Source organism: Lissotriton helveticus, chromosome 4_1 (assembly GCF_964261635.1).
Source record: "Lissotriton helveticus chromosome 4_1, aLisHel1.1, whole genome shotgun sequence".
Taxonomy (NCBI): domain Eukaryota; kingdom Metazoa; phylum Chordata; class Amphibia; order Caudata; family Salamandridae; genus Lissotriton; species Lissotriton helveticus.
This window is the reverse complement of record NC_136063.1, coordinates 1,465,972,349-1,467,125,781: the sequence shown is the minus strand read 5'-3', so window position 1 is coordinate 1,467,125,781 and position 1,153,433 is coordinate 1,465,972,349. Positions and strand designations below refer to the sequence as shown.

General features: G+C 44.9%; 2 protein-coding genes and 1 long non-coding RNA gene across 3 annotated transcripts; 1 reads left to right on the top strand and 2 right to left on the bottom strand.

Moving 5' to 3' along the window:
* Positions 1-80,345: 80,345 nt before the first annotated feature.
* Positions 80,346-83,431, bottom strand: PPP1R3G (protein phosphatase 1 regulatory subunit 3G). The gene has a single exon (XM_078688049.1). It carries the CDS (start codon positions 83,032-83,034, stop codon positions 82,177-82,179), a length of 858 nt encoding a protein of 285 aa, XP_078544175.1. The 5' UTR covers positions 83,035-83,431; the 3' UTR covers positions 80,346-82,176.
* Positions 83,432-258,723: 175,292 nt separating this feature from the next.
* Positions 258,724-313,702, bottom strand: LOC144827559 (uncharacterized). Its single transcript, XR_013610246.1, has 3 exons — positions 313,625-313,702; positions 292,854-293,394; positions 258,724-258,980 (listed from the first exon to the last, which is right to left on the bottom strand). It is a non-coding gene; the product is annotated as an uncharacterized LOC144827559 (long non-coding RNA).
* Positions 313,703-431,682: 117,980 nt separating this feature from the next.
* Positions 431,683-1,131,352, top strand: RPP40 (ribonuclease P/MRP subunit p40). The gene is made up of 8 exons (XM_078688048.1): positions 431,683-431,894; positions 625,627-625,771; positions 704,266-704,334; positions 852,868-852,963; positions 916,528-916,662; positions 1,038,674-1,038,872; positions 1,055,539-1,055,673; positions 1,129,166-1,131,352. The coding sequence occupies exons 1-8, from the start codon at positions 431,769-431,771 to the stop codon at positions 1,129,362-1,129,364; spliced, it is 1,104 nt and encodes a 367-aa protein (XP_078544174.1). The 5' UTR covers positions 431,683-431,768; the 3' UTR covers positions 1,129,365-1,131,352.
* The last annotated feature ends 22,081 nt before the right edge of the window (positions 1,131,353-1,153,433 follow it).

Genomic DNA, 1,153,433 nt, shown 5'->3' with positions numbered 1-1,153,433 from the left:
ATAGTACAACAATTTATTTCACTGGATTTGCAAATTACCAAACCAATATACCTAACAAATAAACATTATTTTACTTTCAATTACTCTAAGGCATTTATAACATCTATCCCCATGGCAAGACTTCTACAATGGCTACAGCTGGCGACTTTTAGAACTTGAAAACAACCTGGAGTTTGGGAATCATGTGAATGTGGGATAAATGAGTTTGCAGCATTGTCCCCTTTCGAAATGCACTTTGTGTACGCAGCATCCATCAGCAAGGGATTGTTCTTCTTGCTTCCCCCACCGTATTTGCTTCCTCATCATTGGTGTTTGCACTCCTCTCACTCTGACCCCTCCATGGCCCCCGCTCCACCTCCTTCCAAGACGGAACTCAACCCTTTTGACAGAGTTGGTTTCAGCAGCGGAGGACTGCCAAGGAAGGCTGATTTACATATTTATGGTGCAGCGCCCCTTCGAACCAAATCACACCTCTTTCAAACTGTTTACTGTTTACCCAGTTCACCCGAGCTGTTGTTTCACGGTGCTAAAAAACATGAGATACCGCTGCAAAACTCCACAAACTGTCTGTAGTTGTTTTAAAGAAACACAGTTTACAGCCTGCAGCAAGCAGTTTGATTATAACACATATTCTGTGGTTTGTCGTGTGAGGCAGGGGTAATTGTTATACATTTATTATTAATTAAATTCTCATGCTTGCAGTTTAGTAAAATGTACTTTGTGCTTTACAAAGTTATGTTTTCTAAAATCCCCAAATAGTTGTATCGTTGATTTAAATGCCCAAACCGGCTGAAGGTGTAACACATAACATAGGGAACACTTGAAAGCACAGAATAGAGTACGTTTCACAGATGACCAAAGTCATGGCACCCTTTTCATCCCCTATCCTATGTAGCCTGTCACCTCTTAAATTTTTCCCAATTGTGTGCTCTGTGAACCTCTGCATCAGTGTTATTCTCTGTTTCTGGCTGTATCATTTGATTTCACAGCTCTTGAGCTGTGCTTGTGAGATATGTTGTATTTAATATAAATCTTAAAAGGGGCTTACATCCTGCCCTTTCTTTTAATTAGTTTGTGTGCTTGCCACTTACTTTCTCTCCGTTTCGATTGGTTGCAGCATAACATTTCCTGTTGTTCTCTGTGTCTTTTTTTTCTGGATTTTTATATAGCGAGATCTTGACCCGAAGGAATCAGGTATCAGAGATCTTTTACATGAGCACCAGTTGTGTTCTCCTTTCCATCCACTTGAACTTCTTTGTTATTTTAATTGTGAGTGAGCAGGCTGCTCTTTTCGACAGGATGTTGAGCCGATGTTGTGACTCGAACCTGGCTCCCCAACTCTAAATTCAGCAGCTCCGGCCACAATGCCACATCTACTCCCCTCTCTCTGAGCCTTGCTTTCTTCAGCTGTCTGAATGGAGAGATACATTACAGATTCATTTTTGGAATCACAGGGAGATTAAATGATTTGCCCAGAATCACAGGATGTTGAGCCAACACCAAGACTTAAACCGCGGTCCCCAGGTTTGAAATAGGCAGCTCTGACTACTACACCACATCCTCTTCTCATTTCTTTAGTGTGTTTTCTGGGACAGAGCGAAGAACATAGAATTCCCTGCAGAAGCTCACCTAGCACTTAGCTTGTGGTGCTTGTTTGCATTTCCTAACAAGAACTCCTTCTTCTGCAGGCCATCTCTCTCCTCCCCGTGTCTTGCAGCCTCCTCCCAGGTCACACCTTGTTGCTTCCCCTCTTGTTTTATTGTTCATGTTTCCACAGATACAGCTCCAATCATTTTGAGATCATTCGTCCCATCCAATAAACTGATGAATGTTTTTTTTTTTTTATTGTTTCCCTTCAGACTACAAGGATGAATATCAAGTCCTCTGCACAGAGGCACACAAGGGACCCCAGTGGCATGACTCAGCATTTATTGCTGCAAGATGTCTTTCCAGTCAGAGCAAGGTGCAGCCATCAACACGCGGTGCAGTCTTACGTAATATTGGTCCCTGGGCTCACCTGCATTCACACTGTACTTATTGGGGTACCTGTTTTATTTTCTTTATCCTCCCCCATTTACCTAATATCCCCGCTTTATAATACCACCAGTAACAGCACAACATATTTCTTTTCTCAATATACAAGTCATAACACTTTAACAGAGTTTCAGTAAATTATATTGCCAACTACTCACCAATCTACAACTTACAACAAAATACAGAGTATTATTAATCACATAGGTGAAACATATTGCTTTTGCCAATGCTTTTTTTATCTGGCTATACTCCAAGCCTCATTTTAAGTCTATCTGAGGATCTGCGGGTATCCATGTCTGGCAGTGTCCGTCTATGAAGAGTCTTTCACCTTGGAAGTCTGCAGTCCGACGGTCTTTACTCAGTGCTCAAAGCCAACTGTCATTCATGGAAGAAAGCCTAGATTATATGAGTAACTTCCTAAGGGAGCAAGGGGGTAGAGAATATTGCGGTGCCCCTCTACACCCAAGATAAATCTTCGATAAGTGCAAAATGGAACAGTGAAGCCAGGGCAGGCGTTTAAAAATAGATTTTAAACTCATCACAAATGACTCTACTGGTGCATGGCAGACTAGGCCCCCTTGTCCCATGGTCTATGGTGCAATGCACTGGCTGCACCACTGAGCTGTGCCCTGCCCCATTCTTTTGTTTCTATGAGCATTAAGAATCTGAATATTCTTTCGCTGGACGTTGCCTATCATAAATCTTAATAGTTGTATAGTAGACCCGGATTCTGATTACTTGTCTTTTTGCAGCTGTGACATCAATTGACGTTGGTTGGTGTATGCTTATCCTAAAACTAGAATTACTGTGGGTACTCTTTTACACCAAATACTCTTGACTCAATCAAGAATCAGCTCGCTCTTTAACCCCTTTGATGCGGGGCACATTCCCCTGCTGTGCTGGGGGAGGGGGGCGCACATCACCCCGGTGCCACGGTTCTTGTGTGCTCATGACGCGCTCAGCTCGTCACGACCACGCCCGTTTAATGGAACGCTCAGCACAGCAGGGGAATTAGCCCCGCGTGTGAGCGTTCCAACGGTCATGACGAGCTGAGCTCGTCATGAGCATGGGAGGGGTTAAAGACCAGGTTTAAGTATAAGGGTAAAAGCTTCAGGTGAGAGATTGGCCATATCCTCATTGGGAGTTGTGACTGAATATTTCTTGTTTTAACCTTGGGTTGTTGTATCATCTGGATTCCTCCATTTTGTGTTGCACCTCATCCCCATAAAGAATTTCTTCTTGGCCATATCCACCTTGGATGGGTGGAAGAATCTTTGTTCCGAAACCTCGAGGGAGTCTCAAGATTTTCCAGGTACGGCTCCTTCTCAGAAACTCAAAAACATTCAAATTCCCAAAGCAGCACTTGCAATATTTATATTTCGTGACAAAAAGTACTGGTGAAAAGATCATGGCAGAGGTGAGCTAAAATGTGATATCATCGATTGGGCAATTCACAATATCGACTGTGATGTTATCAATATGATTTGAGATGAAATCCACAACATTATCAGCAAAGCCTTGTGGGAAATTAGGTTGTGTTATTCAGCAACTGAGTGGCATTTCTCTTCTTTCGAGAGATACTCATACTTTACATTAACTATATATCGGCTTTTAATGACATTTGTAGTCAGTTTCAGAGCTTTGTGCTGAAGTTCTCTTTCATCCACTGTTAACACAATACAGTGAGGCAGTGACTGCGGCTGTGCTTGGTAAATAGCTAATTACACAAGCGTGCCAAGAGACTTTAATCTGATTCTGAATTTGTTTTAGAATGATTAATAGTTCATTTATGCAGGCTAGAACATATTTTAAAAATTCCTGGAAGTAAACAGTGTTTTGCTACATAGCGTTATGATAGTGGGCTGGGCAGCTAACAAAGGCCCGTTTTCAAAACTAGGCCTGTCTGAGATTCGAATTAAAGGTTTTATGATGCAATGTGTCAATGAACTGAATTTAGACACAAAGAAAACTGTCTACATTGTGTAATGCAAGAGGGGGGAAGTACACATTTTGAAAGAGAGGAAGCTGGAGCGAGTCATACACAGATACGGGTATAATTGCAGAGAAAAGATCACGTGACCTTGGGTTTCATTTATTTTCTACAATCCAAACTCATCTACCCCAACATAGCCTAGGGCAAAATGAATGGGCTGCAAAGACCTAAATCGGAGCTCTTTAGATTTATAAAGGAAGCGAGTCTTTCCAGGGAGCGGTGGGGTCTCCCTCATCAAAAAACAAGTTGAAGAAGATCGGTAATAATACATGTACCATTAAAGTAATGGGTTTTAGAGACAGTTCTGAATATTGTATTTAATTATTAAATACTTTAAGGTCTGCTCCGTACACAGGATCAAAATTCCTCTGCAACACGAAGTAAGTTTATATGCAAAACAAAACTGTGTGCCGGCGAAAACACTCAGGGGTAGATCTACAAGGAAGTGCTGCAGCACAGCAACGCATGCCCTTTGGCTGCCCCACTCTGCAGCACTTCCGAAGCACAGGAATGCGACATATTTACAATAAAATGGCGCATTCCTGTGCCCTCCCCTGCGCTGGTGCACAAACTGCAGCCATGAGTCGGCGCAGGCCCCCTATCACCATAGTGCAAGGATTCCTGCGTCATGGGGAGATTGTTTTTGTGCAGGAAGGGGAACCTTCCTGCGCAAAAAACAATCACTATAGGCATTTTCCTCTTTTAATGCGTGCTGTACAATGCAGCACGCTTTGAAAGAGGAAAAAACTAGGAGAAATGAAAACATTTCTTCTCGTTGAGCCTCGCTTAGCATTGACATGCATTTTACGAGGAATCGTGAATCTGGAAATGTGTCTCGTACCATGGGTTGCGTAGGAACACCCACAGCAACACCCAAGGAACACCCCTTCCACGCAAAGTGCTGCGTGTGAAGGGGCCATATTTACGAGGAGAGGTAAAGTCACGCAAGGTGGCTTTTCCTCTCTAAATATGGAGAAGTGAAGTGCGCCGCCAGTACGTCACAAAAAGTGACGTAGTGGTGGTGCAGGGGGGTTGTAAATCTGCCCCTCAGTGCTTTGCAGTATATTTTTGGTGCCCCAGAGGACATAGCTCCTGTTGCATACTGACACATCTGCTCCTTGTTATCCACTCAATAGATAGGGAGCTGTCTGCAACTTTGTTCCTCCTCCTGTGCCTGGAGACTAAGGACACAACTCATTTAACAGATGGGAGGCTCGAAGTTACTTCACAATGACACCTCTGGTGCTATCTTTTTAAACCCGTCACACTTACTGCAACTGACTTTTTTTGAGAGGTAGACTGGGCGTATTATACAGAAAAAAACGAACTGCCTGCACGATTCTGCAAAGCACGTGATAGACATACTGACTACCCAGTTAGTCTCTCATGACGAGTAGGCCTGAGTATTATCCCTAGATTTTCAGTGCCTCAGTGATCCTGTAAACCACACAATTTTGCATTAACTCCACCTTTAATACTTTTTCGGGCTTCAACTACATACTTCTTAACCAACATGGCTATTACTCATCCATCTAATCGAATTACATTCACAGCCATCACATTACCGTGACAGTCAGATCGCATATATCACTTCATCATAGACATCTGTCAGATCATCTTTTAATCTACAGAGAACCACCGCTCGAATACAATGATCACGTGATTCAGTACATACTTTTTCACAGTTAGGAAATATGAAATGGCCACGAATAGCCGCTATTCACCTATTTTATTTCAGTTTAATACATTAGTTTATCCACAGAAACCTATAGTTTGATCATCACGATCACGTGACCCAAACTGAGCCTATCACAGATTATATACCATACTCGTTTTTCTTCACAAGTAATATTAAGGCCACCATTGGCCAAGTGAAGTCACGTATATAGAAGACTCCCGAAACTCATCGTAGAGTCTTTCATGCGATCGTAGCACCATGCATTGAAGTTCTGTTACCCCATTGAAACACATCCGCCACATTGTTGTGAATTTAACCTTTTATGTTAATATTAACCTTAGAGACCCACATCTCGATCACTGCGATCATGTGATCATAGCTTAGCCTATCACAGACCGTCTACCCCATTAGCGTCTTTCACACATGCAATATAACGGCCACCATTGGCCGAATGAAGTCATGTGAACATCACAGAGAAGAATCCCAGAACTCTCTGCAGCGTCTTTCATGCGATTCTAGCGTCTTTCCGTTCAATGTAAGTTTTGTTACTGCTGTTAATCCAACTTTATACTTTGCCGCACATACCGTTTATATAGACTCTCGTACTTAAATCCCTAGTTTTGCCTTGATCTTCTGTTCACCAAACGAAGCGTTATCTTAGACATCGATTTTCAAACACACAGTTAACACGACATCTTGTCCACAAGCAACATGAGTGAAATAATGTATATTAAATAATACCTGCATAACGTTTCAATGTATGACTGCACAGATACAATTGTTTATAGTAGTGAAGGTTCTTCAACAAGTAGACCAATGTTAGATAATGATGTAATTATTTAGCTAAGACTAGCTCATAAAGTTTCAGTTTCTCTCCCCACAGACCCCTGATGAAGGGTCAACTTTTAGACCCGAAATGCATTGGGTAGAATGAAAGACAATTGAGAAAATATCAAATAATGATGCAATCCTGAAAATGATAACAACTGAACATGATGTATTAATAAATCATTTTGAAACATGAAAAAAAGTCTCAAGGAATGATAAGATAAGAAAGAATGAAACTTTATTGTTCTGGAAAAAAGTTCACACATCCTATGTGACAGAATTGTCTTCCCCATCTAACTCACATTATGCTTCTTGCAACATGTCCTGTTCAGCAAACTGTTTTGACATTTTTTTTTGTATGACTTACACAAAGAAATGTATTGAAATAACGTTCACTGTTGACTTAACTATCCTTTCAATCTATATTCTTAGTGTATATATGTCCATACTGCTTTAGGCATCATGCACTTAGAACCGATTCTCCCTACTATAACAAATGTCCAGTCTCTTCCAAAAATATGTAACTAATACGCCTCTATAAAAGAATCTCACTATAATTACAAAATTATTGATTGTTACTTTTTATCCCTTCCCCCCACTAATAATCTGTCCATGCATGTTCCAATATGGCCGCCCCTTCCTGCTGAAACAATTTCTGCTTCAACAGACACAACATCATCATGCTCATTTTCCATACCGTCACCACGTCATTCTCATCACACCCATTCCCTTTACACTCTTTCACACCAGCACTCATGTTGCTTTCACGCAACATACTGCATCTACTGCCTGTCGCGGACTGGACATTCCCTTGGTGCGGTTCTAATATTCACGATAAGAATTACCGCATGCATGTGGTACTATGACTACCCTGTAGTCTATGCCCCACCTTTAGCGCAGCTTTTTTCTCATAGCTGTATCCCCAGCGCCTGCCCCAAACGGACCTTGAAGCCTGTCTCATAGCTGTTACATCAGCACCCATCTATACCAGAACTTTCGTCCTCTATTTTGTGCTCGACACCCCACCACACCACATGGTATATATTTTCTTGCCGCCCCGGCATTCGTAATGAATCAAGCATTATAGGAAAGCCCCACTATCCTAACGTACTCAATTATTTCCCCCCAAAGCAAATCCGCCCATATCTAGGGCATTAACTCCAGCTGATTGTTAATGACTGTTACAATTGCCAGGGCCGAATATATCCTCCATCTCTGCCATAAGACTGGCACAGTGTTCAATTCCAGGTATCTCTTCATCCTTCACTCTATGACGACACAGTTTATAAATCAAAACACCCCGCCTCCCTCAGTGACCACCAGCTACAAATCACATCCTCAAGTCCTCATGGCCACAGTTCACTATAATTGAAGCATGCTCTACCTCTCATGGCTAATTTATAATTATTACCTAAGCAAGCACGATAGCATGCTGCACCTCCCACCTACAATAATCACTACCTAGCAAGCAATGCACAAATAAGTTCTTAACCTCCCCCATCTTTATGTTTCCTTCTTTTTTCGTGTCTCTTTTTCTCCCCCTCACAGAACCTTGTTCAATAGGCAACCGTCTCAGGCAATTATGGTCTTGCTCTGAAGATGATACCGCCCTTAACTTAGAGGGATCGAAACATCGTCAACTTCGTGCAATCTGAAATAATCATATACTTTGTATTAATATGTGCTAGTGCTGGAATGTATTTTTTGTTGGCCTAATTGTTGCAATTTGTCCAGCCACAGCTTTTGTTTTGCCTGAGCTCCTTTTTGCTCTAATGATATATATATATGTCCCCACTTGTATGTCTTTGTTCACTTTTTACATTAAATGATTATGTCTAGTTGGACACCCAAAAATAGATGTCATTGCATTTTTATATACATGTTCTTTCGCAAAGGCTTCTCAGTTAGGGACCATTGTTCCTTAAAACACTTACAGCCAGATTCATGAAGGTGAAATCGGCTCGCAAAGGGTCAGATTCTGCGAATCTGGCCTTTTGCGAGCGCTTTTTTTGCATTTGGGATTCATCATCCCAAATGCAAAAATCGCAAATTGCGAAATCGATAAATTGCGAGGAATTGCATTTAAGGAATCTCTATTTGAGATTCCTTAAATGCAATTCATGAACCATTTTTGAATTGCGAAATCGCTATTTTTGGCCGCTATTTACCGCGAAATCTGACTTCGTGGTAAATAGCGAAAACTTAGAAAAATGCACTTTAGTGCATTTTTCTAAGTTGTATGTTACACACACACATGTCCTTTGGACATGTGTGTGCGCAACATCAGTCTACATTTACATTTCAGGGGTGCTACAGGGTGTCCTTTGGACACCCCTGGAACCCTTAAAATCGCATCCTTATTTGCGATTAGCAAATTGCTAATCGCAAATAAGGAATTTGCTAATCGCAAATAAGAAAGCTGTAGAAATCGCAAATAAAATTGCGATTTCTACATGAATCCCGTTTTGCGAGTCTTTAATAGCGATTCCTTAATAATCGCTATTAAGGACTCGCAAAACGGGACAATGATGAATCTGGGGGTTAGCTCATGGAAGTCATCTAGGTTGAGGTTTATCTAAAAGCAAAACTAGGCTCCACTATTGGTGGCCTAGCATGGATTCTATGATTGAGAAGAATATAAGAGAGTGTGTAAGATGTGCCTACAATGACAAAACCGAACACGTTATTAAAGGCCCCACTTTGGCAGTAAAATTATCCTCTGTACCATATAATAAAGTAGCTTTGGACATTATTGGACCCCGAAATGACAGAGGGTTAGGAGGGAAGTTCATTTTGACGTGTCAATCGTCTTATAAAAGAAGGTAAACAACTTAATATTGCAAAAGGATCTGACTTGAAAAACAAGAAAATAAGGCGGCAGAAGAGGTGGCCCCTGGGAGGTGTTCTTATTGAACCCATCATTTATGATTAATATCTAGGCATCATTATTGATAATGAAGGGTCCTTTACGCACCAGAAAAAATAAATCAGAAGGAGCGGCCTGGTCGTAGCAATAACAATGAAAAACCTGTCTTCAAAACTGATGGGCCCCTCACTATGCACCCTCCTGAAGGTAGCACAGGCCAAGCTACTCCCCATGCTAACCTACGGCAGTGAAGCAATGCGGGGGAGAAATGCTAAGCAACTGGATGGCTACCTGATAATGGCATACAGAACCATGTTCAGCCTCCCAAAATACACTTCACCAGCTCAGATAAGGCTGGAGTTCAGCTTAGTGAAACAATCGCTGGCCAGGCATGGCGCCTACATCATCTGCTGGAATAAGATAAGACTCTCTGCCTCAAACACTCTAAATCTGCTGCTATAGCAAGAATTCCAGCATAGGGATACCTCTCCGGGTAGACGCTACCTACAAGAATCACTTGAAATCAGAAGGCTCACTAATCTCTGAAACACTCAGCTACATCACACATCCTTCAAAAAATTGGTCTGGAAGTCAGTAAAACAACTCTCACTGCTAGAAGACAAGGCGCTTTTCTCAGCCAGATCTCATGACTGGATGACCCTGAACTCTTACAAAACATCTGCACCCCAAAAATACTTCAAGCAGGATTACCCATAAACTCTCAAAATAAAGTGTTTAAAGCACCACCTGGGCATTCTACTGTGAGCCGAACACCTTGGTAGAAGGCGTGCTCACCAAGCACTTGCAGTCTGTGCGACACAGGCCCAGGAGACATTGTGCACTTAATCTGCACATGCACGACCCTGGAGCAAGAGAGGATACAGCTGCTGAAGATCCCGCTCAAGCAGTCAGGGATGCGCACCAGGCGGCAAGCGGTGCTGTCATGTTTCGATTCAGGAGCCATACAACTGAACTGCAGAGTGCTCAAATTCCTCACACTGGTGGAACAAAAAATCGATTCAACATCATAGGAGTGTACAAACCACTCGAGCATTGAGGGGACAACGAAGAACACGATACGCCAACCGGAAGCTGCTCGCCAAAATCACATTACCGACCACCTGAAAGACCTCCACTGGCTCCCCGTCAACAAGAGAATAACATTTCGTCTCCTCACCCACGCACACAAGGCAATCTACTAGCTAGAGCCCGAATGCCTCAACACTCGACTATCCTTCTACACACCCACCCGCCAATTAAGATCCTCCGATCAAGGCCTCGCCGCAATTCCACGCATCCAAAAATCCACCATGGGAGGCAGATCCTTCTCCTACTTGGCTGCCAAGACCTGGAACTCACTCCCCACCCACCTCCGCCTTACACAGAACCACATCTCCTTCAGAAAAGAACTTAAAACCTGGCTATTCGATAAATAATGAACCCCGTCCCCAAGCGCCTTGAGACCTTCTGGGTGAGTAGTGCGCTATATAAATTCTTGAACTTGAACTTGAACTATAAACTCAATTTTAGCAACTCATAAAAACAGCCCGCCAAGATGGGAAACTCCGTCCTGCCGCTTAGCCATCAGGAGCCTCCTCCTGATATGTATGCACTTTTTGCATTTTGCGCTGTGGCCGCCTGGCACTATTGTCTTATACAATAGATGCACATGGCAGACCACACTAACCATTATCATCACATTCATGCAGTACTGTAGTGCATACTTTTTAGGGCTCTTGTTTTTACCGTCACATTTTAATGGCACTCATCGAATGGTTTTATCAGCCTTTTTGTATATTTGTTTGTAAGCACTGCACAGAACTTTCATCATCGGTACCAGTGTTTTTACTGCAGAACCACAATGATTTTCTTTTTATATCTTGACAGCACACAACTGTGCGATGGTTTTTAGTAACCATGCATAATAAAAATAAACTTGAAACTTGAAAATAACTTGAAAAAATCATTTGAGGATATGATCTGGTCCTACCATCTCACCCCACATTCAGTCACAGGGGTTTCACCCTTTAAAGCCTTGAAAGGAAGAGAAACTGGTACAAAGCTCAGTCCGCAATCGTTAGTTGGAGGTAGTACTGAGGGAGTGGACAGATAGGTAGTCATGCAGAAAATCAATGATCCTCAAAAGAAATATGTTAGCAAGTACAACAATAATGTGCAGGGGAAGTTGATAAACTGGAATGTTGGTGATGCTGTGAGAGTGAAGCTGCCCAGATTTGTGTGTTCCGGATCATCTAGGTTTTCCGCACCCAAAATGATCTGCAATATATTTAAAAATGTTGAGTTTTAGATGATGGCCAAACATGGAGCATTGACAGGATTGTAAAGGACAACAATGATGGCAAAGTAGTGAATGAGGGTGATTATGATAGCAAACACAGGAATGAATTCTTACGCAGTTCACACAAGAAACTGTTTTGGCACACTGATTGTATTATGTATTGATTATTCTTATATTTCTCTATGTTACATAAACATATTGTTCTGAGCATCCTTTATGCTGTTCCTACAATAAGCTGTTTTGGCTCTTTTATTCCTTGTGCACTACTATTTCTTTTAACTACTCTTTGTTATTGTTCAGCAACTTCCAGGCATGTCCATTTCCAGTTATTCTGTCATTCTGCTGCAAAATTGTATGCTTTACAAACTTACAATCTTCCTACTTTATTTAGTTATAGGGAGGAGATGTATTGTGTTTTAACAACCTTAGTTTGTATCTGTTTATCTGTCTATCCTTTGTTCTGTAATGCTTTCCTCTGTCCTCCCCTCCCTTCCATTCCATTAAGAATGCTCATGAAGGTCTTGACGGTTGGGCCGGATGGTTGAACTGGATTGTTAGTGGGCTATGGGTCTTGAGATGAATAAAGACGTCAACTCAAGAAGTGTACTTCGTTATTTCAAAATCCCCATAGCATATGAGAGGGAAAAGAATGCAGAAGGCAGTAGTCTTGAGACTATCCCACACCTCCATGTTCCACTGCCTGTCCACACTGGTAGCTAGGTAGTTATTTACACCTTTCCTCTACCATTGGGTTGATTTTCACTCCAGGGCGGTATGGATCTAACTCCTGTAACCAGAGTGGATCCATAGATTCAGGCCCCTCTTCACGCCAGGTGGTCTTGGTGCCACTCTGATCTCAGAATTACCTCCAATGAATGCCCCTAACTCATCCTCATGGGCCAGCAAAACTTTTCAATATTTCACCGCACACTCGTGGACGTGTTTGAGGAGCTGCTGCTCTGGCGGTGGCATGTGCCACACTGGTTGAGAGTTTTGGTTTCCAGAGGTTTGTCCAAATTGGTGAACTTAGGTGAGTATGAAGTTGTGTTTTCCAGATCAGTTCAAAAGCAGGCTTTGTAATTGAATGCATATAGGATCCCATGAGAGCCCTGACTGACCTATTATTTAAATTTGCTACGGTCCCAAAAGACTATTCCCTATACTAATGACTAAATCTTATAATTACCAGAAAGTGGCCTAGAGATACCTGCCAAGATAATTAATTCTAGCATGAATATCTCCCCATACAGATTCTAGGCAATCTGCAATTACACACTTAATAGCCTTAATGCCTGGATTATTTTTGGTAATCTCCATTAAGACCATTTTTGTCTTCCTCACAAATATTTAATAAAATATTGAAGAGTCCGCCTTTTACCAAACTCCTAAAAAGCCTTCCTTAACCCCCCTCCTCAGGAACAGAACCCATGAATCAGGCGGAAATATTACATAATTTCTGAATATACCGAAGACCGCCACCTCCTTCAGTTCCATGCCAAGAGGGAGGAGGCCAAATTAATGGATATATGGAAAACGACAAAATAGGGAGTAAGGGAAACTACCATAAGTAATTCAGACATTACTGCATTATCTTGCTTCCTCCATGATTTACCCAAGCCTAAATAACCTAAGGAGAAACCTTAAATAAAGTAGAAAAATAAACAACAAACTCATGTTGTATTATGCACAAACTTTAATTCATATAAGATGCAGCACAAAAAAGCAAAGCAGTTGCCTCATAGCTCCGCTCACTACAGAATGCCCCACTTGGCCAGGAGAGCCCCGCAGAACCAGAAGCCAGTGATGAGTTACAAAAATAGTAGTGGAAACCAAAGTGCTTGCCGTACATTTGTGCAAATGAGGAGCTCTTTTTGCTGAAGCTAAAAAAGCAGCCACACCCCATGTATAAACAGAGGAAGAGATATATCAGTCTGGGTATAAGGTCCTGGGTATAAGCTCAGACTACTGCTGACCTAACTCGGGCATTAAATGTAAAAACAGAATGTTTGAAGCCTTTATGTCCTGAACCAAAGGATAGTCAAGCTATCTAAAAGAGAACATCCAATGCGGATAAATTATGACAGTTTCATGAACATCTAATCTAAGCATATCGACATTATCTTCTGATACTCCAGGTACAATAACTTCCTCATTTAAACAAAATAAAGATAATGCTTTTGGTAAAAAGGAGCCAGGAAGTAAAATCAAATGGTGCAGCATAACTCTAAGATAAGAAGTAGAACACACTAAAGGCCACAAGTCCCCCCTCTTCCTCAGAGACGTTATGGCAGCTACAAAAATCACTAATCAAAGGAACTTTTTAATATTGTTCAAAAGGGGGTAACTTTAAGGCATTTAAAACCATACAGAGTTCCCAAGGTGGAACGAATACCTTCCTAGAGGGGTTAGGGAAAAGAAAACTCTTAGAATGATGAAAAATAGAGAGTCCATACTCTCCAATTCATCACCAGAAGAGCAAAATGCCTTAATATCCCATTGCACCTTTAAGGTACCCAAAGCCAACTGCAGCCTTAAACTATTAAAAAATATATAATATTGTTGCAGAACGAAAGTTTAAATTTGGAAAACCCTTAGAGCAACACCATGGTTGAAAGGAGACCCAATGGTGTTCATAAGCCCTCCTAGTGGAATGTCTCCTAGAGTGCTGTCGTACATTAGTAGCCGACTTGGAAAGACTAATGCTTGTCCTTTCAGCTACTTAGCACCAAATCTGAGCTGAATGAACTGATTTGGTGATAGAGAGGTAAACTGAAAAGAATAAAGAGCCAGAGAAATAAACTAAGGAGGACCCACCAGCAGGTCAAAGGACAAAAAGACTTTTAAAAGGAATTGAGATTCAGTAATATTACTTTCATACAATCTTGCTGAATTTTTAATAGAACCTTCATCAGAAGAGGAAATGGGGGAAATAATACAAAAGACCCTGAGACCAGGGGTTTAGTAAACCATCTACCCACAAGCTAATGCATCTTGAAATTAGGAGAAGGGCATGGGGACCCTCCTGTTCCTGGAGGCAAACAGATCCAACCAAAAAGTGCCAAATCTCAGACATATTTCCTGAAAAAAACTCTCGGGATATGCAGTAATCATGTGAAGTGGAAAATTCTGCTTCACTGATCTGTTCTAAGATTCATTTCCCTCTAGAGATTAACCTCAAAGCTTGGCCCATCTGAATATCCTTGACACCACCAAGGACAATGCTGGAGGTCATGTCCCTCCTTGCTAATTTATAAAAACCTTTGACAATGTATTGTCTGTCCTTATCATACTTCCTCTGTGTGAGAGATGGGGAGAGAAAGCCTGGAGATCTGTTCTGAGCAGGAGTTTTTGGAGGAACCTGATATCTTGCTAACCTTGGGTCATATGATTTCAGACAATGTGATAACAGAGATCTCAGGTGAAAGCGAGCCAATTTGATAAGAAAAACAGTGGAACTCTCTCTTTAGACATAAACTCTAGATTGGAAACCTTTTTATTCAACAAAAGCTCTTAGTTGTTCACAAGACTGAGGAAGTTTCAGAGAGTGCTGCTTTGCTTCACCTTTGTTGTTTTTCTATCTACTTCGGTAATTATAAGCAATTTGAAGACAGAGCAAAAAGTAACTTACCTGGGTCTTAGTTCTCTAAATTTTCTTTCTTCTCCTTAAATAACAAACTGGAAGGCAACTGCTTTCCACATCAGTTATTGCCTGGCCTACCTGTCTCCTTGCGCCTGACCTTGGAAAGTAGAGGGAGTAGAAGAAGAAGAATTTTTTATTTGGTTCTATACGAAACCATCAACATACATTATAAAACCGATTAAAAATATTGAATGGGCATATCACCCAAATTGTTTAAACAAATAATTAAAAGCATTTAAGATATGCATCATGCATCATTCATTGGTTAAAAGGTGTTCCTGAGTACTCAGTGCCCTCTAGCTAGGGAGGCGTGTGCCGTTGTAGTCCTTTTCCCCTCCCTTCCCTCTGTTTGACCATGCTCGGGGATAGTTGGAATATTAAATTTTTAACCTTTCACGGTGAGCCGTATTGTGTAAAGGCTTGGTTGCTTACTTTCCCCTAGACTCCCATCCGAGTGGGTATATCCATACTTCCTAGGGCCACACAGATATGGGGGCTTGGTCGCTCTCCTTGTTTTTAGTGATTCATGTTTTGGGGCCAGGCAGCGAGAGATATGTGCACGTTATATGTCTAACTCTATGGCTCTGACTGTGATAGTCACGGGTATCGTGTATATTTCTCTCCTTTAGAATAGAGTTAAGCTGGAGAGATCCTCTGCAATATTGTTCGGATTTATTACTCTATTTAATCACGGTTCCTGGCATAATCTACTGCCTATTTTTTTAATGCTCTAGCAAAGGTACGTTATTTCTATTTTGTATTGTCTAAATTAGGTCTAATTAGATGTGGGAACAGCCCCTTAAATATAGGGTTACTTAGCGTTCCTTCTTTGTTTTTATTTCCAGTTAGTTTATTTGGGTCTTTCATATATTGAAGTCATCTGCCTCACTTAGCGTCTACTCAGGAGACACATCACTGGAGGGTAAGCCTTCTTACATTTATGTCAGAGCTACAGGTATCCCTCTATATATCTTTAAATATTTTCCCATGTTCTTATGGCAAATATCTCTCCTTATGAGTTTGGGACATTTCTTGATTTCGTTGTATTTATGTCCGATGCGGACACATTTTTTAGGTGCTCTTGTTGTGCGCCCCCCATCTTTTGGACATACAGCCTTTGTGATACAGCTCAGGGTGTGTTGCCCACGAATATCCGGTGGGCCCCACTCAGATCATTTATATGTACTTACCTTTCTTTTATTAGGCCATCTATGAACCCGAGTAAGTGGCCCTTATTTCCGCCAAGACCGGTGAGAGTGCTGTGGACCGTTTTTTCTCTTTTGTTTTCTTTTTGGATAATCTGGTAAGCCAGATTCTTATCTTGTGACTTGGGGTGTTTATTTAATTTTGTGCACACTTGTTCATCTTGATGCACTTAGCTGGGTACTTAATTTTCTTTTTAGATAACTTATTGGCTTTTTGATATGTATATAAACTCTCTAGTAGTTTGTATGCATTTTGTATCAGGCACTGGTTATTTTTCCGTTCTGTTCTTTCACTCATTTCGGGTACTGACTTTATATCTTGGTTGTGGTTCTCCAGCAGCTGAATCTTTTGATCATTTGTATAGATTTATATGTGCTTATTCCTGTTTCATTGTCCCCACAGAGATTGTATATAGTGTACATACTGATCTCAAGACTGAACCCCCTTGGTTGGTTACTAATCTTTGAATTATCTAAAGTGAAGAAATCCGCACCCCAGAAGAAATCGTACTCAAGATATATTTGCGCCCTGACGAAGGAACTGTGGATCATTGTCCTTTCCGAAACGCATGTCGGCGCTTTTTCTGTTTGGTTGTTTGTAATTTATTGATTTTCACCGTATTGTAGTTCTTTTTCTTGTTTTTTCTTGTTGTTTAGTTTTGAACACTTTGTGTATTGTGTATGATTGTTGGGTTGAGTGTGAGGATGTGTGGTGACCTTAGGATGATTGGGGGTGATGATGTGACTGTATATTTAATTCTGTGATCTATTATGATTATCATTATGAACATTTTCTTTGATAAAGTTGATAAAAAATAAATCAGAATTATATTTTTCTAATAAGTGTTGGGACAATGTTGACATTTATTTATTCTTGGATGTATCACCTTTAGAATTATTGTGGTTCTAGGAGGAGTTTCTGTTTTTTGCTTGTACTTTTCCCTGCCTCCTCCTCCTAGTATTGTTATTATCAGGGACCCTCGCTTGTTCTTGAACTAAAATGTGTTCCTATACACAAATACAATATATACAGTACATACGATACATGAAAATTACTTGATCAAACTTCATGGCTTTTAAGAGAGCGCTGGATACACGAACTAGTGGGGAACTCGACGATGATGACTGGAAGGAAGCCATGGTCTCCCCCAGAGAGGTGACCGTACGCTCAGGTGTCCACCGAATACAATTAAAAACCTTCCCCTGCTCCTATTAGTCCCCAGTCATGTTGTTCAAGATGACTAGGGCACCTGGCTTCAACTGCAGATGGGGCTGTGGCCAAGTGGGCACTTTTTATCACACAATTTGGCAATGATCAAAACTGTAGTGTTCATGGGTGGTGGTAGTTGACTGTTTGAACAAAGTGTGTGGATCTTCTGTCGCTCGGACCGTGAAGTGGTGTCTCCTACATTTTTGGGATTAAACAGACGTGCTTCATATGGAACGTATGTGGTTAATGTTGGGGTTGGCTAGGACAGAAAGAAATATCGCAAAAATATGGGAAGCAGAGAAAGTGCCCAGGTTAGACAATTGGAAGCGCAATATAGACTAGTGCATGCTGGCCAAAAAGGTTGTCTATGAAGGTGGGGGCTGCTCCAGAAATTGGTTATTTGGGGCAGTGGAATGACTATAGAGGTAATATATGTGGCGTTCCAGACACCATCGCTTGCCGGGGCCATCTGTGCTTTCGGTGAACAGATGGCCCCGGCAGAACCATCAAGCAATGTTGAGAACAGCTTTGAGGAGGTGACGGGGGGATAGCAGGTTTTGAAGTGTCCATGTATGTGATACCCAGGTATTTATCAGTGCTCTATTTTGTAGTGATACTTTTTGCTGAAAATGTCAATAAAAAGATTTGGAAAAAAAAAGGTAATGACTTAATCAAGAAGGCATTGTGATAATGAATTAAGACCTATAAAATTCAATCACTAAAACATCAAAACGGGTCTGCTTTGTTCACTGATTATAGTTATTACTCATACTTGATTGCTCTCTAACTATAGTCTCAGTGCTCTGTTGGAATTAAGCCATCATCTAAAAATATGAAGTTAAGTATATGCTGATAAGATTTGATCATCATTTCTTTACAAACCCTGCACTATCATGGGTTTTACTATCCACATGATTAAAACCAGCCATAACTTTGGATTAGTTATTAACGTCATCATTTCTTGTTTTTTTAAAGGGTCAGACTCCTGCAGTTGCACTTTAACCCAACTGCAAAGAGATACCAGCTTAACCTAAAGACAACTGCACAGAGGTGTCACTTTTTAATATTCTTTTTTTTTTTAAATATCATATTTATTAAGTATAACTTTCAATCCTCACAAAACAGCAGTATGCATACAGTTCGATCTAATGACATCTGGTGCATATTATGGAGCAGCAAACATGTACTCAGTCAAGCATGTCAGGTGAACAAACATTATTCCTAGACAGTTCCATTTCCACAGTCGGGGATATACATTAGTCCCCTCGATATGCATTCCACCCACTCCATTTTTTATCCCATTTCTTGCGGCATCCGCGAAATGTATACACTTCTTTGTCTGCGACCATGCACTTATCCAATTCGGTCACCCAAGCCCCCATCGATGGCCTCTCTGCCGCCCCCCATTTCATTGCTATTGCTCTCTTCACTAGTGTGTACTCCAAAGTGGCCAGTTGACTGTTTACCTAGCGTGTCCTGCATATATGTTGTAGCCCCCTCTCCTATGGGCCGTAGGAACAGACAGTGCCAAATAGTGTGGTAGAACGTTGCTTCTTGGTGACAACCCCTCAGACAGAGAGCATCCTGCCTCGTACCCATTTTCACTAATCTTATCCTGGTGAGATGTGTTCTATATAAGATTTTTAATTGAACCAGATGGAAACGAAGTGCAATAGCTGCCTCCCTTGGTGACATCAGTGCTGTTTGCTAGTCCTCATCATCGATGTCCCCTATGTCCGCCTGCCACCTGAGTAGAAGAGCTTGAAAGGGGTCAGGTAGGTTATTGCATAATTTGCGGTACGTCAGTGATATGGCTTTATCTTGGAGTGGTTCAGCGAGCAGCAGGTCCTCTAACGGGGACGATTCTGGAAGGTTGCCTATATCTGGGAGTGCAGTTGTTAGGGCATGGCGGATCTTCAGATAATGAAATGTCTCCCCTTGAGCTAGCTCATACTTCTCCTGTAACTCCTGGAACAAGAGGATTTTGCCTTTCTTGATGAGATGACCAATATTAGAGAGTCCGATCGTATCCCAACTACCAAACCCTGGTTGATAGCACAGGAGTGCCAACTTCTGGGTAGACCACAACAGCGTGGCCTGAGTAAATACACCAGTTCAGGCTAGTTGTTTAGTCGCCTGGTGCCAGATTTCCACCATACAAGCTGTGGGGCCTAACTATCTCCCTCTCCAGACCCTTGTGTATAGAGCTCCAAGGCACCACTCTCTACCCATCTGGTATCTGTCAAGCATACAGGCAGGGTCTATCGGAGAGCGGTACATCCAGTGATTAACAACCACCAGTTGTGAAGCCCAATAGTAAAGTCGTATGTCTGGGAGTGCGATCCCTCCGTCGTACCATCCTTTAGTTAATTTATTCAGGGCTATGTGAGGGGCCTTTCCATTCCACAATAGCTTTCTAATTTCACTGTCGATACTTTAAAAATATACGTCGGGAATTTTGTATGGGCAATTTTGAAGGACATATAAGAACCTCAGGAGAGCCAGCATCTTAAACAAGACCACTCGGCCTCGCAAAGAAAGCGGCAGGGCTCTCCAGTGGGCGACGTCATGTCTAAGTCTATCTAGTGGGATGGCTAGGTTTTTGTCATGGAAGAGTTGGGGGTCAGGAGTGATAAAAATCCCCAGTTAACGAAAACCGTCAAGGGCCACTTCGACTTTGCATCCCTGAGTGAGTCGAGGAACTGGGTCTTTAAGAACAAACATCACCGATTTAGACCAGTTAATGGCATAACCGGAGTACTTGCCAAAGTTGGAGAAAATATTTAAGAGCCTGTTTAGATACGTACGGGGGGACGCTAGATATACCAGTATGTCATCCGCATACAACGATATTCTGTCCTCGTGTCCCTCCACCCATTTCAGCCCCCGAAGTACCACATCCCCTCGCACCCAGGGTGCCAATGTATCCAGAATCAAGGAGAAAATCAAGGAGGCAGCCTTATCTTGTGCCTCTGCCCAATGTAAATGTCCGGGATGTATGATTATTAACCCGGTCTTGACCCTCCAACCCTGTGTAAAGCAAGTGAATCCAGCCCAAATTTTATTGGCAGAAACCCAGGCGTTCCAGAACCAGGAAAAGATACAGCCACTCTATAGAGTTAAATGCCATGGAGATATCTAGCGAGAGCATCACGGCTTCTTCCTCCACATATTGTTGTCTTCCCAAAACACTGTGAAGACAGCGGATATTTAAAACCGTATTCCTTCCTTCCTGGCATAAAGCTGGATGGTTGGCATGGACCAATAACAGGAGCAGAGGGAGGAGACGGTTAGCTAGGAGCTTGGCTAGGACTTTGTCTTCAACATTGATTAAAGAGATCGGTCGATAGGAGCTGCAACTGTCAGCCGGCTTCTTAGGCTTTCGAATGACAACAATAGGAGCCAGGCGCTGATCACCTGAAGAATTCTTTTTCCAAAGCTCTCATTATGCATATTTTTAAGGTGGGGGGAAACTCGCGTGGCCATCGCCTTAAGGTCCCATTGCCTTTCCCGATTGTATACTATTTATTGCCCTGTGGATTTCATCATCCGTAAGATCCTCTTCCAGTGCGTTCCCGTCAGCAGCTGACAGGGTAGGCAGGTGCATAAATGCCAAGACTTGATGGGAATCTTCTGCCGTGTAAGTGGTGGAGGTGTATATCAGAGTTGACAATGTGGATTCAGTGCAGTCCCACATCTACCTGGCAGACTTTAACCTTCATTAGTCAAACCTTAATGACCAAGCCGTAGCATGCCTCAATTCCTTCTTGAAGGATCACGATTTGGTTCAACATTGTGAACAGCCTACCCACAGTAAAGGGGAAACTCTTGACCTCATCATCTCCAAAGGATATACTATCACTTTGGACTCCATCATACCCTGCGATTGGTCGGACCATCACATCATTTCCTTCCATATCAACTCGGAGGTATCTCAGGGTAAGTCTCAAACAACTAAACCAAAGATCTGGAGAAGAGACCTCAGAGACATCAATACAGTTGACCTAGCAACCCGCTGTAAGCATGCCCTCTCTCCTCAAATAGACTTAGTCGAAGTACATGCACTCACAGACTTCTATAACTCTTCTTTTTCTAGCATCTTGGACGATATTGCTCCACGCCAACAAAAAAATGCACCCTCAAAAATATCTAAACCTTGGTTCAATAGAAACCTAAACTCGGAACGTCGGAATCTAAGGGCCATTGAGCGTTCCTGGAGATCCACTCCCTCAGCGGACCATCTAAAAAACCTTAGATCAGCTAGAAGCTCTTATAACAAACAAATCAAGACAGCCAAGGTCGAATATTTCAGATCCCAACTTAACCAAACGGATAATCAACCCAAAGAAACTGTTTGAACTGGTTAAACAACAATCTGTCATAGCCCCCAACTGATCAGCTTCGGATGTCAGTCCTCCCTCATGTGATGACCCGGCGTACTTTTTTACTGAGAAAACTAGACTTATTAACACTGATCTAGAAACCAGGAGGGCTCTATTATCATCCAACAGCCCGGCACCCCCCTGGCCTCACCAGACAAGGCTGCTCCATTTACATGGGGCATCAAGCACAACGCTTCCTGGGACACTTTTACCATCCTAAACGAAAATGATATCAATAAGGTTCTTCGGAGAATCAATTCATCTAATCACTTCAGTGACCCTTTACCACCCACCATCTTCAAAGCAATTAAGGATTCAATCTCCCCCATCTGGACAAAGATCGTCAATTCTTCTCTGTCACAGGGCACGATCCCAGTTTGCCTGAAAGGGGCCCAGGTAACACCTATATTAAAAGAACCTACAGCAGACAGCACAGATCTTAACAACTTTAGCCCCATTTCCAGCATCCCCACACTAGCCAAACTTCTGGAAAAATACGCCGTCTCAACTATGTGCGCACATCGAAAATTTCCATCTCCTGAACCAACACCAAACTGACTTTCGTAGTGGGCACAGCACTGAATCGGCTCTCACTCACGTCATGGATGACATCCTAATAATGCTGGATAGAAATGAGTCTTGCCTCCTTATCCTACTCGACCTTTACTCTGCTTTTTCACGACAACCTCCTAGATATTCTGGAGAAAAGGATGGGCTTCTCTGGTCAGGTGCTGCAATTGTTCTCGTTCTTCCTCCAGCACATATCCCAAAGAGTTAAGGCAAACCACTCTCTCTCCCAGCCATTCCCAGTCACCATGGGGGTTCCCCAAGGATCCCCCTTATCTCTCATTCTCTTCAATTTGTTTCTGGAACCATTAGTTAATGTACTAAACTCCATGGACATTCGTTTCCATATGTATGCAGACGACACCCAACTCTACCTGAAAATCTCCTCCCCGGACAACATCACTTCACTCAACTCCACCGACTGACTACTCAAAATTGGCTAACTGAGAACCACCTCCTGTTAAACATCTCCAAAACAGAATTCCTCCTCATTTCTCCCCCGAAACAAACTCATAATATTGACCTGTGGATGAACCAACTCACAGCCTTCAACTGCTCCCCCCGCATTATTGACTCAGCTAAATCTCTAGGAATCACACTGGACAAACATCTGAATATGAAGACCCATATCAGCAACGTAAGCAAGGGAGCTAACCACCTTCTGAGAACACTCAGGAACCTCAAACCTTTCTTATCTCAAGCCGATTTCAAGCAGGTGGTCCAAGCGCTTGTTCTACCGAGGCTTGACTATGGCAATGCCACGCTATGCAGCCTCCCCAAATACACTTTGGCTCCTCTAAAGGCATCATTGAACGCTGCGGCCAGATTGAATACGGGCACCAAGCGAGAAAGCCCACATCTCCCCGGTTCTAAAATCTCTAAACTGGCTGCCCTACGAAGCTAGAATTCAACTGAAGATTGCTTGCTTATCGCACAAAGCCCTCCACTTCAAAACCCCCAATTACCTGGCGCAAAAGTTAAATCTATCCGGAAGGGGTAGACTGTCGAGGAGTGCTAATTCCTTCCTCCTGAAACCCCAGATCTTCCGCAAAAAGAGAACATGTCAACGAGCCTTCTCGGGCTCTGCTCCAAAAATTTGAAACTCTCTTCCACCGGAAATCCGGAGAATCTCCTCCAGGGTTGCTTTCAAACTGGAAGCAAAAAGATTCCTCATGAACAAGTTCTTACCTTAATAAGAGGAGTGAATGTCAGCTCTAAGTGCATCGGACACTACAGGAAAGGCTGTCATTCGGGTATTTTACTATTGTATTTGCTCCCCTTTGTCATTATGTTTCAATGCCTAGCCCATTATACGCCTAGCCAAGGCTTATATTTGGCCTTTCTTATGTGCACGATTTGATTCAATGCCTATGTATATTCCCTATTTGTACGGATCTGTTACCTCATTCCCCTCAAACTGTAAAGCGCTCTGATATCCTTCGGGATTAAGTTTGCGCTATATAAAACTTTCTAAATAAATAAATAAATAAGTGGTCCGCAAATGCCTCGGCAATGTCCTGTGGGTCGGAAATCTGCTCCACATCTGAAGGAGTCAGTCTGGGTACCCATTGTTCCCCTTGCTCCAGTCTCTCCAGCCATGCAAGCATTTTCCCCGCCCTGTCGCCCATCTCATATATCTGATGTTGTGTTCGCAACAGTCAGCCCGAGTCCTCTCCCTAGCCAATGTTCTATAGTCTAGCTGCTTGAGGGTTAGTTGATGTGTGGTGGCCTCAATATGTGAGAGAGTATTTTCGGCTCGAAATTTTTTAATATTCTTACAAGGTTAGATATTGTTTGGTGACTAAATGGATTATAAACAAACAAAATAGTTCAGTGGGTCTCTTTTTCCTAATCAATCAATATAACTCTCTCTATTGACACACAAAACATTTTACTCAATTTATTTCTCCAAAATAGGTATAGTTCATCACATACAAATAAACTTAGTGCACACGGTACAGTGGTTAAAAACGCAGTGGTGTGAAACTTTAAAATTATACAAATGAACAAGAGGGATGTCTCATAATTCATAGACATACAACAGTCCGAAATGTATACTCTGATTTCTGTCAGCAATTTGAGTAACAGAGAATCCCATTATGTTTTTCGACACTTCCACCCGACATGTAATTTACAAGGGTCTCTTCTGAAAAAACGAAAAAGGTACCCCCTGGAAATTCATTATAGGTCTGGGAAAGAGTGGGAAATAACAAGACAAATATATAAGAAAATCCCACTTGACCTGTATTCCTTTTCAAGTGGCTCTAAGTGCCAACGTCTCGACCAGCAACTGATGTCATGTACAGTAAGGTTTTTGTGGAATTAATATATTTTATTATAATTTATAACCCTTTTTCCATATTTTCCAAACTCATTTGTTTTGCCCATACAAAAATCAATACAAAAATATATAAAAAATGTTATCAGGAAATAATATACATAACTATATATATATATATATATATATATATATATATATATATATATATATATATATATATATATATATATATATATATATATATTACCTTACCTACTGGCGGTCACCAGTAGGTAGTTATAGTTAGGACCTAGTTTCCATAGGAAATCCACAACATTCTATTTGGAATAACTTTGGTGCCGGTGGACGAATCTTCGTGAATCTCGCCATGAAAATGGCCTGCTCTGTTCCGCTCCTTCCCTGAAAGTTTGGGGGTGATTCGTCAAGTGGGTACTGAGAAAAAAGGGGGGGTCCCAAAACATGTTTTCCTCATGCAATTTTCCATAGGGACCTTTAGCCAGGGCTACAGCCAGAACGGCTGAACGGAATTACACGAAATTTGGCAGAGAGGTAGACTTCTGTTCGCAGATTGTGCTTTATGTTAAATGGTGTAAATCCGTTCAGTAGTTTCTAAGAAAATTGCATGTAAAATCATAGCGATATCTAGAGTCGGAGTTCAGTATGCGTACTGAAATCTGTTCAATTACGAGCACAAGCTGCATGCTGATTGGCTGTGAACTGTCTTTCAACACTCGAAACCAGGAAGTGTTGGCGGCCATCTTGTGCCTCGCTAGAACCAAGTCACAAGAAAACAGTAAAACAAAGTTGAGAAATAAGGGAAGGGGGTAGGGTAGAGATATTCTGACCCTCTAGGCTTGGTTAGGGGGTCGTATATGGATGTTTAGGCTCTATTTTTTATTTTATTTTTTTAAAGAAAAATTGCGGCGTACGCGTATGTAAATACCTACAATTACGAGCAGGAGCTGCATGCTGATTGGCTGTCAATACTCCAAACCAGGAAGTATTGGCAGCCATGTTGTTTGTCGGAAGAGCAGAGTCACAAGAAAACAGTAAAACAAAGTTGAGAAATAAGGAAAGGGGGCAGGGTAGAAACATTCTGAGCCTATAGTCTTGGTCAGGGGGTGGTACATGGATCTTTAGGCTCAATTTTTATTTAAAAAAAAATAAAAAATGGCAGGGTACTCGTGCAGTGGAAAAGGTGGGAAAAAAAAGTACAAGTCCGTTTTATTCATTAGGTCCTGGGGGGGCAAATTACGGGGTCAATTTTTCTGCATAGTGGGAGCTTGTAAGGTGCCCTGAGCACTGGGGAATGGCACTCCTCTGGTTTTATTTTGAAGTATGCGGGGGGGGGTTACGGTCCTACTCTCCACAGTCTCGGGGAGCGGTGTTTTAAAAAAATATATATGTTTTGAGCTCTCTCTCTCTGTCCCCGTACACGTCGCGGGGAACGCAAACCTTTCTGGGGAAGTGATATGTAAAATGACCTTCCAGCTCCGGGTATGTGCATTGTCTGGAGTTTTTCATTAATGTTGGGAGGGTGGGCTTGATAATACGTCCTTGTAAATTCCCATAGAAGCCTATGTTCTGGTGTTAACATGGGCTTCTATGGGAAATGACAAGGCCGTATTATGAAGCTCATTATCGCCGTTTTATCAGCAGTTTCTTGCCAATAAAACTGCGATAATTTTAACACCGGTCCTTGATAATATGCATCTAAGTTTACTGGTGAAAAAAAAGAGCAATGGTCCATGTTGTCAACAAAAGGCGATACATTATCGTCGCATTTATTGGCAGGAAACTGCTGTTAAAGCGGAGATAATTGGCTTGATAATATGTACTTGTGCCTAACCATAGCAGCCTAGGTTAGGATCAGAACCTGGGCAGCTATGGGAAGTTACTAGGGCCTATTATCAAGCACATTATCGCTGCTATATCGGCAGTTTCCTGTCGATAAAAGCGGCGATAATGTATCGCCTTTTGTATGTAGAGCTTTCCTTTTTTGGTGTAGCACTTGTACTCTCTTCGCATGCTCAGCGTCGTTTCGAAGTTCACGTTTTTTTCTTCAAGTTTAACAAGCAAACCTTTGTTTATATCAGTTAGTAAATCTGTCACTTTCTTTTCCCGGTTCGTGTGATTCATCCGGTGCTGTACTTTTGTACAGTATTAATAGTCATATTTTTTATATATTTATTTGAAAGGTAGTGCCGAGGCGCCAAACGTTGATTACGTACTCTGTCCACCGCCATTTTAGTAGTTTCTCACCGTTGTTTTTATTATATCAGTTAGTTAGAACTCAGTAGTTTTCAATCCTAGTCTTGAATATCTTACTATAGTATTCCAACATTATTTTTATTGTGGACCGTCATACCCCTCCCCCACAAAATAAAAGAAGTATGTAGTGGTTTTTTTATTAACTTTTATTAAACAATAAATATAAACGAAACTCAATTAACTTTTATTAAACAATAAATATAAACGAAACTCAATTATAACTATATTAGAACTGGCAAAATAAGTTAAACAATGTTATAAAGAAATTGTGAAATGGATTCCAAAAGGTGTCCGATTGGTAATCTGCAAAAGAAAAAAGAAAATTAGAGTTTAGAATTATGTAGATGTGAGTAAATGAGCTGAAGCATTGCAAGTTGTGGTAACTCTACAGTTTTACGTGTGCAGTATGACTCGTATATTCCTGTTCTGTTATAGTGCCGCGTTCAAGTGGTGTCTATATGGAAGTGCCTACTGCGTTACTGACGCCCGTTATGGCGACTTATTTCTAATGCATTCCTATGAAGGATTTGTAGATCTTGGCCTCTGTGCTTACCGTTGTATAAAGCTTGCGGCCAAACACTGCAGCCACTGGGATGGACAACTTCAGGTGGGCTGATCTTCTACACGTCCAAGTAGACAGCAGTGTCTAAGTTTAAGAGAGATAGAGAAATGATGTCACAGAGAGTGAGAGACAGAGAAAACAACATTAAAACTGTGTCGCAGAGTCTGGAGTTGAGATTTTTTGTTGAACCAGACGTAGATTTACTAGCTCCTTGCATCACTTTACCCATGTTAAAAGTGACTCAAAAGGGGCGTAATAAGGTTGATGATCTATTTGTCAGACTGTTGTAACCTATCTGTTGTCACTGCTCGGAGGTAATTATACATTTTACAGAGAAACTGCTGTACACTACGCACTCTGGGCCATAATATCAAGTCTTTGGCGACAAAAATTATTGCCACTTTATCGGCAGGAAAGTGTCGCTGAAGTGGCGATAATGGGTTTGATAATATGCTCTATGGAATTCCAATCGAAGCTCATGTCAGATGTCCTTCACATCTAACATGAGCTTCGATTGGAATTCCATAGAGCATATTATCAATCCTATTATGGCCACTTTAGCGGCAGTTTGCTGCCGATAGAGTGGCGATAATTTTGTCGCCAAGGGTTGATAATATGGCCCTCTCTCCTTTCATAAATAAAAGTTACACTACGGTTTTACGAGTGCAGTGTACCTGGTACATTTTACTTGTTATAGTGCCGCGTTCAAGTGGTGTCTATATGGAAGTGCCTACTGCGTTACTGACGCCCGTTATGGTGACTTATTTCTAATGCAATGCTACGAATGCTTTGTAGATGTGGCTGCTGTGCTTACCTTGTATAAAGAGTGCGGCCACCGGAGTTCACGATTCGACTTGAACTCTGCTTCTATACGTCAAAGTATATTCAATAAGTTGCAGAGAATTCCATTGCTGTTGCTCGATAGGCCGTGGTTGCTCTGAAGGAAAGCCATATGAAGGATAAAAAAATAGTAATATGCATATAAAATTTACAGTGGAGGCTGATGTTGTGACGTCTTCTCTTACCTTTGTTTCTGTCGTCATTTGTCGTGTCTTGAAAGGTTGCGGTTTTGCTGAGTATGGGATGTTTTCGACAGTCTGCCTGTCATCGCAGCAGAGGCAGGCAAAAGAGAGCGTGCTCACATCAGTGCCCGTATTATCTGGGAACCGTGGGGGCTGATCACACCAAGGCCAGGGCCATCATTGGTAGCGTTTTCGCGGTCTGCAAGAATGATGGCCCTGGGGGACATGCCATTGGGTAATGTATTGGTTTCCAGGCTAAATGATAGCAAGCATGCTTGGTGGTGGGATGTGGGTAGTGTGGGCGGGCATGCATCGCGCATGTGCAAGTATGAGTGTGTGCACCAACAATTAACAACAGAGAGAGATGGGGGTGGTGTTATAATGTACGCAGAGGCAGGCCCAGAATCGGATCTGCAATGAGTCAGCACTTCTAATCATTGTCCTTAGCATACCAAGAGCTCTGATTTGTCACTGAGAGGGTGATCGCACCATAGTTTGTACTGCTTATCATACTCCGTGTGTACCCGCGCATACGGTACGAATATGCTTTGACGTTACGCGTCGCATTAAAGCTTCGGTGTGACGTCATGTACGGCGTTCTGTACGTAAAAGGGGGCAATGTTTCTACTTGGTTTAAAACATGTATGTATTTAATGTAGATACTAAGGGCAGACATTTGGGATAACTATAATTTTTTTAAAATACTTTTAATAATTCTATATTACTTTTAAAAAGAATTACACAAATCGCGGTAGAAGATCATGCCTACTCATATTGAAAGAGCTACGCAAGCGCATCATAAGCATACGCAAAGCCATGTGACTTTAAAAGTAGAGATTTGATTGGTTCATAACTTTTCCTATTGCGAGTGTTGAAAGTTCCGTCCCATTATAATTATTCGACTTTGACTTTCTAAGAAGAAGCATTTGTTGTGAGAATCTTCTCAAATAGAAGGAAGATCACCATAGTAAGAGCAATGGAGTCATCTCCCAGCAGTTCTTCAGAGGGAGATTTAATTCCTGAAGAAGCTCCAAAGAAGAGGAAAGAAGCTCTAATTTGGAAGTTTTTCACTTTTCCAGACGGTCAAAAAAAGGTTAATGCTGCAAAAGTAACCTGTAAAATTTGCCAAACAACTCTTTCAAGGGGTGATCCATGTAAAAAATACTCCTTTGACACAGCAAATATGGTGCGACACGTGAAGAACTTGCACCCCAAGAACTTTGCTCGAGCTGAAAGACGGAGGTTGCACGAGTACCCACCTGCTGCTACACCAAGCACATCATCTGCGGCAGTATTTTCAGCAAGCAGTCCACCCACATATTGATTCTGACTTTGCTAAAGTTAAATTTCTTTGCATTTATTGCGATAAACTTTTGTGTTATGGGGAACAGTCTATCGACCTGATAAAACGCAGGATACAGGATCATTGCTGTCCTTGACATTAGTTGTTATTTTTTTCATTCTTTTTTTCCGGTTGGAATTTGTTGAGAAAACACAAAAAAAATACAAAACAAAAAAAACTGTTCTTTTTAGAACTACCTTCACTGGTCAAAGAAAGAACTATATTTCTATGTTAGTGTGTAAAAGTTTGTCAGAATGAATGTGTAGTTCACAAGTGAATGAATGAATATATTACTAGTGTATGGAGAATGTGAAAGTGCAGAGCTATAAGGAAGTGCTACAGCATAAATCTATAAGGTGTTTACCTATAGTATACTGTAGTATGTGCGAAGCACTTGAATGTAACATATGTATATTAATATGTTAGTAGTCTATGCTTCAATTTGCGCTGCTGGTGAAACTGCCTGGGTGAATTTGTATGTGTTAGGGGCGGATTTACAATCCCCTGGTGCCTCTTTTACACAGCCTTTGCGTCATTTTTGTGACACAGCGGTGGTGCAAAAGATGTGCCATGGTGTGTGCTATTAACAATGTGACGCATTTGGAGGGTGCATTACATTGTAAAGCCCTGCGCCAGACGAGGCTTTCCTGTGCAGAAGGGGGTGCAGCAACGCCTCCTAAAAGTGACTGAGTAAAATGTATAACATTTCATTCAGTCACTTTTGAGCTTATGCTGCGTCAAAACATTGCACATGTTTGAAGCAGGTGTAAGGATTGATACAGCTTTGTGAGCATAGGGCCCCAGAGCATTGCTGGAGTTGTGTTATACTTACAACCGAAGTCAAGCAATAATTAATCAAAAAATTACTTTGCAATTTAGTTTTGTTATTATTTTATAAGAAGAATATGAAATATAATCTAAAAAATTAAATACATATAAATATTTATATAAAAAATATAAGAAATTTGTGTAAAAAGAAAGACATAATAATTAATTCATTTATAACTTATCATTTACAAAACCTTGAAATTTACTGAAAAAACCATAGGTTTCACACACGTTATAGTTAGGAATTAGCATTTAAAAAACTATGCAAATTCATTGAAAAAACCATAGGTTTCACACACGTTATAGTTAGGAATTAGCATTAAAAAAAACATGCACATTCATTGAAAAAACCCTAGTTTTCACACGTTATAGTTAGCTGAACATTTCTCTCATACAAAACCTTTGAAATTCCTCCGTTATAGTTAGCTCAGCTAACTATAACTTGCGCGCCCGCAATGCACTGCTGATGACGTCACATATAACATCACTCATGAAATGGTCAGTGACATCACTCATGACATCACTGATGACATCTCAAATGACATCACTGATGATATCATCCTTGTGAAAGAATGGCAGACCTCTTTTTGGCGTAATATAACCTTTGATACACACCTTCAGAAATAGAAAGTAAACATTTAAAAAAAAATGGGGATACCAATACCACTTACCAACAACCTATTCAGTAATTCCGCCATCTACATACTCATGCACTTATTCACCAACAGTTCTATATAGTCACTTATACATGTACTCACTCATCATATGTACTCATATACTTATAAATACTGTTACACAACATACTCACATATGCAAATAAACTGTCAAACATCCATTTGTTTGCATATACAGCTATACACAGACCACTACACATACTTTTACAGAAACGTACACATACTTACTCTCTTAAACAATCAGTGATAGAAACACATACTTATTTATACAGGAACTTTTTGAATTTGTCACTGTCATATATCCTTACTTATATACATCGATACTCACACATGTTTAAAACATATGTACTTAGTCATAAAGACACTATTGAGGCAGTCATTCACTCACTAGCACACCCATACACACATTCGCCCACCCGTGCAGTCCTGCACACATGCTGTCTTCAAAACACATACAAACAGTGAGTCAGTCATTCATGCATCCGTGCCCTAAGTAATACCCGCCACCAAACCATACAGACACTCATTATGATACTCAAAAAAACAACTAATAACCCATATAGACACTCGTGTAACTACTCACCAACCCATGCAGCCACTTATACACAAAGTGAGACACTGATACAGATATTTACATATTTAAACATTACTCGCTAATACATGTATTCACTAAGATATACTTAATAAGTCAGTTATAGAATGAAATTTACAAAGAAAACATCCATTTAGACACTTATTTACTCATTTATTCTTCCATCGACCTTTAGATATACATATATAAAAATATTTATTTTTCTGAAAGACACACATTCAGTGGATGATGTCATCAGTGATGTCATTTGAGATGTCATCAGTGATGTCATGAGTGATGTCACTGACCATGTCATGAGTGATGTTATATGTGACGTCATCAGTAGTGCATTGCGGGCGCGCAAGTTATAGTTAGCTGCGCTAACGATAACGGAGGAATTTCAAAGGTTTTGTATGCGAGAAATGTTCAGCTAACTATAACGTGTGAAAACCAGGGTTTTTTCAATGAATTTGCATGGTTTTTTAAATGCTAATTCCTAACTATAACGTGTGTGAAACCTATGGTTTTTTCAATGAATATGTATATATATATATATATATTCACTGAAAAAAAAATAGGTTTCAGGCCTTATATAGTTAGGAATTAGCTTTTAAAAAACCTTTGAAATTCACTCAAAAAACTATAAGTTTTAGGGGTGTTATAGTTAGCTGGACATTTCACTCATACAAAACCATTGAAATTGCTCCTATATAGTTAGTTGTACTAACTATATTTCGCACACCCGCAATCCACTGCTGATGATGTCACATATTAGATCATTCATGACATGGTCAGTGACATCACTGATGACATCTCAAATGACATCACTGATGACATCACTGATGACATCATCTAGTGAATGTGGTTTGCTTCGTTATTTAAATATGCATTATATATATAGCAATTTGCATTGAAGAATGAGTGGATATATATAAATAAATATTTGGATGCCTCAGTCTACCTAGGTACAAGATGGCTGCCAACAATTTCTGTTTTGGAGTGTTGACAGACATTGGCAGCCAATCAGAATGCAGCTCATACTCGGGAAGGTACAGAGTACAGTAAGCTTACAGTAAGCTTATATAGATATATACATTTTTTCAAATTGAATTTTCTCAACAACTACTGGAGGGGTTTACACCATTTAAACAAAAGGCCGTACTGCATACCAGTCCCTACCATTTTGCCAAGTTTGGTGTAATTCCGTTCAGCGGTTCTGGCTGTAGCCGTGTCTAATCGTCCTATGGAAAATAAAATGGGGAAAACATGTTTTGGGACCCCCCTTTTTTCTCAGCCCCCACTTGTCGAATCCCCCCAAAACTTTCAGGGAAAGAGCGGAGCGGAGCGGGCCATCTTCTTTGAGAAATTCGCGGAGATTCATCAACCGGCGCCAAAGTTATTCCCAATAGAATGTTGCGGATTTCCTATGGAAACTAGGTCCTAACTATATATACCTACTGGCGACCGCCAGTAGATTATATATATATATATATATATATATATATATATATATATATATATATATATATATATATATATATATATATATATATGTATATATATGTCAAAAGCACAATATATCTTACAGAGGAAAAAATGTCACCAATTTGTTTTCATATAATGTACCATATATACATTCACTCTACTTCATACCTCACATACACACATTCTCACTACGATCGCACAGTCGTCCCCCAGCCTAGTCTCATAAAAGGGCTAAGCTCAGGACACGTGGCATAGTTCCTGGACCGAACCCCGCCCATCTCCCGCTGCCCCTTCTTGCCCCGGCCCCTCCACTACCTAAATGCCACCCATAATGATCACCTTTATGGGTCCATACTGGAACACGGCGACCCAGGAGTACATGGCTTCTCTGCACTCTTGCTCTTCAGATTTTTCGCTGACACTCGGCCTTGTTTGTATAGAGTTCACACACGACTCCTGGGTACTACACGACTTTACACTATTTGTAGAATCGCGCTATTTCCACGATTCTTCCACGCGTTTCCTACGCTGAATACCGTGACTCTCCATAGGGCTCACCCACTCCTGGACTCAGGGAGTGAGGTCTTCATTTCCCTGAAACATATAACCCAGGTCACGGGCCCTGCTGGGTCGGAAATTTCACCAGCAGAGCGACTTTCCGGTTTGACACAGCCACGTATAGCCTTGAGGATTCGCATAGGCGATGAAACACGTGTCAGCTGGCTGTCTAACATAATAAAGGATTTCATCGGACTACTCTCCCATAGGAGATCCCCACAACATTCTGTTAATTTGTTTCTTTGTTCATTGTATATTGATTGTTACATAACTTTTAATTGTTTTCTTGTGTGTGCATAAGGTACTTACGTCATAATGATCACCTTGTCTTGCTTCTTGTGCCCTCCAAGACCCTCCAGGCCCAAACACGCATATGTGTAAATGCTGTACACCTCCACAGATCCACAATCGATCTCAAAGTCATCACTCAAAGGTGATGTTTACTGGCCAAGTTCCCAGTGCTAGAAGCTAAGCTGTGTAATTATTTCCTCTTGAGGCGGAAGCCGAGAGGTTGTGTAATATTGTGCTTTAAGAAACTCGTAGTTGTTTTTAAAGATTGTGTTTAAATTGTACTGTACATTTGCTTGACCACTAAGCATTTTAGTATTTTATTGTGTTCCCTCCCTATCCACCGAAACCAAAAGCGGTGCTTACCTTTTCACCTCAGCTGCTGCCTGCTTGATTAGCAAAGCGCGGCGAGCCTACCGATCCTCACCCTCACCCACACCCCCCTATGACCCGGACTCACCTCAGCCGATTCAGGGCTGAGTCAGCGGTGTCCCGACGGGCTAATTTTTACTGCGGCCATTTTTCTTTGGGAAGCCTACTCTCGCACTCTAGCGGAGAGTATAAAAAGGGACGGGCATGTCTCCGCGCAGCGGATGCGTACAGCGGATGCACCGGATCTGCGCCGGAGTCCTGCCCGTCTGCACCCGTCCGCGACCAGGACGTGGCCGAGACCAGAGACCATGCTGCACCCCCAGTTATAGGTATGATAGAAATTCATTGCTCAACCTACGTTCTCCTTATTGCGCTTTCTCTCATTCCTTCCATACTGACCTGACAAATTTAAATTTTCCATGTATGCCTTGTAATGCCGGTCGAGTTGATGGTATCTCTGCATTTCAATGCCCCCTCCGCGTGAACCTTAAGCGGTCCTCACCTACCATTAAAAATATCAGGATTAAAGCAGGCCTCATTAATTGCCGCTCGCTAACAAAACACTCGCTTGATATAGCACTATCCCTATCAGACAACAACTGGGACATTCTTTTCTTAACGGAAACATGGCTAGGGGAGGAATCCAACCCTGTCTTATCCCTAGCCATTCCCGTAGGATATAATATTCACTGTGCGAACCGACTCAGCAGCTCCCATGGCGGTGGGATCGCTATAATCTTTAGATCAGCATGGACTATTTCCTCTTTTCCTTACACTCAAATAGACTCCATTGAGGCACTCCCTTTTTGTATTCACTTTTCGGCTAACATTACCCATTCAGGCTTATTAGTTTATCGACCTCCTAAATCTAAGACTTCCTCTCTGCCGGACTTTCTAGATTATGCCCTCCAGGCTAACTCGCGCTATGCTAATTTCACTCTCCTTGGAGATTTTAATCTCCATGTGGAGGACACCTTGGATCCGACAAGCTCCAATTTCCTCTCTACTCTCTCTGACGGTGGTCTAAAACAATGGATCCACAGCCCCACTGATAAGGCTGGACATACTCTTGATCTGATATGTTCCAATCTGTCAGACTTAACTACTAGTGATCCTTACCCGGTGATCTGGTCCGACCATTTCTTTATTCCTTTTTCTTTCAGTCTATCTTTTCAAGAAAGACCTTGTGTCCAGGCCAAAACTCTCAGCCATAACTGGAGTAATATCTCTCCAGACAGCCTTGAAGCTCACTTGGGTACTACAGCTCCGAGGGAGGCCACTGATTTAGACCTTAGGCTGAACAATTTTAATAGCTGGATTTCTTCTGCGATTGACTCAATTGCTCCCCTCAGGCCAATCAAAACATTCCATTCTGCCCCCTCTGCACCGTGGTTCTCAGAAGACCTACGTAAATGTAATTCTGCCTGTAAACTCTTGGAAAGGCGCTGGAGACTCTCATATTCCTTAGATAGCAAATTGGAATATAAATCAGCACTCAAAGGGTACAGAAAAAAGATCATAGACCATAAAAGATCCTACCTAGAGGAAAAAATTAATAAAGCTCATGGTTCTGCCAGGGAGATTTTTCAGACCGTGAGATCTTTCACTGATCCCTTGGCCCTCAAACGCCAGTCCCCGGTTTCACAATCCCTCTGTAATCGTCTATCAGATTACTTTGAGGATAAAATTGCCACCATTTATGATTCCTTCCCCAGAAATAATTGCTCTGGTCTTACCCATAGTTCTACATTGAACACAATCCCTGATTCGGTCCCCTCCCAGATCTTATCCAACTTTGAAGAAATCTCCCTTGATCTCTCTCTAGCAGAACTATCCAAATGTAGATCCGGCTCGCCGACCGACCCATGGCCGGCCAAACAATATAAAGCCTTGGCCCCTTTCCTTAATCCTATCCTGAACAGCATCCTGAATGACTCTCTTCGGACTGGTACCTTTCTAGAATCGTGGAAGCATGCACGACTAGTTCCAATCCTTAAAAAGGCTAATGCTGACCCTAATGAGCCGGCTAACTATAGACCCATCTCTCTGTTACCGGCCCCGGCCAAGGTATTGGAAAAGCAGGTGCAAAAACAACTTGCTAGTTTTCTGGAATCTAACGGGTCATTCCATGATTCGCAACACGGTTTTAGACAAGGCCACAGCACGGAATCAGCTCTGATAGAGATGTCCGATGCTGTGCGTTGGAAACTTGATGGAGGCTCAAAGGCGGTGCTGGTGCTGCTGGACTTGTCGGCGGCATTCAACACCGTCTCTCACTCTGTCCTTCTTGATCGTCTCCACGCCAAGGGCATTCAAGGTTTGGCCTTGAAATGGCTGTCCTCCTTTCTGTCCAACAGGACTCAGGCGGTCTTCACCCCCCCGTATACATCCAACAGTCGGCCACTAAAGTGGGGAGCCCCTCAGGGCTCCTCCTTAAGCCCCCTTCTTTTTAATGTTTATTTCTCCCCACTTGCTGCGATGATTGCTCAGTCCGGAATCAAAGCCACCTCATACGCGGACGATATCCAACTTTTGTTCGCCTATGATAAACTCTCCCAATCCACCTTTGACCCTTTAAAAGATTGCTTGCGTCAAATTGCATCCTGGATGGACCATAACTGTCTCCGACTTAACGCCGGGTAAACCGAGGTCCTCTTCTTCCATCAGCCATCCCCTTTGGACCCCAACCTTTGGTGGCCACTCGATCTGAGCCCTCCCCCTTCACCAAAAGACTCCGTAAAGAATCTGGGAGTCAGATGGGACTCTAACCTTTCCTTTCACACCCAAGTACAGACGGTATCAGTGGCCTGCTTCTCCAAAATTAGGATGGTAAAAGAATTCATCAACTACCTTCCAAATAACACCAGGAGAGCCATAGTCCAAGCGTTGATCACCTCTCACTTGGACTATGCCAATGGTCTGTACATTGGTTTGGCCACAGGGCTCAGCCATCGTCTACAGACAGTTCAAAACGCAGCGGTTCGATTGGTATGTGGCACATCCCTTAGAGAACACATTTCTCCTCACCGGCGTTCGCTTCACTGGCTGCCAATACATAAGAGAGCTGAATTCAAAGCTCTTACATTGGCTCACGGGGCAATTAAAGGACAAGGCTCCGCCTACTTGTCCTCCTGTTTGCGCCCCTATAAGAATGTGAGATCTCTTCGCTCCAGCACCAAAAATCTGCTTACCACCCCCAGATTTAACAAAACTCGCTCTGGAGGGAAAACTTTCTACCATTGGAACAAACTCCCTCTTTTCATCCGATTGATCCCAGACGAGTTTTCCTTTCGTAAGGCATTAAAAACGTTCCTGTTGCTGATTTCCTCCGGAGTTAGATTTACTTACACTCTTAGGAGCGCCGGGACACCCCGTTGGGGTAGCTGTGCGCGATATAAAATACACTAAATAAATAAATAAATAAATAGAATAGGACAATTGGAGAATGTGGCCGGAGCAAAAGGCGGCGTTAGACAAGCATTGACACAGATGGAAACAACTGACCCTATCTCTTGCTCAGGCACAAATAACTTGGCCACAATAAAACAGCCTAAATAATACTGAAAGTCAAACTCCCCCTCTTAGGGCTCTGAGCCTAACAATCCACCAAATGTTTAGTTACAGAAAAATAAGAGTAAAAACTGTCTCAATTCAACACAGAAATGATAAAGTATGGGTCTGAGCTGAAGGCCGGCCATGACTCGCCCAGGAGTATACAAGAAACAAAGAATGACACATCAATTCTTCCGGTACAGGCATGGGACTAGCCTAGTCACAGTATGACACTTTGCAAAATGAGTGCAGTACTGCCAGATGGCCAGTTTCGCAGGGACGCCTTTTTGTATGCAAGCTAAATTAGAGTTCAAAGCTTAGGTCTGTGTTTTGTATTCATTTTTACAATTAAGAGCAGCTAATTAGGGTGCACACACTTTTAAAATAGTGTGTCTGATTAACAGGAAAGGATCAAAATATAGTTTTGCTGTTTGTTGATATACAAGAATGAAAGCCAAGCCAGGCATTTGAAAAATAAAACTACTTTTGTGAACTGGATAGGTGAATTTGTCCAAACCTCGCCTGTTAATGGCATGAATTCAAATAAATACAAATACATTATGTTTGTCAAAGCAGCTATGTCAATTGAATTTATTTTAGTTGGCTTCACTTCTTGGTTGCTGGGAAACAGTATGGTCAGACTGTTCTTTTGAATCTAAAGTATACTGTGCTTTCAGTGATTGATAACAGCCAAGGTTCACAGTAAAAGCTGAATATCCAGCCCATCCACGCTCTGTAAACAAATGCAGACTTCTAAGCCCTGCAACATTAGCATCTTGCTGCAGGTGCGATATTTCCACACTTTAATTATACTCTGAAATAAAATAAAAGTAATGAGTATGACTCTTTTATCTAATATGGGTGATACATTTGTTCTCTTTGTTGAGGGTGTACACAAGTCTTGTTTAGAAGTCATGTACTTTGAAATTCATTTGGCACCCATTTCTATTAGGTTAGGGGTTTCCCTCATATCACCAGCCAACGCAGAAATCTTGCCAAATGTAATAGACAAGTAAACAAAGGTTGGCTTAGGGCTACCAATGAACTTGTACCCTCCCTGATGCTGTAATTGAAACTGTACAACGCATCCTGTGTGTTCCCTGGTGCAGTTGTAGTCTACTCACAGGAACCAGCAGCATATATAGTGATGACTGTGTCCATCTACCATACCTAGAGCACATCTGGAGGGGAAAGCACCCTTCTGGCCTCAGGAGCATCCCCCCATCATCTCCTTGTGGTTTCTGTCATCGAATGACAGCAGTAGCAGGGCTTGTTGTGAATGGCTTCAGCTGCAATGGTCTGTTGATTACAGACGGTGTGTGAGTAGGAGGACTGGCAGGAGTACATTTGAGCCTTTGCTGCATATGCCAGGCTGCCACGAATGCAGCAGTTATTATCAGTTTCACAACAGTTATCATTTATGAATGGTAGGGAGATAGTGGTTGTAGGAAATCCACCCTTCTTAATAGTCACCGTGGATTCTTCACCTTTTTGCTGAACCCTATTTTTTAACTAGCAGTAGAACACTGTGCACTTTACCCCTGCTAACCAGTATTAAAGTGCCTGCGCTCTCCCTTATAACATGATTGAATTGGCATAACCCTAACTAGCATATTTAACTTTATATTTAAGTCCATAGCATATGGTGCCAAGTGTAGCAAGGGCCAGTAAGTTAGATGTCAATAGTGGACTGCAGCACTTATTGTGCCATCAACTAATGTCGCCGTGTAAACCTGGCGTTAGGCCTTCTATTATAGCCTAACTGGAGCAGTTAAAACATTGCATTTCGGCCTGTCAAAATAAATACTTTTGACAGGTCCAAACCTTCCCTTTAAATATTGACACCCCCATGTTTTCCTTATGGCCCATAAGGCAGGGTGCAAGGTATATAAAAGTAGGACAAGTAGTAAGGTAATATTACAAGTATTTGCAGTGGCTAGCGCCCAAAACTATTATCACTGTAGCAGGACTAGCTGTTCAATACAGAAACACAGGGATGCACTATTACATTTAATAATGCTGTCTTTGGCTAGGAAACAACAAGACATATAATTCTAGGACTTGTAATTTTTATTAAACCCCAAATTTGCTAGTGAAGTCAGATTTTTAATATATGTGAAGGAAACGTTACTTTTAGAAAGTTACCTTTTCCCTGCCTAAAGCTTTTAAAGGCTAATTTGTATTAGCCTCCAGCTGTAGCGTTTTGAATGCTCAAGCATTGAAAGAGGTGTGAAAACTGCTCACAGTGCAGATATCAAGACCTGGGTGTGGGAAGGTGTTTCTGTTCTTCTGACAGGATGACCATTTGGGATGTTTCCCAGAGCTTAATTAACTTCAAAGGGACCTCCCCTGTTACAAATAGACGTCAGATGACACCAGGACAGGTCCCTTCTTTGGTTTCCCCAGTCAGGCAGGCACAAATCCCAGAGGGTAGGGAACTGTCCCCGGAACTGCTTTGAAGTGTAAACTCAGAGCATGGGCTGCTCATTTCCCTAACAACACCTCTAGGTTGGGCCCACAGGCTCTGCTCTGGTGATTGGTTCACCATCTTGAATTTAGGCAGAGCTGGGAAAAGTGTTAATGTTTGGAGTAGGGCACACAGGGAATACTACAAAATGTGGTAGGGTGAACTCTAGGACCTTTTACCCCATTATTTAGGTAGAAGTCACCACCACCAACAAGCTGGTGCTAGGCATACATTTGGCACCCCTAGTACCTTCCTGAGAACGCTACTGGACCCGAGGAAGATCAGAAGAAGAATGAACCTGCTATCTGCAACTTTAGAACACCCTGAAGGACTGGACCTACTATCTCTTGTACCCAGGACAAAGAAGTGGACTCCCAGTGCCATATGGCTGACCTCCTGTTCAAGCTACAAGGGTACAAGGAGCAACAAGAGACCTTTCCTGCAACTGCCTAAATGACCATTTCCAACTGGACCTGCCCTGGTCCCTGCTTTTGGCCTCTGCTGGAGTTAGTCCTGTCCTCAAGGGCAGTTCCTGAGGTCCAGGAACCCTTGGTTGTGTCTGGTTGGACTTCCCCAACTGCTCTAGGAAACCTGGGACATATTACAGGGGTTAAATATGATGAACACTAAACAGCTCCCTTTACAGTAAATCATGTGTATTTTTGCACAACATAACAGTCACTACTTAACCTAAAGTGAAAACCAAATGTACACCAGGCCAACCCAGATGCTTAACAGGAGACCACAATACCGTATGAACTCTCAAAGTTATAACTTGACAATCAGTGGTAGGTTGACATCCCTAAAACGACGTTACAGCGAACCCAAGCAATGCCAATATACTGATATGAAAAGAGTTAATTGATTCCATACTGATTCTTCAGTTTATATAGCAATCCCCTCTAGACCAGTCTTTCCCAAACTATGGGTTGTGACCCACAGTTGGGTTGTGAGCCGATTTTTGTTGGGTTGGGTAAGTTGGAACAAAAAATAATGATGCCTTCATATTCAGTTTTTACCTTGTCACATTGGTCAGTTCTTCAAAGACAGAGATCTGCTTATTCTTTTAACATGGGGATTGGTGTTTACTTCCCTTTCTCTGACTGCAAAGTGAGAGTAGTTTTTAAAGTGAATTATGTGACAACCTTGCTAGAGTACAGGCAATGTGAAAGAAAAAAGATTGTAGGATTTTTTTATCATTACCTAGCAAAATGTAAATACGGTAAAATCAACTCTATTCATTCATCAGTTAGGAAAGCAAAAATTAAATATGTTTTTTGTAATTCTGAAGTGTGCCACAAACAGATCCCTTAGTAGGATCATAACAAATTAAGACATTTTTCTTTGGTGATGCACAATTGGTAAATATTTACAGTTAACCTAGTTTCCCAACATTATTATTTGAATGCTGTATAATTTTATCAGTAAAACTGTATGTCTGCAAATTTAGTGGCCATTTCAATGGAACATGTGCTGTCTGTAAAGGACAACACGCTACCACAATATGCTTTAGATGCATTCAAAATGGCACAGCCTCATTTCCATTATAGGTAGGTAGGTTGCGGAGGTTTGCCATTCTACAAATTGAGTCGTAGTTCTAAAATTTTTCAAAAACAGTGCTCTAGACAAATGTTTGTCAAACAGTACTCAACATATTCATGATGATCTTTAAAGAAGCAGGTCATTGTTTTGTCAAAGACCTCTGAAGGATGATGGTGTGACTGACTATGTGTCGCATTTCACATATCTCGAAAACTGAAGAACCAATATGGAATAAATAAACTCTTTTGATATTCAACCAGACAAATTCCACCCAAGTGTTTTCGGTGCAGGTGGAGCTTAGCCTTGGTCCAGAGGCGGATATGGTGTCCCTTAGCCCCCTACTGTGCTGGATCAAGGTATGGACTCAGGAAGAATTAAAACTAAATCGGTTGATCCTTGCAGACTGTCTGAACACTGCATAAAATACAGTGGATAGCCTATGTGAAGGCAGCTTTTGCATTTTAAGGGAGGTCTGATATATTTGATGACCTTACTTGTGTAGGGTCTGTGTCAAAAGACTGTTTATGGATTGAGCCCTCCTGGATAGACAGCACCATGAGCTGTAGAAGCCATCAGTGCGGGCTCACATGCTACTGAAAACTGTGCAGGAATGAAGGCGTATCTAGCTCAGGTCCGCCATCAGCAAAATAGGTTTCTCCTGGCCAGGTTCTGGTTTAATTCACTTCTTCACCTTTTGGCATCCCCATGTGGTTGGGTCTTGCCTGATGCTAGGTCACCCTGCGGCTGTTACAGTAAGTCTCCTCAGGACACCCTGCATTTCATGATGTTATGCTCCTTTTTTGGCTGGCCCAGGGATCAGTTTTTGATCCCCTCAGTTAAAGTTTTTGAACTTTTCCCAAGGAAGGCCGACCTTGGTTTACCTCCAGATGCTCCCCAACAAATGTTTTAACTTTACTGTTTTATCCTTTTTGTGAGCTGTATTGGTGTCTAGGAGATCAAGGCTTGATTAGTCGATGTATTATTCAGGCTGTGTTGGATATCCCTGTTTTATTGACTGTTATTATATGTGAACTATTTAAGGATGGTTTTATAATAATGTTGGTTGTATTCTTTTATGGCTGTTTTATCAAGGAACTAAAGATTCTATGATGATGATGACCCAGTATGGTCAAAATGAGTCCACTGAATGTCCTCCATGCTTTTCTATACTTAAGCACCTGGTAGGCAGTTCTGCTGGCAATGGGGTACACCCATAAGCCAGAGCATGGGGGAGCTGTGGTTTCAGTGTGGGCATTTTGTTGTTTTCCCTGTACCACTTGGGAAGGAGTTTAACCATTTCTTATGCAAAATAGCTTACATGGGTCCTTCACTTCCCCCTATAAGTATGTAGTGAATGGTCACACTTTATATGTGTTTATTATACCTAATTAGGTGTGCGCAGGCTGTGTGGAGGGCACCCTCCACAAGGACGTGGGGATATCAGTTCAATGGTGACCTTTATCCTCCATGTTGCCTTGTGAACATGTCCTCCCTCATGTAACTTCCAAGTGAAGACCTTTGAAGCCCACAAGAGAGGGTTTATGATATTCATATTTGGCCTGAGCTCTACTGGAAACTATGACTGAAAAATGAGGTTTTGTTCTTGTGGTGGTCCTACCTATTGATCTGTCCCATCTTGGAATGTCTGACTTGCCACTTCTCCCAAGCACATCCATGTGGACATCTGTGGCCTCTTGCTTTGTCTTGCACAGGGCACCATCTGAAAAGCATAGAGACCAGTTGTGTTCGATGTTTTATACTGTAGTAAGAGAGCTAATCTGTGATCTCATTCCAACACTTCTAATCCTTAAATTATTTAGTCTTAGTGTTGTTGTAGTTGTTAGCACTCATAGTGTATGGCAGCCGCTCCTGATGTGTGGTGCAATAAATCTACAAGTCATTTACCTGAACGTTGTGGATTTTTTAGAACCTCTCTGAGGAAGTCTATGTTGTCTATCTGGCTATGCATATTCCCTTGGTGTTGCTGCCTCCCATAACCCTCAATTCCAGGAATATGTGACTAGTTCTTGTAGTGTCTTATAAGTTAGCACTGATGGAACCCTTTTGGCTTCTGATGAACTCTGTGAAGCTGTGACGTAATGGCTAAAGTGTATTGCAGTGAAGGTTGATTTAGAATGTTGAGTGCCCAGTTACACGTAGATGAATAAAGATATGTTATACCAAGCTGTGTGTGTGGCGTAACCATTGGAGGGTACCCCGCTGGAAAGACACTATAAATGGCAACGAGGAAGGGGGATAAGTAACCCGAAGATTGACAGTGCTCTCCCAGAGAGTCTGCTGTGGTCGTGCATGCAATATGTGCCATTAAAGAAGTACAGAATCAATGCTTAATTCATGTGGAGTCAAAGCGCAGTTCCAGCCCCTGTGAAGGAATTGAAAACGAAAGCATTTGCAGAGAATCTACATATCATTGGTCGAGAACCTGTCGGTCAGACCATAAATAAAGGTACCATGCTACCACGAAACATCAAGCCATATATAGTACGGAGTGATAACGCTGTGACTATAAGCACTGTCAAACAGAGATCAACCAGGTGTAAGCAAGAACACAGAGACACCAACAGCAAAGTGGCCTAGATGCAAGAAACAGTAGTTTGCTTAATTAAAGAGAATCTTCATACCACAGCACTAGGCAAGGCAGCCCAAGGAGAAGTGCCGAGGGTTGTGCTTATTGAGCCGTCCATACATGAAGCGGTGTGCCACCAAACACTGCTAAGTGAAGTTAGGGCTGTGAGAAGGAGAACCATTTCCTGACGGTTTGCAAAGTAAAGAGAAAAACAAAAGCGTCACGGCGCAAAGACAAAATGGCTCCCGGAATATTTCAGAAGTAACTTTGGACACGCACTCATGAGGTCTAGCGGAGACAGCACATACAACAAATCTCAACAAAGTCAATTGTTATCTAAACCATTATCAAACACTTCTTCTATATTAGTATCAAGTGAAAGTGTATAAGATGTGAAGAAAAATGTCAGTCAACAAAAAGTCGGCATGCTAAAGCACAAAATGGTTGTTTGATACCTTTTATCATCAACAGAGTTGTGTCGATAAACATTATGCCCCAGAAGAAATATAATTAATTGTATCCCTTACTACAACTTGTGCTATTGAAAACCAAAGTGTATACTTGGGCTGCATTGATACCCTTGTAAGTACCCATTCATGTGCGTCAAGGGACAGCGTCAAGTGTCTGTCTACTCAACCACAGCTGATGATATGGGACTGATTTCTGTGAAATAAAACATCAATGCTCACCATGAAATAGTTCTCATCATTGTTTCATGTTTTGGGAAGTCTTTTTTTTAAATGTATTTATTTTTATTAATGAAAAAACAAGAAAAAACCATTGGCAAATGACTTACATCACGTATTGAGCAACAGTTATACAAACAAATGGTGAGTAGTATACGGAAAATCCACAAGGTGAAAGCTGAATATCAAGATAAATCGGCATGCGAACGTTAATACACAATAAATATCAGTCCAATCATTTTGACATTGTTCACAAGCCCACCACCCTTAGAAACAGGATTTAAAAAAGGACGGAAAGTTCGTGAGGCAGGCGTGCGGAACATGATAGAACCGTGAGCAAAACAACGATCGCTACCCGTTTGCAGCATTTAAAAGCAAGACATTATAAAAGATCTATAAACACAACCACCCCAGGACCCGTCCACCCACCACTCAATATAACCCCTCAGGAAGGCACCCAAAATCAGGATATGCATTGGATTCTGAAACATAGAAACAAAACAAAGACAATACAAAAACACTCCTCCCCCCACCCTGTACCCCTGCATATGGGTGTCACCTAACCCCAACTAGCAGTGTGCCTATTGCCCCATCTAACTAACTACCAAAAATAGTAAAGTAGGAGGAGGAAATCTTCATACAGGCTCCCGGTCTCCCCTCCCCCCCGCCAGAAGCAAACGACCCCCGCCAAATATAATCAAAAAACTATTAGGAGTTATTGGCAAAAACAAACAGAGGAAGTTGTAAATACCGCCCAGCCTCCCGCATCAATAATGGTAGCAAATCCCATGTCCATTGAAGTCATAATATCGGATCCAGACTGTCAAGCTCATCCCTGGCCCTTCCGATCTTTCCTGCGAACTCCTACCGGTAGAACCACCACATTAACAGGAGAGTCAACGTGTCCGAGGAGTTCAAAAAAGTTGCAACTGGAACAAGTCAAAAATGTTAGATCAGTGAGAACTCGCAGAAATGTTCCAACAGTAAGTCTCGATAGGGCTCCCTCCAATAACGTATTGAAACTGCCTGGGAGGAAAAAGATCTTAATTCAATCCAAAAGTCAATAATGGAGGTTTCCAGGAGTGGAGGATCGAGTGGTTCCACCTCAATCGGTAGCACTGTTGGGTGTAGTGATCTGTCCAAAATCTCGAGTTCGCTAGTATTCACTCGAACGCTGACCGAGGGCGACAAGTCTTCTTTCTGCACGGGGCCCTTTTCCACCGTTAAGATGTGCGTCATGGGGGACTCAATTCGTTTCAGGTCTTGCAAAGGATCAGAGTCCGGTCTCAAACTCCCAGTCTCAATTACGACGATCATTTTGTATACAATGGTTTCCACTTGCGAGTGAAGTGTCGCGATGGCGGCCAATACAGTCCTCAGCGATGGTACACACTCGTCCGATCCATCTCCTCTTGTTCGATTTCAAGCTAAATCTTTTACCCCAGAGGGTATGAGTGCTCCGGGGGGGCAGGCAAGAGCGGAGCGGACGGTACGGAGGGCGACTTGTCAATTCAGCGATCTGTACTCCGCTGCCGCGAGCAAGGACCCCAACCCGTCGAACCCGGGAGGCGCAGACCGGGTCTCCGGGACGGGGACCCCCGCTCACAGCCACAGACGTTTCTTGTCACCACTCCTTCATTGTCAACCAGACCACATGACCGCCATCCAAATCCGGCAAGGATAACCTCCGCAACGAGAGACCGGACCCTGCCTGAGTCCCACGGCAATGTTATTCAACTGAAACCCGGCTGGGCCAGTACTTGAGGCCCCGGCTTACAAGCTGAGCTAGGCCGAGAGATGAAACACAATATAACTCCGTCATTCGAGCCAGTAAAAATCCCGGAATTGCACCATCAGGTTCTGCGGTGCTTCAACCACACAGAGGATGGGCGTGAAATCAGGATATATGACAGGATTATCCAGCTAAAGACGGAGGTCGACGGAGCCGGGAGCTTAATCGGCCATCTTGGTTGCTAGCGTGGCTCCTCCTCCGTTTTGGGAAGTCTTAAGACTATGAAAGACCATGAAAGTAAAGTTGCGCATTAAAGAAGACGCCCGTCCTGTTGCTCAAAGACATAGATGAATTGTGTTTACATTTACTAGATGCTGTTGAAAAAGAACTTGAATCCTTACTTAAGCACAATATCATTGAGGGTTCTACTGGTTCAATGCCATGGGTTGCTCCCATTGTGGTAGTACCCAAAAAGGACAGTGAAGGAGCGGTACGCATATGCGTTGACATGCATCTGGCAAACAAGGCAATTTGACGAGAATGACATCCAGGTCCACACATTGTTGATATGGTAACACAATTATATGGTGCAAAGGTTTTCTTTTGCCTTGATTTGAATAAAGGTTATCATCAGTTGGAACTTGTAGAAACCTGCATATACAATACAACCTTTTATATACAAGTTGGTCTGTTTCGACACAGAAGATTACGTTTTGGTGTGTCATAATTTTTCAAGATGTCCTCCAATATATCATACAGCCTGTCATGAAAGCGTTAAATTATAGTGATAATATATCGATTTTCGGAGCTACGCAAAAGGAACTTGTGTAAGGCTCTCACACAAGTATGTTGTTTATTGGCTGATGCAGGTTTGACTTTGAATGCAGATAAATGTGAGTTCCATAAGTCAAAGCTAAAATTCTTTGGCCATATCTTTTCTGATGGGGGTATGACACCTGATCCTGCTAAAGTACAAGTGCTATCAAATGCTGATCCCACAAGTTGTTTCAGTGGTGCATTCATTTCTGGCATGGTCAGCAACTGTTCTAGATATATATGAGACTCTGTAAGTTCTCCACTGAGAGTTGTAGAAAAATAATTTTCCATTTTATTGGTCACTTGAATGTGAAAATAGTTTTAAGAAAACCAAACAAACCATTGAGGATGCTATTGAAATGGCTTATTTCAATCCGAAACGTCACACAGAGGTTGTCTGAAGTGTTGGGTACAGTGCTATCCTAGCAAAGCAGAACAGACCAGAATGTGATTAATCACAACCTGAAAAAGAAAGTTTAACTGAGGTGTGGCATATGAAAACTTCAATGTATTCCTGTACGTAAAGCCTTTTACCCTGGTAAATGATCATCAAGCTTTACTAATAATATTTGGCAATCCAAATGCCTTCTTGCATTGAAAATTGGGCACTACGAGTACAAGAGTACAATTATAGCATTGTGCTTCGTCTAGGAAAGGATCAGAACCCTGCTGACTACTTTTCCAGAGTTCCCATTTAAGGTCATGGTACGCCATCCAAGTCATCTGAAGCTTGTATCAACTTCATCGTAAAATCAAACACGCCAGCTGCTATTTCATTAGCCCAGATTATCACTGCCATGAGCTATGATAGGGACATGCTGAAGTTGAAAGACAAACTTATAAATCACTCGTGGAAACCAGTGCACTCGACCACTAACCAGTTAAGGTGAATATCAAAAATACAGAATTGTCAAAAATGAACTGTCCATAACTCAAGGAAGTTATATTGTGAAGGTCGTGAATCTTGATTCGGGAGAGTCTGTAGCAGAAAATTATTGAAGTGGCCCACGAAGGACATAGGGGAATCGTTGCAACAGTCTGATTTCCATATCTCGATGAGCGGGTTGAGAAGACATTAAAGGTCTATCATCTATGCAACTGTCTGTCTACAAAAGTTACTCAAGACGCCCAAAACATGTCAGAACTCCCAAAGCATGCTGCGACAGCAAAAAAAATCAGCATTAAGGATCCAGACATCAGTTCATTTGGGGCACTCAGGGCAAGGGGACACATCCATTACCATGCTGGGGACTTTTCCCTACCAACAGTCTGAAATCAGACACAACCTTTTGATTTTATTAAAAGTATATGCATAATATTTTTACTCAGCCAGACCTGTTCATCTGTTGGTCTGGTGCTGTGTCACTCCCATTTTTCTTCTGCAAACTGCAGCATAGAGCATGGGGCAATTGGAAAGCTCACTTCAGCCTTTAGCTAACTTCACTATGAGTGATGACATTCTGTTTTTTCACATTGACCACATCCTCACTAATTAATACCAGAGGCTACTTTGACAATGTGTGATTTTTGAGAAAAAAATATTTTTGCCTTTCGGCAATTTATTCCTATAATGATGATGGCCCAGCAGCTACCCCAACAACAGAGTGCTATAAAAGACATGACAAAACACAAGTACTTGCAAAGCCAAAAGACTGTCAGCCAATGCCAGATCTATTGGCTTTGCCAATTCTTGCTTTATGTTGTGGCATATGCTTGGAATAAGTTACAAGCTGGCAGACGATTTGGCTGAATTTAGAGCAAGGCTTCTTCATTTACAGGCTCACTGGAAAGAATCACATGGGCCGACTTAGCTCCGAGGCCCCTCCACAATGGGAGGCGAATCAAACTGAGAAGTGGCTATTTAAATACCTTAAACATTCCCAATACATTAATATTGTTCACCTACCCCACATGCACCTTGCTTTAATGGGATAGAACATATACTTACATTGTTTGGCAAAAGATTAGATAAATCTTTTGGAACACTGACTACACATCACATAAAATAAGTATTAATAACATAAGTAAGTTACTGTTTTGGCACCAGATCGCAAGAGTTTCAGTGACTACACTTCCGGGGAAACAGCCTCTGACCATATCTTGAGGGACGTATACACTAATTTTAAGAACCAAGCACAATAAACCAAGCACAACAGGCATTTGGGGGGGTAGCCAGCAAGGGAGAGCCTGGTGTTACGGCTTGTTGGGGCAGTGACAAACTTGGGCAGTGGGTAGTGGGGAGGCATTTTGGGCTAACTGCCACCATTTTGTGTTGAGGTAACTCGGTGACCCATAATGAGTAGGGACAGTTTTCTGGTGTGTAGGGCGACTTAGATTAGGGAATGGATCACAAGGTTCAGGGGGCCCTCCAACTTCTTTGTGAGGCGGGAGAGGAAGACCTAATGACAGGAGCAGCAGTGAAAGAAGATGGAGGTAGTGCATGGGTGTGGGTGCGCACTGCACATCGGCTGAGGTACCATGGCAGTCTTGACTAGTTTGTTGCATGCCCCTAGCTTGCAAATACGGGTGTGTTGTGATGCAGTGAAGGCACCAAGGGGGAGGGAGTTGAGGGAGCGGGTGGGGAAATTGAGCTGCTAGGAACAAGATTTTTTAGAGGCTTGTAGATAAAGGCCTCAGGGGCAAGGCCAGGGCTGCAGTGCGGGACAGGGTTGCAGAGAAGGGTACTAGTACTAGTACCCATGTTGAACATGCCACGAGGTCTGCAGACCGTCACGTGGGAATCAGTTCAAGGGTACTGCTGAGAGGTGCCGGGAGTCTCCAAAGACAGCGGGTGCATACAAGACAGAAATTAAGTGGCAGGAAATGAAGGCCTTGTGGGCAGGTCTGGAACATACAGAAAGCACAATGAGGGAGGGAGGACAATGGGGGAGATACAACAGTGAGGCCTGGCTCTGAAGGAAGTGGGAATGGTCCCCTTTAGCAGGGGGATGGTCAGGCCAGTGTGCAGGCAAGGCTTGAATGGAGCAATGGGGATGAGGCGGACTAAGGAATAGAGGGGGATGTTAGTGACCTGGAAGACTCTTTTAGTTTCAGGGAGAGGGTGTTGCAGCCTATTAGAGTGTATGAGAGGAATCTGGTAGACAGAGGGGCCCCTAAGGCCAGTAAAGGGGTGCTGAGCAGGGGTGCAGGGGCAGAGGGGTGGATTGGGGGGAGGAAAATACACTGGGAGAAAACTTCAGGAGTTGGTTGAAACTTTGGAGGCATGGGAAGAGCCAAGCCTTGGGGAGGAGAGGTTCATTGCAGGGCACTGGTTGTGGGTTGCCAGCTGCCAGCAACAGTCAGGTCAAGGAGCGGGGTAGGGATACAACTAATACACTTGGTCTAAACGTTGATTAATCAGTTACAGGACAGGGAGTTGCAGCAGACCTAAGAGAGGCTAGTGTGCCTCACATACCTTAGGGTGAAAAGACAATAAGGTCCTGGACGGCACACCCGAGGACGGTGAACTATGGAGCGAAGAAGGTTTGATGGGGCCTCTCCTTCAGCACAGGGAAGGTCTGGTGGGGCCTAATCAACAGCAACTTGGGGTAGGTCTGGCGTGACCTCCCAAATGAGCACAGTGTAATATGGTATTGTAGTTTATGTGATGGTATTAAAATGTATAAAAAGAGTTTGTAATGAAGTGTATTCAATGTGATGGAGCGAGGTTCAGAATAATATTTTGTTCTGACTCGCAAAGTTAATTTCCATAATAAATAATCGTACTAATGAGTTTGAAATGAAATGCACTAATCAACTTAGTTTAAAATGCATACATGACACAAGGGATTAACATATGTGCTTTATGTTGCAACTGCAAGTACGTGAAAAATAATAAATTAACCTTGTCTATTGTCTTTGTCAGTATTAATAGCGGCTGTCTAATTAATGGCATGTGCTTATTTGTGTGTGCTTATGTTATGTCTTTTTGTCTTTATGTGGCATAAGCTCGAGGAGGATCCTGTGGCCTAAAAAAAGAAAGTAAATATAAATGCAGCTTTATGTGCTTCAGCTAGGTAACATTAATTAACGGGTTAATATTTAGCAAAGGGGGTGGGTAACAGAATAAATCTCAATTCTTTAATTAATTAATGTTTTGTGTTTGTTTAAATACTAGTTTCCAGGGGAAAGGCTTATGGCCTAGCGTTATAAAGATGGTGTTGTCGAATCCTGTCCAGAGAGAGCAAGAGCCCTGCTTGAAAATATTTGCAAGCTCAATTGAAAATTGTATTATACGTGCTCTTGGAAGGACTAAATCAAGGACGGGAACCGGCAAAGATTGCCAAGCTAAGGAAGTCACAGCCTGTGATTTACAAAATGTTTCATTTTGAGGAAGCTGCATGACTTGATAATAAGAGACAATGGACTCTAAGAAAAGTTTGATTTAGGCTTTGAGAAAGGTGATGACATCATATGAGCTGACATCAGTCAGCCAATAAGAACACTGGATGGCAGAGAAAAATATACTTTAAGTGAGATTAGCTAGGCAGAAAGGTATAAAAATTGCCCCCATGGGCAGGAGGGCGCTTCTCGCTTTCCGATTCCTGAAGGGCGTGACGTGCTAAAGGACTTGTTGGCGCACGTAAGGATAACAGACTTAATGACTATTTCCTTTTAGGTGAAGTGAGTTTTAGACAGGGAAAATAGAACTTAGGGAATGGAAACTGTTTATTTTACTTAAATCATGCTAACTGATTTTTTGCTTTGAATTGCCAGTCTAATATGCTATTCCTCAATAAAAGCTGCTAATAAAATGCTAATAAATAAAGAATTAATTAAAATGCACTTTCTTTGAATAAATAGTTAAGAAATAAGATTTTGAAACGACAAGCTGGTCTTGTTGTTACCATCAGTTGATCCATTTGCCTTTGTGACTTAATTAAAAAGATAAATGTTTAAAAACCATGGTAAGAAATTATAAACTGCAGTTGTATATAAATGTGTAAATAGTATTCTGAATAGTTCTGATTAATTAGGTCACATGATTCAGTCGCTCAAAAATTGTCTCGTTGGTTTATGGGCCTTGGTAAGTGATTCTTGAATAATGGTAAGTATTGTGGTGATAGGTAGCGTTGGTGAGACAGTTAGTTTTTTTATTAGGAGCGCTGCATCAATTTCTTGGTAGCAGAGTTACGGTTACTATGGTAACAGACATGCTACATGGTAGTTACATAGGATTTATGACTAAAACATGTTAAGTTTGTCAAGTCGTTATATGTAGTCGAAAGGTTTTTTCCAGCAGTGTGAACATTCCTAGTTGTGCCGGCATATGAGTAGTGTGACAAGTGAAGTTACACAGTGCATTTGTTCTGTTTCAAAATAGTGGTATTGTCATATATCACTAGTGTTGTGGTTGTACAGCACAAGTTTAGGGATTTTAGGTGTGCTAGGTAAAATGTATAGTGAGGATTGTCTATGAAATCGTAGCTTTCGAGTATAGGGACTTGGTGCCTGTTTTAAAACTCACTGTGAAAAGAGTAGTAGAATTTATCCAAGCTTGAATGAAGGGTAAGGAAGCGTCATCTATTCTTACTGGTGAATGAGGGTCTCTGTGGGTTACAGTCCTACCAAGATTCATGTATACTTGTTTAGGGTTTTCTCTGTTTGAATGTGCGTAAATGATTTTGTAATATTCGATTGAGTTAAACTTTGAATTGTCACCTTATGTGCATTCGGAGGGAAACGAGTTTGTTATTACCAGTTAGAAGGGTAGAGTAGAATTTACTTTATCAACAGATGAATATTCTGTGAGAATAGCGTTGTCTATTTTTACGCAAAAGAATACTTGAATGTCTGTAAAAGCTATCACTTTATTTTAGTGAAGCAGACAAATGGTTTGTTTTTCTGTGGTTATTAACTGAATTTCATTGAAAAGAATTGTAAAAAAAAAAATGGCGCTGTGAAAATATTTTGTAAAGTAGGGGTGAGCTCTAGGAGCGAGAGACGAGAAACTGCAGCGGCAGTATACGTCACAGAGTCCGCGCTGTGATTGGCTAACATACGTCACAGCAAGCGCGTTGATTGGTTCATGTGACTAAGACAAGCTGACAGCTGATTGGCTTATCCAGAAAGCAGTGTTTCTATTGGTTGAGCAAGGTGGTGACGTAGCTTAACCTGATTGGTTTGTTGGTGAGTTTCGCGCACGGATTGGCTGGTGTAGCGGAATACCAATTTCCTTGTTACGATCTTTATTGAAGCAAAGGAAACAGATTTAAATCATGGATTATTATTATGTTAAACAGAAAAAGAAACTTTCGTGGTATCAAAAATTGGAAAAAAAATCCGATAAGAAAATTGAAACGCGAGGTGGAAAGTTACTTCATAAGTACAAGACACATGCAGCTTATATGCAAGGTGAATATGGTTATCATACTTGCCTTTGGTTTGAGAATTGGATGAATTATACCAAGAATGATGGTGTTTTAGCATGACCGGAAGATGGGTCATTTAACATCAAAGTTTTAAAAAATTTAAGAGACAAAGTGATGACACTTGAACCGAAGCCTAGACCTACACAATTTGAAGCTTTAGCTCAATGGGAGGATGAGATGTTTGAATTAGAGCGAGAAAACAGAGGTATGACAAGAGGTACCACATTAGACATTAATCGAGGAACTCATGAAGATAGAATGCGTCGATGGAGACATAGTGCATGTGATGGTCTGTATCCAGCCAGATTTGGTGAGGCAACTAGTCAAAATAATGCTCAAAAGAAAAATAATAATGGAGAAGAAAATGATTCAGAAGATGCGGTTTTAGAAGAGATTTATATTACGAAACAGTCTCCTTATCAATCAGTTTGTTCATTTTCTTCCCAGAGAGTTCCTCCAGGAACTTCTCCAAGTGCTCCTCCTAGAGAAATTATTGATGATACACCATTCAGATTAGATCAGAATAATGCAAAAACTCCCGAAAGAGTAGACACAAGAACTAATTCTAGTATATCAGGTGAAAATAGAAATTATCCTGAAACCCCAGTTTTGAGAAATGAGACTTCAAGAAATGTAATGAGAACAGAAAGATGTGAGGAAACGCCAAATACCTCAGAATATTTTCGATCAAAAGATGAATTAATACAACAGTTAACTAAAAGCATGGAAGCAGTAACAGTACCAGTAACGATTGGACCTGTTCAACCAGTTTTTGATCAAAGGGAAATTAGACATTCAGCTTTAACTGTTCCTTTAAACGCAGAAATCCAGAAAGTGGCTGAAAAATTTTACTCAGATTTATCTGAAATTCACCGAGAGAAAATAATGATGACCGATTTAACTTTTAATCAAAGTCTGACATGTAGAACTCCAGCTGGTGCAGAATCTGATGCTGGTTCTCCAGAAAAGAGCATTGATAAAATAGATTTAACGCAATCCCCGAAAAACCCAGAATTTAAATTACTTGATGTCGCAAAATTGTAAGCAGATTTGGAGGAATTAATTATTGGCACAATGGGACCTGACAATTTAAAGCATTATCCGGATGAAGAATTATTGTTTATTTGTAAAAGCATACAATGGAAAACCAAAACCAAGTATGAACAATTAGAAGAATTAGCTACTGAATTAGAAGTTGATTTGAGCAGGCAGAAGAATTTGGGAAAACATTACAGAGTAGATTTCACTGAAAAAGACATTGAAAATATGAACACTTCAGGAAGAATAATACATATAAAAGAATTAATTGTTGATGAACTGCGTCGGGGATGGGGAGTTGGGGTGGGAGGTGGGACACTTTAGTTTGTTGTGATAATTTGGGGATGACCTCAGGTTGTGTAAGGTTCTTTCCTCCGGCGCATTGACAGTGAGGTCCCATTATGGAGGCTTATCGTTTCACGTAATCACTTATTGATGAGGATTTCCTTTACTAGGCTTTTGCGGTTGTGATAACTATCTTTGTGCGAAGAATTAGGAAATGCTTGTACAAAATCAATAAACTACGTTTTGAAGAGAAAAAAAAGAATTAATTGTATTCTTAAAAAGATTAGGTGAATTAAGTAAATGGAGAGTAAAATGGACAAAGAAAAGAGAGGAAGAAAGGGGAGAAAGAGGTGAAGTAGCTAATCAGTTTCCGATGAGAGAGATAGCAGGAGGTGGGTATGTGCATGTTCCTTGGACAAGACAGGACATCTTGTTGTTCACAAATGATTTTCCTCGGCTGAGAGAAAAGCCTGTAGAATGGTATCGACAGGTGGATAGATTTATTAAGGTCTCAAAAGTTCTGTGGATTGATCTTGATGGATTCTTTGACATTGTTGTTCCATCGGATCTTTGGACAGAATGTAAAATTTCTGTAAGTTGGCCAAAAGAAGAACCTACTCAAAATAGAGTAACAGGTGCTCCATCAGCAGATGTTATGGATCTGTATGATAAAGTAATTGTGTGGTTGAAAAACAAAATTGCCCCAAAAGAAGTAGATTGGGTTAAAATAGGCAGAACAAATCAAGAGCCAAAAGAATCAGTACATTCATTTTATGAAAGATTACTGCTGGTATTTAAACAATACAGTGGCTATGAAAAATTAAGTGAAAAGGACATGAGTCACTTCATATATAGGTTTGTTTATGGCTTAAGACCTGAAATTGGTGAAATGATTAGAAACGGAATTGTTGGTTGGCAATCACTATCAGTTGATGACATTTTTAGAAAAGCAAAATACTGTAGTGATGAAATAGATGCCAAACAGAAAAAGCTCAAAGAAAAAGCTATGTGGGCACAGGTAAAAGTAGCTGAACAGCAGATAGCAACATTGGAAAATAAAAATGTTCATCAGAATCAAGGGAAGTTTAAAGGTAATTTTAATAAAGCTAGATTGATGGGAAATATTGAAGAGTTAAAGCAGAAACTCCCATGTTTTAATTGCGGCGAAATTGGACACTGGAAGCGTGAATGTAAAAATCCGCCCAGAAATTTTAAAAATGCATCATTAAATCCACAGATGCAGAATGAGATAAATCTGCAGCAACAGCTACAGCGACAGGTAGTGAATCAGCAGAGTCAGATTCCACAACCGCCACTTCCAAACTGTGTGAATGTGCAGAGATACAGTACAGAAACGGGATTCTGCGGAGGTGAACAGGTAAACAGACAACAAAGAGTGAATGTGCAAAATGTTTCTCAACAATATTTGATGAAAGAAAATGGAGGAAGTGATTCTGAGGATTACTTATGACGGTGCCTGAGAGAGGAGGAAGAGTGTGTGCTTGGAGCCACTCTTGAGGTAGATCAGTCTGGTCCATTTGTTAATGGTAAAGTGAATGATGTAGAAATCACTTTTCTAGTGGACACAGGTGCTACCCGTTCTACTGTTAGATCAGTGGAAATAGAAAACCTGCCTCTCTCTGAGGATTCCATCCAAGTAGTTGGTGTAGCTAATCAACAAATGAAAACAGATTTAACAGAACCAGTGAAAGTTGAAATTGGAAAATTTAAAGACAAACATAGATTTGTAGTATGTAACAGTAGTCCTGTAAATTTGTTAGGAAGGGACATCCTTTGCAAGATGAATTGCAAGATATATTGCTCACCGGATGGTATAGAGCTTCAAACACAAGAAGAAGATGGGCTGTACAGATTAACAATGTTAATGGTTGAAGCAGAGGAAAGTAAATTATTTCCTGCATTTGATAAAGACAATCTTCCAGAGGAATTAAAAGAAACAGTCAATGCAAAAATTTGGGATTTGACAGGAAATTATATGGGTTTGATGAAAAATATTGACCCAGTTAAAATCACAGTGAAACAAGGAGTAGATTTTCCAAACATTCCTCAGTATAAAATGAAAGCAGAAACTATTGAAGGTGTCATACCTGTAATTGAAAAATTCATAAAACAAGGTGTTCTAAAAGAAATCGAAAGCAGTCCATGTAATTCACCGATTATGGGAATTAAAAAGCCAAACAGAACTTTCAGGATTGTTCAAGACCTGAGAAAGGTTAACAGATAGTTGTTCCATGTTGCCCAGTTGTTCCAAACCCAGCGGTAATTCTTTATCAGATTCCGCATGATGCAGAATGGTATACAGATATAGACCTTTGTAATGCATTCTTTACTGTTCCATTGCATCCAGAAAGCCAGCAAATTTTTGCGTTTAGGTTCCAGGACCACATCCTAGCATGGTGTCGTATCCCTCAAGGGTATACAGAGAGTCCATCTATATTTAATCAGTTGCTAAAGAAATCCTTGGAGAATTTAGATTTACCTGGAAAGTCAACATTGTTGCAATACATAGATGACCTCCTTGTTGCTGCAAAAACAGGAGATAACTGTGTGACAGATACTATAACTCTTTTGAATCATCTGGCAGATGAGGGACATAAAGTGTCTCCTGCAAAATTAAAGTTTTGATACCAAGAAGTAAAATATCTTGGTCACAGAATTGCAAAAGGAATCAGGCAAGTAACAATGGAGAGAATTAAGATGATTCAGGGAATGCAACCTCCAAAAACACAGAAACAGGTCAGAATGTTTCTAGGAATGGTTGGTTATTGTCGCCAATGGATTAGTGGATTTTCAGTAATTGCGAAACCACTACAGAGACTGACAAAAGCAGACATAAAAGACCCGATTACCTTAACGGAAACTGAGTTAGAAGCCTTTGAAAAGCTAAAAAGAAGTTTGTGTGAAGCACCTGCATTAGGTATGCCAGACTATGAGAAGGATTTTGAGCTGTATTGCAGTGAGAGGGAAGGATGTGCATTTCTGTTCTAATTCAAAGACATGGAAAACTGAGAAAGCCAATAGCCTATTTCTCAGCAGGTCTTAATCCTGTTGCAAAAGCATTACCAGGCTGCTTAAAAGCAGTAGCTGCAACAAGTGTAAGTCTTGAACAGAGTGAAGGAATTATAATGGGATTTCCTGTAAAGGTTTATGTACCCCATTCTGTTGAAATTCTTCTTACAAGAAGCAAAACACAGCATTTGACAAGTAACAGGTTAACCAAATATGAAAAAGTTATTCTGGGATCAGATAACGTCTCAATAGCAAGGTGTGAGCATTTAAATCCTTCCACATTATTGCCAGATGGTACTGTAACTGAAATAAGAAATGAGAATGACATTGATCATGAGTGTTTGGATGTTTTAGAATATTGCACCAAACAAAGACAGGACATTAAAGATGTCCCATTACCTCAATCAGATGTTGTTTACTTTATTGATGGATCATGTTTGAGAACAGATGAAGGTTTTCTGAGAGCAGCATATTCTGTTTGTGCAGTTGCAAATGTAGTTGAAGTTTCCTGTCTCGAAGGAATTCGTTCAGCTCAAGTGGCAGAATTGATAGCTTTGATTCGTGATTGTGAAAGGGCAAAGGAGTTAAAAATTACCATAGTGACTGATAGTCAGTATGGATATGGCGCAGTCCATGACTATGGTCAGCTCTGGTCTCAAAGAGGTTATTTAACTTTTGCGGGAACACCAATAAGGAATGCAAAACTGATCAAAAGATTGATCGATGGCATTCAGCTACCAGAGAAAATTTCTGTCGTGAAATGCGCAGCACACAAAAAGAGTGATGATTATATTAGAAAAGTTATTGCCTATGCAGACGAAATAGCCAAGTATTGTGCGAAGAATAATTTTTCAATCAATCGGGAAAAAGACAATGAACATGTTTTGAACTCACTTATGCAAACATCTGTAGTTGAGACATGGCAAGGAGTGAAAGATTTACAAGATGAGGAAGATGATGAGGAAAAAGACACATGGTTAAGAGCAGGTTGCAGACAGCGAGAAGAAGATGAGATTTGGGTTTACAAAGATGACAGACCAGTTATGCCAAATAGCATGATTGCTGACATGGCTAGAATGTATCATGGTCCAGAACATATTGGAAGAGATTCAATGATTAGATTGTTCAGACAAACATGGTTCAACCCAAAGTTCAGAATAATTGCAGAATCTTTTTGTCAGAGATGCTTAATCTGTCAACAGATGAACGCAAACAGGAAAACAGTTATGAGCATGGGAACCATAGGACGGAGGGTGGTCCTTTTACCAGGTTGCAAATGGATTTCATTGACATGCCACCTCGTAACAAGTTGAGATATGTATTAGTGATAATCTGTTTGTTTTCAAGATGGGTGGAAGCGTTCCCAACACGTCACAATGATTCAGTTACTGTTGCAAAATTGCTTTTAAGGGAGATCATACCTAGGTACGGTTTTCCAGTGACTGTTGAAACTGATCGTGGAACACATTTTGAAAACAGACTATTACAAATGATTTGTGAAGCATTAAATATAAAACAAAAGCTGCACTGTGCCTACAGACCAGAAGCATCAGGTGTTGTTGAGCAAGTAAATGGTACAATCAAGAATAGGATAGCTAAAATGTGTCTAGCTACAGGAGTAAAGTGGACAGATGCACTTCCACTTGTTTTGATGTCTCTGAGAAGTACTCCTGATAAAAAGACAGGTTTAAGCCCTCATTATATGGTCATGGGCAGTCATGAGACAAGCATTTGTACCAGTAGGTAAATTAATGAGTATAAAGGATAGCGTCATTTTGGAATACTGCAGGAACCTTTCTGACGTCGTGACTTCTGTGTTCCATCAGGTGGGAACTGAAGTGATAACAAGAGAAAAGGAGCAAGCTCCTGATCTGTTACCAGGAGACTGGGTAAGGACAAAAGTTCACCGAAGAAGAAACTGCCTAGTACCCAGGTGGCAAAAGGCAAGACAGGTGATTCTTGTCACAACTAATGCAGTTAAGTGCAGAGGTTTGAAAAGGTGGATTCATGCTAGTCACACCATTCGTGTACCACCACATGAAAATCCGGACGAAGGTGACACTACAACTGATTCAGACTCTGAAGAAGAACCTGAAAGAGATCCAGATCCTGAAGATCGACAAGGAAGTCGACATCTGGAAAATTCAAATGCGAATGAAAATACTGAAGAAATCGTGATACTAGACTCTGAAAATGATGAAGATCTGCTAGAAAAAGAAGCGGAAAAAGAGTCTGATCAAGTAGCGATTCAAAATCAGGAGAGTATTGAAAAGCAGATTAGAAGCTCTGAAAGCAGGAACGGAAGTTCTGAAACTGGGAAGTTAGAAGTAATTCAAGTAGAAGACGAGTTACCGAGTACCAGCTATAAGGATGATGTTCCTAACAGAGTGAAACTGCAGAGTAAAGAAGAACCTAAATTTAGAATAGAAATCTCAGAAACAGAATCAGATGAAAGTGATGAAGATTCTGAAATAAGAAATTTTAGAAAAAGAGCTTGGAGAGCAGAGTGTAACCTATCTGAACCAAAGAAGAAATTACCAAGAAAAGGTGATAACTGGCCTAATGAAAATGAGAGCCTAAAATGTAAATTTGTGAACAGATCAAAAGAGCAAGTGAATGAAGTCTCTAGTCAGAAAAGTGACTCAGATTAGAAAATTCAAGCAGGGAAGAAAATAGAAGTGATTAGCAGTAGAACAAAAAGAGTTGTAAAGCCTAACCAAAAGTACAAGTCCCCTGAGTGGACTAATATTATCATCCCACCTGTGGTGGAGGTGAATAGCAGTAGTCAGGAAGATAAAGATGACACAAGTGATAATGACTGATTTTGTTTAAATATAAAGTTGTGATTTGCATTTGGCATAAGGCTGATGAAATTGTGTTAGGTGACACAAGGTCGAAGAAATTGTGTTAGCTGGAAAAACACATTGATGTAAGACGTAAGGTCGAAGAAAAGCTGTTAGAAAGTAGGGTTTTCTTTTAAAAAATAAAAATTAAAAAATAGGGGGGTATAGTAATTTTTGAATTTTTGTTTTTTTTGTAAGGCTCTTGTTCTGAGTAAAAGATGCCTTCAGTTAATAACAACTCAAGATGTTCTATTCTAAGGAGATGTTGCAAAATGTCTTCTATTTGTGTGGTTTTATTAATTTTAGTCTAGTTAATTTTAGCTGTCATTTTCCCCTTTGGAATTGACAAGGAAATGTACAAAGCTAACATGAGAAGTAAAGCTATGGCTAAACAAGCTAACCATGGTGCAGCAGGCAAAACTAACAGAGTTATTGATCATAAACCAGAGATCTACCAAGATAGATCTGTTGGTGATTTTTCTAGTAATACTTTTTCAAGACTTTTGGCTGAATATGTTAAGATTATGGAAGTCAAAGATTGCTATATTTGTGTGAAACTGCCCGCTTCTGTTTCGGAGGGGGTGACCTACAATATGCTTCCCCTTACTTATGGCATTACTTGCAGTGTGATAGCTAGTTTATTTTATCAAACTGGTCGTTTAGAGTACTATTATTCTAAATACGACAAAATCTTTGCAAACTTGAAAGTTGATAAAAGCTTGAATAAACACAAACATGCTAAGCAGATGAGGGAATTTTTCATTGTAACTAATGAACTTACCTAGGAGTACGCTTTTAGAAACAATTTAACTTGTAAAATGAGAACTGAAGAGAAATCTTTCTTGTATCTAGTTGAAGAGAGAAAAGCAATTTATAAAAGAAATGAAATGCTGAAACAAACCAAATCTAAGTTTTGGCAAATTGAGGATGAAAAGCTTAATGGTAGATAATCAGAAAATGTTGCTATTCACATAGATAAACCTGTTAGTGGAAAGTTTTGCATTAGGAGAGACAATACGCTTTTTGACAATTACTTTGTGGGTGCCAGTCAATGTGAGGATACTTACCAAATCCTAGGTGGTTGTGGATTCAAAGGTGGAAAAGATCCAATTTTTCCTGGAATTTATTTTGTGTGTGGGGATAAAGCCTATTACGATCTCCCAGACCACTGGTATGGGACTTGTTTTGTTGGATTAGTTTTTCCCCAAAATTTTCATGTTGACAGAAATGCAAAGGGTTCATTAGAAATCAACAATCATCTGAGAAAGCTGAGAAAGAGAAAGCTTTTCAGAAATTTTGGGAGATATTTTTGGTGCAGTAATACCTTTGGTGGGTATAACCCTGAATGCAGTTAAAATCAGAAAATTGTCTACAATTGTTGACAGATTGTCTACTGATACAGCTAGTGGTTTCCAGCTAGTGGATACAGAACGTATTGCCATAAGATCTATGGTAATGCAGGACCGTCTTGCTTTAGACATTCTGCTAACTAAAGAGGGAGGAGTTTGTGGAATATTACATGTCCAGCATTGCTGCACATACATTCCTGACAAGAGCCAGAACATTGAGATGTACATTAGAAATATTACAGAATTACATTCAGAAATTGTACCTTTAGAAGATGAAGATTTTTCAGAACGTTTGAGCAAAAGATTTGCAGCAATCAAAACCTGGTTTCAAGAGATTGGTAGTTCAATTTTAGGCAAAATACTGACTCCTTTATCAGTTATAATCTTTGTGTTACTTTTGTTGAAAATGAGTTGCATGTTACACAAGAGAAAGAAATATCTAAGGTAAAAGAAGAGGATTTATAAGCTCAGAAAGGAACAAGAAAAAGAAATAGAACTAGAAGAGTTTCGTAGAACACATTATGAGAGTTACAAGCAGACAGCAGAATCAAGTCTTTAGAAACACTAATACAGTGAAAGTCAAAACATGTTCAAGGGTTAAAATTTTGATAACATTTTGGGTGTAGTTTGGTGATTTTGAAATCACCAGATGAGGGAGTTGATGGAGCGAGGTTCAGAATAATATTTTGTTCTGACATAATAAATAATCGTTCTAATGAGTTTGAAATGAAATGCACTAATCAACTTAGTTTAAAATGCATACATGACACAAGGGATTAACATATGTGCTTTATGTTGCAACTGCAAGTACGTGAACAATAATAAATTACCCTTGTCTATTGTCTTTGTCAGTATTAAAAGTGGCTGTCTAATGGCATGTGCTTATTTGTGTGTGCTTATGTTATGTCTTTTTGTCTTTATGTGGCATAAGCTCGAGGAGGATCCTGTGGCATTAAAGAAGAAAGTAAATATAAATGCAGCTTTATGTGCTTCAGGTAGGTAAAATTAATTAACGGGTTAATATTTAGCAAAGGGGGTGGGTAACAGAATAAATCTCAATTCTTTAATTAATTAATGTTTTGTGTTTGTTTAAATACTAGTTTTCAAGGGAAAGGCTTAAGGCCTAGCGTTATAAAGATGGTGTTGTCGAATCCTGCCCAGAGAGAGCAAGAGCCCTGCATGGAAACTTTTATCACGTTGAAAATATTTGCAAGCTCAATTGAAAATTGTATTATACGTGCTCTTGGAAGGATTAAATCAAGAACGGGAACCAGCAAAGATTGCCAAGCTAAGGAAGTCACAGCCTGTGATTTACAAAATGTTTCATTTTGAGGAAGCTGCATGACTTTAGAATAAGAGACAATGGACTCTAAGAAAAGTTTGATTTAGGCTTCGAGAAAGGTGATGACATCATATGAGCTGACATCAGTCAGCCAATAAGAACACTGGATGGCAGAGACAAATATACTTTAAGTGAGATTAGCTAGGCAGAAAGGTATAAAAATTGCCCCCATGGGCAGGAGGGCGCTTCTCGCTTTCCGATTCCTGAAGGGCGTGACGTGCTGAAGGACTTGTTGGCGCACGTAAGGATAACAGACTTAATGACTATTTCCTTTTAGGTGAAGTGATTTTTAGACAGGGAAAATAGAACTTAGGGAATGGAAACTGTTTATTTTACTTAAATCATGCTAACTGATTGTTTGCTTTGAATTGCCAGTCTAATATGCTATTCCACAATAAAAGCTGCTAATAAAATGCTAATAAATAAAGAATTAATTAAAATGCACTTTCTTTGAATAAATAGTTAATAAATAAGATTTTGAAACGACAAGCTGGTCTTGTTTATTCATGGTCTTGTTACCATCAGTTGATCCATTTGCCTTAGTGACTTAATTAAAAAGATAAATGTTTAAAAACCATGGTAAGAAATGATAAACTGCAGTTGTATATAAATGTGTAAAAACCATGGTAAGAAATGATAAACTGCAGTTGTATATAAATGTGTAAATAGTATTCTGAATAGTTCTGATTAATTAGGTCACATGATTCAGTCACTCAAAAATTGTCTCGTTGGTTTATGGGCCTTGGTAATTGATTCTTGAATAATGGTAAGTATTGTGGAGATAGGTAGCGTTGGTGAGACAGTTTTTGTATTAGGAGCGCTGCATCAAATGAAATGGAAATGTGTCATAATGTAGTGTTCTTGAATTCAAGGACACACTGGGATTCTTGTAAAGGGGCAGCTGGTGATCGGTCGTCGGTTTCCTTGCTGTAATGAACTCCTGTCATTGTTGATTTATTAGAATTTCAGTGCTTTTACTGAACCAAATTTGGTGACATGTGACATTGGAGCTTTCTGGGACCCACCAACCTGATTTCTACTTCACTGCCTGTATTCGTGTAACTGTCGGATTTCTCCAGAGGCCAGAAAAGTAGGAGAAACACAGAAAATATACGGCAATATGCAGACTCCTGGTAGCTAAGGATTTTGCGGTGTATTGGACTAAAGATACGTGAGCCCATTTTCATTTGTGCTGTGGATTGTGGTGACTGTTTGGATTTCAATAGGTAATGTGCTGCATTTGATTAATGTGCTTACAGGTCTGGAGAAAGGTGAGTTTTTATTTGAATGAGGGCGCAAGCAGAGATGCTGGTGCAGTCCGTCTTCTCTTGTCAGGAGTATTGCTGACATGTACATGCGCTGTACGTTCCTGCAACAAGCCCCCCTCGCCTGTAAAGATCCATGTTGTTGGTACACTGCAGAGGCCATTTTAACGCTTTAAGGAGCTGTCTGTGGTGACCAGGGGAAGGTCCAGTCCTTGTAATATCTTTACGTATATTTATTCCAAGTTAAGATCTTGAGTAGAGCCCCACCAGGAGCAGCCTTCCTGCTGCTCAGCCCATTCTACCAACGGACAAACTCCTCTCATCCAACATTCCACAGCATCATCCACCTCAATATTCCACACCACACTCACACTGGCTGAGCAGCAGGAACAACACTCCTCATATTAAACAAAACACAATGCAATGGTCCAAGTGAAAGGCACATCAAAGAGAAAATAACGTGCACATAAATCTGAAAAGATACCATTGCAAAGACATGAGAATGGTTGAGGGCAAACCCGTAGAATGAAAAGCAGGAAAAACACGGGTACAATGGGCTTACAAGTTAACACCCAAAAATGCAGGAAAGCACAGGAGAAAATAGCAATTTGCATGAATGTCAACATAAGGCAAAGCAACAGTAAACCGACAATGCCCACCCACGTACCTACAAAGAAGAAAATAACAAACTTGCCAGGTAAATCAATCTATAGGCAGAAAGACAGATGAAGGTCTAGTCCATGTAATATCTTTAGGTATATTTATTTGAAGTTAAGATCTTGAGTAGAGCCCCACCAGGATCAGCCTTTCTGCTGCTCAGCCCATTCTCCCAACTGACAAACTCCACTCATCCAACATTCCACAACACGTCCACCTCAACATTCCACACCACACTCACACTGGCTGAGCAGCAGGTACAACACTGTTCATTGATTTCCATAACAGTCCCTGCATTTTTGCTACAGTGTTCAGTAACGGGCACACCAGCGCTGATTTCAAGCACTCGTTGACACTAAGGAAGTCTCTTCCCAACAACACCCGTCAAACGGTAATGGACACACCTTAATTCCAGGATTTAGTGAATTTGGAGGTATTTGTTAAAGGGGTTATAGGCATACCTTGTGCCTGTGCACCTTAATGGTATAGTTATCTACTACAAATGTCACGGTGATAGGCACACCTTGCCTATAAGTATTTATCATGTTTTGGGCGGTCTGCAGTATTCCATTGTGAACTTTTTTTCTTTTTTGTCTTACTCCTTATTCTTATTTCCTTCTCACTTTTGAAATCTGTGTCTTTGCTAGTGCTCATGCCTACATCTAATAATGTGGTGCAGCCTCTGCCTTTTTTTTTACAGAATCCTGGTAGACCATTTATGGCATGGAAACGTCGTTGCAGGATTTTGAGAACTACTTGGGGGCAATAGATGCTTCAAAATTTGATGACACATCGCACTGCATGTTTATTTAATCACTTAGGGGCGATGCGTCAGTCAGTGTTTGATAATCTTCCACCTGTGGTAGCAGCTTCAGTTGACAAATTTTGGGATGTATATTCGAAAGCCATAGCTCACATGGCTAAACAATTTTCCGACATAACATCAGTGATGTTGGAAGGACAATTTTTTAATGAGAAAGCATTTTACGCAAGAGATAGTAGAGGATTATCTAGCAGTGTTGAGAGTTCTAGCTGCAAAGTGCGAATATGGTACAAATGTAGATGTATAGTTGCATGACCAATTGGTTTTTAATTGTTACAACAAAAAGATTCAAGAGCATATTTTGACATGTAAAAATCCCTCATTGACTGAGGTTATGGACATTGTGAGAAGCATTGAACACTCTCTGATCTCTTCCCAAATTCTGTCTGAGGATCTTACAAGTAATGTACAAGTTGATGCGGTGTCTTAAGTGGATGTAACAGAAGACTCTGCTATTGCAAATAAGAACAAATCTAAGAAAATTTTAGAAAAGTTTGCTGGAGCATGCTATAGGTGCGGCTCAAAGTTTCACATGGGCAATACTTTATCCTGTCCAGCTCAGGGAAAGAGGGGCAAAAATTGAAGAAAGATTGGCCATTTTCAAGAAGTCGTTCAGCTAAAACTAAATCTAAAGTATGTGTGACACTTTGAACAATGTTTTGCTGACTGTGGATGTTGATTTGGTAAATACATCTCGTAAGAAATGTAAAGGAGCTACATGCAAAGTTATAATTAGTTCAATCAATTTTGGGATTATGGCTGATTTGGGCTCTCTCATTACTATTCTTTCTGATCTAACATTCAAAAAGCTATGGTCAGGTAAACTTTTGAAACAAACTGATGTGTATCCAAAAGCATTTGGAGATTATGATATCTTGAATGGTTATCTTACAGATGTTCTGAAGATTAAAGGAAGAGAAGTATTCACCAAGATTAATGTGGCAGGAAACGGCAGAGATCTAATCAATCATTGATAAATGCAAGTGTAAACATTCACTTGCCCTATCCTGCACTGCAAGTGGTGCAAAACTGTTTGCTTGTTTTAACAATGTACCTGATATCATTAAATGTGATGTTCAAAATAAAGTATTCACTCAATTTCTCAATGAACTGAATTATTTTTCATTACGGGTACTGTTCCGTAATTTGTCTATTATTTAAATGTGCAAAATCATACACAATACTATTTTTTTGTTCAATGCATGAAAATAACAGGTCAAAAATTCTCGATAGATGGTTTCCCAATGCATTTCGGCATTGAAGAATCCCTTCGTCAGGGGGAAGTGCTCAAATGAAATGTGACGAATATGATACCCAATATTCAAAAAATTATCACCAAAACGGGGAATAAGCAGAAGTAAGCAGTATGTCAAATCTGCTATGGTGTGTAGAAGAATAGTCAACGTCCTTCGGGTGCACGAGACTCAAAACGTCACCAAGCGTAATAATCCACCATAGTCCATTTGTTTTAAATCCTCTAGGTATTAAAAATGAGGCTAACGTTCATGGACGTGACCAGTATCCAACTAGTTCCATCAGCTGTGGAAATAATAATCTGAATGGACGAATGTAAACTCCAGCTATTAACCGTATGTTGCTGCCATTGGACGCCACCATTTCTAGTAGAGATCTAATCGATGGCAAGATCAAACTTATTTGGAAATTATTTTAAAACCTGGTCATGATGAACCGGTCGTACTAAGGGACGTTCCCGTTTTGTCCGTGCAGGAGTCTCAGTCCTCAAGCAGATGTTTTGTATTCAAAGAATTGGTTAACAAATATGACAAAGTGTTCAAGGACAAGGTAGGATTAGTTAAAGGTTGTGAGCACAGCATGAAATTGAAATTGAATGCCATCCCAGTTATGCAGAAGGTTAGACCTGTGCCACTTTCTGTGAAGCAAGATTTGAAAGATTTGTTGGACAAGATATGCATCCAAGGTATCATCACACCTGAAGAATCTTCTGAGTGAGTTTCTTCAGCAGTTTTTGCTCGCAACAGATCAGAGAACATACGTCTCTGTGATGATCTGAGAGTTTTAACCCACAACATTTTGGTTGATTGTCATCCTTTGCCAATAATTCTTTAATAAAACGCAAACAAACTAATAAAATACAATTATCAAATAGGACTTCTATAAATGGCACATATCAGCAACACATTCCATGTTTAAATATCACTGTGGGAAAAATAAATACATAAAATGTCATTTTCACACAATGTTTCGTAGCCGAACTGCGGAAGAAATATATTTATAAACCATAAGGCAAATAAATCCATTGTTTAAAAGCTGAAGATAATGCAAGGGGGCCCAACACTTTCTTATGTTTAGGAATTTTAAAAGTGGTATTAAAAAAGCACGTCTTTCATTAATATACAATTTACAAAAAGTGCGATGTGCTCTGAACAGATTCTGAATCACAGGGGCATAAATCCAATTTAGCATCAGAATATACGTTTCGAGGTTATGAAACCAAGGGATGAGAGATTCCAAACCTGAACCTAATAAGATAATACAATTTGGCATGGCTTAGGTAAAAGGATAGATAAAGCTCCTTGCCTGGAGAACAGACTAAAAGTGAGTGGTCAACAAACCTCTTTTTCGTTATTTCCTGTATACCTCTCATCGAAGTCCCTTTTCAGCTTTGCCCTTGATGTTTTGGCAATATTTCCAGGGTTGTCGAAACAATTCAACAAACCCAGGGTCTCCAATTGAGCCTTAAAGTAAGAGATCCAAGGGATTTTACTCACCCAGTTTTAAACAGTCTGTAACAACAGCACGGTTCAAAGCTGCTTCTTCCTTCACCCAGATATTATGCCACAATAACAAAGGGGATAAATGTATGAGAAAGAACAGGGGAATCACACCAAGTTCGCTGTGACAAATGGTAGCAGTAGTGCTTTTTAAAATGCTCAGCAAATGTTTCAGAAACTTATTCTCAACTCTCAGCAGGCATTCGACATTACAGGAACCCCAAACTCCAGCACCATACAGGGTGACGTGTTGAGTTTTAACAGGGTAAACCCATGAAAACCTACCCGACCCGGGTCAGTAATACAGTATATTCTAGAAATTATTGTGGTAGTACTTATTTTAAAAAACATATACAACAGACAAAACATTCACCGCTCAGAGCCTCAATGTGCTTCGAGGAACCGGAATTTAATTCCATGAGTTTAAACAGGCATTAAATGCGATATCAAGTCAAAGCATTAATGGTTAACAACACAATTGCTCCAATCAGGTAGCAGTGCATTCATTATTTACAGTGCCCTCGTTGTGAAGAAAAGGAAGGGTAGGGTCAATGGTAGTGAGTCAGTGGGTGAGGGACAGGGTAAAGGTATTGTGACATATATACATTAGTTACATAGAGATGGACCTTTCCAGCCTAACATTGGTCAATTGTTCCCAAATAAACGCATAGTTTAAAGGTACCTAATGTTTCAATTATTCAGTTATTTGAGCTTGCGAACAGGTGGTAGATAGTCTACGTTTCGACCCCCTGGATATAGAGGGTCATTTGTTCCCCATGTTAGGGTTTTGTCAGGGAAGGGGAGAGCACCTAGGAGTAATGCTACCCCACCTAACCCGGTTGACTCATTGCAAGCATGTTTTTCTTCTAATGGAGCCCCCTGTCTCTCCCTCCTTACCAGATCCTGACATTTGATTGAGTCATTACTGAGGGAGAATTAATACCCCGCCAGAACCATTGCTACTGAGTGAGTTATCCACTCCTGTTGTCCAAATACATAGAGTGGGATCCCTCCACTCTTCCACATTGACACTGTTTACTTCTTTAGTGTTCAGGAGCAACTTGAGAGCCCACATGGGAACGCAAAGTATCCGGCCTTCCCTCTACAAGTAGGTGGCAGTCACTTCACCTCAATTAGCATTCACCGCGCATGCATACACCATCCCTAGACTGACCCCACCTATTTCAATTACTCCTAGGTGCTCTGCCCTGCCCTGACGAAGACCCCAACCTGAGGAACAAACCAACCTCTATATCCACGGGGTCGAATCGTAGACTATCTACCACCTGTTGGCAAGCTCAAAGAACTGAATAATAGAAATATGATGTACCTTTGAACTATGCGTTTATATGGGAACAATTGACTAATGTTAGGCTGGAAAGGTCCATCGATATGTAATTAATGTATATATGTCACAATAACTTTACTCTGTCCCTCACCCACTGACTCACTACCATTGACCCTACCCTTCCTTTTCTTCACAACGAGAGCACTGTAAATAATGAATGCACTGCTACCTGATTGGAGCAATTGTGTTGTTAACCAATAATGCTTTGACTTGATATCGCATTTAATGCCGGTTTGAACTCATGGAATTAAATTCTGGTTCCTTGAATCACATTGAGGCTCCGAGCGGTGAATGTTTTGTCGTCTGTATATGTTTTTTAAAATAAGTACTACCACGTCCATTTCTAGAATATACTGCCACACAGGGTGACAGCACATGTGCGTGCTTTATAAATTTCAGTTATTACCTTGATGGGTCGAGCGCCTAGTTTTTTTGTGAACCTGAAGATTGTCTCCAGGCTTTGGTTGAAACCCCTGATCCTTGCCTCTGATAAGGGAGACCAAGTCTTTTTTTATTCCAAAAGCATTCCTGAATAAAAGAGAGTGGGCATATAAAGCAATTTCTCATTGTTTATAAAACATGTCTTTAAAATTGCGGGGGATTTACCCACCACCATAATATGAGATTTAGCTACATTTGTAGTCAGGCCAAGTTCATCCATAAAATTGTTAAAACTAGTTAAAAGCCTTTGCAACCCCACCCCTGTTCTGGACATTAAAACACAATTGTCTTCATATAATAGCACTGCTAACAACCTATGGCCTATTTGGGGAGCATCCACATTCTCATTTTTAATGTGGCTCTCTAGGTCACTTATATACAGACAAAATAAAAATGGAGCAAGGACATAACCCTGAAGTACCCTGCATTTCAATTCAATTGAGGCAGTGAGTTCCCCACCTGCTCCATAATGTACCCTCCCCTGTGATGTCCCGATGCATAGCTGCTAAAAAAATACACAATGGCCGGTTCAATGCCCATTTGCAGCATCTTCTCCCACAGACTCCCTCTCTGCATCCCAGTCAAAGGCAGATGACAAGTCCATGAACCCTAAAAAAAAGGGATCCAGGCTTGGCCTGGGTATATTTACCTTTGACTAGGTGCAGATTGACGCACTGTTCAACGGTACCGAGGCCTCTCCTGAAACCATATTGAATATCTGAAAACTTGCCGGTTACCCAATCCTCCAGCCTTTCTAGGATAACTCTGCCCATAATTTTGCAGGTACAGTCAATTAAGGATATTGGTCGGTAACATTTGGGATCGACCGTATCACCTTTTTTAAAGATGGGAACTATTATCATGGATCTCCAAGAGTCAGGGGGTCCCTAAGCCGCATAGCAACTCAAAATATTTGTAAGCAGCGGGAGCCACAAGGGAGTATTCGCTAAAAACAGATCTGCTGGGATGCCATCAGGGCCTGAGGACTTAATCCTCACAGTCTGTGTTAAGGCCCTACAATGCGAAAGTATCAACCCAGGCCAAATTACAAGACAAACACTGGCTATTTAAAGACAAAAATTATGCCAACATTTTTTTATCAACTATAACACAAAAAAATATACTGTTGTCAAAAGTTTTTTTTTATTATATTGATAAAAATAGATTAAACACATACATCATGTATACAAGATAAATTGATACAATAAAAAAGTTTTTTTGTGAATGATAAAAATGAAACATTTGTTTTAAAAAAGGCTCGAGAGAGTTCTATATATTGTATTAGCGTGGCTGTAGTCTGTCAACGCGTTTCGACACCTCGTAGTGTCTTCCTCAGGACAATATTTTTTGCAGCCAAATTTTCTAAAAAGAACGAAACCTCTTTAGCTTTTCTCAACATATCGTACATTGTGTTATAGTGCATTATTCTCTTATATTTTATATAAAAAATGAACTTTTTCTTTAATTTCAGGTATTCTTTTTTTAGCCAGGTACAAAAGTCAGATCAATGATTTTTCCACTGAAGATAGCCAAAAGAGCGTTCCTGACAGGAGTCTAAGAACCCAATCCCTATAGTTAAGCTTGGCATCAGAAAGCGATTATACATATATCTAAAAAAAATTTTCAATACATCTGATAAAGGCAGTTAAGCACATGTTTAGTTGGTAAATAACGTGTAGATGCAGATAGTAACATTTTAAGGCTTTCCATCATAATCAGGCTTTCTATCATGTTCAAATGCAAATAGTCATATCTTTGGATTTTTACATCATACTTAAAAAAGAGAGAGAGAAAAAAGTAATAGAAAGAAGTAAAGTTGTTAGAGGTATAAAACCATGTTTCTATTTCTTGTAACTGGTGTATCTCCTAAGGATGGTCTGCTTACGAGTTTACATATTCCCTAATATCTATTGAAAAAACATTCTACATTTATTAATTTGTAAAATATTATTAATAGAAACGACCTATTTTGTATCTGCTTCCGGTAGATACTTTTTCCGTTCAGTATAAATTTTAAAAGTAACTCACCATTGAGTTACTTTAAAAAGTAACTCACCATTATATATAGAATGAACTCAAAATTACTTAGATAGCTGTAATTTCTGCGATATCAGGTTAAAAAACAGTCGATATTCATCAAGCCTGAAAGGTCATAGTGAAAAAACAATTGGATATTATTTGTTTACTCATGATTGTTCTTTTTTTCCAATCGCTTGTTAATACATATTAGTATCATGATCCTAACTTTCATTGACTACTTTGTTTCCATATTCTTTTTTTATTACAACCAGTTATCCTTTGTTCTATTACTTTTTATTTTATCACCTAATGAGATTGGAAGCATTTTTTACCTGGAGTGGCTTCTTATATGCCATTCAGTCTTCACAATAACCACGAAGAATGAGGCACCTCAAAAGACTCTTTGTTTCGGTATGTGAAATCTACAAAACCAAAATTGTATCTGTAGCTATTCCATCATGTCGCTATATACTACTCCAAAGTGGAATTCCCAATTTGCATAAACGCGATGTAATATTTGCATATTCACGCGTTAGCTTTTTTTGAAGATTTCACTGCTCACTTCTCATTCTTCGTTCCAGAGATATATAACCACTTTTTTCTTTTAAAACCAAAGTTCTATAATAGAAGAAATATTGGAACATGGAGTCAGGGTTTAGAAAAAACGTTATCAAATAGAGTTTTGAAGATTAAATTCCTGGTTTCTTAGCGACACGAATGATGTTTTAGCTTTGAGGTCGTGTAAAATGCTGATACTGGAGGAAACGCTCAGGACGTCATGATAAGTCTGGTTGTTACCCCTTACACCTAGACCATAAAAACCGATGTTTACAGTGTTTTAGTTTAAAGATATTTATTTAAATAGTTAGGCGTGGAAAAAAGCAGGGGGTCTTCTTACCTTTTGGAATTACGCTATAGATATACAAATGATGATTTTCTATTGTTGATTTTATAGTGTGAGACTACAGCAGATTAGCTGAGTCTATCTTTTGGCGTATGGCTGGTAGGGGGACACTCTTTATAAGCTTCAAGATGTGAAGACTTTAAGATGCGAAGGCGTTCCCAAAGCGAGGGTTTTGAGAAATCTAAGAGAGTAAGACAACAACAAATTAACATTGTCTTTAACGCTATAAAAATAACAAACAGAAAGAGAGAATATTTCTTTTTCTCTTTCCTTAAAACTTTAGAATACTAAGACAATGTTAATTTAACATGATTAACATGACAACTACTGTTGGTCGCCCCAGCCACCAGATGGCATGCAGCCTGTTTGGACAAAGGACAGAGCTTACAATTAAAATCACCTCCCCAAAGGATTACAAAATCCGTATTCAACTCTTGAACATGGGTTGACAAAACATTATCCAACTCTTGAGCAATACTAATATTTGTAACATTAAAGTTGTTGTGATAAAAATTTACAAGAACCAATGAAAGATTTTTCCTGAGAGAGATATTAATAATCTGAAAGTGTGGTGAATCAGTCTTAGTCTTTCCTAACCTGCCATTCAGTGTTGTTGAGACCAAAGTCAGTAATCCTCCTTTTGCATGGCCACCTAGAGAAACGTTTGCTGGTGTATAAATGGAAAAGAAACCATTTATATGTACAGTATCTAACATCCATGTTTACTGTAGGTATATTATACTATATTTTTGGATAAAGATGACCCACTCATTAATTTCTAACTTGCGCAATAAGCCTGCAATATGCCAGAATAGGCTTCCATAGGTGGTCATATTATTGTGACAAGTAGAACCCTCCGATATGGATAGCAAAGATGGAACATGGTCGTCCAAAGGCGCACTGTCAATAGATGCCACAGGTAATTCCAATTCACCCTGCAGCATAACATTAAGTGACGGTGAATTGCTCTCTGGTGGTACATAGGAAGTAATCCTGACTGGGTTAGACATAGCAGGGGAGACCGGATTATGCTGACCACATGCATAAACATGTGACAACTCTCCTAAGTTATCACCCAAACATATTAAAGAATTCTCTGCAACCTCAGGAAAATTAGCAATATCTGTCTTGATCATAAAAGAGGATGGTGAGTTGTCCACCCCAATGTCCTGTATGCTAGACAATGGATAGGATGAACCATTTTTAACTCTATACAGATTCAGGCCCAAGAAATAAAGTCAATCCACATGTTCTAGAGGAAAAAAGCGATTGAAAGTTGGGATGGCAAAGGCAGATGACATATTAACGACTGTGGGTTCAGTCCAGGGACCGCTATTTATTAATAGCCTATAAAAGTAACCCAATGGTACTGCATCAATGGAGCCCATTACATTGTTACTCCTAAAGAGCCTATCCATGAGCCAGTATACCAGGGGCTTGTCCCTAATATTAACAATAATACAATCGCCACTTTCCTTCTTTGGCTGTGAGCCCACCCATGAAACACGTTCAATGTTATTTATCTTACAATACAAGTCGTCGCTACATATCCAATCCGCAGCCTTGGCCAACCAGTATACAATTTTATTCTTAAGCGGATTCTGATCTTCCTTGTTAATTGGCAGCTGTGGCACATTTTTAAGGAAAATGACATAAGGGGTAGCGTCGGGCGGGAGGTGAAGTGATCTTCTATAGTCCTTTCAATCATCACCCAGGCTTGCATTGTACTGACTGACTACAACATTAGGACATCCAGGAACCCTACACCTAGCTGTTATGTTTGTCAGACCATCACCCAGTGTATGGGGCTCTTCTATTTGTGGTTTTGCTTGTTGTAATGCATTCGAAGTATTTGTAATACAATTTTTGGTTGCTGATGCCAAATGAGATGGCATTGCTTTAGGTATGTCCTGATTTAATTTGATGGTAGGATCAGGAACAGAGCCTAAGCCAGGTGTTAACTTCAAAACACTAGCACCAATCAATATTTTTAAAGACGTTTCAATGCTATTTATCACTCCCATAAGTGGTTCAAGTAATGATTTAATGGTAACCTCCAAAATGTTAGCAAGATGTGTGGTTCACAAAAAGTCCCCTACATGCTCAATGTTTCTAATGCCCGGGGCAGTGTTTGAGACTAAGGCCTTTGCTGCTTTCCTTGTAGGGGACGCCATGGTTTTCTTACGTGTTTCCGAGGGAGATACATTTTTTTTGTCCTTACCACATGCCTTTGTTTTTTTGGACGTAGGAGGGCATAGCATATTGACAAAACCTCCTTGTTGTGTAGTGCTAGTGTTAACTACAGTCCTGGAGAAATTAGGCGCTAGGGTCCCACAACTTGATTAGAGCTCCCTGGTCCATCACCCCCAACATTGCGCTCCAGTGCATCATTCTGCTCCAACTCTGACAGTCGCTGTACCACTATGCAAAGCTCTTAGTGTGGCCTCCAGTCTCTCCTCCAAGGATTCTATTTTGCTAGTTATTGCCCCCATTGCATTTGTCAAAAAATGTGTAATTGATGATGTCTAAGAATGATCCTTGGCGGAGGGCATGACTGTCTTGCACTTCCCCATCTCCTTACCTTTTAGGTAGAGTGGGACCACAGCAGGGACTCTGTGCCTTTTTCCTGTGGGGCCAAGGGACCTGGCCCAGCCCAGCCTTGTCCTGACGCGGAAGGGTGCAGACGGGCCCGCCCTTGGCCCGTGCTTTGCCTGGGCGAGACCCAGGCAAGACGGCACACGTACGCGCTGCGGGAGCCCGCAAGGTCTTTTAAGGGCGCCTCCAGGAACGAAAAAGCAACGTCAGCGGCAGGGTCCACAAAGGCTCCTGGGACAGATAGTCCTTTTCCCCTCTTCCTCTGGCAGCAAAAAAACGACAGTAATGGGCTTCCTGTGCTGTGGGAGCCCACGAGGTCTTTTAAAGGGCACCTCCAGGTGCGAAAAAGCAACATCAGCGGCAAGGTCCGCAAAGGCTCCTGGGACAGATAGTCCTTGTCCCCTCTCCCACTGGCAGCAAAAATGGCAGTAACGTGCATACATGTATTTGCTGTTGGAGTTTGGACTGGCATCTGCTGCAAGTGTTTTTCTGGGGTTTATGGATGAAATGTTTGGTGGGGAGTGTGATATCCAAGCCTTCCAGAATGATATACTAATTCATACTGAGAGCCTGGAACAGTATTATGAGAAATTACACAAGCTGTTAAGTACATTTGGGGTTATAGCCCAAAGTGTGTTGCCCCTGTACTAAAAGACAAAGATTCTCAGGGCATTCCTTGGGCTTAGTGAATACTATGCCAGGTTTGTGCAGGGGTACGCCTTAATTGTTCAGCTGTTAAGTTTTGTGTTGAAGAAGAATGCTAAGTTTGTATGGTCTGAAGTGGAACAGCAAGCCTCTGACAAAATGTAAGCTTTTATTGTGAGTGGTCCAGCTATTAAACCATTTATGCGTGGCGAAAAAAGTGTAGAAAAAGTTGATGCGAGTTCACTGGGAGCCATATTGAGTCTGTTTGTTGGAGGTCAAGAACACACCATTGCATTTGCATCTAGATTGTCAAACACTGCGGAAAAAAATAGTAACACCATTGAGAGGGAAGCGCTTGCATGTTCATAGGCGGTAGAGAAATTAAAAATGCACATTTGGGGGACAAGATTTTATTTATGCGGGTCACGAGCTGCTGATTTATATATTAGTTGATAGTTGCTCAAATAAGGCCTCCTCTAGATTGATTATGCTCTGTCAAGGTCGCAAGAATTTAACTTTGATGTGAAATATGTGCAGGGCGTCAAAACCATCAGGGTGGACTGTCTCTCACAATTGCACCTGGAAGAGAGCAATGATGGTACTGGGCATTGTGAGGAGTACGAGTATGTAATTACCATTTCTGATGCCACTGAGCCATTTAAATTTACTGAGAATGAGTGGAAGGAACATTGTTTGAGTGATGAGTGTCTGTGAAAAGTCAAGAAGTACCTTTTTCCTGGCATTCCTAATGACAGAGGTATGAGCTATGAACTGCGTTCGTTTGCACAGGTTACTTCAGAATTGTTGTTAGTTAATGGCATTGTTTTGAGAAAGAATGCTTTTATTCCACCTGTTGATTTGTGGGCTAAGATTATTTCTATTGCACATGAAGGCCATTTAGGAATCACAGTGACCACCAAAATGGTGAACCCACACTACTGGTGGTCTGGTATTGATGGTCAAGTTGAAACCTACAATGACAAATGTACAGAGTGTTTGTGTTTGGATAAGCATTGGAAGCTGAGCACAAGTATTTTATGTTCAGTGGAATGGCCTAATTGATCGTGGGTGAAGATAGGACTTGATTTTCCGGGTCTGTTCAGTATCTTGAGGAATGAGAAGCACGAAAAATGCAGCAAACAAGTCCTGCACACATGGAAATGGAACAAAAGGTGCAGTGAACAAGACTGGCGCACACACACACACCAAACATGAACACAGACAAACAGAAAATGTTCCAACATAAACACTAACACCCAAGCAGATGTTTTCCAATAGTTAATCCCCACTCCATGGGCATAACCAAGCGTAAAAAAGGAGGGGCAAACAAATAACCCACTATCAAAGAAGCTATTATTGAAAACAGTACAACAAACTAATAAAAGCTAAGGGGCTGACTGTAAAGCCACAAACTGATTACAGCATGCCTCAGAAAAACATTGCATGCGCTACCTAGGCTCGACCTAAAAAAGGACTGTTTGTTAAAAAAAAATGGGGACCACTGATTAGAATGGGTAGTTAAGTCTTTTTTGTCTCTTTTCTCTACACCACTGCTTAAAGTGTGTACATAAATGCATACTATTTGCTGTGTTGTACACTTCTGCATATAATTGTGTTGCCCATTATACATACACGTACATTCTTCTGCATATATATATATAACAAAAAGTAATGTGCTGCATTCATGGTTATTATAAATATTATTACACATATAGATCTACTGAGCTAGTGAAAGTAAATTGCTCGCTTCGTTTACCTCTCCGTCACTTTTAAAGCTTATCACAGAGGAAGTCTGTTGTTTTTTTTTGGATGGGTTGCAGAGTTTGTAGGTGATGTGGGAGTGTCCAGCTGTGTGCCCTTTAAAATCAGAAACTTTATCCCGGCCAGGACACAGACAAAATAAATTACTATTCTTAAAAGTATTTGGAGCTATGCAAAGTGGATAAAAATGCTTTCCAAATCTCATCATTCAGGCTGCTGCTTGGCACACACACTCAGAACGTGTGGAGGCCTTTCCAAGAGCCCCAGGGTCAGCACACCGCATTGGGACACAGGATAATTAATCAGGGTCGAAGAGAACCCAGCTTAGACATAACAGCTGCTGGAACCAGAATCCAACCGAAACCCACTCAATGCCTGCAGGCAATTATATTAGGAGGCTTAATGCAACTTAACGGACAGTAGTTCTTGCAATGTCTGAATTGCTGTTTTCATTACTTAAGTGACGCACTTAAGTAGTTGTACCTCGAAGTGAAACAATTGAGGGGGAATAGTAACACTCCAGTCTGAAACAAACTTCTGCAATTCAAAATATTTAATTTTACTGTACAAAAAGTGCTTTTTTTTATAGCCCATACATGCAATTAAAAAACCAGATTTCCCTTTCTGTATACATGATTCCACATTACCTTGAATATCTTCAACTGAAATGATGGGGACAGTACTAAAGAATACTTGCACATTTAAGTTGATAAGGCTTAAGATATCCCTTGAAAAGGTCTAAGCATTTCAACAGGGCCACACAATTTTTGCATAGCATTGGTTTGGCTTCTCATCAGCAGTCAAAATGAAAAAGTGACACTGCTACGAAGGAAGCCATAGAGTAATTTGTCCTTGAGCTGGATATAGAATTGCTGGGTATTCTAAGCAGCCGGAGACCCTCGTACCTCCTACTCTTTCAAAGCAAACATTGCACATAATCCTCAACAAACCATTATTTGCGAGGTGCAGCCCTCGTGTTGCCATAAATGAATGTAAAAATGCACCACCAGGTGTTTGTTTTGCAAGGCTACATAAATAGTTTTCAACTGTAGCACTTTCCGCATAAGTTGACATGCTCAGGGTGGATCACAATGTCCACTTAAGTTGAGAGGTGCCTGCTGTGTCCATCCAACGAGAAGTGCTCCCCAATGTCAAATGGAAAATATCCCCACACAAAGGTTGTTTTGGTAGTAGGAAACCCCTACCAGAAGAGATTTGAAAGTGCTCTGTGACATTTATAGTCTAGAAGATGACAACTTGTTTTGATGATGTACAAACAGAAACGATGATAATTGCATCAAATATAACTTGTTATCATCAAATATAACTCTTCGTGCTACTTTATAAACACGTCTGAAATAAAAGCGCAAGCATGTTTATAAATGGTAGATGTTCTACTTCTCATCCAACAACCCTAGCCAATTTACATGGTTTTAGTTTGGATTAACACCAGTTTGTGATACTCTGAAATATTCTTCTGTTGTATTCATTTACTTCTATGGACAGGGCCCCAATTTCCAATTATGAAAACCTTAATGTTAAGCCGAGTGCTGCAGAGAATGCATCCTGAAAAAGCACAGTGGCATACGCAGGTATGAAAAAAGGTCTCTAAATAGGTGTTATGGTGACTAGTGCGTCCTATGGAACGAGGCTGTGAGGTTCAATGACTGTTGCAGGGGGCCCGTGTAGCATTTGTAGTTAGCAAGATCATCTCTTCAAAGCCAGCAGCCCCTATTCCCAAAGTTCATAGCAACTGTAACATGTTCATACCCTCCAGATGACCTTTCGCAAGGAAGCAACCCTCATATTACCACGATTTCGGTTTTAAAATGTTCCTTCAACGAACTTCCAAAATCTTTCTACTGCAGTCAGTTTCATTCTGCATCCTAAAGCTCAGCGGGGCCCACAATTTCCAAGTGCAAAAAGGCCTTGGTGGCAACTGGACTCTGCTCGTGCTCTGCTGTTCCAGAATTTAGAGTACCCCCAATATGACATGGTAAGAATACTTACATAAATGTTTTGTCCATTACAGGGCTTATCCGTGCAAGTTTGCCATATTAAACAGGAAAAAGGAACAGGTTTATGAATTGCAATATATTGAGCTTTTCCAGTGATACACATCAAGCTATGGTACAACAGTTCAGTGTTAACTCCCTCCAGTAGCAAACGATTTTAGAAAAGCATTAAACGAGGAAAGAATGTAAATTAACAAACGGGTGGGTGTTACACTGTCAGATTTAGTACTGTGGTAGGCGTGGCTGGCTCTGCCCACTCCATTCTATGAAGGATGCCATCTACGACTGTTGTGCTTCTTCCAGGCGGGGGCGTTCTGACGGGGGGTTATTGTACTCCAGTGTATTGTCGATGGGTCAGTCTGGATCCCCTGCTGGCCCACCGACTGCCAGGTAGCGCAGAATGTAGTTGAGACCCTGGTTGTTGTCCCAGCACTCTTCGCCTTCTTCCTCCCGGTAGCAGAGGGCGAAATGGAGGCAGGCGCCGGGCTGCAGACAGGGTGGTGAGCTGAGGGTGAAGCTCAGGCGCAGGCCGCCCCCGTCCTGCGGATCACCGGGACCCTCGGGCTCCGCGTCCACAAATGAAAGCCACTCGTTGAAGGTGTAGCGCACAACGGCCACGCCAGGGCCTCGCACCAGAGCCCACACCCGCGCCTCAAACTGCCCTGTGCCGCTCGCCCGCTCCAGGCACACCCCCTCCCGCTGCAGCCGTTCGGCAAGAGCCCGGCCGCCCGGGGGTTGGGGGAATTCGGGTACCAGATGGAAGGCGGCGCTGGCCAAGGGAGGGGGCGGCTCCCCCGCGTCCTCCTGCAGGCGGGTGAGGACGCCGGGCGGCACCTGTGGCTCCTCGGCTGAGCTGTAGTGCTTGACGCTGGCCAGGCTCAGCCCCAGCGTGTCGGCGAATTGCACCCTTTTCTTGCACTTGTGGCAGCACGTACTGTCGGGAAGGGAGAGGGCCCGGCGGGCGCGCGGGGGGCTCGTCGGCGGTTCATCCTCCTCATCCTCTTCACGCAATTCCGGGGCCAGAGCTGCCCAGGCCCGCAACGCCCCCTCCAGTGGCCACTGATGCGCACCCGCCCGCGGACCTAGCAACGCTTCGCCATCGCACCACGTCCGCCTTCGGTCCAGGTTCACGGGGGAGGGTGGCGTGTCCAAGTCCGAACATTTGCAAGGTGAAACCCCTGCCCCAGGGAGCCCTCTCTCCCCCTCCATCATCCTCCTCTCGCGGGAATCTCTTAGCCTCTTCGGCCGAAGACCCTGCGCATGGGACCATGGAGTGTCAGGGCCCCGCGGCAGACATGGGGGCTGCAGGCGAGTAGTCCGGGCCACCCTCTGCGCTGCGGGAGCTACTGACAGGCACCACCGCCGCCGAAGCAACGCTGCGGGAGCTACTGACAGGCGCCGCCGAAGCAACTTCACACAAGTTAAAGGGAAGTTATTTCCGGGCTGTTCAAGGGGACCTTCGCAGGCCTCGGTTTCCCCGCCCTCCGACGGGCACGGGGCCAAAGAAGTGCATAAAACGCAGTCGTGACTGAAAGGAGCAGCTCACTCTGGCAGCTTATCAGAAACCTGGCTGGGACGACGATGTAACGTAGTGCACGTCTGGCGAAGGTCGAGGGGCTGGATAAAGTTAGAGAGGAGGCCTCAGGCTCCACCCGACCTCTTGGCTAACTGCAATTGTGCAAAAAGTCTTTCTTCCTGAATTCTGAATTAAAAAGAATGTCGCGCCTTTTTAATAATTCTACAGTAGAAACCACATCTGACGGATCGTTTTAATCGTGAATGCTGGCCGTTGTCTATTATGTGATATTATTGAACAGAATTGTCTTAAAACACGAGTAGCCTAAAACTATCTGCAGGTTTCCCCCACGTTTATTTCAACAAGGTAAATCTTTAAAAATCAACATGCATTTCCTACACAAACACAAAAATCAAACTTTATTTCGATTGAATTTACAATCATAAAAGTTCATTGTAGTAAAATTTTCCAACAATTAAAAGAGAAAAGAGAAAAAAGAAACACTTATTAGTTGCTATATACAAAGGTATAAAATTAGTAATTCCTAACATCGTCTATACATTTGGAACCTATGTGATCCCTGTGAGAGTTTATACACACAGTCAACAAAGATATTTTACGATGCAGAGACAGCAGATAGAGAGCGAATTTTCAAACAAGCCTTTAAGAAGCAGGCTATAGATTTGGCAACATATGGAGTGTCTAAAAACTGTAATGCCAAAAGGGCAGGTCTACATCTTCTCAGCCCAAACTGACGTAGTAGTGGAACCAGCCAGCGTTTACGCGGGGTCTCATACAAGCTGCAAAATAATGTTAAGTGCAAAGTGGACTGGACGGAACAAGCATTTCCTATCTAAATACATTTTCTGCTTTGGGCATACTAATTGACAACATTTTGGTTAGATTACAATGTAATTTTCTAACAAGGGTCGAGCTAGTGACTGCAAAACAAAAAAAAACGTATTTTAAATTGCTGCAATGCTGAGGCTATCGATGGAATAGGATGTGATGGTTGCCCTTCTTGTAACCACGTCACTTTCCCTTGAGATCAGTGGGACGATTTTTTAGTGACGACACCTAACCAAAAGTTTATGAAAAGTGTCTATTATATTACAATGCAGATAACTGTTAAAAACAACCTGAATAATGAGTGGCTTGAGACAGCTCTGTTGATCAGGGTTTAGATAGACGTCTGTTGTTTCCTCGCCTATGTCTTGCTTGAAACAGACAGGAGACATTTACAAAGAACTAACGACCACTTACTTTTGATGTGCATTCAGTGGTCGAAGTGGGGAAAAAAAGTAGGGGAACTGTGGGTGGAGAATCGGGGGCGGAAATAACTGAAGATTGGATCAGTGGGCGGAGTCAGGGGCGTGGCTAGAAATAGCAAAACATACCAGTTTTTAGTATGTGTAGCATTTCACTGACCAGTTACAGCTTATAACGTTATTTAATTCAAACAATGGATAAACATGTTTATTTGAGGTTTAATTCAGAAAAAAGCAAACACTCATAGGGAATACAGGTATATGTAAAGCGTGCAAAATATAAGCAGGAACAACATGTAACCTTAATGCTTTTACTCTCATTGTTCAGAAATCCATGAGTATTTTGTGTCTCAAACATTGAGGGCATGAATACAGGGCTCCTCCTGTCCACATGTGTTAAGCAGGGCTTAGAAGAGAAAGGGACACTTCTGGAGAATCTAGACTCACGGAAACCCACAAAGACTCCTTCATATTCATGTCAGCCAACTAGCTGATCAATCATAATATAGCAAAAAGAATAACTGGTGGACAGAATGCAGAAATATGTCATACATTCACCCCAGTACAGAGATCTGGGCCTAAATAAATCGTTTTTTTGCTCACCATGTCATTCCAGTTTGTACCCAGCCATATACAAATCAGTCTTGATCCTGCGCCCAATGGGAACATTCCAGCCCGAACTGCCAAGCCAGGTCTTCCCTGGACTGGAAACAAGCATCCTAGGACCGGTTATGGGGTTTCACCCTTCATCAGCCAGGATAGCTTGATTTCAGTGGCATGGAGAGCACAGGACCCAAGTCTGGGCATACTCGTCCCACTCGGGGTGACAAAAGCAAAAAGAAAAACTGACGGACAGAATGCAAAACAATGTCATACATTCACCCCAGTACAGAGATCTGGCCCTAAATCCATCGTTTTTTTGTTCACCGCTCCTGTCCGTTCACCTCTCCTGTCCGTTCACCGCATCTGTCGGTCCACCGCTCCTGCCCGGTCACTGCTCCTGCCTAATCACTGCTTCTGCCCCGTCACCTCTCCTGCCCTGTCACTACTCCTGCCCTGTCACTTCTCCTGCCCGTCACTTCTCCTGCCCCGTCACTTCTCCTGCCCCGTCACTTCTCCTGCCCCGTCACCTCTCCTGCCCAGTCACCTCTCCTTTCCTGTTGCCTCTCCTGCCTCGTCACTGCTCCTGCCCCTGCCCCATCACTTTTCCTGCCCCATCACCGCTCCTGCCCATTCACAGCTCCTGCCCATTCACTGATCCTGTCTGGTCAGCGCTCCTGCACGATCACCCCTCCTGCCCCATTACTCCTCCTGTCCCATCAGTTCTCCTGCCCCGTTCACTGCTCTTATCCCTTCACTGCCCTTATCCGTTCACTGCACCTGCCCGGTTACCGCTCCTGCTCATGCCTAATCCCTGCTCCTGCCCAGTCACTTCGCCTGCCCCGTCACCTCAACTTTCCTGTCGCCTCTCCTGTCCCGTCACTTCTCCTGCCCGTTACTTCTCCTGCCTCGTCACCTCTCCTGCCCCATCACCTCTCCTTTCCTGTTGCCTCTCCTGTTCCGTCACTGCTCCTGCCCCTGCCCTGTCACCTCTCCTGCCCCGTCATCTCTCCGACCCTCTCACTTTCCCTGCCCCATCACATCTCCTGCCTGTTACTTCTCTTGCCCGGTCACCCCTCCAGCCCCATCACCTCTCCTTTCCTGTCGACTCTTCTGCCCCGTCACTGCTCCTGTCCCGTCATTGCTTCTGCCCATCATTTCTCCTGCCCCGTCACTTCTCCTGCCCCATCACTTCCCCTGCCTCCTCACTTCTCCTTTCCTGTCGCCTCTTCTGTCCCGTCACTGCTCCTGACTGTCACCTCTCCTGCCCTATCACTTCTCCTGCCCCGCCACTTCTCCTGCCTGGTCACCTTTCCTGCCCCATAACCTCTCCTTTCCTGTTGCCTCTTTTGTCCCGTCACTGCTCCTGCCCTCTTCACTCTGTGTACAACATTGACAAATTACACAAGGGTGCAAGGGCCCCACAGTAATCTGGTTAGGGCATGGGTACTCACAAACTTTCTCTTGGGGGGGCAAATTTACAGTGTGGTTTGTGTCAGAGGGCCGCACCGGTGGGGGCGGTGTCAGTGGAGGAGGGGGCAGGGCTAGAGCACCAAAAAAAACTGTGACCATGAGGTTGATCACAGGTCCCTGCAGCGGATGCCTTCGTCCACTGAGCCACCAGACGCACATCTCTCTCTCTCTCTTTCTCTATCTCTATCTCTCTCTCGGTCTCCATCCTTCTCTCTAGCTCTCTCTCTTCCCCTCCAACCCTGTCTCACTCACTCTGACTGTCTCACTCCCTCTCTCTCCCTTTGTCTCACTCACACTGACTGTCTCACTCCCTCTCCGTCTCCCTCTCTCTGTCTCCCTCACTCTATCACTGTCCCTCTCCCTCTCCCTCTGTCTCCCCCTCCCTTCCTTTGTCGCCCCCTGACTCCCTCTGTCTCCCTTCCTCTGTCTCCCTCTCTCCCTCTCTTTGTCTCCCTCCTCCCTCTGTCTGTCTCCCTCCTCCCTCTGTCCGTCTCCCTCCCTTCCTCCGTCTCCCTCCCTCCATCTGTCTGTCTCCCTCTGTCTCCATCTGTCTGTCTCCCTCTGTCTGTCTCCCTCTGTCTGTCACCCTCTGTCTGTCACCCTCTGCCCACTCGTCTATCATTACGTGTTTTTATTATTTACACTTTTCCATTCGAGAAATGTGAGGGCCACGAGAGGGACCATGCACCTGTCAACTCACCCGCTTTTTAATTATGTTCGGAGGAGGAGCTTAGCGCGCACCCAAGATGGTCGCGTGAGCTCAGAGCTCCCGGACCTTCGCCACCTCCATCGACTATCCTGCAACTAATCCTGATCTGGACGACGGGCTTTTGTGGTCGAGAACCTGCTGATCACTTATCCGTTGGCGAATTTCGATTTGGTCTCCGGGAACCGAAGTTATGGCTTTTTGTATATTGGCGGCCTGCTCCATGGCACTGCCCCGGGCTTGCCTACTCTGCCAGCCGGGTGGTAATTGAATAACAACGGCCTGCGCTATCCTCCCTTGCCCGGTCTTCTACTTTCGGTTTCGATTCTGACGATCCTACGTCAGTGACCTTGCCTTGGTCGCCCTGGTTGCTTGCTTCACTCAACTATTCGCAACATCGATCGGAGATCCGGACTTTCTTGCTCTTTGCCTAGTGACCGGTCCTCACTTTATTCTCTGAGTTTCTGCGGGCACATCGAGTGTAGCCATTTTCACTAGGTCTCAGACTACCCTCCGGGGCCCACGACCTAAGATGGCCACCAAGCCTGAAGCGGAGAGGCGCAAGACCAGACCGGCAACTCGAGGAGGTTCTGTCCAATCCAACGTCATGGACCGATATACCCTCACTAAGAGCCCTCCGAGCGGAATGGCTAAACCCCCGGCTGGCCTTGTGGACGAATCCCTGCTAGGTGATGACCCGTCGTTGAAAGACGTCATGTGCGCCATTGCTGGGATGAAGGCCGCGATGGGACAACAGTATGAGGCCTTAACCCACAAGCTGGACACTGTTGCCATAGATGTCAATCTGATCAGGGCGGATCTTGCAAAAACCAACGAAAAGGTCAAGTCTCTCGACCTGAAGACTACTAGTCTTATCACCAACGTCTCTGACCTCCAGACTGAGGTCGGTAATCTGAGATCCGCCCGTGACTATCTCTCCCGTCGCTTGGACGATTTTGAGGGCCGAGCACGACGGAACAACGTCCGACTGGTCGGTGTCCCGGAGAAGACGGAATCGTCAGCTGTGGACCTACTGGTGGAGGACCTTGTCCTAAATCATTTAGCGCCCAAGGGCCTGAGCAAGTTTTTTGCAGTAGAACGGGCCCACCGTGTCCCGGGTGGCCCGCCCAAGCTGGGTGCCTCTCCGCGCCCCATCATTGCGCGGATTTTCAACTTTCGTGACAGAGATGTGATACTGCAGGCTTCCCGCACATCAGGCCCCACGGAATATGAGAACGCTGCGGTCAGCTTTTACCCGGACTTCACCCAACAAGTCCAGAAACAGCGGCTGGGATTTCAAGGAGTGAAGAAGGGACTGAGAGACAGGGACATGAAATATGCCATGCTTTTTCCGGCTCGATTGCGCGTCGTCCATGACGATAGGACATTTTTCTTTGACCATCCTGCAGCGGCTAATGACTGGTTGGACTCGCTGCCTACGGGACGAGGGCGATTTGAACAATCGGAACCTTCCGGTGGAGCGGAGGGCGGCCCGACGGAGCAGGAATAGGGAGCGACATCGGCCCCCGGACCAATGTTTTGACTTTCGGCAGAGGTTCGCTGCTACACTGATAATGATTGCTACTCCGTTGTCTCAATGGGGTGTGGGCGGGGGGCGGGTGCGACTTCCTCCTCTGGGGTTCTTTTCGTAGATTAGTTGTATGTTAGGGCGACAGGCACGCTGCGAGTTGGGGTGGCTTTTGAGTCTAACGCAGGGGTGCGGGGAGGGGGGTATGATGTTGTTCTGGGGGGTTGGGACGTTCAGGGATGTGTTTCTTTGTTTTTTTCAAGGCATAATGCTGATGATCTTCTGTGTTGTGGTGTCGCGGCTGGTGTGGGGGGGGACTTGGGGTGGACTCTGGGATGGGGGGTAGGGGACTACGGATACTGTGTTGGAATGTAAATGGTCTGGGAGACAGAATTAAACGGGGAGTGGTCTTGCAGTTACTGAGACGCTTGTCCCCTGATGTGGTTTTGCTTCAGGAGACGCACTTGCTGGGTAATACGTGCCACGCCATGCATAGGCGTGGCTATCGTCTCATTGCACACTCAGGTTTCACTTCTGGCTCCAGAGGGGTGGGCATTCTAATCCGGACCTCCCTCCCCCTCGCTGTTGATGACATTATACTTGACGATAGAGGGCGGTACGCCGCCATTGTGGGGCGTTGGGAGGGTAGGGTGGTTACATTATTTTCTGTTTACATACCCCCAGGTCTTCAATCTACGACCTATGCAGATCTGGGAAGAGTGATTCTGGGAGTCCCCAAGGGTTTGCTTGTGGTCGGGGGAGACTTTAATTCAGTAGTATCTGGGATGTGTGATCGTTACCCTCCCCGAGTTCTCGCTAAGTTCCAATCCTGGCTTGGGGACTTCATGGAGGCACTGGGGCTGACCGATTGTTGGCGCTTACATCATCCTGGGCAACAACAGTATACCTTTCACTCTGGGGCCCACGGCAGCCTTTCGAGATTGGATTATGTTTTGATGCCCTCCTCCCAGACTTCCCGTATTGGGGAGGTGAAACATCTTGCCAGGGGTATCTCGGATCATTCCCCACTGTGGTTGGTTGTGAACGCACAAGGGGGATCGGAGGGTCGAGTGGCCCCGATCAACCCATGGTACCTCCGTGATCCTAAGGTTAAAGCGGAGCTACTTAAGACAATTAATCAATATTTTGCCGAAAATGTGGGATCAATATCCTCTTCTGTCTCCTTGTGGGAGGCGTACAAAACTGTAATTCGGGGGCAGGCCCTCTCGTCGATTGGCAATGTTAAGAGATGTAGACGAGAGGAGGTGGTTCGTCTTGAGACTGAAATTACCGTTCTTGAGGGAGAGTTTGCTGCTGGGGTCTCCCCTGAGAGGCTTCATCTGTTGGACCTAAAACAACATGAGTACAGGGCTCTGGTGACTGATGCAGCGAAGGAGATGAGTCGTGAACAGCAGGGACGTCTGTATGATGTGGGAGATAAGGCTGGGAAGTTGCTTGCTTGGTTGGATAGGAGAGAATGCGCGAGTCGAGTGGTTCCTGTTATAGTTGACGCGAATCATACAGGCCTATTTCCCTAATAAATGCTGAACCCAAGATCCTGGCCAAAGTTCTTGCTAATCGTCTGGTGGCTGTTATAGGCGATCTGGTTCATTCGGACCAGTCCGGTTTTATACCACATCGCAATACGGCACTTAATCTTCGGCGCTTGCATGGAGTCCTCGCGCGAGCGGGGACATTGAGAGAGTCGGCCATCTTGGCGTCTTTGGACGCCACCATGGCGTTTGACACAATTGAATGGCCCTATCTTTGGGCAGTCCTTTCCAAATTCGGGTTTGGGCCCACCTTTATTCGTTGGGTTCGATTGCTTTATGCTGCTCCCTTAGCCCAGGTAGTGGTGAATGGACGTGTCTCGGCCTCCTTTGCTCTCGGTAGAGGTACGCGCCAGGGCTGTCTGCTGTCCCCACTCTTGTTTGCCCTTGCTTTGGAGCCACTGGCGGCTTGGCTGCGATGGGAACCATCCATCAAGGGCATTCGATGGTCTCCGGAATTTGAAGACCGTGTATCTCTGTATGCAGATGATATCCTTTTGTATCTCACATCGCCCCGGAAGTCGTTAATCGTCCTTTTCGACATTTTGACTTCTTTCCGTAAAAATTCCGGCTTAGTTATAAATTGGTCTAAATCTTGCGTTTATGTTCTCTCCGGTGATACTCCTCTCCTGCCCCGTGATTGTCCTATTCCGGTGATAATGGATGGTTTCAAATATTTGGGAATCTTTGTCACCTTGGACCCCACACTTCGATATGAGCGCAATCTGCTGCCCCCTCTCAGACGCCTTCGGGCGGATGTCGGGACTTGGAGCAGACTCCCCCTTTCTCCCTTGGGACGAGCTGCGTTGTTTAAGATGATGTCGCTCCCCCGATTCCTTTATGCGCTTCAAAACACGCTTGATGTAGTGCCGGCTGATTATTTTCGTGAGATTGAGAGTCTACAGCGGCAATTGTTATGGGGGGGCCGTCCTCGCATCGCCCTCTCGAAGCTTACACTCCCTTGGTACGATGGCGGCATCGCCCTCCCGGACATTCGTCGCTATTACTGGGCCTCTCAACTGGGGGCCATCAACCATGGCACCTACTCTCCCCCACTAAACCCGGCTTTTGCGATGGACAGATGGTTGCTACCTGGCGGGGACTACAATAGGGCTCTATATGCGAAATCAGCTGGCGAACCTCTTACGGGCCCCACCAAAACAGCAGTGCAGGTGTGGCGTAGAGCTACGGCGGCCACGGGATGGGCCGATAGGCCGACCCGGGCTACCCCACTATATGCTTCGGATAAACTGGGCTCCCTTTGGCAATCGAAGGGATTTGATCGGTGGGACATGATCGGGATCAGTAGGGTAGATGACGTATGGATCAAGGGCAGGGTCAAGACGTTTGAGGAATTGAAAGTTGAGTATGGGCTGAATGATAAGGAATTCTTCAGATATGCGCAAGTCCGGCATGCGGTCTTGTCTGTTTTTCCACTAGGCTCGGACGTGCCGGAGGCATCCCCGCTCGAGGATCGGATTCTGGATGGTCACGTTCCTGATAGCACGATCTCGCTAATTTATAAAAAGTTGATCAATACCAGGACTGATCTACTAGATAGTCTTCGAGGGTTGTGGACCAGAGATGGTCTAGAACCGATGATGAGGACTGGCAGTCCGCTATTTCTTCCCCGAAGGAAGTGGCTATCCCGGCACGTCTTCGGTTCGTTCAACTGAAAATTTTGCATAGGGTGTATGTGACTGGCCCACGTCTGGTTTGAATGGGATTTTCGATGGATGGATTGTGCAGGCGCGGATGCGGTATGGTGGCTACGTTCCTTCATATTATCTGGGAATGCCCTGCTGTGATACGTTATTGGAACCACGTGCATGAAGTAATGAGTGAGGTCACGGGAGTGCGATTAATGCCTGAAGCGCGAAGATGCTTGTTGAATGTCTGGGAGCCGAATGACTACAATCAAGCGCAGCTCCGTTGGGCGACCTTGGGCAACATGGTAGCCAAGCGTGATATCGCCCAATTGTGGGGCGCTCAGAAGCCTCCGACACTTCTGGGGTGGACACAAAACATGGATTGGTGCATGTTTCGAGAAAAAACTGTGTATGTTTCCCGTGGCAGACCAGGCAAGTGGGGGAAAGTGTGGACCCAATGGAACGCATACCGTGGAGATATATGTACTCCCCCACTGTCGGAATTTGATGATGATTTGTCTTCCTCCCAACCTGACGTTTCCTCCGCAGGACTATAGTTGTTTTGTATATATTTTGGTCTCCTTTCCCCCCCCCTCTCCTCCACCCCCCAATTATTGATTGCACTGCCGCTTGATTTCTCTACGTACCCCCCCCCACAGACCACGTGATGACCTGTTTTACTGTACTGCCTTGTTTTGTATTGTTCTTTTGTTTTTTTGTTTTAAAAACAATAAAAAGTAAAAAAAAACAAAGAAAAAAAAATTATGTTCATCCACTTGGCAAGCAAAGGGGCCTCTGTAAACATTAATGTAATCCCCAGCTTTTCAAACCCATACCACCCTCCAAAAAAGTGTGGAATTCCCCGTGAAACTTAATCGGATCACCTCTTAAACCTCATTTTGAGCCAAGCTGCTGGCAGGTACAGAGATATTTTTTAAGTAATATAGTGAACAAGAGTTATTTGTGCTGTGTGAAGTAGTATTGTTAATGCAGGAAGAGGCAGCAATTCAACTTGTTGAAAAGGCTTATAAAGTTGTTCATCTGCCCACGCTGCAGACGGTCGAGCCAGGAGACTTGGACTCGAAGCCCTTGTCCCCAAATTCAGATCCTGGAAACTCACTCCTTTTCACCTGCCGCTGCTCCTTTATTTAAACCGAGGGCACACAGAGGCGTTTGTTTTCCCAATGTTTTATTGGGGGGAAAAAAATGTAATTTAGTTTTTTACTAAAACTGGATTTGTTGCAGAGTGTAGCAATATACTACATACAAAGTTACAAGCAAGGCTGGCTCCTCAGCTACCAGTAGTAAAAGTTTGCAAGATCCTCACCTCCTCCCAAAAAATCGAATATAGGGAAAGCTTCTCTGAAATCACTAACTCCGATCTAACTGGCACATGATATGCTAAAGGCAGGCGGCAGGTGCATTGTCATTCGAAAGGGGGTAATCAGCCTCAATCGGAATGACAATGGGCCTGCCCACAGGCTGTGAGAGCTCAGGGAGGGGCAGCTGCAGCCTCTGGAGTTCAACAGAGAAGTGCGAGCCACCCCTGGAAGCTGAATGAAAAAGTTATTGTTTTAAAGTAGAACTATTCTTGCCGTCCTGGGATGCTTTTTTGAAAGACAGAAGGAGGGGAACAGACTAGAATATTTTTTTTAAGTAGGGGCACGCCGTGCCCTTCCGATCCCCCCCACTTCTACCACTGTGTGCAGTCTACAGTGCAGTCTCTAGTTCACACCTCAATAACTGCAGCAGTGCAATAAAAAAAATGACAGCATCTGTAGTTCCAATGTTGCGTCTTTTGACAACTTTGTCACACATTAACTGCTTGTAGACAAGAGAAGCCTTTATCTCAGTAGAGCCAGGGGGCAGATGAAATGATATCTGTTTCTTAAGGGGGTCAAAACTTATGTAACAAATAGAGAACACATGGCTGAGTGTTATACCTTTCCCACCCCTCTCCACCACTCCCCCACTACGTTGTGTACTAACCTTGGTTTATTCTACTCAGACAATTGTGCTTAGAAGGTTCAGAACTGTAAGTTAAAAGGCATTGTGAGGGAGGTTCATTGTGGGATGCGTCTGTCTGTGATTTATGCCACTTTTGTTTATTAAATAAGTGTTTAAACTATTTACCATCTCCAAATTTACTACAATCTCCGTTGGCGACGAGGATGGGATCACATTCAAGACTAAATATCACAGTTTCTACACCATCTGGATATTGTGTGCAGCCATCCCGTTGGGAGAAAGAGATGAGAACGCACATGAACAGTCATCCTGATTTCGTTCCATCCAGTTAGCACCTCCTTGAAAATGGGTTGAGGCTCCATGACAAAGCCACCAGCGAGTGAGACCTAAAGCCAGCCGCATCTATGCTGCTTCCCTCCCCACTCTTTCTTGGTCTCCAGGAATGCTGATTGGTTCTGCCTGAAGAGCAGCCTTCTCTCAGGTGGTGTCTCCTCCATAGGCAGGATTCTCTTTATAGGGCATGTAGCATACACCCCTGGGCAGGCCTATTCTGGGTGCGATCGCTGACGTGTCGTGAAACTGTCTCTCTCAGCTCTCCAAGCCTTGCTTAAATGCAGTGGCCACGTGGAGCATCAAGGTTATTTCTATGGACACATGCGTTTCGTGCCTTACAACCTGTGTGGCACCTCTGCCTGACTGGATACTACAATCTTTTCTTCTTCTCAATTCACATTGTCTTTTATCTAACCTTTTTAGAAGTACTGCATTCAAGATAATCTTTCTCTTTACTAGAGGTCTCTTCTGATTAATACACACAATTTATTACCCTCACGAAAAATAAGTAGATTTTATGTGCCCTACATCATCCCAACATCCCCAGCCATTCTTGTTTTGCACAACTGCCATTCAAGAAACATTCCATTCTAAGTTCCTACATTGTCTGGGGGGGGAGGGGGGTGTATATATATATATATATATATATATATATATATATATATATATATATATTATTATTATTTTTTTTTGCGGAAATAAATTGAAGTTAAGAATACCCCTGGTGTGCGCCTAATTGGATCCGAATAAGGGAATACACATATATATATATATATATATATTTTATTTTTATTTTTTTCACTGAATAAACCAAAGGTTACAGGGACATTCTAGTGGGGCAATAGAATAAAAAAACCTTAGCAATTCACTGAAAAAAACAAAAGTTACAGGGACGTTATAGTTAGGGTCAGATTTCACTCGTACAAAACCAGAGAAATTCAGCAGTTCTAGTTACCTGAGCTAATTTTAACTTACACCCCTGCAATGCACAGCTTGGGACCTCAAATATTACATCATTCATGACAGGGTCAGTGACATCACTGATAACATCACTGATGACATCTCAAATGACATCACTGGTGACACAGCCAGTGAGTGTAAGTATTTTGTACGAGTTTATGATTGTTAAGCATATATACTAAGGTACTACATAAGTTAAAGTAATATACTAGGTGTGCTACAAATGAGTGATACCACTTTTAATATATATTGTGTGAGTGGTTGTGTGACTGTATGTATCCTTTTGCATATGGGTGTGTGGGTGAGTGTAATGCTGTGTGAGTGGCTGTATTGGTGAGTGAGTGGGTGTGTCAGTGGCTGTGTGGATGGGTGAGTGATGGAGTAAGGGGCTCTATCAGTGGGTGGGGAATGACTATATGTGAGTGAGTGGGTGTCTCAATGGCTGTATGAGTGATAAACTGGGTGTGTAAGTGGCTGCATGGGTGACTGAGTGGCTATTTGAGTAGGTGTTTCGTTAAATGACTTTGTGTGTGAGTGACTGTATTGAACATTGAGTGCCCCTGTGAATGGCGGTATGGGTGAGTAAAGGGATGTGTCAGTGCTTGTATGGATGTATGAATGGGTATGTAAGTGGTTATGAGAGTGAGTGAGTGTATGAGGGCTTGTATGGGTGAGTAAGTGGCTGTGTTGAGAGGCTGATTGGGTGACCGAGTGGGTGTGTGACTTTGTAGGTAAATAAGTGGGTGTGTGAGTAGCTGAATGGATGAGTGTGTGGTTATGTGACTAACTATATAGGGGAGTAACCAGCTGTATGAGTGGATGTATGGGTGAATGAGTGGATATGTGAGTGAGTGGGTGTGTTAGTGGCTCTAAGGAGGAGTGAGTGGGTGTGTGAGTACTGGTATAGGTCTGTAAACGGGTATATCAGTCGTTGTACAGGTGTGTTCATGGGCATACAAGAGGTTGTATGGTGGTGTGAGTGGTTCTGTGGATGATGTCATCAGTGACGTCACCGACCATGATATTAGTGATGTAATATGTGAGGTCATAAGCAGTGCATTGTGGGGATGTAAGTTATAGTTAGCTCAGGTAACTATAACTGCCGAATTTCTCTGGTTTTGTATGTGTGAAATCTCATGCTAACCATAACGTCCCTGTAACCTTTGTTTTTTTCAGTGAACATCTAAGGTTTTTTAAATGCGAATTCCTAACTATAACCTCCCTGTAATCTTAGTTACTCTCAGTGAATTTCTATGTTTCTTTAACTAGCAGTCACATTTGCAGAGTGGTGGAGAAAGGGGGCTAGGCCTCCGACCAGCAGTCAGGAATCCCGCTGTGTAGGACTTTTAGGAGGTACCAGGAGGGCTTCTTGGCCTCAAAAGTCCCTCAGGAATAAAGTGGACTTCATGCCCCAACCAGTAGTGCACCACCAGCCGCGTGTGCGGACTGGTGGAGAAAGGGGGCATAGCCTTCGAAGACCTCTTAGCAATCCTGCTGTGTGGGACTTACTAGAGATAACAGAAGGGGTAGCTGGCCCCCAAGGATGACCTTAGGGGCCAACTACCCCTCCTGTTACCTCCAGTAAGTCCCACATAGCGGGACTGCTGAGACCTATCAGGAGGCCACGCCCCCTTTCTCCACCACTTTTCAAATGCGCCTTCTGGCACACTCCTAGTAGAGTGATAAAGTCCCCTTAGCTATTGAGGGTCCTTGGGGGCCAACTACCCCTCCTGTTACCTCCAGCAAGTCCCACACAGTTGATTTGCTGGGAGGCTTTCAGTGACCATGCCCCCTTTTTTCACCACTCTACAAATGTGCCTCCTGGCACACAACAAGTTGGATGTTAAAGTCCCTTTGACTCTTGAGGGTCCCTGGGGGCCAAGTAGCCATCCTGTTACCTCCAGTAAGACCTACACAGATGGATGTCTGAGATGTTGTCAGAGGCCACGCCCCCTTTCTCCACCACTCTGCAAACACACCTCCAGGTGCACTCCTGATTGGGGGAAGACGTCCACTTTAGTCCTGAAGCCCTCAGGAGGCGAAGGGACATCATCCCCTTTCCAGGAGTGTGAGAGGTGCGTTTGCAGAGTGGTGGAGAAAGAGGATGTGGTATCCGACCACCTCTAAGCAATCCCACAGTGCGGTGCTTACTGGAGGTAACAGGAGCCATTGTTGGCCTCTAAGGACCCTCGCAGTGAAGGGGACTTCATCCCCTAACCAGCAACGCTCCAGAAGGCGTTTGCAGATTGGTGGAGAAAGGGGGGCAGGACCTCAAGCAAGTTGCAGGCTTTTTAAAATAATATTTTCCTATTTTTTAAGAAGAAGGGCATTGTGGGCCCAACTTCCCTGGGCTGTTTTGGGCCCCAGAGACACCATCCCCCGGGGCCTGGCCTTTCTCCTATTTTTTTTGCTATTTTAAATTTAAAAAAGAAGGAAGTGGGGTCACAATAGATTTTCAGCTCCGGGGAACCCCATCCCCCGGGGCCTGGCCTTTCTTTTCTAAAAAATATTTATTTAAAGGGAGGGGAGCCAAGTGGCCCGCCTCCCAGGCAATATTCGGCCCCAGGGACCACATCCCCCAAGGCCTGCCCCATTTCTTTTTTTTAAAACATGTGAGAGGGCCTTGTGGCCACCCTCCACAGCCGATTTCAGGCCTGGGGACCCCATCCACTTGGCCTCGCCTGTAGTGTATGTGCCCTAGTCCCACTCGGGGCACCCATATTTTTCACCGTTGGGGGCCTGCAGGGGGAGCCTCAAGGCCTCGTGGTCCCTGCCGGATCCCCACCTCCTGAAGGGATCAGTATTGCTTTGGGACCCAGGGAGCTGCTCCCTAGGTCCCCAAGCAAAGTGTCTGTTTCACTGCTCGTTTAACAGCAGCAGGGAAACAGACACTTACTCTGCTTTCAACAAGCGAGAACATTTTGTGCTCTCGCTTGCTGAAAGCAGAGTATTTGTTTGCTATGGCTTGGCAGTGCCATAGCAAACTGCAGTGTCCTGAGGGTGGGCACCCCGGGACATCGCTAGAGCCGGCCATGGTGGGTGGCTGTCCCCAGGGTCATGTAGGGCTCCTGGAGAGGAGGCCGCGAAGCTTCCTACTTTGTGAATGAAATCAGAGGAGATGGCAGTCCTTGGGGCAGCGGGAGAGGCCTGGCCTCCAAATGCATTATTCTGTAACTTAGCCCAAGGAATTCGGCGGTGCTGGGGCTGCATGGGGCCCACATGGGCCCCCACATCATTATTTCCACATGCCCCTGGGACCTGGCCCACCAGGAGGGATGTATTAAACAAAGTGTGGGAGTCCAAGCTTTGTTTTTGAAAAACATTTGGCGAACGTCGCAGATCCAAATTGACTCCCGCTAAAAATTAAAAAAAAGAATGCTTTTTTGGCCCTGCTGAGGGGTCTAGGGGGTCAGGGTGTTTCTACCCTGCCCCTTTTTCTTTTTTTTTAAACTGGCTTTTTTTGAGGGTCGGTTCTACCTAGTCACAAGATGGCTGCCAACACTTCCTGGTTTGAAGTGTTTGCAGCCAATCAGATCTCAGCACGAGATCGGGAGGGGTCACAGATCCACTGCGTCCCTATATGTACAACCGGGAATTTCTGTTAATTTCTCAGCAACTAATGAATGGATTGACACCAAATCATAAAAAGGTACTTCCTTAAACCAACATTTACTTTCCTGCCAAATTTGGTGTAATTCCATTCAGCAGTTCTGGCTGTAGCCATGTCTGAAAGTCCTATTGGCATTAACATGGGGAAATCACTCTTTTAAGCACCCCCTGGTTCTTGGCCCTGGTGTGACGGATCACCCTGTCTTGAAAATTTTGTGAAGATTCGTCAGGCGGCACCAAAGTTACTGGCAAAACAAAAAATGCTTTACCTATGGAAACTAGGTCCTACCTAATTTCGTGGCAGTTTCATGTGTGAATTCTACGGTGAATGTTGCAATGTCCCTAATGCCTTATTTTTTTATTCCAGGACCACTGGTTGTTTGGCTTCCTAAAACTTCTGCAGCCTATTGGATCATTCTTCTCCGAAGACTTGCAACAACAAAAGAGTAAAGATTTACCTACCGCAGACCATTCTTCTTTGTTGGTAAGGTGCATGTTTACATTTATTAATTGGATACTTTAAACTTACTGTCCTGTGAGGCAATTTGTTGTTCCTGGTGACTGCTGATCATAAAACGCTGCAAGAGACCAGAGAGAAAGAAAGACTTATGTTTTTGTTTATTTTGGGTACTATTTTATCTTGGTGAACCTTGACACCTTTACTCCTCTGATGATGAACCTTGACACCTTTACTCCTCTGATGAATATATATATGTATGATTTGTTTTGAGCATGCAGTAGAGAAGGATGTAATTTCTCTGCATTTTTTCTGGATCTGGTTAGAAATCTTCTGCATTATTTTAGGAGGTAAATTACTGGAATATTGTTTATTTAGAAAGTGCTTGACTGGTCCATTCCTTTACCTACATTTTTCGTATTCTTGTTTCCCTTAGAATTACATTGTAAATGCAAGGTACTAGCTGATACTTACTAGTGGAAAAGTGGGAGGTACTAGGTAAGGACATATTTCTACCGTACACCCTTAGCATATCTATAAAAATTCAATGAGCTTTTAGTAACATATGTGTTTTTAATTAGATACATCACAAAAACTGAAGGTATCTGCAACCCGGAGTACTCCTACTGTCTTTTTGAATGATCCCAAGGACGTTATTTCTCACCCTCAAAACATGTGAATACACAAATAATATGCTTACCTCCTGTCTGCTGCTCACGCCTTTCCAGCTGAGCATTAAGGGTTGGCCAGGCTGCTCTTAAGACCCTCCTGTACAATGGTGTCATGCAAGGGTGCTGAGAATGTGGGACAAACAACAAACCCAGAATGTTCTGGGCCTTAATGAGGGCCCAGCAACACAGGTCCTCCCAGCCCTTGTGGCATTGCTTCCTCCACCAGGTTGAGGACACTCATTTCATTGCAGCATGTGGTAATGTCTCTCCAGATTTGGCCCTGCACTGTATTGCTCAACTGGGTCTCAGAACCACCATAAAGCTGAGGGTACCTTTGAAGGAATCTCTCCCAAATAATCTCCAGTTCTTCATCTTGTCACTCAGCAATGTTGGAAATTTTAATAGGAAGCAGTAGTTAGTAGTAGTATGCTTTTGTGGTAAAAGCATGGCTCAAAATGACAACAGAATGGCTGATGTTCGTTTCCTGTATGTAATTTCCTGTTTGTTGCAGTAGGCGGAGATGTCAGCATGTGGGGCTGAGACTCCACAAGTGGGAGGGAATCCTCTCCATGTGGAGAAGATACATTTGCATGCAGGAGGGAGAATCCTGCATGTAAAGAAATCCAAATAAATTTAGAGGATGCCAAAACATTTTTTGAGATTGTTATTAAATGACATTTGTGAGAGTTGTCTCCAGATGGCATCATTGCCAAAAGACTGTCCATCCACATCAATACAGCAACCAAACTAGTAGTTAGGAAAAATTAGTTAACTAGTCGATCCCACACTAGTATATCCTGACTTTTATTCTGTACCCCACCCAGGTACTTGGATGTGGACCAAGATCTATATCTAAGCCATATTACAGTGCAATGATGTGCAATAGGCTATACTAGTTGTGTACAGAACTTCTGGGGATTACACTAACACCCACATACTGTTAAGATATTTAAATCCCTAAACCATGTACAATAATGGCTTGTGTATGTATGTGTGCCCTGTTGTTGCTCTGTTGGGGTACAGTGATTGGACGTCTGTAGTCTGTCAGGCGATGGTGAGAGAGAGCATACCCAGCTCACCTGTAAAAAAGAAATTACAGTTCTTAAAAGGGGGTCCTGTTCTAAATAAATACATCATGCCTGCATATAGGCTCTGTGTGTCAGGTTAATGGTTGTGTATGGTGTTGTAGTAATTAATGGGTATGTTTGAAATGGCACTCTAGAGTCGCATGTAGCCCCAGAGTGAGATGTTTTTACTAATGAGCCACATAGCACTGAAATCCAAGTGACATGCAAGAGGTGACTAACTAAAGATTTAGCTGTCGTATGTGCTCCCAGGAAAGGTAGCGTGCATATCAGTCAAGGAGCCCCAGGCATCTTAGAGAGTTGTCACACTGAGGGAGTGGCAGCGGTGTCTGTTACGGGAAAGGTGTGCTGTGTGGTGCGGTGGCTGAGGGGCCACATGAGTGCATTCGATGGCACGTACTACATGAGGAAAGTGGGCAAAAACATACAATTCCGTTTGCTGGCATGGCGATAAACTGGTTCACTCTTCTGTTGAGGCATCTCCGTTCCTGATTCAAGCATCAAGACTGGCCTGCATGAGAGATGTCTACATTGTCAGAGCTGACCCTCTGGACATATTCAGTGGCCATTAATTGGATTGCTGTCAGTATTTTGACGTGAGCAGGGATAGCCTGGAAACAGACTGTAGGTGAATCAAGCTCCTGCTTCAAGTCTGCAACCATGTCAAGGATCACTTCAGGTGGAAAGTGGTATCTGGCAAGGATTGCTTTCCTGGACATTCCTAAGGTGTTGATCATTTGCCTGTAAACCCTTTCTCTCATCCTCAAATAATAATTCCTCAAAATGAGGGGTAAAGCAACAACAATTGTCACTGACATAGTGAAGGCAGAAAAAAGTTGTTTGGTGTGAGAGTTAATTTCTAATGTGGTTAATCTGAATGTAGTTGGCACTGAAATGTATTTCCCTAGATGTGCCTTACACTACCAGGTGTGTTGTAGGCTTTGTTATAAAAGTATGTAATGTATATTTTAAACAAAACCTTGTAATAATAATACACAAGAGTTTCTTATAAGTGTATGAAATGTTTGGGTCTTAAAAAAAATAGAATAAAGATCCCTTTATTTTCTAATATATTTCTGTAGTTGAATCCATCAGTTTCAATTGAAGTGTGTTTCAATATCAGTGATTGGCCGTCAGTGATACTGGACCTTTTCCAAGGCTGAACTGGAGTACATTTACTTCTGTTTTGGGTCATTGTTGGCTGTAGTAACCTTACAAGTGGGGTTTTGTGAAGAACAATGGGTTTACTCTTTTGCAAGTGGGTGTTTGGCCCTCTCTAAACTCCTCCTTACCTACTGATAGCCCCTACCACTTTGTAGTAAATTGTCCTCATTTTTCAGCCACGCACCCTGTCCGGCTCACATTTACTACTAAAATATGTGTGTGCATGTGCGGAGATCTCTTTAATCAGGGTGGAGATTTCTGCATAGAAATGATAGGTGCAGCAGAGACCACTGCACTTAGATTATTATTATTATTATTTTTAAACTGCTTTTATTTATAAACAAGGACATTGGTTCAGTTACAGTACAGTCATGATAATATATATCCATTGCATGGTCGAAAAACATGTTAATGCACACCTGTCCAATTACATCGAGGCAGCGGGCGGCCTAGACCACTCGCAATCTGGTTTTAGGCCCAACCATAGCACCGAATCAGCCCTCCTGTCAGTAACAGATAACATCAGAATGTCACTTGACAGGGGGAGCTCAGTGATTCTGGTGCTATTGGATTTGTCCGCTGCCTTCGACACGGTGTCGCACAACATTCTTCTCGACCGCCTGAAGGGAGTGGGAGTAAGGGGGACCGCTCTTGCGTGGCTTGAAAGCTTTCTTGAAGGCAGACAACAAGGTGTCAAATTAGGCTCCCATAAATCTGTCTGCAGGAAGCTTACCAAAGGTGTGCCACAGGGCTCATGTCTGAGCCCTACGTTATTTAACGTATATGTGGCCCCTTTGGCAGAGATTATTAGATCTTACGGGTTCTCACCAATTTCCTACGCTGACGATACTCAGCTGTTGTTTCCCTTTCAAACTATCACACCTGCAGTCATGCAATCTTTCCAAAACGGCATGAGAGCGGTGGCTGGTTGGATGGCCCAGAACTTCCTCCAATGCAATGTGACCAAAACGGAGGTCATGTTGTTTGGAGGGGCCACCCTGCTCTGGTCACCGGATTGGTGGCCACTTGAGCTAGGTCCTGTCCCAGCGCCCAAACAGACCGTCAAAAATCTGGGGGTACGCCTAGACCAAACTTTGATTATGAAAGATCACGTCAGCCAGGTCACGGGAACGTGTTTCCGCACAATTGGTCTTCTACGGCGTATCTTCCCTTTCCTACCAAACATCCATAGGAAAACGCTGGTACAGGCACTAATCCTTGGACGGGTAGACTATTGCAATAGTCTACTCAGTTCCGCCAACCATGAACAACTACGTAGACTGCAGGTGGTGCAGAACACCGCGGCAAGACTCATCCTGAATGCCCCTCCCCGTACCCCCTCCCGCCCTCTCCTTTCCCACCTCCACTGGCTTCCAGTGCAACAGAGGGTACATTTTAAACTCTGCTGCATTATGCATAAGTGCATTTATGGGTCTGGTCCCAAATATCTAAAAGATATTTTTTTCCTCTACTCTCCCGGACGTGCTCTGCGATCCAGCAACACTATGTTGCTACACATACCTAAAGTTACCAGAGCTAGACAGGGAGGCCGAGCACCCTCCCTTAAAGGCCCTTTGTTGTGGAATTCCCTTCCACCGCAGCTGAGACAAATCTCCAATCTTTTTTCCTTTAGGAAGAAACTAAAAATGTTCCTGTTCACATCAGGTTAACCGGACCTTTCTCTCTGTCACTTTCTTAATATAATTTGTCCATCTCATACAGTAGCCACGCGCGGAGATACCCCTTCGGGGCTGATTCAGGCGCGCTATAAGAATATAAATAAATAAATAAATATTGCAGAAGACAGTAATTTGGCATCAAATCAATACATACAGTATACAATATATTTTCACCTTTTCCCTCCCTCGGGTGGTCTTCGGTTGTACCAGCGACTCTCAGTTGAGTAGGTGTCCCATACTGCACTTAGATTATTGATTAGCATTTTGTAGTATATGATTAGTAGTTTTATTGTACTACTAAACATATTACAAAGTGCAGTTTTTGAATAGGACCCTTTCTTTGTTTGGGGTCCAGAGTAATAAGAATCCGTTGGGACAATAAAGAACTACATATTCACAAACCTCACTTTGAATTAATTTCCCTGAGGAAAAATAATATGCATAATCCATGTTGATGCAAGTGCTTCTGGGTTGGTGACGGTTCTGTTACAAGTACTCTAAAAAACATGGAAATACTGTGCCATCTTCGAAAGAGAACTGCCAGTTTGTGTTTGGGCCACCAACCGTTTTAGGCACTTGGCACAGGGTGACAAATTCGAACTTGTCAACCGATCATAAACCATTGGGTCATAGTTTAAACCCTGTTGAGGGTTTAAACTTCACAGCAAGGTTATGTTCAAAACGTGCAAGAGAATTGTTTTGAGGTTGCATATGTTCCGGCAAGAACAACCACATAGCTGTTTCCTTGTCACGTTTCCTTTCCCCTGTAGTGACGTTGAAAAACAATGATGATTAGATTAATATGGTGGTGAGTGTGCAGAACATATGGACTAAGCCGATATGTATGGTTAATGAAGAGTTGTGGCAGCAGGAAAGCAATGGGAGCTTGTTTTGTGCCCAATGTGGCTAATCTGTAGGTGGGGGTGTTTGAAAAAGAAGGTAGCACATCACACTACCAATCCCTTTCTCACTAACATCAGGCACTGGAAACGTTACATTGATTATATTTTCTTTGTTTGGCATAGCTCTGAAGAAGACATTAAAGCCTCTGTACAATGGTTAAACATCAAAAGCTAGGATTTGTACTTTACTGCCAACGATAACATAAAGGTAAAAAACGTTCTGGATCTATTAATTAGACACCGCAATGACACTGTACACAACACTATACAAGAAATGGCCACCACCACCTGTGCATTGAGTGATAACTTGCCTTATTGGCAATTTCTGCAACTTCTCAGAAGATGTCTATGTAAGGAGGATTATTTCAGGGAAGCAGAATCCCTTAAACTTAAACTCTTGGCTAAAAAATATGCTAAGAAAATCATTTCAAGAGTGCATGGTTTTGCCCCAGGGAGAGTTTTCTTACTCCAAGACAGAGGGAGGAGCATAATGACAGAGTTGTAATGGTCAATTTATTTTTACCTATAAACAATGGTATAAAGAGGATCATTAGGAAAAAAATGCCCCTTGTTGCAAGACACCTGTGAGGAACTCTCCTAATTTCTTTTAAAAGAATTAAAAACATAAGAGATTTTGTCATAAGGGCACATAAGGCGACTACGAATAGACATTAGATTAGAACTTTATGGGGCCCTCCCAGATGTTCCGTGCCAATATCAGTGTGGGGATGTATTATTTGTAAATCCACCTCTGACACAGAAATTGTTGTGGCCTACACAAATCATTTGTCTTACATGCATTTTCAAATTGTAAAATGAGAAATGTATTTGTCATCAAATGTCTGTGTATGAAAATGTATGTGGGACAGACCACTCAAATGGTCAAATAGAGAATTCCACAACATAGATGTTGTATGAGGTGCAAAACTGGAACGGCCCCATTAGTATGACATTTCATTGAGCTCGAGTTCACGGAAGGTGACCTCTACTAGCAGATAGTTGAGATTGTTGGTCTCCCTGAAGAGTGAAGGAGGGGATATCTCGATCCTGATGGATCTAGAACAATGCACATGAATGGATCTTCGGAATAGCACGGGCACCAGCTTGGAATAACATCAATGATATGTGAAGGCTCGCAACTGCACTGCACTGAAGATTTATATGGGAGGACTGGCATATACACCAAGGGCACGAAGGATGTTGATCATATTTATATTGGCTATGAGTTATGTTTGAAGTACAGTAGACTAATGTGGGACTTAAATAGCCCATGCCCATAGTTTGGCCTGTGAGTTAAGGGATTTTGTGGCATAACACCACCGTAATACAGGGTGGTTTCTTTGTGATGGTTTTCCCTTGGCATTCTCATGAGACAGACAATTGGTGTACCGATGAATATTCATACAACTTTTGTTTTAATTCACTATGGTGATGGTGTCAGGATAATTAACATGATGTCTTCTAAGTGTGGCTGTAAAAATAGTGTCCCACCCAACATACAGGGTCATTGATACTCTAGTATTTACTATGACTTAATATGGTGATAATGGGTCATGGGCCAGGATCTATCATGGTGAACAGGGGGCTTATGAAGTCGTAGCATGAAGTGTTCGATGATGACAATATAAGTGATGTCCAATGCTAAATATGGGAGGATGGGCAGTTGAGGTGATTATCACAATGTGATTGTCCATTGTTGACAGGATGATTTTTGTTGCAGTAATAGATAAGAATTATCATCATTAGTTTGCCGACTGGTGAGCACTATTATTCTCACTGTAATTTTATAAGTTACCTTCATGTAGCTTAAAGGGCAATACATGTGGTGTACACTTTTAACCCCCCCAATAATCCCCCTCCCATGATGGCAAACCCTCAGTTAGAGGTATAGTGTACCACGTGAATGAAAGGTCGAGAACTTGGGAGCTTCTGCCACCTCTTTCTTTGGAGCGCACAGCACATATGACATGGTGCAGCGAATAGCAGAGGGATTTCCTGTGATTGGTGAGTGGAATTAGTTGCTCATGATGTCTTGTTTACCGCTTGTATTCTATAGCTTGAGTCATGTTTTGGAGTTTGTTTACTTCTTGTATTTTGTCCAGTATTCGATGTGAGGAAACATTGTGAGGCAGAATAACACTGTTGGTGTTGGCATTCTTGGCACCAGTTATGTAACTCAAAACACTTGATGGACTTATAGAGCCATAAGCGTGGTTCCCAGTTGTACTACACATTTTGTTGTCACTGTTGATAAAAGTTGGTGGTTTTGATGGTGATGGCATTACGTGTCAATTGCTTGCAGTATTTCACCACACTATGTTTTTGCATATTCACGCTTGGTGGTAGACTTCACCACAGGAGCTAGCATATAGGGAGTGGTTGTACAGACCCTATGTCATATATCTTTGGTTTGTGGAAACCTGTGTTAAAGCATGGTGTGAAGTTTGGTCACTATACACACTACAAACAGGTGGTGGCAGTGCATGTGATTGTTTTGGATTAATAAGGATGATTTGATTTGGTCATAGGTCAATTGAAGTTGTATAGATGATGTACATACCAGATATTTTGACATATCACATTGAGGTGGTAACTGGACAGTTGAGGTAAATTATCTCTGAAAGCAAGATGGTACATTTCTGTGACAGAGGACCTCTCTGATTTCTGTCTCTCACATGTGCAGGTGTGTTAGTTAGATGATGACACCCTGAGGAAACCCTGCAAATAATGTGGGGTTGAAACATTGACAAACCCTCCCATTTGTTGGCATTGACGAATAACGGAAAGGGACTGTTGATTTGCTTGAACTATCCTGACATTTTTGTTCTGTGGTGTACAACAATTAGGAATTGTATAGTGTCTTTTTGTATTATATGTTGTAAATATGATCACTATGTGAGGGAAAACAGCCTTAACAGCGCGGTTGGAACACTCATGCCTTTACCAGGCTAACTTTTACAACAAATGTGCCTTTACCACGAAAATGTATTTCACAGATAAGTGTAATATTTATATATATGAACTGAAAAAAAATCAACGGTTAACGGGACATTATAGTTAGGCTCAGATTTCCCTTGTACAAACAAGTGAAATTCAGCAGTTATAATTACCCGAGCTAACTATAACTTATGCCCCCACAATGCACTGCTTATGACCTCACATAATACATCACTCATGTCATTGTCAGTGACATCACTGATGTCATCATTGATGACATCTTTAAGACATCACTCATGACATCATCTAATGATTCTGAGTGTTTTCTAAAAGTGCATGAGTGTTAAACATATATATTAAAGTACCACAGAAGTTAAATTGGTATAGTTTGTATACTACTAATGACTGATTCAATTTCTAAACCTTGATTATGTGAGTGTCTGTGTAACTGTGTGCATCCATATGTGTGTGTGTGTGTGTGTGTGGCTGTATGTATGAGGGAGTGTATGACTGGCTGTTTGGCTGAATAAGTGGGTCTGTGAGTAGCTGTATTGGTGAGTCAATGGTTATGTGAGAGACTATAGGTGTGTGAGTAGCTCTATGGGTGGTGGAGTGGATGTGTCAGCAGCTGTATGAGTACATGAGTGGCTGTATGGGTGAGTGAGTGACTGTGTCAGTGAATGACTGTGTGGATGAGTGAGTGGGTGTGGTAAGTGCTTGGTGTATGAGTGAGTGGGTATGTGAGAGACATTATAAGTGAGTATGTGTGTGAGTGGCTATATGGGTGTGTGAGTGCATGAGTGGTATAAGGGTGAGTGTGTGGGTTAGTGTGTGAGGGGATATATGGGTGAGTATGTGCTTTTCTCAGTGACTGTTTAGGTGAGTGGGTACGTGTTAATATATATATGTGCAAGTGAGTGGGTATGTGAGTATCTGGCTGTATGGGTGAGTGAATGGGTGTGTGTGTAGCTGCATAGGTGACTCAGTGTCTGAGTGGTTGTTTGGGTGTAAGAGTAGGTGTGTGTCTGTATGACTGGGTGTGTGAGTGACTGTTTTAGTGAGTGGGTGTATGGGTGAGTGGCTCTGTCAGTGGCTGTATAGGAGAATGCATGAAGGTATGATTAGCTGTATGGGTGAGTGTGTGGTTATTTGAGTGGCTTTATGAGTGAATGAATGGGTGTGTGAGTGGCTCTATTAATGAGTGAGTGGGTGTGTGAGTAGTTATATCAGTCAGTGAATGGGTATGTGAGTGGGTGTGTAGGTGAGGGGGTGTATGAGTGGTTCTGTTGATGATATCATCAATGAGGTCTTTGAGATGTCAACAGAGATGTCACTGACCATGTCATGAGTGATGTAATATGTGAGGTCAGAACCAGTGCATCGCAGAGGCGTAAATTATAGTTAGCTCAGGTAACTATAAACGCTGAATTTCTGGTTTTGTACGAGTAAAATCTGAGCCTAACTATAATGTCCCTGTAACCTTTGGTGTTTCAGTGAATTTCTAAAGTTTCTTAGTTCTATTTCCTAATTAAAATGTCTCTGTAACCTTTTTTTCAGTTAATTTAAAAAAAAAACTTGTTATTGTTATTTTCAAAGTATAACAAAACCTGTAACCTTTGGAATTCTTTACTGGATTTATAAGTTTTCAATTTTTTTTATTTTCTAACTCTAACCTGTAATCTTTGAGAGTAGGTGTGTGAGTGACTGTATAGGCTGGTAAGTGGGGTTGGGAGTGGCTGTATGGTTCTGTGAGTGGCTGTCTGGGTGGTTGAGTGAGTTTGTGAGTGGTTTGGTGGATGTGAGAGTGACTATGGGTCTGTGAGTGAGTGTGTGAGTGATAGGGTCAGTGAGTAGATGTGAGAGTGGCAGAATGGGTGTATGAGTTGGTGTCTGAGTGTCTGTATGGTTGTATCAATAGCTGTGTGAGTGACTGCATCAGAGCGGAACCTCACCTTTAACCAACAAGAGTCCACAGCTTTGCGCAAAAAGTCTACCCAACTGGAGTACTTTTTACTGATTAATTAGTAAGTGCTACCTTGTAGGTAAATATCTACTGCCTATTCTACACTACAGCTGTGTAATGGACCACAAGGAGACTTCTCTAGTGACCCTGTGTGCATTTAGGCATTGTGATTCTTTCTCATGCGTCTACATCCAGAAATATGTGATAACATGAATCCTTCTATAGAGAAGACAGCGAGACTACAAAGAGGTAAATCTCCACCAAACAATGGTACTTCCTCTTAACTACATGAAGCAAGTGCTTGTTTGTTTGGTGGAGATTTCCTGATTTTCGTCAACTATGCAGCATAATTTTCTTTGGCATTAAGATACAAATGTGCCCATGGGGCTTTTCCTTTTATTTTTATTATTATTCGCTAATTACTCGCAAAAAGGTTCAATGCATATATTCTGCTACCATGAATATTCGCCAAATCGGCGTGATTTTTTGAAAGTCTAAAAAACATATATACAGATATTGTAATTAACGTTTATGATCAGTAGTTTACTAATATAACATATGCAGTGAGATTTTCCTAATTAATATTATGGTTGAACATTGTTTTATTCTGTTTCCTGTAATTGCGAATACGTCGGCATTCGCGAATACGTCCGCATTCACAAATATCATATGGCTATGGAACTAAGGGATTTCACTGGACAACACACTTTTCATTATTCTAGAAGGTAAGTCCCCACACAGTTTTCTCTTTTTACACTTTCAGTGGAGAGACTGGAAGCATCTTTGGTACTCTCTTCTATTTTCCAATACTGGAAGTGTATTTTGAGGTATTTTTGTTTTGATTTTAAAAATAAAATGGCATCTGATGGCAGTGAGCAGTAAGAGCCAGACCCTTAAGAGGACAATTCTTCTAATGAGGAACCCTCAGCAAAGCGGCAACCAATCACCTGGGATTTCTTTACTATCCCCTCTGGGGAGAAAAAAACAGTGGCCAAGCACATGAAATGCTCATTGTGTGAAAAGGTTCTTTTCAGGGGAATATCTAAAAAGTACTCCTGTGAGACTACAAGTGTGTTGACCCACCTGAATACACACCACTGCATGGATCTGAAAAGAGCGTGGAGGGATCGCAGTGCAGGAGATCCATCTACTTCTACTGCAATTCCAATTGCATTGCGAAAGTCCGTTCCCGCCGAAGTGGAGCAGCGTCAACCAGAGAAGTCCCCAGAACTAAGAAGAATAGGGACAGTTTGGAGGGCAAAAAAGTCCTCACAGCGGGGGAAGAATCAGTTGCTGCAGTTCTGGAAGCAGCAAAGAACCACACCTGTATTTTTTTGCTTTACTATTATTGGGATCATAACACTTATTACCCTTTTTTTGAGTATCTTCAGATAATATGTTTCCAGTTGCCATTTGATTTCTGAAACAACCCCCAAACTAACAAAAATAAAAAAACAAAAAAAATATATGTTCTGTCAAAAAACCAAACAACAAAAAGGTTCTTGTTAGAACCACCTTTCATGGTTTAAAGAAAGATACATTGTATGCATGTATATGAATAAGAAAGAGTGTGTGAGTGCCCATATGGGTGACTGAGTGGGTGTGTTAGTGGCTGTATGAGTGAGTGACTGGGTGACTGCGTGGCTCTATGGGTGAGTGGGTGGATGAGTGAGGAGCTGTATCAGTGATTAAGTGGCTGTGTCAGCGGCTGTATGAGAGAGTGGGTATATGGTTTAGCGACTGGGGCATGAAGAACTGTAGGAGTGTGATACTGGGTATTTGAGTGGCTGTATGGGTGACTGACTGCTGTATTAGTGGCTGTATGGATGAGTGACTGGGTGAGTGAGTAGCTGTATGAGTGAGACACGATGTGAGTGGTTCTATGAATGATTGAGTGTGTGTGTGGTTGTATAAGTGATTGAGTGGCTCTGAGTGACTGTATGAATGAGTGAGTGACTGTGAGTGGTTGTATGTGTGAATGTCTATATTTATAATTCAGTGGGTGTGTAAGTGCCTCTATAAATGAGTGGATGTGTATTTAATTAGCTGTATCAGTCAATGAATGATTCAGTCAGTGACTCTGGGTGAGGAAGTAACAGTGTGAGTGACTAAATGGGTAAGTGAGCGTGTGTGTAAGAAGCTGCATGGGTGAGTGAATCTGTTAGTGTATGCATCAGTGTGTCTCTGGGTGTCTCAGTGTCTGCATCAGTGTGTGTCTGGGTGTTATAGTGTATAGAATAGTGTGTACCTGTACATAATATTGCTATTACGTCAATGTTATTATTTTCCCTTTTCATATAATTTTTCAAAATGTTATTACTTACCTGCTCTATACCACTATTAATAGCATAATATATTGCCTTTTTGTGCATACACAATTTATAACACTTTAACAGACTTTCTGTAACTTATATTGTACAACTACTCATCAAGCTACAACTTACAACAGAAAACTGCATATTATTAATAAGACTCCCTTTTTCCGTTTTTACTGATTTTTACAGATACATACAGACAGAAAACATTCATTTTCTTGTCTGTATTCATTTTTAAATGTTGAAAAAATGGAAATTGTGTTGCTTTTTGAGTAATTCTGAATACTGTCCGCCATGACTGCCATTGCATTGTAACAACGCGGTCTTTGTAACAACCGTGTTGTGAAGTGCTGCGTAGAAAAAGCATGCGTTGTAACGTGCTATATTCCTTTGAAATCATGAATCTGATTGAAGAATAAACTGGATCCATGAGCAGTACAAGATTAGCGGTTTCTAGGTTAATCTCTGAGTGCCAAGTGGAACGCCCAAGACCCTCTTTTCCATCCCCGAAGGACTCCATTCTCTTAAAAGTTATATGTTTGTTGGTTTTCTCAAACTTTTCCACTGCCTGTTTCCACACTAGGCATAGTCAAATATTTACTACCAGCAGGGACAAGAGAAAATCCAAGTCCAGGGTGTGAATGTGAAGGGAACACACCCAAAATTGCTGGAGAGAAAAAGGTTTTGAAGTGCAACTGCACTACAGCATTACATGTACACATGCATAAATGTACATTGCATGCAAAAGTGGACACTATGTACATTTGCACAAGCAAAAATGCTTTTGTATGGGCATAAACAGAATACTGAATTCAAGAAGTGTTCATGGGAGCGTGGGGCTTTCATATCTTCCAAGGCTTTTTTAAGCAGGTTCTGCTCCAGGATATATACCAGTTGGATATAATGTAATAAAATCTTAAATCTGTAACTTTTCATAGGAAACTTCAATCAAAATCTAATTTGCAGCATGTAGGGAACGTGTGAGAAAAAGGTGATTAAATTAATTTTCTATTTCCTATTGACAGACTTCTGATACTGTCGATCCTTGCCTTCTGGACCACATTTTCCTAGGCAGTGGCGCTCAGAAGACTAACTAGGATTCCCAAACATAAATTCTATGTGCCTTGCTGCGGAGGACGTTAACAGTAACACACCTACCCTTTACAGGAGATATTACTATTGTAGCTATACATTTATGTATGTATAGTTTCTAAACACATTGTACATGAGAAGCACAGTCACAAATGAAATGCAAATAAAATAACGATAGATACAGTAGATACTCCTGAACATCACAGTGCATCGTAAGTATACATAAACAATATTTCAGTTGATCAAAAAAGGCCCCAAATCAATGACAATTGAACTTAGAAATAAAATTGCTTGCCCAAAAGCAAAAACTGAATATTGTTTCAAAAGCGGACGCAAATCTAAATTACGAGAGTGTAAACAATGGGCAGTGTTTACTGAATAAATAACATTCTTAAACCATGGATATTCGCCAATTTTTTGTAAGAATCAATGTTACTATCTCCCTTCATACCGATTGAAGCTCTTCAGCAGATCTACAGAGCTAAATGTATCTCAAAGGTCATTTATGGAAGCAAGATATGGGGTTATACTCGGCAGGATTCATTGTAAATTGTTGAAAATACCTTCTTGAGACAGGAACTCTCTTTACCGCAGAGCATCCCTTCGTGTGTAGTGCATGAAGAATTGGGAATGGCTTTTCTCTCAGACAAGCTGGCTTTCCACCCCCTAGCTTTGTGGATGAAGATTTGGCTCAAGAAAGGAAATACCCTTAGCAAGGACATTCTAAGAGAATGTATTTCCCTTGATTATGTTAACCGTATTTGTTAGATAAAGTATGTTAGAGAATGTCTATGCAGTTTGGGAAGGGTAGACCTATTTGACAATTCGCACGCAATCTGTAGGAGGATCTAGCTTAGCTGAAAGAGCGTTTTTTTAAAAGGCGTATTTGGGATAGAGAGGAAGTAGAGGTGAGAAAGCCCAGCATGTTCAGGTACATTGTATTGAAAACTGTGCCAACTACAGCACCATATCTTTGATGGATTAAAAGTAATCATAATCTCTTTTTACTGACTAGATTCCGGCTTGATCTTTTTCATGACCTTTTGGCCCAACCACACGGCTCTCGCAGAGGACAGTATCCACAGGATATGATGCACTTTTTACTGTTTTGTAGTTTTTATGAGGTCCCCAGAAAGTCTTTTATTACTCCTGTTCTTAAAAAAGCATGTTTTAGGAGGGTCAGACATGTTTTTATTTTCCTACAACTTCTTTCAAGTGATTCAGTACTGTACATGCTTAGTTTTCTAAGGGCCGCTATCAGGCTTAGGTCCAGTTGTGATTAAGCTTGATAGTGGGGCCTACCTTTTTTACTCTAACTATGGGCCCATAACTGTCTTAGCATACTGTCTTTTGTATATTTGTTGGAGTTTTTATTGACGTTTGTATGACTTTAATGGTTTTAACTGGAAACCCCGAATAAAGTATTATGACGATGATTATCCCCCTTCATATGCAAATATTTTTAAGATAAGTAGAAGACACAAGGTAATCTTTTGTAAGGGACATACTGCAACATGCATCAACATTAGGATTTGCGATTCCTAAATAGCGATTCACAAATTGTGAATCCCTATTAGGTAATGTTACTCCATTAGTTCCTATGGGTCTATAGGCCCATAGGAATGAAAGCCAATGCATTCGTGAATTGCAATTACCAGATTGGTAATCGCAAATTGTGAATGCAATTCCAAGGGTGCCCGGGGGCCTAAGGCCTCTCTGATGCACCCCCCCAAAAAAGTGAGTGTGCACATGTGGCACACACACATGGCTTAGGGCATGTGTGTGCACCACATGTCACCTTGAAAAATTAATTTTTGTGCATTTTTCAATGTATGCGCAAGTTACCATCAACTTGAAGTTGATGGTAATTAGCATTTCCTAAATGCATAATTTGCATTTGGGAAAGGCTACATGCATCGGCATTAGTTAATCGCAAATCGCGATTCCCTAAATGCATTTGCAATTTATGTAATTACAAAACATTGCAATTACCTAATTTGCAAACGCAAAGCCTATGATACCTCAGAAAAGGCCGATTTGCCCGGCTAAATGGGCCGATTCTGCAAATCGGCCCGTTTGCAAAGGCAAAAATAGTTGATGTATGTGGCCCAAAGACCTCTTGTGTGCAACATGCTGTACATCTGGCTCCTAGCAAATCAGAGCCATTTGCTTTATTGGAATTTCCTTTCTTTGTTATGTCCCTAGTCTTGCTGGTAATGCAGCAAGATTTATTTAGGACAAAATCGTCAAGTGCAGTGACTTTGGCGATTTGTTTGATGGCCATACAATGACCTAACGCACATACCAGACAATTAAGTACTGCCAGATTTCCCTGCAGCCTTCATAACGTTTTCTTTACTTCAGTCTTCTAGTCGCTAAATGTGAGCAGAAGAAACACGTGTATTTGTAAAGTGCATGTTTACCCCGTCGGGGTCTCTTGGTGCTGAATAACAGATGTTTATTGTTACCCGGCTGTACTCATTTTATCGACCTAAGATGGATGAAAGGCAGAGTGGACCCACCGGGATTTGAACCTGTACCCATGAGGTCGAACACAGGCCCCTGCAGAGGATACATTAGTCCACTGCGCCACCAGACCCAGCTACAAAGTGTCTTAGATAACTCGATAATTTATGGTGTTTTTCTCTGATGGCACCACAGGTGGAAGAAGAAGGGTAGTCAATAACCCCACATGGATTTTTAGGTCAAGCTTGACAGTGCAACTGTCACCTGACCTTTCAGCCTACACCAATATTATTCTACAGTTCTTTGCTTCCACACAAATATATATCTATTCCCATGCTATCTACTTGAAATGCTTCACATTACCATACAACGTTCCTTTAAAGCCAGACCAATTGGCATTGCCAAATGCTTGTCTTTTCCCTGTAGCCCCTAGTAAAGGGAAGCCTTCATTCAAAGCAGAAGCAGACAGGTATCAGTTTGTATTTCGTTGGCCACCACTGGTTTCTTTCATTCACTGGACTGAATGCTTGCCGGGCAACACTGTCCTTGAGCCTCTTGCTTTCGGCTATGGAGATATACAAGTATCAACCAGATGGGTGTCAACACAGAGGGTGTGTGAAAGGTGCACCCATCTGTGCACCACACACCAAGCATCAGGACCACTGGGCTATTAATTCCATGAGGATCTCCTTAATTAAAATCTAATGGCATCCAAACTAGGTATTATCATTATTATTATTAAGTTCCCGTATAACGCATAGCTACTCAAAGTGTTTCCCAGCGCTTAGGAACAAGTTCAGCAACCTCGAAATATGACCTAATATAACCAGTTTTTTTACCTCATTGTGAAAGGTAAACAAGGAGGTGCGGCCCCTGAGAGATTCAGGGAGAACATTCCACAGTTTGGGGCCCAGAAAAGAGAAAGAGCGGCCACCCAACATGGGCGCATCTAACTCTAAGTACTGTGAAAAAGGATCAGTTGCTGGAGCGCAGAGAACGTTGGGGGATGACAAGTTTTTGCAGGTCGCAATGTCCTTAGTTTAGGTTTATTTTGTGCATAAAGCAAAATGCCTTAAAGGTAATGTGCTTGTCCACTGTGAGCCAGTGGAGATCATGGAGAAGACCAGATACAGAATAGTGTTTGGGAAGCAGTAATAGGAGCCAGGCAGCATAATTTTGGACTACCTGAAGACATCTGATCATGGTTTTATCAGCACCAGGTATAGGATATTAGCATAGTCCAACCTAGCTAATATCATGGCCTGGGTGACGGTTCTCTGGGTACAGGAGGGAAGTATTCTCAAGATCTTTTTGAGCCATTTCATAATGGCAAAACAAGAGGATGCAATCTTAGCTGACTGAGGCTTCATTGACAAGGTGGAGTCCAGCCAGAAGCCCAGATTCTTTACTTTGTTGACAGGTACAGGGAGTGCTCCCAGTGTAGCAGGCCAGTGTTGGGGACCCCAAAGCTTGGGGTTCCTGTCTAGCACCATGACCTCGGTCTTGTCACAATTTAATTTCAGAGAGTTGGAGTTCATCCAGTTGGAGACTAGACTGTGGGAGGAATTGAGATTTTACACTCTGGCTTCCTGCTCTGACAAGAGAAAAAAAATAATTTGTGTATGATCAGCGTATGCAAATGGAGTCAGGCCATAGCTTTAAATTAGGTCTGCCAGAGGGTGGGCATAAATATTAAAAGGCATGGGGCTGAGGGCAAAACTCTGGGGAACTCCTAAGGTGAGTGAATGAGAACTTAACATTATGTTCCTGAAGAAAACCTGGAAAGTGTGATCCGCCAGAAAGGAATTTAACCAGACAAGAGCCATGCCTTGGAGTCCTAGTTGGGCCAATCTGACAGTAAGAATGTCATGAGACACAGTAACATAGGCCGCACTGAGATCCAGCAGAATGAGTACGGCAGTGCCACCCCTATCCAGGATTCACCTTAGGTGTTCTGTGTCTCCTAGAAGGGCAGCTTCCGCACTGTGCTCAGTTCTGAATCTTGGCTGGGAACGATGGAGGACATTCAGGGCTTCCACTTATGCAGTGATTTGGGAGGAAACATGCTTCAATATTTTGGAAAAAAATAGGCAGCAAAGAAATGAGTCTTTAGTTGGCCCAATTAGATGGATCCAGGTGGGGTTTATTTAGAAAAGGAAGTGCCATGGCATGCTTAAAGGCTTTGGGTAAGTGCCCCTCACACAGGGAGGAGTTCAGGAGATCAACTAAAAAAGTCAAAAGGTGAGTACTCAGGGAGCTGAGCTTGGTTGGAGGATTGAGTGGGAAACCTGATTTAATAGACTGCAATAGATCCAGAAGACAAGAAGAGTCATGTGGGGACAAGAATTGTGGTCAGTCCAAAGACTCAGTCATGTTCAAAGGACTTAGTTCCTTGATGGGAACGTTGGGGTATAAGCTGGTATTACCAGACTAGTTTGTGTAAGTTCCTAATGTATCAAAGGTAAAGCAAATGTTTGTCACTTTCTCGACAAGAATATCCTCCAGCTCTTCACATTGGACCTGTGAGAGTGACGGAAGGGGAGCGGGGTTGCAGAGGTTTGACAGATTTAGACCACTTCTAATAGGGTTTTTGGACAATTTTGGGCTTCCGATATTTTTTCACAGCAGAAGGAAATTTTGGAATTTCTACAGTGCATGGGATAAATAGTCAAGACTGTTTTATATTTTATATTACTGTCATAACTGTCTACCGCCAACTTTTCTCCCTTAACTCTTCGTCTTCCCCACACTTCTCATCCTCCTATCACCATAACTCCTACCACTTCTCTAAAGTGGCTTCTCCTCAATGCCCACTCTGTGCCCGAGCACAATACTGAAATTAATCTTTCCATTAGTTCCCTTCAACTAGATATACACTTTACAAAAGAGTCCTGGATTAAAGATGCAGCTATTCTTTACCCAGCCATTGCCATCCGGATACCCAAACCATCATTCATTTTGATTGTCATTCTTGATAAGGTGGCAGTATTGCCATTATTTTCTATGCTTCCCTTTTTCTGATCCCCACCTTCCTATCTGCAAAACTTTTTTATGCACCACTTCTTGCTCCCACTAATTTTCTATAATGACTGCCCTTATTTATTGTCTCTACACACCATTTGGTTCATTCTTCAATGACCTCACAGTCCTGATTGCCCCTTTTATTCTCCGTCAATATAACTTTGAGGTCTTAGAAGATCTTAACATATGGCTGAATCATCCAGAGTGTACTGAAGCTCATCGACTCTCTGCAAACGCTTGGTCTCCAGCTTCTGGTTCACCATCCTACTCATATTTTTTTCACCATGTCAGCCCATGTTATTCAATCTTCCCAACCTCTCAGTCAATCTGTTGTTACCTCTCACTTGGACAGATAACTTTGCTGTCTAATTCAGTCTTTTTAGGAGACATTCAACTCATACACCTGTTAATCTCTCAACTATTTTTGACTGACTGACTGAAATATTTGTAAAGTGCACTATTGCTGAGGCGTCTTGGTGCTGAGGAATGTGAAAAGCGGAACATCAGGAAAAATTAGAGTTGCGTAAAGAGCCAAGTTTTTATATTTTTCCTAAAAAGCATCCAGCAGGAATGAAGTCTTACTTGGATGGGGAGGGAGTTCCATAACTTAGTTGCTTGGAATGAAAATCGTTTTCCTCCCCATCTTACTCTTTTTATTACCGGAAGATGTACCAGTCCAGTGTCAGTAGATCTTCGGCAGCGCGGTGGAGCATACCGAGGGAATAGACATTGTAAGTCATTTGCCCCTCCTCCATAAAGGGCTTTATGAACTAGGCAAAGGGCTTTAAACTCCACCCGCCATCTCACTGGAAGCCAGTGAAGTTGCCTTATACTGGCAGAAGTGGGGTGGTGTTTGGGTAAACTGAGCAGTACTCGTGCCGCTGCGTTTTAAAGTGATTGGAGTTTAGATAGCTGCCTTGCGCCAGCACCTAGGTAGTGAGCGTTACAATAGTCTATTCTCAATAGAACTAAGGCTCCTACCACCATTTACCTCAGAGAGAAAGGAATGAAAGGAAGGATCTTCCGAAGAACCCTCAGCGTGATGAAATAGGCTGAGGCCACTTGGTTTATCTGAGAGGCAGGTGTTAGATCTTTGTCAGTCAGGAAGCCAAGGTTACGAGCCTTGGGCACCAGAACCGGGCATGTTCCGGCTTCGATGGGCCACCATGATTGGCTCCAAATCGATGGTTTCGGACCAAAGTCTATGATCTCCGTTTTTTCAGTGTTGAGTTTTAAGAAGTTGGTATTCATCCAGGACATCAGCGATGTAAGACAGTTACGAAACTGTTTGGCTGTCATGTCCACCTTTTGCGTAACAGACACCACTAGCTGCGTGTCATCACCGTAGGACACGAGCAACGGACCATGACTTTTTATTAGTCTGGTTAGAGGGGTCACGTATATGTTAAACATAGTCGGGGACAGGGCCGAGCCCTGGGCGAATCTAGGAGAGTACACAGTTCTGACCGAAGTCCCTCCCAATGAATTAATTGATCCCTGGATGACAAGAATGATGTTAGAAGGGCCAGGGCTTTACCACTAATACCGACGGCCTGCAGCTTTTGTATTAATACCGCATGATTTACGGTATCAAAGGCTGCCGTAAGGTCAAGCAGTATCAGGGCAGCCCTATCACCTCCAGCCATCACCTTACGGATCTACTCTGTCGCCATGATCAGGGCTAACTCTGTGGAGTCCCGAGATCTAAAGCCATGCTGAGTGAAATAAAGTATGTTATGTAGATGCAAATAGGCTGTCAACTTAGAATTCATGGCTTTCTCCAAGATTTTGAAGGGTAGAGGTAGACAGTTTAGCCTCTAGGGGATCGAGCGTGTTTTTTTAAAAAAAAAGGCTAAATACAGGCCTTTTTCCAACACAAAGGGAAGATCCCTGATCTTGTGACTTGGTTTAATAGTGGGGTCAAGGATGTACAAACCTTGCCTGGCACCAGATGCAAGATGTGTGGGGGACAAGGATCAAGTGGGAACCCTGATTTAATTTGCAGCAATAAATCTATCACTTTCTCTTCACTTAAAGCAGAGAACTGAGTTAGGCTACAATGGACTGTCTCCTCTTCCTGACCCTCTAGATGGTTCCTCCCCCTCGCTTCAGAAGTGTTCAGGAGTTCATTATTGACGGTCTGGACTTTGTTCTGGAAGAAGACCGCCAATTAGTCCACAACATTTTGGTCCGGAACAAAAACAGTATCTCGCGGGCAGCTCGACAAAGCTGTTACTGTTTTGAATAGTTCCTTTGAGGAATTTGTGGCCTCCTGAATTTTGGAAGTAAAATAAGCTGTCTTTGCTTGTTTTATTGCCAACTTGTATTGCTCTAAGGCTAAGCAATATTTTTCCTTCCTCCTTGAAAACCTAGCCTGGATCTAAATTCTAAAATATCACTTTTTAATGACTAAAAAGTTTTGCCTCTTATCACTCTACTTCCACCGTGGCTTATTATAGTTAGTATCTAGCCAATGATAAATCTCTTGTGAAAAGCTTGAAGGTAATTGAAGGAAACAATGTCTCCCCTTAGACATATAGATTTATGCCAATGTATATTATATTCCTATAAGCTACTCATCGTAGAAACACGCTCAGAACACAATGCTGAGTGCACTGACCCAGCTAAATACACTTCTAAAAAATACACTTCTAAAAAACTCTTAAAGATTGTGAAGGATTTTATCGCTCATAGGTCTTGCAGTAAATGGTTACTTTCTTTGCTGCTTTGTGTAATAATCATTCTACTGTTTTTTACTAATAAGATTGAGACACTATGTACCTCTCTAGTTGAACTTCTATCTGTGTCTCCTTCTTCTGTTGCTGTATCTTCTCCTGCAACTAAATTTCCAATATTTCTTCCCTTGTCTATTAATCCACTTTAAATACGAACAAATCTACTTGATCTGGTTTTCCTCTGCATCCTTGTACTGGCCTTTTTTCCCATTGCCCTAAGTACTATTTGTCCTACCTAACTAATATCTGGTTTCCTGTACCTTCCCAGTTTACTGGAAGAAAGGTATGGTGGTCCTGGTGCTGAAAAAAATAGTTGCCGACCCCTCCAGTTTCTGCAATTTCAGACCTATTTGCCCACTTCTTTTTCCTGTGAAAATTCTTGAGATTGAAGTAAATTAACAATTTCCAGGTTTTTTTTTAAGACAACCACATTCTGGATGTTGCTCAATCTGGATTTCACTCTTTAAATGGGATCCCAGCCATAACTGACAACAGTCATCTCTGCTTGGATGCTGGGGACAAGGCTGTTATTCTTCTTGACTTATGTGCAGAATTTCCCATAACATTCTCTGCGGCCACCTTCAGGTCTTGCTCATGGTTCCCAGACAATTCCTTTTCCTCCTTTCCACTACTTTGCCATCCTTTACACTGTTAAAAGGGCTCTCCTTTGAGCCCCACTCCTGCCCCACCTTTATGTGTTTCACTTGGCTATCATGATTCATTCAATCTGCTTTTCTCTTCTGGTATACACCAACGACATCCAGATCGCAGTCATTCGATCAGAATTTCAATTGTATGCAAGCTGTAGGTGTTTGGAAGAAGAGCAACTGCTTAAAACTTAATAATAATAATAAGAGTGAACTTTCATCTTCAGTATGTTATATTATGCTATGTTATGTTATGTTATGTGAATGTTTAGTGCGCGGCTAATCACCCGTGAGGGTATCCAGGCGCTAAGTAGGGCAAGCCTAAAGTGGGAGGGGGACATCATGCCTGTTTCATCTGGAACAGCCATGTCTTGAGGTTCTTTGGGACGTCCATGAGGAATTGAGAGATTCTGATGTGTTGTGGAAGGTTGTTCCAGGTCTTGGCTGCAAAGTATGAGAAGGAATAGCCCCTGCTTCTGGTCTTCTTGATGCGAGGGAGGCGTTCTAATGACTGGGACGCAGATCGGAGGTGTCTGGTGGGTTGGTAGAAGCTGAAGCAGTGGTTGAGGTAAACTGGACTCTTGTTCTCTTGTTATGGAGAGCTTTTTGGGAGGGGGTAAATAGCTTGAATTCACACCTTTCCTGGACTGAAAGCCAGTGGAGCTTGTTGAGGTGTGTAGAGATGAGCTTATTTAGTGGGATGTTCAGGGTAAGTCTAGTGGCAGCGAGTCTGTGTATGACATGGGCTGGGATTCCAATGTAGAGGGCATTTCCGTAGTCAAGCCTACGTGTGATGAGAGCCTGGATGACTGTTCGTCTAGCTTTAAGTGGGATCAACTTGAAAATCTTTTGTAGTATTCACAGGATGTGGAAGCACAATAAGGTGACAGCGTTGATCTGTATGCTCTTGGAGAGGTTGGTGTTCAGGATGATCCCAAGGTTTTTGGCACGGTCCACAGGGGTGGATTGGGGGCCAAGTTCAGAGGGAGATCAAGAGGCGTCCCAGCAGGAGTGTTTTTTGCCGAAGATTAGGACTTTGGATTTGTCTGTGTTGAGCTGGAGGCAGTTGTTTTTCATCCAAGCAGCAACATTGTTCATGTAGCTGGCCAAGTTTGTTTTGGCGGTGCTGGTTGAGTCAGTAAGGGAGAGGATGAGCTGTGTGTCATCGGTCGTGATACTATGCTGATGCCATGGGCTCCGACGCTGTCTGCGAGGGGGTCATATAGACATTGAAGAATGTTGGGCTGAGCGAACATCCTTGTTGGACTTCACAGATGAGTTTCTTGGGTTCTGAGGTATGTGGAGGAAGTCTGACCCTGTCTGTGAAGAAGGAGGATATCCACTTGAGGGCCAGTCTGCAGATACCCAAATGCTGAAGCTTTCTGATGAGTGAGTTGTGGGAGACCATATCAAAAGCTGTAGAGAGGTGGAGGGGGAGGAGTGCAGCTGTTTCTTCTTGGCCAAGGATGCTTCTGATGTAATTGGTGGCTGCAATAAGGGCTGTTTTTGTGCTGTGATGGCTCAAAAGCCAGATTGAGAGCTGTATAGGAGTTGATGGATTTCTAGGTGGTCTGTGAGTTGGGTATGGATGGCTGTCTCCATGACTTTAGCTGGAAAAGGCAGGAGGGATATGTGTCTGTAGCTGCTGAGGGTGTTGAGGTCTGCTGTTGGTTTCTTCAATAGGGGGTTGACTTCTGCATTTTTCCAGCAAGACCAGAAGGTGGAGGTGGTTATCGAGGTGTTGATGATAGCGGTGAGTGAGGGGAAGATGATGGTTCTTCCAAGGTTATATATGAAGTGGGGCATAGGTCACTACCCCTACCCACAAGGCAGGACACACCCTCTACCCCATCTTCGCAGGAGGAAACAATATCCACTGCAGCCACACCACGCAACCCCCCTGGATGGACCACCACTGCGTTTACTTCTCCTTGGATAAAGCCACCACCCACAAACCTCCACCACGCCCTCCGTAAAGAAACTGGAGCAAGGTCACTGAGGAGAACCTCAACTCCACCCTCAACCACGATCTCCCTACCAACACGACCGACGTCCACTCTGCAGCCAACAAACTACACAGATGGATCACCAATTGCGCCGACAAGCTCGCTCCCCCATCCGCAACTCTGACAGACAGAGCCCCATGAAAGCCACCTGGTTCACCACTGACCTCCGAGAATCCAGACGCACCTGCAGACATCTCGAGAAATTATGGAGAAACAGCAAAACCCCGGAAGATTAGACCACCTATAAGAAAGCCATGACAGAATACCACCAACGCATCAGATCCATCAAAAGAACCTTCATCCAGAACGAAATCCTCACCAACTCCAGCGACTCGAGGGAACTCTTCAGCATCAAACAGGAATTCACCAAACCCCCCACCGGAGCCTCGGACTTCACACCTTCCCAGGACCTCTACAACAAACTCGGTTCCTACTTCCATGTCAAAATCGAGTCCCTCTACGACAACTTCAAACAAGCGACACTAGACACCGAAATCACACCTACCTCCAGCAACGCCAGCCAGCCTACCATCTCCGCGTGGACCCCGGTCACCACCGAAGACACCGCCACGACCTTGAAGAGCATTCACTCAATAGCTCCCAGGGACCCCTGCCGCTGCACATTTCCACAGAGCCACCGCCGCCATAGCTCCTGAGCTACGACACACCATCAATGCCACCTTCAAATCCGGCACATTCCCCGACGACTGGAAATGCGCAGAAGTCAAGCCCCTCTGCAGACCTGCCAGACCTCAAAAACTACAGACCCATCTCTCTTCTCCCCTTCGTGGCTAAAGTCACCGAGAAGATCGTCAACATCCAGCTAACGAACTTCATTGAAGATAACTCCATCCTTGACTCTTCCCAATCCAGATTCTGCAGCAACCACAGCACTGAGACCATCCTCCTCGCCGCCACAGACATCCGCACTCTCTTCGACCAGGGCCATACCGCGGCCCTCATCCTACTAGACCTCTCTGCAGCCTTGGACACCGTCTCCCACCGCACTCTCACCGTTAGACGCCAAGCCGGCATAAAGTGAACCGCCCTCGACTGGATCTGCCCTTTCCTCACCGGCCGAAACCAAAGAATCAGACTCCCGTCTTTCCTCTCCGAACCCACAGAGATCAACTGCGGAGTACCCAAAGGATCATCGTTCAGCCCCACCCTCCTCAACATCTACATGGCGCCCTTCGCCTCTATCGTCAGACAGCATGGACTCAGCATAGAATCCTACGTCGATGACATCCAGCTCATCCTCTCCCTCACAAAGGAACCCGACACCACCAGACTCCGCTTCCAGGAAGAAATTAAAGACATTGCATCCTGGATGAGCAGCAGCTATCTCAAGCTCAACTTTGAGAAGACAGAAGACCTCGTCCTCAGACCCTCCCCCTCAGCATGGGACAACAACTGGTGGACTACTGCCCTCGGCAACCCCCCACTCCCACAGACCATACCCAGAATCTCAGTATTGTACTCGACTCCTCCCTCACCATGACCCGACAGATCAACGCTGCCTCCTCCACGTGCTTCAACACCCTCCGCATCCTCCGCAAGACCTTCAAGTGGATCCCGCCGAATCCAGCAAGACCATCACCCACGCACTCATAATAAGCAGACTGGACTATGGAAATGCCCTCTATGCCAGAATCAACAAATCCCTGCTCCAAAAACTCCAGACCATCCAGAACACCGCTGTCATACTCATCCTCAGCATCCCACGACATGAACACATCACCCAGCACCTTCGAGACCTCCACTGGCTCCCCGTCGAGAAGAGAGTAACCTTCAAGCTACTCACTCATGGCTACAAATCCCTCCACAACACCGGCTACAAAGCCTCAACGAAAGAGTCTTCATCCACATACCCAAGAGAGACCATTGCTCCTCTGATCTCGCCCTCGACACAACCGTGTGCAGCCGCAGAGCCAGTGTGGGTGGAAGAGCCTACTCCTACATTGTGGCAAAGACCTGGAACGAGCTCCCGCTCAACATCAGATGTTCCCCCACTCTGCACGCTTTCAGGAAGAGCATCAAGACCTGGCTCTTTGGCTAATTCGGAGCTGCGCCACCCCCCAGCACCTTGAGACCCTCACGGGTGACTAACACGCTTCAGAAACCCCTGATTGATTGATTGAAGAGGGGGCTCCTCAGTAGATGGTATTCATCAGGACAGTGGTGTCTTCACTCGAGAGGGGCTTCCAGTGGCTTAGTTGCTGTTTGGCGATTAGGGAGGTGTCCTGCTGGAAGCTGGTAACAGTATGCTGTAGGTCGAATGTCCTGTAGATCTTGGCAAACTCCTGTTTGAAAAAGTTTGAGAGGTCATTGTAGAGTGCTTTGGGATGGGATGATGTAGTCATTAGCTGCAGGATTGGAGAACTCCTTGGTGTAATAACCTCAACAACTCCAATGGGTGACCAACAGAACTTGCCTCTGCCTCTATCTAACCTAGTGACATCAGTCTGCAGCCTAGGCTTCATCTTCGACTCAGCTCTGCATTTTTAAATATCAAACATACAAAGTCACCAGCACCTGCTTCTGTATTTTATGGATAACTATAGACAACCTCTGGTTCAGACCCTCACTTTCATTTAGATTTTTGTAACACCTTCTATCTGGGCCTGTTTGCTGCAGCATCTTAAACTTGTATGAAAATCTGTCACCTGTCTCATTCTTGGCCTTCCTGCTCATTTCCTGATCTCTTCTTATCCCTTCTTATCATAAAGAGCTTCACTGGCTTCAAAGGGTAAACAAACTTTGTTTAAAGTACTCTGCATTTGTCACCGATCTTTATTCTGAACCGGCCCAACTTATCATTAGGCTTGGCCCAGGCCTAACATCCTGGTCAGACCGATATGCTCTAGCAATTCTCTTCTTTTTCAACCCTCCTATTTCCTACACAGCCACAGTCAGGAATATCTTTTTCTTTCCTTGCACCCAATCGCTGGAACTCCATCCTTTAAAGATGTGTTCTACCACTAATCATTTCCTCTTCCATCGTCCTCTCAAAATCGTTCTGTCCTAAAGCTTGAGAACGGTTCAACAGCTGCAGTTTCTTACCTTAGTCCCATAGCTCCAGAACACGTTGGGTACATATTTCCATTATATTCATTGTTAAGGTGGTTCGTAACCTATATTTAAATAGGACCAAAAACACAGGGATAGCTGCCTGATAGGTTACTGCGAATTAAAATGATTCATATGTTGTGCTAAAGTGACACGTTACGACTTTTCATGGCTGCCAGAAATCAACGGGTACTAACTCAAATTTGTAACTCAGTATCCATTAACCCGGACTTTATAGTGGAGACACAGAAGAGACGGTGCATGTTTGAAAAGGCTCAGAGAAAAGAAGATCTCTAATACACTACCACAACAAACTGGCAAGACAACACACCAGTGTGAAAGGAAAGAAACTCTTATTTGATAGGCTGGAATTTAAGGGCCATACCTAGAAAGACTAGACCTGTGAGGAATGGCATTGATGGCAAAATGTAATGTGAAGATACAGGAGTAGCAGAATGGTGGTATTCAGATAACAAAATTTAATAATGTCATGTGGCAGATACTAAATATATAGCTAAATATATAGCTATGGGATAATACCCTCTTCCTGGAAAGGAGCGATTGTCCATCCAATTTATAAGCGATGCCCTAAAGATGATCCGTCCAGCTACAGACTAATAGCATTGCTGGACTTTGAAGGGAAACTGTTTGCAAAACACCTTCAAAATAGATTAAGGTCCTGGGCGGAGGAAAAATCATTAATACCAAAATCAAACTGGATTTCGCTCAAGGTGTTCAACACTTGATAATATCGCTTCATTGTCCTTATTAGGAAAAAAGGCAAGCAAGCATGTTTTGTGGATTATTCCCCATCATTTGATAAGGTTAACCGGCAAAGGCTGTGGAGTAAATTAACAGAATGGGAGATTGATCTGAATCTTCTGAATTTTATTATTGGCTTGCATTCGGAAGCATGGCTTAGGGTGAAAGTGACTCATGATAATACATTATCACCAAAAATGGATACTACAAATGGTCTTAAGCAAGGCTGTGTCCTGACACTGCTGTTATTTTCTTTGTATATTGCAGATATAGATTTGATGCTAAGTTCAGATATGGGCGTGGCACCCAAATTAGGAGGCAAAAAGATACCATATCTAGCATATGCCGATGATATAGTAATCTTGTCCCTAACTCCAAAAGGACTCCAGTATCAACTGAATCATTTACATACGTATAATATAGTGAATGGTTTGATTGCCAACTTGTCTAAAACAAAAATTGTGATGTTTGGACAGTCCATAAAATCTAAAAAGTGGACTTTAGGAGAAAATGTAATTGCGGTAGTGGAACAATATAATTATCTCGGCGTAACCTTTGACAAAAAGTTATCATGGTTAAACCATAAGACTAATAAGAATGCAAAATCATTAGCTATTACTAAATTAATCTTGAGATTCATGAAACTGTTCGGTGGAAATGCAATTATTCCATCACTTAAAGTACTACAAATGAAAATGATTCCGTATTTACTATATACATCTCCAGTTATGAACAAGAAAGCCATCCTTGAACTTGAGAAATGTTTTATGAAATATGTACGCACCTTACTTCACTTAAGACGGGCAACTCCGCATTGTACGATAAGAATGGAATTTGGTAGTATAATGATGAAAATAGAATCTTATGATCTGCCTGATATATAGGAGATGGGACGAATGTCCAGGGATGTGCGGAAAAACCTAATACGTAATACACTAATGATAAAGAAGTGGAATTTAGATCTTCTACAAGCTTGGAAATATAAACATATGGATTTAGTAATTGATACTTATACCTTACAGGCTCAAGATTACTTGGGATTGAATTTGTCCAGTTACATAAAATGTAAATATTTAGGGTTTAGACAATTTTATATTCCGATTGGGGAGTTTGAAGGGACTTGGAATCAGGCACTTAAAGGTATACAAGTATGCCGGCTTTGTGGAATCGGTAAAGAAACTCTTGAACATTTAATATGCATCTGCCCGAAGCTGTTGCCGACATGGAGGATATACTTACGTCCCTTGTTTGATAATGCAAAAATGAGAGCAACTGTAGAGGCTTTGCGTTATTGTTTCAGGCTCAAAGAGGACAGTGCAGTTATAAGGACGGTTCAGTTTGTATAACATGCCAATCAAGCATTAACTGCTTAGTTTTAAAATATGTGTATATATATATATATATATATATATATATATATATATATATATATATATATATTACCTACTGGCGGTCGCCAGTAGGTATATATAGTTAGGATTTTTTCTCTATGGGATTTTTGAAAATTCTATGTCTAATAACTTTGGCGTTTGTGGACGGAATTGGCTGAAATTTTCAGGAAAATGGAACATTTTGTTTCTGAGCAGCCCCTGAAAATTTGGGGGGGTTTCGTCAAGGGGGGGCTGAGAAAAAAGGGGGGTCCCAAAACGTGTTTTTAACATTGAGTTTTCCATAGGGCGGTTGGCCTCACTTTTAGCCCGAACGGCTGAATGGATTTGCACGAAACTTGGCAAAATTGTAGGGACTGGTAGCCCGATGTGCCTTTGCTAGGTCTCAATATATGTGCTCCAGTGGATTTTGAGAAATTAACGTTCAAAAAAAGATATATATCTGTAACAGCGGACCGGGCAGCGCTCCAGTTCGCGTACTTTTCGCGTTATGGAGCTTTGTGAAGCGAAGCTGATTGGTTCTCCGGCGTCTGTAAACATTCCAAACAGTCCGTAGCGGCCGCCATCTTGTCTCTCGGTAGGATCGAGAGACAAGAGGAGGCCAAAGCGAAGGGGAAAATGACCATAAGGGGGCATAGTAGATCCTCCCTGACCCCCTAGGTTTGATGTGGAGGTTTTAAAAGGGCCCCGCGGGGCCAAAAAAAATAAAATAATAATAATCGAACGGCTGAATGGATTTGCACGAAACTTGGCAACATTGTAGGGACTGGTAGCCCGATGTGCCTTTGCTAGGTCTCAATATATGTGCTCCAGTGGATTTTGAGAAATTAACGTTCAAAAAAAGATATATATCTGTAACAGCGCTCCAGGCAGCGCTCCACTTCGCGTACTTTTCGCGTTACGGAGCTTTGTGAAGCGAAGCTGATTGGTTCTCCGGCGTCTGTAAACATTCCAAACAGTCCGTAGCGGCCGCCATCTTGTCTCTCAGTAGGATCGAGAGACAAGAGGAGGCCAAAGCGAAGGGGCAAATGACCATAAGGGGGCATAGTAGATCCTCCCTGACCCCATAGGTTTGATGTGGAGGCTTTAAAAGGGCTCCGCGGGGCAAAAAAAAAAAAAATCGTTTTTTTGGTGGGGTGCGCCCGGTTAGCGTAACGGGAAGCGGACTGGGGAGCGTACTACAAGGAATGAAGAATGATTGACTTTTAACTTATTGTATGTTTATAGACTTTTTTTAACTTTTTTTTCTGCTGAGTGACGTCTCGGCCTATCTTCACGGGATGCAGTCCCTACCATCTCGGCGTTTAAGCCCAGGGGGACCGGTAGTGTGGGAGAGATAACGGGGCATATTATCAAGGGGGTTTATCTCCGCTTTTTTGGCTTTAAAAGCCAAGGAAGCGGAGATAAAATTATCTCCGTATTACCTAGCTGTCGCTAACACCAGTTAGCGACCGCTAGTAGGAGATAGCGACCATCTTGGGCCCCACTTTGCATGTCAGTGATACTTATCACTAATGACATGCAAAGTGGGCATGCCAAGATGTTAGCGACTGGAAACAGTCGCTAACATCGCTATCTCCTATTACCAACTTTTGGAGATATTCGCGCTAAGCGCGAATATCTCCAAAAAGTAACACCTGCCCTGAGCAGTTCTTAGCCATGTTATCCAATGGGAGGTGGATAACATGGCTAAGAGCATTAGCTCGGTAATGCATGAATATCGCTGACTTTTCAGCGATATTTAATGCATTGCGGACGTTTTTTATCGCATTTGCGATAAACCTTGATAATAGCAAGGTTTATCTGCGATAATTTCTGACGATGCTTAGCGGTAAAAAATTTGTTGCTAAGCATCGTTAGGGATAAATATCGCGTAACTTTGGTAATATGCCCCAACGTCTGTTAACGTTCGATTCGAAGGAAATCAGGAAGTGTTGAAAAACATTGTCTGCGCCATCTTGCCTTTTTTCAAATGCCACACTTTTGTCGTGCACGGCAGCCATTTTAGATGACTTGACCAGACCCACTCTCTGCACGCTGTCGATCCTTAGCATGGCTCCCCACCCTCGCAAGCATCTCCCCCAGGCACTGGTCACCCCCGCTCTCTGTCTTATGCATGGGCAATAAACCTCCCCCCATCTGCGCTGCTCTTCCCTGAGAATCACACCCTGTGCCCGCCCGACACCTCCCTTTCGCCCTATTCACTACCGCACCCTCTGACACTCCTCTTCCTCTGTGTCCGATTGTCCAGGCCGGTCCCAGGCTATCAGCTAGCCTTGCAGATGTAGTTTATGGCCCCAGCTGTAAAGAATCACCCCTCTTCAAAGGAGTTATAGTAGATCAAGGCCCACACCCGATGAGATCCGTCACACCACACGCGTTCCTACTATCTGAAAACCATCCTGTATTGTGATTGGGGAGGGGACCGAGCCTGAAGCGGAAGATTCCAGGGATGACTCTTTGTACATCAAAGTTTTTACAATTATGTGTCACATTAAAAATATATAGCACTCCAACAAAGTAGTAGGATTATAAAACTTTAATAACTTATAAATATATACAACAAAACAAAAACAGTAAAAACATTTAAACATTTTTAGGGAAAAAGAAGGAACAATGGTCAGTAGCGGTCGGTTGTGCGAATAGTCCCAAGGCAGCACAACGTCCAGATTTCTGGACGGCACCCAGGTGATGTTGCCTGGGTGCCGCACTGATTTGGGTATCCGGCGTGGGGCGTCCCGGGGGGTGGGTCGTCAGTAGCGGTCTGTTGTGCGAATAGTTCCAAGGCAGCAGAACGCGCTGAAATGTGGATGGCACCAAGGTGATGTCCAGTAAGTTGCCGCCCTCCGAATAACGGCGTGGGGCGCCCCAGGGGGGGGGGGAGGCGGCGTGAACGGGCCTCCCCAGGTGGAGCCTCGTCTGCTGTAGTGGGGCGCCCCTTTACCGTTTCAGTTGCCATTCCGTCCGCTTTTGGTCCACTGTGTCAAAATCCGCAATTCAGCTGAGTTGCGCCCACTCTTGCGGTGCAGCGATAGGCGGCTGTCACAGGACTCTCAAAATGGCGGCAGGCTCTTTCCTTTTTGGGCCTGGTCCACTGAAATGGCCCTGGGACACCTTGGAAATCGGACGCTTGTCTGCTAGGTCTTGGACCCCATTCTCGAAAGCGTCCCCTCCGCCTTGAGGATTCTACAAAAGTCTTGGGGGCCCCCGACTCCTGCAGGCTTCCGGTGGGGAGCGGCTGCCATGATTACTCGCGGAATGACCACGACGGAGCCACGAGATGGTGGTGCTTTCATGCTGACGCCAGCTTCAGTCTGAAACATCCAGAAACAAGGTGGGGCTTTCATCGTTTGGGAAAAAAAAATAGTTTTCATCCAATGAAAAGTGTTATTTTTAGGTCATATGATCAAGCCTTCCATCATTAGGAAACCAAAAGTAAAATGAACCAATGAAAAGTTTTATAAACAAGTCACATGACCTGTTATGCGGCATAGGGTATAAAAAGCGTAGAAAATCCGTTGGCACGTGAGGCGGCGTCAGTAGCGGACCGATGTGCGAATAGGCCGAAGGCAGCACAACACGCCAAGATCCGGATGGCACCGAGGTGGTGTCCAGCAAGTTGTCGCACTGGTGTGGCCATCCTACAATGCTGAAAGTCGGCGTGGGGCGCCCCGTTGGCCTGTGAGATGGCGGCAGTAGCGGACCGATGTGCGAATGGGGCCAAAGGCAGCGCAACAATATTTTCTGAATAGAAGACACCACAAGGCGCTGAGATGCCAAGATCCGGATGGCACCGAGGTGGTGTCTAGCAAGTTGTCGCACTGGTGTGGCCATCCTACAATGCTGAAAGTTGGCGTGGGGCGCCCCGTTGGCCTGTGAGATGGCGGCAGTAGCGGACCGATGTGCGAATGGGGCCAAAGGCAGCGCAACAATATTTTCTGAATAGAAGACACCACAAGGCGCTGAGATGCCAAGATCCGGATGGCACCGAGGTGGTGTCTAGCAAGTTGTCGCACTGGTGTGGCCATCCTACAATGCTGAAAGTCGGCGTGGGGCGCCCCGTTGGCCTGTGAGATGGCGGCAGTAGCGGACCGATGTGCGAATGGGGCCAAAGGCAGCGCAACAATATTTTCTGAATAGAAGACACCACAAGGCGCTGAGATGCCAAGATCCGGATGGCACCGAGGTGGTGTCTAGCAAGTTGCCGCACTGGTGTGGCCATCCTACAATGCTGAAAGTCGGCGTGGGGCGCCCCGTTGGCCTGTGAGATGGCGTCAGTAGCGGACCGATGTGCGAATGGGGCCAAAGGCAGCGCAACAATATTTTCGGAATAGAAGACACCACAAGGCGCTGAGATTCGGTTAGCACCGAGGTGGTGTCTAGCAAGCTATGCAGCTGAGTTGCGTGCGCACTTGCGGCGAATAGGTCAAAGGCAGCACAACAATGTTTTCTGAATAGAAGACACCACAAGGCGCTGAGATTTGGTAGGCAGCGAGGTGGTGTCTAGCAAGTTGCCGTACTGGTGTGGCCATCCTACAATCCTGCTCCGAATAACGGCGTGGGGTGCCCGAAGGGGGGGGGGGGAGGCGGCGTGAACGGGCCTTCCTAGGTGGAGGCTCGTCTGCTGTAGTGGGGCGCCCCTTTACCGTTTCAGTTGCCATTCAGCTGAGTTTCGGCCGCTCTTGATGCTACAGCGACAGGCGGCTGCAACAGGACTCTCAAAATGGCGGCCTGTTCTTTGGATTTGGGCCTGGTCCACTAAAATGGCCCTGGGACACCTTAGAACTCGGACGCTCGAATTTTTTTTCCTTTCCTCTACATGCAAAAAAAGGTAAATGCCCGGTACGTTACACGCTTCATCTGCCACGATGTACTCTCCAGAGGAACCGAAAAAAAATATAGTTATGGTAACTATACCATGCATCGTCATATGGAGAGGTGGCACCGATTAATTATAGTGCTGCATAAAAGAGAGATTTGGAGGAGAACCCCCGACCTGCCAGTACATTCATCAAAGAAGTGGCACTGACAGCATCAGAGGCAAGGGAAACGGTCCCAAATATTTAGAAGAACTTTGGAAAGATTAAAATGACATGTTTAGATTGTGGCAAATTAATTTCATGTGGACAGATGAGTGTTACTCTAATAAATACAGCATATGAACATCATCATAGTCGATGGTTGGTAGAGACATTTTGACTATATCCTGGACCTGCCCGTCCTCGCCCAAAATGGCGCCGGAATAAATGGGACTCGTAACTCCTTGTTGTGTACTGGTTGCACAACCTTGATATCACGAGATACGTATGCAGTTTTGAAGCACATGGCGGGCGGGGACGAGAACAGATTGAATATTTCGATATCCCTATTGATATTAAGTTCTGATGTGTTATTGATTACTGTACTATTGAAAGTTCGAATTAACGTCACCCATGGTACTTGCCCGCAAATGTATATCTAGATAATTTTATTGTAACTGGCCCTGTCGTATTTTAATTATAAAATGTACGTCCACCGATTCCGCAACTGTTAGACACTTTAGTTCTTGCAACCTAATGGCCCGTCCGTTACGTTCCTCTACAGTGTAAATGTCTACTCATCATATACGATTACAGTTTGCTCCGTGGCCGGCCCACGTGGTTATAGGCCCGTATTTGTATAATGACATTTTCACAATAAAGGTTTTTAAAAGAAAACATGGTAGTAGTATATACATTGGTAAAGTTTTTAATAATAGTCACTGTTTTAGAATCAGTAAAAGGCAAGTGAAATAAAGCAGACCAATTACATGAAGGGTAAAAGGTATAATACGCAGGAACGCAGTAAAGATAAATGGTCAAGGGCTGTTGTGTTTTCTACTCCTGCAACATAAAGTGATCGATAAGAATCTCATATTCAGGCGTATCGGCGACTAAGACAGCAGGCCGACCCTCTTTTGCTCAACGGCTCCGTCATGGGACGAAGAAACGCCCTTTTTCTCGAAAAAGGAATATATTTTACTTGCAGGACAGTTGTAAATTTTCCGGGAAAGTACATTAGCCTGGAACATTATAACATATATTTAAGAAAAAATAATGTTCGAAAGTAATAAAAAGCGTAATTTTTAGGTCATATGACCAAGCCTTTCATCATTAGAATAAGAAAAGTAAAATGAACCAATGAAAAGTTTTATTAACAAGTCACATGACCTGTTATGCTTACGTTACGCGCTGCGCGTCGCACCCCGGATCACTTCCGGATGCGCTAACGCGGCGCGTCATATGACGCATTACGCGACAACACAGGTCCAGAATATAGTCAAAATGTCTCCACCAACCAGCGGTCGGAACACAACCCCTTTCAGCAGGCTAAATAGTTCTGTTAAATGACAACAGAAGGGACAGGCAACAAGAACCATCAGTCAAAGAGGGGAGGGCTAGTTCTTCTCTACCGGGTCACGTTGGGGCGCTACCGGAACTGATCGAATTGGTAGTCTACAGTGTTTCTGGATGTTTCAGACTGAAGCTGGCGTTAGCATGAGAGCACCACCATTTCGTAGCTCCGTCGTGGCCATTCGACGAGCAATAATGCTAGCCGCTCCCCACCAGAAGCCTGCGGGAGTTGGGGGCCCCCAAGACTTTTGTAGAATCTTCAAGGCTGAGGGGACGCTTTCGAGAATGGAGCCCAATCTCTAGCAGACAAGCGTCCGAGTTCCAAGGTGTCGCAGGGCAATTTTAGTGGACCACGCCCAAATCTGAAGAGCCGGCCGCCATTTTGAGAGTACTGTGGCAGCCGGCTATCGCTGCACCGCAAGAGCGGGAGCAACTCAACTACATGGTGATCGAGACGCTGTAGTCGAAAGAGCGGGCGGTAAACAGCTGAATAGCGGAAGAGGCACAGTGTAGCAAAAGCGGGCGGAATGGCAACTGAAATGGTAAAGGGGCGCCCCACTACAGCGTGTCTTTAGGTGAAACGGATTGTGGGACAAGGTCAAGAATGGAAGAGTTACCAAAAGGCAAAACGTTCCGCTTGATCCCGGGAGCCGGCCACCTATGTCGGGGGCGATCTCAGGCTACACCAGGAGAACACGACTTGGGGAGGGAGCCGGAGCCAAGCGCCCCCTCCGAGTCCGCGCCATCACACCGTCCCTCGGGGGCCTCCGTCAAGCGGTTCAGGGTGGCACCGCATTACATTGTTCACAAATGCAGTCACGTCCTCAAACAGCCCCCACTTTACTTTGAGAATAGTTAAGCTGAAGCAAGTGCAAATAGGCTTCAGACAGTGTTACAAGCACTCCTCAAAACTTTGAACCATCAGAGTGCATGAGTTTCATGCTCGATCGATTGAGCTAGCCGGATCGGGCAACAAAAAGTATAAAATAGTTATGTAAATAGTTGTTTAATAAAATGTTTTACCCTGTTACTTTGCTGGTGTGTTGTATATATTTGTAATATTTGCATAGAGTTTATCGTTATTTTGGGCGGGGTGGGTGGCGGAGCCGAGCTGTATTGCAGCCATCATGGTGTGGAGTTCAGTTCATCTCAATAGTTTCGTGTTTGTCATGAGGGGTTGTTCCTAATGTTTCTATTTTAGCGAGGTCAAAAAGAGATCCCATTAGTGGCCTACTGATTTTGCTCGATTCCTTTTGTTTTTTTACACGATTTTTCGCTATCTGCAAAGACTAAACAGAGTATTGCGACTCTGTGCTTGTTTGTAAATAGAGAATGAACCAAAGAGAACCAATTCTAAAACAGTAAATGCTTGGATAACAATCAATCAAATGGAGAGAGAAGCAGGCACGACGGATTACAATGGGGGCAAAGGCCTGCGTTAACTACCCTTCACTATCTGCAAAGAGAGAGTACTCCTAATAGAAATGAGGGGGAGGGGGGGCAGCATTCAAAGCAGATCAGTGTGCATAAACACGAAAATGTTTTTACTTACCACGTACTTGACATTCGACAGCTTATGATATTTGCTATTAAAAAACCATTGAAATTCACTGAAAAAACCATAGGTTAGAGACCATATATAGTTAGGAATTAGCATTTAAAAAACCTTGAAAATTCACTGAAAAAACCATAGGTTATAGACCATATATAGTTAGGGATTAGCATTTAAAAAACCTTATTTTACTCACACAAAACCATTGAAATCCCATATATAGTTAGTTGCACTAACTATATATCGCGCACCCGCAATCCACTGCTGATGATGTCACATATTACATCATTCATGACATGGTCAGTGACATCACTGATGACATCTCAAATGACATCACTGATGACATCACTGATGACATCTCAAATGACATCACTGATTACATCTCAAATGACATCACTGATGACATCTCAAATGACATCACTGATGACATGACTGATAACATCTCATTTGACATCAATGACCACATCACTGATGATATCATTCATGTGACAATACAATGCATCTCCTCACACTTTAATATAACCTCTGTTACACCCAGTGTTAAATACAGAGTATAATTTTTGAAACCATTGACACACCAATACTAGTTACTACATACGCACTCAGTGATTCCTATGTTTACACACACATTCACTCATTTACCCATACAATCATTCATACATACAATCACTCATCTTTACAACACTATCATATGCACTCATACACCTATACAGACTCTCACACTCTGTCACTCATCCATGGAGTTACTCACACACCTAGTCAGTCCTGTAAATAATCAATCACACTTCCATTTTCTAATCTATACAGTTAAACATAGAGCACCTTACATTTTGAAACATATACTAACACATACTTACTCTCTTATACAATCATTGATACAAGTACACAATGATCTGCACAGAGTCACACACCTCCCAGCCAGCCACACACACACTCAGTCTCCCATACAAATACTTGGGCAATCAATCAATAACCCATATAGTTACTCATATAGCTACTGACCAACACATGCAGCAGTTTACAGAACAACAGACATAATGATGCACAAATTAAGACAGTTTAGTCACTAACCCATGCACTCAGTGAGACACATTTAATCACTCACTCATACAGTCAGTCACGCACCTACTAAATCCTTCATCCAGACACTTCTACATCTACTCATTCTTCAATATGTAAAACATATTTAAACTTTACAGAAACACACAGTCACTGGATGATGTCATCAGTGATGTCATTTGAGATGTCATCAGTGATGTCATCAGTGATGTCACTGACCATGTCATGAATGATGTAATATGTGACATCATCAGCAGTGGATTGCGGGTGCGCGATATATAGTTAGTGCAACTAACTATATATGGAATTTCAATGGTTTTGTGTGAGTAAAATAAGGTTTTTTAAATGCTAATCCCTAACTATATATGGTCTATAACCTATGGTTTTTTCAGTGAATTTTCAAGGTTTTTTAAATGCTAATTCCTAACTATATATGGTCTCTAACCTATGGTTTTTTCAGTGAATATATATATATATATATATATATATATATATATATATGGTATTATGTATGTTCCTTTATATGATGTTAAATCATGGAAATTATTTTAACTCAACGTTTGCGTTTTCTCTTTTACTGTAATCAAATGATTAATACAATAAAGCATCTGATCTATCTATCTATCTAGCTATCTATCTAGCTAGCTATCTAGCTATTTAATTATATAGATAATCTCTTGACATGTATTCCTCTTTCATTGATATGAGACAGTTTCTGGTTGTGGATAAGGCTTGAAAGGTACAGGAGAAGGCCAATCGTCTCTGCACTTCAATCTGCCTGTAGTTGTGATACATTACCAGCTGACCTAGGGAAATTCTTATGTAACATAACAAAAGTTTTTTTTTTTAATTTAATGCTATTTGATAATAACTTTCCATTTATTACCTGTCGTGTACTGCTCTGTCCCTTAAAGTGACCATGGGATATTGTAGGGCTTTGTCCACAAAACACTTAAGTTGGTTAGGGGTATATTACCTTGTCCAGCCTGCAACCACCTGGCAGATCCTGGACCTACTTCCTCCCACCCATGTAAGGGTTGAAGTGCAGCCTTAAAGTCACTCACTCACAAGAGGGTTAGACTGTTCACTTTCCTACATGCATAGGCTGTTTTTTTACTGCATTGGTATATGGTTGTTTGGGTTGGATTGAATACTGTTCATGGGTGCTAAGTTTGGGGTGGTTTGTACTGTATGAGGGGTGGAAATAGAGGTTAGGAGCACAGCATTTGTGGTTATTGAGTCTGCACACAGAATTAAAAGAAGGATTGAAACATGATGGTGTCAGAGTAATTGGCAATATTGTTTATGGCTGACTGTTTGTTATAATGGAACGAGAAGGGTATTTGTGGTGTGGAAAAGAAGCAAGGTATCTGATCTTATTTATGTAGGAACAATGCATGTTTGATGTTACCGAAAACCTTTTTTAGTAAAGCCAAACATGAGAAGCTAAATAAGAGATGAAGTGTACAAATGTAGTACAACTCCTTTACCACAGCCACAGGAGTGTTATGGTTAGGACACACTGTGTCCTTGCAGGCACACCATACTGTTGTGGATGCAGTGGGGGTATTTTGAAGTAGCCGGAATGCTATTTAGAAAAATTATATTGTTACCTAACACATATGTACCAAACATAGATAATGAAGAGTTCTTTGGAGCCAGTGAAGATATTTTACACAAATATTTACAATACAAAGTGCTCTGTGTGGGTTACTTCAATTGTATATTATGCACAGGACCAGATAGTTCAAAGGGATATACTAGATCCTTGGGCAAAGCATCACATAAATGATCCACAGTTATGAAACGAATGGGTCTTATGGAAGTATTGAGAATGCAAAACCAGTATGCAAAGAATTATTAATTCTACTCCTGTTCATATGAATCATATTTTTGTATAGATTCTGCCACTGACAGTGAAGCACACTAGTGTAGATTTGTAAATGGCACATATTTGGACACAGCACTTTCTGATTACACTACACTTGAAATCCAATGGAAAGAGGAAGGTAGTGTAGTTCTAATACGAACTTGGTGCCTTCAGATTGGAGTTTCGTTGATTCCTCCAGTCAGAGATAAAATAGGCAGATCAATCCAGAAATTTTTCAAAACTAACACAGGCACAATGGGATCGCAAGCAACACAGTGGAGATTCAGGGAGAAATGCATGGACTGAAAAGATCTGAACAATAGGATATCAAAATTCAGTTCTGGACTCTTGCAATTGAAAACAAATGGAATAAATGATAGGGTACTGAACTAATTTGAGAGAAGGAAATATTGTTAAGCATGGACAGATTAGATAAAAATGACTACAGACAAAATAGAGAACAAAATCACAATGTACGGGAAAAGGATTGGCAGCTGCTGGCCTGGCTGGTTAACAGACAGAGGGTCTAGTGCAATTAAGCCAATTAGAAGGCAAGATAGACACATAGTAACAGGGCAACATGAACTGAGACAGAAGATATTTAATCAATCAGTCAGAGCATTTGTAGAGCGCACTACTCACCCGTGAGGATCTCAAGGCGCTGAGGGGGAGGGGGGAGGTGCTGCTACTGCTTTAACAGCCAGGTCTTGAGAAGTCTCCTGAAGGTCAGCAGGTCCTGGGTCAGTCCCATGTTTTGGCGGAAAGGTGGAAGAATAATCTGCTGCCGGTGGTCGTTCGGTGGATGCATATAACGGTGGCGAGGTCAGCGGAGAGAAGCTGGTGGTTCGGGGTGTAGAAGGTGAGTCGTTTGTTGAGGTATGCTGGTCCAGCGTTGTGGAGTGCTTTGTGAGCGTGGGTGAGGAGCTTGAAGGTGATCCTATTGTTGACTGGGAGCCAGTGCAGGTCTCACAGGTGGGCAGTGATGTGACTGTGGCGGGGGATGTCGAGGATGAGGCGTGCGGAGGCGTTCTGTATGCGTTGAAGTCTTTTCTGGAGTTTGGCCCTGGTTCCCCCATAGAGGGCGTTGCCGTAGTCCAGCCTGCTGCTGACGAGGGCCTGGGTGACCATAATCTGGTTCCGGTAGGGATCCATCTGTAGATCTTGCGAAGCATGCGGAGGCTGTTGAAGCAGGAGGAGGAGATGGCATTGACTTGCAGGGTAATTTATAGTGAAGAGTCCAGGATGAACCCCAGGTTGCGTGCGTGCTCGGTGGGTGTTGGTGCACCTCCCAGCGCGCTGGCCACCAGGAGTCGTCCCAGGCAGAGTGGGTGGAGCCAAGGATGAGGACCTCCGTCTTGTCTGAGTTCAGTTTCAGGCAACTGTTCTTCATCCATTCGGCGACGGCCTTCATTCCTTTGTGGAGGTTGGTTTTGGCAGTGGCGGGGTCCTTGGTGAGGGAGAGGATCAGCTGGGTGTGGTCGGCGTATGAGACGATGTTGAGGTCGTGCGATTGGACGATGTTGGTGAGCAGTGCCATGTAGATGTTAAAAAGGGTTGGGCTGAGGGATGATCCTTGGGGTATGCCACAGGTGATCTTGGTGGCTTCGGATCAGAATGGAGGGAGGCGGACTCTCTGGGTTCTGCTGGTGAGGAAGGAGGTGATCCAGTCCAGGGCTTTGTCGTGGATCCTTGCGTTGTGGAGGTGTGTGCAAAGGGTGTGGTGGCAGACGGTGTTGAAGGCAGCCGAGAGGTCCAGGAGGATGAGAGCCGTGGTTTCGCCGCTGTCCAGCAGGGTCCTGATGTCGTCGGTGGCGGCGATGAGGGCGGTTTCAGTGCTGTGGTTGCTGCGGAATCCGATTGGGACTAGTCCAGGGTGTTGTTCTCCTTGAGGTATCGGGTCAGTTGCCTCTTGACACTCTTCTCGATGACTCACCTGGAACGGTAGCAGGGAGTTTACATATGAGAACAATTTGGAGTGATTTCCCTTTTGGGTCCAGAGTGGTACTGCACCTATTTGCTGTTTTAGGCTGCATTTGCTTTGCATAGCCACACATATTACATTTGCTTTGTGACATTATATTATTTTAGAAATGCGCTGTACATATTATTTGTTATTCAGTGAGTCGGGATTCGGACTGAAAAGATTGAACAACCCGGTGTTCTGTTTTCTTATGCCTGTCAGCCACATCTCCTAATAGTTTTAGAGTTTTCCAACACAGTAGTTCTCATTATAAAAACCGACTTCTTGTCCCCTGGGGGTGGGGGGGCGGAACATTCCAGCAGAGAGACCGGTCCTGGAACGGAGACAGCAGCCTTGCGTAAACTGAGTTTACACCTATGATGCGGACCACCTAACTATGCACACCAAGTATGCATTGGTTGCTAATCCCAGAGATCACATAGTGAGGGTAGCCCTAGATAGATATATTAGTTGAATTAGTTGGGTTGTTCATTGTATACAGTCTGTTAGTAATGTATTATGTTGCTCAGTTGTATTCGTTCACTGATCATAGCACACTTGCTTCAAAATAGACTACAATAGTTTCAATAAATATATTGTTAACTTCCCTTCATGTCTTTCTTGTGTTTACTATGGACATGCAGCAGTGAGAAACAAAAGGTAATGATCTGTTTCCACAGTTCCCTTGGGGACTAGAGGTTCATGTTCCAGGTTTGCCAAAATCACCTGTTACTCTGGAAAGAGTTTTTTTTTTTAGTTTTATATAAGGCAAACTAGACCCGAATATATCGGGTATCAGAGCGCTTTACATAGCACCAGTTTCATTATAGGAGGACACATTCATTTTTTGTTAGGTACGGAGAGATTAAGTGATTTGCCCAGAATCACAGGATGTTGAGCGTCCTTGCCGAGACTCGATCCCGGTTCTCCAGCTTTGACGTTGACCGCTCTCGCCGTAAGGCTACATCCCCTCCCAAAGAGTAGGCGTTCAGGTGAGGCACTGTGAGCTTGTCAGATTTGGGCCTACAGGTACTGATGTGGTAGAGAGACACAGTCGCTATATTCTGACGTCCTGGTCTCCCAAGGAACAGATCTGCTTCCAAGCAAAATCCCTGCAACATGGCACCACCAACGATGATCTGGTACTTAGTAAGCGGGTCTACCGGGTAGTACTTGTGAGTTCCCATAGTACCCTTACACCTACCACTGGAGAAGTCCATGGTGTTGGGGATATATGCCCCACAGTATTATAGGAAGCACCTATTTTTTATGTTGGTTGTTCAAGCTTAAACCTTTAAAATGATTACCCATATTTGTGTTTGCACTTTGTTTCCATTACTGTTTTTATAATGGCGCGGTCACAGCCTATACCAATTGCTTATAATTACAGACCTGCTGTCTTTGCACATATAACTTTGCATGGCTTTGGCGTTGCAGATGGTTGAAACCGACTGCTGTTGTAGCTTAGAAGTCTTCTATACCTAGGGTAATTTTCCAGCTGTGGATGCTAATACACAAACATTCCATGAATACATTAATTTTAACCCACCGCGACAATACAGAGCATATTTGCTCTTAGATATTCTGCATTTACATTTGGTACATCAAAATTGACTATGAAGCACCCTATACACGTACTTGCTCCAGTATGCATGGGTCCCCTTAGTAATGAGGGGGAACTTGGCCAGCATTAGCTGATTATACACCATTCTCTAATTTACAGAATCTCAATGTTATTGAGCTACAAAAAATATACAGTGGTCTAGTTAGACTATACAGATGCTTAACTCAGTATGTTTCAGGTACCTTGTTGTCTGTTCCGGCAAGGGCTGGCCTGTCAGGGCAAGCTAAGTTGCCTGCACTGCCAACCATATGTCCTGTGATTGTTCATTCAATTATGGGCACAATTCCCACAAATCATGAGGAAACTGCTTTTTGGATTGCCCAAAAAAATTGATCAATTTGAAGCTGTGTTTCCCCTCACGGGATTACAAGACAAGCACAGAATATTGACTATGTGCTTACCCCATGGGATGGTGGTTCCTGTAAAGGTGACTGCGCCACATGGGGCACAGTCTTTGCTGCAGTCTATAACATCGCACATGGAGCTCAGTGTATGTCAGTTTTGCCAGAGGTGTTAAAACAAATACAGAACAAACACAAAGCAGCTGCTACCCTGGATTTGGGGATACAATTAATGAGAACATTTGCTGTGGTCTCCTCAATGATTCTGTCTAACATTAAAGAAGAAGAAGCTTCTATGGATATATGCCAGCGGTTCAAGCAAGTTGCACCAGTCATCCAGGAACATGAGCTGCCTAAAATTATGGCTGAAGAGTTTACTTCTGTAGGACACAATACTTTGGGAACTAGACCCAGTAAACTACAACTTGGCAAGACAGTTCTGACAGGGATCCTACCAAGCTGAACTTGGAGTTTGTTAAAAAGCGATGGAACAAACACAAACCTAAAGAAAAACTCTAAATCACGTGGCGGTTCTGCACCACCGGAGTCTTCTGACAGACAATATAATTTGTGTGATCGCACACAGTTAAAAGCACCTGATAGATATCATCTCTCTGATACTTGTCCTTCGCATTCCTTTCAAGGCTCATCGGACAAATAATCCGAGAGAGGAGGGCGTTCTGACCTCAAACAGGAAAAGTACGGGAAACTGAGAAGGGATTCACAATGCTGGTCAGACATGAAGATAAAAAATGAGGAAAAACCTCAATTCAAGTTCCAATTTCAAAAAAGAAAAGTTGCAGCTATAACCACAAAATATGCTTCATACACAGAGAACTCTCCTCCTGAACAGGAGGTGAGCGGCAACTCTCGTCGACAGCGTGTCAGAGGTCAATATAGTGCACCAGAATCTCCGGGAGTTCCTGGCAACGAGAGCAACTGATAATTGTGTTATAGGTGAGACTCCAGCCAGGGCGTAGCCCCTCCAGAAAGATTATATAATTTGGATATACATGCATTGAGCGCAACATTAAAGTAATATTCTGGGAAAATGTAACTTTGTCATACGGAATTCTCTTAGCAGAGGTTGATTGGCCCCTGCAGATTGTCCAAACACACACAGGGTGAGAATGTAATACTGCCATCTTTTTCTGCGCTAGTCCCTGATAAAGTCAAACAGGCCTATGCACCAGAATGTAGATTTTCCACAGCCTACTGACAAGAAAATCTGGATTTTATTAAAGACACAGAGGCTAAGATTGTGCAATCTCCTTTTATTGCCAGCTCACACAGTAGCAACAATTAGAAAGAATTTAGAACATTGAGAACATTCTGAACATCTATTTAATCCAGCACCAGGTAGCCATCTTCCTTCTTTTATTGGCGCTGCGAACGAAATAAACTTTAATGCAAAGAAATTCCTGTTAAATACATCCAGGAGAGGAAAGAATCAATCCATGGTCAAAATTGTCACTCTGAAAGAAAGAAGAGGTAAGAGATTAGTTTACCCGGGCGGGTATAAGTGGTGGGATAATCTTAGCCTCTGTGTCTTTAATAAAATCCAGATTTTCTTTTCAGTAGGCTGTGGAAAATTGCGATTCTCCTATTAACATGCCTAGAGAAGGAGGGAGACTCAGCCTTTTTTCAAAAAAATGGGGAGAAATAACTCAAGACCCTTGGGTCCTTTCCACAGTAACAGGCTTCATGATAGACTTCACTCAAACTCCTATTCAAACCTCTCTACCAAGAGATATTCCTATTTCATTAGAAAAAGAGAAAATAGTCGAGGAAGAGATCCACTCTATGCTGGAGAAAGGGGCTATAATAGAAGTCCCCTTAGATTCTCTAACCTTCGTAAGCTCCCTGTTCCTTGTGGAGAAAAAAGGAAAAGGTTGGAGACCGGTTATAAACTTGAAGGGTCTCAACAAATTTCTGGTCTACAGGCACTTCAAAATGGAAGGAATACATCTCCTAAGAGACCTCCTCCAAAAAGAAGACTGGCTAGTAAAACTAGACCTGAAGGATGCCTACTTCACTATCCCGATGGCGGAGATACATCAACCTTACTTACAGTTTCTCTGGAAGAATCATCTATATCAGTTCAAGGCCCTCCCCTTCGGACTTTCCTCCGCCCCTTGGTGCTTTACCAAGGTAATGAGAGCAGTAGCCTCCTTCCTAAGAGAACGAGGAATTCGACTTATCATCTACCTCGACGACATTCTGATTTTGTCTCAAGATCTATCCCAAATTCTTATAGACCTGGAAACGACTATGAACCTGTTAGAAAGTCTAGGCTTCATCGTCAACAAAGAGAAGTCTATTCTAACCCCCCTAAAATCTCTGGAGTTTTTGGGTTTCACCCTAGATACTTCCAAGTGTCTACTCCTTTTACCCCCTTCAAAAATCTCGAAGATCAAGAAGGAAATTCGTCATGTCCTAAGGCAGGAGGACATCCCTTTAAGGGAACTGGCGAGACTTCTAGGTCTCTTATCGTCCTCCATCCAAGCGATTTTCCCAGGTCCCCTGAACTATCGGGCCCTGCAAAGGATAAAAGGAAGGGCGTTGAGATCCGGTCTCTGGTACGAAGACCGAATCTCCTTAGATTTAGAGGCCAAAGTAGAACTGAACTGGTGGTTAGAGAACCTAGAAGCTTGGAATGGGAAAGCAATTTTCGGTTCAGAACCGGATTTTGTCCTGGAATCAGACGCTTCCCTCCATGGCTGGGGTGCTTGCTTCCTAGACCAGAATACGGGTGGTATCTGGTCTCAGGAGGAGTCATCTCGCCACATCAATTTCCTAGAACTTACTGCCGGTCTATACGCCCTTATGAGCTTCAAGCACTCAATTCAAGGGAGTTCGGTTGTCCTGAAAATGGACAATATTTCAGCAGTGGCCTACATCAATCGCTTGGGAGGTACCAAGTCTGCCGACCTCTCGAACCTAGCAAGGAAACTCTGGATGTTCTGTTTAGAACACAAAATCGCTCTCAGAGCGGAATACTACCCAGGGAAGTCGAACGTTTCTGCCGACTGGAATTCCAGATTCCTTTCAGACTACAGCGATTGGAAACTGAACGTCGCTGTCTTCGACTCACTAAATTCCTACTGGGGTCCATTCGAGATAGACCTATTCGCGAGCCGTCTCACCTTTCAAATAGAGCGTTACTTCAGTTGGATGCCGGATCCCGGCGCACAAGCAGTGAACGCTTTTCTCCAACCCTGGTCAGGGATCAATGCTTATGCCTTTCCCCCATTCGCAATGATCCAGAGAGTCCTACAGAAGGTGAGACAGGACAGAGGTTCCCTAGTCCTAGTAACTCCTTTCTGGCCATCACAGGCGTGGTTCCCCACTGTTCTGGAACTGACCTTCGAAATCCCATTTCTCATTCCTTCCCTGAAAGACCTCCTTACGGACGTCAACGGAGATCCTCACCTAATGACCCTGTCAGGGAGTTTGAACCTTCTTGCCTGGAGAGTGTCAGGAGATCTAACGAAGTCTCAGGACTTTCGTCATCAGCTTCTTCTCTCCTCAGAGAGTCATGGGCACCAGGGACTCACTACAGATACAACAATATCTGGAAATGCTGGTTTCGTTGGTGCTTGGAGAGGGACCTGGATCCCACTCAAGCACCTATTGTTGATATAGTGAATTTCCTCGCTGAACTCTTTGACAAAGGATTGAGTTATAGATCAATAAACTGTTATAGATCGGCGATCTCTGCTGGTCATGCCCTTATTAACGGCAAGTCTATCGGCAAAAATGTTATTGTTTGTAGGGTGATGAAGAGCATTCGCATTAAAAGACCCCCAAGACCAAAATATGACTCTCTCTGGGATGTAAATTTAATTCTAGACCTTTTCACTTCCTGGCCGGAAAATTCTCTTTTGAACAGAAAACTGCTTTCTTTTAAACTCGCAACTCTTCTTTGCCTCATCTCCTGCCGTAGAGTTTCAGATGTTAAGGCTCTAGAGATCTCTAATAGATCTTATAACTTATTTGGAGTTAAATTCGAAATCTTTAGAAGAACTAAGACCATGTCTGATTCAATTTTCTATCCCAGTTTTGACCCTTCCCCAAAACTTTGTGTTGTTGAATGTATGAAGGCTTATGATAGAACAATGTCTAACCTTCGTCCCCTTAATGAGAGTCAGCTCCTCATCTCCTTTATTAAACCTCATAAGGCTGTCTCTTCCACCTCGATTGCCAGATGGGTTAAATCTACTATGTCCCTAGCTGGTATTGATATATCTAAATTTCAGGCCCATTCCGTTAGAGGCGCCATGGCAAGTAAGTCCCTTTGGTCCGGAGGTAAGCTGGATGATATCCTTAAAGCTGCCGACTGGTCTAATGCTAATACCTTTGCAAGACACTATTGTAAACCTATTGATCACATGTCTAATGTAGTTTTACATGGCTACCAACATGCATAATGTAGCCTCCGTTCTTGTAATGAAATTGCGATTCTCCTATTAACATGCCTAGAGAATCTAGATTTCATTAAAGACACGGAGGCTCACATTATCCCACCCATCCCTTCCCTGTTTGGGTGTGGATATATAATTCTATTCTAAGTATGACTTAATATGATACGATGTATTTATGCTTATACTTAAATGTTGTTTATGACTATTCAATTCTCTTTCAGGATTTGTTTATTTAAGATTATCCCTTTAGGATACAATTTTCATTGTCTCCTTTCTTTCAGGTAATCCTTCCACCTAATTTACGTTGGATGTTTCATCACCAGGAGTCCGTCCGGTTGATTTCTTCGTTTATCTTCTACTCCGATGTTTCTGGATACTACTACATCTCCTTTCTTCGCCTGATTTAAAAGAGGCTGATGGTTGCTATGCTCTGCCTATTACTTCTTCTCAGTGTTCTTATTGGAACCTTTATATTGTGATGCGACTGGCTTGGATCTGCAATTAAAAGTCATTGCATAATGTAGCCTCCGTTCTTGTAATGAAATCTACATTTTATGGCATGACACAGAGGCCAATATTATGCAGGTTTAAAGTGCATTCAATACATTGTCAATCACATTAGACATAGGTTTAAAATAGCAACTCTTGAACATGCTCTCGTTAGACCAGTCGGCTGCCCTTAAGATGTCTTGTAAGCTCCTTCCCAAAGTGAAAGCTTTGGAGGCCGAGGCAACTCTAAGTGAATGAGCTCCAAAAACAGAGGTATCCACACCTCCTTCAGTCATAACATCTTTCACCCATCTAGCTAAAGTAGGGGGAGAAACGGATTTGTGAGGACTTCTATGAGATATAATAAGTTGCACCACGTCGTTCCTCAAATTAAGGGTCCTTCTCTCATATTCTTTCAAACATTGGACCACACGTAATCTAGGATTACCATGAAAGTAGGGGTAAAAAATGGTGGAGGAAAGAGTCTTAGTCCTTCTTTTAATATAGAAACAAACTCCTTTGGGCTGATAGGCCCTACTGTTGATGTCCAGAGCTCTAATATCCGACGTACGTCTAAAGGAAACAAGGCATAGAAGGGCTGTGAGTTTATAAGAGAGTCTTTTGAGCGACAAATGACAATTATCACCCCAGTTGTCTAAACCTGAAGAATCAGTTTAACATCCCAAAGGGAGGTGTACTTGGGGATCGAGGTTTAAGGACCCTAATGCTTCTCATAATTTTCCTTGTTATGGTGCTCTGACCTACAGGAAGTCCGTCTATTAAGGAGTGACCAGCAGAAATAGCTGACCTATAGATGTTAACTGTCCTATAGGATAATCCAGAATCAAAAAATTCCATAAGGTAATTTACTACATGGACTACATCAGTTGAAACGGGATTAATATCCCGTTGAAAACACCAGCAAATCCATTTACTCCATGCCAGTCTATAAGCTTTTCTTGTGCCATAAGCCCATGACTCGGATATGAGTCTGAAAGCGTTTGGCGAAAGACCAGGGATTTCCCACTGTCTCCGGAAATCTTCCAAGCCATCAGTGTGAGGGAGCCTTCTTCTATTAGAGGATGTATTTCTCCTTGAGGGCCCAAGACCAGGGTCTTGAATTGGGGGATTGTTAGGGGGAAGTCTATTGACATTTCTAAAATTACAGGGAACCATGCCTGAGATCTCCAAAGCAGGGTGACCACTACTACTGTTTCTCTGAATCTCAGAGTATGTAAGAGGAATCTGGGCAGCATGACAAATGCCGGGAAGGCATATGGCCCCAGACCTCTCCAATTCTGCAAGAAGGCATCCACGCCAGCAGCTTGAGGTTCCGGCTTCCAGCTGAAAAAGTGAGTCAGTTGGGTATTCAGCCTGTCTGCAAATAGATCCATGTCGAAGGGACCCCAAAGGCGATTGATGTAGAGTAATATTTCCCTGTCCAATTTCCAATTGCTGGAATCCCTGAAATTTCTGGAGAACCAGTCGACTACTCCATTGCTCAGACCAGGAATGTGTGGTGCTACAACTGTAATCCCTCTGTTTAAACAGTAACCCCAGAATTCCTTCGCTAAGTCCGCTAAGTCTTTCGAGTGTGGAGCCCCCATCTTGGTCACATATTGGACTGCTGAGATGTTGTCCATGCGAAGCATCACACAACATTTCATCCTCTCTTGAGTGAAACTCCGGACCGCGAAGGGGCACGCTAGGAGTTCTAGGCAGTTGATGTGCATGTTCTTCTCCTCTTCCGACCAACGTCCCCCTGTTGAAGCCTGTCTGCACCTTGCTCCCCAACCCTCTAAGCTGGCGTCTGAGTCTATCACTAGTTCGGGCTCCTCCCCTAAGATCGCTCTCCCGTTCCAAGCCTGTGCGTTCTTAAGCCACCTTCTAATTCTTCCCTTGACTCCTGATCTAAGGACAAGATTTGTATGTAGGCATCCCCTTTTTAGTCTCTGAAGGGCTCTGTAGTAGAGGGGACCGGGGAATATGGCTTGGATGGTGGAAGATAAGAGATCTAGGATTTTCGCTAGGTCTTTCAGAGAAATAGTCTTTGCCAGTAGGATTTTCTTTCGTAACTTTTTTAACTTGTCTCTGGGAAGGCGGAGTTCCGTGTGGAGGGTGTCCACCACGAATCCTAAGAATTGAGTGTCTTGTGCTGGGGTCAGGCATGACTTTTTCTGATTTATCACAAATCCCAATTTTTCCACATCTTGTCTTGCCATGTAAAACGGAGGTATTTTTGATGAGGAGGCCAAATGGGGATAGTAAGATAGGTGTCTTTGAGGTCTAATCTTGTTAGCCAATCCCCTTTTCTTAGGATGTCGCTTAGGAGATAAATGCCCTCCATTTTGAAGCGGCGGTAAACTACCCATTCGTTCAAATCTTTTACATTTATGATAGGCCTTATCTCTTTGTTCTTTTTCTCTACCAGAAATATGTTGCTGACAAATCCAGCCTCGAGGTGAGTTGTTTCCCTGATGGCACCCTTGGCCAATAAGTCTTGTACATCTTTTTTTACTGGTTCTGAGTGTTCCCGGGAGAATGTGATTTCCCTTGGGATTTTCTTTTGAAAGGGAGTGTCTATGAATTCTATCCGATACCCTTTGACCGTTTGTAGGACCCAGGGGTCTTGTGTCACAAGGTCCCAGTTTCCAGAGAATTGGGCCAGCCTGCCTCCCACCTTTATAGGGAAAGGGAAAGGGTCTTTGAAATGACGTACCTGATGAGAATCCTCTCTGTCTTCAATCATCTCGGCTGTTTCTGAAGCGACCTCCTCTCTGTCTTTGAGGATAGAAATTGGAATAGCCATAGGGATGGAAGGATCTATTCCCTCGAGGGAGGGAGGGTCTGGAGGAAGGTATACCACAGCCGGGGAACCAACCCCTTGTCCGCCCGGCCATCATTAAAAACATTTCTGATATCTTTTTGAGATTTTTGTATGGAACTAAAGATTCCAACAAATTTTGCCATTTCTTTTATAAAATTGTTGCCAAAAAGTTGGCCTTGGGAGGAAGCTCCTCCTTCCTTGTTAGCAAGTTCTATGAGCTTTGGATCAAGTTTCAAAAGGATACTTTTTCTCCTTTTGTTTGACAGGGCCGTATTCGCGTTTCTGTGAAGGCAAACGGCTCTCTGCGTCCATTCTCTTAGCTCTTTTGGATCAACCTTGTCATCTTTCAGGTAGGCAGATTCAGCCATTTCAAAAATCTTAGTAAGTGGGCCAATGATGTCAAGAAGCCTGCCCTGACAGGACTTCAGGCCTCTGTCCAGGCCTCTTCTAGGGTCTTTACCACTCTTGTACCACTTTTGTGTCGAGTTCCGGGGTTTTGGTAATCATATCAGGGAGAGATGGGCAAGGACATTCAGACCGTAGGCGCGATCTGACTTCCTTAGGAATCTCTCTCCTCAACCAAAAGGTAATATATTTTGCGACGTGTTGGGAGGGGGTCCACTTGGATGAGAGGGGGTGCTTTATCATCAGTGGGTCGAACATATCATCCCTGAATGGGTCAACAATCTTGGATCCAGAGGCCGAGGACACCTCTTCAGATGTCCCTTTTTGATTCATTTGATTATCTTCGTAACCTGAATCGAATTCTGAAGAGCAAGATAGATCAATTTCAGGAATATAGGAGTGATCTTCATCGGAGTCACTGTTTATAGGGACAGTGGGGCCGTCATGCCCATCCGCAGCGTCAAGTACGCTGAGTCTATCACCGGCATTGTCCGGTATCTTTTCGATGACCCCTTTTGACTTTTTGTATTTTTTGGGAAGGTTGATCAGAAAATGGTCTTTTCTTATGGGATTTATCTTGCCAAGAGGAGCAACCAGATTCGTCAGTAGGTTGGTTGGAAAGGCTTTCTATCTTCCTATTGATGGTGTCATCCAACGACCCCATCAGTTTACCTAGAGCCCTATTTACGAGATTCTCTAATTTATTTTGGACTAATGAATCTAATTCCTGTTCTTGTTCTGACATCTCACCTCTTTTTTTATATTAAATAAATTAGTAACAGCTAATTTGGTAATAAATAAATAATCAGGTGGGGTCAGAGTATATTTTAAAATCTATCAGGATCAATATTAAACTGGTAATATTTGGTAATACAAGGATCTATTTAATGTTGGGAGTAAAATCCTCCAGGGTTTTATATAAAACAGAAAAGCAGTGGGGGGCAGCTAATGGGACATGTACCCTTGTTGGAGCGAGTGTCGTTAGATGAAGAAGGCCTTGAAAGCATTTCCAAAACGCTTGTACGGGTCTTTCCTCTAACGTACCCAAAACGAGGCTTGGACGATCGACAGCCGGAGAAGAAGCGAGAGAAATCCCCAGTGCGGTCGCTTTGGGAAGAGCGGCCGCACCGGGTATGTGCCGAGTATCCGGATCAGAAGGTAAGGGGTCCAGTGACCGCAGGGGGCATAAGCCTAGGCCTTGTAAATAAGATTCGCGCTGGAATCGCGCCGGGAGTGCCGGTCGCGTGAAAGCACCATTACGTTTGGACGCACGTCGTTGGGGGTAAGGTCGTGCGCGGAGTCGCGAGGGAAGCCACGAGGTCCCGGGCAACTAAGGGTGCATTATTAAAACACCGGAGTCGCGAGGGAAGCCTCGAGGTCCCGGGTAGCTAAGGGTGCATTATTCAAACACCGGGGTCGCGAGGGAAGCCTCGGGCCCCGGGAAGCTAAGGGCGGCAGGGACATTGCTTGACATTAAACGGCAAGATACAGGAATCGGTCGAGGTGTAGGGGCGAGGGGGGGGGTACCCAAATGCGGAGATTAACAACAAGGTGCCAACAGGTAGGCACAGATCTTGAAAGGGAACAAAATCAATAATAACAAGTCATCCACTTGTAAATAAGCCTCTCACGATATAAGGGGGTGGAGGAACAAGTGGATAACCAGTCTAAATACATATTATAAGCCCCAATAAGTGTTACTAACAAAACATTCAAGAGAAAGAAAAGGAGCACTTATCTGGTGAGCAGCTGCAATAAAAGAAGGAAGATGGCTACCTGGTGCTGGATTACATAGATGTTCAGAATGTTCTCAATGTTCTAAATTCTTTCTAATTGTTGCTGCTGTGTGAGCTGACAATAAAAGGAGATTGCATAATATTGGCCTCTGTGTCATGCCATAAAATGGGCTCTTGCCCTAGTCCCAGCTTTATATCTCAATCATGTCAGCTGGGATAAGAACATCCCTTATCATATAAACCCCTTACAGCCCAGCCCACAACTGCAACCACAATATCCTATTAAAGGGGATGCAAAAGCACCACAAATTCTCTCTGTTGGAGTACCCGAGGATAATTGAACTCTGCATCCCTCAAATGAATAATCAACTTTTTTCTGTTTTGAAGCTGGATCATACATTTAGCATGGTCTTAGACTATAGACATTTAAACAGTTATACATGTTCATTTGTACTACAAAATACACACAGTACGGCACTTAGAAATAATATAGCCTGTAAAAAATACAAAAACAACCTTGGAAATTTCCAAATTTTGTTTTCTACCAAAATATAGCACCTGAAAATAGGAATTGGACTGCACTGTTGGCGCTAGGCTATAGGATATAAAGCAGACCTGGACTGTTTGCTGCTCGCATAGTGTCAATTCTACAAGAAATTGACCACAACGCATTGTTCTATGTAGGTGATCTCTACCTGACGGATGATGAGTTCAATACACATTTGGCCAGAGTGGATCGCATAATATTGAAATTCACTGCATTTGGCTACAAATCCCACTTCAAGAAATCTAATATAGTATTTCGAAGTGTCCTATTTTTAGGTTATGAACTTGCACATGAAGGAAAAAGTCTTGCACCACACTTCCTAGAGAAGTGTGCTGTGCTGCAGCCTTCAAACACTCTATGGAAACTGCAATCTTTGTTAAGATTTCAAAAGTTTGGCAGAACCTACATACCTGATTATGAACAACACATTAAATCATTGTATGAATTGATTCATCCTGATTTTTCATGTTCTCATTGGGCATCAGAACACACTCAGATCACACTCAGCATACTCAGATCACTGCAATCCGACTTGCTTGCAACACATCACTTACATACATTTGTCAATACAACAGACCTGGTTATTCGTATAATTGCAGGTGCCATTGGCTTTACCTTATGTCACCTTTGATGAAGGTGCGACCGTACCTATTGGATATAAATAACATTTATATTCCAGTGCGGAAATGTGTTTTGTCTCCCCTGGACAAATACTGACTGCAGTGCCGATGGCTATACTTAAAGAGCAGCCGCTTGCACAAGGGAAATGCATTATTGTTGTTACTCCTGTTATAGCCTTAGAGGCTGATACCAAAGCCAGCATTCCAAATGCTAAAGCCCTCCAACCCAGATGGATACAATGGGCAACATCCTTAACAGCTGTTGATGTAGACTTTGTCTTTGACTCGTCTTTACAGACACAAGAATTCCTTCAATTTATTGGGCATGTTCATCCCATGCCAGCAATATTCTGCCTCTTGAACAGTATAAATATATGGGACCCGATTCACAAAGGTAAACTGAGAAGAAAGTCTAACTTTATGACTTTTGGTATTCACAAAAGTCATTTACGAGTCGTAAAGTTAGACCTTTGTCTCATTTCTGGTCTCAGTTAAACTTAAGACCAAAACTTAAGTTTAACTGACACAAAAGTCTAACTTTACTGCTTGTAAATGCCCTTTGTTAATACCGAAAGCCATATGGTTTGAGTTTTGTCACAGTTTACCTTTGTGAATTGGTCCCAGTGTTCAGCCCAACCTGGTATAGGTATTAAGCAACGATACTCAGCGGCCTGCGCCACTGTTCTTGGTGTGATGTTGGACAGAAGATTCCAACCACAAAAAACTACCACACGGTCCTTAGGGGACTGTACTGAGCAGTTAGCTGAACTTAAAGCCTTGTTACTTGCAGTGGAACATACAGATCTTGAATTCCCACACTTATAATGTGTGACTTGTATTATTGTGTTTGGTCTTTTAACGACAATTTGCATTATTGTCACCAAAATGGATTCAAAGATTCTAAAGGCAACGCAATAAAACATAAATCGCTTTGGGAGAATATGGCAGACCTTAAAGAGTTGCCACAGTCTAATGTAATTCATACATTGAGTCATCAACATGTGAGACCACATGATGTAGGGAATTTGTTGGCAGATGAAGTGACCAAATCTGTAGTTGAGACTGCTACAGTTGCTGTGATTACTTGTTCTCATACGAGGGCGGACAAAGATATACTAGCTTCCGTTAATGCTACACGCAACGGCACCTCTTTGTCTAGGCGCTTTCAAGCTAAATACACATATCATTTAAGTGAAAAAAACACTCCCTTTGTAACAATTCCAGGAGTTGGTGATCATTTGATTTCCAACCAAGACTGCAGGCTTGCATTAGTGATAGCTGTGCATTAAGTTGTTGCTTCTGCAATTTCATTGCCACAGCAACGTTATTGGTGGCATGGCTTATATAAGCAGGCCAAACAATTTGTCCTTTGTTGTGACATTGTGACATTTGTCAACAAATTAAAACTTGCAATGTGGCTCACCCACTGCAAACACACCTGTTGATTTCCAACACAACTTTTGGCTGCACTTATTTGGACCGTTGCGGTCCTTTTAATTCAGATGGAGTTTTTAAATTTGTCCTACTTGCAGTTGATTCATGCTCAAGGTTCCTCTGGGTGTGGCCACAGCATTCGACTGGAGCTTGCACTGTTTTTAAAGATTTGCAAGTTTTTATCAGCACATATACGTGCACTACATTCCATTCAGACCAGGGCACTGCTTTTGCCTATAAGGCTTACAGGGATTTTATTGGTTCCCTGGGTATAGAGCAGGGGTCTTCAACTGGGTGATGGGCCCCCCTAGGGTGACCTCTTGTGATCCCAGGGGGGGCACCAGGCTTGTGCCGAAAAACACAATATGCTGATAACAGTGCAGGGGCCGTGGCCACGGGGCAGATGAGGGAAGACGTGCAAGCTTGGAGCTCTGTGCCGACCCCGATAGTTATCCTGAATTGGGACATTGAAATGAGCCTCTTAACGCTTGGAGAGGCGTCAACAGGGGGCTGGGGGCTTCCACAGAATCAACGGGGAGATCTAATACCCCGCTGTCTGAGGAACTGACAAGGCGGCTCGATCGCTTGAGGAGTGCTCAAGATGGCGGCAATGGCTAAGTTGCGGACTTGGTGGAGGCGCTGAGAGGCGGCCTCGAGAAGCGACGCGGGAGCAGCGGAAGTTGGCAGGACCCGGTCATCGGCGCAACCACTGGCACCGCCGCCACAATAACATTGGGGAGGTTCTGAAGGACCGGGGCCATTAACTGCAGCCGTGGCACGGAGGAGCTTGCGACCGATGCGGATCGCTGCTGCTGGAAGGACGAGAGTGGCACAGAAAGCAACCGCTGCATGAGGAGGCGCCCACGTAGAGACGCGAGCATTGATTTAAAGCACCGGACGGAGTGTTGGGGAGCCTATTGGAAATATCGATCTCTGTACGACCGGCTGACTGGAAGGGTGGACCGCCATCTTGGGCACCTGGTGAGACGAGGAGCTCATCAGACGGCAGGCAGCGTTGAACATTGCCGCATACACCCACATTGAAGGGCTTGCAGATTGAATAACGGTAGCAGAGGCACATTGCGGAGAGGACTCCAGAGGGCTCATTCGGACAACAGTGAACGGGGACTGGGGGTGTGCACGGGGTCTAGTGGATGACAGGAGATGAGGTGGCGCTGGTGAATATTCCTGACTGGCGGAAGGTATTGAAGCAGCGCCACAAGAAGGTACAAGGCTTAGAGTGAATGAGTGGAGCCCTGACCCACTGATTGTGTCATTGAAGCGCTGCTAAGGGAAGTGGGCAGCGGACGGACTGCCGTGTGGAGATGCGGACCGCCATCTTGGGCCCCTGGGTAAATGGGAACGCCGGCACTGCGAGACAGGCTGAGTAGTGCAGCCGGGCACGGCCAAGCGAGAAGAGATTAGCCTCTGGTGGGCTCCTGCACGGTGGCGGATTGCGGGGCAGGCTCCAGAGTCTGAAGGTAATGACGACAATTGGGGAGCGCTGTACGGGAGCAGAAGTCGTGAAGAGGGGAGCCCACTCATTGTTTGTGGAAGCATGGGAAAGCTGTGGGACGCTAGAAGGTGCGGCGGAGAGGTCCTGGAGTGCTAAGAAGCAGATGGTGCGGTAACTGCACTACTGGGGAGACTTGTGCCACCACCCCTAGTACATAGAAGAGTGCCTCATGCTGATGTGTGGCGTGCCGTAAATCGGAGACCGAACACATAAGGAAGCAAGAGGTGGTTTGATGACCGGGACTCTGCACATGGAAGTGAGCGGCGGGCAGCTGCACTACAGAGAAAGGGACGCGGCAGCGGTGTGTGCATAATAGGGGAGACCCTGGAAAGGACTATAACAGCTGTACGGGAGCCTTGGAGCATCCCCAGGCCCTGAGGGCGAATACACTTTGAGCAGGAGAGGTCTGGGTTCCCAGCGGAGCCCTGCTTTACATATGACCTGCGGTGGTGGGCGAAAACTGCGTGGAGAGTTGGTGCATTGAGCACACTGCAGCTGGAGGTGCTGGGGGGGTGAACCAGCAGGGTGGAAGCCTACAAGGTGAGAGGGGAGTACTGAGTCAGTGAGGACAGCCCCTACTGTTAGAAGCACGAGTTCACCACTGGCGTTGGGCACTCATACCATTGGATATCAAAGTGGGGTCTGCCTGGGTGCTGGAACTTACGCTACAACTACTAATGGTGGAAGCCCAGAGGGAAGCAGGCGGGTGCGACCCCTGAGATGGAAGACGATACGTGCGTGCCAGACAAGCAGGAAGGACTCGCACAATCACAATATCCAGAGGGGATGCTACAACAACAAGTGGATCAAATACTTAAAGCCATTACCGACACCAGGGAAGCTCTCCAGTTGGACATTGCACATGTAGCACAAGGACTAGGATTGCTCTGAGATGATAATGCTAAACTTGTTGACAGTGTGAAGCACACGGAAGTCACCCGCGAGACCCTGGAACTGGCCCAAAAGGCGATGGAAGCTCAGATGTCGGATGTCCAGAAACGTTTGCAAACCCTGGAGTGGAGGGCAGAAGACGCCGAAGAAGGAATCAAAGGAATAACGTTCGAGTGGTAGGGCTGCCGGAAGGAGTGGAGGGGACCAGCATGATGGATTACTTGGAAGCCTGGTTGAGAACCGAGGGTGCACCTGAAGGCCTGTCGTCATTCTATACCCTGGAAAGAGCACATAGAGTTCCAGCTCGGCCGCTCGCTCCCGGGAGGCCACCCAGACCAGTGGTGGCTAGACTGCTTCACTACAAAGACAGGGACCTCCTGTTGCACAGGGCCCGAACCACGGGCCCGTACAAGGTGGGCAATAGTAAAGTGACGCTGTTCCCGGACTACACACTTGAAGTGCAGCACTGCCGAGCTTCGTTCTTAGAAGTCAAGAGGGCGATCCAGGACGAGGGCCTCCAGTATTCCCTGATGTTTCCAGCACGCCTCAAGATAGCAATGGATAGTAAGACGTACTTCCAGGACAGCCCTGAGGAAGCCTGGAATTGGCTGGAGTCATACAGAGCGGGCATCGGGGAAGTGGGGCGTGACACACACCGGTCGTGGCGAATCCGAAGACATCACCCTGCAGCTCAAAAACCTACCGCGACACAGATGGAGAAAGAACGCTCTGCTGCTTTGCAGGCTGTTACGGCCATTTTGCATTCAGCATCGCTGGTGGCGTCAGAATTGGAGAAGGGCTCACTGGGATCGGACACTGAAGAGTCGGAAACAGGAAGTGTTCACCTGCCACATGTGACGGCTGGCACAGCAGATGAGATCGTAGATGTATAACACCATGGATTGTCTTGTAAAGATGAAAGATGTGGAAGGGGATTGGTTCCGGCCTTGGGCATCTCCCCTTGACCCAGCTAGTGGTTGCACACTGGTGGTTGGGGGGATTAGTACGGTCAGATGAGTATGTGCTATAATGATGCCGCTATATCGTTGCCTCGGATGGGGCCGACTAATTCTCTTGGGGGGTACGGAGCAAACTGATGGAGGAATAGGAGGTTGACCCTCTGAGCCCAATCCCCTAATTTTGTGTGGGTGTGGTTCTTTGGTTTTTACTAAAGAAGCAGTTAGAGTAGTTGTTTGGATGTGTACTAGCGTTGTAGCTCCTGTACTGGGATGGGGGAGTTGGGGACGGTTCTGGGGTTTGGTTGGGGTAGTTAGATCCACAGGTGTGTTCCAATGTGGGGGGCAGATGTTTAGGACAAATTGGTATCAGCATGGGAACGTTACTTGATTTCAAATGTATTACCTGGAATGTACGGGGGCTCCACACAATGCTGCAATGCCATAGGGTGCATGCCTATTTGGTGCGGCGAGGGACTCACATAGCCTTTCTTCAGGAAACACACATTAATTGGTCTCAGGGGCAGGCACTGAAACGTAGATGGAGAGGGCAATTCTTTTATGCGACCTACTTGGCTTTTGCTAGGGGTGCATTGATATGGGTCAGAGCAGGAGTCCCATTCCAACCGACGCAACAATTGGTGGATCCAGAGGGGAGGTTTGTGGTGCTGGCAGGTCGCTTGAATGGCGTAGATTTGACGCTCTGCAGCATATACGCCCCTAATGTGGATCAGGTTTCTTTCTTTGGTTACTTGTCAGGGAGATTAGCGCCATACTTGACTAGCTCGATATTGATGGGAGGGACTTTAACTCAATTGCAGATGTAGAGATGGATAGGTCCCACCCCCCGCTTTCCGACGCCCCAATACATAGACTCTCCAAGACTAGATGCTCATGGCAGAATAATTGGGGGCTGGTAGGTACATGGCATGAGCATCATCTAGAGGAGCAGGATTACTCTTATTACTCCGGCCTCCATGAGCTGCATGTGCGGCTTAATACTATACTATGTACCCCTGATATCCATGCCAAAGTAATCCATAGTGAATACCTCACTAGGAAAGTGTCGGATCATAACCCGCTACTAGTACAGATACGATGGGTCTGGGAGAGAGCTGTGATACCAACTTGGCGGCTGCGACCGGAGGCGCTGGAAGATTCAGCCTTCTGCGAAGACCTTGGAACGGGTATAAGTCAGTATTTTGCTGAAAATGAGGGCACAGCGACAACAGTGGCTGTTGAGTGGAATGCTTTTAAGGTGGTAGTGCGGGGCTTATGCATCACCAAAATGGTGGGGGGAGGAAAACGCTTTTAAATTAGAAGCAGCAGAGCACCGGTTGCGTAGGGCTGAGAGAGCCCACCCTGAGGACTTTGAGGCACAGGGGGAGGCCATGGAGGCTAGAGAGGCAGTGGCGGTTCATGTGGAGAGGCTACGCTCCTTTGACCATAGGTCTTATCGGGCGAGGGTGCATGCAGAAGGGGATAAGATGGGCGTGCTGTTGGCATGGTTAGCTAACCCGAATCCCTGGGGGACACCCATACTGGGACTGACGGCTCGACAGGAGAATTGGTGTACACACAGCAGGGGATAAATGGCTTATTTCTGGATTATTATACTGAACTCTACCGGAGCATATTATAACAGGATGAGGATGCTATAGGGGAGTTAATCTCTGGATTGACCCTGCCTGGATTGGAGAAGGAGCAAGCAGACCTATTAGGGCAAGAGATCACGATCGGAGAAATTCGGGGCACAATTAAGCATATGGCGCATAACAAATCGCCTGGGGTGAATGGTCTACCAATAGAATTCTACTCCACGTACATTGATTGCTTAGCTCCATGACTACTGGTGGTGTAGCAGGAGGCCCGGAAGGTGGGGAAGTTACCGGGAGGCTATTATTATTCCGTTGCTGAAGCCTGGGAGAGAACCATCTGATATGACTGCATATCGCCCACTTTCAATGTTGACCACTGACTCCAAAATTTTGAGTAGGATCCTTGCCACCCGGCTCCTCCCATATATGACACAGCTGGTCCATCAGGACCAGGCGGGCTTCATCCCCACATGGAACACATCTGTTAACGTGCGGCGATTACTTTGTATCTTGGAGGGGGACCACAGTTCGGCACCTACTGCAACTGTCCTTTCGGTTGATATTGAAAAGGCTTTTGATAGTCTGGAATGGCCGTTCCTATTTCAGGTTATGCGAGTGGGCCTGGGGAGGCTTTCATGGGGTAGACACAGATCCTTTACAGCTCAGCGACGGCCCGAGTGCGGATGGGGGCAACAGTTTCCTTAGCCTGTTCGGTTGGGCGGGGAATGCAACATGGGTGCTCACTGTCACCACTACTGTTTGCTCTTGCAATTGAGCCGCTGGCTGCCCATGCCAGGTCAGGGAAGCACTATGCTGGTCTAGAGTTACGTGGAGACATGCAGTATATTTCGCTTTACGCAGATGATTTACTCATGTTCCTGGCCACTACAGGAGAGGCTTTGACGGAGGCGGCAACGTTACTGCATACGTTTGGTGCGGTTTCAGGGCTCCGGGTGAACTGGGCAAAGACTTGCCTGTTTCCTGTGAGTCAGACGGCGGTGCGCCCTGACCAGGTGGGAAACATACGATGGGAGTCACACTGTTTACCCTACCTTGGGACTAACATCTATCATACGCAAGAGGACCTGTTGGAGAGTAATGTGGTTAGAGTGATAAGAGGTATTAAAGGGAACATGGCATTCTGGAGCACATTGCCTCTATAGGTGGCGGGTCAGGTGGCACTCTTGAAGATGGTGGCACTACCTCGGCTGCTGTCTTATTTCAGGACGCTGCCGATTTGTATACCAAGCTCATTATTCAAAACGCTCCGCTCTTTGATGGGGGGGTTTATATGGGGGAGCGGCAGACGGCGGGTGGCTTCGATCACGATGATGCGACCCCGAGTTGAGGGAGGATGGGCAGTCCCAGACTTCGAACTATATTATCTGGCTGCTCAGCTGCAGTAAATCAATCAATCAATCAATCATGGACATTTGTATAGCGCGCTACTCACCCGGTAGGGTCTCAAGGCGCCTGGGGGGAGGGGTCCGCTACTGCTCGAAGAGCCAGGTCTTGAGGAGATTCCTGAAGGAAAGGTGATCCTGGGTCAGTCGAAGGTGGATGGGGAGGGAGTTCCATGTCTTGGCTGCCAGGTAGGAGAAGGATCTTCCCCCTGTGGTGACTTTGCGGATGCGTGGTACGGCGGCGAGGGCGAGGCTGGTCGATCGTAGCTGGCGGGTGGGCGCTTAGAAGGTCAGGCGGTTGTTGAGGTACTTGGGGCCTAGGTCGTGGAGGGCCTTGTGTGCGTGGGTGAGGAGCCTGAACGTGATCCTCTTGCTGACGGGGAGCCAGTGCAGGTCTCTCAGGTGGCCGGAGATGTGGCTGTGTCGGGGGATGTCCAGGACGAGGACCTGTATCTACATTCTGCTAATTATGGTGAAATGTTCTGTTACCATCATTATGGACATCATTATTTACATCAAGCTAGTGTTCAACGCACACGTTTTAATTTATGTATTTGTTTTTATTTTAAAGGTTTTATATAGCGCTGGTTAGACCCGGAGGTATCAGAGAGCTTTACATGAGTATCAGACCATAGTTGCAGGTTACATCGTTATAAAGGTTACATAGTTGTTAGAGCATGGCAACATAGTTACATATGCAAGGTCGAGATAGACAATAAGGACATATAATAAGGGAAAAAGCAGGCAAGGGGAGAAATTCAGGAGAGGGGGGTAGGAGCAGGGGAAGTAGGAGAGAGGAAAGAGGAGGGGGAGGGTGATGGGGACACAAACCGGTAGACGAGTCAAAGCTGCATCCAAAGTCCAGTAAGCTGTGATCCCAGGGGAAGTGGTATCATTTCCCATCTCTGTTGCGAGAGGTTCCCTTTACGCAGTAGACTCTCTCAGAGGGGTCTCTGAGACTCCAAGGCCTACATACTGGATCCTTCCCCAAAAAGGGGAGAGGGAGTGCTTTGGCAAGGGGTGCCATACCATACCTCAACTGTTAGTGGCTCCCTTGGCGCTATGGACTCTCTCAGCGGGCTCGCTGAGACTCCAGAGTATAAATATTGGATCTTTCCCCAACAAGGGGAGAAGGAGTGCTTAGGCAAAGGTCACAAAGGACAGGGGGCTAGGCGGTGTAGCAGGCTAGAGGAGAGATTCAGGGGAGAGGGGAGAGGAGCAAAGGAAGTAGACAAGGAAAAGAGTACTAAATGGGAACAAACAGCATCAGTATTGGGGAACAGACTGTTTTCTCTCTATGGCCATGAGTTTGCACCATCTCAAAGGTAAAAGCCTAGCGCAGGCCATTCCAGAAGCTTTGCCATCCAGGACATGAAGCACACAGTTTGTAATTCGAATACATTTTCTCAATTCACAGAAGTTTATAGTACGCTGCACATCAGCAATCCAGATGTTTTCATATTAAGTTCTTGGGTGCAGATGATGATGCTCAGAACTAATAGTGTTTAATCCAGTCATCATCAGTCGTCAATTTCTCCATATCCTGGCACTTGCCCGCCGTAGAATAAGATTCATCCTCCACAGCTTATATGCATTGCTCTGTTGCTGAGAGCCTCTCCCCCTGCTTATCCAATGCGGCTGCCATTTTGTCCATCGAGGGATAGGTTGTCTATTTTTCCATCAATGGCTTGTAGGCTCTGTTGCATAGCCTCTAACGTGACCTCCAGCATGGAGGATTGTGGCTAAGCCTGCTCTAACTCTGTGTCAGAATGGGTGCCCGCAGGTCGACTCGAGCAACAAGATTCAAACGATAACTAAGGATGTGGCTTATCAGTCTTGCCCATGATGTTGTGTATGGAGGTAAGTGTAGCACAGGAAATGGCCCAGACAATCAGCACAGCAGTCGTGTACTTGTCCTCTTAATTCACTGGTCTAGGGTCGTCCCCCCAGTAGAGAGAGTGCAGGGCCCGCCCTGCTGCACGGCTGAACGCACTCCTTCACCCTACCTCTTCTTTTATAAGGACTACTGTCTGCTTTTCTTTTTTGGCTCCTCAGCAGGCCCAATTGAGTGCCACTGATATTGATATGTGCCTGCCTTCAGAAAGTATCCAGCATTTTCAGACAGTATTAATGAGCAGTGCACCTGCAGACCACCGTGCAGCCGTAACAAGTGTACCATATATTTGCACAAGGAGCAGGTCTTCAATCGCCCCCCGGGGCTCACCTTGTAGTCCACTCTCATGTTACCGCTCTGCCTGCCACTCCGCAGTGATCCCTGAGGGCTTCTCTCACAGCTGCGCTGCTCCCCGCTGTATCGATCTCCCAGCACACTTGGGGCACAAGTATGCTGGGAGATCGATATGGAACATTGCCCTACTCCCCCACAAGAGAGCTCCAAAACATATAGGGATAAATTCACACATTTTGCTGGACACAATACATTAGATCCGAAATCTTTTTTTTGTTTAAACTTGTCTCTACACAAGCAAAGAAATATATGCATCCACAAATCAAGCTAATATATACAGACTTGTTTGTCACACGATTAGCCATGAAAGGCTATAACTATTGGAGGGATACCATTGACATGAAATCAATTTGGGGTACCAAACCACGGCAAGTTCAGGGTAGAGACACCCTATTTCGAACCAGCTTAATTCCAATACAAATGATTTTTCTGAATGACACAGTTCAGCAGACTACATGTTTAGGACTGGCTAAAATTAAAGATATGAATTCACCAAACATTCCTTCCATTGCCCAGTTTGATAATCGGCAACAAATTACACTGAGCAGCAGCTCAATAGTATGTAACAGAATGCCACATTAAAGTCCACACTTTCAGGTCCAAAAGGGTGGTTATTGTGGCCAGTGGACACAAATTGTTGTTATGCTCATTTTTTAAATTCCAGACTTGGGTTTAAGGCAAACCTGACCCTCGGTATTCCCATTCTCAACACTCAGAAATAGTCACCACGTATTCCCTAGCGAAATTGTGCCAACCATGGTTGGAACATTCTACACTGTCTGCAGTAAAATAACGTCTTTCCCTCCATTCGGAACACATGGGCCTATCTGATTTTTTATTGGGTCCTAATGCTCTGCGTTCAAAAAGATTTATGTATGCCATATGTAACAAAACTTGGTAACTATCACAAATGGAAGCTGCTGCACGTTTGAGGCAGCTTGATCAAGATTATTTGGATAAAGTTCATGCTATTGTTGATAATAATATTAATACGTGGTATTTTTGCATTTACAACCTGAATAACATTGTGTCATCTGTTATCGATATTATGCACAGTGATATGTCTTCATTGTACCACAGCAAAGTCATCTTTGATCTATCGTGCAGTTTAGTTGGACACTTAAGGTCCTCAAAAGTGGCCACGTACAATGGCAGTACCTAAATTCTACACAGATATTCTTGCCTTCTAATCTGACACGAAAACAACGGCTATTGGATAATAAGGACGCCACTTATCCACTGTTACATCAAGAGAAGTTAGAACAGCTCCCATTCACAATAGCAGAGACAACCTCCGATGTGTGGTTAGCACATGGCATAATATCTTTACCAATTTCAACATTTCAGTTCACAACTTGCATGAAACATTTCCAAGTGGGTAACAATAAAGCCCTAGGAGAGAGAGTTATGGTCTTTACCATTCTTTTACCGATGTGTGCGGGCTGAGAAAGAAGTATTTCTTACTGCTAAGGAATGCAACTCTTCTGTTGGTCATTCACTTGTTTGTAAAGCATTACCATTCATGGCACATGCAATGCTTCGATAGTGAATTTGCCCTGTTTTTCTAAAAGAAATGCTAGCCACTTTAATTCTCCACCTCATTACTGTCCTTTCAACTTGAAGCTATTTAAGGTTAAGAGACAAAGGCCCAGATGTAGGTAATCTGATTTTACTGATTCTTAAATACCGAATTTTACCGATTCGGTATTCAAGAATCGGTAAATGAGATGTAGGTAAAAATCGGTATTTTTTACCGAATCAGTAAAATTCGGTATCGGACTTTCGGAATTTACCGAATCGGTATTTACCGAATCGGTATTTACCGATTCGGTATTTCTCATTCATCCCTATGGGCCAAAAGGCCCATAGGAATGCATTGGAAATACCGAATCGGTAAATACCAAATCGGTAAATACCGAATCGGCAAGCAAGCAAAAGTGAAACTAATGAAAACAGCCAATCAGGTGCAACCACCCTCCCCCTCCCTACCAGGAAGTGGCTACCCAGGCAGCTGCAACTCATTAGAAGGTTCTGGAGAGGCAGTCAGAGCTGAGCAGAGACACAGAGCAGCAGGGAGTGATTTTTGGGAGTTTACCACAGTGAAAATGGCTAGCAGCAGTGAGAGTCAGAAGGCAGAGAGGAAAAGGAAAGTTACGTTCAGCAGCATGGAGCTGCAGGTACTTGTGGAGGAGGTGGTCAGAGTCCACAAGCAACTGTTTGGCAGGCACTCCCTCACTGTAGCTGAGTCAGCAAAACGCAAGCTGTGGCTTGCTATTGGCGAAAGGGTCAATGCAGTGGGAGTTACAAGCAGGAGCATTGATGACCTTAAGAAACGCTTCTATGACATCAGGAGCCTCACAAAAAAGAAGATGTCTGACCTTCATAAGCAGGCTGGTGTCACCGGTGGAGGCAGGAACCCAGCACCCCCCCTGACTGACCTGGAGGAGTTGGTGGCCTCAACCATCGAGCCAGACAGTATTGTGGGAGTAGGAGATGTAGACAGCTCAGCCAGAGCCAAAGGAAAAGGTAAGACGCATGCGCAGCATGACACCCCATACTAACCTGCTACCCTTAACCCTTTGTGCACAGGGCAACCCAAGTCCAGTACTGTAGCACTATACAGGAGCAATGCATTATGGGAAATGTAGTCAGCTAATGTAAGAACATGTGTAACTGCACAGACATCAGCAAGGCAGTGAAAGTAATGCTGAATAATGACAGTAAAATGTGTAAAGCATTTATTTTAGTGACTGTGACACAGTAGCACTCAGTTGACATACGCTTATTTATACCTAGGGGCAACATCAGCCAGTCCAGCCACAGCAACAGCAACAGCAGGGACTGCACCAGTGAGGGAGGAGAGTGACGAGGCAGGGCCAAGCCATGTCCATGCCTCGCAGGAGGAAGAACACACAACTGCCATCTCCCAGGAAGAGGAGACAGTCCAGACCCCCGAGTTTCCCCACTCCCCACACCTCTCACAATCCCCTCCATTGCTTTTCTCTCCTGAGACCTCCCCATCACTGTTACTGCCTGCACCTGCAACCTCACCAGCCAGGAGGCGAGTCGTGGCCCCACTGCCAGTGATGGAGGCAGCAGAGGGCGAGGCTCAAGGCACAGCACCTGTGAGTCCTGCTGCACTGCAGCCCACCACAGAGTCTTTCACCTCGCACAGACGGCAACGCAGGCCCAGCAGTGCAGGTGGACCTGGACATAGCGCTCTGTTCCATGGGCTGGAGGGGAGCATGGTGCGCATCCAACGCATGCAGGGGAAATCCATACAGGCCTGCGACCGCCAATTTCGTGTCCTAAACGAACAAATTGGAGAAATGGGGAAGGGCATCAGAGACATGGTAGAAAGCAACAGGGAGATATCAAAAACCAATGCTGACCTAGCTGCAGGAATGCAGCAAATGAGCACTTCAATCACCCAGCTGTGCTCAAAACTGGACAGCCTGGAGCACACAAGGCGCAGGGACGCCCGTGTCAACAATAGGGCCATGAATCGGCTGGCCACTGCCACATCACAGCTATGCCGTAAAGGCATTGACATGCAGGAGAGCCTCACTCAGAACACGGCCGAGGTCACCAGGGGCATGGCCAGGATCACCAGTGCCCTCGAGGCAATGATAATATTACACACTGCACTGAATCCTGCCCTGGATGTGGCTGAGGGAGACGACAGCAGTAGCCGCAGCAGCTTGGCAAGCGCTGTAGTTCAGCCACGTAGGAGCAGCAGGCGCCCAGCTGAGGCTGCAGGCCATGAGGAAAGCAGTGACCAACATCTCAGTGGCTCTGGGAAGCGCGGGCGCAAATGACTTTGCCGGTGTGGGTGATGTAACCCAGGACATGTAGTCCCCACCTTTCTTTTGTTTAATTTGTTGCACTTCAGTGCATGAACGTTGTGGCAACATTAAATTACGTTCTTCTCATTCAAAACCTGTCTGTGTCTCATTACTTACTCAGAAATAGTTGCGTGTAATCTCCTCACGTCTGTATCTGCCATCACTTGGTGTTGTCACTCCAGCAGGTTGTGTTTCAGGCACAGCAATGTCGTCGTCATGATCCTCGTAGTCAGACAACTCCACCTCAGTACCCTTCTTAACAGCAAGATGTGCAACATGGCACAGGCAGCAATTATCTTACAGCAGGTGAATCTGCTTTTCCAGATACCAAAGGTCCTTTCAACAACATTACGTGTGCTTTTGTGGGCCCGGTTATATCTCCTTTGGCTGGGTGTTGAGGGGTTGAGGTAGGGGGTGAGTATAAAAGAGCGGAGGGCATATGCACTGTCTCCTAAAAGGAAAAGGTGATACATTACTCACATGCATACATTTACATCTTACTGCAATAGGTATTATGGGGGTCAGACACTGTGTCTTACCTAGGAGGTATCCTTCACCAAATTCCCCTGCAGTCAGCCGTGCTTAGATGCCGCTGTTTTGAAAAATATAGGAGTCATGGGTATTCCTAGGGAATTTTGCCACAATGTCAGTGATGGTGCACTTTGCATTGCAAATCACCTGCACATTGATGGTGTGGGTTGACTTCCTATTCCTGTAGATATATTCTGTGTCAGCAGGGGGACAAATGGGAATGTGTGTGCCATCTATGCAGCCAATAATATTTGGAAATCGAGCCATCTGGTAAAAGTCAGATTTTGTTTGCACCAGTTCAGCATGGGTAGCAGGAAAAGAAATGTAATGCTCCATCCTGTGTAACATGGCGTTAAGGAATTTGTGGAAAAACCTTAACGGGCTGCTCTGTGTCACCCCACCTACCGCAGCAACCTTGCTCTGGTAGCTCCCAGACGCAAGCAGGTGGAGGCTGCACAGCACCTGCACATGGGGTGGAATTGCATGTGCCCTTGGGGTAGTGTGCTGCAACAGTGGTTGGAGGTCCCTGATGAGCTCCAAGATGGTGTCTGGGGCCAACCTGTACCTCTGCAGTATCTCTGCCTCTGTGAGCATGAACAAGGTGACTCTCTGCCTGTAGACCTGCTCCTCTCTCTGCCATTCCCTCTCTCCTTCCTCCTGGAGCCGTAGCCGTCTTGCAATGACATAAAATGCCGCCATTGTGCAAACAGAATTGCATTTTGGGTCCATTTTTATAGGTTGCACCTGGTTACCACCTGATTCCAATCCATGGTAAATACCAACTCTTAAATACCGAATTTGAAGCAAATTCGGTATTTAAGAGCTTCCCTACATCTCAATATCCATTTTTACCACTTCTTATTTACCGAATCGGTATTTTACCGATTCGGTAACTTTTCCGAATCGGTAAACTTACCGGTTTGGGCTATTTTCGGTCTCCTACATCCCGAATGCTCAATACCGGTCGGTAACGGCCGAAAATACCGATTTTCGTCCGTTACCGACCGGTAAAGGGCTTCCTACATCTGGCCCAAAGACTGTTGCAGCATGACAGACGGGATTTCATATATTTTATCGCTCCCTCAGATAGTGACCTGCTGCAATAATGTGCTTTTTCCACCTACCCATGCAGTTTCTGATAGTTCGTTGTGGCCTTCAATTCCAACTTGAAGGCAGACTTCAACAACCTAAGCCCACTCAAAGCCTTAATATTTCAAAAAGATGTGGCATTAACATCTACCCGAGAAACTTTTGAACTGCAGGTTGCAAGGACATCCAGTGAAACACAATCCTTGTTGAACACAAATATTCCATTACACTTCGGTGAGCTTGTGTACCGAATCGTTAATGCCTCCAATCCTGCAGGTATAGCACACTTTTTTTAAATAATCTGGACTGGCTTAGTCAGTAACTTCCTGCAAATCTTTGAAGTAATACTTGCATTTATTCATTCATTATTTTCCAGTGTTTTCGGGGCATACCCTTGCTATTATTCCTCATTTGCAGCATGTTGGTTCTATTTTTGTTACCAAATAAACAACAAAAGAGTGCAGTCAGCAAAAGAAGAGCCAGCAAGAGAAGTCACTCTTGTTTTTTTAAAGAACCCTCACTAACCAACCTGGTTGGTGACATGCTTTATCATTGGGTTCCCACAATGAGTGCCTCCCTGGTGTGCTACGACCCCTGACTACAGTGGAGCTGGTTTATTTGTGATGTGAGTGTACAAAAGACGAGTGAAAAGTGGTTTAAAAATACCTTGGTTTTATCCAAAAAGTTTTATTGGTGGAAAACTAGGCACAAGTAAAAACAAGTGAGGTGGATGTTCAACATCCCCACAGCGGTATGCGCACACTAAGGCGCACCCTAACCTCTGGTGTTAAAAGATGAATTAACTCACGGGTATAACTGTGCCTTCAGAATTTCTGAAAGCTGTATGAATTTTAAGTATATAGTAACCTTATAACATGGGTCCTGGTGGGGGGCGGTGGCTTGTAGTCACACGTCCTTCAAAGCCATGGTACCTGCATACTCCCTTCCAGAGGACCCCGAGGATCCCTGGTGTGCTACGACGCAAGGGAGTATGCAGGTACCATGGGGACTAGAGGTTCATGTTGTAGGTTTCCCGAAATCACCTGCTACTCTAGAAAGGTTTGGAGCTCAGGTGAGACACTGTGAGTTAGTTGGATCTGGGCCTATAGGTACTGATGTGGTAGAGAGACTTGGTTCCTACTGTTCTCCCAAGACACAGTTCTGCTTCCATGCAGAATCCCAGCAACAAATTAATACTGGTAAGACAGTTGGTGTTTGACATGGCCTTCTATGCAGGGTCACCCCAAACATTTTGACTTCACCTCTCCTGTTTTGTTGAATTTGTTTTTGCTGGCTTTTCGGACTCTGTGCACTTTACCACTACTAACCAGTGCTAAAGTGCTTGTGTTTTCTCCTTTAAACATGGTAAAACTGGCTTACATCCCATTTGCACATTTAATTTACTTACAAGTCCCTAGTAAAGTGGCGCTACAGGTACCCAGGGCCTGTACATTAAGTGCTACTAGTGAGTCTGCAGCAATTATTGTGCAACCCACTTAAGTAGCTATTTTAAAAATGTCTCAGGCCTGCCATTGCAGCCTGGGTGTATAGTTTTAAACAGCTATTTCGACCTGGAAAAAATAAATTTCTTGCCAGGCCTAATCATCCCTTTTTAATACATATAGTGGTATTTCATAAACAGCCCACAGCACAGGGTGCAGTGTATTTAACCCGTTCAGCGCGGCGTGAATTTTCGCGCTGTGCTGAACGTTCTAAGAAACGGGTGTGGTCGTGACGGTACGGTTCCGTCATGAGCACAGCTCAACCGACGCTCATGACGGAACCGCTCCGTCATGAGCACCGAAGGGGTTAAAAAGTTGGACATGTACTTTTAAGTTTTACATGTCTGGTAGTGAAAAACTCACACATTTGTTTTTTGCTTTTATGAGGCTTACCTAAGGAAAACACTGGGTTAACGTATTACATTTTATAAGCAATAACATTTTTGTGGAGCAGGTAGGACTACCATGTTTGTTGTCTGAGGAATTGTAATTTAGAATCTTCTTTAATGGAAAAGTCAAATTGTAAGTCACAATTCTAAAAATGCAACTTTTAGAAAGTTGACATTTTTTTGCCCTAATCATTTAGTGCCTGCAGCCTGTTCCTGGGTCACATGTCTAGGCGTAGGCGGCAGTTGGTCTTTGTGTATTCCTGCCTGACAGCCACACAATAGAGGGTCTCTGTATTGGCAGGTGGGCTATCTTGACTTGATGAGAGGGGCGGAACTGTCACTTATCACACTTGCATTTCAAAGACACTGCCTCAGCTCACACACAAAGAACTTCACACTACCCTATTGTGACTTCAAATAGACTGGTGCCAGGTCAGGGAGGCAGGAAATTGCAAGCACCTTTGTGGGGAGAAAACTCCAGGATCTCCCCCCATTTCAAAGCTAGCCCAGGTATAAAATAGGGCCTTCAGACCAACTCTTCAGTTCACCTCTGGACCAGCTAAAGTACTCTCAGAGGACTGCCCAGCTGTCTCTGGCCTGCTGTGTACTTCAGAGGGCTTCCCTTATGCACCAAGAGGATCTGTTCTAGCTAAGGCCTGTCTTGTGCTTTCAGAGGACTGCCCTACTGCTTGAGACCTGCTATTCTGCCTGCACCCAGGATTACAAGAGTGACTCCAAGGGTTAGTTGGATGCCAGTTCAGAGCCTCAGGGACAGAAAAGACTAAAACCATCTTGAACCTGAACATGGACCCAGCCTGGGTGAGCCCAACCATCCAAGTGGTGTCCCTCCAGTCTTCGACCTTTGGAAGTTGGGTTAAAGGTGCTGTACCAACCTAACTGAAGGTCCTACCAAATCCGGCACAAAGCAACACCACTCAGACAGTGCATCAAGGGCATAAGGTAAAACCCTCAGGGGCAAATATGGTCTGTGCCTGTGCTCTATCACGGTTGGCTCAAACGTGTACCTGTGTCCTGGTCCCGCACAACAAGATACCCTCAGTTGGTACGTTATGCCTGTTGGCGCTACTTCTATCTACATCTTACAATTTGTATATCTCCTTTTCTACGGATTGGATTTTTGTTGTTTTGATGTCATTTTATTTATTGGAGTTTACTCTAATTTTTGTAAATTGCTGCAGGATTTTCCTTACACTGTGTTTTCACTTTATTCCTGTTTGTATGCAGCATAAATACTTTACGCACTACCTCTAGGTTAATACTTACTGCTTTTGTGCCAAGCTACCAGAGGTTAAGCACAGGTCAATTTAGTGACTTTTGTGGTTCACCCTGACAAGTCTAGTGGCTGTTGCTTGAGAAGGGCTCCCAACCCCCTAACCAACAATCCAATTTCTCAAACCCATGGAGATAGGCTGAGTAGATTTTATATGTGTATAATGAAGCCCTGCTTATCAGAAGGTTTTCAAAACTGTTGAGGGAAACCTTGGTATTGTATTTCATGAAGTAGCAAAAGACCCAGTCGACTGAGACTTATATCACCCCTTATTTAGAAGCAATATAGATAACAAAATATTAGGCAAGATACTGGTGGGTAGCCTGGCTAGAGTAATAGGTGGATTCATTATTGAGTCTCATTAATGTTTTATACCACAATACTACACCACTGCTAATATCAGGAGTCTTCTATTATGAGAGGAAATATAACAGGACTCTGAGGGTCATTTATAAACTGTTGGGTGGCCAGCCAGGTCAACGGAGGCCATGGCCTCTACTACTCTGGCAGATGACCACCTACCCAATGTAGGCAGTCACCATATTGTTTATACCACGCTGGGCAGTTCTATTTTATACAAACTCCCAAAGTAAATGTGTGGGAGGGACAGGCAGAAAAATTATCGAAAAGGCTTGCTGTGCTTCTCAATCTTGGCGTTCTTTGTGTGGGGAGGCAGATTATAGATTGTCAAAATAATTTTCTTGGTCTTTATCCTCTAGGCTACTTCATCTCTTAATTTTTTCCTTTAGTGTGGTCTTCTTCCACGAGGGCGTCCCCAGGAGTCTCAGGAAAAAGAAGATGGGGTGGTGAGTATGTTGGTAATATGACAGGTTTAGGATAATATCCTTCACCACACCTGGGAGTGATGGACAGGGAAGAGACCTGAGCTTGGTCACTGGGTTATACCAGTGAGGTCTCAATAGTCGGGTTGGTAATTTTACTACCTTGGTTCGTTATGCTCCCCCCAACCCCTTTCCTTCTCCCATGAAAGTGAATAGGACACGAGTAAAGGCAAAAAGAACAAATAAAGATTGAACATGAAGGATGAGGAGCAAAAAACAAGGGTGACCAAGCTTTCCTTTTCTCTTGCCCACTATTCGCTGAGACAAATATGACTTTTCTTTTACCCTCCTTCTCTGTACAATGGGAATAGGTGTTAACTTTGCAATAAAAGAGGGCCCGGAAATAAAATGAGCAACAAACACACATACACAAAAAAACACTTTTAAAGTTATTGTAGCACTTTCCTTCTGGTCTGCACCACTTCTTTGACCCCACCTCACTCTGAGCCTCCCTTGTCCGAAGCACGTGTAGCAAATGCTCCTACTCTCTGGAGTTGCAGCGGCATGTAGGTATTCCCCCTGTGCGTCCACCACTCTTCACTCCAGTCCTCTGGTGCTTCAGGTTCGTTGTCCTCCATTTCCCTCAACCAGGTTTCTCCCGACAGCGTCTCCTTTCTGCTCAATCGCGTTTCCGGCGGTCCGCTGTCCTTGGCGGCTTCCCGGCTTCTCCAGCTCCACCCTCTGTTCTCCAGGGTCCCTTGTGGGATGATAATGTCCTTTTCTCCCCCGTTCAGATTCCCTGGTTGGTACCTGGGTCGGGTGGGCCCGCCTTCTTCCTGTGTAGGATAGTCTGTTTTCGTTGTTTTAACCCCTTATCCTTTTTCTTTCCACAGAAGGTGTCATCAGTGCTCTAAATCGTGGCAGGCAGGAGTGCTGGGACGAAAAAGGTAAGTCAGGGGGCTTTGTTAGCAGTGTAACCGGTTCTTTCTCACAAACTGTTTAGGGCCAGGGACTGCCGGATAACCCCCCCTTACGTTAACAGACATTATTAAAAGGACATGAGAGGAATTTCTTTAGAGGCGGGGGTCGTACAACCCTCGGCCGTATTTATTAAAACATAAAAATAAATCAAAATTGAAATAAACAATATTTACACAATTACGCAGAAAATGTTCCATGACATTTGATTACAATTGATATATACAGTTATCAGTTTCTGCGTATCCTATTTGGGCCTACGGCAAGGTCACTAACTGGTGTCAGATCCTTATCACTTAACCAAGCCCTCCAGTCGGAGTGCGCATGCGCAGAGGGCCCATTTTCCGTGAGGGTATTTCCCCCCGGTTACCCCCATACGCTCAATTTAACCACGCCCTTCCATCGGAGTGCGAATGCGCAGTGGGCCCGTTTACCTTGAGGGTATTTTCCCCTCGCGGTTACCCCCGTACGCTCTAGTAACTCCATTAAAGGGGGCCCTTGCATCTCTGCGCCGTTTACTGGTGTCATTGTGCACGTGTGGGGTGGCCAACCAGCCTAGAGAAAGCGTGACTCCCCCTCCCCCGCACCCATCTAGCCAACAGGCTGTAACTGCCCCTGGAGTTCTAGATCAGACCTCTTGTCCCTCCCCTTGGGCGACCCCATTCTTGAATGGCCCCGCCCCTTAAGGACCTTAAATTTACTGCTCACCAATCATGACCTTACTGCCTGACCAAGGAATAGCAATAAAAAACGAGGATTGAAGACCTGTAGACGGGATAAAGTCCTAAGGAACAAAACATATTAGTATGACACACCTGTCATCTATATACATTTGGAGCAAACTGTGAAAAAATCTTCATAAAACACAATACCAATCATCTTCCTCAGGGGATGGTGGGTGGGGAAAAAGAATTACTGCCTCCTAGAGGCTGGTGGGGCAGGCTGTGGAGTGCGGAGTCAAAGAGGCAGACTCCCGCGCTCGCTGGCCTTTTAACCCCTCCATGCCAGGCCTGTTCTAACCGGCCTGGCCTTTGCTCCACAGTGACCCAGAAGTGATTAAATCACTTCTGGGTCAATAGGAGACCCGGGGTCAAATCAATGTTGAGGCGCGTTCGCCGCGCCATGGTGACGCGACGAGGTGCGCCCCACCACAGAGAGCGGGTGGGGGCCGCTGCGCCCGCCATACATGCGGTGGAGCCGATGCCGGCCCCGCCTTTCTCTATAACGAGGGACTGCCGGATAACCCCCCCTTCCGTTCACAAACATTATTAAAAAGGACATGAGAGAGGATTTCTTTGGAGGCGGGGGTCGAACAACTCCCGGCCGTATTTATTAAAACATGAAAATAAATCGAAATTGATATAAACAATATTTACACAATTACACAGAAAACGTTCCATGACATTTGATTACAATTGATATATACAGATATCAGTTTCTGCGTATCCTATTTGGGCCTATGGCAAGGTCACTAACTCGTGTCAGATCCTTATCACTTAACCAAGCCCTCCAGTCGGAGTGCGCATGCACATCCGTGAGGGTTTCCCCCCCCCCCCGCCCCCCCCCGCCACCCCCGTACGCTCCTACACTGAAAGGTCATGCCGTACTTAAAATTTTCTAGCCAAACCATTATATTTTTTGTAGTCAGACTATCAGGCCCCCCCAAAAAAACTCACTGAAAGGTCATGCCCTGTCTCTATACACCACTAACTAGGCAATAAGATTCTCTGCGACGATCTCTTCCCCTGATGTGGACAATTGAACGCCGTCTTTTGAGAAGCAAGACTCCCCCTGGACTATAGTCTGTACGTGTCCAGCCCTAGCTAGCCACACCAGTTTGTTACTAGTTATGTTTTCCCAGTGGCTTCATGCCCTTACAGCCTCGCTTCCCCCAAATTGGAATCTTTGGATTCTCTGCGCCAGGGTGTACCCTGTGCACAGACATGCCTACCCACCCTTCTACCCAGGCGTATCCAGTCATTCCCAACCCCCCTCCAAGTGCGGGATAGAGATGCTAGTGCTGTCTGCCTCAGGGAAAGTGGACATACCGCCATGGGGCCACTAACTGAGCTCAATTGATGGCATTACGCTGTGCCCGATAAGACACGTCACCCCAGACACTGCCACTCATTGTTGGTGCAATTGGAAGGCTACCCAGGGAACCACAGGCCCCAAGATCTCCCATAAGCATATCATGAAGTCCGTGAACCACCTACACCTGATTACTATGCTCTACTACGAAATATCATAACCACACAGTGTGCACTACGATGGCACCCGCGAGCACAGGTGCCGTAAAGGCAGAATACTGTTTCCCGACAAGGGGTGTTGAGGTGCCTGTGAAGCAGCGTACTGCTACATTACTGTGGCTGGCACAAACTATGGTTAACACACCTATAAACAACCAATACAGTGTTGGCACCTCTTGAGCCCTTGATGGATTGCCCATCACACTTGATGCCGTTGCTTGCCTCTCACGTTCCGGATCTACCGGTCCCCTTCGCTGTCCACCTCTTGCAGTTGTTGCGGTGTGGAGTACTTCCCAGGTATCTGCCATGGATCCAGTCATGCATAAATGAACACAAACACAAATGATTAGTGTTTTTTGGCTTTCAGACGAAAGATACAGTACACCTGCCAGTCCTACTTCATGAGACTGACCCCCTCTTTTCACTCACACCCCCAGCCTAGGATGCATAGGTACTGTTCTGACACAACCCAGACATCTAATATGCCGGCCGACGGCTGCATCGATACTGCGTGATACTACACCTGCACCCTTTGCCCAAATTGTACGTGCCTGGGATGAACTGCATTTGACACCCCTCGTGTTGATAATGTACTCACGTGACCTCACCTTGTAATACGTTGGTGTAACATGCTAAGGATAACTCCCTTAGTGAGTCATGCCACCCAATGTGGAATGAGGATTCTGGCGAGCCCATTCGGTGGTCATAGTTCTTTTAGCAAGTGAAGCGGTGTTCGCTTCAGCGAGGGTTAGTTCATGGGGCAACCATAAGAGTAACTGGTAATATGCTGAATTTATACCTTGTGTTTCTTGTGAACCGGCCAAAACTCAATGTAACTGTTAAAGGTCCTTGCCCTGAACTACTATTGTGAGAGCTTATGACAGCATCAGTTGTATTACATAAAGATCATTGAAAACCGACATTCAATGAGTGTCTTAGATTAGCACCAGTTGCATTCCCATCAGACTTTCAACTGCGAGCGTTTAGCATAGCATCAGTTGTGTTACACGAGGAGCATTGAAATTAAGCTTACAGTGAGGGTGCATAGCATAGCACCAATTGCATACATGGGGACCTCTGCGTATATTTCCGCAAGAGATTAAATGATTTTTTCAGCAACACCTGTGTCAATGCCATTGATATGACCCAATTATTGAAGTCTTTGAAGGAGAAGGGCAAGTGCCATCCCCCATCTTGGACCCTTATGAGAAGTGTTGCCCACCAAGTGAGATGCCCATGGCTAACCCACTGTGTCTGACAAGATGGGAATGCAATCAATTACTTTGTTACAGAACAGGCTCAGCATACCGTGTACCCGGCCCCTTATGGTGTACTCCCTGTGTGCGCACCCCCCTTATTAAAGAATAGACCTGGAATATACAGTGAATGTAATAGCGCCTTCATGATTACTTAAAGACAGTTCGGAGTATAAAGTGGAGTGAAATAGCGCATTCATGGTTACTAAAGGTATGCTGAAGCCACGGCAAGACATGCACATTTCTTGCCAAGCCGATGCTATTGGTATTGCCGAATTCTGTCTAAACGTAAATGCGTCCAGACACACTCAGCATTTCCTAACGCTTGCTCCAATTAAGGCAGCATCCACACCTGACGGGTTACCTTGTGCGTGCCCTTTCAGTGCCCTCATTAAATTTCCAATCCATTTTTGTGTGCATAGGGAGGGAGCCCTCCCCGCGTAACTACTTTATTGCCTTCAGATCCTTACATGCGATGAAAGCGTCATACTTTCTGCACGCACAGTCTATAAATATGACACCAAGAGTATGATATACCCATTGCTCTTACAGACAAAACATGGGGGTATGTATGTATGCATCATGTGCCTAGTGTATACCCAGAGTACAAAATGGTACTGTGTGTTCCCCCTGTGCTAGTGTTACACATACAGAATATGTAATTTGGTATTGTATGCTCCTGTATCCTCATTGCACCCTACAGACTATACAAATGTTAGTATGTGCATCATGTCCTGAGTTAACCTGTCCCAATAAAATTACCGTACTATGTAGTTCCTTGCACGTACTGTTTGCCCACATTCAGACTGTAACATGCCACTGCATATATCGTGGACTTAGTGCACACACACGCCAACTGTAAACATGGCAGTGATCGCCTTGAGTGTTTAGTACACATGCCAACATATGTTTAATGTACGCACAAACGTACCAGAAACATAACGTATCTAGTGCCTACAACTAGATACTGCAGAGTGTTTGCCGTGTACTCAACACGTACACACTGTAAACTTGACTGTTTACCCTGTGCTTAGTGCACACACACATAAAATCACAATAACCACGATTTCGGCTAATCCTGTGGTTAGAAGGTAAATGGACAATTGTCACCTTACACCTGATTGTCAGGTGTTTTGTGCACAGACACAGACACTAAACTGTGTTTTATTGTTTTATCCTGTGCTTAAAACACACAATTCACTGTTAACCCTTACACGTGTTTCACCTGTGCTTAGTGCATGGACACACCCACAGATGTATTAAGTATAAATGTGTTGAGTGTATCCAGTGTCAAACATATACAAGGACACTCTGTAAATTACAGTTTGTGCTTGTCCTGTGTTTAGTGGGCGCATACCTATGAACCCACCAAAACAATGTTAAGTTTATCTTGCGCTTAAAATTGCAAGGTCACTGTAAGCTTGATGGAAAGACCATACAGAATGTGCTTTTAGGTTTAAAATTGGTATCACAAATTCTTACTCCAAATATGACTATCCGCACATCAAGTCAAATTAAAGATCTATTACATGATATTTTCAATTCCTGCGAACATGATTCAACAGGGAAACAGTGTGTGACTGTCTGAAACCCCATCTCGAGTCAGGGAGCCAGACACCGATTATGGCCAAAATAATGTATTAAAAACCCTGTTAAATATCTAATTGCCCTTTTTAGTACCCTCTTCCCAAATTCTCCTAAACATTTTAACCTATTTTATGAGTTAATCCGACATTTGTGTGTTAATTGAATGAGTGATTAAAACATAATAAGGTATTATTAATAACTTGACTATGTGGTCCTTGTGAGAAGTTGGCCTGATATGCAGTGCTCACTATTCTAGTGATCACTATGTAGCAGTCCAAACGACCCTTATTGATGATTGGTTGTAAGTCAACCTGATAGACCAGCTATCCTAGTAGCATGGACAAGAGCAGTCTTTAGGCTAAACTCTAGAGGGCGTGTTAAGCCAGCTGTTTTACCATCACATTTACCCCTTGAACACCAAGTGAAAGGACACCACACAAGTTGTTATGAAAATAAAGTATATTTATTTATAACAATACTACCCTGAACTCTTTATGAGTCAGGGAGCTAAGCACAATACAAAACTCTTAAAGAAATACGGAAAGTCGCACAATTTACACAAATGCCCGAGGGGCACGAAAAACCATATACTACAAAAGTGGAATGCGAATTACTAGCAGGTAAGTAACTATTCTCAGAGGCTTTGGGATCGCTAGGACTACACTACTGAACCCTAAGGTTAGGAGCAGGAGGCCTAGGGAGATCGGGTGCAGAGTGTGCACTCTCACGCGGGATGCGGAACAAAGTCTATGGAGGCTAGTAAATGCAAAGTTAGTGTTATCGGACGAATCCGACTAGGTAGAGCTGAAACGAAAAAGGATCTGGACACTTAGATAGTTAAGCTATGCTGGAGCACCGAAATGCTCAGGTTACCTAGCCCAGGGGCTGCGGCTGCATAGGTCTGAAAAGACGTCGGGAATCCTCGTTGCAGTCTATGGAGCCTGAAAGAAGAAGTTGCTGGCAGGCGGCCAGTGATGAAGTTCGATGTGATCCAAGCCTGGATCGATGAAGATGGATACCTGTAAGCAGAGGGGACCAAGTCCTGAATCACTAGCCAGTGATTAGGTGGGCACCAGGATGGCACCGGGCGAAGTCACCTCGACCAGGTGAGTGGGCGACGCTGGGCTCTGCAGTCTCTCGGACCAGGAGGCATTGTCGGCGACCAGGATGGAGGGGGTATCTGCTGTCGACGTCGCTGGACCCAGGATTGGGGTAACAACTCTTGGCAAATGCAAGCCCACGCGGTGGACTCAAAATGGCGTCTGGAGTGGACCAGGAGGGTCCGGGGTGCTCCTCTGTTGGAGGGGAGCAAGGGCCAGTCTGGAACAACCAGACCAGCGGTGTTGTCGTCGTGGTTCGTCGTCAGAAGGGTCACTAGCCAACGGGCAAGTGACCTGGACAATGCGGTGAGCAGCAAAGAGCAGAAGGGCCCCACGCAGATCTCGTGGATGCTGGAGGGCTGGACTTCGGTGCTGGAGCTGCTCAGGGTCGGGGCTTCTCAAACCCCAAAGCACTCACTCAAGGATCCCTCGGTGGTCGTGCTGGGCAAGCGTCGTGCAGTCTTGAAGATGGCCGGTCCCTCGAGGTCTCGTCACACCCACGAATCTCAGCTGGGCTGATGATGCAGGTAGAGGTCAGAGGTGCCAGGGAAGCCGGTTCTCGTCGAGCTGGGCAGTCTTGATCCGGAGGAGAGACTTACAGCAAACCGCGATGCTTGGATGGTGCCTGCGGGTGCAGGGTGACTACTCCTTAGTCACAAGGGAGAAATCTTAGGAAGAAGTCTTGAGTTCCTTTCGTAGAAGTAGTTTCAGGATTCAAAGATGATCTAATTTGGAAGGGGGCCTGCTCCTACCTTTATCCTGAGAAAAGGGGCTGGCACACGACTAAGTCCTGCCCTATGGGTGGGACTAGGAGGGGGGTGGTTACACCCCTCTCCTTTGTCCGGTCTCTCCCGAGCTGAGGGGCTGGTGTGCCCCAGGAACTGGTTTGAGCCGGCATATGCACAGTGAGCACCGGGGTGCCACTTGCAGTCACCTTCCTCTATAGCCCTGCCTACCTGGGATACACAAAACCCTGTCTGGGATGGTGCTGGCACCACCCCTGACAGGAAACCCTTTGTCCAAGCACTCCTCGCTGGGAGGACTCCCAGCAGCAGGAGGTCAGACTTGTGTCTCAGTGGCAGCATCCATTTTGTGGAGCTGAGGCTATGTCCAACTTTAACCGGGGTTACAAGCTACCAACATGTCTTCTCCCTCTAGAGGGGTGGAATGCTACCCCCGTCGCCAGAACTGGTGAGGGGGTAGTATTCCAAAGCGTATGACACCTTACACGACATGTTTAGATATTGTCAGACCAAAGTTACCATAACCGCGAGGATTATAAGGCACTTAAGAGTATATGGTCTGACGCTATCATGGAAACGGCTAAGGGATAGATCCCGAAAGCCGCAGACAGGCTCAGCTCGTGCCAGAGCACCATCTCACACGATTCCAAGCACTCTGCCTTCAGGATTGTTAAGGCCTGCCATAGGAGTGACTGATAGGAGATCTGTGTGCCCATTTTAGGTTTAAATATAGGTATACTATATCTAAAGCAAAGGGTGATTACACCACCTTGCTCCCAGCTGTCAAGCAGCCAGTTGTGTCTGTTTAGTCAGTCAGCCCAGAGGTGGCATAATACATGCTGCAGCCCCTGGGAGACTTCTGGGTGCACCTCTGCCCTGGGTACAGGGACTTGGAGAGGGCCCAGTGCCAATTCAGTACCTGGGTACAATTTGGAATAGAGAGAACAGCTAGGCTGTGGGTCTGATTAGCAAGCCCACAGCCAGGGAAAGTCGTGAACCAGTGAAGCAAAAAGCAAAAATCTGGGTGATCATAGGATTGCAGACCCTACTCTCCTACATGACCCCCCCCCAAACTTTGGGACAATAAGCTAACCTTGACCAGGTGAGTCTTCTTGCTCTAAGTGGAAATACCTGGAGAGCCCATCAGCATTGCCATGATCAGTACCAGGTCTATGCTCCACTGTAAAATCCATCCCCTGTAGGGAAATGGACCACCTAAGTAGTTTTGGGTTTTCACCCTTCATCTGATTTAGCCATAAGAGGGGCTTATGGTCGGTCTGAATCTTGAAGTGAGTGCCAAACAAGTATGACCTCAACTTCTTCAGGGCCCACACCACAGCAAAGGCCTCCCTCTCAATAGCTGACCAATTTTTCTCTCTGGGGGTCAGCCTTCTGCTAATAAAAGCAATGGGCTGGTCGTTACCATCAAAATTCAGCTGAGATAGAACAGCTCCCACACCCAACTCAGAAGCATCTGTTTGGACAATGCAGGTTTTGGAGTAGTCTGGACTCTTTAGGATAGGTGCTGTGCACATGGCCTGCTTTAGGTCATCAAATGCTTTCTGACAGCTTGCTGTCCACTGAACTTTCTTTGGCATCTTTTTACTTGTCAGGTCATTAAGTGGAGTCACAATGGACCCATAATTCTTGACAAATTTTCTATAGTAACCAGTCAGGCCCAAGAAAGCTCGAACCTGAGTCTGGGTGGTTGGAGGAGCCCAGTCCTTGATGGCCTGTATCTTGCTCTCCAATGGCTGAACCTGGCCTCCCCCTACAAGGTGGCCCAGGTATACAACCTGTGTCTGCCCTATCTGGCACTTAGTGGCCTTGATAGTGAGACCTGCCTTTTGCAGTGCCTCTAACACTTTCCTCAGGTGGACCAGGTGATCCTCCCAGGTGGAGCTAAAGACAGCTATATCATCAAGATATGCTGCATAGAAGTCATCCAAACCAGTGAGAACTTGATTCACCAGCCTTTGGAACGTGGCAGGTGCATTTTTCAAACCAAAGGGCATTACCACAAACTGATAATGCCCACCAGGGGTAGAAAATGCTTTTTTGGGTTTGGCTTCCTCGGCTAACCTGATTTGCCAATACCCAGCTGTCAGGTCAAATGTACTTAAGTAGTTGGCAGAAGCCAATCTATCTATAAGTTCATCTGCTCTTGGTATGGGGTGGGCATCAGTCTTAGTGACTGCATTGAGGCCTCTGTAGTCTACGCAAAACCTCATCTCTTTCTTACCACCCTGGGTGTGAGGCTTTGGCACTAGAACTACTGGACTAGCCCAAGGGCTATCTGAGGGCTCAATGACTCCCAGCTCCAACATGTTCTGCACTTCTGTCTTGATGCAGTCTCTGACATGATCAGGCTGTCTGTAGATTTTACTCTTGACAGGCAGACTGTCTCCAGTGTCAACCTCATGGATACACCAATTAGTTTGACTGGGTGTCAGAGAGAACATATGTCTAAAGGATTGCAGAACCTGTCTACAATCCTGTTGCTGATGTTCAGAGAGGCTGCCACAAAAGACAACACCATCTACTTATCCATCATCAGGATTCTGAGTGAGCAGGTCTGGGAGAGGGTCACTCTCTTCCTCCTGTCCCCCATCTGTGGCCATGAGCAAGCCCATGTCCTTCCTGTCGACATATGCCTTGAGCCTGTTTACATGGAGCACCCTGAGGGGGCTCCTGGGAGTTCCAAGGTCCACCAGGTAGGTGACCTCTCCCTTTTGCTCAATGATTGTGTGGGGCCCAGACCATTTGTCTTTGAATGCTGCTGGGGCCACTGGCTCCAGCACCCACACCTTCTGTCCAGGCTTGTACAGAGTCAGGACAGCCTTTTGGTCATGCCAAGCTTTTTGGAGTTCTTGGCTTGCCTCAAGGTTTTTAGATGCCTTTTCCATGTACTCAGCCATCCTGGAGCGGAGACCAAGTACATAGTCCACAATGTTTGTTCCAGGCTTTTTGAGAGGTCTCTCCCATCCTTCCTTTACCAAACAAAGGGGTCCTCTTACAGGATGCCCAAACAGAAGTTCAAAAGGGCTGTAGCCAACCCCCTTCTGTGGGACCTCTCTGTAAGCAAACAAGAGGCAGGGTATCAGGACATCCCATCTCCTCCTGAGAGGTTCAGGTAGTCCATGAATCATCCCTTTGAGGGTCCTGTTGAATCTCTCAACAAGCCCATTGCACTGTGGGTGATAGGGTGTGGTGAACTTGTAGTTGACACCACATTCCTTCCACATTGCAGTCAGATATCCTGACATAAAGTTTGCACCTCTGTCAGAGACAACCTCCTTAGGGAAGCCCACTCTGGAGAACACTCCAATTAGGGCTCTTGCCACAACAGGTGCTGTAGTGGTCCTAAGGGGAATAACTTCAGGATACCTGGTGGCATGATCCACTACCACCGGTATAAACTTGTGCCCTGATGCTGTCTGGGGTTCCATTGGACCAACAATGTCAATCCCCACTCTCTCAAAGGGTACCCCCACCACAGGTAGTGGTATGAGGGGGGCCTTTGTTGTGCCACCTGACTTACCACTGGCTTGGCAAGTGACACAGGAGCGACAAAACTCCTTGGTATCTTCATTCATGTGGGGCCAGTGAAAGTGTGTGACAAGCCTGTCCCACGTCTTGTTCTGGCCTAAGTGACCTGCAAGGGGAATTTCATGGTCCAAGGTAAGAAGGAAACCTCTCTGAGACAAGGGGATGACCAGCCTCCTGGTTGCACCAGGCTTGGGGTCTCTTGACTTAGAGTACAGGAGTCCATCATCCCAGTATACCTTGTGGGTACCTGTGGCATTCCCTGCAGCCTCAGCAGCAGCCTGCTGTCTGAGGGGTTCAAGTGAGGGGCAGTCCAACTGTGCCTTTCCCAGGTCTTCCTTGGAGGGTCCCCCTGAGCCCAGAAACTCAACCTGATCAGGTTCAAGCTCTTTAGGCTCAGTTTCCCTCAGTTCTTTGAGATCAGCCTCCTCAGAGACTTGATCTACAACCTGGGGCAAGGGGGAAGGCAATGCCTTAACCCTACTGCTCCTCTTCTTGGGAGGTGTCTGGTCCATTGTTCCAGGATCCAGCACCTGTTCAGTGGGGCATCTTTTGGCCTGTGACCTGGTCACAGCAAGGACATGTGCTGGCAAGCCTAACATTTCCATGTGAGTCCTCTGCTCCACTTCTGACCATAGGGATGTTTCCAAATGATTGCCCAACAGACATTCTACTGGGAGGTCTGAACTAACCACAACCTTCTTTGGGCCACTTACCCCTCCCCAGGAGAAATCAACAACTGCCATACTATGATTGGTAGTGACGTTGCTGGCATTGGTCACCAGGTAGTCTGCACCTGGCATGATCTGTCCAGGGAACACAAAGTTAGGTGTCACCATTGTGACACTGGCACAAGTGTCCCTGTAGGCCTGAGCCATTTTTCCATTAATTAAAGGTGTCTGCCTGTATTTGCCTAAAGTATTGGGACTGGCATCAGGGGATATATCCGCATCCCCTGTACAGACAAGGACAGCCTGAGTGAGTGTGCCAACTAAGTTGTCAGACCCCTCAGTTCCCAAGGTTAACCCAACTATTCCCTTGGGAGGTGCACTACCACTACTGGCTGTACTAGGGGGTGCAGTTGACTTAGGGGCTGTAGTGGTAGGTGTTTGCCCTCCTCTCTTGGTGCACTCACTAAACCAGTGAGTCTTACTTTTACAATATTGGCACCACCTTTTTGACTGGCCTTCTTAAGTCTTCTTTTTCTGCTGTGAAGCCTGACCCCCACCCTCTTTGGTTTGTTGGGGACCTGTTGAAGACTTCTGGTCATTTTGCTCACTCTTGTTACTACCCTTTTGGTCTGCTTTCTTCTGACCACCCTGGTTCTGAGTCTGGTTCTGCTTGACCCTTGTTCTGACCCATCTGTCTGCCTTCTTTCCCAATTCTTGGGGAGAGGTCGGATCTGAATCAACAAGGTGCTGATGCAACAACTGGTTCTGACAATTATTTAAAATCTGTTCTCTCATGATCAGATTATACAACCCTGTGTAATCAGTAACCTTGCTACCCAGCAACCAGCCTTCCAAAGCCTTAGTGGCACAATCAACAAAGTCATTCCAATCCTGAGACTGAGTTTTCTGGGTGTCTCTGAACAGCAACCTGTACTGTTCAGTGGTTAAGCCAAACCCATCAACCAGTGTGTTCTTCAGGACTTGGTAGTTGTTAGCATCCTCAACTCTAGTAGTGAGGAGCTTATCTCTACCTTTGCCTTCAAAGGAGAGCCACAACATAGCTGCCCACTGACTCTGGGGGATGCACTGGACAGTGCAGGCCCTCTCCAAAGCAGCCATCCACTTGTGGATGTCATCCCCTTGTTTAAAGGGGGGCACTATCTTACTCAGGTGTTTAGTATCTAAACTCCTTTCTTTATCTCTAGGGATATTGCTGCCACCAGTGGGGACTACCCCACTCATCTGCTGCTCTCTAGCAAAGGCAAGCTTCTCTTTGGCCAGGGCAAGTTCTTCCCTTTCAATCCTTAGATTAGCCTGTTTCATCCTTGCTTCATGTTCTCTTCTCTGAGGGGAAGTCAGTCTCCTCTGGGGAGAAATCCTTCTCCTCTGAGAAGAGGCATTAGAGTGCAGAGATCTATTGGAGTCCCTAGAAGGTGATCTATCTCTTCTAACTCCAATGTTAGGCCTCATTAGGGTCAGTACTGGGGGTCCCCCAGATCCTTCCCTAAGTAGGTCTAAGTTGGCCCTAGTAAGTCTGCTGACTAGCTCAGGCCTGTTGTCTGCCTCATCCCCAGAGAGTTCCTCTTCTTCCTCCTCCTCAACTGCATTTTCAGTGTCAAGGAGGTCTGGATCACCAAGGGTACCCTCTAAGGCTGGCATGCTCCCATCTGTATGAGAAGCTTTCCTAGCATCATATGTCTCTAAGAGACCTAACAGAAAGGGAGTGGTGGGGTTAGACCCCTGTTTCAATTTCCTGGAGGTACACAATTGTCTCATCTCCTGGAAACTGAGAGCTGCATATCTTGAGCTGACCTGTGGAGGGTCACTAGCCACTAGGGGAGTCTCTGCAGACTCTCCATGGGTAGACATGCTTCTAGTGTGGTGTAAGTGATGCACCTACCTACACTATGGGTTTACCTACTGATCCCTTGCTAGAGTTGTAGTTTAGGGTGTGCTAAGCCCTATGACACTACAACAGCTGGTTCAGTAGAACTCAGAGTATTCTAAGTTATATGTACCTATGTACCTATGTGATCTTTCAAATGATATTCTTAGGATACGTGTGTGGTAAAACAACAGCAAGCTCAAATCCCAACCGCTGCTCACCAATGTGAGAAGTTGGCCTGATATGCAGTGCTCACTATTCTAGTGATCACTATGTATCAGTCCAAACGACCCTTATTGATGATTGGTTGTAAGTCAACCTGATAGACCAGATATCCTAGTAGCATGGACAAGAGCAGTCTTTAGGCTAAACTCTAGAGGGCGTGTTAAGCCATCTGTTTTACCATCACATTTACCCCTTGAACACCAAGTGAAAGGACACCACACAAGTTGTTATGAAAATAAAGTATATTTATTTATAACAATACTACCCTGAACTCTTTATGAGTCAGGGAGCTAAGCACAATACAAAACTCTTAAAGAAATACTGAAAGTCGCACAATTTACACAAATGCCCGAGGGGCACGAAAAACCATATACTACAAAAGTGGAATGCGAATTACTAGCAGGTAAGTAACTATTCTCAGAGGCTTTGGGATCGCTAGGACTACACTACTGAACCCTAAGGTTAGGAGCAGGAGGCCTAGGGAGATCGGGTGCAGAGTGTGCACTCTCACGCGGGATGCGGAACAAAGTCTATGGAGGCTAGTAAATGCAAAGTTAGTGTTATCGGACGAATCCGACTAGGTAGAGCTGAAACGAAAAAGGATCTGGACACTTAGATAGTTAAGCTATGCTGGAGCAGCGAAATGCTCAGGTTACCTAGCCCAGGGGCTGCGGCTGCATAGGTCTGAAAAGACGTCGGGAATCCTCGTTGCAGTCTATGGAGCCTGAAAGAAGAAGTTGCTGGCAGGCGACCAGTGATGAAGTTCGATGTGATCCAAGCCTGGATCGATGAAGATGGATACCTGTAAGCAGAGGGGACCAAGTCCTGAATCACTAGCCAGTGATTAGGTGGGCACCATGATGGCACCGGGCGAAGTCACCTCGACCAGGTGAGTGGGCGACGCTGGGCTCTGCAGTCTCTCGGACCAGGAGGCGTTGTCGGCGACCAGGATGGAGGGGCGAGCTGTCCCACGAAGGTATCTGCTGTCGACGTCGCTGGACCCAGGATTGGGGCAACAAATCTTGGCAAATGCAAGCCCACGCGGTGGACTCAAAATGGCGTCTGGAGTGGACCAGGAGGGTCCGGGGTGCTCCTCTGTTGGAGGGGAGCAAGGGCCAGTCTGGAGCAACCAGACCAGCGGTGTTGTCGTCGTGGTTCGTCGTCAGAAGGGCCACTAGCCAACGGGCAAGTGACCTGGACAACGCGGTGAGCAGCAAAGAGCAGAAGGGCCCCACGCAGATCTCGTGGATGCTGGAGGGCTGGACTTCGGTGCTGGAGCTGCTCAGGGTCGGGGCTTCTCAAACCCCAAAGCACTCACTCAAGGATCCCTCGGTGGTCGTGCTGGGCAAGCGTCGTGCAGTCTTGAAGATGGCCGGTCCCTCGAGGTCTCGTCACACCCACGAATCTCAGCTGGGCTGAGGATGCAGGTAGAGGTCAGAGGTGCCAGGGAAGCCGGTTCTCGTCGAGCTGGGCAGTCTTGATCCGGAGGAGAGACTTACAGCAAACCGCGATGCTTGGATGGTGCCTGCGGGTGCAGGGTGACTACTCCTTAGTCACAAGGAAAAGGGGCTGGCACGCGACTAAGTCCTGCCCTATGGGTGGGACTAGGAGGGGGGTGGTTACACCCCTCTCCTTTGTCCGGTCTCTCCCCAGCTCAGGGGCTGGTGTGCCCCAGGAACTGGTTTGAGCCGGCATATGCACAGTGAGCACCGGGGTGCCACTTGCAGTCACCTTCCTCTATAGCCCTGCCTACCTGGGATACACAAAACCCTGTCTGGGATGGTGCTGGCACCGCCCCTGACAGGAAACCCTTTGTCCAAGCACTCCTCGCTGGGAGGACTCCCAGCAGCAGGAGGTCAGACTTGTGTCTCGGTGGCAGCATCCATTTTGTGGAGCTGAGGCTATGTCCAACTTTAACCGGGGTTACAGGCTACCAACATGTCTTCTCCCTCTAGAGGGGTGGAATGCTACCCCCGTCGCCAGAACTGGCGAGGGGGTAGTATTCCAAAGCGTATGACACCTTACACGACATGTTTAGATATTGTCAGACCAAAGTTCCCATAACCGCGAGGATTATAAGGCACTTAAGAGTATATGGTCTGACGCTATCATGGAAACGGCTAAGGGATAGATCCCGAAAGCCGCAGACAGGCTCAGCTCGTGCCAGAGCACCATCTCACACGATTCCAAGCACTCTGCCTTCAGGATTGTTAAGGCCTGCCATAGGAGTGACTGATAGGAGATCTGTGTGCCCATTTTAGGTTTAGATATAGGTATACTATATCTAAAGCAAAGGGTGATTACACCACCTTGCTCCCAGCTGTCAAGCAGCCAGTTGTGTCTGTTTAGTCAGTCAGCCCAGGGGTGGCATAATACATGCTGCAGCCCCTGGGAGACTTCTGGGTGCACCTCTGCCCTGGGTACAGGGACTTGGAGAGGGCCCAGTGCCAATTCAGTACCTGGGTACAATTTGGAATAGAGAGAACAGCTAGGCTGTGGGTCTGATTAGCAGGCCCACAGCCAGGGAAAGTCGTGAACCAGTGAAGCAAAAAGCAAAAATCTGGGTGATCATAGGATTGCAGACCCTACTCTCCTACAGTCCTCCCTACCACCTCTTTGCCGATTCATGCTGCTGTAAATTATTGGCCATGAAAGTCACAGAAAATGCATCATATATCACATTAAAATACATACAGTCCCAGCCTCAGTGCTTTAAAACCTGATCTCAAGAGCGCACTGCTCGCGCTATTCCAATTGTAACAAACACACTTGATCACATCACGCAGCGCTTAGGTACAGCCAAAACAGTGAAATCATAAAGGCGGTGCTAAACAATGGGTAATCAAATTTTTCCCCATCTACACTTCACAGGGATCCGCAGTGCTGTAAATCCTAAACTCAAGAGCGCGCTGCTCGCACTATCACAATATAAACCAAACCCTTGATCAGCAATGGCTCACAGCAGAGACCTCACAACTGCAGATATTAATCAGGGGACAAAGCTAATGCTGCCTGTACCAACACCAAGTACATGGAGCGCACAGCAGTACTACTATGAAAGCTTTCCAACCTTCCCAACATTTTTTGTCAGTCCCCTGAAAACTCTTGTGTCACTATGTGCATAAACGTGTGCATACTCTCAGATTAATCGTAACGCTGTCTGTAAAAAACGAGAAACAAGGTCAGCAATCCGCCCGTTAACCTCTACCACAAATTAAAGGAGACAAAAACGCAACATGCCCATGTACTAAAAATGCCTGTCTGCCGCCCCTATGCCCCATGCCAATACAATGCCCATTTAAAACAGCACCTTGTAGACAGGCGGCTCGAAACCTTAGCTTAAGACAGAGTTCAAGGTGCCTCAAACCCCCTTCGTCAGTATAACAGCGACGCAAATACGTGCAGCAGTATCCCAAACCTGGGTGGTAATACTTACACTCCGATCGGTATTGGGTGCAGCCGGTGAAAGAAGTTTCCCGCAGAGATACGAGCTGCCGGGAGGCTGTTGATGTAATCGCCGAAAACACACATAGCAGGCGCAGCCTCCATTCTGAGACTGCTTGCTGTGAGGGGACTTGCTTCACGAATACCAATACCGCTCCATTGCGCATCACTAGAGCCTCTCCTGCCGTAGATCTCAGCGCAAGGCCGCCGCTTCCCAAGACCTCAGTAGCGGGCACTGGTCTGCCTCTGGCTACATGCCGATTCCTGCAAGATAAAACGAAAAGAATTACAGCCTCCTAGAGGCTGGAGGAGCAGGCCGTGGAGCGCGGAGTCAAAGAGGCAGACTCCCGCGCTCGCTTGCCTTTTAACCCCTCCCTTGCCAGGCCAGTTATAACCGGCCTGGCCTTTGCTCCACAGTGACCCGGAAGTGATCAAATTACTTTCGGGTAACTAGGAGACCCGAGGTCAAATCAATGTTGAGGCGCGCCCGGCGCGTCATGGTGACGCAACGAGGTGCGCCCCACCACAGAGAGCGGATGGGGGCCGATGCGCCCGCCATACTTGCGGTAGGGCCGATGCCAGCCCCACCTTTTTCTGTCTGCCTGAAACAAACATTCAATGGCATGACTCGGTTTCTCCCTGCACGTAGGGGTTATTAATGGATTTCTCCACCCAGTGCCACCACTGTTTTCACAGCGGTCCCAGTCAAGGATTTCTTATGACAGTAACACTGTCCGAAGTAGGCCAGGGCAATTCGCACTATAGCCTGCCATTCCCAATAATGGACAGTCCATTAGGTCAAGGTTTAACATTGGGGGAGCCAGCTCAGGCTCTGGCAGAAGAACCATTGAATTTCATCCATTTCTAAATGAGGCAGGTAAATTGCAAATTGATTGGGACAGGAGCCCTGTAGTTTATGGCAGGGCTCCTGCCATGTCAAACTCTGAATGACTCTCCTTCTCCTAGTTGTCCGTAGGTCATTTGACACTATAGATTGCCTGTATATACACGAGACTTTGATACAGTTTGGCTAAGGAAAGATATACATCAATGTGGTGTTCCTATTGTACACATATGTACTGGAAAGAGTGAAAACAAATAATTTGTAATCGTCGATGTGGTATGGCCGCTGCTGCCCCCAATTTTCCTGATGGTCCTGAAGTCATTGGCATAAGTACTGAGACCTAGATTTGCAAATGAAGTGATTGTAGAGGGTGAACACACAGATAGGGACAAATGTATGAACACCCATTAGCAAACCATGATGTGCAATTTGCTCATTGGCAGGTCGGTAAAAGGGTGTGCAATTTGCAATGCGACCAATGTATTGCATTGTATTGCATTGCAAATTGGCTCTCTGCAGGGGGTGCAAAATAAGTGGCTTAGTGAGTATTAACTGAGTAAGTCACAATTTGCGACCCTCTGCAATTGGTTGTGATTGCTGGAATGGAAGGACAGCAAACCATGGTCATTTCATTTCCATTCCCAAATTGGGAATATTCTTGTGAAAGCAGTCAGTACCTATTAAAGGACAGGTATTGCTTTAAAGAAAATGTTCCCCATTTGGGAAGACATTGGGGGGAGGAGATTGCTGCTCTGGACCATTCTTGCTACCCTCTCCGAAGCAGCCCGATACAATTATCAAAGCAGAAGCTCTGCTATGGTGACAGCTTCCCCTTTGTGAATCAGTTATCACCCCAACTCAGGGGTTGGTAGCTGAGCAGTAGATTGAATCACAGCAGCTCTCACAAACCATTAGTCTTTACATTTCTGACTCGTAGGAAGGCTTTTGTATATTGTAAATACCCTTTTTTGGAGTTACTAACCCTACGGTTTTCTGAATCATCGGGTTTGTGAGCAGGAAAGGGCTTTGTACATTTAACTCGTATTTCTTTGTATGCATATAGTGTTCTACTGTAGATGAGGGAATCTATGAAACTTCGCCACAAATTTTAGAGAATACTGCAGACTATGGAAGCGTTTCTGACATTCAAGTCACTAGTCATGACGCAGACAAAGTGCACAATGAAAATGTGCTACATGCAAACTGGAGAAGTAAATACGATTTTGGTTGGCCTTGCATATGTCCTGAATGGGCAGAATAGTCCTGCAAAAGATGATCATGGTGCCTAGATTATTGTTTGTATGGCAGGGTATGCCCATGGAGATCCATCAGAAAAACTAAAAACTACTTGATTCATGATTAGTGAAATTATCCTATAAGAGGTGCAGTATGTGTTGTTCTGGCAGTGCTCAGACTCTCATGAGAGAATGGGGTATTACAGTATTGGGTTTAAAAAAATACTAGAGCCATTTACAGTTCTGACGTAGTTACAGAAGTGGTTAAAGAACTGATCACACCCATATATCTCTTGTTGCTTCCATTGATACCTAAAACTGGTTAAAGAACGCTTTCCACTCATGTGAGGATCAGGCATGCAGAGGCGTTCTGAATGCATTGTAGTCGTTTAAGGAGTTTGGCCGAGGTTCCTGCGTAGAGGGCGTTTCCGTAGTCCAGCCTGCTGCTGACGAGTGCCTGGGTGATCGTTCTTCTTGTTTCAGTGGGGATCCACCTGTAGATCTTGCGGAGCACGTGGAGGGTGTTGAAGCATGAGGACAAGACGGTGTTGACCTGCTTTGTCATGGAGAGAGTAGAGTCGAGGATGAACCCCAGGTTGTGTGCGCGGTCGGTGGTTGTTGGTGCTGTTACCAGTGCGGTCGGCCACCAGGAGTCGTCCCAGGCCGTGGGGGTTGCGGTGCAGTGTCATGCTGAAAAGGTATACCTTGAGATGTACACCATGAGGGGGCTTGAAGGGGCATTGGCGGAGCAAGCACTGACAATTCTACATCAGTCTTGTAATTGAACTTGTTAGTGTCTAGCATTACCATAATAGCAATTGTATGCACAGAAAGATACCATCCAAAATCCATTGAGTGCAGAGACATCTGGAAAAAACAGAACGCAGCTGCATCACCTACAGGGCCCCAGTACTATTAGCTGAGATATCTGTAACACTGCAAGCACAATCTCCAACTGTCTTCATCGGGACAACTACAAATCCCTACGCATTGAAGTCACATCTGTGCCACCAAAGCGAACTGTCAATAACAGCCTTTGCCAACGTCAAACAGACAGGCATCTTAGGTACAATGTAAGGTGTGCATTCACCCATCTAGACCGTGTCATATGGTATACAACGTTTACAACGCAATTTTTACAACGCAATACCATTACAACGAAACTTTTACAATGCAAAATCCATTACAACGCATGCATTTACAACGCAGTCATTACAACGCATGACACTACAACGCACACCACTACAACGCATACCATTACAACGCAGTCATTACAACGCATACCATTACAACGCATAACTTACCATCCAACACTTACCCTACTGTTGCACCCCCTGGAGTTAGAATAGTAATTTTAACCCCTACACTATCCAACACTTACCCTACTGTTGCACCCCCTGGAGTTAGAATAGTAATTTTAACCCCTACACTATCCAACACTTACCTTATATGCAATGTAGTGTAATGCGTTGTAATGGTATGTGTTGTAAATGTACTATGCGTTGTAGTGGAATGCGTTGTAAAGGTAGTTTTAAAGTATTTGTTGTAATGGTATGCGTTGTAATGGTGTGCGTTGTAATGGATGTTGTGGTGTAAAAAATGCGTTGTAAAGGTAGGCGTTGTAAAAGTATGCGTTGTAACGTCATACATCCGTGTCATATGCCAGAAGTATGGACATATCATTTGCGTAGCAATACATGAAAAGCACATTGATGTGGCTCATTTGGCTGAAAAAGGTGGCCACATAGACATAATACACATCCCTATGAGTCCCCACCCCAATTTCCTTGCTATACGAAGCTACTCAAACTCATGTTGTGACAATCAAAATAAATCAGTCACTAGACCGATCCACTCTACCACAATCCAGAAGTCCTAACGATTGTGGCTTGCCACTGTTTGCATGTGACACATCATAGCTGGACATATACACACACTCAACATCACTTGACACACAAACATTCCTTGACAACCCACACTTAACAACAACTGAAAGCACATACACCCCCTATCATGCAGGTAACCATGGTCAAGTATTGATGCATTATATCTCTGGGTAGAAGATTAAATGTAGGGGGCATGTGTGCACCAAGACAGAATATAATGGCACATCATGTCAGCATGATGTGGCCTATTTTCAGTTTACTGATAATGTATTCGTACAGACTCACATACTCTACCTGTGCATTGACCAGAAGCTGATTTACATTTGTCCGCAATGTAGAGTAAAACACAACCATCACACCATATATATATATTTATTTTTTTAAACATATTTTTATTGAGTTTCATTTCAGCAATCAAGAAGTCATTGGTACATGAATATACATACTCTTCCCCCTCCCTGATAGCATGCAGTTCGAATTCTCCAATGTCGTCCTGCTAATTAGGATTCCAGTCCAGAAGTCCCTGGGATTGCATTAATGACCACCTGGGCATAACCAACCCAACAATATCATGGTAGCAACTAACTCTGTTCACATACTATATTAACAACTAAGCAAATGATTACCTTCTCCCCATCCTCCCCTCCCCCCACCCCGTCACCGGTGTGCACTCCAATTATGACATTTCTAGATATGAGGTCTGTGATAACAGTAGATCAGGATATTCCATCTTGGGACTGCAACTACCCCTGTGCCCCCTGTCTCCTTGTTCCCCCTCCTGCCCGGATGTGTGGGCAATCAACGACTGAACCAACTCTTCGCAAGCTCTCGCCACTTCCATCGCCTTTTCATTCTTCTGTCGGATCTCCATCTGATAACGAACCGCTCCCTCACTACTAGCCCACTTGAGCAGCTCCCCCCTCCATCTCCTACCACTGGGCCCCTCTTTTGATTTCCAGTGCATGGTAATTTCCCTTTTTGCTAATACTAGGCCCATATCAACAAACTTACTAGTCACCTTCATCTTGGGTGTATGAGGAAACCAATGTAGAATGCATGTGGCCATATCAAAAGCCAGCTGGCGTTCTGTAATTAGGTTTAAGAGACCACCCACTTCAGTCCAATAAGTCCCCAGGGCCGGGCATCCCCACACCATATGCTCCAAGTCTGCCCCCACTACAGCACATTGAGGACACGTCACACTGTACTATCACACCATATCATAACTAGCTGTCAACTCCTGTGACACCCATTCATGTACCATAATCTAAGTCCACATGCAACTAACACATACATTAGTAGTGAATTAGTAAGTACAGAAACACAGTTTAACTCACTAACCATTGTCATGGACCCACATACACCATCCACATGAAATCGTCATCTAATGTGAATGGTATTTTAACCATCCAAATTTCACTATACAGGAGGACACAGTGCATAGACACCTTGCATAAAATAGTTCTCTAATTTAAGGGGAGTCCTGGAAGACAACAAGGCCAGGACACAGTCTGATTTGTACCTACGTCAAACTCTCCATGTGGACAGGACATTGAGAATCAGTCTCAACTGTGACTAATGGGTATTGGCACAAAGTGGCATCCACATGTGGCAAATTTGTCATTGAAAGTACTTATCAAGATCCACTGAGGAACAGCAATTGGCCCATATCTATTAAGTCACATTTTGCAGTTTACACCTTGCTTTGTGTACATGTGTGGCTAAAGTAACTCGTATGTAGAGTCAAAATGCCTCCAAGTGTATTGACAAGAAGACTTACTTGTCAACATCAAATACATATGCAACATACATCTCATTGAATTTTGTCAGTTGACACACATGCACAATGGGCTTGGCATACAATATCCAATGCAAGGTTTGGCCCTTTACAACACATTCCTACACAAACCTCCTGCGGACACTGACACTCAGCCAATGTAGGTACACAAATCCACACAACATCCCAATAGACTTACCTACTCTATGAACCATATGCTATAATTGTTATACTAACAGAACTGTACTCACACATCACAAAATACACATGAATGACAGTTAACAGCAAGAGCTATGTTTGGACACAGGAATACCAAAACCAAAATAAATCTATATTCAGCCTCCATTGTGACATGAAGAATTCAAAGGCCAATGGACAGTCCAAATGTCTATGTTGTGGGCCAACAAAGTGTTGCTCATCCAATCTTGCCTTCATTTGTATTTATTTGTATTTATTACTTATAAAGCGCTAACAATCATCCAAAGTAGGATATCACGGCGCTGTAGCGGCTATGATGCGTGGTGGGTTAACATAGGTAGTGCTAGTTTAGTCAGGTTTAGGAAAAAGGAAGGTTTTCGGATGTTTCCCAAATGCCAGGTGGCAGTCTGTGAGTCTGAGAGCCGCAGGCAGTTCGTTCCATTTGATTGCGGCTAAGTGGGAGAAAGCTCGCTCTCCCATCCTGGCTCTCTTCACCCGAGTAGTTCTTGCTCTTGCCGTGAATTGAGAGCGAAGATTTCTGGTTGGAGCATAGAACTGAATCCTGTTTCTAAGAATAAGTGGGCCTGTATTGTGCAGTGCTTTATGTGTTATACACATCATTTTGACAGTTGCTCTCTGCTTCATTGGCAACCAGTGGAGTTCACGTAGGCAGCTCTTGGCTGAGTCAAACTTTCTTTTCTTGTAAACGGCCTTAGCCGCTGCATTCTGCACTATTTGAAGTTTGGTGAAGAGAAATTCTGCCATGCCTACGAACAAGGAGCTTCCGTAGTCCAGCCTGCTCATTAGTAGTGACTGAACCAGGATCCTTCTGCACTCTATAGGAATCCAGGGGAAGACTCTTTTAAGCATCTTTAACACAGCAAATCCTTTGCCGCATATAGAGGATACGTGAGTTTTCATAGACAGGGTAGTGTCAATCATTATTCCTAGATTTCCTGCTGTTGGTGTCGGAGTTGGTGGAGTGCCCAGGGATTCTGGCCACCAGATGTCGTTCCACAATTGAGTGTGTCCACCGAACAGCAATATCTCTGATTTGTCTGCATTCAGTTTCAGACAGTGGTTGTGCATCCAGTCAGACAGTTCTGAAAGACAGTTTAGTAACCTATCCTTGGGGTCATTCCTCTCATCCAGGATTACAGTTAGTTGGGTGTCGTCTGTGTAAGAGCAGATTTCGACACCCCCCACTTTCTGCCTATTGCTGCCAGGGAAGACACAAATACGTTGAACAACGTTGGGCTTAGTGAAGCCCCCTGTGGGACCCCATATTTGATGTTCCGGGGCGGGGATGAGAAATTGCCCATGCGCACAGATTGCGTTCTGTCCGATAGGAAGGATTGCAACCACCCCAGTGCTTTGTCCCGGATGCCTTTTTCTGCCAAAGTTCTTAGTAGCAGATTGTGTGGTACAGTATCAAAAGCCGCCGAGAGGTCCAATAGTATCAAGGCAACTGTTTTCCCCTGATCCACATGCATTCTGATATTATCCAGCACGGACAAGAGTGTGGTTTCCGTGCTGTTGTTTGCCCTAAAACCCGTTTGTGAGATATCTAGTAAGTTGTTGGTTTCGAGAAAACTGGCCAGTTGCCTTTTAACCAGTTTTTCTAGTACTTTAGATAAATAGGGTAGCTGAGATATGGGTCTGTATTTGGCTGGGTTATTGGTGTCTAAACCTGCTGTTTTTAGAAGAGGGGTAACTGTGGCGTTCTTCCAGCTGATTGGGAATTCCGCGGCTTCTAGGATTGGTTCAGCAATTGAGTCACTGCTGAGCAAATTATTGGGGTGAGTTGCAAGAAAATATGGTGGGGACAAGGGTCCAGAGGGGAGACTGATTTAATTTCTAGCATGACTTTGCCCACTTCTTCTTCCGAGAATGGGCCAAAGCTGGAACAGCAGACCTGAGGGAGAGGTGGTTCAAGGTCCTCTGAGCCATCCGATTTGAGGTTGGAAAATGAAGAGTAGATCGTGTCGATTTTCTCACAGAAAAAGTCGTTCATTTTATTGCAGCCTACTTGTGAGGGAGTCAGATTTGATAAGAGGCTGGTAGGACTGCATAGTTCTTTGACTATTTTGAAAAGTTCTTTAGACGAGTCTTTATTTTCTGTAATTCTGCGAGAGAAGTATTCCTTCTTTGCTTTCCTAATGGCTTTAGTGTATTGTATGAGTTCTTTCTTATATGCCCTTCTGGTGTCTTGAGTTCTTGTTAGTCTCCATTTGTGTTCAAGCAGTGTACATTTTCTTTTTAATGCCTTTAGTTCTGGCCCGTACCATTTTTCTGACGTGGTACGCCTGGGTTTGGTATTAGCGCGAAGCACTGAGCAATGTTCCAGTGCCTTCGTGATATGGTTCTGAAGCATATCTGTTTCTTCGTTAATGCTAGTTTTTCCTGCGTTGGAGTAGGTGAAGTGTTGCTGAAAAGTTTCTACATTAAAGATTGTCCAGCTCCTCCTTTGGGTCGCTGCTGGAATTGAAAGTCTGGTGTTTTTGACAGGTAGGTGGATATTGAACTCAATCAGTGAGAGATCCGTCCATGCCATTGGCTTAATCCCTTTGATGTAGATTGGAATTATATTGGAAATCACCAGATCAAGGATATGTCCGGCCTTTTGTGTTGGTCAGTTATACTGCAAAGGGATACCTCCCCCGGAATGGGCATCAAGGGGTAGGCTTTGTACCAAAATAAACAGGCATTGGCATAGCCAATAGGTCTCCCTTTTGGGACCTTATAAGTATTTAGTTATGCAGCACAATATCCTTGCATGACTAAAAGCCTATAAGGTCCCAAAGCCAAGACCTATTGGCTATGGCATGCCAATGCTTGCTTTTCTAGAGGCTACTTGCACTATGTTTTATTTATATTTAGACCGTTGATGTCAGTGTTGTAAGGGAACCTCATGTATCAAAAGTTTGTAGTTTTTATTTTAAATGTAAGTTTTATTTTCTAACTCGAATTTTGAAGGAGGCCTTTTCAATTCATTCATTACACTCTGCATGTATGTTTAATAGCAAACTTTGGATCGTGCATGTAACAAAAACAGAGGGACAGAAAGATGGCATTGACGAAGGTAGAGTTCACGCTTTCTTTCTTGTCTGGCTAACAACAAAACTTAACAAGTTAAGCAGTATTCTTTTTTTAATGTATAAGGCAAGGTTCAAAGCCATCGCTCTCTCATGTAACTTAAAAAAGGGCAAGACACTGAGGTGTCTTTCAAGTTCACAGTTTAACACAGGCATTGGCTTTTGCAAGTTTGAAAATGTTCACTGTGCTAAATTTATGGTGTATGTTTGATGGACTACATTCACAGATCTTAGACCGAGGGTTTGACCATGAAGCTCCGTCTAATATGGCAAAAACGCTTTTACAAAAAAAATCCACAATGGATGCCAGAATGCTATGCAACTTACAGGGCTTGCAGGTTTTAGGGTCTTACAAGTCTGAAACACGATTTTCTAATTTCGCGTTGGTCAATTTTTACCAGATGAAATTTGTGTGCAAAACCTATATAGAAAAAACAAATTAGCCTTTCATTGTGTATTGTCCATTAGAGGACCATCAAGGTGAGTTGACACAGGACATACAAAATCCGAGCCAGATGCAGCTCTGGCCCTTTGAGCACACTAGAACCTGCTGGTTTCACATGCCCTCTGCCTATAAATGCTAAAGGTGATAGCTATCATTTAATTGTGCACTATAGTACATAAGTGGCAGACTTTGTTGGCAGTGGGACAAACTCAGTGTACTGACGCAAAGAGACTTGTATAGTGCTGTGTCATAAATTATCCTTCGCTAAATCCTTCCTGTTTCTGTAAAGTAGCTTCAAAGGCCTTTGCTCCATAAGCTTCAATATGTACCTATTCATAATAAATGTATTTATGCTCCATGAGTGTTTTAATAATTGTACCCCGGTAAAAAGAAATATTGTTTAGTTACTGTTTATATTGTACAGCAGAACACAAATATTAAGGTAATTCGTTCCATTAACATAGCAAATGTAAAAGGTATGTACAGTCACCCCCCCTCCCCTCGACCAACCAGAAGTGGGAAGAATACATACCTGTTGGGAGCACATGGTTGGGGCTTCAGATGACTCAAGTTGAACATAGAGGGCTGCAGCTTCTTGTAACGAAGGGCCGTGTGAACCTGGATGCTTCGGCAGTCATAAGTAAAGGATGGTTTTGTGTAGTAGCCTGCAGTTACTGGATCATGTAGACCTATGGCACTCCTGCAGGTGTCTGCCCAGCAAAGTTCAAGAGGGGAGGGGTACTTCTACAAGCAGAGGATCAAGGGAGCGCGGATGTTGCGGTACAGCGAGTCAGCGAGAGATGTGTAAAAGGCATATGGCCAGGGTTTTCAGTGGGATAACAAAATTGGGTGTCCCTCAAAGGGGCGTGGCTGATGTAATTAGGGTGTGGCTTAAAAAGTAAGCTGAAAATCTGTGTTTAGCATACTGTGTAACCCTACTGCGGTACAAAAGGGCAATTTGCTGCTTCTGTCATTGCATCCCGGTATAGAATACAACAAGTAAAATGACACCTACAACAAGCCAGGACTATTGGCTTTGCCAATGGTTTTTAGTTGCATAAGATAAATAAGCAACAACTATGGCTTTGTTGTATAGGATATTGAAAATGCTTCAGTTCTAAAATTATGAGGACTATGAAATAACAATAACGAGTCTCTGATGTTAAATCAAAGGCAGTGAACGGTGGTACTGTTGCAGAGTTAAAAATTGTTCACTCTGAGGATGAGGGCAAAAACAGAGGGCCCGATAGGGACACGTCTCTGCACCTGCTTTTTAGAACTGTTGGTGCTGAGCACCGGCAGGACCCGGCCCACTTAAAGTCCTACATATGGTATTAAATGAGTGAATACTTGCTCAGACAGAGGGCACAAGAGCTGGATGTTGCTGCAGGTCCATGTAGTGGGCGGAGCTCTGCTGAGGTGGATGCTATGCGAGCGTCTGCACGCATCAGCTGCGAGGTTGAATGCTTCTGCTGCTTCCCGCTAAGATGGGCTCACCGATGCTGGCTCCGTCGTGTTCTCTGGTCTTGGGGGCTCAAGAAGACATGTTCTAACCTGAAATCTGCACAAGGGCTGGATGTTGCTGCAGGTCCAGGTAGTGGCTTCCAACAGATGGAGTAAAATGGCTTGATGTAGCCTGTGGCTCTTGCAGATTAATTTAGGACTGGACAATACTACTGCACGGACGGCTTAAGGTGGACGGATGCTGCTGCAGGTCCTTACACGCAGGAGCTTGGTCAAGGAAACTGGTCGAATTCTGTTCAAGGAATTGTAGTGTGCAGTCTAGCCTCCCCGCGGTCACGTGACCGGCGAAGAGTTATCGCGGGGACGTGACGCGGGGGCGCGCAGATTCTGACCGCGGCACCAGACGAAGAAGGACGACTCTCGCCTTCAGATACTTGTACTTGGCAATAAAGTAAATATTTCTTGGTGCTCGTCCAGGGCGGTGTTGGGCGGGGGGCTTAATAATGCAGTTTCATGACCCTGGAGAGATGGGACGAATGCTGCTGTTCCATGAAGTATTGCTTGAAAGGCACTAGATAGCACTGCAGGGAGTCTCGGGAGGCCCTTAAGTGCTTCTGCCTCGGGTAGTAGGCCCCTGCAGAGATTCTGCTCCTCTTCCTAGGTTGATAGCAGGACCCTATCGCTACGGTTCTATTGCTCCCCAAGCCTATACGGTACTGTAGTAGCAGGGAAGCCAGGGCGCTGAAAGCTGGCAGTGCACGCGTGCCTGAACGCAAGCGCTAGGTCGTGTGGCAGAACTTTTAAAAGCCCTAACTAAATGTCTGGCAGAGCAGCGCATGCGCTGGCTCAGGCAAAACCTAAAAAACTAGGGTGGGCTGGTTTGGTCTTTGGAAGGGCTGGGCTCCGGATTTGGGTGGTAGGCTAGGTCAGTGGGAGGGCAGGATGGAGGGGGAGAGGGGCTGGGTTTCAACATGTTTGTAATCTTATATCCCTGAAGGGTGGTGAAGGGAATGGGGGGTGTTTTTACTTTAGTGTTCTTCCCTGTGGATGTATTGGGGTAAAATGAGGAAGACGATCTTCTGAGTTTAGGAGTGGGTGGGACGGTGGCAGGAGAGAGAGCTTTCCTCTTACTGGTTTCTTTCTGTTTATGTTGGGTCTCTGTAGGGGACTGGGTGGGTGTTTTGGGGGATTATGTGTAAGGGAATGGCAGGGGTGGCAGTGTCTTCATTTTAGGTTTGAGAGCGGGATGGCCAGTTTTTGACGGGAAGAGGTCAAGGGCAATGAGGGGGGAGTTTTTAGGCCGAGTGGGTACAAAAAGGCAAGGGTAGGGGGTGTGGAGGCATAGGGTAGTGACGTCTGTGGCATATCTGTGTGTGCTGGTGTGGTATCTGTTGTGGCTGTGTATGATGGTGTGCTTTCTGCCTGTTTGTATGTATGTGAGCCATGTGGTGCAGTGGGAGTTGTGTCTACCTGCATGTCAGTAGATATGGAAGTGAGGGTGTCTTGTGTCTGCTGAGTGTGTGTGTGTCTTTCTTTGGCCTTATTTCTGTGTTTGTGTGCTGTATGTGGATTATGATATGGATGCATAGTCAGGTTTGTGTGTGCCTTGGTCAGGCATGGGAATAGGGACTGTGGATGGTGAAGAGGTAGGGGGTGGAACGCTGGATTTGAGTCAATGCTGCAGTGAGTGTGGAGGCTAGATCCTGAATGGATGTATGTTGGGAAGACATGTCAGACTGAAGGCCCTCCAGGAATGATTCCATCTGGGTCTGCTGATTGGCATACACCTGGAGGACATTCAGCACTGTTATCTGATCCACACAGTTCTGCCCCAGGCCGACAATGGCCTCCACACTCAGGGCAGCAAGAGAGACTGAGGCAGCGGGTGAGGTGCCCTAGTCTGATGCGGAAAAAAGATTTTAAAATAAATATTTGGGATGTATCTTCAGGCACTAGTTCAACCTTACATCCCTCAAAGAAACTTACGATCTTGCTCAGCTGCAATGTATTGTGTCCCCAGATTCAAGCTCTCCAGAATGGGAGGCAGATCCTTCGCCCACCAAGGTCCATCTTTATGGAACACATTACCACCCCACCTACGCAAAGAGGAGTGCTACTCCAAGTTCAGAAAAGAAATAAAAACCTGGTTGTTCGATCAATAACCGTTCTTCGACTGAATTGATCGCCCCACCTTCTATGCTGTGTTGTCTTGTGCGCCGGGAAACCCTTTTTGGGTAGCTGTTGCGCCTTACAAGTTGATAAAATAAATAAATAAATAAATAAATTGATATGTACTTGGTACACAGGTGTAATAACAACTCTACACAGATTGGCCAACAATCATAATTTGCACTTGGATGACAACATTCGTTTATATATAATCAATAGCACATAAGTGAAAGCAGCAAGACCTGTGGGCACTCACATTATGGTATCAGGAACATAGTCTGATGCAACATCATGTTACTTCTTCTCAATATCTTAACCACATCGATGTACCAGCTGATGTTTTGTCTCTCACTTCTGATGCCCTTGGAGTATACCATACTTACCTCATGTGATCCAAGGGAAAATAGACCTTCTATTAAGAAACACTGCAGCCTTAACATACAGAATATAGTGAGCTATCCCTAATCCAGAGCTTGTGGAACAGCAGGCCCCTTGCTTCTGTTAACATATTTTGATAAGTCACCATTAAGATGTAGGAGTCATGGAATAGGCTATTTCACATGGATCATATTACAGTTGCACATCTGTCCATAAGCAGATAAAGCAGTTCTAAGCATCACATGTGTAACTCATTAGAAGTCACACATAGGGTTTAGACAGAGCAATGTAAAAATGTATGTCAACAAGTATTGTGTCATGTAAGCACAGTGCAATTATCTAATGTACTGTGTGCAGATTGCAACACTTTTAACAGTTTGGCATGTAAACACAGCACATCACACTGCCAGTGACGGGGGCGTGGCTACGCACGGAATGGCGACAGACGTGCTGGGGTAGAGCTCCGCTCTGACCTCCCCTCTCGCAGGCCATAGCTCCGGTACAATTCTCCGGATTCAGCCGATTCCAGTGGCAGAGGTGGTCGGCAGCCGCCCCACCAAGTCTGGGCCAGCTGCGACGTTGCTGTCAGCACCGGGGGGATCGCGGGGTAGACTGCCGCCCACACTACTCCCCGCTTGGCAGGGACACGCACGTGATGCCGTGGTCTGGCCCCGCCCATAAGACCCCGAGGTTGCGACCTACCGAACATCGCTGAAATTGGCCGCAAGCGGCAGAGGCGCTACGGAGAGCAGTTGGCCAATGCCCCAATGAGACCGGGACAGCTGCGGCCGGAGGTGTTGCGCAGAGCGCTGCCGCCCGAGCTGCTCACTATCCGGCGGCCGCGCCTACGAGAGGCTGTGGATCGACCATACCTGTGAGGCCTTAACGCTGAGACTCGTTGGCCGGAGTGCGGTATAAACCACAAGATTGCAGGGCCGAGAGGGGATACCTGCTGCGGCGATGCCTGGGGGTGCTGCCTGGGACACCCTCCTCCCTCTTCAGCTTGTCGAGACCACCGGTGGTGAGTGGTTCCCCCAGACTGCGCAGCTAGGTGCCTGGTGTTGGAGTGAGGGCAGAGACGGGGCATACTACGAGTTGCAGCGGCGATCTGGGCGGTGTGGTGGCCGCGCGGAACTGTGCACAGTGGCGGCGCAGGAATGCTAACCTTTAAGTGACATTGTCTATGCCCCCTTGCCTGGCGACTACATTACAACGCTGAGCTACGTCTATTGCTTTGGGACTGTGGAGCCCCTGTTGGGAATTAAAGCCGACCTGGAATGCAACAATGACTGCCCCCCCCCTTCCACCGAGAAGTGCTCCGCATACTCCAATTGGCGGAAACGCAGATTCGGGGGTGCATGTTTTATGCCCGCGGCCCCCCCTACTGAAACAGGCACCGACTCCCACCTCATAGACCACTGACTACTGGAGCACAGGGCAAGAAACTGCTGCCTACTGCGCTGCTCATGTCTGGGGTACTAGGATGAGGACTGGAACTGGTAGTACGCAAACTAAGGTGAAAATGGACAAGAAAACGCAGCCAGCGGACTCGGACCAGACAACGTCCAAACTAGACATGATGCTGGCCGCCATGGAACGGCTGGAGGAATCGATCCAACTGACCCGCACTTCCCTGGAGACCAAGATAGACGGGATGGCAATTGACTTAACGCATCTGAGGGCCGATCACAAAAAGCTGGCGGAGCGAACCACCACCTTGGAGGGTACGGTGACGGATCTTGGGCCCAGGGTCGCCCAGACTGACAAACAAGTGCAGGACCTCCTCAACAGAGTGGAGTTCCTGGAGGATCGCACTGAGGATGCGGAGGGAAGGGCGCGGAGAAACAACGTGCGCCTAGTGGGTTTGCCAGAGTGCTGGGAGGGGAGAGATCCTGCGACACATCTGGAAGACTGGCTGCGAAATCTGCTACCGGCTGTCGCGCTGTTGCCGCACTTCATCATAGAGCGAGCACACCGAGTACCAACCCGGCCACTCCCAGCGGGGGCTAATCCAAGGCCTATGCTCCTCAGAGTACTGAACTATCAGACCGTGACTCTATCCTGCGGGAAACTAGGAAAATGCAGGAGATTCGAATTGACAACGCTCGAATAATGTTTTTCCCTGATTATACGATCCAAGTCCAGCGTCAAAGTCACTCATTTCTGGCGGTCAAACAACAGCTCCGGCAATTGGATCTAAAGTATTCCCTACTATTCCCAGCACGCTTGAGAATAGTGGCACAAGACAAGACACACTTCTTTGCCACTCCGGAGGAGGTGGAGGCCTGGCTGGACGCTGGTATGGCCACGGAGACCCGGGAGACATCGGCGCCGACACACAGGCCATGCACCAGAGGACCCCGACGCAGGTGCAGAAATAGATCCCCCCCAGAGAGGAGACCACAAGAGGTGACGGAGGTGGGCCCGCCCGCGGCGCTAATTTACAGTGAGCAACAAGATGCCCTCCGTATAGTGGCGGAGCTTAGTGGTTCCCCAAGTACACGTGTGGCCCCGGATGCCAGCCCACGGGAAGCACCTAGTGAAGACGAATACATATATGGACTGCTGGACTCTCAAATGTCAACTGAACAGCCAGTTGTCACACCACAAACAGCTGATTTGCTTCAATGACTACACTAGCCCACTGCTAGGAATTATTTCACTGCCATCAGAAGCTCTTGCTCTATCTGTAGACCTGGAGCTGACCAGTTCGGAGGGCGAAGTGGTGATGACAACTGAGACACGTTCTGAGCTCCCTGTCCGAAATCAGCAGCGTAGTGAGTTCTTTTGCTGAAAGGCATGGTCACTGAAGAGGTGTTGGCTAGGCAGAGCTATCTGGCGCCTGATTGGACCTATTGGTGCTGGGCACCCTCTTGGTGTGGATAGATAGGTGGTGCATATGTTGCCTCCGGAGGGTGACCGAGCACTGCACATAGAGGACCACCGCCACGAGCTGCCTGGCCTGACTGTTCTGCACTTATTCTGACTGACTTAGGCGGCCTGCGAGAGGGGCGCTCCTTCTGCCTAAACCGCAGATGTAGTGAAAAAGCCGTTCTTAGTGCCTAAGCGACCCCCCCTTGAAGTTGTATATTTGTTGCCTTATTGGGAAGTTTGGACGGCGGCATGTTCTGCAATCAATCTTTTGGTATTGACCGTTGGTTCTGTTATTATTTATTTGTCACAGTTGAAATGTATTATTGTTTAGTGCGTGAATTGCAATTGTCTGCTAATATGAGTTCAACGGTTGGAGATGTGTGGGTTTTGGGGGAGGGGGACGGCCTGCAAGTCGCAACCGAGGGGCGAGAGGAGATAGGGGAGGACGCTAAGGATAGCCATGTCAGTGATTAAGATATGTACGTGGAATGTACATGGAATGCATACACCATCGCGCAGGTACCAAATCTACTCTTACCTTAAAAGGCACCACGTTCATATAGCTCTCTTGCAGGAGACACATCTACATGGCACGGAAATACAGAAACTGTACCGGCGGTGGCGGGGGCAGCTGTATGCAACAGGGTATTCAGCTTATGCCCGTGGGGCGCTGCTTTGGGTAAGGCCTAGGACCCCTTTCACTATCTCATACTCTCAAGTGGACCCTGAGGGACGATACGTGGTAGTGCAAGGTAAACTAGATGGGCAACAAATCATGCTGGCCTCACTATATGCCCCCAACACAGATCAGGGTGGTTTCTTTACACATTTGTCCACAGTACTGGCGCCTTGGCATGGCATCCCTTGGCTGTTAGGGGGAGATTACAATTGTATTTTAGAAGTGGCCCTAGACCGCTCCTTTCCGCCCCTCTCTGGCGCACCCACACATGGGGCAGTGAAAGCACTGGTGGCCTGGGCCTTGCAGTGGGACCTACATGGTGCTTGGCGGAGCCGCAATCCGCAAACTCAGGTATATTCGTATTATTCAGGGGCACACACATTACACGTTCGCCTGGACAGATACATGCTGTCGAGGGACTTACTCCCACAATTTATTGACACATACTACATGGGTCGCACCCACTCGGACCACAATCCACATGTTATGGACCTGGCATGGGAATGCCCACGACCACCGATACCCACCTGGAAACTCCAACCTGATTTACTACTCAACGCACCATTCCGTAATTCCATGTCAGCACACATTATGCAATATTTTGAAGAGAACAGTCATACTGCATCCACCCCCCCAAATCGAATGGGACACGTTTAAAGTCATCACCAGAGGCCACTGCTTGGGCACGCAAGCTAATATGCGGAAGCACCTAGATAGGGAGCTGACGCACATTGAAGCCGATCTGCTTGAAAAGGAACAAGCTGCGGTGGAGGGTGATGGAGAATCGCTGACGGAGGCTCCGGTAGAACACGCGAGACTGCTAGATAGGCTACGAAATTTAAATTATGCAGCCCACTCGGCACGTACCCACCACCTTGGGGACAAACTGGGCAAACTATTGGCCTGGTTGATCAAGCAAGATGCAAAGACAACACCGGTGACGGAGGTACGAGTCGATCACGATACTGTAGCATACACACAGAGTGCCATACATACGGCCTTTGTAGACCGCTACACAGAACTATACCGCTCCAGACTGCAAGTGAGTGCAGTTTCTATAACCAACTACCTTTCAGACTTAATACTGCCTACCTTAGACGACATGCAGCGCGGCGAATTAGAAGCCCCTTTTACACCCGACGAACTGGCAAATCCCCGGGCCCTGATGGGATCCCTGCTGAGTTCTATAAAGCCTACTCTGACATTTTGATCCCGGAGCTTCTGAGAATGGTTGCGGTGGCCATTTCTGACTCCTCCCTTCCGCCTTCATTGAACGAGGCTAACTTAATCTCACTCCCAAAACCGGGAAGGGACAGCACACTCCTGGGCTCTTATCGCCCATTAGCCCTCCTAAACACCGACTATAAAATCCTAGCCTCTGCATTGGCTCAACGCCTAGCCCCACTAGTGCCTACACTTGTGCATAGTGATCAAAATGAATTTGTGCCCAACCGTAGCATCTCACTTAACATCCGGCGCCTGTTCCGTGTGCAAAGCTATGCCATGGCACAATGGCCTCGATCAGGGTGCCTGGTGCTGGATCTCGAGAAGGCATTTGACTCGGTGGAGTGGTCTTTCCTTGTGGCGGTGCTGAGGAAATACGACCTGGGAGATGACTATATCCAGATGGTAGGCCTCCTATACCAAACACCCACGGTACGGGTTCGCACCGGTGGGCTACTGTCTGAGGCCATTCGCATTAGAAGGGGCACCAGGCAGGGATGCCCCCTGTCTCCGCTGCTCTTTTCATTAGTGATGGAGCCATCGGCGGAGTGATTGAGAACGCGAGGTGTGGACTGGGGTATCCCCCTGGTGGATGGAATGCACGTAGTGTCCCTATACGCCGACGGCTTGCTTTTATACGTCAGAGATCTGGCCTGCTTGCCGCCGGCCCTATCCGACATTTTCTGCAATTTTGAGGCTATGTCGGGACTTAAGGTCAATTGAGCCAAATCCGGGGTGTATCCTTTCAGTGTGGACACGAAGCAGTGCGGGGTTACTATTAACAGGGGACGACTCACCTGGTACCCCACTACGTTTCGCTATCTTGGGATACATATATAGAATCCCAATTGACGTGTTGGAGGGAAATTTGGTGCGAGCCATCTCCTCCTTACGAGTATAAAAAGACCTTTTGGAAGACCCTCCCCCTCAACGTGCCCAGCCGTTTCACGCTGACAAAGATGATAGTATTGCCCAGGCTGTTGTACTACTATACCAATCTCCCTGTGTATGTCCCAACGCGCATATTCCGTGAGCTAGAAGTCTCCAGAACGTCTTATATGGAATACGGGACGTCCCCGAGTAGCGCTGAAAAAACTCTATGCGCCTCCTGACGCTGGAGGCTTGGCGGTCCCTAACCAAGAACTCTATTATTTGGCAGCGCAACTGCAATGGGTGGCTGGCTGGCTGAGCGGGAAGAACTTGGGTGATACTGCAACGGACTCCACGGTCTGGACACGTACGCAAGTTCATACGCTGTTCCATCCATTGACCAGGACTCCCTGCCCGCCACCGATACATTTAGCCGTCGCTCGAAAGTGTTATGTACAAAGCTTGAAACTCGCAGGTGCAACAGTACCATATGCCCCAGTGCTCCCACTATTGGGAATGCCCAGGGACGGAAACGTCATTACGGAGTCGGTGTTGGAACGCTGGATACAAACAGGGATAGACACTGTGGGAGATCTGTACACAGCGGGAGAGCTGGTTCCTTTTGAGACTCTGGCCATGGACACGGGGCTCCCAGCGGGGCAGTTCCTTCTGCATGCATCAATAATACGCACGTTAACACGGTCCTGGGGCGACGTTTCTAGTGAACTGCCAACACACTTGCTGATGCAATACCTGCACGTAATGGGAAATGGTTCCCATGCGGTCCACTGGCTGGCACAGGCGTTACTCATCCACACACTTGGCCCCACCCAGAGCCTGCGAGACAAGTGGGCGGCGGACAGGGGGGGAGAATGGACGGATAAAGAGTGGGAGAGGGTGCTTGCTGGTGCCACAACTATTCCACGTAACTCCTGCTTCAAACTTATGCAACTCTACATTATTCATTGAGCATACCTGTCGCCTGATAAATTCAATCGCTATTTCCGGACTTCGACATCTGCATGCCCAAGGTGCGCACTAGTAAACGCAGATCTCTTACACATGTTATGGTCATGCCCCTCACTACAGACATATTGGCAATTTGTGACGACTTCCCTTGCAGAAGGGGTAGGCAAGGAAATGCAGCATGCATGGGAGACATGTATATTAGGTATATATAAGCGGACAAAACACACTAAAGTCCTCTCCAGGTTTTGTGATTTAGGGCTCATTACGGCAAAAAGGCTCATCACTAAACGCTGGAAGAGCAGCGAACCCCCACAGGTGGCACACTGGCGCGAATCATTTGACAACTGGGCTAGAGCGGAATGCACATCCCTACATAGAGAGGAAACGGCGGGGCTGCGCAAATACCCGATCGCGCAATCCTGGGACGCCACCCTGAAGACCTTTCTTCAAGCATGTCTTCATGTGGGGACCCCATAGTTGCACTCTACTGGGTCTTACACGGGGAGTGTCTGCGCCAAGGCTTGGGGCCAATGCTGTCTTCTGCCTTCTTCTATTCCCCCTCACGTACCACGCCTGATACACTGCACTGCAGTATAGCTAACCTGGACACCGACGCTTATATTCTTGAGGTGCCCGTGGCCTGGTGCAAATGCTACATGCGCTCCTGAACTTTGCGCTCATGATCCTCCCCACTCTCGACGAACCCAATACGTAGCAGAGGCATGCTTCCTGACCCCCACACATGCTTTCCCTAACGAACACACTCAGATACCAGCAGACACTCCACTTATGATTTTCTTGTCTGTCTAGTTTATTCCCTTTTCCATTGGATATTGTTTTTGCTTTTTTCTTTTTTTTGGGATTTCCGATTTGCATTTCAGTCTGATTTTAGTTCTTAGCAGTTGTTATAATGTTGAGAATATCGATTTATATGCTAACTGTTTCATGCTTAATTCCACAAAGCAAATAGCGATGATTAGGACCTTTTGGTATGAGACTGTTTAAGGTTGCAGAACATCGGAGACACGAGAACTGGACTAAATCCCTGATGACACATTACTAAAGTTCGTAACGCATGGTTATTATGGTTCAGAGACTATCTGCTCATTACATTTTACTTGAACCACGTACTCTTTCATTTCCACTGTGCCTTGGTCACGGTGCATTGATCACCGCCACGCTTTCCTGCTCTATATGACTTAGCCATTGCATAGCAGTCAATTTCTCCTGTAACACGCTCTCGAGCATGTCTATAACTTGGGTAATATGGACCATGCGTGATATTATGGCAACCTGTTATTTCTATTGAATGTTGATGATTGACTCTGAGATGTAATGCTGCAAATTTTTCTTTGAGATTGTTTCTCAGAAATGCAATGTGCCAGTGAAAATAATGATAAAAGCAATAAAAGATATTCAAACAAAAAAAATCACATTGCCAGTGACAATGACTACATATTATTTTGGGTACATGTGGCTTACTATATCACCAGGCCAGGTAGAACCATTGTGTGGCTACAATAATAGTGAAGACCATTTAACTTGGTAACTTTTGACAACACTACTTACAATTGTGTAAATTCTGCTGATGTCCACATCTCACAAGGACAATTCAGCCTATCTCTCCCTGATAAATATCATCATTCACATATTGGCCAGCTTAAATGCCGTTGTGTTCTACACCTGAATATATCTGCCCTTCTCAGATGTCGGTTAAGCCACATTTCCAGATATTCGATTTATAGTGCAAAAAAAATCAGTTCATGTTCCTGAAAATATTAATGGCCTTGTAACAACCATCAATGCCATAGGAAATGTGTAACTTTCACATCCATGTATTTACCCCCCTGATTCCAGCTAACACCTACTTTGTTAGCCACTCAAAGACATCTGTTGTCACCTACATATAGTCCAAAACATGGAATCTGGTTACAATAGGATCAGATGTATTCTGTCACTCACTCATGGTAAGGTCTAGTCTGGCATGTGACATCAGTGCACATTAAGTCTAAATTTGCCAACTGCTAAATTGTACAACTGATAGCACCAGTGCTGTTTGCAAACTTTTTCACACAGATAAATCACTTCTTACAAAGCCCTGCAATTATACATTGCCTACTACCTGGATGTATTGCAGGGCATGTAACAGTCAAGTTCAAAAGCATCAAATAACACAAAAGTTTTGTTGTCTCAATACAAAGGCCAGGGAAAACAATGGTATTTGGGATTAACTATGTTGAGCATTACCGAAATACGTAAAGGGTATTTTCTTGCACTTTGTGTCGTTATGTGCCCATTATACAATGGAATGGCACTACTAGCAACACCCAGCTTTTTTTTAGCATTACATGTCCCAGATTCAAGGGACCTAACCTTGCACATACTTCTATTGTTGCATATGCTACATTTTACACATTACATAGATTTCAATTATTTCAAAATATAACAAGCATTTACAATGCAAAGGTCTCGGCATTATTAAAGGTAGAGCTATTGGCATTGCTCATGACATTTTTTATTTTTTTTAAACATAAATAAATGGTATTGTCATTTACAATGGCAATAGGTGAGCATTAGAGAGTAGTAGAGAGTATTTGCGGACACAGACCAAACACACACACAGACAGAGCCGCGCACACACACACAGACAGAGCGGCTGTGTTACAGTGAGGTGAGTGGCGGCTGTGTGTCAGATTGGTGAGTGGTGGCTGTGTGACAGTGAGGTGAGTGGCTGCTGTGTGACAGTGAGGTAAGTGGCAGCTGTGTGACAGTGAGGTGAGTGGCGGCTGTGTGTCAGGTTGCTGAGTGGCGGCTGTGTGTCAGGTGAGTGGTGGATGTGTGACAGTGAGGTGAGTGGTGGCTGTGTGACAGTGTGGTGAGTGGCGGCTGTGTGACAGTGAGGTGAGTGGCTGCTGTGTGACAGTGAGGGGATTTGTGGCTGTGTGTCAGATAGGTGAATGGCGGCTGTGTGACAGTGAGGTGAGTGGTGGCTGTGTGTCAGATAGGTGAGTGGCGGCTGTGTGACAGTGAGGTGAATGGCTGCTGTGTGACAGTGAGGTGTGTGGCGGCTGTGTGACAGTGAGGTGAGTGGCGGCTGTGTGACAATGAGGTGAGTGGTGGCTGTGTGTCAGATAGGTATTCCGCATCCAGGGTACAGCTTGCTCTGCGAACGCTGCGTGCCAGGGTCGGAGGCATAGCCTGAGGCCGTGTAGTGGGAGGCCATGTGGGGGGGGGTCAAGGAAGAGCCGCCGGCTGTGGGGGGTGAAGGGGCCGTCTGAGGGCAGAGCTGGGGTGTGGGGGGAGAGCAGCTGCTCCGGAAAGCATGGAGGGGGGACCCCGGGGCAGAGGAGCTGAAAGAGTCTGAACGGGGCAGAGATACGGGGCTGAGCGAGAGGGGGTGTCTGAGGGCAGGACTGAAGGAGGGAGGAGCCGCCAGGGACAGACAGAAGGGGCCCGGGGCAAAAAGGAGGGTGCACTGACCAAATCGGTTAGAGCAGTATCTGGAAATGTGACACATTATCACCAGAATGTTGCACGGCAAATAGTTCAGTATTGAAAACAAGGTAATGAATGACAGCTTTATTTGGGGGGGTTCTGTGTGGATATCTCTATGGGCGTTGACTCACAGGGCATCAGTGCTTACACAATCAGCCAGCAAAGTTTCAATCTCACTTGCTCTAATGACCGAACATCTCCACAAACTGAAAACCACTCATGTGTGTACCGGCAGCTCCTCCTTTGGCTAACTTCACTGTGAGTGGCTTTCACTTGTTTCCAAAAGTACACATCCACACAAAGTAGTTCCCTTTATGAGAATGAACGAGTAGTTTTGTAGCGTATTTAGGATTTGGGGGGAGAGTAATCTTTTTCAAAAGCGTAATCCAGGAGAGGGGTGATGTTAGCTTGAGCTATCTCTTCTACATGAGTAAGGTGGCACCCTAATTACTTATACACAATGTGCTGAGTCGGAACACATTTTCACCCTCCAGGATCTGTATCCCTCCGCAGCGCACCGAAGGTAAAGTCTCATCATGGACCAAATAACCTACAGCCCAATCAGATGTTCCAGGCTAGGCGGTTCAATCGTAATTGTGAATATTAGTGGGAAGAGAGGTTCGATCGTAATTGTGAATATTAGTGGGAAGAGAGGGCATGTCTGTCTCACTCACCCTCGCCAGGGTAAAAGGGGACGATAATATCCCTCCAGTCCCAACACAACCTGGGCGAGCGTCCGGTGGAAAGTGTGCAGACTCATGCTACGAAAGCCCTTGTATTCCAGCAGAACGAAAGAGTATTCCCATGATGTAATGATCTGCTGACTTTTGGACAAGTGGTCATGCAGGATACTGGCCGTTTTAAGGATCATTAACTAGTACAGACGGATCCACAGTTTGAATGTGCATCTTTAATCTGATTAACCGTAAGTGTTTCTTCAGTACGACACTCAAATGACCGTTGCTGAGCCTTGCAACATGCAATAAAGTAGTTTTTTCTTCAACAAGTCTCCAGGTGGCGCTTAAAATGAGTGTCTGTGGGACAGATGTTTTTATAACGATAAAAAACCAAAAAATGCAGAGAATGCGGAGGTCGATTACAACGCTGTAAACACGATCGTTTGTTAGTGAATCCATCTCATCAGTTGGCGGACCAAAAGAATGTGCTGTAGAATGAATAAAGTACGGGCTTTAAATGGTAACTGCGGATGGCCGGGCACTAGTGTTTTCCCGTTTGATTCCTTTTGGCATGTATTGACTTTGTTACACAGCGCACGAGGCAAACCTGCAAACGTTAGTCAGGGCGACTTTGAAAGCAACACAAGCCGCGACATTGTACGACCCAATTCTCTCCTTATCGTGCAGCGGAGGAAAAAAGGAATACAAGTTAGGGAGGAGGGCACAATAGCAGGGAGGAGATGGGCGAGCTAAAAAGACGAGCGCAGCTAGGGAAAAAGGCAGAAAGACGAGCGCAGCTAGGGAAAAAGGCAGAAAGACGAGCGCAGCTAGGGAAAAAGGCAGAAAGACGAGCACAGCTAGGGAAGAAAACTTACCGACTCAGGGGACACCATGCACACCACCATCTTTCTCCGAGGCGAGGCAGAAATGCCTCGGAGAAACGCGCCGCCATTTTCGCGATTCGGGGGCGTGTTTTTTGCTGAGTGACGGATAACGTCACTGATTAAAAAATGCTAAAAAACACGCCCCCGAATCTGCTCAAGCCGGGGCTAGAACCGAGTGACGCCCCTCTCCTCCAATGGCTGGCCAGCATTTACGAGGCCAGCCAATGGAGAAGAGGGGCGGGTTCAAGCCCCACTGTAGGGAAAACATAAAATCTCGGGCTCCGCCCACACTGCTTAAGCAGTGTGACGCTAGGCCCGAGACCTAAAAATTAGAACAGTGACTGCAATACATGAACATGCATGGTATTTGACGAAGTTCATAGAGGCACATACTCACCCCCTCCTTGCTACTGTCTGTCTCTCAATGGCCCGTCGAAGTTGGTATAGGCCACTGCCAAGATGCAACACATTAGGGGGGTCAGGATGTGGCGTGTGCCAGGAGCTGCCAGGCCAAGCTGGACTTCAGCAATCTTCTTGACCCAGCCTCTCAGGTCCTGTCACCCGTTTTCGGCAGTGCCTACTGCGCCGATGTGTGAGCCCCAGGGAACAGCTATCTTTACCTTTATACAAGTTAGCGGACTACATTTCTCAACACTGCATCTGTTGTCAAACATGCAGAATTTACAGATTTAACAACACATCTCCATTTCCTGTTGACACCACCCTCTAACTTGACCTTGCCCTCAAGTGGCTATGCAACACCTCTCACTACACTTGGGATGGGAGAACAACACAGGTGGTATGAAATCTCATAACTGCTAACCTCAGCACACCTATGTCTTCTGCGGAAAAGAACAGTCGCATTTTGGGCCTGGACCTACACCTAACAAGTATGGTTATTTACCAATGATTACACTGTGTCAAGAAAATATTGTTCAACATGATCTACACATGGCCTGAATGAACATTCATTTTAATCCATACACCTGATAGCCTTCCTACATCTGACATGACCATTGTTGAGAACTGTGATCTGCTATGTGTGGGCTTGTGACATGGCTGACGTAATGCTGATATTACATCATGTGTGTGGAGTTGTATACATTAACAACTTAACCACATATGCAAATTACAATGCACATTCACCAATTGAGTTTGATTAGCAATGACTGCACACGCATTTTTTTTAAATATGACAGAAAACAAGTCATCATAAATTATGTAAAACTGATGTGTACATGCCTAACTAATAATCCATACGATGTTTGTGGTCAGTAGTGAGATATGCACATCACAACAGAGATTGAAAGTCCAGAAGAGTACTGACACACATACAGCAGTGAACTTGTCTTTCACATTTACAAACACACTTTTAAACAATGGGCTACAGATTCAGATGTGTGTCTCATTGGAAAAATCTACCAATGTGCATGGTTAGCTGACATTCAAAATATTTATTGTGACAGATTTGTTCTTACCTGCTCCTCTGGTGTGCCATACAGCTGCTTGTACAGGGAGAGGACCGTGTCTACCAGCATCTTCAGCTCCTCTAGTATGAAGGCAGGGGTCCAGACCCTGTTCAGCAAGCCATTGTAACTCCCAGAGGATGTGAACAGCAGCAGAGAGATGGGGAGGTCTGTAGAATGCAGTTTCTGAAGGCAAGGATCTATATTATAAAACGCAAGACTTATATCTAGACCGCATAGGGGGTCAGCAGGCAGTCGAAGGGATGGGTCTGCGTCGGTCGCATTTTCCAAAGTCGGCCAATGGGTCTAATTGCGGTCTGACACTCCGCCTACCGTGCAGTTCATTAGTAATGGAAATGTACCACGTCAGTCTTCACTGTGGGCAGACACAATCAGCAAGCTGCAACTGTCATCATAACAAGTTACAGCCTATCTCTGTGTCCCCCTAGGTTCTGACCCGCCTACTGCGACTTTTGAATGATGGTGCAAAAAATCTTGACAATGTTGCTGTTTTGAAGTACACCCTGCCTGGATGCACTATATTGTGTTAAAGGAGCATCCAAATCAAACACCCACACTCCCCTAATGAAGTCACCTTGAGAGGACCCTGAAACACTTGTTGGCAGGCTAACCCAACATGAAAGTACACCACAGTATATACATTTCCACTTTCTCTCATGCAGTATGAGGCCCATGTCCATTAACAGGTGTAAATACACCAAATAACAGGATTGAAATCCACTGTCACCCAGTGTGTTATCAATGTGATGTCCAGGTGGAAAGGGGGTGTGTGGCTGATGATGTACAGAATCATTCATTCCCCAAGGCCAATACACTAAAAATGCAAGCAGCCTACTGACGCATTGCAAATGGAAGGAATATTGTAAGTGGTCTTTGTGTACATTTGCATATTAAGAAAGATGTACATTGTCAATTGGTTGTGTATGTCATTGTATGTGCAATGCAGACATGACAACTTGACAGTGTACACCATGTAACATTTACCTGGATGAAGTGCTGAGTGAAACTCAAGATGTACGTTGTGTTCATGATGCTATACATAACATGATCCTACTGTGTTTACGACAAAACTTATTCAGTAATTAAAAATACCTAAAGCATGTGTTCTTAGCTCATGAGATTTGGACTATGTCCTGCTTGATTTTGCTTAAAAAACAAATCTGTCACTAGTGATATGAGTCTAGTGTACTTTCATTCCTTGTAACATTTGAGACATATTCAGAAATGGCATGTATACTGTTATATTTTTATAATCTTTTTGTTCAGTGAAATTTGGTTTGTACTGACATGGACTATCGTGTGTGGTTACTTGGTCTTCGGTGTTTGTCTAAGTACATGTTGCTGGGGACATTGTGACCTAACACTTACTGTGTACACACTCCACATGTAGGTATCGGGAAGGAGCCGGAACACAGCCACCCATCTACAGGCCCTTTCCTGACCTACAAACCATGGAAGAGAGACGTGATTTGCAAATACTGTCTAAGGAGACAATTAATGATTTGTGACAGCAGTTGGCACCTTCATTGCGTCCTCATCGCAACTATCCCACATCACTTACACCTAAAGTTAAGGTGATTGCAGGATTGCATTTCTTGGCCATGGTTGATCAGACACATGTGCAGCTACATCAAGTTTCCCAAACTGGGGAATTGATCAATATCAAAAGCTGATTTTTATGGGTTTGGGCAAATCCCACATGTCATTGGAGCAATTGATGGAACACATATTGCTTTGATTCCACCACTGGCCAAAGAGCAAGTATACAGAAAGCACTTACACTTAATCAATGTACAGGTGGTGTGTTCGGCGGATATGTGTATTTCCCAAGTCTGTGCCAGATTTCCAGAATCAGACCACGACTCATACATTCTACTGAACAGCATTATACCCCGTTTGATGACTCAACTACTTCCAGAATGGGCTTGAACATTGTACTCCTGTGAATCTTCCATTTAGGAGACGCAGGATACCCCAACCAACCATGATTACTAACACCATTGCGGCTTCCAGTCACCCCAGGAAAAGTCCACTTCAATGAGGCCCATGAGAGTACAAGGAGGATAGTGGAGTGGGCTTTTGGCCTCCTGAAGGCAAGATTCTGCTGTCTTGATAAAACTGGAGGAGCCCTACAATATGTATCACCCCTTAGCAGACAGGCTAGCTTGACTCCAGTGTCATCGAGAGCATGGGACTTACGTCTGGTCATACCCGTCCCACTCAGGGTGACAAATGCAAAAAGAATGATTGATGGACAGAATGCTGATGAATGTCAGCATTTCAGTACAATTTATTCATGGTGTGAGTGATGTGATCATTCTTTTCTACTCAAGAGTCTGGGGTACATCAGCCATATGTGTTTGTGCATAGCATTGTGTATGCACAACTCAGTGATTGTTACCTTACACTCCATAGTTAGATGTGAGGTAAATGGTTTTGAAGGTATATTAGAGGTGACTGTTTCTCTGAGCTTGTGTTAGAAGGCCTGCTGGGATTTGTGAGTCTTCCTCCCACCCAGCACAGCCAGCCTACATGGGCCTATTGCTTCCTGCCAGTGAGGGAGGGTGAAGTGGAGAGATGGCTGATCCAGGTGCCTGTAGTTCGGAGTACAAGGCCTGCTGGGAATTGTGGTCAGTACAGTTAGTCTTCCTCCCACCCATTCCACCTGGGCCTATTGCTTCCTGCAATTGAGGGAGACTGAAGTGGGGAGATGGCTGACCCAGGTGCTCGTAGTTTGCAGTACAAGGCCTGCTGGGATTTGTGGTTGGTACAGTGAGTCTTCCTCCCACCCAGCACAGTCAGCCCACCTGGGCCTATTCCTTCCTGCCTGTGAGGGAGAGTGCAGTGGAGAGATGGCTGACCCGGGTGCCTGTAGTTTTGAGTGCAAGGCCTTCTGGGATTTGTGGTCAGTGCAGTTAGTCCTCTTCCCACCCAGCACACCCAGCCCACCAGGACCTATTGCTTCTTGCCAGTGAGGGGAAATTGCAAGGACAGATGGCTGACAAAGGTGGTTGTTCTTCTCAAGGGGAGTGAGTGGCTGATGGTTGGTGTAGTCATTTCCTTTCGGGAGATCTAATTACTTGATGAAGTGGTTAGCATTACATACCTGGTAACTATTTACTCTAGTTAAAGGCCATTTTTGGGGATATTGACAGATGTTGATGTTGGTGCCGTGATGAGTTAATGGGTATACCCTACAGCCTACATGTAGAAATTTGGAAAAGTGATTGTTTGGGTAGTTTTTGATGTTCAGTGCAGGTAGTGCCAGAATTAGTTACACATCTACAATACTTTGGTCACTGCTTCATTTAAAAAATCATAATTACAAAACTTGGACCATTGCAGTTATGTGTGTTAAGATGTCAAGGATGACTTTTGTCTGAGCTTGGTGGTCACTTACAAGACACCATTCCTTCAGGTATTTCAAACAAACTCTCTGGTGGCAGGATGGCATGCACCTTCTCCTCCCAGGCAGAAAAGGGCACAAGTGGCACGCGAGGGCCACTGCCAGTGTTGTGCGTTTCTACGTTCCCCTTGTTGACTATCCTATCCCACATCAGGCTTTTCTGGGTGATGGAAGTTTGTTGGTCTTGGGTCCCAAATAACTGTGACTCAACTCTGAGAAATTCATCCACAAGCACTGTCAACTCCTCATCAGAAATGTGTGGCTGCCTCTTTTTGGTCACTGAGAATTAGTGAGTGTGAGTGTGAAATTGCAGTGGTGTACAAGAAAAGAAAGAACCAAAAAATATTAAGTGTGCAGTGAGTGATGCTATTGCGATGCATGAGTGTGTGAAAGGGTGGCTGCACTGTAACTGGTAACTGTAATGTGTTTTGTCAGACTCTGCAGGATTGTCATAGCCGAGGATCATGGTCTGGTAAGGTATTTTTTATAGGTGGATTGGTAGGTGTGTCTACTCTTTAAATTGACATCAGCTGTGCAATTTTGTGAACACATACTACGGTTGGCTTTTGTATTAGTTGGCGTCAGTTTCTCTGATTTACACTTGCCATGTGGCAGACTAGCTGTTGTGGAACCGCAACCGCGTCGGATGCATTATAATCGGCTCAGCAGTACAACCAATGCATTCACGGTTTCAGAATCCCTATAGAACAGCCTTTCCGACTGACGCAGCCTTGTAGGACTCGTTTTCGACCGATGCGGTCATGTCGGAGTCATCTCCCACTGACGCTGTCGGAAAACTTCCTGGTACACATCATAATACGGCAGTCGGAGAGTTTGCGGTTTAGTCTGACGGAATCTAGCCACGTCGGTCAGATGGTCATTCCGACCAACATCATAATCAGCCCCTTAGAGACTTCGTGAAACTTTTTGAGTGGGCAAGTTTGCATATACGAGACATTGCCTAAAAGAGACATGTTGTCTCTGCGAGAATCATTGACTGTGTAAGACAGCTTGCTTCAGAACGTGCCTGCTTGAGACTTTATGCCTGTATGAGGCTCTTCATGTTGTGACTGGAGAGACATAGCCTTGTAATACTTTATATGTGAAACTGCATTTTAGATTGTTTGCTTTTCAGATTATCTGCCTGGGTAACACCCTATGCCTTAGTCCAATTATCTTTGTGAGTTTATCTGCCTTTTTGTGACTGTGAGGTCTTTCATGTGATTCTGCAGTACATTCTGTGTGCAACTGCAACTAGTGTATGACTAAAACTGCATAACTGTGTGTGCGTCAGTGTGTAACTCTGCAAGCATGAAGCTCCCTGTGTACAACAATTTTTGAATGAGAGATGGGGTGTATGACTGTGCAAGGGACTTACTGCCCATAGTGAGACTTAGCATGTGTGTGACACTGCATCTCTGAAACTCTAAACCTTCATGAGAGGCATTGCCTGAGTGGGACTGCCTGTGAGAGATTTTCAACATGAGGGGCTTTCTGCTTGACAACGATTCTGTTCACACAAAAAGGAGTTAATCCCCACCCACAGAGTTATTACTATTACTGCATGAGTACAGTTTTAGAACAATTCACTATCCCCAAAACTTTCCAGATATAGGTCTGGCAGCAGTGTCAGTGGCAAATTTCAGGATATACTCAGAAAAAAACTATGACATATTTTTTGCATGGGATGTCCCCAATGTGGACTTGTGCATATAGTACAATTCTGCATTGTAGAAAAATACAAGGAAACAATTCCCCCCGTTCCAGTTTCTCCTTCCCACTCTGGAAAGATTTACTCCTGCCCTTCACTCATCAACCAACCATTTCCATAGTGAGAAAGCATTGGGAAGTATTTTATGGATGGACACCAACTCACATTTTTGTGTACATTTACAAACTTTAAAGGCTAACCGCACCTGTCCATTCTCCATCCCTTATATGGCATTTAGTCCAATAAAATATGAAATAATCATGGGGTAATATTCCACAGGAGTAAAATGATAAATGACTGCAAGGGCACCTTTTGTAAACTACTTCCAGTTGCACATCTAGCTATTTGCGTTTTGTAAATTGTCCTTGGTCTTATCCAGATCTGAGAGATCCTTTATGGAAGGAGATGATCTGAAAAAGTGACAGTGGATTCCACATAAATCTCTTTAGGTCTATTTAGCTAAATCTAATGCTTTGGAGTTATTACTCGCATGTAGAGTGACCACCTGCCCCAGTCACTTACTCTGGTTTGTACAGTGGACACTGATCTGATAATGGTAGCCATCAGTCTTTAAAAACAGATGCAGAGGGGGCGTGGCCAAGTGCCGGAGGAAATGGCCGCTTGCTAGCACGGCGCCGGCGACTCTTGTCCCCTGATGAGGGCATTAGCCCGAAACCGGTCCCAGGATCCTTGTTTCCAGTCCAGGGAAGACATGGCTTGGCAGTTCGGTCTGAACTGTTCCCGTGAGGCACAGGGTCAAGACATATAGCTGTGTCTGAACTGGGATGGTGAAGTTAGCTAAAGAACAATGATCGATTCAGCCCAGATCTGTGACGGGGATGAGTGTCTGAAAAGTTTGAAACGCTCTGTCCATCATCTCCTTGTGTTTCCCTAATTAATCCTGCCACCTATCCGGCTACAGGAGATGAAATAATGTGCACGAGTCCCCAGAGGTGGTGGGGAACGATACCCGCTGTCCCGAACACAAATGGCAAGCGGAAAGAGCAGTCGCCGGCTGGTCGGGCGGAGCAGCCACAGACTCACGCAAGGGAGTGCTCAGACGTGTGGAGGTGGGCCCGGGCACATAATATATGCTTGTCCCGCGCTGGTGACGGAGTGCGCGGGCTTCTGCTGGTGGGGGCCCCGCCCGACTGGCCATATGAGTGGGCACATCTGGAAATCGGTGGAGCGCACTGGCTGTCGGTGCGGACGGCGTGCTGGTTTCTCCTCTCCCCTACAGGTCACGGGCTCGACGCTGACACCATAGGGCTTGGTCAGCCCTCAAACATTTTTTGTTTTACTTCGCATGAAAGGAGACATTAATCGCTGCAACCAGGGCCACTAATGTGAAGGTACAAGAGAGGTTGAGGTACTACTCAATAACTGTTTACTCTCCCAGCGGTCTTGATCCTGAGTGCTTACCCGACCTGGGGCCTTGTTCTTGGGACTATCTTTTGATCCCAATGTGATAAGTGACTTGCAACTGATTTACTTGGACAAACATGAAAGGCGCGTGGGGATGGCGGAGTATCGGCACCCTTGGATGGCCTGACCCAAGGAGATGTGCACTGAGGTACCGGATAGTGGCGGAACGCCAGCCAGACAACTGTAGGGCCCATACAAGGCTCCACCCCCACAAGGTTGGAGTGGGATTTGAGGGGAGCGATGGGGTCCAAGTAAGAGTGGTGCTTCCTACCTGGCCTCCCAATAACTATTGCCTTCGCAATGGAGCAACCTGTGGCATAGCCCCTTTGACTGGCAGATAAGAACGGGCACCTGAGCACTTCGGCCTGGTACCTAGAACCAAAGGCCTTCTAACGGGGGGCTGTGGCTCAGCGGGTGGAGCCAACAGCCCACGTGGTTCTTAATATGGTAGGCGGCGGTGAGTACCCCTTACTGTGAAAGCCCACAGACACCATTCTGAAATGGCAACGATCAAGGGAAGTCGCGGTGCGCACCAGCAAAAGATTGATACATTTGCATGGCAGAAGACTCAAGATGGGGTGGGGGGGTGGGGGGCAGCCAAATCTTAGTTTGGAACAGGACACCCAATAGAAGGCAAGTGAGCAAGAACCACCCACACTCCAAGACGTCCTGGGAGCCATCAATGGCGTACGCACATCACTGGAGACTCGTATTGACTCTGTTGCCACAGACATATCCCTGCTCGGAGCAGACCTACGTAAAATGGACTCCCCGGTGAAGGAGGTGGAGGATGTCACACAAGAACTTGTCGCCGACGGACCTAGCTCCTTGTGACCCAACTCGACGACCATGAAGGAAGATCACAGCACAATAAAGTCCACATCCTAGTGGGCCGAAGGACCAGCAGTGGACCTTTTTGTTGAAGACCTTGTGACTAAGCACCTGCAGCCTAAGTACCTTTACAACTACTTCTCTATTGAGAGAGCCCACTGTATCCTGGGGGGTAGGCCCAAGCCAGGGACGCCCCTCGACCTATCCTGGTGAGAGTGTTTAACTTTCAAGACTGGGGCCATATTCTACAGATGGCCTGTGTGCTCCCCCTCTCAAATTTGAAAATAGCACGATCACGTTTTCCCTGATTTCACTGCTAAAGACCAGAAACAAAGACGTTCTTTTCTGGAGGTTAAAAAGGCTCTCAGGGATACAGAAATCAAATACGCTATGCTGTTTCCTGCAAAACTGCGTGTAGAGGCTGAAGGCAAAAGCTGGTTCTTCACTGACCCAGTGGAAGCAATGGACTGGCTTGATGGCTGGCGAAATTAGAGAGAAGGGGCGATGGGAGTGGCAAGAACGACAAGGGATGAAGACGCAGAATAGGCAAGAATCTACCCATGACTTGGTAGACCAATACACAATGGGTGGTTCCTGAAATCACCCTGGGAGCTTGAACTAAGACTCAACTGGTGGACAACCACTCTTATGTTCAAATTGTCGCCTCAACTTTGGGGGAGCAGGGCGGGCTGTGAGATCAGCATGGACTTGTCAATATACTAGAGGCCAGTATGGCCTGGAGACTGGTGGAGATGGAGTGGGACTGCACCAAAGACCGAGGAATTATTGTCCTGGACTGCGATGAGTATACTTGACTGTATTTAATGATTCCTGTAGCTTAATCTATGATTATCCGAGGAGGGGATGAGAGGGGTGGGTAGAGCCTATTTTTCCTCAATTTTAGCATTGGGAGGGCGGCGGGCACTTTGCACTGTTGGGGAACGGGTCACTGGATTCCATTATGCAGGGAGGCACAGAGGGGGGTGGAGGGAGTTCCGGGTTGGGGGGTGGAGAGGTGTGGTGCAGCAGCCTGTGGAGCTGACTGCGGAGCACAGGGCTCACGGTTCGATCCCCGGTTCCAGCGGCAGATCAGCTCAGCACCATGTGACTCTGGGCAATAGCTCACCTAATTTCCACGACGGCCCCCAGCTCCTTGAGACCCGTAAGGGTGAGTAGTTTGCGCTTTACAAAAACAGATTTACGATTTGTTGATAGCATATGCGGGGTATACCTTTGGCTCCCATGGGGCAGGTGTGCTTCTGCGGAGGAACTTCCCCTATATGATTAAGAAAACATGGACGGACGAACAGAGTAGGTTTGTGGTGGTATCTGGTTTCTGGGAAGGGAAAACACTGTGCTCTCGGTCTATGTACCCCCTGCACTGCAACAGTCCACCCTGCAGGACCTTAGCAAATTTATCCTTGACCTTCCCAATGGCACGTTAGTGATAGGGGGAGACTTTAACCACACAGTAGGTGGCTCACTTGACCAACTGCACTCGCGTAGAGATCCTGGTTCCAGGTCTAAACTGGCTGAATTCCTCTTGGCTCTCGGCCCAATAGATATTTGGCAATACCTTAAAACCACGACCAAACAACTCACCTTCCACTAGGGGGTACATAATAGCCAATCGCGAATAGACTACATGCTCACACACGCTGAGGACCTATCATAATTCAGTGAGGCCCGCTGCCTAGCTCGTGGAATCTCGGATCACTCCCCTTTTTTGACTAAAATGATGGTGGGTCCCCAATCCAGGTGCATGAGCCTGACTATAAACCCATGGGCGCTTAAAATACCTCATATCAAGACGGCACTAATCAAAGATACCAAATTATATTTGAAAGAAAACGCTGGCTCAGTAACCTCAGCTCAAGTCCTATGTGGTGCATTTGGGGCTGTCATAAAGGGAAGCGCTCTGCCTTGATGACACAAGAAGGAATTAACGAAACGTATGGATCAACGTGAAGTAGAAATCCTGAAGGGGTAAAAAGCCTTGGCGCGGTCCACCTGACAATGCTGCCCAGCAGTTATTGGCGGTCAGGGCATTAGATTACAGATAACTCTCACAGAGGCGGCTAAGGCAAAACAAAAGTCAATCTACCATAAGATCTATGAACATGGGAAGAGAACAGACAAGCTATTAGCCTGGCTGGAAAAAAGAGAGCAGACATTGAGATGGGTACACCAATTCCAAGGGCCCACAGGGGAAGAGATCACTGACCCCCGAATTATCGCAGAAGCATGTGCCACCTACTTTGACTCGGTATATACCTCAGCTGTGAAGGTCTTGCCGCTTGCAGTGCGGGAGCTTCTCTCCACTATCAATGTTCACTGCTTATCACTAGAAGAAAGAGATTCCCTTGAGGGGGAACCCACAGAAGAAAATATCCAACATGCCATATTTGACATAAGTTCGGGCAAAGCTATGGGGCCCAATGGGGCCCCAATTGAGCTTCCAAATTAACCCCCTATCTTTGCCAGATGTATTTAGAAAGCTATGAGAAAGGGCTGTTACCACTAGAGATGCGGTTAGCCACAATTGTGGTAATACACAAACAGGGCAAACCAACCAATGATTGTAAGGCACATAGACCTATGTCTCTTCTTACAGCAGAAGCTAAGATACTAGCAAAATTATTGGCCAACACACTTATTCCTGATTACCGGGCTGATACACCCGGACCAGTCCGGCTTTATGCCTGGCCGGAACACCGCCTTGAATTTACGACGCCTGCATGGGGTGATGGGTAGGCGTCACACAATTTTTTAAAGAGGTGGCCCTGTTGTCCCTTGACGCCAAAATGGCCTTCATCACTATTGAATGGAACTATATGTTTGCGGTCCTGGAAAGAATGGGCGTTGGGCCCAATTTCATAAAATTAATCAAGTTATTGTACACAAGCCCGACTGCTCAAGAAGTGGTGAACCGGCACACATCTAGACAGTTTCAGCTGGGTTGGGGAAAGCGGCAAGGGTGCCCCTTGTCACCCCTAATATTCACCCTAGTGCTAGAACACTTGGAGATTTGGTTGAGGGGAGACCCTCTTATTCGGTGACTCAGTTGACCAACAATCATGAAAATAGAATTTCACTCTATGTGGATGATATATTGTTATATATGGCCTCCCCAACATCTACTCTTTATTGTATCCTTCACATTTTCCATATATTTGGCAATCACGCAGGATATATAATAAATTGGTAAGTCGCAACTATACCCACTGCAGGGCCCACAGCCACGCATACCAAGGGAGTATGAAATCCATGTAGCTCCAGCGGGCTTCCGCTGCTTAGGGATCTATATAACTTCAGATCCCACCCGCTTTTATAAAGCAAACTTGCAAGGGGCCTTGAAGCGCTTTCGAACTGACGTAAAACATTGGTGTTCCCTTCCTTTGACTCTCCTGGGACGCGCAGCCCTTTTTATAATGTTGGCGCTGCCTCGCTTTCTTTATGCGGAAATTATCGGCGGGATGGTATGGTGGGCAAATTGCGTTACATGACCTTAGGGCATACTACTGGGAATCTCAACTCGTGGTGATCAATCGTTGGGCTCATGGGGATCCGTGTGACCAGAGTTTCTGCACAGACTGGTGGCCTATGGAACAAGGTGGGTACACAAAGCACCATACACAAACTCCAGGAAATTGGGCCTTACCGGAACGACGGCACACACAATTGAAATCTGGCATGTGGGCAATAAAAAATTGGGCTGGCAGAACAAAATTACATGCGCAACTCCACTCTGGGAACCCGAGCAGTTTGGCCGTCTAAGTGCTTGCCCCAGGGTCGATAAGTGGGACTTGATTGGTATCAAGTCAGGGGATGTGAAATTCTAATGGGCTGGCCACATTTGCAGGTCTGCAGAAAGATGACCTTGCACACACCGAAACATTCAGATGTCTGTAGATCAGCCATGCGCTCAAAACAGCAATACGGGGAGGTGGTCCACTTCCTGAGGCTTCCCCTCTAGAAGACCGGCTGATACTCGACTCCATGGTCAAAAAGCACATCTCCCTAACATATAAAAAATTGATTAACAACCACCGGATCTTTTAACGCACTTGCGGCAGCACTGGGAGGCTGATCTAGGTGCGCTAGAGGAAGATAATTGGCGAGACTCTCTGGCCTCCCCAAGGGAAGTAGCCATTTCTATGAGACTGTGGCTTGTCCAACTCAAAATTCTACACCGCGTCTATATAGCCGCAGGAGTTTTGGTCAAGATGGGCAGGAGGGCCAATTCTTATTGCTTCAGACATTGTCACCAGTAGGGAACTTTCTTTCACACTATCTGGGAGTGCCCTGTCACCCAAACAAACCAAACCAGAAAGTAGCCGCAGATCAAATGGAGAGCGCTGGAGGGAAAAAATTGATGGTTACCCTGAAACTATGCCTACAAAACGTATGTGAGGCCACAGACCTCACCCAGACCGAGAAATCATGGGTTTCATTGGGATGGGCCTGTGCAAAACGAAATATCGCCCAAAAATGGGGAGTGGGTGAAATGCAAACTATCAGAGACTGGGTTGCTTACATGGATAGAGCCATGATTGCTGAGAAGAATGTTTTTAAACATAGAAGATGCCCCAAAAAATGGGATCGTAAGTGGGCTGGATGGAATATATACAGGAGTGAAATCAGCCTGCCTTTAACTGTTCAAAAGGAGCAATTGATGGACAGAATGCAGAACAATGTCATACATTCACCCCAGTACAGAGATCTGGGCCTAAATCCATCGTTTTTTGCTCACCATGTCATTCCAGTTTGGACCCAGCCATATGCAAATCAGTCTTGATCCCACGGCCAATGGGAACAGTCCAGCCCTAACTGCCAGGCCAGGTCCTACCTTGCCTGGAAACAAGCATCCTAGGCCCGATTTCGGGCTTTCAGCCCTCATCAGCCAGGATAGCTTGACTCCAGTGGCATGGAGAGCACGGGACCCATGTCTGGGCATACCCGGCCCACCAGGGGTGACGAATGCAAAAGGAACAATTGATGGACAGAATGCAGAACAATGTCATACATTCACCTCAGTACAGAGATCCGGGCCTAAATCCATCTTTTTGTTGCTCACCATGCCATTCCAGTTTGGACCCAGCCATATGCAAATCAGTCTTGACCCCACGCCCAATGAGACCAGTACAGCCCGAACTGCCAGGCCAGGTCCTCCCTGGACTGGAAACAAACAACCCCGAAACCGGTCCTAGGATGTTTGTTTCTGGTCCAGGGAGGGCCTGGCTTTGCAGTTCGGGCTGGACTGTTCCCATGAGGCAATGGGTCAAGACTGATTTGCATATGGCCAGGTCTAAACTGGGGTGGCATGGTGAGCAAAAGAATGATGGATTTAACCCAGATCTCTTGACTGGGGGTGAATGTTTTGATTTGTTCTGCATTCCGTCCATTAATTGTGTGTCTTGTGCTGTCTCTAACTGTGGCGCTACGTCGCAGTGAAGTAAGGTTAAGGTTGCACGGCCCATTAAATATCGAGTGTGCGATATTGGGATGAAGAATCTTTTTTGTAACAGTATACTGAGAATAACCTACACATATATTACAGCTGATTGTTTGTCATTGATGATCTGAATTGCTGTGCTCCTTGTTATGTTGCCTAATAAAAAGAGTTAAAAAAAAACAAAGCAGAAAAATTCTAAGAATGACACAGACCCCTGCAATTGTTCCAAATTTTCAAAGATCCCTAAATTATTTTTGGGGGAAGTCTCCCTCTACATGATGCATTTTTGACAAACGTCGATAGGTGATAGAAGTTTATTGAAAATCTCTGTATTTATTGTATGAAAAATAATCAGCTCCTAGGATTTTCAATAACAACAAACATTTTAAAAGTATACCAAAGACTATTTATTAACCCAAGGAAACTAAACTAGAAGTTGTGAATGATTAAGAATAATAGCTTCGAACAAGAGTAGCTAATTAAGGTTTGACTTAAGGTTTGACTGTTAAAGTTATAGAAAGTTAATTTGGCAAGCAAAAACTAAAGCCATAGAACTGCAAAAGTAACATGCCTTGACAATTCTCACACTATTCGAATAACTGTAACAATAAGGTTCGGAAGAATAGCTGGATAGCCACTGATAATTGCAATGATCTCATTAGAATTCTAGTTAAAAATAGAGAGGTACCCCTTAAACTGGTCAAGGGAAATAGGGTTAAGCAACCAAGTGAAAGTGACGTTCCCTTGAACTGAACTCTAAATAAAATAACATAAACAATCCATGCCTAGATTAGAAATATTTTTGACAAATCCACAAGCTAATCAGGAAAAAGATCACGATTTATTATGTATACATACAATAAAATACAATAAAATACAATGGGTACTAGACAAAACAATGCTGAGATCTAAATAAAAACATTTCATAACAACTCATAACATTCAATTATGACCCGCATAATTGGAACACAAGGACAGAAACAGTAAGACATAGAAATTGTACAATACTAATGGTATATTCGGACTCCTGGTTTCTAGCATCGATGTTGTGTACTCTAATACTCAATGTATCAACAACGATGACTGAGTCTTGAATTGAAATGTATCAACAACGATGACTGAGTCTTGAATTGAAATTCAAGACTCAGTCATCGTTGTTGATACATTGAGTATTAGAGTACACAACATCGATGCTAGAAACCAGGAGTCCGAATATACCATTAGTATTGTACAATTTCTATGTCTTACTGTTTCTGTCCTTGTGTTCCAATTATGCGGGTCATAATTGAATGTTATGAGTTGTTATGAAATGTTTTTATTTAGATCTCAGCATTGTTTTGTCTAGTACCCATTGTATTTTATTGTATTTTATTGTATGTATACATAATAAATCGTGATCTTTTTCCTGATTAGCTTGTGGATTTGTCAAAAATATTTCTAATCTAGGCATGGATTGTTTATGTTATTTTATTTAGAGTTCAGTTCAAGGGAACGTCACTTTCACTTGGCTCATTAGAATTCTGCCATGCAAGCCATTTTGATTGGACAATGGTAGCTCAACCTTCTGCGGTCTACCAAGATCTAAGATTGCTCCACCGAAGGCTTCTCTTAAGTCCGCGGCCATGCTTGTCACTGGATCAAAAAGAAATAACCAAATAACTCCTGATCTGGAATCCTGAAACTGGCTCTCATATGAAGCACAGATACAGTGCAAAATTGCATGTATGACTCATAGGCCCTACACTTCAACACCTGATTTAACTCGCTCAAAAACTAGAGCTTTCTGATGGCTGCACATCCTGTAGAAGTTCCAGCACCTTACTGTTGAAACCAAAGAAATTCTACAAAAAGAAAACTAGCAACCCAGTCTTCTCGGGTATCACTTCCAGAATTTGGAACTCCCTGTCCCCTTAAATCAGACATAACCCCTCAGCGGCATCATTCAAGAACAAGCATTGAAAATGCAATAGGTCTTGCCTTTGATTACGTTAAAGCCATTTGCTTTACTAATCGTATTGCATAGCAAAGCAAATGGCTTTAACTTGATGAAAGGCGAGACCTATTGCATTTTTAATGCTTGCTACTTCTTGCAGCAATCTAGCACAGAAGGATGGCGTGTCACTGCTGATATCACTAGGCAGAGAGAGCTTTAGAGCTCATATCTCCTACAGAAAGGTGTGAGGAGGATTCTTGCCCCATTCCACTCATGACTCAGTCAGAAAAGTCAAATACTTCATGTTGGACTTGGACCTTTTTGCAGGGTCATCCCTGAACTTTTTGCCTTCCTCCTATATTTTTTCTGACATGTTCTTGGCTATTTTATGACTCTGGGCACTTTACCACTGCTGATCAGTGCTAAAGTGCATATGCTCTCCCTGTAGTAAATTGATGTATTAATTAGTGATTCCATGATTGACTATTTGGTTTACTTGTCAGACCCTAATACAGTGCACTGAGTGTCCCCAGGGCGTATAAATCCAAAAGCTGCTAGTGGGCTTGCAGCACTGGTTGTGCCACCCACAGAAGTGGCCTTGTAAAAATGTGTCTAAAGTCTGCCATTGCAGAGCTTGCGTGCAGTCTGGCACTGTCGTGCTGACTGGGCAAGTACACCTACTTGCCAGGCCCTAAACCTTCCCTTTTCTTCATATTAGTCACCCCTATGGTAGGCCCAAGGGCAGGGTGCATTGTAAGTATAAGGAAGAACAAGCCCTGATGTGTGTGGCATAGCCTAATAGTGAATTACAGCCATTTTCATTTTTCACTATTGCAAGGCTACCTGTTCTCCATAGGCCAGAATGGGCTGTTAGAATTATTACATTTTATAATCCTAACTGACTCAGAGAACATGGTAGAAATTCGAGTTCAGTATGCCTGGACTCAGAATGATAAAATAAATCTTTTAGTAAAGTGGGTTTTAACATTCTGTGATTGCAAATACCACTTTTAGAAAGTAGGTATTTGCTTGCCTAACCTTTCAAGCCTGTCTCTGCGAGGTTGTGTATTCCTTTGTCTGGAGTTTAAGTGACAGGGCTGGGGGATTCCAGGACACAGAATGAGTAAGCCCAGTGGTGAATAGAGAGATCTGCATCTAGATGGGAGGGAGGAGTTGCACCTGGGACCTGAATAGGACTGTGCCCGCCCCCACAGTGCTGGCTCCACCCCCTGTGTTGCGTCTGATGTCTCGGCCCTGCACACTGAAAGAAGAGAAGGAAGACTGTCAACAAAGTGCTCCAGGACTGTACTTGCCTTCCACAATGCTGGCTCCACCTCCTGTGGGGCGTCTGATGTGCCTGTCCTGCGCTGTGAAAGGAAAGGAGAAGGCTGGTAAACAGTGTGCTTCAGAACTGGTTTTGACTGGGCACAGGCTCTTCTCCCCTCAGAGAACAAAGGATTTTGGGGTATAAGTATTCGGACCCTGATCCTAAGAAATTAGATCACTTCTGGACTTACAAGACGAAACCTCTGCTGAGGAGAAGGAACCTGAAGAAACTGAGGAGAGACTATTCCCAAGCTGAAGTGCTGCTTGGGGAATTGGCCTGCAGTGTTGCCTGACTGCCAAAGAGAGGAGAAAGAACTTTGTGGACTTTTCTTTCAACTTGTGCAAAAGATCTCCAAGGGCATGGAAGAGAGCTTGCCCCCTGACCAAAGTCCCAGGACCAGTGGACTTCACGAGCCTTTGTAAATTGCTGCTGGAAACGCTGTTCTAGTGGCTACAGAGGCAGGGAGCTGTGAGCTGTGACCGACTCTCATGACCGGCCCGGTGTCCTGTAGGCACCGTATCAGCAACGTCCGCCTCGAACAACGCAAGCTCTGCGCTCAACGACTCCGTCCTGGCGCAGGCACCGCGACTGGTGGACACCGCGACGTATAATGCCTCGCTACACCGACTCGTACTGGTCTGACAAAAGAGGTCCCTGCTACTGACTCTGAGTCCTGTGACCGCACCGGAGTTGGACACCGCCTCGCAAGCTTCGCGATGCACCGCCCGACTCACACCGATGTCTGGACTGATCGACGCCAGCTCCCGAACTCCGGCTCTGTCGCCGTACTGCAAGCTGCAAGCACCGCATCGAAGCACCGTCTCACCCTGCAACGCAAGCCTTGGATCCACAGACTCTGTCAACAGGCCGCTGCCTGCACCGCATCGAGGGACAACGCGTCCTGCAACGCTTTTTTTCTTCACCGCGACGAACACCAGAGCGGGCTGGCACATCCGTGCGGCCGCCTCAAGTAAAAGGTACTGTGACTGAGTCTGTCGACATTTGAGTGGGCCCGTACCCACCGGTCCGCTGGATTTGCTAGGCTCTGTGTTATTTTCAGCAATGTTGTAGCCGGACCAGGCTACCGACTCGCACAGAACCTTGATTTAAGCCTTTTTACAAGAACTCTTGAAATCTAATTGTACTGTGGATTCTTTTTGTCGTTTACTGGTCTTGTGGTAACTCTTTATAAAATATACTTATTTTTTATATAAAACCTTGTGTGGTGTCCATTTGTAGTGTTGTCACTGGGTTACTGTATATGGTCACAAATGCTTAACTTACAACGCCTCTGATATAAAGCCTTGCTGCTCGTGCCAAGCTACCAAGGGGGTGAGCAGGGTTTATTTTAGGAGTGTAATCCCCTTTTCCTGACTAGAGGAGAGGGTCCCTATTTGTCACAAGTACCTACCTGTGCCAACTAGAGACCCCAAATTCTAACATTGGTAGTCAGCGGAAGGGATTCCAAATTTGCATTTGTGACTCATGTACAGTGATTGGTGAACACTACTTAGTGAGTGCAGACCATAACGCAGCCACATACTTCTGATACTTGTTTTTGCCAGAGATCTCCATTTAATTTTTTTAAATCATGCCTGATTCAACCAGAATGAAAAAGGCAGCATCCATGGCATCTATTGACTGTGATTGGGAGGAAGACAAACCAGAAAGCTACACCAACAAACAGCTCAGGAGCTTCAGCAAAAATGTTAAAATTTCTGTGATCGGACTCTCCAGAAGGGAGCAGTTCCAAAAGGCGCTGAGGGCCTGGGTCGAGGCAAGGAATGCCACTGGAAATGAGATTGAATTTGAGGATGCAGAGCAGCAGCTGGAGGGACCACTGGGTCCAGAAGGGAGGGGTGCAACCTCCCCGTTGGGTAACAGTGTTTCTGCTCGAGGCCTGTCCCCAGAAGAGTTGGCAGACAGGAAAGAAAACAGGATGCATCAAATGAAGCTGGCCAAGCTCGAGTTGAGTGAACAACTGGAGCTAGAAAGCAAGAAGATGGCTCTAGAGGTGGAGCTAGAAAGTAAGATATTGGCTCTAGAGGAAAAGAAAATGCAGTTTGAGCATGACTTGATAATGAGGAAGCTTGATTTGGAGCACGAGAGGCTTGAGGCCATGAGTGTGTCAGCCCAGCAACAAGAAATGTGTGTAGCTCAGAGATTGAGCTTTGCTGAGTTGGAGGTGGAATACAGCTCAGATGGTGGCAGCAAAATTCAATTTTCTAGTGCTGAGGGAGTAGTACACACACCCAGAAATGAGGCACCTGACTTGGAGAGGGGTTAACATACACCAGGAGGTTCAAGGACATGAGGTAGCTCCAGTACTGCGCAGTGTCCCTGAAGGGAATAGGGTAACTGGCGTAGGGGTTCATGGACCTAGTGGTGGGAGGGACACTCTAATGACTTTAGATGAGAGGTGTAGGGAGAGGGGTTCCCCCAAAGTTGATGTCCTGGTATGTGAGTGTAGAGACCGCCCAGAAGAGTGTAGGGTGTGTGACAGAGACAGTCAGATACTATCTTGCCAATCTCAGGAAAATGGTGTGGAGTATGTGTGTGAGGCACTGGATGGTGAGGTGAAGGATAGTTTGGTTAACCCCTGTAGGGGGCTGTGTGATCTAATTGTGGGAGAGCATATTGTAAGTCCCTGTTTTCCAGAGATAGGCCAACACCTGGTGGAGAGTGAGTTCTCTGACTCTGGGAAGCTCACATTGGAGGCTGACCCTTTGGCGGATTCCAGAGGGTCTGAAGAAGCATTGGAGAGGATTCCAACAAGAGTGGCTCAGGTAACTTCCAGTCCTGTGTGATGGAAGAGGTTCAGTGTAGCCCAGCTAGGTCCCAGTATAGTGGGAGGGGTGTCGGGGCTCACGTCCTGTCTCAGAGGAGGAGGACTGAGTGTGGGTTCTATCCCAAGGTACCCGAAACACAGTCTCAGGGCCTAAATGGTTTCTTAACGGAACATCAGGTCGGGGGCCTAGGCTGTACTTGTAGGCCATTTGAGGAGGATCTCCCAGTGTCTAGAGAACATGGAGGCCCGGCAAGCAGATCTCCAGTAATTCTGGTGTCTGGCAGTGCCGCTCCAGTTGGGAGGGTGCAGAAGTCCAGATGGAGGGGCGAGAGGGGGCAAGAGTCCCCAGTGGAAGAACCAGTGGGTCAGGGGCCAGCCAGAAGGGCTGCGTCACCAGTGAATGACCATGGTGACACCACTTCTTTCCTGGGGGATCTTCGCGCACTGTCAGATGGACAGGAGATGGGAGATCTGCGCCAGGCAGACTACCACACAACACAGGAGTTATGTGTTACCATCCGGGGGGCATGCATGCTCCCAAGGAAGTCCTGGTGCGCCAGGCAAGTGTTCAACTGCAGGGTTTGGTCCCTGAGTTGGGAAGCCGGGTACAGGGGTTTCCTGACCTGGAGGGAGGGACATCTGTAATCAGTGTCCCTACCAGTCTGTCTTCTTGGTGTACCACTCTAGGTGGGAGGGTACAGCCATCTGGAAGGGGGTGCAGAGGGAGGGAGTCCTCGCCTCTGACCCCGGTGCAGCCTGAGGGTTTAGACCCTAGGTTGAAGAGCCAGGTTCAGGTGTTGTCTAACCTGGAAGACGGGGCAATTGTAATCAATGTCCTGACTGAGGTAGCTTCTAGGGGTACCACTCCTGGTGGGTGGGTACAGCACTCTGGAAGGGGGTGCAGAGGGAGAGAGTCCTCGCCTCTGCCCCCGGTTCAACTAGAGGGGTCAGACCCTAGGTTGGAGGACCATGTTCAGGGTGTCCCCCCTGACCTGGTTGCCCAGCTGCAGGATAGAACCCCTGAACTGTTGGGCGAATTGTGCAGGACACCTGCCACAGGTGCCCTGATAATTCTGGAAGGGGGTACCGCTCCAGGTGGGAGGATACAAAGCCCCATCTGTGAGCAAGTTAATGTTAGTTGCTGCACAGGTGGTGTCCACAGGTGAAGCAAAGGGTTCGCCAGGGATTAGCTTGGTGGGCCCTGAGAGTATGGACAGAGGAATTGAAATGGGTTCAGATTGGTGTAGAACTGGAATATGCCCCTGCTGTTGGGGGCAGGTCCATGTTCTATTGCCCTAAGCAAGGAAGCCCATCAAAGTAGTGATTGGCCTACCCTGTGTTTTGGCTGGAAGGGGGTTGTGTTGGACTTGGCCCTTTCTAAAGGGTCATCCCTGAACTTTTTGCCTTCCTCCTGTATTTTTTCTGACCTGTTGTTGGCTATTTATTACTCTGGGCACTTTACCCCTGCTGATCAGTGCTAACGTGCATATGCTCTCCCTATTGTACATTGATGATTAATTAGTGATTTGATGATTGACTATTTGGTTTACTTGTCAGACCCTAGTACAGTGCACTGGGTGTGCCCAGAGCTTGTAAATCCAAATGCTGCTAGCGGGCTTGCAGCACTGGTTGTACCACCCACAGAGGCCTTGTAAAAATGTGTCTAAGGTCTGCCATTGCTGCGCCTGCGTGCAGTCTGGTACTGTCATGCTGACTGGGCAAGTACACCCACGTGCCAGTTCCTAAACCTTCCCTTTTCTTCATATTAGTGACCTCTATGGTAGGCCCAAGGGCAGGGTGCATTGTAAGTATAAGGTAGGACAAGCTCTGATGTGTGTGGCATGTCCTAATAGTGAACTACAGCCATTTTCGTGTTTCACTATTGAAAGGCTATCTGTTTTCTATAGGCCAGAATGGGCTGTTAGAATTATTACATTTTATAATCCTAACTGACTCAGAGAACATGGCAGAAATTCGAGTTTAGTATGCCTGGACTCGGAATGATAAAATACATCTTTTAGTAAAGTGGGTTTTAACATTCTGTGTTTGCAAATACCACTTTTAGAAAGTAGGTATTTGCTTGCCTAACCGTTCAAGCCTGCCTCTGCGAGGTTGTGTATTCCTTTGTCTGGAGTTTCAGTGACAGGGCTGGGGGATTCCAGTAGAAAGAATGAGTCAGCCCAGTGGTGAATAGAGAGATTTGCATCTAGATGGGAGGGAGGAGTTGCACCTGGGACCTTAATAGGACGGTGCCCCCCCCCCCCACAGTGCTGGCTCCACCACCTGTGGTGCGTCTGATGTATCTGCCCTGCACACTGAAAGAAGAGAAAGAAGACTGTCAACAAAGTGCTCCAATACTGTACTTGCCTTCCACAATGCTGGCTCCACCTCCTGTGGGGTGTCTGATGTGCCTGCCCTGCGCTGTGATAGGAAAGGAGAAGTCTGGTAAACAGAGTGCTTCAGAACTGGTTTTGACTGGGCACAGGCCCATCTCCCTTCAGAGAACAAAGGATTTTGGAGTATAAGTATTGGGACCCTGATCCCAAGAAATTAGATCACTTCTGGACTTACAAGATGAAACCTCTGCTGAGGAGAAGGAACCTGAAGAAACTGAGGAGAGACTATTCCCATGCTGAAGTGCTGCTTGGGGGATTGGCCTGTAGTGGTTGCCTGACTGCCAAAGAGAGGAGAAATAACTTTGTGGACTTTTCCTTCAACTTGTGCAAAAGATCTCCAAGGGCTTGGAAGAGAGCTTGCCCCCTGACCGGAGTCCCAGGACCAGTGGACTTCACCAGCCTTTGTGAATTGCTGCTGGAAACACTGCTTCAGTGGCTACAGAGGCAGGGAGCTGTGACCGACTCTCACGACTGGCCCGGTGTCCTGTAGGCATCGTATCAAGCAATTTCCGCCTCGAACAACGCAAGCTCTGCGCTCACCGACTCCGTCCTGATGCCGTCACCAACCCGTAGCCGGCACCGCGACTGGTGGACACCACGACGTGCAACGCCTCGCTACACCGACTCGTACTGGTCTGACCAAAGAGGTCCCTGCTGCTGACTCGAAGTCCAGTGACCGCACCGGAGTTGGGCACCACCTCGCATGCTTCACGATGCAACACTCGACTCGCACCGCTGTCCGGACTGATTGACGCCAGCTCCCGAACTCCGGCTCTGTCGCCGCACTGCAAGCTGCAAGCACCACATCGCAGCAACGTCTCGCCCTGCAACGCAAGCCTTGGATCCACCGAGTCTGTCAATGGGCCGCTGCCTGCACCGCATCGAGGGACAACGCGCCCTGCAACGCTTTTTTTCTGCACCCCGACGAACACCGTCCGCCTCAAGTAAAAAGTACAGTGACTGAGTCTGTCGACATTTGAGTGAGCCCGTACCGACGAGGGCCGCTGGATTTGCTAGACTCTGTGTTATTTTCAACAACGCTGTAGCTGGACCATGCTACCGACTCGCACAGAACCTTGATTTAAGCCTTTTTACAAGAACTCTTGAAATCTAATAGTACTGTGGATTCTTTTTGTTGTTTATTGGTCTTGTGGTAACAATATAAAATATACTTATTTTTTATATAAAACCTTGTGTGGTGTCCTCACTGGGTTACTCTATATGGTCACAAATGCTTAACTTACAACGCCTCTGAAATTGCGATTCTCATATTACCATGACTAGAGAATCTGGATTTCATTAAAATTATGCATAATTCCTTTAATGCAGTCCAAGCAGCTGCTTACATCACAATATTAAAAGGTTCCAGAAGAGGACAATAGCAACACATGAAAGGCATGAGCCATCAACAATCTGCCTCTTTTAAATGTGGAGGAAAATAAGTTCATGAAACTTGAAACATCAAAACGATCTTCTGATAAGCAGGATGAAGGAGAAGGAAGAACGAAGGTAAAACCAAAGGCCAGACGACACACAGTCACCTCAAAAGAGAAAGAAGTAACTATCTCAAAGTAAAAAATAGTGTCAAGCTTATCAAGCTAAAAGGGACAAGAGATGAAACAAGTACTGTTAATAAAAAGTACAGTAGTAAACTGTAACAAAAACAGCATTAAATCATTGTAAAACCACCAAGGGGTGGGGTGGGAGAGATAATGTCAGCCTCCGTGTCTTAATGAAATCCAGATTCTCTAGTCATGGTAATATGAGAATCGCAATTTCATTACAAGAACGGAGGCTACATTATGCATGTTGGTAGCTTTGTAAAACAACATCAGACATATGTTCAAGAGGCATGCAATAATGACGTGCAAAGGTGTTAGCATTTGACCAGTCAGCAGCTTTGAGAATGTCGTCCAACTTACCTCCAGACCAGAGAGATTTACTGGCCATAGCACCCCTCTAAGGGAGTGAGCTTGAAAAATGTATTTACGTCAATACCTGATAAACTCATAACAGTCTTAACCCATCTAGCAATAGAGGTTGAGGTTATGCCTTTGTGGGGTTTTACAAAGGATATAAGTAATTGGTTAACCTCTTGAGGGCGAAGAGCAAACATTCTGCGATCATACTCTCTCATGCAGTCCACAACGCAAAGTTTTGGACATAAATCAAAACGTGGGAAAAAGCTTGAATCCGACATAGTCTTTGTTCTTCTATAAATCTCAAATTTGACTCCGAACATGTTATGAGATCTATTCGTAATCTCCAGGGCTTTGACATCAGAGTCCCTTCTGCATCATGAGATTAGGCATAGTAGAGTAGCCAGCTTAATGGAAAGGTTTTTTTTGTGTTTTTTTTTATTGAGGAGAGTATTAACAGGCTAGTTATTGAAAAGATCAAAAATTGGTTTGACATCCCAAAGACTTTCATATTTAGGTTTATGAGGTCTTCTTAAACGAATGCTTTTCCCCACCCTACAAACAATGACATTTTTACTTACCGTTTTACCATTGACAAGGACATGACCAGCAGAAATAGCCGATCTATAGCAATTGATAGTTCTATAGTGAGGCCTTTATCAAATTGTTTAACGAGGAAGTTAACTATGTCAACAATAGGTGCTTCCAAGGAATCCAGGTTCCTTTCCGGGCACCAACGTACCCAGATTCTCCATATGCTGTTATATCTGTAAGGGATGTATGACATTACAACGCATGCTTTTACCACGCATGCCTTTACAACGCTGTTTTTACAACGCATAGTGCTTTGGGGCGCTGGATAGTGAATAGTTTAATTTACTATTCCAACTCCAGTCCCCGTGGATAGTAGGGAAGGTGTTGGATAGTAAATTAAACCTATTCCCTATCCTAGAGCGCCCCCCAGTGCAATGCGTTGTAATGGTTTGCGTTGTAAAAGTTGCATCGTAAAGGCACTGCGAGGTAAAAGTTGCGTTGTACAGGATGTTTCCCATCTGTAAGTGCATGGGGCCCAAGATTCTCTGAGGAGAGTTGCAGCCGCCGTCGAAAGTCCTGAGATTTCATTGGATCTCTTGACACTCTCCAGGAAAGAAGGGTTAAACTCCTGTTCTGAATTAGGGGGAGAACTCCTCTGTCTATGCCTGCAAGAAGATTCTCTAGGGTAGGAATTAAGAAGGGGGGTTGCAAGCTAGTTCTAGAGTGGGGGGGAACCATGCTTGGGATGGCCAAAAGGGAGTTATTAGGACAAGGAAGCACTGATCCGGTCTCACTATCTGAAGAACTCTCAGAATCATGGCGGCAAAGGGAGGGAATGCGTACACCTTGGTTACTTTCCAAGATTGTAGTAAGGCTTTGACTGCTAGAGCACCTGGGTCAGGCATCCAGCTGAAGTTGTTTTCCAGTTGAAAGGTTAGTCTGCTCGCAAACAAGTCTATCTCTAGAGTGCCCCAGATCTTGTTTAGGGTACTGAACACGGAAACATTCAGTTTCCAAATGCTGTGATCTAACAGGAATCTTGAGTTCCAGTCTGCAGAGATGTTCGATTTCCCTGGAAGGTATTCCGCTTTGAGAGCGATCTTGTGTTCCAGACAGAACACAGCGGTACAAAAGGGGGTGGTGATGGACAGAGCATCTGAACCAATCAAACACTCACACCCAGTCAACAGATCTGGGTTTAATCCATCACCGTTCTTTAGCCCACTTTGCCACCCCAGTTCAGACATGGCCATATGCAAATCAGTCTGACCCTGTGCCTCATGGGAACAGTCTAGCCCGAACTGCCAAGCCATGCCTTCCCTGGACCGGAAACAAGCTTCCCAGGACCGGTTTCTGGCATTCCAGCCGTCTTCAGCCGGGCTTGCTTGAATCCAGTGGCAAAGTGAGCAAGGGACTCACGTCTGAGCATACCCTGCCAACTTATGGCGACAAAGCGGTACATCCAAAGTTTCTTTGCTAGATTTGAGAGGTCCGCAGATTTGGTGCCTCCCAGACAATTTATATAGGCTACCGCTGACATGTTGTCCATCTTTAAAATGACTGACCTCCGCTGGAGAGAGTGTTTAAAGCTCATGAGGGTGTAAACCCCAGCTGTTAGTTCTAAATAATTTATGTGGTGAGATGAATCCTCTTGTGGCCAGATACCACCAGTGTTCGGATTGAGAAGGCAAGCTCCACAGCCATGAAGGCTCGCATCTGATTCTAAAACAAACTCTGGTTTTGAACCAAAGATTGCTTTTCCGTTCCACGCGTCTAGGTTCTTGAGCCACCAGGCTAGCACCGATTTGGCTTCTTTATCCAGACAGATCCGATCTCCGTACGAGAGGACAAATCTTAGGGCTCTCGCCTTTACCCTTTGGAGGGCCCCATATTTGAGGGGACCGGGAAAGATGGCTTGGAGGGAGTAGGAGAGGAGACCCAGAAATCTGGCTAGCTCTCTCAGAGATAAGTCTTGTTGTTTCAGGATGTGTCTTATTTCCTTCCTGATTTTGGTAATCTTTTTGGAAGGTAGTAAAAGGAGACATTTCAATGTGTCTACTGGGAAACCTATGAACTCCAGAGATCTGGAAGGGGACAGAATTGATTTTCCTTTGTTTATGATGAATCCTAAACTTTCTAGGAGATCCATCACAGTCTTCAGCTCTTTGGCTAGTAGTGAAGGATCTTGAGACATAATAAGAATGTCATCTAAGTAAATTATTAAACAAATGCCCCTTATTCTTAGAGATGAGGCAACAGCTCTCATGACCTCGGTGATGCACCAAGGGGCAGAGGAGAGTCCGAAGGGGAGAGCCTGAAATTGGTAAAGAAAGGGTTACTGGGATTGGGCCATAGGAATGGTGAAGTAAGCATCCCTTAGGTCCAGTTTGACTAGCCAGTCTCCCTCTAAGAGCACTTCGATATTTTGTGCCGCTAGGGACACCCAGATAGTTTGTGCCGCTGAGGACACCATTAAGAGTTGTGCCGCCAAGGACACCCAGTGTATTTGAGGTGTGGTGACCTCCCATAAAAGGTGAGGTGCTGGGACCTCCCATAGTGCTCTTGGGGGTTGTTTGATCAATATTCTTCTTTTTTCCAAGTCTTTTCCCCTTTAATTCAATGAGATCGTCATTGGGTAGGGTATGTTGGTTTTCAATGACATCATCCTCCTCAGAGGGAAGTGATCTTTTAGATACAATAACTTTAGATAACGTCTCCAACATACAGGATCATATTTCTTTATGGATCAAACTTTTGACAGCCTCGCTATCATATTAGGGATGGGGCGTTAGCCTCATCAGAAATCTTGAGTGATCAATCGCCAATTGTGAAGGAAGTATTTGAGTCTGCCACCCACTTTTTGGGGAAAAGAAAGAGAAGGGAAAGGGGAGAGAGTTCTCACTTGCAGGGTTGTTTGAGATGAAGGTTCCACGGGATCTAAATCCTCTGATGCGTTGGCCTCTAATTCTCTGGGGGTAGAATTGAGGCACGCTGTACTGCTGATACCCGCTTCCAAAACCAACAGGATCTTGGAAAAGGCCTTTGATTGAAGCGGCCTGATGAGAGGCCCCGTGTTCTCGCTCGTCCAAAAAGGTTACTTGTCCAGGGTGGTGAAAGACGTTTTTCCCCAAGGATTTAATGAGGTCTTCTCCAAAGAGTAAACCTTTTGGGTTTTGCAAGGGTTCCTTATCCGCCATGTCAGTTTTGGATTTATTTTAGTCAAAACAACTCTTTGTCTTTCTGCATTAATGCTAGCGTTGGCATTACCCAGTAGAATTAATGCTCTCTGGCTCCATCCCTTGATGAGATTGGTGTTGAGAGGGGTGCCATTGATGTGCCTGTCTTCTGCGGAATCTAGGATTCTGGCTAATGGTCCCAGTACATCAAGACGACGGTCTTTGCACCCTTTCAGGGATTTTTCCATCCCTTTTCTTGGATAACGTACAAGTTTGAATAGGAATTTAATGAGTTCAGGGTCTAACTTGGGGGTATAGCAGCTTTTATCTTCAGTAGAAGGTCTAGAGCATTCAGCTCTAAGGATGTTACGAGTGTCCCTTTCAAAGAAGTTTCTTTCCATTTTTTAATGAATTTTGCGACGTGGTCCTGAGGGAACCACTCAGAACTTCTTGAGTGTTTCAGATTTAATGGGGAAAACATTTCCTCCCCTAAGGGGTCAAGAATAATGTCCTTAGAGGATGATGGGAGTTCCTCTTATTGATTGTAAAATTCTTGATCATCTTCATCAAGATCAAGGACATACTCATCAGGAGTATCTGAGGATTCTATATCATTAGATTTGTTATCTCCAATATTGTAAAGGGCATTATGATATTTTGTACAGCTAGGGACACACAGATGTTTCGTGCCGCTAAGGACAACCAGATAAGTGATGCCGCTAGGGACACCTTGGGAGTTCGAGGTGTGAGGACCTCCATTAGAAGTTAAGGTGCTAAGAGTCCCTGAATTGATGAGGTGCTTGGACCTCCTATATTGCTCTTATAAATGGTTTTACTTTTCTTGAGTCATTTACCCCTTAATTCAGTGATCTTGTCAGAGTAGGGGTTTGGAATTTCTGAGATTCTGTCCTCATCAGGGAGTGACCTTTAAGAGGACATGATCTGACTTAAGGTCTCAAACATGCAGGACCTCAATTCCTTATGAAGGATTTTTTGTAGGGCTTTGTTGTCTATGAGAGGAGTAGGGGCAGAAATGGTATAGCCCTTTAATGAAAGATAATTAGGGAGGATTTCCCTTAATAATAGTGACAAGGTTTATAGATGAAGGAATGTCAAGAGAATAATTCCTCTCTTATAATTAATTTTGTTATAGAAGAATAATAGTGTACACAAAAAACAAAATATTAAGGTTTGATTAAACATGTAAACATCTTCAAATCTAAAAATGTTTAAATATATTCAAACATTAGAAATAGTACATAAGCTGAAAGAAAAGGCAGGTTAATCAGGACAGTCATGCAAGGATGGGACTAGGCAAGGGGGTGTAGGGAGATCTCCATAAATTGGAGATCGGTATAGAGGCAGTAGGAAGGGGGGTAGGGTTAAGCCACACACAAAGGAACTTCAAAATAGAGATACAAATGAATAATGGTAATGAAGGAAAATGAACTTATCTGCTTGGAGCCGCATTTAAAAGAGGCAGATTGTTGATGGCTCATGCCTTTCATGTGTTGCTATTGTCCTATTCTGGAACCTTTTAATACTGTGATGTAAGCGGCTGCTTGGACTGCATCAAAGGAATTATGCATAATGTAGCCTCCGTTCTTGTAATGAAGTAAAGCCTTACTGCTCGTGCCAAGCTACCAAGGGGGTGAGCAGGGGTTATTTTAGGAGTGTAATCCCCTTATCCTGACTAGAGGAGAGGGTACCTATTTGTCACAAGTACCTACCGGTGCCAACTAGAATCTCCAAATTCTAACACTTCACTTAAGCAATTTTGCTACTCATATGTCACAAATCCATCATTTTCCTCATATCTAACCAATAGCCTTTGAGCATTGATGAACCTCCCTCCGTTCGTGGCTCAAGAGACTAAACATGGTGTTGTCAGCGGTTTTGTAACAACCTCAGTAAGTAGTTTTAAGATCAGGATGTGTGCTGGGATGTGCCACACCTAGTAAAGTTACCTTACACCCAACGTAAGGTTTGCAAGCTCCAGCTGGACTTGTTCTCTTGTGACTCCGTGCAGTGACTTTGAACACAGGAAGAGGCACCAACACAATACAACGTGGTGACTAGACGAAGCATCGGGATTAACAAAGACACTATTCTCCACAGAAAGTGTGATAAATGCCAGCAACTGACTCGCATCACCACTGCGCCTGTCAAAAGCAGAAACAGAACTGAAAACAAGTATTGGCAAACTCAACATACCTAGCCTTGCCTGGTACAATAGATATATACTTTTGCTTTTAATTGAAAATCTATGAATCAAAAATATGAAGAAAGAAAAACACGCTACCACCTTAAATGTTGCTGACATATGCTGGCAATGTTTAGATACAAAAAATAATTGAATTTACAGTGCAGTACATTTGTTTCCTGGCTGGCAGGTGTATTTAAAACTGGTATATTCTAATTGGCCATAAAAAGTAATATTGGCTTTGAATTACTCTAACCTGAAGACAGAGACTGAACTATGTGTACATGAGAAGGCCCAATACTGAGTTGCATATAGTTAGTTCTCGTATAAAGTGACACGGAAGTGCAAAAAAAAATGGTTTGGAAAGCACCTGGTGTATTTTATTACCAGTGGCTCACACTAATTCATGGAGAGACGATTGGAAACTGAGTTGCACATTTTGAGACACTGAAATCTGTGTGATAGGTTGACCAGAACCAGTTGAAAGCCGTCACAGAAGTAAACACACTATAGCCCTTACCCCTCAGGCCACAGCAGTCATTAAGGCCCTCTTTGTCGTTATTAGACCCTGTCTGAAGCTTAACAGGTAGAGGGTCTTTAACAGGCGTTACAGCCCTTGGCGGCGGGCTACAATACAGCCATCATTATTTTGAAACAAAACAAAGTTTTTAAACCAGTCTCACTTGCACAAGTGTGATGAGTGAGTCCAAATCTCACCACACATGTTCGGGGGGAGGTGGCAGAGGACGAAAGTCTGTAGTTTGCAGTAACAAAGCAGCGGCAAATCAAGAAACGAAAAAAGCATCCCACTCGCAAGATATAATCAAAAGCTTACCTTTGAAGCCGAACCTTTTGAAGCTAAGTCCTCATGCATAATAACGTACATTTTATGCCGAGTCCGCCGTCAGGAGCCACGCAGCCGAGCCAAAAACAAAAGTCCCCAGAGTGTCACGCCGCCAGTAAAGCATCCAGTTCTACGCATGCACATCTTCTGTCCCACCGCGTGCACGCTTGCTATCCGTATTGATTCGAAAAGGCCCTTGCATGGCGAGAGCAGCCCATGCGTGCTGCTAACGCCAGGCGAGACCTAAAAACTGTCATCAGATCACCTGTGTTAGGCAATGATGCAGCAAAATAGTGCATTGCAAAATGGCTAATCATCTATGGGTATAACGGCTATCAGTGCACCAAAACTGCTCCACGTGGATTTGTCACCATCCTAAGAACCAACTAGCGCACTCCATTGTCAAAGAAAGGATATGTGATGGGTCCAGCTACTTCATGCTGTGTAATCCATTTCTTCTTGCAATATTGTGCTTGATGGGTATGGCGTTCTGCAACGCTGAGTTTTTAAACAGCAGTATTGTAATAGTGGATATGGAGATACCATTCTGATTGTGGACGTGCAGGTAGCACATGATTGCTGGGTTAAAGGGCCTTGTGGTGCATTTGTGTGACTTTAGGGAGGATTGTAGAATCTTAGGCATTGACCATAGCAGCTCAAATTCTTAATTTCAAGAATAGGTTGTATTTTGTTTTGCCGTAGGGCTGTGGATGCAGAAACTTTCTTCTGGGGTTATTGTTTGACTTAAAACGTCACTAGCAACCTTGTCAAGTCTCTTTAGTGCATTGTTCTTTTATAACTAGTGAGAGTTGGGGAAAACACTTTGAAGGTTTTAGGGTTGTTGTAGCATCCACGCATAATTCTTGCTGTGGCTTTGCATGATGCGTGTCCCTGGTGATCACACCGCCTTTTCTGGAGAAAGTGAATCTGGAGGCAGCAACATGCATGATGGGCTAAGACACAGCGCTATGAGTGTGGGGTTGCAAGCAACGCTATGAATGGAAGGTTTTGCTCCTTTTGATTGGTAGTTTACTTTATGGGTTCTTTCTCGTCAGCTGCACCCTCAAAAGACCAGAAACTGCCAATTTACCATTCTAAATCAGCAATGCAGCATTCTAATCCAGTGCAAGAACATTTTTGGGAAAGTTTTACTTTCCCAAGAAATTGTATTGTAGTGTTTATATGTTGTAAATTAGTATCTCGACGCATTTCCGGCGGCTATCGCCATGACGAAGCAGCTGAAGACAAAAACACCTAGGAATGCTGCAGTAATGCGATTGTGGGCAGGGCCCACCTTTAGTATCTGTGAGCTGGGCACACGCCCGGGGCACATGTCAACAGAGGGATGCCAGAGCATCCTGCAACAGGCTTCTTCCGGCATGCCTCCAACCATAAGGGCATTTAAACGCTGTTTCTGGAGGCTGCTGTTGCCCGTTTCTTATTTTGACTGCTATTCTTTTCGTGTTGTCTTTCCCATCCACCCCTGCTCTGGTTTTGCTCAGGGCGCTCTCTAAGCAGAGGCCTCCTCTGATAGTGGGGGTGGGAGTAGCACGATGGTGAGTTAGGAGGCAGGTGTGTGAGTGGGGAGTTTGGAGGCAGCACTGTAATTGGCGGGTTCGGAGGTAGAGTTGAGACTGGGAGGCCCAATGGCAGCATTGCAATTGATGGGGTAAGAGGTACCGTGAATAGTGGGTTAGAATATATATAAGGAATTTGAAGACAGCACTGGGTTGAGGGAATCACTGTGATTGTAGCAAGCGCTGTTAGTAGCACTTAGTATTCTGTGGAGAAACGTGAGTAGTGAGGATAGCAGCACTGTGGTTATGACTCGAGTTTTAAATCTGAGGATAAGAATGTCGGTTTTTTCAGGCAGCTCTAAATACGGTGGGTTTAGGGTTAAAGGTAGAATTGCAGTAATTGTGTTTTTATATGAGCTTTGTAGGTGCTGAGGCTTTGATCACAACATCTCAGATTTCAATCTTCCATGCAAGACTTATTTTTATTACAGGACATTCCCCGGAGTGGATACGAATACAGTCATTCACCCTGGGGCTCGAAGCTGGCCTGGGAACGTGACGTATGCGGGCCCCTGGTGTCCATGACTACATTGCCTTGTCGCCTCGGGATGTTCTCCTTGGTGACATGAAGAGAGCCGGGCCCTTTACTTTCCAGCAGGGGCAGTGAGTGCCATAAAACACCTCTTGCAGTGAAAGAAACAACCCAGGCGGTAACAGAGGATTGCCCACACAATGGTGGTAGGACAGGAACTAAGACTGAACAGCTTCCAGTAAACAACTTATTTTTATTAAACAATTTATTTTATAATTCATAAAACATAGACATTGAAATGTACATCATGTAGAAGACAGACAAGAGATTTAAAAAAAAAACACTTTATGAAGTTAAAAAGAAAAACCCATTTCTAAATGGCTTAAAAATTACGACATAACCATAGGTTAAATAATACAACACTTATGAATTCTTTAGTAGTGAGCTTTGTGTCGACGCGCGTTTCGGCGGCCAGCGCCTTTCTCAATACAGAACTCAGTATTCTATAGCCAGGTCACTACCATCGTGACAGGCGTTGCCACAGGGGTTTGAATATTCACCAGGCACTTGAAGATGAGGATTGACGTATTAAGTCGTTGGGATTCTGAAGGACAGCGTATTTTCTTATTCTAAATGAAGATAGATGATTATCTTGAAAGATGTAAAAACAGTAATGTTGTCGAATAACCTGATTAAAAAACGTGTGATACCGCCGCCTCCACGCGATATTTTTAGCTGTGTCTATTGAATTCGTGATAAAATCACCCTTGAGGGAAAGAATGAATGTTTGTCAACCTGGAGCCTTTAATGACGATTTGATGAAATCACTTTACTGGTCAGGCGCTATAAATGTAGCCGTAAATAAGGCTTCAATGTAAACTTTCTGATCTCTGTGTGGTTACTGTCTTTTCAAAGCGATTCTTATAACGAAGCCATGATGGGGCTTCAACGAAGACTCGCCAGATTCTATAAAGTGTTGAGGATTTTAAACATCAAGTCAAAACCTTTAATGTTGTCGGCTCTAGTTCGTGGAGGCGAACGGATGTCTTTAAGGAGTTCTCGTTATATAAAACACCTCTTGCCCAGCCTGCCAACAGGGGCCGCTCTTCATACTGTGGCAGGCGTCTCTGCTCTGCCGCGTGCCGGCGTGTTCCGGCTTCTGACAGGAATGTGATTGACGTATTGCGTGGCTGCACGACAAACAACACCTTTACTTGGTGACTGGCGTTATACCGCGTGAAGCATGAGTACAACCATGGTGCTGAAAGTTGTCAATGATCTCTGGAAGTAACGTATTTAGGAACAAAACTTTCAAATGAACTCGGCGCACGATGCAAACACAGGGGTGCGGCACAATTAAATACAAAGAAATCCCAAGTGTTCAACGTGCTAATATGTTTCACATACACACCTCAGTGCAGTGATCGTCCTGCTCTCAGTAGGAAAGTTGCACATCCCAAAGAGGATAGATAGGTGACTGAGTCTGTCTGTATCATTCTCCTCATAGATTCAGGTACAAGTTTGCACGCCATTTTACTGCGCAAGCTCCTGCAGCTTCAGGTAGGCAACGTCCTACAACAGACATTGGCTACCACCAAGCTCCACCCTAGGAATGCTGCCCCAGCACCCTATTGAGGGCCGGAGCAACACGGTACTTTACAAAGCAGTGCTTTCAATGAGCCGTTACTGAGTATCAGCACTTTTCAGTGTTATCCCCTTGAGTACCGGAACTTTTCCGTGTCAGGAGAGTACGGGTACTTCAAGAAGCAATCTGAGGTTTGGGTATATGCAGGGTTTTAAGTGGAATAAAAAAACTGGAGGTCTCTCCAAGGGGCATGACTGATGTAATTAAGGGCGATTCTTAAAAACACTTAAGCTAAAAATCGTTGCTTAGCATAGTGTTCTGCCTGATTGTTATTTTGCTGCTTCTGTCTTTGCATCCAGTAACATTCCACCTACAACAAGGCAGAACTAGTGCCTTTGTCAATGGTTGTTATTTGCCTAAAATAAAAAAAGGCAACAACAATGGCTACGTTGTATTTAACAATGCTTCAGTTTTGAAATGATGAGACTGAAAGAACTATAGAAAGTCTCTTTGAAGTTACCTCAAAGGCAGTGCAGGGTGGCACTACTGCAGACTTAATTTTTTTTTTCACCCTGAGGGTGAGGGCAAAAATGGAGAGCCGATAGGAACCTGTCTCAGCACCTGCTTTTCAGAACCGAGCAACAGCAAGACCCAGCCCACTTAAAGCCCTGGGTATATGGGTACATGCAGAGCAGGTGCTGCTGAATAGGACGCTTTCAGAGGGAGCCTAGACAACAGTGTGTATTCCAGCGCTAGGCTGCTGCTGCTGCCTTCACTCTCACGGACAGCGTGACAGCAATAAGGAAATCTGGCCTGGTGGCTAGAGCTCCCGACAATGGAACTGTTGCACTGTCAGTGTAAGGCTGCAGTGCTGGAATGCACTCGAACTGACTGGGAGCTCAGAGCCCTAATGCTTTTCGGCCATGTTAGGTTCTTGTCTACAGTGCAGAATTGGTACTTTTTTGCAGTTATACATAGCGCACACTTGGCAAGAGGTAATTAAAGCGCTTTAAATGCTAAGTTCTACATGAAAGCATACTTTAATGTATACTTTCATGTAAAAGGTCTGCTTCTCAGGTAAAAAGCTTTAATGCCCTCTGGCCAAGTTAGCACTACATAAAACTGCAAAAACACCAATTACGCCCTGCACATATGAGCTGATTTGGTAAATACCTGACTCAAAGCCACACCCTTACAAGACCATCAAGACCCATCCCGATCAATTTGGTGAGAACCGGCACTTCTCTTTTTCCATTTAAAGCACTGGACAGAGGTACCCCTAAGCTTCCACGATTTAAAAAACGTAGGATGTCAAAACTGTGACCAAGGGCCGAAGCCGGGGGCACCCCCGAGACCAGTATTGGCCCGCCTCTTTAACTTCAGGGATAGAGATGCAATTCTACAAGCGGCAAGGATCTCCCCCCGTATCCGGATATTGAATTCGGCCATTTCCTTCTTCCCGGATTACACGGCAGCCGTTTCGAGGAGACGTTGCAGCTTCTTCGAAGTTAAAAAACTACTCCGGGCACAGGAGTTGCCGTATTCCATGCTCTTCCCTGCAAAACTAAGGGTGGTAGCTAAAGGGTGGACCTGGTTCTTTGACTCACCAGAGGCGACACATGACTGGCTGGAGGGATGGCGTCCGGTGAACAGAGTGGACAGAAGACCGAGACCACACCGCCGCCGAGAGGGAGAAGACATCCCAGATGACCTGGGCTCTGGCAGCCAGGAGCCCCACCGCGAATTACCCCTTGAAGAGGAATAAGATCAGCCATGCTGCGGACAATCCTCTGTACCTGATGCGGCAATATAGACATCAACGTTCGAGCTGCCTTGCAGTCTAGGACTGGGGTGGGCCTGAGGGACTCCAAAAGGCTGATGCCTCGTAGGACTCTTCCCCCTGACACGCAAGTATTGCAGCTATGGGAGGGAAGAAGCACTCTGCTAAGTTGGGGTGGCGGGCAGTTGTAGGTTCGCTAAGCAGGGAGGCAGGGAGGGTGGGTGGGACGGTAACTGATACGCTCGATTCTGTTGATTCTGTTACATGTATGGTTTTCTTTTTTGGTTTTGTTGAAGGCAATCTTGATGGGACAGCGATGTGGTATGCTATTTTAGCTTTGCGGGACAAATGCACTTCTAGATGTTTGACACACTTCATGTTCGCTTATGGCTGAGGCTGCTTCGGAGGAGCTACAGGCTCCCCTGACAACCCTCACTCTACTTACCTGGAATGTCCGTGGGTTAGGGGACAAAGTGAAGAGGGGTCTGGTATTGCAATATTTGAAACGCTGTGGCCCCGCAGTGGTCTTCTTGCAAGAGACGCACCTGGTGGGATCAGCGGTTAGGGCTATGGATAGATGGGGATACAAGATGATAGCCCATGCAGAATTCTCCTCAGGCTCCAGAGGCACAGGGATTCTTATTAGGAAAAACTTCCCACTGGTGGTGCAGCAAACACGTGTCGACGATCAAGGCCGCTTTGCGGCACCGCCTGTCAATGGGAAGGGCGGTTATTCAATCTTGTCTCTGTTTATATTCCGCCTGCACTTCAAACACAAGCCCATTCAGCTCTCACGGCATTTTTGTTGACACTACCGGTAGCGACACTTCTGATGGGGGGGCGACTTCAATGATATACTTAATGGCACACAGGACAGATTCCCCGTTAGGTTGGAGACGCAGGGTGGGCGACGTCTTCTTGGTCTGGTAGACGCCCTGGGACTTACAGATAGCTGGAGATTCAAGCACCCGAATGAGGCACGCTTCACTTTCTATTCCACAGTACATAACTGTCTCACACGCCTAGATTATTTCCTGATATCCGCAGACACCCTGCAGGGTATAGAGGAGGTCACTATTCGCCCCAGGGGCATATCAGACCATTCCCCAATAATGCTGAAATATACCCATCACCAGACTTGTAGGAGACGCATGTTCCTGGTGCACGCTGGCTTCCTCTAGGTGGCACCCATAATGTCGACACTCACACGTACTACTAAACAATTTTTCCAAGAAAATCAGGGCTCGGTGGACTCACCCAGTGTGCTCTGGGAGGAATATAAAGTGGTCCTCCGGGGACAAGCAATGGCTTCAATCACAGGTCACAAACGGGGACAGCGGGCGGAACTGGACGGCCTTGAAGCTGAATTGACCGTGGCCATCACAGAACAGGAGGCCCTCCCTTCTCCAGGAACCGCCTGTGCGGTTCGTCTTAAACAAACCGAAGTTCTGGCCCACCAAAAAGAAATGGCGCAAATTAAGATCCAAGCCACCCGTCATAGGGTATACGAGTTGGGAGATAAGGCAGGGAAGATGCTAGCCTGGCTAGATAGAAAAGAAAGAGCGAATAAAGTCATTGCGCAGCTGGTGTCGCCCGCAGGTCCCATGGTCTCTGACCCTGATGGTATAGTCAATCTCTTGGCTGACCATTATGAACAAATTTATGCTCCCTGGGCATCCTATATGGTCGCGGAAGCATATGAATATATTAAGGATCTCACGATACCTAAGCTCTCCCTGGAAGCAGCGCTTCTGTTGGAGGTGGACATTACCACTGACAAGGTACAGGCAGCTACTTACGCATTGGCGTCCCGCAAGGCGCTGGGGCCAAACGGACTCCCAGTTGAACTGCATAAGAGAACGGTGCAAACGACGGCCCCCTTTTTCCTGAGTATGTTATCCGACAGCCTTGAGATAGGGGAGCTGCCGAGGGATCAGCGGCTAGCCACGATTGTCGCAATTCACAAGCCTGGTAGACCAAAGACAGACTGTGCCTCATACCGTCCGATCTCTCTCATAAACGCGGAGCCTAAGATACTGGCCAAATTGCTGGCGTTACGACTGACTCCACACCTCGCGTCGCTAGTCAACCCGGACCAGTCTGGGTTCATGCCGCATCGGAGCACGGCCCTTAACCTCCGACAGCTCCATGCAGTCCTGGCGCGCGCAGCATATATCAAGGAACCTGCAGTCATCCTCTCGCTTGACGCTACTATGGCGTTCGATACAGTGGAATGGCCTTATTTATTCGCAGTGCTCCAACACATGGGATTTGGTCCCAAATTTTGCGCCTAGGTTCGCCTGTTATATACTAAACCCCTGGCGCATGTCCCCACCAATGGACACATCTCACGAGACTTTCCTCTTGGCCGAGGCACGAGGCAGGGATGCCCACTGTCTCCGTTGCTTTTTGCACTGATCTTGGAACCACTTGCGATCTGGATCAGATGGGAACCCTCTATCAAACGTCTCCGCTGGACCGATGTATGGGAGGATCGTATATCCTTATACGAGGATGATATACTATTATACCTCACCTCCCCCAAAAAATCTATTCTCGAATTACTAAACGTCTGTGAGAAGTTTGGTAGAGTGTCAGGTTATAAGATCAACTGGACTAAGTCCATCCTTTATGTCCTAGCTGGCCCCCCACCTGTCTTGCCCCTGAGCTGCCCCCTGAGGACCGCAACGACGGAGTTCAAATACCTGGGTATCTTTATTACGCCAGACCCCGACGAATTTTACAATCTAAACCTCCGCCCCCTTCTGGAGAGGTTTAAACGCTACGTTAAAGTGTGGCAGACTCTCCCTCTCACACTTTTGGGCAAGGCGGCGCTATACAAAATGATGGCGCTCCCGCGCTTTGTATGTGCTTGAAAACGCCCCGTCAATGGTCCCTGAAACATATTTCAAAGCTATAGCTGCAACAGTATCCCACCTACTGTGGGGCGGGAGACCACCCCGAATCGTGCAAGATAAGTTAACTAGAAGCTGGTATGATGGGGGATAGCGCTTCCAAATGTTGAACTATATTATTGGGCGGCGCATCTTAAGCAGATTAACTTCTGGTTGCACGCCCCACAAACCGAGCCGGCATACCTTGCTAACAGACACTCTTTGGAAGGTAAGGGACTACTTGGTAATCTTTACAGCCGCCGCCCGCCTTCAGATCTGATAGGTCTGACGCAGCACTCCGTGCAGTTGTGGTACAAGGCCAACAGGCGTCTCAAATGCTCGGGGACTATCACCCAAATGACACCACTGTGGGACTCCTGCAAGTTGGGCTTCCTCCGTAACAGTAAGGGGTTCCAGGCTTAGGACACCATTGGTATATCGGTGGTGGGTGATCTCTGGAAGGAGGGTAAAGTGGTAGAATTCGCCCACCTGCAAACACAGTATGAGATGTCGCAGACGGAGAGGTTCAGATACTTACAAATTAAGCATGCGCTGCAGTCGGTTATACCGACAGGCACCATCCTGCAGGAATCTTCTCCTCTTGAAGACAGACTTCTGACAGAACACATGCAGGACAAGGCCATTTCCTTCACTTACAGGAAACTCATTAATAACCTCCCAGACGCGACGTGAACATTAAAACAGAACTGGTCTGGGGAGGTGGGCTCGTTTGAAGACTCCGAATGGCAGGAGGCCCTCTCCTCACCTCGGGAAACTGCTATCCCATTTAGGTTAAAGCTGGTCCAACTTAAAATACTGCATTGTGCGTACTACACTAGAACGACCCTACACAAGATAGGAAAAGCTACGCATAAATTCTGCTTACGTAACTGTGGGGAGGAGGGAACGTTCTTCCACACCATCTGGGACTGCAGACACATGACAACATACTGGTCAGCAGTAATGCGCACGATTTTCCAAGCAATAGACGTCTCCCTCCTAGCGGAGCCTCGTCGCTGTTTACTGAATGTGTGGGAACCCAATGACCTGACCCACCGGCAACAAGACTGAGTAATGTTGGGCATGTTAATAGCGAAGCGCAACATCGCCATGCTGTGGGGTTCGGCAGTATCGTCGACACTTAGAAAATGGTGTAGAGACATGGATGAGGCAATGGTGGCAGAGAAGTCTGTCTACATCCACCGTGGCTGCCCAGGGAAGTGGGATAAAATCTAGGGGGCTTGGAACAAATTTTGGGGTATTATTTGTGAACCACCACGTACCGATGTGGAGGATGAGGACTCAGACTGGTAGAATATGGTAATGGTGCAAGGATGAGGTAATGATGTGTGGAAATGTCATATTTATTATTTGTAGCCCAAAACTGACTGGAGTTGCGATGTGTCCGCTAAAGCAATATTATGTGATGTAACAAATGTGTGCAAAGCTGTCCCGTTTGCTCTGTTAATATAAAATAAAATAAAAAAAAAAATTTTAAACTGTGACCAACAACAGATATATCGATTGATGAAGTAACCACCGAGATCAAGGCCAATGGCTGCAATGTGCTGGTGTTACTGCTGTCAATAAATCCACATTTAATGCTCTGCGCCATTCCTCCTGAGGGACGCTGTGATGCGTAATAGCGGTGGGGGGACTCGTACCGAACATCCGTGCATCGGCAACGTTATCACAAGCTATGGGAGATTGATGAAGCTTCACCTGCTGCGAGGAAGCACCCATGCTGTACTGTAAAAAATTATAAACAATGGTTAATTCGTTTTTTAAATTATACATTTCTATTGCAAGCATCTCGTCACGGTTTTAAGATGACAGAATGTTTTTTTCTTCTTACATGTTAGTATGAGTTTGTAATAATAATTAAAACATGCTAACCATAGCTTCAGTCTGCCGTGTTCAGACGTTTTAGCTTGTCCAATGCTTGTTATGTCATGCTTTTAAGTATGCCCCACCAAAGGCAGACTAATATATTAAAAAGTTCTGGGCTACGAATCAGTTACATGAAAGTTATATCGAATAAACCCTGATTGTACTGATAAATGAATGAAATGGGCACTAACCCTGTCCTCTCCCATTTAAACTTGACTTTTCATATATATGGTCGCAGTGTCTGCCATCCAATCCGAAGGCTCCGCTCCAACCAGCTGCTGCAAGTTTGTTGAACTAATATCTATCAATATCAGGGGAGAAAGGCAGTGACTTCTGGTTACGTGGGCATCGCTGGGTCTCTCTACAGTGTGGGCTAAACTTTTCATTTCAACATCTGTTTCTTTTGGGGTTTTTTGCATCGTCTGTCTTCCGAGTTCGCGGGAAGAAACCCCCACTTGTTACAGGTGAGTTTTTTCTAGTGTTTTTTGCAGCATAATTTTAATTGCAGAAAGAGCAATTCATTTCTGTGGTGTTTTTTAGATGGTGTTTGAAATCTGTATGTCCTTACTCATACGCCAGGAAAATAGATCAGCGTGTTAAGTGCTCGCTGCTGACATCTGTAGGTCCCCGGTTTGGTGTCTCTCGCAGCCTGTGACCTTCCATCCAATAGTTTCAATCAAGCGTGTACAATTCCTTTGGGAACACACGAGCGGTTATTTTTTGTAACATGTAACATGCTTTTGTAAATCTAGCATCAAATGAATTCTTAAAAGTTTACACATCACATCTAAATACTAGTTCTGGCCCTGCCGGGATCTGAAACATGCGCTCGCCAGGCACCCACGGTTTATTTTTGCATCTCGCTTTCACTTTAAAGTGAAATCGAGATGCAAAAATAAACATGCGGCGGAGCTTGTCTTTATGGGGCCATGTGTTTGAAACACATGGCCCTGTAAAGATAAGAAACCTTTTGCGACGCATGGAAAACAGGCGAGCCCGTCCAAGTGGACCAGCCGAAAAAGCCTAAAGTACACGTCATAAAGAGCTCTTTTCCAATGGCTGGCCACCGTCTAGCATAAACGGTGATTCCAGCCAATGGAAAAGAGGGGTGGGGCTTAAAGCCCTTTACTGAAACTCCTAAGAAACATTAAATCTCGCCGAGCGAGCTGCGCATGTGCGCAGCCACGCTAGCCGAGACCTTTAGAGATGAGTCGTTCGTGGGTCGGACCGTGGTACACTCCCTGATCAACATCTCGTTGGAGTCGGGCACGGTCCCCCGCAGCTGGAAGCGGGCGATGGTTTCCCCCATTCTAAAGAAACCCTCACTGGACCCAGACAAGCCTGAAAACTATCGGCCTATCTCTTTGCTTCCCTGGCCTACCAAAGTAATGGAGGCCCATGTCAACAAAGTTCTCTCGGCCCACCTCATCCAGTTTAACATCTTGGATCCCACCCAAAATGGCTTCCGTGCTGGTCACAGCACGGAGTCTGCCCTTCTCTCCATGGCTGAACACCTACGCACAGTGATGGATGCGGGGCAGACAGCGGCGCTCGTTTTATTAGATCTGAGCGCCGCGTTCGACACCGTGTCCCATCCTATCCTGTTGCATCGCCTGGAGGAGGTCGGGCTGGGTGGCTCTGCCCTCCAGTGGTTTCGCTCCTTCCTGAACGATCGTTTCTTTAGCGTTGCGCTGCCACCGTACCAGTCCCAATTCCTTCCTCTGAGACAGGGGGTCCCGCAAGGCTCCTCGCTGAGTCCCACGCTTTTCAATCTGTATGTGAGACCGCTGGCTGAGATCGTCAAGCAATGGGACATGACTATGGTCTCGTATGCTGACGATACTCAGCTAGCGGTGACTATCAGCGGGGATGCGGACCGGGATGCCCCCAGGTTTCAGAGTGGACTTAGGGCGGTGGCAAGCTGGATGAAGAACAACTGTCTCCAGCTCAACGCGAAGAAAACCGAGATCATGATCATTGGCAGGAGGGCGGAACTGTGGGGGGACAAGTGGTGGCCCATTGAACTGGGGCCGGCCCCTCTCCCGGTCACTGAACTTAGGAACCTGGGAGTGTGGATGGATCCCGCTCTCAGCTACGAGGGCCACTCGAAGAAAATCGCGGCTGGCTGTTTTGGCATCTTGCGGTCGCTGAGGCCCATTCTTAAGTTCTTTGACCGTGGTACCAGGCAGTTGATAGTCCAGGCCACGGTATTATCTCGCCTGGACTATGCCAGCTCGCTTTTGGTAGGGACCAACGTGGCGGAGACTACCCGCCTCCAACGAGTGCAGAATGCCGCGGCTAGAGCCATTGTTGGCTTACCCCGAAGGAGCTCTGTTTCAGGAGTCTTGAGATCCTTGCATTGGCTCCCCATTAAATCACGCATCCAGTTCAAGGTGTTGTGCTTGGCGTTTAAGATCTTGAGGGGAGTAGGTCCGCCAATTCTTGCTGACCTCCTGTCGTGGTACGCTCCTTCCTGCGCTTTGAGATCGGGAAGCCAAGCGCTCGCGGTGGTCCCCCGATACAGGTTGTGTCGGGCTGGTGGTCGCTCTTTCCGGGTGAGGGCGGCCGAACTCTGGAATTCCCTCCCAGTGGACTTGCGGCTACTGACTGACCTCTTGGCCTTTCGCAAAGCTTTGAAAACGTTTCTTTTTAAATAAATCTTTTATCTGTGTTGTGTTTCTGCTATCTGTTGCACATTGCCTGCCATGCGCCAGGACGCCCCTTAGCTGGGGCAGCTGTGCGCAATACAAAAGTGCATAACATAACATAACATAACATAATGAAGTGAAATAGCTCTTGATGAACAAATCTCTGCCCTAGAACTTATATTTTACAGTTTCAATTATGACTTGTCATCCTCACCCCGGTCTATTACTCTACTGCTATGACTGTGTTTTGATCTGTTGGAATTCTCACTTTCCTGTACCTTTTTGTGTTGCTGTTTGCTCTACATGCCTCTTCATTCCTTATTCAATTAAATAGCGCTCTGATCCCCCCCCCCCCCAGTGGTCATGTTCGCACTATACAAAAAGTTTAAAATAAATAAATACGAGTCAAATGGCAGAACTGGACAAACAATATTGGTTCTGTAGGGAGGAAAAATGCAATTCAACAAGGTATTTCAACCTGTGGTTTCAATCGTGTGTCCCTGGTGGGGTACAGACGTAGTAGCGCAAATCATTAAACACTGACTCAAATGGCTGTGAAAGTAAATCTTTAGTATTCCACTTTCTCAATACTTTTGACTACATCAAGCATTGGTTGTGCTGTCCACAAAACAGAAAGACATATACAGTGTAATACAGCGTAATTTGTGATGGACTAATACAAGTTTACAAAACACAGATACATAAAGGATGCAAATATTCAAAATTGTCAACTGTCAACACAATAGTCATTTAGGTAAAATGGTTTCTTTTGTTCCTATCCGACTTTGTACAGTTAGATCTATAGCATGGTACGTCGACGTTTCGACCCTAGTGGTGATGCGCTGAACACGTGCATCTGGGGCGGGTCTTCTTCAGGACTGGGAAGGGGTTGGACAGCCTTGATACTATTTCTTCAGTTATGTTTCTTCCGGTGTCTGTCAGCCGACTAGGCACACTGGATATGGTTGGGACACTTTTACTTAAATGTATGTAATGGATTCTTCAACACCAGCCGGTGGGAGAATTACTCGTCGTGGATGCCTTGGCTGCTGTTCGACCGTGTGAAAGGAGCGACCGTCTCCTAGGATTCTTCGCCGTAAATGACAGACACCGGAAGAAACATAACTGAAGAAATAGTATCAAGGCTTTGGGCAACAGGAAAATCGGCAGGCAGGTGGCCCCTGTATAACTTATTTTTGGAGTGGGTGTCTGTCTATTTAGGGGGTTGGCTACAGAAGGGAGACTGTTTTAGCACTTAACCTTACTGATGATACAGGTCTCAGCATCAAACATGGCTTTTACAAAATTGATTGAAATATTTTCTGTACTGTTATTACATCTGGTTCTTCGAGTATTGTGGTAAAGGTAATGCCAACTAGGTCAATCGATGTTTTAGATAAACTGAATTGATGTTACCCAATAGCGATGGTATAGGACATTATTTGGCCTCTCCAATTCCATAGCAAGGCCCAAGGACACTTTAAATTAGGGTTATTGAAACAAGATTTATTCAAAGATTTTAGCTTCCCGGATTTCAGGTATTATTTCATCTATTGTTTCTCATTTTCAGCATCGGGATACTACTGATCATATTCGATGTCTAATTGCTCTAATGGACTGGGCTCAGGCGACCAAGACGGCAATGGGAATTACCCTGTTGGATGCCGAAAAGGCATTCGACAGGGTAGCCTGGCCGTATTTATGGGATCTGCTTTATCAGAAGGGTTTTGGTCCAAAAATGATTTCTGCGTTAAAGGCTCTGTATGCTTCCCCAATAGCTTCTGTCAAACTAGCTGGCCAGGAATCTGCTCCTTTGTCTATTTTTCGCGGAACACGGCAGGGATGCCCGTGTTCCCCGTTATTGTTTGCCCCTTATATTGATATATTTTTAAACAAAATAAATCAAGCTGAGGATATTAAACCAGTTCAAGTCTCTCGTATGAATTATAGGGCTTTCGCGTATGCGGATGACATAGTAGTAGTAACTACAGACATTCAGAGGGCAATTCCAACAATAGAGGATCTAGCAACCCAGTTTGGATCCTTCTCAGGATATAAGTTGAATATCTCCAAAACGCAAATATTGTGTGTTGGGCACGACCCTCCGGCTCAAATAAGAACTGTGACAGAAGTTACATATTTAGGCATTAAAATTGCATTACCACTATCTATTATTCCGGAATTAAATGTAAACACTGCAGTAAATAAAGTTAACTCTTCGCTGGAGAGAATAGATCATTTTCATTTATCTTTATTTGGAAGGGCCAATGTCTTAAAAATGTTGGTAGTCCCTACGTTTTTATATATGTTTCGTGCTATACCTCTTGAATTCCCTTCTAGCTGTTTGAAACAGCTAGAAAGGATGTCAGCAAGATTCTTATGGGGTTGTAGGCATCAGAGAAGGTCATATAAAAAGATGATATTGCCTAAGGATAGGATAGGAGGTGTTGGGGTATACCGCATTTCTTGTTTTATTACCCGGCGGCTGTTTTGCAGTTTATCAATCCGTTGGTGATTGGTGAAAGGGCACGGATCCCACTGAGTCATTCCCCGTCCATTTATGAATTTGCATTAGGGGAGGATTGTCGGGGATGTCTGACCAAAGTAATAGAACCTAGTTACTTCAAAAAAACTCAATTTAAGATCTTGAAATCAGCCTATATGGTGTGGAGAATAATTAAGCAACAACTAGGTATTTCAAAAATTACTGCTTATACACCTTTTGCAGCACCAGGTACCCTTCCCACAATCTTGTATGATTCTGTAATGAATAGATGGCGTATGAATGGAATTCAGTATATGGGTGATGTATTGAATAATGGTCATCTTGTCTCTTTCGCTGAATTGCAAGATAAGTTTAATTTACCAGGAAATGATTTCTTCAAATATTTACAGATTCGTAGTTACTTTAATTCCTTAGGCGTGCAGGTGGAACCTCAATTGAGGAGAATTCCCCTTATTGATAGCATGTTTAGCAAAAAATCGATAGGACATTATTATAAATTGATTCTTTTATCATGCCCAGATGATATAGAGATATATCAAAATAAATGATCAACAAAGCTAGGCAGGGATGTAATTAACATAGAAGAATCAATTAGCTTAGCAAATAAAATTTTAATTACAGGAAGATCATGCTCACAGCATTATATGGCCTTATATGATCTTTATTATATGCCTTCTAAGATATCGAAATGGGGGACGACGGTGGGCACTTCGTGTAGCAGATGTGGGGAATTTGCAGCTGATGCATTACATATGTTTTTTTTGTGTCCACAGTTGACTACTCTATTTTCTTCTACTGAACAATTTTTGGTTGTATTGTTGGGGTCAACAGTTACTTTAACGGGGGAACTGGTACTGATAGGTGTAACGTCAGATATATTTTCCGAAGATAGGAAAAGCTTCTTGTTTATTTGCATGGCATTAACACGGGCTTGTATTACGCACAATTGGATTAGCCCTGCTCCCCTGTCTTTTGAGACATGGCGTGCTCGCCTGTTAGCTATGTATAATATGGAAATTGCTATATATAGGACGAAGGGCCGGAAAAAAAGGGCTATGGGTATGAAGATCTGGGCACCAGTTATGGAGTGGATTCAAGGGGAAACTGCTTAATCATTCCTTTTTTTCCCTTTTATTGTATTATTGTATGTATCATATTTGAGCTCTCATGATTTGGTATTTTATTATGTTATTTTTGTATGCTACATTTATTGCCTTCTGCTCTGCTCTTCTTGCATAAAGTGGGAGAAAAATTCAATAAAAAATATTTTTTTTTTAAAAAGAAACGAGGGAGTTTTTTAATCAGAATTAAGTATCTATTATTTTAAGATTAGGTCAGTCCTTCAAAGTTAATTTGGAGAAATAAATATGGATTAAATATATGTTAAGCCATGAAAAATATATTTCGCAAATTCCCTAGCAAACCCCAAAATGGAATTTTGCATTGTCACAACTATGACATTTCTACGACAGTTAAAATCAAAAACTAAAAGACTATCTTATGATAATCATTTTGGAACTGTTAAAGCTAAAAAAAAACACAAATGATGAATCAGAAAACAAACAAATGAGATCATACCCAAGATAACATTGGTTTGCTATTTTCTTTCTAACTGAAATATAAGTGTATACATAATTCCTATTTGTAAAGCACAAACATATCACCCCCCCCACCTCACCCCTTGAGGGTTTCAAGGCACTGGCAGCCGTCTGGAAGATTAAGTGAGCTATTGCCCAGAGTCATGTGATGCTGAGCTGAGCTGCCACTGGCACTAGGGTTCAAACTGTGACCCCCACGATCCAGAGTCAGTCGCTCTGGCTGCTACGCCTCACCTCTCCCTTCGTATTAGGTTCCATTTGCTTCCAATAAAAGAATTTAAGGTGGGATGGGAGAGCTTCAGTGGCTTATTAAGCTGTATGTTATGCTTTTCCGAGATGGAAACATAGAAACACTTAGGGCCTCATTAATGAGTTTTTGATGAGGGGCATTGCAGCAAGTCACTTTGCTGCACTGCACTGAGTCAAAAGGAAATGGCAGGAATACACTGTATTTATGATATACAACACATTCATGTCCTTTCCCACTGCACTGTCGCCGTTTTGGCTGCCTTGTGCCAACACAGGCACTCTTGCACCAAGGTGCAAGGGTGTCTGCGTTGTTGTTTGGGGGGATTGTGTTTTCATGAAGGAAGAGACACCTTCCTGCACAAAAACAATCCACAGAATGCAGCACACATTGAAAGAGGAAAAAACTAGGCAAAATAAAATAATATCTTATCATTATGCATGCCATGGGGAGGCGTACAGTTTTGACACATTCCCAGATTTACAGATCCTTGTAAATCTGTGAATGTGTCAAAAATATGACTGCTGCGTGAGATCACCCACTGCAACACCCATGGAACCCCTCCCTGATGCAGTGTAAAGAAACACAGCGACTTGTACTGTCGTTGCCTTACAACATATTTACTAAGCCATGAAAAACCACACAAAGTGGACTTACGTGGCCTTGTACATATTGGTCTGCTCTCTGCGCCGCCGGAGCGTCATAAAAGGTGACGCACCTGCTGAGCAAGGGGCCTGTAAATTTGCCCATAAGTGTCCCTTTGTTCAGAATTAGATACTGAAACGTCTGATTCGTAGACGTCTGACTAAGCTTGCACGTACTCATCAACATAGAAGAAAATAAAGGAAATTGTTTATGTTTCTTTAAAGGTATTAACACTCAATTTATGATTTGCCTCATTAAATCTTTAGATCCAACACAGACCACTTTAATGGATACCGTTCTTTACGGCGAGTAGTTATGCCACTGAAATAGCAAATTATGTTTAGCACCCTTATTTCAGTAAATGTCATACTGAGTTTGTGATTCATTTATTTTCACGATTCCTTTTTTGTAGGGCTCAGCAAACCTCTGATATACTGTATTATATTTTACATTGTATGCAATGGCACTGTACTTACGAACTAATACATTTCATCAAACTGAAAAAACAGCGAACAGAAACGGCTGTAAAAAGCATGCATTGAAATACTCACAATCTAAAAGGGAGACTCGCGTTTTAGTCAAATATTGTACTGTTAGTTTTCTCCCACTTAAAACGTTTTCCATACCAACTGAAAATAGTGGAATAAGATCGTTTCTAAATCAGCGATTAAAGGTGTTGGCTAACGTCGTTTAAAATGATAGTGTGACAATTTAAAATAACCTCAATCGTTATAACGTTTTGTCTATAAACTTACTAGTGTTAGGAATACGTATGTAGGAACATGTTTATTTCTATGTTCTGTGTTTTATTTGATCAACGTAGTTAGTAGTCCTGTATAAAATCTTTGGATAACAGCATTTCCCCGGTATTTATGTAAAATTCCCATATCAAATCAAACATCTGCAGCCGTCAAAACCTGATTCTTTACTCGGCTGGGCACACTTGTCGGTCATTTCCAATTTGATGTCCGTATTGAGTCGATCTTTTTAAACTTGTGGTGCGTCAATATAGCAGGTCAAGTCTCATCCTGTGCGACAACTCCTCGTCTTCACGGGGGGAGGAACAGTTAGAGGTAGCCAAGAAGTGTGTGTCGAGGAGCTGGGCTGTGGTGGGGTCCACCTGCGTTTTCCAGCGGTGGGAGCAAATGGGCACAGCAGGCTCGTTCTGCTCCAGATTGTCGCGGTCCTGCTTCTGTAGTTCCTCCACCTGCAGCTCGGACAGCAGCTGGTCACACACCAGGGCCTCTACGTGCCCCTCTCCATTTTGCAGCAAAGTATCATTCAGCTCTATGTGAGAACTCACTTTCACAGGAAGCGAGGCGTGGGACGGTTCCTCGCAACTAAAGTGCTTGATGCACGTCAGTTCCTGCCCCATAGAGTCAGCAAACTGCACACGTTTCTTGAGCTTGTTGTTGCTGCTCTGCTGCTGGAGGTCGCGGCTACACCAGGCTATTGACCAGTGGTTTGTCGGGCTTCCTGAGCGGCTGTCGTCCGGGCTCATCTCCGGACTGAAACTCGGGATGCCCATCTTGGTTTTGCAGAATTGGATGATGCATTGCTGCTCCCTGGAAAAATCCATGTTCATGGAAGAACGCGCTAGGGAGAGACTCTCCGACGCTGCTCCGACCAGTATGACAGGGGGGCTGGGCGGCGAGGGGGCGCTGTCCGGTGCTGAATCTGTAGTGGTGTCAGAGGCCAGTGATTCCGTGATCGGTGCTGGGTGAACAACATGCTCAGTTGCGTCAGGGGCTGAGGTCTCCACAGCTTCCGGCACACCTGCTTGCGCATTTGATGTCAACGGCGTAGTAGTGCATGTGGTGCTATCCGTTTTTTTAGGAGCCCTGTTAGGGCTATCATCCTGGGGAGGACGACGCCTCCAGCGGCCGGATGAGGGCAAAGGCTGCACACAGATTGGGTTCTCAGCTGCGGAAGGAGGTAATGCATTATTACCGTTTAACACCGGAAGGGCCTCGGGGGGCTCTTCCGGTTTATTCTGGTAATTTTCCGTAAGGGTAGGTTGAACTAGGGTGGTGCTGACGGGCGTCGCTTCATTTGGGGTCGTCGTGGCCTCATCTTGTGAGGGGCTGGAGGCAGGCTTCACCTCAGTTGGCGAGGGCGCAGGCGCCGGCGGAGTTAGGGCTGCGTCACGACCCGTGGGATTCACTTGAGAAGGATCGTTGGAAGAGGAGCGCGCGAGGGTGCGGCTGTCCGTGCACGCGGAGCCCTGCGCCTGCTGCCTCATGGCCCGCTCGGCCTTCTGCATGTCCAGCTGTGCCGCCCATTTCCGCAGAGAGTCGACCGCTTCGTGCTCTCGGCTCCGATCCCTAATCTTCGAACTGAGGGTGTTGAGGGAGCGGGAGCGGTGGGGCTGACCCGACTCGCCTTCCCCGCCCGAGTCGGGCAGCCTGGCGGTGTTCATGGGGCTTCCATAGTTCGCACTCTGCCCATTTTCTCCCCTTGGGTGGTCTGTGAACACAGCAGGAAAACTGTTCCCGCCTGATCTCCTCGGGCTAGCCGGTTTGGGCGATACGTCTCTTGATGCCCGGAGGTCGCGACGCCTTCCCTCCCGCCTCAGGGCGATGACCCGACTGGGACCCTGCGCGTGAGATCACAAAGCGGTGTCAGAGGTGACCGGATGCGGCGCGCGGCATAAAGCCTTGAGCTAAGATGCTGACATCATCCTATGAAAATCTACAACTTAAATGTGTGCTTGCTAGTGCCAATTCGTATTTCGTTGCCACGGGCCTTCTCCGCATTTTTTTTTATTACTTTAGAGGCAACAATAGCTATATTTAATATCGATATATTCTTCCTCTCCTCAAAGGGAAATCACCTACATTTTCAATATTTACATTCCGTGTAAAAGGAGCAGGTAGGTAATCCTTGGTAATGAGTAAAATATTATTTTTGAAAGCAAGTTTTAAGGGTTGACACCGGATTCGTTTTTAGCTTTTCCCTTTTTTTTGTATGCAGTGTAACATTTTATGACATGTTATTCTTTTAGTTGACTGTATAGTAAAATGATTCATTTATATATTGGAGGCATTAACAAAAGACGCCATCCATTAAGGGAGGAGTGAGAAATGTTAAAGGTTTGTTAGCAGGCCCAGTTCTAGAGGGTGGGCCAGACCCACCCAAGGAATACCATGGCCTACCAAGGAATACCCTGACCCCCACCCTAGGGCATTCAGAACTAAAAAGCAAGCGTTTTCCATCTTATGGTTTTGCAGGGGTTTGTAGTCCTGTGGATTCTCCCTTATCGTTGTTTTTAATGAATAATACTAATGTTATAGGGTACATTCATGCCCAGGGAAAGGTGTGAAGTTACCGGAGTTTAGTAGCTTCTATGTTGCACAAATGACCAGCACTGATATCCTGAAAACTGAATTATGATTCTCGGCATATTGCCTCGTATTTTTAAATTGCAATTCTTTGCAAAGTAAAAAGCTGCCAGAGTTTTTTCAAAACATGAAAAGATGCAAAGTGGCCCTGTATGTCGGCCGATTTTTTTTGGTTATTGCACTTTACCGGGAGCATGCTGCAGTCTTAAAGTTCTGCATCTTAAAGTTCGGACAAGCAGTGTTCCTCCCTTCCTGCAGCCAGAAGCACACCAGAGAAAGCGAAGTATGCAGCACTTTGGGTGCTGATTATTCTGTTAAAAATTGTCAAAAGCAGACAGATGTCAATACTTAAAACATCAGATCGATTGAAAACGTTTTTTTTTGGCTAGTACCCTTTCATTTTCATGACCCACCCAAGCTTCTTTACGGCCTTCCCAGAGAACAAATCCTAGAGCAGGCCTGCTTGTTAGAATGAGAAACTTTATGGGTAAGGATTCATAAGAACATTTTTGCCTAGGAAACTACAGTATTGGCACTGGGTTTGAATTACCGGTGAGAAAAATGAAAATGTAAACTAGAAAAAAATACAGCTTGCAAATGTTTTTTTTTTCTTTCAGAAAAACTTCTGGGAAATAATTTATTCACTGATGGAAGATTTATTTCCGAAAAAGGCTGCATATAGATCATTTTTTGAGGTTAAAAACTTGCAACATTTTGAAGAAAAACCTGTGCGTAGCGAAAGTATAATTCCACATCTGGTATAGCGAATCCACCCGCACCAAATGGGCGCGTGAGTATGTCCCACCGCAGCCTGGCTTGCTTCCCCCCGTGTGAGTCGTATAAGCTGAGTCCTAACAGCCGAGAAGAAGTGGTGGCTGGGGGCATAGGGAATATTTACAAATAGATATAAAAGCTTGGGTAGGATGACCATTTTAATAATAGTCGCTCTGCCAGCCATTGAAAGGGGCATCACAATCCATCAACGTGATTTTATCAGTTATTGAATCCAGGGCCCGCCCATAGTTGGCTCTCATCAGTTCCTCGCGATTGCGAGAGACGATTATTCCAAGATATGTGAGCGTGTCGTCGCACCATTTGAGGGGAAAGTCCGGTTTGAATTTTATGGTGGGATTCAGTGAGGGGATATATCTGTGATTTACTCCAGTTAATGTTGTCTCCTGATAGCTGCCCGAAGAGAATGAATAATCGTAGGATGGGATTCAGACTCACTTCCGGGTGATGCAGGTAAAGGGTGAGGTCTTCAGCGTATAAAGAGATGAGTATTTGTCTTTCTGGATAAATGATGGCATGGTCTTGGTAGTGTTGTCGAATCTTAGCGGCAAGGGGCTCGATAGCCAGGGCAAAGAAGAGAGGGGACAGTAGGCACCCCTGCCTGGTGCCTCTGGCCAGCAGAAAAGAGGAAGAACGCATGCCATTAACCATTACTGTGGCTCAAAGCCCTGTATATAATAAGTTAATCCAGTCCAGGAATGGGGGAGGGAACCCCATGCGCACCAATACGAAGGATAGGTAGTCCCATTTCAGGGAATCGAATGCCTTAGTGGCATCAAGGAAAATGGCAGCCGCATCCTCCTCTGGGTCGATATCATGGATCAATGCAAACAGAGTGCGTAGATTATGTGCTGTGCTTCTAGTCGGGACAAATCCTGATTGATCCGGGAGGACCAATACCGGCATAAGGGGACCAATGCGATTTGCGATGAGTTTGGCGAGGATCTTAGCGTCTACGTTTATAAGGAATAGGGGCCTATACGAGTCCATTTGCGTGGTCTGGTTACCTGGTTTGGGCAAGGAAATGATAAGCTCGTGCATTGTTTGGGGCAAAATGCCGGTTTCTTGGGCCTCTTCGAAGACATGCCGCAATATCGGGATAATTAGATGACGGTATGTTTAATAAAACTCAGCCGGGAGGCCGTCTGGCCCCGGAGCCTTGCCAGATTGTAGTTGTATAATAGCGGAGATAATCTCCTCATCTACGTGATGCGCTAGAAGGAACTCTCTCTGGCCATTACCCAGCCAGGCGATGGCAGTGTCTTCGAAGAATGAAGTGAAGTCTACCGGGGCCTGTCGGTGGGTTGTATACTATGCCTTATAGAAACTTTTAAATGCGGCAAGTATATCCGAGGAGTTTCTGTGTATTAGGCCATCTTCATCCTCAATCTCTAGGACCGTGTTGGTGAAACGAGGAGGTCGGATAGAGGAAGCTAGCGCCCGTCCCGGTCTCTCCCCTTCTCCATAACAGCGAGCCTTGTGATATTTCCCCCTAAATTTGCATTCCCGTTCAGCTGTTTCTTGGTACTTTGTGAGTAGGGTGCGTAAGTGCGTTTGTAATGTTGGAGAAGGTGTGGTTTGTATAGCCAACTCCGTTTGTTTAATGTCTAATTCCAGCTTCCGGAGTGTAATGCGGATATTTTTTAATACTCCACTTTTAGCTATACAGACTCCTTGTATGGTGACTTTAAAGGCCTCCCAAACCGTAGAGTATTGGGGGACTGAGCCATTATTACGGAGGAAAAAGTCTGATACCTCCTGTTCTATTTCGTCTTTAAAGACAAGATCTAGCAGCGACTGTGGATTGAGGCGCCATGAAAGGTATGGGGGTTCTTGTGGTGGCGTGAGAGTTAATAGTACGGGAGAGTGGTCCGAGTATGTGCAGGGAAGGAGAGACATGTGCGATGTCCAGGTTGCCAGTCCCCTGTCGACCGGCCAATAATCTGTTTGCGACCAGGAGGAATGGGCAGAAGAATAGCAAGAGCCCTGACGAGTCCATTGGTGGTGAGTTCTCCAAGGGTCTATGAGGTCGTGAACTTCAACTATGCTTTTAAGGGCTAATTGCGCATTGGTGTAGTGGTGTGGTTGCGGATGTGACCTGCCGTAATTCGGGTAGATGGTAGCGTTAAAATCTCCCCCCCCCCCCATATTAAGTGCGTGGAACCCACATTCTGTATCTTTCCCCACAATACCCAAAAAAATTCTGGGTCATCGGTGTCCGGCCCATAGCAGGATACCAGTGTTACGGATTGTGCGGAGAGCCTTCCCCACAGAATGTTGTATCGGCCTTGCGGGTCTGTATTGGAGCCGATGGGGGTGTATGGGAGTGTGTGTTTCACCAAAATTAAGGTGCCTCGGACGTACGAGGAGTAGCATGAGAAGCATCTATGACTTGCCCATCGGGTAGCGAAAGTGGGGGGTGAGCTGGGAGTCAAGTGTGTCTCTGAAGCATGGCGCAGTGGATGTTGTGGCGATCCAGATAAGCGAGTATATGTCGCCTCTTACGGGGGTTCCCCAGGCCTCGCACGTTCCATGTCATATATTGGAGTGTTCTGGGTCGGGACTCCATAGTGTGTCTGAGAAAGGAAGCTGTTGTAAAATGCAGTTTATGTGATTATATAGGACTACATCACCAAGTGTGATCACAACAGTGCAGTGCAGAAAAAGTACGTAAAGAACAATCCCGAATCCCCACCTCCTCCCACAACAGCAACTCCAACCTGCCGAGCCGTATACCTCTCCCCTCCCTGGTGCTGTAGCGCTGCATCATTGTCTGCTGTCTGTCCAGAGCGGAGCAGCGGGACTGCAGCAGTTTTATTGTTGGGGGGGGGCCCAGCCGGAGCCTGTGCCCGTGTCCACGTCCGAGCCCCCCTTCACCCACAGGACCGGGAGCTGTCGGCGGTGAGCGGTGTGCGGCACGGGTTGCGTGGCGGCATGGGGGTGAGTCTTCAGGTGAGCTTTGAAGCGGAGCTTGGAGCCGCGGAGCCTAGAGGCGGCTCGGCTCTCCGTCGAGGCGGTCCGTAGTTACTGCCTTGCTGCTCGGCTGCTTTCAGTGAAATCTGCAGCCTGTAGCCTAGAGGAGCCGCTCGGGTGAGGCATTTCCACCCGACCTCACCTGCAAAACATTCTCAGCTCCCGCCCCCACTGAAAACACCGCGAGGAGCAGAATTGAGTGCATGAATTGAGTGAGTGGTGAGGTGAAAAGTGGCAGCAAGAGGGACCACGGCTGAGCCAACGTGAGCAGCGGGCTGCTAATACTGCTACTGCAGAAAGCAGAGAACAGTGTGAGATAAACCTGCTTATCCGCGGTTGCTGGCGTGTGGGTGACAGTTTGTGACTGGAACTCTTAGCGGGGGGTGCCACTGTTGTCGAAGCCGGTTGACGAGGGTGCCCCACTTTGCTTTGCTTTTCTGGAGTACTGATGTACCTGTAGTGGGTACCGGCTGCAAGGGCTCAAAATTGGGCATCTGTACATCGTATTCGGCTGCATACAAGAGGGGCGCATAGGAGGGGAGAGCTTACGTCAAATTGCTGGTGGCATTAGGCTCCGCCCACGGGGTGCCAGCTGCCGGTTCTACGAAGGCAGCCAAATCAGAGAAATGAGATTGGGAAGAGTCAGACAGACCCCAACTCAGAAAGCCAAGAGCGAAAAGCAGAATAAAAAGAAAAAACAAGGGGCAAAACCAGAAGGTTGTGACACTAAGCAAAAAAGCCCTCTAATATCACCTATAATAACAATGTTCAGAAACTTAGAGGAAGGCTCCAAAAGAAAGCCAGCCCCGAGCGACAGACTGCTATTGCTTAAAGATCCCGGAGCAGCCATTTATTCCACATCAGCGGAGATCCCAGGCCTTATGACTCCTCTAGCACCCCAGGCACTTTCTCCGCCATGGAACGGAAAAAACAATGTACAAAACAAACTGGTGCAAAACTTAAACTACAATCAAACAATGGCTCTCGCAAAAACCAAGCCAGAATGAGGAAAAGTCCGGCCCGAACCTGGCAGATACGGTGGAGTCGACCAATTGTACCAGCACAGGCATGACACACAAAGAGGACACACGTCTGAGCAACGATCTCCTCCAAGTGGACAGGACAAAAAATGAGGGCATCATATTCAACATCAATGAAGAAAATTTAGACCAAATGAATCAAATGAACTAAACAGAAGGTTCGCAAAACTTCGACCAAAGCTACAGGGAAAAATCCTATTCCCCAAAAACAATCTTTAAAACATCACAATGGGACCATACATCTTCTACCCCGAAGCCAGCAATGAACAACTAGGTTTCAGTTAGCCGCTCAGGTCCACCAGGCGGACCAAGAAGATCAAGAAGGCACGGTCAACGTTTGGCCGACTGAAAGAATGTCAGCAACAACTAAAGACATCATGCAAACTTCGGTTTCTGAAACGATTGCCCAAATGGGCAGTAAGCACAATGTTAACCCTCAAAATAACACAGTTTTGCAAGGACTCAAAACCACTCAAAGAAACATTAACAACAATCCCTTTAAGGAGACCAACGACAGTAGCTATCAGGTTAATCAAGATCAAGACCAAAAACTAAACCAAGAATTAAAATCGCAGCACCAACAAGGAGAGACAGCTACTAATCAAAGCGTTTTCTCGGAGATATCTAAATCCTTACTGAATACATTACAGACAACAATAATGGCGTTTAGTAGGCAAAGTGACAAAATGGATATTCAAATAGATCTTATGAACATTATAGCAACACAAATTGCAGGGATCAACACCAGACTGGATAATATGAACAATCTGATTTCAAGAGTCCAGGCAAAATATTCAGCCCAGAGTGCATGCAGCCCAATAATTGATAAATTAAGCCTTTTGCCCACACTTCTTGAACAGATAATACTAATTAATAAATCCACCTTGGGAGGGAAAGAAAAAAAAGAAGAACCAATAAAAGTTATAGTAAAAAATAACCAAGTTCACTCAAGCCCAGAACCTCGCAAAGATGATGAAACAAACAATCAGGAGCAAATAAGTAATAAAGATCATAAGTTGTCACGTAAACAAAAAAAACGCGACAGGAAAGCACGTAACAAAACGCCCCTACCTACAGAGCAGTTAAGAACAAAGATTTATCCAATGTTCTGTTTTCCAAAAACGGGCAATACAACACCAGTGTCGGACCTCTCGACTAGTATCATGAACCCAGAAACGGCAGACAAGGATAAAACAGCAGAAAGAAAAGGAGACAACAAACATGGGCCAAAGGAAAAGTTCAACGGAGCAGGGAATATAATCGGAAACCAACAAACAACGAAGACAAAGGATCTCAAAGATCCACAGAACACAAGCGGGCAACGCGCTGACACCATCAAAGAAGACCTGATAAGCCACGAGCAACCAGGTCCTACGACCAGCAATTTAACAGCGCACAGCTGCTTTGTAGTAAAAGCATTGGGAAATAAAGTTGCAAATAATCAAAGACAACTAAAAAAAAAACGGACCATAGTACTTGGGAAAACAGTGTGAACGGACGGCGAGAGCCAACAAAGGTTCACGACAAAGAAGAAATCTTAAACCTGGGGATCCAAAAGTGCAGAAACAACACGACGGAAGGCCTGAAAATGGATATCCCAAAGGTCCAAGTGTTCGGTCTTGGTGAAACCTATCCAATGGTGGAAAATCAAAGGAATCTTCAACTGAAACAGGAAGGTAATTCCACCCGAAGGAATATGGACCAGGAAGTAGATACTACCTATAGTTCAGGACGCTGGGCGGACGATATCCAGGTCCTACACTCTGCGGTAGGAGACAAGACCCATCACTTAAACATAAAAGTTGAAATAAAAGGCGATAAAAAGCAAATCAAAGTTGAAAATAAGGAAGAAGACCCAAAGCTACAGTTAGGTCATTGTAACGCACCATCGAAACGGCAATTTTGGCTAATTTCAGAATATGACTCAAAAGGGCATCATGATATACTGAACAGGGGGAATATATTGAAACTAACAGCAAACATCCCAGCTTTAAAATATTTGACCTCAGCAGATCTACTGGCAGTAGAATTCATAGGAATGGAATGCCATAAAAATAAGGAGCAAACATTGACAACCTGGCTGACTGAAGTAGACGCTCAGCATATTATGAATTCTAAGGCCCAATTTGAAGCTTGGGGAATTAAACTGCTACAGCCAGCGATACCACGCTATCCAGGCCCTCTAAATAGCAATCTTAACCCCCGCAATAGTAACGGACAAAGGCAAAAAGAAATCCCGCCGAACGTCCAATCACTCCTCAAAGGTGCAATAGGTGGCAGCCTTCCAATAGCACAGAAAAGAGAGCCACAGAATGAGCAGGTATAAGGAATGGATGGGGCTAAGGACAACTGGGGCTGGCTGCCAGGAGTGCTAAATTCGAACTCATGCCATTGACCAATGGAAATGAAACTAGCAGCTCAAGATTTGAGCAACATACAAATTCTCTCATGGAACATCGCCGGAACAAAAAAATGGCTGGAGAACGGGTCCCATCCAAAGAAATGGGAAAATGACGACATAATAGCATTGCAGGAAACTTGAGCACTAGATGATCTCCCCTTGACAAACTACATACACTACACAGTTCCAGCCACCAAAATCAACTTTTGGTCGGCCAAAAGGGGGCCTGGCAGTTAACATATCTACAGAGTTCAAAATTGATACCGAACAGATGGCCTCAGCAGGACCTAACATACAATTGATCAAATTAACATCTGGGTCTATGAGTAGAACAAAAACCGTCCTGCTGATAAACACATACGCACATCCCTTGGCCAGGAAAAAATTGGCCCACAACAAACAACTAATTGCAATCATTACAAATATCAGGAGTTCCTTTCCCTTATGGGATTTGATACTCACAGGGGTCTTTAATTCCAACTTAATCCATACCCCGGATGAGGACGAATCTCTAGTATCGGACAACATATTTTGAAGGGTCCCACAACAATACCAGCCAACGAGGCCAAAAATGGATCACGTAGGCCAAGGTTTAGTAAACGCCCTAGAGTTTCTTGGGTTGAGAATATTAAATGGCAGAACTCCAGACGATTTCCCACCTAAACACACATTTCATGGGGGAAAGACAAGATCAAGACTGGACTATACAGCCATCTCTGCATCATTGATGCCATTCCTCTCCCACTTCTCGATAGAGTTCACAACCAGGAGTGATCACTCATATCAGCTGATACATTTCAGGTTAAAAATCATTAAACATCAGGCAAACGTAACAGTTGAAGAAAACATACATACGGTTGACCCAAATCGCCTAAAATGGTCAAATGACACAATTGAAATACTTCAGTCAAAAATAAAAAAGAAGGTAACCACAAGCAAAGCTGGGGCCCAGACTAAAATTCAAGCTTGGGAAAACTTCACGGCGGACTTAACTACATTGATGTCGTCTGGACAAAAGCAGAAAAACAATTAAGTCCAAATAAAAGACTTGGGTAAAACAACAACGGCAGGGCTGCGAGCCTTGAAATGCAAACTCAAAAAATCTATAAGGAGGCTAAAAAGAACAGCACCTGACACAGCAGCTTGGGATTGGGTAAGGCAGCTAAGGAAACGCTTTAAAAAAGAGCGCTGGGAAGATAAAATAAAGAGCAATGCCAAATTCTGGGCCAAACTTCTTTGTAGCACTAAGAAATCCAATTCAAAACAGTTTTGGGTAATCATAAATAAATTGCACAGACCAGCAAACGTACTATCGTCAAACATACAAGAATCTGAATGGGTGGAATTTTTAACCACGAGGTTTATAGAAACATCTACTCAAGAAACATCCGTAGGAAACACCCAAGCCCCAGCTGAGGGAAAAGGCAAGCCCAAAGGGATCACTGAAACAACCAGCCCAGAAGACGCCATAACTCCTCATAAGAAAGACCAATCGAACGTTGGGATAAATCTAACGGAGGAAAATGCTTCCCCGATATCGACGACAAGCTATTCGTCCCTCTCAAGTGAAGGTGTTAGACGCATAATCAAGAAAGGCAGAAATGACGGTGCACCTGGCCCCAACGGAATCCCTCAAGCAATTTTTAAACACAACACTTCAATTTTGGGGTAATCACCTTTTTAACCTATATCAAGAAATAAAGCGCCTAAATAATATACCAGTAAATTGGCAAGGTTCGATTCTGACCCCTATATTTAAAGGAGGAGAAAGATCAAATCCAGCACACTACAGGCTGATAGCCCTGCTGGACGTAGAGGCCAAATACTCTGCCACTCTGGTGCTAGAAGAGCTTAAGGCATGGTCTGATGATCTCAACCTTATCCCGGCCAACCAGACAGGCTTCAGGCAAGGTTTAGGGACGACAACGAATATTTTAGGTCTATCACTAATTGCAAACAAGTGTAAGCAGAGGAAACTACATCTTTACCTCTGCTTTATAGACCTAAAAGCAGCTTTTGCTCGTGTTGATCGTCACCTCCTGTGGAAAAGCTTTGAGCATGGGACATTCCTGAAAGGCTATTAAAAGGCATATTGCTATTTTATTCGAACACGTGGATAAGAATCAAGATAGGCGATGGGTCCAGACTATCAAGGAAGCGGACAACTACCAGAGGCCTCAAACAAGGGTTTGTTCTGGCCCCTCACCTTTTTAATTTGTTTTTGTCTGACCTCTCTCAAAGGCTGGACTGTACTAACTCCCATCCACCGAAACTTGGTAAACGGAGAATTTCTCATCTTTCATACGCCGATGATGTTAATGAGCCAAACAAAGATCGGTTTCCAAAGAAGTCTGAACAAAATGTCAGCTTATATCCAGAAAACAAACTTGAAATAAACATATCCAAGACTAAAACAATGGTGATTGGGAGCCAACAGAGAAGTAAACAGAAAATCTGGCTTAATGGTAACCAACTAGAGGAGGTAAAAAAATACAAGTACCTAGGACTCTATATTGATAACTCAAGAAATCTCACGGAGCAAAAAAGGTATATGACTCAGAGAACAAGTGCCCTCATATTTGCCTTCAGCTTACTGGCTAAAAAGTTGAAGGGCCCTTCATATAACCCCTGCTCGCCGTAATGAAGGCAAAAATCTTGCCAACACTAACATATGCCAGTGCTGCCTTCCATGGCGAAGATGGAGAGGTTTTAAATCAATTAATAGTTTCCATCTACAAAAAAATATTTCAGACACAAAAGTCGGCCTCCCCAGCCCAGGTTCGCCTTGAATTCGGCCTAATAAATGAAGACATAGGCAGACTGTACGTGACAGTGAAAACTTGGTATCGCTTGAAACAAAATGTAGCTACATCAGAAATCAACAAAGCCCTTTGGTCCGAAGTAAACGAGGACAAAAACTTTCTTTTTAATCAATACCTATGCAAATCCCTTTCATCTACATGTACAACAGAATTATGGAATAAAAACCTGCCGTATCAATCTTTTAAACAAGCTATAAATAAAGTTTCAAAAATTCATTCATCTCAATTGGACAAAAATATTTTTAGATCAAGGTCGCACGCTTGGATGGTGATAAACAACTATAAGTCCCTTGCACCGGCGTCATATTTGAGAGAAACATTCTCAATTAACGTAAAAAAGCAACTTATGGCATTACGGTTTGGGACACTACCATCCTTGGCTGACGTACCTGCTTGGGTGCATACAGGCCCTAAATCATGTTGGCTGTGCAACTTCCACAAAGAAGATTTTATCCACGTAATTTGCATGTGCAAGAAACTATATATATCCTCCTAAAATCAAGCTTTAACGAAAGAGGCATCAGGTCCTATAGAGCTGCAATAACGGCGTGCCTAAATCCTTCACACCCACCATTGAATGGTAGACTTATTAAATTCCTCAAAGCATTTACAAAGCTCTGTTAAAAGGGTCCGAATCTTGGGAAATGAGGAAAAAGGACAAACCCACTGCACTGAACTTTTATCAATAATGAATTTTAGAAGCTTTATGAAGAGAAGAAATGAATGTATTGTTTAATTCTTTCTTTTAACCTGTTTTTTTAATAATATTGGTCTTTCTTTTGCTACACTCTTGTTTTAAATTGTTATGGTTTTAATTAACTAAACAATAAACATTTACTTTACTTACTCTCCCCTCCCTAACAATCCCATATGCGCTAGTCCCAACTGGGGACAGTAAGGTAAGCTTTCAAACATTTTACTGAGTTCAAGGTTTAAGGTTCACCTGGTGGGAAGCAGCCAAAGGGTGACCAGATTCTCCTCGAGATGGCGAGGGTGTTTGGGTATATTGATGTGGGTCCATCTTGGCATGGTGTCTGGTGCAGCACACAAAACATTTTGAGTCTTTCCGTTGGTGGGAAGTAAAGCGTGTGTAGTGGTGCGGGCCCGTGGGGCCAATCTCGGGGCAGCGGATGTTGGATCTGAAATAAGGATTCCCTACCCAAATGGTACGCACCGCACCACGCCCTTAGGAGTCCTGTGGTTGGCTTAATAGGAAGGTGGGCGTATCACATCTTCGGGAGTGTGTCATCGTCTGCCTCAGGTAGGGCCACGATGTGTGACCACAGGAGCCCTTCCATGGAGAGTGAGGACCAGTCCCGCTCCTTGTTAAGTCCTCAATATGTGAGTGGGGGCCATGGAGCTTCAACTCCTGGCCACTGTAAACGCGAGGGTGCCTCAGGGCCAGCATGAAGGTGTGGTATCATTGTCAGTAATTCCAGTGTCTACATTGGTTGGTGCTACTCAATGTCTGGTGCGCCCCTATTTTCTTCCTCCCGGCGTTCACGGGACATCCGGCCTCCAGGCTGTTTAGGTAGGGTCTTGATGACGTCCTGGGCATGCTGCGGGTTAGTGAAAAAATGCTGTTTTCCTTGGGATGTCACTTTGAGGCAGACAGGGAACAGCATAGCTTATGGGATGGTGAGCTATTGAAGTTTTTTCTTGACTTGGAGGAACTTGCGTCCCTGCTCTTGGACGGCCATGGTAAAATCTGTGTAGATTGAGATATCCATTCCTTCATATTTGAGGTGTCCTTTCTCTCTGGATAGTCGGAGGGCCGTGTCTCTGTCGCGATAATTCAACAGTTCGAGCGATGTGCCCTTTCCACCACAAGGACTGATGAAAATTCCTCTCTGCCAAATAACGCTATGAGCAGGCTTTCCACGTAATCCTCCATTTTCCCAGTGGCCGTCGACTCCGGCACACCTAGGATGCGGAGGTTGTTCCTTCTTGAGCGTGATTCCAACTCTTCGTTTTTAGCGGCTATCACGTTCATACTTTGTCCATCTCGAGTTTGCGGCTATTGGTAGCATTTGACGTGTCCTCCAAGTCAGATAGCCTTCTCTCTGCCTCAGTTAATCGGTCGTTAGGCCATCCATTCTGGCAGACATGAAGTCCATTTTGGATTCTATTGACGTTAGGCTTGATTGCATTACAAGTAATAATTCCTTCAGGTCTGCAGTGGATGTGGAGCCTCAGCTTGATCTTCGTCCGGCTCCTTCTGGGAGCGGGGAGTTTTCGTGTATCAAAGGTAAGTTTCAGTTGTTTACCGTCTGGCTTCCTTTCGTTTGGGTTGTTTTGTTTCTTCTTGGTGTGGCGGAATGCAGGGGGTGGAGTCACGTACCTCCGCATCACCGTCATGAACACATGACAAGTACTTGGTCTTCAGCAGATCAGAGGATTACAAATACCAAGGCGGAGGGTAGTAGTGAATCAACTACGCCCTGCCGTATTTGGGTTTTTTCATTTTGACTAGTGAAACATTGTGTCGCAAATAATTATTTGCATTATTACCAAGGAATTGAACGTTAGCCTTCTGTGCAAAGGCCCTTTTTTTAGTTTTCTCACGGAATCCCTTTATAGAGCCCCAGTAGCAGTGAGAAGGGGTAGGTTATAGTGAGAACACTGTTAATTCAAAATGGAGGGTTCGATTCCATGTGTTAACCTGTTGTCATTGTGTTTGTACAGAATACATGGGAAGTCAGAAGACTCAGTAGGAAGGGCTGGCGCAAGTCATTCTTACAGGTGAATCATGCGTAGTGTTGATTAGTGAAAATGTAATGAGAGTAGGGTTTATAATTTGCATTAACCTTTGTGTGCTTTTTATTTCAGCTTCTGTTCCCCTGCTGCCCCTTCCTTTCTTTTCTTTTCTTTTGGGTTTTTCCCCTTTTGGGGTTTTTTCCCTCACAGTATCGTCTGAACACCCTGTGAATTACATTCGGAGTGTTCGGAGGGTCCGGAGGTGGAGCATTGTTGCTACATGAGAATCCTGCGGAGTGCAAGCTTGACAGAATAATGAGCCCAAGAATTTCACTCTGCCCGGTTTTTGTGTGGTAACAATGGCGTCCATGGAGGATGTGTTGCATGCGCTGGTGTTAGTACAGCAGGAGTTGGCCTCTTCCAAGGCCGAAACCGCTGCATTAAGGGAGAAGGTAGAACGTTTGAGTGGCAATCCTTTTAACGCCTCTGCATCGTCATCTACTGTACAGGTAACCGTGCTCCTCCTATTCCTCTGGCTAATCCCGAAAGGTTCACAGGCGATCCCCGCAAGGTGCATGTATTCATGACCCAGGTACTTATGCATTTCTCGTGTAAGCCTTCCTCTTTTCCCACTAATCACTCAAGAGTGGCTTTTGTTATTTCGTATCTGGTTGGGGATGCGGCAGATTGGGCAGTGCCTTTGGTGAAACGCGATGATCCCATCCTATCGGATTGGACCGCTTTTAAAGCTGAATGTGAAAGAGTGTTTGACAGAAGGGCTACATCCTTTAGTGCTGACCGAGAGCTTCTGGAGTTGAGGCAAGGGAGAGGAGAATTAGTCACCTATCTTTCTGCTTTTAACAGGCTGGTGGCCGAAGCAGAATGGCCTGAGGAGAAAAGAATGTCCCTCTTTTATCAAGGATTGAAAGAGGATCTAAAAGATGTAGTAGCACAGGTTGATCCCCAGCCTATTTCTTTTGTTGACATGGTGAATCTAGTGTTACGTCTGGATAGCCGTCTGTCCGAGAGAGGGAACAACAGACGACGATGGGACAGAGGAAGTTTCAGTAGCGATAAGGGCCCTCGTAGGGTAGCGGGGGGATCAGAAGCAGCCCCCGAACCTATGGAAATAGGAGCTCTCAGGGCTCCCTTGTCTAGGGAAGAGAGAGAAGCAAGAAGAGTACAGGGCCTATGCATGTACTGTGGAAAGAAGGGTCACTATGTTCGAGAATGTCCAACAAAGCCCAGATCCTCGGGTACTTTCAATAGATTCAAAAAGGTGGCTGTGTCTACCACTGTGCAGGAAGTAGAAGCAAAGGGCGACAACGCAATTAGGAGTGGGGGAGTACAGGAGTGGAAACTTACGTCTCTATCCTCTTATGGTAACGATGAAACAGAGTCGCATTTAGTGGTGTCAGTCAGTCAGTCAAAAATTCTTTATTCGATAAAATTAATATCATAAAAGACACGGTACAATCATTTTTAAATAGCAAAAAGGAGGAAACATTTACAAAAAATTAAAACATTTAATTGTGGTTATTAAAAATACAGTACAATTAATTCATTATCATTGTAAGTAATACAACATTTTTAAAAAGAATTTATAGCACTTAAAAATTTGTACCTTTAAAATCTGTAAAAACTGCAAACCTTACTGTGCAAGTATATTACATATTTTTACAAAAATGTTACTCAAAGCAACTTTGGATCTGCGGTAGGCTGATGTTGTTTTTCCTTACACGAATAGCTGCCGTCAAGAAACTGGCCACAGAAAACATAATGTATGGGCTACCCAGTTGCATTAAATATACTAGAGCTGGTCTAACCTGAACGAAGCCCGCCTTCTTCAGGAGTGGTAGTAAGTATTTCCGTCTACAGTGTTCATAATGAGTACAAAACATTACAAAATGAAGCGTGTCTTGCAATGAAAAACAATCACAAGAACAAGGATCTGCCTTGTCCGGTGTACACCAAGTGCGGAAGGAACCCAAAGAGTAATGAATCAAATTAAGGCGGAATCTCGTCAGGAGAAATCGGTGGTACCGATTATTTACCACTGATAAATATGGTTCGGGTCCTGGGCAACTTACCAGCCCATAATTAGCTCTTACAAGAGGTTTTCTCATCTCCATCTCCTCCCGGTCTAATGTCAGAAGATCCATAAGAGCGTTTTTTGTTAGGGCAATGTCTTTTTTAGTTATTGTGTCGGGGGAGCAAAACATGGCTGGGCGGCCTATCTTCTGGAAACCCTTTTTAATGTAATTCAACCATACAATATTATCAGCCCTCTCTAAATGTAAGCAGTCATTGATAATCGAGTGGTTTAGGGTAATTTCTTCGTTAAGCCAGATTTTTAGCCAATACAAAAAGGGTGCTATTTTAATTTGGTCTGAGATGTAACCGATTCCCACTTCAGTGTGTGTAGTAAAAGTGGGGGTAGACTGGGGAACTGAGAGGAGCCCTCTTAGGAATTTATTTTCCACCAGTTGAATTTTATTTGTTGGGGTATGGCCCCATATTTGACATCCATAAGAGGCCACCGCCAAACACTTCGCTTTATAGACCTTTATAATAGCTTCAACTGGTCTACCTCCCAGTTTTTGGGCAAACCCCATGAGGCCCGAAACACTTCTGCTAGAAGCCACACTCCGGCTTGTGTTTTGTGGGCGCCATGTGCCCTTTTCATCGAATACTACCCCAAGATATGGAAACGAGGGGACCCTGCATACCACTTCATTATTACAATAAAAACTTTTTAGCTTCCCCTTATTTTTGCCCCTCCCTGCTATTAAGACCAGGGATTTTTTTGCGTTAACTTTGAGATCAAGGTTACTCATGAATGCACCAAAGGCGTTCAACAGTTTTTGGAGGCCCACCCCGGTACGAGCCATGAGCACAGCGTCATCCGCGTATAGGAGAACAGGTATAACCTGTTCCCCTACACGCGGAATGTCCTGACAGACCTCCCCAAGCTCAATCACATTTAGTGGTGGTTATGACACTTGACTGTGATTCAGAGCAAGTCATGGTAATGTTGGATTCTGGAGCCACAGGCAATTTCATAGATGATGGTCTGGTAACAAGATTGGCTTTGCCTCGGGTTCCGAGAGAGAATCCTGAAGAAGTTTTAGCGGTGGATGGCAAACCCTTAACTTCAGGTCACATAATCGAAAGAACCAGCGAGTTGGGATTATCAATAATAAAGCAGGGATATGTTCATTCGGAGACATTGTCTTTGAACATAATAGCAGCACCGCAGTATGAGGTCATTTTGGGCATGCCATGGTTAAGAAAGCACAATCCGGTGGTTGATTGGCAGACAAAGACCTTCCTGTTTTTGGTGGAGAATTGTCAGGATCACCTAGTACCGTGTGCGTCCGCTCATGTGGCAGTACTGGCAACTCCGTTTGTAGCAGCCACCGCTGTGGAAACGGATGTACAACTACCCGCGGAATACTTGTCATATGCGGATGTTTTCAGCGAGAAGAAAGCTGAAAACCTACCCCCTCACCGGGAATATGATTGCCGCATCGATCTGGTAGAAGGGGCCATGATACCGTCATGCAGAGTGTACGCTTTGTCAGTACCTGAAACCACGCATTTAAAAGAATACCTTGACCATTATGTACGTTTGGGGTTCATTCGGCCATCTCGATCTCCAGCTGCCTCCCCTCTGTTTTTCATAGCAAAGGCCAATGGTGATTTGAGGGCATGTGTGGACTATCGCGTCTTGAATAAAAACACCGTAAGGAATCGTTATCCTCTCCCCCTCATTTCAGTCTTGATCGACCAGGGGAGAGAGGCAAAGATTTACACCCGATTAGATCTACGTGGGGCTTATCATCTGGTCCGGGTGAGAGAGGGGGACGAGTGGAAGACTGCTTTCAAGACGCGATATGGTCTATACGAATATCTGGTCATGCCTTTTGGGCGGTGTAACGCTCCTGCAGCGTTCCAATTCTTCATAAACGATGTGTTAAAGGAGTACGTGGACCAGTTTGTGGTGATGTATATCGATGACATTTTGATATACTCTCAGGACGTCTCATGTCATACAACCCAGGTGTGCAAGGTGTTGGACAAACTGAGGGAGCATTGCTTATATGTAAAGCTGAGCAAATACGAGTTTGGTGTACAGGAGGTGGAGTTTTTGGGCGTGAATCTCAGTTCAAGCGGATTGCAAATGTCTGGAAGGAAGGTACAGGCAGTACAGGATTGGCCAGCCCCTAAGAACGTGAGAGAGGTGCAGAGTTTCTTGGGGTTCGCTAATTATTACCGTCGGTTCATTCTGCATTTCTCCCAGACAGCTGTTCCAATTACTAAGTTGTTACGAAAGGGAACACCCTTTGTGTGGACAGGGGAGGCGGAGCACGCTTTCCAGATGTTGAAGAGGGCTTTTACATCTGCACCGGTGTTGGCGCACCCTGTGTTAGAGCATCCCTTTATAGTCGAGGCTGATGCATCTGATGAAGCCATTGGGGCGATTCTTTCACAGAGAAATCCACAAAGCGGTCAGCTCCATCCCGTTGCTTACCTGTCAAAGAAGTTGACTTCGGCTGAAGTCAACTACACAATAGACGAGAAAGAACTTTTAGCTATAAAAAGAGCTTTTCAGGAGTGGAGGCCGTACTTGTGGGGGGCTTGTCAGGCAGTGACTGTATATACCGATCACCGCAATCTCCAATACATGGCATCTGCAAGACATCTGACGCAAAGGCAAATGTGTTGGATGCTATTCTTTTCGAAATATAACTTTGTGGTGACTTTTAGACCAGGAATTGAGAACCGGAAGGCAGATGCTCTGTCGAGACAGGAAATACCCACGGAACAGGTAAAAGAGGAACAGCACTCTATCCTACCTTCGGCAAAGGTGGTGTGTGTGATAAGAGCTGAGAAATTTTTGGATGAGGTGAAAGGTTCCCGGTCAATGGGGTCGTGGAACCGGTGGGCTGCGGCAAATCCTGGCAGGAAGGTGAGACAGGGACTACCTTTTCAAGGGGAGTGTTTATATCTACCTACAGAGGAGATACGCAAAAAGGCTTTTTGTTGGTGCCATGATGCGCCTTCGGCCGGTCACCCAAGGATAACTAAGACCGTGAACCTACTATGAAGATATTTCTGGTGGGAGTCCTTGGTTAGCGAATCTACCCGATGGGTGGGAAAGTGTGAGACTTGTGCAAGAGGAAAAGGAAACACCACTCGGAAAAAAGGGTTGTTGATGCCTATGCCTACTCCAGATCGACCCTGGCAAAACATCTGTCTAGACTTTATCACAGGCTTGCCCTTGGATCAGGGTAAAACTGCGGTATTGGTGGTAGTAGACAATGTGACGAAAATGGGGCATTTTATACCCTGTATAAATTTGCCCACAGCAGGTCAGACAGCCCAGTTACTTGCCTCCCAGGTTATCAGGTTGCATGGCATACCAAGGGTCATTGTTTCAGACAGGGGGCCCCAGTTCATGGCCCGTTTTTGGAAAATGTGGTGCAAGGCATTGGGTATCGAGTCCACGCTCTCCACTAGTTTCCATCCGCGAACAGATGGGCAAACTGAATGCTTGAATCAGACCTTGAAGAAGTATCTGCGCTGCTACTCAAAGGAAGCTCACGAATCCTGGGTGGATTTGTTATGGATGGCTGAGTTAGCGTACAACAATTCATGGCACAGTTCAACGGGTATGTCGCCATTCAAGGCTAATTACGGCTATGATGCTAATACCTTGCCGATCACCATCGCCTCTGACTTGCACACACAGCCTTCTGTGAAAGAATGAGTTCAGGCCTTACGAAGGTTGCATAAAGGAGTGCAATCACATCTGTGCAGAGCAAAAGAGGCCTACAAACGTTGGGAAGATAAACACCGCGATCCTGGTCCTCAGTTCCAGATAGGGGACAAGGTATGGCTTTCTACAAGAAACATAAGGTTCAAGCTGAGAAGCATTTTCCATCCACGTTTCATTGGTCCATATACCATAACGAAACGTATCAATCCTGTTGCATACAAACTTAAGTTGCCTAGCTCCTTGAGAATACATCCAGTGTTTCACGTGCACTTACTGAAGAGAGCCCTCACATCCCGCAGAACGGCGCCACCTCCTGTTGTCTGCGATAGACAAATGGAGTACGAAGTGAAGTCTATACGCGATTCCAAGATGCGCAGGGGGGTGCTTTGGTATCTGGTCGCATGGAAGGGATACAGCGCCGAGGACGATTCTTGGGAGCCGTGGAGTAACGTGCATGCACCAATGGCTCTCCGCTCCTTCCATTTGAGACACCCTTCAAAGCCCGGTCCTAGGAGGCGCCTGGGAGGAGGGCGTACTGTCAGGATCTGAGCGAGCGCGCCTGCCTAAAGTCTTCAATTCCCATGAAGCTTAGGCTTAGGACTACACTACCCAGGTGCCCCGGCGGTAGTGGTGATATGCAGGGCGGGTCCCGGTGTTCGGGGCTCGTTATTCTGTGGTGGTTTCTCTGGACGGCTGTCTGGAGTTTTCAGGCGTTTCTCCCGCTGTTCCTGGCCAGGTCGGAGGATCGTTGGCGTTCATGAGCGCAGAGAAAGTCGCCTACGGGTAACAGGAACGAGCGCTGGATAGCGCGTGTGTTTTTTCTGTTTTCCATTCTGTGTTCGATATGACTCTTGCGGTGTCCTGAGAGTACTGTTGCCTCGCGGCTGCGAGGATTGTGCAAACACTCGTATCCTAACTTCGTTTCTGGCGCTTAGCGTCAGAGTACTTGTTGTTCTTCCTTTCGTTTGGGTTGTTTTGTTTCTTCTTGGTGTGGCGGAATGCAGGGGGTGGAGTCACGTACCTCCGCATCACCGTCATGAACACATGACAAGTACTTGGTCTTCAGCAGATCAGAGGATTACAAATACCAAGGCGGAGGGTAGTAGTGAATCAACTACGCCCTGCCGTATTTGGGTTTTTTCATTTTGACTAGTGAAACATTGTGTCTCAAAGAATTATTTGCATTAGTACCAAGGAATTGAACTATAGCCTTCTGTGCAAAGGCCCTTTTTTTAGTTTTCTCACGGAATCCCTTTATAGAGCCTCAGTAGCAATGAGAAGGGGTAGGTTATAGTGAGAACACTGTTAATTCAAAAGGGAGGGTTCGATTCCATGTGTTAACCTGTTGTCATTGTGTTTGTACAGAATACATGGGAAGTCAGAAGACTCAGTAGGAAGGGCTGGCGCAAGTCATTCTTACAGGTGAATCATGCGTAGTGTTGATTAGTGAGAATATAATGAGAGTAGGGTTTATAATTTGCATTAACCTTTGTGTGCTTTTTATTTCAGCTTCTGTTCCCCTGCTGCCCCTTCCTTTCTTTTTTTTTCTTTTGGGTTTTTCCCCATTTGGGGTTTTTTCCCTCACCGTATCGTCTGAACACCCTGTGAATTACATTCGGGGTGTTCGGAGGGTCCGGAGGTGGAGCATTGTTGCTACATGAGAATCCTGCGGAGTGCAAGCTTGACACACGCACGGAACCTGGGCTTCATCCTGGACTCCTCCCTCTCCATGACCATACAAGTCAACGCCGTCTCCTCGTCATGCTTCAACATCCTCCGCATGCTACGTAAGATCTTCCGGTGGATCCCCACCGAAACCAGGAAGACGGTCACCCAGGCCCTCGTCACCAGCCGTCTGGACTACGGCAACTCGCTCTACGCTGGAACCACAGCCAAACTTCAGAAGAGACTCCAACGCATCCAGAACGCCTCGGCACGCCTCATCCTGGACATCCCCCGACACAGCCACATCTCCGAACACCTGAGAAACCTGCACTGGCTCCCCGTCAGCAAGAGAATCACGTTCCGTCTCCTCACCCACGCACACAAAGCTCTCCACAACCAAGGCCCAAGATACCTCAACGACCGCCTGACCTTCTACACTCCAACCCGCCAGCTACGATCGACCAGCCACGCCTCGCCACCGTCCCCCGCATCAGAAGAGTCACAACGGGAGGAAGATCCTTCTCCTACCTGGCTGCCAAGACGTGGAACTCCCTCCCCATCCACCTCCGCCTGACCCAAGACCACCTCTCCTTCAGGAAGCAACTCAAGACCTGGATGTTCAAGCGGTAGCGGACCCCCCTCCCCCAGCGCCTTGAGACCCTACGGGTGAGTAGCGCGCTATACAAATGCTTTGATTGATTGATTAATACAGGAAGTTTGGAGTAAGAGTGGGTACTATACCATTCATCCCCGAAAAAGATATACACACATTATCCCATGAAGAACTAAATAACCAAATACTATACTTTGAAATTTAAAAGCGTCAATATAAGTGATATAATTGATGTATTTTTTCTGTATTCTTAACATTTAAAATGAAAAATGAATAAGATATTAAGACATATATCCAAATAACATGCATTGCATTTAGAAAGGTGCAGAACTGAAAAATACTTGAAATGTGTCCCACTTGTAAATAGAACAATGTCTAACAAAGGTGAACTCCTGTATAGAATGAAGAACTACATGTCCCAGAAATCTATGGGAGGAGTAGAACTAGAAAAGAGTATAAACAGTTGCAGGATAGTAGTTACACCTACCATGAGCAAGGCCGCTAGGCTGAAACGCGTTGGTGTTAGACTGGGCACTGAATAAATCTATGAGAATTGGAGTTGCTGAGTGCAGCGTCTTTTGTACAAAAAAATTGATTTTGGCCATTGGTCTGGCCCAACGCCGGCACCCGCTGTGGAGCGATCCTGTGAGCTGACCACATTGCACCAATATATATATATATATATATGTAAATAAATATATATATATATATATATATATATATATGTGTGTATATTCACTTAAAAAACCATAGGTTTCAGGCATTATATAGTTAGGAATTAGCATTTAAAAAACCATTGAAATTGCTCCTGTATAGTTAGTTGTACTAACTATACTTCGCGCACCCGCAATCCACTGCTGATGATGTCACATATTACATCATTCATGACATGGTCAGTGACATCACAGTGAATTTCAAAGGTTTTTTAAATGCTAATTCTATTAGCGGATAAAGTTTAAGCAAAATTCAGCAAAATTATTTATTGTGCAGACCCCCCCTGCACTGACAGACGTGTTTTGCCTTGTGCCCGCAAGGCGAAAAGCATCTGCCTGTGCAGGAGGTGGGTCTGCACAATAAAGCATTTTGCTGAAACTACACCCGTGAGTGCTTTCCGTTTGGAGCGTAACAATGCATGCTTCTGTTGCTGAATATATATATATATATATATATATATATATATATATATATATATATATATATATATATATATATATATATATATATATATATATATATGCACAAAATAGACAGACTGCAACTCCAGTTCCCAAGAATGGAACAGACGACCAAACGAATCCAATATAAGGCAAAGAAGGTTTTATTGAGGCAAACTTAGCAGCAAAGCGAACTGACGCGTTTCGGGCAGATGCCCTTGATCACAGTCCAAGTATATCCAAGTTGAATGGCCCCGGTGAGGGCTCCCAAGCGCTCTCTTGGCGGTGCGTATCTGGTGCAGCAGAGCCTTTCTGCGTGTAAATGAATCCGTTTTTTTTGCGCGCACTCAAAAGTTCCAGCGCACTCCCAGCTCCTTCCACCAAAGACGACCAATACTCCAAACGTGCTCTCTGTTATTTTATTTTCATAACAGCATATCCAGCAGTGTTGCTGGATATGCTGTACCTATGCATGCTGGAACCTTTGCATGCGCGCAAAAAAACGGATTCATATATATATATATATATATATATATATATATATATATATATATATATATATATATATATATATATATTAAACAGTTTTAACTATTTCAATTTAACACTATTTCCTAATAAGTTTTATTTTAAGTCCCTAATTCCATGATTTTCAATGGAAGGGTTCTGCAGTAGTAGTGGTGGGCTATGTGTAGTGCTGGATTTACTACTGCCTTTTTTTCAGTCAAAACTTACATTCAGAGTTTGTGAATATCAAAAAGTAGTAAACCTATTTATAAGTGTTAACTTACTAAAAAGTGTAACTTACGTTTGGGAATCATGCTTGATGCGTTTAATGGAACACCAGTCAAAACATCTTGCTCGTCAGAAAACGTAACTTCCTGCTTTACTTCTCCCTCCAACAGAAAAGGTGTGGCAGACTGTAGTTGGTGGTGAGTTTCATGTGAAGATCTGGTCTGCTGCTAAGACAATTCGATTTTGAGTTCACTGCACTCAGTCATGAGTGCACTCACTGCAGCATTGAGAGGCATCTGCTTCAGTTTTTGTGGTGGTGCCAATGTTGATCCAGGGGTTATTCTTCTCCCAGCGACTTCCTACTCAAAAGAGGTTGCAGTAGGTAGGCTCTGTTGCTTAAAAAAGGATGAGGGCTTAATGCCAGAGGTGGAAACACCCTTCTCTGCACTGGTCACCTTGTTGGCAACATCCCTCCTTCTTTGGGGTCATCTTCTTTATGTATTCTACTGTTGGTCAACAGCACAAGCAGAAACACTTAGCAGAGAGGTCTTCGGAATTGAAGTGTCAGCTAATTCACAGACTTCTTTTGTTTTAGTCTGTCTCCTCTTATGTAGCTGCGGGCAATAACAAGCACGAAATAAGAGAGTGAGACTTGCCAACTTTTATCATTGCACTACATATTGTAGTCACCATCATCATGACAATATTATAAAAATCAATTACATTCATAATAATAATAGTTTATGTCCCTCAACGCCTCATAGGGATCTTATAGAAGAGCAGGGAGAGGCAGGCCACAATCTTTTAAATTAAGTAATAAATAACTGGTGTTCCTCAAGGCACATCAAGCGCAATGGAAAACAGGCAAAAATCAAATAATTTAAAACAACCATGTACTACAGGTTATTACAGTCAGCGATAAGGACAAATAAATATATCTGGAAAAATGCATTATAAAATAAACAAAAATAAAATCTGCCTCTTCTAATGTCAATGCTCCTGGAAAATGGCTTTTAAAAGTAGAATAAAATTAATATTAATCAGAAACGCACAGGGCAAGCAAAGAAGGAGGCCTGGAGAACGAATACAAAATGGCCACCTATGACACGCATACACACAAAGAGAATGTCTTGACAAAATGGTGATCTCCTCATGGCTGGCAAAGGAGGCAGCATGGGAAAAAAAGCAAAAATGTGTATCTATGAGACTCACACACCAGTTCCATAAAATATTGGTTGCCACATGACCAGCAAAGAATCATGGAAGATAAAGAGAACATGCTTGACTATTCATGCTGGTGCTGGCTGCTCCTTCTCTACCAACTAAACTTTGCAGTGATACAGGGAAATGATTGCACAAATAAACACCCAAAATGTGACTGGGCCCATCTGTGGCCCTTATTACAGCACCTGTAAAGCAGCAACAATAATGTAAATGAATATTTAACCAAGATACAAGCATACAAAATAATCTGGCAAATGTTTGTGCACACCACATCAATATCCTCTCCCTACACAGACGACACACAACTCATACTCTCACTCTTGGACAATACCCCCAACACAAGAAACAAGTTCACTACATGAATGACCAAAGTTGCTAACGGGATGAAAGCCAACTGCCTCCAGGTCACAACTGACAAGACATAGTACTCTTCGGCAAGAATTCCTCACCATGGGACTCCACCTGATTGCCGGCTAACCCAGACCCAGCCACGACACTAAGAACTACAGAATCATCATCTACAGCAAACTGGACATGACAGCAGAAGATAACACCATCACTGCATCCTGCTTCCACACCCTGAGGATGCTGAGGAAGATCTTGAAATGGCTCCCATGCAACACTAGAAAAACTGTCATTTGACTATGGGAACACCTTCTATAAAGGGATCACCAAGCAATACACCAGAAGACTGCAAACCATCCAGAACTCGGCAGCCAGACTCATCCTCAACCTCCCTGTAGGAAAAAGGGTTTTTGGTTGAGGGAGGTGTGAACCTTTCTCAAGCAACAACCACAGTCCCTGTCTCAGTGAACCACAAAAATTCAATAAATTAACCTGTGCTTAGCCTTCTGGTACCTTGGCACAACAACAATCAGGCTTAACTTAGCAGCAATGTGTTAGGAAATTATGGCATAAAAAAACGAAGGGGTCTATTAGGATGGCGGTCGGAAAATCACTCCGACCGCCATGGTAGGTGGAAAACACCGCCCGCTAGGACAACAGGAGAACCGCTGGTCCAATTAGTATGCCCCCGCAGTCGACATCCGACCGCGGCAGTCGCATCACGGCATTTAACATTGCGGGGGTTGATGCTGCCAGCAGCACCGCTGTGATGTCCATAAAAGCATGTCCTGCATGTCCATGCACTGCGTGGCAGGCACTGCACAGTGCCTGCCACCTGGTACAGGGACATGGTACCCCCCAGTGCACCCACACACCCCCCAACCCCAGAGACATTCTCTGCTTGCCTTTCCATGGCAGTCACACCGCCGCGGAAAGGCTAGCTACCGCCGGCAAGCCTGGCCCTGCACAGGCACCATTGTGGGATCCTGTTTTGCCAGCTAGGCTGGCGTGCAGACAGCTACTGGCAGAAAAGTGGCAGTCAGAAAATCTCAGCGCTGTGGTTGTCACCGGCTAATGGACCCGGCGGTTTTCCGGGTTGCGAGCTTGGGCGGATGTCCGCCAAACCGCCTGCCCGGTGGCGGCCATCCGTCCGCCGTCCTAATAGACCCCTTAGTGATGGATGGAATGTTTGAATTAATTTCAGACGCTAGCAATTGCTCATTGCCCCATACCTATCCATCGTTTTCACCCACCATGCCGCCTGAGTTTGGACCCAGCCATATGCAAATGAGCCATGCCCCTGCTCCATTTGGAAAACTTCAGCCCAAACTACCAGGCCAGGTTCTCCCTGAACTGGAAAACAAGCCACCCAGGAACAGTGTTGCCATTATTATGGGCTCATCAGCCAGGCATAACTTGATTCCAATGGCACAGTGAGCATAGGACTGGGCACACGTGTCACACTTAGGGCATAAAAAATCAAAGTGATGGATGGAATGCTTGAATTAGTCCTAGCCCCTGGCGATCCATTGGACAGCATCCCAATACATTGTTTTTCACCCACCACGTCACTTCAGTTTGTACCCAACCATATGCAAGTCAGCCTGGACTCTGCTCCAATGGGAACAGTCCAGCCCGAACTGCCAGGCCAGGTTCTCGCTGAACCGGAACACAAGCAACCCAGGACCGGTTTTGTGCTTATTTTGGGCTCATCAGCCAGGTAAAGCTTGATTCCAGTGGCACAGTGAGCACAAAACCCACATCTGGGCATACCTCCCACATGTAGGGCATCAGAAACAAAGTGATGGAAGGAATGCTTGAATTAATCTCTGCCTCTGGCAATTGCTGAGGCCGCCTCCCAATTCATCCAGGTTTTTATGCAGCACACAAACAGTAATAAAGTGAAACAACAGCACAAGAAAAACCATACACCAATTTAGAAATATAGAGACAATTGTAATAAATAATTTGACAACAAAAGGAATGGCATCCAATCAATCGAACCAGAGTTATACAATTTTAAAGTACTAAGTGAAAAATATAGCCTAAAAGATCGAAGCTCCAACCACTGACATCTAGTGGCGCGATGATGGGGCAAAGTGAAAAGTTAATGATTACCGCAATGGAGTGCGTTTTGGATACATAGGGTGGAATGGGCCCGGTCTCAGCTTACCTTCGGACTTAGAAGAAATTTTGAAGGAAAATATCTAAGAAGATAAAGTTAACAGGGCAAAGAAGCTGGCAGTGTCCAAGTAGGAAATGCCTAAGTCGCGCAGCCACAGGAGAGAGTCGCTGTGAAGATTTCTACGTTTGACATTTGTCACTTTTTTTTAAAGTCAAAAATCTTCAGCAGTACAAAGCTGCAGGCTGTAGCCAATGAGGGTACCATGAGGTTAGATACAATTCAGAAGAGGAACCGTTGAACAGGGTTTGCTGCTGCAGAGAAGAATGCAGTTGGAGCTACCGCAAACTCAGGTCAACCGACAAAGTACCTTCGGCTTCATCCCTCAACCAAGAGCACACCAGGAGGCACGTTTGCAGAGTGGTAGATAAAGGGGGCATGGCCTGTGTCCACCTCTCAGCAATCCCACTGTGTGGGGCTTACTGGAGGTAAGAGGTAGGCTAGTTGGCCCCTAAGGACCCGCAGCAGTGAAGGGCACTTCAATCCCCATTGAAGAGTGCGCCAGGGAGTGCGTTTGCGGAGTGGTGGGCAAAGGGGGCATGGCCTGTTATGAGAACTTAGCAATCCTGCTGTGTGGTACTTACTGGAGGTAAAAGGAGGGTTAGTTGGCCCCCAAGGACATCTTCGGAGGCCATGCACTCTTTCTCCACCACTCTGCAAACGCACCTCCTGGCAGACTACAGGATGGGAGATGAAGTCCACTTTACTCCGGAGGGACTATGGGGCCAAGAAGCCCTCTTTTTACCTCCTGTAAGTCCTATGTAGCCGAGTTCTTGAGCGGTAGTCGGAGGCCCAGCACCCTTTCTCTACCACTCTGCAAACGCAACTACTAGTTAAAGTAGCATGTTTCTGCACCTCTGACTTAGAGGTAGTTTTAATCCCCCCGCCCTATTATATATTAGGGCCTTACAGGGAAGGTCATGCCAATCACAGAGGTACCCCAACCCATAGGGTAACCTAGTGTATGTAGGTGTTTTTACTGTATTCTAAGTGTCATTTAGCATAGCACTGACTCTAGGCCTGGTTAGTCAGAGTTAGTTACCACCAGTACCCGTTAGCAAAACGTTGGGGGCACCGAAAGACTTTGCAACAAGGTCTCTTTCTGCACCTCTGTTGGTTCTTTCTGCATATCTGTTGCTTCTTTCTGCACCTGTCTTTGTCTTTCTGGACTTCTGTTGCCTCTTTCTGCATATCTCTTGCTTCTTTCTGCGCCTTTCTTTCTCTTTCTGCAAATTGTCCTACCTCTGTAGGCATACTTAGAAATTAGCATGTAAAAACTTTAGAAATTCACTGAAAAAACCATAGGTTTCAGGGACGTTATAGTTAGAAATTAGCATTTAAACAACCTTTGAAATTTACTTTCATATTTCACTTTACTAATTCAACACTAATACTTTATGGGTCCTGGAGTATCGTGCTACTCGCCTAAAAAGCGCTTTGATGCCTTTCTCAGGGGTAGTAAGCGCTATATACATTTACATATAGATTCATCAAAGTGCCATTCTGCGAATTTCTAATTGCAAAAAATAGCGAATAGCAATTTGAAAATCGCAGAATAGCATTCATGAAGAAATGCGACTGAAAAATGCGAATCACAATCAGCCACAATTTCCGATTGCGATTGTGCCACAATCGCTTAAATTTCGCAGAATCGCCCGTTTTCCATGTTGAAATTGCGATTTCGCAATTAGCGAAATCGCAATTTGCGATCTCGCTAACTGCGAGATCGCAAAAACGGGAAGTCGCATTTCGAGTCCATTGATGACATCACAACCAGGAAGTAGGCTTTTCCCTCCCACAAACAGATCACTGAGCCAGACAGTGGAAGCAGCATTGTGAAGAGCTCAACAACAGTGATTTTGCAGCACCCCAGCAGGACACATACCACCAACATGCCCCAGGAAGCAGCAGGGAGCAGTGGCCAAGGAAGGAAGAGAAAAATAAAGTTCTCTGAACAAGAACTTGAGTACCTCATAGAGGGGGTCTGTAAGGACCATGGACGCCTCTTCGGCAAGGACTCCCGGAGGGTGCCAGAGGCAGACAAGCGCCGGATCTGGCTGCGCATCCGCGTAAAAGTAAATGCAGTCGGGGTGACCCAGCGGTCAATCGACGACTTGAAGAAGCGCTGGTACGACCTGAGACGTCGTGCAAAGGAGCGCATTGCGGAGAAGCTTGGGGAGCAAGTTGCCACCGGTGGAGGGGATCCAATTGCCACACCCAACACTCCATTGGAGGACCTTGTCGAGGACACCCTCACACCAGAAGCCTGCGTGGGTGTTACTCAGCTGGACTCGTCCCGACCCAGCCAACAATCACAAGGTAAGTGCCATGCGACTGCGACCCCGTCCCCTAACAATGCCCATGACTCCTGAGCTAGCAATATGACATCCCCAGTAATGCAGGCCATGCACACCTGAAATGCCCCAATGCATTGTGGTAGTTGTAGTGTAATCATAATTCCCCAGATAGCCCAACACAGCCAGACCTGTCAAATCAAAGTAATTCCAAAAGCCAGTCAGGGAAAGCAAGCCTGTATGCAAGTAGCAACATCTCATGTGCAAGATACATATCATTAATCATGCACCCTTTTACATCACAGGTGCTGCCGACCAACCCAGCACTGACAGCGAAGCCTTACATATCGAGGAGTTACCGGAGGACACCGAGGGTGAGGGCCAAACTGACCAACAACCAGGTCCATCCCAGCCACCTGCAGTGATTCCACCACCACCACCCCGTGTGGACAGGGCCACCCCTGCAGCCACAGGTGTCCAGCTACCGCCCCAACAGACACCCACGGCAGTTGTACAGGCCACACCACCAGCGGCTAGGAGGCAGACGAGGCGCACAGCCGGAGCAAGATCCCAGTCCAGCGGACTGAGGCGCCAGCAGCGTCAAGCCTCAACAGGCACGGGCAGGGCACTCCATCTACCTGATCCTGGCCTGGCCATTGAACGCCGCATGCTGGCGGTACACCAAACACAGGCGCGTCACCTGGCAGCGATACATCTTCAGCTGCAGAAGACTTCCCACAATGTCGGACAGATGACCGCAGCTGTCCGTGAAAATAGTCAGCTGCTGGTAGCCCAGCAGGACATGACCCGCCGCCACCACCGCCAACTACTGGCCCGCCTGTCGGCCTACACCAGGTCAAACCACATAGTAGGCAATGCTACATCGCAACTTTCACGCAGACCACTTGCCATGCAGGGGCAAATGGTACAGTGTTGCCTGGATGTGGCCAGGTCACTTGAACAGCTGACAGCAGCAGTGCTCAGCATGTAGCCCACTGCCCATGGTGAACCAGGGAGGGGTGACGATGTCAGCGAGGACGCGTCGACCAACAGCAGCATGTCCTTGCCGCCGGTGCCTGAATGCCGCCGCAGCAGCAGGTCCACAGCAGGATCACAGGCCAACACCGTCCCTCAGGACCCTGAGAAACGACTCGGTGCGTCTGGACATAGGCGCCAGTGACACCTTGAACACTGTCTGTAGGGCCATGCTGGACACCTAAGCAAGCCCTCTACCCCTGCATGGGGAGGTATGAAGCAATACTGTCCTCATGTGACACCAAGGAAAACAAAGGCCACATTATTGTGAATTAACAATAAAAATGTATGGTCTCACTTAACTCCAACTCATGACATTATTACATTTGTCATGCATGAGTGCAGTGTTGTGTGAGGGGAATGGGTGCACTAGAAACAGTTAATAGTGATGTGGTTGTGGCGCCTGTGTACTTCTGCAGGATTTTCCCCGCGTGCATGATGCACATGTGGAGGTGGGCAGTTGTCCCCTTCCGACTCACTGCCAGATATCTCCACTGGTATCCTGCGCTTGGTAGCAATGTTGTGGAGTATTGCACACACGGCCACGATGCGGCAGCAGACCTCAGGCGTGTATTTGATGGCCCCACCAGTCTTGTGAAGTATGCGGAAACGGCTCTTCAAAAGCCCAAATGTCCTCTCAATGCAATTTCTTGTGCGTATGTGTGCAGCATTGTAACGCCGTTGCTGTGGTGTGGCAGGGTTGAGGTATGGGGTGAGGAGGTACTCACGGAGACCGTAGGCGCTGTCACCTGAAGGAAAGAAGCACAGGGTGAGGGCCTGTTCTGCGCAGATACATGATCACAGTGTACTATTTGGGGGCATGTGTACTTACCTAGTAGGTGTCCTTCGCCAAAGTCTCCCCTGGCCAGTCGTGTGTGCATGCCGCTGTGCCGGAATATGAAGGAGTCATGTGTGCTCCCCGGATATTGTGCCACTATGTCCGTGATGATTGTCTTGGCGTTGCACACCATCTGGATATTGAGGGAGTAGTAGGACTTGCGGTTGCGGTACATGTATTCCGTTTGTGCTGGTGGGCAGATGTGGATGTGGGTACAGTCAATGCATTCTGTTACATGTGGGAATTGCGCGATGTTGTAGAACTGAAGCTTGGTGTCATTCAAGTCCTGTTGGGTGGTCGGGAATGAGATGTAGTGGTGTAGCCGGGTCAGCATTGCCTCCAGGAAACTCCTTAGGCAGCGGGACATGGTGGGCTGGGATATCCCCCCTGCAACAGCGACTATCCCCTGGAAGCTTCCGGAGGCCAGTAGGTGCAGGCTGCACAAGACCTGGACATGGGTGGGCACGGCATTGGTCCTCCTTGTTGGGTGCTGCTTCATGGGGTCTAAGTCCCGGATCAGCTTGATGATCATTGCCCCATTCAGGCGGTACTTAGAGTAAATTTGCTCATCAGTTTGGCCCAGAAGGGTGACCCGCTGGCGGAATATTCGCTCCTGGATCCTGCGTCTGTTCCCTGCTGCTCGCTGTAGCCTTCGCCGCCTGACCACCATGTAGAGTCCTGGCATTGTGAGAGTCCTCATGCTCCAGCTGCGTATCCTTAAGTGTGTTTGGTCAGGCCTGCACCTGTTGGTAGTTTGTTAAAGTTTTTTTTCTTTTTTTCCTTACTGGTTTCCACCTGGTTTGGGTTCTCCTTAAATTGCGCGTCGCTAATAGCGAATTTCGGGGTTTTCGCATTTTGCGATTTAACTTGAATAGCGATAGCGATTATTTAGCGATTTTGCAAATTAATTCGCAGAATCCATGGTTTCTCGCAATTTCCGATTCGCTAATGGCCTTCTTCCTGGATTCTGCGAATTACTTTGCGAAATCGCAATTTTTCTTTAGCGAATTCGCAATTTTAGAGTTTTCACTATCAAGAATTGCTTTTCTTCAAATTGCGATCGCAATTGCTAATTCGCAGCTATTGCGATCGCAATTTGGCTTCATGAATCTGGCTGTTAATTACAATACAATACAATAAGTTTCAGGGACATTATAGTTAGAAATTAGCATTTAAAAAGCCTTTGACATTAACTGAAGAAAACATGGGTTTTAGGGACATTATAGTTAGAAATTAGCATTTAAAAAACCTTTGAAATTCACTGAAAAAAAGGTAAGTTTCAGGGACGTTATAGTTAGTAATTTGCATTTAAAAAACCTTAGAAATTCACTGAAAAAATCATAGGTTTCAGCCACAGTATAGTTCGAAATTAGCTTTTTAAAACCTTTGAAATTCACTGAAAAAAAACATAGGTTTCAGTGACATTATAGTTAGTTGGACATTTCACTTGTACAAAAACAGAGAAATTCAGCCGTTATAGTTAGTTCAGCTAACTATAACTCGCAGCCCCGCAATGCACTTCTGATGACGTCACATATTACATCATTCATGACATGGTCAGTGATATCACTAATGACATCTCAAATGACATCACTGATTACATTATCCATCACCTACTCTAAAATACAGACTACAATTTTCCAAACTATATACACACCAATACCAGTTATTACATACCCACTCACTGATTCCTAGGTCTACACACACATCCACTTAATCACCTATACAGTCACTCATACATGCAGTCCCTCATCAATACAGCGCACTCATATGCACTTATACACCTATAGACATACTCACACACCACCACTCACCCATAGTTACTCACACACCTAGTCAGTCATGCAAAGAATAAATCACACTCCCATTTACTCACCTATACAGTTATACAAACACCACCTCACCTATTCATACATATACTAACACATACTATTATACTATCACTGATACAAGCACACATTCATCCATACAGACACTCTAACAATCACTCACTCTCACATAGTCATTTATATACTCCAACACTCATGTATACTGCCTTTCACATATTTAGATACTCACACATGTACCACTGAGACATCCATCCACTCACCAACACAGCCATACACACATTCACCCACCCATCCACCCCCTCACAGATGCACTCTTGAACCCATACACCTAGTGAATCACCCTCTCATACAACCATTCAGGCAGTCATACACCCCCACCCACCCACACAGACACTCAGGGACCCATACAGATACTCAGACAACCAATCAATATCCCATATAGACACTCATGTAGCTACTCACCAACCCATGTAGCCGCTTACACACCAACTGACAGACTGATACAGACATTTACACAGTTTAGTCACTAACCCAGAGCTTTCCAAACTCCGTGTTGTGACACGGTACTGTGTCGCCTGCAAATGGTTGGAGTGTCATGGGATGACGTCGGTACTGCGACGTTCGTACGCCAGACGTATGTGGAGAAAAGAAGAGACCGTTAGGCGAGCGTGTGCATGTCGTGTGCGCGCTGCACATGAGAAGTTTTGGGGATGAGGAGGAAACGGCGCGCCCGGAGAACAATCCGGTGGCCGCAGCGTAAGAAGGCCTTGACATTCTTGACCTTCTCACAAGTACGGGTGTTCAAGTTTCTGAGGGAGGGCATAGTGCGCGCCTTTCTGCCTGATGTGTTGGGAACGAATGATGGTCTGGCTCTGTGTTTCAGATAACACAGCTGGCCGCAGCCTCAGCTGAACCGACCAAGGCAGATAGTTGCCGCTGGGGTCACTGGCGGCCAGCTGCTTGACTTAGCAGAGCTGCTGGCCCGACTCGTGAAAAGTCGCCGACACACCAGACCACGCTGATGCAGCTGGCTAGCACTTATGATGATTGAATCAGAAGAACTGGAACGCTAGTTCACCAAATGCCTGCCACATGACTTCAAGTACTTGTCATAACTTCTACTATTTTGGTTATATATAACACAAAATAAATGCTAATAATATCAATAAAATAAAAATATTTAATGCTGTGTCAGAACACGCGCGATCTCGTTAAGGCTGTTTGGGGCACTTTAATCCGTCAGCCCACACAGACCCCATGAAGGGAATGCCCGACATGAAGTAGACTACAGAGTTGGGGTGGGTGACACACACAGCGAGTTGTTAGTCACTCGGGGCATCACTGTGCGCTGCAAAGATCCTTACGTTTTCACATCATTTTGCCGATCACTTTTTGGTTGCCTTCGGTGCGGTCTAGCAGGGCTGGTTGTCCGTTTTATCCTTCTCTGCAGCTAATATTGCTGTTAATGCCATTGAGTTGGACAAGGAAGCACTGCAATACTGTGCCTATAATTAACTTTTCAGCTCACCTAGAAACAATTATTACTAATTTTCACAATGGCAATAAGTAGAATGTAGCCGTTAAAGACATATGGCTATCTTTACTTGTTTTATTTGCTGGAGTTCATTAAGAAGTGACGTACGTATCATACATTAAACTGCTTAAAATAAGTTTCTTGTTGTGTAAATGGTTGTAATGTGGGATATTTATATGTTTCCCTTCTCTTCATTCCTTCATTTTGCTTGTTACTTATACTCGATCAAATGTCACTCATAATCGCACTGAAATTATGAAAATGTCACACGTGGCAATCTGAAACCGTGGCAGCTATAGTTTCCCAGCTGTGCTGTGTTTTTCCCAGCTGTCATTTGAGGTGTTCCTGAGAAAGTTTGGTGACAGGAGAAATTATGACTCATCTCAATAACAAAAATGAGCATCTTAATTTGGAACAGTACTTGTCATTAACTCGAAGGAATTTTGCATTCAGTGTATCTTCTTTAGAAAGTGCAATGGATAAATAAAAACAAGCACACAACAAACACACACCTGCATGATACAGTACGACGTGGTTTTAAAATAGATCGCAAAATCTTCTAGGTAAAAACTATTAGCTGTCCGGGTCCAATCAGCGAAGAGCTAAAAATGATTGCGTCAATTTTTAGAAAGGTGCAAAGTTTTATATATAAGAAGCAGTAAAAAAAGAAAAAGGGTTTCCGTCACAAAAACAATTCTCTTTCTTGTCATCTTTTTCCACATTAAAAAATGCAGAGCTGCATTGGAAATTAACCCTGCAATCCCCAAAGTTTTGAAAGGCCCTGGCTGGCAGCAGGACTCTCATGCATTGGGCTAGTTTGTTGTCATCCTCAGCAATACTCTGTTTGCTGGCTTGGCAAGCTGCCCAGGTATTGTTGTTCACGACTGAGCGTCGATGTCACAACACATGGGCACAGAAAAACAACACTAAATTTAGAAGGCAGGACGTGAGTTTAGTCTCCAATTAATCTGGCAACAACAAAACATTAGTTTCACCTCGTATGACAGCACCTCAAATTATTTTGCTAAAGCGCTTGTGAAACAGCACGTGTCACATTTCTATAGATTTGTCTTTAAAATTGAACATTGTTACATTAAAAAATAGGTACATTGAAGTTACCTTTACAATGGTGTGGCTGGGGGGGGGCTGTCCGCCCCAGGCAGCTCTTTTGGGGGTAGCCACCTAAATGAAGCTCACAAAATTGTGGTTTATGCCTTGCGCCTACGCTTGCCTTTTAGACATAGGTTGTGCATTAGAAGTCGATGTTCATGCTTTATTTTTTCATATATTTTATTTTTACTTGTGAAGTTTGCCATTGTCATTATAAAAGCAGGCAGAAGTTGATGCACAATTTGAGTTTCTGATACAGATATGTGGTTCCTCTGGCTATTTATTGTTTGGTAATTAATGTTCATGCCCAGGCAGGTTGCATTTTGCCACTTCAATTCTGCATGATGTCTGGTACAGTCGCCATCTCTCTTGACCTTAACATGGAATAAAACCCAATCCAAGATTTGTTCTTTTTAAGAGGAGGTCTTTCTTCAAATTCATAGTGGTCTTGACCCAGCTATATCCCTTCTTCCAATGCAGACATTCAGAAAATGCCACTATTACAACTTGTTTTCCGTTTTAGACATTTACTGTTAGGATTTGGGAAGTTGATGCACAAACCTTTGTGATCTTTTTGACCCGGACTCATCACTTGCTCCGTATTTTTTTTGGGTGTAGTTTTATATAGCGCAAACTAGACCTAAAGGTATCAGAGCGCTTTGTTCCACTGCACGTAACTGGTGCTCATGTAGTCAGCTATGCTTAATACAAGTTTCCAGACATTTCTTTGAATTCAGGCTGCAAGAGACCTCCTTGCTTCCTTATATTTAGGAACAAGAGGGATGTAATATGCCTGGATTACATTACATGCTCAAAGAGAAAATTACATCACAGAATAAGACGTTTTATTGGAAAGAACCGCTATGATTTATGAAGAATGCGGTATGCAACTGTATATATGCTGTTCAGACTCGCACACAAGGCTCTCCACGACATGGGCCCCAAGTACCTCAACAACCGCCTCACCTTCTACACTCCCACCCGCAATCTCCGCTCGACCAGCCTCGCCCTCGCCACCGTCCCACGAATTCGCAGAGCCACTGCCGGAGGAAGATCCTTCTCCTACCTGGCGGCCAAGACATGGAACTCCCTCCCCACCCACCTACGGCTGACCCAGGACCATCTCTCCTTCAGGAAACAACTCAAGTCCTGGCTATTCGAGCAGTAGCGGATGCCTCTCCCCCAGCGCCTTGAGACCCTAGCGGGTGAGTAGCGCGCTATATAAATTCGCCTAATTGATTGATTGATAGTCGTGTTACTCTGTCACTCACTGGACATTGTTACAGGTTTCCCACAAGAGAATGGTCCATGGTTAATCAGGAAAATTCATAGCACTTTATCCTGCTTCACTGAGAAATCTCACTACTAGGAACTTAGGGTGAAGTCAGATTTTCAGGACATTCTTGGTGCAGTGTTTTTCTGTGACTGAAAACATCAGTCAGAATTACAGCACCCTTCCATACTTCCAAAACATTGGTAACTATATTGCCTGTATTTTATAGCACTTAGAAACAGCCACATTCAAATTGTAGCGCTATATTTAAGGCGTAAATTCTCTTTTTCTTTCCAGTCTGCCCTATTTTTCATTTTTGAATTCTTCTATTTTTGCACAACATTGCCTTCAAGGTCATGAACATATTCCACACCACCTACATTTGCTGTTGGTGGGTTCTTCAGTAGCTTGCAATGCATAAAGGCAGAAAGATGGAATTAACATGTTTGCATTTACTATTGTTGGCAAAGAAGAGAGTCACATTTACCTGGATGGGCCAGGATGTGTCTAATTTCGACATTTGGCAGAGGGATGTGTGTGAGTAGGTAGGTAGGCAGTGGCGGAGGAAGTACGCGGAGGAAGTTCACCTCCGTAAAATGTAGACATGATGATAAAGTGGAAGTTGATCTGGAGGTTTGGGGGGTGCTGTCTTTGTTAGAACAGATTCACAATTGCTTTATTAACCTTCTGCTTTCTCAAATTTGCTTGAAAATGCACCATTTGCTGGAGGGTAACTAAAGTGTTTGTTGGTTTATCAGGGGGGTGGGTGGGGTTAAAACAGAAAAGCAGATGCTCGGAATGCTCCTTAGATGCCCACAATTGTACATGAGTCTGTATTTACAGTTCATTGACGCAACTTGCCGCCCGACCTCAGGGGTGTGGGCTAAACGGCTGTGTGTTCCTTCCTAACGGTGAGATGCGACAATATTGGTGAATAACTGAAATAACTGATTGATTGCTGGTGGCTTCCTGTGAATCTGCAATACATTTTTTTTAAAGAAAATGCACCATTTGCCCACTATATTTTCGAAATTTTCTCGGAGGAAAACGCCCCAAAACCCCCCTTAGGTGGTTGAAGCTCGCTTGCTACGCTCGCTCGCATTACCATGTAACTAAAGCAGGAATGTCTAAAAAGTGTTTTCACCAACACGAAAAGTTAGGAAAGCTGTGCACTAACCCATGCATTGACTAAGACATGTTTAATCACTCACTTATACAGTCAGTCACACACCTACTAAATCATCCGTTCAGACACTCATACCCCCACTCATTCCTCAATACACCTTGACAAATATATATATAAAACATATTTAAACTTTACAGAAACACAGTCACTGGATGATGTCATCAGTGATGTCATTTGAGATGTCATCAGTGACGTCATCAGTGATGACACTGACTAATTTCTAACTATAACGTGGCTGAAACCTATGGTTTTTTCAGTGAAGATATATATATATATATATTCCAAACACAAAGTGATCCAGCAGGTCATGAGAGCGCTCAACAGCGTGTGCAGCGCTCGGGGGTCGGATCCAGACCCTTAAATCATTTTTTTGCGCAAAAGGAGCGGCACACCCAGGATATTTTCAAAGCTTGTTTATTAGAGCTTCACCCCACCAACGCGTTTCAGCCTCAACAGGCTTTGCTCACGTGAGCAAAGCCTGTTGAGGCTGAAACGCGTTGGTGGGGTGAAGTTCTAATAAACAAGCTTTGAAAATATCCTGGGTGTGCCGCTCCTTTTGCGCAAAAAAAAAAATATATATATATAGCCTGCTTGCCCCCGTGCAAATGCATCCATCCTCAAACATATATGTTTCACATACACACGCACATATATGTATAAATCACTTAAATTTACCTGTGATGTAAATAATGCCTCTTGCAAAGTAGTAAATATAACATTAAAAATGTTTAACATCAGTTTTTCTGTCTCAACTACCTTGATGCCAAGCTGAGTGAACAGCTGTCCTCTACCTCAGTGTAGGGTGCGCCACCAGGCTGTACTGCTTGCCAGGCCACAACCTGCTGCCAACAAAGACAAACACAGGCACCACCAAGAGGTGGACAGTAAATAACGGGATGGAGGTGGAACGAATGGGGAACACGGATGAAATACAGCAATGCAGGAGCAGGCTGAAGTCAGACTACTGCTTCCTAAACAAAATGGCTGTGTGCATGCATCACACGTCATGCCATTCCACACTATTTTTTAAAGCAAAATCTGTCTTCAAGTCATTTTTTGTGTGAGCAGCAGGGAGCTGCATTTTGCGTAATTACCTGTAAATGTAATATTTTTTGGGAGTATTTCACCTAATTATGCTTGCAGTAATTATGTACATTTCACATAACCTTATGCCTTTTCCTATATCGCTGGAGCCATTCTTTCCCAAAAGAATCCTGATACAGGCGCTCTGCATCTAGTGGCATACTTCTCAGAAACTTTAATACCTTTGGGGATCAATTATATCGTGTATGATCATGAACTCCTCACCATCAAAGAAGCCCTGGCTCACTGGAAACACTATTTGGATGGGGCTCAACATTGCATAACTATTTGCAAGTATCACAAGAACATAGGTAATTTTAAGTCCATGAAATGTATGAATCCTCATCATGCAAGGTAACCCCTTTTTTCTCAAGGTTTGATTATGAGAACACATATAGCCAGGTAACCGTAATGGAAAGCCAGATGCTTTGTCCAGGTAAGGGGAGGAATAGAAACCTGTAATCAGCCCATCCTCTAAATTGATACTTGCAGGAAGAAGTATTGAGGGCACAGAGACCTTTTTATACCAAGTAAAAGAAACTTATCAAGCCCTCAATTCCCAAGAATCGGTGCCACAAGCCTCAACAAAAAATATAGAATAGCTTCTTTGGTATCTTTATCCCTGACCTTGATTTACAAAGACTCGGGATCATTCCTCTCCAGTTGCAGGATATCCAGGGATACAGAAAATCAAGGAACTCATCACTTGTCAATTCTGGTGACCAGGTACGAGGAGAGGTATTGAAAAATATGTACAGCATTGTATAACCTAGGCTGAAATTAAAGTGCCTAAATGCCAGTTAGATTACTATCACCTGGGCCCACTATTTCACAGCCCTGCTCGTAATTCTCTATGGACTTTATTACAGCTTCGCGACCTTCAGAGGGGATGACAGCCTTATTAGTTGGTTCGCTCACTTTATCCCTTTTGCAAAGATTCCACCGTTAGAGGCATGATTTGGGAAGGCTTTACATAATCAACAAGGGTCATACACATTTTGTCTAGAAGTTATCATCTCCAAATGGACTGGCAAACAGACAGACTAAATCAGATCCTTGGACAATATCCATGGTCTTTTTTGATGCTTCATTCCATGAAGTGTGTAAAGTGGATGCCTATTGATTAACTTTAGTATACCAACACCCCCCACACTTCATTAGAGTATTCTCCTTTCTACTGCTCCACTGGCTTTCACCCACATCTTTGGCCATCTGTCTTTTCACTGTTTTCTTCTGTTCAAGCATTACTCAAAGACCTCCACAGATTCCAGGAGTCAGCCCATGTACATTTATGCTCTTCTACAGCTACATGCAAGAAAGCTGCAGACAGAAGACACATTACTAGTCCACTGTTTAATGTAAGAGATAAAGTATGGCTGTCAAAAGACTATCAATTCTAGGGTCACATCCAAAGTTTTCCCCAGATTTATGGGGTGTTGGAAAATGGCCCTCTCTGCAGGGTCTGCCTTCCTTCTCCCCGTTTTGTTTCCGACTTCGTTTTTCCTGGCTTTGGAAATCTGAGCACTTTACCACTGCCAACCAGTGCTAAAGTGTGTATGCTCTCTCCCTAAGACATGGTAACATTGGCTCATACCCAATTCGTATATGTAATGGTTATAAGTCCCCAGTAAATCGAACTACATGTGCACATGGCCTGTAAATTAAATGCTGCTACGCAAACAAATGATGGACGGAATGCTGAATGAATCATACATCCACCCCAGTCAGGGGGTCTGGGTTAAACCCATTGTTCTTTTGCTCACCATGCCACCCCAGTTTAGACCCAGCCATATGCAAATCAGTCTTGAGCCTGTGCCTCATTGGCACAGTCCGGATCGAACTGCCAAGCCAGGTCCTCCCTGGACCAGAAACAAGCATCCCGGGACCGGTTTCCGGGTATGTCATCCTTCATCAGCCAGGCTAGCTTGAATCCAGTGCACAGTGAGCAAGGGACCCACGTCTGGGCATACCCATCCCACGTAGGGCGAAAAATGCTATGCAAACAAATGATGGATGGACTGCTGAATGAATCATACATCCACCCTCAGTCAAGAGATCTGGTTTAAATCCATTGTTCTTTTGCTCACTATGCCACCCCAGTTTAGACCCAGCCATATGCAAATCAGTCTTGACCCTGTGCCTCATGGGAACCGTCCAGACCGAACTGCCATGCCAGGTCCTCCCTTGACCGGAAACAAGCATCCTGGGACCGGTTTCAGGGTATGTCATCCGTCATTAGCCAGGCTAGCTTGAATCCAGTGGCACAGTGAGCAAGGGACCCAAGTCTGGGCATACCCATCCCACATAGGGCGAAAAGTGCTACGCAAACAAATGATGGACGGAATGCTGAATGCATCATACATCCACCCCCATTGAAGAGATCTGGGTTATCATCCATCGTTCTTTTTCTCACCATGCCACCCCAGTTTAGACCCAGCCATATGCAAATCAGTCTTGACTGATTTAATTGGGTGCACCCTGGGGTGACGTTTACGTCCCGGAACACCTTAAAACTTAACTGAATCTTAGTAATTCCATAAATCCTGGTTGCATCCCCCTTGGGTCACTCTCAGTGTTTCCTTATAGGTTCCAAATAATTTCACAAAAAAAGTTTCATTTGAATTATTTCATGAATTTATTCATTCATTCCAAGTTTTATATTATCTCATTTGTTTGCATTCATATATTCATTGCTGAAGCAGACATATGATCATCTCCCATTTATAATTATCTTCAATGCATTTCGAGCATAACATGCTCTTCATCAGGGAGTGTTTTCTGTGAAATTGAAATAAAACGCTTAATGATACAAGATAGAATGTTATATTAGACATCTGCAGTATTTCTTAAGCTATCACAATGTGGTGTTTGTTGAAAATGTGTAAAAAGAATACAGAAACTGCCATTAAGTGCAATAAAGGTGTAATGGTGAAATAAAGCTATAACGAGGTGAAACCGATCGAGGTGCGCTTTAGTTATGTGCATGGACACATGTTCATGCAAATACTCACGGGTTATATTCTTATTAACTGTTTAATCACAAGTGGTTTCTGTAAAAAATGTGACGACATCGATGTATACAATGACGCTACAATAGTATCAACCTTGCTTCTCAAGAGCTTCACCACTTTAAACCACGTGATAACGTTCGCGTCATACAACGCGATCGAGAATCTCTTGAGAAGTATACACAGTCTTCTCATACCGTTCGGGACAAATCTTTTGCCGTAGGACCACTGAAATCGGCCCAGAAGTATGTGGGGCGTCTGAACTTTTCAAGCGCTTTCATAATCAGCGCAAGGTTGATACTATTATAGCGTCATTGTATACGTTCGCGTGTAACCTTTTAAGATTTAAACTTTGTGATTGACACCGCATTTAGCGGTGTGGGTTAATAAAGATGTGTACTGCTTATTGCGTCCAGCACAGGACCCCCCTTTAACGTTCGATGTCGTCACATTTTTTACAGAAACCACTCATGATTAAACAGTTCATAAGGATATACCCGTGAGTATTTGCATGTACATGTGTCCATGCACATAACTAAAGCGCACCTCGATCGGTTTTACCTCGTTATAGCTTTATTTCACCATAATACCTTTATTGCACTTAATGACAGTTTCTGTATTCTTTTTACACATTTTCTACAAACACCACATTGTGATAACTTAAGAAATACTGCAGATGTCTAATATAACATTCTATCTTGTATCATTAAGCGTTTTATTTCAATTTCACAGAAAACACTCCCTGATGAAGAGCATGTTATGCTCGAAATGCATTGGAGATAATTATAAATGGGAGATGATCATATGTCTGCTTCAGCAATGAATATATGAATGCAAACAAATGAGATAATATAAAACTTGGAATGAATGAATAAATTCATGAAATAATTCAAATGAAACTTTTTTGTGAAATTATTTGGAACCTATAAGGAAACACTGAGAGTGCCCCAAGGGGGATGCAACCAGGATTTATGGAAGCACTAAGGTTCAGTTAAGTTTTAAGGCGTTCCGGGACTGAAACGTCACCCCAGGGTGCACCCAATTAGAAAAGAGAACTTTCTGATAATCCTCAATTGCTATACAAATACGGCGGTGCGCAAACCTTTTCTTTATATATTGAAATCCTCTTAAGTAGCCCTCAAACCATGGCTCAGGCCTGACATTGAGAGTCTGTATGTGCAGTTTACACTGCCACTTCGACCTGGCAAGATAAACCTCTTGCCAGGCCTAAACCTTCCCTTTTTTTATACATATGTCACCACTAAGGTAGGCCATGTATGACCTACAGGTATCAGGATCCACAAACCCCAGATGGTCCGTTCAACTAGATTCAGTTGTGGTACAAGGTTACATAGAAGGAACCTTAAGATGGCGGCCACCAGATGTACTACATGATCATTCTAATTTGGTATATCTTTCCCTGTCCTTCAGAAAGTTCAGAGAGCTTAGGAAAATAACTTTGAGCGTGTGCTGGGCTTCAAAAGGCACAGCTCACTAAAGGTTGGCACCTGGAAGCATCTGTTGATGTCATTGTGTGTTTTTCTTTAGAAGTTTAGTCAAGAACCAGCGCTCCTCCTTTGGTAGATGCAGCGTTTCGTGTACGTCAGTTAGGATCGCGACACATGTTTCAGAGCCGCTGAGGCTCAAAGCAGCATCTGGGTATTTGTAAAGACTCGTGAACAACAGCCAGTGAACAGAGACATTTGAGTAGTAATTAGTGTCTCTATTATATGTCAGCTTCTTTACCGTTTAAGGTAGTGTCTCAACTGCTCAAGCAATCAAAGACAACAGTGGTATTGAGAAACTGGTCTGCTCTTGACAGAGAAGAGAGTATTCATGAGGAGAAAACTAAACGGCAACTACATAAGGAAAAAAATTAATACATTAGAAAACTTGTACTCACCAGTTACTGCGCTAGAGTTGAAATGAAGCTCCCTTGCTATTAACCCAGTCAGAAGTTCTTAGCCATGCAAGTATTCCTATAAGAAAAGGAACAAAATGGTATTATTAATTGCAAGAACTAAGGGGCTGATGAAGATGTTGGTTTGGCCGACTCCAAAGACCCATCGGACCAATCGATATCTGCCACTGCGGTCCGAATGCCGCATTATGATGCAGCGGCTGAAGGCATCAGGCAGACGGACCATCTGCGGTGCTTCCGATGGGCTCAAGGAGCCCGATGGTATGTCGGAAAGACACCATAATCCCCTAATGACGGTGGTTCTGCTGTCAGGATTATGATTGCAAAAAACACAGGTTGATGGACAGAATGTAGAACAATGTCATACATTCACCCCAGTACAAGGATCTGGGCCTAAATCCATCGTTTTTTTGCACTCCACACCACTCTGGGTTAGACACTGGCTATATGCAAATCAGCTCTGACCCTGTGCCTCATGGGAACAGTCCAGTCCGAACTACCAAGCCATGTCTTTCCCAGACGGGAATCAAGCATCCAAGGACCGGTTTCTGGCTATCAGCCTTCATCAGCCTGGACAGCTTGACTCCAGTGGTGAGGAGAGCCTGGGACTCACGTCTGAGCATACCCAGCCCACTCGGGGTGAAAATTGCAAAAAACACAGGTTGATGGACAGAATGTAGAACAATGTCATACATTCACCCCAGTACAAGGATCTGGGCCTAAATCCATCGTTTTTTTGCACTCCACACCACCCTGGGGTAGACACTGGCTATATGCAAATCAGCTCTGACCCTGTGCCTCATGGGAACAGTCCAGTCCGAACTACCAAGCCATGTCTTTCCCAGACCGGAATCAAGCATCCAAGGACCGGTTTCTGGCTATCAGCCTTCATCAGCCTGGATAGCTTGACTCCAGTGGTGTGGAGAGCCTGGGACTCACGTCTGAGCATACCCAGCCCACTCGGGGTGAAAATTGCAAAAAACACAGGTTGATGGACAGAATGTAGAGCAATGTCATACATTCACCCCAGTACAAGGATCCGGGCCTAAATCCATCGTTTTTTTGCACTTCACACCACCCTGGGTTAGACACTGGCTATATGCAAATCAGCTCTGACCCTGTGCCTCATGGGAACAGTCCAGTCCGAACTACCAAGCCATGTCTTTCCCAGACCGGAATCAAGCATCCAAGGACCGGTTTCTGCCTATCAGCCTTCATCAGCCTGGATAGCTTGACTCCAGTGGTGTGGAGAGCCTGGGACTCACGTCTGAGCATACCCAGCCCACTCGGGGTGAAAATTGCAAAAAACACAGTTGATGGACAGAATGTAGAACAGTGTCATACATTCATCCGACCGGAATCAAGCATCCAAGGACTCAACTGTGTTTTTTGCTATCCAGGCTGATGAAGGCTGAAAGCCTGAAACCGGTCCTTGGATGCTTGATTCCGGTCTGGGAAAGACATGGCTTGGTAGTTCGGACTGGACTGTTCCCATGAGGCACAGGGTCAGAGCTGATTTGCATTTAGCCAGTGTCTAACCCAGGGTTGTGTGGAGTGCAAAAAAACGACGGATTTAGGCCCAGATCCTTGTACTGGGATGAATGTATGACATTGTTCTACATTCTGTCCATCAACTGTCTTTTTTGCAATTTTCACCCCGAGTGAGCTGGGTATGCTCAGACATGAGTCCCAGGCTCTCCACACCACTGGAGTCAAGCTATCCAGGCTGATGAAGGCTGATAGCCAGAAACCGGTCCTTGGATGCTTGATTCCGGTCTGGGAAAGACATGGCTTGGTAGTTCGGACTGGACTGTTCCCATGAGGCACAGGGTCAGAGCTGATTTGCATATAGCCAGTGTCTAACCCAGGGTGGTGTGGAGTGCAAAAAAAACGATGGATTTAGACCCAGATCCTTGTACTGGGATGAATGTATGACATTGTTCTACATTGTGTCCATCAACTGTGTTTTTTGCAATTTTCACCCCAAGTGGGCTGGGTATGCTCAGACGTGAGTCCCAGGCTCTCCACACCACTGGAGTCAAGCTATCCAGGCTGATGAAGGCTGATAGCCAGAAACCGGTCCTTGGATGCTTGATTCCGGTCTGGGAAAGACATGGCTTGGTAGTTCGGACTGGACTGTTCCCATGAGGCACAGGGTCAGAGCTGATTTGCATATAGCCAGTGTCTAACCCAGGGTGGTGTGGAGTGCAAAAAACGACGGATTTAGGCCCAGATCCTTGTACTGGGATGAATGTATGACATTGTTCTACATTCTGTCCATCAACTGTGTTTTTTGCAATTTTCACCCCGAGTGGGCTGGGTATGCTCAGACATGAGTCCCAGGCTCTCCACACCACTGGAGTCAAGCTATCCAGGTTGATGAAGGCTGATAGCCAGAAACCGGTCCTTGGATGCTTGATTCCGGTCTGGGAAAGACATGGCTTGGTAGTTCAGACTGGACTGTTCCCATGAGGCACAGAGTCAGAGCTGATTTGCATATAGCCAGTTTCTAACCCAGGGGGGGTGGAGTGCAAAAAACGATGTGGTTAGGTCCAGATCCTTGTACTAAGATGAATGTATGACATTGTTCTACATTCTGTCCATCAACTGTGTTTTTTTTAATTTTCACCCCGAGTGGGCTGGGTATTCTCAGACGTGAGTCCCAGGCTCTCCACACCACTGGAGTCAAGCTATCCAGGCTGATGTAGGCTGATAGCCAGAAACCGGTCCTTGGATGCTTGATTCCGGTCTGGGAAAGACATGGCTTGGTAGTTCTGACTGGACTGTTCCCATGAGGCACAGGGTCAGAGCTTATTTGCATATAGCCAGTGTCTAACCCAGGGTGGTGTGGAGTGCAAAAAACGATGGATTTAGGCCCAGATCCTTGTTCTGGGATGAATGTATGACACTGTTCTACATTCTGTCCATCAACTGTGTTTTTTGCAATTTTCACCCCGAGTGGGCTGGGTATGCTCAGACGTGAGTCCCAGGCTCTCCACACCACTGGAGTCAAGCTATCCAGGCTGATGAAGGCTGATAGGCAGAAACCGGTCCTTGGATGCTTGATTCCGGTCTGGGAAAGACATGGCTTGGTAGTTCGGACTGGACTGTTCCCATGAGGCACAGGGTCAGAGCTGATTTGCATATAGCCAGTGTCTAACCCAGGGTGGTGTGGAGTGCAAAAAAACAATGGATTTAGGCCCAGATCCTTGTACTGGGATGAATGTATGACATTGTTCTACATTCTGTCCATCAACTGTGTTTTTTGCAATTTTCACCCCGAGTGGGCTGGGTATGCTCAGACGTGAGTCCCAGGCTCTCCACACCACTGGAGTCAAGCTATCCAGGCTGATGAAGGCTGATAGCCAGAAACCGGTCCTTGGATGCTTGATTCCGGTCTGGGAAAGACATGGCTTGGTAGTTCGGACTGGACTGTTCCCATGAGGCACAGGGTCAGAGCTGATTTGCATATAGCCAGTGTCTAACCCAGGGTGGTGTGGAGTGCAAAAAAACGATGGATTTAGGCCCAGATCCTTGTACTGGGATGAATGTATGACATTGTTCTACATTCTGTCCATCAACTGTGTTTTTTGCAATTTTCACCCCGAGTGGGCTGGGTATGCTCAGACGTGAGTCCCAGGCTCTCCACACCACTGGAGTCGAGCTATCCAGGCTGATGAAGGCTGATAGCCAGAAACCGGTCCTTGGATGCTTGAGAAAGACATGGCTTGGTAGTTCGGACTGGACTGTTCCCATGAGGCACAGGGTCAGAGCTGATTTGCATATAGCCAGTGTCTAACCCAGGGTGGTGTGGAGTGCAAAAAACGATGGATTTAGGCCCAGATCCTTGTACTGGGATGAATGTATGACATTGTTCTACATTCTGTCCATCAACTGTGTTTTTTGCAATTTTCACCCCGAGTGGGCTGGGTATGCTCAGACGTGAGTCCCAGGCTCTCCACACCACTGGAGTCAAGCTATCAAGGCTGATGAAGGCTGATAGCCAGAAACCGGTCCTTGGATGCTTGATTCTGGTCTGGGAAAGACATGGCTTGGTAGTTCGGACTGGACTGTTCCCATGAGGCACAGGGTCAGAGCTGATTTGCATATAGCCAGTGTCTAACCCAGGGTGGTGTGAAGTGCAAAAAAACGATGGATTTAGGCCCAGATCCTTGTACTGGGATGAATGTATGACATTGTTCTACATTCTGTCCATCAACTGTGTTTTTTGCAATTGTCAGGATTATGATGACAGTTTCCAACAGCCTTTCCATGTCGGCCTTTCCGATATGGAAGGGCTGTTGAAAAATGACTTTCCTCCTCTGGCCTGGCGCTATAGGTCCTGGGGGGCACTAAACATCCCTGCACTGTGCAGGGATGTTTACAAACATCCATTTCACTATGGCAGCTTGTGCTACAGGCCTTTTCCACCTGCCTCACAAGCTGCCATAATGAAATGATGTTTCCAACCACCTGCCCTTCCAAATTGCGAGGTCGGAACCGCCGACCTATGGTTAGGCGTTCTGCCCAACATCATAATCAGGGCCTAAATGTTGAACAATATGTACATGTGCATATAGATGTATTATAAATATCTCCTTAATACATCAAGAAGTTGAACAATATAGTTGAAATATACAATTGCAAACGGAGCATTTCCCCGAGAAAGAGTTATCAGAATGAAAATTCATATAACATAAATTTAATAGAAGAGAAGCTTAGGTCATTATCTTATAGGGTATGTAGATGTCAAGTTAATGTAAGATTGCTACAACAAGTTTCATATATATATATATATATATATATATATATATATATATATATATATATATATTGGCAATAGTTAGAAATGTACAGGTTAATTAATAACATTGTTTATTTGCAGTTCTACTCCACAATAGTGCAACACAAGAAGGGGACGTAGAAGAACATATAAAATAAGAACAAGGCAGTCTCTTCTTATCTCTCCTCATTCTCTTTCCCCCCCTTGGAGTACTTCTAGTTTCTAGGAATTATTCTTTGGAGGCTGGAAGGGTTCTGGGGAAGGCATTGGGATTTAGTCGCCAATTCTGCTCCTGTGAAACTATTGAGAACCACAAATAATTATCCTGACAACTGACTGATTACTTAAAAGGAAGGACGTACTTTTAATTTTTACATGTCTTGCTAGTGAAAAACTCCCAATTTTGTTTTTCACTACTGCAAGGCCTTTCTCTGCCATAGGATAACATTGAGATTTCCTTATTACATCTTTTAAGCGTAATTCCCATTTTTAAAGACATAGACTATTCACATTTGATGTCTCTGGACTCACAGTTTAAAATCACAGTTGATGGTGAAGTTAGATTTTAAGTTGCCAGTCTGAAAATGCCACTTTTACAAAGATAGAGTTTTCTTACTTTGGCCATTCTGTGCCTACTGCCTGTCTCGGGATACACATCTGTGGTGGGTGACAGCTGGGCTTTGTGCATTCCCTCTAGACCGTCTCACACAAAGGGAGCTTAGGTGTGACTGATGGGCCATCTACATCCTGATGGACCATCCTGGGCAGGATAGGAGGAAGGGGCTGACACAACTGAATAGGCTGTGTCTTGTCCCCACACAAAGGGCTGCATACCCCCTGTAGTGAGTAGGGAGCCAGGGTAGGAAGGGAGAACTTCTGTGCACTTCAAATCTTTCTTTGAAGTCTCCCCCACTTCAAAAGCACAACTGTATATAAGTACTGGGCCTCTGACCCATGACTTCAGTACACTTCTGGACCTGTGACCACTCTTCAAGGAAGAAGAACTGCTGTGCTGCTGGAAGGACTGCCAGTCTGCAAGACTTCTGCATTGCTGGACTCTTGCATTGCTGAGCTGCCCTGCTGCCTGATGTCCTCCTATTTGAACCCAGAGTGACTCAAAGGGCTTACTGGCTTGCCTCCTATTCTAAGTCTCAGAGAAAAACAAAGACTTCAACTCATCCGGCCACAGCACCTTGTCTTTTGTGCGCTGCAAATCTTGACCTGCCAAGTGGTGTCAATCAAGTCTTGGGCCCTTGGAAGTGGGTATAAAGTGCTGCTTCAACCAGGACCCACGCATCCTTATCAGAACCTGCGAGTTTTTGCGTGGAGCGGACCTGGTGCAGAGCCTTCAGAACCAATGCATCACCTTCAGAATCAATGCATCACCTATTGCGAGAACAGCAGCTGCGCATTGCATTCGGAACTAACGCATTGACGCAGTTGTGTGGAGAAAATCGATGCATCTTGTCCACTGTGTGGCTGGACACCAACGCATCTTTTCGGCTGCATCTCACATCTTTGTCGATAACGACACATCCCAGATCAAGGTACTTTGGTTCAGCAGGACAGAGTAGGCCCCTGTATCTGGCCTGCGCTCCATTGCGGTAGGCCTGAGCCTTTGACTTTTCCCTGGCCTACCACGACCTAACAACCCATTTGAGCGCTTATTGCTTCTAAGCGCTATTTTACATTTATTCTTTACTTTATACATTGCCTTTTCAGTTAAGCATAACTGCTCTGTGCCAAGCTACTAGTGGGGGAGCACAAGTTAATTTAGGGTGTGTATCTGACTTACACTAACTAAGAATGTGGTTCCTGCTAGGGCAGGGTGTACACTTCTGCCAACCAGAAACTCAATTTCTAACATGGATTCATTTCCCATTACTAGGATGGTGGGACAGTAGCCACTAGAGATAAAACTATCGTAGTATTGGAGAATATATCCGCAATTCATATCTTGAGGCTAAAAAAAGCTGTCTCTTCTACTTCGGTTACCTTGCTTCCTAATTTAGTAGATGAAACAACGGGTGTATTAATTAGAAGAGATCCTGGATTCTCTGTAAACTAGGGTCAACTGCAGTACTCAGAATCGTGGCAGTGTATGACATATCTGATATGTCAGCCAGTTGCTTTTGTTCATGCGCCAGGACTGGTAAGAAGAACGTTCCATAAAAAGTTATCTGGCACACCCAAAATGAATCGGAGGTGGAGGCTTGGCAAGGGGGAGAAAGGGGAGCTTTGTACTGTCAGATCTCCAAGAGAAATATGCAGAAATGGCCTATGCAACAGCTCACAATGGAGAAGATGACAGACCGGACAATGAGAACTACAAGCACGTAGAACAGGCACTACAAGGGCATTATTAAACATATGCTTTCCCCCGCTGCTACAGAGCTGGTAGGAATCAGCAGCACTTCCAGTTCTCAATAGGCAGAGCCCTATAAAGACTCCTTTGACCTGGAGAGGTCTAGCAACAACATTTGTTACAGCTATCTCACTTTAGTATCAGTATGAACCCAACTTCGCTCTCACACTTTTGATTTTCCTTCTCAGTTTCCCTTGGTCGCTCCTGGTGCTCTACTTCATTGACTTTACCTCCAGTGTTTTCTCCTGTGCTCCCTAACTCTGTGTCTTAGCTCATGTGGTCCTGGTTTTGAATTCAGCAAAACTCCGCCTCACTGGTACGTACAAGTGTATCATTCTTTGGTTCTCTAGCACATTTACAGGTTTACATGGGGTCTAGTTACAGTGAGGCTCCAATAGGTAAGAAATTGTGCCTTGTGTCATTATTGTTATATAATTCCTTTTTCATCAGATGACATACATATTGCCTTCCTCTCTGGGTTCTAACAGATATGTTGTACATCACATGTGTGAACCTGTGCTTCCTATAATTCTGAGAGTCCAGTCCCCGTCTACCAACCATCATGCTGGCATGAGTGGTCCCTTTCTCTCTCCTGCCTAACCCATTTTCATTCATCCTAGCTTTCCTTCAATGGCCTGCAGTCTCTATATAGGAAGTGTCTTAACTTGTCAGGGGAAAGGTTGTTAAAATAGGCATCCTGTACCCGGGCCGCAAAAGTGTGAGGCTGACCCTACACACTGAGGCAAGAGGAGCAGTGTCTGTAACTATGGGGTGGGCCGGGAGCCCACAGCTAGGAGAGGGGTTTCTATCTTTCTTTTTCCCTCATTGGGGAATTCTGTACTCTGTCCCTGTTGACGGTGAGGATCTATGTGCAAGTCCTGGCACATAGAGTGGGTGGACGCAAATAGATCATATGTTATGCTATTAGTGTCCACGGGAGGGGGGGATTGTTTATGGCCAATGTTATGGTCACCAAGTTGCGAATGTTGTTATATGGCTGGCAAGACACATGACCATTTTCCTGGGAGGAGAGAGCATGATATAACAGTCACCAGTAGATCATGAGTAGCACCTATAAATTGTTGACCTGGAATGTCAGGGGTCTGGGCATTACAGAGTGCTGTCATTTCTAAAACGACATAATATAAAGATTGCACTCCTACAAGAAACCCACTTACATGACTGTATCACTCCTCGTACACCACCTACGCCTGGGATCCCATTCTCAGTGACCTACACATGGGCAGACATAGCAGGCATATATTTACTATTGCAGGGCTCCCTCTACGGTAAATAAATCACCCTTGTAAATACCTACGCCCCCAATAATGATGACCCAACATTCTTCCAGGTGATCCAAGACTTGCTAATTCAGGACACCGAGACCCCAATTTTCTGGATGGGGGATTTCAATTGTATCCTGGATGGAGATTTAGACTGGTCGCCCCCTAAGCATAATACTAAACCACTTATGACAGCCAATCTGCAGAACGTAATGACCAATCTGGAACTAACGGACCTATGGAGGCAGAATTACCCGTCACAGTGGAGGTACACATGACACTCTGCAAAACACAATACATACAGTATATTAGATAGAATACTGTGTTCAGATCGCATCCAAGACTAGGTGGTAGTAACTCAGTTGGACTATGAACAATGAGATTCCGCTGCACTCCTTAAGTTAACCAAAATTTTCAAATGGGTATATACGAAGAAAGTAAAGTCTCTTAGGGTGCTCAGGGTGATGCTCCTACTGTCCAAGGAGAGCAGAACGTATAATGCCTAAAAGAACCCTGTGAGCACAGGGTGGTTGACCTGAGCACACCTGTGTGCTTTGAATGAGCAAATGTAATTCGAAGGTTGATGTTCAAGAAAAGTTTTATTCACTTTTTTTATACGTTAATTTGTATCATGATTCTGTTTCAGAACAGTTTTTCCAATGAAAATTCAAATCATAAGCGAATGTTCAAACGGTGAATACAGATATATCCAAAGTATTCAAATTCCATGTGGTAATCCCATACATAACTCCTCACCCCGATGCATTTCGAGCCTAGGGGCTCTTCGTCAGGGGGTACACTGTAAGTAAAGTAAAGGAAGGTAATATCAGTATGGAGCTGGATCTGTGTGAGAGCTAGCAATAGTGACAATCAGAGCTGTAAATATATCCAACATGCAAATTGCTTTTAGTCACCTACTGAGTACAAGGAGAGGCCGTGCGCGTGCATTTAAAAACAAGCCTGAAGGGCTCAACTTAAGAGTAAAAGGTTCCCTGAGTTTAAACGTGAGGGGTGACGAGAGATTTCATTACCAAAAAGAAAATAAAGTGCATAGATTGAGTGGATGAACCCGCATGCTCCACAGTGAACTATGTCGTGCGCATTTGTACAATGCTGTTCAATCGCACTTACCGAGGGTTAGAAGAGTGGGAAAGCCATGCATCACAGAAAAGCCGTTTGTGAAGTTCACTCGTGAAAAACGCCGACAGACGTACGTGAAAGTGTGCGCGAAGCCGCAATGGCGTTTAATGAAACCGGCCAGTGCAATAGAAAACGGGCTGCGAGCGAGTCAGGAACGGTAAACACAAACAAGGGACTAAACGGGGATACACACCTCGGGAAAGTAAAATGAATAGGTAAACAGTGTGGAGGGGATAAAAGAAAAAGCTCAAAAAGATAAGTGAGAGCTGTACATTGAAAAACGCGAGGGAGAGTGAGGTTCAGGATATCAAGAAGGTCAAAAGAAGCAAAAGATGTGGAACACAGAAAATGTAATATAAGGTGACTGAATGCTAATCATCAAATAGGTAATCAGAACATATACAAAAAGGTTGATAAACCAGCAGACAAATACAGTTCAAAGGGTAATATGTGATGTTACAGGAAGCTGCTAAATTCCAGGCGCTCGTTGAGACCATGTGGCACAGTCGTTCCCAGTTTGAAAATCCAAAATAGTTCCCTTTGCAATAGGAATTTTTTAGGATCAAGGCCCTCCGGTTTGTTTACAGTTTCAAGGACCAAAAAACGAATCTGACTGTTCGTGTGATTTTGTTGAGTGAAATGTGCTGACACGCAGGACTTCAAGTTTTTATTCCTAATGTTGCTTCTGTGTTCATTAAGGCGTGTTTTTATCTTACGCTCTGTTTTGCCTACGTAAGGTAGACCACAAGGACATTTTAAGAGACATACCACATTGGTGGAATCGCAAGTAGCATTGGTTCTCAGAGGTATCAATTTGCCCGAACTCGGATGATTGACATTGGTTCCTGGTATGATGTTGTGGCAATTTTGACAGTTGTGGCATGGAATAGTTCCTTTGTATGTTGTGGATTCCTTTCTCTGTGGTTTGATGTATGACCGTAGGTTTCTAGATCTTTGATAAGCAAATATAGGCATGTCATTGAAAATCTTGTTGAAATCTGGTTCTAATTGTAACAGTTGCCAATGGTTTTTAATGGTTTTTTTGATCAAGTGACTTTTAGTGGAGAATTTGGAAACAAACACATTGGGTTGCGTATTCGATTTTGCTCTTTCCTTGGGTTGCAACAATGTAGAACGAACAGTAGATGTGACACGTTGGTAAGCAGTGTTGATGATCCTCTGGGGATAGCCTCTTTTTGTGAACTTTTTCATGATGGTAGAACTGTCCTGTACAAATGCCTCTTCAGTGGAAGCTATTCGTTTTGCTCTGAGGAGCTGTGAATACGGTAAATGTGTTTTGAGACTGGATTGGTGGAAACTAGAATAGTGTAAATAGTTATTGCGATCCGTAGGCTTGATGTGCATTGATGTTTCCAGTTTGTAGTCTTTGTTGGTAATGTTGACATCCAGAAAAGTTATGTTGGAACTGTTGTATTGGTGGGTGAATTGAATTCTTTCATCGATGTTGTTCAAATCAGAAATGGCAAATAGTAGTTGTTCCTCTGTGCCTGTCCAGATTAGGAAGATATCGTCAATGTAACGATAGTAAGTTTGCAAGTGATTTTTCCAATGTGGGACTGAAAGGATATGTTCATTTTCAAAATCCTGCATAAACAGGTTAGCATATGCCGGAGCGGCACAATTGCCCATGGCTACTCCGGATAATTGGCTGTAGAATTTGTTGTTGTATCTGAAGTAGCTGTGCATCAAGGTGAATTCAATCAATTCCATTAGAAAAATTTGCAAATTTTGTGGTTTGTCTGATTGTAACAGTGCCGCTTCTGTTGCTTGTATTCCTAGATTATGAGGGATGGAGGTGTAAAGAGAATTTACATCAATGGTACATAACAAGATGGGTTTGTGAGGATCAATGGTTATCTGGCTGAGTTTAGCTAGAAAATCTGTAATGTCTTGTAGAAAACTGGTCATGGATTTAACAGATGGTTGTAAGTGACGGTCGATATAAGTTCCAACTGGTTCATGAATGGAATTGATGGTGCTGACAATGGGTCTGAATGGTGGTCGTGTGAGATGCTTATGAACTTTGGGAATCATGTACAAGTATGGAACACTGGGATGGTTCTTGATAAGGTAGCTGCGGTCTCTGGTCGTGATGGTTCCATTGGTTACAGATTTGTCAACGATTGTCTGAAGAATAGCAGCATACTCCTTAGTTGGGTCTGATGGAATTTCCATGTAAGTGTTGGTCTCTGCAAGATGTTTCTGTACGCTATCAAGGTAGAATTGGCTATCCATAATTACTAAGGATCCTCCCTTGTCCGCGGGGCAGATCGTGATGTTGTCGTTGGTAGCTAATTGTTTTAATGCCATTTTCTCTTGATTGTTCAAATTTTGTTTCTGTCTTGTGGGTAATTTGCGAATTTTGTCTAGATCTTTTTGTACCAAGGTTTCGAATAAATCCAAAGTTTTATGGCTCACTGGGGCCATGAAAGTGCTTTTGGGACGTAAATCTAAAGATGTATGTTCTTCTGTACTGGAAGGAGTAGGACAAATATTGGAGAAGAAGTGTCTTAGTCGCAAATTCCGCATGAATTTAAACAAACTGGTCTGAATTTCAAGATCATTCAAATTGTAGGTGGGGACAAACCACAGAGAAAGGAATCCACAACAAACAAAGGAACTATTCCATGCCACAACTGTCAAAATTGCCACAACATCATACCAGGAACCAATGTCAATCATCCGAGTTCGGGCAAATTGATACCTCTGAGAACCAATGCTACTTGCGATTCCACCAATGTGGTATATCTCTTAAAATGTCCTTGTGGTCTACCTTACGTAGGCAAAACAGAGCGTAAGATAAAAACACGCCTTAATGAACACAGAAGCAACATTAGGAATAAAAACTTGAAGTCCTGCGTGTCAGCACATTTCACTCAACAAAATCACACGAACAGTCAGATTCGTTTTTTGGTCCTTGAAACTGTAAACAAACCGGAGGGCCTTGATCCTAAAAAATTCCTATTGCAAAGGGAACTATTTTGGATTTTCAAACTGGGAACGACTGTGCCACATGGTCTCAACGAGCGCCTGGAATTTAGCAGCTTCCTGTAACATCACATATTACCCTTTGAACTGTATTTGTCTGCTGGTTTATCAACCTTTTTGTATATGTTCTGATTACCTATTTGATGATTAGCATTCAGTCACCTTATATTACATTTTCTGTGTTCCACATCTTTTGCTTCTTTTGACCTTCTTGATATCCTGAACCTCACTTTCCCTCGCGTTTTTCAATGTACAGCTCTCACTTATCTTTTTGAGCTTTTTCTTTTATCCCCTCCACACTGTTTACCTATTCATTTTACTTTCCCGAGGTGTGTATTCTCGTTTAGTCCCTTGTTTGTGTTTACCGTTCCTGACTCGCTCGCAGCCCGTTTTCTATTGCACTGACCGGTTTCATTAAACGCCATTGCGGCTTCGCGCACACTTTCACGTACGTCTGTCGGCGTTTTTCACGAGTGAACTTCACAAACGGCTTTTCTGTGATGCATGGCTTTCCCACTCTTCTAACCCTCGGTAAGTGCGATTGAACAGCATTGTACAAATGCGCACGACATAGTTCACTGTGGAGCATGCGGGTTCATCCACTCAATCTATGCACTTTATTTTCTTTTTGGTAATGAAATCTCTCGTCACCCCTCACGTTTAAACTCAGGGAACCTTTTACTCTTAAGTTGAGCCCTTCAGGCTCGTTTTTAAATGCACGCGCACGGCCTCTCCTTGTACTCAGTAGGTGACTAAAAGCAATTTGCATGTTGGATATATTTACAGCTCTGATTGTCACTATTGCTAGCTCTCACACAGATCCAGCTCCATACTGATATTACCTTCCTTTACTTTACTTACAGTGTACCCCCTGACGAAGAGCCCCTAGGCTCGAAATGCATCGGGGTGAGGAGTTATGTATGGGATTACCACATGGAATTTGAATACTTTGGATATATCTGTATTCACTGTTTGAACATTCGCTTATGATTTGAATTTTCATTGGAAAAACTGTTCTGAAACAGAATCATGATACAAATTAACGTATAAAAAAAGTGAATAAAACTTTTCTTGAACATCAACCTTCGAATTACATTTGCTCATTCAAAGCACACAGGTGTGCTCAGGTCAACCACCCTGTGCTCACAGGGTTCTTTTAGGCATTATACGTTCTGCTCTCCTTGGACAGTAGGAGCATCACCCTGAGCACCCTAAGAGACTTTACTTTCTTCGTATATACCCATTTGAAAATTTTGGTTAACTTAAGGAGTGCAGCGGAATCTCATTGTTCATAGTTCAGCCTTTTCTGTCCAATCCGCTTTCGCACCCACTCACTAAAAATTATGTCGTATGCGGACATTGCAAATTTGACATCAAACAAAGCTGATACTTTCGAATTCACAACAGATGATACGGAACGGATCTACACTTTAATCCAGGAACCGGAATGTGTGAGCTCTAGTACTGGATCTACACAGTCCAACATTCGTCAATTACTCTATGCAGCAAAAAGGGAGATCAACCAGCGTCTACACGCTAGCACACTGATTCGCTATCACAAAGTGTCAAGAATACCAAGGGGTCTACGCATTCCTTTAAAATCCACATTGTGTAAGAATAACAGTAAATTCACTGAAAGATGGTATGGGATACTAAATAAATGTTCACTTGACTTGATCTTATTGATCGTAGAAGAACTCTCAAAAATGTTAGATGACCTCACTACTGAAGTAACACAGCTAAAACAGGAACTCAGCTCCAAACTTACTGGTGAAGAACTCAAACAAACTCTAGAAGACATAAACATTCAATTGGAGAAATACACTAAAGAAATAAATGAACCCAAACTGCGTAAGTTTAAACGGGACACCGTTGATTACAAACTGGGGGAGGTGTACAACTGGGCGGAGATCTACGCAGCTAGACGACAACAAAGGACTCAACAAAACAAATCTACAGAAGGAGAGACCTCTTCTTCAGATGATTCTAGCCGCTATCGACAACCGAGACCACCATTTCGTACAGCTTCACATCAACAATGAGGCCCCTCGGCGAGTACTCAACCGCAGAGCGCTGCATCAACAAGTCAAACCACTACACAAAGTACTGGGCCGGTTCCTTTTTTAGGGGTAGGCACAGACGCAGCCGGAGATCCCGGAGAACACAGTACAACAGAACAACAACGTTCGATAGCCCAGTCAACGAGGAGCCACAGAATTTGATAATAAACATTTCTAACACGACAATCTCCTCTACTCAAAACAACGTTTTACAAAAAGGGATCTCTTTTGTCCCCACCTACAATTTGAATGATCTTGAAATTCAGACCAGTTTGTTTAAATTCATGCGGAATTTGCGACTAAGACACTTCTTCTCCAATATTTGTCCTACTCCTTCCAGTACAGAAGAACATACATCTTTAGATTTACGTCCCAAAAGCACTTTCATGGCCCCAGTGAGCCATAAAACTTTGGATTTATTCGAAACCTTGGTACAAAAAGATCTAGACAAAATTCGCAAATTACCCACAAGACAGAAACAAAATTTGAACAATCAAGAGAAAATGGCATTAAAACAATTAGCTACCAACGACAACATCACGATCTGCCCCGCGGACAAGGGAGGATCCTTAGTAATTATGGATAGCCAATTCTACCTTGATAGCGTACAGAAACATCTTGCAGAGACCAACACTTACATGGAAATTCCATCAGACCCAACTAAGGAGTATGCTGCTATTCTTCAGACAATCGTTGACAAATCTGTAACCAATGGAACCATCACGACCAGAGACCGCAGCTACCTTATCAAGAACCATCCCAGTGTTCCATACTTGTACATGATTCCCAAAGTTCATAAGCATCTCACACGACCACCATTCAGACCCATTGTCAGCACCATCAATTCCATTCATGAACCAGTTGGAACTTATATCGACCGTCACTTACAACCATCTGTTAAATCCATGACCAGTTTTCTACAAGACACTACAGATTTTCTAGCTAAACTCAGCCAGATAACCATTGATCCTCACAAACCCATCTTGTTATGTACCATTGATGTAAATTCTCTTTACACCTCCATCCCTCATAATCTAGGAATACAAGCAACAGAAGCGGCACTGTTACAATCAGACAAACCACAAAATTTGCAAATTTTTCTAATGGAATTGATTGAATTCACCTTGATGCACAGCTACTTCAGATACAACAACAAATTCTACAGCCAATTATCTGGAGTAGCCATGGGCAATTGTGCCGCTCCGGCATATGCTAACCTGTTTATGCAGGATTTTGAAAATGAACATATCCTTTCAGTCCCACATTAGCAAAATCACTTGCAAACTTACTATCGTTACATTGACGATATCTTCCTAATCTGGACAGGCACAGAGGAACAACTACTATTTGCCATTTCTGATTTGAACAACATCGATGAAAGAATTCAATTCACCCACCAATACAACAGTTCCAACATAACTTTTCTGGATGTCAACATTACCAACAAAGACTACAAACTGGAAACATCAATGCACATCAAGCCTACGGATCGCAATAACTATTTACACTATTCTAGTTTCCACCAATCCAGTCTCAAAACACATTTACCGTATTCACAGCTCCTCAGAGCAAAAAGAATAGCTTCCACTGAAGAGGCATTTGTACAGGACAGTTCTACCATCATGAAAAAGTTCACAAAAAGAGGCTATCCCCAGAGGATCATCAACACTGCTTACCAACGTGTCACATCTACTGTTCGTTCTACATTGTTGCAACCCAAGGTAAGAGCAAAATCGAATACGCAACCCAATGTGTTTGTTTCCAAATTCTCCACCAAAAGTCACTTGATCAAAAAAACCATTAAAAACCATTGGCAACTGTTACAATTAGAACCAGATTTCAACAAGATTTTCAATGACATGCCTATATTAGCTTATCAAAGATCTAGAAACCTACGGTCATACATCAAACCACAGAGAAAGGAATCCACAACATACAAAGGAACTATTCCATGCCACAACTGTCAAAATTGCCACAACATCATACCAGGAACCAATGTCAATCATCCGAGTTCGGGCAAATTGATACCTCTGAGAACCAATGCTACTTGCGATTCCACCAATGTGGTATATCTCTTAAAATGTCCTTGTGGTCTACCTTACGTAGGCAAAACAGAGCGTAAGATAAAAACACGCCTTAATGAACACAGAAGCAACATTAGGAATAAAAACTTGAAGTCCTGCGTGTCAGCACATTTCACTCAACAAAATCACACGAACAGTCAGATTCGTTTTTTGGTCCTTGAAACTGTAAACAAACCGGAGGGCCTTGATCCTAAAAAATTCCTATTGCAAAGGGAACTATTTTGGATTTTCAAACTGGGAACGACTGTGCCACATGGTCTCAACGAGCGCCTGGAATTTAGCAGCTTCCTGTAACATCACATATTACCCTTTGAACTGTATTTGTCTGCTGGTTTATCAACCTTTTTGTATATGTTCTGATTACCTATTTGATGATTAGCATTCAGTCACCTTATATTACATTTTCTGTGTTCCACATCTTTTGCTTCTTTTGACCTTCTTGATATCCTGAACCTCACTTTCCCTCGCTTTTTTCAATGTACAGCTCTCACTTATCTTTTTGAGCTTTTTCTTTTATCCCCTCCACACTGTTTACCTATTCATTTTACTTTCCCGAGGTGTGTATTCCCGTTTAGTCCCTTGTTTGTGTTTACCGGTCCTGACTCGCTCGCAGCCCGTTTTCTATTGCACTGACCGGTTTCATTAAACGCCATTGCGGCTTCGCGCACACTTTCACGTACGTCTGTCGGCGTTTTTCACGAGTGAACTTCACAAACGGCTTTTCTGTGATGCATGGCTTTCCCACTCTTCTAACCCTCGGTAAGTGCGATTGAACAGCATTGTACAAATGCGCACGACATAGTTCACTGTGGAGCATGCGGGTTCATCCACTCAATCTATGCACTTTATTTTCTTTTTGGTAATGAAATCTCTCGTCACCCCTCACGTTTAAACTCAGGGAACCTTTTACTCTTAAGTTGAGCCCTTCAGGCTCATTTTTAAATGCACGCGCACGGCCTCTCCTTGTACTCAGTAGGTGACTAAAAGCAATTTGCATGTTGGATATATTTACAGCTCTGATTGTCACTATTGCTAGCTCTCACACAGATCCAGCTCCATACTGATATTACCTTCCTTTACTTTACTTACAGTGTACCCCTTGACGAAGAGCCCCTAGGCTCGAAATGCATCGGGGTGAGGAGTTATGTATGGGATTACCACATGGAATTTGAATACTTTGGATATATCTGTATTCACTGTTTGAACATTCGCTTATGATTTGAATTTTCATTGGAAAAACTGTTCTGAAACAGAATCATGATACAAATTAACATATAAAAAAAGTGAATAAAACTTTTCTTGAACATCAACCTTCGAATTACATTTGCTCATTCAAAGCACACAGGTGTGCTCAGGTCAACCACCCTGTGCTCACAGGGTTCTTTTAGGCAGTAACTCAGTTGGGACAGTATGTGTCCGACCACTCCTCAGTCAGTTGTGATTGGAGTCAGGAGGGCCACAACAGACTGGCAGATATTGGAGGCTACAACCGGATGTTCTCACAGACCCCATTGGGCGGAACACACTAGCACCAGCTATCTCAACTTACTTCACAATAAATTGGGGATCCACAACTAGCAAGGCCACAGACTGGGAAGCCTTCAAAACAGTCTTACGGGGAACGTGTATGGAACCCTTGTGTGCCAGCAGTTGCAAGCCAACCTACACACACATGAAGCGCAACTAGCTACACTTCAAAGGGAGGACCTGTTGTCTCTTGCAGCACAGAGGGCAGAACAAGACCTCCGCAGACATATCGATGAATTATGGCTCAGACTCGACAAATACATATTAAAACAGTACCACCAGAGACTACACCCGGAGGGGGATAAAACAGGCTGTCTTCTGGCATGGATACTCCGAAGGGAAATTCTCCCACCCCAAAATGATACCAACCTCATTATTCCGAAGGGCACACGGGTTGACACACAGCAAGGCATAGCAGAAACGTTCAAATCCTACCTACAGGCCATATATTCCCCAGACCCCAATGTCACCCCGGCCAGATACATCCCCTTTTTAGAGGGCTTAATGATCCTGCAATTAACAGTTGCAGGTAAAGCAGAGCTGGAAACTCCGATGTCACTCGAGGAATTGCGCTTAGCAGTGACCGTGCTCCGAAGCTCGAAGGCCCCGTAGGAGACGGGTTCACCCCAGAATTCTATCAAACCTTACCAGGCGAGGTCTTGGCTAAAGCCTTAGCGACGCGACTGCTCACAGTCCTGCCGGACTTGGTACATGTTGACCAGTCGGGATTTATGCCTCATAGAAGTACACGGCACAATCTGCGTAGGCTTTATGGTGTAATGTACATGACGGAGGGTGAGGAAGATACTCAAACGGCATTGATGGCGCTGGACGCCTTAATGGCCTTTGACAGTATCGAATGGCCCTATTTATTTATGGTCCTGCAGCGTTTGGGGTTTGGGGCGGTCTTCTGTGGCTGGGTGCGCCTGCTGTATGAATGACCAGTGGCAAGGGTGAGGGTCAACGGAGTACTGTCCCGGGTGTTCCCCCTGCAGCGTGATACAAGGCAGGGGTGCCCACTGTCCCCTCTCCTGTTCACCCTGGCACTGGAGCCATTGGCCCACTGGATTAGGAGAGAACGATCCTTCTGGGGCTTGTCACTTACGGATGACTGGGAAGAGCCTATCTCGTTATACGCCGATGATATAGTCCTCTATATGGCCAGACCCTACCACTCCATGGCGCAGGCACTTCACCTTTTTTAACTATTTGGCAGCTACTCTGGCTACAGGATCAATTAGGCCAAGTCACTGATTTACCCCCTCTCGGGGGCCCCCCACGGGTCCCGTCGAGATGTCCAGCCGTGGTTGTCACTGAGGGCTTTAAATACCTCGGAGTGTACGTTACGAGGTACAGGACGGAGTTCTTCGTCAGGAATCTGGAGCCGCTTCTGGTGAGATTGGCGTCCGACGTTGCACACTGGCGGGCCCTGCCCCTCACCTTGATGGGGCGCGCCACGCTATTTAAGATGTTGGCATTGCCGCGCCTCCTGTACATCCTACAAAATTCGCCTTACCCAGTGCCAGACGGGGTGTTCCGGCGCATATACCAGGCCATGAGGACGTTGCTATGGGACGGGGGCAACCCGAGAATTGCATTGACAAAGCTTACTAGGGGGGTGTATGATGGAGGCTGGCCCTAACGGACGTTCGGCTGTATTATTGGGCATCTCAGCTTCAGGTCATCAATGATTGGGTCTACGCGGCGGACTCGGAACCGGCTTACATGTTGGATAGATACATCATGCCGAAGGGTGGTTGTGAGCCACTTCTCTACTCAAAGAAGCTCCGGAGGGATTTGCCCTCACACACAAAGGTAGTATTGCAGTGCTGGAAGGAGGCTAACAGGTTCCTTGGTTGGGCTAACGCCGTAACCGGCAGGATCCCGCTTTGGTGTGGTGACCAGTTACCGGGGGTGAGGAGGCTCACTGGATTTAAGGGCTGGAAATTGATTGGGATTGAATACCTTGGAGACGTCTGGAGGGTGGATGCTCCTAGGTCTTTTGAATACCTGAGGAAGGAATACCGAATGCAGGCCTCACAACACTATCACTACTTGCGTATTACACATGCCCTATGCTCTCACATACCGGTGGGGACCTCAGTACCGGAGTACTCGCCAATGGAGGACAGGCTCTTACTGGACCCTATTTTAGAAAAGCCCACGGCCACTATTTATCGCAAACTGATCAATAACATGCCTGATCCCCTGGTGTCACTGCGGGCGAAGTGGGAGGAGGACATTGGCACCCTAGAGGATGATGATTGGCAGGACGCCCTGCAGAGCCCGCACAAGATAGCGATCCGGGTCCGGTTCCGCCTGGTCCAGTTAAAAATCCTGCACCGGGTCTACTACCCGCACACACACTTATTCTCATGGGGCAGGACACAATCTCCTTTGTGCGCGAGAGATTGCCATGAAGAGGGTACGTTTTTCCATATCCTATGGGAATGTCCGAGCGTAGCACCCTTTTGGTCTAAGGTGGCTCGCACTATGGAGATAGTAGTAGGGTCGCCAGTTCCAGTGGAGCTAAGGTGGCTTTTATTAATGATTAAAGGGCCGACTGACTGGACAAGGTACATGGAGATTTGGCTGGCCTTGGCAGCAGGGGTACCGAAAAGGCATATTGCCCGGGACTGGGGGGCGCAGGAGGCCCCACAATGGGACCAGTGGAGGCGGGATTTGGATTGGTGCCAGAGGGCGGAGGAGACAATCTACAAGGCTAGGGGGTGTGTGAAGAAGTGGAGAAAGGTCTAGGGTCCCTGGCAAAAATACCGAGGGTCAGGGGGGAGGCGGGTGGGGTGTGAAGCGAGAGTTGGTCTTTGGGAATGTTTTGACCTGCCTAATGTACGTATTAGAGATCGCTGACTATCTCCTGCTAAATGTACGCTGCTATGTTCTTTTATGTACCTGTGAGCAAGGTTAATAAAAAGAGTTATAAAAAAAAAACCTTACCAGGCGGAAGTGCCAACTCACCTTGTGGAAGTTTTTTATGAGGCCAACGAAACAGGGAACCTCCCCTCAAACATGCGGTAAGGCGAAATATGCATGCTTCTGAAGCCGGGGGGCGATAGAACGAACCCAGCAGCATTGTGCCCACTAACAATTACAAACTCTGACATTAAAATCTTAAGCAAAGCATTAGCTATCCGGCTGGCTGCACTTAAGGCTCAACTAGTCCATGAAGACCAATGCGGATTCCTCCCAGGTAGGCACACAGGGATGAATATCAGGCGACTTAACGCACATACTACATGAAGCCAGCAGCGATCCAACAGAGATGGTATGGTCTCGATGGATCTGGCTAAAGCTTTTGATAGAGTGGATTGGGGATACCCATTGGAGGTCCTCAGGGTGGTGGGCTTTGGGCCACGTTGCTGAGCTTGGATCAAGCTCTTATACACAACCCCCATCTCTGGAGTCTGGTTGGGTGGGACCAAATCGGGCATTTGGGCATTGGGCCGTGATACCAGTCTGTGTTGCCCTCTGTCGCCATTACTATTCGCCCTTGCAATAGAGCCTTTGGCTATCCGAGCTTGAAGCCAGTTGAGATCGTACAGTATACACTTAGGCAGCGTCCACCATGTCATCTCGCTATATGCAGATGATGCCATATTTTATGTCTCATCGCCCCGGGTCGCCATTCCGGAGCTACTACACCTTATGGAGGAATTAAGGAGGATGTGTCGGGCCTGCATATCAATTCCGCCAAATCACTCATATTCCCTCTCACTTCCCTCGTGGAGACCTCACCCTCTGGCCTCCCATCCATGGGTCTGCAATGGGAACTGACCTTGTTCAGATACCTGGGTATCCAAGTAAAACATGATGAAGAACAACAGTTGCAACTCAATATGGGTAGAGAAGTGAAATTTCTACTATCAAGATGTTTGTATACACTGCAAAACTCTATATACCCCATACCTACCATGCTGTTCCGCCAGTTAAAGTCGCTCCTTATCTCACTCCTATGGGCAGCCAATCGCAGCAGAGTGGCATTAATCACATTATATAGGCCCTACGAGAAGGGAGGTCGGGAGGTCCCATGTCTAGATCTCTATTACTATGTGGCTCAACTCCAACACGCTGCCCGCTGGTTGTATGGGGCCCCCAATTTGGAAACCCGATTGCTGGAGGGTGGGACTGTGGCGGGTCGACTACCTGATCGCCTATTTGAGGGTAGCCATACCCTGGAGGAAGCCCCCTACGTGGTGAGGCAGACAGTCTCAGCCTGGCACTGATTCATAGTGACGGTTCATGGCCGCGCTCCGTTTTATAGAGAACTCCTGGTGTGGATTCTTAAGCCAGTAAGACAAATGACACATAATATGTCCTTTTGGGAGTGGTAGAAGGGTGGGTGTGACCAATGGGGGACCTCTACCCAGATGAACATTTCATCTCATTTGAATACGTGTGTACAGACTTCAACTTAGGCCAATTAATCACATTATTATACAAGGCTATGCGCTCAGATGCAAAAGACGCACCTCAGTGAGTCCTGACAGCTTGGAATCGAGAACTAGAAGCCCCTGTAGAAGAGAACGACTGGAAGCGAACCTGTGAGTTAACACAAATTATATCTAGCAATGCTCGTTTTAGACTTAGACTCATACATTATAAATTTTTACAAAGAACATATTTAACCCCAATACATCTTCATAAGGTAGACCCGGCTCACCGGACACATGTCCACAGTGCAACACCAGCAGAGCAGACTTCCTGCACATGGCTTGGGGTTGCAGAGCAATATACTCCTTCTGGCACTCAATAGTTGAGGACCTGGAACAGGTGACTCACTTGCATATTGAATTCACTCCCCAATGTTGTCTGCTATGGCTGCTCAAACTACCCCGAAAACGCAAGATGACTTACAAATTTGGACAACTAGCAATGGTTCTAGCTCGACGCAGAGTAGCCATCACATGGCATTCCACACATTCCCCGACAATTGATAAGTGGCATAAGGATGTAGCGGAGAGGGCACTGGTGGAGACAACATATAAGCGGGTAAGCAGGAGGGATGACAAGCTAGAATAAGACATAAGTACCTGATGAGCACTAACAGATAATCTCCTAGCCCCCCCACACCCCCACTGACGATGAGTCGGACATGGATTTAGACCTGGAGGCGGGAGATACCACCCATAATAGTGCCGAGGGGGCACAACGTGTAAACAATCCCAATAGCCTAGATTAGAAATGGGCAAAAAAGACGGTTAAGTTGAAACAACGAACAAAGGGTTGGAGGGGAAGTCATTGAATAATCAGATACTAATGCACTTTATGATGTCATGTACTTTCTTACTACCACACGTGTATTTAACATTGTGAAATCAGACATGTTTAATTTGCTTTACAACTGCCAGGTGACTAAGTTTATGAATACAAATGAAAAATAAAGTTTAATAGCATTCCCTAGGAGCAGACAGACGTTTGTCCTTATTTAAATACTATTCACATTGTGTTTTTATTGTGGTTTGTCATGTAGAGGTTCGCTATGAAGAGTGGTTTGTATTCCTTCTTTTATTTCTTCAATGCAGCATTTGCCTCTGTTAAACTATGCTGCTTGTGAGCTGTACTGGAACTTTCTGACATTCATGAATCTTTGATAGGGATGATCAGCTGCCTCTATTCAGTTACCTGGGCTATAATTCAATAAGGGAATACAGGGCAATTGTATTTTTAACGAACTAAATCAGGGGTGTCTTCTAGCATTCCCTCTTCTATCTCTTGGATCTACCTCATGCTACTTGCAGGTTACTTACCTTTTGACTAGATACCATAGCAGATCTTCCTCCTAGATCATGAAATCCTGTAGCATGAAATGAGCAACATAGTCATCCCTTCTCACTTGTGGTTTGCAGAAGTGTCAGGGGAAGCCAGAGTTGCCGCACAACAGATCATAGTCAGAGAAACCCAGTGCTTAATTTGAGTCGGTGCTCGCACTTAATTGTCAGCCCCGGGTGTTTGACAGTCTGCCACATGGTAGTGGTGTCTGTCAATATATCTACGAGCACAACAACTTCTGCTATTATTATTTCCACTTCAATTTCCAATTAATAGTATTTGCCTTCAAAGCCATTCTTATAGCTTTGTGGGCCTGGGATAGTATGAATGGTCACACTTTTAAGAGTGTGATGATCAGTAGTGAGTTGGTGCTGTCGTTGGCAGTACTGCAGGGGCAACAGATGGTGCAAGCTCTAGTGTCTTCCTGATGAGAGCCCTGGCAGTATGTTTCTTACAAATTAAGCACTGGAGAACCCCCCCCCCCCCCCCAGCACCCTCGGCGAGTGCTGTAGTTAAATACTTCCCTCTGGTGGAATAAGGGTGAATTCCCTGGGACGGATTTTTCTTGGCAAGAGATTTACACATTTTGATACACAGTATGATCCAATGTGACAAAGTCCTTTTCTGGACTTCACCCTTGCCCTTTTTGCTGCATGCCTACCAAATGAACAGCTAATCGTCAGAACTAATCTCGCTCATACGGTTGATATAATAATAACCGACCATGCTCCTAGAGTCCAGCCAATATAATTTCTCCTCCCTGGTTGGATGGGCTAAAGGAAGAACGTAGGAAGGGTAGTGGATAGTCAGGAAAGCCGATTTAGTCCTTAAGACCTGCTTGACAGGGTAAAAGCAAGTAAAAGACAGGTGAACACAGTGTGCCTGCAGCTCAATGACATGTTTCATCTGTATGATAGTCACAAGAAAAACAGAAGGGGGTTCATATGGAGCCCTCTTATATAAGTCAGAACAAGCTTAAGATCCCAATGAGGCATCACAAAGGGTGTAGGAGGAAATAAATAACAGTCTCTTCAAGAAACGGATGACAGTCAAGAATTTGAACTGGGAAGGCTGGCTCCGAAACATATAAACACTGACAGAGCCGCAATGTAGCCTTTGATAGTGTCCACCATACACCCATGTAGTTCAAGCAAAAGGGCAAAATGCAAAACTTCTGACATGTGCATTCAATGGATCAACATTTTGCTTTAAATATACCTTTTTGCAAACCAATCCACCTCCCTGAATAGACAGAGTTTGTCAATGGGCAGCTAACTGACAATATGGTGTCTACCACTACAAGCTGCAGCTATACAGAGCTCAGATGTCCCCACTCAATCCCCAAACATATAGGTGAAGGCTCTAGAGGTTGGTGTGCAGTATCAGCTCCTCTGGCAGGGAGCGTGAGCAGGGCCATGCTGAGAGTTAGCTGGAGTGAAAGGCAAAGGAGAGTCCGGACATTCTGAATACCACACCCTCCCCAGTCAGTCCAGGCCAATCAGAATAGATTGAGCCTAGCCCTGGCGTAGCTTCCTAGAGATCTGAGGAATCAACTTTATGGGAAGAAACATGTAGTGAAGTGGAAAACCCCACCTAAACTGAAACACATCTCCTAAGGCACCCTGCAATGGATTCTTGAGGGCACATGAGTGGAGAAGAGGTCTACCTGAAAGGAGTTCCATGGGCCAAAGGGGTCCTGAACTACCTCCAGGTAAAGTCGCCACTTGTGGTCAGCAGGATGATGCCAACTCCTGGTGTTCACTCTTTCCTGCTTGTTGACATACTACATCACTGTTGTATTGTCCTTCAAAAGCTGGAGAACCTGTTGCAAACTTTGGGCAGAAAGTCATTCAAGGCCAGGAGAATTATCCACAATATGATCAGGCTGATGTACAGTAAATGCATACAAAGCTGCCTGATGTCTAGTTCCTCCAGTTGTGTACCTCACCCAGATTGGATGTGTCAGTCATTTCTCGTGGCCAATGCTGAGGGGAGGAACATGAGGGCATCCCTTGTGAAATGTACCCCTCTACCTACCACCAGCGCAAGTTTGGTGCTTCGTCCGGGAGATCTTAATGATTTCTGACAGATCCTCCCTATTCTGGACCCACTGCCAATCAAGGCACCAGGGAAAAAGCCTCATATGTCTCCCTACATACGCGATCAGTAGAAGGCAAGAATCCACCAGACCTAACAGATGAAGAACCATCAAGACTGGAACTTGAGCTCCTAACTGAAACATCAGAATCCTATCTCAAATTTCCCGGATCCTCTGGGGAGGAGAGAAGGCTCTCAAACATGTTGTGGCCAGTACTGCCTCTCTGAATAGGAGGTTCTGAGAGGGCTCTAAGTGAGACTTGGGCTTGTTTATGGAAAAGCCCATGTTAAAAAACAGCAAACACCTGCAGATTGTCTGACAACATCTGCAGTGAGCCTTCCTTAAGTAGCCAATCGTCAAGTTCCGAAAACACTGAGATCCCTGACCTACTCAGATGCACTGCAACCACCATTATCACTTTCATGAATACTCTGGATGCCTATGTCAATCCGACACACCCTGAAAGTCAAGTGATAACATCCAATAGTTTGCTTCCTGCTCTAAACATACCTGTGTTAGAGACAATAGCTTGAACTTTTCCTTGAGACTATAAAAGTTTAAGACTATGAGGTTTAGGATCGGGCAATAAGTGTAAATCTTCTTGGTAACCAGGAAGTATGGAGTATAGCCCCCCGGCCTAATTTTCTGATTGAGGATCAATTCCACTGCTCATTTCTGCAACAGTGCTACCACTCCTGCTGCAGGAACTTAGAACGATCCTCCCACTGGAGGGACCTGGACAGAGGGACTGGGGAGATGCATTAGGAAGGGACGATCATACCCACTTTCTGTGATCTGCAATACCCACTGGTCTATGAAAACGCAAAAACAGATAATAAATCGAACACTTAGACAGATGAGAAAAGATCCAACAAATCCCGACTTGCAAATTATCCTACGGCAAGCGAAAAAAAAATTAAAACTGAAGAAATGGGAAAAAAAGAAACAAAAAACGACGAGCTATGGGCGAAACTCCTCTAGGAAGTAAAACGGCAAAATAGCTCAAGGTTCTGGCAAATCAACCTCGCAACCAACGCAGTCAACCTCAGCCACACTGAAGAACCCTTGGCTCTGGCTACAGAGCCCATGCCATTCAAGCCTGCCCTTGTGATCTTCCTGGAATCATCCTGGTTGTAATTCACTATCTACACAATGTGGTCCTTGACGTGGTCTGATACATTCAGTTTTATCTTGACTCAGAGAGCATGGGTACACTGCAAGCAGGCAAGTTTCATTTCTCAATTAAAGGTTTAAACAATCCACTAGGAACACCTTGTCTGCTGCATCTAGTTTCTTGGACTCTCTATCAGGTGGGGCTGTAGGGAAAGTGCCTGGATTTAATTTCATACTCAATGAGGCCTGCACCACCAAACTTCCTGGTGAAGGGTGGACAGTGGAAAAGGTTGGATCTCCAGGGACTGCCCTATATTTCCCTGCAATCTGGCAGTTCACAACTGAGGCTGAGGTGGACTTGTCCCCAGCTGACTTAATGGGATCAAGTACCACCTCATTAAAGGTAAGAAAAGGTTCTAGTGCAGGTGTCTACAACCAGTTGATCGCAAGCTTCCAGTAACTTGCAGATGGGCGAAACTCCTCTAGGAAGTAAAACGGCAAAATAGCTCAAGGTTCTGGCAAATGATCAAAAGAATAACGAACCCAGACCATCGTGGCCTAAACTCTAACATAACGGAGGAAGCATGGACAAAATACCTCTTCAAGCACTTTAACAACACAAATGCTGACAAGGAGGACAGCCTTGAAGAGGTGGGGACAAAGGAGTCCAGCAAAGAAGCTCAGAGGGAAAAAATAGGCAACTACCACATAATGGCAGCGACCCAAGAAACAGGCGCTAGTGGAGCCATGCTACCATCTCGAATGGATAAATCAATGCCCGACCCAAGTTCTTCTTTCTTCACCGATTCTGGACATCTGGCCACCACACCAGCCGACGTCAAAAGGCAAATAGCCAGGGGCAGACCGACAGGTGACCCCCGGACCAAATGGCATTCCACCAATGCTATACAAATCAGACGCGGAATTCTGCAGCATAGCACTAACACCGACATTCAGAAATATAAAGAACACCCTGACTCTTCCGGAATCCTGGCATGGGTCAGTAATAAGCCTAATCTTCAAACATGGCAATAGGTTTCATCCAAATAATTATCGGCGTATTGCCCTCATAGACGTGGAGGCTAAGTATTTTGCAGGAACCATACTGGAGGAGCTAACCTCATGGGCATCTGAAAACTCAGTAATCCCAATCAATCAAACTGCTTTCTGCCGGGGTCAAGGGACCACAACTAACATCATGGCACTGACCCTGCTGATGGATGCAGTAAAAAAGACCAAATCTCCCCTTTTCCTCTCCTTCATTGATTACACTGCCGCATTCAACCACGTGGATCGCAACAAACTCTGGCAGAAACTGGATAACTGGGGAATACCCAAACATCTTCTAGACGTGTTGATATTACTCCACTCAAATAACTGGATTAAGGTTAAACTAGGAGCAGGTACACACCTCTCTAACCCTATTACGATCGACAACAAAAGGGTTAAAACAGGGCTGTGTGTTTTCACCCCTCTTATTTAACCTTTTTCTTGCTGATTTACCAGGGGAACTCGACAAATGCCTCTATCGTGCACTAAAATTAGGGAAAATTCCACTGTCCAATTTGCTTTATGCGGACGACTTGGTGCTGAGAAGCCGGACACCGATTGGCCTCCAACATCTTCTAAATGTAGCCCACTCCTTTTCAGAAAGTAATGCCTTGCAAATAAACTTCAATATATCCAAGGTTATGGCAGTGAACTATAGAAAAAAAAGGAAAATCAATTAACGGACAAGGGCTGCACTTGGTAACCACCTATAAATACTTGGGAGTAATCCTGGACTACAAGAACTGGTTCAAACCCCAATAGGAGTCCTTGCGAGAAAACGGAACTGTGACTCACCTGGCGATAAAATCCTTAAAAGCCAAACTGCCTGAACTAATGTCCAACCCTCTTCTTCCGGTTTTGCGCGCAAAGTTACAGCAGACTCTCACATATGGGAGTAAACCCCTTCAAGGGAAGGACACCGCATTACTGGACATAGTAACAGCTAACTCATATAGGGCTATCTTTAACCTGCCAAGATACGTCTCCCTGCACCAATCCGGTTAAAATTTGGTCTTCTGAAACAAACACTGGAAAGGCGGAGTGCATATGTTACCAGCTGGCACAAGATTTGCAGCACTGAGGTTGGTTCTTTAAACTCTAACCTATGGGAAGAGCTGCTCCGACATCGCAAATCCTCAGTCAGAGATTATCTATTTGTTTCATTTCAAGTCCTGGGACTGTCAGACCTCTGGGGCACTCCAACAGATTTTTAGTCTTTCAAAAAAGTCGCGAAATAATCAGCACGAATCATCTCCTCTATTGAGGACAAGGAGGCATTAACAAAAGAGCGCATGGCTGGATCACGCTCGGCGACTACGAAAGAATGCAGCCACAAGCATATATTAACATTGGAATGAACCTAAAAATGAAAGAAAAGTTTTTAAAATCATACCTCAGCGTAATCCCGGTAATCCCGCACTTACCACCCTGGGGGAGAAAAAACTTCTCGCAGCAGTCCCACCTGTGTAAAGCTGACAAGGAAGACATCATCCATGTTATGGGTATCTGTCCTAAACTAAAGGATTTGAGGTACAATTTACTACGTCCCTCCTTCAAACCATATGGCGTTTGGACATGCAGGCAGGCTGTCAAACTGTGTTTTAACCCCACTAAAACAAAATTATACTGTTGGGTCGTAAAGTTTTTTGAATTAGCAGAAAAAAGACAAAAGAGCACGCTGGGAGCGGACCAAAAAAAGCCAGACGTTTGATGACCGCCAAAACATTTTATTGACAATTATTAACTGACATGAAGTAAACTTATAAAACCAAGGAACTCGAATATAACGAACTTTTAGCAATTTTTAGCAATGTTTTATAGTTTTGTAAAGATTTTAATTAATCATGTACAAATAAACAAATTACTCACTGGTCTGATGGTATGGTCCCCGGGCCTGCACAAAGGAAAATACCATTTCTCTCACTGGCAATATGTGCTCATGTGCTGTGGGAAGCTAACACAGCTTCTAGGCAGGACAGGGGAAGAAGTTGAGGAAGGTTCCTGGCCTTTTCCTTTTCCTGTGCCCCTTTTACTGTTCTGCTGCTGGGTGGTTAGGGAGGGCTGACACTGCTGAATGGCAAAACCTTTGGAGAATTCACAAAATTTCTTACACTACCTACAGTCGTAGGTAGGAGACAGAAGACTCAAATTCGGCAGTCACTCACCACGCCTTGAACCCTTCCAAGGCTGAATCTGTTCCTGTCTCTGAACAGGTGTGTTCCATTGAAGTGCATATCAAATAGTGTCACCTGTACATCACCGGACAACGCAGTCAACCTCAGCCACACTGAAGAACCCTTGGCTCTGGCTACAGAGCCCATGCCATTCAAGCCTGCCCTTGTGATCTTCCTGGAATCATCCTGGTTGTAATTCACTATCTACACAATGTGGTCCTTGACGTGGTCTGATACATTCAGTTTTATCTTGACTCAGAGAGCATGGGTACACTGCAAGCAGGCAAGTTTCATTTCTCAATTAAAGGTTTAAACAATCCACTAGGAACACCTTGTCTGCTGCATCTAGTTTCTTGGACTCTCTATCAGGTGGGGCTGTAGGGAAAGTGCCTGGATTTAATTTCATACTCAATGAGGCCTGCACCACCAAACTTCCTGGTGAAGGGTGGACAGTGGAAAAGGTTGGATCTCCAGGGACTGCCCTATATTTCCCTGCAATCTGGCAGTTCACAACTGAGGCTGAGGTGGACTTGTCCCCAGCTGACTTAATGGGATCAAGTACCACCTCATTAAAGGTAAGAAAAGGTTCTAGTGCAGGTGTCTACAACCAGTTGATCGCAAGCTTCCAGTAACTTGCAGACTTGGGTTCATTTTTAAAGGAGCACAGAGTCACATTTTTCTTTTGACATTAAGAGAAGGCTGTGTTTACTTCATATTATTATAATCAGGCTACAGATAGCACAGCCTGATAATGAGCAGTGCTGGAGTCAGATTTATGATACAGGCTGGGTCACAGAGGTGAAGTTCTGAAGCACTGAGGTATTTAACTGTTAAATAAAAGTCCTTGTCAAGTCCATAATGGAGCCTGAGAACAAAATGAAGTTTCTGAATGATTTTAAATGGCAGATAATGAACATTTACCTCAATGATTAACTTTTCATTTTAATTTTCTCCCATTCAAAGTGTTGCATTCACAAGCAGCAGCCCTTTTACTCCCAGTTGCCACTAGACACTATGCCAATTTTGTAACTGAAAATTAGTCATCTTTTTCAAATGGGAGAAATTTAAAGTGCAGAAATCTTTTTTTATGCAATATTAAGTATTAATGTCTTTCTCCCCTTGCAATTAAGCCAAATATGTCTTAATGTTTTATAAAGCTTGTTTATTCACTTGAAATTTCTCCCATTTGGAGAAATTGTAAGTGCAAAAAATTGTTACAGATGCTGAAAATGTTTGCAGAACATTTTTCTGCCCATTACATTTTGACCTGTACACATATATCCCACTCATACGTACACATATTCAAACATCCCCAAAGACTACGCTCTCACTGGCCCTGTCATAGTGCCCCTAGTCAAAGTATTTTGTTCAAACCATAGCATCTGGCTTTATAGAAATTAGTCTTAAAGTCAATTAAGCTAGGCATAGGGGCTTCTTGTAACAATGCACAAGTTGCCTTGCCTGCAGTAGCTCACGATTATTTTCTCTGATCAGAATCAGCTATCATTGCAGACATGGTTGGAGATCCCTGTTCTAATGTCACGAAACAGGCTGTAGGACCTCCATCAATATGCTGGACCTGGTCTCTATTGTTGGCAGGGGCTATTCTAACATTTCTGCCACCTTCCTTAAGATGACATCTGGGGGTGGGGGCCAACTTGAGATGCACTCCATCTCTTTTATCAAAATATGTGTCTAGCCCAGATTTTAATGTCAGGTAAGCAGCAGTTTGATGATTGGTGGGGGGGAGGGGCAGTAGGTTGGTTGTCTTGCTGCTCTTATAAAAAAAGGGCCCCCCTCTAATTATTGCATTTAACGTCCGGGAGAATAGGGGGACAAAAAAAACAAATAATATGTCAGAGACAACCTCCCACCTGACCTCTATTTCTTTGCTCTTTTAGAGCTTCGACAGCTCCCCTGAATTACTACTATATTATCTGAGACATACGCAATATTACTTTTTTGAATTATTTTCTTTTGAATTATTTTCTTTCAAATTATTTCATTAGTGTAGTAAAACATTAAAAACCGTATATATTATAAACACTTTTTTTCCATTTTTCCTTATTTAGACATCTTTTGTACAATTGCAAATATAACCATTTTTTGCACATCAAGTATGATTTTTCTTGACAAAACTCCTCACACTTGATCACATACTCATGCTACCGCTTTAATCCACATTCAATCTCATACATACCATCCACACTAATAACCCACCCAAAACACATACACAAATTGGTCAAACAAGGGACAAAGATGTTGAAGTCTTCGTGACCAAGTTGTGGGTTGGGTACAAACATAAATGGGTCGACGTACGTTTCGGTGGTCTTTAACACGTTTTATCCACCTTCTTCAGGACCGTACAATTTGACCAATTTTATGCAAGTGGTAGGGGTATCTACAATATTAAAAACAACATGCCTCAGAAAACCTACTTTTTTTTAAACATAATTTAATTCGTACTGCGTTGATTGAACCCAATAAAAAATTCCAAAAGGTGGTTTAGATTAAGAAAGATAGGATGTAAGAACCTCATTCCAAAGTCACCATAGATGTGTGACGGCTTTAAAGCCCTCCAAAAAAGTAGCCAGGGGCAAAGTTATTGTGCGCTGCTGAAATCAAGCCCAGTCGTATCTAACATTGAATTTGGTGGGAGATGGCTCGGCTTCTCTTCAAATATGGGGCCCTAATGGTTATCCGCAATAACCATAGAAACATTGGCTGAATTCCAACCTCCGGCATAGCTCGACCGAAGGGGCTCATTCCCATACAACCGGTTAGATGACTGAATTAAGTTTTTCCAAGTCTTTATTCACGGTATATCCTAGTTTTTAACAGCATGTTAATCATATACATCACCGGAGGGGTGTTTAGAATTAGTAAACAAACTAATGTCTTCACATTGTAGCCTTTGCAAGCTATGGTTAAGAGAACTTGATCTAATTATAAGCATTTGAGTTTCAGGTCGGAATTTCGACTGAATATTTTTCTTTTTTTTCTTTTCTTTTTTAACACCAGCATATTTAAAATGAACGAAGACTGGGACATTAGGAGAATTGGGTAATCACGCTCGTGCACAGTGAACATAGGTCAGAGTCGACATGACCCTATAATCTGTGATATAGGAAAATGAAATAACTTACAAACAGGTGTGCATATGTGTTTATTCACAGTTTCATTTATGTGCAAAGGTCAATTGGTCATGGCTTCTATTCTGTACACAAATAAATCGTATATGCATTTTTTTCCTTTTATAATGTCTGAGGACAGTCTCTAATTGGTGAAGGGACTTATGACTACCTGACTAATAATAGTTATCTGAAAAGAAACAGTGTGGTGAATTTTCTACTTTATCAGGTAGATATACATTAGTGGTATCAAATAGGTAACATTAAGAAACAGAGCTTAGGTCAATGTCATTTCTAATATGTTCCCCTATTACTTACAGTAGGGATTAGAGGTGCAAGCGTCTTGTCTCTAGAAGAGGTTACACACCCCATTGATGTGACATCTACATCATTGATTAATGAAGAAGTTGTGGTTTAGGAGATTTCCATATTGGTTCTGTCTATAAGTTTGAGAATTGAACATTAATGCATATCTCTTGCTCCCCTGAGGAGTTTAGCACAATGCAATCACACTAATAGGAGCACTAAAGAATAGAATCTGCATGTAGAGAAAGATCATAACATCAACCTATCTACTAACTCACGTTCTTGGTCGTGGGGGATCTTGTGGATATACCTATGTAAATTCTTGATTTCTCCTGTTTTTTCACTTTTTTGGAGGGCTTAAAAGCCTTCACACATCTGTGGTGACTTTGGAATGAGTTCTTACATCCTATCTTTCTTAATCTGAACCACCTTTTGGAATTTTTTGTTGGGTTCAATCAACGTAGTACGAATTAAATTATATTTTTTTTAAAGTAGGTTTTTCTGAGACATGTTGTTTTTTAATATTGCAGATACCCCTACCACTTGCCTAAAATTGGTAAAATTGTACGGTCCTGAAGAAGATAGATAAAAAGTGTTCAAAGACCATCGACCCATTTGTGTTTGTACCCAACCCACAAAACGGTCACAAAGACTTCAACATCTTTGTCCCTTGTATGATCAATTTGTGTATGTGTTTTGGGGGGAATTGTTAGTGTGGATGGTATGAAAGAGATTGAATGTGGATTTAAGAGGTAGCATTAGGATGTGATCAAGTGTGAGGGATTTTGTCAAGAAAAAATATACTTGATGTGCAAAAATGGTTATGATATTTGCAATTGTACAAAAGGTGTCTAAATAAGGAAATATGAAGAAAAAAGTGTTTATAATGTATATGGTTTTTAATGTTTTTTCTAAACTAATAATGAAATAATTTGAAAGAAAATTATTCAAAAGAAAATAATAAAAATGTTTTGATAAAGTAATATTGGGTATGTCTCAGATAATATAGAAGTAACTCAGAGGAGCTGTCGAAGCCCTCGAAGAGCAAAGAAATAGAGGTCAGGTGGGAGGTTGACTCTGACATATTGTTTGGTTGTCTTGCTGCTGTCATCGTCATCATGAGGTGCCCCTTACAGCATCTGAATGTGGCTTGAGACAGAATCAAAAGTGTTGTCCAGTGCTTGTCAGTAACCCTGGAGTGGAGTAGGTTCAAACTGAGTCTCCTTTCCATACCTGGCCTCTTGGGCTATTCTTTGGGCCTCTTACCAAGACCTCATCAAGATTGCCTGTTTCTTTGGAGGACATGCCTGTGAAGGTACTGGTCAGGGGCATATCTTCAGAAGGGCGTTTTGGGTGTTACACCCCCTCCATAAATATATTTTCTGATAAGTAGCTGCGTACAGGTACTTTCAGTCGGGTATTGAGAGATGTCAGTCGGATATCAGCAAGAATTTTTACATATGTCCAGACAAAACACACTTTCTCCCTCTCTGTTTTGAAAGTCCTCAAAATATTGGTTATTTTACAAAATATTGTGTTTTCTCTCTTAGTAATCCTACCAATCCGCATTCCTCTCCCTTTCTACTGACCCTTATATCAGTTGGGAAAATATTTTTTTTAAACGACTCAAGCAGCAAGTGTCCTTCCAAATTGTGAATGGTAGCTGGAAAAACCGCCAACTCTTTTAAATGTTCTTCTAAACTGCATATGAATTGCCTGGGAAATGAAATTGGGTCACGTCCGCTATCCTCAATCATTCGGCAGTGCCTCTTTGGGTAGACTGATGTCTACAAGCTCCAAGTTAAATATGACTCCACTGGAGGTGGAGTGTATCAAGGTGACCTATCTCAGATCTTGAATGATATTGAGGGGGATCCTCGTCCCTTCTCATCCTCTTCTTATGTTTCCTCTTCTGTTTTGAGGACGAAAAGGATGCAACCTCAAGGACAACCTGAACCATGACTGCAGGCAAGCATGAAACTCGTCGCCTGCCTGGGCATTAAAGATCTCAACATTCTGCTCTTTAAAGGCCTTAGTGTAAATGAAGCCACATTTGTCCTCCAACTTAAAGTCATGTTTCAACCCCAGGAACTACAGGGGCCATGGACATTTATCCATTGCAGGAGCAGCGTGGTTTGAAGCCAGATTTTTTTTGGGGGGGGGCGGTAAGATCCCTAAGTACTCCACCAGACTTTCCTAAAGAGTTTGAGTAAAAAACAGTGACAAGCGTGAGATATCCATGCAGAGCAGCTCTTGATCTGCTTCAAAGGACGTGCAGAAAAGTAAACTGACTTTCGATCACCTGGGTCGTGCTATATGGCTACAATGGCATCACACAAGATGAAGCCAGCACCACCTACTGGAAGAGGAGAGCTATGGCAAAGGTTTCTGGATCCAGTCCTGCACTTGAGGATATTTAAGTAGACGTACCCATCAGTATTCTCTTACATTTGTACTTCAAAGCACTGCTTTCACCTTTGAGTACTCCCATTTAAATCTTTCACTACAAAACAAAACCAACTATGCTTCAATCACCAGACGCTGAAAATGTAAGGATCGCAGTTCCTTTCTTAGTAAGCAAACTGTGCGACTCCTGTTTATCCAGGATGTTATTTTTTTTGCATGAGTCAACTGTTTGTTGGCACCGGTGACCACTTTTGTTGCCACTACTGGATGCTTGAGTCCTGAGAGTCACATATATTCCTCCTGGTATATGCTCCTTTAAAATAAAATGGTTTCTAAATAGGATTATTTCTTGCTAAACTATTGAATTCAGGGAATCGTTTTTATTGCTTGGGGCCTTCTTCTGGTTAGTTTTTTCCTCAACTTGTTTAGGAGTTGGAAAATGTACATTTGAGGATTTGGCCTGATCACCAACACCCTATTTCTTTTCCATGGATTGCTATTCTATAGATTGCTTTTTGTGGAAGCCTGCACCAGTAGTAAGCGACTGGCTTTTGGCTGCCAAACGACCCTCTGTTAATATCACTGCATTTCGTTCATAGATAAGGGCTTGATGCACTGAAACTTGCGGCATCCCTAGGTTAGTCTGTGTTGAAGCCGACTTCGCTCTTCTACTCACTTTTTGGGCATGACAACCCCCCTTTGAACGTAGCCTTAATCTATGACATCAGTTTAGCAGCTCCCCCCTGGGTTTACCTAGATTTTCAAAATAATTCTTTTTTCAAAAGATACGTTTTCATACAATTAATTAATTACCTTATGATATGAGCACATCATCCATATTATCTAAAAACTCAATTTTATTAAAAAAAGTTTTTTCTGCTACATGAAAAGAAAAGTTTACACAGGGCGCTTGCTGATCATAGAACATGGCCAAGGAGCACAGAGGCTTGAGTAAATACTCTAACAATCCCATAAGGCCATTTTTATTGTATAGTCCTAACCGTCAATTTCTTTTATTGTCAAGCAATATGTGACTATGCTGGCATACCGTCAACATTTCTGTACTCTACACAGTTAGGGGTCTCCTTCATCAAGACAATCAATTTACCAACAATCTGATCATAATTGCTTTGATAGATATACACACACAATGGGGCGACCTGGTATTCCTAGGAACCTGGGTAGTTGAGACACTGTAAAAATAGGTGGGGTGGCCTTCAGTTATTTTATAAGATATATTCGAACATCTGGAAGGTCAAATCACGTAGCACTATATGCATTAAAGTTAAAAATACAACTGTAACTTTTGGTTGAAAGAAAATGAGAACTACTACGTCATTTTCTAAAAGTATTAATTGTATGGGTAATCACTTTTTTCTAGCAAGCTTATTTGCATGACACTTGAGTCACCTCCCATGGTTTGGTGACTGTTTTGTACTTTCCCATTTAAATAGATTAATAACATTGTTGGCTGAATTAGGTAAATCAGTGACAGCCCGGTTTAACCCTGGTTTTCTTCTACTTATAGGGAGCTACTTGCAAATACATTTTGACATTTGTTCTAACGAAGACCTGCACATTTGGAGTAATTGGGCAAAGCATTATGTAAAGTTATTCTTAGTATTGGACTGTACTCATTTTGTGAATAAATTAAAGTTCAGAAAAGCTATATATTACACAGTGCACTGCAGTCCTAAGTGTAATAGTTATAGTCATGACTCGTGTGTGATGCACTGCCTTCAACACGTGAGCACTTCGCCGTCACATTCTCACTGTTTGTAGCACTTTATATTCCTTGTATGTTTTCATACATACATACAAAAATGTATGACTTGTTTAATTTTAGAAAATTATGTGGGAGGTTTCTAACCAAAAGTTACAATTATGTTGCACATTAATGTAAATGGCGAGACTTTATTTCATCTCTCAGATATTGGACCTTAGCTTATACAATAACTTCGAAGCAACCCCATAGTTTTAAACTGCTACAGTAGCTCTAAAGCACCACTTAATCCAATATAGCTGCAAAAATTCAAATCCAACGATTCACTATTAAAAATGTTTTTGTGGAGGATAGAGTTAAATAAAAGTCTGCTTAATTACAGGATCACTGAATGATGTTGAAAATGTCGCAAACATCGCTGCTAATCCTCATATATCTTAAAGTATAATAAGCATGGAGTTATTCATGCCAAAAAGATATTAAATTACCTACCAGTAGTGTATTGGTAAATGTAAAATGTAAATTGATACTTGTATAGCGCACTACTCACCCGCAAGGGTCTCAAGGCGCTTGTACGAATACCGCTGTGGAACCCATCCTGGCTTTCCCTGTGAGGTGTCCACTCCTGGGCACCCCCAAGGTGGAGGCCAAGCATCCTTAGCGTTGTGGAGGCCGTTGTGGAGATTAAGCAAGCTATTGCCCAGAGTTGCAGAGTGGGACTCCATGATTGGAATAGGCACCGAGGCGAGAATTATCAGGTCAGTGGAATTTTTTAGCCCAAGACCCGCCGAGGCGGGAATTGAACCCTGGTCCCGGGCCAGACCTCTGCATCAGGGTCTGTCGCTCTAACCATTGAGCCACACTTCTCCACTATTGGTAAAACAATCATATTGAATTACCCATTAATAACATCCAATCTCTATCTGGTATCATGTGTTTGCCATTGTTACTATAATTTTCCGAGGCTGCTTGTACCCAACGGGGGTGGTGGGGCTGGTAGGGTTTAGGGGGAGGTGAAAGAAAAAAAATCAACTTACCTCCTCTGCAGGGTCGCCGTTTCTCCCCCAGCGTCTTCTCTCCTCAGCAAGCAGGAAGCACCCAGGCTCCTGTAAGCTAATCACAACGTGGCTGTCACCATGACAGCAGTGTCATGATTGGTCTGAGATTTGTGGTTTGCCGCTCAGACAGGCAATGGGAGCCTGGGTTTGTTCTCCATCCAGGCTGTGCATTACAGCCTCGTGGAGAACATGCTAAGTGCACACAACTGTTTGTCCGGCCCAAGGCGGCAGGCCAAACCGCCATGCGCACTTAAGTGCATGAACCACTCCTCCCCCTGCTGGTTGTGAGACAGCCCAGCCCCACCCCACCCTATAAAACTGACTCAGGAAGAACAAATTTAATTATAATAACGTGTTATCATTTTAATTTTTATTTTTTCCACTTCTGAAAATCAGTGGGGCGACACTCCTCTGCCTTAGCCACAGTAATTTCGCAAATAATGGTGCCACAACAAAAAAAAATTCACTGGCTCTGTTAAGGTGCAATTCGGTAATATTACACTGAAATCCCATCAATTTACCAGAGAGATTACCTTAAAAATCTGAGCGGCATATCTTTTGTTTATCATGTAGTCCAATGTGCCTCTAGTTCGAGATAATGTTCTTTTTGTGTCCTGTTCAGAGTTAATCAGATTCTCACGTTACATTAAAAAAGCACAATATCTGAATTCCATTTACAGTGTGGGAGTCAAGGGGGCTGGGGACAATAGGGTGCTCAGGGGGAGGCGGTGAGAGGGGGAAAAATAATTCAGGGTTCATGCAGAACAATGCACATTTCTTTAGCACTAGAGAGAGTGGTACCCCCAATGTTTTGTGAATGTAGTAAATGCAAATGAAAAGAACTTTGAAAAACAACAAGCATTGGGAAAGCCAAGGAGGGGACAGCTATAAAATGCTAGTATTCGCTATGCCATTGGTTTTTTGAGAAAGCGCGGGACACACAAAAAAGCATGGAGAGACAGTAGGGAAAAACCTGCAATAGGTCGGGCTTATGAATGAAAGCGCCTTTTCTGTCATTGATGGTGAGTTTAGGCACTCAATAAGTCATCATACACACACTCTGTCACTCAAGTGGGCGCTTAAACATCAATTTATCTTTTCACTGACTTATTTTTGCATTCACCCTCTGACACAACTGCAACACACACAAACTCAACCTCATATGCAAGATAAATCAAAAGGCTACAAATAGAAAAAAGAAAACATGCTACAGTTTGAACACAACAGGCATATGCTTTCAATCACAAAACTAAACATAGCAGCAGGAGTCTGCCTTGGAAAGGTACTGCAAATAGTCTTTTGTAATTCTTAAGTCAAGCATGGCCTCCACATTTAGCACCAATGTGTTGGCCATCTTGGACTGATACACTATGGACAACAGCATTCCATAATGGATGGTCTCCTGGTTTAGAGAAAATGGCCAAATGAGGTGTAGCACACTGCATATTAAATGAGCAGCAAGAAGGGACCCGTTAGCACTGCCTAGAAAACTTAGTATCCTCTAAGGACATTAACATAAAAAGAGGAAAAGCAAATAAATTAAAGGGGAAGTATAAAAGGAGAAAAATCAAAAGCCACTTGCCAACAAGCCCTGCACTGAATCATATTCATTTTCAAATGGATCAGAAAATGACATCTTTCACAGGGCAAGAGAGCCTATGACTGATTTGGACTGAATCATTACCCCATACAGTTCGCTTTCATGGAAGGAAGTAGAGTGTAAATGACACCCAAACAGACCAATGGCAGAACAGAGCTGACCCAAAGGGCCTCCAAGTATCTACATGGATATATATTTCTATATATGGATGGATGTATTATTTAATTATTAATTTATTAAAAGGTAATCGCAGAGAGCTAAGAGTTGTTACAGTGCAAATATTCCTCTATGGTTTGTGAGAGGCAGTAACTAACAACAAAATAATTCCCTACAAATGTAATCTGTGACATTTCATCTAACAAATATCCATCTGTAAGCTTTAATACAGAGTCATAACAATTAACCCTAAATGTATAATGATTTTAACATATACTTTTCATCATAAATATGTCAGGCATAAAGCCTTTATCATAACTTTCTATAATAAACAGATTAGACCTATGGCAACAGAAATATGTTTTCCTAGTGAACCAATCACACTTGTAGCTGTTATCACTGGCTTATCACCATAACCAACTGAGGCGTGCTGTACTGAACATATGCTTTCCCATAAAGCAACTATCAAGCATACAGCCATAAAATTACAAAGTATACAAAATTACAGTTGGCAAATCAAAATACTATCTCTCCTAAAAGGGTGTAACACAGCTTATGACAGTATAAATATTCTATACCCATGATTTATCAGAGGGAGTATCAAACATAAAACATTATGGGAAGAATGCTTGCCATTTGTCTAACCACTTGCAATCAGTCAGGGTAGCATCCTAACCAATCGGTCTTTCACCCTCCATGCTACCCCAGTTTGGACCCAGCCAAATGCAAATAAGCCTTGTCTCTGCTCCTCGGGGTAACATTTCAGCCAGAACTGCCAGGCCAGGTCCTCACTGATGCGGAACACGGGCAACCAAGGACTGGTTTCACTAGTGCTCCAATCAGGCCCATACCTTGTCCCAAAAACCTACGCAGACCAGTATTGTTGAGCTCAAACTTTTCTACAAAGGAACCATCAGGTACACTGTGTACGAAATCAGAGTTTTAGTTGAGGGGGTTGGGAATCCACCTCAAATAATAATCACGACCCTTGTATGGTTGGACCACAAAAATCACTAAATAAACCTATGCTCTACCCTTTGGTTGCTTGGAACAAAAGTAGTCAGGCTTAACTTAGAGGAAATGTGTAAAGTATTTATGTAATACTCAAACAGCAATAAAGTAACAACACAACACAAGAAAAGTCCCAATTAAAAAAAATATAGATTATTGTAATAAATAAAATGACATCAAAACGACAAAAATCCAATAAGTAGAACTAGAGTCATGAATTTGAATAGTTTAAGGTTCAAAATTGTGCCCAAAAACATTAAGTGCCAACTGTATCTGGTTTTGCTTGATCGGACAAATTCAAAATTAAGGCTCATTGTGATGGACCCCAGGCCTGATACAGGGACTAGGTTTGTCCCGAAGAAAGACTTTTACCCTTGGATTCAGTCTCTGGATTGGAATTCAAACATCCACAGAGGGGCAAGGCTGCATGCTGTAGCCAAAGAGAACTCCATGGGGCCGGACACCTTTTCCGCGAGGTTGCGCTGGATCAGATTTGCTGTTGAGAAGAATATAGTGGGAGCAACCTGAATGTTTGGTGCATCGGTGATACACTTTTGTCAGATTGGTTTGGCAGGTTGGTCTCGGTTCTCAGAGCAAAATATTTGCCAAAAAGGTTTAGCACTTTGACACCAGCCAAGGGTCCAAGACCTAAGAAAATGTACATGGGGGGTAAAGACTTACTCCAACAGAGGCCAGCCACAGGATCCAAAGTAGGTCCAGCTGGAACTAATCAGCTTGACAGTAGCGGGAAAGGGCTCTGAAAGCTCCTCATGTCCCTGTAGCTCAAATAGAAGGTCAGCCAACTGACGTTTGGGGTCCCTTCATGGGCCTGAGTTCAAGGCAAGCTGCTCCTGTCTTCCTTCAGGCCCTTGCGAGACTGCATGGCAGGCCTTCTTCTGATTCTCCTCAAGGCCAGGAGTGTTCTGAGGAGCGGTGTATGGGTTCAACTTTTATGCCCAGTGCCAGCCTGTGGGTGGAGGGCAAGCTTTTGTCCACCCCTAAACCAGTTCTGACCAGTTTCTCTACCCCCACTGGGTAGAGACAAAGGGGAGGTAGTCCTAGGTGTGAGATGCATCTGTTAGTGACAGGGAAAACACCATTTGAAATCAGGAAGGGGGTGGGTACAGCTCCCCTGCTGCCCTTTGAAGCTCTGATAGGGTCAAGGTACAGCTATCCTGCTCAGGAGAGGAACACTCCTCCTCACACCCATGACACACTGTCCACTGGCAGGTAACTGCAGAAAGGACAGGGTCTAGAGGGAGGCCATCTAATCTATGGGCCAATAATCACATATGTTGGAGGAAACAAAGGAGATGCCAGAGACCATGAAACACACTGAAGTATAATACCCCGATGAGGGCATATGGGCCAGGACTAGCTCCCTAATAGGTAGCAACCATTAGTTCAGGGAATAAGATTGTACAATAAAGGAAATTCATTGTATAAACTTAGAAGACTTCTGTCACTATGCACAAGTGACTTGTCCAGGATTGCATGTGTGCTAGTCCCTTAACATATAATGTCATACTAGTAAGCCTTGGCGATGAACTTCGCTCTGCTCGCGGAGGTTTCCGCCCACCTCGTTACACGGAGCTCCCATACTTCTGAAAAACTCTGCTTCGTGTAGAAGAGCGGGGTTTTTTCCTAGCTTGCGCTCGTCAACATCAAGTTGGCGAACACGAGCAAGGAAAATCCACCTCCCACAGAGATTTTTCCTCATTTGCGCTTGTGAACATCAAGTTGGCCAGTGCGACTAAGGGAAATCAACCTCCCAGTGAGATTTCTCAATGCGGGCAGTCAGATTTCTCAATTCGAGTGGTCGCGTATGCTCGCGACCGCTCACTTTGAGAAACCGTCTGTTTGCGTTGAGAAAGCTGCTGCTCAATGAGAAAATCTACTCGGCCGGCAGAAAGGAAGCAGCGCCCGCTTGTACTGTGCATGGTGCTGTTCGCTATAATTTCCCACCGAGGAGAAACACTCGGCGCTGACAATTACCACGAACTGCATTTTTCTAATGCAATCCGCTGCTTGAGGATCTCCGCGTAGCACAGCAACGTTTTATTTGCACTTCTCAGAGTTCTGCTAAGAGGAACTCCGTGAACTCCACCCAGGCTTAGTTACTAGACAACATGAAGAAGGAGTGTTTGATGCTTCCACTGAAACCTGTAGGCCCTTATAATCGAAGAACACAACCTGCATTTCTGAAACCACACAATGTTACCATAGCAGTGGGTTCATTAACTAGTAATCATAATTAATCTTACAACATACTCTTTTATAGCCACAATCAATTAAGGTAGATAGAAGGATTACTAGCAGCACCAATACATGCCAGTGATTAGGGTTTATAATAGGGAAATAGTCATGATAACTACACTCTAACGGTTTCAAAATACGAGTTTACTAATGGTTTCAGGTTTTTTCTTAGACTCAAAACACACTGCAGTGGTAAAGCTGTGGTTGCCTGTCCTTGTAAACAAACTGCAGCACAGTTGGTGGAGGTGATACCCACAAGAAGGAGACCAAAATATTCCATAAGTAGACCATTAAAGGTATAAAATGTGAGGTTTTTTTCAGACAATGAATGTCAGTAACTATGAGACTTCACTAACGAGTTGTGTGAAATTTTGTGGAAAATTGTGATGGATGTTTAAAGACTGTCCAGGAGCAGGACACTATTAACAGCATTTTTCCATCAAAGCACTGCCCATCTATATGGTGGAATATGCCCAGCTTACCATCCAACCACATCACTCATACCACCACAACGATGTCATACCATCTGCAGATACTGACACAGTCACAACCCACTACCTCTTTAGACAAAACTGGGAACACACGACGCATGAAGATATGACACCATAATCAATCACAGAGACAGTCGCTGACAACTCGTTCAGCCTCTGTGCCTCAGCACGTTTAACCATGAAGCAACGGAGATATAATATTTTGATCCGAAATTATCCCAATTCAAGTTTTGGGGATTTGCTCTATGAATATAGAAAATGTTTAGTCCATAGCTCCTCCATTATTCCCACTGCCCAAATCTAGTAAGCTCTGCCTATCACACGAGGAGCGCAAATTGTATTCCATCACGTTTTGTGCTCTTTCGTTTTGCAAATGCTTTTTCTGGGCCCTGCCACGTCTGCTCACACACCTACCTTCTGCAGGGCATGACGACCTCTAGAGCATTTTAAGTGTTTCACATGGGTGTCTATGAATAAATTCGTTTTTGCCCATTTTAAGGTAGTTGTCTATGAGTGTGCATGCACGGTGGGTAACTATGCATGGGTTTGTTAAAATAATGCAAACCCACTCATAGATGCTCCCTGTCCATACATGCACAATCGTAGTTGTGGGTAGCCACCAGTCAAGATCCATTTTATGATGTTATGATGGACACCTACAGATAGCACAACAGGTTTCCAAAAGTTAACTAAACAAACATTGGCATAGCCAATAGGTCTCGCATTTGGGACCTTATAAGTATTTAGTAATGCAGCACAATATCCTTGGTGCAACAACATTAACTGTTGCATGGCTAAACACTTACAGGGTCCCAAAGGCGAGACCTATTGGCTATGTCAATGCTTGTTTTAAAAGCTAAGCGATACCAAAGGGTATGATGGACGGAGTGTTGGAGCAAACCAAACACTCACCCCCAGTCAAATGATCTGGGTTTAATCCATCATCATTCTTTAGCTCACTGCACTTCCCCAGTTCAGACATGGCCATATGCAAATCAGTCTGACCCTGTGCCTCATGGATACAGTCCAGCCCGAACTGCCAAGCCATGTCTTTCCGGGACCGGAAACAAGCATCCTGGGACAAGATTCTGGCTAATCAGCCATCATCAGCCAGGCTAGCTTGAATCCAGTGGCAAAGTGAGTAAGGGACCCACGTCTGGGCACACCCTGCTCACACTAGGGGCAGTTTTCCCATTAATTTTTTCATAGGGAAAGTAGACACAGCTACAGCCAAAACAGCTGAATGGAATTACATCAAAGTTGGCAGAAAGCTAGATCTTGGCCCAGGAAGCGTGTGTTTTGTGATTTGGTGTGAATCTGTTCATATTTTTGAGAAATTTAGATTTAAAATGTATTTATATATCATACAGCAAAGCCAGCAGATTTCTTGATAATACCTGATTAGCTGTCAGCACACCAAAAGAGATGCAGCAGCAGCCATCTTATGGCTCAGGCCCCTGTCATAGAAAAATGTTTTTTTTTTAAACATAAGGGTCAGGGTAGAGATACCCTATCCCCTGTGACTGGTATGGGCGGCCAGTCCCTATGTCCAATCGCAGGCCGTGCACAGCCAAAAGCCATGTGAAGAAGGTGGTTGAGCACCAATGGATGATTTGACGCACGGCCTGACCAAAGGCCAGTCCCTGAGCCCAACCCATCACGCACGGCGTGGGGGGTTAGATACAGTTACTTGAGATAACAATAACTGGTAAACTCCAGTGGTTTAGTTAGTTTAAAGTGGTTTGTTTTAACTGACATTTTCACCTAACTGTAATCTCACTTTAAACTTTGGTTTTTTTCAGTGAATATCTGTATGTATATCAACACAATAGCCTTTCAGGCATAGAGTGATGCATAAATTATGCAAAAATGAAGCAGAGAACTCTGGGTAGTTCTCAAGGTTAGGTGGAAAGCAGCTCCTGTATAGAGCACCCTCAACACCAGCGACACTCTAGATCTGCTCACCTCAAATGTCTGCTTTTCTATCAAAGTCTTTAAGCGTAGGATTAGCACAGTGCCATCCACACCAAGATAAAAAGGGACAAAGTCTTTTGCCATTTCTACAGCAACGTCTTTAAGCATAGGACTAGCACAGTGCTGTCCATGCTGAGCTGTAAAATGAAAAAAACCTTAAATCACTCCAGGCACAGTATTACAGTTTTGAATTGGTAAAATACGAAACAAGCCAAGCTGAAATGAATAAAAGCAACTCCTGACACATGTTTTGCTCTCATTAGAGCACTTCAGAGAGGTATAGCTTTGTCCAGACACAAGGGAGCACCCAGTATAAGTCAAAACAATAGCCTTTCAGTCATAGAGTGACGCATAAATTATGCCCAAAAAAGCAGAGAACTCTGGGTAGTTCTCAAGATTAGGTGGAAAGCAGATCCTGTATAGAGCACCCTCAACACCAGCGACACTCTAGATCTGCTCACCTCAAATGTCTGATTTTCTATCAAAGTCATTAAGCATAGGATTAGCACATTGCCATCCACACCAAGATAGATAGGGAAGAAGTCTTTTGCCATTTCTACAGCAGAGTCTTTAAGCACAGCACTAGCACAGTGCTGTCCATGCCGAGCTGTAAAATGACAGAAGCCTTTTACCACTCCAGGCACAGTATTACAGCTTTGAATTGGTAAAATACCAACCAAGCCAATGTGAAATTAATAACAGCAACACCTGACATGTATTTTGCTCTCATTGGCGCTCTTCAGAGAGGTATAGCTTTGTCCAAATACAAGGAAGCACCCAGTATAAGTGAAAACAATAGCCTTTCAGGCATAGAGTGACACATAAATTATGCAAAAAATAACCAGAGAACTCTGCGTAGTTCTCAAGATTAGGTGGACAGCAGCTCCTGTATAGAGCACCCTTAACACCAGTGACACTCTAGATCTGCTCACCACAAATGTCAGGCCAGTGCATTGAGGAGGTGCACAATTAAGGTACCATGTTTTATTTTAACACCGCTAGAGATCCGTAATCCTCTTTCCTCCGAAAGCCTAAACAATCAAACGCAACCCCAAAAGCATATTGGCTGTCAGTATGGATGTTCACTGTCAAATCTGCACTTAATTCACACACTCTGTTGAGGGCTATTATTTCTGCTGCTTGGGCTGGCAATTGAGATATTATAATTCATATCTGTAAAGTGCGAACATTTTACTGCTTAAGGTTTCAAGGGTTTGGGGGCCATTGGGAAGATTAAGTAGCTATTGCCCAGAGTCACATCATGCTGAGCTGCCACCGGGGATCGAACCATGACCCCCGCGTTTCGGATGCAGACACTCTGGACGATGCACCACACCTCTTCCCTCTCCACCGCTCCCCCATTTGTTGTCTCTGCTACTGTTTGCAATGTAGTTATAGCATAAGCTACTGTAGTTTCTCCTGTAGGTAGTTTAAAACATGACCCATATGCCCATAAATCTGCATCTCTTTAAAAAAAGCGTTGTCATCTCCTACCACCACAAATCCCGGTGCAGGCTTTACCCCATCTACTCTGGGTACTTACAAATCCCCAAAATTCGGAAACAACTCCGTACAGACACTAAATATTTCTTTGCCGAAAACGCTACATTGGTTAATTCCCCGTCAGTGGTGTGGGAAGCCTATAAGACGGTCATTAGGGGCAAGCGATTGCAGCCATTACAGGGCATAAAAGGGAAAAACAAAGAGCGCTTAGGGACCTAGAGCTAGAACTGAACAACGCCGAGTCAGATCACGCGTCAAACCCCACACCTGAAGCGACACACACTCTACACCTTAAACAACAACACCATAGGGAATACCTGCGTAATGAAACAATGACCGCCCTGACGGCAACCAGACACCGGATATACGAGGTAGGAGACAAGGCAGGAAAACTCCTGTCATGGCTAGACAGACGAGAGAGAGGCAATAGAGGCATAGTGCAGCTATGGACGGCGGCGGGTAAGCTCACAACGGACCCCAGAATCATAGTGAGGGAATTGGCTGGGCATTTCCGTGAGGTGTATACATCGGGGGTGTCGGAGGCGGAGGCCGCAGCATCCCTAATCAATATAGACATGCCCAAGTTGACGCCAGAAGCGTCATTGGAGTTGGAGGTGGATCCCACAGAGGATGAAGTACAAGTAGCAATCAACTCACTGCAATCAGGAAAGTCGCTGGGACCTAACGGGATCCCGATAGAATTATACAAACAGCTTGCGGGATCCGTCAGCCCACACCTCCTAAAAATGTACGCCGAGAGTCTAGAAAAAGACGAACTTCCACTTGATCAACGAATAGCCACGACAGTAGCCATCCCTAAGCCGGGAAAACCCCCATTCGAATGCACTTTCTATCGCCCAATCTCCCTATTGAATGCAGAAGCTAAAATACTGGCTAAATTGCTGGCGAATAGACTGATCGGATGTATGACGGTACAACGTGTACCGTTACAACGCGTACCTTTACGACGCAGGTTTAACAACGCAAGTCGTTAAACGACTTGCGTTGGGGGGCACTGGATAGTGAATAGTTTAATTTACTTTTCCAACTCCAGTCCCCGTGGATAGTAGGGAAGGTGTTGGATAGTAAATTAAACTATCCCCTATCCTAGAGCGCCCTCCAGCGAAAGTCGTTGTAACGACTTTCGTTGTAAATCCTGCGTTGTAACGGTACCGCGTTGTAACAGTTCCGTTGTAAAGGATGTTTCCCAACTGAACACACATCTCCCACACTTAATCCACCCGGCCCAATCGGGCTTTATGCCAAATAGGAACACTGCCCTGAACCTCAGGCGCCTGCACTGGGCACTGGCTAAGGCACCGTCCCTATCAGATCCGGCAGTTCTCGTGTCCTTGGATGCGAGAATGGCTTTTGACATGGTGGAGTGGAACTACCTTTTTGCGGTCCTCCCACATCTGGGATTCGGTCCTAAGTTCTGCTCATGGATCCGACTCCTTTACGCAAAACCGCTGGCACGTATCACAGCTAATGGACACCTATCGGAGACTATACTGTTGTCGAGAGGGACGCGTCAGGGTTGCCCCTTGTCGCTGCTCCTCTTTGCGTTGGTGTTAGAGCCTCTGGCAACTTGGATTAGAGGCGCACCATTGCTGAAAGGCATACGATGGACGGATGGATGGGAGGATCGTCTCTCTCTCTACGCGGATGATGTCTTGTTATACCTTACAGACACTGAGAACTCCATACCGGTGCTACTGGAGGCGTGTGATAGTTTCGGGCAAATATCAGGATACACTATCAACTGGTCTAAATCTGTCTTATATGTATTAAAGGGCCCCGCACCGCAACTCCCTGATGATTGCCCACTGGTGGTCACGCAGGACTCCTTCAAATATTTAGGCATACACGTTACGGTAGACACAGCTGTTTTTTTCGCCAAAAATCTGGTACCCCCTCCCCCGGAACGATTGAAACGAGATGTGAAACACTGGGCATCCCTTCCCTTGACGCTGCTGGGAAGGGCTGCCTTATTCAAAATGATGGCCCTACCCCGATTTCTGTACGCCCTTGAAAACACTCCATATCCAGTAGCACAAGCATACTTCAAACAGATAGCAGCACAGGTATCCACGCTCCTCTGGGGTAATAGACCGGCACGAATTGCACAAACAAAATTGCACCGTAGCTGGTATGACGGAGGGATAGCGCTCCCCAACATCCAGTTGTACTACTGGGCGGCACACCTCAAGATAGTAAATCAATGGATACATGCACCACAGGCAGACCCCTCATATAGGGCTGATGGGACTCAACTAGGCACAGGGAATATGCTTGCAGCGGTATGTAACCTTTGCAACGAAACTTTTACAACGACCTACCATTACAACGCAACTTTTACAACGCAAACTATTACAACGCATTGCTCTGGGGGCGCTCTAGGATAGGGAATAGGTTAATTTACTATCCAATAACCTTCCCTACTATCCACGGGGACTGGAGTTGGAATAGTAAATTAAACTATTCACTATCCAGCACCCCAAAGCGCTATGCGTTGTAATGGTATGCGTTGTAAAAACCGCGTTGTAAAGGTAGGCGTTGTAAAAGTATGCGTTGTAACGTAATACATCCGCTTGCAGCCTTATACAATAAAGGACAAGTTACTACACTACTGGGACCCACAAAACACACAGCCATGGTGTGGCACACAGCGCAGACTCGGATGGGATGGAAGGGTGTCATTACTAAACTCACCCCTCTCTGGGATACTAAGCAGCTAGGACAACTTAGAAAATGCAAAGGGTTTGACCAATGGGATAATATAGGTATTTCAACAGTGGGAGACCTTTGGGACAAGGGGGGTGTGCTACCGTTTGATCAGCTCCGACAACAATATGACCTGGGCCCGACGGAGACTTTCCGCTACGCACAAATACGCCATGCGCTGCTGGCGGCAATACCACAAGATACTGACGTCCTGAGGCGCCCCTCTAGAAGACCGCTTACCGACAGATCAAATGCCCAGAAGTGCCACGTCTTTCACATATCGCAAAATAATTAATAATTTACCAGACCCGACAATCCCCCTAAGAGACAGGTGGGTGGAGAATGTAGGGGACATGGATGAAACCGAATGGCAAGAGGCACTGTCATCACCTAGGGAAGTAGGAATACCGGCAAGGCTCCGATTGGTGCAATTAAAGATCCTACACCGCACATACCACACTAGAACTACGCTGCACAAGATGGGGAGAGCACAGCATCCATTTTGCCTCAGAGGGTGTGGGGAGGAGGGTTCCTTTTTTCACACAATGTGGGACTGCCCAGACTTGCAGAATATTAGAGGGCAGTTCTTCGAACAATGTGACAGGCACTGAATGTATCACTTCTGCCAGAACCGCGCAGGCGCCTCCTAAACGTGTGGGAACCGAACGATTTGTCACGTCCTGGGCAGGCTTGGGCCACGCTAGGACTCATAGTAGCGAAACGTAATATAGCACAGAAATGGAGGGCGGTGGAGCTACCTGTGCTGGATACTTGGTGTAGAGACATGGACCTCTATATGTTGACGGAGAGGACAGTCTACATAAATCGTAAGTGCCCCCGGAAATGGACCAAAATATGGGCAGCATGGAATACATACCGGGGAAATATCTGTGATCCGATACCAGACTCTGATGGGGACAGTTCGGAAGATGAACCCGGGGTGGAGTAGAGCGACAGTTTTGAGCAGCTTGCCCGGGGTTATGCTCGTTGATATCCTATTGCATGAAGGGTCGAAAGTTGATAAAGGTCAATGGTCATGTATCCTAATCGTACCATATACTTGTCAGCATACTGTGATTTGTGCCGATGTTTTGAATGAAAATAATAACAGTTTAAAAAAAAAAAAAGATTTGTCTAAAATATCAATTCTGCCTTTAGTTGTTGTGTCACCAAAGTACAATCATGTAATTCTGTCATTTGAGCCTCCACACGCAAAGGCATCAATGTAGCTGGACTCAAATAAGTACAACGATGCAAGGTACTATAGTCAGCCGACGTTAGAATCAGTTACTACCTAGTCAATCTGACAATGGTCAAGTAGTGTATGCTGGTTTTATTTAATAATGTATCAACAGAGTGTGGTACATACACATTCATTGTATTTCCTAAAACCAGACTCTCGCTTTGCTGTACTGAGACTGCTGTTGCTCCTGTTGCTCTCAGACATTTGTAAGTGCTCTGGCTACACAGTCTAATATTGCAGTCAGCTATGCGCAGGGTCCCTTAAGACCCTCAATATTCTGTGTGAGTATTGCAAGGACACATCCTTCTTGCTCATGTATAAAGACGGGAAACTCTTTAAATCTAATCCGGAATCCCCAATGCTGGAGACTAATAGAGAGCATTTTTAATAGTGTTTAAACTGTCCTGATGTATCTCATCCAGGGGACAGAGTCAGCAACATCCTTGTGTGTCAGGTCTTGTAAAGGGTTTGAAATGAGGAATACATTTGGTATCTACTGCTTGCAATACCCACCAATTCTGTCACGAGCCACTCACCTGAACAATCAGGAAGTTCCGATGGGGTGACAATGGAACCTGCCTCCCACTAAGGAACTTTCCTTGGCAGCAATGAATAGTATTCACACTGTGTAAGTGAAAGTTCACACGGGGAAGGGGGAATGGGAGGGAGAGACAAACAAAGAAACAGATCACACAGGCTCTGCACGTCTCTCTGGACACTGGCCTACCTTGGCTGGAGGGTGATGCTCTTGACCTCTGTAAAGAACAAGTTATGTTAATACACAATTGTTAAGCGAAAACAGATACTGAGTAATTACTTTTGCTAACTGAGTAATTGATTACCCTTTTAAAACAGTCCTTGGGGATGTCATTGCCAAATGTGAAACAGGGTTCTTTTAGCTGATTTAGCAAAAGGTACATACAGCCTTGGTCCAAACCAAATTTGGGTTCCATTGAAACTGTGTTAACAAATCCTTAGATGGAGTTTTGTCTTTTAAGCACAAAGATGTCTTTTTCAAAATGAATCTGAGAGATAAGCGCTTCCAGGAGCGTATGGAAGAAGGAAAAATCCATTACAACGCAGTCATTACATCGCACTGCTTTTACAACACAACTGTTACAATGTGATCGCCTTTCCATTGCATGCCATTACAACACATATCATTACAACACATGCCATTACAATGAATGCCATTACAACACATTATAAGGTATGTAATGGAGAATTTTAAGTTTTAGGGAGGTTATCGGTTTTGGGGTAGTTGTAAATAGTAATGTTTACTCCTACGCTATTCAACACTTTCCCTACTGTTGCACTCAGTGGAGGGGGAATAGTAATTTTTACCCCTATGCTATCCAACACTTACCCTACTCTTGCACCAAGAGTATTATGCGTGTAATGGTGTGCATTGTAATGGTATGCGTTGTAATGGAATTCGCTGTAATGGAAGTTTAAAAAAATGCTTTGTAATGGCATCTGTTGTAAAATCATGCGATGTAATTGTAGTTGCGATGTAAAAACCGCGTTGTAAAAGCATGCGTTGTAATTGTTTGCATTGTAACGTCATATATTCATCGTATTGTGTCTTTTGTTACAATGTTTCAGACTCTTACGCTGTTCTTATTGCACCTGCATTTAGAAAAGGAATTGGTTTACCTGATCATGGCTTGAGATCTGATCCTCAGGTGGTGATTCTGCAGTGAGCTAGTCTTGTTTTTTAGGTCGAGCTTTAGCAGCAGCACGCATGCGTTGCTCGTTCAGCGAGACTGCGGTAGTAGAATAGGGAGACAAGCTGCCCCCAGTCTCCACCCATATTTTTCATTGGCTTCTGTCTTTGTCCTTCGTAAATTCTGGCATGTGATTTCATAATAGGCTTGTTAGTCCCGCCTTAGTATGACCATGACGTCATTGGTATCCTCCCATGGTTACTGGCCCCTTTACTTCATTGTTACATGGTGCATGTACTTATTTCTTTCTCTTTACCCTGCTGCTTTCTGGGTCCCCGCTGGGGTTGTGGGGTGAACTTGTTTGGGGGAGAGAGCGCATCTGTGAAAGGATTGATTATACGTGGAACTGAAATAAAGGGAAATTCCAGAGAAAACAGCCAAAGTAAAATAAACGAAAATAAAAGACACCATAGATGGTTCAAAATGAAAAACAATGAAAATTTCAAATGGGTACTTTATAAGGCATGGTTTTGAATGGTTCATTTTCTGATAAAAATCTTAATTAGACTCTGATCAAAATATTCTCATAAACCTGAAGTTGTTGCAGTAATTTAGATCATATCATTTGAAGAATTGAAATTGATTTTTCAAAACACATGATGACTCATTAAAACGTTGAACTAAAGCGAGGGCTCAGAACTACGTTTCCCAGAACAGAGCTGAAAGACTGGGAGAGCTTGAGTGTTAATTGGCAAGGTCTAGCGAGTATCCGCGCGACTCTTCAAGTAGTAGGGGAAGCCCAAGAGCTTCCACAGAGGAAGGAGGTTTGTCTTAAGGAGAGCGACTGGGTCACTTATCATGAGGACATGAAACATAGCTATAAGCAGCTGGGGGGAGCGAGAAGAGCCACGCCCAAGACACCGAGGCTGCAGGGGGAACATGGTAAGGATGGCAAATATTTAACTACAGGAAGCCAAAAGCTCTCACAAGGCTAATCAGTATAAAATTGACAGTAGGCAGGAGTTTATTGTGGTAAAGTGTCTAACTCAGAGCTCCCTCCAACTATGACATTTTTCCCGTATAGAAGTTCGAAAACAAGGGTATGTTGGCAGTTATCTTTATTGGCCCGAAAGAAGCATTCAATGAACCAATGTAGGACCAGAGACATAATGTTATTTCTATTTGGATGTCTATAAAATGCTAAGAGTTGCAAATTGCCAGCGTGATGCCAGGGGAGTTGCGGATACCCTCATTCTTAAGTTGGCCACATTATGCCAAGGAATAACCACCATCTGAGAAAGGTAACAGCTAGAAGTGGATATCATCATGCCATGAATGTTCATGTTGTGCCAGGAGTTACTACTATTATGCCAGGGAGAGTATTATTCCAGAAGTGAGTGCCATCATGCAGTGGGTGTTAGGCCAAAAATTTTATCTGGGGCTGCTTTATGCTAGGCGCGGAGATAGGACAACCCATTACCATATGCGGGCTACGAACAACCGCGCTTTCATCACTTTGCACGCGAGTCTTGTGTGTGGGAATATAACCAAGTGCACAGGGTCAGAGCTGGTGACTGAATTGAACCTTCAACATCTCAGCAGGCAGAAATGTGGAGTGTGATTATCAATATAACCTGAATATTTGTACCAATGAATATATGCTTCATTATATTTCCATAAGCTTATGTGAGGAATACATGTGTAGTGTATATATGCCTACCCATATATTCTAATATATGCCTATGGAAATAAACACTCTCTCCACCACTAGCCATGTCTAGATAAATATTACGTGCCTGTGGTGTCTTAAAATTGTGCATTCAGCAGAGGGTGCAATGCCACGGTCTGTTCATGCAGAGCTGCGTGCATGTCTTTGAGCCGTAAGTTTCACTTTCGGTAGCCTCTGCCAGGAAATTAAAACTTAGAGAGCAGGGTGGGAGAGGGGCGGAAGGCGCGCCTATTGCTGTCACTGGGTGGCCCCTCGTTTGAAGACTAGTTAGTGCACACCACATCTGTGCATGTATGGGAGGCAGGCTCATTCAGTTACTCTAATCTGCCCGGGCCTAAAAACTGATACTACTTTAAAGCGTTTCTTCGGTTGAGGCTCGCACTGTATAAGAGTTCAAAAATGAACAACAATTAATATCAGAGATAAATGTTCTCAAAACACGGAAACGGTTAACTGCTCCGTATTCCATAGAGTGCACATAATACCGGGAACAACTGTAACTAGAGCCGCATTGTGTTAAGTGAAACTCGTGTGGCTGGTACTTACTGTGAGTCTAGGCTGTCCTCAGAGTCTGCTGATGTCCAGTGTCAGACACTGTCCTGGGCGGCCTCTTCAACCGCCGGTTACAAGCTCCATGATTTGAGCTTGGTAATTCATTGAATTCACCGCAGGATCACAAGGTTTGCGAAAGTACTTGATGGGGCCCGGCCAGGAGTGAGCAGCATAGTGCTGTCAGCTTTCAGGGACAGACGACATGCTGAGTGATGCTGCCAGGCCTGCCAACACCTGTAATAATGCGCTGCACAGGGCACTAGTGAGTAAAGCCGGGAGCACACTCAGCAAATTTAGATCTTTATTTCCAGCGAAGTACTCTTATTTTACGCCCCTGTCTAACTTCGGGGCTATTGACATGGACTCTGTGGCATTTCTGGACCTAACAATTTTTCATAGTGAGGGTCACCTCCTTACACGGCTTTACCGCAAACCAACTGAGAGGAATTCTCTTTTGGCCTACAGCAGCAATCATCCCAGGGCCTTAAGGGACTCCTTGCCTTATTCTCAATTTTTGAGAATAAGGCGTAACTGTTCATGCAAAAACGACTACTTCCAGGAAGCGGCAATTCTTGCATCTAAACTTAAAGTACGTGGGTACCCCAGAAAAATAGTAAAAAACGCCTCTAACCGAGCATGGTACTGCCCTAGAGAAGTCCTGCTTACCCCCAAACCTAAAAAGGATTTAAAACACATTGCATGCGTTACCACATTCTCACCCATTTCACACAAATTGAGGAAAACGATACTCAAGCAATGGCCTATTATTAACTCAGGTATCTTAGATATTGACAAACCTCTCTTTACTTTCAAAAAAAGCAAGAACCTCAAAGACCACCTTGTAGGGGCAGCCTTACCCTGCGCACCAACTGCTTCCACCCTTGATGTTGTATGGGGTCTGTCCCCCATTGTTGGTCATTCGAAATGTGGTGGTTGTAACAACTGTAATTTGACAATTGAAGGAAAAAGCTTTACATTCAACAGCATTACTGTCCATAGCCATTCTTTCTCGAATTGCAATACACAAAATGTGATATACTTGATTCAGTGCCCGTGTCTGAAAGTATACATAGGGCAAACAACACAAAAGATTCGAACCAGGATTGGACAACATAGGAGCCGCGGGACCTTGAACGCCCCGTTGGTTGACCATTATGCTGCGGCCAAACACACTGAGGATGATCTAAAGTGGACAGTTCTCAAGGTACTGAAATTACCACCCAGAGGTGGTAACATGGGACTATTGCTAAACAAAGAGGAGCTCAAGTCAATCATCCAGTTCAATTCCATACAGGACGGACTTAATAGATCAGAAGATTGGACCACTCTACTATAAGGCACAGTCCATGGCTTTCGTTTGTCCACCTTCAATGTACCCACGTCTGTTCGAACCAGGACATTGACGGTGTTTGAAACCATGTAATATGTATGTCACCTCCAATGCTTTCTTAATGTTTTCTTATTGCTCTATTGTTGTACATGACGATTAATTAATATTTAAAACAATGGATCGTAATTGGTTGGAAAATGGTTGTGTGACCTATTCAATATGCAATATGCACTCACGCCTTACCTAGATCACCCCCTCACCCACTCTAAGATGTCCGCCGTCTTTTTCACCCTTCCAAAATGGCCCCTGCACTTCTGGCGTTAAGCCGACTTCACGGCTTAGTCCCTTGGCTGTTTCCATTACCCATACAGTGAACGCCATTAAAAGGCTATCCACGGCTGAGCCTCCCTGTTATCTGCTATCGTGCACTCCGGACGGGACTAGAAACGCCCGACACCGTGATCCCATTGAGGTAAGACTGCTCGGCTTATACCACTGCCTCGCCTTCTCTTGACAGCCATCCTGCAGTGAGACACTGGATTGATACCTTTAACTTAATTTTTGCAGGATCAGTTGGAACCGGACTGCATATCCTTGCAGCCGGCCCTTGCCCACATTATTCCAGGCTCACACACGCACTTGGCCCTCAGCCATTTCGTAAAGGTAATTTTCCTTCCCTGCATGCCGCTTAATTAATTATATGAATCCCACCACGTAGTCATTTAACGGCCTGCCTTGACTTCACAGGCCATCCACACCAGGACGAGGAACGCCTAGCAGAAGTTCTGCTACTCCGCCCACCACCTTACAGAAGCCTTTCCAGGCTCCGTATTCACACGTTAAGGTAAACCCCCGTCTTCACATCGGGTTCGCGCTACCCTCTCACCCCTTCAATTAATCACCTAACCAGGCTCTCTCTGCCCACAGGTGACTTACATCACCTCCAAGGCTTCACAACTAGACGCCTTGGTCCCCCACCCATTCGCGATCAGGTCAGTATAATGACTCACTGCACCCCGGTCACATCGTCACTGTCTCCCACTGAGAATCACTGCGATATTGTTAAATTTCATAGATTAACACGATTCTTGTCAAGTTGCGAATGGCACCCTTGTCTTTTTAACGTGCACTTCAACGTTCTGCCGCCCCTTGGAACACTCATCACTCGGGCTCGCCATTGTGCCCTTACGGTGGCCAAATTAACATCTTGGGTGACAACTCCCGCAATGAAAATATTGCCAAATCAGCTCTGTACAACTTGAGCACAATTACATGGGACACATCCTTTACAACGCAACTTTTACCACGCAGTGCCTTTACGACGCAACTTTTACAACGCAAACCATTACAACGCATTGCGCTGGGGGGCGCTCTAGGATAGGGAATCGATTTAATTTACTATCCAACACCTTCCCTACTATCCACGGGGACTGGAGTTGGAATAGTAAATTAAACTATTCACTATCCAGCACCCCAAAGCGCTATGCGTTGTAAAGGCATGCGTTGTAAATACCGCATTGTAAAGGCATGCGTTGTAAAAGCATGCGTTGTAATGTCATACATCCCAATTACGTCCATGCCCCCTTTGTTGTCACCCAGCTAGCTACACGCTCTGGCTGTACGTAGCACATGCTTCCCCACACCACTAGCCACCCTTGCACGGGCTTATTGTCGTCGCCGTAACACCGGTTTAACAGTATTCACTGCCCCAGATGGCATTTGAGCACCCTGTCACTGACCTTCACAAACCACATAAGTGTGGATGACATGTTGATTTTTAATGTAAATACAAATTGTTTGAGATAAAATTGTTTCTCTTTCCTCTTCCCTCCTCCTGTTTAGTTCCACAGGCCTTTTAACCACTCAGGCAATAGCACAATAACTAGTCCTGAAGATGATCCCAGTTAATAATTGGAGCTAGGGATCGAAACGTCACCTCAACTGTTTTAACAGTACTGCATTTCTCAATTGTACATATATGTTGCAGTAACTGTTGGTTTGCGCTTACACAAGATTGCATTGTGTTGTAAACCGCCTTTTGCTCCACTTCTTTTGCCTGTTAAACTCTTCCTTATCTTTCCCTCAATTTTTCCCTGTATTGTTCTCCCTCCCCTTACTTGGTACAGGCTTGTGCCCAGTTTTTTGATCTATGTCGTGCCTCACGTATTCGTGAATCTTTGTTAAATCTTGAAAATAAATATTTCCCTGTCCGGCTGGACATTGGAGAAAAAAAGAGCCATAGTTCTTATTTAAGTCTATGTTTGCCACTTATAATTTTAATTGATAAGCTTAGGACCTTTGTTCTTGACAAAATTACTAATTACCCGAGGTCCTCAGCTACCTAGACGGGTCCCCTTGTTGATTATACTGCTAACTTCGGGGCTAGGCACACACTTACTTGAAAAAGAAAGCAGTTGCATTTCACACGGCGAAGCCGGCCGCCTAGCTCACCTCTCCCTGTTGTATGAGTGACCGGCTGCCCGAATCAGGCTCGCTCGGGTCGGCCAGCTCAGCTGCACAGTTCCTGGTGCTCTGGGGTCACGAACGAACATCTACGGCCGCCGCAGTCTGCTGGGTGTTCTAAGTGACTTTGCCACCGCCCGGGCCGTGGTGAGACAGCTGGGTCGGGCGTGCGTGATGCAGCGGGCGCGGGATTCATTACCGGGCCGGCTGTCACATCATCAAGACCAGCCTGGAGCCGTGTCTGAGTTCAGTTGCTGTCCGGGTCGTGAACTCATTAAAGTGAAAGTATACCGCGGGAGATTCAATACAGTTGTTACATTGTAGCAAGCGCCCCAACTCTTAACCCAGTGTTAAGAACTTGTGCACACACCAAATGTAGGTAACTGATAAGTTCTTTATTGTAAGCCAACACAGCTCCGAACGCGGAGCGCAGTAGCAGCAGCTGCATCGGATCACCAGCTGTCAACTGTCATTTCACAACTGACAGCTGGTGAGGAGATTAGCAGATATGGTGTCCTCGCAGGGACACATAAGGGCAAGACCCACTACGGAGTACGCAGTGGGCCACAAGTATAAACTTAACACATCTTCCCCCGAAGGAACATTGAGGGAAGGAGGGAGGAAAGACAACATGAGAGAAAATGCACAGTACATTACACAGCATATACGAAAGCTTAATCACAGATGTAATCACTGAGTTTAACCGAGGGTAACACTCTCCTACTGTAGTGTAGTTCCTATATTCCCAATAGGCTCTGCGCATTGGAATAATATATCCTGCAGCTTAGACGTAGGACTGAGGTGTACTAGGTCTCTGCCGAATATATTAGACTTAATTGTGAGTGCCAGCTAGCTCAGAGGTCACTAGAAACTTTCTCGAATAAACAAGAAGGGATTAGTTTCTGACAACCATATAACATGACAACTTTGTTTCCCCAGAATGAAACGTATCTCTAGAGTCGCGGAAACAATAGATGGCTATTTCACTCAGTCAGAGGTGCATGCTTTGTTTCACCAGAGTTGCTTAGAAATAGAGAGACGGGCGTTTTCAATAAAAGTATTTATTGAACAGTCTTATTTCTTAAGCATAAGAAATGCACTGGTACAATTGAAATGCTAGTTAAGAAGTACAATGCATGTAATACGAATAGTATTATAAAGTAGTACTGTAAAAGCATTATATGGTTTCTGAGCCATATACATAAAATATATAGAATGCATAAAATACATACAATGATAAAATAGCGGCTAAAAGTACTCAACTGGTGCTTCTAACATACGCCTACTCCGGTGTACCTAACCTAAGCCTAGTACGAGGGAGGAAGTAAGTGAGGAGTAGTTTAAGTTTTAGTATTTCTCTGCCAAGAGTTTGTTCAAGAATTCTCTAGGAATCTAATCAGCTCCGTACCTTGGTTTTAGAATGATAGAGGTCTTGTATGTCTCTCTCAGGACTCGATCTCCCAGCAACCCGCAAGGGTAGCCTGGAAACACTGGAGCTGGATTTGTCGGCAGGAGAAAAGACAGCATCTTTTCAGTGCGTCAGTTGGCGGGTCGGCTTCCTTCAGCACTTGCAGCAGCAGGGCGTCGGGCAAGTAGTTAGTTGATCTGCTCCGGAACCACAGTGTGTTTGACAGGGCAAATGTATGCATATTTATACCCCTGAAGGTGGCGAGTCTGATAAGATTGGACATAATATCGTCACTAGTGCCTCAGTTCCTTGAAAACTCCCAGATTTCTTGGATAAATCAGTATTCAAGCAGGGGGAGGTTCCTGACTGTGAAGGCTGGTTTTACCACGAAATCAATATGGATTCTCGGAGTTTAGTGGAAGTAGCCATGCCGTATTAGGGCTGCGCAGGCTATAACTAAATAAGGCAATGATTCTTTATGCCTATATAAGGACTGGATGGTTTATACCTATATATGGGCACGAATCGGGATAAATTACACTAGGGTCCTAGATTCCCACATAACACTACCATATCTGCTGGTCCTGACATGGGGTGACTCGTTGTGCCCAGGAGTGGGGGGCAATACCCTGAGTACCCTACCAGAGTTGGTACCACTGGGAGTAGCACGTATCACGTCCGCTGAAATGGTTGCAACAGGGTTGGATGACTCAGTGCGTGATGTAAGTGGATCTTTTACAGACTCGCAGTCGGACGAGTCTGATAGGGCATTGTTGCGTTTGTGGGGACTGGTTTGTCCGCTGCTAGATAATTCTCTGGAAGTGTTGGTACGGTCCACTGAGGTGGGCTTGCACACAGAGAGGGCTGAGAAGTGCCAGACCCTGCCATCACTCAAAAGTGCTGAGTTGCAATACACCTTGTTAATGGTCAAAGGTGGGGAGTACTTATCCTGTCCCTTACCTACGTTTCCACTTTTCTAAACCTTTACAATGTCTCCAACAGAGAGTTGCATCGGTTTACAACTATGTTTGTTGTCATACCGGCTTTTGCATTTGTGCTGTTTTTGTGAAACTCTCTAACCTGGTCGGTAGACCAGTGCACACTTTTTGCAGCTAAGCCCCAACCCACGTTGTCTTTAGTGAGTGGTGTTCTACCTCGCATAAGTACAAATGGGCTATGGCCAGTGGTGTCACATGGTGTGATTCTGTATGCCCACAAGGTTTTTATAATCTCTTTCTTCCAGCATAGACTGTTGCTGTTGGCCAGCTGGATGATACTTTTAAGTACTCGGTTGAAACGTTTCACTGCGCCATTCCCAGTTGGGTGGTACACCGATGTAGTTTTGTGCATTATTTTGTTTCTAGATATGTATTCCTTGAACATATCCGACATGAACTGTGGTCCATTGTCGCTGACAATCTGTTTACGTAGCCCTTCTCGTATGAATACTGCATCCAAAAACTCAACTACAGTCTTTGAATCTGGCCTGGTAGTAAATCTGAGTTCGGGACATTTTGTTAAATGGTCTATGATGACAATTATGTACCACTGATCATGATGTGGCAGTACTGGGCCCATAATGCCCACCCCCATTCTTTCCCATGGCATGGTGGGGCACGTGATGGGGTGAAGGGGTGGTCTAAGGGTCACTTGGGTTATGTCAGAGTTTAGACACATGCTGCAGTCCCTAACCATTCTTTCAACGTCAATACCGACACCTGGCCACCAGTAGCTTTCCTTCACCCTGTTTTGAAATTTTACAATTCCTAAGTGTCCTTCGTGGCATAACTGCAGGATGCGTTTTCTTAGGGTTACAGGTGGAACTACTCTGCTGCCTCTCAAGAGTAAATCATTTTCGTTTGATAGTTCGTCCTTGACTTCGTAAAAATGTCTTAATGTTTCGGTGAGTTTGTTTTTGTGTGTCCTAGATTCACACATAACACCCCCTCCACGAATGTTAAGTTCAATAATACATAAGCACTGAACATATTTCAAAGGAAAGTGTTTACAATCCCACCCCAAAATACAAAAATGCATTTTCGAATAGGTTTGTTTGCATGAAAGGAGCATACATCATGTAAAAAATCATAGGCATCATGAAATCAAATATAAACTATGAGCATATATCTTCACATTATATAAAACGAAAGTACAGTCATTAATCGATACCTGAGATCAGTCCCATAGCATATTTTTTTAACTATCTTGGAAATCGAGGTTGAAGCCAAATATTGTTTTTTAGGAAGTTCAAACACGAAATCTTGTTCTCTAAGAATAGTTTCTACTTCAAGCAGATTACCCTGTGCCAAAGTCCTATTTTGGAAAAAAGTTCAAATTCAGAGGAATGTTTTGAAAAAACGAAGGCAGAATCTGCAAAGTTCAGGGAACACTGTGTGAAATAATCAAAAGTTATTCTCAGGAGTGTCAGTAGAGTCAGGAGAAAACATCAGATTGTCAAGGCTCGCAAAGAAACCGTCTACCATAGTAGGTGAAAGTGGACCCACTTCAGTTAGCAGATCAAAAGTGCAGAAGTGGGGATCATCGCCGTCAGCATTTGATGCGTTAGCAATGTCCATAGTAGATGGTACCTGTATGCCTGTAGTTCCTCGTATCTCACCTTCAGTTAGACTTGCCGGTGAGACCTCAATGAATGCCGTCATCAGAATTGGCACGATGCATGAGCCGTTACAGGACCTAGCAAAGCGTCGACATCCGATGGCAGTACTGATGGAAGTGTAAGACAAATGTCCAACACGCATTCCTGTCCGCAAAGCAGGCATCAAAGAACAGGTAAGATGCAATCTTGCCAGATTGGTCTGAACGAAAGAAACCAGGTTGTGTTCAGATCTCTTAAACGAGCCAAGCCAAGAATCTGTGAAATCCTTTCACGATATCTCATTGCAAAGAGGCATTGTTCTATGGTAGTTTCGGTGTTGCTGGTGACCCGACTTTCCATATCGGAGCAGAAGGAATAAAAATAGAATTCCTGCTACTGGTCCCAAGATGAGAGGCAGGCCGCCAAACACAGAGTGCACGAAATCAGGAAAAATGCAGAGGACTGCTTCAAATGGTGCTAACAGTCCCGAAACAATCGTCTTAAATACATGTGCAATGCAGTTGGTATCAGACATTTTTAAGATTTGGCTTAACATTTCCTGCGAAATGCATTGGGCAGTTTGTTGATAATAATGCATGTATCTCTGCAGAAGACCTTGCTACTTGCAGGTCATATGTTTCTCTAGACGAGGTCAGTGGCACAGTTTTTTGTAAAAGAATAGCTTTCATTCTGCTTAAAGTATCAATTTGTATAGAAGAGATATTCAGTGAAGGCCATATAGCCGTCTCCCTTTCTGTCTCTGTTTTTGGATATAATACTTGCATACAACAAGTGACCGTGGACGACACAGTTACGAGATAACTTTTTCCTGGCAACATGCCACAACAGCTGTGATCATTCAACATAACGTAACTGCCATTGGATAGCTGCCTGAAAACCGGTATTATCGTAGGAAAGGGTGAAGCGTGCAGGCGGCATGAAAAGTTATTTGCAGAACCATCGCAGGCTCCATGTAAATTAACTTCATCGCACAGAAGTGTACCACTTAGTGATTTTTTGCAATTACTGCCACTAAGGAAAACTTCATGTCCCCTATTCTAACACTTGTGTGTATATGGTAAAACCCAGGTCGAATTAATGTATTCTTTAACCAACCTTTCATACAAGCCCGCTGGCATATGCTCTAGACCAGTGTTTCCCAAACTGTGGTCCGCGGACCCCCAGGGGTCCGTGACACATTCCCAGGGGGTCCTCAGGCAGTAATTCTAAAACACTACAAAGTTCCTTGTAGAATTAGCAGTTTTCCAGCAACAATAAAAGTGTCACAATAACGTCAGTGATTAATGTACCTGCTGGAGAGAGAGATGAGTTTTGTCCAGTTGCAGCTTTGAATGTAGCACAGAAGGTTAATATGCCTGCTGAAAAGAACATGTACCATGCACTTAAAAAAACATTTTTTGTGTGCATAGGTTAGTGGATTACTGCTTTTGTCACTGAGATTCTTTCGTTACTGTGCAGTTCATAAGTGATCATCATAATTTAGCATAGTGACCTATAAACTGTCATCAAAGAGTTGCTTGCAAACTGCATGGTAGAAGTCAGAAACATGTTTTTTCCAAGTCTTTCATTATCCTGATGCTGCTAAAAAGGTTTATTTGGGTGGAAATACATTTTTATTGTTCAAGTCAATGCTAACCACTGTGTTATGTTCTGAATCCTGAGTTTGTGCTTCTCCAGACCAAGCACTCTTTAAAAATGCCTACCAGTATGAATGACATGTGAATGCTACACCTTGTAGTCGCATTTGCCTTATGTAACATTTGCTATACACTTATTTACATATATGAATCATTGTCTCTAGGGTGCAGGTTTACAAGGAAAGTGACTCAGTGTGTGTGTCAACCCATTTGGCTACGCCGCACTGAGTCACTTTACAAGAATATGTTGCATCTCTGTACTTCCCCCTGCGCTGGCGCACTAACTGCTCCCATGGGCCTGCACAGGCACATTTGCACCATGGTGCAAGGATGCCTTCATCGTGAGGAGATTGTTTATGTGCAGGAGGGGAACCCTTCCTGCATATAAACAATCAGAAATTGCCTTTTTCAACTTCTAAGTGAGCTGCATTAGCACACATAGAACTTGCAAAACGTCATTGTTTTACTGATTGTTTATGTGCGAAAGGGACACCTTCCTGTACATAAACAATCACCAGAGGTGATATTCTCTTTCTATGCGTGCTGCAGAATGCAACACGCATAGAAAGAGGAAAAAACGAGAAGACAGGAATACATTTCTCCTCTTTGCGCCTCCCTGCGCCTCCCCTGGGAGGCATAGCTTTCAGACACATTTCCAGATTTACGAATTAAAGTAAATCTGGAAATGTGTCTGGTTTCATGGGTGTTGCGTGGGAACACCCACATCAACACCCATGGAACGCCCCTTTCACACAAAGTGCTGTGTGCAAATGGGCCATATTTACATGACCAGGAAAAGTTACGCAGGGTGGCTTTTCCTGCCTTGGAAATATGGAGTACTAAACTGCGCGACCAGTGCATCACTTTTTGTGACGCATCCGTGGCGCAAGGGGCTTGTAAATCTGCCCCTATATGTGTGTGATGTAAAGGGCTCTGACATCCTTCAATGGTATGAGAGATCCTATAAAACAAATGAAATACATGTCAGAGGAGCTATGGAAAGATGAGTCACTGTTGGAGGTTGATAACAAGGGAATCATTGAAGAACCCCAACAAAGATTTTCGTATCCTGGTGCATAGTAAGGTCATCATTTCCTATTCTTTAAAAGCTGATACAATTCAATATATAATGATAAAGTTGTTGTAGAATGCACCATTGTTTCCTAAATTTTCTTGGGTGGGGGAGAGCCTCCAAAAAGCCCCCTTTATAGTTGTCAGGCTCACTTACTGCACTTGGTGTGCACTGTATGGGGACTGGTCTGAAAACATTTGCCAGGGCTGATTTGGGTTTTCAGTCTGGCCCGGGCAGGAGCCTTGCACTGCGAAATAAAACCAACCATTTAAAAGTTAGTCAGGGAGATGAAGCACTAACATTCCTGTTTTTTGCAAATTCTTTCAATATAAAATACTAAAATCCTTAGTAATTTGAGTATTTGTTTTATGTGTACAATGGTTTTTATTGTTTTCGAATTACTGTTTTAATGTTTGAAATTTAAATCATACAAATTGCTTGGGGGTCCCCGGCTTCCAGTGGTGACTCAATGGGGGTCCTCAGGAGTCAAAAGTTTGGGAACCACTGCTCTAGACAATGCTGAAACTGGAATGTCGTGACTGGAATTGAAATGGAGCCATGAATTATCCACTCAATCACAGGCTTCTCGGAAACTGTCAATTGTAATCTATCTAGTTTTTCAATGCTCAGCACCGTATAGTCTGCTCCTTTTTGTGCCAAAGAGATTTGTTTATCTGTAAGGTTAAATACAGCAAACAATGACGTTGTATTGATTAGATGCAATGGCACATAGCCAGAACGCAGATTTTGCAACGTCCAGCCTAACAGCATGATAGAACGCAATTGAGACTGACCATGTTGTAATTTTAGTAAGTCTTGTTCTATGATGTCTATAGCAGATGACATGATGCTGTCCATGGAATATATTCTGCAGGACAGAGTCGTTAACCCATTGTCCACTACAGAAAGTGTTTTCTCCAAATTAATACGATAAATTTCTCGTATTTTTTCTGCAGTTTCTATTTGCGTCACTTTCCAAGCTTCGTTGTAAGCTGCATATATACCGGCGTATATGAAACGTTTTTGCCTTGGCTTGCGAGGTCCCATTAAGAAATCTCGCAAATCATTGCTTTCTTTAAGTAAAGACAAGTGTTGTTTTATTTCTGGGAGTGTAGATTTCTGAAGCCATTCAAGGCAAAGCTTCAATACACTGTAAGTAGTTACCATCCCTGGATGTTGTCTCTAGGAATATCTTGCATCTGGCCTATTCCATCTGAATCCTTGTGATTTGTTCAGGAATCTTTCATGACAGTTATTAGTGTCTGTTTGCCAGATTAACCATTTTTTCCAGTTAGGATCAGTTCTGTTCTGTTTTAATATATATGTTATGTCTACCTCCTCATCCGAAGCGTTATTACTGTCCGGTGCAGGTTTAGGTAAAGACGGTTTATTCAAATCTTTTATCTTAGCTAAGCCAAGACAAGTAGTCTGTTGAACAGTGTCATTTAAAAACAAAATTTGTTCTGGTATAATGCAGGCCCTGAATAGTGCTTCTAAACCTTGTACCTGCCAATCTTTCGTGCCCCAGACAGTTTTTGTCTCGATGTTGTCTTTCCAGTAGTCAAACCCAAAAGTAGACAGTTGAGCATAAAAGTTTGCAGAACACATTTGTTTAGTATTGGTCAACATTGTTTTCATTCCTGTGTTATTTATATTTTTAAAATAAAACATTTCTGGATTTGTAACATTGAACCCTGTAAAGTATGGAAATTTCTCGAAGAATTTTCTCGAACTGCCTTTTGGCGGTGTTGGACAATGTTCCTATTGATTGTAATAAAATATATTTCTAGGGCTTGCAGATTTACGCAAATAATGATGACCATAATGATTAAAACAATACATTTGTTTATAATCTGATGAGCCTTCTAAGTAGTCATGTTCTGTAAATTTAGCTGATATTTCTAAATTTTTCATCATGTTGTTAATAGTCTCAAAGTCCCAATCATGAGAAAATTCACTGGGTGCGACAAAGTCACTCAAAGAGACCTTAAATTGGTGTGGAAGCTACAGAAGCTCAACCGGACCATAGATGTCATAATCAGTTCTGTCCCATGTTATACCACCAGGTATAGGAACGGCTGTGATTTTCACTGCTGACAGTCCTCTTTTTTCATGATGAGATGATTTGTAAGGTTTCAGGACCAAGTTGATTTTCTTACTTGCTGTGTCCATAGTACTGTATTTTCCATCAATCATCCTTCCCAAGCTCAATACTAGCACGAGCCAGAGCAGGAGGAAAAGTACACCCAATCTGTGGAAAAGTAAATTTTGTCATGTTCTGTGTCCCTACGCCTCATCCATCATATGTTATGTGTGCATGACCAATATGCATATGTACTCCCCATGTCCGATTCAAGACGCAATTACAGTTGTGTCCACCTCTAGTATGCCAGTTTCCAGTTCTCGTGAATACTACGAATACCAGGCCTATGTAAAGCTACGTTGCCACGTTTCCCAGTGTGCACATTATTCCATTATAAAGTCCCCGTTTCTAGGCCTCAAAAGGGCCTGGACATCAGATTCAGCTCCTGTCTCCTGAAGCCTCGCTAAGGAGCGATACAGCCCCCACCTGTATCCTCGACCTTTCACTTACTTCCTGCCTCGCAGTGCCCGGTGCAGCTTGGCTCTGCCTCTGAGTCTGCCAAAAGTATGTTATAGTTCCAGTTATCAGTTCAGTCCTCCTTCTCTGCATTCCTAAGCTACTGAACTGCATCAATAGTTTCCGTCATTGTCTAGCCTATTCGGCTCCATGTTAGAGAAATACTGCATTTACTGGTCGTTTAATATTCTTCATCACGCACTACATGTAGAATAATGCATGGTCCAGTCTTAAAGTCAAGTTAGCCTTTCCCCTCCTGACTTCTAGTTTATATCAACATGTTCTCTAAACATCAGATACTAGATAAGGTTTAGGTGCATGTCGCTCCGACCCTCCAGACTTTAGTCTCTGCTCCTAGCACAGAGTTCATAGCCCCCAGCTTCTCCTAGTAACACGTCATTGCCAGTTTGCGCGCACCACCAGGTTAGAGGTCCCGGCTCCTTAGGTAGCCCCCTCCAATGTTTCCGCCCCATTCATGACATATTCTGTTACGTCTGCACCACATGTCTATGTATACGCCTAGTTACACCTACTTTTACTGTTATCTTTCGCGACTGCTACGCGTCACGCCTTCTGCTCCACCCACTGCTACGCCTACTGCAATGTAATGCTATGTGTTTGCGCTATGTATATATGCTCGTGTATTGTTATCAAAAGTTAGCGCGCTCATCCCAGACCCAGCCCCAGCAGCTGCTGGGCCCCAGTTGTCCTGCCGGGCCCTGTCATCCTGTTCCCGTGCAGGTCGTCCTGTTCCTGTCCTTATGCTGTATTAAACCTGCAAACTCCTACTACCTCGAATCTTGACTCTTATTTATTGAGCTATCTGTTATGATATATGTCTAGTCAAAAATAGGGTATTATTTATTTATTTACCACATAATGGCGCCCGAATAGGGACTTGCCCTTTCCCCACGCGTCGGTGAAGCCACGCCGACCCCCTGACCCTCTGCAGTCGTGACGGAACCATACCGTGCACCGGCAGATATTTCTGCTTCAAGTATCCCTCAGGCCCACGGAGGAGACGGAGGAGGCGGTCCAGCATCCAAACGAGACGGTGGAGGAACGCGGCGAGTCCCGACCAGAGCCCAAGCCAAGAGTCCAAGGTCCGAGGTATCCGGAGGCCCACCCGTAACTGAAGTCCGAAGTTCGTCGTCCGTCGTCGTAGCAGTCCAGTCCAGTCCGAAGCTTCCGTTCTTGCTGCCCGGTGAGTACCATTACTGGGGTAGTATCTAGACAGGGTCAGTCTAAATTGACTCCTGGTCCGTGGGTTGGTGGTACCCAGACCCACAAACGAAGTGTTCACCTAGGTGGATACGGGTCTTGATGCGTCCCTTTATGGGACCGGTATGTTCCGTACTGTTACAGCAGTGCATCCAGTAACTCTAGTCTGTTCTGTTCTCGAGAAATTCTTGTGTTTCTGTTCTCAGTATTCCAGGTAATATTCTGTCCAAACTGTAATGTTATGATGTTGTTCAATGTATAAGTCCAATGTCGTGGTATGCCTGAATTGTTCTCCCAATTGTTATTGTTCCTCGTTTATTGTATTGTGTTCCGATTCAAGTTTACAATGTCTCTCTTTTCGAGATTACGTCAGTTAAAAACTAGAAAGGGTTTGTTAGAGGAAGCAGTTCCTGTCCCGCCCAGGGACAGTCCAGGTCATTTTATGTATCAAAAGCATGGCATAAGCGCCATATTATATCTAGATTTATGGGTAGATTATACCAAACAGTTAGAAGAAAAGTATAGATGGCCCGTATCGGGTACATGGGATGCCGAGTGCATCATGCGAGTAGAAGAAGCATTATGGAAAAAGAAAGCCAGACAGTCACAGAAAGATGCCATCGAGTTATGGCGCAAAGAAGCTCATAAAAGAACCGAAAAAGAAATCAGAAAGTCAGAACTAAGTAGAGAATCCCAAGAACGAGCCCAAGAAAAAGAATTAATCGAGATAGGTGAACGAGTCAAAGCCGAACAGTCAGACAGACAGAGGCATGCCCTCATTAAGGGTATGTATCCTCTTCTTGCTGAGGGCTTGCCAAAAGCGACCCCGGAGGCATCCAGTAATTTCCCGCCACCGTTAGTCCCGACCAAGCTACGTCACAAACCGACCGCAGCTGATATTTTTATTTCGTCCTATCTGGACGACACAGTCCCCGAATATGCAAATCCTGTTCACGCTCCGCCAGTCCCTGTAAATCAGGTAATTCCTGCTCCTCCAGACACCGGGGTGCCCTTAACAGCCCCCCCGGGTCAGCCCGCCATACAAGTCCAGCCCACGTTACAATTACCGACCCTGCCAGGACGAAAAGCATCAGTTGATGATTCCAGTCTAGGGGCCACAGGAGGAGGCCTTCCTCAAACCCCGCCGCCACACAAGCGTTTATCAGCCCTCGAATTACATGCTCAAGCATCACAGCGTACTCCTAAAAGTAATAAGTCTGTTACAGAAATCAGGCAAGCCCTTGGCGAATGTGTCTATGACCCAGTTCCAGGCGAGTTTAATATGGTTTTATATTCCGTACGCGTAAGGAGAGTGACCGAGTATCTAGTCACCTTGCCGAATATGAAAGAAGATCTAGACAGAATATATCGTTTCATCCGTACAGGGGATGATCCAGAAAGCATTAGTGATGCCATGTCTCAAAGGAAAGCCGAGATTCAGCGCATGATATTAAAGTTTTTAATTAATTGTCTAATAAGAGAACAAGATTACCCGTCTAAAGATCCAGCCGAAATGAAACTCCTGACAAAGTGGAGTGATAATATAGCCGAAGGAAAGCACAATACCATTGGTGCCATGGAAAGTATGTACAAGAAAATCCGTAGAGAGATAATAAAGATACACGAACAGCGTAAAGCAGCACAAGTAAGCGAGAAAGAAAGTATCTCTGATCCTGAAGAGGAAGACGACGAGAATCCCGCCAGAATAGCGTATGTAGGAAAATCTAGATTTCCAGACCGCCATTTACGCCTAGAACACAAGTCTATTTTTCATCATCCAGCACCAGAACAAGGTTCTCTAGAACAAGTATTCCAAGCTACCGATCACATTCTGAAATCACGAATCGGTTATAGTGAGTTAAGTACTATGCATGAGCAGGAACTAGCCCGATCAGCAGTCCGATGGATTACTGATTCTACCACTTTTCCAGACGAAATAGTGGCACAAATGTTTCTGAAAATGCCCCCAGCCGAGCAACGACTGGCGGGTATGTATATGATTCAGCACCTCATTACTCTGTATGAGGGTCAACATTCTGATCCAGGCCCGTTACATGATATCCTGAACGAGTTACTCCAGTATAGATGGAGAGGTCTAGGTACCGATTTAATTAGTATCATTCTAGAACAGCGTCACAAATATAGAACATTCTTGAACCCGCATTTTGTTCATGTCTCACCCCCAGAAAGTAAATCATTCTACATAGACAGACAGAATCCGTTACGAGAAGTCCACCCAGTTAAAGGAACGGGTGGCGAAATGCAGCGAGTGTTTGTTTACACCCCAATAACAAAGATGGAACTTCTCGAGATGAAGAAATTAATTCCCTGTCATGACAAAGATCCAGCAGGGTTCCATAGAGAATTAAAAGACATGCTCCGTATGGGAGAATATACTTACCCAGATATCATTAAAATGTTAAAAGTTCTGCTACCCGCAGGGGTGTATGAAAAGCTAAAGGAAAAAGAATGGGAGGTGGGAGAGAAAAAGATCGATTGGGCAGTTCTAGAAGCTGAAGACAAGGCACGAGTACCAGGTACCGGTCTTGGAGATAAATGTAAAGAATTACCGGAATTATTGATTCAAGTTTTACCCAGATTATTGACAACTAGAAAAGAAGACTGGGATGCAATCTCAGCCTGTAAACAGAAGCAAGATGAAGATATTAGTGATTTTTATTCTAGGTTTGAAAAATGTTTTAGTATCAACAGTGGTCTCAAGACAAGTAGTGAGTCATACCCTCACCTTTTCGTTACTAAATTAGTCGAGAATTCAAGTCCATCAATTAAAAACCGAGTTCTGAAAGTCGAAAGCACCTGGCAAGCTAATACTCCGTCCCAGATGCTCCAGATGCTCCAGTATCACCAGAATAGAATCAGGGAAGAGCAAGAACACGAAAGAAAACGTATGAAAGACACGAAAATGAAAGTACTAGTTGCACAATCTGTTCCTCAAGACAGTCAGAAGAGGGGTCCGAATCAAGCCAGTCATCCTGCAGCTCCCGTTAAAGGGAACTGCAATTATTGTAAACAGCCAGGTCATTTTATAAATGAGTGTGCAGTTCTGAAACATAACATAGCTACTGGTAAGACTAAAGAAAGACCACGTCCGCCTAGACAAGAACAAGTTTCACAGACTCCTCAGTCACAGAATGCACCACAGACAGTTACAGCACCGCAGCCTATTGCTGCAACACAGCATGTTACATCGCAGATGTACCAGTATGCACAGTCTGAGTATCCAGAGTACCAGCCATATTCATGAAACAGCCTAGAGAGGGAGGTAGGCTTGCCTCTCATCGAGATACCTGTAGATCAAGAAGGTCCCTATGTTCACAGTCAAGTATTAGGGAAAGACAGAAAGTTTTTGATTGATACAGGGGCAAGTAGGACCACAATTAGTCATGCCGAGGTTCCAGGGGCTCCGCTCTCAGGCTCAAGAAATGTTTCCCTTGGATTTTCAGGAAAACCTATCGTTAACGAGATATCAAAGCCAGTTACCCTAGAAGTAGGTCCATTGTCCCGTACTACTGATCTGTTACTTACTAAGTCATGTCCAGAAAACCTATTAGGCATTAAAACACTGAAAGAGTTGGGTGCAGTCATATGCTGTTCCCCAGAGGGAATACGTCTGTTCCTACGTGACTTTAAGGGTCACTATGTATTACGAGATTTTGATTCAAGACTGTCTAATGTTCCGCAGCATTTATGGGCGCAAGGTCCAACTGATGTAGGTTATATGCAAATCACACCCTATCGTGTGACTCTCAAACCAGGTGTAGTGTTACCACGAATCAGACAGTACAGATTGCCACCTGAGGCTGTAGCAGCCTTATCCAAAATTATAGACGAGCTCATGGCTCAAGGAGTAGTTGTAGAAACTGACTCCAATGTATGTAACTCTCCGATCATTCCAGTCATGAAACGTACTGATCCAAATGCACCCCCAGTATATCGATTAGTGATTGACTTACGAGAGCTTAATAAATGTATTATTCCGCAGTACCCAGTTGTCCCAGACATCTCTTCCCTATTGACAGCCATTGATTCCGAAGCCATGTTCTTTACTGTCATCGACCTCAAGAATGCATTTTTTAGTGTTCCCATCCATCCAGACAGTCAGTTTCTTTTCGGATTTTGTTTAAATGGAAGGAGCTATATGTTCACACGAGCTCCTCAAGGTTTCACTGAAAGTCCTAGTATTTACAGTCAAGCACTTAAGAGACAACTAGACAACATCCACATGCCAACTGACACTGCCCTGCTCCAGTATGTCGATGATCTACTGATCACAGCCCGTTCTGAACGTGACTGCGAGCGAACGTCACTCACGGTTCTGTATTTCCTAGCCGAGATGGGGCACAAGGTGTCCCCTTCGAAGCTTCAATTCTGTGTCCAGCAAGTGGTCTACTTAGGACACTTGCTGTCCAAGAGGGGTAGGCAGTTGACACCAGACCGTATCCAGTTGATAGTGAGTCTTCCCCAGCCCAGAACCCAGAAGGAGGTACGTGCTTTTATCGGCCTTACTTCTTATTGTAGACAATGGATTCCCCAGTATGCATTTTTAGCCAAGCCACTGATACAGTTAACGACACAGGAGGCAGCCGTATCGACTGTTCTCCCTTGGACATCTGAACATACACTTAGTTTCAACGAGTTAAAGAAAGCCCTATGCCAAGCTCCAGTTCTAGCTACACCGAACTACAGTAAGCCTTTTACACTTTTCGTTACTGAACGTGAAGGTACAGCATTATCTGTTCTTACACAAGATCAAGCAGGACAACACAAGCCCTGTGCTTATTTTTCAAGCACATTAGATCCAGTCGCCCAGGCATTGCCTGCGTGCCTCAAGTCAGTTGCAGCCACAGCACTCGCTATCAGACAAAGTGATTCCATAGTTTTAGGACATTCCCTGACAGTACAAGTCCCACACTCCGTGGAAGTTCTTTTAAACCGAACACAAACACAGCACTTGACAATTGCACGTTTAACAGGTTATGAATTGACACTGTTTCAGCCACACATAGAAATTAGACGCTGCAACATCCTGAATCCTGCTACACTGTTACCATCAGTTAGTTCAGATTCTGCCACACACGACTGTGTGGAAGTAGTCAACATTACGACAAAGCCAAGACAGGACCTGACAGACATTCCGTTACTAGATCCTGACCTGACACTTTATGTGGATGGTTCATGTATGAGAACTAGTACAGGAGAACTAGTCGCCGCGTATGCAGTGACTACTGACACTGAAGTTATTGAAACACACCGTATTGATACCCTGTCCGCTCAAGCAGCAGAGCTAGTTGCTCTGACACAAGCCTGTATACACGCCAAGAACCTGAAAGTTAATGTTTACACAGATTCACGTTACGCATTTGGAGTCGTACACGACTTTGGAGTGCTCTGGCAGGAGAGAGGTTTCATGACTTCTCATGGAACCAAGATTCAGCATGGTCTCCTTATTCAAGCTCTGTTAGATGCCATACATTTACCGACATCTATTGCTATCATGAAGTGCAAAGCACATACGAAAGTTACTGACATTATTTCTCAAGGTAATGATCTAGCAGATCGCACAGCCAAGCTTACAGCCCAGACTCCAGACATTCTAGTTAACAAGACACATACTCCAGATCCGATTACATGTATGACAGTTAAGGACCCTACTCAAGATGTCATAGATATCCAGTTACATGCTACTCCCGATGAAATCAAGAAATGGTCTGAACAAGGAGGGGTCCAGACAGATCAAGGATGGTTAACAAAGGGTAGAACCACATGGTTTCTCCCCGACTCTATGGTTCAAGTCATTATTAATACCGCACATAGTCCAGCACATTTAGGAGAAAAAGCCATGTTAGACAGTATCCAGAACATTTGGTTCAACAAGCATTTACGAGCTGCAGCCAAGCAGAAAGTCCGTACCTGTATGATATGTTGTCAGTTTAATCCAGGTAAAAGTGTCCCGGTGGAACAAGGTGGTTTCCAGCCTCCTGACCACCCATTTGAGGTCCTCCAGATGGATTATATTCAGATGGAGCGATGTCGAGGTTTCAAGTATGTTCTTGTAGTTGTATGCGCTTTGTCCAGGTGGACAGAAGCATATCCAGTCTCAGATTACACAGCCGCGACCACTGCTAAGCAGTTGGTTCGTGAATTCTTCCCTCGATATGGACTCCCTAGAGTCGTATATTCTGATAACGGCCAGCCATTCTCATCCGAGTTGATGAAGCACGTTTCCCTGTTGTTAGGGTACCAGTGGAAGTTTCATTGTGTACGCCATCCTGAAGCAGCCGGTCTAGTCGAGAGACATAATCAGACTCTGAAAATCCGCATTGCCAAAGTTTGTAAAGAAAAAGGTGTGGACTGGCTAGTAGCTCTGCCAGTCGCTTTGTTTTATATGCGCATGGTCGCACATTCCAGATCAGGTCTGTCCCCGTATGAGGTCGTATTCGGCCGCCCCCCTAACATGTGGGGTACTCCTAGACCCCAAAGTATTACTGATGTTTCATGTAATATGCTGACAGATTACCTAGCTTCCTTGATGTCTGCCCTCAACTCATGTCGTTCACAGGTTGCCGCCGCATTTCCAGACAATACCGAGGTGGCACCGCATGAAATCGTTCCAGGTTCCATGGTGATGGTCCGAAACTTTGACAGATCAAGTCCGCTGGAGCCCCGTTGGAAGGAGCCGAAGCTTGTCCTCTTGACCACCCGTACTGCCGTCAAGCTGGAAGGCAGGAAGGGGTGGGTCCACCTGTCTCATGTTAAAACATTTCACGGACTAAAACCTAAAAACATTTCCAAGAACATTTCCCAGGATTCGAAGGATTGCCAAAATATTGTTTTAAAGGACTGTCCCGCAAAAGACATTGCTACAACCCCTCCCTTGTTAGAGAAAACTCCGCAGCAGGAGTATAAGTTAAAACTACGGTCTAGTAAAATAAGTCAGCCAGTTTGATTGTCTAAGTCCTCCCCTAGGTGAAACGGTTAGACTGTTTCTGACATGTATAAAATAGACCCCCATAGTGAGAGAGTCAGTCAAAACTCAATTCAATGTATCGTTTTTCTAAGTTTCATATTATTCATCAGCATAATGATTTCCTGCACTAGTTACGCATTTTTCCTGTATTTTCCAGTTCCTCATGTAAATAAGTCTGCTAATGCTACAGTAGAGCACACGTTTAGTGATCTGCCTCCTCACGAATATTCATACCGCCTCGCTATGCGTAACAATTCATTTATCCGTATGTTACATTACTCACACCAGACCAGCAATGCCACAAATTGTTGGGTGTGTGGTCGACTCCCCCCTTTCCAGACACCAAAGGGAGTTCTGCCACTTTTTCCTTATCCATTTTCACATAATGGTTCGTGTGGAGCATGGTCCACGTTAACGTCATCCTCAACAGATATGTCTTTTCTTAACAGCACATGTTTCCCAGACAAGCAAGGTTTCCCCCACAGAACAGGTTTAGATCTAGAAAATGAAGTATATAATTTAGGTAATTATTCGTCGAATTTTATGGTCCTGAATGTTCAGTCTGATACTACTCCAGACTCACCTGCTATTTCAGTACTACCAGTCAAAGGCGAATTATGTGTCCGTAATCATGGTTCTGTACACGTAGGACATAGTGATTGTACTACTATTGTCAAGTATAGTGACAGTGGGAAATCTATTTTCAAAGCTTCACGTCATTCTTATTTTGTTTGTGGTCAAACTGCATATGTTCGTCTGCCCCTCAATTGGGAGGGAACCTGTTACATTGCCTTCCTACTGCCACCTGTTTTCCTAGCCCCACCTGACTACCATAGGAATTCCTTCCTAGTACATACTAGACACAAGAGAAACCTCCCGATTGTCGATTATACTGAAACCGCTGCAGAACAATTCATTGATATTGATAAAGGTGTTTTCCCTTATTTAGGTACAGTTGTAAACAGTAAGCTAATTCGTAGGTTAACAAGAACTCTTGAAGCAGTAGTAGATGAGACTGCCTCCGCTCTAGGTAACTTAACCGAAGAGCAATCCTTTATGAGAATTGTTGTGCTCCAGAATCGTCTCGTCCTTGACGTCATACTGGCCGATAGGGGCGGGGCCTGTAGAGTCCTCGGATCTAGTTGCTGCATTTTCATTCCAAATAACGCGCCGTCTGTTTATTCAGCTATAACCAGACTCCATAAAATTGCCCATCTGTTACACCAAGATCCAGGCACCTGGACATGGTCCGGTTGGTTCTGGAATATAATTTCCGCATGGGGATGGAAAGTCCTGTCCTTTCTAAGTATTGCAGTAGCGATCATATTCAGCTGCTGCCTCTGTATACAATGTGGCCCTGCGATTTGCGGCATTTGTGCTACCTCTTGTATTCCTAGTCCCAAGCCCCGTTCTAAATCCCGTTCCAAGATAATTCGAGACGAGCAAATGATACTGTATGAAATGATAGATGGTATCATGAATATTGATGTTTCCTGATGGAAACGTAGTGACAAGGAGGGAATGTGGAAAAGTAAATTTTGTCATGTTCTGTGTCCCTACGCCTCATCCATCATATGTTATGTGTGCATGACCAATATGCATATGTACTCCCCATGTCCGATTCAAGACGCAATTACAGTTGTGTCCACCTCTAGTATGCCAGTTTCCAGTTCTCGTGAATACTACGAATACCAGGCCTATGTAAAGCTACGTTGCCACGTTTCCCAGTGTGCACATTATTCCATTATAAAGTCCCCGTTTCTAGGCCTCAAAAGGGCCTGGACATCAGATTCAGCTCCTGTCTCCTGAAGCCTCGCTAAGGAGCGATACAGCCCCCACCTGTATCCTCGACCTTTCACTTACTTCCTGCCTCGCAGTGCCCGGTGCAGCTTGGCTCTGCCTCTGAGTCTGCCAAAAGTATGTTATAGTTCCAGTTATCAGTTCAGTCCTCCTTCTCTGCATTCCTAAGCTACTGAACTGCATCAATAGTTTCCGTCATTGTCTAGCCTATTCGGCTCCATGTTAGAGAAATACTGCATTTACTGGTCGTTTAATATTCTTCATCACGCACTACATGTAGAATAATGCATGGTCCAGTCTTAAAGTCAAGTTAGCCTTTCCCCTCCTGACTTCTAGTTTATATCAACATGTTCTCTAAACATCAGATACTAGATAAGGTTTAGGTGCATGTCGCTCCGACCCTCCAGACTTTAGTCTCTGCTCCTAGCACAGAGTTCATAGCCCCCAGCTTCTCCTAGTAACACGTCATTGCCAGTTTGCGCGCACCACCAGGTTAGAGGTCCCGGCTCCTTAGGTAGCCCCCTCCAATGTTTCCGCCCCATTCATGACATATTCTGTTACGTCTGCACCACATGTCTATGTATACGCCTAGTTACACCTACTTTTACTGTTATCTTTCGCGACTGCTACGCGTCACGCCTTCTGCTCCACCCACTGCTACGCCTACTGCAATGTAATGCTATGTGTTTGCGCTATGTATATATGCTCGTGTATTGTTATCAAAAGTTAGCGCGCTCATCCCAGACCCAGCCCCAGCAGCTGCTGGGCCCCAGTTGTCCTGCCGGGCCCTGTCATCCTGTTCCCGTGCAGGTCGTCCTGTTCCTGTCCTTATGCTGTATTAAACCTGCAAACTCCTACTACCTCGAATCTTGACTCTTATTTATTGAGCTATCTGTTATGATATATGCCTAGTCAAAAATAGGGTATTATTTATTTATTTACCACAAATCCAATCCAAAATTCCACCCATGGTGAAACCAGATATGTTTTTTCTAATAGATGAAGGAGTTCTATTACTTTTTCCTTGATAGTTTTGTTTGCTGGCACATTTTTAGGTTCACTGGGATCCTCAGAAAAGTTATTGAAGTTGATAAAGTAGCCAGAAGCAGTTCTGTCAATTGTTGGGATCGCATCAGGATTACTCGAAATCACTGGAGCTGCCTCTTTCCTTGTCATATTTGTGTACTCAGACGGTACCTCATTGTAGACAGGTGTTTCTTGACGAACTGTTATTTGGGTCTCAAGAGGCACAAGTTCCATGGCTTTGTTACATAGTCCTACTTTTCTTACTGCAGGTTTATCAAAAGTGATAAGTCTTTCAGTTTGAACCTATTGTATTGTAGCAAGATTTGGTCGTCTGCTACTTCTCGGGAGTCCACTAGGCCTACTACTTATTATTGGCCACATGATTGTGGTTTGACCAGGTCGATAGACAAAACTCTGTTCTCCCTTTTACCAGCAAGGGGCGGTAGTACTACTGATCTTCTTCCTTGTATGGCCAAGAAAGGTACTGCTTTTCTGTAAGAAGGCCCAAATTCCTTCTTCACCGTGATCTTCTCCCTGACCAGATCCCCAATCTTTGGAATCCAGAAAGGCCTTGCTGGGACAGGTGGATTCTCTTCAGTGGGCGTTTGCTTCTGTATAGTATTACTCAGACTTCTTCTTGTTTCATTTAAGTCCTGTAAAACAGCCAAACGATCTTTGACATCAAAGGGTTTTTGTTCCACCACTGAAGTCTGACTATCGAGGTCTTCGATTATCATTCTAGTACCAAACATTAATTCATAAGGAGTGAGAGAGAATTTCTTGGCAGATTGTTAAGACTACGTTGGACACTTGTTAGATGTTTTACCCACCATCACCCGTACCTAATACCTTAGCTGTTATGGATTGCTTTATGTCATGGTTTTTTCTTTCCACTACCGCATTTCCCTCAGGATGGAAGGGACTAGAGTACCGCAATGCAATGCCCAAGCTAGCCATGGCCTCCTTGTAAACTCTAGAGCTAAACGCAGGACCCTGGTCAGAATGTAGCATGCCAATTGCGTATGTGCCGATAAAGACTCGCAAATCCTTTATAACAGTTCTGGCGTCAGCCGAGCGCTGTGGCCACATCCAAATAAATCTTGTGCAGGAATCCACTGCGACCATGATATATTTATAGTTACCATCCCTTTGTAAGGGACCACAGTGGTCCAGGTAAACACACGCTAGTGGTTTATCGGAAATCAGGAAGGGCGTCTGTGCAGGACGTTTCACTGTTGATACTTTTATTTTCTGGCAGATTTCACATTCTAGAACACAGTTTCTACTTTGTTTCCTCATGCGTGGCCACCAATATCTCTGTTTTAATAATGATACTGTGGCGGAAATACCTGCGTGTGAAGATGCCAGTCCCTCATGTGCTGCTAAGATCAGTCCTAACCTATGTTCCATGTTTGGAATTGCCCTGTCCCCCACTCCAGGGATTCGAGCAAAAGGAACATTATTCGCATCAGTTATATATGAGTACTTTATTGGAAAACCTTCCGGGAGTGTCTTACCACTGTCTTTAACTGAAGCAGTGACAGCTTGCATTATTTTGCTGTCTATTTTTGTTTTTGACCTAGTAATCCCAGCTACGGAAGCCGTTTGCACAGCTGCCTTTGCGGCTTCGTCAGCCAATGAATTCCCTGCAACGTGAACGCCAGCACGCTGATGACTCAGTGTATGAATCACGTGAGTCTTTTGTAGTTCTTTCTGTAAAAGAACTACTTGTTCCCAAAGCGTTTTATGCTTAATTGTGCCCCCTTTTGCATCTTTAAAACCATTTTGAACCCAATTCTGCAGATACTCGTTATAAGATTGTACGCAGTAATACGAATTGCACACTATTAGTGTGGGGAATTCGCAATCGGTATTTTCAAGCGCCATCTTGAAAGCCTGTAGTTCAGCTCGCTGAGCTGTACAGTCTCCGAGTGATTGTGTTTTAGTGACCATTGGTCTAAATTTACCTTCGGGCCAACGACCTTTAACGATCGCGCACACAGCACTATAAGCTTGTTTACCCCCAATTGCGGGCTGTGCTGATCCGTCTGTATATATTATATTATTGGCTGTAAGTTTTTCAGCGTCTTTGGAGGTTGGAGCAGGGCACATTTCTCAAGAAAGTTTGCCGCCAGGCTTTTGCCTTCACTTGACAACTCATACTCTAAGAATAAGACGTTGAGGTGGGCAATTCGTGATTTCTTAAAATTGAATTTATACCCTTCAGATGCAAACCCAAGTATTATGGTGTTCACTCTTTTCAAGTGCACGTCTAAATCGCCATCTGTAAGATAGATGCATCGACATAGGATAATGCCTCATCATCGTACATTTGTAGTATTTCTGCTACTCTGGCTGAAAATAACCCTGGACTATTCTTAAATCCCTGGGGGAGATGGCAAAATTGCTGCTGTGACCCCAAGATTGAGAAAGCGGTCAAATGCTTGCTTTCTGGTGCAATGTTTTGACAGAAAAACTCATTTGAAATGTCTAATGTGGTTTTATATTTTTTGCGCACAATGTTATTCATCAGTGCAGCACTATGTGAATTTTGTACTACAAAAGTTTTGCAACAAGAGTTCAGGTGTCTGTAATCCAAAACTAGACGATTTATATTGTCTGGTTTGGATACAGGAAACAAAGGATTGTTCATAGATGAGGTGCATGTTTCAATCACCCCTTGATATTCAAGTTGTTCTAAGATCTCCCTGACTTGTTTTTTTAGCTTCTTGCTTGTCTTGATACTGCCTCTGAGCAGTAGGTTGATGTTTTAACTGGATTTTGTGGTGAGGAGAATCCTCATCCCATCCTACGTGATTTTTATATAATGCTGGAGCTTGGGCCACAGCCCATTTCCTGGCATATGTATATTTTCTATGAATTGGAATGTTATTTGAGAAGGCTGGCATAATTATCTCTTCGCCGTGTGGGCACTCCCTAACAACTGCAGGTGGCCAGTCCTTTTCAGCTAGAAGGGGAGAGGGGTTGGCCTAACGGCTAAGGCGCTCAACCTCGGACCTGGGGATCTGGGTTCGAGTCTCAGTAACGACGCCAAAAACCTCCTGTGATTCTGGGCAAATCACTTAATCTCCCCGTGCCTAAAAAAAAAAAAAAATGAAAGTGTGTCCTCATGTAACGTAACTGGTGCTATGTAAAGCGCTCTGATACCTGATTCGGTTCGGGTCTAGTTCGCGCTATATAAAACTCTGCAAAAAAAAATAAAAAAAGGATGTCATAACCCTTGGAAAGCTTGTCCCAGAAGAGAGCTTTTATTTGTCTAGTTATGTCCCCCTCCATCCGGTGTGTTACTTCATATAACTTGTGGGGTACACTAACTCTGGTGTCGGCAGTTTCAACCTGAATGTTTTCATTCAAGTCCACTGTCTCCATATGATCCTTCAGGATCTTGCGAACTATTGTTACTTCTGCTGCGCTGTCTAGCATTGTCTGAGCCCATTCCCCGTTCTTGAGTTGTGTCCTCAGAATCCTCGGCATGTCTGATCTTTATGCTTGCTACCTTCTTTTTGGAAAATTGAGTTTTTTTACTTTGGTGAACGGGTTCTTTGTCTTTGGCCTTGACGTGTTCTTCTTTGTGTTCTGACCGTCCTCTTCTTTCCGATTTCTGCGAGGAAGTCTGAAAGGTACGAGAGGAACGTGTATCATTATCTTGATATCTATCAGGTTTTCTTAAAGTATCCCTATTTCTAAGGTTGTATCTCTTTTCAGAGGGTTCCCGTTGGGGAGACCTACCTCCTCGTTGAGGAGATCTTCCTCTGGACTGAGAGTGTTTCTCTTTAGGAGGTGTCTGTTTAGTGTTCTCCCACTTCTTTTTAGGAGTAGTGAGATTATTTTTTATAAATGTTTTTTCAGGATTCTCTGTTAGTTGTGGCTTTAGTGGTTTCCCACCCAAACTATCTCTACCTAGTTCTTCATAGGATTTTTCAATAATTCTGGCAAGCTCATAAGGTTGCTCAGTAATGTCTGTTTCTTTTAATTTCTGGCGGATTGCCACTGATGCTGCTTCTCCTCTAATGTTTGCTAATAGTATAGCTGAGACCTGTTTGAAATCTTTCAGTAATTTCATACCTAGATTTAAGGCCGGTTCTAGCCATGTTCATTTTGAATCTGTCTTAGAACGTCTGGTATTACCGCCATGGACGGAACACCATGTGTCTTAGTGTAGATTGAAGCAAAGACTGTACCCCAAGTGTCACAGTCCTCTATGTGTGGTGCAATCCCCATAGGTAAACAGATTGTCAGAATCCTGTGTTTCTCATGAGGTGTACTATCAGGAAATACTGCCTCTATTTGAGTAATTTTTTGTGCTAACCAGAACGGAATTTGTTCTCGTTTTGCTGATAGTTTACCAATGACTGGCTGTATAGTCTGTGGTGTGATTTTATTTGTGTTCCCCTGGTGAGGGGTGTGCTGTGGAATTCTTACAGCTGGTTGGACTGTTAATGTCCGCATGACATATTGAACCAATTGTCTATGTATTTTAATTAAATCTTTTAGCTGAGCTAATAATTCTACATCTGACATCCTTTCAATGTCTGGATGAGGTGTATAGCTGGCTAGTACCGGCCATGTAGCTCCTGGTCTACCTAGTGGACCGAGCCTGGTAATGTTATTTTCATGTTTTAGGGCGCCTTTAAACCAGAGCTGATGCTCTTGGTGAGTTAATGGAATTTCAATGTCCTCGAAAGGAACGTATTCCTTTGGAGGTTCCGCTACTTTGTAGTAGTGAAACTCTCGTGTTCCTGCATTTGCTGCTGGAAACTGAATCCATGAATAGAATACCTCTGCCTGCCGATATTCATGTGCCTCTATGACAAAGATTACTCTGTAACCTCTTGCTGATACTCCATTATTTATCAGTTTGTAAGTTATACTTTTCCTTACATTTAGCAGGAGCAATATAGCATCTGAGATCGCTTGAGCTGCTGCTGCAGCTCTATCCAATTCGGTATCACTATCCGGCATTTTAGTCGGGTGAGAGTTTGCAGAACAAGTTTCAAGGAAACAAAGATTAGGTGCACAATATTTTGGAACACTGTATCCTCTCAAGACGACTATTGGAGTTTTACGGAAAAAGGGGTCTGTGTGAAAAAGCACGACTGAGTTACTCTAGTATCTAGCGTTAAATTATCGCCTTACCAAACGTTGGGTGCCATGCAGTGTACTTCCTATATTCCCAATAGGCTCTGCGCATTGGAATAATATATCCTGCAGCTTAGACATAGGACTGAGGTCTACTAGGTCTCTGCCGAATATATTAGACTTAATTGTGAGTGCCAGCTAGCTCAGAGGTCACTAGAAACTTTCTCGAATAAACAAGAAGGGATTAGTTTCTGACAACCATATAACATGACAACTTTGTTTCCCCAGAATGAAACGTATCTCTAGAGTTGCGGAAACAATAGACGGCTATTTCACTCAGTCAGAGGTGCATGCTTCGTTTCACCAGAGTTGCTTAGAAATAGAGAGACGGGCTTTTTCAATAAAAGTACAATGCATGTAATACGAATAGTATTATAAAGTACTCAACTGGTGCTTCTAACATACGCCTACCCCGGTGTACCTATCCTAAGCCTAGTACGAGGGAGGAAGTAAGTGAGGAGTTGTTTAAGTTTTAGTATTTCTCTGCTAAGAGTTTGTTCAAGAATTCTCTATGGATATAATCAGCTCCGTACCTTGGTTTTAGAATGATAGAGGTCTTGTGTCTCTCTCTCGGGACTTGATCTCCCAGCAATCCGTAAGGGTAGCATGGAAACACTGGAGCTGGATTTCTCGGCAGGAGAAAAGACAGCGTCTTTTCAGTGCGTCAGTTGGAGGATCGGCTTCCTTCAGCACTTGCAGCAGCAGGGCGTCGGGCAAGTAGTTAGTCGATCTGCTCCGGAACCACCGTGTGTTTGACTGGGCAAATGTAGGCATATTTATACCCCTGAAGGTGCCGAGTCTGACGTAAGATTGGACATAATATCGTCACTAGTGCCTCAGTTCCTTGAAAACTCACGGATTTCTTGGATAAATCAGTATTCAAGCAGGGGAGGTTCCTGACTGCTGAAGGCTGGTTTTACCAGGAAATCAATGTGGATTCTCTGAGTTTAGTGGAAGTAGCCATGCCGTATTAGGGCTGCGCGGGCTATAACTATATAAATGATTCTGAAAAGGGGGGTGGTGATGGACAGAGCATCTGAATTAAACAGAACACTCATACCCAGTCAAAAGATCAGGGCTTGATCCATCACCGTTTCATCAGGATTCAAGCAAGCCGGGCCGAAGACGGCTGCAATGCCAGAAACTGGTCCCCGGAAGCTTGTTTCCTTTCCAGTAAAGAATTGGCTTGGTAGTTTGGTCTGCCCTGTTCCCATGATGCACTGGGCCAGGGTCAGACTAATTTGCATATAGCCAGGTTCTGAGCTGGGATGGTGCAGTGAGCTAAAAAACGGTGATGGATCAAGCCCTGATCTTTTGACTGGGTATGAGTGTTCTGTTTAACTCAGATGCTCTGTCCATCACCACCCCCTTTTCTGAATCGTTTTGGCCACTATAGGAGTGGCATGGTATGCTCAGACATGAGTCCCTTGCTCACTGCACCATCAGGATTCAAGCAAGCCGGGCCGAAGACGGCTGCAATGCCAGAAACCGGTCCCCGGAAGTTTGTTTCCTTTCCAGTAAAGAATTGGCTTGGTAGTTTGGTCTGCCCTGTTCCCATGATGCACTGGGCCAGGGTCAGACTAATTTGCATATAGCCAGGTTCTGAGCTGGGATGGTGCAGTGAGCTAAAAAACGGTGATGGATCAAGCCCTGATCTTTTGACTGGGTATGAGTGTTCTGTTTAACTCAGATGCTCTGTCCATCACCACCCCCTTTTCTGAATTATAACTATATAAGGCAATGATTCTTTATGCCTATATAAGGACTGGATGGTTTATACCTATATATGGGCACAGATCGGGATAAATTACACTAGGGTCCTAGATTCCCACATAACACTACTATATCTGCTGGTCCTGACATGGGGTGACTCGTTGTGCCTAGGAGTGGATGACTCAGTGCGTGATGTAAGTGGATCATTTACAGACTCGCAGTCGGACGAGTCTGATAGGGCATTGTTGTGTTTGTGGGGACTGGTTTGTCCCCTGCTAGATAATTCTCTGGACGTGTTGGTACGGTCCACTGAGGTGGGCTTGCACACAGAGAGGGCTGAGAAGTGCCAGACCCTGCCATCACTCAAAAGTGCTGAGTTGCAATACACCTTGTTAATGGTCAAAGGTGGGGAGTACTTATCCTGTCCCTTACCTACGCGTCAACTTTTCTTAACCTTTACAATGTCTCCAACCGAGAGGTGCACCGGTTTACAACTATGTTTGTTGTCATACCGGCTTTTGCATTTGTGCTGCTTTTGTGAAACTCTCTTTCTAACCTGGTCGGTAGGCCAGTGCACCCTTTTTGCAGCTAAGCCCCAACCCACGTTGTCTTTAGTGACTGGTGTTCTACCTCGCATAAGTACAAATGGGCTATGGCCAGTGGTGTCACATGGCGTGATTCTGTATGCCCACAAGGTTTTTAGAATCTCTTTCTTCCAGCATACACTGTTGCTGTTGGCCAGCTGGATGATACCTTTAAGTACTCGGTTGAAACGTTCCACTGCGCCGTTCCCGGCTGGGTGGTACACCAATGTAGTTTTGTGCATTATTTGGTTTCTAGATATGTATTCCTTGAACATATCCGACATGAACTGTGGTCCATTATCGCTGACAACCTGTTTGGGTAGCCCTTCTCGTATGAATACTGCATCCAAAAACTCAACTACAGTCTTTGAATCTGGCCTGGTAGTAAATCTGAGTTCGAGCCATTTTGTTAAATGGTCTATGATGACAATTATGTACCACTGATCATGATGTGCCAGTACTGGGACCATAATGTCCACCCCCACTCTTTCCCATGGCATGGCGGGGCACGTGATGGGGTGAAGGGGTGGTCTAAGGGTCATTTGGTTTTTGTCAGAGTTTAGACACATGCTGCAGTCCCTAACCATTCTTTCAACGTCAATACCGACACCTAGCCACCAGTAGCTTTCCTTCACCCTGTTTCTACATTTTACAATTCCTAAGTGTCCTTCGTGGCATAACTGCAGTATGCGTTTTCTTAGGGTTACAGGTGGAACTACTCTGCCACCTCTCAACAGTAAATGATTTTCGTGTGATAGTTCGTCCTTGACTTCGTAAAAATGTCTTAATGTTTCGGTGAGTTTGTTTTTGTGTGTCCACTCTCCTGCTAACATTTTGATTACTTGACAGATGTCCCTGTCCTTTTCTTGTTCCATATGTCATTCTTCTTTTGAAATTCCCTGTAGACAGTCTTCCAGGCTGGCAATGCAGTACTATTCCACTTGTGTAGGGTTGTCCAGGTCTCTGGCTTCTACAGGCAACCTGCTTAAGTAATCTGCAACTATATTCTTCACCCCTGGTACATATTGGATGGAGTAATTAAAATCAAAAAGGCGAACAGACAACCGAGCTAGCCTTGGTGATGCTTTATACAGACCTTTCGCTGTGAACACCTTTGTGAGTGGCTTATGGTCTGTGCATAGGGAGACTTTGTTTCCCCATCCGAAGTGCCGAAAGTGTTCCAAGGCTCAAACACATGCCAGTGCCTCACGTTCAATGACCGAGAACCTTTCCTCTGTTGGGGTTAGGGCACTAGATGCAAAGGCAATTGTGTACTCTGTCCCTTTGTCATCCTTCTGTGTTAGAACTGCACCTAGTCCTTTAGAACTTGCATCCGTTGTGATGGTGTTACTGAGCAATGGGTCAAATCCTTGTAGGGGTATTGCGTTGTACAGTTCTTCTTTGAGTGAGAGGAACGCTTCCTGACACACGATGCCCCATTCCAATTCACTCTTCAATTTAAGTAGTTGTCTTAGTTCATAGGTTTTGTCAGAGAAGTTCTTTATGAACTTTGCGTAAAATTCTACAAGGCCTAGGAACGACCTTAACTCCTCCTTATTTTTTGGTATTGGTGAATTCTTTATTGCTTTTAGTGAGTCCTTCTTTGGGCTGATACCGTTTCCGTTGATTTAGTGTCCCAGATAGTTCACAGACTCACAAGCAAACTTACATTTGCTGTACACTAATGTGAGACCTTTCGTCTCTAAGATTCCCAGCACCTGTTGCACCTTTCCGTCGTGTTCCTCCTTAGACCTTCCCATCACGAGGTTGTCATTTTGGAACATCAGTATTCCTGTAACTCCCTTGAAAATATCGTTCATAAGTCTCTGAAACATCGCTGCTGCGGATGCCAGCCCAAATGGCACCCTCGTGAATTGGAAACATCCGAAGGGTGTAATGAAGGCAGCGAGTTTTTTGCTTTCGCGATGTAATGGTACCTGGTGGTAGGCTGACTTTAAGTCAATTCTTGAAAACCACTTGATTCCCTTCGTAGTTGCTAGCATTTTGCTTATTTTTGGTAGTGGAAACTGTTCAACTATTATATTTTTGTTTAGGTCACGCAGGTCTACACATAACCTCAATTTTCCGTTGGGGCGTATGGCCACGACTAATGGCGCAACCCATTCGCTAGCCTCCACCTGTTCTATGTTGCCCTCTTTTAAAAGCTTCTCCAATTGTGTTTTGACCTCATCCCTTACAGCAAATGGTAGATTACGCGTCTTGTGTACTACAGGTGTGGCATGTGGTTTTACTATGATCTTGTGCTGGTACCCCTTGAGTGCACCAATATTGTCACTGAATACTTTAGGGTATTTAGTTAAGAGGCATTTGCTGTAGTCATCTGATTTTTGGATGACTAGGACGGGGTCAGACTTGCTGGGATCAAGTATAATTCCCAAATTACCTTGGGCCATCCATCCTAGAACCGAGGGTCCTACAGCAGAGACATACAGTTTTCCTCTGACTCCCTCCCTTTATATTCTGTATCCGCATACGTCGATTGGTTCACCTGTGAATGACTTTATAGATATGTCTGCCTTTTCCAGGTGGTTTCCAATGCATGGTGAGAATTTATCTTCCCATACTTTGTTGTTCACGATTGTGTAAGGTGAGCCTGAATCTGCGACAATGCTTATTTTCACACCCCCAATGGTCATGTCACAGATGGGTTTTTTCTTTTTAGTGGTCTCATTTGCACTAACTTCATTTACTTCCTCGTCCTCTATGCTAAGGACGCACATATTAACATCTTCATCATCTGATGTATCCGGTTGGTGCAAGTCTTCTTCATTAATTATTTTGATGGTGCGAGCGTTACGCCTGCGGCACACCTTTTGGAAATGTCCTATGACCCGCAGTATGTGCACTTCACTCCTCTAGCTGGACACTTCTTGTCGTCTGCCCAATGTGAGTCGTCGCCGCACCTGTAACAACGCCTCATTTCGTTATTCATTTGTTTGTGGTATACAGGTTTGGTTGTTTTGCTACTCCATGCCTGTTTTGGGGTGCGCTTGACTTGTGTCACTCTGCTTACTGTACTACTCTCCTTTTTTTCATTGCTCTCCGCAATGACAGCCTTAGCACATCGACCAGTTAACTCTGCTTTTCTAGCAACATCTATTATGTTTTGAAGGGGGTACTCCCTTTTGGCCCATACACTGTCCTGAATGTTTGCATTTGACCCTTGCATTACGATTTGGTCCCTGATGGATTCGTCATGCAAGGCGCAAAAGCGACAGTTCAATGCCAATTCTTTGAGTGCGGACAAATAGTCACCAACTGACTCTTCCTTTCCCTGCTTCCTGTGGAAGAATTTGTACCTGTCCACACCCACACATACATTAGGCTTGTAGTATGTGTTTAGATCATCTATTGCATTAGCATAAACATCATTGTCGCCTTCCCCTCTTGCTTTTTGGTTTATGCTGTTGTACACTTTGATTCCACCAGCTCCCAGACAATGTAATAAAAGTTGGTATTTCTTTTTTGGTGTAAATTCATTGTCCTCGTCAAATTGGGAAATATAATTGCTGAAATACTCCCTCCATTCCTCCCATTTTAATACTGGTTCACCCTTACCAGGTAGGAATGATTGTGGGGGAGAGAGATTCCACAAGTAGCCTGATCCCATGTTTACTTGTGGAATGTTATAAGTTTTTGCAAAGTAGTTTTAGGGTTTGCTTTAGTGATTATTGTATTTTGTGTAATTTATTTTCTGCAATTTGTTTGCCTTGTTTACTATTGTACAATAATTTCCAATTGGTGTAATTTACACCTGCGCCGTACCTTTTGTTCGCGATGGCTTCCGATCTTTAGATAATCCTTTTTTTTAAGTTACAGTCTGTTCCGCCATAGCACGTGTGAGCGCGATGTCTATGACTGTAATTGACCGTGCTGTTTGTTTAATCTGTATTTAAGATGGCTGCACGCTGTCCTGCGTGACACGTCATCTGAATTGCTAGACTGCTGACTTTAATCTGGAGATTGTTCTTCACCCCTATGAGCCTAGGGGCAACTCCTTTACATGTATATAATAATGAAATTCCATGGTGTTTAGTGGGTTTCCACATCCTGCGCTGCAGATCAGTCTAAAAAAACAGCCAACCTACCACCGGCGGGTGTAAAACAAAAGAAAAAATATTCCCTTTAGGGGAGCGAACCAAGCCCAAGGGCTGCTCCACTACTTTCATATAATACAAAAGTCACTGTTTTTTTAATGATTTTCCGCCCCCCACCCCCTTAGGCAGATCAGCTTCAATTAAGGGCAATATGGGCCCGATGGGGGTCGATGGGGGGGGGGGGGGGGGGGGGTGGCACAAAGGGCATTCAGACTTACATTTTTGGGGATCGTCCCTTGCTCAAAGCAGGGCTCGAACAATCCATTTGTGAGTAAGATTCAATAAGGACAAGCTATTTGTAGGTCCTACACGCACTTTCTGGCAAGTAGGAAGACAAACTGGCAATTGACTTCTGCTTCTGAAAGCAGAGTAAATGTGACAAGATAGTAAGATTTAAAGGCATCTTTATTGCTTACAAAGTGAATGAGCAATAAAAATGCTTTTAAATCTTGTTAACTTGTCACATTTGCTCAGCTTTTAGAGTCAGAGGTTCAGTGCATTTCAGTTAGGTCGGGTAGATGTTTCACGTTACTAGACCTGCAAGGGGCCGCTCCCCAAAGCCACAAAAAAATCAAGGTGGTCTAGTGGGTCTATTCTAGCTGCGTGATCGCAGTTCCACTTGTGATCCTGCAGCAGGAATGCACTTCGAAGAGACAATGATGAAAGGAAAAACTATTTTCTTTACCCCAGTGTTTCTCTTGCCGCCCGAACCCCGCCCAACAGAAGACTTGCCAAAAAACATGTTCTCACCGACCATGCGGATGCAAATGGCTGCCAACGCATCCCCGGCGAGTAATCATGACCTTGGCATTCCATGTGTGCACTGATGTCATGAACTTGCCAGGGGGTGGCAGCGGAAGCACTTCTGCTGCCATCCCCAGTTGAGGGCACGTGGCTTGTGGGGGGAGCGCCAGCGCTTCTTAGTAGGGTGGATTCTAGGACATTCTGGGCACATCCTTAGCATCTCAAAAGTGGTGCTAAGGATGTGTCCAGTGCGTCTTTAGTACCCAAGCAGTTAACAGCCATGAAGAACATATAAGGAAAAAATAAGAATTGAAGTACTTATCTCTGCTATGTCTGCTAGAGCAGCAAAGAAATGGGTGATTTACTGCTATGTGAAGACAGTTATACATTGAACTGGTCACTGATTGGTGCCATTGTTGTGAGCTCATTGGCACACTAGACTGCTGACCGATTGCTTGTTATTATGGTGTATTTTTCTGTCATCCACGCTATGTATGTTCACGTTTTACTTACTGCTAGAGAAAAATTGTGAAGCTATAGAGTAATTATCCAGCCTCTGGTCTGATAATAGAATTCCTCATTGATGCGTTGCCACCTGGCTGGTTTTATACAAGTAGGACCGATATTTAATGTTCTTCCTGGCACAAAATATTTTAAAACCAGCTAAAACCAGTATTTTTTCTCTTTATCAGTACCTACTTTAAACAGTAAATGTAAGAAGAAAAAACGTGTAAATGTATTCTACAGCTGCCTTAATGACCTGTGACTGATATTGTAAGTAAACAAAGACAGAAAGGCCATGTTAAAAATTAATACAGATTATTCCGTACAAAATTCTAATAAAGTATCATGTCTAGGCCTTTGCAGAATACTAAAACGTGAAATGATGGCTAGTATTTGCTCTGGGAAAGATGGCAACCCTACATCATGGATCATAGCAAAAACAAAAGGAAGACAAATGATACACCAAACTACCAAAAGCATGCGGTGAGAGGGTATTACCCCTACATCCCATGTCCTCATCCCAGTCATTACTTTTGAGGTGAACTCCACCTCAACCAGCAGAGAAAAAGAGAAAGTGGTGGGGTAGTCCCACTCACCCTATGGTAGCAAAAGCACACAATTTGCCCCATCGCTTCCTGTTTTTTCTCCTGCCTTACCAGGAGAGGACCGCGGATGTGTGACTCCTGCCGGCCTTGAGTCATCTTTAAAACATTAATGTTCCCCTTGTGCCAGGTACAGGGGATTAAAAGCATTACATCCAAAGAGGGAGTGGGACAGGAGGTGGAATATGTCGCTGTCCACATCAGAACACTCCTCAGACCAGATCAGGTTTCTGGTGGAAGACACAAGGTCATAAAAGTGCTGCTGCTACACCCACCATCCTCTGGGGACTGCCCTGTGTAGCAGTTTTGTCCTCTAGGGTCTGTTGGAGGATGCGTCTTTGGTACACACAAAGCCTTTGGCCGCTGGCTGGAGTTGAGCGCTTCCTGTGCTGATGGTTTCTAGGCGTGCATGTGCATGATCTCTTTTCTTCCAGGAGAGAGGACTGAGAGTTTTGGCTTGCATGTTAGAGGCTCCCCTTGATGGCTGCAATTAGTAAAACTTGTTTTAGCTGTGTTTACAAGTGTGCTTACTTATTTATTAAGAACACTTACATTGGGCATTATTTAAGCTTGGCTGCGGCCATTTTCTTGCTGTATCTCTGGTCTCTGTGACTGTTAGAGACAGGGTTCCTGAGGGTGCTTCCTGCAGCTGTGGTTTAGAGACCGTGTGTGCGCAGTTTCTGTGGCTGTTTTTCAGAATAGCCAAACTTGCTAGAGGAGGGAAGAGAATGTCTGATACTTCCTCATCCTCTGCTTCTCCCCCTGGAGACAGAAAGAGGGCTAAAGCAGGAAGACAAGACCTTGGAGGACAGAATTAAAAGGACTATGCTGGGGACCCTGTTCTCTATTAGTGTTCCTTAGGCTATGAAACCCTTGATGGCAACCAGTACTACTCCATTCCAGTTCTGGTGTAGGGGAAGAGAGCGTTGATCTCCTTCCTTCTGACTTAAAGAACAAGTATATTGATAAGGAACTGTTGAGCTAAATGCTGGCCAGAGTGTGCCACAATATGGAATTACCTGTGGAAGATTTACTAAGTACCTCTTATGACCCTGTTCTTATGCAATTCCAGCAGTGTAAATGCCTTGGGTCTTCCTGTTACCCAACTATGTTGCCGATGTGGTAAAAAGGGAGCATAAGGTTCCGGAACAAAATCATTGTTCCTATATTTATATCTAGACTTTATTCTTTAGAGGAGGTTCACAGTTCCATTCCTGAGTCGGTTGTGGTGGATTCTTAGGTAGCCACTCTGGGTGGCTGAACATCTATGGTTGAGGAAAGTACCCTTAAGGACCAGACTGAAAAAAAGATTGACTCAGCTTTGAAGAATTCCAGCGCTGATTCTAATTTAATGATGAGAGTCTGTATTTATAGTGCTTACACTTCGCAGTCTCTTATCTCTGATGACAGGAGCCTGTTTAAATCCGTTCAGGAAAATGCAGAGTGTTCTGAACTTTTTGAAGCTTTGAAGAAATAGGTGAAGATTTTGTCTGATATCTCCTTTGACACTGTGAGAGCATTTGCTCTGGCAGAAGGTGCTACAATTGAGGCTAGAAGGTATATTTATTTGAAAGAGTGTTTCACTGATGTGACACAGAAATTAGTGCTAACGGATTGTCCCTTTTAAAGGACGGTTTCCCTTACCCACCCACAGCTGGCCTGCTTTATCATAGGGAAACCTCCTTGCATTATGAACCTAGTCATAATGCGGGCTACCACCCCTTTTCTAAGACGGAGGAGCTCAGGGATGTTTTTAGTAAGAAGAGGTATACTAAATACCTTGGATGAACTAAGTGTGATGAGGGGTGCAGAACAATGTGGATGTGAGATTAAAACTAGCTCCAGAGTACGCAAGACTCTATAAGGGTGTTCTTGGACTAGTATTAAAAATCAAGCTAGAACAGGAGGGAATTCATTTTGCGATAGAGTGAAAGGCAGGTCTACATGTTTCAGCCTGATATCCTGAAAAGAGGTGTGGTGGCCTTTTTCAGGACCTTATATGGAAGCTTCTGCAAGGTTATGTGCAAGCAAAATTATATATGAAAAACATCCCTGAGCTCCTCCCTCTCAGAGAGAGGGGTTGTAGCCCACATTATGGCTAGGTTCATATTGTGTGGAGGTTACCCTATGATGAAGCATGCAACCTTTGGTTGGGTCAGGGAAACCGTTCTTTAAAGAGGACACTCTGTTAGCACTTTTCTTCTTCTGTAGACCCCAGCGGTTCTATTTGTGGTATTGGTTATTTAGTAGGGGAGTCAATCCCTCCTGGTCTTTAAACCTCATTTGGCCCTCCCTGTGCTTTGATTCACTCTTCTCCATCTTCTGGGGTGGACTGTGTTTCCATATCTGGACAACGGTCTCATCCTTGTTCCCACAAGAGAAAAGGTTTGAAAGCTTGAGATATAATAAAAAATTGTCTTCAGTGACGTTATCTCCTCATAAATTTGGAGAAATGCAAACTGTTCCTTCACAGGACAGGACTTTCATTGGGGCCCATATAAGGTGAGAGGTTGGCATTTTTTCTGCCAGAGGAGAGGGCATTGAGGCTGAGAACACCCCTCTCATTTATTTTATCCCAGACAGGAGTAACAGCAAGAATGTGGCTGAGGTTCAAGGTTTGTGGCTTTCTGTGTATTTCCTGTTCCTGATAGAAGGCAGAGTTTGCTCAGCCCGCATTGCTGCGCTAGCGCTTTGTAAATGGATTGTGTAAATTGATTTTAAAATTACACTTAACTGTTTTAAAAATCACTATTGAAATTTACTCTCACCCATTGTGTGCCCTCATACGCTCACCGACTCCCCGGTCCACCACAGCAATTCTTATGCTGGTTGTGTGAAGGGAGATTACCGAGCCCATCACATCCTGATTGCAGCCATTATTGGTCAGCCATCTTGGCAGGGTGACGCTCCAGCTCTTCAGGCAATTCTGACTATTTTAGGGCGACAGGGCGCCGACGCGCAGGTAATAGAAGGCAGAGTGTGCTCAGCCTGCATTGCTGCTCTAGCTTTGTAAATGGATTGTGTAAATTGATTTTAAAATTACACTTAACTGTTTTAAAAATCGCTATAGAAATTTACTCTCACCCATTGAGTGCCCCCATACGCTCGTCGACTCCCCGGTCCACCATAGCAATTCCTATGCTGGTTGTGTGGAGGGAGATTACCGAGCCCATCACTTCCTGGTTGAGCCATTATTGGGCAGACATCTTGACAGGGTGACGCTCCAGCTCTTCAGGCATCCTGACTATTTTAGGGCGACAGGGCGCCGACACGCAAGTAATAGAAGGCAGAGTGTGCTCAGCCCGTATTGCTGCGCTAGCGCTTTGTAAATGGATTATGTAAATTGATTTTAACATTGCACTAAACTGTTTTAAAAATCACTATTGAAATTTACTCTCACCCGTTGCGTGCCGCCATACGCTCGCCGACTCCCTAGTCCACCACAGCAATTCCTATGCTGGTTGTGTGGAGGGAGATTACCGGGCCCATTACTTCCTGGTTGAGCCATTATTGGGCGGCCATCTTGGCAGGGTGACGCTCCAGCTCTTCAGGTATTCCAATCTATTTCAGGGCAAATGGTGCTAACGTGCAGCGGACGCGCGCAGTGGAGGCGCGCAGTGGGTGCGCCCATGGTGTGCCAAAGGCAAGCCCGTCTGTGCCCATCCCCGCCCGACCGGGCCAGAGGCCACAACCCCTGCCCATCTTTCTGGAGGTTCAATAACTTATAACTCGCAATGCCTGCGTGAGATGAGAAGGGACATTAACCCCAAGTGTCTATACTTACTGAACCCTGACAATAACCCCGCTCACTGCCCACACTGTCATTTTAAGCTTCAAACATTTTAAGCCTCATACTAATATACCACTAAGGATGTTTTTCTTAAATTGCAGATCATTGCCCAAACACTGAAATAGCATTTCTATTAAAGGAGCTTGAGCCAGATGCTCTTTTTTAACGGAGACCTGGCTCCAGATTGAAACTGACCCTGCTATTGTTCAGGCCCTCCCCCAGAACTACTCAATAATTAGAGCTGATCGCATTTCTGGTAGAGGCAGAGGTATGGCTATTATTTTCAAAGACTCCTTTAACTGCCGAACCCTACCGACTATGCTCTCAGACTGTGAAAGCATGGCCTTCTCTCTAGAGTTTTCGCCAACGAACAACTTTTCCGGTCTGTTGATCTATCGCCCTGCAGGAGCCCTAGGGCAATTTCTTCCTAATCTCTCTGACGAAGTCGCCAATATGGCACTTGTCTCAGCTAATTTCACGGTGCTCAGCGACTTTAATATTCATTTAGATGACCCCTCTAATCACGTAGCTAGTGGACTACTATCGAGTCTTCTGCCGATCCAACTTAAAAAAAAGGTTTTTCACCTACGCATACTAAGGGTTATCTCCTTGACCATGTATTCAGCAATCTGGACGACCTGCTCATAGGGATCCCTGTCCCACTCCCCTGGACGGACCACTTTCTAATCCCTCTAATTTGGGATACCATCGCCTTCCCAGGAGGCAACAACAACCTGGGAAAGGAAATGGTCTAGACTCTCCACCAATGGTTGGATGGCAGTTCTTGAAGACACAAAACCACCTAGGGATCCTAATCCTAATTTGGCCAGCAGTAACTTTAATACTTGGATTCAAGGCTCCCTTGACCTAGTACTTCCCAAAGAACCCACTCAAAATAAAAATAGGCAGAAAACAGCTCCATGGTTCTCCCCCAAACTGAGGGACTTAAAGCAATCTTGTTGAAGATTAGAGAGAAGTTGGAGACAGAATTGTTCAGAATCTAGGAAAGTAGAATATAGGAAAGCAATCATGGTATATAAATCTGACATTAAAATCGCCCAAGCACATTTCTATGAGGAGAAAATTAGCAGAGCTGCAAATTCACCTAAGGAAATTTTCCGCATTGCAAAATCACTTATCACCCTTCCTCAAAAACCTCCGACATCAGAAGGAGCACTTACACAATGCAATAATTTAGCGGTTTTCTTCTACCAAAAAATTCAAAACATTTATTAATCCTTCCCTGTCACAACACTTAGGGCCAGGGTGACCACAACAAGTAGTTCTACTACTATGTCCAAAATGCTCGTTACAGCAGTTTCACCTATTAGATGATGACTCACTGGACCTGGTCATCTTTAAAGTAACCTCAGGCTCCCCACTGGATCCTGCCCCCCGCAACACCTTACCTTGGTCATCGAATCCATCCGCCCAGTTATCCTTGATGCTTTGAACTCCTCGATCACCTCTGGCATGGTTCCTATATCATGGAAATGCGCGATGGTTAGGGCTCTCCTGAAGAAACCCAACTTGGACCAGTCTAATTTGGCCAACTATTGCCCCATCTCCCTCCTCCCTTGGCTGAGCAAGTTGATTGAGAAACATATTAACACCATACTGGTTGAGTACTTGGAATCTAACAACCTGTTATGTTATTCTCAAACAGGATTTCGTCCTCAGCATGGGACGGAAACGGCCCTGCTTGCAGTGACAGAGGAGGCGAGGAGGCTGCTGGACCAAGGAAGAACAGCTGCTATTTTCAGGTCTTTGAGGGGGATGTGGTGTCCTCCCGGCTACCTCTAAGCTGTGGGGTCCCACAGGGCTCTGCCCTGAGCCCCACGCTTTTTAATATCTATATGAGTCCTCTGGCGGAGGTTGTCCATCCTTTCGGCATTAAGATCATCACCTACGCAGACAACACTCAGATAGTGGTAGCTTTAAATCACGCTGAGGGGTCGTCTAGCACCCTAGGCCCTTGCCTAGAGGCAGTGGCCGAGTGGATGGAACTCTCCTGTCTTAGGCTCAACGGGGACAAAACGGAGATCATGCTCCTGGGCAACCCATCATCCCCTGCCCCCGCTCTTCTGTGGCCAGCTTGCTTGGGCCCTGCCCCACCTCCAGAGACACAGATAAAGAGCCTTGGCATGTGGCTTGACAGCTCTCTTGATTTCAACCACCAGACTACCAGGCCACTTGCTATGTATTGATGAGAATGTTGCAGAAAATCATTCCCCTCCTTCCTTTCCAGGCGAGAAGAATTATGGTACAGGCCCTTGTACTTTCTCGCCTAGACTATGGGAATGCCTTATATCTCGGAACCCCTCATCTACCATCCATAAACTGCAAGTAACGCAGAACTGTGCAGTTCGGCTGCTTTTCCACACTCCGCGATGGCAGTCTGCAAGACCAGCTTTGAGGAATTTTCATTGGCTCCCTATTCCAGTCAGGATACAGTTTAAGGCTATGTGCCTGGCTCATAAAGCCACCTGGAAGACTGGTCCAGCTATTATGCATTCTCTGGTCAAACCCTGTCTTCCTCACAGAACCCTGCGCTCCAGTTCTTTATGCTTGGCCACCCCCAAGAAAATACGAAGATCGAGATGGGGTGGATGTTCATTCTCGTTCAATGCTGCTAACAACTGGAACACTCTCCCCCTCGCTCTTCGAGAGAACAATAATCTTCTGGCCCTCCGGACGCTTCCGTAGCACTGCGGCCTCTGTTCTTTTCTGCCTTTCTATTAATCAGCGCTGGGAGGCATCAGGGTAGCCATGCGCTATATAAATAGAACTTCATTCATTCATTCCTTGGGCACAGAGCTTTATATGAGACCTCTGCTGCCTCACCTGGCGAAGTAGTGGAAACTGTCTTTCATAGACTGGGAGAGGAATATGAACCTGATCAACTGCAGTGGTGGCTGAAAGTGGAGTCATTGGGCAGGAAAATTCCTAATTTCCTGCTACAGATGGTCTTAATGACGGATGCCACCCCTTTACGTTGGGGTGCAACTCTGAGAGACCGGGAAGCTCAGGAGAGATGGTTAGCAAAGGACAAGACAATATATTTGAACTGGAAGGAAGTCTCTGTCATTTTCCAGACATAGTTACGTTTTAGGAGGGACATTCTGAATCGATATGCGATGATCAGGATGGACAACACAACTGCAGTGTTGTATGTGAACAGGCAGGGAGGAACAAATTTGGCCTTTCCCAATCTGGTTGCTTTGGTGTTTGGAGAGTGGGCAGAGAAATATCTTCTTTCCCTGAAGGAGAATCATATCAGGGAAGAAGAGAATTCAGTGGCAGACAGGCTAAGCAGGGTCTTCGCTTCATCTGAAACCTGGTCTCTCTCCCCTCAGGTATTCTCCCAAATATGCCACAGATTCTTGAGCCATTTTAGACTTAAATTAAAGCTCTATTTATTTATTTTTAACAAATCATACTTTCTCCTTGCAATAAAAAAAACTTTGCCTCAAAGTATTTCAAACTCACTCTCTACACAGAACTAGTCAAGTCAAGTCAAGTAAACTTTTATTGGATTTCGTAAAAAATCATAAAAGAGTGGGAAAACCACCATTAAAAAAGAATACATGAAATGCACATGTTAAAAACTTGTGTTAAAAAGTGAAAAGACATGGGAAAATGACATGGATTTAACTATGGTAGCTGAAAAAGGGGTGTACACCCGCAGGGGGTGCCCCAAAAGATGGTTAAGAATATGGGGGAAGTGGAATGAATCCCGAGGGAACATTTGTGTACCACCTAACACGACACTGACCCCTGAAAGTAGCCCTTGATTTACAATGTAATTACTGTCTAATTGTAAATAGTGGGGGAGTGAGGGTGGGTGCGGGGGGATGGGTGGGAGGGGCGATTACTATCACACTGGGACCTAGAAAGTTTCGAATAACCTTGTTATGTATGTAATGTCCGCGAACCAAATGCAATTGTTGTGCTTGAAGTAAGACTGCAGTTAATGAATGTATGTATACTCCTGTCAATACACTATGAAGCAATTGACACTGATTGAGTTAAAAAAAAAGTTAGGACATACTGTCAAGGCATTATAAATAGGAAAATGTATAAACTGTATATACTAGGGCAACTTATGTTAGTACATTTATATTGTCTAGTTCTTTGCTGCATTTTTCAGGAATTTTATGGCTCTACAAGACAGTTGGATCGATGACCCTCAAGACATTGAATGACTGCGGCTCTGCAAGTTCTTATTTGCTCCTTCTTTAAACTTCCCGAAGGACCATTTTTCGGATTTCTAATAGATCGGGGCAGACACAAATTAGGTGCAATAATGACTTGTCCCCTTGTCTGTACAGGCGGCATTCCTTGGATTGCCAGGAATATTTCCATTTCGGAGTCAGGTCTTTTGTTGGGAACAACCCTAGCCGCAGCAGCGTCAAGTAATGCTTTTTCTGGAAAGAAAAGTGATCCAACAAGTATGGTTGAGGTTTCAGCATCTGATATGCTTGAATCACTGCCCCTGCATGATGTTTCTTTGAAAAGGCTGTTTCAACTGTTAGTAAAGAAATCCGTTTTGTTGCTTTGTTCGCTAAGGCTTTGAAGGTGGAGTATGTTGTGAAGGTGAGCCAGGCCTCCTCCAGCTGTAATGCCGAGAGGGATTCCTTTAGAACTTTAAAAATGTAGTTGTTAAGCCTGGCTTGTTTTTCAATTTCTACCCAACAATGATGGGCTAGAATGTTATCGTCAGCATCCCTCATCCTCCAATAGTACTTCACTAGTGCACCTTGTCTGAGAGGAATCTGATTTTTTAAGCCATATTCTAATCGGATTTGAGCTTGTGAAATGTGTCTTGGGATTGAAAATAGTCTCTTGAAAAAAGTGGATTGTACTGTGTTTAGAACTGTGGAGTCTTTGAGATTCAAGATTTCTGGGCCGTATGATATGGAGGGTAGAAGTTTAGCTGCAATGACTTTTAACAGGTGCCCGGTAGAGCAGCCTATGAGCTTATTTTTTTGTATTTTAAATGCGAACTGCAGTTGTTTATCTTTCGCATGTCCTTGGTCCAGGTGTAGCTTATAATTTAGGTTACAATCTATTTGAAATCCTAGATATTTATACAAATCCAACCGGGTCATGGGTTGCTCATCCACTTTCCAAATAAATTTGCGGATTTTCTTTATTTTGGAATGTTTGGAGAAACACAACACCTTGGTTTTTTGATGGTTGATAGTTAGTAAGGCCGACGCGATATAGGCTCCTAAACTGGTAATTAGTCGCTGCAGACCTACTGGTGTTTGAGGTAATAAGACGATGTCGTCCGCGTATTGGAGACAAGATGTGAGTATGTTGCCCTATTTTGGGGGGGTCTGATTGAATTGACCGAAGATGCTTGTCGAGGTCGGTGATGTAGATGTTAAATAGGCATGGGGATAACACACACCCTTGTTTTAGCCATATTAGACTTGTTTGGTTCCAGAAAAGATACTCAACTTCTGAGCTTCTTCTCTCGATATTAAGAACCAGAAGCATGGGGGGTAGATGCGCTATCTTTACCATGGGCTCCTCAGCAGCTGTACGCGTTCCCACCCAGTCCTCTCATCCTTCATCTACTCACAAGGATCCAATGGAAAACGATAGAGATAATGGTAGTAGTCCTGTTTTGGCCCACCACTCTTGATTTCCCCCTTCTAAAGAGCCTAAGTGTTCTTCCTCCTTGGAGAGACCCATTATCTCCCTCTCCTATCAGATCATTGAGGTAGGATTGGGCTTCATAGAAGAGGGGTGACTCAGCACTTAGCTGATATTTTTCAGGGTTATAGGCGTCCTTCTACGTTAAAGTCACACTTCAAGCACTGGAGGAAATTTGAAGTATGGCATGCTTCTAAATCCTTGTCAGCTGTTCAATATGAAATCTTCTCAGTTTTTACATTTTTCCTGGATGGTTTTTAAAAGCAAGTTGCTGTAATTATGCTAAGCACCCTGTGGGCTCTCAATAAAAGCCTTAAGAGAGCCTCACGCCAAATCCAGCAGCGACTTTGATTTGGTGGTCAGATGCTTAAAGAGTGTGGCTACCTCTAGACGTTTGTCTAAACCCTACATACCTCTAGAACTGTGTCTATACCCTACACTCCTCCTTCAGAAAACCTTTAGTCCTGAAAGCGCTGCCGGCCGTGCCATTTGAACCACCTATTTCTCTGGATTTTAAATATTTGTCTTTTAAAGTAGCAGTCCTAGGGGCTATAGCCGCTACAAGAAGGATTGGGGAGCTGGGAGCATTGTTATGCAGACATCGTTTTTGAGGTTTCTGGAGGATGGAGTCTTGTTTAAGCATAATCAGGCTTTCCTTTCCAAACTAGCATCTTAAATGTGTAGGGAGGAAGAGGTGCTGTTAGCAGGGTTTTTTTTCCTTCCCTATATTCCAAGGAGGGGGAACATTTTCATTGTTGGATGTTAAGAGAGCCCTTGAAATTTACCCCCATAGGTCTACGGGCAATAGAAAGTCTGAACATTCTTTGTTTAATTTTTTTATTTATAGTTTCACAGCAGCAAGATTACATAAATCCTTATATAATTCATAGTACCAGTGATACAAACATACATACAAAGAAGGCAGCTTAGATCAGAGGTCTTCAAACGTTTGGATGCCGAGACCCCCCTGTCAACATTTTGATGCATAAGGACCCCCTCCTGACAAAAATTGCTAAACCTGTAGGCAGGGCCCTCACTCTATCTATCTATCGCCCTCACTCTATCTATCGCCCTCACTCTATCTATCTATCTATCTATCGCCATCACTCTATCTATCTATCTATCTATCTATCTATCTATCTATCTACCTATCTATCGATCGCCATCACCCTATCTATCTATCTATCTATCTATCTATCTATCTATCTATCTATCTATCTATCTATTGCCCTCATGCTATCTATCTATCGCCCACAATCTATCTATCTATCGATCGCCATCACTCTATCTATCTATCCATCTATCTATCTATCTATCTATCTATTGCCCTCACGCTATCTATCTATCGCCCTCACTCTATCTATCTATAGCCCTCCCTCTATCTATCGCCCTCCCTCTATCTATCGCCCTCACTCTATCTATCTATCGCCCTCACTCGATCTATCTATAGCCCTCCCGCTATTTATAGCCCTCCCTCTATCTATCGCCCTCCCTCTATCTATCGCCCTCACTCTATCTATCTATCGCCCTCTATCTATCTATCGCACTCACTCTATCTATCTATCGCATCACCACAGCATCACTCAACACCACCACAGCATCACTCAGGGGCACCACAACATCACTATGCGCTACCACAGCATCACTGAACGCCACAGAATCACTCGTCGCCACCACAACATCGCTCAGGGGCACCACAACATCACTATGCGCTACCACAGCATCACTGAATGCCACAGCATCACTCGTCGCCACCACATCACTCAGAGCCACCACAGCATCAATCTGTGCAACCATTCAACAACAACTGGTTCAAATATGTTCTCTCAATGGTTCAAGCTTTATTACAAATGTCACAAAAAGATGTTAATATTTCACTTCTGTTCTTGGATTTTCGTCACAATAAAATACACTGAACATAATCTTCACAAAAGTTATTTACAAAAGTTTAAGCTATTGCCATTATAAATTACAATAGCTTTTATTTAAGTATTAATACTTTTGAAAAATTATAAGCCATTGTTATTGTAATATAAATACATTTAAGTCACGTAAATACAACACATATTGCATTACAAATGCTATAGGTGTCACATTTGCGAAAGTTAAAACTATTGACATTGTAACAAGTATATAGCTGATACACAATTAATTCCATTTTAAAGTCAACCCTCATAATAATCACGAAAAGCTCCCCAAATATTTATACCCATCTGTCGCTTCCTGAGACCTTTAACCGAAAATAAACCCCATTTCAATTTATATAAATTATACATGTTTGCTCGCCATAGTTCAAATGCCGGCGGCTTTTCCTGCAACCATTCCGCTGCGATACACAGACGGGCAACAGTCATCGAGAAAAAAAACAAATATCGATGTTGATACAATCCAGTCGTAGGGCTATTTATAGAAATTTTCCCCAATAACATCATAGCAGGAGTAATGGTCAAAGGAAGGTTTATAACCAAAGACAAAAACTTTTCTATATCTACAATAAATCTATACAGTTTACAGCTTCTAAAGAAAATATGAACACTATCTGCGTTGTCTTCCCCACATCAAAAACATTTCCCGTCATACCCCCCCCCCCATTTAGCCATCGTGCGGGGGTATAATATAAATCAAATAGAGTCTTAAAAAATTGAACTTTCAGATTTGCTGACATTAATGATTCTCTAGACATCACAATGAGATCTTCAATCACAATATCTGTTTCTCCCAGCATTTCAGACCATTTACACTTATGTTTTTTAAGATCATCTGGTCTATCCAAAAGCAGTAATTGGTATAAAGCTCCAATTTTAACCTGCCGTCTGACCCCTTCTACCACAGCATTAGATTGCATATCAGCATTAATCCGAAATAAAAAATCTCTAATTTGCAGAAATTAAAAAAAAATTGTTTTGGGTAAACCATATTGTAAAATTAATTCATCAAATGATTTACATAACCCAGTAACAGAATACAAATCGCCTATATATCTAATACCCTTCCTTTTCCAACTTTGCGAGATATTATCCCCAAATATTCCTTGTAAGAGCTTGGATGCGTTAAAGGAAGTGTAATATGAGATCTTGCCCATTAAATTCGATTTACAAATCAATTTCCACACTTTAAATGCACTAATCAGGACGTTAAATCGTGTTCGTAGCTGCCATCCAGTTCTATAAATAAGCACTGTTTAGCAATTGGGCCTAATAAAATTTCAAAAGTTGTTGGGGCCGTGGCACTATTAGCAGCTACCTCCCCAGTAATTACCACCCGCATTTTCAACAAAAAGCATGTAACAAAATAAAGTGCAAAATCGGGCACCGCAAGGCCCCCTCTATCAAGGGGCAAAGTCATGAATCTATTCACCCGCCTAGGTCTCCCCGGGCTGCATATAAATTTTCCACAGATTGATTGTAGGTGTTGTAATCTATCCTTGGAAACTTCCAAGGGAATTGACCGGAATAGGTAGAGAACCTTGGGTAGTACATTCATTTTAACAATATTACAGCGTCCAATTATTGTAAAGTACAAGCGATCCCGCCTATCCAAGGAGGCTTTAACTTTATGAATAAGCAAATCCCAGTTTACATCCATAAGCTCAGACATAGAAGCTCGGATTTGTATCCCCAAATAAGTCACCTCTTTGACTACCCGTCCATCCCTCCATAATACACTATCGGAGCATAGAATTTGCATTTTCGACTCATTAAGTTTATAACCCGCGATCCTGCCGAATTCTTTAGTTAATCGCTCTATCTCTTTAATCGCAAGAGAAGGATTCTCTGTGACTACAGCTATGTCGTCAACATAAGCAAAAAAAGAAAAACAATAATCAAAAACCCGTAACGGAGGAATAGATACATTATGAGACAGTTGTTCTATAAAAGGATTGATATATAAAGCAAACAGAAGAGGGGAGCAAGGGCACCCCTGCCGAGTGCCTCTAGTTATACTCACAGCATCCGATAGCAATCTCATTACAGATATCTTAGCCATAGGAGCCGTGTATAACGCCTGAAGAGCTACAATGAATTTCTTGCCAAAACCAATTTTATCCATCAGTTGCCACGTATAATCCCATTGAACGTGATCGAACCCTTTCTCTGCGTCCAGTAAAATCAACGAAAGATCCCTTTTTTCTATCCCTGCAATATCAAACATTGTTACTACTTTATTCACATGGTCCACCGTACCATATTTCTGGATAAAGCCATGTTGATTTAATGAAACCAAAGGTGTGATAACTTTAGACAATCGATTGGCCAACATTTTAGAGTATATTTTATTATCACTATTCAATAAAGAAATTGGACGGTATGATCCCACTAAATCTGGAGGTTTACCATTCTTGCAAAATACTGCAATCGTGGCATCTGACCATGATTTAGGTGGGTGTCCTGCTGTGCCAACTGTAGTACTTTTAGCATTTCGTCTTTAACTATATTAAAAAACAACCTATAAACTTCCACGGGAATCCTATGTGGCCCTGCCGCTTTCCCTAGCGCCAGACTTTTAACTGCAATTTCTAATTCTATCATAGAGATCGGGAGTCCAGTTGCTCCATAAGTATGGGATCTGGTTGTTTCAGTACCTCATCAAAGATTACTCTCTGATCCCCATCAGATCTCCTCTGCTGAATGTAAAGAATAGAATAAAACTGTTGGAAAATAGAAAGTATTTACTGAGGATCAGAGTGCAACACCCCATTCGAGTCCCTTAATGCATGATTATTTTGAGCTGATTCCTTCATTCGAAGTCGTACAGCCAGCCGTTTCCCATTAGTTTTCCCAAATTCATGACTTTGCCGCTTAAATATCAGATATTTCCTAGCATTCTCTGCACTCCAAAACCCAAGAACATTAGCTCGATACTTAGCAACGCTATTCTCTAGGCCAGAAATATCATTCATACCTAAGGCAATCCCTCTAGTTAAAGAGCTTTCCGCCTCTATCAATGCCTCATAATGTCTTGCTAACTCCGCTTTAAGTTTCTTTTGCTGCCATAACCTGAAACTAAGACATTCCCCACGAAAACAGGCCTTGAATGTATCCCAAACTATGCTAACGGGTGCTGTGCCATTAATATTTCCAAAAAAGCCCTTGATCCAGTTACACATATAGTTCTTAAATTCATCATTTACACATAATTTCCGATCAAATGTGAAATTATTGGGTTTAGGTCTCCTCCTAGATAAAGCCAATTCAAGAACAATTGGGGCATGATCCGAGGAAATCCTTGGGTGTACATAAATTGACGCACCCACCAATAATGAAATAGATGCAAAATAATAATCTAATCTTACTAATTTTTTGTATGGGTCCGAGTAAAACGTAAAACCGCTGTCGTGTTCCCTCATTTTGCCCCACACATCCACCAACCCGTGATCACAAATTAAATTATAAAGTGCTTTAAAAACTTTGGGCTTTCGTCCACTGTATTTATCAGTGCCATCCTGTAAGGCTTGATTAGTCAGATTTATATTTATATCGCCACAAATAATCACTGGTTGCAGCCATGTGGCTAATTCAGCATTTAATTCATCTAAAATCCCTGCATCATTAACATTGGATCCATAGATGGTACAAAGCGTGGTCTTATGGCCCTCAAAGCCACACTCCACTATAGCCCATCACCCATTTATATCCGTTAATTTGCGACAAGAAGTAACAAAATTTCATCCGGCAAGAATAGCTACACCTCGAATCATGCTAGTTTGACCAGATGCGGAGATTAGAGAAAATCCCAATTCGCTCAAAATACCCCTCTTAGCCCATGGAATATGGGTTTCCTGTATACATAGTAAGTCTGGTCAAATGTATCGTAATTCTGCAGCCCCTTTTTGTCGTTTTAACACATTATTAAGACCTGAATCATTCAGCGAGCAAATTTTAATTCCATAATTTAGCATTACGATTTATTTAAATACTTATCCCAGTACAGCCTTCCAGAAAATCTAAGCTGCCCTTTGGCACTAACAAAACTGTGTTTCCCTTGTATCCTAGAACTTAACCCTATTCTTGTTGCTGTGAAATTTTTTCTTTTTACTCCCCCTTAATACTACCCAACCCCCCCTACACCCCCTAGCTCCTCCTCCCCTTGTGCCCACCATCCACCCACCTTTAACCCCCTCAAAACCCCCCACCCCCTTTAACGAGGCTTTAGGACTAATAGTCCTGTAGATGCGAGCTTTACCGCAGCCCCTTGCCTTCCCCTGCCGAGTCCTTAACAAGCAAACTCACAGAAATTGAATTAAGAAAAAAAGGAGTAGATTGGAGCAGTAACCTAAAAATTAACAAAAAAGCAGAGTTCCTAACCTTGTCATTAAAGTTTATAAACACATAAACACATAGGCTCCCTAATTCACCATATTCAGCCTTTATGGATACCTAAACTATATAGAATGTACAAAGTCTGTTGCTGGGACAATGCTGGTAAAAAAACGTGTTTGATCCTTAAACACTATCTTCAGCTTGGCTGGAAATATTAGAAAAGCTGAGGCCCCCTTAAACTGTAACTCCGGAATTAGTTGGCGAAATTGTCAACGAAGCTCCACTGACTGTTGACACAAATCGGGGCGAACAAAAAATTCCACATCCCCAGCCTTCCCCTTCTTGTCAGACCTAGCATGCTTAAACACTTAATCCCGTGCCAAAAAGCTATTAAATGATACCAGCATTGCTCTAGGTTTCGTTTCCTGACCTGGCCTCAGCCGAATCTTAAAAGGAAATCTTATCTTATCTTAAGCGAGATTTATAAAGCGCACTGACACCATAAGTTTCCTGGCGCTGAAAGACAGAGTGCAGAGATTGCGGGGGGCGGACTAACCAGTTTGAGTGAAAAGCCGGGTTTTCAAAAGTTTCCTAAAATTCAGTAGGGAGCTGCTTGACTTGACTGACAAGGGAAAAGGGTTCCATAATTTAGGGGTCAGGTGGGCAAACCTGCGGCCGCCAAACTTTTTAAGTTTACTGTAGGGGCGACCAGCAGGTGAAGGTGAGCCGAACGGAGGTTGCGCACCGGGCGGTGCTGCGTGATCAATGTTTTGAGGAAATCAGGACTAGTGCAGTGGAGAGCCTTGAAAGTCAGGCAGCCGATCTTAAAGGCCGCCCTTTGCTCAACTGGCAACCAGTGCAGTTTGCGCAATAGTGGTTTCGCTGATTGCCACTTTGGAGTTTTATGGATAAGTCTGGCAACCTGGTTTTGTACAATTTGGAGACGGCGGAGCAGTGACTGTGGGAGTCCATTGTATAGGGAGTTCGAGAAGTCGAGGCGGGATAGTACCAAGGAGATCACAAACCTGGACCAATGCCGCATGCGGTAGTAGATGGGCTATTTTGCGGATTTTACGCAGTTGGAACAACTGGAGGAGATCACAGCCCCTACTTGAGCCTTGAGAGAGAGCTCTGCATCAATGACCACCCCCAGGCTCTTTACCGAGCTTGCCGGGGCAGGGGGGGAGCCCAGCTCCTTGGGCCAGAACTGGGGACCCCAGTATGCTGGGCTATTTCCAGGAAGGATAAGCTCCGTTTTCCCTGGATTTAATTTCAATTGGTTGTGGTTCATCCACAACTGTATGTGGGTCATCACTGCTTGAAAACTTTTAGCAGCATCGGGGGAGTCGAGAGGGAAGATGATCTGCCAATCATCAGCGTAGTTGAACACTGTGATATCCCACCTCTTGAGTGAATGGATCAGTGGCCGGAGGTATAAGTTAAATAGAAGGGGGGAAAGAGAGGAGCCCTGAGGGACTCCGCAAGTCGTGGGTACCCTAGCTGCCGTGAAAGGGCCCAGACGAGCGGCTTGTGCTCTGCCAGCGAGGAAAGACTCGATCCAATTGAAGGCAGGGCCCTGGATGCCGGCCTGTCCAACACGGTGGAGAAGGATGTTATGGTCCACCGTGTCGAAAGCAGCCGACAAATCCAGTAGCACGAGGGCCTCAGGTGACCCTTTGTCAGCATTCCCCCTCAAGGCGTCCAATACTGCCAAGATGGAGGAGGAGCCTAGCTCGCGACCGAGATGGCCGCGCTTTAGCTCGGCTCCGTTCGCCCGCCTGTGTTTTTCACATTTATCCTGCATTTATCCTGCCCCGGGAAGCCCTCCTTGCTGTGTAGTACTACTACGACGCACTGCAGGCACTTACCGCTTGTTCCGGTTGTTCTGGCTGCTGTGGGTCCGGTGCGGTGCCCCCGACCATTCCCGGGACTCGAGAGCGGACTGGCCTGGTTCTTCGTCCCGGCTCCTGGGCCGGATGCAGCCTGCGGGCTTGCCCTTCGGGGCGCACTTGAGGTGATCAGAGGACCGCTGTTCGTGTGAACCGGAGGTTCCTGGCTGAGAGACTCCTGTGTGGCGGCGGCCTTGGATGGTGACGCTGCCCTTCATTATTGGGGTTCCTCGTGTGTTCAGCTTCCTCCCCCTTTGTTCTCCGGTCCGGCCATTTTGTTCTTTGCCGCCCGGACTCGGAGATCGGGACTGGCGACATTGGGGCGCCGGCGAATCCCCTTCTTCTGGTGGCCCCCCTTCCTGTCCGGGGTGTTCTTCTGCCTGTCGGCGGGACTTCATCTGCTTTACTGCCGCCCCGGCGGAGGTTGTTGGCCGCGCGGCCTGTTCGGGCTCTCAAGATGGCGACCAACCCCATTTGTTTGGGCCGGGCCCGGACGAGCACTGGGGGCCCGCCGCAAGGCCCGGGTGTCGGATACTGTGAAGGTTTTCCTGCACTTAAGGGGATCTTCAACATCCTGCTATCCTGGCGGCTCTCGGTGGCCGCGCCACTCCTGGCTCCGGAGACGGTTCCTCACTGCGGGCCTCCCGGGCCCCCACGACCGGATGAGGCATTGATATCGTGGGGTGTGGCTGGTACTCTCCTGGCGGACTCGGTCCCGGCTGCCGCCCCGGAGGTGCGTAACCTGATGGCGCCTTCTCCTCCTGTGCCGCCTCCTCTGCTCTTGGCCCGGGAGCTGGATTTTGTTTTGCCGGACTTTCATGATTCTCCTGGTCCCTCTCAATCACCACCGCCCGATGACGTCTCCTGTGCCGGCCCGGATGGGTCGGTTTTTATGGATATATCCTTGGAACTGTGCCTGCATCGTTTGCTACAATCTGTGATTTTCCTGGATCTTCCGTGCTATTCTTCCTGTGACTTTTTTGGACTGCCGTTGGACTCTCCTGCTGCCTGCCTTCTGTTCTTTCTGGCAGGGTCCTCGTTGGATCGGACCCTTATTGCTTTGGATAAAAAGGGTCAGGGCTGATGAAAACTAACTCTTATATGCGGTAGCTCCTGAACGGCTTGGATGATCTCTGTGTCCTGATATGGTTCTGTGTACCTGGTTAGTGCTCCTGGACTTTGGCCTGATACTCTTTGGCTTCCCGAGGACTTGGACCTTTAACCCGGGCGGGTGGATGGGTGCGTTTACTCCTGTCTTTGGCCCTCCCCCGTGTGTATGTTTGTATGTCTTTACTTCCTTCTTTCCTTCCCTTCCTTCCCCCCCCCCTTTTTTTTGTCTTTTAATTCCAACTTTTCTTGCTCCACTATATTTCGGGTTCTACTTAGGGCGACAGGCACGCTGCGGGGGGGGTAGGCCGTAGCCTTCTGCAGGGGTGCAGGGTGGGCTTAAGGGTGGGTGGGGGGGGTCTGTTTGTGTCGGGGGGTCTTTTTCCCCCCTTATTTTCCCCTTTTTTGTTCTATGGCTCTTGTGTATTCACTTTTTCGGGACTCTGTCACCTCGTATCTCCCCCGGGGGTTTTCTGTCCTTCTTCCGGTGTGTGGCTGATTGTGGTTCGCTGCCTATTCTGGTATCGTGTTTCTGTTACATCGCATGCCGGTTTTATTGTCCTGTTTTTCCCCCTGGGGGTGCATGATCTGGCGGGTGTTCCTTTTGTTGTCTTTTTCTCCCTCTTTCCCTTCCTCCTTTATGGAGGTTCCCTTTTTCCGTTGGGGTGCGTATTGCGTAGTCTTTGTGATGGGGCTTTTTGACCACGTCTTCTTTGTTCGGGTAGGGGCGGAGGTGAGTGAGCTCGATTGACTGTTGCCACTGTCGATATTTGATGGTCTGATTCTGTTTCTGTCCTTTGCTAGATTTGATTATATGGTTTCATTTTCTTACGTTGTGTCTATAAAATGGCGGCTTGCCGCGGTCCCTCCCTTGTACTCTCATATACGGCCCGTTATTTCTTTGGTCCCCTCCCCGTGCTAGAAAATTAACCTTTATTATCCTGCTCTTGCTGAACGCTCGATGGTTTTTATTGCTTCACCAGTGCTCCTGATGTTATATCCTGTGCAGAACTTCTTTTTGTACGCTGGTTATTTGACCATTCTGTTCTGGCCAGCCCGTGTGGTTGTAGGCCAGTATTTGTGAGCTTTCGTTGTTCAATAAAGGTTTTAAAAAAAAAAAAAAAAAAAAAAAAAAATACTGCCAAGATGACGGCCTCGGTGGAATTGGCCGGCCTGAAGCCGGATTGGTTATGTTCCAGATAACAGGAGCTCTCAATGAAATTTGAGAGGCATCGGGTAACATGAGCCTCAAGGAGCTTGGACAGGTAGGGCAGGAGGGAGATGGGACGATAATTGGAGGGATCGACAGGATCCGCACCTGGTTTCTTCAGCAGGGGCACTAGAATGGCCTCTTTGAAGCAGCTGGGGACCGTGCCGGTGTTGAGGGAAGCATTCAACAAGGGCAGTATGCAATCCGGTAAAGTGAGACAGACTCCCGAAGGACAGAGGGAGGACAACAATTGTTAGGGGACCCTGATTTAACACGGGCCACAAGCTCGGCCAGGGAATTGGGGTTGAGGATAGGGAACTGAGTGAAGAACAGATGATTGATGGGGGAAGTGTCCGATAGCCCCGCGGAGATAAGAGGAGGGATGGAGTTCTTGATGTTGACTATTTTCTCGATGAAAAAAGAGTTCGGAGCATCACAGGTCTCTTGGGTTGAAACCTGGGTGAGAAGGGTTCTGTCGTCCGTGGTGAGCTCGTTCATGATTTTGAAAATTTCTTTAGGTTTATTATAGGCAGAAAGAATTCTGTCAGAGATGTGTGTGGATTTGGCCAGGGAGATTGTGCCTTTATAGTCTTTGCAGGCCGCCACAAAGAGCAATCTATTGGAGTTGGAGTAATTGCGTCTCTAGGTCCGTTCTAACTGACGCACCTTCAATTTCTGTTCTTTGAGGGCGCTAGAGAACCATCTATGTGAATTACTGTGTCTAGTGCGTGGAAATTTAGTGAGAGGGGCAAACTGGTCACTGGCCACCGTAAGCCAGTTGCAGATGTCACCTTCCATTGCCTCGACGCTGGCATCGATGTCGGTGGTAGGTCGAATCTTGGCCAGGGCAGCGAGAAAGCCTTGGGAGTCGTAAGAACTCCATTTACGTGATGACCCACCTGCCAGGATGGGGGCCTTGACCCTGCCACTAACAGTAATGGTGGTATGGATTAGATGGTGATCTGACCAGATGCAAGGGGAGATGACTGGACAGGATAATGCTAACTCATGAGTCCAGATATGGTCGAGGGTAAGACCCTTGATATGAGTGGGCGCGGAGATTTGTTGAACAAGATTGAGACTGGTTAGAGCTTCGAACAGATCTGTGTGCGCATTCGAATTCACGATCCCAATCCCATTGGGGTAAGCCAGGGAAAGCTTTTTTAAACAAATCCACAATGAACCCCCTTGGATCTTGCCCCTCTTTCCCCTTTGGGATCTGAAGAACCCTCAAATTATTGTGACGTGCGCGATTCTCAATGTCAGCTAATTTCCAAATCATATCCTCTTTCGTAGCCAAACTCAGTTCCGTAGTTGCTTTATGTTGTTAAAATTCGTCTTCCAGTGTAGATACCCTTGCCTCTACTTCATTAAATTGGGATACAAAGTCTCCATGCGATTTAACCAGACGTCTAACAGAATTTTGAAGCTACCGACATGAATTCTGAACCCTTTGACTCTCTTCCCTCGTTTAATCTCTATTTTGCATAATGGTCCGATAAATTAACGCTAAGGAAACCTCCTCCCCTTCAGTCCCATCAAGACACACTTGAGCCTCTTGGCTCAGAGGTTTCACAATGACATCTCTTTTTGCACACAAATCCAGCTTCCTGACTGTCTTGAACTGCCCATCCTCCGACTCCTCGGGTTCCTCCAGCACTGAACTACGTAGTCACTACCGTTCATCATAGAAAGCTGGGCTGAATACTGTATGGTCAGGTCCTCACAAGAAGACACAGAATGCTCAGAAAGAGAGTAAAAGTCTCCAGAATGCACTTCCAAATTTAATGAGCCTTGCCCAGTTTCCTCCACAATCAAGCTGCTGCCAGCAGCCGAGCCCGTCGTTATATTCAAATGAGGCATATCCATGGTGCAATCTAGCAAAGTAGCTGACCCCTTTTGCGTATGAGAGTCACTGACAGAACCCATAGTGGCACCAGGATCGCCAGAGTCACCGCTCACATCCATCACAGCTTCAACCATTACTGCAACCTCCCCTTCTTTAGTTTTTCTTTTTTCCTTCTCTTTTTGCCTTTCTACAGTACTTGCGAAAAGTGTAGGTATTTTCTTTCCGCTATCAGCAGCAGTAGATTTTAACTTGATTCCCGCAGACACGACCTCGGGATTAATATCGCCACTTTGGGCCATCTTTCCCCTCACCTAAAAGCCAGTCCTAGGATTTTGTGCCGCCTCTGCAGGTTTTTGAGTTTTAGAAACTGCCGAATTAATATCAGTACTTTGAGCCGCCTTCCCCCTCACCAAGGCCAACCGCTCCACCGTTTTCAGCCGCCTCAGCCGCATTTTCATCCTGCCCACACGGCTTACTGCGGGAACCCTTCGGCGGCATCCCGACAAACCGCTAGACTCTTCCTCGTTCCAAAAGCTATTGCAACAAGCTCCACGTACGCCGTGAGTCCAGCGACAGCAACAGCAATGCCCAGTAGCTGGCGCCGTGGGTCCGGCAGCAGAAACACCCAGTGGCCGGAGCCCAATCCGGCAAGTCCGCTCCGATATCCAAAACACGCTGCAGAAGCCGCCGCAGCTTTCAATTAAGGAAACAATGTATCCCGCTTCCTGCTTACAGCCGACTGTGGCAAGCACTAGCGTCCGTCCACCACTCCTTTACTCCGTCCAAGGGTTCGGAAAACCAGGGTCCAGCAAGAGAGGTATGCTCAAGCGTCCACCGCAGCCACCATCTTGCCTCCTACATACGATCCAGAAAGTCTGAACATTCTTATGTAACCTTTGGTGATGTCAATTAGGGTCACAAAGTTTTCAATATCACTTTAAGAAAATGAATTGCATATACTATTGTTTTGGCATATTCTTTGTCTGATCTTTTTCAACCTAAAAGAAAACAAGATCAATACATTAGAGGGCTGGCAGCCTCTTGGGCTGAGGCACAGGGTGTTCCTCTGTCAGAGATATGTAGGGTGGCTACTAGGGCTTCAGCTCAAACCTAAACCTTTGTTAAACACTATTGTATTGAGAGTGTTATGGAGGGTAAATTGTTAGGGGGAAATGTTGTTGAATTACGGATTTTCTGCACAACCTGAATTCATTGATTGTTACAGTGATTACAATTCGATGAGAATGATTGGTGTAAAGTGTTCTCAAATTACTATTAATATGTCGATTGGTCATGAAGGCTAACTTTTGTTGGTTAAACCTCAAAAGTAATGACTGGGACTAGGACAAGGGATGTAGGAATAATGCCCAATTACTAATCGATAAATCCCATTATCCTTCATCCCCTTTGTCCACGTCAAAGTCATTACGATCCACCCTCACTGCTGGCCTTCATATACATTGATACGGTAAAGAAGAGATGCGGATAAAGTGGGTGTTAAATCTATCCTAGGGTGGGTGGGATTACCACACCACTTCCTGCTTTCTATTCTATTTGGGGTGGAATTCACCTCAAAATGAGGGGAACGACGACAAAAGGATCTATGGATATTGAGATTTACTTCCAGTGAGCCAAAGCCAACTGTATGTATTTTTACATTTTACAGAATTAATAACAATAGGTAGCATTATAGCACAGACAGCTTTGCTACAAAGCCAAGACTAAAATAAATATTTTTGGAACCCTATCCAGCTTGTTAACGGGACGAGATGTGTAGACTAAGATTAAATGTATCTGCATTACTACTCGATTAATTTATTCAGTATCTGTGTGCCACGCAAAAGATCCCAGACAGTTTTTATTTACACATCGAACATTTTTACTAGCATTATTGAGGAAATTCACGTTTACCTCACGTAGGACGCTCGTTTCTGTTACGTGCATTTCAATAATATTTTCACTCAGGTAACAAGCCATGAGGCAGTAAATGTTACAGCAAAAAATAGAACAGAGCTCCGTTTGTTGGTGCTATCTCTACCACGCCCAGCAGGTGGCGGCGCTTCAGCCCTTTACCAGGAAATCCCTCTTCCCTAATAAATACATTTAAAGGGTGGTCACCCATCTCGTAGTTGTTCAGCTCTCCCGTCGTTGAGAATTAAACACGATACGTCCTTTTGGGGCCCTCGATAAATAAGTAACACAACCTCGAAACTTTTCAGTTTGGGTCCCGGAAGGTTTTAACAGCAGAGGATGGACGAATTTACAGTAGAGGCTAGACGGGAGAGCCTGGAGATGTCAAAACTGTGGACTAGTTCATTTTGCCCAAGAAGCCTTATGTCACAGACTCCTCGGCTTGAGCTGTTATGCTGTAATCGCGTTGTGGCGATATTGAAACTCGATATTTTTGCCTGGCGTCGAGTTCCACGAAAATTTCATTTTGCACTAGCTTCACTTAATAGTTTTGATACATTCCTCAGTACCATGTTCATTATGTTTACTTAAAAGGGGCAGACGAGTCTCGATGCTGATGCTCATTAATGTTTTTCACATCTCTTTCTAAATCCAGGCACGTTAAGATGCCTCCTTTGCTACGTGTTCTGACTGCACTCCGTTGAGTTTATTTAGGCTACAGCCATTCTGCAATGGCCGCCCTGTTTGCAAACCGCGGAAGGGGCGTGTCGTCCCTTTTCTGGAGTGTGGTTCTCTGATATGCAGAAGCCGCCGTTGCCGGTTTTTTTCGAGGATAGTTTGAAGAAGAGGGAGCTCGGATGATGGCCATGCTCCGCAGGTTGGAGCAGACCCCCCGGTACTTGTTGGTCTGCGACAGGTCCAGCTTCAAGGGAGAGAAATCCAAGCACGCTGAGCGCGTGCGGGAACATCCATTCAACTACAGGGTGAGTGTGCGTGTAGCAGTCAACTTCGCAGCACGTGTCAGGAATTGTTGTTATTGTAGGAAGCCTGTGCAGGAATGTGGAGAGCTAGCCAAAAAAAAGATGTCAGGAAGAGCCGATCCATGGGACAGGCTTGGCTCTATGACCCTGATTACGAGACGAGCCATGAACATGTAATGGCATGTAAATCGTGCAACAAAAATAACTGAAAAATATGATATCTGTTCAAAATTAAAAAAAAGTGTATTACTTTAACGCACTGAATTAATTCACCTCTGTACACCAGGTTATATGTTGCTGCTTTTGGGTGTTATTTAGAGGTGATAGTTTTTGAATATGAACTTGGAAACATGTATGCCCCCATCCCCTCCCTCAGCCGCCTGATAAGGCATTACTGTCAAGAGGCAAGTCAGTTCTTTTGTGCACCAGATGCATCAGTGCTATCTCCTTCACGGCTACTTGTCTGACTTCAGATCGAACTGCAGCACGCATAGCTGCCAACTTTTCAGCATGCACATGAGTGACATATGTTTTCATTTTGCATATGCGTGACATCCGTGACACTTTGAGTATACTTTATTGAGAGCAAATACCAGCCCTAAATCCATGTTTTAAGACTCTGCTAAAGGACCAACATGATCCTTGAATAAAACTTTATGTAAAATCATCTGTTCATTTTTTTTTTACATGGCTCTCCAGTCTGTGTTTACTTTAATTATCAGCCATGGGTCATTAAGAAAGCTCTAGGACACATTTTACAGAAAATTCCCTTATATTTACTGTTTACACTATGCACTCATCAGGAGATAAAATACCTGCTTGCAGCACTTGAATTAGATTACCCATAGCTGCCAAGTTTTAGAATAGCTTCTGTATGACATTTCTATGTTTTAATGGCTTGATTATTGTTAATTGACATGGCCTGTGTCATCCAAGCACATGACATCAACATCCTCCCTTCTGCCAGCGACGCACATTTGATACTCTCCCTCTTGGATAAGACCCCTAACATTTATTTCATCTTTATTTCGACAAAGAAATGTCATAAAAGAAAACACATTAAAATTACAGCGTACATCATTGCAATTTTTACATAAAATACAAGGGTACAACTTGCCATAAAACTAATTCATCATAAAAATATGTCTTCAATTAAAAAGACAGTCAAGTCAAGGTCCCTCTACTCACTAATATCCTTCAGACACCCAGAAGTTGTACAAAAATACAATAGATCTTACTTTACCACATACTTTCTTCTGATGTTCCACATAGCAGCTAAAAATTTCGTTACAGCAAAAACAATTTCTGGAGATAAGTGTTTTTAATATTCGGTAGGAGTGAAAACACTGCCTAATCCCCTAGTTTTTGCAAATTGGAACAATCCACTTCTTCCTAGGTGTCTGGTAGGAAGGGCAGAAGAACACTTTGTGCAGATCATTCTCTAGGTCAGCGGTACAGACTGGGCAATTTCTGGGGGTATTGGGGCGCCATGGGCTAGTGAGAGCTCTTATTGGTAGAGAGTCATGTCTCCATTGGAGATATAGCTTCCTGAGATATCATCAAGGAGAGTCTCCAGTTTATAGTAGTCTTTCACTGCCAGGAATGTGCTCGACAGTGTCCCCATTTGGGCATTCAATAGACAAGCGGACAAGTTGTGATCGTAATACAGACTAACTAGCTCTTTACGGGATATGCCACTACAAGCTTGTTCCGGGTTAATTCACAATAAAGGGCAACCTAACCTCTCAAATTCCTGCCTAATATATTTCAACCAGGGAAGTTTCCAGACATTTGGGAGTTTTAACAGTTCTGCCAGCTCATGCCTGTAACGGGTGAGTTCTGGGGTTACCCAGAGTCGCCTCCAGAAAGTTAGAGGCTTGAGTCCCAGTTCCTCCTTAAGTGATCTCAATCCCAGATCCAGCCTGAGGGGGAGCCGGGGTGTACTAGCGGGCAAAGATACCAACTGCCTAAGAAACCTATTTTCAGTGACGGTGATTGCTGGGGGACAGCTGTGACCCCACAGTTCGCCTCCATAAATCACCGCTCCCCTTGCCTGCATTTTATACATTTCAAGAGGAGGGCCAATAGGTTTTGTCGTGACCCCTAACACAAGGAATTAGTTCCCGCCTGCATGACAGAAATTGTTTAATGGGTGAAATCACACTATCTCAAGCTCAACGAGAATAGGATAGAAATAATGACCTTTTGTTATTAACTGTTCACTTTTGGACTTCAAGTGGTGGCTGGCCAAACTCAGACCCTCATCCAGCACCCATGCCACGAACCTTGGGATCATCATTGTTAGCAAACTGAACATGCCAACGCAAATCAATAGCATCCTGCTTCCGCTGCCTGAAGATGCTAAAAAAGATCTTTAAGTGGTTCCCTAACCACGCTAAAATAACTGTCTCTCATGCCCTCATCCCTACCAGATTGGGCTATGGGAGCACCATCTACACCAGAATCACCAAGCAACTTACCTGAAGACTACAAACCATCCAGAACTAGGCAGCTAGACTCGTATTCAATCTCCACTGCAGAACCCACAGCACATTGCAGGTAATTCCACTAGCTACCTATATGCAATTAAGCCCGATCCAAACTCTGCATTCACACATTCAAAACACTACACAACCTAGGCATGCTTATCTGAACCGTCGCCTCACCTTCAACCAACCAAGCAGATTCCTTTGCTCTGCTGGTCTCTTACTCTTACACATCCCACACATACACTGAACAAGATACAGAGGCCGGGCCTTCTCTTACAGCTCCTAAAGCATGAAACAACGTCCCTCTTCACACCAGAGCCTCCTCCTCACTTATTCACTTATTCAATTCCGAAAGTAGCTGAAGACATGGCTCTTTGATCAACAACCACCCTAGGCACCCTAGGCAGATTTAGGACTCACATTTGCTAAGTGCCTAGTTACCCTTGTAGGTGATAGCGTGCTCTACAAAAACTCATAACATAACCTCCTGCTTATCTTGCAGAAAAGCTTAGTCAGCCCTGCCAAGTGTTACACATCAGGCGTTAGACTAATGCATTTCAGTGTGGTGGTCCGCATACCACACTGAAATGGAAAGTCACACATTATAGCGCCTCTCGCAGCATCTTTGCACCATGCTAAAAGCTGAGAGAGCAGTGTGCGATGCTACCGGCATGCTTAGGGGCTGGCTGGGCTCATCTACGCTCCTACTAGTAACAACGTTACAGGGTAACACAATCCGACAGTACAGAGCGGCACAATAACTGTGACGTCAAGAGTCACCATCACTGCGTCCAATGGCTATTGTGTAAACAGCATGTGAATCTCTTTCGGTTGCCAGACAGTTTAATAGGTGCACATGAAGGAAGTCACCAGTTTAGGGTCATCCAGGTCACTAATGACCACCTCTCAGCCTTCCATACCAAATGAAGAGTCGGTCAGACAGTAGAGAATACAAACCAATAACTGTTTATTTAAAGTACACTCCGAGCGGAGCCCAGTCTGCCCAGTCGCTAGGAGTGCTGCAGAGGGACTGACATGAGCAAGTATAAAGATACATTATGTACATTTCAGAACCAATGAAGGCACGTCCGCTGTAGAATTTTCCAAGCAGATACAGCAAAGCAGTGAAGTACAAAGAATACGTCTGAGGCCGGGCACACACTATCTACTACTCAAGGTCGCTCTGCCCAGTGGGAAAGGTATGCGCTAATAAGGACAGTGTATTCATTAGTGAAGTGAATCCCAGACTCTGGGAAATGAAACCCAACTGAGGCCTCTTCTCAGAAATGACGAAGGATAAGTTTCGATTATAACCCAAAATGGCACCCACGTAGAAAATGGCTCTGCAAATGCTAACCTTCATAGAGCAATGCGCAAACAATAACTTTTCTATTCTTAGAGACCCTCCTTTTAGCATGAGCTAAACATTTTCTAGTAATAGCAAGGAACATATAAACCAATAAAACAGGAAATCATAGGTAAACTTCATAGGAACACTCCATACTATCAGGAAGGAAGACTGTAAGGAGGGAAGAAGTCTAAAAAATGCCCTCATCTATCTGCATTAGGTCCTCTATCTCTTTCTGGACCATAATCGCTGCATTGGTGTTATGAATCAATATTTTCCTTTTATGAGTGAGAAGAGTGGGGCAATATGAACAACAGAAGGGAAGACAGTGAATAAGGGCACAGCAAGACACCAATATCACTATTAAGTAAATCCCCTTTTCAAGAATCCAGTCCCAGCTGCCAAAAATAGACAAACTCCAGTTCCCAATTTCCATTCCCTTGACATTGTCAAGAATGTCTAAAATGTGTTCGGTAATATTCCTTTCCACATCTGTTATCCCGATAACACACTGATCAACTACTACCGCGCATACACCACCACATTGGCAAAAATGAAATCAATGGCTTATCTGGTTTGTTCTGAATATATTTGCATACTCTCCAACTGAGTAGTGATGTCGCGTAAAGCAGCCACAGTAGTATTGGATAAAATTTGGAGCTTGCACCCAAAATATTCTCTGGCTTTCTCACCTCTGGCCATAGAAGTCCCACCCAAAGTGAAAATAGAGGAAAGGATGTATCCAATTATATTAATTATTAACCTCAATATCAGTCACTTCCTCACAACATTCTTTGATTAGAGTTCTTTTGATCCATCTCACTTTAGGCTTCGCTTTTTTACATGGTACACCCAAAGGCAATGCCATCATCCCAAGTGCCACATCGTTCATACCATTATGGACATTAGAATAAGTCCAATTAAACAAAAAGAAAATACCAGGTGTGCATAAATCGGTCTATCATAATCCACTACAGAATATCGGGAATTCCACCCAAAGGTACTGGGGTCTTCTGAATTCACCAAAGGGAATGTGGTCATATGCAACACAGTTCCCGAACAATCTATGTACAATGAAGTATCAGTACTATTGATAATTGTACAACAAGCAGGATAATAACCAGCTTCTCGAGAAACTGTCAATTCCTTGTAATGCCAACCCACTAGAGTTATATTCTGTTTCTCCATGTAAAAATTATCACAATACATACTATCATCGCAACCGGGATAACCCTCCCCCATTGGTTTTCTATAATAAAGGCATGGCCCTGAGTAACCAAACACAAACACTCCTTTAACTTCTACAAAATCAGGTGGCAGAGTATACGTATAATTCACAAGTGATAAAGGATACGCGGTCCTGATTCTAGTGACAGATTGAGTGGGGTAACAAGCCATTCCTTCTCCAAAGAACCTCTTATGTGTCTCTAAGAATACATTGCTCGGGCTGCTCTTTTATTTTTTGTTGAGGAGATAACCTTACCCTTACTGCGTAAAGATACACTTTGATCATTTTCCAAAACCCATGATACACCACATAATATGATTAACCGCAAAATCACAAGGGCAACACATATTAACTTTTGGTTACGGGTCCACACCATATTGTGCTAGACAACAAGAAGCACTGGCTGCTCTTCCTCAGAAACCATTCTACGAAAGGGATGCATAACGAATGATGAAATGGGGGGCTAAGTGCAAGAGGAATATACAAGTTCCCAGTGTCTGTCGGAGCCTCACTGGTACAGGCTCCTATTGTCCATCAAAAGTCGTCACTATTGAGCACTGGTGGTACAACTTGCTCTGTCCTAAGGTCTTATCCCACGTTGATCAGGATGGTATACCTCCAAGATATACTTCAATCTATCTGTCCAATGTTCAAACAGTGCACAAAGCTCCCATCAATCTGAACTAACTCAGTTGGTACTATAACAAAGTACACCCTAAGTTACACAGTCCATTCCTAACTAATCTTTCTTTTCTTTTGGTGCACTGTCTCTCAGGCAAAGGCGCTAGTTGTACCTGGTGGCCCGGAGCACAGAATGATCAACAAATAAGGACTCCTGGATAGCCCGTATTTCTGGAGGAACTGCTATATTCAACACGTCATCGTTTTCCTTATCTGTTTGCATCCATGTCAGTTGGACATCGCTAAACGGGACGAACCGAGGCATGGTCTCGCACTCTGAGTCCCCGATGCCGTCTTTTACCCACTGGTCATAGGGCAGTGGCAGAAGGACCCTGCGACAATGGGTCGCATGGATCCAATTCTTACGGCCAGCAACTTTTATTGCGGTGCGCGTTACCAAAAGGACTTGTTTCCGGCCCCTTCCACCGTGGCTCCAAACCTTTCATCCGCTGAAAATTCAAGATCAATATAAAATCCCCAGGCTGAATGTCATGGCCGGGTCCCTCTGGCGTAGGAGGCAGGGAATCCCGGACCTCTTGGTGAATAGAATGTAAACTTTCGATTAGTTGGCCAAGATAGTTAAGTAACATAGTGTACTCAATATCAGAAAACCGCAGAGGGCGCTTCATGTTTGGACACTAGACATTTGCCGGGCGTCCAAACACGACCTCATACGGTGACAATCCTGTTCTAGAATGTGCTGTCGTTCTTGTTGACAAAAGTGCTAATGGCAAAACATCTGGCCATTTTAACCCTGTCGTCTCCTGAACTTCGCCAGTTTGAGCTTGAGAGTACCATTGTATTTCACAACCAAACCTGCTGACTGTGGATGATTGACAGCATGAAATCTTTGCTTTATGTGCAGACCTTCACAAATCAATTGAATCACTTTTGCATTAAAATGACTTCCGTTATCACTCCAGATCACTCGGGGCAAGCCGAAACGAGGAAAGAACTCCTTCAGGAGTACCTTTGCAGTCGTAATGGCCGGATTGCCTTTAGTGGGGTAAGCTACAACCCATTTACTGAAAGCACATACAACCACTAAAACATACTTCAAATTATTGCATCTCTCCAACTCTATATAATCCATTTGAAGGACCTCAAAAGGAAAAGAGGGTGGTGCAAAGTTACCAGGCGGTGTAGGGGTACCCTTTTCAGCATTATGCATCATGCACACCATGCAATACTTCACTAAGTGTGCAGTTGTCTTAGAGATGTTATAATTCTACCATACAGGGTCTAACAATTTGCAAATGCCTGTAGCACTGATATGAGCTGGGCCATGAGCCATAGTGACTACAGGAAGAACATATGCATCTGGCAACATCCATCTCCGCTTCCCTGACTCATCACTCCAACATCCAACCACTAAAACATACTTCAAAGTATTGCGTCTCTCCAACTCTATATAATCCATTTGAAGGACCTCAAAAGGAAAAGTGGGTGGTGCAAAGTTACCAGGCGGTGTAGGGCTACCCTTTCCAGGAGTATGCATCATGCACACCATGCAATACTTCACTAAGTGTGCAGCTGTCTTAGAGATGTTATCATTCTGCCATACGGGGTCTAACCATTTGCAAATGCCTTTAGCACTGATATGAGCTGGGCCATGAGCCATAGTGACTACAGGAAGAACATATGCATCTGGCAACATCCATCTCCGCTTCCCTGTTTTAACAATCCAATATCCCTCATCGTTCAATTGTGCTGTACTTTCTTGCCACACCGCTAATTGTAATTTGTATCTCCTTTACATTTTCAAGACTGTCTTCAAACATAACCACTTCAGGAACCCATCTAGCAGGACCTGCTACAAACATTCTTTTAATCTTTGTCTGAGCTGTTTCCTTAGGTATCTGATCTGCAAAATCCTTTTCCCTACCTACATCATCAGTAACCTTCCGGTGTGGGCTACACTTCACTATTGATAATTTTTTGGGGAGTGTCAAAGCAGACAAAAGCCTCAATATGAGGTGTCCATTTTGGAATTTTGTGCCATGCGAAAGTAAGGAAACCTCTCTTAGCCCATAGTCGCCCAAAATTATGCGCTACCCCAAAGGCATAATGGCTATCAGTATAGATATTGACAACCAGTCTCTCACTCAGTTCACAAGCTCGATTAGGGGCAGCAAGCTCAGCAGCTTGAGCCGACTGATAAGAGACTTGCAATGCCTCTACTACTGTACGCAGTGTGGTAATAGCATAAGCCGCAGTTGTAGTGCCATCTGGTCATTTGAAACAAGAGCCATCAACATATAGTTCCCCTTGTGGGTCAGACAAGGGAACTTCAGTCAAGTCTACCCGTCCTTTCGTCTCTTCTTCCATCCGGAAGATACAGTCATGTTTGCCGACTTCATCACTCTCAGAAGTGAGGGGGAGTAACGTGGCTGGATTCAGATTAGCACATCTTTTAAACATGATATGTTTAGCAAACAATGTCAATTCATAGCCAGTAAGACGTTCACTGGTGAGGTGCTGTTTCTTTGTTTTACTCAAAAGCGTGTCCACAGCATGGGGGATAATGACTGTGAGGTCAGTATCAAGTACAAGTCCAGCCGATTGTCTGATTGAAGTTGCCACAGCTGTGACCGCTCTTAGACAACTCGGGAGGGCTCTCGCGACTGTATCAAGGACAGCAGAGAAGTAAGCACACAGTCGTTGCTTATCACCAAATTTTTGTGTTAGTACATAAAGCGCACAGCCAGCCATCTCATGAACGTATAACACAAATGGTTTGCCATAATTAGGTGTGCCGAGTACTGGAGCTGAAAAAAGCGCAGTTTTCAATCGTTCAAAAGACTGCTGACATTCAGGCGTCTAAGGCAAGGGCTCATGCACTTCTTTCATTGTTAATGCAAGCAATGGTTTGGTTAGCAAGGAATAATCAGGTATCCACCACGACAGTAGGAAGTGATACCTATAAAAGCACCCACATCCTTTTGAGTTTGTGGAATAGGCATTTTAACGATGGTACTGATGAGCTCAGGAGTCAATCTCCTACCCTCCTTTGACATTAGGTGACATAAATAGGTGACTTCCTGCCTGTCTACAATACTGAAATTTAGAAAGAGAAACTTTATGTCCATGCTGAGCTAAATCGAGCAATAACTTAACAGTACTGACTTTACACCCTTGTTCGGTATCGGAGGCAATGAGGAGGTTATCGACATACTGCACCAATACATTACCTGCGGGAAGCGACAAGGAATCCACTGACCTTTTCAATGCCTGTCTATAAATGCTCGGACTCTCTGTATAGCCCTGAGGAGCTCTACAGAACCTAAAGCTCCTTCCAGCTCGGGTGAACCCCAACAAATATCTGCTATCTGGATGTATAGGAATACTGAAGAACGCATTTTTCAAATCAATTATAGAAAAGAGTTTAGCAGTGGAAGGAATCATTGTCAAAAGCGGGGTTATGTACGGAACCACTGGAAATTGGGGAACCACTATTTTACCAACTTCGCGCAAATCAATCACAAAACGGTAAACATCTTCATGATAATCAGAGGAACCTGAGGGTGTCCATTTAAGAATCGGAAGAATGGGTCTATTACAAATATTTGCAGTTGTTTCTTCAACTACTCCTTTGCGTATCAAATCCTGAATAATTTGTAGAAGGGCCCGTTCTCCTGCCTGGGGTATTTTATACTGAGGGAATATGAGGCAAAACAGCATTATCTTTAACCTGAATCGAAACTGGTGGTATATGCAGCTGCTCCACATCTGTATCACCCGTCGCCCATAGTGTGGATGGTATAACAGCAAATTCAGTGGTAAGAGGGAGAGACCGGCACTGTTTAGTACCTATACTTGGACCCATCGTCATATAAGCATCTGCTGGGGAACAGTAAATAGTAGCATACGATTTTTTCAACAAATCCAAACCCATCAAATTTTCACCACAATGGGGCATCAACAAAAACAAAGAATCCATAGTAAAAGGACCAGCAGTTAATGCAAGGGGCGTGAAATGGGGCTTACAATCTGTACACCTGAAAAACCTACTGAAACATTATTATGGCCAGACAGAGCCGTCCCAGGGACCAAAGATCGAGAAACAGAACTTATTGTTGCACCTGTATCCACCCAAAATTCCTTAGTCGAGCCATGCAAATCTGCGGTGACATAAGGACCACGCTGATCTACAGGTATCGAAACTAGCCCCTCACTCTGTCCCTGGCTGTCCTAGCTGTAAGACACTCCTGTCGCCTCATCCATGTCTTAATCATCATGGTAAAACTGTCCATCACAAGGGTCATCAAAGTAATTATCGGAATGGCCCTGTGAGACCGCAGCACTCTGAACCCTATCGGTCCCTCGACCTTGTCCCCGAGGACCTCGCCCTCTCGGAACCGCCACCTTCTGCAGAAGCACAATACACTCACTACACCACTGACCCTCTTCCTTATAATATGCCCACTGATTTGGCCCCAAAGGAGTTGTGGTGGACTGTGGACTGTCTACTATTGCGTGAAAGCTGTCTAGCAGGTTCACCACGTCCTCTACCATTCCCTCTAAACGCTTGCTGCAACAGCACCTTCGTCTTTAAATCCTTATTCCTTTTATCTGTCTTTCCTTTCTCTTCCTGATCACAAAGCTCATAGTATTGAGCCTTATTAAAAATAACAGAGGGGGAAGAAGTTATCCAGGTACTCTCAAACGCCTTCAAACGAGTCACAATTTCGGGAAGCAAGTTGGAAACAAACCTGTCAACAAGCAATTGAACACCTCCCTCAATAGACATATCCTGCCTGCTGTAATCCAAGAACCTATGTTGAAACAGAGTAAAGAAATCTGACACACTTTCGTCTTTCTTCTGTTGGCAAGCCATCAACTTGTCCCAACTTACCTTCTTTGGGGGAATAAGAGAATGCATATATGTAATAATGCAGCCTGGCAAAGCAAGTATTTCGACTCTGGGCTTATCACCTGGCTTCCTTTCCTGATCCCATCCCGTAATCGTATCCCACGTCTCACCCAACTCAGCGACATGATCCTGAGTATGAACCTGTCTCCAAATGTCAACCGGAATAAGAAGACCAAAAACAGTTCAAAGTCAGCAAGGGTCATCACACTAGAGGAGGCCGCTTCAGTCAGTTCTTTATAATAAGCAGTGGAATTTTTCCTAGGATCAGGTAAATGAGTCTTGAGGGACAGAACCTCACTCCGTTTCTACGGAGTATATAAACCAACTGTTCTTGGAAACTGGTCGCTACACCCCGTCTGGTGACAACGCCATGCTGATCTATAAATTCTGATATTTCTGGGTGATATATAGGATCAACCTCTCGCATCGGAAACTGAGACACTGGAGTAGGACTCTTCTCATGCAACCTACCCCTATAAGCAAATACAATTTGAGGGGCATCATCCCTAAAATGTTGCTGCCAGAGATTAATTAACATCAGACATATGCTTTAGGGTGTGCTGCTGTACAAAAGGCTCATAATCTCTTATCACTCCCCAAACATCCTCCACACTGTAGATGGGATTATGACCCCACTGCGCAGCCTGATTGGCTACTACCTTCTTCTCCTCATCCCCTACCTCAGATCGAACAAATGGGCCCATACGCTCCTTAAGTTTTATCAAATATCTATCCTCAAATCCACAAACTGGTGTCTCAATACTTGCAAATGTCGGGGGATGAAGAACCATAGAGGGAGAAGCGACAGAAGTAACAGGCATAATCGTCGCTGGCTGTTGCACCGGAGGAGAGAGAGCAGGAGACATAGCAGTCAAAACGATAGGTGTACCAACAGTCACAGTTGCCACAGATGGCGAAGCCAAATAGGGAGCAGGGGGTGCCTTTACCAGAGCCGTCAAAACCACATCAGTAGATACAGAGACTGTTGGAGCAGTTGTAACAGGCTGCTGTGATAACAAGGGAACAACAGGATATATCCTCTACGGGGCATATGGGGGTGGGGGTCGAGTATCTAACAATTCCTCTACAAAAGTATAATTTTCCTCTTGAGCCAAATAGGATTTATCAATCTGTAAACAAAACCTCCTATCTTCACATTCAACTCCTTTATCGTGCTTTTCTCTATCGTAAGGGTCAGTGTTTGTATATTCCCCTTTCGTGCATCTTTTTCTATTTTCAGTTGTCACTGCCTAACTACTTTCTGCCACATTCTGTGCGAATCAAACGTAGACTGTCTACTTCGTCCTTTAAATAGCTGTTCCTAAAAACCCAATCTTTTGTTCATCAAAAGTGCCCATCAGCGGCCACTGTAACTCGGCGATGGCCCTCGTATATTTGTGCCAAAATATACTAAACATAATAGGGCCAAGACCAAGCTTCACATACATATCAAAATTAGGAGTGCCCTTGGAGGCGCCGGCTGTGCTTCTTCCAATCGAGCGTCTGTAGAACAACAACGACAACAGGAAAGCAAAAACTTGCTAATCCCAGGCATTTTCAACAGGAATCAAATTTGTTATTTTTACCTGGCAAAGCGATTGCAAGTGCTTTTATCCAAAACAGTCCTCAGACTGCACCAGACACAAACCACAATGGTACCATATCCACTAAGAACCAAAACAAACTCACCTGGGATGAGTAGATCAGACAAACCAATTTTCCCCTTCCGACTCTTCAGACCAAACACTCAGATCCAAGGATTTCCCTGTTCAGGACTCCAGTCTGGATGACCAGTGGGCGAGGCACCGTCCAGTGGGACAGAAGGGGCTGCGGCGAGTATCAGAAACTCTTCATGCAGGGATCCCTGATCCGTCAGTCCGACCCGACGATGACTTCGACCTCCTCACCCTCCCGTCTGCGGAAGGGAATGGGTCACTCCCCCGAAGAAGTCCCTGTTGGGCGCCAACTGAAGGAAGTCACCTGTTTAGGGTCACCCGCGTCACTAATGACCATCTCTCAGCCTCCCATACCAAATGAAGAGTCAGTCAGACAGTAGAGAATACTAACCAATAACTGTTTATTCAAAGTACACTCAGAGCAGTGCCCAGTCTGCCCAGTCCCTAGGGGTTCTGCAAAGGGACTGACCTCAGCAAGCATGAAGGTACATTATGTATATTTCAGAACCAATGAAGGCACGCCGCCTGTGGAATTTTCCAAGCAGATTCAGCAAAACAGTGAAATACAAAGAATATGTTTCTAGTCTGAGGCCGGGCACACACTATCTACTACTCAAGGTCGCTCTGCCCGTGCCAGCCACTAGACAGGTGGGAGAAGGCCTCTATCTAGTGGGAAAGGTATGTGCTAATAAGAACAGTGTATTCATTAGTGAAGTGACTTGGGGAAATGAAACCCAACTGAGGCCTCTTCTCAGAAATGATGAAGGATAAGTTTCGATTATAAGCCAAAATGGCACCCACATAGAAAATGGCGCAGTGAATGCTAACCTACATAGAGCAATGCGCAAAAATGAACTTTTTTATTCTAACACGTGTTGTCCTGCAATCAAAGCGCGAACGGCATTTACAAGTTAATCTGCCTGCAGGCTTTACGATAGCTGCTCCTTAGCTGCAACTTTTTTATTCGCCTAGGAAATAAAATTATCCTTTAAAAACCTACTTGCTGCCGCAAATTCCTCTATTGCCCTCAGCGATAACCCTCAATGTGTCATTCTCCTCTGTGTTAGGGGGCCCGCAAGGTAAAGGAAGGAGAATCCGCTCAGGCTGCGGCCTTGATAGGCCCTGATTAGTGAATACACCGGGCGGATGAAGGTAGACGTGCCCCGGCCAGGACTGCACTGCCAGGCCTTGCAGGCTTCCCTGAGACCCACTGAAGCCTGCAACACAAAAAGAGAAGTGGGGGGACCAGTGATCAGTTCCCATTCAGAACTAAGTACGGGTATCAAGAGCTGATGCCACACTGTGGCATATGCTCAGGGTAATGGTGCGGAGCTGAGTGGGTTTCTTTCACCATCGCGGCGACATCGGTTTATATACTGCACTTGAACCCGCCCCACCAGCGCTGGCTGACTCACAGTTGTGACGTGACACAACCACATCATGCAAGCATACCATGCAAGACAATACGTTTTTTTCTTTTTTTAGAAAATACCAGAAGGATGGCTACTCCCAGTAGCCTTGCCATAAATTAGTTCAATACATATGCACCATTGTGAAAACATGCGAAAGAAAGTGCACATTTCCCCCCCCCCCCCCCCTGCCGCCCCCTCCCAGGTTTGAGACCTACATCCGATGTGCCTTGGACCCGAAGTGCTCGGGCCTTAGTTATGGACTAATATATATGTCCTATGTACACTGGCAAAATATCCTAGCATGTTACCTTTGTAAAACACGAAAAGGAAAGTAATGCAGCAACTCTAATAGATTGGGAAAAAAGAGTCTTTCATTTGCATGTTTTCACTGCGTTGTATATGTATGGAGCTGAATTATGGCAAGGCTACATGGAGTAACTATCCACCTCGTAATTAAAAAAACAAAAACGTATGCATAAGCAGTTGGCACTATCTGTATGACGTGTCTTGTTGCATGGTATTCTTCCATGATATGGTTGTGATATACATCGGTGTTGGGTGAGTAAATGGCTGTGACTGTGCTGTTTTGATACTAGCACTTTTGAAGCTATGCTCTTTTTAAATAAGGTTGGAACATACCCAGATTATGTTCTCTATATAATATAAGTTTTATGGTAATTATATATTCTCTGTTTGTAGGCTTCCCTGTTTGTTCTACTGATGTTTTATATATATACAAAACCTTGATATGGGCCTGAAGAAGGTGGTAAAGGCAATATAAACCCACCAAAATGTGTGTTGACTGCTGGTGTGCCCAGCCAGTGCCACTACAAAGGAAGGAGAGAAGAGTGCAGACTCTACCACCGTGTATGGAGGTTGTTATTTAATCCAGACTGTCATTTGAGAGGTATATGGTATGTGGGGTGAATGGTATGTTAGAAAAGAGTGTGGAGTGGAAGGGAAGAATGGGGATGAATGATTGCAAAAAATGTTTTTAAATAACTAACTAATACTAGCTTGAAAATAGATGAAATTTGTGATAAATGGCTTATGTTATTTTGTGGATTTTGGTAAAATATATAAAAGTGAGTTTAAAAGAATGTATGGTTTAAATAAAAAAAAACATAAAAATATGAAATATGTCAAAATATAGAGTGTAATCTGGGTCTGTTCCAGTAGGATTCAAGCTGGTGTATATTATATTCAGGCTTAAAGAACCTACTTCTTGATTGATTACTAATCATTTACCAGTCTGAATAATCATGTTTTTAGCGATTGTCTAAATTTTATGTAGTACTTCACTCCCCAGCACACGTCGGAATACAAACTGGTTTCCCTTTTGTGATTGAGAACAAGTTATTATATCTTGATCATACAACATAAATTAAGAACAATTTCGTCTGATTCTTTTTCCGGGTTAATTTTCGTGGTCTTGTAAATCAGTTGCCCACAGCCAACACATGTTTCGTCGCTTTAAGGGGCGTAGTCCCGCGACTTCCTCAAGGCTAAATCCTTCAGATCTGTGTATTTTGAAATGTGGTGATAATTCTGACCCACATTGGGGTTGATCGGACCTCACGCCGCTCCTGTCTTGCACCGGGTACCTGGTGCAAGACAGGAGCGGCGTGAGGTCCGATCAACAACACAAGGAGGAACCAGAAATGGAGTTGGCAAGGAGAATTTTGCATTTGACTGATTACTTTGGACACGCCGCACAGATCGGAACCCCAATGTGGGTCGGAAGTATCACCACATTTCAAAATAGACAGATCTGAAGGATTTAGCCTTGAGGAAGTCGCGGGACTACGCCCCTTAAAGCGACACAACACGTGTTGGCTGTGGCTGTGGGCAACTGATTTACAAGACCACGAAAATAAACCCAGAAAAAGAATCAAACAAAATTGTTCTTAATTTATGTTGTATGATGGAGATATAATAACTTGTTCTCAATCACAATAGAGAAACTTGTTTGTATTCTGACGTGTGCTGGGGGAGTGAAGTATATTGTGTACAGAGTTTAGGCTCAGATCTGTGGAGTTTTGTGGTTCTCCACACCACACCCTACAGCACCGTCCATATAACTGTTTTAAACCCCAATTAACTTGTGTGATTCTACCAAGAGGCGCCGTAATCCTATACATAATACCACGTTTTGGAGGACCTATATAAATTTCATGAAGCTTGGGGTTGTTCTTATCTCATGAGGGAAAGAGTTACAGATGCTGGGGGGCAATGACTGAGAATTTGGAGCCACCCATTCTCGTCTTTTTGAATTTAGGTACTGACCGGTAGTTCATGAGAGAGTAGCGCAATGTTTGTTGGAAGTTGTAGTTCTGGATTCAAGATGTAATAAAAGCAGGACTTTTGCCATTAACAGATTTAAAAACAGTGCAGCCTGTTTTGAACATAGTCCTTTGTTACAGAGGCAGCCAGTGGAAATCTTTCATTAGAGGGGTAATAGGGCAGTGTCTAGGTTTTCTAAATATTAATCAAGCTGCCTGGTTCTGAACAATTTGAAGCCTACAAAGGAGGATCTTAGGAAGGCCCACATAGAGGGAGTTGAAGTAGTCTATTCTAGAAAAATCCAGGGCAGTTACAAATTGAATGAGGGCCTCTGAAGTCAAGAACTTGGCAATTTTCCTAATCCTGGTGAGCAGTAAGAAGCAGGAAGAGAACACTGCCCGAGTCGGGCCTCATTGATAGTTCGTCATCAATAAGGACTCCAAAACGTTTTACGCATTTCTTTGGAGTCGGGGGAGCTCTCATCTTGAGTGGCCAGAAAAATACATTCCAGTTGTCAACCTTACTCTTAGTGATGACAATCTCAGTTTTGTTGGAGTTTAATTTAAGATGGTTGCTGTTCATCCAGTTATGGATGCAGATTATTGTATTTTGGAAAATTTCCTTTGAGACAGGGGAGTTGTCAATACTAAAGAGTAGATGCATTTTATCTGCATAGTTGTAGATTGTACAGTTCATATGTTTGAGGACATGTACTAGAGGACGTATGTATAAGTTGAAGAACTGTGATAATAGGGAGGAACCTTACAGTACTCCACAGTCTAAATGGACTTTGAGTGAATTAAACAGGGTCAAACAGACTGATTGATATCGATCCTTTAAGAGCGAAGTGATCCAGTCGAGTACCGGGCCTCTGACCCTCTGGCTTCGAAACAGCCCACCAAGAGATTATGGTCGACTCTGTTGTGCCGAGAGGTCGAGGAGCCCCTGTCGCGTTCTCCACGCATGTCATCAATCACAGAGAGATTGACTGATTCTGTGGAATAAGCCAGGTGAAAACTTGCTTGACGAGGATCTAGGAATTTGGGCTCCTCCAAAAAAGAACAAAGGCTTCCTGCAACATGTGCTTCCAGTACCTTTGCCTGGAAAGGTAACCGGGAGATGGGGTGGTCATTCTTCAGTATGAGTGGGTTCTCGCAGGCTTTCTTCTAGAGGAGGTACCACTACAGCCTCCTGGAATAAACTACATACTTTACCTCGGCTGAAAGGTTGAGAAGGGACAAGGCTAGGTTCAGGAAAGTTGGAGAATACTGTTTTTAAGACTTAAGGGGGGCAAGTGCCATTTGGTGAGCCCCTGATTTTACTTTGGTCAGCACATCTGCAAGGTAATCCCTTCTGATAATGGGGAAGATAAGTAGGGTGAAGGGGTTCCTGTCTTCCCGGGTAATCTCATTAGAAAGTGAGGTAATTCGTACGTGGTTTTCAATAATCTTAATTTTATCGACAAAAAAAGTGTTGTGTGTGTCGCTGAAGTTCTCAGAGGGGGAGATGGGTAGTGTCACTATCGGAATTAGCGAGTCGGGATACAGTTTTGAAAATCACCTTGGATTTGTTCGTGGAAAACTGAATATTATTTGTTAAGAGACAGATTTGGCTTGCAAAATAAATACACATTTGTAGTCTTTAAATAACTTTTTGTAGATCTCCTTATCAGAGGAATAGTTCTGCCATTTACGTTCGCAGCAGCTTAGATCAAGCTTGGCTAGTTTTAGATCACCTGCAAACCATTTAGATGAGTAGTGTCATCTGGCCTGTTTTCATTTGCGTGATGCAGGATAGATATTACTAGAAGTCGTTAGCCAGTCAATGATCGCCTTTCCATAAAGATCAATATTCTAGTTTAGATCAGGTAAAGTGATTGCCAGAGAGTCACAGAAAGAGTTCATATCGACCCTTGACCAGCTCCTGGAAAGGATTCCAGGAAGAGGGAAGGGTTTTTGGGGGACAACCTTGTTAATGAAAATTTAATAAGATAGTGGTCGGACCACGCAGATGCCATAAGATTAGACCAGGATAGATTAGTGGACCAAACTTGGTCAAGCGTGTGTTCTTTAATGTGGGTTTGTGTGAACACATGTTGTTAAAGAACCTAAGTTGGTCAGAGAGGTCCATAGATATCTGTCCTCCCATACCATCATTGGCCCAGTAGTTAAAATCGCCAACTAGAAAATGCTTTGCATGGTCAACGAAAAGGGGGAGATTAACTCCGAGAATATCTGTGGAAAGTGCTGCATGTAGTCAGGCAGCATTTAGATGAGAAAACATATAAGCGGCGAAGTCAGGGATTCCAGTTTGATCATTAGGCTGCCAACATCAGGAATATTAAACAGAGTTAGTTTAGTAAATCTGAGATGTTTCTTGATTACTGCGGCTATGTTCCCACCTGTTTTGCCTGCTGGCCTGTTTGCATGAAGTATGTAATAGTCCTTGAGAAGGGCAGCTAGATTGTCAGGAGAGATTTGTTCCTAGAGCCATGCTTCAGCCAAGAAAAGAATATCTGGTAAATCAAAGTCAAATAGATGAAAGATCTCTGTTTAATGTTTTACCATGGAGCAAGTGTTAAGGTATTTAATCAATGACTGGGCAGAATTGGGACAGTGGATAGTATGGTTGGTGTTCCTATCTCTATTGGCAAGTGGTAGATCATTTGATCCAACAGGGTTGCCAGTTGATGTGGTAGTATTTGACTGCCTTAAATTATTCAGTTTTAACTGGAGTAGGGGTCTAATTGGTTACTTAACGATAGAAGGCCTTTAATTTCATCTGATGAATAGATGTGTTTTTGGGCGGAGTGTCTGGCCTTCCCGGTCCCGGAAGAGTGCTGTCGGGCTTGCCGTGGCGTGCCAGCGGTGCACCAGCTGCGTGTGTCTGCAGCACTTTGGGCATTAAATGGGCCGGTCAGCTCTAGTAGCCCCGCCCACCTTCAAACACTAGAGCGCTTGACTGAAGCGCAAAGCTAAACTTATGATTGGTTCCCACTTTAACTCCCCCAAGTCAATTATCCCCCTTCACTAAAAGTGCAAGTGCCAGTCAGAAGAAAAATTAAAAGTAGTTTAAAACATGATTTTCAGCAAGATTTAAATTTCAAAGTGCCTTATTATGGTTACCAGCACGTCTGCAGCGCTCCGGGCATTAAAAGTAGGCCTGGGTGTTAAATTCCGTTCCGCTCCCGGAATTTGGGTAATTTCGTGTTCCGCGGAAAACGCGGAATTGCCAAAAATTCCGCGATCCGCAGCTTCGCAGAATTTTTGCTTGTTCACCCTATCAAAATGCGTGTTCGCGAGATATTTCCCCCCGAGCACGCAAACAGGGTTCGCGAACAGGAAAAAAGCATCGCGAATGAGTGGAACAAGCAATTCCACGTGTTTGCGGAATTTCTGCGAGCTCTCAGAGATTTTTTACTGTTTTGCAGAGCTTTGCGTAGCGCGACTATGCAAATTCCGCCCACCTTTAATTAAAAGGGCCAGGAAACTCTAGTCGCTCTGCCCACATTCGGACACTAGAGAGCTTGACTGGAGTGGAAAGGTAAACTTATGATTGGTTCCCAGTTTAACTCCCCCCCCCCCCCCATTCTCCCCCCAATAAAATTCTCTCCTTTCAAAAAAAGTGCAACTGCCACACCTAAAAATCAGAACAAAGATTAAAAGCAGTTTAAAACAAGATTTTCAGCAAGATTTAAATTTCAAAGTGCCTTATTCTGGTTACCTTACGAAGGTTTCGGCTCAGTTAGTTTTGGGCTTAATGGTCTAAGTGAGCAAAAGTCAGAAGTCTGGCTTGAGCCTTCTGTGGTTCACCCAACTTAAGTGTATAACATTTCAATGAATGTATTGGGATTGACACTTTGGGACCGATTAGGATGTCAGTCGGAAAGTCTCTGAGCCACATCTTCGGTTTCAATTCCAACTTAGATTGAATGTGTGATGTCGTGAAGAATGTATCCTGGGGTATGAGTTGACATTGACTTAGTACAGTCGGGGTAGGACACAAGGGGAAGGTAGCACCATAACTTGGAACTTATTAACATTTTATGGTGATGATACTATAAACATATTAGACAACCTTAACCCCCTTCCAACTTTAGATGTATAGGTAATGACAGTGTTGGGACGGAAAAGTCCTTCACATGGTGATGGACGTGCATCCCTGTCCTGAGCGCCCTAACTTAACTGATATCTAGATCCCTAATGCTGATTTTTGTTGTCATGTGCAAACACGGATCATGCACGTGCACTATGACATACGTCTTACTCACAGATTGCGGTCTTTTTAGACTGGAAGGGACACCCAAAGCAAAGTAGTGAAAGGCTTTTGCCTTTGCCACAAGTTAAGCAGCATGAGTGCGCTGGTGGCAGGGAGCAATCGAAGACCATATGTCCTTGGAACCTGGAGCACCAATGCCTTCCTGCTTGCCAAGACCAGAATGCCCTGTGAGGGAGATGAGAGTGTTGGAAGGAACAAGTTCCAATAGAGAAATCCTGGTGAGTGGATCCCTGTAGCGAGGTTTGAGGGGGTGGCTGCTCCACCAATCGGTTTGGTTGTGTGCAGGCAAAAGTCGCAGACACCCATATGCCGGAGGAGGGTGGTCATCAAGTGAATTGTGACCATTGCTACACCAAATGGATCAGTGCCTGTTTGCAGTCCAAGTCAGCAACACCTTACATAGATGGGACCTCTACGAAGATTGCTGCCGTGCCAATCGAGCGATAGCCTGGGTGCAGTATTAAGTCAATGATTCTGTATGCCAGGTGGGACCGTCATGAATATTAGCCCGTGTGTGGTATCCAGTCTGCATCCCTGTATGCCAGGTGGGACAACCATGATGTTTGCTGCTGTGTTGATTGGACCATAAATAGTGGGCAAAGAAGCAACAGTGACCTCGTATTCTAGGGTGCCAAAAAGTGTAAAGTGCCAATGGTAGTTACTGTTTGTGTTAGACTGGGACGTAGGCATGATATGAAGCAGACTGCCTGAAGGGCAGTTCGGATACACCAAGTGGATTGCTCCTGGTGATAGTCTAGAATTTCAAAAGGGCTAAAAAGTTTCTGAGACCCACATCAGATTAGGACTTTGTCACTTTTTGAGAAGAAAACAAATCCTCTCTGTGCGGGATGTTGCTGAAATTGTAGCTGCCGCTGAGACACTGAAGGCCGATTAACTGAAGGAGGAGCTTTTGAGAATTCTTGCTGAAAAGTTTCAATGTCCCAAGATGTGAGACTTTGTTTTTTTTTCAGAGGCGCAAATATCTCTCCTCCTGACGAAGCGGAAATTCAGTCTGATGCTGTGGAACTGCAGGTTAAACTTTTCCAGTGGTTCCCCTGAAGCGCTGGAGGAAAAGTTTTCAAAAGTTTAACTTTCTTTCAATACCCAAAGAACCACCATAGTATATGTCTAAGGTCCACAGGACCTCAGGAGAAGGCACTTAGAGACTCTCAAGGTGCTAGGCTTAGGCTAACAGCAAAATCCAGTCCATGTCCTTTTGCTACTGGTCAGCTGGGTACTTCAGAGGAAATGTCTTTGCAGCATATTGTGTCCATGTAATGACACAAGAGGTTAGCCAACTCGCCCTTGGAGTCCACATCTTTGATCTAGGTACAAGAAGGAGCAGGGTCAGTCCTTCGTAACTCCTCTTGGGTAACCGCAGGTCCAGTCCTCTGTTGATCTTCTGCAGGTCCAGAATGTTTTTCAGGAGGGTGCTTTGGGGTGACCACATTAATGGTTGGCACTAGTTAGTGGGTAAGGGTGACTTCTGAATACTCCTTAACTATTGGGGTAAAAGTTCACTGTCCATAGCCTACCTACTATTTCAGTAGTTTCCGTTTGCCTTACTACACATAGACCTGAAATGCAATGTGTCAGCGCAATTCTAAGATGGAAAAAGGCTTCAGCCGCACTAACGTTGGGTGCCTCACCACTGGATTTGTACTGGGGAGTGTACTTTGGAAATGACCAGTAACCTCCCACATCTAACACTAAAATACAGCTTGAAGCAGGTGTTGTAACCACAAAACTAGTTCAACAAAGCGGGGTGCTTCAGCAACCAGACAAGAGATAAACAAGAAATGTGATCTGCTGTTGTTTGATCCCTTTAAAAAGCACATTCCTTATACGTGCGCCTCAGACAGGACCTAAAGGCACGATTGGACACTGCTGTGCCAACAGGAGGGTCAGTAGTCCCTATCTGAATGTCCACCTGAGCTCAGGGGTGTCATCCCTGCCCCTTCGGGTCACCTATTGATCAAAGTTGTCTACTGTGTGGCTCATGTAAGGAATTTCACACCTCTTTAAAGGCTAAACCTAGACTGCTGCCATAGAGCTAATGCAAATTACCCCTGGGAGCTTCAGGCAAGGTAAAAGTAATTCTCTAAAAGTTACTTTTCATCAATACTTATTAAAAATCTGACTCACCATTGTATTGAATTTTTAATACCTATTAAAATAATGGTGTGATTATTTTTCTAGCTGGTCCCAAACCTGAAACAGCAATAGTAATATCTTAATCTGTACTCTGGTTTTCTGTATAGGACAGCCAGGCCTGCCACGGAGAGAATAGGATTTGGGGCCTTTTAATTGTAGGGATATGGTAAATACCATGCACCCTTCTTTGTAGGCTACATGGCCTGCATAAGGGTGACTTATTTAAAAGGGAGTTTGTTGCATGTCAGAAACTGTTATTTGTATGCGTGGCTCTACAGGTTTTACACTGTAGCAGTTGGGCTACACTGGTTGGCCTAAAGCCATGTTTTGTAGGCCCACTCTGGTTAACACAATAGGTGGCACAGACCACAGGTAGCAGTAATCTTCCAGGCCCTGGGTGTATTTTCTACACCATAACCTAGGAACTTGTAGGCAACGTAAACATATTAAGTAGGACTATGCCAATATAACCATGTTTGTACTAGGGGCACCCGCGCTTAGCTCCTGTTCAGTAGGGCACAGAGCAAAATAGGGTGCAGAAAAATCAGGGTGACTTGCAAAAAGGGGGATTTTCTTCTAATACACATATATGATTTGTGTATAATTTAATTATTTTTAACAGCCATTTTATTTCCCCTTCAAATCTGTTTTATTTTACTAGATAAGAACAGAACACAGGGCCAGATACACACAGCGTTATGCCCACAACCCTATTCAAGGCCGGCCGCGTAGTATATAAATAAAAAGGAGCAATAGTGCGGTAATTTAAACACAGCATGTCGCCTACAACCCGTGTCAGGCCGGACGCGTGGCAGACATTAAAAGGCAATACTGATTTGTTGTGATGCTTCACAGGGCCCTTTAAAAAACATCAATACTATAACAGGGGCACGAGGTCCAGAAGAGAAGGAAGCAAGAAGAGCAGAAAGAAGGAAGACCGATAAAGAGTGAGTGACAGCGTTTAGATAGTAGTAGAGGAAAAGTTCGTGTGAGTGGGTGGGAGGAAGGAAGGCTGGGCCAATGATCTAAGCCAGTGGGGGACCTATGATCTATACGAGGAGGTCACGTGCTGAGTTGGGTCGGTTGCAGGAGCAGCTTGGCGGGATCAGGCGGGAGGATAGCATCTTCGAAAAGGCGCAGTGCTCTAAGCTTGGCGGGAAGATAACGTGCATGTTCTAGCTTACAAAGATAATTAATTAGGGGTGCCAAACTGCGGTGAAGCGAGTATCACGTGCTTGTAGTCGCTCTGTAAGGAGCTCCATGGTTATGACATGCCATACACGCACGTACCAAGCGACGATAGGGGGTCCTCCGTCTTCTTCCAATATTGCGCTATAAGTTGCTTGGCTGCTCAAAGCAAATGCAATGCTATAGTGCAATCGCTCCAGGTGGCAGCCTTTAAAGTGGTCGGTTTGATGCCCAGCAGGATTGTGTTTGTAGACCCAGGCAGGGGGTAACTAAGTACATGTTTGATGTGACTAAGGACTTCTTTCCAGGAACAAGGTCAGGAGCGGGCAGACCCACCAGATGTGTATGAAATCGCCAGATGTAGTTGAACACTTCCAGCACTTGGGGGAGGAGGCAAGGAACATTTTGTGCAAACGATCTGGTGTGTAATACCATTGTGTCATTATTTTATATGCGTTTTCCCTTTGTGGGATACTGCGGAAGACCCTGGGTATGTCACGCCATAAACGACCCCACTGTGCGGGTGAGATTTCTGTGTCAGATGTCAGCTGCCATTTGCGCTGGTATGGGTGGCTAGGCATCGGGGGGGGGGGGTGTTTTCAAATCTGATATGTGCGGGAAATGAGGCCCTTTGACTCGTCAAAGGAGCGAACCAGCCAGTCAAAGGGGGTGAATGGACGGGTAGCTGCCTCATGCATCTCCACCAAGGCGACCCGATGTCGTAACTGTGCATACTGTAACTCAGTTCCCAGTGGGAGGTTAAATTCTTCTCTACACTGCGCAAAAGTTTTGAGTACTCCCCCCTTGTAGAGGTCACAGATCACTCTGCATCCCGCCTGTACCCATCTTTGAAAAGCCTGGGAGCGGTGTGCCGGGGGGGGAATAGGAGGTTGCCCGCTAAGGGCGTGTGGGGAGAGGGAAAGGTTGTAAGCCCCCTGTGCACCGCCACTTTATCCCAGATGTCTAATACCGTTTTAGTGGGTACTGCCATGCAGGCGCTCCTGGAGCGCGCTGTAAGGTGGAGCCACTGAAGTCCCGCATGGTGCGCCCAGTAACCATCCTGTCCATATGGAACCAGACATTTTCACTTTCAGTGGTTGTCCACTCCGACGCAAAGCGGAGATGAGATGCCCACTAATCGTCTAAAAGGTTGGGACAGGCAAACCCTTTCTCCATCACGCGGCAGCTTAAGGATCTTGTGAGAAAATCTCGGTCTGCGCCCACCCCATATGAACGTGGTAAGATCGCGCTGTAGGCCCTCTATCTGATGATGTGGGATCGGGGTGGGTAGGCATTGGAATAAGTATAATATTTTAGGGAGGACCGACATTTTGATGGCGTTGAGCCTGCCCAGCCATGACATTGTCAGAGGTTTCCACCTTCGCGAGTCCTCCAGCACTGCCCTTCTACATTCCGCCAGTTAATTTGGGTCCAAGTGTCTAAGGAGGGAGTTAGCTTAAGACCTAGTTATTGGATATGGTCGGCAGCCCACTGATACGGCGCAAGTCTCTCCAAGGTAGATATCTCCTCCTTAGGAATTGTGAGGTTCAAGGCCCAGGATTTGCCATGATTGATTTTGAGTCCTGAGGCCTGTTCAAAAGTCTGTAAGAGGGAGTGTAGAGCCGGGAGAGATACATGCGGTCATGAGAGTGTGAGGGTGAGGTCGTCTGCGAATAGCACCACCTTGTTCTGCCGACCCCCCCATGGAGATGCCATGTATGTCTGTCCTCTCTGATCATCTCCGCTAGGGGTTCCACCACAAGGGCAAAGAGCAGAGGCGACAGAGGACACCCCTGCCGGGTACCCCTGTGAATGCAGAAAGTCTCAGTGAGTTGTCCATTAACCCTGACCCTGGCCTGTGGGGGCATATATGGTGCCATGATCCGAGAGATCATATTCTGGCCTAGCCCGACTCTCTGCAGTACCGCCCGAAGGAAAGCCCAATCTACTCGATCAAACGCCTTCTCCGCGTCGAGCGATAGAAGGCAAGCTGGTATATTCCAGGCGTGCGCTTTTCCTACGAAGTGTGCAAGCCTACGTACATTGTCCGCCCCTTGACGATTGCGGATGAAGCTGACTTGGTCTGGCTCCCAAAAAAAAAACAGGCATGTGGGAGTCCAGACTTTTGGCAAGAATTTTGTTGTAAATTTTAAGGTCCGTTGTTCAGGAGTGCTATGGGGCATTAGGAGGCGCATAGCGCGAGGTCCTTCCTGGGTTTGGGAATGAGCGCTATTTTCGCCATGCTCATGGAGGATGTTGGTCCGTCAGTGTCCGAGAAAGAATTGTACAATCGCAAGAGGTGGGGTATGAACTGTGTATGAAACATGCGGTAGAATGCCAGCGATAGGCCGTCCGGACCCGGAGTCCTTCCAAGAGGGAGATCCTTTAGCACCGCCGCCATCTCCTCCGCAGTTAGAGGTCCCTCCAGAGCCTGGGCGTGGTGGGGATGTAACGGGTTCCAAGCACACTGGTTTAAGGTATCCTCAATGAGATCTGAGGACGGTGTTTCTGCCGCGTAGAGTGCAGCATAGTAAGCCCTAAAGGCCTCACATTTGGCCCGCTCTGAGGTGAGTCGAGAGCCGTCTGGGTGTTTAATATTAGCTATGTGAGCTTTTGCTGCCCGTGCCCTCAGACGCCTCGCCAATTGCTTGCCCTCCTTGTCCCCCCCTTCATAGTACAGCTGCTTCAAGGCTATAAGGGATCTTTCTCCTTTATTGGTGCGTAAAACGCACAGTTGCCCCCGGAGGTTCGCGAGCCGCCATCTGGATGCAAGCGAGGTACGAGCCTGATCTTGTTTTTCTGCTGCCTTGATGTCTGCAGAGAGGCTATCCTCCAAAAGTCGGGTCTCGTGCGCCCCCACAATCGAGAGCGCGGTGATGTGACCTCGAATCGTCGCCTTGGAAGCATCCCACACCACGGGGAAGAGCGTCTCAGGGGTATCATTGCTCGCGAAGAGTCAATGGCAACCCGTATGCTTTCCACGTCTGCCGGGTCCCGCAGGATACTCCGCGGCAGGCACGACCGCGGAGATAGGTGGGGGTGGGGGCAAGCGGCCGGGTCATGCAGGAGTAGTTCGACATGGGCATGATCAGAGAGCGATATAGCAGACATAGATGCCGCCAGCATGTCTCGCACCATGGCATGAGAGATAAATAGATAATCAATGTGCGAATACGAGCTACGCACATGCGAATAGAACGAGAAATCCCGTGCTTCCGGCGAATGGTATCAAGCCCAGGTCCGTTATTTGTGTACGAAACCCCGGTCCAAGATGTTCCACTGCGGTCCGCCCCAGGGTCCGATACGAGGTTAAAGCCACCCCCCAGGACCAGCGAGGGGTCGCCCTGTGGGACGTGGTCCCTCAAGAGTGCTTGGAGGTAAGAGTCCTGCATCTGGTTTGGTGCATAGACATTACACAGCGTAAATATGCGCCTCCCAGTTCCCACACCCACCTTAACAAAGCGCCCATCTGGACTTCGTAGAGCTTTGATTTCCTCCTGCCTGACACCCTTCCTGCACAGAATTGCCACCCAATCCATTTTAGTGGTCGCTGTGGCCCAGAATTGGAGTGGATATTTAGGATAAGCCATGCGCTAAACATCTTCTTTTAAAAGATGAGTTTCTTTGAGGAATATGATGTCGGGGTCGTGCTGGAGGAGATAGCGCCACACCTGTCGCCGCTTGTTCGGAGAATTAAGCTCCTTAACATTAAGGGAAAGCACCTTTAAAGGGCAGGGGAGGGCCATAGTCGGTTCGTATCCCAAGCTAGTCCTTTAAGCCACCGAAGGGAGCAGCGCAGTTCAAGGGAAGGGGTGCGCAGGGTCATTTCTGGCCTGCCAAGGGACACACGCCAGCACCACAGAGTTTCCCGCCCGCCGGACTCAGGAAGATTAAGAAAGAAGGAGAGGGGGAGAAAAGCAGGAAAGCACAACAGTGAAGAATAATAAACAAACAATGGCCAACAGGGCCATATTATTCTGTTCCCTTTGCAGGGCATCCTACACCCAAAGGTTTGGATGGGCCCAGAGATGTCACTCCCTCAGGAACAATTGGGGGTAGGTTTGCAGTCTTGCTCAAGTTCGTCCAGAGGGAAAGCCCCAGCGTCCCCCACCCTATAGACAAGGAACTGGAGTGTAAATCAAGATGGTGCAGTAACCAGCAAACCTAGTGAGAAGGCTGAATTTCAACAAGAGCATGCTTCATAATCCAGTGCGGGCGTACGCTTAGTCTATCATGGAGTCGATAGGCGCAAGGTGGATTCTCCCCTATCCCCTTCAAGGATTCGTATATGCGCGATGATATCCTGCTTGGCCTGTGAGGCAGATTGCTCATCCATGAGCGACGAACGCCGACGACGGGGAACAGTAGTCCAAGATGGTTTGGCAGGCACCCGCTCCTGGCTCTGGGGGCGGGAAGGGTTGGCCAGCGGCGATGACGGCAGTCGAAGCAACTGTGCTGCCTCCGTGTAGGACCGTAACACTCTGCGCTTGGATTCCATTGGCAGGTGAGGTCAAATGGATGCCCCCACTGGTATGAGATGTCCATGCTCCGCAGCTTCTCGGTCACATGCTTAAAAGCATGGCGTCGTCGCAGGTTGTTGGGTGCCAAGTCTTGGAAGATCTGGATCATGTGCCCATCGTAGCTGAGATCTGGCTTTGCACGTGCCGCCCTGAGGATAGCCTTTTGCTCCGTAAAAAGGTGGACCCTGGTTAAGATTTTCGGGAGGAGACCTGGCCTCCCCACGGGCCCGGACACCCGGTGGGCTCGAGCCAAAGCTGGCGGAGAAGCGTTCTCATCCCCCCTGACCTTGCGGAGGAGTTGCGCCACATAGGTCATGATGTCCTTCCCCTCGGCTCCAACAGGAACCCCCGGATGCTGAGGTTATTCCGGCAGCTCCGGTTCTCCAGATCCTCCTGCTTTACTTGCAGCTCTATGTCTAGTGCAGCCAGATGTTGCCACAGTTGTTCCTGGTCCTCCGTGCGGGCATCAACTGTCTTTTCCAGCCCAGCCACCCGGTCTCCCAGTTCGGTAACCTCTTTTCTAAGTTCTCGCTCACACAAGTGAACCTCTGTGCGCAGGGAGCCAATTTCCATCTTGAGTTCTGAAATAAATGAGGTCATAAATGCCTGGGTTACCGGCATCAAGTAGCCTGCGGTGCCACCTCAATGGGAGCCGACGTTCCCGCCTTGCCCCACATTGCCACCACGGAGTTGTCTCTGGGGGCCGCAGCCGGATCTGCCTTGCCCCCTCTGGAACGCGTCATCGCCAGTCCCTAAGCGTCCCGTTGGCAACTGGGCAGCGTAGTCCGTGTGTGGTCGCTGTGATGTACACTGAGAGGTCCACCTCCCAAACAGAGCCGCTATATTTCCTATCTTGCAATGTCCGAAACTGCTGCAGGGGGTCCAATGCGTAGGGCCCTCCACCCTGACCCTAATCCACCAAGATGTGAGTTATAAATTGGTTATGCCCACCTCCTCTCTGCCCTCTCTACAACAGTACCTGCTGACAGGTCACTTAGGCGCTGAAAATCCCTCCACACTGGGCCAGGGAGTTCGAGTGTCCGCTTCTAGGGTCCCTGCTATTCCAGGATAGGCCACACACACCGCGCACCCTTCCTTTGGCAAGCAGACTTGAAGCCCTTTGGGGCCAGCAACACACTCTGACCAGCTGGGAGGTATCTATCGCCCCTCTCTGTGACCAGCGCACCGCCTCTGGCACCGGTCGGTTCACGGGCATGGTGAGGTCGGCACCGTCATCATGCCGGGGACAGCACCCCCACCTCCACTGTAGACCACCTCGTGCAACTCTTGACCGCCAGCGAGTTGTCCCTTTGTGCCGGGCCTCTTGCTATCCCCAGCCGGCACAGGGTAGATCATTAATTTTTCAGGCGCAAGGGCGGGCGACCCGGTGCGTCCAAGCCGCCCCTCTCCGATGACACCAGAGGGCAAGTTTGTCACGTTACACTGTGCCTCTCAGCCGTGCCCCGACCTCTCACTTGCTGTAGTTCAATTGTCCCGGTCTCCCCCTCCACCTCTCCAACCAGCGCAATGTGGATTTCAGGCCTCTTTAGTGTTGGGGCGGGCCGCCCAGGGCCTCCAGGCCGCCCCGCTCAACAGTCACAAAATGGCCGGACGTCCACCCCGAGCCAGGCGTCCTTCCCGCAATCATCCGGCTGCCGGTGTGTAGCCGCTTTCTGTTGTGTCCCACTGCACCCCCCCAGGCAGTGTCATGAGGAGTAGAGACTTCGCGTAGGGTACAGGCTCCCCAGGTGCAGCAACGCACAGGGTCCAGTGCCTCAAGGCCGCCCGGTGGGAGAGTCAAAAAATGGTGGGGTAGCCGCGTCTTCCTGTTCCGCTCACCTGTAGCCCCCAGTCTCAGCCACGCTGTACCTGTTGCGGTCTCAGATAGCCCTGAGAGGCACTGTCAGCATTCAGCCCAGGCAGGATCTGCCCCGCTAATAGCCTCCAGGCGTGTGCCACAGGGCATGTTCTGCCAGGCCGCTCAGACGTTCCCTCTGCCAGCCCCGATGCAGGCCCTGCCAACACGACCTTCAAAGCGTCGCCGGCCCGTCTGCCTCAGCCTCCACCAGTCGCTCAAGGGCAATAGCGCCGCTAGGCCCGCCGCCGCCGCTCTGCTCAGTCCCCTATGTGCCGGGGTCCCTGGGAGTCACCAGGCTACAGGGAGGGCTCCTCCAAAGACCTCACAAGATGGCGGTCATCTCTGTCAGGCCGCCAATCCCCCGTCACACTCCACGCCTCAGACCACTGTCGGATAGTGTGCAGCCCCTCAACTGGCCTCCCTGGTCACCACGATCAATATCCTCTCCAGGGGTGGCAGCCACAGCTTCCAGGAGAGTGTCACAGGGCAGGCCCCGCCAGGCCGCTCATTCGTCTCCCGCCTCTGCTAGCTCTGGTGCGGGCTCCGCCGGCGCGATCTTTAGAAATGTCGCCAGTCCGACCACTTCAGCCGCCACCCGTCGACCAGAAGTCGCAGCGTCGCCAGCCGTCCCCGACTCACAGGGACCCTGAGGAGTCGACAGAATACAGGGTGGACTCCGCCAGAGATCTCACAAGATGGCGGGCCACTCCACCGGGCCTCCGACTACCCTCCGTCTTCTGCTCTGCAGGCCGCTGCCGCACAAAGTGCAGCCGCTCTACAGGCGCCCCAGGTCACAGCGGTCAAGGTCCACCCCCAGGACCGCAGTTACAGCACCTCAGCTCCGCTTTAATTGCATATGATTGTAGCGGACTGCCGGAGCTCCCCGGAGATACGTCTCACCGCATCGCTGGCAAGACCACGCCCCCCCAGCCATTTATTTTTTTAGTGTGACTGTTGTAGACACTTACCTAACTTCGGTATGACAATGCAAACTTTTCTAGCGAACTTGAATAAGAATTGTCGCTTCTATTCAGGACAAAGAGGCAAGGATTATGCAATGGATTCCTTACTTTATTCAATAGTTGCTATAATAAAGGTTTACAAAAATTACAGTTTGCCTATAATGTGAAAAATGATCAAGACGCATAGCACCTGGTAAAAAGGCTGCACATCACAGATGGCTTTACAGTCCATAACCTTTAAAAATTATATATATCCATGATAAAAGCATCAGGCAAGGTATTTGTATGTCATTACTGTGGCATAATGTTATACACTATACCTTTGCAAGAGTACAGAACAATTTAATAAAGGGTGAGAGAAACATCTTTGTGTCCTTAATAGAAGTGAAAATCCTATTCACAATAGCTCGAATATTTTACATTCTTTGCCCGAGCCAGAGGCAATGCTTACACAAGTTTAAAGCATCTCTACAACAGTTGAAAAAGGCCTTAAGTGTGCCGGTTATGCCCAGACATGGGTCCCGGGCTCACTGTGCCGCTGGATTCAAGCTAGCCTGGCTGATGAGGGGTGATACCCCGAAACCTGTCCAAGAATGCTTCATTGTGGTCTAGGGAGGACATGGCTTGTCAGTTTGGGCTGGACTGTTCCCATGAAGAGCTGGGGCAAGGCTGATTTGCGTATGGCTGCGTCTAAACTTGGAAGGCATGGCGAGCAAAAGAACGATGGATTCAACCCAGATCTCTTGACTGGGGTTGAATGTTTGATTTGTTCTGCAATCCATCTATCATTTGTGTATATTTTGCACCCTCAGAGAAGGCAACAATGGGGATGTTAAGGAGCCAAAGAGGGTATCGTATATGAACCGTGGAGGAGCTCGAGGCTATGAATCTGAAGGTGAAGTTCCTCTTAGAACCATTTGCCTCCTGTGGTCACTTCCCTCAATCGCGCTCCCCAACTGTAATGGCTGGCATCCTATTTGATAATCCTGTTCACATCTAGGCCAAAAGCGACTGTCATTCCACAAATGTATGTGTTCTAGCCACCATTGAACCTCTAGATGGACATTCTGGTTCACTGCTGTTGCTTCTACATAGGAAAAGCATTTGCATAGAGAAGAGATTTTTAATCATGGTAGGGCCCTGTAGTGGAAATGGCTTTAAAAATCGCATTAAAGGAGGCTGTCAGAATTCTGATGAGCCTTGCAATCCAGTAGAGGGAGACTGTTTCTCCCCAGAACTGTACGAATCTCCTTGATGATCTTCATAGTCAGATCTGAGAGAGGAGGGGGGATTTGAAGTCTATTAAGAAACCCATGAACGCTGTTTGTTAGGAGGAAATGGTGTTCGATTTCTCCTTGTTGAAAAGAAATCTCAGATTTTCCAGTGGTGTAACTGTCCAGTTCATGTGCTGCAGCAAAATCAACGGATAGTGAGCCTTGAGTAGCATGTCATCTAAATACATTATTATAGGGCTCGAGGATTTAGGATTACATCTCTCTAGTTATCCTGATTTAATCCCTGCCTTTGAACCTCCTCCCTCTGTTTTGATTTTCTGGCAATCGTGGGATTTTACTCACCGGGATTGGCGGTGATTGACTGCCTCGACCTGCATCCATGCTGGGATCAGATGCGATGACCGATGGCGAGCTCGGTTGTGACTCGGTAGTGTTGGGGTTGCTGAATGACTAGATTCTTGATGGTCGTCAAAGGAGTCAGGACCGTGAAGGCTTTGCTGCCAGGTGGCTGACGCTGTGGGAGCCCGACTGGTCCAGTGACTCCTGCCCATCTGGAGGGTGCAGCCTGGAAAATTGGATCCCCGTCCCTCCGACGCCCTAAGAGCAGCTGTTTGCTTGTTCCAAAGAGTTGCTGCTTGCGGATCAAGCCAGGCTAAGGCTGTTCTATAGATGAAGGCGTTTAGCTGCTTCAGGCAGGGAGTAGGAGCCCCCTCTCCCTGGAGCTTACACCCCGACCCCGTGAGCTGCGCACTACAGGCTCCGTTGGCATTTGAACTGCTCCGTTCTGGTGCGTGTATGAGAGGTGGGATGTCCTTAGTGCTGGCAAGTGTGTGCACGTTTGGCTGGGACGGCCGGGGAGGCTCCACTGCGGCTACTCAGGAGTGCTTTTGACAGGGAAACATTCGGCGTCTCCTCCTGCCGTTCTCATTATGTGTAAGTGTTATTAAGTGGAGCCGATCAAGCTTCACTGGTATGCAGCAACTTGGCAAGGGACTCATCTGTGCAGTTGAGCTTGCCCACCTCCTCCCCATTTTGCGAGCGTGGTACAAGCTGTTTGCTGTGGGAGCCGAACTTTCTGAGAGGGTGAATGATTCCAACACTGCAGGCAGGACCGTGAGCATCTACCTTAAACCAACTGATCATTGCTGATTGTTTTTGTTTACTTTGTGGGTTATTATTGCGCCTGGGCAGGAATCAGCTCTCCATTTTGAAATTAGCTTCTTACAGCCCCGACCTGGGGTCCTTGGATAAAAGATAGTAGCATGTTCAATTAGCTTGAAATAGAGATAAGACTATCATCAGAACTCAGTCACAAAGTAAAGGAGGACACTGGGCATGTTGACTAGACATGATAGAAAGGTAGGACTAATCTCAGATTTGTCCTTGGAATGGCCATCTTGTAACAGTGCCTCTGCTCTGCCAAACATTTACTTGTATTCTTCCTTGAAACATCCACAGTCTTCCTGATACCTTTTGGTCTCTACCAAGTCCCTTGCCAATCGTGCCTGCTCTTTGTCGGAATAAAACTCACACTCTGACACGTGACGTGAGATAGCTCAAGACCCAGTTTCAACTTATGAATAATGGAATATCAATTTTTCTCTACACACTTTTGAGGCAGCTTCTCTACATTAACCTTAGATAACCATTCCCAACTTAACATTGTTCTCCTCTTAGTCCGTTGTTTTCCTAAAAACACCCTGGTTCCAAACTTTAAGAGCTCCAACGAGGACCTGCTGTTACAGGTGGGGCATTACGCTTACAGGATTGTATACCCCCTAACCTATCTAAAAACGCTACTAAGAATTTGAGACATAATCTTCTCAAACGGAACCCAGAAACACTTATTTTATATGCCTAGTTTTGTGCATCTAAAGGTTTTGTTGTTAACAACCTTATCTTCTTCACTAACAGGAGAGCCCTATGGAGAAAGAGCCTTTATGTCCATGCTCCGATCCAAACCACGATTTTTGCTTATCCATCATTTCATCTCCAATCCTCAAAGCTGATCTGACCATTTCCCTACACAACAACGAGAACATTCTTATTCAAGCTTCAAAACGCAACTTAGAACAGTTTGATAAACTCTAAGTATCAACAATTCATTGATTAACAATAACCTAGCGTTACTACCAAATCAAGGTCTTTCCTCCACAGTGAATCTTCACTCCCCTTCCACCAGCTCTATCTCCTTCTCAACTTATACCTCATTTTTCCGAATTCCAAGTACCCAACTTCCTTGCACCAATGTCGAAGATTCTCAGCAAAAACCTAGACCTCTTATCACAACTAAAGAATCCCGGATTACCAACCAGCCCTCTCCCTCGACTCACAGGTCCGTTAATCTCAATGCTTACCCCTTTATAGCCATAAACAACAACAAACTATGAACTACAGGTCTTCCAACCAACCCTCATCCTCACCGTTTTTGCTGCCTTGTGTGCCATGCTTAACTGACCGTTAACACAAGATAGACAGCGAAAGTTATAATCTGACACCACCTTTGCCTGATCCTCCTCCTCCTCTCACCTCAAAAATACCCCTCCCCTAAACCTCAACCACCCATCACCTTTCCTACTGCTTACCTACAAACAGATGAGAAATACACAAATACTAACACTTCTCATTCCTCTGAGGGATCGCACTTACTTTCCCCCCATGTACCACCCGCTCACACTTTAAACCCTCCTGCTTTTGAGGCTAAGCTGACAGACATCATGAAGGATCTTCATCTAGTCACAGAGGGCCTTCAGAACGTCTACTTCTCTGTGAAGATGGAAATGATTCTGACCTTAATATGACTTTTGAGTCTAATCAACCTCACCTGCCCACAAGGGTCAAACACTTCGTAGAAATATCACGTCCATGGAAAACCTATTAAATCCAAACTGGAACTCCCGACCTTATCCGAATCACCTCCCTAGACCGTACAGGGTTACCGAACATTTGACCGATGCTGACATTCACTCCCTTTTACTTTCTAACAACTCCTCTCATACTGACTCATCTCACTCCACATTCAATATCCAAACTATTCACGCCAGCCTGTTTAGAGAATCCGGCATCGACTTCAGATCAATTAACAAGGACAACTTATTAACAGTCTACACTTCACACATGAAAACTGTAACCAAATCTCACATCAAATCAATGCTTATTGACTGCCAATCAGTGGTAAGGCACGCAGCTGATATTGCTGACCTTCTACTCCCACATAAACTAGACCTCCTGATATTAACCGAAGCCTGGCTCAATGACTCTTCTACACCAATCCTGGACATCCTAGTACCCCTGAAAATGACATTAGACTAGATAGACCAGTTAAAACCGGGGGCGGCATTGCATCCATCTACCACTCCAGTCTCTCCTTAAGACATACACAGCCTGAGCCAATGTCCTCCAGCAAACACTTGGCCATCGAAATCTTGAACAAGGACAAGATAGTAGGTACACTCGACACAATCTATCATCCCCCTGATGACACCCTTCTTTTCATCGAACAAACAATGGCGTCCATAGCAGCGAACTTTGACCACCTCCTGAATCATATCTTCCTTGGGAATTTCAACTTACACTGGATTGACGAAAACGACCCATTAATATGCACTTTCAAGTCTTTCCCCCCGTGGAGTAGTGTGGCTCACTGGTTAGAGGCGGCAGGTCTGAGAGCAGAAGTCAGCCCGGGACCAGGGTTCAATTCCTGACGCGGCAGGGTCGTGGACCTTGGTCAGCGGGACTCGATAATTCTCGCTTCGGTGCTTACTCTAATCAGGGGTTCCACTCGGCAACTCTGGGCATTAGCTTGCCTAATCTCCACAACGGCCCCACCAATTCCGGGGATGCCTGGCTCCACCTTGGGGACTCCCAGCAAGGGACCATCTCACAGGGAAAGCCAGGACGGGTTCCCCAGAGTTATACAGCGCCGGGACGCCCCGTTGCTGGGGCAGCTGTGCGCTTTACAAGTATACTACATTTACATTTACATTTACATTTCCTCTCTGATCTTAGCTTCACCCAATCATGCAGCAGTCCTAAACATAACAAAGGTTTCACACTAGACCTAATCATAGCTGAAGAGAATGTCTTACAACTGAATGCCTTTGCACCTTGTGACTGGTCAGACAGCTCGCTCCCTAATCTCCATTCTCATATTGGAAAATGGGTTGAATAGACAAGGACCACCTCGTAAGTCCAAACAATCATCCCGAGATCAGAGGAACATCAGCATAAATGATCTTACTTACTTGTGTGCTAATATTCTGCCACCACACCCAACATGACAAATCTAGATGACCTTACTGAACAGTATCTTCATTCCAGGACAGACATATTTGGCTCACTTGCCCCAATGCAGCTCAAAAGGATTCCTACCAAACATTCAAAACTTTGGTTCAAAGGCTCCCTTAACGAGGAACGATGTAAATTAAGGTTCGTAGACAGAACTTGGAGAAACTCCTCTACTATAATAAACCTCAAACAGCTAAGGAGAGCAAGGAATGCCTATAACAAACATATCCACAGCGCCAAAACGGATCACTTTAGGTCACAACTTGACAATGCCATAAACAGACCTTAAAAATCTATTCAAAACATTCAACCAACAAATGAACCACTCGGTCAAGCAACACTCGGCACTCAATGATTCACTCCGTAATGGTGAGGGGTTCTCAGGATACTTCATGGAAAAAGGAAAAAAGATTGAACTAGAACTGTATCTTTCCGTAACAGACATGCATCATCAATCTCTGTCCACTCCCTTCACATGACTTCTTCTGAGAATCCACCTCTTGCTGGCTCAGAGAATTTTACTCCACAAAATGGTGCATCTTGGAATTCCTTTATACTTCCAAACGATGCCGAGCTCCTCAACAACCTAACTCCATTAAAAACCCCAAACCATTTCAATGATCGTCTGGCTACCAAGTTCTTTAAAGACGTTACAATTTCCATTTCCCCCCTCTGGTCTAAGTTTGTCAAGAAATCCATCATGCTGGGCGCAATTACAGATTGCCTCAAGCTAGGACAAGTCACCCTTATCCCTAAGAAGCCAAACGCTGATTTATCCAACCCAAACAGCTTCCAAACTATCTCTTGAGAAATGTGTACATACAACTCTGCAAGCACATTGAACAGTTTCAGCTCCTCGACCAATACCAATCGGGCTTCAGATCTGGTCACAGTACAATAACTGCCCTAACACACATTGTTAATGATGCACTACTCGACCAGAAGGAACCGTGCCCGCTCATACTGCTTGATCTATCCACAGCATTTGACACAGGCAAACATGACCTCTTTAGTGAACTGCTTGAAAAAAGGATGGGGTTATTGGGCCCAGTTTTAAACTGGTTTCTTTCCTTCATAATAGAACGCAAAGAATGAAAGTCAACCATGACCTCTCCAACAGTAAACAGGTCTCAATTGGAGTACCTAAGTATCCGCACTCTCTCCCACTCTCTTCAATTTGTACATGGAACCTCTCACCAAAACTCTTAACAGTTCAAACATACACTACCACATGTATGCAGACTATTTTCAACTGTACACTTCTGAAAACCCAATAATGGTTATCGCACAACCACCTTATGTTAAACGCACTCAAGACGGAATTCCTCCTGATTGCGCCCCCCACAATCACTCAGCCCCCATTCAGGATTGGCTCAAACAACAAATGGTTCTCAATTGCAACCCGCGGGTTGTAAACTCTACTAAATCCCTTGGCATAACCTTTGGCAAATGCCTAAATATGCAAGACCACAGTGCGACAACGAAAGGAGCCAATCACCAACTAAACACATTAAGGAAAGTCAAACCATTCCTACCGCCTGAGGACATGAAACTAGCTGTCCAATCCCTAGGTATCTCCCAATTAGACTACATAATTGTGACCCTGGCTGGGCTACTCCAAGCTAAATTGGCACCCTTAAGGGCTACTTTGAATTCTGCTGCCAGACTTGTCACAGGATCAAGAAAACGTGATCACATCACACCAGATCTAATCCAACTCAACTGGCTGTTTCTCAATCCAAGGATCAGGTACAAGATAGCTAGCTTAACACACAATGTGCCACATCACAACCCCTCGACAGCCGCTTTCAAAATAGAAGTCAAAGGATTAATCTTGAATAGCCAAACAAATAGTCTCCCAAAGTAACTCTTACTCCTTGTGTACAACTCTGGTCTACCGCACTACTAAGCGTTTGTTGCACGAGTTAACTATTATTTGGTGTATCATTTTGATGTCTATGATTTGATGTACATCGCTCTGATACCCTAGTGGGTCTTGTTCGCGCTTTATAAAACTCTTCATATAAATAAAAATAAATAGGTGCACCCCTCCGGGGTGTCCACTAGAACCACATTGCTCAGAAAATCCATGGGGTGTAAACATCAAATCTGAGTTGCTCTTTTCTGAGATTGACTCTCTTAATTTGTGAATGACATCTTCAGAATTTAATTTGTTTGGGTGGGGCAACCAGAATCCGCTTAGCATAGGGCAGAACTCCAGAGGGAATCTTTGGATCATCTTCAGAATACAAGAGTCCCAAATTGGGCAAGCCCAATTGTGACAGAAAAAATGGATTCCTACCAGGATACATTGGACTCTCACCTACATAGAAGGGAGTGGTGAAAGCTCTGCTGGATCCTCTGTGATGATGACAGCCTCTGAAACCTTTGGAGTGCGAGGAAAGAAAGTATTGCCTCTATTCAAGTCAGACCATCCTCCTCTCCTTCGTAATTTTTTTAGAATGGAGTCTCCAGAATGAAGCCCCCCCCCCCCCCCCCCCAAAAAAAATGGTCTGCTTCGTTAGTGGACAGCCAGTAGATCTGCATTTCTCAACCATGATGGTACAGTTTGCATTTCCTAAGAGGCAAAATGCTCTCTGTCTAACCTGCCAAAGTGTCAGTGACTGGAATTTTGACAAATGAAGGAGAAGTAAGATCTCTCAGTTGCTTTGCTAAAGGACCTAAGGAAATCAAGATGTGACTCGCTCTTCGCTTTGGCCGGAGTGGTCACTCCCAGTGCCCCTGGCGCCTCACTGGTATCGTTGGCAGCGCTTTTGTCGAATTTACATCCTGATTATAGCCTACAGCTGTGCCTGGCTGCCGCTTTGCATGCGCTTTGGCCTTTGATTGTACTTTTATCTGCTGTATTAGCGCGTTCTCCCCAAGCGCTCTGTTGTGCTCCCCCCTCCTCCATTTTGTTTATTGTTGTCGTCTTGCGCAGCCCGCCCCGCCTCCCAGCTGAGCCGCCCTCCCACAGACTACAAACAGCGCTTCCCTACCTGGAAGCGCTGTGACTCGCTCTTCGCTTTGGCCGGAGTGGTCGCTCCCAGTGCCCCTGGCGCCTCACTGGTATCGTTGGCAGCGCTTTTGTCGAATTTACATCCTGATTATAGCCTACAGCTGTGCCTGGCTGCCGCTTTGCTTTGTATGCGCTTTGGCCTTTGATTGTACTTTTATCTGCTGTATTAGCGCGTTCTCCCCAAGCGCTCTGTTGTGCTCCCCCCTCCTCCATTTTGTTTATTGTTGTCGTCTTGCGCAGCCCGCCCCGCCTCCCAGCTGAGCCGCCCTCGCCCCTCCCCCTTCACTATCCATATATGAATGGTGTTTTCGCGCGCAGCGTTCACGCGCAGCGACCGCGCCCAATCCGCGCCGAAGGTGCGCCAAAGGTAAGCCTGTCTACGCCCGTCCGCGCCTGGACCGCGCCCAGCGCCATACCCCCTGCCCCTCGCGCTGCCCAGCCCTCCCGCATTACTTACGATGCCACCACCCTCCTAGCCCTTAACCCCGGTCGCGCCCCCAACTGCGTCCAAGCCGCTCCTGGACACACCCATGGACCTTTCTCTTGCTACTCCTGCAAATTCATCGGCACCGACAACATCTCCGCTACGACCACACCACAGACTCCCGACCCCAACCACCTACAATGCATCCTTCTCAACACCCGATCGGTCCACAGACACGCCATTGACCTATGGAATCTACTAGACACCATCTCCAGACGTTGCCTTCCTAACAGAAACATGGATGAACGCTTCCTCCGCCCCAGACATCACCATTGCCATCCCTGAAGATTATAAGATCACACGCAAGGACCGTACCGGCCACACAGGAGGAGGAATCGCTATCGTCCATAAAAAATCAATCCACATCTCAACCAGCTCTGACGTCAACCTCGCCAACTCTGAACACCTCCACTTCCAGATCCACATCGACCCCAAGACCACACTCAGAGGCACCCTCCTCTATAGACCACCAGGACCTCGCGCAAAATTCAGTGAAGACATCACGGACTTCATCACTCCACACGCGCTCCCCTCCAAAGATTACATCCTTCTGGGAGACCTCAACTTTCACCTTGAAAAGAACAACGACCGCAACACCACCACCCTTTTGGACAACCTCGCCAACCTCGGACTTAAACAACTGGTCACTTCCCCCACCCACATCGCAGGTCACACACTCGACCCCATCTTCACCTCCAGCAATCATGTCTCCTTCAGCCACACTACGGATCTCCTCTGGACTGATCACAGCTGCGTTCACTTCACCTACAACAAGCCGAAACCCACCAACCACCTCCAACCAACTCTGCAAAGAAACTGGAACAAAATCACCATCGACCAGATCTCCTCATCGCTCCTTTTAAACACACCAGCCCACTCTTCTAACCCAGACCAAGCCGCCGCCAACTTCACCCTATGGTTATCCAACACCGCCGACATCCTAGCACCACTGAAAAAACGTCAAAACAAACCTGGCAGCAAGAAAGCCTCATGGTTCAACGATGATCTTAAGAAATCCAAGAAACTCTGCCGCTCCCTTGAGAAGGCCTGGAAAAAAGACCCAACCTCCAGCACCAAGGACGCCTTCAAAAACGCCACCCGCATACACCACCAACTGATCCGGAATGCCAAGAAAACAGCATTCAAGGATCGACTAGACAACAACGCCCACAACAGCAAGGAACTTTTCAACATCGTCAAGGAATTCACCAACCCCTCGGCCAACTCCAACGACATCACCCCCTCTCAAGCCCTCTGCGACTCCCTGGCTCTATTCTTCCACAACAAAATCGCAGACATCCACAACAGCTTCGACAACCAACCCGGAGAACAACCCACCCAACCATATGCCGAACATTCTCCCCCCTCGAACACCCTTAACGACTGGAACCCAATCTCCACTGAGGACACCATCCGCCTGATGAACTCCATCCACTCAGGATCCCCCACAGACCCATGCCCTCACCACATCTTCAACAAAGCAGACTCCATCATAGCACCGCACCTCCGAGACGTCATCAACTGCTCCTTCAACTCCGCCACCTTCCCGGAAAGCTGGAAACACGCTGAACTTACCGCCCTTCTGAAAAAACCCACAGCGGACCCCACCGAACTCAAAAATTACCGCCCCATATCGCTCCTTCCTTTCCCGGCCAAAGTCATCGAAAAAGCTGTCAACAACCACCTCGCCGCTTTCCTCGAAGCCAACAAATCCCTCGACTCCTCACAATCTGGCTTCCGAGCAAAACACAGCACCGAGACCGCCCTCATCGCAGCAACAGACGATATTCGAACTCTACTGGACAATGGAGACAGTCGCCCTCATCCTCCTCGACCTCTCTGCAGCCTTCGACACAGTCTGCCACAGCACCCTTTTACAACGCCTCAGAAACATCGGAATACAAGGAAAAGCACTTGAATGGATCACCTCGTTCCTCACCGGAAGAACCCAGAGAGTCCGCCTTCCACCATTCAAGTCCGAGGCCACTGAAGTCATCTGTGGCGTACCACAAGGATCCTCACTCAGTCCCACCCTCTTCAACGTATACATGAGCCCCCTTGCGGCCATCGCTCGCCAACACAACCTCAACATCATCTCCTACGCGGATGATACTCAACTGATCCTTTCTCTCACCAATGACCCCAGCACCGCCAAAACTAACCTACACGAAGGAATGAAAGAAGTTGCCGAATGGATGAAACACAGCCGTCTGAAACTTAACTCAGATAAAACAGAAGTCCTCATCTTAGGTACATCCCCCTCTGCATGGGACGACTCTTGGTGGCCGGAAGCCCTTGGAAAAGCACCCATCCCGACAGACCACGCACGGAACCTAGGCGTTATCCTGGATTCTTCACTCTCAATGAACAGACAAGTCAGCGCCGTATCCTCATCCTGCTTCAACATTCTTCGCATGCTCAAAAAAACATTTCGCTGGATCCCCACCGAAACCAGAAAAACAGTCACCCATGCTCTTGTCACGAGCCGACTGGACTACGGAAACACCCTCTACGCAGGTACTACCGCTAAACTCCAGAAGAAACTCCAACGAATCCAAAACGCCTCAGCCAGGATCATATTTGACATCCCGCGTAACAAACACATCTCTGGTCACCTGAAAGACCTCCACTGGCTACCCGTCAATAAGAGGATCACTTTCCGACTGCTAACCCACGCACACAAATCACTCTACGACATCGGACCAGAATGCCTCAACTCACGACTGTCCTTCTACACCCCCCCCGCCAACTACGTTCTTCCAACCAAGCCCTCGCCACTGTACCTCGCATCAACAAGACCACCATGGGAGGCAGATCCTTCTCATACCTGGCAGCTAAAACATGGAACTCACTCCCCACTTACCTTCGCCTTACCCAGAACCACCTAGCATTCAGAAAGCAGCTTAAAACATGGATATTTGACAAACAATCCTCCTCCCCTCCCTAAGCGCCTTGAGACCCTATGGGTATGTAGTGCGCTATACAAATTCTCTACTTGACTTGACTTGACTTCTGTACATGGGTCTAAGGACCTTGTCCAAGACAGTCTTATCTTGACTAAAGACAAAATTGGTCACCCCCTTCTCTATATAATAGACTGAAGACGTAATGGGGTGCCCATAGAGGGCATATGTGTTTCAGTATGGCAGTATCAACTCAAGCTCTTCAAGTGCACTCTGATATTTTTAGGATGTAAATGTAAATTGATACTTGTATAGCGCACTACTCACCCGCAAGGGTCTCAAGGCGCTTGTACGAATACCGCTGTGGAACCCATCCTGGCTTTCCCTGTGAGGTGTCCACTCCTGGGCACCCCCAAGGTGAAGGCCAGGCATCCTTAGCGTTGTGGGGGCCGTTGTGGAGATTAAGACCGCAATTGCCCAGAGTTGCAGAGTGGGACTCCATGACTGGAATAGGCACCGAGGCGAGAATCATCAGGTTCGTGGAATTTTTGAGCCCAAGACCCGCCGAGGCGGGGAATTGAACCCTGGTCCCTGGTTAGACCTCTGCATCAGGGTCTGCCGCTCTAACCATTGAGCCACACTTCTCCACTCATACTGAACACCTGAATTGTGAAAGGAGGAGTAGAGGATTCCCTCCAGACAGACTTGTGGATTGCTGCATTCCTTATAGCTGGATGGTACATATACTGGAGGAACGGAGATCCAGGGTCTTCAGTAGATTTTAAAGGCTGCTTTCTATTTCGGGGAGAAGACACTGGGAAGGGGCCTGGGCAAATCTTAGATTGGAGAAGGGGCTGGTAAGAAAATCATAAAGAGTAGGGTTGAGGTCCTTAGATACTTCTTTTGATGCACTATATCGCTGTGGTTGACATTGAGGTGTCACCCTCTAGTCAATCCCATGGCTTTATTTGGGGCCATCAGATTTGGAGTTGTGCCTGCTATGACAGACTGCTTTCCGGAGGAATGGCAGAAGACACTAAATCACATTTTGGTCTGGATATGAATTATAAGAAGGGGAGCTGGAGGCCCATAAATTGTCAACTGTCAAGCAATCAGTCACGCTGTATGTCGAGGAGGAGTAGCTCTGCAAGGCTTCTACTTTTGACCAGGACTTGGGGCTAAGACCTGCCAAACTCCTAGCTGGGTGAGGGGACAGTTCCTGTACCAATGGGCAATAGCCCACATGCACAGCAAAGTAAGCGACCCGTATGACAGAGGTAGCTCTCATTAAGATTTCCTTGTTTTTGTTTTATTGAGCAAAATACACCATTCAAACAAATAGCTAATTTGACAAAAAACTGTTCAGCTTCCCCAATGGCATTAGTGTTCACCAATCCTCCAACATCGGCTTCAGTAATACATCTATCTATAAAGTGGCCTTGTACAATAATACAGAATAATTAATAATAAATCCAGTCATATAGTTGGTTAAAATCTAGTTAAGCTCCAAGAAAAAACAGAAGCTGAAAAAAATCAACCTTAAAATGCAATATACTCATAACCTTGGATTTAGGAGCATTATCATTAATGATTTCATCTCAATACCTTAATAAAAAGTTAAAGTGCATATTATTCATTGTAATCAAAGATCCTCCAGATTGCATAAAATTAAGATAAACTCTTATTTCTCAAAGCATATTGATATTCAAACATTTTAGTCCTAACCATCTTATTAAACCATTGGTCCACTGTTAGAGATATTCTCGACTTCCAGCCTTGTCATACAAGTGGTCGTGCAACGGCCATTATTATAAAATTAAAACACTGTACTGCCCTAGTGAATGATTTAGTCTGTCTTGATAAACCAAATAGAGCTAAGATAGTGCCTGGCTGGGTGTATGCTCTGATTAAGTAAAATAATCTATGAAAAATCTGACACCAGAAGTCATAGAGTATGGGGCAGGTAAAAATATATGGTGCCATCTCCTGCATTCTTTTTCTGGCACCTAAAGCATCGGTCTCAACTCCTAGGATTATTTTTGTGGAGAATACAAGGAGTATAGTATGCTTGCAATCCAGATAAAAATGTAATTCTTTTCAAGTTCGCAGCTCACAGGGTTTTATGCCCCATTTCTGCTATGGAGCTCCATTCCTCCAGCAGAATTTGCTTCCAGTACACTCAAAGATTCGACCTAGGATACGGGCAGTGTGGTTTTCTTTTTAGGTCTCGCCTACGCAGCGTGCATGCGCTGCTTAGGAGACCTTTAGCCTTCGTTCAGCTCTTTTTCAAAGCACATACTCGTGCTTGTGGCGGCATACACCTTGCAGGGGCGCGCCACAAGCACGAGTAGGTGCTTCGAAAAAAAGCAGATTGCGCGCGCGCACACACGCACGCACCACTCCCGGGCCAGCAAACACATGCACGCGCCTCTCTCCTCGCCCACTCAGTCGCTCCGCCCTCTCCATCTCCTTTTTGCCTCTCCATTAACGCGCCAGTCTCATCCCCCAATCCCTGTCTTCACGTTCTCTCTCCTCTCAAGCTAGACTTTCTTTCTCTTCCCCATAGTTTCACTTCCCCTCTCCATTTTTGACACCATCACCTCTCGAGCCCTCTCTCTAAATCTGCCCTTCGAAGCTCTTACTCTTTCTGTCCACCCTCTTCCTCTCTGTTTCTCCCCACGCGCCTCGCGCTCCTGCCTTTTTGCTGTTCTGTTTCTCACCCTGACTCTTCTGTCTTTCTTCTTTCCCTATTCACCTCACTCTGTCTTACGCGCTCTCTCCCGCCTTCTTCTCTTGCCATCATCTATCTCCCGCTCTCTCTCTCCACCCCCTCTCTTTTCTGTCTTCATTTACTTTTCTCTCTCACTTTCTTTCGCTCTACCTCTATTTATTTCACTTTCTCCAGCTCTCTCCTCCGTCTTCATCTCTGTGTCTTTTTCCCGCTTCCATGACTGTAATTTGTTTTATCATGCCATGAAGGATGTGCTGGAGTGACCTGCATGTGGCATGCTGGGATAAAAGGGGCATTGGCAAGGCGGCTGGTGACAGCATGGCATCAGTTTGTGGATGTTCTCATCATGAGATCCTGGGGTGGGCCAGGCACCCTGTGGTTTAGCTTCTGGTGAACAGTTCCATAGCAGCACACTCTAGACTCTAGGAGTCTTCATGTATCACTCAACGGATGCTACACTGAGTGCATGCACAGGAGGGCTGTGCACGGGCAGGGTGCCCATGCAAGGTGGTGCGCGGGCAGGGTTCCAATGCAGGGAGGTGCACAGACAGGGTGCCCATGCACAGGAGGGTGATGCGCGGCAGGGATCCCATGCGGAGGAGGGCAGTGTGTGGGCAGGCCCATGCACACCCGGGTCATGGGCCTGCATGTCTGGAAGCATGACTGATGTGCATGACTGTTGTGACTTTGGGGGTGCGTGGCCGACAGCCAAGCATGGCGGTTGTCTTTTAGACAGGCTCCGGACCTGAGCCATTAAAATCCTGATTTACACTTGCCCACTGCCGCGGACCGGCCGCTACATGTACGTGTGAACTGCGGTGACAAGTGTGCAGACTCGATGCCGGCTGGGTGTCGCAGGCAGTAAATCCGGAGGAGATCGGGACGCTGGAGGTTAGAAGACGCAGCGGCCCGTGATGTGTGGGAAGAACCCGTGCCGTCCTTGAGGTAGAGATGGCGCTGTATGGTCTGGACCCCCGACGGCTTTGGAACCGGCTGCATTTATGCGGAGTGGAGGCTGCAGGTGCTGAAGCGCGGAGCGACGTGGGAGTGTGGCGGCCTGCTGGGCTGGAATCTACGCGACCACGTGGATGTGCGGCGGCCTGCTCCCTGATAGCGTGATGAGACTCAGTGCGACAGGTTCTCGTGCGGTGCTCTAAGTGGGCTATTGTTAATAAAGAGCCGCAACCCTAGGAATACTCTGTGGGGAAGAGAGTGCCGTTGCGGAGGCCGAATGGTGGTTCGGGTGCGGGGGCGGAGCCACTGCTTGAGAGCACCCTGAGTGAGGCCTCTGAGAGGGCGGCGCCTGATGACTAACGTTGTGCATGTGCAGACGGTGAAGTGGAAATATTTGAATACTCCTTAGGGAGAACAGCAAAAATGAAAATTTCATCAGTACCTCGATGGCAATGGTATAGGACAATGTGGGATGGTAAAGCAGGCCCCATCTGCTCTATCGTGGCAATGCTGGAAGTGAAGGCCGCATAGTGAGAGACCCCTGGCTCACGAGACTCATTACACGGCCTCTGTAGTCGCGGTGGGTACAAGCAAATGGTGCTGTTGCTCTGACGCTAATGTAGATGTGACAGTTATCACAAAGCGACAGAAGCAGACGAGTCGGGGCACATCACAGCCAGTCAGCAACGTAGTTGACTACAGGTGTGGAGCAGGCCGACAGACTGAGTGACACGGTCCGGTGGGGGCCTAGCGAGTGAATCCAGGTACTGTGGTGGACTACCGGGAAGCCGCTGCGGAGGAGCCTGATAATACGCGGGTAGCACGCTGCGATCCCACGGCCATTGTACCCAAGCTAGCCGCTGCTGAGGGGAGCAGCAAGATGGGACGCAAAGGGGTACGACAATTGGACCACGATGGGCAGGGCCGCGTCCCGGACACGGTAGACCCCGCAAATACGAAGGCTGGACCTGAGAATGCTCCACCGGCTGCAGCGCCTGCACCTGAGGACAAGTTGGATCCCATCCTATGGGACATGCGCGACTCCATAAGGGCGATTGAATCCCAAATAGGGACCTGTCTACTGGTTTAAATTTGCTCCGGGCGGACCACTCTAAGTTAGCAGATAAGGTAAAGGGGAATACTGCGTCGCTGGAGGATGTTGTCCCGCGACAAGCACAGACGAATATTAAGGTCGCACACCTGCAGCAACAGGTGAATACCCTACTGGATAGGGTAGAAGATGCAGAAGGACGGGCCTGTCGTAATAACATCCGCGTCATTGGACTGCCCGAAAAAGCGTAGGGAATGATGCAACAGCCTACATGGAACAGTGGTTCCGTGATCACGTCACCAACGAAGGTTTATCAATGCAGTATTGCATAGAGCGAGCGCACAGAATACCTACTGGTCGCCCAAAGCCTGGAGCTCCCCCCCGACCTCTAATAGTGAAGTTACTGAACTTCCGCGACAGGGAACTCTTACTACAAAAAGCTCGTGAATCATCCCCAAAAATTTTGAATACACGAAGATTTCACTGTATGTAATGACCTACTTCTCTGTATGTTTTGGTGCTTCTGTCAGTCACCAGGTCATTACTTACCACATCCTTTCTCAGGATCCAGAAAGACACCATATTTCACAATACTTACCCAAGAAAGGAATAAATACTGACAACATATAAGACCATTGCTGAGGAGCTCGCAAATAACAACAAGTCACAACACCTCCCCATCCAAGAGGGTACGCAGCAAATCACAACACCTCCCCATCTGAGAGGGTACACAACGCATGCTCCTCATTGCAATGTATTGGATAGAATAATTAGAATTTAGACATCCCTGATGGGAGCCGATTTCCCTTCCGTATCAACAATTACCCATTAGAGGGGAATCGCCCATCCCTCTGTAAGTACTTGGTAAAAAAGGGTCCCGACCTTCCCTCACAAGGAATACAAACAAATGATATGCTCTAGGGTTTCTTTATTACATGATAATAGGATGACAAGGAAGAAGAAATAAATAAATATCACAGTAAACATTTATAGCAATCACCAACACATACATATTCATAGAACCTGAAAATAAAAGCATAGTTAGATAAAGTTAGATATACATGGAACACCTCACCATGATCTTCAGCATCTTGTTATCTGAAGAAGGGTCCGACTCTCTTTCCCTCTCTGGTTGGGTCAGGACTCTCTTTTCCACAAACACGACTGCACGTCTGCACCGTGATGTATCACCAGACCACCAACCCACCAGATTAGCATCTCCTCCTCTCTCGGACCCCCTTTCTCTAATATAGAATGCAGCTCTCCATCGAAGTTTCTAGCTAACTCCGCCTACAGTTCTCATTGGATTCCTGTACCACCTCGTACCAAGAGCACAACAAGCAGCTGGCCAAGCGTTTTGCTATGACTCGGCACGAAGAGAGTACATTCTTCTTGATAAGAACCGGTCCTGTCTGGTTCACTACTGGTGAACAACACATGTAATCTAAAATATAACCTCTCACCTACAGAGGCTCAGAAGATGGTGCGGTTTAGTATATGGAGTTGCTCAAGCATAGGCCTCTACTACTTGGAAAGCAGAATGATATTAGACCACGTCAAAACCTAAAGTCATAATTCACCTAACTAGGCTAAAGTCATAATTCACCTAACTCAAATAACACTATGCACTTAATCCCTCAGTATCCACTATGGAGCACATGTGTGCACCATTACCAACAATTCTGCACCTCGACATCCCATACCTTCTATTCTTTGGCAAGATTATTCTAATGCAAGACCATCCTACATTAAGGCTAAAGTGACATAGCACACTAAAGTCAGTACACAATGGTGGTGATCGAGGGTCATCACAGAGCATCAGACCACTAAAGTGGCTGATTCACTACACTGTACCCTGACTACACGATGCTGGTTCAGCAACCGTGTTCCTCATTCATGGCCGTTCAGAAAAAGCCTAGGGACCTACACCTGAAGTATGCATTGTTGTTCCCGTCGCTGCTAAAAATCCTGCACGACCAAAAGTCCTATTTTTGTTAAAGCCCGGGTGATGTGGAGGACTGGTTAGAGGTGATGGAGTTGACGACTGCTGCGATGACTGTTTCTCAGCCCAAATCGCAAAACGGGAGAAGTTCTGCGGTATCTACTGGGCGTGGAGAGCGCAGAACGCGCCGGACCCCCATGCGAAAATACCCTACAACCCAGCAAGTGCAACAGACAAAAACCCAAGCCCTCATAGCGGCGGCCACCTTCAGGCACGCATCGGAAGTGGACGCAAAGTCCTCCTCGGAGACAGAGGCAACACATGAATCGGACTCTGATGGCAGTGTGGCCCTATTCCCGTCTGCGACCTCGCAAGTCATCAAAGATTTATATGGCTGATTGTAACCGCAAGTATATATTATTTAACTGTTGAATGGTGCTCTGTAACATGCCCGCGGCAGTGGCGAGTTTATTTGTAAAACACATGATTGTATAGGCTCGGGTTCCGTAGTAAGCTTAACAGTTTCCTTGTGTTGGAGTACACCACATGTGGGGCGTTAGCGATGTCCCCCATACGCAAAAGCACTATGCATGACCGTTACGTTTTTTTATTGTTTCAGTTTAGTTGTATGGTCCGGTATAGTTGGGTAACCAGACCGAGTATTGGGAAGTTGGGGGGGGGGGGGGGGGGTGGGATGGTCTCATAGTACAGAAAGGGATGGATAGGCCCTTACACTTGTGCGTTGCTACACCTGTCCCACAACTAATAAATCATGGCAGGAACACAAAGAGGTAACTATATCTTAGTTACGTGGAATATACAGGGCATGGGAATGGTGCAGAAGAGGCATAGGATTCACGCACAGCTACAGCCTATATAGTTTACCTGCAAGAATCTCATATTACTGACACTGAGGTGGTGAAGCTACGCAAAAAATGGAGGGGACAAATCTTCTCCATTTCCTACTCTAGTTATGCTAGGGGAGCCACCATATGGGTGCGACACGGAGTGCCGTTCCAGGCTGTGGAACAGAGGGTAGACAAGATGGGGAGATATGTGTTCGTGAAGGGCACGCTGGATGGGCAATCGGTAATACTGGGCACAGTGTACACTCCGAACCTAGAACAGGATGTAAATGTAAATGTTTGTATTTTATATAGCGCACTTCTACCCGGAGGCCTCGTAGCGCTGTATTCATACCGCTGCGGAACCCATCCTGGCTTTCCTGTGAAATGTCCACTCCTGGGCACCCCCAAGGTGAAGCCAGGCATCCACAGCGCTGCTGGGGCCGTTGTGGAGATTAAGCAAGCTATTGCCCAGAGTCACAGAGTGGGACCCATGATTAGACTAGGCACCGAGGCGAGAATTATCAGGTCCGGGGAAATTGAGCCCAAGACCCGCCGAGGCGGGAATCGAACCCTGGTCCCGGGCCAGACCTCTGCATCAGGGTCTGCCGCTCTAACCATTGAGCCACACTTCTCCATAAGTACTGGGACACAGTGAGTGGGGCACTGACAGGTTGGGAATCACAACCATGGATACTGGGGGTGGACTGCAATGCGGTGATGGACGTGGCCCTAGACAGTTCGCACCCGCCGTTACGTGGAGCGGGGGTGTTTAAACAAGCTGAGGCACTGAACAGGTGGGCAGCGGGTTGGGAGCTTTGTGATGTCTGGAGACTGAGGCACCCCACGCACCGAGAATACTCTTATTACTCCACAGTCCATGACCTACATACCAGAATAGACAGAATGTACTGCGGGGACCGTGGAGCATTACTTTGTAGAAAACAGTAATACGGCATCTAGCAGGTCGATGGAATGGGACGCTTTCAAAACGGTGATACGGGGGAAAGCGATGATACGGGGGAAAGCGATAAGTATGACTGTGGGTGTCAGACAGAAAATACATAAGACTCTGATAGAGGTTGAAGATAGTATGGGCAGGTTGGAGCAGGAAGCGATAACGCATGCAGACTGCAAGGGCCCACTACAGGAAGCTAGGATAAAACATGCAGAATTACTAGAGATGCTGCGGGTCATTGACTACCAAGCCTATACAAAGAAAGCCCATGCGGAAGCGGATAGGTCCGGTGCCCTGCTTGCCAAACTACTCCGAGACACTCCCCCTACAGTGGTAATACAGGAAATTACAGCCATGGATGGGACTGGGGTGTACACTCAGGCAGATATCAATGCAACCTTCCGCCAATACTATGCCAATTTATACAGTGCCACAGACCAAGACACAGAGCCCCAAACGGAGACCTTCTATTCTAATTTGACATACCCACGACTTACTGCCGCAGCCCAGAAAGATTTAACCGGGCCCATCACCCAATCTGAGATTCTCATCGCAATAAAAGGGCTTCCACAAAACAAAACCCCTGGTATGGACGGACTCCCGATCGAATTTTATAGCACATATGCAGACTCCCTAGTCCCACATCTGGAATTGTTATACAAAACTACATTGGAGAGGGGGACATTACCGCCCACAACAACGCAAGCATTAATTATATCTCTCCCGAAAGCGGGAAGAGACCTTAAGGATATGGGCAATTATTGACCATTGTCCCTCCTGAACACTTAATATAAGATATTAAGTAAAATACTGGCTAACAGGTTACTGCCCTCTCTGCCTAAGTTAATACACATCGATCAGACTGGGTTTTTACCATCACGAAGTACATCACTAAATATCAGGAAATTACACCACCTGATGTCGGAAGCTCCTAACCAATATCCACAGGGGGCTGCCTCTCACTTGATCTAAGGCAGGCCTTTGACTCCATCAACTGGGAGTACATGTTCAGTGCCCTAGGGAAATTCGGGATTCCAGAGGGATACATTTCTTGGTTACGTCTGCTGTATAAGGCCCCTACGGCGCGAGTCCGCACTGGTAGTCACATATCAGAGGAATACAAAATACATAAAGGGACAAGACAGGGTTGCCCCCTGTCACCCCTTATTTTTATACTAGCTTCGGAACCCTTAGCCCTGAAGCTGTGAAAGGAGTTCCCTCACTTGGGCATATCGTTAGGGAAAACACTACACTTGTTCTCGGCATATGCAGACAACATAATTCTATACCTACGTGACCTCACCACGACTCTGACCCCAATATATGATACGTTCCGTCAATTTGAACATGTATCCGGATTGGCCATTACCATAACAAAATCACATGCGTTCTTTTTTGCAGAGCGCACAGAAACTACCAGTATAGATTTGGGGGACGCTCGACTGGCAGTAGCCCATGATACCTTTAAGTACTTAGGTATACAGATTTACAGGACTCAAGCAGACATGCTGGACGGTGATCTACATAAAGCAATCCGAGCATTGCGCTCAAGTATTGTATTCTGGACGGCACTGCCCCTATCAGTTATGGGAAGGGCGACCCTAGCGAAAATGGTGGTTCTGCCACGACTTTTGTATTTTTTTACCAACCTACCATTAATAGTACCACACACTACATTTAAGTTATTGAACACATTGCTCATTGACCTTATCTAGGGAAATGACCGACACCGCATAAGTCTGAAGAAACTCCTAGTGGGCACGCGGATGGGTGGACTGGGTGTCCCAGACTTATGAGCATATTACTACGCATGCCAGTTACAGTGGCTGTCCTACTGCGGGACGTAACCTACAGGAAATAGGGTTCACGGAGGTGGATATCGACAGCGGTGCACTACACACACTGTTGTTACCCGGAAGCCGACCCCGGAAGGATACCCCCCATTGCTGGCCACGGCGCCTAAATGTTGGAAGGCCGCGCTGACCTATATCCAGGCTCCCCAGGCGTATGCAGGTAATGTCCCATTGCTGGGGGTTCCACTAACGGGAGGAAGACTCACGAAGCGCAAATTGTTTCCGTGGACAGAGGTAGGGGTAAGCACAATGTCTGATTTATTTGGAGACGGGTTGCTACTTGATCCTGACACCTTTGTAAATGAATAGTGGTAATTTTTACTAGGTGTTGGCGCCACAGAGGGATGTACACTTATCCTGATTACAGGTAATCAATTTATAATGTTTCAACGGTGCTATAAGGAGAAGAGAACCACTTTCACTCTTCTAGTTAGGCAGATGCCACAAGATGCTTGTTACTCCTTAGCACACGTTTAGTATACCATGTTACAGATATATACATGTGTTTCCACAATACAGTTCGCACACAAAATAAATTCTTATTCCTTTTGTTCAGGGTTGGTTGTTGTTTATTTCAGGAGACGTCACAGCCGACACGTGTTTCGTCGTTTTGGGGAATGTAACCCCCGACTTTTTCAAGGCTGTTAGAAAAAACGGTAATGTTGTAATACCTTACTTCTGATCTTAACATTTGTTCTCATCTTTTGTTATCATCATTTTGTGACTCATAAGGATTTGCCGGTGGTGTGATAATCAAGTTACAACATTTGGTGCATGCTTGTTTTAATACAGTACAGAGTACCTACACTCTGTGGGAGTTTTTATTTCTTTAACATCTTAAGGAGTATGAGCCCATTACAAGAAATGGAGAGACCGGTGAAAGTGTAATTTAGCGTTATTGTAGAGATGGCATGCAAATTCTTTTTCAATGATAGTTGTGAGTACTCTCTGTGAAGTCACAAAATGATGATAACAAAAGATGAGAACAAATGTTAAGATCAGAAGTAAGGTATTACAACATTACCGTTTTTTCTAACAGCCTTGAAAAAGTCGGGGGTTACATTCCCCAAAACGACGAAACACGTGTCGGCTGTGACGTCTCCTGAAATAAACAACAACCAACCCTGAACAAAAGGAATAAGAATTTATTTTGTGTGCGAACTGTATTGTGGAAACACATGTATATATCTGTAACATGGTATACTAAACGTGTGCTAAGGAGTAACAAGCACCTTTGTAAATGAAACTGGGGTACCGGCACAATTATATCTAACTCACGCTGGACTGGTGCAATACATAAAGAAACACTGGGCTCCGCACAGACAGGAACCCTCCACTAACGACATGGTAAAATGGTACATTACATGGGTAGAGGCAGACATCTTATTAAATGGCTTTATATGGGACTTAGATCGCATACCTCAGCCACCCTAGACACACTGAGAATTGCATGGGCGGGTGACATAGATAGGGACCTCAGCGATAAGGAATGGTTAAAAGTACTGGAGCAGCCAAGGAAGACATCGAGAAACGCGAAATTCAAGTTTATACAAACTACCGTCTTACACAGGGCTTACCTTACTCCGCTCAAGCTGGATAGAATGTTCCCTCACACACAGCACTATTGTCCGAGATGTTTGTTAGAAAGTGCAGACCTACTTCATATGTTATGGGCCTGTCTGAAACTGAGGGGGTACTGGGACACCATCAGACACATAATAGGAGGAGCGGCAAACCGTGACATACAAAACACAGTGGAGGAGTGCATTCTGGGGTTACACAAGCAAATGTCCAAGTATAACGTGCGACCGTTTTGTGGATCTAGCACTAATATTAGCTATAAGAAACATCACAATGAGATGGAAGTCACGGAAACCCCCGGATATCCTAAATTGGCACACTGAGTTGCTGTGTTGGGGCACGGCAGAGAGTACGGAGTTACGTAGGGAAGAACTCAGGGGCTTACGAAAAGTACCAATAGCATTGGAGTGGGTCTTGATGCTAGAAGCTGTAAAGGCAGTGGAGGATGAGTAAGACCTGACGCATGCTGAATACCCATACGCCCAGAGAAACACCAGTAACTATGCCCGAGGTACATAAAGGATGTACATGGATAGGTATGAGAGTTTTAGTGTCAGGCCTAGACCGCTCACTATGTATGCATAAGTCAGTGGGTGTACGAGAGAGACCAGGGTGGGAAAGGGTTGGGGGGTTAGGGACGATTAGAGGAGTTAATAAGGTAGGGGATAGCCACCAGACACGTGCACGGATTTCCTGTTAAATGGTATTGTCCATTTGATGTACGTATATATTATGTGCATTTATGCTGTGGTGGTTACCTATCATTGGTATAAATCTGACATGAGAAGTTTGCGTTGATATATGATATGCACCATGTTGCTGTAATGTCTTAAAATGAAAAGTCAATAAAATATGTTTAAAAAAGAATGACTGCTGTGACTTCTCACATCCTTCGAACAAGCTGATAGCGTCTGTGAATAGACTGGAGTGTTTCTCTGTGTTGAGTAGATGTTGGGCAGGGTGCTTTCATGCAGATGACCTCTTTGTCCTGTTGTTGCTTCAGTTATTTAGTCCAAAAGCTAAGTTCCCCTGTAGATAATGCAAGGGATGGTTCACCATGTGTTCAGGAGGGAGCTCTCCGATGCAAGCGCTCCCTTGCATGCACTGCCGCCGCCTTTTGCACTGATTCAAGCTCTATTCAGCTCACCCCAGATCTGGCATCTTCTCCTTACAATCCCACCGCTCTGTCCTGCTGTATGGGGGGTTACCCCAGGGGACAGGGCTATCTATGTCCTCTAAATGTGAAGATGCTGCCCCAGCAGTGCAGGTACACAGGCACCTCGGCGGGCATTCACGTCATGCTCTTAGAGGGCATAGAGGACCGGGTGTATCCTTCTATATCAATCTCACTGACCCCCTCTTTCATTTGGCTCCCTCTTTCCCCATCACTCTCACTGTCCCCTTATCGGGATTGTGAAGAAGTTTCAAGCAGAACACTCGTAGATAGAGCCTAGAGGGGTGAGATGCTTTAGATCAGCTGAGGCCGCACCCCTAGTCTTCTGTTCACACATGGAGGTGGCACCTAAGGCCTCCTTGAAGTGCCGATGCGCTTCGCTGACCTTCAGGTAGCACAGACCAGCATCTAGGCTAGACTCCACGGCATGAATCTTACTGTACATTCATACCATGGGCATGATTAGAGGAGGGCATTTGTTTTCTGGAAGTTAAAATGTGAGACACAACCATTTGTATATCTTGAATGACCTACTAGGATGTCAGCTAGAAACCCTCAATTCCACATACCTTATGCAATATCATTAGCTTGTTTTTCTCTGACATTGGGTTCAGCAGTTTGAGGGGGTATTACAGGAAATCACTGGTAAGAGAGGCAAGATATCTTGGTGAGGTAGAAACCAGATATTTTGAACTTGAGAACTTAGCAGGTCTATCAAATAAGGAACACTTAAAAAAATGTTTGTTTCTTTTTCTCCCTTTCGACACAATTAGTGTTTTATTCCCTCCTATTGAACAAAACTGGTGTGGACAGAATGCCCTGTAGTTTTGCCAGAGGAGATGGTTTTTGGATCCATTGAATAGACAAACACAGACACCCTCATTTAGAGAAGGTCAGGAGCTTGAAAAACATGTTGAATGTGAGGTTTGTGGATTTCAGTTCCTGAAATCGCGCTGCATAGCAGACTTTTAGCCGTCGTTCAGCTCTTTTTCAAAGCGCATAATCGTGCTTGTAGCGGCATACACCTTGCGGGAGCGCGCAGGGGCGCGCTACAAGCAAGGTTGTGTGCTTCGAAAAAGAGCAGACTGCTCTCCCAAGGGCGTGCGCCTCGCTCCGCCTCTGTCTTGCTCGTGCTTCTTGTTTCCCGTCTTCAGTCTTTCTCTCTGACCTATTATTTCTTCTCACACTCCTTCGCTATGCTTGCCTCTTGACCACCCACCATTCCATGCTCTATTCGCCTTCCTCGCTTCTGTCTTTGGCAAGAGCCTCCCTATTCCCGTACACCCCCTGTTAGAGCCACGCTTTTTTGGGTTTCGCCTGCCGAAGGCTGCGCTCTGCGCAGCTCTTCAGCGCAGGTGAAATCCTATGTCGACAATAAGCACTTCGGGAACGTCCCCCGGCTCTCATTGGCTAGCTCCATAAATGGAGGCTAGCCATTGGGTGCCGGATCTGTCCGTCAAGGCCGGACCAGATTCGGGGGCGTTCCCGAGATTTTTTCCCTGGGCGGAGTTTCGTTTTTTCCCGTTCCCTCCCCTTTCACTGAAAGTGATTTCAGATGCGCTGTCCATTCCCGCCCCCCTCCGTGTGCCTCCCCGCCCCCGCCCCCCCTCGCTGTCCTGTGCACGTTTCCCGCCTCCCTCCCGCCGTCCGTGTCCTCTCCCGCCCCCCTCCCGCCGTTCGTGTCCTCTCCCGCCCCCCTCCACGCCCACAAATGCTCAAAATCCGGAAGCTTGTGTCCGCCATTTTCTCTCCTTGCAGTGAAGGTAAGCCCGTGTTTGTTTCCCTCCGTGCCTTCTTCCCCCTGTCCGTTTCCCGCCCCCCTCCCGCTCTCCGTGTATTTTGTTTCCCTCCGTGCCTTCTTCCCCCTGTCTGTTTCCCGCCCCTGTCCGTTTCCCGCCCCCCTTCCGCGGGAGCTCCGCCAGCCCTGCTGCTCTGAGAGGCAGTGGCAGTACCAGCGCGAGCCCCGGCGGAGGCAGCGCGAGCCGGGAGCTACGGGGTGCTGGGGCTCCAGAAACGGGACTGCGGGAGCTGCAGCTGGGGAAGTCGGCCGTGGCTCATGGACCCGAGCCATGGGCAACACGGCGCACAAGACCCTGCCAGGTATGGGGCAGGGCGGGCAGAGAGGCACACGCGTGGGTACCTCCTGGTCACTGGAGTACCAGATCCCACGGGACAGTGCCCGGGCAGGCCTGTGCCATCCGCGGGACCCTTCAGCGAACCGGGATGTAGAGCGTCCTGCCCACCGCGAAAGGTGCAACGGTGGCTTCTCCTTCCCGTGCAGTCCGAACAGGGTGCGACCCTGGGGTGCTAGGGATGTTTGCGCTCGCCTGGTCCTTCAGAGTGTGTGGGCTGGGGTCGGTCGTCCTCTGCCAACCCTTTTGCTTATCCGGCTGGACCCCCTCACTGAAGTCTGTAGCGCGGGGTGTCTGGTGTTTATTATAGTGCATTTGGTATAGATAGGAGTGTCAGCCTCGGTCCCCTCCTCTCCACAGCTTTGAGTGAACAGTGTGTACTCTTGGGCAGGGCTCGTATGTGAGTTTCGGTTTTGCACGACTGGTTTATGTTCGCTGCTGTGCTCTAATGGTGTGTTGAGTGATGGTGAGAGGGTGCGGGCAGTGTTTGCTGCGCACATCACGCTTACTTATTCTCTGTCTGAACTCACGCATGTAGTGTTACTTTTTACCAGTACTGTCGTCCAAAGGCGTGTGAGTTGAGGATACCTGAATTTTGTGCACGGGGCGTTGTATTCCAACCCGGCGATGGAGTCCACGCGTCAGCTATCTTAATTAAGCATTTGTGTTCTGTTGTTGGATAGCAGTGATGTCTGTTTTCTGTACAATTTGACTTCCACTCCCTTGTGACACGTTCCACCTGCGGGTTGATTTATTTGCCCTCTTTTGGTGCGATTGGCAGGTGTGATGTGCGGTTTAATCCAATGTCCTTTTCGGTAAATGCCCCAGGCCGAGTGACTGGCTCCCCGCAAAGGCTCGAGATGGCAGGTGCACGTGGTGCTAGGGTGCAGTGCCGGTGCTCTGTCTTTGTATAGTCTGTGGTCCTCAAAAGAGGCACGCGTGTGCCCCGGTGCCTCTCTTCTCCCCTGCTGTTCGCATGTGTTTGTGGACGGCTGCTTTTGTTTGCCATCCTTGTGGCCTCGCCAGGCGGGCGTGCTTTTCGTTTTGTCTGCTTTGGATGGCGGGTGGGGGGCTCAGGGTGGCCTCGTCTTCCTGTCTTCTTCCGCGGAGCTGGGAAGGAGAGCGAACAGAGACACTGAGAGGCGTGTTTGTGATAAGGTTTTTAGTCTTTCTGTAATGTATATCTGATAAGTATATCCTAGCACTTTCGAATGCTGATTATGTTTTTTTGCACTATGTTGGGCGTTTCTATGTATGTGTCGCCGTGAATAGCTCCAGCCTCCAGGTCAGATATTTTGCTGACTGCTGTCTGCATCTTTTGTTAAGGGGGACTGGAAGCCTACATTGAAGCGATGGGCGGGGCCTAGTCCTCGAGGTCAGTGTTTCTATATATTTCTTTCACTGGGTGTACTTGCGCTGTCAGATCCTTTACTGTTGGTCTGAGGAGTATACTGGGTGGGGAACGAGAACAAAGATGTTTGCCGAGGATCACACAACTGAGTGAAACAGAGGTGCCCTTATTTGAAAGAAGTTTATTTCACTATGTTAGAATCCTGTATATGAATACCAATGTGTACATTTGTGCTGCGAAGCGATGAGTGGGACTGCGACCCCCAACTTTGACCAGATTTGATCCCAGGCGCAACAGCAAACTGCTCCAGGCTGGGCATGTTTTGATACTTGTGTGAATCGTCTGAGTTTTAGATCCATCCATATAACTCGTGCACCCAGCACTGACTATCCCTATAGGGCTTACTGAAAGTGACGGCAATTCCTAGACGTGGGTTTTAACTGTGCAGCACCGGTCACAATTGTGCGACACCGCTCTACTCGGGAGCAGAGCTGCTTTGATAGGCTAACACAATGCAGACATTTGTCGGGTGTAAGCTGCAGCTTTAACGCAGCATGGCAGGCACTGCCGTGCTCTTTCAGTTCCAAGCGCTAGCACAAAAGGCACTTTGTTGTGTAATACAAATATTCCTGGAATTACCTTTCTAAAAGGGGACCCGGTGTGCATAGCCGCTTTATAAACATTCATTATTGCTACTGTGCTATCAGTCACGATTTGCACCATGTCGGCGCTTTACCGTCCAGATATTATTAGAAAAATATCAGCTCGTGTGGCCCGCAGCCACCCGCCGAGAGTGATTGCTAACGGGCAAGTGCCTCAAAATTCCAAGCCACGGTCTGACAGCCATGTTTCATTTCTACTTTGACACCTTTTCCATGATGTCAGATCACATTTCAGCACACCCTTTGTCTTTTTCTGTTTACTGATATTAAAACAGTTTTTGCGTTCTTCTCACATCTGAAGCCCCAAAAGTACTTATTTCTAGAAAACAGCTGTCTTTTGTGCTTTCACTACGTGGGGGTTCATGTTGGTGATTGTTCTGTTTATGAAAGTGTCTTGGGCCCCAATATATTGCAGCCAGCGCCAAGAAGCCCCACAGAGCTACTGAGAACCGCTCTGCTGTTGTTGGAGCTGGTGACGCCATTGCCGCTCGTTTCACAGTGAAGGTTCAAGGCACTGAGGCGCAGCGCTCTCCCCTCCCGACCCCAGCTGCACCCTCCTCAGTTGTGACCTATAACAGTCTGCGCCTCCCCCTCGGCCTCCACAGTCCCTGTCCAGACTATATGAAGGGGTTTGTGTCCTAAAGACTGCAGTTTGCCCGAAACGTTATTTTAATCAGACTTTTACAGTCTTAAAAGTGACCCTCTGTTTCCATAAATACCACCTTCAATTTTCCGCGTTTTGGCTCCAACAGCATGAAACTACAAGTCCCAAAATGCAAATGGAGATGGATTTTAATGGATTTTGTGTGTGTGTGTGTGTCTCTGGGTGTGTGTGTGTGTGTGTGGCGCACTGGGTGTGTGTGTGTGGTAGTAATTGCTGTCTGCTGAGCTCGTCCGTAGGGTACAATAGGTCTCACATTTGCGAAAGATTAAGCTAATGACAATGTAAATGCAAATGACATTTATTTATCTGTATTCAAAACCAAATCATAAATACAAATTTTAACATTTACAATGCCAATAGCTCTAACTTTTCCAAAGGCGAAACCATTGCATTGTAAATGCTTGTTTGTATATTGAATAAGCCTCTCCGTCTTGCTCGCGCTTCTTGTTTCCCGACTTCAGTCTTTCTCGCTGACCTATTATCTCTTCTCACACTCCTCTGCTATGATTGCCTCTTGACCACCCACCATTCCATGCTCTAATCGGCTTCCCCGTTTCTGTCTTTGGCAAGAGCCCCCCTATTCCCATACACCCCTTGTTCGAGCCACGCTTTTTTTTGTATTTTGAATAATGGTATGCCCTGAAGCCTCTTACACCTTATCGTTTGAACTCATTGGACGCGTTTGCTGCGAGGTCGCCTTTCCTTCATTCTTTCATGATTCGCTTTCATGGTAGAATGTGAGATTTCCTGCTCGCACCCAAGAGCGAGAATGTCAGCAAATGCAAATATGTGCAGAGTAGAAAGACTGCTCTGCTGGAAACAGCTGCCGTCTCGGCTGGTCGCCTCGCTTTGGTGACTCCTCGGTGCCAAGGGGAAGGGTTAGTGGGTCGGTGCTGCTTTATGTACTGTTACGTCCCGGAGCTGTGTCCTTGGAACAGGTGTAAATAGGCTGAGATTTGGACTCAGCACTTTGGAGGCTTGTAGAGCACAAAGTATACCAAATAAATGTAGCCGCTCGCTAATCGCTCAGGCCGTCGCCTTTCAGTGATAATCGCCCTCAGTGTTTACTTGTGGAGTCTCAGTGACGTAATCCTCCTTTGCCCAAGCACCACAGTGCTGGCAAGTGGCCCTGTGTCATGTTTATCACTCTGTCGTCCATGCCGCTTTAACCAGAAGAACATTTAGATCCTGCGGCTTTGACTTGGAATACGGCTCTATTAACAGCCATATGTACATTCTTTCATAGAGCGTAATCTCATCATAAAGTACTTCTCAATTATATACAGCATAGACATCAAATTTACAAAAATATTACAAAGCACAGAAAAAAAACTAGAAATGCCGCAATTCCTGTATATCATTACTACTTCTACGTCTGAATATTCTCTTTTGCATCCTAAAGAGAGGGTTATTTTTTGATTTCTTTTCATCCCTGCTTATTAATCAAAATATGTTAGTTTTAGATGTCCCTTTCTTACACAAGGCATTTTAAGTTAGGCATGTTATTTTAAAGGGAACCAATTATTTTCAGGAAGCCCTTGTAGGGGTATACTAACCACAGACAGATGATCCTCTTTTCAAAAGCCTATCATTCTAACTGTTGCATTTGAACTTCCTGTTGAGTCTGGTACAGTGTGTTTGGAGTTCCTGCATACAGGACGTTTGCATAACCCACACAAGTTATATGCTGCCCCTACCGCTAATTTTTCACGATGCTATAACGATTTAAAAAAATGCCCTTTTTTGAAGAGTGCAGTTGAAAAAAGGTAATTATAACAAAGCAAATGTGCTTTCATGGTCTTACAAATGCTTTGCTTTTACGAGGAGGCCTCTATTCAGTCCTAGATGGTGAAATAACACATTTTTCACATAAGATTTACTTCTTGGGGAAAGTCATTTTTAGCTCTGACCTTTGAGCCAGCATTAGCTGGCTCACCAGACTATTGTTTGTCCAAAAGTCTGAACCACAACAGTTATATGAAGTTATTGACAGTTGATGTTGTTGCACCAAGGATATTGTGCTGCATAAATAAATACTTATAAGGTCCCAAAAGCGAGACCTATTGGCTATGCCAATGTGTTTCCTATGCAACAACTGACATCGCACACATGTAAATTGTCAATAGTAGGTGAAGGAGACTGCTCCTAATCCCTTTTCAGTCGGCATCTGTCACTTTTTACCAAGTACTGTCGAAATGCAGTGAATCTGTTGCCGGTGGCTTGTGAAGTGTCTCATGGGCGCATTTGATCAAATATGGAATTAATAAATGTACCCAAGGAACTTCTGTTAAGAAAGTTTAGTTGGTGCAAGTTGTTTTTTGTAACTGGTATCTATGTTTATTATAATGCCTTTCAGTTACACTAGGTATTGTTTTAGGCAGTTCATTATATATTGTTTATTGTGCTGAGCACGTAGCTTATTATAACAATAATAATAATAAAAAGTAAAATACTTCAGAATGTGGTTGTAATGGGTTGTATAGTTATAGCAATTACATTTTTTGAAAGTAGGGTCAGCAGACGTCCTAGGTTTACCCCGACAGTTCCGGGTTTTCGTTGACTGTCTCAACCTCCAGACAGTTTTTTAATTACACCTAATAAATATCCCTATTCCCAGTAAATTTGTATCCTGGGTTATTATGTCAAGATTGAAAACAAAAGCGGTCACTTGTAGTTTTTTTAGTTCTCCTGTGTATATTGGTCTACATGTTAAGGCGGATTGTTTCTGCCCATACGTGTCTAACAGCCTTCATCAGGACCAAGAAGATCACTATGGTCTCTCCTTCCTTTTTTTATTTATTTAAGAAATCTGCTCGTGGTTCTATATCTACAGAGATTATCTACTTTATTATTATTTTTTTAATTTGTTTTTTGGCATTTATCATCATACAATCATAGAGCACATCATGAGCACATGCAGGACATCAATATTTCGACATGCTGACAGCGTGGACGTTACCATTATTAAGCAGCACATCTCCCACTCCACCCGCACAATACAACAAATACAATCAGAATACCCTTCCAGGACTCCATCTCCACCAGCTTTATCTACAGTCTTAGTCGATATGAGGGGACTCCCCCTCCCGTGCATCCCCCGTGTCCAGTGTAGAATGTGCCTCTCCTTTTCTGCCTTCACCCTGTGTATGTCTGTTTTCTAGATACAACGCCCAGTAGTTTTTAGGTCTGTTTCGTGGTGGTAGTAATTCGCTATAGTGTTCAGATTGTGTGCAGCAATATAACATATCGTTAGACCAGCGAGCTAGTGTAGGAGTTGGTCCCCGCATCCAATTGAGAGCAACGCACATTTTGGCCACTATGAAGGCCATATCTACCAGTCAGCGTGCAGCCGGTGGTACATCCTTTGAATACCCTAACAAGGCCAGTAACGGGGATGGGGACAGCGACAAACCAGTAACCCGATTTACTTCATCATAGACCACACGCCAAAAATCCGCCACCCTCGGACACTGCCAAGCTAGATGTAGGAAGTCGGCCGTCGAAGCCCGGCATCTTTCACATCCTGGGCTGTCACATAAGCCGTATCTGAAAAAGCGCTCAGGGGTGTAATAAACCCTATTTAAAATTTTTAAATGTAATAGTCTATGTCTACCGTTAAGGGAATCCTTACGGACACTAGCACAGCAATATTTCCATATTACCTCAGGAAGTTCAGTATCCAAATCCGCCTGCCAAGCTAGTTGCGGCTTAGTGTAATCCGCAGTCCTTTCGGCAAGAGTGATACGGTAGAGATTCGTGATCAATTTAGTTGAGGTTTTGGCAGTGACTATATATTCATACGGCAGGACCGTTTGGGGCTCCGTCATGTCCTCTCCAAGCAGTCCTCTCAGGGCATGACGAACTCTGTGGAACTGAAAGCGCGGAAGCAACAGGGTTCCAGCACCTTCCTTCGGATTAAGATCATCCCATGTGCAGGCCTTTTCAGACACAAAGAGATCGCCCATGGTATCCACATTAAATTCAGATAAGGCCTCTAGCTCCGCTTTATCTCTGCAGGGGGCAAGCCACGAGCACCACGCCAATTTCGCCTCTGGGGTATACAACAGTGAGCAAGCCTGGGCATCCATGAGGTGATACCATGCGTGCGTTACCACATTCCTTCAATCCAGAATGCCCGTGCGTCGATCTCTAGGTCGGGATTATAAGGCCGGCAGCGGAGCCGGAGCAGCCACCAGTGTCTCAATTCTCAGATGCGGCGCATCAGCCGGGCCATGTATCCAGCCATACGCATGCACCCCTTGCGCAACCCGGTAGTATAATTCAAAGTCCGGGGCATTAAGCCCCCCCATCCTCATACGACCGAATAAGGATATTCCAGGCTACTCTGGGTTGTTTCCCAGCCCATACCAAACGGAGCACCAAAGCATAAAGCTGATGAAAGAATGCACCCGACAAAACCATAGGAATGTTACTGGGAAAAAAAAAACGAGGAAGCACAATCATCTTTAGTAATGATATTCGCCCTATCAGAGATAAGGGCAGTGCAATCCACTTGTCTACATCATCCTCCAGCCTAGAGACAGCCACTCCGTAGTTTTCCCTGAGGACTACGTCTGGATCCGTGTGTAACTTAATGCCCAGGTAATGGACAGAGTCAGTAGTCCACTGTATGGGGTAATCCGAATCTACCCTTCACGGCTCGACAAATCTAAAAAATCTTACTTGACCTGCAGGTTGAGTGAGTAGCCCTTTCCACTCGACCTAACAGCAATGTACTCGACCCACAAACTGATCGCATATGCATTTTCCTGGGTCTTCAACCATATCCCTGTCATATGGGGGCGTAAGGCGCGCTTTTAATACTGCAAAAGTTGAGCTTTTCCTTCCGGATCGCAACAGAGGGGTAACCAGGCCTTTAAGTGGGCCGGGTCCTGCCAGTGCTCAAACCCGCAATTTTAAAAAGCAGGTGCTGAGACGGTTCCCTATCATGATAGGATCTCCGTTTTTGCCCTCACCCGCCAGGGGGAAAAACACATTTGAATATTATGGCCCTTCATTGCCTTTGAGGTAACTTCAAAGAAACGCATTATATATAGTATTTTCACAGTCTCATCATTTCGGAACGGAAGTATTTTCAATATGCTTATTTATCTTATGCAAATAACGATTGACAAAGCCAATAATCTTATATTGTTGTGGGTGTAATGTTACATGTTGTATTATATGTCAGGGTGCAATGACACAAGCAGCAAAATACCAGTGCTCAGCACAGATCTTTAGCTTAGCTGTTTTAAGCCATGCCAATAATGATATCGACCATGCCTCTTTGAGAGATCCCCAGTTTATTCATCCCACTTAAAACTCTGGGCGTAACACAGGCTATAGTACGTTGCATCGCCGCAACAGGTGGTCCCTGATTTAAACTAAAGCCTTTGAATACTGTGACACGTGACTCTTTGGCCTGGGACCTGAATTACGTTCTGCAGGGACCCCATAAGTTTGTGTTATACCACTAATAGGTTCCCTGGTATTGTTTAGTCACGTTGGTGACTGTAAGGGGACCACCCAGTATCTTTCTCACCTTAGTACCAACACTTATCAAGTGCCTTCACTTATGAAGTGCCTTCATCCAGAATTCACTTTTAAGATTTCTCCATCAGCATTTTAAATGAAGTCTGGGGCTAGTGCTGCTTGTCTCATGCAGGGCCATAATGCAGGACTCTGCACCCTCTGTAGCATGAGGGCACCCCAACCTTCAGAGTTCCCAGGCCCCGTTCACTCTAAAACCTACTTATATGATGAGGAAGATATGGAAGGATATGGTACTCTCATCACATTTTGCAGTGGCATTCCCTCATTTGCGTTACACCACCAGTCTAGTGGTTTCTGTGTGTGAGGGCAAGACTCTTCCACCGTGCTTATTCAACTGTACATGTAATAGCCCGTGTGAGGTGCTCCACATATGTTTGTGTTGCTTCAACATTTATTTTTAACTCCGACTCTGATCAATCGAGGTATGCCTTCAAAGTATACTTCCACTTCACACCCCCACACATAGCAGATAGAAGTTACTACCCCATAACAGGTAAAAAAGGAGCATGACTATCACGACGAGATATTATAGTAAGTATCACGTCTTTTTTTACCTGTTTATAATATTCATAATGTTTACTGCCCACTGAAATATGCGACAATTAACTACGCTCTTCATATATGCGCATATATCCTAACACACTAAGGAGACTGAAAGAGCTTATGCAGGCCTTACAAACACAAACAAAAATAAAACAAATAAATGCTCGAACAATCACTTTTATGCTGTTTTTAAAACAAATGGGTGATAAACTTTGCAGGATTTCCACTACAGGAGACATTAGAATATATTTATCTAGTATGTAATCCACGAATTGGATGTTTTCGTGCCAAAAGTTAGTAACGCTCGGTCAAGACTTAAACAGAACCTAAAGTTTTTCTAGGAAACGTTTAAGATCAGTGTTGTTTAGTAGGCCGACAGTCTGTAGCTTTGCAGAAAATCAACAATTAAATACCATTCTTTTAATGAATAACTTTTAGGCACGAGCTTCAACTGTGCAACAAAGTCTTCCTCCCTTACTGGGGTTAACTAAGTGAGGGTTACACACCAACACTGCAACCATTCTTTGCTATCCAGTTCATCTGAAATCCAGGGCTGATTGTATCAACACCCTCAGAGGCTAGGTGGGATGGGTGCGATTGTGTGGCAACCACCATGGGGGACTAGGTCTTCTCTGGCGATTAGTAAGGCGGTTACAGGCAAACACATGTCATAAACAATGCCGGTCTTCACCGAGTAAGCCATTTCTCTGCAGATGTGTAGAAGGTTGGTGAAAACTGTTTCCAGGCCATGCCTAATGCAGTGTACCCACAAATGCAGATTTCAGGATAGTGAGCATTTAATGTAGGATGTTCAAAACCCAAAATATACAATGGACTCACCTCCAAATCGCCCTGCACTCCGTCCCTACTCCACCAAAGAGAGCGCGCGTGGTGGCGTACTGCGTCACTGCTACACTTAAGGCAGCACAGCGCGCGGGGGCAGGCCAGGGCTGTCATTGGTAGCGCTTTCGCGCGCTACAAGATTGACGGCCCTAGGACCCACAGAAACAATAGGCAGCGCACCACACCACCACCACTAAGTTAGGTGGTGCGTGCATGATGCCCCCTAGAGCCTTCACCGCACACCGCGTGCACTTAATACTTGAATGCCGTCGTTGCCGCCATTGTAATGCTGACCCTAGAGCCTTCACCTGCTACTGCAGTGCCAGATTAGCACTCGCCAGGCCGGTCAAGTAGGCCTTGAAACTGACTCGCCCTTCAGGAAATTCACTCGCATTTGCGAGCGGGCGAGTACATTTTTAGACCCCTGCCCTTGTTGTCGCGGAGTGAGGGGAAACATTATGGTCTTGCCCCAGTTCACATGTATCCCTGAAAGCGAGCTGAATAAAACCACTTCCCGTAGCACCATCGAGAGATTGTCTTCAGGGTGCCTCACGTGCAATAAAGTATCATCCGCATATGTGGACACAATCAATTTATACGTAGGAAAACCGAGACCGCGATGACTATGGTACTCGTAGCCCACATGCCAGAGGCTCCGCAACCAATGCATACAAAAGAGGCGACAGTGGACAACCTTGTCGGGTACCGCGTTCCACTGAGAAGGGCTCAGTCGTAAGGGAGCCTATACGAACCGTAGCCACAGGGGAAGCACACAGTGTATCCAAAAGTTGTATAAAGAGGTCACCCACTCCCATACGCCGCAACACTAGTCAGAGGAAAGGCCACTCTACAGAATCAAAAGCCTTTTCCATGTCTAGGAAGATGGCAACAGCGGGGAAATCCTGCCTCGTATGCTGAATGGCCGCGAACACTGTCCGTATATTGTAAGTCAAATTACGATTGGGCACAAAGCCTGCCTGTTCGGGGGCCACTAGCTTGGGGATCAGCGGGCTTAGTCGATTGGCAATGATCTTAGCAAATATCTTTGCATCCACATTAAGTAGCGATAGCGCCCTATAGGAAGCGCAGTCTTCGGGGTATTTTCCCAGCTTAAGGATAGCCACAATAATGGCTTCCCTCATCGTAGGTGGCATCATTGCCGCCTCCGCCACATCTGCCACCAGTATCAGCAATTTGGGAATTAGAAGCTCGGAAAACGTCTTATAAAAGGAAGCTGGGAATCCATCACTGCCAGGGGCACTTCCAGCTTTCATGGAAGAGAGCGCCCAAACTACCTCCTCCCTCTCAAATGGTCTAACTAGAAACTCACTGTGCGTGTTCGTCAATCCAGGTAGTTGTATATGCGTCAGGTAATCTAAAATGCGTTCCTCTGAGGCCGGCCCCCTCGATGCGTACAGCGCCACATAAAAATCTCTAAAGCGCGTCGCCACCTGGTCTTCGGACAATACCTCACCCGTGTGTTAATCTCTCATCGTGGGCACCATAACGCCCTGCCTGCATTGTTCGCCAGTCGCGCCAGTACTGCGCCTGGGCGATCTCCCTCCCCATATGACCTAGCTATGCTATATTTCCCCAAATGCTTTACTTCAGCATCAGCCTCCTCGTGATATTCACGAAGCGTCTAAGCCAATTCACTAGTCAGTTCCATTCCAGAGTAACACAATCGTCGCGCTTCTATGTCTTTCAGTTTGGATTCTAGTAAGGAAAGACGAGCCCTGATCGACTTGGGAACTCCCGCATGCCTAGCTATAGCCAGTCCGCGCATATAAGCTTTAAAGTCTTCCTACATCGTGAGGAAGGAGTCTACCGAACCTACGTTGTTTTCAAAGAATTCTTCAGCTGCAGTCGCCAAGTCTTCGCGAAAGGCTGCATCTTGTAGCGCATACGGAGGCAGACGCCAACTAAAAGGAAGGGGGCGGTTCGTCAAAGCTCTGATCTTAACAAGGACTGGGGAGTGGTCAGAGTACGTGCGTGGTAGTGTCAAGCACGACAGTACCGCCAAGAGCAGAGAGGTGGGGAATAGCCAATAATTTTTCCGCATTTGGTTATCATGCTGCGCAGAATAGTGGTCTACCCTCCCTGTGTTGGGTATCTAGTTCTCCAAACGTCCTGCAGACCCAATCTAACCATCTCGGCATCAAGAGCGCAGGCAGAACATGCCGGGCGTTGCACCGGGCCATCTGATCTATCCAGTTCGGGGTGTCGCACCATATTAAAATCGCCTCCCCAGAGGACCTGATCCCCACAGTGTTCCCTTATAGTAGAGGCTAAATTCAGATAGAAAGAAGGGCAATCATAATTCGGACCATACGAATTGACCACATGAAAAGTCATGCCCTTACCTACACATTTTGAAATGACAAACCTCCCCTCCGGGTCCGAGACAACAGGAGTCCGCGTCATGTTCGCCCTAGGATTAACCCACGTGAGAACTCCCCGAGCGTGTGATGTAAACCCTGCGGCGTGTATCTGTCTATGGAGTCCTCTATAGGACAATGTCGGGCTATCAGGGCGTAAATGTGTCTCCTGGAGGAGTGCAAGGTCAATAGAGTGCCTCGATAGATACTGTAAAACTCGCCTTACTTTTCTATGGTAATTTAGGCCACGCACGTTCCATGTCAGTAGCGTGATGGTGTCTTTGTCGTGCGTCAACGGAGTCACTTCAGGTGACATCGTACATATGAAAAACAAATAGAAACATCCACATCATGCAGATATTTGTCCAACGCTCTGTGCTCATTACAATAAAACCCAAAACACAGCCCTCAAAAGCAACAAATACTTCTCTGCCAATAGAAGTCTCCAGAACATTCTCAACATATATGCATTCAACCAGTTGCATAAACAAAAACAAAGAGAAATCGCGCTGCCCCGCCCTTCCCCCCCACCCACGCATGCCCAACCCCAACATGGCCGCGCCCCCAGAACCCAACCACCCTCCACCCTTCCCCTTACTCCCACAGATTCACAAAGTCCCCCCCACTCCCTTCCCCCGCTACCCGCATCCCTGAATCAAAAGTAAAAGTAAACAATCGGTGCAAAACAATAAAGGAAAGAGCCCTCAGCAAGGAAGGCAAACAGGGTAAGTGGTCCACACTCAGGGGCGTAGGTAGCCTGCTCCCAAATAGTCTACAGTAACAGGTAGTGTTGAAACTTTCCGCCCCGTCCCGCCCCCCGCCTATACAAATACAGTATCAGGTGATAATCTGAGCCCACCTTAACGTTCAGCGTGTATCCAATGCCCGCTAGGGTTCCTACCAATTCACCAGGGCTATCACTTCATACCATTCGGCCCCCTCCGCTAGACACATCGTGTAAAGCAAGCAAGTGTCTTCCCATAGATATCTAACATCCCAAGTCTTTTCAGCCGTAGGGCCATACACAGCTTACATCTGTTACAATAGGAGGCAAAAAAGCTGACACATCAAATAATCTCAATCACGTACCCCAAGAAACAAACGCACCCCACCCACAGTGCTTTCACTACTCACTGTTACCCTGCGCCCGCACAGCAGTCCTCAATGAAACATCTTTGCAGCCAAGGCCCAGTCAGTCTGCAGTGCGGCAGCGTCCCAAGCTATATGTAAAAGATCACCACACACCACCGCCACCGCGGCCAGTAAGCACAATTGTGTGCAGGTCTCATAGTCACTCCTGTTCATCCATACGTCCACCCGAGGCCTCCCCCGATAGTTAGTCGTCCACAAATCGCTGTCTGTCCTTCCTCCAGTCTTTCACGGCTGTCTGCAGAGCTTTTGGATCCGTGAAGATGGTGGACCTTCCCTGCCTGTTGATCCGCAGTTTAGCTGGATAAAGCATTGCATAGTCGACCCCCAGCTCTCTCAGTTGGCGCTTCATTGGAACAAATTGGCGACGTGTCTCCTGTACCCTGGCCATGAATCCGGAAACAGGGATATCGTGCTCCCCTCATATTGCAAAGGTTGCTTCTCTCTGGCCAGCTTCAAAGCAACATCGCGGTCCCTGTTATTCAAAAGTTTAGCCACAATAGGGCGAGGGGGGCCCCCGGCTTAGGTCTCCGGCCAAGCGTACGATGCGCTCTCTCCACCACAAACATCCCGGAAAATGCAGTCTCACCCAATAGCTTTTTTAGGAGGGCCTCCACAAAGAGTTCCATATTGCCGGTGTAGCGGGAATTCCGTTCTCCTACAGAACTGTGCATAGAGATTTGGAACCTCGGTGAATTAGGGTGGCCCAAAACTCACCTCAGTGCCCAAAATCCCCTTACCAAGCTAGCTACAGTGTCTCATTGGTCATAACAAACTCCCAATGTTTAGACTAACCAGAACATGAACTTACAATACCTCCGGTCACGTGGAACACATGAGCACTCTTTCGTTATACAATCATTTCAATCCAGAACGTGGAGTAAATGAGGACACGTGCACATTTGAAATATTTATTTAGTAATGCAGTCTTCTCAAACGCAGTATCTTAGATAATACAAGGAAACATATTATCAGAAGCAAAGTTATCAGCATAGTTACTAGTCCATAGAAAGCAAAAGGTGACAGCATGCTAAAATACTGTAATGAATAAGGGTTAACAACACCTAATTCTCACCCTCCCTATCTAGCATATTATATTAATATCTAAGAAGGTCTCTTTGGGTTTTAGCAGGGCGGCCCCATACCTCAAGATCCTAGTATGAAGAGATCACATCAGCTTCCACCAGCTTTCTGCATGCGAACCGCATCAAGTGTGTATGTGTGCTCTAAGCAAAGCAATATAAAACGCACCTAAAGCCAGAATTTGGCAGGAGCTGCACTTATGTTATGTCTATGAAGGTGCGGAGATCAGACCTCACAACAATTCTGTGTCGAGTTATCCTTGAAGCTTCAGCACTCACTGTACAGACATAGTTTACCAAACAAAGCTGATATCAGAGCAATAACATATTATTCTCATGTAAATCACAACGCTCTTCTAGGCTGAAAGGTAAATCAACAATTATGTGTTGTGTGCAGAAGCAGCAAAAGGAAAAATGGCGTTTAAACATTTAATAAGCTCATGCTAACTTAACACAGTATATAGATAAGCAGTAACTATATGACACCCCCCATGATCCGAGCACGGATAAGATAAGATAAGATAAGATAAGGGCCTCCTCATGAAAGCAGAGTTCAAGAACGATGAGCAATGTTATAATTTAAAAATTGATGGAAAACATTTCCATGAACCAATTCAAAAAAATCCAAAATGTCAATACGGTGTTCACTTGTACTCAAGCCAATAGGTCTGGGAGGTGAAAAAGTCAAGCAAAAATCGCAAAAAGTCATGTCAGTAGAAAACAAGGGTCCGTGATCTGAAACTTGGAAAACTTTTAGGGCAAGACCGAATATGCAAAATATGCAGCAACAGCCTCCAAAATGAAATCACTGTCTTCATCCGAAAACAGTTCAGCCATCCAATTTAACAGTGGGAAAGAACATACGTGCTCTTCTAGTACTGGAGCCTCTATCACCATCAGAGGACAACTCGGCGGGTTCTCAAGAAAGCTATGTGCCAAGAAATCTTGCGCTGCTTCGAGTATGTTCCAATGACCCATTAGTCCATGCATCGCTGCCATGGCCATAATCCTTTCGCCAGTACAAACCAACTCGTGAGTAACGACGGGACTCATCAGCTGATTAAAATCGACGTCAGGAGATACCGTCTTGCAGAGACACAAATCAAGGGCCCAGTCAAAGTCGCAGCTCAGGCAATGAAACACAGGCTGGACACATGTAAAATTGGAAAATCGAAACGATAATCCATATGCCGTGCTCAAAGTCGCAAAAAACACAGTTGATGGACAGAATGTAGAACAATGTCATACATTCACCCCAGTACAAGGATCTGGGCCTAAATCCATCGTTTTTTTGCACTCCACACCACCCTGGGTTAGACACTGGCTATATGCAAATCAGCTCTGACCCTGTGCCTCATGGGAACAGTCCAGTCCGAACTACCAAGCCATGTCTTTCCCAGACCGGAATCAAGCATCCAAGGACCGGTTTCTGGCTATCAGCCTTCATCAGCCTGGATAGCTTGACTCCAGTGGTGTGGAGAGCCTGGGACTCACGTCTGAGCATACCCAGCCCACTCGGGGTGAAAATTGCAAAAAACACAGTTGATGGACAGAATGTAGAACAATGTCATACATTCACCCCAGTACAAGGATCTGGGCCTAAATCCATCGTTTTTTTGCACTCCACACCACCCTGGGTTAGACACTGGCTATATGCAAATCAGGTCTGACCCTGTGCCTCATGGGAACAGTCCAGTCCGAACTACCAAGCCATGTCTTTCCCAGACCGGAATCAAGCATCCAAGGACCGGTTTCTGGCTATCAGCCTGGATAGCTTGACTCCAGTGGTGTGGAGAGCCTGGGACTCACGTCTGAGCATACCCAGCCCACTCGGGGTGAAAATTGCAAAAAGCACAGTTGATGGACAGAATGTAGAACAATGTCATACATTCACCCCAGTACAAGGATCTGGGCCTAAATCCATCGTTTTTTTGCACTCCACACCACCCTGGGTTAGACACTGGCTATATGCAAATCAGCTCTGACCCTGTGCCTCATGGGAACAGTCCAGTCCGAACTACCAAGCCATGTCTTTCCCAGACCGGAATCAAGCATCCAAGGACCGGTTTCTGGCTATCAGCCTTCATCAGCCTGGATAGCTTGACTCCAGTGGTGTGGAGAGCCTGGGATTCACGTCTGAGCATACCCAGCCCACTCGGGGTGAAAATTGCAAAAAACACAGTTGATGGACAGAATGTAGAACAATGTCATACATTCACCCCAGTACAAGGATCTGGGCCTAAATCCATCGTTTTTTTGCACTCCACACCACCCTGGGTTAGACACTGGCTATATGCAAATCAGCTCTGACCCTGTGCCTCATGGGAACAGTCCAGTCCGAACTACCAAGCCATGTCTTTCCCAGACCGGAATCAAGCATCCAAGGACCGGTTTCTGGCTATCAGCCTTCATCAGCCTGGATAGCTTGACTCCAGTGGTGTGGAGAGCCTGGGACTCACGTCTGAGCATACCCAGCCCACTCGGGGTGAAAATTGCAAAAAACACAGTTGATGGACAGAATGTAGAACAATGTCATACATTCACCCCAGTACAAGGATCTGGGCCTAAATCCATCGTTTTTTTGCACTCCACACCACCCTGGGTTAGACACTGGCTATATGCAAATCAGCTCTGACCCTGTGCCTCATGGGAACAGTCCAGTCCGAACTACCAAGCCATGTCTTTCCCAGACCGGAATCAAGCATCCAAGGACCGGTTTCTGGCTATCAGCCTTCATCAGCCTGGATAGCTTGACTCCAGTGGTGTGGAGAGCCTGGGACTCACGTCTGAGCATACCCAGCCCACTCTGGGTGAAAATTGCAAAAAACACAGTTGATGGACAGAATGTAGAACAATGTCATACATTCACCCCAGTACAAGGATCTGGGCCTAAATCCATCGTTTTTTTGCACTCCACACCACCCTGGGTTAGACACTGGCTATATGCAAATCAGCTCTGACCCTGTGCCTCATGGGAACAGTCCAGTCCGAACTACCAAGCCATGTCTTTCCCAGACCGGAATCAAGCATCCAAGGACCGGTTTCTGGCTATCAGCCTTCATCAGCCTGGATAGCTTGACTCCAGTGGTGTGGAGAGCCTGGGACTCACGTCTGAGCATACCCAGCCCACTCGGGGTGAAAATTGCAAAAAACACAGTTGATGGACAGAATGTAGAACAATGTCATACATTCACCCCAGTACAAGGATCTGGGCCTAAATCCATCTTTTTTTGCACTCCACACCACCCTGGGTTAGACACTGGCTATATGCAAATCAGCTCTGACCCTGTGCCTCATGGGAACAGTCCAGTCCGAACTACCAAGCCATGTCTTTCCCAGACCGGAATCAAGCATCCAAGGACCGGTTTCTGGCTATCAGCCTTCATCAGCCTGGATAGCTTGACTCCAGTGGTGTGGAGAGCCTGGGACTCACGTCTGAGCATACCCAGCCCACTCGGGTGAAAATTGCAAAAAAACACAGTTGATGGACAGAATGTAGAACAATGTCATACATTCAAAGTCGCAAGCGGCAAAGTGCCATAGTATTCAAGCATCCTGTTGCAAAACAGTGCCAGGAGGGGCTGTGCGGCTTCTTGCACCGGAAGGGCATCCATTTTTAATAAAGCAAAATATCACCAGAACGCCTGCCGCCAGTGCCAGCAAAACCTGGAATCCACCAAACAAACTTGAAAAAATAGAATGGAAGAAAGCAGGAATGACCCCAAATATTTTCTCAAATGAAGTCACGAGACCGCTGCTAACTATCTTAAAAAAGTGCGCGAGCCCAGTCGTGGAGGACGCGTTAAAGATTGAATGTACCAGTTCGCTGAAATGCAACGGCAAATCAGTATTTAAAAGGGCCTCAACCTCTGTGCGGGTGTTAGCTATGTGAAGCACAAATGTTTCCCGAGCCGAACTCAAGGCCACTTCTTTCTGGGACAAAAGAGCTCTTATTCTACTCATGCCATTGAACTCCGCCGTCAAGGTTGGGATGCGCGGCCAGATGGAAACATCCCCTTTCCCATGCGGGGGTGGGTAAAGTACATTTTTGCAGCAAACCACACGCTCCGATACGGTTACCACATAAGCAACACCTTTAAATAACCCACAACAGTCTTAATTATTTAACAGTAAATAACTACCGTTTGCCAGTAAAGTAAAAGTGGGAATGATTGCGGGAACTGGTGTTCCTTTCAAAACACAGGCTGAATTTGGCCGCTCCTGGTTGCAAGAACCGTGCAATTGAATGTGTCTACACATTAAGGAGTGATCTGGTGTCTCTGTACATTCCTCCCCATTCAGATAAACTTCTTGTCCGTCTTTTAAACATCTATAAGTAAATGGGAGGGACCAGACTTCATGAAGAAAAGCATCACCTAATGGTTCATATCGACCTATAGCAACATATCTCATACAATTTGTAAATTTATATAAAGCAAATGGTAATGTTATCAAACCGTGGATAAGCCACGTTGCAGCAGTGGCCTCTGCCACAGAGAAAGGCAAGGATTCCAACCTTTCAATATGCAACATTGAAAAAGAAGCATCGCGCATGGAAAGCAAGCGCTGCTTGTCCGTTAAATTAAAAGGGGCAAAGAGAGAGGACACATTCATGTAGGTCCATGGCACCTTGCCAGACTTCAGCATCTGTAGGGTCCACGCAAATTGCATGATGGAACGCAATTGATTTTGACCATGGTACAATACAGACACCTCATCCTGCACAATATCCACTACAGAGGACACAATATTATCTAACGTGTAAATGCGGGAAGAAAGCATGTTTATACTATTATCCACAACTGCAAGCACTTTTTCTAGGTTAGCTTGATCAATAGCTCCAAGGCGAGTCGTCGCCTCAATCTGTGATGTCTTCCAGATTTCATTGTAAATAGCATATATCCATCTTTTTGATCTACCACTAGCCGGGCCTTTTATAAAATCATTTAAATCTACATCCTCATTCAGCTTAGATAGATGCAGCTTAACCGCAGCCAAAGTAGAATGTTTCAGCCAATTTTGACATAATTTGCCTACTGAATAAGTTGTGACAGAATGGTCAGAGTCAAAACGTGGATCAGGTCTGACCTGTTTAAAGCCATCAGACAAACCCAAAAAACGATGCTGGCATGAATCAGCACTTCTGTGCCACATCAGCCAACCTCTTGGATCCATACTGGATATGTTAAAGGATGAATGTAGCAATAGGGTCTGCAAGTCCCTAATGGAAAACTGAGTAAAATTGTTCCAGCCAGAATATTCTTCTAACTCAGGGATGGTAGGAGTATTTAATTTTTTAGAAGTAGCCAATCCAAAGCATGTCGTTTGTGAAATAGTAGAATTCAGAAACAACATGTGATTTGGGATGAGGCATGCTCGGTGCAAAGCCTCTGTGCCTTGTACCTTCCAGCTTTTAGAACCCCAAACTGATTTAAGGTCAATAATTTCCTTCCACAATTCATAGCCGCCAACAGCCAGCTGATTAAGAAAGGACTTCGAGTACAATAATTTGGTATCGGAAGTCGAACCTTGGGCATCAGCTTCTGTGTCATTTTAAAATAAAAGGACTCGGGATTAGACTGATTGAAGTCGGTAAAATAAGTGTACTTTTTCAAAAAAGTACTTGAACTGCCTTGTTTAGGAGCTGGGCAATGCTCCCATTGTGTATAATTTACAGTATTCCTTCTAGAAGTAGTTTTATGTAAGAAGTGATTGCCAAAATGTTGAAAGCAAAACAAATCACCATAATTAGCAGATTCTAAGTACAAATCTTCAGCATCAAAGGCAGCATAGTATTTCAAATCTGAAAACAAAGTCTCTACGGCCTGAACATCCCAATCATCAGAACGTATGTTTTGTTTCAATACATTCCCCATGTTAACTCTAAGCACATTAGGGACATTAACAACCTCTGTAGGGCCATGAATTTGAATTCTAACGGCATCCCACACAATCCCATCAAGGACAGACCAAGCAGTGATATTAACAAATGTCAAGTCTCTTTTCAGTCTGTGTGCAGAATGTGACGAGGAACGGGGGGCCAAAGTACCATTGAGATGACGAATGCATGTTCTTTCCTCGACAGAGTGTCCATTGACAATTCGAAAAAAATAAAACACAAAACCAATTGACATAAAAAGGTAAATTGAAAAAAGTACCAGCCAAATATATGTCCAAGGGGGAATCAAAAAATATTTTTTAAATAAGCTGGCATAAACTGCAAACCTTGAGGGCTTCTTCGAGGCATTGGAAACAGTGTCAAATGAAAATCTGGATTCTGTGGCCAAACGTGTTTGCAGGTCAGGCATAGATAAGTCAGTGGGGTAAGTGTAATCAATGTCATCATGGTCTGTACCGGGCAAAGTACTTAATAAAGGACTGGAAATTGCAGGCAACTCGATGGCCACTTCTGGTTCAGGATTAGAAGCAGTGGCCAAAACAGAATTTCTCACAATGGAAGGACAGGAGACTGCCGGTGTCATACTAAGAAGAATCGGCCACTCTGTGTATCTTGACATTGTCAATGGAGATAAACCTGTTTTCCTTACGACCTGGAAGCGGTGGTAAAATGACTGTTCTTGTGCCCTTCACTCCAAGGACTGGAACCGGAGCTCGATAGGAAGGTCCAAATTCTTTCTTGTTATTGATCTTCTCTCGAACCAGTTCTCCAACTTGGGGTAGCCAGCCAACTACCGGGATCTGCAACGCATCATCCGATGTGGAGGGCAAATGTTCCTGTGCAAGACTGTCTCTGGTCTTTTGTAGATCCTGTAAAACATTGCAATGTTCATCTACGTCAAAGGCTGTGGCGCGAGCCACGCAGTCTAGACCATCAAGGTCAGGGACGTACATCTTTATGCCAAAGAGCATTTCGTATGGGGTCCGCCCACCCAGAGACCTTCTAGGGAGATTATTAAGTGCACGCTGCACGCCATTGAGGTGGGCCAGCCAGTTGCTGCCAGTGCCTATAACTCGAGCTGTCAATGATTGCTTTAAGTCACGGTTCATTTGCTCCACTACACTATTACCCTCAGGTCTGTAGGGAGACGAAAACTTGACTTGGACCCCCATCGAAGTCATGGCATCCTTATCCGCATCGATGCGGTGCATTTTCCCGCTGTACGCGGCAATTTTAAAATTACCGCGTTACATGACGAGCTCAGCTCGTCATGAGCGTACGGCAGGTTACGCTCATGACGAGCTGAGCTCGTCATCAGCCTGCAAGGGGTTAAACACCTTATAGGCGAAAGCCGGACCCTGATCCGAACGGAAGGTACCACAGGCAAAAATCCCTACAAAGACACGCAAATCTCTTATGACAGTCCGTGAATCAGCGCTGCGATGGGGCCATACCCACACAAAGCGTGTGCATGAATTAACTGCTACTAAGATGTACTTATACGCAGTATCAGAGGAAAAAGGACCGCAGTGATCTAAATAAACACAACCTAGCGGTTTATTAGATATGTACAACTGTGTCTGTGGCGGACGCGCAGCAGTCGAAGTTTAATCTGCTGGCAAATGTCACATTGAAGGACAAAGTCTCGCGTCTGTTTGTACAGTCCCCGGCACCAGATACGTTGTTGTAATTGAGCTACAGTGGCCGAGACGCCCGCATGCGCAGACACCACACCTTCATGCGCCGCTGTAATCAAGCTAGCCCTGCGATCCGAGTTGGGAATCAAACGTTCACCAACTTAAGGAATTTTCACAAAAGGAACCTTTTCGGGACTTAAGTGGTATGTGTACTTCGAAGGGAACCCCGTAGGATGTTTACCTCCCTTCTCATTGGCAGCAACAGCCGCCAAGATGTCATCATCAATCTTACTTTTGGACCGTGTAACTGCTGCAACTAAATATGTAGACACCGCTGATTTCGCCGCTTCATCAGCAAGCGAGTTACCGACAGCGTGAACTCCCACACGCTGATGGCCGAGAGTATGAATCACAAAAACGAGTGGCAACTGAGCCTTAAGCTCAGCCACTCGAACCCATTTCATCTTGTTTTTTATTGTGCTACCCTTGGAATCACGAAAATCATTCTGAATCCAAAAGAACAAGTTTTCATTGTAAGACTGGACACAGTAGTAAGAATCACTCACAATAAGAGTACTCACACTAGGATCAGTGTACTCCAACGCTAGTAAGAGAGCACGAAGCTCTGCCAATTGTGCGGTGCAGTCCCCTAGAGTCTGCGTGTGCACTACTCTGGACTTGAACTCATTGTTCACCATGGCACCGACCACAATGGCGCATGCGGAAAAGTAGGCGTGTTTAGAGCCATGCGCAACCTGCGCCGAACCATCAGTGTAAATGATGCAATGGAAGTCCTCCAAAGGTCGCATAGCTAGAGGAGCAGGATGAACAAATTCATACTGCAAGTACTCCTGCGACCGTAATGAGGCGTCAAAAATAAACGTGACATCCGTGGATGTCAAGGAAGCAGCCCATTGAATCCACTGAGGGTGCAAAGCTTTAGAATTTGGTACACTGGCTTTCGTAACTGCCTCCAAATGAGGACAGGGTGTAACAACCAACATGCGTTTTCCCTGTGACAGAGCACATTTCTTAAGAATCGCCATCTGTACAGCCGTTAAAACTTTCTCCACAGTGGAAAATCGCAGTTCAGCCGAAGTGTACAAGTGTGACTTGTAAGCAATAGGTACTGTGTCTCCTTCATTAAAAGTGAGGTACGTGAAACCCACCGTCCCAGGAATGATTCTTATCACCAGGTTAATGTGGTTATCACGAGTCAGTAAGAATTAAGAAGCGAGCATATCAGCCTGCAAGGATTGCAAGATGGTTGAGTGCTCAGGCAGCCAGCATGATTTGGTAAAAGTTGGTTGTATCAGAGCATACAAAGGCTTGATACGCTGGGCATATTCCGGAATGTAAGTTCTCCCGAAATTCAAAAAACCCAGTAAAGACTGTAATTTCTTCAGTGTTGTAGGAGCGCGCAATTGAGCGCATTTCTCCAAGAAGTGAGGAGCCAAACCTCTACCTTCATTGTTGAGCTCATAGCCCAGGAACAACACTGTATACTCTGCAATGTGCGATTTTGCAAAGTTAAATTTGTAACCCATGTCTGCAAAGTTACAAATGATGGAGTTCACTCAACACAGACGCTCCCAAATTTCGTCGTCTGTGAGATATATGTCATCCACATACGAGCATGCATCTGGATCGATTCTCTCTAAAAGAGAGACAATGCGAGCGGTAAAAATCCCAGGACTATTCTTATAGCCCATTGGGAGACGCCAAAATTGTTTTTGGACTCCGGCGCAAGTAAAGCTGGTCCATTGGGAGCTAAGACTATCCAATCTATGGGCATAAAAACCGTTGGAAATGTCATGCGTGGTCTTGAAACGCTTACGCACTAGACTATCCACTAGGGCAAAGCCGTGAGTATTCTGTACTGCACAGTTACGGCAATGCGAGTTTAAATGCCGGTAATCCAATACCAAACGATATGACCCGTCTGGCTTGGTCACAGTAAAAAGAGGGTTATTCATCGGTGACACACATGTTTCAATAACTCCCTGATATTCCAATTGTTCAAGGATTGCCGTGACGGAAGCCTTGGCTCCACGCCGTATGGGATATTGAGGTTGAGGCTGAGGCTAAGACCGTAAAGGAATCTCGTGGCATGGGGACAATTTATCCCAACCACATTGGTTGCGGTACAGAGCCGGTGCTAGTGCCTTAGCCCACTCTTCTGCAAAGTGCAGCGCATCCTCTTTCGAGACTGTGTTCGCGAAACTTGGGAGGATTACCTCCTCCCCTCGCGGTGCGGCGAGCACAAAAGGTGGGGGCCAGTCAGCCTCCGAAAGCAAAATGTCATATGTAGACGAAAGATTTTCCCAAAATACCCCTTTGATGGTACGTTGTATGTCACCTTCGATTAACAGGACAATTTCATAAAGTCTATCAGGGGGAGCAACTCTTGTATCGGCTGTTTCTATCACAACATAAAATATCAGTCGCTGTCACCTTCAGTAGCAGACGCAGGGCCTCTCTCACAATGGTAATCTCCGCCGCGCTGTCCAGCAAAGTCAGAGCCCATGTCAGATTCCGAAGCCGCGTTCTCACTATCTGTGGCATATCGATGCGCCGTTAAAGCCGCGACTTTCTTTTTGGCAAACTGCCGTCTCTTCGGCGTTGAGCCGTCCTGCTTTCCTGTACCGTCTGTCTGGCGGGGCTGGTCACGTCCTTGCTGACCACCCCGACCCCTTCCGCCTCCTCCACCACCGGTCTTCGGGGCCGATGAGTACTGAAAGGAACGAGGAGAGCGTTGATCAGAAACCTGAAAACGATTAGGTGATTTAATCGTCGCGCGATCGCGCAAGTCATAAACACGTTCTGTTTGCGCAGGCATCGGAGATGCAGGACGAGATTCTTGTGTCTGCTGTTGTTGCTGTTGCTTACCCTGTTTCTGTTTCTTAGGCCAATTTTGTTTTTTGGACTTGGGCTGAACTTCCGTTTCTGAAGTCTGCCCTTGGGGTTGCTTCTTCTCTTTGACAGAAAAAGGCTTTAGACCCTTGCTGTTGCGACCCACTTTTCTATTAGCAGCCACAATAATCCTCGCTAACTGTCTGGGTTTATCGACATCGGGAATCGCCTCCAAAGCATTAGCTACCTGAAAGTTCACTGCATCCCCCTTGACATTAGCAAGAATGAGATCGCAAACTATATCAAAGGAGCCACACAGGCGCATACCCAATTCAACCGCTGCCTCCGGTCCGTGATCATCTTGAACACGTTTAATGATCGTAGGCAGGACAGCCATAGACGGAGTGCCGTAACACCTCGCATAGACCGCCGCAAATGTTTTTCCCCAGGTTTCACAGTCAACGAGTTCAGGGGCCAAATCCTTCGGTAAACTAATCGTTAAGATCCTATGTTTATCACCAGGAGTAGTATTAGGAAATACTGCTTCCAGCTGGTCAAATTTCTCGGCAAGCCAGAAAGGAAAATCATCCTTTTCCTGGGGACGCTTGCCCATTACAGCATTGACCATCACAGGACTGAGCTTTAAACTGCCCTGTCCCGCTGGAAGAGCCGGACCCCCCGGGGGCCCACCGGGAGATGACGACCTATGTATTGCACTAATACACGAATCACGGCAATAGAAACTACATGTAGTCTACGAACCTCCGCCAAGGTACAATTGCCGTGTTGAGGATGAGGAGTAAATCCAGCTAGAACAGGCCAATTTGCGTCTGGAATGGACAAAGGACCTAATCTCGGAGCGGTTAAAGAATGGGGTAGGGCGCCACCAAACCAAACTCGATGCTGCCAATGATCAATGGGTATTTCCAGTGCCCTGTACGGAGTATATTCATTCGGCACAGGTGAGGGAGTGTAAGTGTGGAACACATTAGAATTAGCGTCCACAGCCGGAAATGTCACCCACGAATAAAAGAGTTCGTATGGGTAAGCTGCATCCGCACTCACCACCAAAATCACAGCCAAGCCGTCAACAGGAACATTGTAAGTCTGCAAATGATTGCGCACCGCAATGCGACTATGCTGCGGAATGTCCACAGGCTGGGCCATGACTGCACAGGAACTCAGAAAAACAAATCAAACCCTGTAGCACAACTGGATAGTAATTCAAGGAAACTGTTTTAGAAAGATTCAAGCTTGAAAAGACCTATTTAATAAATAGGTAGGTTTTGTCCGACACCACCGTTTTCCTGAAACGACAGGGAAGGGGTTAAGGTTTGAATGATATACTACTCGAGTGTCATGATATAAGACCACCAACAAATGGGCGCCATGTAGCGGGAATTCCGTTCTCCTACAGAACTGTGCATAGAGATTTGGAACCTCGGTGAATTAGGGTGGCCCAAAACTCACCTCAGTGCCCAAAATCCCCTTACCAAGCTAGCTACAGTGTCTCATTGGTCATAACAAACTCCAAATGTTTAGACAAACCAGAACATGAACTTACAATACCTCAGGTCACGTGGAACACATGAGCACTCTTTCGTTATACAATCATTTCAATCCAGAACGTGGAGTAAATGAGGACACGTGCACATTTGAAATATTTATTTGCTAATGCCGTCTTCTCAAACGCAGTATCTTAGATAATACTAGGAAACATATTATCAGAAGCAAAGTTATCAGCATAGTTACTAGTCCATAGAAAGCAAAAGGTGACAGCATGCTAAAATACTGTAATGAATAAGGGTTAACACCTAATTCTCACCCTCCCTATCTAGCATATTATATTAATATCTAAGAAGGTCTCTTCGGGTTTTAGCAGGGCGGCCCCATACCTCAAGATCCTAGTATGAAAAGATCACATCAGCTTCCACCAGCTCTCTACATGCGAACCGCATCAAGTGTGTATGTGTGCTCTGAGCAAAGCAATATAAAACGCGCCTAAAGCCAGAATTTGGCAGGAGCTGCACTTATGTTATGTCTATGAAGGTGCGGAGATCAGACCTCACAACAATTCTGTGTCGAGTTATCCTGAAGCTTCAGCACTCACTGTACAGACATAGTTTACCAAACAAAGCTGATATCAGAGCAATAACATATTATTCTCATGTAAATCACAACGCTCTATTAGGCTGAAAGCTAAATCAACAATTATGTGTTGTGTGCAGAAGCAGCAAAAGGAAAAATGGCGTTTTAACATTTAATAAGCTCATGCTAACTTAACACAGTATATAGATAAGCAGTAACTATATGACACCGGCTGAAGTGCTTTCCGGAAGGCCTGTGATACGTATGTTGCATCTACGTGACCTCGCTTCCAAATCCTCGACCTTGTCCTGGAGAAGTTGGATCACTTTTCCTAGCTGTTTATGTTCGGAGTCCAGGGTCGTTTGTGCCTCCTCCACTTCACCAATGCATCGCTCCGACATGTACAGGCGTTCGGCATGCTTGTCGAGCCGTTCCGCCATGCGGTCCATGCGATACATTAGTGCACCCATTTTGGTCCCTAGAGAAGCAATGCCGCCTTGTAAATTCTTTTCCATGGCGAGCAATATGTGACGCAGGTCTGGCTCGAGATCGCCCCCCCCCCCTTCGCTCTCCCTTGACCAGCGTCCTCCTCTCGAGCCGGGGTATCAGTGGGTGGCGGTTTTTTATTGGAGTCAAAAGATATCTTGGGTTGTGTTCTGTTTGGATGACCCATATTGTTTCCCCGGGGTCGCACCTCCAGTAGTAGCACTCGTATTACTTAACACAAAGTCTCTATTCCTGGCCACAGAGTCAGGGGACTTTATTAGCTATGCAGATCCGGTATTACAAGGCCTGCCAGATTTCTCTAGTCGTCACCTCCAGTCTTGTTCACGGCGACCCTCGGGTGTCAATCGGCCTTCAGGGCAGGGCCTCGTCCGGCCCCGACAGCCCAAGCGTTCTCAGCCCATAGGACCTTCACCTGCGGCGCTTACCAATGGAGTGTCTATGTAGCACAAAAATGGCGGCTATCTTACCGTCCACAGGGTTGTCCCAGCTGCGTTCAGCAGGAGTGTTTCCACTTTACCCAAGGGTGCACATTCCGTACCGAAAAATGGCGTCGTCAAGAGAGTACCAATATATTTCGTAGACCCCCTGTGTACAATCAGCGCCCCCACTACAGCGTCCTGAACCAGTTCTTGAAAGAGAGGGGGGGGGGGCTGAGGATCGGTATCAAGGACGTCCTCCCCACACGCTGATGATGATATCCCAAGGCCGCTCCGCCAGGCTGCAACACGCCGGTAACGCCGAACGGGGGAAGCTGCTGCAGCTCACCTGGCCTCTGATCACGCCGTCCTCTTCAGAGCGGCCCGACACCTCTCTGATTCCGCAGAGTAAGGCCCTTAGCGACGGGCGCCACCACAGGCAGCGTCAGGCCCCTGCAGAAGGGTAGGCCCAGTAGCGTAGTGGAAGCCGGGCGCTCGAGTGAATCGCCGGCGCCGCAATAGAGTCCCGAGGCCGGGCGCCCCTCTCCCGCACAGTCACTCCGCTCTTCGGCGTGGGTCAAGTGCCAGCACTTCCGCCTATGGCGCAGAAACGGCTCAGTGTCCTGGGGCCGTAGTTGTCCGATACACGCACCCCAGCAGTGGGTCTCCGGAAACAAGCTGCACTATCGTGCGGCTCCCTGGCAGGCCGCAGCTCCACTCCAGACGCCGCCCGCCGAGGTGTCCCATAAACTGCGCTTCACGATATCGGAGCCGGTCGACTCCAGGCCAGCTTCCGCCCCTCACTTCGCAAGTCGGTAACAGCTCTTTATTTGCTTATTTGGGAATCATCACCTGCAGGATAATTGGAAGGATCGTGTTTTAGGTGGAGGAGCAAACGGATCAGGCGGCCATCTCCGACGCTGGCTATCTCCGCCCCCCCCCGAGATTATCTACTTTATTAATGCATACAAACTGCACTAGTTTTAGTAATTGGAACTGCCAGAGTCTGAACTTGATTCCATCGATATTGGTATTGATCTTTTAACCATACCCCTGTGCATTTCTGTATTCGTCTCGGTGTGTGTCAGAATTAGGACCTTTCTCCTCTAGGACATCTCTAATCTCTGTGGTTTTTGTTCTCAGAGAATACCACTGGGGAATAACCTCGCCCATTCAAACTACGAGTTCCTAGTCAGTGTTTCTGTAGTCTCTATGCTGTGATCATGGAGCCCCAAATATTAGTTGCAATGTATAGTTCTCGATTAAAGATGCATTTTCTTTACATTAGAGTATTTGTTTTGTTAGCACTTGTCTCGCCTTTTCTTGTCCAAAATACAAAAAGACAATGGTCCCCTCGGAGAAAGTATAAACTTAGACTTCCTTGGCTAATCAGATAAGGATATTAGATGCTTTGAGAATCCACAGTTGAATATATACCTTTCTCTTCATTTTTCAAGGGCTAAATCATAGTTGCCATGGTATTTGGTAAGTGGTTGCTCCCGATATCCCCTATTGGGGAGGATCACTTTTGTGTTATGCAGCTTTCTCTTTCTAGGTTCAACTTCACAGTGTCCTGCGTTGGGGTACCTATATCGAAATCATAACCAATACTGATTCATTGTTCATAGTTGGAATCCCGATTTGAGATATTTGAGCACATTGTACTGAGGTAAATGCTAATGAGTTTGACATACTCTCTTTATATGTTGCTACCACTGTTTGGTCCTGATGATGACCCTGTTTAAAATAGTTTTCGTCGGGTAGAAGCATCAACAACTGCACTAGTGCACTGATAATAATCATGTCAGTAAACACACTACACGTATTCCGAGTCGTGTTGTTAAAATATACATTATCAGTCCATGTATTATACATTTGCTTAGCTCCAGCACACATTTTGTCACTATTCAATTCAGTTCTTTACTTATTATGATTTGGAGCTTCAAAGAGTTCCTCATAAAAACATATATCCTATTTTTCAAATCAACCAACGTTTAAAAAACCAGCTAATAAAATCACAAAGCATCAGAAATTCAGTTTTGTTGGAGCACCTTTATTATAATGCAATTTGTTATCATACCAGTGAAATGACTGTACGGTGAAGTATGTGAAATCCTTATTTGCTTACCCAAGAAAGTCGATCCGTATGCTTCCCCAGAGGGGACTATAGTCTTTTTTTATTATTGATTTGCCCAGGTTCCCAGGCATACGGAGCTGCCCCATTCCATTCTGCCTTACCACCTTTTCCTGTCTTCATGCTCCCACATTCTTTGATTCATGTGTCGATTCTCACGCACTACTTCACTCCTCAGTCACAATGTAATTGCCAGATCTTCTTACAGACAAATAGCTCTGAACGAAATTTGTTTCTGTAGTTCTCAGTGATCGACAAAGTTCTTTAGAAATTGGTTTCCTGGTTAGTGTAGCAATCTGCATTGCTTTCTTCAGCAGGTTCACAAAACTTACGATAATTATGCTGGTTTAATGCTAAAGTAGGCATGATCCTCTGATGAATGAAAGCAAAGCGTTGTGCAGATTCCTTGTGGTTAGGCAGGACCACAGTCCTATTTCAACGGGAAACAGCCTTTACAACGAGGTTTTTACCTCGTTAAGCCTTTACAGCGCATTTTTTAGCGCAGATATTTTTTACCACGAATATGTATTTAAAACGCATGCCAATTCAAACATATTTAAGGTAATTTGGGGTGAAGTGTGGGGTCTCCCGCCACAAAGACATTGGTATTGGCATGCGTTTTGAATGAATTTTTGGGGTGAAAACACGTGCGCTAAAAAAGCTTGTAAAAGGCATGCAAAGTAATTGCATGCGATGTTCCGTCGTACAACGAATTGCAAAGCCTCTAGTGTTCCATATGGTGAGATTATTTTCATGAGTGTCGACATTAAATAATTTGTCTTTGCTTGCTAGAAACTGGAACTACTCATTGAGGGCAACGATTGGATATTGTCTGACAACAGTAGGGGCACTGGTGTCATCCTACATCTTCTTGGATATTCTTCGCTAGTGGTGCCACTTGTAGGCGTTGAGGTACTGAATTGTTGATTAAACTCAAGATCCAAGCATCTCCTCCAACAATTCCCCAGAAAGGGAAACCATAGATGTTTTGCTGCCACAATAACCCTCATGTGTATGATCTTCAACCTCTTTCTGTGGTGCTTTGGGAATTACCATTTGGTCTCCACGTGTATGAATTGTCCTAACTTAGCATACCACCATTATTTTAGTAATGGAACGAGAACTACAGATATTTAGTATCAACATTGACAGAAATCAGGTGGAAATTAATACATTCAAAACCAAGGCAATAATATTTCAGTCTGCCTCTGGGAAGGAGTAAAATGATCAGTACAGATACCCGACAGTTTGTTTCAATAATACATTTTTTTGCTTGAATCTATTTCTTCTTCAATCCAGCTTTAACTAAAACATCCATGGCCTTTTGTTGATTCTGATTCTATTAATAAAGGTATAAACTGCTTAAAACCCTTCTGTTCTGTTTGAGAGGTTGCCAGTTTGGTTCTTATACACCGGCGAGTGTACAGTCCAAGCTTAATAGAGGCAAAAGCACTTGTGACACACATCATCGATGCAGGTACGTAAGTATAGCTTGGGTACAGTTCAATTTGGGTTTTTAGGTCTCGCCTGTCGATGCGCATGCGCATCGAGCAAGCGAGACTATGGGGGCTCATCCACTCTTTATCCAACTTGCAAGGAATCGTGGCGATTCCTTGCAGTGCCCGTGACTTTTAAGCTCAATGCGCATGCGCATTGAGCTTAAAAGCGCGTGCACATGCCCCCAGCCGCCTGCCTTGCCTACTCTCCCGCCCCCTCACTTCTTGATTGCACGGCCGCTAGGCCGTGCCTCCCCTACTCTCCTCCTCCTACTCTGTCTGTTCCCGCACTCCTCCCACACCCCCGCTCCGCCCCCTCCCCTGCCTGCCATGTCGCGTCGCATTTCTCCTCCCCCCTCCCCCCAGCCGCCTGCCTTGCCTACTCTCCCGCCCCCTCACTTCTTGATTGCACGGCCGCTAGGCCGTGCCTCCCCTACTCTCCTCCTCCTACTCTCCTCCCCTCGCCGTCTGTTCGATAGCCATTGTTTTGTATTTCCTATTTGACATTTTTTTTTTTACCAAGCCGGTTTGGGGCGTTAGAACATAAAATCAACCTGGCAATGTTTGCGCACTTTACAAAAAGGCGTTCAATAATCCCGATTGCAAAGTCTACCTCGTAACCCCCAAATCTCTGAGGTTGACGCCCTCCTCGCGCCCCGGCTTGCTCCTGGTGAAGAAGGTATGTCTCCCGCACCTTTCATGGGCTCCAAGCAGACTGGTAGCACGTGCATGGCTTTTGGCACGGCAGTCTGCTAAGTGACTCAATGCAACACTTGTTTGAAATCCGCAGGAACTTGGCACCAAGAGTGTTGTTTATGTGCGCGATTTGCTCGACTTGAGGAATCGAGCGGCTGAGCTCTCACTGTTTCACTTGTGTCCTGGGCGGAAAGCAAGAACGGTTATATAATTCAGCAGATGGTTTAAACTTTCATAACGTTTCTTCCTTTTGGTTTTTCCATGTCCCCCTTTCTCTAATGAGAACAGATCGGAAAAAAAGGCTTCTTGCTATGCGGCTGGTTCCTCTTGCCCGTGTTTTGAAATGTATGCTTTCTGAAGAGATTTCTGGAGGCCATGGGGTTCCATTATGAAGCAATCATTTCTCAATTGTTAGCAAACTACACATAACTAGAGCAGCCCTTCTGCCAGTAGGAACCGGGACATATAATATATAAAACAATGGTTTAGCCTCCCCTACTCTCCTCCTCCTACTCTCCTCCCCTCGCCCTCTGTTCCCGCACTCCTCCCACACATTAGAAATGCAATAGCCAGTCAACTAGCCCTTTCAGCGTCATGTGACCAGCGCGCCCCATTCAGCTTTGCTGGTGTCGTATCACATGACCCAGGCATGGCCAGTCGTCAGGTTGCACCGCCCTTTGGTTCCCGAGCATGCTGTTCTCAGCCTTCTCCAACATTAACCAAATCGGCAGCGGCCTCCTCGACCGCCCACTCATTCCCGGCCATTCAGCTCAGCTGTTTACATTGCCAAATGTCTTCACAACATCTGCAGCAGCTCGGCTAAAAAAAGCAGGAAAAATCCACAACACCCCCTTCGCCAACCAACTAAATACATCGCAACACCTGGCAAACCTTTTTCTGTACCCTGCTGCTTAACACCCTCTCCCCCGCTCCGCCCCCTCCCCGCCATGTCGCATTTCTCCTCCCCCCTCCCCACAGCAATGCCCTCCTAACAACACACAGTGCTCCCTGATGCAACGTAATTATCCGTCATATTAGGAGTACTTTGTTAGCTAACAAGATGGTTGTACTGAACCCCTCACCCTCACTCACCCTCACTCACCCTCAACCCCTCACCCTCACTCACCCTCACCCTCAACCCCTCACCCTCACCCTCACTCACCCTCAACCCCTCACCCTCAACCCCTCACTCTCACTCATCCTCACTCACCCTCAACCCCTCACCCTCACCCTCACTCACCCTCACCCACCCTCAACACCTCATCCACCCTCAACACCTCATCCTCACTCACCCTCAACCCCTCACCCTCACTCACCCTCACCCTCAACCCCTCACCCTCAATCCCTCACCCACCCTCACCCTCACTCACCCTCAACCCCTCACCCTCACTCACCCTCAACCCCTCACCCTCACTCACCCACCCTGACCCTCACTCACCCTCAACCTGACTCCCCCTCACTCCCCCTCACTCCCCCTCACTCCCCCTCACTCCCCCTCACTCCCCCTCACTCACCCTCACTCCCCCTCACTCACCCTCACTCACCCTCACTCACCCTCACTCACCCTCACTCACCCTCACTCACCCTCAACCCCTCACCCACCCTCACTCACCCTCAACCCCTCACCCTCACTCACACTCCCTCAGCGCAACCACAGCATCATTTAATAAACTTTACGCTATTGGCAATATAAAATAAAATCCACGTATTAATTATTAATTGTTTTTTAAAGCCATTGATTTTTTTTATATCAACACATATAAGTCACATATAAGTCCCGTTAATACAAAACATGTTGCTTTACAAATGCTAGAGGTGTCACATTTACAAAAATTATAACTATTGGCTTTGTAAAGAAGAAAGCTATTAATTTAGCTATTTAGAAAAAACAACACATAAATACAAAAATAAATAAATAACACCTATAGCTCAAACTTTACTACTGCGAGACCTATTGCATTTCCAATGCTTGTTTCTTAGTGCCTCTACCATGTAACATCATTGTTGGGCGGATGCATAGAGGGTCAAGTACTCCTGCCTTACATTATACTGATAATGCAAGTCGCCAAGGAGTTCCATGACCTTATAGAATGCCGCTTTCCTTTATAAGGTCATGGAAGTAAAGTCCACATTTGTAAAGCGCACAATCACCCGTAAGGGTCTCTAGGCGCTGGGGGCCGTCGGGGAGATTAAGCGAGCTATTGCCCAGAGTCACATGGTGCTGGGCTAAGTCCAAGCTGATTTATAATATCCTTTTAATAAACAGCTGAGGGGATCTCATTCCTTATAATACAGGATCACACCATCACTCCTTCGACTAATTCCTTAAATCTTTGGTGTCTTCCTCTTTGATATTAAAGTGAAAGTGTGGTAGTAGGCATAAAGACTAAAAGCAGAATCCGTAGTGCGAAATTGAACACACAAAAAAGAAGCTATTCATCTGTTGAAAAATGATTGTAATCCTTTTAATTCAAATCCGATTATAAACAAGCATTTGCAATGCAATAAGTCTCGCAATTACACGAGTTTGAGCTATTGGTATTGTAAATGACAATGGGGCACATGCATCAAAGGAAATTGCATTCGCAAATGGTGTGAATCGCAAAATTCGACCGTTTGCGAATGCAATTCCCATTTTTGAGATGCAGTATCATTTTTGTAATTTTCGCAATTTAAGAAATCGCAAAATTGCGATTGCATTTAAGGAATCTCAAATTGAGATTCCTTAAATGCAATGCATCAAACTTTTAAAATTTGCGAATTTGCAAATAAGAGGAGCAAATTACCTCGAAGTTGACCTTCATGGTAATTGCGAAAACTTTGATAAATGCACTAAAGTGCATTTTTCAAAGTTTCATTTTACACACACACATGCCCTTGGGGCATGTGAGTGTGCAAAATGTACTTCAAAGCAGATTTCAGGGGTGTAACAGGGTGTCCTTTGGACACCTCGCACCCTTGAAATTGCATTCTTAATGTGCGAATTTCTATTGGTGAATTGCAAATTAAGAATGTCTTTCCATTCATTCCTATGGGCCTCTAGGCCCATAGGAATGGATGGGGAGGTATTCCTTAATTGCAATTCTCAATTAGAGAATCGCAATTAAGGAATTTTAAGAAATCGCTATTTTTTTAGCGATTTCTTGATGCATTGCAGTTTGCAATTCCTTAATTGCGATTCCTTATTTTTCACAATTAAGGAATCGCAAAATGCAATATTGATGCATGTGCCAGAAAGCCTTTTATTTATTTTTTCAAAACCAAAACATAAATAAAAGGCATTCTCATTTACAATGCCAATAGCTTAAACTCGCGTAAATGCGAGACCTATTGCATTGCAAATGCTTGTTGATTGTCGTAGGACTCTATACCAGTTCCCTACCCCCAGTAATCTATTCTTGACGATTCATTTCTCAAACATAAAGAGTTTTCAATCAATCCTGCACATTCATTTTTAGGTCTCGCCTACGCAACGCGCATGCGCTGCAAAGGAGGATCTTTAGCCGTCGTTCTGCTCTTTTTGGAAGCACATACTTGTGCTTGTGGCAAGCAGGGGCGCCCCTGCTCGCTACCTTGCGTGAGCGACCAGGGGCGCGCTACAAGCACGAGTATGTGCTTCCAAAAAGAGCAGACTGCGTGCGCACTCACCACTGCCGGGCTTGTTTTAAACAACGGTGCGCGCAGGGGCCATTTGTTTTTCATTCAAAATACTTGTCTCTCACTGCCTACATAAGGCCAGTGCCCGTCCCACTCTCCCTAATGCTTATTTCGTTCAAGTATTATTCATATTCCACACACTAATTGATTTTAAATCTAATCTATTTGAATTCATTTTGTTTTAATCGGTGTAGTAATGTCTCAAGAAAACCTCTGTGAGAGCCAAAAACATTATGCACATTTTTAATTGACTGTCACGTCCTTGTGGTGGTGTCAGAAGTGGAAATGTGAGCCCTAAGAGAGACCGGCCTTTCCAACACTAGGACTGCAGCACCTCGACTATGACCAGACCATGTTCTGGACGCTGCAGACCCTGGCGCGTTTTGTTGTGCTGAGACTACACACCATACAAGAAGTTGTGGCCGATTTCCTTCAATTGTGCGTCTCCTGGCTTACTGGAGAGCGCTCATCGCTATGGCAGAAGGGAAATGAAATGGAATGGGAAGTCTTTTGATTTTGCATCCCAACACGCAAGTGGGGACAAATGTTGATTTGCACCGCAGCAGTGATAAAGTTCTTTTTTTTATAAAGTGTACTGTGTCAGAACGCATTTTAACTCGAGACTGACCGCAGAGTGTTACTTTCCAAGCCATGGCTTTTGGGTGATATAACGCGAAAAACACCAGGCTAATTGCACTTCTTTATTTTATGCTGCATCCCTTTTTTGTAATTGAAGATTTCTGACCTTGTCAGCTCAACCATTGCTCCCGGGGTCCACATCCAGTCTAAGCCCAACACATAATGACTTACCCTCAAGTCATCAGCTATCGTTGTAAACCCGGGTGTTCAGGATCTTTCTTTCTTACTTGGGACTGTGAACACCATGTGATCCCTGGACATTAAATGGTCAGTTTTTAGATTTGAAAGGTAGATCTGGACTTCATCTTGAAGCAGCAGCAAACAGATTACAGTTGCAGGCTTCTGGGTACGTGAAAAGAGGCTTAAATGTGCACAGGTGTGTTTTCAGATAAAATTACAATAAGTTGCTGTTTCTCTGACTATTTAAAGGGCAGTCTTTATGCTCACCCCGATGTCAAAGTTATCTGTGTTTTACTGTTAAGGACTGGGGCAATGCCTAGATGTTTTCTTTCTGCTCACTCTGCCATGACAGAAAATCTGGACTGTGGATTCATAGTTTAAGGTTTTTAATCCAAAACCGGATTTCAAATCAATTTTAAAAAAATCTTCCAAAAATGCATCTTTTATTCTAAAACTTGTAAAAGAGCAATTAAAGCAGAACAGGGAGCAGGCAAGCCTTGCAGGGAAATAGGGGAACAAAAAAGGGGGTTCCCCAACAACTGGTATTACAAGCATTTGCAATGCAATAGGTCTCGCATTTACGTGAGTTTAAGCTATTGGCATTGTAAATGACAATGCCTTTTTATTTATGTTTTCAAAACCAAAACATAAATAAAAGGCATTCTCATTTACAATGCCAATAGCTCAAACTCGCGTAAATGCGAGACCTATTGCATTGCAAATGCTTGTTTTTGAAAGCTATAAGTTTTGCAAAGCTGAACAAAAGGTATTGGGCATTTACCCCGGGCCGTAGCTCTAATTCTGCTTCAGACCAGGATTTTATCTTCTGGTTAGTTAAAAGAAAATCTCCAACTAGAAAAAACCCTCTGCTGTTCCATTTTTTCTAAATAATGCCAGGGATCCTCAATCCCATATACCTAAACTCTTTTAATGGTATAAATGCATGGCATAAAGGAATGTTCCATTTAAAAAAAACTGCTTACTGTGAACATTACATTGTAAACTACTTTATATCTTGTTTTTTTGGTAGTTTGGAGGTTTTTAAGTCACGTAAAATATATCCCTGATCCCTTACCCATCTGAGCTGAAAACAATTATCAGAGAGTCGATCCGGATAGACTATTCGCACTATACAATCTAAAAAAAGAGGCAAGATAAAGATCTTGTTTTGGGGTAATGCTAGTCCCCCTTGTTCCTGACTAAGTTGTAATGCAGCAGCTCAGGGACCTCTCAGAGGCTTATTTTTTCAAATAAATAAACTATTTCTGTGAATCTATTCACAGAAATACAAGCTATTTACCCTAACTGGAGCACTGACGAAGAGAAAAAGAAATAAAGGTAAAACTGATATTTTTATCAAAGCGACTCTGCCTATTATTGATAATGTAAGTAGAACTCATCTGTTTAACAAATCTTTGACTTTTCCCAATTTAGACAGATAATTTAAATGAAAGAGGTCTGCATAGTTTGAGGTGGTAAAGAATCGCAAATAGCATACAGGACAAACCGGAGCCATCTGTTGCTGTAAGCATTGGGTAATCCTTCTCACCACCTACTTCAGTAAATTCCTGGATTAATAGAGTGCTCTTTGGGTGCTGTTTTTATCCCGTTGGAGATCTAGTATGACATCATCACCGAAAAGTTTAACTTTCACCTTTCCTCCTACAGGAGTGTAAACCAAAGGTGCGTTCTGTAGCTTGATTGCCAGGGGCTCAATAAAGACAGTGAACAAAACAGGAGACATTGGGCAACCGTAACAGGTGGGCACTAAATAACACTAAGCCAATGTCTTCCACATTGGTAAAAACGTTTGTTTCGGTCTGCTGATAGATATTATGAAATGATCCCTTAGGGGAAAAGAATCTCTTACTAATTAGAGTCCTCTATTACCCAGTCCCTGAAAACAAATGCAATATCTCTTTTCCAGAGATGAATCAAAAACGGGAAGTCATAAAGATCAACTAAAGATAAAAACACTCTTTGGTCAGGAACTGACCACTAAGTGTTGAGGGCAAACTGAGAGCTGCGTCTCGAAATTTAAAATACAATATTATTCTAGAAGGGAACAAACTTTAAGAAATTCATAATAACTCTGAGTGAACCCCTGCTGGGGTCGTGAATTGCTTCATATACAAATCGAAGCCCATCCTTGGTAAGGCACAAATTGAGTGCGTGTCTTTAGTTGAACTTTTGAAGGCTGTCCCTTGGTATGTTCACTATTGTAGTCCTGAGGAAGACCCGCTGAGATGTGATATTAGTGACACATTAACATAGGGTTTAAATGTCGGCGGCATTGATTAATGTCATGCGTCATCTATCCTAACCTAGAAAACGAGGCTAAGGGATAGTGTGAACTTCTGAGTTTGGATATGAGACACTAAGGCCCTAATTACGTTGCCGGTCGGATGCTCGTTGCGTTAAAGGGACTGGCTGACAGGTAGTCGGCAGTCCTGACCTCCTAATTAGGATCCAACCGCCATGGAGGTGGTCGGAAACATGCCTCTTCGTATTGAGACATGAGGCATGGATGTTTGTGGGGGAACATGTGGTGCCCCGGGCCTAAAAGCAGAGGCTGCAGAAGGACGGGGGCCCTGCATATGCCAGGCTAAGGCCAGCGTGGTAGAGATTGCATAGTCGAAACACACGTGGTTCCGACCGGGGTGTTCTGTTTTCCTTCTTCAGCATTATAGAAATCGCTAAGATTTTGTGAGGCCTTGTAAAATTTTTGGTGGAGTCAAGCTAGATTGCCACTATTACCTCCAAGGTCCTTTATATTTTCAGAGGCTTTTTCCAGGGTGGCCTGGAGCTCTTGAATTTTCTTTAAGTGATCTCGGCTTAATTTAGCTTTGTATGCAATCGTCCACCTTCTAAATGTGGCCTTAAAAGTCTCCCAGACATTAATGCTTGAAGCAGTATTTTGATTTTCTTTCGAAAAACTCACAAATCTGAACTTTGATTTCCCCCTCTCAAATCTGATCACCTTGCAGCATTCCATCGAACTGACACTCCCCATAGACTACAGAATGATCCGCAAAAGCATTCGCAATGATGGCAATAGACCCTCTATCTATCCTAGATAAAATTCTAACGGGACGCAGTGTGAAACCGCCTTGATAGCAGGCAAACTGTTTAGTTAAGGGATGATCATGATGCCATTGGGCAACTATCGTGAAAAGCTGTTGAAAAATATATATTTATGCTGTAGTCCTTGGTTTTGTTTGTTTCTTTGAATGGTTTGAGAATTCTAGTTTCACTTTTTCAATATACTGAAAATCTCCACCTATTATTACGGGACCTTCCATTTCAATTGCAAGTTTATCGATTTGAGTCAAAGCCTTTGTATCATCCTCATTTGGACCATAGTAATTCTATGTCTGGACCGGAGGCTTCAGATTATGCCATATCTTCCTTCGCTTTATTAACATTAAAACTCCACAGCAGCTCAGGAAAATACTCAAACAGTGAAAAAAATGCTTTCAATCCAAAGCATTTGAAGAAACGTTCTAATAGTCCAGAAAAACCACAACTCCCAAGAGTCTCTTGTGTACTTCTAATCCACAGTCCTTCCACTATGTCCACCACAGATAGATAGCCAGTCCTCTCTTCCTCTTCCTCCTCTTTCTTTGCTGCTCCCGCAGCCAGATAAGTGCTTTGCGATGTTTCCTTGAATTGTTGTGCCGTCTGATGTGTGGTACATGACACGATTTGTTGGGGGCTCATCGCGTTGTCTATGTTGTCTTCTCTTTCAGAGCCCTCAGTCGCGGGAATAATCTAATCGTTCCTACGCGACTTTTCTTTTCCCTGATTAGGTGCGGTGAAAGTGAAGCCCACCAGAGGGCGCCCGCGCGTCTCTCCGACTCCTCAGCGCGTCTCTACTGTCACGGGGGCCGCGCTGAGGAGCCTGCCTGCGCCGGAGCCTGCCCTCGCCTACCCCTCTTACGCCCGGTTACCGGGTCGGTATTCCTGCCTTTCTGACGCCCCGCAGGGGTCTGTATTGCGGCGTAGACCGCGTGAATGCCTTCGGGCGCTTTTTGTTGCACCAATTCATGAACGTGTGGCTTAGCGCGCTTAAGGGGTGGCTGGACTCGGTCCCGGTGAGGAGAGTCCGCGCGCTGGGGGTTGGTGCCTCCCTATCTGCCACACCTGTTGGCCCAAAACCGTAATTGCAGTCATCCTGTCTGCCCAAAATTGATTTTACAGTACACCCAAGTGGGTGCATACAGTGCCAGGGTTGCTCCTGTCTTTGGGGTTTTTCCTCTTTACCCTGTATAGTGTTTTTTTGGTGTCCACATTGTTGATATGGCCCAAGGAGGGGATTATGAGGAGGAGCCCTACTCTTACCTCCAGGATGATGAATTCTACCAAGCGGTGGATAGTTCCATATACCGCTGCGTGACTGAGGTGGTGGGTCCCATGGAGGACCGCCTCTCAGCACGCATTGTGGAAGAATGTGCTAAGTTAGCGTCAGCACATTTGGGGGCACCTAGTGACCTCCCGGGGACATCGAGCAAAAGACCGCCGGCACCAAAGAAGCCCTGCAGGGAGGGACCCCCTTCAGGGACGCAGGGGGTGGACAGAGGCACCTTTGAGCGTCTCCGTGACGCTTTTTTGGCTAAGGCGACTGCTGCACCCCCTGCACCTCTGTCGGGCCCTGAGCCCGCAGTGGACATGGGAACCGCCCCCTCATCCCCGGTGTATGATTCTCCTGACACGGATGATGACGAAGAGTCGGTGCGCTCGTGGCGCCCCTCGGGCTCGGCCGCAGAGCTTCCTCGGGATGAATCCGGTATGTTGGACCCGGATGAGATTGTTCACCCGCGGTCCGCAGCCTGGACACCGGGGGAGACTGTGGCGAAGTTCGTTGCTGGTCGCCTGCGCAAACCGCTGGAGAAAGAAGCCAGAGGTTGCTTGCGGGGTGAATGCCCACGGCCCACTTTGGCCGGCAAGGTGGCTATGACCCCCGAGCTAGACGCTAAGATGGGCACCTTCCTGGCCAAATTCATGAAGGACCCTCGCAAGGGCATTGACCGATCCTGGCGATCATGTCAGGATAAGTTGTTGGATGCAGTCGGGCCTGCCACGAAAATCCTCGACATGGCGGAAGAGGCGAAGGCGAATGGCACGGTCATTTCCCCGGAGGTGCTGTCAAACTGGGCACAACGCGTTATCGTGTTCCTGGGAAATGCCAACTGCGCCCTGTCGACCGAGCGTAGGCGGTCTTTGCTTATTAAGTTGGATCCAAAATTGGGAGACTTAGCCTCTTCGGAGGCGGGCGCGGTGGCCCAAGGAGACCTCTTTGGCGAGCCTTTCATCAGGGAGCTGGGCAAATTTGTGTCCACCTTTACCTCGCTGGACAAAGCACAATCCAGCATCAAGCGCGTTTTTCATCAGCGTTTCTCTGGAGGGGCCGGTCGCGGCAGGGGCCGCGCGACCGGCCGTGGCCAACCGACCAATAATAGAGGGCAAGGCTCCGGCAGAGGACAGTACCAGACCTCTGCGAACTTCAATAATTTCTACCCCACCAGAGGGCAATGTTTTGGCGGCAGAGGTTTCCGAAAAAACTCCGGACCCAACAATACCACCGGTGAGTGTACTTTGTTTGGATCAGATCCCAATAGGAGGGAGGTTGGCATCCTTTTACGAGGAGTGGGAGTTGCTCACTGCCGACGCTTGGGTCTTGCAAACCGTCCGTGGTTTTCACATAGAGTTCTACGACCACCCCACTCAGGAGGTTTTTCCACGGCCGATTGTGTTTTCAGAATCCGATGCGCTTTGATAGACGGAGAGGTCGCGGAGTTGCTTCGCAAAGGAGCCATCCGTCAATCAACGCGCCACCCCAATGGGTTTGTCAGCAATGTCTTCCTAGTGGACAAGACGGATGGGGGCAAGCGACCGGTGATCAATCTCAAAGAATTCAACGGGTGGTTGGTCTACCGCCACTTCAAGATGGAGGGTATCCACCTCCTTCGAGACGTGCTCCTCCCGCGGGATTGGATGGTGAGGCTAGACCTCAAAGATGCTTATTTGGTAATTCCTATCCACCCGCCGCATCGTCGTTTCCTTCAGTTCCTGTGGAACAACAGGGTGTTCGAGTTCATGGCCCTTCCGTTCGGCCTCTCATCGGCCCCCTGGTGCTTCACGAAAGTGTTGCATCCGGTGGTGGAGTACCTGAGAAGCCAGGGGTTCGGATGCTGGTCTACTTGGACGACATTCTCTTCATGGGACAATGTCCGGTGGTTTTGGCCGGGCAGTTGCAACAAGCCGTGCAACTCCTTCAGCGACTGGGGTTCGTCGTCAACGGCTCCAAGTCGGTACTGGTTCCCACTCAGAAGCTTACCTTTTTAGGATTCGTCGTGGATTCTGTGGAGGCCGTTCTAAGCCTCCCGTCCAGGAAGATCTCGAAAATCCGACATTTGTTACGGCAGACGGTCACGAAGGACAGCACGTCTTTGCGACACATCGCCAGGGTGGTAGGACTCCTGTTGTCCTCCATCCAAGCGATCTTTCCGGGGCCCCTGCACTACAGGGCGCTTCAACGCCTCAAAGCCCAACACCTCCGGAGAGGAATGAGCTACGATCAGTTGATACCCCTCACGGAAGAGGTGAAGGAGGAAATGTCATGGTGGCTTTCTCACATGGAAGAATGGAATGGTCGGGCGATTTTCGGATCAGTCCCGGACCTCATCATAGAATCCGATGCCAGCAGATCGGGTTGGGGCGCTCGGTGCGGGGATTTCTCCACCGGCGGCGCCTGGTCTTCAGACGAACAACGGTTGCATATCAACTGTTTGGAGCTCCTGGCGGGCTCCTTCGCGGTACGTTGTTGGACCAAAGATTCGGTCAAGGCCTGCATTTTACTCAGGATGGACAATGTTTCGGCGGTTCGTTATGTGAACCATCTGGGAGGTCCTCGCTCTCGCGCTCTGGCGAATTTGGCGAAGGACTTCTGGGACTACTGCCTGTCTCGTCACATTGCGGTGACAGCGGAGTACCTACCGGGTCAGGCCAATCCGGTAGCGGACTGGCACTCCACGTACCTCAGAGATGCCAGTCAGTGGAAACTGGATTCAGGGGTCTTCCAGTGGCTACAGGACCTGTGGGGTCCCTTTTCGGTGGACCTGTTTGCGTCCCGCCTGGATCACCAGCTTCCGCGGTTTTTCAGTTGGAGGCCGGATCCCCTAGCGGAGGCCACAGACGCCTTTCTGCAGGATTGGAGTCGGGAGAGGCCGTTTGCGTTTCCCCCGTTCTCCATGGTGGTGCGGACGGCGGCCCAGGTACGCCGCCAAGGAGTGGAGTTGGTGCTGATTACACCGCTTTGGAGGTCTCAAGTATGGTTTCCGGTTCTTCTGGAACTTTCTTGGGATTTTCTAATCCTACTCCCCCTGTTTCCTCTCCTCCTGAGGAATCCGGATCAGGAACCGCATCCACTCATTCTGCGGAGCTCGCTCCGCCTCATGGCGTGGAGGCTCTCAGGAGACGCTGGACGCTCCCGGGCCTTTCGAGATCGGCTGAGGGCCTTCTCTTAAAAGCATGGGCCGATAGTACGACGAAGCGCTACAGATCCGCTTGGCTTAAGTGGATGCGTTGGTGTCTTCGAAGGGATTTGGATCCCTTGGTCGCGGGCCTTGTTCCCATCTTGAATTTCTTGGCTGAACTAGCCACCAATGGCCTTGCTTATAGAACGATTAATGCGATTCGTTCTGCGATTTCTGCGGGTCATAACCCGATCGACAATTCTCCGGTCGGAGAACATCCTTTTGTTTGCCGACTTCTGCGAGGTATTCGTCTTTCGTTGCCTCCGGAGCCTCGGTATTCCGTCCTTTGGGACGTCAATGTGGTTTTGAATTTGTTCCTTTCATGGCCACCCAACACCTACTTGTCTCTAAAGGAGATCTCAGCTAAGTTAGCCATGCTGTTGTGCTTGGTTTCCTGTAGGCGTGTGTCTGATGTGCGCGCGTTGGATATATCGGCCCGAGTCTTCTCCCCGGATGGGGTCACTTTTACTGTGGGGCGTCGCACAAAGTCGGCGTCGCGATCTATCTCGTACCCGGCTTTTCTGGACATTCCTAAGTTGTGTGTTGTGCAATGCTTGAAAGCTTATGAGGATATGACTTTGGAAATCCGCCCTCCGGGTGAACGTCAATTGTTGATTGCCTTGCGGAAGCCACACAATGCAGTCTCCTCCCCCACTATTGCAAGGTGGGTGCGTTGGGTCATGCAAGAAGCAGGCATCGATACGAAGCTTTTTGGGGCACACTCTGCCAGAGGGGCCATGGCTTCTAAGGCGTTTGCAGTGGGTGCTTGCTTGGAGGATCTAATGCGAGCTGCGGATTGGTCTTCGGACTCCACGTTTAAAGGGTTTTATTTTAAACCAGTAGTGGATCTGGCCCAGTTGGTGGTGAGTAAGCTTTGAACTAGCATAATCTGAAGCCTCCGGTCCTGACATAGAATCGAAATTTGCCTAGCTTACGTAACGGTAAGTTTCAATTCTATTAAGGACACGGAGGCGAGGATTATCCCACCCGGAATGCACAGTGGCATACCCGCCCGTATGGCAGTAAGTAAAGTGTTTTCCTATATGCGGTTATGTTATGTTGCCAGTATATGATGCTCCTCTGTCATGCTGTCCCACTCCTGTGACACCTCGCTTACGCTGTCGTTTTTTCTGACAGGCAACGAGGGATCTAAACAGGATCAGTGAGGCGGATGCGTAATCTGCGCGAAGAAAGAGGAGGAAGAGGAAGAGAGGACTGGCTATCTATCTGTGGTGGACATAGTGGAAGGACTGTGGATTAGAAGTACACAAGAGACTCTTGGGAGTTGTGGTTTTTCTGGACTATTAGAACGTTTCTTCAAATGCTTTGGATTGAAAGCATTTTTTTCACTGTTTGAGTATTTTCCTGAGCTGCTGTGGAGTTTTAATGTTAATAAAGCGAAGGAAGATATGGCATAATCCTCGCCTCCGTGTCCTTAATAGAATTGAAACTTACCGTTACGTAAGCTAGGCAAATTTCGATTCACCACATAAAGATACATCCTGTCCACAAAGACGTTGAACCAGATCTATCTACCCATGTTGTCCCTTTTCATGTCCATTACATTCCAATTGATACTTCTACATAAAAGATCACAACCCCTCTTATTGCTGTCCCTGAGGATGCAAAGAATGCATCCGAGAATCCATGGAGAGCCCCAACCTTAGGATTGTTTTTCTTTAAATGGGGGGTGTCTTGTAAAAAAAAATTAAAATCACATTGGCTATTATAGATGACAATCAGTTAATAATCAACTCAAATTTCCACTTAATAAGTATCCCACTATCATTACACGTTGCAAACCTTAACATTTGAGCCATCAATCTAGTGCATAAGTGTGCCTTTCACACCTATACTACAAACCTTACACATTGCCATTCTATTTAATAGACATCTATACATGATGCTGTTCTTTTCCCTGTTAACGACCCTGTTCTAACCCTTCACCCACCACCTCTACCCTTCAGCCACTAGCCCTGGTGAACCCCTTCCAATGGGAGAAATGCTCGCTGCCTCCCTTGGATCCCACATGTTTTGACTGGCTCCCTGGTTGCCCCAAGCCTTCCGTCATGTTGCAGATGAATACCCTCCACTCTGCACCCTGGTCTTAATGTTTATTTTTTTGCTTGACTTTACTTATTCATTATTTGAGTTTTGATTGTTGAATCAGAGAGTCCTGAGCACCACCAGATCTAAACTTACTTCCCTCTTTGAGCTGCTGTTATTGACATGTCTGAAAAAACACAACGTTTGACCTCGCCGAGATGGGAAACTCTTTTTACATGTAATCGCAGCTTTCAGAATCAGTTCATTGATCCTGTAATCATTGAAGTTCACTAGGATAGTTTGTGCGTATTTCATACTCTAAGTTGTGGGCTGGTACTCGATGAGCTTGCACGATCGTCAAGTCCTAATCAAGTTTTCAAACAACTGCATCAAGTTTATAAATCTGCCCTGGGTCTCATCACCTTTTGGCACACCCAGAAAGCGTAGATTGGATCATCTGCTATGATTTTTCAAGGTCTTCAATCTCACCTCACAACTGCCAAATTTCTTTCTGAGCAGCCATTAATTCACCATTTTGCACTATCACTTTATCTTCCAAAGTAAACATTTGTGTTCGGCTTCCCACAGTCTCCCAGGAGAGCCCCTGGAGGGCTGCACTATGTCACACTTGGTGGGATACAACACTTACACAGCAAATGCCCCTCAGGTGGTGGCACTGCAAGGCTTTGGGAGTTAGGACCTTATTGGAATTTCACAGTTGGGTGACTTGTGGTCAGGGTCGCACATACCGTCCTTTCAGGAACTACAGACCCTTCCCTTACCACCACACAATTCTACAAATACCTTCAACTGTGGCATATCTTCCACGCCCATATAGCTCAGAACGACCCTCTCTCTGAGTTCAGCCCGCTGGAAGCCAAGCTCTTCATTGGTGCACTGGTCTGTGAAACTTACTGTACACCGTTAATTAATGTCCCAGGTACCTTGGATCACCTTAGGCCTCGATGGGAGGGCTGCCTGGGTCCCTTTAAGGATCACGATTGGCAGGATGCACTGATGGCACCTAGACTTATTACCATCTCATCCAGGTTGCGCCTGATTCAAACATATTGCGCCTACCTTACCCTGGCTAGGTTGCACTGGGCAGCTCGCCTCTATGAACCTACTTGTCCCAGCTGTGGCAACGCTCCTGACCGTTTCTACCATATGGTGTGGTTATGCCACAAGAATTAAGAGTTTTGGTCCACATAGGTGGGGGGATTAACTGAAGTGATGGGATAGGTCACCCTTTGCCCCTTGTTGCTCTTGCTGGGGGTCCTTGAGGGCTCCGGGGGCTTGCGGGTGGATTGGGCATTCTGGGGCATAGCCATCTTTGTGGCCATCGAGGCATTGCTATTCGGCGGAAGAACCCTGCCTCTCCAACCCTCTCGCCATGAAGGCGGTGTGTGTACAGGTGTGCGCAGCAAGAGAGACTGGTCTACAAAGCCCAGAGGTGTCCCTTAAAGCATGGTCTAGTATGGGGGAAGTGGCTGAGACAATTAGCTTTGGGCTTCAACCATTGCGAAGTGTATTAGTCGTGCTTTTGAACTGTTATCTTGCAATGGCATGTACCGTGATTTGCTGTGTCACTTTCTTCTGCACCAATGTGTGTGTCCTGTTGTTCCCCCGGTGCAAAAATCAATAAAGTCTGTTTATCAAAATAAAAATGAGACTGTAACTTTGTTACTAGTATTTTAGGCATTAATCATCTGAACCTAATTGTGCATAGAATAGGCGAATACCTTTGCCTATGCTACCGGGAGCTACGCATTTAAAAGAATAGGGAAACAGGCATTACCTTACAAAAATAACACACACTTGAGTGATCACAAGTTGAAACAGAAAAATACAGGTCAGACCTTGAGCTCTATTCTCTTCTGCTTGTGCTGCAAGACGTCGTAGTGCTAGACATCAGCTTTAGCTTTAATGTGTGTGGCCATGTTTGTTTGGACTTGCATACCTTATATGCGTGTAGATTACTGTAAAATATGAGTCATAGGTTTCATAATTCATTTTACGGATTAAAACATTTCTAAGACTGCATCTGTTAAGCTTTCAGTCTGGCATTCTTATTTGTATTGTCTAAAGCTGTATGACCATTTCTGACAGTGGAATTTATTAATTTTTAAGATTGACTCACATGCATTAGCTGTGATTCACCATGTATAATGTGCGACTTACTCCAAGGCCTGCCAGGAGTACTTTTGAGTCTGTTTGCCCTGTAGTGTAACTGGAGCCGATGTGGGAGTAACTTTTGTGAATTGTAACTAACATACCTTTTTGTAGGTTTATTTTTGGTATTTGCATATTCCTCCCTGTGTCCTTCCTTAATTTCCTCTTCATTCTCCCACTTCGTAGTAGATGTTTTCCAATTTTCTGCGACTTCCACATTTGCACATAAAACGTAGAACTATGTATTATGCATAGTTATAGACATTCTGGGCCGAGAACTCTGCACCTAAGAGGACATGGGTGGGTATAGATCTTTGCCGATACCATTGAGAATTTCCTTTGAGCACATGAATTAGCACTGCAGGAGTACTATTACATATACTTGTTACTGCCTTTCTGTTTTGTGTTGTATATGCTAGTGTATTTTTATTCTTGGTCGGCTAAGACGCAGGCTCCAGCGACTCTAACATTGTGTGAGTGTTGTATGACCATTACATGTATTGAATTGGAAACGTTTGCTGTGCACTTAATGTTTATGTGTACGCTTCTTTCAACAATTACTCTTGAGCTTTAGAAATGGTGAAAGCTTGTTTTGTGCAAATTGAAACTCCATATAATCCACCATGGAGTTGTCATGAGATTTGCATTCATATTCTTCAAGGACTTATGCAAGTGAGCAAGCACTACTCGATAATAGTGTACATTCGTTGGACTGCTATTCTTGATGCTGTCATTCTCCTAGCCAAGCCGAACTGTGGTACGTGAATATAACCCAGTAGAAGGAGGTTTAAAATCATTTAATGTTTGATTGCTTATACTTCATATTGTTTAAGACCAAGATAGCGATTTTTGTATCATGTGCTAATGTGCAGTTATCTATAAAAGGGCAACGTACGCTAATGTGCTGAGATGAGATTGCGTCCTTTTTATGATTTTTTATGCATATATTGTTGAACTATAGTGCTCGATTATGCAAAGTTATATGGAAAATGAATAAAACACAAAGGACTGGCCTTTGACCACACTGACTAAGGTATGTGTGTATGTTCATAATTGTTTCCCAAAAATAACTAAGTGCTTTGTGTAAAGATAAATCGGAGTGCTTCCCGCTGAGCAATCGTGTATGTCAGTGGATGTGTTATATGGTTCTACCAAAACCTGGGCTTTCTCCTTGCAGACCCCGATAAACCAAAATGCCACTTAAATTTCATTTCATTGACCTCTTCAATTTTAGTTTACCTACCTTTGCTATTATATTTTATGCATATCATACTTTGGACCTTACATTTGTCCAGGGGTTTCCAACCTTTTCTGTAGTGAGAGCTACTTCTGATCCGAGAAAATCATTGTTAGCTACTGAAGGCCAAGCCACTCGCGCATTGTTACCAGACACCCCAATCTAGTTTTATTGAATTTAAGCCTAATGTGCCTAGGGCAAAGTTTATGGTTTGAAGAAAATACTTTGACTAGGGGCACTATGACAGGGCTGCCATGTGTGTCAGAGTGAGAGCGTGCTCTATGGGGATGTATGAGTATGTGTGCGTGTGAAGGGGATACATGTGTATCGGTGAATGAGAGTCTGTGTGTATGTACTTGTTGCATGAGACATACCTTTTCTCCATATGTAGCACTGTTAACATGTAAAACACAAAAATACAACCATTTTTAAAACTGCAGAAACATGTTCTGCAAAATGTTTTCATTATATGGAAACATTTTCTGCACTTTACATTTCCACCACTTAAAAAAATGACTGTATTTCTCAGTTATAAATATGACACGGTCTCTACCAGCCATAGGAAGCAAGATGGCTGCTTTGTGTAAATGCAACATCAATTATGCATGGTGAAAACGTTTTCGGCCTGCGGTAGGTCAAATGTTCCTAAAAATACACATAGCTCTAATGAACAAACACTTCTTTTAACATTGTCACCAGAGTTTGTGTTGTATGATGTCTGTGTGTTTTCGACATTTCGACCCCTAGGTGCAGGATTGAATGGTATCCTCACGGTGGAGTCTTCATCAGGACTGGTCTGAGAAGAGCACCTGTGAATAATCAGAGAAATAGTATAAGGAAAAAGAGTGTATGCTAAGGTGTGCTTCTAATATGTCAGGTGATCAGTACCTACTTAGATACAGCGACGGGGGATCTCCGCCATGTAAGAGGAAAGTGTGGGCTAGAAGTAGCTCCTAGGAGAAGAAGGAAACAGTCACGTATCTGCTGAGGGTTTTTTCACTTAGGAACCGACAGGTCCTACCATGTCAGAGAGGGAAACACTTTCCTACACTGAGGAATATATAAACAATCTGATACAAGGCAACTCAACATCGACCTTCTTAACATCGGGCACTCCCAACATTGACTTCTCCTTGAAATAGAAGATCAACAAATTGGAAAGCTTGGAGAAGAAACTGGTACACACAAGACTCCATGGCCACCTTCTGACTAAATACCTGCAAGCAAATAGAATACCGGCAGGACTGCAGGTCCGCAATGAAGCAGCAATCTTTGTAGCCCATCCCAAATTCAAAGAATTGCTAGAATTGCTAGCGCCAGTGGATGGTGCTGGGCGTTGAAACAGCCCTTGAGCAGGTAGAAAAATTGATAATAGAGATCAACGATCAGAAACTAGAAATAAGCGGGGATTCTGCGTTAACCAACATGAAGGAGACTCTGGAAAAACTGGAGAAGACCATCAAACAATTTGAAATAAACACACAAACGAATAAGCTAGACAAGCTAGCCAAAGACATGCATTTTTATGACCAAAAAAATCACATACCCATACCTCCAGGAGGACTACTAAAAACAGGACACCCAAGGGCTCTTTTTCAACAGAGGTAGAGGAGGGTACAGGGGCAAAAGATGTTTCACCAATTTTTCAGATTCATCTGGTTCTTACAGTACAGGGAGAGACAGTTAACAAGCAGGGCCCAGCAGTGGATATCACTACCAAGAACCATGGTACCAACCACCACAAGGCCAACAAACACCTGGCACTCATTTTTTAAAGGCTACCCAGTGGAGACCCCCAGAGGGCACGGTTACAATTGGATGCGGCCATCATGACCGAGAACCATGGGGAGATCAACACCAGACAGAGAACATACAGAATACTAGCCCGATCATCAACCTGTCAACATACACCCTATCCAACGACGAAACCAGCGTCCTCACCAAGGGACTTTCCTTTGTACCCACCTCTCTCCCCAACCGCTTCAACATCCAGGCAGAATTACACCGCTTCTTTCGGAAAGTGAGGTTGAGACATTTTTACAGACTCTCCACCCAATCACTATCTACATCAACCACTGGAATGAGACCGCCCTCCACATTCATGCCCCCAAGCCACATGATGTTGCACAAAATCCTAACTTTTGAAATTGTGGTCATCCAAGACGTCTTAAAAGGCATGCTCAAACAAGTCATATGTGAAATACAATATCACAAAAGGTTAGCGAGAAGCCCTGAACATACTCAAGAATAACAAAACCATAGGTATCAAACCAGCAAACAAGGGCGGCACCATTGTGGTTCAAAACACCATTGACTACAAAACGGAAATATACTTGCAACTACGTGATGGTATCGGCTACAGACCTGTCACTACAGACCCTACAAAAGAAGTGAGAAGACAAATTTGTTCCATAACTGAAAGCTGCAAAGAGGCCTGATTTCTGTCAGAACAAGAATTTGAATATCTTAACACCAACCAACCACGTCTCCCCACTATATATACATTACCCAAGGTACACACGAACCTACAGACACCACCTGGAAGACCCATCATTTAAGGATGTGGTTCCCTCTTAGAACCTGTGTGCAAATACATGGACTTCTTCATGAAACCTTTGGCTAAAGCAGCTAAAGCCTACCTTTGAGACACCATGCAGGTCCTCAACCTGGTGGACCAAATGAAGTTTGACCCAGGAACACAGCTGTTGGCTACTTTAGACATCGTATCAATCTATATGAGTATACCACAACCAGCATTGGACGTGATGAGACAGGCCTTGGATAAAAGACCTCACCCAGCAAATGTACCAACTGAATTCTATGTCAGGAGCGGAGGCTTCTGATTAGGCTAAATCTTTCTCCATTTATTGAACTCCAGCAGCCTTTCAAAGGATCATAAATTACGTAAAACTACATTTCCCATGAACACAGGGAAAATGAAAACAGAAAATGTTCCAAACAGCATCAGCCCACCCCATGCCAGGACGCCTCATATCTTCCCCTGCTGGCGCTCTATCTTCCTCTTTCTTCACTGCTCCAGCAGCATACAGATGAGTGTTCTTTTATTTATCCATTGCTCTAACTGTTTTGAGTGTACTGTGGCAATATATTGGCCTACGTGGCATTGTTTAGTCAAGCGGAATGCTTAATTGATGTTGAGCTGTTAATCATCGGCTTTGTTGTCAGTTTTACCGTGGGAGCGGCTTCTTGCTCCTTCGCGGTCACGGTCTGGGTCAGACGGTTCTGTGTGGGGTGCGGCCTCCTGCCGCTAGGGGACCGCGGGCCCTCGCGCCTAGGCTCCTGAGAGAGCTTTAGCCCCCGGGCAGCTGCGAATCGTCTAGTTCCGCTTCAACTGCCATAGCGATTCAGACTGGCTCGCACGGCCGCGGGGGAAGACTTCTAATTGCCTCTTTATTTGAAACTAGCAGCCGGTCCCGACGTTGTCCGGGTATGAAATAGAATGTGTGTAATGTATGTATTTGGCAAGGGCAATTTATTTTAAAATCTCGCGGTAGACAACATTTTTTGTTTCATTAGAATCGGGACTGAGAAGGCCCAGCTGCAGCCCTGGTTGATGTTAGCAGGCGCATGTAATTGGTGTAGTGATCCGCCGCCTGAGCCCGGCTACAGCCCTGGTTGATGTTAGCAGGTGCGTGTAATGTCGTTGAATGAGAGAGTTATCAGCCGCGGGTAAATCCGTTTAATGAGAGAGTTGAGTGACAGCGAGTAGGAGAGGCTGCAGTAATTGTCCCCGCAGACACGCTCATTTGCGTGTTCCCCCGCTTGAGGCCCAGATGCAGGCCTGTTTGATGTTAGCAGGCGTGTGTTCCCCGCTTGAGGCCCAGCGGCAGCCCTGGTTGATGTTATCAGGCGCGTGTAATTAGTGTACTGATCCGCCGACTGAGCCCGGCTAGAGCCCTGGTTGATGGTAGCAGGCGCGTGTAATTTCGTTGAATGAGAGAGTTCAGTAACAGCGCGCAGGAGAGGCTGCAGTAACGTTACTTACCACGCCTCCAGCTGAACGCGTTTGTCACGCCCCCAGCACACGGCCACAGCAGACGATCTTCTGATTAATGTACGACCCACATGGCATGAAGGGTGTAACGTAGCACACGCCCCCAGCGTGCCCCTTGATGTGGCGCAATTGCGTTCGCATGGCATGAAGGCCGGACACACGCCCCCAGCGTTTCTCACGCCCCCAGCGTTTCTCACACCCCCAGCGTTTCTCACGCCCCCAGCGTGCCCCTTGATGCTGCGCAGCAATGTAATTGGCGCTTGTATGTACGACTCACATGGCATGAAGGGCGGACACACACCCCCAGCGTTTGTCACGCCCCCAGCCCACACCCACAGCACAATGCAGACACGCCCACAAGGGACTACTTTGCTGGCACGGTTCTTTTACCTTTTAAATGTATATGGTGGCCATCTGCATAGCCTATGTCTTTCTGCTGCAACTGCCCTTTCCAACGCTGTAGTGGGTGTTGTGATTGGTGCTGTGGTTACTGAGATTACCCGCCTCAAAGGTTTGGGCTCTCTTTATAATATTAGTATGGATTGACGCGTTGGGCATTTGTTTTACTTACAGAGCCCCTGTCTGGAGCCTGAACACCCGTGCTGCAGGTAAGACATCTAGCTCATTGACATGGACCGGCCCAGGCAGGATTATTAGACTTTCCCTCAGAATATAGAGGGTGCTTGGTCCCAGATCTGTGTGACTGTTCCCATTCACTTGTGGGCTGATTATACAAGGGTTCTGCCCTTGACTGACTTCCCTTTGTTTATCCTAGTCAAACACCTGATAATATCCCATTATGGAATACGAGGATTATTATGAGGAAGAGGAAGAAGAGACCATGGGCCTACCGGTCGATCATTCTTGTGAGGCGATGGATTCCTCTATTTTGAAAGCAGTGTCCCAGGTGGTTGAGCCTCTGGAGAAGAAAATAGACGTACCCCAAGCACAATGTCAACCCCTCAGTCAGAGGGAAGATATTTCGGTGCATATAACTCACAAATCTCCATGCCAACCCACCACTAATGCGGGAGAGCCCAAACTGAAGCGCTCTGAGGACGCGAGTGTGGACGCGGACGCTTTTGCGCGCCTCAAGAAAGCATTCCTGGACACCAAGAATTCTGACCCACCTTGTAAACCGGAAGAGAGTCCGGCTGGACCCTCCGGAGTTCCTGATGACGTAGCTACACTAGACCCAGATGAATCTCCTGAGACTTCCGATGGGGATGGGGAATTGGAGCGCCCATGCGCCCATCTCATCCCAGTCAGTCCACTTCCACTGACCTTAGTGCGGATATGGTTAACCCTGACAAACTCCTACATCCTCAGTCGTAGCAATGGATTCCGGCCCGGCCCTTAAGGTGGCGTCTTATATGGCGGCTAGACTGCGTAAGCCCCTGGATCAGGAAGTGAGTAGTTGCCTTTGGGCGGAGTGTCCGTGTCCTACCTTAGATGGTAAGGTCGCAGTTACACCAGAAATAGACCCCAAGATGGTCACCTTTTTGACAAAGTTTGTGAGAGATCCCAAGAAAGGCATCGATCGCTGATGGCGAGCATGCCAAGACAAACTATTGGATACTGCGGGCCTTTGGCAAACATTTTAGATATGGCCAAAGACCCCAAGGCCTCAGGTTCTCTGATTTCCCCGGACACACTCTCGAGTTGGGCACAGAGAGCGATTCAACTGTGAGACGCAGGTCCATACTTATTAAAATAGACCCCAAGCTAGGGGAGCTAGCCACTTCGAAGGCGGGCCCGATTGCGGAGGGTAATCTCTTTGGAGATCCCTTCATCAAGGAACTTGGCAAGTTCGTCAATACATTTAATTCTTTAGACAAGGCCCAGATGTCAATCAAACGTATTTTTACCCCGCAGTTTTCTGGCGCAGTCGGTCATGGCAGGGGGCGCTCGGCCGGCCTACCCTACAATTGAGCCTCCCTTAAACAAGGCGAGTCCCACAGAGGACAAAATCAGGAGGCTGACAAATTCGGGAACTTCTACCCGACTAGAGGCTTTCCCCGTCGCCGCAGAGGAGACGGTGGATACAACAATCAAAGAGTTGAGAGTTCAGAGGGTAAAGGGTGTGAGTTTGGGGGGCAGACTCCAATGTTTTCTTCAAAATTGGTCTTTGCTTACCTCCGACGCTTTGGTTTTACAAACCGTCTGTGGGTTTCAGATAGAGTACTCAGGCCTGCCCAAGCAGCCCCTTCGACCCAGACCTATAGCCTTTACCCGGGATCATAGTGTTCTCATAGACAACGAAGTCTCAGACCTACTGCGGAAAGGTGCAATTACTCAGTCTACTCTACATCCCCGGGAGTTCCTCAGCAACATTTGCCTAGTGGAAGAGCAGGATGGGGGCCATCGACCCGTAATAAATCTCAAGGAATTCAATGGGTGGCTCATTTATCGCCATTTCAAAATGGAGGGCTTTTAGCTCCTACGGGATCTGCTTCAGGAAGGGGACTGGATGGGCTTCCTGGATCTGAAAGATGCGTACCTGACGATCCCGATTTTTGCCCCACACAGCCGTTTTCTTCAGTTTCAGTGGGGCTCACAGATTTTCGAATTCACCTCCCTTCCGTTTGGGCTGTCGTCCGCTACGTGGTGCCTCACCAAAGTGATGAAGCCGGTAGTGGAGCGCCTCCGATCGGAGGGCATAGAGTTGATAATTTATCTCGACGACATGCTCATCATTTGCAAATGTCCACGAAGGTTGGTGACCCATTTGCGGAAGGTGGTGTCCCTTTTGGAGTCACTGGGGTTTGTTCCCAACAAAACCAAAGCACACCTTCTACCGTCACAGAGAATGCAGTTTCTGGGCTTCATGATAGACTTGTGGAGGCCAACTTTTCCCTGCCCTCGCGGAAGTTGTCCAAAATCAGACACAAGCTGAAGCGTACTCTCACAAGGCCTACAATTCAGTTATGACACCTGGCCAGTGTGGTAGGCCTAATGTCGTCCTCGATACAAGCGATATTCCCGGGCCCACTACACTACAGGGCCCTTCAACGTCTCAAAGCCTTTTACTTGCGAAATGGTCTCACCTATTTTCAAGTCGTTCCTCTCACAGACGAGGCCAAAACGGAGTTGCAATGGTGGGTCGACCACATGGAGGCTTGGAAAGGCCGAGCGATATTCGGCTCCAAGCCAGATCTAGTAATAGAATCCGATGTCAGGGGCTCGGGCTGGGGCGCTCGTTACGGCAAAGTGTCTACAAGTGGAAGATGGTCATCTTCAGAAAGGACCCTTCACATCAATTGCCTTGAGTTGATGGCGGGTTCTTTTGCAGTGAAGTGCTGGACGAAGGACAGGGTCCAAAGTTGAGTTCTACTCAAGATGGATTTTGTGGCGGCGGTACGTTGCATCAACCATCTCGGCGGGACTCGCTCCAAAGTGTTATCCAATCTAGCCCACGATCTTTCGGAACATTGTTTGTCCAACCAGATATCCCTGTCAGCGGAGCATCTTCTCGGGTCGTCCAATCAAGTGGCAGATTGGTGCTCTCACCACTGGAAGGACACCAGTCTATGGCAACTTCATTCCAGTGTCTTTAGGGAGATTCAGGGACAGTGGGGTCTGTTCTCAGTGGATCTCTTTGCCTCCCAGCTGGACGCCCAACTGAAACGCTACTACAGTTGGCGCCCGGATCCGGCAGTGGTTGCGTTCCTTCAGGATTGGAGCGAGGAAAGGGGCTATGCGTTTCCCCCTTTTGCAATGATCATGAGGTTATCAACCCAGGTGAGGAGGCAACAGGCAGATCTGGTGGAAATTACCCCGATATAGAGGTCGCAAGCATTGTTTCCAGTTCTGATGGAACTATCCTGGGATTTTCCAATCCCTCTACCCCACTACCTCTCGGTCACCGCCTTCTGTCCACAGGCAGTCTGCGTCTGATGGCCTGGCGGGTTACAGGCAACGCTGGAAAATCCCAGGCCTTTCGCAGGATGCTGCCACGTTGCTCGCAAAATCTTGGGCTGACAGCACCAACAAGAGATACAAATCAGCCTGGTCACGATGAAGCAGTTGGTGTCTGCGACGACAGGTGGATCCGATCCGATAGGGGCAGACAATGGCCATGCCCTTAACTTTTTAGCCTCGCTGGCAAAGGAAGGCTTGGCTTATAGGTCGATTAATACCTTTCGTTCAGCAATCTCAGCAGGACACGTTCCATTGGATAACCGCCCAATTGGGGAGCATCCTTTGGTCTGCAAGTTATTGAGGGGCATCAGACTGTCGGTCCCTCCGGAGCCACGTTACTCAGTTTTATGGGATGTGAGCAAAGTTTTGAATCTGTTTCGGTCGTGGCCCTCTAACAAGTACTTGTCCAGAAAACAGATGTCAGCTAAACTCGCAATGTTGCTATGTTTAATTTCTTGCCGTAGAGATTCGGATGTGAGGGCATTGGATCTCACTGGCCGGGTTTTCACTCCGGAAGGTGTTACCTTTCACATATCTAGGCGCACTAAGTGCAATTCATGCTTGGTCTCCTATCCTGCATTTCCTGACGTCCCTAAGTTGTGTGTGGTTAGAGCGCTCAAAGCCTACGAGGTTGCGACAATAGATGTACGCCCACAGGGCGTCAAGCATTTGTTTATTGCGCTTACAAAGCCACACAGGGCTATTTCATTCCCTACTATTGCCAGATGGGTCCATTGGGTTATGCAGGAAGCTGGTATAGATACCTCCCGTTTTGGGGCTCATTCTGTAAGGGGTGCAATGGCCTCCAAGGCCTTTAACCTGGGAGCAAGGCAAGAGGACATCCTGAATGCAGAGGACTGGTCCTCAGATTCCACCTTCAAGAGGTTTTATTTTAAGCCAGATGTGTCACTAGGTTCTTTAATGGTGGACAAGCTTTAAACTAGCCTAATCAGAAGCCTCTGCTCCTGACATAGAATGCAAAATTTCCTAGCTAACGTGCAGGAAAGTTTCAATTCTATTAAGGACGCTGAGTCGTGGATTAGCCCACCCGATCTTCATTCGAACCCTCCCAGAATTCTTCGTTGGTATGGTGAGTAAAATCTTTATGATGCAAGTTCTGTTCCATGAACTGTTACTGTTGATGTTGTTATTCATTGCCAGTCAACAAATAAAAGTGTTAGGTGCTTTTATAGGAGTTTATTCTCTCGAGCTTACAGAATGTCCTCTTACCTTAGGTTCGGATACTGGCAAGCAGGAATAATTTGGAAGACTACCATGAGGGGTCACAGGAAGAAAGAGGAAGATAGAGCGCCTGCAGGGGAAGATATGAGGCGTCCTGGCATAGGATTGGCTGATGCTGTTTGGGACATTTTCTGTTTTCATTTTCCCTGTGTTCATGGGAAATGAAGTTTCATGTAATTTATGTTATGTTATGTTAGCTTTTATTTATATAGCGCACGGCTACTCAACAAGAGTGTCCCGGCGCTTTCAGAGGGCGGCTCAGCAATTAAAAAAACATAACAGTAGACAAACAAGAAAAGAAAAAAAGAATAAAGAAAAAAAGCAACCTAAAGATTAAAAAGCCAGGTCTTCAGGTTTTTCCTGAACAGGAACAAACTAGGAATGCTGCGTAAAGCAAGGGGCAATGAGTTCCACAGCTGGGGGGCCTTAAGGCTAAAGGAACGACCCCCGATGCGAGCCTTCTTCACGCGGGGCACCACGGCCATGAACAAAGATTCCGACCGCAAAGAGCGGGCCGGACAGTAGAAGGCCAGTCTGCGCTGCAAATACTTAGCTCCGGAGCCAGAAAGTGCCTTATGCACCAGCGTCAACGTTTTGAACATTATCCGCTTTCGGATGGGGAGCCAGTGAAGTGACTGTAGCACCCCAGATGTTCTTGCCCGCCTGTGAAGGCCGAATATGGCGCGAGCCGCAGAGTTCTGCGCCACTTGCAGCCTTTGGATCAGATACTCCGGAAGCCCTAAGTAAAGAGCATTAGCATAGTCCAGTCTAGATCCTATAAGAGCCTGGACAATGATCTTCCTATGCTCCTCTGTAAGCAGGGGTAGGAACTTCCGAATCATCTTAAGGATGCCAAAACAGGTGCCCGTCAGACCAAGAATGTGCGATCTGAACGTAAGGCCATTATCGACCTTGACTCCCAGATTTTTGGCAGCCAAAGATGGCTGGGCGGGGGGGCACTTATCAACTGGCCACCAATCACGCCATTCCGGTTCCGAAGCACAGCCAAATAGCAGAACCTCAGATTTACTAGAGTTGGCCTTAAGACCATTCTGCTGAAACCAATCAAAGACCCTCTTCAGGCATCCCTGGATGCTCTCCCCGTCAAATGACTGGTCTTTCCTGCAGGTGAAGAGGAGCTGAGTGTCATCCGCGTAGGACACGATCTGGGCCCCCGAGGTCTCCACGAGTGCCGCCAAAAGGGGTCATAAAGATGTTAAAAAGTGTCGGGCTCAACACAGAACCCTGTGGAACTCCGACTCCCAGTGGCGGCATCTCAGCGGAGCTCGAAGAAGCCCAGACCGTTTGTCGCCGGTCCTCCAAAAACGATGTAAACCATTTGAACACCGTCCCCCTCAGACCGATGTCGTAAAGTCTGGTGAGTAAAGCCTCGTGGGGGACGGTGTCGAAGGCCGCCGACAAGTCCAACATGACAAGCACAGCCTTCCCCCCTGCGTCCAGAGTCTCGCGAATGACCTCTTACACCTCAAGAAGTGCCGTCTCCGTGCTCAGGTTAGACCGAAAGCCGGATTGCGAGGGATGCAGGACATCATTTGATTCGAGGAAACCCGAGAGCACGCCATGAACGTGCTTCTCCGTGAGCTTCGCAAGGGCCGGAAGAAGAGAGATTGGCCGGTGATTGGCCAGAACCCCGGGATCCAATCCCGGCTTTTTGAGGAGGGGGATCACCATCGCCCTTTTCCAGGACAAAGGGAGCCGCCCCTCTCTCAAAGATGAGTTCAGGAGAGGATTCACCAAGGGGTTCATCAGCGGCGCCATCCTGGCCAAAAATTTGGCCGGGCAGGGATCGAGTGGCGACCCAGACTTGAGAGTGGCCAAAAGTGCAAGGGAAGCATCTGAGGAGACCGGCGGAAACTCAGCCAAAAAAGCCTCTGGCGTAGCCGTAGGAGCTCGTCCCCCCCCCGATGCTAACAGCCCCATCCACCACCTCAACAGAGAAGGAGGCCTGGATCGTTCTGATTTTATCGGTGAAAAACCTAGCCAGGTCACTGACCCAGGTCTCAGATGAGACTGCTTGCTGGAGATTGGACCTAGGGGCTGTAAACTCCCTGACCACGGTGAAAATCTCCTTACAGGAGTTGCCGGCCGCCTCAATCCTCCTGGCGAAGTACTCCTTTTTTGCGCACAGAATGTTACGATGGTACGCTTTAACCGCCAACCTATAAGTCAGTCTGGCCTCCCCGTCATACTGAGAGCGCCACGCCCTCTCCGCAACCTTGCACAGGCTGCGTTCGGTACGCAACACCCCCGTAAACCACGGCGCAGACTGCCGCTTGCCCACTGATCGAAGAACTCTCACAGGGGCCAGGTCATCCAGCCTCTCCAACAGCCACGCTTGCAAAGTCCCAGTGTCCAGGTCCAAGTCACACACGATGGGGCAGGGATGATCAGCAAACGCCCGCGCTAGAAGATCAGGCGTGACTCTATGTAACGCCCTCGAAGCAGCCCCAGCGTGAATCGGAACGCTGCTAGATAGATGATCACTCCCTTGAATGAAAAATCTGGCCAGTCTATGATCCGACCAGAGTACCGGGAGCAGTTCTATATCCGCAAGGGGAACAGAGGAAAACACCTGATCTAATGTATGCCCTTGCTCATGTGTGGGACCCGACAGCGAAGGAACGAGACCCAAAGGAGTGGTAATACCAAACAATTTGTTAGAATTTGTGTCCCCCACAGTGTCCAGATGAAAATTAAAGTCGCCTGCCAGCAAGCAATGCTGAGCAGACAAAGCCAATCTGGATAGGACCTCCTGGAGGTCCTCAAAAAAGGAGCCAACCGGCCCAGGGGGCCTATAAACCAGCAGGCCCTTCAGGGCTTGATGGGGGGACAGCCTGATGGCAAAGGCAAGGGACTCAGAACCTGCTATCGTCTCCATAGGGAGGATAGAACAGGGGACGCTTTTCTTGACTACCACCGCAACTCCACCCCCCCTTCCCTTGGCTCTGTCCTGACGGAAGATGTTATACTCCGGAGGGATAGCCGCCAGGATATCAGGGTTGGACGCCTCCCCCAGCCAGGTTTCGGTCAGAAGGAGACATAAAGGTTTCTCCCTGACCAAGAGATCATAAATGTCAAGGGCATGCCTACCTAATGAACGCGTGTTCAGCAATAGACACAGATGGTTAGCCCGACTCTCAACTGACCGTTGGACGGGGGAGGGAGCAAAAGTAGGTGACCAACCGCAAGCAGGGCAGCGATGCTTACCCCGATACCGACCAGGAAACACAGATCGGCACGCGCAAGAAGTAGGTTGCAGGGAGCGAAGAGTCATGGAAGAATAGCAAATCATGCTGCTCACCAAGCCAGAGTTCCGCCCCGCTCTGCCGCCTCCGAGGCGCTGACGGGCGCAGACGGGCTGACTCAGGCGAGACTCCGGCGCTAGGGACGGCACACCCGCAAACGCGACCGCTAACGCGGTAGAGCGTCCCTTTCCTTTTATGTGGTCCACTAGAGCGCTCTCACCGCTCTGGGCCACACTCAAGATGGCCGCCGTGTAAAGATTTCCCAATCCCCAGATGAAGCCCAATAAAGCCCGAAAACGGCCGCTAGAGCCGTGAAATGATGGCGAAAATGCGTGCAGGAGTGCTAGGGGTGTGCTGTCTGCATTACAGGATGAAAAAAACAATTTTTTAAAAATGACGATTTTTGATTAAAAAAGCTTCAAACAGCTCACAAGAACAACAATTTCTGGTGGCCCTAGGCAGGTAGGGCAGGTTTATGATCGTTTGAAAGGCTGCTGGAGTACAATAAATGGAGAAAGATACAGCCTAATCTTCACCTCCCCGTCCTCAATAGAATTGAAACTTTCCTGCACGTTAGCTAGGAAATTTTGCATTCATACTGGACATCCTAGAGGTTGCAATGATGCAAAACTTTTTTATCTTTCAAAATTATTTTTTCATCCAAACCAAAGGAGTAGCGATGGGGGCAGCCTTCGCCCCAGACCTAGCGATCCTCTTTATGGATAACTTTGAAGACCAACAAATCTTTCCTGACACAAATCCATGCAAAGAACATGTCACACAATGGCGGAGGTACATAGACTATGTACTATTGATCTGGTCAGGAGATGAAACCGAGCTGCAGAGGTTCTTTGAGTGCTTGAGCACCTGCTCCCAAGATATCCCGTTTACCATCCATTGGGACAGGCATACCATAGACTTTCTAGATATTACCATCAAAACTATGGAAGGCCACCTGTACACATCATTGTATAGAAAGCCAGCTGAAAGGAACTCCTTTCTGAGATATACCAGCCATCACAACCGAAGTTTACAAGACAACCTACCATTCGGCCAGTCTCTCCGGATCCTGAGGAACTGCTCCCTGAAGGAGGATTTTTTTCGTGAGTCAGAGGATCCAATCACCCGCCTGATGGAGAGAGGATATCCCAGGAGACTTGTCAAAAGAGCCAGGAAACAAGCTTGGTACTATAACCGAGAAACACTTTTGATGCCTAAACAACACCAATTTACCATTAACAGAATGATCTGTGTCACAAATTTTTGCACCAGAAGCAATGAGATTAAAAAAAATAATCAATGGACATTGGAAGCTTATATCAGATGACCTTGATATACAGGCACCCCCGATGCATGCCTTCAAAAAGGTGAAAAACATCAGAGATCATGTGGTTCGCTCGCTCCTTGATTCATCACCGAAACCAACAATACAAACAATGTGGAACCTCCCACAATTTGTTGAACATTTCAAGTGTACACGATGTAAGGCTTGTAGGATGGCGATAGAAACTAAGTCCTTTAGTTAGAAACACCACACCATCCCACTGAAGAAACACACAAACTGTAATTCAAGTGACGTTATATACGGCATCCTATGCCCATGCAATCAACTATAAGTTGGGCAAACCAGACAGAAAGTTAAGACACGGATACTGCAGCACTTCAGCAGGATACGCTGCGACACCCCTGGTGCCCCACTTGTGGAACACTTTAGGACTCTAACACACCCACCAGACTCCATCAGATGGTTTGTCCTTGAGAAAGTGTCATTGGGAACAAGCGGGGACCTTGGGCCCATCTTGAATGTTAGGGACTGCAAGTGGATGTACCTTTTGGACACCAAGAATAACGGATTGAATGAACTAGATGACACCAATGCACAATTGGCGGGTCTGACCACAGAGTGAATGGGAGACAGATAGGAATGTACCTCAGACTCTGTGATCTGATCTTTCGAACCTGTGATTCCCGTCCCATGTTATACCTATTGTTTTTCAACTGACCAATGCTGTTCTGTAAGACACACTTAACCAGCGCAGAACAGACTTAACTTTTTGCATAGCGCAGATGTAATCAATGTTGTACGTATGAGATAAACGAATGATGATTTCGCGTATACCCTCTGGATGTAGTCATCTGCACACATGCGGAACGAAGTATATTACCACTTTCTTTACTTTGGTGACCAGTAGCCATGCCCTGTGTTCTCATGTTAAATGTTACAATTTGGATGCAAATCATGTTTTATGCTATTTGAATACTAATAATGCCCAATGTGCAATGAGAAAATTCAAGCTACAATATATATAACTGTATAGTTTTATTCATTGAGAATGCCTAGTACATGACGTGTACAATTGTAATACCAAGGATATGTGATATAGTATGATACATCCAACCATATGCTTATCGCATATAATGACTTTCCTTCCATATGTCCTCTACTGTCATACATGCATATATTTAGACCATATATGTAGACCACATATTTACGTTGACAAGGCATCGTCACATTGTCTCACGGGGAGTCTATTTGATTCATTAATGAAGTAAACACAACATTTTCACATACTCCCGTTGAGACTTCCATCATGACACGGGCATTCCATTAACATAATCTACCATGGGGTCCGCTATTGGATGTGTACTGACGAGCCCCCTGACGACGATGAACGGCTGCACTTCCTCGTGCACGCACTCCACGCCACTTTGTGAAATGCTTAGTCTTTCGGCTGCCGCTTTTGACATTTCAAGCTCTTCTGGCCGAGAGACAGGTAAGCGCGGATGTTATCCTCCACTTGTATGAACTGTCACCAAAAAACACTTTTCTTAGTCATGACCGATCACGTATTTGGCTCCCCGACTAGACACAGCGTGCACTTGTAGAACTTTGCAGACTTTTTAACTTTGTGTTTCAGATGTAAGCAGACATCGTCTTTTGTCTACTTAACTAACACTGGTATGAGCCTCCTATCTCTCCAATCTCATATGGTACCATGGGATCCCCACCAACGCTGAGGGGACTCATTTGAGGTTTCACATCCACGATCTCAACATCACTGCCCCTATACAGCGCGTGTCAACGAGAACAACATAGACTGTCCTCTAACGATTTATACAGACACCGTTCTCTCGCACTACGCTCCCTGCCCCAGCGCGGTAGTTACTATGACCAGAGCACCCGGTTGGGCCTTTTTCGGCACCAATTTGATATTTATCATGATGTATCAACCACACGGGCTGCACCATGGGGCCAGATTGAATGCTCACAACAACTATGATTGGCACTGTGTACATACAGGTAGCCATTTGTTGACTAGGTTGAATATGGTTCTTTGTCGGTTGGCCATGACACGTTCCTTGTGTAACTTGATATCAGATGGTCTGTCTGTTTTACCGTGAGTTACAATGATTTGTTCCCCCCTTCTTTCAGTTATCACAGGATTGGTTCCCATCACATTACAAGTTGTAGAGACACCGCTGTATGTTATCTCCTTATTCATGGTCAAGTAAGCACGTACATAGTCCTCATTCAGTGAGACGATCCGATTCAATCAGCAGGTACGTGACAGCTAGCCATTTGTTGACTAGGTCGAATACGGTTCTTTGTCGGGTGGCCATGACATGTTCCTTGTGTAACTTGATCTAAGTAGGTACTGATCACCTGACATATTAGTAGCACACATTAGCATGCACTCTTTTTCCTGATACTATTTCTCCGATTATTCACAGGTGCTCTTCTCAGTCCAGTCCTGATGAAAACTCCACCGTGAGGATACCATTCAATCCCGCACCTAGGGGTCGAAACATCGACAACACACAGACATCATACAACACAAACTCTGGCAACAATGTTAAAAGAAGTGTTTGTCCATTAGAGCTATGTGTATTTTTAGGAACATTTGACCCACCGCAGGCTGGAAAAGTTTTCACCATGCGTAATTGATGTATATATGTCACAAATAACTTTTTCCTGTCCTCCACCCACACATTACCACTTAACACCCATTCCTTCCTTCTTTCCCCATCTGAACCAAGAGCACTGTAATATAGTGCACTATAATCATATTGAGCGACGGTGTTGCCATTATTTGCGAATGCTTTGAATACAATTGCATTAAAGGCTGCGGTTAAAAAAGTAAATAAATTGGACTAATGTCAGAACAAACAATGTGTGATTTCTACTATATACTGTTTGAATAGAAGTCCCTTGCTACCGTGACCACATCTTTTTGTACTGTACTAATTTCCCAGGTCGGGTAGTTTTTAAGGGTTACCCCTTTAATACACAATACAGGAAGGAGTTCAGTCAGGACTCAAGTTCCTTCACCTCTCCTCAGAAATACGTCTATTCTGTGGTGAACTTCCACCTGGCCCCCGAAAGCTCCCAGCTTTAATACCATTACTCAACGTCGAATGAAGCTTCTAGAAAATCTCGCCCCCTTCTCATTGGAAAAAAACGAGCTGGCTGGTACCAGTCTGTGTCAAGGGAAAGACGGAGGCTGACCAAGCTCCCGTATTTTGACTCTGAGACAGAGTTGTACATTAAACAAAAAGCAATCGCTCAAAAAAAACAGAAAGACCTTGAATGTGAATCGCAAACACTGCTCTGCATGCAGAAGCAAGGCAAAGTCAGAATGTAAATGTAAATGTAGTTGAGCTTATATAGCGCACAGCTACCCGCAGTGGGTTTCCCGGCGCTTGCTTAGGGAACCCTTCCTGGTATTCCCCTGTGAGATAGCAGGGTATCCACAAGGTGAAAGTCAGGCATCCCGCCGCGAGGGGCCGTTGTGGAGATTAAGCAAGCTATTGCCCAGAGTCGCAGAGTGTGAACCCGTGAGTCGAGGAGGCACCGGGGCGAGAATTATCGAGTCCATGGAATTTTTAGCCCAAGACCCGCCGAGGCGGGGAATTGAACCCTGGTACAGGACCGATCTCAGCTTCCGGGTCTGCTGCCTCTAACCCCTGAGCCACACTTCTCCACATAGCAAGCAAGATGACATGAGGCCATGTCAAAGCCAATAGCAAACACTTATAATTTCCATAACCTAAACAACTTGCAAGCACTGCTGGGCACACAGAAAAGCGTGAAGAACCATCCTACAGCAAGGCTAGGGTAAAATAACACACTAAAGTCAGTTAAAATGGTTGTAGTCGAAGGTCACCATAGGGTGCCCAAACACAAGAGTGGCTCTTTCACTACATTCTGTGAGCTCCCTAGCCTCCATGACTATCCCTCCCACCCTATGTCTAGAAAAATAAATCATCTACCCCCTTGCTGTCGATGTGATGATGGCCCTCTGGGAGCACACCACCAAAGCCAGACCAGCACCACCATCGGCCCACCCACAGGTGTAAGAAAAGGTGTACCCCCATTTGAACCACCCCCACCATATAGTGCTTAACCTAGAACATGTAACATGAGCAGAGAAGTAAGAGAGGAAAAAAACAATTCACAAAGCTTTAGCTCTGGCAGACATCATATTAAACCATATTTAAGTAAACTGATCTGCACCTGAGTTTCAACCCCTTTAGAGTTACAAAGCACTGGGTTGCAAACGACTCCGAGCCTACATGACTCTTAAGTTACGAATGGAAAATCTGTGAATGACCATCTTTGATGACCTTAAGGTATGCAGGCTCCTACAAAAAAACCTGCACCCCTACTGCCTTCAGGGAATCTATTAACTGGCATAGCTTCCATTGCCTGTCCATTGTAAACTGACACAGATTTGATCGTACAAAAATGGCCATAGAATCTACTATTATAGGAGAGCAGGATGAGCTTTTAAAAAGATTGCCTGTCGCAAAAGGAAGTTACCTATATAGATAAGCATTAGACGGGGATGCAGCAACTTTGTTTGGGCTGCTTGGTTTACAAAGTTTGGGAGTTTGTGGACCTGCTGGATCTGATAGTCCATATCCCAGTCTGCCAGATCTGGAAATTCTTACTGAAATAGTTTAACCATTAATTCTCTTGAATCCCCTCCTTCATTCCCCTCAGGTATTCCAAACACCCTTAAGTTGTTTCAAAGTTGCCTGTTTTCCAGATTTTCAACTTTTTTCCATGTAAAGACATCAATTGACTCTCCTAGACTTTGATTGATTTGACCCCACCCAAACCGGTCTCCTCAGTGCCTGCTACCCGATGCTGAAGTTCTGTCACTTCGTAAGAAAGCAATGCAACTTTACTAGACACTTCCGATAATGACTGCTGTATTACCAGGCTGTCTGTCCTGACTTACGCGCAGTGTTCCTGTGCCTGAAAGAAATATAGACAAGGAGGGCTCTTTCGCGAAGGACGTTTGATTAGAAATGCTGACATCTAGCGCTGCTGTGGGAAAAGAGCCATTGAAAAGTGGGCTTCCAGGAGAATCAGAGGCTTCTTTTATCCTGAAGGGACATATTGTGTTATGTCCCAAGATCACATTAGATCATAATTCCATTATGTTGACGACGCAGGCTGGACATAGAGGCAGGGAAAGCTATTGCCCATTGTCATTCTCTCGTCACCTTCTCACTAATTTAGACTATTGGTCACATCTCAGAGGTTTACTCAAAAAATTTCTGCAAATCAATAAGGGATATGCCTGAGCAGCAGTTGTCTGGGATTGTATGAGGGCACATATTAGGGGGATGACACTTTAGTTCCTGGTAAATAAAAATAGATCTATGCATGAGGAATTTGGTCAGTGTCATCAGGACCTAGTACTACAGCATGCACAGGCGATATTCACAAGGGATCCAACTTAGCAGTCGATATATCATAGGTCAGTTGAGAAGTGGCTCTGGCTTAATGGAGGATTCATGGAAAAAGCTGCTGCTAGCTACCATGGGAATTAAATGAATACAGTGAGAAAGTTGCCCACCTCCTTGCACTTCTGGGCTCAAGATGCCATCTAGGGTAAGATTTTTCTCTGCAGCGTCCTTCCCTGGTGCTTGCAGGCATGGCTGACGAGCAGGGCTGATATTGGACAGATGAGAGGTCATAGCTTTGACTTCACCCTTACGCAGTGAGATATCCATAGAGCTACCTTTGGAACGCATTGGTGCTGAGTTGCTGGAGCGATCGCCTTTATAATTCTCCAAGAGTCTTTTTAAGACCTCCTCTGTCCTTTGTAGCTGTAACTTTATATTGTTTTTTGCCTGAGGACGCACTTGCCTTATTGGAGACGATGTCCGGGCTCACTATTAATTCCAGAAGTACACTGCTTGCATCTGACGGTTGGGCTGATTTTACCAGGCCAGGTGTACCAGAATGATCCAGTACCATATCCAGAACAGCAGGAGTGCACCTTTGGGAGTTTATGCCTGCTAAAATCTCTGCGCCTGCAAATTCTGTGCACCTGACACCGTCATTTACCATTGTTAGCTCCTGTGTCCGATCCATGTTGCTAGTTATTCGTCGCACATTCCTCTTCGTTGGCACCCCACCTCCTGGCGCTGCACAAGAAGAATGACATAGTTGCTGAGGAAGTGGCAAATGTGACTGCACTGGGGGCCTTGTGACTTTGTTGCAATTATCAATATAAGTCCTCTGACCAACCCCATTACCTTGTTGAAGGACCTGGTCTGCTGCTAGAGGGTCTGTTCCAAGCCCCAGCGTCTGTGAGTGCCGAGCCGTCAGTAGTCCCTGAGGCTTAAGGAGGAGCAGACCAAACTCCCACTTCTTTGGTCCCAGCCTGGACCATGCTCAGCATGGTGTCCACCATTGCGGTTGAAGGAGTGGAGTTTTCTGTGCTGAAGGCCTTTCCGGATTGAAGAAGCTTCAAGATGGGTTTTCCGATCCGAGAGCTGGGCCCCTGATTGGCAGCTGGTAGGCGCCCGCGTCTTTCACCTTGAGTTGCTGCAGTTGCAGCTGCCAGTGTATCTTCGTTAATGGTGGTTACTGCCATTGTAGTGGACGCTGTTCTGCCCCCTCCACTCTGCGCGTTCGTGTGCCATGCCGGGTGCAAAAGGAGGACTCAGCAGATTGAAAGAAAACTGATGTGGGCTGATTAACCACCTCACTACCCTGACCTGTAAAAGGTGGTGTGGGGAGATCCGCTTAAGCCGCCAACACATCAGATACAAGGGGGGAGGATAGAGTCAAATCATCTCAGGCACATCCAGTAGATAAGGTAAGCAGCGAGAAGCGCTGGAACAATTCTAGAAACTTGCTCACCGCAGGGGAGTCAATCCGCCATCTTCCTTTCCCCTCTGGAATTCCTGGGCTGGGTGGTGAGCTAATAATTATGCGTAATTTTAATTGTATAATTGGTTACAGGATCCACACTACTAAGGATGGTCAAGACCCGTGCTTCTGTCTTGGATCCTATGCGATTGCATGGAGAACATTACTCCCCTTGATACCAGGGTGTACTTATTATTATTCACCCCATAAGCAATATTCACGTATTTACATGATTTTTATTAAGGGTCTGGCATTGGAGAAAGCACATATTGTGTTAGGTCCCAAGATCACATCAGATCATAATCCCATTATGCTGACGGTGCAGACTGGACTTAGAGGCAGGAAAAGCTATTGCCCATTCTCATTCTCTCGTCATGTTCTCACTAATTTAGAGTATCGGTCACACCTCAGAGGTGCACTTAGAGAATTTCTGCAAATCAGTAAGGGATCTGCCTGAGCAGCAGTCGTCTGGGATTGTATGAAGGCACATATTTGGGGGGTAACGCTTTAGTTCATTCTAAATAAAAATAGATCTATGCGTGAGGAATTGGCTCAATGTTTTTAGGATCTAGTACTAGAGCATGCCCAGGCGATATTCGCAAGGGACACAACTGAGCAGTCGATTGTCATAGGTCAGTTGAGAAGTGGCTCAGGCTTAATGGAGGATTTGTGGAAAATACTGCTGCTAGCTACCATGGGAATTAAATAAATACAGTGAGAAAGTTGGCCACCTCCTTGCACATCAAATTTCGGATAATTGGTCTAGATCCAACATTAGGTCTATCAAGGGCAATTCATGTCTTTTTATCAAGGGGTTTATAGCAAGTCAGATGGTCCCGATTATTCTAGCATCACGGATTATTTGCAGGAGAGTTGTCTACCTCGACTTGAACCTCAGCAGATGTCTGTGCTCCAAGGGGGTATCATATTGGGCGTCCTGGCACCAGAATCTGTCCATTTGATTACATACGTGGTTGGTGGAGGTATGCTTCTGTGTCTTGGGGAATGACTAACATTGTAGTTTTCCTCAAAAAGGGCAAGCCACCTGAGGAATGGGGTTCTTACCAACCCATTTAATTGATAACTGCAGATGCTAAGGTCTTCTAAAAGATTTTGGCAAACTGTCTAGCTCGCCTCATGCATGACTTGGTGTCAGTCCAACAGCACAGACACCTGGCAGAGACACTACAGTTCATGCTAATACCACAATAGCAGTGTTTGTTGTCGCAGGGAAAACTAAATATCAGATTGGTATGATAATGTTGAATGCCAAGAAGGCCTTTGACAGAGTAACCTGAGATTGACTCTATCCCATTATGGGAGCTTTGGGCTTGAAAGTAACTTTACAGCCTTAGTCCAGACATTATGTAATTCCTCACCTTTATTCCCAATATGTATAGGCACACTGGGTATCTCCAAGGTGAAACCAGGCATCCCCGGCGTATGTGGGGGGCCGTTGTGGAGATGAGGCAAGCTAATGCCCAGAGTTGCCGAGTGTAATCCCTGGTTAGAGTAGGCACCGAGGCGAGAATTATCGAGTCCGCTGACCCTGGTCCACGACCCTGCCGCGTCGGGAATAGAACCCTGGTCCCGGGCCGTCCTCTGCTTCCGGGTCTGCCGCCTCTAACCAGTGAGCCACACCACTCCACCTCCACTCTACAAGCAAGGGGGATTTAAGTTTCCGGACTTTAAATTATACTATTGGGCATTGTTCGTGGGACTGATCCAGAGTATGCTGGCTGGGCGTTAAGCCAGTCTGCTTTCACTAGGATATCAACTTCTATTTGGCCCTGATATTGGATATATATTTCACAAATTAACTGACCCTAATTGCTTCAAGAGGTTTAGATTGAATATTGTCAGGGATATAGCATGGATATGACAGGACATTTGAAATAAATATTCTTTACCTACATTCCACAATTATACCCCTATCGACCAACAAACATCTGAAATTCTGGTCGGTTTATATCAGACCTCTGGTAAAATTCCTATTAGTCTATTCTACCAGACGTTTATCTCACAGGCACTAGACGGCAGCCTGCAAATAGTTTCAAGATGGAGTCTGCTTCTTTTTTCTGAAACTACGGCTATAAAAATACAGGAGACTCCAGTAGTGTTGGATCAGTCAGTGACTTCTGTTAGTCTTAAACTGCAGCAATCTGGATGCTCTAATACATGCCTAAATGTATATCAAAATTGGCAGTATCCCAAGCCCCTGATAAATCATATTGTTCGAAATGCCACTGCTTTGCGGCCGATCTATCACATATGTTTGTGGATTGCCCCGCACTCCAAAACGTTTGAGGTATCCTATCTTTACAGCTAGCAGAATACTAAGGGTATGAACTTCAACTGACCAATAAGGAAATCCTATTTGGTTTTATGCAGGGCTGTGCTGGCTGCTTAGGATCATTGCTATCAATCTTAATTGTTAGCATTCGCTCATGTATTGCAAAAGCTTGGATCAATCCTTTGCCACCAAATGTTGCAGGACGGTGGAAATGTTACAACAAATTTACAAGTCAGAGTTGGCATTAGCCAAGGCTAGAGACTGCCTATCCCTCAAGAAGTTCAAAAGGATCTGGTCCAGCCTTCACTTGGAATAGCTTTGAGACTAGCATAAGATATAATTTGATCTGTCTTTTTCATCGCTTTTCACAATATCTTTTTCTCTCTCCTTATGCTTTCCTTTCTCCCGTTTTCTGCATTAGTATTTATGGCTGTTAACAAATAATGAAGGATGTTTCATTCACATTAAAAAAAAAAATTAAAGTGTAGTGGTTCTCCCATTCGCCTCACACGCAAAAGGTTAATTATTCGTAACCGGGCAGAAACACCCAAAATATAGAAATATTTTTTTTAATCCACTTTAAATCGCTTCTATTTGAAAAACATGACTTTCTTTCTCATTTATAAATATGGCATAGTGTATACTGTCCACTAGGAGCAAGATGCCTGCTTTCTGTATATGCATCATTTTAAATGGGATAACATTTAAAATGAGTTAACTTAATCATTAAGTTAACTCTTCACTTAAATGTACTCCCATTTAAAAGCATTCAGAAATATCATTTTGTGCTCATGCTCCAATATTGAGCTGACAAGGACTTTTATTTAAGATTTAAATACTGCAGTGCTTCAGTTCTTGACCTCTTGCTATGGGTCATAGATCTGACTTCAGCATTACTCATTAAGAGGCCCTGATAGCTGCAAACTGAAATAATAATGTAAAACAAACACATCTTTCACTTAAGTTTAAAAGGTTATATGTGACCCTGTGCGGATTCAAAAATAAACTCCGAGGATGTGAGCTACTATCAAGGTGTCTGTGAACTACTGGTAGCTCACAATGGACTACTTAGATACACCTGATGTAGTCTTATGTCGCCAAAACAGCTGAATGAATGTTCACCAAACCAGGAAAATCCCACCAAGCATTTAACATTTGGTTACAATTCATTTAACATTTTAATAGGTACACAAACCAAACAATTATAATGGGAAATCCTCTTCTATTGGTGTGTGAAAAAGGATTTTCGGACCCATCTTGGATATCCATCGATCCACTCACTATTTTCGTCCCAAGTTTTCTTTTTTTATAACATCTTTTTATTAACAATTTGTAGTGCACCAATTTACATTGTTTGTTTTAGACACATGATCATACCGGACAGGGTCGTCCCAAGTTTTATATAGATTGTTTAAGGTGTGCCAAAGTTGATTCAAAAGTTGAATTTCCTGTGGGGAGAGGTATCAACCTTAGCTAAATAGTTACAGAAAAAAGCCCATTAAATTCCTGAAGTCACTGATTATTTTATTTGGTTAAAGCTTGTCCAGCTTACACAGATGGCCCCCTAGTAAAATCATAATTGTGTCTAGTTTTCATAAATGTATAGCTTTTCAGGGTTATCCGCCTATATTTCTTTTCCGAATAGTCCTGTTCCACAAGGTTTAATCACAAAACATGGGTAGTTTATAATCCTCAGCACTCAGCAATGGATACATGTGGTCTTTATATTGTTTGTGTAAAGATGTTTTTAAGGCATAAGCATGAATTGCCCCAAATAATTAATAAATAATGGCCCCTCACACTTTAGGGGTTATTCCTCTATAAATTCAGAACTACAAGTTCCTGGCTAGAAGGAAAATACCATATGCACACTGTTTTGTTCTTACTTGCAGTCGTTTATTGTGGTACTGGATTTATAGTAGAGAAACTAAGCATCAAAATTCACAATTTAAAAAAGTGCAGCGAGATAAAATCAATTCCAACACAAGGAGATGATGGACTGAGCGCTGAAACTTTTTGGACGCTCAACCCCAGTCACAGATCTGGGTAGAATCCATCATCGCTCTTTAGCTCACTTTGCCACCCAAGTTCAGACCCAGCCATGTGCAAATCACTTGCCCCTGTGCCTGATGGGAACAGTCCAGCCGGCATTGCCAAGCCAGGTCTTCCCTGGCCCGGAAACAAGCATCCTTACGTTACGTTACGTTAAAATTATTTATACCGCGCGCTATCACCAGTGGTTTCTTGGCGCTCTTGACAAATGCAGTGATCAAGGATGGGGAAGGTTAGTCATAGGCAGACTGGAAGAGCCGAGTTTTTAGTAAACTACGGAAGCAGTCATAACTGGGGCATAGACGAAGTGTAGGAGGCAGGGAGTTCCAAGTGACAGGTGCCAGGACAGAAAAGCTCAAACCGCCGTGTTTTTTGCGTTTGAATTTGGGTACCTCAAGGAGGTTAAGTGATGCAGAGCAAAGAGCTCGGAGGGGGATGTGACGAGTCAAGGCGGATGAGATAAAGGCCGGAGCAGCCTCGGAGAGGGCTTTGAAAACTGAGCATGCCAACTTAAAGATGCAGCGTTTAGAGATCGGAAGCCAGTGTAGACTGCGCAAGAGGGGGGTGACGTGCTGGTGTTTAGGCTGGCGGAAAATCAGGCGGGCAGCCTGATTCTGCACCAGCTGCAGCCGATGTAAGTGGCATGCCGGAATTCCTGCATACAGCGTATTGGCGTAATCGAGCCTGGAGGTGATAAGAGCGATGACGACTTGGATTAAGGCCTCCCTGGTAAGAAACCAACTGATTTTGCGTATCCGCCTAAGATGGAAAAAACAGGATGAGGTGACTGAGTTGATTTGAGGTCTCATCGAAAGGTCTTCCGAGATGATCACCCCCAAACTTTTCACTGTTCTCACCGGAGTGGGTGCCGCCCCCAGGGCGCTTGGCCAGAAGGTGGAATTCCAGGGGTGAGTGGGACCCCCTATGAGTACAAGTTCTGTTTTTGTGGGGTTCAGTTTTAGTTGACTGTGGTACATCCACTCAGCAATAGTCAGCATAGTGGATTGAAAGTTAAAGCGGGTGGACAGAGAAGAGTCGATTGGAAAAATTAACTGAAGATCATCCGCATAGTTGAAAATTGTGCAAGGGGAGTTACGGAGGGACGTGAGTAAAGGTTGAAGATATAAATTAAATAAAAGAGGGGATAGAGCAGAACCTTGGGGAACACCGCAGGAGAGAGATGTGAGAGGTGCGGAGAAAGTGGACAAATGAACAGCTTGTGAGCGCTGGTCCAGGAATGATCTGAGCCAGTTGAGGGCCACCCCCTCAATGCCAGCATTGTGGACACGGTCGATCAAGATAGCATGATCGACCGTGTCGAATGCAGCCGAGAGATCTAGAAGGATAAGGGCCTGAGAGATGTTTTTATCGGCACCTTTCCTGAGGGTGTCCATGACTGCTACAATGACCGCCTCAGTTGAGTGGAGGGGTCTAAACCCGGCTTGTTGGGGGTCGAGAAAGGAGGATTTTTCTATGAAGGAGCTCAGGCAGCGGGTGACGTAGGTCTCTAAGATCTTGCCTAAGTAGGGCAGGAGGGAAATGGGACGATAATTACTTAAAATTGTGGGGTCCGCATTGGTTTTTTTTAAAATAGGTAGAACAGCTGCTTGTTTGAAGGAACGGGGAACCTCCCCAGTAGCAAGGGAGTTATTAAGTAATGCCAATGGGGGGCCTGGACAAGCAAGAAAAGCTTCTCTCAGGATCAAGGGAGGACAGCAGTCGTTAGGGGAGCCAGAGCTGACTTTGGACAGAAGGGAAGAAAATTCCTGAAGGGAGATCGGGGGAAACTCCGACAGGGTGTTAAGGTTCCTGGGGGGAAGGGAAGGAGGAAGAGGAGATGCGGGGGTAGGGATATTGTTTTTTATGGTGATGATTTTGTCAATAAAATATGTATTGAGTGAGTCGCACAGGATTTGGGTGGGTTGAGGTTGAGGGGTGACCCTATCGGGCAAAGAGAGCTCATTGACGATTGCAAAAATGTCCTTGGTTTTATTGTGGGAATCCATTATTTTTTGAGAGAAGTAGGCCGTTTTCGCTGTCGTGATCAACTTTTTATAAACTTTTAGGGAGTTGATATAAGAAAGTTTAAGCTGTGGATCATAATTACGGCGCCAACGTCGTTCGGCTTGCCGCACAGCGAGTTTCTCAGTTTTGAGTTGGTCTGTAAACCAGCGTTGAGCGTCATGAGGGCGCTTGGTTTTGATAGAACCGGTTTCGGGATAACACCCCTCATCAGCTAGGCTAGCTTGAATCCAGTGGCAAAGTGAGAAAGGGACCCACTTCTGTGTATACCCTGCCAACTTGGGGTTAATAAAGCAAACACAAGGATATGATGGACAGAGCTCTGAAACCTTTCACACACTCACCCCGAGTAACATATCTGGGTTGAATCCATCATCGTTTTTTAGCTTACTTCGCCGCCCCAGTACAGACCCAGCCATATGCAAATCAGCCATGACCCTGTTGCCCATATAGTTACACTTTATTTTTAACTTTCAATATCAATCTCCATAGGCAGCCTAGTGCTGCCTACTTTTTACACAAATAAGCTTCTGTGGTACTTAAGTGATTCACTTGAACTACTTGTATTTTTAATTCTGTATGAGTAATGAGTATCAGTATTATTTAACTTAATGTTACTCAATTTACCAACCTCATAAGGATGTGCAGCTCTGTTGGCCATATGCCACAATTCACATGTATGACATGCAGATCATAAAAGGTGTCGGCTTGTAACTCACTGAATAGCATTTTATTTTTATTGTGTAATCATGGCATGCAGTAAAAAGAGGACTGATTTAATGTGTTGCTGTCATTGCACTTTGAGAAGGGTAGCATCTTCGGTTCCACACAGTGTTGAGCTAGTGTATATGAGGGATGGTGGACTTATTATACATTCTGTGGTATAAGTCCTCGTTTAATGTGAGAAAAGGTAATTCGAGGATGAATTGACCTGTAATTTAAGCATGAAATAGTTAGAATTGTAGCAGTGGTTGGACACAAAGCAAATAGGGCAGAGGATACAGGTAAATACATCTTAGATTTAGAATAGGTTAAACGGAGAATGGTAATGCAGTAGGTGTATTTGGGTAGACAAGAGGATCTGTGTAAGAACTAAAGTGGAATTCTGAGAAGACAGGAGACCGATACCACAGACGATGCTGTTCCGCTAGATAGGCACTGCTATGAGCAGAATCTATAAACAGTTGAGTGTCAGATCAGAATAGGGGAGTAGAGCTGATGGTAGCTGCAATTAGTGAATCCGGCAACTCTGGAACTATATAGATAATACAAAAACTCATAGCAATCGATAAAAGAACAGCTATAGCTAGCAGCCTATGTTCTCTGACTCCAAGTTAACAACATCAGCAATTAGCCTCTTAAACTAAGTGTTATTTACAACATAAATATATGCTTAAATTATATTTTAGAAAATATTGTAGCTATCTAATACATGCTTTTTTAATTTTCATAAAACAAACTCAATCGCCCCCAAAACAAATGTTTATAATTTGCACAAACGCACTTCTTTTGATATTTCTTTTGATACACTTTTTGACTCTTGTTTAAGTAACCAATTCAATGGCTGTCATTGCACAAAGCCCCTGTTTGTACAGGGGTTGCCATTATTAGTTTTGTGGGGTTTGTTACATACAGTAATTACTGGGTGTGATCAAGCCTGACTCCTAGAGTTAAATTTCATCAACTCAATCATCCCAGAATTTAACATTGGAAAAATGTTTGTTAATTACCAGTACATGCAAAAATTGGTGAACTAAGCGCCAAAATTCACGTATTATTTCCCATAATTGTTGAAAGACTTGTGATATATGTCACTTATCGCACCCAATAAATTCCAGGCCCACGGATTTGGATTTTATTAGGCAGATGAATACCTCAACAAACACTGGATCACTCATAATAACGTCCTTGATGTCCAAACATCAGCATGTCCATTTCATATTTTACAAATGCACTACTGCCAGAGATGGACAATTTCACACTCATAACTACCACATCCCGGAGATGCCATCCTGTACAAGGAATTCGACCATTATACCAGGGATTGTAACTGATGGCAAGAAGTCCCAGAATATGTCAGGGTTTAGAGCTATTATGCCATAATATAATGTAACAGGGATGGCGCCTGGCTTTCTGAGAAATGACGGATTAAACTGTGGTCTGCTTAATGCAAGATCGATTCCTAAGCACTCCACAGAGATACAGCTACTGTTAGAGATACATAAGCTAGATGCTCTTTTCCTGTCGGAGACATGGACCATGGCAGGGTTGGAGTTAGAGTTGGAACCGGCATGCCCACCGGGATATAAGGCTTTTCATAAACCGAGATTCGGGGGTGGCATTGGAATTTTTTTAAATAGGCTCTGAATATTTCCCCGCTAGGCATAGATGAAATCACCTGCGCGGAAATATTGGGCTTCTCCGTTAAGAATCAAACGGGACACTCTCACGGGTATGGTCTGTTATATGCCACCGGGGGTAGCCAACGCTCAACAACAGCAGGAATTGATTGAGGCAATTAATAGCATGGCCCTTACCCACACCAGGCTTTTAGTCTTGGGAGACTTCAATCTGTGGAAGAATGCACACAGCATTCAACAACCTCACTCAGTCCTGCACAAACCTGAGCCTGATACAATGGGTGACAGAACCAATGCACATAGAGGGCCACATCCTACATATGATATTTGCTGAGGAAGGCCTTAATACTATGGGGAAAACTCTGCTGGTGGGGTGGTCGGACCACTATCTGGCCAACTTCAGCGTATCACTTATAAGTAAGATGAGGCCCTTGAATAGACAAGAATGGAACTTTGAGTGTAGGGACTGGAAAGCACTACTAAGAAAGGTAAAAACAGGCCCTTTATTTCAGACAGGGACCCTATTCAACCCTGAGAAACAGATAACAGAGAACTACATAGCCCTCTGCGAGCACTTAACTAGGAAGATCGACCATCTTGCCCCTTTAAACGATATTAGGAAAAGAGGCAGACCCTCAGCTCCATGGTATACGGAGACATTAAGGAATCTTAAGTTGGTTTGCAAAATGGCAGAAAGACAGTGGAGAAAGAACTACGCGGAAAAGGATAAAGTCAGTTGGAGACTTAGCCTAATAAAATATAAAAGAGAAATAGCCACTGCTAAAGCAGAATATTTCGCCTCCACCATCCTTAAGTCATCCAATAAATCGAGGAACATTTTCATGATAGTAAGAGATATGACCCACCCTGACTGTATAAACCGCAAAATCCGACCCACTCAGGAGCTGTGAGATGGGCTGGCTCTCTTCTTCCAAGAAAAAATTTATAAGATCGTGGAAGGCCTGAAAGATGTGACCCTATCTGGTCCTTTAGACCAGGAAAAGGGAGAGACATCTAAGAACAACCTTAATTGGGATGGCAATTCTAACTCAGCTGTCCCTAAGTTCACTATGGATGAATTCAAGATGCCCTCAGAAGAGGAGTTTGCCCGAGTGGCCCTAGGAATCTCCTCAGGGTCACCCTTGGATCCTATTCCCCACAAGAACTTGGATCAGAGATCTTTCCTATCCTACGTCAGCTGTGCTGCCAGTCCCTCAATAATGGATTGGTGCCACCCAGCTGGAAGCAGGCTATTATTACTCCGCCCCTGAAAAAACTCACACTGAACCTAGGTTGCCATAAGAACTACAGGCCAATTTCCCTATTACCATACCCGGTTAAGATCTTGGAATGTTTGGTAAGTAGAGCATTGTCCCTATTCCTGGAGACAAACAATAAATTGGAAGATGAGCAATTTGGGTTCAGGTTCTGGTCACGGAACGAAGACAGCCTTGGTGACCGTCTTAGATAACCTCCGAATGCGGGACAGGTCTAGCAATATTAAGGTTGCCGATTGACCCCTGTCCGCCCGCATTCGGAGGTTATCGAAGACGGTCACCAAGGCTGTCTTCGTTCCGTGACCAGGCCTGAACCCAAATTGCCGCATCCGATACGGTCAACCACGCTATTCTTCTCTCGAGGCTGGAAACCCTGGGATTGACAGGTGTGGCACTGAGATGGATGCGCTCCTACCTATCTGATAGATGGCAAGCAGTAGTGCTCCCTCCTTATCAATCAGAGTTTGTAAGCAATGAACACGGGGTACCGCAGGGGTCCTCATTCAGCCCCATTCTGTTCAATGCATATATGCGACCATGTTGGAGATTTAAAAATGCATAACATTAGCGTGGTCAATTACGCTGATGACACCCAGCTCATAGTGTCCCTGGATGGCGACCATACGGACTCCCTGGAAAGCGTTCACATGTATGCTTGAAATGGTGAAATGGCTGAGGGACAACTCTCTTCAATTCAACAGCGAGAAAACAGAGATTTTATGCTGTAAGGTGGGCGGGATCCCTCAAGGACTACCAGCTGATTTTTGGCCAACAACCACAGATGTCCCTTTGACACCAGTGAATACAGTACGCAATCTGAGGGTCAGCTTTAATGAAAAGTTGAATCTAGAGTCCGAGTCCCATGTCAACAAACTGGTGGGAGGTTGTTATACTCTCATCCGAGGACTCCGGAAAGTGCTACCTTTACTGCCAGTCCAGGCAAGAACCACGGTAGTAAGGAGCATTATACTGTGCCGCCTGGATTACTGCAATGCATTGCTCATTGAGTCTCCGGGATATCTGATTGCTAGACTCCAGAGTATCCAGGCAGCAGCAGCAAAGCTTGCTCTGACCTGAGCACGCCGCTCTTCGATGACACAAGCGCTGGTGGAGTTGCACTGGCTTGCAGTGACTCAAAGGATTCTGTTCAAATCCTTATGGCACTTCATGGACAGGGGCCCAATTTGATATAAGACCGATTCCATTGGTATGAACCTACTCGCAACCTTCGCTCATCCTCTGCTTGTCTTGCCAGGATTCCCAGGATAAAGAAGGCAACCCCGGGGGGAAAGAGCTTTCGGCATGGCAGCTGCCCGCCTTTGGAACCGTCTCCCTCTGGAAATTTGGAGTACACAGAATCTAATGCTGTTCCATAAAAGAGTCAAGACATGGCTCTTCCCCAAAGTTTGATCCTCTGACCTAGCCATGTAACCTTTCACATCAGCTTTCTCTCCTTATGTCTCAGCGCCAGGATGCCCGTAGGGTTGCAGTGCGCTCTACAAATGCTAAAAATAAAATAAATAAATAAAATAAACGAGCCCTGCCAGTGATGGACATAGTAAATGCCAAGACGTTTCATTTTATCTTTATTTTTATAGTGTTTTAATGCTACATAAATTGTACAGTATAGTTCAGTACGAACAAATTAAAGTAGTAATTTATTATCCAAATAAACGCATTGCATCACAATTCAAGATTGACTAAGTTTACAGTGATAATTAACTTTCAAACAGTTTGAAACTTTTAAACAAGGTAAATATAGGAAACAAAATCTGAATAGGGTAGGGAATTTCAAAGCTCGTGGGCGAAAAATATAACTAACTGAAACCAAGAGAAGGCGCAGGCTAGCTATTGGTGTGGAGCAGTGCAAGAGAAACAGAAAGGATATTGCTGGCTTGTTGGTGTTGGGTAATTAGATTTGTTACAAATTCAATGGCCATAGAATTGGAACGTTTACTGACAGTATATAAGACCTAGAAATCAATAGCAATCAGGAAACCAATGAAGATGACACAAGATGTAATGTGTATAGTTTAATGAAAACATGACGTGCATGACCAGGACAGTGTAGAGTAAATGGAAATGACATCAGTGCATACTGAGGAAGACCACAATGGAAAGAGTAGCAACAATACATGCAGGTCACAGCTAATGTGTGAAGAAGATAGCTGATGAGAGACGCAGAAGATGTTTACTTTTGCTTTACCGTTGTTTAGCTGGAACTGATGCATGCATGTGACATATGCAATTTGATGATGAAAAGATAAAGATACATCAAAGATTGTATTCAAATTAATGTTAGTTAATTTGGTAAAGTGAAAAACATAGGAAATGAAATTGAAGAAGGTTGAGCAAGAAAGCATCTTTGTTATTAGATGAATATGCAATGGAAATGAGGCCATCCCTCCCTCAGTGGTAGACAACCCCCATCTTGATGGAGCTCCTTTGGCTCCCCTTGTCAGCCCGCATCATCTTCAAAACCAGCAGAATGACTAGCACCCCACCTGCCTTGCAGACACGGTCCCTGTATCTGGTGGTTGTCGACACACCTACAGCCAGGACATTCTCAGACTGCAGACTAAGAAGTGTAAAAAAGAAAAAAACAAGACAACAGGCTTTTTCCATCTATGCATCGAGGATCTCGAATAACATACCTTTGTCTATTGACACCACCCCAACGCTGCTACAGTTTAGGAAAGACTTAAACACTACATCACAATTGATGAACAACGCACTACCCACCTTCCTCTCCTACAACTCATTGACTTCTTGCTTGTCTTTGACTATATACAGAACTCTGCTACTTTTTGGCTAGCTTTGCGCTTCATACCGATATTCAGATAAGTGAAAAGACTACATGCAGAGGTTGTTGGAGAAAGATGGAAATTAAAGAGTTTGGTGCCAACTATGTTATCCTATGCATTAATTAAAAAAGAAGAGATAGTTGAGGAGATGATAATAGAATACTAATGGAACAATAAAGGGTGAACAACAGAACTGTGATAGTTAAGTAGAGGAAGACAAATAGATCCATTCAGTGATACTCAAACTGAAGGACCTGCCAGATATGAAGGAATCTAACAGAAACCAAGCTATGAAATTCCAAGAGAATGAAGTGAAGTTAGAATTGTAGTCTGACTAACTGCATCAAACGTGGAAGAAAAGACTAGAAGTACCAACAAGGAATGCAATTCGTCATGCAGAGCTTGACAATTTAATTTTAAGATGGCAAATCTTGCAGTTTTATGCGTCTGCCTTGGCTAGAATAAAGATTGAGTCTGAGAAAACAAATAGTGGTAATGTAGGTACTGCAAGAGTTATGAATTAAATTTGCTCCAGAACTTTAGATAGATGGGGCAAGAGCGAAATGGAACAAGGGTTCGAGGTTTGAGCAGAATCAGGATTAGGTTGTTTAATAAGAGTAGTAACTACTGTAACATTTTTAAAGAATAGGGGAAAATATGGACGTTGATGATAAATTAAAACAAAGTGAGAGATGACACGCATATAAAAGAACAAGTAGGTTTATTAGTAATGCATATTTACTGTCTGATAGGGCAGGTGGTGGATTAGTTTGTACAATAAGATGTATAATATCTGATTCCAACACTGACAAGATTAAAGAAAAAACAGAATCTTGAGAAAATAGTATAATATTTCACCTCTACCTCATCTGGATAGTTGTCAATAAATGGAGCTGATGAGAAATAATAGGCTAATAAGCTTGATCTATTATGAAGTAATCTGTGCAGATATTTTCATTTACCTGCCTTGTAGCGATGTTGCCCGGAGAAGTAGGAGGCACCAGGAGAAAACAATATGGAAACGTGCAATTGATTCAAGATTGGAAAAGGGTGTTGCACTACCAGCATATATGGAAAGTGGTCCAACTACAACTGGGAATGCTGCACAGAGCATTCCCTTCATCTGCATTAACATTCACCAGCACTTCTTGCCACTGTCAATGTCTTACGTGTCTGGACGACCTAATGCATGTCATTGGAATACAATAAAATTGTAACCATGTGAAGACCTCATTGAAACCACATTAACTTTACACATTCAAATGCGGTACCTTTTTATAAGGAGCAGTCTGGGAATAGAATTCGATTAGAACAATAAAGAACAAATGACAGAAACTCTGAAGGACACTGCCAGATAGTGAAGGAGAGGAAAGGAAAAAAAAAAGGCCAGGCCACACAAGTGGGTTATCGTTTTTATCAGGAGAAGTCTGGGAATGCTGACTAGTAGATAATTTGTTACTGACAATTGAACGTCTCTCTATTTTTTGCTTTCAAGTGTAGTTCGTTTGTGAAAGAAACTATACATGTTGCCAAAGACCGGCAGCAGAATATGGCGGACGCGTGAGCTGAGAGCTCCGCAACGGCCAAATTATCCTGTTTTACTGGTGACGGCCAGGGCCCGAGGGCGCATTGGTGGGGGCCTGACCCACCTGAGGAGCCCCGTCATCTAATATGACCTGCCTGGAGCCTGGGAGCAACTGGAAAGCGGAGGCTCGGAGGTGCGTGTGCTGACAATGCCCAAGCAAGATTGCACCTGAGGCCCAGAGGCGTCCGTAGCTAAGGGACGAGACGGGGCTGGGTTGCAGCTGCAAAGCGACCCGCTGATGAGGGCCCAGAGGTACAGTATACAAATTGGCCAGCGGAGAGCGTTCTCGGAGGCACAGGACGTGATACTGAAGGACGCCGTGGGGGAGCTGCACTGGGGCCGGCTTACCCCGGCTGAAGGAGACACAAGGAGGAGGCCCGCAAGGGCGGCTGGAGGCTGGAAGGCAGTAACCCCAAACTGAGGTGGAGGACTGCAGCATCGGAGGGTCCCTGGGCGCATGAGGCTGGTCGAGTTGCGGCGTAGAACAGGGGAGGCCTGGGAGAAGACGACGGCAGTGGAACGAGGTGGGGCCCAGCAGCTCAAGTGGAGCAGACCCGGGGCTCAGCGGTGACGTTAGCTGGGCTTGCAGAGCCCGACACAGCTACGGAGCGAAATGCCAAGGGAGGCTCCGGCAGAGGCCAAGAAGCCCTGTGGAAGGGACACCAGGAGGGAACAGGGTGGTGAGTGCACCCTCACTGATCCTAACGAGGGGAGAGTTTGCTGGACTTCTGCGGGCCGAACTTAAACGCTGAAACTACACGGCCCTGGGGAGGTGCATGAGACGGGAACGCGGAAGGGCCTGCGCACCGCTACACGGGAGTGGACTGGGTCCCTGAGGCACTGAGGCAGACTGAGGACCTGAAAGCCAGTCACTAGAAATACGGGAGGCGCGAACCAGACCCATGGTTGGACACCAAAGCCCCCTGGTGAAGGAGAAGCCTAGAGGGGCCTGCCTTGGAGCCCAGGGAAACCGCTCCAGAACAAGCGCAGAGAGAGATGGGTTGTGAACTCCCAGAAAACCCGGTCCAACAGCAGCTGCCCAAAAGCTTGCATCAGGACATAAGCACGGTGGTAGTGGGTCTTGGCCTGCTGAGAGCAGAGCATACCAAACTGGCTGACAGGTTGAAGCGGACCGAATCCTTCCAGGCGGACATTGCACCAGCGCAACAGGATTTGACCGACTAGGTGGGGGAACTATCCAGCAGAGTCTGCATATTGGAACGGAGAGCTGAGGACGCTGAAGAGCGGAATCGAAGGAATAGCGCGAGGGTCCTAGGATTGCCGGAAGGAGTGGAGGGAAACAGCATGATTAAATATCTGGAGGACTGGCTCCATGAGTTGGTGGCGCCGAAAGGTCTGTCCCCATACTATACATTGGAAATGGCGCACCGCGTGCCTGCCAGGCCACTGGCCCCGGGGAGGCCTCCGTGGCCGGTGGTGTCCAGACATCTCAATTTTAAGGATAGGAACACTTTATTGCAAAGGGCACACACTGAGGGGCCTAACGTGGTCAAGAACAGTAAAGTCTCACTCTTCCCTGATTGCACCCTGGAGGTCCATACCTCCTTTTTAGAAGTATAGAAGGCCCTGCGGGACAAAGGGATCCAGTACTTGCTGGTGTTCCCGGCCCGGCTGTGAGTACTGTTGGATTGGAAGACACACTTTTGTGAGGATCCTAAAGCAGCATGGGAGTGGATCGAGGCCTACAAAACTGAGGGGCTATCTGCAGCACAGAAGACAATGGCGCCGCCTAGGGAATGAGAATCTGGGAAAAGACTCAGGGGACGTCAGAGGCGAGGTACCCCAAAGAAGCCAAGCTGCTCACAGATGGAGAAGGAAAACGCTGAGGCACTGATCAGACGGTGGAGGCAAGATGGCCGCTGCTAGGTTGTAGGGAGCAGTCGCACATCACTCTCTCTCCCGAACAGAACGCGGATGGAGCACTAAGCTGGACATGCTGTGGCTTCTTGGGCGATTTCAGGGTCAGGAACCGGCAGTTAAAGACCACGGGCAGTGGTTACATCGGGCGAGGTTTATTTCAGTCGAGTCACTGAAAGGCTGCTGGAGGAGACTGCACAGAGAGGTGTACAACTACAGAGCAGCCAGGAAAATGTCACAAAGAGCGAGGCAAGACAAGGATAAAGAAAAACTCTCGCCGACCCCGTCCAGCATATCAAAGGGGTTAGGACAAAGGGATAATTTAAACCCTGGGGGCAACGCAAAGATACCTCCAGCAGGCAAGCGGTCGGCGGCCCCCAACAGCGCGGCAGCAAAAGCGCTTCAGAAGAAGGCGGAGAAAGAGAAAAGGACGGAGTTGAAAGGGAAGCATCAAGAGCAAGAAACCTGCGGAGCAGTGAGTGCAAAACCACAGCGGATTAACAGTGCGGCTAACAAAGATAACGATATAATATTCCATCAGCCCACCTTGACGGAATCCTTTGCTGGTAAACCTCCTGCCCCCTCCGGTCTTGGAAACATAGCAACAGCAGCAACCAGGACGCCGGGAAAACAACCCTCCGGCGAGGACGCTGACACGGAGAATGCCGTACTCGAGGACGTAGGAATCCTGGCTGCTAGGCAACAGATAGATGCACATACGCGCCCGGAGAGAGCGCCACTTATGGAAGATAGACAGACCTTCGAGGGCAAGAGGTGAGCATGGGCACGCCAGGAGGGTCAGAGGCTGCACAGAGGAGGTCAGAGAGGCCCATCAATCTGAAAATGATGGATGCGCTGCTCCAGGTCGAGGCAGGACTTGGCAGTGCGAAGAAGGCTGATTCAGATTGGGGCAGTATGGTAAGCCTTGCATCACGGAAAGAACATGGAGACACTGTCGGTGAGAATAAAGGAGACAGAGGGGGAGGCTCCATCGAGGGGGATAGGTTCTTTTCTGTCAACGAGGAATCAGATTTATCACCTTCAAGCGAAGGAGAAAGTTTTACAGAAGATAACTCGGACTCAGAAATTAGCTTAACTGACTCAGGGGGTAAAAACACGCAAAAAAGGAGGAAATCTGGCCCTAGACGCCCTGGAGGTAGTGACTCTCCTTCAAGTATGAACTGGAAGCTATTATGGGATTATTCAGCCACCTCTAAGATCTACCAGGAAGGCAACCACACAGGAGGGGCAACAGCAGGGGTTAGCAATGAACCTCCGCAGCATGCTACGTTGGACTTATTGTTTAACACATTAAAGCAGATGCAGGGGGAAGCCAGAGCAGAAAGTCGGAGAGCGAGACAAGCAACGAAAAAAAATCCAAGGTTCACTCAGGAAAATCAACAGGAAATATGAAGTAGTGGAAGAAAGAGTGATTCAGGTGGAAGAAAGAACTGGGAGACTAGAAGATGATGTAACTGAATGGCAGTCATTAAAAGTGGAGCACGAGAAAGCAATGGATGATCTTCAATGGAAGATTGAGGATTTTGAGAATCGCCAGAGGCGCAATAACGTTAGACTTCTTGGGCTGGCGGAGGGGGTGGAAGGGCAGGACGCAAGAGGTTATGTTATTAAACTATTGAAGGAAGCTTTTCCTGAGGCGCAATGGCAATGGGAAACAGAGGTCCAAAGGGCACACAGATTTCCACTCATGATTAAGAAAGGGAGAGATGGTCTCCCAACCTTTGGTGCTTCTCACAGAGGAACATGGCGGCAGCAGGCTACCTCTTAGTCTTTGCTGGAAAAACTCGAGGACTCTTGAAGAGTTTTCACCGCTCGAATGTATTGGAAGCGTACCTAGACAACACTCACTAAAAAAGAAGAGAAAACCCTTTTTTTTTAAAGAAAAGTTTGATCGGGCTGATTAGTCCGGTCTCTCTTCGCTCTCCATGCTTGTTCAGAGCGGCGTGCTCCCCAGAGAGTCAGCGTTCGTCGGAGCTCTTCCACGTAGCTCATCAGCGGGTCAGCAGCAGACGCTGACTCCGGCGGCGCTTTGGAAGTGGTATCGAGCCGCCCTGGAGCTGCGTCGCGGGAGGCAACTGCGGTCCTGTCGCAGAGATATCTGCCCTGAGGATTTAGTAAAAAGCGGGAGCGAGAATGTCCATAACGACATCGCAGCGGCTCTCGGCTCTGAGAATCCAGCGGCAGCAGAAAAAGATCCCGATGTAGAGTCAGACTTGGTAGAAGTAAGTCCCCGTTCATCGGAGTCGGAGTCAGCAGAGACCAAGGGGAAGGGGGAACAAGTTGGTGGTAGAGGTTCGAAGGCACAAACAGGTATGATCGACAAGGGGCTGAATTCAGGTATAGGGGCTAGCCAGAGTGACAGTAGTCTGCTAAAAAACACACGTTCCTTTTCTCTTAGAAGCCACGGATTAAATCAAGGGGGGCTTCCTACAACCCTGCATGCAATTACCACTAACAAAGGTCATCGTGGCAAAAAATCTAATAAACATCAATGCACACCCCAAAAGAAAGGAGGAAAAGGGGGAACGTAAAGGGGGGGCGAGTGGGCCCTTAGCTTTGGAAACCAGGCTGGAGTCTGAACGGGAGGAACAGGACAATACTAACTTCAGCTGTAACACCAATAAGATTCCTTCAAAAACTTCCTCTTATCTTTCCTCTGAGGCTAAACCTAAACGCGCAAAAAAATCTAAGCTATCAAAAACTATCTTAGATCCAAGCTCCAAGATAACGCCCTCACTGCGGTCATATTTTAAGGCCATTCCCCAGGTTTTGGATCTGGCGCAGAGTAATCTCTCTCATTCTTTAGCCTCTCATAACTCCGAACACACCTACACCTGCACCTGATAGTCTGGTTTTGGCAGACCCTATAATAAGAAATATGGAGGAAGAGACTCGTAATGGAGGTGATCTTGGGGTGAAGGGCAGTGACCTTACAGATATCTGACCGACTGATCTTAGCTTAACCACTTTGCCTAAGGGGATATCTGCAGATCAGAGTGTTGAGAAGGGTAAAAGCCTTTGCAACTCCTTAGTTCCTTGTGACACTGTTATAATTGCTGAGGTATCAATCAGTATTGCTGGAGCAGAGACCTGTGGTCTCCCAAGTGAGCGTATTCGCCTGGAGGAGGATATCAGACCTGAGACAGAAGAGTCTGGAAGTCAACTATCTGAATCTTCTTTAAATGTAAATCAGAATATCCAGTCACAAATTGCTCACAGCCCTACTCCCAGTCTCAGTCCTGTCTCACCGTTGGGCTTATCTGCCTGCTCCATTGAAACACCCTCGGACCCCTCGCCTTCCTCTATATTATCCATGTTTTCCAATTTATCCGCTGACATTAAACGGGGGTTTGAGGAGTCATCAAAAATTCAGAGAGAGATTAGGTCTTACTGTGATTCGTAAGATAACAAGATAGATGGGCTTTTTTCAAGAACTGGAGTGTTGGAAGAAACAACTGCTGTTCTGTCTCTCGAGTTGGAAAACGTTAAGGAGGACATACTCAAACTTAAAAAGGAGGACACTGCCCTGGCTGATAGAATGGAGGTGATGGAAAACAATGCGAGACGTAGCAACATCCGCATTCTAAATGTACCAGAAGGAAGGGAAGGATCTGACATTAAGTTGTATATTATTCAACTCCTAAAAAAATCCCTCAATTTAACACACACAGAGGAGGCGTTGAATTTAGATATTCAGCGTATCCATAGGGACCCCTTCAGGCGAAACCCGCAGCGGACAAAGGCCCGGAAGATCCTTGTTAACTTTCACACTTTTCAGCTAAAGGATCATATTCTTAACTTGGCCCTTAAACAAAAATCTCTATCAGGGGGGATTTTAACTTTCAAATAAGATCGGACCTTTCACGGTCAACCCTTGACAGGCAGTGGGAGTTAGGCAGGAGAATGGAGGCCTTCAGGAATTTGGGTGCAACAGTGCAGTTGATTTTTCCGGCAGCCTTAAAAATTATGTTGAATAACAAATTGTTCAACATCCGAACAGTTCAGGCTGCGGATGAGCTATTAATGGATATTGGTACTGCAACGAGCACTTCAAAGAGTTGAGGTGTAGGTCAGGCTGAACTTTTCCACCGCTAGTTGTTCACTCCTCTTTGGAAACACTTAATAAAAAGGGGGAAAAAAAAGGCAAAGTATAAAATAATAAGTCGGAGAGCGAAGGAAAAAAAAGGAAGGGAAAATAAAGGGGGAAAAAAAAGCACACAACTAAATATGTATGAAAAACCATAGTCTTAAGCACTTCACACTTTGAGGAACTCACTTTGATTTTTTTTTTTTTTTTTTTTTTTTTAGAGTAGACGTATCAGGCTACGATAGGTCATTTTTTTGGTGATTTGCAGACTTTCTCTTTTTCTTTTTTGTCTTCAAACATAATAATTAATAAATGCTTCGTGGGCGCCTAGAAGGGGTTAGGAGTACCATAACCGGAGGCGTTCCGGTTGGACAAACAAGGGTTCCTCAGGGGAAGGTGGGTGGGGATCACGTGGGTGTGGGTGTGGGTTAGGGTAAATAACTATAAAATGTTTCTCATCTCTGAATTGGTTGATAATTCTTTTTTTTTTTAAATGGACAGACTATGCATCTCAGAGATATATTGAGGGTTGTAAGCTCGAAGGGTCTAGCTCCACTAGGTATATTGGATATGAGTTCTATTAAGTTTCTCTCCTGGAATGTTAATGGCCTGCGCACCAAACCCAGAGCTAACACAATTTTACAATATATACGTGATTTTGATGCGCAGGTCATTATACTTCAGGAGACACATTTGGTTGAGGCTGAAGTACTTGACTTGGTAAATAAAAATAAATGGATAGATCAATTTGTTACCACATCTCAAGCTGTTAATATGAGAGGGGTTACTATTCTCTTTAAAAAGACAATTACCACCAGACTAATTGAGCAAAAAGTAGATCCCGCAGGTAGGTGGGCTATTACGACTGTAATGATAGGTGGTTCTCGTCTTACGATACTTGGTTATTATGGGCCCAATCGTGATGATCCCTCAGCCCTGATATTATTTTCTGAGCTCTTGCATTTCCCTGAACCTATCATTATAGCAGGCGACTTTAATATTGTACTCAATCCTGTCTTAGACAAGACTACCTCCAGTAGGCAACATACTTTGTCTAAATCTAGAGACTTTTTACTGAAAGCGATGTCTCAATATGGATTTATAGACATTTGGAGAGTAAGGTCAGGGCAGAAAACCGGTTTTTCTTTCCGAAATTATAAATATCGCCATATGTCTAGGATCGACTTCTTTCTAGTTAGTAGAGTTTTATCGGACTCAGTGAAGACTGCCACCTACTTGCCATCTCACCTGTCAGATCATTCGGCAGTACTCTTAGATCTTATAGCATTGACTCAACCTCCGATTAGGTCATGGTCCATTGATAGATCTCTACTTACATCTCCAGAGGATTTGGAATATATTAGAGTTGAAGCGCATGAATTCTTTAAAATAAATATTGGTTCTGCTAGCTCCAGTTCTATATGGGACGCTTTTAAATGTACCTTGCGAGGGGTTATCAAGAACAAAACCACGTTCCGAAGGAGACAGTACACCCAAGAAGTCACAAATATAGAGGCTAATCTATTGCTGGTTCAAACTGAACTAGAAACCTCTAATAATGTACCAGATTCTTTTATATTGGAGAAACAGGAGGAGTTGCTGAAGCTCAAAGGGGAACTCGCCTCAGTACTTAATCGGCGCATTCTTCAAAGATGGGAAGTGAGTAAACTAGCCCATTTCGAATTTGGTGAAGCGGCAGGCAAGCTATTAGCTTGGAAGTCTAGAACAGACCAGACCCGTAACAATATAGGATCTATAATAACTAGTTACGGTACTGTATCTTCAGACTTAGAAATAAGAGCAGCTTTTAAAGATTTCTTTGTCTATTTACCAGGAGGACAATAATATTTCCCTGGAAACTGTGAAGGAATGGCTTAGTAACATTCCACTGCCATCACTCTCCCCAGAACAAAGTGCCTTTTTGGACCAGGCAATAACAAAAGAGGAGGTAGTAACTGCTATACATAACTGCAGTAGTGGTAAGGCGGCAGGGCCAGACGGCTTGCCCGCCGAGATATATAAACATCTTGCGGGTGATAAAGCTCCTTTTCTTGCCACACTATTTAATAAAGTTTTGTTGGAGGGGGTTTCACCACCTACGTCATGGAATGAGGCATCGATCACATTGATTTTGAAACCTGGCAAGGCTCTCACTGACTGCGGCTCTTATCGCCCCATCTCAATACTTAATGTGGATTACAAGATCTTTACGTCACTCTTGGCTAAGAGTCTGGGTCAGGTCGCTCCTTCAGTTCTGCATTCCAACCAAAAGGGCTTCGTGAAGGGTCGCCAGCTTTTTGAGCTGACGTATGACCTGATAGGAGCAATAGACATCGCGACTAGCTCCTCATTACCCGTGGCTATTCTTACGCTGGATGCCACCAAGGCCTTCGACAGGGTCCACTGGTTGTACCTGTCGGGGGCCTTGGAAAAGTTCGGAGTGGGTCGGGCTTTTCGCAGAGCGGTCGAACACTTATATCATAATCCATCTGCCTCGATACTAGTCAATGGCGGTTTGACGGAACCATTTGCCATTACAAGGGGCACAAGACAGGGCTGCCCTCTATCTCCCCTGCTCTTTGATCTTTATATCGAGCCGTTTGCTCAGAAAATTCGGGAGGATAATAACATCATACCTTTCAGATATAGAGATTGGGGAAAAAAAGTGTCCCTGTATGCGGATGATATTATGATTATGACTTCTGATATCAGCACAGCGTTTCCCTCAGTCATAAAATTGGCATTAGAATTTGGTAACATCTCCGGCTATGAAGTCAATGCCACTAAGACTGAGGTTATGGTGTGGAATAGCGCAGTAACTGGGCTGCCTGTGAAACCCTGTGATAACTTGAGATATCTGGGCATAAGAATTGTTAAAGATATTAATTTGATAACTTCTACAAACTTTACCTTAGTCGCCAAAGAATGTAGGAAGTTGATGGGCTCTTGGGAAAATCTCCCATTGACACTCTTGGGACGCTCAAATTTAGTTAAAATGTCCATTTTGCCGAAGTTGACGTTTATTTTTAATAGTATACCACTATACTTTGAGCCAGCATTAATTTCGAGGATGCAGAGTGATATATCTAAATTTGTTTGGAAAAATAAAAATATAAGAATAGCCTGGAAGAAATTAAGGCGTCGAAGGGAGAAGGGTGGGCTGGCTGGCCCGGACCTTCAGATCTACGCCTGGGCCTTTCAAATGACAAATGCCAGAATGCTGTTAAAAACACCATCATAGCAGGACATTGGGTTAATGTTCACAACATTATTACAGTGTGAAGGATTAGGGCAGTCTGGGTTCCTCTTTAAGTTTGGAGACCCCAAATTTTTAAAGAAAATTAAACTTAAGGTATTGCAGGGCTTAGTAAAAACTTGGTATAATCTGAGAGTCACCACTAAAATAGGATATTATTCGAACAGATCTCCTATATGGGATGTCCCTGCTCCTCCAGGTTGGGCCAAAGATATCTTGATAAGTCCAAGGAGACCATTTTGAAAAGCGTGGGCACACCTTGCTAGTCCCACTGCAGGGACCACCAACACGGAATCGCTCCCCTCCGCCGCCGCAAAAGCCACACCAGCGGCCGCAGCGGGAGGGGCGCGTTCGCTACGGGACTCCATTTCCCAGAAGCCCTAGCGGCGGAGCACGCCGCCACACCTCTGTCCTGCGCCAGGGGGCGCTTCAAAAGGAGGCCAGCCCCGGTGAAGCGGGGGGATCATTTTTGAAAAGTGTGGGCACACCTTGCTAGTCCCACTGCAGGGACCACCGACAAGGAATCGCTCCCCTCCGCCGCCGCAAAAGCCACACCAGCGGCCGCAGCAGGAGGGGCATGTTCGGTATGGGACTCCATTTCCCAGAAGCCCTAGCGGCGGAGCACGCCGCCACACCTCTGTCCTGCGCCAGGAGGCGCTTCAAAAGGAGGCCAGCCCCGGTGAAGCGGGGGGGATCATTTTGAAAAGCATGGGCACACTTTGATAGTCCCACTGCAGGGACCACCGACACGGAATCGCTCCCCTCCGCCGCCGCAAAAGCCACACCAGAGGCTGCAGCGGGAGGGGCGCGTTCGCTACGGGACTCCATTTCCCAGAAGCCCTAGCGGCGGAGCACGCCGCCACACCTCTGTCCTGCGCCAGGAGGCGCTTCAAAAGGAGGCCAGCCCCCGCGTCGTGGGATCGCGCGCGGGTCGGTGCCGGGAGAAGCCCGGGACAAGGGCGGGACCATCTAAGGCCAGCATAGGCCAGAGGAGGCCGGGCCGGGGCACCCCCCTTGGTACTGAACTAAGAAAAGAAGGGAAAAGGATTTAAGGTACAGATACCCTTTGACTATCTCATGTTTTGTACCAGTCCCTTCCAAGTGCCATCATAGTGGAACCGGTGAACTATATGTTGGGTATTTGATACTGAGCCAGTGTCCACTATCAAAAGCTATTACGCTATGACTTGCAAGGGGGGCACTAGAAAACCTTCCTCCCAGAGTGACTTGCTCAGGGGAACGATGGACTATTATATTAAGGGTGCAATACTCCCTATTGCCAGTGAATTAGAGAGAATAGAACGTTCCCCAGCCATGGATAGTTCCCCCAGTATGTGTTCTCCTCCACAGACTGCCGATGCAGCCCCAGCTATATCATTACTGGAAGAACTAAATAAAATGTGTAAATCCACGTACGCTCCCGTGGACCCAGGAAACGTGCAAACTAGTGCTCCTATTTCCCCTATAGCAACGACTAGTCCTAGGTTTAGCTGTTCACTTCAACTTACCCAAATCCTACAGGGTACTCCCCTTACAACACGACCAACAGTAAACCCACAATCCGCAGTTTCCACCCAGATGTTCTCTGCTAAAAGGAAGAGAGATGGGGTCAAACAAACGGGGAGCCAGGCCAAGCAACAAAAACTACATACAAATCACTCACCGCCCAACACTCCCAGCACCGCAACATCGAAAGCATCTACCCAGGCTTCTTTACTGGCCTCGCTTGAAAATATGATGAAGTCAATAATTTCCCCGTTGATTGATAAAATGACCAGCTTAGGGGATAGGCTCACGGGTGTCGAGGAAGCAATTAAGGCTAACTCGCTACTTATAAAAACTATGGCAGGACCCTCTCAACCTCAGCGCCCAACCCCCACAGAAATGCCCAATACCACCGTACAAAGTAAGACCACCAGTAATCTATTAGTAACCCCGCATAGTAAAAACTTAAACCTCTCGAAGGCTGCCACAACTTTACGGAGTTCTTACCCTGTAGTTGGGCCGAACAAAGAAATGTCATCTCACAAGGGAATAGCGGTTAATAATGACAATATGACACATAAAACCAATCATTTACATTTGCCACCAGAGGCCGCTCCTATTGTGTGCGTCCTCTCAGGTGTACCAGAACTCCCAAAGGGGAAACACGAAAGTCATCAGGATCTAAGAAACAAGGTAGCGTTTTGGCTAACTAAAAATAGACCTCTGCCATCCAATATCGATGGCACCATACTAAGCGTTAGAAGGGTGGGCTGGCTAGGACCTCTTCCTAAAGATATTGCGGGCGATTTGGTATTGGTAAAATTTAGGAATAAACATGTCGTACCATACCTCCAATCTTGGCAGCCACAAATAGGAGATGGGCCTATATCTATCTGGAGTCTAAGTGAATTCTACTCTAGAACACTATATGTCTTGTCGCAATGCCAAAAAGAACAGAACAACCACTGGATGGGCACAAGTGGTCTTGTACCAAGTGGTCGCTTTATCCCCACATTCAATTAATCTGATCTACTCTCTCGCTCTTCAATGATTAGCCGATTTATCCTATTGATTTAATCTTATTTTAACATATGTTACTTTTTATGAAATGAAACGTATTGATGTATTTGTGTATACTTGTGTATTGTTGTTTTTATGATTTTTTATAATTTTTAAATTGAAATTTATCATCTTTTGTTTTTGTGATGTATTGTACATGCTTTTATGAATTGTATTTACATTTCGAATAAAGCTCTTTGATGATGATGATGATGATAAGTCCATTAATTGATGCTGGAGTCCTAACATGGGGTGACTTGTTTGTGGAGGGGGACATGCTTCCTTGGGAACATCTAGTAAGCAAGGTTGGCCCCAATCTCTCCAGATTTAAGTTCCTACAAATCTCAAGTTGGGCACAAGCATATACAGCGGAGGTCTCACGTCGCCCTCAAATGCCCCTAGGAGGAAGCTCCCAAATGGAATCTTCTTTACTTGATAGAATACCAGCACCAAAAGAGGTTGCCTTTTTATATAACCTAATCTTAGAGGAGATAGACGGAGAATTTCATCTTCCAGATCAACTATGGGGTTCCCTGATACCTTCTTTTAATTTGCAGGAACTATGGCTCGCCTCTTGTAATGTTCTTTGGGATATAGTTAAACCAGCTTGGCTCCGGAGAAACCACCTGTATACCCTCCACAGGGCTTACTATTCCCCTCAGAGACTGTCGAAATTTTCAATAGGGGAACCAGTGGCATGTGCTCGCTGTGGTCAATTGGCAGCCTCTGATGCACATATGTTTTATGACTGTCCACATTTAACATCTTATTGGCACTCAATAGCCAATAAATTAACATCTTCAATAGGTTCTACAGTGGATATAGACTTTCGGCTTGTAATATTTGGAGTAGTAGATCGGAGGCGAAGTCCAATTAATAACCTTTTGTTCTATTCTATGTTGGTGGCCCGACGAGAAATCTGTAAACGTTGGAAAGAGGCTTCCCCTCCGTCGGTGCACGACTGGTGCTCCTCTATGCTACAAATATCAAAAATGGATCTCTCCAGGGCCGGAAAATCGGATAAAAGAGCATTTTGGCAGAAACTTGATTGGTCCCAATAAATTGAGCTGGTTTTTTTTTTCCCCCCCAGTTCCAATGATTACGAAGCCATGATATACTCTTTCTGCTAGAACATCTTCGCTGTTTTACTAAGCGACTTGGTGAATAAAGCAATGGTGGTAACAGGCTAAATGGCAAAATATCTATCCAACCGTAACCAGGGTGTAAGGATATAACGGGAGAACAACCTGCTGAAGTGTTTTCTTGGCGGATTCACATAACAACAATACCCTTGCCAGTCCTTGACTGAGACAGCATGTCATAACCTTATGTCATCTCTCCCTGTCCATTGGTACGGCGGATTGAAGCCATGGTGGAGATGAGGTTTAAAAATTATAAAAGAGATAAAATAAAAAAGAAAGGGAGAGATGGTAATCAGGATAAGTTGCCTAGGGCAATGTTGGTTTTTCTGGGGAATTTTTTGGCAAGACAAGAAGTGATGGATGAGGCCAGACCAGACAGTAAGAAAACATATGATGGGGTTACTTTTTTCGCAAGGCCTGATTTTTGTCATGTCACGGTGGAGAGAAGGTGGAGGCTCAGGCAACTGATAGCACCCTTTCAAGGGCAAGGGTCAGAGGCATACTTGTTGTTTCCTGCAAGACTAAAAGTCATTACTAGAGGGGTTGTCAGGATGTTTTTCTCAGAAATTAAGGCTAATCAGTACTTAGAGGAACTAAAAACCCAGGGAAAGGGTCTCAGTAGAGATAAAGGTCCAACCACAGGCCCGTAGGGAGGCCACAGCAAATATGTAGGTCTGTAAGGGAGAGGGAGAGAAGCGGCACTACAAGCTACAGAGGTCACACATAGGTCATGCCTGACCTATTTGCCTGTAGAAGGGGGGGTTGACAGAGGGAGGGGGGAGATTCGGGGTGGGCAGGGGGGTGGGGGATGGAGGGGTTCAAGGGAGACACGGTAGCTACAGCACAGTACACAAGAACACAGAGACACATGTATTTGACACTAGTGGTAGTAGGGAAAACAAGGGGGAAGTTGGTAAGAAGGATGGAAACACCTAGCACATATACATGGCATTAAGGATTGCTACAATAAACATCTGTGGCCTCAATGATGGAGGGAAAAGGCAGAAGGTGGCTGCTATGTTGCGAAGGTTAAAATTTGATCTCATATGCCTTCAGGAGACCCATATCGAGGGGAATAATAAGTATATGCTGGACCAATTCGGTTTTGAGGTACTCGCCCATACAAAACAGACAAGAGGGGTGGCCTTCCTAGCTAAGAAGGGAGTTTTTAAAGCCTTGAGGAAAAAGGAGGATCAACGGGGGAGGTGGGTAATTGTGGAGGGTGAATCAGGGGCTGGAAGATGCACACTTGTTTCTATATATGGATCCACTGATAACAAGCCAGAGATATTTGAATTTCTCGATTCAGAGCTACCATTGTGGCCAGAACAGGTAATTGTTTGCGGGGATTTTAATATAAATGGGCTTGATGGGCTAGGCACAATGAGTGGGAGAGCTTATGGGGGCCGTAAAAAGCGGACATGCCAGGCTATATATAATCTAGCACGACATAATGCATTAGTCGATATGTGGGCCCAGAATAACCCGGCAGGGACAGGTAGCACGAACTACTCGGCACCACATAGGATGGTTGCTAGGCTAGATTGCTTCTTTATTTCAAGCCCATTGGTTAGCAGGAGCCGGCTGGAAAGGTTGCCAAGGTTACTCTCAGATCACAACCCACTAGTTTTAACGATCACAATCAGCAATGCAAGGATGAAGGAATACTTATGGACTTTTGAGAGGGGGCTACTGATGGAAGAAGGTTATATCAAGCGCATGCAAGATTGGATTGTACTTTTCTGGGAGTCTAATAGGGGGACAGCCCCTCCCGGCACTACCTGGGATGCGTTTAAGGCTGGAATTAGGGGGGAAACGCTGAGCTACACCCTACATAGGGATCGGCAGGAGAAGAATAAGCTGTATAGAAGTCTTAAAGACTTGACACACTTAGAAGATCTTCTCATCGGGGCTATAAAGAAGCAGGGATCATTAGATGATATTCTATTAAAAATCGAGATAATCAGAGCAGAGGCAAATGAAAGTTTAGCTAGGAAGTAGGCAAGCAACTATCTGGCTAAAAAAGAAAAATGTTACAAGTACAATGAGAGGGTAGGCCATCTATTAGCAATTCGGACAAGACAAAATCTGCCAGCGTGGGAAATAAAAGAAATAGCGATGGCTTAGGGGGGTCTTGAATAAGGTGGAAGATGTTAGGGAGGTATTTAGGGAATTTTATGCAAACTTGTATGATCAGACTCTCAGCAATTCAGATTTAGAAATTAGGGACTATCGGGCTGATATTCTACACCCTGTATTAGAAGAAGAGAGGAGAGAGGAGCTGGATCTCCCACTCACCCTACAGGAAATACAAGCAGCAGTGAGTAACCTTCCATCAGGGAAAGCTTCAGGCCCGGATCAAATTCGGGCAGAATTCTATAAAACATTTTGGGATACCCTCGAGAAAGATATGCTGGAGACTTTTAGGCAGGCACAGTTGGGGCTCTCAGTCCCACAATCTTGGGCGGGGGCAGACATCATAGTTATATTAAAAAAAGGATAAGGCACCATTAGAACCGGGGTCCTATAGACCGATCACGCTCATGAATGCAGACGCTAAAATTTTCTCGAAATCATTGGCACAAAGGCTAAGTAGGGTTATGAGAGCCTGGTCAGTGACACGCAGCATGGATTTATTCCAGGGAAAGGGACAACACAACCTACGAGGCAAATGATTACCCTCCTGGATGCCGCAGGGGTTGCAGGAGACCCTGTCGTGGCCATTTTTTTTGGATGCAGAGAAGGCTTTTGACAGGGTCTCCTGGAACTATTTGTGGATGGTTATGGAATGGTTTGGCATCGGTGGGGGATATATCAAGGCAATACAGGCTCTCTATATGGCTCCGTCCGCTAGGGTAAGGATTAATAAAGGCTATACGGAGGGGGTGCTGATAAAACGTGGGACAAGACAGGGGTGCCCTGCTTCACCTCTCTTATTCGCCTTGTATTTGGACCCTATTTTACGAAGATTTGATGGTAACAATAATATCCTAGCAAATCAAAAGGGAGAGAGAGGACTAGGTAAGCTAGTCCGGGTCCCCTGGTTATATGTAGAAATATCAATATAGGACTAGCTAGGTTGTGTTAGTGAGACTCAGGAGGTACATCTGTGGGCAAACCATAAGGTTTGGTCATGAAGCCCTCACACACCAACCTAGTTGGTGTCATGCTTCATCATCGGGACCACCACAGTGACACCGAATGTGTCCCGGGTGTGCTGCGACTCCAGATTACTGAGGAGCTGGTATGCTTACTGAGTGTGCAGTGAGTGGTGAGTATGAACGTGAAAAGTTAAAAGCTATACAGGTGGTCCCAGTTCCCGAGGGTGAAAGGTAAATTTTAATATCTGGGCCCCTGTTAGCAAGATAAAAAGGCTTGTGGACGATGTGGAGTGTATTAAGAGCTCCTACGTCCTTTGTGGTCTACATGTTTCAGCCAGGCCTTTTGGTTAAAACTGGCTTTCCTCAGGACCAATGAGTATGTGTGGGTGAAAGTAAACTATATTAAGTGACTTGGTGTGTGGTAAAAAGTGTCGCACTCGCTAAGGTGCTGTACGTGTTAGAGGGGGATTCCCTCTGCTTTAACTTGCTACTTGCTGTTAAAGCCTCATGGGTCACTTGGCAGGGAGGGGAAGGAGACCGGTAATTCCGATCAGCGTGCTCCTGCGACCTATCGTCCTGCTCACCCACACATACTCATTGGTCCTGAGGAAAGCCATATGACACTCCCTAGAGAAAAAGGTGGGTGGGGGGCCCCTGACTTTAGGCTTTACTATTGGGCAGCGGCTCTTCAGTATTTTCAGGGGTTGATAGGGGGTGCAGGAACGGGGCACGGGGATAGCCGATGGGATTTCACAAATGTTTATATTGCATTGTTGGGTGGGGAGGCGGAGAACGCTTTCTTAAATGATATCGATTTCAGCTACTTTAAGCACACAAGGTTCAAAATTTTAAAGGCAGCATACACTATTTGGAAGGCAGTCGCAAAAAAGCTAGGTTTGGGAAGATACAATAGGTATACTCGTTTATATACAAATCACTTACTCCCGGGGGATATCTTTAGAGACGCAGTCATGAGGGAATGGGAGAACAAGGGCATTAAGAAGATAGGGGATCTGTGTGACGAGAGGGGCATTCTCCAGTTTCAAGAGCTACAAAACAAAATTTAAACTTTGCGGCAGGAGTTTTTTAAAAATATCTGCAGGTGAGAAGCTATTTTGGAAACAAACAGGGAGGACCACTAGGATTTGGCCAATGCCGGATAATGGACTACATAGAGGGCGGCGGACAGTGTACAATTCGGCAGCTATATGCAGAACTATGTATGTTCAAAAGCGATGATAGGGGAAAATATGCCACAAAGTGGGTGGAGAAAGTAGGCGCCTCCCGGGAGGGGCTACAGGTTTATTTAGATTTGGGACGCACAGTTTTATGTTCAGCAACTTTGCAGTCGCAACATTACAAGACGGTGTACTCCCTTTATCACACTCCCGCCAGAATAGTACAGTGGGGCGGTACCTCTGGAATAACATGCCCGCGCTGCGATGCAAGTAATGCAGATATTATTCATATCATCAATGCCCACAATTGTACTCATTAAGAAAGGCAATTGAGAAGTTTATGGAAGGACCATTGGGGGTTAAAGTGTCAATGTCACCTGAATTAATAATGCTTGGGGTGGAGGGAGGGGTAGAGGGATACCATACAGCATTTATGTTCATGGCCATGGCTGTCTATCGAATCTGCATACAAAAAGGCGTGGCTCGACAGAGCACCGCCCACGTTTCAAATCTGGATCGCTAGGCTACTCTCGAATTATAATTTGGAGAGGGCAATATATGCTAGAAAAGGCCGTAGAGCTAGGGCATTGGGTGGGAAAATATGGCGACCCGTAGAATATTGGAAAAGCAGATTGGGAAAGGCGAACTTGGATTCAGGATTAAAATAGGCTAAATAACCATGTTAATAACAACAGTTTATTTTTTGCTTTTTTCTTTATAATAGGAAATATAAAGTGCAGGGGTTAAAGTAGGAATACAGAATTTATAATGTAAAAAGAATGTTATGTTATATATATGTTATATATGATTCGACTGTGCTGTAACACACTTGTTGGAACCTGTGTTTATATACAAAATTTTAAATAAATAAAAAAAAAAAGGAAAACGGTGAGGCACTGCAGGCTGTGGTGTCCATGATGCAGGGCAGGATATCGTTGTCAGAGACTGGATCCGGATCAAGGAAAGGGACTGATGCGTCGGACTCGGACTCGTCCCGCAGCAGTAGTGTTAAGCTACCGGTGGTAACCCAAAAACAGCTGATGAGATTATTTAACTTGCTGCCTGACATTTTCACCTCCTTTTGTTTTTCTCTTCTCTCTGATTCTTCCGTACTCCCTTTCTCTAGCTCGGGGTTTCGAGGCGGGCGGGGGGACGGCCGGGTGGGCCCCTGGGTACCAGCCAGGTCGGCCAACTAAGGCTGACGCGCCTCATGCAAACCTTGATGCCTTTGTTTGGTTACTTGTTGTGATTGCCACGCGCCCTTCAGGTCCTTACGCTAGCTGCTTTGGGCCTTACTAGTTTATGCAGTCCTATCTGGGGTTTGGGCAGATAGCCGTCGCTAGACCGTCCAGGGTACAGGGAGTTGTCCTACAGGAGGTTTTTGTTAATTTTTTGTTTCGTGAGTGCGGAGAGGAGCGGAGGGGTATGACTGGGAGAACTGACAGCTGGAGTATATCAGTAATCAACAAGTTACTATGTCAACTACACACAACACGTTCAGGTTTATCACATGGAACATAAGAGGGATGGGGTCCATGGCTAAGGGGTATAAGGTGTACGCATAATTAAAGAGGAGAGATGTGCCAGTGGCCCTCTTGCAGGAGACTCATTTGATTGGAAGTGAAGTGGAAAAGCTGCGCAGGAGGTGGAGGGGTCAAATTTGCGCTACTACCTTCTCTGCATATGCTAGAGGGGTATTGATATGGGTTCGGCCTGGAGTCCCTTTTGAACACGTACGCACAAAGGTAGATAGCGAGGGTAGGTACGTCCTGGTAGCCGGAAGACTGCTTGGGAGGGAAGTGATTTTGGGTTATGTGTATGCACCTAATGCAGATCAGGTGATGTTTCTTAACGCCCTCTCAGCCCAGATGGCTATCTATGCAGGGGGGTATGCTGTAATCGGGGGTAAGTTTAATTGCGTGGCGGATACCACGGCAGACCGCTCACACCTCTCCCAGAGTGCAGACCCACCGGGTGGCAGCAGGGTTCCGGGGCTGGATAAACCATTGGGGCTTGGAAGATATCTGGGGGGTGCAACATGCGATAGACAGGGAATACTCCTACTTCTCCCCAATGCACCAGGTGCACAACAGATTAGATACCTTTCTGTGCACACCGGACTTTGGTGCGTCTGTTACACAAACGGAAGTACCTGGGTAGGGCCTTTTCAGATCACAGTCCCCTACTAATGACGCACCAGCCATTAGGGAGGCGGCCCCTGATGCCACAGTGGAGACTGTACCCCTTGACCTTAGAAGATGCGCCTTTCTGAGATTCTTTGGAGGTCTTTATAGAAGCGTACTTCCTGATAAATGCTAACTCCGCGTCCTTGCTGTTAGTGGAGAGGGAGGCAATTAAGGTGGTGGTGAGGGGACATTTGCCTGGGCCAGTCGATTGGCGCACAGTGGGAAATTAGGCAAGACCTCTTGGACCTGGAGTCCAAGATCTGACAGCTGGATAACATTCAGGCGCATTACCCTACCTACGCAACACAACTGCAGGAGGCTCATGCGAGCTAAAAGGGTGCACTGGAGAGGCTGAGGTGCCACAGCTATAGAAATTCCTGGACAGGGTGCAGAGGGAGGAAGGGAATGTCAGTCGCCTGCTGGTGTGGCTGATTAAACCTGAGAGTAGAGGGTCACCGATCACGCCGGCCCGGACAGACACCGGTGAATTGGTTTATGACCCTGATGCCATTAATATCCTGTTCCGTACATACTACGAGAAGTTGTATACTGGCCCTGAGTCGGTGCCTCGCTCCAGTATCAGGGACTTTCTAGACACGCTGCCGCTACAGACGCTAGACGAGCAAGTGCATGAGGACCTGGGGGGTCCGGTGACCCTGCATGAAGTAAGAGGGGCTATTGCGGACATGGTGACAGGGAAGACGCTTGGGCCGAATGGACTCCAGGCAGAATGTTATGCAAAATTTGTAGACCAATTAGCACCCCGATTAGTGACCCTGTACACTGAGTCCCTGCAACTCGGGGTCCTCCCTGAGCCCACTAGGAACACGTTGGTAACACCCCTCCCTAAGACCAAAGAGACCGACGTCCCAGTTACAGAGCATGGACTGCTTTATATGCTCAACCTAGATTTCCAGATTCTCAGCAAAATACCGGCGCTCAGATTGTTCCCGCACATGCACACCATTATACCCTCAGACCAAAACGGTTTTATTCCTTCCCATAATACACCCTATAATTTACGCAGGCTGTACTCAGTCCTTTGCCATGATGTGGCGAAATCTATGCCTTCTCGGCGGCTGTACTTTCAGTCGATATGGAGAAGGCTTTTGACACGGTCGGTTGGGACTACCTTTTCGAGGCAATAACACGGTTGGGCCTTGGGGAGAGTTGGGTGAAATGGGGGCAAATGCTTTATGCATCGCTCACGGCAAGGGTCAGGACGGGGAAGACTGTGTGCTCCCAGTACCCCATACTGCAGGCAACTCAGAAGGGGTGCCCTCTCTCGCCCTTATTGTTTGCTCTGGCGAATGAACCCCTCGCAGAGCCAATTCGGAGGGGCGGAGATGGGATAGGCCTCAGACTAGATGGTCAGACGCATACAATCTCTCTGCATGCTGACGACCTGCTGGTTTATTTGGGGATAGACGTGTCAGGCACCACAACTACCCTGGCGCTCTTGGAGCGGTTTGAGGCACTGTCGGGCCTGTGGGTCAACAAGAAAAAGACATACCTGTTTCCGTTGGGGATCGACGCTCCAGCCGGTATTGCTACAGGCTGATATTAACTGGGCCTCCCACTCATTTAAGTATTTGACATACATGTCTTTCATACCATGGAGGACTTAAAAGTAGGGGATTTGGAGAGGCTGCTGCGGGCTCTCCGAACTAGTGTACTGTTCGTGCGCACATTGCAACTGCCCATTATGGCGTGGATTTCTATCATTCGAATGGTCATGCTGCCGCAACTGTTATATTTCTTTGTTAATTTACCATCCTTGATGCCTCGAGGTTGGTTCTGATCATTGAACTCTCTAGTGCAAGATCTGATATGGGGAGATGGCAGACGAAGGGTCTCCCTGAGGACGTTCCAATGCCCCATGACTGAAGACGGCCTGGGAGTGCCGGACTTTGAGCTGTATATGTTGGCTGCCCAGCTACAGTGGCTGGCACAGTGTGTGGAGGGCGTGAATGTGGAGGGAACCTGGTTGATGGTAACCAATGATGGCCCAGACGTACAGTTAACCAAGTTACTGAGACCGACAGTCGTCGCCCCTTATCGGTCAATGTTGCAACTTACAGCTTTACACACTTGGAAATGTTGCATACGCAGACTGGGAGGGACCCATTGGTACACCCCTACGTGCCCTTAGTTGGGCTCCCCCATGGGGACCCGGTGACGGCGTTCACGACTGAACAACTGGCTCCATGGACGGAGGTGGGTCTGGACACCGTGGGTGACTGTTATCAGGATGGCTCCCTAGTCCAGTTTGCTGACCTGATGGACAGCTGCGGTTTCCCCCCAGGCCAGTTCATACAGTATGTAGCCTTAGTTCGCACTTTTGGGCATTTGTGGGGCATGGTTAGGGGGGAAGAGCCAGTGACACACCCGGTACTACATGCACTGATCACCCTAGGTACCGCGAGGCACCAAGTGAAGTGGCACCACGAAGCCCTGGTCACCGCAACCATTGGTCCACTAGGGGAACTCTGGGGTAGATGGGAGAGGGGCCGTGGATATAGAGCTTACCGATGCAGAATGGAGTAAGGCTTTTCCGTCCCCCAAGAAAATATTGCGGAACACTAGACTCGAGTACATTCAGTTCAATTACATGGTTTACAGGACACCCCACTAACTCCATATTAGATATGGTGGGGAAGTGAGAAACTGCCCGAGGTGTGCACATGCAGACACTGGCTTAATAAACATGATTTGGAGCTGTGGCATCATACACCTGACACCTCCTGACTTTCTTCGTGTTCAGGGGGCTGAGATAGCCCTCTGCTGCGCAGTTTCGGTTTCACTGAATGACGTCATCGTGACATGCACGCTAATCGTCATCTCAGGGAAACCAAACAAACAGCCTCAGGAGCTGGGGAAGCTATTGCCCCCATCTTTCTCCAGAGGTGGGGGTTGAAAGACTATGGAAATTTGCGGGGGTGGAGGCATTGGTATGCCCATGTCTGGCAGCCCCAACCCCAAAATCCAGTTAAAAAAAATCCCTGGCATCTAGTGGGGTAGCTGCAACCCGTGGAGGGGCAGATTGGGGGCTACTGCCCCAATTTGCCGCACGGAGGAAGAAGAAAGACTTGAATTTTGCAGGGGTGGGGGCATTGGCATGCCCAACTTGGGCAACCCCCACCCCTAAATTCAGTAAAAAATAAATCTCTCATCTAGTGGGCTTTCTGCCCCCCCGGGAGGCAGATTGGGGGCTACTGCCCCCTTTTGCCGCAAGGGGGGGGGGGGGGAAGTGTCAGGTGTCAGTAGCGCCAACAATACTAAGGCACTAACCTCTAGAACAGCCAGCAGGAACGACGCCATGAAGAGTAGTTCCCAATGTCCCCTAAACACTACACACACCACAATGTAACCACGCACTATGGGTAGTGAAGTATTCGAGGGAAAAGGGGAATGGGCAAAATAATAAAGTAGCCTGTTCCGTCACAGGAAGAGAAGACCCTTTCTATCCTCCCTCTGGGACCCCTGCATAGGAGAACAAGAACAGAAATGAATAGCACCGCAATCACTCACCCCTCCTGCACAGAAAAACCCACTCCGTCTACACTTACGGTAAATGGTCCCGGCTGAGAGTCTTGTGAGGAAGGTGCCGTAGTGCGCTGGACTGGGCGTGGGGCGAGAAGAACACTGACATACGCCGTCTCCGCCTCTCCAGTTGCTCCTGTCTCCGGAGCGACTTCACCAGAAAGGGGGGCTTGCCAGGTCCTGGGTTTCACCAGCAAATCCGGGATAAAAGTAAGGAAAAAACCATTGATAGTCAGTTACAAGTCCCTCGGTTCGGTTCCAGAACCGGGACAAGGGATGGAGGTGCTTCCGTGGAAACACGGGTCCGCTCGTCGGGAGGTTAAACAACACGCTCCCAACCAGCGCGAAAGTGTCGGCGTCCCCTGTTCTGCTCCTGGGAACAGAGACGCGGCTCTCCCTTGGTTCCGCGGAAATAACCGCGAACGAAGGAAAACTGCTTGCAAGCTCAGAAAGCGCCTTTGCGTATCAAGGTAACGCGTCCCTCAAATCCGGGTAGAAACGCTAATGGCCGGTCCCCCGGGAAACGAAGCACAACAACGGCAAACAGGTACTAGCTCCGCAAGCAGTTTGTCAAGCGCCGTTTCCTCCAGAGGCGGGACTTAAATAGGAGTGTGCTCCTTCCTGTCGGCCTGCAACATGTCTCTTGGCCTTATGGGAGATGTAGTCCCTGCTACATGCATACGTGTCAGGCGCAACCTGGAAAGGTGAGGGTTGGGGGCTGTATGCTGCCTCGTGATCATGACAGGAAGAAAGACTTGAATTTTGGGGGGTGTGGGCATTGGCATAGCCATCTTGGGCAGCCCCCACCCCTAATTACAATGGGAAAAAAAATCCCTGGTATCTAGTGGGCTTTCCCGCGGGGGGAGACTGAATTTAGCCAATTTAATTTGGAGGAAGCAAAGGCCGCTCCCCCCTCTGTGATGCCTAGATCCCAGCTTGGGGATCGCCCTCCTGAGGCGATCCTCAAGTAGGGATCCACTAAGGAGGGGTAACATTGTAAAGTGGAGATTCTCCCCTTTCCAACGATACCTCTCCTGACTTTCTTCATGCTCAGGAGATGAGATAGACCCCTGTGCACGTAGAAAGTGAAACTAAAATGAGCCCCTTGGCTCATTTCAGTTTTGGTTTCAATGAAATTATGTCAGGGCGACGTGCGCGCTGATAGTCAATTTAGGGAAGCCAAACAAACGGCTTCGGGATCTGGGGAAGCTCTTCTCCATCTCCCTAGGCTGTTGGGGGGGGGGGGGAGAAGAAATCACTCTGATGCCCGAGGGATTTTAATTGACATGTGCGAGGACGGCCGAGAGCCATCCTGCTCACACGCCCACCATGTCTCAGGACGGCTCCCGGCCATCCTGAGCTTGGAAGGGATTAAATTAAACTCTAAATTTTATTCATAAGTGTTTCAGTTTTGTGTTCTTCTTGGTCTCATTCAATATTTAGAACATGTAATGGAGTCTCCCAAATAAATCATTCACATGTGCCACTTATGAACTCCTGAGCTTTGACGATTGCGATGTAGCCTAGCTAGGGAGCAATGGAGAGCTGAATAGAAGGAAGAGAACTCATGCATTCAGTCTCGGTACGGTACAGCAAGATAGGTGATTGGAAGATTCTTATTGTTAAGTTGGTATGCACCTTAATAAGCCAAGTCTCCGCTTTCTTTTGAGGAGACAGGGACTAGATACCATAGACATCAGGCCTTGGTGACGTGGGCCAGTACCTAATTCAGAACATAAATATATAGTTAAATAAAAACAATAAATACATTTTAGGGGGCTTGGCCAAGATGACGGGGGAATACTATGTGGCTCTCAACCCCCGCCGCCCGATCCTGCCGAACCAGCACCCCTCTGGGCCCCTGGCTGGCATCACCCAGCAATCTGTGGGGACACTCTGAAGACATGGGGGACGAAGTTGCCTGTTAGCCCTGCCGATAGCTCCTGAATCCCCAAGAAAGTGTAGCTTGGGAGCACCAAGATGGCAGACGTTTAGGCTTCCGACACTGATCTCTCTCCTCCCTGCCCTGCATGATCAACTGTATTGAGACGCGCTGGTGGCGAGTTGCCCCCCTGACTGTTGGATGGCTTTTAATGGAGGGTGGTTAAAGAGTCACTTGCTGCAGAGACTGGGCCATGCCGTGCCGGAGCTGCTGCAGGGATCCAGTGGCTAAAGATCCTGCCTCCCTCTACCAGAACAAGGAGTGCCATCCTCTGCACAGCGGTACAAAAGGGGGTGGTGATGGACGGAGCATCTGAATCAATCAAACACTCGCACCCAGTCAAAAGATCTGGGTTTAATCCATCACCGTTCTTTAGCCCACTCTGCCACCCGAGTTCAGACATGGCTATATGCAAATCAGTCTGACCCTGTGCCTCATGGGAACAGTCCAACCCGAACTGCCAAGCCATGTCTTCCCTGGACTGGAAACAAGCTTCCGAGGACCGGTTTCTGGCATTCCAGCCGTCTTCAGCCCGGCTTGCTTGAATCCAGTGTCAAAGTGAGCAAGGGACTCACGTCTGAGCATACCCTGTCCATCATCACCTTTGGTTTTTCATTCTCTGACCTAAGTTGCATGGGTATGCTCAGACGTGAGTCCCTTGCTCACTTTGTCACTGGAGTCAAGCAAGCCCGGCTGAAGACGGCTGTAATGCCAGAAACCGGTCCTGGAAAGCTTGATTCCGGTCCAGGGAAGACATGGCTTGGCAGTTCGGGCTGGACTGTTCCCATGAGGCACAGGGTCGGACTGAATTGCATATGGCCATGTCTGAACTGGGGTGGCGGAGTGAGCTAAAGAACGGTGATGGATGAAACCCAGATCAGTTGACTGGGGTGAGTGTTTGTATTGTCAACACTCCGTCCATCATCACCTTTGGTTTTTCTTTCTCCGCCCTAAGTTGGCAGGGTATGCTCAGACGTGAGTCCCTTGCTCACTTTGCCACTGGAGTCAAGCAAGCCCGGCTGAAGACGGCTGTAATGCCAGAAACCGGTCCTGGGAAGCTTGATTCCGGTCCAGGGAAGACATGGCTTGGCAGTTCGGGCTGGACTGTTCCCATGAGGCACAGGGTCGGACTGATTTGCATATGGCCATGTCTGAACTGGGGTGGCGGAGTGAGCTAAAGAACGGTGATGGATGAAACCCAGATCAGTTGACTGGGGGTGAGTGTTTGTATTGTCAACGCTCCGTCCATCATCACCTTTGGTTTTTCTTTCGCCGCCCTAAGTTGGCAGGGTATGCTCAGACGTGAGTCCCTTGCTCACTTTGCCACTGGAGTCAAGCAAGCCCAGCTGAAGACGGCTGTAATGCCAGAAACCGGTCCTGGGAAGCTTGATTCCGGTCCAGGGAAGACATGACTTGGCAGATCGGGCTGGACTGTTCCCATGAGGCACAGGGTCTGACTGATTTGCATATGGCCATGTCTGAACTGGGGTGGCGGAGTGAGCTAAAAAACGGTGATGGATGTAACCCAGATCAGTTGACTGGGGGTGAGTGTTTGTATTGTCAACGCTCCGTCCATCATCACCTTTGGTTTTTCAGCCTCTGCACAGCGGCAGCACTGACGCCTCCCCCACCGGTTACCGAAGAGAGGTCACCCCGGCCTTGTTTTACCAGCGCCGCCACTGATAGCGCTCCTACCTGGCCTGAGCCACACTGCCACGTAAAGACAGACAGAGGCAGTGGCCAGGGAGTGGCACTTGTGGCTCTAAGCATCTGGAGGGCCCCTCCCCTGCTGACTGCTACCCTGCAAGCTTCCACAGGCGGCCCAGCCTGAGAACGAAAGGCATACTGTGCACACCGGACCAGCCTGTCTGACCTCGAAGAAGTAGACTCTGCAACAGGCTGCATTCTCAGAGAGCTGGGTAAGCCCTCATCGCCGAGCCCTATAATGTCTCCCACACCTGCTCACTTGGGCCTACATCCATGCAGAGACTGTACTTGGAAATGCCCACACTCATTGGAGGCAGGCTGGGTTCAAGGCGTTCGCACTCTCTAGCCCCTCCCCCACAGCTGAAGCATCCAAGAGCGCAGATACAGAGGTGTCTCCACCAGCACACAACTGTCTCTATCACTGTGCTCCTACTCAGCGTTTTCCTCAGCCTGCTGAGGCCCCCCGGCGGAACAGGACCCAGGCCCCGGTTGTCTCCTAGAACTAACTCTGGGCTCAATCTGCTCACAGCTCCCACATCACACCGTTTCTCATGGTGCTATGGCCTACTACTTCAAGGAGCTTCTCTACATAGTTCCTCCCAATTAACACAAACACAAGGCTGTTCATTGGATGCTGTATAGGCACGCATACTCCGATCTACCTTCACCTTCTCCACTACTACTACAAAATGACGTCTTCAAATGGTGCACAGGACCAATCGGTCAGTCAGAAAAATGCTCACCCGTTCCATTCCGGTACAGAGCAAAGAAACAGCGCCTTATTAACCCTGAACCAGAGGGCCTGCCAGCTGCAGATCTAGCCCCGGTGACTCTGTCTGGGTTTCTTAGCTTCTCTCTTTGTCTCTCTGAAGACGGACCTTCCAAGCCTTCAAGAATGACCTCTCACAAGACAAACAGGACATGCGTTAAGCCTTGTTCTCACTCGGAGATCGAGTTTCTACATTGCAAGACAACAAAGCCTCAAAGGAGAAAGAGTTGGAGATACAACAAGAAATTATAAACCTGCATGAACAACATGACGAGTTAAGGGCTCAAATGAGGACCTTGAAAACCGGTACTGCTGTATTAACATTAGATTTAGAGGGGTTCCTTCGGGGTGGAAGGCTCCAACATTAGACTATACACCTAGCCTCCCTATCGCTACATTCTAGATTGGGACGACAACACTGAACTGCGCCTGGACAGGGTTCATTGGGTCCGTCGGCCAGTGGCCACAGCATGAGTCATCGGACATACTAGCTTGTGTCCACACCTTTCAGGTAAAAGAGGACATTTTGAGAGCTGACAGAATTAAACAACCTGTCAGCTTCAGAGGGCACTCCATAGGCCTCTTGCAGGATGTCTCCCTCCTCACCCTTCAATGCTGCAGGGAGTTCAAGCCAGTGACTGTTTTCTTAAGCGCCAAGAAGGTGTCCTATGGATGGGGCTAATCTTCCGCTGGGAAGGTCAGGTTCATCAGCTGTGATCGCTGAAAGTGCCCCGCCGGGTTCTGGGCCTCTGGCTGAGAGCATGTCCCCCACTACTACATGCTCACTTTGTGGCTCCCCAACGCAAGCAACAACACAGCAGACAATAGGGAAGCTCAAACGGCTCCCACAACCTGGCTCTGAGGAGTGGGTACAGGAGCGCAGAGATGTCCTAGATAAACATCCCTATGGCAAGTCCACATGACAACGCCCCTCACTGGTTGTTTTTTTGTCTGCTCTAATACTCAGCTAGCACTTCTTCAGAACTGATGGCGGTCTCAGGTGGCGGGTAGGCATCTTCCACCAAAGAGAGCTGACCTCAGTCTCTCTTTTCACGACCTAGTCAACTATGCAGAACACCATTATTAATGGGCTCTTACAAATCGTTGTTTTGATTATAATGTTATTATTTGATAATTACTGATCGGGTTATCATTCCTTCACCTTTCATGGTCAGACTAGGCCATCTCTGCTGTGGGTCCGGTGCCAGCCCTTCCCCTCTGGCGTATACTCTGCATCCACTTTCCACCTCTCCTGCAGTTCGCCCGACCCTAGCACTCACCTGACTGACTGCCCTGAAAATTAAAATTACGAGCCTCAGCGGCAGAGGCCTTAATAATCCTACTAAACGCAAGGCGTTCCGTCCCCTTCTAGATCACTCTTGTAGCAATATCTGTCTATTCCAAGAAACACTTGCGGGCCAAGATTCATTCTGGTTCCATGATTATTATTATTATTTTAAATTAGGATTTATAGAGCGCATGGCTACCCGGAGGCCTCCCAGCGCTGAGCACGAATACAGAGAAGCGAGAGTGAAAGAGGTTAGTCGCACTCGTTAAACAACCAGGTTTTAATTTCTTCCTGAAGATGGATTCTGATACTGTGAATCTTAACTCCCTAGGAAGGGAGTTCCATAACTTGGGCGCAAGGTGGGAAAAGACTCTTTTTATTCTGGTAATGTTTAACAATCTCTCAGAGCCTGACCTCAGGTTTCCTTTAGGGAGGTAAATCTGACTAGATTTCTAATCTTACTTGGGCCTGTGTTTATGGCTCTATATGTAATACATAGTAATTTAAACTTAATGCTTGCCTCAATAGGGAGCCAATGTAGCTGTCTGTGATGCTTTTTAACTGATTTGTTCATAGAGATCTGACACAAAAGTCTAGCTCCGGCATTCTGAGCTAGCTGTAACTTATTGACGACATACTTAGGAGCGCCCAAAAAGAGCGTGTTGCCGTAGTCCAGGCGGGACGTGACCAGGGAGTTTATCACCGTTTTCCTTAGGTGTAGGGGGATTAGGTCCAGGATTTTCCTGAGCATTCTTAATAGCCCAAAGCATTTGCCTGCCACCTTGATTGCCTGGGTATCCATGGTAAGATCCTTATTCATCCAGAAGCGGAGATTTTTGATACCAGTACTCGGGACTGGAGCACTCCCTAGGCAGAGTGGCCAGCAAGCCAGTGATCCAAGTGATCCGTACCACCCCAACCACAGAGGCACTTTTAGACCCAACAGATGCATTTGAAAGTTTCTATAGAACTCTCTGCGCAGAAGCAGCAGGGGCTCCTGCCGACCTCTTGGACTGCCTCATAGCCTGCTCACCGACACCCCTTCCAACCTTGGCAGCTGAGTCCCCATTGAAGAGGTAGTCATGCCCATAGTCTGCCTGAAGCTAATGAAGTCCCTGGGGCTGGATGGCTTCCCCTCAAAATTTTACAAAACCTTTTGCCAGGAGCCATTGGTCCTCACTTGACTCTTTATCTACTTTGCCACACAAGCTCCCTCAAGGATTCAATGCTGGAAGCCTCGATCTCGGTTATCCCCAAACCGGTCAAAGACATTATGGTGTCGATTAGGATGGCGGACGGACAATGTCCGTCCGCCATCCTGTCTGGGGCAGGTACCGTCCACCACAAGGGCGGAGGAACCGTGCCCCCAATTAGGATGCACCCGCCACAGTGGCAGGTGCATCCCGCATTTTTAACATTGCGGCGGACGGTGCTTAAAGCACCGCCCATCGCAATGCTAAAAAGGCATGCTGTGCGTTTCCAAGCATAACATGACAGGCACCGCGCGGTGCCTGCCATGTTGTACTTGTAACCGCAGGGGGGTACCATAGGTACCCCCCATGTGCACCCCCCCTTCACCCTGGGGCCTGCAACGGGCCCCCAAAGCAAAGACCGTATGCCTTTCCGTGGCGGCATTGCCGCCATGGAAATCCATACCCCAGAGCCCATCCTAATATGGCTGGCGGTGTCTGATAGACACCGCCACCATATTAAAGCTTTTCCGCCACGGTCGCAAGCCGACCGTGGCGGAAAAGCGGCGGACGGTGTTTTTGACCGCCACGATCCCCCCGCCATTGTAATATGGCGGGGGGAAATTGAGAGCGGACGGGCAGGGATGGCGGACGGATCGCCACCGCCTGCATGGCGGTGGCGATCCGTCCACCATCCTAATCGACTCCTATGTTATGTGGGTCTTACAGGCCAATATATCTTCTAAAGGTCAACGCCAAATTATAACAAGCATATCAGCCCGCCTCCTCAACCCCCTCATGCCAGGACTGATATCTCACGATCAGGCTGGCTTCCTACCAGCGTACCAATGTGGAAACAGCACTAGACGCATCTACCATCTACTTGATAAAGTATCGAGAACACAAAAGGAAGCCCTTTTTCTCTCAATTAACGCAGAGAAGGCATTTGATAGTCCACTCAACCTACCTCTTCAGGACCCTGTAGCTTTTTGGCTTTGGTGACGGGTTCTTTCGATGGGTAAAAGGCATCTACAGCTCCCCAAGACGGTGGTGCTTGTCAGTGGACTCTCATCCCCACATTTTCCTGTCTGCTGCTGCACACGACAGGGCTGCCCCTGTCTCCCCTACTTTCTGCCCTGTATATTGAGCCCCTCGACCAACACATATGAGCACACCCAGATATCACTAGTATCCAGTTGGGGAGAGAACAGCACCTCATAAGCCTTTATGATGACGGAGTGATCCTGGCCATCTCAAACCCACAGGTATTTTTCCCTGCCTTAGTCACAAAACTCCAGACCTTTGGTACCTTCTCTGGCTTCAAAGTCAACATGAAAAAATCTAAAATTTTGAATCTTTCTGTCTTGACTGAAAATATCTTACGTTCTTAATTTCCATTTGACTCAGCATCCCCTGCCTCGGGATCAAATTAGCGAATTCCATCCCCAGAACGTTTTCACTTAATTACAATACATTGGCTAAGCAAATCCGGTCAGATATTAACAACTGGGAACGCCTGGGACTCTCCTTGCTAGGCAGAGTCACAGGCATTAAAATGACCAACTTATCATGCATTCTTTACCTTACCGACACGGCAGACAATATGGAAGCTCAAATGGCTCCTACAACCTGGCTCTGAGGAGTGGGTGCAGGAGCGCAGAGATGTCTTAGATAAACATGCCTATGGCAAGTCCACCTGACAATGCCCTCACTGTTTGCTTTTTTGTCTGCTCTAATACTCAGCTGGCACTTCTTCAGAACTGATGGCGGCCTCAGGTGGCAGGTATGCATCTTCCACCTTAGAGTCCTGCCATTGACCGTGCCTAAACATGCACTTCGATCAATGCAATTTGTTATTATTAGGTTTGTTTGGGGAACGAGAAACCTCACCTCCACAAACTTCTATACAGTCTGACACGTGATGGAGGCCTTGCAATGCCCTCTCTGCTGCGGTACTATCAAGCCTCACTGCTACGTTTCTTAGTAGAATGAAGCAGGCCGCTCAACAAGAAGCACTGATGCTTTGTGGACCAGGCAGTGGCAGGTTCCCACATCTGGAAGGAAACCTGGCTTCCACTGAAACATAGGGCTTGGGGAGTGTACTCTTCACAGGTCACGAACTCAGTCTTCTGAGTATGGGATGCTGTGGCGACCAAAGCAGAGGTTAATGTCCTTCCCTTCCACAATGACACCTATCCTAACTAATCCAGATTTCACTCCAGGGCTTCAGCCTGATCGGTTCTGACGTTGGCACGACTGCAGCTGTAAGCAGTTTGGCTGCATGTTTGACACCCAATGGATAATTGCCTTTGACCAACTAAAAATAGACTACGGCTTGGAGAAGGCAGACCGCATCCAATACCTTCAATTCTGCCCTCGGTGATGCAGGCCTCTGTCCGGCTTCACTCAGAGAGACCCTTGACACCTTTCGAGAAGTGATTAACATTTAAGAAAAATATGACAGGTGACTCATCACTGAGTTATATACCATTCTCAGCCGAGAGGAGACAACTACTGGCTCTGCGGGACAGCGGAGGTGGGAAGAGGAAATGGGCAGAACACTTACTGATAAGTAATGGACTGGCATTTTCCATAGAGCCCATCATACGGCACCCAACATATCTAGTACAGAAACAGCATACAAAATCGTGTCTTACTGGTATCTGACCCCTGCGTGACTTAGGTTTTGGAACTCAGAGTGTTCTAAAGAATGCTGGAGGGGTTGTGGGGGGACGTGTTCGCTTCTCCACCTTCTATGGCTCTGGCCAAAACTCACTCACTTCTAGGATGAGGTTCTGCATGATATCAACAGTGTGTTCAAGACTTCGATCCCTCAATCTCTTGCAAACACAATCCTTGAGCTGCCCAATTCACTGTTGTTTTCACTCCATTCGCCTTGAGAGAAGCATATCACACTAGTTTTAAGTGTGACACGCTAGGTAATTCTTGCTTTATTGGAAATTGACAGGAGCCCTCAAAACACAACTTGGATACACAAAATCGGGTTTATTCTGGGCATGGAAAAGTTCTCAGTGGACCAGAGACCAGACAACTATGTCATATGGTGGTCTCCCTTCATACGCCTCCTATTTACTGAATTCAATGAACTGACATGCCCAACCTACCTGAAAGTACTTCGGATGTTGCCCCCATCTGTCCCCCCAGTGCGCTGCTTCCTCCACCTAAACACACTGAGCCACCTGCCGCAACGATCGCTGTCCCTTGACACAATGGATTCCTACCACTGCCCATTTAACTACTTCTTTTGAAAGAATGGGGGGTCTGGTGAGTTTGTTCTTGAGGTTTCTTGTGTTTTCCTATAGTTAAATGCCTCTGTACCACTGCCTATTTGGTTACAGAACTGTGCTGGCCCCATGGGGTTGTTGGCATTTGACAGTTTTAAATCTTTACTGCAGCATCAATACAAAGAATCAATCCTTTAATAAATTTTAAAGTGTAAGGACCCAAAAGATTTATTTGACGCCAATTACTGGCCCTGCCTAACACCAGGTTTGCCAACTATCAGGGCTGCCTAGTCTTGATTCCACCTGATGCCTCTTTCTTCTCCTGCTCTTCATATCCTTTTTTGTCATCTAATTGTTTCTGTCTTTTTTTATCTCTGCTTTCTCTCTTTCAGTATTCTCCTCCTCTCCTTTTTTCCTACCTTTTCTCTTTCTTAGTCCTATAATCAACAGTAAGTTCCGGACCACAAAAATGAGTGCCAATGATCTCCAACTGCACCCACCTGCACAATTTAAGCACTGGCAGACACACCAGTAATGGGATACCTTGATACTGTGACATGACTAGATGTATATTGGAACAGGACAAGGGGACATTGGATACTGGATCATTTGTATATAAAAATATGTCACACTTGTTCTCTCTCTCTCTCTCTCTCTCTCTCTTGCTCTCTCTTGCTCTCTCGCTCTCTCTTGCTCTCTCGCTCTCACCCTCTCTCCCTCTCTCTTTCTTCTCTTCCCCATCTCCTTTTCATTGTTTGAATCTATTTGCGTCTCTCTCAAAATCATTATGGGAAAACCAGTTAGTCATTTCCCATGGCAGTCAAGTTGCAATGCACCATTTGTATCAAAAGGAGATCCTGTTATGAACAGAACCCAGACTTTTGATTAATTAGATTTTATGTTTCATAAGTGTGGTAACCTGAAGTGTTAATAGTATGTAATTGGTGAGAAAAATACCTTTATGATTTTGAAAGGCAATACATATGCCCTGTTAATAGATGGTGGTCCCAATCTAGTTTGCTTACATCGCTGCCGTGTAGAAACTATGAGATCCTGTTTTACTCATTTGTTTGATTTTTTTGCGAAACCCGGAGTTTTGATAAATTGCACCTTAAGTTTCAAGAGTGTGGGAACCTAAAGTGTGGTAGTATGTTATTGGTGTGACAAATACATTTACAAAATGTTCCCTCAGGGTATTTCATCATTCAGACCAGTGATGCGAGTTGATAGCCTGTATACCCATCTTTGTTCCTTTTCATACTGTATTTTTTCTAGGTTCCTTGTTTCAGCTGGTACTTGTTCCAAAACAAACCAAGTTAAGTCATTTGTTGTATGCTTTGCAGAAAGACAATCAGCCATTTTGGAAGAGTTGCGTCTGCAACTTATGGTGCTTCTATGTTCGATGATCCTTATGATTATTTTTCGAGTAGCTTACAAACGCACAGAGCCCGCCCAGTCACACTAGGGGATTTGGGTGTGGGTTCAATTCTGAAGTAAGCCACAGGTGGTATCTGTGGGAGAGGACCCAAAAATATACCTAACAACACATGTCCAAGAAATGTGGTGTGGACACTCATTTACCTGGGTGTCATCCGCACAGTTACTTGTGATATTTACAAGGTCATGCACATTTCCATATATTAGGTATATATAGGATTAATAGGGTGTACCCTCCCTTTGTGTGAATTGAATTTGATAATTTGAGGGCCCACCCTCATAAAAGCCTTCTCAGTCCTCCTAGGTTTCAGACTTCTTCTTTTATAACCTATGCCTAAATCTTTGAATAATAAATCTATCACAAAGTATTCAGAGGCTATTTTAACTCACTCATTCAACCGTGCCTTCACTTACTTCTGCCATCCAAAGAGCTCCGCTTACAAACTCGTCAAGTCCACCCATTCACGTTCAGTGTCTGAGTCAGGGTCCAGTGAGCAAGAAAGCCACAGGTAGTACCTGTGGATGAGGGATATATATATATATAATATATTCACTGAGAAAAACATAGGTTTCACATATGTTATAGTTAGCTGGTCATTTCACTCATACAAAACCATTGAAATTCCCCCGTTTATAGTTAGTTTAGCTAACTATAATGTAGTGTAGTTCCTATATTCCCAATAGGCTCTGCGCATTGGAATAATATATACTGTAGTTTAGACGTAGGACTGAGATCTACTAGGTCTCTACCGAATATATAAGACTTATTATGTGTGTGCCAGCTAGCTCAGAGGTCACTAGAAACTTTCTCAAAAGTACAAGAAGGGATTAGTTTCTGACAACCATATAACATGACAACTTTGTTTCCCAAGAATAAGAAATCAATCTTCAGAGTCGTGGAAACAATAGATAACTATTTTACTCAGTCAATCGTGTATACTTAGTTTCACCAGAGTTGCTGAGAAATTAGAGAGACAGGCGTTTTCAATAAAAGGTATTTATTGAACAGTCTTTTATCTCAAGCATGAGAAATGTACTGCTACAATAGTAATGCTGGTTATAAAGTACAAGGCATATAATACAAACAGTATTATAAAGTAGTACTGTAAAAGCATGATATGGTTTCTAAGCCATAAGTGGCTTTAAATAGATAAAATGCATAAAATACATACAATGATAAAAGAGATGGCTAAACGTACTCAACTGGTGCTTCTAAAATACGCCTACCCCGATGTACCTGACCTAAGCCTAGCACAAGGGAAGAAATAAGTTTAGGAGTAGTTTTAAGTCTAGTATTCTTTGCCTAGATTCTGCCAAGAGTCTAATCAATAATTCTCTACGGGTCTAATCAGCTCCGTACCTTGGTTTAGAATGAAGGAGGTCTTGTATCTCTCTCTCTCTCCGGACTCGATCTCCCAGATACCCGCAAGGGTAAGCTGGAAACACTGGAGCTGGATTTCTCGGCAAGAGAAGAAACAGCGTCTCTCAGTGCGTCTGCTGGAGGGTCGGCTTCCTTCGGCACTTGCTGCTGCAGGGTGTCGGGCAAGTAGTTAGTCGATCTGCTCCAAGAACCACCGTGTGTTAGTTTGGGCAAATGTAGGCATATTTATACCATGAAGGTGCCGAGTTTGACGCATGATTGGACTTAATAACGTCACTCAAAGGTTCAATTTCTAGAAAACTCCAGGATTTCTTGGATAACTTAATATTCAAGCAGGGGGAAGATCCTAGCTGCTGAAGGCGGGTTTCTCCAAGAAATCGTTGTGAATTCTCGGAACTTAGTGGAAGTAGCCTTGCCGTATTTGGGCTGTAAGGCTCAGGCCAAATATGGTAATGATTTCTATGCCTATATAAGGATAGGATAAAGTATACCTATATAAGGGCATGAATCGGGAAAAGTTACACTAGGGTCCTAGATTAGTTTACAACAATAACTCGCGCGCCCGCAATCCACTGCTGATGACGTTGGATATTACATCACTCATGACATGGTCAGTGACATCACTCATGACATCACTCATGACATCACTGATGACATCATCCAGTGAATGTGTCTCTTTCTGAAAAATAAATATTTTGTATATATGTATATCTAAAGGTCGATGGAAGAATATATGGGTAAATAAGTGTCTAAATGGATGTTTTTTTGTACAATTGATTGTATAACTGACTTAAGTGTATCTTAGTGAATACATGTATTAGCGAGTTATGTTTAAATATTTAAATATCTGTATCAGTGTCTCACTTTGTGTATAAGTGGCTTCATGGGTTGGTGAGTAGCTACATGAGTGTGTATATGGGTTATCAGTTGGTTTTTTGAGTATCATGAGTGTCTGTATGATTCGGTGTTGGGGATATTACTTAGCACATAGATGTATGAATGAGTGACTCACTGTATGTGTTTTGAAGACATCGTGTGCAGGACTGTATGGGTGGATGAATGTGTGTATGGGTGTGTTAGTGAGTGTCTTTATGAGTAAGTACATATGTTTTAAACTAGTATATGTGAGTATTGATGTATATAAGTGAGTATATATGAGAGTGAGAGATTGGAAGAGTTCCTGAATAAATAAATATGGGTTTCTTTAAGTGATTGTTTAAGAGAGTAAGTATGTGTACGTTTCTGTAGAAGTAAGTGTAGTGGTGTGTGTATAGCTGTATATGCAAGTAAATGGATGTTTATCTGCATGTGTGAGTAACTATGTATGAGTGTTGGTGTGTAACAGGATGTATAGGTGTATGAGTACATATGATGAGTGAGTACATGTATGAGTGACTATATAGAACTGTCGGTGAATAAGAGGATGTGTATGTAGATTTTGGAATTACTGAATAGGTTCTTCTAACTGGTATTGGTATCTCCATTGTTTTAAAATTTTTAGTTTCTATTTTTCAATGTGTGTATCAAAGGTTATATTCGGGTGAGAGGAGGTCTGCCACTCTTTCACAAGGATGATGTCATCAGCGATGTCATTTGAGATGTCATCAGTGATGTCATGAGTGATGTCACTGACCATGTCATGAGTGATGTAATATGTGACGTCATCAGCAGTGGATTGCGGGCTATAACGGGGGAATTTCAATGGTTTTGTATGAGTGAAATGTCCAGCTAACTATACCATGTGTGAAACCAATGGTTTTTTCAATGAATTTCTAAGGTTTTTTTAAATGCTAATTCCTTACTATAACGTGGCTGAAACTTATGGTTTTTTCAGTGAATTGCTAAGGTTTTTTAAATGCTAATTCCTAACTATAACGTGCCTAAAACCTATGTTTTTTTCAGTGAATTTCATAGGTTTTGTAAATGCCAATTTTTAAATGTATTAATTGTTATTTTTACTTTTTTGATACTGATTTACTACATTTTTTTTAATAATGTTTAGCTATTTTATTTTTTAAATTACATTACATATTTTTAATGTAAAATAATTAAAAAAAATCAAAAATAATTAATTTTAATGTGGGCTACGGGGGAACGAGCGGCGTTACTACTAGCGGACATCGACAGGGCATTCGACTCGGTCAGCTGGACGTATCTGTTCGCCCTTTTGCCACGCCTCAACTTGGGCCCAGTGTTTGTCTCCTATGTCAAGCTGTTGTACACGGACATCACTGCGTCGGTACGTGTGTCTGGGGCGATTTCTGAGAAATTCTCGATTGCTAGGGGAACCCGACAGGGATGCCCCCTATCCCCCTACCTCTTTGCGCTGGCCATGGAACCATTGGCCGCTTGGGTACGCATCGACGCACAACTCCGTGGCTTTGTGTGGGGGGCAGGACTCTCGGATAGAATCGCGCTGTATGCGGACGATGTCCTTTTCTTTTTGACCGATCTTGACCGATCTGGCCCTCGCATACTGGACCTAATGCGCATATTTGGGGAGGTGTCAGGACTCTTTCTCAACCCGCGCAAGTCGACCCTATGGGTGCTGGGCAGGGAGACTGGTGTATACCCCTGGGCTTCGGCCTTGCGGGTGGCAGTCGGGGGTCTGAAATACCTAGGAGTCTTCCTGTCTGAGTCCGCCGCTATCGCATGGGAGCGCAACGTGCTGCCTGTGTGGGATAGAGTCCAATCTGACATTAAAACATGGTCTCGCATGCCTCTCAATATCTACGGCAGGTCTCGATTTTCAAAATGGTCGCCCTCCCGCGCCTCTTGTATCAACTGCAGAACCATCCACATAAGATCGAACCACAGTGGTTCCGTCGGGTAAATTCGGTGCTGGGCCGCTTTCTGTGGGCGGGGGGTGCCTCCAGGGTGGCGCTGCGGACTTGCTTCTTATCCACGTATTGTGGAGGTCTGGCTACATCAGACCTCCTGTCCTACTACCAGGCCTCCCACCTATTGGTTCTGAACGAGTGGTGGTACGGCGATAGCAATGACCCTACATACGCACTAGAACGCATGTTGATGGGAGGCGCCACGTTACATACGCTGTTGTACTCGGCTGGGCGGCGGAGGAGACTACCGCAGGTTACGCAGGTGGTTTTCATGATCTGGAGACAAGTACTGTGCCATATGGGCTGGTGGGGTAGACTGACGGCGGAAACCCCACTATGAAACAATGGACAGCTCCCCGCATTGACTACGCTGACGGGGTTTGGTGGCTGGGACTCTATCGGAATCTCATCGCTCGGTCATGTTCTTACCGGGGTCACACTCAAGTCCTTCCAAGACCTTAGCACTGAATTTAGTATGCCCAAGACCCAATTCTTTAAGTACCTACAGCTCCGTCATGCGCTTGCACCTAGTCTGGTTGGTTTGGAATAACTTCCCGAATTTAGCCCAGTGGAAGCCAAGCTCTTCATGGGAGATCTGGGGGATAAGAAGGTCTCCAAAATATACCAAACACTGGTCACCCATTGCTCCTCTACCCTACTGCCGCTGAAAGACTCCTGGGAAACAGACATTGGTCCATTGGACGAGGATGACTGGAGGGAGGCCCTGGAATCCCCCCGTGGGGCTGCCATAGCCATACGACTCCGATTCATACAATTCAAATACCTACATAGGGCCTATTACACCAGAGAGAGACTGTGGAAGGCTGGCCTCATTGCGACTCCGGAGTGTCTGCGCTGTGGGACTGAGAGAGGCACACTATTACATACGGTGTGGTCCTGTGTGGGTCTGACCCGATTCTGGAATGGCGTATGGAATTGTCTGTCAGAGGTGCTGAGGTGGGACCTTCCCCGTACGCCCAGGCTGGGTCTTCTGCATGTCCTGGAGAATGTGGGTGGGAACATCTGCAAGCGTCACCTCCTGTTGTTGGGTCTGGTAGTGGCCAAACGAGATCTGGCGAGGGCATGGAAGAGTGAACGTGCCCCTCCACTGAGCGCCTACAAAGCGGGTCTGGATTATCTCATGGGGTTGGAATTACCAGTGTTTGAAGCTAGGGGTTGCCCTCGGAAACATAACAAGATCTGGAAGCGGTGGGCAGACTATAGAGGGTTAACCTTGGAGCCCCCAGTGGACTTGGATGATGGACTGCATGCGGATGGGGACCTCTGGGCCTAGGAGGGCGCTCGATATTTGCTGTATTCTACTCATGTGTTGCGGTTGAAGGTGATCATGTGCATGGGTTAGGGTGGGATAAGGAGTGGGTAGTCGGGGCGTTGGGTGGTTTGAGGGGTGAGGGGGCGCGGGGGGGCGATTTGAGCGATTAGGCTATGTATACATTTTGCTATATATGTTTGCCATTTGACAGTGTCCTCCTGATTGTGGAGTACTGTTCCCATGCTAAGCCTAATCAGTTAATAAACGCAGTTGTGAAAGAATTTTTATTTTTATTTTATTTGATATTTTTTTTCCAATATATTAAAATTAATTTCGAAATATTTTTCGGGGGTATTTTTTTTGTGGTAAACGTAGGGTACGCGTACCTTCCTCGTGCACTCTGCGAAATATAGCCGCTTATTTAGAATTCAAATTTGGGTACACGTAGGATAAGCGCTCAGCGCGTAGTGTCCCGCGCATCTCTATTCGTACTATACGCATACACGCGCATACATCACAAATACGTTTTGACGTTACGCATAGCATCGGCGCTTCCACGTGACGTCATATACGTTTGTATGGCGCACGGTACACGTACCCCGCAAAATGTTTTAATCTTTAAAAAGATATATCTATGAATTTAATGAAAATATTAAGGCAAGACATTATCTGAGGTAATCATGAAAATAGTATTCATTTAGTTTTAATAAGCGTATATTACTTTTAAAAGCAATTACGTGAATCGCGGGGTACGTCGTACATGCGCACATCATAAGAGCAGCCTACGTGTACCCCATGTGACTTCAAAACAAGAGATTTGATTGGTTCATAATACTTCCTATTCTAACTGTTGAAAGACCCCACCCATTTTAATCATTCTTTTTTTGCCTTCACTGAAGAAACATCTTTTTGTGAAGCAGCTGTTTTTTGCAGATCTTCAATATGGCTGCACACCAAGACGTAGATCTTTCAGAACACTCTTCTGATGATCAATTTCTTGCAGAAGATCCAGTCCCCAAAAACAAAGAGGCACTCATTTGGAAGTTTTTTTCCTTTCCTGACGGAGAGAAAAAAGTGAATGCAGCGAAGGTGACCTGCAAGGTGTGTTCGGCAGTGCTGTCCGCAGGCAATCCAAACAAGCACTACTCTTTTGGGACTGCCAGCATGGTTAAGCATCTTAAAACCCAACATCCCGGCAACTATGCTCGTGCTGCATGCAACAGACTTCGGGATGAGACTCCACCAGCTGTACCCAGCACATCTGCAGGAGCATCAAGTCCTCATCCAGACATCCGTCCAGATTTTGGAGATTTTATCATTTTGTGCAAATTTTGCAAAGAGACTCTTTGCTATGGAGAACAATCCAAAGACTTAATTTGCAGGCGCAAACAAGAGCACCGTTGCTCCCACTCTTAATTTTTTTGTTTATTTGTTCCAGACTGTTTTGTTTCTGCAGTTTCCTTTTTTTCCTCTTAAAAAAACAAAAAAAAATTGTTCAGAAAACCAAAAAAAATACAAAACAACAAAAAACACACACAAAAAAAGTTATTTTTAGAACTAACTTCACTGGTAAAAAAAAAAGAGCTATGTTAGTATGATAGTGTGTAAAAGTTTTTTTGAATGAAAGCGTGATGCATCATTGAATGAAAGAATACATTGCTAGTGTATGGTGAATGTATAAGTGCAGAACTATAAGGAGGTGCTACAGCATAACTCTATAAGGTGTTTACTTGCAGTGTGCTGTAGTACTTCCGAAGCACAGGAATGTAACATATGTACATAAATATATTACAAGTCTATGCTTCCCTCTGCACTGCTGGTGAAACTGCCTGGGTGAGTTTATAAGTGTTTGTGTTTTGGCGCAGTGAATGAATTAGTACATGGTGCTAAATGGTTTACTAGAAGAGTGCAATAGAGTGACAGTGTGTAGGTGGATAGAAGACTGCATGCATAGTACATAGTGGTTTGAAGCAGTCCATGTCCTAAGGCCTACCTCACTGCATGAGTACTGGCTACTGACTGAATGATTAGAGTACTGTAAGGAGTGTGTCTAAGTGAATATATAAGTGCTTGAGTTTTAGTGCAGTAAATACTGTTGAATAGGTCAATACAACAGTGCAACAGCAGTGACGGAGTGTTTGCTGGAAGTGTAAGGATACAGACTGGGAAATTGAAGATGTGAAAGACAAGTGTGCAGGTGGATAGAACACTGCATGCATAGTGCATAGAGGTTTGAAGCAGTCCATGTCCGAAGGCCTACTTCACTGTATGAGTACTTGGGTACTGACTGAATGATTACAGCTCTGCAAGGAGACTGCCTGACTGAATGTATAATTGCTTGACTTTTAGCGCAGTGAATGGATTAGTACATACTGCTGAATGGGTCACTAGAACAGTGCAACCGCAGTGACAGAGTATTTAGTGGAAGTGTAAGATACAGACTGGTGAATTGAAGATGTGAAAGACATATGTGCAGGTGAATAGAAGGCTGCATGCATAGTGCATAGGGCTTTGAAGCAGTCCATGTTCTAAGGCCTACTTCACTGCCTGAGTACATGCACAGTGACTGAATGATTAGTACTATAAGGAGAGACACTGGGTGAATTCATATTTGATTGACTTTTACTTTAGTGAATGGATTAGTGCATGAAGCTGAAAGGGTCACTATAGGATTGAAAGAGCAACCACAGGGTGTTTGCTGGAGTATATGGATACTGAATGCGGAATTGTAAGCTTGAAACACAAGTGTGAAGGTGGTTGTACCACTACATGCATAGTGCATAGGAGTTTGAAGCACTCTGTGACATAAAGCCTGGCTCACTGCATGAGTACATGCATGATGACTGAATGATTACAGTACTATAATGAGAGACACTGGGTGAATTCATAATTGATTCAGTTTTACTTTAGTGAATGCATTAGTATATGGTACTGAAAGAGTCACTATTGGATTGCAAGAGCAGTCACAGGGTGTTTGCTGGAGTGTATGGATACTGACTGGGGAATTGCAGGCCTGAAACACAAGTGTGAAGGTGGTTAGACCACTACATGCATAGTGCATAGGAGTTTGAAGCACTCCGTGACCTGAAGCCTGGCTCACTGCATGAGTACATGCACAGTAACTGAATGATTAGTACTATAATGAGAGCCAGTGGGTGAGTTCATAATTGATTGAGTTTTAGTTTAGTGAATGCATTAGTATATTGTACTGAAAGAGTCACTATGGGATTGCAAGAGCAGTCATAGGGTGTTTGCTGGAGTATATGGATACTGACTGGGGAATTGTAGGTCTGAAACACAAGTGTGAAGGTGGTTAGACAACCACATGCATAGTGCATAGGAGTTTGAAGCACCCCGTGCCCTAAAGCCTGGCTCACTCCATGAGTACATGCATACAGACTGAATGATTATAGTACTATAAGGAGAGACAGTGAGTAAATTCATAATTGGTTGAGTTTTACTTTAGTGAATGGATTAGTATATGGTACTGAAAGAGTCATTATGGGATTGCAAGATCAGTCACATGGTGTTTGCTGGAGTGTATGGATACTGACTGGGGAATTGTAGGCCTGAAGCACAAGTGTGAAGGTGGTTAGACCACCACATGCATAGTGCATAGGAGTTTGAAGCACTCTATGCCCTAAAGCCTGGCTCACTGCAAGAGTTCATGCATACTGACGGAATGATTACAGTACTATAAGGATAGACACTGGGTGAAGTAATTATTGGTTGAGTTTTACTTTAGTGAATGGATTAGTGCATGGAGCTGAAAGGGTCACTATAGGATTGAAAGAGCAACCACAGGGTGTTTGCTGGAGTATATGGATACTGAATGCGGAATTGTAAGCCTGAAACACAAGTGTGAAGGTGGTTACACTACTACATGCATAGTGCATAGGAGTTTGAAGCACTCCGTGACCTAAAGCCTGGCTCACTGCATGAGTACATGCACAGTGACTGAATGATTACAGTACTATAGGGAGAGACAGTGGGTGAAATCATAATTGGTTGAGTTTTACTTTAGTGAATGGATTAGTACATGGAGCTGAAAGGGTCACTATAGGATTGCAAGAGCAGCCACAGGGTGTTTGCTGGAGTATATGTATCCTGACTGGAAATTGAAGATTTGAAACACAAGTCAGATTCTAGACAAGCAACACTATTAATTACTGTGGAAGGGCTAAAATGACTGCACACATTCCAGAAATGTAAATACTGCATTTTAGTGTTCAACCATAACTCATTTTCCAAATACAAAAGCAATAACTGGTTTCTAATTCTATCAAAACTTAAAAAAAGGATAGGTTTTTAAGCAGTTGTGTGTCTGCAAACACAAAACGTATAAAAATGCTTCTCTCAGAATGATTCCTAAATGCACACAGACTCACAATGTGATTCTAGACAAAAAATATGAAACCTTGCATTTTACAAAAACACATTTACTAGTCTAGAAATGGTAAGGTGACTAAACACATTCTATATATATGACTTCTGCATTTTACTATACATTCCTGACTCATCTTGCAAATACATAAGCAATTTGCTGCATTATTGGCGCCAACATTACATCAAAAAAGTGACACAATAGAACAACAAATAGGTGCAAGGGGCTTGTAAATCTGCCCCAGAGAGTTTGCAGTAGAGTATGTATACTGACTGGAAAATTGTACATTTGAAACACAAGTCTAATTCTAAACAAGCAACACTATTAACTACTCTAGAACTGGAAAAGTGACTGCACACATTCTACATTGTTTTAGTACTGCACTTTACTGTACAAAGCTGACTCACCAAACACATTAACTTACCAAATGCTTTTATCACAATGATTATCCAAATGCAGACATACTCAAAAAGTGATTCTACACAACTAAACCACTCCTTGCACTTTAGCAGGATAAACACATTACTCTTATTAAAAACAAAATGCACCACATACATCCCCTTACAAGTTAACAACCCACCTTTCAAATTGATTTGTAGATTAAGACGAATGTCAGTCACACACCAGATTTTCTTATACAGAATCTCTGTACTTCACTGTTCTTAGCAAAACAAACAAATGGCAAACTTTCCCTCTCAATCTACACATATATACATGTAAATAACAAATCACATTTCTTCCCACATTAATTCAAAAGCAAATACACATTTCTATTGCTTTCCAACTGACATAACTTTGAACCCTACCCCCAATTTGCTTTCTGTTGTTACCATAGTAACAGGCCATGCAACAGTCAACTGAAACACAGGTCAAAAGTTCACCACAGAATGTTACTAAACCAAACAGCAAGTGAGCTTGACTTCTCAAAATACCACCTTATCCTATGTAATGTTCCTTTCAAACAGTTCTTCTTAACCAATAAGAAACATACTTAAAAAAAATAGAAACATGCACCCTACCTTTTAGTCTATAATGTTCTCAAACAACCAATCATTTCTCTCCTTTTTTCAAAACTGCATCTCACCCACCATCTTAGAAAAACATTTCTTCTCAAACTGCCATTTCATATACAGACACCTTCTGAGTGCATCCAGACCTTCTTTCAAGATGCTTAGAGTGTGAATTGTGGGACACAGCTATATTTTCTGGAAACAAAGGTACGCAGAACACAAAGGAAATACCAAAGACCTAGGTTTACCAAATGTAGACATTAAATGGATTGGACAGAGAGGGTTAAAGTGGCTCCAATTGATGCCATTGATGAAATCCTTTTTGCATCTCCAATACCCTGACCTCATAATTGTGCACTGTGGCGGCAATGACCTAGGCACTTTGACTGGGGTAGGTCTGGAAATGCTTATGAAGGACACTGTTGGAGAATTGATGTCCCCCAAACTGCCTTTGTCTATTCTAACTTATGCCAAAGGCAGAAATGGAACTGGTCCAATTTTGTCCACAGATTTAGAAAACTAGGAAATATGTGAATACATCTGTTCCTGCTTTTCTCCGAGACTATAGAATGGGGTCCATATACCACAACAATCTGCATTTCAATATGCAAGGCATCTATAGGAGAGATGGTGTACATTTTACAGATGAAGGGAACAGAGTCTTCCTCTTGAACTTTAGACTCTGCATCGGTACTTACTTGTAGGTACTAAAATCCCTAAAATAAACACAAGGGCTCTTTTTAGAGCCACCTAACATCTAAACACGTAAGATTGATAGATATCTGAAAAATATTTTTCTTTTTCTGGCTTGGATACGCGCAGCATACGTGGTAGGATAGACGTACCCAACGTGTGCACACCAGAGGTACACGTATCCTAATTTTACCGTAAAAAAATAAATGAATCTGCCCTTAATTTAAATATTTAGTGCCCCGGGGAGGTGGCGGACCCCGGGGCTTGGGGGGCACTTTCAGCCCCCCACACATTTACATTTGCTGCGGGAGGGCCGTGAGCCCCCCGCACATATTCGACCAAAGCCCCGGGGCTGCGGGGGGGTCCTGTGAGCCCCCCGCATACATTAAAAAAAAAAGCCCCAGGGGTGGCAGTCCCCGGGGCCCCTCTGGGCCCCCAATATAATAAAGCACATTGCCCCCGGAACTTGACCCCCCGGGGGCTAATTAGCACTAAAGCGGGCTTCAGGTTTTTTTTTTAATTCACGGTATACGCGTATCCTACACGCATCCTGCTCAGCAGGCCTAAGGCGTCAGGGTGTTTCTACCCTGCCCCCTTTTTGCGTTTTGCGCCCTTGTTTTTTTTTTTTTTTCTTCCTCGTTTCTACCGAAACACAAGATGGCTGCCAACACTTCCTGGTTTGGAGTGTTGACAGACAGTTGACAGCCAATTAGCATGCAGCTCGTGCTCGTAAAGCTACGCGCATGATCCTCTGAGGATACGCGTATCCTACTTCGTCCTATATATATCTATGATTTTACTTTTGATTTTCTCAGGAATTACTGCTCTGATTTACACCATTTAACAAAAAGTGTGATCTGTGAATCAAACTCTACCTTTTTGCCAAATTTGGTGTAATTCCGTTCAGCAGTTCGGGCTGTAGCTGCGGCTAAAGGTCCCTATGGAAAGTTGCATAGGGAAAACATGTTTTGGGACCCTCCTTTTTTCTCGGCCCCTGCTTGACGAATCACCCCGAAATTTTCAAGATAGGAGCGCCCCATCTTCTTGGAGAATTTCGCGAAGATTCGTCAACCGGCGCCAAAGTTATTCCAAATAGAATGTTGCGGATTTCCTATGGAAACTAGGTCCTAACTATAACCACCTACTGGCGTCCGCCAGTAGGTAATACAGAAGGATAGTTATATCTGTGAAATTGTGAAGCAAGCACCGATTTACCTGGGTGCATTTTGCTCACCGATGTTGGATACATTTAACAAACGTACTTTCCTTAAAAACTGGGTCTCCCCTCTCTTCGTTTATTGCATAACAAATCAGACCATACTGCTGAATCTGGCAGCCTTTTCACATTACAAAATTCATGACTTTGGAATTTGGCCAACATACAAGGTAGGTCATCTCAAAACACTTCCTGCGGGGTTAGTCTCCTGCCTCTTAAATGTAATTTTCCAGCACCCCTGTTTGTACTCATTCCCCACTTTTCTTCACTGAATGTGCTGCCACTCACTGCTGCCCACACTTTTTGGTTCCTGTCTGCACATGTGTGTTAGACTTCTGGGTATTTCTGGCCTGTCAGGCACAAGAGGTAGTTATGTGTTTTGCATGAAGTGACGCCCCAGGCTAGCATAGTAGGGCAGGGGTATAGCAAATGGACACTAAAACGACGTGGAGAGATTTCTATTGATGCCTGTATTACTTTGGAGGCATTGCTGGAACACAGAAGTTCTGCTGCCCACATGGCAGAAGGGCCCTTGTAACACAGGTTTTCAGGAGTGAAGAGGAGGTGCACACCCCAGAGACAGTGGGGGAAAGAATCACACTACTCATCCCAGTTTCAAGAGACCACTGAATTGGATGGAGTTTACTTTCCTAATGGGATGGTGGTGAAGGAGTGGGTAAAGTGGAAATATGAAACTACTGAATGTCTTTAGATTTTCTTTTTTCTGCAACAATTCAAAGGGTGATCTATAAAACTGCTCCACATGATCACTCATTTTCACCACAATACCTCAAAGGTTCTTACCTCTGAAGTTTCTGGTCAGTTATTAGGATTCAGTGCAGTGTCATTCCGCCACCCACAAAGTTGTTGAGGAGGTAATTGGGCAAACAATGTCTCCCACAAAGGGGGCTTCAATCTAGAATTTCTCCACCACTTCTTGGTGTATTTTAACAGAGTTTGGAGTGTGTTTCTCAAAGGAGCCTTCTCTAGCCACCATGGGCAATAGCATTCAGACTGTGGTCAATGCGAGTTTGTAACTAAAAGGCCACTAGGAAAGAGACACAGTTGTTGCATACCATGCTGAATTTCACATTCAATTGAGTGTTCTTTTTCATTGGACCTTTCTTCAGAGTTGCCTACTGGAGAGTCTCCTCTCCAGCTTTTACCTGTTTATCAACTCAGCCCTTCCTCCTTCTCTGACACCATTCTCACCTTCTATGTGTTAATATTCTCTATTTGAATCACTTTTCCTCTCTCCCTTCTTCTCTAGGTCATATGCTTCCCTGTCTTTCTCACTTTTTCTCTCTGTCTTTTGCCTCTGTCACTCCTCATGCTTGTTCACTTTTACTGTAGTCCTAGTTGTCCCTCTCGTTATCTCATTTTCCTTTTGAGGTGTCACCTAAGACTGTGCATGCACTGTCTGTTGCGAGGCATACTATTATTTTACTGTGTGATTAGAACCTGCCCATTGTTACTATTGGTTGGCTTCATAGACACATGTGCTTTCTTCCTATTCTGTTAGCTGTGTAGGATTTTCTTTATCTTCTTGTGCTTGTCCCTCCCCCACGAGAATGGGTGCATTACTGTGTCCTTCCACTGCTCGCTTTTTCAGGTGCTCCACGTTGCTATCTTTCACCCGTTTGATCCCCCAACCAAACCCCCATGTTGCTTCCCTCATCCATGCCCCCTGTTTTGCGTCTGTTCCCAACCATGCTCTCAGTTTTGCTTCAACGCCCGCCCATGTCCCAGTGTTACTTTTGCTTCCACCCAGGCTCCCTGTGCTACTTTCCCCACCCTTTTTATTAACCCTCAGTTTGCTTCCACCTTCCCTGCACTACCCGTTTGGCTTCCCCCACCGACTTTAATAACCTGTCCCCACTTTCACTCCCTATGTTTCTTGTGTCCCTCATTCCCGTGTTGCTTCCAGTCCCCACCCACGCTACTCCATGTTGTTTCCCCCACCCGCTGTAAAAAAAATAAAAATAAACATTTTTCTTTCCCCCTTCCTTTTAGTTATCAATCCCCATTGGATCAGTAACTAAAACAGAAAAAAAGCATGTGTCTAGAATTTTGAATTTTTTTAATACTTAGCCATGCGGCACAGTTACATTTTGATGAATTAAGCATTACTCCGAAAAATAAATCCTATTTTTTGAGCCCAGAATTACAAACTAATTTACAAAATGTTCTTGCTCAGTTTTTAGGAGGCTATAAAGTCAATACATCTCAGACAGAAATATTTCTATGTAATTGCCTTCCAGAAAATATATTACCTGAGCTTCAAGTGTGTTTTCATGTTTGGTCAAAGTGTTATCTGGCAGTCAAATTCTCAGGTAATATAGAGGGTCCTTATTATCTAAATTACAAGCCTCTTTTAAGGCATTTAAAAATATGGAATCTATGATTTTACCTTTCCTATAGCAAGACTCTAGTCCTTGATGGTCAGTAAGCACTTTATATTGACGTGTTATTGAAGGAGTATTAGTGCTTCTTAGTAGGAACAATTATTATCATGCACGTTTTGCATAGTACTCATTTGCAGTTAAGGGTGTAATTTTCTCATGTTCATTATGATAATAGTCATGAACATGATATTAAGAGAAAGCAATATCAAAGATATTGTTGGATTAATACAATCCTCTCCAAAAATGTGGAATGGGCCATTACAGTGATGTTTTTAAAAGGAAAGATCTGTTTTATAACGAGTTTAATTATCTACATTAGTAACACAATATAACTTGAAAATCAAGCTACGATCAATCTAGTATTTATTGTAAAATGGAAATTAAATTGCTTTCAAAATTATTAGATTTTTTTGATCAATAAAAATCTTGGATGGATATTGAAAAGTCAGTATCCATGGGTACAAACTGGCTACAGTGGTCATATATTGTTATATATGTTGCACTGAAAAATGCTGACCAAGCCTGAGTTCCAAGAATAAGGTTTTGGTTAATAATGTACTCAAACACCCAGCAGCACGAAACCAAGTTGATTGGAAAATATATCTCATGCATATTAATTAAATACGTACATTTCTGAAAATCTCTAGCAAATGGCTGAAACGGAAATATATCATTTTATACCCTGAAGTTTGGAATAAAATCTATTAAATACATTTTGCAACTTAAGGGGTGCCAGTTTTTGAAAATTTGCTATTTTATTTGAAATGGTTGATCTATTGTACCCCACAGTTTGAAAATAGGATTAACGCAGAGTGCTCTTACAATTGTTTTAGTTGTGAATCTACAGATGTAGCAACTGGTCTTATATGGAAGAGTTCTAGATCAGGTCATTTTTGGTCTTCAATTCTTCAGTATCCAGGATCTCAATTACTGATTCAAATTCTGGGCAACACTAGTCTAGCGTTCCTGATTTATTACCCCGTGAAGGGGAAAGTGATTAGATAACAAAAACTAAATTTTATCTTTATGTTGGTTGCGCGGTCACTATTACTGCAAAAATGGAGGATTAAACAAATCCCCTCTTTTTTTAGACTGGCTTCGAAAAATGTATGCCGTCATACAGCCCAAGAATGTATTTGCTATTCGGTCTGGCACAAATTCAATATTCTTTAAGCTCTGGGATCAATTTGTGTCTATGATTGAATAACATCAAGCACCTGTTTCACTACTGCACTTTGTTTATGAGCTATCTCCTGTTTAAACTGTGTTTAACATTTATTTATGTAACGTGCATTATATTTCATGTTTAACATGAATCTCTATGCAGTATAATTAATATTCAATAGAGTTATGTGTTATCATGATTTATGATATTGTCTAATGTACCTCGGAATAAAAAATAAGGTAAAGAATTCCTGATTCATGAGCCATTTTTGTTCAGGTAACTTTCACCTTTAAACATAAACAGTAACATCCCATTTGCTTGTCAACAGGTATCATTTTTGATTCCAGAATGTGGGTCTCTTCCTGAAGGTCTTAAGGACACCATTAATAACATGGGAAAGTTTTACCTTGTTAAGAATTTATCACTCCATGAACTTGCCACTGTGGAATTCATCAACACTTTTGTAAAGAAAGGTAAGTATGCTGGTAAATAAATGCATGATGTGCTTAAAGTCCTCTGTGCAAACATATACCTTTGTGCCTCTGCGATTACAGACTAGAATTGATATGCTATTTGTATTTTATTTACAATGCTTTATGAAAAAAACAAGCACAACCAAACCCGCACCCCTTTCTGCATTGTAGTTCTTAATTGTTCCCGAATCCTAATTGTCACACACTGTTTGGTGAGACACAGGACAAGGAGGGGCTAACTGGGCCTCAACTAAAGGGGCAGGGCAATGTGCCTCTGATTTCCACAGAATCCATCCGAATATAGCTGTCCAAATTAACTGGGCCAGATACAACCCCCTCAGCATTAGACTATCAGTGGTAGCATGGCGAGCAGTCACAGGCTTGTGTGGAGGTACTCAAGCTCGGGACTCATCAGTCATTCAATAGCGCTTTCGCTGATTGTGCACCACAGTGCTTTAGCTTCAAGAAGAAAAGTACTTGAAAACAAACTAGAACTAAATACTGTAGTGTAGTTCCTATATTCCCAATAGGCTCTGCGCATTGGAATAACATAAACGATATTTTAGACGTAGGACTTAGATCGACTAGGTCTCTATTGAATATGTTAGACTTAATTATGAATGCCAGCTAGCCCAGAGGTCACTAGAAACTTTCTCGAGTAAACAGGAAGGTGTTAACTTTCCTGAATAGACAAGAAGGGATTAGTTTCTGACATAAACATGACAACTTTGCTCCCTCCAGAATAAGGAGTATATCTCCAGAGTCATGGAAACAGTAGATAACTATTTCACTCAGTCAATCGTGCATACTTAGTTTCACCAGAAGTGCAGAGAAATAGAGAGACGGGCGTTTTCAATAAAAGTGGTTATTTATTGAACAGTCTTCTTTCTCATGCAAGAGAAGTGAGTTGCCACAATTGCAATACTTGTCATAAAGTAAAGTGCGTACAGTAAAAGGAGTATTATAAAACAATACTGTAAAAGCATGGTATGGTTTCTACGCCATACGGTGTCTAAAATAGATAAAATATATACATAGATAAAACCATGACTAAACGTACTCAACTGGTGCTTCTAAGATACGCCTACCCCGGTGTACCTAAGCCTAGTACGTGGGAAGGAGTAAGTGAGCTGCAGTTTTAAGTTAAGATAGTTTTTGCCAAGAATCTGAATCAAGAATTCTCTACGGATCTAATCATCTCCGTACCTTGGTGATAGAAGGAAGGAGGGCTTGTATCTCTCTCTCAGGACTCGATCTCCCAGCAACCCGCAAGGGTGACTGGAAACACTGGAGCTGAATTTCTCGGCAGGAGAAAAGACAGCGTCTCTCTCAGTGCATCAGTGGGAGGGTCGGCTTCCTTCGGCACTTGCCACAGCAGGGCGTTGGGCAAGTAGATAGCTGATCTGCTCCAAACCACTGTGTATTTTGCTAGGCCAGCTGCTGGTATATTTATACTTGGAAGGTGCCGAGTTTGACGTAAGGTTGGACATAAGACGTCACTAAGAACTCGCAGTTCTTTCAGAACTCCAGGAGTTCTTGGACAAATTAAAACAGAAGCAGGGGGAATCCCCGGGCTGCTGGAGGTTTGGTTTGTTTTAAGAACGCGTTGTACTTTCTAGGAGTCTATGCGAGTAGCCTTGACGTATTTGGACTGCATTGGCTATGACTTTATATGGATATGATTCTTATGCCTTTATAAGGATATGATTTGTTATAACCACATAAGGGCATAAATCTGGAATATTTAAATAGGGCCCTAGATACGTTCTCAACAATACTACACATACTATTGCCAAGATGCCATTTAGGTTGCTGGGCACTGGTGTGTGTTGTGCCTCTACCTGCCACTTTTCTCTGGTGCTCCTCAGGGACAAAGTGATAGCGTGATTCGGCTCAGGTACAATTTACCCCTGTTATACTCAAAGTGCACTCAGCCTCTCACAATTCAAGTTTCGTTCTTACCAAATAAGACCTAGCTGCTCAGTTTGTGTTTCCTCCAGCATAGTCAGGTTTCTTCCTGACTCCATCTCCATGATGCCTCTAACTCGCTTTTGGTGCACGTTTGAACCTCGGAACAGTGTTCCGAGGTTCAAATGATTGCCAATTTCGATGTAACAACGCATAGGCCAACTTCAGGGGCAGCAACAATACCTGAGGTCCCCACTTCTCTCGGTAAGGTGGTTGAGACCATGCCACGCTCTTCTCTTGGACACACTGATCTATTTCTGCGGCTTTGTTCGCCCTAAGTGTGGCAGGGTATGCTCAGACGTGAGTCCCTTGCTCACTTGGCCACTGGATTCAAGATAGCCTGGCTGATGAGGATTATGAATCCGAAACCGGTCCCAGGATGCTTGTTTCCGGTCCATGGAAGACATGGCTTGGCAGTTCGGGCTGGACTTTTCCCATGGGGCAAAGGGTCAGACTGATTTGCATATAGCCATGTCTGAAATGGGGTGGCTGAGTGGGCTAAAGAATGGTGATGGATTAAACCCAGATCAGTTGACTGGGGGTGAGTGTTTGATTTGCTCAAACGCTCCGTCCATCATCCCCTTTTGTATCGCTTTGTTCGCCCTAAGTGTGGCAGGGTATGCTCAGACGTGAGTCCCTTGCTCACTTGGCCACTGGATTCAAGATAGCCTGGCTGATGAGGATTATGAATCCGAAACCGGTCCCAGGATGCTTGTTTCCGGTCCATGGAAGACATGGCTTGGCCGTTCGGGCTGGACTTTTCCCATGGGGCAAAGGGTCAGACTGATTTGCATGTAGCCATGTCTGAAATGGGGTGGCTGAGTGGGCTAAAGAATGGTGATGGATTAAACCCAGATCAGTTGACTGGGGGTGAGTGTTTGATTTGCTCAAACGCTCCGTCCATCATCCCCTTTTGTATCGCTATTTCTGCGGCAGTCTTCTTCTGATCCCAAAGGCTCAGGTCAAGCCGCAATCTCCGTAATCTTTCTATTCACAGTAGTGCAGCTGAAGCCTTGTTTTTCACAATTTCAGCTTTAACAGAGAAGATAGAGTCCTGGTACCTGGTGACACCAAATTGCTGTCCTCTGTTGTTCACATCTAGATGACTCTATCAACACTGTGGTCATGCTGCACCTGGCCTCTCCAGAACTGTCCCTTCTAGATACTTCAGTTCCGGTGAACAGCTTCTTCCAGCAAGGTATATCATATGGGGATGTCCCCTGTGATTGGTTTGTTGTCAGGCAGACACCAGATCTGATGTCACAGCAGTACTCTGAGTTCTCTGTGTAGCACTCACTTCGTTGGTCATAGAGAACTTGGAACCAAAGGAACATGTGAGTCAGTGGGACATGACTTGTAGAGCCAAAGCAGACAGGAGATGAGGAGCCAATGTCTGCACTTTCAAAACGTGTTTGCAATGATTTTTATGGCAAGACCCAGTAGCTAACATTATTCAATCTCCTTTAGTGCCACTTCTCACAGCAGCCCCTTTAATGAACTTAGAAAACAAAACAAAATTCTAAACCAATAAAAGGTCAGAACCCCCAACACTCTTTCTTCTTTTTTTGCTACTGCTCCATGCAGGTAAGTACTGTTTGAGTGTTGTGAGCAAGACAGTTGTTGTTGTGGGGATACTTTATACTGTTTATGCTGGTTAAGAATGCAGCTTAAAATCATTATTTTGATAACTAGTAATTAATTTAATTCTTTTGTTAGCGGATGTGGTATGTTAGCTGCAGTTTGCCTTAATGGTGTGGTTTTATAATTTTCAAGGGTTCATATAAGAAGGAAATCGTGTATTGGAATCTTGTAAACTTTAGATTATAACTAAAATAGGAGCGCCCAAACTGATTGAGCCATTGAGCTCGAGCGCAGGTCTTTCGGCGCGAGCACAACTGGGAGCTTCCGAAGCGGCAAGTCTTGAAATCATCCACTCAAGTGGGGTGCTTAAAGTGCTTTTGTGCAGGGTCCGTTGACGCACCAAACAGCGATGGCTCTCGGACTCATTGGTGATAATGAAGTTAGTCTGCTTTATGCGCCAAGGAGCGACGGCTCTGAGGTGCGTAGGTGGAAATTGAAGAAAGACTGTTGCTTTGATACATACGCACATTTGCTCATTGCGTCATATCCTGATAACAATTCTAGGTCATTGGGAGGTTTTATTATTAACTATACTGTTATTAACTATACTGCTTGACAGATTGGGCTGCTGTAATAGCTTGGCAGTGGCAGATACTGCTGAGGTTGATTTCTCAGTAAGTAGTTCATCTGCAAGATGCAAGAATGGTTTTTGCATTATGTGTAGGCTTTCCTGTTTTCAGTTTCTATTTTTGGTAAATTCTGGTGTTTTTTTTTCAGTGTTTTCAATACCTTAAAAAACAGTTATCAGTGATTACACATTTTCGCGCCACTAAAAACAACAGAAAAAGTGTTTTTCCGGTGTTTATGGAACGTTTTGCTTTTATTATTGCTTGCTTTCTGCACTTAGAGAACATGATATATAGATAATGTACGCATAGTGTATATGAGGTCCAAATACAGTTTTGCAAATTAAACTTATTGTAATATACCATACAATACTTCTTCAGTGAGTCTTTGGTCATGTGCGCTCGCCCTTTCCTTCCCATGTAAACTTATGTGAAACGACCCACTCAACATTGGCACTTGAGACGGGCAACTCCAAAACAGCCAGTACACAATTTCTTAACTCTGGCCACTGACATAGCTTTCCCTGCCAATACTGGTTGCTGTGCCAAAGTCAGTTTGTCTGAACTGGGGTGGCAGAGTGGGCTAAAGAACGGTGATGGATTAAACCGAGATCTCTTGACTGGGTGTGAGTGTTTGATTGGTTCAGATGCTCCATCTATCACCACCCCCTTTTGTACCGCTTTGTTCGCCATAAGTTGGCAGGGTATGCTCAGACGTGAGTCCCTTGCTCACTTTGCCACTGGATTCAAGCATGCCTGGCTGAAGACGGCTGAAATGCCAGAAACCGGTCCTAGGAAGCTTGTTTCCGGTCCAGGGAAGGCATGGCTTGGCAGTTCGGGCTGGACTGTTCCCATGAGGCACAGGGTCAGACTGATTTGCATATGGCCCTGTCTGAACTGGGGTGGCAGAGTGGGCTAAAGAACGGTGATGGATTAAACCCAGATCTGTTGACTGGGTGTGAGTGTTTGATTGGTTCAGATGCTCCGTCCATCACCACCCCCTTTTGTACCACAAAGTCACTAAAGGTGTCGCCCAGCATACTCTCAAGGAGAGGTTTCACATCATCATCAATTATGCTGAACACTTGGCAGACAAGGCATTTTTCAAGCTCTAGTTTTTTTTCTTATGTCCACTACAGAAGTTATGTTTTCCTCTAAAAATCTAATAATGCGGTAGAGTGCACTTTTTTCACATCACTATGTTTAGGCGACCAAAGATCCTCACATTTCTTGCCTTTGGCACCATCACTCAGCAAACATTCTGTAAACGGTTGCCACATAGATAATATAGCATTCATAGCCCCTTGGAGTGAGAACCATCAGCTAAGGGACCCAGTTGAGATGTCTCTTTTTTGATGCCACACAAAGCACAACATTATAAATCTTTGCATTTTAGTTCCTGTGCATAAGGAAACAGTGAACCAGAATGGACTAAAAAGTCAATAGCATCCCTCATTAACTCTGAAGATTGCAAAGATGTTTTCAGCATACCATCTAACAAGTGGCAAGGATCTCCTAAAGGGAATCACTTCAACTCAGGTATCAATTTTGACAGGTCATCACACAACTTTTTCATATATGTAGCTGAATTACTGCAAATACAAACAATATCACTCCAATCTTTGTTGAACTTGGAAAGAACATTTTTTGCAGAGCATTCCAAGTAACAATGCGTTCCATGTTTTCCAAAAGTCTGTTGTCACGTTTTCATCAATATCCTTGATGCTTGATGATTGCACTCTTTATACATATACTTGTCACTTTACCTTGCATTAAATGTTTAAATCCTGAGGTGTTGACAATTCACCTACTGTCAATGCAGACCCACTAGAAACTGTGGGCTGATGTATTAAGGGTTTTTACCCATTCTCTGTGAGTAAATGTGATTACACATATCAGGAAAGCTTTTATGAAACAAGCCATTTTACCTAACCATGAAAGAATCAAACGCAGCCAAAATATCAAATATGATTTTGATATTTCCTGATTCTCTACAGTTTATAAACTAATTAAACAAGCCCTAAAACATGCTTCTAAACCCTGCATCTTTAGACCAAAGACCACAAAACTGAAAAAAGCAAAAGGAAAAAGAAACAATATTTTAGTGGCATCCCTAAACAACAACAACTCAGGCAGAATAATGTTAGCCCAGGCTTTGTTACTGCTAGCGTGTATAGCAATGTTACATTGTATTGGCCCCGTCAGGAAGAAAATAAATGACTCTTTTACTCTCTTTTTCCTTTCTTTGAATGGCATTTAGTTTGTGGTTGTGCATGTGTTTTTTCAGTGTTTATATGGTTTCACTGGTGAGGGCTATTTCTCTTTCAGTGGGGTTTTATCAGTTATTATAGGTTTAAACCTAAAACCCCACAGCCTAATTATGTGGTATCAGGACGTTGGGATTTGTGACACATTTTAAGCTTCAGTTTGTTTATACTGTTGAGGATGAGTGAGGATAGGAGTCGGTCGGAGCAGGAGGTTACCATGGAGGATAAGTGAGAGAACGTTATTGATCAAAATTACTTTGAAAGTTGGTAGTAGGATGAAGAAGAAATTGGAATCTGTGTTACAAGCAAGAGGACTAGGTTTGGAAGTGTTAACTTTATGGTCTGCTGGTGAGACTACTTCTCAATGAAAATGAAAGGGGAAAGGTCTCTAGAAAAAGAAAGCATGTTGATGTAAGTGTTACACAAATGAAAGGAAAAAATCTGTGCAGGCAGATCAAGGGTGCTGTGAACATCAAAGTTATGGAAGTGTTGAGGATGCACATGGTGGGCTGTTTAAAGGCCCAGAAAAGGAAAGGAGGATTAGTAAGACAGGACGTAAACATATGGTGGTGCATTGTGACAAATCCTCTGGTAGCGCATAGATTGAACTTAGCTATTCTTCCGATTTTGATTCAGATGAACGAGCAGGATTGTGAGAATAAAATGAGGAAGGAGACCAAAGGGGGTGGAAGGAATGATGATATAGAGGTTTTGGCCAATCCTCTAGGGAATTGTATGCTTGATCCAATGTTGATTAAGCACCCACTTTTCCCGAAGTGAACTTCTGCAGCTCCTGTGGCGGAGTATCTGGAAACCTGGTTGTAAAAATAAATCCCAGAGGATATTAGAATAAGTTTAAGAACAGAGTGTCCGAGACCTACCTTAGCAAATAAGGTGATGATGACACCTGAATTGGATGTGAAAATCTTTGTTTTCATTGGAAAAGCGGGTTGAGACTCACGTAAAGGATTAGATAAGGGTTTGAGAATGTATTAGGACAGGCTGCTTCACGTTATTGCCCTTTGATCAAGATCTTTAATATAACTGAGGACGCCCATGTGAATAAATAGCAGTTGGATGTGGAGCAATTGAGGGAGAAGTGGGTGAAGTGCGCTGTGTGACGTTTGGACAATGCAAACACCACAATTTCAATTAAATGCAGAAAGAGTATTCTGCTCAAGATTGAACCGAATTAGTGGATTTGGCTAACAATAAGGCAGGACCAGATGCAAATGGTCTCCTTTTTAGAGACTAATTCATTAAGATATGTCCAAATTTGTGGGAGTTCATTGCTCTATTCAAAAGTCGCAACATGACATTTAGAAGGTTTTTAATGATCAGATTTTTGGTTGGACCGGGCGGACAAGGGATCGATTTCCCGGCAGAGGACAAGGAATCACAAGAAATTTGTTTTCTCAAGATTGTAGACTCATTCAGAACCAGGGATAAGGTCACTTAGAGTCAGAGGCTCACAGCAAGAGGAGCTTGTGGAGAACGTCGTAACTGATGTTCAGGTAAGGTTAGACCCTATTGTTATTCCCTTCATATTGGGCAGTAGACTTTCTAAATTTTATCGCAGTTGGACTCAAATTACAAGAGATCCTTTGAGACAGTGCAGGGTTATCGCATCGATATTATAGAGGAATCAGTTCAGTCATGGATTCCAAAAAGTATAATGTTCAGTGGAGATCTGTCAAAGTTGGTGGACAAGGAAGTTCAAGAACTGTGGGAAAAAGATGCCATTGTGGAAGAAGGACAAAGGCAACTGGCCAGTGATAATTTTGAGGAGTCTGAATGACTCGGCGGTCAAAATGGAAGGTATGCATATGTTTAGAGTTATTTTGCAGAGGGAAGCTTGGTTGACTCATTTGGACTTGATGGATACTTAATTAACAGGTCCAATTTTTCAGTTCACATGGGGTGGAAAGATGTGGATGTTTGTTTGCCTCCCATTTGAATGTTGTCGACCACAAGGTGTTTCACGAAGATTCTATGTCCAGTGGTGGCATTTCTAAGGGAATGAGGTGTACGGTTGGTTATTCACCTGGACGACATTTTGATTATAGATCAGAAAAGATCGCGGGTTGAAGATTACACGAACATGGCAGTGATTTGTTGGAGAATTTGGGTTTTGTGGTGAACAGGCATAAATCAAATTTGGTACCAATCAGTAGAATCAGTTTCCAGCTTTTTTAGTAGATACAGTGTAAGGACAGTGGAGGCTTTGTAGGGACAAATTGAAGAGTATAAGGAAGGAGATTCGGAGGGTATTTCAACAATATCAGGTTTCTCTGAGAATGTTGGCCAGAATAGGAGGCCTTTTGTCTTCAACGATAAATGTTATTTTTGCGGGATCTTTGAATTATCGTGCACTTCAGAGATTGAAGGAGATGCATGTGAGAAGTGGTTTAGATACTCTGAGAAATCAGTAAAAACACAGTTCTTTTGGTAGAGGTGAGTGAGGAGCTTCAGTGATGGTTACGGAACATGGATACTTAAAATGGGAGAGCGATTTTTGGATTGAATCCAAAATTGGTGAGAACAATCAGATGTGAGCTTAGATGTTTCGGGTGCACTTTGTTGTGTGGTGTCCATAGGTGGACAGAGGAAGAAAGCATGTTGCACATGAATTGTCTGGTGTTAGCAGGATTTTTTGCAGTAAGATGTTTGAGGTGTTCAGTTCTTTTTTGAATGGACAATATTTTTGCGGTGAGATATGTGAACAAGCTGGGGGTCCGAGGTCAAAGGATCTGGTGAGTGTTTAGGAGTATTGTCTGAAGAGGAATGTATTGGTAGAAATGGAGCACATACCGGGAATGAGCAGTGTGGTGGCAGATTGGTTGTCAAATAACTCCAGGGATTCTAGCGATTGGAAGTTAAACAGGACCAGACAGGACCAAACAGAGAGAGTTTGTGGTTCATTTGGTATGGATCTGTTTGCGAAGAGACTGAATGTTCAGGTGAGGAGGTTGTTCAGTTGGCGTTCAGATCCAGAGGTGGCAAGAATATATGCATTTCGTCAGAACTGGAAAGGTCTTTGTCCTCATGCGTTTCCACCCTTTTTAAGTGCTTGCTGTGTAGGTTTGCGGGGACACAAGTGGAAGGATTCAGTTGTGATGATTACTCCTCTCTGGAGAGCCCAAGTTTGGTTTCCAAATTTTTTGGAGTTGTCAATAGATTTTCCAATTCTTTTACTAATGTTTTAGGAAATTATGATGGGTCCAGCAGGAGAGATGCACTGTTTGGTGAGTATGGGTCAGTTAAGGTCGGTGTAGTAGAGAATTTCTCAAAAGATTGAGAGGTGCCAGGTCTTTTACAGCGGGATTCTGAACTAATTGAGGAGTCCTGGACTCCAGGTACAAGAAGATTGTACATTTTGGCTTGCCAGAATGGGCTCGCGGTGTGTGGACAGGGATTTTGATCACATTTCATTGGTTGTAGTGGAGGTGGGTAATTATTCATCAGAAATGTTTGAAGAAAGGCTGTCTTGTAGGACTATTAATTTACACAGATTGGCCATTGCTGCGGGGCATGTACTGGTTAATGATCAGGCTGTGGGGCAGGATGTTTTGAAGTAGGTTAATGAGGCGTATCCGAATTGCAGAGCCTCCAGTTTCTAGTTATAATTTGGTTTGGAATGTTTTAAAGGTTTTATCTTCTTTGGAGAGTTTGGGTTTGAATAAAGGGTTGCCTTTGAGGCATTTTACTCTGAAGCTGATAGTGTTCTTGTGTTTGATTTCATTTAGGAGGGTGTCTGATATGAGAGCTCTTGATATTTCAAGCAGGTGTTTTTCCCCTTAAGGGGTATGTTTTTATCTGACTTGGAGGACGACAGAGATCTCTATTTCTATCCATTTTTTTTATGAGAATGAGAATTTGTGTGTGGTTCATTGTGTAAAAGAGTATGAGAAGGGAACCACGGATGTCTGTTGCTTATTTTGTTAAAAAAACTTTCTAAGGATGTGTCCTCTCCTACACTTGCAAGATGGGTGAGAAAGAATGACGAGTAGAACTGGTGTGGATGCGAGTGTGTTTGGGGCACATTCGGGAAGAGGTGTGGCTGCATCTAAGGCCTTTATGATGGGAGGTGCATTACATGCCATTCTGAGGTGTTCGGATTGGTCGAGTACAGCAACTTTTAGGAAGCACTATTTTAAGCCTGTGGAGAATGTGGCTTGTTGTTTGATTGATTAACTTTACACTTCATAATGGTAGCCTCTGGGTCTTGCCATAAAATGTAGATTTTACACAGACTAGTGGCCAGAACATTTTGGATTTTATTAAAGACACAGAGGCTAATATTATCTCTCCTATTTGTCCCATGTCTTGTTTTATTATTATTTTGTTTAAATTGTAGTATGTGGGCAGGTTTATTGGATGTAAGAGCTCCAGTCATCGGTTCGTGGAGAAGTCCTGTCATCAACGGAGGTGTGGGAAGTATTTCTGACTGATTTTGGGTGAATAACCAGAGGCTGTTTTTAAGTTCAAGTTTTGGTTTACATGTTACAGTTAGCTAAAAGAAGGTTGGGGGTTCTGACCTTTTATTGGTTTAGAATATTTTAATGTGTTCGATGTTCTTTAAAGGGACTGCTGTGAGTAAAGGAGATTGCCCATTATTAGCCTTAGTGTCTGTAATAAAATCCTGATTTTCTGCCACCAGATTGGGGAAAATCTATATTGTCCTTTCATGTGTCCTTTCCAGAGTGCTCTCCAGACACAGGCTTTGTGCAAAATTACGCTTCTCACAACGGGGTATTCTCCATGCTTGGACACTCACAACAGAGGCACACATGGGTGTCGGCTTTCTGCTGCTGGCTGTGATCAGCTACACTGAAGAGTAATCAGAGGAAAGGCAAATGGACATAATGGGGTCCTGTCACCTTGAACAACAAAGACTGCAGTCCCACTCTTCACCCTGACCATCTACCAAATGGCAGTGCTACAGGAAGAGTACTCAGCAGCACTTTTCAGCTAAATGCATTATTATATTTCTAAAAGAGCCTTTTGACTCTTCTTCCCATTTTAGTGTCTAGGTCTCCCCCATCCAGCTTCAGGAATGTCAGTAGTGCAGTTACATTGTCTGGGAAAACCCTGCAGTCCTCTAATACTCTGGCTCACTCATTCACACCATACAGGCTATATACACAAACATGCACAACATACTCATGGGATGTTAACGCTTGTATTCGGGTTAGCGCATGGAAGGAGAACTTTATACGAATGGACACAGATAAAAAGTTTGATCACACCTGTGAATTCACAAAACACAATACACTGCCATCACTGCTGTACCTCCAAAACACATGACAGGGCGGTAGACAACTGTAGACAACGGTTAGTTCAATGGAAGCATGCTTGGTACACCCCTGAGGTCCCAAGACTGGTCTAGGGACTCACTCTTGAAAAGGGACAGGCCTAGGACTCTGCGCACACACACTATAGTAGTGTGGGTCTGGGGCCAAATTCAAAACCCAGGACACCAGATACACTCAGGCACTGATTATAAGTGGGCTGGTGTTTTTTTACCCCTGCACACTCCTCTTTGCCCTAGGGTCGGAATTCTGAATTGTGTGTTATTTAGCGTCTCCAGTAATCACTGGGTTTGTAAAATACCTCACCCTTCGTTAATTGTCGACAGGTCAAGGGCGTTGAAATTTTAACAGGGTTAAGAGGGAACTGTATTTACTGTAACATGCAGATTTTGGTACATTAAGTAACCAGAATCCGCATGCCATGCCCCCACAATTCAGAATAGGTGCTATTGATTGCGCCTGATGAATAATGTACCTTCAGCACCCTACCTATAATATTATTTACCCATAAATGGGGCAAAGAACAAAGAACCACAGCTTGCTCTTTGTGTGGTCAGGGTGACAAGAACGATTTGCATTTGCTTTTCTTTTGCCCTGGGAATCTAACTTCGCGATGAAAGTGGATTTGTCCCTTATGCAAAGAAATGGGACTAACCCGATATCTGGCATTTTCTTGGGATTTTAAAAACTGACACTTCTTTTTAAAACCATTTTGGTTGTAAGTAAATTTTTAGAAGCTGCTTGGTAAAAACGAAAAAGAATTTAAAAAATTATTATTTAATGTATGGTATGTAGCTCTCATGATCTTAAAATTGATATTTTCTTTTAAAAATTGTTTTAGTTTTTAGTACATTTTTAGCAGCTGCCTGGCATAAGCAAAAAAGAATCCTAAAAGCTACTATTAAATTGCTTATACAATCATCTTTGCAGATGAAAAATTTGCTAATATGTATTTTATAGCTAATCTTGTATTGGATTTGTGTGAGATTTATCCCATTTATTGTATTAGTGGTAATGTGTATTGGTGTTATTTATACTTGCATTGTTGCGAAGGCACAGGTAACTTTACACTCAGCATGGCTCAATCAAAGGGACTCGCAATGTTTTACTGTTTACTGTTCGAAGCAAATGAGTATATGCAATGTGTTTTTTAATTATTTTAATTATGTGATTTTAAATGGTTTGCAGTTGTATACTTTGATGGTTGCAACAACCAAATAAAAATTGTATAAAGTAAAGTACCTTCTGGGTATTATTATATATTAGGTGCGATAAGTGGCACCTTGATTCTGACAACCGTGAATCGGGACCTCAGTCGGGCACCCAGAGCCGGGAAACACAACTCTCCCTATGCAGGGGACATTCCTGTCCCAACTCTACCTCCCCTTTGAAGTTATCTCAATGACAAGAGAAAAGTGTAAGATGTTTGACTGAAAACACATTGAACTGCTCTGCTTGATTCACAGGTTAAAAAAGGGTTTTTTAAGTCTATTGAGGTAGGGCTAGGTATGCCACATAATGCAGATCGTCACAGAAGCATGCTGTGTTAAAGGAGGCTTCCAAGTGGATGATGTAACCCGCAGACAGTAATATAGACCCAGAAGGGTAAATGGTAGAGAATCAAAAGCAGTATTGAGTCATTAAACCTCTAATGAGGAATTTGACAGAGTAGCATCAGCAGTGGTAAGACGGATGGAACCTAAACTGATGTAAGCAGGCCATTAGGAAGTTATTTTGTGCATCCTAACAAATGTTCTAAGCTTTGCCGAAATGTTGTTGTATGTATAGTTAGAAGTGGTATATTAAAGGATCCCAATTCATTTTAAGCAGTCAAAGGAATTTTGGCACATTTTTGAAGAGTATGTATTGCAAGGAAGGAATATGTAGATGGCTTATATATTTTTTATTGGGTTTTGCAGTTATTAACAGAAATAGCGAACAACTGCAGTTGTTTATCCTACATTGCTGGTTCAATTACAATACAAGACCCATATTATACAAATTGTCCAACAGGCAAAATTCAAATTCAAATTGACTTTATTCGGCACACAGCCATAAAAGTTTCAACCAAAAAGAAAGTCTAAGTTTAAAATACACAATTCAAGTTTAAAATACATTCTTTTGTCCTTTAAAAATATTATAAAAGAGATAAAAGTTCATATGCAAGCTAAAAACATGATTGTACATAGATGAAGTAATGACTGCCGAGTTTAGTTCCTATTTAACATGATTAATTTCCTCATCCCCCTTTAATTACTGTACTTCATATAATTTCCTAATGCCCATTGCTGATTTGATAAAATGTAATACCGCAGTGCAAATAACAGGATTAGTCAATGATTGGAAATGTCTGAAGCCCTCTAAATATGTACATGGGCGAATGTTCATTAATAAGGGCACCAAAAATCTGCTCCTTGTTTTTTTTTAAAGAGCACAAAAAAAGAATGAAGTGCAAAGTGCTCTTGGTAGTACTATTGTCACATGGGCAAAAGTTAAGGTTGTCTGTCCACCCGGATTGTTTAGGGAACCCTACCAGAAAGTGCAAAGTGCTAAAACGGAATCTTGTGTCCAACAGGCATGTTTTTTACATAGGTCGGTTAGTTATAGCTAGGAGATCTAGATTTGCTATGGCATATATTTGCAAGATGCCCATCTTGACTTCTGTCCGAACATCGAGTTCGACAAACGGGCCTCCCGTCAGGTGGGGCACACATATACCCATGTCCACTTCCAAGTGCCAGCGTCTAGCCAGTTGCTGAGTTTGAAATGTGGTATATTACGGACCTGTGTATGTTGTTCTTTCCTGATGCCTAGTATAGCGCATTCCCAGCTAAGGATCTGAGCCAGCAGGTAAATGGGGACCATATATCTTTGGGGCGAGAACGAACTGGTATCATTTCCCAGTAACACGACAATTGATCTCAGCAGTATGTTACATCCGCTGCCCAAGCTTTAGTGGACAGGGATGTTGTCTTCCCCCAGTGTATAGCTACACGTCTTTTTGCTAGTAAGAATAGGAGCGCTGTAAGTCGCTGTTCTGCTGTCTGAATATTTTGCACATATCCCAATAGTGCCATCAAAGGGGTTCTCTGTAGTTGCTAATTTGTTATTTCCTCTATATGTTTAAACACCTCATTCCAGAATCCAGCTATGGGCCAGCAATCCGAGGCTAGAAGCAGGAAGGTTGTCTGAGGTGTTCCGCATCACCAGCATGTTGTGTCGGGTCGCAGGTCCATGCGGTGTAATTGTTTGGGGGTGCGATATAAGCAATGCAGGAATTTTAAGGGTATTAGTCTGAGCCGGTAGTTCGGGGAGGGCTGTTCTAACAGACTGCAACAAAAGGTCAATTTTTTTGTTTTTACTTTATTTTTCATTTTGTTGACAAAAAAGCAAAACATACACTTATGAAAAGGAGTCCTTAATGCATGAAGTATGTTCAATTGCGGGCAGCAAGTTACAGCAATGGGCAGAAGGTATTGTAGCGGACTCTTCAATGAGAAACACAGAGTTACATCAACATCACAGATATGCAAACACATAGGCAGTTTTCATACAATAGTAACCCAAAAGGTCAATTTTTGATCCGAAATGTCAACTGTGTCTATACCCCAACCGCTGCACGAAGTGGGTGTGATGACCAGGGATTTGCACTTTGTGATAGTGAAGATGTGGGTGATTAGTTTACGGGCTAATGTTTCCGTGAGTATGTGCTCCAGCGCTGGGAATGACGGCGGGCTGCAGGGAATGTGTTGTATCTTGCGCTAATGAGTCTAGATATTCCAATATCTGGTGGGCTGACTTTGAAGTGTATAGTGGGTATAAAAAAAATTCATTGTGGTTAGGATTTCCGTTGGTGAGTGGACCGGTGGTGCGTCGGGATATGGAGCTCAGTAATGTAAGAGGAGCCCCTGGGCGGTGTTAGGAGGTTTGCTAATGCTTTGTTGGGCCTGTCACCCTCCCTTTATGTGCGGGCCTGTGCTTGCTTATGTAAGAATTTAGTTTCTCTTTCGGCCTCATCTTTGAATGCCCGTTAATTTGTCTCGTATTTTAGCTAGTATTTTTCAGGTCCTTGGGTTTGGAAGTATTTCCATTCCAAGTCTCGGAATTCACTCTTTACTTTTGTGAGGCAGTGACCGATATCTCGCAGTACCCTTGACTGCAGGGCTATATAAGCCCCACAAGTGACAACTTTAAAAGCCTCCCATAGTGTGCCCACCGAGTCCACTGTGTCAGTGTTGTGTTAAAAATATTCTGTTATTTTGTTCCAAATCTCTTCTTTAAAAACTGTGTCTAACAGTGCATTGAGGAGTAGCCGCCATGTGAAGGGCTGCATGTATGGTCTCGGGATTTGAAGCTGGAGCATCCTTGGTGCGTGGTCTGGCAGTGTGCGTGGGTAGTGTGTAGCCTCATTGGCCATAGAGTGGATATCTCTGGATGTGAGCTACAAATCCAATCTAGACCAAGCTCTGTGTTGCTGGGGACACGTGCCCTCTCAAGCCTCCGGATGCAGTGCGCGCCAGGTATCTATCAGGCAGTGATCATCCATTATTGTGCGAAGTGTGGCGGCCAGCTGTGGATGTTTTCCATGGGAGTCCCCTATGGATTAAGATCGCTACCCCCGTGAGTAATTGGAATATGTAGAGGTGTGAATGTCCCCCCATCTATGGGACTTCAGCCTAGATTGGGATACATCGCTCAGGTGGGTCTCATGTAGGAGACATATGTCTACCTTGTGCCTGGACAGATCTGAATGTACTAATCTCGCTTTTCTATGGTCATTCAGAACTCTTACATTCCAAGTTATGCAGTTTAATGAAGTCATACTAGCCTGTACAGTGTCAGGAGTAGCCAGTCTGGGGCCAGTCATCGTTCGGTTGTGGGTGGTTCCCCTAGTTACCTGTGTTCCAGGCTTCGACGTTCAATTCCGATGAGACTGGTGGCCTTGTGGTTCAGGTTACTGTTGTCACGCTTATCGCGGAATTCCAAGATGGCCGCCGCTTTTGGAAGGAGAAGTTGGATGTCTAGTTCATCAGCAGGAGAGACCACCACAGCTGTCGTCGCACGCGTTTGACAATAACGCTGCGCACTTCAACTGGAATTCGCGCTGAGGTAGGCAGCTTTTCTCTACGCTGCTACATCACGCATTTATTTCCAGTTCTTTGGGCAATTCTTGGAGGTTTGATTACGCTCCAGTTCTTCGTGGTGAGGAAGTTGTGTTTGAGGATTTCGAGCGCCAGAGATACAGTCTGACTTAAACCAGAACCTTTGTCAGACGCAAAGCAGCTGGGAGTGAGCAGCATTTTTGGCAAGCCCGCAGTTTTGGAGTAAACAGAGTTTTTGGCAAGCGCGCAGCTTAGAAAAGGCAGCCAGCAACACAAGTAAGTCTGAATTTCAATAGAATTTTGGAAACTTAACAGACTTGAGAAGAGAACAGTTCAGTTATCCTTAATTGAAGTTCTTGGAAGCAGTAGACAAGGACAGTAAAACTTCACAAGAACTTAAGCTGCGTATGTGAAGTTCCAAGTAATGTAATTTATTTGACTAGAGGCATTCAGAGTTTTTGACCAGTTAGCAAGAGGAAGAATTACATTGCAGCTATAATTCCGTTTGTCAGCACATTAGAGACTCACTGCATGTAAATATACGTATAGATATACATGTACTTACCAACAAAAGAGAACAGAGACCTGAAAAGACAAAGATAATATAGAGATCATCCAATACAGAAAAGAATTATAAAAGAAAAACAATTGAGCTGTATTGTAATGAAGCACAGGTAACTGGGAAATCAAAAGAAAAGGGGAATACATTTAGTTAGTTTACAAAATTTAAAAATGTGTTTATTTCTTTACAGGATATAACTGTAACGGTACAGCCACATAAGAAGGGTACAGGACAGTCCTATTTTCCTATATCCATTTCAAAAGAGAGCAGCTAGGCATTGCGTATTGACAGGTATACGAGAAGGGTTCTGGTAAAGTTTGTATAGAGTTATTTTGTAGATGTTCTATAATGCTTTTGGGTTCCAGGAAATCTTCAGGACAGCAACTCAAGATGGTCAAGAAGGCGAGAAGCAGTGAAGTCTCTCTTTTCTTTCAACTCCCCTTTCTCCCTCTTTGCTACTAGTGAGCCTTGGTATTCGCTGTAGTGATGTAGGGGATTGAGGAACATTCATCCGCTCCTGTGGAATATTAAGTTCAGGTTTCGGTACTTGACATCCAGAGTTGTTACGAGTCAAAGTCGGGAGTGGATGGCTCAGTGTGCATTCGGCTGTATGAGAAACAAGGCAGGTAAGAATGGTAACTTGATAAGAATATGTGTGTGAGCGGTGGGCACCTGAGATTGCAAGGTTTAAACAAATGATCAAAAATAATGTTCTAACTGGTAATCCTAGTTATAAACAGGTTTGTGTGTGCTGCACAGTGTTTGTGGGCTGCCTGTCCCACGTCTGAATACATGCACAAAAATCAAGAGAACACTCCCTTGAATGACTGCGTGCACTACCAGAATAGCTTCAACAACTTAAATTCAATCTTTTTTTGATCAATAATGAGAATCAACAATATATATCTATAATTCAAAAAAATGAGGCTCCAAACACCAAGTAGTTATCATTCAAAGATTATTCTTATTGAGTGATCAACATATAGGATAGAACAATCCTGATATTAATACATCAATTGTTTGTGTTGTATAGCTATACATAATTCATTCCATTCTGCTACTAATACAGAGTAACATCTTGGCATTCCAGTATTTTTTAATCAAAGAAATTTCAAGGTAGCCCGATGCATTTCGGGACCCTCAGTCCCTTCCTCAGGGGCCACTGCAATGCAAAAAAAAAACGAGTATATGTTCAAATACATATAAAGTACATGACTAAAATAAATTGTAACATTCAATGATAATAAAGCTACCAAAATTTAAGACCACACACGTTTTATTCAACCGTGTAAACACATGTTTGAAGGAAACTGAAGATAAGCCGTCACCAGTGCAAGAGTACTTCTGTGATAAACATGTGCTAGACATGCTCATGAACAAAATAACTGTGGGCACCCCTGGAAACTGAAGGTTCTGAAAAGGTAAAGCTGCGACTGATTACCTGCTGAAGACCTCCTTTAAACATCAATGCAGCAAGGAGTGATACTTCCAGCATCAGCAAAACAAGCACTGAGACAACAGAAACCACCGCTTCGAGCTCCACCAGCCTTTCTTTTTTGTCCAAAGGCCCGCAACTTTCGCAACCACCGGATTTAACAGCAGGAAAGTAGAGCAGAAGCCTGGCAAAACCAGGCGAGGAAAAAGAAAAACTCAAAGAGAAACCACGACAAAACTTACGGAGCCACAGACAATAATCATAAACATCTCCTCTCAGACTCTCAACTTTCAGCAAACACGTCTTCTTAATAAGAGAACTACCTTTGTACTAACCTACAAAACCACTTTTCATGAAACGGAAATCGCTCTATATCGCTTCATGCGCACATTACGTCTACGGCACTTTTTCGATAATGTGGTATCACATCCTATTATCAAGGAAGAGCACGAGTTACTGGAATTTAAACCCAAGAGCACTTTTTTAGCACCGGTCTCTCTCAAAATACTTGATTGTTTTGAATCTTCGGTAAAACAAGATCTCAATAAACTAGAGTACCATCAACATAAAGATCAAAATGTATCTAAAAAGTTGAGAAACATCCTGAAAGACCTAGCTAACAATGAAGCATTGATATTCTAACCAGCAGATAAAGGCGGAGCACTTGTGATGATGGACTCATCATATTATAATGGAAAAGTGCAAGAACATTTAACGGATGAAAAAACCTATCTGAAATTGGATCATGATCCCACCTTAAAAATATTGCAGGATTTCAGGAACACTTTGGATAAAGCACATGGTATGGATTGGATTTCTGGTAAAACTAAAATTTACTTGACTCCACAAAATCCTAAACGACCACATAGCTACATGCTGCCCAAGATCCACAAACACAGCACCGACAAACCATTCAGACGTATTGTGTCTGGATGTGGGTCACTGTTTGAGCCATTGGGTGCTTACATAGACTACTTTCTCCAACCTATTGTACAGACTTGGAAATCATACATAAGAGATACCACTGATTTTCTAGGCCGGCCTAATCAGCTAGATCTTTCCAATACTCCAGATTTTTTGTTATGCACCATCGACGTGACGTCGCCGTACACTTTCATTCCTTTACAGGAAGGGCTTGAAGCCATAGAATGGGCTCTACTTAATCAATCGGACATACGAGCACACAAAGTAGTCCTCATGGAGCTTTTACAATGTTGTCTTCAACATAGCTACTTTTACTATAAGCAGGATTTCTTCCTTCAAATAAGTGGTACATTCATGGGTTTTGGGGGGGGCGCCCACATACGCTAACATCTTCATGGCTGCATTTGAAGAAAAATATATCTTCAACAACCCAACTTAGAGTAAACATCTGATCACTTATTGTCGTTATATTTATGACATCTTTCTAATCTGGTCTGACACTGAACAATAATCGGATTCAATTTACATTCAACATCAGTTGTACCGGCCTACCATTTTTGGATGTCTTGGTGGAAAAGTCTGATTCTGTCATACACACCAGCGTGTTCATCAAACCCACTGATCGCAACAACACCCTGCTATTCAAAAGTTTCCATTCTCCAAAATTGATACAGAATTTTTCTGTACTCCCACATGATTCGATCTAAGAGAATATCATCCACTACTCACAAATTTCAAGAGGAAATTTCTAGGATCAAAACCAGATTTACACTACGTGGTTATCCTCCAACCATCACTCAACATGCAGAGAATCGGATTCTGAACATGGATCGGAGTACTCTTCTCACAATTAAACAAAAAATGCCAACCGGTCGTACGATCTTTGTTTCAAAGTTTTCAACAAAATCCCAAAGCATTAAGAAAATCATTCTCAAAGGATGGGAATTATTAACACAAGAACCTGACTTTGGCACAACGTTTCATCAATCACCACTATTTGCTTACACCAGGAGTCAAAATCTCAAAGAACTATTGTCCAAAAAAAACCTACACACTCAAACCAAACACACAGGGATGAAAAAATGCAACAATTGCGTACATAGTAACAACGTTATGCAACAAAAATGTATCACACACCCGAGAACAGGAGTACAAATCTATTTCAATCATTCCTCAGATTGCAACTCAGCAAATGTGATTTCCTGCATCAAATGCCCGTGTGGCCAGTTGTACGTAGGAAAAACTGAGAGAAAGATCAAAATTCGCATTGGCTAACATAAAAGCATGATCAGGAACAAAAACACAAATTCTAATCTTGTGGTTCATTGGCTGGAGCAATGCCACAACATCACTCAGGTTCCTGTTCACTGTCATAGAAAAACTGATAGTCAAGGAAGGAGTGGACACCAGCAAAAAACTGTCACAGAGAGAAGTATTTTGAATTCGGAAACTTCAGACAATGATGCTGCTTGGTTTCAACGATAGACTGGACTTGAGTTGCTTTTTGTAAAAAAATACCCCTTCTTCGATATCTACAGTTGCAGCCACGAGTCACACCATCTTTTTATTTTCACTGTCATTTTTTCCACAGATTTTACACTTCCTCTTCCACAAAGTCTTTTCATGTAGATTTTGGGTTGCATTTGAAACCTTTGTAGCTCAGCACACTGAGATTAACGTATGTAATACTAATGCATATGTATTCGACAATTCATGTATTTTGACAACAGCATAATTTTGTGCACAGTGCATGTTTAGGTCACAGGCACCTTGTTTTGCACAAGTAAGCGCCTCTTATGCATGACATCCACTTCCCAACACCAGTGGACATATTGTGGTGTCTAGTATATTTTTCTAATTCATCTTGTAGGTTATTTCAGAGGTTCGTATAATATAATCATTCCTCTTTTCATCACACCAGTCTATCTGGGGAATAGTCTGGTTTAACTGCACCTTTTGCGCTTTTATCGCCCTGTTAACTTTCAGCTATAGCCGGGTTTGTTATGGCCAGTTTTGCGATTCAGTTAGTGTTTAGTCTTTTGTTCCTTTTCCCTTGCAGGGACAGTTTGGTTCAGTGCACTTTTCGTGCCATACACGCTTGTAAGCTGGACATTCTAAGATGGCGACCGTTTTTCTCGGGTAGTATTAGCTCTCGCCTTCCGGTGTTATGTGACTACCGCCAACGTCCTACATTAGGTGGGACCGCTGTTACCAGTGTTCGTGAACTTTTCGAGGAATACTGGCATCAGGACTTTACCTCCTGTTTTCGGTAAGCAGTCAGACTGTAGTACGTGTCTACCCGCAGAGTACCTTGTTATTTGTTGTAACGCGGTCCTTCCGTTTTTACTCCTAGATTTCCTGTTGAATCTCTTCCATTCGCAGGTAAACGCTGTTTACACTTGTGGTGCCCTGGTTGCACTATGTTTTTTTCGCAGGTCGTTGATATAGTTGTGCTTTTTTGTTTACTTTCCAGGCATTCTTGTACCAGGTCGTATCAGGTACTTTCACCGTGTGTTTTTCACTTATAGTTCTACTGACACCAGCCCATATCTATTCGTGTACACTCCTTACACATGTTCATTCTTTCACACCGATTTCGCCGCCCAGCATCTTTAGATTTGGATCTAGTCCCGGATTTTCTGTCCGTTTGCAGCAGGTAATCAGTCACAGCTTTCCCTTTTCAGAACCTTCCGATGAGTTTACACGTTTGCATAAAACGTGTGTTGTCTTAAATTTTGGTAGCTTTATTATCATTGAATGTTACAATTTATTTTAGTCATGTACTTTATATGTATTTGAACATATACTCATTTTTTTGCATTGTAGTGGCCCCTGAGGAAGGGACTGAGGGTCCCGAAATGCATCGGGCTACCTTGACATTTCTTTGATTCAAAAATACTGGAATGCCAGGATGTTACTCTGTATTAGTAGCAGAATGGAATGAATTATGTATAGATATACAACACAAACAATTGATGTATTAATATCAGGATTGTAATATCCTATATGCTGAGCACGAATAAGAATAATCATTGAATGATAACAACTTTGTGTTTGAAGCTTCATTTTGTTGAATTATAGACATATATTGTTGATTCTCATTATTGATCAAGAAAAGATTGGATTTAAGTTGTTGAAGCTATACTGGTAGTGCACGCAGTCATTCAAGTGAGTGTTATCTTGGTTTTTGTGCAGATAAGAATGTGTGCCATGGCAGTGTGCGCCTATGGGACGGTGACTTGTGTCTTGGTGAAGTCAATTAATAACATCATTTCCAGCAGTTTAACTTGTGGTAATAAACAGCAACAACTGAACCCTACCCCCCCACACCAACCCCCCAATTAGGTTGAGCAAATATCCCCACATTACTCCCAAACAGAACAGGGATTGAAAAATAGCCCGAAGTCTGCAAGGGAATTATCCCATGGGAACGAGGGGTTGCCGGCGTACACCCCTGCCAGTTAAGGCTGGGTGGTCGAGCCCTGGGAAATCTCAAACTGTAGTTCTACATCGACTATATGAGCAGGAGTTGATGACACAGCATTTTAACTGGGGATCCAATAGGTATAGCATGGGTTGTGGTCAGACCTGCCGTGAGTTTATGGATGGAAGGCCCCCTTATCACAAATGTCGTAAAGTATGATAAACAGGGAAAACCGAGCTGTGTCAGAGTTCAGGGATAAGACGCTCAGTCATTGTCACTCAGTTGGCCATCCAGCGATGTTCCACCGCATGTTTTGAACCTGATTGTGACTTTCCCGCCTGTTTAGCAAATTTCATCGCAGCTTTGGCATCCGTAAAGATGAGAGGCTTGACTTCAGCTTGCACCTTGAGCTTTGCAGGATATAGAAGAGCCTATTTGGTGCCTGATTATTGAAGCAGTTTCTGGGCTGGGACGAACTTCCTGTGCCCCGCCTGAACCTGTTGAGTGAAGTTTGGATACAGGGATATTGCATTGCCTTGATTTTGAATGAAGCCATGCGCACGGGCCATCCTCGGGACGGTGTCCCGGTAGTTTAGGAGGCGAGCAAGGATAGGACCTGGCTGCGCCCTGACTGGCGGCCGCCCGTTCAACGAGAAACATGCTAGAGAGTTGACTGCCAAAGAGGTCACTCAACTTGGTCTCCACATACTTCTCCATATTTGGTATGAGAGTCGTCTTTGGGATTCCAGTAATTATGACGTTATTACATCTGGACCTGGCTTCTAAATCCTCGTTTTTAGCCTTTATTAAATATAGAACCTTGTCCATCTTTAGTATTTGTTCTTGTGTCTCTGCTTGGCGGTCATCTGAATCGGATACTCTAGTTTCAAAGGCATCTATTCGAGTTTCAAGCATCTCAAAGCGCTGGGTCACGTGTTCCATGCGGGCTGCCAGAGAGTCGAGCTTGGAGTCGATGGCAAAGCAAGCCAGCTTTCACGTCGTTAAGCATGGACCGCAGGTCGTCGTCTTGTTTAGCATCCATCTCGCCCTCTGAAGTCACGCTGGCTGCCGTGGGCCCGCTTTCCGGTTGATCGTTTGTCAAACGTCAGTTTCAGCTGTTTTACATCTGCTTTGCCCATGGTTGTGCCTACTGACTGGCAGGTCGTCGATCCGACAGGTGCGTGGGCACCCACAGTCACGCTGTGCCCTTTTGTTATGGCACTGGCTCGTTCAGGGCATGTCCCGATTGTTTTGGCCGATCCATACAGCTGATGGGCATCTCTCCGGCCCGGTGTGTCCCTAGCAGTATATGGCGTGGAGTCTCCGCTGCGGCCCATGGTTGACCAGCGTGCTACGGTTCCCTGCCGTTATGCATGTTCTTCATTGACATTCAGGGGTGTGCACAACTCAGTAGCCCCCGGGCCAACTTGTACATGATCAGCAGAGTGCTTGCTTTAGGGCCTTCTGCAGTGATCGTCGGCATGTGGTTTAATAGACGTCGAGTGGATCTTTGCGCAGTTCTGCAGTGCTAGGGTCCTGGGTGCGCCACGCGTCTGGCCTCCGATATACGCAGAGGGCCCAGGCTAGAAATGGGGCAACGTCGCAAGCACCAGGGTCCCCCGCCCGCGTCTCCCAGCTGGAGGCCGCACGCCGCACGCCGCAAGTCAGGCCACTTTGTGGGACTCACCAGCCTCCCAGGTTTAGCGTGTCTGCCGCGCTCCAGCCTGCAGCCTGGAATGCCCCCAGCAGGGCACCACAGACATGAGAAGGCTCCACCGTGGGCCGCAGTTGTCAGCCCGCAGCACCAGCGAGCAGTTCGGGCACCGAAGCAGCAGCAGCGCCCCCTGAGCCAATTCCAGGCATGCCTCAGGAGCTCGTTCACTGGTCCACAGCAGGCCAGAGGTTTCAGTCGCTCAGGGACCGTATATTGCATCTCATCTGGTCACCGAAGACCTGGTATTCTGCACACACCTCCTCCAGGTGAGCGTAGTGTATACGGTGCTGTGTGGGCTGCGAGATTGAAGCAGGATTATTACGGATATAAGGGTTTGGCAGGCAGAGCCCTCCTAGTGAGCAACCATTTTTCAGTTCAGCTTGGCCATGCCCCCGTAGATGGCTTATATTAGTTAGGGAGTATGTTTTGTGAGATGTACAGAGGATAATATGTGATCACAGTTTTTTAGCCAGAAGACTCGACTATAGAATTCCAGTTGATGCTCTGGTTCAGGGCCTTATGAAGGATCAGCTAATTATTGGAAGATATGTGAGAGTACTCCCTGGTTGTCGGTCATGTCTGTACACAGAACATAAAAAAAAGGTAAGAGCTCTTTGGCAGCATTCTCAGTAATGTTGCCAGTTGTACGTAAATGGCTGATGAATTTCAGATGGTAAATGTGTAGCTGAGAACTTTACGCAGGCAGTAGTAAGTTCATTTCATGAAACAGCCATGTCTTCTATTATATTAGTGATTTAAATTGAACAGAAACATTACTCTGGACTCGAGCTAAACAAAGAGCTTGTAGTGAGAATGGTTTCTACAAAAACTTGAGGCACTGCACCATTGTAGACTTGTAAGGGGAGCAAGTTGTATTGCAGTGTAAAACAAAGGATTATTGATTGGGGTGGGTGACTACCCACCCCAAGGAATAATCGCAACCCTTGTCAGGATTAACTCTTAAAATCACTAAATGAATCTGAGCGTAGCCCTTAGTAACTATGGCACATAGCAGACAGGCGTAGAACCCTGCGCAAAGTATTTATGCAGTACCAAAACAGAAATAAGGTCCACAATGCCAAACAATACAAATCGTAAGCCAAATTTGAAAAATAAAGTAAGATTTAATTTAGAAAATGACACCACAATTACTGAATGAATTTTGAAAGGTTTAAGTAGGAATAGCGCCAAGTAGCATAAAGTGCCAATGATATTTAATGGTCGCCTTAAACCGGGACCCAGGCACAATTTGACTGCAATTGAGCAATGGGTTGGGGACACCAGCTATGTTCATCCTCGATTTTACCTTCTGGCTTCAGTCCTTTAAGTCCCAATCCCCCAAAGAATACACTTCTAAATACCCCTAGGACCTAAGGGTTCTGGGATCATGTGTGGTAATGGGTAATGAACGAGGGAGTCTTTCTTTGTTTTAGTTTCGGAAAAGGTGGTTCTAAAATTCTGAATGATGGGTGCTATTGCCTTTTTTAACTTGTATGTCTTCATATTCTCTAGATGAGCAGGGCTTTAGAGCATTTTGGGCCTCCCACTTGAAAAAAGAAATCCTCTTGTGAATATGCTGATTAACTTGCGTAGGGCACTAAAGCTTGTGGCTTGTAAAACTGAAGCTTCTTCTTTTTAATACATTTTTTGACACATATTTTATTAAGTTTGCAAGTATACAGGCAGGTTATACATTTCCGTATGTCATTTAAAAAACATTTTACATAAATAGTATGTATGGACATATATTTTTCATACCAAGTTACTAATCAAGCTTTTAATGATGACATTTCTACTCCCAGCTAAGTTACAGAAGTATCTAGCCATCATTTCGCAGAACATCATATATGTTGCTATGTCTCGTAATAAACCTTTGCCCTTCCTGCTATCAACCCCCCCTTATCTCTTTCACAATACAACGCACCCCAGAAAAACTTCCCTTAGAACTTTGCCGCTACTATCCAATCAATCCCCCAAGCAAGATGCCTGAGGGGACGAACATTCGGTAACTGGAGAAAAGAACGGGGGGACAAGGGAGGGGGGAAGGAAGAAGGGAGAGAGATGGAGGGGCCCAACATGCATATTCACATTACAATATAACTGAGAATTAGGTACTGTCTGTACGGTCATTCAGTGTAGTCTGTGTGTTCTGGGGGCCCCCATTCCCCCACCCAGCTGTACCTTAAACTATTCCAAGAGCTAGGCCCAATCCAGGGAGATCGGCTTCTTCGTTAATCCCCTATACTCTTCACGCCAGAGCTCCTCTCCCTCAGCCACGGCCCATCGAATGACGTCCTCCCTTCATCGGCCCTCACGCGATGCCGTGCGAGATTTTCAGCTCTGTGTAATTAGTCTTTTAGTGAGCATCAATGCCAACCCTGCAAAGCGGCGCAGTAAAGTGACCTTCTTAGGGAGAGGGAAAAGACCCGGCAGACAAGCCTCTATAGTAGTCCAAGGAGAATGCCCCATTAGTTGAGATAGACCCCGTGTGACCTCCAACTAAAATTTCCCCAGTGTAGGGCAAGTGGAGGGTCAGGGTTGAAGGGTCTAACCAGGATGAGGCAACGCATAGTCTGAGAACTGATATTGCTATAAATATAATCTATTCTCCAGATTTCCCATCTTCTTCTGTTACGCTTAGTAACATGAGCTGAGGTGAGAGCGATACATCCTCCTTCAATACATGCAGCAGGAAGCCAGATATTTCTCAGCCGATCGATTCTAGACTAGGGCGTGTAGAGAAGATATGGACCAAGTCCACACCATATGTCTTGCATCTAAAACACTGAGTCCCTTCCACTCCACTTCACTTTACAATTTTAGCGGGCGTTGTATACAAATCATAAAGGGTTTTAAAATGTTGTGCCCACAAATTAGCGGAGCATAATACTAAGTCGCTCATCTCTACTGATTTCAAAAAACAAAAATCCGGGACCCCTAGCCTACCCTGCTATTTCAGCCCATGCTTTTCCCGCTCATCAGTGATCCCTTCCAACAAGCAGCTATACAGTTGTGAGATCGAAGAGCCAGAGGCCCTTATTAATACTTCGATTAGGTGTACCTGTGCAAAGCCCGCTGTACCCCCATCTTTTTAAAGCAGAAAATCCCTTAGTTGTAAAGAATTTGAAAAATCATGATGACCAATATTAAATCTTGCCCTAACTACTAAGAAAGATGCAACGTGGTCCCCCGTCAAAAGATCCCCTATCCTGTAAAAGCCACCTTTTTCTCACCTTGCCAAGCACTCATCCTGTAGGACCTTAGGGAGCTGATCATTGCCAATCAGAGGAGTGTATCTGCTAAACCTACCAAGTTCAAGTTTTTTCCGAACACCCGCCAATTACGAAACGCAGCAATTAAAGTCTTAAATCTTGTTTTTTAAAAATAATTTAGTCCCTAAATTTTTAAAAGGAACCCATTGGCCCGTGAGCCATTCAGATTCTCAAAAATTGACGGGACAAAACTAGGATTGTTTTATTCCCTTTCCCTAATTCCAAAGAGAGGCCAATAATATTGTAGAGCTGCGGCGAGGTAATATAATTTAAAGTTAGGTAACCCGAGTCCACCTCCATCCCTAGGAAGGGATAAAAATACATTGGATCTTCGAGATGAATCTGGCAACCTCCCTCTCTATTTGCCTAAACCAATCATTATGTATTTCCAGAGGGATTGTACGAAATATATAAAGTAATTTTGCCAGGATCATCATTTTAATTAAATTGAATCTACCAATTATAGACATCTTTAAATTGTCCCATCGCTGCATATCATTCTTACTTTTCCCCATTATAGGTGCAATATTTATATCCACAATATCTTCCGCCTTTGCCCTAATGTGTATGCCTAGGTATGTTGCTTCCTCCACGATCCTGCTATCAGAAGCAGAGGTAAATCAATTAAGATCTGAGTTTTTGCCTTATTCAAGGAAAAGCCTGCTTGCATCCCAAGATTTTCAGCAACAGCTTCTACTGCGGACTTTGCTCTATCAGGGTCAGAGGTAATTATCGCCACGTCATCAGCACACGCCAATAACTTTGTGTCCCACCCCTGTTGCCTTAAGGGGGGAATATCCAGGGAGGCCGCCAGTCGTCCGATAAAAGGGTCTATATATAATTCGAATAGCAGAGGGGAGGAAGGACATCCCTGCCTGGTTCCCCTGCCTATTGGGAATACCTCAGACTCTTCACCCATTATCTACAGGCGAGTTGTAGGATTAGTATACAAAACCTGTATAGCGCTAATAAAGCTCCTAGACCATTTGCTTCCAAAATCCTCCACAGATAGCTCCACGACACCCTGTCAAAGGCCTTCTCGGTGTCCAAGAAGGCAACCCCCATAGGTTTCATAAGAGCCTCCGAGGCATCAAAAAGTGAAATACACGCCTAACATGACTGGCCGCCCCCCTCCCCTGGATAAAACAATGTTGCCAGACTGATACCAAGTGCTGCATTACCTTGTTAAGTCTGGTGGCAAAAATCTTAGAATGTAACTTGGTGTCACTATTTATAGTGTTATGGGCCTATAGGAGCCCAGGTTGATAAGGTCTTTGCCTTACTTTAAAAAGATAAGAATATTAGTAGTGCCCCATGAATCCGGTAGTGGGCCCCCTTCCTAACCTCCTTTAATAATCCCATAATTTCCTGACAGGTCTCACTGAAAAATGTTTTATAGAATTCTAATGGTATCGGGTCGGTACCTGTGGCTTGACCCAATGAGAGGGCTTGAAGAGCCAAACGAAGCTCTTCCTGAGAGATATCTGACCCCCAACGCGAGACCCTCCTCCTCCTGGGAGACCCTCACAATCGGAGCGAAGTCAGGCAGTTCATCATGCATATAAGAACCCCCTACAGGTGAAGCGGTATATAATTCCTCATTATACTCCCTGAAAGCTTTCCTAATATCGCTGGATCTGATCTTACCTCTCCCTGCATGTTCCTTACCTGCTTTATATGCCCTACCACCACCTGTTGCCAGGCCCTTACTACTAGTAATTGACCAACATTCTCGCTGTATTCATAGAATTGCTGCCTCTTGGCAAGACACCTGTCCGCCATCTTCTCCGCATTGAAATCTTTCAGAGATGCTCTAGGGACTATGATTCAATCCATGACTGAAGAAAAATCGCCTCCATTATTTACTGTGCTGATTAATTCTGTCTCAAGACGGGCTAATCTATATATATAAAAACAAATGTATGTCTTTTATTTATAAACTTTATTTTTGTTGCAGGAAAACGCGTGAATATCACCAGCCCATAAACTGTTTTTCCATTTTGCCAATTATACATTGATAAAAGTTGTAGTTGAGGGACACGGCCCTTCAGCCCACATCCCTGAGGCCGGGCGGCGTATCTTTGATCAGTCAGCCGAACATTATATCTTTATCATCATTCCGGGCTTTCCATGTCAAGTCGGTAACCTGCATTTTGCTATTTGGTACCCCCCCTCCCTCACCACCTTGTCCAGTGTAACTAAGATAACATTCCCCAACATGTAAATTGCCATATCATATCCCTTTTTTAATCACAGTATTTATTACATCCACCCTATGGTCGGAGTTTCGCTCCACACCACCTCCCCCCTCCCGACACCACTCCACAGAACATTGCACTTCCAGTCTTTCTTTTTGAAATTCCTCCTTGATGCTGTACACCTCTCCCCTCATGTCATTACCGTGTCATATTTGGTCTCATTCCTGTCATTTGCCCTCCAAACTCGGCCTATCCCCCCTCACTGCCCTCCCTCAAGTCCATGGTATTGCCTCCATTTTGCCCAGACTCTCCGGAACTTTTTGGGGCACCCTCTCGCCTTATATGTTACCCTTTCTGCCACCATGTAGAGGTCTAGACCCCTTCTCCATTCCTCCATGTCTGGTGTTTCCGCTGCCCCCCAGTATTTTGCTATGTCTCTCTTGGCCACCACTAGTGCTAGTACCAGAAATATAAGTTGGTTGCGTGGTAGGTCTACTTCGTTCGTCATGCTAAGACCTCCCCCAGTTCCGTGAATATGTGTGTCCAATATATTTGTATTTTATCACACGCCCATATAGTGTGGTAGAAATCCCCCCGCTGTTGTTGGCACCTGAGACACGTGGGGTCTGTTATTTTCCCTGTTTTGAGGATACGTACCCTATCAAAGTATGTCCTGTGGAGCACGTTCAACTGAATAGGCCTCAGCCGTGACTTAATCGCTACTTCACGTGGGTGCATCAGGACTATTTCCCAATCTAAATCTTCCATCTCGCCCACTTCTGCCTCCCATAATCCTCTTAATTTTGTTAAGTCCCCCAACATATTATTTGTTAGTGTCTTGTATGTGAGTGAGACCGCCTGATGTGTTATCTGCTCCTGCAGGAGTCTAGCTTCCAGAGGGGCGTATTCTGGTAAGTCTGTAAGTGTGATGTTTTGGGCTCTCCACGCGTGTGCCAGTTGTGTATGTTTGAAGAGTTGTGAGCGGTGTAGTCCATATTCCCCTTGTAGCCTGTTGAACGATTTCAGTTCCCCCTTATATATGACATCTCCAATAAGTGAGATGCCAATGTCGTCCCATCTTTGGAAACCCTTCAGTTTCGTTAATTCCGTCAACCAATGGCAGTGCCACAACGGCGTCTGTCTCGTCGGTCTTCTATCCCACCCCATACGTATTGTTGCTCGTGTCCACGCCCGCAGTGTGATTAATGTCGCCGGTAGGAGCGGCCCCCGCACCTTTCCCCCATATAAGTAGTGGAGTACATTGTGCGGTGACAGCTTCCGCCGTTCCAGTGCGTATGTCGGGTGGTCAGCCGGGACGTGTATCCAGTCGTTTATTGGTGTCAGGTGTTCCGCCCAGTAGTATGCTTCTAGATTGGGCAGAGAGATCCCCCCACTATACTGGTGTCGTTGGAGTGTCTGTAGGGCAATACGTGGCTGTTTCCCCAACCACAGAAAGGAACGTAAGTCCGCATGGACTTTGGGCAGTGCGGTGGCCGGGAGTGGGTAATACTAATTTTGGAGTGCATAGAGGAACTTGGGGAGGGTAATCATCTTATACATTGCTGCCCTTCCTAACAGGGTGAGCGGCAGTTGCCTGCATCTGTTCATGTCCTCTATCGCTTCGGTCATGACTCGTTCCACGTTTCTGTTGAACGAGAGCGCCCTGTCTAGTGTGACATCTACCCCCAAGTATTGAAACCCCTCGGTAGTGGTGAGCAACTGTTCAGGCAGGATCCGTCGGCCCCATGAGGACCATAGAGGACTGATTTGTTCCAGTTGATGGTGTGTCCCGCCCTTGCACCAAAGCCTTCCAATTCCCTGAATAACTCAGGTATCGAGGCCTCCGGTTCGGTTATGTACAACAGCACATCGTCTGCATATAGCAATATTTTTTTCTTGCTTTCCCCCAGACTCCTCCCCAGAGAAGCCGTGGATTTCTGGGTTCTGTCTAATCTTAGCCGCCAGGACCTCAAACGTGAGCGTAAACAGCAGGGGGGACAATGGACACCCCTGCCTCGTGCCTCTGGACACCCGGAACTCCCGTGACAGCCTGCCATTCACCCGCACCTGGGCTTTCGGTGCCGTATACATTAACTCTACCCAACCTTGGAATTTTGGGCCCAAGCTGAACCGCTGCAGTGCTGCCATAAGAAACGGCCAGTGCACTGCATCGAACGCTTTTTCCGCTTCTAAGGATAAAAACCAGTGGGGTTCTTCCCTGTCTTTGACTTCTTGCAGCCAATTGTGTGTGCGTCTCAAATTTAATTTAGTCGCTCTGTCTGGCAGGAATCCAGGTTGGTCCGCGTGTACGAGATCTGGAATTACCGATCTCAGGCGAGTCGCTAATACCGTAGCCAATATCTTCACCTCTATATTAAGGAGTGAGATAGGGCGGTACGAGGCGCAATCGTCTGAGGGTTTGCCCTTTTTGTGAATTGGAACAATGGTCGCCAAAGCGAGGTCCGGTGGGAGGCGTCCTTCCTGGTAGGCCTCGGTATATAGGGCCTTCAGGTGGCGCGTCAACAGATCCGCAGTGCGTTTAAAGAATTCCGCTGGGAATCCATTCGACCCTGGTGTTTTCCCTGTTTTAAGTTTAGTTATGGCCTCAGAGATCTCATCGAGTGAGATGTCCGCCTCCAGTGTCATGCTGGATTCGGTTGCTAGTGTGGGTAGATCCACCCCCTCCATATATTGTCTTGCATCCTCTGCCGTCCCGAGATCTCTAGCCGCATAGAAGGCTTCGTAGTGAGATGCAAAGGCATCCGCTATCTCCTGTTCGGTGCTCACCAGGTCGTCATCTGACCGTCTAATCTGTTCCACCCATCTCGCTGCCCTCTCTTTCCTGCTAAACCAGGCTAGGAGCTTGCCCGATTTGTCGCCCACATCGTATAACCGATGAAGGGTTGCCAGTGATTGTGTCCGTGCTTCATTTGAGACCATCTCTTTATACTCCCGCTGTTTGTCTAGCAATTGTCTTAGAACACGCTCATCCTTGCTTATCTGGTAATCCTCCTCTAAGCGTAGTATATTGGCCTCCAGGTCTACTATCTCTGCCTGTTGTTTCCTACGTTCTTCCCGTAGTCTACTCTGCGCCCTATCTCTCAGAACCGGTTTCATTGCCTCCCAAAAGGTTACTCCAGAGTCTACCGTACCTTCATTCTCAGCCACGTATACTTTGACGTCCGCTCTGAGTCCTCTTATGATCTCAGGCTTCTGGAGATCCCAGGCTGCCAGTCGCCATTCTGAGCCCTTCCTACCTCTATTCGCCCCTATCTTTGCATATAGTGGCGAGTGATCCGAGATTCCCCTTGCCTTGTATGTCACCTCGTCCCCAGCAGTGAGGTATTGTCTTGCTATGAAAATATAATCCAGTCTTGAGAACACTCTATGTGCCCCAGAGTAGAAGGAGTATGCCTCTTGGGTGGGGTGTTGCCATCGCCATGTGTCCGCGAGACCCAGGTTGGCCACGTGCTGTGACAGTGCTGTCCTCGCCCCTCCCCTACGTGTTGAACCTGTGCGATCTAGCTCCTCTGACATAACGTCGTTGAAGTCACCCCCCACTATTTGTATTGTATCAGCCGTGTCTAGGAGGATTGAAGCTATCGCCTTGTGTGTGCGAGCCTGTATTTTCGGTGGGGCGTAAACCGATAGTACTGTATACATTTGCCTCCTCCACACTCCCTGTACACCCGCGTATGTCCCCTGCGGGTCGCTCCATGTACGTGTTGTTTTAAACGGGAATGCTTTATTTATCAGTATAGCTACTCCTCTTGAATCTTGCGTATACCCTGCGTGTGCTAGGACCGCGTATCTCCCCCTTGCTATAAATGTACATTTTTCGCCTCTGAGGTGTGTTTCCTGCAGGAGGGCAAAGTCTGGTGCCACCCTCTTAATGTATTCGTTCACTAGTCCCCTCTTTATTTTGGAGCCTAGGCCATTAACATTCCATGTGAGGATCGAAACCCCCCTGCCCTCCTGAAGAGGTGTAGTCAGTGAGTCAGTGTACCTGCCATGGTGTAGAGTGGTGTTCATGTCCTGTCGGCGTCAGTGTTGGGTGCCAATGGTGGTGGTGCAATTCGTCTGATTGTGGCTGCCCCCCCCCCACCCCAAGTTGTGAAACTTTTCCCCCCCCGTGTTCCCCCCGCTCCCCACCTCCCTCCCCTTCCAGACTCTTCCCCTCAGAGGACCGAGCTTTCAGTAGGAGTCGGTCTGTCGCCCGCCCTCACCCACCCACTATTCAGTTATGTCGCACTGTTCCCGCCTCGGCAGGATGCGGTATAACAGTGTAGCCGGGTTATACTCCCGGGCGTGACCTTGGTCGCACTTTGGAACGTAAAGAAGACTTAAAACTGTCAACAGCTTCCCAAACCATAGGAATGTAATAATAAAAGAAAACAAAGGGGTGGTGACTACTTGCGTGCTGCCGTTCGCCCCGGCTGACTTCTCATCTGGTCCACTTCAGCATTGTTCAAGAGTGGGAGTCTTGTGTAGCATTTTCTGACCCACCATTCTTGTCGGAGTTCTACTGTTCCATGTCTCGTATTACAGTCACTAGGGGATGAACGGAGTTCTGGTGATTGTCCATTTCATCTTCCTCTGCTTCCGAGTCTCTAAGTTCTGCCTCTTCCTCGCCATCACCTTCTGAACAAGTCAGTTTGTGTGCCCCCTGCCGCAGTGGATCTGCTGTGCCGGAGGCCCCTGGTGACTCCGATCTCCCTCTTCTACCGTCCGTCGCTGTGCGTGATCGATAGGGGGTTCCTGTAGTACGGGAATATAGCCTTCTAGATTTTCGTCTTTGCTGTTTTGGCAGGCCCCATTGTGTCTTTTCTCGCACGGTTCTTTCCAAGTCCTCTCGCCCCGCTACTTCCCTACCATTTAAAATCGGTCTCTCTTCGAGCCACTGCCAGGCCTCCTCCGGGTGATTAAAGAAGATAGCTTTTTCCTTATAAATAACTTTAAGTTTTGCCGGGAAGAGCAACATGTAGGTGATGTTCATGGATCTGAGCTTAGTCTTTACCGAATCAAAGGACCGTCTCTGCTTCTGTACTTCTTGACTATAATCCGGGAAGATCATGATATTGGCGTTTTCAAGCCGTATGTCTCCTAGCTTCCTTGCTTCTCGTAGAATCAAGTCCCTGTCAGCAAAGTTAAGGAAACGTGCGATCACAGGCCTTGGTCTCGCGCCCTCCGGAGGTTTCGCCAGCACTGCTCTGTGCGCTCTTTCAATTACGAAGCACGCCGAGAATTGTGCCCTTGGGAATGTTTCTTTGAGCCATGTGTACAGGAACGCCGCCATGTTGTTCCCTTCAATTCCTTCTCTAAATCCTACGAATCGCAGGTTGTTGCGATGTGCCCTATTTTCGGCATCATCAACCTTCCATAGCAGCTGTCTGTGTGAGGCTTGGAGTTCTGCCATGTCCTTCCGCATCGTTAGGATCGAGTTCTCGGCCTCCCCAATTCGTGATTCTGTCTCTGTTACTCTGGCTGAGAGGTTCCTGAAATCCTGGCGCAAGAGGGTGACCTCAGATCCCACCTCTCCGATTTTCACTTCCAGTGCCGCCCATGATTCTTGAATGTCTGTTCTCGACGCCTGGATAGCTGCGAGTAGTGTTCCTGCGTCTATTTGCCCCTCCGATGATAGGTCTGGGTTCCCCTTGGTCTGTCGTGGCGCTGTGAAGTTATCCATAGTGCCTTGGTTCGGTGGTCTAGGCAGCGGGTCTTTTTTCCCCATGGTTGCAGGTGTGGATGTATGTCCTCAGACTGTCGCAGTGCGTATCTCACTCTGTTAGAGCCGTCGTGGAGGTCCTCTGTCAGGTCTCGCCGCTCCCTGAGTGTGTCTGGAGCTTTTCCCCCGGTTTCCTGCCCCAGCGCTCTCCTTTCTCTGTCCGCGACCGTTGATGGTGATGTCCCCACGCTTGTCCTTTCAGCTACCGCCGTAGGCTCAGGCGGCTTCGCCTGTTACCGGTCAGACTGCCCCGCTGGACGTTTGTTAAGAGGTTATGGTGGCTGAGGATGAGTAACAGCGAGGCGCTAACGCAATAGGTCTTCTGTGCTGCGGTCTCGTGTGCGGCCCTCCCGTGGGTCAGCTTGCATCCAGTGCTTCCACTCAGTCATAGGATGCACGTGGCCCTTTCGCCTGGGGGGTGAGGGAGGGTCGGGTTGTGACTCCTAGTAGGTCAAACCACTTCTGGTGTGAGACTTGTGCTGTACCCCTTTCGCCGTGACCTCCGTGGCTTTCTGCGTGTGTGAGGAGTGTAGGGATGACCCCCCAGGCCCACACCATCTCACCTTTTCACCTGGCGGCTATCCTCTCTCCGTGTTCCCCGCCCCGGTATCACAGGATCTAGGGTTCGTCTGGCCTTGCGCTCGCGTTCTATCTGTGGCGCTTGGGAGGCGCCCCCATCGTCCTCCGCTTTTGCCTCCACTCGCCCTCTCAATCGTGGGAGTTATGGTGTGTGGGTGGCCAGCGATGTGTTGCCTCGGCTCCGGCTGCTCCGGGTCGTGGTTTATTTAGTCCGGGCGGACCCTCCTCCTCATGTATCCGGTTGTCGTCGGAACGCCACCGCCGCCCACTTTGTGTGTTCTGTGGCCGGGCTACCAAGGGGAGCTCCTCACCCACCAGTGGTGTCACTCCAGGGACCTAGTTAGGCGTCCCCCACAGTTAACTCAGCAGCTGTACCTTTGTAGGCTGCTTGTATGGTCTCCCCTGTCTTCACTCGCTGCCCCCAGACCAGTCCGCCCCTCTGCCGTGGCGGTTTCGTGGACGTGGGCCGGCGAGGCGCTGCCTCGGCTCCAGCTGCCTGTACCACCAGGGGGGGGTGGCGGCTCCTCGTCCACTTGTGTTGTTGTTTTGTAGGCTTGGTTGGACGTCTTCCACTGCTTAATCAGGGGCCGTGTATTTGTCCGTCCCTCATGAAGTCTCCCCCTTCGTCCACCTCCCCCGCTGGCTCCTCTTGACCGTGGCGTGTGTGTGTAGGGATGTCGGCAACGCGCCGCCTCCGCCCAAGTCACTCTGATTCTTGATGTACCCGATCCGGCAGGCCGACTATAGCGGTGGCTACGCGTGCGGGGGGCCGGCGGAGTATCACCTCGGCTCCTGCCACCCCAGGTCGCTGCTCTCTGGGGTGCGGCATATGTAGACGGGCCAGGCCCTCCCTCCACGCTTGCCTGGACTATCTGTGCCGCGCCACGTCCGCCATCTTGGTGTAGGTTTTGCCCGCGGTACCGGGGGGGTATTCCTCACCAGTTTTTAAATTTATTTATCGGTAGGGGGTCTGGTTGGGCGCCCCTCACTATAGCTGGCGACTCGGTACCTGCTGGGTGCCTCCTGCCTGGTTTCTCCACCACTTATTGCGGCCGCCGGGTCAAGCCGCCATCTTTGTGAAGTATTCCCGGATTTCTGCCTTGTCTGTAGGGGTGTTGTAGGGGTTCTGTAGGGGTTCTGCACGCCGTCGGGGACCCTCAATCCTGCAATATTTACCCCCAGTGGGCCCCTTCGTAGATCCGCTCACCGCCGACCGGCTCAGTGTCCCCCGTTGACACCTCGTTATCCTGTGGTCTGCCGAGTCTGGCCGCCGGAGCAGTCCGCCCTTTTGTGTGGGGGCCTTAGGGTTCCGGTGCCTCTCGGGGGATCGTCGTAGCTCTGTGCCGCTTCACGCTGTCACCGTGTCGCCGGTCGGCTCCAACCCAGGATCGTGGGTCCAGGTGGCGCCTCACTCCCTTCCGCCTCTCCAACTCAGGTCGCACCCTGCCGCCGCCATGTTGCCTCACCAGGATTCCCCCCGGTCTCCGGCCAAACTCCCGTTTTTCGGCTCCAGGGTTGCTGAAACCTCGGTACGCCCTGCTCGATAGTCTCCAGAGGTTCTGTTACACGATTTCTCGTAGGTTAGTGCTTTGTGGCAGTGTTTTGAGTCGGATATTGTATTAGTCGGCCGGGAGCTCCCGAGCAACACGTCTAGCTCGGCATGCTGTTGGCCACGCCAAAAACAAATGTCTGTCTGTCTGTTTGTCCTTTATGCATTACTACGCCATTCATCCGATCGCCCGTGAAGGTTTCTGGCATACATTTTTTTAAAATATCGGCCCCCCAGGGCCCTCATAATCTTTCGAATACTGATGTCCGCACCAGACGGAAAAACAACAAATCGTGTATCCCCAAGCACTCGAATAAATAAATAGAATTAAAACACCATTCATCCGATCGCCATGAAACTTTGGGAAGTTGTTGAGTACACTTCCGCGAAGGTTTCTGGTATAAAAATGTTTTAAATATCGGCCCCCCCAGGGCCCTCATAATCTTTCGAATACTGATGTACGCACAAGACGGAAAAACAAAAAATCGTGTATCCACAAGCACTCAAATAAATAAATAAATAGAATTAAAACAGCATTCATCCTATCGCCAGGAAACTTTGGGAAGTTGTTGAGTACACTCCTGCGAAGGTTTCTGGCAAAAAAATGTTTTAAATATCGGCCCCCCAGGGCCCTCATAATCTTTCGAATACTGATGTACACACCAGACGGAAAAACAAAAAATCGTGTATCCACAAGCACTCGAATAAATAAATAGAATTAAAGCAACACTTTGCAATGTTTTCCATTTTAAAATGAATTTGTTTCAATAAAAATTACACAATTTAAATTGAATGTTATCATAATGAGTTTCATTGAATTTCCTTACTTCGGAGATCGCAGCAATGCGCGACGGGTAAGCTAGTCTTTGATAAAATCCTTTCATTTGTCCTGCGCCTTTTTTTTTTGTTTGATCAAACTAAATGGCAGAGTCTCACCTTTTACTGGTGTTTAAACTCATTCCGGGGAAGGCACTAACCTTATTGTTGCTAAAAAAAATCCCTAATCCACCCCTTCATATGAGTAACATACTCCTGGTCCGAGAGAAGTGCTCTTTCAAAGGTCCACCTCTTATGCTCCCTTCTTAATCCAACAAGGGAAAATTTAAAGACTAGGGGATTGTGATCCGATATCACCCTAGGAAATAACTCCACCCGAGCTTCCTCAAGGAAGGATGGTGACGTTAAAAAATAATCAAGCCTGGCAAACTTGCAGTGGGGAGCAGAGTAATAAGTGTATCCTGGCTCATTACCCATCAGGCTCGGCCACACATCCACCAAGCTGATATCCCTTAAAAGCTTTTTTATTGCCCTAGAAGATTGAGGTTTACGCCCCTTGCTTGATACCTCGTCCCTCTCTGAGGCTCCTCTGGATCCATTAATGTTTAAGTGCCCACAGATTAAATATGGTGCCGGCCAGGAGGGTAACTCAGGAGCTAGAAAGTTCAATAAACCAGGGTCGTGTAATACTGGGGGGTATACTGAGCATAAAGTAAATGTGCCTGTCCCTCCTCTACATTCCAGAATTATCCATCTACCATATTTCTCCACTGCCTTTCTCACACACATAATGGCACTACCTTTCATCAAAATGGTCACCCCCTTAGTCTCACGTCTTGAGTTGTGAAGGTGACTAACTTAAAGCCTAAAGAATTTCTTTTTTTAACACAAACTTCATTAAGCTTTTTAGATGTTTCATGCACATTATACATTTCAAAATACTCTTTTTAAATTTTTTTTATATCGCAGTGTACATATTTTCTCATTGTTCCATTCACTTATAATAGCTTTTTCTAACTAATCATTGGTATGTCTCAATTTACATCCATGGTATTTATGCATGCACGAACCGTTTGTATTTCATAATCGATAGCAGTGTGTTAAACTATTAATTTTATAACTTCCCATCACCTCCTCCCACCATATAATCCACCCCACAAACAGTTTCCCCCCCAAAAACCTTTTGCCACTATGGTTTAATCACCCCTTTGCAGGTGTATAGTACTACGGGGTATTCACGTCCGATATCATAGGGAAGGGTAAAGGGAGAGAGGGGGTGGGAAGGCGGAGGAGTGGATGGAGACAGCCATAAGAGTCAGGGTTACTGCAATATCGGGAATCCGGCATAATTGATATGGTCACCCAATGTATCCCATGGATCCTCGAACACCTCTTCTGTTTCCGCTTTGAATTGCTCTACCAGTTGTGCCCAGTCTAGGGAGATTGTTTTTTTTTTCTCAGCCCTCTATATTAAATGTAAATTAAAATTGTAAATTGATACTTGTATAGCGCACTACTCACCCGCAAGGGTCTCAAGGCGCTTGTACGAATACCGCTGTGGAACCCATCCTGGCTTTCCCTGTGAGGTGTCCACTCCTGGGCACCCCCAAGGTGGAGGCCAGGCATCCTTAGCGTTGTGGGGGCCGTTGTGGAGATTAAGCAAGCTATTGCCCAGAGTTGCAGAGTGGGACTCCATGATTGGAATAGGCACCGAGGCGAGAATGATCAGGTCCGTGGAATTTTGAGCCCAAGACCCGCCGAGGCGGGGAATTGAACCCTGGTCCAGGGCTAGACCTCTGCATCAGGGTCTACCGCTCCAACCATTGAGCCACACTTCATCACGTTGAAGCGCTTCCCTTACCGCCACAGCCCATCGAAGAACTTCCTCTCTCCATTTACCTTCTCGCGGTGCTGTACGGAATTTCCAGCGCTGTGTGATCAGTCTTTTAGCAAGCATTAGGGTTAATCCCACAAAGTGCTGTAGTAACGTCGCCTTCTTGGGGAAAAGGAATAGGCCTAGAAGGAAGGCCTCTATAGTATCCCAAGGTGAGCGCTCAATTAGTAATGATAGGCTCTGAGTAACCTCCGACCAAAACCTCCCCAATATAGGACAGGACCATAACATGTGAATAAAGTCAGCATTATGATTAGAACATCTTGGACAGTCAGAAGATTGCAGTGGGGTACATCTTAAAGCCTAAAGAATTCAGTAAATTATGATCATTGCAGGCTATGTGAGTCTCCTGAAGACAAAGCAGATCTACTTGTAGAAATGTAAGATCCTCTTGGATCCTTCTCCTTTTAGCCCCGTCATTTAAAACACAAATATTTATAGTGGCAATGCGCACCTTAGCCATGGTACATAAATCATCTTTTCCGGCCATATTTCCTCTCCTCGTGTTAACATAAGCCCTATAATGTCTATAGAGGCTCTCTGTTCGAATCTTATACAAGCATTGCTCTCCAGCTTTTAATGATTCCAGAAAATCAAATAATAATAAAGAAAAAACATTATTTTGCTGCATATTGCTTTCTGATTTTTTTACCACATAACCTAGCAACCCCTCAAAAACACCTACACCCCACCCCCCTCTAACCTCTCCCTACCCTTGAAAGCAGTCAGAGCCACCAGGTCTGTGTGGTAGAGAAAGCAAGAAGCACTGTGGCACCTCCAGCCCAAACCCCCTACACAGCCAGTCAAACCACAATTTCATCCAAATTGTCTGTCCTATAACATAAAGGCAGAAAAGGGAGGCCCCCCAGAAAAACATATCTCTCCGTTTTATAGAAACTCAAAATGGCAGAAAAAAGATCAAAAACAAGATATAGGGCCTATTTTTAAAATATTCCACCTGTATAGCAAATGTAGTTATCTCATGGAATTTTCACCCAGGCCTACTTAACCAGCTATTTATACTCTTCTCTCCTCCCCCTGAGCTTGCTCTAGATACTCTCTGGCCTACATTTTGGAGGTAAAGGATTTTACAGACCCTCTCACAATGGTTTTTAACCTAGCCGGGGCCAGCAAAAACGCCTCAAAGCCAGCATCTTGGTACGGTTTAATTAACTGCCATAATCGCCATCTGCGCTCCTCAGTTATATTGGAGAAGTCTGGGCGATCGAAAAAAGAAGCCCCCTTATACTGCCTTCTGGCCTCAGGACGAGCTTTTCCGAAAATAGCCTGCCTAAGTGAGAAATTACCAAAAAAGACCAGGATGGCCCTCGGCTGATCTAAGTCTCGGCTAGGCATTTTGTGGTAGGCAAATGGAAAAATGTGAACCCTCTTTATTTCCCATTCCCAATCCCACCCTGCAAGCTCTGGGAAGGCTTCTTTAAGAAGGTCCAGAATGAAAGACCAAATGTCATCCTCTTCCAGACCTTCTTTAATCCCAAGAAATCCGAGATTATTTCTTCTCTGGCGGTTTTCCAAGTCCTCCAGTTTGCACATAACATCTGTCAGTTAAGTTTCATGTGATTGTGCTTGCTCTCTCACAGCGACCATATCCTTTCCCACAACCGATGTTCTCTCTTGTCCAGTCGTTCACGGATTTCCACACAGGTTTGCCCAACTTTCCGCACTGCCCCTTCCAATTTCTTTGTGGCCTGTCTTGCTTTCTTTTCATCAGCCCTGGTCTCTGCCCGATGTTCCTTAATTGACTCCAGGCCGGATTTATATTAGTTGCTATCTCACCTTGCTGTTCTGGTATAGAGTTGCCAGCTGGGGCAGGTGTTGAGTCCGAAGGACCTATGATCCTCGTGTGTGAATAGTCCCATTTCCACCCAGAGCCAGAGATACCTCTTCCCTTCTTTTTTCATGACTCTATGTGGCCCTGAGATCCTTTAGAGCACCTAAGAAATTTTTGGTGCTTAAGGGTGGTCTACGGTGCTTCCAGTGTGCTAGAGCATGAGGTAGAGCCACTGTCATCTGTTTCGCTGCGTCCTAAATCAGTCGGAGGCTCCTGAGTGTGAGTCCTCGGTAAGGGAGAAGAATTTATCCGTCCCATTAGATATGATGTTGGACGGTAATAACCTGTCTAGGTCAGTGCCATGGGATCCGCCCCCCAACAGTGTACTACATGGGTGTTTTCAGGAGGTCAGGGGTGAAAGCTCAGCCACTGTGCTCTATGCCGTCACCACCTTGCTTTCTGCCGTATCACCCTCCCTCTCTGCTCCTTGAGGGGAGGGGTACTGTTGAGCAGAACTACCTAGTCTCGTCTTCTAAATGACTTTGCATCAGTTAATGCAGTTGTTTGAAACTCTGTTAATGCTGTTTGAAAATTGTTCTGAGTCGTGTGCTTCCATGTATTTTACCTATCCAAGAAATTACTCTTCGGTCTCCTGGGGCAAAGATGAGGTCTGGATAAGAAAGACAAATTTGAGAATTGAGGTTCCTTATTCTCTCAAGAGCTCTGCAATATGTTATTTGGAAAACAATTCCACCTCAGTTAGGGCATGAAGCGTGCCTTCCAAGTTGGCCACAACCATGGGAAAAATGTTTCCTATTTTGTTTCTTGTAATGGCTTGTTCTACTTCCTCCTGATAATTGACGCATTTAATGGTGCCTTCAGTGCTGCGTGCAGTCTTGTATCGGCGAACTCTATCTCCGATATCTTGTGGCTTTGTTACTGCTTATGCACTCCTAAAACATTTGCTACCTCTGAGTAAACACAGCTTTGGTTGACTGACATAGCTCAGCACAACACAACTCTTAACATACTGTCGTAATTTAGCAATGATTAGGTTAAGCATTAGCAGAAGACATCTTGTATTTAGAGACTATCTTGTCCGTTTTACGGAATCCATTTTGTATTTGTCAGCCATTTTGTTTGCCATGTGCTCTGTCCTACCTTCCTGTTAGCTGATCTTGAAATCTGCCTAGAGACAAGATATATTTATCCTCTTCTGCTTTGCGCATGCTCAGACAGCATGCAGCTGTCTCCAATTTGTAACTGTCAAGATGTGTCCACCAGAATAAGCTAACTGTCAGCCCTTCCCACTTGTTGCTAGCACACTCTCTGTATGACCTTATATGTATTTGAAACCAACACTCTGTGCCTTGTACCGCCTTCATTTCAGCCCTTGTGTGGGTATAAAAGGACCAAGCTCCTTCTAGTCAGTGTGCTACCTCATACTATACCGAAGGGTGTTGTGTGAATATAGTTCCACCTCATGAGGTTTAATAATAATAATAATAATAATAAAACATTTATAGAGCGCATGGCTGCACAACTGTGTATCCCCGCGCTAACTGCCGACAAAACTCACAGCGGAAGAACCGAAGAAAGGTGCAGGAAAGTATTATTGGGGAAAAAGGTGAGTTTTTAATTTGGCTCTAAAAAGAGTTTCTGAAGGTTCCATTCTCAAATGAACTGGGAGGGCATTCCAAAGTTTTACTCCAAGGAAGGAAAAGGAGCGACCACCCATTTTCGCTCTATGGATACGGGGGAGTTTGAATTGTGACATACCCGAGGATCTAAGGTCTCTGGTTGGGCGATGGACAGTGAGAAGATTTCTTAGATAGGTAGGTCCTTTGTCGTGGGCAATCTTATGGGCATAGCAAAGGCTTTTAAATCTAATTCTTTCCCTAACAGGGAGCCAGTGCAGTTTGGACAAGGCCGCTTTGGAAGATGTTCTTCTTGGTAAACCCAGTACCATACGGGCGGCAGCATTTTGAATGCATTGAAGCTGGTGCAATTGCTTTTGGTTCAGGCCTAGTAGGAGAACGTTTCCGTAGTCCAAGTGGGGTGTTATGAGTGCATGTACAATAGTTTTTCTTCCTTCAGTAGGGATGAGGTCGATGATTTTTCGCAAGATTTTTAGCGTGCCCATGCATTTACCTATTATTTTGTTGACTTGGGATTTTCCCGAAAGATCCGAGTCAATCATAATCCCTAGGTTTTTAACTTTTTCTACTGGGTGGGGAAAACGCCCAGAGTAGTCGGCCACCAAGCCTGGGACCATATTGAAGTTTTGTTCCCTACCACCAACACCTCCGTTTTATCTCCATTCAGGCGGAGGCAATTGTTATCCATCCAAGTGGCAACAGCAGCCATGCAGCCAGAGAAATTGGTGGCAAATTTCTCACTATCTGGAGTGAGCTTGAACATGAGCTGGGTGTCGTCCGCGTAGCTAACAATACCCACCCCAAAGCTCTCTACGACTCGAGCCAGGGGTTCCATGTAGATATTAAACAGGGTAGGGCTCAAACTAGAGCCCTGTGGAACCCCATAGCTCACGTCGCGAGAGGATGACTTAAAGGGTGGGCAATGTATCTGAAATGATCTTTTGGTAAGAAAAGATTAGAACCAAGCCAGTGCATGATCCTTCACTCCATTATCCGAAAGTCGGGACAGCAGCGTGGCATGTAGCACAGTGTCAAAAGCTGCGCTTAAGTCCAACATGACCAACGCTGCTGTCTCACCCTCGTCCACCATCTTGCGAATACATTCCGTGGAATATAGAACAGCTGATTCTGTAGAATAGCCAGGTCTAAAGCCTGATTGTGTGGGATGGAGCACATTTTCTGTTTCTAGAAAAGCCATTAGTTGTTTGGTGACTATTTTTTCTATGATGTTGGCGCATTGCGGCAAGAGGGAGATAGGTCTGAGATTTTGATATTGGGTGATCGGAATGTTAGGTTTTTTTTTTTAGAGGAATGACTTGTGCTGTCTTCCATGCCTCTGGTACATAGCACTCTTGGAAGGACAGGGAGATTATGTATCTTATATGATCAATAAGAACATTGTTCATGATGTCTTTACTTTTTACTAGAGGACATACATCATTAGGGGAACCTGAATGGATACTGTTAATAATGCTGATTAAATTTTCTTTGTCGGGTGTGGTAAATCGGGTGAGGGTATTCTTTTGTATGGGGGATGATTCCTTTCCTAATATAGATGATTTAGGGAAAGTAGCGTGTATTATCTCAACTTTTTCGACAAAGAAATCAGCTATTTGTTCACATATGTCACTAGAATATGTGTCCTGCATATCTAGGCTTGTAGTGTCTGTAAGTTCCTTATAGATGCTGAATAGTTCTTTCATGGGGTTAGTTGCCTCTTCAATTCTTGTCTGATAGAAGGTGCTTTTTTCCTCTCTTAACATTTTTTGGTATGATTTTAATTCCAGTGTATAGATTTCCTTAAGTTCAGGAGAGTAGTTTTTTCTCCACTTGCGTTCTGTCGCTTTACAGTGAGTTTTAGCGAGTTTTAGTTTTTCCGAGTACCAAGGTTCAGACTTGGTTCTCCTGACTGGGGGCTTGGAAGTCCACGGGGCAATTAAGTCTAATGCCTTACTCAGCCATAATTCGTAATTGTTCCAAGTGTCTTGTAAGGATTGTCCTATGGGCGGAGGATGTTTCTTGAATTCACTGGTCAAGCGATCCGGGGTGTAGTTTTTCCAATTTCGACGCTTAGTGTACAGTGGTTTGTTGGGAATCATCTTAGTTTTGCTAATAGGGATGTTAAAAGTAATTATATGATGGTCCGACCAGATTATTGGGACCGGGGGGGACATTTCAATTCCTTCCCAGGTGGCAAAAACAGGATCGAGAAGGTGGCCTTGTTGATGCGTGGGAAAGGTTGATAGCAATGTTATTCCCAACGCATGTAATGCTGTTTTAAGTATTTGAGCCTCTTTAGCATTATTGTCTTCAAAGTGAAGATTCAAGTCACCTAAAATCATAAAATTGTTATGTTTTATGGCTAGTTGAGTAGCTGTTTCTATAAGTTGGTTGCAAAAAGGGGTTGCGTTGCCAGGGGGACGATATATAAGGAGACCAGTCACGGTCATTAGCGAAGTTAATTTAATAGAAAAGGTCCCACATTCACTGTTAATGATGACTTTATTTGTTAGCGAACATTCTAATTCCTTTTTGCAAATCAGTGCAAGTCCTCCACCGCGTTGTTTGGGTCTGTCGATTCTTAGTAGGCTGTAACTCGAAGGTACTGTCTCTAAGATATCGGGGGATGAAGATTCCTCTAACCATGTTTCAGTGAGAAACAGCACATCATAGTCTCGTTTCTGCAGTAGATCTCGTATTTCCATTTTATGTTTTACCATGGATCTACAGTTTAGCAACAGCATTTTTTATTTGGGCAGAGGGGCATTATGGGTCGGAAAGGTGCTAAATGAGTAGTTACATATATTGCAATGTGATGGAATTCTATTGGGGTCAATGGAATGTTTACATAGTTTGTTAGCGTTCTTACCCAGTTCTAATAGAGTCGCACTAGGGTAGTGGGTACGCGGCAGGTCCTTCACCATGTCCGTCGCCTGATCTGTATCAGCGGGACCAGAATGTCCTGCCCCTTGCCCCGTCCGATCGCGGACGGGCGCAGACGGGCAGGACTCTGGCTTGACTCCGGCGCGCAACCGGCGCGCCCGCTGTACGCATCCGCTGCGCGGAGCCATCGCTGTATGTTTTTATATGGCGCCTGAGGGGCAAAGGAGGAAAGCCCTCACAAAGATGGCCGCCACTGAGCACTCGTCCCAGTCCCTCAGTGAAGCCGGCCCTAACTCGGCCAGTGAGTGAGTGTGTGCAGAGGCAAGTAATCTGCCAAATGCAAATTAAATTTTAAAAGTACTAGAGGGCGAGGAATCCGCACCCCAAAATCGGTGCGTGATTCTAGCGCCTTGATAGGTGCAGCGTAGCGCGCTGATGCCAGGGGGAGGGAAAGGACACAGAGGGTAATAATAAAACGAGGTTTTAAAATCAGGAGGAGTTTCAAGCACCCGGCTCAAGCCTCAGGTGAAATATTAGCAGCAATTTACCGAACGAAGTGCATTTTCTATTTTTATATGGCGCCTGAGGGGCAAGGGAGGAAAGCCCTCACAAAGATGGCCGCCACTGAGCACTCGTCCCAGTCCCTCAGTGAAGCCGGCCCTAACTCGGCCAGTGAGTGAGTGTGTGCAGAGGCAAGTAATCTGCCAAATGCAAATAAAATTTTAAAAGTACTAGAGGGCGAGGAATCCGCACCCCAAAATCGGTGCGTGATTCTAGCGCCTTGATAGGTGCAGCGTAGCGCGCTGATGCCAGGGGGAGGGAAAGGACACAGAGGGTAATAATAAAACGAGGTTTTAAAATCAGGAGGAGTTTCAAGCACCCGGCTCAAGCCTCAGGTGAAATATTAGCAGCAATTTACCGAACGAAGTGCATTTTCTATTTTTATATGGCGCCTGAGGGGCAAAGGAGGAAAGCCCTCACAAAGATGGCCGCCACTGAGCACTCGTCCCAGTCCCTCAGTGAAGCCGGCCCTAACTCGGCCAGTGAGTGAGTGTGTGCAGAGGCAAGTAATCTGCCAAATGCAAATTAAATTTTAAAAGTACTAGAGGGCGAGGAATCCGCACCCCAAAATCGGTGCGTGATTCTAGCGCCTTGATAGGTGCAGCGTAGCGCGCTGATGCCAGGGGGAGGGAAAGGACACAGAGGGTAATAATAAAACGAGGTTTTAAAATCAGGAGGAGTTTCAAGCACCCGGCTCAAGCCTCAGGTGAAATATTAGCAGCAATTTACCGAACGAAGTGCATTTTCTATTTTTATATGGCGCCTGAGGGGCAAGGGAGGAAAGCCCTCACAAAGATGGCCGCCACTGAGCACTCGTCCCAGTCCCTCAGTGAAGCCGGCCCTAACTCGGCCAGTGAGTGAGTGTGTGCAGAGGCAAGTAATCTGCCAAATGCAAATTAAATTTTAAAAGTACTAGAGGGCGAGGAATCCGCACCCCAAAATCGGTGCGTGATTCTAGCGCCTTGATAGGTGCAGCGTAGCGCGCTGATGCCAGGGGGAGGGAAAGGACACAGAGGGTAATAATAAAACGAGGTTTTAAAATCAGGAGGAGTTTCAAGCACCCGGCTCAAGCCTCAGGTGAAATATTAGCAGCAATTTACCGAACGAAGTGCATTTTCTATTTTTATATGGCGCCTGAGGGGCAAAGGAGGAAAGCCCTCACAAAGATGGCCGCCACTGAGCACTCGTCCCAGTCCCTCAGTGAAGCCGGCCCTAACTCGGCCAGTGAGTGAGTGTGTGCAGAGGCGAGTAATCTGCCAAATGCAAATTAAATTTTAAAAGTACTAGAGGGCGAGGAATCCGCACCCCAAAATCGGTGCGTGATTCTAGCGCCTTGATAGATAATAAACTCTATCTTTTCTATTCCAGTTTCTGTGCCAACTTCTTATTATTGGTCTAAGGACTCTAAGCAGAGAAGGGCGAATCCCTTGTACTAGTAGGCCTGGCTGAGGCTTGCTACCACATACGGAGAGATATTTTGTGTCAACGTTATTCAACCATGAACCTGTTTTGGTGAACCACATTCGGCCGTTGTAGTGAAGAGGTGGACGCCGCAGGTAAGTTTAAGAAGGTTTTATTCCAAGTAGGAAACGCCCAGCTGTCCAACTGCTACGAGTCCAACACTCAGTATGGTGTTTCCAAGGACACTGTAACAGCTGAACATCAGCGCTCGTGAGACATACATTTAAACAAATACAACATTCGTAATACTTCAATAAAGATGCAAGCATTTATGCGGGACCACGTGACTCTTACTCGCAATATGAATACTACACCATCTTCCTGTTAAACAGCATGAAAAAAAGGGAAAGAGACAAAAGTAATAAACAACAACATAAATGCACGTTATGCTAGCAGAAATTCAATTTAATACATAATCCTGCAACTTATGCAGCATTTGTCTCTGTTGCACCCCATTTCCACTGGTAGTCTGACTCCGTTCAAGTGTTGCTGTAATCTAATGTGTTGTCCAAAACACACAAGAAGATGGCCGGAATGTTGCATAATGGAAAAACATTCACCCACAGTCACAGATCTGGGTTTAATCCATCGATATTTTGCTCAACAAGCCACCCCAGTTCAGTCATGGCCATCTGCAAATCAGTCTGGACCCTGTGCCTCATGGGAACAGTCCAGCCCGACCTGCCAAGCCATGTCTTCCCTGGACCGAAATCAAGCCTCCTATGACCGGTTTCTGGCTATCAGCCGTCTTCAGCCAGGATAGCTTGACTCCAGTGACTTAGTGAGCTCGGGACCCACATCTGGTCATACCCTTCCCACATAAGGTGAACACCAAAACACACAAGAAGATGGACGGAATGTTGCACAATGGCAAAACATTCACCTCCAGTCACAGATCTGGGTTTAATCCATCGTTATTTTTCTCACCAAGCCACCCCAGTTCAGTCATTCAGAAATTGGCCGCTCAAGCACAGTGCTGGGTTCTTCTGCATACTGTTTAGACATGCGTGCTAAGGCCTCTGTATAAATATATCCCAATCATGGGGGGGAAGCCAGCCGCGCTAGGAAATGGCCGCGCTTAGGCGAGCTCTCCAGATTAAGCCACTATCCTGCAGAAATCCTGGGTTTCTAAGTGCAAAACGCCGGCAAGCTTTGTCCGCCCTGCGAACGTGAGAGCTGCGCTACCTGCTGATACCATCAATGTGAAATTTGGCAGACCTCAAGGCCAGAGCTCCGGCACACACCGGGAGCAGCGAAGAACTTTCCCTGCTGTACGTGATCACGTAATCGCTACGCAAGTCCGCAGCTGTGGATGCGGAGTATAGGCCGCGGCGGGCCGGAGGAGAGTGCTGTAGCCCAAGGACTGAAATCTATCGAGGGCTGACCGAGGACCGAACCGACTCTCCCAGACTGATCCTGCTGAGCTACTGAGGTGCAAAGACGCTATCGAGGTAGGAGCGAGGGAGCGCTGATAGACTTGAACGGAACATCTACCCCCTGAGATACGGATAGCGTATACGGTGTGTCTGCATCGCGATCTAGGTTTTCCTGCGCCTCCCTCGGCCACCGCGACACATAGTAAGCCAGTGACAGCCCCACACACGTACCCCAGCTGGAATTTACTCTGAACACTATGCGCTGACTGCGCCATCTTGGCTGTTTGCTCGGCTTGCGCCCTACTGCTGTGCATTGCCGGACAGATCTCACTGGGCAGACCGAAAAACACTGCTGCTCCCCCCTGCTCCCGTGCTCCCCTATCGACAACGGAGGTGTGGGACGGCTCGGTGAGGTTTGTGGGTACAACACGATCCTAGTCCTAGGTGCGCTCGATCTCTGACCAGGAACTACTTGCATTTCGGGCCTCCGCCACGTGTTGCCCACTGGAACTACCCTCGCTATCACCTCGAGACCTTGATATTGGGGTGCGCGTTGCTGAGAGCGAGCACGATCTACCCTCGCCATTTGCCCTGCTGGACGTGAACATGGGTAAGCCGGAGAAAACGCAAACGAAAATTCACTTCGACCACCAGCGGAAGACACCCACGCCGCCTGCTGATCGCCCGGTGCCGGCTCGCGACGCCGCGCCTTCCCCTGCTGCGCAGACACCAGTGGATGTCCAGGCTATGTTTACTGCCATCCAGTCCACCCTGACCAACATTGATGGAAAGATTGACACCCTAACATATCGGGTGGACCCTATTGTCGGAGCGATTAGATAAGCAAACCGAACGCATAGATATGGCGGAGCGCCGTATATCGGATGCAGAGGATGCCGCGCAACAGCTTGAACTGAAGCATAAAAAGGTGGATGCACTCATGCAGAGCCTGGCAGCCAAGACGGAGGATTTAGAGGCACGGTCTAGGCGTTGCAACCTGCGCATCTTGGGAGTTGCGGAGACGACCCATACAGGCAACATGGAGACATATGTAGAAACTCTCCTGACCACCATGCTTGGTAAAGATATTTTCTCCCCGGTATTCATAGTGGAGCGGGCGCATCGTACACTGGCGCCAAAACTGGCGGTTGGAGCAAAACCGCGCCCTATTATTGCCAAACTGTTGAATTATAGGGACAGGGACGCTGCGCTCAGGAAGGCCCGAGAAATCAGGACTCTCACGCATGAAGGCATGAAAATCTCCATATACCCGGACTTTACTTCTCAGGTACAGGAGGCAAGGAAGCAATTCTTGGACATTAAAAGGAAACTGAGAGATAATGATGTTCCCTATGCAATGCTATATCCAGCACGCTTCAAGATAACTCTGGATGGGAAAAGTGTGATCTGCAACACACCCCGAGAAGTGATCAAATATCTGCAAGGGAATCACCCTCATGTACTGAGACGCAGATCCCCACGGGGTCAGCAGAACGAACAGGACCCCCCTTTGGCTGCTGACTAATTTTCTGTCCCCAATTGATCTATATCCTCACTTCACAGCTGTCATTGAGTAGAGACTATGGACGGTCAACTGAACACTTTTCATGTATCCTTTTCAGAATGTATTTGTTCCTTTCAGTAGCTGACCCTATAGGCGGAACTGTAGTCTGAACAACATGTCCGAATGCTTATTTAAGGCGGCACAGCATCCTGTCCTGAACACTCTGGCATATGCACTGAGATACCCGATTGTTACTCGCACTACTGTGAGTGCGGCTTGATCCCCCGGCATATAAGTGCTGGGGTTAATGGCGGGCTGCTACCGCCCCCCCCCCATGTGTGTTCCACGCTAACTGCCCTGTTTGGGGACCCATGTATGGACGAACTGTGCTAGTGTGGGTACTCACCTGTACTTTTCTTTGTTTCGGGCAGATGATTTGGGGAATAGGCTTTGCCATGATTGGAATGGCGAAGTGGGTGGTGGGTGGGGGGTGGGGTTTTGTTGCGGTTAGAACAGTCACCATATGTTGTTGTCACATCACTACTTATAGATCCGGAAGCTTGTGTACCAGGTTGAAAGGCACGGAGTACCCATATGTCACATGGAGGTGCTTAGCAGGCAATGGGTAGACACTTGAAATTAATGACATGGAATGTAAGGGGCCTAAATAGTCCTAAGAAAATTAGGCAGGTTATTGCGTATCTAGATCGGCACGCTATAGACCTGGCGCTTCTACAGGAAACACACCTGCTCCCTGGTAAGGCTAAAACACTCGGGTACAGAGGGGCTGAATACTCTATATAGGCCACGTATTTTTCGTACGCCCGAGGGGTATCGATCCTCATACGTAAAGGGGTCCAGTTTCGTTTGGAGTTCAGACACAGATCCGCAAGGCAGATTCGTTATCATTACATGCACACTGCGAGGCACTAAAGTGGGTATTGTTAATGTATACGGACCTAATGTAGACGACCCAGATTTTTACATGTCTTTATTTACTAAATTGCGGGATCACCCACCGATAGAATGGATCTGGGGCGGGGACTTGAATATTGCCCTTAACCCTGCTCTGGACCGCTCACATGACGCTGTTGAACATCACAGACGTGCGGCGGACACTCTCCTCAATAGCATTGATGAATTTCGACTGCATGATGTCTGGAGAGAACGCCACCCTACCCTACAGGAAAGCACACACTCGTCCGCAGCGCATAATAGCTGGTCGAGACTTGACTATTGGCTACTTACAGACCGTGCTTCCACGTGGGCCACAGACGTCACACACCTCCCCAAAACGCTATCAGACCATAAACCAGTTATACTAACGTTGGCAGTCCCCACTTACATCCCACCTCCCTTCACGTGGCGCTTTAATGCCGCGGCGCTCATAGACCCGCTATATAAAGAGACACTGCATAAGGCCATAGAGGACTTCTTTGCTTCTAACAGTAAATCTGTGGTTAGCGCTGGCACCCTATGGGAGGCCTTTAAGGCGACGCTGCGGGGGATCTGCATCTGCATAACTGTCGGGATATTAAAAGACATAAGAACACAACTGCAGAACTGTGAGAATGACATTCGATTATTGGAGGTGGAATATGAATCCACACAAGACGCAGGGAAATTAGGAGCCATACGTGAGGCTATTACACGATACAATGATTTAGCAGACGACGAAATGCGTTACACCTCCAAGCGAAATAGAGCGCGCAGGCAAGGTGAGGGTGGTCGCCCAGGTCGGGTACTAGCGCAGAAGGTGCGCACACACTATAAAACACAACTGGTCACGCAGATAGAGGATGATGAGGGACAAATGCATTTTGACACCCCTGGGATTCTAAATACGTTTGTTAAAACATATTGCGACTTTTATACCACACAGCACACGGCCACAGAACCTGCAATTTTGCAATATATTGCGGACATAGCGCTGGTATATTGCGGACATAGCGCTGGCTGAAGACGGCTGTAATGCCAGAAACCTGTCCTCGGAAGCTTGTTTCCGGTCAAGGGAAGGCATGGCTTGGCGGTTCGGGCTGGACTGTTCCCATGAGGCACAGGGTCAGACTGATTTGCATATAGCCATGTCTGAACTGGGGTGGCAGAGTGGGCTAAAGAACAGTGATGGATCAAACCCAGATCTTTTGACTGGGTGTGAGTGTTTGATTGGTTCAGATGCTCTGTCCATCACCACCCCCTTTTGTACCGCTTTGGCCGCCATAAGTGTGGCAGGGCATGCTCAGACGTGAGTCCCTTGCTCACTTTGCCACTGGATTCAAGCAAGCCGGGCTGAAGACGGCTGTAATGCCAGAAACCGGCCCTCAGAAGCTTGTTTCCGGCCCAGGGAAGGCATGGCTTGGCGGTTCGGGCTGGTCTGTTCCCATGAGGCACAGGGTCAGACTGATTTGCATATAGCCATGTCTGAACTGGGGTGGCAGAGTGGGCTAAAGAACGGTGATGGATCAAACCCAGATCTTTTGACTGGGTGTGAGTGTTTGATTGGTTCAGATGCTCCGTCCATCACCACCCCCTTTTGTACCGCTTTGGCCGCCGTAAGTGTGGCAGGGTATGCTCAGACGTGAGTCCCTTGCTCACTTTGCCACTGGATTCAAGCAAGGCGGGCTGAAGACGGCTGTAATGCCAGAAACCGGTCCTCGGAAGCTTGTTTCCGGTCCAGGGAAGGCATGGCTTGGCGGTTCGGGCTGGACTGTTCCCATGAGGCACAGGGTCAGACTGATTTGCATATAGCCATGTCTGAACTGGGGTGGCAGAGTGGGCTAAAGAACGATGATGGATCAAACCCAGATCTTTTGACTGGGTGTGAGTGTTTGATTGGTTCAGATGCTCCGTCCCTCACCACCCCCTTTTTTACCATCGTGAATACCTAGCACTACCAATAAGGGAGGAGGAAACGTTTGCGGCTATTAGAGCCCTGCCGAACGGGAAAACACGGGACCTGACGGCTTCACGGGAGAATTTTACAAGGCTTATGCCGAAGATCTTATCCCCTATCTCCTCAAAATGTACGATGAAGCCCATAATAATCGCACTCTCCTGCAGACGTTAAGAGAGGCCCTCATAGTGGCACTACTCAAACCTAATAAGGATGCGTCTAAGGCAGAATCCTATCGCCTTTGTCATTAATCAACACAGACGTTAAAATATTATGCTTATGCTTATGCCCACGATTGTTTTACCTGGCCAATCGGGCTTCATTCCCGACAGATCCACAACACACAACCTACGTACGATTTTCGCCTTAATGCACCAATTGGACCCAGATCTCAGTGCTGTAGCGGTATTGTTAGATGCGGCCAAGACGTTTGACTCAGTGGAATGGCCATATATGTTTGTAATCTTAAGACAGATCAGTATCCCTCTGCGGATGCTAACCTGGATCAACCTTCTATACATGAACCCCACAGCCCGAATTAAGGTCAATGGCTACGTATCAGACTCCATGCCCATACAACGGGGCACCCGACAGGGGTGCCCATTATCCCCTCTGCTCTTCTCCATAGCGCTAGAACGCTTAGCCTGTAAAATACGCCAAAAATACGCCCACACTGCGCTTAGATTTCACCTACGGCCCATCAGTATTTCGCTTTATGCTGATGACATGGTCCTTTACATCCGAGACCCAGCGGATAATATATCCCCTGTGCTCCGAGAATACGTTAAATTTAGCAGACAGTCTGGTCTTCATATAAACTGGAGTAAATCCGCTGTAATCCCGTTGACCAGCACCAGACCCCCGCAATTCGAGTTCCCTCTCGTGTGGCAAGATGATCCAATTAAATACTTAGGTATATGGGTGCATAGAGATATAGAGCTAATCATTAGGCAAAACTATGGCACAGCAATTGACCACATAGAAACGCAGATACGGAGATGGATAACACTCCCTTTGTCCCTAGCTGACCGACTTTCCTTGCTGAAAATGGTGGTACTTCCGAAACTGTTATATTTGTTCGTCAACATACCAATTACCCCCCCTGCATCGGTCTTTGCCAGAATTCTTATGGAGTTTGTAAAGCTAATTTGGGCGGGTAAGCAAGCTAGGATTAGTCTCCGCACACTCACTCTACCATATAGCGCATGCGGATTCACGGTCCCAGATGCTTATCTCTACTACCTATGCGCGCAAGCACAGTTCGCATACTATTGGCACCACCTGGTGAGGTACTTGCCACACCTATCTGTCGAAGATGGAGACACTAGCCCGATACCGCTTTCGAGCATCCTGTCGCACACTAGGCCACACCTTGCATTGCATGAGATAAACACAATACGCACCACGACTCATGTGTGGGAGCGGCTCAGTAAACTAACCCACAAGCACCCTATCTACGCGCCAAGCCTCCTGCTTGCCTGGCACTCTAGCCGATCGGTTATGTCACTGACCATGTCATGAGTGATGTAATATGTGATGTCATCAGCAGTGCATTGCACGCGCAAGTTATAGTGAGTCCAACTAACTATAACGTGGGAATTTCAATGGTTTTATGCGAGTAAAATTTCCAGCTAACTATAACTTTTGTGAAACCTATGGTTTTTTCAGTGAATTTCAATGGTTTTGTAATAGCAAATCTCTATAGGTATGAAAAGTAATATTTTTTATAACGAATTTTATATTGTACAAATATGTCATTTATTTATTTTTTATATATTTTTTTATTAATATTTTTTGCCCGGAGCGCTCCCGGGGCGCGTACCGGTGAACGCACGGGTAAGCGCAATGTTACGGAGCGTCCCATTAGCGCTATTCCAGCGAACGAAAACAACATCGTGACGTTTCGCGCAGTCGCGTGATGCGTCATACGACGCACTGCGTAAGCGCACCCGGAAGCACGCGATCGCATACGATCGCGCAATGTCTCGACGCGCTTACGCCACGCATAGCGTAAGCGCGTCGGGTCATGTGATCTGAAAATAACACTTTTCATTGGTTCAGAACAGTTTTGTTTTCCACCTTTTTTCTTTATTCTGACTTTGTCTTTTGACTGAGGAAGACCTGTTTGGAGTTCTATCTGTACTCTTTACTTAAATAACATGGCTACAGTAGCAGCAACAGCTGGAGCATCTGCCCCACCACCACCACCACCACCACCACCACCATCTAAAAGACCACGATAAGATTACCCTGGTGGTCAAGAGGAAGAGGAGGAGGATGATGAAGAGGAGGCACAAAGAAGGCAGTACTTGCCTGAAGATAAACAGCCCTACAAACCGAAAGAACACTTTGTATGGGAGTTCTATAAAATCCCAAGGGGTTTTAAGAAAGTCAACGCGGCAAAGGTAACTTGCTTGATTTGTGGTGCTGAATTGTCTAGGGGGAACCCTAACAAAAAGTATTCCTTCGGGAATCACACCATGATTCGCCACATGATGCGTTAGCATCCAAATAATTATTCTAATGCAGAGTTAAGGGACCTCTGCAGTAAACTACCCCCATCAACGTCTAGACCCTCAACATCAAAACAACCCACTCCATCGGGTTAAGTTTGGCAATTACAAAATTTTATGCAAATTTTGTAACAAGACACTTTGCTACGGTGAGCAAAGCATCAAACTTATTATGGTTGCTGGTGATAACCACAAGTGTACAAAAAAAAACTAATTTTTCCTGTTTTTTTTATGCTCCAGTTGAGCCATTTACAATTCCCTGTTTTTTATTTCTCCCCATAAAAAATAAAAAAAAAATATAAGTGTTCAGAAAACCAAAAAAAGTACAAAATGTTCAAAAAAACATAAAAAAATTATAAAACAACAAAAAGAAGAAAAAAAACAGTTATTTTTAGAACTACCTTTACTTTATAAAAATAAACCTATATTTTTAAAGAATCTCTGTCAATTTTTTTTCCTCAGGGTACGTGCACCGGGGCGCGTTCCCAAAAAAAAAAGAAAAAAAAAATTATGAAGGAGTTAGCATGAGGGAAGAACACAAAGAGAGTAATGTTAAGAGAAAGAGAGCTAGAGGGAGAAACACAGAGGGATTGTTTATCACATAGTAAAAAACAGAAAAGGTGTAATAGGGTGAAAGTGAGAAAAGGAAAATGAATAAGGAAGCGAAAGAAGGGAAGAGAGAGGAAGAAGACTAAAGTAGGCATAGTGAGAGAATGTGAATGGGTGTTGAAAGACAAATAAAGAACAGTAAAAAATGGGGAATGAAGAGTAGTGACGGATCCAGGATAAATGAACAACGGTGAGAGAGGGTAAGGAAAGAGCAGTGAGTATCAATCAATCAATCAATCATGGCATTTATAGAGCGCACTACTCACCCGGAGGGTCTCAAGGCGCTTGGGGGGGGGGGTGGGGTGCCGCTACTGCTCGAACAGCCAGGTCTTGAGCGTCTTCATGAAGGAGAGGTGGTCTTGGGTCAGGCGGAGGTCGGTAGGGAGGGTGTTCCAGGTCTTGGCGGCCAGGTAGGAGAAGGACCTTCCTCCTGTTGTCGCTCTTCGGATGCGGGGGACGGCGGCGAGGGAGTGGTTGGTCGATCGGAGGTGGCGTTTGGGAGCGTAGAAGTTGAAACGGTTGTTGAGGTAGCTCGGGCCTTGGTTGTGTATGGCTTTGTGTGCGTGGGTGAGGAGACGGAAGGTGATTCTCTTGTTGACCGGGAGCCAGTGCAGGTCTCTCAGGTGTCCGGAGATGTGGCTGCGTCGGGGGATGTCGAGGATGAGTCTGGCTGAGGCGTTCTGGATCCGCTGGAGTCTCTTCTGGAGCTTGGCGGTGGTTCCGGCGTAGAGGGCGTTGCCGTAGTCTAGTCGGCTGGTGACGAGGGCCTGGGTGACCGTCTTCCTGGTCTCGGTGGGGATCCACCTGAAGATCTTCCGTAGCATGCGCAGGATGTTGAAACAGGACGCGGAGACGGCGTTGACTTGTCTGGTCATGGAGAGGGAGGAGTCCAGGATGAAGCCCAGGTTGCGTGCGTGGTCTGTCGGTTTGGGTGCGGTGCCCAGGGGGGGGCCACCAGGAGTCGTCCCAGGCGGAGAGCGAGGAGCCCAGGATGAGGACTTCCGTCTTGTCTGAGTTCAGTTTCAGGCGGCTGGTCGTCATCCACTCGGCTACGTCTTTCATCCCTTCGTGGAGGTTGGTTCTGGCGGCTGCGGGGTCGTTGGTCAGGGAGAGGATCAGCTGGGTGTCGTCGGCGTAGGAGATGATGTTGAGTATAAGTAAAGAGGGGTGAAAGAGGGTGACAAATTGAATTAGGATAACACATGGGGAGTGATAAAAAGAAAGGACAGAGACAGTAAAGGAAAGACTGTCAGAATGGGTCTGAGTGACACAGCAAAGAAAGGTAAGTAATGCAGTATGTGTGACTTATAGGGAGTCAGTGGGTATAGGTCGGGGTCTGGGTGTGTAAGGTGTGTCTATGGGTGTGGGTGTGTGGGGTATTTCAGTGTGAGTGGAGGTGAGGGTGTGTGAGATATGTGTGAGAGGTGTATGGGTGTGGGGGGTATGTGTGTGGGATGTATGTGTGTGTATGGAGTGTGTGTGTGAGAGTAGTGTATGTGGGGGAGGTGTGTGTATGTATGAGGTGTGTCTGGGGTGTGTATGTGGGGTGTATGTCAAAGGTGAGTGTATGTGTTGGGAGGGGGATGAGGTGTGTATGTAGGAGTGAAGTAAATAATTAAGAAAAACAGAATGAGTGAAGAAGCAAGGAGGGTAACAGAGGGTAAGTGAAATAAAGATTAGGGACTGAAAGAAGTTGAATATGAGAGGGGAAATAGGGAAAAGGGAGTAAACAAGGAGAATAAGAATAAGTGAGGGAAGCAGAGTAAAGAAACAGGAGTGAGGTTGGTTGAGAAAATATTAATGAGCTTAAAGCAAAGGGTGATGACAAACTAAATTTTGTTTAATTTAAACACAGTTCTCCAGCAGTTTTGAATTCTATATTTTGTATATTTGCATTTGCCTCTCGTAGAAATTGAAGTAAGTCGTCCCATGCATACTCGGCACAGTTAAGAGTGAGGAGCCATGTAGGAGTTCCTAAGTTTCTTAGCATACATTTCAATTCCCCATGACGACGGTACCAATACTCATTTGTACCATGCTGACATGCCATGAGATTGATTAGATGAGATTCCAAAATATTATCTTGCAGATTCACTTTCTCCATAAAGTCCCTCGCCGAAACATTTTGCAGATGTGCTCCACTTTTCAGTATATGGTTTACTGCATAAGAAAGCCCAGACAAGTCACTTTCATACAGTAGATGAAACAAATAAGGAATGCATTGACGAAACCTTGGATCTTCAGCATATAATCTTACAGTTCGATATTCAGATGCAGGAATTTGAAGTGGACGATCGTCATATGGTCCACCTCGACCTGTTGGAAATAGCTGTGGAAAACAACGAGCTTCCAAACTTTCTTCCCATACACTAATGGGACTTCCTTTTGCTGCTTTCATTTGAAACAATTCAATTGCATTCCCCATTACTTCTTTGGAATGCAAAGGATGAACAGTATAATGTTCATATATTTCTTCACTTCTAGACACATCGACTTTTTCAATTTGGCCGCCTGAACAATCACTGTCTTCATCTGCAGCTGTTTCCTCTGCTGCAACACATACATCTTTATAATACTCATTGTTTTTGACTAAATACAACGTTGCCTTTTTGACTTTCCTAACATCCACTAAATCTTGCCAGATTTTCTTACTCTTTGTCAGATTCCCATTAACTAGAATAACTAAAGGTTCCTCTTCTACTTTTTCTATACCAATTGTATCAATATTTTTTTTGAAATCAAGAGGCAAATAAACAACCCTTCGCTTTAATCCTCTCTGCAAATCTGTAGGAGGCAATTTCCCTATCTTAGGCTCCATGCGAACAATTGCCTGAAAAGGGTGGACACATTGAATCAAAATAGACTCATATGTATTTAAATCCATCAATTCACGGGGAATGTCTACCAACTCCAGATTATTATGAACAGCTCTAGCAGGCATTCTGTTTTGATTTAATTTATCATAACAATATTTACAAATACGCTGATCAGAACTCAAAACAATTCTCCACCCACAAATAAGTTGCAAAATCCTTCCACTCATAATTATTCATCTTTTCACTTTTTACGTATAAATTAACTAATCTAGTTTGAAGCTTATAATGACTTCGTCGACAACACACACAAGTAAAATTCGGCCTTTCACTTGATTTCACCTTAAACCTGGTAATTTCCTGCTCAAACTTTTCTGTACTTGAAATCCGTACATTGTCTTCCACATTACCTTGAATTGCTGTGTCAATTTCTACACCATCCTCTTTTTCACCAAAATAACAAATATCAATTTCTTCACAAATCTTCTTCACATCTAATTCAGTTCCATGCAAAAGAGCACTGTTTCATTGTTTAAGCTTAAGTGCTGGACTTTTTGCATAATACAACATTCTCACTAATTTCCTCATTTTGGTATGATGCACTGCTAACATCCTAAAATGATGAAAAACACTCTGACAGACTTTTCTAGAAAGACAAGCCAGTGAATGGCCTTGCAAACCTGTGTTTTCTCTCACTCTGCAAGGATCTAAGTCTTGCAACAACTTCACTTTCTGCTTTAGACTTTTCTTACTATATGTTCGTAAGAAATTACAAAACAAATCAATTGATTCCTGTCGCACACTACAAATACGACTACACTTCCTAGTGTACACTGGACCCTTAGTACGTCTCCCTAAAACTTCATCAGTTAACACCTCTTCTGGTTCTCTAGGCACAAGTTTCTCTTTTTCAATCGGACAACCGTCTTTCACTTCATACGCTCGACCACTGGTGTCAACTGCATGCACTAAATCATTCTCCTGGAAGTAACTCTCCTCATTAAAAAATGGCTCACAACTTGAACTGTTCATCCATTCTCCAGGAAAACTTTACAAAAATTAGTCCGATTAATTACTCTTTTCCATCTACTGAAAACATCAATTGTCTTGTTAAGTGTCCTAATTCTATTGATTATTAAAATAAATAATTTTTTCTTAACTTCAAATGCCTGATCAACAATCTTCTCTACACTTTTCTTTTTCTTATAAAAAGCAGCTCTATTTACCTTTCCTAATGTTTTTTAACAAATTTAAAACCACCCTATTGCGAAACATTCGTTTACGAATGACTCTAAACTGATTCTGCCTTCTATTCCTATACATATTATTCTCTCCTGCTCCAGTTGTAGAATTCTTTGAGGTTCTCTCCTTCCTTTTCAAATTTACTCTCTCATTCTCTTTTTCTACATGCTGTCCATCATTTTTTTGGGATGTACATATGTTACGTAAGAAAGACTTAGTTTTCTTACCAGGAGCTTTGTTCCTGTTTTTTGAAGTATTTGTTGTGGAAGAGTGCTGTAATTCCGTTGCTGTTTTTGTTTTTTGGCGGTTAAGTTGTTTTCTTCTCCTTTCCCTTGAGGGCATCTTTGCTTACTCTTCAAATCTTGATTTCAATCTGTGTTAAAAAAAAACAGCACGTTATAGACCACTATTACCAAACAACAAAGCAATGACAAAAAGCAAACAATCTATTCAGGGTTACAGATCAGGTGAGGATTCTCCAGGGATGCACAAAAGGTGAGGCCTGTATTGAAGAGTATAGTGGAAGACAGCTCTGTCCACAGCTACAAAGAAGATGAGACCTGTGTCTAAGAGTCCAGTACGGGATAGACTTCATAAAGTCTAGTCCACTGCACTCTTATACACAGGCTTCACCACCTATGCTTTCCGGGAAAGGCCTCTCTCCCACTACAGTCCTGCGTCAGTTTTGCGCTACTGATGCGTCACTTTTTGTGACGCATTGGCGGCATAAAACATGTGCCTTGTTGCACCACATTTAAAAAGTGACGCATGTAGGTAGATGCGTCATTTTTTAAACATCTGCACCACATTATACCTCTGTCAAGTGTAATGTACATAGAGTGGTCATTTCTCCGCAAAAAGCCTCGTAATAAAGACGCAGTGAAATCAGTGAAATCTATGAGATTTCACTGCGTCACTTTTAGGACACTGTTACATCAAAATCTTGCACCTGCCTCACAGCAGAGATAAGACTGAGGCAAACACTTTCACATGGAGCTTTCCACATGTGATAGGATTCTGACACCTAAGCAGCAGTACAGATGAGATAAACACTGTCCAGGGGAGCACAAAAGGTGAGGCTTGTGTCCAAGAGTGCAGTGGACAGGACTAAACTGGAGTAGTGTGCAAAAAAAAAAAGAATCTCATTTATGAAGCCCTGCGTCAGTTTTGCACTGCTGATGCGTCACTTTTTGTGACGCATCGGCGGCATAAAACATGTACCTTTTTGCGCCATATTTAAAAAGTGACGCATGTAGGTAGATGCGTCACTTTTTAAACCTCTCTGCCACATTATACTCAAAAATGTAAAAGCCATTCATTTTCCCCAAAATCGTTTTTGACATCACATTTAGGAAACACAGCACAGGTCCTATGTACAAGCATTCCATGTCATTACTGAAACCTCACTATTTTTCAAAATACAATTCCTCTATGCAAACAAACTCAATATGCTTCCTACACTGAGTTAACACAGGTAACATCATAGTAAAGAGTCAAATTGACGCCTGTGTCTAAGAGTGCAGTCGGGGATAGGCTTCATGAAGCCTAGTCCACTGCACTCTTAGACACAAGCCTCACCACCTACGCTCCCCAGGAAAGCCCAAACATGTACCTTTTTCCGCCATATTTAAAAAGTGACGCATGTAGGTAGATGCGTCACTTTTTAAACCTCTGCGCCACATTATACTCAAAAATGTAAAAGCAATTCATTTCCCCCAAAATCGTGTTTGACATCACATTTAGGAAACACAGCACAGGTCCTATGTACAAGCATTCCATGTCATTACTGAAACCTCACTATTTTACAAAATACAATTCCTCTATGCAAACAAACGCACTATGCTTCCTACACTGAGTTAACACAGGTAACATCATTGTAAAGAGTCAAATTTATTTCTTTAAAGATGCACACATTCTTTATTCCTTTTAAAAAATGTAAAAGCCATTCATTTTTCCCAAAATCGTTTTTGACATCACATTTAAGAAACACAGCACAGGTCCTATGTACAAGCATTCCATGTCACTACTAAAACTTCACAATTTTACAAAATACAATTCCTCTATGCAGTAAAAACTTTTTACCAAGCATTATCAAAAAGCATGACACAAAGCAACATTAAAAAACCACAATTTGCTTCCAAATCTTCTCCATAGAGTATACAAGTCTCTATGTATATTAAATGAATCATAACTCACCTTTACAAATGCTCTAGGAGATTCACAACAGTGTCAGATGCACACACCAATATTTCTTTAGCAGAGCAAAATGTATGTTCTCCAGGCACTGCAACCATTAATGGCACAGAAAATCTCTAAATCTACCCACATATTGCTCATGGTAACCAATCAAAACTCTTCCCTCTGTATTTTCAAACCAACACCCTTCCCCCCTCAGCCCTTTCTACCTGTTACCATAGCAACTCCCTCCTCACTGAGCTCCAAGGTTTAAAAGTTTATTCTACAATGTTGCAAATCACCTCAGCAAGGATGTTTGACCTGCGAATACACCAGCTTATCTGGTGCAATGTTTCTTTAAATGACTTTTTTTTAACCATTCAAATTACTTCTTACACAGAACACAACCATGCACCCTAACATACAGTTTTCAACTATCTCAATCTACCAATCATTGCTTGTGATTCAAGAGCACTGAAACTCCACAGTTTTTTTTGTTGCAAACTCCTACTGTTCCAACTGCCATTTTATTCCTACACTTAATCGGACTGCACCAGAACCTCCTCTACCATGTATCCTGTCTGGATTATTGGACATAGCTATATCCACTGGGCTCAAAGGTATGCAGCTACCAGAAATTTTCACAACCTTGATTTACCAAATGTGAACATTAAATGGATTGGCCAGAGAGGATTGAGATGTCACCAATTGATACCATTGGTGAAATCCTTTTTGCATTTGCCACACCCTAACCTCATAATTCTGCACTGTGGTGGAAATGACTTAGGCACTTTGACTGGGGTAGGTCTGGAAATGCTTTTAAAGGACACCTTTGAACAATTGATGGCACTTTTTCCTCAAACTACCTTGGTATTTTCCAATATATGCCAAAGGCAGAAATGGAACTGGTCCAACCAATTTTGTCCACAATTTGAGAAAGCACGGAAACATGTGAATAAATCTGTTTCTGCTTACATGAGAGACTATGGAATGGGTTCAATATACAACAACAACTTGCGTTACAACATGCAAGATATCTACAGAGGAGATGGTGTGCACTTCTCAGATGAGGGGAATAGAATATTCCTCCTGAATTTAAGACTGTGCATTGGAACCTACTTGTAGGTACCTAAATCAGCCACAGAACCCAAAAGCCCTTTTCAGGGCTACCCTATCTCTGATCACTCCAAATGATTATCTTTTTCTAACTTTTTTCACTGTTTTTCACTAAAGTACGCTCCCCGGTGCGCGTACCGGGCGCTCCCCCCGCAAAAAAATAAATTTCTTTTTTTCCCCGCCTATTTGGGCCTCCTAAGACCCCCTCAGAAAACCTAGAGGGTCAGGGAGTGCCTACGATGCCCCCTTATACCCATTCCCAACGTTGTTTGTCCTCCATTTTCTGTCTTAAATCTACCGAAAACAAAATGGAGGACTCGCGTAGCGCTGCCGGTACGCGTACCGGTGCGCGCACCGGGAAGCGCTCCCCAAAATTTTTTAAAGTTCATTTACATAAAAACCACTGGAGACACTTTCACCACATATAGAATAGGCCATACTACATACCAGTCCCTACCATTTTCCCAAATTTGGTGGAATTCCATTGAGCCATTTGAGCTGTAGCACTGTCTAAATATTCTGAGGTAAATTACATGACAAAAACACATCTGGAGTGTTAGAATTTACAACCAATTAAAATGTTACTTTCATTTTCTACTTTTTTTCATGACATTTGATTGGTTATGTACATGAATATAAATGAAAAATGAGAGGGAAAAACTGCCATTTTGACTACAACTACCTGAGGTACATCTTGAAAGTATTTTCGCATTTTTTCTTCTTCACCTCTCTGTAAAGTAAGTTGATAATTTGTAAGGGGCACTTTAAGTTAATTTGTAAAAACGTTTTCTAATAATTATTTACTGTTCCTCTGCTATAGTTATAGATAGAGATAGGCTCCTATGTTATATTTATGGATTGACTTGGGCTTCTCTGCTATAATTAGGAATTTACTTACGCTTCTTCACAGGCACTTTTTTATATTTCTACTTCCTGCCTGTTTCCATACACTGCCCAAAGTTAACTTCACTGTTAAAAAATCTGAACTACCTGTCTGAACTTAAACCCAACAGTGCCCTAACTCTACTGATATAGTTATTTTTTATGCAATTTACAGCAAAAAAATGGAAGGGGAGCAAGAAAATATCAATATTTCCTTCGAGATGACATCTGAGGATATTCTAAATGAAGATTTTTTTGATGAAGAATTTATGGATCAGTCTTTGGATCAACAATTTGTTGAATGTTTACAAGATATAGAAACATGCATGTTTGAGGAGATTCCAGATGATGTAATGCTGGAAGTTTTATTGAACTATGAAAATTCAAACCAATAAATTTTTATTTAATAATTAAAAATTCTTTGAGACATTATTCATTTTTATATCTAATTCATTAAGTACTACCAAAATCATTGTTTATATTATAGTATAAAGTGAAACTTACAGTATACTGTGCAATTTTAAAACATCATAAGGAAGCAGATTAGACTATCCATGATCCCCTAGGTCTTCTCAGGGACTACTTAAAGGATCTGTTTCTGCTTTCCGGACAGACTATGGTATGCATTCATTATACCACAATAACTTCTATAACAACATGCTAGATATCTACATAAAAAAAGGTGTACATTGAATTTAAAACTCTACATTGGTACCTACATGTTGGTACTTAAATCACCCACACAACACAACAATTCAATTCGAACCTACCCTACCTCTAACCACTTTAAATTATCATTTTACTGTTTCACTGAGTTTTCCCCATGTGTGGGAGGGATGTGGGTGTGTGGGGTGTTTGGGTGTAGGTGGGGGTGTGGGTGAGTGAGCTGTGTGTGGGTGTGGGGGTATGTGTGTAGGATGTGTGTGTATGTGTGGGATGTGTGAGTGTGTCTGTGAGGTGTGTGTGTGGGGGGGAGGTGTGTGTGTGGGATGAGTGGGGTGTGTCTGTGAGGTATCTGTGTGTGTGTGTGTGTGTGTGTGTGTTGGGGGGTGAGGTGTGTGTGCGAGTGGGTGTGTGGGATGTGTGGGTGTGGGTGTGGATGTGTAAGGTGTCGGTGTGGGGGTGTGGGGTGTTTGGGTGTGGGTGGAGGTGTGCGTGTGTGAAGTGTGTGAGGAGTATGTGGGTGTGGGGGTGTGGGGTTGTGTGCGTGTGGGTGTGTGTGGGATGTACTTGTAGGTACCTAAAACAGCCACAGAACCCAAAAGCTCTTTTCAGAGCTACCCTACCTGTAATCACTCAAAATGATTATTTTACACTATTATTTTCACTATTTTTCCCCATGGTACGCTCCCCGGTACGCTCCCCGGTGCGCGTACCGGGCGCTCCCCCCGCGAAAATCGAAAAAAATAAAAAAAAGAAATTTCACCCGCGGGACCCTTTTATGGCCCCCACATCAAACCTAGGGGATCAGGGGGGGTCTACCCTGCCCCCTTTTGGTTATTTCCCCCTTTATTTTTACCACCTCTTGTGTCTCGATCCTACCGAGACACAAGATGGCGGCCGCTCAGGACTGTTTCGAATGTTTACAGACACCCGAGAGCCAATCAGCTTTCCATGCGCAAGTCATGTAGCGCGCCCGGTGCGCTCCCCGGTGCGCGTACCGGGGCGCGCCCATAGATATATATATTTTTTTGAACCTAAATTACTCAAAATCCACTGGAGCACATATCTTTAGACATAGCAAAGGCACATCGGGCTACCAGTCCCTACAATTTTGCCAAGTTTGGTGAAAATCCATTCAGCCCTTCGAGCTAAAAGTGCGATCGACCGCCCTATGGAAATTAACATGGGGAAAACACGTTTTGGGACCCCCCTTTTATCTCGGCCCCCGCTTGACGAATCCCCCCCAAACTTTCAGGAAAGGAGCGGAGCGCCGCGAGGCAAAGTTGCTGAAAGATTTAGGCAGATTCCTCAACCGGCGACAAAGTTATTCCCAATAGAATGTTGCGATTTCCCTATGGAAATCAATCCTAACTATAACTACCCACTGGCGACCGCCAGTAGGTAATATATATATATATATAATATATCCCAATCATCACCTGATCCACTTGGTGCTGAACATTGGGGCAGGTTCTCAAACACCTGTTGTGCAGCAATACCTAGATATCCATGCAAGATAGCTACTTTACGTGCTGGAGAGTATTTATTTGACTGCATTGATTGCGACAAGATAATTTATTTTCAAATCCTTTTAACCATTGTCGCCATTTGATAATTGGTTTGCCAAGAGAGTGCAAGAAAGGAGCAAGTTGTTGAAATTGTTGTGCAGAAGCCACAGTAATAATTTGAACAAGCTTTGCAATAATGTGAGTAGATTTCAAATTGTAAATGCAACTGAACTACTAAATGCACATTTAGATACATGCACATTTCCACTTAGCTTTGAGCATATAAATCATGTAAATGCAAAATACGAGATTCATTAATAGAAAGTTGGCTGGGGTGAAGAATAATGCGCACTGCCTTTAAAGATGAAGACTGTGTCTCAAGTGACAGCGGTGTACAAAAATGAGGTAAAAGTTAAGCGCAATGTCAATAGTAAAAGTTAGGTGGCAGCGCAGGATACGAAATAATTATGCAGACACGTTGCCTTGACAACGTGTGTAATCTTGCAGAAGAACAAAGATTAATGTTGCTAAGCAACATGCGGATCCTCGTGTGTCCTTCTCAGCGCGCATGCGCAGTACCTGAATTTAGGAAGGGTGGTGCCAGTTCTGCACGACCAGGAAGACGAGCGAGGCACCAATGTAGAGCCGCTAGGGAGAAAATGAAGCGGTGTCCGGCATGCAACAGTGACAGATCCAGCGAGAGAGCAAAACGGCAGAAAACAGGAGCTGCTCAAATCTCGGCGGGGGTGCAGGAGCAGGGTAAGTCCGCTTGTCACCAAGTTGTAATCCCCCCCAGATCCCTTCGGCCCCTAGTCTGAGATCTCTACACTGGCTCCCGGTCAGAAAGCAAATCCAATTTAAGATTCTCTGTCTAACACACAAAAATATGTATGGAAAAGGCCCGGGATATTGGTCCAAAATATTACGTTGGTACCAGCCAGGTAGGACGCTAAGATCGAGCAATGAATCATTTCTCACACATCTCAGAATTCGTACCGCTAGAAATGGAGGAAGGTCCTTTTCTTTTCTCGCCCCTGCTTGGAACAAACTACCCTTAAACCTACGCACCATCGCAGATCACAACTGCTTTCGCAAGAAGCTAAAGTCATGGCTGGTCGACAACTAAATGAGTAATCTCTCAGAGCCGTCTGCAAGCGCCATGTGACTTTCGATTGATATGTGTGCTGTACAAATGTCCCTGATTTGATTTGATTAGTGAAGAAGTGGACGCAGCAGGTAAGTTTATGACGATTTTATTCCAAGTAGGAAACACCCATGACCTGAGCTGTATAGCTGCTACGAGTCCAACGCTCAGTATGGTGTTTCCAAGAACACCATAACAGCTGAACATCAGCGCTCGTGAGACATACTTTAAATAAATACAACATACGCAATACTTCAATAAAGATGAAAACATTCACACAGAGCGCGTGACTCCCACTCGCAATATATATATGTATTACAGGCATTTGCTTTATGTGTCTTACGCCATATTTTGGGAACAGCCCAATGCATTTTACAGAGGTTTACTTGTAAGGTTTGGATTCGGTGTGTGGCCAAAAAGTAGTTATCGGATGGCACCTTCGTAAACATGCACACATTGATATTAAATACACCCAAACAGATATCATTTACTCAAACACCATCATGGGGTCTGGAGAGCGTCAAGTGTATTGTGTAGCAGCTGTAAAAATGTGTGCTTTTACTAGCGCTCTGACGAGAAGTCAAGTGGCATGCATTGTTTGGCAAGATGCGCGAGCCCTGCCAGTCACAATGTGGTGTCCTGTAAAGTGTCCTTGCAGATGTTGTTTCACTGCAAAAGCCCTGCATGAGCACCACAGGAGCCCATGATGCTCCTCAGCCTCCCTACGCTTCAATACCACAACATCTGGCCAGCCCACATTCATGCCTGCCTTGAGAATGATCCTGCTTCCAAATGTCTTTGAAAATGGTGATTTCCTTCTAGATTTACAATTCCTCTCTTGGGGTCGTTTAAGAATAAATGTGAGTATGATTTGATTAGTAAGTAGTGGAAGGCCCAACGGGATACCCATCCACACTTTGCCAGTGGCATTTTAGACTTTGGAACATACTGGCTATGGAATGCCTCACTGCTAATTTAGATTTAAATCCTAGATTATTGAATTTTCAGCAAAACAACAGTTCCAAGTGGGCATTCCAACCTCAACCCTCCTTCACCACTTCCCTCGCTCCATCCCTTCCTTCCCCTCCCTTGAACTCCATAGTTTTCCTGGCTTTTCTGCAATCACTTCCTACTGCAGGTCCCATTCTACAGGTCCGTTCACCAAGATCAACCCACGGAAGCAGTATCCCCAAGTCCAGCTTATCTATGTCAGTTGTTAGGCCTCTTCTAATGGACTAAACACCTCCACTTTTCTGGCCAAGCTAGGTCCCTGTAGTCCTTATTAAGATAGGTAAGCACAGGGGCCCCAACATTTCTGGAAATTATGTTCTAGGGCACCGCACGTCAGTTTCTTGTACTTCTGGAGTAGCTATAGCCTTTGCACCCACAGATCTGGTATTGGCTCCGAGTCTTTTCCCCACAAGGCTAATATTGTCAGCCTAGCTGTAAACTGAAGGAAGGAGATAGCCTTCCGGGACGGAGAATGGAGGGAAATATTCCCTGTGAGGGGTGACCCAGCAGGACAATTTATGGGCGTCTGTCTTATTCGCGAGCAGTAATCTGATAGGGAGCTTCCAATATCTCTTCCTATCATCTTGTAAGAACTGGCCAACTCCTTAAATGTGCCTTTATATCAAATACCAGGCCTTGTCTGAGCCATCATATGAAGTCTGGTGAGTGCATTGTGCCATCTTTGGGCATGTCTAGTAACGTTATTCACTCTAATCAATACCTTTTCCCATTGTTCCACGTCAATTGTAATCCTCTGCTCCTTTTCTAATTGACACAAACTAAAATTCGATGTGCATCAGAATCACGTTGAGTAACTGGTGCAAGCTAGAGATCAGCCCTTTTGTGGATGTGAGTGTTCTCAAGATCTTATCAAATTAGGTGTGCACTTCTTGCCCTTTGGTTGCAACACCCAATGGCTGAGTTGCATATACCACTACTTCTCCTCCTCTGGAAGCCCAAACTCCCACTTAAAGCTCTCGAAAGGTTTAAATGCACCATTGTTGCACATATCTCTTACTCTAAAGCACCCTACGTGTTCCCAGATCCCAAATTTCCTTATGTCTTGCCCCGGTGTAAAGTCTGCATCCCTGAGCAAGGGGGTAAATGGAGACGGGTTTGAGTCCCTTACATTGTCTCACATGATCTCGTACTGTAGAACCTGTTACCTGGAATACATACACAGCGCTCCCCGTGGTCCCCTTAAGGCCAGTGACACTTCACCAAACAGCTGCACTGCCACATTTTGAACTATAAAGCACCACATTTTATCATTTTCTCTGCAAGACCACTTTACAAGTTATCACACGTGGAATGCTTGATGCTAATGCACGACCCGCATCCCCCTGCCTAGGTTGCTAAACAATTGCTTCCAGCTAATTCTCATCCAATTGCACCCAGTTACATTCTTTGCATAGGGCCTGTAAGTGCTTGATATCACAAATTTTCTGTTGCAATTGAAGTGTTTGGAAGCCACGTAGTATCTTCAGAGAACCATCATTTTGAGGGATGAAGTAAGTCAGACCCAAGTCAGAGTCTGATAGTGCCATAATCCTAGTGTTCCCTTTACCGGTCTATTTAAAGCCAGAATGGTTGGAATGTAGCACATTTGGTCAAGTTCATCATTAGCATGATCCCCACATACTGCACCATGCCCCTGGCGAACAACAAAATGGTGTAATACCCGTGGCTTTCTGAATAGTTAGTTTCCATTGGCTGTCATTAGCTCTTCTGATTTACTAAGATTAATACAGAAACCTGACACTACCCTGAAACTTTTCAATTTTCCCTCGGTTCCAACTCCATGAGCAGAATATCACTGTGAAACGCTCTCAACCACAGGGGCAGACCGAAGCGGGAGAGGGGGCACTCCTGCTATGTACCACTCCCAATGGCTGTAGGCTGTGTATCCAGTCCTAATACCATTTACTCTAATTATTGCGATAGGGCTTTGGGTAGTTGACCGATACCCAGCTTACTTATCACATTTCAAAACCAAATTTCTTTAGGATGTCAGTCAGCGTGTCTCAATAGTTTGTCAAAAGCTTTTTTTAGAATAGAAAGAAATACAGAATCTCTCCTTCTAAGGCAAACTATATTGATCATTCTCAGGGCTTTCCTTGTATTGTTGCTACATTTTCAGCTCCTCACGAAAACTATCTGGTTGATATGTATCGGTTACAGGAGCGCTATGTCCAGTCTACCTGCCAGTATACTGTCATAATTTGGGTCAGTATGAACAACATTGGGTGGAGTTCTATCACAGTTTGAGAAGTACAGACCCATGGGCTCTTTTATAGATGTTGTAACATCTTTGGATCCTTCAAACTAATTGAAAAGTTCTGCTAATGGTTTGACCAGCAGCTGGGCTATGAGTGTATAAAACATGACAGTAAAGCCATCTTCTTCTGAGTGCTTATGCAGTTTCAAGCGATTAATCACTCCTATTACCTTGGCTTCGGTTATAGTGGCTTCGGGAGCCTCTACCATCTCTCGGCTTAGTTTAGGCAACCGTACTGAGTGCACATACTCCTCCCTTGTGGCAGATTGTGTAGGGATGCCATGTATAAGGTTTGATAGAAAGAATAAAAACCCTGAGATTTTCCTTCTTCTATCATGAACATCCTGCTCCCACTATGTTGCACTTATACTATGAGGGAGTGAGGTGGGATGCTTGTAATTTGTTAGCCAAAAGCCTGCTGGCTTTTTTACCCCACTCTGGGAGCCATGTTCCCATTCTTGCCGAAAAGAAGTTAGCTCTATCTGTCTCCAGTGCCCGGAGCTGACTCCACACTGAAGAAAGCCTAGGCCAGTGTTTTCTTCAAAGTGATATGACTAGATGACTTGGGGCAACTCTATTCTTGCATAGGTTTTGTAGGCCATTGAGCAATGCAAATAGTCAACCCATAAGGGGGGTATAAACTCAATGTGTCCACCTACCCAACTCCTCTAATCAGAGCCTACCATTTGGTGTACACGACACCCCCAATCTTGTGGGCTTATAACGTTAAGCATCAGGCACTATATTGAGGTCCCCTCCTATTATCAGAGAACCTGTGGCAAAGGCAAATTCCGCATAAGTTGCAAGGCTAGTTTAGTTTGGGTTCCTGGGCTCATTGGCACTTGTCTCCCATCTTTGTTCTATTTGGTGGAAGTTGCCACTAATAGTAGCCTATGGTTCATGGGAATCCCTACCCCTTCCGCTGCCTTCGGTCTTGAGGAGAGGTATCACAACATGCACTGCCACAAGCAAATTCTAGTTTGGTCTGCCTGCAGGAAGCCTGCATCTGCCTTGAACTTGTGCAGTGCTTTAGGAATGTGCAGTTATTTACCAAGGGTATTCAGCCCCCTGACATTGTAACTTGATCATATAAGCTCTGCCATGCTCTATCATGGATTAAAGTTGAAAAGGGTGTGTCCAGTTTGTTGACGATTTTGAAAGCCCTTGGTGATTTAATATGTGTGCACCTGCCTGCTCCTGTCTTGTGGACCTCATCAGCTGGGGGTTCCTATTGCCACCACCACCCTCCAAAATCCCTGTACCCCAATTTTGGAAATCCAAACAGTAAACTATTGAACACTGACTCACTCTTAGGTGGCAACCACTGAGTCACTGCTAGAGGAATAACCATCCTCTTTGATGTATCACCTCAACTTAAATGTATAGGGCTACTTAAACAGGCCATTACCTGCTGCCCATGTATCCATCAGGCCCAGCCGCACAAACATAACATTTGTCACTCAACAGAACATTTATATACATTTGCTATGTGTCTCCTTCTCCTCTTGCTTTGCTGTGTCAACCACCTCTCCATATACCACATAAACAGTTCTCTCAATCTTTAGGCCAAAGTCTCTGATTTACTGCCCTGTCATTGGAGGTGTTGCTTCACCCCTTCCCTGCTAGCCGTATTCTTAGCCTTATTCAGCCTCTTCGAGATGCTCAAATGCTTCCCCCCTCTGCCATTTTTCTTATTGGATATTGGTTGCCCTGGCTTGGGATATAGAAGGGTCTCCACATGTCCTTTGAGGTCAGCCACAGAGGTCTCTGGGCTTCCTCCAATAAAACAGATTGTTGCTTCCGGACCCAGGCAGACCTGGAGATCCTGAAGAGATGTCTCCACCTGACTTACTCTCTTTGTCACGTAGGCCTTCAACAACTGGGCTGAATACTTTGTGCGTAGGCAGCATTGCCGCGAAAACATTGCTCGTTTAAAAGGAGAAAATGTATAATGTACATTGTAGGAAAATTCCCTTATCTGTATAATTCTGTTTTGAAAACCAATAAAAACATTGTTAAAAAATTGTAATAAACTGAATTCATTTTAATCAAATCTGTCACAAATTCTAGAACGTGATTTTATTTTGCGAAGGAATAAAAATTGCTTTTTCGGAATAAATGTTGAAACTTTGATGTTGCTAGATTTATGTGATGTAAAAGGACCTTACCTTCTTCTTAAAGCTCCAGGGTGTGAAAAAAGCTTAAAGTCAGAAGAAAGCTGTCCTTTCATTATTCACACATAAGCTGGTGGCTACTTTTGAAGGGTAACATAATGGTACCTCTTAGGAATGTATCTTCTAAACTTAATTTGAGCTTCGATGAGAGACATGATATTCTTATAAGCTGGATTCCACACATTTGGAATTTCAATAAATTACAAAACTCTTTTGTTGTTTCAATTTTACCGCATGGTTATTGAGATCCTGATTTAATAGGAAAAGCAGGGCTGTTGTAGGTGTTTTATTGACTTTTTAGAAATCGGGTCCATCGCCTTTAAATCCCCGGTGGAAAGGTCCTGAATTCCCCACTAAATGGGCGACTGAGAATTATTTGGAAGGGTTGGGAAGAAAGTTTTATTTTATACGTCTGTTAAAGAAGCCACAGAAGATACAGACTTCTTGGCAAATATCTAATGTGGTGTGTACTGTATTGTTTTGGCCCATGCTCTTCTGTTGGAAACCAATATTATTATAGAAGAGTTTTATTCCAAGGAGCAGTTTTCTGAATACCTCAGCACCAACTAGGGAGAGAGTCTGCTCTTAGATGCTCATCAAAGAGTGAGTCAAAATTAGTCCAATGGATTGAATAATTGGGCTGTTCATCAACCTCAAGGCCATAACCATTATTGATTAACCAGTTTTTTCAAAGAAGGTTCTGTAGTCACTCAAGGTATTTTGGTAGTTGAGTGGCTTATACAGCAAAGGTACACTGTGGCTGGAGGCCAGTTCAAAAATATGTAAAACTGGAGTCCTCTTCGGTAATTGGATTTCTACAAGAAATCGGTTGCCAAGTAAATGTAGGATTTAATTGCCTTATGTTGCCATTGCTAAACAGATTAAGACACTGCTCATTTAGGTGGGAGAATTTGAGTCCTTTGAACATATATGTGATGACTAGAGTGTCCCCACTATGCTAGAATTTTGAGAAAATGCTTAAACATTCTCTTTTAAAGAATTCTGACCCTCCTTAGCTCACTGCAGTCTGACAGACCCAGCATTCTTTTTAGGTCTGTGTTAGTCAAGACCTTTTAAGTTACTAACATGTGTATAATATACTTGCTGAAAGGTGCTTTCAGACCCCTTTCTTCATTCATCGGTCTGTTGTTGAGTCATTCATATTTTGTTTGCACCCACTGCAGCATACAACAATGGATCTGCCTTCTTCAGCCACTGACTAATTTCACTTTGAATGACTGCATTTAGCCCTTTACACAAGGAGCACAGCCCGATCACAAAGTGCAATTCCCTTCAGTGCCAGTGTTTTTCTTTTTACTTTATTAACGTTTTGAGTGGCCTTTGTGTTTAGAGCCATAATGTTCTAGCAGGAGACTTTCTACCAGATGTGAGCAGAGGACACTGCTGTTGTATATTCATTTAGAAATGGCATTTGTTTATCTGACTTCTGCTTTTTCACACCATTGCAGCTACATAAACTCTGAAAAAAAGCTTATGATGGTGCTCTATCTTTGCACCCGTCTGCCTATCATTCCTGTCTTCTTTCTTTCTTTCTTTCCTTCCCCTTTCTTTCTTTGCTTATTTCGTTCCTCTTTCTCTTTTTTCCCTCTATTTCCTTCATTTCTTCTTTCTTTCAATGTCCACTTTCTTCGTTTCTTCCCTTTTTATTTCTTTCCTGCTTTCTTTCTTAATTCATTCTTTTCTCCTCCTTTCCTTTAGTCCTTCTTCCCTTTAGTCCTTCTTCCCTTCCTTGGTTCTTCCCTTCTTTCCTCTTTCTTCCTTTTCTTATTTCTTTTGTTTCTCTTCCTTTTTTCTATCCTCCTTAAGTCTTTCTTACCTCGTACTTTCCCCTTTCTTTCCTTTATTACTTTCTTTAATTTTTACCCATCTCTGTTTCTTTCTTTGTTTCATTATTCCCTTTATTCTTTCATTCTTTTTCGATCTTTTGCTTACATTTTTCATTCTTTTCTCATTCTTTCCTTTAGTCCTTCTTTCTTTCCTTTGTTTTTTTATTTCCCCTTTCCTTTTTACTTTCTTTTTTCTTTCTTTTTTCTTTCTTTCTTTTTCTTGCCTTGCTCTTTCTTTTTCTATTGCCTTGCTCTTTCTTTTTCTATTGCCTTGCTCTTTCTTTTTCTATTGCCTTGCTCTTTCTTTTTTTCTTGCCGTGCTCTTTCTTTTTCTGTTGCCTATTCTTTCTTTTTCTATTGCCTGCTCTTTCTTTTTCTATTGCGGTGCTCTTTATTGCTTTCTTTCGCGCCTTTCTTTTTCTTTCCTTTCTTCCACCTTTCGCACCTTCTTCTTGCTTTTTTTCACACCTTCCTCTTTCTTTCTTTCTTTCTTTCTTTCTTTCTTTCTTTCTTTCTTTCTTTCTTTCTTTCTTTCTTTCTTTCTTTCTTTCTTTCTCTCTTTCTAGGTACCGGCAGCCAATGCCAGGCTGATCGTTTTTTTTAAAGTCTGTGTTAGCCAAGGCCTTTTTATTTTAATAAATTATGTGTATAACATAGTTACTCATAGTGGTTTTTAGCCAAACTTCATCCATTAGTCTGTGAATGGGTCATTCACATTTTTCTTTCACCCACTCCAGCATGCATTACGTGGCAATGTGGCAGGCCACTTCAGCCATTGGCGGACCTCACTATGAGTTATTGCTTCCTGCCATTTCACAAGGAGCACATCCACACACACAGCAGTTCCCTTCAGTCCATTGTGCATGGCAATGTGTGCGTTTTCGAGACCAAAACAAAATGTTTACCTTTAACCAATGTTTTTTTTTTTGATTTATGAGTGCCTGGATATTTCCAACAATAAAGGTTTACAAAAACAATGACAAAACAAGAATTGCCCAAAGTCTGGAGGCCAGCGCTAGACCTATTTCTTGTTGTCTTTTGCGACTGTTTTCACTTCTTTGGAGAAGGGCATGAGGCAACATTTACAGGAAACAATTAGCAATTGAAATTCTTAGAGCGATGATGAATGAACTCTGTGTTTGGAGAGTACCTGTGCGCTCTGTTGAGAGGCCTCAAAAGCTGTTTTGTCACCCCTCATTGCTCCAACAAGTTACTTGGGAATTGCAGAGAGGACATGTGGAGCAGCCTCCGACAGTGACAGGGTCATCTTCTGCTGATTGAGGACAGTGGAGTTTCATAAAAGTTGTCTATGTTGGTGGGGCACCCGGTACACGTCTCGTTGGGCAGATGGAATTCTGTTAGCAGATTATTTTACTTTTTTTTTTAACACTAGTAGACCGTTTGCCCTGTTACAGTATAATTATATGGTCCTATCCTTGTACTGTTACATTTTTACCTTTTACTCAATTTTATTTATTGTAGGTTCGTTCTATGCCCTTTCATACAACACTAAAGTAGATCAAGATAATTGTGTAGCGGTGCTACCAACAGGTAAGAATTATTTCCTTAGATTTTTATGAGATTGTTGATGGATTCTCTAAAAATGTCATACTGTTTGTCATTTTTGATGTTTTATTTTCCATTTTCGTTCTTCATGTATTTCAATGTCTACTTTGGGACACATTGTTATATATTAATGATTTAGAGTTTTATAAATGTTGGGGATCACTGCATATCATACCTACATGAAATAACAGTTACATAAGTCTGGTCCATACGCATGAAGATATTCATGATTTTGTTTTATACATAATAAATGTAAATATAAAATAATGAATACAAAATAACCATTAGGGTGAGAAATGGAGTTGCCTGGGAAGTCTAGTGTTGTTGTTGCTTTATTCCTCTTATGCATGCGGTGTTATCACTGGGCAAATGCTGTAATTCAAGCAAAACTAAACTACAGGAACGTCATTTAGCTAACTACACTGCAGCCCAGAGACAGCTACCTTAACAAGCAGTGGTAAAGCCACTAGGTTTCGCCTATGTCATTAATAGGCGGTTATTTGTTGTAAGTTGTTGAGTAGTTGTATAATATAAGTTACAGAAAGTCTGTTAAAATGTTATGACTTGTTTATGTTCAAAAAGGCAAATACTATAATGTTGATCCAGCCGAAGGTTAAGGTTGGAAAATTCACTAAACCAGTCGTCTTACGTCTTACTAAACCAGAAATTACAATGGGCCCATATTCATTTTTTCCTAAGGTTTTATTCAAACTCCCTGGCCAATCCCCTGGGGAAATCAGGTTTTATATCTCACTTAAGTTCTGATTAGTTACTTCTCTGTGAAAACATATTAGTTGAAAATAAAACTCAATGTCTAACTAATCTTCACAAATCAACACTCTTTCCTCTAGTCGATGGACCATTAGGTGATATTAACAACTATTTAATTAATCCACAGATCTCAGTAAAATAACCACAGTCTCGGGGTAAGATTCATAGGCTTTATCTAAGAATTCAGTCATAAAATTGAACGCTTATTTACAGATTCACAATGCAAGCACCATCATTCTTATCATGGGAGAGAAAAATTAATTTAGCAAGAACATTCATTATCACAGAATTCATTCAACAAATCAAAATGCAAAAGAGTGGATAGATGTAGAGACAAAAGGCATATAGGTAAAATACATTTGCAAAGAAATATGCAAATTTGAGACAAAATGATAATTACCTAAAGAAGTACTGAAAAACCAACCATCTGGCCAAAGGACTGGTGGGGGTCTCCTAAATTAGGATCAGGAGACAAAGATTATAGGACAGGACAGGTATTTACTAGACTTCTCTATAAACCTGACGCACCTGCGTGCATCCCTCTCTTACATTCTCTCCCTCCTCGATGTTCTTCCAGAATCTTCTAATCTAATCAGGCTGTCATTTGGATCTGAATCTTCCTCGTCTACTCTCTCCATTTCTTCTAGCAGCTTTGGTTTTTATAAATATTCTTATTGTCCTGTAAACCCTTCCCCTTTAGCTCATCCATTACTTTTAATTATCATACATGTATTGTTGCAATACTTTTAACTTTTTATACAAGCTCCATTGACAAAGGATTCTCAGCTCTGTTTTCCCATGTCTTCTGTCCTTGCTCTTTGGCAGTCATTCAGCTTTTGCAGTCATCGGGTCACATTGCAAATCCACTGAGCATGCGCTGGTCTTATTTCATCCAGCGCCATTTTCTTTCATTTATGTACGATGGCAGGCCCAAATGTACACTATCAATAAGGTAATCATAAACAGATGTTAATTTCTCAAATATATAGTTCTCACTGTTCACCACCCACTTCTTCCCTATCCCGTGTTGTTATTATTCTCTTGAGCAAAAGCATAAATAATAGTAGCTTTCTTCTGAGTTCAAGCAAGCAGGTGCCGGGCATGTGGTACCTCACAACCACATTTTAGTCCTTCTTGTGCATGAGTGAGAGTTTTTTTCCTCTCAAAGTTGGTTAGTCGCGTTACTTCTATGTAATTCAGGTCTCCACATGCGCAAAGCATATTCCTAGTTTAAAACGTGTTTTAGTCACGTTGTATTTATTCCATGTTAATTAAATTTGCGTAAATCTTTTCTCCCGCATGTCTGTGTCTGGTGTATATTAGTTTTGTCTCATTCAACAGTTTTTAACTGTTAATAAAAGTTAGTGAGGGATTTCTCCAAGCAAGTTTCGTTTTCTTAAATCCTTGCTCCATCAATCCCCCCTCTGGTGGCATTTTTGAGCAATCATAAAATACCCATCATTACCATGTTCCAACTTCATTTATCCATTTATCCAATTTTAGTGTCTTAATATTTTTCTACAAATCCTTCAATCTTTCCTTCAATATCTAATTCTTTCATTTTTAGCATATAGACTTCCCTTCGTTTCGTCTAACTTTATTTCTTCCCTTTTTCTCTTTTTCCCCATCCTCTTATTCTTTATTTCAGTCTCCACTCTTGTTCTCATTGTACTCTTGCTACACTTATAGGTCATCATTTTCATCAGAATTACTAATGCTATTGAGATTATGATTTACCCTAATAGACTACTCCCAAAAGTAGAAAACCAACTACCGATAGTGGAAATACTTTTGCTTAGTCTTTCCCAAATACCATCAAACTCCAGTTGGGCCAAATCTTCATGAATCTTTGTAATATTCTTAATATATGCATTAATACCTTTACTTTTGTCTGGGATATATGTACAGCAGTGTTGAATCTTCAAAATGCCACAGACTCCACCCTCTTTTGCCAATAAAATGTCAAGGGCAAGTCAATTCTGCAAAACCATAGATCTAATTGCAACAATTTCAGAATTAATCATGAAGAATCCTCCAGCAGTATCGATGCCGATCAACTACTATTGACAATTTACGTATTTTATATGAATTCAGTACGACTCCAACTGACGGTATCATTGCACCGAATATGTCACCTAATATTTCTGCAAAACTTGTTCTTTTACTTCTTTTTAGTCCGTGACTTACTTCATTGATTACGATGTTCTTATCTATGTGATAAACCTTTGGAAATACTATCCAAAGTAACAACTACCAAACCATTGTGCAGGTAACCTATAATAGGCATTTTTACCACATATGTAATAAATCCCTGGAAAAACAGGATCAGTTCCCCCTTTTAGTCCCCATCCCCCCATGATTAGGAAGGTATGTTCACATTCACTGGAACCAATTAACATATTGTTATAATCTGTTTTTAGTCTATGTAGAAAGAATTTCCCCAATTTTGACAAGTCTAGGGACATTGCAGCATGAGTCTCGCCTTTCTTATAGTCCCACTCCTGATTAGACCATGGGGGTGCATGTGACTTCTGCTCAACAGCATTCTTTTGGAAATCCTGCCTTCTCACCTCTATCAAATTTAGAAAATCTTTTTCTTCATCACGCAGAATACAAGTTAAATTATTCTTATGAGCAATTGTTATATCTATTGGGTTCGTTGTTAACAAGAATAGGGATTTCTAAAAAGAATAAATCCATATTAATACTTCAATGTGCATGTTATATAAAACAGACTGGACACAACACTACATGACACACCATATGTTAATGGAAAATGGTGATATGTCACCCCCTCTGAGACAGATTTAGGTCATTTCATGCAAACATAAGAATCACTCACATCCATCGTATCGACATATTGGTAAAGGAGTTTAGTAAATACATTTAATGATGAATCACTATCTGATTTATCATGTTGATACATGCTCTCATCCATTTGCTCTAAACTTGTAGTAGTAGTTCTTTTAGTAAATGCATTCATTGGTTCACTAGTATTTCTGTTGTTTTGATTATTAGTTACCATTAGAACAGGTATCGTAACAATAACTATATCAACATTAGTATTGGGGACTAAGATTCCGGTTCCAGTGGATAGAGCAGACAGTGCAGGACAGAGCAAGAGCAAAACAGAGAGACTTTGCTGTGCAAGTGGCACTTTATACTCTGCTTGGAGGCTGCTGAAAGATCCAAGAACCTGGGCGCGTTATTTTCTGCATTCCATCGGCCAGCTGTAACGCAGTGAAACTCAGAGAAAACATTGAGAACGCCGAAAATGCTGCCCGGGTGACGGGGGAGCTGTTCCGGGTTGAGGTAGACGGCGTTGGCTGTGTGAGGAAGCTTATTCCGAGGCAGGCTGCAAGATGGGCTCAGGAGCCCGCGTCTTGAGTTGAGACAGCTGAGGATCATCTGCACCAGCGGTGGGAAAAGTGGTGAAAACGGGGTGAAGCATGAATGAGCGGCAGTGAGGTGAGGTGAGGAGGCTCAGACTGCCAAAATCTTGCTTTCCAAGGCACCAATGTACCCCCGAATCCCGACTAATCCCCGTGTTAGCCCCCACCCCCGCAGCGCCTCGCAGCCTTTTTTCCCCACAATAAGCAGCAAGATCTAGAAGGATCAGCCAGAGCTGCGGCCATGCTATCGAGTATCACAGAGCCATGGAGATGGGCAGCTCCTCAGGGAGGTAAAGATCACGACCAGGAGTAAAGTCTCTGACACTACATGGTCTGCATCCTCCCCTCTGCTCAACAGCTCTGCCTCGCACTCTTGTCCCCACTTGCATCTCCCATAGGGGTCTGATCCTGCAGGGGGGAAAAAACAGGGATCTGTACCAACACCAGCATTAGACCCAGCTGCCTTTTGACTCTCTTCGGGCGGCACCCTTTTGGTCAACTGCTGGTCAACAGCTACAGCAGCAGCATGCAGCAGGGGGGCATTTGAAGAAAACTTGAGGGAGACACAGAGAGCCAGGTCACTGATGATAACATCGCCACCCTCTCTTGAACGGACGGGAGAACTATATGTAGAGCAGAGGCAGTGCTTTAGTGGGGCAGAGCACTGTGCTGATCATTGCTGTTCCTCGTCTTCCCGCTGCTGCTTCCTGTTACAGAAACAAAGGTAGCTGAAGCAACAAGCTAACAGTGAGTCCTGCCGGCAGGGTCAGGTTGTCAACTGAAGCACACAATCCTGAATAATTAATTCAGTGGAGATTGTGGTGGAGGTGATAGTTTCTTCCCTTTGGCGCGAGATGTCTTACAAAAAATTACGCTCTGGCCATGTACTTACCTCGTCACCAAGCCGTACAAATATATTGAGGAGATCATATATTGGAACTAGACATCTACAGCATCTTTGCTATAAATCCCACCCAACCGTTACTGGCTTCTTTCGGAAAATTCTCCGGACTGCTCCGGTGGAGGCAATATTGGGTCAAGAAGGTTTGTTTTCCAAGTCCCTCTTAGTAACGTCTCCCCCCGTGTCTACGGGGGAATCACGGGGAAACTCATTTGGTCCTGCTGGGAGCCAGATAATGTCCTGTGAAAGGGCCAGGGCCCAGACAAAATTAGGTTTGGAGCAAGGCCTACGTGGGCATTCATCTGACACCTCCTTACGTGCAAATCTGGGTCCTGGTTTATGTGTTAACCATCCGATCCAACAGAGCCAGCAGAGTCTACAACACATCCCCTTGAACCAATTAAAACTAGAGGGCCCACCTGATGGTACACCCGCCACATCGGGTGTTGCCTTGTATGCAAAGTTGGGTACGGAACATCTCTTTAACCAGCAGAGACAGCAAATCATTTCCTTGAATAGGGAAAAATCAAACTGTACGACTGTGGCTACATCTGTTGCCCCTACGGAGAAGGGGGGCGCTGACAAGGGAACTAGTGATGATGGTGCGCTTGGGTGTGCCAGAGGATTCCGGGAGGATGCCAGGAGAGATGTTTCTGCGATGGCGGAGAAGGCAATGGTATGTGAAAAATGTAATCTAAGGGAAGACTTTACACTCCCAGACATTGATATTGAAGCTCAAACAAGGGGCTGGGGAGCTCCTCGTGATTATGCTGATGAGGACAGTTATCCAATGAGTAGATTCAGAGAGAACAACACTCCAATTGTAAGCTCCTCCCCTAGGCGTCTCTTAGCCTCTTTTATATTGTAGTACAAGTCACTTGATTGGTACTTCTTTAGAGTCTGTTTATGATGCTCATGATGTATTCCTGCCTTGTTCACAACCGAAGCTGGGAAATTAGAGGAATGGTGTGCCTTCGGTATATTTTGTTTCTATCGAAAGAATATTATGTTCCATCTTTACTGGAGAAATCTGTATTAAGCTCAGATCGCATGCTGGAAATGATCTCCGTAAAGTTGTGTGAAGTGAAAAAAGCAAAAAAATTTGATACAATGAAACCCTCACTTAATATACCTACGCAATTGGAAGAACAGACAGACGTTAGGCCTCTTTCACTCGTTCCCGGGGGAGAGCAGAGAGATGGGTCTGTGCAAGCAGGAATACCTCTTTTCTCATTGCCCCCCATTGAACCTTTGTGTAAGCACTTTTTGGGTAGGCTGTAGTGGGTCCCTCTTCGGGGAATGTCATACTAAAATCTTATCCTTTGTTCATTAAGGAAAAAAAGGGGAGCAGTAGAGCAATTGAGAAAGAAGAGAAAATGAGGCGTCTTTTTGGACGAAAAGGCAGGTGAGAGACGGAGGGGGAGGTCCCAACCCCATCCGCCTTACAAGCCCAACTCCCTAACTCATCAGTGAAAGGAGGATCAAAAGCAGGGAAGAGGGAAGGCTCTGCAACAAACCTCTAAGTATGAAAAAGAAACATAAAAAGACAAGAAGACTCCCTAAACGAAAAGTATCAAAACGGTATCTTTCCCAGATAGCCCTAGCGATTTTCAGACTATAATAGAGGACGGTGGTCCCAAACCGCCAGCTGAGGAGGGTGCTCCCAGGAACTCCATTACAGCGCATCTGACTCCTGTCGGGAGAGTAGGGGCTATTGGAACAGCAGCAACTCCATTGTCTACTGCTGCAGTCTCCACAAGTACCTCATTCTCTCCAGTTTGGTGAGCTGGGCGATCCATTGGGAAGGCGAACGCTAATGGCAGGTGGGACTCCGATACACCAGACATGGTCCAGAGCTTTGGGGGCCAGAGTACATGGCAACCTAGAGGTGGGCCTCAAACGCTGGGCAATTCACAGATGGGGTTGAATAGAACTCTTACAGGGTCAATAGCATTGGATAATAGAAGGTCAGAAGCTCCAACCACCTCCAATGTGTCGCACCTGAAGATTAAGTCCAACAAGGATGTACAAGCGGTAAATCGTGGTGATAGGGTTCCTCTATGGATCCCTCCAAGAGATGCTGTAAAGAAAGACAATGTGGCGCAGAATGTTTCATCGCCCATTGTGGATCTCATTTGGCTATTTGAGAATAAATCCTCCCCGATAAACAGAGGATTCATTCTTAAACTCTTTTCCGAAATAGAGGCACTGAAGTTGATAGAAAGTAGGGATATTTTAATCGTGGATATTATCCTGTATGAGAATTTCTCTAGAGTTACCTTTCGCTCCCTGATAGTGGGCAATTTGGTTCTGCAGAATTGTGAGCCCTTTTTAAAACGAAGGCTAGATATAATGCCTGTATCAGATTTGGAGGAATATTCAATCATGTGTCCTACACGTCGGTGTCCAAAAGCTCTGAGGGCCGGTAATTCTGTGGTGTTAGACTCTATAGGCCCCGACTTTGAGTACCCTTTGGGTAATGACAAAAATATTATGGTGTCATGAAACAAAAGGGGTCGCCTAATAAATCTGATGTCTGATTCCGTAGTTGCCCGTCAGGCCCCTGACATAGAAGATGTTTTGGCCCAGTGGAGATGGGTAGCAAAAGCCCTGAATACCAGCTGTCCGGTGGTAGAAAGGAGCCTTCCTTTGAGGTAGCCAGGGGCTTGGGGGGGGGGGGGGGGGTACTTCTGTCTTGGAATATGGCTGGCTTGGGTCATAAAGCGGGAAAATTGAATTTCTTAAAGTCCTTGAATCCTCTGATTATATGTTTACAAGAAACCTGGTCGTGCAAAGATTTTGATTGTAATGGCTTTTCATTTTCTCCTGTCACGCTAAGCACTCCGAAAGGGGAGGTCTCCATTCTGCTCAAGAATTCGATTAATTGGAATCAGAAGGTCTTACGCCAACCATCAAATCTCTGTATTTGCCTGAAGCTGGCAAGTTTGTGAGAGTCTGGCAGGCCCACCTTCTTCCTGGTGGCAAACCTTTATATCCCCCCGGGAGACGCTTTGTGCTTTAGGATCGCCCTTTATCCTGCGTGGGCTCTGTAACCTGGACTCTCGCCCTGTGAGCTTGCTGCTGTTTGGATTCTACCCCTCAAAGGACCCGCTGCGCGGGTCCCGCTTCGTGTGCGAGGACTGCTGGGCTCCATAGGACTCTGGTTTTGGAGCTGGTGTGGAGCGAAGGGGAAGAGCTGCAGGGCTGCGAGCGACTGCAGGGACTCCAACTACCAGGAGTCCCTGCCTGGCCAATAGTGCACACCTGGCCCGCTCTCCCTGCAAGCCCCGCCCCCAGCGCGTCACCCTCTCTATAACTTTGACATTGTCTACCGCTGCGCGGGAGCGCCCGGGGCGAAGCCCGGGCAAAGGGCGGGCCCTCTGTGGCCCTCAGAGGCACGAAAAGGCCAGGCAAGGCTATCCCCCTGATATCCCCATCATCGAGCTCCCAAGGTACTGTACCCGTTGTAGGAAAATATTGTGGATCATTGCTGTACATCGTCAATGAACATTCTTGGACCCTAGCTACTGTGGAGAAGTGTGGCTCACTGGTTAGAGGAGGCAGACCTGGAAGCAGAGGTCAGCCCGGGACCAGGGTTCAATTCCCGGCTCGGCGGGGTCTTGAGTCCTAAAATGTCCATGGACTCGACAATTCTCGCTCCGGTGCCTACTCGATTCACGGGTTCACACTCTGCGACTCTGGGCAATAGCTTGCTTAATCTCCACAACGGCCCCTCGCGGCGGGATGCCTGGCTTTCACCTTACGGATACCCTGCCGGGGTTATCTCACAGGGGAATACCAGGACGGGTTCCCTAAGCAAGCGCTTAGAAACCGCTTGGTGATTTGCGCTATATAAATTCCTGTACATTTACATTTACATTTACATTTACATTACTGTTTGCATCTGGTCCATGATCTGATTGGAGTAGGAATCTGCCTATCGTTGCATGGTAGTATTTCTCCCCCGTCTTGTTAGTACTGTGTATTGCTTCCGTAGTCAATTCTGTGAGTGCCTTTTAGACTCCTGATAGCATCTTAACCCTGCTGTAAACATGCCTAAAAAATTGGCACCTGTAGTCACAGAGCCACTTAACACCTTAGATTCTTACTTAGTACAAGTGGTCAATAAGATTAATAATGAAAGAAGGCAATCCCTAGGTCTGAGCCAATCACCAATTTTGCTCCCAGCGAGTCCTTCCTCTAATGCACCAATGTCTGACACACCATCACTAGTCCCACTACATATATACCGGACCTTAATTCTCAAGACACTGGCAATGATGATGAAAATTCAGATCTGCTAGTCGACTTGTCAGCAAATGCAGTGTCTGACTCGGATCAACAGCAAAATATTGTAGTTGAAGTTCCCTCACCCCCGTCGCCCGTAGTACGGGCCGTGAGAACTTGCAGAAAATCTCAGCCAAAACGTGGGGGGAAACAGCTAGGAAGAAAAAAGCCGATCACACCACCTAGGCGCAAAGGGAAAAATGTGGAGTGTGATGTTGACGTTGAGTCAAGACACATCATTGACGACGACCTATTCAATAGGATCTCAGACATGATAGATATGAAAATCAGGACTATCATTAAGCCATTGATTGGGAAAATAGACAAATTAACTGCTGAGGTGAAAAAGATGGGTGGGTCGCAAAGTAAGTTGGCTGATGAATTGGAGAATCTAGTTACTCATGTCACAAAACCGGTGGCCATAGCTGAGGAGGACACTGGTGCGGACATGGGTCCTACGGAAGGCCAAATACAGTCTATCCCGCTAGGGCAGCCACCACCACCTGCGCCTAGCCAGGAAGCAGTAAGAGAGTCCCCCATTTTACCATCTGTTGTGCCAGCACCACTGCATTTAGGGGATGACTCATCACAATTCATTATGGAAGCCTCATCAGTAGTACTTGTATTGGCCACTGTCCCTGCTCTATCACATGGTAAAATAGAATCTATTCAAGGACTAAAAGATAAAGCTTTACACTGGCTCACTAATAATATGCATATGGCATATCAGGGGTCTGACCAACTAGCAGGGGAGATCGTAATGACAAGGAGGGTACCATGGATTGGGAATAAGCCAAAGAAGTTTAAGGGGGACTGCGTAATATTAAACTTTGCTAACGCAGAGGTACTCCCAAACATCCTGTCCAACATCTTCCCCCCCCAACGAAGAAGTGGTTCCATAATCCCCCTTACCCTGAAATTCTTTTATAGTGAGAACCAGATTGCGACCTTCTCCAACATCCCTAGACCTAGAAGGAATACAAAAGTCACTAACTGGGGAGGGGACACTAGACCCAGATATAACAATGACCGTTTCCATCCTATGATTAGTCTTGGGACAGGGCAATGTAACTACCCGATTGAGCCAATTGCCAGAACACCCAGGTTAAATGGGCCCACTATAAACAGGTGGGGACCAAGCACCCCGGGATATGATCATAGAGGACAGGGAAATGGGTTTATAGCCTGGACGGGAAATGAACAGCCCCCGATGCGTCCAAATACCCCACGACCCATGTGGAACACAACAGCTAGCGGATGGGGTCAGGCGGCCACCCCTTTTGACTGGGGATTTGGAATGGGGAGTAGGTGTGGAGTCTTATCCAATTTAAATGACTGCGACTGACATATGGAGGACATTGATTTGGTAAAAGATGCTTTGGATCAGCCACCAGTAAAGAGCAGTCAATTTATTAATGGCCTAGATCCCAGTGAGTCCATCTATCAGACAGGGCAAGAAGACCAAGTCACATCAAAACATGAACATCTCCCCACCTTAAATCTGCCTGAGCACTGTGCGAATCAGAGCCTTGACAGTGATAACCCGCAGAGCTTTTCGAAAGTGGGAACTAATGAAGGGACCCAACTGTCACGAGCAGCTGAAGGGGTATTGGTGCGGTACTCAGAACCTAAGACACCTATAGATTCTTGCAAGATGATAAGCTGGAACATAGCGGGGCTAAACGCGAAACGACAGGACAAGGCATGGTCAAGTTTTGTTTTAGGCCACCATATTATTGCTCTCCAGGAAACCTGGGACACATCCGCCAACCTTTGGTGGGATGGGTTTACCAGCTTTACTAAAGCAGCTGTTCCCAGTCGTATGGGGAGAGCTAAGGGAGGCCTTTTAATTTTGTTCTCCTTAGACCTGAACGGAAGTTGTAGGCAGATTAGCACCGATTCCCATAACATCTTAATGGTAGAAAGAGTGATCAACAACACTAGCAGGACCATATATATAAACTTTTACAATTCAGGGAACAGTGACCATAGAGGATGTAATATCACTAATTTAGATAGCATTTTAAAATTAGCCAGCCAGAATACCAAGTATGACTTAGAGTATATTTTATTAGGCGATTTTAACATTCACCCATGTAACCTAGCCTGTAGGAGAAGTAGCGATGACGGGGACGAAGGACTAGAGGGACCCCACTTTGAACATACTACCGAGGGAGAGGAGTTAGAAGAATTTCTTGCTAACTTCGACTTGCACGAACCAGATGGTGGCCCTAGACTGCCAACTTTTACTGGTGTCCACCAAGGCACAATAATAGATTATATCTTTGTTTCCCAAGGTATTTTAAACCGGGTTATGGACTATCGTACGGTACAAACACATTTTAGCGATCATAACCCGGTAGTACTCGAAGTGGCTTGGGGAGTCCATATGGGATTATCCCCAATGATAGTAAGGCCCGTTCACCCCCTGAGGATTTCTGACCAAGGAAGGCGAGTGAAATGGGCAAAGGTGGTCCCGGAAAAATTTTATGCAGAAAATTTCCTTAAGATCAAGGACCAGGTCGAGATTTGCAAAAATCCTTGTGTGCAGGGCCAAGAAATTGTAGAGGCATTCGAGGCAATATGTGGCCAGGTGTCACAGGATCTTTTAGTTAAGCCAAAAAAAGGAATCCCAGGAAATAAGCGCTGGTTTTACTCAGCATGTTCTAAAGCTCACAGATCACTGCTGGCAGCCCTAAAAAATACTCCTAGGGTAAAAGATGAGATCACCAGATTAAGGAAAATTTATAAGCTAGCCATAAAGAAACGAAGGGACACCATTAAACGTGAAGCGTGGGAAAATCTCCTCTCAGTGGCAGTCCTGAAGGATAGTAGGAAATTTTGGGAGATTATTAAACAGCCCTTCTTCTCAGATGATAATAATGAATCCATGGACTGTGTTATCCCTGACGAAAAATGGTTGTCTCATTTTAAAAATGTATACGGGGATAATGACGAAGCAATCAAAGGTATTCCGTTGGTAACCTTAGCCGCCCGTCCTATCCTTTTTAACTATCAAGAAGTGGAAAAAGCTATTTTGGCTACTACAAAGCATAAGGCACCCGGTCCCGATGGAGTCCCTGCTGACGTTTTTATGTATTCACCAAAACTGTGGGCAGAGGTTTTGACAAATGTGTTCAATGCAGTCAATGGCAACCCATCACCTGCCTCATGGGACACTTCCACCATCGTCCCTATTTTTAAAAAAGGCCAGCGGGATGATCCCGCCTGTTATAGGCCTATATCCCTCTTGGATTCATCTGTAAAAATCTTAGGTAGAGTCCTTTTATCTAGATTGAGGGAAAATGTTGAGAGCTGTGGCGGGTTGTCCGAGATGCAATATGGTTTTAGAGAAAGAAAAGGGACTATTGAACAGTGCGCTAACTTATACTTGCTCATCTCCAAATATACCGTGGCCAAGGAGGGGTCCGTGTTTCTCGCATTCATGGATCTCTCCTCGGCTTTTGATTTGGTCAATAGGTCAAAGTTGTGGGCCATCCTGTTGGAGATGGGCATTGATGAGGCCTTGGTCACGTTCATGGCCACTCTGCACCAAGAGCTCTTTGCAGCCGTACGTGTAACAAATGAGGGTAGATGTACCCCTCTTTTTAAATCTTTAAAGGGGGTACGGCAAGGCTGTATATTAGCCCCCTTGCTCTTTACCATTTATATCAACGGCCTGGGCGCACACCTAGGGGAGCAGGAAGCCGACGTCCCGCATGCAGGAGCCGTTAAAATCCCGGCGCTCCTGTATGCGGATGACGCCATACTGATCGCTCGCACGGGTGTTGGCCTTCAGCACCTTTTGAATGCCTTTGGTTTGTTTATGGAGCGATTGGATCTTAAGGTAAACGTAACCAAGTCACATACAATGGTGGTGGGGCGTGAGTGTAGTAAGAAGAGAAATAAAACATTTACATGTAGGGGGGACACTGTTTCCAGGGTATCTACATTTCCCTATTTAGGCGTACTGTTTGATCAGAAAGGGACCTGGGGCCCGCAGGTAAGAGCAAAGAGGCTGGCTGTCATTAGATCATCATCAGCACTCCTGGGCTTTGCTGGTAGGCTAGGGGCTAGGCCTATGGAAGCTCTGTTAAACATCTATAAGAGTAAATCTGTGGCCATTGCGTTATATGGTTCCGCGTTGTGGGGGCATGTAAACTTGGAACCAATCCAGAGAGCAGAGAATAGATTCATTAGAACCCTGCTTTCTGTACCACAGTCGATCCCAACCTATTCCATCCATAAAGAAGTGGGCCTACATTTCTTGTCTGACACGCTGAGCATGGCTCCTCTGATCTTTTGGTTGAAAATGTGGATGAACGAAGAACGTCTGATGTCCTGTCTCTGGACAAATCTAATAAGATCCCTTGGTTGGCCTATTTGGCTAAGGCATTCTTAGATCTGGGACGTCCGGAGCTTTTCTCCTCCCCCGAGAACATCAAGGTACATGACATCGATTTTGTAAAGAAGTCCTTTATGGGAAGGAAGGAAGCATGCCGTGAAGAATGTGAACTGGCGACACCGTCAGTAAGGGAACATTGCCTACTTGTTAACTCATTTTCACTAGCACCTTACCTTGGTTTCGTTACAATTCCTTTCCATAGGTTCCTTTTAACTAAGTTTAGATTTAATTTGTTACATTTTTATTTAGGCTCTTTTAAAAGTTGGCAGAAGCCGGAACTAGCCTTGCCCTGTAGCTGCGACCAGTTTTCTGTACAAGATACAATGCATTTTGTCATGTTTTGTGGGTTGTATTTAGAGCCAAGAAAAAAATACTTGTTGCCCATTCTTAAAGAGGCTGGCTTCACTCAAGTGAGACCGGCCCTGCTCTTTTTACAATTACTGCCTAATCCCCACATCACTTTTTGTATAGCTAATTTTCTGGTAGCCGCCTCAAGGGTGAAAGCTGCCTGCCTAGATTCGCCTTAAAGCAAATGTTTTACCATTTATACTCATTTTTTAATGTAATACTTTCTTAACTGTCTGTAATATTTTTAATTGTTTGTCTGTATTTACCGTTTTTTAAGAAAAAGGAAGAAAAACCTTGTATGAAATGTTTTTAATTTTTTCCCCTCTTTGTATGGCTTTTAAATAAGTCGAATAAAGATATTCTGACTGACTGACTGACCCCCGGGAGGAATTTCGACCATTTGTTGAGCACACTCTTTTTATATATTCATGAGATAACTACCATGGAAGAATGCCACTTAGTGGTATTAGTGGGAGATTTAAATGCGAAAATCTCCAGTTCTGCACTGGAGATTTATGCTAATCCAGATAAAGAGGAAATCTGGCACATTCCTGAATCCTTACTACCGGATAAAATAAAAATGGATAAACGGGGATTTCTTCTGCTTGAAAGCATCAGAAGTATGGATTTGGTTATTTTAAAAGGGAGGGTGCCTGTCGAAAAAACAGCACAATTTACTTTTCAATCCCATCATACACAAAGCCTACTGGACTATGTAGTTGTCTCCTATTAAATGTTTGGGGCCTGTGAAAACCTAGCTGACTCTCCGTCAGTATGAAGTGATCACAGCGTAATAGGTTTGACATTGGCCTTTAATCTACCTGCACTGAATCAAGGGAACTTCGACCAGGGCTCAGTGGTCTTTAACAAAGCAAATGGACGTTCTTCATGGACGCAGAAAAATACCACTGAGGTAGGTGTGATAGTGAAGAAAACTTTTGTAGAACAGCAGGGCCATGCTGATGCTAATATTATACAGTTCTTTGAGGCCCAAATGAGGGAGATAAAAAATGTAAGCTCTGAATCCACTGGACCCCGTTGGGCAAACCAGGGTACGCCTTTGCTGAAAGAACTAAATCAAGAAATTAACCGTTTATTCCGAAAACAACATTTGCAATTTTCCACGGGCAGGAAATTATACGCCTTAAGCGAGTAATAAGTTATAAACTCAGAGAAAAGAGAAGGGAGTTAGATGCTAAATGAATTGGGTTGAGAGAAGCCGCGAGAGCTAAAGATTCAAAAAAGTATTGGCACCTGATTGCAGAATATTGTGACTCAAGACAGAGGGCTCTCCCTATTCCGATCCCAGAAAGGGAGTGGGTGGATTATATTTCACTATTATATAAATTCAACAGTTCAGTGCCTTTTTTGATGCCTGTATTGAATATAGTCCCCCTTCAAGGGATGAAGTAGTAGGTCACAAAAGAATGCCAGAACCTCTGGCGCACAAGGACCGGATGGTATCCCAATTATGTTAATCAAAAAGGGGTCAGCTGCATGGGGAGCCTTTTTGGCGCCATTGTTTAATTTTTGCTTTCGAACAATTAATATTCCCTCCTCTTGGAAAAGGGAGTATTATAGTTCCTTTGTTCAAAAAGGGCCTGAAAAGTGTACCTATTAGTTACAGACAGATTGTGCTTTTAAGCGCATCAGGCAAATTATTTGCAAAAAGTATACTTTATCACCTGCAGCAATGGGCCTATGACCAAAACATCTTACCACCAGAACAGGCGGGTTTCAGAAAGAACCATGGAACCCTGGACAATATTGCGGCTGTCCAGACCATTGTAGAGAAATATGTTTTCTCACGAAGCATGGCAGTTTATACGGCATTCATTGATTTCTCCGCGTTGTTTGATAAAGTGGATCGTCCGACGCTGTGGAGAAAGCTCTCCCATCTTGGTATGCCACACCACCTCCTGGGCCTTATAATAGAATTTTATACAGACACTTGGTGTCAAGTGATGATAGGAGGCTTGCAGGGGTTATCCTTTAGGATTGAGACCTATGAAGGGCTTAAGCAGGGTTGCCTGTTGGCCCCTCTTTTGTTTTCCCTCTATATATATATATGATCTCCCCGGCAAGTTAAACTCAGCGAGGGGGGATGCCCATACAATTGGTATGATGGCCATTGGTTCCCTACTATATGCAAATGACGTTGCAATTTTTGATTTAACTCCTATTGGGGTGCAACCTCATCTGGACGCCCTAACTAAATATGCGGAGGACCACTTTCTGAAAATCAATATTTCTAAAAGCAAAATTTTAGTCTTTCCCAAGAAAGGTCTTAGAATAAAGAAAGGGTATAAGTGATCGTTGGGGCAAGAAAAACTTGAATTGGTCGACTCGTTTGTGTATCTTGAGGAAAGTTGTTTCCGACTCCATTTTGTGTTTCACCGCCATTTTGTGTTGCCCTCACTCAGGCAGTCTGGCGAACAGAAAACTCTTGCCCTTCGTACTGTCACATATCAAATAACCCCTCTATCCTTGAGGTGAAGTCGATTCCAGGAATCAGGCCGACTCACTAATCCTTATCCAAACTGCCTGTTGGCCTTCAGTAATCCTTGTCTCAAGCCATCTGTTGGTTTTCATTGTCCTTCTCCCCGCCTTATCCTACCTTGCAAATTGGCCTATTCTGCAATACACAAACATGTCTACCACTGTTGATTAACTCAGGGACACCATTATTGAATCACCTGTGGGGTTAGTCAAAACATGACCTAGGGGGTGGATAATTTATTCATGTGACGTCTTGTTTTTCCCCAAAAACATATCTTTTCATTGGTTTAAATTTTGCGCATTGGGAGTGTTCTTATGCAGGTGTAAAAGAATATAAAATACTGTGAGCCCCGGAGTAAAGGGGCAGTCTCCTGAGAACATACCATTGGTGTACTTCTAGGATCACTGTGCATAGCTCCAGCTAATAAATCCTGTTGTCTACGCTTAACAGAGTGTCCCGTGTCTCTGTATAACAAAGCAGGTGAACTCGGAGATTTAGGCGTGCCCTGCGCCGCTGGGCCCTTAAAGGCCTGGTTCTTCAATTGGCGCCCAACGTAGGGTGGTTTCAAAGGTCGGGGTCAAGCCCGAGGGTCGTGAGGAGCTACGTGAGAAAATTCCGGAGGAAGCGCACCACATAAGTGACCCCTGCATGTCAAAAGTAGACCGAAGGTCTTTGCAACGCAGCTTCTCCTTTCCGACGGCTGCTGATGACTGCTGCCCTGACCGCCCTGCTTTTGTTCGCGTTGGTAATGACTGGCATTTCGAGACGATAGACGGGCCTCTGTTGGTGTGAGAGAACAATTTGGTTAAGTAATTGTGGGTAGCTCCCACATCTTTGTTTTTGATTTTGCTTTGATTCGATTGTTGCAATAACTGAAGCCGAGGGGTGAGTACATTTGTACTGTGTTAGTTGATTAACCCCTTGATGTTAGTAAGAGGCCAGTGAAATAACGATGCCTGGTTTCAGTAAGTTCAAAAGATGGTGTTGTTGTTGTTGTTTAAGAGATTCCCGACTAGAAGACACTTGTCCAGTGCCTTCAGTAGGGACTCCAAAATATGAAGTTTATTCCAAACATGGAACTGGTCCTATCATCTTTGTCGACCTTTGGGAAAAATACACTAAGAATGACGGTATTTTACCATGGCCGAAGGATGGTAGTTTTGAGCCATGTGTGTTGGATAATTTAGAGGAAACACTTTTTAAGAGAAAAGCCCGGCCGGCAATGTTTGAATCATTTCGCATTTGGCGAAAGGAGTCGAAACAGAAAGAAATAAAACAAGCAAAAAGAGATAGAAAGGAAAAAGAAATGTCTGTTATACAGGCTGCTCAACAATTCAAAGACGATGAAACTGATCGTGCGATTGAGGTTTTAGATAGACAACATCGTATGACAATAGATAAATGTTATCCAGCTTTGCCTACTTCTCCATCATTAGATGAGGAGAATGAAAAAGATCCTTTAATGTCCCTTATGTTGTCTGCTCCACCGCCTTATGTACCAGCCATAGCTCCTCCACCAGTACCTGCTATATTACCCGTTATACCTCCACCTCTGCCTGTGCCTCAACCTATGATTCCAGTTACTACTGCGGATCCTGTTATCATACCTCCAGTAACGACACTCGTCTCTTCCTCTGTGACACAAGCTTCTACTCCACAGTTAGAAGAAAAGATAGTGGGTTCCTTTCAGCTTTTAATCCTTTTATAAATAAAGTACGTAATTTCCCTATTACGAAGAGAACTCTTAGAAGTCAGAGTCATCTCGATCTTCATGAAGCAACGATACTCCAATCTCAGGCTCAAAAATGGGTGACAAATGGTAATATGTATGGGTCATCTGATATCCAAGATTTAGCTATGCAATGGCCTACATTTACTCAGCGTAATGTCTTTAATCTCATGTGCAAGATATTGATTCAAATGTGGGAAAGTGCAATCCAGGATGGCCCACCTAGGGGATTAATAGAATTAAGAAAGGAAGTAGCTATTGGAGCAGTAATAGGGCAGGATTATAAAGACGCAATATCGAAGTTAGTAGCATATAGACATTTTCTATCTTGTAAAAATTCAGGGACAGGAGAAATTGTTACAACAGACAAATTATATCCTATGCGAGAGGTACAACCAATATGGCGTGATGCTGTGCCAGGGGCTAACCCTCCTGTGCTTGCTCATTTCCAGCAAGTTTGGGTACATGTTCCGTGGAAAAGATCAGAGGTTATTGCATTAAAGCAAGCATTACCTGATCCGCGTAAAAATCCAGCAGGATATTATAAAGAATTAGTGCAAACATTGTCCTCTTGCACACTAACATTATCAGATATAGATATGTTGATGGGTCAAGTAGTTCCATCCGAGATATGGAATAAAATTGGTAGAGAGGATCACGCTGTTGAATTTGGTGGTGATTGGGCTGCTATCCTACAAGAAGATCAAAGACAAGTGGGTCGAGCTAAGCCAGAACCAATGATTACAGAATTTCCCAATTGAATAATAACACTTATGAAGACTCTAATGCCAGCACAAACAGTTAATTGGGATAAGTTGTCCGCCTGTAAGCAAAAGAAGGATGAGTCTGTGTCTGATTTCTTTACACGTTTCGAGGAATCATTTGTTGATCACAGTGGACAAGATATGGCTACATCAGGTGGCCAGAGATTGATTGTAGATAAGTTTGTCTCTTATTTATTGCCGGAATTGTCTACAAGGCTCAAGATGTCCGAAAGTGCGTGGCCTGTGGCAACGCCTTCGGGAATTTTGACGATGGTCCAGTATTATGAGAATAGGGATTTAGAGGAGAAAGAGAAGTCAGAAAAGAAAAATGAAGACATCAAAATGAAAGTTCTTTTACAGCAAGCTTATCCTCCTCGTTCTGCTCAGCGTTCATATCAGCCACTTCCCCAATTTCAGAGGCTGTCACAGAAACCTGAACCCTTTGTTCCAAGGTCTCCATTGGGTCCTAATCAATGTGCTTATTGTAAGGAGGAAGGTCACTTCAAGAATAGTTGCCCAGTTTTGTTACACCGTACTGGTGATATGTCTGGGTCACATAGCCGAAGTGGCTATCAGTCAACGCCTAGGGGTAGGGGACGAGGTAGATCATCTTATGATCAGCATCAGCGTTCTTTTTCCCCTCAAATTTCCACAAATTATTTTGATCAGCAAAATACTCAATCTGCTCAATACTACAATGATAATTATTATAACGAGAATGAGAGTCAAGATTTTCTTTTTTTTAAAAAAAATATTTTTATTGGGAATTTCTGGTGCATTAAAAAAGGAACGCATACGAATCATTATTCAGCCCGACAATTAAAACAGATAAATAGTAGCATATTCAGAACAGTTACAGTATTAGTCAAAGAGTAAACAGAGCTGATGATAAAAGCATTTTAAAACCGGAACCCTAGATCCCTTGTCCGGCCAGCCTACGGGTAAAAACATATTTAGACAAGGTATACTGTGCCCAGAAATTACATTCTTGCCTCCCTCCATTCCATGAGTGGGACCCAAATGCGTCTTCCCAGCTCCCGCGTTTTTTTGCCCTTCTGTTCATATAGGCAGGACTCTATATTATGTATGCCCAATAATCTGGAAAGCCACATTTGGAATGAGGGAGCGATGGTATCTTTCCACCCCGACGAAATTAGGATCCGAAGTACCGCTATTGAGATAAAGACCAAGGCTTCCTCATCTTTTACCAGTTTCAGCTTATCGTCTATACCCAATAGCATCAGGGTAGGGGATAGATTGATCTTATGACCTAGCAGCCCCTCCCAAAATTTTCCTATCTCATCCTTAATTGGAGCTAGTGAACTACAATGGAAAGAACATATGTAATAAATCTGCTTGTCCAGCATTACATCTAGGGCAGCTATCGTCCTCCCTAACCCCCCAAGCAAATAGCTTTGCTGGTGTATAGTACAGGTTAAACAACGTTTTATAGTGCTGGGCTCTCACGTTTAAAGAACGAAATATTTATTATTCAAGCTTAGGGCAAGATCCAGATCTACATCGGGATTGCCCAATTTATTTGCCAAGGCAGATGCAGTCTTCTCCATAACATCTTGGATTCCCATCTAAAGAAGATTATAAACAATTTTTATCCTCTTACACCATTTAGCTAATGAGTCCAGCAGAGGGAAATCGGCCGGAGGTAGCAACTTAGGCCTCAGTGCCTTCAGGGTACGTACGATTTGGCCGTACAAAAGCCAATGGTTAGATGGAATACCAAACTTACACTGCAAGACATCAAATCTTGCTATCCCATCACCTTCCATAATATCTCCTAAAGTCTTGATTCCAAGCCCCTTCCAAACCTGAAGATTCCCATCTGTGCCCAATTGGGGAAAAAAGGCTAGAGTTACATAAAAGAAGGTATGTATTTACCTTCGGAACCTTAAAGAACTTTAGGGTAGACTTCCAAACTCTCCATGCCCCTTCCAGAATCTTAAGTCAGGCCCTCTTGTAATATCTGCGATCGACTTCGCATAACAATAGACCTATTGCCTTTCTCCCCAGCAAAAGCTCAAAGATAGATGGGGGGACTCTGAGTTTCCGTAACTACGGAATTCGCCTCAGACTGAAACAGAACTAACATTTGTGTGAGGAGGCAAGTCCAATGGTATAATAAGTTTGGAAGGGCCATCCCACCCCTTTCCCTAGAGAGTGACATATAGTTAGTAGAGCGCCTAACCTTGCCATACTGCCAAATAAATGTTATAAATATAGATTCCAATCTTTTAATTATTTTCTCTTCAATAAATAAAGGTATGGCCCGAAACAAGTACAGCACTTTAGGAAACATTGTCATCTTTACCGCATTTACCCTCCCAATCAATGAGAGGTGAAGCACATCTATTCTTTTCAATTCTGTTTCTATAGATTTAATGAGTGGGAGGTAATTTTCATCCACAATTTTATCAATTGCGGCAATAATTCTCACCCCTAGATAAATTGCAGAGTCAACAAATCTAGGGTCCGATTTAACCATATTTTTAGTGCAAATTATCTGTGTTTTTGTTTCATTCAATAAATACCCTGATCAACTGCCGAAAGCCTTTGCCATTTGAGCCAAAACTGGCATCGCCAGTTGAGGATCAGTAGTGATGACCGCCAGGTCATCTGCATATGCCAAGATTTTGTTTACGTGACCATTTAATATGACTGGGCTAATCCTGGGACACCCTAATATTTTCTGGATAAGAGGGTCGATGTAGAGGGAGAAGAGGATCGGGGAACAGGGGCACCCTTGACGCGTACCTCTCTTGATAGCAATCTTATCTGAACTCTCACCCATGACCACCACTCGCGCTACAGGTTCTTTATACATAGCTTTAAGGGCACTGATAATTTTATCCCCAAAGCCTCTACCTGCCTGGATACCCCACAGAAAATTTCAAACCACACGGTCAAAAGCCTTCTCTGCGTCGAGCAGGATCAAGGCCATCTCCCCCCCCCCCGAAGCACCCTGGGCGTCGACCAGAGCTATTGCTCTCCTTGTGTGATCCGTCGTACCACGCCCAGGTACAAACCCATGCTGCCACGGGTAAACAAGACCACCTATGATCCTGCCCAACCTCTTGGCCCAGATTTTAGAATACAATTTAGTATCCGCATTAATCAGCGAGATAGGGCGGTAGGACCCCGGATTCTCCCTGGGTTTCCCTTTCTTATGAAAAATTACTATGTTTGTTTCTCTCCAAGAACCCGGGATCTCTCCTGAGTCATTACACCATTAAATAGATCCACGAGCAGCGGGGTAATTTCAGATTCAAGACATCTATATACCTCCAGGGGGATCCCGTCTGGGCCCGCCGCCTTGCCCGAGGCCAACTCCTGTAATGCAGCTGTAATCTTCCCACCAGTAATGTCCCTATCCAACTCTACTCTCGCTAGATCATCTAGTCGGGTACCGTTATCCCAACCCTCCTCCCCCTGTTCTCCATCCCGAACTTCCTCCTCATACAGCTTTTGATAGAAATTCTTGAAGACCTGTAGTATCTTTTTAGCCTCGGTGTATTCTTTACCATTTTCTTCTATACTGGCAATTATATTTTTCGCTTTTTCCTGTCTTAACCATAACGCTAGAGCTCTACCTGCCTGTTCACCAGTTTCGTAACGCCTGGCTCTGGATATTTGATATTCAGCAGTGACCTTCTGCGTTACCACCTTCTGGAGCTCTGCTTTGATAATCAACAGTTCCCTTTGGCTCTCGCTACCATCCAACCCATGGGCAATATCCGTGATATGCTGTTTTTCTGCAGCAGCTAATTTCCCCATTAGTCTCTCCACCTCATTCCTATCCTCTCTTCTCAGCCTAGCCGAGCAACTTATGGATTCGCCCCTTAAAGCTGCCTTAAATGCCTCCCAGACCCCATTTCGTGAAGTACTATATCTATTAGCTGAGAAAAATTACCCACCCATTTGGTGAGGTGCTCTACAAATCTGTTGTCCGCCAGTAACCTCCTTTCAAAGGTCCAACTGGTCCTTTTCCCAACCACTTTATCCAATTCATAAGTTAGTATCAGCGGATTGTGGTCCGAAATTGTTCTAGGAAGTTTTATTATTCCTACCCTATTTATTTCAGGAGAAGAGATAAAAAAAATAGTCCAGCTTGGTATACCTCTTGAAGGGATTTGAGAAGTATGTAACACCTGAGTTTTGTGGCTCTTTGACCCCCCAAACATCCTTCAGCCCATGAGAACTGATGAGAGCCTTTACTGCCCTAAACATTCTCGGTTTCCGACCTGCATATGATACTTTATTATCCCAATCTGCTGAAATATTTAGATCACCACAGAATATTGTGGGGGTCAACCAACCAGCTAGTTCTGTTTCTAAAAGATCGTAAATCTCTGGGTCATCTTTATTTGACCCGTAGACTACACATAATGTAAAGCCCATTTCAAGCTCAGCAATTACCCATCTTCCGTAGCTATCTGCTTTAACCCTTTTCACCCCTCCCAAGGATGTTCTTGCTAAAATTGCAACCCCCCTAATTGTCGAAGATTGCGTTGAACATACAACCAACTCAAAACCACTAAGTAACAATAAGTTCCTCTTAGCCCAAGGGAGATGGGTCTCTTGGAGACAGAGAACATCAATTCTGTTATATTTCACAAAATAGGCCAATCTTTGACGTTTCCTCCAATCATTCATCCCCCCAATATTAATTGAGCATATTCTAATGTTCACCATCCTGACGATCTAATTGACCAGCTACATTAACCTGAGCCTTAAACAGCCTATCCTTCACTGGGCCTATAAATTGTACAAAAAAAAGAGCCAAGATATTCCAAGAAGTACCATTTTTTCCCACTTTTCTAGTTTTCTCCCCTACCCCCCAACCTCTCTCCCACCCCTCTGACCCCACCAACTCACCCACCTCCCCCCCAAACCCCCTGAAACCCCCCCCTGAAACCCACTCTGTGAAGCGCTCAGACCTAGTCTGTGCACGTGATGGTCTTACAGTGTAAGCAGTGAGGACTAGTACTGGAAACAGAACCTAAAATTCCGAGATAGCCCTCCCTACCAGTAAACATAGTGGACAATTCACAACCAAACAATACCCCACCAATTTTATACAATGTCATCAAGCCTTTCAGTTTCATAGAGCGGACCAATAGCCCATACTTAGTTTGAATATTTAGACCTATTTGCCGACAGAGTCTAGGTACTCCTTCCCTTTAATTTCTGATGAGAAATATAGTGTCCTCCCTTCATGAATCACTTTTAGCTGAGCCGGGTTTATCAGGAAGGCTTGAATCTTTTTATCCTGAAAAGGCTTAATCATTTCCCTCAAACGCCACCTTCGCTCTACGGTCGAGTGGCAGTAATCCGGGCGAACGAAGAATGAGACCCCATCACTGCTTCTCCTGGCGTCAGGTCTATCCTTTTCTGCGATTGCCTGCCTTAGGATAAAGTTTCCAATGAATATTAAAACTGCCCTGGGTTTGTCCCCTTCCTTAGCGTTCCTTCGTATTTTGAAGGGAGTGCGATGTACCCGCTGTAGCTCAATGGACCAGTTCCAGCTGGAAAGCTCGGGAAATGCTTTCTCGAAGAGCTTGATGATATATGCCCTGATGTCGAAACCCTCGACCGCCTCCGGAATTCCCAAGACCCTTAAGCTGTTCCGGCGGAGCCTGTTCTCCATCTCCTCGAGCTTCCACTGTAGATCTACCACCTGAGCACAGTGAGCATTGACCTTACTGGTGGCAGCGGCCACTTCAGCCTCGGTTGATACCACTCTCTCTTCCAAGTTAGAGACTCTGTCCCCAGTGTTGGTACAGGCTTTAGATAACTTCCTGACCACCCCTGCATTTTCTCATCGCGGCCTGGGATTTGCGATTGTCTTGGGGCGATTCCTCCCTGTGCGCGAGTATCTCTTGATGGATTGTCTCCAAAAGCAACATATGGGTGAGTTCCACCCGGGGGCTTCCCTGCAGGGGCATGGCAGAGGAATGATCCCAGCTCAGTTCTCGTTGGGGATGAACCTGACCCATCGTGACCGCCTGAGGCCTTATCGCGGTTGCTGGCTGATCAAGTTCGGGGTCACTCTCCGAACCCAAATAGGAGCTGCATTCCTCATCCTCCTCAGACCACCCGGCACCATCTGAGACTGAATAGAAGGCTTCACTTGGCACTTTCTCCCTTTCGTTGCAGGCTCCGCCCGCAACCGGATCAGACTCTATACTCTGGGTATCGCTCTGGGTATCAGAGTTAGCCGTGGCCCGACTCCGAAAGTTCTGCCGTGTTGACAATAGTGGGAACCTGCAAAGATGTCTGATCGCCACCCGCCAGTAATTTCGTTTCCGGACACACAGAGATCTCATCCCTTTTTCCCAAGCTTGGAGTTGATTTTTCTAGGGTCACCTCGTCGGCTACAGCCTGATGTTTCCCTCCCGATACCGGGGTGACCTTAGCCGGGGATGGGGCCGGGTTGGGGGGTGGTTCAATATTATCATTAGTTTGTTCCTCAATTGGCACCTCATCTCGTACCTCCAGCACAACAACAGAGCTGCCCCCGCTTCTTTAGCCTCCTTAGCCTCCTTAGCCTCCTTCTCCTTACCAGCCTTGGAGAACAGGTCCGCAATTGAAGCTGCAGCCAAGCGAGTCCTCGCAGCGACTTGTTGCCTCTTTTTTAGTTGCTCCATCGGGGGTGATTGGTCTCGCCGTGATTCCTCACTCTCATCCGCCTCGACTCCTTCACGGGCGGCTTTTTTCTTCAGAAATGCCGCTTTTGATCCGGCATTAACCTTGGGAGCCATTGCTTCTTTCCAAGCCTCCCTCCTCCAACAGGGCCGGGTCAGAGCTCCTCGGCGCCCGCTCCCTCTTCCGAGCTCCGCTCTGCGCTCCGCTTCACTCCGCCGACTCCGCACTCGGCTCCGCCCGCCAACACTCACAGGGTGACTGTGGCTAGGATAGAAGGCAGTGACCGCCAACACCAGTGCTCGCAAAAGTTGTCTAGCGGACCCTCGACAGGTAAGTACTGACAGCATGCCGTTCTGTTTAGTGATGGTGATTCCTTTTGTTACGGTATCGGGGATTCTTGGCTGTGAGAGTTACATCTCCATTGGGCTCTCTCGTCCTCACTGCTCCGCTGTAACAGCCACGACTACGTGGCCGCCATCTTGCTTCCATGAGTCAAGATTTTCATACTAGCTAGGACAGCCATAGACAAAGTGAGGGAGTCATATCAGTTCCAGTGGATCAGAATGGGCCTTATGTTGAGGTAGTTACATTAGGTGTTTCAGAGCCATTTCTATTAGACACTGGTGCAACAAAGAGTTCTGTCATCCACTCTAAACTCCCTGGGGCACCTTTGTCTGGCTTAACGAATATTTCTGTAGGATTTTCTGGCGCCCCAGTTAAAAACCCAATTTCTCAATCTTTGCCCATCTCGATAGGTCCTTATGATCTAGAGGCTCCACTTATTTTAACAACTGGTTGTGGTGAAAATCGGTTGGGTCTGGATTTATTAAAAAGATTGTATGCAACCCTACATTGTTCTCCTTCTGGTCTACACCTCACTTTGAGTAGGGAATTGATTTCCCCAGTGTATCTGTCTAAAGACAAACTTCCCCCTGAATTGCATTCTCTTTCTACTACTCTTTGGGCAGGTCCTAATGATGTTGGCCTTTTTTCAAATTCCGCCTTACGTTGTCACCCTCAAACCCAATATTAAGTTACCAAGCATTCCCCAGTACAAAGTTTCCAGTGATGGTGAAAAAGCTCTTTTGGCTATTATTTATGATTTGGTTCAGAAAGGTGTGATTGAAGAGACTAGAGGGAATATATGTAATAGTCCTGTTATACCTATTCTTAAACGTACTGATTCTTCCCAACCTCCCGTTTATCGCTTTGTGATCGATCTCCGGGAGGTTAACAAGATTGTAGTACCCTAATTTCCCGTTGTCCCAGATATCACTGCCCTATTGACAACGGTACCTGCTTCTGCAACTTGGTTTTCTGTTATTGATTTGAAAAAAAAATGCATTCTTCAGTATTCCCATTGCCGAAGAAAGTAGAGATATTTTTGGCTTCTCTTTAGGAGGCCGAAGCTTCCGATTTACACGTTGTCCTCAAGGCTATTGTGAGAGTCCCTCCATTTATAGTCAAGCTTTAAAAACACAGCTTGATACTCTCACTTTACCTTCAGGTGCCACTCTTATTCAGTATGTAGATGATTTGTTGATTTGTGCTGATTCTGAGGACATTTGTAAACAGGCTACTATTACATTGTTACGACACTTGGCTGATCTTGACCACAAGGTTTCACCCTCTAAGATGCAATATTGCCGGCAAAAAGTTACCTATTTAGGTCATCTCTTGTCAAAGGAGGGAAGACAATTAACTTCAGAGCATATCCAAGCAATTGCTCAAATGTCTGTCCCAAGTACACAAAAGGAGATACGTGCTTTCTTGGGTATTACCTCTTATTGTAGACAATGGATTCCGAATTTTTCTCTGCTAGCAAAACCTCTGTTGGCACTCACTCTTAAAGATACACCCCAACCTCTCCCTTAGACTACAGAATGTCAGAAACGTTTTAATGATTTACGTACTGCCCTATGTTCTGCTCCTGTGTTAGGTACTCCTGATTACAGTAAGCCCTTTACACTTTACGTCCATGAGAGAGAAGGTTGTGCATTGTCAGTTTTAACGCAACAATTTGGGGATAAACAACGCCCATGTGCCTATTTTTCAGCCACATTAGACCCAGTGGCCAAAGCATTACCCAGTTGTTTGAGAGCCACAGCAGCAACGGCAGTGTCCATTCGCCAGTCTGCTGGACTGGTATTGGATAATGCTCTTATTGTCATGGTGCCACATGCAGTAGATATCCTTCTGAATAGGACAAAGACTCAACACCTCACTAGTGCTAGTTTGTCAGGGTACGAACTGACACTTTTGGCTAGTCATGTACATATTAAACGATGCAATACCCTAAACCCAGCCACATTGATACCAATCCCAGAAGAAACAGATACTCAAGAACAACATGATTGTTTCTTCCGTACAGAAGAGGGTACAAAAGGTAGAGTTGATCTAAAAGATACTCCACTCTTGAATCCAGATGGAATCTTATGGGTTAATGGCTCTTGTTTTAAACTCCCCAATGGTGAGACGACCTCAGCCTATGCAGTTACGACTTTGTATACAGTTGTAGAAACTGCACATATTAGACAGAATTCAGCTCAGGCAGCTGAATTGATAGCTCTTACTAGAGCTTGTGTATTGGCTAAAGGAAAAAGAGTGAATGTGTTCACCGATAGTCAATACGCGTTTGGAGTGGCCTATAGTTTTGGCCGCTTATGGAGGGAGAGAGGGTTTCTCACCTCCCATGGTGCTAAGATACAACATGGCGAGTTGGTGAATGACCTTCTCGAATCACTTACCTTGCCTACTCAGATAGCAATGGTCAAGTGTCGTGCGCATAAGAAAATTACTGATGATGTGGGTCAAGGAAATGCGTTTGCAGATCAGACAGCGAAAGAAACAGCCAGAGACGTTACAAGCCGCATGTATGTTGCAGGCCCTGCTAGATGGGTCAGACAAGGAGGGATGTGTGAAGACACAATAGAAAATGTGAAAATGATTCAGGAAGAAGCTACAGAGAATGAATTGTATGAGTGGAGAGAGACTACAGGAATGTTAGACACAACAGGGTGTTGGACAGAATTGTCTGAACATCAGCGCTGGTTGCTACCAGATGCCTATGTGCTTCCGGATGTTACCATGGCACATGGTCCAGCTCACATCAATGCTAAAGGAATATGCAAACTTCTGGCTCCTGTATGGCAGAATGAGGGTATTCCAAAATGTGCAGACAATCTAGTTAAACACTGTATTGTTTGTTTGATGCATAACCCAGGAAAAGGAACACCAACTGTGGAAAATGACTAAAATCGGTATACATAAGCAGCGTTCATTTATGTTCACCATAGCCACTGTTGAGCGTAAAGTGAGAATCATGAAACATTGGCCACACCACCTTGTCCCTTTTTTAGGCCCCTTCGTGCGCGTAAATGGCAGCCATTTTGAAAACCATGGTCTCCCTGCCCAGCGCCGCTAGCTAGCGCGTCTCTCCCTGTGACCTCGCAAGCATCCCCCGCGCGCTGATAGCCCCCGCTCTCTCATACTGAACCATAAAACTCCCCTCCAGCGCTACTCTGCCTCGGAAATGCATTCCGCTCCCGACCAACACCTCCCCATCCTTTGATGAACCCCCTTTCCTCTGTGCCCAATCTTCCTGCCCGTTCCCAGGGCGCCACCTGGCCCTGCGGATACCATTTATTGGCCCCCTTACAGAAAGCAGCTGCCCCGATTCAAAGGATCTCTGACTGATCAAAGCCCCCCCACCCCATGAGATCCGATCAGACACAAATTCCGAGAATCGACGGAATGTCCTGGTGTGCGATAGTCATCACCTACTGTGACCGGGGTGGGGACTTCTACTGTAAATGTGTGTGGGAACAGGCCCAAAGTGAGGATTCCGAGGATGTCTTTCCGTACATCAAAGTATTGACAAGAATGTGTTTCATGTAATAAAGCAATAAACCTGTGTATAAGAGGCCAGGCCTCAAGGATGCGTTTAGAGCACCTCGAGAAGATACCCTGTTGTCTGATTTGACGTGTTCTGCTCCGTCGGAATAAACTCCTGTTTCCTGCCTTCCTGTCTCCTGCCTTCCTGTCTCCAGCGCCTGCCTCTTTATTTGGTAACCGTGAGTTGGGTGAGAGGCGGCTAACGCCGGGCAAACCTTGAAAAGGGGTAATCGACCTGATCTGCCTGACCCTTTTTCTACAATTGGCGTCCCAAACGTGGGGCCCATTAGTGACACGTGGATCCAGTGGGAGAGGTCCCAACGACAGAGTGAACGACTGCAACGATCGGGAAGTGCACCTGCCCGATAGACCCTCGTCTGGCAGCCGATCATCCGAACTTCACCGGTTCCGAGCAGACCTCTCTCGAGTGATCTACGGTCCTGACTGGGAATCATCAGGAGTGCCACAGCAATTACGGAGAATAGAGGACGATCAGGCGCTGGAAGCAGAAGACGAGAAACTGTCCATGCGGTCCGGGTAAGGTCGTGTAAACACGACGAATTGCGAATTGATTGTTTGATTGTTTGAAAATACTAGTATTGCTCATTTGATTGATTCTCTATCTGCAAACATGCACAGAGTCGCCATACTCTGTTTAGTCTTTGCAGATAGTGAAGGGTAGGTAACGCAGGCCTTTGCCCCCGTTGTAACCCGTCGTGCCTGCTTCCCTCTCCATTTGATTGATTGTTATCCAAGCATTTACTGTTTTGGAATTGGTTCTCTTTGGATCATTCTCTATTTACAAAAAAGCACAGAGTCGCAATACTCTGTTTAGTCCTTGTGAATAGTGAAGGATAGGTAACGCAGACTTTTACCCCCGTTGTAATCCGTCGTGCCTATTTTTATCCCTCATTTGATTGATTGTTTGACCGAACATTAATCGTTCGGAATTGGTTCTCTTTGGGTTATTCTCTATTCACAAATAAGCACAGAGTCGCAATACTCTGTTTAGTCTTTGCGGATAGTGAAGGATAGGTAGTGCAGACTTTTGTCCCCTTGTAACCCGTCATGCCTATCTTTGCCCCGTTTGTTGGTAGTTGGTTCAGCCCGGACCGTTTATTAGAGGTAGATCATCCGGCTCCACCGGAAGACACCCCTAATAAAAAGGACATATATATAAAAATACGGATTAGCCGTTGTATCGTGCTAGCAAACTATAACATAAAAATCGTTAGGGAAAACAAAAGGAATCGAACAAAATCAGTAGGCCACTGATGGGATCTTTTTGACCCCGTTAAAATAGAAACATTAGGAACAACCCCTCATGAGAAATATGAAACTAGTGAGAAGAATCGAGCTCGACGCCATGATGGCTGCAAGACAGCTCGGCTCCACCGCCCACCCCGCCCAAATAACGACAAACCCTATGCAAATATTATAAATATATACAACACTCCAGCAAAGTAACATGTTAAAACTTTTTATTAAACAACTATTTAAAACTTTTTATTAAACAACTATTTACATGGCAGCCGGCTGCAACAACAAACCCAACGCATCCGCCGTCTGCTTAACGCTGTTCCTGTCCCGCCTTCAATGTTGGGCTACTTTGGGCTACTTTTTAGTTGGCTTTGGGCTATAAAAAGTCTACAAAAGCCATCAGCCGGCGAGGTAGCGTCGGTAGCGGCCCGTTGTGCGAATAGGCCGGAGGCTACCCAACGCACCAAGACCTGTCCCCGGACCATCCAGAGGTGATGTCCAGCAAGTTGTGTGCGGGGGATGCCTTGCTGATGGCTCCCCCCTTTGTTGCCTGGTCCAGCCATCCTATAATGCTGCGCCAAGAGATGGCGTGGGGTGCCCTGGGGGGAGGCGACGCGAACGGGCCTCCCCCACCTCCCCAGGGGGAGGTTCCTCAGCTGCAGCAGGGCGACCCTTAGCGTTTCACTCGGCGGCCAGCTGCAGCAGGGCGACCCTTAGCGTTTCACTCGCCGGCCAGCTGCAGCAGGGCGACCCTTAGCGTTTCACTCGCCGGCCAGCTGCAGCAGGACAACCATTAGCGTTTCACCTGCCGGACGACTGCACCAGGACTGCCATTGGCGTTCCACTCGGTTGGATGGCCGGAGGACCCGCTCCGGTGGCCGGGGTGAAGAGCAGCTGCTGCCGCGGAACGCTCAAAATGGCGGCCGGCACCCTGGATTTGGGCCTGGTCCACTAGAACGTCTCTGGACTACTCTGGAACTCGAATGCTTGCCTGCTCGGGCATGAGCCACATTCTTGAAGACATTGTCCAAGCTTTAAAGATTCTACGAGAGTCGTTGGCCCTCGACTCCCGCGGGCTTCCGGTGGGGGCAACCGCCACTGTTGCTCGACTATCCCCCATGGATATGCCACTGCCCCGGGCGACCGCCACCTTATCCACATCTGGTGTCGAAGGAAAGACTGATTCAACGTATCTGTGGAGGGATACACCTGCTGTCCCACTCTCCGGAGTGGCCACAACGTTGTCACAAGATGGTGGTGCTCTCATACTGACACCGGCCTTTGTCCGAATTACTAAGAGACACTGTAGACTGCCAACTCGATCAGCTCCGGTGGGACCTCAGCGTGACCCGGTAGGGAAGATTTTCCCTTCCTCGCCTTTAAGCCGCAGTCCACGCCGCCTGTCCTCTCTGCTGGCATTAACGGAATCTTTTGAACTACCGAAAGGGATTCTGGTCCGACCACTTGTTATTGGAGGAATTTGGACTATGCTCTGGGCCCGCCCGGCCTCGACCAAAATGGCGCCAGTATGGGCCGGACTCGCAATTCCTTATGACGTTCTAGTTGCCTAAACCTTGATGTTATGGGATATGTATGCGGTCTTTGTACACGTAGCGGGCGGGAAAGGGTACAGACTGAACATGGGAACAACCCTATCGATGTGTTTTCTTTGTCATTTTTGTATTATTAAAGCTCCGAAATAATGTTACTGATGATACTCGCCCTTGGTGTACGTATGGACAATTTTATTGTAACTGACCCTGTTATATTTCCAACCATAAAATAAACCTTCACTGGTCCTGCAACCGTTAGTCACGTTTAGTCTTTCAATTAAATGGCTCGTCCTTTGCTTACTTCTATACTACAGTATAATGTCTCCTTACCTCATGCGTTTCCCGTCTGCCCCGTGGCCGGCCTACATGGTTGGAGGCCCGTATTCGAATGCTGACATCTTCACAAATAAATATATGGAACTAGCCTCATAACAGTCACTTAGATTGGAAGGCTACTATTTTCAAAATAAATAAAGGACAAGTAAAATGAAGCAATTTTGACTATGAAAAATTAGAAAGACATAGTACTTACAAATAATGCAAAAAGAACAGTTAGGATCTGTCGTGTTTCACATTCCTACAGCATAAGCAATAGGTAAAAGATCCTGATATTTAGATATATCTATGAATAGGACAATAGACCAGTTCCTCTGGGCTTCAATGCCGAGATGCAAGGTACTGCTTCCCAAAGAAGATAAGTCAGGTACGTGGTAGGTAAAAACATTTTTGTGTTTTTGCGCGCTGATGTGCTTTGAACGCTGTCACCCCCCCCCCTCTTTTTCTGCAGGTTACATCGGAAATTCAGCTGAAGTATGGAGAGGAGCTAAAACGCACCATGCTCCGCGCGAGGAAAATAGGCCAGCTCTGTGAGATGGTACATTATATGCAGGAGCTATTTCTGAGAGCATGAAAATTGTATGGTATGAATGTAAGCATGGGCCCTGATTTGTACGGTGTGAATGCGTATGTGTGGCGCACGTCTGAGTCGATAAAAGAATGCTTTTTGTATGACAGAGCTGTTGATCGAGCGGTTAATGGAATAAGAAAAATAAGCCCGAACATGGTACCTGCATGTGAAGGACAAAAAAGAATATAGCACTTACCTTACCTAGGAACGACTCTCTCCCTCTCTGGAGCTAGTGAATGGGAGAGTGGCCTACACCAGAAACTTGAAGGGTTATTGTAGTACCTCGGACCCGAACCGATGTCCCAAATGTACACCCAAAATAAAGCGCACCAGTGAGTCAATTTACGTGCTGACTAAATAAGGGAAGTCAAGAGTACCCCGGGTTGGGGTTCATCCCAAATCCCCCTCAGCCCAGAAATTAAGGATATTGTTATGTTTTAGATTTACCCCTTCTTCTTCCATCCTCGTAGGAAAATCAGAAATGTACCATTACACGTCCGACTGACACCCCTCCTTTACCTCAGCTTGGATCATCATTTGCTAGATGTTGGAAGGCCCCACCGTGAGTATAAACACGACTGGACTAGTGTCCGACCAACTAGGAAGGAGTAAGTATTTTTGAAGCGAGGTTACCGACAAAAATTGTCTACTATTAGGAAGGAAGGAGAACGAAGAGCTCGACCCCCAAAAATAATTAAAGGGAATACTGAGAACACGCCACATGCATGGCAAAGTCCTTTTGCCCAAAATAGCTCTGCGTTTTGGTCTTAAGTTTTCGTCCTAGATGTATGTACTGTCGCACCCTATCCGGTATTTGTGTGTACGTAAACTGTGAATTTATGTTTTCTCTCAGCTTGTGTTTTTTTTTACGTGAAACCAACCCGTATTGTTCTATATATGTGTGCACTGAATAACCTATTATCATACATGTTTTTCTCTTTCTCTCAATGTTGTACGTGTACTAATGGCCTATTTGGTGCGCACGACGCTCTCTCCCTCTGAGGGCTCCCTTGCTCCCTTATGAATAAATGACGACACTGTACCTCGCCGGTACAGGTATAATTGGCTTTAGACACGACAGTGTTTGAACGATTTGACAGAAACAAAACGATCGTATTTTGCCATATTACTGCCTCTCCTTTCTGTAAAACGATGAAACTTAATTGGCTGAGAAAGAAAGGACAGGTAAGACGACTGATGTCCCCTAATCTGACCCTTAAAAGGGAACTATATGTCAGTGGCTTTTTGTTTTAGTGCTTTAGTAACACCACCTTCCTCATACAGATTACCACCGCCCATTGCACAAAAGTAGAATGTCCGAAACGTCCCCGTTTTTCCAGAATGGTCCCAGTTCTGTACCAGCCGTCCCAGAAAATCTTAAAGACTGTAGCTGATGACCTTGTTTTTTAAAAAACAAATTTGTTTTAGAAAGACGAGTCTCTACCGGAGGAGCCGGTTTGAATTTAATAGACCATGTAATTGATAGACACCAGACTCCTTGCCACGTTTACGAATGTAACAGGAATCAACACCTAACAGACATGATTATGGAAATTCGTAGAATTGCTCGCAAACCTACACCACAGCAATGATTTATGACCGATAAACGTTTCCCCAACTACTTGGGGTTGGGAGAGAAATTAAAGTGTGTAAACGTCTTCCCCTGCCAATTCTCTAAAAATTGTTTTTATACTCATTTAACCACTTGGCTGCTAAGGCATGTTCCATGATTTACACTAAATTTCCATTGAAATCAATGGGAACTCCATGACGAGTTACCCTTGTCATTAGCAGCCAAGTGGTTAAGGATAACGTGCAGTCGGAGGAGGAGAGGGGCCGGATGTGACGCACAGCCTGGCTGCAGATCGGGGAATATCTATGACCTCGACCAAGGTGGAGCCACGGAGCAAAGAGTTGCGGGCCGAGGCACCATTCTCAACGTGGAAAGTGAAGGAAAGAAGGGCTGTCCAGAAGCCCCGGCATGTTGATGAGCTCGTGCCGAAAGTCCCAGCCCATTGTACCCGATTGATGGGCCCACTTGCTTTAAATTTCTGCCCTCCTTGGTCCGTTTCAGATCTGATCCCACTCCACCCTCTCTTCCCTCGGCCTCCCAAAGCACGCCCCCATAACCCCCCCTGCCCCCCTTTTTTCATATGGAATTTTTGAACTTGACTCTGAGGACAAACACAGGACTGTGGTCCAAGAGCAAAGAATGGCCACACCCTGCAACGCGAGATCTGAAGTAGAGCTGGACGCGTAGCTCCACCGCCGGTGCTCAACAGCGCCAACGAAAGAGGAAGAACGATGAGAGCCTACCAGTGATGGCTCGCTGTCATAAAGACACTGGAAAGACGAACATTTTTGAACATTGCCACCCCTTGACTGTCCCTTGTCAAGTTGAATTTCTCTCCCAACCGCTTCGTATTGATTACCACCCAATTGAGTTTTCATAACCTTACATCGGTCACTTTTCAATTGTACAAGGATAACTAAGAAGGCGTTAACTCTATACCTTGATGATTGTAGAACACCAGTTATGCACATGAACATGCTGTTTAGTTTTGACCCCCATGGAGTCCAGACCTCAAGTGATAATAGCCCTTATCCTGCCAGAACATTTTTATGACACCATGCTTGTATTCGAACGAATTTCCTACATCGTCTAAATAATGTCCCCGTCTCCAAGGTCTAACGTATGACACAGCTAAATGTAATTTTATATGCACTGCCTCCTCGCTTATCGCATTGACTACATGTGTAGAAGTGTGGCTCAGGGGTTAGAGGCGGCAGACCCGGAAGCTGAGATCGGTCCTGGACCAGGGTTCAATTCCCCGCCTCGGCGGGTCTTGGGCTCAAACATTCCACGGACTCGATAATTCTCGTTCCGGTGCCTACTTGACTCACGGGTTCACACTCTGCGACTCTGGGCAATAGCTTGCTTAATCTCCACTACGGCCCCTCGCGGCGGGATGCCTGGCTTTCACCTTGTGGATACCCTGCTGGGGTTATCTCACAGGGGAATACCAGGACGGGTTCCCAAGGCAAGCGCCTTGATGCCTTCGGGTGATACGTGCGCTATATAAATCGCAATACATACATACATACATGTGGTTATGTACGATTCTGTCAGCATTTATAGTAGGATTATTTCTATATGCCCGTAATGCATATGGGCTACCAAAGACCTCAATAGACAGCCCAGCCACATACTTCCCTTATTAGTATAACTAAATGTCAGCTTGTACGTCCTTACCTCAGACATGAACAGAAATGAACTAACTCATGATAAAAACTGGGGACTGTGGAAAATGACTAAAATCGGTATACATAAGCGGCGTTCATTTATGTTCACCATAGCCACTGTTGAGCGTAAAGTGAGAATCATGAAACATTGGCCACACCACCTTGTCCCTTTTTTAGGCCCCTTCGTGCGCGTAAATGGCAGCCATTTTGAAAACCATGGTCTCCCTGCCCAGCGCCGCTAGCTAGCGCGTCTCTCCCTCTGACCTCGCAAGCATCCCCCGCGCGCTGATAGCCCCCGCTCTCTCATACCTGAACCATAAAACTCCCCTCCAGCGCTACTCTGCCTCGGAAATGCATTCCGCTCCCGACCAACACCTCCCCATCCTTTGATAAACCCCCTTTCCTCTGTGCCCAATCTTCCTGCCCGTTCCAAGGGCGCCACCTGGCCCTGCGGATACCATTTATTGGCCCCCTTACAGAAAGCAGCTGCCCCGATTCAAAGGATCTCTGACTGATCAAAGCCCCCCCCAATCCATGAGATCCGATCAGACACACATTCCGGGAATCGACGGAATGTCCTGGTGTGCGATAGTCATCACCTACTGTGACCGGGGTGGGGACTTCTACTGTAAATGTGTGTGGGAACAGGCCTAAAGTGAGGATTCCGAGGATGTCTTTCCGTACATCAAAGTATTGACAAGAATGTGTTTCATGTAATAAAGCAATAAACCTGTGTATAAGAGGCCAGGCCTCAAGGATGCGTTTAGAGCACCTCGAGAAGATACCCTGTTGTCTGATTTGACGTGTTCTGCTCAGTCGGAATAAACTCCTGTTTCCTGCCTTCCTGTCTCCAGCGCCTGCCTCTTTATTTGGTAACCGTGAGTTGGGTGAGAGGCGGCTAACGCCGGGCAAACCTTGAAAAGGGGTAATCGACCTGATCTGCCTGACCCTTTTTCTACACAACCCCAGCAGGTCATTTTGCTCCTCCAACATATCCTTTTGAGGTGTTGCAAATAGATTATATTCACATGGAGCGATGTAATAACCTCAAGTATGTCCTTGTGGTGGTATGTGCCTTTTCTAGATGGATAGAGGCCTACCCCCTAAAGGATAATACTGCTCTATCTACGGCTAAAATACTCTTGAAGGAGTTTTTCCCGAGGTTTGGCCTGCCTCGAATCCTCTGGAGCGACAACGGAAGTGAATTTGTAGGTCAGATAACGAAGAAAGTATGTGCAGGTCTTGGAATAAGACAGAAATTTCATGCAGCAAATCACCCTCAATCAGCAGGCCTAGAATGCTATAATGGTACTCTTAAACTCAAACTAGCAAAAATACAGGCCAGCACGGGTCTTGCTTGGCCCGATGCTTTACCCTTAACACTATTGTCCACTCGAACAACTGTTCATTCCTGTATGGGACTCAGTCCCTACGAGGTTGTGTTTGGACGCCCAGCAAATGTTTGGGGAGTCCCAAGGCCAAAGAAATATTCCGAGATAGAGTACCCATTGTTAATTGATTATTTACATGACCTTACCACTAAATTACGTGTCCTTCACCAACAGGTACAAGACGCCTTGCCTCAGGCTGCAACTGATCCTGGACATGGCATACACCCAGGGGACTGGGTGTGTGTGAAAAATTTTCAGCGATCAAAGAATTTGAAACTTCGCTGGAGAAGGCCTTGTCAGGTCTTACTGACCACACGTACAGCTGTAAAAGTGGTTGGCAAAAAGAACTGGATCCATGGTGTGCATTGCAAAAAGGTACCCTTGCTTTTGCCTTATGAAGAGTGGGTCCGCGAAGGTATTGGCGATTATGAAGGTGAAAGGATCCCCCGATTTGTACCTTTTAGCGATGCACACCTGTATTGGACTCAGTCTGAAAAAGATGATGACGTCTTGCAGGAAGCTGTCCCACCACATCTGAGGTTGAACACAACTAATCCAGAGACACTTTTTCAGAATCAGACTGTACCGAACAAAACTAGATACAATTTGAGATCTAAAGTAACTAAGGACAATTAAGATTTTTTATTTTTTTTTGCTTTTTGTGATATTGAGATATTGACCATCTAATTAGGTTGCAGGGTCGTGGTAAGAGCCTTAGTTAGTGACCTGAGTCGTGACAATAGGTCTGCGGGGCTTGCAGTGTCATAGGACGGCTGATAATCACGGCTAAGTGAAGAAGGAAGACTGCCACGAGCAACATCTAGAAGATGGAATCTGCTATGTTAGAGAAAAATGATGAAAAGAATATAATGAAAAATATAGCAAATTATTATATACCAGATGTGGTATAACATTGTGTATTTTAATTTCTTTATGTATTATATTAGCATGTGTGGGTTGGATTGTTCACATTATACAGCACAAACATAGATCTACCTCCCAGCCCATACCTTTTCGCACTACTGCTTCCCCACACCAATTTCGTACACTACCAGAGCATGAGCAAATTAAAAGAAGGGAATATCTCAACAATTCCTTCATTCAATTGTTACACCAGCATCAATTGGTGATCAATACCACCGATTGCTGGGTTTGTGGACTTTTACCCCATAATACAGATAAAGGAATGCATATTTAGTTCTACCCTTCTCCCTAAAAGGAACCGCTTGGGCTTACACCTCTATGTTTGCCAATGCCTATGAGAACCAACATCGACATCCTGTTGGTCCGTAAAGGGATGGAGTTGACGTTAGTCATGACGCCCTAATAAAAGGAATAGTGGCTATGTCAAAACACTACAACAAATTTAATGAATTCCCTACTGACGAACGACCAGCATACATTGATTGGAACGTGACACATTACGTCACAAGTCTTACAGACAGAGCCAAAAATAAAAGATCCCCACCTATATATACTGTACCTCACCAAGGTCACCTATGTCTCTAATGAAATGGTCAGAGTCTTAAGGCCCAATTGGGAAAGGGTACTTGTAACAATACATATACCTATGCATCCCAAACTTCTCCACCGCTGGTAGTGTCTCAGGGAACATATTTCGTTTGCCATGATAGAGCCTATACATGGCTACCAGCCGATTTCTCAGGAACTTGTTATATGGCGTTTCTCCTCCCTCCGACATATACCGCTCCCTCAGGACATCATAGAAATAAGTACAAGAGAGGTGTCTGATTGGAACGTGACACATTACGTCACAAGTCTTACAGACTGAGCCAAAAAGAAAAGAACCCCACCTATATATACTGTACCTCTCCAAGGTCACCTATGTCTCCAAGGAAATGGTCAGAGTCTTGAGGCCCAATTGGGAAAGAGCACTTGTAACATTACATATACCTATGCATCCCAAACTTCTCCACCGCTGGTAGCATCTCAGGGAACATATTTTGTTTGCCATGATAGAGCCTATACATGGCTACCAGCCAATTTCTCAGGAACTTGTTATATGGAGTTTCTCCTCCCTCTGACATATACCGCTCCCTCAGGACATCATAGAAATAAGTACAAGAGAGGTGTCTTTGATCAAAAAGGCACAGCAGTACAAGAGGGAGGCGACTTCCTTAAAGGATTCCTCCCATTTTGGGGCCCTATGGCCAATAGTAGAAATATCAGGCATCTCATTCGAGTAGTTGAAGCAACAATAAATGAAACTGTCGGAGCATTGAGTAACATCACCGCCGAGCTTCAGGCGGATCGCCTTATGACTTTACAGAACAGAATGGTGTTAGACATCATTCTCGCAGACCGTGGTGTAGTCTGTAAATTGATTGGATCCAGTTGCTGCGGTTACATACCTGATAACGCACCTACAGTATACCAGGCCATCTCTAAATTACACCACATTGCTGAGTCCATCCACCAGGACGAAGGAAGTTGGTCTCTGATGGGATGGTTTTGGGGATTACTGTCCACATGGGGATGGAAGATACTAACTTTCATGGGAATGATTTTAGCCATTGTCTTTTCATGTTGCCTCTGCCTACAATGTGGTCCCGCCATCTGTGGCTTTTGTGCCACTATGTGTGTGCCAATACCTATTCCGCAGAAAACAGAAAACATACAAATGATGTTGCAACAACAGCTTAAAGATATTATGGCTATTGAAATAGACTCAGATTAACGTGAGTTTATGTATTGCCTGCGTAATGGCAAAAGGAGGGTCCGAGGAAATTCGTTTCCGACTCCATTTTGTGTTTCACCGCCATTTTGTGTTGCCCTCACTCAGGCAGCCTTGCGATCAGAAAACTCTTGCCCTTCGTACTGCCACATATCAAATAACCCCTCTATCCTTGAGGTGAAGTCGATTCCAGGAATCAGTCCGACTCACTAATCCTTATCCAAACTACCTGTTGGCCTTCAGTATTCTTGTCTCGACTCACTAATCCTTGGCTCAAACCATCTGTTGGTTTTCATTGTCCTTCTCCCCGCCTTATCCTACCTTGCAAATTGGCCTTTTCTGCAATACACAAACATGTCTACCACTGTTGATGAACTCAGGGACACCATTATTGAACCACCTGTGGGGTTAGTCAAAACCTAACCTAGGGGGTGGATAATTTAATCATGTGACTTCTTGTTTTCCCCCAAAAACATATCTTTTTATTGGTTTAGATTTAGCGCATTGGGTGTGTTCCATTGGTGTACTTCTAGGATCACTGTGCATAGCTGCAGCTAATAAATCCTGTTGTCTACGCTTAACAGGGTGTCCTGTGTCTCTGTATAACAAAGCAGATGAACTCGGAGATTTAGGCGTGCCCTGCGCCGCTGGGCCCTTAAAGGCCTGGTTCTTCAATCTGGGGAAGGTTTCTCCAAAAAATGGGCGAGATTCAGAGCATATTAAACTGTGTGTTGGTAAGGCTGCCACCCCGGCTGGAGCTTTAAACAGATTTTACAAAACCTGTGGGAGGCGCCATTTTAATCCCGTTCTGTCAGTATTTAAGGTTAAAATTCCCCCTTCATTAACCTATGCTGCAGAAGTACCAGATAGGAACTATTGGCTCACTTTTGATAAGGCTGATTTGTAATTTAAACTCTTTGGCTGCCCCACATGTTCTACGCTTGGAATTCCATCTAGTCTCCTCATAAACTTCATCCTTGTCAGCGGTCCAGAGATGGGGGAACTCCCTCTTTTGGGGGGATGAGGGCACCCTTAGGGCGGGTCTGAGAATGGAAATCTTTGATAAACTAAAGGATAAGTCAGCTTTCTCCAGATCATTTGCATACGCAAATGATTTATTTGGGCTCAGTTTAAATAGTGATTCACCTATGCCAAAGCCTGCATTGAAGTAATTCTTAAAGAAGTCTGCAAGCTCGATTAGCACGGCAAGACACACATTTTAAGTCAATCTAAAGCCAGCAATGAGGTGGTCTGTGGGAGTGCCGTGGGGAATAGACCTCAGCCCTATCTTTCATGGAATTTCCCACATGGGATTAGAAGGTTGATACTACTTTTGAGAACCAACCTGTTGCCTCTGAGAGAAGTGACTGGCTGTTAGAACTGGGGGTCTCTAGTTGGCAGGGGTAGGTACCACTGTCCAAATAGGGACCCTTGCTTCTAGTCAGGGCATGGAGATAACCCTCTGAGATAACCCCTGCTCACCCTCTAGGTAGCTTGGCACGAGCAGTCTAGGCTAACCAGAGGCAATGCGTAAAGTATTTGTACCAACACTCACAGTAACACAGTGAAAACACCACAAACTGACTCCACAACAGTTTAGAAAAATAAAGGTATTTAATCTAAACTACACAAGACCAAAACGACAAAAATCCAATATACACAGTTCAAGAATATGGTTTCAAAAGAGTTCTTAAGGTTGCGTTAAAATTCCTTAGGTTGCGATAGAATAATCCACAGATGCGTGAAAAGTTCACAGTTGCGTCACGTTTACTCACAGTACCTTTTAGTTGCAACAAGGTTCCAAAAGCAGAAGCTGGTGCGGTGGAAAACAAGCGATGCGTTGCTCCTGAGACCCTGGGGAGGCGTTTGCGACAGCCCCGCTGCAGCAGCGGGCGTGTTGCGACAAATCCGGTCTGTATGGGGAGGAAGGCCACTTGTATGGATTCCGGTGCGTAGGTTCCGTAGGAAGTTTGTTCTCGCAAAGGCACGATGCGATGATCTCGTAGGGGCTGCGACGATCTCCGGGGCGAGGATGCGCGGTCCAGCGGTGATCCTCTCTCTCGCAGCTCCTCGATGCGATGGTTCTGCGACGATGCTCGCAGCGACGTGATGCGGCCCGCAAGCAAGCGGTGCAGCGATCTCACCCAGCGACGACAGGCTCTGCGACGACACTCGCAGCGATGTTCGACTCTCCCGCACCGGTCTGGTGCGTCCCGCAAACGAAGGATGCGACGGCTCTGGCAGCGGCGTCAGGTGCTGCGACGATCTCAACCTTCGTAGCGTCGGGAATCTTCTCGCACTGTCGGGGTTGCGCTCCGCAAGCGAGCATTGCGACACTTTTCAATGGCAAAAGTCTCTCAAGCTTAGTTTCAAGCTTCCCAGCACAGGTAAAACTTCCAGAGGCCCCACAACTGGATCAAGCACTCTAGGAAGGACAGAACTCTCTCAGCAGAGTTCAGGGAAGCTGGGGGTGAAGTCCTTTTGTTCTTGGGACTTCAGAACAGGGAGCCAGCTCTTCTCAGGCCCTTGGACATTCCTTCAAGACAGGGGACACAGCACACGAGCAAAGCCCTTCCCCTCTCCTTGGCAGCAAAGCAACAGCAAGTCAGTCCAGCAGAGCAACAGCAGGACAGTCTTCCTTCTTCAGTTTCAGCTTTCTCCTTGGCAGAGGTTCCTTCTTGATTCCAGGATGATCTAATTTTCTGTTGTCAGGGGTCCTGTACTTATACCCCTAAAGTCTTTGTTCTCTCTGTGCATGTGGGCCCTGAGCGCGGTCTGAACCAGTTCTGGGTGTTTCCTGAGTACTTTGTTTTGCTGGCTTCTTCTTTCCTTTCAGAGTGAGGGGCAGGGTCGTCAGCCGCCCAGCAGGAGGTGGAGCCAGCATTGTGAAAGGCAGGCACAGCCCTATTCAGGCCCAGGTGCTAACTCCTCCCACCACTCCAGTTGCAAATGCAGTCATTCAGCCTAGGGCTGACTCAGCCAGCCTCCTGGGGAATCCCCAGCACCTGTCACTCTCAAACCAGACAGTCAATACACAAACATGCCCAGGCACACAGAAGGGTCAGACAAGAGAACAGCAACTTTCTAAAAGTGCTGTTCTCAAACACAGGATTTAAAAACAACCTTTCCTAAAAGATGTGTTATTAAATTCTGAGTTCAGGGATACTAGATACTTATGTCCTATCTTGTTCCTATGGGAAGAAATACTGGAAGCCACTGTAGCCAGCATCCCCCATGTTAATCTATGGAGCAAGATAGCCTTACAATAGTGAAAAACGAAAATGGCTGCCATTCACTACCAGAGCATGTCACCTGCACTAGTACATGCTCTACCTTTTACCTACACTGCACCCTGCCCAGGGGGGTACCTTGGGCCTTCCATAGGGATGACTGATGTGCACAAAAAGGGAAGGGTTAGGCCTGGTCAGTGGGGACACTGACCAGGAGGACATGGCAGTTCTAAACTGCACACAGGCACTGCAGTGTCAGGCCTGAGATATCATTTTAGGGCTACTCCTGTGGGTGGCACAATCAGTGCTGCAGGCCCACTAGTAGCATTTGTCATCACCAGCCCTGGCACACCCAGTGCACTTTACTAGGGACTTCATGGTGATACAAATATGCCAAACATGTATATCCAATCAGAATAACAATTTACACAGGGAGTACTTACACTCTGGCACTGATCAGCAGTGGCAGAGTGTCCAAAGCATCTACACTGATTCATTGTGTGGTTCTCCCCTCCGTTGAGGGGCTGCGAGCTGATTTTAGCATCATTATTCTGCCTGCATTATTTTAAGAATTACTGACACTTTTTAGCGCTTTACGAGAATTTTAAAAATTGCCGATTTTACTGTGTGTGCTGCAATATTTTTGTGTTAGGCACTCTGACACCTTAACACTCTTCCTACCGCCCTTCTGAGCCCCGCACAGCCGTTTTTCGAGCTGGTGCGAGGGTCAGGTAGGAGCCATCTTGGGTGTAGGCTGGGGGAGCGCTCTAGCTGACGCTGCCTCCCGCCCTCCCACTCTATTTAAGCCTCCCTCTTCCTAGGCATAGGTTGATTCATTGTGTGGTTCTCCCCTCCATTGAGGGGCTGCGAGCTGATTTTAGCATCATTATTCTGCCTGCATTATTTTAAAAATTACTGACACTTTTTAGCGCTTTACGAGAATTTTAAAAATTGCCAATTTTACTGTGTGCTGCTGCTATATTTTTGTGTTAGGCTCTCTGACACCTTAACACTCTTCCTACCGCCCTTCTGAGCCCCGCACAGCCGTTTTTCGAGCTGGTGCGAGGGTCGGGTAGGCGCCATCTTGGGTGTAGGCTGGGGGAGCGCTCTAGCTGACGCTGCCTCCCACCCTCCTCCTCCCTCTATATAATGACAGACGCAACCCGACGGCGCAGCGGGCGGGCAAGCCCGTCTGCGCCCGTCCGCGCCGGGACCGGGCCCAGGGCTAGAACCCCTGGCCAGAGTCCCCGACAGGGATTATTAACTTACTCCAAATCTGCCTTGCTGGAACTGCGCACGATGGCTAATACCCAATGTGTCCAACACAGCCTGTATAGAGTCCTGGAAACCACAGACCTTATATGCCCTCATTGTAACATTAGGCTACACAGAGCTAATGATAAGGTTAAGACGAACACCACCACAGCCGTTAACACCATAGACTTTACTGCAGCACTCATTAATGCACGTTCCTTGGTAAAGCACCGGCAGGAAGTATCCGACCTCATCCTGGATAACAACTTAGACTGTCTCTTTATAACAGAGACATGGACTGATGAGGCGTCTGATCCAGATATGGCAGTCGCGGCCCCCCCAGCCTATAAAACCTACCGTCTAGATAGAGTAGGGAAGCGTGGAGGGGGGCTAGCCATCATAGCCCGCGATCACGTAAGTGTGAGAATGTCACATATCCCTTCCACCTCTTGTGAAGCCCTTCAATTTGATCTCAAGCTTACTCCGTCGTTTCATTTCAAAGGTATGCTCTTATATCGACCCCCAGGCGCCCGTACTGGCTTCCTCGCCAACCTCGGCTCGATACTCGAAACATTGGCGATGGAAGACTCATTTACAGTTATGGGTGAGATGAATTTCCATCTTGAGAAGTCTTTTGATAATGACACCCGTACCTTGATATCAGATATGAATACCTTGAGTCTTCGGCAATTGGTCACATCCCCACGCACAAGGCCAGCCACACTTTGGATGGCATCTTTTCCAATATGGAAAGCCTAAAAATAATAGATACCTTGCCCATGCCTTGGACTGATCACTATGCCATCTTAATGAGAATCTCAGTCAAGGCGAACAGGACTAGAAGAGACCCCGCATTGAGACCAGAACCTTTTAAGGTCTGGAAAGATATCGATCATACGGAGCTAACTGCTCTTCTGGATTGTCTGTCCACTGACCCCAACACTGCCACATGTCAATTTCAGGAGTGGCTGGGCACTGCCACAGACACCTTAGCCCCGACTAAACAGCCTTCGAGAAATAGAACAGCGCCCTCGGCTCCGTGGTTCACAGAGGAACTGCGAAAACAGAAACAAATCTGCAGAAATAGGGAAAGACACTGGCGCAGATCCTACAGCTCAGAAAGCAAAGCTAGCTACAAGGAAGCACTAGGGCCGTATAAAGCCCTCATTGTCGAAACTAAGAAAAAGTTCTTCACAGAACAGATCGATACCGCCAAAAACTCCAGTAAAAAACTGTATGAGATCACTAAGATCTTAGCGGGAGACACTCCGGATCTAGCTCCGCCACCATCCCAATCTTTCTGCGATTCATTGGCCGATTTCTTTTTTACCAAGGTGAATGATATATATCAAGCATACTCCGTTAAAACGGTAATCCAATCGCCCATGCCTGACAGCATGATTCAGGACACTGAACTGCTCCAGTTCACAGACCTCGCAGAGACAAAAATTAAGGACATTATTGCTACCATTAAATCTGGTTCTGCATTAGATCCCTGCCCTCTCAAGGTCATCCGTCCGGTGATTGATTGTTTGGTTCCCGATATCACCTCAGTCTGTAATGCGATGTTCAGAACTGGGATATACCCGGACTCACTGAAGAATACACTGGTTAAGCCTCTCTTGAAGAAAGCCAATCTGGACAAGGAGCAATTAAAAAACTACCGCCCCATAGCCAGCCTACCTTTCTTAGCCAAGGTAGTTGAGAAAGCTATGAACATACAACTTTCGGAGTTTGTAGAGAAGCACCAATTATTGGACAACACCCAATTCGGCTTTCGTAAGTACCATGGTACGGAGACTGCCCTAATTAAAGCGACTGAGGATATACGAGTGATCCGGGACCAGGGAGGAACAGCGGTACTGGTATTACTCGATTTATCTGCAGCCTTCGACACGGTCGACCACAAGATCTTGGTGGACCGTGTCGGAAAGATGGGCATTCGCCACCTGGCAAAGAACTTGCTCTCCTCTTTTTTGGCTGGGAGAACGCGGGTGGTCACATTGGGGCATTTTCAATCAGACAAGCTGTCACTGCCGTGTGGGGTACCCCAAGGCTCATCCCTAAGTCCGACACTATTTAATATCTATGTGTCGGACTTGGCATCTGTCATCAAGGCCCATGGGATGAGCCTTACCTCCTACGCAGATCACACGCAGCTTGTGTTGGCCATTAATGGTGATGGAGACAGGGTAGCAGAAAACTTCCAAGGGGGCATGCGGGCGATTGGAGAGTGGATGGCCTCCAATTGCCTAAAACTAAATTCTGAAAAAACGGAGGTGGTCATTTTCGGACATCTTTCACCCAGTTGGTCTACTACTTGGTGGCCGCCCACGTATGGGACCCCCCCTAAACCGGTCCCTACTTTTAGAAATCTTGGAGTGACTTTTGACGAGAACCTGAATTTTATGGCCCACCAAACAGAACAGCAGCCATTGCCCACCATAAACTAAGGCTGATTAAGAAAATTATGCCGTTCTTGCCAGCTGCAGTAGGAAGGACACTGGTAAGTTCCCTGGTGTTGTCCTCCCTCGACTACTGCAATGGCTTATTTATCAATGCCCAGGCCAAAGTGACTAATAAACTGCAGACAATTCAGAATGCCGCAGCCCGTCTCCTGTCTGGAATCCCGAAGTTCATGCCAATCTCGGAGGCCATAAAAGATCTTCACTGGCTCAAGATCTGGAACAGGATTAAATTCAAAACCCTTTGTATAGTATACAAAGCACTGCATAATTGCGGCCCGCATTTCCTGAAAGCCCATCTTAGGTTCCACTCATCCACAAGATCGCTTCGATCTAACAATCTTAATCTTCTGCTGGTACCGCGTACCAAAACAGTCACTTGGGGCGATAGGCGCTTCCTGGTGGCCGCTTCTAGATTGTGGAATTCTTTACCAGTAGCCATCAGAGAAAGCTCGTCCCTGGTGCAATTTCGCAGAAAAATAAAGATAACAGCTGCCGATTTAGCCTCTGTGGGAACTTTACGCACTGTTTCTAGCGCCGAGACGCCTACGGGCATTTGTTTGCGCTCTATAAATTGTAAAAATACATAAATAAACCAGCAAAAACGAAATCCAACACAGCATCAAAATACAGGAGGTAGAGGCAAAAAGATAGGGGGAAACCACGCCAAAGATGCCAGGTCTAACACTGGCATATGGGAAAAAATTCCAAGAGGGGAGAGAATATGTGAATTGTGTTTTTTACAAATTCCGGATCTTAATCACGTACTATTTGTGTGCCCGGAACTTCAAAGGGCCAGTATACCGTTTTCTCTTTTAATCTTCTGTATTAATTGCTTGAGCCCAGGGATCCTACTTAGATTGTTTAGTTGGATGAATATATCTACCTGACTGATTTTGATCAAGACCCAAACGTGTCAATTATTTCAGAGGGCAAGACAAGCTTTTCCTTATTTACTGTACATGTCATGATAATGTGGTACAGATCCGAATAGGAAATGTGAATGGAAAATGATCTGAGCAGCTGATACCAAGATGGGTGAGCGTTCCACTATGTCTCAGCCTGCAGTAATAGGTCTGGAGCCATTCCTTTGATTTTAGTTGGGGGGGGGGGGGGAGGGGGGGATGACTGCTGAGATTATTGTGGAAGTTTACAGGGTTCTTTAGGGCGGTGAGTATTTTTCATTTAAGATTGCAGCTAGCACTGTTGTAATCACCCGTAAAAATGCTATTTTCGTCTTATTAGACTGAGGGATTGGTGATCTGATCAGTGAATTCGGATTTGAGCTTTTGCAGGATTTTGCTTATATGTAGGTTGACTATAAAGGATGATGATATAGCACAAGAGCCATAGAGACACCCGAAATTGGAAAAGGTTGTTGTAGGTGTCCATTTGCAGGTGAGGGAGACTTTTTTAGCTGTCTATCTTCAGAAATGAACTGCTTAACCTTTGGTACAAAGGATTCAGTAATGAACTGGGCAGAAAGCCAAGTGTGCAAAATAATTAAGCCCAGATTCCTTAATGTAGTATTTGAATTTTAGACCACTGATATTTCAGTTGCCTAATTGCTTTAAATGTTGAAATGGTTTACTAAAGTTCACTAAATTTGAATATGGTCCTGGGATACACACATACCTATGCATGTGAAGTGTTTGGTGCACTGCCAAAGTACTCGCAGTTCTAAAGATAGTTGGTTTGAAACACTATTATAACTCGATTTTGTGATTGTTAGTAATACATGACTGTGTATAGAGACATTTTTTTGTACACTGTATAGGCCCTTTAAATCACGATTCTTTTTAAATGTCATTTCTCCACTATTGACATGATTATAATTAACGTTTTCAGCCCACATGTACAGTAAAAATGGTAAATACTGCCTCATCCTTTAAAGATAAACCTTTAAATATATTCTAGTCTTGTTTATAGTGTGGGTGTAAATTGAAAGAACAAAATCAAGGTCAGTGAGCATACCGAAAAAGTGGTGATGTATTCCACAAAGCTACCATTATGTTTAATTACCATCTGATAAACATTTTGGCATTTACTTATCGATCTTGAACATCTGAACTGTGATTAATCAAATGGAGATTTTCTCTAAAGAATGTAAATTCAGATAAACTAATATGGTTTCAGTATTTTTACTGAACAATATAAAAGCCATCCAGAGTTGCATAAACTAATTTCGGCACAATTCAAGAAAAATAAATTCTCCACAGCTCTGTAAAGCTAATAAAAAAAGTCCCATCAGTCTCTGCCAGAAGCAACCGACAGTGCGGGGAAAAATCAAGGGACAGAGGGAAGCAGTAATTATGTAACCACTTCAAATGAGTCAGTGAAACCCCCTTTTCTCTCATTAGTTTAGGGGGCAAAAAATCACGGTCAACCTCCTTGTCAGAATAAGTGGAACAATCAGGTGATGTCATTCTCTAGGTCACTCATGCTAACCTTCTGGGCTCCATGTTTTTATGCAAGTGCAGTCAACAAAGAACTTCTTAAACACACTCATCCTCCTTAATACGTAGCAGAGCAGAATACAAGGGAGTAGAAAAGTTCAGTCGCATTAGTTCTTCTGTGGCACTCTTCATCTTCTGCTGCCTTCTCTTGGCCATTCCACTCAGATTGTGGAAGAGCAGAATTCTGTTGCCTCGAAACTTAAGTTCCTTGCTTTGACACAGCATTGCTCTCCATCCCTCTTTGTGAAGCAAAGCCCAATTCTGCAATGGTGGTTCCAGCCCTGTCAACTCTGCTATGGTCATCTCGTAGGAAGACTAGTAGCTCTATGTTCTACTAGCTCAGAATCCCTCTATTTTGCAGGATCTCTGTGTAAAATCAGTTGAATAAGCAATAAAACCAAGAATCTTATGGTAAGTAGGTTAGGTGGGTTTATTAAAACCTCATCCCAGGAACAGCCATCAGTAACTGACATAGTGAGAACACACAAGCAGGTACATTCTTAGAATATGGAATGAAGGTAAGAACATAGAGAATTAAAGGGGAAGTGTGTAAGACATCACACATCTCCCTCTTATACAGATAAGTAAGAAAACACTAAAACTACAAAAAATAAAGACTAAGTAGAACTCAAACTTAAACATAGTCCTTAAGATACGCAGGAGCTTTCTTTGCTCTCAGACTTTTCCTGGAAGGAACAGAGGACCTGTGGGAAGAAAGATTAGTGCTGAAACGAGCTCCAGTACATAGATTATCATTATGAGCAGAAACATGAGAAGATACCAGATCAGCATTAACAACTACAATACGACTCTTATTCCAGATTCTACCATCATCAGTTTTAACAGCATTTTTAAATATCTTGACAACAGATCTAATGTCAGTGTACTTGGACCAAGGTTTACATCCTACAGGAGTCTTTATTCTTACAAAGTCACCCACCTTGACCTCACATGGAAATGCACGTTTCCTGAGATCAAAGATTTTCTTCCGAGCATCCTGTTTGAGGACCTCCTTGGTTCTCCAGTTACCAACATCATTATCAACAAGACCTTTGTTAAGACACATCCACCCAGGACACAACAATGTGTTGGGAGCCCTTCCTTTGAACAGCTCAAATGGAGACCTACCAGTAGTGGAATGAGGGGCAAAACGATAAACATTTATTCTGTCCTGTAAAGTGGACTTCCAATCTAAACCAGAAGAGCGAGCAAGTTGTATGGACTCTTTCAGAGTCCTGTTAACTCTCTCCACTGCACCATTTGTTTCAGGATGATAAAGTGAACTTTTTTTATGGTTTATTCCACATTTTTTCAGATAATCAGTGAATAGGGAGGAACAAAATTGGGGACCATTGTCAGACAGAAGACTGTTGGGAAAACTCTCCTTATTAAATATAGGCTCTAAAAATTTTATGACAGAATTGGAAGTAATTTCTCTGACAGCAGAAACTTCAATCCATCTCGAGTATAAATCAATCAAGACAATAAGATAAGGAGTATCTGAAACTCCAGAGAGAGGACCAAGAATGTCAATAGCCACTTCATCCCATGGATGAGCAGGTAAGGCCCTTTTCACCATAGGCATTTGTCTTGTTTTTAAAATGTTGTCACTAGAGCAACATTCTGAACATTCACGGACCATTCTCTCAATCTCTAAGTCCATGCCAGGCCACCAGAACTGCATGCGAAGAAACTCTTTGGTCTTAACTATGCCAAGATGACCACAATGAGCATGAGACAATAATTTACTCCTTAAAGAGTAAGGAGGAACAAGCTTAGTTCCACGGGTTAAAAGACCATCATTTACCGACAGTTCATCAGCAACCAACAACCATGGCTTGTCCAAACGAGAGTTATTCTTCAACGAAAGAATAACCTTTGACATATCCCCATCTTTCTCCAATTCAGATCTCCATTCAGATTCAGCAATGGCACCATCAGTCACTTCACACACATTTACAAACTCCTCAGAATCACACACATCATCTTGCTCAGAGTTCCCATTGTCAACCAACCTAGATAAACAATCTGCAGATCTGTTCGCAACCCCAGGAATATATTCGACTTCAAATTCAAATTCCTGTAAGGAAACAATCCATCGTCTTATTCTAGATGAGATTGCATCTAAACCTTTTTTTGAAAAAACCTCTTTTAAAGGTTTGTGATCAGACAAAACACAGATTTTGGTACCCCAAATCAAATTCTTTAACTTCTTTAGTGCCCAAAAAATTGCTAAAGACTCCTTTTCTATTACAGAGTAATTCAACTCTGATCCCCTGAGACAACGAGAAGAACAACATATCAAGGAATCTTTTCCATCTTTCTTTTGAATTAAAACCGCACCAAGTCCCTTATCACTTGCGTCAGTGAACAAAATAGTAGGTAAACCAGGGACAAAAGCATGGAGTGAAGGTGCCTTATTCAAATCCTTCTTTAAATTCAAGAATTCAGACTTGCAATCAGACGACCAGTTAAAAACAGAATTTTTCACTGTCAATTTTCTCAAGTTGTGTGTCTTTTCTGCAAAATTAAAAATGAATTTTCCATAAAATTCTACCATGCCCAGAAAAGAGAGAAGCTCATCTTTGCAAGTGGGTTCCTTCACTTTATCAATGGTATCTACTAACTCTTTTTTTGGAAAAACACCATTACACGTGATGCGATGGCCCAGATAATTAACCTCTTGTACTCCAAATTTACACTTTGCCCTTTTTAAAGTCATGCCTGCACTTTCTAACCGTTTCAAAACCATTGAGACACGAGTATTATGTTCATAAGCACTGCCACCATAAATTAACAAATCGTCTTGGTAGCACTTTACACCAATTAAACCTTTCAAAATTCTTGCCATAATTCTCTGAAAAACAGAGGCCGCAGAAACTAAGCCAAACGGCATTCTTTTGAACTTAAACGTACCCATCGGTGTAATAAAGGCAGTTAAGTCTTGGCATGAATCATCTAATTCTACCTGGTGGTAGGCAGAGGCAAGATCAAGAGTGGTAAAGTATCTTGCTCCTTCTAAAGTACAAATCATTTCATCAATGTTAGGAAGTGGGAACCTATCAACTACTACCTCCTTATTTAGTGACCTTAAATCAATGCAAAGAAGAATTTCCCCTGTGGGTTTCTTCGCTATGACAACAGGAGCAAGCCATTCCGTAGCTTCAACTGGAACAATTATGTTGTTCTTGATGAGCTTATCCAACTCATCTTGTACTTTGGCCTGTTCAGAAAGGGGAATTCTCCTAACTTTGGCTACAACAGGGAGAGCATTATCTTTTAACTTAATCAAATGTTTATATCCACGCAAACACCCTAAATCATCTTTAAAGACATTTGGAAACTTTTTTGCTAGGGTCAGAGATAAATTTGCATCACTTGTTGTACTAGGTGTATCAGATATTTCTTGAATTCGAACTTGAGGAGAAGCATTGGGATCAAGAGTGACTCCCAACTGTCGTTGATGCAACCAACCTAACAATGCATCACCTTTTTTCGAAATATATACTTTTCCCACAATTAAACGAGAGCCCAATTCAATTTCAGCGAAAAAATATCCCAACATAGAGATTGGTTTTTCACTGTAACCTAAAGGAACAATATCACATTTAAACATTTTTACTTTTTTCACAAATAATTCATTAAACATTGCCTCATTTATAATAGTTATCTTTGAGCATGAATCAAATTTTAAGTTTATCATGTTCTCTTCCAGGGGATCCTCATCAATAGTCATAAGCATTAGAATATTCCCGCCCATGCGCGGGACCCCGGAAACAATATATTATATGTGCCCCACATATATTATAGACATATATATAAATATATATATATATAAAAATAAGCAATTGCAGCCAAATAAACAATAGAGCTGGAATATGCAGTGAAGAATTTCCACAATACAGTGAATTCTGTATTAGAAACATGAGAAACAACACCAATGCTTGTTTAGAAACTGTTTTAATGTACAGAAAACAGTGGAAATTCTCATAACACACTGTAAGCATATACAGCTCCCAGGCTGCATTGCAAAATCCCAGTCTAAAAAGACTGAAAAGCTAACCTGTAGCTGAATGCACTAAAACTGACGCTGTGCCTTTAAGGCACCTCTGCCCCTAGCTTCCCATCATGCCTCAGGGGTTACAGTTAGGTCAGTTGTTCTTTCCGGCTCCTTCAGGAAGGACCCTGGATACACAGCTCCACACTTTTCTGCCCTTTTCAGTCAGAAAATCTTCTAAAGAACAATTTTTTTGATTTACTTTGACTTTTCACATCATAGTCAAGTAAATAACTGCTTAGCAGTCAATTTTTTGTGAGGTTTTTCCTTTCAGGATGCCCTCACTTTTTGATGATTGCCCTTCCTGTGGCCACAAGAAGGCAAAAACAGACTCTCATGAGGTCTGTATTTTATGCTTGCCTGAGGATCATGATCCTAAAGACTGTTCTCATTGTAAAAAGCTGTCTGACAGAACACTTAAAGACAGAGAGAGGAACAGACTCTATAGTCTGGCCCAGAAATCCATGAGAGGAAGATCTGCAGAGAGAAAGAGTTCAAAGAGACCCAGAACTCCCTCCAAAGGCAAGTCAGAACGTCCATCAACCTCAGCACCGGGCTCGGCGCTGAAAAAACGACATCTGATGGACAGTTCAAGAGAAAAAGCTCCGTCGGCGTCGAGATCGGCGTCGATGAGGAAATCGTCGTCGAAAAGAGGTTCGCCGTCGTCGAGGAAAGCTCCGCCGTCGTCAACTAGGCGACGATCGGCGTCGAGAGAAGCCACGAGATCGCCGTCGACGAGAGGTTCGGCTTCAAGACATGAGTCAACTCCGCCGCCGTCAACCAGGCGACGGTCGGCGTCGAGAGACAGATCACACTCGCCGTCGTCTCGACGTCGACAGACTTCGAAGAGTGTAACACCTCCGTCGACGTCTCCACGGAGGCGCTCGGCGTCGAGGAGCAAGAGCCCCCTCGGACGATCGTCGTCGAGGAAGGGATCATCTAAGGCACGTCGGCGCTCGTCGTCGAGGATGTCCGATCCTCCGCCGTCGCCACATGCCAGGTCGATGACATCTCCGTCGCCGACAGATCAACGTCGGCCGACGTCGAGAGCTCCGTCGACGGCAGGACTAGACCGTTCGACGTCGAGACCTCCGTCGACGGCAGGACTAGGCCGTTCGACGTCGAGACCTCCGTCGACGGCAGGACAACGCCGTTCGACGTCGAGACCTCCGTCGACGGCAGGACAACGCCGTTCGACGTCGAAGGAGATGACTCTGTCGTCGGCACATCATCACCGATCGACGTCGAGGGACCACAGATCATCGTCGAGGCATTCAACGCCGAAAGTTATCGCCCCGTCGACGCCACAGAGGCGTTCGACGTCGAGGGAAAGGCTTTTGAGACGTCCTCCAACACCGGTGAGACGGAGATCACCTTCAGTGCCTTCGACTGTCCTGGTGACACAATCTGCTTCACTCCATTCCTCCTCAAGTGCCTCGGGGTCAACCGGGTCATCTTCGAGGAGTAGGAGTCCGGTTCAGAAGAATCCCCATCGGGGTTACACTTCACATATAAGACTTTCGCCAAGATGGTACGCTCCTTTGAGTAATTGGAAGGATTCTAAGGCACCAGAGAGACTTCAAAGGTACTTGAGTCCAATCCACAGGTCTCCTCTTCAGCAAGCAGAAGAGACAGAGCGATCACGCTCACGAGAGAGAAGAGTGGACAGGTCACATGCCCCTAGGGTCTCCCGATCACCAAGGAGGGAGCAACCCAAATCTCGAACACCGGGAAAGGAGGTACGAGATGTGAGATCGAGATCTCCAATACATCAGAGGGTATCACGTTCTCCTCGAAGGGAGGAACGACCTAGGAGATCTCCGGTGAGGAAGGAGCATTCTCACCACAGGAGAAGAAGAACTCCTTCATCCTCTCCTCCAGCTTCGCCTAGATCTTCTAAAGGGGACTACTCTCCGACGCTGGCAGACAGCCCTCGCTCAAGAGCTTCCCCTCTGGACGACGTCAACACGTATTTGGACGTTTTGCAAAGGGGTGCTTACAAGCTGAATATAGAAATGACCACTCCAGAGGTGTCCACTACTGTGATTTTTGAGACTCTTCATCACAAATCATATGCACGGCCGTTGCTTCCATTAGTCCCAGGAATAATGGACCCAATCAAAGAGGTTTTCCTCACGCCAGCAACGATCAGAGCAGTTCCGGCACGTATCCAGAAAAAATATAGGCCGGCTGACTCAGATCCTATCTTCGTTAAAGGTGAGCCTGCAGCGGACTCAGTTATTGTAGCCTCAGCTAGGAAGAATCACACGGTCGCTCCTTCTTCGTCAGTTCCTCCTGACAAAGACAGCAAGACGCAAGATTCTTGGGGACGCAAGGTGTGCAACACAGCAGCTTCATCCCTAAAAGTCTCTAGTGCATCAGCCCTTCTGGGAAGGTACGATAGAGCCCTATGGGACTCCATGGAACGATTCAAAGAGAAATTGCCCAAGGAGGACCAGAAGGACTTTGAGGAGACCGTGACGGAGGGCTGTTTGGTGGCAAACCAAATGATTAGTTCATCAGCAGATAACGCCCTTCTAGCTGGACAGAACTACTCACATGGAGTATGTGCGAGGAGATCCTCTTGGCTGCGTTTAACTGGGCTCAAGCCAGATGCCCAGCAGCGCATACTCAATCTGCCTTTTTCCGGATCTTCACTCTTCGGGGAGCATGCCGATCAGGAAATGGCCCGGATGAAGACCGAGTTAGACACAGTAAAGGCAGTAGGTCTGGAGAAACAGAAAGCACCGTTCAAACGACGCTTCAAGACCAAAAAGAACCGGGGAGGCCAACAGAGGGTTCAAACCCCTCAATGGTCTCAAAACAAGCCGCAAGGAAAGCCACAATACAGAGGAGGAAGGTCAAGCAGAGGTAGAGGCGGACATAATCAATCCTCTACCACACCTAGAGGAGGCAAGGCCTGAGCAGTGGCTTCCTCTGTCGCCGTTACCCACTCCAGTGGGAGGAAGTGCTGCACAACATCTGGCAGAGTGGGTCAGCATCACGAAAGATCGGTGGGTGCTGAATATACTGCGCAATGGATATGCGCTACGTTTCAGGAAGAAACCACAACCGGCTCCTCCAAAAAAGTCTCGCTCGTACCATCTGGAGCTCCTCAAAAAGGAGGTGAGCGTCCTCTTAAAGAAAAACGCAATCGAAGTGGTACCCCTCTCCCAAAGGGGGAAAGGAGTGTACTCAAGATATTTCCTTGTTCCCAAAAAGCACCAAGAAGGCAAATTCAGACCAATTTTGGATCTTCGACTCCTCAACAAAGTGGTGGTCAAAGAGAAGTTTCGCATGTTGGCACTCCATCAAATATGTCCTCATCTACAGATCGGAGATTGGATGTGTTCGGTGGATTTACAAGACGCGTACTTCCACATTCCTATTACACCAGGTCATCGAAAGTACTTGAGGTTCCTGGTAGGGTCCAGGCATTACCAGTTCAAAGTGCTCCCTTTCGGACTCAAATCCGCACCAAGGGTCTTCACCAAGTGCATGGCAGTGGTAGCGGCGTGTCTACACAAAAAAGGTCTCTTTGTGTACCCATATCTAGACGACTGGCTCCTGAAGAGTCCGTCGCCTCGGCAAGCCACCAAAGACTGTCACCTGTGTCTCCAACAGCTACACAGGCTCGGCCTCCATGTAAACTCAGAAAAATCGATCCTGCAGCCCACACAAACTATCCACTATCTGGGAGCAGTTCTAGACACAAAGTTAGGAAGAGCGTTTCCTTCGCAAGAGAGACTTTCTTCCATGGGACAAAAATGCAAAAAGTTACTTCAGATTCCTCGTCCAAAGGTGCGAGACGTAGCGTCTCTGTTGGGCTCCATGGCGTCCTGCATCTTCCTAATACCGAACGCCAGGTTGAGAATGCGGCCTCTTCAAGAGTCGGTGGAGGATCAGTGGGACCAAGCGTCTGGAGATTGGGAGGATCGAATCATCCTGTCTCAAGCAGCGCTGACCTCAATACAGTGGTGGACTCGCCCTCGGAATGTCCTGCAGGGAGTCCCTTTTCAGCAACCTCTGCCTTCTCTGTCTGTGGTAACGGACGCATCACTAGAAGGCTGGGGTGCTCACATGGGTCATCTTCAGATTCAGGGTCGCTGGTCGACCAACCTTCAGACATACCACATCAACATGCTGGAACTTCGAGCGGTTCATCTGGCGCTCAAGGCGTTCCTTCCAGCAATAACAACGGACAAAGTCCTGGTTCAGACGGACAACACTACAACTATGTTCTATCTGAACAAGCAGGGAGGAACTCGATCTCGCCCTCTGTCTCTGGAAGCCCAGGCGATCTGGCACTGGCTTCTGGCTCGGGGACTGTCGGTGGTGGCAGTACACCTTCCAGGCGAGTTAAACACAAAAGCAGACGCACTCAGCAGGCACTTCGAAGATCAGCCAGACTGGGTGCTAAACGACGAAGTGGTCGAAGAACTCTTCCGTTGCTGGGGTCGTCCAGACATAGACTTATTTGCGGACGACGAAAACGCCAAATGCCACGCCTTCGCGTCCAGGTTCCACCGGCCAGGGACGCAAGGGAACGCTCTCCTGCTGGAGTGGACAGGAATGTTCGCTTATGCTTTTCCCCCTCTGGCACTGATTCCGAAGGTGGTGGCCAAGCTCATCAGATCGAGCATGGACATGATCCTAATTGCTCCGGATTGGCCGCGACAATGGTGGTATCCAGATCTGTTACATCTGTCGCGGTGTCCACACAGACGGCTGCCGTGCAAGCCAGACCTGCTGAGCAAAATGGACGGGAGGATCCTGCATCCCAACCTCCAGTCGCTGAACCTGACTGCATGGCTCCTGAGGTCTTGCAATATGGACACTTAAATCTGCCTCCGGAATGTATGAATATTTTAAGAGAGGCGAAGAGACCTTCCACAAGGACGTCTTATGCGTTCAAGTGGAAAAGATTTTTCATTTGGTGTAAGGACCATGGCTTTGATCCCACCAAAGGGCAAGAAGAGGTAGTCCTACCATACCTCCTATACTTAGTGACATCAGGGTTGAAATACGCTTCTATTAGGGTTCATCTATCTGCCATAGTAGCGTACAGAAAATCACCTACACAAACATCGTTTTTTCAGGTCCCGGTGGTGAAAGATTTCCTTCAGGGATTAAAGAAGGTCTATCCCCCTGTGAGAAATCCTTCTCCTCCCTGGGAGTTGAACCTGGTTCTCTCCAGACTGATGTCTACACCGTTTGAGCCTATACACAAGGCCTCCTTGCAGCATCTCACTTGGAAGGCGGCCTTCTTGGTGGCAATAACCTCTGCGCGCAGGGTTAGCGAGATTCAAGCACTCTGCACCAAGGAACCTTACACTGTGTTTCACCACAACAGAGTAGTAATGAGGGCTCACCCTTCTTTTCTTCCAAAAGTGGTATCGGATTTTCATATAAATCAAACGATTACCCTTCCTTCGTTCTTTCCTAATCCGTCGACCCCAGCTGAGAGGTCGTTGCACTCGTTAGATCTTAAACGGGTGCTAAAGTTTTACCTAGAAAGAACAAAGGACACCAGAAAGACAGACCAACTCTTTGTCAATTATGGTGCAATGAGGTCCGGGTTTGCAGCAGCCAAAAGATCCATCTCCAGATGGATTGTCTCTTGTATCAAACTAGCATACCAGCTGGCTGGCAAACCTTTGTTGCAATCACCCAAAGCTCATTCCACTAGAGGGAAAGCAGCCACAATAGCTTTTTTGCATGACATTCCTATGTCAGAAATATGCAAGGCTGCGACATGGAAATCAGTCCATACCTTTACAAGGCATTATTGCCTGGAGTCTGATTCCAGAGCGGATTCTCAAGTAGGGCAAGCCTCCTTGAGAAACCTATTTGGGTAGAAAAAGGCCTATTTTTGGGCCTACGGATATAAATGTTATCTGTTGATTCCTTTGCCCGCAGGGATGAGGTGAGGCTCGCTACTCTATTCTAATGCTTATGACTATTGATGAGGATCCCCTGGAAGAGAAGGATTAGTTACTTACCTGTAATCCTAGTTCTCTTCCAGGGGTATCCTCATCAAAGTCATAAGCAACCCTCCCGCCTCCCCGGGCAAAGGACTTTGTTTATTTAATAGGAGATGTTTTTTAACCTGTTATTACCATGGTTTGGTTTTCAGTCTCCGAAAAGAACAACTGACCTAACTGTAACCCCTGAGGCATGATGGGAAGCTAGGGTCAGAGGTGCCTTAAAGGCACAGCGTCAGTTTTAGTGCATTCAGCTACAGGTTAGCTTTTCAGTCTTTTTAGACTGGGATTTTGCAATGCAGCCTGGGAGCTGTATATGCTTACAGTGTGTTATGAGAATTTCTACTGTTTTCTGTACATTAAAACAGTTTCTAAACAAGCATTGGTGTTGTTTCTCATGTTTCTAATACAGAATTCACTGTATTGTGGAAATTCTTCACTGCATATTCCAGCTCTATTGTTTATTTGGCTGCAATTGCTTATTTTTATATATATATATATATTTATATATATGTCTATAATATATGTGGGGCACATATAATATATTGTTTCCGGGGTCCCGCGCATGGGCGGGAATATTCTAATGCTTATGACTTTGATGAGGATACCCCTGGAAGAGAACTAGGATTACAGGTAAGTAACTAATCCTTATTTTCTACCTTGACCAAAAACGAAGGATGATCAGATTCCTCACCATTTACTTCAAAACAAATGGATCTTACTTGAGGCTGTGACCACCTTCTCCTAGGATTATCACTGTTTTGTGGTTTTGACCTGCAAAATTTAGCATAGTGACCCTTTCTATTGCATAAATTACAAGTAGTTTTCAGAGCAGGACACATGGGAGAATTAGCTAAAGGGTTAATTTGACCACATCTAAAACAAGAAAATCTAGCATTAGAGGAATTAATTTGTCTAAATGTTCTCTCTTCAAAATTTGTTCCATCTGACTTTTTAACCTGACAAATCGTTTCATCAACTTTTACTTCCTCTTTTGAATCAGCAACAGAAGGTTTATCCTTCTCTTTTTTAAGCTCCCCGACACATTTTGTCATATGTTCCACTTGTTTGGCAATCTCTAGTACTTCTTCGAGAGGTGGTTCATCTTTTAACCAAAGTTCTTTCCTTATGTCATCATGGGCACATCTCAAGACAAACTGATCCCGAATTCTCTCGTCAAGGGATTGACCAAAATTACACGAGGAAGCAAGTTTCCTCAAAGACGAAACATAGTCTTCCACGGACTCATCTTTCTTTTGTTCCCTTAGTCCAAAGTGATATCGTTCCATAATCGTGCTGAGTCTAGGTAAATAATGTCTGTCTAGTTGTAGAATCGCTATCTCATATTCATTTAAATTTCTTTGTTCTGCAGCTGAAAGGTCAGGTAAATGTTCAAGAACGTCTTGACCCTCTCCTCCTAAACAGTGCAATAAAAGTGAATGTTTTCTTTCCGCACTGAGATTCGTTCCACATACTCTCGCATAGTTTGCAAAAATCTTTTTCCACTTCTTCCATTTTACATTTGGTTCACCAGGACTGACCAGAAAAAATGCTGGTTGCGTTACATTTTGCATCTTTGTATAGAAGAGTGTACTCCAATATTTAGGTAAGAGATAAATAATTTGCTTAAAAGGTTGAAATAATCTTCCGTTTTCTTTCTCTATAAGTATTTAATTTATTATCCACCTTTATTAAATACTGCAGTCCTTTTTTTTTTTTTTTTTTTTTATTTATTTTTTTATTATTTTCTCTCATAGAATTATCTTTATAATACTGGATTCAGTCTCTTTAGTTTATTAAATGAGAGAGAGTGTTCAATTGAGTAATATTCACACATGTGACTATGATGTCATAGCACTCTTCATTCTATCAATGACTTCAGGGAGTGGAACACATTAACAAAAGGTGAGACCTAATTCAGAATTTCCTTTTGTCTAACGTTCTTTACATTGTAACTGGTGTTCCAAAAGAACGAGGAAATTTGATCTGTGTTGTACAGAATCCAGACCTACGAAGTGTTCTAATGCGCACGTTCTAACGCGCTGAGACGCATTGCCGCTGACAAGTTGAATCACAACTCGCTGAAACGCAGCGTAGCCGAGGGATTGAAACGCAGCGCAAAGGGCAGCGTCTGACGTCTGACGTATACGCGCGCAGCTCTGTCCGGCGCGAGCAAAGTATATCGTTGAGCTCGCGCATCAGCTGAAATTCCCTTTCTTTTAATTTATTCGATCAACTAAATCTCCCTGGGTAATTTAATTTAATAATATTCCTCCCGCTCTCCTCACCGAGCAATTGACGTCAAAATCAGCCGCTGGGAAGTCGTCGCCTCGCTTCTTGATTTATCGTTCAGCCGCTGGAGGAGAAAGCGAGGTAATTTTCTTCAGTCAAGTTGTTCTGGTTGAGGTGTCCAATCGTCGCCAGTGTAAAATCAGTTGAATAAGCAATAAAACCAAGAATCTTATGGTAAGTAGGTTAGGTGGGTTTATTAAAACCTCATCCCAGGAACAGCCATCAGTAACTGACATAGTGAGAACACACAAGCAGGTACATTCTTAGAATATGGAATGAAGGTAAGAACATAGAGAATTAAAGGGGAAGTGTGTAAGACATCACACTCTGTTTGTATGAAATTCTGCAGAGTGGCTGCCATATGTTCACCTTCGTTCAGGGGTAAACAGCCTCCATATGTATCATGACCAAAGATCGTTGCTCCTGAAAGTGGCATTTGGGCGAGTTTCTTAATGGCACATATGTCCAAAGCACTTCACTGCAGTCACTCTGTTTTTGAAGGTTCCAACTCTGGTTTTGGTACCTACCATCCTCGAAGCGATGTTCCATTTCCACCACCTCTTACCTATACTGACACATTCAAGCATTTCAAATTGTTCTTAGTGAGTGCTTCACGTTGGGTCAGATAGACAGCTCTTGTGCTGCCCTAATCCTCTGCCACATCACTTGAGGCTGTTGGCAGTGATGGTTTCTGCTCACAGAAATCATGTTTGTGCCAAATAATTCTAGATATTTGCTTCTTGCGGTACATAATCTGTTGTTGCTAGGAAGGACCGATGTTTTAGAAGTGACCTTAAATGATAGTTCTAGGCCAAGGAGGCACGTGGTTCTCTACATGGGGCTCAAAAGACCCCCCTTCTCAATATATTTCAGCTGTCAAAAAGTCCTGGGCTTTCCACCTCTTAGCTTGTCTCAGATGGTATCACCAAAGTCTCCCCCTGGGTGCTCCATGTAGCAACTTACATTTCCATATCGGTCGATGGAATGCAAGAACCCAGTCAGGCTGGTACACTGACTGGACTCGGGGTGCACAGGCCTGGAATCAGCTACACTGGCTCAGGTCTGTAATTGGGTCGAGAAGCTTCCCAGCCTCCTGGATCGGAGCCACAGTTGGGCACCCTACTGGGGTGCTACTGTTTACTGGGTGAACTTCCTCTGCACCATCTTGATTGCTCATCAGTGGGCTGAAGCCTAGCTCCTCCCAAGTTCAGATCTTGGTTGGCGGAATCCATTTGAAATAAGTTATTTGTTTGTGCTACCCTTTGTTCCTTCACTCATATTCAACCTCTGCCAAGTAACTTCAGGCCTGCTTCTGCCCGATTTGGTCCAAAGTGGGAGCATCATTGGGAGACTCTGGAACGCAGCCATTTGGCCGCGCAGCCAGCCCCACCCCACAGACATGCTAATTGAGATTCAGTCTAACCAATGCACATTTGTCCCAGCAAAGCTCATTTGAGGCCGTAAATGTGCAAAAGAAGCAATGAATGTACTTTCAGAGACCCAAATGTATATTCTTATGGTGCATGAACTACATTACATTTACAAGAGTCAACTAAACATGTACAAAGAGACCATATCATAAAAAGCCAAATTCATACAGGAAAGAAATGCACTATTGCATGCATATTCACTCTGCTAAAAACATAGAAATGGCACATCTTGAAACAAGATAACATCTTGCAGTGTAAAACATAACTCAACTCAGTCACTATCACTGATCTAATTTGAATACCTAATGGTACAAGGGTACAGAAAGAAACAGTACAGAGATTATCAACACAACACATGTATTTTTGTCTGTGACAATTGCTGATGATGCAGTAAGGCTGGCTGTGTACCGGTCAGGGTGTGTTTCAGTACAATTTATTATGGTTAAACTGTTTAACTAATTCTTAATAATCACAAAAACAACACAACACACCATTTATGCGTTGTTGAGGATAAATTAAGACATTTGCATAACACAATTATTTTCCAATTGACCTATTGTCATTTTAGTGGTACTCATTTTGTCAAGGCCAGAAAGATGAAAGGTTGAAATGCCCCTGCTGGGATTTAAGTTGTACCCTGCAGTTTTCACATAGGTCCCTGCAAAATGTGCAGTATTGGTGCATGAGTACATATGGGGATGTAACTGGTAGTTAGATGCTTGCTGCTGAAACATGCTATGAGCCATAGGTCAGAAGTTGACTCCTGGCAATGCAGCCTTCCATTATTCTGAGTTAGGTAAATTGAGAATTATTACACTATGCAGTAGTAGCACATGAAGGTTCCAGCACTTAGTAATTGCAGAAGTGGAGGGTGAAACTCTAAATAGAAAAAAGCGAGCAAGAAATGTAATCTGATGTCAGAATGCAACATTTAACATTTTAGTTGCAAGTGTCAAACGGCTGCACAACAAAAACAAACCGACGCTAAGATTCACATTTTAATGTCATACCTGCCTTTATTTACATTTGTTTTAGGATGCAACTCCTTGACAAAAAGTTTCTTTCATATCACTGCCTGGGTCTCTTGCTTAAGTATGTATTTAGTCCATTGTTGCTGTCCAGACTTCCTTTTTGTTCGCTTTTTCACTTTTTTCTACTGTCTCTGTGTTTCACTGTTTTTGGTATTATTTACTGCTTGTTGAGCCTTTAGGTACCATCAATGCCATAACCTTTGTTGTTTTTTCCCATTAGCTGTCTCGTAGGTTTCAGAACCGCTAACGCGTTCCTCATGCTACAGAGTTCCTGTTCACAGACACCGTCGTGGGGTCCGCTGCCCGCTAAACAGCGCTATGGGGGATGAGTCTCTGCAACACGCGTCTCTCTCCACAGTGGTAGTCAGACATGTGCTGCCAAAGCCTTTCAAGCCACTGCCGCCGTGTCCACCTGCCCTGCTAATGCACTGCATGGGGTCTGTAACTGCCTACAGGTATTTGCTGATGCCCCCTGGGGTCTGTATTGTGTGATCCATTTTGATGCCCTGTGGGGCCTGTATCCCCGGCCATGCAGACCAGTTTTGGGGACATGATTCCCAGGCAGCCCCATTAGATCACAAGGGGAGAGAGTCCCTGGGGCATGCGCCGATGAGGAGGAGGACTTCCTGTCCTTCTGTCCTTCCTGCTGTGGGACGAGGAGTCCAGTGAGGCAGTAGATGCCTCCATTTAGAGGGATGTTAATGAGGCAGAGGGCCACCTCAAACAGCGCCTTACCAAGCAGATTATGCTTGAATGCGCCAAGATATCCAGATCAGAACTCCGTTCCAAGTTCAGATGTTGCTTTGGACATGTTAGATCCTGACAACATCATTTTCCCCAAATATGCGGACTAGGTCCCAGCAGATAAGGTAGCGAAGTATGTGGCAGGGTGTCTGCACAAGACCTTAGAGAAGGATTCCCTCAGCCGTCTTTGACGGAGTGCCCTGTCCTTCTTTTGAAGGAAAGGTTGACATGACCCCAGATATAGACCCCAGTATGGCCACCTTCTTGGCCAAATTTATGAAGGACGCCAAGAAGGGTATCGATAAGTTGTGACGTTCATACCAAGACAGGTTACTAGATACCATAGGCCCTATGACAAAGTTATTGGATATGGCAGAAGAGGTCAAGGCCTCAGGCTGTCTCATCCCTCCTAATGTCCTCTCCAGGTGGGCACCGCTTGCAATTATCCTTTTGGGGATCTTAAACTGTACGCTGTCCCTGAAGCAGCGCCAATTGCTGTTGAGCAAGGCTGACCCCAATTTGAGGGACCTCGCGTCCTCGGAGGTGGGTGCAATGGCCCAAGGAGGGTCTTTTGATGACCCCTTCTTGAAGGAGTTGGGAAAGTTTATAGCCACATTTACGTCACGTAACAAAACACAGACCAACATTAAACACATCTTTAACCTGTAGGTTTTCCAAGGGGGCGGTTGTGAATGAGTCTGCACAACTGGCTGCCTCTCCTCTCCAAATTCTCCCAGGGGACAAGGCTCGGGCATGGCCTGTTGCAAAATAGTACATGCTTCACTTCCTTCTACCCCAAGAGAGGCCAGCGGTCCAGGTTGGTTCCTATCTTTCTGTGCCTGGATATGGAGCTCCTCTCCCAATTTCTTTTGCATTTCGATGACTCCTGAAAATAAAACATAATTTAGTGTGCAACTGAATGATCTCCCCTCCTAAAAGGTGTCAAACCATGCTGTAATTGTAAAAATACAGAAGTCCATTATGGAACTGCATGAGATGTGTCTCCTGTGCCTGGGTTCAGCACCCAGCCCAAAGTTGTGCGACAAGTGTGTCCTCACGTACTCAAAAGTGAGAGGTGAAGATGTACATTGCCAAACACAAGAAGATGTCACAGGCCTAGTCAAGTTTCCACTCCTGCTCCAAGTGGAGGGCAGTCTCACCCAATAGCTGCTCCCATGAGAGGTCAGCTTCACTGTGAAAGTAGTCTGGTAAGTCAAAATCGAAGTCCAAACACAAAAGAGCAAAGCAGGCCTCTACCCACCATTCCGCCTTTCTTTCCAAAGAGAAAGTGCGATGTTGTCACAGCATCAGTCAGTGTCAGTCTCCCTCCAGCTCTCTCGCTGTAGAGGCTATCCAACAATTTATCCAGTGCATCCTGATTTTCCTGAGCAAATTGACACTTTTAAGGAGGCGCCCTCCCCCACCTCCCACAGGGACCTCCATACCCGGCTGCAGCCCTACTTAGCTGACCACGTCCGGAGTTTCCTATTCCGACGCTTCTCCCAGAGTCCCCGCCATCCTGAACACTAGAATGCATATACGTGGTTAAGGCAGATGCGTAGTTCGAGCATGCACGGTTACGCTTGTGGTGTCCCGAAATGAGTGGCTCTGGCTGCGTTGTTCCGGACGTTCCCCCCAGAAGTGACACCAATGCTGATCTGGATTTCTGAGCCCAATACCTACTGATGTCTTGGTCCGATATCACAAAAGCATAAACAGTCGCAACACAACTGGGCTCTAATCCAGTGCCTCTGTTAGGGTGAGTATGCCATTGGAGGCTCCCCTATATTTTGGACTGATTTTGATTTTTTTTTTTATAGAGGAGATTGTATACATTGAGTCATTGATGATACACAGTATGTACACACAGTAACCGTCATGAGAAAATATCTATGCTTTGTGACACGAATAAATATAAAACCGACCCTTTCATCCTATCCCACCCCTCCCATATCCACCCATCGGGAATAACAGAATGATCGAGGTCCACTCCTGCTAGCTCCATATAAACGTATGTCTAAATAGATTCAATGTTTTCAGTCACCTCCCACAGTCAGCGGAAAATATTCAGGGATCATAAGCATGGTGGACATACAGTGTTAGGAAAGTTTTTTGAAAGTTAGTCGACCATCGGAGTCCAACGTGCCTCAAATGCAAAGTGTCCATTTTAGATATTGCTAGAGTTATACTTTCCATCACATTACATACCAAATCCTCTCATACCATTCGCAAATCGTTGAGGAGTCCGCTTTGTTCCACCATAGTTCTGTGGCTAATTTTACGGCTCCCAGGCAGCTCCAGAGTATCACTTTGTCATTAAGTGTTTAAGCTTTGGACACACCCTCCCAAAAGGGCCAAATTTGCGGGCAATCCCTCCAAATACGCTCAAAAGATACTATCTGGCCATACTTCTTCCAGCACAGGGAGCTGACCTCGGAAACATTTTGGGGAGTTTCAAGGTGTGGAGGTGCCAGTTATATAGAAATGTGTAGTATATCTCTTTCGTTTTGGAAGAAATCGAACACTTGTGTAACCTGCCCCTTTCTGTTATTAATTGCTCTATTCAGTAATATACTTCACTTACTTTGGTAAACTCACATGCATAGTGGGGTGCTATCTCGAAAGGTAGCATACATTTTGGATATGAGCCCCCTCTGTGTTGTTAGAGTAGGTAGCAATTTTTCAAACACTGTTTACCTTGTGTGGCTGCAGGTTTATTAATGGGATGCAGTACCAAATGTAGCAACTGTACGTATCGTAGCCTTTCCATTTCAGGCAATTGCAAATCTAGTTTACATTGTGGGAAAGATTTTATGTTGCCCTGGTGCAACAGGTCTGATATATATCTACAATCTCCTTGGTGCCATTGTGCAAAAGCATTCTTCTCCAGTGATGGAGTAAAATCTGGTTTGTCTATGTTGGCGTGTATGGGGAAGGGTACGTAGTTAAGGTTTTCTGCCTATTGACCACGTTCCAAATCCAGAGTGTCATGCTTACTGGCATACTAAGGCACGCATTGTGGGAATGAGCCTTTTCAGGGGTCCACTGGTGCAGGGGTTCGCCCTTCTTTGTCCTTAAGTCCTTAGACTAACAAAATAGAGATTGGCACGGAAGCTGTAATATCTAAGAAAATAGATTTATTAAACTCTCATGAGGGAGAACATGTCGATACAGTACCCTCAGGCCACTGTAGGAGGTAGTCCAAGGAGTATAGAAACTATGGGCCTTTTATGGCCAGTTTATAGCTGAGTAAGCATGAAGACTCAAAAAGAGGTGATACAAGTATACACAAGAATAGCTATTCACATATATGGACAACAGGAAACTACTTAGTCAACAGAGTGGGAGGAGTAACAAAAACCCTTACATCAGTTGGAATAGCCTGACAGTTACACACTAAGACAGCTGCATTCTGGCAGCTACATGCCTTTCTGATCATACATTGTTCTGGCTCAGTGCTGAAGGAGTTAATTATAGTTGATGGCTCAAGCGAAATACAAGGGCAGGCAACAGTGAAGACGGGAGAAGCACATGGCGAGCACATGGCTAATTAAAATGGCTGCCATAACCAAAATGGCTTCAGCTCATGCTAACAGCGATTTCTGCTAGTTTCCACAGATGAGCCTTTTAGCATTAGCTGAAGACATCTCTATAATCTAAAAGGAATATAGAAAATATCTTGCACATCTATTCTTATCAATTTGCTTACTTCTTTTCCAATACATATTGGGCGTTCACATTCTTAATGTTGGTCTTGGTAGGTATACAAGTAGATACACAAAGGGGACAAAGCATCAGGCCACATTGTGTGCATAGTCGGCATGACAGTAGGATCGCAAAGAATATACATAGAATTGTCAACAGTTTCCAGTGCCAAGTAACAAACATTGTCCCTAACCAGCAAAATAAAGTCCAAGTTCCTATATCAGGATGAATTTCAGTGGTTGTTTTAGGGCAATTGGAAATAGCCAACAGCATATGTTGGCTGCAATGGCTGCATAAACATTTTTTAATAAACCATCCAAGAGGAGGGCAGAGTAGTATTTATCAAAGTGTGCACAAAACGTTTCTCTTGCAGAATGAACAGCACTCCAAATACTAGTATTAAAGAGAATACACAGATTATCACAAAAACAATTTTCGCTTCAGGGGACAAGGAGGGCCAAACAGGGCCATGGGAATTTGGACGAGGAGCCGCAAAGGGCTGCTCCTCCTAAAAAATGGGACGACCAAAGAGGTACATTGCTAAAAATTACTTAAAAAATAGAAGCCGCTGTACAACGAGCCAGAGGGGAGTCTTCTCCCTGTGTCCGTCTGAGCCTCACAGGCAGGCTCTTATTGTTCATCAAGAGTTCACTTTTCCCATGGTGGAGATGCACAACTTGCAACTCAGGAAACAATCACTGCCCAGTTTTAAGGGAAAAGTTTTTTCTTTCAGGATAGGGCAATCTCCTTCCAGGGCAAACACCCTCAACGATCCTGTCCAGTGTCTCAGGAGTGCACCAGTATTCTTCACTTTAATCTAACAGGCACCAAAGCACAGCACCTGTACCCTGAACTCAAGTCCTTCCCTAACTCCTGTGTTGCTCCGCTGGCGCACTGCTCTATTGTCGGGGCTACAGATTTACCCAGTATGCCCAGGCACCTCTTGATCAACAAACAGAGGTGCAGGCTTTCATTCACCAGGACTCAGAGGACTGATGCTGAAGTATCTGAAGCAGCTCTTGTTTCAGAGGGGGTCACCTAAGCAAAGACCTCTTGCCATCCTTGTCGGTCTGTGACTCTCTCAGCTGGGCATCAAAAACTGGATCAATGCAAAGAATTCTCCATCCTGATTTGTGACCCCATCTTTTGTCCAAGACAGTGACCGGGGTACACACTTCACGTCGTTTTCATCTGCCCAGTGCTTCCGGCCTTCTAACTTCACTGCGGTCCTAGTTGCCAGCAATGCCTGTGCTGGTTCCCTTTACCTCTGCTCCAAGCTGGACCGGCGCTGACTCCCCAGGCTAGATCTGATGTCCGGGCCTCTCTGGCAATGGTTGTAAGGCAGCAGATATCTATTGGTGGTCAGAACAAAAGATCTTTAGACAAGGCTTACAAATAATCTATCAACAGAGAGGATACTCTATTTCAGAAAACTTCTTTAGTCTCAGGCGCCCCATACATTAGCAGGGCACCCAAGCACCACTTCATCTATCTGAGAGTAAAAAAAAATACCCTGGACCTATTAGTGAGTATAAAAGGAACTTTTGGTGAACTTACGAGTAAACCGTTACACGATTTGATTTGTTTCTCCCAATCTCAAGCAGCCAAGGAAGTCTGTGTTTATTTACTAAATTCTGAGGGAAAAAGAAAAACAATACGGACATACTCTGAAAACTTACATTTGTGTATTCCTATATTATTCATTTGAAGAACCTCAAAAAAGGAATTTTTAGAACAAGCATTCTTATGTGCTTCTTGTGTTAACAAGCTTGTGTTTCATAAGTCATTTAGTTCACTACACTTCGACTTATGAACCTTCCACTACTTGTACAGGACTGCAGACACTTCTAAAATTATTTTTCTTACATAAAAACATCTACATTTTACACTTAGGACCATGCTCTCATGTTGTAGCAGCGCACAATCTAAAAACTGTTTATTTAACAGGGATCGTTATTGCATAAATAACCTCAACATAGTGGGTACATGAATTTTTGCAGCAGAACCTGTTGTGGCAAACAAACTCATATAAAGCAATATTTTCCTTCAAAATGTTTGCTGAGGATCGCATGGGTGTCTTTCCTAACATTGTGCATTCTACTTTTTACGATCTGGACTATGTAACATCATTTTCAGAGAAAAAAAAAACATATTCACCAGCTCTAATAAGGGCGGGCAGCTCAATTACACAGACTAACTAATTAGAGACTAGTGATGCCTTTGCAAAATTGTATATAGCATATAGCATAGGAAATAATAGTGTTATCACCTGAGATTTGTAAACAAAAACCCCTGCTATATAGTTCCCCTTAAAGGTCAAATAAGGGAACAACAATCTATTCTACCCATCCTTTCATAATTTCATCAGACAGGATGGGCAGTAACATACCGTATTTATTTATTCATTTTATTAATTCGAACAATTTTAAAACCGTATTACTGAATAGCCAATTAGACGTGCACTGGTAAGGTGCTTGGTCTCTATTGATTCAAGAACATATTCACAGCACTCTGTGGAATGAATGAGTAAGGCGCGCCCAACCAATTGTCTCATGGCCATTCCTAGACAGCTTAAACAGGCTGAGAGAGAGTGAGAAAAAGAGAGAGAGAGAGAAAGAGAAAGAGAGAGCACATTAATCAAGAAAAAGGACACCTTTTCTATGTGAATTTTGCTTACTCTTAATTTGCCCAGGAGCTAGTCTCCTTTCCCCCCTTCGACCTAAGCAGGTGGCCTCGTGTCGACAATATTTACCTCCCTTTTTGGCAGCTGGGCACACACAGACTTGTAGGAGGTAAATAGCACATTGAGCTAACTAGAAGACATTAATAACCAACTACCAATTCCTTTAGCAATTGTACTTGTTTAACATGAGGGCGCATGAATGCAAACTGAATTTCATTGCCTCCTTGTTTTAGCCCTTGCACAGTAATCTTTAAAATAAAAGCATTATTTCTATATGCATGGCAGAGCTGTTCTCTACACAGGGCCCACATATGCTACTGCCTCTCCTTCTCTCTTGTGACTTCGTAGAACCTGCCTGGTGGTTTGCCAAAAATAATAAGCAAAGCTTCTCTCTCTCCCTGCGCTGTCATCCCCCCTTCAAAATCTTTTCCATTGTTTTTGTTTTTGTAACTTTTTTATTATTTGAAACACAAAAACAACAAAACATCAAACAGACAAGCAAGGCAGTACAGCAATAATACAGTCATCAGGTCCGTGCTCATGGAGGACGGGAGAAAACATGAATCAGGAGCAAAAAGTAATTGAATGCAGATGAGGGGAGGGAGGCAGAGGCAGAGTTGCATAGGAACAATACGATATACCACAGCCGGAAGGGATATGAGTCAGGGCGATGGGGAAGGACTCTGGACAGCGGTAAGAGGGGGTGTACAAATATCTCCACGGTATGAGTTCCACGGATTCCAAATCTTCCCCCATTTTGTGGGCCTGCCTCTTGCAATATATACTGTTTTCTCTCGAAACATGCACCAGTCCAGACTCTCTTTCCAAGCAGTCAGTGTAGGCGGCCTCGGGGATCCCCACAACTGGGCAATATCCCTCTTCGCAACCATGATGGCCAAAGTCACCCACCGAAGCTGCGACACGTCATAGTCATTCGGACCCCATACATTCAATAAACATTGTCGGGCTTCCGGCATCATAACAACACCCGTGACATCACCCATAATCTCATGTATACGTTTCCAGAATCGCACCACCACAGGGCATTCCCATATGATGTAGAGATAGGTGCCAAGGAGACCACACCCACGCCGACACATACCATCTGTAGAGAAGCCCATATGAATTAGACGGGGACCAGTGACATAAATTCTATGGAGGATCTTAAGTTGGACCAGACGGAGACGGGCTGGAATCGCCACCTCCTTGGGAGAGGCGATCGCAGACTGCCAATCCTCATCGTCCAGTTCAATACCATCAGCAATCCAGGCCTCACGGAGGCGATCGAGCAGACCCGATCGGTCATTAATTATTTTCTTGTAGAACAGCGAGATAGTACTATCCGGCACATAGCCATCCAGTACACGATCTTCGAGGGGGGATGAATCCGGAACAGCACTACCCACTGGCAACACAGAATTCAGAGCATGACGTACCTGGATGTAACGAAATCTCTCCCTGTCACTCAAATTATACTCCGTTTGTAGGTCAGAGAAGGCCTTAACTTTTCCTTTAACCCAGAGATCACGCACTTTACTAATACCGATCATGTCCCACTTATGAAATCCCTTCGTCCTACATAGGCCACCCAACTTCGCAGAGGCATAGAGTGGTGTCGCACCCGTCAATTGATCATTCCAGCCCATAGCCGCAGTTGCGCTATGCCATACCCGCACAGCTATAGCGGTAGGTCCCGTGAGTTGTGAACGGGAGGGTTTCGAGTAAAGTGCCCTATAATAATCTCCGCCCGGCAGCAGCCACTTGTCCATTTCGAATGCTGGATTCAACCCCGGGCCATGCATCCCGTGGTTGATGGCAGCAAGGTGGGAAGCCCAGTAATACCTACGAATATCCGGGAGCGCTATACCGCCATCATACCAGGGGAGTGTCAATTTCGGAAGAGCTATGCGTGAACGTCCGTCCCATATTAGTTGCCTCTGCAACGATTCTACTTCCCGAAAATACGTCGACGGGATAACATCAAAACTATTCTGGAGGGCATACAGGAAACGAGGTAAGGACATCATCTTAAAAAGGGCCGCACGCCCCAGGGGAGACAACGGTAATTTACGCCAACGCGCTACATCGGAGCGCAATTGTTGAAGTGGGGGGAGCAAATTACGTTCGTAGCGAACCGCCGGTTCCATGGAGGTAAACACACCCAGGTACTTAAAGCCAGATTGCGACAACTGGATGGGACAGCCCCGTGACAAACGAGGGGCATCACCCGCCAGTGCATAAATGTAGGATTTCGACCAGTTAATGATAAGGCCCGAGTTCTTCCCGAAGGAGGTAAGTACGTCAAACAACACATTGAGTGATTTTTGGGGAGAGGTAAGGTACAATAAAATATCATCCGCGTATAGGGAAATGCGATCCTCAAATTCCGGCGACCAGCGTATTCCCTTCATCGAGGGTTCCCACCGTAGCCAGGCGGCGAGGGGCTCCAACGCCAAAGCAAAAAGGAGTGGGCACAACGGACAACCCTGTCGTGTGCCCCTACCAAGAGTAAAAGGAGAGGAGACGCGACCATTAACCACCACCTGGGCTAGCGGTGTTTCATACAGGAGTTTGACCCAACCGATAAAACCGGCGCCGAATCCAAACTGGCGAGTACCGCCCAGAGATAAGACCACTCGATCGTGTCAAAGGCCATCGTGGCGTCCAGGGACGCCAACATGGCCGGTTCACGCAGCGTCGGGGCCCTCGCGAGAGCACCATGCAAACGTCGCAAATTTAATGCCGTGTTACGGTGCGGGATGAAACCCGATTGATCCGGATGAATCAGGTCGCCGATCACCGTAATCAGACGATTAGCAAGCAATTTGGCGAGGATCTTGGGTTCCGCATTTAAAAGCGAAATGGGTCTATAAGACGAGCAGCGATCTCGAGGTTTACCCTCCTTGTGGATCACCACAATGGTCGCAAGACGCTGGTCCCTGGGGAGGGAACCATTATCTCGCGCAGCCAGAAACATAGCACGCAGATGGAGAGCCAAAGTATCAGGGCGTAACTTATACAATTCCACAGGAAGGCCATTGGGACCCAGAGCCTTGCCGGAGCGAAGGGAGCGCAGCGCGAGAGCCACCTCATCCACCAAGGGCGTGGCATCCAAGCAATCACGCTCCGATTCCGACAAACAGGGTAGCACTATGTCACGGAGCAACAAATGCGAATCCTCTTCAGGCCTGTCAGACACCGAGGTATAAACCTCTCGAAAATAATCAGCAAAGCATTCAACAATGCCCACAGGATCAGTTACACCCACACCATCACGTGTCAAAATCACCGGAACCACTCGATTCGCTCTCTCTCTTCCGTCCAGCCAAGCAATCAATTTACCTGCTTTATCACCCACATCATAGAGTCGTCCCTGCTGTTCCGTACTCATCGTCTTTGCCGCATCAGCGACCAGAGTTTTATATTCTAATTGTTTAAGGTGGAGGACATGTAATGCATCCCGAGACACCCCCCGCTCCAATGCAATCTCCAGGTCTGTGATTTCAGTTTCGAGCTGAACTATTGCCTCATTCTTACGTTTCTTGGCACACCCCACCAAAGACAAGGCCTGTCCCCTGATCACAGCCTTAAAAGCTTCCCACAACGAAACAGGTGAGGATACAGAACCAACATTTTCAGTAAAATACAAATCAAATGATTTAATCAATTCAGCGCGTGTCTTGGGGTTGAGGAGGTACCATGGGTTAATCGGAGCCACCCTTCCTTCAGCCCCGATGCTAAGATTAAAATGAAACCAAATAGGGGAATGATCCGAAATGCCCCGGGCCAGGTGTCTAATCTCTCCAATCGAGGGGGACAGTGCCGCCGGTATCAGGATATAATCCAATCTAGAAAGACTGCCATGAGCCCCCGAGTGAAAAGTGAACTGTGTTTGCCCTGGATGCATTAGTCTCCAGCAGTCTATGAGGCCCAATGTTTCCAGGAAGTCGCCCAACCAGGACTGCGCAGCAGGGAGATCTCGGGGGGGATAGCGATCTATCTTGCCAGAAATGACGGAGTTAAAATCACCACCCAGCATCAAAACACCCTCAGGGAGACCCAGCACCATCCGCCCCAGGTCCATGAATGTCGTGGACTGCAAGCCCGGAGGGACATAAACTGACACCAACGAGATAGGCTTTCCCTCCCACCGCCCGACAAGTGCAACATACCAACCCATGGCATCGAGGATCACATCATCAACCTTGAGGGGGAGGGAATCCCTAAGTAGAATACCCACTCCTCTAGAACTAGATGTAAAACCAGAGTGGGCAGCAAGACGATAACCCCGTCTATTAAGAGCGTGACAAGTATTTCCTATCAAGTGTGTCTCTTGTAACAGAACGACATCAGGCGAAAGGCGCCGCAACAGCTGCATAACCACCCCTCTCTTTATGCGATCACCCAACCCATTCACATTCCAGCATAATACCCTCAACCCCCTACCCCCCAATCACAATGAACTCCCATCGCATAACGAGCATCACACCAATGTCAAAGATAGTGAAAGTACCGTGCCTTGAAAAAGAAAAAACAAACACAAACAATCCCAAAACATGTCCCTCCCTCCCCCCAAGGTCCCCAACACAACTCCCCCCCACCCGGCACCGACTCAAAAGCCACCCCAATTTGCAGTGTGCCTGTCGCCCTAGCAATTACAAACATGAACTAATCTACACAAAGAAAAACCCCAGAGGAGGAAAGGGTCCCCGCCATCCCCGCTACCTCCGAAGATACGAACGGAATGATCAAAAAAGTCAGTAAACTCCGGCCGATCACGTTGAAAAGTGTTCCGGACACAGGCACCATATTCATACTTGGTCCATCAGTCCCCCTTCCGCACCACCAGCATGTTCCTGGCCAGCACGGTGAGTCGGCAAAGTGTCCAACCAGTCACTCACTTCCTCAGGTCTGACAAAGAAAAATGTTCGATTGTCATATTCAACACGCAGTCGGGCCGGGAATAACATAGCATATTTTAGTTCCATGTCTCTTAGTCGCCGTTTCACACCCTGAAAACCCATACGTTGTTTCTGGACCGATTGAGAAAAATCCGGATAAAAATGCACCGCAGCATTCTCGAACTGCGTAGGGCCGCTTGTCCGTGCCGCCTGCAAAATGGCATCGCGATCTCTAAAGTGGAAGATCTGTGCAATAATCGGACGGGGGGGGAAAGCCGGGTTTCGCCTGCCCCCCTGGCACTCTGTGCGCACGTTCGATGGCAAAGAATTTGCTCAGGCCCTTTGGTGCCAGATGATTAAGGATGAGGTCCTCCACTCGAAGATCAGTGGCGAGTGGACTAGATTCTTCCGGGACCCCAATAATACGCGCGTTATTGCGCCGTGCACGGCCTTCAAAATCCTCCAAGCGACGAGCAAAAAAGTCATTAGCAGATCGAAGATTGCGCACTTCCGTTTGCAAGTCGGACACGTCCGTGGTAAGGCTGGATGTCTTCAGGTCTAACGACTTCACCTTCTCATTCGTCTTGGCCAAGTCAGTGCGAATGAGGTTGACATCGATAGCCACCATGTCCAACTTCAGGGCCAAGGCTTCATACTGTTGGCCAATAGAAGACTGAATGCCAGCAATGGCGCCCATCACGTCTTGTAGCGTTAAGTCCGCCAACACAGCAGGATCATTGACCACTTCCTCCCGGGTCTTAGATGCGCCACCAGGGGATCCTTTAGAGAGTGTATAGCGGTCCATGACGTTCGTCTGGGTAGAACCTCCACGGATAGTAGTCTTGACCTTCCGTTTCTCACCCTCAGGCTTGCCCGTCATGGCGAGTCGGGTGCCCCGGAGGGAGGCTTGGGATCTGGTCCAAATGGCTCCTATAAAATCGCACACGGGAACACAGGAGGCAAAGTTGAGCCAAGTGGAGACCACAGCCAAACAGTCGCCCGCCGAAACTCAATGAGCTGGCATCAGGGCTCGTCCGATCAACAGACACACCGCATATATGAGGCAGTGCGCCGGAGAAACGAAACCGAAAGTGAAGTGAGGCTGTGGTCCGATCTCCGCAAGCCGTTGTTGTTGAATTACGACCCGGGCACTGCCACCACTCAAGGTCCAGGCTGCTCCATGGAGAAGGCCACAAAGTTCAAGACGGCACAGCTCGGGGACCCTGCGTCCGATTTCGACCCAAAAACCTGCTAGTACATCAGCCGGGTTGTGGCTTCAATGATCTTCCATCAAATCAGGATATTGTACAGGATAAATGTGGGAGGCAGCGAGGGTCCTCGGGAGCCCTGTGCTCACGCGGCCATCTCGGATGCGCGCGAAGCTCCTCCTCCATCTTTTCCATTGTTGAAGTGCCAGAGCAAGCCTTACCCCTAGTTTGCTAAATACAGAACTCTACTTCTGACCCTTAAACCTGCTGTCCCTTGTCTGTGCAAGGCTATCCCCATGTGGCCTTTACAATTCAAAATAACTCTTGTGAAGCACGGCCGAAGGGTATTCCTGCTCCGTGCCTGTGTGCTGATAATTTAAAGGTAGGATGCAATTTTTGCTGTCATATATATGTTTTTATTCCTGTGCAATGTAATATTGGCGTTGTTAGATAAACTAATATGCACCCTTTTAATTTGGTGCAACATCATATTTTAACCAGTTGGAGATAAAAATCTTAATGTGCACATTGAAATCTGAATACATACTTTGCACAGGGTAATTTTCCTACAGTGCTAAATACTATCAAATTTTCACAATGATGTTATTAAACATTATAGAGATCATGATAAAACAAAAACGATTTTAGTGCAATGACTTTTAGCAATTTTTTTCCTGTAGTCATTTTTTTTAATAATGATCATTAACCCTTTTGTTGTTTTCACATATGAAAAGCAAGCCTTATTCCTTTCCTTTTACCTTTAAACACATTTATTTATAACACTAAGCACAGAAGCTTTACTGAAACATGATAAGGTTGTGCCACTTTTTACAGGGCAGTAATTATTTACTATCAGATCCACAGATGTGCTTTATTAGGAAAGCAACAAGAAAGAAAGTCTTTACATGTATTCCTTTCTCTTTTATCAAAAATAATGAAGCTGTATTTCTAACTTTTCAAAATCAGTAGTCTTTAATGCACGTGCCTTCATACCATGTTGTATTAACTTAAAACCTATTTGTCACAGCGTTTATCTATAGCTTATGAGCTATGTGTTATTTACTCAGCTGTGTTTCAGAACCAGCAGGCATTAGCTTCTACTCTTTTTCAGGAGAAAAAAAAACCCTTGCTGTATTTTAATGTCCTCACAGAAACCCCAAAAAGTTGATTAACCGTTCATTACCTCTGTCTGTTCTGACAGACAGCTTCCTTCGGACAGACAGCTTAGAACAGCTGTTAAAAGCTCTCTTTCTAGCACCGGGAATGAGCACGGTTCATTCCATTTAAAATCCAGGCATTCCAAGCCAGTCAAAATCTATCATTTTGCAATGTGGTAAAATAGACCCTTTTATTTTAGCAGCAGCTAATTACTCAGATAATGTGAATGCCTTTTAATATTTAATATAATGTATCTAAGGATAATGCTGTAACATTTTGTATTGAGTCCTAGTTGTGTACAACACACAAATTCGATAATTTTTTCTCTTTCTGTGAGGCCTATTTTTTTACCCTATTAAGTGTTAATTCTAACTTTGTGTTTTACCACCGGGGCGATATAATAATTGAAGGTTCAGACATCTATACCTCGTTACTGCTTTACTTTTAATAGTAGCGTTCAGCAATTTAGCATGTGTTATATCATTTATCCTTTGATTTTAAAGTGTAATTCTTCCAATGGCATCTGCAGAACACAATGAAGACAACAAACCCAATTGAGCTCATTCCAGACATTTTCAAAAAGGGGGCCACACACTTAGAACACACAACACTGCTTGCTAAGGCAAGCCATTCTTACACAGAGAGCACAGTAGCTACTCACTCAAAGAAGTACTTCACAAGCATCACCACCTGTGTCAGTCCACAAACCACATAGACACTCAAAAAAACAATCAACACTTAGGACAAAAACAAGAGGCAGCCCACAGACTGTACTCAAACCAAACCATTTTTAAATACCAATTGCAAATCATATTTGCAAAAAAAGTGCTCGAAAATAGTCCAGAGACTGCACTAAGACAAGTAAGCATCCCAAAGACTGTGCCATGTTCAAAAAGACGGCTCTAGCCCCAGACCTTTTCCAAAATACACCGAATTACCAATGGAGCTGGTGGAACAATCAAAAGCGCTCCGTATCACCATTTACGAATTTTACTAAGTGCGTAGATCAGGATCCTTTTTAATGTATTTGTTCCACAGTGTACTATATATTATGGAAGAAATACCATATTTAATGTACATAAACCTATTTGGTATACCCTCCAAGGGAGCCAGCTGAGTACTTTCTAAATCCATATTGGTACCAGCAAGACAGCAACACATTCTACGAAGTGTGCTGGTAGCAGGCATACCAAAAATATTACAATGCGATATAATATTATAGTCAAAGCGTATTTATCCTGAGAATTATCCAAAAGTAGAGAAACATCTCCTCATTACCTGCCTTTATTTGCTGCAGCAAACAAACAAACAAACCAGAATCTTGGCCAAGCTAATCCAAAACAAGAGTGTCGCATCGCGACCTTACCAAACAAAAGTCTCCAGCTTCCAACTGCCAAGCTCTGAATCGGCCTAATGGTCACTGTGAGACGAACGCCAAAGGGATCTCAGTTGGGGACTGATCACCACCTGGAGGGTCAAATCGGATAAGCACTTTGGTCTGCAAAAACAAGGGCCTCATAGTGCAGTGTACATCCTCAGCGAGATTCCAAACCTCCATTGAGACCACTCTTTCAGGCGACTGCGTCTCCGATGAGCCCCACGTGACGGGAGCCAATTTGTGGGAATTAGCCTTTTCAGGGGCCCACTGGTGCAGGGGTTTGCCCTTTTTTGTCCTTAAGTCCTTAGACTAATAAAATGGAGATTGGCACTTAAGCTGTAATATCAAAGAAAATAGATTTATTAACCTCTCATGAGGGAGACTACATCAACACAGTACCCTCAGGCCACTGTAGGAGGTAGTCGAAGGAGTACAGAAACCATGGGCCTTTTATGGCCAGTTTATAGCTGAGTAAGCATGAAGACTCAAAAAGAGGCGGTACAAGTATATACAAGAATAGCTATTCACATATATGGACAACCGGAAACTACTTAGTCAACAGAGTGGGAGGAGTAACAAAACCCCTTACATCAGTTGGACTAGCCTGACAGTTGCACACTAAGACAGATGCATTCTGGCAGCTGCAGGCCTTTCTGATCATACATTGCTCTGGCTCAGTGCTGAAGGAGTTAATTTTAGTTGATGACTCAAGCGAAATACAAGGGCAGGCAACAGGGAAGACAGGAGAAGCACATGGCGAGCACATGGCTAACTAAAATGGCTGCCATAACCAAAATGGGCCATTCTACAATGCCATGGACCTGTGCTACATAGCAATATTATTCAAAATTCAGCAAGGTAAACTCTCCGCACTGTTTACTGTGTTGCAGCAACAGTAAAGGGACGCGTGGCTTTGAGTTCTTCTAAATGAACTTATTGATAGTTGCTTGTAGGGGAATGAAGGAGTCCTCAACTGTAACCAGGAGTGCTGAAATATAGCACTCTAGTTAAAACATCTATATAACATTGATTCGACCCATCCAGGATAGGAACAGGGGTGCCCATTTAATTAAGTAGTGTTTGATCTGATTGAGCAGCAGTGAGTAATTAGCTCTATATAAATGCTAGACCTTTGGTGTGAGATGGGTTGTCAGGTATTTAACCTGAGTAGAAGTCCACCGGAGCAGAAATGTAGCTTTTAAATCGGCTGCTATGTCTCCGGGAAGATTGATATTAAGAGTTTCTTATTTGGACATGTTTATTTAATATCTTTCTAATGGCTCATATGTCTTGAGATGCTGGAGGGCCTGCTGTAAGGAGCCAGCAGGGTCTGTCAGAGTGAGAACAAGAGCATCTGTGAACAGGACTAACTTGTGTGCTTCAGCACCAAATGATATCTTGTTAATGCCCTAAGTTGCTCTGATATGAGCCCCCAATGGTTCTATACTGGGGGCAAACAAAGGGGCAACATGGGGCATTCCTGCCTAGTTCTTCTTGTCAACTTAAAAGGGTTGGATTCCTATCTATTTAGAGCTATTCTTGCTGCGAGGGCTAGTTAATTTGCCATTATCATCAAGATAAAGCGGCAACTGATATCCAATGCCTGCAGAACCTGTCTCGTAAAATTCCACTCCATCTGATTGAAGGCTTTCTCTGCATCAAGTGTGTGCAGGAAGGCTGAGATCTTTTTCTTAACTACTTTGTCAGTGAAGTGGATCAGTTTACAGCTATTTACAGCTATTATCACTGGTTTGTTGTGTGAGAAGTTGGCCTGATATGTGATGTCCACTATTCTAGTCGGCACCCTGTATCAGTCCAAACAACCCTTATGGTGATGGTTGTAAAGTCAACCTTATAGACCAGCTAACCTAGTGGTAGCATGGACAAAGCAGTCTTAGGCTAAACTCAAGAGGGCATGTGAAGCCAGCTGTTTTACAATATGTAACCCCTTTAATACCAAATGAAAGGACACCACACAGGTTATATATATATATATAAAATATATATGTATTTATTACTAAATTAATCCTCTGAACTCTTCCTCAGAATCTTCTTCCTCCTCCTCTTCCTCATCATCTATGATAGTAGGGTCAGGGGCCTCATCTTCTGTGGAAGGCATGCCTTCTGCATTCCCTGTTGGACCTGTGCTAGAGGCCTTGAGAACCTCAGATTATTCTAAGAGTTCTATCAGGTGCTGAAGGGTAGGGTTAGAACCCTGTTTCAACTTCCTTGTGGTACACAAGTGTCTCAGTTCTCTGAAGCTGAGTATGTCAAACTTGGAGGGTGCCCTTGGAGGGTCACCTCCCACAGGTAGAGATACACTAGGTTCACCTGAGGCTGACATTTTCTAGTGAGGTGTGGTGTGTGCACCTACCTACACTAAGTGTTTCCTACTAAACCTCTCTAGGAGTTGTAGTCAGGGTGTGATAGGCCCATTTGGTCTACAACAACTAAGTTCAGTAGAACTTAAGTATTCTAAGTCTTGTTATATGTACCTATGGTACCTATGTGATCTTTCAAATGATATCTCAAAGATTACAATTGGTAAAACAACAGCAAGCTCAAATCCCAACCGCTGCACACCAATGTGAGAGTTTGGCCTGATATGTGATGTCCACTATTCTAGTGGGCACCCTGTATCAGTCCAAACAACCCTTATGGTGATGGTTGTAAAGTCAACCTTATAGACCAGCTATCCTAGTGGTAGCATGGACAAAGCAGTCTTAGGCTAAACTCAAGAGGGCATGTGAAGCCAGCTGTTTTACCATATGTAACCCCTTTAATACCAAATGAAAGGACACCACACAGGTTATATATATAAAATATATATGTATTTATTACTAAATCAATCCTCTGAACTCTTTATGAGATCAGAGGCACAAGCACATAACAAGATACTTAATTAACATACAATAAGTTGCACAAAATACAGTTATGCCCTAGGGGCACTTCGAACCATATACTAAAATAGTGGTATAAGAACCACGTCACGAACAAAGGATAGGCCTAGGGCCTGGAGAATCGCTGGGGCTACGCTGTACTACCAAAGGATAGGGAGCAGGAGGCCCACGGGATGCGGGTGCAGTGTCTTTACACACACACGAGTTACCATAGAGTTAGAATGGGAACAAAAGAAATGGAAACTAGTTATTTTAGGGCACTTCCGAATGGACTAGGAGAAAGCTACTTGAAACTTGGACACTAGGATAGTCAATACCCACAGGAGTACCAAAATACCCGCGTTACCTCACCCACAGGAAGCGGGTGCATAGGTGTCAAAGTGTGTCGGGTTTCGTCGCTGAATCCTATGGAGCCGTGAAGAAAGATGCTGCAGGCGACCAGGAGGGAAGTGTCCGGTTGGATCCAAGGGCGGATCGAGGATAAAGAGTACCTGAAAGCAGAGGGGACAGAGTCTGGGTCACTAGCCAGTGACCAGGAAGGAACCAGGAAGGAACCAGGCGATGTCACGAAGCAATCAGATGATGTTGTGAAGCTGGTCTCTGCAGCCACGTGGACCAGGAGGTGTCGACAACAACCAGGAGCTGGATACGGACTGTCCCACAAAGGTGCTCACTGTAGGCGGTGTCGGCTTCTGTATTGGAGTCAACAAGCCTTGGCAAAGGCAACCCACGCAGGAATCGAAGATGGCTTACGGATCAGACCAGCAAGGTCTGATGGGCTTCTGCTTTTCAGGGAAGCAGGGGCCAGCCTGGAGCAACCAGACCAGCGGTGTAAATTTAAAGGTTTGTCGTCACAGAGGCCACTAGCCAACAGGCAAGTGACCGGACAGACGCGCCGAGCAGGAAAATGCAGAAGGGCCCCACACAGAACTCGTGGAGTGTGGAGGGCTGATCTTCGGGGCAGTTGGTGCTCGGCGCTGGGGCTTCTCAATCCCCAATGCACAACTTCGAGGGTGCCTCAGAAGTTGCTCGGAAAGCAATTCGCTGGCTTTCCAAGATGGCCGGTCCCACGTCTCTCGTCGCCTCCACAGGTCTCATCTCTGCTGTGACTGTGGATCGGGCTGTTGGAAGTCTGGAAGTTCGGGACTTGTCAGGCTCTGTGCTCGGGCTCCGGCGGGAGCGTCGACAAAGCAAAACGTTGATCGCTTGATGGTGCCTGCTTGCACAGGGTGGTCACTCCTTGACCACAAGGGAGATTCTTCAGTCTTCTATCTTCTGGTAGAACGTCGAAGGTCCAGAGTTTCGTTTCAAGTTTCAGTCAGGATAAATCTAAAGTCTTGGGACTCAGCTCCTACCTATATACCAAATTTAGGGGCTGGATTACCTGCTAGGTCCCTCCTATGGGTGGGACCAGGGAAGGGGGTGGTTACACCCCTTTCCCTTTGTCCAGTTTCACGCCATAGCTGGGGCTGGAGTACCCCAGCACCGGTTTGAACCGGACTATGCATGGGACAACTTGTGTGCCACAGGCAGTGTCTCATTTCATTCACCCCTCCCTGCCCCAATATACTATTGCCTGTCTGGGGTGGTGTTAGCACTTCCCAATACAGGAAACCTATTGTCCAAGTCTCCCTCGCTGGAAGGACTCCCAGCAGCAGAAGGTCAGACTTGTGTCTGTGGCAGCAGCATCCATTTTGTGATGCTGAGGCTCTGGTTAACTTTAACCGGGATTAGTAGGAACAACATGTCTTCTCCCTCTTGACGGGTGGAATGCTACCCCCGTCGCCAGAACTGGCGAGGGGGTAGTGTTCCAAAGCGTATGACACCTTACACGACATCTTTTGATAAAGCCAAACCAAAGTTAGCATTTAACCGCGAGGTTCATAATGCACTTAAGAGAATATGGTATGCTATATCCTAGAACAGCTATAAGGACATGGTTCCGAAAGCTGCAGACAGGCTCAGCTCATGCTAGAGCCTCATCTCACATAAAACCAAGCACTCTGCCTCCAGGATTGTTAAGGCCTGCCATAGGAGTAACTTATAGGTGTATATGTGTCTAGATATAAGGTAAGATATAGGAATACTATATTGAAGTAAGGGGTGATTGCATGACCTTGCCCCAGCTGAGTGATCAGCCAGTTGCGTCAGTTTGGATGGCCAGCCAGGGGTGGCATAAGATATGCTGCAGCCCCTGGTAGGCCTTGGGTGCACCTATGCCCTGGGTACCTATGGTACACTGTACAGGGACTCACAAGAGTGACCCAATTCTCAATTGGTGATGTACCTAAAGTACATGGTGTGAATTTAGAGAGAGAACAGCAGGGCTGTGGGTCTGATTAGCAGGCCCACAGCCACATTAAAGTCGAAAACCAGTGAAGCAAAAAGCAAAAAGTGGGGTGACCATAGGAAAGCAGACCCTACTCTCCTACATAACCCCCCCGCCCCCCAAACGCAGGGACATTAGACTAACCTTGACCAGTTGTGTCTTCATCTTCTAAGTGGAAGTACCTGGAGAGACCATCTGCGTTGCCATGGTCAGTCCCTGGTCTGTGCTCCACTGTAAAGTCCATCCACTGTAGGGAAATGGCCCACCTGAGTAGTTTGGGATTCTCACCCTTCATCTGATTTAGCCACAAGAGGGGCTTTTGGTCTGTCTGAATTTTGAAGTGAGTGCCAAACAAGCATGGCCTCAACTTCTTCAGGGCCCAAACCACAGCAAAGGCCTCCCTCTCAATGGCTGACCAACGTTTCTCTCTAGGGGTCAACCTTCTGCTAATAAAAGCAATGGGCTGGTCTTGACCATCTCCATTCAGTTGTGAAAGCACAGCTCCCACCCCCAACTCAGAAGCATCTGTTTGGACAATGAACTCTTTGGAGTAGTCAGGACTCTTCAAGATAGGTGCAGAGCACATGGCCTTCTTCAGGTCATCAAATGCCCTTTGACAGTTTACTGTCCACTGAACCTTTTTTGGCATCTTCTTTGAAGTCGTCATTAAGTGGTGTCACAATGGACCCATAATTCTTAACAAACTTTCTGTGGTAACCAGACAGGCCCAAGAAAGCTCTGACCTGTGTCTGGGTGGTTGGAGGAGCCCAGTCCTTGATGATCTGGATCTTACTCTCCAGTGGTTAAACCTGACCCCCACCTACAAGGTGGCCCAGGTACACAACCTTACTCTGCCCTATCTGGCACTTTGTGGCCTTGATAGTTAGGCCTGCCTTCTGCAGGGCCTCTAAAACCTTCTTCAGGTGGATCAGGTGATCCTCCCAGGTGGAGCTGAAGACAGCAATATCATCAAGATAAGCTGCACAAAAGTCATCCAACCCAGTGAGGACTTGGTTCACCAACCTTTGGAAAGTGGCAGGTGCATTCTTCAAGCCAAAGGGCATCACCGCAAATTGGTAACGACCTCCTGGGGTTGAGAAAGCAGTTTTGGCCTTGGCATCCCCAGCTAACCTGATTTGCCAATAGCCTGCTGTCAAATCAAATGTGCTCAGAAACTTGGCAGAAGCCAATCTATCAATGAGCTCATCTGCTCTTGGAATTGGGTGAGCATCTGTTCTAGTGACAGCATTGAGACCTGTATAGTCCACACAGAACCTCATCTCTCTCTTACCATCTTGGGTGTGAGGTTTTGGTACAAGGACTACTGGGCTGGCCCAGGGGCTCTCTGATGGCTCAATTACTCCCAGCTCCAACATTTTCTGTACCTCAGTCTTTATACAGTCCCTGACATGGTCAGGTTGCCTGTAGATCTTACTCTTCACAGGCAGACTGTCACCAGTGTCCACCTCATGGGTGCACCAATTAGTCTGACTAGGTGTCAAGGAAAACATATGTCTGGAGGACTGTAGAACTTGTCTGCAGTCCTGTTGCTGCTGGCCAGTGAGGCTGCCGGCTAAGGCCACACCATCAACTGAACCATCATCAGGGTTCTGAGTCAACAGGTCTGGGAGAGGGTCACTCTCTTCCCCCTGTCCCTCATCTGTAGCCATGATCAAGCCCATGTCTGCCCTGTCAACATATGCTTTGAGTCTGTTGACATGGAGCTCCCTGTGGGGGCTCCTGGGAGTTCCAAGGTCCACCAAGTAGGTGACCTCTCCCTTTTTCTCAACAATTGTGTGGGGTCCAGACCATTTGTCTTGGAGTGCTGCTGGGGCCACTGGCTCCAGCACCCACACCTTCTGTCCTGGCTGGTACTCAGTCAGCACAGCCTTTTGGTCATGCCAAGCTTTTTAAAGTTCTTGGCTAGCATCAAGGTTTTTAGAAGCCTTCTTCATATACTCAGCCATCCTGGAGCGGAGACCAAGTACATAGTCCACTATGTCTCGTTTAGGCTTTTTGAGAGGTAACTCCCATCCTTCCTTCACCAGACATAGGAGTCTCCTTACAGGATGCCCAAACAAAAGTTCAAAAGGGCTGTAGCCAACCCCCTTTTGTGGGACCTCTCGGTAAGCAAACAGAAGGCAGGGTAGAAGGATGCCCCATCTTCGCCTAAGCTTTTCAGGTAAACCCTTGATCATACCCTTTAGGATCTTGTTAAATCTTTCAACAAGCCCATTGCACTGTGGATGGTAGGGTGTAGTGAATTTATAATTACAACACACTCCTTCCACATTGCAGTCAAGTCCCCAGACATGAAGTTTGCACCTCTATCTGAGACAACCTCCTTTGGAAAGCCCACTCTTGAGAAAACTCCAAGGAGGGCTCTTGCCACAACAGGTGCTGTTGTGGTCCTTAGGGGAATAGCTTCTGGATACCTGATGGCATGATCCACTATCACCAGTATAAATCTGTGCCCAGAGGCTGATTGGGGATCCATTGGTCCAACAATGTCAATCCCTACTCTTTCAAAGGGTACTCCCACCACAGGTAGTGGTATAAGGGGGGCCTTTGTCATGCCACCTGATTTGCCACTGGCTTGGCAGGTCACACAGGAGCGACAAAACTCCTTGGTATCTTCTGACATACGGGGCCAGTGAAAGTGAGGGACAAGCCTGTCCCAAGTCTTGTTCTGGCCTAGATGTCCTGCTAAGGGAATATCATGGGCTAAGGTAAGAAGGAAACCCCTAAAGGCCTGAGGTATATCCAACCTCCTGGAAGCACCAGGCTTGGGGTCTCTAGCCTCAGAATAAAGGAGTCCTTCATCTCCGTAAACTTTATGGGTACCTGTGGCATTCCCTGCAGCCTCAGAAGCAGCTTGCTGTCTGAGGGGGTTCAAGAGAGGGGCAGTCTAACTGTGCCTGCCTCAAGTCTGTCCCAAGAAACTCAACCTGCTCAGGTTCAAGTTCTTCTGGGACAGTTCCTTCAGGGGTCTCAAAATCAGCTTCCTGAGAAGGCTGATCTTCACTTGTAGGCAGGGGGGAAGGCGCTGCCTTAACCCTACTGCTCTTTCTCTTGGATGGCACTTGGTCCATAATTTCAGAATCCAAGGTCTGTTCAGTTTGGCACTTTTTGGCCTGTGACCTGGTCACAGCAAGGACATGAGCTGATATACCTAACATCTCTGCATGAGTCCTATACTCCACTTCTGACCATACTGAGGATTCAAGATCATTGCCCAACAGACATTCAACTGGGAGGTCTGCACTTACCACAACTCTTTTGAGGCCAGTTACCCCTCCCCAGGAGAAGTTAACAACTGCCACACTATGGGTAGTAGTGACATTGCTTGCATTGGTCACCAGGTAATTATCACCCGGTACAATCTGTCCAGGGTCCACAAAGTTAGGTGTCACCATGGTGACACTGGCACATGTGTCCCTGTAGGCCTGAGCCACTTTGTCATTAATCAAAGGTGTTTGCCTGTACTTGCCCAGAGTACTGGGACTCACAGTAGAGGACATAGCCATGCCCACATTACAGACAAGAACAGCCTGGGTTGGTATTCTGACTAAGCCAGAATCCACCTCAGTACCCATGGTTAACCCCACTATAACCTTGGGTTGAGAACTACCACTGTTAACTGTACTAGGGGATGCAGATGCCTTAGGGGCTACAGAGGTAGGGGATGTACCTTTCTTGGTGCGCTCACTAAACCAGTGAGAGGCAGTTTTACAATAATTACACAAGGCTTCTTTCTACCTTCTTTCTTCTTCTTGGAAGTTTGGCACCCCCATTCATTAAAATATTTGGGGCCTGAAGAAGACTACTGGTCTTTTGGTTTCTGATCCCCACCTTTTTGGTCTGCCTTTTTCTGATCACCACCTTGGACCTGGTTTTTCTGCTTAACCCTGGTTCTGACCCACTTGTCTGCCTTCTTTCCCAATTCTTGTGGAGAGGTCAGATCTGAGTCAATCAGGTGTTGGTGCAACAACTGGTTCTGACAATTGTTAAGTATTTGCTCTCTCATGATCAAATTATACAATCCTGTATAGTCCTTAACTTTACTTCCCAGCAACCAGCCTTCCAGAGCCTTAGTGGCACAATCAACAAAATCAGTCCAGTCCTGAGTCTGTGTCTTCTGGGTATCTCTGAACATCAACCTGTACTGTTCAGTGGTTATGCCAAACCCATCAATCAGAGCACTCTTCAGGACAGTGTAATTGTTAGCATCATCATCACTAACTGTGAGGAGCTTGTCTCTTCCTTTTTCTGAAAAGGAGAGCCACAAGATTGCTGCCCACTGAATTTGGGGTACCCGCTGTACTTTGCAGGCCCTCTCCAAAGCAGTTATCCATTTGTGGATATCATCCCCAACTTTGTAGGGGGGCACAATCTTACTCAGGTGTCTATTGTCATAGGACCTGTCTTTATCCTTAGGGATATTGCTGCCACCAGTGGAATCTAATCCACTTAACATTTGCTCTCTTGCAAGAGCAGGTTTTGCTTGGGCTAGGGCAGGTTCTTCCCTCTCTATTCTGATTTGGACTTCCCCCATCCTAGCCTGGTGTTCTCTCTTCTGAGGGGAAGCCATTCCCCTCTGAGAACCCCTTGAGGCATTGGAGTGGAGAGATTCCCCTGAGTGGGATCTTTCCCTCCTATACCTCTGGTTAAGTCTACTGTTGGCTAGCCCTTCTCCAGCCCCATGTTGGCTTAGGTTAGCCTGGCTACGTCTTCTGACTGGGACCTGGCTGTCTACCTCTTCCTCAGAATCTTCTTCCTCCTCCTCTTCCTCATCATCTATGATAGTAGGGTCAGGGGCCTCATCTTCTGTGGAGGACATGCCTTCTGCATTCCCTGTAGGACCTGTGCTAGAGGCCTTGAGAACCTCAGATTCTTCTAAGAGTTCTATCAGGTGCTGAAGGGTAGGATTAGAACCCTGTTTCAACTTCCTTGTGGTACACAAGTGTCTCAGTTCTCTGAAGCTGAGTATGTCAAACTTGGAGGGTGCCCTTGGAGGGTCACCTCCCACAGGTAGAGATACACTAGGTTCACCTGTGGCTGACATTTTCTAGTGAGGTGTGGTGTGTGCACCTACCTACACTAAGTGTTTCCTACTAAACCTCTCTAGGAGTTGTAGTCAGGGTGTGCTAGGCCCTTTGGTCTACAACAACTAAGTTCAGTAGAACTTAAGTATTCTAAGTCTTGTTATATGTACCTATGGTACCTATGTGATCTTTCAAATGATATCTCAAAGATTACAATTGGTATAACAACAGCAAGCTCAAATCCCAACCGCTGCACACCAATGTGAGAAGTTGGCCTGATATGTGATGTTCACTATTCTAGTGGGCACCCTGTATCAGTCCAAACAACCCTTATGGTGATGGTTGTAAAGTCAACCTTATAGACCAGCTATCCTAGTGGTAGCATGGACAAAGCAGTCTTAGGCTAAACTCAAGAGGGCATGTGAAGCCAGCTGTTTTACCATATGTAACCCCTTTAATACCAAATGAAAGGACACCACACAGGTTATATATATAAAATATATATGTATTTATTACTAAATCAATCCTCTGAACTCTCTATGAGATCAGAGGCACAAGCACATAACAAGATACTTAAATACAGTTATGCCCTAGGGGCACTTCGAACCATATACTAAAATAGTGGTATAAGAACCACGTCACAAACAAAGGATAGGCCTAGGGCCTGGAGAATCGCTGGGGCTACGCTGTACTACCAAAGGATAGGGAGCAGGAGGCCCACGGGATGCGGGTGCAGTGTCTTTACACACACACAAGTTACCATAGAGTTAGAATGGGAACGAAAGAAATGGAAACTAGTTATTTTAGGGCACTTCCAAATGGACTAGGAGAAAGCTACTTGAAACTTGGACACTAGGATAGTCAATACCCACAGGAGTACCAAAATACTCGTGTTACCTCACCCACAGGAAGCGGGTGCATAGGTGTCAAAGTGTGTCGGGTTTCGTCGCTGAATCCTATGGAGCCGTGAAGAAAGATGCTGCAGGCGACCAGGAGGGAAGTGTCCGGTTGGATCCAAGGGCGGATCGAGGATAAAGAGTGCCTGAAAGCAGAGGGGACAGAGTCTGGGTCACTAGCCAGTGACCAGAAAGGAACCAGGCGATGTCGCGAAGCAATCAGATGATGTTGTGAAGCTGGTCTCTGCAGCCACGTGGACCAGGAGGTGTCGACCACGACCAGGAGCTGGATACGGACTGTCCCACTAAGGCTCTCTCTGTCTGCAGTGTCGGCTTTCGGATTGGAGTCAACAAGCCTTGGCAAAGGCAACCCACGCAGGAATCGAAGATGGCTTCCGGATCAGACCAGCAAGGTCTGATGGGATTTTCCTTTTCAGGGAAGCAGGGGCCAGTCTGGAGCAACCAGACCAGCGGTGTAAATTCAAAGGTTCGTCGTCACAGAGGCCACTAGCCAACGTGCAAGTGACCGGACAGACGCGTCGAGCAGGATAATGCAGAAGGGCCCCACGCAGAACTCGTGGAGTGTGGAGGGCTGATCTTCGGGGCAGTTGGTGATCAGGGCTGGGGCTTCTCAATCCCCAATGCACAACTTCGAGGGTGCCTCAGAAGTTGCACGGAAAGCAATTCGCTGGCTTTCCAAGATGGCCGGTCCCACGTCTCTCGTCGCCTCCACGGGTCTCAGCTCAGCTGTGACTGTGGATCGGGCTGTTGGAAGTCTGGAAGCCCGGGTCTTGTCAGGCTCATTGCTCGGGCTCCGGCGGGAGCATCGACAAAGCAAACCGTTGATCGCTTGATGGTGCCTGCTTGCACAGGGTGGTCACTCCTTGACCACAAGGGAGATTCTTCAGTCTTCTATCTTCAGGTAGACCGTCGAAGGTCCAGAGTTTCGTTTCAAGTTTCAGTCAGGATAAATCTAAAGTCTTGGGACTCAGCACCTACCTATGTACCAAATTTAGGGGCTGGATTACCTGCTAGGTCCCTCCTATGGGTGGGACTAGGGAAGGGGGTGGTTACACCCCCTTTCCCTTTGTCCAGTTTCGCACCAAAGCTGAGGCTGGAGTGCCCCAGCACCGGTTTCAACCGGACTATGGATGGGACACCTTGTGTGCCCCAGGCAGTGTCTCATTTCATTATGGCCTGTCTGGGGTGGTGTTAGCACCTCCCAAGACAGGAAACCTATTGTCCAAGCCTCCCACGCTGGAAGGACTCCCAGCAGCAGGATGGCAGACTTGTGTCTGTGGCAGCAGCATCCATTTTGTGATGCTGAGACTCTGGTTAACTTTAACTGGGATTAGTAGGAACAACATTTCTTCTCCCTCTAGAAGGGTGGAATGCTACCCCCGTCGCCAGAACTGGCGAGGGGGTAGTATGCCAAAGCGTATGACACCTTACACGACATGTTTTGATAAAGCCAAACCAAAGTTAGCATTTAACCGCGAGGTTCATAATGCACTTAAGAGAATATGGTATGGCTATATCCTAGAACAGCTATAAGGACATGGTTCCGAAAGCTGCAGACAGGCTCAGCTCATGCTAGAGCCTCATCTCGAAACCAAGCACTCTGCTTCCAGGATTGTTAAGGCCTGCCATAGGAGTGACTTATAGGTGTATATGTGTCTAGATATAAGGTTAGATATAGGAATACTATATCTAAGCAAGGGGTGATTACATGACCTTGCCCCAGCTGAGTGATCAGCCAGTTGTGTCAGTTTGGATGGCCAGCCAGGGGTGGCATACGATATGCTGCAGCCCCTGGTAGGCCTTGGGTGCACCTATGCCCTGGGTACCTATGGTACACTGTACAGGGACTCACAAGAGTGACCCAATTATCAATTGGTGTTGTACCAAAAGTACATGGTGTGAATTTAGAGAGAGAACAGCAGGGCTTGTGGGTCTGATTAGCAGGCCCACAGCCACATTAAAGTCGAAAACCAGTGAAGCAAAAAGTGGGATGACCATAGGAAAGCAGACACTACTCTCCTACATGTTGGTCTTTGACAAAGCCCATCTGGTGTAGAATTCTCGGGAATAGGTTGTCCAGTCTATTTGCTCAGGTTTTGGTGTATACTTAAACGTCTATGTGGAGTAGGGCAATCGGTCTACGAGGGCGACAATTTCTATGGTGTTTACCGGATTATGGAATAAGTGATACAACTGTTTCTGTTCTGAAAGGCATCACTGAACTCACAGAGGTGAATGTGGTGAACAGTGATGTCAATAGAGGAAGTATCTTAAGGAGGAAGGTTTTGTAGAATGCACTGGTGTAGCTGTCTGGGCCTGGTGCTTTCCCCACTTTCAGTTGTTTGGTGGAAGCCTTCACTTCCTCCTCTAATATAGGGGCTTCCAATTGGTCTACATATAGACTGGGAATTTTGCCAAGTATAGACCTGTTCATGTAGTCATGCTGGGCTGTAGGGAAGTATCAATCAGCCATGTATAATTGTTCATAAAAGGTCTTAAATGTCCGTTATTTGTGAGGTTCTGTCTGTTGGAGAGTCCCATACAAAGTTATTAGTTCCTTGACATAGGAGTTTGTATTTTTTCTCAGTGAAGTACAGCAAGATGGGCTCCAATCTTATTATGGTTCTCAAAGGAATGTCATTTTGAATGAAGGAGAGTTATATGTCTAAGTTGCCCTCTCAATGATATCATCTGGTGCATAGGGGAAAGAGTGGGATTCGTTCATACTGCTGTGCTGCCAAGCAGATCTCTGTTTCCAGAGTTTGGGTTAGAGTTAAGCTGCAGTTTATAATGTTCACCATGATGGAGATAAATCTTCCTCTTATAGAAGCTTTAAAGGCAACTCAAAGGGTTGCAGATGAGTCCTCTGCATTGTGATTATTCATGAAATAATCATAAAAGTATTCTCCGATTTCTAATCTGGGGACAGGGTTTTACAGCAGGGAAGAATGCTAGTGCTATCTTTTAGAGCAATGACTCACTGGGTCTGGGTTTATGTGTAGGGTGAGGGGTGCGTGATCTGATATTAAGAAATGTCCTAATCTCGCAATTGTTTATCATTGGTAATAGAGCATTACTCATTTGTATGTAATCTATTCTGGAATGTGTGCAGTGTCCGTGTGAGAAAAATGTACAGTCGCGATCTTCCCCGCAACACTCACGCCATGCATTCTGAAGGTCGATGGAGAGAAAGCGCCTGCATCTCCCAGGTGGTGACCCGATCTGTCTTTCGAGTTATCCCAAACCATATTAGTCTCCAGTGACCGTTATCTCTCTGTTGTGAACGTATCTAGGACCCTATTTAAATATTCCCGATTCATGCCCTTATGTGGTTATAACAAATCATATCCTTATAAAGGCATAGGAATCATATCCATATTTAGTCATAGCCAATGCAGTCCAAATACAGCAAGGCTACTCCCATAGACTCCTAGAAAGTACAACGCGTTCTTTAAACAAACCAAGCCTGCAGCAGCCCGGGAATTCCCCCTGCTTCTGTTTTGATTTGTCCAAGAACTCCTGGATTCCTGAAAGAACTGCGAGTTCTTAGTGACGTCTTATGTCCAACCTTACGTCAAACTCTGCACCTTCCAGGCATAAATATACCAGAATCTGCCTTAGCAAACACACAGTGGTTTGGAGCAGATCGGCTATCTGCTTACCCGACGCCCTGCTGTAACGAGTGCTGAAGGAAGCCGACCCTCCCATTGACGCACTGAGAGAAACGCTGTCTTTTCTCCTGCCGAAAAATCCAGCTCCAGTGTTTCCAGTCACCCTTGCAGGTTCCTGGGAGATCGAGTCCTGAGAAAGAGATACAAGACCTCCTTCATTCTATAACCAAGGTACGGAGCTGATTAGATCCTTAGAGAATTCTTTATTCAGATTCTTGGCAAAAACTATCTTAACTAAAACTATATCTCACTTACTCCTTCCCACGTACTAGGCTTAGGTTAGGTACACCGGGGTAGGCGTATTTTAGAAATACTAGTTGAGTACGTTTAGGTCAACTTTTATCATTGTATGTATTTTATCCGTTTTAAGTATCTTATGGCTTAGAAACCATATAAATGCTTTTACAGTATTATTTCATAATACTTCTTTTACTGTACGCACTTTACTTTATGACAAGTATTGCACGTCTCTTGCATGAGAAAGAAGACTGCTCAATAAATAACCACTTTTATTGAAAACGCCCGTCTCTCTATTTCTCTGTACTCCTGGTGAAACTAAGCATGCACGATTGACTGAGTGAAATAGCTGTCTATTGTTTCTGCGACTCTGGAGATATACTCCTTATTCTGAGGGGAGCAAAGTTGTCATGTTTATGCGGTTGTCAGAAACAAATCCCTTCTTGTCTATTCAGGAAAGTTAACTCCTTCCTGTTCACTCGAGAAAGTTTCTAGTGACCTTTGAGCTAGCTGGCTTTCATAATTAAGTCTAACATATTCAGTAGAGGCCTAGTCGACCTCAGTCCTACGTCTAAACTATCGTTTATGTTATTCCAATGTGCAGAGCCTATTGGGAATATAGGAACTACACTACATGGCGCCCAACGTTTGGTAAGGCAATAATCTAACGCTAGATACTAGAGTAACTCAGTCGTGCTTTTCACACAGACCCCTTTTTCCCGTAAAAACTCCAATAGACGTCTGGAGTGTGTAAAAGGTTAATATCCGCCAGAACTTAGTAGAAAGAGATTCCTATGTATTAGTTTTTGGTTTAGTCAAATTTGAAGGATACAGTGTTCCAAAATATTGTGCACCTAATCTTTGTTTCCTTGAAACCTGCTCTGCAAACTTTCTGTCAGAAAACATGCCAGAAAGTGACGACGAAAGGGAGAGAGCTAGAATAGCAGCTCAACTTTTAGCGGATGACACAACTCTCCAAAATGATAACCCGGAGGCTATCATCATCCCAGTCAATGTAAGGAAGAGTGTAACTTACAAACTTATAAACAATGGAGTATCATCAAGAGGTGGTACAGTCATGTTTGTGGTAGAGGCCCATGAATATCGGCAGACAGAGGTATTCTATTCCTGGATACATTTTCCAGCAGCACATGCTGTGACACGCAAGTTTCACTATTACAAAATAGATGAATCTCCAGAGGAATACGCCCCGTTCGAGGACGTTGAAATTCCACTAACATACCAAGAGCACCAGCTCTAGTTTAATGGCGCCCTAAAACATCAAAATCACATTACCAGGCTCGGTCCACTAGGTAGACCAGGAGCCACATGGCCGGTTCTAGCCAGCTACACACCACATCCTGACATTGAAAAAATGTCAAGCGGAGAACTTTTAGTTCAACTACAAGAATTAACAAAATCATATAGACAATTAGTTCAATTAGGAGCAGCATCTGTGGCGATCCGCCAAAAATTGAAAGAAACAGATATAGCAGATCAACCTTTTGAACTTGCCAGAATAATTGAAAAATCCTATGAAGAACTAGGTAGAGATAGTTTGGGTGGGAAACCATTAAAACCCCAACTAACTGAAAATCCTGAAAAAACTTTTATTAAGAATAATCTCAATACTCCAAAAAAGAGGTGGGAGGGTAATAAACAAAACACTCCCAGAGAAAAACAATTTCAGTCCAGAGGAAGGTCTCCTCAACGGAGAGAAAGATCTCCAGAACGAGGGGGCAAGTCTCCACAAAGGGAGCCCTCTGAAAAAAGATACAACCTTAGAAATAGGGACAATTTGAGAAAACCTGACAAATATCAAGATATTGATTCACGTCCCTCTCGATCTTTTCAGACTTCCTCACAGAAATCGGAAAGAAGAGGACGGTCAGAACACAAAGAAGAGCACGTCAAGTCCAAAGACAAGGAACCTGCTCATCAAAGTAAATATTACAATTTCCAAAAAAGAAGGTAGCTAGTATTAAAATAAAACATGCCGAGGATTCTGAGGACACAACTGAAAAACGCAGAATGGGCCCAGACAATGCTAGACAGCGCAGCAGAAGTGACCATAGCTCGCAAGATCCTGATGAATCTTCTGGAGACAGTGGACACGAATGAATACATTCAAGTGGAAACTGCAGACACCAGAGTTAGTGTGCCCCATAAATGATATGAAATAACATTACGTATAGAAGGGGACAAAACTAGGAAAATAAAAGGTCTCTTTTGGGAGAACCTATCAAAAGGCTATGATATCCTGCTAGCAGAAAAAGACTGCCCACCAGAGTTTGTCAGGGAGTGCCCACATGGCGAAGAAATTATTATGCCTGCCTTCTCAAATCACATTCCAATTCATAAAAAATACACATATGTTAGAAAATGGGCAGTGGCCCAAGCCCCTGCATTATATAAAAATCATGTAGGATGGGATGAGGATTCTCCTCACCATAAAATTCAGTTAAAAAAATCAACCTACTGCACAAAGGCAGTATCCTGTTAAGCAAGAAGCTAAAAAACAAGTCAGGGAGATCTTAGATCAACTTGAATACCAGAGGGTGATTGAAACATGCACCTCACAAATGAACAATCCTTTGTTTTCTGTCTCCAAGCCAGACAATTCATATCGTCTAGTTTTGGATTACAGACACCTAAACTCCTGCTGCAAAACATTTGCAGTACAAAACTCACATAGTGCAGCACTAATGAATAACATCGTGCGCAAAAAATATAAAACGACATTAGATATTTCAAATGGATTCTTCTGTCAAAACATTGCACCAGAAAGCAGGTATTTGACCGCTTTCTCAAATATGGGGCCCCAAAAGCAATTTTGTCATCTCCCACAGGGATTCAAGAATAGCCCAGGATTATTCTCAGCCAGGGTAACAGAGTTACTGCAAATGTATGATGATGAGGCATTATCTTATGTCGATGACATCTATCTTACAGACGACGACCTGGAGACACACTTGAAAAGAGTGAACACCATAATACTTGGGTTCGCAGCTGAAGGGTACAAATTCAACTTTAAAAAGTCACGAATTGCCCACCTAACTGTCCTGTTTTTAGGATATGAATTATCAAGTGAAGGCAAAAGCCTAGCAGACAACTTCTTAGAGAAGTGTGCAGTACTCCAAGCTCCAAAAACGCTGAAAAACTTACAATCAATTCTAGGTTTCCTGAATTTCGGAAGAACTTACATTCTATATTATGCTGAGAGGATTAAACCTCTCTATGAATTAATAAAACCTGATTTCAAACCAATTAATTGGACTCAGAAACACACAGAAATTTTACGATCATTACAAACAGACATGTTAACTAAAACAAAACTGCAAACACGCTCAAACGAACGCAAATATGTAACACGAGTCATCCAAGGAAGATGCGGATTCACATACCTGACCTCTAATGAGGGAGAAACGGTACCAATAGCTTATACATCACACTTGTACACACAAGTTGAAATGAAATTCAGTTCCACTGAAAAAATTCTGACTGCGGTTCAAACTGCTGTAGCAAAATAAAGAGCCCTAGCCCAAGGGAAGAGCATATCTGTTTTAACAGCAGTATCAGCCCTTGAGGCAGTAACAAGACCAGGCATTCCAAATGCTAAGGCTTTGGATCCTAAATGGATACAATGGGAAAATTCTCTTGCTGCAACAGACATGAAACACGCATTTGATACCAAAATAAAAGAACTAGAAGATCTGGAATACGAACATGAATGTCCTCTGTCAATCGAAATTCTGCCTCTAGAACAATACACCTCTGTAATCTACACGGACAGACTTGCACAACACTACGTTGTGGAAAAACAAATTTACAATGCTGCGTGCGATATTGTCAAAGGTCGCTGGCGCTTAGGTAAATTCAGACCGATGGTCACTAAAACTGAATCACTCAGAAACTGTACAGCTCAGCGAGCTGAAATAAGATCTTTAAAGATGGCGCTTGAAAATGCCGATCGCCAATTTCCCACACTAAAAGTGTGCGATTCGCATTACTGTGTCCAGTCTTACAATAATTCCATGCAGACCTGGATTGAAAATGGTTACAAAGATGAGAGAGGTGCCACAATAAAGCATAAAAAGCTCTGGGAACAAGTAGTTCTTTTACAGAAAGAACTACGAAAGACTCACGTGATACATACACTGAGTCATCGACGTGATGGCGTTCATGTTGCAGGGAATTAATTGGCTAACTGAGCCACAACGACAGCTGTTCAACCGGCTTCCGTAGCTACAAAAAAGCGTTCTAAAAAACAAATAGATGGAGAAACCATGCTGGCAGTAAAAGCCTCATTAAAAGGCGACTATGCATTATTACCTCTCAACTATCCACTCAATAATACATACATAAATGATGCAAACTCCTTTCCTTTTGCTCAAATCCCTGGAGTGGGGGACAGAGTAATTCCAAACACGAACCGGAGGGCTTACTTGATTCAAGAAGCACCCATGGGAATGGGTCTGAGGCACCAAGAGATCTTGAAATCTCTAATAGAATTGCAATCACAATACTGGTGGCCGGGGATGAACGTGCAAATTTATAATTTTGCAATGGATTGTCAAGACTGCAATGGAGATCGCAGTTGTAAACCGGACCAGACACCTGCCCGGACACCTCTATTAGACAACATTAGGCTATCTAAACGCAGACATCCTGACGGAAAAATGTGATCCCATAATTATTAAGACGAGAATCATTTGGATGTGGCCCCAGCGCTCGGCTGACGCCAAAACTGTTATAAAAGATTTGCAAGTCTTTATCGGCACATACGCAATTGGCATGCTACATTCTGACCAGGGTCCTGCGTTTAGCTCTCGGGCTTACAAGGAGGCCATGGCCAGCATGGGCATTGCATTGCAGTACTCAAGTCCATTCCATCCCGAGGGAAATGCGGTAGTGGAGAGAAAAAAACGTGACATAAAGCAATCTATAACAGCGAGGGTATTAGGTTCGGGTGACGGGTGGGTCAAACATCTAATAAGTGTCCAACGTAGTCTTAATAATCTGCCAAGAAATTCTCTAGGAGGTATCACTCCGTACGAACTTTTGTTTGGTACAAGAATGATCATTCATGATCTCGATTGTCAGACTTCAGTGGTGAAACAAAAAACCTTTGATATCAAAGATCGTTTGGCTGTTTTACAGGGCTTAAATGAAACAAGAAGAAGTCTAAGTAACACAAAGCTAAAGCCAACGGCCACTGAAGAAAAAACACCTGTCCCAGCAAGACCTGTCTGGATTCCAAAGATTGGGGATCTGGTCAGAGAAAAGATCGTGGTGAAGAAGGAATTTGGGATTTCTTACAGAAAAGCAGTACCTGTCTTAGCTGTCAGCGGAACAAGATCAGTAGTACTACCGCCCCTTGCTGGTAAAAAGGAGAACAGAGTTGTATCAATCGACCTGGTAAAAACCACAATCATGTGGCCAATAATAAGTAGTAGGCCCAGTGGACTCCCAAGAAGTAGCAGAAAACCAAACCTTGCTACAATCCAAGAGGTTCAAACTGAGAGACTAATCACATTTGATAAACCTGCAGTGAATAAAGAAGGACTATGGAACAAAGCCATGGAACTTGTGCCTCTTGAAACCCAAATTGCAACAGTTCGTCAAGAAACACCTATCTACAATGATGTAGCCTCTGAACATACATATCCAAAGATTAATGAAAATCCGGAAGCAATTCCAACAATTGACAGAACTGCATCTGGCTACTTCATAAATTTCGATGACTTTTCTGATGATCCAAGTGAACGTGAAGAAACGCCAGCAACAAAAACTTTCAAAGAAAAAATGACTGAACTCTTTCATCAATTCAAAGAAACATATCTAATTTCACCATGGATTGAATTATGGATTGTGTTAGGTGTACTTTTCCTCCTACTCTGGCTCATTTTGGTTTTAAGCTTGGGAAAATTCATTGATGGAAAACATAGTACAATGGACACAGCAAGTCAGAACATCAACTTGGTCCTAAAGCCTCACAGATCTTCTCACATTGAAAAAAGAGAACTGTCAACGGTGAACATTACAGCCATTCCAATACCTGGTGGTGTAGCATGGGACACAACGGATTACGAAATCTATGGCCCGATCGAACTCTTGAAATATCCACATCAGTTCAAGGTTTCTTTAAGTGACTTTGTATCACCTAGTACTTTCTCTGATGATTGGGACTTTGAAAATATAAATAATATGATGTCAGATTTAGAAATGTCAGCAACATTTACAGAACATGATTATTTACAGGGTTCATCAAATTATGAAGAAATGTATTGCTTTAATCATTATGGTCATCACTATTTGCATAAATCTGCTAATCCTAGAAATGTTTTTACTTATAACCAATGGGAACTTTGTCCAACACCGCCAAAAGGCAGTTCAAAAACATTTTATGAGAAATTCCCATACTTCTCAGGGTATAATAACACTGATCCAGAAACGTTTTATTTTAAAATGTTAAATAAGACAGGAATGAAAAACATGTTGACAAATACTAAATTGATTTATTCCGAAAAATTTTATGAAAAAATGTCTACATTTGGTTTTGAATTTTGGAAAAACAACATTGAGACAAAAACCATCTGGGGTACAAAAGACTGGCAGGTACAAGGTTTAGAATCATTATTCAGAGCCTGCATGATCCCAGAGCAGATAATATTCCTGAATGACACATTCAACAAACAACCTGTCTTGGCCTAGCCAAGATAAAAGACTTAAACAAACCGTCTATTCCAAAGCCCATACCTGATAGTAATAGCACTACACATGTGGAGATAGACGTATCCCATATTTTACACGAAAACAGAACAAATCCTGATTGGAAAAAATGGTTGATCTGGCCTACAGACACTAATAACTGTCAAGATAGATTCCTGAACAAAATACAGGGGTTCAAACAGACCAGGCCAGACCCAAGATATTCCCAGAGACAACATCCAGGGATAATTACAACATACAGTGTAGGGAAACTATGCCTCGAATGGCTACAGAAATCCACACTGCTGGAAATTAAGTAACACTTGACTTTACTTAAAGAAGTTGCTGACTTGCGAGTTTTTATATTGGGACCTCGCAAACAGCGTCAAAAACGTTTCATATACGCCGGTATATAAGCTGCTTACAACGAAGCTTGGAAAGTAATGCAAATTGAAACTGCGGAAAAAATTCGAGAAATTGATCGTATTCATTTGGAAAAATCACTGTCTGTAGTGGACAATGGGTTAACGACTCTGTCCTCCAGAATTTATTCACTGGACAGCATTGTATCATCAGCTATTGATATAATAGAACAGGATATGCTAATGTTACAACATGGCCAGTCCCAATTACGTTCTATTGTTCAGTTAGGCTAGACGTTACAAAACCTCCGTTCAGGCTACGTGCCATGGCGTCTAATCAACACAACGTCATTATTTTCTATCTTTAACCTTACAGATAAACAAATCTCTTTGGCACAAAAAGGAGCAGACTATACGGTGCTGAGCATTGAAAAACTAGAAAAATTACCATTGACAATGTCAGAACGACCTGTCATTGAATGGATAATACATGGTACAATTACAATTCCGATAACGACTTTTCAGTTTCAAGATTGCCAAAAGTATATACCAGCAGGCCTGTATGAAAGGTTGGGTAAAGGATACATCAAGTCAACCTGGAATTTACCTTATACACACAGATGTTATAGTGAAGGGGAAAAATAGGTATTTCTTAGTGGTAACAACTGTAAAAATTCACTAAGCGGTACACTTCTGTGTCAAGGTATTAACTTGCATGGAGCCTGCAAAGGTTCATCAAAAACCTTTCATGTCACCTGCACGGCACTCCTGCAACACAGATAGAGCCTTTTTTCAGACAGCTTTCCAACGGAAGCTACGTTATAATAAGTGACCACAGCTGTTGTGGCATGGTGCCAGGAAAAGCCTATCTCGTGAGCGTTACTTCCAGAGTCATTTGCTATATGCAAGTTTTGTATCCAAACAGCAAACCAGACAAGGAGGCAGCAATATGGCCTTCTCTGAATATCTCTTCTATTCAAATTGATACTTTAAGCAGAATGAAGTCTATTCTTTTACAGACAACTGTGCCTTTAACCTCGCCAAAGAGACGTATGATCTGCAAATTACAAGGACAGCGGCAGAGATACATTCCCTATTATCAACAAATTGCCCCGTACATTTCGTAGAAATGTTAGGTCAAATCTTAAACATGTCTGATACCAGTGGCATCGCACATGTATTTAAGACAATTTTTTCGGGACTATTAGCACCCTTTGAAGCAGTACTGAACATCTTCCCGAATTTCGTGCACCCTGTGTTCGGTGGCTTGCCTCTTCTCTTGGGACTCGTAGCAGTAATTTTATTTTTGTTCCTTCTGCCCCGATATGGCAAGTCAAGTCACAGACAAAACCCAGGCAACAATAGAAGAAACGATCCTAACGATGAGATACAGAGAACGGATTACTAAGGTCCTCGGCTTGGCTCGGCTAAGAGATCTGAATACTACCTGGTTTCTTTCATTCAGACCAATCTGGCAAGATTGCATCTTACCTGTTCTACGATGTCTGCTATGCGGAGAAGAATGCGTGTTGGACGTCTGTCTTACACTACCATCAGCAGTACCTATGGATATCGATACTTTGCTTGGTTTGGTAACGGCTCATGCAACGTGTTGTCCCCAGCGGTTACCTATTCTGATGACGGCATTCGTTGAGACCTCACCATTACGATTAGGTGGCGGTGAGCTACGAGATGAAAGCGGAACACAGGTACGACCTTCTGTGAACATTGCTGATCCAGACATCGGTGATGGCAATGAATCTCACATTTGCACTATTTCTACTTTTTCGGACTTAGTCCAACTTTCACCTACTGTTGTAGACGAATTCTTTGCCAGCCTATCTGAACTTATGTTCTCCCCTAACAACGAGAATAATTTTTAAAACAAAGCATGAGCACACAGCGTTCCCTGAACTCTGAATTAGGCCTTCAGTTTTTGATAAACAACACTTCTGAAAACATTGGAACTATTTTTCTTCCCTTAAAGCGAAATCATTTTTCCGTTCCCAAAATATTTACTTTTTTTATTTGGCACATGGTACTCTGCTTAAAGTAGAACTATTCTTAGAGAACAGAACTTCTATTTTTAAGAAACTGTAGAGACAATATTATGACTTAGCCTCTAGCACATGTACAGTCTTGTATAAATATGTGATGAAATGTTCTCGACCTTCTCTTCTATATTAAGAGCCATTTCATAAATGTAATTTTCGCAATTCATTCAGCCAATATTTCAACGTACAATATATGCATTATCTGAATACCACTGCTTGAATAACGTACAGTATAATACTCATTTTTCGTGTATATACCATTTCAAATGCATTTTATGTATTTTGGGGTGGGATGGAAAACACATGCATCGTTTTATGTTTAGTATTGCTTAGTATTTAGTAATGATGGACATTATACATGGAGTGGGTGTTGTGAACGTATCTAGGGCCCTATTTAAATATTCCCGATTCATGCCCTTATGTGGTTATAGCAAATCATATCCTTATAAAGGCATAGGAATCATATCCATATTTAGTCATAGCCAATGCAGTCCAAATACAGCAAGGCTACTCCCATAGACTCCTAGAAAGTACAACGCGTTCTTTAAACAAACCAAGCCTGCAGCAGCCCGGGAATTCCCCCTGCTTCTGTTTTGATTTGTCCAAGAACTCCTGGATTCCTGAAAGAACTGCAAGTTCTTAGTGACGTCTTATGTCCAACCTTACGTCAAACTCTGCACCTTCCAGGCATAAATATACCAGCATCTGCCTTAGCAAACACACGGTGGTTTGGAGCAGATCGGCTATCTGCCTACCCGACGCCCTGCTGTAACGAGTGCTGAAGGAAGCCGACCCTCCCATTGACGCACTGAGAGAGACGCTGTCTTTTCTCCTGCCGAGAAATCCAGCTCCAGTGTTTCCAGTCACCCTTGCGGGTTGCTGGGAGATCGAGTCCTGAGAAAGAGATACAAGACCTCCTTCATTCTATAACCAAGGTACGGAGCTGATTAGATCCTTAGAGAATTCTCGATTCAGATTCTTGGCAAAAACTATCTTAACTAAAACTATATCTCACTTACTCCTTCCCACGTACTAGGCTTAGGTTAGGTACACCGGGGTAGGCGTATTTTAGAAATACTAGTTGAGTACGTTTAGTCAACTTTTATCATTGTATGTATTTTATCCGTTTTAAGTATCTTATGGCTTAGAAACCATATAAATGCTTTTACAGTATTATTTAATAATACTTCTTTTACTGTACGCACTTTACTTTATGACAAGTATTGCAATTGTGGCAATTCACTTCTCTTGCATGAGAAAGAAGACTGCTCAATAAATAACCACTTTTATTGAAAACGCCTGTCTCTCTATTTCTCTGCACTCCTGGTGAAACTAAGCATGCACGATTGACTGAGTGAAATAGCTGTCTATTGTTTCCGCGACTCTGGAGATATACTCCTTATTCTGGGGGGAGCAAAGTTGTCATGTTTATGCGGTTGTCAGAAAGTAATCCCTTCTTGTCTATTCAGGAAAGTTAACTCCTTCCTGTTCACTCAAGAAATTTTCTAGTGACCTCTGAGCTAGCTGGTATTCATAATTAAGTCTAACATATTCAGTAGAGACCTAGTCGACCTCAGTCCTACGTCTAAACTATCGTTTGTTATTCCAATGCGCAGAGCCTATTGGGAATATAGGAACTAGACTACATCTCTCTTTTGTGAAACCACTCAGTTGCATCAAAATCTCAGTCAGGAGCTTATCCTGGCACTTGTTTGCCGCATAGACTGTAGCTAGCGTCATAGGTGGAGTCTCCCACAGGACTTTATAGCAACCCACTTTCTTTAGTGGAGTCATCTACTTGAAAAAGTGCATCCTTGCTTAAAAGGAGAGCCACCCCATTATGTTTTGTAATGGACGAAGTGTTACGGTAGAGCCTGTGTCTCAGTCTGTGTTCGTCAGTTTTCATCAAGTGTGTTTCCTGTAAGCAAGTTATGAAGGGTGATGCCTGCAGCAGAGTCTTCCATGCCGCTGTTCTTTTGTGTAGGCTGTTAAGACCTTTAACAATTTGGGATACATCACAATCATGGTGAAAGGAAAAGATTGTATACCTTTGGGGCATGGGGGTCCATGAGTATATCCATTTGGCTAGTGTAGAAGATTCTAAAAAGCATAAACCCTCCATTGAGGCTAATAACCTAATAGTGTGTGAAATAGAGTAATGTGTCTGGATGGGAAGAGGGGACAAAACAGATACTAACCGTAAGCAATCACTAAACAAATATCTAAACATTGTGTGGCATTAAGGGGATGCCACGAAGGGTTAATAACTGTGAGATAGGGGAAGGTCCCCTAACTCAAGTGGTGTGGTGAGTTGAGCCTACCCTACTCCTTGGAACACTCAGAGTAGGAGAGTGATGAAACTCTCAGGATCTCACCTGCCCACAACCCCAACTGCCCTCAGACTGCACAAATCTTTTCCCTGCAGGATCTAGGCATGATTGGTCTTCACGAGCACTGCTCAGCAGCTCTGGGTAGGCAAGTGGCTTTGTAGTTCATAATTAAAGAGAATGCTGGCCCCCGGGTGTTCTCACAGCTCGCTAGCCTCCTCAAGGGGGGGGGGGGGCTGAACATCCAGAATCCCCTCAACCATTGTGGGTGGGTGCCCCACTCTGTAAAAGAGGGAATCAGAGGTGCGACTAGTCACAAGCATGTTTCCCTAATGAATGAACGATCATGCCTTTATTTTGTCTTGTTGTTTGGATTCTAAACACATCAGTTCATTGGTTTTGTTCAATTATGGTCCCATAGTGCCTTAAGGTGAGGTGGTTGATTGGGTTGCCACGTGAGGTGCTGCAGCTTGGGTGAGCTTCTCCAGCTTGGGTGAGCTTCTCCTGTATTTGTATTCCCAAGGTGCTCACTATGTCTTCTGTGTTGGTATAGTGGTAGGATGTGGGCTCCATTTCAAAGTGTATTCCAAACAGAAAGGTCCATTTATCCTTGCTCTTGTCCCCTTTGAGGCTGTGAGTGATTGGCCTGAATGACTGCCTTCGTTGTAAGGTTTCTGTCGAGATGTCTTGAATAAGCTGGCAGGTATAGTCCTAAAAGGTAACTCTCCCTTTGTTGCAGGCCTTATGCAGGCCTTATGCATTACTTCGTCCTTGACTGCGAAATTATGTAGTTTTGCCAGGATATTTCTGGGTAATTTATAAGAGGTCGGTCTCCTTGGGCCACTTTGCATACCCTATACCCAACAAAAGGCTCCTGATCCGGCCCACCGTGTCTTCTGCCAGGTCCTGTATCCATATATTGTCTCTTCAAGAACTATTTTCTAGTGCCCCACATTTAGCGAGCCCAACAATGCCACATTAAACAGTTGTTCCAGATCAGGTGTAAGTCATTGCGTTGTGATGTCCTGGACATCCAGCTTGGATTCCAGTTCTACTGTTCTGGTGACGAGCTTATCCAGATTGCCCGTACAGCATCCGGTTTCGGTACCATTTAATCGTGCAGTGTTTGAAGTCCCCTAACCTGTTTAGTTTGCATATCATCCTTCAGATCTCTTCGCAGATTCACCAAGCTGTCCAATAAATGGGCTTTAGCAAGTGCCTTTGTATGCTGCAAAGGAGTCTGTGATGGGTTCGGGGAGGGTGCCTTTGTAGGCGTGGATGCCAGGAAGACTCCCGGATCCTTATGTGTTGGCTTTTTAGAAGGCATTTGTTTATTTAAGTCAGTGGCACTATGATTGTAGCCAGCGCCAAAGTTGCACCTATCCTCGAACTACTTATGTGTTGTCGACATGCTGATCTGTGCTGCTCTTTACAAGAATGACACCAGGGAAGCAACCTGGCCCAGCGAGAGTCAGTCTCCACCGGACAGTCCTTCTGTGCAGGACCTCCGTTGTTGTGCTGATTAGCAGTGAGGGAAGGAACAGGAAAATTCTACTTCTATCCTGCCACTCAATTTATGACTGTCCACTGGCGAGATAGTCAGGACGCCTGCCTAAGCCATATCTGATGAAGGCAGAAATGATCTGTGGTGTGGAGTCCTCTGCGTCGTGGGACGGAGGCGTGGAGGCCGCTGTTGCCTGTCTCAGTCTCGCTCTGCTGCCATGTCACCAGGGCTGTAACTGACGGACAGTTGAATCCTCACTCAGCAAAGCCATCAACCTGCTAGAATTAGGAGTCTGGCGATTCCTAGGTCCCCACGCCTCAGTGGAGCCAAGAGCGGCATATTGGGGCTCTGGAGGGTTTCAGATATGGGCGATGAGCTCAGAGCGAGCAGTAGACAAGTCTGCTCAGGCCAACCATCTTTGTTCCGTCCAGCCCCACCCACCTTTGATACTTCCTCTGATACAGTATTGAATTTGCCATTTGGACCACTAACGGAAGAGAATGCATCATTTGCAGTAGTAGTCTGACAAGCAGCTGAGGTTTTGTAGCTGCCCTCTTAAAAGTGAGGCCAATGTCCTTATGGAAATTTTACAACCTGAGCCAGTCACATCAGAGCACTTACTTTTTTCAGTGCTGCTCTCACTGATACCGTAATGTTCAACAGAACAAATCCCTGTTCCTTCCTTTCAGCGAATAGGCAGGTGACTAGACGTCAAAAACTTTTGATCCTGATTTTCTCACTAAATATCCTACTCTACAGAGTGTTCAGGCCTCACACTGCAAAGTGAAACTCAATTCCTTCCCAACGACTCCTTCTCATATGGAGTCTAAGAGGATGGAGGCATTTGGGCAAAAACAATTCTCGGCTAACATAGCATTGAGATCTGTCAATGCAGTTTACTTATTGGTCCGATATAGGCATGGCCTCTAGGACATGGCGACATGGCCAGCAAGTTCTTGCTGACTGTTTCGGAAGACCTAAATGCCTCAATGGCTCAACTAATTGAGGATGAAAAACATGTGACCAAATATGAGTCGTACTGGTCTTGATACTACTTGTCTGGAAAGGGTGGTTGACACCAGTGTGTCAAGTCTGTCTGTGAGGAGATTGTGCTCGTGGAATTATTCAGTGCAACAGATTCATGTATGCCAATAGAGAAGGCCATTTTTAAGTAAAGCTTCTTGAGGAAAGCCTTGATGAAAAGAATAATGTTGGAGATGTACAAACCAACTGTGACAACTTATAACTTGGTGCATTTGCAAGAGGGACTTCAATTCTCTCTATCCCTGATTCCAAACTTATAACATTGATTTGTTTTAACCAAATTTCGATTCGATTTTATTGCCTCTTATGGAAGGGTATGCTACCAATTGTCACACTTTTTCGGGCCTGAGTCACTGTGCTTGTGACAGTGTTTCCAGTCAGACTATTATGTTCTGTTGTCCCTTCAATGACAGCCCTAGAAAGACATTTTTAATTGCCTCCTTTTAAATATTTTAAGTTTAGACAGTGCAGATAAGCTCTGCTGTTCTGGCAACAGCTACATTGTCCCCTGATATGTTTCTCAGTAGCTTCCTATATCTAGCAAGTTTAAGAATTCGGAAATATGCAACAGTATAAGGGTGATTTCACTTAGGTATGGTACAGTACAACGGGTTTGGGGATTCTGTGTAGTGATGTATTGATCATAAGAATTATTTAACACAATGCTACTGATTATATGTTGTGTTTTATTGAGTTTTAAGTTGTGTGGGTCGGACCAATAAGGTGTTTTATGTGATTTTAAATGATACTTTTATGTGAAGGAGTATTGTGACTGTTTGTGCTTTTATGCTACAGAATTGGAGCGAATAAAGATATTTGAGTGACTGATACCAGTGTGGCGCCCCGCCCCCATGCATGGATGCGCCCTTCATAGTTTTCTGGAGACGTACATAGCTTTCATTGATAGGCCGTTCGATGGTTCATGCCTGTTGACCGATTCCGCCGTTTAATATTTTCAAAGAAAGCAGGGCCACAGCATGCCCCATGCCCTTCGGCTTTGGACCGCTTCCAAACAGTTACCTCACCAGTTAAGGACATTCCAAAGCTATTCTAGTGTGCTGATGTATAAGCACCGTCAGTCTCCCCAGCCAGTACTGCAATCACCCCAGCCCTTACGAGGGTGGAGGCATAGTTCTGGCAGGAAATGTGCAGGCCAACAGGAGTACCAGTCCTTGTAGTCCCCTTTCCCTGTGGCAACAGCACCAAGCTGCTTTAGCTTGTCATTAGTGTTGCATAGCTACCCTGTGGGAGGCAGCATTCAGCAATTTCTCCCAGGGTAGCGGTTCATCACGTCTGACAGATGGGTCCTTCATATCGTTCAGCTTGGCTATGCCCTACTCATTCTTTCTGCTCAGCTAAATCTTCCTCCAACATAAGGATGAATTTCAGAGGAACACCTGTCCTTTCTGCTGCAAGAAGTGCGAGTTGTACTTTCCAAATGTGCTAACACGAAAGTTGTGGACTCGGAAATAGGAGAAGGCTGCCATTCTTGCTATTCCCATCAGCACACTTTAGAATTGTGACTTCTGAATAGTTTCCTGCGGAAGGACAAATTCCTAATGCTCACACTGTCCTAGATCCTTGATGCGTTGGACCTGAGGGACTGGATGGTGTCTTTGGAACATGTTTTCATGTACTTGTCCTACAGTCCCACAGACATTGCCTGTGGTTCAAGGAAGACCAAGAGCAGTTTCAGTGTGTGTGTTCCCCTTTGACATCACCAATGCCCATGAAGTGTTCGCGAAAGTGACAGCAGTAGTGATTGCCCATCTTCTGAGGTCTGGGATAAAAACCTTTGCCTTACCTTGATGACTAGCTAGTAAAGTTGGGCTCACCATAGTCAGTAATAAACCATCTACAGATGACAGAGAACCTCCTGGCATGGGTGGGGTTTCAAGATCAATGAGCCAAAGTCAAATGTGACTCTTTCACAGATGTTTGCTTTCATTGGAGTTGTCCTGGATATGGTACAGTTTGGGGACATCCATTGCAACAAGTCAAGGACATTCTTACCCTTGGTACGGAATCTCAGTAAGTGCAGCTCTGAGGTTTCTTTGCCTTTAAGCCTCCTGCATCCTCCCTGTCGTCTACATCTGGTGGCATATGCTGGTTTTGCAATGGAATCTGAAGTTCCAGTGGGCCTAGCACCAAGGAAACCCATTAGACACCATTCACTTTTCGAAGGAAACTTCACACGATTATTGGATATCATTCAATTTTTTAAGAAGACTTCACATAATCTGCACTGGTGGCAATTGTACCAGTGGCAGTTTTCCTCTTCTTTCACAAGCCAGGGCTGTCAGTGCGATAGATGCATCACTGTTGTGCTGGGGAGGTCATCTAAGGCTGGTGGAGATCACAGGACTCTGGTCTTCTTCCCTATCAACTTGCCGGCGTTACAAGCTATTCACTTTGCCTTGAAGGAGTGGTTCTTAAGGACAACACCACTCCATGTGGGAATTCAACAAACAGGGCAGAGTGGGGCCTTGGGCCTGTGCCAAAAAATTCTACACCTTTGGAATTGATTTAAGGGTCAGGGCGTCTTCCTGATTGCGAACCACATTGCATAGTCCTTGAATTCCAGAGCTGATGGGCTCAGCAGACTGCGTCTGCAGACTACGAATGGCATCTACATGTGGAAGTGGCGCAGGGCTGTTTCAGGCAATGGGGAGAACTCTTGCTAGATCTTTCTACCACAGCGCGAACGCACAGTGTTCAATGTTTTGCATGTTGGAGTTTCTGCAAGAACATTTGTTAACTTGTTAGGAGATGCTTTCCAGCTGAAATGGAACACAGGACTCCTCTACATAGCCCTACCTCTGCTTTTCCAGCCATTAGTTTTGTAAAAGATCAGGAGCAACCAGGCTGAAGTCATTCTAGTGGCTCTGGATTGGGTCATGAGAGTGTGGTATCTGGAGCTTCTGGGACTGAGCACCTGTTCTCCTATAAGGCTGCAAATTTGGGAGGGCCTTTTGTGTTAGCAATAATAGAGAGTCCTTCAAACGAATCTATGCAGTTACACCTCCACGCATGAAGATTAAGCGGCAGCACTTGACTGCTCTTGATCTGCCTCCGATAGTGGTGAATGTCATCCTCGCCTTCCAGATGCCCTTCACTGAAGTCCATTTATGTTGGGTGATGGTACAAGTTTGTGGCTTGGTGTGGAAACTGCAAAATCGACCTTCTACAATCCAAGCTGTCAGTGTTCTTTTGTTTTGGACCCACCAAGACCTTGCAGCAGACTCTAATCAAGGATATTTGTAAGCCCTTTCAGCATTTTACAGTTGCCGGACCAACCATCTTTGTTTCAGTCCCCTTTTGTGATGAGTTTTCAGAAAAGCTCTACACACATTTCCTTCCAAAGCATTTGTGATGCCACAGTGGGGCCTTAATTTTATCTGAATGGTCCTCATGTGCATGTCCTTCGAGCCGATGTAGAGCTGCTTGTTGCATCTCTTGACTATAAAGAATATCTTCCTAATTGCGCTGTCAGTGCATTATTATTATTATTATTATTATAGTATTTATGGTTTAAATCTTTTTTATTAGCATTTCGTAAATAAAGGCCAACAGTATGATACACATAAGTTCTCCAGTGCTGATCAGATGAACCAACAAAGAAATGCAAGTATATGAGGGAGCCAACACACTCACCTGGTCAAGCGGCCAAAAAGGAAACTTATTCTACCCTCCCGGCCCACCCCCTTCCTGACCCTCGTCCACCAACCAAGAGACTTGTACAAAACAGGTGTACTTTGCCTCCGTCAGCGAAGTATCTTGGGGCTCCCCCTCAGGGGGGGCCCGTCAGGCGCAGTTGGCGAAGGTATCTCGGGCAGGTGAGCTCCCTAAACTCAGTACCCAGTAGGGCGAGAAAGGGCTGCCAGAGATCTACAAAAGTGGAACCCTTCCCAGCCAGTGTAAGAGTGATTTTTTTCTATCCCCAAGACCTGCCACAGACGCTGCAATGAGCCCTCAAATGTGGGAGTGCTGGTGGACCGCCAGTGAATCAGGATGTTCTGCATGGCCGAACCCAGTGCGACCGCCATCTAGCGGCCCCGCTGTGATCTGAGTGGGTACTTGAGGGGGTACGGGAGACCCAGAAGAACGTAGCTGGGAAAACGTGGTATCTGAGTGTCGAAGTGTTTGTCTATTTCATCAATAACCCGCGTCCAATTCGTGGACAAGTGTTCACAGTCCTATAATAGGTGCATCAGTGTGCCCTGCCTCCCAAAACCCCGCCAGCAGTCGGCACTCAGTTGAGGATCAGGTGAGTAGTACCAGTAGGAGGTCACTTTAGTCAGGGTATCTGTCAGTCCCATGTTGCCATTCTTTGTGGCTGAGGGCCCGTCCTAGGTCCCGTTCCCAAAGCCAGCGCCCTGCGTTATAGGTATGTGTATGCCTGGCTAGCAGCATCCTGTATAGATCTGCAATGAGCTTTTTATCAGATGAGCGCATAAGTAGCCCTTTTTCGTAGGGTGTGAGAAGGCACTGTGCGCTCGGTTTCACCAGGGGTGGAGTGCCCAATGCTGAAGTTGAAGGTAGTGGAATTGTTGGGATTCCGGAATCCCATATAGTGAGTGGATCTGGGGAAAGGCCAGAATCCCGTCGACATAGAACAAATGCCCGAGGGACGGACAGCCCGTTATATGCCAGCACGCGAAGGAGTCTCGCCAATCCCTTGTCGAAATTCGGGATTATCAAAGAGTGGGGTGAGAGGAGATGGGAAGGTAGTCAAATTATGTTTCACACTAGTCTGGTCCCAGGCCTCCAAAATCGTCTTGGTAATGTGGGAGGCATACAGATTGCCGGGCCGGTGGGCTTTACACAAAATGGGGATCCTCCGCAGTGTCGTAGCCACCACTTCCTGATCTTGGAACAGCCCATGCTTCTCAGATCCGGGCCTGCTCCACTCAACCAATTGTCGAAGTTGCGTCGCCTGGAAATAGAGCCGAAGGTCTGGGACCCCAGATCACTTTCCTCGGGACGCAGCATTGTGATGACTACCTTCATGCGAGGCCTACGGCCAGGCCAGATGAACTGTGACAACTCCGATTGGATCTTCTTGATCCAGCCCTTCGGTGGCTGCAAGGGCAAGGTCTGGAAAATATAGAGTATTTGAGGGAGGATTGTCATTTTTATGGCAGCCACTCTCCCCAGGAAAATACTTCCACCGCCACAACTCCGCCCGGATCTGTGTCTGCAATTTAGCATAGTTGATAGTGGCCATCCCTGGCAGCGTGGGTGCCAGCTGGATGCCTAGGTAGGGGTCAGGAGCATCCGCCCATTAGAGAGGGTGCGCTGAGCGTAAATGCGCCAAGGTGCAGGGCAACATCGTAAGGTTGAGCGCGACTGATTTATCTACATTAACTTTAAAGCCCGACGCCTGGGCGAAGTGATCCAATTCCGCCATAAAATAGGATAGCATCGGAAAGAGATACCAAGACGTCGTCGGCATATAGGCTAATGGTGTGGTTGTCTTCCCCCCCCCGAATGTAATCCCAGTGATGAGGATGGTGCCGAACACTCTGGGCGAAAGGCTTCATATGTAGCGTGAAGAGCAGGAGAGAGAGAGGGCACCCTGCCTCGTTCCCCTGGTGACGGGGAAGCGAGCAGAGGTATGTCCGTTGTCTCGGACCGCAGCCATGGGTGTCGGTAACAGTTGAGAATTAAGGTCCGGAACATCTCCCCTATCCCCAGATAGGTTAACACCGGCTCCGAAAATGGCCAGTGAACCCTGTCGAAAGCCTTCTCCGCGTCGATGGTGAGGAGCATGTACTCCCCAGAGACTCAGGAGTCTTTCTCGATCAGGTGGGGGACCCGTTTGGTATTGTCACTCATTTGTCGCTGAGAAATGAACCCCGCCTGATCTGGGTCAATGAGTCCTGGCATATAGGGCGCCAGTCGTGAGGCTAAGATCCTGGTAAAGAGTTTGAGATCGATGTTGAGGAGGGAGATAGGGTTGTAGGCCCCACATCTAGTCTTGTGCTTCCCAGCCTTTGGGTTAACCACTATGGCCGCCTTCAACATATCCTCCGGGATTGCCCCGGTGAGCGCAAAGGAGTTAAAAAGACACGTTAAAAAGGGTACTATCATTGGGCAGGAGGTTTTATAGAAGGCGGCCGTGTAGCCGTCGAGCCCGGGGGAATTTAGTCAGCTTGAGGCTGGAAATAGCTGCTATAACCTCCTCTATGCGTATTTCTCTTCTCCAGGTGGTCAGCTTGTGCCTGTGTGAGGGAGGGAAGTTGTGCTGCTGCTATATACGCTTCACTGACCGAGCTATCCAATGCTTGTACAGCTGAGCATAAAAGTCACGGAAGACGTTCGCCATTTCAGCGTTGGCCGTCTCCACTCGCCCCGCACCATGGCGCAGTTCCTGAACCCCTTGTCATTGCCTGAGTTCTCGCAGCTTGTGGGCAAGCAGGCGGCCGCACTGGTCACCCCCATATTAAAAGCTCTATCGTTATCAATAGCCGCCAACTTGGCCGTCACTGCGCGCAATTGTCTCCAGATCCTAGGCACTCCGGTGCGCTGGTGCATCTGTTCAAGCTCCCTGGTGCACTGCGTAAGATCTTCCCTCCTGCGCCTTCTCTCGAGATTATCCGCCGTCGTAATGGCAATGAACTCCCCCCTCATTACTGCCTTAAGCGCTGCCCATCGTGTGGAGAGTGGCGTGTCGTGTCGTGATTGTCATTATGCTTCAGGAAGTAGTCTATCGCGATCTGCACTTGCTTGACCACGTCTGCCTCGTGGAGGAGGGTGTCGCACAGGCGCCATTGTTGGGAAGGGCGCTGAAGTGGGGGAATGGCAAAGGTAACTCCAACCGGGGTGTGATCGGAGAGAGAAGCAGTCAAAATCTCCGACTCATTCTTTAGGGACCGGCAATATAAAATTCTATATTGCTTGGCAATATAGAATTGATTATGGTTTGACGGAAACCATTTTTAATTGGGGAAGCTTGCAGCATCTAATAAAATTGTCAGGCCAGCAAGCTTCACTGGTTTTTAAAGGTGAGAATTATGTTCACTGATTCTCACAGGGGTTCAATGGGCACTTAAAAAAATAGTAGGCACTGATGGTTTACTTAAATCTACGTTTTACTATCACTCTTCACCACATTTTCTTTAAGATTCTTCCAAAAGGAGAATACACACTTTCCTTCTCTTTTTAATTCACACAGAGAGAGAGTGGCCTATGATGATATGTGGGTAAGCTGGCGAGTACCAGTCAGCAGCCCCCTTGGTGTTACTACCGTGAGGTACTCTCTCTCTTTCCTCACACTTTTTCTACATATTTATTGATGGGAGGTGGAACTTAGCCTAGATGGGTTTTAAAATAATGATTGATACACCGTGACAATTAGAGTAGTGCAAGTAATCACACTCAAGGGAATTGAGAAGATTGAAAACCCTTTGAATTGTCGTACCTTTCAGGATTGGGTGTAGTATAGGTGAAGCCCGTTGTTGTTCATATTATTATGAGTTGGGGGCGGCCTCATTGTTTTCCCCCTGTTACTCCTAGTGTGTTGTTGGGTGGGTAAGACGCCATAAATCTATGATCCCCAACTCCCTAGATCTGTCCATACCCTTCTGGGAGAGCACGCCTGTCTGGCCTAAGCTAAGCGTGGATCTGTCCCTCGAGTTGTCCATCACCAAGTTCAAGTCCCCACCCCCAGCAGGATCCTATGCTCTAATGTCGCTGTAGCTTCAGTCAATGCGACGTGCAAGAACCTTTCCTGTCCCTCATTAGGGGCATAGATTGACCCTCCTGTGAACGTCAGCCCCTCGATGGCAAACTGATATGTGAGAAGTCTCCCTCTGATCTCGGCCTCTCTTTGAAGAACCTGTCCCTGAAAGGAGCGGGAAACCAATATAGCTTCACCTGCTGTTTTCGTAACGCTACACTAGAATAACTGAGTGGGGAACAGGCGGGATTTAAGGCGGTGACACTCCCGGGCTAGTAGACGCATCTCCTGTAGGAGGTAAATGTCTGCTTTCAAGTATTCTAGGTAGGAAAGGACCTCCCTCCGCTTGACAGGGTTGTTAGGCCCTTGCACGTTCTGGCTAAGTGTGGAGGGTGCCATCTAGGGAGTGAGTGACCAAGAGCACTGCTGAACACCAGGGTCAAACAGGCAGGGATGGTTAATCAATAAAGGCAAACCACGAAAGCCAGGATTAAAAAGCAGTGGACGAGGGCCCCCAAAAGAAAAAAAACAAGTAGGAACAAGAACCATGATGTCCTGAGAAGATACGATGTCCAACCGATCCCCAGGAGAGGCCAAAGGATAAGCTCCCCCATTGGGGAGGGGGAAGGTACAAGCAACCAAGATCTGGAACTTAAAAGTCCGTCATCCCAGGATGAGCAGAACAGGTCCAACAAGGGGTCCATAGAGTGCCCATGACTGCACCCTCCCCGCCTCAGTAGAATAATGAATAGATAGGCCTGTCTGTAGTCATGAGGAGTGGGTTTTTGCTAGTTCCTCAGGGAGGGACTCCAGGGCAGCCCTCTGACTCAGTGCGATTTCCGTGGGGTCCGGCCGCTTGGGTCGGCGTCATTGTCTCTGCCACCCCAATGGCGAAGCATCCGCAGCGGGGCTCGAGCTGGGACCTCTCCCTTCCTCGTCCGGGATATCAATGACAAGAAGTCTGCTGGCTTCTGTCAGGAAGCGAAGCTGGTACTGTTTTGCCGCCCATGCGAAAAATCTGTCTGAACGGGTGCCCCAGGAATAAGAAATATCCCGTTGGCGGGGATGAGACGTGATGCGACGGAAAAGCCTGCGTTTCTGCAATGTGATTGCCGCAAGGTCCTGGTAGATGATCGGATGCATTGTCCTGGCAGACGATCGGATGCATTGTCCTGGCCTGGCGTAGATTCTCCTCTTTTGTGTGATAGTTCTGAATTCAGGCCAGGATGTCTGCTGGAGCCGCCCTGTCCGCTCTAGGGGTCCAACTCGTTGGGGTCTGTCAATCTTGATGTCGGAGTCAGGCGCATTTCCCAGTACGTAGTTGAACAGCCCCCTCAAATAGAAGATGTCTCCCACCTCTGTGTTCGTGGCTATACCTCGGATCCTTATGTTGTGCCTCCGGGAGTGATTTTCCAGATCTTCAAGATGTGCTTGGAGGTCTACCTGCTGCTTATGAATGCGGATGACCTCCTACTGGAGCGCGGAGAGTTCGGTGCACCTGCTGTTCCTGTATCCTCCAGTGCTGCATACTCCAATGTCATCAACGTCTCTGCGAATGTCCTTGATCTCGGAGGTGAGATCGCGTTTGACAGTCTGTAGGTTTCAAGGCACTCAAAGACCCATGTCACCGGTTCCTCTCGGGTGTCTCTAGATGTGAGGGTGGACGCGGTCTCCTGAAAAGAATGAGCCATCTTGGAGGGGGCCCATTGGGCGCGAGTGAAAATGTCCTTCAATGTGAGGTCGGGCTTAGAATCTCTCTGGGCTTTGTCCCTCTTGGCACGGGTAGAGGTCATATCCCAGTTATGTGGCACAGGGGGGCGAGCAGCGCAGACCCACACTCATGTTGCGTCGGTGCAGAGCTGCGTGGAGCAAGGAAGGACGCAGGGGCATTGCCCAACAGCACTCCGAGGCCCATCACAATGCCTTTGACAATGGCAGGTGGGCGTCAAAGGGGGGCAGTGACAAGAATCGCCAGCATGTACCATCCTCTCAAAACGGCGTACTTCAGGCTGCACACACCAAAGAGTCTCAGCTGCGATGGGGAGTTGCTGTAATCACTGCCCTCAGCCCCTCCAGGTGGGGGCCGCCATCTCGCAGGGCCCGTGTGGCTCGGGTTGTGCACCAGGGCCCACTTAACCCCACTCGTATCCAGGGGCCACCGCACCGCCAGGAATCAAGCCAGGGGGCCGCCCCTGGGGCTTGTCGCTAGGCTCACCACAGACACGTTGCCCCCCGGCAGGCCCTCTGCTCATTGAGGCCGCTAGCGTGATCCAGACGCCAGGTCCCTCAGCCAAGATCGCGGAATCTCTTGTAATGGCTGCCTCCGACGTGGATCTCTCGGATGGCCGCCGCAGATGCGGTCGGGCCTGATATGGTGTAGCAGACCCCTGAGTCAATCTCTGCCGGCCAAGTGTCTGGATCCCTCGTGCGGGACTCCCCCATTCCCCCTGGGCTCAGGCGGATATCAGGCTCCAGTCTCCCACGCTTTGTGCCCTCTCACCTCCGAATCCCAGTGATGACGCTACGGCTGGCCACAGCAAGATGGCTGGCCAGAATCCTCGGTCCCAGCTCTCTCAGCGCTCGCGGCGGCACCCGAGGCGCTCATCAGTACCGGGCACCGGCAGCCACGACCTAGGGGCAGATGGAGGTCTCCGCAGGAGAGGCACTCTTGTGACGGCGGGAGCCCCGGCAGAATCCCGGCAAGTGTACCAGCCACAGGTCCTCGCCTCTCTCCACGGAGATCAAGCAGGAGGCCACCAACTCGGCACCAGAGTCGGCATACCGACCCCACTGGGCGCCTCAAGCGTTGCAGGGTAAGCAGGAGCCCCTGTATGCTAAATTCAGTGCTAGAAATGTCCCATGGCTAGTGCTAGAATCTGGCTGTCGGCAGAGAGGTAGCGAGACACGTCCTATTTTGCCGACATCTTGGCCACGCCCCATTATAGTATCGATAAAGCGCACCATCATCCCCCAAGGGATGTCTCAGTGCTAAACCAATAATACATGAACTCCATACACTGATGGCCACTCGAGAGGTCACAGGCAAGTCTTCAACATCCTCCGAAAGGTGAGCAGTTCTGAAGTTAGGTGAAGTTCGAGAGGCAAGGTATTCCAGTGGGAGGCTGCTACATAATTAAGAGCTGCCACCTATTCTGGATTTCTCAATTTGTCCTCTATTTAACAAAGCCTGATTCAATGAGCAAAGAGCTCAATCACACAGAGTTGCTGGCCTGGTGTCATAGAATGCCTTATGTGTTCACTGGCAGCCAGTGGACAGAGTTAAGATAGGCTGAAGCCGAACTCATTCTGGCGCTGTTGCAGAAAGTCTTGCTGCTGCATTTTAATAGATTGAAGACAAGCGAAGAGGTTGGAAGCCATTCCAAGTACAGCCATTGCCATAGTCTAGCTTACTCCTAATCAACAGTTGTGTAACATTCCTCCGCCATGCTACAGTGCTCCTGCAAAAGAGGAGTCTAAAACAACTCTTGCAAACTTTATTTACCTGTTCCTGTATAGAGAGAGCGTCATCAATTTGAAGTCCCAATTTCTTGACTACCCTCTTTGGCTTAGGGGCAGGGCCTAGGAGTGAAGGCCACCAAGAGTTGTTTCAGACTCTGTAAACCCCTCCAAAGAGCAAGAGTTTGGTTTTATCTTCGTTGAGTTTTAGACCATCTGTCTGCATCCACTTTACTACTTCCGAGAGGCAGTTTATTAGGTTCCCTCATGTCTCCGTGTATCTCTCAATGATGGAAATAATAAGCTGTGTATCATCAGCATATTAGAGGATCTCAAATCCCCAGGCCATAACAATGCCCGTCAGAGATGGGACATATATGTTAAGCAAGGTGGATCTAAGTAAAGACCCCTGAGGAACCCTGCAGTGTGACAGGCGGGGATTAGATTAAAAAGGGGCCAGTTGTACCAAGTGGGATCAATTGCTCAAAAAAGACCCAAACCAGCAAGGTGAAAGAATGCAGGACAATTTCATGCAATCTTTTCATTAATAGATAAGCGATGAGAGACAGTGTTGAATGCAACAGACCGATCAAATAGGATAAGGGCAGGAGCTTAATCCTGATTAACCCCATACCTAATACTGTTCAATACCGCCAACTGGGGGGATTCTGTGCTGTTATTGGATCTAAACCCTGTTTGAGTGGAATCCAACAGACTATTGCTCTCTAGAAAATGAGATCGTTTGGCAAGATAGAAGCATCCACATTGGTTTTCTTCGTCGGAGGCGAGACCAGGATTTGCTTCTAGTCAGAGAGATATTCCGCCTTATTTAAGGAATTATTAAAAATTAGTGTGAGAAATGGACTTAAGATAGGGGCCAACCAAGAGAAATTAAAATGTGAGCAAAGATCCCGGGGGCAAACCAGATTTAAACTTTGTCATTGCTTTTTACACTGTCTCTGGGTGTTAGGTCCAAAAACTCCCCCTAGTAGACTAAAGACCCTGAGTGAGGGCTCGTATCCCTAACAGGTTTCTACTCCATGGGGATTTGGTTCTCAAAATTCGAATATATCGAGTCCATTTCTCATTGAAAAATGCAGCCAGTTCCTCACAGCGTTGAACTGAAGCTTTGGTTGCCTGGTTTAAGGAGTCCGGGCGAGCCAACTGCTTAGCTATTTTAAATAGTTCTCTCGACGAGTCACTATTTTCCTCCAATCTCCTCACAGAATACTGTCTTTTTCCTTGACTGACTGGTTTATGGTAGGCCTTTATGGCGATTCTGGCGGCCAACTGACCTTTAAGCCTTTAGAGAGGCACCATTTACACTCAAGGGCTTTTCCGTCCTGCTTCACTTTCCTTAACTCATTGGGATACCACATAGCAGAAAGTGATTGTCTGGTTGAATTCCTCAGTTTCTGAGGTGCGCAGACATCCACCGCCTCAGTCATAGCTTTTACGAACTCATTCCCATTTCAAAATGGGGTTTCTAGTTGTCTGAGTAGGCACCCTGTATAAGCAGGAACCACCACTTAAGTCGGAGTAGGCTAGATCCACACTAAAATATAACATGTGCATTTCCTCTGATAGCTTGGCACACAACAGTCAGGCTTATCTAAAGAGGTGATGTATAAAGTATTTGTGCAACACACACACACACACACACACTCACACACTAACCCAATGAAAATACCACAAAAATACTCCACACTGGGCTAGAAAAATAGATTATATTTTTATGAGTACAATAAGACTAAAACAACAAAAATCCAATAAGAAGAACCAGAGTTATCAATTTTTAAAGATCAAATTATAGTGCAGAGTCATAAAGCGCAAACCACAGAAACCTGGCTGCGGTGAACCGGGGTGAATCCAAAGTTCAGGCTGATTGCGATTGGGGGTAGGATGGCTACAAGACTCACGCAAGTGCTGCTGAAAAAGTAATTTGGATGGAGGAAGTGCCAGTGTCGAAGACTTGATACGAAAAGCAGAGGAGGTGAGGCATCGTGATACCGTGGATGCAGACGAGGTGACTGTTTCGATCCGCGTAATCGAGGAAGGCTTAGTCAGTGAACTCCTTTGCATTGCAGGCAATGCGTTGTGGTCGAGCCAAGCAGTTCATAGTCATTGAGCGCGCCGGCCATCAAAGCGATGTCGTCGAGTTGCAGCCGTGTCAGCATCGAAGGACAATGCTTTGATACCGATCTGCGCCAAGTCATCGAGGTGTCAGTTTTGATGGATCAGCACAGCAGAAATCGCCGTTTAAGGGCCCAGGACTGGATTGGCACCACTTGGCAGGGCAGGACTCGCAGATGGCAGAGTCCAGGTGCTTTTGAAGGAAGTCTTTGAAGGCCCTAAGACTTCAGAACAAGGGGTAAATCAACAAGCCCTTGGAGTCACACTGGTGAGATGGTTCCTGTCCTTGTCTTTAGCAGGGCAGAGATCAGCAGGGCAGCACAGGAAAGCAGTTCTTCCAGAGGAGCTGTCAAGCACAGTGTCAATCCTTGTAGCACAGAGGTCATTTCTCATGGCAGAGTTCTTCACAGCTCCAGTAGCGTACTTTCTTGGTAGAGTCAAAGCCCCAGTACTTATTCCAGTTGTGCCTTTGAAGTGGGTGTGACGTCAAAGAAGGGTCTTTGAAGTGCACACAGGCTCTTTCTTCCCAGCCCTGGCTCCACACTATCAGTAGGGGGTAATCAGCTCTTTGTGTGGGAAACAGGACACCACCTATGCTGGTAAATGTCCGCACCCACTTCTCTATCAGAATTCAGATAAATGCAGGTGAGTTCTCTGGCACACCTACTGTGCCTGTGTTTGTGGCTGTATAGAGGTAATACACGAAGTGAACCTGTCACCTGCCCCAGACATGCATTGAAGACAGGCTGCAGGCACACAGAGCAGTAAGAGCAGAGAAATGTCCACTTCCTGAAAGTGACAGTTCTAAAATAGTAATGTTAAATCCAACTTTACCATTAGGAAGGATTTATCATTACCATTCCAAAGTTATAAAACATAATGCATCTACTCCTTTCTAATCAGGAATTACATGGTAAAAGTGTAGTTAGGAATTCCCAATGCTAACCTATGAGATGAGTAGGCCTCACAGTAGTAAACACGAATTTGGTTGTTTGTTACTAATAGGACATGCACAACTTACCAGTACATGTCCTACCTTTTACTTATACAGCACCCTGCCCTGTGGGCTGTCTAGGGCCTTACTTAGGGGTGATTTATATGTAATAAAAGGAAAGTTTAAGGCTTGGTCAACGGTTTTAAATGCCAAGTCAAAGTGGCAGCAAAATGCGCACAAAGGCACTTGTCGGGATGGATGATTAAGTAGGTGTGTTACTGACGGTGTAAGTGAGTGATTAATTATGTGTTACTTAATGCATGTGTTAGCGACTCATACAGACATTCACACAGTTTAGGTTGTCAGTTGGTGTTTAAGCGATTGTTTATGTTATGTTATGTTAAAGGCGGATTTATAGAGCACACAGCTACTCAAAGAGTGTCCCGGCGCTGAGACAGAGGAAAGATGCAGAGACACAGTCAGTAAAAGAGTGACGAGGGTCCTAAGAGTGAGGTGATCAGCCTGCTTGTTGGAACAGCCAGGTTTTCAGTTTCTTTCTGAAAGCCAGAATATTTGTTGTTTGCCTAAGCGGTAGAGGGAGCCTATTCCAGGACCTGGTCACCAGAACCTGAAAGGAACGACCCCCACAGCGGGCTTTAGCACATCTAGGAGTTACCACCAGATGTTGAGAAGCAGACCTAAGAGGTCTGCCGGGGGTGTAGAATGGGATTCTTTTACATGTGTAGAGTGTCCCCATACCATGCAGGGCTTTGAAGGCCAGAACCAGAGATTTGAAAAGTATTCTACAGCGGACTGGCAGCCAGTGCAGTGCCTTCAGATGATGAGAGATCCGCTCTCTAGGCCCAAGGCTGAGGACTGCCCTTGCTGCCGAGTTCTACACAACTTGCAATCTGTTAAGCAGAAACTCCGGGAGGCCCAGATAAAGCCTGTTGGCAGAATCTAGCCTAGAAGTAATAAGAGCCTGTACAACTGTCTTCCTATTAGAAATAGGTAGCAGGAACAGAAACCTGGGAAGCATCTTCAGGAGGCCAAAACAGGTGCCCACAACTGACTGTACTTGTGACTTCATGGATAATGTCTCATCCAACTTTACCCCTAAGTTCTTATCCCTCTTAACTGGTGTTTGAGGAGGGGACATATCAGGGGGCTACCATTGTTTCCAGGCAGCTGGGGTGGGGGGGTGGGGAGGGGGGAGGGCCGAAGAAGATGATTTTGGACTTCTCTGAATTGCATTAGAGATGGTTCAATTGGAACCAAGCGAAAACGTCTCTCAGGCATTCATTAATTTTTTCCCCTTTGAACACCTCATCCTTTTTGCACGTGAACAGCAGCTGGGTGTCGTCGGCGTATGATATAATTACAGCCTCACCTGCTTCCAACAGTGTGGCCAGAGGGGCCATATATAGATTTAAGAACACAGGGCTCAAGATGGATCCCTGAGGCACTCCCACATTAAGAGTAGGTAGACCCGCTGAGAAAGGGGGTGACCACACCTCTTGATGCCTTGCCTCCAAAAAGGAGGACACCCACTTCAACACCGTGCCCCCATACCCGCACTCCTGCAATCTCCGAAGTAGGTGATCACGGGGCACGGTGTCGAAAGCTGCTGAAAGATCAAGTAGGACCAGTACCGCCTTGCCACCTTTATCAAGTGTCTCCTTAACTGAGTTCGAAATCTCCAGCAGTGCTGTCTCCGTACTAAAATTCTGACGGAAGCCAGATTGGCTAGAGTGGAAGAGATTATTAGTTTCCGCAAAATTGTAGATTACTGAGTGGACATGTTTCTCAATAGTTTTGGCAAAAAAGGGCAGCAGAGAAATAGGTATGTAATTGGTGTGCATGGTAGTATCAGCCATTGGTTTTTTAATAGAGGAATGATTTTAGCACACTTCCAGACAGCCGGAACTCTACCGCACATAAGTGACGTATTCATCACCCTGTTGGCTGTAGGATTCAGAATCTCAGCCATCTCTGCCAAAAATTTAGCCGGACACGGATCGATCGGCGATCCTGATTTCAGGCCCTTCATGATTGTCAAGGAAGCCTCAAGAGACAGTGGGGGAAAGGAGAGAAGGGAAGCCTTGTCTTTGTCATACTGAGGGACAATCCGAAGAGAAGCCGTAAGATCGGTCACCTCATGGGCGTCAAAAGAGGATTGAATGGTTATTACCTTGGAGTAAAAAAAGTTAGCTAATTTATTCGTCTAATCCAAGGAAGGGGGGAAACCCTCATCATGGCCTTCGGGGAGGAAAATCTTTTAACTATTTTAAAGATTTCTTTAGCCTTGTTTTCTGCGGACTCGATTTTGGATGCAAAAAAACTCTTTTTGGCTGACTGTATCTCTTCATGATAAAGTCTGATGGCCTCTTTATAGCTCTTTTTATCCTTCGTGTCAAAGTCCCTCCTCCAGACTCGCTCCAGATGCTTACAGTCCTTACGGCATTGGCGCAGAGCGTCATTGAACCAAGGGGCAGAGCATCTGGTGTTTTTGGAAAGGCTCAGTGTCGGTGGCGCAAAGGCCGTAGTTGCTTGCGCAATCCAATATCCAAGGGCCTCAGCATCCTCATCAACATTGCCCGATAAAGATAGCGGGTGAAGATCCAATTTGTGTTTAAGGGCAGTTGAGGAGATCTTATTAAAAGATATGGAGGTGCAGGCTGGTCGCTTAACCAGAGCAGAGGGCGCATTATTAATTTTTAACAATTTAAAGCCCACCAAGTAGTGATCAGACCATGAGAGTGGTAGGGGCGTTTCTGTCAAAATAGTACAATTTGCCAATATTTGGTCAAGAGTATGACCTATAATGTGGGTAGGGGCAAAGACCTGCGGAGTGAGATTAAGCGCGTCCAGGGCTTCGCACAGCAGGATAGACTCTGAAATTTCCTGTTTGTCCATGTGTATATTAAAATCGCCTAATACCACGAAGTGTTGAAACCTAGAGGCCAACGGTGCAATAGCCTCACATAGGGACTTCAAAAAGGACCCTGTATGCCCAGGGGGTCTATACACTAAAACTCCTGCTAGAAATTGATGAGGAGACAAAGTAGCTTGGAAACAGAGGCATTCTGCACCGAAAATTCCTTCTAGAGGGATACAAGAGGTCGCTATAGCAGGTTTGCTGATGATAGCTATCCCTCCTCCTCTAGTTCCTGCACGATCTTTCCTAAGGATCGAGTAACCCTGGGGGAGTGCTGTAGCGATGGTAGGATTACTAGTATCCGTCACCCAGGTTTCTGTTAGAAAACGGATATCAGGACGAGACTCATCTAACATGTCATAAATATGCTGGTCATTTTTATTTAATGAGCGGCAGTTTAATAGTGAAGCTTTCATAAATTTTTGATTTAAAGGCCGATGGGCCTGCTGCGGCCCTGCCTTCTCATGACTGTGAAAGAGAGAGCATCCCGTCAGGGACACGTCAGCAGCTTCCCAGTGGCAGTCCTGGCACCGCAAAGAACCTCTATGTGACCCTAGATCTAACCTATTATTGCACTTAGGACTGTGGCCCAGGCCCCAAAGCGTTTCCCTATCGTAGGCCATTACCTTGTTTAAATGTCGTGCGGAACCGGCAGGGTTCCCAGCCCCAGAAGCCTCCGGGTCGCGGCCGGGCGCAGACGGGCTTGCCTTTGGCGCGCGGCCGGATCTCCATCTGAAAAAAAGGCTGTCCTAAGCCGGAAATGGCGTGGCGGGGGGAGGAGCCGCGTCCCTCCACAACAATCTGTCGCTAAGAGACCGCGGTGGACCGCGGACCGGCTGGAGGTAGCATGAAACACAAAAAGTAAGTGCAGCACAACACAATATTAAAAGAATTTTAATTTTAAAAAGCACACAGAGAAACCTTTGCGCTAACAGCAGCTTGTGAAAGTCAAGCAGCTTGCTGTCTCAGTGCGGCGGGGCCTCTGAGCCGATTAAGAACCACCTGGGAGCGGAAATGGCGTGGCGGGGGAGGAGCCGGGTCCCTTCACAACAATCGGTCGCTAAGAGACCGCGGTGGACCGGGGACCGGCTGGTGGTTGGTTAGCAGTGAAATGAGTATCTATATGGGCTATTGATTGGTTGTCTGAGTATCTGTATGGGTGCCTGAGTGTCTGTGTGGGTAGGTGGTGGGTGTGACTCTGTGCATAGATGTGTGAGTGGATAATTCACTGGGTATATGTGTTCAAGTCTGTATCTGTGAAGGGCTGTATGGCTGGGTGAGTGTGTATATGAGTGACTTAGTGAGTGAATGGATGCCTCAGTGGTGCATGTGTGAGTAACTGCATATATGAAAGGCAGTATATATGAGTGTTGGAGTATATAAATGACTATGTGTATGATTGAGAAATTGTGAGAGTGCCTATATGGATCAGTGTGTGCTTGTATTAGTTATTGTATTAGATTGTAAGTATGTGTTAGTATATGTTTAAATAAGTGAGGTGGTATATGTATAACTGTACAGGTGAGTAAATAAAAGCGTGAATCATTATTTCCATTACTGACTAGATGTGTGAATAACTATCATTGAGAGGCGGTGTGTGAGTGTCTGCATAGATATGTGACTGGATTTGATAATGCTGTATTAATGGCTGACGGTATGTATGAGTGGCTGTATGGGTGAATGAATGGATATGTGTGTAGACCTAGAAATTATTGAGTGGATATATACTAACTGGTATGGGTGTGTTCATGGTCTGTATTTTAGAGTGGGTGTATCAAGTGTTATATTAGGGTCTGATGAGGTGCATCAGATTTTCACGTGGATGATGTCATCAGTGATGTCATCAGTGATGTCATTTGAGATGTCATCAGTGATGTCACTGACCATGCCATGAATGATTTAATATGTGACGTCAGCAGCAGTGCATTGCGGGGGCGCGAGTTATAGTTAGCTCAACTAACTATAACAGGGGAATTTCTATGGTTTTCTATGAGTGAAATGTCCAACTAGCTATAACGTCTCTGAAGCCAATGTTTTTTTCAGTGAATTTCTAGGGTTTTTTAAATGCTAATTCCTAACTATAACTTCTGTAAAACCTATGTTTTTTTTAGTGAATTTCGAAGGTTTTTTAAATGTTAATTTCCTAATTTAATATTTATAAAAACCTATATTTTTTCTATTTTTTTATAATATTTTGGAACTCTATAATCCTTTTTGTAAGCTCCATCAGCACGTGAATCCTATCAGCCATATTGAAATGATGCGCATTTCGTATCCGATGGGTTTGTGGTCCCGCGTAAGAAAATATACGTATGAGGTCGCGCCAGCTGCTACTTTGGTCGCGTTACGTCATGTACGTTTGGGGTTGCGCCCGCTGCGCGTTGCGTGTGCGACGAGGGCACACTGCCAGGCCCTGTGATACGTCATAGACGTATGGTGTCGCGCCGGGTACGCCATTCCCTAATTTTTGGTATGTCTCAAAACTATATCTACATAACTTTAAATTGTATATGAAAGCAAGCGATAATCTAAAATATTGTACACATTTGTATATTTCTAACTGTAATAAACTTATATTATAGTAAATATATGTTCTCAAAATCGTCTCGGGTGCGGTCTCCTTTCGCGCTGAGTGCGTGATTGCCATGTGACCTTAAAAATAGCATTTGATTGGTTCAAAACATTTCCCATTGTACCAGTTGGAAAACGCCACCCATTTTAGTCATCCTCTCTACAGCATTTGATGAGACACACCTCTTCTGCTTAAGATAGCTTTTTTGAAAACTTTTTGCTATGTACACATATCTTACACTACACACAACATGCAACCATCATCTTCATCAATATTCATGGTCTGTAAAGTAGCCTTCTCCCTGTGATAGGCACACACCTAAAAGTTACATAACCGAAGTTTTCCCCACTGCCAGAGGTAACATGGTTGCATACGCTGTCCACAGCACAATGTAATGTGGTACGGCTCAGACGCAGTATAATGCATAGATAATGAACACACGGACACAGATAGATAGTGCAAGTGGGAACGGGCACGTGCGCTCGACTCCTTTTTATTACCAGGGTCACATATCCAGTGACGTCTGTGCTGGATGCGTGTGGGGTGAGTGTAAACCAGCCCTCAGGGAATGGTTGCTGCTAGCATCAACTAGAACAGTAATCATCGGACACACAGAGATTCAATAATAAAAGAGTCAATCGTTTGTGCTGCAGTAAGGTTGGGACAGTAGATGTAAAATACAGAAAAAATGATATCGTAAAAGAACAATAGCTTGTGCTATACTCAGACACACGCAATAGAGCTGAAATAATACACAAAAAGATTGTATCAGAAAGGGTCCAGCAGTTCTAGTGCACTCAGATAGCCACATCAAAAGCATTCAGTATGTGCACAGACAGCGATGATGCGTGCTGCGGGCGGGCCGTACTAGGAGCAATGTCTGTTGCTATCAACACTGCATCATCTGCAATAGCGACTCGATCTCAATTTTGAACACTGTTGTTTGCAGTGTAGGCCAGAGAGAGGGGTCAGCAAAGACCCACAGCTACGTAAGATGGACTTGAGCTACACAGTTTGTCATACGCGCATTGTGGGATTAAGACACCGTTCCACTGTTAGGACCTAGAGTTGGTTGCACCTGGTCGAAGGGAGTACCTTCATCTCCACTCTCAGATGCAGTTCTAACATCGTCCATTGTGGGATCAAGACACTGTTCCACTGTTGGGACCTAGAGTTGGTTGCACCTGGTTGGAGGGGTTACAGCAGTCCAGCAGAGCGGTAGTCTTTTCCAGCAGCACAGCAGTCTGTCTTCCCTACAGAGTAACCACAGGTCTAGAAGTGTACGGAAGAGTTGGTATCTTAGGTCCAATATTTGTGCCTGGGAGTAGCTTCTAGAGGTTTCCCTTCGAAGTCCACTGGTTTCCTACATTCTCTGCCCTGTCTCCAGACTAGCTGCATGGGGTAGCCAGCCCTTTGTGTGGAGGAAGGACACATCCTATTCAAGTATAAGTAAGGCTATGTCCAGCTCCACCCTCTGATCCTGCCAGTGATGGCCCATCCAGGCTGACCTAAGCTCTCTATTCAGTGTGGCTGTCTAGGAGGAATCCACAAAGCCCAACTGTCCGCTACACCCAGCCGTGTGACCCAGAGACAACCTACGGGCACTAAACAGGTCAGGAAGGAAAATGCCAACATTGTAAAAGTGGTTAAAGTTAAGGAGGTAGGTCCCGGGACGTGGGGTAGGCTGGACCGTATATAATTTTTAGAAAAACAAGTGCCACCCCCACCAATTCTCAGTGCTCTTTACTACAAGCAAACAAATCAAAAATGAATTAGATTTGTTTGGTATATTTATTTTTACCCTTTGCTTTAGAAATTTCAACGTATACACTCAGACGAGTTGTCCGAGAAAGACACTCAACATGTGACAACTACTAGACAATAATGCAACAAAAAAGAAGAATATACATCACAAAACTTTCAAAAAAAGATTTCAAAAGGAACACACAATTAGTATGATACACATTTCATAGTGAATGATCGTTTGGAAACATTCATCAAATTGATTGGAACATTTACTCAACCAGTAACAATATATTAACTCAATGAAGGAGACACGTTCTGGAAAAACATTGGAAGAATATAGACAAGTTAATCATATAGTCAGTGAGACCCAGAAATAAATTCTGTATCCTTTGCACATTCCTCCAATGGTGCCGACGCGTTTCGAGGCCGTAAGACAAGTTGACGGACTCTCATCAGGGCTCATTCAATGTGGTTCTAAAGGTGTGTGTTAAAAACAAAGAGAGAGCGACATGTCACCAATTGTTTTCAGTACCCAGGTGACTGCCCCCACTGCCCCTCTAGGCCCTTTTAGTACCTGAAAGTGGCTCCGGAGGCCTGATCTCGGGGATCTGTTAGCACCAATACTTGTAGCGGGACCGTGTTATCTGTAAGATAACATCAAGCTTAAAATGCCATCAGGCAATGCATATTCAGTTAGTACACACGCGGGCGAGCCCGCGAAACATCAAAGAAGAAATCATCGGATTCATACCTAGGACAGTACCAGGATTTCTCCCTGTCCCTTTCTCATTTCAAGTGTCCCGTCGTTCCTTCTTTATACCTGTGAAGTGCGAACCAAAGTCGCCGCATTAGACTATTACACCGACTCACACATTAAGAATGCGCAAAGATGTTTAAGAACCAAAGTTTTTGATTTAAAACCGCCTACCTGGAGACTCAGCGTTTTCTCAATGGTCTCAGGTAAACAGGCGTGCTGTTCGTTCTGGTAAGGGGGCGAGAGAGCGTAGCATTGTTTAAAAGCCTGCCACAAGTCATACTATTCGCAATACAGGCAGCACGCAGGATGGGTTCATATTCAAATTTACCTTAACTTGCGCGTCTTGGGATCTCAATAAGATTACTGATCCTTCGTGCATCAAGGTCAAGCGGGTTAGGGCAAAGCCGTACTTTATCCCATGTCTATGCCTGCAGCCTGTCAAACAAAGGCGAAAAACTCATGAGTTGTCGTCTCCGTTTGCGCATATGGAGATAGCCACTGATTGTTATGCGGAGCACTCACCCGCTCGGTAGGCGCTCCGTCGTCAATCTCTCAGGTTCGATTCCGAATCAGTACTGCCATGCTTGGGGCGGGGATTTAAACCTTTATTTGGCGCATGGAATTCTGGGACATGTAGTTTGAGGAACATTGCACAAATTACGAAGTAACAGGATTAAAGCCTCGATACTTCCGACATACTGTTCAATCCAGTTTGGGCACTGTTAAATCGCATAATCAGATACGCCTCCTTGCGCAGGAGGGTTTCCTCGATGTCAACAAGACCTTTTTTGGTGGGCATTGTATACAACACTGTCCAAGAGAAATCAGTTTCTGTGTGTGATTTATCAATGAAGTGTTGAACCATTGGGGCGCTGAGCACTTTGTTTTTGATTCGTGATCGATGCTGTGTTATCCTAGTGTTGACTTGCTGGTTAGTCTTCCCTATATACAGTTTGGGGCAACCGCAGATGATGGCGTACACAACATTTTTGGTCCTACAGTTGGAGAACCCTTTATTGGTCCATTTTACTTGCTTGTGTTGGAATTCAGAACCTTCTAGGCAGGACCCACAGGACACGCAGTTTCCACATTTATGGTGCCCCTCAACCGGTTTGAGGCCCCATTTGGATAACAGGTCTTGCTTGGGTTTAGGTGTGGCAATGTCGGCACGTACTAAGTGTTGGCCGATACTCCTATTTTTTCTGTAGGCAAAAATAGGCCTAGGAAAGGGACACTCCAGTTCTTCCAACAGGTGCCAGTTCTTTAGGACCATTTGTCTGACCCGATGTGTGTCAGGCCCAAAAGTTGTGACACACACCATCTGTTCAAGATCACTTTTTGTTTTATTCTGCAGTAAGCATTCTCTTGGCGTGTAGCGAGCCCTTTTATACGAGTGTTTAAGCATCTTCTTGGGGTACCCACGGGTGATCATTTCATCACAGAACTTTTCGGCATGGTGGTCAAAGTCCTCCAGACTTGAGCAATTTCTCCGTATGCGGAGTAATTGTCCGTATGGTAGATTACTTTTCAAGTTACGTGGATGGGCACTCCGGTGATGGAGGATGGTGTTTTTGTCTGTTTTTTTGCGATAGAGAGAAGATTTGAGGCGCCCGTCTGGACAGGTAATTTGGACGTCTAAGAACGTCATCACAGTTTTACTCTGTTCGAGGGAGAATTTAATATCCTGGTGTTTATTATTAAGCCAATGGTGGAAGGACATCAACTCGGTGTGGCTCCCCTGCCACAGGAGCCACACGTCGTCGATGTACCGTAGCCATTGCTTAATGTACCGTAGCCATTGCTTAATGTGTTTCTGGAAGGGATTATTTAAATCAAAAACTTTGGTTCTTAAACATCTTTGCGCATTCTTAATGTGTGAGTCGGTGTAATAGTCTAATGCGGCGACTTTGGTTCGCACTTCACAGGTATAAAGAAGGAACGACGGGACACTTGAAATGAGAAAGGGACAGGGAGAAATCCTGGTACTGTCCTAGGTATGAATCCGATGATTTCTTCTTTGATGTTTCGCGGGCTCGCCCGCTTGTGTACTAACTGAATATGCATTGCCTGATGGCATTTTAAGCTTGATGTTATCTTACAGATAACACGGTCCCGCTACAAGTATTGGTGCTAACAGATCCCCGAGATCAGGCCTCCGGAGCCACTTTCAGGTACTAAAAGGGCCTAGAGGGGCAGTGGGGGCAGTCACCTGGGTACTGAAAACAATTGGTGACATGTCGCTCTCTCTTTGTTTTTAACACACACCTTTAGAACCACATTGAATGAGCCCTGATGAGAGTCCGTCAACTTGTCTTACGGTCTCGAAACGCGTCGGCACCATTGGAGGAATGTGCAAAGGATACAGAATTTATTTCTGGGTCTCACTGACTATATGATTAACTTGTCTATATTCTTCCAATGTTTTTCCAGAACGTGTCTCCTTCATTGAGTTAATATATTGTTACTGGTTGAGTAAATGTTCCAATCAATTTGATGAATGTTTCCAAACGATCATTCACTATGAAATGTGTATCATACTAATTGTGTGTTCCTTTTGAAATCTTTTTTTGAAAGTTTTGTGATGTATATTCTTCTTTTTTGTTGCATTATTGTCTAGTAGTTGTCACATGTTGAGTGTCTTTCTCGGACAACTCGTCTGAGTGTATACGTTGAAATTTCTAAAGCAAAGGGTAAAAATAAATATACCAAACAAATCTGTAATTCATTTTTGATTTGTTTGCTTGTAGTAAAGAGCACTGAGAATTGGTGGGGGTGGCACTTGTTTTTCTAAAAACATTGTAAAAGTGGCATTTTCAGAATTGTAATTTTAAATCTGATTTTATCAAAAGAGAAGATTTTTCATTCCAATTCCAAAGACACTAAACATGAACTAGTTATCTGGATCATTTGTAAGTTACAGATTATTGAATGTAAAAGGGTAGCTCCAATGTTATCCTATGAGGGAGGTAGGCCTTGCAGTAGTGAAAAACGAATTTGAGTTTTTCAATACCAGGACATGTAAACCTTAAAAGTACATGTCCAACTTTTGGAGTAAGCCTGTCTCTGCATGAGAAGAGACAGTCCAGGAGAAGAAGCCTTGTCCAGTGTGGGGAATAACCTGGGAGTGGAGCAAGTTGCCTGGGAAATGGGTCTCCTGTTCTCTCTAAAAGACCCTGGTCGTGAACCACTTCAAGCCTTCTACAGAAATCAAGTCTTGAGTGACATTGGCATTGGCATCCCACCATGGCAGGGATACTGGTGCTGTGCTACCGGCCTCTGAGCCCTAGCACTCCATCAACTCTGAAATGTGCACCCCGATTGACCCAGAGGCCACAACTGTTAAAGTCATAGATAAGGTCTATATTGGCCTGGAGGCAGCACTTGCTATGGCAGTGTCCCGTCTACACCCGTCCTAAGGAGGCCACAACTGCCGAAGACAAGAGCTGCCACACTGAAATCCCCGAAGTATTCAACTTCCAAGCAAGTTGGGAGTCCGGCAGCTTAGAAGCTGCTGCTACAGGAGCTGGAATGCTGCACTGCTACAACTACCTAGACGGAAACTCCCAGACAAAGGCAACCACAGGGCTTCAAAACTCTGTGTGAAAGAGACACTAAATGGCAGGAGGAGGTCTTCCACATGAACTAAGACGTTATTAACTTCTTTACAAAGCAAACTGAACTGTTGGGTGGACCTTCTTCTTGTGGTTGGTTGAATGAAGTGCACCTGAGCCGAATCAGTCTTGTGTACGCGATTAGATGTCAGGTATTCCAGGCTGGGGAGCTCCGTTAGTGGAGGGAGTGGATACCAAAGGGCGTAGAACCTCAAGATCATGAACAGAATTTTAAAACATTTTGTTGCATTCCCCTTATTGCACAGTGTAGTAGTAAGTAACTTTGTGTGATTAAAGTGCTTTCTTTTCAAAAGACGAGTAGTGGGCTGGACACTAGATCCCTTTGTCTGTTGGTTATTGAGCTCTGGGCTCTCGCCCCCCCACCCACACTACTTTAATGGTTGTTGAGCTCTGAGCTATTGTCCCACACACTACTGCCCTGAGCAGACTTAGCTTGCCCTCGCTATCCTGAGAGTCAAGTGCCAAGAGAGTACACTTTGCCTATTTGCAAAGCGTTTTACTCTGGGCTGCATACTCTGGAATGCAGGAGCAGGGCCAAGGCTGATTAGCATATTACTGGTTCTTGTCTGAAGTGGCATGTTGGGCACATTAAGTATCATTATCAGTGGCTGGGATGAATTCAAGCGTTCCACCCATTACTTTTTTGTTTTCCTCAGTGCAACACCCTAAGAACGATGGGTATACCCAGATACGGTTCTGGTGCTCAGTGTGGCTTAGGACTCAAACTACGTCTTAGGCTTAGATAGAATTAAATCCTTCTGGGGTTTCGTGTGTTACTGTTCAGTGGAGACCTAACCAAATAGTTGGGCCGGGCCTGATCCTACTAAAGAAGAACCAAGGTAGATTTGCACATGGCTGATTCCACTATGGGGTGGCCTGGTGGCAAACGAGTGATGAACTGGAAGGCACCTTATCTCAAGCAATACACCCATCACTTTATTTTCTTTAATTAGGGGTGGGCAAACCCTTTTGCTGAACTAAAAGTATATCTGAATCTGCCCTTACTGTTGTACCCCGGATAATCCTATTGGATCTAAAGTAGCCATTCAGAGTAGAGTAAACTCACGTTTGGGCAAGAAAAAAAAAAGACCGACTTCGTGCCCAAAACAGGTAAAAAGGTGATCAAACAAACATTCAGCACCTCCCTGGACTCCAAATGGGTGAGGAAAGTCAAAGGAAAATCCCTGGAGAAACTGCTTCGCTATTGGGCTAAAGGTGCTACCTACTTCCCATTCGTCCAACACACATTATTCAAGAAGAACCGTTCAGTTAAAGTTTCCACACTAGAATGTAACGTTTACAATCTTTTATTTAAAACATTTTTGGGGGGATGAACAAATATCCTATACACGTCAGTTTAAAATTTCAGCAAAAAGGTTTTTCCTGAAAACATATCTAAATAAAACAATAATTAAAAAAAAAACATTGTACATTTTACTTCATAACATTTGAACAAGATTGTCCACAAAATATCATACACTATAGACACAGATAAAAATAAAAGCATTAGCAAAATCCTAATCATTTAACGAACAACACATTCCATTGATCTACAAACAACCCCCCAGAAAAAGTAGTAGCTTTCGATGTTTATGCTACAGAATTGCCTGATCCAATTGCCTTCTAACTATTCAGCTGGGAGTCACAGTATCATAAATTCATGAGTATCTGATTTTCCCTAGGCTCCACCTGGATTCTGTATTGAGTCTATTGCGTCGACGCGTTTCGGTGTTGGCCCCCTGAATGCGGGAACACCTTCTTCAGGACAAAACAGTTGTTTAATGGGGTTCACCGTCTTGCAAAATAGGAATCCGTCGGTATAGAAAGATAATATTTCAATAAATTTTAATCTTTAGCCACTATCTCATCATTTTTGTACAGCGTTCCCTTCATTGTATATAGAAACGTTTCCTTTACAGTTATTGTGTTGTAACATCTATATTTATCAATGCATGTGGCCTATTTCACAAGATTTCAGAGAAATTATATATTTGTGGTGATTTTAATTACATCTTGGGACTTCTTTATGTATGGGGGAAGTTCTTCCCGTCCCTCCGTTACATTTCAGTGGTCACCTCGGTTATAAACCATTCATTCAACACACCTTTTTCACCTTTTTGAACTATACTAACCTCTTGATCGGAGTGTCAGGAAAGTTATATTTGCATCATAGTATGCTCCTTCTTTCTATGCCTGCTTATTGTCTGGTTAGGAGAGGACCTGGTTACAGAAATAAAGTGAGTTTTTTTTCTTATATTTGCTATATCCTTTTCTTCGTTCTATTGTATTGTATTATGTTATAATAGCATACCTTTCAGTTGTTTGGACAGGCCGGGTAGTATTGATCTTATGGTTTTTCTTATTCATCACTGATTCCATTCCATTATGGATCTCCGGTACTGGAGTCTGCTAGGGGTATTAATAATAAAGTGTCACTACTCCCTCTGCCTTTATCCGTCACTCATTCCGTATCATGTTACCTTAGATCTTACCTTTGTAAGTTAAAACATCTGTTTCAACGAGGAATAATAGTGAACTTGAGATTGCTCCACTCTGGTGGGTCCCACTTTTGTTCGAACTGGATATGTTCTGGGGGTCAATAATATTCGCAGCATTATTTTCTTTTCAGTATCATCTTGATACAGAGGACTATAACCAGAGGGTTTTGTCCCTCTTATCTAATGAGTTACAGTACACCAGGGTACCCCAAGCCAGTTTAAAGGTCTTGGAAAAGGAAGTAGAAACTTTTCTCCTGACAGCCAGAGAGAATGGGGAGATCAGTGATGAGAAGTTTAAGTTCCTGTATACAAGTAACCCCAAAACACCTGCGTTCTATGGACTGCCAAAAGTTCATAAGAACCTTGAGAATCCGCCGCTAAGACCAATAGTGGCTCCTATTGATTCACTATTAGAACCCCTGAGTAAGTATGCGGATAGATACCGTAAACCATTAGTACAAGAACAGAAGTCCTATACAAAAGATACATCTGATATGATAGCAAAAATAGAGGGAATAAGGTTTGAAGAAGAGAAGGAATTTATGGTGACTCCAGATGTAGAGTCACTGTATACAAACATACCCCAGAGAGATACAATCGAAGTTATAAGGACTCTTCTGGAAAAAACAGAAATCATGGGTGCGAGTAAGGAATTTATCCTAAAATGTGTATCTATGGTACTATTGAATAATATTTTCCTGTTTAGAAAAGATCTGTACATCCAGCGAAAGGTCACCAGTATGGGTGCAACTTGTGCACCGAGTCTGGCTTGTATCAACGTAAGCATGTTTGAAGAGAAAAACATCTACAATGAAATTAGCCCATTCTATGAGAACATCAGAAGTTGGGTGCGATTTATAGACGATGTCTTCTTTATCTGGTGAGGCACAGAAGAAGGTTTAAAAGACTTCTTAGCCTGGATCAACCTAGGAGATGAGAACCTGAAATTCACTGCGTCCTATAGTAGCACGAAAGTGAACTTCCTTGATATTAGTATTAAGAGCGAGGAAGATCAGTTAAGGGTGGAACTTTATAAGAAGGAAACAGACCGTAATACAGTACTGCATTATAGCAGCTACCACCCCAAAAGCCAGAAGGATAACATACCCTTCGGCGAATTCTTACGGTTAAGAAGAAACTGTACGTCCATTGATGACTTTTATAAACATGCAGAAGCCACTAAACAGAAATCTAGAGAGAGAGGTTATCCCAAAAAATTAATAAACCACTCGCTAAAAAGAGCACATTACTACAACAGGGACAGCTTACTTGAAAAGAAAGAAGGGAAGAAAAAAGAGAGTGAAAAAATTGTCATGGTGAGTCAGTTCTCAGGCGTTGCAAACCAGATAAAGAACATAATTAACCATAATTGGAAAATTTTAAACGAAGGGGCAGAGACAAGTCTTCCACGACCAATGTATGCCTATAGAAAAAATAAGAACTTACGCTCAAGGTTAGTTCATACCTATAGAGATGATATAGTGGAAAATCAAAGAACCATAACAGGGGAAAGAGCAGTCGGCAACCACAAGTGCGGCACATGCAGTGCATGTGACCTATGCCTAGTGACTAAAGAAGTGGTTCTTAACTCAGTTACACACAGTATAAATACGTTGAACAACTGCAGAAGTAAAAATGTGGTGTATTTGATCCTGTGCCCCTGTGGCAGGGGGTACATTGGGGAAACAGGTAGGGAGGTAAGGCTAAGAATAGGGGAACACAAGTCGGCCATTAAAACGAACAAAGAAAATGCACCATTAGTGAATCACTGGAAGGAACAAAAACATAGTGAGAAAGATATACGGAGGGTAGTCCTGGAAAAAGTAAAAGAACAGACGAGAATGGGAGACAGTAAAAAGAGACGGAAGCAACAAGAAATGTGGTATATTATTAAATTCAAAACCATGTGGGTTGAATTCGAAGGAGGACTGGGAAACGCTTATCTAACTGGTAATCAGGGGTAAATGTAGAGAAAGGGAAGTTTAAGAAGGTCCATGATCGCCTTTCTGGATTTAAAAAAGACAACACCACTAGCCCAGGAGCCAGTTAAGGTGACGATACCTATAAAATTAGAATAATGTATGCAAGCTGCCTTTACCCTTTAATAACTAGGGGATTAGATACATATATCAGGTATGTCCACACTCTAATATGGCGGCCATAGTCGCAGATACCGAGCGGAGGTAGACTTTTTAAATGTAAAACCAGGGGATGATGTACCTATACCTCTAGATACAAATTTGAATTGTAAACAATGACCTAGATAGTCAATAAGGAAAGAGTTGAAATAGATGGACGTATATATAAAGATAAGGATATACATATAGACACAGTAACCGCTCCGTTCCAAAATGGCGACCGAAAAGACCTAGGCTAGAGCGCTGTATACGCATGCGCAAAGGACGAGTAAATAGCTGAAAACAATAGATACAAATCTGAATTGTAAACAATGACCTAGATAGTCAATAAGGAAAGAGTTGAAATAGATGGACGTATATATAAAGATAAGAATATACATATAGACACAGTAACCGCTCCGTTCCAAAATGGCGACTGAAAAGACCTAGGCTAGAGCGCCGTGTACGCATGGGCAAGGGACGAGTAAACAGCTGAAAATAATAAGGTCCATCAAACATCTAAATAAAAGGAGGACCTTTGCGAACAGCATTTGAAATCGAGAAAACGAGGCAGAAGCAAAAACCCACGATACAAGAGGTAAGTGCCCTGACCTGAGAGCAGAAAGCCGCGAGTTTGAGCTAAGCCGGGGTGTAGGCTATATGAAAACAGTACGTATAGAGACTAGTATCACGTAGGGGAGATTAAGATGGGAAAGCTTATAACACGTCATGAGGGAAGCGGTATAAAGCCCCCATGTTGAACTAGCCTGGTCGAGTAAACAGACGCTACTGGCAAGAGGCGGGAATCAGTGCAATGAAATATTCGCACTGGCATAGTGGGCTTGCATAGTTAAAACACAAATAACACTTCTTGTTGTTTGCTTTTAACAAGGAGGATGGCGCAACCCTAAAACCCAGGGGTATAATGTATAAATTTAAAATAGGATAACATCGAACTCGACGAAAAATAACAAATAGGGAGGGTTGAGAATAAATAGGTAGAAAATAGTGGTGTAATGATACTGAAAAGAAAATAATGCTGCGAATATTATTGACCCACAGAACATATCCAGTTCGAACAAAAGTGGGACTCATCAGAGTGGAGCAATCTCAAGTTCACTATTATTCCTCGTTGAAACAGATGTTTTAACTTACAAAGGTAAGATCTAAGGTAACATGATACAGAATGAGTGACGGATAAAGGCAGAGGGAGTAGTGACACTTTATTATTAATACCCCTAGCAGACTCCAGTACAAGAGATCCATAATGGAATGGAATCAGTGAGGAATAAGAAAAACCATAAGATCAATACTACCCGACCTGTCCAAACAACTGAAAGGTATGCTATTATAACATAATACAATACAATAGAACGAAGGAAAGGATATAGCAAATATAAGAAAAAAAACTCACTTTATTTCTGTAACCAGGTCCTCTCCTAACCAGACAATAAGCAGGCATAGAAAGAAAGAGCATACTATGATGCAAATATAACTTTCCTGACACTCCGATCAAGAGGTTAGTATAGTTCAAAAAGGTGAAAAAGGTGTGTTGAATGAATAGTTTATAACCGAGGTGACCACTGAAATGTAACGGAGGGACGGGAAGAACTTCCCCCATACATAAAGAAGTCCCAAGATTTAATTAAAATCACCACAAATATATAATTTCTCCGAAATCTTGTGAAATAGGCCACATGCATTGATAAATATAGATGTTACACAATAACTGTAAAGGAAACGTTTCTATATACAATGAAGGGAACGCTGTACAAAAATGATGAGATAGAGGCTAAGGATAAAAATTCATTGAAGTATTATCTTTCTATACAGACTGATTCCTATTTTGGAAGACGGTGAACCCCATTAAACAACTGTTTTTTCCTGAAGAAGGTGTTCCCGCTTCCAGGGGGCCAACACCGAAACGCGTCGACGCAATAGACTAAATACAGAATCCAAGTGGAGCCTAGGGAAAATCAGATACTCATGAATTTTTGATACTGTGACTCCCAGCTGAATAGTTAGAAGGCAATTGGATCAGGCAATTCTGTAGCATAAACATCGAAAGCTACTACTTTTTCTGGGGGGTTGTTTGTAGATCAATGGAATGTGTTGTTCGTCAAATGATTAGGATTTTGCTAATGCTTTTATTTTAGTGTATGATATTTTGTGGACAATATTGTTCAAATGTTATGAAGTAAAATGTACAATGTTTTTTTTAAATTATTGTTTTATTTAGAAAACCTTTTTTGCTGAAATCTTAAACTGACGTGTATAGGATATTTGTTCATCCCAAATTTTTTTTTTTTAAATAAAAGATTGTAAACGTTACATTCTAGTGTGGAAACTTTAACTGAACGGTTCTTCTTGAATAATGTGTGTTGGACGAATGGGAAGTAGGTAGCACCTTTAGCCCAATAGCGAAGCAGTTTCTCCAGGGATTTTCCTTTGACTTTCCTTGTCTTCAGTACCCTGTTCCCTGGAACACGTGGGGTCTTCTCTCTTTTCTTAAAACTCCAAATGGGTGAGCCATGCTACCCCGGATAATATGATTAGATCTAAAGTAGCCATTCAGAGTAGCGTAAACACACTTATTCTAATTTGTTGAATAGCAGCCGGTCAGAAATGCTGAAACAGCAGGCTGTTTCAGCAGTTTTACTTGGAAGCTTTTCAGCCAAGTTGAACTCTTTCATTTATTCAGATCCCCCTGATTGGCTGCTGGGTCGTCTCATAGAATGGTGCTGTCCCTGGCTTCGGTCCAGCCCATCCATTCCGACACATACTTTCTGTAAGAGGATATGTGGGCTAGCAGTTTTGCAAGGATTTGTGGCCCACTTGCCTATGCTGCTGCCCATCTTCGCACTGTTTTTGATGCCCGCTGATTTAAAAAAAAAAAAAAAAAAAGGTGAATCCAGAAATGGTTGATTTTCCATTGCACATGATTGTAGATTTTTCCTGTTTTATGTTTGTACTCACCACGTATAACTGAGCTTCCACTCATCGGGCTTCATTACTCACAAAGCGTGATAATTTCAATCAGATCGAAAGGGAGGAAAATGCACCCGTTATTGTTAGAATCGCTATGAGAGGCCTGTCTTTGGACAACAGAAACGTGTTTAAAGAGAATTTGCTTTGAAGATAAAATTGGATATATTTGCCAGAGATAATGCGCATACCTCAGCTTCTGCTTTGTGCTTTTGTTCGGTCATAAAAGCCCCTGACAAAAACAAGGCTTTATGGCATGTAGATTTTAATGGTGAATTAATATTCTCTGCTACACATCCCAGTCAGTCGCCTTAGCTTTTCGTTTATACTTTACCTGTCGCTGAGGGTTTTTTGGTATTTACCAAATGTTTCAAACATATTCCGAAACACATTAAGTCTATTATAAACATACAAGCACGATATTTTGGGACTTCTTAGATTTCTGTTAGAATTGTATGGTCAGTTGTGTTATTTATATGCTTCTGATACACTGCTGATATCCTGTAGGTCCGCAAATTAGCTATAACCAGTTCTCTGTTACTGCCTAACTCTGTTTGTTGTACCACATGATTTAAAGTCGAATGAAGGAAAGTCTAAACCATCTTTCAGGAAACTTTCTGACATTTCTCTCCTCTTTGGTGACTCGGCACACATCTTATTGTTGCAGATCAAGTCAAAGCGATTAGCAGGCCTCTCCTCTTGGCCAGAAAAAAAGAGTGGGCAGAATCAAGTCAGTGGTTACCCAAACCACCCGATCCCTCTTGGAGCGCTCTAATTTTTTGCTGACTAGGTAAAGTGTGGGGCTGCCTTGGATAGAGGCATGAGCCTCACACCTCACGGTGACGTCATTGTCATCGATGGCTTGTTCAAGATGTTTCAGTTTGATAAAACAAAAATATTTCCTTCACCCAGAAGCCCCCAAATTAGTGGTGGGGTGCTCATTAATTCCAAACTAGACATAATAATGCTTCGTTTGGTGTCCTACAATAATTGCATGTATGTATGTGGTATTATTATATGTGAAGACCTAGCGAGAAGGCAGCAGGGCCCCTTTGCAGGGCCCAAGACGGAGACACAGTCGGTGTGTAATTGGAGGGATAGCTGGCTTTGAAGGACGAAAGTAGACTGTTACACCTTCATTGTGCAGTGTTCTTTAATGAATTGAATCTTCAGTGGAGACGCAGACAGTGTTTAATTAGAAGGGTAGTTGGTTTCTAAGCATGATTGGACTGTTTTGCACCCTCATTGTGCAGTTGTCTTTAATGAATTAAGTCTAAAGCTGTTTTCCAAATTAGAGTAGAGTTTGGGCCGTCCTGATAGATGCCGGGATGCCATTCCAGATCCTAGGTACATCGATTGAGAAGGTCTGCTACCTGTTTTTTTCTTTTTGTACTTCTTCACCTCTAATCTGATCTGATAGTGTCCTAGTTGCGGGTGTGCAGAGAGCAAACATAGATGGAGAGATTGTCAGCCCAGTAAACACAACTAATTTGACTGTATTTTGTTGCAAAACGCTAAACATCACCTGACATTTCGTCTGCATAGCAGTTGCATATGTCCAATCCTAGATATATTCGCGGGCTACCTTGGAAACCCATGGTAGCTTTCAAAATTTTGAAACTAATATTTTAGTGCACAAAGGATGACTATATTTCTTAGCGAAGAAAATGTCCTCTTACCAATTTCTCCTGCCAAAAGATCAATGCCTTGTAGTCCCCAAACCAAGTGTTAATGCCAAGGTGACCGAAATCTTTCAGTATTTGTCCTCAAGCTCTAGAACTAGTTCCCACTACACACTAGTATGGAGGAGTTTATTACCTTTTTGGAGGGCTGCTAAGAGCGGGCTATTCTGCTGAGTTTGATTTACTACTAGCTGGTAGCATACTCCGTTTTAAGAGCCAAGATACGGTTTAGGCCGAGGACTACACTTTATAAATACAAATGAATTATTGCCCATTTGCCTCGAGCTAAAATGTAAAGGCCCTGAACCTTAGTTATAGGCCTATGCTGCTGGAGAGGGCCTTAATAACTTGTATAGTCTGATGCTGAAGGGCAATACGGTTTTGAGAGCGTTCCACTCACTTGAGGGTAGAATGTTCTTAATTAAAGAGAGAGAAACAAAACACATACATAATAAATAGGAACTGTTTGTTACAGACTAGCATGCCTTATGTACTGTTGCATTGATTTTTAATATAATGGAAGTTCTCCAAGCTTTTCATGTTGTGCATGGTGTACACGAAGCTTGGACCGTCTGCTTTAACTTTAAATATCTTATGCTGAAAGAATAAAGCAACGCAAACCACACCAATTAGTAAGACGGAACTTGGGCAAATTGCAGTAAGGCATAGGCCAGTCTTTTCAGAATACTAATTGTAAACAATTTCTATCTGTAGAAAACACGGGTGACGAAAACGTGACATTTGTCAGTCCAGGTGGACTAAATATGTAGCAATTTAAAAGTATCAACTTCAAATATGAAAATTTCATTGCCCATATCACTGACAGTTATTGTGTTACTAGAATCGACTTTGGTGACATTTACTTATTTTTTCGGTTGTAGATTGGTGTTCGCTAATCTGAACATACTGGGTCTACTTGTGCTCATTTATGTTATAGATAATGCACAATTTGTTCCCCGTTACCCTGTAGTAATTACAGTTAGTAGTAAACACAATTTGCTTTATTCACCAAAAACCAACTCAAAGTACTGGTGGAGGTTTACACCTCTGCCTGAGTGTACTTCCACATTCATTTTTTTTATTCATAATTATTTCCAGTAGTACGCATGGAAAGCAATGCCAGGCGCAGATTTCCAAGCATACTTGTTGGAATGCTGTTTGACTTTTTTTTTTTTTTAAGGAATCCTATTCCCTTTGTGCACAGTTTTCCACAGTGGAGAATTTGCACGCATGTTTATTGCTAAAAATATATATTGTTATTACTATGTTAATCACAATAGGGGGGACAAGGAGCAATTCAAGGTCCAGCAACCATGCTCCTTAATAGAATTAAGAACATGAACTAAAGGGGGTGGCTGTTCCTATATGGAAAGCGAACGGTTGGAGTATGTAAAGTGAGGGGGTCTTCCTTATTAGGAAGTGTTGCCCCCGCACACCCATGTAGCAAAGACAGTGACTGCTGAAAAAGGCTGCTCTGCTGTTCTTTCCCAGCAGCAAGATCTAAGATGCAGTGCCGCTGCCCTCGGTCCAACACTTGCTGATGAAAATGCTGACATACCAACTGCGAAGAGCATACCATCAATTTCTTCACTGAGCTGCATCACAGCGAACAGCTAACCCTGGACCTGAACTCAAAGACTGTATCTTGAACTTGTAAAGATCCAATAGGTTCCCAATGTGGAGGTTGCTTGTATAGCCTGATAGTGAGCTAGCACCTGTGCCTGCTTCTTCTTGTGTCCTGTCATCTCTAATTTTGCACTGAAGGCATTGTGGGCAACATATGTTTTGTGAAGGGGCGCTGTAGATGGTGTGAGGAATGTTGTACAGGGCTCTAGTCCCTTAGATGTGAGTGATTGCAGTACCGTGTAGCTTAATACCTTAATGTGTGAGATTTCGTTTTGTTATACTATATAAGTCTTTTTTACAAAGAGAAAAAATAGGCCTGACAATAAGTAACTGTGTCTGTTGAGTGTTTCAGTTCCAGGTCTCTGCCCCACTCTCCCTCCCTGAAAAGTCTTTGACTGCTCTCCCTCAATAATCTGAGAATCAAGTTTGGAAAGGGTGTACTTGGCCCACTTTGCAGGACATAGTAGGATCGACCCCAGGACATCAGATGCAAACCACCCCAACCTCCACAGTTGTGGCCCAGTAGCGTTCGCCTGTTCAGTGGCCCCTGAACAGGGTCCGACAGTGATTAATATCAGATTTTTGCAGTCATAACAAAAGTAACCTAACAATGTTTGAACCTTTATGTCGACTTGCTGTAAGAGGCGGGACTCTTTATCCTTCAAAACCATTTATTTTTTTACAGAGATATATTAGGTTCTGTCAAAGAATCTTTACTTTATCACCAATAGGTTGATCACATTTCTGTGTCAACCAGTTCACGTTGGTTTTCCTAGGTAATATTTGAGTGCATCTGATTAGTATTCGCACTCTCTATTTGAGCCGAGATCTGAATTTCTGCCTTAAACAAGGTAATTATACTCTATCCATGTCTTGTTTATTTTGGTGCTAATGATCTAGGCAAACACAATTTCTTTGGCTTCAATTGCTCATCGGTTTGCTTCATGTATCTTTTACTGCTATGAGGAGCAGAGGAGACTCCTCACTGAGGATGTCTCTTTTTATTCAGTCGGATGTGTGGGGGTGGCATTCACTATCCACAGGCATGGGAACATAAAGGAGATGTTGATCAGGATTACTAACTAGATGACATTTCCAGAGTAGATCTTCTTTATTCCTTGTAACCTTTTTTATTTGAAGGATTATTTGTAATGGCGCTTTTAGGACAGCCAGTTTGATCTGCTTTGCCATTGATGTACATTAGTTAGAAAGGGAGACAAACTGCATGACTGAATGGGCCAAATATGTGTTTCCAGTAATTCCAGGCGCCTTAATCATTGATCCTCTCCTTATTTTGAGCATCCATCTTCTTTCCCCAACTAACCTTCAAGCCTGTTGATATGCTGGCAAAATATGTCACATTCTCTAGATTTAGTTCTCAGATGTATCTGAATAGGTAATTGATGGACATGTTCAAGCTCTACATGCACCAGCTAAAACATTTGGGATGACAATGTATACATAGCCTTCCAGCTCACTCCGGCCCCTTTTTTAAAAAACTCATCAAATCCATCCCTGCTCCGTAAACAAGGTAGCACTAGTTTGTATTAGTCGATGCTAAATGAGAATCTCTAGAGAACTCTGGCACGTTGTCTATGTTTATGAGCTACTAGGTAAGTAATTTTTCTTCCTTATTTGGCAATGAGATATAAATAAATCACGTAATACCAATGTGTTGTCTTTCCATTTAAAGGTTTTAAATCCTCTTCTTCCATGTACAAAATACTGATCTAACTTAAGCCAAATCTACTTAATTGGCCCTTCTTACTTTGAAGATGCATTCTAGTGTATATTTAAACTCAGATTGGCATCCTCGAATGCTGAATAGTTGACTTCTTTATTGCAGATATAGCCCTGAACTGGATGGAAACATCTACCCAGCCCCCTCCTTGTAGTTTAAGTTATTGACTGAGTTTGCATTCACTGCTATACATTGAACGGTGTTTGAGAAATAAGGCCATCATTCTAACATTTATTCTTTTAGGGAAACTCATCCTGTCTGTGGACAAGGACACTTTTGAAGAGCTTGGATTAGAGGGTGTTCGGTCTCATTATGCTGGGAAAACTCCGATGAAATATGGTAAGTATTATGCACTTCAGTATTTTTTTCTTTTGCTTTAGCTCCTATGCTAATGTTGCTTCCAAGTTGCAGATTTTACTTATTTGTTGTATTAAATTCTTTTCTGCAAGGATCCCCTTAAATGCTGCAACCTTCCAAATAACTGACTACAATTGTCCAAGATCCATTTGAAAAGGAACTGAATAGTTTTGCTCATGTAGCTGAATTTGATGCACGTTTGTCTTTCTTCTCTCTCCTAATAAGGTGTGGCACCACCTGTGAATAGGATTTGTGACTGTCACTTGTCCTCAATGAGGAGATTAAGGATAAGGATGTACATTGTATCCTTGAGATGAGGATACATGAGAGTAGATGCCTGAACTACCTTGTTGATAAAATTGAATATTACGTTAACTTATAGTCAGTTATTTGTATGACACATTCCTGTAGTAGCCTGGCTTTGTAGTACTAAGTCCTAGTAACTTTCAGCCTTTTTTATGATAATTCCATCACGCATTGGAGTCTGATGTGAGTTGAGAAGTTGTATCACCCATGATGTATTTGTGGTTATTTCACTTTTTCCAGTGAGCATGACTTCATCATTGGTATGTCAGTGATTTATAGATTTTGATGGATGTGGCAGAGATCCTACATAATTTGTTGGGTGCGCCATAGCCATTTTAGGGATCTGTAGTACGCAAGTGAGGTAACAAATCATGATAGTCCACTGCTGGCTTATAAAAAAATGTGTGGATGTGTCCTGGGATTTTGGTCTAATGTGTTTTGTATTAGATTGTGCCAGTTTATCGAGTTGTGCTGCTGCAAGCATGGTTATAATCAACCATATATTTCTAATCTTTGCTGCGTCCAATGTATATGTGATGATCTTTGTAAATTGTTGTGCTGGGTCTTGTATGTTTTGTTTCTTAGGGTCCCTTCACAAGGTAGGTATACTTCCAAATTCAGCGGGATAGAGCTCCCAGCCTAAAATGGCATTTTAAGAAATATGAAAAAGCAGCATTCCCAATGTTTCCCCGCCCTCCAATTTCACCTGTTAAAAGCTAGTGAATAGTGCGATTGGGCTCTTCGCTTTACCCCTACATGGCAAGTGAAGATTCTTAAAATAGCTTCGCTAGAGATTGTTTCACACTGCTCCTGCCTCTAGTGCAGCGAATCTTTCACTATCACTACTTGACATACAAAGCATGGTTTTGTCTACGTCCTACATGTACTTATTGATGTACTGTACTGCTGTTATTAGAGCTTGTATGTGACTCTATAGCCTCTCCAAGATTGCATATTTTCAACCTGGTTGATTAAACCAAGATCAGTTGACTGGGGGTGAGTGCTTGCAATGTTCAACACTCCGCCCATCACCCCCTTTGGTTTTGCTTGATTCTCTTTGTTTGCCATAATTTAAATAAACAGATTTGAAACAAAAAAGCTAATGAAATTTTCAGGTGGAGAAATGTATGAATGAATGAAAATAAATTTATGGAGCAGAACGCTTCCTTCACAAGAAGCACCCTGGTGTTGTACGGAAATGCAGAGCAGGACTAAATTGCATCTCTTGAAACAAGAAAGTCTTAAATTGAGCCTTAAACAAACTTTCCTTGGGGACAGAGCGGAGCTAAACCGTTAAAGAACTCCAGAGGCAAGGTGCCAGGAAGGAAAACAATCTGCTCCCCGCTCTAGCTTTATGCACTTTAGGAATGCATAACAGAGTTTGATTGACAGAACGAAATGCCCTAACAGGAAGATATTTAATAAAAAAATTCTGGAAGATAGCAAGGGCCGTTATAATGATAAGCCCTCTGAGTAATTATAAGTGCTTTAAATGTAATTCCCAACTTGCCCGTTAACCAATTCAGTCATTTCAGATCTTGCCGGATAGGCTGCCTTTTATAGATGTTTGATGACAAGGCGAGCATCTGCATTCTGAACTCGCTGTAACCGATTAACCAATTCCTGAGGGGCTCCAAGATAGAGTACATTGGTGTAGTCCAATCTAGAAGTAATTATGGTGTTCACAGTGTGTTTCTGGGTAGAGAAAGGGTAGCAAATATTACATGGTCTTTGAGAAGTGAGAAACAGGTGGCGGTACGTAGCCTGGAGCTGAGGTCTAAAAGCTAAGGCCATGTCCAATTAATTCGACTGATTCTTAGCAACTGAGATAGGGGTTGGGGGCCAAAGTCTCATAGAATTAAATGGGGAGGATGCACCAAAGACTAGGATTTCTGATTTAAGTTAATTCAGTTTAAGACAATTACAGTGCATTCAACTGGCAATTGCAGATAGAAAACCATGAAAATAATCAATCAAGGTGTCATCAATCTTTTGGAACAACAGCATAAGCTGTGTCATCTATGTAAGTAGCAACATTAAAGCCCCACCTTTGGACGATAGGCGCTAGAGGGGCCATTTTGTTTTATTTTTTATTTATTGAAGTTTTGTATAGCGCTAGCTGGACACGGGGGTATCGGAGCGCTTCACAGCAAATACAGTTATGAACCAGAAAATGTGGGCGATAAACAAGAGCAAAGAGCATAAAAGGGAAATAATAGTCTGCATATCACCAACTTGAAAGCAATATGGAACGGAGTTCAAGAGCGTATCTTCCGGCTCTGGGATATCGAGAAGGGGAAATAGCAGTCCTTCCCAGTCAATCGTGGGTTTCTCGTTACGATCGAGAGCGCTCGAGGAAGAGGGCTTTGAGTAGAATCTTGAATTTCGGGAAGGAGGTGGTCATTTTGATATGTGCGGATGAAGTTCCAGATCCTGGGAGCATTTCCCGCTAAGGATTTATTTGAGGTTTTGTGTTTCCGTGATTTCAGTGGGATGAGTAGGAGCGTGTTGGAACTTCTGAGGTTCCTAGACTGACCGGCCCTTTTGAGTTTGGTGGCCAGATATTCTGGTTTGCCTGTGTGCAAGGCTTTGTGCGTGAGGCAAGCTGTACGGAAGCTGGCTCGTTGGTCGATAGGGAGCCACTTCAGTTCCTTGAGTGCCGGTGAGATCTGCTCGTATTTCTTTGTTCCTGTGACCATTCTTACTGCGGCGTTGAGGGTAGTGGTAAGAGGCCCTAGGTGAGATTTAGCTGTTCCGGTCAGTGCTTCGATACCATAGTCAATTCTGGAGAGCACCAGTGCCTGAGTGGCCTGTTTCAGATCTTTCGGGGGGAGGAAGGGTTTTATTTTGTAGAGAAGTTTCAGGTTAAGGAACACACTTTTTGCGGTTTTTGAGATGTGTTTTTTCATGTCCAGTTTGGGGTCTAGAGTAATCCCTAGGGATTTCACCGAGTCCATTGGTGCAAGGGCACCATTGAGGGCGGTTAAGGCTTTGAGCCATTCTACTATTTGGGGGTTTTCACCTCTATTCGAGATGACGAGCACTTCAGTTTTCTCTTGGTTGAGTTTGAGGTGGTTGGATGAGAACCAATGTTGGACCTCAATGAGTGTAACATTCAGTCTGTGAATGTCTGCGATCAATGTGGTTTCCAGATAAAGTTGTGTGTCGTCCGCGTAGAGGTGGAAGGGGAAGTTGGAGTTCCTTAGAAGTGAGGTCAGGGGTTCCATGTAGATGTTGAAAAGTTGTGGGGAGAGTACTGACCCTTGTGGAACACCTCTAATAACGGGGAGGGGGTCCGACTCAAAGCTGTTGATTTTTATTCTTTGTGTGCGGTTGTTGAAGAAAGAGGAGAACCATTTTAGAACCGTCTTTTCAATACCCGCTCTCTCCTGGAGGACTTTGAGTAGCAGGGTATGATCAACTGTATCGAACGCGGCAGAGAGGTCTAAGAGGATGAGAAGGCTACATTGGTCAGAGTCGAGTGACATGTGCAGATCATCTAGGACATTTAGGATTGCAGTTTCGCTGCTGCAGCCCTTTCTGAATTCTGATTGGCGTGGGTCTAGTAGTTTGGTGTTCTCTAGGTGCTGGGTTAACTGTGACAGAACACATCTTTCAAGAATTTTGGATAACAGAGGAAGGTTCGATACTGGTCTAAAGTTGTGTGAATGAAGGACAGTGCACCGAAAAAACTGGTCCGTAACAGCAAAGTAATTTAGAAAAAGTTCCTTTATTTTAAATATTAAAAAGGCCTCAGCCAATGCGTTTCGTCCCCAAGGGGACTTCGTCAGGGCTAGAATAAACCATCAGTTATAGATGGTCATAAGGAGGTCAAATTGTCACTCCTACGCACGTATTTGTTGCTGTTACGGACCAGTTTTTTTGGTGCACCATCCTTCATTCACACAATTTGGTATCTGCCTTGGCAGCGGAGCTTCTGTGCGGCTAGCCCCGGATGTGATTTGCACGATCATCAAAATACTTTCTACTATGAAATTTGAGTGCGAACTTTAGTCAGCCGCAGCTTTCTTTTTCTGATACCGGTCTAAAGTTGTTCATGTCCTTAGGGTTTAAGGCTAGTTTTTTTTTGTTGCGGCGTGACTTGTCCTACTTTGAGGCAGTCTGGAATGGTTCCCTCTCTCAAAGATCGGTTGACAATCTTGCACCAAATTGGGGCTAGTATAAGCTTCAGGTCTTTAGACAGTCTCGAGGGTAGCTGATCGAGGGAGTGGGACGAGGGTTTAGCGGAGGCAATTAGATTGCTTATCGCTTCATCCTGGACAGGGCGTAAGGATGACCAACGGATAGACGTGATCAGTGGGGTGTTGCAATTTGTTGCTGGAATCGGGATCTGCGTGGGGGAGAAGGGCTTAGTGCTGAGCGATCGATCAATTTTGGCGATTTTTTCATTGAAAAAGCTTGCAAAGTTGTCACAGTGGGTTTTCGACGCCACCATGTTGGCTGTCACTGGATTGGATGTTTGGCTCCTGATGATGTTGAAGAGTTCTTTGGGGCGGTTTTTAGCATTGTCTAAAGCGGAACAGAAGAAGGTTGTCTTTATGCTCTTGATGTGTTTATATTAGTGTCTGCGTGCTGCCTTGAGTTGATCCCGATGGAGGGAGGAGGGGTTATTCCTCCAGGTTCTTTCTAGGGTTCTGAGGTGTCTTCTTTCCTCATTTATGTCTGTGGTGAACCAGGACCTAGAGGGGATGCTTCTGGGTTTTTTTAGTTTCAAGGGAGCCAGCCGGCCCAAGTGTGCGTCAAGTTGGAATGGTAGAGCAAGGTGAGTTCCGTGGTTGAGGTGCTCCACTGTGTTTGGGAGGAGCGAGCTTAGTCCATATATATGTTAAACAACGCTGGGCTGAACACAGAGCCATGGAGGACCCCACAGTGCAATTCTCGAAACGGTGAGGTGAACAGCAAAAAAAAAAAACGCTTGATGACTGTCTGATAGTTTGAAACAAAGTCAATTCCACGCTGTGTCCTCTATCCCGGTACATGTATAGATGGTCGGAGTCTGATATAAACAATAGGAATAATCTCAAAATAGCACTTATTCTTCTAGATGAAATACTTTCATTCTATCAAAGGCACCAATGTAGCTCAACAGACGAAAAAACTGGTCAATATGTTCAGTGCATATTTATTTAGCACATTTTATAATTATGAACTGCATAAATTTGATCCTCAATGGTAGGATAATATTGCAATTAATGCATTGACAATATAAGCTTAGAGACAGCACATTTCTATATAATAAGTGAATTCAAAAGTGTGTCAATGCGCTCAAGGTGCATAGAGAAAGGGTATTTAGAAGGGATGGGTAAGTGGGGGTGAAGGTGGGGACCGGGTAAAGGTGGTGTGACTGAGTTAAAATCACAGTGAAGAATGAAAAAGCCTTTACAGCCTATATACAGATCTAAAGGTTCCAAAAACAATCTCAAACATAGGTTCCGTAGTTATACATTATTTAGTCTTATGTTTGGAACAGTGAACAGTAACAATAGTCGACGTTTCGACCCCTGACAGGTACGGGTGATTCAGAACCTCAGGATGGGGTCTTCATCAGGACGTAGGGGTATAACAGGAGCGCCTATAAATAATGCGAAAGTGATGAATGTATCTCATACTCCTATAAAGTAATTAATGCACTCGAAATTGGGTGAAGCGTTACCTACTTCGCATGAGGCCCGTTTGGGCCTGCAGCCTGGGGACCTTCCAAGGTTCCTTTCTGGTGCGAGAAGTCTGTAATTAAGTAAAGCGGTATAAGTACAGTGGGCTGGCCCACCTGGGATGAAACACCAGAGTAACACTATAACCAAATGTAAAAGGGAGAGAACTTACTGGGAGCTTTTCGTTCAAATGCGTGGAATTGTTATACACTGGACCAGCCGGTCCGTGGTGGAACGCCGTATGTCTCTGCAAGAGAAGTAGGGCACCACACTTAGTAAAAGGAGTTAATCTGTTTGGGCGCGCCAAAAAGTCACAGGGGATAGTTTCATAATGAGCGCGGTTAGTATGGAAAAAGGGCCATATGACTCTTGAGGGAAAAAGTGGGTCTCAGTACTATGCGTGGAACAACATTAAAGCACCCAACGTCCCAGAGATAGGCTTAATAAAAGGCGCAGTTTCCCGCGTATGGAGTGAAAGTCCTTTGGATAGATCATTGTTAAAGGACCCAAAGCGAGAGGGGAATGGTTTAAGACACGCGCGGTGCGGCCGTGTATAATTAGCAGCATTTATCTAAACACCCAAAGGATACGATCCGGGATGCCCCGGGACGCCCGACCCGGTGAGGGCAGTGTCAAGGGGGGCACTGGCTCACTCCGCCGGTCTCAGTGTATTGGGGCGCGCTTGATGGTAATGCGTGTAACATTTAAAGAAACGCAACCGCGGCAGGTAAAACTTTCCGTCATTGCAGGGATGTTGATCAAACACGCTTCATAGACGTGTAAGCCTAGAGCGGTAAAGTCCAGGAGGGAATGTGGCCGAGGCTCACCTGGTTAACCGCAGCGCTTGTCTGTCTATTTCCTCTCCTCTGGCTGTCAGCAGTGAAGGGAGCCGCCGCGCGGTGCCGGCGCTAAATGCTGCTGGAGGGCTCGCCCTGCTCTGGCCAATCAGCCACGAGTGGCCCAGGGGATAGGGAAAAAGAGTTGTTGTACGCTATTAGGGAGCTGTTTCTGAGCATAGGAACTTATGTGCAGTCAAAAATGGAGAGAACAAGTCGGTTGGTTACTTATTGATCTAGTGTGGACCGGCAAGTAACGTAATGCATTCCATTTTCTACATATGCCCTTACTGCAAAGTCCCATGTAGGGCAAGTGAGACACAAGTAAAACATTGTGCGTGGCCTAATTTTATCAGGGAAGTAACCACATAAGCCACTGGGGGCGACACGACTCGGTGTCATCATTGCGGTTCTGAGATGGTGAAACATAACCAGATCCAGGACAACACTTCATTACGTGTAAACATTGTTAAAAATGTACAGAGGTGGTGAAACACCACCAGAGCCAGGACTTCAATTCATTATGTGTAAACATTGTTAAAATTGTACATTCGGTCAAGTGTAAAGGACCAATACATAAACACATCATTCTATAGTATTGATTGACGCGGTGTAATACAGTGTACATGACAATGAGATGCTGTATGGGTATTCAAAACAAAGGCATCATTACAGCCTACATTAAGACATTCAGTAGCTGGATTAATCCGGATCTAGAAGGGCCATCTGGGAGAAAGTGGTTTCCAGTTCATTAAGGCCCCTTTGTACAGAGTCAAAAGATTGCATCCACTTGCATTCACGCACATTGAGGATAGAGTTGAGATTACCACCCCGTGGGCCCAGTGTGATTTTCTCAATAACCACCCACTTGATTGATTCAGGTGTATGTGAGTGCTCCTGGAAATGCTCTACAAGGGGGGCTCCCACCGTTTTGCACCTTATTCTGCTGCAATGTTGTAGCACACGGTTCTTTATCTTTTGTTTAGTCTGGCCTATATATATCATTCCACAGGGGCAAAAGATTGCGTAAATCACCCCTTCGGTGTTGCAGTTTGTGAAGGTTTTCAAGGGCACGGACAGACCATTGTGTGTTACTGTTCCAGTCTCTAGGCACAGTTGACAGGCCTTACAGCTTCCGCATTTATGGTTTCCCACGATGGCCGGAAGGTTCCACATTGATTGTATTGTGGGGGCAGTCGGGCTTTCTAACATGGAGCATACTACCGAGTCTCTAATGCTCTTTGCTTTCCTGAAAGCATGCATTGGTAGATTGGGCATCTGGAGGGTCTTTGCTACAATATTCCAGTACTTATTCACTATCTTGCGTACTGCATTGCTTTTACAGCAGTAGGTGGTCACACAAATCATCCTTTCCTCCAGTGGTTGGCGCACCTTTGGTGTCAGCAAGGATTCTCTATCGCTGAACCATGCCCTTTTCCGCGCCCTCTTGACCAGCCTCTTCGGGTATCCTCTTTCAATGAGTCGGAGGATCAATCCATGTCCTCTATCCCAGCATTGTCCAATCTCTGCAGGAGGATTTTGTGAGACACCGTATCGAAACAAAAGATACATCTAGGGGGCGTGGCTAGCAGCCAACGATGGCGGTCGCAGCTTAGGAGAGCTCCCGCAGTAAGGCGGCATCCCCCATTAATCCGTACCAATTATCCGCTAAATTTGTCGTTCTGCTGGGGCGGAAAGGCTTGGACGACCAGGCGGCACTCTCCGAAGCAGTTTGGAGACGGCGACGGCTCCGCGATTGACGCTCAGTAGAGAGGCCTACTCTCCTCCTTGAAGCAGCGGTGTGGTCGTCTGTCACTGCCCGGGCGGAAGTGGAGCGCCGGTGGGAGGCGTACACCGGAAGTGTAGGACACCCGTCCGCACCTCCGGCAAGACCAGAGCGGCCGACGCGACCAGCGAAGCAGATCAGCGGGGGACGGTGTCGGAGGGTGCGACCGAGGACATCGAGCTCAGAGAGCCGCGGGCGGCGCCGCAGCTGGGGAGGCGGAGCCGCCATCTTGGACCGCGGCCCGCTCCTGAGGATTCGGACACTGACCAGCGGTACAGGTACACCCGCGGCGGCGGGGAGGAGAAACGCAGGGGGAATGAAGGACTAGCGGTGAACCCAGCGAAACCCTCCCTCTACGGGGTGCGGGGACCTCTGAACCAGTACACCGCGAGGGGCGAAAGCCCCCCACCTCCCCGTCCCAGTACGGTTGCACTAACTAACTACTCCAGAAGCAGGTGTACCACACAGCGGAATTGCGGGGCACGCTCTGGGACATTGATAAGTTTACGTGCCGGGAAACACTGGCGGCAGGCACCAGGCACCCACTCTACACCAGCCATTCTTTGATAACTCTTCGCGGGGTCTACACGCGACAACGAGGCCTGGGGGTGGCGTAGGACTACGCATAGCACCACGCTTACTCTCTGGAGGAGGGCGGGAAATCACCCCTATCACGAATAAACTGCACGGCGCCGGCACGGACTGGTATCGCTCCCAGCTGGTTCACTTGCCACCCACAGCTCCCACACGAGACTCACGAGTGATACTCCTCCGCTGACCGGGTGATACGCCCCGGCTGGCGCAACGGCACGATCGCGGGTGGGACAGCATGTCGAACAGGGGCCCCAGACACGCCTCAACTCAGGCTAAGTTGGAAAAATTCGCCTTTGAAAAACAAACCCTCCCCCCCCCCCCAAGACCAGCGCAAGCCTACGGGGAAGATGGCGGATACGGAAGGGATGAAGAAGGCTACCCTGGATGATGTACTAGCGGCCTTGGCTCGGGTGCAGGAAACAGTAGGGACGACGGCGACGGAAGTCACTTTGATACGTGCGGACCTCCAGAAGATGAATGAGAGGGTGAAACAAGTTGAAGTAGTGGCCAAGTCCTTGGTGGAGGACGTCTCGGAGCTGCAAATCGCAATGAGTAAACTACAGGCGGACAACAAACTACTTAAAGACAAGCTTGACGACCAGGAAGGACGCTCCCGCAGGAACAACGTCCGAATCCTAGGGGTTCCGGAGTCGGACACCACAGGGGCGATGGACCTATATGTGGAGGATTTGATAAAGAACCAGCTTCAGCCCAAAGGACTTTCCCATTTCTTTTCGGTGGAAAGGGCGCACCGGGTTCCAGGGGGAAAACCGAGGATTGGAGGCCCACCGAGACCGATTCTAGCAAGACTCTTCAACTTTAGAGACCGGGACGCCATTTTACAGGCAGCCAGAGTTGCTCCAGCCATCCAGATTCAAAACTCTAGAGTGTCCTTCTTCCCAGATTACACGGCAGAGGTCTCACGGAGAAGACGAACCTTCCTTGAAGTTAAAAAGACGCTGAGGGAAAAAGAACTGCCGTACTCAATGCTTTTCCCCGCCCGGCTCCGAGTGGTGGCTGATAAAAAGGTATGGTTCTTCGACTCCCCAGATGCGGCCAGAGACTGGCTGGAGGATTGGCACACTGTAGACCGGCCCCGCAAAACCCACAGAACACATCATGGACTCCGAGACGGCAGTCAGACGGGATCGCAATCATCGGATAGAGGGGGAGCAGGAGGCTCGCCGACCCTTGGACTCACGGACCCTGGAGTAGCAGAATGACAGTGAATGGATCGGATGAGCGCGGTCGCTGTCTTGTGTTACTGGACCTACAGTTTTATGGCTGCAGTTGGACGCTGGCCTGAGTAGCCCTGGTGACGGGCAGGGATGCCGCCTGCTCGGGGAGATAATCTCCCCCCCTACACGCAAGTACTCTGGTTCTGGGATGGGATAAGCACTCTGCTCAGTTGGGGAGGCGGGCAGTTGGAAGTCCGTTTAGCAGGGAGGCAGGGAGGGGGGATAGGGGAGGGGAATGTTTTAAGGTTGTTTGGAATGCACAAGTTTGGTCGAGGAACATTACGCAGCACATGGACGATTTAACACTGCTTGGATATACGCGAAGAAGGTCTAACTCCTCTCTGAGGACCCTATGCAAATTGGTAAATGATTGTACAGATAGATTTGGTGCTCGGTCCCAGGTCGGCTATACTAACACCTCCATTCTCATACATGGCGGAAGACACACTACCACCTACCGAAGGGACTAACCCGGGCACACGAGACCTGTCCCTTAAAATACTGACGTGGAATGTGCGAGGGCTGGGTGACAAGGTGAAGAGGGGACTGGTCCTTACCGCGCTGAAACGTCAGAAACCCATGATAGCACTGTTGCAGGAAACACACTTGACAGGGGGGACTTCCAAGGCAATGGATAGGAAGGGATATAAAATGGTAATACACTCCGAATTCACGTCCGGCTCTAGGGGTACAGGTATCCTACTGCACAAGTCCTCCCAGTTCATTCCCCTACAAACTAAGACGGATGACCAGGGATGCTTCGCTGCGCTGCAGGGACAATGGGAGGGACAGCTCCTTAATTTAGTTTCGGTATACATTCCTCCCGCACTCCACTCTGTACAGCTGCCGAAACTGGCAGACTTTTTACTAACCCTTCCTGAAGGGGAGGTTATTCTGGGGGGAGACTTTAACGCCATCATAGACACTCAATTAGACACGTTCCCGGAGATGCCTCAGGCAGGAGGCCCCTCCCGCTTTCAGCGCTTTCTGACGGCTATGGGCCTAATCGATATATGGAGACACACCCACCCTCAAACTAGGCACTACACGTTTCACTCTGCAGTACACGGCAGCATGTCGAGGATTGACCACCTCCTGGCGCTGGGAAATATCATCCAACACGTAGACACCATAGATATTCACCCTAGGGGCATTTCGGACCACTCCCCGATCACACTGACGATCTCCACACAGGAGAAGGCGCGTAAACGGATGTACCCCATACACGCCACATACCTCAAGATTCCCCAAGTCCGCAAAGCACTCAAACAGGTGACGAGACTGTACTTCACCGAAAACACGGGTTCGGTAAGCTCCTCAGAAATCTTATGGGAGGCATACAAGACAGTGCTAAGGGGCCAAGCTATGAATTCAATTACAGGCTATAAGCGGGAACAGGCTCAGGGACTGGCCAAATTGGAATTAACACTACAGGAACTGACAACAGTGCATGACCTACATCCCACCCCGACCTCACTACATACACTTAACCTCCAACAACAGCTTTATACAGACCATCTGCGGGCCCAGGTTAAGGGACATATAGCTGACACCCAGAATAGGATATACGAGGTTGGGGATAAAGCGGGCAAAATGTTGGCATGGCTCGACAAGAGGGGAGGTGGCTCCAGGGGAATCCAACAAGTGAGAGATAGCCGGGGGGTGTTACACACGAACCCGGAACAAATAGTAGAGGCGCTTGCAACCCACTTCGAAGGGGTTTACACCCCTGAGCAAGTGATAACACCTGAAACGGCCAGAGCAGCTTTAGTGGGTATCGAGGTCCAGGCGCTATCCTCGGAGGCGGCAACAGAATTAGACGCAGATATCACTGAGGATGAGATCCAGCGGGCTATAAGTGCCCTACACCCGGGCAAGGCACTCGGACCGAACGGTATACCTATAGAATGGTATCAATCGGCATCTGAGAGCCTAAGTGCGCATCTCCTAGTAATGTTCAAGGAATGTTTAGCGAAGGGGCTACTTCCACCAGATCAGAGATTGGCCACGATAGTAGCTATCCCCAAGCCAGGGAAGCCACCGGAAGAATGCTCCTCGTACCGGCCCATCTTGCTGCTTAATGCAGAAACCAAAATCCTCGCCAAGCTCTTGGCGACCAGAATTTTGCCGCACTTGTCTGACCTCATACATCCGGATCAATCCGGCTTTATGCCACATAGGAACACGGCGCTGAATCTGCGCAGGCTACATGGGGCGCTGGCTAGGGCGGATTCGTTATCAACACAGGCGGTGATCCTCAGCCTGGACGCCAGGATGGCCTTTGACCTCGTAGAGTGGAATTACCTGTTTGAGGTCCTGTCTCGTCTGGGGTTTGGCCCCAAGTTCATTGCTTGGATTAAATTGCTATATGCGTACCCGGAGGCACAGGTGGTGGCGAATGGCCTATCTCGCGATCGTTCCCTCTAGGAAGAGGCACTCGACAGGGCTGCCCCCTCTCGCCACTACTCTTTGCACTTTCCTTGGAGCCACTGGCCACTTTATTAAGGACCTCCCCGCTACTGACAGGGATACGTTGGAAGGAGGGCTGGGAAGACCGGCTTTCCCTCTATGCAGATGACATGCTCGTGTACTTAACGAACCCCGAACAAGGGATACCGGCGCTCCTGCAACTCTGTGACAACCATGGTGCGGTGTCCGGTTATACCCTAAACTGGAGCAAGTCAGAAATGTATGTCCTGAAGGGTCCGACTCCCACGCTCCCGTTGGAATGCCCCCTAAGGACTGCCGGCTCTTCCTTTAAATACTTAGGTATTCATGTTACTAAGGACCCAGCGGAATTTATGGATAAAAATCTGGGACCTCCTATGGCACGTCTCAAACAAGATGTTCAGTTTTGGGCGGGAATGCCCCTAACGCTGCTGGGGAGAGCAGCGTTATACAAAATGATGTCCCTGCCCCGTTTTTTGTATATACTTGAAAATACTCCCTACCCGGTGCATCCGAGATTCTTCCAGAAAGTCGCAGCATTGGTGTCAACCCTGCTGTGGGGGAACCTCCCGGCACGAATTGCGCAGACCAAGCTCCGTAGGGGCTGGTATGAGGGGGGTATCGCACTGCCCAATTTGAAATTGTATTATTGGGCGGCGCAACTGAAACCCATCAATCAGTGGTTGCATACTCCACAAACTGAACCAGCGTTTCACGCTGACAGGGCTCAACTGGGTTTGGCTAGTATGCTGGGCCCGTTATATGACCGGACCAAACTGCGCAAATTGGTGGGGCCTACTAGACTGACTGCGACGCTGTGGCACACGGCGACGACAGCGCTGGGTTGGAAGGGCAGACTGACCAAACTTACTCCACTGTGGGACTCTCGAGTCCTGGGCAACATGAGGAACAGCAAGGGTTTTGCGCACTGGGATACCATAGGAATATCCGCGGTGGGGGACCTCTGGGAAAGGGGAGGTGTGATTCCCTTTGATAGATTGAGAGAGTTGTACGACATGGGAGAGAGGGAGTTGTACAGGTACATACAGATACAACATGCATTACTCGCAGTCATACCCCCCGACACTGAGTTGCCGGAATCCTCCCCGCTCGAGGACCGCCTTCTCACGGAGTTTATGACCGATCGTGCGACTTCACTTACATATCGTAAATTACTTAACAACCTCCCAGACCCAATGGCCACACTGAAGGAGAAATGGGAGGGTGACACCTGTGAGATGGACGAACAGGAATGGAACGAAGCACTGGCATCGCCCAAAGACGTAGGCATCTCCGCTAGACTGAGGCTAGTGCAATTAAAAGTTCTGCATAGGACATACTACACCAGGACAATGCTTCACCATATTACAAGAGCACAACACCCTTACTGCCTGCGCGGGTGCGGGGAGGAGGGTACATTTTACCACACTATATGGGACTGCCCTCTAATCCAAGAGTTCTGGAGGCAAATAATGCGAACATTGTCACAGGCACTGGAGATCTCATTGCTGCCCGAACCACGAAGGTGCCTACTGAACGTGTGGGAACCTACTGACTTGTCTAGGCATGGTCGTCTTTGGGTCACGGTGGGCCTGATTATGGCGAAACGAGACATAGCACAGAAGTGGGGGGCGGCGGACGTACCGACAAACACACAATGGTGCCTTAACATGGATAGAGTTATGGTGACGGAAAGAGCGGTATACTCTGGCAGGGCATGTCCGGGGAAGTGGAACAAAATCTGGACTAAGTGGAACGAGTATAGGGGAGACATTTGTGATCCCCTACCAGTGGACGAACAGGAACTATCGGATGAAGAGGGGGAAATGGTGTAGAACACGTCATGGAATGCAGCGACAGGGGTAGCTCGAGCACGGGATGCACCACCAATATAGGGTGGGTTCGAGGGATGGAGAATGGGGGACCGGGAGTGTTGACACCACAGAAGCCTAGCCAGTCTCACGTGCGAGCTCTACTGGGGGGTTGAGGGGACCAGATGTAGGACTCTGGGGAGAGACCTCTATATATTAATTGATACAAAATGTATGACCATACTGTGATTCCTCGAAGTGTTTTTGTTGTTGTTGTTTAAATTAGAAAACCAAGAACATGTACTAATGCACGAATATTGACAGTACTGTACCTTCTAAAAGAAGCAATTAAGTAATGAGGCATTAACCGTCTGGCTAAACCCGGTCTGATATCACCGCATTTTGCTATTATGATTGTGATGGCGGCTGGCCCGATGGGTTGTAGGCCAACAGCTGTGTGAAATTGATGGTGCAATAAAGGTTTTTGGCAAAAAAAAAAAAAAAAAAGATACATCTAGTAAAATGACCACTGTTTTTCTACCTTGGTCGAGGTTATATCCAATATACTCAGTGACCTCCAAAAGGGTAGGCTCTGTACTAAAACCAGAACAGAAGCCATATTGCAATGCATGGAGAATATTATTACTTTCAATATGCCTGGAAATCTGGACATTGACAATAATTTCCAGCATTTTCCCCAGCACAGGGAGTAGTGAGATAGGCCTGTAATTGCTCAGGATTCAGGGGTCAGCATTGGGTATTATCAAAAGAGGCACCACCCACACCTTTTTCAAGGCTATTGGCACAGGGACCGATTCCAGAGATAGAATAAAGAGGTTTGTTGGCAGCAACTGCGCGAATCCAGATATGAGGTGGGCTAACATCAAGGTAGGGATCCCCGTTAACATGAATGTAGTATTGGTTGTTAAACTTGAGGCTTATTTTTTTGCCAATTGTAGGATAAATGTAGTAGGTACATTGTGTGGCCTGTTTCTGTTGTTAAAATACAGTTCCATTGCATTCGATGTATTCTGCTGGGCTGTGTCGATATGTAGAACAGCTACATCCATTGTCACTATATTGCTGTTTTCTTCATTAAGTCTCTTTTCTTCTATCTTAACCATCCGATCTATTCTTTTTTTAATAAATAATTCTACTTGAGATATGAATGGTTTGAGTAAAAAGTCCACATAGTTCGCCCTTGGTACGAGAATTGAGTTGCTTCCAGACACCATAGGGGACCTCTGAGGTTTACTGTGTTTTTGATGTAATTTTGGGAGTGTGTACAGCACTGGAGTCCTTCATTCTATGTTAATAAAATAATCATATTGCTTTTGGGTCAGCAAACCTCCTTTTGTGTCTTCTTCTAATTTGTTTTAATGCTTGTATTACTCTTGTGGGATCAGACTTTAACTTTGCGTAACATTCTGGATTTGAAAGCTGCAATTTATCTCCTCCATATCATCATCAGTTGTTGGCAGCAACTGCGCCAATCTAGATATGAGGTGGGCTAACATCAAGGTAGGCCACTCGGTCCTTAGTCCAACACTTAATGGCCAAGGACTAGTTCAGGAGCTCTAGACAGCTGAAGTGAAGCCTTAGTTTGTCTTCCAACCGCCTTATTCCAGTAGACAGTTCACATTAAATCCGCCACGTTTCATCGAATGACATCTGACTTAATAACCAGATCCATGTTCTAACACCCACATTGAAACTCTATTTTAGTCTCCTTGGACAGAGTTACCAATTCAGAATAAGTTATCCACCCTGGAGGTTGGCTCTTTTCAGCCTTAGAAGAACCTTGTAGTGGAAGGGTGAAGGGTAATTAAATATTCATAGAAAATTCAACTTGACTAGGACAGCCAGCCCACCTGGGCCAGTTGTCTCAAGGACAGCTTCTCCATAAGGAGGGACTTCTACAACTCCTTGATTGCCACCACTTTGTTGGTGGGAATTCTTGGTATTGCTGAAGGCAAGTCTATGATGGACCCCAGGAAGGCAATCCTTTGATTGGGGCACAACTCCGGCTTCTCCGACACCAAGATATTGTCATCTTCAGACACAATCACTTTCTCTGTTTGCATTAGGCCATGAGAAGGATACTGTCTTGTCCGGATACACTCTTAGAAAAATCCTCTGGATATCAGGAACTCTTCAGGTAAACTGGAGGAACTTGTGAAAGAATATTTGCCATCATGATGTGCCTTTTTTTCAAATTTTTTTATTTATTAGCAATACATGAGAATTCAACTCACAAGAGTACAAACAAATGAAAGTATGATGAGTACATGCGTCTTAGCCAATATACACTTAACTCAAACAGTTCCATAGCAGATCGACTTCTTTTGGTATGCCCAACTTTAGTACATAGGATAAAACACAACAAAATTGACGTTCAAGAATCCAAATAAGATAAAACAGGGCCCCAAATTTGTAAGCCCAACTTTCGCTTACGCCTACCTTTTAATGCACACAAACTATACTCTAAATTAAATTTAGCCAAAAACCTAGCCCTCCAAGCCTCAAAAGATGGGGGATCCCTTTGTAACCAACTTGAAGCTATACATAGCTTTAATACTGCTGTTGCACAAAAAATCAAATATATAGCATTCCTAGGTACACTATCAGCATTTACCCCCATTTCCACACCCAACAAAAGCTGCATAGGCGACAGATCAATGGGTGTTCCCAAAATAACAGTTAGAAATTTATCAACATGCTCTAATAATTCTTTTAATAGTGGGCACGTACAGAAAATATGCATCACATCTGCGTCAGGGTTATCACAGCGAAAACATTTCCCCTCCTGTCCACCACCCCATTTGGCAATCTTATGAGGTGTCCTATATAAATAAAAAATTGTTTTATAATGTTGGACAGACAGGTTAGCAGACATAAATAATCGACTGGCTAATTCAATAGAGATCTCCAAACTAATATCAGAACATCCTAACCTACTTTCCCACTTACGATGATGTTCTTCCAAATCATTTGATCTTGTTTCTAACATACAACTATATAACCCCCCTATTCTTACTGCTTTTCGACTGGCTTCAATAAGAGAATTAGTCCGAATATTCCACCGGCAGTGAGAAGATAGTTCCTAATTTGTAAATATTTTTAAAAAGTCTGCCCGGGGTATATGGTATTGTTCCATGATCTGATTAAACGATTTCAGGCCCACTTCCGTATACAAATCCCCCACTATTTATATTCCCTTACTCCGCCAGTTCTGCACTGTCCTATCCCAGAGTACACACGGAAAGCAAGTAGCAGCAGTTAAAGGGGTATACCAGGAGACTTTCTCTATCATGAACATTTTCTTAATGGCTTTCTAAACCTTCCAAGCTGCTAATACAGTCTTGAATCTTGTGCGCTTATAATAGCTCCCGTCTAGGTGAATGAACAAACAGTAGGATGTGCCTGAGGAGGTAGATATCCTCTATTTAAAAATGTTGGTACACCAACCACGCATTAAACTCCTGTGAATTGATCTCAATGAAGAAGCTGTCACTCAGTGGGGAACCGTTTTGGAGGTGGGCTTTTTCCTCAGCTTCTCCACTACTTCCTCACTTCCTAATTTATAAGGTCTTGTTTGTTTGAAAAGCTTAGGTGGATGGCCTTCTGATTTAGTAACCCACAGAACTGTGTGAAAGCCCTCCCCCATCAGCAATACACATATCTCCTATCAATTCCCTCTACTTGGGGACAAACCATTGCTTCCCAGTTTTAGAGGGCAACAAATGGCTAATCTTTACTGCAGGGATGGCAGGAGCCCTTTGAATGCAAAATGCTCTCAGGCAATGCGTTTCGTCCCCAAGGGGACTTCGTCAGGGCTAGAATAAACCATCAGTTATAGATGGTCATAAGGAGGTCAAATTGTCACTCCTACGCACGTATTTGTTGCTGTTACGGACCAGTTTTTTTGGTGCACCATCCTTCATTCACACAATTTGGTATCTGCCTTGGCAGCGGAGCTTCTGTGCGGCTAGCCCCGGATGTGATTTGCACGATCATCAAAATACTTTCTACTATGAAATTTGAGTGCGAACCTTAGTCAGCCGCAGCTTTCTTTTTCTGATACCGGTCTAAAGTTGTTCATGTCCTTAGGGTTTAAGGCTAGTTTTTTTTTGTTGCGGCGTGACTTTGTCCTACTTTGAGGCAGTCTGTAATGGTTCCCTCTCTCAAAGATCGGTTGACAATCTTGCACCAAATTGGGGCTAGTATAAGCTTCAGGTCTTTAGACAGTCTCGAGGGTAGCTGATCGAGGGAGTGGGACGAGGGTTTAGCGGAGGCGATTAGATTGCTTATCGCTTCATCCTGGACAGGGCGTAAGGATGACCAACGGATAGACGTGATCAGTGGGGTGTTGCAATTTGTTGCTGGAATCGGGATCTGCGTGGGGGAGAAGGGCTTAGTGCTGAGCGATCGATCAATTTTGGCGATTTTTTCATTGAAAAAGCTTGCAAAGTTGTCACAGTGGGTTTTCGACGCCACCATGTTGGCTGTCACTGGATTGGATGTTTGGCTCCTGATGATGTTGAAGAGTTCTTTAGGGCGGTTTTTAGCATTGTCTAAAGCGGAACAGAAGAAGGTTGTCTTTATGCTCTTGATGTGTTTATATTAGTGTCTGCGTGCTGCCTTGAGTTGATCCCGATGGAGGGAGGAGGGGTTATTCCTCCAGGTTCTTTCTAGGGTTCTGAGGTGTCTTCTTTCCTCATTTATGTCTGTGGTGAACCAGGACCTAGAGGGGATGCTTCTGGGTTTTTTTAGTTTCAAGGGAGCCAGCCGGCCCAAGGTGAGCGTCAAGTTGGAATGGTAGAGCAAGGTGAGTTCCGTGGTTGAGGTGCTCCACTGTGTTTGGGAGGAGCGAGCTTAGTCCATATATATGTTAAACAACGCTGGGCTGAACACAGAGCCATGGAGGACCCCACAGTGCAATTCTCGAAACGGTGAGGTGAACAGCAAAAAAAAAAAACGCTTGATGCCTGTCTGATAGTTTGAAACAAAGTCAATTCCACGCTGTGTCCTCTATCCCAGCATTGTCCAATCTCTGCAGGAGGATTTTGTGAGACACCGTATCGAAACAAAAGATACATCTAGGGGGCGTGGCTAGCAGCCAACGATGGCGGTCGCAGCTTAGGAGAGCTCCCGCAGTAAGGCGGCATCCCCCATTAATCCGTACCAATTATCCGCTAAATTTGTCGTTCTGCTGGGGCGGAAAGGCTTGGACGACCAGGCGGCACTCTCCGAAGCAGTTTGGAGACGGCGACGGCTCCGCGATTGACGCTCAGTAGAGAGGCCTACTCTCCTCCTTGAAGCAGCGGTGTGGTCGTCTGTCACTGCCCGGGCGGAAGTGGAGCGCCGGTGGGAGGCGTACACCGGAAGTGTAGGACACCCGTCCGCACCTCCGGCAAGACCAGAGCGGCCGACGCGACCAGCGAAGCAGATCAGCGGGGGACGGTGTCGGAGGGTGCGACCGAGGACATCGAGCTCAGAGAGCCGCGGGCGGCGCCGCAGCTGGGGAGGCGGAGCCGCCATCTTGGACCGCGGCCCGCTCCTGAGGATTCGGACACTGACCAGCGGTACAGGTACACCCGCGGCGGCGGGGAGGAGAAACGCAGGGGGAATGAAGGACTAGCGGTGAACCCAGCGAAACCCTCCCTCTACGGGGTGCGGGGACCTCTGAACCAGTACACCGCGAGGGGCGAAAGCCCCCCACCTCCCCGTCCCAGTACGGTTGCACTAACTAACTACTCCAGAAGCAGGTGTACCACACAGCGGAATTGCGGGGCACGCTCTGGGACATTGATAAGTTTACGTGCCGGGAAACACTGGCGGCAGGCACCAGGCACCCACTCTACACCAGCCATTCTTTGATAACTCTTCGCGGGGTCTAAACGCGACAACGAGGCCTGGGGGTGGCGTAGGACTACGCATAGCACCACGCTTACTCTCTGGAGGAGGGCGGGAAATCACCCCTATCACGAATAAACTGCACGGCGCCGGCACGGACTGGTATCGCTCCCAGCTGGTTCACTTGCCACCCACAGCTCCCACACGAGACTCACGAGTGATACTCCTCCGCTGACCGGGTGATACGCCCCGGCTGGCGCAACGGCACGATCGCGGGTGGGACAGCATGTCGAACAGGGGCCCCAGACACGCCTCAACTCAGGCTAAGTTGGACAAATTCGCCTTTGAAAAACAAACCCCCCCCCCCCCCCCCCAAGACCAGCGCAAGCCTACGGGGAAGATGGCGGATACGGAAGGGATGAAGAAGGCTACCCTGGATGATGTACTAGCGGCCTTGGCTCGGGTGCAGGAAACAGTAGGGACGACGGCGACGGAAGTCACTTTGATACGTGCGGACCTCCAGAAGATGAATGAGAGGGTGAAACAAGTTGAAGTAGTGGCCAAGTCCTTGGTGGAGGACGTCTCGGAGCTGCAAATCGCAATGAGTAAACTACAGGCGGACAACAAACTACTTAAAGACAAGCTTGACGACCAGGAAGGACGCTCCCGCAGGAACAACGTCCGAATCCTAGGGGTTCCGGAGTCGGACACCACAGGGGCGATGGACCTATATGTGGAGGATTTGATAAAGAACCAGCTTCAGCCCAAAGGACTTTCCCATTTCTTTTCGGTGGAAAGGGCGCACCGGGTTCCAGGGGGAAAACCGAGGACTGGAGGCCCACCGAGACCGATTCTAGCAAGACTCTTCAACTTTAGAGACCGGGACGCCATTTTACAGGCAGCCAGAGTTGCTCCAGCCATCCAGATTCAAAACTCTAGAGTGTCCTTCTTCCCAGATTACACGGCAGAGGTCTCACGGAGAAGACGAACCTTCCTTGAAGTTAAAAAGACGCTGAGGGAAAAAGAACTGCCGTACTCAATGCTTTTCCCCGCCCGGCTCCGAGTGGTGGCTGATAAAAAGGTATGGTTCTTCGACTCCCCAGATGCGGCCAGAGACTGGCTGGAGGATTGGCACACTGTAGACCGGCCCCGCAAAACCCACAGAACACATCATGGACTCCGAGACGGCAGTCAGACGGGATCGCAATCATCGGATAGAGGGGGAGCAGGAGGCTCGCCGACCCTTGGACTCACGGACCCTGGAATAGCAGAATGACCGTGAATGGATCGGATGAGCGCGGTCGCTGTCTTGTGTTACTGGACCTACAGTTTTATGGCTGCAGTTGGACGCTGGCCTGAGTAGCCCTGGTGACGGGCAGGGATGCCGCCTGCTCGGGGAGATAATCTCCCCCCCTACACGCAAGTACTCTGGTTCTGGGATGGGATAAGCACTCTGCTCAGTTGGGGAGGCGGGCAGTTGGAAGTCCGTTTAGCAGGGAGGCAGGGAGGGGGGATAGGGGAGGGGAATGTTTTAAGGTTGTTTGGAATGCACAAGTTTGGTCGAGGAACATTACGCAGCACATGGACGATTTAACACTGCTTGGATATACGCGAAGAAGGTCTAACTCCTCTCTGAGGACCCTATGCAAATTGGTAAATGATTGTACAGATAGATTTGGTGCTCGGTCCCAGGTCGGCTATACTAACACCTCCATTCTCATACATGGCGGAAGACACACTACCACCTACCGAAGGGACTAACCCGGGCACACGAGACCTGTCCCTTAAAATACTGACGTGGAATGTGCGAGGGCTGGGTGACAAGGTGAAGAGGGGACTGGTCCTTACCGCGCTGAAACGTCAGAAACCCATGATAGCACTGTTGCAGGAAACACACTTGACAGGGGGGACTTCCAAGGCAATGGATAGGAAGGGATATAAAATGGTAATACACTCCGAATTCACGTCCGGCTCTAGGGGTACAGGTATCCTACTGCACAAGTCCTCCCAGTTCATTCCCCTACAAACTAAGACGGATGACCAGGGATGCTTCGCTGCGCTGCAGGGACAATGGGAGGGACAGCTCCTTAATTTAGTTTCGGTATACATTCCTCCCGCACTCCACTCTGTACAGCTGCCGAAACTGGCAGACTTTTTACTAACCCTTCCTGAAGGGGAGGTTATTCTGGGGGGAGACTTTAACGCCATCATAGACACTCAATTAGACACGTTCCCGGAGATGCCTCAGGCAGGAGGCCCCTCCCGCTTTCAGCGCTTTCTGACGGCTATGGGCCTAATCGATATATGGAGACACACCCACCCTCAAACTAGGCACTACACGTTTCACTCTGCAGTACACGGCAGCATGTCGAGGATTGACCACCTCCTGGCGCTGGGAAATATCATCCAACACGTAGACACCATAGATATTCACCCTAGGGGCATTTCGGACCACTCCCCGATCACACTGACGATCTCCACACAGGAGAAGGCGCGTAAACGGATGTACCCCATACACGCCACATACCTCAAGATTCCCCAAGTCCGCAAAGCACTCAAACAGGTGACGAGACTGTACTTCACCGAAAACACGGGTTCGGTAAGCTCCTCAGAAATCTTATGGGAGGCATACAAGACAGTGCTAAGGGGCCAAGCTATGAATTCAATTACAGGCTATAAGCGGGAACAGGCTCAGGGACTGGCCAAATTGGAATTAACACTACAGGAACTGACAACAGTGCATGACCTACATCCCACCCCGACCTCACTACATACACTTAACCTCCAACAACAGCTTTATACAGACCATCTGCGGGCCCAGGTTAAGGGACATATAGCTGACACCCAGAATAGGATATACGAGGTTGGGGATAAAGCGGGCAAAATGTTGGCATGGCTCGACAAGAGGGGAGGTGGCTCCAGGGGAATCCAACAAGTGAGAGATAGCCGGGGGGTGTTACACACGAACCCGGAACAAATAGTAGAGGCGCTTGCAACCCACTTCGAAGGGGTTTACACCCCTGAGCAAGTGATAACACCTGAAACGGCCAGAGCAGCTTTAGTGGGTATCGAGGTCCAGGCGCTATCCTCGGAGGCGGCAACAGAATTAGACGCAGATATCACTGAGGATGAGATCCAGCGGGCTATAAGTGCCCTACACCCGGGCAAGGCACTCGGACCGAACGGTATACCTATAGAATGGTATCAATCGGCATCTGAGAGCCTAAGTGCGCATCTCCTAGTAATGTTCAAGGAATGTTTAGCGAAGGGGCTACTTCCACCAGATCAGAGATTGGCCACGATAGTAGCTATCCCCAAGCCAGGGAAGCCACCGGAAGAATGCTCCTCGTACCGGCCCATCTTGCTGCTTAATGCAGAAACCAAAATCCTCGCCAAGCTCTTGGCGACCAGAATTTTGCCGCACTTGTCTGACCTCATACATCCGGATCAATCCGGCTTTATGCCACATAGGAACACGGCGCTGAATCTGCGCAGGCTACATGGGGCGCTGGCTAGGGCGGATTCGTTATCAACACAGGCGGTGATCCTGAGCCTGGACGCCAGGATGGCCTTTGACCTCGTAGAGTGGAATTACCTGTTTGAGGTCCTGTCTCGTCTGGGGTTTGGCCCCAAGTTCATTGCTTGGATTAAATTGCTATATGCGTACCCGGAGGCACAGGTGGTGGCGAATGGCCTATCTCGCGATCGTTCCCTCTAGGAAGAGGCACTCGACAGGGCTGCCCCCTCTCGCCACTACTCTTTGCACTTTCCTTGGAGCCACTGGCCACTTTATTAAGGACCTCCCCGCTACTGACAGGGATACGTTGGAAGGAGGGCTGGGAAGACCGGCTTTCCCTCTATGCAGATGACATGCTCGTGTACTTAACGAACCCCGAACAAGGGATACCGGCGCTCCTGCAACTCTGTGACAACCATGGTGCGGTGTCCGGTTATACCCTAAACTGGAGCAAGTCAGAAATGTATGTCCTGAAGGGTCCGACTCCCACGCTCCCGTTGGAATGCCCCCTAAGGACTGCCGGCTCTTCCTTTAAATACTTAGGTATTCATGTTACTAAGGACCCAGCGGAATTTATGGATAAAAATCTGGGACCTCCTATGGCACGTCTCAAACAAGATGTTCAGTTTTGGGCGGGAATGCCCCTAACGCTGCTGGGGAGAGCAGCGTTATACAAAATGATGTCCCTGCCCCGTTTTTTGTATATACTTGAAAATACTCCCTACCCGGTGCATCCGAGATTCTTCCAGAAAGTCGCAGCATTGGTGTCAACCCTGCTGTGGGGGAACCTCCCGGCACGAGTTGCGCAGACCAAGCTCCATAGGGGCTGGTATGAGGGGGGTATCGCACTGCCCAATTTGAAATTGTATTATTGGGCGGCGCAACTGAAACCCATCAATCAGTGGTTGCATACTCCACAAACTGAACCAGCGTTTCACGCTGACAGGGCTCAACTGGGTTTGGCTAGTATGCTGGGCCCGTTATATGACCGGACCAAACTGCGCAAATTGGTGGGGCCTACTAGACTGACGGCGACGCTGTGGCACACGGCGACGACAGCGCTGGGTTGGAAGGGCAGACTGACCAAACTTACTCCACTGTGGGACTCTCGAGTCCTGGGCAACATGAGGAACAGCAAGGGTTTTGCGCACTGGGATACCATAGGAATATCCGCGGTGGGGGACCTCTGGGAAAGGGGAGGTGTGATTCCCTTTGATAGATTGAGAGAGTTGTACGACATGGGAGAGAGGGAGTTGTACAGGTACATACAGATACAACATGCATTACTCGCAGTCATACCCCCCGACACTGAGTTGCCGGAATCCTCCCCGCTCGAGGACCGCCTTCTCACGGAGTTTATGACCGATCGTGCGACTTCACTTACATATCGTAAATTACTTAACAACCTCCCAGACCCAATGGCCACACTGAAGGAGAAATGGGAGGGTGACACCTGTGAGATGGACGAACAGGAATGGAACGAAGCACTGGCATCGCCCAAAGACGTAGGCATCTCCGCTAGACTGAGGCTAGTGCAATTAAAAGTTCTGCATAGGACATACTACACCAGGACAATGCTTCACCATATTACAAGAGCACAACACCCTTACTGCCTGCGCGGGTGCGGGGAGGAGGGTACATTTTACCACACTATATGGGACTGCCCTCTAATCCAAGAGTTCTGGAGGCAAATAATGCGAACATTGTCACAGGCACTGGAGATCTCATTGCTGCCCGAACCACGAAGGTGCCTACTGAACGTGTGGGAACCTACTGACTTGTCTAGGCATGGTCGTCTTTGGGTCACGGTGGGCCTGATTATGGCGAAACGAGACATAGCACAGAAGTGGGGGGCGGCGGACGTACCGACAAACACACAATGGTGCCTTAACATGGATAGAGTTATGGTGACGGAAAGAGCGGTATACTCTGGCAGGGCATGTCCGGGGAAGTGGAACAAAATCTGGACTAAGTGGAACGAGTATAGGGGAGACATTTGTGATCCCCTACCAGTGGACGAACAGGAACTATCGGATGAAGAGGGGGAAATGGTGTAGAACACGTCATGGAATGCAGCGACAGGGGTAGCTCGAGCACGGGATGCACCACCAATATAGGGTGGGTTCGAGGGATGGAGAATGGGGGACCGGGAGTGTTGACACCACAGAAGCCTAGCCAGTCTCACGTGCGAGCTCTACTGGGGGGTTGAGGGGACCAGATGTAGGACTCTGGGGAGAGACCTCTATATATTAATTGATACAAAATGTATGACCATACTGTGATTCCTCGAAGTGTTTTTGTTGTTGTTGTTTAAATTAGAAAACCAAGAACATGTACTAATGCACGAATATTGACAGTACTGTACCTTCTAAAAGAAGCAATTAAGTAATGAGGCATTAACCGTCTGGCTAAACCCGGTCTGATATCACCGCATTTTGCTATTATGATTGTGATGGCGGCTGGCCCGATGGGTTGTAGGCCAACAGCTGTGTGAAATTGATGGTGCAATAAAGGTTTTTGGCAAAAAAAAAAAAAAAAAGATACATCTAGTAAAATGACCACTGTTTTTCTACCTTGGTCAAGGTTATATCCAATATACTCAGTGACCTCCAAAAGGGTAGGCTCTGTACTAAAACCAGAACAGAAGCCATATTGCAATGCATGGAGAATATTATTACTTTCAATATGCCTGGAAATCTGGACATTGACAATAATTTCCAGCATTTTCCCCAGCACAGGGAGTAGTGAGATAGGCCTGTAATTGCTCAGGATTCAGGGGTCAGCATTGGGTATTATCAAAAGAGGCACCACCCACACCTTTTTCAAGGCTATTGGCACAGGGACCGATTCCAGAGATAGAATAAAGAGGTTTGTTGGCAGCAACTGCGCGAATCCAGATATGAGGTGGGCTAACATCAAGGTAGGGATCCCCGTTAACATGAATGTAGTATTGGTTGTTAAACTTGAGGCTTATTTTTTTGCCAATTGTAGGATAAATGTAGTAGGTACATTGTGTGGCCTGTTTCTGTTGTTAAAATACAGTTCCATTGCATTCGATGTATTCTGCTGGGCTGTGTCGATATGTAGAACAGCTACATCCATTGTCACTATATTGCTGTTTTCTTCATTAAGTCTCTTTTCTTCTATCTTAACCATCCGATCTATTCTTTTTTTAATAAATAATTCTACTTGAGATATGAATGGTTTGAGTAAAAAGTCCACATAGTTCGCCCTTGGTACGAGAATTGAGTTGCTTCCAGACACCATAGGGGACCTCTGAGGTTTACTGTGTTTTTGATGTAATTTTGGGAGTGTGTACAGCACTGGAGTCCTTCATTCTATGTTAATAAAATAATCATATTGCTTTTGGGTCAGCAAACCTCCTTTTGTGTCTTCTTCTAATTTGTTTTAATGCTTGTATTACTCTTGTGGGATCAGACTTTAACTTTGCGTAACATTCTGGATTTGAAAGCTGCAATTTATCTCCTCCATATCATCATCAGTTGTTGGCAGCAACTGCGCCAATCTAGATATGAGGTGGGCTAACATCAAGGTAGGCCACTCGGTCCTTAGTCCAACACTTAATGGCCAAGGACTAGTTCAGGAGCTCTAGACAGCTGAAGTGAAGCCTTAGTTTGTCTTCCAACCGCCTTATTCCAGTAGACAGTTCACATTAAATCCGCCACGTTTCATCGAATGACATCTGACTTAATAACCAGATCCATGTTCTAACACCCACATTGAAACTCTATTTTAGTCTCCTTGGACAGAGTTACCAATTCAGAATAAGTTATCCACCCTGGAGGTTGGCTCTTTTCAGCCTTAGAAGAACCTTGTAGTGGAAGGGTGAAGGGTAATTAAATATTCATAGAAAATTCAACTTGACTAGGACAGCCAGCCCACCTGGGCCAGTTGTCTCAAGGACAGCTTCTCCATAAGGAGGGACTTCTACAACTCCTTGATTACCACCACTTTGTTGGTGGGAATTCTTGGTATTGCTGAAGGCAAGTCTATGATGGACCCCAGGAAGGCAATCCTTTGATTGGGGCACAACTCCGGCTTCTCCGACACCAAGATATTGTCATCTTCAGACACAATCACTTTCTCTGTTTGCATTAGGCCATGAGAAGGATACTGTCTTGTCCGGATACACTCTTAGAAAAATCCTCTGGATATCAGGAACTCTTCAGGTAAACTGGAGGAACTTGTGAAAGAATATTTGCCATCATGATGTGCCTTTTTTTCAAATTTTTTTATTTATTAGCAATACATGAGAATTCAACTCACAAGAGTACAAACAAATGAAAGTATGATGAGTACATGCGTCTTAGCCAATATACACTTAACTCAAACAGTTCCATAGCAGATCGACTTCTTTTGGTATGCCCAACTTTAGTACATAGGATAAAACACAACAAAATTGACGTTCAAGAATCCAAATAAGATAAAACAGGGCCCCAAATTTGTAAGCCCAACTTTCGCTTACGCCTACCTTTTAATGCACACAAACTATACTCTAAATTAAATTTAGCCAAAAACCTAGCCCTCCAAGCCTCAAAAGATGGGGGATCCCTTTGTAACCAACTTGAAGCTATACATAGCTTTAATACTGCTGTTGCACAAAAAATCAAATATATAGCATTCCTAGGTACACTATCAGCATTTACCCCCATTTCCACACCCAACAAAAGCTGCATAGGCGACAGATCAATGGGTGTTCCCAAAATAACAGTTAGAAATTTATCAACATGCTCTAATAATTCTTTTAATAGTGGGCACGTACAGAAAATATGCATCACATCTGCGTCAGGGTTATCACAGCGAAAACATTTCCCCTCCTGTCCACCACCCCATTTGGCAATCTTATGAGGTGTCCTATATAAATAAAAAATTGTTTTATAATGTTGGACAGACAGGTTAGCAGACATAAATAATCGACTGGCTAATTCAATAGAGATCTCCAAACTAATATCAGAACATCCTAACCTACTTTCCCACTTACGATGATGTTCTTCCAAATCATTTGATCTTGTTTCTAACATACAACTATATAACCCCCCTATTCTTACTGCTTTTCGACTGGCTTCAATAAGAGAATTAGTCCGAATATTCCACCGGCAGTGAGAAGATAGTTCCTAATTTGTAAATATTTTTAAAAAGTCTGCCCGGGGTATATGGTATTGTTCCATGATCTGATTAAACGATTTCAGGCCCACTTCCGTATACAAATCCCCCACTATTTATATTCCCTTACTCCGCCAGTTCTGCACTGTCCTATCCCAGAGTACACACGGAAAGCAAGTAGCAGCAGTTAAAGGGGTATACCAGGAGACTTTCTCTATCATGAACATTTTCTTAATGGCTTTCTAAACCTTCCAAGCTGCTAATACAGTCTTGAATCTTGTGCGCTTATAATAGCTCCCGTCTAGGTGAATGAACAAACAGTAGGATGTGCCTGAGGAGGTAGATATCCTCTATTTAAAAATGTTGGTACACCAACCACGCATTAAACTCCTGTGAATTGATCTCAATGAAGAAGCTGTCACTCAGTGGGGAACCGTTTTGGAGGTGGGCTTTTTCCTCAGCTTCTCCACTACTTCCTCACTTCCTAATTTATAAGGTCTTGTTTGTTTGAAAAGCTTAGGTGGATGGCCTTCTGATTTAGTAACCCACAGAACTGTGTGAAAGCCCTCCCCCATCAGCAATACACATATCTCCTATCAATTCCCTCTACTTGGGGACAAACCATTGCTTCCCAGTTTTAGAGGGCAACAAATGGCTAATCTTTACTGCAGGGATGGCAGGAGCCCTTTGAATGCAAAATGCTCTCAAACTAGTCAAATGCAACCTCTTCTACCCAGCCAAACCCATGGAGTACCAACCAGTGTACTAGCGGGCCTTTTTCTCGATGCTAAAGTCTAAAAAACCTGAAGGATCTTGAGGCGGACACACTACAATAATGAACACACCTCTGGTAAGGCCTACCGGCTATGAGTAAGGCACCTCACACCTTATTCTCTGGGGAACCTGCTCTTCTGCCTATCTCTATGTCAGTAAGCTGAACTCCGAGGTCAAGTGAATAGGTCTAAGGTATTCTAAAAATCTGGTCAGCAGGTACAAAATGAGTGCCTACACATAAACGACATTCCACCTTGAGAGGTACTGCATCAGGGAGATCAGTTATTTGGGTAGGAATGCGCAATGTCCCTGCTTTCCAGGCCATCAACAGTAGTGAAGTTGGGTTTGATCGCCCATCACCGCAGTGCCTTATAGCTGCTGAGCTTGGGAACTGCAATGGAGAGTGCTCAAGTGGGTCTTCGGATATATCTGTTATACGCTTTCCCGAAATGTATTGCTGTAAAGAGTTTGTTTGTTTTCTGCAATCTATGGTTTTAAATGGTTCTATTATTGAGACATCTCTGTAAAGCGCTCTGATACCCCCGACAGGGTCATGTTCGCGCTATAAAAAACACGAAATAAATAAAATAAATAAATAAATAAATAAATAAATAAGTCTGAAGAGCAGGTCACTTTCTACACGGACAGCCCTCGCTCCAGAGGAGGTGCTATTGAAACAGTTGGTAGACCTACAACACTGGTTCAACTAGGGGGGAAGAAAGAAATTGATCAAAAACAGAAGTTCACAAAAATTTTGCCCCTTAGACCCTTCATCTGTTATCCCCCCTGAGCAAGGACATTGGGGTGGTAAGCACCTTAGATGTAAGGGGCAACAAAGGGAAACAATCCGCTGACAACAGCAGTCCCTCATAAGACAGCTAGCACTTAAATGTCTGCTTAACAGTAAAGAAAGAGATGGTGCTGTTTCTCAGCAAGGAGTATGCACACAGTTATTTACTGCTGATTGGTTTTCTTTCTCGAATCGAAGACTCATGGGAGTTGTAGTCCCACACATAGTTTGATCTTCTAATGACTAGTTCTGATTTAATTGACTTTAGATGGTCGGTGGGTGAAATAAAGAGGAGAGAAAATACATAATTCTCCCTCACACATGTAAATGTTTTTTTGTTGCTTAGTGTTATTTTTGATGCAAACTCTTCCTTAAACAAATCGGGGAATATTTATTTCCCTTTCTTTCAGGGTTATCTAGATGCTTTATTATGGCCTTATCAGAAGTAACAACTTCTGCTGGTGTGGATTGTGGTCATGCCCAGAACTTGTATGGATTTCAAAATGGTGTGTTGCATTCTTGGCATTGATATTTTTTGCCTTTACATTAGACCTTTGCCTTAGTTTTTAAAAAAATAGTATGAATTCTGTCTTGAGTTGGAGAAAGTCTGTTTATTCATTATTCATTGGCAGAGAATATAATCCATTGGAAAGTAACCAGGTTTTGTATGGGTAATAATTCTCTCTCTAATTGTAAATAGATGTTGGCGGATGTCTTATCATTTTTATATTTGTAAACTGTTTGAATTTCTTCTGATCTTTGATTATTCTTCAGTCATATTCAGTCCCTCTGGGTTCCATTATCTGCAGAGAGATACCATACAGCTGTAGTGCAGCCAACTTTTCTAGTCCGAGGGGTAAACTGTTTTGCTATGGATTGCAAACTCTAGGTACGTCAGCTGTTTTCTGAGGTCCTGCTGTGAGTTTCATACGTTTACAGAACAAATATTTGAGGCACTGAGATTCTGGATGCTCTCCATTTTTGCATTTTACCTCTGTCATCTGTCCCATTGAAAACATGGGTGAGCACAAAGGGCTAAAGACTTTCAATCTCAATGTCCTTCCTATACACCGACCCGCAACTTGAGATCAGCAAGGAAAACCTGATTATTCAGGCCAGTGAACCACTAGATCTGGGTGCTGGGACTGTTACTGTGAAACTTGCTGTGACCTGACCTTAAAAATCTTTCAAGCCTTGCATTGTTTATGACATCATGAAAACCTGATTAATCTAGGAGGCGTTTGCTTTGTTCATTGACAATGAATGTGAACTGCTGCTCTAAAAAAGGTACGGGGCTCTGTGGAGCACAGAATGACTTATGACAGAGGCTGATCCCAAACCAACTTCCAGGGAGATCCCTGACCTCCGCTGGTCACATGTCCTGCCCTACAAAGTAAGGGGATTGGTTTACTCTTCATTGCCTCAGTCAGCTGCAGCAGTACTACAAAGTCACTTCCATGTCAATCCAGCTCTGTAAAAAATATAAAAATGTTGTTGAGCATTGCTTACCTGCTTCCCTGATCAAGTAGATAAATTGTCAGGATACTTATGCAACCATTTAATTCTGTAGACCCAATCCATAGCAGCTATGTCACAGAGCAGATATGCTTAACTTAAGGAAAAGTGTATAAAACAGTGTGTTCGAGGCATATGGGCTGCAGACCACACACTATTGCATTAGATCACCATCTGGTGGTGGGCCCGGATGAATACACTTTGTTGCTGTCTTGGAAGAGTCTTTGTCTGTTGGATGACTCCTCCCTTAGACCGTAGTGCGCATGGGCATCGACTCCATCTTCAGATTGTTTTTTTCCGCCATCGGGCTCGGATGTGTTCATCGTTCGGTCCCGTTAACGATCTCTTTTCAAATCCATAAATTAATAAAAAATACCATCGGCGTCATCGTCAACATTGATTCCAGTTACCAGCGTCGAATAGAGACTTCACTTCTCGATTCCAGCGTTCGTCGGGGCCGTCGGGCCCAACTGCGCCATTGGGCCTTTGGCTCATGGAAAGAACACCCTTCAAGAAGTGCCCTCGGTGTGGACACAAATTCCCTCACACCGATCTTCATGAGGTTTGCAATCTCTGCTTTCTCCAGAGCACGAGAGTCGAGACTGTGAGGCCTGCGATTCGTTCCGGTCCAAGAAAACAATCAGGGACCGTCGAGCTCGAAGAGTAATGGCGCAGTCATCTTCATCGACATCAGACCTCATCATAGACAAGGCTCCAATTTAAGTAGACGCCGAAGAACAACAGCACGAAGACATTGTTTCCGAAGCAGATGATTCAGCTTCCGGAGTCAAGGATCAATCCGAAGATGAAAATCTTCCAGCTGGTCAACAGGTCGTGAGTACAGACGTCGACCCTGTTCACCCCACCATATAGGCTTCCCTTCCACCTCCACCTTCGGGTCCAGGTGCACACCGACCAAAACCTTCCGACGCCCCTCCTTCGGGCTCGGCAGCGAAGATTACAAAAAAGCCTCCAGTCTGTCGGTCCCGAAAAGCAGAAGGTCCTTAAACCCAAATTAACACCAAAGCGTCCTTCGGTACTGAAAGTGGTCGAACCGAAATCAAGTTCTGCACCGAAAGAGGTTCCCAAACCTACCGAACCAAAAACCACCCCGGTTCCGAAAAAAGTGGACCCGAAGAAGGTTCAGATACCGAAACATACTTCGGCTCCGAAGGTAGATGATTCGAAAAGTACTCCGGGAACAAAAACTCCGGATCCAAAGAGCACTGATTCTAGGAAAAAGTCTTCGGAACCGAAACCAAAACCTGCTCCAAAGACAATGGACACTGTTAAACCTAAGCATGTCGGCTCCATACCATGTAAATCGGCGCCGAAAAAAGATTTGCCAGTAGAAGACCTTTTAAACCTGATCCAAAGCAAAAAACTCTTCATATTAATCTAAAGACTGGACATATCACTTCAGTAACCTGGAAAGAGGGAAATGGACTATCCTAAAACACTGCCTGTTCCCCTAAAAAATTATGCTCAAACTTCACCAATGAGGATCCCTTCACCAGAAAGAGAAGTACCAGTAGATATTTCTCCTGTACATTCACCATCTAGTACACATAGTCTTATACCACAAGATGAGGATGATGAAAATCTTCCAGCTGGTCAACAGGTCGTGAGTATAGACGTCGACCCTGTTCACCCCACCATACCAGGACAGGCTTCGGTTCCACCTCCACCTTCGGGTCCAGGTGCACACCGACCAAAACCTTCCGACGCCCCTCCTTCGAGCTCGGCAGCGAAGAGTACAAAAAAGCCTCCAGTCGACTCAGGCTCGAGTCCGATCTAAGGCCCCATTTCCCTCTTTTCAGGCACTGAAGTGATATGTCCAGTCTTTGGATTAATATGAAGAGTTTTTTTGCTTTGGATCAGGTTTAAAAAGCTCTTGTACTGGCAAATCTTTTTTCGGCGCCGATTTACATGGTATGGAGCCGAAATGCTTAGGTTACTCACAGGACATAGAGAGTGAACATCACATAGAAGATATTAATGACCCAGATAATATTCCAGGATCATGAGGGGACGCATGGGAAGAATATAATGCATCAGATGCACCAGATCTACCTCAAGATGATGTATACCCATCTAGACCATCTCCCCCAGATGACACTATTGGGTTTACGCAGATCATTCATAGAGCAGCCACTTTCCATGGGGTAGACCTACACACAGATACAATAGAAGAAGATTTCCTAATGGACACTTTAATGTCTTCACATAAGACCACAACCACACTTACAATACTTAGTGGAGTGGTAAGACATGCACTTGAAATATTTAAGGACCCAGTCAGAGCAAGGGTAATTAATCCCAGACTAGAAAAGAAGTACAAGGTAGCTCCAACTGATCCAGCATACATTAAAGGACAGTTGCCATTGGACTCACTAGTAGTGATAAATGCGAGAAAAAGGGCTAATTCGCAGACAACAGGAGATGCTCCACCTCCTGACAAAGAGTCTAAGCTTTTAGATGTGTCAGGAAAACGCACCATTTCATAAGCTGCTAATGACTGGAGGATTGCTAACACTCAAGCTTTGTTAGCAAGATATTATAGAGCTCATTATGATGAGTTGGAGTCACTCATGCAACACTTGCCAGAGCAATACAAGACAAGGACTTCTGACCTAATACAAGAAGGCAAAGTTATTACAAATATCTCTATAAGATGTGCACTAGACACAGCAGACACAGCTTCTAGAGCAATAAACACAGGGGTATTGTTGCGTAGACGTGCATAGTTACGCATCTCTGGGTTTAAACCAGAAGTACAAGCCAGTATCTTAAACCAGCCATTTGACCAAGAACATCTTTTTGGTCCATCAGTTGATAGTGCACTAGAAAAGATGAAAAAAGATACAAACACGGCAAAATCCATGGGAGCTTTACAAACACAAGCCCATAGACCTTCCTTTCATCACTCCTCATACAGGGGCGCCTCTAAGGGTTTCCAAACTGACAATACTTCCTCTTCTTTTAAAGCACCCAACCAAACCTCGCCTAATAAAGGATATTATAGAGGAAACAAAAAAACCAAAAATAAGGGTAGAGGTAGAGGAAACAACAATCGCAACACCTCTACTCCCAAACAGTGACTTCCCTTCCATCCCCCCAGACCATTCCACTCCTGTCGGGGGGAGGTTACAACAGTTCCTACCTGTCTAGAACTCCATCACCACAGACAGGTGGGTAAGACAAATAATTCAGTCAGGTTATTGTCTGGAGCTCACTTTCACCCCTCCAACAATACCACCCAGACAGCGTCCTATGTCACAGGAACACCTCATACTGCTAAGACAAGAGGTGGAATCTCTACTGCAAAAGAACACAATAGAACCAGTCCCAAAAGAACCTCAGAACACAGGAGTTTATTCTCTATACTTTCTCATACCCAAAAAGGACGGGTCCCTCAGACCTATTTTAGATCTAAGGCCCCTAAACCTGCACATACAATCAGACCACTTTCATATGGTCACACTACAACAGGTTCTACCGTTGCTAAAGAAGGTAGACTTCCTTGCCACATTAGATCTCAAGGACGCCTACTTCCACAATCCCATACATCAATCGCACAGAAAGTACCTAAGGTTCATTCTAGAAGGTCAACACTACCCATTAAAGGTACTCCCCTTCGGAGTAACTACAGCACCTCGAGTGTTCACAAAGTGTCTAGCAGTAGTAGCAGCACACTTAAGAAGGGACAACATTCATGTCTTCCCATATCTGGACGATTGGTTAATAAAATCCAAGTCAATCAATCAATCAATCAAGAATTTTATATAGCGCGCTACTCACCCGGAGGGTCTCAAGGCGCTTTTAGGGGGGGGGGGGGTCTGCTACTGCTCGAACAGCCAGGTCTTGAGTTGCTTCCTGAAGGAGAGGTGGTCTTGGGTCTGACGGAGGTGGATGGGGAGAGAGTTCCACGTCTTGGCTGCCAGGTAGGAGAAGGATCTTCCTCCCATGGTCGTCCTTCGGATGCGGGGAACGGCTGCGAGGGCGTGGCTGGTCGAACGAAGCTGGCGGGTGGGAGTGTAGAAGGTCAGGCGGTTGTTGAGGTACCTGGGGCCCAGGTCGTGGAGGGCCTTGTGTGCGTGGGTGAGGAGTCGGAACGTGATTCTCTTGTTGACGGGGAGCCAGTGCAGGGACTTTCAGGTGTCTGTAGATGTGGCTGTGACGGGAGATGTCCAGGATGAGTCGTGCGGAGGCGTTCTGGATGCGTTGGAGTCTCTTCTGCAGTTTGGCTGTGGTACCGGTGTAGAGGGTGTTTCCGTAGTCCAGTCGGCTGGTGACGAGTGCCTGGGTGACCGTCTTCCTGGTTTCGGTGGGGATCCATCGGAAGATCTTCCGGAGCATGCGTAGGATGTTGAAGCACGAGGACGAGACGGCGTTGACTTGTCTGGTCATCAAGAGGGAGAAGTCCAGGATGAAGCCCAGGTTGCGTGCGTGGTCCGTTGGTATGGGTGCGCTGCCCAGGGCAGGGGGCCACCAGGAGTCGTCCCAGGCGGAGAAAGATGTACCCAGGATGAGGACTTCCGTCTTGTCTGAGTTGAGTTTCAGGCGGCTGTTCTTCATCCACTCGGCTACTTCTTTCATCCCTTCGTGTAGGTTGGTTCTGGCGGTGGCTGGGTCGTTGGTGAGGGAGAGGATCAGCTGAGTGTCGTCGGCGTAGGAGATGATGTTGAGGTTGTGTTGGCGTGCGATGGCCGCGAGGGGGCTCATGTAGATGTTGAAGAGGGTGGGGCTGAGTGATGATCCTTGTGGTACGCCGCAGATGACTTCGGTGGCCTCGGATCTGAACGGGGGAGGCGGACTCTCCGAGTTCTTCCGGCGAGGAACGAGATGATCCACTCCAGAGCTCTCTCTTGGATTCCGGTGTTGCTGAGGCGTTGTACTAGGGTGCGGTGGCAGACAGTGTCGAACGCAGCGGAGAGGTCCAGGAGGATGAGGGCGGCTGTTTCCCCGTTGTCGAGCAGAGCTCGGATGTCGTCAGTGGCTGCGATGAGGGCGGTCTCGGTGCTGTGGTTGGCTCGGAAGCCGGACTGCGAGGGGTCGAGGGATCCGTTCGTCTCGAGGAAGGCGGCAAGCTGTCTGTTGACGGTCTTCTCGATGACTTTGGCAGGAAACGGGAGGAGCGAGATGGGGCGGAAGTTCTTTGAGGTCGGTGGGGTCCGCTGTGGGTTTCTTCAAGAGGGCGCTGAGCTCGGCGTGCTTCCAGCTCTCCGGGAAGGTTGCGGTGTTGAAGGAGCAGTTGATGACGTCTCGGAGTTGGGGTGCGATGACAGAGACGGCCTTGTTGAAGACGTGGTGGGGGCATGGGTCGGTTGGTGATCCGGAGTGGATGGTGTTCATCGTGTGGATGGGGTCTTCGGTGCTGACCGGGGTCCAGGCGCGGAGGCTGGTGGTGGGTGGCGTCGGTTCGGTGGTTGGGTGCGTGGTCTGTGTTCCGAAGCTGTTGTGTATGTCGGCGATCTTGTTGTGGAAGAACGAGGCGAGTGAGTCGCAGAGTTCTTGCGAGGGGGTGATGTCGTTGGTTCCGGCGCTGGGGTTCGAGAGCTCTTTGACGATGTTGAAGAGTTCTTTGCTGTTGGGTGCGTTGTTGTCTAGTCGTTCCTTGAATGCTGTTTTCTTGGTGGCGTGGATCAGCTGGTGGTGTTTGCGGGTGGCGTGCTTGAGGGCCGTCATGTTGACTGTAGTCGGGTCTTTGCGCCAGGCTTTCTCGAGGGTGCGGCAGTTCTTCTTGGCGTTCTTGAGATCGTTATTGAACCAGGAGGCCCTCTTGCTGCTGGGTCTGCTGGGATAGTTTTTCAGGGGTGCGAGGTCGTCGGCGCAGTTGGTGATCCACTGCGTGAGGTTGTTGGCTGCCTGGTTGGGGTCCGTTGAGCAGGCGGGAGGATTCAGGTTCAGGGATGTGGAGAGCTGGTCGGAGGTGATCTTGTTCCAGCTCCTTCGGGGAACCTGTTGCGGGTGGTGGTGGGTCGTGGTCCTTCTGAAGCTGAAGTGGACGCAGCTGTGGTCTGTCCAGTGGAGTCCGGTGGAGTGGCTGAAGGAGACGTCCTTGCTGGAGGAGAAGACGGGGTCAAGCGTGTGTCCGGCGTAGTGGGTGGGGGTGTTAACCAGTTGCTTGAGTCCGAGGTTGGCGAGGTTGTCCAGCAGGGTGGTGGTGTTGCTGTCCTTGTTGTTCTCCAGGTGGAAGTTGAGGTCCCCTAGGAGGATGTAGTCAGAGGAGGCGAGGGCGTGCGGGCTGATGAAGTCTGTGATGTCTTCGCTGAATTGTGTGCGGGGTCCCGGGGGTCTGTAGATGAGGGTGCCTCTGAGTGTGGTCTTGGGGTCGGTGTGTATCTGGAAGTGAAGATGTTCGGCGGCTGTGAGGGTGTCGTCGGAGTTGGTCGTGATGCGGATGGTGTTCTTGTGGACGATGGCGATGCCTCCTCCTGTCTGGTTGACGCGGTCCCTTCGGATGATCTTGTATCCGTCCGGGATGGCGATGGCGATGTCGGGCGCTGAGGAGGCGTTCATCCATATTTCCATGAGGAAAGTGACGTCTGGGAATGTGGTGTCGAGCAGGTTCCAGAGTTCCACGGCATGTCTGTGGACGGAGCGGGTGTTGAGCAAGATGCACTTGAGGTGGTTGCTGCTGGTGTTCGGCTTGGCGGGTGCGGTGCAGGTCCGGAAGCAGGAGAAGTTGCAGGATTGGCAGCAGAAGGGTCCGTGGGTGCGTCGCGGGGTGACTCGGTAGCATCCGGTGATCCGGCCTGTGTTGAGTGCGTTGAGGGTGGCGAAGTCGTAGGTCCGGCGGGTGGGCAGGCATCTGCGGGGGCCAGGGGTTCTGGCGCTGGGCGCGGTCCAGGCGAGGACGGGCGCAGACGGGCTTGCCTTTGGCGCGCCTTCGGCGCACAATCGGCGCGCCCGCTGCGCGTGCGTGGGGGCGTCATAAGAAGGGAGCCGGGAGGGTGGGTCCGCTGGGTGGCGGGAGCGGGTGAGCCAATCGGCTGGTGGGGGGTGGGGCCGCAGGGAGGCAACGGCGGGAAAATCGGGTGCGGGTGGGCGGGCGGCTCAGCGGCGGCTGGGTCGCCTGCAGGTAAGTGAAGTGAGGCAGCGGTGAAAATCAGGAGCGGGCGGTGAGGAGCAGGAAGCAGGAGGAGCGTGGGGGCGACCAGGCCTAGGTAAGTCATACAACCAATGTGTATAGCACACGCATCAAGCAATATGTCTGCTACACAAACTGGGATTCACAGTAAATCAAAAGAAATCCCATATCCAACCATCCCTGTCTCAGCAGTATCTGGGTGCTACAATTGATACCTCCAAAGCAATAGCGTACCCCAACCCAGCAAGAATGCACACTATGCAGGATCTTATCAAAAGATTCCAACCACAACACTCACTACCGGCTCGAGTGTTTATGCAACTAATAGGAATGATGGCATCTTGCATTTTCATAGTGCTGTATGCAAGACGACAAATGCGCCCCATTCAAGAGTGCTTGGCAGATCAGTGGAATCAGGCTCAGCAATAAATAACAGATCTGGTGGTGGGAGACGACCGGACATATCGCTCTCTGCAATGGTGGAACACCAAGAACCTTTCCAAGGGCCGGCCGTTTATAGAACCTGTTCCACAGATAATACTAACCACAGACGCATCTCTCACAGGATGGGGAGCGCATTTACAAAATCACACAGTACAGGGTACATAGACAATGCAACAAAAACTACTCCACATAAATCATCTGGAGTTACTAGCAATTTTTCTAGCTCTAAAATCGTTTCAGCATAACCTGTCAAACAAAGCTGTACTAGTCCGGACGGACAAAATCACAGCAATGTATTACATTCAAAAACAAGGAGGAACACGCTCCCTACAGCTCTCCCGGCTGGCACAGAGCATATGGAGATGGGCCATTCCTCAAAACATTTTTCTATTAGCAGAACACCTATCAGGAGTTGACAATCAAGTTGCAGATCTGTTAAGTCATCGGAGACAACAGATACACAAATGGGAACTTCATCTTCAAGTTCTTCAGCCATTTTTTCAAGAGTGGGGTCAACCAGAGATAGATCTGTTTGCTACAAACCACAACTCCAAATGCCCAAGCTTCGCCGCCAGATACCCACACCCATTATCCAAAGGCAATGCGGTATGGATGAACTGGTCAAACAAATTTGCGTACGCTTTTCCACCTCTCCCACTAATTCCATTAGTGGTTCGCAAACTACAGCAACATTCTCTCACACTGATTCTCATAGCACCAACGTGGGCAAGACCACCTTGGTACACCACGCTACTAGAGATGTCAGTAGTACCACATCGCAAACTAAAACTCTCTCCACATCTACTAATACTGAACCATGGAGAGATTATGCATCCAGGCCCAATGCAGCTCAATCTAGCGATTTGGCTCCTGAGGTCTTAGAATTTGGATATTTAAATTTACCACCTGATTGTATGAGCATCATAAAAGAGGCAAGACGCCCTACCACTAGAGCATATTATGCAGCAAAGTGGAAAAGGTTTGTTGTACATTGTACAAATAACAACATCAATCCCTTAGATGTTTCCATACAAAACATTATATGCAATCTGTTGCATTTACAAAGATCTAACTTAGCGTATTCCTCAATCAGGTTACATCTTGCTGCTATAGCAGCATATCTTCAAAACAGACAACATTTGTCATTGTTTAGAGTACCTGCAATAAAAGCGTTTATGGCGGGATTTAAAAGAATAATTCCTCCTAGATACCACCCTCTCCAGTGTGGAACTTAAATGTTGTCCTCACAAGACTTATCGGTCCTCTTTTCGAACCATTACATAAGTGTGAATTACAATTCCTTACATGGAAAGTTGCTTTTTTAGTAGCTGTGACTTCACTTAGAAGAGTAAGTAAAGTCCACATTTGTAAAGCGCACAATCACCCGTAAGGGTCTCTAGGCGCTGGGGGTGTTAAAAGTTAGGCCGAAAACCGTCAACATTATCGGCGCCCTCTTGCTCTCCTTAAACCTTTTGTGCGCGTAAAACAGCCGCCATTTTGGACACCATGGCTTCCCTGCTCTCGCCGAGAGCCAGCGCGTCTCTCTCTCTCTCTCTCTCCTAACTTCGCTGGCAACCCCCCTGCTTGCACCTGCCTTGAGTCATAAACCCCTCTTCGGCGCTGCTCTGCCCCAGGCCCTCATCCTGTTCCCAGCGCGACACCTCCCTGCTTCCCCGTCATGACCTCCGGCCCTTTTGATGCAAACCCCTTTTCCCCGTGTGCCCGTTTGTCTTCCCCGTTCCCAGGCCGACACCTAGCTCTGCCGATACCAACCTCTTGCCCCTCCCCATACAATAGGAAGCTTCCCTCCTCAAAGGACCCCCGAGATGATCAAAGCCCCCCCCCATCCCACGAGATCCGATCGAAACCCGCACACTCCGTGAATCGGCGGAATACCCAGCTGCGCGATGATCATCACCTGTTGTGAACGGGGCGGGGACTTCCACTGTAGCCTTGCATGGGAACGGGCTGGAAAGGGGGGATTCTGAGGATGTCTTTCCGTACATCAAAGTAACAACGAGAATGTGTGACATGTAATAAAGAGATAAACTAGTGTATAAGAGGCCAGGCCTCAGGGATGCGGTTAGAGCACCTCAGAACGATACCTTCTGTCCGTTTTCGTTGTGTTCTCCTCCGGAGAGAATAAAAACTTTGTTTCCTGCCTTCCAGTCTCCAGCGCCTGCCTCTTCAATACTTTAACTTCTTTGTGGGTTCAAGAGGCGACATCGCCGGGCAATAATTAAGGATCTTATATTCTGGTTGGTAGTGCCCCCCAGTTTGTATTTTTCTACAATTGGCGTCCCAAGCGTGGGGCCCATCAGCGACCCATGGATCCAGTGGGAGAGGTCCTGACGACAAAGTGAACGACTGCAACGATCGGGAACGCGTCTGTCCGATAGACCCTCGTCTGACAGCCGATCATCCGAACTTCACTGGTTCCGAACAGACCTCTCTCGAGTGATCTACGGTCCTGACTGGGAACCATCAGGAGTGCCGCGAGGATAACGAAGAAGAGAGGACGATCGGGCGCTGGATTCGGAAGTCAGGAAACTGTCCATGCGGTCCGGGTAAGGTCGTGTTACCACGACAAATTGCGAAAAAAAAAATTTGCTTGATTGCTTGTTTGTTAAATACTAGTATTGCTCTTTTTGTTTATTTGGAGATTCACTGTCTGCAAACGGAGAAACAACAGGCTCTCTCTTTGCAAGCAGTGGAGGATAGGTAGGGCAGACAACCGTGCTTATTTTTCTCCCCCACTCAATAGTCACCTGAAACTGAGCTGTTGTTCACAAACTATTGTTTCCTGGAGATTCCCTGTCTGCAAACAGGGAAGAGACCACCCTTTTTGCAGATAGTGAAAAGGGTAGGTAACGCAGATCTTTGCGGACCTACTCATTCTCCCCATTGTTATTTATCGGTCTTTTGTTATCTTGATCTATGAGGGATTCACTGTCTGCAAACGGAGAAACAAAGGTCTCTCTCTTTGCAAGCAGTGGAGGATAGGTAGGGTAGCAGCCGTGCTTATTTTTTTCTCCCCCACCCTATAATTGCTTGAAACTGAACTGTTGTTCGCAAAATTATTGTTTCCTGGAGATTCCCTGTCTGCAAACAGGGAAGAGACCACCCTTTTTGCAGATAGTGAAAAAGGTAGGTAACGCAGATCTTTGCGGACCTACTCATTCTCCCCATTGTTATTTGTTGGTCTTTGGTTATTGTGATCCATGAGGTATTCACTGCCTGCAAACAACGTAGAATAGAAATATTCTGTCTAGTCTTTGCACCTAGTGATAAGATAGGCAGTGCTGACTTTTTTTAGTCCCTCGTTACGAGCCGTCATGTCTGTCTTCTCCCCACTGATTAGTAGCCTGTTTAGCCCGGACCGCTTATTAGAGATGGACCATCCAGCCCCACTGGAAGGCACCCCTAATAAGGACATGTTCATGAAGCATGGATTGACCGCTATTGCCTATAGTAAACTATGGCATAAATATACAAAACAGGGTCAAGAAAGTCAATGGCCCCTGATAGGATCCTTCGATGATGATAAAATAAAAACGCTAGAAACTGCCCTAGGTAAAAACAAGACAACACCTACTATGCTTGATAGCTTCGGCATGTGGCGAAAAGAAACTGAACAGCGTAAAAAGAAAACTGAGAGTAGGTTGGAAAAAGAGCTGCAAAAAGCAGCCCACCTAGCTGCTCAGAAACTAAAAAAGGAGATAGAGGAAAGAGAGAAAGCTAAACAGAAACTAGAAAGGGAAACGCCAAGCCAGTGTCCGGTTAGAACCCCCTCCATGCTCTACCCTGATTTACCCTCGAAACGACAAGCCAATGAGGACCTGCTGTTAGGTCCCCCTATCATCTACATGCCCCCTCCATATGCCCCTTCTCAACCCTTGGCGCAGCACGCGCCACCCCCAGGTACAAACGAAGGTACCGCCGCAGCGTCGGCCCCAATGGCCTCTGTGCCAGCCGAACCCCTTGTATTAAAACCCGCATCAACGACAACGTTAGACGAGCATGAGACTCGAGGGGCTGGCCTTGCAAGAACAAACAGGCTAGACAAAGATGAGCGAGCGGGGATCGACAAAATAGCAAGGACACTGGTAGAAAGGAAGGATGATGAAGAGTACATCACAGATATGTTCAGCTCGTATACAGGGAGTCACAGACGACATTTTACCGTACGACTGTGTTATCATGTCTTGAATGCATACGAGGACCGATATCGAGACAAAGGTCCCGAGAGCCTAAGGACTCTGTACCGGAAGGTCGATATCGGGGATGAGGGCGAGTGTGATGTGTCGGACCTCCTTACGCGTACGCTTGAGGTTTTCCGCCACCTCACTGAACGAAAGCCGGGAGCTAAATCCGCGGCCCCCGTAGTGACCGAACCACCAACCGAGCAATCTAACACCATGATGCCGATACGTGAGGCTGCCCCTTACTGGGTTCCCCCTCGAGGTACAGGGACTCACGATGATGCAAACAACCAAGATGCAAAGGGAAGGGTAGTATACAACTGGGTCTACCAGCCATGGGACCGGCAAGAGATACTGACATTCCGGAAATCTCTACCCGACCTACGTAAAAACCCCACTGCCTTCTATACTGAATTGGGTACAGCCCTGGGTTCAACTATCATGACCCTGGCTGACATCGACTTGTTCTTCGGGTTATGTCTACCAGCTGATGTGTGGAAGCAAATCCGGAAAGTCGACCACCTTGAGCTGTTCGGACATACCTGGCCACAACTCGATGGCTTGGACAAACAACGGGGACCAGGACAAAAGCCGTTGAAATCCATTCTAGACCTCCCAGATAAAATTGTAGAGAAATTAAAAACCCTAATCCCAGAAAAGAAAGTGGACTGGTCGATAGTAACAGCCTGTCGCCAAAAACCCCAGGAGGATGTATCGGAATACTTCTCCCGGTTTGAAACGGTGTTCTCCGATTACAGCGGCCAGGACATGACCACTGCAACCGGACACCATCTGTTTGTCCAGAATTATGTTAAGGGCCTATCATTGGACATCTCCCAGAAACTACAGGCCAGCGAGAGTAGTTGGGCAGCCTCCAAACCTACAGCGATTCTCCAAATGGCCCAATATTATGAGCATCAGAAAAATGAAAACGATAGGGCGACAGAGAAAAAGAAGAAAGACTTAAAAGAGAGGGTGATGATTGCCAAACTGCAAGGGGTGACTATAGGACGGGACCAATACCGGGGAAACTACCAGACAAACGTCCCTAAGACTGCATTTCCCCAGGACCGCACTCTCACTCCCTACAGTGGACGCACAGACCTTAGAGATGACCAGTGCGCTTTCTGCAAAGGGACTGGCCATTGGAAATCCCAGTGCCCAGTTCTCCTGGAAATGATCAGGAACAGAGACCCCAGGGATGTAGCAAACGGACCGAGACCTAAGGGTCCACAACGAGGGCCCCCAAATGACGCGACTAATGACAGATCAAGCAGACCGAATACGTTCGATCGACCCAGACAGAACCAATATCAACAATCTGACTATGACGACACTCACACCTTTGCATAGGACAGCCAAGGGCGAGGGAGGGATCCAGTCGAGCTCTATGTTGACCAGCAGGGCCCTTATGTCACTGCTAAGGTCCTGGGTACCAAGTCTCCATTTCTGGTAGACACTGGCGCAACACGTAGTGCGTTATCTAAACGACTGATTCCAAGGGCACCCTTGTCTGGCTCACTCATAACATCGACAGGTTTCGATGGAACGCCCTCCACCAACCCTTTGTCTGCCCCGATTCTCTTTGACGTAGAAAACAACACCACCGACACCACGTTCTTGCTTTCCTCCAATAGCCCTGACGCCATTATGGGACTTGACTTACTGAAACACTTCCGAGCGACGATTAGGTGTTCTCAAGATGGAGTTCGAGTGTTTCTTTACGACAACCCCGTTCTGCTTAAACATTGTTCCCCCCGACACATGTTTTCCATCACCGACGTCGACGCGTCCCTGCTTGACACTCTACCTCCGTATCTGTGGGCCAAAGCGGATTCGGACGTAGGGCGTATGTTAATTGACCCAGTGCACATTACTGTCCGACCAGATGCAACACTCCCAAAACTCCCACAATATCGGATATCGCCAGAGGGCGAGAAGGCATTGGTAATGATTATCCAGTCACTAATAGACGCAGGAGTGGTAGAAGAAGTGGTTAGCAACGTTTGCAACAGCCCTATCTTGCCCATTATCAAGAAGCAGGGAGAGGGAGATGAGAAAGCATACCGTTTCATCATCGACCTCCGAGAGATCAACAAAGTGGTGGTACCCCAGTACCCTGTGGTCTCAGACATCACCACCATCCTGACCTTGATTCCATCCACTGCCACCACCTTTTCCGTCATCGACCTCAAGAACGCATTCTTCTCCATCCCCATCCACCCAGACAGCCGATATCTCTTCGGCTTTACCCTAAAATCCCGCTCATATAGGTTTTGCCGAGCCCCTCAAGGCTACACGGAGAGCCCTAGCATCTACAGCCAGGCCCTCAAAAGGCAACTAGACCAAGTCCGGTTACCCGACGGGGTGGTGTTGGTACAATATGTCGATGACATCCTTTTGGCAGCCGACACCACCCCTCTAGCGGTTACCGCCACCATTCAACTCTTGCACTTCCTTGCGGAAAATGGCCACAAGGTCTCCAAGAAGAAGTTGCAATTCTGCCTACCCCAGGTCACTTACCTAGGTCACCTTCTGTCCAAAGATGGACGGAAACTCACCCCTGATCGAATCCAGACCATTCTAGACACCCCTGTCCCTAAAACCCAGAAGCAGGTTCGCTCCCTATTAGGCCTCACCTCCTTCTGCCGACAATGGTTGCCAAACTTCAGCCTCGTTGTAAAACCACTGCTCTCTCTCCTAAACAAAGACGTCCCTTTTCCACTCCCTTGGACTCCTGAGTGTCAAACTTCCTTCACAGAACTACGAGATGCCCTTTGCTCAGCCCCTGTCCTGGGTACCCCTGATTACAGAAAGCCCTTCTCCCTTTACACTCACGAAAGGGAGGGGTGCGCTTTATCTGTCCTGACCCAGGCCATCGGTCCTAAGCAACGACCGTGCGCTTACTTCTCTGCCACTCTTGACCCTGTCGCCAGAGCCTTGCCTGCCTGCCTTCGAGCTGTAGCTGCTGCTGCAGTCTCTATCCGACAGAGTGAGGGGATTGTACTCTCGAATTCCCTCACGGTACTGGTACCCCATGCAGTCGACACCCTCCTGAACCAAACCAAGACGCAACATCTGACGAGTGCACGACTGACTGGATACGAACTAACCTTGCTTGCCCCCCATATCACCCTGAAAAGATGCACCACGCTGAACCCAGCAACTCTGTTACCCTTGCCAGAGAACGACCCCAATGTGCACCCCGTACATGACTGCGTGACTCTTACGGACGAACAGACCAGGAGTAGGGTCGATCTCAGAGACACAGCTTTCCCTGACCCCGACGGGGAGTTGTGGGTGGACGGTTCTTGCATCAAACTCTCCGATGGTACCACTTCCGCTGCCTATGCAGTCACCACGGCTCGAACTGTAGTAGAAACAGCCCGCATCACCCAGCGATCTGCCCAGGCAGCGGAACTGATTGCTTTGACGAGAGCCTGCATCCTGGCAACAGGAACCACGGCGAACATTTACACCGACAGCCAGTATGCCTTCGGGGTGGTTCACCATTTTGGGCTCCTCTGGAGGGAGAGAGGATACTTGACCTCACACGGCACACCCATTCTGCACGGGGATTTAGTCTCCGCCTTAATCGAAGCTGTCCTCCTCCCCAACAAACTTGCCGTTATCAAATGCCAGGCACACAAGAAGGTGACAGACATTATTGGACAGGGAAATGCACTAGCCGACATCACCGCCCGAACGACAGCTGAAAATAGAACGACAACACGTATGTACGTGACCAGGTCACAAGCAGAAAACTGGACTGACGCCAAGGACACAATTAGAGACATACAAACGGCTAGCACACAACACGAATTGACTGAATGGGCACGGGTGGGATTGAAAGACGATGAAGGCTGCTGGCGGACAAAAGACACGAACAGATGGTTGCTACCTGATTCATACTTGATTCCCATATTAACCATGGCACACTCCCCTGCCCACATAGGATCAGCCCCCATGATCGAACTTGTCTCCAGGGTTTGGCACAATGACAAGATCCCAGATTCCGCCAAACGCCTGGTCCAACAATGCTTAATATGCCTGCAACACAACCCCGGGAAGGGAACTGTAGTACCCCAGGGGGGATTTGGGGTCCCAAACCACCCATTTGAAGTCCTGCAGATGGACTACATCCAGCTAGACAGATGCCAAGGCCTGAAATATGTACTTGTCGTGGTGTGCGCATTTAGCAAATGGGTGGAAGCATATCCAACCCGTGACAACACCGCTATGGCCACTGCAAAGGTCCTGTTAAAGGAGTTTTTCCCCCGTTATGGCCTCTGTCGTGTTTTATGGAGTGATAATGGCCCCCACTTTGTAGCCAACGTTATCCAGCTCATCCTAAATGGGCTGGGTATCAAACAGAAATTCCACGCAGTCTTCCACCCTCAATCTGCTGGGCTTGTCGAACGACACAACGCCACACTAAAGCTTAAACTGGCCAAAATAGTGGCTACGACGGGCCTGAAATGGCCAGACGCCCTCCCATTGGCATTGCTATCGATGCGCTCTACCCCCACCCGACATCACTTAACCCCTTATGAAGTTGTCTTCGGTCGACCCATGAGCGTCTGGTCTGCCCCGAAACCAACGTCCATTCATGACGTTCCGGATGTCCTAATGTCTGATTATCTGTACAAATTGACTGAAACTTTGTCTGTCCTTCATCAGCAGGTGCAGCAGGCCATCCCCGATGCTTCCAGGGGTCCGGGTCACGCCATCCAGCCGGGGGACTTCGTGCTGATCCGAAACTTTCAGCGATCAAAGAGTTTGGAACCCCGGTGGACGGGCCCCTGGCAAGTGCTGATCACCACTCGGACCGCACTTCGAGTGGAGGGGAAGAAACACTGGCTGCACGCTCATCACTGCAAAAAGGTCTCTCCAACCCTGGCCACGACAGACACCGTCAACACCCAAGAAGAGCTCCTGAACCAGGACCGACCATCGTTGAACTGCTATCCTGACACAGAGACACTTGAACTTTCAAAACATCCTGACCCCACTGTGCCATCTCGAGAAGGGTATTTCCTGCGTCGAAAGGAGGGAGCTTCGGCTAAGTAGGCCACGGACTAGGTTAAAGAATCTCAGAACGGTGACCCAAACTACCAAGGGTTACCCGGAGAGAAGCTAAAACTAAGTCTGTGGTCCTGCCCACTACCGAGCACCTTGAAGACGAAGATGATGGAAGCGCCAGATAAGAAGATGATGGAAGCGCCAAACAAGAAGCCGACTGAGACAACAGGAAATACCCACTACAGAAATCCGAGAACAGACAGACTCCATAGCTCAAAGACAATTGCACTCTTCATCGTAATCCTCCTCTGCTTTCTCCTCATGACTACGCTCTGGATTATGGAAGAACACGCACCTGCTCACGAAACATTCCTAACCACTGCTCAGCCTACCACCATGAAGGAACATTATCTAATTTCGCTCTCTCCTCAACTAAGAGAGAGGCGAAAGGAGTTTTGGAACAACTCTTTCGTGCAGCTACTTCACCAGCACAATCTTGCCACCAACGCCACCAACTGCTGGATCTGTGGGTTGCTACCCCATGCCACTGGACATTCAATACCATTCATCCCTTCACCCTTCTCCGTCCACGGCTCCTGCCTTGCCTGGCTGATCCTCCTGCAAGAGAGCTATACGGGAAATGCCACCTCCAGCAGATCTGCAGCACATTCTTCTCATGGGGCCGGGCGAAACAAGACAAAAACACACTTCTGCCCGCTGACCCCCAGCGACTCAATCCAAATGGACATTCCGGCCAAAGAACGAATCGAAATGCAGGTGTTCAACAATCCAACCAGACCCACCTTCTCCTATCTGCGGAAACGAACGGCTGCCACTCTGACTGTGGCCCTGACGGTCATCAACGTCACAGGCCACATGTGTGTAGAAGGACTTGGGTCACAGCGCTTGCCGCTTTACCAGAACTTTGGACTCCACGGATCCACCTTCCTTTGTGTCATCCCCAAACATGTATTTCATCTGTGGCACGAAGGCCTACACCTGGCTCCCCAAAGGCTGGGGGGGCACTTGCTACATCTCCTTCGTCCTTCCTCCAACTTATGTGGCCCCAGCGAATCACCACAGACAAAAACGAGCCAAAGACGTTGAGCAAGCCGACTCAACAGGGGCACAGTTCCTCGATGCTATGAAAGGACTCGTCCCCCTCTGGGGCCCGATGGCAAACAGCCGTGCCATCCGACATTTGACTCAGGCAGTCGAGACAACCATGAACATCACAGCGGGCATCTTTGCCAACAACACTGCCGAGCTCCAAGCGGTCCGTTTGGTGGCTCTTCAGAACCGCCTCGTTCTAGATGTGGTTCTGGCGGACCGTGGAGGAGCATGCCGCATTATTGGGGCCAGCTGTTGTACATACATACCGGACAACTCACCCTCAGTGTACAAAGCCATCGAACATCTTCACAGACTCTCTTCGGAAGTTCACCAAGAGCAAGAAGAATGGTCGCTTGGTGGTTGGTTCTGGGACACCGTCAAAAGCTGGGGCTGGAGACTGCTCACCATTATCCTGATTCCCGTAGTTGTAATATGTGGCCTATGCTTAGGAATTCAATGTTTGCCACCTATGTGTTCTTTATGTGCGAGTTGTATTTTTCCCAAAACTGTGGACATTGGAAGCGAACATATGAGGGCATTATATGATACCGAAGTTAGGAATTTGATGAAAATTGACATTGAGTAAGCAAGTTGGCTAGATATGTTGAAAAGGGAGGACTGTTAAAAGTTAGGCCGAAAACCGTCAACATTATCGGCGCCCTCTTGCTCTCCTTAAACCTTTTGTGCGCGTAAAACAGCCGCCATTTTGGACACCATGGCTTCCCTGCTCTCGCCGAGAGCCAGCGCGTCTCTCTCTCTCTCTCTCTCCTAACTTCGCTGGCAACCCCCCTGCTTGCACCTGCCTTGAGTCATAAACCCCTCTTCGGCGCTGCTCTGCCCCAGGCCCTCATCCTGTTCCCAGCGCGACACCTCCCTGCTTCCCCGTCATGACCTCCGGCCCTTTTGATGCAAACCCCTTTTCCCCGTGTGCCCGTTTGTCTTCCCCGTTCCCAGGCCGACACCTAGCTCTGCCGATACCAACCTCTTGCCCCTCCCCATACAATAGGAAGCTTCCCTCCTCAAAGGACCCCCGAGATGATCAAAGCCCCCCCCCATCCCACGAGATCGATCGAAACCCGCACACTCCGTGAATCGGCGGAATACCCAGCTGCGCGATGATCATCACCTGTTGTGAACGGGGCGGGGACTTCCACTGTAGCCTTGCATGGGAACGGGCTGGAAAGGGGGGATTCTGAGGATGTCTTTCCGTACATCAAAGTAACAACGAGAATGTGTGACATGTAATAAAGAGATAAACTAGTGTATAAGAGGCCAGGCCTCAGGGATGCGGTTAGAGCACCTCAGAACGATACCTTCTGTCCGTTTTCGTTGTGTTCTCCTCCGGAGAGAATAAAAACTTTGTTTCCTGCCTTCCAGTCTCCAGCGCCTGCCTCTTCAATACTTTAACTTCTTTGTGGGTTCAAGAGGCGACATCGCTGGGCAATAATTAAGGATCTTATATTCTGGTTGGTAGTGCCCCCCAGTTTGTATTTTTCTACAGGGGGCCGTCGGGAAGATTAAGCGAGCTATTGCCCAGAGTCACATGGTGCTGGGCTAACCTGCCGCCGGAGCCGGGGATCGAACCCTGGTCCCCAGATTCCAACGTCAGTCGCCCTGGCCGCGGCGCCACAGTGAGTTGCAAGCATTAACAATTCAAGAACCATTTATACAACTTCATCATAATAAAGTGGTTCTTAAAACAAATCCAAAGTTTCTGCCAAAGGTCATTTCACCTTTCCACCCCAATCAATCTATTTAGTTGCCAGTATTTTTTCCCCAACCACAAACAGTGGCAGAAAGAGCTCTACATACATTATATGTGAAGAGAGCGCTTCTCTACTACATTGATAGGACAAAACCTTTTCGTAAAATTAAACAACTGTTTGTGTCTTTTTCTCCTCCACATAAGCGAAATCCAATTTCAAAATCAGGCATTGCAAGATGGATTGTTAAGTGCATTCAGATTTGTTATCAAAAAGCAAAACAAACTCTATCCATTCCCCCTAGGGCTCATTCTACCCGTAAATTAGGGGCATCTATGGAATTCCTAGGGAACATACTATTAGATGATATATGTAAAGCAGCTACATGGTCTACTCCGCCCACATTTACAAAACACTACTGTGTAGATGTGCAGGCAAAACAACAAGCAAGTGTGGGCCAGGCTGTACTCAAAACATTATTTCAAACTACTGCAAAAGACATGGGTGGTCGCCACTAAGGGAGAAACTGCTGTGCAATCTATGCAATAGTGTGTGGTCTGCAGCCCATATGCCTCGAACGGAAAATGCTACTTACCAGTATGCATCTGTTCTTGGCATGTAGGGCTGCAGAACCACACAACCACACACGCCCACCCGCCTCCCTGCTACCCGTGTCTGTGCCAGTATTATCTTATTTAGATACACAATACATGGTCATCTCTATATGTACTCATACAACTCCATCATTTGTCCAATGGCGAAAACAATCTGAAGATGGAGTCGATGCCCATGCGCACTACGGTCTAAGGGAGGAGTCATCCAACAGACAAAGACTCTTCCAAGACAACAACAAAGTGTAATCATCCGGGCCCACCACCAGATGGTGATCTAATGCAATAGTGTGTGGTTCTGCAGCCCTACATGCCAAAAACAGATGTATACTGGTAAGTAGCATTTTCCTTCCCAAACTGTGGGTTGATTGCGAGCCAATTTTTCGGTGGTACATTAAAGTCCAAGCAAAAAATAAAGATACCTTTAAATTCTGTATTTATCTTATCATATTTGATGTGATTCAAAGGCATTGTGGAGAGGAGTTGGCCTAACGGCTAGGGCGGTCGACCTCAAATCTGGGGAACCAGGTTTGAGTCTGAAGGACATGCAACATCCTGTGATTCTGGACAAATCACTTAATCTCCCTGTGCCTAACAAAAAAAATCAAAGTGTCCTCATGTAATGCAACTGATGCTTGTGTAAAGCGCTGTGATACCCGATACCTTCGGATCAAGTTTGCGCTATATAAAACTCTGTAAAAAAAAAAAAGATGATGTCAAATGTCAGGCTATGTCTTCTTCCAAATAGCTGCTTTATTTATTGCATGTGGATTGGTGTTTACAAACTCTTCTCACGTTGCAGTTAATCGAAGAATAGTAGAGTAAATAATGTGACAATCTTGCTTGGGCACGGAGAGTTTAAAAGGAAAAGCTAGAGGATGTCTCTTTTTTAAACTTACACCACAAATGTAAATACTTGTAAATGAACTGTACCCATTCAACATTTAGGAAAGCAAAATTAACCAAATTCTTTGTAATTCTGAAGTGTAATGGTAGCGAATATTTTAATAGGATCAAAACAAACAGGAAACTTTACTTTCCTATGCACAAACGATAAATATTCACTGAAGCCCAATTTCCACACATTATCGTTTGTTTGCCGTATAATCCTATCACTAAAACAGTATAGCAAGGCAAATTTAGTGCCTATTACAACGGAAAATCGTCTTGCTGAGAGTGAATGCTGCCACACAATGCTTTAGCTGCATTAAAAAATTACCTGCCTCATGTCTGGTGGCGACTGCTTTGGGGCAGTAGTGGGGGGTTTAAAAAGATAAAGAAAATTGTACTTACCAGCTGGCCACCGCCTCCGTCCTTCTTCTGTCGATGACGCACGGTCCCACTGAAGCAGGAAACACACAGGCTTCCAAACTCCACTAGCCAACCACGACACTGCTGTCTTCTGCATGACAGTAGTGTTGTGATTGGTCTGAGCGCCCAGTGATCAGCCCTCACCAGGGGAAGCAGCAGCAAGTCCACAAGCCCCAATTGAGACTAGCCAGATGGGTGCACATCGCAGACTCCAAAGATGAAGCCCGCATCCTCCCAAGCATTAGTTTAGTGGCATATATGTCCTCTCAAAGACCGTGCCTCCACAGGCCTTGACTCCATTCTCAGTACACTCCAGGTACTCTCCATCTGCCACTCAGTTTCATCACAAGCCGGCTTCATGCCATCCAGGACATCTGGGATAATTCATCCAGCTCAAAAGTTCCCCTTTCGGCCCGCTGCGAGGCGCTGACTGCTACGATGGGCATGTCCAGCACTGGCAGCAGTGAGGTGCACTCAGACCTTTCCTCTTTCGCTGCAGCAGGCAGGAATCTCTTCCTTTGCCGAATGTTGCCCGGGGCCTCCCACTACCCTTCGACCCCACAGCGCGCACCAGGCCGCGGCGTCCGCTCCGCCCAATGTTGAACTCTCTGGCAACTGTCTCTCTCACTGTTCCTCCCCGTCATGGTGGACCAGGATCCAGAACACACCCATAAAGGCAGGATAAAAGGCATGTGATCGCCTCTGCAGGCATCCCACCATCCAGAGGGCACTCCCAGGGCCCCCACAAGGCGAAATGGGTCTCCGGTCTTTGCTCTGTCTCCACTGCATACCCCAGGCAGCCTTTGTCACTCACAATATGTCAACTATAGGGCACAGTGTCCGGTGCAGCCCCGCGGAAGACAATAATGAGTGTATTTAAGTAGGATTATACAGGATACCAACAGGGGAAGTTGGAGCACCTCAGGAGCAGGTCCTGGCTGCCATCTTGTTTGGACATGCCACCCCAAAATTACGGACTTTAACACCTAAGGATATCAAATTAAGCTATTCCTCTTTTTCAGCCCTTCTTGCTGCAGCAAGTGTCTTATGTTCTATGGATTGTGGTGAGAAATGGGGGGAAAAGAAAGCGAAATAGAGAAAAATCCCAAGGGTAAGCTTAGTTATAACCAGACTCAACACCGTATATCAGAAGTTCACACTTTCATCCTACTCCACCACTTTACTCTCCATCCACACCAGTAGATTGTGCCATATATATCATAGTGACTCTCACAAGGTTTAAAAATATACAAAATTATTTATTGCGCATTACAGAAATTTCATAAAAACATATGATCTCACAGTCCTAATAGTGATAAAAGCCACACTAAGGTGGTACCAGATTACATACAGTTCATAGAAGCACACAAGCAAGAGAGTTCTGAAGTCAGACTGCTATAGTCAGTCTTTTGCAGTTAGTACATCTACTCGGGCATCGTTGTACTTGCACTGTTCGATAAGTTCCGTTGTCATTGATATTCTTACAGTGCTAAGTCGATAGATTATGCGTATTCGTGTGGCTTCGACGCGTTTCGATGGATCATTAAAACATTCTTTCCATTTTTATCAAGACAAGTTCATATCTCTCTTAAATTTGGGGCACAATTTGTCACAGGAAAAGACACCTATAAAATATAAAAACTATTAGGACTAGATTACACTAATTTATAAACAGTATTATACATATTAAAAACATATGCTATCCCGTCTTGTTCTGACAGATTGTTAACTTGTAGGTACCTCTTAAATCCTACAGTGTTAAACACAGCTTTCCATTTCCTTACTATTTGAATAAACAAACTTTGGGAGTCATAATTGGGAGAACATAGGTGGGACAGCCAATCTACTTGTAGAACATTCGAGTCATTTATTTATATATGGCTCAATCATCTAGTATGCCAAGTTTCAACCAAGCCCAATCACACTATCTTTCCATGCAACCTACTCATGTAACCATTGGGTAATTTATAAGGCTCAATATAGTGCGTTACAGTTCACCCACCTTTAACCACATTCTCTTTCAAATACTCTTTCAACCAGTATACCTTGTTTTTATATATATCCGCATTCCATTCGTACATAGGACCATGGTGTATACTCTGGTCTCACATGTCTCCTCACCTTAATGCTTGGCGAGGGTGTTCTATTCTTATGAAAAATTGCAGATAGAGGCTTTAAACTTAAAACATCTTAGATTACGCCTAGGGTCTTCAGACTAGTACGAATTTTATTAAATATTCAAATATGTGACCTCTCAATCACCTTTCTTTCATAGAGAATCTTCTGGTATGACTCAAAAATTGAAGTCGTGAGAGCAGCCAGTTTAAAAAGAAAGAAGGAAAATTTAAGATATTCCTGACAGATCTTCTATTAATCTATGGGGTCTAGGAGGTACATCTGGATCGTATCATCACAACCATAAGTAATTTGAGATTGAAGAGAATAATAAAATTATCCATTCAGGTGAGAAAATGAACAGTTCTCTTCCGCCTTTAGGACATTCTAGTAAAGACACCTATACTAGACATTGAGTTATCGTATTTACACTATCATGTTTCCCTCTTTATAGTTTTTTGATATGCAAAAACGAGCCTAAAGTATTTGTGGGAAAACCCGTGGAGTGATCTTAGAGACGGGCGTAACAAGAATAGAACACCCTCGCCAAGCATTAAGGTGAGGAGACATGTGAGACCAGAGTATACACCATGGTCCTATGTACGAATGGAATGCGGATATATATATAAAAACAAGTTATACTGGTTGAAAGAGTATTTGAAAGAGAATGTGGTTAAAGGTGGGTGAACTGTAACGCACTATATTGAGCCTTATAAATTACCCAATGGTTACATGAGTAGGTTGCATGTGAAAGATAGTGTGATCGGGCTTGGTTGAAACTTGGCATAATAGATGATTGAGCCATATATAAATAAATGACCCGAATGTTCTACAAGTAGATTGGCTGTCCCAGCTATGATCTCCCAATTATGACTCCCAAATTGTGTGGTGTTTGTTTATTTAAATAGTAAGGAAATGGAAAGCTGTGTTTAACACTATAGGATTTAAGAGGTACCTACAAGTTAACAATCTGTCAGAACAAGACGGGATAGTATATGTTTTTAATATGTATAATACTGTTTATAAATTAGTGTAATCTAGTCCTAATAGTTTTTATATTTTATAGGTGTCTTTTCCTGTGACAAATTGTGCCCCAAATTTAAGAGAGATATGAACTTGTCTTGATAAAGATGGAAAGAATGTTTTAATGATCCATCGAAACGCGTCGACGCCACACGAATACGCACAATCTACCGACTTAGCACTGTAAGAATATCAATGACAACGGAACTTATCGAACAGTGCAAGTACAACGATGCCTGAGTAGATGTGCTAACTGCAAAAGACTGACTATAGCATCTGACTTCAGAACTCTCTTGCTTGTGTGCTTCTATGAACTGTATGTAATCTGGTACCACCTTAGTGTGGCTTTTATCACTATTAGGACTGTGAGATCATATGTTTTTATGAAATTTCTGTAATGCGCAATAAATCATTTTGTATATTTTTAAACCTTGTGAGAGTCACTATGATGTATATGGCACAATCTACTGGTGTGGATGGAGAGTAAAGTGGTGGAGTAGGATGAAAGTGTGAACTTCTGATATACGGTGTTGAGTCTGGTTATAACTAAGCTTACCCTTGGGATTTTTCTCTATTTCACTGTTTAAGTGCCCTAGTCCCACGGGTTAGTAAGGGGCCCCTCTTATCTTCTACTGGGAAAAGAAAGCTACATCAATACCTACATCATCAGTAGCCCCATAAATCCTGGCCCTTGTTCCACTTTGGATGGCTTCCTTTAGCGGGCAGTAGGGGCTCTGAATAAGGAGATTATCATTATCTTCTCACCAACATAAGGGGCAATTACTACTGAAAGCATCCATCCCTCCCCTTTTCTCCTTAGAAGTGGATTGAATGGGGAGCTGGTCACATACTAATCCGCCCATGATTGACTTAACCCTGGGGAATCAAATTAAGTTTGCACCTCGACCCGAACTTGTCAATCCATGCAGAACCATCTAAAGTGAAGCCTGGTTAAAGAAAGGGGGTTGAGGTGGGCCGCAAAGTAAAGAGATCACATATGGCGCCCACAAAACGTATCCAGACTTGCCAGCATGAGCTCTCCCAGGATATATTGAATAGGAAGACCGAGAAAGACAGGGAGCCTTTTGGGCCTGAGGTTCATTGTGATGTTTCCCATGCAGATGTCATGGGTATTATAAATTAAGCGTTAGTGCCAATATTGACACGACTGGGCAAGATTCAAGACTCTCTGGCTAATATACAAGAAACATTAAAAAAAGAGGTATTCGACCTTTAGCACAAACGACTGACCAGCATTAGTAGCAAGAGCTGATTCAGGTGAATTTCAAATCCCTACATAGGTCCAGGGCACCTCACAGAGTGGTAGACAAAATAATGTTGAATATCCACTAGTAGTGAGACATTTTGGAACTCTGAAACCCCCAACCTCTTTACCTGAAGCAGCGCATAGTAAAACATTCAACCACAATACAATAACGAATGTTCTGCTACATCAAGGCTTTTCCAGCTATTTCAACAAGTCCACAGGAAATTAAACATTCTTCAGTTACCTTCACAAGCTACGCCCTACGTTGTGATTTTGAAAGGTGTGCACCCTTTACACGAGGGTTTCAGTGAGGATCATGACCAACTGAAAAACAAGGGGATTCATTGGTTAAATAAAAAGCTAAACAACCAAAGTGTATCACATAATGCCAGTAACCATGTAGAGAGAGTGGACTGGATAGGGCCCTCCACAAGGGATGATTTTGATTGTGTAGTGGTAAACCTTAGAAATTAGATTGTGGCAAGACAGATATATTAACTGGCTTACAACACCGTAGATACCCACTTAGTAGAATTGAAGCCTTGCCTTTAGGCTACTTTTATAGGCCGACTAGTACTTCTCAATACTTCTCAATACTGCTCCATTCCTCCAGTGTACCTTACCCCTTTTGCAGTGCCAACCTTTAATAGATTTTTATCCTATTGCCCCTCTAGATCAAATAGATTGACTTACCACACAACCTGACGATATCCCCCCCCCCCATCCGACCTTTAGGATCAACTCGAGAGGGAATATCTGGTCTTCCACCATATGTGGTATGTAATATTGCCTCCTGGAATATCACAGGCTTGCGGGCAAAGCTTAGTTATCCAGATTGGTATAATCCCAAAAAAACCTGGATGTTATTTGTCTTCAAGAAACTTGGTCACAAGAAGCTGTTCAATTAGAGGGATATCATCATTTTTGGGAGCCGGCATGCCCCTTTCCAGCAGGCAGGGCGAAGGAGGTTTTAGCTACACTTGAATCTATTTTGATACCGGTCTCAAAGGTGTCCAAAGTATGGGCTTGTCCTTATTTTTTAGTTAATTTAATGGTAGGTTTGAGAGATTTTGATCTCTTGGTGGTCAACTATTAATGCAATAATAAAGATTTTAATCCAGCGATTATTGCTCCTTTTGAAGATTTTGTGTTATCTTGTTTTGTGTAGGACAAAACGTGAAACCATGTTAATGTGGGCAGAGGGTTTTAACTTCAAGTTATGCAAACTAAATGAAAAACGGTTATGTGGCTTAGTGAACAAAGAAGAAGAAAATATAACTCAATTTGCTCATACCGTGTACGGGGCCTCCCAGAATAGCCTTATCTAAAGTCTTTCCCTGCTTCTAGCAAGTGACCTGGTAAAATAATTACACGTAGAAAGTTTTCTCCTTATCTTCATGGGTTGTTGTGGGAGTAGTACTATTGATTACATTTTTGTCTTTCAGGATTTGGCTTTCTATACTCATTATTTTACGATTATACTATATTGCTTGAGCGATCTGAACCTGTTGGTCCCAGTTGTGAATATTGAGGTCAAACTTGAATTATGGATAAGCAAAAAAGTGTTATAGTACCAAGCAGAAAGAGAAATGGGCTAATGTAATTCCTAACTTTTTTTTTTTAAACAATTAGTTTGTGATCACCCACTCTTAATTGCCACTTGTCTTGTCAGAAAATCCTACAGGGCAGGACATACAACTAGGCTTTGAAAAATGATATAGTGCCATGTCTAGAAACCTTAAGATTATACCTACAGGAGAGAAACCCCTGAATAGGTAGTTCAACTCCAAATGTACGGCAGCCTATAGAAAATTTTAAATATCTCTTCGCCCGGTACAAGAAATTAAACTTGCTAGGCGGCAAAATAAGCAAATATTAGAAGAGAGGAAAGGGGTAATTAGATTAGAAGCATTACATGACATACTAAAAGCCGGCATGTTAAGAGATAATAGAATTTTTGGGAAAATTGTAAGTAAGCCTTATTTTACTGACACCAATGCTCCCACATTTGAGATAGTAATACCCGCAGATAATTGGGTGGCACATTTTTTCAATTAGATTTAATTTTAGATGCTACCCTCGCAAATATAGATGCTACCCTCGCAAATACTGATACGGTAAATACCGATATTGTGCAGCACAGCTCTCGAACTGTGCATGAATCTATTAGCTTCAAGGTCAAAGAAGTAGAGGAAGCAATTAATAAGTGTACAGTGGGGAAAACGCCAGGCCCTGATGGCATACCAGCCAATGTTTTTTTGTTGTTGTTTTTTTTTTAAATTCTTTTTATTAATGCACACAGAAGAAATCATAAACACATGCAATAAATACACTGGGTTGCATCTCAACTCGCATTACAGAAATAGGCGTCTTCCTAATCAGATAAATACAGCAAAGATAACAACATACAGGTTCAGGGAACTTCCAACAGTGCTGGATCGTCCGGTGCAGCAGGAGGAGTGCATATCTCACCCCTATACTGGTTCCAGGGCCCCCAAATTTTGCCCCATTTCTTGGGCCTCCCTGTGGCAACATACACCGTCCGCTCTCTAAACATCAGCCAATGTTTTTAAATCAAATAAAGAACTGTGCCCCCCTTCTCTTAGCTAATATCTTTAGAAATGTTGCCGGAGGTTTTATCCCTGAATCATGGAAAACGGCTACTGTTGTCCCGATTTGTAAAAAAAGGAGATAGGTCTTCTCCGATATGCTACAGGCCTATTTCTTTAATTGACTCAAGTATGAAGATCCTGGGTAGAGTCATATTGGAGCGTTTGGAAAATTGGGCTATTGAAAATAAAATACTAACTTGCAATGTGGTTTTAGGCCTGGAGTAAGTACAACAGACCAATGCCTAAATCTGTACTTGATTGCAGACAAATATGTCCTAGCTAAAAAAGGGGCTCTGCACATGGCTTTTATTGATCTATCTAAGGCCTTTGACTTGGTAAATCGGGACAAATTATAGTCATGGATGGAGGAGCCAGAGGTAGAGAGAAATCTTTTATTGTTACGTAAGTGCTTACATCAGGGCTTAAGCTTGAGAGAGTGCTATGGCCCTCAGGGTGAACTAATGCCCCCAATAAAATCTACGTGAATCAGGCAGTGATGCATTTTCGCCCCATTCCTTTTTCTGTTACACATAAATGGCTTTGCCAAACATTAAGTCAATTTACGTCAAGATATCCCTGTTATGGGGGCTGCCAAATACCTATGTTATTATATGCGGTTGATGCTATTTTAATCGCATGGACCGCAAATGGCCTACAAAAATTATTGGATGGTTTTGCAACTTATATGTCCACATTAGGTCTTAAAATCAATTATTGCAAATCCTTTGTAATGACTTGTGGGCCTCGAAATACAAAACTAAAACGGATTTGATGCGAAGTGCAATATTAGAGATAGTTCATACTTTTAAATATTTGGGAATATTATTTAGCTCCAATCTGTTATGGAAATAGCTTTTAACTGTCAGGGCAAATCTTTTCAAAAGTAATATTGAGGCAATTTTTAGTTTCACCCATAAATTAGGACGAAAAACAGTTAAAGAACGAATTTACCTCTACGAAACAAAAGCTGTGCCAGCAGGATCATATGGGGCTGGCTTGTGGGAATATATAAATGAAGACCCTTTACAAAAGGTGGAAAATTCGTTTTTGAGAAGATTATTACAGGTCTCCCAAAGCACAGCCAATATATTATGTCATGAAGAGCTTGGTCTTTCATACCAATGGACTCTCTAAATCTCTCTCCCTTATTGTTAAAGGTTAAGGCTTGGACTTACCCTGAGGCCTCTTTTGTGCATGCTTGCATTTCAGAGTGCTTGGGTTTTACTAGGGTGATTGAGATCCCTTGGTTGTCATATATAAAGAAGTCCTTTGAATGTTTAGGTTTGAAAGTATTGCATGACAGTCCACCCATAGTTACTGTAAATATGAAAGAGTTAGTAAAGCATAACATTTTAAGCTATTGTATTGACAGTAGGTTAAAGAAAGCGCAAGATGTGTCCCTTTGGTGGACAAATCCTGTTTATGTGGGTATCTTTTCCTTCTCAGATTTAGCATGATTCATCTGTTGATAGCATTTCCTACTTAGTTATGTGCTCTACCTCCGTGCGTGTGTGATCAATCATCTACACAGAACGCATGCCACTTGATTCTGTTTGCCCTTTATTTGAGGCTTCTAGGCGATGTTTTTTTTAATACCTATTTTAAGGAAATCCAATATTAGACTTCATTTGGAAGGCATATGCTAAACAACGGATGGAAAACATGTTTGCTGGGCAGATTTTAATTTTTTTAAGGATGTGTTTAGTAGTTCGAAAGAGATACTATATTATCTAGTAGCTAGAGCCCTGAGATAAAGTGATTATGAAGGTTGGATATTTTAGGAGAGCCTTCTCATCAGTTTTACTTTTAGGAAAGAGGGCAAAGTCATAGAGTGAATAATAGTTTCCTTTCAAGTGGCAGGGCGAATTCATTGTAAAATGTTGTAAGTTCTTAATTGTTGAAGGCACTGGTATTTACTGCATATGCATTCTAATGAATTTTAATATTTATATTATTTTTAAATGCGATTAAGAACATTTTAAATTTGTGATATGTTATGATGCTTTCTTGGATTCTTGCAATCCAAATTAAGTTTAATGATTACATTATTATTATAGTAGATTCTTACAGGTGTTCTTTTCTTCTTTTGCACTCCCAATACCCCTGCTTGATCTAATGTACTTTGAGGCTTAATTATTTGGAATGACGAATGACATGGAAGTCTGTCAGGAAAGCAAACCAAAAACCAAAATATGAATGACAGTCATCTTTATGGCTAAATGTTTGAGATCTGGGTAACCAAGTATGTTGAACAGAGATATACAAACAGGATACCTTTGCAGGTGATAGTGCGCTTTACAAATACACATAACATAACAAACACTGAGGGTCTCATTATTAAGTCCCTTACAGCTCAGATGGGGACAGTTAGAGTGTGAACACCCTGCATCTATTTGGTTTCACGCGGAGATTTTAAGAAAGCAGTAAAACTCCGGAGTGAAATGAGGAATCGTGTGGAGAGGGGAAAGAATTACCGATTCCACTGGAAATGCATAATTTCTAATTGAACTATCAGTATTCTGAAGATTTTCAATGTAGCAAAGCTTCACTCCAGTGGCGTCGTTCTTCTTTAACGATGGTGTGCAGGTATTTTCCGTCTCTTATTCTTCCTTCACCGAGAATTAAAAATGTCTTTCTGTTGCTTTTGATGTAATTATCTGTGTTCTTTTTATTTGCTGCAGTACTGGCATAGTGCAATATATGTTCAATAAAAAATTGGCCAGTAGAATATGTTTCAAAGTGTGCTTTTTAAATTAATTTCAGTCATTAAAATCGACCTGACAGAAGCCGCTTTCGCTCCAGATGGAAAGAAGTATAAAAGAGTGACTTGGGCCTTGAAAGAAAAGAAACCTATGAACTTCGACTTCCTAATGGCTTGGCATTGCTCAGGTGTTGAAGGTCTGTAACACACTTCATTTTACCAACTAAAATCTCTTATTGGATGCTGCAGGGTGGTAGCCTAGTGTTACATAAATGGAATTTATTTACCAAGCCTCTTGCTTACATCATTTATAAAAGACTACCACGTTCGGCTGAATTCAAAGGTCTGTGGGCTTTCGCATCATGTTGAATAGTTAATAAAAAAAGAAACCACACACACACACACACACACACACACACACACACACACACACACACAGCTAGCTCCTCCCAACCTACCCGACACCCGTGGTTGCAACATCCACGCTCTTAAGGAAGAGAAATTGACCTTTAATCTACCACGCACGGCTAGCCAGCCCAGGCCCGATGTAGGTAATCTCGATTTACCTACTCTTAAATACCGAATCATACCGATTCGGTATTTAAGAGTAGGTAAATGGGATGTAGGTAATTTCACTTTTGAAATTACTGAATCGGAATGATTCGGTAATTAACGAATCGGTATTAGGCCCATAGGAATCAATGCCAATTAACCAATCAGTAAATAACAAATTTGCAAGGGGGACAGGGTGTCACTTTGACACCCTATTGCACCCCTCAATTGTGCATGGGTGCACATGTTGCTGACATACATGCCCTTAGGGCATGTATGTCTGCAACATGGCACATTTTTTAAAGCAAAAAAAATGCTTTTTGAAGGGTTTTCATTATTTACCACCAACTTCTAGTTGGTGGTAAATAACAAATTCTTAAACCGTTGTAGCACTACATGTTAAATTACAGAATCTGTAATTTTACAGATTCGGTATTTTACCGAATCGGAAGAATTACAGATTCGGTAAAATTACCGATTCTGTAATTTAACATGCCCCTACATCTCAATATCCAAATACCGGTCGGAAACGGCAGAAAATCGGTATTTTCAGCCGTTTCCGACCGGTATTTGCCTACCTACATCGGGCCCCCCTCTTCCTCTCTCCGACGTACACAAGGAGGGGAAATGTGGAGGGGGCCACAGGGCATTAAAGAAATCTCTTATGATAGATACTACCACTGAGAATACATCTTCCCGAGACAGCTACACAGTGGCGCGGCTCCTCTGCTAAGGCGAAGGGGCGTTGACTCACTATGCAAAAAGGAAAAACAAGCATTGGCATAGCCAATAGGTCTCGCCTTTGGAACCTTTTAGTATTTAGTTATGCAGTACAAAGTCCTTGGTGCAACAACATCAACTGTTGCATGGCTAAACACTTATAAGCTCCAAAAGGCGAGACCTATTGGCTATGCCAATGTTTGTTTTAGCAGTCGAGGGGCGGTTTCTGCGTTGTTGAGATGCCGTCAGTGGGTGCCTGAGTGGCCTTTCTGGAGGCAGATGGGCCTCAATTACCTCCTTTTTATCAAAGGGCAGAGGTTTCACTCTGTTTCTCTCGGTGGGGCTGGCCCATTAAGATATGCATATTGAGCGGGGGCATGGGGCAGGAGCAAATGTGGCCTCACTTGTGTTTCACCAGTGTAAGCTAATCCGTGCATTCATCACCCCCTTTTTTTAATAAAAGTTCGCCGAAGCAGTGTTTTGCAAAGGCAATATGCAAATGTGGGCCACTTTTCTTTAGCGTGCCTGGGACAATTTTAAATCCCAATCCAACCCTGGCTGCAGTGGAGTGTGAGATAGTAATACCCCAGAGAACGTGCCCTTATGGCTGCCTCATGTTTCTTGACCAGGGTACCACAGTCTCTTGTTGCTGCCATGCAGTCTGGTGATGAAGTGTAGGTAACAGGGAGGCAATGGAGGTTTATCAAAATTCTGCTTTAAACATGTTTTCCAAAACGGGAGTCTCACATGTTCAGCTAAAGGAATAAGAAAAGAAAAAATGAATGGAGGCACTGTGGCACAGACACACTCTCATGCGCGCACCGAAAACGAGGCTGCAGGAAGAGATGAAAAGTTACAAGTGCAAGGGGAGGATTGGGGAGAATAATGACAGGCCTAATGTGGCTCAAAGTAGGGTGGTGGCGGTAAAAAGAACTGCATCTCACTGCTTGGGCATCAATAAAATCGAGGCGGGCAGGAGGCATCCAAGACTCACAGAAATATGTTGGGGAAGCGCATTACCCTAGCCCGGAGAAAGCCAAACCAGGAAGTAATAAATGAGACCACAATGAAATTCACGGCAGCGAAAGTGAAAGGGGACACAAAACAGATGTCAGGCTGCGCGCCGCTGCGTGACACAAAACAGATGTCAACCTGCGGACCGCTGCTGGCTCCCGAGAGCAACGCGCTTTGGGAGTGAACATTTGCCTTAAAGCTGGGAAAGCCACATGCCTTTGGCCAATTGCGTGCTGTAGCCAAACAGAAAGGCCAATGGTGTGTGAGCAACACATGCACAAGCTTCTCCTGAAGCTGAAGTGATTCCGAGAGGTCGATTCCAATGCAGCGCATGCGGGCTGCCATAGGCTCGACCTCATTAAATGACAATAACGTATCGTTATTGTCATTTTATTTTTCCTATTCCCTGTGTGCAGTGTGTGGTGGAGCGGGGCTGGCCGGAGCAGGGGAGGAGTGCTGTGCACTCCCTAAGTGTGCATGAACTGTTTGGTTGGCCCTCTTGGGCCGACCAAACAGTTCATGCGCACTTTGCATGTTCCTACCACGCTGCATGGCACAGCCTGGTGAGGATCATGCACAGGCTCCCAATCCACGGTGCTAAGACCAATCACAATTCTGCATTGCAGCATTGTGATTGGCACAGGTGAGCCTGTCTGCCGGGTGCTTTCTGCTGCCACTCGCCGGGACAGATGAGGATGAGGACAAGGACAGAGGACGGAGGAGAGGCGGCGGCCGGCTTTTAAAGGTATGTTCTTTTTTCTTTATAACATTCCTTCCCCTCTTCCACCCGCGCCCCGCCCCACCTCCCCCACACCCTACATGGCTGTAGCATGAGTTTTAATGCAACAGCACTTACCCTAAAACCTTGAAGAAGTCTCGTATTCCTTGCGTTGCCTTTCCCAACTAGGAGAAACATGTTCAGTGTTGTAGGTAGCCACATTTTAAATTGTTTTTAAGATGCTATATTAAAATGCATGCACAGAGACATAGCACTTCATACAAACTGTTTTCTGCATGCAAAAGACTTTTTAGATTTCACCTGCACAGCGCTTGCACTATTTCTTGTATTCAAGCTAAAACCAGCATTGGCAAAGCCAATTGGTCTCGCCTATGCAAGAGCTATTGGCTTTGCCAATGTGCTTTAGCCATATTGTACACCAGCGTGGCTGCTGTTCAACATGGCTAAAAGCTAGTGGCGTAGAGGAGAGTCGTGTGGAGTGTTGTAGAGTAGAATAGTGAAGAGTGTTGTAGAATGGAGTGGCAGAAAATGTTGTGAATTGGAGTGGCGTAGAGTGCCATAAACTGGAGTGGCATAGAGTAGAGTGGACTGGTGTAGAGTGCATTACCGTACAATGTTGCAGAGTATGGTGTTGTAGAGTGCAGTGGCATTGAATTCAGCTGCATACAATGCAGGGCCATAGAATTTCAGTGGCATAGATTAGAGTAGTGCTTATAGAGTGGAGTGGCTCAGAGTGGAGTGGTGCAGAGTGCAGTGGGATAGAGTTGTACAGAGTGGAGTGACGAAGAATTAAGCGATGCAGAGGGCAGTGGCGCTGAGTAGAGATGAGCGGCATAGAGTGCAGTGGCGTAGAGTGCAGAGTAGAGTCCAGTGGCATAGACTTCAGTGGTGTAGAGTGGTGCCGAGTAGAGTGGCATAGAGTGGTGCAAAGTAGAGTATAGTACTGTAGATTGCAGTTGCATAGAGTGGACTACTGCAGAGTGGAGTGGCCTAGAGTTCAGTGGCAGAGACTGCAGAGTAGAGTGTTGGAGTGTAGTGGTGGAGAGCACAGTGATTAAAAGTATAGTGACATAGAGTGGAGTGGCGCAGCGTATAGTAGAGTGGAGTGGTGTAGAGTAGATTGTTTCAGAGCAGAATGAAGTGTCAAAGAATGAAGCGGTGCAGGGTAGAGTGCAGTTGTGTAGAGTGGTACAGAGTGTAATGGTGTAGCGTAAAGTGGTGTAGAGTGCAGTGATTCCCAGAGTAGATGTGAGTGGCGTACAGTAAATTGGCGTAGAGTACAGAGGCATAGATTTGAGTGTTACAGAGTAAAGTGCATTGGCATAGAGTGCAGTGGTGTATAGTGCAGTGTTGTAGAGTGGCATAGAGTACAGTGGCGAAGAGTGGAGTTGTGCAGAGTAGAGTAGAGAGGCATAGCGTGAAGTGGCATAGATTGCAGTGGCGTAGAGTGGAGTAGTGCAGAGTACATTGGCGTAAAGTGCAGTGGTGCACAGTAGAGTGCAGAGGTGTGAAGTGGTGCAGAGTGGAGTGGCGTAGAGCAGACTATGAATGGAATGGTAGTGTACTGCCATTACAGACAACACATTTTCAGTTGAAATGATCATTACATTTGTACAGACATACAGTTTTACTAATAAAACTATACAGTGCACAAACAAATATGTGGGACTCCCATCAACTGGTGTAATGATTTGTCTTGATCATATTAAAGTATTTGTTTCCTACACACTTCAGAAATAACAAAAAATGTGCTTCATTTGTGTTCCTAATTCTGATATATTCTGAAATACTTACACAGTTTATTTAATTGCTGTTGTGTGCTAGAAAAAACCTCTTTTCTACTCCCAGTATCCAGCTAGATTGTCACATAAATCCTCTCACTTTGAAGTTGCATAAAGAATAGTAAACAAGCGCCTACAGTAGACATCGCCTGACATTTGACCTTTGTCTTTGAATGCACAGCAAATTACACAAGATAAGAACAAAATGTAAAGGCCTGTGTGGGGCGGAGGGCACCCCCGAGTAGGACTACAAACATTACAACGTAGTCAGTACAATGGGGGAATAGCGCTGCCGGACCTCCGGGTGTATTGCCGAGCTGCCCACTGAATGAATGGGGACATATGCCTGGAGATCACCCCACATATGCTTTAGAGAGACTTCCATTTCACAAACACTCTTACCTACATTATCTATACGGGGGTCGTGAAATACAGGGCCTACTACTGTCTACACAGAGAGTAATAGAAGCCTGGAAGGAAGCAGAACGTCAAATGAAATGGGAAAAATTATTGACAAGGTCTAGCCCCTTGTGGGAGGGCAAGCGGTTACAGGAGATAGCAAAACTACGGGGGTTTAAAGGATGGGACACCATCGGGTTAACTAATCTGGGAGATATTATTAGAAACGGAGATCTGATAACCTTCGCACAACTACAAGAGGAATACAACATATCAGATAGACAACACTATAAATATATTCAGCTCAGACATGCCTGGAGAGCGCAGACACCCAACACCGCTGCTCTCCCTGAGTATGCTCCACTAGAAGTGAGGCTGCCTCAGGAGGAGATTAGTGAAAAGGCATTCTCGTGGACATATGATACTTTAATAAAAAATATGCCCGACAATCTACTCGCACTTGGAAGTAAATGGGAGGCTGCGACAGGCAAGTTAGAGGACATAGACTGGTGAAGAACCGGTTAAACCCACTTACTGGGTCTCAGCGGCGGGGGAACCGCCCTAGTCTTCCATACCTTCCATATTTAGTAAAAGGAGACACTGGAGCCTTTGTCTGCAGGAGGAGCCCAGATTTATTTCAATAGCCCGGGCTATGGAACATAGTCCCAAGCTAGTCAGAGATAAGACAGAGGAGGCTGCTACTTCACTCTGTAGCTTTCAAGCCTTTTATACATTTTTTATCCCAGTCTTTTGGTTGTTAGTCCATTGTTCAATCAGGGCAGTGTTTGCAGTTGATAATCAGATCCAGACAATGTTTTTAGTTGGTGACCTGGTCAAGGCTTGGTACACAGATCATTGTTCACTCGGCTTGATCAAAGCCGGTCTTTCAAGTCATTGTTTATTCACCCTGATCAGGGCCCAACAGTCAGACCATTGTCCAGGTAATCTGATCACGGTGTCAAGGATGTTTACCAGGCTGGGAGCAGGAGATGGAAAACAAGCTTGTTTACACAGGGCGTGGGTGTCTCATGGCTTTCTGTTGAACTGCAAAGAACAGGGGGTTGGGTGTGCAACAGTTCCTGGGCAGAAATCCAGGCTGCAAGATGGTCTTTGTCGTGTCAGTTTAGATTTTTCTCAGGCATCAGCAGAAAAGACCAGGTGGGTCGTGTGGAAGTGTTTGACTCGAGATGGCAATGAAAAAAAAACAATGGAGTCCCGGTACAAATGATGCCGATCAGAAAAACACTTATCCTCAGACCCTCCTTTTGCCATTGAGTGGCAAATACTTTAAGAAATGTCAATGTTTATAAGACCATCTGTCTCTTGTTGGAGCATCATCATCATATTGGTGTTGTGAATGTTAGAGGGTGGAGGCTTGATGGTCTGGACACACATTGTACAGAGCACTGGCAGGCACTGAAAGCACAAACAGCAGGAGACCAGGACTGCTACTCCCAAGGCAAGGAAGACGAGGACCCTCCAACCCCACTGGGAAAGAAGTCCCCAGATCCAGCCTGTGAGGGACCAGTTGCATTCATCCAATTGAATTTCAGAAGAAAGGCGATGCAGATGTTGGATGGCATCGTACACTGTAGGTGCGTTGTCTGGGATGTACACGCAGCAGCTGGAGCCGATCAATTTACACACACCACCACGATCAGCAAGGATGACGTCGAGGACCATGCGGTTTTGGAGCGTTATAAGGCGGTCCGCCTGTAGCTCTGCAGTGATGTTGGAGAGGGCACCAGCTGTTACTGTGATGGTGGCCTCAAGGACCCTGGTCAGTCCTCGTACAGCTCGACTGTTTGCCATGTGGCCCCAGAATGAAAGGAAACCTTTAAAGAAGTCTCCCCGGCTTCCTGGCCTGCTGTATCCTCGGCTGATACGATGCCCCTACGTGAGCGGCGCAAGGCGCCCTTCATTGACAGGTGGTAACCTCCATGGGTAGAATATGTTGGTGGAAGGAGGAAGGCCAGATGGCAGGTACCAGACCAGTTACGTGGGAGCCCAGTGTAGGCGGCAGTGCCACAGATGAAATAGGTGTTGGGGTATACCACCAGCTTCGGAGGAGGTGTAGATTTTAAGGCTTTAGTGATATCACACGTACTGGTACCAACTTTCTTAGTCCCTAGGCCATGGATGCAGACACGGCCTTGCACATTTATGACATTCAGAGTGTTTCGTTCATCAGGCAGTATCCTTTTGGTGCGGAATCTAGAAAATGTTCGTCGAGTGGTTGAGTTGAATACTACCATCTCACCGAGTTCATCTGGTGGTAATAGCAATGTGGAAGAGCTGGTCGGGCAAAAAGGAGCATTGGCATTGCCAGATCTGTTCCGCCAGAAGTCATCGCGGAATGTCTGATGGACAGAATTGGCAGTACCATTGACAGTGTAGGCCTCCTGTATCAACATCCACCATGCAAGTCAAGACCCAGAGATGGAGAAGGGATAGGGAAAGAATGGGACAGGGTGTATCATGGAATGCGGCATCAGTCCTCAGACCCTGCAGTTGGAAGTGTTCATGATCAGTTGATGATGATGATGCAACATTTGGATGAAAGTGTTATTGAAGAATTCTGCACGGCGGGGTAATTCGTGGGCTGGTAACGTGTAGTACTGGTGTTCTGCAGGAGTCGGGGTAGGAGTCGGTGGGGTAACAGGATGGTAGATCAGTAACAGCCAACTAAGGATAGACAGGATGAGGGAGACAAACAGCGTCACCATGGTGGCCATGAAGCATTTACTATGTCGGAGACTGACATCTTGTTTCTGGATTAGGGCGTTTTGGACGGCTGCCATTGTGCTAAGCCAGGGACCTCTAGTGGCTGTCTGTGATTGGTGGTTGCTTCACTGGGCGCAGGTGCCAAGGAGCCTTATGACATACCTTAGTCTGACACACCAGCACTACTCTCATCTGGGAAGATCACAGCCCTAGAGCCTATCGGCACTTGGCGAAGTCAAGGGCAAGCCTTCCCTCGGGGGAGCAAGTTATATCGGTTGGAAGTAGGGACAGTATGGTCGGGAAACAATTGTTCTTGGTGTTGAGCAGAGTTAAGGGAGGGTTCCACTTTTCCTTTCAGTATGCTGTCACTCTCTGCTTCCGTAGATGTAGAATACAGTCTGGCATCGCTGAATGGGACAAACGTCGGAACTGTTTCTGTTTCGGAGTCTCCTTGTGCTTCCCTCACCCACTGATCATAGGGGAGGGGCAGAGGCACACACCGGCAGTGAGACGAATCAACCCAATTCTTCCGACCTTCTACTTTCACAGCAGTGCGGGTGGCCAGTAACACCTGACGGGGCTGTGTCCAGCAGGGCTCGAGGCTCTTAGTCCGTTGAAAGTTCCTCACTAAGACCCAATCGCCAGGTTGGATAACTTGTCCTGGACCCTTGCTTTTGTCAGGTATGGCCTTGTGCACCTAGTGATAAGAGTACGAAAGGTATTAATTAGACTGTACAGTTAATACAGGGTATTCAACGTCAGACAGTTTCTTAGGCCGTGGGACACCCCAGACATTGGCAGGCCTCCCGGACACAATTTCGTGGGGAGATAACCCTATCCTGGTGTGGGCGGTTGTTCTTGTGGACAGTAGGGCCAAGGGCAGAGCATCAACCCAAGTGACACCTGTCTCGGCTACTATTTTGGCCATTTTGGTTTTTAGGATGCCATTGTATACCTTCACTAGACCTGCTGACTGGGGGTGGTTAGCTGCATGAAATTTTTGTTTTATACCCACTGCTGTACAGACATATTCCATAATTTGAGCCGTAAAGTGTGTCTCGTTGTCACTCCAGACCAAGCGGGGCAAACCGAATCGTGGGAGATACTCTTTTAATAGCACTTTGGCGGTAGTGATAGCGGTGCTGCCTTTGACGGGGTAGGGTTCCACCCATCGGCTGAAGGTACAGAGCACCACCAGGGCATATTTTACATTGTTACACCTGTCCATCTGGATGTAATCCATTTGGAGGACTTCAAAAGGGAAGGTAGGAGGAGAGAATCCTCCCTTAGGAGTAACTGTGCCTTTTCCTGGGTTATACTTTAGGCAAATCATGCATGTTTTAACCAGCTTTTCAGCATATGCTGGTATCTTAAAGTTGTACCATGTAGGTTCCAACAGTTTACAAATCCCTTTTGCACTAACGTGGGCAGGACCATGGCCATCGTAACTACTGCTAACACATGTCAGGTAACATCCATTGTCTTTCCATAGTCGTACGGACCCAGCAACCATTAATTCCCTCCTTTGCTAACTGCTCCTTCCACACCCTAAGTACCTCAGGAGTAGTATGGGACTAAATATCAATCACACTCTGTACTGTGTTTTCAACCATGCTCTCGTCTGCCACCCACCTAGCAGTACCTCCTACATACATTCCTTCTCTTTTCCTAAGAGCTGTTTGTCTGGCCGTCTGGTCAGCCAGAGCATTGCCTTTCCCAACATCATCTGTCACTTTCTTATGGGCCTTACATTTTATAATGGCCACCTTTCTGGGGAGTGTCAGGAAGTCTAACAGTCGGTGAATTAGGGGGCCATGTTGAATCTTGGTCCCATGGGAAGAAAGGAAATTCCTTTCTTTCCACAACCTCCCGAAGTTGTGGGCCACCCCAAAGGCATACTGGCTGTCAGTATAGATATTTACTGTTATTCCCTTGCTTAACTCACAGGCTCTAGTGAGGGCCACTAATTCTGCTGCCTGAGCAGAGCACTGCGGAATCTGAGTTGTTTCTACTACTTGCCCCAGTGTCGTCAGGGCGTAGGCGGCTGAGGTGTTACCATCTGGCCCTCTGAGACATGATCGTCCTTATACAGTGTACCTTCTGGTTCTGCTATCGGGGTATCCTGTAAGTCAACCCGTCCCTTCGTCTCCTCCTCTGTCCTCAATACAGAGTCATGTGGGTCTAAGCGGGCATCCTGAGTATCCAGGGGGAGTAATTTGGCGGGGTTTAGTGCAGTGCATCTTTTGATGTTAATGTGGCTGGCAAAGAGTGACAGTTCATATGCTGTAAGTCGTGCGCTAGTGAGGTACTGTGTCTTGGTGTTATTAAGGAGGGTATCTACAGAATGGGGGACCATCAGAGTCAGGGGGGAGTTTATGACGATACCCGAACTCTGACGGACCATGAGGGAGGCCGCAGCTGTCGACCGTAGACATCCTGGGAGATCCCTTGCAACAGGATCTAAGGTGGCTGAAAAATAGGCACATGGCCGTTGGTGACCTCCAAACATCTGGGTCAGGACAGCGCATGCACAGCCGTCTGTACAAAAAGAAAAAATTGTTTGCTATAGTCATGAGTACCGAGGACTGGAGCAGTACACAGGGCCCTCTTAAATCTTGGAATGCCTGCGCATGCTCTGTAGCCCATGGAAAGGAACTGTCTGATATGTCTTTAGTGGTGAGGGCAAGAAGAGGTTTGACAATGGCCGAAAAATTGGAAATCCACTGTCTACAGTATGAGGTTAGGCCTATGAAGGCGCACCTGCTTTTGTGTTCGTGGGGGCGTCATAGCATTGATAATGGCTACACGATCAGCGGCGAGCTGCCTTCCCTCCTTCGAGAGGAGATGACCTAAGTAGGTCACCGTCTCTTGACAAAACTGAAGCTTTTTCAAAGAGACTGTGGTTATGTAGGGCAAGGTGGCGTAGCAGACAGAGAGTAGTTTCTTTACATGTTGGGGCAGAATTTGCAGCAATGAGGAGGTCATCTACATATTGTAATATTGTGGAATTATCAGGGAGTTCCAAGGAATTGACTTTTTAGGGCTTGACTATAGATTCTGGGGCTCTCGGTGAAACCTTGAGGGGCGCGGCAGAATCTAAAGCTCCGCCCACCAAGGGAGAAACCAAAGAATTGTCTGCTGTCAGGATGTATAGGAATGCTGAAAAAAGCATTCTTCAGGTCTATGACAGAAAAGTGCGTGGCCTCAGAAGGAACCATTGTTAAGAGAGCTGTAATGTCGGGGACAACAGGGTATTGGGAGATTGCTATTTTGTTATGGGCTCTCAGGTCAATCACAAATCGGTATATTTTAGGGGAGAGAGCATCTCCATTGGTCTTTTTAATAACAGGAATAATGGGACTGTTACAGATATTGCCACGTGTCTCCTCCACTACGCCCTTGTCCATCAATTCAGATATTATTGTCAAAAGGGCCATTTCTCCTTCCGCGAGTAGTCTATACTGCCGAAGGCAGGGGAGAAGTGCACCTGGCTGGATGCGTACCACATGCGGGGGTATGTTGAGACACCCTACATCAGTGTCTGATGATGCCCAGAGGGAGAAAGGTAAAGACTGCAACTCTGGTGGGAGGGGACCAGACAGGTACATATAGGAAGCTGTGCTGGGAGAAATTGTTGGGGATATACCTTGGGGACTACATGATATGGTCGCATACAGAGCTTTCAGTAAATCCATGCCTAACAAGTTTTCACTGCAACCTGTAGTAAGAACCAAGGGAGCGTCGACATGTGCAGGGCCAATATCGAGAGGGAGGGGTTCAGAGACAGGACTGGTCACGGGTGTCCCTGCAAAACCCACGGAGACATTCATATTGCCAGAAAGGGGTGCATCCGGGACTGACAGACGTGCAATAGAAGACCTGGTGGCCCCAGAATCCAAAAGAAAATTCTTAGCGTTCCCCACAACTGACATTTGAACATATGGGCCCCTTTGATCCACTGGAATTTGCACTCTGGTAATACCCCTTTTCTGGCTGTCCTATGCTTGGTAGGATCCTGTCTCATCAACTTCGTCATAATCATCATTGTAATAAGTGCATGTTGCTTCGTACCCATCAAACCTATTGGCTGGGCGCGGCCGGACGGGAGCGTCATCCCTGGGCCCACGTTCTTTATCCTGTGGATGGGGCGGGCCATGGTCCCTAGTTGGCCTCGCTTCCCTGTTCTTATGTTTTCAGCTAACACGGGACACTGATCTTTTTCAATGGCTGTACCCCTTACAATAAGCACACTGATCTGTTTGGAGGGCTCCCGTACGTTGAGGGCTGGAGGGGGTAGACTGGCGAGCCCTCGGAAGGGATTGAAGTTGAGGTCTAAAATTCCCGCGGGCATCGGGACCTCAGGGAGGGTAAGCCTGCTGCAGAAGTGCCCTAGACTTAAGATCCCTAACCTTCTTACTTTCCCTGTCTTTATCTTCATTCTACCTATTTTCGTGATATTGTGCCATAGCCAAGATACCAGTCATAGTTTGGGCAGACCACGTACTTTCATTTTTCTTAAGCCTGGCGGAGATCTCAGGAAGCAGGTTGCCGACAAACTTATCGACAAACACTGGGCCAGAACCTGGGGTCCTGGGATCCAAACCACTATGTCCCTTGTATTATGTCTCAAAATGGGTAAAGATGTCATCCACATTCTCATCTTTTCGCTGCCTACAGGCGTTTATTTTATCCCAGTTAATGACAGTTTCCGGCAAAAGTGTTTTCATAAACGTCATTATTTTACCGGGCAAAGTCAGGATGGCAGCTTCTGGTTTAGTCCCTCCTACCCTTGCTTCTTCCATAGCCTCTAGGTCAGCCCATTTACCTCCCAATGCCACTTCATGGTCAGTATGTCGAATCTTGTCCCAAATTTCAGTGGGGACAACCGTACCAAAAAGGAAATCTATATTTATTTATTTATGTTATTAAAGTTTTGTATAGCGCTAGCTGGACCCGAGGGTATCAGAGCGCTTCACAACAAGTACAAATAGGCATCAGAAAGACAGTGAGGACGGAGAACAGGGCAGGGAGCATATGGGCGAAGTAAAAGTCTGTACAATAGCAACAAGTGCGCAAAACAGGGCGGAGAATCGAAAGCAAGTCATCCGGCTCTGGGATCGCAGAGATAATGGTCTTTCAAAGTCAAACGTGGAGTTCTTAATACGATCCAGAACGCTCAAGGAAGAGGGCTTCGGGTAACATCTTGAATTTCGGGAAGGAGGCGGTCATTCTGATATGTGGGAGGATGGCGTTCCATATCTTCGGAGCATTACCCGCAAAGGATTTACTGGATGTTTTGTGTTTCTGGGATTTCAGAGGAATGAGTAGGAGCGTGTTGGAGCTTCTGAGGTTCCTTGACTGACCGGCCCTTTTGAGCTTGTTGGCCAGATATTCTGGTTTGCCTGTATGCAGGGCTTTGTGTGTGAGGCAGGCTGTAAGGAAGCTGGATCGTCTGTCAATGGTGAGCCACTTCAGATCCTTAACACGTTGAATGCTATGGGAATTCCCCTGCTGTGCTGGGATTCCTGGATCTTCATGCTTTCATGACGAGGTGGGCTCGTCATCAGCGTGCGAGGAGGCTACTTCATGACGAGCCCAGCTCGTCATGAGCGTGGAAGGGGTTAAGAGCCGGGGAGATGTGATCGTATTTCTTAGTTCCCCTGACCATTCTTGCTGCGGCGTTTAGGGTAGAGGTCAGAGGTCCCAGGTGCGATTTGGCTGTTCCCGTCAGAGTAGCAGTGCCATAGTCAATTCTGGAGAGTACCAGAGCCTGAGTGGCCTGTTTCAGGTCTTTCGTGGGGAGGAAGGGTTTCAGTTTGTAGAGAAGTTTCAGGTTAAGGAAAGCACTTATCCTATATCCTCAAGAACGAGACTTCCTGCAGATATAATCTAACCTAATTCTCTGAAAAAGGCAGCCGGATTCTTCCGAGGATCTAGTAATTCCGGGTGCTTTCTGCTGCCACTCGCCGGGACAGATGAGGATGAGGACAAGGACAGAGGACGGAGGAGGAGAGGCGGCGGCCGGCTTTTAAAGGTATGTTCTTTTTTCTTTATAACATTCCTTCCCCTCTTCCACCCGCGCCCCGCCCCACCTCCCCCACACCCTACATGGCTGTAGCATGAGTTTTAATGCAACAGCACTTACCCTAAAACCTTGAAGAAGTCTCGTATTCCTTGCGTTGCCTTTCCCAACTAGGAGAAACATGTTCAGTGTTGTAGGTAGCCACATTTTAAATTGTTTTTAAGATGCTATATTAAAATGCATGCACAGAGACATAGCACTTCATACAAACTGTTTTCTGCATGCAAAAGACTTTTTAGATTTCACCTGCACAGCGCTTGCACTATTTCTTGTATTCAAGCTAAAACCAGCATTGGCAAAGCCAATTGGTCTCGCCAATGTGCTTTAGCCATATTGTACACCAGCGTGGCTGCTGTTCAACATGGCTAAAAGCTAGTGGCGTAGAGGAGAGTCGTGTGGAGTGTTGTAGAGTAGAATAGTGAAGAGTGTTGTAGAATGGAGTGGCAGAAAATGTTGTGAATTGGAGTGGCGTAGAGTGCCATAAACTGGAGTGGCATAGAGTAGAGTGGACTGGTGTAGAGTGCATTACCGTACAATGTTGCAGAGTATGGTGTTGTAGAGTGCAGTGGCATTGAATTCAGCTGCATACAATGCAGGGCCATAGAATTTCAGTGGCATAGATTAGAGTAGTGCTTATAGAGTGGAGTGGCTCAGAGTGGAGTGGTGCAGAGTGCAGTGGGATAGAGTTGTACAGAGTGGAGTGACGAAGAATTAAGCGATGCAGAGGGCAGTGGCGCTGAGTAGAGATGAGCGGCATAGAGTGCAGTGGCGTAGAGTGCAGAGTAGAGTCCAGTGGCATAGACTTCAGTGGTGTAGAGTGGTGCCGAGTAGAGTGGCATAGAGTGGTGCAAAGTAGAGTATAGTACTGTAGATTGCAGTTGCATAGAGTGGACTACTGCAGAGTGGAGTGGCCTAGAGTTCAGTGGCAGAGACTGCAGAGTAGAGTGTTGGAGTGTAGTGGTGGAGAGCACAGTGATTAAAAGTATAGTGACATAGAGTGGAGTGGCGCAGCGTATAGTAGAGTGGAGTGGTGTAGAGTAGATTGTTTCAGAGCAGAATGAAGTGTCAAAGAATGAAGCGGTGCAGGGTAGAGTGCAGTTGTGTAGAGTGGTACAGAGTGTAATGGTGTAGCGTAAAGTGGTGTAGAGTGCAGTGATTCCCAGAGTAGATGTGAGTGGCGTACAGTAAATTGGCGTAGAGTACAGAGGCATAGATTTGAGTGTTACAGAGTAAAGTGCATTGGCATAGAGTGCAGTGGTGTATAGTGCAGTGTTGTAGAGTGGCATAGAGTACAGTGGCGAAGAGTGGAGTAGTGCAGAGTACATTGGCGTAAAGTGCAGTGGTGCACAGTAGAGTGCAGAGGTGTGAAGTGGTGCAGAGTGGAGTGGCGTAGAGCAGACTATGAATGGAATGGTAGTGTACTGCCATTACAGACAACACATTTTCAGTTGAAATGATCATTACATTTGTACAGACATACAGTTTTACTAATAAAACTATACAGTGCACAAACAAATATGTGGGACTCCCATCAACTGGTGTAATGATTTGTCTTGATCATATTAAAGTATTTGTTTCCTACACACTTCAGAAATAACAAAAAATGTGCTTCATTTGTGTTCCTAATTCTGATATATTCTGAAATACTTACAGTTTATTTAATTGCTGTTGTGTGCTAGAAAAAACCTCTTTTCTACTCCCAGTATCCAGCTAGATTGTCACATAAATCCTCTCACTTTGAAGTTGCATAAAGAATAGTAAACAAGCGCCTACAGTAGACATCGCCTGACATTTGACCTTTGTCTTTGAATGCACAGCAAATTACACAAGATAAGAACAAAATGTAAAGGCCTGTGTGGGGCGGAGGGCACCCCCGAGTAGGACTACAAACATTACAACGTAGTCAGTACAATGGGGGAATAGCGCTGCCGGACCTCCGGGTGTATTGCCGAGCTGCCCACTGAATGAATGGGGACATATGCCTGGAGATCACCCCACATATGCTTTAGAGAGACTTCCATTTCACAAACACTCTTACCTACATTATCTATACGGGGGTCGTGAAATACAGGGCCTACTACTGTCTACACAGAGAGTAATAGAAGCCTGGAAGGAAGCAGAACGTCAAATGAAATGGGAAAAATTATTGACAAGGTCTAGCCCCTTGTGGGAGGGCAAGCGGTTACAGGAGATAGCAAAACTACGGGGGTTTAAAGGATGGGACACCATCGGGTTAACTAATCTGGGAGATATTATTAGAAACGGAGATCTGATAACCTTCGCACAACTACAAGAGGAATACAACATATCAGATAGACAACACTACAAATATATTCAGCTCAGACATGCCTGGAGAGCGCAGACACCCAACACCGCTGCTCTCCCTGAGTATGCTCCACTAGAAGTGAGGCTGCCTCAGGAGGAGATTAGTGAAAAGGCATTCTCGTGGACATATGATACTTTAATAAAAAATATGCCCGACAATCTACTCGCACTTAGAAGTAAATGGGAGGCTGCGACAGGCAAGTTAGAGGACATAGACTGGTGAAGAACCGGTTAAACCCACTTACTGGGTCTCAGCGGCGGGGGAACCGCCCTAGTCTTCCATACCTTCCATATTTAGTAAAAGGAGACACTGGAGCCTTTGTCTGCAGGAGGAGCCCAGATTTATTTCAATAGCCCGGGCTATGGAACATAGTCCCAAGCTAGTCAGAGATAAGACAGAGGAGGCTGCTACTTCACTCTGTAGCTTTCAAGCCTTTTATACATTTTTTATCCCAGTCTTTTGGTTGTTAGTCCATTGTTCAATCAGGGCAGTGTTTGCAGTTGATAATCAGATCCAGACGATGTTTTTAGTTGGTGACCTGGTCAAGGCTTGGTACACAGATCATTGTTCACTCGGCTTGATCAAAGCCGGTCTTTCAAGTCATTGTTTATTCACCCTGATCAGGGCCCAACAGTCAGACCATTGTCCAGGTAATCTGATCACGGTGTCAAGGATGTTTACCAGGCTGGGAGCAGGAGATGGAAAACAAGCTTGTTTACACAGGGCGTGGGTGTCTCATGGCTTTCTGTTGAACTGCAAAGAACAGGGGGTTGGGTGTGCAACAGTTCCTGGGCAGAAATCCAGGCTGCAAGATGGTCTTTGTCATGTCAGTTTAGATTTTTCTCAGGCATCAGCAGAAAAGACCAGGTGGGTCGTGTGGAAGTGTTTGACTCGAGATGGCAATGAAAAAAAAACAATGGAGTCCCGGTACAAATGATGCCGATCAGAAAAACACTTATCCTCAGACCCTCCTTTTGCCATTGAGTGGCAAATACTTTAAGAAATGTCAATGTTTATAAGACCATCTGTCTCTTGTTGGAGCATCATCATCATATTGGTGTTGTGAATGTTAGAGGGTGGAGGCTTGATGGTCTGGACACACATTGTACAGAGCACTGGCAGGCACTGAAAGCACAAACAGCAGGAGACCAGGACTGCTACTCCCAAGGCAAGGAAGACGAGGACCCTCCAACCCCACTGGGAAAGAAGTCCCCAGATCCAGCCTGTGAGGGACCAGTTGCATTCATCCAATTGAATTTCAGAAGAAAGGCGATGCAGATGTTGGATGGCATCGTACACTGTAGGTGCGTTGTCTGGGATGTACACGCAGCAGCTGGAGCCGATCAATTTACACACACCACCACGATCAGCAAGGATGACGTCGAGGACCATGCGGTTTTGGAGCGTTATAAGGCGGTCCGCCTGTAGCTCTGCAGTGATGTTGGAGAGGGCACCAGCTGTTACTGTGATGGTGGCCTCAAGGACCCTGGTCAGTCCTCGTACAGCTCGACTGTTTGCCATGTGGCCCCAGAATGAAAGGAAACCTTTAAAGAAGTCTCCCCGGCTTCCTGGCCTGCTGTATCCTCGGCTGATACGACGCCCCTACGTGAGCGGCGCAAGGCGCCCTTCATTGACAGGTGGTAACCTCCATGGGTAGAATATGTTGGTGGAAGGAGGAAGGCCAGATGGCAGGTACCAGACCAGTTACGTGGGAGCCCAGTGTAGGCGGCAGTGCCACAGATAAAATAGGTGTTGGGGTATACCACCAGCTTCGGAGGAGGTGTAGATTTTAAGGCTTTAGTGATATCACACGTACTGGTACCAACTTTCTTAGTCCCTAGGCCATGGATGCAGACACGGCCTTGCACATTTATGACATTCAGAGTGTTTCGTTCATCAGGCAGTATCCTTTTGGTGCGGAATCTAGAAAATGTTCGTCGAGTGGTTGAGTTGAATACTACCATCTCACCGAGTTCATCTGGTGGTAATAGCAATGTGGAAGAGCTGGTCGGGCAAAAAGGAGCATTGGCATTGCCAGATCTGTTCCGCCAGAAGTCATCGCGGAATGTCTGATGGACAGAATTGGCAGTACCATTGACAGTGTAGGCCTCCTGTATCAACATCCACCATGCAAGTCAAGACCCAGAGATGGAGAAGGGATAGGGAAAGAATGGGACAGGGTGTATCATGGAATGCGGCATCAGTCCTCAGACCCTGCAGTTGGAAGTGTTCATGATCAGTTGATGATGATGATGCAACATTTGGATGAAAGTGTTATTGAAGAATTCTGCACGGCGGGGTAATTCGTGGGCTGGTAACGTGTAGTACTGGTGTTCTGCAGGAGTCGGGGTAGGAGTCGGTGGGGTAACAGGATGGTAGATCAGTAACAGCCAACTAAGGATAGACAGGATGAGGGAGACAAACAGCGTCACCATGGTGGCCATGAAGCATTTACTATGTCGGAGACTGACATCTTGTTTCTGGATTAGGGCGTTTTGGACGGCTGCCATTGTGCTAAGCCAGGGACCTCTAGTGGCTGTCTGTGATTGGTGGTTGCTTCACTGGGCGCAGGTGCCAAGGAGCCTTATGACATACCTTAGTCTGACACACCAGCACTACTCTCATCTGGGAAGATCACAGCCCTAGAGCCTATCGGCACTTGGCGAAGTCAAGGGCAAGCCTTCCCTCGGGGGAGCAAGTTATATCGGTTGGAAGTAGGGACAGTATGGTCGGGAAACAATTGTTCTTGGTGTTGAGCAGAGTTAAGGGAGGGTTCCACTTTTCCTTTCAGTATGCTGTCACTCTCTGCTTCCGTAGATGTAGAATACAGTCTGGCATCGCTGAATGGGACAAACGTCGGAACTGTTTCTGTTTCGGAGTCTCCTTGTGCTTCCCTCACCCACTGATCATAGGGGAGGGGCAGAGGCACACACCGGCAGTGAGACGAATCAACCCAATTCTTCCGACCTTCTACTTTCACAGCAGTGCGGGTGGCCAGTAACACCTGACGGGGCTGTGTCCAGCAGGGCTCGAGGCTCTTAGTCCGTTGAAAGTTCCTCACTAAGACCCAATCGCCAGGTTGGATAACTTGTCCTGGACCCTTGCTTTTGTCAGGTATGGCCTTGTGCACCTAGTGATAAGAGTACGAAAGGTATTAATTAGACTGTACAGTTAATACAGGGTATTCAACGTCAGACAGTTTCTTAGGCCGTGGGACACCCCAGACATTGGCAGGCCTCCCGGACACAATTTCGTGGGGAGATAACCCTATCCTGGTGTGGGCGGTTGTTCTTGTGGACAGTAGGGCCAAGGGCAGAGCATCAACCCAAGTGACACCTGTCTCGGCTACTATTTTGGCCATTTTGGTTTTTAGGATGCCATTGTATACCTTCACTAGACCTGCTGACTGGGGGTGGTTAGCTGCATGAAATTTTTGTTTTATACCCACTGCTGTACAGACATATTCCATAATTTGAGCCGTAAAGTGTGTCTCGTTGTCACTCCAGACCAAGCGGGGCAAACCGAATCGTGGGAGATACTCTTTTAATAGCACTTTGGCGGTAGTGATAGCGGTGCTGCCTTTGACGGGGTAGGGTTCCACCCATCGGCTGAAGGTACAGAGCACCACCAGGGCATATTTTACATTGTTACACCTGTCCATCTGGATGTAATCCATTTGGAGGACTTCAAAAGGGAAGGTAGGAGGAGAGAATCCTCCCTTAGGAGTAACTGTGCCTTTTCCTGGGTTATACTTTAGGCAAATCATGCATGTTTTAACCAGCTTTTCAGCATATGCTGGTATCTTAAAGTTGTACCATGTAGGTTCCAACAGTTTACAAATCCCTTTTGCACTAACGTGGGCAGGACCATGGGCCATCGTAACTACTGCTAACACATGTCAGGTAACATCCATTGTCTTTCCATAGTCGTACGGACCCAGCAACCATTAATTCCCTCCTTTGCTAACTGCTCCTTCCACACCCTAAGTACCTCAGGAGTAGTATGGGACTAAATATCAATCACACTCTGTACTGTGTTTTCAACCATGCTCTCGTCTGCCACCCACCTAGCAGTACCTCCTACATACATTCCTTCTCTTTTCCTAAGAGCTGTTTGTCTGGCCGTCTGGTCAGCCAGAGCATTGCCTTTCCCAACATCATCTGTCACTTTCTTATGGGCCTTACATTTTATAATGGCCACCTTTCTGGGGAGTGTCAGGAAGTCTAACAGTCGGTGAATTAGGGGGCCATGTTGAATCTTGGTCCCATGGGAAGAAAGGAAATTCCTTTCTTTCCACAACCTCCCGAAGTTGTGGGCCACCCCAAAGGCATACTGGCTGTCAGTATAGATATTTACTGTTATTCCCTTGCTTAACTCACAGGCTCTAGTGAGGGCCACTAATTCTGCTGCCTGAGCAGAGCACTGCGGAATCTGAGTTGTTTCTACTACTTGCCCCAGTGTCGTCAGGGCGTAGGCGGCTGAGGTGTTACTATCTGGCCCTCTGAGACATGATCGTCCTTATACAGTGTACCTTCTGGTTCTGCTATCGGGGTATCCTGTAAGTCAACCCGTCCCTTCGTCTCCTCCTCTGTCCTCAATACAGAGTCATGTGGGTCTAAGCGGGCATCCTGAGTATCCAGGGGGAGTAATTTGGCGGGGTTTAGTGCAGTGCATCTTTTGATGTTAATGTGGCTGGCAAAGAGTGACAGTTCATATGCTGTAAGTCGTGCGCTAGTGAGGTACTGTGTCTTGGTGTTATTAAGGAGGGTATCTACAGAATGGGGGACCATCAGAGTCAGGGGGGAGTTTATGACGATACCCGAACTCTGACGGACCATGAGGGAGGCCGCAGCTGTCGACCGTAGACATCCTGGGAGATCCCTTGCAACAGGATCTAAGGTGGCTGAAAAATAGGCACATGGCCGTTGGTGACCTCCAAACATCTGGGTCAGGACAGCGCATGCACAGCCGTCTGTACAAAAAGAAAAAATTGTTTGCTATAGTCATGAGTACCGAGGACTGGAGCAGTACACAGGGCCCTCTTAAATCTTGGAATGCCTGCGCATGCTCTGTAGCCCATGGAAAGGAACTGTCTGATATGTCTTTAGTGGTGAGGGCAAGAAGAGGTTTGACAATGGCCGAAAAATTGGAAATCCACTGTCTACAGTATGAGGTTAGGCCTATGAAGGCGCACCTGCTTTTGTGTTCGTGGGGGCGTCATAGCATTGATAATGGCTACACGATCAGCGGCGAGCTGCCTTCCCTCCTTCGAGAGGAGATGACCTAAGTAGGTCACCGTCTCTTGACAAAACTGAAGCTTTTTCAAAGAGACTGTGGTTATGTAGGGCAAGGTGGCGTAGCAGACAGAGAGTAGCTTCTTTACATGTTGGGGCAGAATTTGCAGCAATGAGGAGGTCATCTACATATTGTAATATTGTGGAATTATCAGGGAGTTCCAAGGAATTGACATTTTAGGGCTTGACTATAGATTCTGGGGCTCTCGGTGAAACCTTGAGGGGCGCGGCAGAATCTAAAGCTCCACCCACCAAGGGAGAAACCAAAGAATTGTCTGCTGTCAGGATGTATAGGAATGCTGAAAAAAGCATTCTTCAGGTCTATGACAGAAAAGTGCGTGGCCTCAGAAGGAACCATTGTTAAGAGAGCTGTAATGTCGGGGACAACAGGGTATTGGGAGATTGCTATTTTGTTATGGGCTCTCAGGTCAATCACAAATCGGTATATTTTAGGGGAGAGAGCATCTCCATTGGTCTTTTTAATAACAGGAATAATGGGACTGTTACAGATATTGCCACGTGTCTCCTCCACTACGCCCTTGTCCATCAATTCAGATATTATTGTCAAAATGGCCATTTCTCCTTCCGCGAGTAGTCTATACTGCCGAAGGCAGGGGAGAAGTGCACCTGGCTGGATGCGTACCACATGCGGGGGTATGTTGAGACACCCTACATCAGTGTCTGATGATGCCCAGAGGGAGAAAGGTAAAGACTGCAACTCTGGTGGGAGGGGACCAGACAGGTACATATAGGAAGCTGTGCTGGGAGAAATTGTTGGGGATATACCTTGGGGACTACATGATATGGTCGCATACAGAGCTTTCAGTAAATCCATGCCTAACAAGTTTTCACTGCAACCTGTAGTAAGAACCAAGGGAGCGTCGACATGTGCAGGGCCAATATCGAGAGGGAGGGGTTCAGAGACAGGACTGGGCACGGGTGTCCCTGCAAAACCCACGGAGACATTCATATTGCCAGAAAGAGGTGCATCCGGGACTGACAGACGTGCAATAGAAGACCTGGTGGCCCCAGAATCCAAAAGAAAATTCTTAGCGTTCCCCACAACTGACATTTGAACATATGGGCCCCTTTGATCCACTGGAATTTGCACTCTGGTAATACCCCTTTTCTGGCTGTCCTATGCTTGGTAGGATCCTGTCTCATCAACTTCGTCATAATCATCATTGTAATAAGTGCATGTTGCTTCGTACCCATCAAACCTATTGGCCGGGTGCGGCCGGACGGGAGCGTCATCCCTGGGCCTACGTTCTTTATCCTGTGGATGGGGCGGGCCATGGTCCCTAGTTGGCCTCGCTTCCCTGTTCTTATGTTTTCAGCTAACACGGGACACTGATCTTTTTCAATGGCTGTACCCCTTACAATAAGCACACTGATCTGTTTGGAGGGCTCCCGTACGTTGAGGGCTGGAGGGGGTAGACTGGCGAGCCCTCGGAAGGGATTGAAGTTGAGGTCTAAAATTCCCGCGGGCATCGGGACCTCAGGGAGGGTAAGCCTGCTGCAGAAGTGCCCTAGACTTAAGATCCCTAACTTTCTTACTTTCCCTGTCTTTATCTTCATTCTACCTATTTTCGTGATATTGTGCCATAGCCAAGATACCAGTCATAGTTTGGGCAGACCACGTACTTTCATTTTTCTTAAGCCTGGCGGAGATCTCAGGAAGCAGGTTGCCGACAAACTTATCGACAAACACTGGGCCAGAACCTGGGGTCCTGGGATCCAAACCACTATGTCCCTTGTATTATGTCTCAAAATGGGTAAGCATGTCACCCACATTCTCATCTTTTCGCTGCCTACAGGCGTTTATTTTATCCCAGTTAATGACAGTTTCCGGCAAAAGTGTTTTCATAAACGTCATTATTTTACCGGGCAAAGTCAGGATGGCAGCTTCTGGTTTAGTCCCTCCTACCCTTGCTTCTTCCATAGCCTCAAGGTCAGCCCATTTACCTCCCAATGCCACTTCATGGTCAGTATGTCGAATCTTGTCCCAAATTTCAGTGGGGACAACCGTACCAAAAAGGAAATCTATATTTATTTATTTATGTTATTAAAGTTTTGTATAGCGCTAGCTGGACCCGAGGGTATCAGAGCGCTTCACAACAAGTACAAATAGGCATCAGAAAGACAGTGAGGACGGAGAACAGGGCAGGGAGCATATGGGCGAAGTAAAAGTCTGTACAATAGCAACAAGTGCGCAAAACAGGGCGGAGAATCGAAAGCAAGTCATCCGGCTCTGGGATCGCAGAGATAATGGTCTTTCAAAGTCAAACGTGGAGTTCTTAATACGATCCAGAACGCTCAAGGAAGAGGGCTTCGGGTAACATCTTGAATTTCGGGAAGGAGGCGGTCATTCTGATATGTGGGAGGATGGCGTTCCATATCTTTGGAGCATTACCCGCAAAGGATTTACTGGATGTTTTGTGTTTCTGGGATTTCAGAGGAATGAGTAGGAGCGTGTTGGAGCTTCTGAGGTTCCTTGACTGACCGGCCCTTTTGAGCTTGTTGGCCAGATATTCTGGTTTGCCTGTATGCAGGGCTTTGTGTGTGAGGCAGGCTGTAAGGAAGCTGGATCGTCTGTCAATGGTGAGCCACTTCAGATCCTTAACACGTTGAATGCTATGGGAATTCCCCTGCTGTGCTGGGATTCCTGGATCTTCATGCTTTCATGACGAGCTGGGCTCGTCATCAGCGTGCGAGGAGGCTACTTCATGACGAGCCCAGCTCGTCATGAGCGTGGAAGGGGTTAAGAGCCGGGGAGATGTGATCGTATTTCAGAGGAATGAGTAGGAGCGTGTTGGAGCTTCTGAGGTTCCTTGACTGACCGGCCCTTTTGAGCTTGTTGGCAAGATATTCTGGTTTGCCTGTATGCAGGGCTTTGTGTGTGAGGCAGCCTTTACGGAAGCTGGCTCGTTGGTCAATGGGGAGCCACTTTAGATCCTTAAGAGCCAGGGAGATGTGATCGTATTTCTTAGTTCCCGTGACCATTCTTGCTGCGACGTTTAGGGTAGAGGTCAGAGGTCCCAGGTGCGATTTGGCTGTTCCCGTCAGAGTAGCAGTGCCATAGTCAATTCTGGAGAGTACCAGAGCCTGAGTGGCCTGTTTCAGGTCTTTCGTGGGGAGGAAGGGTTTCAGTTTGTAGAGAAGTTTCAGGTTAAGGAAAGCACTTATCCTATATCCTCAAGAACGAGACTTCCTGCAGATATAATCTAACCTAATTCTCTGAAAAAGGCAGCCGGATTCTTCCGAGGATCTGGTAATTGTCCTTTTAACTGCGTTACCTCTGACCTTTTCCAAGGAACATGAACCCAAAGCCTGCGCCAGTGTGCTTCAACAGCCTCTCGGCCATTATTTTGGGCATCGGTAAGTGCGTTAACAAAGACAGGGGCCGCCTCTCTCATTGGCATAGCTGTTTCTAGAGGGGTGTTGGAAAAAACGGTCATATCACGGTAAGCCATTAAAACAGACATAGCGCCAAACATCCCCTCTCCCTGAACATCACCTTTTTTTATTTGCAACCTAAGGTCCATTAATCCGGAGGGTATCTGCATAAGCGCATTCTCAAATTTTTGCACGACCAAAGACATGTATTCAGCCCAGGTGGTCTGTTCCATAATCGTCCACTGAGAAATGGTGGACCATATTTCTTTAAAGGTATAATGTTCCCGTTATTTATCCAACATTCACACTGTTGCTTCTGTAGGTCATTTTCTCGAAGGGACGAAAAGCTGACTGCAGAGCTCAGGGAGGCCAGTCGGGGGAATTCAACAATTTATATAAATCCTGCTTAACTGTAGACCACGGGTAAGTAGGAAAAGGACGGGTAGGGGTAAAGGCGCAGGGGTTGGGCGTGTTTCAATCACCCCCTGATATTCAAGTTGATCTAAGATCTCCCTGACTTGCTTTTTAGCTTCTTGTTTAACTGGGTACTGCCTTTGTGCAGTGGGTTGTCATTTTAACTGGATTTTGTGAGGAGGAGAGTCCTCATCCCATCCTACAAGATTTTTTATATAATGCAGGGGCTTGAGCAACTGCCCATTTTCTTGCATATGTATATTTTTTATGAATTGAAATATGATTTGAGAAGGCAGGCATAATCATTTCTTCGCCATGAGGGCACTCCCTGACAAACTCTGGTGGCCAGTCTTTTTCAGCTAAAAGGATGTCATAGCCTTTCGAAAGGTTATCCCAAAAGAGACCTCTTACTTTGCTAGTCTTGTCCCCCTCTATACGCAATGTTATCTTGTATTTTTAATGAGGTTTGCTAACTCTGGTATCTGCAGTTTCCACCTGAATATATTCATTTGTGTCCACTGTCTCCAGAAGATTCATCAAGATCTTGCGAGCTATGGTCACTTCTGCTGCGCTGTCTAGCATTGTCTGGGCCCACTCTCCGTTTTTCAGTTGTGTCCTCAGTATCCTCGGCATGTTCAATTATTTTAATACTGGCTACCTTCTTTTTTGGAAATTGTAACTTTTTACTTTGATGAGCAGGTTCCTTGTCTTTGGACTTGACGTGCTCTTCTTTGTGTTCTGACCGTCCTCTTCTTTCCGATTTCTGTGAGGAAGTCTGAAAAGATCGAGAGGGACGTGTATCAATATCTTGATATCTGTCAGGTTTTCTCAATTTATCCCTATCTCTAAGGTTGTATCTTTTCTCAGAGGGCTCCCTCTGAGGAGACTTGTCACCTCGTTCTAGAGATCTATCTCTTTGTTGTGGAGACCTTCCTCTGGACTGGAATCGTTTTTCTCTGGGAGTGGATTGTTTATTTCCATCCCAAGTCTTTTTTGGAGTGTTTAGATTATTTTTAATAAATGTTTTTTCAGGATTTTCCAGTAGTTGGGGTTTTACTGGTTTCCCACCCAAACTATCTCTACCTAGTTCTTCATAGGATTTTTCTATGATTCTGGCAAGTTCAAATGGTTGTTCTGCTATATCTGTTTCTTTCAATTTCTGGAGGTATGTTATGTCCTCCATTGCCAATTGAACTAATTCTCTATATGCCTTTGTTAATTCTTTTTTTTTATCTAAAAGTTCTTCACTTGAAATTTTTTCAATGTCGGGATGTGGTGTGTAGCTGGCTAGAACCGGCCACGTTGCTCCTGGTCTGCCTAGTGGAGCGAGCCTGGTGATGTGATTTTTATGTTTTAGGGCGCCTTTAAACCAGAGCAGGTGCTCTTGGTAATTTAGTGGGATTTCAACCTCCTCGAAAGGAGTGTATTCATCCGGAGGTTCCTCTATTTTATAATAGTGGAATTCGTGTGTTACAGCGTTTGCTGCTGGAAAGTTTATCCATGAGTAGAATACCTCTGTCTGCCGATATTCATGGGCCTCTACCACTAATATGACTGTACCACCTCGTGATGTCAGTCCATTTTCTATAAATTTAATAGTTATAGTTTTCTTACATTTACCGGAATGATTATAACATTCGGGTCATTTTCTTGGAGACTTGTGTCATCCGCTAGGAGTTGAGCTGCTATTCTAGCTGTCTCCCTTTCGTCTTCACTTTCCGTCATTTTTACTAACAGAAAGCTTTTTGTTGCAGATCAAGTTTCAAGGAAAACAAAGATTAGGTGCACAATATTTTGGAACACTGTATCCTTCAACGTTGACTAAACCAAAAACTATACATAGGATTCTCATCCAACTAAGTTCCGGCGGATTTTAACCTTTTACCCACTCCAGACGTCTTTTAGAGTTTTTCCGGGAAAAAGGGTCTGTGTGAACAAGCACGACTGAGTTACTCTAATGTCTTGCGTTAGATTATCGCCTTACCAAACGTTGGGCGCCATGTAGTGTAGTTCCTATATTCCCAATAGGCTCTGCGCATTGGAATAATATAAACAGCAGTGTAGACGTAGGACTGAGGTCGACTAAGTCTCTACTGACTATATTAGACTTAATTAGTTTTGCCAGCTAGCTCAGAGGTCACTAGAAACTTTCTCGAATAAACAAGGAGGAGTTTAACTTCCCTGGATAGACAAGAAGGGATTAGCTTCTGACAACCATAAAACATGACAACTTTGCTCCCTCAGAATAAGAGTGTATCTCTAGAGTCGTGTGAAAACAATAGACAATTATTTTACTCAGTCAATCGTGCGTACTTAGTTTCACCAGAGTGCAGAGAATAGAGAGACGGCCGTTTTCAATAAAAGGTGTTATTTATTGAGCAGTCTTCTTTCTCATGCAAGAGAAATGAATTGCCACAATTGCAATATTTAGTATAAAGTAAAGTGCGTACAGTAAAAGGAGTACTATAAAATAATACTGTAAAAGCATTGATATGGTTTCTGAGCCATATGATACTTTAAAATAGATAAAATATATACATACATATATACATTGACTAACGTACTCAACTGGTGCTTCTAAATACGCCTACCCCGGTGTACCTGACCTAAGCCTAATACGTGGGAAGGAGTAAATAAGTAGCAGTTTAAGTTAAGTTGGTTTTGCCAAGAATCTGAATCAAGAATTCTCTTTAAGGGTTTAGTCAGCTCCGTACCTGGGTAATAGAAAGCAGGAGGTCTGGTATCTCTCTCTCAGAAGTCGATATCCCAGCAACCCGCAAGTTTGGCTGAAAACACCGGAGCTGGGTTTTCTCGGCTGGAGAAAAAGACAGCGTCTCTCTCAGTGCGTCAAAAGGGAGGGGCGGCGTCCGTGGGCTCTCGCATCAGCTGGGCTCTCGGGCAAGTAGATAGCCGCTCCTCTCCAACCCACCGTGTGTTTGCTTAAGGCAACGTTGGTATATTTATACCTGAAAGGTGCCGGGTTTCACGTAAGGTTGGACATAAGACGTCACCAAGAACTAACAGTTTTTTCTGACTCTAGGAGTTCTTGTGCAAATCAAAACAAGAGCAGGGGGATTTCCCGGGCTGCTGGAGGCTTGGTTTGTTTAAAGAACGCGTTGTACTTTCTAGGAGTCTAGGGGAGTAACCATGCTGTATTTGGACTGCATGGGTTGTTCCTAAATATGGATATGATTCTTATGCCTTCATAAGGATATTATTTATTATAACCACATAAGGGCTTGAATAAGGAATATCGAATTAGGGTCCTAGATAGAATTACAACACCCACTCCACGATCTAATGTCCCTCATTTATTAAAACTAAGCAATAGTAAACATATAATGGTGCATGTGTTTTCCAACCCACCCCAAAATAAATAATTCGCATTTGAAATGATATGTGGTAAAATACACAAAAATGAGTATTGGTACTGTACGCTTTTCAAGCAGTGGTATCATACAGTTAAAAAATGCATATATATATATCAGCTGAATGAATTGCGAAAATTTACACATGAAATGGCTCTTAATACAGAAGAGAAGGTCGAGACCATTCCATCACATAATAATACAAATGCTGTACATGTGCTAGAGGCTGAAGTAAAACATTGTCTCTAGAGTGCCTAAAATAGAAGCTCTGTTCTCTAAGAATAGTTTTACTTTAAGCAGAGTACATGTGCCAGAAAAAGGTAAATATTTTGGAATTGAGAAAAAAAAATCGCTCTCAAGGGGAAAAATAGTTCCAATTGTTTTCAGTACCTTTTGTTTTTCAAAGCTGAAGGCCGAATTCAGAGTTCAGGGAACGCTGTGTGCTTGTTGCTTAAAAAGTTATTCTTTCTGTTCAGGGGAGAACATAATTTCAGACAGACACGCAAAAAATTGGTCTACGACATCAGGTGAAAGTTTGACCAAATTTGAAAATGCCGAAACAGTGCAGTCGTGAGAAGGATTGCTATCATCGATGTCAGGATCAGCAATGCTCACTGAAGGTTGTACCTGTGTGATGCTGCTCTCATCTCGTACTCCACTGCCACATACTCGGAGTGGTGAAGTCTCAACGAATGCCGTCATCAGAATAGGTAGCCGCTGGGGACAACACGATGCATGAGCCGTTACAGGACCTAGCAAGGTATCTGTATCCATTGGTACTGCTGATTGTAGTGTAAGACAGACGTCCAACACGCATTCTTCTCCGCATAGCATACATCGAAGCACAGGTAAGATGCAATTTTGCCAGATTGGTCTGAATGAAAGAAACCAGGTCATATTCAGATCTCTTATCCGGGCTAATCCAAGGACTTTAGTAATGCGGTCTCGGTAGCGCATTGCTAGGATCGTTTCTTCCATCGTTGCTGGAGTCTTGTCTGCGACTTGGCTTGCCATATCGGAGCAGAAGAATCAAAAAGAAAATTCCTGCCACTAGTCCCAAAAGTAGAGGTAGGCTGCCAAAGACAGAATGGACAAAATTGGGGAAGATGCCCAGAACTGTTTCAAAGGGTGTTAACAGTCCCGAAATAATTGTCTTAAATACGTGTGCGATGCCACTGGTATCTGACATGTTTAGGATTTGGCTTAGCATTTCTACGAAATGCGTGGGGCAATTTGTTGATAAAAGGGAATGTATCTCTGCCGTTGTCCTTGCAACTTGCAGATCATACGTTTCTTTGGACGAGGTCAAAGGCACAGTTGTCTGTAAAAGAATAGACTTCATTCTGCTTAAAGTATCAATTCGAATAGAAGAGATATTCAAATAAGCCCAAATTGCCGCCTCCATGTCTGGAGTGCTGTTTGGATACAATACTTGCATACAGCAAGTGACCATGGAACTCATGCTTACGAGATAGGCTTTCCCTGGCACCATGCCACAAGAGCTGTGGTCATTTATTAGAATATAGCTCCCGTTAGAAAGTTGTCTAAAGAATGGCTCTATCTGTGTTGCAGGAGTGCCGTGCAGGTGACATGAAGGTTATTCGAAGACCCTTCGCACGCTCCATGCAGGTTAATGCCTTGACACAGGAGTGTACCGCTTAGTGATCTTTTACAATTTTTACCACTAAGAAATACATCCTTTTTCTTTTCACTGTAACATTTGTGTGTATAAGGTAATTTCCATGTTGACTTGATGTACTCTTTACCCAACCTTTCATACTGGCCCGCTGGTATATATTCTTGGCAATATTTAAACTGGAAAGTTGTTATCAGAATTGTGATTATTCCGTGTATTATCCATTCAATGACAGGTCTTTCTGACATTGTCTTGGGTAATCTCTCAAGTTTTTCAATGCTCAGAATCGTATAGTCTGCTCCTTTTTGTGCCAAACTGATTTGTTTATCAGTAAGGTTAAAGATAGAGAATAATGACGTTGTGTTGATTAAACGCCACGGTACGTAGTCTGAACGCAGATTTTGCAACGTCCAGCCAAGCTGTACAATAGAACGTAATTGGGACTGACCATGTTGTAACATCAGTAAGTCCTGCTCTATTATATCAATAGCAGATGATACAATACTGTCCAGTGAATATATTCTGGAGGACAGAGTCATTAACCCATTGTCCACAACAGAAAGTGATTTTTCCAAATTAATACGATCAATTTCTCGTATTTTTTCTGCTGTTTGAATTTACATTACTTTCCAAGCTTCGTTGTATGCAGCGTATATACCGGCCGCTATGAAACGTTTTTGACGCTGTTTGCTTGGTCCCAGAATGAAATCACGCAAGTCAGCACCGTCTTTAAGTAAAGTCAAGTGTTGCTTAATTTCTGCCAGTGTGGATTTTTGTAGCCATTCGAGGCATAGTTTCCCTACACTGTATGTTGTAACTATCCCTGGATGTTGTCTCTGGGAGTATCTTGGGTCTGGCCTGGTCATTTTGAACCCCTGTATTTTGTTCAGGAATCTATCTTGACAGTTATTTGTGTCTGTGGGCCCGATCAACCATTTTTTCCAATCAGGATGTGTTCTGTTTTGGTATAAAATATGGGATACGTCTATCTCCATATCAGTAGTGCTATTACTAACAGGTATGGGCTTTGGAATAGACAGTTTATTTAAGTCTTTAATTTTGGCTAGGCCAAGACAGGTAGTCTGTTGAATGGTGTCATTCAAGAATATTAATTGTTCTGGGATCATGCAGGCTCTAAACAATGCTTCTAAACCTTGGACCTGCCATTCTTTTGTATCCCAGATGGTCTTTGTTTCAATGTTGTTTTTCCAGAATTCAAAACCAAATGTAATCATTTTTTCATAAAACGTTTCAGAATAGATCAATTTAGTATTTGTCAGCATTGTTTTCATTCCTGTCTTATTTTGCTGACATTACTAAATCTGACATCATATTATTTATATTTTCAAAGTCCCAATCATCTGAAAAAGTACTTGGTTTTACAAAGTCACTTAATGAAATCTTGAACTGATGTGGATATTTCAAGAGCTCAATCGGGCCAAAAAATGTCAAAATCAGTTCTGTCCCATGCTACCCAACCGGGTATTGGATTGGCTGTGACGTTCACTGATGATAGTTCTCTTTTCTCGATGTGAGATGACTTGTGAGGCTTTAGGACCAAGTTGATGTTCTTACTTGCTGTGTCCATTGTACTGTATTTTCCTTCAATTAATTTTCCCAAACAAAGAACCATGATGAGCCAAAGCAGGAGGAAAAGTACACCTAACACAATCCAAAATTCAATCCATGGAGAAATCAGATAGGTTTCTTTGAGTTGATGAAAGAGTTCAGTTACTTTATCTTTGAAAGTTTTTGTTGCTGGCGTTTCTTTATGTTCACTTGGATCATCAGAAAAGTCATCGAAATTGATGAAGTAGCCAGATGCAGTTCTGTCAATTGTTGGAATTGCTTCCGAATTTTCATTTGCTTTTGGAATTTTCTTTGTTTCATTAGCATAGTCTGAGGCTACATCGTTGTAGACTGGTGTTTCTTGACGAACTGTTGCAATTTGGGTTTCAAGAGGCATAAGTTCCATGGCTTTGTTGCATAGTCCTTTTTTATTCACTGCAGGTTTATCAAATGTGATTAGTCTCTCAGTTTGAACCTCTTGTATTGTAGCAAATTTCGGTGTTCTGCTATTTCTTGGGAGTCCACTGGGCCTACTACTTATTATTGGCCACATGATTGTGGTTTTACCAGGTCGATTGATACAACTCGGTTCTCCTTTTTACCAGCAAGTGGCGGTAGTACAACTGATCTCGTTCCGCTGACAGCTAAGACAGGTACTGCTTTTCTGTAAGAAGGCCCAAATTCCTTCTTTACTGCGATCTTCTCTCTGACCAGATCCCCAATCTTTAGAATCCAGACAGGTCTTGCTGGGACAGGTGGTTTTTCTTCAGTGGCTGTTGGCTGTTGTTTTAACTTTATGTTGCTCAGGTTTCGTCTTGTTTCGTTTAAGTCCTGTAAAACAGCCAAACGGTCTTTGATATCAAAGCATTTTTCTTCTACCACTGAAGTTTGACTATCAAGGTCCTGGATATGCATCTTAGTACCGAACAATAGTTCGTACGGACTGAGACCTTTTAGAGAATTTCTTGGCAGATTATTAAGACTACGTTGGACACTTGTTAAATGTTGGACCCACCCATCACCCGAACCTAATACCCTCGCCGTTATAGATTGCTTTATGTCCTGGTTTTTTCTTTCCACAACCGCATTTCCCTCAGGATGGAATGGACAAGAGTACCGCAATGCAATGCCCATGCTGGTCATGGCCTCTTTGTAAGCCCTAGAGCTGAACGCAGGACCCTGGTCAGAATGTAGCATGCCAATTGCGTATGTGCCGATAAAGACTCGCAAATCTTTTATAGCAGTTCTGGCGTCAGCCGCGCGCTGGTGTCTATATTTTAAGTGAATCTAGTCTTAAACATAAATGGGACGCATTTCTCCTATTGGATTTCTGCGTATAGATAGCCTTATGCTTTCTAAAAGAAGGGTCCTGGCAAAACTCCGGTCGGTTCGCGACTGCGATCTCTGTTGCAGTTTGGACAGCCCATTGCAAATTTGTGAAATTGCAGGCTCATCCCCGGCCACCAGTATTCTGATTGTAATTCTTTAAGAGATTTCAAGATCTCTTGGTGCCTTAGACCCAATCCCATATGTGCGTCTGCTATTAAAAAGACTCTCCTGTTCGTGTTTGGAATTACTCTATCCCCCACTCCAGGGATTCGAGCAAAAGGAACGGAGTTTGCATCAATTATGTATGTATAAGTGAGTGGATAGTTCAGAGGTAATGCTGCATGGTTGCCTTTCAAAGACGCTTTTACCGCCAGCATAGTTTCTCCGTCTATGTATTTATCTGAACGCTTTTTTGTGGCTACGGAAGCCGGTTGTGCTGCTTCCGCTGTGGCTCTGCGAGCCAATGAATTCCCTGCAACGTGAACGCCATCACGTTGATGACTCAGTGTATGTATCACGTGAGTCTTTTGTAGTTCTTTCTGTAAAAGAACTACCTGTTCCCAAAGCTTTTTATGCTTTATTGTGGCACCTGTGTCATCTTTGTAATCGTTTTGAACCCAGTTCTGCAAGTCATTGTTGTAAGATTTTACGCAGTAATGCGAATCGCACACTATTAGTGTGGGGAATTCACGATCAGCAATATCCAGCGCCATCTTAAATGCTAGTAGTTCAGTTTTTTTTTTTGAGCCGAACAATTTTTTACTGATTGAGTTATAGTGACAAGTGGTCTCAATTTTCCTTCGTGCCACCGGCATTTAACAACCGCGCACGCAGCACTGTAAGCTTGCTTACCCCCAACTGCGAGTTGTGCTGATCCGTCTGTATATATTATACAGGCGTACTGTTCTAGAGGCAGAATTTCGATTGGCATAGGATATTTTTTTTCATATTTTAGATTTTTTCGTTTTTTCATTTTCGGGTCAAAATAGTACTTCACGTCTTCTGCAACAAGAGAATTTTCCCATTGTATCCATTTTGGATCTAATGCCACGGTAGTCAAATTGCGTGGGCTTGTTAATGCCTCAAGGGCTGATTCTGCTGTTAAAACAGTTATCCTTCTGCCTTGGGCTTGGGCTCTTTCTTTTGCTACAGCAGTTTGAACCGCTATCAGAATTTTTTCATTAGAACTGAATTTCATTTCAGCTTGTGTGTACAAGTGTGATTTGTAAGCTATTGGTACCGTTTCTCCCTCATTAGAGGTCAGGTACGTGAATCCGCATCTTCCTGGGATGACTCGGATTACAAGGTTGCGTATGTTTTTGCGTATTTGCAATTTCGTTTTAGCTAACATGTCTGTTTGTAATGATCTTAAAATTTCTGTGTGTTTCTGAGTCCAATTGATTGGTTTGAAATCAGGTTTTATTAATTCATAGAGAGGTTTAACCCTCTCTGCATAATTTAGAATGTATGTTCTTCCGAAATTCAGGAAACCTAGTATTGATTGTAAGTTCTTCAGTGTTTTTGGTGCTTGGAGTACAGCGCACTTCTCTAAGAAGTTGTCTGCTAGGCTTTTGCCTTCACTTGATAATTTATATCCTAAAAATAGGACAGTTAGATGGGCAATTCGTGACTTTTTAAAGTTGAATTTTTAACCCTCAGCTGCGAACCCAAGTATTATGGTGTTCACTCTTTTCAAGTGAGTATCCAGGTCATCATCTGTTAGATAGATGTCGTCGACATAGGATAATGCCTCGTCATCATATATTTGTAGTAACTCTGTTACTCTTGCTGAGAATAATCCTGGGCTATTCTTGAATCCCTGTGGGAGTTGACAGAAGTGTTTTTGCGACCCCATTATCGAGAGCGCGGTCAAATACCTGCTCTCAGGTCCAATGTTTTGACAAAAGAATCCATTAGAGATGTCTAATGTTGTTTTGTATTTTTTGCGCACGATGTTATTCATTAGTGCTGCACTGTGTGAGTTTTGTACTGCAAATGTTTTGCAACATGAGTTAAGGTGTCTGTAGTCCAAAACTAGACGATATGAATCGTCTGGCTTGGAGACAGGAAACAAAGGATTGTTCATTTGTGAGGTGCATGTTTCAATCACCCCCTGATATTCAAGTTGATCTAAGATCTCCCTGACTTGCTTTTTAGCTTCTTGTTTAACTGGGTACTGCCTTTGTGCAGTGGGTTGACATTTTAACTGGATTTTGTGAGGAGGAGAGTCCTCATCCCATCCTACATGATTTTTATATAATGCAGGGCTTGAGCAACTGCCCATTTTCTCGCATATGTATATTTTTTATGAATTGAAATATGATTTGAGAAGGCAGGCATAATCATTTCTTCGCCATGAGGGCACTCCCTGACAAACTCTGGTGGCCAGTCTTTTTCAGCTAAAAGGATGTCATAGCCTTTCGAAAGGTTATCCCAAAAGAGACCCCTTACTTTCCTAGTCTTGTCCCCCTCTATACGCAATGTTATCTCGTATATTTTATGAGGTTTGCTAACTCTGGTATCTGCAGTTTCCACCTGAATGTATTCATTCGTGTCCACTGTCTCCAGAAGATTCATCAAGATCTTGTGAGCTATGGTCACTTCTGCTGCGCTGTCTAGCATTGTCTGGGCCCACTCTCCGTTTTTCAGTTGTGTCCTCAGTATCCTCGGCGTGTTTAATTATTTTAATACTGGCTACCTTCTTTTCTGGAAATTGTAACTTTTTACTTTGATGAGCAGGTTCCTTGTCTTTGGACTTGACGTGCTCTTCTTTGTGTTCTGACCGTCCTCTTCTTTCTGATTTCTGTGAGGAAGTCTGAAAAGATCGAGAGGGACGTGTATCAATATCTTGATATCTGTCAGGTTTTCTCAATTTATCCCTATCTCTAAGGTTGTATCTTTTCTCAGAGGGCTCCCTCTGGGGAGACTTGTCACCTCGTTCTAGAGATCTATCTCTTCGTTGAGGATACCTTCCTCTGGACTGGAATCGTTTTTCTCTGGGAGTGGATTGTTTATTTCCATCCCAAGTCTTTTTTGTAGTGTTTAGATTATTTTTAATAAATGTTTTTTCAGGATTTTCCAGTAGTTGGGGTTTTACTGGTTTCCCACCCAAACTATCTCTACCTAGTTCTTCATAGGATTTTTCTATGATTCTGGCAAGTTCAAATGGTTGTTCTGCTATATCTGTTTCTTTGAATTTCTGGAGGTATGTTATGCCCTCCATTGCCAATTGAACTAATTCTCTATATGCCTTGGTTAATTCTTTTATTTTATCTAAAAGTTCTTCACTTGACATTTTTTTCAATGTCGGGGTGTGGTGTGTAGCTGGCTAGAACCGGCCACGTTGCTCCTGGTCTACCTAATGGACCGAGCCTGGTGATGTGATTTTTATGTTTTAGGGCACCTTTAAACCAGAGCAGGTGCTCTTGGTAATTTAGTGGGATTTCAACCTCCTCGAAAGGAGTGTATTCATCCGGAGGTTCCTCTATTTTATAATAGTGGAATTCGTGTGTTACAGCGTTTGCTGCTGGAAAGTTTATCCATGAGTAGAATACCTCTGTCTGCCGATATTCATGGGCCTCTACCACTAATATCAATCAATCAATCAATCATGCCATTTGTATAGCGCACTACTCACCCGGGAGGGTCTCAAGGCGCTTGGGGGGAGGGGTATGCTACTGCTCGAACAGCCAGGTCTTGAGTTGTTTCCTGAAGGCGAGATGGTCCTGGGTCAGCCGAAGGTGGATGGGGAGGGAGTTCCAAGTCTTGGCAGAGAAGGATCTTCCTCCGGCGGTGGCTCTTCGGATGCGTGGTACGGCTGCGAGGGCGAGGCTGGTGGACCGTAGCTGGCGGGTGGGCGTGTAGAAGGTCAGGCAGTCATTGAGGTACTTGGGGCCCAGGTCGTGGAGAGACTTGTGTGCGTGGGTGAGGAGCCGGAACGTGATCCTCTTGTCGACGGGGAGCCAGTGCAGGTTCCTCAGGTGGCTGGAGATGTGGCTGCGTCGGGGGACATCCAGGATGAGTCGGGCGGAGGCGTTCTGGATGCGCTGGAGTCTTTTCTGTAGCTTGGCTGTGGTTCCGGCGTAGAGGGCGTTTCCGTAGTCCAGTCGGCTGGTGACGAGTGCCTGGGTGACAGTCTTCCTGGTCTCGGTCGGTATCCAGCGGAAGATCTTGCGAAGCATACGCAGGGTGTTGAAGCACGATGAGGAGACGGCGTTGACTTGTCTGGTCATCGAGAGGGAGGGGTCCAGGATGAAGCCCAGGTTGCGTGCGTGGTCGGTTGGCTTGGGTGCGGTGCCCAGGGCTGGGGGCCACCAGGAGTCGTCCCAGGCAGAGGGCAAAGATCCCAGGATGAGGACTTCCGTCTTGTCCGAGTTCAGTTTCAGGCGGCTGTCCTTCATCCACTCGGCGACGTCTTTCATCTCTTCGTGTAGGCAGGTTCTGGCGGTGTCGGGGTCTCTGGTGAGGGAGAGGATCAGCTGGGTGTCGTCGGCGTAAGAGATGATGTTGAGGTTGTGCTGGCGTGCGATGGTTTCATGTAGATGTTGAAGAGGGTGGGGCTGAGTGAAGATCCTTGCGGGACGCCGCAGATGACTTCGGTGGCCTCGGAGCGAAACGGGGGGAGGCGGACTCTTTGTGTTCTTCCGGCGAGGAACGAGATGATCCACTCCAGTGCCTTCTCTTGGATACCGATGTTGCTGAGGCGCTGGACTAGGGTGCGGTGGCAGACCGTGTCGAACGCAGCGGAGAGGTCCAGGAGGATGAGGGCCACTGTTTCCCCCTTGTCGAGCAGGGTCCGGATGTCGTCGGTGGCTGCGATGAGGGCGGTCTCGGTGCGGTGGTTGGCTCTGAAGCCGGACTGCGAGGGGTCAAGGGATCCGTTCGTCTCGAGGAAGGCGGTCAGCTGTCTGTTGACGATCTTCTCGATGACTTTAGCAGGAAAAGGGAGGAGCGAGATGGGGCGGAAGTTTTTGAGATCGGTGGGGTCCGCTGTAGGTTTCTTCAGGAGGGCGCTGATCTCGGCGTGCTTCCAGCTCTCCGGGAAGGTGGCGGTGTTGAAGGAGGCGTTGATGATGTTCCGGAGTTGGGGTGCGATGGTGGAGTCGGCCTTGTTGAAGACGTGGTGTGGGCAGGGGTCGGTCGGTGATCCGGAGTGGATGGTGTTCATCGTGCGGGCTGTGTCTTCGGTGGTCACCGTGGTCCAGGTGCGAAGGGTGGCGGTGGGGGGCGTTGGTTCGACGGTTGGGTGCGTGGGTGGGGCGCCGAAGCTGTTGTGGATGTCGGCGATCTTGCGGTGGAAGAACAAGGCGAGGGAGTCGCAGAGGTCTTGTGATGGAGTGATGTCGTTGGGGCCGGTGCTGGGGTTGGAGAACTCCTTGACGATAGTGAAGAGCTCTTTGCTGTCGTGGGCGTTGTTGTCCAGTCGTTCCTTCAGGGATTTCTTCTTGGTGGTGCGGATGAGCTGGTGGTGCTTGCGGGTAGCGTGTTTGAGGGCGGTCATGTTGTCGGTGGTCCGGTCGAGGAGCCAGGCTTTTTAGAGGGTGCGGCAGGTCTTCTTGGAGTCCTTGAGGTCGTCGGTGAACCAGGATGCCTTCTTGCTTCTGGGTCTGCTGGGAGGGTTCTTTAGTGGCGCGAGGTCGTCGACGCAGGCGGTCAGCCACTGTGTGAAGTTGCGGGCTGCTTAGTTGGGGTCCGTTGTGTTGGCGGGTGGGCTCTGGCTGAGGGAGGTGGTGAGCTGGTCTGCGGTGATCTTGCTCCAATTCCTGTGAGGTACCTGTTGCGGGTGGTGGTGAGTCGTGGATCTTTTGAAGCTGAAGTGGACGCAGCTGTAGTCGGTCCAGTGGAGTCCGGTGGCGAGGCTGAAGGTGATGTACTTGCTGGAAGAGAAGACGGGATCAAGCGTGTGGCCGGCGTAGTGGGTGGGGGTGTTGACCAGTATGACTGTACCACTTCGTGATGTCAGTCCATTTTCTATAAGTTTAATAGTTATAGTTTTTCTTACATTTACCGGAATGATTATAACATTCGGGTCATTTTCTTGGAGACTTGTGTCATCCGCTAGGAGTTGAGCTGCTATTCTAGCTGTCTCCCTTTCGTCTTCACTTTCCGTCATTCTTACTAACAGAAAGCTTTTTGTTGCAGATCAAGTTTCAAGGAAAACAAAGATTAGGTGCACAATATTTTGGAACACTGTATCCTTCAACGTTGACTAAACCAAAAACTATACATAGGATTCTCCTCCTACTAAGTTCTGGCGGATTTTAACCTTTTACCCACTCCAGACGTCTTTTGGGGTTTTTACGGGAAAAAGGGTCTGTGTGAAAAAGCACGACTGAGTTACTCTAATGTCTTGCGTTAGATTATTGCCTTACCAAACGTTGGGCGCCATGTAGTGTAGTTCCTATATTCCCAATAGGCTCTGCGCATTGGAATAATATAAATAGCAGTGTAGACGTAGGACTGAGGTCGACTATGTCTCTACTGACTATATTAGACTTAATTAGTTTTGCCAGCTAGCTCAGAGGTCACTAGAAACTTTCTTGAATAAACAAGGAGGAGTTTAACTTCCCTGGATAGACAAGAAGGGATTAGCTTCTGACAACCATAAAACATGACAACTTTGCTCCCTCAGAATAAGAGTGTATCTCTAGAGTCGTGTGAAAACAATAGACAATTATTTTACTCAGTCAATCGTGCGTACTTAGTTTCAGCAGAGCACAGAGAATAGAGAGACGGGCGTTTTCAATAAAAGGTGTTATTTATTGAGCAGTCTTCTTTCTCATGCAAGAGAAATGAATTGCCACAATTGCAATACTTAGTATAAAGTAAAGTGTGTACAGTAAAAGGAGTATTATAAAATAATACTGTAAAAGCATTGATATGGTTTCTGAGCCATATGATACTTTAAAATAGATAAAAAATATATACATACATATATACATTGACTAACGTACTCAACTGGTGCTTCTAAATACGCCTACCCTGGTGTACCTGACCTAAGCCTAATACGTGGGAAGGAGTAAATAAGTAGCAGTTTAAGTTAAGTTGGTTTTGCCAAGAATCTGAATCAAGAATTCTCTTTAAGGGCTTAGTCAGCTCCGTACCTGGGTAATAGAAAGCAGGAGGTCTGGTATCTCTCTCTCAGGACTCAATATCCCAGCAACCCGCAAGGGCGGCTGAAAACACCGGAACTGGATTTTCTCGGCTGGAGAAAAAGACAGCGTCTCTCTCAGTGCGTCAAAAGGGAGGGGCGGCGTCCGTGGGCTCACGCATCAGCTGGGCTCTCGGGCAAGTAGATAGCCGCTCTGCTCCAAACCACTGTGTGTTTCTTAAGGCAACGTTGGTATATTTATACCTGAAAGGTGCCGGGTTTGACGTAAGGTTGGACATAAGACGTCACCAAGAACTAACAGTTCTTTCTGACTCTAGGAGTTCTTGTGCAAATCAAAACAAGAGCAGGGGGATTTCCCGGGCTGCTGGAGGCTTTGTTTGTTTAAAGAACGCGTTGTACTTTCTAGGAGTCTTGGGGAGTAACCATGCTGTATTTGGACTGCATGGGTTGTTCCTAAATATGGATATGATTCTTATGCCTTCATAAGGATATTATTTATTATAACCACATAAGGGCACGAATCAGGAATATCGAATTAGGGTCCTAGATAGAATTACAACACCTTTGCTTCTTCCATAGCCTCTAGGTCAGCCCATTTACCTCCCAATGCCACTTCATGGTCAGTATGTCGAATCTTGTCCCAAATTTCAGTGGGGACTACCGTACCAAAAAGTAAATCTATTTTTATTTATTTTATTAAAGTTTTGTATAGCGCTTGCTGGACCCGGGGGTATCCGAGCGCTTCACAACAAGTACAAATAGGCATCAGAAAGACAGTGAGGACGGAGAACAGGGCAGGGAGCACATGGGCAAAGTAAAAGTCTGTACAATAGCAACAAGAGCGCAAAACAGGGCGGAGAATCGAAAGCAAGTCATCCGGCTCTGGGATCGCAGAGATAATGGTCAAACGTGGAGTTCTTAATACGATCCAGAACGCTCAAGGAAGAGGGCTTTGAGTAACATCTTGAATTTCGGGAAGGAGGCAGTCATTCTGATATGTGGGAGGATAGCGTTCCATATCTTCGGAGCATTACCCGCAAAGGATTTACTGGATGTTTTGTGTTTCTGGGATTTCAGAGGAATGAGTAGGAGCGTGTTGGAGCTTCTGAGGTTCCTTGACTGACCGGCCCTTTTGAGCTTGTTGGCAAGATATTCTGGTTTGCCTGTATGCAGGGCTTTGTGTGTGAGGCAGCCTTTACGGAAGCTGGCTCGTTGGTCAATGGGGAGCCACTTTAGATCCTTAAGAGCCAGGGAGATGTGATCGTATTTCTTAGTTCCCGTGACCATTCTTGCTGCGGCGTTTAGGGTAGAGGTCAGAGGTCCCAGGTACGATTTGGCTGTTCCAGTCAGAGTAGCAATGCCATAGTCAATTCTGGAGAGTACCAGAGCCTGAGTGGCCTGTTTCAGGTCTTTCGTGGGGAGGAAGGGTTTCAGTTTGTAGAGAAGTTTCAGGTTAAGGAAAGCACTTATCCTATATCCTCAAGAACGAGACTTCCTGCAGATATAATCTGACCTAATTCTCTGAAAAAGGCAGCCGGATTCTTCCGGGGATCTGGTAATTGTCCTTTTAACTGCGTTACCTCTGACCTTTTCCAAGGAACATGAACCCAAAGCCTGAGCCAGTGTGCTTCAACAGCCTCTCGGCCATTATTTTGGGCATTGGTAAGTGCGTTAACAAAGACAGGGGCCGTCTCTCTCATTGGCATAGCTGTTTCTAGAGGGGTGTTGGAAAAAGCGGTCATATCACGGTAAGCCATTAAAACAGACATAGCGCCAAACATCCCCTCTCCCTGAACATCGCCTCTTTTTATTTGCGACCTAAGGTCCATTAATCCGGTGGGTATCTGCATAAGCGCATTCTCAAATTTTTGCACGACCAAAGTACACATGTATTCAGCCCAGGTGGTCTGTTCCATAATCGTCCACTGAGAAAAGGTGGACCATATTTCTTTAAAGGTATAAATATTCCCGTTATTTATCCAACATTCACACTGTTGCTTCTGTAGGTCATTTTCTCGAAGGGAGGAAAAGCTGACTGCAGAGCGCAGGGAGGCCAGTCAGGGGGAATTCAACAATTTATATAAATCCTGCTTAACTGTAGACCACGGGTAAGTAGGAAAAGGGCGGGTAGGGGTAAAGGCGCAGGGGTTGGGCGGATGGAGACTTGTTGTCATTCCCGCAGCGAGGACAGGGTTAACGGGCGTGGTTGGTGCCATAGGAAAAGTCGGGAGGGTCGGGGTGACAGGGAGACTGTAAGAAAGGCAGTGGGGGCTGGAGTGGGCGGTGGCGGGGGGACATGCGGGGTGTGAGGCGTCAGGGCAGGGTACATTGGGGCATATGCAGGAGGGCTTTCCAGCATGGTATCAAGCAAGGAATCACTTTCTTCTCCCCCTTCCATATGGCCCCTTCCTTTCTCCTCACGGGCTGGATAACATTTTTGTACCCTGGTCCCATGCTCCCTAACGGCTATTTCTACTGATTTTGACATTTGATTTGGTAAATTTTCTCTAGCGTGGTCGGCCATTGACATACGTTCCTGTTTTCTTTCTTGAACCTTCTGTTTTCTAGCTCTCTGCTCTATCTCTTACCTCCAAAATTGGACAGATTCAAACATAGACGGGCGTGTTTTTCTTTTCATTAATTGTTTCTCTAAGTTGGTGAGAACTTGGGAATTAAAGGAGCCATAAAGTGGCCACTGTGATTCCGCGTTACTTTTTTTTGTATATTTTACCCAGAATGAGGAAAACATTATGTCAGAAGGGCCATGTTTAACATACATCGTGTGGCAAGGGGTCCCTTCTGGAGGAAGCGGACAGGCCGCCTCCAGCTGGGAGTCCTGCGTACACGTACAACAACATAATCTCTTGAACTTACTACTGACTGGCATGCTTAAAAAGAAATAACAGACACCAGCGGGTTTTTAAAACTCACCTCGCTTCCTTGGCTTTTGCAAAAGTCAATAACAGTAGAATCATACAGAACAGACACCTGCGGGTTTTTAAAAGTTAATCTTGCTTGTTTGGCTATGGCAAAAGTCAATAACAACTTGGCGTTTGTGAAAGTCAATAACAGAATCATACAGACTTGGTGGATGATCAGTCCACCCTTACCTTACAGGGGTTGTTCTCTTCTGCAGACGTAGGGCTGTGTCCTGCTCCAGAAATTATTTGCTAGGGGACTCCAGCGAGGACGCGGTCATGTGGTCCAGACTGGGTGGGGAGGGACAGCGGGCGAGTTGTTCGGTCTACCGGAATACAAGAATCCCTCGGGTAGGGCGCCTCCGTCGGAGTCTCTCCGTGCACCTCCTCACATCCACCGGGCCTGACCTTCGTGCTCATGGAGTGCCTGTTCGGGCGCCATTTGAAGAACCGTTTAAACCCACTTACTGGGTCTCGGCGGCAGGGGAACCGCCCTAGTCTTCCATACCTTCCATACTTAGTAAAAGGAGACACAGGAGCCTTCTTCTGCAGGAGGAACCCAGATTTATTTCAATAGCCCGGGCTATGGAACAGAGTCCCAAGCTAGTCAGAGACAAGACAGAGGAGGCTGCTACTTCACTCTGTAGCTTACAAGCCTTTTATACATTTTTCATCCCAGTCTTTTGGTTGTTAGTCCATTGTTCAATCAGGGCAGTGTTTGCAGTTGATAAACAGATCCAGACGATGTTTGTAGTTGGTGACGTGGTCAAGGCTTGGTACACAGATCATTGTTCACTCGGCTTGATCAAAGCCAGTCTTTCAAGTCATTGTTTAATCACCCTGATCAGGGCCCAACAGTCAGACCATTGTCCAGATAACCTGATCACGGTGTCAAGGATGTTTACCAGGCTGGGAGCAGGAGATGAAAAACAAGCTTGTTAACACAGGGCGTGGGTGTCTCATGGCTTTCTGTTGAACTGCAAAGAACAGGGGATTGGGTGTGCAACAGTTCCTGGGCAGAAATGCAGGCTGCAAGATGGTCTTTGTCGTGTCAGTTTAGATTTTTCTCAGGCATCAGCAGAAACAACCAGGTGGGTCGTGGGGAAGTGTTTGACACGAGATGGCAATGAAAAAAACAAAGGAGTCCCGGTACAAATCATGCCGATCAGAAAAACCCTTTTCCTCACTGGGAAACAGCCCTAATGAACCTGAGAGCAGTGGCAATAAAACTTAGGCTAAGATTAGTCCAGTTCAAGATACTACATAGAGTATACTACGACAGGGCGAGACTTGACGCAATGGGCCGAGCCAAGACGCCAGAGTGTTTACAGTGCAAAACAGAGAGGGACTCCTATATTCATACTTTACGGGATTGTTCAATAATACATAGGTACTGGACATGGATAGTGCAAGAATTAAATAATATACTCGAGACACAAATCCCGATGGACCCCAAATATGTCCTTCTTGGGGTGCACACAGATGTTGATTTACCCAGATGTAACATCTTGCTGAGTAACCTAGGATTAATAGTGGCGAAACGCGATATTGCCAGGCATTGGGGTAGAGCCGACCCGCCTACTATGAAATAGTAGAGGACTGGCTTGGATATGTACTTGGGGGCGAAAAGGATAGTATACCAGGCAAAAGGGTGCACCAAGAATTTTCGGAAGATTTGGCAGCCTTGGCTGAGATATTATGGTCTAGAGATAGAGGATGGGGATGCTGACAATACACAACTGATATTACGCGATTCTCTGAGAATGGAGCCCAGTCCACCGTGCCATGAGTCGATTGAGGGGGGTGTGCGATAACCATGGTGAGAGAAAGAACAGTTCAGGAGACCTAGAAATAGAGGAAAGTAATGTTATATATTCTGTATTCCCACCAACTATATTTTCTAACTATTCTACACTTATGAGAGACATGAGAATTGTACCTGCTCACTATTGTTTTGTTGTTTTATGTTTTTCCGTTATTCTAAATAAAATAAAAACAGTTAAAAAAATAATTATTTAAAGACCTGTTTATAGAAAGTGACTTTGTGGAAGAATATAGTAAACACTGTTTAGGCAACGGGAGGGACGAACTGAACCTGGAGAACCTAAAGCAAATATAACTAGAAAATATGAGTTACAAACCACAACGCCAGTGGTAATCAATGGGGAGAATACATTCCTTGGTCAACTCTCTGAAAGTTCCCAAGATATCTTTAAAAAACAAGGCAGCTGTGCTGTCTGGTTGGTTGCCATCTAATCTTAAAAGGGGCTTAGAACCCGCCCCTTACTTACCTGAAGTTACCATTCATCAATTCCAACGTCGCTCTAATTTACATGCTCCTGATTGGCCAGCATGTCATCTGCACGTCGTCCTATTTTACTACCCCTTGGCTTTGCTGGCTTTGCCTGGCTTGGAGCTTGGACTAAGTACAGTAGTGCCCTTCCACTGGCTACTCACTCTGCAGATACTTTTTTTCATTTACAAACAAGCATTCCATACAGGTACATCTGCAGGCCTTCTCTCTTCTCCCCGTGGTCTTGCAGCCTCATTTCTTCCCACTCCTGCTTTGTTCTCTGTCCTCCTTCCCATATCGTTCATTGGCGGTGCCGTGCTAGTTTAATAAATACTGGTTTACTTCGTCCCAAAACATGGTTAGCTTTTGCACAGCACTTCTGATACACGTTGCTGTTTCAACCCAACACACGCCGGATGGGATCCAAGGCAGTGACAAAAGATGCTGACCACTGCCAGCAGAAGTAAATTAAACAAATTCTTCTAAAATGTGCCCTGAAACTTTAGCATGACTTGTGGTGCAACACAGCTGCTCTGAGATTGTAAATGTTCCCTGTAAACTACTGTGTGTTGGCTTTTGTAATGTCTGTTCTGTCTCAGTGTCTTTGTAAATGTTCCCTGTAAACTACTGTGCGTTGGCTTTTGTAATATCCTTCTGGCTCAGTGTCTTCCTCTGGCAGTTGCATCCTGTTCATGACCCTGCAACATCAAGTGGGACTGGAAGCCCAATGGCTGTAGAACAGTTCACTATGGTTGTTCTTTTATAAAATGGAAATGTTATGCACGCACTGTCTTATGTCACATACGTGACAATCCCTGAAATGTCCATTTATGAGAAACCAAGGCATGGCACCTGGTATGAATCGCCAATGTGATACCTGTATCGAAAATTCATTCCGTTTTTTGTAACATGCACTCACTCTATATTTTGAGAATCTTTTTTTATTTCCTAGACTTTGGAAGCAACCCTATGCAAAGCTTTAACATACTATGTAAATAAAAAAAAAAAAAGATGCAAGATCTCATATATGGTATAGAAAAAAAGGTTGCAATTTAGATCTTATCATTCTTTCGGCACGTCATCTTTCCTCCACGATTGAAAAAGTTGTTGCAGTACCATATCAATTTTGTTCCCTGAAAATAAAATGTAAAGAAATATTTAAACCATAACAGTTGAAAACTGAGAAGAGTGAAAGGTAGCATAGTAAAAAAGAAAGGAACACGCTGTACCATTGCATGACTGAATAGCTTCTTTGGTCATGATTTCATACTTTCCATCCGGTATTTGGTAGTTTTGCACTTGCCATTAAGATACTGGATTTCATGTATTGGAATGAGCTTGTGATAGCTTGCTAGGATAAGAGTCTGCATCTGAGATCTTGGTGCCACTTTTAATTCAGCATATACTGGCCATCACCCTCATACTTTCCTTCGGCTGTGTCTGATAAAACGAGTGCCATCCAGTTAGGGTTGTATAAATGTTTATAATGATATTACTTTACACATGGCTGGATCACTTTTTGCTTCTAGGGCTTTTTTTCCTTTTAAGCTATGTTGAATAACATGTAAAAAAAAAAATTGACATTACATAGCTGAAGCCAATTGGCTTTGCCACTGCTTGTTTTTCTAGCTGCCGATCATGAAAATAGTACCTGCTTCATGCTAACTGCCTTTTGATTTTCAGTTTTTCATTTTATTAAACAAAAAAAATTATACTAATACTTTTACACTTCTTTGGCTTGCGCTGTAAGTCTAAGTTCTGGACATCAATACTAGTATATGAGTTTGCTTTGTTTTCTTATCTTAGTCTAGTAGTAACAAACTGACAATGTTGTGGTCTTTATAAATCTTATTTATTCTCAGTCAAGGATTCGTGGCAGCCACCAGACCAACTCCACTGAACAACTGTCTAATAGTCCGATGTAAACACACTCAAGCAGAACACAGAATCATTCTGCATTGTAACCTGGACATGGCTTGCTCAGCTACAGATATGCAGGACAGTAAGAACCACTGTCAGTATGGAGGATTCACTTCAAAGAGCGTTGCAGTCCGCCTCCCTGCCGGCCTCTATGGTGCAGATAATCAAAAAGGTCCAACCTCAAGTAGTTAACTGTGAATCCAGATATTGTTGGCATACACAGTGTTTGTTAAAATACCCCTCACACACCAAAAGGGCCCTTGCTGTCATGCTTCATCATCGGGGTCTTCCCGTTCCGCTGCAGGACGGGGCGTGCTACGACTAGCGACTACGCTGGAGCACCTTAAATAATTGTGAGTGCTATGTGAGTTGGAGTGAGTGTAGGTAGGGTCAGGGGTGTTTAGAAAAGTGAATCTAAAATGATACCTGGCTTTGTGAAAGCAAAAAACTATTTATTAGTCACAAGCTGGTCTCATTAAAAAAGGTGTAGCGGAGACTGATAGACTTGACAATGAGCTTAATCTCCTAGTGGCGTCAACATGTTTCGAGGCAGAACGCCTCTTCGTCAGGACGGGGGTCTGATCCCTCTGTCACTCACTAATGTTGATTCACAGTATGTGCAATGTGTATATACAGGTGAAGATAATCTATACCTATGTGGTATGTATTAATTCCTATAGTGTACAGTCCTATCAGTATTGCTGAATAGTGGGCCTGCAAGAAACAAGGAAGAGCATGTGAATGTTTTTAGCGCGTATCCCAAAGCGCAATAGGTCTCCTAAATTGGGAGGAATTTTTTTTTTTTTTTTTTTTTACAGTGACATAGAAACATGTCCTTGGTGGACCATGACAATACTAGGTCCAGGGTTCTTTGTTAAGGGATGAAGAGACACACTTATATGTTGTTAATAAACACAAAACACAACATAGACATATATGTAAAAAGATGGGGACACAGATTCCAGGTTGACAAATAGAGGTAAACATTGCTAGATACATACTGTCACAAGCAGGGGTTAATGCCCCATGAGCCGATAGGGATGAAGGATAATGGAACTTCCATCTGTGGAGATTAAAAATATAGCAAGGATGTGTGCCTGGAGTAGTGGAGATTATGGCACACAGGACAATAATGAGTCCTCAGTACTCCCTATCTCGGCTATGCCGTACTTACTAGGCCACGAATAGTTCTCGCATCCTCCCTCGTCCTCGGCTTCCGTGTTGTGGCCGGTACGAAGGGGGATGCCCTTTATATACTGCTTAAAACTGGTCTTAATTGATTAATTACGTGCACCTGGGTTTGGTCAGCAGGGGAAGTAACCATGGTGACTATCGATAACTAAGGCTAGGTTGACTTTAAGCGCCATCTTGGAATGGTGACTGGTGATAACTAAGGCTAGGTTGACTTTAGGGGCTATCTTGGAAGCATGCCGAACTCAGCGCCCTACTGAAGAAACCAACAGCGGACCCCACGACCTTAAAAACTTCCGCCCCATCTCGCTCCTCCCTTTTCCTGCCAAAGTCATCGAGAAGATCGTCAACAAACAGCTTGCCGCCTTCCTCGAGACGAACGGATCCCTCGACCCCTCGCAGTCCGGTTTCAGAGCCAACCACAGCACCGAGACCGCCCTCATCGCAGCCACCGACGACATCCGAGCCCTGCTTGACAATGGGGAAACAGCGGCACTCATCCTCCTGGACCTCTCCGCGGCATTCGACACGGTCTGCCACAGCACCCTAGTCCAACGCCTCGGCAACACCGGCATCCAAGAGAAGGCACTGAAGTGGATCATCTCATTCCTCGCCGGAAGAACACAGAGAGTCCGCCTCCCCCCGTTTCGATCCAAGGCCACCTAAGTCATCTGTGGCGTCCCGCAAGGATCATCACTCAGCCCCACTCTCTTCAACGTCTACATGATACCTCTTGCTGCCATCGCACGCCAACACAACCTCAACATCATCTCCTACGCCGACACCCAGCTGATCCTCTCCCTCACCAGAGACCCCGACACCGCCAGAACCAGCCTACACGAAGGGATGAAAGACGTCGCTGAGTGGATGAAGAACAGCCGCCTGAAACTAAACTCAGACAAGACTGAAGTCCTCATCCTGGGACCATCACCCTCCGCCTGGGACAATTCCTGGTGGCCCCCAGCCCTGGGCACCGCCCCCAAGCCAACAGACCACGCACGCAACCTGGGCTTCATCCTGGACTCCTCCCTCTCGATGACCAGACAAGTCAACGCCGTATCCTCATCATGCTTCCACACCCTTCGCATGCTTCGCAAGATCTTCCGATGGATCCCGACCGAAACCAGGAAGACGTTCACCCAGGCCCTCGTCACCAGCCGACTGGCCTACGGAAACACCCTCTACGCCAGAACCACAGCCAAGCTACAGAAAAGACTCCAACGCATCCAGAATGCCTCCGCCCGACTCATTCTGGACATCCCCCGTCGCAGCCACATCTCCGGCCACCTGAGGGACCTACACTGGCTTCCCGTCGACAAGAGGATCACATTCAGGCTCCTCACCCACGCACACAAGTCCCTCCACGACCTGTGCCCCAAGTACCTCAACGACCGCCTGACATTCTACACGCCCACCCGCCAGCTACGGTCTACCAGCCTCGCCCTCGCCACCGTACCACGCATCCGAAGAGCCACCGCCGGAGGCAGATCCTTCTCCTACCTGGCGGCCAAGACATGGAACTCCCTCCCCATCCACCTTCGGCTGACCCAGGACCACCTCGCCTTCAGGAGACAACTCAAGACCTGGCTGTTCGAGCAGTAGCGGACCCCTTCCCCCAAGCGCCTTGAGACCCTTCCGGGTGAGTAGCGCGCTATACAAATGTTATGATTGATTGATTGATTGGAATGGTGACTGGCGATAAATAAGGCCAGGTTGATTATCGGCGCCATCTTGGAATGGTGACTGGCGATAACTAAGGCTAGGTTGAACTTAGGCGCCATCTTGGAATGGTGAAAAAAAGGGGGTTTACAATTCTACAAACTTGCCAAACAATGTGGGAAGTATGCTATGAGGTCCCTCCGTTGGTTAATGAGGCTATGTACGGTGGGTAGTGTAAAATGATAACCCATGGTTTGTGACTCCAAACACGGGGTTGATTAAAAAGGGGCTCAGTTGCGTAGATAGTTTGTCATCGTTCTGTGTGTATGATTGGTAGTCTATAAATGATGACCCATGTTTTGTAGCTCCAAACTCGGGGGTGATCATTACAGGTTCAATTGCGCCCAGAGTATGTCATCGTTAAGTCCAGTGATGTGAGGGCCCAGACGGAACACCCATCGCTGGTCTTTTTCCAGAAGGTTCTTATCAGTTTTGTAGGACTCAACCACTGTCCAGTGTAGGTCCTGCGTACTGTGTCCCATCAAGAGGTAATGGGTGGCCATTTTTGTAGTTGTTTTTTTTGCAACGTACGTTGCTACGGTGTTCACCTATGCGTACCTTGACGGGTCTAGAAGTCATTCCAAAGTATTCTTTTGCACACGGGCAAGTGATGAGGTAGATCACATTGCGACTGTTGCAGTTCGTGAATGCCCGTTGTTCCCTGTTTGTACCGTTAGAAAAATGGATCGTCCTACTCCTACTGGTCAGTTCGCAGTGGGTGCAGGTACCTCAAGGATGGTGCCCTCCCACATCCGCTAGTTTGGGTGGACCATTTTCCACAGGGGTTCTAGGTCTGCTATGGACCAATATGTCTCTCAGATTTCTCCCTCTTTTATGGGAGAACATAGGTCTTGGGAAATTCAAAGAACCCCCGTCAAGAAACTTCCAGTGTTTGTTCACTATTTTAGTGATTTTGTTAGAGTTCGAGTTGAAGGTTGTTATGCAGATGGGGCGAGTCTCTGGTTCCTTAGGAACTGTGTCCTCGAGAAGGGCCTCCCTATTGTTATTCCTTGCTCTTTTGAAACCTTTTTTAGGTCTCGGCTATAACGCGCTGAAAGCGCGTTCTCGCCAGAGAACTATTGTCGGCGTCTCAGCAGTCTGAGAACACCGAAGTGAGACAAGACCTGGCCGCGCGCAGCGTTTCCCCATAGGATAACGTTGTGCGCGCAGCCAGGTCTTGTCTCCACAGTGCTAATGCAGGCCGGATCGCGACGCGCGCCTGCTGGAATGCAGGGGCAGTCTGCATACCAGCGCACGGCGCTGCTAAAGAGGAGACTGAGTGCGGGAGAGGAGGAGGCAGGCTTACAGATGCACGGAGTACTTCACAGAATATTGAACAACCCTTTTGCTTTAGTTAACAGGAATACATGTGTGACAGGAGTTGATAAGCACAATAACTATCAGTATATTTCCACTGTCTGTACTTAAAAATGAAGTATTTCTGACAAGCTTAAGTTTTAGATCAAGTGTAGATATTTTCCATAAAATTGCTGGCTAAAAGGTTTAATCAACAAAAATAGGACGCCAGACACAATCTATCAAACTGTCTCACTGCAGCCTTGTCCCAGCGCAACTGCCAACATAAATACCGAGATTATCAGCCGCATCAGATAACTAACAAGCAACCCTCTCCGCTCCCGCCATGGAACGAGGGGAGCACTTCCTGGGATGACAACCTCCGGCTGAAATTCTGCCATGTGCTAGCTATTTTTAGATGGCGCGCATCGAGTGTTCCCCTCATTAAATGGGGGTACGCGAGCAAACTATCGAGATTTGATAAAGTCGTTCGTTTTCTAGCGCGTGCAGAAGTTCTCAAATTAAATTCCAGTCAGAACGATATGTGCCATTTTACTTTGACAGACGTTCCTGAATAAAGTAGTGCAGCCTTCTGGCACCAAGCAGCTGATACCAGGGAACCAAGTGTGCCAAGGGAAATATTCACAACTGTCCTTTTAAAACCTGAAAGTCTTCCTTCCAGGCTCCTTTGTGAATAACAGTAGCAGATGCAAGAAAAACATTCCGAGCAGCTGGCTGCGGCCTACATTTAACTCTCAGGTTAGTAGAGAGTGGTGCTGTATTTAGCATCACACAGCATCCTTAAAGATGTAAACTCCGTGGAAACGCTGCACCCTGGACGCATGCTCCGAAAAAACAAGAGGAAAACGGCGCGACAGTGGCCGGCCGAGTCTTTTTGTGTTTGTTGGCTTTTCACATTTGAAATCCTCGTGGGAAGGTGGATCACTTCTTGAATTGTGCGAGAGTGAAATTATCTTGGCAAGTCTCGCATTTTAAGCAGTCAGCAAACCTAAAACAAGGAACAACTAAAAATGACGGGTTATACAGAGTGAAAATGAGCAGCCTCGGTGACGCCACTTCCTATTCCTCACTCCATTTTGCACACACACTAAGTGAGCCAGCCATGCCTAGCGTATACTCGCTGTATATCCTACAGTACGCATTCCTATTTTTAGACAGCAGCACAGACATCAGACATGGAAGATGCGTGATTCAGGGAAAAAACCCCAGTACAAATAGGTACTTCAGGCAATATACCATAATACCGATTGCCTGTGCCTGACTGCATTGGCGTTTTTCATGCAAACATTGATATACTCTGCTACTTGTGTCACAAGATCTCTTGCACAAACCTTTAGTAAATGTGGGCCCTGCTGTATCTATAGAAGTATCTATTGACCCGTCCCTGTCATGAGCAATGCCAATAGCTCTAACTTTAACAATGCTGAGACCATTGCATTGTAAATGCTTGTTAACAATAGTTGTGGGATAATTTCTGTTTAGTAGTTTCCTTTCTAGATCCACTGCCTGGTTCTTAAACCGCGTGATGTCAGAGCAGTTACGCCTGAGGCGAAGGAATTGCCCGTAGGGCAGATTATCCCGTAGGTGTATTGGGTGGAAGCTGTTGTAGAGAAGAAGACAGTTCTTGGCAGTTGGCTTGAAGTGCATACATTTGTGTAGTCTACCCTGTTTGGGGTATATGTTTAGGTCTAGGAACACCAGGTTCTCATTAGATCAGGGCTCGACAAATCCACTCGACCGCTCGCATTTGCGAGGTAAAATTCATGAGGTCGAGCTATTTTCTAGGTCCTACTCGCCCTTTCTGGCGAGTAGGAAAACATATTAATTTTTGTCCTCCGTCTATGAAAACGGAGCAAATGTGACAAGATAACTAGATTTAAAGGCCTTTTTATTGCTCACAAAGCCTTTTTTAAAGTACTAGACCTGCAGGACTAGTACCATTTTTCAGATTTCTCGAGCCCTGTAGATGCAGTATGCGTGAATTTCAAAAACGGATCTTGCAGGTTCAACCAGGTCATGAAATTGTTTACTGATTGGATATCACCCTTCCAGATCAATAGCACATCGTCGATGTACCTTTTCCATGTGACCACATGATTGTGGAAGGGGTTCTGTGCATGCAGGATTTTGGTCATCCCTAGGTGGTGGACATAGAGACCGGCCAGGCTGGGGGCAAATGTGCTTCCCATGCTGGTCCCATGTTTCTGGAGGTAATATGTGCCTTCATACATGAAAAAGTTACTCTTGAGAGCCAGGGAGATGCATTCCAGAACCACATGCCTGGGGGTCTGGTATTGCCATTGTGATGCAAAAAGTACTTCCTCAATTATCTCAAGAGTCTCTTGGTGTGGTAGAATCGTGTAGAGACTTTCTACATCCAACCCCAATAAAAGGTCATTTTCAGGGTCAAAAGGTATTTCTTCAATGAGTTGAAGTACCACCTTGGTGTCTCTCAAGTAGGTATTAGTTGCTTGTACCAGCGGCCTTAGAAAAGCATCTGAGAACTTAGATAGAGGTTCCAGTATGGAGCTGATCCCCGATACTATAGGTCGGCCTGGGGGGTAAGCTGTCTCCTTGTGGACTTTGGGTATTGTGTAAAAGTACGGTGTAATTGGGTTCTTCTTAATGAGAAATTCTGCTTCCTTACTAGATATCCAGTCATGGGCGGTGGCCTCTTCAACCATCATGAGGATTTGGATCCGGGTCTCCTCCGTTGGGTCCTCTCTCAATACCTCATAGTTGCTTCTGTCATCTAGGAGTTTCCGGCACTCCCTATCATAGCTGGTCTGCGATTGAATGACAACCGCTCCACCTTTATCGGCTGGTTTTATGACAATCTCTGGGTTGTTAGCTAATGATGACAGAGCCTCTCTTTCCCTCTGTGAGGTATTTTGAAATGTAGTACTGTTGTTATCCGGTAAAGTCATCAACTCCTCCATAACAGCTTTTTCAAAAGCTAGTAACTCAACTGGCATGGCAGAGTCTGGAGGGGTAAATGTGGACCTATTCCTTAGGCCGGTGTCTGTTGTTTCCTTCTGATTAATCACATTTTCGTTTTGGTTAGCAAAGAAAGCTTTTAATTTCAGTTTGCGCATGAATTCTTTCATTTCCTGGCAAACCTTGAACTTGTCCATTTTATTTGTCGGTACGAAACCCAGTCCCTTTTCCAGAACCTGGTGTTGTGGTTCGGTCAGTTGTAGTTCAGACAAATTGACCACTAGGTGCCCCGGCTGGTTGATGCCGTCATGCTGCGTGTTGACACGCGTGGAGGTTGCTCTGGGTTGGGGTTCCAGTGGACCTGGTTGCCCCTTCTGTTCCTGCCTCTTCTTGGACCATAGCCCTGGCCTAAAAAAGGCGGTGGACCATAGTAGTTGAAGTTAGGGGGTGCCTGTTGGTTCCATTGTTGGAACTGATTGTTCATGTAAGGTGGCGCTAGAGGATAGTGCATATACCCTGGGGGGGCTTGGTACGGTGGCCAGCCTCTCCCTGCATGTGAATGTGGTTGGTGGAAAAAACGTCCACCTCCCCTGGTTCCTGGGTTGCTGTTCCTACTCGGGCCGGAGCTATTGGAACTTGTGTCCGAAGGGTCAGTGTCCTGGTCGCTATTATTGCTCCTAGACATATAATCCTTTTTGGTGTACGGATACACGCGCTCGTGGCTGAACCCTTCAGTGTCTTTTTTTATGTTTCTTGTACTTGCTCTTCTTCAGGGTTAATTTGAATTCAGTCATTTCTTGATTTAGTTTGTCTAGTCTTTTCTTTAATACCGCTGGTGTTTGATAACTCCTGATCTGGACCTCCAGCTTCTGGATGTCTATTTTAAGTTCATGGGTGAGTCTGGTCGCTGTTTTTATAATAAGGACTAGCCAGTCCCTGGTACAGCGCCAGCTAATCAAGGACCAATCCTTCTTAAATGCCATGTCGTGTGTGAAAATGAACGGTTCATTTTTCACTATCAAACCAGGTGGGGCTGTCTTAACTTTCAGGTACTCGGTCATCATTAGACCATGTAAAGCTGTCTTGATTTGTGTCCTTCTCAAATTGGCTAGTTCATCCCAGTCCCCCGTGGTCGGGCCTGGGTCTGAGTTACTCAATCCTTCAAATGGGTTGAGAGTGGCTAAAATCCTGTCGACCTCCTCATCATCAAAACTTAGGCCGCCTGCTTCCTCCATCTTCAGACTAAGTGTGTGTGCTATGCCTGTGTAGTTATGTGTCGTGTTTGTGAATGTGACCAACTCCTTTTAGAATCATAAAAGGAGTGTCATGGAAAAGGATAGACAAGCAAATGGATGTATCCTTTTTATGCCAGAAATTCTGGCTCAGAAAAGAAACGGAAGACTCCCACACCTGTACGCTGTCTAAAGAACCAACAAAATTAGGGAGTGAAGAGGTGGTGCTGATCAGCACCAAGGTGGACGCACCCTCCTCCAGTAAATGGTTCAGATCATCAAAAAGGTCCAACCTCAAGTAGTTAACTGTGAGTCCAGATATTGTTGGCATACACAGTGTTTGTTAGCTTAGCCGAGATAGGGAGTGCTGAAGACTCATTATTGTCCTGTGTGCCATAATCTCCACTACTCCAGGCACAAATCCTTGCTATATTTTTTTTAATCTCCACAGATGGAAGTTCCATTTACCCCTCATCCCTATCGGCTCATGGGGCATTAACCCCTGCTTGTGACAGTATGTATCTAGCAATGTTTACCTCTATTTGTCAACCTGGAATCTGTGTCCCCATCTTTTTACATATATGTCTATGTTGTGTTTTGTGTTTATTAACAACATATGAGTGTGTCTCTTCATCCCTTAACAAAAAATCCTGGGCCTAGTATTGTCATGGTCCACCAAGGACATGTTTCTATGTCACTGTAAAAAAAAAAAAAAATGTCTCCCAATTTAGGATTTAGGAGACCTATTGCGCGTTGGTATACGCGCTAAAAACATTCACGTGCCCTTCCTTGTTTCTTGTAGGCCCACTATTCAGCAATACTGATAGGACTGTACACTATAGGAATTAATACATACCACATAGGTATAGATTATCTTCACCTGTATATACACATTGCACATACTGTGAATCAACATTAGTGAGTGACAGAGGGATCAGACCCCGTCCTGACGAAGAGGCGTTCTGCCTCGAAACATGTTGACGCCACTAGGAGATTAAGCTCATTGTCAAGCCTATCAGTCTCCGCTACACTTTTTTTAACGATACCAGCTTGTGACTAATAAATAGTTTTTTTGCTTTCACAAAGCCAGGTATCAATTTAGATTCACTTTTCTAAACACCCTTGACCCTACCTACACTCACTCCAACTCACATAGCACTCACAATTATTTAAGGTGCTCCAGCGTAGTCGCTAGTCGTAGCACGCCCCCTCCCGCAGCGTAACGGGAAGACCCCGATGATGAAGCATGACACCAAGGGCCCTTTTGGTGTGTGAGGGGTATTTTAACAAACACTGTGTATGCCAACAATATCTGGACTCACAGTTAACTACTTTTTTTTTTTTTGTAGAGTTTTATATAGCGCGAACTAGACCCGAACCGAATCAGGTATCAGCGCGCTTTACATAGCACAAGTTACGTTTTACATGAGGACACACACTTTCATTTTTAGGCACGGGGAGATTAAGTGATTTGCCCAGAATCACAGTAGGTTTTGGCGTCGTTACCGAGACTCGAACCCAGGTCCCCAGGTCTGAGATCGAGCGCCTTTGCCGTTAGGCTAACTCCTCTCTTGAGGTTGGACCTTTTTGATTATCTAAACCATTTACTGGAGGAGGGTGCGTCCACCTTGGTGCTGATCAGCACCACCTCTTCACTCCCTAATTTTGATTTTTGTTGGTTCTTTAGACAGCTTACAGCTGTGGGAGTCTTCTGTTTCTTTTCTGAGCCAGAATTTCTGGCATAAAAAGGATACATCCATTTGCTTGTCTATCCTTTTTCATGACACTCCTTTTATGATTCTAAAGGGAGTTGGTCACATTCACAAACACGACACATAACTACACACGCATAGCACACACACTTAGTCTGAAGATGGAGGAAGCAGGCGGCCTAAGTTTTGATGATGAGGAGGTCGACAGGATTTTAGCCACTCTCAACCCATTTGAAGTATTGAGTAACTCAGACCCAGGCCCGACCACGGGGGACTGGGATGAACTAGCCAATTTGAGAAGGACACAAATCAAGACATCTTTACATGCATCTAATGATGACCGAGTACCTGAAAGTTAAGACAGCCCCACCTGGTTTGATAGTGAAAAATGAACCGTTCATTTTCACACACGACATGGCATTTAAGAAAGATTGGTCCTTGATTAGCTGGCGCTGTACCAGGGACTGGCTAGTCCTTATTATAAAAACAGCGACCAGACTCACCCAGGAACTTAAAATAGACATCCAGAAGCTGGAGGTCCAGATCAGGAGTTATCAAACACCAGCGGTATTAAAGAAAAGACTAGACGAACTAAATCAAGAAATGATTGAATTCAAATTAACCCTGAAGAAGAGCAAGTACAAGAAACATAAGAAAGACACTGAAGGGTTCAGCCACGAGCGCGTGTATCCGTACACCAAAAAGGATTATGTGTCTAGGAGCAATAGTAGCGACCAGGACACTGACCCTTCGGACACAAGTTCCAATAGCTCCGGCTCGAGTAGGAACAGCAACCCAGGAACCAGGGGAGGTGAACGTTTTTTCCACATTCACATGCAGGGAGAGGCTGGCCACCATACTAAGCCCCCCCAGGGTATATGCACTATCCTCTAGCGCCACCTTACATGAACAATCAGTTCCAACAATGGAACCAACAGGCACCCCCTAAATTCAACTACTATGGTCCACCGCCTTTTTTAGGCCAGCGCCATGGTCCAAGAAGAGGCAGGAACAGAAGGGACAACCAGGTCCACTGGAACCCCAACCCATAGCAACCTCCACGCGTGTCAACACGCAGCATGATGGCATCAACCAGCCGGGTCACCTAGTGGTCAATTTGTCTGAACTACAACTGACCGAACCACAACACCAGGTTCTGGAAAAGGGACTGGGTTTCGTACCGACAAATAAAATGGACAAGTTCAAGGTTTGCCAGGAAATGAAAGAGTTCATGCACAAACTGAAATTAAAAGCTTTCTTTGCTAACCAAAACGAAAATTTTATTAATCAGAAGGAAACAACAGACACCGGCCTAAGGAATAGGTCCACATTTACCCCTCCAGACTCTGCCATGCCAGTTGAGTTACTAGCTTTTGAAAAAGCTGTTATGGAGGAGTTGATGACTTTACCGGATAACAACAGTACTACATTTCAAAATACCTCACAGAGGGAAAGAGAGGCTCTGTCATCATTAGCTAACAACCCAGAGATCGTCATAAAACCGGCCGATAAAGGCGGAGTGGTTGTCATTCAATCGCAGACCAACTATGATAGGGAGTGCCGGAAACTTCTAGATGAGAGACGCAACTATGAGGTATTGAGAGAGGACCCAACGGAGGAGACCCGGATCCAAATCCTCATGATGGTTGAAGAGGCCACCGCCCATGACTGGATATCTAGTAAGGAAGCAGAATTCCTCATTAAGAAGAACCCAATAACACCGTACTTTTACACAATACCCAAAATCCACAAGGAGACAGCTTACCCCCCAGGCCAACCTATAGTATCGGGGATCGGCTCCATACTGGAACCTCTATCTAAGTTCTCAGATGCTTTTCTAAGGCCGCTGATACAAGCAACAAATACCTACTTGAGAGGCACCAAGGCGGTACTTCAACTTATTGAAGAAATACCTTTTGACCCTGAAAATGACCTCTTATTGGGGTTGGATGTAGAAAGTCTCTACACGAGTCTACCACACCAAGAGACTCTTGAGATAATTGAGGAAGTACTTTTTGCATCACAATGGCAATACCAGACCCCCAGGCTTCTCCCTGGCTCTCAAGAGTAACTTTTTCATGTATGAAGGCACATATTACCTCCAGAAGCATGGGACCAGCATGGGAAGCACATTTGCCCCTAGCTTGGCCGGTCTCTATGTCCACCACCTAGAGATGACCAAAATCCTGCACGCACAGAACACCTTCCACAATCATGTGGTCACATGGAAAATGTACATCGACGATGTGCTAGTGATCTGGAAGGGTGATATCCAATCAGTAAACAATTTCATGACCTGGTTGAACCTGCAAGATCCGTTTTTGAAATTCATGCATACTGCATCTAATGAGAACCTGGTGTTCCTAGACCTAAACATTTACCCCAAACAGGGTAGACTACACACGTACGCACTTCAAGCCAACTGCCAAGAACTGTCTTCTTCTCTACAACAGCTTCCACCCAAGACACCTACGGGATAATCTGCCCTACGGGCAGTTCCTTTGCCTCAGGCGTAACTGCTCTGACATCACGCAGTTTAAGAACCAGGCAGTGGATCTAGAAAGGAAACTACTAAACAGAAATTATCCCACAACTATTGTTAAAAAAGGTTTCAAAAGAGCAAGGAATAACAATAGGGAGGCCCTTCTCGAGGACACAGTGCCTAAGGAACCAGAGACCCGCCCCATCTGCATAAAAACCTTCAACTCGAACTCTAACAGAATCACTAAAATAGTGAACAAACATTGGAAGTTTCTTGACGGGCGTTCTTTGAATTTCCCATGACCTATGTTCTCCCATAAAAGAGGGAGAAATCATAGAGGCATATTGGTCCATAGCAGACCTAGAACCCCTGTGGAAAACGGTCCACCCAAACTAGCGGATGTGGGAGGGCACCATCCTTGTGGTACCTGCACCCACTGCGAACTGACCAGTAGGAGTAGGACGATCCATTTTTCTAACGGTACAAACTGGGAACAACGGGCATTCACGAACTGCAATAGTCGCAATGTGATCTACCTCATCACTTGCCCGTGTGCAAAAGAATACATTGGAATGACTTCTAGACCTGTCAAGGTACGTTGCAAAGAAACAACTACAAAAATGGCCACCCATTACCTCTTGATGGGGCACAGTACGCAGGACCTACACTGGACAGTGGTTGAGTCCTTCAAAACTGATAAGAACCTTCTGGAAAAAGAACAGCGATGGGTGTTCCGTCTGGGCACTCACATCACTGGACTAAACGATGACATACCGTGGGCGCAATTGAACCTGTAATGATCACCCCCGAGTTTGGAGCTACAAAACATGGGTCATCATTTATAGACTACCAATCATACACACAGAACGATGACAAACTATCTACGCAACTGAGCCCCTTTTTGATCACCCTGTGTTTGGAGTCACAAACCATGGGTTATCGTTTTTACACTACCCACCATACATAGCCTCATTAACCAACGGAGGGACCTCATAGCATACTTCCCACATTGTTTGGCAAGTTTGTAGAATTGTAAAACCCCTTTTTTTCACCATTTCAAGATGGCGCCTAAAGTCAACCTAGCCTTAGTTATCGCCAGTCACCATTCCAAGATGGCGCCGATAGTCAACCTGGCCTTAGTAATCACCAGTCACCATTCCAAGATGGCGCCGATAGTCAACCTGGCCTTAGTTATCGCCAGTCACCATTCCAAGATGGCGCCTAAAGTCAACCTAGCCTTAGTTATCGCCAGTCACCATTCCAAGATGGCGCCTAAAGTCAACCTAGCCTTAGTTATCGCCAGTCACCATGGTTACTACCCCTGCTGACCAAACCCAGGTGCACGTAATTAATCAATTAAGACCAGTTTTAAGCAGTATATAAAGGGCATCCCCCTTCATACCGGCCACAACACGGAAGCCGAGGACGAGGGATGATGCGAGAACTATTCGTGGCCTAGTAAGTACGGGATAGCCGAGATAGGGAGTGCCGAGGACTCATTGTCCTGTGTGCCAACATCTCCACTACTCCAGGCACAAATCCTTGCTATATTTTTAATCTCTGTACAAAAGGGGGTGGTGATGGACGGAGCATCTGAACCAATCAAACACTCACACCCAGTCAAAAGATCTGGGTTTGATCCATCACCGTTCTTTAGCCCACTCTGCCACCCCAGTTCAGACATGGCTATATGAAAATCAGTCTGACCCTGTGCCTCATGGGAACAGTCCAGCCCGAACTGCCAAGCCATGCCTTCCCTGGACCGGAAACAAGCTTCCGAGGACCGGTTTCTGGCATTACAGCCGTCTTCAGCCCGGCTTGCTTGAATCCAGTGGCAAAGTGAGCAAGGGACTCACGTCTGAGCATACCCTGCCACACTTATGGCGGCCAAAGCGGTACAAAAGGGGGTGGTGATGGACGGAGCATCTGAACCAATCAAACACTCACACCCAGTCAAAAGATCTGGGTTTGATCTATCACCGTTCTTTAGCCCACTCTGCCACCCCAGTTCAGAAATGGCTATATGCAAATCAGTCTGACCCTGTGCCTCATGGTAACAGTCCAGCCCGAACTGCCAAGCCATGCTTTCCCTGGACCGGAAACAAGCTTCCGAGGACCGGTTTCTGGCATTACAGCCGTCTGCAGCCCGGCTTGCTTGAATCCAGTGGCAAAGTGAGCAAGGGACTCACGTCTGAGCATACCCTGCCACACATATGGCGGCCAAAGCGGTACAAAAGGGGGGGGGGTGATGGACGGAGCATCTGAACCAATCAAACACTCACACCCAGTCAAAAGACTGGGTTTGATCTATCACCGTTCTTTAGCCCACTCTGCCACCCCAGTTCAGACATGGCTATATGCAAATCAGTCTGACCCTGTGCCTCATGGGAACAGTCCAGCCCGAACTGCCAAGCCATGCCTTCCCTGGACCGGAAACAAGCTTCCGAGGACCGGTTTCTGGCATTACAGCCGTCTTCAGCTTGCTTGAATCCAGTGGCAAAGTGAGCAAGGGACTCACGTCTATGTCCCAGTTTAGGAGACCTATTGCGCTTTGGGATACGCGCTAAAAACATTCACGTGCTCTTCCTTGTTTCTTGCAGGCCCACTATTCAGCAATACTGATAGGACTGTACATTATAGGAATTAATACATACCACATAGGTATAGATTATCTTCACCTGTATATACACATTGCACATACTGTGAATCAACATTAGTGAGTGACAGAGGGATCAGACCCCGTCCTGACGAAGAGGCGTTCTGCCTCGAAACATGTTGACGCCTCTAGGAGATTAAGCTCATTGTCAAGTCTATCAGTCTCCGCTACACCTTTTTTAACGATACCAGCTTGTGACTAATAAATAGTTTTTTGCTTTCACAAAGCCAGGTACCATTTTAGATTCACTTTTCTAAACACCCCTGACCTTACCTACACTCACTCCAACTCACATAGCACTCACAATTATTTAAGGTGCTCCAGCGTAGTCGATAGTCGTAGCACGCCCCGTCCCGCAGTGGAACGGGAAGACCCCGATGATGAAGCATGACACCAAGGGCCCTTTTGGTGTGTGAGGGGTATTTTAACAAACACTGTGTATGCCAACAATATCTGGACTCACAGTTAACTACTTGAGGTTGGACCTTTTTGATGATCTAAACCATTTACTGGAGGAGGGTGCATCCACCTTGGTGCTGATCAGCACCACCTCTTCACTCCCTAGTTTTGATTTTTTTTTTAAAATGTTTTTATTGTTGCATTGTATTATTCATAGTTATATTTATCGACTGTCGTTAGTGTAGCTTCAACATTCAGCCACAATCGACCATTATCGCAACTTACATTTTCTGTTTTTATAACTAATAACTAAAAACGCCACTGATTGGATACTTGGCATCGATTATTACAATTATCATTACATTGATCACGATCTAAGCAGTAGTATAGGCTGAACATTCTATGACTTGTGTAGCCTGTAGCCCCGCCCGGTGATAGTACAGTGTTGTAGCTTCCCCACTATCTGTACCATCCCTTCTCCCCTTCAACCCCTAATCCTCGTCTTCATCCTCTCCCGAGCTATCCATGTCTTCTTCCTCTGGCAGAGGCTCGCATATGTCCCCCCTATATGTATTCCAGGGTAGCCATAATTTATTCCATTTACGTGGGTTAGACCGTTGTTTATACACCGCCCTCTCCGTTACCATAGTTATGTCCATGTTCTGACACCATTGGGCCAGGGTAGGTGTTTCCGCTGCACCCCACTTTTGCGCTATGTCGCGCTTCGCCAACATCATGCCGACCACCACCCACCGTCTCCCATATGTCGTCAGATTATTCGGGCCCCATATATTTAGTAAGCAAATCCTGGGGTCAGGTGTGAGGGGTAGTTGTAAAGTTTGAGCCATAGTGCGTGTTATTCTCCGCCAGTAATCCATGATGTGAGGGCAATCCCAAAGAGTATGGAACAGTGTACCTCGTGCTCCGCATTGCCGCAGGCAGTGCGGGTGTTCAGCTCTATGTATTTTGTGAAGCATAGTACGTGTATAGTAGACCCGGTGTAGTATTTTAAACTGCACCAGTCTAAATCTCGCCGATATGCCGGCCTCTCTGGGAGACGCCAGTGCGGCATTCCAACACTCTTCATCTAACTCCCCAAGCTCCTCCTCCCAAGTTTCTTTTAGTTTCCGCAATGGGTCTGGCAGGTTATTTATTAGTTTACGGTAAGTGAGAGAAGTAGCCTTGCTCTCCATGTAGTCTGTCAATAGTCGGTCCTCCAGGGTAGCCGACTCCGGGACCGTGGTATCAGGTTCTAATGCTGTCATTAACGCGTGTCGGATCTGTATGTAGCGGTATGTTTCAGTTACCCTCAGTTCGTATTGTTCCCTGAGTGTTTCAAATGGCACTACTCCGTCCCTCGTCCACAGATCCCCAACCGTTGAGATCCCTATGGTGTCCCATTGGTCAAAGCCCTTGCTGTGTCTTAGACTACCCAAGACCTTGGAGTCCCATAATGGCGTCATACGTGTGATCACACCCTCCCATTTCAGTCGCGTCTGGGCTTTATGCCACAGTGTCACAGTGTGCCTAGTGGGCCCTATCAGTTTTCTAATCATTCCTTTGTTATAGAGCGGGGCCAAAAGGGTGGCAGTGCCTAGCTGCTGTCTATCCGCCATCAACGCTGGGTCATCTTGCGGTCCATGTAACCATCGGTTGATCACCTTAAGGTGTGCTGCCCAATAGTACAGTTCCAGGTTTGGGAGGGCTATCCCTCCACTATACCAGTCCCTGATCAATTTCAAATGTGCCACTCTCGCTGGTTTGTTCCCCCATAACAGGCCCGATAGTTGATTAGAGACTTGTCGGAAGAACTGTGCTGGGACTATCGCCGGTGTATTTTCCAAAACATAGAGGAAACGGGGCAGCGCCATCATCTTGAATAGCGCTGCCCTGCCTAATAGTGTCAAGGGGAGGGTCTTCCAATGTCGCACGTCTGATTTCAGTCTCTCGAGCAACGGTCGTAGATTCAGGTCCTGGAAGGTATCATGCTCTCGTGTAATATGGATCCCTAAATATCTAAATGAGACGTCTTCCATTATCAATGGACAGTTTGTGCTCAGAACCGGTGGTGTGCCGTTCAACATGTAGAGCACTGATTTCGTCCAGTTTATTATATAACCCGACGCCGTCCCATGCCTCTCACACAATGCCAGTAATGCCGGTATACCCACCGGTAAGTCCATCAGGTAAATTAACATGTCATCCGCATACAATGACACCCTGTCTTCCCATCCGTTACCCCACTGTACTCCTCGTAGCAACCGGGTAGTCCTAATGATAGTAGCTAAAGGTTCCAGGACCAGGGCGAATAGTAGCGGTGAGGGCGGGCAACCTTGTCTCGTCCCTCTCTTCAATGATATTTCTCTGGAGAGACGGCCATTTGTCGTCACTCGCGCCACCGGGTTTTGGTATAATAGTTTGATCCATGCTATAAATTTCGGGCCGAAGCCCATGTGTTCCAGTACCGCAGAAAGGTAGCGCCATTCTACCAGATCAAACGCCATCTTGGCGTCCAGCGAGAGGATCGCTGCCGGTTCCGTTAACAGCGGCGCCCGTGCCATCACCCCATGCAGCCGCCTGAGGTTCATCGCCGTGCTTCTATGCGGCATAAACCCTGACTGATCAGGGTGTATTAGATGCCCCAGATGCGGCAGCAGCCTATTGGCCAGTAATTTCGCCAGGATTTTGTTCTCGGCGTTTAGTAGGGAGATTGGGCGGTACGAGCCGCAATCTTCAGGCGGCTTGCCGGGTTTTGGTATCGTCACTATAGTTGCCGCTCGTTGGTCGGGCGGTAGTTGTCCCCGTTCCAGACAGTCCTGAAACATGTTGAGTAGGGGTGTGGAGAGCGCGTCCGACATTGTCTTATACCATTCTATCGGTATCCCATTGGGACCTAAAGCTTTCCCTGAGTGCATGGCTGCTATAGCTACATGTATCTCCTCAGTGGTCAAGTCTATTTCTAGTTCAGCTACGTCGGCCTGCGACAGGGTGCGGGTGGGTATCCCCACGAGAGATGTCTCCGCCATCTCCCGAGTAACCTCGGTTTCAGGGGTGTAAACTGCCTGAAAATGGTCTGCCAGAAGTTCGACTATTAGAGAAGGGTGGGACTGCAATATACCTGCGTGATCCTTCAGATGTAATATGGCCCTTTGTCCGTCTCTTTTCCTGTCTAACCAGGCAAGGAGCCTGCCAGCCTTGTCGCCCACATCGTATATCCTTTGTTTTGTGGTCGTTAGACTGTCTATCACCCTGCTGCGTAGATGGTCAGTGTGACGCTGCTGGCACAGTTGGAGTGTGTGTCGTGCGTCCGTCGTCGGGTCAGCCTCATGGTCAGTACTGGCCTTGTCCAATTCGTTTTCTAGGTCTAAAAGTTCTTGTTTTTGTGTACGTTTATGTCTCGCGATCACAGAGATGGCCTGCCCCCGAAGGACCGTTTTATAGGCCTCCCATAAGGTAGTGGGAGACTCCACTGACCCCTCGTTTTCGGTAAAGTACGACCTCGTACCCTCCCTCAGTGTTTTGGCTACCAGTGGTACTTTAAGGTACCCTGGGTAGATCGGGAAAACGCGTGTTCTGGTCCGTTCAGGGTTTGAGACAGTCAGTGTTAACGGTGAATGGTCTGAAACTCCCCTAGGTCTAATTTGTACGTCATTAATAGTGAGGAGGCCGTGTCCCAGTGTTAGGAAATAGTCAATCCGTGACAGGCTGTCATGGACCGCTGAGTGATATGTATACTGTTGAACCTCCGGATGAAAGTGCCTCCACAGGTCCACCAAACCTTGTGCCTCCAGGAAGTCATGCAGGCGGGAAGGCCCAGGGTTGTGCGTCCGTACCGGGAATCTATCATGTGTATTGTGTGCCACTGCGTTAAAGTCCCCTCCCAAGACTAGATCTCCCTCCGGTAGTTCTAACAGAAATTTCCCCAACTCAGGGAGACCAACTGCGTGCAGTGCCGGTGGAATATAGACCGAGACTACATTCAGCGGCCTTCCTTCCCATTGACCATGTGCGGCCGCAAAACGGCCCTGCGTGTCTGTTTTCGTGGATCGAACGATGAACCCCGAGGAGCGGTGCATGAGGATTCCAGTACCCCGGGACCCCCTAGTGAACTCTGCGTGGGCGATCATACGGCAACCTTTCCTGTCTAGGGCCCGTGTAGCTGTGCCCGTTAGGTGTGTTTCCTGCATTAGGACCAAGGCTGGACTAAAGCGTCTTACACTCTGTAGCACTAACCCCCGCTTGACTTTGTCCCCTAATCCTCGTACGTTCCATGACATAATGCCTAACTGAGATGCTCGCCTCAATCCCGTGTCCTACCTCTCATTCTCAACCTGTGCCGTTCCTGTCATAGGGTCCGTGTGTGAATGTATCATCGCGTTGCCCCGTCTGAGCTCGACTGTTTTGCCTTATACCTGCTAAGCGATACGAAGATGCCATGTAGTTCCAATCTCTACCAGTGTAACCATCCTGAAAACGTAAAACCTCCCCCCCCCTTACTCCCCCCCACCCTGCCCCCCTGCTCAACGGACTTAGAACTGCCCACCCCCCCAACTCAGCAGAGTGCCTGATCCCTTCCCAAAACATAGTACTTGCACGCTGGGGTGAAGGACCCTCCGGAGTCAGCGGCCCCCTTCCTCAGTCCCGGAGGTCCTCCGCCCAGTGTCCATGGCGGCACGCCCGGCCAGCGCTGCAGTCGGTCTGTACCTGCAATCGTGAGAAGTCATTATTCTTCTGTGTCTTCCGTTTCCGGAATGTCGTGCAGAGGTGAGCGGTGGTCCGCTTCTCCTCCGGATGCTTGGGAACTCGGACGGGAGTCACCGTTGCTGTGCATGGTCGTCCTGTTAGAACGGCGCGGGCGGGACGTTGATCTCCACCCCTCCAGCCAATCCTGTGCTGTCTCCGGAGAGTCAAAGAACCATGTTTTATTGTCCGCTACTATCCTGAGCTTGGCTGGGAAGAGCATTGAGTAAGGAATTTCTCTGGCTCTGAGTTCTTTCTTTACTTTGAAAAAGGTTCTCCTCCTCCGTGCCACTTCCGCCGTATAATCCGGAAAAAATGGCAACGTAGCGTTGTGGATTCGAACTGGTGGGGAGTTCCTAGCCGCTTGTAGGATCGCATCTCTGTCTCTAAAATTGAAGAGGCGAGCGATGATCGGCCTTGGGTTGGCTCCCTGCTTCGGACGGCCTCCGGGAACCCGGTGCGCTCTTTCTACTGTGAAAAAGGCAGAGAGACCTTTTGGTCGCAGGTGTTGCTTGATGAGCTCCTCCACGTATAGGTCCATAGCTCTTGTGCCCTCCAATTCCGGAACCCCGAATATACGTATGTTATTTCGTCTTGAGCGCCCCTCCTGATCATCCAGCTTGTCGCGTAGGGCCTTATTTTCCTTTGTGATCCGTTCCACGCTTATTTGTAGTTCCGAGACATCCTCCACCAATGATTGGTTACTACTTCCATCGAGTGCACTTTCTCTGACATTTTATGGAAGTCCGCTCTCAGGAGTGTGATATCTGTCGAAATCGATCCCACCGTCACCTGTACCTGCACGAGGGCCTTCATGACATCATCTATGGTCGCTTTCTTGCCTCCCGCCGCCTCCACTGTCTTGCCCGGTGGTGTTTTTGTATCTGGTGAAGAGGAGGGAGCTCTGTCAAAGGCATATTTTTCCAGCCGAGCTTGTGTGGCTCCGCCTTTTGTCCCTTTACCAGCCATCCCGGTGGTCACCCTCGACGCGGCGTTCAGGGGAATGTTTTTCCCCGTGCAAAGTCTCTGATGGTGCGGGGATTAATGGGAAGCCACCCTTGGTTTGATCCCTCCGGAGTCGTGTTGGCCGACCTCGTATTGTTGCTGCCTCGTTGAACCAGCGGTGGGTGCGATCCTCGCTTCTCGCCGCTTGCTGTTAGTATGGGGAGTCTGTTGTGGATGTCGAATTAACAGCGCTCTATGGTCTGTTGTGCCCCTCCAGCCTCTGTCCCCCGGTGCGTGCAATCTGAGTCGGCACTATCTTCCCCGTCTCTCAGTGGCAGGTGTTGTTGGAAGCACAATCTATTTTGGCGCTGGTTGCGCGTTAGTCACAACGGCGATGCCACCATGAGGCCACCCAGGCGATGCCGTGCGTCGCTCCTTGCCTACGATGAGTGGAAGTGTAGGTGTGTGTAGACTTTTGCCCCGGTGCTCAATTCGGGTGTCTCAGCGGCAACCCCCTGCACCGAATGGAACACGGGGCTCCGTGATGCTAGGTCCGTATCCAGGAGACAGTGCGCTCTGCTTAGTGACTGGAGTGTGCCTAGCACCGTTTCGGCAGTTCCTGCGTTAGCGCCTTCACCGTCTGATAGACGTTCTTACGTCAGCCCCTTTCCCCACCGGGGAGTCTGTTGTTTATAGGATGGTTCTCTTTGCTCTTGGGCGGCGGCGGGGATTCACAGAGGCCCGTGCTGCCACTAGTCGTTCGGGGTCCCCGGGCCTCACCGTGTTCGGCGTACAAGATGGTGTCCTCGGCTCCTGCGTCTGTCTGGGTGTCTCCGCCTCTATCGCCAGTCCGGGTGAGTTAGGCGAGTCTCGGAGTCTTGTCGAGTCCTTGCCTGCGGTCCCCGGTCCTCCACACCCGGGTACCTCTGGTCCGGTGTCGGTTCCGCCTTGCCGGCTCCGTTATCGTCCGGGTCTCGTCTCCGAGCGGGCACTTCCGGCGGCGCCTCTCCCCACACGTTGCACTTCCTGTCCGATCTCTGCTGTAATCGAAGCCCCGGCTCCAACCTGTATCAATGGCCCGGCTTGGTCACGCTGTGATCTGCATTTCTCACTGTCGGATTCAGAATCCGCTGGTCTCCGCTTGTGCCGCCCGGTCCTGGGCTTCAGTACCCTTCCGCAGACGATGGTTGTTTGACGGATTACTGGTCGGATTTCCAAGGAGGCCGCTTCAACCACGGAGCTCGCCTTCTAAGCTGCCACCATCGTTGGCTGCTGGCCACGCCCCCCTAGTTTTGATTTCTGTTGGCCTCTATGGTGCCTCATAAAAGAACATTGAAGGAGAAGCCATGATGTTCTCCAAAGTTTTTCACTGATAGAGCTCATCAATAGCCAGGGAAAGGTGTCCACTGGTTTCACAAAAGGGATCCATTAATAAGGTCCTAACAAAAGCCACCGATCCAGGTTGGCGCAAGTAGACTAAAATATGTTGACCATACAACCATATGTTTTACATAGATGTGCAGGTTATCTAACTCTACCTCATACCCATCTTTCTTTCTTTTAACCTTACCGCTACCTCAATTTTGAATTTTTACTAACATTTTTGACACCTTTGTAAAACCACAGATCCCATAATGTCTCTGGTGTGAGAGACAATTCCTCCTAGTGGAGGACATACCCGATGATGTTATCAGTCATTAATACGTCAGCCAGACCACATGTCACTGGCCAAACATTACTGTTGAGTGTCCCACAAGAATTTGTGTTTGAGATCCTCCGATGTAATACTGTATTTTACTACTCCTTGTGATATTTGTTGGGAAAATTTTGGAAGCTGCCATATTTCATAGTTTCGCCCTCCCCCACTGATGGATTTAACACATTTCCTGTCATGCAATAAATAACAGAAAACAAACAAAGACATAACTAAACAGGAACATGGCATCCACACACCAACAACCAAAGAGATAAACATTCTTAAACTAAACATTTGTGCACCAAGGGGAAATCCACTCAACATTACATTACACTGTGGAAGACTAAAAAATCAACTGCATAGGCGATTACCTGCTAACAAAATCACCCATCCAACATGGTGGACGCCTGCGTCTCATTTGGCATTCCCTAACAGGTGAATATCTGTTAGTCACATTGGAGTGACCACCGGAACTTGACACCCACAACTGTCCTACAACAATTCAGAATCAGACATTAAAGAGCATCCACTACATTTTTGTGTTTACTCAACTTTCTTTCCACACTCTCCTCCTTTCTGACACATGGCAACATGCCTAAAATTCCAGCATTGACCATTCTCGCTCTGAACCCAATTCCCACACACAGAATGCACTTTGAAAGGTCCTTTGAACTTTGACAAACCTCAACACAATACACCAGATTTCAACTTCACCCAATCAACTCCCTGAATCCTCTTTCCTCCAGTCTCTCCTTTAGGTTAGACGCCCATGCTCCTATGTCTACAGCTTTCCTTCCATTTTGGAGTAAATTTTGTACTTGCTGACCTACCTCTCATCAGCTCACAGGGGCTTTTCCCAGACGAACCAGAGACAGTAGTGCAATGAGCACACAACATATTCTTCAACAACTCTTCCAAATTAAGACCAACTTCAATGCCATTGCCACAGTTCTCTTTATCAATGTATTCACTCTTTCCACTTGTCCATTTCTTTGAGGATTGTACAGGGTAGTGCAAATGTGTTTTAGTTCACATCTCCCAAGGAAGCTCCTCATTTAATCAGATGTGAGTTGCATAGCATTATTAGTGGCAAGATAACATGGTAAACCTTCACTACCAAAGATTTTTCAATGTTTTCACAGTGGACTGGGTGGTAATACTTCTCGTAAAGGATACTTCTATCCACTTCATATAGACATCCTTCCAAACAGCATGAATTATACATACATTTTTTGTTCTCATTCACCCTTTTTAAACTCCAGCTGTCAGCCTACAACACATTGGACTTATGCACCTACTCGTGTCTTCCCACTATTGCTGTATATTTGAGCACCCTACGAAAATATGTATATCATCAGCCATTTCTAGACTGCACTTCATACAACATACCAGGTCCCTTTTTCCCAATCTTGAATTCCTTTTCGGGGACCAAAAGACTCTATGAAGGGAAAAGAGATGATTCCTTCTTAGGTATGCAGGTTTCACTGTATTATAAAGTGTACGCATTGATACTTGTGTCTTGGGTCTGCAGCTGTGGCAAGCTTCTTACCCATAACTTGTCTGGTAGTACGAAATCTCTATCCATGCCTTCCAGAATCAACCAGTAGTAAGGATTTTGGCTGAGGGATTTGTGTATATTTGTTGAATCACTCTCCGAAAGTTCTCTCCCAGATTATATAATTTCAGTACAGCATTTAGGTAGGACCAATTTACTCTGTCAAATGCTTTGGTAGCATCAAGTGTCAGAAAAACTAAGTGGATTCCAAATGTGGTTGCCAGGCCTGTTGCGCTTATCAGTTTGTGCGTCAGTTCATGCAAGTATCTTCCCTTTATAATTCCCTTCTGGTCCCCCACTACCTGACCTAGCCACTTAGCTAAATATTAGTGAAGATTTTGTAAACACTATTTAAGCGTGAAATGGGTCTATATGACTCACAATGCTTGGGGTGTTTTCCTGGCTCTAAAATTAAGGAAACTACTGCTTCTCATCATGATTGTGGCATCCGCGCACTGCTCACTAATATTTCACCTAACAACCTGGTCATGAAAGGGGTACTAGAGTCCCCCAAAACCTTAAAGAACTCATTGAGAAGGCTGCCCGGAACCGCGGCTTTCCCTTTTTTACTAAAAATAGCTACTTGCCTACACTCGTGTTGCCTAATGTCTTCCTCCAGTCGAACCTTTTGATCCTCTGTAAATTTGTCTAATATGTCTCCCTACAGCCTCTTCCCCACTTCGCATCTGTGACTTTCAAATTCTCTGAATATAGTTCTCTGCAGAAGTTAAAGGATGGCCCTCTCAATGTCTTGAGTACTTGAAAACGTAATCCCGTCCCCTTATCCTTTATTTCTTTAATTCTATTTCTGACCTGATCCATTGTAGTTTTCCAAACCAGCCATCCCCCAGCAATCGCCTTATACTCACAATGTGGTAACTTGCTTGCCTCCCATCAAGCCCTCGCTCTTTTCTCCAATATTAAGACAAGTTGATTTTTCTTCTCCTGCATTAACCATCTCCAACAATCTTTTTCTTTTTGATACTGTTGCTAGGCTAAGAGTTGACTCTCTAGCTCACTCAGTTCTTCCTCTAATACCTCAACCTCTCTTTTGTGTTCCCAGTTCTTCTGGGCTGCAATGCTAATTAACTTCCCCATCATAAAAACCGTAAAAAGTATCCCAGACGCGGCCTAAGGTAGCCAAGCCTATCTTGATATTGAGAAAGTCCTCTATTTCCGCTCTCAAGCACTCAATAAAATCTTGGTCTAATAAGAACGTTCGATCTATGGTCCATCTCTTCGATTCTTGCCTACTTTCTATTTTCATTTGTAGGAGGACTATGACATCGTCAGCTAAGTGTGTTTTTACACGTTTGACCTCATTAATTTCTTCACATATCTCTAGGTCCACTAATATGAAATCTATCCTAGATGAGTGGCTATTTTGTTTGTTATGGAAACTGTACCCAGAGTCCTTCCGTGCTCTTACCCTCCATATTTTGCGCAGCCCTAATTGAGTCATCATGTTTTTAACTTACTATTGTTTGACCCGTCTAAGTTGTTATCCATAATAGTATTAAAATCTCCAGGCATACTTATCAAGGCAGAAAAGACCTATAATTTCTGAAACACCACCTAAAGGCGTTCGATAGCCTCCACATTAGACCCATAGTATCCTACCAAGGTGTATTTTTTGGTGTGCAGCTATAAGCTAGCGATTGCCCATCTGTCCATCCTATCTGTCTAATTCTCCACTATTGTTGCATATCAAATCAAAATTAGCTTTATTTCGTTTTAAGTTGCAAATCATAAAAGCATACAATAAACAGTTATATAAACATACATTGCAATAAAAAACAGAATATTTACAAGTTAAAACTATGAGACCAACATCATGAGTATTAGTCCAGTGATTTGTTAATTTAAAAAGTTAAGAATAAGATTTTTTCCATTGCAACTTTTTCATGCTCAATTAAGACAGTTAGCAACATACAAAAGAAATAAGTTTAAAAAACTCTCTGAGTTTATATCATTATAAGTCGGGAAACTAACTTTTGTACAATATTCAGTCTAAATTCATTCGGTGATGAACAATACACTTTCCGCTCTCCCTCCAACAGCTGCAGAAAAAGTAATGCCGGGCGACATTGTCTATAGCCAATTTGCCGTAGCAGTGGAACTAGCTATTTTTTCCTGAAATCATTATAGAATTTACAAAAAAGAATGGTGTGCAAAGTAGATTGCAAAGAAGTGTCGTCACAAGGACAAAACGGAAGATCTTTAGCCCAGTTGTTTCGAATGGGAAATGCAACCAGTCGATGGAAAAAGTTCATCCTAAACCTTACCAAAAGATAACGTTCATAACTCAAGATGTTATATGTAAGGTACGGCTGTATAGTGGCTACAGTTGTATCAACAGGCTATGCACAACTGATGGTTTCAAAACCTCGTTCATCAGTCTCAGTTCTTCAAGATGAGCAAGACATTTTGCCTTTAGTGCCTTCCTCGGTACCTCACGAATTAAGGAGGGATTATAATAGTATTTATCCCAACCCAGATCGTGAAAGAACCTTCTAATATACAACCACCACCTAGATTTGTGAACGTTATCCATGGCCAGGCAATCAGAAAGAATAGACTGTGTGAGAGTTGCTTTATCCAATGTCCAAATTCTGCACCATAATAGGAGGGGTTCAACTTTCGCTAGATCCGTCACATGTGAAAGTCCCAACTCTGTATGACAGGCAAAGGTACCCGTACTCCTGGGAACTGCAAGAAGGTGCCTCAGAAAGAAGTTTTCCACCCTCTGTATACTGTCCGTGGCCACAAAACCCCAAAGTCCCGCCCCGTACAGGGCCACAGAAAGGCATTTAGCTTTATAGATCATGATGATTTCAAGGGGAACCCTCTTACCCAACTTCCTGGAAAAGTTAACTAAGGCTGTAGTAGTTCTTATAAAGAGGAGTTTTCTAGTTTCTACTGCTGGTTTCCAGGATAGTTTGTGATCTATCATTATGCCCAGATATGCGTATTTCTGTGTGGTCACTAGTTTTTCCTGCTTCAGGTAGATGTCCCTCATTTTACATTTATGATCGGTACCTGCCCTCATGACAAAAGTTTTACTGATGTTAATATTTAGGTCAAGGCCTCCCATAAATGTGGAATATCTATTCAAACTCTTTTGAAGTTCAAGGGGGGTACGGGCTAGTATAACGGTGTCGTCTGCGTAGAGCAACGCGTGTATTGGGCGGTTATTCACCACTGGAAGGTCCTGGCACCCCTTAATCATCTCTTTTTCCAGTCCGTTGGTATATAATGTAAAGAGGAAGGGGGCCAGGACACAACCTTGCCTAACCCCTTTTTCTACTGCAAACTCCACCGTTAACTCTCCTCCCACCCCGTAGCGCACCCTTGCTGTAGCATCTGAATAGAGTTCCCTCAGGAACTTGACCAGGTTCGATGGTGCCCCCATATCCACCAATAATGTCCAAAGTTTGGAATGGGAGACACAATCAAACACAGACGATAAGTCCACGTAAACCATATACAGGTCTCCTCTTTTAATATGAACGTACTTATCTATCAAAAGTGACAGATTTAAAGCCTGGTCAATGGTCCCCAAACCCTGTCGAAACCCGTGCTGGAGATCTGAGATAATCCTGCCATCGTCCGCCCAGTCTTGCAATTGTTCAAGAATGACTCGACCCGCGACCTTTCCAAGGGAGTCTAAAAGAGAGATTGGGCGATAGCAGGTTACCGACCCCTAATCCCCTTTTTTAAAGATGGGAACTAGTACGGAATTGGACCTTGATTCCATGAGGCCTATAGTACATGTAGCGTTCAGAACTCTAGTTAAAAGAGGTGTCCAAAGGTCCATCTGGGTTTTAAAGAGATCAATGGGGACACCATCTGGACCCGGTGCCTTCCCGTTTCTACTAGCTCTCGGAGCCAGAGCAACTTGCTCCACTGAAAACTGTAGGTCGATGGGATAGGGGCTATCTAAGTTGTCTCTGGGATTTGGGTTCTGAGAGTTGGGGTCCTGGGGGTTAACAGCCTCTGGACCGGCCGCAAAAATCCTGGAGAAGTGGTGGACCCAATCCTTTTCCTCTATTGCTACCTCTAGTTTTGGATGGTCAGTATTATCAACTAGGAAGGGGGACTTGACCACTTGCCCGAAAGCAGCAGAGTTTTTACGAGTACAACTTTCATGGAGTTGGGCCCAGAGTTGGTTCTTTAACTCTTCTTTCCTTCTCTTTAAAGTGGAATTGTATGTTTTCCTAAGGCTTGTTATCTCGTGTGGAATCCTGACTGATTTCCTTAGAGCAGTTTTTAGTTCTGAATAAGCAACAGTGCACTCATGATTAAACCATCCCTTCCTCTTCTTTGATTTATGTTTGATTTCTACCCACAGGGCTTCGTTTATAGCATTGATAATCATATCAAAATTAGAAGGCCTTTAATATCACTAAGTTTGTTATTGCTATAGGATCTACTTTCCCCCATTTCAGCGCATATCCATTTAACCTATTCAGTGTCATGTTATTTTGTGTCAAAATAAAACCAAGACTACTTTTTGAGTTATAGGACAGTGGGAAAGAGATGCTAAGTGGATAGTGATCACTTAACGCAATTGTGTGTCTAGTGAATACTGTATCTATAGTCCTCTCCCCATTTGAGACCAGGATATAATCTATAATTGTTTGATGTCCTCTCCCATGAAATGTAGGAGCCATTGGTGACTCTTCATTATGCAGATTATTTGCTTGTGCCAAAGCTAACTCAAACAAGGTTTCATTTAGGTGATTACCTCGAGTGGAATGTCTAAAATGTGAGACAGGGTTGTTACTCTCATCGACGATGCCACAGATGTTATAGTTACCAACTGAGCATGGTCCCAGATTAAAATCCCCCCCCCCGAAATGATTGTCTCCTCATTGACTGTCTTCCTTGTTTTCAATAGTAATGAGGAGCGGATCAAGGATACCAAATTCACTGCATCTGCGTCGGGGAGATTATTATAGAAATTTACTATAAGGAAGTTATCCCTTTTGTTTAAAGATAAACTAAGAATCTGGAAGTTAGACTCCAGTTTTATAGGGACTAGTTCCTTTGTATTAAGGAGGTTTGAGATGTAAATAGTTAGACCTCCTTCTACATGAATCGCATCAAGTAACCAGGTCTCCTGGAGTGCTATGATATCAAATTTGGAAATAAAGGCCTTCCATTCATCGTTTATCACCTTGGAACGTTGCCCTGCTATATTCCAGAATAAGACAGAGATACGAGGTTTGTTTCCATTCCCATTACATCCCCCAGTACCTATTGTGGTTTTGATTACGGGTCTAGGATATTGGTCCTGTTCAAGAGCGAGAACAGAATGAACCTGATTTGACCCAGTGGAATTAACCAACGGGTCTGTGGATATAACCTGAATCTGTGTGTGTTTTAGCTGGGGGTCGGGAACGTTATGATAAAGATTTGGGTCAATGGTTGTGGATAACGCTCTTTGTGGACTGTCGACAGTGTCCTTCGCTGTGCTCTGGAGATGGAGTCAGTCCACTCCCTCCATGCCCGAGAGGGCCGCATAGCGGTCATAAACAGGTATAAAACGATCATCCTGATAACGGGATGGAGCCCTATGATCAGTTAAAGGTGCCATTAAGGATCTGGGATAGAAGTAGGTCAATTCACGAGCTATAATGCCATTGCTGCCGTCTTCTGAAAACCAATTTGTAATATATCTAACTGCTCTATGGTCTCAAAAATTAATAATAATGTAATCCCCCATTGTGTGTTTTGTTCTGTGGCCCAGCCAGGGGAGACGCCGCACATGTAAAATTTCGCCATTTATGTTTGGGGGAAGTGGTCGGTTCTGTCGGAGCCAATATATAACTTTGTTTTTTAGCTGGGAATAATCTTCTCTCTTCCCATCCTCTAGTACTGGAACTCCCGTAAGAACCACCACAAGCGGGGCCGCTTCCGGTGGCAATTCTACTCGATACCTCTTAGGATTCATTACCCCAGCTGGAGTTTCACGGCCATTTTGGTTTTGAACATTTCCTAGAAGATGGGCTTTCCCTCCCATCTGAGTCTCTTTATCCCTATTTTTATCATTTTGCCGTAATATTTTGGGAGATGTTAGTCTGAGGGATTTTGAATTAATTGACTTATTGGTTTTTACTTCCTTTTGAACAGTGGGGTTTAAGGCCGCTGCAATGATTGAGGGCGCTGGAGTAGGTTTTGATAAGTCCTTAATTAGCCCTGTGTTTTTTTCAATTGCTTGTTCCAAAGACCCCAACTAGTGCGCCATTCTTTTTAATCTCTCTATTAAAGGCAATAAGAGGGATCTTATTAAATGTTCGATACTTCCCATTAAATCGGTACTAGATGTTTCTTTTATTGGATAGTGTGGTGGAGTAACTAGGACAGGTGTCATAGGTACATTAGGTAGAGAGCCTTTAGAAGATTTACCAAAATCAGTTTGATTAGTCTTGCTGTTCTGTGGTCCACACCCCCTCTTCCTTCTTTTTTTTTTTTGGAGATGGACCTTGGACTCGAATGTGCTTAGAATTTTTAATCTTTTTTTGGGCAATCTCTTCTATTGGTGGAAGTGTGTCTACTAGCACTTCCGCCTCTAGTATCGAGTTACAAAAGGAATCTGAAGCGGTAGTAATCAGTTATCTGTTTTTATCGAGTAAAGGAGATCTATCTTGCAGGAGTAGTGGGATGCTGTCATTGCTAGATAAGTAAAGCCCCTCGCTTACAGCGTGAATACTTGTGTGTGGCGAAGTGGCTAGCTGTAGCGGACCTAAGGATGAACGCCTGTTTTTAATAAGCTCGACAGAGCGGCGTCGTTAAGCCCGTCGCTCAGCGAGTGCGATTTCCCTGTCAATTTCTGAGGTAGCCCTTGTGACATAGTTATCTAGCGTTCCTCTGTTTACCCCTCCTGACGATGAAAATTTTCCTTTGGAAGCACGCGAAGTCATTATGCGTGCTACAGGTCGTGAGATACTGAATAAAGCACGCTAAACCGCTGAATTATTATCAAACCGTTAATTGCTCAGACAATATTCTACGAAAGGCATTTAACATAAGTTGGAAGATGACAACTTACTACAGTATTGTTCACACTGTCCTGGTCGTGAAATAAGGGAATCGGCCCAGCCCGGCCTCGTTTGGCCCCGGACGGCCACAGACGGCCCACCCTTTGCCCGGGCTTAGCCCAGCGTCGCCTGCGCGCTGTCCCGCGACGCGGGAGGCGGTGCAGTAATTTATGCGCCGCTTGGCGCGATGCTCCCCAGGTGCGGCTCCGGCCGCTAAAGCTGCTGGTAGTTGTGGTCTCCTTGCAGCAGGGGCCCCCCCTCCACTCGGCGGCCACTCTGTGATGTTAAGCTAGTGTGGCCGCGGGAGGCGGGAGGCGTACAGCGGGCGTTCAGAGCAGGCTGGAGAAGATCAAATGATGTCAGGAGCAGGCAGACTCGAGTACCGGGCACTAGAAACAGAGGTGAAGAAGTGTTCCCCGCTCCACCGGAGGCGGTGCGGTAATTTATGCGCCGCTTGGCGCGATGCTTCCCAGGTGCGGCTACGGCCGCTAAGGCTGCTGGTAGTTGTGGTCTACTTGCAGCAGGGGCCCCCCCTCCACTCAGCGGCCACTCTGTGATGTTAAGCGAGTGTGGCAGCGGGAGGCGTGCAGCGGGCGTTCAGAGCAGGCTGGAGAAGATCAAATGATGTCAGGAGCAGGCAGACTCGAGTACCGGGCACTAGAAACAGAGGTGAAGTATTGTTGCATATAGTTGTTTAATTGGAATTGCTACTCCTTTCACAAGACATTTCTGATCCATACTGACCACATGTCTAATACACTTCTATTTGCTAAATTTCTCCTGACATTCATTGATCTGAGCAGGTGAGTCCTTTAAATTGTGAATCAGCCTAGTTCATCGCCTAACCGTCCTGGGCCCATTAACATTCCATTATCCCTGTTCTGAAGCCCACCAGACAGCATTTTGCATTATCAACCCATGCTGTATCATGGAAAAGAGATTTCTGATGACTTTTCTTCTTGTTTCCCCTATGCTCCCAACCCAGTGCTCTCCACACCCCTACACTTTTCCCTCCCTGGAGAACCCTCTGTTGCTTTCTCATGGCCTATGAAAAAGCCATTTGAGTGCTTGTTATGAGATTAAAAACTAAAGAAGACGGAATCCTAATGGTTCCAACGCTATCCATATATGCTAACCATCCTGTGAAGAGTTCCTCCTCCTTACCCCTCAATCAGCTTATCTGCTATGGCAGGTAATATCAATTGCGCTGGTGCGTCTACCTTCTTAAACTCCTCTATCGCGTCCCTAATTCCCACTGTCTATTCAGGGTGATGCGAGAGAGATTTTCCCTAACCTAAAGTGTGAACCTGCTTCCCTTCAAAGTTTTCTGCTTTAGGGCCTTCGCCAAGATCTGCCTGGTCGTCGCGTGTCCCTGTGGGGCTATCTTGGTCCTTCCCCCTTCTAATAGAATTTTGGTCGACTTTTGGGGTTTTCCTCTCTCTTCCTCTTTTCCTGGTGGCTTCCGCTCTGGGGTTGCAGCACTCGGGAGGGTGTGGAAGAGGAACACAAAAAAAATAATAGAAAGAAAACTTCAGGCTACTGCCTTCTTAGCACATACAATGGGGAGGGATAAGTGTACCATCACCGGTGGCCCTAATTGTGTGAGGGATTTACTGTGTTGTCGTCGGTGTGGCCCTTAACCCTGCCCACCAGCCCTTTTAAGTAAAGGCACGCGCAGCTGGCACTTGCCTGAGCCCACGACCCTCCAGAGCTGTTGTAGGGTGAGATCCTGCCTGCTCGTTTCTTCTCGGAGTGCCGGTCTTGCTCATGGTGCTCTGGGAGCGTTTTCCCATTGTTCTGCATCCCTCTGCCTCTCTGCCACCGTCCTGGAGTCCAGGATAGTCTTCTTCACTGGAACGCCTTCTCTCCTCCTCTTCGGTCGTGTTGGTCTCAGTCCTCTCTCTTTCCACGTCTTCTTCCCCCATTCCCCCTAACGCCGCGTCTTCCTCACTTCTTGTTTTTGACCCTCCTTGGTGGGCGGGGCTTCATCGCGTTCGTGAGAGTCTGCACCGCTACCTCTGTTTCCTGTGTGGGACATCTCTGCGGCCCTGTTGAAAAACTCGCTGCACTCCCAAGCATGCGAGGGCAGTGCCTTGGGACACCCACCACTTCACGAAGTATGTCAAAAAGTTAACCAAGATCCTTCTTGGCTTACTTAAGCTGGGGTTTTTCCTAAAAGGATCCTGCTTATTATCTCTAGTAAGAGTCTCCTGAGAGTCTTCAGACAAACCTCCTGATTTAAAAAGGGCTATAATGTACCTCTTGTTATCCTCCCCTTCTACCACGTTAATTACTCTTAGATTGTTTCTTCTTTTCCCCTTTCTCTAATGATTCATGTTTGTCCTGTAGCTCTCTTTGTTTCATAACTCTTATTTCTTCCCTATCCATTATGGCTGATGCTTTCAGTTCACCCACTATGTCTTCAACGGTCTGATATTTTTTTTGAGCCACAGAATCTAGTGTTTCTGACAGACATTCACACATACCCTGGATCTCCTTCTGATTTGTTGCAGAGATGCTAGACCCGTTTTTAACCCCTGCCACCAGGGACCGCAACATTCTTTCAATATGGTTCTCCCCTAGGGAATGATGTCCCAATGTTCCAGCCTCATGGGAAATGGCTTGCACTGCTCCTTTCATTATGGATCTAAGGTCTCCAATCCCGCTGCTTCTTCAGCTATTCCTTATAGTAAACCCCCACCCATTCTCTCCATCTCTGCCAACACCTGATGTCTGTTGTTTTGCCCCGTCCCGTCCATTCTCAAGCCTTTAAATGTTATGCACAGACTGACCCCCTCATTCTCTGTTCGCATGGGAGAAGGATATTTGGATGTTTTCCTTCTTTGATTATTAGGTTCACTCCACTCTACAGTGCTGGTAGTCTGGTTATTCACCCCTTTCCTACCTTACCTATTCCAGTCCTCTGCTTTGTGGGGGTTTTCTCTGTTTACTTTAAACGTACCTGGCGGAGTCTTCATAATTGCAATGCCCACACTCTGTTGCCTTCCCAATCTAGCTGGCCATGTTCTCCCTCTGAAAATCAACATCAAGATATCTTTGATGTTTTGGAAGAAAATTAAAAGGCCCAATAAAGTAAAGATAAATCTTATCCCAGAGTATTGCATTTCCCAGGGTGTGTTGTTCCTCATCTACTACTCCAAGTCTAGCTTTCAACCGCTTCTCTGCCTCAATATAGACACTGTACCCAGCAACCCACCTCCGCCCTTGCACATCAGTGCCAGGTCACCAATTGCTCACCTTCAACCTCTTACAAGTTACAGTTTGTCCAAGATGGCCGTCTTATGCCAGTGCTCAGTCAGTCAAATATTCTTTACTCTGTTTATGCAACCATAAAAGTTGTATACAAAAACAACTTAAAATCAAACCGGTATAAAAGGTCCTTGCATAGACAGCACTAGGTATATACTGGCCATATAAAACAATCTAAAAAATCATTAGAAGCAGTCGAGATGGGAAATAATGGTCATAGCAGCCTTATGTTATAGGTTTCAATCAATTAATACAAGCTATAAATTCATGTAACTTACATTAAAACTTCATAAAATAACCAAATAGAGCACAATGAAGTAGTCCATATATGTAGAGCAAATCACATAAAAATTATTAGAAATGAAAGGTAAAGTGCAAATATGTAACCTGAAAGTGCAATCTTAGTAACAGTCTCACAGAATTTCATGTTTTCAAATACTATACATCTGTCCAATGTCAAAACAGCTTTAAAAAGTTATTATCATAAAATGCCATACAATATATTATGAATAATCATTTTTCTGCTATATTCCTTACTCACACCGCAGTACAAATACATTTATATATCATTAGACATATATATCTTCTGGTTTAAGTAGCTGAAGGTAATACAGAGCCGGCCTGCTTTTTTAATATTCAAAAAGCTTAATAATGGAATAATGAATTATTTTCGTTGTTTAGAGTATAACTAACAGAAAAAAAGAAAATGTAGGATATTCTGGGGGGAATAAGTGTCACATGGACAAGGATCAAGAAGGGAGTCGCAATATACTTTACTGTGGGTGTAAACCAAAAGTTCAGCAATGCTGAACATAAATCGAATAAGATAATACCTTTTAGAATGACAAAAAGGAAACAAAAGGTATGGCTCTAAGCTTTCAGTGGCGACCAGAGGCAAGTATTCAATCACTCTCTTCTTGCCCAGCTCCATACGTTCCCTGTGTTCCCTTAACACAATTAGGTGATCCTGCTTTATCTGAGATTTCGAAACAGTTGCAATAAGTAACGGATTACGGAAACAGTCCATTCTCCCCATAGGTTCAAGCTGCTTTATAACATAACTAAGCCATAGTATTTTATGCATGTGATCAAAACTCAAATAATTCTGTATTATTGCTCGATTAAGTGCAGGTTCATCTGTTGCTGAATGGAACGCCATAACATAATTGGGAAAACTTGGATACAATGTATTAACAGGACCAAACCTAATTCCATATGGCATAGTATAATCGGAAGGCTGGTGGGGACTGCCAGAGTCTTCTAAGAAATACGTTTAGAGTTTTCTGCAGAGGTGAAACATTAAAAAAGCCCTAGACTCCTGTCCCGTACATAATAACAGAACAACAGCGCACACCGTAGATGTTAGTTAGATCATCAATTGGTTTAGATCCCAGTTTCCTCACAAACCTAAATAATGCCTCAAGAGTTTGGTCAAAACACCTTTTATTAACCTCTATAAGGTGGTGCTAAGTGCCTCTTTGATCAAATGGGACACCTAACAAGGAAAAGGATGGTACATGGAGCAGCTTGTCATTGTAGATAAAACAAGACTTCAAAGGGTAAAGAGTTTTCCCAAGAACCATAACTTGTGACTTAGATGTATTTGTCTTTAGGCTCAAATCACTCATAAAATCATTAAATCTATTTAAACGTATTTGCAGGCCAACACCAGTTCTAGAGATCATTATACAGTCATCTGCAGAAAGAAGAGATGGGAGATTTCTAGAACCTACCCTTGGTATGTCAGCCCCCTAATTAAGGTAACTCTCAAGGCCATTTATATATAAGCAGCCTTACGCCACACCTTCAATTTTAATTTGTGCAGTAAAATTGCCATCTGCCCCATATTGGACTCTCCCAGTCACATCTTGATGCATCTGACCGATGCCCGGTGGAGTTACCTGCTAGCTAAAGAGGAGTTGGGCTGTGGATTTCCCCCGCGACCATCACCTACCCAGCGGGACCATGGACAGCTTTTCCTTCGTCTCTCTGTCGTTTTCTCCCCCTACCCTTTTTCCTTTACCCCACCCCCTCTACGCTCCACTTTTCTTGTCTTCCTATACTCTTTAAAATGTTTTGCTTCTTAACTGAGACCTTGCTGTTTGGCCCTGGTCCGGTGGAGCTACCTGATAGCTAAAGAGGAGATGGGCTGTGAACTTCCCCCTTAGCCGTCACCTACCCAGCCGGACTCGGGGCAGACTTCCTTTCGTCTCCCTGTCCTATATTCCCCATTCCCACCTTCCCTACCCCCTCACCCTTCTTCGGATCTATGCTCTTAATATGTTTTTCTAGCAACTGATGTTACCTGATTCTAATGTACTGTTTAATTTTGTGGAACCTTATGTAAAGCGCTCTGATACCTTCGGGGCTAGCCAGTGCTATATAAAACTCTTTAAATAAATCTGTTAGGAAGTGGACCAAGTATATATTTATGCCCATTCCCAAACTTCTTTGCCAGTCAAAATCTTCTGTTAAATCCATAAATCTCAAATGGAGAGTACCATTCTTTACCACATGTACTTGCTTATGACCAAGTGAAGATTAAGACACTGCTCAATGGTGCCCAGATCTCTCCTGAAGCCGTATCGAATGTAAGAACATTTCCCTCTGTCTGCTACCCAGGCTTCAAACAATCAAGTAAAACCCTGCTCATTAGTTTATTTGTAAAATTAATCAAAGAAATTGGGCAATAACATTTAAGGTTTGACCTGTCTCCTTTTTTAAGATGGGGGACGATGGTCACACTGGATCAGGATTTTAACAGGCCCGAATTTGCTACTCTGCTTAAAATGTTACTCAGTACCGGGATCCACATATCGAGATTTGCCCATAAAAGATCAGCAGGTACACCATCGGGCCAGATGTTTTATTCTTAGTGGTCTGATTTAGGGCTTTTGCAACCTCCTGATAGGTAGAGGATGCCAACTTAGGACTGCTTTCACCTATCTAATTGTCATTAAACTCTGAGTGACAAATAGACTTCCTATCACTCCTAAATACACCAGTGAAATGGTCGACCCATTTGTTGTGATGGATTGTGACATCAGTAAAGGTATTGTGACTGTCTTGGAAAAAAAGAGGCATTCACAGTCTTACGAAAAAGGCTGGGGTCCTTACTAGCGCTTGCTTCATATAATGTATCTCATGCCTCTTGTCTAATAGAGGCTATTTTTATTGATGCCTACACATTCTCCCTATTCCTTTATCCCTAGGCTTCTGTTTCAAAGCTGTAATGAGATTGCTATAAGTTCTCAAGCAATCACTATTACACCATTAGTGGGGTCTTTGGTCTCTTGGCTTTCTATCAACCTGTGATATTTCATTTATTGTTTGAGTTATATCATCACAAGCTTCCAAAGAACTTTCTGGATTAATGTCACTCTCTAAGCAAACCAAAGTATGTGCTCTATTTCTTTCATTAACTTCTCCAGTACAATATCAGGTTTTACAAAAGCCCATTTACGAATAAAACCCTTGTTTTTATTATAAGTTACTAGTTGTATATATGATTTGATGTGATGTTTTTTGATCTGTGTATTAAAGGAAATAGACAAAGGAAAATGATCACTAAAACATTTTTTTTTTATTGAAAAGCCCCCTGCCTTTGGTTTATAATTTGGGTTTCCGGTTTTATGGTATTTTCTTTTTACATTTCCGTCTGTATTTATCCATATTTATTTTTTGGCCATCTTATTGGTATTTATCCATATTTATATCGTGTCTTGAGAATGAACAGTCGTAAAATAGTATCTGTCCACATTTATTTAACGAATAGACATGCACACAAACTTTGATGTCGGCTTTTAGCAAATTAAGCATCTACATATAACAAAACACTACACCCTCATGTTAATATAGCATTATAAACAAATATACATTAACTATGCCCGTATTTAAGGAAATCTCAAGCTGTTTTTGAACTCAACATGCTTTCTATCTGCTCAGCTGTTGGTCTGGAATTCATGAAGGACAGCATGGAAAGTCACTCAAAAAGAGCACAATTTTCAGTATCTTTCCGCATTCAAATATAAATACAGACAGAAAACATATTGCTTTCTGTATATATTTATCTGTAAAAATCAGTAAAAACAGAAACTGGGAGCTTTTTTCAAAATAATACTCTGAAAGAGCAATACAATCAATAAGACAACCATGACCTCTACCTATATATGTAACCTGGTCCGGTGCCGACTGAATAATAAGATCTATTGTCAAAAAAGAGACAATTTAGACAGTATAGAATTAAAAATGTCTCCACAGGGTTTATTATCAAAGTGACATTGATCATCAATATCCACTTCCCTCAGTCTACAAGCAGACATTTTAGGTAGGGGGCATACTCTACAATTAAAGTCCCCACCCCATAGAACAATACAACCAATGTTAATGTACGTTTACTGTCTACTAAGTGAGTGTTGAAGCCTCTCAGCTATATCAGTGTTGCCAGGGACAAAGTTATTATGATAAAAATTAACAATGACCAGTGTGACATTAGGCTCATACATAATATTGGTAAATTGAAAGTGTGGCAAGTCAAGATAAGTACTGCAGACCTTATTATCAAGAGTGGTTGCTATTAAAGTAAGAAAACCACCTCTGTGATGACCCCCACCCCAGTAAATGACCAGCTGGGGTGTGGATAGATACAAACACATCAATATACACTGCTTCCAGGGCCCAGGTTTCTTGTAAACAAACAATATTATAGCCCTTTATAAGGTCAAGCAGACCAGGTAAATCTGCAAAACCATGATTTCCACAGTTGACATCAAGGTCAGTGGCTATATTTACAGGAACATTATCTGCCACCATTTCTTCCCCCAGTTACATTTCAATATCAGTTTTCATGTCAGCACATGTTAGAGATATAAGCACATTTTCAGAGGGTCTGTCACCATATACTCACACAAATGTTCTGGGCAACTGGTGACCTCTGAAATTTCAGTTAATCAATTTGTTCAATGGGGGAGAAACGAATATAAGTTGGAACAGCAAATCCCTGAGGTACACAGCGATCAGTGGGAAGGGGCAAGGAGGACGTTAGAGCCCCCGGTTCCCAAAGGTACCATAATACTGTCCTTTGAAGGATTAAGCCTAGAGACCCTTTCCAAAAGAGAACCAGCCATATATATCTAAAATTAACAACAACATAGTCTCCAAAGTCATCCTTTGGTTGCAAGCCGACCCAGAATAGTCTCTGTGCAGTATTTATACTCCTATAGGCCTTCACAATTGTGCCAGTTTGTAGCTCTTACTAGGCAGTGTACAACTTTGTTTTTAGTTTCTGTATATCTTCTTCCCTCTCATGCAATATAGGTGGAACATTTTTCTGAACTGTTACTAACGGGGTTGCTTCTGCCGGAAGCTAAAGGGCTCTTTTAGAGCTGGGTCTCACGGCATGGTGCTCATTACTAGTAATCCTGTCAGTCTGCGATGTATTAGGCCCATGATCAGTTTGAGTTTGAACTTTTCTTTGAGCTGATCTTAAATTCTTGGCTGCTGTATTTTCAGAAATCAAGTCAGAAAAATTGGCAGCCAGACTGTTATCCCAATGGCTATTCTGTTACGATGGGTGTAGCTTATCGTAATTCTGAACAACAGATTGATTTTATGGCCCCAGATTAGGCTCTGCTCCCTTTTTGGACCTGCTGTTTAGACTTGACCCAACTCAAGTCTTCAGTGAAGTGTCAATACTATTAAGAGTGGCCTGGAGTGGATTAAAGTATGTTTTCAGTTTTTTCAAGAATATCTCGAAACCGGGCATGTGTTACTACCTCTCCCGAAGCCTCTCTGTCTGGTTCAATCAGGGGAGAAGTTAAAGTATTTATCGGAGCATAGATGACTTTTTTACTGACTGAAAGCAACTTCCATTGAACAGTAGATTTATTACAACCTTTAGCTTTTTTTAAGGGAAGTGAACAAGAAGTGTCAGTCTGGGTGCCTTGGCCATTATTAGAAACAACTCTAAATCACCCTTAAACACACAAGGGTTTGAGCCGTTCAAAGGGTTCTTATCATTTACTACCAAACAAGGTGATTGTAAATCTGAAGGGACCATGCCAGTAGGGCTTTCAGAGCTTTCTTCATAGCCAATAGCCTTTCCTCCACACACTCAATGTCACTGTTGATTGCACCTATTGCTTTAGTTGGGAAATTAGTAATTGCTGAAGTCAATGGATGCTCTTTGGTGGCAGGCATAACAGACTTCCTCTTCCCCATTTTCTTACCTTAAATAGAGGCTGGGGTTTAGAGAATAGATTATTTGCAAAAGAATAATATCTTTAGATGGAATCAGTCAACCAAGAGGGGTGGCCCAGCCCAGCCTCGTTTGGCCGCGGACAGGTGCAGATAGGCCCGCCCTTGGCCCGGGCTTTGCCCAGACACGCACGTGGGCACGTCGCATGCCATCGGATCACTTTTCACCTCATCAAATGCCTTCTGTTCTCTTTCTCCCCAATCAAACCTTATTCCTTTCCTTAACAGTATTCGTAACACCTCAGTCGTGGAATCCCGCCTCCTCTAGCACCGATATTGGCTGGGAGACAAAGTCCCACCCTAGCAGAGGAGTGCATGTAAGACCGAAGTCAGGGCCCGAAGAAACAATGTAGCAGGTGCGTCCCCTGGGCTATTACTATTAATTTGGTCCTCAAACCCACAGGCGGAAAAACTCTATGGCCTCTGATTATGACCATGTTATTGTGTGTGGACAACTCATCTAACACTTTATGATATGGCCTGGCACCTCGGGGAAGAGTACTTATTCATAAGCTGCAAATGCAACAACATCCTTCATCATGGCATCTCTCCAATCTTCTTCCGATATAACATCCTGACACCTTTCCATCGCATCACCTACACTTGCTACAACTTACTCCATCTCTAATTCAATATCCTCTCTTAGTATGTCTGACAGTCTAGATATGCAATCTGTAACCTTTTTTTTCCACCTCAAAACATACTACACTATGTAGTTAAACCATTCAATTTTGTCAGACAATCTGAATAACGTTGCAGAACAATTACAAGCCCCCCTAGCTTTTAACTCCTTGAGTAAAGGTTTGTGATAAGTCCTTAATGTTGTTTGTTGTCCCCAAACATACATACAGAAGTAATTTGTAGCCCATACAACTGCCAGTGCTTCTTATCCGAACACCGAATAATTAGTTTCGGTACTAGACTGTGAGCATGAGGCAAAGGCAACTGCCTTTTCAATCTTACCATGCATTTGTGAGAGTACTGCCCCAATGCCTACCCCACTGGTATCCACTATGATTGTCTTCAGTCCCATTTTAAAATAAGTTAATACACCCGCTTTAGCAATTCCACTTTTCACCTCATCAAAGGCCTTCTGTTCTCTTTCTCCCCAATCAAACCTTATTCCTTTCCCAAACAGCATTCTTAACACCTCAGTCGTATCGGCATAGGTACTTGTAAACTTCGCATAATATTCAACTAGCCCCATAAATGACCTCACTTTTCCTTGTCATCCGTAATTGCAGTATTGATTATGGTGCTAACCAAATTCGACTTAGGTCCAAACCCATCCTCAAAAATAGTATCCTTAGTATTCTACCATTCTCTGCAAAAACCTGAATTTTTTTCTTCTTGAGGGTGAGACCTGAAGTGGTTAAACGACTGAGTACTTATTACAGCACCACATTATGTTTCTCAATAGCCTCCTCAAAGAGGAAGATGTCATCTTAAAAAGAGATTACATTTTTAAGGTGAGCCAAAACATTTGTAATTAACTTTTGAAAGACTCTGGCCACTGATGACAAGTACATTAATAAACCCCTTCAGTTGTGATAAAAGCGGTAATCACTCGAGATTCCAAATGTAATCTTATTTAGTGGTAAGCTCTTCTCAAGTCTAACTTGTGGAAGTACTTGTCACCCGACAATAACACCATCTCTTTTGAGTGGGGTAGTAGAAAACAATCTGCATTAACATTCATATTTGAGGATGCACTGATCAATTCAAAATCTCAATTTTCCATCGACCATCTTTGTGATTACCACTTGTAACAATCATTCAGCAGCTTATACTGACTCTGTGATCCCTTTGGATTCCATCTGCTTTAGCATTTCTTTGACCTCTTCCTTAATTGCCACAGGTACTTTCTTGGTAGTATATCTCACTGGCACTCCCCCTTTTTCAACACAATCTTATGGACATATTCTTGTGCATTCCTCAGTCTGGTCTTTGAAAACGTTGGCAAACTTCTTCAAGATGTCATCAAGACCTTCGTGTTTTTTCACCAGCACCTGGTCTGGCGACCTAGAATTTATGATTATCTCAGTCATACTGGTTTTCCCAGCCCAATATTAGTAGTCCACCTTTGGCATTGTACACTTTTCCAGAATTTTGACGATCATGAAAGTATATCCCACCACATAAATTGTGGATCCCTGGTAGTCTTTGGGATTTATGTCTCTAAGGTTCAGTTTAGCCTTTGGCTGGGTGGAAAGGAAGAGATCCATGGGAACAATGGTGTAAAGTGAACCTGAGTCCACCATCAGCTTCCCATTTTGACCTCAAATGTTTTACTGAGCTGATGGTCTGTTTTCTTCCCACACCGTCATCTGTAGTTTCCAAGACACATAAGACGATAGAGTGAGCATCCTCTGCCTCTTCTTGAATGTTGAGTACTTTGCTACTGCTTTTACTTCTGCTGACTCTTTCAAAGTGTCCTCATTTCCCACAATTCTGACACTCCTTTCCAATTGTTGAGCATTATCTCCAGTCTCCAGAAAAAACGAACTTCCGCATCTATAGCACATCTTAACCCCAGTTTTATTCCATAAACTGTTGCTCTGATTTGAATTAAAGTTCCTATTCTTATGCAAGTTCATGCTTTTAAATCTTTTTTCCACAGTATTTATGTCCTCACCTTTGTCACTAGTCTCTGTCACATCCACAGAAACATCAATACCTATTTTGCGCACTTCCCTTAAGGAATTTTGTGGCTGTTCAACTATGTTTGCAATAGTAATTTTTATCTTTTAGTGCCAGATTGCTGGTAGTCCGCAGGCATTCCTGTATCTTTTGGTTTGGGCATTGCGCTATGAGTTGATCTTCTATAGGTTCGTCTGTCATGCGTCCAAACTGACATTTTACTGCCAGTTCTCTCAATCTTGCAATACAATCATTAACTGTTTTTGTTTGCTTTTGTGGCTAATTGTAGAGTTTTTGTCTAAGCATTGCAACATTAACAGATTTTGCTAATTTGGTTTCTAAGAACAATAATGCTTCCTTGTATACATCTTGTATCTTATTGCCCTGATCATTTAATGCTAGAGGAAGATACTTAAAAATGTCCTGACCTTCTTTCCCCAGTGTATTTAACAGTTGGGCTTTTTCATGGTTGAAGACTTGAAATTCATACATCAAGTGCTTCCAAATATTTGCTGAATATGTCCTTCCATTCTTCCCATTCCATGTGAGGAGGACCTGGTGAAGGCACAAACCTTGGAACAGTTAATCTGCCTTGTGAGGCTTCCATAAATGTAAATGATTAAAAGTGTGAAAATATCTTTACTTGTTTCTGTTTCTTCCATTTCTGCACAAGGTGGTGCTGAAGTAACAATAATGAACAGGAACAAAACGCTATGTTAACATTTTTTTTTTTTTTAAATATATTTTATTGTTTCCAAATTTTGCACACATTACACATTGTACATTTATACATTTCAAATTAATCACCTGCAAAGAAAAACAAAAGAATCAACAAAAATCATAACTCAATCTGATATATGTACAGTACATCATTTAACTCTTCATTACAAGGTAAGAAGAAGAGAGGAAAAAAAAAAAAAATGGAAAAGAGAGAGAAAAAAAAAAATACAACCCATAACCTTACTGAGAACCGATATTCTCTTTCCATCTAGTTATAGGTTCCCAGATTCTTAATCCTCTCATTTTGCCTCTTATCCCTTTCCGGGCATAAATTGGTTTTTCCAAATTATAAGCCGCTAATAAGTTAGCCAACCAAGTTTGCATGATAGGTGGATTTTTATCGAGCCATGCTCTAGCTATAGTCAGTCTGTAGACTGCCGTGGCCACAAAAATAAATCCTTTCTGCGCATTACCCTCATTGTTATCTATCCCCAACAATAATAAAGATGGGGTGATGGTTATTTGTAAATTCAATGATCTATTTAAAAAACGTTCTATATTTCCAATCAAAGAATACAATTGTGGGCAGGTGGCAAAGACATGAGTTATATCTGCCTCGAGGAGGCTACACCTCGGACAAGTGATACCAGTAGTACCTCCCCATTTAGCTATTCTCTCTGGGGTAAAGTATAGGAAGTACAACGTTTTATAATGCTGTGATTGTAAAGGTGCCGAACACAATGCCGTACGCGCAAGATCAAGTGACTCTTGAAATATTTCTTTCGGAATACTCAATTTGGTTACCCATTTGTTACAAAATTTTTCCATATCATCAACTTTCCCTTTCACCAAACATGCATACAGACTCCTGATTGTGCAATCTGCACAAACTTGTATTTTCTCCAGAATTTCATTACTCTGGTAGCCTGCAGGTCCTCCTTGTTTATTACCCAAGAAACTCCTAACCTGGAGGTATTTAAAAAAAGTCCTCCTGTCGATATTATATTTCATCATAAGATCTGTGAACTGTAACATCTCTTCGGTCCCTCTCAGGTCCCCAATCTGTACAATTCCACTGTCCGCCCAGCTAGCCATTATACTATCTGCAAAAATTGCCGCAGGAAATGTCCTATTCTTATATAATCTAGTATATCTATTAAATCTACCAAGGCCTGACTTTTTCAAAAAAGCATTCCAAATTTTTACTGCAGCATTGAGTGTTTTAAATCTGGTCCTTTTGTAATACCCATACTCCGTACAATTTAAGAAGCAATTTTCTGCTTCCTCACCCAGAACAGCCACATAAATTTCTGTAGACATACTTGTAACTTTTTGCGTCTTACCACCCCCCCAATTAGCCCCTGCATATATTGCAGGGCAGCGGCAAAGTAATACATCCTAAAATCAGGCACTCCCCAACCCCCTTTCTCTCTTGGTAGAGCCATGAATCTATAGGCCCTTCTGGTCTTACCCTGTGCCCATATAAATTTATTCAAAATAATCTCAAGTGAGTTGAACCACTTATTTTCGAAAAAGAGGGGGATAGCTCAAAAAAAATAGAGGAACTTGGGGAGAATTAGCATTTTGATAACATTTGTAGTTCCTACCAGGGACAAATGCAGATTATTAAGCCTTTCCAGATCATTTTTGACCTTTGATAATAGGGGGGCAATATTATTCCCCACAACATTATCCAGATCTGCTGAGATAGCCACCCCTAGATAAACTGCTGAGGCAACCACACGTGAATCATTACAGTTAGAATATGTGTTCACTACTATCTGGGTCTTTGCTTTATTAAGACTATAACCAGAGATTTGCCCAAATACCTCAGCTTCGCGTTCAACTTCACTAATTGACATATGAGGGTCGGGAGTAAGGATTGCCACATCATCTGCGTAGGCCAATGATTTAACCACGCGTCCATTCACCCTAACTGGCGGGATTAAAGGATTACCTTCTAGTCTATGGAGCAAAGGTTCTAAATAAAGGGCGAACAACAATGGGGATGAGGGGCACCCCTGTCTCGTCCCCCTTCCAATTTTAACATCTGCCGAATACCCTCTATTAACTCTAATTCTGGCTATAGGGTCCTTGTATAACGCCTGTATAGCCCTGATAAAGCCTTCGCCTATCCCAGACCACTTCATAGTTTGCCATAAGTATCCCCAGGAGACCCTGTCAAATGCCTTCTCGGCGTCTAAAAAGAGCGCTGCCATAGGGTCTCCCAGGCTACCTGCCGCATCGAACAAAGTTAGAACCGTCCTGGTATGCTGCGTTGTCCCTTTACCGGGGATAAATCCATGTTGGACAGGACTTACCAAGCTCTCAATGACCCCTGACAACCTTGTGGCTAAGATTTTAGAATACACCTTAACGTCGGCGTTCATCAGTGTGATCGGCCTGTAGGACCCTGTAGTTTTTGGGTCCTTCCCCTTTTTTAAGATCACAATGATGTCTGCTCCTCCCCAGGATTGGGGAACCCCATCGCCCTTTTGTGCCGAGATAATGATGTTAAACATATCATTAATCAACAATCCTTTGAATACTTTATAAAATTCCACCGGAATCTGATCCAGCCCTGCAGCTTTACCTGATGGCAAACTATTCAGTGCGGTGTTAAACTCATCTATATGTATTGCCATCTCTAGTTCTTCTCTTCTGCCTTCAGGCAGTTTATAGGCCTCAACTCCCCTTAGATACCCATCTATATCCGTAGTAGGCTCTTCCTTCTTAGGGGTATAGAGGGTAGTATAGTACTTCCTAAATACCTCTCTAACCTGTTCCGTATCACTTACAATGTTGCCCTGGCAATCCTTAATTTCTTTGATATCTGATGTGGCCATTCTTTGTCTCGTGCGCACAGCCAAGATATGTCCTACCCTCTCACTTAATTCGTATGCATTCTCCTTTTTAGACAGGTAATTCTTTGCCTCTTTCTCTGCGATGCCTTCTAATGCTTCTGCTTTCACCGCTATGATCCTAAAGAGATGTGTTTCTACTGGAAGATTCTGTCTTAAAGCCAAGGCGAGGTCTTCTTCCTCCTTTAACAGTCTCAATCTTACTTCCTCCAGTCTTGCCCTCTCTTTCTTCTGTCTTGCTAGGACAAAACTAACTGTCTCCCCCCTTACCCCAGTCTTAAAGGCGTCCCATACAATACCTGGAGAGGCAGATTCTCTGTTAATTTCCCAATAAAATGTTATCCATTTTTCCATATGTCCCCTATATGCATCATCTATTAGCAGTGATCTTTCGAAAGTCCATTGTGACCTGATATTCTGAGCCTGTCCCATTTTCAAAGTTAGAATCAATGGACTGTGATCTGATACTATACGGGGTTGTTTCTCTATTTGTGCTTCCTGAATTATAGTTCTAGAAATTAAAAAATAGTCCAACCTAACCAAGGTCCTATGTGGGGCAGAAAAGAATGTACTACCATCTACATGTGGTTTTAATTTAATCCAAGGATCTACCAGGGAATTGTGCGAAACCAGATCTACTAGAGCTTTATATACTTTCTTCTTCCTCCCACCATATTGCACACCAGCCTGCACAAAAGAGCTATCTGGTACATGAATGTTCAAGTCTCCGCAACATACTATAGGTTCAGGCCATTGAGCTAATTCAATATCCAGATATTGCAGGACGTCTGGGTCATCCTCAGTAGATCCATAAACTGTAGCCAACGTTAAGGTCTCTCCTTTGAAGCAGATTTCAAGAATGACCCATCTACCCCACTGATCTTCTTTCTTTCTTTTAACAGTTATCTCCCTGTTCTTACCCAAAACTGCTACTCCTCTTGTTTTTGTCCCTTGTTTAGTGTTGGCTAATAAACTAAACCCAAGTTGTTCCAAAAGATATCCTTTTGTACCTTCAATGTGTGTCTCTTGCAGACACACCAAGTCCAATTTCAGAGATTTTAACAAGGCTGCCACCCTCAACCTCTTATTAACGCAATTAAGACCACAGATATTAATAGAGGCAATCCTACATGTCATCATAATGCCACAATTTCCTTATGTGAGAACCTGTTCCTTTTGTGTACCATACACTCTGTGACTTGTACAATGCGCAACTGTGCTGAATCAAATAGTGAATACCAAACATTTGTGCGTTTTTCCCCCCCACCCCCACCCCTCCACCCTGAGCTCTCACCCCTCCCCGCCCCCCCCCCCCCCCCCTACAGGCAAATAGGTCAAGAATGACCTATGTGTGGCCGCTTTTGAATTGCGTCAGTCGCTTCCCCTCTCAGCCTGTTTTCGTCACCGGCTGAAACCGTGGATCCTCTTTTCTTATGATACAAACTCTAAGATTACAAAGACCAATCTATTATATCCTTTCCAACATCTCAAGCCCCCTTCCTGCTTTTCAGCTCTTCGATAAACTGCTGAGCTTTGATTTCGGAATTAAACATTCTTATTTTCCCTTTCGTTACCACTTTCAATTTAGCAGGGAAAAGGAGGTATGCTTCTGACCCTAATGCCTGAAGTGATGCAATCAACTGTCTGAGCCTCCACCTTCTTTCCACTGTTACGTGGCAAAAGTCAGGCCTGGCGAAGAATGAAGTACCTTCAAATACCCTCTTGCTATCGGGTCTGGCTTTGGCAATGATTTCTTCCCTCAGTAAGAAATTCCCTACATTTACCAAGATTGCTCTGGGAAAAGAGCCCTGACTGTCTTTCCTGGCTCCCTGCTTCAATGTAAAGGGATATCTATGTGCCCGCTGAACCTCTTTGTCCCACTGCCAGTCTGACTCTGGGAAGGCCCCCTTTAACATGTTCACCACAAAGCGCCTTGTGTCCTGCCCTTCAATCCCTTCTGCCACACCCAAAAGTCTAATGTTGTTTCTTCTCTGGCGATTTTCAAAATCTTCCAACTTCCATTGGAAATCCTCTGAAAGTTTTTCTTGATCCGTCTTGAGAGATTTGAAATCGCCCATATCGTCTTCCAGCTTGCCTGTGCGTTCTTCTGCTTCTGTTACTCTTTCGGCTAACTCATCATATAATTTATTCATTTTCCTCTGGCCTCTGCTTGCATCTGCTTAAGGGTATTAAACAGGAGCTCAACTGGAAGTTGTTGCGTTGTACCTGTGCCTACGGGGGGAGGTTCTGAGCTATTAACATCCAAATCCTGATATGACTGTGATGTCGCTGAGTAGTCCCATAATAGCTTCTTCTGAGTCCCCACTGACCCCCCTGTGAGCAGCCTGGATAGCTTCAGGGACTTTTTTTTCAGGGTGGTATCTTTATCTGTACTGGAGTCCGAGTCTAAGCATGAACCCCTCTCTGAACTTCCATCACTCGTTTGGTCAAGATCTGAATCCTCATTCAGTGAGTAGAAGCAATCTCCCTCTAAAGAGCCGCCTTCAGCCTTACTTTTCCCCTCCCAGGCTCCATCTTTGCTTGAAAGGCTAAGAGTGCTTCCCCATGTTTTAGATGGCTCCCCACTTGCCAATTCCATCTCTTTTTCCACCAGCATCAGAGCGCCCAGCATATCTGTATTGCCAAATTCAAACACAGCCTGCCCCTGAGTCCCGCAAGTTTTCAAACTTTCTCTGTCCCCAGGGACATCAGCGTTGCCTCCAGGGTGCGGCGTTTGCTCTCCTTTCTCTGATAGCTGCGAGTTCTGTTGTGTAGGCACCGCAGCCTCCAGCACGTCAGTGCTCGCTTTTTTCCCCGCCTCCAGTTTGCTGCCTGATCCGCGGTTGAGGCGTCGCCTAGCAACCTCTCCTTCAGCGTCCTCAGCGTCCTCGAGGACGCTCTCCTGAACGCCCGGTTCACCGCTGCTTTCGCCGGGGCCAATGGACCTACTGATCCCGCTGCTATCACCGCTACCACTCCTCAGTCTACCTCTGAGCCCTTAAGAGTCCTCCGTACGCTGAGAGGGAGGTCTGGTTGAGAAGGCCTCGGTAACGGTAGGTTGCCGCAGTGATGCATCTTTGCCTTTCTGCCTCTCTTGAGCTCTAACCGCTTTGTTGGGGTTTGATGATCGTGAAATAGCTGCACTGGGATGTTCGTCCGAGGCTGGGTTATTTTTCTGCTCTGAGTTCCTGTTCCCCCCGACAACAACTCCTGTTTTAGGGATGGCACCGGGATTACGCGTGGCTTTAGTCAGTCCCACTGTATTCGCTGTCGGCCCGCTCGGCATCTTCTTTTCTTTTTCTTTTCCTTGTTTTTCGTGTTTTTCTTGTGTTTGGTCGTTCTCGTAGGCATTGTTGTCAATTCCGCTTGTGCTTCTGCCTGCTGCATCAGGGTCTTCTTTTTGATCCTGAGCCCAAGCACACTCATCAGACTCCTGGCGCCTCTTTTAATCCAGACAATAGCTCGGTAGCAGTAATAAATCTGTTTCACTGCCAGCCCTGGGTAATATGCCCTGGATAGCTCAGGATCGCCGTATACTTTCCAAACAAATGCCATTCAAAAGTCGAGGAAGTCCATGAATTTCAGCATCTAAATATCATGCTTGTTAATCTCAAGGCTGGAGAGGGGAAACTTGCGACTGCTCAGAGCAATCCAGCGTCGGCCATCTTGCCTCACGCTATGTTAACATTTTGGTGAAGTTTCTTCTCTCAATTAAATGCAATTCGTATCGAGATCCACTCATGACAATGTCCTATAATCAGGCACCCAGAGTTTGATGCAGGTTATGAAAAATGAAAATCTCTGGAAGGAATTAAGAATGCTCTTACCAGTTAATTCTCGCGTAGGCTTCTTTTTCATGCCAATGATATCCTTGTTGTGATGTTGGCTGCTCGTCTCCAAATTTTAGTGGCAACAAACTAACACTACATTGTTGTGGTCTTAATAAATATTTATTTTTAGTCAAGGAGTCTTGGCAACCCCTCAGCCAACACTTCTGAGCAACTGCCTCATAGTTAGATGTAAACGCTCTCAAGCAGAACACAGAACCATTCTACATTCTGTCCTAGACATGGCTAGCTCAGCTACAGATATATCACTTAGCCATCGTGTTTGCGTTGTATGCCTTTACCTCTTAACCATATGCTACTGCTGGCTTGCTCTATTACGCTGACCTACTTAGGGCCCGCCTCCTCTTCTTAGGAAACCCACATCCCATTCATATTAGTGTAGCATTTTCCTAGGAATGTTAATAGCTCTGTTAGGTTGACTGGATAAAGACTGTGTCCTCTTCTTAGGTAATACACATCCCACCAAAATAATTCAGCACGTTCCAAGGAATTCCTTACAGCGAATTAGATCATAGAAAACTTCCACATTCAAGCAATGATCTTCTGTTAAGTTAATGACATTTTAGCACTGTATGAAACCCTTTCAGCAGGCCACGGTGGCAAGCAGAGGTTACTTGGCCCAACCGTTGGGGCTGAGAGGACTTTTACTTCTGATGTCCTGGGGCCCCACCTACTATGTATTCTGAGGAACTAGGACAAGTACCCGCATATGACTCTTAGGACTAGCGTGGTCAGAGTAGTCCAAGACTCTCTCACGGGGAAGTTGGATAAAGTGCTCACAACTCAAAATGCAAGCAGTAGCAATAATCAATTGTCCAGCAATATACTTACTTTTGTGATAAAAGAAGTATTTTATTTTACTGTTTCTGCTAGCGCCCAGAAGGACTCTCCTGAGGGTTCAAATATTTATATACACCCACTTACTATTAGCACCATGGGGAATCCTCCAAGCTCCGGAGAGGCAAATGGACCTTTTCCACCATATTCAGAATTAGAGCTCCCTGTAAATAAAAGTTATTAATACATCATAGTCTTTTATAATTTCCAATGAGTCAATGACTAGAGGTTTAGACAGTTTTAAAGGTTTTATTTTATCTATAAGGTTAGAATTTCAAATCTCTTTATTCACTTTAGTAGTTTACAGAAATAATAAGAAAGAAAGAATAGACATCAGTAAGTATGTGTTCCTTAAAGAAACCCAATAAGCTAACTAAGGGGCCTATTCTAAATTAGAACACATAAAGAGTTCCACTGGAAAAGAGTGGTAAATGGGAATAGAACTCCTCATGAAGGGTAGTTCTTGGAAAACTCAGCCACGTTTCTCACAATTGCAGTAGTAACTGTTTAAAATGGCGATCTGTTCTGTAGCATCAATCGCAAATTAATAAAGGAATCCCCTCAAAGTATCTAAAGAAAGAAATCAACTCTCCATGAAGAAGAGGCTCGGGCAGAGGAGCAATCCAGCAGTAAGTCTAATGGATGGGTAGAGGTGTGTGTCTAACCAGCTAGGAACACTTGTTATTATAACCTATCAATACATGTACTACTACTACTGCCTCAACCTTAGTCTAGGTCATTGTCAATCCACCTTGACTTAGCTTACTATGCTGCCACTGGCCGACATAAGCCACCTTTTGCCACGGAGCTAGTCTAGATGGCCACCCTCATTTTCTTACAGTTTTTCTTTCTTGTTATTCTTTCTCCCTCCTGTGTATGTTATTTTCTTCCTCTCCTTCGTTCCTTTCTCTTATACTTTGTTGCTGAGCTGGCACTGCTGCCTCACCTCTGTGGCACATGGTCTCACTCTCTTTCTTTTATGCTATCACTTTTCGGAACCTATTATAATGCTTTTCTTATTGTAATGTGCCTACTCTTGATTGTCAGCTTGGTAACCATACGTTCATTTGTATTTTTAATTTTTTTTCCCTTTGTTTCTTATTTGATTAATAAAGACGATTTGAATAAAAAAAAAATACATGTATCAAATCTTGTTGACGCCTTCACTCGATGTCCAATCAGAACAGCTTGTAAGGTGGTGTTGCCAGTCATATGATGTATCTTCTTCAGATTCCCACAGTCTGCACTGTCGTCATCTGGATTGATACAGTTCTCGAATGTAATTGTTGCAAGAGAGAAGGTACCCATGAGAACTCTCTTACCTAAGCTAAAGATGCATTATGAGTTTCAGGACAGAAACAAAGGCTAGAAAGCAAATATGTGAATAAGTTAATTCTAAAGCAACATTCATAAGTCTACATCATCATGTATCCTTTACAGTTTCAATAAGTCTATTATTTTTAGTGAAAGTGACCTCATGGGGGTGAGAGGAACTAAATGCACATAATATTAAAGTCAGCACATCTCTAAGAGGACATCACTGTTAGGCTGTTGCACAGAATACTTTGCTATGAGCAAAGGTTGAAAAGTAAGCCTCTGGCCTAGTCGCTCTACGGACTAAAGTACAGTTGCTGGGTGCAAACTTTTTAAAACATGCAATTATAAATGAAAGAATTCTAAATAATGTTGTTTGTCTGCAATTTGTCACTCTACAATATATTTCAGTTCTAATTATTTGTTTTCCTAAAGGTATTCACACAATTTGTGAGTCATTTCTTAAACGTGCATTTCATTTGCATTTAAACATGTCCTAAAGTGCATTTCTAATCTTATAAGATACGTCAAATTCTAAATATGTGGTCATTTCTCTCACTTCTAACACAAACAGAAATACGACATTCACAAACAACTACACAGTCCTCCAGCGATCAGGGCTCTAGTGTTTTTTTTTGGTGGTTCTCACTCACTTCAAGCTGTAGTGGTTATTCCCCATTCCCTAAAGGCAACATCCAGGATAAGCCCCACTAGTAGTTTGAGTCTTAAGAGTCCACTTTGTCTCTGGTCTATCCCACTGTTGGGGGTGTTTAATGATCCTGGTGTGAAACCTTCATTCCGGTGCAGGTACTCTGGGTCCGCACGGCGACCTTAGTTCTCAGGCGATGACTCCACCAAGTCACATGTATTGCTGGTTCCGGTGACCCTCTTCGGCATACGGGGTCACTGTAGCTTCACTGTACACAGGCTCTGGCCCGATCGGCACAGCAGTGTCCTCAGTGGCAGCTTCAGGCATATGGTTATACGGCTTACCACCGTACAAATGTTACGGCCCTTACAGCACAGCAGTTTTCTCACAGTGGCCCCTGCTGGCATACAGGGTAGGCGACCAATCGCTATGCACGGTCTCTATCCTGATCGGCACTGCAATGCATTACAGTTACCATTAGGCATACGAAGGTCACTGACTTTGCCGTGCACAAAAGCAGTGGCCGAAAATTTAGCAGCAGCCATCTCCTCACATCTTGCAAAGCAATCCAACTCAAAAGGGCTCCCCACTTCTTCCCCAGAGGGCATGCTGGTCTCAGCAAACAGGCAGGCGAGGTGCTCCAGGCTCCAGGGCAGGTGGTCTTGGTTTCCTTGGGTGAGGTCCTCTCACCCAGCAGGGAGAGGCAGGCCTTGACCTCCAGTCCTGGTCATAGAAATAAGTCTTGCAGTGCTTCCCCTCCTCACACAGCCAGTCTGGCTGCTTGGCAGTTGACAGTTCCTGGGGGGGTCAAGCTCCACTCTTGTAGTCCATTTCCAGGTACCAAATGTGAATAAGAGTCTGAGCCTTTATAGTTTAAGTGTCGGGTCTGTTTCTTTTTAAGTGCACACTCCTCTGCCCTTCTTTCCTCTTGAAAGCAGTCTGTCACAGCAGAAGCAACTCCATAGTTGGCAGACCCACAATACAGGTCATGGGAGTGACTATAATTACCTGAATGTGAACCCCAGTGATACTTGTGTCAAAAGGTTAGCCCAGTGCCTCAGCCCTACCCTTTATGATTCCCTTTTCAGCCCTATCTCCTACCTGCAATGTGCCCATGTCCATTCTGTGGGACCTCTCAATGAACAGAAAAGCGCCCTTTGAAATTTCAAGGGGCAGCCTCACGCTCCCCTTCCCAGTGTGTCCCACCCAGCTTACAGAAATGCTGGACCCAGCAGGTTACCATGGGTTTGAAGCAACAACGGTAGAACTTGCACTTCACGGTTTTCTATAAATTTTTTCAACTGTCTTATTGGGTTTTCAATATTCAAAAAGCATTACATATGTTACCATACAGAAGTACATGCACAACACAAAGGGTACATCAATGGTACTGAGGCAGAATTAATGGTCACAAAACAGGCTCCGTAGTATGTCAATGAAGCGTGGTGGGGGAGCGGATCTCACCCAAGGAAAGTGTGTGCTACTGTGTGTGTACCCAAGAAAAGAAAAAATAGGGGAATAACCAGCTGCTAACTTGGTGTGCTGAACCAGAGTGAGTGATGAGGGGGGAAGTGGGGGGTTGGGCTGGTGCATATTGATGCTTTCTGAGTAGCTGGAGCTACAGGCCTAGGCGAGGGAGAGTGCATTGTGGCACCGCGAGGGATTAACGGTGTCCAGTGTACATGTGCACAGTGAAAGGGGCCTGAAAGAGCAGGTTTACCTCGCCCCCTAGACAGGGTGCTCAGAGATGCAGCCTGGGTGCACCTTGCGACAGCGGGGATGCAGTGTCATTGTCGATTGTTTGACGAAAGCGCAGGAGCAACATGGCCCATTCAGGGGAAATGGGGCATCGAAGCACCTACTTCCTTGTTATGGAGCGCATCCTTCTCTGCAGTGCCCCACTTATATACTGCCCCTATCTACGCTGGTAAAGGGGGTCCTGCGTGCGCCAGTGCAGTGTGATTCCTCGCTTGGCTAGAAGGAGGGCCAGGGCTGCAAATCATGCCTGAACTTTGTGGTGCTTCCTGCGTCGAATATGTCTAAAAAGCAGGCTTCCCAGGAAGACATGTCCGGAAGCTCCGTGACCTTGCGCAGTGTAGCATGGTTGGCGCCCCAATAGTGCTGCAAGGCTGGACAGTGCCAAAACATGTATAGGAATGCTGCTCAGGGGTCCTGGCAATGAGGGTAAGCAAACTGTGACTACGGGTAGTGGCACTGAAGCTGCGCCGGCATCTGGTTGGCCATGCGCAAAATAAAAAATGTGTGTATTTTTGAAGTGGGAGTTCAGGGAAACTTTTGGGTATTCTAGAGCGCGCTCCCATTCTTTATTGTGTAGTGGCCTCTCAAATTCCTCTTCCCATTTGTGACACAGCTGAACAAGTGGAGCAGGTGTCAGTTACCAGATGGCCTTGTATATCTAAGTGATAAGTTGACGGTTGGGGACGATAGTCAGTACTGTGTGGAACACTGGATACATCGTGTCCTCGCCCCAGATAGATCCCAGAGACGCCGGCAATAGAGTATGTGTTACCTATGGAGAAGGAGTTTCCCTAGAGGGAGTCCACTCTCTTCTGCCAGCTGATTGAAAGGGAGAGGTTGGCACTCAGAAAAAAGGGACTCCACCTGCAGTTCCTGGGCAGTGTAGTAGCCCCCACCTTGGGGTAGACCAGCCAGCGGCAGCAGTAAAGTATAGAGCATGGCCCCTCGGGACAAGCGATGAATTCGGATCATCCAGGCCTTCGCTACAGTTACCTGTATTGAATGGGTCAAGGCAGGCCAGGCTCCCAGTAAGAGCAGGTGGGGGATTGCCGTAAATGATAAAGGCCCAGTTTCAGAACGAGCCTTCCCTATTGTCCAGAGAGATAACCCCTATAGCTGTGCTGCTAGGAAATATGCCTCAAATTACGGGGGCCCCAGGATTTCCCGGTCCACTGGCTGCTTAGCCAAGGCGGCTCACCGACAACCACTTCTCCAGATAAGAGAGCAAGGCATGGCATTCAGTTCCTTGAAAACGGAACAGGGAGGGATGACCATAAAGCTCACAAAGTAATAAAGGAGGTGAAGCAGCAGGACCATCTTTGCCAGAGCGATTTTCCCTATGGGAGCCAGTGGAAAAGTTCTCCAAAATTCTCCGAATGAGCGTATGCCTACCAGTGCTCTGTGATGATTGCCCTCATAGAGATCACAGGGGTATGAAATGGATGGCCACTCGGATAGCTAGGTGCCTGCGCGTGCACTTCCCGCTGGGGGAGGTCAGGGCTGAGAGGATAGACAGAAGATTTCGCCTAATGAACCCTCATCCCGGCCGCCTGCCGCGAAGGCCGAAAGTGTAGCCCAAAGGAGCTCGAGGTCGACCGAGATGTCCCTGAGATAGAGGAGCAGGTCATCTGCATACAGGGACATACTGTGGGCTTGGCCCACCAGAGGGAAGCCCCTGACACGTGCCCTAGGTCACAGGGAAGGGTGCCAAGATGTAGCTGCCCAATGGAGCCCAAGAGGTGGCATTCAAGAATAATAACTTTGTGTAGGCCAAGAGCTTGTACCCTACTCTCATGCGATGAAGCACCATGAATAAATAGGGCCAGGACAGGGTTTCAACACCTTCTCCAAGATCAGGACCAGACAAGCAGAACGAGGAAAAAGGTCCCTTACCCGATCCTGGACATGAAAAAGACAGTGAATGTCCTGGAAAGTGCTCCTGTCAGGGACAAAACCGTTCTGGTCTGGGTGCACGGGCACAGGAAGTATTTGGGCACAGCGGTCTTCCAAGATCTTACCAAGGATTTTGTAATCCGCTGCCAGGAGGGCAAAGGGCCTATAGGAAACTAACAGGGTTGGGTCATTATCTGGCTTCAGAATCAAAACCAAGAGAGACTCGTGTAGGAAATGAGGGAGCTCACTGCTCCTCAATCCTTCCTCGTACATTTCCGCAAGTTGGGGTGCCAGAAGAGCGGTAAAGGTACTGTAATATTCTACAGGCAGGCTCTCCAGACCCTGGAGTTTACTGTGTGCTAAGTCCAGGATTGCCTGTTTTACATCAGATGTCATGATCTCCGCATCTAGGGAGGTCTACACATGGGGAGGAATCTGGGGCCGCGTGACGGCGGTGAAGAACTGGTCTATTGATTCTGATGAATCGTTCAACTGAGCCCTTTACACTTCAGCATAATAGATGTAGAAGGTCTGCAGGATGTCAATTTGAGAATGGACCAGAATGCCAGAGGGGTGACCACTTGAGTGATAGAGCGAGTGTCCTCACACAGGATAAGTCATGCCAGGAGCGCTCCCCTCCTGTCTCCCCTCCCAGTGCACCATGGCGGTGTACACCTTGAGGTTGCTTTGTCTAAGATCTGCTAACACCGCCAAGTAGGCGATCCTTGCCTCTGCCAGCTGGGCCGTAGACGTCGTATTGGCATCTAAAGCCTTACTGAGGGCAGTAAGCTTGCACTCCGCCGCTTGTAGGTCCTTTACAAGCATTCTACAGACTCCCACTTTCTGTTGGATGCATGCCCCCTAGTGACTATCTTAAAAGTGTCCCATACCAGCATTTTAGTAGATGCCGTGTTGGAGTTTTTAGAAAAGTAGCAAAGGATGCTGGTTTTGCTGTTCATGTCGACCACCATATCCTCAAGACAGTCCCGCGGCAAACGCTAAGTGGGGACATGGGGTGGGAGACTGCCACTTAAGGGATAGGAGGTGCGCATTGTGGTAAGACAGGACCCTACCTAGGAAAGATCTCAGGTGAGCATAAGAAGCGATCCAGGCACAGATAGGGGCTGTGCGGGATAGAGTGAAATGAGTATAGCTTAGTCGTGGGGTGTTGGGATCTCCAGACATCCGCAAGTGACCAATGGTGTACCCAAGCACGGAAGAGCTCTGTACGTAGAGCGGGGAATGAGGAAGGGGAGGGTAGAACCTGTCCAGGGAGAGGTCGAACACACAATTGTAATCCCCCCCCACATATCTATGGTGATGCTGTGAAAAATACTACCTAGGAGTACAGGTAGCATCTAGGTGCCCTTCCAGAAGTGCATACCCATGCAGGCAGTGTGGCGCCTCGTATATTCAGAGTGAGCAGATAGGTGTCAGCATTAGGGTTCATGGTGAGATTAAAGCGATGCAATGAAGAAAGGTGGGGAGGGAAACGTGCCGAAGGACCGGCTCTTGCCGAAGAACCAACCACCTCCTAAGCTTGGTGGCACCCGCCTACCACAGTGCTCCAACTAGAAAGAAGGAAGGGACCAGGAGGTGGGGTGATAACTGGGGAGGGACATGTTCCCAATACTGGGAACCTACCAAAACTGACAGTACGTCCAAACAAAACATGGTGCAAGCACTCTAGTGTATCGCCGGGCGAGCTAAGTATGTGCACAGAGCAGATGATGTTGAAGTCCATGAGGAGCTGGGAAGTTTAGAGGGGCCGGGGGCAACAGAAGAATGCACTGCCAGTGCCACGTTCATACTCGAGCTGCAGTATGGACAAAAATGAAAGAGGGCCAGAAGACAAAGCAGAGGACATTTAGATGAGTGTCAGTTGTTTGAGGAGTCATGATGGGCGTTGTCTTTGACTCGGCCAAAGAGGTGCCTGAGTGACTGGGGCCCGCTTCAGAGGTGAAAATGTGGGGGGCCCTTTCGTGGTCCAAGGCCATAGAAGTAGGTCCCAAATCCGCCACAGCCTACAGGGCCTGCCTGCACAATAATTTGCTCCAGATTAGGAGAGGCGGACATGAAGCCCTGGGGCAAGGACTTTGAGCGCCCCTTCTTGCAAAGTCGCTTGTTCAGGGATCCTCGTTCTCGCAGGATATGACCAGCATCCAAGAACCTAAATCCATTTGAGTGCTGATCAGTCCATTATATTCTGTGCTGGCAAGGACAACCTTTTGCTTCCAAGAAGGACGAGCGCTGGTGCTGCACTGCATGGGTGTAGTTGGAGAACAGCATGACGTGCCTTTCCTTCACTTGGAGAGGAGCCACTCTGTCTGACAGCATTCCTCTTCCCTATCTTTGAAGTCAAGAAATGTCATAACTAATGGCCGAGGGGGAGAGCATGGAGGTGTGCAACATGCGGGATGCAGTGTGCCCTCTCATGGAAGATGGACGTGAGGTTTGAGGCTAGGGTGAAGGACTTGAACCAGTGCTCTGGGTAAGTGATGAGGTCCGAACCCTCAGCTCTCTCCAGCAGTCCCAAAATACGAACGTTGCTCCTCCGGGATCGGCCTTCCAAGTAGTCTGTCCGGCATTCCGACTGTGTTACGCAACTCTGGAGATCACTCCGGTCCGCCTGATGGTCTTGTATGAGTAATTGGAAAGCAGAGAGGATTTTCTACCCATCTCTAACCCTATCGGCAAGCTTTCGGTTATTATCTTGTTGCTGGTTAAGGTTCGTAGCTAGGGCCCCAAATCTGTCCTCCTTGGTGATCCTGGAGTGCTCTATAGCAGCCAACACTTTGTCCAGTTTGTCAGATATGGTAAGGGCGAGCATGGCATCTTCTTCCCCCTGCGGAGTACCAGAGGCCGGAGAAAACTGCTGCAAAGGAGCCGACGCCTGCGGTCCAGCGTTGAAATAGAGCCTCCCCATAGTTTAGGGGGATGATGAATGCTGAATGTCAGGCCTGCTCGCGGAGCTCTAGGCAGACACGTCCGCCATCTTGGCTTTGCTCGGCCACGCCCCTCATGGTTTTCAATAAACGTCCCTATTGTCACCCCAGGTTTAAGTTGTACACAAAGGTTTGGTGAGGTACATCATCTAGGAACATTGACTGCATGACCCTCATAACTATTTGTTATTCCAAAGAAGAGCTTCAACCTCATTCGGATCGGTGAGCTCTCTTTACCATAGCAGTTCGTTCACTTGGAGGTCTCCATCTTCTACTGTTGGTTGCCACCTTGTACTTGTCAGCATGCAAGTGTATCTTTCTCTTTGATGAAAAATGTGCTGCTGTTGAAGAATAAAGGTCCTCAGGTGCTGAGATTAATCTTTTAGTTCTAACGTCTTGCACATTCTGCAGGGGTTACCTGCGATTATTATTCCCTTATTCAGATTGCCTTTCATATCGATTAAAATGTTGCTGGCTTGGTGTGTGTGTTAGAGAGTTCTGATTTCAAGGCGCATCCAGTAAATGATGTCACAATATGTCTCAGACCCCAGACGACATCATCAAAGAAAGGAATGTTCTGTTATGCTTATTGTTAGAGATGCATGACTAGTTGTTACGTTGTTAGTCTCTCTTAGTGCGCTTTTGTCCCCTGCATGCTCCCGTCCCTGCCGCGCGACTTCCCTCATTTGCATATGTTACGTCAATGGCTCAGTCCAGTGACAGTTAAGCCATTTTGACAGTTGTGATATCAATGGCTGTGGTCCATGTTGTGAGACGGTGACGGAGCGCTGCCTTGCCTACCGGTGTGTCTCTTATACTAAGAATAAAGAACAGTTAATTGCACTTGCCTTGATTCATCTTTACAATTTTGGCGACGAGGACGGGGATTTACGACACACTGAAGAATCCACGACTTGAAAATTAACAAAATTAAAGAGGAAGGCGGGGCGAGGCATCGGGTGAAGGGATGGACGCACAAAAAAATAATTTATGAGTAGGGAAAGCGTTGTCAACGGATCTTTCAGATAAAGATTGAACTTTGGGGTGTTTTAAGGAAACGGAGGAAGACCCGAAGCACAAGAAGTTGACAACTGCGAAATTGAAGTTGAGGTGAGCCGTGAATGCTGGACGAGACAGAGTGATCGGTGAGGGAACACAGTTAATTCCCGGCAACTGTGAGTGAAACTGATTTGAGTTGACGCGTCAAGCGTGTGAGGAGAAACACTCGCCTCAGATCTCCAGCACACATCCTGAGCAAACGTAATGACGTAATTGGCGTCTGGGGGCCATATTGAGTGAGGAAGTCACCGAGTCAGTTACGTGATTGAGAAAGTTAATAGCGTGAGGTGAAATTTATAAGAAACTTTAACGGCGCCGCGCAAATCTTTACAAATTTAAGAATAAAGATGCATGTGTGTGGTAAAAGAAAGTAAGAAATAAACCTTAGCGGATGTATGTTCATCTATTGGAAAAGATAATTTACAAGTGACTAATGTGTTGAATGAACACAGAGAATACTAAGGAACAACAAATTTATTGTGAAACTAAATTGAATAGGATAAAAGAAAAAGGAAGAACTGTGATAGAAATAAAATAACATAAGAATAAGGAATAAAGAGACAAATTTAAAGGAAACATACAAACTATATAGTAATGGCAACAGGTAACATATACAATCTACCACCCCCACAATCATTCTTAAAAGGTAAAGAGGAACCGGAAATAAAATGGGAAGAATGGAGAGAATTCTTCAATAATTACATAACGACTTTTGACAAACAAGAAGAAGCTTTACCGGCTGAGGAAAAGAAAAAAATACTGCTACACTGTTTAGGGGCAGGTGGCCTGAAGGTGTACAACAACATTACTAAAAAAACACGTGGTGTAAATGAAGGAGATGTGTTCAATAATGCCGTGGAAGACTTGGACAATTATTACAAGCCAACTGTGTGTGTGTAGCAGTAAACAGGTATAAGTTTTATAGGCGTAAACAAGAGAAGGAAGAAAGTGTAGAAGACTACGTCTCCGCTTTAAAAAATTTAGCACTGACATGCAAATTCGGAAACATGCATGATGACTTGATAAGAGACCAAATTGTAATGTGTGCGGCTAAACCCGACATACAGGACGCATTATGGGCTAAAGGAGAGAAACCACTCAAGGAAGTAATTGAGATAGTGAAGAAAAAAGAATTAACAGGCCGTTGTGCTAAAGCAGTCCTAAAAGAGGACGAGTATAAATAGGAAGAAACAGGAATAGTAGCTAAAGAAAGCGGTAGAAGGAAGAAGCAATTATTAAGGAAAAACGTAAAGGAGGAAGAGAATGAAACAAAAAGTGAAACTAGGAAGTACAAAGATCTAAAATGTTTCAGATGTGGAAGCAGAAAACACTTGGCAGATAACTGGGAATGTCCAGCAAGGAACAGTAAATGTACCCAATGCGGACTTATAGGTCATTCCCAGAATGTGTGCTACAGGAGAGTTAAAGGGAAAATGAGTTACGTTGAAGTGAGCGAGGATGATGAATCAGAACCATCAGATGAGTCGGAGTACAACCTATAGGTGCTCGTCATAACAAATGGAGAAACCAACGAGAAGGATGAAGAGTATGTAAAAAAACCTGAATGTGTCATCACCATAGGTGGAGTGGACATTGAAATGGTCGCTGGTTCTGGGTCAGATTGCACAATGGTAAACAAGAATGTGTGGGAAAGTAAATTGGCAGGAAAACTAGGAGAAGAGTTAATGGAAGCCAATTTAACGCTAAAAACTTGCACAGGTGAAAACATCAACCTGGTTGGATGCAAAGAAATGGTAGTGAGTTTCAAAGAGAGAAGTACCAGGAGTAAGGTATACATTTCAGAAAAAGGCCTTTCGGTACTGGGATGGAAAGAGCAGAGTAAATTAGGAATAACACTAAATCCTAACGTTTCTGAACAAATGAGTTGCTTGGCACAAAAAGAAAGAACACAATACAAGCATTCTGTTGTGTTGAGTGAAATGACACCCCAAGCAAAGGACAATGACTGATGGGGAAAAAACTACTAGTAGAGCTGAAAGAACAAGTGAAGCTACAATGGATAACAACAAAAAAAACAAGGTAATTACAAGGGAAATATGGATGAAAAACACGTAAGCAGTGAATGCGAGATCTGGAAAAGTAAAGGAGTAAAAGTGGAAGAGGGTGTAGTTGTTGAACAGGGACAAAGTATACCAACACAACCCAAGGGGGAAGAAGTGGACTTGTGTCTGGAGGAACTAGAGTGCAACAACAGAGTGGATTACTTTGACTGGCTGGATTGGGAGGAGTCAGAAGATGAGGGGAAAGAGACACTTGAACAATTACAACGTGTACCACCCAAGGTTGATTTAGGGATGAGCGGAATGCATAATAGGTCCAGGAGAGAATACGTGTACAGGGGCACAGAGGACTCTTCCTATGCAATTCAGTCGTCCATGTTGAAGGAAGATAAGGTCCTAGAGGAAGTTTATACGGAAGGAATGGAGCCGGTGGACAGCAACGCCGCTGGTGGTCCCAGTACTGAGTACTACAAGAGGACAGATGTTGGCGATAAGATGGCAACCAGTGTCAAGAGGTATCCTAAGGAAGAGGATTATCTCGCTAGTGACACTGACCAGTGCGGAGAAGAATGTGCGAGTAAGAGAAGGCTCGAGCACAACAACATGAAGGATTACTACGAATGGATGTACTGTGAGGAGTCGGAGAACGTGAGTGAAGAGGCACTAAAACACCTTCAACATCCACACCCAGAAGTGGACTTGGGAGCAAACTGGATGCATATAGAGTCTATGGAAAAGCACAGGTTCAGGGGATCTGAGGACTCTGCCAACTCCTTTTGCGAAGTTAAATCACCCATGTTGGAGGAAGGTCAGGACTTGGTAGAAGTCATTCCGGAAGGTATAAACCCTGTCTACTGGGACAACACCGGTGATTCTGGAACAGAGAACGACAAAAGGTCCGAAGTGGGGCGTAACCCAAATGATTACGATGGGGAAGAAACCAGTCTCACAGTTGACATGGACGCCTGGTGGTCAGGTCCATGAAGTACAAGGACTTCTTGTTCTACTACAATTCATGTTTTTATTCTTTCTTAGGGAAGGAGATGTGTTACGTTGTTAGTCTCTCTTATTGCGCTTTTGTCCCCTGCATGCTCCCGTCCCTGCCGCGCGATTTCCCTCATTTGCATATGTTACGTCAATGGCTCGGCCCAGTGACAGTTAAGCCATTTTGACAGTTGTGATATCAGTGGCTGTGGTCCATGTTGTGAGCCGGTGACGGAGCGCTGCCTTGCCTACCGGTGTGTCGCTTATACTAAGAATAAAGAACAGTTAATTGCACTTGCCTTGATTCATGTTTACACTAGTTTAGGTGAACTGCTTTCTCTTCACCAGATGGCCCTTTTAAGACCTTAGTAACCTAGAGCAGTTTCATCTACCAAGGCCCAAGATACTTCGCTTAACAATGGGAGGATTTGCATTTTATAGATTTATTTGATGTACTCTGTTTTCTGCCCTTGGATGCCATTCGGGCTCACATTAATCTCTTCCTGTGTCATCAACTTCGTTTTCCTTTTGCTCTTGATGTTCTGTTTGTGGTTGTCATCACTTTTCAAATGTAACCTGTATTTTATTTTTAGTAGTTATTCGGGTTCACTCTCCACCAGTGGCGATGGAGTAGATTTAAAAGAACAAAAGGATTAACAAAATAGGTTCTCTTTTATCCAAGTGCTGATTCGAGATATACTGGAAATTCCAGTTTTTTAGTTTTTCATATTTAACTTTGTTTGATCACTGACATTATAAAAGTACAGACTTTACATCAAAAAGAAAACCTATAAAAAAAAACAACGGTCAAATAGGTAAAAATACAATATTATAGAACACAGAATTCTAAATCGCAGTTATGACATAATAAAAAGGCAGGGCATCCAGCGACATGTGACAGCAGTAAACAGAAAAATATGCTTCCTTCAAATTCTTATACCTTACACATTTTAGATAAACAGATCACAATTCTTGTTTGAAATAAAATAACCAGTGCATTGCCGATTTCTCTAACATTAAGAGCCATATTAAAACATCTCTTCTTAATTCCCAAAATAGTTAAAATTGCAAAGAATAAACGCAAACACTAAAGTTGTTCCCTAACACAGAGAAGAGTTAAAACGTGTAGTGCAGAAATTAATGTTGATCTGGTGTGTTTGCGGCTGTATGGGAGCACCCTGCCCCTCTTGCTGCTCTGAAAAGACATAAACATATTGCCCACAGACAAAACAGGAACTCAACCACTTACCTCACTATCTAGACGTTTAGTGCGCCTTAACCATAGTGCCATTAGATATACTGCCAAACCAAACACACGTACTCTGCTTGTGTTTGGTTTGAAAGATTCTAAGAGCATCTAAATACCTCCTGGTGCCCAAGCTCTTACAGAGGGTCACAATCCACTTGAACTGGAGCTTGTGATATTAAGGTCAGAAGAATAAAATGTGCTTCAATGATTCCACAACCCCATTGCATGCTGGACACTGGTCATCCACCTCAACCACTTCGTACCATTTAAAGCTAATTGCTTCAATGAGGAGGGTACCATATCTAAATTGAAGATACAGCTTACGAGCTAGGGGTGGAGTGTTTCGTCAGTGGTTGCCCCATAGTGCGCACAGTGTTTTGCATCAATGAAATTTAGTGTTAGTCTTCTTTTCCACTGTGTCACAATTTCAACAGCCACAACTCCCAATAGAGGTTCTTGATCCTATCTCAACTTAACAGGCACATCAACTCTAGGGAGGACCAGTTGTTGCCCAGCCCTAGTTTCTGCAGTGGTGACAGAACCATGGCATCTTCTCTGCACACTGGTGGGTCATGAGGTCACTTAAGCCTTCCTGATACGATCCAAGGGCTGAGGCAGTCCATGGCCGATGTCAGAAAGTGAGAAGTCTACATTCTATTTTGTGCTAAATCCTTCCCTAGGCAAGCTCTAAATATACTGGTGTGAGGAGAGTGCTTGGGGGAAAGGTAGGTATTGATCTCAAAAACCTATGTTCAAGAATGTCTAAACTGTTAGTATTTGAACTACCCCATTGTTTCACACTATACATTGTAAATTTCAAGAGCTGGGGCTACCCTTCTAGATACAGTACGACAAAGAATTTTGGCGATATTAGCAGTCTGCTAGATGAGGGGCAAGTTGGCTTTCTCCAACTGAGGGGTCCAACTCAAGTTGGGTGTACGTCTGAGACTAAGGTAATCTAAGTCCACTACCTGGTCTAAAGAGGTATTGCCCACTAGCAGACGTCTGTTGCAGCGGCTCTCCTTTGGATTTGAAAATAAACATACACCTGGTCTTGGATCTATTAAGTTCCAAGCTAGCTCATCGCAGAAGGAATTAAAGAGGCAGCTCCTGCGGTGACTTCGAAATCTACAGACTATCGTCTGCAAAGAGGAAGGCCAGGATCATCCTTCTCCCAAGTTTGGGTATGTCACCCCATCCCTGCTTACGTGCTCTTTAACCCTATCAATGGAAAGGGGGAACAGTGTGGGGGCGAGCACACATCCCTGTCCGACTCCATGGTCTACCTTGAAGGGTTTGGTCACCTGCCCGTCCTCTACCCATCTAAGTTGGGTCATATTATCAGCATGCATCCTTACGAAGATGTTCATTAGGGGAGCATGAATGCCCATTCTCTCCAAAACCTTCCAGATCTTCACCCTCTGAACCCAATTGAAGGCCGTTTGCAAATGAACAATGGCAACAAATAACATGCCCTTGTTGATTAACACCGCCCTCCAATACATACAAAAAAACCTAGAAACCTGACCTAGAGTGCTAATGTTGGCTGTAAAGCCTGCCTGTAAATCAGTCCCTTGCTCACTCTACCACTGGATTCAAGATCACCTGGCTGATGAGGATAATGAATCCGAAACCAGTCCCAGGATGCTTGTTTCCGGTCCAGGGAAGACATGGCTTGGAAGTTCGGGCTGGACTGTTCCCATGAGGCACAAGGTCAGACTGATTTGCATATGGCCATGTCTGAACTGGGGTGGTGGAGTGAGCTAAAGAATGGTGATGAATAAACCCAGATCAGTTGACTGAGGGTGAGTGTTTGATTTGCTCAAACGCTCCGTCCATGATCCCCTTTGGTATCGCTTTGTTCGCCCTAAGTTGGCAGGGTATGCCCAGACGTGGGTCCCTTGCTCACTCTACCATTGGATTCAAGATAACCTGGCTGATGAGGATAATGAATCCGAAACCGGTCCCAGGATGCCTGTTTCCGGTCCAGGGAAGACATGGCTTGGCAGTTCGGGTTGGACTGTTCCCATGAGGCACAGGGTCTGACTGATTTGCATATGGCCATGTCTGAATTGGGGTGGTGGAGTGAGCTAAAGAATGGTGATGGATTAAACCCAGATCAGTTGACTGGGGGTGAGCGTTTGATTTGCTCAAACGCTCCATCCATCATCCCCTTTGGTATCGCTTTGTTCGCCCTAAGTTGGCAGGGTATGCTCAGACGTGGGTCCCTTGCTCACTCTACCACTGGATTCAAGATAACGTGGCTGATGAGGATAATGAATCCAAAACCAGTCCCAGGATGCTTGTTTCCGGTCCAGGGAAGACATGGATTGGCAGTTCGGGCTGGACTGTTCCCATGAGCCACAGGGTCAGACTGATTTGCATATGGCCATGTCTGAACTGGGGTGGTGGAGTGAGCTAAAGAATGGTGATGGATTAAACCCAGATCAGTTGACTGGGGGTGAGTGTTTGATTTGCTCAAACGCTCCGTCCATCATCCCCTTTGGTATCGCTTTGCAAATCAGACAGGACACCCTCTTCTGAGATCCAATCCTGCAGATGTACCAGCACTTGCTTGTAAAAGTTGTTGGCATCGAGTTGGTCACCCTAATGGGTCTATAGTTCCCAGGGTTTGCCTGGTGTCTCTTTTCATAAATAGGAAGGATCTCCGCTAGTTTCAATGAGGAGGGGATATCCGATCTTAAAGGATGGCGTTGGTTGTTTAAGATATTTATGCATGGGCCCCATACTTCTGGGTACACTTTGTACAGGTCATTGGGAAGACAGTCTGGACCCGGAATATGGAAAGGAACATAGGAATCAATCACAGCCAAGGTCCTATTTGATGAGAGCGCAAGGGTGCTTGAATCATCTTTGACACCCTTGTCTAGAGATATTCTATCACCCTCCTCACCATTACTTCTTTTTATGTACAATTTACTAAAATGGGCCATACACTTGTTTGTTTTAACACAAAAAACGAACTCAGTTTTGGGGTCATTAAGGCAGATTGTTGTAGTTCTCCAAAAAGATTTATTATCTTTTACGATCATGGCTTCATGTAGAGAAAACCACATGGAGTTCTCCCACTCCTTTTTGGCTAGATCCAGAACATACCTATACCTGACTCTAACCCTCATTGTATCTATGATGTAGTTATTCTTTACTGCAGTTAGGAGATCACTTTTAGCTAATCTGCATTAGCCATTGTACCAACAAGTGGACTTCGACCCCTTCTTCCCTCCTCTTCACATTTTGCCAAGCAGTTCCCTAACTTGAGAAAAACGGGACTCATGACTTCAGCTCATTGCCACCCTCCTATGCTCTACAGGGAGTTGGGACAGGAGTATTACCTCTTTCTCCACTCTGGCTTTGGCTCGCGGAAGCAGATTATTTAAAACCCACTGGTGCAGGGTCACCCTTCGTCCACGCGTTCTTTAACAAGTAAGGAGGAATTGACACTGGAGTGAAGTACAAACCAAAGATCATTTATTAGCATTCATGAATGGGGCCTCATCCGGTAAGCACCATAGAGATACTCAAGGAGGAAGCACACTGAATGATGGTTACACAGGTTTTTATAGCAAAAGATCACAAACAAGTGACGCCCAGAGGTAAATAGAGCTTTGGGAAAAACACACAAATGAGGTAACAGTAAGAATCAACAGTCTTGGTGCCTTGTGTAATCATCGCATCTTAATGCTGCACAACAAGATATGCTATCTGGGTAAACTTTACTTGAGGCTTTACCATTGTCTGAAAAACCCCGCGCAGACGCCAGCTGTTCTTTTGCGCTGACCCCACATAGCCTACAATACCCTAATCTAGATTCTTTACCAATGTTTATGCAAGTGATGTGTCAAGGATAGAGCCGGGGCTGAAAGTAGGGCAAGTGTGAAAATGGATGTTGCATAGCTCAATCAAAAAACGAGAGAATCGGATTTTAAATTTCAACAGGTTTTCTCCAATACTGCAGGATTTTTACCACCCAGTTCCATCTAATGGGCTTCTAATGGGATTATTGTTGAGTGGGGAATGGCCACTCAGATCCGTGTTCCCCTGAGTCGGTTCTGTCCACCACAAGCATGTCTAAAACTTTTGGCCACAGCTTCACATCAACCAAGTACAAGTTAGTTCTACTATGGTGGCCCGGCTTATTGAATGCCATTCTACCTTGTAGGTGTGAGAGGGTCCTGCCATTTGTAGCTTGTGTGTCAAAATCAAACATAAGTGCTAATGCCTGGGTTGAGCTGCTTTATGGGTCTATCTCACACATGGCAATCTAAATATTTGATGCCTCACCGCTTTTTCCAGTACTCTGCTAAGTCAGAAGGAGTGCCTGTTAGGTGCTCAAATGAGATGTTAAAATCTCCAGCCACCTACAGTAGGCCATTCCCCATGAGCTCAGAAAGGGATTGCTCTAGCAAATTTAATACTCTAGTCTTCACAGTGCTAGTTCCTACTTTATTATAAACATTAACAAAGTTTATTATAAACATTAACAAAGTTTATTATAACATTAACAAAGTTTAAGGACAGCCCTGAAGGGAGCTCAAGCCCAACTGCCATAACATCAAGGGAGTCAATAGAGATTTCCCTGATGTTTCACTGAAGGGCCCAAATTCCCAGCATCTTGGGTGGTCTACCCCTGCCACTCCGCATTAATGCTATAGGAAGTGAACCCACTCTTGTGCATGGGGGACAGACATCATGCCTCTTGGAAGAGGCAGATGTCTTGGGAATCCACAACTTTGCCCCATTCCACTTCAGGAAGCCATTTGGAAATCCCTGTCACGTTCCACAACAGTATTTTGAGCGATGGCAGCTGGGACAAAGTGACGGAGAGGGGATCTCCAGTCATGACCTCAGCACCCTGAATTTTATTTGCATGCACACCCTTTCCACTAATCACAAGAGGCCACCCAGGAAACTTTGAATGGCTCGTACATATTGATTTGTGGGATCCCCTTCAGCTTTCAGAATCGAAAGCCTGATTGGACCGGCCATCTTCAGATTTATCTTCCCTTACCCAACATTCCTGGGCATCAAACTTCAGTCAAGGAAGAGCCTTAGGGGACCCAATATTTTTATTTATTTTATTTCTTTATTTATTTGTTTATAAAGCGCCTGAATCACCCCATCAAGATATTTCCGCGCTCTGACAGCTATAGGCATCCAAGGGGATACAAATTAGAATAAAGTTGCTTTTAACATCTTTCTAAACCTCAGATAGTCAGTGCATTGTCATAAGTGGATGGGGAGTTGGTTCCAGTATCGTGGGGCCAGGTGGTAGAAGGCTTTGCCACCCATTCACGCTTTTTTGACACACAGGATTTGGAGCAGTGCTTTGGATTCGGAACGGAGAGGTCTGGAGGGCAGGTACCCGACAAATTTGTCTTTTAGGTAACTGGGACCTAAGTTGTTTAACGATTTGTAAGCCATACAGCAGATCTTAAATTTGATCCTCTTTTGCACTGGTAGCCAGTGCAATTTATGGAGAAGGGGGAGAGACTCTGTTGTGGAGGGATGGGCATTGGCTACCAGGCGGGCCGCCGTGCTCTGGACTACCTGCAATTCGTTCAAAGAGCTTTCATTAGCTGTAATCAGTAGAGCATTTCAGTAGTCCAGACGGCTCAATACCAGTGCATGTACCAAGGTCTTCCGAGTGGAGAGTGGTAGAAAGGGGTAAACTCTTCTAAGGAGACTGAGACTGTGAAAGCAGGGTCCCACTGTTGTGGAGATATGTTCCCCCAGTGTATGTTTCTGGTCTATTCTGACGCACAGGTTTTTTACCACCTGTTTTGGATTAGGGGCAGAGCCTAGAAACTCCGGCCACCAGCTAGTGGACCATCCAACTGTTGCTTCTCCAAATAGCATTATTTCTGATTTTCCTGCATTTAGTTGGAGGAAATTATCCTTCATCCAGTCCTCAATAGCTTTCATACCCTCCGCAACAGTGGTTTGAATGTTGGAATTAGTTTTGTCAAAGGAAAGAAAAAGTTGGGTATCGTCAATGTAAGATATAAGACAGAATCCTAACTTTCTCAGTAGTCTTGCCAAGGGGTAATATAAACATTGAAAAGAGTAGGGCTCAGATAGGAGCCCTGTGGTACTCCCTGAGCGGAAGGGGCCAAGGTGAATGGTTTGAGTTCTTTCGGGCAGAAAGTTATCCATCCATTTCAGGGCATTCCCTTTAAGGCCTATGTTCTTCTGTCTCCCAATTAGAGTGTGGTGGGAGATGGTATCGAACACTGCGGACAAGTCAAGCAGCACCAAGAGTACCGCTTGACTGCTGTCCAGCAGCGCTCTGATATTATCAGTAACTTCCACCAGCGTGGTCTCGGTACTATGTGTACTATTTGTGTCTCTCTTAGCTTGAGCAGCACCAACTCTGTCTAGACTGACATCAGCGCCGGGCGCGAGGGATGCAGGTATTAGCTTGGGGGATAGATTGTGAATCTATGGCTATAGCTATATCAACTATGTTCTTATGAGAGAACCTAACCTTCACCTTCTCATATTGGTCGTCGGGGCTAGAGAGTCTTTCTACACCCACTATGTTGCTTCTAATTATAGAAAAGCAATTGTGGACTTGTCTGAACCAGTGCGTAACTTTGTTGGTAATTGATTCATGGCCTTCCCAGGCACTCACTGTCAACTTGGTGATCTGGGTGAGGTTGATTGTGGCCTGATGATGCCCTGTCTGCCTGAGAATATAAAAAGCGTTGCGTGCCATCCCTCTAGATTGTGCCATATGGAAACTCTCTAAGGAAGGGCCACATAAGCTCATGGCTCTTGGGCTCCACTCTAACATGACTCCCACCTTTGGGGTCCCACCCAATGGGAAACCAGACTGTTGCCCTGTATACCTAGGGTTGTTACTTTGGTTTAGGGGGCGGTTTGAGATAATCTGAGGGATAATATTTCCTGGGGGTGGGTGGGATGGAAGCTGTTGGGACGTAGCTCTATGTAGCAAAAGGTTTGCCCCCCATGGTTGCTGCTCAAGTGGTTTTCCACCCTTTCCCCACCTGCCAAAACAATACTTTTAACAAGATTGGAGTATTGTGTCCCACGTTCCCTCTCCTTAAATCTCTCCACTGCCTTCTTCAGTGCATGACCTGCTCTCTTAGATCCCCAATTACACCCATTAAACATCAAAGAATTGAATAACACTCCAAGCTTGTAGCACTGGTCGCATCAGCATGAGACCCCTCGTTTAAATCAACATGAGGACAAAGAATCGAGAAGTGTTTTCAACACTCGATTACTGCTTCTTTACGTTTAGTCAGGGGCTCCTCTTTGACAATAGATTTAGGAGGTGCAATAGATTCCTCCCCCAACAACGATCCAACTCACACCTGGGGTTTGTGAAACATTTGGGGATACGATTGGTGGGCGCAGTTATAGTAAGATTGGTAACATTACCACTAGAGGAGGAGTTTAGGTTAATAATGTTCTCTCATTCGGATAGTACATTTCCAATTCTGTTCATTATGCAGTTGCCACGTGCCCAGGATAGGGACTTCTTTTTTGTTTTTGAGGATGCTGGGACCCCTTCCGCTGCCTTCCTTTTATCATTTTAGAATCTGAGAAGTAATGGCAAACTCTGGCACTCAAACAATAATACTGGGATTAGAAGGTAGCAATTACACCAAACTTAATCGCCCCCACAAGAAGGTAACCTCAGAAAAACAGAGGGCCGAGCATACACTCAATAAAGACTAAACTTCCCTCAATGCCAGGTTTGAGACAATACACACAAAGAACCACTCCCCCCGTTGTTGCCACTCTCCATTACACAAAAATGGAACGGGAGAGCTGGGAATCAGTAGCAGAGTTTCCCCAGTGTCACTAGGTGATGCCCGCCGGATTTCTCCTTTTCCAAAAGCTGAAACAGTTTTAATTTAAAAAGCACTGAAGAAGTCTGCATTAGAGGAAAAGTACCTTGGTAACAAGGAAGAGATGATCATGGTGCAAAGCAGAGGATGAAGACCCAAAGTAAGAAATCCAAGGGGGTGGTCCTGCCGCTTGCTGCCACTGACGGGCGCAGGACGGGCCCACCCATATGCTCGGGCACGTCTCACGGGATTGCAGAGACGCTTTTTAGTGCAAGGTGTGAGGCCCGTCCCCTTGGCCTGGTGTTTAGGAAGGTGGAGGATGGAGTCCCCAAGGTTCGTAAGGGTCTTTAGGTTTAGGATACCCCATGGCTGCTCCTCGTTGTGTCCCATGCTTTGGGATTGCAGAGGCACTTTTTAGTGCGATGCGGGAGGCCACACCCCCTTGGCCAGCTGTCTGCAGCCAAGCCTCCTGGCGCTTAGGAAGGTGGAGGATGAAGTCTCCACGGGTTATAGGGTCTCTAGGGGTAGGAGACCCCAAGTCTGCTCCTTGTTGTGTCCTGCGCTGCTGGATCGCAGAGGCACTTTTAAGCGTGTTGGGGAGGCCCGCCCCCTTGGCCCGCTGTCTGCCACTTAGGAAGGTGGTGGATGGAGTCTTCAAGGGTTGTAAGGGTCTCCAGGGATAGGAGACCTCAAGTCTGCTCCTCGTTGTGCATTCCACAATCCTTTCTTCTATATTGAATATGAGAGAAATCTGTTGAAAGAGCATATGTTGAATTATTGTTACTGTCAGACTGAGGAATGCTGTGACAATTTTCACACATACATAGTTACTGTTATTATGTTTTTGTGTTCTTTAAGGTGCAGCTGAATCAATGATAAAGTCATACTTTTCCAAATATGAAACAAAGGAGCATTGTCCAAAAATGAATATGAGGACTTTAAGAGATTTGCCATGTCCTGTGCTGCAGAATCTAGATCATAAAGGAAAACCTGAAGAATCATGCAGTGCAGAGGAGCTCTTTGACTGGATAGGAGCAGTTTCAAACAATGTCGACTGGTGTGTATCCTTACTTATGTTCTGTGGAGTATGTGCACAAATATCAATTTGATGTTGTAAACCTATTACAGTGGACACATTATTAATGTTTTACAAATCCATTCCAATATTATGGATACAAATACATAGGTACAATTATTTGTAAAAAAACATTTGCTTTTTGTTACTGAGTGATTTGTCTGTTGTGCTCCTTTTACTTTAAAGGTAATGGCATTTTGTAGAACAACTTGTAGTTGTAAGCTTTTCTTATTTATTCAAAATAGGAATAATACAGTATGGATGATGACAAACAAAAGTAATATGAGATGCTGTGTACACTCAAGGAATTAAATAAAATTGTCAAAAATTATTATAATATCCTTGTTAAGTTGGAGATACCCATGCACAAAATACGAGATACAAATAAGATGGTTTAATCAAGTTAAATCTCCTGAATATGATGTCAGCTGCACTGGTCACAAAGGTTCTTCAGCTAACAATCTCAGAACCCTACAACCATCACATCAAGCATAATGTAACGGTAAATGGCACAAGATAGTCAGTACAGGGAAGGGGAAAACCATGGCATAAGAAATCTTCCCCTTTATATATTGAGGAACAAAACATAACTACATTGTTACAGGAAAGGACAAAAATAGAAGACATATTCAGAAATGTATCATAAGAATTACCAACAATGTAATACAACACACTCAAACAAGATACACAAAGCTAAAACAGTGAACTGTTAACATTCAACATAATCCTTCCAGTATGATGGTTGTCAGGAAACTACTGGAGCCCCTTGGGACCAACATAAAATCTCCTCCAGTACCCCCATTCAAAGCATAATCAGACATTGTAGACCGTCTACATTCAGTCCTTCCATTACATTGTAGACCGTCTACATTCAGTCCTTCCATTACATTGTAGACCGTCTTGTAGACTGTCTACATTCAGTCCTTCCATTACCTGTCCCACTAACGGTATATTCCAATGTTTACCGTCCACATGCATTCCTCCCATCCCCTTCCCCACTAACCAACACCAACCTCATCCACTGGGACATATCCATTAACCCATAGGTGCATCAGAAGATAAGATGGTACCAAGTGAGAAATGCTATCTTACCAGTAATCAACCAATTGAATTAATAGTGTATTAATAAGTAATACTGCTCACCAAGGCAATTCTATTATTACACTGCCATTTGCTGCACTGAACTCTTATGAATCTCTCACTAACAGCTAATATTTGGGTGGAATCAGAAAACTTAGACTGACCTGTACAACAAGACCAGGAAGTCTGATCCTGGCAAGGTCACCCTCTTTAAAAAGACGCACTTTGATGTGGTGAATCAAATTGTACCTTCTCACGTTCTTTCTCAGAATCCTGTACTCTTCTTAAACACAGTCTTATCAATCAGTTCTCAAGTAAGGCCAATTTGAGAAATGTCCCCATAGCAAATTTAATAACTGGTTCCTCTATCTTAAAAGTCTAAAGGGACTAACCACCAGTGGTGAAATGGGACGGGTATTGTAGCTCCAAAACCTATCCCTCAAAGTACACTCTGGATCCAGACCAGAGGTGATGGCCAACTGAATGGTATTGGGATAGCTGTAATAAATGCCTTTGGAATGTTATAGATGTTGTGCAGACGGGTATGATGTCAAATGAAATGGGGAGGCAGAAGCTAGGATGTGATGCTGGGAGACAGTTGAATGAGATCTTTCTCTACTAATAAAGAACTTTCCCAAGACTTTGGAGACGATCGGTAGTAGAGAGATGGGCCGGTAGTTCAAAAGGCTACAAGGGTTCAGATTAGCTTTTTTCAGAAGAGGAAGGGCCATGGCGTGCGTCCACCTCTGAGATAGGAACCCTTCTCTCAATGAGGAATTAAGGAGCTCCGATATCATGGTTAAAAAGGGCGGTTCCAGTAACGTAAGCTTATTTGGTGTAAGGGATCCAGCGGAGATCCTGATTTAATAGATTTTAAGGCAGCTAGAAAAGATGCAAAATCCAAAACCCAGATAATTAGCCTCCCCCAATGGCCAATTCAGAGTATCCTTATTAAGTTAAAACCTGCATTCAAAGAGTCTTTAGCCAACTGTGAGTGAATGTTTTCCACTTTCTGAAAAAAGTGAGCTAACTCATCACATTGGCTCTGGGAAAGAAGAGTAGCAGGAGAGATAGTTCTAGCATCCGATAAATCTTTTACCGCCTTAAAGAGAGTCGTCTGTCAATTCTGGGCATTAGTGATTTTTTCTGTAGAATATGTGGCACGAATGGACTTACAAAGGACATGATAACCCTTTAAAGACTCCCTATATTTGATCTTGGCCTCTTCAGCAAGCGACTTCCTCCAGCGTCTTTCCAGCACTTTGCAGCTTTTTCTTTGTAATTCAATTGTGTCTGTGAACCAGGGGGCTGGCGGGTAAATTCTACCTGCCCATTTGCTGGTAGTTTGCACAGAAACATCAATAGCCTCAGTGAGCCAGTAATGCATTGTGGCTTTATTCAAACCAGCCTGTTGTAAAATAGGCTTAGAACCAAGCAACTGCTCATTCAGTGTCAAAATGTTAAGTTTGGGCCAAATCCTAAAATCCGATTTCGAGTTAGAGCGTATACGGTAGAAATAAGGAGAAGGAGCCTTGACCCTAAAAGGCACAGTAAAGTGGTCTGACCAGCAAGGCGGATAGGGAGGGTCTATCATCAAATCCTTTATGTTAGAGAAGATGGGGGTCCAAAAGATGCCACGCAATATGTGTGGCGACCGATTAAAAAGTGTCAAACTGAGAATGCCTAAATTCTCAATAAAAGAGGAATGTTTGTTTGCTCTTCAGGTCATCAAGAAGGAGATTAATATTCCCAAGTACAGGAATGTCAGCATTTCCAGAATGTAAGTAGCCAATAAGTTAGGTAGGAAGGCACACCACTTTCTGACATGCCACAGGGGACGATAAAACAAGGACCCAGAAAATTTAAATTTAGAAGTAAGAAAAAGTGTAAAAATTAGAGCTTCACATTCTGGTACCACAAATTCTTCAATTTTACATTTATAGACTTTTAAAAAAATAATGACAATATCTCTGCCTATCCTGCCTTGTCTTTCTGTCCTAACTAAAGAAATAGTTGCAGCAAGTGCCATAGTTATATCTGGCAGAGAACCTGCTAGTAGCCAGGTGTCAGTAAGAAGTAGTGCATCCGGGTTATAAGCTCATAGAAAATTAAATAAATGTTTAGGGAGAGAACAACAGTTCAGAATCAAGAAGTGAAATTTCTGATTCAGATGTTACACCTCTGAAGGCCCCTCACTGTGAAGTCTACCATTCTCTTCAATCAGTGAAAGGTTAGCAGGCGAGTGTTGTAGAGTGTGACCTTCATCACAGAAGGAACGGAACCAGCAAAATTGCAGCAATTGCAGGTGAAAGGGCTCACCCAAGGGTTAATGACCTGACACCGTACATTACAAACCAGATGTAATGAGTTTTTAAAAATGTGCATTATATGACCTTACCTCTGGCTGAAACGGACCAGCCAGAGGCCGCTGGCCCTGGTCGGGCGCGGAAGAGCGCAGACAGGCTTGCCTTAGGTGTGCCAGCGGAGCACCCGCTGCACTCGTCTGACCAGCCATGTGTTTTTATGGCCATTCCGCCCTTCCCCCTGTCCCCCGACAACCACCCTGCTAACCTACCGAATGTTTATTAAGAAAAACAGTAAAGCTCCACTACCCTCCGCACAATCAGCAAAGAAAGCTGCGGCAAAAAGTGAAAAGAGCAGCAAGTAAGTTAAGTTAAATACTACAAATTGCGACGCAAATAAAAAAAGATTAAAAGGGCAAAAGAGAGGCTCTGCGCAGTGAAGGAACGGAGCAGTATACCAGCAGTCTAGGCACTGTGCGTACCGCCAGTCATGTGCTTTTTCTGGACCTTGCCACCTGACAACTAACCTGCTAACCAAGCTGGAAGTATATTAATAAAACCAGTAATGCTCCATTTCCCTCTGCACAGTCAGCAAAGAAAGCTGCAGCGGACCGGGTAAGGAGCAGCAAGTAAGTCCGTTAAAACATTACAAATTGTGACACAAGTATAATATATTTTTTGGGGGAGAGGGGGGATTTTTTTATTGAATTTTACAGAGAAATATAGGCTATATATTCCTGACATATAGACATATAGTAATGTGATATACAGAAGTTGGAATCACTCGGGGGGGGGGGGGGTACCTGCCACAATATGCCCACAAACAAGCTCAGTGATAAAAATAGAAATTAAGAAATTAAAAGAATAAACAAAACAACTCCAGCATAATCACAAGCCCTCAGCAGGTGCGGGTGAGAAGAACAGCAATAATAATTGTTAAAATAAAATATATTAAAATAGCAAAAGAGAGGCTCACACAGTGAAGGAACAGAGCAGCGTAACTGCAGTCTAAGCTCATTAGCTGACTTGGTTTAAAGTTGCGATATCACCTTGTTTTCCTATGCAGATTTCTATTCTATTCTATTTAAAAGATTTGTAGAGCGCGACAGCTGCCCCAGCCAAGAGGGGTTCCGGCGCTAACAGCAAATAGGCAACCACAACGCAGGGGGGAACCAGAGCGACCTACACAGTGGGAAAGAGAAAAGTTTTGATAGCTTTCCTGAATCCGAGGAAGTTGCTGAGGCCTCGAATATGGAGGGGCAGTGAGTTCCAGAGAATAGCCGCTCTGTACCGGGAGGAGCGCCCTCCGGCCCGAGTCCTCCTAACCAGAGGGACCACTAGCAAATGTTGGCCCATGGAGCGAAGCTGATGGGAGAGAACGTAAAAAGAGAGCAAATCAGTCAATATGTTTGGGGAGGCGAACTTCAAGATTTTAAAGGCTATGCAAAGAGCCTTGAACTCAATCCGTTGAGCCACAGGCAGCCAATGAAGGCGGCAGATTGTGTTAGTCACCGAACAGACTCTGCGCAGACCCAGAAGAGCTCTTGCTGTGGCGTTCTGTACTCCCTGTAACCTGTGTACTTCCACCTTGTTAGCCCCCAGATACAGAGAGTTTGCGTAATCAAGCCTAGATGTAATCAAGGTCTGAATGATGATCTGTCTGGTCGGGGCATCAACGAAACCCAAAATAGGTTTAAGTCTGTGCAACAAACCGAAACAGGTGCCCGCCACCTTCTTCGTTTGGGTCTGGAAACTGAGAGAGTTGTCCGTCCAAATCCCCAAGTTTTTTACAACCTGTTTAGGGGGGGGTGCCTAGATTCGTGGGCCACCTAGATTCGTGGGCCACCAATACTCATTCCATAACCCATGATCCCTACCCACCAGCAACACCTCCGACTTGCTGGCATTCAGCTGGAGGCAGTTAGCTGTAATCCACCCGGCATCTGCAGCAAGATCGCCTTGAAACTTAGAGGCGTCATGCTTAGAGTTGCTTGAGAGGGCTACCACCATCTGAGTGTCGTCGGCGTAGGAGACCACAGTCAGTCCTCTGCTCTTGGCAATTACAGCCAAAGGTTGTACATACAAATTGAAGAGCACAGGGTTCAGAGAAGAGCCCTGTGGCACCCCGTGCTCGGGAAGGCAGACGGGGAGAAAGGGGGAGCAATCACCTGATAAGTCCTATCAGAGAGAAATGGCGCTAGCCACTTCAAAGCAAGGCCACCGATGCCAGCCTCTTCCAGATGGCGCAACAGGATTGCATGGGACACAGTGTCGAATGCGGCACTGAGATCGAGAAGGATCAGTGCCGATGTCTGTTCTGCGTCCATCGCTGTCCTGAGATGCTCTGTCACCGCCAGGAGCGCCGACTCAGTACTATGGCCGGGCGAAAGCCATTTTGCGAGGGATCTAGAGTATTATTGGAGGTCAAGTGGTCTGAGAAAAGGGAGCTAATATATGCCTCCATGATCTTGGCAGGCCATGAAAGCAATGAAATTGGCCTTAGGTTCTCTGTTTTTTTAAGTCCAATGAGTTTTTTTTTAGCAATGGTATCACCCTAGCTTGTTTCCATGCTGTTGACATGACAGCTAAGCCGAGTGATTTGTTGATCACTTGACCTAGGAGAGGAGAAATAGTTGGTAACATTTTCCTGAAATGATCAGGTTTCATTGGGTCGGCCGGTGAGCCCGACTTAATTTTAGCGCAGAGGGCAAGTAAAAGGTCCTGCTGAATCTGAGGTAAAACCTCTAAGGTGGCGATCATGCCATTATTGGATATATCAGGGCAGGCAATTTGGGCTGCGGGAAAACATTTATAGATGTCTTCTACCTTTTTAAAAAACCTCGAGGCAAGCTCCTCGCATTGCCTGTTCGAGGTAATCAGTGGGCCAGCGGCCCCCTTCTGATTTTTAAGACCTGAGACAATTGGGAAGATACTCTTAGCGGGATTGGTGCTGTTACTGATTTCTTTAGCTTAAAATGCAGCACGCTCAGTATGGATAGCCTTATGATAGATCTTTACAGCATCCCAATAGCGATCTTTAGTTAACGGGTCAAAGTCCCTTCTCAAAAACCTTTCATGTTTTTGGCAGGTATTCCGCAGCACAGCTAATTTGTCATTGTACCACGGGTTATATTTGGAGGTGCCCATTCATGGACCATTTAGCTGGGATCAGCTTATCCAGCAGCTGATTGATCCAATCTGAAAAGGCCAAATTAGCCTTGTCAGGATCCATCGGTAACACCGGAACAGTAGCAGAAAGCTGGGCTTGGAGTTGATCCCAATTTAATTTGTGCCACAGGCATTTAAGGGAGAGAGTGTTGTCTTATTTGCGCACAGGTACAGTGCCCTGAATAGACAAGGGGACTAAAAAGTGGTCAGACCAAACCATAGGGACCGGCGGTTGGACTGTGAGGGACGAAATATTAGTAAAAACAAGGTCCAGCAGATGACCAGCCGAATGTGTAGGACCAGAGACACGCTGATCGAGCTGACAAGCAGCTAAATCTGCCACCAGATTGGCCACATCCACATCAAGGTGGTTATCAAAAGTAAGGTTCAAATCTCCTAAGACTGTAAAATTAGAGGTAGTGACCGCCAAAGTACTGACTGTTTCAGCAAGAGCTTCCCTAAAAACCGTGGATGGGCCCGGGGGACGATAAACCAGTAAACCAGTCATGGTATAATTAGGATTAAAAGCAATTTTAAAACAAGCACATTCACAGCCCAAAATGGGCTGTTTAATGAAGGTGCAGGGTTAGCCGGTTTTGACAATAACCGCAATGCCCCACCTCTCGTTTCTCTTTTAAAGGTATGAATAACATAACACTCTGGGAGTGCCAGCCCCGGAATCACCACCAAATCTTCATAGAGCCAAGTCTCGGTTAGAAACAGGGTATCAGGAGATTGTTTCCAAAAGATCATAGACATCAACGCAATGTTTGACCAGGGAGCGGCAATTCAGTTGGAAAATAATCGTACTTTTGCCTGGGAAAGGGGGGCAGGCATGTGGAACTACAGGGATAATAGATGTGAAGCCACAGCATTTACAGCTGAAGGGACCCTCTAAACCTACCAAACCGTCGACCCGACACCTAACAGACAGCGTCCTGAATGCTAACAGCTCATTCCGGTCATAAGTATGTTTTGGTTTTGTAAGATTGGCAGCATGTCTGGCGACCGCCTGGCGCAGACGGGCGCAGACGGGCTTCCCTTTTTTTTGCGCCTTCGGTGTGCCCGCTGCGCGCAGCCGCTGCGCGGCCGGGCTGACATGCGAGTTATGTATTCCCCGGTAACGGAAATGATGAGAGGAGAGCGGATGACACCCAAATCATATTCTCCTTGTTGTCTGCTCAGTATCACAACTCTGGGGCACTGAACTCTTGCCTGGGTTTTGTCTCCACCTGAATGAATGCCAAATCTTTAAAACTAAATGGCGATAAGACCAATGTAATGGTGCTGGGCAAGATCCCTCTGCTCTGGGGACCTTAGCACTAGGTGTTCTTCCTGAACCTAGGCTTCTGGCTGGATTACAACCTGCCAATGAAACCGCAGGTGACCAAAGTAGCCTTGACTTTTTTGCCATTCTGAAATGGCCAAAACTGATCTTTGGATACTCCCTTACTCGGTCCAAAGGACAGTTATTTAGACCTTGATCCTATCATACTTCAAACTCATGCCCTCTATCCTCAGGTGTTCTTGAGGGTTTGACTTTGAGCCCCATACTTTACAACATTTATGTGCGCCCCTTTGCCAATGTGGTGGAAAGCTGTAGACTCACTCGGTTCTCCTAAGCTAATGATACCCAAATCATTGTCTCTCTTTTTCCCAATGAAGTTTGCAGCTCTGATACTCTCAATTTCTGCCTCAAGAAAGTAACAACTCGAATGAACAGGAATAATTCTGAACATTTGCTGGTGGGTAACCAACCTCATCTTAGGGGCCCCCACTATTGGCCTTATGTTCTGGGGACTTCTCCCTCCCCTGTTTCTGTTGTTAAGAACATGATGTTTTTTTGGGATAATAAACTTCTGATGAATTATCAAATCACCAGGGTAGCCTCCACCTGTTTTGGCATCCTAAGGTGGTTAAGAAAAATACTTTGTCTGCTCCCTATTTCTGCCCAAAGAACTGTAATACAGGCAATAAACATCTTTAGGCTGGACTACAGTAATATTGTCTATCTATGGGTTCCTATGGCTTCTCTTAGAAGCCTTCAGGTAGTCCAGAATGCGGCTGACCAGCTTCTGGTCCATCTTCCCAAGCATTCTTCTGCCTCTAATCGTCTCTGAGACTTTCACTGGCTCTCGATTGAGAAGCAAGTTAAAGCGCAGTGGTATGTGCATAGGACTTTGTCAAACTCTGGTCCACTCTACCTCAGATGCCTGGTGACACCTTACTGTCTCAGTGAATCCGTTTGCTCAAGCAATCGAAATCTCGCTACAGTCGCAAGATTTAGGAGGGCCAGACAGGTAGGTGAGTCCTTCACCTATCTGGGTCCAAGATGATGGAATTCGCTACCTGCCTCCATGAGATCTTGTAAATCCTTTTGTCTTTCTCACAAATTCTTGAAGACCTTCTTTTTAAATTATCTGTTCCTTTAGTTTACTTAGCACTGGGAAATCTGGCTAGCGTAGCAATGCGCTTTACTAAACTATATAATAATACTAATTATTTAAAATTTGTGAAAACGTGACATCCGCTTAAACAAAAGCAATTGCCACAGAAGGCATGATATCTATATCAAAATATATTGGAACGTAACCCTTCCCCCCATTTCTTCCTACATTCTACTGGCAGGGCCATAGTGGCTTCCATTGTTGGTTAATCACGGCTCCCTCTAAGGGTTTAGGCATAGAATACTTTGTGCTTTTCTTGAGAATGAAACAATCAACGGTTGCAAGGTCTCCAGTGTTATAAGGCTGGGAAGACAAATTAGCAACGAGCCATGAAAATGCCTTGCCTCCTGATGTAGAGCAAGGAGCATGTGACCGTAGTCTGTGACAAAATAGTATGTTTAATGCTATGCTGAATTTGAGCCATTGGTTTCTGGTGCTAGGCACAGGCACTAGATTTTCGACACCGGTGCATATGACACTCTGCCACACAGTGGCACGGTCTGTATTTTAGAGATGAGCACAACAACAGTTGTTATTAATTCAATATACATCGAAAATGAATAATACTTACCATCCAAACCACTCGTATACCTTTAGGGCGTGGAGTAGTCTGAATGGTCACACTTATAAGGATGTGTTGGTTAGTAGTTGAGTTTGTACTCTCTTTGGCAGTGCTGGCAGGAGCAATGGGTGGAGCAAGCTGCAGTGACCTGACAAGGGGCCTGACACTTCTTTTTTTTAAATTAAGCACTGGTTTAAGGCCTATGAAATCTATGGTGACTGTTGTTGATGGCTGAAGAGAACAAAATACTGTCATCTCTCTCCTTGGGAACAGTTGAAATAGGGATGTGTGGTTAAACATTGCATGATGGAATGTGAGAGGTTTGAAGATTTGTTAAAACAGGGTAGTGTTCGACCGAGCAATCTCTTTAAGAAGCTATTCACATTTTCAAGGTCAATATGGTGCAGTTTGTTTAACGTCTTACAGAGCATATGCCCGGGGGCTGTGACTGCTGTTTAAGTGTGTGCAATACCTTGAAGAAAGCATTACTCGTTCTAGACTAAGATAACTATTCTGCTGAGTCACTCCCTAGATTAGCTCTGTTACAGGGAGATGACTCTGCTCTCTATGCCTTGAACTGTGGATAGGAATATTCTGATGAACTGGTCTTAACACTGAAAACATGCTGGGGGGTTGTATTAAATTTCCTGGGTGTACAGTTTCTGGAAAAGCTTAAGGGCTTGCCTGGAGAAATAACAAAATGCCGAGTTAGTTAAGCTTAGTGCAGAAACATAATTGACTGGGACAGACTTTTTCCTACATATTACATTGGCAAAGAATGGTATCAAGATATGTAGCTGAAAACATTGAGGTACTTCTTCAATTGCAGCATAATGTGTGTTATATGTTTGATGTTGCATACAAAACTTTAATTGTGTTCTCCAGCACTGGATCTTTCATAGATTCAATCTTTCCCATTGTCAGACTTGCTTTTACCCACTTCCCTAGCATACCAGTAAACCGTGATAACATGTCTATTGGTAAAACAATGGTGTTTATTTAGTAGAATAGCTTAAATTATTTGCAGCAAATAATTATTAAGGGAGGGGGAAGACTCTGGTATGTTTTGTCACGGAGTGTGAACACCTGGCAAGTGTGTTCATAAAGCCCTCACCCACCAACCTAGTTGGTGGCATGCTTCATCATCGGGCCCACCCAGTAGCACCTAGCGTGCTCCGGGTGTGCTTCAACGCCTGACTACAGCGGAGCTGGTATATTGCTGAGTGTGCAGTGATGATAGTTAAGGAAGTGATGTTAAAACGGCTGGCCGGTGGTCCCAGTACCCGTGGGTGAGGGCTTTATGAACACACTTGCCAGGTGTTCACACTCCGTGACAAAACATACCAGAGTCTTCCCCCTCCCTTAATAATTATTTGCTGCAAATAATTTAAGCTAGTCTCTTTTTTGATTAAACCTCATATTAATCCGGGGACATGGACTAGCTTTCTGGTCCTATCTCTCCCTCTTGATCACGCACAGTATTTAGTAGAATAGTCATCTCATTCCACCTTGCCCAAAGTCTTGCCAAATAGGCGTATATACTCAGCACTCCACTTACTTTTGATGCCAACATAGTTCCGATTTTTCCTGCAGATTAATTGAGAGGGAATCCCTAGATAGAGCTGTGTCTGATTGTTCAGGTTAATTTACCTTAGAAAATGAATCTGTTCTCCCCTATGTAGCTTGGACCATGCGTGGCCTTAGCTTCACTTTGAAGTGAGTCTATTTTAGGTTATTGTTTTGGGCCAAGTGAGGGTTTGCCCCACTATGATAATCCTCTCAAAGAGAAAAGATCTTTCTTCAAGCCTTACTGCACACTGGCCAAAAGAAGAGCGGTGTGCATGATCTTTATTTACAACGTAAGATTCAGGAGATGCCAGCATTGGACTTTTCTGAGTAACTAGCCAGTTCTGGTTTTCAAGAGAACAAATTGCTGTATGCCAACTTACATCAGAAAGTCATTGAAAGCATTTGGAACACTATAACCAAAAAGGTGTGGAAATCCCAATAATCTCCCAATAATATTTAATAATATTTGGCCTCTTTGTTGCCTATACCCTAAAATCTGTGGCGACACAGTCGGCTCTCTTGGACTAAGGCGTATCTGTGTCTCTGTGTCTGTCATCTTAGGCAGCAACTACTTCATCGGCACATCCCTTACTGGTACTGGTCCCTTACTCCTCTTAAGAGTGTTCAGGGCACCTGTAGAATTATCAGCAACAGACTTCTCAGCAACCAATGGCTCCACTACATACCTCTAAGAGGGGTGATGAATCTCCAATGTTGCCTTATGATGGAGGAACATTGAATCTGATCGATGGGTGCTTCAACACTATTTTCAGATTTTCAGAAATTGCAACTGCAGGTCCTGCGTTTGTTCTTCTAGGGAGCAATAACAAAAGTTTCCCAGGACCAAGCACAATCCGCGTTTCTACTCCAGGTTGTTTCTGGTAAAGCAAGATAGACCGACAATTGAAGGCATATCCTGGATCTTGAGACTTTAAACAAGTTCCTGAAAAATCAGTGTTCCAGGAGCGTAACTCACAGGAAGTTATTTCACTGCTGCAAGCTGGACTTCTGTTGACTTCAAAGACGTGCATTTCCATATTACCATTCTTCTGAAGCACACTAAATACCTCTGAACCTCAATGGACAGCCGGCATTATTAATTCAAAGCTCATCTCTTCAGTGTGAAATCAGCCCTAAGAATTTTTACTCAGTGCCTGGCACCAGTAATGGCCCAACTGAAAACGCGAGGCCACCACGTATTTCAGTATGTAGACGAGTGACTCCTAAAAGCACCATTAGCACAGGAGGCGATCACCTCCACTTAAGCATGCCTGGCACGCTTTCAACATCAAGCCTTTATCATCCACAATGCCTCTTCTCCTAAGGGTCATCCTGAATACCACCAAAGGCAAGGTAGCTCATGCCAAGACTGGTTACAAACTTGATTTTGATGGCCATAGACTTCTGCAAGTGCAGCATGGCTCTTATCAGAGCCAACGGGGGGCTCATATTGTCCTGCATTCCTCTGATTTACTTCTGCCAGGTTAGATGGCGTTCTGTCCAACAGGATCTGCAGTACCAATGGTAACAGTCTCAGGAATGTGGCCAAATGGAGTTTAGACTACTCTGAAAAAGGCACTTCTGTGATGGAGAATTCTCAATAGTATGTCAATCAATCTTTTATTCCACCTCCAGAGTCCCAGCTATAGCATAACAACTGATGTTTCAAAAAAGGAAGGGTTTTTTTTCTACAGAATGTCTGAGGATGGCAAAATACACATCAGAGTCTGTGTTATTAGCGACAGGCAACACTACATATATATCTTATATTGTCAAACAGCAAGGCACAAAGTCCCACATCTTGTCAGAAATGCAAGAGTGTTGAAACCTTGGCCATCTGAAGCAATGTATGCCTGATAACTGAATACCTTCAAGTACTTCAAAACTGGAATGAGCTACATATGCCGGTCCTTCACCGACAGACACTGGTTCAAGGCAGAAGGTGTTTGATGTCCTGATGCAACATATTTGCTGATTGTCTCACAGTATGTTCCCTGGTCCCCACGGTCATAAGCAAAGAGGCAATAGTGTATGCTGATTATTATCGCATTGTCATGGCCAAGGCAGTATTGGTTCATGATCTATTGCTGCCTAGGCTTTGCCATCAAGATCCATGCCACACATCTGTTGAAGCAATAATTCCAGGTTTTGTGTTACAGCTTAACATTTCTTAGCCTTACCCCTGCTCTCGGAACACAGAGTTTAGCCATCTAGACATTCCTCTAGAATGCAGGCAAATCCTGGTAAGGGCTTACATGCCTTCGACTCACAAGACTTATATTACCAAATAAAGACTTGTTATGTCTATTGTACATAGTTACAGTCTGACTAGATTATGCCAAATCTGCCTATTGGAGAGGGCCTTAAATATGCATCATTTAGGGTGCATCTTCCCCAGCTATTTTTCCAGATAGAAGAGCATCTTACTCACTTCCTGGTTATTTCAAAGGTTTATAAAAGTTCATGACCATCTCTTTGCAATATTTATACTTGTATGCGTCCTACCTGTACCCTGGCTGATGAATAAAGTTCTCCATCAGTTCATGGTACCTCTGTTTAATCTGATCCACCAGTTTGAGTTGAAGATCTTCTCCTGGAAAATAGCACTTCACCTGGCTTTGATATCATTAAGAAGGGTAGGCAATAATAATAAGTTGCTTACATTTTAAAAGGCGTTTTCAAAATTCACCAAGGATAAAGCTCACCACTCACAATCCCACAGGTCATGTACGAAGTACTTCCAATTTTCATCCGCTTGAAACAAGCCGTCTCCTGTTTTTTGTTTCCAGTTCATCTTCAAGCCCAGAAAGAATCTTGCATTTTCTTAAAACTCAGCGATGGGTCATTGCCTCACAAAGCAGGGCAGGCACTACGTGAAAGATCAGGCACACATTCACCAGGCACTAGTGCCTGGACCTCAGTGCAACTACTGTTTCTTCACTAGGCTAAATGGATCCGCACAACTTATTCCAGTGAGACTGCTTTCAATATGATAGGTAGTATTAGGTAGGAGTATAACTATAATCACACTATATACAGACTGTCATCACAGTATAATGGTTGAACTTGTTGCAGGGATTCTGCTTAGGAACAGAACTATGCTTGGAAATATAGAACGTCAGTATGTAGAGTCACCATACCACCTCAGTGTTTATGATTCTGAGTCCGACTAGCTATAGTGCCTCCCTTGCCGTCCTAACCTTACCAGAGAAACAAATGAATTGGCACCCCAGAACACAACAATCTAGACCCTCTTCTAAACAGGATGCGTGAAATGGAACTTATGGTGAGATTTTTTGCTGGTCTTTTAACCTCACAACGTGAGAGACCGAGAAAAATCATCAGCCATAGTTAGTCAATAAGACTCCATATTCGTGTAGACATTTTGAAGCCCACCTACCTCTCCATATTCCTGTTTAGCTACCAATGCATTTGTACTTAAAAATGCAAAAATAAACAGTGGATTGAATTAAACCAAATTTGAAAAGAAGAAAGTGGAATTAATGTTAATAGTAAGTAAATTTGATGTAACTCAATGCATCTGTGTTTTTCTGTATCTGATCCCATATCTTCATATGGGAGTTAAAATGGAGAATTAAGGTTTGGGTCACCACTCATCCCCATTAACTTGATAGCTTTGCACCCATTCTTCCCTTTTGCCCAGTCTGCTTGGTAATTTAATAGATCGAACAAATGTAAACATTGTTTGTGTTTCCCTATCTTTTCTTTCTTTTTGGGGAAAATGGTTTTCTTTGTAAAATATGTCCAAGGTTCCGTGTCTTGCATTTTGTCTATGCGTTTATGGGATTTATAATGATACTTATGGTGAAGAACTACAATTACAAGTAATAACCCTCTGCTGCTAACTAGCGCTTTGCTGGAAAAGGGTATAACTATTTATTTATGTGCTTAAAATTTAGAATAATGAAGGCAACTTAATTCAAGAGCTAAAAAGTAGAAATCAGATTTCTTTTTTAGTTCTTAAAGAAAAATGAGTGCACCCCTCGCAAAATACAATGTGGGCTAATCAGAACCAGAAAGGTTGAGGCCCGCAGAGCCTTCAATTTTAAAACAAAAAAAGTCAAGGAGCATCAACATGAACTAAAGTGGACAGTCTGAGCATGGGCACAGTTAAAGTGATGAATATGGTAGAAATGGGGGTAGCAGAAGGGATGGCTGCATGGACGAGGATCCCCATGAATCAAATCCTGTGCAGGAAGAAGTGAAGGAGAGATTTAGGAGCAGCTGGGAGGAAGGATGGGGTACATGAGAAGCAAAAGGAAACTTCTAGTGGAAGGAGGCGCTTGTTGGGGAGCATAGAGATGTTTCCCGATGAAAAAGAAAAGAAGACAATGAAATCAAAAATAGCGCTTACAAAAGTCTTATAGGAAAGAAAAATATAAAGGATATGCACCATTGCTTACCTGTTTAGCCATAGCAGGAATTCCCTGATGTAACTCTCGGACACTGCCAGTAGGCAGACGTGCTCTTGTGTGCACGACCAGAAGTCCCAAACACAGCGACGAAATTTCCAACAGTGAGAAATTGCTGTGTGGAGCTGTAGGGCACTGCTGTTTTACCAGCAGCTGCTTGGGACAGCGGGTGAGACACCCCCACTGGTTTCTAGAATGCAGAATTTAGCCCCTATTCGTCAGTAATGTAGTTTCACGATTTTACCCATATCTGTGAAATTATTTCTTCCCACACCAGTAGTTCAATTCAACATTATTAATACGAATTTTTGAGCTCTATACTCCTGTGTTCTCCATTTTGGCATAAACGATATAGGAGCCCTTTTTGATGAAAAATGCTGCCACTATACCATTAAAAGTATGGTGGCCCCGATTAAAAGCAAATAACGTGTCTTATGAGATCTCATGCAGTATCCCCATAATGGACGACATTGGTCAAAGCACTTATGGTTTGGGCCTACGTTAATCTATAATTCACATTGAGAGGATTAGAGCCTTGGGATTATTTTTTAATATTGTGCTGTTTAGCACAGGAAACCTGTACTAACCTGCCGCGAAGAGACAGTACTTTCTAATTGTATGGAGAGCTTAGGACCATCAGCATTGCCCATTTCAGGTTTTTAGAGAATCTGAAAGCAACAGGCCTACTTGTGTTGATTATGCAGACAGTACGAAAAACAGTTCACTCTGCATGAAATTCATTACACACTGCAAAGCATTTGCTTTAAATAGCGAAACCTGTTGGCTTAATCTATGCCTGTTTCTGTTTAGTAATTTGGTGTTCATGTTCTCTTGCAAACTAGCTTTTGATGTCCTTTGTTTTCTAATATTCACGGAAGACTCCTGTTCGCTATTGCTCGCTTAATTTTACTTCTGCAACTTTGAGTATTCTTTTTTATTGGGTTAATAGTGAGATCATCTTTGAGCAGGCTAAGAAGCTAATAGACTAAAATAAATGTGCATGAACTATTGTGTTTTTTTCATTTTCTCGTCGCTTAGAACTGATGGTACAAATAATACTTTTTCACTTTCATATTTTTTTTTTAGCAATAATCACGCAGATAGTTTTATATCTACATATGGCAGTCCCGATCCTAGCACAATACTGGATCAAGCTTATCTGTGTACAGTTACTGGCTTCATTATTCCTGAAAAAGTTTATGAACTGTTGGAGCACTTACGGTAAGAGATAACTGCATGTGGTTTAAAAATACCATTTCCACGCAGCTCTAATTGAGAAACGTTCCGGGGGTTAACAAGTAATTACTACTTAACTGGAAGTAAGATCATCTTGCTGGGAAGTCTGTTTCCTGGTCTTGTTGTTACAATAGAATTTAAAATATCTTCTCTTGTGAGCCTCATCTTAAAAATTGCACTCTCGGCCATAGCAATACTAAAGAATAATATGACAGTTAAGTGTGTCCTTGTCCCCAGGGTACACATCTGGGTGCAATTTAATATTATTTTGCCAATGTATGTCGCCCTTGCCCTAACCACGCTGTGCGCCTTCCTCAGCATTGTTCGTAGAGCGTGTAAGGACAGTGGTGTGGAAGCCTTTGATTCTGAGTCATGAAGAGTACTGATGCCATTCCATTGTAAGCCCCATCCTTAGGCACCATCTTTGCCTCAGGCATGAAAATAACACTACACGAAATGGTTTTCCTAATTTCATTAAATAGAGTGCGTTATTCCCAATATATTTGCCGTATATTCCCTAGTGATGAAAAATAAAAAGAATCCATCAATAAGGTATTATGTTAATAACCTTAGTTTTATTGTTTTGGTTGTATGACTATGGCACTATAATGTACTCATGAAAACGTCAGTATTTAGATTGTGTGCTTCCTCAGATTTCAGCCTTGATAAAACGCCAGGCTTGCGTGCCAAAAGTAGGGGGTAAAACATGTGTTGGCTACACCAGTATTAATTAATATTCAGTGAGCAAACTGAATTGGACCATAAAGTCATAAAACATATATATATATATATATATATATATATTTACAACACCAAGTCCCACAGTCCTCGGGACTCGTTTTCAATAAAGAGCACTCAAAGCCGCTGTAGCGTGGTTTCGCCAAGAATCTTAATAGCAGAAGACTATTGCAAGTAAATGTCAAGGTTACAAACGCGTTTCGGCATTGCCGCCTTCGTCAGTGTAAACCAGCATTTTTTTGTTGTGTGATTTAAATAAAATCCGTAATGACAACCTGTCACATGTTCTAAAAAGAATAAACATAAAAAACGGCACAAGGCTAGTAATTACATCATTACTTGTGGCGGCCATCTTATAATGGGTAAGTGCTGTATTCAATTAATCACATACATATCACTCTGTACCACAATATCAAACCATTAATATGTTTATATGAATAATTCATACATTTGAGACAATCAAATCATTCATTTTGTCATTCATGTATATATGTGGATGGTAAATCATAATGTTATATATTTTTTTATTTTATTTGTCGGCCGTCTATTTTCACAGTGCCGTTATTTTGCAAAAACCATAACGATCCCGTTTTAGGGTTTTGTTGAAAAGTTCACGTTATTGGGATTGATGGAACAATTACCTATCTTAGGTTTGATGCAATCAAGCCCTGAATGGGCTAATTTCAAACTATCCATGTTATGTTTTAATTATAAAGGCAAATTCTTTGCCAATTGTTCCTTAATTTTTGATTACCTTTTTCATTCATTTTCCTCCCCCAAAGAGAAAGGGATTGGGCAGACGCTGTTTTTATTTTTCTCTTCTTTAATTCATTTACTTTCTCAGGATTCTAGGATGTTCATGTGGTAGAGGGACAGGGATGTTAATCTTTCAGATATGAGTCCACATCTCTTCTTCATTGTTCATCCCCCCTGGGGTCTTAGTCTTGAGTTGGATAATGAACCTAGATTCTAAGGTTCTCAGTTTCTTCACCCAGTTCCCCCCTCTTTCTGTTCTGACTAATTGGTCCAGTATAAAGTAGGTTAGTAAATTGCTGTTACTGTTGTGCATTTGTTCAAAATGCCGAGCTACAGGGTAGCTTTGGTCCTTTGAGGTGATAGCCCTCATATGTTCAAGGACTCTAAGTTTCGTTTGCTTTATTGTGCTCCCTATATATTTCTTCCCGCACGGACATGTTAAACAGTATACAGTGTAGTCAGAATTACAGTTAAGTAATTTCAATATCTTGGTTTTCGTTTTCTTTCCTGGTACTTGATACTCTTTGACCTTCTTCGAGTTTTTACAGGCTTTGCATTTCATACATGGAAAGAAACCAAAGATAGTCGATTTTTGCTTTTTCTTTCTCTCATAGTGGCTATCAACTAAGTGATCCTTGAATGAGTCTCCCTTCCTGTATGAGATGAGAGGATAGTTAGATAAGGTTTGACCTATTACAGAGTCTGTCTTTAAGATTTTCCAATTTTTTCTCATAATGTTAAAGACTTCTGATGATTTCTCTGAATAGTCTGTAATCATTCTGATAGCTGATTCATTAGATTTCGGTTTGTCTATTAGTAGGTCATTTCTTTCTACTAAATTGCTTTTAGTCTCAGCTTGATCTAGAATCCCCTTGCAGTATCCTCTCTGTAAGAATCTCGCCCTAGATTGGTTCTTCGACTTCTCAAATTCCTGTTGGGTCGAGCAGTTGCGTTTCATCCCCAAGAACTCTCCCAGGGGAATGTTGTTAATCACACTACGGGGATGATAACTTTGTGAGTGCAGAATTGTATTTCCCGCAGTAGGTTTTCGATAAACTGCAGTTTGAATTATGCCATCTTCCACATAGACCCGAAGGTCCAAGTAAAAGACCTCACTCTTACTGATAGTGCTAGTGAAGCTGAGGTTTAGGTCATTATTGTTGAGTCTGGTAATGTATTCCTCAGCCTCATCCTGTGAACCCCGCCACACCAAGAACAAGTCATCGATGTAGCGGGTCCACAAGATGATGTTATTCATCCACCGGTCGTTGTCCCCCGCCCAGGCCACGTGCTTCTCCCACCAACCCACGAATAAATTCGCGTAGCTGGGGGCGAAGCACGTGCCCATCGCGGTCCCCTGGAGTTGTAGATACAATTTTCCTGAAAATAAAAAGATGTTATTTCTTAAACAGAAATTTGTAAGTTCCAATAACATTGCATTGTGGCTTCGATATTTAAGAGATCTATTGTCCAGAAAACTCTTCATTGCCACTAGGCCATCTTCATGCCTAATTGACATATATAAACTGGCAATGTCAAGTGTAATGAGGATCATATCCTCCTCCCACTTAACGTCCTGTATAATTCTCAAAAAGTCCTTTGTATCCTTCAGATATGAGCTAAGATCTTTCACAAACGGAGAGATAAAGCTATCAATATACGTTGAGGTTTTCTCTAGTAGACTGTCTTTTGCAGACACGATTGGTCTGCCTGGAGGCCACACTCTACTTTTATGCACCTTGGGTAGGTGATAAAACGTGGCTATTTGAGGGAATTCACACTTTAAGTTCTTCCAATCTTTAAGGTCCAGGATTCCATCATCCTTCCATTTTGTGATCAAGTTGTTGAAGGCTATGATGCTCTCTACATGTTTCTCCCTTTTTATTTCAGTGTAATGTTCTTTGTTTTGCAATTGGGAAAGTGCCTCATCCTCATATTGGCTACGTTTAAGGATGACGATATTTCCACCTTTGTCACTAGGTTTAATTATAATATTTTCATCCTCTTTTAGACCTTTAATTACTGCCCATTCATCTTTTTTCAAATTTCTTCTTTTCCAATTAAATTTCCCTTCTTGTAGTTTTTTCAGCTCTTCAATAACAACTTCCTGAAAAGTGTCAATCCCATCATGTGGAGTTCTTGGATTTATTTTAGATTTAATTGTCATCGTGCTTTTGCAGCCTTGTTGTGTGATCCCGCACTCTTCCAACATCTGCGTAGGTTCTATTTCCCAATCCTGGGTGTCACTTATTCCAATCATGGTCTGTGCCATAGCAATGGCATGTAGATCCTTTCCAGTCATTACTGCCAGTGCATCAGTTTCCTCCATTTCTGTATTATCATCATTCCTTGGGTTCATCATGTGTATTTTTTGTAACTTGACTTTTCTGATGAACCTAAACAGATCTATTCGTGTCTGCGTGTAGTTGAATGCCGGAGTTGGGCAGAAAGTTAGTCCAAGTTGTAAAATTCTTTCTTCATTTTTTGTCAATTCTCTATCCGATAGATTCACTATGGTATTCTGTGCTGTCATTGCTAATTCTTCCCTCGGGTACTCCGCGTCACCACCGGGGTAGATCTTCCTTGTGTGACTCCTCCTACCCCTCCTCGTTTTCCTCTTAGTGGTTTTGGTGGATGTGTTGTTGCCGCTGGTCGTTGTCTGAGTCCTCTTATAACCTCGTATTCCTCGAAAAAAGAATCTGACTCCAAAGCAGGTGTAAATGGTCCTGCTTCAATATGTTGCCCCCCACCTTCAGCACCTCCTCCTTCCCCTCTGTTTCTTGCTCTGACTGATTCGTCTTCTGAGACTTCTGACTCTTCAGTGCTCACCGGGGTTCTGTTTCTTAATTTGTCTTGCTGTAAGGTTTTCCTGGGGGCATCATATTTCCTCGCAAATGTTAGAATCCTTCCATTTGCCTAGTCTTTCTCATCTCGGATGAATTTGGTTTGCTTTCTTAGTTTGATTATATTTTCATAATCTATTAGTCTTTTTTTCATCTGTTCACGCAATTCCTCGCATTTCTTCGTATCTTTGTCGCTACTGATCTTTTCCTCAATGTCCTTGATTTCCTCTTGTAATTTTATTCTATCATTCCATGCGTGTTTTATTAGCATTTTTAGCATTCCCTGCATCACATTATTCATAAATTCTGACCACTCCCGCAATAGCTCATTATTTGGCTTTTCATATGAAGGGACCAAAAGAATTCTCAGTCCTCTAGGGACTCGTCCAACTTCCAAATATTTTTGCATGCTAGTGGCTTCCCACCACTTGCGAATTTCTCGCTCATACGTTTTTTCTAGTGTGGAAAACAGTTTAGTAAGTGAGTCAGGTGCCCCCGTTTTCGGTATAAACAGTGTGTCTGCCGGAAAAAAAAAAAATATATATATATATATATATATATATATATATCCATATCCGACAAGACAAGGATATACTGGATATGTATATGAATTTAAATGAAGTATTACTGATGATCTTTGTGAGACTGACAAAAGGAACATAAAACTAAGGTTATTAAATTAATACCTTATTGATGAACTATCTTTCTGGTACATCGCTAGGGAATATACTTCAAATATATTAGGAATGAAACACCCTTTAATACAGTTTAACCACAAGTGAGAGGTTATAGGCCCTACCCTCATCAAGTGTAAAATTCTAAAAATAAAATAATGGAAATGTCTTTCTTTGCATTAGTTGGTGTCCTACTTTTTGTTATCTCAACATTAAATATATACAGCTCTTAATATGTGACAAAGGGATTCCACATGTCTCTAAAACGTCATATGTATCTCTCTCTGGTGGTCTTCAGCGAATGAATATTTGAAGCAGGTATTTTCATTTTACAGCAATGGTACCTCGCTAATATTGTACCCTACCTCTGTATGCTAAGATAAGATGACTGGTTTGCCCATCTGCTATCCCTTACCATGCATAATTCAGCAATATACACGCTACCAGTGTAACGAGGGCCAATCATGAGATTGAAAGATGCAGAAAAGTCTATTCTATTCTATCATGAGATTGGCCATAACAGGTTGATGCATGCAATCCAATTTTTGGCATGACGCTGTATTGTGGCAGATAGCTGGCATTCATCATTCATTTGTTTATTTCATTGGTTTGGTTAGCTTGTGAAGTAGAGTCGCTTTGTAGCACTGTGAGAATTATTGACACCTGTTCAAAATTATGAACTTTCATTTCACTTGGTATCACTCAACAGAATAACTATGTCCATAGTGAGTTTTCAGCTCTGGCTTTCTTCACTTGGGACTGAGCCCCTGATGATACTGTTGTTGGGTCTTTCTCCATTCTTAGAGGAAGGGTGGTTCTGATGAGATTGAGGTGTGGAAAGCTTTATTGAAAAGCCTTATCGCCAGTTTTTTTTTTTAATGGAAGAAAGACTTGGAATATTTTTAATAATTTAGGCTTTGAGAATTCGAAGGCGTACGCCTATTAGATAGGATGAGCTGGCTTCATGGACTTTAGGATTAAAGCTGGTTTGAGTTTGTTTCACTTGATCTCATGGTCCTATTTGTTATCTGTTGTGGAGCTAGTTTCTGTAAAACGTTTAGGCTGCTGCCTGATGCACTGTTAAAACAAAGCAGATTACGCTGATCTCTACTCTCGTGAACACCGGAAGCCAGTGACTTTTTTTTTTTAACTTTCAGGCAGACCAGCAACTTTATTTTGCTTTCTATGTAACTTCTGGATCTCTTTCTTGTGTACGCTCATGCGTATTATGTTGCAATATTTCAGGTGAGATAGTAGCAGGTGCCTCCTAATGATGTCTTTAGTCTACTATAGTTCATCCCGTTACTAAATATTTTATAGTGCTTTTGAGCCTGTCCTGAGCCTCATCTGTCAGGATCTTAAGACACATATAGTGATCCATGCCTGTGCCCAGTTAGTCAGGCCGGGTGGGTTCAGAAAGCGCCAGCACTTGACTAAATCTCTTTTAGCTATGACAAGGGTTAGTCCGAGAAGGGCAAATGTGTATTTATTGTTCCTTTCAACTCCGAAAGCACACTAAGCAGAGCTTTCTTTTGTGTTACCTTAGTGTTTATTTCAGGACTTTCTCTAAACTGTGCAGTACTACATGCCAAATAGATTTTACCTGAGGGCACGCCATGCATTGTATCAGAAGTCCCCAGACGGTTCTCCACATACGAGGTATTCAGGGGAGTGTTTCTAACCAAAGTGTCAGATATTCTGTCTGGAGAGACAGATTCTGTGTAGATATATGAACTGAATCATTCCAAACTGTGTGGCTATAGCTGCTTCTGTAGGGGCCTTTAGTCCCTGCTGTCATTCATCGCCTGTAAGTGTTTCGACAACTTCTTCCCGTGCCTGCCTAATTGTGTAACAGTTCATCACTAGTGAGCAATAAAACATGAATATTTAGCCTTTTCCCATGTCCTCTGGGAGGTCTGTAAGATTTTCAGAGGGCGAAAGAGTGAGCCATAGCTTCAAGTATTTGAAGAATTGATGCTTATGCATGTCAAATTCTGCCTAAAGCTCCACAAATGAACAGAAAGTGCTGCAGGACATCTGCCTTCTGCGTATCTATTGTAAGCTCGCTAATGGTAAGCTCCGCCTCCAAGGATTCTATATCTTCTTGTGAGAGAGTCTGTATGGAAAAATCCTGTGTAGCAGGAACGTATTAAGTTGAATATCATCCCTGTGTATCTGGAACTACAGTTGATGTTGTGATATCATCTTTGTAAGAAACTGGATTATTGATTGAGGCGGGTGACTACTCACTTAAAGGAATTATCACAAACCGTGTCAGGGTGAACCCTTAAAGACACTAAATTAACCTGTGGTCAACCACCTGGTAGCTATGACACAGAGCAAACAGGCTTAATTAAAGCAATGTGTAAAGTATTTATGCAGCACCAAAAAATAACAAAGTCGAAATGCAACACAAAAACAAATCCCAAACTGAATTGGAAAACATAATAAAATGACACAAATCCATGGAGGTGTGGATTTTTTAAGTTTTAAGTAGCAATGGCGCCAGAAAGCATAACCTGCATATCATAATCAATGGCCACAGTAGACTGGGAGCTAGGAGCAATTTGACACTGACCACAATGGAGCACGGATAAAATACACCAACCAAGTCCATCCTGGTCAAAGATTTTACCTTCTGACTTTAGTCCTTTAAGTCCCAATCCACCACAGGAGAACACTTCTATAGCCCCTATCTCCTCAGGGGAGAAACATAGAGGCTCACAGGGTGCCAGACAGAAGCCAAATAGCAGGGTCCAGCCAGGAGGCCAAAGCCACTGGTCAGTGGGACATTTAGGTTAAGGGCCGTTGTTGTTTATTGTGTCCCTATAGCTTTAACAGTAGGTCAGCCTTATGGCTCTTGACATCCACTTCTTTGTCCTGGGTACAAGAGGGAGAAAGCAGGTCCAGTTCTTTTGGGCTCTTTTCATATCTTAGACAGCATATTCAGTCCTCTTCTGATATTCCACAGTCCCAATAGTGTTCTGAAGTGGGTGCCTGGAGATGCCTAATGTATGCCTGGCACAAGCTAGTGAGTGGGAGTGATTTCGGAGAATGCTCTAACCAATGTGGTAAACGTTCCTAGGGCCAACCCTACCCACTTTGGGCATTTTCAAGATGGTAGAAGCCTTACACCACCCTATACTTGCGCTCTAGGGCTGGTTGTGTGTGGTGAGCGTACTGTATTAATTCTAGTGCCCTTCCACATCGCACACAAAAGTCCAGTTTACCCACTGTGCCTCTAATAAAACCAGAGACAGACGTCTGGCAGAACAAAAGTAAGGTTTTCCAGCAACGAGACAGATTGGTCGAGTTAAGCTGTCCCTCTGAAGATGACACAGTGGAGAAACTCAGCAGGGAGAACTTAATAGGACTTCCTGCCTTTTAAACAGTACAAAAAGTAGGATAACATCTCTCACACCTACGAAACATATTTAACACCCTGAATCCCATGTCTCTCAAGTGATTTTATAGCAAAGGAAGCTCAAGCAACGTAGGTCAAGCAAATCTTTGCATTTTATCTCGGAGCTTCGCTGGCTTGATAGGCAAAATGGATGCTGCAGATTGATTGGAGTTCACATGGGGCAGACACATGTTGTTAACATCCACACACCAGCTAGTGTTCTGGGTAGTTGGAGTAAAGAAGAGGAATACAGTTGGGGTTACCAGTTCTACTCATTCCAAAAGGAAGGACAGTCAAAAGAGGGGCAAGTTTTACTACTCTTTTGCTGAGCACAGGCATGCATTTTTTTAATGGGTGCACACAGTCTGAAAACCTGGCAAACTGTACCTACAGGCAGGGAAAGCCTATTAGAATATGTGCTGATGCGTATCAATGTTTGGTACAGTAATTGTCCTGAAGATAACCTCAGAACAGAAGGCGATCATGATCCCCTACTTGTGGATATACTAGAAGAGGGCGTGAAGGTGAAGCCTGCATATATTAGCAATCTATCCCACCCAACGGCCTTGGAAAAATTTGCAAATATAAGGGCGATGAGGTCGTCCAGATCAAAATAGAAGATGGTATATCTTGCCATCAATAGCATAATTATAAAGCTGCAAGTTGTTCCGTTGGGTAGGTACCACGGGGTACTGGTTCAGAACCTGTTTGTTTCTTTCACAATCAATAGTGATTTTGTACTAGACTTTTATAAATGTACCACACTTCAGTAAGATTTTATCAAAATATATAATTATTAAATTATTTGTTTTGTTTTTCTATATTTCTCACCAATTGGTTAAACAATTTTTTACAAACAGATAATACCAAAGGGGGCTGTCTGACAAAGAAAACACAATAACAAATACATAGACAATTCAAAGGGTGACTGTGGTGACATATAGTGCAAATGGGTGACCTTTCAAATTCAAATAATAAACTAGACAATAACATACATTTTCAGTCCTTTTCAGGTCTTTCACTTTAGCTAGTGCTAATTTTTAAAATAATTGCTATAGTGAGCCTGGACATGAGATGGTTGTACGTCGACGTTTCAACCCTGTTTTTATATATTTGTTTGTAGATACATCAAGTAGGGTCTTCTTCAGGACAAAAGAAGGAAGTGCGACAGCCTAGTGAAAGGAAAATGAAATTCCTATTAATATGGTATGGAATAAAGAATGTACAATTTGTAAGCTGCCATATTCTTGCGGTACTCACCCTTGGTGGTTGGGAATTCACAAGATTAAGGGCTAGATGTAGGTAATCTCATTTTACCGATTTTTAAATACCGAATTTTACCGATTCGGTATTTAGGAATCGGTAAATATGATGTAGGTAATAAATCGGTAAAATTTACTGATTCAGTAATATTTCTTATTACCGATTCGGTAATAAGAAATACCTTCCCATTCATTCCTATGGGCCCAGAGGCCCATAGGAATGAATGGAAACCATTTACTATTACCGATTCGGTATTTAACGAATCGGTAATAGCGGGAGCATATTCAAGGGTGGCAGGATGTCACATTGACACCCTGTTGCATCCCTGAATCGTGCATGTGTACACATGTGGCGCACATACATGCCCTAAGGGCATGTATGTCTGCCACATGGCTCCTTAAAAGAAGCAAATTATTGCTTTTTTAAAGGTATTCGGTATTTACCACCAAGTTGTAGTTGGTGGTAAATAACAAATCCTTAAAGCAAAAATACACTCACTTGAGTGCTAGCTACATAGGTTTTAAGGATTCAGTATTTTACTGATTCCTTAAAATAAGGATTCTGTATTTTACTGATTCCTTAAAATAAAGATTCGGTATTATACCGATTCCTTAAAATAAGGAATCTGTAAAATACCAAATCCTTATTTCCAGCCTCCTACATTAGAAAGAGCTAAATACCGGTCGGTAACGGGAAAATCACTGATTTTCGGCCGTTACCGACCGGTATTTAGATACCTACATCTTGCCCTAAATCTATTAACTCCTCCGAGCCCAGAAGGAGTTTTTATTCAAAGATCATCTGCAAAATGATGAGATTGCCAGTTACTATCTGCATCCATAAATGTGTATAGCTACTACTCTATGCAGTTGCTGTATCCGTTACATGTACTTGCCAATCAACCAGCTTTTCAAACTTTAGCTGTGTACCTGTAATGAAAGGGAAATACTAAGTGTACTCCTCTCCCTTTAATAAAACAAGTCCACACATGGACTCCCAAAGATGACCCCTCAATGTAGACCTTTAGAAACTCACCCCTCTCCGGCCTCCAGGGAGTAGTGGGTTCAGAAGTATTCAGTCATACAGATTGTCATGTATTGATGCAAAAGTCCATCAGTGCTTGTTCCCAAACCTCCTTAAATACTGGAGGCAACATGGACATAAAATTAATTCAAGAAATTAAGCGCTCAGCGGTGCAAAACTACATGCTTCCGCCTACCCGCATCCCAAAAACAGTCATAGTCTCCTTACCTGTATTCTCGAGTGTCTCTCACCAACTCGCGGTCAAGTGAGCTGCGGCTGGTGTTCCCTGCTCAAATGGGTTGCTGGGACACCGCATGACGATGTCACATGCCATGTGAGGTCTGCTGTCTTTGAAGGCTAATGTGGTGGTCATCTTGACCTCTGTTGTCCCGTCAGGATACACATGAGTATGGAAGTAGTGCGGTGAAGGGGATGGTTACTACCGCAGCCCCAAGTGAAATAAATAAATGTTCTTGATAGACTCATGTCTAGCAGAGGCTCGTGATGTGAGCCGCAACTGTAAATTCGTAATTCTATAGATCAGTGCTTACATCACGTGACAATGTCACATGGTCAAAAAGAGGTTCATCATATGGAGTGTAAGGGCTCAACGATGTGGCAAATGACTACTCACGCCCCGAATAGAACAAAACGATCACTAGAGAGATGTGCAACACCCGCTCGTGGTTGTGCGGGTTGAGAAGAAAATTCGTTATTTTGCGCACGTAAATGAAAAATGTGACATCTGTTCCCCCTCACTGATAAAGAAGGTTAGACAAACACATGTCAAAGGGTCTTACAAAAAGGTGTGACTGGGGCCTATGAATGATTTAACATATACATTCACAAGATTACAAAGTGGCACATGAGCCAGGACCTACAGTAGGGTTGTGCATGTCAAGAGCATGTCGCTCTAAACATGACCCCTTGCTGAATCGAATGATTAACAGGTTGAGGGCAAAAATCAGTTATGTATCAGATATATGTCAGAAGGCCAGTTTGCCTATTTGTTCCCTCAACCTCGTTTAAACCAGTACTTACTGAATCCAAGACATATATCCACTTGCACTCCCTGGTGTTGAGTTTAGACTCTTTCTCCTCCTCTCGGGTCTTGTGTCACTTTCTCAATGACCCACCACCTTAGGCTTTCCACTGAGTGTTTATTTTCATGGAAGTGTTCCACCAGAGGCGCCCCTTGTGTCCCACATCTAATCTGGCTGCAATGCTGCAAGATCCGTTGTTCAATCTTTTGCTTCATTTGGCCTACATAGATCCTATTGCAGGGACACCTTATTGCATATATAACCTCCTTAGTGTTGCAGTTAGTATGATGGTGTGCTGTGTATGCACGACCCAAGTGATCAATATTCCTGCCTTCTGTGGTAAGTTCACAGTCCTTGCACCGCCCACAGTTAAAATGCCCAACAAGTGGAGGGAGATTTAGTTGTGTGCGAATATCGGAATTCTTCTCAGTTTTCAAGAAGGAACTCACCACATAATCACAGATGTTTATGTTCCTTCTGAAAGCAAAGAAAGGTATCTTGTGTGTGTCAATTTCAGTGGCGACCAAATTCCAGTACTATTTTTTTTTATCGCATTGCTCTTGGTATTGAAAGAAGTCAACCAGACAACTTTGTTCCCCATGTCATTCTTGGATTTGATTTCCAGCAAATTCTCCCTAGAGCAATACCATGCCCTTTTCCTCGCACTTAGCAAGAGGCCCCTGGGATACCCTCTTTCGCCTAGTCGCTCAAGTAAAGTACTAGTCTCCTGAAAGAAATCAGTTCTGCGTTAGCAGTTTCGTCTCAGCCTCAGAAAGTGTCCATACAGGAGATTGTCCCTTCAGATTTCTGGGATGATGAGAATCATATCTGAGTAATGTATAAAGTGGTGTATAGCTTGGAGTCTTCTACCTTGAGATATATATCAAGGAAGCTGATCGTGTCTCTGTGGTACTTCATAGTGAATTGGATGTCTGGTGATCATGAAAACATAGTCAATGAATCGTTTCCAGATCGTTCTGTTATTCAGGAGGTGGTTGTCATGGTCATATATGTGTGCATCCTTAAAGAGGGTTGCCAGACTGGGAGCAGGCTCGCAATGCTACTACCTTACACTGGATGTAATATTGGTTCTGAAAGAGAAAATAATAATTTTTCATCCTACACATAGCAGGGCTAGCAAGAATTCAGTCGATACCCAGTGTGGACATTCCCTCCCTCAAGTTCCTTGCTCATGACTTGGAGAGCTTCCTCTTGGGAAATGCTTGTATAAAGCAATGTAACTTCTAGTGTCACCAAGAATTGTTTAGTCTCATCAAATGGTTTCCATTCTACTAGCTGTATAATAAGCATTGTGTCCCTTACTTATGATCTTGTTGTTGTCACTGTAGGTGTAAGGAAGCTATCAATATATTTGTTGATAGGCTCCAGGACAGAACCACACCCGACACTATGAGTCTACTTGGTGGTTGTGTCTGATTCTGGTGAACCTTAGGTAGTGTGTATATTGTTGGTATACGGGGATCCTTTTGGTTTAAAAAGCCTTGTTCCTGTTCCATCAAGTAAACCCCTTCCACCCCTCTCATTGTCAGATTATGTGTAAGTTCCTGAATCTCTGATGTAGGGTCTCTTGCAATTTTGAGGTAACTGTCTTGAACCCCAATTGTTTCACAATTTCCTGAACATGACTATTGCACCGCCCTTATCAGCTGCCTTTATGACAAAATCTTGATTGTGTTTCAGGGTCATTAAGCTGTCTCTCTCTGGCTTTGTTACATTGTATTTGATGTAATCTCTTCTCTTTAAAATTTCCATTACTTCTGTCAAAACAATCTGCTCATAAGCCAAGATTTTATGGGATACCATATGCGCTGCTGGTGTAAAATGAGAGGGAGTTCTAAATGGTGTTGCAGCATTTAGCCTGTTATGTAGAGAGTTTGTCATACTTCAGTCTGATCTTTCTAAAAAAAAGTTTTAATTCAACCTTGGTGTTCAATTAATCTGGAGGGGTTGTGGTGATAAATGATAGTCCCTTAAGGAGGATGCATTTTTTCTGACTCAGTGAGAGTGTACTTTGATAGATTCATGATGGGGTTCATGCGGTCATTGGACAGACCAGTGTTCTTTGATTAGCACTCTGATTGTCTTAAAGTGAAAAGCCCTGTAATACTGGAACAGATCCAGACTAGCAATCCCTCTGTGTTCCTTCTTCCTCCTGATCTTTTTCCAGACCCCTCTTGAAGCCCAAATGAAACTGCTATTATCACCCTGTATTTTATCGAACCAATCTCTCCTGAATTCTAGAGGTATGGTGATGAAAATATGAGTGAATTTGTGGAGTATCATCATCTTTACTATATTGGAACGGCCCAGGGTGGATAACGGTAGGCTTTTCAATGCATTCAAAAGTTTCTAAGATTCTGCTAGGACTTTATTAAAATTTACTTGAGCAATTTTCTCAATCCCCCCCACTACCTGGATGCCCAGGTACCTTATCTGTTGCTTCACCATAGGAATGTTACACTGAGTATTCCACTCTATAATTTCGGTTTCCTGTTGGTTTATCTGATAACGTGATATTTTCCCAAATTGCTCGAGTGACAATCTTATCCTTTGAAGTGAGCCTTCTAAGTCATCCGTAAATAGCATTAGGTCATCTGCATAAAGTGCGACCTTCTTAACCCATGCTTCATACCTGAAGGGGGTTATCTGCTGATTTTATCTCTGGGCATTTGCTCGGGGATCTATATACAGATTAAACAACAATGGGGAAAGGAGGCATCCCTGTATAGTGCCCATCCCAATATTTATCTTCTCTGTAAGGGCTCCATTTACTAATATACGCACAGTCAGGTGTTTGTGTAAAGTCTTTGCTGCCCCTGCAAAGCTACTTCCCAAGTTGTACTTTTCTAATACTTGGTGTAAATAGACCCAGCTAACCCTATCGAACTCCTTTGCGGCATCGAAAATGATTATAGATAAGGGAGTTCTTACTCCCACCAATTTGTGTGTTAACTCCTGAATCTGTCTGCCCCTTATAAAACCTTTCTGATCCTCATGAATCAAACTTGCCCAATCTTCTTGCCAGTATTTGAGTATATATCTTGTAGTCACTATTTAACATAGATAATGGCCTGTATGATTCGCACCGTTTTGGGTCCTGGTTTTAATAAAATGCGAATTGTCGCCTCTTACAAAGATTTCGGTAGCTCCTGTCCCTTTACAAATAACTTGTTAAATAGTTCGGTCAGCTGGGGCGCCAGCTCTTGTTTTAAGGATTTGTAAAACTCGTTTGCAAAGCATCTGGACCTGCTGCTTTTGCTTTTTTTTTTTTTTTTACTTTTACCACCTCCATGACTTCTTCTGTAACTTTGGAGTTTAGCTTGCCCCTATAATTTTCTGATACAACCTGCTTTATCCAAATATTGAGGTATTCTTCTATCTGCTGTTCACTGGCCCTTATATCCTCTGTATCAGATTCTTAAATCTGCTGTTCACTGGCCCTTATGTCCTCGGTATACAGATTCTTAAAAAAAACTACTAAACGCCCTCCTAATCGCTGCTTCTTCCATACTAGACTACGCAAACAAATGATGACTGGAGTGCTGAATGAACGAATCATACATTCACCCCCAGTCAAGTGATCTGCGTTAAATCCATTGTTCTTGTGCTCACCATGCCACCCCAGTTTATACCCAGCCATATGCAAATCAGTCATGACCCTGTGCCTCATGGGAACAGTCCAGACCGAACTGCCGAGCCAGGTCCTCCCTGGACCGGAAACAAGCATCCTGGGACCGGTTTCAGGGTATGTCCCCCTTCATCAGCCAGGCTAACTTGAATCCAGTGGCACAGTGAGCAAGGGACCCATATCTTTGCATATGGCTGGGTCTAAACTGGGGTGGCATGGTGAAGTAGTGGCATGGCGTTCTGAACTCGCAGTGATAGCGATACAGCACGGGATTAAGCCGACTTAGAGGTAAGCTCCCTGAGGCGCGTAGAAAGTGTGTCTTCGACAATTCAGCCTGATTTTCCGTTTCAGAATAGGATACTTATGAAGGCTTTTTTCTTTGTAGACCGTTTGCCTACAATTATTCACCGCAAACTTCCAAGCGTTTATTTAGCCCTTACTGACAGCCCAACAACCCTGCCTCTTTTTTGTGTCAGTTACTCTGTGAGTTTTATCCTCCGACTGTATGGCATTTTTTACTGGTCTTTACCAGATGCCTTGCAACAGTTTTGTTAGAAACAGCTTTGGCAGCGCTACCATGTATAAGATAAAGCATTGTTTTATATAGATGTTGAAAATTAAATGGATTAGCGGTTTGTTAATATAAGTCCCTGAAAGTGATGGATTTGAAACTCATTAGATTGTCTCCGCACAGAGACGTGGAGTACGTACTTTACCGTGATTCAGCACGGCAGAGGCTGGAGATTTCTATGCAGACGCCAAGACCGATATTTCGGTACGGTAGATATGGAGAGATACAATTCTTAAATCTGGTTATGAAGGCATTCGAGCACAGATTGCAGCACCTTTTAACTTGTGGGATGATTTGGTCGTCCCTTTACTTTTTAAATTTTTTTCTGACACTCTGATATTTCCCTACTTCACACAGAGCACAGTATGCCTAGGTTTCCCATGGAGTATAGTTATTGATTAGGCTATCCGTTTATCATCACTCTATATAAAACTCACCTTTTGCTTTTCTTTAGCTCTACTGTTGTCCACAGTGGCGATTGACTGTATAGGTGACACAGTTAGAAGATCATAGTGTGGGTGATCCACATGTGCAGTTAGTTATATACATATTGTAAATATTCCAATATCTATATATCTAAGTATACATGAGAAAGCGTTTATTTTTACATTTGTTACAGGTTTCTTTTGGCCCACAGTCCTGATGAGGCCCAGATGAAATGGGCTGAAACGCGTTGCCCAGATATAAAAAGAAGCCCTTAACTATTTGAACACGTGTATGAAAAGAAATAATTGCAACACCGGTCTATAGTGTAATAGGGTGGAATGATATATACCCTGAGAGGTGTTGGCACAAGGGTTATCTTGATTAATGTGAACTGCGTATCACATATTTTTTGTTCTCCAAAGGTTGTTTCGCAGCACTACTAATATTCAGGCCCCAAGGATTCTGTTTTGACTTCAGATATATAAATGTATTGTTTGTGTATATATATATATATATATATATATATATATATATATATTACCTACTGGCGGTCGCCAGTAGGTATATATAGTTAGGATTTTTTCTCTATGGGATTTTTGAAAATTCTATGTCTAATAACTTTGGCGTTTGTGGACGGAATTGGCTGAAATTTTCAGGAAAATGGCACATTTTGTTTCTGAGCAGCCCTTGAAAATTTGGGGGGGGTTCGTCAAGGGGGGGCCGAGAAAAAAGGGGGGTCCCAAAACGTGTTTTTAACATTGAGTTTTCCATAGGGCAGTTGGCCTCACTTTTAGCCCGAACGGCTGAATGGATTTGCACGAAACTTGGCAAAATTGTAGGGACTGGTAGCCCGATGTGCCTTTGCTAGGTCTCAATATATGTGCTTCAGTGGATTTTGAGAAATTAACGTTCAAAAAAAGATATATATCTGTAACAGCGGACCGGGCAGCGCTCCGGTTCGCGGACTTTACGCGTTACGGAGCTTTGTGAAGCGAAGCTGATTGGTTCTCCGGCGTCTGTAAACATTCCAAACAGTCCGTAGCGGCCGCCATCTTGTCTCTCGGTAGGATCGAGAGACAAGAGGAGGCCAAAGCGAAGGGGCAAATGACCATAAGGGGGCATAGTAGATCCTCCCTGACCCTCTAGGTTTGATGTGGAGGTTTTAAAAGGGCCCCGCGGGGCAAAAAAAAAAATAATAATAATAATCGAACGGCTGAATGGATTTGCACGAAAGTTGGCAAAATTGTAGGGACTGGTAGCCCGATGTGCCTTTGCTAGGTCTCAATATATGTGCTCCAGTGGATTTTGAGAAATTAATGTTCAAAAAAAGATATATATCTGTAACAGCGCTCCGCTTCGCGTACTTTTCGCGTTACGGAGCTTTGCGAAGCTGATTGGTTCTTCGGCGTCTGTAAACATTCCAAACAGTCCGTAGCGGCCGCCATCTTGTCTCTCGGTAGGATCGAGAGACAAGAGGAGGCCAAAGCGAAGGGGCAAATGACCATAAGGGGGCATAGTAGATCCTCCCTGACCCCCTAGGTTTGATGTGGAGGCTTTAAAAGGGTCTCGCAGGGCAACAAAAAAAAATATTGTTTTTTTAGTTTTTTTGCGTGGAGTGCGCCCGGTTCGCGAACCGGGAAGCGTTCTGGGGAGCGTACTTTCTTGAAAATTAGTGAAAAAAGTTAGAGTAAAATAATAATTGTGAGTGATCAGATGTAGGGTAGCTCTGAGAAGAGCTTTTGGGTTTATGGTACATTTAGGTACTTATAAGTAGGTACCAATGCACAGTCTTAAATTCAGAATGAAAATTCTGTTGCCCTCATCTGAGAAGTGAACTCCATCTCCTCTGTAGATATCTTGCATGTAGTAACGCAAGTTATTGTTGTACAGGGAGCCCATTCCATGGTCTCTCATGTAAGCTGAAACAGATTTGTTTACATGCTTCCTCGATTTCTCAATTTGTGGACAAAATTGGTTCGACCACCTCCATTTCTGTCTTTGGCATATATTTGAATATACCAAGGCAGTCTGAGGAAAAAGTGCCATCAATTGCTCAAAGGTGTCCTTTAAAAGCATTTCCAGACCTACCCCAGTCAAAGTGCCCAAATCATTACCTCCACAGTGCACAATTAACAGGTCAGGTTTTGGCAAATGCATAAAGGTTTTCACCAATGGTATCAATTGGTGACATTTTAATCATCTGTGGCCAAACCACTTAATTTCCACATCTTGTAAATTGAGGTTAGGTAAGTTCCTGTTTTCAGCGTACCTCTGAGCCCAATAGATGTAACTATGTCCAACAATCCAGACAGAAAACATGGCGAGAGAAGGTTCTCCTGCAGTCAGATGAAGTGTGGCAATGAAATGGCAGTTGAAAAAATGAGTGTAAAATGAAAAAAACTGAGGAGTTTCTGTGTTAATGAAGCAGTAAAAATGATTGGTGGATTTTGATTGCTGAAAACAGAAAGTTAGGGTGCATGGATGAGTTTGTTGAAAGATGTATTTTGAGTGGCGAAGAAAAAATCATTAAATGAAAGTATGCACTGGATATGCAGGTGCACTGAGAGTTCAGAGTTCAATTGCAACATTGTTGTGTGAACTTGGAAACACCAGAGGTCTTGCAAGAGGTGGTTGCTATGCAGAAAAAGCAGAGAGGGCAGAGGGGGGAAGGGTTTTGAGTTGAAAAAAAAGCGAGGGAAGAGTTTTGATTGGGTGACATGAGAGATATGTGTGAAGAATTACAGCATTTCTGTGCTTTTGATAGCTGCAGACTCTGGAGTGCATACCTTTTGCTCTGCTGAAGACACATTGGTGTGTTTCAGAGACTGTTTTGAAACTCAAAGTATTTGCTAAGGTGAGAAAAGATTTCTTTAATTTAGATAGAAAATAGTGTGCTTTAAGGAGAAAATTATGAAGAAAGTTGTGTTTTTCAAATGTTGGTTTGTGTCAAGTGTTTTACAAATAGATTTTGTTTCTTTGAGAAATTGTAATTGGAGAAAATGTGAAGTATTAGTACTGACAGGGTTTTTATGTGCATAGGAGCTGTGGAGTGTTTTCAAATTATGACTTGTAAATCGTTTTTGAGGAAAAGCAATGGTTTTAATATTTATGACAAGGACATAATGGTGTATGCTTCTTTATAAGGCAATTGAGTGTCTCTGATGGTTTTTTTCCCATTTCAATGTAAGAAGTTTCTCTGTGGAGCAAATTGCTTGTAAATATGCTCCCACCTGTGCATGGCAAATTTAGATTTTGAATGTTTGCGTTACATAGGCATGTTAAAGGTGACCGAAACATGCTGCAAAGGCAATCAAAAAACGCATTCATGTGTCTTAAGGACATTTTAAGTCATTTCCCCATGTGGAGTGTTTTTAAATTATGACTTGAAAATCGTTTTTGGGGAAAATGAATGCTTTTAAAATTTATGACAAGGACATAATGGTGTATGCTTCTTTATAAGGCATTTCAGTGTCTCTGATGTTATTTTTCCAATATTAAATTAAAAGACTTTTCCCCGTGGAGCAAATTCCTTGTAAATATGCTCCCACCTGTGCATGGTAAATTTAGATTTTGACTGTTTGAGTTACATAGCCATGTTAAAAGTGACCCAAAAAAGTTGCAAAGGCTTTAAAAAAACACTTTCATGTGTCTTGAGGACATTTTAAGTCATTTCCCCGTGGGCAGTGTTTTCAAATTATGAGTTGAAAATCGTTTTTGAGGTAAAGGAATGTTTTCAAAATTTATGTGCGCCATATGCCCCCAAATTTCTTTTTCAGGGGTGCAGCAGGGTGTTCTTGAGACACCCCTGCACCCTCGGAAAAATTCGTAATTTGCGATGAGGTAATTGCTAATCGCAAATTGCACCTTCATTCCTATGGGCCTCCTGCTCCATGGAAATGAATGGGTAATTTGTAATTAGCAAATAGCTCATCGCAAACTAGGAATGGTAAAGAATCGCTATTTATTCCTTAAAGTTCGCTATTTAGGAAATGCAAAAAACTTTGATGATACATATGGCGGTTCATCTCTAACAAGATAAGAAGCATAGGGATAGATTTATGATGACTGGCGCATCACCAGGGATGTGTTAGTCATCCTGTGCCGCTGTTCCGCCACCCATGGTGTGCTGCATTTACAATGCGGCGCATCATGGGGCAAAAACAGCACAGATGCGTGACGTATCTGTGCCGTAAAGGTGGCGCATTGCTGGAGTTGTATCGCAAGTGTGATGAAGCTCCAGCAAGGCTCAGGGGTGCCCCTGTCGCAGGGTTTCTGTTCTCACACAGAACTGTGCACAGAGGATTGGAACCTCAGCGAATTAGGGTGCCCCAAAACTCACCTTAGTACTCAAAAACCCCTTAGCAAGCTAGGTACAGTGTCACATTGGATATAACAAACTGTCAATGTTTAGACAATCCAGAATATGAACTTATAGTACCTTAGGATACGTGGAACTCATGAACACTCGGTCGTTATATATTTATTAGAAACCAGAACATGGAGTTAAGAAGAACACATGTGCATTTGAAATGTTTATTTACTAATGCCGTCTTCTCAGGCGTAGTATCTTAGATAATACAAGTACACATATTATCAGTAGCAAAATTACCAGCATAGTTACTAGTACATAAAAAGCGAATGGTGACAGTATGTTAACATGCTGTAATTGAATAAGAGTTAGCAACACTTATAAGCAGCCGCGGGCCGTAGAGGGAGTTACGGTGGGGCAGGGAGGCGGGGAGGAGGAGGGGCAGGGTGGAGAGGGCTAAAAAACGGCACCTGGATAATTACAGGTAAGTAAACAATTTGATTAATAAAACGAATTTTGTAGCGCGCACTGCATCGCATTTTGCGATGCAGTGCGCGCTACGAAATTCGTTTTATTATTTAAATTGTTTACTTAGCTGTAATTATCCAGGTGCCGTTTTTTAGCCCTCTCCACCCTGCCCCTCCCCCTCCCCGCCTCCCTGCCCCACCGTAACTCCCTCCACGGCCCGCGGCTGCTTATATCTCACCCTCCCGAATACCCATATTATATTATTTGCTAAGAAGGTCTCTTTGTGTTGGTTTAGGGCGTGCCCATACTTTAGTGTCTTAGATTTGAAGGAATCACATCAGCATACACCAGCTCTCTCTTCATGTGAACCGCATCAAGTGTTGTGTATGTGTGTTCGGCAAAGCAATATAAAACCCGCCTCATGCCCAGAATTGGCAGAAGCTGCACTTATGTTATGAGTATGAAGTCGTGGAGATCAGACCTCATAACAATTCTGTATCGTGTTGTTCTTGAAACTTCTGCACTCGCTGTACAGATATAGTTTAACAAGCAAAGCAGATAGTAGAGCAATAACATATTATTCTCATGTAAACCACGATGAACTACTAGGTTGAAAGCTAAAGCAACAACTAAGTGTCGTGTGCAGAAGTTGCAAAAAAGGAAAAATGGCGTTTAAACCGGTAATGAGCCCATGCTAACTTAACACGGTGTAAAGATATCCAGGATCTAGATGACACCTACCCATGATCCCGAAACGAACTGAATAAGATAATAGAAGTGCCATCTCATGAGAGCAGATTGCAACTTTATATGTGGACGGTCCGCAAGGTAAAACATTAAAAACTAGGAAAATGTAATGCTAAAGAAAAATAAAACAGCCAACTACTTTATCGAGGCTTAAGCCAATAGGCAAGCTAAATAATAAAAACTTGACAAATAAGTCAATGAATTGTCAATGAAATGCTAGTACTCAGCATATCAAACATGAAAAAGGTCTATGACATAACTGTGTATGTAAAATAAGCTGCAACAGCCTCCAATAGGAAGTCACCGTCTTCATCCGAAAAGAGTTCAGCCATCCAATTTAAAAGCGGAAAAGAACATACGTGCTCTCCCAGCACCGGATCCTCTATCACCATCAGAGGACAGCTCGGTGGGTTTTCAAGAAAGCTCTGTTCCAAGAAAGACTGTGTTGCCGCCAGTAAATTCCAGGGACCAATTAGTCCATGCATCAATGCCACAGCCATAATCCTTTCGCCAGGACAAACCAACTCGTGAGTAATGATAGGACTCATCAGCTGATTAAAGTCGACGTCAGGAGAAACCGGTCCGCAGAGACACAAATCAATGGCCTAATCGAAATCACAGGTCAGGCAGTGAAATACAGGCTGGACACAGGTGAAGTAGGAGAATCGAAAAGATAATCCATATGCCGTGCTTAATATCGCCAACGGCATTGTGCCATAATATTCAAGCATGCGATTGCGGAACAGCGTCAGCAGCTGCAGGGCGGGACCTTGCACAGGAGGGACATCCATATTTAAAAATGTAAAAAAGCACAAGAGCGTCCGCTGCTAATGCAAGTAAAAATGGGAATCCACCAAGCACAGTGGAAAAAATAGAATGAAAGAAAGCAGGGATGACTCCAAAGATTTTCTCAAATGAAGTCACGAGACCACTGGTAACAACTTTAAAAAAATGCGCCAGGCCCTTTGTGGAGGACGCGTTAAAGATAGTCCGAACCATCTTGCTGAAATGGAAAGGCGAATCAGTATTTAAAAGGGTCTGCACCTCTGTACGGGTGTTCGCTATGAGAAGCACGAAAGTTTCACGGGCCGAACTCAAGGCCACCTCTCTCTGAGACAAAAGAGCCCTTATTCTTGCCATGCCGTTGAAATCTGCTCCCAAGGTTGGTATTTGTGGCCAGATTGAAAACTCCCTATGTTCATGTGTGGGAGGAAATAGAACATTTCTGCAGCAAATAACCCGTTCACTTACTGTTACGATAAAAGGAATACTTTTAATTAACCCAGAACAATCTTCATTATTGAGCATCAAATAACTACCATTTTCCAACAACTGAACGTGGGGATGATAGCAGGAACTGGCGTGCCTTGCAACACGCAAGCCATATTTGGTCGGTCTTTGTTGCATGAACCGTGTAACTGTATGTGCCTACACATTAGTGAATGATCTGGCGTCTCAGTGCATTCCTCTCCATTCAGATAAACTTCTTGATCATCTTTGAAACATCTGTATGTGTATGGAAGCGACCAGACCTCATGAAGAAAACCACTACCTAAAGGTTCATAACGACCTATTGGTATATATTTCATACAATTTGAAAACTTATATAAAGCAAAAGGCAGCGTTATTAAACCGTGGATAAGGCACGTTGCCAAAGCAGCCAACCTTTTGGATTTATACTGGAAATGTTAAAGGAAGAATTACGGAGTAGGGCCTGTAAATCACTAATGGACAACCGAGTAAAATTACTCCAACCATCATATTCCTCTAACTCCGGGATAGTAGGGGTGTTTAATTTTTTTAGAAGTAGCCAATCCAAAGCATTTGGTCTGGGAAATTGTTTCATTCACAAACAACATATGATTTGGGATGAGACATGCACGGTGCAAAGCCTCAGTGCCTTGTACCTGCCAGGTTCGTGAACCACAAACTGATGTAGATCCTGGATATCTTTACACTGTGTTAAGTTAGCATGGGCTCATTACTGGTTTAAACGCCATTTTACCTTTTTTGCAACTTCTGCACACGACACTTAGTTGTTGCTTTAGCTTTCAGCCTACCTGCGTCAAGATCTATGCCTGCTTCAAGCAGGCGCAGGGTTTTGATGCAGCTTTGTCCTATCTGATTGTAAATGCGGCACACCGTGGGTGGCAGAGCAGCGGTGCACGTTAACTGGTGCATCCCTGGGGATGTGCTAGTTAATATAAATCTGCCCCTTTACATTTAATTATGTGCAGGGGACACAGAGTCGGTGAGGTTTATCCAAGGTTAAGAAGAGATGAGTCCTGTTCAGTGAAAAATTGGACATAGGCTTCACCTCCACTCCTCAGCATCGCTGGACATGGTTAAATAATAGCTGCAAAATGTTACTCTTGTTAAACAATTTTACTATTATAATCTCTGAGATTTGTCTTTTACTCTGCAACATCTCATTGTTGTTATCTTTCTTTAAAGATAAAGACAACATCAACATGAGCGACAATCAGCAATCAGTTGATTTCGACCTCATCATTGAACTCGTAATTGAAACATCAGTGGATGTTGATCCCTTGGATGATTTAAATCCTGAGGATGAAGAAGAACGTGATGAGGATGCAGATTTGTCAGAATTGTATGACATAGGATGGGAAGCTGACGTGCTTGAGCCTATGGAACTATAAACATTTATTTTATAAATTTATAATAAATAAATAGTAAAAATGTAAACCGTTTAATTTAAAAATAAAGACATCTTCAAAAACAGGTTATGTGTAGTGTCTTCAATAAAATATTAAAATATGGTCATAAAATTAGATCAGATTCATACATAAAGCAGCACAGGTAAAATGAATATAAATTCCATTTCTTTTCTGCTATTTCTGTATTCTAAATTTGCCATGTACAAAAAAATCTTCTATGTAAAAATGTTAAGTAGTGTGTTAAGTTTTTGATGACTGTTATTAATTTACTGTTGGGTAATAGTGCTTAATAACATTTTTTATTATATTTTACCACAGATTCAACTGCAGATCATTTCAAGATTTCAGCATGCCAACCAAAGAAAGAGTGAGAAAGGCTGCAAAACGTCAAAGACAGCAGGTGAATGAAAAAAAGCAGCAGTCCTCTAACAAAAAGATTTGTCAAGTCACCAAGAAAGCACCGGGTAAGAGTACAAAAACATTCATAAGAAATATCTGTAGTAAAAAAAATATTACTACAGAAAATGTTTCAGTCCAGAAAAGGAGAAGCAATTCAAACGGTAAGGAAAGGCCAATGAAAAATGTTACTGCTAGAGTAAGAGATAACTCTATGCATGAAAGTAGAAGGAAACAACAGTTTAGGGACATTCGTAAACGAATGTTCCGCAACAGGATAATTGGCAATTTGTTAAAAAATATTAAGAAAGGTCAACAGAAAGTGGTTTTTTATAAGAGAAAAAAAATAGTTGAGAAAGTTATTGATCAGGCATTTGAAATTAAACGTAAGTTATTTATTTTGACAATCAATAGAATTAGGAAGCTAAACAAGGCAATTTATGATTTCAAAAGAAATAGTAGATGGAAGAGAATAGTTAATCGTAGTAATTTTTGTGAAGTTTTTTCTGGAGAATGGATGCATAGTTCAAGCTCTGAGGCATTTTTTAATGAGGAGAGTTATTTCCAGGATAATGATTTGGTGCATGCAGTTGACACCAGTGGTCGAGCTTATGAAGTGAAAGATGGTTGTCCAGTTGAAAAAGAAAAACTTGTGACAACAGAGATAGAAGAGGTGTTAGGTAATGAGGTTTTAGGGAGACGTCCTAAGGGTCCTGTGTACACCTGGAAGTGTAGTAGTATTTGCAGTGTACGACAGGATTCCATCAATTTGCTTTGTGATTTTATACGGTCATTTAATAAGAAAAGTTTGAAGCAGAAAATGAAGTTGTTGCAAGAATTAGATCCTTGCAGAGTGAGAGAAGTGATAGGTTTGCATGGTCATTCACTGGCTTGTCTTTCCAGGAGAGTATGCCAGAGTGTTTTTCATCATTTCAGGATGCTAGCAGTGCATCATAATAAAGTGAGGAAATTAGTTAGAATGTTGTATTATGCTAAGAGTCCAGCAATTATGCTTAAACAATTATGCGCTGCTCTTTTGCATGGTTCTGAAATAGATGTGAAGAATATATGTGAAGAAATTGAGTTTTGTTACTTTGGAAGTAAAGAGGAGAATGTTGAAATTGACCAAGAAGAAGAGAGTAATGTGGAAGATAGTGTACAGGTTTCCAGTACAGATAATTTCCAGAGGGAAATTGCGACGTTTGAGGTGAAATCAAGTGAGAGGCCAAATTTCACTTGTGTGTGTTGTCGACGCACTTATTATAAGAATCAGACTAAGTTAGTGGATTTATATGGAAAAAGTGAAAGGGAAAATAATAGTGAATGGAAGGATTTTACAACATACTTGATGGTAGAAAATTGTTTTGATTTGGGATTGGATCAACGTGTGTGTACTTATTGTTGTAACAAATTAAATCAAAACCAGATGCCTGCTAGAGCAGTTCATAATAATCTGGAATTGGTTGAGATTCCTTCTGAATTGAAGGATTTAAATACTTATGAATCTATTTTGATTCAAAGTATCCATCCCTTTCAGGCTATTGTAAGAATGGAGCCAAAGACAGGGAAATTGCCTCCATCAGATTTACAGAGAGGATTAAAGGGAAGAGTTGTTTATTTGCCTCTAGATTTGAAGAAAAACATTAACACAATTGGAGTAGAAAAAGTGGAAGAGGAACCTCTTGTTATCTTAGTTAATGGGGTTCCGACAAAGAATAAGAAAATATGGCAAGATTTAGTAGATGTTAGGAAAGTCAAAAGGGCAACATTGTATTTGAAAAAAAATAATAAATACTATAAAAATGTATATGTTGCAGAAGAGGAAGTAAGTGAGGAAGAGGATAGCGATTTGTGTGCTGGTCAAATTGAGAAAGTAGAACCCTGTACTAGTGAAGAAATATATGAACATTATAGTGTTCATCCTTTGCATTCCAAGGAAGTCATGGGGAATGCTATTGAGTTGTTTCAAATGAAACAAGCGAAAGGGAGTCCCATTAGTGTTTGGGAGGAAAGTTGGGAAGCTCGGTGTTTCCCACAGCTTTTTCCAACAGGTCAGGGAGGAAGATATGATGAGCGACCTCATCAAATTCCTGCTTCTGAATACCGGACTTTGCGATTGTATGCAGGAGATCCTAGGTTTCGACAATGCATTCCTTATTTGTTTCATCTCCTGTTTGAAAGCGATCTGTCTGGACTGTCATATGCAGTGAACCACATCTTGAAAAGTGGTATACACATGCAAAACATCTCGGCAAGTGACTTTATGGATAAAGTCAATGTCCAAGACAGTATTTTGGATTCTCACCTGATTAATCTCATGGCGTGTCAGCGTGGTACTAATGAGTACTGGTACCGTCGTCATGGTGATTTAAAATGTATGCTGAGGAACTTAGGAACTCCCACATGGTTCCTCACTCTGAGCTGTGCTGAGTATGGCTGGGAAGACTTACTTGAATTTCTACGAGAGGCAAATGCTAACGTAGAAAACATCGAATTCAAGATACCCGGAGAACTGTGCTCTTTGGATCCAGTCAATGTATGTAGGTACTTCAATCATAGATTTGAAGGTATGATGTCTTTCATCATGAATAAGAAGAATCCACCTCTTGGAGAGGTGTTGGATTTCTTCTGGAGGAAGGAGTACCAAGCAAGAGGTGCTCCTCATATACATATGTTGCTGTGGATCAAGGATGCACCTAAATTTGGAACGGATGCAGAAGACTCAGTGATGAGTTTCATAGAACAGTATTCTACGTGTGCTGTTCCAAACGTAAAGGAGAAAAAAAGCCTAAGAGAAAAAGTTCTACGTTTCCAAAGCCATCGATGTGGAAAGTACTGTCGTCGTAAATTCCGGAACAAAGACAAGTTCTACACCAAATGTCGTTTCGGCTTTCCACGACCGGTGATTTCTAAAGGAAGAGTGAACAGTTTGATGTCTTCGCTGCGACATAATGTGATGAAGAAATCACCTAAAAACACATACAATTTGAAGAGGAACGAAGAGTCTAAGTACATCAACGACTACAACCCGGTGATTTTGTCCATGTGGAATGCTAACATGGATATACAGTTTGTGGCTGATAACTGTATGGCTGTGGCTCGGTATGTGACATCTTACATCACCAAAAAAGAGAAGACAGAATTGAAGGATATGTGGGAGGACATTTCCCATGAAAAGAGCCTCAGCAAGAAGTTGTACAGTTTCAGTCTGAAGATGTTGTCGCATCGAGAAATCGGAGCTTACGAATGTTCTGACCGGTTGTCTTCAGCAAGTCTCTATGCCAAGTCCAGGAGTATCGTTTGGGCGAGTGTTGGTCTTGCTGCAACGCGTAATCGAGTTCTCAAACCTGTGCGGGAAATTGAGTATTTGGCGGAAAAGGAGCCAAACAGTACCGACATTTTGAAGACCAACATGTTGGATACATATTATCCAAATCGAAGCAGTCACCTCGAGAATGTTTGTCTCTATGAGGTTCTGCAAAATTACATATTCAAGAGGAACATCAAAGAAGATACTGAGAAAGGAGTGTATGCTGTAATAGGAAGTGAGGGATGTCTGGTCAAGCAAAGAAAATGCCACTTGATAAACCATCGAAAATTGAGTGGCGAATCTCCTGAAAAAAAGGAGTTTTTCTATTTAGCACTTTTGCAACTTTTTAAGCCTTGGCATGCAGAAGAGGAACTGCTTGGAGATTTCCTTTGTTACGAAGACTCTTTCAATGCTGCCAAGGAGACCATAGAATGTCCTGCTTTTCCCAAATATGTAGAAATGTTGAATGTGGAAATTGAGCAGGAAGCAACGATTGCAGCCGAGATTGCCAGAGATAGTTCTCAGGACAGTCAGAGTTCTGCTTCATTGAGTCAGGATCCACTAGGAGGACCTGTTATCGAAAATGAAGCTGCCACTGCTATGAATGAAGTGGAAAGAGCCATGGCACATGCTCAGGAGGATGCGGTTAACTTAGAAGAGTTGGAAAGACAACTCAACGTTGAGCAGAGGAAAATATATGACGAAGTTACCATGCAAATTGATCATGGATTAAGTCATGACAAGAAAGAGTGCTCATGTACGTCGTTGAAGCCTGTCCGACTGTACGTGAGTGGAGAAGCGGGAACTGGAAAAAGTTTCCTTATTAAAGCAATTTCATGTTATTTGCAGGAAAGGACAGAGTCATCGCTGTCTTGTGTTGTCACCGCTCCAACTGGACTGGCAGCACATAACATTAAAGGGATTACTTTACATCGTTTACTGATGCTGCCAGTGGAGCATGACAACAAATTAGAATATCACAAGCTATCTGGAGATGCTTGTTTTGAAGTTTCAAGAGTCTTGAGGAAAATGAAACTTCTTATCATTGACGAAGTAAGCATGGTTTCCAATGTCATGCTTGCCTTTGTGCATTTGAGAATGCAAGAAGTTCTCAAAACAGAGTATGATGTGTTATTTGGTGGCAAACACATCATTGTTTTCGGAGATCTTCTGCAGCTGACACCAGTGAAAGGGCAACCTGTGTTCAAAATGCTCACGCATGAAGATACCAGGAAGTGCTTAGGGAGCATTGGCAACGTCAATATATGGTTAAACTTCAATTATGTTGAACTGCATGAAAATATGCGTCAGGCAAAGGATGAAGTTTACAAGACTATTCTACAAGATGTTAGAATTGGAAAAGTGACCGAGCATGGGAAAGAAGCTTTACATGCACGATTACTGACAAATTTATATCCAGACCAAGATGTTGTGCCTGAGAATATTTTTCAGAAAATTACTGAGAAAAAATCTGGAATATGTTTGATGCCAACTCTTGCAGAATGTGCCAAATTCAACAACAAAATGTTGCATTTAGAAAAGCAAGAGATTGTGAAACTGGAAGCTATTGACAGAGTAGAGCATATGGGATCAACAATTATTTTGTCTGAGAATCTGAAAACAAAATTGGATTCATTAGAGAAGAGTATATCTAAAACTGCAGGTTTTGAAAAGACCCTGAATGTGTGCTTGAACTGCCGTATAATTTTAAGAAGGAATTTACATGTTGAAAGAGGTCTGGTAAATGGATCAATGGGTAATGTTGTTGATTTTGTGAAATACAGAAATAGAGATGGAATTGAATTTTTAAAAATTAAATTTGATGGCATTGAGGAAGTACAGCTAATTGGTCGTTGTTCTGCTAGATTTTTGCTTGTAAAAGACTTATATGTTCGTCGTAAGCAGTTTCCTGTTTGCTTGGCATATGCGGTGACAATCCATAAATCGCAAGGTTTAAGTGTAGACTGTGCATTGGTGAATATTGGCAGTTCTGTGTTCAAGGAGGGTATGGCATATGTGGCATTGTCACGAGTTAGAACTTTATCGGGATTGTACTTGATTGAGTGTGATGTCACAAACATTTGTGCGGATCTAGATTGTGTTAAGGAATACAATAGGTTAAGAAGAGAGTATGCGCCACATTTGCCTCAGTATCCTTTGTTTGAGAAACGTGTGGTAGGCCGGAAACGAAGAAATGTGACCAATACTGGGGAGGTTGTAGCAAAAAGACGAAAAGTCGATGAACCTGAAATTATAAGCAGAAACAAAAAGGATTCTGTTGAAGATGTTGTTGGTTTTCAATTTGAAAACAGTTCTGGTGTCAACTGCTATGCTAATGTAGTGGTTAATGTTTTGTTTTCTCTAGAAAATGTAAAAGAAGAGATTGTGGTCAATTCTGATCAAAGATTTTGCAGTTTGTTAAATTCTGTGTTAGAGAAATGTAGCACTGATAGAACAAACATAGAAAGTGTGTCTGAAATTCTAAATCTGTTAGACAGATGTTCAGGCCAAACACAATTCTCTCAAAATAGTCAGCAAGATTGTCAGGAGTTTTTAATGTATATGCTTGATGTATTGCATGATGAAGGTGTAGATGTAGATCACCTATTTGGGCTTTCTTATCAATGGCAGCATGACTGCGAGAACTGTAGGGTATCAAGTACTACTAGTGTAGACTCAGAAAGATTTATATATTTAACTTTGCCAGACAGTAAATCAGTCTCCTTTAATAAGCTAGTAAAAGCAGCTGATCACAACATGGAGTGTAGCCAATGTAATTCTGAAATGATGTCCACATTATTTATACGAACATATGGCCAGTATGTCATTTTAATGTTCCAACGATGTAGGCCTGATGGAACAAAATTGACAACTTTAATTAAAAATTTTGTGGCTTCACAGTTGTCAATATCAGGAAGGACTTTTGTAACTGTAGCAATTATATATCATGATGGTCCTTCAATAACATCAGGACATTACACAGCTTATTTAAAGTGTAGAAATGGCTGGTCATTCTGCAATGATTCTGTTTTAATTTTCCAAAAAAAATTGCCGTATGACCTTAAAAACTCTTACCTGGTGTTTTTAAAACCAAAATTTTAGGGAAAGAATCTCGGGATGTGCTCTGAGGAATTTCAAGAAGTTCTAATGGCTCCTACACGATTTGGCCTTGAGGATAAGTGTAGTACAGAGACATAACTTCTTACCATAACACTGGACGTCATGGAGAAATACGTGCACTTTGAATGAGTTCAGAAAAACTGTTTCTTTTTATAAGCTAATTGAAGCAGCCAATCAAAACATGGAGTAGAGGGAATGTAAGTCTGCAATGCTGTCTACTGTTTTACATTGCTTTGTGATTAAAAGTGATGTAGAGAATTAAATGATTGTACTAGTTATAAAGGTAGTGTAAGTCTGCTTCATAGTAAGCAGTATCAGTGTGATAGGAAATGTAGAACATGATTGAGCAAGAAGGGGAAGATATTACTATTCTGGATTGTGAAAATGATCTTCAACATTTTAATTGTGAAAGTTGCGGAAATACAACATGACGGGATTGGCTTACAAGAATTCTAAGAGTTATAAATGGCTCAGACACGATTTGGCCTTGTGGAAACGTGTGGTAGAGAGCGAGAAGTCATTTATTGTATGTAACATGTTTTTGAAAACGATGGAGGTTTTCTTTCAGAAAGTGGCGGGTTGAAAGTAATAACAGCACAACAGAGTGTAAGCTGTTCATAGGACATCCTTCGCCGTCATGGAAAGTAAGTTAACTCTAAGGAGTTCTGAATTCTGATTTGTTATGTTGTATGGGTTTTTTAAACACAATCATTTTGATTGTGTTTTTTTTTCCCCGCTGTTATATGATGAATACCTTCAAGTCACTGTTTTAGTGAAATTTGATACATTCTGAGAACAGCAAAAATAAACCATTTAACATGTATAATTAATTCTGTTCTGTTTGCATTTATGATGTACATGTAGAACTGTGGAGAAGGTGAGGCTTCTGTAAGTGTCAAAGTTGTTGCATACAGTGCTCATATTCTACGTAGTCTTTTATATTTCATTACTTTCACTGTTTCTGACTGATCTAAAAAATTTTTTTTAAAAAGAACAGTAAGTATAAGGGAAGGAAACAGACAGTTATGTTAAAAGAAAGACAGCTATAGGGAGTAAACTAGGGATACTGTTACCCGCAATCCTCTGCTGATGATGTCACTGACCATGTCATGAATGATGTAATATGTGACATCATCAGCAGTGGATTACGGGTAATAGTATCTCTAGTTTACTCCCCTATAGCTGTCTTTCTTTTAACATAACTGTCTGTTTCCTTCCCTTATACTTACTGTTCTTTTTTTAAAAGAATTTTTTTTGGTTCGCTCCCGGTTCGCGTACCGGCGAGCGAACTGGGAAGCGAACTAAGAGAAATAGAGGTTGGCACAGTTCCAAATATTGTACCAATTTTTTAATAACGGGGAGGTAGTTCTGAAAAGAACTTTTTTTTTATTGTTTTTGTTGTTTTATATTTTTTTTATTATTTTTCTGAACATTTTTTTACTTTTTTTGAATTTTTCTGAACGGTTTTATATTTTTTTGGGGGTTTTTTCGGGGGGGGAACGAAAACGATTCATTGTAAAGGGCTCAACAGGAGCAACAAAAAAAAAAAAGAATTTATTGTTTGGGGCGTTTCGTACAAACTTGCATATGATTGTCAATAGCTCTGTTGATCAGAGTGATGCTACTTTCTCTGTAGCAAATGAATCCACTGCAAAGTACGCAGACTTGTTTTACTTCACCAAATCTCATTTGTATATTTGGCACCATCTCCCTGCCCTCTGGTCCCGTCACTTCCGGTACAACAGATCTTCTGGCCATAATAGGGAGATTATCTAGGTCGTTACGAAACTGTGCAGCACTGTAGTTGTTAGGATGCCACCTAATCATATGGCGATGCATTGTGTAGTTTCCGTATCTGTATTTTTTCTCGGTCCCTCTGGACAGTCTATCTTGACATATAAGGCAAGTTACGTATCTTGCATTTACTTTTTTCTGACCTTTGGGAAATTTAAAAAATTGCCAAATGAAGTTTTCTTTCCGGTGAGACGTTCTGGGCTCCTCAGGCAAAAACTGCCTCTCTTCTTGCTCTTCTTCCTCTTCCTCTTCTTCCTCTTCTTGCTGAATTATAACTTCAGCAGGTGGTCCTCTCTTCCTTGGATGTGGTGGAGGTGGTGGGGAAGCACCAGCTGAAGCTACTAAAGAAGCCATTGCTCACTGGTAACAAAGGGTCTTTCTCTCACAATGATGAAAGTCAGAGTGAGGAAAGAAGGAGGGATTTTCATCATTTGGGAAAAACAATAGTTCTCAACCAATGAAAAGTGTTCATTTTAGATTATATGACCTAGTCTTACATCATTAGGAAACCAAAAGTGAAATGAACCAATGAAAAGTGTTATTACCAAGTCACATGACCTGCTGTGTTTACGTTACGCGCTTTGCGCCGCCTCCCGGTTTGCTTCCAGGAACCTGCGCTTCGCGCCTCGGTTCACGTACCAGTTCGCTAACGTAGCACGTCATATGACGTATCACGCGACAACGCGAAACGTCATGCGGACGCGAGGCGTCACGATGTTGTTTTCTAACGCGGCAGTTGCGGTAAAGGAACGTTTACCGGCTCGCGGTCTATTTCGCAGCATCAAGGTCAGCTAACGGGAAGCTTCCCGATTCGCGAAGCGGGAGCGAAGAAAAAAAAATATTTTAAAAAAAATTATTAATAAACATATAAAATATATTTTGGGATTTAAAGAAGAATACATTTTACAGCTACAGATATTAGCTGTTAAAAAAACAATGAAATTCAGTGAAAAAACCATAGGTTATACACCATATATAGTTAGGAATTAGCATTTATAAAACCTTGAAAATTCACTGAAAAAACCATAGGTTATAGACCATATATAGTTAGGAATTAGCATTTAGAAAACCTTATTTTACTCACACAAAACCATTGAAATTGCATATATAGTTAGTTGCACTAACTATATATCGCGCACCCGCAATCCACTGCTGATGATGTCACATATTACATCATTCATGACATGGTCAGTGACATCACTGATGACATCACTGATGACATCTCAAATGACATCACTGATGACATCACTGATGACATCTCATTTGACATCAATGACCACATCACTGATGATATCATTCATGTGACAATACAATGCATCTCCTCACATTTTAATATAACCTCTGTTTCACCCAGTGTTAAATACAGAGTATAATTTTTGAAACCATTGACACACCAATACTAGTTACTACATACGCACTCACTGATTCCTATGTCTACACACACCTTCACTCATTCACCCATACAATCATTCATACATACAATCACTCATCTTTACAACACTATCATATGCACTCATACACCTATACAGACACTCACAGTCTGCCACTCATCCATGGAGTTACTCACACACCTAGTCAGTCCTGTAAAGAATCAATGACACTTCCATTTTCTTGTCTATACAGTTAAACATAGAGCACCTTACATTTTCAAACATATACTAACACATACTTACCTTGTTATACAATCATTGATACAAGTACACATTGATCTGCACAGAGTCACACACCTCCCAGCCAGCCACACACACACTCAGTCTCCCATACAAATACTTGGACAATCAATCAGTAACCCATATAGTTAATCATATAGCTACTGATCAACACATGCAGCAGTTTACAGAACAACAGACATAATGATGCACAAATTAAGACACTTTAGTCACTAACCCATGCACTCAGTGAGACACATTTAATCACTCACTCATACATTCAGTCATGCACCTACTAAATCCTTTGTCAAGACACTTATACTTCCACTCATTCTTCAATATGTAAGACACATTTTAACTTTACAGAAACATACAGTCACTGGATGTTGTCATCAGTGATGTCATCAGTGATGTCATTTGAGATGTCATAAGTGATGTCATCAGTGATGTCACTGACCATGTCATGAATGATGTAATATGTGACATCATCAGCAGTGGATTGCGGGTGCGCGATATATAGTTAGTGCAACTAACTATATATGGAATTTCAATGGTTTTGTGTGAGTAAAATAAGGTTTTCTAAATGCTAATTCCTAACTATATATGGTCTATAACCTATGGTTTTTTCAGTGAATATATATATATATATATCCAACAAAGTAGGGACCCAATATGGAAACAGGCTGACCAGAGGTAAAAATAGGCTCTTTATTGGTAGTTTGCCAGCAGGAGCACTTCGTAAAACACACACCTGTAATCAGATAGCCAGACGCGTTTCAGAACAACAAGTCCTTTCATCAGTGGCATTTGCGGTGACAGGAAGAGGCGTTTTAAATTCATGCACCATTAGAATTAATCCTGCCCGCTTCAGGGCGTGGCCCCACGGCATTCTGGGCTTCGTAGTGCATGATAATTTACCCAAGTGGGTGCGTCTCCTCAAGTCAATTTTGTCCTTTTAAAAGTGCACCAAGTTCACGAAGGCACCTCCTCTGCTTAAACACTGCCTCGAGCTTCAAACTGGCTTCCCCCTGCTAGAGGCTCCAGCTTGCCTCTGTTCCGTTACTCGCAGCGTTCTGTGATGCTGCGTCGGACCCGCTGGGACAGCAGTGAGCCTTCATCCACGACCTGGGAGGCCGTTACAAATCCAACAAAGCAGGGACCCAATATGGAAACAGGCTGCCCAGAGGTAAAAATAGGCTCTTTATTGGTAGTTTGCCAGCAGGAGCACTTCGTAAAACACACACCTGTAATCAGATAGCCAGACGCGTTTCAGAACAACAAGTCCTTTCATCAGTGGCATTTGCGGTGACAGGAAGAGGCGTTTTAAATTCATGCACCATTAGAATTAATCCCGCCCGCTTCAGGGCGTGGCCCCACGGCATTCTGGGCTTCGTAGTGCATGATAATTTACCCAAGTGGGTGCGTCTCCTCAAGTCAATTTTGTCCTTTTAAAAGTGCACCAAGTTCACGAAGGCACCTCCTCTGCTTAAACACTGCCTCGAGCTTCAAACTGGCTTCCCCCTGCTAGAGGCTCCAGCTTGCCTCTGTTCCGTTACTCGCAGCGTTCTGTGATGCTGCGTCGGACCCGCCGGGACAGCAGTGAGCCTTCATCCACGACCTGGGAGGCCGTTACAAATCCAACAAAGCAGGGACCCAATATGGAAACAGGCTGCCCAGAGGTAAAAAAAGGCTCTTTATTGGTAGTTTGCCAGCAGGAGCACTTCGTAAAACACACACCTGTAATCAGATAGCCAGACGTGTTTCAGAACAACAAGTCCTTTCATCAGTGGCATTTGCGGTGACAGGAAGAGGCGTTTTAAATTCATGCACCATTAGAATTAATCCCGCCCGCTTCAGGGCGTGGCCCCACGGCATTCTGGGCTTCGTAGTGCATGATAATTTACCCAAGTGGGTGCGTCTCCTCAAGTCAATTTTGTCCTTTTAAAAGTGCACCAAGTTCACGAAGGCACCTCCTCTGCTTAAACACTGCCTCGAGCTTCAAACTGGCTTCCCCCTGCTAGAGGCTCCAGCTTGCCTCTGTTCCGTTACTCGCAGCGTTCTGTGATGCTGCGTCGGACCCGCCGGGACAGCAGTGAGCCTTCATCCACGACCTGGGAGGCCGTTACAAATCCAACAAAGCAGGGACCCAATATGGAAACAGGCTGCCCAGAGGTAAAAATAGGCTCTTTATTGGTAGTTTGCCAGCAGGAGCACTTCGTAAAACACACACCTGTAATCAGATAGCGAGACGCGTTTCAGAACAACAAGTCCTTTCATCAGTGGCATTTGCGGTGACAGGAAGAGGCGTTTTAAATTCATGCACCATTAGAATTAATCCCGCCCGCTTCAGGGCGTGGCCCCACGGCATTCTGGGCTTCGTAGTGCATGATAATTTACCCAAGTGGGTGCGTCTCCTCAAGTCAATTTTGTCCTTTTAAAAGTGCACCAAGTTCACAAAGGCACCTCCTCTGCTTAAACACTGCCTCGAGCTTCAAACTGGCTTCCCCCTGCTAGAGGCTCCAGCTTGCCTCTGTTCCGTTACTCGCAGCGTTCTGTGATGCTGCGTCGGACCCGCCGGGACAGCAGTGAGCCTTCATCCACGACCTGGGAGGCCGTTACAAATCCAACAAAGCAGGGACCCAATATGGAAACAGGCTGCCCAGAGGTAAAAATAGGCTCTTTATTGGTAGTTTGCCAGCAGGAGCACTTCGTAAAACACACACCTGTAATCAGATAGCCAGACGCGTTTCAGAACAACAAGTCCTTTCATCAGTGGCATTTGCGGTGACAGGAAGAGGCGTTTTAAATTCATGCACCATTAGAATTAATCCCGCCCGCTTCAGGGCGTGGCCCCACGGCATTCTGGGCTTCGTAGTGCATGATAATTTACCCAAGTGGGTGCGTCTCCTCAAGTCAATTTTGTCCTTTTAAAAGTGCACCAAGTTCACGAAGGCACCTCCTCTGCTTAAACACTGCCTCGAGCTTCAAACTGGCTTCCCCCTGCTAGAGGCTCCAGCTTGCCTCTGTTCCGTTACTCGCAGCGTTCTGTGATGCTGCGTCGGACCCGCCGGGACAGCAGTGAGCCTTCATCCACGACCTGGGAGGCCGTTACAAATCCAACAAAGCAGGGACCCAATATGGAAACAGGCTGCCCAGAGGTAAAAATAGGCTCTTTATTGGTAGTTTGCCAGCAGGAGCACTTCGTAAAACACACACCTGTAATCAGATAGCCAGACGCGTTTCAGAACAACAAGTCCTTTCATCAGTGGCATTTGCGGTGACAGGAAGAGGCGTTTTAAATTCATGCACCATTAGAATTAATACCGCCCGCTTCAGGGCGTGGCCCCACGGCATTCTGGGCTTCGTAGTGCATGATAATTTACCCAAGTGGGTGCGTCTCCTCAAGTCAATTTTGTCCTTTTAAAAGTGCACCAAGTTCACGAAGGCACCTCCTCTGCTTAAACACTGCCTCGAGCTTCAAACTGGCTTCCCCCTGCTAGAGGCTCCAGCTTGCCTCTGTTCCGTTACTCGCAGCGTTCTGTGATGCTGCGTCGGACCCGCCGGGACAGCAGTGAGCCTTCATCCACGACCTGGGAGGCCGTTACAAATCCAACAAAGCAGGGACCCAATATGGAAACAGGCTGCCCAGAGGTAAAAATAGGCTCTTTATTGGTAGTTTGCCAGCAGGAGCACTTCGTAAAACACACACCTGTAATCAGATAGCCAGACGCGTTTCAGAACAACAAGTCCTTTCATCAGTGGCATTTGCGGTGACAGGAAGAGACGTTTTAAATTCATGCACCATTAGAATTAATCCCGCCCGCTTCAGGGCGTGGCCCCACGGCATTCTGGGCTTCGTAGTGCATGATAATTTACCCAAGTGGGTGCGTCTCCTCAAGTCAATTTTGTCCTTTTAAAAGTGCACCAAGTTCACGAAGGCACCTCCTCTGCTTAAACACTGCCTCGAGCTTCAAACTGGCTTCCCCCTGCTAGAGTAACGGAACAGAGGCAAGCTGGAGCCTCTAGCAGGGGGAAGCCAGTTTGAAGCTCGAGGCAGTGTTTAAGCAGAGGAGGTGCCTTCGTGAACTTGGTGCACTTTTAAAAGGACAAAATTGACTTGAGGAGACGCACCCACTTGGGTAAATTATCATGCACTACGAAGCCCAGAATGCCGTGGGGCCACGCCCTGAAGCAGGCGGGATTAATTATAATGGTGCATGAATTTAAAACGCCTCTTCCTGTCACCGCAAATGCCACTGATGAAAGGACTTGTTGTTCTGAAACGCGTCTGGCTATCTGATTACAGTTGTGTGTTTTACGAAGTGCTCCTGCTGGCAAACTACCAATAAAGAGCCTATTTTTACCTCTGGGCAGCCTGTTTCCATATTGGGTCCCTGCTTTGTTGGATATATATATATAGATGTATATTCACTGAAAAAACCATAGGTTTCACACCAGTTATAGTTAGGAATTAGCATTAAAAAAACCTATTAAATTCACTGAAAAAACCATAGGTTTCACACCAGTTATAGTTAGCTGAAAGTTTTACTCGCATAAAACCATTGAAATTCCCACGTTATAGTTAGTTGGACTCACTATGACTTGCGCGTGCAATGCACTGCTGATGACGTCACATATTACATCACTCATGACATGGTCAGTGACATCACTCATGACATCACTGATGACACCATCCTTGTGACAGAGTGACAGAGCTCCTTTCACTGTAATGTAACCCTTGAAACAAATATTCAAAAATAGAAACTAAAATATTGAAAAAAATGGAGATACCCAAACCACTTACAACAACCAATTCAATAATTCCACCATCTATATACACATGCACTAATTCACCAACAGTTCTATATAGTCACTCCTACATATACTCACTCATCATATGTAGTGATACACCTATACATCCTGTTACACACCGACAGTCATCCAAAAGTTACTCACACACATACTCACACATGCAAATAAACTATTGAACATCCATTTATTTGCATATACAGGTATACACACACTACCACTTTACTTCTAAGGAAACTTACACATACTTACTCTCTTAAACAATCACTTATAGAAACACATACTAATTTAAATAGGAACTCTTACAATCTCTCACTCTCACATATACTCACTTATATACAACAATATTCACATATACTAGATTTAAACTTATGTAGTTACTGATAAGGAAACTAGTGAGACACTCATTCACTCAGTAACACACACATATACACAGTCATCCACCCATACAGTCCTGCACATATGGTGTCTTCAAAACACATACAAGCAGAGAGTCAGTCACTCATGAATCTATGTGCTAATACCCCCACCAAACCATATAGACACTCATAACGATATTAAAACAAACATCTAATAACCCATATACACACACATGTAGCTAATCACCAACCCATGCAGCCACTTATACACAAAGTGAAACACTAATACATATAGTTGAATATTTAAACATTACTTGTTAATAGATGTATTCACTAAGATACACTTAATAAGCCAGTTAAACAATCATTTTTTTTTTTAAAAACATCAATGTAAACTCTTATTTAAACATTTATTCTTCCAGCAACTTTTACATATACATATATAACAAATATTTATTTTTTAAAAATACACACATTCACTGGATGGTCTCATCAGTGATGTCATGAGTGATGTCACTGACCATGTCATGAGTGATGTAATATGTGACGTCATCAGCAGTGCATTGCACGCGCAAGTTATAGTGAGTCCAACTAACTATAACGTGGGAATTTCAATGGTTTTATGCGAGTAAAACTTTCAGCTAACTATAACTGGTGTGAAACCTATGGTTTTTTCAGTGAATTTAATAGGTTTTTTTTTAAGCTAATTCCTAACTATAACTGGTGTGAAACCTATGGTTTTTTCAGTGAATTTCAATGGTTTTTTAATAGCAAATCTTTATAGGTATAAAAAGTGAAAAAATGTAAAACAAATTTTATATTGTATAAATATGTTAATTTTTAATTTTTTTATTTTTTATTTTTCACCCCGGGGCGCTCCCGGGGCGCGTACCGGTGAACGCACGGGTAAGCGCAATGTTACGGCGCGCCACGGGGCGCGTACCGGTGAGCGTCCCGACAGCGCTATTGCCGAGAACGAAAACAACATCGTGACGTATCGCGTAGCCGCCACGCCTTGCGTCATAAGACACGTATCGCGTAGCCGCGAGATGCGTCTTATGACGCACCGCGTAAGCGCACCCGGAAGCGCAAGCGATCGCGCAACGTAAGCGCCCCGACGCGCTTACGCTACGCGCCCCGGGGCGCTCCCCAGGGCGCGTAGCGTAAGCGCGTCAAGCCATGTGACTTTAAAATAACACTTTTCATTGGTTCAGAACTTTTTTTTTCAAAATTTTGACAAACCCACCCATTTCTCTCACTATTGCTTTGTACTTGGAGAGAGCAAGAGCTGTTCTGTGTATTGTCTTCTTTTCCTAATTTTCCTGATCTACAGCAATGGCTGCAAGGGAGTCATCCAGCAGTGATTCAGATGATTTTTTGCATGAGGACCCTCCTCACCAGAAAAAAAAGAACCACTTCATTCGAAAATTTTATGACATCCCTGAAGGACAAAAAAAAATTAATGCTGCAAAAGTAACCTGCAAAATATGTGGCAGTATTTTATCGAGAGGCAATCCTCTAAAAAAAAATATAGCTTTGGAAATGCCAATTTAATTAGGCATGTCAAGAGAAGACACCCAAACAACTTTGCTAGGGAGAGTGTCAGGGAGCTGGCACGGAATTTACCAACAGATGGCGGCAGCACCTCCACTGGTGGAGCAACACCTTCGGGACCACCACGTGGAAGAATGGTCCCTAACATACAGCCGGTGTTTGCAGGCATTAAATTTCTGTGCGTGGAGTGTGAGGAACTGCTCTGTTATGGGGAGCAGAGCGTTGAACTCATTGCTATAAAGAGACAGGAACACCGCTGCCCTCCCCGTCCCTAAATTTTCAATTTTTTTTGCTCCTGTTGAGCAGTTTTGGAATCCCTGTTTTTGTTTTTCCCCTGAAAAAAATCCCAAAAAAATATAAAATCGTTTTAAAAAGTATAAAAAAAATATAAAACAAAAAAAAAGTTCTTTTCAGAACTACCTCCAATTTATAAAAAAAATGCTATTTTTTTTTTAAAAAAGTCTGTCATTCTTTTATCTCCATGGTACGCTCCCCGGTACGCGTACCCGGCGCTCCCCCCGCGAAAATCTAAAAAAAATATTTTTTTGTCCTACGGGATCCTTTTATGGCCCCCACATCAAACCTAGGGGGTCAGGGGGGGTGTACCCTGCCCCCTTTTGCTCATTTCCCCCTTTGATTTTTGCCACCTCTTGTGTCTCAATCCTACCGAGACACAAGATGGCGGCCGCTGCGGACTGTTTTGAATGTTTACAGACACCCGAGAACCAATCAGCTTGCCGTGGGCAAGTTGCGTGGCGCGCCCGGAGCGCTCCCCGGTACGCATACCGGGGCGCGGCTCTAGATATATAAAAAATGTTGTATCTAAATTACTCAAAATCCTCTGGAGCACATATCTTGAGACATAGCAAAGGCACATCGGGCTACCAGTCTCTACAATTTTGCCAAGTTTGGTGAAAATCCATTCAGCCGTTCGAGCTAAAAGTGCGACTGACCGCCCTATGGAAATTAACATGGGGAAAACACGTTTTGGGACCCCCCTTTTATCTCGGCCCCCGCTTGTCGAATCCCCCCAAACTTTCAAGGAAGGAGCGGAGCGCCGTGAGGCAAACTTGCTGAAAAATTCAGCCTGATTGCTCAACCGGACAAAAAGTTATTCCAAATAGAATGTTGCGATTTCCCTATGGAAATCAATCCTAACTATAACTACCTACTGGCGACCGCCAGTAGGTAATATATATATATATATATATATATATATATATATATATATATATATATATATATATATATATATATATATATGTATATATGTATATATATATATATATATATATATATATATATATATATATATATTTATATTTATATATATATATATTTGTACGTCCTTGTAAATAAATGTGTATTGTTTATGTGTTGAAAAAAACATGTGTGTATATATATATATATATATTTTTTTTTTTCCAAACTTAAATCCACAATAAAGATAAATGAATGGAATGTCCAGGCCAACCTAGTGCAGATTTACGAGCTTTTATTTCAGCTCCACTCTATATATAAAAAAATTGGATGTATAAAGAGTTACATCGGATCTACAACCTAGTGTGAGTGTGTTTTTGAATTGAGATATTCGGTTGGTTTGAGATTGATTTTTCACTGATGGACTAATTATTGTTTCCATCATCGATAGAAATAATTATTGCCGTATCCATTCCACTGCATTGTTTTTGTTTGTGTTTGGTCTTTCTTGCCCAGATGCAGGTGGATTTTTAGGGCAAGCCCCCTTGTTTGATAAATGGTTCCAAACTAGGGTGGTGTAATGGGCAAAAAAACAATGGATTTAACCCAGATCTTTTGACTGGGGGAGAATGTTTGCATTGTCAGTATTCCGTCCGTCATTTGTTTGCTGTAACACTTTTTGCACTAAGTGGGATGGGTATGCCCAGACATGGGTCCCTTGCTCACTGTGCCACTGGATTCAAGCTAGCCTGCCTGAAGAAGAGTGACATACCCTGAAACCGGTCCAAGTATGCACGTTTCTGGTCCGGGGAGGACCTGGCCTGGCAGCTCGGTCTGGACTGTTCCCATGGGGCTTAGGGTCAAGACTTATTTGCATATGAATGGGTCCAACCTGGGGTGGCGTATTGGGCAAAAAACAATGGATTTAACCAAGATTTTTTGACTGGCGGAGAATGTTTGCATTGTCAGCATTCCGTCCATCATTTGTTTGCTGTAACTCTTCCATACTATGATCAGTTTGATTTTCCTCCTGTATACATAAGATCATATTACAGCTTTCCTCTGTCTTGTTTTTCCATGCTAAGATTTTGCCACAGCCCTCCCCATAGTGATAGTGAGCGAGTTTACTAGCCTCCCACTTCTCTTTAATTTTGGCTTCTAGTATGTCAGTAAGCTCACCCTTCAACTCATTTCTTTTTTTTCCAGATTTTCCTTTATATATACAATACTCTCCTTTTTCATTTTCTTTTCTCAGGCTAGGATTCCCTTTTTCAACTCGCTGATGTTTTCTTGAAACTCTTATGCCGGAAGGCACCTATACTATTTAGTTTCCCTCTTACTACGGCAGTCAGTGCATCCCACTGCACCTGCCATGAAGTCTTGTTTGTGTTTATTAAAAAGAAAGACTTGGTTTCAACTCTCAAGTTTTCTTCTACCTCAGGGTCAAGCAGCAGGGATCTGTCCAAAGTCCATCTGGGAATGTTGTGTGCCTTCTGAAGGCACACCTCCATCTGCACTGCTGAATGGTCAGAAAGATGCTCCGGGAGATGCTCTACCCTTTCACATTGGTATATAGTGTCTTGTCTACTAAAAAGTAGTCAATTCTTGATGAGTGACCCAATTTTTTGTTCTTAAATATACATTTTTGAGACTTAACTCCCTTTTCCCACCAGATATCTACCAAGCCTAGATCTTCTAGTTAGAGCTTTAACCAACTCCTTATTCTGGGCAAGGTTGCGGTGTTCCTAATTGGTAGCCTATCTTTCCTAAGGTCTATAACAAAGTTAAAATCACCACCAATTATAACTTGCGCTGAGACATCCAAAAGATATATGTGCAGGGCCTGCTTTGTGGTGGGATCATCCAAATTGGGACCATAATATCTAGCTATTACACTTTTGCTGACGCCCATCTCCCCTTCAGATCACTACTGGATGATTCTATTGTCGCATTTGCTGATCTCTAAAACTTAATACTCACTCCCTTGACACAACAGCCCTGATCTGTGCATGTATTGACATACATCCACATTTGCTTCTTCAAGATTTCTTCCCATTCTATTTTTAGGAGGTGCGTTGCTTAAAGAATTATTATATCACATTTTATGCATTTGAGATATTCTAGTATTTTTTGCCCTCTACTTCTGACCCTCAAACCATTTACATTCCATGTTAGGATGTTAACTCCCATGCCCTAAGGTATAGTTTTTTTCTGTATCTTCTGCTTTTGCACAAGTCGGACCATTTAAAAAAAAAAAAAAAAAAAATTCCCCATATGCTTTCACACCCTTTGTAAACGTACTCTTACAATCCCATCTCCCTGCCCTCCCCCTGTCCCTCGCCCCATGGAGAACCCTTCCTCTCTCTCTTTGGTGATGCATCTCACTCTGCCTGCTCTGTAGGCATTGTTTACATTGCGCCTTGATCTTAGCTATTAGGGATTCTACTTCCTTAGATTCCCTCAGGTTGTACATCTGGTTACCCCACATTATTCTCAGGGATGCAGGGAAACACTTCTGTACTGACTCTTCCAAAGATCTCAACTCCTGCAAGAACTGTCCTAATTCCCACTGCCTATCCTGGGTTGCTTTTGAAATGTCTGATCTTATTCTAAAGGCCCAGTCGTTTTTTGTGTGAGAACCAGCTTGCTCTTTTAGGGTATAAGTTCTAAAGTTAATCAGGATCTTTCTTGGGTTCTTCCTTGGTTTCCCTTTTCCAAACGGATCCCTGTGTACCCTCTGGAAATCGTCTGCCAATACCTTTGTTTTAACCCACAGGAAGAACTCCTTCAGAAAAGTGATCACATAGCCTTTAACGTCTTCACCCCCTTTTTCTTTCTGGGACATTTAGGACTCTTAAATTGTTGCGTCTTGCCTGATTTACCATTTACTCAGTTTTTCCCCTGAGGTCCTTCTCACTTTCTTTCAAGGCCCAGATCTCCTCTTTGTTCATCTCCACACTCTTCCCCAGCTCCTCCACTGTAGATTCTACTATGCTAATGCGTTCCATTATGGAGGGGATTTGGGAGTGTCTGTTTGACTTTAAAATATGAGCAGAGCGAATGGGTGATTTTCACCTTTGGACCCGCTACTCTTGCCCGATTTGATGCCAGGGTGGGCTATAGGGCTTTAGGGGTGTGGGGGAGGTAGCCAGCTTTTTACTTCTTCCACTGTTTTGTATTACCGAAGTGGTTACAGGAGTGATGGGGTTCTGAGTCAATTCTGAGGTCACAGCGAGACACGTAGTCCTATTTCTGCTCCTCAAGCAGTATTTTATCCCCCTGTCCACGGTAATGTCCTAGCACTGCTTTTTTAATGACTCTAAAGATTTTCTGCCTTCGCCTGGCTTTCGCCCCCTACTTTTTTGTATAGGAAACAAGTCCCTCCCCCTTCAGCCCAATCACTTACCCTAGTTGACTGCCCTCCACCTCTGTGTTCTGGTCTGGCGGTCTGCCCTTTTCTTACGGACCTTTCTTTTCTGGGTGCCGTGGCCAGTCCTGCCTCATCTGCCGCTTGCCAAGCTGTTTTTGACTATTGCTGGGACCGCTGCTGCTGGGGCTAACCTGTGCTTTCTCCCGGGTGGCTGCTTTCCTGTTGGAATGCAGCACTGACACTACCTGTGCCCACACCGTGATTGGTGGCGCTCTGAGTCCCGGAGACTGCACCGGCTTCACCCCTGCACCTTTATCTTCGCCGCTCACCTCCCTGTCCGTCGGAGCGAGTGGGGAAACGGTGGCACCTTCAGACCCAAGGGACATAATTCATTCATCGGAAGGTAATCCGGAGGGTAATCCACTTTGCTGCTGCTTTACGCGTTTGAAATTTTCATTCTGTACCTTAGAGCTTTGGAGCTCGCGACCGGCCCGCTTGCCAGCGGCCATGTTCTCCCCCACTCTCTACTGTTGCCATACGACGACACTCGCTTATACATTACCCTGCCTTTCTGATGTGTTCTGGATCCTAACCAATCCTCACCCCGCCAGGGGAACTTACACTTTCTCCAGAGGGTTCCGGCTGTGGTCCCCATTCTCTTGTCCTGCAGCCGCCAGTTGCTCCAACATCTCTCCCTGAAGCTCCAAGCCACACTCCGTGTGCTCGTCCACAATCAGTTATTTTCATCCTGTACTCCTCAGCCACCTCTCACTCATGCAGGTTTTCTAGGCTCCGGCCAGGTAGCAGTGGTGCAGGCCTAGCCCAGTGGATTGCAGTGCAGTGTTTTGCCAGTACTAGTCCCAGCAGGACTGGAATACTAGTCGCAGCAGTGTCAACAGGAGTCCGAGAAGACAATGCCAGACAGTTCTTTTAACCCAGGTACCAGTCACCCCATGCAGGCTTTCCATTACCACTGTCCAGAACTCTCCCAATCTGGGACATTCCCACGTTATGAGTAAGAAGTGAGTCGGTGTCTCTCCGCACCTAGGGCACTCACAAGCTCTGGTCAGGAAAATCCTATGCATGCGCTGTAGCCTGAGGGTAGCATAGTGCAATTTAAAGAACGGAGTCAGCTTAGATCCTGCATTACTAGCTGTCTTGTACTTGGGTGTGCACATGTTTCTACTGCCCCTCCGTGAGCCGGTCTTCCAGCTCCTCATTCCAATCATTACGGGTCATCTCCAAGTCTACGCATCCATCCCTCTTCAGTACTGTGGACAATTGGGGGATAAAACCCCTTTCAGATCCTACATCCTTGATCGTAATGAGCTTCAGTCATAAGCTGTGTCCATATCGCCCGGACCGCGAGGGAGAGTTTAGCGTACTGAAGGAACTGGCCTGGCTGCAACTGATACAGACTGACAGCCTCAGCCATCAGGATAAAAACACCATTTTGGTATGGGTCTCCCCCCCGGCGATACCCACCTGTCATCCATTGGGACATATCCACCTGGGTCTATGCACTGGAATAGCTGTAACCACCAAATTGGTAGTAGCCTCGCATATGAGGGCCTCCCCAGTACATGTTTCACCGCCAACTCCCAAACCTTGGCCACCTGCTGCACTATGTATGGACACTCTGCTGGGACATGCGTCCTGCTCATCAGGTGTCTGGGTACATCAGTCTCCTCTACCAACTCGGCCAAGAGCTGTTAATCTGTTTCTTACTTCTTCACACCATAGCGCTGCGTTCTACAGCTGTCTGGCCATATACTGCATTTGCAGATCTGAGAGACCCAGACCACCTTCGCCGGTGTCAAGGCTCAGGATATCGAGTTTAACTCTGCTCTTCCGCCCCTCTCAAACCAAGGAAATCAAAAGGCTATTTTGGGCCGTAAACGTGGACCTCTGTATTTCACTGAAAGTATTCTGAAGGACATATAAGCAGCAAGAAAGAAGTACCATTTTACTTAGGACCACCCTACCCATCACTAAAAACTGTAGCATATTCCAGAACCCAACAGAGGTGCTTAATCCGATGAGCACCCCTATTAAGATCGTACTTTAGCTTGTCCTTATGCACAATCTGAATGCAGAGGTACCGGAAACTCTCTGACTCCCAAGGAAGCCCTGTCTCTTAAAGATACACTGCCAGTCACTCCACTAACTTCCCCAGAAAGAAAATAATCATCTTCTGCTTATTCACACATAAGCCCGACGCCCGCCCAAACTCCTCAGGAATTCCTATCATCATCTGCGCCGAGCAAACTAAGAGGCTTGGGTAAAAGATAGTATTGTCTGCATACATCGAGACATGATTAGTTCCCAATCTGTACATCTCAATCTTGCCAGAGACCAGTTGCCAGGAGCTTCATTGCCAATGCAAACGGCAACTGGGACAACGGGAAACCCTGCCTTCTGCCCTCCATACCTGAATAGGCCCCAACACAGTGTTCCCTGTCAGCACTCTCGCAGTGGGGCCTGCGATCAGGAGACACAGCCCCATAAGTCGAAGCAGCCTTCTCGATGTCAGGTGCCACAAGTTCAGCGTCCACATCCATCCCTGAACCATGTGCATCACGTGAGAGAGGCGGCGAAGATTCATGTGAGTTCCCCAACCTGGCATGAACCCACACTGGTCCTCGGCGACTAGACAAGTCATAACTCCTCGCAGCTGCGACGCCAGTATCTTCAAGAGTAGTTTTGTATCCACTCCCAGCATCAAATGTGGGTGGAAATATCCCAGGTCCCCCGAATGCTTGTTAGGCATGGGTATCAGGACTATTAGAGCATTCCACATATCCGTCAACAACTCTCCCTGTCTGTGAGCCTCCTGGAACGTCTCCAGCAGGCGAGAAATAAGTAGTGCGGAATAGACCCGGTACTACTCGACCGGGAGACCCTACCATCCGGGCATCTCCTGCTGCACATATCACAATGTGTAGCCATCAGCTCTTCCACGCTTATCTCCCCCTCCAACACCGCCCACTTGGTATCAGTAAGTGTAGGGAACACAACCTGGTCCAGGAAAGCCTGCGTCGTCGCTCGGACTCTCCGTACAACTATGCCAGGTGCTCCCTTAGTAGAGCGTTAATCCCAATTTGGTTTGCAACAAATGTCCCATCTGGATGAACCAGGGACAGTATCACTGGGAGGGGCCGCTCCCTTTTGAGCAGCCAGGCCAAAATATCTGGCCTGACCGATCTCCCTCTGTGTGAAGCCGCTACCTATATTCCTTCCGGGTGTGTCAATCCCAGAGCTCCTCCTCTCTTCACTGCACTTCAGCTCAATCTCCATCTGGTGCCCTCTCCAATCATGAGAGGCACTCTCCCCACACCACCACCTTCAGGACACTCCACTCTGTACTTGACTGAGTCAAAATACCCTAACAGCACCTCACCGCGTTCCTCCCGAAAGACCGGAATCTGCAATGTCTCAAGGTGGAGGTGCCATAGTCTGACCGTGGGGCGCCTCTCCTGGATTCCGTACTTCAGGAGCAACGGCGCATGATCCAACAAAAAACAGGCTTGATAGCTGATGCTTTGGACATGCAGCGCACCCTCATCAGTTACCAGGAATCTGTCCAATATACTATGTGCCCATGAGCCAGAAATAAATAAGAAAACTCCCTGACTCCCGGGTTGAGTTCGCACAAGATGTCCTTGCAGCCCATTCGATCCATCACCTCCATAAGTCTCGGTCTAGTACTCCATCCAGTACACAGTTGAAATCTCCAGCCCAAAAAAATGGCAGCCCTACATACGGCAACAGTTGCCCCTCAACAATGGCAAAGAATTCCTGATCATCTACGTTGGTACATACACGTTAAGTAAATATATTTCTACCCCGTCAAGGGTGCCATACACCAATACGAAGCACCCTTCAATGTCTGCCTTGGAACTACGGAGCCAAAAGGTAATATGCTATGCTATTCAGACGGAGACCCTCTATAATAACTCAAATACATGGAGGAAAACAATGGTCCCCTCCACTTCTTCTGCAGTTTCTGAGCTTACTCCTCTAACAGATGTGTTTCTTGCAGCATGGCAATCTGCATTCCCATCCGACGCAGATACGGATTCACCCTATACTGTTTAACGAATGAGGTGAGGCCTCCAGTTAATCATACGCACACGTCCTGTAATAAATACTTAGCTATGTGTCTCCCTCCCATGCAGATCCGAGACAGGTCTCTCCTCTTCCCCATTACCCTTGAACCTGAGCAGGCTGTATATGCAGTCACTGACTCGCTGCAGAAAAACAGAACCAAAACTCCCTCCCCTCTCCTCACCCCAGAGTAAACACTCACAAACCAAAATCATGTCTCCCAATAATGGCAACCAACCATCCTTACCCCAGGTGAATATCCCTAATTACTTCCCAGAGTTGGGACTCAGCTGAACATGTATTATAGGGGTGACTTGGTTTCCCGGGAACAACCAACATGTGATCATTCCAAAGAACTCTGACCCCGAACAACCCTCAGTCGCAGCCACTACATGTCACACCACCCTCGGTGAGAGCCTTGTGTGTCACACATCCTCACTCTCACACAACGCAACAAAGAATACGGGGGGGCAAAGAGGTTTGTCATCCATCTGACCCCATTGTGCCGCACGAACCATGAAAATAGAAACGGGACAAATAATCAGAGTAAGGCGGTTTGTTAAGAACAGCGCATCAGAGTAAATTACCCATCTTGGGCCGTAGCGTCCAGTGCATCCTCCAATAGTTCACAGGGAGGGGGGGGCAGGACCCTCACCCACCATTCCAAATTCAGTAGAGTCACTCAGTCCCACTCAAGACTGGGGGCCTGCAAATGATTATCGATCCCACAAAAAGTTCACGGTATCGCTGTCTCCGGTGTGCCCTCTCGCAAGAGTGTACCCACGCTACCATCTCCACCAGTGCTCTCGCCGCATCCCTCTCCAGTCTCTGACTCTCCACATCTAGCGTCCCATCCTGTCGCACCTCCACTCGAGTTGTAGAGCACGATAGTCTCCGACCTCTGTTGTGCCTCTTCCCTGTCGGTCCAGCATTTCCACTGCGGCTACAGTCATCACTTCCAGACCATCGGTGCTGGTACCCAGCTCTCTCCACAAATCGCCAGCCACTCCTACAGCACGGGTGTTGTGAAGATGTCGGATCATCCATAAGATAGGACTTTAGACTTCTCATGGTAGAGCAGCATATAAGTGAGTCCCATTGCTTTTAGTTTTTGTTTAATGCCTCAAAATGGCTGGCACGGATGCTGCACATGTTTTGTGTAATCCAGGAACATTCAAATGGTTCGGTTCTCAAAGACAGGATCCCCCTGCCTGCCGTACCATCTGAAGGATAACGTCGCTGCACAGTAAGGCTTTCAGTCTACTCAATGGGTCAAAGTGCACATTTGAAAGCTTAATAGAAGGCCAGAGTGGTGCCTTCCTAACTGTACGGGCTGGTGGAAATAATACTTATGTCCAGCAAGTGACCACGTAAGAAACCTTGACAAGATAAGCTATGCCCAGTCTCATCCTGCAGTAACAACCCTGATCATTCTACATCAAATAATTCCCATTCGAGAGTAATCTGAAAGCCAGACAAATTGTGGCCACTGGGGAGTCTTTCAAGTAGCAAGATAAGTTTGCTATTAAAGCATTACTGTTCCAGTGGAGCGAAACCTCCTTGCACACTAAGGATCCACTCAAAGCATTCTCGCAGCCGGATCCGCTCAGAAAAACGTCAGTTTGTTTATTCCGACACTGGAAAATTAAAGGAAATTTCCAATACTCATGCACATACCGTTCCCCTAACGCTTCATATCTGCCTACTTGATGGTCTTCTAAGCAGTATTGGAAATAAAGTGTCAAAATTCGGCAGAGTAATGAACCAATGGATTAGCCAATCCTCTGAAGGCATTTTAGCAAAAGTGAATGGTAGTCTCTCTATGTGTAACATGGGGTGTGTTGCATCTTTGCGTGCCATGAGTATTTGCTGTTTTGTACGATGAAAACAGGCTAGTGACATTTCTATGTTGCCATGTTAGCAACCAGAATTAAGTGTCTGAAGTGTCCAAGGATGGATCTAAGTTGTGATTGCCCATGTTGTAATGCGGACATGTCATGTTGTATAATGTCTATTGCAAATGACACTATGTTACCCAGGTAATACATTCTAGAGGACAGGGTCATCAAGCCATAGTCAACTACTGTTAGAGCTTTTTCTAAATTTGCCCTGTCAATCTTGCGCGCTGAGAAACTTTCCATATTTCACTGTATATTGTATACAAGAAGCGTTTTTGAAGTGGTTTTCGAGGACCTAGCGAGAAATCCCATAGTTCCAGATCATCAGAAAGAAGAGCCGAGTATTGTTTCACCTGGCACAATGGTGAGGTTTTTAGCCAATCAAAGCACGACTTCCCAACTTTGTATGCTGTTACTACCCCGAGTGTTCTGTCTGCACGTAACGCAGATCATGCATGCTGATAATAAAGCCCTTGGTGTTACCCAGAAACCGCACTTGACCTGTGTTAGTATTTAACGGCCACACTAACCATCTCCTCCATTTGGTGTATGATGAATTGTACATGCCATTGCATAGCATGTTGTCTAGTGTTTCCTCCTTGTATTTTGTAAACTGTTGCCAGTTTTCAAAACATGCGTATGTGGGAATGCAGGTTGTGTTAAAATCTTTTATCTTCGCTAAACCAAGACATGACATTTGTTGCACAGTTGCGCTCATAAAAATCATTTGTCGTGATGTAAGACATGCTCTAAATAAATCTCATTCTCCTGAACCTCCCAGTCCTTTGCCCCCCCAATTTGATTTTACATCAATAGTGTCCCTCAAAAAGTCAAACCCTTGTGTGGACAGCTGGGAAAGAATAGAAGCAGAATAAATCAGCTTGGCGTTTGTTAACATATTTTTCTTTGCAGATGATGGTGCAAGCTTATTATCATAAGACATTGGGTCTAATGTATCGTAACTGGAAAAATAAGCAAACTTCTGCGCAAATGCCTTTGAACTACCCCATGATGGTGTAGGGCAATGTTACGATTGTGTGTAATTAAATACAACCAGTGTAGTACTTGCTTAATGCAGAAATGATGACTGTGATGTTAAAAACAGAACATTTTATCATGATTAGAAGTACCTTCTTACAGTTCATTAGACGTAAAAACAGTAGAATGCCCTAGATCTTCTAGCATTTCATGTACTGTGTTTACCCCCCAGTCATCAGAGATAGTACTAGGGGCGGCAATGTAAGTTAAAGATAATTGAAACAAATATGGAATTTGTAAACATTCATTGGAGCTATACACATCATACGATACCCTCTCCCAGCCGAAATCTTCACCAGGTAAAGGTCTCTTTGTTATTTGTGTGATGACAAGAGTGGTTTGAGAACCAAGCTCACAAGATGTTCTGCAGAGTTTTCTGGGCGCTAGTGTCTATTGAGAAGTAAGAAAAAGACTGTCACAAAACCAATCCAAGGAACCCGGAAAAGTAATTGTAATCCAGAGGTGTGACCATGGAGAAAAAAAGTGTTTTCTTCCGCCAAAGATAGAAAACATGCAGTTTCATCCAAAATGGTAGAGGTGGTGGTGCTGGTGACTCAGATGAATTTGAGGAAAAGTCATCAAAGCCGATGAAGTAGCCAGAGGCATTCTGATCTATTTTTGGCAGCTCTGCAGGTTTCGTAGAACTGGAACTTGACTCGATCTGTGGTACATTGATGTAAATAGGATTCGTGTTTGGATTCTTAATTGAAATCTTTGTTTCTATACTAGTTGAGTGTACAGTTGTTGTAGTAACTGGTAAAAGGAATACTTCTTTTTGGGTACTGCAATCTCTCATTGTGGAGAGGATGCTTCATCAGTTATTAAAGCTTCCACCTCAGCTTCATGTATGGTAGCGAGAGGATGCGGGTAACTATCCAGGAGCCCACGGGGTCTACTATTGAGAATCAGCCACATACAGTTTTATTTGATCAGATCAATAGAGACAAATCTCTTGTTTTTGCTGCCGGTATGGAGCTGCAGTACGGTTCTGGTACCCTCAATGGCCAGGACAGGTAGGATGGCCCAAATTCTTTTTTGTTCACAGTTTTCTCCCTGACCAGATCCCCAATCCACAGGATCCTGCTAGGCCTTCCTCTTGCTTCCTTCACTTCACCAGTGGCGGTACGTTTTACTTGGATGTTGCTTTGTTCGTCACGGAAACTTCAGTTCCTGTAAAACAGCCAGACGTTTGTTTAGATCAAATGGTGTTTCTGGCTCCACTGTGCTGGGACTGTTGAGGTCTTGGACCCACATCTTTATCTCCAAACAGGATTTCATATGGAGTCCGACCACCCAGGGATTTTCTAGGCAGATTGATAAGCACCCTTTGTACCCCATATGGATGATGGACCCAACTGCGACTAAGCCTAGTACCCTAGATGTTAAAGACTTCTTTTAAGTCCTGTTCTTTTCTCTCCAGGACAGAATTTCCCTCGGTTGGTACGGGGAGGAATACCGCAGGGTCACATCCAAACTACCCATGTAATCTGTATACACCCAGGAGGCAAACACCGGTCACTGTTCGGAATGTAGCGTGCCAATTGCGTATGTCCCAATAAAGACTCACAGATCCTTTATAACAATTTGTGCGTCAGCCTATTGCTGTGGCCATACCCTTAGGAACCGAGAGCAGGAATCCACTGCAACCAAGACATACTTGTAAGCCCCATTTGATGACAAAGCTTCACCACAAAGACCTGGGAGTGGGCGGCCCCCAGCAGCACTATATGTATCCACTGCTCCAGAAAAGGTTCTGAGGTGCTCCCATCCGCCCCTCAGCTCAGGAAATCCCACAAAGCTGAGGTTGCAGCATGGAGAGAGACCTTCCACATACTCTGTGTGCATTTCCAGTTTTTGCATCTGTGCCAGTTTTTGCATCTGTGCCGTTAGAGTGGCAGCCGTGGACCTAAGGCTAACTGCCTCCTCCTGAAGCTTGTGTACTTGCTGTTACATAGCCAAGGAACGTTAAGGCACCATTCAGAGGAGACTGTTTCAATTTTAGCCTGCACTTCCCCACTGGAGGTGTCAATCGCTGCCAGGATATGCGTCCCTCCAGCTCGTGAAGTCCCCCTACCTACTCTATCGGAGGGGCACCTCCTGAACTGGTGGCTCTAAATTGGTCCACTTTTGTCCGTTAGGCACTCGGTATGGCTCTGTCCTTGCCCATTGTCACTTAAGAACACAGTTGACTGGAACAGGGTTGCTGCATTACTTTTCCTGGACCTCTCAGCTGCCTTTGACACTGTTGACCATGACATTCTAATGCAAAGACTACGAAGTCGGCATAGAGGGGACTGCTATCGACTGGATCACTTCCTACCTTCAAAACAGAGCTAATGTCATCCATAATCCCCTTTCTCATCCAAACTGCTCTGCACACAAGCACGGTTGTCTCAAGACTCTATCATCTCACCCATGCTTTTCATTTACATGAAGCCGTTACCATCACTGCTCAATCAATTTAACCTCACATGCTATCTCTATGCAGGTTACACACATTAAACTAGAAAGCCCCAAAGACATTGGAAACTCACAAATGTTCAGTTGTATCAGAACCATGGATCAGTGGATGACATTGAGCCATCTAAAATTGAATGCTTCCAAAACAGAAATACTCACATGTGGGGAATAGAAAAATTATGACCCACTCGCCACATGACCTAACGATCTGGAAACACTACCTTAAGTATCTAAGGAATTAAGAATCCCCAGAATTACCATGGACTCCAAGCTATCATTGAATGCCCAAGTGGACAAACTAGCAAGATCAAGCTTTGTACTATAAAACCTCTGCAACACATCTTCCCCCACCTGGGATTTCCACACAAGGTCCAGGCCACTATCTCTCTTTGTCTGTCTAAGCTCAATTACACCAATAGCATCTACCACGGATCATCTTTAACAACTATGAAAAAGACTACAACCTCTTCCACGGATCATCTTTACCAACTATGAAAAATCACAACGGATTTAGAACTCTGCTACCCGACTATCTTGCATATAAAGCCACAAGCCCACATCTCCCCTGTCTTGAAGGCCCTCCATTGGTTACCGGTTGCCAAAGATCCACATTCAAGCTGCTTTGTATCACCCAGAAAGCGATACATGGAAAGGACCGCTCTTCATCAGGAATAAAATCACCAAATACATTTAACAAAGAAACCTCCACTCTAGATGGGCACCTCACCTCAAAATCTCACCATACAAGAAAAAACGATAGGTGGCACATCCTTCTCTGTTCAAGCAGCCAAACTATGGAACTCTGTACCCCCAAAAATAAGATCCACAGATTACTACCTTATCTTCTGAAGACTCCTCAAGAATTGGCTCTTCTCTACATAACTACCATACTCAAACAGATATATACAGCATATCCCTCTGGATATAATCATTTATTTGGACTATAGATGTGTACCTACATATGTGGATTGCTTTGTACAAACATGTATAATAATTATGTTTATAAAGATATAGATATTCGTTAGTTCTGCTTAACAATTGTACATATTACTTATGGTTATATTCTATGTTTAACATCTACATAGGTGACTGAATATTTTATAATAACTTTCTACAATTGCAATTGCTTCACTATTGAATAAAGTTTCAATTTTATTTATTTGTTTGATTAAAATCTTACAAAAAGCAGCTAAAACATCAGCAATTTTAAAACTATAAAACAATACATACGTTCAGTTAGTTTCCTAAAACCTAAATATTTACCATACACATTAGGTAATATAATAATCAATCATTTGTGGTTGTTTCAAAGACTTAAGTCTATAAAATACATGTTCACGCAGTCCGTAAGTTATTCAAGCGAGAGCCTCCAACTTTTTTTGTACAGCACAAAGGAATTAGACGAATGCTGAATTGATTGGCAGATCGTCTGGATTTAAACTTGCAATCAGGGCTTGTCTACATGTCCTTACACCATCGTCTGGATTTAAACTTGCAATCAGGGCTTGTCTACATGTCCTTACACCATGTATGTTAAACAGTTTCTAAGTATAGTTTTTCTTTCAATTTCCAAATCCGGACAAAGACACAGTAAGTGTAGAATGTTTTCTTGTCCTAATTTACATAGCCTGTATAATTTACCTTTTAATCTTTTCCATGTTGAAAGGTGACATAAACCTGAAAAGCAGCCAAATCTAGCTTTCATAAAGATTTGTTTATTTTTCTTGGACCATGAATTTTCCAGATAGTTTTTGACCTTTTTTTTCTTGTATCCATTAACAATCGGCCATGCGTAATTTTGTTTAACAAATGTATCTTTATCCTTTATCAGGGAAAGATGGTTGGTAAGTTTATTTACTGTTTTTTTAAGCTCTCCTGTGCGATGGTGATGTTCCAAATGGGTGTTATACCAATTTCTTCAATTGCTCTATTTAAGTAGGAGCTGGCATTTAAGTTTCTGTTATTTTTTACTTTTTGCCACAGTAAACGGGACATTTCATTGTCCTGATAGTTTTGTATTCTATTCCACGCCTTCGGTATATGCCCTTTCCTTACATACCATTGGTTGTTTAGCCCAAACTCCAACCTCACATGGGCTTGTGAGGCATTCTTTGGGAGAGAAAATAAGGTTCTGTACGATTTGGTAATGGCGGTATTGATAATCTCCACACCTTTCCCATTGAGTACCTCACTACTGTATGTTAGGGTAGGCAGTAATTTTGCGGCAATTATTTTTAATAAAGGGCGATAAGACAGGTTTCCCATGGTTTTCCGAATAGTTCTGAATGCCCCGACATTGGTGTTCGCTTTCCTTGTCATATCTAGTTTTTGTGTTTTGTGAAAGATCAGCTAAAAATAAATTAAAAAGTAAGGGGGCCAAAACGCATCCTTGTTTAAGACCACTAGATGTAGGAATTGTATTGGTTAGTGTTTTTTCCTCACCCTAATTCAAGTTTCCGAGTGCAGAAGCCTGATCATTTTTAACAGATTATCCGTAATTCCTTGATTGGTAAGTTTTTCCCACAGAAGTTCTCTGTCAACACAGTCAAAAACAGATTTAAAATCTACGAAACACAGGTATAACGGTTGTTTAGCTGAAGTTGCTTTGTCAATTAATACTGATAATATTAAAATATTTGTAGATGTACCAAGGCCTTTGAAAGAGCCTGTTTGGTTCGGGGGCAATACCTGTTTCTCCTTTGCCCAGTCCGTTAAATTTGTCAATAGAATTCCAGCAAACAGCTTTGCGTCCGTATCCTGCAAGGGAATTAGGCGATAGTTTTCCCGCAATTGCCAATTTCCTTTCTTAAAGATAGGTGTTATTAGTGATTCTTTCCATGACTTCGGGATTTGACCACTCTGGACCACTTCTCTAAAAACATCTGTAAGATAATAGACCAAAAATCAGGTGCTTCCTTGAATAATGCAAAAGGGATTACGTACTCTAGAGAGGAGTTGGTGGGGTTAAAGTGTGCTAATATTACTATAGCTACCTCACCTCAGGCTGTCTGCCCTTCCCCTATCATAGCTGAAGGACCTTTCTCCTGTTACACATGCAAATTTCAATGTGCATATACTCATTCTCATGTAGAAGGTAATATATATAATTTTAAGCAGAATTGCCATCTGAAAGGCTCTAAACAATTTACTAGAGCGGATGCCGATAATCGGAACTGCTTCCTGGCCAATGTAAGATCTCTGCCTAAACATGCCACCAACATATGGGACCTTTTGACCTCTAACAATCCCCTTTTAGGATTTCTTACGGAAACATGGATAAAACCCCATTCTAACCCAGATATCGCAGTGGCACTCCCCGATAATTATCATATCCTAAAACTTGATAGAGAACACAGGAATGGGGGAGGGATAGCCATAGTTTATAAAAACTCGGTGAATATCTCTATTCTAGATCAAATGAGTAATGACCAACTAGAAATAATGGTCTTTAGTTTTGCTTTACAACACAATTTTAACATAAAAGGAGCGTTAGTATACCGTCCTCCAGGACCCCTTACCAATATTTCCTTGCAGCTAATAAATTAATTGCCCCCTACGTTATTGCATCCAAGAATTTTTTGCTTCTTGACGACTTCAATATTCATAGTGAGATCTTAGATAACCAAGAAACCTCATCTTTTCTTGTGGAGATAGCAGCTCTCAATCCTATTGCCATAAATAAGGATCCCACTCACCAGGCAGGGCATACTCTAGATATTATCTTAACAAATTCCCCTGATATTTCTTATATGGCCACGACTCCTCTGATTTGGTCTGATCACTCGATGGTAGAATTTCAAATTAACAACAATAAGGCACCGCCCTGCCCTAAATACTTACCTAGTAAAGAGTATAGGAAATGGAATCTGATATCTCCTGAGCGTTTTTCAGATACTTTCTGTCCACCTGATCGCAAGAACTCTGATAACGTGAAGGATCGTCTTGCCTCATTTAACGTTAATTTATTGGCTACATTAGATAGCTTAGCCCCCCTAAAAAAATGCCCTTCTACAGTTAAGCGGAAGCAGGCACCATGGTATTCTGTCTCCCTGCGATTGGAAAAAGGCGTATGTAAAAGATTATTGCGCCTTTGGCGTCGTTCTCAACACTCTGCCGATAAGGAAAAATATAGAGAGGCTCTTAAGCAGTATCACTGCAATTTAAAAAACGTCAGGAAAACCCATATAGCAGACACTCTTCTACTAGCTGGAAGTTCGCAGAAATGCCTCTATCAAACTATAAAATCCTTTACCAGTCCATCAGCCTGTGTTACATCCTCTATACCCTCTCAAACTCAGTGCGATAACATTGCTACTTCATGGAGAAAATTGCCACGATCTATAACAACATTATCCGGACTTGTAATCTCCATTCTACAGTGGACATGGAGCTTGAATCAACTTTTTTAGTAAATCACACACTTGACAATTTTCGTTTGCTTATGATAGAAGAGACAGAATTGCACCTCAAAAACGCTAAATCTGGATCTCCACTAGATCTGATACCGGCCAAAGTAACCTCCACTTTGGCAAAACACTTGGCCAAACCCATCTGTAATATTCTTAACTGCTCTCTGACAGAAGGAGTTCTTCCTCCAGCCTGGAAAGCTGCACAGATTCTGCCGATTAAAAAGAACCCTAAACTTCCCTCTGAAGACATAACAAACTATCGTCCTATCTCTCTGCTTCCTCTTCATACCACAATTCTTGAAAAATATGTTCACACAACTCTCTAACTACATTGAAACTACTAATAGTGTAGATCCCTCTCAATCTGGCTTTCGACCGAGATATAGCACAGAGCCATCTTTAGTGGCAGTGACAGATACTATCAGAATGCTGCTGGATAAGGGTCAGGCGGTAATGTTGGTGCTGCTTGACCTTTCGGCAGCATTCAACACCATACCACATCAAATCTTGCTCAGGAGACTGAGTGATATAGGTGTCACTGGACTTGCCTTCGAATGGCTAACCGACTTTCTTACAGATAGAACTCAGACAGTTAATTTGGGTTCCTACCATTCCAAAACCTCAACAGTCACCAAGGGCGTCCCCCAGGGCTCATGCTTGAGCCCTACCTTGTTTAACGTTTATGTGGCACCCTTGGCTAGACTGTTGAGAAAACTGTGATTCATCCCCATATTTTATGCGGATGATACCCAGCTACCCCTGCCTGTAGACAAATCTGACCCCAACTGCCAAACCATCTTTGGCAATGGTATGAAATCTATAGCACATTGGTTGAAAAACAATTATCTCCAGCTGAATGCCACCAAATCAGAAATAATGCTCTTTGGTGAAGCCACCTTGGTTTGGTCACCCACCTGGTGGCCAGAGGAATTGGGCCGTACTCCCTCCCTGAAATCAGTGGTAAAAAATCTTGGAGTTCGCTTAGATCATAAACTCACTTTGAAGGACCATGTCTCCACAACCATCGGAGCCTGCTTTCATGTTCTCAGTATGCTTAGAAGAGTATTTCCTTTCCTTCCTTTGTCTTCTAGGAAAACTTTAATACAGGCGCTAATTTTTAGTCGCCTGGACTATTGTAATGCTCTTTTAATTTCAGCTACTGACAAGGATATTAATAGACTGCAGGTAGTTCAAAATACGGCTGCTCGCCTTGTAGCTGATGCCCCACGTAGGACAGCCTCTCTCCCTTTGCTTGAGAAGCTACATTGGCTGCCCATACGTAAGAGGATCCATTTCAAAATCTGCTGTATGGCCTTTAAAGCTGTCTACAAACTGGGTCCCAGCTACCTGAATGAGAAATTTGTAAACTATGTGCCCAGTAGATCGCTTCGATCTGGAGATAAAGCCCTCATAAAGGTTCCATGTATTCGAAAATCACGACAAGGAGGCAAGGCCTTTTTCCATCTTGGCCCTCGGCTTTGGAACAGTTTCCCCATTTGCTTGCGACAGTGCCCTGACTTCCTGATTTTCAGAAGACAATTAAAAACTCTGCTTTTCTGATCTGTCTGCCGGAGTGTCATGGAATCTTAGCGCGTAGATACCCTTATGGGGTGATTCATGCGCTCTATAAATTTTAAAATAAATAAATGACTAAATACCATTGGGACCAGGGGCCCCATCCTTTTGTTTCTTTATCAATCTGGCCACTTGAGTTTTGGTTATTAATATTTCACAATCGCTTTCCTGGTCAACTTTTGTGTTGCTTATAGTGGTCACACATTGTTTATATTCTGTATGTTCAGGATTTAGATGTTTTTTAAGGAACGTCACCCATTCTTCTTCAGATAAACTAGATCCTATAGCAGCTTTATTTGGTCTGGCTAGACCATTAATTAATCTCCAGAACTCCCGCGAGTTTGTTAGTGTGATTGCGTGGAAGATTTTTGTCCACAGCTCTTGTCTGGCTTTATTTTTTTCATTCCAAATTAATTTCCTAAAAGTATAATTTGTATTTCTTAATAATGCCACTGTTTCCTCATTGAGCGGATCATTAGCTGTCTCCTAAGTCTGTTTCGCGTACATCTGATTTTCCTTACAGTATGCAGAGAAAGAGGTTAGTTTCTCTAGTTTCCCTTGTTTCACTCTGGGCCATTTTTTTCCTTTGTACACCTGTTGTTTTTGTATTGTCGTTTACTACTTTCTGTGTAAAGTTTTCCCATTGCTCAATGGCACTTGCGTCGTTCTTTCGTCCAAGCATTCTTTAGCTAAATTTTTTGCCTTTGCCATAATCTCTTCCGCATTTTCGGGTTTCCATATGAGTTTCTTGTAGTTAATGGTGTAGATCTGACCTGGGATTGTCAAATAGTTTTCAGATTTTGGACAGGATAGCTTTGTCTCGATAATTTGCTGGCTATGATCGCTGTCCGAGACTTTATTCAAGCTATAGGATTTCACCTTGTTGAAAGTACACAATGATGTTAATGTGTAATCAATACGTGAATTACCGTTACTTGAGTAAAAAGAACAAGCAGGTGGAGAGTCCATTGTGAATCTACCATTTAGTATCCTGAGACCCAGCGCTTTCATGTCCTTAACCAAGTTTCTCCCTATTCTATTTTGTTTATTATCTGTTCTAGGTTCCATTATTGGATGCGGGATTTCCCATTGTTGATTTTGGGATTGGACGAAGTCAGACCATTTTATTATCAACTTCTTTATCAATGAAACTCTGAAATTGAACTCTGTTCAATCCACAAAACCAAAGATTTGGAAAAGAGACCTAAAAAAACGAAACCCCAACACTTTACCCTCTGCCTGCTCCAACCGTCTTCTGCCCCCCACAGGGTCCTCCGACGTACATGATCTCACCAGCCAATAATTCAACTCTATGACCTTGTTAATTAATTAGGTAGCCTCCCTACAATTAAAGAGATTCTCCACTAAAGATTCTAAGCCCTGGTACAACAGTCTTCTTAACGAGGATAGATGGTCTCTCAGATCTCATGAACGCATTTGGAGAACAGTCCCATCTTCGTTTCACCTTAAGTCTCTAAGGAAAAAAAGAAACACGTACTTTTAGAAAGATCAAGCGCACGAAAGCTGACTTCTTTAGCCACCAACTAGACCAAGCAAGAAATCGGCCAAAAAAACTCTTTGACCTCATCAAAACCCAATCTGAGGATGTTCCCCAACGACCTCATGACTTAGCCAACTTGCAACCCAACTGACTTCTTCAGACAGAAAACTGACAACATCAAGAAGGAGCTTCTAAATGACCTAGTACTGCAAGCGAGGCCGCTGGTGAACACCTCACTTCCACCCCCTTCAGCACCACACCAAACCACTTCAAAGCTTCACTTAAAAAACAACACAGCCTGGTCATCCTTAGATACATATTCGGAAGAAGCTTTATGCAAAATTCTTACTACACTAAAGCTGTCCAATCACTCTTCTGACCCTCTCCCTGCAAATTCTGTCAAAGACTTGACCCCATGGCTTTTGCCCCTTTGGACCAAAGTTGTTAACAGTTCTCTACAACATGGCTGCATCCCAGATTCCCTCAAAATTGGACAGGTTTCTCCCATACTAAAGAAACCTACAGCCGACCAGTCTGACCTAAACAACTATCGTCCTATCTCCAATATTCCTACCTTGGCCAAACTACTGGAAAAATGCGTTCATCACCAACTCACTAAACATATTGATCTCTTCAACCTGCTTAACAAACACCAATCAGGCTTCAGGGCAGGTCATAGCACCGAATCAGCCATGACACATATTATTGATGATGCGCTACAAATCCTGGTTCAGAACGGAGCATGTCTTCTCATCCTGCTAGACCTATCCTCAGTCTTTGATACGGTTAAACATGAAAATCTGATAAATATCTTAAAACATAGAATGGGGCTATCTGGATCAGTACTAAACTGGTTCACCCCCTTCCTCCATAACTGAATGCAAAAATTCAAGGTCAACAGCAGTCTCTCCAATCCATTACCAGTCACGTTGGGAGTCCCACAAGGCTCCTCACTATCTCCGACATTGTTTAACCTCTTCCTGGAACCCCTCACTAAATTGCTTCATGCCTCTAACGTACAATTTCATATGTATGTGGACGACACATAACTCTATCTCAAGATTCATTCCGTGGAAGACATTAAAGTGCTCAAAACAACGCTCAGGAACACCCAGATTTGGTTGGCAGAAAATCATCTCAAATTGAACGCCCAGAAAACTGAATTCCTCCTTATTGCCCCACCCGCCAAAGTCCCCATGATGCAAGACCTGGTCAAACATACTACGGCATTCAAAGTCCAACCTAACATTGTAGACTCAGCTAAATCCTTGGGAATAACTCTTGACAGCAACCTAACCATGAAGAAACACATTAGTAATGCAACAAAAGGAGCAAACTTCCAGATAAACACGCTGAGGAAGCTGAAACCATTTTTGCCAGCAAATGATTTTAAGTTGGCAGTTCATCCCGAGAGTGGAGTACGGAAGTGTATCTTTGTGTGAATCCCTAAAGCGACAACAGCACCCCAAAGAGCCTCAATAAATGCAGCAGTGAGACTCATCCCTGGTTCAAGAGAAGCTCCCATATTTCCCCAGACTTAAAAGCCTTGAACTGGCTACCATTTGAAGCCAGAATTCACCTAAAAATAGCATCCATGACTCATAAGGCCCTACACCACAAAGCACCCAGTTACCTGGCACAGAAGTTGACGATTTTGGGGGGGACAGGAGCTTCTAGAAACGCTGAAAACCTGCTACTGAAACCCCAAAGATTCAACAGGAAGAAAACATATAAACAAACCTTCTCTGGGATGGGGCCCAGGATTTGGAACTCACTGCCCCCAGAAACCAGACTAAATGCCTCTACCGCTTCATTCAAAAAGGAAGTGAAAGAGTTCCTCATGGTGAAACTCACCTACCCTTAGTCCAAGTTATCGCGGGGACCAAGCACCCCCTTACCATTAACACCTACTTTGACAAGGGGCCTTCAGACTTTCTAGGTATGCACACTGAACCACGACCTCACTCAACGGTTTTATGTTGTACCCTAATGCGTCACTTTGCACTATGTGTTTTGTATTCTTGATGTGCCTACAGTTATTCATTTGTATACTCAACCTGATTGAATGTAAAGTGCTCTGATATCCGCAAGGATCTTGTTCGCGCTATATAAGACCTTCAAAATAAATAAAAATAAATAAGGGTATCAACAAGTTTATATTAAAGTCACCTGTTACAATGTAGTCAGCCAGTGGCTCTTCCAAGATTTGCTCCAATAGTAAGTTGTTTATGGCAATAGTCATCTCTTTCTTTGAGATCTGTTTTGGAGTTATATATATGTTGACTAAGATTAGAACTTTATATGGCCTACTTTTACAAGGTTTATATCGTAATTTTATTACGAGAAGGTTTGGATTATTCGTGTGTATTTGCTTATGTTTCGCGTCTAGGTCATTCAATACGAATATTGCTAAACCTCCACAGGGGCGACCAAATTTCTGATATTTAATTGCCGGTTCGAAATATCCCTTGTAATGTTTTAACATAAATGGGTCCATTGCCCATGTTTCCTGCAAAAGTACTATTTGAATATGATTCGAGATTCCTTGTATTGTGGCGTCCATTAATTTTCTACAAATCCCATTTATGTTCCATGAGCATATCTTTATTGTAGAAGTAGTCATACTCTTTGCTTGTAATAGCGCTTGTGGTAAAGTTTGTCAACGCTCCTTATTACCGTGTAAGGATATCATGATCCATTGTTCGTTTACCTCATTTCTGTCCTCTTTCTTTAGTGTATTGGACCATTTTTTATCTTCAGGGTTTGTTTTGCCAACAGGATTTTTTAGTATGGAGACAACAGTGTCGATTTTTTCATTCCATGATTTTTTCTATGACTTCCTATATTTAAAAAGGGTGTTGGGTAGACCTTAGGTGGTGGTTGACTGATTAATATCCCCCATTCAAGAAAGGTTCCGTGTTCTTTTAGGATTGAGTCCGCTATTGGACCTGTGGCAACTGTTACCAACCTTAGTGGAAGGCTTCCTTCGGGGTTAGGCTAAAAGCCCACACATTCGATGTCTTCTGATGTTATCCTTTCAAGCGTTGTTATAGTTTTCATTAGCCGGAGGATATTTCCTCTGTTTAGGATATCATGTGTTCCTTTTGATTCGTAAAGTGGTTTAAAGACAAGTTGTGTGGACCTGTTTATTTTGGGTCTAGTTTCACTAATTCTTTCTTCATTTCTTCCATATTCCTCATAGGTAATATGCCTGTTCTGACCTCTTCTTACAATAACTAGGTTGTCTTTAGTTTTTGCGTATGTCAAATTGTCTGTTGTTTCTTTTTCTTTCCAAGAATATATCTTTGTTCTGTCAATCGCCGTTTCGTTCCTTGCCGTAAGATCATCTTTTTGGTTACAGTTCCTAACTAGGCCAGGCCAGGTTTTTTCATCTCGCTCTATTAGCTTCTGAATTGCTGGACATGTGTAATTTTGTGAATCATTTTCGTTGGTCAACGGTGTTCCAGATTCCGGTCTAATTCTTGACATCTTTTCTTAGTCATACTTTTGGTTTAGTCTCTTCGGATGTCAGAAGAAGTAAGGTCTTTTATTGTGCAACCGTTTCCCTTAATTTTACATTTTACTTCTTCTTCCTGGACTTTTTTTGTTGTTCCACTTCACGGGCACTAGAGGATTGTTTGGGAGTTTGTTAGAATACTGATATTGCTTTTGACCAATTTTTGTTTACAACAGAAGAAAGTTGGCTTAGAAAATGTCATAATATTTGTCATGTCCTTCACTGGTATTTTTTTTACTTTCGTATGGTTCATCCCATTGGTGTTGCCATCTGTTGATTTTTTCTTTGTATTTTTTCTTCCTACTTCATTTGTGTAGGGCAGTGAGTCTAGTTTGGTGTCTGTTGTTATTCCTCTTTCTTTGTTAGATGTGACTGTTTCAATATTAGTATGCGCAATGCTTTCTTTTTTTGCCTTATTTCTTGCTTTCCGCAGCTTTTTTCTCTGTCTTTTTGTTGTTTCAAAGGCTACCAGGTCCTCATCTTTTGCTCCTTCTTTATTCAGTTCATTTGGTGAGTCCGATGATGTTTTATTAGCTTTAGTATTATTTGTTTCTTGATTTGTGTTTGCTTGTTTAATCACGTTTGATATATTAACATCGTCGGTATCCATTTTTGTTGATTGTTCCTGTTTTTCTACTGATGTAGATTCCCTTGAGTTAGGTTGATATCCATCCTCCTTACAGTTGTCCTTTTTTCTTTTCCAGACAGTTTCTTTGACATCCTCCAAGATTGTTTTCACAACCTCCGGTATGGTTACCAGTTTATTAATTATTGGAGCACATGTGCACTCTATATAAGTTGCCGCTGATTCCCTTTGTGATTTATTATTAGATTATTTAGTTTGGCTAATTTATTTTCGATTCCGGCAACTGCATTGGCCATAAGTCCCAGTATGTCTATTTGAATGTCCATTTTGTTTGACTGCGCTGCTAGTGCTTCAAGAGTTAGTACTGATGTTTGATAGTGTATATCCCATATCGTTCCTGTATCCAATTTTTCTTGTTCTTTTGCTTTTTTGTCCAAGTTTATTCTTTGAAACCTGATGTGATATTGATAGCATCATAATTTCTTTCTTTGTCTACAATTTCTTTGTCTACAGTTGCTGATTCATAATTTGGCGTTGGGACACTGGTTTTATAAGTGGCGCAATCATTTACAGTTGCAAATCCATTTGCAGATGGTGGTTGTTCATTGCTTCCTATGGTGTCAGTTGTACTAGCTAATGTCTGTAATTGGCTAGTATTCGCCTTTTGTGACTGTTCTTGATTTTCGTGACTTTGCACTGTGATATATTCCCCGCCCGCTTTTGTTTGCGAGGTTAGGCCATGTTCCAAATTGATTGACCCATTAATGTCTATATGTTGGTTTCCTGGTATGTAGCCGATTTTTACCTCCTCATTGTTCTTTCGGTGCCCTGCTGTAGAAGCCAGTAGATGTTCCTTGAATATGTTGTCCTGTTGTTTCCTAACGACCACTTTGGCCTCTAGCGGGATCGGAGCTCGTTCATTAAGTGTATTCTTTGTGGTATTAAGATGATTAAGATCCTCTGGTCTTACTACAATCTTGTTTTTTTCCAGTACTCTACATTTCGTTTCTTGTGAGAATATTTGATACAAAGGATTTTCTAGCTGTAATAAATCCTTTTCCTCTGTGTTTTCATTGAATTCGTAGACTTGTCCATTGCTTTGTCCACTTCTAACTTTCACTTGCAGATTTAAAATATGATCGGAACTCCAGTCAACCCCAACATCATCATTTAAATCAAAGTTCCCTTTCAATTAATATGTTGGTTTGATTAGGAACTGTATTGTTTATAGTTCTGTTTCTAATTGCATTGACAAGAGCGCAGTGACTGGATCTCTCATAAAATCGGATTTTTGTAGATCTTTCGAACATCCTAGCTATTGGTGAGATTAGCGTCTGAGTCGCCCCCTTTGTTTGCGCCTTAGCTCTAGCATTTTTTTGTACATTGGTTGCTTGATTTTTTCGGGCGCGTTTCTTTGGGGTGCCCACAGTTCTTTCTTTACCTGAACGCATTTCTAGAAGCTACCTTACTTAATTAACTATTAAATGTTGGTCTTATTGTGCGCCACAATATGTAATGTAATGTGGTTGATGTAGAGAAAGAGTGTGAAGAAAGCGTGAGGAGATAGCGGACTGAGTGCTCCTCAGCCGTCGCGGACACACCAACTATGTCACCAGCAGGCTGGCTCTCGTCACTCTCCGCTGCACCTCACTTGGCGCCTCACTCCTCCCTGCTGCGGGCTCGACCCCCCGCTCAGGAGCCTGCGCTCCGTGCCCCAGCAGTCGAGCAGTCAAGAAACTCCAAAGTAGAATAACGTAGCGGTAGACTCTGGCAGAGTGCAAACAACTTGGGCTTGTGGCGTTTTAAGAGAAAGTATCTTTGCGGCCGCGGTTGAGAAAACATTCACGGCTTCAGCATGATGGCATATGTGTACATTGCCTTAGTGTGACTGAAAGGTGACCTTTTGGCTCCGGCCGCTGTAAGGAGCAAACCGATCACGGCTCCGGCCGCTATAAAGAGCAAACTGCCAGCTCCTCCCGAGTGGTGAGAGGCGGCAGGCAAGCAGGCGGCGTCTCCGCTCCCACACCACTCCTATTCCTGCCTCTGCTCCTTACCTTCCCTCAGTAGCGGCTCACGGCTCTCCGGGGAATCAACCGGTCTCTCTTTGCCGCTCCCAACTTGCCACTACCAACTCGCCGCGCCGTTCCCCCGCCTCACCGCAGCTCCTGCTGCTCCGCGCTCGATCGACCCACACAATCCACAGGGCCAGGTGCGGACGAAAACCCGGACTGGTAACAGGATCAAGTCAGTGTTGTCATCTTAGGACCCGGTGCCAGTCTGCTGAGCCTTCCTCTTCTCGGTGCTCCGCTCTTGTCTGTCCGGCGAGCGGCTCCTCCTGCAGAAGGGGAGGGTATGTGGGCTGGTCCCTCCTCGCGCAGCAGCCCGGTGCAGGGGATGGCACACAATGGGGCTCTCTTCTAGCAGCAGGCACGGCTGCTGAGGGTAAACAGGAAGCAGCAGTGCGAGAGGCAGCAAAGCAAGGGAGAATATAAAAACAAATAAATTAACTAAAGTACAGCAACACTTGAACGTCTCAGAGTATTAAATACAACTTAAATCTACATAAATTACCTTCCTTATACATATATACCTTCCATGTACCTGTGTATCTTTATATTTATTACTTCCAACTCAGATTCTCCAATGCACTACCGTATATCTCACACTGTACCTCTCTCAATATATCCTCTACCTCCACTCTCTGACTCATCCCAAACCTCATTACTACTCACTCCAATGCACTACCCTATTTCTCATCCTATACCTCTCTCAATATATCCTATACCTCCTCTCTCTGACTCATCCCAAACCCATTCTACTACTATGATCCACAAAATAACCCTTTCTAGACTCTTCTCTTCTCTACCCCTCCTTGCATCTTCTCATACCTCTTTTACTATTCAGATCTTCCAACCTAGCGTTTCTAAACCTTTCCCTCTGACTCTTCGCCCCTCCACCTCCCTTTTACTCATCCCAAACATCATCCTACTGCTATGAGCTCCAAAACAAAAAAAACTTCCCTTTTCTATCCCTCCACTATCCTTTTCCAATTTAAATAGCAAACTCTCATGTCCACCGCTCAAATTAATTAAATATCTCTCTATACTAGTTCACCGCTAATCTTTTTTGGGTTCTGGAGTAGCTTGCTACTCCCCAAAAAAGGACTTTGACGCCTTGTAGTAAGCGCGATATAAATGCAATTACAATGCAATTCTGCAAAAAACATTGGTGAAAGTGTTCTTCCTCTCTGTGTAATTCAGAAGGCTAGAAAGAAAGCGGCCTTAGCTCGGAAGATCTTTTACTGATGCCTTTTAGAAAATTAAACAGTCATCTGCACAGTACTTTTTCATTTTTTTTTTTTTTTTATAAGCAAAAAATATTTTTTATCCTTTTCATTTCCATCCAAGGTAAATGGTCAAACGGTGGGTTTCTTAAAAAAGTTATCAAGTACAAGGCTAAAGCTAAAACTGCTCAACATTGGATCGGAAAATCCTCAGCAGTTATGGAGTTAAATCCATTATTTAGTATCCAAAATTCCAACATGCATGAGCGGTAAAGTAAAGGGAACTGGCTGCTTCAAATGCTCTCAATCTACCTGGGATGACCTATCCCTTTATATATATCAGATGCAATTAAAGTACTCCCTCTGAGGTGGATGTTTCCTGGCCGAATGCCTCCCGTGCCTGCGACCGGAAAATGGTAGTATGTCCCATTTGCTGCACATAAACACTTCAACCTCCTGTTAAACTGGATAACATCCAAGGGAACCATATTCACCACCCATATTACATCTCCTCTTGCAATGAAAAATTAGGCGATCACATATTCTTGCTCTTCCTCGATCGATTTTACTATTAGCTGTTTTTAGATATTTTTCTTTAGTTAAAGTGGTGTCTTGCAGCAGAGATATTTGTGTTGTGCAGTTTAAGGTAGGACTATATTTGTCTTTTTAATTTCCCTCGACAATTTAGGTAATTTTTGCCTCTGGTCCATTCCCACTGCTTATTTTGTAGCAGCCCACTTGCTCACGCGACCCTCGTTTCCCGTTATCCTCATTTCCCGTTATACTTCCTGTGGGCCCTGCCCATCGTTTTTATAGACTGCGGTGTATATGTGCAATCGCAAATTTGGCGATCTGTTCATTCGAACTGAAACATGCAGCCTAGGCTTTACCCACCTTCTGTTGTAAACAAATGCCGGCTTTAACTACTTTCCACTAATTACTGCTATATGTAGGCCATTGCGTTGTTAGAGATGATTTGACATTGTGTTGTTGTTGGAGATGATTCGACAGTAACAAGACACCTCTCCAGCAGGGTTCATTTTCAACCCTGTAACTCACTCACTCTCGAGGCAAGTTCTCTCATTAGTCATTCGGGCCATCCAGATGGGCCTCGCACTTGTTCTAATTTGCTGCTTTCAATATGCAGCTGTTGGTCGACTGCAGGTCCTATTTGTGCTTGCTGTAATTTGCTGGGATTGGTACCTCTCTACCCTGGATTATGACTTCTCTGTGGGTTTCCTCTGGTTTCTGTTATCCACTTGTCTCTTTCCCACGTCCCGATAAAGTTGTCACAGCTGACTAGTAAGTATCTTTATGAAAGACGTATTTGAGTTGCATGTCATGAAAACTGTACCGTCTGTTTCCCTCTTTTAATTTTTTTTGTTGAGTTTTATATAGCGCGAACTAAACCTGAAGCTATCAGGTATCAGAGCGCTTTACATGAACACCAGTTTAGTTACACAAGGATGCATTCATTTTTGTAGGAACGTGGAGATTAGGTGATTTGCCCATTATCACAGGATGTTTGTTGAGCGTCGTTGCCGAGACTTGAACCTGGTTCCCCAGCTTCGAGGTCAACCGCTCTAGCCCTAGGGCTACATTCTCCCTCGTGTTGTATCATACACATATTTCTGATTTTTTTAGGATGGTATCTATATCTCAACATATCAAAACCCTCGCAATCCGTGCTCAAGCTGAAGCCACTGCAAGTGGTTTACTACTTGGCGCTCTGTGTCCTTTTCACTGTGAACAGTAGCAATAAGCTGTCAGTTCTGAAGACTTGCTTCTGCTAGCTTTCAGTGCATTTTTTTGCATTTGGCCCACTAGGTGCCATCCTAAGGGTGCACAAGGTCATGTGTTGCAGCTCGCAGGTTATCTGGTGCTGGTGTGGCGAGCCCTGGGCTCTATATCCCATTTCACATCATTATGTTGCATTTTAAATACTGGAGGTTTAAATCCTGTAACTCTGGGTTTGTTTTAGGGAAACGCCCAGTTACACCAGGGGTGAAGTTGGTGTCCTCTGGATGATAACCGTCAAGAAGCCCACCTTTCTCACCCTAGGTGCACCCTGCATATATTCCCTTCAAGTCTGTAGCGCAACCCCTGTTTGCCCCACCTCCCAACAGGCTCACTGTACCTCACCCTTTCTCTGCTGTTAAAATAGAGCACTCCAGCTTGAAGGTTGTTACCCAAGCCCTGGGGGTGTGGACACCCTCTCACCTGCACTAGGTGGTACTAACATTCTCTTATTAGAGTTCACCACTGCTCTGGTAGGTTTCGGTGTGTTTCTGGCTGTGCTTTGCTTGCTCAGACTTAACTCCTCATAGTCTATGAGAGTCAGTAGCGGGTAAGAGTACGAGTGCTTCAGAGTTTTCCTGACTTCTGAGCCTAAATTTACTTCATCCTTACTATTAATCCTTTTTTTTGGCACCTGGCGCCTTGTAAGATATTAGTTGGATTGTTGGATTTTTTTCAATTGTTAGATGGTAGTCTGACACTTCACATCTTCTGCGTGGATCAGCAACACATGCTCACATTAAGTAGACCGGTGCTCACTGTTGCAAATCTTGTGCTGGTAGACCTCCCTTCCTCAAGGCTATCCACCTGTCTTTTAAGCTGTCTGTACATGTCACGAGTTGAACAGACAGAGACATGGGAATTAATATATAACCTGATGTCACATTAAACGGTGCTGGGGCGGGGGCTGGGGCAAGCCTGCATCTGGGCCAAAATTAAGAAGGTTTATGTTGTGCAGAAATGTGCTCAGATCATCTGTTTTGTCAATCACTGATCCCCTTGAACATCTGTACTGCATATGTAGTCTGATTAAGCTATATATATCGATAAATGACTTTGTTTCTTACCTTTAAAAATGAACACGCTGTGTGTTTTCTTTGTCTATAAAGTGTCCATTGCTTTATTAGTAATTGTTTTTTCCCTTTATATTACAGCCTCTATTTTGATGAACCAAAGTTGTCTCAGTGGCTAACCTTGTCTGTGCATGGCTTTGCTGATAGTCCGGTATCCTGGAGAGAAAACGAGCACGGTTTCCATAAGGGAGGAGAGAATCTGTACACTTTTGTCATTTTTAATAACCAGGACTATTGGCTTCTGATGGCTGTGGGCACCAATGATAACTGCCCTCCTTGACATGTCACTGACCGGACACTTGCCTGCAATCCACCTCCTAATAGCATTACGCCTGGTAGATAATTTTAAAGTGTGCAGACACCTTGATGACATTTATTTCATCTTACAAATAATTCACCATTCCTTTTATGTATTTACAGTCAACCAAGGCATCTTAGCTGCCATATCTCAGAGGCAAGACGTAGTTATAGCTTGTGTGTTACCATATAAAAGTAGTTGTGTATCATGTGGCTTATCATGTGAGATCATGTGAGCGACTCACTACTGCACAGATGTTCATCTTCGGCCCACAAGCAACAGATTCACGCTATAGTTTCAGGACATCCACAATTTATGCATTTACGTACAGTAAATCTAAATAGAAATCGTTTATATAGCTATTCTGAACATCAGAGGCCATATTATGTGTTAGGGCACACTTTCCATGTTTGTGCCTTCACCACTTTAAAACAGGTGCGCCAGGCGCGAATAGAGAAAGTTCTCCTATTTACATAGAATGTGCTGCCCCAGGGCAACCATAAACGTGTGCTGCCCTGGGGGCGGGCATTCAAGTGAAATAGGGAGCGACTTTGAAGCAGCTGTTCCATGTTTCACGGTGCAGGCGGCAACCCGCCTGCACTTGGAAGGGGTATTAGCGATCCCCTTACAGGCGGGTGCAGTGAGTGACTGTATCAGACTGCAAGGGGGATGTCTGGGGGTCCATAGGACCCTCTTTACCCCCTGCAGAGGGCTGCTCTCAGCGGGCGCACTGTCCGCGGGCCTCCTTACAGCTTCTTTGCCTCTGCTCCCGCGTCTGTAATACAGCGCAGGCGAGAGGCAAAGGGATTCCCTCATTTGCATTGGACACGCCCCCATACAAATGAAGGAATGACACCTACAGGTAGCGCTGGTGCTTTATGTGTGCCGCCGTATTGGTATTACAGCAGGGGCCGCACAAGCGTCTGCAGCCCCTTCTGTAATACCAAAGGGCCCTGGGGGCATGCAAAGTGGCACAAATGCCTGTTGCACCCACGCGGCACTAAGTGTAATACGGCTCCTGGCATAGCTGTGGCCTTCATGAATCATAGTTGGATGCCATTGCTGCATAGGATAAAGACACCTTTCTATCCTGGGTACTAATATTCTTCAGAGCGATATGCTTCATGTGCACAAAATAATCCCTATGTGATTTCTTTCAGTACGATTTAAGAATCTATAGATGTCATTCTGTCCTTAATAAACTATTTCTTAACCTTCTAAATACATCAAGTTAACTCCGAAAAAGCACAATCGGAGATGCCTTCAGGTTCCACAACCTTTTTTAGATATCTTACTTAAACATTGATGTCTGATGTTAAATTAAAAACATAGGTCGAATGACCTTTCTTGTAAATAATGCTTTGCTATCTATGTTCTAATTAATAAACAATCCAGGAGTGTGAGCCGCTTACAATAAAGATGTGTACTGCGTGCCTTGTGGCTATATTACGTTTCTTTTTCTGCAGATGTTGCATGCCTTTAAATGCTTCTTTGTAATTTGGAAACGTGCTGAAGCGTATTATGCGCATTTTTGACATTTTATGTACACATAGGAGCAAAACGAACGTTTAATTTCGCAGCAGTCACAAAATGCATTAAAATCAGATTGTGGTGGCTTGTATTCATGTACGTATTTGATTAACAATGTAGATCTATTTTTGCATAGCCCATTAATTAGCATGTTATCTTTATTTGACATTTATGACGTTCCAGTGTGAACAGAAGATATTTGTTAAACTCGTTTTCATTTTAGTCAGGCAGTTCATAGTGTAGCCAAGGGTCAAATCTCTTCATTCATGCACACATTTCCATCTGGAACACCGTGTGTATTCCTACGAATGAATCATGCACACTTGGTTTAACAATTACAGATTTCATTTTTTGAAAAAAATGAATTTCAATAAAACACGTTTTATGTTAATACAATGTTCTCTGCATTTGGAAATAAACAGATGAAACGTACAGACAAACACTGGTCTTTCCAATGTTTTTTATTACCATAAATATTATGAACATAGTTTGTTGTAAAGGTCCTATGAAATAGTAGTTATTCTAATGGTATGTATTTATTGCTTTTGTATAGGTTTTATGCAGTATAATCATTTGAAGTGTTTAAATTTAGGCAAGGTTTTCCTTGAAGAGGATGGTCTTAAAACTCTTCCTGAAGTGGGGAATTGAAGTTGTACACTTAGAATGATATCTGTAGTAGTTTGGTATGACAGCAACTGACTATTGATATTTATTATATTGTAGGATTTAGTCATATAAAAAATAAACAGCAGGTGGTGCTGGAGGACGGCTTCCTTTACCACTTACTGGTCACCATGCACCCCGCCTACAAGGTGATGGATCTTTGATGTCGATGCAGATGTAAAGTGCTGAAGTCAATCTTAAACATCATCAATTATCATTTCTTTATCATTACTTTAATTTTGTCAATAGATAGAGTTAAGTCTCCTCTCAGAATTTCTGGGACAGTGGATAAATCTACGTCTCTGCTCTGCTAACTAGTCTAAGACCATGCACTAATCAAAATACATTTTCTATATTGCAACATTAATATTCTTTCTTCTTCATGTTGACCAATAAAATGTCAGCACACTCCTGGGAACAGGTCTACTCTCCATCTTCTCACTAGAGTACAATTGTCTTTTAACAGTGTGTCCTTGAATGTTGCGGGCACATTCTTTTTTTTTTTAGGTCTCGCCTAGACGAAAGCAAAAGCGAAGCTTTTGCTGTCTAGGGAGACAACTTATGTCGCGGCTTTCCGGGGAATGTAGACCGCAGACTGTGACGAGCTTGTCCTCCTGGAGATTGTAGCTCGTGAGCGCGCACGTCGCGTCGCCGTCCCTGCTATTCCCATGCACAGAAAGGCTCCCGCACGCATGCGCACATACACACACTGCATGCATACACACACACACACACGCACCCCCCCTTTAACAGACACACGCGCAGACAGACACACGCACGCACAGACACACTACAACAGACACACGCGCACACCCCACCCCCACTCACCCCTCCTCCTCCGTAACACACTCACCTGTTCTGGCGGTGCTCGGCGTGCCTCTCGGGTGGCGGTTGCGCTTTGCGGGGCACTCTCACCACATGAGAGCCCCGCCTTCTTCATGCGCCCGGCCGCTCTTCACCCGGTCCCCCATCTCGGGACCGGGACTCGATCAGGAGCCCTCGGGGCTCCTCGGACAGTGGCTTCTCTCTCGCGCCGCGATGGGGGCGGGACTTCCGGTTGGGGCCGCGCTGCGATGGGCCGGCTGCCCAACCGCTTCCGGGTCGTCGCAGGCAGCGCGGCGGCCCGGCGGGAAGCGGGAACTTGTTTAACTGTAGTTGAGAAATATTTTTTTTAACTTATTCTGTTCGTCATATAGAAGATGTACTTTAAGGTCACAGCGGAGTGGGGTAAGGTCGTTTTCTAAGTAACTGCTCTGTGAGGTCCCCGGCAATGCGCTGTGCACTGTGGAGTTCGAGGCACAATGTTAGACAGTGACATCACAAATTATTGTGTATTTGTTAGTTTGACGTCACATTAATGTTGGCATATTAATATCCAGGTTTGCCTTTGGTTGTATGGTGGATGTGTGTGATCAGCACGTTTTGTGAGGGGGCGGTTAGTGCAGGAAACTGTCTGGGTACTGTGCAGTATGATGTTACAGGCTTTGTGTAGTGATGTGCCTTGCACAAGTGTCCCTGGTGCAGTATGATGTTACAGGCTTTGTGTAGTGATGTGCCTTGCACAAGTGTCCCTGGTGCAGTATGATGTTACAGGCTTTGTGTAGTGATGTGCCTAGCACAAGTGTCCCAGGTGCAGTATGTTGTTACAAGTTTTGGGTAGTGATGTGCCTTCCACAGTGTCCCAGGTGCAGTATGATGTATGTTATAGGCTTTGTGTACCTTGTGTTTAATGGGCGTCGCCTGTGAGTTTTAAATACGCCCCCCCACCCCAGCTCCCCCTGTACGGACGCTGCACAAGCGGGCGCTGTGTTAATTTGAGAAATCTGTGGACGCTTCCTCCATTGTTTTTTTTTTTTACTTATTTGTGCTCGAAGCATGACTTTGTTTTTTTCTTCAATTGGTTTCTTTCTTTTTGAGCAGTAACAATGGTAGCTGCGTGGGTATGCGCAGCTTGCCAAAACTGTTTTTTAGTAACTCAGCAAAGCGCCTATTTTAAATATGTTCCATTCCTTGCACCCTCACCCCACTGCACAGACCTGCGCTTCACGGTTTGGGACGCGGGCGCTGCTCACTAAAGACTCCGTGGAGGCTTCCTCCATGATGCATTGTTCCCGCCCCCATCCATGCACTTCAAGTATCTTGATTTCTTTTTTTTTTTTACCAAACGCAGTGTCCGCCCTTTTTTATATCGGGGCAACCTTTGTTAACCTGTCCCCCTGATCCGCACACACTGCGCTACTTCTCCTCAAGTTGCAATCCATGCTCCTGCAGCGGCCCACTATAGGTGTGGCAGGGTATACTCAGACATGAGTCCCTTTCTCACTGCTCCATCAGGATTCAAGCAAGCCGGGCCGAAGAGGCTGAAATGCCAGAAACCGGTCCCCGGTAGCTTGTCTCCTTTCTGGTGAAGAATTGGCTTGGTAGTTTGGTCTGCCCTGTTCCCATGATGCACTGGGCCAGGGACAGACTAATTTGCATATAGCCAGGTTCTGAGCTGGGATGGGGCAGTGAGATAAATAACGGTGATGGATCAAGCCCTGATCTTTGGACTGGGTAAGAGTGGTCTGCTTAATTCAGACACTCTGTTCATCACCACCCCCTTTTCTGTATCGTTTTTGGCCACTATAGGTGTGGCAGGGTATAATTAGACATGAGTCCCTTTCTCACTGCTCCATCAGGATTCAAGCAAGCCGGGCCGAAGAGGCTGAAATGCCAGAAACCGGTCCCCGGTAGCTTGTCTCCTTTCTGGTGAAGAATTGGCTTGGTAGTTTGGTCTGCCCTGTTCCCATGATGCACTGGGCCAGGGACAGACTAATTTGCATATAGCCAGGTTCTGAGCTGGGATGGGGCAGTGAGATAAATAACGGTGATGGATCAAGCCCTGATCTTTGGACTGGGTAAGAGTGGTCTGCTTAATTCAGACACTCTGTTCATCACCACCCCCTTTTCTGTATCGTTTTTGGCCACTATAGGTGTGGCAGGGTATACTCAGACATGAGTCCCTTTCTCACTGCTCCATCAGGATTCAAGCAAGCCGGGCCGAAGAGGCTGAAATGCCAGAAACTGGTCCCCGGTAGCTTGTCTCCTTTCTGGTGAAGAATTGGCTTGGTAGTTTGGTCTGCCCTGTTCCCATGATGCACTGGGCCAGGGACAGACTAATTTGCATATAGCCAGGTTCTGAGCTGGGATGGGGCAGTGAGATAAATAACGGTGATGGATCAAGCCCTGATCTTTGGACTGGGTAAGAGTGGTCTGCTTAATTCAGACACTCTGTTCATCACCACCCCCTTTTCTGTATCGTTTTTGGCCACTATAGGTGTGGCAGGGTATACTCAGACATGAGTCCCTTTCTCACTGCTCCATCAGGATTCAAGCAAGCCGGGCCGAAGAGGCTGAAATGCCAGAAACCGGTCCCCGGTAGCTTGTCTCCTTTCTGGTGAAGAATTGGCTTGGTAGTTTGGTCTGCCCTGTTCCCATGATGCACTGGGCCAGGGACAGACTAATTTGCATATAGCCAGGTTCTGAGCTGGGATGGGGCAGTGAGATAAATAACGGTGATGGATCAAGCCCTGATCTTTGGACTGGGTAAGAGTGGTCTGCTTAATTCAGACACTCTGTTCATCACCACCCCCTTTTCTGTAACGTTTTTGGCCACTATAGGTGTGGCAAGGTATACTCAGACATGAGTCCCTTTCTCACTGCTCCATCAGGATTCAAGCAAGCCGGGCCGAAGAGGCTGAAATGCCAGAAACCGGTCCCCGGTAGCTTGTCTCCTTTCTGGTGAAGAATTGGCTTGGTAGTTTGGTCTGCCCTGTTCCCATGATGCACTGGGCCAGGGACAGACTAATTTGCATATAGCCAGGTTCTGAGCTGGGATGGGGCAGTGAGATAAATAACGGTGATGGATCAAGCCCTGATCTTTGGACTGGGTAAGAGTGGTCTGCTTAATTCAGACACTCTGTTCATCACCACCCCCTTTTCTGTATCGTCCAAGACCCATCTTAGCCACTTTCAGGATTCAGCCCGGTTAGGTACAAGGGGGGAGGAGGATGAGCAAGCATCCGCGAGCCTCCCCGGGGCACCGGCCAGAACATGGTTAAACTATATACAGACGTGGAAGATTTGTGTAGACATATAAGGTATTTTTTATTAGCTTTAATGATTATTTTTGCTCAAAAATGCCTGGTGATATTGAGCTCATTATTAGTGTGGCGTCCACCACCCTCTCTTATTTTTTCGAATTTGTGGTTCGCGGCACAACTTCATTTCTTACGGCGTGCAGCTTGGAACTTATTTTTGTTCATCATGCAGTTCCTCCGTGATACCCTTGTTAGACTATGACTGCGTATTTGTATGACTCCTCCTAATTACTAACACGCATTTGCAATGAAAGGTCTCACATTTACGCAGTTTGAACTATTGGCATTGTAAATAACAGTGCCTTTTATTTATGTGTTGGTTTTTAAAATATAAATAAAAGGCATAGTCATTTACAATGCCAATAGCTTAAACTCTCCCAAATGCGAGACCTATTGCATTGCAAATGCTTGTTCTCCAATACTTCTTCCGATGAATCATCCTCCATGTCGTCTACATCTTTTGCATTGAGAACTTCATTATCGGTCATGTTATGCAACAAATGACTGCTTGCTAGCTAATGAATAGTAGCTTCCGAAATCGCAATGTCTGAAGAAAAGAGAAGAAAAACATGTTTCACAATGGTACGTTTAAAGTGGAAAAACAAGAATTTCTGTATTAATAGGACATCAAAAACAATGATGGCATCTTCAGTAATGTCAGTTCATGAAAAGAGAAAAACAATGTTGTTGTTCTGTATAACAGGCCTATAGATTGTAAGTACAGTTGCCTACTACTATATGTTTGCATTTAACACTTTTCATTTTTAAAAGGCAGCTGCAGCGTTTTGAAAAAGAAATATGGTATAATGGGGTAGAGGTACCCTGACTCTATGGTCCTTGTGGTGTGTCCTAGAGGGACAAAATAAATTGGGGGGTTTTCACGATCCCACTAAAGCCAGCAGGGCCCTTGAACTCCTACGGGTGTGCAGTGACTGCGTTGGCTACCATGAATGTCTCTCAGGCTTGGATATTTAAAAAAGAAAAACAGTTGGGCCCTAAATGTCTGCGGTGGGCTGCCGCAAGCTGCCAGTTGGCCCTGCAGCTAACCCATGTCAAGCACTGCCAAAGGCCATCCACAGTGGGGGTGGCTGCCCACGGGGGTTTAGGCACAGGCCCCAAGGCCAACGCCATGATGGGCAAAGGACATGCGCAGCGAGGGGTGACCACCTTTTGAGGGTTGGGATCAGGGCCTGGCAGCAGGCTGGGCCCTGCGGCCAATTCCATGCCACAGATGGGTGAAAAAGCGCCAAGATTGGCTCAGGAGACACTGGTCGGCCTCTCTTCTAACACAACTAACCACGTTGGAGTTATTATTATTATTATAATTAAGCTTGTAGAGCGCACAGCTACCCGGAGGTTTCCTGGCGCTAAAACAAGATGAGGGCAGAGAAAAGGCAAAGTTTGAGACTCGTGAGACAAGGGAAACAGCCTATTGATTAAACAACCAGGTTTTTATGTCCTTGCGGAATTTGAGGTAACTTGGTTCTGTACGCAGGAGAAGGGGAAGAGAATTCCAAAGGGAAGGTGCCAAGTAAGCGAAGGACCGTCTGCCCATTCTGGCCCGTTTGATCCTGGGTACCTGAAACTTGTACTGGTTGGAGGTGCGAAGGACTCGAGAAGGGCAATAATGGTGGACTAGATTTCTGAGATAAAGTGGAGCCCTGCCAGTGTGGATTTTGTGCATAAAGCATAGGGCCTTGAACTTTATGCGACACTCAATGCGAAGCCAGTGAAGGTTCCTTAAGGACATAGATGTGGGGGATTTATTAGGGAGTTTGCAGAGAAACCTGACCGCTATGTTCTGCACCATCTGCAATTTACAAGTTACTTCCTTACATGCACCTAAGTAAAGGACATTACCATAGTCCAGTCTGGATGTTATTAGGGCTTGAACTACGGTTTTTTGTGTGTCCTGATGAAGCATCCAGATGATCTTCTTGAGCCACTAGAGAATCGTTACACAGGTGGAAGCGACTCTGACCGCTTGTTGCTTCATAGACATCTGGTCATCGAAGATAATGCCGAGGTTGCGGGCCATTTTGGAGGGGGCAGGAAGAGGACCCATTTGAGGCGGCCAGTGATGGGATCCCCACAGAGCTGTATTGTTGCCAAACAGAAGAAGTTCTGTTTTTCCCCCATTAAGTTTTAATTTGTTTTCATACATCCATTTGGAAATGTTGTTAAGTCCTAAACATAAGGAGGATGGAGTGGAATGAGGGTTCGCGGAGAGTGAGTAGATGATCTGGGTGTCATCAGCGTAAGAATAAATGGTGAGCCCAGATTGTTCCACAATAGTGGCTAAAGGGCTGACGTACAAATTAAACAGTAGGGGACTCAAAATGGAGCCCTGAGGGACGCCACATTTCGAGTTGTGTGTTCTGGAGACCAATGTGGTGCCTGCGATTTTCTTCCGTCGTAATTACCGAGGCTGTGATTCAGTAAGTTGATTTCATTTGTGGACCAATTATCAGCAAATGTTGCTAAGAGTTGAATGTCCAGTATAAACTTCAGAAGCAATGTTTTAGCAAACTGAGGCTCCATGTTATGTGAGCAGGTTTCAAACCTGGGACTATGTCATTATAGGTGAGAAAAGTCTGTAAGGCTGGCATGGATGATTCTGGACAGGTTGAATTTGGTTCACTGAGTCACAATATGTTTTTGTAAGCAATTCGGCCGTAGAAGTTGTTATACGATCAGGGGTGCTTCGATAATGCGCGATGTGTAATAGAAACAACGGTTCCAGTGGAAAGTTAGGCTAATCTTTAATAATAATGATCAAATGCACAATCGCAATAAAAAAACTGGTTAAGGTGATGTCAGAAAGACAGAGCGCCTTGCAGACTTTATGTTCACATTCATTCTTTTTATCAGATTCGTAAAATTCTAATTGATATATACACAGACCAAGAAAAAACAATAATGCTTTTGTGTCCCCAAGTGCAATGGAACCATAAAACAAACCATGAAAAACATGTAACGTGTACAACTTGGTTTCCACAATTTTTTAAAAAGGCGACCAAAGTTTGACTTAGTTATGATTACTGCTTCTGTGTACAATAGTGAGAGCTGTTAAACTGGTTCGCTTTCAAATACAGTCAACGGCATTTCAACCCTTTCACAGTGCAGGGTGCAAGGGATATGGGGACAATCTAATGATCAGAAAAAGAAAAGAAGGCATACGCTTAGAATGCTAAATGTCAGCTAGGATCCTTAAAAAAGGGGAACTTTGATGGAATAGTGAGTACCTGATGGCGACTGTTCAGCCTGGTGAGACAGTGAAATAAGTGAGACACCGGTAAAGTGAAAGAGGAAAAGGGAATACTCACACGTGGACCCGGTCGGGTGCTGCACATGTGAGAATACAAAAGTGGTATTGATCAATTAGCTGTAGATTGACGTTTGAGGTATTAATGAACTGTGGGTTATTGAGAAACTGGTTGTCTTACCCCCGTATGAGAGATGAACTGGTGGGCTGACAAACGGTCTTAATCATAGGTTGCTCAATCGTGGTAGGTGGCAGAAGTACATGACCCCCTGTAATAGTGAGCATGGTGTGTATGAGTATTGAGCAATACATCTTTGGATAATTAACCACAACAATGTAAGGCAGGTGCAACCATGCTTACCACTTAGTGTAGTAGTGATGGAGCAGATTCTTCAATTTAATTGAACCAGCCGCTGGACCAATGGTGCCACAAGGATAGTGTTACTCTGTGGGGTAATGCCAAAAGGTTAGTGACAGCCCAACTCCCATCCAGCATTTTAATATAGGATCACATGGGCGGCGTGTTAGTAATGATAGCACTGAGGTCTTTACGCGCTGTGGTTGATTAAGGTAGAGATGCACCGGGAATTGACTAACTATATCATCTGTGGCCCGTGACAAATGTAACAACCTTGATGACAGATGGCACTCGTCTCTAATGTGGTCTTAATGTGTATTGTACTGCACGTTTGGACTGCAGGGCGCTGTTACCCATTAAAGATTGCACCAAGCGTGGGTGCCGGCTTCCTTCTCCACTGTCACATTAATATGATAATCCAAGGATGCACTGTTATCTGGGTCCGCCCTGTACGTAAGGCGTTAGATCTATGTAATAATTCGGCTAAGTGCTAATGATGCGTGACGGCCACAGGGAGCTTTAAACAATGGTAGTACAAGGCCGCCACCAGTCTCTAATGTTGCATTGATGTACTAAATGTGAGGCGTGGTCTTAGCGGGCCTGCCATGCATGCACGGCGTTAAAATGCTATTGATATTTAACAATGCACATGCAGAAGTGCCGAGCGCTTTAGCTAACAGTAAACACAGGTCAGGAAATCAATGTAAAAGAATGGCGAAAGATGAGTGCCGCCGTCCATCTCTAATAGGCAATAATATGTTAAAAACAGGGCGTTCTTGGGGGCAGGGACGCCATGTGGACAGGGCGCTCACCTTTAGAATAAATCTGTCAATCCAAACTGCTCCGGTCGTCTGCCAGGTTACAATGACAACCAGCCGGCAGAGCGTGTGTGCTTAAATACATGCAGTGGCAGACATCGGTACTGATCGCCACTTACTGATGGGATCTGTGTTTATACAATCTCAGTTCGCACAGAAGAAAGACCGGTATCTCAGAGGACAGGAAGAAAGATACAAGAATAATGTAATGTGTGGAAACGTTATGGAGAGGCCTAATTTACATATATTTGTATCATACACACATATGGATATATTATAAACATTGTAAATATTGCAGGGAAAAAGAATAGATCATAGGGAAAAAGAATAAATTATTCCAATTGTATGGGAAAATCACACTACTCAGAGCCTGATTTTGGGATTTAATCCTCCGGCATTTATCCTATGTGTTAACATTGTAGAATAACTGCAAAGTGAAACAACATTTCATAAACATTACACAGTAATACATTTAGATAGCGACAGGGTTGTGCTGGAATCTGTCTTATATAGTGTGTCCATTTTTATGCAGGTCACCTTTCTAGCAACACTTCATCTATAGGAAAGCACTTATCTCCCATACATTACAATGGACGAAATTAAGAGAAAAAGATCAGTTTATCCTGCCTGTATTTACAAGAATATTTACACAGTCTAGATTGGTGAGGGTTCAAAATAAGGGGGGGGGAGGGGGGCTGGGGTGACAGAACGCCCTCTTGCACCTAGTGCAACTTTCCATGGATTATACTGGGGACAATGTAGTGTGTTGCCTCTGTGCCGGGTTGCTGCAGAGTCATAGTTTACATCAACCCAATGTAGTTATAAACCCTGCCATTGTTCGGCAGAGTTCAGTCCATGAGTTATATAGTCAGTCCTTTCTATCCAACGGCATTCCAAATGTTGGAGAATGTGCGTCATGTCCCCACCTCTTGCAGGGATGTTGGCTTTCTCAATGACTTGCCATTGAATCGCATCAGGTGTATGGTTGGCCTCAGACAAGTGTGCTACCAGTGGTGCATTTAGAGTTGAACAACGTATCCGACTTCTGTGTTGTCCGATACGTGCTTTGATAGGCTGTTGCGTCTGCCCTATGTATGGCAGGCCACACAGGCACCATATACGGTAGACTACATTTCTTGTGTTACAATTGGAAAACGATTTGAGGGTTTGTTTTACATTATTGTGTTCAAAGATGTTCGTATTGCATGTCAAGGGGCATGCAACACAGTTACCACAGCGAAAATGGGCCTTTATTTCTGGTAAGTTCCACGCCGATTGCAACGTTTTTGGTTGCTGTGTCATCTTTTCAGTAGAAGAGTGGATAAGATGGTCTTTCACATGTTTACCTCTTTTGTAAGCAAAGAGAGGCGCTTCAATGGAAGAGACAATACCTTTTATTACTTGCCAGTTTTTCATTATTAGGCTATGGAGCTTATTGGAGTGCACTCCAAAGGTTGTTACACATATGTTTGTCCATAGACTTTTTTTCTTTTGTCTTTAGTAATTCTGCTCTTCGGCAGAAGCACTCCCTTTATAATGATCGTCGCACTATCTTATTAGGATATCCTCTTGCCATCAATTTAGATTTGAGTATTTCTGCATCTGCCATGTAATCTTTTTTTATGTGTGCTGTTTCTGCGTAGACGCAGAAATTTACCAAACGGTAAGTAGTATCGCAGTGCCCTTGGATGTTGGCTTTTGGGCGATTGGAGATTGTTTCGCTCTGTGGGTTTTCTGTGCAAGGACGTGAATAGAGAGCCGTTCTCATGTTGTAACCTAAGATCTAGGAAGGGAATGCATGTTTTGTCAATGGTGAAAGTGAAAGTTAAATATGTCTGTATGGTGTTCAGATATTTCACAAATTCCTCAAAGTCTAAGGGTGTCCCAGACCAAATTTAGGAAAATGTCAATATATCTTTTGGATGGTAGATGTTGTTAGCAGTTAGAACCAATTTGTTTTCCACATCGTTCATATAAATATTAGCCAGGTTCGGTGCAAAAATGGCCCCCATTCTGGTACCAGAGCATTGCTGGTAGTAGACACCGTTAGAAACAAAATAGTTGGATTGCAGAGCAATGCGTAGTAGTGAAATGATAAGTGAAGTTAGTACCTGCAGTGGCTTTGGTCTTGTTTCTAATAGATCCTCTATAACCTTGATGCTTTCGTTTTGAGGGATATTGGTATACAGTGAGGAGATATCTAATGTGGCCAACCAGTCTGTTTCTATGTTATAAGGTAGTGTCTCTCACATATGTATCTTGTATGGGCAGAATGTCTTTTATGAAAAAAATCTATGTACTTGCCAATGGGTTCCAGGATGGACCCACATCCTGATAATACTGGTCGCCCTGGCGGATTGGTAGTGCTTTTATGGATTTTTGGTAATGTATACCGTACTGGTGGGTTTTCAGCATTTAGAAATTCAAATTCTTTCTGGCTGATGTAACCCTCCTCTTTGCCTTCGGTGGTAATTTTCAAGATTTGTGTTTTGATGTCAGGTAATCGATGTATGCTCATTTTTCTGTAATGTTTTTCCTCAGCAATTTGTTTATGGATCTCGATGTCGTAATCTTTCCTATCTTGAACCACTATTCCACCCCCTTTAACGGCTGGTTTAAGAATTATCGAATTGTCATTTTTTAAGGACTGTAACACATGTCTCTCTTGCATGATTATATTATATGGTACAAAGGAGTGGTTAGTTTTAAGACTGTCTAGTCCTCCCAGAATGATTTTCCCAAATGCCAAAAGTTCATGTGGCATCATATTGTTGGTGGGGTAGAAGGTGGATGGCGGTTGGAGGCTGTTCACAAAATCGTGTGTCATTGGTTTCTTGTTCATAAAAAAGAGTTTAAGACGTATTTTACGGGAAAACTGAAAGAGTTCAGTTTTTTAGATCAAAGCAGTTGGTGCACTCTGTTATGACCAAGGATAGCCCCTTACTTAGTAATGATTTTTCAGCTAAGGACAATACATGTTGTAATAAGTTGAAGAGAGGAATGGTCATGTGTGTCTCTGTGTCTTGATTTAGTATGGTTGGGGTCCCACTGATAATGTTTCTGCCTAGTTTGGAGCTCTACCGCATATTGGTACCATACTTTCCCTTTGGTTTTCCCACCTCGGTCTAAAAAAAGGCTGTCCAGGATGAACTTCTGGGCGGCTAGGGCCCGGTTGGGCGTCTGTGTTGTCAGAGCCAATGGATGACTCAGAAAAAGTAATATGCTGATTTCGCCTGAATCTACCCCAGGTGTTCTGTCTATTCTGGGCTCCTGCTGTTATGCAGTAGCATTCCCTCAGATAGGGGTATGCTCTCTCCGTACTAATGTTCTTGATATCCTTTGTTACCTTGTCTGCTTTCTTTTTCAGTTCAAAAGTATTGAAGTCCTCTATTGTTTTATTCAGTTTATCTAGTAATATCTTAGCTTGTACTACACCATCCCCACCTAGTAACTCTTTTTCTAGATCTGCAATTTCCTGTAGTTCTGCTTTTGCGTGTTCTAATGCGGTTTCCACCCCTAACACCATCCAATGGCGTGAACAGGTGGTTGAAATATTGCTGAAGCTAACCTTAAATTTGGGATCCTCATGGAAAATACCAGGGACGTTCCTGACCTGGAGACCTTGGGGAATTAAACAATAAATGCAAGCAAGAGGAGCGCCAAAAAGTCTCAATGCGTACATCAATCCATAATTTGGAAACCTTCCAATAACAAGTCTTTAGGCAGTAGATTCAGTTCAAAAAAGGTCCTCTTATTTATTGTAATAATCACAGTTCATTTCAACATATTAAATCAGCCGACACGTTTCGTCCTCAAGGGACATCATCAGGGCTGAAATAAATAATAAAACATGTATCAACAAAAGCTATCCTTATTGGGTTTGCATAATTACAAACAAAATCATCATAAAGAAACCCAAATATTATTATTAGGTCCTGAAGAAAGCCGGGCAATTTGGCCGTACGGCTGAAACATGTCGACCTCACTCTTTGCCAGGAGATAGTTCATTTTTATACTATCAGGCGGTTTTTATTTATGGCATTAGGACAATACTTAATAAACATATTTTGTGTCCTTCTAGTAATTATTATCCCACACACATCTATCACCTGCACTGAACTTCATCAGCGGTCTCATATTTTGAACAACATCTATGGCTGAGAACATTTGAGAGTATGAGGTCAAGTTTCCATTCATGTTAGCCTTAGAGCAACATTGCCTACATCTGACCATCCTCACTTACTCTTCCAGATGACGATGCTCCGCCAAATGGGTGGGCTGATGGAGACTTATCTCATGCCAGTGTTTGGGCCAACTATGTCGACCTGGTGTGAAGTTTATTTTGAGCATTTGAGGTTTTTTCGTCACCTTTCAGACTGACTTTCTCCCCGTAGTTATATGCATTTTTTTGTATACCATGAAACTTAAAACCTGTCTGGTGAGCGCGATTATTTTTCATATGTTGGTATAAAGGCGAGTTTTCGTCCCGGTTAATCACGGCCCGCCTGTGTTCCTGTATTCTTAATTTTAAGACTCATTTAGTGCTACCTCTGTAAACTTTGGAGCATTCGCAATGGAGTGCATATACCACTCTAGTGCTATTGCAATTGATGAATTCCTTGATACTATAGTTTTTTTAAGGTGTTGAAACTGAAATTTTTGATGCGATTGATACCCATGTCACACACATTGCAGTTTCCACATACAAAGAAACCTTTAGGTTGATTTTTAAGCCAACCTTGTGTTTTCGCTGGTTCTAAATAGTTTCTTATGATCAGACCACCTATAGTGGAACTTCTTCTATATACCACTTTAGGTTTGTCCGTGACAACCCCTATAAGGCCAGGTACCCCTTTCAACAAATTCCAATTTTTATTAAAAATTTTATAAATCCGATTATGAAGAGCACTATATGTGGTAATAAATGCCACTTCTTCCTGAGTTTGTTGTCTAATTTTTTTGTTCTAGCATAGTTTCTCTTTTGATCTTGATGATTCTTGACCTTGCCTGAGTCAAACTTCTTTTCGAATACCCTCTATTGACCAGTCTGGATTCTAATGCATCCAATTAATTTCCAAAATCTGTTTCCAAACTGCAATTTTGCCGAATGCAAATCATTTCCCCACATGGGATACCTTTCACTACAGATGTGGGATTGGAACTGTTCGCTCTTAAAATGGACTTCGTAGCTGTCTTTTTGCGAAACAATTTATTATATATCTGATTACCAGCGAAAACACAAGGGTATGATTGGCTTAAAAATTAACCTAAATGTTTCTTTGTATGTGGAAACTGCAATGTGTGTGACATAGGTATTAATTGCATCAAAGATTTCAGTTTCAACACCTTAAAAAAATATAGTATTAAGGAATTCATCAATTGCAATAGCACTGGAGTGGTATATGCACTCTATTGCGAATGCTCCAAAATTTACATAGGTAGCACTAAAAGTGTCTTAAAATTAAGAATAGAGGAACACAGGCGGGCTGTGATTAACCGGGACGAGAACTCACCTTTAAACCAACATATGAAGAATAATCACACTCACCAGACAGGTTTTAAGTTTCATGGTATACAAAACGTACCTCATGTAAGAGGAGGTGACTGGTAATGGTTGTTGAGACAGCAAGAGGTCAAGTGGATAAGTAGATGGAGGACGGTGTCGCTGGGTCTCAACGGTGATAACGAACTACATTATTTTTTGTAAAGTTAGACAGCTGGACAATTTGACAATCTTTAGGGGTCCGCAATGAGTAAAAGTTAGCCTTTTGGGGTCATTAAAGTACGTAAGCTTAAAGCTCTGATAGTACTTTGAAAATATGCAATTTGGTTTATCCTCTCATGGTAGTCTGATACATTTAACCAGCTCACAGAACATAATTAGAATGACACAGCAAATTGAAAACATGCTTGTTGGTGGGAGATATTGATGCCTGAAATCATACGAGATTAGTGAATAGAATGAGCCAAGGAAACAGTTTGGGAATATAGACTAATTAGGTCTCGAGCCTTTTTTCGTGCACAAAATGAAATAATACACAATGGAACTTTCCCCAGATGATGGGCAGACTAAGGGGTTTTGGAATTTATTCGAATAGACACGGGTAATAGAAAATAAGGGATAATATTGGATGGGAGTGAGTTTGAAATAATAGACCGCACATCCAATTGCTTAGCAGACTATTAACACTGGATGTTGCGATGAGTAATTGGAAGGTTCTGTGTATACAAGTCACATGCAACCAAGTACACGTGGACTCAACGAGAATAATAGAGAGGCAAGACGTTTTCATAAGGTTGTGTACAAATAACGAAAGGGCAGCGGCGTTCACGATTGGCCGATGTTGACCTAGGTGACACCTAAAAAACGTGAACTATACGAAGGGGAAGCTAGAAGCGTATTGGCTAGAAAGAGAAAAGAACGATGATGATAGGTGATAGATACACAACAGTGATTGGTCCAAGGAGGTAGCGGACTAGAGGGGAAACTTCAGGCCAGAAAGAAGGGATTGAAACAGTAACCTCTCATTGGTCAGAATAAGAATGACACGAGTATGGATTGGCCAAAGACTGTTTTTAAGGAAGGGACTGTGGAAAGCAGAATATCGGCAGGATTTATCGGGCCGCGCTGAAGGAGAGCGTATTACACAGATAGAAGAACGGTGAGTGATTACAGGGTTTTTGTGAACATAGAAGGGAAAACTGGATATTTTTAAAGTTAGTAATTGGAGGTTTTGTCATATATTTTTATAGCATAGTTCACATAGAATATATACGTGGAGTAGATACCTATTACATTTTTTAACAGAAATAAAGTCTTGCATTAATGGGTGAGTTTAGAAATTTCAACGAAATACTGGTAGTACGTGCAATAATTCGCACTGTGCTTTATCAGTAAAAACATGTTGGTTCTCTCTTTTAGTGTGAATATTCAGAAAATCAAGGATTGTGGAATAGGGAAATGGAGAAAATTAGGCCCACATCATTGTGAGGTTTGTGAGGTGAGTTATTTCTCGTAAGATGCATCAGATAAGCGCATTAGAATGAATTTTTGAAGGTGAATACGACATCCTAAGCACGGATCGGCGAGTGCATAACAGATTATACTATAATTTATAGTGGAAAGACGTAGCAATGCCCTTTCTTTCATTTGTAGATATTGTGAAAAAAATAAATACCACGAAGAATTTAACAGATAAAAATACAGATTAAGCAGTGTAGTGCTCAAGGTGAGAATTTTTTAATTTTTCCTTTTTTTGGAGACATTAGTATAATTGTTGTTCAAAAGCTGGGCAAACGCAGGCCATCATATTAATAATATATATTTTTTCAAATACAGTTACAGATGACTTTTTGGTAAATCTCAGCGGAGAATTAGACTCACAAGACCAGAGTCAGCTACAAGAAGTGGAAGTTCAGGACTATTGATATAGTGTGCTTCTTTTATTAACTAGAGGTATGTGGATATGGGGAAAAGGCCAATGATATATTGTTTAATTCGTCTCTTATTATTTGATTGTATCAGAATAGGATGGTGGCATTTTTACCTTGTGAAAAGATCGGTTCTCCTTCATCTTGAACGAGTAGAATTGTTAGAATGGATATAGGCAGGAGACACTGTTTTTTGTGATCAGTTATGAATGATATCTTGGTTTCTTTAGGTTGATTTTGTTTGTAATTATGCAAACCCAATAAGGATAGCTTTTGTTGATACATGTTTTATTATTTATTTCAGCCCTGATGATGTCCCTTGAGGACGAAACGCATCGGCTGATTTAATATGTTGAAATGAACTGTTATTGATACGATAAAGAAGAAGATCTTGGCTGATTTGATATTTTGAAATGAACTGTGATTATTACAATAAAGAAGAAGACCTTTTTTGAACTGAATCTGCTGCCTAAGGACTTGTTATTGGAAGGTTTCCAAATTATGGATTGACGTACGCATTGCGACTTTTTGGCACTCCTCTTGCTTGCATTTATTGTTTCATTTCAGTGGCCTTTGGCGGTGGACCACTAGGAGTGAGCTCCGGAATTTGATTTACCTTTTTGCACTAATATTTGAATAATCAACTAGTGGTCTGTGGTGCTAAGCCCTCACCGCTAAAGCTTAAAATATTGTACCTTGGAAAATTATCCCAACTATCAGGTACTCTGTGAGCATACGAGCATTAAGCTCAGTCCTCACATGCTTTTTTAGCTTTTTCTAATTTCTCAAGTAGCTGTTGTCTCGGACTGGTGTTTGTGGTTGGTTGATTTGAAAAAAGTGACGGTCCACTAATAATTTTGGCAATATACTCGTCTGTGTACAAGGGAGTATCTCTCTCCGACAACGTGACCCCTGGGAAAAATAAACCCTATGAGCTCATAGGGTGGGAGGGAAATCCTTTTTTACAAGATATCTCCTGTTACCGCTCCAAAAGGCGAGAACAAGAACAAGGGGAACCAGGGTATATCATATGTAACAAACAACGGTTCCAGCGGAAAGTTAGGCTAATCTATAATAATAATAATCAAATGCATAATCGCAATTAAAAAAAAACGGTTAAGGTGATGAAAGAAAGAGGGCCTTGCAGACTTTATGTTCACATTAATTCTTTTAATCAGATTCGTAAAATTCAAATTGATACATACACAGGCCAAGAAAAAACAATAATGCTTTTGTGTCCCCAAGTGAAATGGAACCATAAAACAAACAGTGAAAAACATGTAACGTGTACCACTTAGTTCCCACAATTTTTTAAAGGCGACCAAAGATTGACTTAGTAATGATTACAGCTCCTGTGTACAATAGTCAGAGCTGTTGAACTGGTTCGCTTTCAAATACAGTTGACGGCGTTTCGACCCTTTTACAGTGCAGGGTCTCTGCAGGACCAAGGGATATGGGGACAATCTAATGATCAGAAAAAGAAAAGAAGGCATACGCTTAGAATGCTATATGTCAGCTAGGATCCTTAAAAAGGGGAACTTGGATGGAATAGTGAGTACCTGATGGCAATTGTTCAGCCTTGTGAGACAGTGAAATAAGTGAGACACCGATAAAGTGAGAGAGGAAAAGGGAATACTCACATGTGGACCTGGTCGGGTGCTGCACATGTGAGAATACAAAAGTGGTATTGATCAATAAGCTGGAGATTGATGTTTGAGGTAATAATGAACTGTGGGTTATCGAGAAACCGGTTGTCTTACCCCCGTATGAGAGATGAACTGGTGGGCTGACAAACAGTTTTAATCATAGGTTGCTCAATCGTGGTAGGTGGCAGAAGTACATGACCCCCTGTAATAGTGAGCATGGTGTGTATGAGTATTGAGCAAAACATCTTTGGATAATTACCCACAACAATGTAAGGCAGGTGCAAGCAGGCTTACCACTTAGTCTAGTAGTGATGGAGCAGATTCTTCAATTTAATTGAACTGGCCGCGGGACCAATCGTGCCACAGGGATAGTGTTACTCTGTGGGGTAATGTCAAAAGATTAGTGACAGCCCAACTCCCATGCATCATTTTAAACTAGGATAACACGGGCGGTGTGTTAGTAATGATAGCACTGAGGTCTTTATGCGCTTGTTGATTAAGGTAGAGATGCGCCGGGGATTGACTAACTATGTCATCCCTGGCCCCATGTAACAACCTTGATGACAGATGCCACTCGTCTCTAATGTGGTCTTAATGTGTATTGTACTGCACGTTTGGACTGCAGGGCGCTGTAACCCATTAAAGTTTGCACCAAGCGTGGGTGCCGCCTTCCGTCTCCACTGTCGCGTTAATATGCTAATCCAAGGGGGCACTGTTAGCTGGGCCCTCCATGTACGTAAGGCGTTTGGTCTATGTAATAATACGGTGAAGTGCTAATGATGCGCGTCGGATCTTTAAACAATAATGTTAGCACAAGGCCACCACCATTCTCTAATGTTGCATTGCTGTACTAAATGTGAGGTGTGCTCTTAGCGGGGCCTGCCATTCGTGCACGGCGTGTAAATGCTATTGATATTTAACAATGCGCATACTGAAGTACCGGGCGCTTTAGCTAACAGTAGCACAGGTTAGGAAATCAATATAAAAGAATGGCGATAGATGTGTGCCGTCGATAATGCCTGAGGCCTAATTTCTCAAACGATTAACATACATAGAACAACCAGGCCAAAGACATCATCTCCCTAGATAAATCAGTGGCAGACGGTTCACCCAGTGTTCTGTCGGTGCCCTCGGTCGTAGTGTCTGCAACAGACACCTCAGTTAGAATTGCCCCAGGTAGGCTGCTCAGTGGCGGCTGGTGACATTTCAAAGTGGTGGGGCGTAAAATGGTACTCATACTGCACTGTAGCGAGCGAGCGCAGCGAGCGAGCCCGAACCCCCCAAGGAGGGTTCGGGGGGAATTCCCCCCGAGAAAATTTTGAAAAAATAGTGGAAAAATTGTGCATTTTCAAGCAAATTTGAGGAAGCAGGAAGGTTAATAAAGGTAATCTATGGGTCCAGCAGGCAGGTCGGCGTTGGACTTGCTTTTGTGACTGGTGGCCTGCTTCTAAACTCCTCCTTACTCACTGCAGGGGCCTGATGGGAGCATGTAGGCTTTACTGCTTGTTGCAGATTGGTGATCACATGGACTAACAGTTAAGGAGCAGTGGGAAACGGTGGGGGGAATATGAATTTTGTGGCACAGAAGACAATTGTGGTCAATGAAAAATGAAGTGGAACAGAAGTAGGAAACCTAATAATAATAATAATAATCCACATTTGTTAAAGCGCACAATCACCCGTAAGGGTCTCTAGGCGCTGGGGGCCGTCAGGAAGATTAAGCGAGCTATTGCCCAGAGTCACATGGTGCTGGGCTAACCTGCCGCCGGAGCCGGGGATCGAACCCTGATCCCCAGATTCCAGCGTCAGTCGCCCTGGCCGCGGCGCCACACCTCTCCCTGGTGAAGCGGAGGGCAGGATATATGAGAAAAGAGACAAGAGCAAGACAGAGAGAGTGTTGGAGACGGAGCACAGCACACACCAGAGACAGACACATACTCTATGGCAAGTACACACACCAGAGGTGCAGCACACACCTGGGACACACACTGCCAAGCACAAACACAGGCACAGCACACAGCAGGGACAGACACACGCTCTCTGCCAAGTACACACCGGGGACAGACAGACACTGACACACATACACACTGCAAAGCACACACATCAGAGGAGTAGCACACACCAGGGACAGTTACAAACTCTCTGCCAAGTACACACATCAGACATGCAGCACACACACACTGCCAAGCATACACACAGGTGCAGTACACACCAGGGACAGACACACACACACTCTCTGCCAAGCACACATCAGGCCCAGACACACACACCTAGTACTCTGCCAAGCACACACATCAGAGACGTAGCAGTAGCACACACCAGGGACAGACACACACTCTTCTCTCTGCCAAGTACAGACATCAGAGGCGCAGCACACACCGGGGACAGACGCACACTGCCAAGTACACACACACACACATTAGAGGCACGCAGGACACCCCAGGGACAGGCACACACACTGGGTTCCCCAGCAGTATACAGCGCCGGGACGCCCCTTTGCTGGGGCAGCTGTGCGCTTTACAAGTATACAACATACATTCTCTGCCAAGTGCACCCAGGGACAGACACACACACACTCTGCACTTATACCCCTACACTGCCCCAGGACAGAGACCCGGGGCGCTGCGGCCTGGGGAAGACAAGAGGGCTCTGTCCCTGGCATAGGGAGCGATTCACCAATCACCAGCTCCGGGGCCCCAAGACTCTTAAGGGCCCTTGTCGGGGCCGAATACCACATTTACAGGTGACAAAGGCCGCTGCGCCCTATAAACACCCCACTTCCAGCAAAGGCTGGATGAGGCAAAGGGCAAAGGCTGCAATTAAGGGCGATGCGTCAGACGGCCGGATGCCTTGGGTTGTAGAGGGCATTCATTTGTACTGGCTCAGCTGTTCTGCATGGACCAACTCTCCTGTAAGGCATCAGGAAAGCAGGAAATTATGCAAGCCATGGGGTTAGCAGAGTAATCAAGAGGCTGCACTTGTGTGATATAATAATTTTGAAAAAATAGTGGAAAAATTGTGCATTTTCAAGCAAATTTGAGGAAGCAGGAAGGTTAATAAAGGTTATCTATGGGTCCAGCAGGCATGTCTGCGTGGGGCTTGCTTTTGTGACTGGTGGCCTGCTTCTATACTACTCCTTACTCACTGCAGGGGCCTGATGGGAGCATGTAGGCTTTACTGCTTGTTGCAGATTGGTGATCACATGGACTAACAGTTAAGGAGCAGTGGGAAACGGTGGGGGAATATGAATTTTGTGGCACAGAAGACAATTGTGGTCAATGAAAAATGAAGTGGAACAGAAGTAGGAAACCTAGTGAAGCGGAGGGCAGGATATATGAGAAAAGAGACAAGAGCAAGACAGAGAGAGTGTTGGAGACAGAGCACAGCACACACCAGAGACAGACACATACTCTATGGCAAGTACACACACCAGAGGTGCAGCACACACCTGGGACACACACTGCCAAGCACAAACACAGGCACAGCACACAGCAGGGACAGACACTTGCTCTCTGCCAAGTTCACACCGGGGACAGACAGACACTGACACACTGCAAAGCACACACATCAGAGGAGTAGCACACACCAGGGACAGTTACACACTCTCTGCCAAGTACACACATCAGACATGCAGCACGCACACACACACACACACTGCCAAGCATACACACAGGTGCAGCACACACCAGGGACAGACACACACACACTCTCTGCCAAGCACACATCAGGCCCAGACACACACACCTAGTACTCTGCCAAGCACACACATCAGAGGCGTAGCAGTAGCACACACCAGGGACAGACACACACTCTTCTCTCTGCCAAGTACAGACATCAGAGGCGCAGCACACACCGGGGACAGACGCACACTGCCAAGTACACACACACACACATTAGAGGCGCGCAGGACACCCCAGGGACAAGCACACACACTGGGTTCCCCAGCGGTATACAGCGCCGGGACGCCCCTTTGCTGGGGCAGCTGTGCGCTTTACAAGTATACAACATACAACATTCATTCTCTGCCAAGTGCACCCAGGGACAGACACACACACACTCTGCACTTATACCCCTACACTGCCCCAGGACAGAGACCCGGGGCGCTGCGGCCTGGGGCAGACAAGAGGGCTCTGTCCCTGGCATAGGGAGCGATTCACCAATCACCAGCTCCGGGGTCCCAAGACTCTTAAGGGCCCTTGTC

Bases quoted from the DNA above. Each gene is read 5' to 3' on its own strand.
- PPP1R3G (XM_078688049.1), bottom strand. From the start codon at position 83,034: ATGATGGAGGGGGAGAGAGGGCTCCCTGGGGCAGGGGTTTCACCTTGC.
- RPP40 (XM_078688048.1), top strand. From the start codon at position 431,769: ATGATGGCCATGCTCCGCAGGTTGGAGCAGACCCCCCGGTACTTGTTG. The intron at 916,663-1,038,673 runs GTCTGTAACACA...GTGTTCTTTAAG, and splicing joins GCATTGCTCAGGTGTTGAAG to GTGCAGCTGAATCAATGATA. The intron at 1,038,873-1,055,538 runs GTGTGTATCCTT...TTTTTTTTTTAG, and splicing joins GTTTCAAACAATGTCGACTG to CAATAATCACGCAGATAGTT.